Source organism: Mustela erminea, chromosome 3 (assembly GCF_009829155.1).
Source record: "Mustela erminea isolate mMusErm1 chromosome 3, mMusErm1.Pri, whole genome shotgun sequence".
Lineage (NCBI taxonomy): Eukaryota > Metazoa > Chordata > Mammalia > Carnivora > Mustelidae > Mustela > Mustela erminea.
The window spans coordinates 29,941,027-30,916,201 of NC_045616.1; the positions used below are offsets into that span (position 1 = coordinate 29,941,027).

Consider the following 975,175-nt stretch of genomic DNA (forward strand, 5'->3'; position numbering starts at 1 on the left):
GTTGGTGCAGTCATTTTGGAAAACAGTGTGGAGGTTCCTCAAAAAGTTAAAAATAGAGCTACCTTATGACCCTGCAACTGTACTCCTGGGTATTTTCCCCAAAGATACAGATGTAGGGAAAAGATGGACAATCGATACCCCAATGTTCATAGCAATGGCCACAGTTGCCAAACTGTGGAAAGAACCAAGATGCCCTTCAACAGATGAATGTATAAAGAAGATATGGTCCATATATACAATGAAGTATTACGCCTCCATCAGAAAGGATGAATACCCAACTTTTGTATCAACATGGATGGGATTGGAAGAGATTATGCTGAGTGAAATAAGTCAAGCAGAGAGAGTCAATTATCATATGGTTTCATTTACTTGTGAGCATAAGGAACACCACAGAGGACATTGGGAGATGGAGAGGAGAAATGGGTTGGGGGAAATTGGAGGGAGAGATGAACCATGAGAGACTGTGGACTCTGAGAAACAAACTGAGGGTTTTGGAGGGGAGGGGGTAAGGGGTTGGGTGAGCCTGGTGGTGGGTATTAAGGAGGGCACGTATTGCATGGAGCACTGGGTGTGGTGCATAATCAATGAGTCTTGGAACATTGAAAAAATAAAATTAAATTTTAAAAAATCTTTAAAAAAAAAAATGAAACAAAACAACAACCAAAAAAATGATGCAGTTTATGTGTCAAAGTCATTTGTATTAGACTGACCTGCCAAATGAAAACACATATAAAAGATGGATAAGATGCACAAAACAAGTATTTGGAGTCCATAGAGATCAAGCAGGTTAGTCAGCTCTTGAAGGACTACATCCCAGAGAGAAAACAAGCGGTATGTGCATGTCAGAGGTAATCTTCACAGCCTCCACATTCTCCCCCCATTCCATTTTCTGACTCATTGCACAAGAAAAGAAGCAAACTGAACGCAGTAGCTCAGAATTGAAGGCAGTCTCACTGAAGGTGATTAACTGACTGATTGATGGACTGATTGATAACCAAATTTAAGGATTTCACAGACAAATTTGATAGCATATTTAAAAAGAAAACAGAAAAGATCACTGACAAGCTGGAAGAGAAGTCTGCAGAAATGTCCAGCTTCAATCTTAAACAGAAAAATGGAAGGACAATACAGAAGAAAGCATCAGATATTGAGTAACACATGATTAAATGCTCTAACATACATATGATTAGAATCTCAGGAGAGAGGAAAGGACAGGACCTAGCAACATGGAAGGCACAAATTACCAACAGGGGAACTGAACTGGGAGATATTCTCTACAGATATTACAGAGCAGGATAGTGTGGATAACATAATGTTCATGGATTAGTTTCAGTTTTGTTCAGATATCATTTGTCTCCAAATTGATCTAAAGACCCAATGCAATCAGAATCAAAATTTCAGAAAGAGGGGCACCTGGGTGGCTCAGTCAGTTAAGCCTCCAACTCTTGGTTTCGGCTTAGGTCATAAGCTCAGGGTCATGGGACCCAGGACCACGTTGAGCCTGTGCTCAGCGTGGGGTCTGCTTGAGATCCCCCTCTACCCCTCTCTCCAAAAGTAAATCTTAAAAAAAAAAAAATTCTAGAAAGACATTTTGTGGAAATGTAATAAAGTATTTAAGATGGATATAGAAAAACAAGGGAACAAGAGCAGCAAAGACAATTTTAGAGAAGAACAACAATGTTGGAGGATTTGTAGTAGGATATGTAGAACATACAAAGACTAACTATAAAATTATAATAACTGGTGCCCCTGACTGACTCAGTCAGTATAGCACATGACTCTTGGTCATGGTGTTCTGAGTTCAAGCCCCATGCTGGGCATAGAGTTTACTTAAGAAAAAAGCAAAAAGCAAAAAAAAATAGAAAAATGGTTTAAATAAGTGGTAAAACTATAACAATTAAAATAATGCATTATTGACACAAAGACAACAGTTCAACAAAACTGAGTCCAGAAACCAATGCATGCATATATCGTTACGCAAGTGCCATCACATTGCAGTGCAGTTTAAACCGTGTTTAGAATAAATGATATTGGATCACTGGATATCCATATGGAAAAAAAGTTACCATTGATCCCTACCTTATAACATAATACCAAAAAAGAAAAAAAATATATATATATATATCAGTTCCTGTTATATATAAATCTGAATATAAAAAAGACAAAATAATAAAGCTTCTAGAGGTTAATACAGAATATGTTTAGAATCTCAGTGTAAAGAAAGATTTCTCACGTAGAACAGGGAAGGAACATAAAGGAAAACATTGACAAACTGAACTTAACTACAATTAAGAAAATCTATACATATGGGGCGCCTGGGTGGCTCAGATGTTAAGCATCTGGCTTTGGTTCAGGTCATGATCTCAGTGTCCCAGGATCGAGCCCCACGTCAGCCTCCCTGCTGGGATAGGAGTCTACTTTCCTCTCCCTATTCCTGCTCTCTAGCTCTCTCTCTCTTCCTCTCAAACAAACAAATAAAATCATTTTTTTTAAGATTTTATTTATTTATTTGACAGAGAGATCACAAATAGGCAGAGAGGCAGATAGAGAGAGGGGGAAGCAGGCTCCCTGCCGAGCAGAGAGCCCGATGTAGGGCTAGATCCCAGGACCCTGAGATCATGGCCTGAGCCGAAGGCAGAGGCTTAACCCACTGAACCTTCTAGGCACCCCCAAATAAATAAAATCTTTAAAAAAAAAAAAAAAGAAAATCTATATACATCAAAAACACCATCATAAGAGTGAAAGAGATAAGATGCTGAGTAGTAAAAGATATTTGCAATATTCATTTCCAAGAACTCACGTCCAGAATATATAAGGAATATTACAAATCCATCAGAAAACACAGGAAATCCAATATTTTTAAAATGGGACAAAAATTCTTATATGGGTATTTTGGATGTGCGTGCATATATGTGTTTGTGTGTATTCTCCAAATTGCCTAATAAGGATATGAAAAGATGTTTAACATAACTCATCATAAGGAAAATGAGTTACCACTACATAATCACATTTTTTTTAATTTTTTATTTTTTATAAACATATATTTTTATCCCCAGGGGTACAGGTCTGTGAATCGCCAGGTTTACACACTTCACAGCACTCACCAAAGCACATACCCTCCCCAATGTCCATAACCCCACCCCCCTTCTACCAACCCCCCTCCCCCGAGCAGCCCTCAGTTTGTTTTGTGAGATTAAGAGTCAGTTATGGTTTGTCTCCCTCCCAATCCCATAATCACATTTTTTAAATGACAATACCAAGTGTTAGCAAAAATTTCAATCATCTGGAACACTAGCAATAGGAGTATACGCTAGTAAAACCATGTGCGGTCAGTATCTGCCAAAGCTCAACGAATGAATACCTATTATCGGACAATTTTACAACATAAAAGCATATATGATGCACAAAAGACACATATAATAATGTTCACAGCAGCCTATGCATAGGTTCTCAAAGCCAAAGCCAACCCAAACATGCATCAACGATGGAGAAATGGTGAAACAGTCTTTGAATAAAATGCTCTGCATCAGGGGTCGGCAAACTACAGCCAGTGGGCGAAACCCACCCATGGACGGCATCATCTAAGGCTGCAGAGTCCATCAGCTGCAAAATACACCATATGGCCTACAGAGCTGGAAGCAGTACCTATCACAAGCTTTACAGGAAAAGTTTGCCAAGCTCTGCTACACAGCAAGGAAAAGCAATGAGCGACTACTTCTATCTACACACAACAAGACAAACCCGAGAGATGTCATGCTGGGGTTGGGGGAGCCAGACATGAAAGGATACATGTTAGGATTTAGTTTATATGAAGTTCAAGTAAGAAAAATTAATAGGAGTGACAGAAGCCACATGTTGGTTTCATTCTAGGAAATGTCATAACTTGGTTAGAGGGCAATAGTACAGCTGACCACAGTCTTTAAATGTGACCTATCATTTATTTATTTATTTACTTATTTATTTTTAGATTTTATTTATTTATTTAGTTGAGAGAGAGAGAGAGAGAGAGAGAGAGAGAGCACACGCGGGGGAGCGGGAGAGGGAGAAACAAGCTCTCCACTAAGCAGGGAGCCCAGTGCAGGGCTCAATCCTATGTCCCCGGGATCATGACCCAAGCTGAAGGCAGAGGCTTAACCGATTGAGCCACTAAGGTGTCCCTGACCCCGTCATTTAAAAGTGAGATGAGGGGCACCTGGGTGGCTCAGTGGGTTAAGCCTCTGCCTTCGGCTCGTGTCATGATCTCAAGCTCCTGGGATTGAGCCCCGCGTCAGGCTCTCTGCTCAGCAGGGAGCCTGCTTCCCCCTCTCTCTCTGCCTGCCTCTCTGCCTACTTGTGATCTCTGTCTGTCAAATAAATAAATAAAATCTTAAAAAAAAAAAAAGTGAGATGAAGCAAGCACAACTGGAGAGAAGCACCCACACCCAGCTACACCTTCCCTGCCACACCACCAAGGTCCCTGGCAAATCTCTTAGAGCGTGAGATACCACAATGGCCTCCCAAGCTGGAAAGACAAAAGGAAGCAAAATCAATCATTCAATAGCTCCTGGGCAGTTAAGATAAAATCTTGTCTCAGATCTCCTCTGATCCCTATAGGTTTTAACTTCTTTTGATTTGAACAGTAGGAAAACACACACACACACACACACACACACACACACCCCAAATGAATTCTAACAATCTACACTAAATAGTGTTTCAGTACCAACTAAAAGACTATATCCACCCCCAATCCACCTCCTTATTCAGATGAGTGAATAGAATTGCCTGAAGCTCGTCAGAGTATTGATTTTGGAACAATAATTAAAATCTAATGGAGTTCATCAGTTTCACATAGAACTATAAGTTTCATCTAAAGACATGATAAATCGCTGAATAAGAATATCTGACTGCTCATCTACTCAATTTTTAAAAATTCAGATTTCATTTTCTGACAATGTTATTCATTTTAACTGAGAGAAATATTCAGACCATCTGAAGTGCTGGACGTTTTATTCTAAGAAGGGGAGGGAAAAAAGAATCATTTGGTTCTTTATGGGGGTCAAATTATACATCAAATAAAGTATGAAGTTCCTTCACCAGATACATTTCATAAAGTTAAATGGGTCTTTCAAGATTATGCTGACAATAGAGTCTTCAGTCTTTGTTATAATATAGTCTACGACCTCACTAATAAGGATAATAATGTATCATCAAAAAATGCTGTTAATTGAAAACTGCAAGTCTAATTAACCAGGGATGTGACCATGCATAACATATTATTAATAGAACAAAAAGATTGCATTACAGCAACGCTACACAGAGAAAAACTACAAGGACAGTCCACAGTTCAAAGACTCTTCACATCCATTTTGGCAAAAGTTACTGATGGTATTTTCCTTTCATTAAACTGTAGGCTTCATAGCAAAATGACTTAAAACCAGAAGAAGAAAGTCGAACCAGATTTCAAAGATGGGTCACAGGGCAGCAGCTTGGGATCCAGTCTATAAAGGGTCCCCACACATGGCTGGACGACATCAGAAATATGGTGCCAATTAACTCATGTTTCCACATGAAATTCTTTACATAATGGGTAAAATGTAAATGGGCCCCACTCCCAGTGAATTAGTTCCCTCTAATGAAAAATATAAATACTCTGTCTTTGTGCTCACTTCTTTCCATTGAGTATTTTGTGATATACACATGCACATTCACTACTGTGGGGGTCACGACTATGTCTGGAACCAAACCTGGAAAGAGCCAGCTGAGAGTTACCGGAAGTCAGCAGTTATAGGCAATTAAATTTCAACACTAAAAGAACATGTGGTACAAGACTGTCTCTAGAGAAAAATGGATTTATTTTATTAACTAAATTTTAAATTCTATGCCTCTTAGGATGTTCCCTTATAACAGGAAAAGCCTTTTTAAAGATCTAACAAGTCAGCGGTACTATGGGAAAATGGAACTCATTTTGCCAACATTAAAAGAGAGGATCCAGATCAAGACGACTTACTGACAGCATGTTAAAATCTCCCCCTTACCTCAGCCAGTACTTTAAAACGTTAGCTTAAATAGCATGGATAAAGATACAGACATGTAAACACATTTATTTGTTGAAGAAAAGAACGTAAAACCTCTAAAGGTTACAAACAGAGGGGAACTCACTACTCGATACGAAAGACTCACAGATCAAGGGAATTTGGATGTGAGTTTGGAATCCTGACACTGGGACCTCAACAGTCTCACAGGACCGCATTCAAATACACCTCATACAAGACAGGTGGCTCACATCGGGCTTTCCTGCTGTTAAAGCTGGGAGCTGCTTGTCCAAAAATCCTTCTGGCCACCTGTGCAGAGTTGTGGCTGGGGACAAAGTAGAATCTCCCACAGGAAGCAGAACCCAGGCTTACCTGGTGTAGAGTACAGAGCCCAGGGTCACCCCAACAGCACAAAGCGAGAGTCCACACTAAGCAACCAACAGAAGAGCCATTCCATAGGGCTGGGACGGAGGAGTTTTAAGGACTTCCTAAAATTCAAGGTGTCTCTGTTTATTGAGCAAGAGGTAACTTCGATTCTTTTGAAATAAAGAATAGTAACGAATAAAAGTAAGCAATAATGAATGAGGCAGAGTTTTAGAATACAGGGAAACCAACAGACAAGTCCAAAAAGTACTTCAGCTGCCCTTTCTTTTCTACCATCAATATTTAAGCAATAATCAGATATAAGCATAGCATTGCATTAGTTTTGCCCTCAGTGAGAAGTATTTTGCTTTAGATAATACAACAGAGGTGGACGCCCATATCTACTTTGTATTTACAGAGAATAGACAGTAAAGTTTTGCCCACAACCAGGAGATGTCTCCAAATTGGGGCAGTGTTCTAATTTGTTTCGTAATCTTTCCCAAGGTAGTGACAGTTCAGTAATATCCATGTCTTCATCTGAGCATGTTCAATGAGCATGAGTCTCTCTGTTTCTTATATGAAAACTAAATAGGATGCTGGAACTATTATCCCATAGAGAGATTTCTTAATAGGAATTCTGAACTCACTACATGTTTCTTTTGCTGCAATATTCTAACATTTTATTTCTGGTAAAGGTGTGTATAAATCTTAGTGTGATTAGCACCAATAAAAGAAACAACTACAACAATTGCTACATTCATTTGCTTCCTACAAAGAAAACATATGGGAAGGGTTGGTAGGCTTCAAACCTTTAAATAAAAATTTGACTGAAGATCTTCTGAAACAATCCACTTTTTGATGCGTTGTTTTGGTAAGTTAATTTTTTTATTTTGTTCAACAAATGAACAAGATTTGAGGCCACACACACACACACGCGCACGTATATGTATGTATATATGTATATATATGTATATATGTATATGTATGTATGTATATGTATGTATATACATATATATGTAAAATAAAAATAATAGTGGGTGATGTGCTGAAAAGAACTTTAAAATAAGTGTTCAAGATCTTTAAAGATGGGTATTAAGGGGGGCACTTGTGATGAGCATTGCATTCTACACCTTGAAACTAACATTGCCCTGTATGTGAACCAACTTTTAAATAGAATTTAAAGTAGAATTTATTTTTTTAAAGATTTTATGTATTTTTTTTTTGACAGAGAAAGACACAGCAAGAGAGGAAACACAGGCAGGGGGAGTAGAAGAGGGAGAAGCAGGCCTCCCGCAGAGCAGCAAGCCCAATGCAGGGCTCGAATCCAGGACAGGATCATGACCTGAGCCAAAGGTAGACGGCCAACAACTGAGCCACCCAGGTGCTTCTAAACTAGAATTTAAATAAAAACTTGGGGGAATAAAGATCTTTAAGGATGTAAAAATGGTATTATGGTTCATAAAATAAAAACAAGGGTAGTGAAGCAAGAGGTACCTAGAAATGAACATTGTAATCACTGAAATTTAAACATTGTGCATTGGGCACAGCCAAAGAGAAAATTGCAGAAGTGGAAGATAGAATTGAGGAAATATCTCAAACCATACCATAAGGATGGGCACCTGGGTGGTTCAGTGGATTAAAGCCTCTGCCTTCGGCTCAGGTCATGATCCCAGGGTCCTGGGATCGAGCCCTGCATTGGGCTCTCTGCTCTGCAGGGAGCCTGCTTCCTCCTCTCTCTCTCTCTCTCTCCCTGCCTCTGCCTACTTGTAATCTCTGTCTGTCAAATAAATAAATAAAATCTTAAAAAAAAAAAAAACAACTTTTAAACCATACCATAAGGAGATAAGATATGGACATACAGAAGATAGATGCAGAAGTCCCAAATGCACTGAACAATGCCAGAGGGAGAGAATAGTGGAAAAGCAACATTCAAGGAGATAAGTCCAGAGAATTATCTAAAAAAATGAAGAAAGACATAACACCTCCAGTTGAAAAGCCCACTGAGTGTCACACGAAATAAATTTATTTTAAAAAATCCCTGACTAAGCATATTGGTACTAAAATCAAAAGTTTTAAAAACTAAAATTCTTCAAAGTTTCCAAAGAGAAAAGGCATTAACTGCCAAAACTGGCAGATTGGCAATAGACATCCTATAATAGCAACATCAGGAAAACATTTCAGGAACAGAAGTCAATGGACAAATATTTTCAAAGGTGTACAGGAAAATAACTATGAGCAAATTGTCAACTTCTAATATTTTATTTAGTTATTTGACAGAGAGCGAGAGCACACGTAGCAGGGGGAGTGGGAGAGAGGGACAATAGGCTCCCTGCTGAGCAAGGAGCCCGATGCAGGACTGAATCCCAGGATGCTGGGATCATGAGCTGAACTCTAGGCAGACGCTTAACCGACTGAGCCGCTGAGATGCCCACAGATTGTCATCTTAAAGTGACAGCAAAAGTAACACCAGATTCAGAACTGAAAAGACTATCCACAGACCTTCACTGGACTGTGCTACTATTGGCAAAAGGAAGGAACTTCTAGGAGCAGAAACGGGAAGTAAGTACCATCAGCAAAGACAAGGATAAAACATGGCAAATTTAAATGTGTCTATTTTTTGAATAACAACAATATTATGCAATTTTTTTAAGTGTTAGAACTTAAATTCTGTGCAACAATCAAACAGCATTGTCATCCCGTGGCCAGTGGAAGGCAGCTGAAGCTTTTCATTTTGTTCAGCAGCAGCTGGAGATATTTATTCATTTTAGAATTTTCAGGGAAAAGAATATTATCAACTAATTCAAACTTAAAGTGTTAAATAATTACTAATTATATCAATCAATTAATTAATATCAATAATTAAAATAATAATTTATTATAATTAATATATTATATGATTAAATCTATTTGATTATAAAATAATTAAAATAAAAATATTTAAAATTAAAAGTCTCCTTCTGCCCCCACCCCCCACCTATGCTCACTCTCCTCTCTCTCAAATAAATAAATAAAATCTTTTTTAAAATAAAATAAATAAAAACAAAGATGGTAAAGAGGGAAAAGTCTTACTTGAAAAAGAGGAATACTCTCCTAGATGATACAGGAAAAAGGAAATTTCAAACGTCTCTTGGATCATGCATGCGAGTATTTCCTACATTTCCTGAGTATACTAGCCAGTTACAAGTTAATTTCATGGTCTTGATTGAAAGGTAGATCTGAATAAAGTACAATATTATATTTAACCCACATACTAAATATCTAATTGTTTTTAAGATTTTATTTATTTATTTATTTATTTGTTTGTTGTTTTAAGATTTTATTTATTTATTTGACAGAGAGAAATCACAAGTAGACGGAGAGGTAGGCAGAGAGAGAGAGAGGGAACAGGCTCCCTGATGAGCAGAGAGCCCAATGCGGGACTCGATCCCAGGATCCTGAGATCATGACCTGAGCCGAAGGCAGCGGTTTAACACACTGAGCCACCCAGGCGCCCAAGATTTTATTTATTTGAGAGGGAGAGAGAGAGAGCACAAGTAGAGGGGAAGAGTGAGAAACAGGCTCCCCACTGACTTGGGAACCCAATGTGGGGCTTGATCCCAGGCACCCCTCAAATGTCTATTTTGAATGTATGGAGATATTTTAAACAATTTTTGATGAAACATAATTTACCAATATTCATATTAAGGCATTCTAGGTACCCCAGGCCCCAGGTGATTCCCCACTATCAATGTGTTCAGCATCAGCATTACTGAAATATCTCTACTAAGATGAATGAAAAACACAATTCTCCTTTTTTAATTGTCAGTTGAAATAGTTTTCTTGTTCAACATAATAAGGTGAGGCTTATTTTTGGTAAAGCCCCTTTTTAAAAATATGCATAATGAGTTTCCTTTCAGAAAATATGTATAATAAATTTGTATATCAGAATACAGACACAGAAAAGGGGGAAAAAATTCTTGGTACATTACAGATTTTCTCAATTAGCAATATCAAGTCTCAATTAACATTTCTGTCCTACTGCTCAAAATGTAAAAAGCACTGTTTAATCTACCTTAACCAGTGTCCTTACATCTTAGCCTTCTTACTAAACTTGCTTTCATACTAAGTTTACTAAGCTTATTAAGGTTTTCCATTTCAAGGCCAGAGTACCTGACAATGAGCTGCCGGAAATTGGAATTAACCATTCCCACGTATGCACGGTCATACATAAGAAGAAACCATAGCTCTTATAAGTCATGAATATTGCTATTCTCTGTTGGGATGAATTTTTCCCTTCTATAAAACAGAGATTTGAATATAGGAGAGATAAAATGTATGTATGTTTCCCACATCATACAATAAGACAAAGAGTAAAAGGAAGCTCAAGTCTTTTGCACATTAAATGTCTTGTTATACTGGACACCATAATAGCACACAAAGATTTCAATGTCATAGAGAATATTCTAAATAAAACTAAGTTTAAAAAAAAAAAACACAGAAAAGCAAAGAACCTTTCCAACTTCTTGTAGAAAGAAATGTTAACAACAGCTCAGCAAAGACAGTTTTCCACCTTGAAGAGAAAGGTTGTAATTGTAATTTTTACTTTTGAATAAGCTCTTCCCGCCTGTATCGTACGTGCTTCAGTCTAATTGAAAAGGAAAAAAATCTCCAAGTTGGAGAGACACAGTGACACTCAGAGCCTCAGGCTTGACTCACAAGTAATTCCACTGGTAATATTTCTATGGTTGCAGAAAGTAGAAAAACACAGATATTTTGGCTTGTAGTATTAAATTTAATTCATAAAGTTTAGTAGCAATACTTCTGAGGACAGAAAAAAGTCAGCTTTCAATATAGTTAGTCCAGAAAAAGAAAGCTATATTGTTGGTGCAAAATTGCCTGTTCAAAATTTCAAAGTCTAGGCTTTAGGGTTCTGAAACAGGGGGAGATATAAATAGTTTATTATACATCTCAGATCGCAAAAATATCAAAAAGATTCCCTTGGGTTAATATAGCTACCTAAAATCAAAGAACAAAACAGGAGAACAAAGAATGGAGTTTTTTAATTTTTATTAGTTCTCTTGTCATTCCATAATAAATTAATAGAATTCTGGGTTTTCCATGCAGGAAATGAATAGATATTATGAGGACCATATGAAACAGCTTAGAAACTGACTTATTTTTTACAAAAAATGACACAATTTTAAGAAAATCAAGGGAAGAAAAGTCTTGGTTTCTGAGTATATGCACAGATATATATCAAAATATATATATTCTATTATACTTGGGACTTCCCAAGTATAATAGAAACCGCCTACAAAGATTGAACCACATTCTTTCATTGTTATCTACCCATAGATCATTGTGCTGACCCATTTGAGACTGTCATACCCAATGAGTAAGTATAAAAATGAAAAAAAAATTCCCAAAGAGTAAATGCACCATCTTGTTCATTTTAAGATTGTATCTATATTAGGGGGAAAAAGTGCCAACAACTTCAAATATTCAAGTAATGACTTTAAAGGGGCTTTGCAGTTTACATTACAACGTATGCTTGTAATAAAATAACAAAGCCCTTTAAAAATACATTAAGAGAGGAAAATTGTTACATTTATAATTTAAAAGAAATTCTGCTGCAATTCTTCATTTTTAAGGGGGTATAATTTTTCCTTCATCTACTTGATTCACATCCTATTTCTTCTTAAGAAAGAAAAAAAGACCCTGTTTTATCTTTGCAGAAGGCCAGCAAATATTTTACTTCATTAATGGTATCTAATTTTCAGTCAACAGAAATAGAGCATGCCAGAATATTTTCCCCTCACTGTCACCATCCCCAAATTCCTTATTCCTTATTTTTTCTGGTGCCCTCAGTGAGTGCAAGATTTGAACACCAATAAAAGCAATAACTAACATTTTGTTCTACCAGCTAATTAATTTAAAAATATAATTTGCAGTGGCTTAAAGCTTATTATAGGATATTTCTACACAAAGACAGAAGTTTAAACATTAAAAACAACTGAAAAGAACTCCTATAACCCTGCTAACTACACTGGAATGAAAATTAAATCAAATTTTAAAAGAATAATCTACATTTTGGTATAAGTGGTGGCTGCAAAGAAGTAAATGTGTAAAATTTTGTCAAACTATGCACACAAATTTTTTTTAAAGATTTTATTTAATTATTTGACAGACAGAGATCACAAGTAGGCAGAGGCAGAGAGAGAGGAGGAAGCAGGCTCCCCGCGGAGCAGAGAGCCCGATGCGGAACTCGATCCCAAGACCCTGGGATCATGACCTGAGCCGAAGGCAGAGGCTTCAACCCACTGAGCCATCCAGGCGCCCCTGCACACAGATATTTTAAACCACAATTAAGGAAACAAGTGTTTACAAAGATTATCTGGCCATAGACTTATTAGTGATTTTTTCTTTTGTCTGTATCTCTTTTCCAAATTTTATACAAAGAATGAACTTTTTCTGTAATGAGAAAAAATGATCAATATTAATAAAAGGTATCTCAAAAAAAGCCATTAAAGGGATATCCAACAAGAGTTGGTATCATGGGTGAATTTTTTCAAACCTATAATAAGCAGATATTTTGATCCTGTTTATACTTTTCCAGGCCATAAAAAACAATTTACAGAGCTGTGGTAAGAATGATATTAAACTTAGTAAGTACAGCATGAAAAATAAACTACCAACCAATCTCTTCCTGATTATATTTGTACAGGTGCTATATTGAATATTAGCATGTAGACTCAAAGAGTTTTATTAACAGATTATTGTGCCATGACCAAATAATATTATCAGGAATAAGAGGATGGTTGAACATTAGAAGACTGTTGGATGTAACACTAATATTTGTAAAATATATGACTATAGATGTGGAAACTCAAAGATAGGTTCTTTAAAAAGCTATTAGTCATGTGAAAGGATGTAAACTGATTAAAAATCATTTGCATAAAAGCTGATTTTCTAGGTAAAAGAATCATAAAATGTACTTTAAAAAGAAAACTTTTAGAAAGGAAAAAAAGAGGTTATAAATTAAACCATAAATGAGTAAAAACTACATTTTTTTAAGGTTTGATTAGGGATAGAAGGAGATAAAAGAAATCTTAAACAAGAAGACCTATTTTTAGGAGTGATTAGGGAATTATGAAGCCTCTTGGAATTAATCTAAGACTCAATGTGATATAAAGAAAATTCCTACAGATTTTTTTCTTTTGTTCCTTTCTTTTTTCTTTCGCTTTTTTTTCATCTCAACAGGAAAAAAAAAAAAAAAAAAAAAGCCATTCTGAAGTTTACATGAAAGACTAAGTGTTTTTAAATGACCAGGAAGAAGTCTTAACAACTAAATCTAACGACAGTGGAGTAGCTCAGCCAAATAGAAATATACACAGGACTCTGGGACAAACCAGGTTTGAACAGCACAGATCTACTTACATACAGGTTTTTTAAAAAAAATATAAATAGGGGTGCCTGGGTGGCTTAGTGGGTTAAGCCTCTGCCTTCGGCTTGGGTCATGGTCCCAGGGTCCTGGGATGGAGCCCTGCATCGGGCTCTCTGCTCAGCGGGAAGCCTGCTTCCTCCTCTCTCTCTGCCAGCCTCTCTGCCTACTTGTGATCTCTGTCAGATGAATAAATAAAATCTTTAAAAATATATATATATAAATAAATCATAGTATTGTAAACCTATTTTCTCTTCCTTATGATTTTCTTAATAACATTTTCTTAAATCCTTTTTTTAAAATCAATTAATTAATTTATTTGAGAGAGATACACAGATACAAACAAATTTCTTTGCTGGAATGTTTATCATAATAAAAGATAAGAAGTACATTACTTATCTATGACAGAAATACCTAACAAAATTTCTGAAAATGTAGTTGCTTAAAATCACAGTGAACATCGACTATCTTCTGTGGTTTCTACAGGTCAGAAATTTAGGAAAACTTCAACAGGATAGTTTGTCCCTGGTTCCTTCATGGGGTTGCAGTCAGCTAAAGTATTCACTAGAGCTGAAGGGTCCACATCCAAGTGGACACACTGGTGCTGGTTTTTGGTGAAAGACTGGCATCATCTCCAGAGGACTGTTTGAATGTCCTTACAACATGGTAGCTGATATCCTATTAGAACATGTAGAACATGATCCAAGATCAAAGGCAAAGCCACAGTGTCTTATATGACTGACTCAAAAGGCATACACTCATTTCTACCATATTCTGTTCTTTAGAATTGAATCGCCAAATCTAGCCCACACTCAAGAGGACAGAAACTGGGCTCCATCTCAGAAAAAATGAATGCCAAAGAATTTGTGGATGTATTTTAAAATCACTATAGTAAAAAACTTAAATATCTACTAATGAAATGAAATTAAAGGAAGTATGGCAATCATTTCCAAACATTTTTTACAGCATACTCTTTCAGCAAAAAAGAAAAAAAAGAGAGAATTGAAACACACAAGTCTGATATGAAAACATGAATTATATTTTCCAATTATATACATAACATGAATTATATTTATTTTCCAATTATATACATAGAAACTAGATACTACAGTGTGTATGTTACAAAATAGATACCCCAAATTTTGACTTTTCAATAAGATAAACATAAGTGGACGAGCTAATAATATTTTCTTCCCACAACCCAGTGAATCATCCTGAGGTGAATGTACATACTTAAGAGACCACTGAAGGTATGTAGTCACTGAAAAATGAAATGATTCTACGAATACAAATGAGGAAATGCATCCAAATAAGAAAAGCAAAATGATAAACATTAGGTATCAGTTGATCCCATCTTTGTACATAAAGAACATACACATAAATGCTCTCTCTCTCTCACACACACACACACATAAAATTTATACAACACTGTAAGAGAAACTTAAGAATGGTTTTCTCTGGGAAGCAAAATCCAACAGATGGGAGACGAAGAAAAAAAGCTTTAGTTATCTTTTTACTCCCTTCCATAACTTTTGAACTTAATATGTGCATATTCATTTTGATAATTACCTCCAATGTTTAAAGAAAATATATGCAAATTCATATAAAATGAAAGCAATGTAACAAAAAATGAGTGGGGGCACCTGGGTGGCTCAGTTGGTTAAGCGACTACCTTCAGCTCGGGTCGTGATCCCAGGATCTTGGGATCCCTGCTCAGTGGGGAGTCTGCTTCTCCCCCTCCCCCTGCTGCTCTGCCTGCCTGTGCTCTCCCATTCTGACAGATAAATAAAGAAAATCCTTAAAAAAAAAAAAAAAAGAGTGAAGGACACGAAAAAATACTTCTCAGGAAGAAAAAGTTAGTAAAAATGTCTCTTGAACCTTTTTTTTCATGTTCATTTTCAATTATAGTAAGAGAAATGTAAATCAAAACTACACAGAAATAACACTTTTCCTTTATCAGATTGGCAAACCCTGGAGTTTGATAACGCTCTGCCTCAGTAGAGGGGAAAGTCACTTTCATTCAGTGTTGTAAAGACTAAACGCTACAACCCCTGTGGAGGGCCATTTGGCAATATCTGCCAGAATTTAAAATGTACATACCCTTTAACCCAGCAATGCCACTTCTAGAGATTAATCCTACAGACATATGCAAATAACATATGTCCAAGGTTCTTTGTTGCAGGATGGTTAATAATAGCAGAAGAAGAGTATTAACCTAAATGTCCATGAACAGGCGTCAAGCAAGAAAAATTACTGTAAATCCTTCCCATGGAGCATGACACAGCGATTGGAGTAAGATCCTCTTTCCATTTATAAGCTCAAAAACATTCTTAGGTAAGGGGTGCCTGGGTGGCTCAGCCGGTTAAGTGGCTGCCTTCAGCTCAGGTCATGATCTCAGGGTCCTGAGATCGAGCCCCGCATTGGGCTCTCTGCTCAGCAGGGAGTCTGCTTTTCCCCTTCCCTCTGCCTGCTGCTCCCTCTGCATGTGCTCTCTCTCTCTCTCTCTGTGTCATATAAATACATAAAACCTTTAAAAAATAAATGAAAAATAAAAACTAGTAATGATAATAATAATGATAAACATTATTAAGTAAATTTTTAAAGAGGCAAGGGCAGGGCACCTGGGTGGCACAGTTGGTTGAGCGTCTGACTCTTGGTTTCGGCTCAGGTCATAATCTCAGGGTCGTGGGATTGAGCCCCCACACTGGGCTCTGTTCTCCACTGGGAATCTGCTTGAAATGGTCTCTCCTTCTGCTAATACACTCTCTCAAATAAATAAATATTTCTTGAAAAAAAAAAGAGAGGGGGGCAGAACACAGTGTATAGTGTGCTACCATTTGGAAAACAAAGTGGGAAAGATATATATTCACACTTGCTTATTTACCTATAAAATCATTGGAAGGAGACATAAGAAAAAGAAATGCCAGGGGGCGCCTGGGTGGCTCCGAGGATTAAAGCCTCTGCCTTTGGCTCAGGTCATGATCCCAGGGTCCTGGGATTGAGCCCCGCATCGGGCTCTCTCCTTGGTGGGGAGCCTGCTTCCTCCTCTCTCTCTCTCTGCCTGCCTCTCTGCCTACTTGTGATCTCTCTCTCTGTTGAATAAATAAATAAAAAATCTTAAAAAAAAATAAAAAAGAAAGAAAAAGAAATGCCAGTTGTGGGTGGGATCTGAGTGGTGAGCAGGTAGAGCAGGGAGGCAGACTTTTCACTCTCTACACTCTTATACCTTCTGATTTTTGATCCATTAAAATAACTACAATAACACAGTAGAGGTCAATGACATTAGCTAACACCTAATAGTCACACCCCTTGTGCTAGACAATCTACTGTTTTACATATTAATCTATTTAATTCACACATTTTACATATGAGAACACTGAAGCCCAAGGAGACGAAGAAGGAGCCAGACACCTAACATTAATTAGTCAGGGGTGGGCCTGGTATAGTAATCCCATGAGATCTGGGCCAGATGCTGTAACACCTTTCACCAACCATAAAGAGTTGTTAAGAGTAACACTTTGCTAGAAGGCACAGCTATGATGACTGACTCTTCATACCAGTCAATAATTATCAATAAAGAAGTGATTTTTTTCAGTGCTATTATCTTAAGACTTTATGGAGAATATTCAAATGGAGTCACCAGAAACGTACTGGAAACAGCCATCAGGAAATGTACGTCTTAGTATAACTCTGCCGTAACTTTAATTTCTCTTGGTCTTCATTTCTACATAGAGAAGATGAGGAAATACCTAGGTTTCCTTTCCAAATCAGAATCCATTACAGGACCCGAGTCACCTGCCCAGTCACAAGTTTGCCACCACTTGCGGGAGTCACCCTTTCCTGGAAAGCTAAGTCAAATGATTCACGTGCCTCCCCCAAGTCAAAACAGAGGGACCCTCCCCACCTCTTCCCCCTTCCAAGAGTCATCTCTAATGAGTTTAAGGCAACAGGAGTTGTTTCGTACTCAATCCTAAGCCAGACCACAAGGAAGCCTGCTTGTCTGCCCATCCTCCCATGGGCTTCAGTCCCTTGCTCACGGTCACTACCTCTCTTCATTCCCACTACAGCACTGCTCACACAATAACAAACATTTTCAGGCATCACTGAAAGAATATAAGACAACACAGAAACAGCTATAAATCAATAATGAGGGACTGTCCTGTTGTCTATAGAGTATTTGAATCACTTTGCTGCATGAGGGGCTGAGGTCAATGCCTATTTCTAATAAGGAAACAGGAGAGGCTCTACTCCATCCTCATAAGCCCACCACTTACGATGAAAATCCCTTTATGAAATGCACAGTAATTTGTAGTTATAAGAAGGAGTTTTAAGCCAGAGAAGTTTGGTTTGAGTCTGAGTGTTGGTTCCAAGTAGGGGAACGCCCAAGGAAGTGCCCACCTAGGAGAGTTCATGAGCGTCCCTGCATTTAACCACCTGAAGGTCATAAACGTAATAAAGAAGGAGAAAACGGCGTCTCTGTTTCTCCTAATTAAAACATCATCTCTGCAGCAGGTGAAAGCAAAGCCTTCAGGTTTCCAAGTGGTTTAAAAATCCTTTCTATCAACAGTGTGACAGAGAGCAAGAAAATTTACACACCCTTGGGGCAAGGCAGAGAAAATCTATGACTGTCCTATGCAGGTAGATGCAAACTGCTGGTGGTCACTTTTTTTTTTTTTTTAAGTGTAGATGTAGGAGGAAGTGCACTGGTCAAATCTGTTAACAAATATTACAGGACACACTATATATCTTTTCCAGAAATAAAACGATCTCAGATCTTGTACTAACAATGGTAGGAACAGTTTCATTAGTCAGGGGCAACCTATAGTTAGTCTCTCAGAATCATTTAAAATGATCACCGGGAGAGGCCAAAGGGTTCTTTCAGGTCTTCCAGATCTCTCATGAAGCTAGCAGTCTCTCAGATTACCTCCAGCATTCAGGATGATTTTGCATTAACTTTCTAGATGAGCCCCCAAATCGTGATAAGCAGTGCAAGCTCTAGCCATGTCCTTTTAGAATTTCCATGCACAGCTGTTTCAGATTACTCAAGTCCATTCTTCTATGGCAGCTGGCACCCTCCTTGACTTGTACAGAGGAAAAGATAATTATGTCACGAAACAAATGGCTCTGTTTTTCCTACTTCGGACATGAAAAGAACCTCTTTTCCTGGGCTCACCACCTCAGCCTCCAAACCCCAAAAAAAACTATTCAATGCTATTTCCTTCAGAGTATGCCGGGCTTTCCTGGTGAGTTCCAAGCGGGTCTAATCCTCCGTCTAGGAATTTTTCAAAGGAGAGCATGCTATATTCTTCAGTGCCCAGTGGCTTCCAACATGGTTATGAAGTCCAGTGTCCTAGCAAGGCTGGGCATGGGCAAGACCCCTTGAAGTCAAGCCTAGGGTTAAGACACTCCCCTGCCCCTGCCTCTCATCTCAGGGCTGTGGCCAGACTGCGGTCACCCTGAAGTCATTGCTCTGTCAGCAGTAGGAGGCAGCTGGTAGAGCTTTTTTTAGCTGTGGGGTCCAAGATGCTGTGACTGAGCAATCTCAGGGGCCACAGAGTGTAGAGCAAGGCAATCCGAATACTTTCAGCACAACAAGAGGTAGAAAGGTGTCCACACGTGGAGCTCAGCTGCCTGCCAGCTGTACCACCCTAATAAAGAGAAGAAAATATTTCAATCATGAACTCTCTGTGACAACTAAATGAGCTTGTACATATGAAATACTTGGAATAGTACCTGGTACAAAGTTAATAAATGCATTAAATATGATTAGCTATCAATACAGGATTTTGGGTTCTTAAAAGTCCCGAGGACATGCCACAGAAGAAGTGTTCTGACTCACACTGACATTCTGAGGGGCCAGAGCCGTGGACTCTCTTCAGTTAGGAGGTATGGTCTTCATTTGGCAGATCTCATTTAAAACAGGCAGCAGGTAGGTGGGTATGGGGAGTATAATTATCCACCCCTATGAGCCAGGTGTGGTACAACAGCCATGCATTTCTTCCTTAGGTACTTGTCTAAGCCCATGCTAGATGGTATTCTAAGAATAGGGACAGTCGACCATTCCTCTAAACGCAGCTGCTACCCTTTCTTTGGCACCGTCATCCCAATCAGCACTTTGAATGGATGGATGGAGGGGAACACAACACCACAGACTCCCACTAAGTCAGCTCATGATGCAAACAGATGCCTTCTTTCCATCAACTCTGCTCTTAAGTACTGAATTCTTTCCATCCATTCCTTCTTAAATACTGAAAGGGGTGGAGGTCTGGCTGTTGCTTGTCAATCTCTGTGGAACATGGGGCCACCCAGTGCCCAATGCCCTCAGCTTTGGGCTTCTAGATCAAAATAATGAGCATGAGAAACTGATACATTTATACCTGTGTTTGCCTGGTGACTTCTTCACCTCTAAATGCATTTGGAAGCTTCAGGTGACCTGAAAATGTCAGTGAAGTTATATACAATGACAGAAAGAGCCTTGAAGAGTCCCTTTTGGGGTCAGCCAGCAGGGGAAATAGTATAGCACTGAGCGTTAAGTACGGCGGCTGATCAAATTTAACCAAAGGCAAGTTGACTTGACGCAGAACTTCCCAGCAAGAGTAAATAAGAAATAAAATGGACTCGATTTATTTTGGCAGCCAACAGATAGAATTTGGTTTATTTTCTTCTGTCCTACAGAATCTTTTTTTTTTTTTTTTAAACTAAAGTGTGCGTGTGTGGGGGGGGGGGGGGACTAGATGAAAGGAACACGGCAAATACCAGATCAATTTTTAAATAAATTCTCTGCTTCATCCAAAAGCAGCACCGAGTTCATATCAGGCATAAGAAAACCAGGATAAACACTAGACAATTGAAAATTTAATCAATTGCCAATGCCCTTGAAGGCCACGAGGTACTGAGTAATAGCCGGCGGGGACTTTGTGAAAAGCAAGTCAAGTCAGAACGCAAACATCCTGTCCTCTAATGGGGACACATGCTCCAAGGAGAGATGACGCATATTTGCTCTGGACTGGTGACAGGTTGTTTTTTTTTTTTTTATTCCGTCACACACAAGGTAGCAATCAAGACTGCCTCCAGCCTTAGGGTTTAAAATACACCTAAGCTCCCACAGCAGACTCAGGAGCTGATTATCAACCATTTTTTTAGAAAATATAATGTCTTATGTCTTGGATGTGGGGTTTATACATTTATCATTTCCTACACCAGATACACTGACAACTCTCCCCTTTATGGATAATTAAAAGAAATTATGAATGTCTTATATGTGTGGCGTAATTATCACTTTTACCTTACAAAATACAATTTGCTGCCCACACATGACCATCTTCTCTGGCCATTTAACTGCAGATAACGATCCTTTATGAATCTAGCTCACAACCTGGAGATTTTCTATCTCGTGTTCCTTTGGACCTTTGCAAAAACAATATAGAATGCCTGCAGTGTAAAATTAGGCCTAAACTTAATTATCTTGCAGCCTATTTCCTGAGTTTAATTAACTTTTCTGAGTGGTTTCTACTGCAATGAGAACTAGGCCCATTTGGTATTATTTAGTGTCATAATTTCTCTTCCTTCTCAGTTCCAAGGACACCACAAGCTCCCTCCAGCCCTAATTGCCATGGCAAATGCAAAGATAGGAGAACCGAAAAACAGCTATAACCAAAATTAAGAATGTGCTGCAGTGCATACTAATCTAGGGATGGAAATCTGTGAGTGTGCTATCTATAATCCCTTCTAGCCTCTAAATGAACTGACTTTAAATATTTAATTATCTTGTTAAGTAAATTCAGATTATAGATTCAAATCCTCCTTATTACAGATTATCGGGCTATTTCAGAAGGAGAATAAACTGAAGCCAGACACACAGCCTTTTATAAACTAGAATATGCTACACAGTTTACAAGAGAAACTGTTTTCCTTCTCCATAGCTTACGTAGGCTCCTTCTCTGGACTCTGAGACTAGGCTTGTCAAGAGAGTTGGCCTCCAGAAAGTGCCTAAGCCCCTCCCTATGCGTAGTAGAGTGTGGCCTTTGCAGCCAGGCTTTTTGAAAGCAATGAAGACTATTCAGTCATTAGCTCTGGGGCCCTGGGCAAGTTACTCCTCTCTAGTTGCCTTGGTTGTCTACTATTAAATGCAGATAATGGTAAATGCTCCAGTGGTGGATTTCAAAGATTAAAGATATAACCAGTAGGCTTCCTCTACCCTTCCCCCTCCACTACCCAAAATGTTTTGGGGAAAGTAGTTTCCCTCCAGGGAATTTGTGGGTTGACTTTTTTTTTTTTCTTAAGATTTTATATACTTATTTGACAGGCAGAGATCACAGTAGGGGGAGAGGCAGGCAGAGAGAGAAGGGGAAACAGGCTCCCCGCTGAGCAGAGAGCCCGATGTGGGACTCCATTCCACGACCCTGGGACCATGACCTGAGCCAAAGGCAGAGGCTTTAACCACTGAGCCACCCAGGCGCCCCGACTTTTTTTTCTTTTTCTAAGATTTTATTTATTTGAGAGAGAGAAAGAGAGAGCCAGTAGCTGATGGAGAGGGACAAGAAGACTCCCACTGACCAGGAGCCCGCCAAGGCAATGCTCCATCTCATGACCCTGAAATCGTGACCTGGGCTGAAATCAAGAGTTGGACGCTTACCTGGCTGAGCCACCCAGAGGCCCCAGGTGGGTTGAGTTTTAACATGCCAATATGTTCGTAAATGGTTGAGCGAAGAGATGACTAGGAAAATAGACTTGAAGGGGGAGGGGGCTTCGGGTGAGACAGGTAAGAATAAAAAATTTAAAAATTTTTTTAAAAAATCAGAAAAGATTGCAGAGACCTAAATGGTATTTGTAACAAAAATTTAGTAAACAGAAAAGGCAGTATAGGGAGGAAGGAAGAGAACATGAAACGATCCGGATATTCTGACGTAAAGCTCAAGAAAGAGGGCCACTAGGACAGTCTGTGACAAAAACCAAGGAGAATTCAGGGAGAACACAGGAGCGCTCCTAGGTCAGTCTCTAGCTTCCACGTCACTCCTCCATCCTTACCTGAGACTCTGCTGTTGCTCTGCCCGGAGCCTCTCTTCACCTTAGCTGGGCTGGGGAGCTGCGGAAGGCTGGGATTGAGAGATGCTTTAAACCTTTCTGACGCCACCAGGTACGTCACACCTACTCTCCTCTCCCCCCATTCACTCATTCCTGCTGCTAGTCTTGTGGTATAACTGAGATCCTCCTTGTTTTAGGCTTATTTTACATCCTTAGTTCTATAACAGGGAAGAATGTCTCCTCACTGTCCTGGCTGAGAAGGAGACCTCGTCTTGGCTCCATTCCGGGGCTCTTTGGTCCCTCCTTGGCTGGCCATGGGGAATTTCTCTCCCACACCAACCCCCATCTTTTACCTGCCCAGTCTAGGTACAAGGGGAAGTAAAATGAGGTATTCTTGAGATTATTCTGAGCCACGGAAAGGGGCACGTCTACTCAAGGATGATGGGACCATGAGGCACTGGCCCCATGAGGGAACACCCCCCCCCCACAGGAGAGCAATGAAAAGGACAATCACTGTGGATCTTTGACTCAGGTGACACGTGATGTGATGACTTTGGCTAACACCAACGCGAACGGATGATGCAGGCGATGACCCTCCCTCAGCTTTTGTGCGTTTTTGTTCAGACTCTAAAACACTAAGCGTCTCTGGAAACATTCTGTTCCCCTGTGCTGCTCTGTGTCCCATACCAGAGAATGTGGGAGCTGAACTAGGCAATGACATGGACAGCGATCCGGGTGGGTTTAGTATTGTTATTGGGCTCTTTTCACGTCCTCTCATAGACCACATAGAGTTCCCCTTCACACAGTCATCTACTTGCTGCTTTCATTCAGCATTTTCCAATCTACCTTGTCCAGGGAAACAATCCCGAAGAATTAGTCCAATATCTGATTCCATCCTTCAAAAACAGGGCCTCCCAGATAAGAGAGAGTCTCTATGTCTCTTACATTCAGTCCGTATCCGAGGCTACCAAAAGCCCTCACAATCTATGTACTAGTTCCTACTTTATTGTAAAGTAAAAGACTGGGTCTTCGGATGAGACTGAGGCACAGAGGACTTCGAACCTGCCGTGTGTCTGCCTGTGTCTCCTTCCCCAGCCTCCCACACGCTCCCCTGCACAGGCCTTAAATCAACCGGCCCAGCCTGGTCTTGTACCTGCTAACATCACCCACTGTCTAAAGGCAGCGAGCAGCTGTTTATTTACAATTAGATCTGCCAGCTGGAAAGCAAACATTCCGCGTTACCAAATCAATCAATGTTACAGGGAGAGAAAAAAAATCAGGTACAGCATGAAATGGAGGACAGGAACACTACATTATATCGCAGCTGTCTTTGTCCCGTGCCATTAGAAGTTCTCTGCACCAAGGATTAATATAACCACCGTCTATGATCAGCTGTCTTCCAGGCACAGATTGGACACCTGAGACATACAGCCAGCAAAGGGAGAGACTGAGGCCTTGGACGCCCGTGGCTTTCATCCGATGACACGAGCGGCACTGACCTGAAGGACAGTTCTATCATGGAACCAATGCTTCTCCCCTAGGTACAAGGTACTGGGTTTATTGATTGTTACTTCCTCTTGGATTCAGGTAGCAGTTACTGCTGAATCACACGGACTGATACAGGGCCTTAAAAACAGTATCATATCATCATGTTGCGTACTTGGAGGCTCTCTCTTGTTTTGGAAACCTGAAAGAATGATAAGCAGCTTCTCTTCACCATCAAGTGGGTCAGCGTAAGTAATCGTCCCATTTTTTATGGATTTATGTAGTTACTGATGGTCAAGACATCGATTTGAGTTTGGCTGTTAATTCACCAGTGTATGCTTGCTGGAGGCGCACACTTGCCGGGTATGGTCCTCGAAATCAGTAAAGCCAAAGGCAGTAACACTTGAGTAGGAATACAGCAACAAAAGCTTAACAATATGACTGACGAGGCTCTTCACTTACCTCTAGGAGTTCTGTTTGGTTTGTTGGGCCATTTTTTTTTTTAAATAGTAATTGATGGGAATCCAGAGGGGGAAGGAAGGGATACTAATTATAAAACTAGAGGGTCACTCAACATGAGATTCCAGTATACAATCCAATCTCTGTAACCCACAAAAGCTCCTATGAATGCATGTATACTGGCCTGCACCCCCTAAAAGTCACTGCACTTTTTGTAGCATTTCAGATAAACCCTATACACGTCCTCCTCGGGCCCTGGTGTGCTGTGAATGTGAAGGTTTGTGTGCTCTCTCCATGCTCCGGCTCCTAATAAGAAACTCCACTGCACTTGGTGTAAACAGAGAAACATCTGCTGTAGCCACTAAGAGTTTATGGAAAATGTGCAGCCAAGGCTGTTACAGACCCCCCTCTGCCCTCATTAGAAAATATGCTGGCAATCAACAGAAATACAACAAAACTCAGAGAGTTTAAGGAATTGGGAAAAGACAGCGAAGGCCTTTGGGACAAAAAAACAACAAACAAACAAACAAAAAAAACACCCTCCCAGCCAACTAGTGGGATTAGGAGTACAGGGATTAGCTACTAGGATTCGCAGAGCCTTCATTAACAGCCTCCCATTTTCTGAAACCCGGTTGGTTTAAAACTGCAGGCTCAGAATCCACGCTTTGCATTTCAATACCTTGACCCCAAGGGCAGTAATCTCCTTTTATACAATTGAGTTCGCTTAATGCTCCATAGTAGCCTTATGAACCCTGGGCTTCCCAGAGTCCACAGAAGAGGATGTGGTTTCAAATTCTTAGCAAATTCTGGTGGATAGTTAAATTGGAGGTCCATGTAGGTAAACTCTACGAAGAGTCAGACGGAAGGGAAAGCACTGAGACCACTGCAGAGCTCTCTGGGTATGACGGGATAATGACTCGAACTAAAATGAGATCAATACAAGTTAAGAGAATAGGGCCAGTGATGGGGTGTCCACCAGAGGGTGTGAAGTACGGGGTAGCCATTCTCTTCCCTGTTCCAGGGACCAGAAATGAACATTCTGGATCGAAATGAAGCCTTTTCCTCTCTCACAATAGCTCACCAAGTACAGATTTTGTACCATCTACTCAAAGTCACTGTGTTCTTTCTATTTTAAAAAAATTTCTTTTAAAAATGTATTTAAGTAATCTCTACACCCAACATGGGGCTCAAACTCACAACCAAGAGTCAAATATTCTTCCCATTGAGCCAGCCAAGCACCCCTCAAACTCACTGTGTTCTTATGGTTCCCTTCATTCCTTTTCTCTTTTGTTTTGCTTCTAGAAGAACCCCTCTTTTCCCTTCTGCCCTATAAACCCATTTCCATCCACCATAACATCCAAGTAACATCATGTTGGTTTGGATTATTTGGATTAATGTAACAAAAATGGGTTCTGGCTAAAATTAGCAAAGAAAAAAAAATGGGGTTTGTGGAAGGACATGAGACATTCCTAAGAAATGGAAGGGCAAGGTAAGCAACCAGGTCTCAGAAAAGGATGAAAAGCAGGGTAATGATGGGAAAATAATAGATGCTCTCTCCAGAATCACCAAAAGGATGAGTCAAATCCAACGATTCCCAGGATCAGGTCATTTTGCTTGGGATGCAATTTCCCAGGTTGCGAGCCCCACAGAGCTGCATGGAAGGTCCCTCCCCAGTGCTGGTACCAAATACACGTGAAGTCTTTGCACACAGGCATAGTCGTACACACAACAATGGCATGAGGCTTAGAGAAATGACTTACCAGGCTCAGCTCTTAGAAGCTCAAGCGCATCCAACTGCCTTTCATTTCAGGATAAAGCACATCCTGCACCACCATCTGCATTTGGTGCCTTTTATTCCTTTCTTTAACATAGAAATTTCTTATTTCATGGAACATTCCTTAGTTTTGATTCCACACCCTTGCCCACCAAGTAATTCTGATTAATTCTGTTTATCACAGAAAGCAAGGGAAGGCTATGGGAATGATCTCAAAAGAAAAAAAGAAAAGAAAAGAAGCGGGAGGCACCTGGGTGGCTCAGTCCCTCAGGTGCCGACTCTTGATTTCGGCTCAGGTCGTGATCTCATGGTCATGGAATGGAGCCTACATCCAGCTCCCGGCTCAGCAGGGCGTCTGCTGGATGCTCTCTCCCTCCCTCTCCTCCTGCCCCACTCCCTGCCAGCTCTCTCTCTAAAGTAAGTCAATAAATCTTTACAAAAGAAGAAGAAGAAGAAGAAGAAGAAGAAGGAAGGAAGACAGAAAAGGCATCCTTAGCCATATCACTGCTGGCCAACAGAACATGGTACGATATGGGAAATGTTCTAAATCGAGGCTCTCCAGTATAGCCCCTACTGCCACATGTGCTACTGAGCCCTGGAATGTGGCCAGTGAGACAAAGAAACTGAGTTGTATTTAATTTCAACTAAATTAAATGTAAATCTAAATAGCCAAATGTGGGTAGGATCTATCATACTGAATAGTATAGAATAGATTCAAAATACCCCAAAATTCTTTGTTGCATTTATTTGAAGACTATATGGCTTTTATGTCCTACTGTACTCACATGTACCATGAATGTGGGATGTTAAAAACCAGATTAAGTGTTTTTCTGGGAAAGTTAAAGGCAACTCTATAACCTTTGCACAAATGCGGCAAGTAAGGTACCTTCTGGGTCAGGAACTCATGTGAAATCTAAATCCCCACCTAGCGGACGCTTGGGTGGCTCCGTCAGTTAAGCATCTGCCTCCAGCTCAGGACCTGATCCCAGAGTCCTGGGATCCAGCACCGTGTCAGGGTTCCCGCTCAGCAGGGAGTCTGCACCTCTCCCGGCCTGCCACTCCCCTCCTTGCTTGTGCATGTGCACTCTCTCAAATAAATAAATAAAATCTTTAAAAGTAAATAAATAAGTAAACCATCCCCAAGTAAATAAACAGACTTGCAGCAAGTCCTAAGCCCCAGCTCTAGCTCTCCCTAAGCAGGTGAGTTTAGGCAAGTCAGGCTTTCTTTTTCATTTCTTGAAAAGAAAGAGACCAGATTAGATATTTTCAGGTCTCTTCTCCAGCACTAACAGCTTTAATTTTTATTTTCTGCCACCCAAATCTAGAAACTGTATGGCAGGGCCTACAAACTGAAATGGCTCCAGAGTCCAGGGTGGTACATGAGGCAAAGTTATCTGGTAGGATTGGGAGCCAACACCACACACCCCAGCCAATCCTACAGCTGGGAACATCAGCCTGCCAACTGGAGAGTCTGTTTCCCAAAAGACCTCAGAAATCCTTTTTTATTGTTGGGATCTAGAGCAATTTTTAAGAAAATCTCTTCGGTCTATGCAAATCTCATCCGTGGACAAGGAGTGACGTTGATTGCTTCAGATACATGATAGCTAAAAACCTGGGGCACTCAGATTCTATTCCCATAAATGACCCCCACCTTCAGAAATTTCTCACTTTCTCTATCACCCCATATTATTTTCAGTTTAAATTTCTGTTTCTAAGCTCTCCTTCTAAGCTCCAAACAAAATTTAATTAAAATGTTAGCTCAAGGGGCGCCTGGGTGGCTCAATGGGTTAAAGCCTCTGCCTTCAGAGGCTTTAAGGTCATGATCTCAGGGTCCTGGGATCGAGTCCCACATGGGGCGCTCTGCTAAGCAGGGAGCCTGCTTCCTCCTCTCTCTCTCTCTGCCTGCCTCTCTGCCTGCTTGTGAATAAATAAATAAAATCTTTAAAAATAAATAAATAAATAAACAAAAAGTTAGCTCAAGCCACAATACCGCATGGTTGTGAAAGTGGGTTTTTCTCTAATAACTGGGACAGACAGAAAGGTTAGCATAATGTGCCTATGATAAGGGAAAGATGCCCGTCTCTCACTTTTCATTTGGGGTACTCTAAGGGGAATACAAGGATTCTGGGATCCATTAGAATTTGTGTTTTATGGGAAATACATTCAACTTATTCTCCAATAAAACTGCAAATAATTACAGTCTAGAAAATTCTAACTGTTCACTGAAGCAGCTACTTGTCAAGGACACAAATATTGCTGCAGTAACAGAACAAAAACACCAGGTGGCAGCATTATATCATTAAAAATTCTCAGTACTTGAAATGGAGGTAATATTTAGAAAAATTGTCTTGGCACAATTCAAATCAAGCTACATGATGACTTCTAGATCTATTCTCAACTGATTCATTTCTTCAGAATTTATTTTTAATCAATTATGATTATTTGAAGGCTATTATTATTGCAGCTTAAGTCATTCAACCCAAGACAGGCCTTAAACTTTTAGAATGTTCAGTTTCTAACACCTTTGGGGTTAAATGGTATAAAACTGCATAAGGGAAATGTTTTATGTTTATATTGCAGAAGGGTAATGCTTTTTAACAAGAATCCTTGCTTATTATTAATCTATTTGTGTTAGAGGCCCTTGGGAGCAATGAATGCTGGATTTTTAAGAGAAATCCTGGATGTTTGGGATTCATGTTTTAGGTCCCAAGAAGTACCAAACAGTAGGGCAGAAGAGAGTGTGGAAAATTAGCACAGAATCTGTTTTAAAGTCCAGGAATCACACCTATGTGTGCTCTGGAAATAAAACCCATTTTCAGATCTCAACTGCAGTGCTTAAAAACCTGGCCCCTGGGGCTCCTGGGTGGCTCAGTGGGTTAAAGCCTCTGCCTTCAGCTCAGGTCATGGTCCCAGGGTCCTGGGTTCGAGCCCCACATCAGACTCCCTGCTCAGCAGGGGGCCTGCTTCCTCCTCTCTCTCTCTCTCTCTCTCTCTCTCTCCTCTCTGCCTGCCTCTCTGCCTGCTTGTGATCTCTGTCAAATAAATAAGTAAAAAATCTAAAAAAACAAAACAAAACAAAAAAACCTGGCCCCCGGCCACTGCAGAGTCAGACCGCCCTCTCCCATCCCCCTTTCACCCAATCATCCTCAACTCTGTTTTCAGTTTGCTACTGCTATCTCGTTGCAAATTCAAATCAGAACATATAATTAGCCACAATACAAAAGTATCTGTGTGTGTGGAGATAGACGGATATTCATTATGTCATCATATCATCAAATATCTAGAAAAGATTCTCTTTTTTTTAGATTGATTTATTTATTTAGAGAGCAGGGGAGGGCCAAAGGGAGAGTAGAAAATCTCAAGCACACTACCCACTGAGCACAGAGCTCAAGAAGGGGACTGGCGGGATCGATCTCATGACCCTGAGATCATGACTTGAGCTGAAATAAAAAATTGGACTCTTAAGTGATAGAAGTCCCTGAAGGATTCTAATAATTTTCAATTATTTCATAAATGTCCTCAATTTTTAAAAAAGATTTTATTTATTTGAGAGAGAGAGAGCAAAAGTGGGGTGAGGAGCAGAGGAAGAAGCAGGTTCCTCACTGAGCAGGGAATCTGATATGGGATGCGATCCCAGGACCCCAAGATCATGACCTGAGCTGAAGATGGATGCTAAACTGACTGAACCACCCAGGCACTCCTGTCCTTAATTCCCTAAAAAAATAGAAGAATTGTGCATTCTTTTTATGATGGTGGTCCCTCACTCTTACACAATTACAACGTCTGGCAATTAGACCTGGTGTCAAGTCCAATAGGCAGGTTTTTGACCTAGGCTGTTGACCCGGAGGCCTCACTCCAGAATAATCCCTCCCCAAATGGAGGACAAAGCTGACTTATCTCTATGCGTAGAGGAGGCACAGAAGCAAATGCCAGGGCATTTCAAAAGAGCCATTTTTATCCCTGACTTCAGGAATCATGACTTCAAAAATAATATAGCAATTCTCAGAGCACCCTGATACGAGCTTAGCAAAATTTTCATTGTAAATGAAAAATATCTCTTTCTTTCCTTCTTTTCTTCTCTTTTCATTTCATGAGACCAGAAGCCAAAATACTGAATCATTCCTTTCCTGAGGGTGTAGCACCTGTCAGCCCTAGAGGACCTTCGGAAAATCTGAAGGAAGTTTCGGACACTCTGCAAAAAGCTTGCAGGCAGTAAAGCTAAAAGTACCCATTTTCAGGGGAGGAGAGGGTCAGGGACCCCTTGTGAAGAGCCTTGGGCACGATGAACCTTCATTGCCTATAAGAGCCATGCTATGCACAGAGGGGAGATCCCAGAACCCGCTCAGCCAAGCAGAAAGTGCCTGACCATCTCTCTCCACTCAACCTAAATATACACGTCCTACCACGTTTGTTCACTGTTTGACTGTCATTTTATTTTATATCGTTTGGCTTTCGCCACTCAAAGCCTGAAGGGGATCTGTAGTGCGTCTGGGCAAGAGCCAGCACAGAAAGCCACATCCATATAAGTCACAGGGATGAAGGGTACAGCACAGGGAACGGAGTCACTGGTACCTTAGCAGGGTTACATGGTGAGAGATGGGCGCTACCGCACAATGTATGGACTTGTGGCATCACCGTGCTGTACTTCACCTGAAACAAAGTAACCTTGTGTGTCAACCGTATGTCAACAAAAAAATAAATTAAAACAATGACACACAAACAAACAAACAAATAAATAAAAGGAAGCTAAGGGGACGAAAACAGAAAAGAAAATCGTATCCAGAAAAGCAAGTAAGAAACCCAGGGCAAAGCGCCGGGCTCTGATGTTCGGCTGGTGGGCGAATAAATTGGAGGGCAATTTGGCGATCTCCCAAGGGATTTAAAATTCTGCACATGTCTTGACCTGGCCCTCTTACTCGTGGAAATTTATCCTGAGGAAATAATCATGTGGGTGGTACAGGCACATGGGTAGTCACTACAGTGGTGCCTATAATTGAAAAATTAGAAATAAACTGTCTGACCACAGTTGGAAATGCTAAACCAGGTCAAGTACTGCCATTGCTCAAAATAACATTCAGCCTTTTATATCGGTTTGATAAAAGTTAGTGATACCATTGGAATATATTTAATATGTTAAGCGGGAAAAGCAGAGTCTAAAAGAGTTTCTAAATGATTCCACTTTGATACTATCTGTTTTGCTAACATACCCTGAAATGCTCTACACAAAGTGGCTAACAGCAGTGCCTTAGATTATATGATTATGGTTGGTTTTATCTTTTGTCCCTTCTTCCCTTTGATTCTTATTATTTCTGTCTGTATTTGTCTTTTCTTTTTTTTTTTTTTTTTTTAGATTTTATTTATTTATTTGACAGACCGAGATCACAGGTAGGCAGAGAGAGAAGAGGAAGCAGGCTCCCCACCGAGCAGAGAACCCGACACGGGGCTTGATCCCAGGACCCTGGGATCATGACCTGAGCCGAAGGCAGAGGCTTTAACCCACTGAGCCACCCAGGCGCCCCTGTATTTTTCTATAATACATACATATTGCTTATGCAATAAGGAAAAGCAAGTATGTTCCAAACATGAGTACAGTCTGTGGATCCTCAATCATTAAGGTCAGTGGCCAGAAAATACAGGAAAATTGGAAAGCAAAAGAGGTAAGCACCTGCTGAAATGAGTATCAACAAAAAAAACTAAAACAAGACACCTTTCACCATGGAGCAAAGCGAAGGAGAAATTCCATAACGCACGAACCAGCTTCCATGGCGAGAACCAGAGAGGCTTGAGGTGACACTAACACCCACCCAGTCCCATTTTCTCCTTCTACTAAAGTGACTCTTGATATAGAAGATTTTTATGTATAGCTGATCATGAGATAAACCCAAGTTTCTAGAGCTTTATAAAAAGTGACTCCAAAAAGTCTTAGCCTGGCAAAAAGAAAATTTTTTATGTGCTCAGGCACCTCCCTGCCCTAGTGCAGAGAAAACCCGTCTCATGTGTAGGCAAAAAACCTGTACCGTGTACCCTTTCCTACCTAGAGAAGATTAACAGCAGGCTCCAACTTCTCTGTCAATGGTGCTTTTGAAAAAGGGACTTTGTTTCACATAAGAACATTTGAACTTGTTCCTTTGTAAGCGTGAGCACTTTTAACTCAGACACATGTTAAAATCTCAGAATTGTTTCCTTAGATTTGTGGGCCTCCATGATTTTTTCGACTATTATCTGGGCTCCTAGTTTCATCTGCCTTTCCACAGTGGACCCAAGTGCTCTAAGACCCATCTCCAAAGTGTGAAATTCTTCAGGAACAATCCATAAATCCATCAATGACACTTCTGTTTAAAAAAAAAAAAAAACATCCTGGGGCACCTGGATGGCTCAGTGGGTTAGGCCTCTGCCTTCAGCTCAGGTCAGTGGGGAGCCTGCTTCTCCCTCTGTCTCTGCCTGCCTCTCTGCCTACTTGTGATCTCTGTCTATCAAATAAATAAATAAAATCTTTTTAAAAAGTCCGAATTCCCCAACTGCATGACTCAAAGGCAATCCTTTGTGATGATATTAGCTGAGACCAAAACCTCAATGTTAAAATTACTGGTGGAACACTTTGACTTACATTTGGAGTTCCCATTTGGCAAAAGTAATGAAACTTGATTTCCATTTAGTTGGAATTCCTCCCTTTTCCTTGATTATACCTAAGTTTGGGGGAGTTTATATTAAGCCAAGGCCTTAAGAGGTGTGCTCCATGGTTCTTGGGTCTTCATCCATAATGGTTTTCCCAAGCCACACCCAGCTGCCCCCCAAAGGCTGAGAGGAGTCACATCTGTGTGTGTGTGCATGGAGGTTGTCAACTTTGAGCCAATGGTTGTCATCTCAAACCAAACACTAAGAGGGGATGAATTCAGTGAGCATTGGTGGTAGAGTGGCAGCCTTCCAAATGTGATGATTTCAGTGAGTGAGAGAATCTCTAGCCTAGATGGGGAAAAAAAAATCATTCCATAGATTCTACAACTGAAAATTCATTTTCTTTACCCAAGAAAATTTTTTCTAGGCCTTTTTGTTTAAAAAAAAAAAAAAAAGCTAGTTATAACTCATCTTCATTCAACTCTTTTAAATCTTCCAATGTTTTTTTAGATCTTAATGATTCTAAATTACATATTCTGGAGGATAATTAATGTAGACCTAGCATGTACTTATGTAGTCTGAAATCAGCCTGGTATGCCACCTTCCTCAGTGGATGCATTATCCCAGGGTTAACACTATGCTCTTCATGGGGTGATACGGTGTCTCTTTTCTCTGGTCAACCCAAGCTGTAGTAGGTGCTCAATAAATGCAGGCCATCCTGTTTCCTTGGGATGCTGGAGCTTCCTGTCATGAACCTGGGCGCTGCACTATGAGTGCTAGGTTCGAAAACTGGCTCTGCCACTTGCTAACGAGGCAATCCTGGCCAAATTACTTGTGTTCTCTACATCTTAGTTTCCTCTCCTGCTGAACAGAGTGATAATAGTACCTGTCACGTGGAGTTGTTCGAAGGATTAAATGATATAATGTACCTCAAGCACACAGAGAAGTATGTGCTATAAATCTAGGCCATTTTTAAGATTTCATTGGAATCAGGTCATAAATCAGACCATTCTACAGTGAAACACGTTTTCTCATACTGCTCTCTGCAGGAGTACTATGTATTTGTGTCATTTTCTTAGATTTTTTTGTGGGGAAGGGGGTCATGCCTGTCTGTTTAGCATCAAATGCTTAGGGGCTAAACCAGCAAAATCAAAATAAAAAAATCAAAAATAAATTATTAAAATGTAAAAACCTTGCAATGACACTCAAATTCTAGATTAGTACATCAACCAAACCTCTAATTATGTAGATAAATAAAACCGCATCTTAAGTACTTCGCTGCAACATCTACTCTCACAAGATGGCAATGCCCCCATATACCCAGAGCGTCTACCTAGGGGTGCCTGGGTGGCTCTGTTGGTTGAGCATTGGACTCTTGGCTTATGGTCAGGTCATGATCCCAGGGTGTTAGGAATGAACCCCAAGTTGAGCTCTGTGCTCATCGAGGAGTCTGCTTGTCCCTCTCCCTCCCTCTCTGCTCCTCCCTCTGCTTACATTTTCTCTCTCTCTCTCAAATAAATAAAATCTTCTAAAAAAAAAAAAGTGTCTAAATATAAAAAGACACATACAAAGGAAGAGTCAAAGAACTGTGCATGTCTTCACTTAAGGGCAGATTTCCAGAGGACAAGCCTCATGTATTTTGTAGCTTGTGCACCAGGCAGGCGAAAAGGGCTTACCCTCTCAAAAAAGACTCTATATATTATAGAGTTCTTGTGAATTATAATTCATAAGATAAATTCCTTTGACACTGAGGATGTTGACTCTTTCACAAATGCAAGATACAATATCGGGGTCTTATTCTTCTGAAACAGCCCATGAAAAAGCCACCGATCCAGTACTTCTTAGCCAGGTAGCTAGATGCGTGTTGATTTAAAAATCCGTCTAAAGATAAGGCTCTCCGCCGTGAAGGGGCCTTCTTAGCCCTGGGCGTTTCATTCATCATCCTTAGCTTTTGCTGAAAAAAAAAGTTGGCCGTTCACCTCTCTCTAAAGATCAAATCTACTGTGCTCAAGACAAATTGCTTCCTTCTTCGAGCTTTAAAAATATATGTTTACTTCTAACTCCTAATGAAGATGTATTACTTCAAAAGCCACAAAGTGGGGGTCCCAGATATGCCTTTTGAGTGAATCCCAAGAAATGCTGTTAGGTTGTGGGCGTAAGAGGTTTCTGCTGCCTCTGAATCAATCCTTGAAAGCGTTCCTCCGAGCTCTCTGCAGTCAGTGCTAACCAGCAGCCTTGGAGGGTCAGAAAAGGGCCAGCTACTGGAAATGATTCGGACCCCTGACACAGCAACCAAACGATAAAATGATTCTTTTTCCCTTAAAGGAGGATAAACCTCCACTCTTTTCATACAATACGCTCAGAGGGGAAGACCAAAATAGAAGCAGAAAACGCTTTCCACAAAAGATGTAATAACAATTTTCTTTACTTGAGCCCAGAGAAGGCAAGTGGTTAAGAGTATTCTACTGAACTAGGAGATACTCAGGGAGACATCAAGGTCCAGAAGAGTTCAAACCTTCTCCTCTCAACTGAGAACAAACACATGACTCTGAAGGACAGAGACCAGCTTCTTTTCCCAGAACCACAAAATGATGCACATTGCCGTCAGAGGTCTTTATGGAAAAATGAGGAGGGAATGAGGTGTGAGGATCTGGAGCAATTTTCAAAAGAGCACTCAGCAAGACAGTGGCAGGTCAGGAAAACTGCTTTCCTGCCTCTGAGAGTTACATTTCATCTTCTCTAACACAAGAACTGAGGCTGGTCCCCAATGACTACACGACCACAGTTAGACAAATGTTTCTTGTTAAGAGAACCAACTGAAAATATAATGTGGAAGAGTAAAATACCATCCCCACACATGTCTTTACAGTAGCTAAGATACTAGAGGCCATGGTAAACTCTCCTGATCCTGGGAGACACGGATTTGGGTCCAGGAGTTTTCAATCCTGGCTCCATGGATGCCCCTTTGGGGAGAGCTTGGAAGAGAAAGAAGAGTCAGATATACTCAGCCTTTCTACCCCAAAACTCTAAGCTTACCTGTTTCCAGGGGTACATGATTTTTAATTTTTTTAAAACAATCGAAGCTAACCCTATACCTTCAAAAATGAAGGGACCGAAACAAGGAGAAGTTAAATAACCAGAAAGAAGTACTGCTGAAAGAATGATTAGTGGAGATCAATACGTAAACCAAGCAACCAAGATCTAAAGAAGCAAAGGAAGGGAACTTAGATCACCCAAGGACCCAGGACAACGAGCACTTTCAAGAGATGATTCGTCACTGGCACATATTACAAACCCAAGGTGGATTTGGTTCACAGACTTAATATTGGTCCCTCTTCCTTTGAACCTCATCTTCTTGTAACAGTGAAATAAAAAATGGAAGCATGACTACTAACCCTTTTCATCACAAATATATTTATCCTCCTGAAAATCACCTCAGTGATTCTATTCCTTTTCTCCTCTTTCTGTTCTAAATACCTCCTCCTTCTGGTAGCTACCTCTTCAAACCCCAACCCTTCTATGGGTTTTCTTCTGAATCAGTAAAACCAATATGGCCCCACACAACGGCATGTAAGTTGTTTTATCCGAAAGCATCAATTCTATCAATCTTGCATCTGTGGGCAATTTTATTTTGTGAAAAAGATAGAAGAGAGAATATTTAAAGTAATACAAGGGGTAATATAAGGCTATTAGTCCCCTTCATATAGTGGTAACAGTGGAACCCGATGCCATGAGGAATCTTATGTCTGGAAGGAAGAGTCCTTAAATAGGCCATTCCAACCACCACCACCACCTTCACAGAGTGACGTCCTTAGGCACTGACAATAAGAAACAATCTGAAAACCATTCAGAGATAACCTTTAACACAAACTTTAAATAAAATTATTTGCATGTCTTCTCTTGTCAGTTCAGTAACCCCATTTCCACATGTTGTGCTCATATTTCTATTTTTATTTTTCTCTTTCTGTTTCTATTTTATTTGTGTCTTTCAACCCTGCTATATACTCCTCTTGGTTCTGCAAATCCCCCTCTCCTCCTGAAATGCCAGACTATCCACAAGGTTTCAGTAGGGTCTGAATGAGAAAAAGAAAACTTTTTTCTAAGCTCCTCCGTACTATATTTTAGTTGATTTTTCTCAAATTACCGAAAAGCCTACTAGCAAGTAAATATTATTGTTCTCTGTCTTTTTTCTCTGTAGAGGTATGGATGGGTCGATAGGGAGAGAAGGGTGTTCCAAATCACAATGCTTGTGTTTTTGTAAACTTTTTTATTCAACAATAACTTCTGAACATCTTTCTATATCATTAAAATTGATCAACATTGGGGTGCCTGGGTGGCTCAGTGGGTTAAAGCCTCTGCCTTTGGCTCGGGTCATGATCTCAGCATCCTGGGATCTGGCTCCACATCGGGCTCTCTGCTCAAACAGGAACCTGCTTCCTCCTCTCTCATTGCCTGCCTCTCTGCCTACTTGTGATCTCTGTCTGTCAAATAAGTAAAATCTTTTTTAAAAAATTGATCAACAATATTGTCCTCATGCTCTTACAGTATTCCTTCATCTACATGCCAAAACTTATTTAAATCCAGGATGAATTCTGCCTTCCAAGAAGTTGCTTCTTTGGTCTGGTTCAGTGTTGATTATTCCAACAGTTCCTAACTGGCCTTCTTATCTGCTTTCCCCTCTACAATGCACTAACCACATCACAGCTGACCTTACCCTCTCCTAAAACACAGGGAAAATCATGTTACTCCCCTTTTTTATAAACCTTCTACTGCTCTTTGAGTAAAATCCAAACTCCTTCCCAGGGCAGCCAAGACCATCCCAGAACCTAGCTTGGGATTCCTGCTCTAATCCCAGCACCCCCATCTCTCCCAACCAGTATTTCCTGCTCACTCCACAGAAACTCAAGCCTTTGTGCATTCCTGTAATGTCCTTCAGCACCTGGTCAACATGGCTAATTCTCACTCCTCTTTTAAGATCCTCCTCTACAGCCTTTTATGCCACCAGCAGCATTAGCTGCTCTCTTTTCTGCCTGTGAAGCCATTTCTATATTTCTATACAATGGCATTCATCATATTGTATAATAATTTTTTATGTAAATATTTATCTCTCTCACAATTCTGGCTTTATCCCTAATGTTTTTTTTTTAAGATTTTATTTATTTATTTGACAGAGAGAGATCACAAGTAGACAGAGAGGCAGGCAGAGAGAGAGAGGGAAGCAGGCTCCCTGCTGAGCAGAGAGCCCAAGGCGGGGCTCAATTCCAGGACCCTGAGATCATGACCTGAGCCGAAGGCAGCGGCTTAACCCACTGAGCCACCCAGGCACCCTATCCCTAATGTTTTGTACGTTAACTTTCCCTCAATAAATGTTTGTTGAAGTGAAATCAATCCCTCAACCTGTGGAACAGACGTATAACTGGATGGGATCAAACATTCAATTCTGCTGAGGTTCTGAGTCCTAAGGATGAAGTGCATTTTCACCCCCACAGTTGTCCTCCTGATATATCATAGCAACTGACATCACTAATCTATGTTTTCTCCACTAACTTTCAGCTTATATGCAAGGGTCAGAGTCTTTTTTTTTTAATTAACATATAATGTATTATTTGTTTCAGGGGTACAGGTCTGTGATTCATCAGTCTTGCACAATTCACAGCACTCACCATAGCACATACCCTCTCCAATGTCCTTAACCCAGCCAAGGGGTCAGAGTCTTCGGGATGGTAACATTGATAACATTTGAACTCTTTCTGCTGTAAGGAGGGATAATGAATTCATGAATTATGTCCAACATCCCACTAAAATCGAAAAGTTTTGGAAGAGGCATGCACTGTGAGAAAGCCGCCAATACTGTTACAGAAAACAAAAGTCGGCCAATAATATAGAAGTAACATTTAAATGTGAATATTGGTAAATGTGAAATAGTTCATTAACTTTACCAGTCTTTATGACTTTCTTTTCTTTTCCCCTTCCAATAACACAGAACTTTCTACTGAACAATCAGCCAAGGAATATCAAATGACTTAGTCTTTGATGGTATTTTCAGGAAACAAAAGAAAGAGAAAGAGAAGTTGTCTAGATAATATTGGTTTCGGCGACATCAATGTTTAGTTTCCAGTTTCCTCCTAGGGTTTCTAGGCTTAGCGAAGCATGACAATTGTTTTTTCAATAAAACACAGTCCTACAGCCCTGCAATCCTAATCATGTGTTGTTTTGCATTACTTCGTACTGTTCTCGTTCTAATTGCCACTGATTTATTGGATGCTTGGTCTCCTAAGCATGGTTCATATGGACACTGAAACCCGATGAAGTCGAAAGCAACACTACGATAACGTGAGTCTGAAAAACATATAAATGTTGCCAACTTAACGATTCTTTCCTTAACAAATCACTAGAGATACCCAGACTCAGATTTCCCTTAAGTCAACGAGAAGAACGTGTTTCCTTGACTGTTCCGTTTTTTAAAGAAATGTAACAAAGAAATCGAGACATGCACAAATACTAAGTGCACAGTTCAATCAATGCTCGCAAAGGAAGCCCAGCAATGTCACCAGGATGTTAATCATACCCAGCACCCCCAAAGCTGCTCTTGAATGTACTTGCCAGTCTACCTACTTAAGTAGCCCATATTCTGGTACGTTAGCTTTGCCTGTTTTTGAACTTTACATGAATGGACTCATATAGTGTATACCAGAATGTCTGGTTTCTTTTGCTCCAGATGATCTTTCTGAGATGCGTTTTTGTTTTCGCATGTGCCAAGAGTCACGTGGAGCTCGGTGTTAGAATATAAAAAAAGCTTTAGTCAAAAGAGGAAACAATGAACGAGATGACTTTTTGAAATAACCTGAAGTCTACGGATGAGAAGCAGCTGCTTGAGGTGAGAAATGCGAAACACCAAAAAGAGCCCTAGGAGATAAGCCAGAAAAATGGTCTTGGAAAGAAATGCCCAGAACTGAAACATCTCTCTTAGCTGAAAAGAAAAGAAAATTGGCCCTTCAGAAACTATTTTGATTCAGGCTGTCTTCGCTCTCATCTCTTTCGCAAAATCTTGCTTTTTTTCCTGCCTATGCCGTTCTGTAGCTGCTCTCTGATGGCCGCACCTCCATGAGGGATCGGGTTTTGCCACCTTTTCTCACACTGTATGGTAAATGATTCCTCATATAAAATGATTCCAAACAATTCTTTCCATGAAAAGACATTTTCAGGGGCACCTGGGTGGCTCAGTGGGTTAAAGCCTCTGCCTTCGGCTCAGGTCATGATCCCGGGGTCCTGGGATGGAGCCCCACATCAGGCTCTTCACTCAGTGGGGAGCCTGCGTCCCCCTCTCTCTCTGCCTGCCTCTCTGCCTACTTGTGATCTCTGTCTGTCAAATAAATAAATAAAATCTTAAAAAAAAAAAAGACATTTTCATTCTATTTCTGCCCTTTTGGTTTTTTTTTCCCCAAGATTTTTTTATTTTATTTTATTTTTTTAAGATTTTATTTATTTATTTGACAGAGATCACAAGTAGGCAGAGAGGCAGGCAGAGAGAGAGAGGGAAGCAGGCTCCCTGCTGAGCAGAGAGTCCTATGCGGGGTTCGATCCCAGGACCCTGGGATCACGACCTGAGCCGAACGCAGAGGCTTAACCCACTGAGCCACTCAGGTGCCGTTCACGATTTTTTAAAAGATTTTTATTTATTTATTTGACAGAGAGAGAGAGAGGGAGATCACAAGCAGGCAGAGAGAGGGGGGAAGAAGGCTCCCTGCTGAGCAGAGAGCCCGATGTCAGACTTGATCCCAGGACCCTGAGATCATGACCCAAGCCAAAGGCAGAGGCTTAACCCACTGAGCTGCCCAGGCACCCCTTGAGATATTTTTATTTTTAAGTAATCTCTACACCCAAGGTGGGGCTTGAACCTACAACTCTGAGATCAAGATTCACACACGCTACTGACAAAGTCAGCCAGGTGCCCTCTGTTTTTGCTTCTTTTAAACACAGGTTATTAAAGGTTTCCTTTTAAGTTTTTGGATTTCCATTATGGTGAGCTACCATGTCATAGAGGTTTATAAAATTAATAAACTATTGCTACCAGCTAATTCTAATATTTAAGATACAGAAATTTTTACTAGTGCTTCATAAAATTACATGCATTTAAAACATAAATTATTTTTATTCCATTATGAAAATGCTTCTTAGGGTAATTATCAAAATAATCTCACAAATATCAGTGTCATATTTTGAAAATAAAAATACCCTTTTCTTCCCCCTTACAAAAAACCCAAATTCACACACACAAAAAACTTGTGCTAGTTTAAAATACAACTCATTTGAGGTACATCTACTATAGTTTTTAAAACAGATTAATTGATTCCAGTGAATCTGGGGGAAAAAAATTTTTTTAATCTAAGCTTTTCCCTAAACCCTTCCATTTAGAGAAGGTTAATTCAACTTGTCACAGATTTAAACTATTTTTCAGGAACGGGAATAGGGAAGTTGGGTATTTACCACAGAAGAGAGATAGTAGGTGTGATTGGTCACGATATGAATAATCAGATTTCTGGATTGTTTGTTTTTATTCCTGGTTTTAAAACCAAGATCCGGATATAAGAGGGCATCCAAAGTTCATTTCATTGGCCACTAAAATATACTGTGTGGTAAATTAAAAGTGGTCTTAAATTATTTTATGTCTTTCCACCAGGAGAGTGAGTCTACTTCCCCACAAGTGAGCACCTTATGATTCCTTTGACCAACACAATGAGGCAGATGTGACGAATGTGACTCTCAGCTCTGTCTTGTCATGTCCAGGTCTGCTGCCTCCACAGGAGAAAGCCCCTGAGGGGAGGGCAGCATGTAAAGCAAAGACAAGCTCTCTGGGCTGCAGTCGCTGATGGTGATGGGTAATTTTTTGTGTCAACCTGACCGGCCTCACAGATACCGGGATAGCTAGTAAAACATGTCGTGGCATGTAAGTGATTTGGTAGATTGAGTGAAGAGATCTGAGCTCACCAGTGCAGGCAAGTGCAAGCAGGCAGCATCCAAGCTGTAGGGAAAAAAGGGGAAGAGAGAGCAAATCTCTTCCTTTTTGAGCTGGGATACCCATCTTCTCCTGCCCTCAGACACTGGAGCTCCTAGTCCTCAGCCTTCGGACATGGACTGAGTTATCCCACCAGCTTCCCTGGCTCTCCGGCTTGCAGGTGGCAGACTGTGGGACCTTTCAGCCTCCATAACTGCCTGAGCCAATTCCTCCAAATCTCCTCACATGTAACTGAGTATATCCTATTGGTTCTCTTTCTCTAGAGAGCCCTGACTGAGACACCGACCAAGAAGCCTGCAGAAGACAACAACTATGTGCAAATGCCCCAGGGAAGAGCAGAAGAAATGCCCAGCTGAGCCCAGCCCAACTTCATGAAGAACAACAACAAACTGCTCATGTGAGTCCCTAAATTGAGGGAGGTTTGTGACAGAGCAACAAGTTGAGAGAGGCACCCCGAGCCCACTGCATGAGGTAACATACCCATTCAGTGAGCAAAACAGGCTAACAGAGTTGGGGCTTCACTATCAGGTCTCCTATTTCAAATTTCTACTTTGGTTTCCCATCTAACTTAGAGCCAATTTATTTCAAATTGGAGCGACTATATTTCACTCCTAGTATCTGCCTCTCCACCGCCCCCCGCCATTTACTTACCAAACAAATCCCACTTCCATGTTACCACCAAAATATCGAAGATCCTAATTAAAATTCTCCCTGCCATCACTCATCCTTTCCAGCATACTTCTGCCTACAGGATAAAGTCCTGAGCCTCCCCTTCATAGCTCTTCATGAGGCCCTGTCCCAAAGCAGAAGAGGCAGGAGTCTAGACCCACTGGCCCCCTCCCCACTGATCTAGAGTTTCTCCCAGATGTGTTAACCTACCCTGTGCTTCCAAGCTGAGCATACTCCATAACTTAGAAAGTTCTTTACAGCATCTAGAGCCCCCAAGGAAATCCTGAGGCATTAGGTAAAGCACTTGAAGGGGAAACTTAGATTCTTAAAATGAGTGGAATCCTGCATGGAATGGTCCAGGACAGCCACAGCTGAAATCTAAGAGCACATGTGAATCACTGAACCAGCTGCATGTGCTGTTCTGTATCTGTGGTCATATGTGAAGATCCATTTCCTTGTGATGCTTCAGGAAGTCTTAGATAAAAGGTCTCCTGGGAAACACCTGGGCCTCTAAGGTGCTCATGCAAACCTTGGATCTCCATGAATTCCTGGAGCTTCTCCTTTCAGACACTGTGACCTCAATTAAACTGATCTGTGACCAGGTTGTTCTTTCTAGGACAAACTTACTGCAGGATGGCCAGAAACACCTCCATGGAGATCCACTTGACAAATGATTATTTAAAAAACAAACAAACAAACAAACAAACCAGGGGCCCCTGGGTGGCTCAGTGGGTTAAAGCCTCTGCCTTCGGCTCAGGTCATGATCCCAGGGCCTTGGGATCAAGCCCCTCATCAGCTTCTCTGCTCGGCAGGGAGCCTGCTTCCTCCTCTCTCTCGCCTGCCTCTCTGCCTACTTGTGATCTCTCTCTGTGTGTCAAATAAATAAAATCTTTAAAAAAGAAAAGAAAACCAAAAATTGTACAGAATCACCTGGGAAACTCGTTTTTGAAATTCTGATGCCCAAGCCTTCCACTGAACCTGTAGAATTCTGGGATCTGTAGGAGTATTTGTACAAGCTCACTGTGTGGTTCTGAGAAAGAGCAGAAAGTTTGAGGACAACCGGTTACGAAAATGACGCTAAAGCAGGATTCATTCACCACTGGGTGGCGCCAGAATTTCAAAGATGAAAATTTCTACTCCGGCGTTGTTTCCTTTCAGAGAACAGTGAGTATATTTTTCCCTTTTCTCTCTATTCTCCACATCTCCCCAGCTTTTAGAAAAGGGGTGTATCACACCTTTCCTCCACTCAGTATCAGTTTGGCACTTTCTCCTTGAACTTATTTAGGTCATAACAAAGTATCTTGCTCCGCAGGGACCCTGGAGGGGGGCTCTTTCAGCACTGCCCCTACTTTCCTTTAGCATTGTCCCTTTCAAGTGCAATGTTTGGAAGAAGAAAATCCACTGTGAGTACTGGCCTCAACAGCGAGGAGTGATTCGACAAAAAATAATTATATGACAAGTTCCCGAAAGCCGTATTTAGCCATTTGTAGTTTTCAATCCCTGCCCTTTCCCAAAAACCACGACTTCAAAACTACACAAGAATCACGTTTATTCTTTCCAAACTCCCACTGCTTCAGTGCAAAACTATTTGACAACTTGTTAACAGTTTTGTCCTCTCTTCTTCCTCAGAGATTTGTACATTAACAAATCCCATGCAGATAATAATGTCATTTAAAAATTTCTCTGTACAAAAAAAAAAAGAGAGAGAGAGAGAGAAATTCTCTGTACTGTCCATTTGTTTGAAATCTACTTGAGGTCATGTATGCAGTCCTGCATGCATTTAATTATTTTTAAATGTGCATTCAACAGAAATGGCTGGAAAGGGGCGCCTGGTGGCTCAGTGGGTTAAGCCTCTGCCTTCTGCTCAAGTCATGATCTCAGGGTCCTGGGATCGAGCCCTGTATCAAGCTGAGCCTGCTTCCCCCTCTCTCTCTGCCTGTTCTCTGCCTACTTGTGATCTCTCTTTCTCTCTGTCAAATAAATAAATAAAATCTTTTTAAAAAACAAAGAAAGAGAGAGAAAGGGAGGAAGGAAGGAAGGAAGGAAGGGCTGGAAAGATGAACAAAGCAAATAACATTTATCTTATCAATCCTATAAATATCTACTGAGCCACTGTATGTACCAGGCACTGTGGTACACACTAACGGGGAGATACGAGGTTGAATATAACAGGAAGATGGAAGGTCTCCTGGACTTATACATCTAGTTGAGAGAAACATGGGGGGATTAGCAAACGAATGAATAAAATAAAAAGAGGGTCAACTCTTCCAAAAAGTAAAGCAGAATGATGTGATAGTCTCTGCACAAGATGGGATTAGTGTTGACAAGGTGGTCAGGGAAGGCACTGAGAAGGCAGCATGTGAACCAAGAACAAATGAACCAAAAATAAATAAATAAATAAATAAATAAAAGAACAAATGAACCATCTACGCAGAGGGTAGAGCAAAGGCAGCAATCTGGGACTAAACAAGCCTGGTACATGGTGGATCAGGAAGGAAGCCAACGTAGGGAAGCATCAGCCCCATGAAGTTGGAGACATGAACAAAGAAAGACCCCATCAAGGTCAGAGACTGATATATATATATATATATATATATATATAGAGAGAGAGAGAGAGAGAGAGAGAGATAGATAATGGAAAATCACCAAAAGGTTTTAAGGAGGAAAGCAACATGGTCTTATTTATTTATTTATTGTAACACAACATTTAATTACATCGGTTTCCCATCGACACACTAGTCATTTAATGATGACTACATTGGTCATTTCCACTGGTGGCAGGAAGCTCTTCTGCTAAAGGCTCCCATGGTTTCCAGTGTATCATTTTTCCTGCCAGACTTACTTCATTTGCAGCCTCAAGCATCACCTCTGCTAGCTGGCCACTCTGAAGTTAGTCTTCTAATTTCTTAACATCTGGTTCCACTTTAACCAGACCCAGCTTCTCATTTGCAACCTGTTCTGCATATGTGCTGTAGGCTGCATTTTCAGAAATCTGCTCAAGAACATCAAGAATCTTTGTGTACAACATTGTTAGCCCTTCATGTGGACTTTCACATATAACCAACCCCACCAGGCTGGCGGTTGTCCTCAGGAAAGGTGCCATGACAGCGCCTATAGATTTACTTTTTAGATCATCTTGGCTCCTGACTGCAAAGGGGACATAAATGGAAGCTGAGAGAACTGGAATGTGGCAGCAATTGTTGCTTGAGAGATGATGATAGCTTGACTAGAAATAGGCATGGCCACGGAGAGAAGTGGTCACATTCTGGAGTGTTCTGGCAGGACAGACTTGCTGATGGACTGCATGTGGGGAATGAGGGCATGAGAGAAATCAACAACACCTCAGTTCCTGTTTGATCAACTAGGTAGATGGGGAGACCAATTATGAAGGGTAAAATGGGCAAGAAGAGTCTAGAGGAAAGCTCTGAATTTAAAATCCTCATTTGGTCATACAAAGCTTGAAATGTTTACTTAACATGGGAACGGTCAGTGGGGATTTATGAGATTTAATAGTCATCAGCATATATTTTATTTAAAGCCTGGATAATATCCTATCCTATCATATAAATATTATTTAACAGCTGGATAGTATGTGTATAGATGTAAAAGAATATCAGAGACTGAGCCTACTAACTACATTGATAACTAACTACATTGATAACAGATAACACTGTAGTGGTTATGGGAAAAAAATGATATCATCAAGATCCATATTGGTGAGAATAATAATATTCCATATGGTATTGCAAAAAATAAATATGGGGGGTGGCTGGATGGCTCAGTTGGTTAAGCAACTGATTCTTGATTTTAGCTCAAGTCATGATTTGGGAGTCGTGAGATCAAGCCCCACATCAGGCTCTGCACTGGGTGTGGAGCCTGCTTAAGATTCTCTCTCCTCTCCCTGTGCCCCTCTTCCCTACAGCCTGTACACAAGATTTCTCTCTCTCTCTCAAAAAGAAAAAAGAACAAAAGAATATATAAAATATTTAAGTGTCTGACACAGAGCAATCAAGAAAATAATGATTTTTTTTTTCTTATTTCCTTCCTGGGTAAAAAATGGACTCAGTAGTAAATTGCAATAGAACCCAAATCTTCCCATTCATTCAGATGTCTTTAAAGCTGAAGGAAGTCCTGAGAATGGTCTGCCTCCACATTTCCAAAATGAGATTCTTCCTGTAGGGTCTTTAGAGGTTTCCAGGATCTCTGTGAAGCCTGAGGTAATAAAGCTGAACAGATTTCTTGAATGCAGACCCTCACAAAGGTCTCTAAGGGAAAGGCCTCGTATGCAGCATTTCCCGACTCACCCAGGCCAGAGAAACTGTCCACAGACCACAGTTTGGGAGAGCACTGACCGACTCCACACACACATTTTATAGATGAGAAAACTGAGCGGCCTGGAGCTTGTTGTTAAAAAACAGACTGTTACTATGAAACTGCTTGCCCCAACCTTCCCATCGGAGAGCCTATTCCTGCTATTTTCCTTTACACTGAGTTATGAGTTAATGAGGGGTCAACAATAGACTTTGAAGTCTGGTGGGCCTCAAGTTCCTTCCTGGGTCTGAAGGGCTCACATGTGCTTTACATGTGAGGATCACTATTATGATTCTTATATGTTATATATATTATATGTTTTATATATATATATATATAATTATATATGTAATTATATATTATTCTAATATGAAGAGGGAGACGGATCTTCCACTTTTTTCTAAAGAGCAAACTATTACTATATTTATGGTTTTGCTTCCATTTATGCGTGTGACTTTGGATCCATCCACGTTGTGTCAAATCTCTGAACTTCCATTTATCTGGCTGCTAATAATAAGGGCAGTAAAATGAGAGTTAATATTTGCTAAAGCTTTGGCCCATAACACAAAGTTTCTAAATCAGCAGAAACTATCTCTACCAGTGATCAAAAGAACCTTGGACTGACAAGCCAAGATCTTCCCCATCACCATTTTGCAGGAAAGAAAACTAGAGTACACAAATACCAAACCCTTAATGGGTCAGAGGGCATAATGCATGAGGCCTGAGACATGGTTGGAAGCCAGTTTTGTCGGTGTTGCCCCTTAAATGCAAAGCCCTCCAGCAGAGCTGACTGAGCAGTCAGAAGAAGGACTTCTATAAAAAGATGCACGAGGAGCCAATGGAGGGTACAGCTGTCCACTGCCCCTGGGGGCCAAGTGGAATGGGAACTCTGCCCAAGAGGGTGGGTAGCATGGTTTGGGGATGTAATGGCAACAGTTTGTCGATCTACCAACAACAAATCTGAGATCTTTAATAGATGTCATCTACCTGATTTTAAAACAATTTTTTTCTTGTTTCTAATGATAATCGGCTTCCAAAGTATATGGGACTATTATATCAGGAAGATTCCACTGCACTCCCTAAGTTCCCCCATCATCACTTACTGAAACTAAAAACACCCTCAAAACACATTCATTTAGCTCAAACGACTGACAACAATTAAAATATAATAGCCCTGGGAGGAGCTACCACCATCTTATCCTATAAGTATTACGAATATAGGATGTGAAGCAGTTAGCTATGATTGTATGACATCTCAAAGCATATGGGTTTAAAAAACTATTGTTTTGGGATGCCTGGATAATACAGTCGGTTAAGTGCCTGACTCTTGGTTTTGGCTCAATTCATGATCTCGGGGTCCTTGGATCGAGTCCCACTTCTGGCTCCGTACTCAGCATAGAGTCTGTTTGAGATTCTCTTTCCATCTCCCCTGCCCCTTCTGCTCATGCATTCTCTCTCTCTCTCTCTCTGTCTCTTTCTTTCTCCATCTAAAGTAAATAAATAAATCTTCTTAAAAAATAACTATTGTTTCTCAGGAGGCTATAGGTTGGCAGGTAGTTCAACTGATACGGTGTAGCTAGATTTTGGGCGGGCTCAGTCTGGGTAGATGGCAGGTCTACTGGGAGCTGGAGCTCCATGATGGCTAGAATGACTCAGCTCTCCTCCATGTGGCCTCACATGGAGTGTGCCCCAAAGTCCGACATGTTGTCATGGTGACCACAGGGAAGCCAGAGAGGAAAGAGAAACACACAAGGCTTCTTGCGGTCTAGACTCCAAATCATCACACCATCATTTCTGCCACATTGCACTGGCCAAAGCAAGTCACAAGACCAGCCCAAGTTAGAGTGGGCAGGAACTACAAGGTTGTTGGAGAAGGGGTATGGACAGAGGCCATTAAATTAACTGAGATCATTGATGCCTTCAATCCAACACAGGGTGGAAAGACAAATTTTGATTCAAAGAGTAGAAAAGGAAGGATAGAGAATAAAAGTTATCTACATTCTTAATAATCTCATGCCTGGAAATCTCATTCTAGTATCAAGCTTTGAACTCACACAAATTAGACTTCCTTCTCATTTGTAAATCTTCATCTCAGTTTTTTCCTATGCAAGTAAATCATCTCAACAGATAAGATTTTGTTTTACAGTGGTCACAGATTAAAGTTCATTAAATACTTAAAAATATTTTATCATCTGTGAGGCACCTGAATGGCTCAGAGGGTTAAGCCTCTGCCTTCGGCTCAGGTCATGACCTCAGAGTCCTGAGATCGAGCCCTGCATCAGGCTCTCTGCTCAGCAGGTAGCCTGCTTCCCTCTCTTTCTCTCTCTGCCGGCATCTCTGCCTACTTGTGATCTCTGTCAAATAAATAAATAAACTCTTAAAAAAATATATTTTTATTTCTTTTGATGACTGCATAGAAGAAATGAAATCTTGCCATTTGCGACAACATGGATGGAACTAGAGCGTATCATGCTTAGCGAAATAAGTCAAGCAGAGAAAGACAACTATCATATGATCTCCCTGATATGAGGAAGTGGTGATGCAACATGGGGGCTTAAGTGGGTAGGAGAAGAATAAATGAAACACGATGGGATTGGGAGGGAGACAAACCATAAGTGACTCTTAATCTCACAAAACAAACTGAGGGTTGCTGGGGGGAGGGGGTTTGGGAGAAGGGGGTGGGATTATGGACATTGGGGAGGGTATGTGCTTTGGTGAGTGCTGTGAAGTGTGTAAACCTGGTGATTCACAGACCTGTACCCCTGGGGATAAAAATATATGTTTATAAAAAATAAAAAATTATAAAAAAATAAAAATAAATAAATAGTCTGTACGAGGGGAAAAATATATATATATATATTTTTATCACTTGAGTTTAGCCAAATGATTGTTTGGATTTTTGATACAGAATAAAAAAAAAAACTTTAACGTCCTTTTTTTTATGCTTCTAATTAATAAGCAACTTTAGTATTTGCATTAGTGATATGATAGAACACCTAAAAAAAAAATAAGAGTAAAAAAGATCAACTTCGCTGGGAAAGGGCCTTCTCTAGTATAACAGATTCATCATCAGTCAATATTTATTGAACCCCCACCATGAGCAAAGAACCAATAATGAATAAAGCACAAAGAACATTTCTTTAAAAGCATAGTGTGAAAAAAATAAATAAAATAAAAATAAAAGCATATTCTGATTATAGAAAGAGCAGATGAGGCAGGGGTGATAAAAAAAAAACATTGATAATATCTTTTTTTTTTTTTTTTAGGAAAATGGTCAAATAATTTTTTTTAATTTTTAATTTTTTAAATTAACATATAATGTATTATTAGCCCTAGGGGTACAGGTCTGTGGATCACCAGTTTTACACACTTCACAGCACTCACAATGATTACCAAAGCTGTTGTGTTGGGCATTTTGGCGGGGGGGGCGGGGGGGTGGGCGGGGGGCGGGCTGGTTTAAACATTTTATGTATTTATTTGGCAGAGAGAGAGTAAGCACAAGCAGGGGGAGGGGCAGAGGGAGAAGCAGGCTCCCCAATGAGCAGAGAGCCCCCCAGGATCATGACCTGAGCTGAAGGTAGATGCTACCAGATGTTTAATTGAATGAGCCACCCAGGTGCCCTGGGCATGTGTAAAAAATGTATAGTCAGGAACGCCTGGATGGCTCGGTTGGTAAGTGTCCGCCTTCAGCTCAGGTCATGATCCCGGGGTCCTGGGATCGAACCCTGCATCAGGCTCCTTTCTCAGTGGGAGGCCTGCTTCCCCCTCTCCCAATCCCCCTGCATGTGTTCCCTCTCACTGTCTCTCTCTCTCTGTCAAGTAAATAAATAAAATCTTTTAAAAAATTAAATTAAAAAAATAAGAATGTATACTCATGCAAACAGGAGGAAGCTGAAGCCCATTCAGGGAAAATGGCGGAAGGGGCTCTGAGGTGGCACATAGCCACTGTCTTCGGAAGGGAGGAAAGACAACAAGATGGGAATAAGACATAGGTCCTCATGAGGAAGGGGTCAGTGTTAACTGACCCCACACCAGCGCCACGATTAAATGAAGTTCTTGAGCCGAGAAGGTCATGTGATCTTAGGAGTCCCACAGCACGTCGCTGCAGTCATTTGCTGAGCCACACATGTGTGTTTCAGGTGTGGCTGATCACGTCCCTCGGAGCAGAGTTTGAAAGAGAAACCTTCTGTTGCAGCACTTAGTACAGTGAGGGAAGAGCAGGCCGCTTGGCAGAAAGGGCTGTCATTGGCCAGATCAGGCATAAACTCCAAGTTCCTTCCTGGTACTCCCCAGAGTTTCTGGGAGATCAGATGGCCTCTAAGAGATGTGGAAAAGGCAGCAGTCCCTGTCAACAAAGAGGAGCATCCAGCAGACCTTTCAAACACAGCTCATCTCCTACAAGAGCCTGTTCCAGTGGAGGGAAATGACGTCAAAGGACCCAGACCAAGAATTGTAAGTGTCAGGTCTCAGACCTGGAAAAAAATAGGCGAGAAGGGAGTGCCTTGCATTTCGAAAGTCTCTTTAGCATCTCAAGGACAGAAGCCTCCACGGAGGGAGGTCTGTGGTTGCCTGCTGGGACATTTTACCTTCTCTATCATTAAGGGCTTGAGAATAAACAGGAGTGATCCCACACGCTTTAGGAACCTAGGATGGATTAACCAAAGACTCAAGCTATTTTGCTTATAGGGTTATTGTATAGAAGAACAGGCAGGGTTTGAGGGTTTTCATGTTATTCAAGCTGAAAAAGGGAACTCAAGCAGAGGGGGACAATGAGCAGTGCTAGGAGAGCCTTGAGAATCATGGTGGCAATCCAGGACTCAGTTTGCTCAAGAGAAGTCAGGATTTTCCAGTGAAGGGAAAATGGGATTGAAGGAAAGAAAGAAAGAAGGGGGAGGGAAAGCGCCGAATCCTAACCACTAGGCCATTAGGGAGCATCAGAAGGAAGGAGGGAAGGAAGGAAGGAAGGAAGGAAGGAAGGAAGGAAGGAAAAAAAATACAATTAAAAAAATAGAAAGAAAATGGGATTATGGCACTGTCTGTCACACTTACCATGTCAACCTACAAGTTTTGGCTTTAAGTTCCTTTTAATCTAGAAAGATGGGTTTGGTTTCAGGTTAGATTTCTTTGACTTCCTTGTAAGCAGGCACGATGTCTAGGGCTTTTGGTCTTTGACTTCTGCTTTGTTTTCTACTTTAAATTTAGCAAAACTGCTCATAGAGTACCAATTATATGTAAAGGAATTTAATTTTTTTTTAATTCCTCAGGTTTTTCAACTATAATTGCTTTAAAATCCCTCAAAGAGTCCTGTCTTAAAAAGAAAGAGAATTTTATGGGAAGGTTGTTAGGTTTTACCCCAGACCTAGAGCAATAAAGAGAAAGCCTCCAGAAACACATTTAAAGGCATCACCATGGGTACACACAAACACTGTGAAGATAAACACTGCCCATGAGACATGACGGGAACAGAAAACATAATATAAAATGTAAATGGATGGAGGAGACAAAGACCCATGTGCTTTACTTTACTTCTAGGAGACTGTGTGTAATAATGGAAAGACACAGGTCTTCGGATTCCAGAAACTTGCCCTGAATCTCAGCTCCACAGCCATTTCACTGAATGTGTGAACTAGGAAAAGAGACAGTGTCTCTTGAGTTTGGTTATCTTATCTCCAAAATGGTGAGAAATGTACCTATTCCCTAGTGTTAAGAGGATTAACTAAGTTTCTATAGGTCAGCTGCCAGGTATATAGAAATTTAACAATGATTAAATTCCCTTTCTGTCTTTATCCTCTGCCCCTAAAAACCCAACAGAAACACTAGAACACAGTTTCACAGATAAACAGCCTATATGTTTCCACAGCCGTCAGGAGATGGTTCAGTCCAATCACCAAACTCCACCTTAATTTATAGCGTTTTCACAGGTGTGTCAGGCAGAGGTAGATTTCAAACTCTGGTTTACCAAATTGTATCTCCAAATTGTATCTGACCTGTCTGGGCTAAACACTCACTGAGCCGGTGGGGGAGATGGCAAGCACCTGGATCTGTATTTGAGTCTCAGTGTTGTCACCCACAGACTAGGAGATACGGTATGAGTTCATCAAACTCTCAGAGCCTCAGCCTCTCCTCTGCAAAATAAGGACGATAACTCCCTTCCATACTCACTTCCAGCACTGCACACAAGCATGTTAGGAAGGCAATAACCATCACCACAAATGTGGTGGCCTTTCAAAAACTCTCCCCCCAAAAAACAACAAAAAAACGAAACAAAAACCTGCCCACTGGTCACCCAATTGGGTTGTCTTCTGCATTGTTTGATAACTAGTAGAGAGTATTTTTTATTTATTAGCCATGTGCCTTTTTTCTTCCACAAATTGCACCCTTATGAGCCGACTCATATCTTAAAAGATCCTATGACCTCCATTCTCAAGATCAAACTTACAGATAGCACCATCTCAGTCACCTTCTGAAGTTGGCACAGCCTCACTGCTCTTTGCTGTTTTAGAACCTTGCAGGATGAATGGTAAACTGAAGACATGTCATCAACAGTAACACAGAAACGCATTAGTATATGATTCTCTATCTCTTTGCCTGTCCTTGAGTGATACTAATTCATGTTCTTCTCAGTGCAAGAAGATTCTGTAGGGAGGCATCATTATTAGCATTCCTTGTTATTACCATTGTCACAAACAGGTAAAATAATAACCATCTAAAAAACATGATGTCAGGATTATCAAGAACGATAGAGGGAAAATACACAAAACTCTGGCCCTGGACTTACTACTAGAGATGCAGAAAAAAGACAGAAGTCCATGTCTTCAAAAGGAACAGCGATGACCAAACTCACCAATGGAGAATAAGTCGCTAATTATATTGTTAAAAGTAATCAGTTAGCCAGAAATAAATCCTAACATTCATGGTCAGTTCATTTTCAATAAAGGAGACAAGACAATTCAATGATAAAAGAACAGTCTTTTCAACAAGAATGCTAGCAAAAACTGCCAAAGGAGTCAAGTACCAGGACAACATACCAAAGAAAGAAGTTGGACCCCTACCTCACAACACACTTAAGAATCAACACAAAATAGATCCAAGACCTTATTCTTACATAAATGTTAGAACTATAGTACCTCAGAAGAAAACATAGGAGGAAAGCTTCATGACCTCAGCTTAGGCAATTATTTCTTAGGTCTGACACCAAAACACAAGTGATAAAAGAGAAGACTGCTACATTGGACTTCATCAAAATTGAAAACTTTGTGCTTCACTATTAAGAAAGTGAACAGACAACCTATAGAATGGGAGAAAACATTTGCAAATCACATTTCTGAGTGGAGAGTTTGATCCAGAACATATAAAGGATATAACTCAATAATAAAAAGACAACCCAGTTTGAAAATGGGCAAAGGACTTAAATCAGTTTCTCTCTAAAACAGATATGTAAATGGCCAATCAGCACAGAAAAGATGCTCACATCATTAGTCATTAGGAAAACGCAAATCAAAAACATAATGAGATACCAGTCCATATCCACCAGAGGGGCTATAACCAAAAAGAAAAAACAAAAACAAAAACAAACAAACAAAAACATATTAAATGTTAGCAAGGCATATGGAGCCATTGGGACCCTCATCTATTCTGATTGGAATGCAAAATGGGCAGCCACTTTGGAAAACAGTTTGTCAGTTCCTCAAAAAGCTAAACATAGCAACTGCACTCCTAGTTATTTAACCAAGACCACTCTGCATCCAAAACATGTACACATATTTCCATAGCAGCAGTATTCATAATAGCTAAAAACTGGAAACAATCCAAATATGTACTGACTGAAACACAATATGAAATGTGGCATATCCATTCAAGGGAACATTATTTGGTCATAAAAGAGAAGCACTGATACATGTTACAACATGGATGAAACTTGAAATTGTGCTAGGCGAGGGGTGTCTGGCTAGCTCAGGTGGTAAAGCATGGACATCTTGATGTCGGCATCATGACTTCAAGCCCCACATTGGGTATGGAGCCTACTTAAAAAACAAAACAAAAACAAAAAATAAAAAGTATGTTAGGTGAAAGAAGACAGTTATAAAAGATCACATATAGGGCGCCTGGGTGGCTCAGTGGGTTAAGCCACTGCCTTCGGCTCAGGTCATGATCTCAGGGTCCTGGGATCAAGCCCCGCATCGGGCTCTTTGCTCAGCGGGGAGCCTGCTTCCTCCTCTCTCTCTGCCTGCCTCTCTGCCTACTTGTGATCTCTGTCTGTCAAATAAATAAAATCTTTAAAAAAAAATCACATATAGTATGATCCCATTTATATGAAATATCCAGAATAGATACTTTGTCTCTACACAGAAAACAGTGATTGCCCAGAGCAGAGAAGCAGGGAGGTAGGAGATGGAGAGTCACTGCCAGTGGGTCCAAGGCTTCTTTTTGAAGCAATGAAAATATTCTAAAATGAGATGATGCTGGTGGTTGTATACCTCTGTAAATATGCTAAAAACCACTAAGTTACGTACGTTGAATAGGTGGACTTTATGTGATGTAAGTGATATCTTAAGCTGTTGTTTAAATCTTCAAAAACAGTTACTTTAACTAAAACCCTCTGATTTTATTATAAATGTTGGTAACAATACTTATAACAGCTAACTGAGTGCCCATTACAGGTCAAGCAATATTCAAAACCTTTACAAGTACTAATTCACTTTTCTGGCAAACCTGTTAGGCAAACACCATTATTTGGTATTTTTACATACCATTTTACAGATTAAAAAACTAAAGCTATTAAGTAGCATCCTAAGATTTCAAACACAGAGAGTCTGTGTTTTTAAATAAAATATGGACATGGCCCAGTAATCCAATGGCAAAATATGGGGAGAAAATCCCCGAAATTCAGAGTTGGGGAAATTTAAGAATATTATAACAAGCGGGGTACCTGGCTGGCTTAGTCGGTGGAGCGTGCAACTCTTGATCTCAGAACTGTGGGTTCAAACCTCAGGCTGGGTATAGAGATTACTCAGTCGGTTAAGCGTCTACCTTCAGCTCAGGTCATGATCCCAGGTGCTGGGATCAAGTCCCACATTAGGCTCCCTGCTCAGCAGGGAGGCTGCTTCTCCCTCTGCTTCTGCCATTCCCCCTGCTTGTGCACTCTCTCTCTTTCTCTGACAAGTAAATAACTAAAATATTTTTTAAAAAAATTAAGAATAGGGGCGCCTGGGTGGCCCAGTGAGTTAAAGCCTCTGCCTTTGGCTCAGGTCATGATCCCAGAGTCCTGGGATCGAGCCCCACATCCGGCTCTCTGCTCAGCAGGGAGCCTGCTTCCTCCTCTCTCTCTCTCTCTGCCTGCCTCTCTGCCTACTTGTGATCTCTGTCAAATAAATAAAATCTTTTTAAAAAATTAAATAAATAAAAAATTAAAAATAAAAAAATCATTAACATAAAATAAAATACTATAACAAACAACAGAACCTAAGAAAGTTAATGACTAAGAGTAAAACAATTTTTTTTTGGTTACTTCATATAATAGCACTGGAAAATGAAAGGTTGGAGATGTCATGGCCATGTCCATTTCTTGTCCTGTGTGAAAACAATATTAAATACAGGTGGGCTGATGCTGGGAATCCCTGATATGTTTTCATTCTCCCATGAGCTACACCAGGAGGGATCCGGTACTGCAGCATGGCCGGAACAGAAGCCAGACTAGCAGGCTAGCAGCAAAGAGAGTCTGGAGGGCAGGCTTTCCTCTGACACTGATTATTCATGTGGCCTTGGGCAGGTCCCCTAACCCCTCTGGACACACATGACAGATCTCGACCATGAACTATCCTCAACTGACACTTCCTAAAGCATCTGTTTGTTTGAAAATCTCATCATCCTAATTTATAGACTGGTCTCAAAAACATTTTGCCCGGTGTCATGCTTACTTTCAAACAAATCTTCCTCAAATCAGTTTCATGGAGGTCCTCAAGAATTCGTGTGGTTCTACCAAGATGAGTCCATGCGTTCCTCACTTTGAATGGTAAGGCCCCTTGAAAATAATAAAAAAGTATTTTGCAAATGTTGACTGTATTTCCAGGATTGCCAAGCAATTTTGACAATTATTTAGAGTAAAGCACAGTTTTGGTAATGCCTATAGTGTTAATTGTGATTATCTCTGGAGGCTGAAGATTATAGGGGCTTTCTTAATTTTTTTTATATTTCCTGTGTTTTGTTTTATAAACAAAAAAGTGTATTTTAAAAAACTATGGCCCAACACTATGAATGTAGTTAATGGCACTAAACTGTGCACTCAAAAACTATTATGATACTACGTGTATTTCACTGCAATAAAAATCCCCCCCAAATCCATTATGGAGACACTATAAATAATACAATGTTCATAAATATTTCTCTGAAAATAATTGTCAATTTGTATAAAATCAAACAAAGGCAGAATAGACAAAACCGATGCAGTAGGTCTAAAGATATTGGTACTTAAATCAAAGAACACAGTTTCTTCAGTCTGCTAACTCTGGAGCCAAATTCATAAGTTTTGCCAAATACTGCAGCTGGGATGCTGAATGTCAGCAGTGGTGTGAGGCAGCCAGCTCCTACAAACTCACAAGAGTTAACTGTCAGCATCTCTTCCCAAAGCTATACTCAATGGTGCATGTCAGTAGTTTAAAACCAGCCATGGTGGGAGCACTTACACTTTGGAAATTGGAAATGCTACAAATCAAAGCTTTGTTTTTCCTAGAAAATCAGCATAACAGTACATTGCTGTTTAAATAATAAAAATATAAATAGAGGGACGCCTGGGTGGCTCAGTGGGCTAAGCCTCTGCCTTCGGCTCAGGTCATGGTCTCAGGGTCCTGGGATTGAGCCCTGCACTGGGATTGAGCCCCACATCATCAAGGGGCTCTCTTCTCAGGGGGGAGCCTGCTTCCCCTTCCCCTCTGCCTTTCTCTCTGCTTACCTGTGATCTCTCTCTCTCTCTCTGTTAAATAAATAAATAAAATATTCAAAAAATGTAAATAGAAATGTATACTAGCAGGATGCCTAAAATCAATGATCCCAACTTATTTTATAAATCTAAATACAGTTAGGAGCAGTGAAAAATACACCCAAGTGAGTGGCAAGGCAGGAATAGGAACCTAGGATTCCAGATTTCTTTCCCTTCCATCATAAAGACCAAATGCCCAAAGACAAAGGTTGCCTTGAGTTTGCTATTGCTGGATTCACTGGAACTGCAAGATCAATTTGCTAATCTTTCTGGGGGTAAAACTCCCTCCAAAAGTCACCAGCTGCTGCAGAGAGTAATGGCTTTCTGTCAAAAGCAACATCCATCATCTCTCTGCATCGTCTCAGAGAAGGGCTCATGACTTCAGAGGAGGAATTAACTTCCTTTTTGATTGTGACCATGGACACTCACAGATCAAAGGAGCTTGAGGAAGAAGCCAGGGGCTTGAGACAGGACCTAGTTCACCAGTTAGATTGAGCATTCCAGGCTGCTTGGTGGGCCCTTAGCACCGATGTCAACACCCCACAGACACAAACTGTTAATACTTGATCTATCTCTGGAATGAGGTCTTCCACAAGACACATACAGGCACACAGCTAACATCATTCAGAAAAGGAAATCACATCTTTCGATCATATTATAATAAGACTCCACTCCACTTTAGTGAAGGTATGACCAGCTCAAATCATAATCTTCCTCCGCCTGCTTATCATCAATAGTATTTCCTGCATGCTGACTACATACAGGCCTCATGCTGGAACTTTATGTGACCATCCAATTCTTACCTTTGAGATGGATACCTTTTCTCCAGAGGTCTGGAACCTTTCTAAAGAAACACAGCAGGGAAATAATAGAGCCGCCTTTCCAATGCAGACAACCTTCCTCCCAAACCCACATTCTCAATCACTCTAGAAATATGCATACATTCATAATATATCCAATGTACCATCATTCTATGAAGACTCTGGAATCTCCAGGTAACTCCACCAGAACACACACTTGTTTGCCCAAACGGCAGCAGCATCTGCTTTGAGTATAAAACTAATTAAATTAATACTAACCTGAACTCAGCATAATCCATCAGATAAATCGTAAAGCACAAGTACCTGTAAGGCTTAATTATAGAGGGTATTTAGTGTATTTTTCAGTGGAAATTTACATTCCATACCCCTGGAAAGCTCAGTTTTGAAGCTCTGTTGTTTATGTGATGTTTTCAGTTTTGTCCTGTGCTTCAACATCCCATTCCCACACTTTCAGGAGGAGGAAGAAGATATAGGGGTATGAGCTCCCCACCCCTTATCTAACCAAACACCAGCAGGCATACCTGTATTTGTGGACTTCAGAATGGCTGGATTTAATAACCAAAGATTGTTATCATCGCACAAGGCTAAATTCCTGGAACTACGGGCCTTGTTTCACTGAAGAAAGAAAAAAAGTTCTGGGCAGTTGGGTGACTCAGTCAGTTAAGCATCTGCCTTCAGGTCAGGTCATGATCTCAGGGTCCTGGGATTGAGACCCACATTGGGCTCCCTGCTCAGTGAGAAGCCAGCTTCTCCTTCTCCCTCTGCCTGCTACTCTGCCTACTTGTGCTCTTTGTATCCCTGTCTAATCTTTTAAAAATTTAAATTTTTAAAATTTTTTAAAAAAAATTTTTAAAAAGGTCTTTTAAAAATCTTTTAAAATCTATTTAAAATTTTTTAAAAAAGAAAAAATTCTTACTGGGAAACTTGAATGAGTTGAGTCTAAGGAGCTAGAGCTAGAGAAGACTTTCAACATCATATAGGCTGGGGGTTTAAAACCCAAATGCATATTTTGAGAACCCAGTGAATCAAAGCCAGCAAAATGAGTGCAAGGGGGAGACTTGAGGGAAGAGGCAGACTGCAGAGATCAGCCCCACCACAAGGGGGCACTACTACTTAGTATCAGCCAACTACTACCACCAGAATCCTATTTTTATTTTTATTTTTTTTAAGATTTTATTTATTTATTTGACAGACAGGGATCACAAATAGGCAGAGACACAGGCAGAGAGGAAGAAGCAGGCCCCCTGCCGAGCAGAGAGCCCGATGTGGGGCTCGATCCCAGGACCCTGAGATCATGACTTGAGCCGAAGGCAGAGGATTAACCCACTGAGCCACCCAGGCGCCCCCAGAATCCTATTTTTAAGGCAAGGTCAGATAACAATGTTTTATATAAAACGTTTAAGAAATTTCTAATTATGAAACATGGCAAAGCCAAACAGAAGCTGTCAGCAGGCCAAATCTAGGCTAACATCTTTCATTTGGTAGAAGAGAAAAAAGTCTAGAGATGTGGATTCAACTTACCAAGTGAGATAGCCCAAATTCATTGGTCCATTTTCTAGGTCATAAGCTCTTTAACAATCTCTATTTATAAAGATATTACATATAACTTATTGGAGAATATCAGCAAAATGAGGCACTTGAATCATCGGTGGTCTTGCTTTAAACTACTTGCTGTCTTGTTGGGTTTCCATAATCTCAGTTTACATGGGAGGGGAGAATATGGTCTCTGCTATCTTTATTTTAGTTGCAGTCTACTTGTTATCATTTTTTTCACCAGTGTGTATGTTCTTTTTATGGCTATATTTATATAAATGTCCTACTGCCGTTGTTTATCTTTGATCGCCCGGACTTTGTTTTAATCTTCACAGACAGAAATGAAAGATGCCGCAAAATCTAGGAGCGCCTTGAGCAAAGGCCATGTCTAAGCAGTCAAGAGGGTCAAACAGCGGCAGTTCGGTGCCTGCTGACGTGGATTTCTGTCCAGCAGGCACCTGCCATTAATCTTAAAAACAAAGCGTCGGAAGTCACATTTTTCTCTCTGTGGTCGTATGCCTTCAAACCCTCATTCCTGTTTGAACATAAGGTCCAAACATAACTACTAGCAAATTTTGAAACATTCAGCAGTGGCAGCTCCTATCAATAAGTGAAAATGAGGGGGCAAGCCACACAGCTGGATCCCACTCCCAAAAAGGTTTGGGTTGCCTGTCCCTTTGGCACCTGGCCATTTAAAACTTGAATGTCCCTGAGGGATGACTGGTGTTGAGCATCTTTTCATGTGTCTGTTGGCCATCTAGATGTCTTCTTTGGATACATATTTGTTTCTATCTTCTGCCCATTTGGATTATTTGGTTTTTTGGTGTTGCATTCTATAAGTTCTTTATAACTGGTAATCACCTCAGGGGAGATAAGTGGGGGAATGGAAGAAACAGGTGATACTTATGATGATGAGTAAAAACAATCACTGCATCTCTATATTGTATACCTGACACTAATACAACACTGTGTGTTAACTATGCTGGAATTTAAGACAACAACAATAACAACTTGAATGTCTCTGGGGAGAACATACACTCTGCCCCCTTGCTACCACTTTCTGCTGGCTTCCAACCCCACCCCACATTCTTAGGAATGCCCACCTCACAGGCATTCGAGTTCATGACTCTGGGTCTAGACTTTGGGCAAACCTCGTCTTTGACATAATTTCTTATGATTATGAATGAACTCAACATCTGACATAACATCGGCCAGCACTGTTTCAACGACTTCAGAGTTGCATCCCATAGACAGGTAGCAGCCACCTAAGTGAAATGAACCTATCATCAGACAACCACAATCATTTTTGGCTATCAAAGCAACATGTCCATGTCCATGAAATTCAGCATTCATCTGTTTATTCCCAATACCTGTAAGATAAAGCTTGACCTAGCCACGGCATTTGAGGTCCTTCATCATCTGGCTGCTACCTAAGTGTTAAAAACTACTTTCTTCGCCAACACAAAGTCTCCACTTACACACACAACCTGACCGTGTACTTTTTCACTCATGGACTCTCCTGCCTTCCCTCTCTGCTTTTCCAACGTCTCCTCACTCTTCAGAGTGGAAAGGTTAACTGGAACTCCATTTTTTCCTATAGGCTTTTCTAAATCATCCCGGATTCAAAAGATCTCTCTTCCTTTGAAATGTAAATAAACATAGTCTCACTGCTGTTTAAATGCTCCATAAACATTTGGTGAATGAATGACTGAATGAATTCCAGCACGACCACATTCTTAGGGCCACTTAATTATGGCCAAGTTGCTTAACCTTCTTAAGACACAGTTTCATCATCTGTAAAAATGTGGTTTGGGCAAGAGACTGAGATATTGTTTTGAAATTATCTAGCAGAGATTCTACATAGACTCAAAAGATACTAGGTAAAACAAAGACTGGAGAAGTATTAGCCTGATTTACTGCCTCCCTCCCTCCCTCCTGTGTTATTAGTTAACTTTTCCATTAGGCATAGTGTCTCTTCCTAGCTAGATTATTGGATCAAGGACCCCTTTCTTGAAATTTTTTTTCTATCCTTCACAGTGGCTAGCAAAACATGGAGTTTTGCTAATAAAATACTGTTGATGAGTCAATAGCTTCTCTATTGAAAAATATGTCCCGAGATTTGTCTGGTGACACTGGAATTCCCTCCTTTAGAGACATTCTCTCCTAAAGTAAGCATTGGCCTAGCTAAAATCTAAACCTGCCTGGGAGATAGCAACAAATTATGTTGCATTAGTTATGAATATATGCTCTAGTTAGACTTTCTTGTTTACAAGAAGTAGAAACTAAGCTTGCAGACTATCACTAGTATGCGAAGTATGATATCGTTTTGTTTAATCCAAAATCTTAGTAGAATTTGCTTTATCTAATGTTTTGCCAACATAACTGCAACATAGAAATACAGGGGACAAGAGAAATACAGATACTGCTCTATCAAGGAGGACAAGGAGTGAAACGGAACGAAGTGTAGCATCAGAATTGCAGCACATGGCATCAGGAACCACAGTGATCGGCTGTCATGGTTTGCATTTCACCAAGAGGTTCCAAAGATGCAAGGCCTTCAGGGCTAACACCAGAAAAATCCCAGACAATCTGGTATAAGTTGGTCATCCTGTAAGGAACCACTAAACTTCCACCAAAAAACACACTTCCTCTAAATTTCAAAAGTGTTCTTGTGGTTAGCAGCACAAACCTGTCCCTGGCTGGTTATCAGCCGGTTAGGGCAAAGAGCTCACAAGGCCAAGGCTAAAGGTTTGATTTCCCAGGAACCTTTGCTCTCTTCCACAGTCAGAGGCAGAGTGCTTCCCTTAAGCCAGCCGTCTTCCAGCATCTCTGACCCATCACAAGGGGAACAAGGAGAGGGAATGCACAGCTACTTTGGACCAGATCCTTCTCCGCTGCTGGTAACATTGGTGGGCGGACACTGATGTTTTCCTTGGGCATCAACACGGAGTGAGTGAATAAGGTCACAAAAAGAAACTCCCCCTTAAATGGGTTTGAAATAACCATACATAGCAGAATCTCCTCGATTTCATTCCAATACTGTGAGACAGGCCTGGCAGTCAGCAAGCTTGGCAGGTCTGGGATCACCTGTGGTTCCAGAGCCAGAAAGCCACAGAGATGGGGCGGGAACCCTCACCTCCTAGCAATGGTTTGTCATCGTGGTGGCAGCGGCGGTAGCAGTGACAGAGGTCACAGCCGCCTGTAACCCAGCAAAACACACACCCTGAACGTTGAGCTTGACTTTGTACATCTCCCTTCCATAAGGATTCCAGAACTCTTCAGGTCACTGGAACCACGCTGGCCGCCTGAAAGCTCTCATGCACCTTGCACAACGCCAGCCGTGGCGTGCTTGTTGGCTGATGATTTCCTGCAAGTGTAAAGGCCTTACAAAGTGCAGTTGAATGCTCTGCCGCTGAGCTATACCCCCTAGGCTTTACAAAGTGCATCCACATTCTCCACCCTGTTGCTCAGGTCCAGGGGGTCCCAGAAAAGTATCCCCACTTTGAACGTTTAGATGCTCCAAGTTTCTGCACCTCCCTCTTTCACGTCTTTATCTTCTCATAGACTCTTCTGCCTCAGTCCACAGGGTCCTGAGGTATTTGGTGTTTGGATTAGTAAACTGACAGGTCCATTTCCCAAACACGTTTATTTTTCCTTTGGAAAAGTGTGGGTCGGAAGAAAACCACTCTGTGTCCTACTTCCATGTTACTCATTAACTGACTTGAAAAAAAAAATAAACAGCTTTGGCTAGATTAGGAGTCATGTGAAGAAAGTTTCCTGCAATGTGGGAACAGTGCAAAGCTAAAATGCAGAGCTTTCCCCATGACAGGGGGGATTCAGAAATGAACCTCTGAGCTTCTTGCCTGACCTGGTGATCAATACGCGCACAATGGCGAGGAAAAGTCAGTCTCCCAGCGACTCGGTCTTCCAGTTTGACATTCCTGGCAGCCCAAGAAAGGCAGGCTCCGAGGCCCCACACAGCTCCACAGACAGCCCCGGCTCTGTGTTTCTCAGGTGGGTACCTCCGTGGGTCACCCTGGTGGCCTGAGCCACCAGACCCCTGTTCCTTGGAGAGCTCTGTCCTTGTCCCTGGAGGCTGCAACCTGCCAAGGGGAAGGAGAAGGCACAGCCTGGGCATTTGGGCCAATGGGTTAGAAGGGGGTACATAGCAAAGAATGTGACTTGCTGAGCAAATACAACTATTACCACTATTAAGGTAAAATAATGGTGATTACCTTCTTTAGGAATTTTTTGTACTGGGTGACTGGCCAGCTCTGCTGTTCTTTCATTCTCAATCACTTTCATGTTCATAGGAAATTAAGTCAAATAGCTGAGCCAAAAAAACCTTACTTCCGCGTCAGAATTACCTGTGTTATTATCGAAAGAGTAAATTTGGGGGCTTTCTAAATTAATTATCAGAATAGTATTAGCTGTACCGTGGGTTCAACAATTTATCATACAGATTGAAAGCAGCTTTGGCCTGATTGGCCTCTTTTTTAGCTATAAGTATTAATATCTACATAAACATGACTCTGATAATTACTTTTTTTTTAATTTTAATTTTTTTATTTGAGAGAGAGAGAGAGTAAGAGAGCACAAGCAGCAGAGGGAGAAGAAGCAGCAGGCTCCCTGCTTAGCAGGGAGACCAATGCGGGGCTCGATTCCAGGACCCTGAGATCATGACCTGAGCTGAAGGCAGATGCTTAACTATCTGAGCCATCCACGTGCCCCAATAATTACATATTTTTAATGAAAACCCATGTTATCAACTCTTTATTCATTTTGACCTCCTAATAATTGTCTAGGAACTTACAAAATGTAGAAATCAAATTCAAGTGGAAATAATTTCAAGAGAAAGTTTCTTACCCAACTTTGATGTAAACGTTAATGTTATGCCACATGAACCTCCCAAGTAAAGCCAGAGGAAAGACCTCCACACTGGAAGTTTACTTCTACACAACACCGTAGTCAGAAAGTTGATCATTTATTTTGTTTTTTTCATCATTTTAAGTCATTTATACAAAAAGGTGCTCCTCAAAATTATAGCTTTTAAAAATTAAACGGAAACAAAGAAATCCCATTTCATTTAATGGTGTTTGCATATCAGAATGTCAGGTTACAAAAATAAGTAAAATAATTTAATTTTATTTTACTATATTATTTTACTTTATTTTTATTCATCTATTTGAGAGAGAGAGAGAGCATGAGAGGGGAGAGGTCAGAGAGAGAAGCAGACTTCCCTCTGAGCAGGGAGCCTGACTGGGGACTCAATCCCAGGACTCCAGGATCATGACCTGAGCCGAAGGCAGTTGCTTAACCAACTGAGCCACCCACATACCCCAAGTGAAATAATTTTAAGAAGAAGTTTTGGGGACAGAGCCTGAATTCATGCAAAATGTTATGAAATACCTTTATTTTTAGGTTAACTTAGTTTTTTCCATCCATCATGAAAATGAATTAATCTGACTTTCATTGTCTGAGCAAGAGGACAACTCCTGTGATTAAAAATGTAAAACCTCTGTATTATTCCCATAATTTGCTGAATTTTGAATGTTTCTCAAATCATTTTGTCTGCTTAATCCACCTCTTCTGTAAATAATGCCAACTCTTCTAGGAGCTCAAGTTCTAATCAGGAAAAACAAAATTAAAATGTAAAACAAGTATCTAAAATATATAAAATACAGAAAATATAATTCAAACGAACACACATATTATTTAAATAAACTTAAATAAATAGAATAAAAATAAAATAAAAATCTGCATCAACTTAAAGTCAAGCCTCTTTCAAAAACAGCCCATGCCTATTCTACCTGCATATTAGATATTAAATATCAAATGTCTATATTAGGATCTAGAAATGATTTTTTTTGTGTGTGTACTGGAACCCATCTAAAAACACTATGTGTATCTCCAAACACTTTGGGCACTGAAGGACTTTCAGTGTAGTTGAAAAATCTACTTAATGTGTTATATAGTAAATCATTCCAAATAATTCATGAAAGCATTTAGGCACATGCTGGTTAATTATCTGAGGTATAAAATAAGACCAGGTAAACACTTCCCTTTACCTTCTCAATAAATACTAAGAATTTATGGGGCTGATGTGATATCCTATTATCATTTCCCAAACCAGAAGCAATAAAATGTACTCTGAGATCAACAAACCACTTCAGATAGGCACGGATACAATTTACTCAGTGCTCTTACTCAAACATTCAACCCAGATTTACTGAGTGACTGTCATATGCCAGGCTATATGGAGCACAAGGGTACAATCATAAGCCAGACAAACCTAGTCTCTGCCTTCAAAGAGGTTATTATAATGTTTAACATCAAAGACAGGCTAAAAAATTATGAATGCACAAATGTATATACCTCTATATACATAATTCTTATATTAACATTTATTATCATAGGAAACAGTACAGGACTGAGAAAAAGAACCAGATAAGGAAAACTAACTTAGGTGGGTGGCAAGGGAAGGACTCTTTAACGAATTAATAATTCAGGTGTTTTCAAGGATGAGTAAAGAGCCAACCATGGAGTGACCATGGAAAGGACATACTGCCCACAGGGAGGGAAGATCGTAAGTCTTGAGGAATCTGGGAAGAGAAGCATCTGATGAAACTGGAGAAGGGGTTTAGGATTCACTCTTAACTGCAGTGGGAAACCACTGGGTGGTTTAGAATAGGGGAGTCTCACAATGTGTTGTTCCCTTTAGAAGGGCATTCTGGCCCCTCTCTGGGTGATTTCCAGCTTTCTGCTCTGCCGAGCGATACTGGATCTTGCCCATATCTCCCCATGACCTTGTGTAAGAGTGTCCGTAAGGTACGGAGCCAGCAGATGCATTACTGGGTCACAGTTTATAGGCACGATTAACCCTGCTCATGATGTCAACTTGTGTTCTAAAGTGTTGTGTCATTTACGATCCTACCTGCAATGATTCGGCTGCCTACGCAACATTGACATTGTCTGACTTTTTAATTTTTTCTAATCCAGAAATGGCATCTCAATGGGGTTTTAATGTCCATTTCCCTTATTAATACAAAAGGAGCATCTTTTCAACATGTTTCTTGATTATTTTTATTTCCTCTTCCATAAAATACCTGCTTATAGATTTATGACCCTTTGGGGCAGAAGGCAGGTGGGAAGACAGGATACTGTCTTTTTCTTGTTTTTAGATAGTTTTAAAAACACTGCAGATACTAATTTTTTGTTACTTATATGTATGGTGTAAATATTTTATTCCGGCATATGATTTGTCTGTTCACATTCTCTGTCATATCCAAGTTCTTATTCTTAATTTATCAATGCCTTATTTTCTTAATGATCTGCACTTCCTGTGACTCGTTTATGAAAGCCTGACCTACTCTGAGGTCATTAGAATGTTCTTACCTATTGTCTGCTAAAAGTCCGTTTTCTTGCTCTGTTACACATTGCTGTCTTAATTAGTACAACTTTATAATAAAAGTTTTGCTGTCTGGTAAGACAAAACTCCTTACCTAGTTCAAAAATGACTGACTACTCTTGGGACACCTATATGGCTCAGTGGGTTAAGCCTCTGCCTTTGGCTTAGGTCATGATCTCAGGGTCCTGGGATTGAGCCCTTCATTGGGCTCCTTGCTGAGAGCAGAGCCTGCTTCCTCCTCTCTCTTTGCCTGCCTTTCTGCATACTTATGATCTCTCTCACTCTCTCTCTCTCTCTCTGTCAAATAAATAAAAAGAAATAAATCTTAAAAAAAAAAGACTGGCTACTCTTGACACATTTGCTTTTCCATTTAAATTTTAGAATCAGTTTACCAAATGAAGACTTATTCTTAGTTGAAATTGTATTAAGTCTATTACTTAATTTGAGGAAATTAAGTCTACTTCTCCTTATATTGTGTTAAATATACCTATTCATGCACATAGTATGTCCCTCCATTTATTTAGGCCTTCATTAATATCCTTTGATAAAGTTTTAGAATATTCTACATAAAGGCCTTACACATTTTTAGACTTATTCCTACATACTTTACACCACTGTTGCCATTGGAAATAAATAAATACACACACACACACACACACACACACACACACACACACTTTTTTAAAAGATTTTTTTATTTATTTGACAGAGAGAGACACAGTGATTTATTTATATATTTTTAGAGAAAGAGAGTGTGTGTACGCACACATGCAGGGGCAGATGGAAAGGGAGAGAGAATAAAGCAGAGTTCCCATGGAGCCCAATGGTGGGGCTCCACACAGGGCTCCACACAGGCTCAATCCCAGCACCCTGACATCATGACCTGATCGAAAATAAAAAATCCACTGCTAATCATGCAGGCACCCGTGGAAGTCTATGCCTCTTAATCCCCTTTACCTATTTCATCCATTTCCCTACCTCCCTCCCCTCTGGCAACTATCAATTTGTTCTCTGATTCTGTAAGTCTGATTCTGTTTTGTTTCCTTTGTTTCGTTTTTTAGAATGCACATATAAGTGAAATCATATGGTATTTGCTTTTCTCTGTCTCGCTTATCATAATACCCTTAGGTATATCCATGTTGCCACAAAAGGCAAGATTTCTTTTTCTTTTTCTTTTTCTTTTTTTTTTTTTTTTTTGATGGCTAAACTAATATTCCGCTCTATGTTTCTGTATCTGTGTGTGTGTGTGTGTGTGTGTGCGCATGCCATATCTTCTTTATCCATTCATCTACTGATGGACATTTAGGTTGCTTCCATACCTTGGCTTTTGTAAATAATGCTGCAATAAATAGAGACATGCATACATATTTTCATATTAGCATTTGTATTTTCTTTGGATAAATACCTAGAAGTGGAATTGCTAGATCTTACAGTAGTTTCACTTTCAATTTTTTGAGGAACCTCCATACTGTTTTCAATAGTGGCTACACCAATGAACATTCCCTACCAACAGTGCACAAGAGTTCCCTCCTTCCCACATCCTTGCTAACACTTGTTATTTCTAATCTTTTCGATACCATCCATTCTAACAGACATGAGGTGATATCTCATTTTGGCTTTGATTTACATTTCCCTAACGATGAGAGATGTGAAGCATCATTTCATGTGTCTGTTGGCCACCTGGATGTCTTCTTTAGAAAAGTGTCTATTCAGGTCCTCTGCCCATTTTTTAATAAGGTTTTGTGTTTTTTTCTGCCTTTTTTTTTTTTTTGTATGAGTTCTTTGTATATGTTGGATGTTAGCCCCTTGTCTGATATATCATTTGTGAATATCTTCTCCTATTCAGTAGGCTGCCTTTTCATCTTATTGATGGTTTTCTTCACTCTGCAAAAGCTTTTAGTTTGTTGCCCTCGCCTGAAGAGACAGATCAAAGAAAAAAAATTCCGAAAAGATGAGGCAGCACTATGCTGGAATGTGGGACCATGGTGGGACCATGGTGGGACCAGCCTAGGCCTCCTCAGACTCCTTCAGTGCTCTGGTTTGGGGATCACCCCAGGCTGCAGTCAACAATGACCTTGGCAGGTCCAAGGTAGCCTTATAGTCACATTCATGCCTCCACCCAGTGGCCCCACTGATTCTGTCCCTGTTCATCTATTGTCCCAGCTGCCACCAGTGAATGGCAGAGGAAATATTGGCCCTTTTTCTCTCTCTTCCCAACAGCCTTGATTTTTCTTAGCCACACTCACTTCCCCTGCTATCAGAGAAAGAGCAGGAGCACTTTTTGGTACCTCAAGAAGAGGAACACTGTAGGCATCGTATTATGACCCATTTTCACGATGAGTCCATATCCCAGCTCCTGTTCATTGGGATTTGTAGAGGTAAAGGTTATATTTAGAATCTGGAGGGAGCTGAGTTCTGGGAAATGGGTTTTCCTCCCTAGGAGAAGGGATGAACAGGTAACAGCCAAAGAAAGCAGGACTGTGTTAAGAGGATATAGTAGTAGCAGTCGTAGTGTCCTAAGCTTGGTGTGGGTATTTCAGCGAAAGGCATACCTCTCTATTCTTAGTGGGCAAGGTTCACTGGCAGGACCTGGGAACTCTGCTGAGCCTCAAGGGAGCTTGAAGAGCAGACTATCAGAAAGAAAAGAGATGATGAAGTATACTAGGATGTAGTGAAATGGGGCTGTGGAAGTTAGAATGAGGAGATGCCTCTCCTCAAAGAGCAACAGGCATCTCTGACAGGAAGGGTAGAATTTTCCCTGCAGGAAAGAAGAGAACTCCCCAGCCTCTAACCTGGCCCGGAGAGAATGGACTTGCAGTTTCTTTCCTAAACTTTGCCAGACACTTCCCCGCAGTCTACGTATACCAAGCACTCAATATTCTGTCAGCACACATGCTCTATCCTTGCACCACGCTTCCAAACACACTGGGAGCCCTCCCTTGACTGCCTCAAAAATTCCTATTCATCTTTCAAGTTGCACCTCCAGAAAGGTCTTCTCTAACATCTGGGGAGAACTTCTACCTCCACCCCTCAGAAGTAGCTGCCTTTTTTATTTGTTGATATCCCATCCACTATTAACCACTTATCAGAATGGACTGTCAGGAGGGGTACAGTTTACAAAGTCAGTGAAGCTTAAGCTTCCACCCCCACTTACACAGGCCCCTTCCAAGGCCCTGGGAGTGTCTGTAGCAAGCTCCTCAGATAGGCATACCTTTCTGTAAAGCTTTTGGACAATACTTCAACTACCATTATGACTGCTGTCTCTCTTCACTCCGATTTTCTCTCCTATCCAGCGGGCAAGGGATTTTTTTGACATTATGAGCTAAGGGGAAGTTGTTTGAAGATGCATTTAGTTTGGGATTGCTGGAATTAGTTTATATGGTTTGTCATGTGTGAGTTGTTACTAGCCAACCTGGCTTCCTGGAATATTCCCACCACACATGAAGGGTCAGAGATGAGATCACGATAGGAATATGTCCTCCCAGTACCGTTTATCAGCAGTATGTAGGCAGTGAAAGAGAAACAAGACTCGATATGTATAGGACCAGAAGCTAGTTTCTGGTAAATTTTTCCAGTTATCAGATGTGGTGGACTCTGTCCTCATTAATGCCAACACAAAACAGAAGTTCTCTCCTGTTAGGACCATAAACTTGATAATGTAGCTGATATCATTTTAAGTACACCAAACTTTTTCTTCTTCTTCTTTGGTAGTAATTGCATGATTTATCAGAATTTCTGTCTTTATGGGACACAAACCCAAGATAATACTAAAAACAGCCATTGCTTTTGTGTGTGTGTGATATAATAGACCAAATCTTATTTTTACTCTTTTATACTTACACTGCTGAGGAAGGAATGGATGTGATTCCCTAGGCATGAATCCGTGAGCGGAATGCATGCTGGCTTCTTAGTGACTACCTGTTAGAAGTTTCTCATTTGGGGAGATCTTGAACATAGTTATAGAAAAACTAAGTTTATACAAATGTTTCTCATCAGTGTCCAGTTCATTAAATTTTCATGACACCTAAACTTGTTTTTAAAAAATAATTTAAAAAATTAATAGCCTATGCATTAAGCATTGACTCACTTTTTTTTTAATTTTTTATTTTTTTATAAACATATATTTTTATCCCCAGGGGTACAGGTATGTGAATCACCAGGTTTACACACTTCACAGCACTCACCAAAGTACATACCCTCCCCAATGTCCATAACCCCACCCCCCCCTTCTCCCAGCCTTGACTCACTTTTTAAATGACATTTTCAAATGTCATGAAAATTTATTTTGGATGAGCTTATCTTTAAGTTCCTACTTTCATTAAAAGCTTTTTATCTTAACAGGTTTTTTAAAAAAATCAATCAGGTTCATTTACCTCCTCTCCTCCCTCCTTCTCTCTCTCCCCCCTCTCTCTTTCCTCCATGTCTAATGCAAAGCCAGGCAAGTATACCTGAGCTTCAAGTTCCAGCAGTTCCCTCAATGGGTAACTATGTGGAGTTATAAGAGGGCAAATTGGCCAGCCCTGCCAAGAAGTACAGGAGTGATGAATGAGGGCTTCTTTATAGCCAATGGCACAGGAATAACCTCTACTATTTGCACAGAGTCTAACTCGTGGGAACTTTTTACAGATGTGACCTTACTGACCTTAGCGGCTTTTTGCTATGGTGGATGGATTATGGTAGTTGCTCTCTAGTGCTTAGATAATGAAGAAAAGAACAGAAAAAGGAAAAGACGTTTTCTGCTGCGGCTCTCTGGCAAAATTAAGCTAACGAAATTAGTTCAGGTAGTGAGCACACAGCCAGAGAGGTAACAGAATGGCATTATCCAACTTCACTGATTAATATATTCACCCGGTGTGACTTCAAATTATGTGGGCTATTTCCAAAAAATCAAATCTATCCTCAAAAGTCATTTAATTCGGTTTCTTCAGCCCACCCAGGGTGACTTTCATAACCTCAGAAGTAGGCATGTGACTCTCTTTGAAAGAACAAAGTTAAAGAGACCTACCCGGTATTCTCTATTCTCTATTGACCTACTATGTGATTCTATGGGTTTTGGTGAAATTTATTTGCAAAAAAGACAAGGGTATTTGTCTTAGATAATTTTCAGGAATGGTGAAAGAACAAGTATGATGGGTAATTTCATTTAACAAACAGCTATGGAATCCCTTCTATAATGCTGCATGGAAGGAGGACTGCCTAGTATATGTCTGGTTTGGATACTGACTAGTGGCGTAAACCCTCAGTGCCTCACTTTCCCTGATGGCAAAATGGGGACAATCTTAAGACAGCCGATACTATTAAACAAGACAATATATAAAGTGCTTGGACAGCAAATGTTCTAACGAGGTGATTGTAAGGCAGTAGAGAAGATCTACAGAGGAATAATGGTATATTCACTCACCACCTAGAACTCTTAGAAGCTAGAAATACATCCTTGCCTCTCCATCTATAGTATCTGGCACAGAGAAGAAACTCTAATGAGAAGAGAGCCTTGCAAAGTAAGCAAATGGCTACAAACCCAGCTCCTGCTTTTAGGGGATCCAATTCCTGTTGGTTACAGACACACCTGCCGGCTACTATACAAGGCAGGCAATGTGCATGTACTAGGAAGATTGTATTATTAGCCTCACTCTCCAATCTGTAATTTCCCTCAGCATGTTTATGGCTGATCCCCATGTTGCAAAACTTACATCTAGAAATAACTGCACATTTCAAATGCTTAGTGCCATAAAATAAACCTTACCTAATGTGAAAAACTAATGGCTGTCAGGACGTTCCTGAGAGAAACAAAACAAAACACAAAGCCCTATTTTATTACTTCCAATAAACCCACAGGGGCAGAACAGTGGGCCATGAATAAGCTTCCCTCCAAACACACTCCTGTACAAGGGTAATAAAGCAAGAAGCAGAATGGTGAAATCATACCAGTGCATGAATTTATCTCCCAGACTTGTCCTTTGAACGCTGGGAAATACCAGCTGTGACCTGGCCAGCTTCCCTGGTCCTATATCTTATTTCGGGAAGCTTCCATTCCACTCATGCACACGAGTCCTGCCTTTGCACATTCTGAGCTGCCCACAACACTCTGGCAGAGTAAATTCTGTGTGGTCCTTTGAAATTGGAGCAAACATCCCTGTCTTTGGAAAGCCTCCCTTGACACCCTTTTCTCGGCTATGTAGTATCTTTTATTTACCTCCATGACCACATTTATCACAAGCTGCATTACTCTTGTTACATTTGTCTTTCTTCCTCACTTTGCTACCTTATTTCTAACCCAACCATTCAGCATAGTTCCCAGGACAAAATAGGCAACAATAAATGTCAGAGGGTGGTGGGTGACAGAGCAGTGAGGAGCTCCCCTGAGATGACAGGCAAACCTGGACCCTGCTGGGGTACTTGCTGGGGTGCAGCTGGCCTGGCCCCAGGAAGGGTGAGGCTCCATAGCACAGTGAGAGCACACAAGGAGGAGCCGGCTCAGTGCAGGAGGGCAGCTAAAGACAAAGCTGAAGGATGGATCAGACCTTCTGACTCACCCATTCTGGACCTTCTCGCTGTTCCACAGTGATTGATTATTAGATCTGAACTAGCATTTGCCTATACCGTGGTCCCAAATGTTTTATCCTTGCAGTTGGGAAAAGAGAGGGGAAGAATTACAAGGAGCCATAGAGGCTGAGATTTCTGTTTCCATAAATTGAAGGGCACACTTGATTTTAATGTATTTTCACACTGCATTCAGTTTACAAATAAACTAAATGACTGTAAAATTGAATTAAACTCGGCATAAAAGAAAAAAGAATGAAACAAAACATCGGGTTTTTTTAAAATATTTTATTTATTTGACAGAGTTCACAAGTAGGCAGAGAGGCAGGCAGAGAGAGAGGAAGGGAAGCAGGCTCCATGCTGAGCAGAGAGCCTGATGCAGGGCTCTATCCCAGGACCCTGGGACCATGACCTGAGCCAAAGGCAGAGGCTTTAACCCACTGAGCCACCCAGGTGCCCCAAAACATCAGTTTTTCATTTAATGATCCCCCACACATGCTGCACACTTTCCTGACTTCATGCCTCTAAGCTCGCTCTCTCTGCCCCGAGTAACATCTCCCTCCAAGATCACTAAATCAACATCACTAGAAATCCAGCGGTGAATACAACAAGGGTGGCCTATGTTCTTGAATTACTCTCCTCAGAGGAAGTCACACACAGACAGGATTTTGAGTGTCTTACATAGAGGAGGGCAGGTAAAAGGACCAAAGGGCAGAAACCCAGCCTCCAGGCCCTAAAGCAATGGCAGAGGAGACGCAGTTCCCAGCACAAAGAAATGGTAATTCTGTGACGTGATATAGGTGTTAGCTAACCCTACCTCAGTAATCGCATTACAATATAGAAATGTCTCAGATGAACAGGTTGCACACTTCCAACTTACACAATGGTACTTGTCAATTATATCTCAATAAAAATAATAATACTTTTAAAAAAAAGAAATGGAAGGTAAGAGGTGAGCTGAGCATGAGGCGAGGCGTTGGCAAAGAGAGAAAGAGCTAGAACCTAACACTGAGGAATTAGCCTTTCGCTATTCTCTGTGGAAGAGAAGAACCCCCGTTTCAGACGGCTGACAGAACCCCGTGTCTCTAGAGCACACAGAGGGGGCGGCAGAATCAGAGGAAAGGATGCGGAGCCCAGACACACTTTCCTCAAAGCATAAAAATGAAGCTCAGAAGCTGAATTTTGTCCCAAGTTCCGAACAAAATAAAAGACCCTCCAGGAAAAAAAAAAATATCATTCCTATTTCTCTCCCTGACAGAGACTGTATCCAACTAATACAAACTCTAAGTTAGCAGTCACTGCCTCCAATGCCACCTCTGGAGAACAAAAGATATTCTTTTCTCCTTCGTGGCTGTGCCTCACCATCAGCACCCAGGCTCTGCCCGCTGACCCTTGCACGATTCCACACCGCCCAACATCCAAAGGCAAATCCAACTCCAGATCACTCATTTAGGGGAACATGAAGTTTAACCAGGAGGCTCACCCCACAGTGGGGAAGAATGGCCAACAAAGACTGTTTGAGTTACCAGCTGTCTCCCAGCTCGTTACATCAAATCTTCACCTCATAAAATCATAAACATCTACTTTCTCATACAGTATCTGTGTGTTTTGAATCTGGAAGGGAAGAGCTTGGTGGTTCTAGCTCAGGAACTCTGGTGAAGTTGCCGTCAGCTATCAACCATGGCTGCAATTATCCAAAGGCTTGACTGGGGCTAGGGGGTGCATTTCTAACCACACCTCGTAGGTTAGTGCTGGTATCTACAGGAGGCTCCAGTTCCTCTCCAACTGGAGAGAGGGTTGTTTACAACATGGCAGCTGGGGCTTTCCCCAGAACAAGTGATTCTTGACAAAGGACCGTGAAAGACACAATGTCTTTAACAGCCCAGTTTCTGAACTACACCATCATTTTTGCAGTATCCTGTTGGTGAAATAGGTCAGCCCTATGTATTCGGTGTGGGAGGGGACAATACATGGATGAGAATGCCAAGAAAGAGGGATCATTTGGAGCCATCCTGGAGGCTGGTGACTACAAGGGCTATGGGGGTGACATCAAGGTTGCCACATACTTCTAATCTGTATATGCTGTATATGCTGGAAGTATATGCTGGAAGGACAGCTGGCTTAGAGTTGCACAGGCCTGTGTTTGTGTTGTGTTGTGTGGGTATTTTGTTTGTTTGCACAGGCCTGTATTTGATCACAATGTTGGCACGTGCTGTGTCACCTTAGTCCAGTTACCTGAACTTTCTAAACCTCAGCTTTCTCATTTGTAAGATGGAAAAATAACACCTACATCTGAGGACTGTTTTTGAGGATTAGGTATGGAGAATGTACATACTGTGGTGAATACTGGAGAATGGTTAACTGTTATATTTACAAAGTAGGCTAAATGTTACTATAGCAACACAGTTGGAAGTCTTTACCCACACAACCCTGGGTCAACTCTAAGGGTTTGTTTGGATTTGTTTCTTTTCCCTCATTCTTTAAAAAAAAAAAAATTAAGATTTTATTTATTTGACACAGAGAGAGAGACAGTTGACAGAGAATACAAGCAAGGGGAGTGGGAGAGGGAGAAGCAGGCTTCCCACTGAGCAGGGAGCCCAACACCGGGCTCAATCCCAGAAACCTGGGATCATGACCTGAGCCAAAGGCAGATGGTTAATGACTGAGCCATGCAGGTGCCCCTTCCTCATATATTCTTTTATAACTTACAAACGACTTCAAGCTAAACATAGTTGGTGGCAGTATATAAAGCTAAAAAACATGTACTTTTGTTCATATATTTGAATAGATGTAGAAACCATGAAAACTTCAAGATCTAAACTCGACAGCAAGAGCTGTCAGGCTCTTGCATTTTTCCCATATGGCTGAAATCCATACTCGGATGACTTTAAAGAAACCTGGAAATAAGGTAAGGGTGGAGATAATATACTGCATTCATGAGTTTTCTCAAAATCACAGTTTTTCTGGGAAGAAGTGTGATTATCTCTAGAGAAAAACACAAGTTCCAGTGTCAAGTGGTGTGTGATGTCAAAATGAAACATTTTTTCAACAGGGCTACTGATTTATAAGGTTACAGTATGTTCTTTACTCAGAAATTTGAGAGTTTGGGCTTTGCCTTTGATGCAAATGTCTCCACCCTTCATTTCTTCCCCAGTAAAATAAGAGTAAAGACCCTCTGAGAAAAAGCTTCTTCATGTGTGTACTCCGAATATTAACTCTCCAAATTTGTGCCCCGGAAGTTTAAGTAGAAAGAGCCCAGGCTTAGCCCTGACAGTCCTCCGGGACCCGGAACAAATCACTGATCCCTCCTTTTCTCCATCTCACAAAATGGAGAAATCTACCAGTAAGAGGATTTTTTCCAGACAATGGAGAAGTTAAGGGGCGGTGGGGAATGAAATGGAGTGAGATAAATAGATATAGAGAGATAGATATATAGATAGATAGATATTTAATTATAAGCTCCTTCTGGGGGAAAAAAATGAAGAATCCTTTTCCGGGATTACTTTATTCTTAAGTATTTAATATTTATTTTAGTTGCTATCTGAAGTGGGGAACTTACCACAAAGCTAATGAAGCTGAACTTTTAGCGCTGATTACCTTAATTAACCTCTTCTAATTCAATATTCTCTGTCTGCACCTGATTTTCAGGGCTTTTTTTCCTTAAAGAAGTCCCCCATATCATATAAGCTGCAGGCCCTACAAAACTGAATCTGCCCCAGTTGCTGCTCTTAACATAAATACACATTTTTCAACCCAGACCAATTTTCTAATGGTATCACCAGTGTTTCATCATCATCAGTGAGATAATATCCTACTAACAGCTTAACAAATCTATGCAAGAAACTTAACAAGAAACTATTACTATAGTATGAATGGGTATTTCCAAAATGACTGATTCCTGGAATAGAAGGAAATACAACTTATCCCCTAAGTGCATGTATTATTTTTCAGAATATTCACATTGTCATTTATATAGGATGGTCACATTACATAAACCATGTAATTCATGAACCACATATACTAGAGTGTATAACATATTTAATGCAGAATTTAATTTTAGCATAAAACATAGATAAAGGTGGTAGTATATTTTCCTTCTCGAAAGAGAAGAAAAATATTATCAAATATTCTATCTATATTATTATATACCACACGTTGGGGGGTTTAAAGAAATATAGATTCCAGAAATCCAAAAGTTGCTGTACTGACAATAATTCCTCTCTGAGGTGAGAAGTAGCATAGAACAGTTGTTAGGAATGTCAGCTCCACAGGGTGCCAGGGTGGCCTCTCCAGTGAGCTTCTGATTCTGGGTTTCAGCTCAGGTCGTGACCTCAGGTCCTGAGATCCAGCCCCACTTGGGGATCAGCTCAGCTCAGTGCAGAGCAGTCTTGTCTCTCCCTCCCCCAACTTGCACGCACACACACACTCTCTCACAAATAAAGAAATAAAATCTGGAAGGAAGGAGAGAGGGAGAGAGGAAAGGAAGGAGGGAGGGAGGGGAAATAGAGAGCAAGCAAGTAGACCGACATGGGGTCCCATCTCATAGAAGTGGTTCAGCAAGTCTGTACTTCAGTTTTTGCTCCTCTTAAAGAGGGAGTGATAGCTTCTACTTCATGAGGTTCTTGTAGGGATTGAATGAGCTGCCCTACTTGTGAAGTGCCTAGAAACCTACCTAGCATAGGCAAGCACTGCATAAATGCTTTTAAAAACACTTTATGCTGGGGGCACCTGGGTGGCTCAGGCTGTTGAGCATCTTCCTTCAGCTCAGGTCATGATCCCAGGATCCTGGGATCCGGCCCCACATTGGGAAGCCTGCTTTCCCTCTCACTCTCCCCTGGCTTGTGTTCCCTCTCTCACTGCCTCTCTGTCAAATAAATAAATAAATAAATAAAATCTTTAAAAAATAAAAATACTTTATGCTGATTTCTACCTTGGGCTGTAGTCTCACAAACTGCTTTAGCATCCTGGGCAATGACTGAAAATTTCTCATTTTACTTGACTGTCATTCTCCCACTAGTGACAATAGCTAAAACAGAAAACTGTGTAGTCATTTCAATGTTTCATGGCATAGGATTATTTGTTTTTATTTCAAAAGGGTTTTTAATACTTGCTAAATTGTCCACATTAGGAAATATAACTATGAATTAATAAGCATGTCTATTGGAAGTTGCCTCTTTTGTCAGCCTATAGGACTGAGTGACTGAGAACCGGTGACTGAGAAGCTGACTTGACTTTGAACTTGCAACAATATCTGGGTTTACAGTAATAAAACAAAGTATGTTTTATTGTGGCCCTAAACCATGATGTACATGTGAACACTAAATTATTGGATCATTAATATGTAAGTTCTGAGGTAATGCTATAAATCATGGTAAATATTTAATGGAAATATCAAACCATCCTTCTTAAAGTCTTATAACTGAATGACAGGGAAGGAGTTTTGTTAATTTCCTTGTAATTCTATCAATGGTCCTTAATTAATGACAAATAAGAGAAAATACACATTGTGATGAAACACTCAATCATGCCGATACCAGCTTTTTGTCCCTTCTTTGGATCCCCAAAAGCAAAAGCATTGTTTTTTCTTGAATCCAAAAGAAGTAAAATCTTTCTACTGTGTGCCTATCAGGTTTTTCCACAGTGCCAGACGCTATGTAACCATAAGCAAACCTATAGCTTTATGTAACTTTTGCAGCTTTTCAAAAATACATGGTTAAGAGCAGTGTGATGACCACAGTTCCGTGAGGTAATTCTTAATAAGGACCAGCCTTGGTTCCACAGTCTTGTCATAGAAATGACAACATTTATTCTATGCATCCTCTGTACCAAGTATATCCTAAGCCCTTTTCACAGATTAGCTAATTCAGACTTCACAATAATCTTATGAAATAGGAACTCTATGACTGCATTTCCCAGATAAAGAACCAAGGTTTAAAAAAAAAAAAAAAATGAAGTACTTGATTCCCACGATGTAAGAGTTGGACTCCATCTTAAGACTCTAAATCCCATGTTCTTCCTACTTCACTGTACGCCCACTCTTGCAACCTTTAATTTCCTTCCTTTGTGGACTAACAGAATTGGGTGAATGGATATAGACCTTCTGAAGTAAGTGGGGTACTTAACATCTGATGTGGGAGTTAGATGTGACACCAAAAACATAAGCTACAAAAGAAATAATAAATAAACTGGACCTCATCAAAGTTAAATACAAAAGACACCCACAAGAAAGTGAAAGACAGGGCACCTGGGTGGCTCAGTGGGTTAAGCCGCTGCCTTCGGCTCGGGTCATGATCTCAGGGTCCTGGGATTGAGTCCTGCATCCGGCTCTCTGCTCAGCAGGGAGCCTGCTTTCTCCTCTCTCTCTCTCTGCCTGTCTCTCTGCCTACTTGTGATCTCTCTCTGTCAAATAAATAAATAAAATCTTAAAAAAAAAAAAAAGAAAGAAAGTGAAAGACAATCCCAGAGTGAACGAAAATATTTGCAAATCATGAAGCTGATAAATGTCTAGTATCTAGAATATATACAGATTTCTTACAACTTAATAATGAAAAAATGACACATTTAAAACTAAGCAAAGGTGGGACACCTGGGGGTCTCAATCTATTAAGCATCTGACTCTTGATCTCAGCTCAGGTCTTAATCTCAGGATCATGAGTTCAAGCCCCACATTGGGCTCCACTGGATGTGGAGCCTACTTTAAACAAACAAACAAAGAAATTCAAAGGATATGAAGAGGTTTTTTTCTCCAAAGATATATAAATGCCAATAAGATGCAATATGGTTCTTCACATTAGTCATAAGGACAAAGTAAAACAACAAGAGAAAAAAACCCATAATGAGGTACCACTTCACACTTACCAAAATGACTATACTCAAAAAGACAGAAATCAACAAGTCTTGAAAAGCATGCAGAGGAATTAGAACCCTTTTACAAAGCTGGTGGAAATACAAAATGGTGGGAGCACTTTGGAAAACAGTTCAGCAGTTCCTCAACAGATTAAACACAGAGTTACAATATGACCCAGCAATTCCACTCCTTGGTATATAACCATAGAATTAACAACTCATGCCCACACTAAAACCTGTACATGGGTATCATAATAGCCATCAAGTGGAAACAACCCAAATGTCCATCTACTGATAAATATGATGTGGCTTGACTACAGAATGGATTATTAATTGGATAAAAGAAAAAAGAATGAAGTACTATTCTAGGCCACAATGTGAATGAAAGAAACTAGTCACAAAAGGCTTCCATTTTTAAAAAAGATTTTATTGGGGCGCCTGGGTGGCTCAGTTGGTTGGACGACTGCCTTCGGCTCAGGTCATGATCCCAGAGTCCCGGGATCGAGTCCCGCATCGGGCTCCCAGCTCCATGGGGAGTCTGCTTCTCCCTCTGACCTTCTCCTCGCTCATGCTCTCTCTCACTGTCTCTCTCTCAAAGAAATAAATAAAATCTTTAAAAAAAAAAAGATTTTATTTATTTCTTTGAGAGAGAGAGAAAGAGAGAGAGAGAGAGAGCATGAGAGAGCATGAGCTGGGGGAGGGGTTGAGGGAGAAGCAGACTTCGGTTGAGCACAGAGCCCTACAACCAACATGGGACTCCATCCCAAGACCCTGAGATCATGACCTGAGCTGAAGGCAGATGCTTAACTGACCGAACCACCCAGGTGCCCTTTAAGTTTTTGTGTGTGTTTTTTTTTTTAAATTTTATTTATTCATCAGAGAGAGAGAGAGAGCACCCACGCGCGCATATGCACTTTGGGTGAGGGGCAGAGGGAGAGGGAGAGAGAGAATCTCAAGCAGACTCCCTGCTGAGCCCTGAGCCCAACATAGGGCTTGACCTCACCACCCTGAGATCCCAACCTGAGCCAAAATCAAAAGTCAGACGCTTAACTGACTGAGCCACAGGTGACCCTAAGATTTTATTTTTTAAGTAATTTCTACCCCCAACATGTGACTCTAACTCACAATCCTGAGATTAGGAGTCGCACACACCATTTAAGTCTTTGAAAACGTTTCCCTTTCATCTTCTCACTGAAACTGTGCCAGGTTAAGGGAAGGATGTGAGAGATTAAGTACCACAAGAAAGGGTTTGTGCCAGGGGCCCACAAGACCAGCCCACACTGAGAGATTCACTAGACACACTGACAGAACTCAGCATACAGTAGAGTACACAAGGCTAAGATTTACCACGGGGACATAGTGAACTGGGTCATAACAGAAAAAGATGCAGGTGGAATCTGGGGGCATCCACGTATAAGCTTCCTTATACCCTTTCCCTCATAGTAAGGGTCACAGGGAATAAATACCTTCTTCCCCCAGCAAGGCAAATGCTACAACAGGTGTACAATGTTTCTGACCACGGAAGCCCATCAGAGAGTTTTTTACTGGAGGCTAGTCACATAGGCACCCTCTTCCTAGACATGCGCCAAATTTAATCTCCCAGAAGGAAAGCAGATGTTGAACATAAATCATATTGCTTGCACAGCCTAGGCCTGATGAGCCTCTTTTTTTTTAAAGGTTTTTTTATTCATTTGACACAGAGAGATCACAAGTAGGCATACAGGCAGGCAGATAGGGGGAAGCAGGCTCCATGCTAAACCGAGAGCCCAATGCAGGGCTCGATCCCAGGACCCTGAGACCATGACCTAAGCCGAAGGCAGAGGCTCAACCGACTGAGAACCCAGGCGCCCCTGATGAGCCACTTTTATCAGCCTGGGAAAAGTGGGAACACTCCCAAAACCAAAGTTCCCAAGTATCAGGCTTGCAAAGATACCTTTCTAAGAAGACCAGTCTCAGGTCTTCATATTCTATAGTAACTCTATCCTAAGCAGGGGTGGAAAACCAGGACCTCAAAACTACCATCCAATGAAACACAGATTCTTGAGGGAAAGACAAAGAGGACTAAGAGGATTCAAGGCCAAGGGGACACTGTAAGGTTTGGCTCCTAGATCAAAAGTCTACCCACATCCACAACCTGGGAAAAATTGGCTCAAGGCTCAAGGAAGAACCTTAAGCCCAGATGGGCCTGATCATTTTGAAGTGATCCCAGGATTTTCTAGCTTCGCTTCCTAGCTTCTACCATCATCATGGCCTTCCATTCTCTAGTTGTCCAGGCAAAGGCACCTCCTTTAGTACTTTCCTGGAATAGGTGTGTCTTTTGCAGGAGAGATAAAAGGAAAGAGAGATGGGAAGTGCAAAGGTCTCTGACCTTTATCATCCCCTGTGGTATTCAAGAAAGAATCCTCATTGATGTACAGATGGTGAAATGGTTTATCACCAAGAACAGAGTTCATGAAACACTTACCAGGCCAGGTGTTCATGTAGCCCAGATGTAAAGGTCACAGAGGCAACCCCAAGAAATAAACATGACATGACATGAGGTCATCCTTTTCTCTCCTGCAAAAGCTTAGTGAGAATTTATCTCATGGAAGACTGGAAGACTGCTGTCTCAACTCCTTTGGGAGTCAGTAACTACCAAAGATCAACTAGAATGTATTTGAAAAATAAAGTGGAAGGGATGTCTTTTTTCCCCCCTTAGAATATATTTCTGTTACATAAGAATTATCTAACTATGACCAGTGAGTTACAAAATGCATCATTAAAGGGCAGGACTCAAAGTGCATGCCAGGCATGAAAATGGTTTAGGTTTCTGTGGCTGCTTAGAATTTCTAAGACTTTCTACTTTCTCTGTATCTTTCTCTATTATCCTGGGTTCCTCGTTTTCCTTTTACTTCTTTCTTTTTTTTTTTTTTTTAAGATTTTATTTATTTATTTGACAGACAGAGATCACAAGCAGGCAGACAGGCAGGCAGAGAGAGGGAGAGGAGGAAGCAGGCTCCCTGCAGAGCAGAGAGCCTGATGCGGGACTCGATCCCAGGACCCTGAGATCATGACCTGAGCCGAAGGCAGCGGCTTAACCCACTGAGCCACCCAGGCGCCTCTCCTTTTACTTCTTTCACCGATCAGCCTCCTCCTCTTTCCCCCCTTCCCATCCCTCCCATCTCCACAAAGAATTAGAAACTGACTGTAATTTCCAAGGGTTCACTTATCTGCCGCCAACTGTTTTCTTTGACAATTTCTTTGACAATATCTGGGAGAATTTCCCAGATACAAGATGGTATCTCATTGACAGATGATTTCTAATAAACATTGCTGTGTTAGTATGTGTGTACCTGCATCTTCCACATTAATGGTTTTTTTTTTTAATGGTACCCTCCATAAATATTCAAGTTCACGAAAATCAGTAAATTCTTTTTTGCTAAGTTGTACTTTTAGCCCTATGGAAAAAAGAGACAGTAAATTCTTATTTAGCAGCCTTTCAAAATCTTCAAAGCTCTGCCTTCAAAATCAGGCAGCTACATAGGAAAATCAGAGTTTCCCAGAATCACACTTTGTAACCCTGGTGATTGGCTTGACGGAGAGGGAGGAGACCTTTCTGGCAGAGATCAGTCACCCAGGGAAGGACCCTGCATCTAACTATCCATGTTTAATCTTCACAGAGAGTCAAACTGTCTTGAATCTAAGAAAGTCAACTTAGATGCAAGACACAACAGATGACCCATTAGCAGGTGAGCCTGTCTCTAAGATAATAATTGCCTTCCATTTCATTTGCCTTCCACTGAGGCAGGGTTTTACTAGGACTTAAAGAGAAGTTTTCTCCGAAAAAGTGAAAAAATTGCTTCCTCCAAAAAATTAAAAAGTAATTTGGTATCATAGAGCATAAGCAGACTTTAGGATAGGTAACAATCCTATGTGTGTCAGGCCTTCCCCAAACCATTGTGGGTTCTATGGAAAGGTGACAATCTAGAGCATACCCAGAGATCTGAGAGCATGAGTGAACATGCAGATCTCTGTCAGCTGTGCAAGAGCTAAGGCTATTAGTCTGCAGAAGTAAAGCTCAGAAGCCAGTGCAGAGAGTAGGGCGTAAGCATCAACTTGGATATTTAAAGGTTTGTCATGTGACAGAGTCAGTGTACATGGCCTGAAGGGCTAAAAAGGTACAACTAAGAAGAGATAACATTCCAATTGCTATAAAAGAGAACTCGGAACAATCAGAATTCCCAAGGATGAAATGGGAATGCTGTGAGTGGTAAGGAGTTCCCTGTAGCCTGAGGTATTCAAGCATTTGATAGATTCATTCAACATTCTGCATACCTTTATTAAGTGTTCACTCTAGAGGCTCAACACTGGCTACACAGAGGTGAATGAAAGGGTTATGATTCCTGCTTTTATCCAACTGAGTCTGATGAGGTGATCAGCTCAGAGGTAGACTCTGAGTTAATCGCTAGAGAGGACTCAGATAGGACCTGTCAAGTTTTTCTGAATCTCAGGAAACATTCCATGAAATAAAGCTATGGGTTTTTCTACATTTAGGAAGCCCCAAGTATTTTTTTTTCTTGCCAAGAATGAGCCAGCCAGATTAATAACTTCTTGGTTATGGAATAGTTTACAGCTAGTTTAAAGAATATTTTGGAGACTGTTGGGATTAAGGCTTTAAACTTTTAACTGTGGGTCTCCAAAGAACCTAAGGAAGAAGGTTCAAGTCAATTTTCTGAAAGTGAGCTCTTAGAATCATCTTTTTGCTGTTGGTGATAGTACTTATAACTTAGAGTTACATATGCTTTACAGTTAGAAGATAGCTGGGCTTTGGAAAAATAGAATGACAGTATTCTATAAGTAGGAACATAAGACTGGTATATGCTAAAGAAAAAGACGAAAAAGTTTCTTCTTAATGGTTTGCATTTATTCTCAAAATTAATTCCTTAACACAGAACACTGATTAAGTACAATCTAATCTTGCCTATTAGCAAGTCTTTCCTAATTAGTGAAGTTCATTTTCTAATCACTTTGGTAATCAGCACACTTCAAGATGTGATCTTTTTAATTTCACAACTGTGATCTCAAAACTGGACCACCTGATGATTTGGAAAGATTACCTGTTATAGCTACAAGGGCCCTGCGAGTTTGCCTAACTTGACCAGGGGGCAGAGGTGAGAAGCTCTGGGAAAATTCCAGGAAGTTCGCTTTAGTGAGCCTCCCAGAATAGCTCCTGGCAACACAGAATTCACAAACACGTCTTCATGGAAAATAAACCAGCACTAACAAAAGCTCCTTTCACTTCCTTTTTTTCCTTTTTTTTTTTTTTTTTTTAGCATATTTTAAATACTAAGACTAATCCAAAAAAAAAAAAATCTATTAGCAAATTATGTACTAATCAATTCTAGAATGCTAAAAGTTTAAAAAACAAGAAAAAGAACAAGGTCAGGGACTGAAAAGTCATAAGCATCAGGAGAGAACTTGCTATTCAGTTTCCAGAAGAAGAGGGAATGCTTTATAGAAACTTCTAGATACAGACCTGTTTTACCTTGTACTTAAAGAGAAAGGTTTACACCAAAAAGAACAATGATACTTTACATTATTATACAGTTTTCTAACCATATTCTTGAGCAGACCGTATCTCTGCTGCCCATTAGACTCAGACAATTAAATACTTAGATAAACCTATGACCCCTAGTCATACACATGCACAAATGAATAAATCACAGAAGTAAGATAATAAGGATCATGAGGCTAAGAGCAAACTGGCAAGTTTTCAGTTTATTGTTAGGCTTTCAAATTCTAACAAAACACACTGGTTGGCTTGCTTAGCTGAGGGTCACTATTTCCTAACAGTGGAACTAGACAGAGAGAAAATTAAAACTGTAGGTGCGGGTCCTTGAATCAGGTTTCAGGCCCAACCCTGTCCTAGTATTAGCCCTCTCCGGCGTTTTCCCTTATATCTTGCCTTTTCCTCTATCTGTGGGGCTTCTGCCAACATGCCCACTGGGGTTCCAGGCCACCCATGCGCCTTCCTATCGCCCCACCCCAAGGGGAAAGAAGTCTTCTCTCCAAGTATGACAGTTCCTTCAGCCAACTCAGAAAGCCTGGCTTCATCAGCAAGGAGGCCCACGCATAAGAAATTTAAGGCTAATGAACCTAAGAGTTTGCAGAACCAGGAAGTGCAAATGAATGGCAGCAAGAAAGATACTCTCAGCCTTGTGGTCCCAGGAGGTGATTCTCCTCTATCTCTAGCTAGGATCCCTGTTGCTCAAGAACCCATCCAGCCTGCTGAGATGGGAACAGGCTTCAGTGTTTTCTTATTTGAGGCATAATCTCTATGGTACTACAGTCCCCCAAACTACTACCAGTGAATCTGAGGTAGAAAGAGCTCTGAAACCACACAACTTTTGTAACTTTGCTGGAAGAATGTGAACTCAAGTGCTGTGAGACTCAAAGCAACACCTATTTAGTTCACTTAGTGGGAATGTTCTCACGTTTAGTGGAAGAAATCTTATCTGATTGAATCAAGCTGGGGTATTTTCTAACATGCAGCATATGTGTCATATAACTTTCTAAAATCCAAAAATCTCTCTGTATCCAAAACAATTTTGGCCCCATGGGTTTTGGATCAAGGCCTGGGGTTCTGCAGTAGCTTCAAAATTAATTCCAGAGTTTTCCTTCACTATTTCCCCCAGGGGGCTGAATGAATTATGCAGGATATTGTGGCTAAAAGGAAAAGGTCACATATTGAAATTAGAATTCCTCATAATTTAGTGGTGAATTTAATGGAGGGGAGTACTTTTAGAAAGCCAGGGGTTAGGGTAGAGTGTCCCCCTGAAGAAGACAATATTTACCCCTTAGCTGTCTCATCTCTTTGTCTATTGTTGGCTAATATTCACCCAGGAAGGAGAGTATAGTGTGGGAAATCCATTCCTGAATTCAGTGGGGAGCTCACCATAGGATAAGAACTGCCCTCACTATACAAACAAAATTTTAAATGATTATTTGATTTCCTCACTAAGCCAGAAAAGTTTGCTTATGGAGTAGCAAAAGCAATAGAATCCACAATATAGAATAAGCTCACTTTTATCAGCCAGACTTGGAATCCAAATTCTTTTTACATGACTCTACATAAGAAAATGTATTCTGCTTTCAAAAATGCCACGTAGAACACGACACATTTCTAAGTTGTACGTTAGCAGTATTATGTAGTGTTCTTCTAAGCACCATCACTTATTGTCCAAGAAATATTTTTGGGGCACTTGTAACAGGTTCTAGGAATAGAAGGTTCAACAGGAGACAATGAACCAGTCCTCACACTGTTCAGACACTAAGGAGAGAGATGAGAGGGGGAGAAATGTAATACAGATTAAAGTAAATGCCTCTCAATGTAAAATCAAGTACTCAATAAAGTCACAGTTTTCTAGTTGTAATTCTATACATCCCAAGTCTCCTGTGGTACGTTTCATCTTATTTAAAAGCAGCTGCATATTTTCTGATCCAGAGTTTTTGACACACTAAAAGTTTCACACTGAGTAACATAAAGTCTCCAAATCTTCACAAGCATAAGAAACTTTCTAATTACATATCTTTTTCCAAGTTCTGCTAGGAAGAAAGAAGCTGCCTGGAAAAGAACAATTTACCAAGTCTCAGCAGAATAAAAGCATTATTTTCCCAAAAGTGAGACACAGAACACTATTTGAATCTTAAAACAATAGTGCTGAAGTTCATCATTAAAAAAAAAAAAATCCCAACTTTGCCAAAAGAAGATGGAATGTTAATGTCTGATCTGATAGCTATAGTCCACATTTTTAGAAAACCTGTCTCAACATTCTACATACCAACCTTCTGAAAACAATAGCCTAGCGCTATTGAAATGCCAAGGTTAGATTTTCTAAGTGGAAACCAAAAAATAACAGCTACCTTCCCTGAAATCAGGAAATCCCAGTATCCCACAACACAACCCAAGGAAACAAAGCCTTGGTCTTACACACATCCTTTTCATGGTAGTGGTATTTGGTAGAAGGCACATGTGAAGAGAAGTGAAAAGAGAAGAGGCCTTACTTCTCCACAAGGCAGCTCCCATGGGGAGTTGAAGGCACCAGTGTCAACACAAATGGGAAGCTGTAGGTAGAAAACACATAGAAGAATTATGTGCTTGTTGTCTTAACCCAGATTGCATCAGCCACATAATGCCAAGAACAGAAAGTCAGTCCATACTTGATGTTAAGCCCCTGAAGAAACAACAAAGAAAAAACGAAGTCTTGAAATGAATCGTGGGCATATGCAACTCCCTCTCTACTTTCAGATTTTTAAATGCAATGAGAACTCCCAGGGGGTGGAAATGCCAGCCTGGAAAGCCATATTCAGGATCCTCAAGAGCAGCAGAATAAGGTCTGGGAGGTGTGGATTCTGTATTTGATGAGGTCTTTCACCGGGGAAATTTGGACAATATGGAAAATTTGGAAGTTCATTAATCAGGAAAGTGAAATAAACCCAGTAGGCCTTTGTTCAGTGTTTCCAATTATGAGACACTAATCTTGGCACTGAAGGGAGAATTACAAAGATGTACAACATATCACCTCCATCTCCTTGGGGAGGTACATATAACCATAAATAGAGTATTGTGCAGCATAATAACTAAAGGTGATCATTAATACCCCCAAGACATCCACTACATGCCACACCCCATTCTGAAGGGATTTTCCATGTTTTATTTCATTTAATTATCATAATCTATGAGACAGGTACAATTATTCTGCTATTTTAGTGAAAAAACTGAAGCTCAGAGAGGCTGAGTAACTTACCTAATGTCACACAGCTCGTAAGTGGTATGTTAGTGACTTAAACCCACGCTCCAGATGCCCACCACAGAGTATAGCATGCAAATGATGCTAATTCTGTCTGTTGTGAGTTATGGGGGCAGGATGAGGTAGGGAGTTGGGGAGAGAAATGGGAGTTTCCAAGAGGAAAGGGCAATTGAGCTTTATGGTGCCTCAATGAACACAATATAACCTCCCACAAAATAACTGGGTCCCTAGGCTTTGTTGCCTTATCTCTGAGTAAGACTGATGAGTTTCTCTCTTGGGTTCCTTTGAATCTTTTTATCACTTCAGAACTCAATATGTCACCTCTTGTGACATCAGTGACATCACCAGAAACAGTACATAAAGAGCAAGCTTTGGAAGAAAATGAGTCAATAACAGCCATGTGACATTAGGAGATTTGTGCACCTTTACTGAATCTTAGTTTTCGTCATTGTTGCACTGGGATAATCTTCATAAGGTTGTTGTAGAGATTCAGTAATCAACACACAATGCCTGGCACACAGGGGACAGTCGATTAAATTTAGTCTCTACTTCCCCCCTTCCTTTTCTTCAGTTGCATAAAAATCTCAGTTCTTGAACTCCCTTATACCTTAGATGAGGGACCTGGATATGCAACTGGACACATGTTAGTAGAATACCCTTTGGAGGGAGATTAAAAAATAAAAGATAGAATATTTGAGGCTATGAAATGTTTGCCAAAATATCTGCAAGGTTTTAATTTGCAATGCATCCATTTTATATTAAAATACTTTGTCCTTCTCTTGATCTCTTTCCTTGTACAACTCAACTACCTTACTGAACAGTCACATGATCAACTGGAAACCAAGAGGTGAAGACACACACGTGCTATTTATAAGTTATGATTCATATGGCCTAGGAAGCTTTCAGCATTCCTCAAGTCATGCAAAAGTGCATAGCTGAAAGAATGAAAACCTTTGTAATGTTATATACTAAAATAAATGTGAAAGGAAGTGGACAATAAAGTCCTATCCAAAAACACCTGCCATGATTTAAAGCTTTGTTTTCAAAGATCGAGTAAAGATAGAGATCAAGATGCATACTCTAGAAAAGACGGAGACCTTATTGATATCCAAGAGAAAAAAGAATATATAAACAGAGATTTTACTTCTTCTTTCATTAACTCAGAATACATTTTTTTTTTAACCAGTGGTGGCTCAGAGATTTGAGACTTTTCTTCCCTTTTTAATGTCTTTTTAAGCTAAGGTTTAACTTACATATATTAAAGTACACCAATCTTAAGTGTACATTCAATGAATTTTTACATAGGCACACACCTAAGTAACTATTTCCCAGATCAACATAAAGAACATTTTCAGCACTCCTGAACGTTCCCAACCCCCTTGCAGATACCAAAAGGTAACCTCTATCTACACTTCCTAGTTCAGCACTGTAACAAAAATAGGCAATGATCAATGAAAAAGTAAAGAGGTTTGTGTATTCTGGTGTGTGCTAGAGTTTTTCACCATAAAAACTGCTCACAGGCAGTTTAGTAACCAGAGAATCTCAAGGCTCTAAGGAACTCGCTCCCTGGATGATAAACTGAAAGCCACAGCCTGGGACGTTCTTATTCCGGAAGAGTCAAATGACCTATTTTTTCTTCTAGAGGAAAATGATTAAGGAAAGCATTAAGAGGAGAATTAAGGAGAATAAAGCCAGATTGTTTGCAAACTCCATGTCAATAAGAATGACTCATTAGTGACTCAAATTCTGCTTTGCGGTTAGCCAAGCCAAGATAGGTAATAACCATGAGTCACTTAGGACCATACTCTTGATTGGATCATGAAGCCATCAATTGTACACAGACATGCCTCCCATTTGATATCAACAGAGCATGAACTTTGAGGTTTTTTTCTAACTGTGATAATTTGACATTCTTGCATACATTTCTTTTTTTGCAATACATTTCTTTTCAAATTTTGATTTAAATCCTAGTTCATTGGGGCGCCTGGGTGGCTCAGTGGGTTAAGCCGCTGCCTTCGGCTCAGGTCATGATCTCAAGGTCCTGGGATCGAGTCCCACGTCGGGCTCTCTGCTCAGCGGGGAGCCTACTTCCTCCTCTCTCTCTCTGCCTGCCTCTCTGCCTACTTGTGATCTCTCTGTCAAATAAATAAATAAAATCTTAAATCCTAGTTCATTAACATACAGTGCAATGTTGGTTTCAAGAATAGAATTCAGTGGTTCATCACTTACATATACAACACCCAGTGCTCATGATAAGTGTCCTCCTTATTACCCATCACTCATTTAACCCATCCTCCTGCCCATCTCCTCTTTAGCAATCCTCAGTTTGTTCTCTATCATTAAGAGTCTCTTATGGTTTGTTTCCCTCCCACCTTTTTTTTTCTTTTTTCCCCTGCCCAAACATCCACCGGTTTTGTTTCTTAAGTTCCCCCATATGAGTGAAATCATATGGTATTTGACTTATTTCACTTAGCATAATATACTCTAGATTCATCCACATCATTGCAAATGGCAATATTTCAATCTCTTTTTTAAAAGATTTTATTTATTTGCCAGAGAGAGAGAGCAAGCGAGCAAAGGCAAGAGGAGTACCAGGCAGAGGGAGAAGCAGGCTCCACACTGAGCAAAGAGCCTGATTTGGGACTCAATCCCAGGACTCTGGGATCATGACCTGAGCCGAAGGCAGACACCTAAATGACTGAGTCCCTCAGGCATCCCAAGATTTCATTCTTTTTGATGGGTGAGTAATATATATGTGCAATGGACTATACACAAACACACACACACCACATCTTCTTTATCCATCAGTTGATGGACATTTAGGCTCTTTGCATAGTTTGGCTAATGTGGATGATGCTGTTATAAACATTGGCATGCAATGTTTATTTAACATGATGCTGTTATAAACATTGGCACCCTTTCAAATCTGTATTTTTGTATCCTTTGGGTAAATACCTAGTGGTATAACTTCAAGAACGTAGGGTAATTCTACTTTTAACTTTTTGAGGAACCTCCATACTGTTTTCCATAATGGCTGCACCGGTTTGCATTCCCACCAACAGAGCAAGAGGGTTCCCCTTTCTCCACATCCTTGCCAACACCTGCTGTTCCTTGTGTTGTTATTTGTAGCCATTCTGACAGGAGTGAAGTGGTATCTCATCATGGTTTTGATTTCTATTTCCCTGATGATGAGTGATGTTGAACATGTTTTCATGTGTCTGTTAGCCATCTGGATGTCTTCTTTAGAAAAATGTCTACTCATACCTTCTTAACAGAATTTCTTAACAGGATTATTTGTTTCTGGGGTGTTGAGTTTGGTGAGTCCTGTATAAATTTTGGATACTAACCCTTTATTAGATATGTCATTTGTGAATATCTTCTCCCATTCCCTAGGTTGCCATTTAGTTTTGCTAATTGTTTCCTTTGCTGTACAGAGATTTTTTTCTTGATGAAGTCCTAATAGATCATTTTTGCTTTTGTTTCCCTTGTCTCCAGTGATGTGTCTAGTAAGAAGTTGCTATGGCCATGGTCAAAGAGCTTGCTGCCTGTGTTCTTTAGGATTTTTGTGGTTTCCTGTGTCACATTTAAGTCTTTCAACCACTTTGGATTTATTTTTGTGTGTGGCATAAGAAAGTAGTCCAGTTTCAATCTTATGCATGTGGTTGTCCAATTTTCCCAACACCATTTGTTGAAGAGACTGTCTTTTTTTCATTGGATATTCTGTCCTGCTTTCTTGGAGATTAGTTACCCATGTATTTGTGGGTTCATTTCTGGGTTTTCTATTCTATTCCACTGATCTGTGTCTGTTTTTGCGCCAGTACCATACTGTCTTAATCACCACCGCTTTGAAATGTAGCTGCAAGTCTGGAATCATGATGCCTCCAGCTTTGCTTTTTTTTTTTTTTCCTCTCAGGATTGTTTTGGCTATTCAGGGTCTTTTTCGGTGCCATACTAATTTTAGGATTGTTTGTTCTAAGGCTGCAAAAATGCTGGTGGTAATTTGATAGGGATTACATTAAATGTATAGATTGCTTTCATTGGATAGACATGTTAACAATGTTTGTTCTTCCAATCCATGAGCATGGAATGCTTTTCCATTTCTTTGTGTCCTCCTCAATTTCTTTTATAAATGTTATATAGTTTTCAGTGTACATATCTTTTACCTTTTTAGTTAGGTTTATTCCTAGGTATCTTATGGTTATTGTAAATGGGGTAGATTCCTTCATTTCTTTTTCTGCTGCTCTGTTATTGTTGTATAAAAATGCCACAAATTTCTGTACATTGATTTTATATCCTGTGAATTTACTGAATTCACATATTAGTTCTAGCAAATTTTGGGTGGAGTGTTTTAGGTTTTCTATTTGATGATCATGTCCTTTGGAAATAGTGAGAGTTTGACATCTTCCTTATTATTAATATATCTCTTATTTCTTTTTGTTGTTTGACTGCTGAGGATAAGACTTCCAGTACTCTGTTAAATAGTAATGGTAAGAGTGGATATCTCTGACTTGTTCCTGAACTTGGAGGAAAGGCTCTCAGATTTTCCCCTTTGAGGGTGATATTAGCTATGGGTCTTCCGTATTTGGCCTTTATGATGTTGACGTATGTTTCATCTATCTTTACTTTGCTGAGGGTTTTTATCAAGAATGGATGCTACAGGAGCACCTGGGTGGCTCAGCCTTTAAGCATCTGCCTTTGGATCAGGTCATGATCCCAGGGTCCTGGGATCGAGTCTTGCATTGGGCTCCCTGCTCCAAGGCAGGAAGCCTGCTTCTCCCTTTCCCACTCCCCCTGCTTGTGTTCCCTCTCTCGGTGTGTCTCTCTCTGACAAATAAATAAATAAAATCTTAAAAAAAAAAAAAAGAATGGAAAAAAAAGAAAAAAGAATGGATGCTATATTTTGTCAAATGCTTTTTCCCCATCTATCAAGAGGATTATATGGTCCTTATCCTTTCTTTGGTTATGACTATTGAGCCATCTGTGCAACCCAGGAATAAATCCCACTTGACTACGGTGAATAATTCTTTCAAAGTACTGTTGGATTCAATTTGCTCATATCTTGTTGAGAATTTTTGCACCCATGTTCATCAGGGATATTGGCTTGTAATTCTCCCTTCTAGTGGGGTCTGTGTCCAGTTTTGGAATCAAAGTCATGTTGGATTCATAGAAAGACTTTGGAAGTTTTCCTTCCATTTCTATTTTTTGGAACAGTTTGAGAATAGGTATTAATTCTTCTTGAAATGTCTGGCAGCATTGCCCTGGGAAGCCATCTGGCCCTGGACTTTTGTTTGTTGGGAAATTTTTAATTACTGATTCAATTTCTTTGCTGTTTATGGGTCTGTTCAAATTTTCTATTTCTTCCTGTTTCAGCTGGTAGTTTGTAGGTTTGTAGGAATTTGTCCATTTCTTCCAGATTGCACAGTTTGCTAGCATATAATTTTTCATAGTATTCTCTTATACTTCTATTTTTGTGGTGTTGGTTGTAATCTCTCCTCTTTCATTTGTGATTTTTATTGAGTTGGTGCTTTCTCTTTTCTTTTTGTTAAGTCTAGCTAGGGAGTTATCAAATTCATTAATTCTTCCAAAGAATCAGCTCTCAGTTTCATTGATCTGTTCTACTGCTTTGTTTTTTGTTTGTTTCTGTATCATTTACTTCTGCTCTAATGTTTATTATTTCCCTTCTTCTTTTGGCTTTAGGCTTTATGTGCTCCTCCTTTTCTAGCTCCCTTAGGTGTATTGTTAAGTCATGTATTTGAGACTTTTCTTGCAGACCTATTGCAATATACTTGCTTCTTAAGACTGCCTTTGCTGCATCCAAAAGGCTTTCGACTGTCATGTTTTCATTTTCATTTGCTTCCAATTACTTTTGTATTTCTTATTTAATTTCCTGGTTAACCCCTACATTATTTAATAGGATGTCCTTTAACCTCCACATATTTGTGGGCTTTCATAAATTTTGCTTATATTTGACTTCAGGTTTCATAGCACTATAGTCTTTGAAAATATTTTTTACAACACATTTGTTCTGAAGTGTCAGGTCATTTAGTAAAATTTGGGAATACAATGAGTGACAGAGGGTATTCTACCAGGCAGCAAAGCAATCAAATCCAAGAGTTCCTGCTTAATCTAAACACCTGAGCTAATACAATATTTTAGTTTGGTCCAACTGTAGATTACCTGTCAATAAGTTTTCCAAACAGGGATACCTTTAAAAAGGGGACCCTACTATAAATAAGCCATAATAGTGGGAATAAATCAGGACTCTCTCAAACAAATGAGAATGTTCAGTCATCCTAGCTCTGATAAGCCTCCATAAGCCTCAGAATTCCTATTAATTACCTCTTAAATCCAATGACTTCTATACTATTAAACTAAAACTTTTATGGTGGCAAAGACATTTGAGAGGGGAAAAAAACCCAGGACATATGAGAGATTACAGATGAGATCTAGTAAGCTAAACATATCGATATCACTGATCTAAGGATGGAGCCTTTGCTTCTGATACAGGTGTCAGCTTGAAGAGGGCTGAGAACTCAGAGAGGAAGAGATCACTACACTACAGCTTTAGTGATGCCTTCTTGCATACAACATAATACTCCACACACTGTGGGTTTTCATTAAATACTGATAGCTGATGATATAAGGGAGGGTAGTTAAAATATTATTCTGGTCAGTAATTAATATGATGATGATAATCAATAGTTTAAATGAACTGAGTGCTTACTAGGTACCTGGAATACTTTACTAATTCCTTTACATATATAAACTTTCTAAATTTACAAGTGATCTTATAACATAGATACTACTGATATTTCTGTTTTTTCCCCCAGACGAGGAAATGGAGGTTTATAGGAGGTAAGCCAGGTGTCCAAGGTGGTCAAGTGCATATTAGGACTCTTAGATCAGTCCAAATCTCAATCACTTGACCTCTCCTCATGACCACCCCTCCCCTGCTGAGACTCATTTGCCACAGGACAATTCCCTGAAGGAGTTCAAACAAGGAGGGCTATTTCCTGAAAGGAGACCACAGACAATCCCTCAGAAAGAAGGGGCAAAAGAGCAAATTCTGTAGGACCACATGAGAAGTGCAACTGAGAAGCCAGGCATCAAGACCACAGCCACCTGCTCTCACCTCCTGCTTCTTTGTAGTACCTACTACTAATTTATACATTTTCTAGAAATCTGGAGGCTTGGGATTCTATAGGACCAAGCATTTCCAATGTCTGAATCTCCCGCTAATGTGTGTTTTACTGAAGAGCTTATTATTTATTTTTTGATAAATAGGAAAGATGAACTTTTATTACTTTGACTACTACTCTACTAGAAATAGAATAAATTCTGATTTTAGTCAGCCTGTGATCGCAACTACAGGGAAACATTCTGTTTTCATCTGCTATGCTTTTAAAGGTAGAAGCCCATACAAAGAAGCAGAAAGCCCTATAGGAAGAAGGTAAATACACTTAGTTTGCCAAGTGAATAGATTTTAATAAGCACTCTTGCCTCATGAAATTTATTTAAAACTGTCATTCCACAATAGGTACTTCCAACATTTCTGTGTAAAGCAGTTTCTTCCTCCTTCCCTCTTTTAGTCTCTATAAGACAAAAAGTGATACAGCTGGAAGCATGAGGTCTAGAGTGCTTTCTTTGAGGCCAGCATTCTCTTACTTCAATGCTGTATTCCATTAATAGATGCACATTCCAGCACAAAGCACACTGCCTGGACTAGTGCCCAGTTCTGACTTCCAGCCTATTGCCTTTCAACAAGTTGTGTGGATATGTAAGGGGGTTAGGTGGGGACTGGGTATGACTTGTGTGTGACCCAAAACAGAAGAACGTGAAGCATCCCATAGCCATCCCCTGCCCCTTCCCACCATCTGCTACCTAATTGTCTGAACCAAGTGTCTGGTTGTGATATAGAATTGTGATAGGTTTGGATTCAAGTTCTGTGTATATGTATCTTGTAAATAACCACTTATTGAACTCTTTCCCTGTGGACAATGAACTCCCTTATAGCACATAGGTACTTCTTTATTTTTACATCTCCATCACATGGAATATAGCTTGGCACACACAAAAAACAAAACAAAACAAAACAAAACAAAACAAAACAAAAACCAAACCAGGTTGGAAGTAAAGAAGGAAGGAAGGAGGGAAGGAAGGAAAGAAGGACAGACTGCACAATCTACCTCAAATGAAGGGTCTGTTTATAAAATTTAAACAAAACCAAAGTAAAAGCTGTGGTTACTTGAGGGAAATAGAAAAATGTTCTTATTTGCCTGAGGTGTTTTCTGTATTCACTTCTCCCCTATTCCTCTTTTGCTTTCTTGTTTGTTAAATAATTCTTAAAAATGAATACTATTGGGGTGCCTGGGTGGCTTACTGGGTTAAAGCCTCTGCCTTCGGCTCAGGTCATGATCTCAGGGTCCTGGGATGGAGCCCCACATCGGACTCTCTGCTCAGCAGGGAGCCTGCTTCCTCCTCTCTCTCTCTGCCTGCCTCTCTGCCTGCTTGTGATCTCTCTCTCTGTGTCAAATAAATAAATAAAATCTTTTTAAAAAATGAATACTATTAGAAGACAAATTAGAAGAAAAGACAACAAAATGCTAATAGGAATTGTCAAAAAGGAATAACATGAAAAGTATGTAAAACAGAATGAAAAATTTTTAAAAAGTGTGCAATAGGTGATATAAAGAAAAAAGTAACACGCAGAAACTCCTTGAATAATTAAGTATTAACTGCTTCCAATGTATTCATTGCACCATGCAAACTACATCGTCAGAACATTTCCCAGGAAGGAAAAGAGAGCATGTAAAACCAAGGCGCAGGGGAAGATAACTCCTCATAAGCATGACATGATCATTAGTTCCCAAAACAAGGAAAGGAAGTTGCTGTATGAATGTTTCTCTAAGAAAACATGAAAGATTCCCTGACTTTAAATCACTGCCTGTGGATTATAAACAGTGATTCTTGGACATACTTTGGAGCCAGACCATCTGGGAGTCATGGGACCTCTCTGACCCCTTTGAAACACTTGCCATCCACTAGCAGACAAGTGATAAGTAGCATAAGCTACTTTTCTTTTTTTAGTTGGAGGTCTAGGGTGGGGGGGGATTTGAGTTAAATTTCTTTTTTCTTTTTTAAAGATTTTATTTATTTATTTGACAGAACAGAGATCACAGGTAGGCAGAGAGGCAGGCAGAGAAAGGAAGGGAAGAAGTTTCCCCGCCAAGCAGCGAGCCCAATGTGGGGCTTGATGCCAGGACCCTGGGATCACGACCTGACCGAAGGCAGAGGCTTTAACCCACTGAGCCACCCAGGCACCCCTCAATTTCTTTTTTCATTCACTCTCTTTTTTCCCTGCAAATTTCAAAATGAAAAGAAAAGAAGAGAAACAAAAAGAAACAAAAAGAAAAGAAAAGAACATTTCAGGTTCCCTAGAGTTCCAGAAGATCATGGTTGAACAATACTGGTTTGAAACAAGGACCCAGTGATTCCTTCATTCATTTAACACATATTTATTGAGCAACTAATAGGGACCAGGTGTTGTGGATGGAGTGGCAGACACAACACCCAAGTTGTTTTGGGGAAGATTCCAATCTCAAGAAAGAGGACAGATTAAAAAAAACAAATGGACAGAGAAGATAGTATCTCTCAGAGATCACCTCCCACCAACCTTCTCTTCCCTCCTTTTACTCCAGACAGAGTAGAGAACAGGGGCCTTCTGACTGTCCCTAGAATGTGCTGAGCTCAGACTTGCCTCAACACCTTTACTCATGCTCTCTCCACTGGCTGCCAAACTTTGCACCCAGACTTCCCATGCTCCCTCCTTCCCCTCTTTCCAATCTGACACATCACCTCTCAACGAGGCTTCCCTGGGCTTCCTATGTAAAATGGGCCTCCCTCATTCTCCATTGTTTTCGATTTTATTCTGTTTGTACCTCCCATCTGTTGAAACTGTGTTCTTTATGTGCTTATGTTTCTCATTTTCAGTTCCTCCACTAGAATGCAAGACCCACCAAACACCATGGGTTTTGCCTGTATTGTTCACTTGTATATCTCATGCATTTAGAACAGTGCTGTTAGAAATGCCCATTCACCCACATCCACATTGACAAAGTATCTAAACTCAGAGGGCCTCATCTATTATCTGCACTGTGGTAGCCCATCTCCAGAGATGGTCCCCAGTGAAATGCACTCCTGTTATTCCCACCTTGAATGTGGGGCGGCCTTGTAGCTCATCCTTGACCATGAGAAAGCAGCAGAGGTGAAGCCGCCTGACATCCAAGGTTATCACATAAGAAGGCTTGCAGACTCTCCCTTAGCCTTATACAACACGTATCCTGGAGAAGCCAGCCACCAAGTCAGAAATCTACATATACTGAGATGGCCATGTTGTAAGGAAGCCCAGGATAGCCATGTGGTGGGCCATGGAGGGAGACAAAATGCTCAGCTAGTCCCCATCCCAGCTGAAGCACCAGACATAGGAGTACACCTGAAACTCAACTGAGTCTTCAGATGGTACTCCAAACCCAGGCACCATCTGACGCCGACTACGTGAGAGACCTTTAGTGAGAACCCTCCAGCTGAGGGTCCACTGCACCAGGAGCAGAAATAATAAATAACTATTTTAAGCCACAAGCCTTGAGGTAGTTATGCAGCAATAGATAACTCCAAAGGGCAGCCACCAAAGACAGCTCTAGGTTCAAACATTTCCTTCCCTGCCAACATTACAGATGTGTCAGTGTCCTTTGGCTTTCCTTCACACACACTCTCCAGTAAGGTGTGCGTCTCTGCCATTAATGAAATTTGGTTTTGCCCTGTCCATTCTTCTGCACCCCTATAACCACCCAAAGTCAGGAAAGTTGCATCTTCATCCTCAGGGCATCACTGTCATCTTGGCCGAGTCCCTACACCCTCTGAAGCTCAGGCTCTTCTCTCAAAAATGACTGCAGATTTTACTTTTCAATTTTGTTTAGTGTGTGGCAGGCAACCCTTTCCCCCTCCCTGAAGTAGAACCCAATATAGAACACAAACACATGAGAGAGATAAAGTGAGAGGGGTCTAGCAGAGGCAGGAGAGGCTGTGTGTCTGAGTGGTGGGAAGAGGGAGGCTGGTGTCATAAGACCTACCTTCAAACACCAGCTCCCCTGCTCTTTAGTTCAAACCATCCAGCTGACTCCTCCAGAACCTGATGTGAAAACCACAATAAGGTATGGTCTCAAAGGCTTCCTTACCTCACATGTGATCCGTGACATTAACCATGCAAAAAATAGACATCTACTTTAAAACTTTGGAATTGATTTTAATGTGTTCTTTATGGGGCACTGTGTATTTTAATTTTTAAATAATATGGGGCTGGAAGAGGTGTGTTTTTTTTGTTTGTTTGTTTTTACTGCTTTTGCTGTCTCATAGAATCAGACTTAATCCTAGTGTGTGCCAACCATCACCTATTCCTATCGTAGCAAGCCCCTACCATTTTGTCCATTTCTCTAAACACGGGTGCTAAGCTTGGTTGGTGCTTCATCCCTAAGAGAAAGGAAGAGACTACTTCAAATTTTCCCATCTGCAGTATAACCTGACTTGGAAAATACTGGTTTACAACCATTCTATGTGATTTTTCTTTATATTATTTTCAAAAGCCTATAGAGTACAAGATTTCATGCCATACTATAGCTTTCCATTGCAATTTTAATAGCTGTACTCATCAGGAAATTGCCTTTCATATCAGTAAAGATCCCCTTCATATAATGCTTCTCAAATTTCATTCTTAAAACTCTATTTAGAAGTCTTAAAATCAAATTCTTCAGTGTCACCGTAGGGCTCGCTGCTGAACTCTGTGTTTTCCCATTTTCTCCTTTGGATATTGAATTTAAATTGAAAACAGGAGTGGTCTGATCGGTGCTCATGAAATTCTTTGACTTAGGACACTAATATATTGAATATTATGCATAGTTAAATTATTACAAGCTATACCTTGATAAGAGCATCAGCCACCTTTTGTCCTCAGACAATAGGCACAAAATCCCAAGCATGTGATGACACTTGATATGTACCTATATTGGTTAATAAGTACATAGCCTGCCACATGGTATAAATTAGATAATTACTTGACTCAAACATCACCCAGCAGATTAGGTAATTACATGATACCATCATCTCCACTCAAATCTCCAAGCTCATATTTGAACTCTGCCACTGAGACTATGGACCGATGTACAGTGTATGTATCTGATCAACATCAAAAAGACAACAATTTCGATCAATATTCCAAGCTGTTAAGTAGAAGTCTCCTACCTCCTGAAAGGTGATGGATTAGGCATTTTCTACTGGACATGGTTCAGTAACTGGAAAAAGTAACAGCTAGAACTCCTCTTTGATATTAGAAACAAGAAATGATGTTCCGAAAGGCTAGGAGGAAGAAAAGTAAAGGGTATTTTATTAGAGAAAATCAAAGAACCCCATAAAATATATAGTAGGCATACGCTCAGGTCTCAGTTTTGTCATACTACAGTGAAATTTCCCCTAAGGTTTGCCACTACTACTTTTTAAATACTGCATTCCATTTTATTGTAAAATAGCTCCATGAATAAACAAATTAGGAAGCTGTTTGACAATGTCTTTTAAACCCAGGCAAATATTATTATGTAAAATAATATTTTTTGCTTGCTCTTTCATTTTTTTAAATTTTATTTGTTAATTTGACAGAAAAGGAGAGCACAAGCAGGGGAGCTGCAGGCAGAGGGAGAAGCGGACTCCCCATTAGCAAGGATCCCAATATGGAACTCGATCCCAGGACCCTGGGATCTTGACCTGAGCAGAAGGCAAACACTTAAATGACTGAGCCACCTAGCCACCCCTTACTTGCTCCCTTCTAATTTCTCTCCACTCTAGGAAAGGCCATGTGCTATTTTCTTTTCTTTTTTTTTTTTTTTAAAGATTTTATTTATTTATTTGACAGACAGAAATCACAAATAGGCAGAGAAGCAGGCAGAGAGAGAGAGGAGGAAGCAGGCTCCCCGCTGAGCAAAGAACCCGATGTGCAGCTCGATCCCAGGACTCTGGGATCATGACCTGAGCTGAAAGCAGAGGCTTTAACCCACTGAACCACCCAGGCTCCCCTATGTGCTATTTTCTTTACCTGCCTACATACCCATCCTCCTCCCCTCCTTTCTCACTTAAGACTGAATTATTCTAAGTCTTCATCCCACACACTACAGAACAAGTTCTAAGGTACTCATGGGCTCACTAAATGAGCTCTAAGCCCATGCTGAGGAAGTTTTGAACACCTGCCCTTATTCAGGCATCCAAAGGGGCCTGACTGGGGGTTCTCAAATGGTTAAGCATGTGACTACCATCTGACCACCAATTCCACTCCTAGGTATTTACCCGGAAGAATTCAAAGCAGGGACTCGAACAGGTATTTGTACATCAATGTCCACAACAGCATTATTCACAAGAGCAACAAGGCAGAAATAGCCCAACTATTCACCAGCAGGTAAACGGATCAACAAATGTGGAATATACAATGGAATATTACCCAGCCATAAAAAAGAATGAAATACTGAGCTGGGAGTCTGCTTGAGATTCTTTCCCCTTTTCCCTCTGCCCTCCCGCTCTTGCTCTCTCTCTTTCCCTAAAATAAAAAATCTTTTTTTCAACCAACATATTCTTCCTTTTAATTTAAAATCAATTAATTACATATAGTGTATTATTAGTTTCAGAGGTAGTTTAGTGATTCTTCAGTTGCATATAACACCCAGGGCTCATTACATCAAGTGCCCTCCTTGATGCCCATCACCTAGTTACTCCACCCCCCCATCCACCTCCCCTCCAGCAACCCTGTTTGTTTTCTACAGTTAAGAGTCTCTTATGGTTTGTCTCTCTGATTTCGTCATATTTTATTTTTCCTTCCCTTCCCCTGTGTTCATGTTTTCTTAAATTCCACAGATGAGTGAAATCATATAGTTGTCTTTCTCTGACTGACTTACGTCGCTTAGCATAGTACCCTCTAGTTCCATCCATGTCATTGCAAATGGCAAGGTTTCATTCTTTTCGATGGCTGAGTAATATTCTCTGTACACATCCACCACATCTTTATCCATTCATCTGTTGATGTACACCTGGGCTCTTTCCATAGTTTGGCTATTGTAGCTATTGCTGCTATCAACATTGGGGTGCATGTGTGCCAATAAATAAATCTTTTAAAAATCTGGGGGTAGAGAGAGAGCGCACGACCTACCAGGCCAACTCTCATGGAATTTACGTAAACATTTTTCTTTGAGTTTTATTTTGCAAGTGTCAAGAGAATCAATTTCGGAGCAAGCAGGCTATTAAAAGATGCTTTCGTTCTCTCAGCCTAATCATATAGCTAATAAATGGAGAGGGGGAAAAGAGAACTTTGGAAGGGACCTGATCCCCCAAATCCTTGCAGTTATCTGAAAAGGTAGGTGTTTTATTTTACACACACCATATATGCACACATATACATACATACATGTGAACGCTACGGTTCCGTAGTCTTCGTCATTATTCTGAAATCTAAAATCAATTTTAAGAGAACAATGAAGGACTTGCAGCCCCAGAAAGAGCACAGAGTTGGTGATTGCTCCCCCACCCAGCCACGTCATGAGCTACTGTTGCCCCTTGTCATTGTTTGAAAGGCAATGTGGGCTTCCAGCAAGTAAAACTACTCTTTACTCTCAACTACTCTGGAGAAGTGGAAAACCACCAACACATGCTTCACTCGGTGTAATACGGGCATGTTTAGAACGATACCTGGAACACGGCAGCTCTCAAAAAACCTGCGCGATAAATGATGTTTGAAATGCAAAACTTCAGATCGATTCACCACGTTCGAACCTCACCAAAAAGCTGAAAGAAGAGACATTCCTTGTCCCTGGCGGGGGCACAGCCCCTGCTGAGTTGCCAAGGAGGTTTTGAGGACGCCTCCCCATCCCCATGCCGTCCCCGCGCTAGCCCCGGGAAGGGTTCACCAGACCACCCCTAGAGACAACCAGGTCTCCCTACCTTTGCCACTCAACTGACCTACTAATGAAGCCTCGACGGAGCAGTCCCCCATGAGGCAACATCCTGTGTGAATCATTTAGGCTAGGCCCCAAGCCAGCCCACACAGCACATCTGTGTGCGAGAGCGCCTCGCGCAGGCGTAACCATTTCCTGGAGACGCAGCCGGGCCGCCCGCTTCTCAAACTCCCGGGTTCCAGTCGGGGAGGCAAACAGCCCCCCACATCGGGAGGTTACATCTACGGAGCCTAGTTTGGCGCAGTTTCACCTGCGTGGCCAATTAGCTGCCTTCCCCCCAGCCCGGACTCGTTCAACAGGTTTCCTCGAGCGCGTCCTGGGCCTCCCGATTGGTGCAAGAGACTGTCACTCGCCTTCGGCCCGCCCCCTCCCGCCCCTTCCCTCCCCGGCTCGCACGCCTGAGCCGACCAATCGCCGCGGGCCGGACGTGTCCAGGTTGGCGGCCCCGCCGCGCCGGGCCGGCCTGGATGCGCCGAGCCCCCGAGTGTGCGGGGACAGCGCGGGGGAAGGCGCGCTTCGCAGGGCCTGCGCCCGGGACGCCGGCAGCCGCGTGGGGAACGCCTGAAGGTGCCCTCCACAGGCGGCCCCGATGACCGAACTACAGCAAGATGTGGAAGACACAAAGCCTGCCAAAGTGCTCGCGAAGAGAGAGAGCAGAGTTGGCTCAGCCCAGTGAGTATGCTCCGCGGGGACCCAGCCCCGGCGGCCGAGAGCGCGCTGCCTGGCCAGACGTCTCTGCCGGGGACCGGTTTGGAGTGGAACTTGAGCGGGGGACGGACGGCCCTGTGGCTTGAATTCTTTCGGTGGCGCCGGGTCGCCTCTTTTTCTCCCCTTCTCCGATGCTGTGTTAGAAGAGAAGGCACGGTAGTGCGTCAGGAGTGGGATGCAACTTGCAGTCCCGTGGGGATGCCAAGGATCGGACCCGAAGGCAACGACTGGAGGTTGGTCGTTCCCGAGGGACGTCTGGGACAAGCCGTCAGGTCTCTGAGGCCGGTCAGGAAGCAGCAGCTCACATTTGTTCCTGTTGCCCTACTTCTTGGTGACGTGTGGGAAGGTGAAGTTGCCTCATAGATGTCATCTGGTCGTTAGCGTCGCGGTGATGTGTGTTTTGTCGTTCGATTCAGAGCTTCAGGGTGTTGTTCTCTCATCCCCTCAAGAGAGTTTCCCCTCCAGAGAGGGGGAAAGTGGTGGAAAACCTGGACTAGGCTTTATTCTTCCCCTTAGAGACTGTCTGGCTTTGCTTGGGAACTTGACACAAACTTCTTCAACATTTTTTTTTTTTTTTTTTTTTTTTTAGAGAGGAGAGAGAGGGTGTAGGAGTGGGATGAGGGAGCACAGGAATATATAATAATATAAAACCCTTCAAATATTGGGTTCTGACTATCCTCTTAAAGGATCCATGTTCATAATAGGATTTGCACATTGTTGGGCCTATAAACTCCTATGGTTTTAGAAACTGAAAACTGAAATATTTTGGTCACAAGGATTAGCTTCCTGTAATAAAACTCTTTTATCTTCCCTGTATAGCTTTTTTTAAAAAGCTGCAAGTATTATTTCCATAGTTATTATCCCCAAACCTTCTTGTTTGAAAAATGAAAAGAATCTTTTGTTATTCTCTTCTTTTCTACATCACTGTAACTTTTTTTTTTAAAGATTTTATTTATTTATTTGACAGAGCTCACAAGTAGTCAGAGAGGCAAGGAAGAGAGAAGTGGGGAAGCAGGCAGTTTAGGGCTTGATCCCAGGACCCTGAGATCATGACCTAAGCTGAAGGCAGAGGCTTAACCCACTGAGCCACCCAGCGGCCCCTTTATCACTGTAACTTTAAATGATACTAAGATAAATATATAAATGTTAAGATGAACAAATAAACCCAATTTTTTTTTTTTGGTACCAACCTGTTGGGCAGCACCTAAAAAATAGTTAGATTTCTATCTGCTTAATTTCAACATGTACTCATTTTTTTTATGACACAGCCTGGTTCCACATAAAGACTTGTGTTTATAAAAGCATCTTCTATCTGTGTTTCAGAGTTTGGGCTGAAGTTTTGGAAGAAGAATAGCTTTTATTAGCTGCTTTGATTTGTTATTTCAAAGGCTTTGGTCGTGTTCTCTTCCAGTGTCTGCTTTCCTTGGCGACCCTTTCTTCTGCCTCTCAGCTTTGTCAACTTAAGCTGATACTCTTTCCTCTTCAATGATAGATGACACTTGATTGAGGAAAAAAAAATCCCATAGGTATAACCCTTAAAAAATGTTTTTGTTTTCTTAGCCTAAAATAAAATCCTAACTCTGTTCTAATTGTTCAAGCCCAAGAAAAAGGTAAACTAGCAAAGGCCATCTATCTCCTTTGCACTTAATCATTCTTATATAAGCTTCTCTTAAAAAGAGGTATATGTAGCATTTTAAACGGCCCTTGATAGATGTTTGAGGTGACAGGAGTATTAAGGGGCACAAATAAGGCTGGAGCCCAGGACTGTGACCCCCTAGTCCAAGAGTCCGCCGCAAGCAGTGTTATATTCCTGTTACACAAAGCAGAATGATTCAGGTCCACCCAGAAGCTCCTAAATTTTTACATCTTCACATTCCCAATAGTCTACTCAGTTAAGGATATTGTTTTAGTAGATTGAGAAAATCTGTTAGCTGTTTAGATGAGTTCTCTTAACTTAAAACTCTTCAGATGTTGGCAAACTAATTTTATAGAAGATAATCTTAACCATATTGAAGCAGAAGAACCCAAACAGCCGGACCTTTGTTTGGAACACCTACTTTGACAAATTCATTTCAGTTCAGCAAATATTGGAATACCTACTCTTGACTCCATAATGGCGGGGAATACAGAATGAAGATGTTGTGGTATCTGCCCTTCTGGAACTCAAGAGCTGTGTTGAGGAGACGCATGCATATATAGATAGATATTTCTGTATTTATCTATTACTGAAGTTCAGAGGACATTGGGGTCCCTGGCCGTATTAAACCCATGAACAAGATAGTTCTATAAAAAGTTTGGCCTATAACTGAATCCTCTCCACAGTTAGGATGTTTGCCCATTTGGCACTCTTTAGTAAATTTTTCTAGGTTTATGGAGATTTTTGTTTATTTTGTTTTGTTTGTTACAACGTAGTAATTTCTAGGCCTGTTGTAGTCACTTCTGAGTCAATCGTAAACTTAAGACACTTTCTACTTCCTGAGCATTTGAATTCTTGCTTTGGTAATGGAATAAGAGTGATTTTTAAGAGGGAGGTAGATACGTTGTCAGTGTTACGTGCATTATGATTATTACATATCCGAAATCATTTGAGGAGCAAAATTTTGATGCTTAGAAACGCAGTCTAACTTCTTGGTTTTGAACTTTGTAACTTAGATTAATTATCACTTAGCTCAGAGTCATTGGAGTCCGAGCGTCCCAATGGACATTTTCTTCTCTAGTGTTAGAATGGCTTGTCTTCCTACACAGCCCTTATCACCTAGAACCTAGGTTCATAATTGATAATAGCTGGCCCTTACTGAGAATCCTCGCTCTGTGGCAGGCAGGGTGCTTAACCCTTCATGTTCATTTTCATTTTCAGGATTAGGCACGTACTGTCATCTCCATTTTACAAATAAGAACATGGAAGGTCTGAGAAGTTAAGCAACTAGGCAGAGGCCTAGTTAACATAGAACAGCTCAAATTCAAGGCCAGGACAGCTCACTCTAGTCCTGAACTTGAATACTTTATCCCTACTTCTGTATTCCAGAATCTCTGATGGCCCTCCATGACCTCCTCTCCTCTGCCAAGAAGTTCAGACCTTTCATGATCTGAGCACACATAAACCATTTCTAATACTAGCATGCACTAGTCTCATTCCTAATACTAGCATGCACATCTTTATAGCTAAGCAGTTGCACTAGTGGCCCTGTACTTAGAAGGTGAGGATGCAGAAGAATAAGAAACAGATGAGCCAAATGTACTTCTGAGTTAGTTTCCCTTCAATCCCTCCTCGCCTCTGTTCCTTTCTCAAGCAGTTCCCTCTTTTCTTTGTCTCAGTGTACTTCTGCAAGTCAACTCAAAATTTCCTTTCTTGAAAGCATTTCCTTAGGCAAGGAAAGGCCATACTTAGCTCTCCCTTATCTGGGCTCACCTTGCATGCATGTGATCAACCCCAGAGAACTTAGCTGCCACTATTATTGCTGATAATTAATAGTTAATGTTTATTGGACATTTATTATGTACAAAGTACTATTTTAAGTTGTTAACAGATACTAACTCACGTACTAATCCAGGACATATTAGCAGACTCACATCATATTTTTTCTTACTGATTTTCTCAGAGTGCCCAATGTATAATCTCTTCCAATGACTGTCTCTTAGTGAGTGAGAGAGGCTGACACCCAGCCCTCTAATTAAGGTATATAATCTACTTACTGATATTCTGCTTGAATATTTCCAGGGAAATCTTACTTTTAAAGTTTCTTAATCAAATTTTCTGTCTGTAGCAGTTAGAATTTTTAGGTACCGCCCCAAGAATTTTGACTTAATTACTCATCTTTGTATTAGCAGTGAGGTGAGGCTGCACATTTATTCATCACCAAAATGCATTAATTTAGCTGTATATTTCCTTTTGAGATCCTAGTTTTCCCCTTTCAGCACTTTTTTCATTCTGAATGTTCTATTCCCAATGTATAGACATTTGTAACAAACCTAACTTTTTTGACACACATTTTCTCAGATACACTTCAATTTCATAAACTCTCTTGTGGATCTCATTTATTAATGCTAAGTTATTTTCATAGTTTTTTTTTAAGATTTTATTTATTTATTTGACAGAAGAAGAGAGAGCACAAGCAGGGGAAACAACAGGCAGAGGCAGAGGGAAAGGGAGAAGCTGGCTCCACGCTGAGCAAGGAGCCTGATGTGGGACCTGATCCCAGGACCCTGGGACCATGACCTGAGCAGAAGACAGTCGTTTAACTGACTGAGCCACCCAGGCGCCCAGCTAAGTTATTTTCAATGAATTGCAAAAAGGATCTAAATTGACTGATATATTTCTGGGAAAAAGTTTACCTTGATTCATATTTCAAATAATGAATTTTATCACATGTAGCATATTTCTAATGCAGTTTTTATTTTTAACATACTTTAATAATTTGAGATATAAGAATTCTAGACATTTATTCAACTGGATATATATGGAGAAAGAGAGGATGGATGTGGACAACATAAACATTTACCTCAAGAGGAAACTTTTGTATTAGCAAGAAGTAGTAAAGATTTTAGGAACATATTTGACATTAGTGAATTCAAGTAAAAATAAGTGACCTGCCCCAAAAGCATTTATCATACAAACAGAATAAAGGTTGGAGTTAAGACGTGGTCTTGCTTTGGAGGCAAGAGGAGCGAAAACCAATAATGTTTGAGGATAGCTTGATTTCTTAGTCCTTGTTTAATTCCAAACTTCCAAAGTGCTCATTTAGAAAGAAAATCTCCATATTGTATATTGCCTATATATTATCTCTCTTTCCATGTGTGTACATGTGTACACATTTTTCTAAAATTCTAATTTCCAGGTCACCAATTCTGACAGGTTATCTAGTATACTTTTTAATAGAAACTTTGGAATAGGAATAAAATACTGTAACATTAGAAACCATTAAAATTTTATTAAAGTGAAACAATGAGAGGAGTTTAAAAAGATGGAGAAAAATCAAACAGGGTGCTGGTCTAAAATGTTCTTGGAAAGGGATTTAATGAGTCAAATCAGTCCTCTGGCTTGAGGGTACTATCCAGGGAGATCACTGATTTATCAAGGTAGTTCATAAAGACATTAAGAATGTAGGCTCCAGAAATAAGGATTTGAAATCTAACTTTCCTGTCTCCTGAAGTGTGACCCGGGCCAGTTACTTAGCACCACTAAGTCTCCCTTTTGTCATCTGTAAAGGGGAAAACTTAAGTCAGATGTTTCACAGATGCCTGCTTTCATGTTTAAATGAGAAATTAAGAAATTCACTCCTCCTTCTGCCTGACATCATGAGCTCTCAGTAACCATAGCTATGTTCATCTTTGCTGTTGAAGGTCTGGGGCTTGCTGCGCAATGGAGGGTAGCCTGGAGGTAGGGACGGTAGGCTTGTAGCAGGGAGGGAGGCTGACATAAAAAGTAATTAAATTAATCAAAATTCAACAGGCCTGCCTGATGATCTCATGCCCTTGTGATGTACTCAGGGAGCCTCTGTTACATCAGTTAGACCTTGAGGACTCTCAGGAGGGTACCTGAGCATTTCCTTGAAAACCTACATGGCAGCTTGGTTTTTAGTTTATGCTAAAAGGATCTCCTATTGTAATTGTTCAGTGACCTACCAGCTTATTTAAATATTGCTTACTGCTTTGGTTGTTATCCCATCTGTTGTCCAGGACTGTTATCTACAAGCCATTGATTTTCACATCCTGCTTCCTGGCTCTGAGTTTTATCTTGCAGCTCCTCATCTTTAAACTGCTGATTGTTTTTCATTTGCTGCACTCCAGTAGAACTCTGCTTCACCATCTTTCTGATTCTTTAAATGCTCAGCTCTAGGCATTTCACACATTTTCAAATGGCGTAAAGCAGAGGTCCTCAAGAAAGACTCTGCCACTGTCATCTCAGTGACCATTCTTTCTCCTCAAAGGACAACGGGTGTTTTTATCTGAACTTAAATTTGATTATTTACTCCTAGCAGAGAAGCAGAACCAACTTCAACTGCATTCCGTAAGAGAAACTAATTTGGATGTTGTCATAAGTCACTCCATGTCCCATTCAGAATGGGACATGATGTCTCAAGAGGCAGATTAGTTTTAACAAGTTTATTGAGATATATATAAAATATCATAAAATTTACTCTTTTCCTGTGTACAGTTAAGTAACTTTACTAAGTGGTGTGCCATTGGCATACCTGGTTTTAGAACATTTTCACCCCCCCCCATAAGATTCCTTAGGCATATTTGTTCCCCATTCCCACCTAGCCCCAGGTAACCACTTGTCTACTTTCTGTTTCCACAAATTTGCCTTTTCTGGGCATTTCATATAAATGGAATCATCTAATATGTGGTTTCTTCTTTTTTATGATTTATTTATTTATAAGAGAGAGAGTGTGTGAGTGAGAGGGAGAAGCAGCCTCCCCACTGAGCAGGGAGCCCAATGTGGGGCTTGACCCCAGGATGCTGAGATCATAACCTGAGCCGAAGGCAGATGTTTAACTGACTGAGCCATCCAGGTGCCCCAGTATGTGATTTCTTATATCTGCCTTCCTTCACTTAACATTGGGTTTTTGAGGTTCATCTGTGAGGTAGCATATGTCAGCAGTTCATTCCTTTTTATTGCTGTATAGTATTCCACTATATAGATATACCACATTTTGTCTGTCTCTTCATTTGTTCATGAATATTTAGCTTGTCTCCACATGTTGGTTATTATGAATAATGCTATGACTGTTTGCATGCACGTCTTTGTGTGGACATATGCTATTAATTCTCTTGAGTATATACCTAGAAGTGGAATTGCTAGGTCATATTATAATTGTTTAACTTTTGGAGGAACTGGCAGATTTTTTCCAAAGCAGCTATACCATTTGATGTTTCTCCTAGCAATGTATGAGGGCCCATGGTATAGATTTAAGAGAAAATGCTTTCACAGCGCAGGGAAGCAAAATTCTAAGCACTTTAAATGTAGATCAGTGACTTATACTCCGTAACATAATAAACATTTGTTGATTGTTAACTGAGTGACATTCATACTTAAAATTTTGAAAACTCCTCCAAACTGCAGTGTTATCAAAGATGTGAACAGGTGTTACAGTGTTAACAAAGATAACTCTGGGGGCGCCTGGGTGGCTCGGTGGGTTAAGCTGCTGCCTTCGGCTCAGGTCATGATCTCAGGGTCCTGGGATCAAGCCCCGCATTGGGGGTCTCTGCTCAGCAGGGAGCCTGCTTCCTCCTCTCTCTCTCTGCCTGCCTCTCTACTTGTGATCTCTGTCTGTCAAATAAATAAATAAATAAAATCTTAAAAAAAACAAAAACAAAAACAAAGATAACTCTGGCTGTCATACTTGGGTACATTTTTTACAACCTCTTAAATTTTTCAGAAAACATTTATCACATATTTTATGACAGAATAATAGAAAGAAGAAATTTAAAAACTGGACCATAATCTCCTCCATCTGTGTTGACCTATTTTAAAGCAATATGTGTATAAGGTTAGAAAAATAAAACAAGGTAAGCTGTGTACAAAATGAAAAGTGAGGGCTTTGTTCCTGTCTCCCACGTTATAAATGCCCTTATCTCAAAGGTAACTGCTTGCTGAGGTTTTTGTATTCTCTCGCACTTAAGGCCAGAATCAAGGTTTTTTTGTTTGTTTGTTTGATTTGTTTTAGAATATTCAGCTCCCAGTATGCATGTAAGTATGTTGGACTTGGTAAAATGAAAGACCGTGGGAGGACTAAGAGTGATCATGCTCTCCTTGGACAGCATACCTAGTACACAAGCTACCTAAATGGCAGACGGTATTCTCATAAAGCACTGTTTGCTCAAACTTCTTTGCATAGTAGTTATCTACCAATAAAGTGGCCTCCTCAATTCTAGCATTGAAGGATAAATAAATCCATCAGAACGTGACTTTGAGTGGACCTTAGCAACGTGGCCTTATGGAGAGTCTGATTTCTGACTGCGCTGTCCTCCAGTTATCAAAACATTTTCTCATCTCTTCCGTTCCCCTCTCCTAAACGAAGGACACTAGGCAGGCCCTTGATGAGATGAGGTAGCTATAGCTGGGCTGCGATGTGAACAGCTAGATGAAGGGCACAATAGTGGTGAGATGGGTTTAAAAAAAGAAGAGATTGAGCGGAGAAGTGGAAATGTGAAGGTGGCAACAGTGAGTAAGGAGGGGGGAGAGAAGAAAGAAGAACTCAGGAGGGATATCGAGTTACATGGAAAAGAGAAAGAAAAAATGCTAATTTAACATTAATGTGTACAATCTTCTATTTGTCCCCTGGATCCCTGGTTCCCTGTTCTATTTCTCCTCTTCTCTCCATATGCTCTTCTGTGTGCTGTCAGTGAAGTCTCTGACACTGCAATGTATAGCAGACATGCCTCTTCCCTCATGGAGATACTGAGTTGCGTGTAAAGGCTGGTGTTTTCTTTAAGTCCCTATATATCAGGTTTATCATTATACCCTTATTTGTTATCTTCTGGATTTTTCAAATTATGTCTTCCATCTCATGCGGTGAGTTAAAAACGGGGAAGAACCTTAGAAATAGCCTACATTTTGTCTCCTTTACTATTAGGAATTATTACCTGAAGACCATGATCTTGGGATCCTACAAATTATTTTGAAACCCCTAGGGTGTAGTGCCATAAGAAGAGTGTATTGTGAATTGAGTTGCTATAGGATAACAGTGATGAAAAACTAATTCATTTTGACAGCTTTTATTATCACAGTGTTGTTTCTATAAATCTTTGGAAAACAACACCTCACTTGATCCTAACAGCTTAAATATTATGCTACATAACATAAAATCTGGTCTTGCGAGAGCTTACAGGAAACATCAAGAATATTTTCCTTTTCTCTTAGAATAAAGTATATAGTATATAAAGTACACATGAAGTTAGTAGATTTCTTACACTTGTTCTTGACTTGATCAGAATCTTTTCTAAAAATTTTACAAAGAATCACAGCACCCTTGTGGAAATCAGATACTAAAATCAAAACATCAGAATTTTCATCAATACCTGAAATGAGAGAATAATCAGTGGCGTAGGAGAAAGGCAGTATTTAACAGCTGATAGTAACTGAGAGATTTGCTCCTATTCTCAACTGACATTGACTAGGTAGTTCTGTATGTTGGGTACCATGTTGCGTGTCATGGCAGTCACCATGATGAAGAACATATGGCCTTTGCCCCTAAGGAAAATAAGAGTAGAGGAAAGGAATATTTTGAGATTAAATTTTTTTTCAAAGGAGAGACAAGGTAGCTTCTGAAAATATATTAAAGCTTAGGTGAGGTGTGATATCATTGTTATGTGGTAGACACCAGAGTGCTTTTACATATGAGGTAGGTATGGTTCTCATTGCATTTTATGCCTCACAGAGACTTAGCAACTTGCCCAAGATCATAGCAGCTTCTGAAGTGTTGAAGCCAAAATTCAAATGCCCCAGCAGTCTAATCTGAACCAGCCCCCTTACATGGTTCCTTACTCAAACAACCTCAGTAGATTTAGGAAGGGTAAAGACACAGAAGGCAGAATACCTCCATGAAGTGTCTCTGATCCTTGAGTAGACCTCTTGACTTTGATCAGTCTGTTTTCTCAACTATAAATCCAAGATTCCTTTCCATTCAACACTTCTAACATTGAAAGTATCTCTAATGTTATGCCGAGGACAGGGTAGGACAGGGTAGATAGGGGGAGCATCTTCAGCGAACTCTGGGGCACTGGGACTTTGTCTGTGTATTGTCAGACACAGGCATCCCTGTCTGGCTCCTTCTGGTCAGACCTGACCACCGGGAACTTGATCATTGCAGTTTCAGCTTTCTACTGTGATTTGTGCAACAGTCATTCATAGATTCTGGTTTTTAAAAACTGTGGTTGGGTTCTTCCTTGCATAAGCACAGAGTGTTTCTACAAAGTAATGTGATTGCTTTGTTATAAAAACATGTGAATGTTGTCTCTTTAAAAGTAGTCACCAAAGGAACCCAAGAACTTTTCCAAAAATGCTGCAATTGCACAAAACCTTTTTGAAACTCTTACAGAGTTACTTCCAAAGCCTGGAGCCCATTCTTTGAATAGTCATAAGGTTGGCAAATCCTTGTCCTTTGAGAATGAATTCAATTTCTGGAAACAACCTGAAGCCAAATGTGGTGAATAAGGTGGACAAAGATAAATTAAATACCTTTAAAACACTTTTGGATAGGATCCTTTTTGATCCAAAATCAAGTAGTGACTATAGAATAGTAAGACCAAGTTTGTGATATTTACAACCTAGTTTCTATATGTCCAAATTCTGGTTATTATTTTGTAACCTCATTATGAGAACAGGAAGATATTACAGTTTTTATTCTGTCCTAAAATCATTTTTTAGTGTTTACAGTATACCCAGGTAGGTGTTAGACATATCATAAGCATTAAAAAAATACTTGAGTATGCAAATGTAGCATGTGATGTCTTTTCATCGAAGTGTATTCTCTATGTATTAGGGAAAACAATTTGTGAAAAACTTGTCCTCAGTTTAGTTTAAAGTAAGTGAAGTTCACATGTCACAATCTTATATTATCTTGTCTGTCGTTGTAGACTAAGGGAATTGGTATGCTATTTACAATTTTTCAGGCCCTCTCTCCATAGCAGAGGTTTACACCAGATAGACTTTTCTCATATATGCCAGGCATCACTCCTGACTTTTCCACAGGATGGCCATCAGTTTTCAGTGTGAAGCTTTCCACTTTTGTCTAAGTGTCCCCTATTTGTTAATATCTGTGAGATGATTGATCTACTACTACCTGTTAAGTCCCAGACCCTTCTTTTTTGTTTGTTTTAAGATTTTATTTATTTATTTGACACAGAGAGAGATACATCAAGAGAAGGAATACAGGCCGGGAGAGTGGGAGAGGGAGAGAAGCATGCTTCCCTCTGAGCAGGGGGCACGATGCAGGGCTGGATCCCAGGACTGTGAGCCAAAGACAGTTGCTTAACAACTGAGCCACCCAGGTGCCCCAATTCTAGAGCCTTCTTAAAGATAAGCATATTTTCTCGTTCCCAGTTTTTGGTCCAAATGGATTTATTAGCATAGCAGTTTCACCTGATATTTGATTTTAATGCTGTGTAGTGTAGTGTTTGGTAACCTGTATGTACTTTGTCTTTGCTCTTCTGTAATCCACTGGAATTCAACAGTTATATGCACACATATAACTAATACCATGTGACAGAAATTTCACAGTAGTTGTCTACTGCTAATGGGAACAGACATGTAGGCAATTTGTTTTCTTTGAGGTGAGGTGAAGTAAGAAGTGATGTTGAAGTGTGGTTGAAGGGCAGTAAAGAATCTGGCCTCAGCTTGAGGGGGAAAATTATTCCAGGCAGAAGGAAGAACAAAGATAGGTTGCTTGAGAGTTCAGAATCATGTTTTTGACACATATGTAAAGATTTTCTGTGGCTCAAATGGTCGTGGCCAGGAGAACTAAAAAGAACAGAGTCTGGGCAGACCTGGAGCCCCCATTTAGAATGCTCTTCCTGGCTTTGTTCTCTTTCTTCATTTCTGGCTTTGGCTCTGCTACTGAATCTTTGGAACTTTAGGGAAGTCATTCACTCTGGTTTTCACTTTCCTCCTCTGTAAAGAAGGAGGGCTGAATGACTTGATTTGTTAGGTTGCTTCCAACCTGAAAAGGAAGAGTCTTTGAAGAAACTGTCCTACTTCTCTGCACTCTGCTCTAGCCTCTGTGTAAAGAATTCTATCAGACTGGAATAACTAAGGAGAGTTTTTTGAGTATGAATAGAATCCTTGCATTCTTACTTGGTTTTATCCTCTTTTATCTTTTTCCTTCCTTTCCCTAGGTAAACTTACACCTGGCTAAGGCAGGATTGCCATTTGTACATACCTAGACTGTCCTCTCACAAATTTGTAGATGCTTATCAACATTCATGTTGCATTCAGACATGCCTGCTTTGCCCTTTGGATGCAGCTGACAGGGTCACAATGCCTGCTGGACCAGTCATAGTAGAAATGTCCGATCACGTAACTTAATGTCAAACCCATAACACGCAGGCAGACCAAACTTCTTACCAGTAGAACTGCAAGCTTCTCAGCTGTAGTTCAGGTCTGAAAATAATATACCATTATGCTGGAATACAGATGAAAATTTAAGGTTAAAAAGCCTTTTTCCTCAGAGATGAAGCCAGTGATACTCGTTTACTACTTCAACTTAATAATTACTTCAGCATTTAAAAAAAATTTTATATATTTTAAAGTACCTTTATTTACACCAATAGTTGAATTTAGCACATATTCTGAGAACTTACTATTGTTAGGTACTGTACTGTCCCCCTTAAAATAAAATAACCAATTATTTTACCATCAGAATGGGTTTAATCAGGAACAGCAGAGGAATTGCAATCTGGGACAAGTAAATGCTAGCAAATGCCAGGCAAGTCCACAGAACAAAGGAAAGGAATGCTCCTTTACAGAGAAAATAGGGGAGTTGGGAGGGACTGTTATAAACAAAAGGCCATTGGTGTAAACTCTTTGGCTGATTGGCAACAGTCTCTCATTGGCTGGGCCCGTTGCCAGGCATGGAGAAAATCTTCCTACCTCCTGCCATGGTAGTAAAATGGGTTTTTTTTCCTTTGGAGAATGCAAGGTCTGTCTCTTTCTGTTGAGTCTACAAAGTGGGGCAACTAGTGGTACAACTTGAGCTCCGTATGTTCCAGCCTCCTGACTCCATTTTCCATGAGGTTTCCTTTATTAAGGTTCACAGTACTATGTTATAAGGATATTAAGTTGCATTAGACATGGACCCTGCCCTCTAGAACAGATCTCACTACAATTTGAGCAATATCTTAATATGACATTTAATATGAATTTCAACCTATTGTGATAAACAAGAATCTGTACAAATTATTTTAAAAAGAATAGCAGAAGAGAAAGTGCCCCAGGGTGGGGACTGAGTAGATAAAGTCAATCATGAGAATGGTTGAAATTTTCCAAATGGAGAGAAGAGTAGAGTCCCAAAGAGAGAACCTAGGAATGATTTTATGTTAGAATGAAGGACAAAAGAAGAGGCCACAAAGGTGAAGTAAAAATAAATGGCACAGCAGAAAACAAAGCAATGATAATATTAAATGCATAGAATAGAATCATGAAAAAATGATCAAGGGAAGAAGAATCCCAAGGCATAGCATGAGCAGGAGCTACCAATAGCATCAGAAGAACTCCTGAAGAGCCCTTGACATTTAGCAATACAGAAATCAACAGGGAACTCTGCAAGGGAAATTTTAGTGTAGCATGGAAAATGAAGGCCAGACTCTAGTGAATTAATGGGAAATAAAGAAGCAGACACAGCATGGGTAGGCGGTAGTTTCAAGAGACTCCACTGAGAAATGAAGGAAGGGGAGGAAGGTAACTAGAGGAAGTGAAGTCAGAGGAAAGTGGTTTTGTTTTGTTTTGTTTTGTTTTGTTTTAATTTAAATTCTAGTTCATATACAGTGCAAGGTTTGTGGGGGAGGGGTTCCTACACACAAAGACTTTATTTGGAAAAAATTAGAAAGATAATGACCATCCTGGAACAGTGACATGATGAAAACTGAGCTTTTATCCCCATAGCTGTTCATGACTAAAGCTCAACCAAAACTGAATGTTAAAAAATCATGGTAGATTCAGAAGCAGGGCCTGTAATTGGGAACTGAGGGGTTAATGTGATCGGCTCAGACATGAGCCTTTCTTTATCTCAGCTTCATCATGGATGATAGGGCCTTTTTTAAAAAAAATTTAAATCCAATTAATTAACATATAGTGTAGAATTAGTTTTAGAGGTAGAGTTCAGTGATTCCTCAGTCTTATATAATACGTAGTGCTCATTATATCACGTGCCCTCCTTAATATCTATCACCCAGTTATCCCTTTTCCCCACTCTCCTCCCCTCCAGCAACCCTCAGTTTGTTTTCTATGGTTAAGAGTCCCTTATAGTTTATCTCTCTCTCTCTGATATCCTCTGGGTTTTTTTTTCTTCCCCTCCCTTCCCCTATGATCCTCTGTTTCATTTCTTAAATTCTATATATGAATGAGATCATAGGATAATTGACTTTCTCTGAGTGACTTATTTCACATAGTATAATACCTTCTAGTTCCATCCACTTTGTTGTAAACAACATTATTTCTTTTTTTGGTACCTAAGTAGTATTCCATTGTATATTTATACCACATCTTCTTTATCCATTCATGTGTTGATAGACATCTGGTCTCTTTCCATAGTTTGGCTATGGTGGACATTGCTGCTATAAACATTGGGGTGCAGGTACCCCTTTGATCACATTTGTATCTTTGGGGTAAATACCAGTAGTGCCATTGCTGGGTCATAGGGTAGCTATATTTTGAACTTTTTGAGGAACCTCCATACTGTTTTCCAGAGTGGCTTCACCAGATTGCATTCCCACCACCAATTTAGGAGGGTTCCCCTTTCTGTACATCTTCACCAACATTTGTTGTTTCTGGACTTTTTTAGCCATTCTGACTGGTGTGAGGTGGTGTCTCATTATGGTTTTGATTTGTATTTCCCTGATGCTAAGTGATGTTGAGAGTTTTTTTCACACATCTGTTGGCCATTTGTAGGACTTCTTTGGAGAAACGTCTGTTCATGTCCTCTGCCCGTGTGTTCATTGGATTATTTGTTCTTTGGGTGTTGAGTTTGAGAAGTTCTTTATAGATTTTGGATACTAGCCCTTTATCTGATACGTCATTTGTGAATATCTTCTCCTATTCTGTCTGTTGTCTTTTGGTTTTATCGACTGTTTCCTTTGCTGTGCAGAAGCTTTTGATCTTGACGAAGTCCCAATAGTTTATTTTTGCCTTTGTTTCTCTTGCCATTGGAGATATGTTTAACTAGAAGTTGCTAAGGCCAAGGTCACAGAGGTTGCTTCCTATGGTCTCCTTCAGAATTTTGATGTATTTCTGTCTCACTTTTAGGTCTTTCATCCATTTTGAATTTATTTTTGTATATGGTATAAGGAAATGGTCCAGTTTCATTCTTCTGCATGTGGCTGTCCAGTTTTCCCAACATCGTTTGTTGAAGAGACTGTCCTTTTTCCATTGGATGGTCTTTTCTGCTTTGTCGAATATTAGCTGACCATGGAGTTGAAGTCCATTTCTGGGTTCCCTGTTCTGTTCCATTGATCTATGTGTCTGTTTTTGTGCCAGTACCATACTGTCTTGATAATTATAGTTTGTAATAGAGCTTGAGTCCAGAATTGTGATGCCACCAGCTTTGGTTTCTTTTTCAACATTCCTTTGGCATTTTGGGGTCTCTTCTGATTCCATGTAAATTTTAGGATTATTTGTTCCAACTCTGAAAAAAGTTGATGGTATTTTGACAGGGATCGCATTGAATGTATAGATTGCTCTAGGTAGCATAAACATTTAAACAACGTTTGTTCTTCTAATCCATGAGCATGGGACATTTTTCCATTTCTTTGTGTCTTCCTCAATTTCTTTCTTGAGTATTCTAAGTTTTCTGAGTGCAGATCTTTGCCTCTTTGCTTAGATTTATTCCTAGGTATTTTAATGGTTTTGGGTGCAATTGTAAATGGGATTGACTCATTATTTTCTCTTTCTTCTGTCTTACTGTTAAGTGTATAGAAATGCAACTGATTTCTCTGCATTGATTTTGTATCCTGCCATGCTGAATTCCACTATGAGTTCTAGCAATTTTGAGGTGGAGTATCATGTCATCTGCAGAGAATGAGAGTTTGACTTCTTCTTTGCCAATTTGGACACCTTTTATTTATTTTTGTTACCTGATTGCTGAGGCTAGGACTTCTAGTGCTATGTTAAACAACAGTGTTGTGTTCCTAACCTTAGGGGAAAGGCTCTCAGTTTTTCCTCATTGGGAATGGTATTTGCTGTGGGTCTTTGGTATATGGCTTTTGTGGTATTGAGTTATGTTCCCACTATCCCTACACTATGAAAAGTTTAAATCAAGAAAGGATGCCCTACTTTGTCAAATGCTTTTTCTGCATCTATTGAGAGACTCATGTGGTTCTTGTCCTTTCTTTTATTAATGTAGTGTATCACATTGATTGATTCGCAGGTACTAAACCATCCTTGCAGCCCAGGAATAAATCCCACTTGGTCCTTGTGAATAATCCTTTTAATATACTGTTGATCCTATTAGCTAGTGTCTTGGTGAGGATTTTGGCATTCAGGTTCATCAGGAATATTGGTCTGTAATTCTTTTTGGTGGGGTCTTTTCTGGTTTTGGGATCAAGGTAATGCTGGCCTCATAGAATGAGCTTGGAAGTTTTCCTTCCATTTATATGTTTTGAAACAACTTCAGAAGAATAGGTATTAATTCTTCTTTAAATATTTGGTAGAATTCCCCTGAGAAGCCATTCAGCCCTGGACACTTATTTGTTGGGAGATTTTTGATGACTGCTTCAGTTTTGTTGCTGGTTATGGGTCTGTTCAGGTTTTCTATTTCTTCCTGATTCAGTTTTGGTAGTTTATACATCTCTAGGAATGCATCCATTTCTTCTGGATGGCCTAATTTGTTGCCATATAGTTGCTCATAATATGTTCTTAGGATTGTATTTCTTCAGTATTGGTTTTGATCTCTCCTCTTTCATTCATGATTTTATTTATGTGGGTCCTTTCTCTTTTTTGAATATATATTTTTTAACATATTTTCTTTTTCTTTTTGAATAATAATAATATTAATTCTTTCAAGGAACCAACTCCTATTTTTGTTGATCTATTCGACTGTTCTTTTAGTTTCTGTTTCATTGATTTCTACTCTAATCTTTATTAATTCTCTTTTCTCTTGGGTTTAGGCTCTATTTACTGTTCTTTCTCCAGCTCCTTTAGGTATAAAGTTAGGTTGTGTATTTGACACTTTTTTGTTTCTTGAGAAAGGCTTGTATTGTAATGTATTTCCCTCTTAGGACTGCCTTTGCTGCATCCCAAAGGTTTTGAACCTTTGGTTTTCATTTTCATTTGTTCCCATGATTTTTTTTTTAATTCTCCTTTTAATTTCCTGGTTGACTCATTCATTCTTTAGTAGGATGTTCTTTAACCTCTAACTATTTGAGTTCTTTCTGACTTTTCTCTTGTGATTAAGTTCCAGTTTTAAGGCATTGTGTTCTGAAAATAAGCAAGGAATGATCCCAGTCTTTTGATACCAGTTGAGAACTGATTTGTGACCCAGTATGTGAACTATTTGGGAGAATGTTCCATGTGCACTGTATAAGAATTTGTCTTCTGTTGCTTTGGGTTGTAATGCTCTGAATATATCTGTGATGTCCATCTGGTGCAGTGATTGTTCACAGCCCTTGCTTTCTTACTCTTCTACTTAGATGTTCTGTCCATTTCCCTGAGTGAGGTATTAAAGTCCTCTGCTATTATTGTATTATTATCAGTGTTTTACTTTGATTTTATTATTAATTGGTTTATATAATTGGCTGCTCCCATGTTAAGGGCATAAATATTTACAATTGTTAGATCTTCTTGTTGGATGGACCTTTAATTCTGATATAGTGTCCTTCCTCATCTCTTATTACAGTCTTTCTTTTAAAATCTAATTTGTCTAATAGAAGGATTGCTACCCCCTCTTCTTTTGATGTCCATTAGCTTAAAAAATGGTTTTCTACCCCTTCACTTTCAATCTGGTGGTGTCTTTAGTCTAAAATGAGTCTTGCAGACAGCATATTGATAGATCTTGCTTTTTTATGCCATCTGATACCCTGTGTCTTTTGATTGGGGCATTTAGTTCATTTACATTCAGAGTAATGATTGAAAGATACTAAGTTAGTGCCATTGTATTACATATAAAGTCACTTTTTGATTATTGTCTCTGTTCCTTTCTGATCGTGTTACTTTTGGGCTGTCTCATCATGCTTAATATTTCTTGCGGGGCTGGTTTAGTGATCACAAATTCTTTCAGTTTCTGTTTATCTTGGAAGCTTTTTATCTCTCCGTCTATTTTGAATGACAGCCTTGCTGGATAAAGATTTCTTGCCTGCATATTTTTCTCATTTAGCACCCTGAATATATCATGCCAGTCCTTTCTGGCCTGCCAGGTCTCTGTGGATAGGTCTATTGCCAGTGTAATGTTTCTGCCTTTGGAGGTTACAGACCACTTGTCCTGAGCTGCTTTCAGAATTTTCTGTTTGTCTCTGAGATTTGCAAGCTTCACTATTATATGTCAGATATTTTTATTGATTCTGAGAGGGGTTCTCTGTGCCTCCTGGGCTTGAATGTCCATTTCCTTCCCCAGAGTGGGGAAGTTCTCCACTATAATTTGTTCCAGTATACTTTCTGCCTCTCTTTATCTCTTTCTCTTTCTCTTTCTCTTTCTCTTTCATTCTCCTTCCTCTTCTTCTGGGATCCCAGTTATTCTAATATTGTTTCACTTTATGGTATCACTTATCTCTCAAATTTTCCCCTTGTGTTAAAATAGTTGTTTATCTCTTTTTCTTAGCTGCTTTATTCTTCATCGTTTGCTCTTCTATATCACTAATCGCACTTCCATTTTTAATTGCCTCTTAGTAATAACCTTTTTTATTTCAACTTTAATAGATTTTAGTTCTTTTCTTTCTCCAGAAAGTGATTCTCTAGTGTCTTCTATGCTTTTTCAAGCCCAGCTAGTGTCTTTATTTTAATTATTCTGAACTCTCATTCCAACATCTTATCTCCATACTGATTATGTCCCTGGCAGTCAGTAGTCCTCTTGTTCTCTTTTTTGAGGTGAGTTTTTCTGTTTTGTCATTCTTGCAGAAAGTGGTTGCTTTTCTATTTGTAGAAATGCAATCTATTCCTTCCTTAGATCTCCAATTGAGTTTGCAGGTGTTCAGAAAGATTTGATAGCTATCTAGCTGGATTCGTGGGAATAGACAAAACTGAAGTCTTCTCTCCACCATCTTGGACTCAGCTCACAGTTTTGGTTTTTAAATGAGAGAACTTTGTAAGGTTGTATATAAACTCCCAGAAAGTCAGCAGAGAGGGGAAAGATGAAGATATACCACAAGCCCAGAGGGGTGGGAAAATGGGTTTGGATGTCAGTAGGAGAAAGACCTTGTCTTCTGAAACTTGGGGGACACGCAGATGCAGTAGAATCAGATAAATGCCATTGTAGATCAGGGAACACATGTTGTTGCACTCCTATGAATACTTCAGTTTTCTGTTTCTCTAGCTAAGTTGTGATGTGGCCTCTTTGATCCACAGGGATGGGTTGTGTGTAGCTAAGGGGCTTGGTAGCATGGAGAGTGTTTAGAAGGCAGGCTGAGGGAATAGCAGGGGAAGATGGCCAAGGACTGCTGATGGGCCCATGACAGCAGCCTCAGTCCACAGTAAGGGCTAATTTTCCACCTTCAGCAGTGCTCGCCATCTAGGATTGAGAAAGTAAAAAGGCTGATGTGGAGCTGATCTTGTGGTGTTGATGCTGGCAGAAGGACTGCCATATGACATATGAATCTGTCATAGAAGTGGTCTGAGCCGCTTCAGGAAATAAGTCCAGAAGGCATTGCTCAGCCCAAGAGAACATGGAATATCAAAGACTATTATCTCTGTCTGTAGTAGGAGTGATGAGGGGCAGGAATTGGGATGATAGAAGATTACAGGCAGACAGCAAGAGAGAGCCATTTTTATATGGAGTAACTGAGCAGTGATTTAATGGAGTTAATACCAAGTGGTCAGATGCCTTTCATGTGGACATTGAAGGATCCAGGTTTCAAAGGGAGGTGGTCCATATATTGGAAGATGGAGACAATAAGGAACATTAAATGCAGCTCTGTCAAGATTAACCCACAGGAGGTTGGACTTTCTGTATACTGAGAAGTGATAATTGACTTCATTTTTTAAACTCAAGTGAAGGAACACAAATAGAAATGAGTAGTCAATAGGTTAACTGGTCATCAAAAAATATTTTTAAATCAATTACTTTTCTTACCAACAGTAAGAAATTTTAAAAACAAATTGGAGGAAAATGTATAAACAACAAGAAATATGAAATAACCAGAAATAAGTTTAAGAAGACTTGAAAATAATACAGCCACCAGAGACAACTTAATTAATGGAGAGATGTACCTTCTTTGAAAGGGAAGAAAAACTTGACGTCATAGAGATAGTTATGTTCCTTAAATTTTAGTGACTCTCTGAAGTGTTATAAACTGAATCTAAAATTCCTCTGAAAGAATAAGCTTGTGAGAATATCCAGGCTAAATCTAAATGATAGAAGGTAGACTTGTGGCCTGTTGTGATGGATTCTCAAGCTCTAGGATTTAACTTTAACACATATAATTTTAGCTCCTGATCTCATTACCAACCACCTTTATTTTTATTCTTTTCATTTATTAGAGAGAGAGAGGGAGAGCAAGGACAAGCAGCAGGAAGGACAGAGGTAGAGGGAGATGCAGACTCCCTGCTGAGCAGGAAGCCTGACAAGAGGTTTGATCCCAGGACCCTGGGGATCATGATCTGAGCCAAAGGCAGATGCTCAACTGACTGACCTGCCCCCCTCCCAGGCACCCCTAGGATTTAATTTTAGCACATCTAACCTGTTAACTCCTGATGTCATCACCAGCCACCTTCAACTGAATATTTGCATCACTCATAATTTTGAAACAAACTCAGTCAAACCTTATTTAAAATGTATTTTTGAAGGTGTATTCAAATTTATGCATTATAAAATTAGAGATTTTCCTGTAAGTCTCATGCTTAAAATTTCCTCCTAAACATTTATTTGAAATCCGTTCTGGTTTAAGACATTGAACATAACTGGTGTCCCAAAATCCAATGTTGTCCCTTTTCTTCCTTCCTTTTTTAAAAGACATTTTAAACAGATTAACATGTGTAATTAGAACAAGCTCATGGTAATAATCTTGACCACCACAGATCGTAGCAAAAAATAGAAATCACTAGTAATTTTATTTCCAAAACAAAATTCAAACATGGTTTGTATTTTGATTTTGGATAGTGCATTTGACTAATATAGGAACTTCATACCTGAAGGTAGCATTACATACTTATCATTAATGAAGATTATTTTTCTAGAAGTACTAGTTTGTGCTGATAAATTTACCCCTCTTTACCACCCGCATTGTAAGATCACTGCGGGAAAGAATAAAAACTAACCAATTTGCTTCTTGCTTGGCCTAATAATCTTTGGCTTGGTTTCCATTCACTTCAGTATTTACAAGATTTTAGTGGGCAAGAGACTTAAGTCTTAAAAGAGTTTGACATAGGGGTGCCTGGGTGGCTCAGTTATTAAGGCATCCAACTCTTGATTTCAGCCTAAGTCATGATCTCAGGGTAGTGAGATTGAGCTCCATGCAGGTTTCATGCTGGGTGTGGAACCTGCTGAAGATCTCTCTTTCCCTCTTCCCATCTCCCACCTCCTCCCTTTAAAAAAAAAAAAAAAAAGTAGGTTTAAGAATATTTATTCTTACAGCCCATCCACTATCTCCCAGGTGGTTCTGACATAGAAAGTGCTTAAGCCCCACTTTCACAACCACTCATTTATGAAGTTCACAGTCAGATTTTACCAGAAACCATGGCTCAAGCCTACCCAAAATGACCTGTCATGGAAGAGAAGAAAGGACTTCAGCTTTCTTTGTATTCTCTGTCCTAGTTTTGGCTAAGAGTTATTCATTCTGTGTGTTCCTATCTTAGGCCAGGCTCCCATTAATTAGTAAGAAAACAGGACACGCCAGGCAAAAGTTTGAGGCTACAGAGCCTGCTCACACTCTCTTCCACATCTTCCTCCTCCTGTCTCCAAAGACACCCCTTTAGTTGGTCACCTACTGCTGTGCCCGCTCTGTAAAACCAGCCTTCTCTCAGCAGTGACAGGAGGATGCTAACAGTGACTTCATGAATTGGTGGTGGTATCTTCATAACAGTAAAAGAGAGAGATGCCTTCTAGTAACCCCTCCCCAGGTCTGGCTTACCTTTTCAGAGATTATTCCAAAGAAATATAGGGGAGGATAATGGGTTGGGGGTTGGAGGAGCAAACAGGGATGGTGGAAAGGGGATTCCAGTATACTACAAAAGATGGGCTTGCCATTTTCTCCTACAATTTAGCCAACAATACTGTGTAGGTAGCTATTCTTGAAACAAGCTAGCCTTCAGCTTAGAAAAGACATTGCCTCTGCCTTCTTTCAAGATAACCTGACAATTTAGTATTTGACGCTGTTCAAAGAGAGAGTAGGAATTACTGTTACATTAAAACTCTTTTTCATGGACAAGATTCTAGGGGTTTTGTTCTAAGAATTGGCAAGAGCTTCTTGCAAAGATCAGGGGGCAGTCATCATTTGTGGCATGTATTTTTGATGGACAAAGTCTGAGAACCAAATACCGTTGATAGAGAGCTGATCTTTGCACCTAGAATGCCGTATTTTATTTCAAACCCACATACTGCTTTCCTTTTGGATGCTTACCTTCCATCCCTTCCCTGTGCCCAGGAGGGCTGACCTGATCCTGCAAGGAAAGCCTAGACAGCCTCAAGTACTAGCACAGTCCAGGACCTCATTGACAAATAATATTGATGGGTTAGAGGAAATGGATGGTTGTGACACATGGTGTCACATCACCATGTGTGTGTGCGGAGCAGCAGGTTTCTCTCAAGAATATCGCTTGGATTTTGAAAGGCAGAGTTTGGCGGGAGAGTGGAGAAGAGCAAGTGTAGCATGAGCTGCAGGCAGAATATATTTGTGGCACTAATAATATCCCACCCAGTGTCACAGTGGCTCATCCATTTCGATACATTGTGCTCACAATGACAACCAGCTTCTTGTTGACCCAAGTAATTGCAAGTCTCTTTTCCTTCATCCCCAAGAAGACCTAATTTGGCCCAGGTGTTGAGATTAGGGGCTATTTCTGTTTCTTCTCCCCAAAGTAGCTAGAGCAACTAGGCCCCAAAGAAAAGAGACCCCAGCCCATGGAGATACCAAAGGGTTACCTCCTATTGCCAACCTGGTGACAGCCATGTGGATTAATGCAGGGAACATGAACTCTTTCAAGTCCCATACTGGATACTCTGAATATCCAACATGTGTCCCAGAGATGATTTAGTTCACTCTAACCCTAAATACTGCAGAGGGAGAAAATAATTTTCCCTCTACGCTTCTGAGTCCTTAGCTGGGACTTCCACAATGAAAGGCAGATTCACAAGAGAAGAACATTATTAACATGTTGGCCTTATGTATATGTGGGAGATACCCAAGGAAAAATGAGTAACTCAGAGAGGTGGCTTTAGACCTCAGTATTAAATTGCATCTTAATAGGGAGAGGGGAGGGAGGATATGGGCCTCTCGGGGGACAGTAAATGATTTTTATGAAAGATGAAGGGACTGAAGAAGAATAGGCAGGAGGTATAACAATTTCTGACGGTTTTTCTGGGTGGTGTGTTGTGAACTTCTAGCCTATTCTTTTGTGATGAGTCAATCCTTCATGGTTGATGGAACTCCCAGGGAAATCCTTTTGGAGAATCTGTCTTTAGGCAGGGAAGGGGAGGTCAGAGAAAGCCGCTTCATGCATTTGCTCTCCTTCAAATACCTACAGCTCAAACTAGTCCACACACTGAAGCAGCATCTTTTGGGGGGACATGTCCTGCTATACTCTTCAATAATAATATGTAATGATAATACCTTCCCTGAACAATAGATAGATTTCACTTACTTTTTTTTTTTTTTTTTTGAAAGAATTTATTTATTTATTTGTGAGAGCTAGAGAAAGCATAAGTTGGGGGAGGGACATAGTGAGAGGGAGAAGCAGACTTCCTGCTGAGCAGAGTCCCATGCAGGGCTTCACCCCAGGACCTCAAGATGATGAGCTGAGCTGAAGTCAGATGGTTAACCACTGAGCCACCCAGGTGCCTTATTTTCTTAATCAGTTACAATTATTAATCCTTTTTGGGTTTTATATTGGTATTGTGTTTATCTTTGCAGTGATAATGTAGGGATTTGCTTCAAAATAAACAGGATTTGGGAGAAGAGGTAGATGAAATGAGATTGGCCATGAGTAAATAATCATTCTTTTGTCTACTGTATATATCATAAAACTCAGAGTAAACAGTTGGAAATTCTTTCTAATCATTTATGAAAATAAGTGGGAACTTTTAATTACTCAGTTAGCTGTGATGTAAACTAAGTATTAATCCCCAAAATTAGACCAGCCTGAGTTTTTCTAATGAGATCTATGACCGATCTTTAAACAGTGTCACTATTCTATGAACACCACCTACCTTCACTGGCCAAATAGAAAATGCATACACTACCCTATGCTCCTTTACCCCAAATTTTTAAAAATGGAAAAATCTCTAATCAAGCATGATAGGAAAAATTTCGTATCAAGCATGATAGGAAGAGAGCAGCTCTGTGCAGTGCAGCTCTGTAGTACATGCTGCGGGAATGGGGACCTGATGTGGACGCAAGAAAGCCAGAATCTCATTCAGAAACTGAAATGTGATAAACAACCCTTATGAAGATGCCCCTCCCAGAAACCACGTATTGGGCTGCTCTCAGGAAGCCAGAGATCCGGGAATAGGTTCTTTTCCTTGAGCCTTATCCATTTCAGAGATGCAAAATGAAGAAAAGGAATCTTGTGTTCTTTCGGTTTCTTGGAACCTGCAATATCTAAGCATCGCCCTTTAGACTCTTCAAACAATAAAACCAACTAAGCTGTGATGGCCCCTCCCATCAGCAATGATGAGCTCATGCTGGTTTCATAAGGCTGACTCTCCTACCTGTCACACAGTTTTCTGGGAAGAAACGGTAAAGCTTCCTCAATGGAAAGGTTCCTTCTTGACCCACAGTATTTGCTGTATCCTTTCAGATCTTTGCCTGGAAGAATTGGAAGGGCAGGCCATTGCCTCATTAAAACCACCCCTGACCAGTTGGGTCCAAGTTTGCTAGAACAGGGTCCACCCTCCAGTAGAAAATTTCTCTGGCCTTTCCCATGCCAATCTTCCCAAGTCCAGGAATCCCCAGTGAAGTACATCCCTTCCTGTTGCTATTTATGCTGTCTGGTGTAACCAGAAAGGGCTCTGGGCTAGAAATCAGAATGCCTGGCCTCTAGTGCTGATTTGAGGAGCATGAAATACTTAAGCTAAATGAATAGAGCCCTTTCCTCCAAGGGATACAGAAAACCCTGGACCCTGCCCTCCAGTGTCTTATGATCCGAGGAGGGAAAAGACAGGCAAACAGTAGGCATTCATAATTTCAAACCAAACCTCCCATTAAAGCATACAATTGCCGTGGCAGCCATACCTTATAGGGTACTGGGAGGGAGCATCTGAAAAGGAGAGTCAGTCCTCAGGGCACACTGGGCACTGGGCAGGGTTCCCTATAGGATGATGGTCAGCCAGAGCTAAATCTTGGAATATAATCAGTGCTTGCTGGGGATAGGAAAGATGTCTCAGGCAGCCCAAGCTTATGACTGGGGCAGCATGACAGGAGGTTAAAAGACAAAGAAGGAGGTTCCAAGTTGCAGAGGGCCTCCTTAATTCGTCTTCAGCTGCATTCTGTAGGCACTGGAGAACCAGAAGGGCTTCGATGGGATGTGGGTGGGCATATCCTATCATATTTGCATTTTTGCAAGATCACACGGTAAAGTGATCTTCCATATAGTCAGAAGGAGTGAGATGGAGGAAGTGTCTGTCAGAGCTCAGATGAGGTAGGGAGGTACAGTGGTCCAGGCAGAAGGCCTTGAGGATCCCGGCGAAGCCAGCAAAACTGGGAACAAATAAGCAGGGGCATAACTGGAGAATATTAAGGAGGTGAATTCCACAGGTCTTGGTGTCTGAATGAGTTTGGTGGGAAACAGGCAGTCAACATACGGGTTTACAGAGGTTCTAGGCACTTAGGGTATTGTGTAGGCAGTCCCTCAGCCCTCTTATTTAGCTTCCTTATTTGTGACATTTGGATAATTGGTGTGGTACACACTCGCCTTGTCCACATTTCATGAACACTGGTAGGGTATCATGCATGATACGGGTGTACATGCTCTTTGTGAACAGCAATGCAAATTTAAAGTTATTTGGAAAATCCAGAACAAAGGGGTGGCAAGGGAGAGGGAGGAGGTAGAGAAGAGGTGTTTGGCCAAGCAGTATATTTTCAGCACAGGTAAAGAAAATGCATATTTGTGGTGATAGAAATTAAGAACAGGAAATAAGGATGTCGAATGCAAGATCTGTTAAAATGTATCTGGGGCACCTGGGTGGCTTAGTGGGATTAGCATCCAACTCTTGATCTCAGCTCAGGTCCAGATCTCAGGTGCTTGAGTTTAAAAAAAAAAAAAATCTGTTTAGGCTTACTGCTTATGTTTTCTTGAAAAAGGTACTAATTTTCATGTATAAATTACACTAATTCTAATCCTTGAATTTGTGCAAGTTAGTTATCTTTAAAAACTGGGATAAACATTTCTTAACAACAGTGAGGAGTTACTCTGTTACATATGTTGATACATATGATAATTATATATCACCTATATGATTAGATCATGATATTAACAATGATATGACATATGATATGTTACTTATATGTCATGATATAAATGTCAAATAATTCTCTGGCAATAATACATATAAAACATGGGGATGGATTCCAGGGGAGAAAAACCCAGATAAGATACAGTTAATGGGGGCGCCTGGGTGGCTCAGTGGGTTAAGCCGCTGCCTTCGGCTCAGGTCATGATCTCAGGGTCCTGGGATCGAAGCCCGCATCGGGCTCTCTGCTCAGCAGGGAGCCTGCTTCTCTCTCTCTCTCTCTCTGTCTGCCTCTCCATCTACTTGTGATTTCTCTCTGTCAAATAAATAAATAAAATCTTTAAAAAAAAAAAAAAAGATACAGTTAATGGGTTTACTTTCGTGAGGCGCTTACATTCATACTTTTGAATCTTAAAACTCAAAGTAACCAAGAAAGTACTCTTTTTTATTATTTATTCCCATAGGGTAGCATAAACTGTTCTTTGCTTAAGTATCTTGTTTGGAAGCGTTTTTGGTTAAACCATGGCTTTTTAAAGGAAACTGTTTTCTCTCACATTTGGATATTGCATTTTTAAAAAGTGGCAGGAGAGCCTGGGTGGTGTAGTCCATTAAGCATCCAGCTCTTGATTTCCGCTCAAGTTAGGATCTGAGGGTTGTCAGGTGGAGCCCTGCATCAGGCTCTGTGCTCAGTGTGGAGTCTGCTTCTCTCCTTGACCCATGCCACTCCCCCTCATTCACATGCTCCCTCTCGCGCTCTCGCTCTCTCTCTCTATTTTTAAAAATTTTAGTTTGCAAGTAAATAAAGAACAAAAAGCGACAGTGGCTTTCTTGTCTAGTGGTTGAGTCCCATTAATTTTCATTAGAAAGAAGCCGAGTCTTAGTAATACAAAGCAGTTAAGCAAAGAGAATTTTCTCGTGCGCTGATGACATCCAAAGAGCCTGTGTCCATTTCGGTCCCTGGGGGGGATGTGGCAGGAAGTCTGGAGCCGACTTCTGGAAATTCCTGTATGGGCCAGCCCGGGCGAACATCCTGAGCTGTCTTCACACACAGGCAGTTCTGAGCTGTGAGATCAGAGGACAGAAGCCTGAGGAGGTAGCACTGCCGAGTTTGAGTGGGGGAAACAAAGGAGAGACAGGTTTCCGGAGCGCTCTCTGGTGTTATTTTGGAGCCTTGTGACAACTTTTAACTCTGCTGCAGTGTGCGTGTATGTGGGTCTTTCAGCTCTCAGGCTTTTGATGTTTTTTAGGTTTTGTTTTATTTTGTTTTTAACCTGCATTGAAACAGAAAGAGTTCCAGGAAATGAAGGGTATAAGAGGGAAGAAAGCCCTTGCATCATCAGAGATGACAGCCAAGGTGGCAAGAGGCAGCCCCTTTCCTCCTGTCTCCCGTGCTTCCCGTTCAAATGACTCCTCCAGCAGCTGAGGGCCAAAGCAGCACAGCCGGTTTCCACGGACACAGTGGGGGCTCCTCAAAACAAGAACAAACATTGCTCTTCAAGTTGGCTTCCAGTGGCCCTGGATTGGGGTGGGTTTTTTGTTTTTTGTTTTTTATGGTACTGTGCTATTAATAGGTGAAATATTCCCTTCTGGTTAAGTACATGTATTTATGACATGATACATCCCCTGTCTCCGGAATAAAAGTTCCTGTCATGCATGGTAACAAGAGAAATGAAACTTAATTCAGGAGGTATTTGGTTTTTTTTTTTTTTAAGATTTTATTTATTTAATTGACACAGATCACAAGTAGGCAGAGAGGTACACAGAGCGGGTGGGGGAAGCAGGCCCCCCACTGAGCAGAGAGCCTAATGTGGGACTTGATCCCAGGGCCCTGGGATCATGATCTGTGCCGAAGGCAGAGGCTTAACCCACTGAGCCACCTAGGCGCCCCAGGAGGTATTTATATTAACATAAATTCATGTTCTGCCCATGTTGCTTATAAAGGATGTCCTGCTTGGCCTGGGGGGAGGTGGTAGAGGTCTACTTTTTCCTTTCTCTCTTACCCCCTGGTCTTCTACCTTCTCTTTGTTGGAAGAGTACCTATAAATCCAGACTCTCTCACATTCCTCTCATCCCGTACCCATCTATCAGAGGTTAGAATGTCATTATCTCAGGAGTATCATTTTTTTAAAATACTTTTTATCTATATATTTTAGAGAGCATGTGTGTACGAGTGGGGGGTCAGAGGGAGAGGGAGAGAGAATCTCAAGCAGGGTTCTCACTGAGCATAGAGCCGGTCTCATGGGGCTCCATCTCATCACCCTGAGATAATGACCTGAGTCAAAATTAAGAGTCAGCTGTTCAACTAACTGAGCTACCCAGGTACCCTTCACAGGTATCCTTTTAAGAAAGTTGTGCCTCAGGGCACTTGGGTGGCTCAGTGGATTAAGCCTCTGCCTTTGGCTCAAATCATGATCTCAGGGTCCTGGGATCAAGCACCCACATTGGGCTCTCTGCTCAGCGGAGAGCCTGCTTCCCCCTCTTTCTCTGCCTGCCCCTCTGCCTACTTGTGATCTCTCTCTGTCAAATAAAAAAACCTCAAAAAAAAAAAAAAGTTGTGCCCCATTTTAGGGTAGGGTTCTGTTACTTTCTCAGAATTTTGAGGGTCCTCTGCTTACCAACACCTTTCTGCCTCAGCCACTTGATTTTTTTCTGATTGCATTCGCCTCTCATGCTCTTCTGCTAAAGACACCTTCTCTTTGGCACTCCCAAGATCCATGTTAATTGTTCCTTTCTCTTTCCTTGCACACTCTAAAGTTTTATGCCTTCTGCCTGAAACCTTTATCCTCCCAGTTTTGTACTATCCTTGGTCCTCTTTTCCTTCAAAATGTGGTTGCAAATTGTTATTCTTTGATGGAACCGCACATAGGCATTAACATCTTTAATCCGGGTTTTAATGAGGTTGCTAGAACAGTGCGTTTGGGTTTTTTTTATGTGTGCCAATTGCCTTTATTTCAGATGTAAATCTGTTGAGAGCAGAGACTGTCCTTAAATATTTGTTCTTCCCTTCTTCCTTGCCATGTTCAGGATGTGGTAGGTTCAAAGATGAGGCATGTGGCTATTTATCTTGGATATCAGATCTCTTCTGGTATAGAGGTGTTTAGAAATTGTGGCCCTCCCCCAAGCTCATTGAAAGAACTTCTTAATTTTCCTTAAATTCTAGCATTCTTGCTCTGGGCAGTAAGCACATTTATGAATTTGAGCAGTTAGAAGTCCCACTTATATAAAACAGCCTTGCTTTTATCATTCAGAATTGCCTATAATTGCAAATGGCTATTTTATCTTAGGGCATATTCTTTTTCTGTATTGTGCTCTGTAAATACATTCCCGGTGATCCGGTTGCTTACCATATTCTAGGTTTTAATTTACAGTTATTTCTCAAGTACGTGAGGTACTTTCTGATCTTATTTAATACTTATGATACTTTCCATAATAGCTATAGATTTGAGTGCTTTCCATAATAGCTATAGATTTGTTAATACTGTACTTTCTCTAAGTATTTTTTTCCTGGATTTCATCCCTTTTCTTTTCTTTTTAAGATTTTATTTATTTATTTGACAGAGAGAGATCACAAGTAGGCAGGGAGGCAGAAGCAGGATCCCTGCTGAGCAGAGAGCCCAATGTGGGGCTCGATCCCAGGACCCTGAGATCATGACCCGAGCAGAGGCTTATCCCACTGAGCCACCCAGGCATCCCATCATGACCTTTTCTTTTGTATTCCTACCTTTCTGCTTTTCTAAGTGTTTCATTCTGCTTTTAAAATTTATTTCTTCCCCAAATACATCCTTCAGGCCAAAGCTTTAATAAATGTCCTTGAATATATCTTAGATACATGAAAATGGCTTATTCTGACATCTAGCAAGTGCTCATGGAGAACACCTTCAAAAAAGGAGTGGAGATAGAAATATAAAAACTCTTTAAAGCCCTTGCCCGTGAGAAAATTATATTCTTGTTTAAAGGAGCCGTATTAAACATATTTTTAGAAATTTTGTTAGCACTGAGCAACGCAACATACAAAACACTATTTACATGCCGAGGTTGTAAGTAACAAAAGGGAACTCGCTGTCAGCGTCATCAATTTGCCTTTCCTGGAAATTGGAAAAGTCAACTGCTGTCTCCTTGATGTATTTTCTTGTCATTTTATTTTGTTATTTTCCATTTGTGCTTGGCCTCAGAGTACCACTGCTGAGAAGTTCCTTAGTTTGATTATAATTCTGCTTGCAATCCTCATTTCTTCCAACAACGAAGACAGTCTGTTTGAGTTGTCACAGGGATTCAAAGTCTCGCTTACCTAACTAATGAGTGTGAAGAATAAGTCTGTACACATTGCTGATTCAGTGTAAGGGAAAGTGGAAAGACAACCGTTTCCTCCCTTCTGGCCCCTTCAACATGGCCCCTTTCCAATAGAAGTGTAAGGCACACCTGGTAAAGAGTTTACAACGTAGGCTGAAAGCAAATGTAAGCCAAAGCCCTTTTTAAAATGCTGATTTTGGGGACACCTGGCTGGCTCAGTCAGTAGAGCATGTGACTCTGGGGTCTCGGGGTCTTGAGTTGAAGCCCCACGTTGGGTATAGAGATTACTTTTAAAAAATGCTGATTTGGAGGGCGCTTGAGTGGCTCAGTGGGTTAAAGCCTCTGCTTTCGGCTTGGGTCATGTCCCCAGGGTCCTGGGATCAAGCCCCACATCAGGCTCTCTGCTTGGCAGGGAGCCTGCTTCCCTTCCTCTCTCTCTGCCTGCCTCTGCCTACTTGTGATCTCTCTCTGTCAAATAAATAAAATCTTAAAAAAAAATTGCTGATTTTGAGGACGCCTGGGTGGCTCAGTGGGTTAAAGCCTCTGCTTTCAGCTCAGGTCATGATCCCAGCATCCTGGGATTGAGCCCCGCATCGGGCTCCCTGATCTGCGGAGAGCCTGCTTCCTCCTCTCTCTGCCTGCCTCCCTGCCTGCTTGTGATCTCTCTCTCTGTCAATAAATAAATAAAATCTTTTTTTAAAAAATGCTGATTTTTGTCCTATACTGCAAATATACTCAAAGTTGTCTGGTCAATAAGTATTAATTGCACAATTTCCTATACCCAGACACCGTAGCTAAAGAGATGGGGGCCAGTGTGACAAAGGTCTATAATTAGACATGCCCCAGGCATGGAACAGTGTGTAGTTAAGGGGAGTTGGAAAGCAGCAGGGAGGATAGTGTGTAGTTGTGGGGAGTGGGGAAGGGGCAGAGAGGATAGCCCAGCTGGAGCCAGCGCACAGAGGGAGGATGGAACATGATGCAAGTGAGGTCATGGGGAGAAGACCAGCATGGCTGGAACGCAGAACTCTTGTTGAAAAGTAGAAGAACATGGCATAACTCTGGCAGATCTTGGCTTATATCCAGACGCCGCAATCCAGATGCTCGATAGAAAGCCATTGTTGGTTCTGGAGCGGCGGCTTGACGCAGGAGAGGCGGTGTCTCTGGAGGATGAATTGGGCATTGATGGCTCAGGCGACTTGTGGAGGGGGACCCCGGAGATGACTGCTGTGTGTTCAGGGATTGAAGGCAAAGGTCTGCAGCTGCAGCTCTTCTGCCCTGGTGACTTCATCTTGAAGCAGGGACAAAAGCCCTTTCGGGGTTTTTTTTGTTTTTTTTTTTGTTTTGTTTTTCTTTTCTTGTAAACATACGCTAGATTGAGTTGGGTTTCTCTTCCTTCGGAACCAGAATCCTGGTGATCAAATGCTTTTTGGAATTGAGTCGCCTTAGGCTTTGAAAGCTAAGCAGTGTTGTAGGCAAACAGAATTAGGAGAAGGTAGAAAGGTGGGAGTGACTCACGCAATGGGTTCTGGGACAGATATTTGTCCACTGAAATACGAGCAGAGGGGAGCTCTGTGGGACCAGTTTAAAGAGGTGTGTTGGGCCCAGTTGGTGGCCTGTGGTGAGCCACTCCTCTATGCCTAGGATACTGCAGCTGAAGCTGTCGCTCTAGCCTATGGCCATGTGCTTGGGACTTAGCAGAAAGAAGTTTCCAGCTGGCAGAATCCTCTGCAGTCAGATACTCTTTTTGCTGTTGTTCTTTTGGGTTGTTTTGGTTTCTTAGATACAGCTTTCTCACGGTACGTTAGACGTCTATTGCTAACAATAGACATCTGTTATTTCTGAAACTAGGTTTGCAAAATCCCTCCCACCCAACGTTTCCTCTTGTGTTCTAGCTGTTGGTGGCAATCCTGTCTTCTCCATCCTCCAGATAACCTTGGGGTGATCCTGGATGTTGCTCTCCATTGCTCTCTTCTGGTGTTATCTCTGGATTCATTCTCCTGTGCGGTCTACTGCTTCTTGCCTTCACTCTCAGCCCCCTACCCCCACCCGGTGCTTAGCCACTGATATAGTATAATCCCTCCAGAGTCCGTAGCTCTTCAGACCCTCACGATGGCTGTGTGGGAAAAGATGGGCACTTCACACCCTACCGCTTCATTCCTTCTGCTTAAAAATGTTTCATTTATCCCTGCTGCCAACCAAATGAAGACTAAAAGCAGCCCACTCTCATTAGGAATCAAACTTTCCAACAACGTAATTGCCACTTCTTTCTGCTGCCTGCACTCCAGAGAAAACCAGCCTGCTCCATTTTCTTGTGCATATGTAACTCTTCCTTGTCTGCCTATATTTGCTACTGCCTTTCCTTGTATTTCTGTGCCCTTTTGGTATCTCAGCCAAGCCTAACTTGTATGTCCCCAGTTCAAACATCAATCCTTCCCCCATGATGGTTGCACAAATACAGTGTCTCTCCAGGTAGAGAGGTGGCAGAGATGACTACAGTGTGGTAATGGAAGGGTTTGATTTTCTTCATCCAAAGGAACAGGTCTATTTTTTTATTTACAGCACTAATAGAAATATTATTTACACTTGTGATTTCTTGTTCTGCAATGTATTTCTGACAACTAAATGAGAAAAGAAATACTGCCCTCCCCTCATAAATGCCCACAGTGTCATGCTGGTTTCCTCCACAAATCTTCCCTGATTCTCCTCTTCACAGCTTGCTTTCTTAATTCCCAAGGCACTGTGTGTATGGTAGACATCCCTTATAACCTGTATTATGTGTTAATTAGGTGCTAAACTTAAATTCCCAGTAGAGGCCACAGTCCTGGAGAGGGCAGCACCTGGCAGTATGTTCTGCACATAGCAGGAACTCAGCCATTTGAAGACAGCAGATCCACCTATTTTTATGATCTGTGCTATATTTTACATCTTCTTTATAAGGTATTAACTTGTTTTTAAGTGTTCACAAATTAATAAAGTGCATTAAAATTTATAACAAACTCAATTTCACCTCCCCTCTTCTCCATGTGCCTCCCCAGTAGCTTCTTATAACTGTGCCTGATTTTAGTTGCAGTGGTTACTTCATTATCTGTAAAAATGTTTGTATCCTGCTTATTCTTGCTTATTAATTTTTAAACCTTATCTCTTCACTTCCTGTTTTGATGGAACATAAGAGTCAATGCAGACTAGCTCCCTGCCTCCGTCTGCCTACTCTTAATGTTGCTTAGGCATATCCCTCTTTCTAAATCCTACTTTCTCTTTTACCTCTTTAAAGAGTACATCAATCTACATTTGATGAACAGCCAGTGCACAGGTTTTCTCGTCAGAGTTTGGGACTGTGGTTGGAAGGAAGTGAGTGAGGGGGTCAGGAGCTGAGGAGGGGTGAACAGGGCAGGTCACCAAGTGCCTGTAAGCTCCAGAGGACTTGGACTCTGGGAGAATTTAGGAGTCCAGGAGGGTTTTCCCTTGCCGTATTACTGTGATCCATTTTCTGGGTGCTGTCTTCTCTCTTTGAAGATATTCATTGGAAGGCTATGGGGTTTTTTTGTTTGTTTGTTTTTTGTTTTTTTTTTTTCTTGTTCGCTTGTTTACCTTAAGTTTTCTTCTGTTCTCTGAAGTCAGTTCCCTAAGGGTTTTACTTTCCTCTTGGTTTATCTCGATCTTGTCATTAAGACTTCAGGTTTTCTTCAAGGGTCTGGCAATCCTTTGTTGTCATTTCATATATCAGAAAGAGGGACTAGTGAGCTCTTCTGGGATCTTTGGAAGGGCATGGGTAGTGGATTGACACCTAGCCTGGGGACTACCGATTCCCCATGGGAGGATAAGAAGCGTTTACTGTAAGGCTGTACCCTCCATACAGGGTACCCTGGCTTTGTACAGCTAAGTTCACTCTGTCTTTTCACTGACATCCCTTCTGATATTTGACCTCCATAGCTAATGGTCTTCCTGCCTGATGATGGGGGCCAGGATCAAGAGGAGGCAGTCAAAGATCTCTTACACACACCTTTAATTTAATCTACTATATTCATCAACTTCTTAGCCTTCCTCTTATAGCCCCCTCATTGGATTTTGACAGACCAGATTACTGTTCTCTTACCTTCCACTGATGCCCATATTCTATAACTTCTTTCTTTTTTATTTTTTTAAGATTTTATTTATTTATTTGACAGAGAGAGATCACAAGTAGGCAGAGGGACAGGCAGAGAGAGAGAGAGAGAGAGAGGGAAGCAGGCTGCCTGCTGAGCAGAGAGCCTGATGCGGGACCTGATCCCAGGACCCTGAGATCATGACCTGAGCCGAAGGCAGCGGCTTAACCCACTGAGCCACCCAGGCGCCCCGATGCCCATATTCTAACTACAGCTTCCTTACTTGGCTGCATGAGTTAATACTGTAATTTACTTTCTACTTTCCATATACCAGAAATTTGGGAATTACTTTTCTGTTGATGGTTTCCCTCCAGGATTATAAGCAGGAGAATTACTTCTTTTATACTTATTTTAACGGGCCTCAGAAAGGAGAGGCAAACATTTGTGCTCCATTCCTCCCTCTTGAACTAGAAGCCTGTGAGGTTTCATGAAAGGTTTTGCTGAAACCAAAGAATACTAGTTTTGGGCCTTTTTTCCCCTACCTGCCAGTAAGCCTATCAAAAAGTCAATTCGTCATCGACATTTTATTTTAATGTTAGGCCCAACCCTAATATCCACTTAACTTCTAATTGTTTAATATCAGTTATTTAAAAAGTCAGTTCTAGAATATTGCAAGAATCAGTGATATAGTTGTGAAAAGAAGTATTGCTCCTGAATGTTTCAGTCAACAGCCCAATAGAAAAATTGGCAAGGTGTCTAAATGTTAAATCACAAAACAGGAAATTTCAAAATACGTGAAAATACTCTCAACCTTACTCATAGAGAATGATAAATTGAAAGTATATTGGATTTTTTTAACCTCTCACATTTGCAAAGATCAAAAATTTAACACTAGTGTTCATTAAAATTATTCTTGTTATTTTATGTGCTTCTTACTGTTTTGTGAAGGTACTCTGCTAGGGACTTGGGAAAAAATTCTTTTTTGCTTAACATTTTATTATTAAGAATGTGTTAACACTGCTTTGTATTGTGGGTGTGGGTTACAGAACCTCTGCAGAAGGCAATTGGCAATAACTATTAATTTTTTTAACTGTGTACATTTTGACACAGGTGTTTCATTTCCATACAAGGAAATGAAACATACAATGACATTTGTTGCAGTGTTATTTGTATTTGTAGTAAGACTGAAATCCATCTAAATGTTCATCAGTAAGGAACTGGTTAAGTTATAATTTATCCATCTTGGTGGAACTCTATGCAATAATTAAAAAGAATGAGGAAGTTCTGTGTCTATTGATAGGGAAAGAGCACCAAGATATATAGTAAGTAAAAAGGGGGAAAAAGCCAGCTGTATGATAGTATCCTATCATTTGTGCTTAGACAATACATACACTTGTATGTACACAGATTGTTGCTGGAAAGACCTACAGAAACTAGGAACAGTAGTGGGTGCCTCTTGAGACAAACAGGACCACCATGAAACAGGGATAGTGGGGAGATTTGTTTTGTGTGATTTGTAACTTTTTAATTGAAGTGGAGTTGATACACAATGTTCCATGAGTTGCAGGGGTACAACATAGTAATTCTACAGGTCTATACATTATGCTGCTCTCACCACAAGCATCATTACCATACAATATTACAGTACCATCAACTATATTCCCTATGCTATACCTTTCATCCCTCTGCCTTATTGATCCCATAACTGAAAGCCTATATCCCCCAGTCCTCTACATCCATTGTGCCCGTCCTCCTACCCCTACTCTCTGGGAGCTATCAGTTTGTTCTGTGTATTTATGGGTCTCTTTCTACTTTTTGTTTGTATTTATTCATTTGTATTGTTCTTTAGATTCCAAATACAAGTGAAATCATAAGGTATTTGTCTTCCTCTGTCTGCTTAATTCACTTAACATAACACCCTCTGGACCCACCCATGTTGTGACAAATGGCAAAGTCTCATTCTTTTTAATGGCTGTGTAATATTCCATTGTGGGTCTGTATTGCATCTTCTTTCTTCATTAATTTATCAGTAGATACTTGGACTGCTTCCGTAGCTTCACTATTGTGAGTAATGCTGCAATGAACCTAGGGGTGCATATATCTTTTTACATGTTTTTTGTTTCTTTGTGTAAGTATCCAGAAGTGGAATTACTGAGTTGTGTGGTATTTCTATTTTTAATTTTTTGAGGAACCTCCACACTGTTTTCCACAGTGGCTATCCCGAATTACATTCCTACCAACAGTGCATGAGGGTTACCTTTTCTCCACATCCTCACCAACACTTGTTATTTCTTGCCTTTTTAAGTCTTAGCCATTCTGAAAGGTAAGAGATGGTATCTCATTGTGGTTTGAATTTGCTTTCCCTGATGAGTGCTGATGCTTTGACACATCTTTTCATGTGTATGTTGGCCATCTGTATATCTTCTTGGAAAAATGTTTGTTCAGATCCTCTGCCCATTTGCTAGTCAGATTATTTGTTTTTTGGTGTTATGTGAGTTCTTGATATATTTTGGCTATTAACCCCTTATTGGATATATCATTTGCAAGTAGCTTCTTGCAATCAGTAGGTTGCCTTTTGTTTTGTTCATGGTTTCCTACGTGTGTAAAGGCGTTTTATTTTGGTGTGGTCCCAAGTTTGTTTTTATTTTATTTCCTTTGCCTAAGGATGCCTATCTAGAAGAATGTTGCTAAGGTCAATGTCAAAGAAATTATTCGCTATGTTTTCTTCTACAAGCGTCATGGTTTCAGGTCTCACATTTAAGTCTTTAATCCATTTTGAGTTTATTTTTGTGTATGGTGTAAGGAAGTGGTCCAGTTTCCTTTTCTCGCATGTAGCCATCCAGTTTTTCCAGCACCATTTACTGAAGAGATTGTCTTTTCCCCGTTGTACATTCTTGCTTCCTTTTTCATGGATTAATTGACCATATAAGTGTGGGTTTATTTCTGGGCTTTCTATTCTGTTCCATTGATCTATGTGTCTCCTTTGGACCATTACCATACTGTCTTGATGACTACAGTGTCATAGTTTATCTTGAAATCTGGGATTATGATACTTCCATCTTTATTCTTCTTTGTCAAAGTTTCTTTGGGTATTTAGGGGCTTTTGTGATTCCATACAAATTTTAGGATTACTTGTTCTAGTTTTGTGAAAAAGGCTGTTGGTATTTTGTTAGGGATTGCACCTTGTAGATTGCTTTGTCCACTACTGTGGACATTGTAACAATATTCTTTCAGTCAGTGAGCACAGGCTGTCTTTCCATTTGTTTGTATCATCTTTGATTTCTTTCATCAGTGGTTTATAGTTTTCAGAGTTCCATTTGTAACTTTTGTATTGTGTACTTTTGCTTCTGGTACTTACACAGAAATGAATATGTAGATAGATGCATTAAAAATTTAAAGTTTCTAGATAAAGATCTACTGTATCAAAATTGTAGATGAAAGACTTCTTCCTGGCTTATGAAAATCTAGTTTGGGAGATTTTGCATTTACTTTGCAGTTGGAGAGGCTGAGGGGTCTTAGAGAGACTCTGGTGTCCATCACCACCTCCTGTACATTTAAGCCCTATTATGCACCCTTCTTACCATTACCGTGATGTCTCCTGATTTGTCCTATGGTTGCTGCCAAGCCTCCCATAGATCCCTCCTCTACCCTTGTAGTCCATCTCTTGGGTCCCACGTAGTATTGCCCTTGCCTGCCAGCGAGCCTTGAAACCACTAAGCAAACACCACACCAAAAACACGGATTTGGTGGGACACCTGAGTGGCTCAGGTGATTAAGTGTTTGATCTGTGGTTTTGGCTCAGGTCATGATCCCTGGGTTGTGAGATCAAGCCCCATGTTGGGATCTGTAAGCAGTGGAGAGTCTGCTTGAGATTCTCTGTCTCCCTTTCCCCCACCACCACCCCCTCAAATAAATAAATCTTTAAAGAAATAAAATAAATTTTAAATAATAAAAAATAAAATAACAAGGGTTTGGTGCCCTAGGGTCTTGGTGCCAGGTATACCCATGTTTCCAGTATAGGGTTTCAGCAAAGCACTGTATTGTGACAGACCTGGCCTTAATCACTATGATCCCCTTTCCAGAATTTTATCCCCTTGAGATCCTCTGGTGAAACATAGCCTATCTTCAAGTCACTTTCAAACCTTGTTGGTCAAAACTGTGGTTTCAGCATACGGTGATCAGGGATTTTTTTTTTTTTTTAAGTGACAATGGATTTAAAACTACTCTTACCCATGCTACTTTAAGGGAATTGACAACATTTTTTGTGCTTTAGTTTAGACTGATTTAACTTGAAGGTAGATTCAACTCTAGGGATTCACCACTGTGATCAGAAAGGAATACATCTGCCTGGACTGAACCATAGGAGGCACTTGTTTTCATTTACCTGAGACGCCACTTACTCACCTGAGATGCACCCTAATCACCATTCTGCCCAATATGTACTTACCTTGACTTGCTTGGGATGATGGCTCATTCTCAGCATGAGGAACAAAGTGATGGGATGGGAGAAAGAAATGCTGAGTTTACCTTCAACTCAGAGACACTCTTCCCAGGAGGAATATAAGAATTCCAATTCTGAAAAATTGTGAAATCTGAGTCATCTCATCATCAGCTTAATGAGGTCTGGGAATTGACTCATATTGTCCTCTCGGTAGGGATTGTCCAGCCCGTTTTTGTTTTTTTTTATTTATTTATAGATTGTGTAACAGTGTGGGGCAGTGTCTTATTGAAACCAGTACCTCCTAGCTGGTAATAAAAATGCATTCCCCCAAAGGGTAACGTCAGGCTTGGTTGGGATAAGCAGGACTGTCTCAGTGCTCTGGAATTCCACTGAAAAGCTTTCAGGGCCCACAAGTGATACTTACATTGGGTTGGAGATGGGAGAAGAAATAACTTGTTAAGGCTGAGTGAAGGTTGATCGTGTGTTTCCAATATCTGGTTCTTCTGAGGATACAGTAAAACTGTCTGTCACTTATCTCTGTGTCACCTGCCCAGCTCAGCATCCTGCTGGCCTAGCAGGGACCCTTCCAGTAAACATTTGTGGAAAGAGGAAGGTTGGATTATCTGCCATTAGGGTCACCACTAGGGCCACATTCTAGTGATCCCTGAGAAGTTCAGCATATTTTGTGAGAACTCGATACCAGTTTTGATGGTTGGGCAGAAAAGAACCTTTGCCATCACTGCAGTGAAGGGTGTGGGGCAAGACAGGCTCACGTGGTATTATGGAAAGCAGAGAGCGACCTCACCAGGAAGGCAGGAGAGCTGACGGAGGATGAGATGGAACATGTGATTGCCATTATGCAGAATCCATACCAGTATAAGATTCCAGACTGGTTCTTGAACACACTAAAGGATATTAAGTATGGAAAAAAATACAGCCAGGTCCTGGCTCATGGTCTGGACAGCAAACTCTGGGAAGACCTGCAGCAATGGAAAAGGACTCGGGCTCACACAGGGCTGCAACAGTTTTGGGGACTTCGTGTCCAAGGCCAACACTTAAGATCATAGGCTGCTGAGGCCGCACCATGGGTGTTTTCAAGAGGAAATTTAAATCTTGAGGCTTTATCTATTAGTAAATTGTTTATGTATCAAAAAGAGAGAGAAAGGAAAAAAGAGGAAGACTTTCTTTTGGTTTGGTTTGGTTTTGTCTTGTTTTTTAGTTGACTCTTGTAGCCAATGTCCCTGAAAGGCCTTATCTTCTTGGTTAGAAAAAAAGAAAGAAAAATACCTGTTTTCTTCTTTTTCATGATTTAAACAAGACCTGTTATTTCATCTCCGTTGTCAGTGAGTTTAGCTTTATTGACAGTAACTTTAAAGTGACAGAGGGGCCTTGTGGAACCATCCTATTGCCCTCCCATGCTCGGCCGGTCTTTGCTGTTTGGATTCTATTATGGTTTCAATCCTCTGCCACAAGACCTCAAGGGGAAGGGGTGCTTGTGGGAGTGAGCTCTCCTGTGTTAGGAATTCACTTACTTGATTTTCTGTGGGATCTTTTTTTTTTTTTTTAAGATTTTATTTGAGGGAGAGAGCATGAATGGGGCATGGGGGGTAGACAGAGGGGCAGAGGGAGAAGCGACTCCCCGCTGAGCAGGGAGCCTGACAGTAGGGATGGGGGCTTATCTCAGGACCCTGGGATCTTGACCTGAGCCGGAAGCAGATACTTAACAACTGAGTCACCCAGGTGCCCCTGTGCCATCTTTAAGTCGACAAACCTCTAAAACTGAATGGGCCCTTACATGAATTGCTGTGTGAGACACTGCAGAATGAATCCCACATCAGTCAACATGTACCACTAGGAGCCAAATGCTGAGCTGAGAGCCATGGAAAAACTCAGATGTTCCCTGTGCATAAGGAATTTAGTCTAGGAGTTGGCTAAATAAGACATTTGCCCCAAGCTAGGTGTACCTTAGCTCTGCCAGGCCACATAGCAATAGGGCTTCCTCCAAACTGATGGGTAGCTTTTGGTGAGTGGTTCCTGGGGGAGGGTCCTTTCTCGGTATGCAGAGGTGCTGTACAGGATAGCAGCACCTCAGACTCGTGCACAAAATTCAGGAAACACATAAGTAAATGCCAAATGGATTTTGGAGGGTCTACACATGCTTACTCTCCCTACTTAAGGAAGGCCTCACAAGTGGATTACCGTCTCATGCCTTTTTTTTTTTTTTTTAAGATTTTATTTAAGAGTGAGAATGAGAGGTGAGATCATGAGAGAGGGGAGGGTCAGAGGGAGAAGTAGACTCCCCACTGAGTAGGCAGCCCCACATGGGACTCCATCTTGGGACTCCAGGATCATGACCTGAGACAAAGGCAGTCACTGAACCAACTGAGCCACCCAGGTGTCCCCCATCTGATGCTTTTGAAGAATGGGGATAATGTGTGTGTCTTGGGGAGGGTTAGGGTGGGCGGAAGTATCTTCTAAAGCCCCTTAACCTTCTAAAATTCAGAGTCTGTGAATTCAGCTTGATGGTAAAAATTAAATAAAACCCTCTATTTCAAACCAAAGCAATGTCTTCCTATTAATATGGCAAAGACTTCCATGTGCCTTTTGTCACATCACGCAGTTCAGTTACGGACTGAGCTCTTTGAATGTACTTAAGTGATTTTGAGCACTTTGAGAATGGAAGACATGGAAGGTTGGGGAATGCTGATGTACTAAGAAGTGGAATGCTAACTCCAGTGGAAGAACACCCACCATCTGTAGGGATGGTTAACTGGCTACCTTGTCAGATACACTTGGTCTTGATTTTGACACTACTGCGGTCTTACTAGAATGGACCGGAACTGTCACATACTGTGAGAAGTGGTAAGAGAGCAACCACAAAGCTTCAGCTAACCACTCACATTTCCTGCCTGTGAGGTCATGTGCAGGTAAAGGCACCAAATGGTGGGAAATGAGGATTCAGAGTAGCCAAACAGTCATCGCAATGCTATCTTAATATGTTTCCCTTCATGTTCAGCCACCCTAGAGCTCTCACATTCTCAGAAATGTGTCTTGTGAATTCTGTGCTTTGCAGACTGGTACAGAAGGAGGTCGGTCCATGTAAAACACCCTGTATTCTCTCTTCCCACATTCCTCGCCCTCCTCTTTCTTTCCCAAACTGAAATTAGTGTCCCTGGTCCCTAAGATTGAGGGAGCTCAGCTCCCATGTCCACCCCACTGGCTACCCTCATCTGTTAGTGATACAGGGTGCAGACCCTCCTCACTTGCTTTCCCCTCTAATCCTTCTATCACCAAAGTCAGCCCTCGTTGTCTAAAAGCCTATTGATCATGATTAGATACCAGCACTCACCTAAACCATGTGGTCAGTATAAAAATCACTAAGATCCTTACCCCGCCCGGGAGCTCATCGAGCCATGAGGGGGCTCAATGGAGGGACAGATGGTTTGGGCGGGTGGGTGGGTGGATGGCAGGGGAAAGAGAGACAAGGATATGAGGATGGGTGTGTACCCTGAGGCATCCTCGATGGACAGATCTTAGCTTGAATCCCAACTCAGACAGATACTGGTTGTGTGAGCTTGGGCAAGGTGGATGATATCTGAGGGCCTCAGATTCCAGATCTGTTAACAAGAGGGGGTGTCATAATTCCTACCCAGCCCAGGTGGCTGCATAGATTAGAGACTGTAAATGGCTCAGAGAAGTGCTTGGTTAAAATATCAACAACCCAAAGTGGGACCTATATATAACTACCACAGTGGGTGGTAAATGACACAAGAGAAATGCAAACAAAGGGGTGGGGGCTCGCAGCAGAAAGGCTCACACCTGGCAGAAAGCCATGCGTGAGCGTGTGTGCTGAGCACGTGTGTACACAGGCCCTCCCAGCCTCTGGGTGATCTGTTGCCCCAGCACACAGCTAGCCTGCTGGAGCCGAGCAGTGTGGGGCCCACGGGCGCACACCTGACAGCCACCCAGCTCCCACAAAATTGGACATTTACCTGTTGCAGCAGGCATGACCTGGAGCTCATGCCCTTGAGGGATCAGCCGAGAGGCAGCAGAATGGAGATCTGGGAAGGGCACTGCCATCCAAGTTGACTTCCGCCTGCTATGGGGATTGAACATTATTCCCTCCTCCAGAAAGCAAGGTGTTTTCATCGGTTTTCCTTCCACCCCCTTCCCCGGATGTCTAAGACCAAGCGTGCTTCTCTCTTCTCCAGCTCAGAGGCTGAGAATGGTGTGGAGGAGAAAAAGAAGATCTGTAAGTCGCCAACAGTCCAGTCCCCAACCCCGTCCATTGAGGCCGAGTCCCCAGACCAGAAGAGAATCCTTTCCTTGCGGTGAGTCCTCATGGTGACACTTGGTTCTCTGGGGCGTCTCGGGAGGAGGGGCTGCTGGGAGGAGCCCATGTTTCTAGTTTGGTGGTGGTGGCTGAGAATCAGGATCTCGTGTAGGCAAATAAACCCCTGAGAAACAAGCAGGGTGTCTGTCTTTGATATCCTGGCACCAGTGCTTGCCCTCCTGTCTCATTTCTTTTGGGCGGCATCTTTCCTCCTTCTTGCCCCAGTCTCCTGCAGAACACCTGCCCCATTCTTCAAGGACAGATCTTGCTACCAGATAAAGCCAGCATAGCCCCCTGTCTGGCATAGACCTTGGAAGCACCTGGAAAGGCAGGCCAAGGAGCCCTCGAGGCCTACCCAGCTTGGGTCTCTCTGCCTGTGCGTGTGCTCACCTGCTGCCTTGCTGTCCTGGCAGCCACCTGCCTGGGATCCCTGGCCTGGGTGTGCATGGCTCAGGGAGCCGCCTACTTCTTGGGGGCCGGAGCTGGAAGCCAGCGGCAGTTTGGTCATGAGGCTGGGGCAGGGGAACAGGCCGTTCTGAGAGGAGCCATGGTCCCTGGCGCTCTCTCAGACTCTAGTTATGTCTTTGCTTTCACACGGAAGGAAGAAGTAGGAACTTCAGCTTGCTTTTCTTGCCCTGAAAAGAGAATGGGTGTACCTATGGTCAGTTTTGGGAAGTGTGGCCAGGGATCTGTGCCGGGGGGTGCGGGGGAACAGCTCTCCTTTCTCCTCCCTGAGACTGCATCTGTCAGAACTGCTCCTTTGGGGTCTTGTGGCCTCTGCTGAAGGGTAATGAAGTAACTCCTGCCTTTCCCTTTCCTTCCTGGCTTCCCAGCCCATTCCTTCTCTCCAAATCCTTACTTCATTCAAGACCAAGCGTAAGTCTCATCGCTGTGCCTGAGATTTTTCTTTTCTGGCTTCCTCGTTCTCTCGTCTTCAGTTCTGCATGGCTGGCTTGACACATCTCACACCTATAGCTGTTTCCTGTCTGAGCATCTCCCCTCACTCACCACTCGAGTCTCTGGGCAAAGGCACAAAGTATGTCATTTCTTGAATCTTTTACCATTACTGGCTCGCCCCAGTGGGTGCTTGGAAAAAGTTGCTTTGACCCCGCCTCCCCCAGGCTTCGGATGAGAAGCACACACTCATCGTGAGAGTGGCTTATTAAACAGTGTGGGTGAGTTGCCTGTGTAGTAGCAGAGAGCCCCCCACGTGCTTTACTGCTCTGCTCTCACTGTCTGGAAATTCCTAATTTTTGAGTAAGAGGCCAGACATTTTCATTTGCACTGGGCTTTCCGTCCCCTTCATAATCACCTGTGAGAAAAGCGAGTACCAGAGTTCCGAAGACACAGAGATAGCAATGCTATGTAAATCAGCCGCCCTCCTCCCCCTTTCACAGAGCTGCTGTGCTATGCAGAAGTCCATTCTGCTGGTGGCTCTTGAATTCGTCAAGGATACAGCTGCCCTCCTGGGTGCATTTGCTGAGTCCTTCAAGAGGTCGTTTCCTTGGCAATTCCATTGACATTTACTAATGTGAACCAGTAGAGGTGATTAAATCAGATTAGTGACTAGTATAAATAGTAGATAATTTGACATTTGTAAAAAAATAATAATAATTTTATTTTGGAGTACAGTCTTTACTCATAATTTCAAAGAGAAAAGTAATTGCTAGAATCCAGAAGGAATTTGTATCTGTGAATAGTTTCGGTGGTCAGTAGCTAAGTCCAAATCTTCACCTGTGGCTAGAGCAACTTGGATCCAGACTGTTGGGGCTGGCAAGGGCCCAAAATATCCGATAGCCTGTTTTTTCATAGCTGAGAGACCCAGAGTCTAAAATCTGACATCAGTCATTTCTATCTCTGAGTCGTACCCTCAAACCTCCTGAATTACTCAGGATTCTTACATCTGCTTTGGAAAAAAAAAAGAAAAAGAAAAAGAAAAGATTCTTACATCTGCTTTGAACCAAATAGTAGTTTTAACTGAGCCTCTTTGTAAAGAATCATATTGTGGAATCATGAATTTCATGTGCTATTTTTCCCAATAATCAAAAATAATCCCACATAATTGTATCCTAAAAGTTGGTCCTATGTAGACCTCAAAAAATCATACATGCATTCTACTTTGAAATGATTCTGCGTGTCTGTAGGCCTGAAGACATGTGCAAATTCGCATATGTACTCAAATGGAGAGCCAGGATCAGAGTCACATCAGAAATACCTCTGCCCTCACTAGAACAAAGGAAAACTTGACTTTCAAACACATTCTTCATTTTTATCCTAGTTTCACATCTGTTTTCCCCACTCTGGGATGTTTTATCTCTCTTTTCCTCATACCCACCTCCTGCTCATCCTCTGGGACCCAGTGTATTAAACCCAGATAGTGCTATTGAGCCCCTCTTCTCTTATCTCCTGTTGGACTTTGTATCTCTCTACCTGCCCCCAATACCCCAGGTATGTATTATTTGGTGCTAAATCTTGTACTGCCTTTTAAAAAAAGATGTCTGATGAATTCTTGGGCTCCTTAAGGAAAAAGACTGCCTTGTGTGCCTCCTGGCTTTAATACAATGCCCTCCTCAATTAACACATGTTAAATATTAATGGAAATCTGAAACAAAAATATTCTTTGCTTGAACTATAGCTGTAGTTTTGTTTAATAATTTGCCTGTACTGCTCCTCTTTGACTGCTTAAAAGACTTTTGAGATGGTATACTGACCTTCACAGTTCAGCTGATACTTCTCCCTTCTACAAGTTCACATTTCTCCAGTTTAAGATTGCGGCCTGGGGAAACCATCCCAGTCTCCTACACACTATACTATGTAAATGCTCGCAGAGTATCATGAGTGATCACCAAGGTCGAGAAGAGAAAAACCAATGTCAGGTTTTCTCATGCGATTGTATAATAATCAAGATTTGTCACAATACAGTCAATGAATAGCATACAAAATTCATCTTACAGACTCCCTGGATTCTCTTTCCTCAGGTCCAAATCCAGTTTTGATGGTACCTCTTTAGCAAGCGACAAGAACGACTGTAAAGCAGAAAGCAAAAATGAATCTAAGATGGACAGGAAAAAGTATTCGTCTTCCAGCCAGGTAACTTGGGAAGGCAGTGTGCGTCATGTCACGGCAGGGACACTAAACCCAAGTGTGCATCTCCCTGCTGGTCAGGATTCCTATAGGCAGGGGTGGTTGGGAATCTGGAAGAAAGAAGAGATTGCCGTTCCTTTGGTTGATTTTTAATCAAGATCGTATTTCCCCACTGACCTTTCAGTATATCCTGGGCAGTGGTGGGTTCCACACCGTGCCCCCTAACTCTGACAAGCACCCTGAGAGCAGGGAACAATTTGGTCACATGCTGGTCTAATAATTAACTGAGACCAGGAGAGCTTTGATAGCCTTGCATTAAAATAAGAGCCTGGGGCGCCTGGGTGGCTCAGTGGGTTAAGCCTCTGCCTTCGGCTCAGGTCATGATCTCAGGGCCCTGGGATCGAGCCCCGCATCAGGCTCTCTGCTCAGCAGGGAGCCTGCTTCCTCCTCTCTCTCTGCCTGCCTCTCTGCCTACATGTAATCTGTCTGTCAAATAAATAAACAAAATCTTTAAAAAAAAAAAAAATTAAAATAAAAAAATAAAATAAGAGCCTGATACAGCACCTGTATGAATGGAAGGCTCCGGGGTTGGGGAACCTATGAATGGGATCATGATTCTTGTCCAGGAGTAGTTCAGTTCTGCTCTCAAACACCCCCAGATGGATGTGAAAGCCCAGTTCAGTGTCTTAGAGTGGGGAATACTTACTGGAGTCAATGGTTTGAGGTGGTTATTGACACTTCACCCCTAAATACTTGAATATGTGTTTCCTAAGAACAACAACAACAACAAAAAAACCACATTGGCACACACAAGAAATGTAACTAAACAGTAAATATACCAAAATTGTGTTAACATAAAATCCGTTTTGGATTTCCATAATTGTCCCATTAGTAAATGCCTTTTTTTTTTTTTTTTAAGATTTTATTTATTTGACAGCTAGAGAGAGCACAAGCAGGCAGAGTGGCAGGCAGAGGGAAGGGAGAAGCAGGCTCCCCCCTGAGCAGGGAGCCTGATGCGGCGCTTGATCCCAGGACCCTGGAAGGCAGCCACTTAATGAATTGAGACACCTAGGCGCCCCTGTGGAGGCCTTTATAAATGTTTTTTGCCCCCACCCCCCGAATCCAGTCAGGAGGCATGATTGCATTTATCCATTTATCTCTTGTTATTAATATAGATCATTCCCACCACCTATTTTTTTTTTCCTTTTATTATGTTCACATTTTTGAAGAATCCATGTTCAGGTTTTTTTGTTTCATGAATTTTTTTTCTTCTTTTGGGCCCAGGTTTTTTGGGGGTTTTTTGTTCATTTGTTTTTTAAGATTTTTTATTTATTTGTCAGCGAGAGAGAGCACAGCAGCAGGAGCAGCAGGCAGAGGGAGAAGCAGGCTCCATGCTGAACAAGGAGCCCAATGTGGGGCTCGATCTGAAGACCCTGAGATCATGACTGAGCTGAAGGCAGATGCTTAACAGACTCAGCCACCCAGGCGTCCGTGGCCCAGATTATTTTTAAAATCAAGTCATGTAGTTGTTTCTCACTGTAGCCATTAAAAATAAAAAAATAAATAAAATAAAATAAAATAAACCTCAGGAAAACTCCCATGAAATACTTAGCTTTAATCCAGGTAATGTTCTGGATACTGAATGTACTTTTAGGAAGCAGCATGAGGTGACCTACTTTACATGAGGTGTTTGTAGAATAGCTGACTTGTGGTGACCATCTTTCATCTTCATGACCTTTCTAAACTCTTCCTTAGAGCAGTATTAGGGCCAGTCCTGTCACTGAGACCACTCCTAGTTTGGATAATAAAAGATGAAGGGCCTGCTTGTACTATCTCTCTGTTCGGCTCACAAGACTTTTTTTTATCAAAAGCATCCTGTCAGGCAGGGGTCCTGTGGAAGGAGGACCAGTTCTACCTCTTAGCCGTGTGGCGCCAGTTCAGTGATTCAGTTTCCCTGAGGCACACTGGCCAGACCCATGGAATGGGGACACCAGTTCCCCGGGTTATTTTGGGAATGGTATTTGTAAAGGCAAGTTACCAAATGGAAATTGCTGGCTGTCCATTGTTGTTGTCACAGCTGTCTAAACACATGTCTTCTTACCGCCCTCGAGAGTTCTCTCCCCCTGACACTGACTAAGGAAATGTTCTCACAACAAAAGTAGTGAGAGTGACAATACCAGGTGGTAGGTTTTTCAGATGAATTGTACCATTTAAGCCTTATGGGAGCCCTTTGAGGCAAGTAGTGTATTTGTCCTCTGACACAGAAGAATTTGAGGCTCAGCGAGGCTCCCTCACTCGGCCACAATCACACACCAAAGGAGAGGTGTAGCCAAGACTTGAACTCGGGTTTATCTGACCCTTCAACCTCTGCCCCCCTCTGAAAGTCTTTGTATCTGGAGGGCTCTGAGATCTGCTGCCTTCCCTGGTGAGATCCCTTGGAGTTTCATGCCATTTGTTATTAGGGACATCCTTGTCGAGCCACCTGGGCAGAACGGTGACACCAGCTATAGCATGGTCACGGATGTCTGTCCAACCGGAAGGTCACTAATTTTTTTGGAAAATGAAACCTTGTGCCCTGCCCACTCTGAAGGCTTGTACTGAAGACTGTGAGGTCAGAGAGAAGGAATTCCTAAAGCGACTGTATCAAGGGAGGGGAAATTTGTTAGGTTATTTATTTATTTATTCATTTATTTTAAAGGTGTATTTATTTTAAAGATTTATATGAGAGAGAGTGCAGGTGCCTGAGCTGTGGGAAGAGGCAGAGAGAGAGAGAATCCACAAGCAGACTCCCCGATGCGTGCAGAGCCCACTGTGGTGCTCGATCCCAGCACCCTGAGATCACAACCTGAGCTGAAATCAGGAGTTGGACTCTAATGGGCCAAGCAACCCAGGCATCCCTTGTTTTGTAATTTAAATTGAAATCAAAATTTACAATGTTTCACCAAGAAATGTGAATGGTGATGCCTGTGTTGTGTTCTCATTGTAGTACAAGGCCAATATGCACTTCCACAAGTTGTTCCTTGATGTCCCAACTGAGGAACCACTGAGGCAAAGTAAGTTCTGGTCTGTTTGACTTAACTTGAAGAGATGCTAATTGGTTTGGGGGGTAGAAAGCGGCCTCCATCTTGGGGCTGAAGCACCCAGGGGAACAGGCTTTTGAAAGTCACAATGTAACAGTGGTGCCAACTTCATTCAGCTGTCACCAAGCTCCTGAAGGAAAGTAGACCAGGAAACTGAATCTGTCCTCATAACAGGGAACCCTCTAAGAGGATTCCAGAATGATCTCCTCACCTCTGTATTGATGGCTGAAATGCACTGTGCATGGGTTGTCCTGAGAGTGAAGATAACGAGACTGGAGAAACAGAGAACACTGGAAGAAGGCTGAAAGGAAGCACAGATTCTAATGCGCAGACGTGTCAATCCCTAGATGATGTGGGGCGCAAGGATCACCCCCAGACATCCTGCTCAGCATGCCAGTGAAGACCTCTGCTCCTTTTAGGTTTATTAGAACCAAGGTTCCATTCTGGCCTCTCAGTATACCCATGTTAAGCAGGAGGCTGGATTCCTGCCATGAGGCCCAATCATGTGGGTCACATGCTCTTCCTACACTGAGACCATCAATTTCCAAAGGAGTCATTAGTGACCGTCCCAGAGTAGGAGGGGCAGGAATGCCAACATGAGCTCAAGGTGACACGCCTTCCTTAAAAAGAGGATTTTGAAACTCCATTCTCAAACTCTTGTTTGTAGTGCTAGACTTGCCTGACCATTTTGAGTTTCATACCAAAGCATGTCAGACTTTGAATTAAAAAACAAACTCTCATGCCCATAGCTTTACTCCACGGAAGACAGCTGACAAAGAGGGGAAAGATCTTTTGAATATGAGTATATTATCTCTGCCAATCCTGAGTCACCAACATATTTACGGAATTTTTATTTCATTTGGAAATTGCAAGTCCTCTTATACCCGTGTCTGTTTTCCCAGGTTTTACCTGTGCTCTACAGAAAGAGATATTATACCAGGGGAAGCTCTTTGTATCAGAAAACTGGATTTGTTTTCATTCCAAGGTCTTTGGAAAAGACACTAAGGTTGGTATAATTTTTTAAAAGAAAGCTATGCACTTTATTATATGTTGTGAAAGTCAAGTTTGTTTAAGTGTAGCAATGTTGATAAATATTTACTCTTGTTATACCTTTATGTCTTTATTTCCCTTATCGTAGTTCCAAATATTACAGGTTCTAAATACCTCTAACCAATACTAACTTCCCTTTTCTCCTAAAGACCACTCTCAGTTTATTTCCTTATATACATAGATCTCTACCACAATCATACACTCAATCCTTACCCAGATGTCACTAGAGAACTCTCAAAGTTGTCCATTTGAAGAGCGTGCCATCATTTGTTTCAAAGACCTATATTAAACCCAAGACCATTTTTTAAATAAATACCGATTTTTACACCTTGTTCCTATCACATCAGACATGTAGAAAAACAGGCTTAAAGGAGCTCATTTTGTACCATAACCAGCACCAAAGGAGCAGGAATTAGAACACTTAAGGCCTGGTCTGAGAGAGTCATACACCCACATTCCCCAGTGGACAATGATTGACAAGTTCTCGTTCTCATTAAACAGATTTGGGGGAGCACAGGCCCAAGACACCTGAGCTGTTGAGGATAGCCTGGAGGAATTGGCAGCTTTCCCAAGCCACTCCTTCCGAAGGGAGGATCCTGGGACTATGTCATAAGAAGGAAAAAGATAATACCATCCCACTGACATTCTTTCCCTTTGACCTGCAATGTCACACCACAGTCCATTCAGGCCACCAGAACAAGGAGTCTGAGAAACTCCTTAGGTTTGCGTGACCTAATGAGTTCTTAATCCTTCTGATTCATGAACAAGCTGCTTTAATATTCATGAAGTTGCTGACTAAAAACTTTTTGAGTGGTATTTATGTTTTATTTAAATATTCTTCCTAAAGCCCCTGGCAATCTTTAGGATAATGACTCTGTAACAAATACAAGGGAAAATTCTTGATTTTCTTGGTGCTGGGTCCGCCAACTAGCACATTGTTCTGTAGGTCAGACATGTTATTTTGATGTTGTTCTATAATTATGTAGAGTTGTGTTTAGACAAACATTTTGATAAATATGATCACCTGAATCAGTATAACGCAAAGCAGTATTAAGCAGTTTTACACTGGATTTCTAGACTGCTCAGTTGTAAGAACTTGTTCATGGAGTAGGGAAGGGATTGGGTAGCAGGAATCTCCACAGTTTTGGAGTTTTTTTTTTTTAAGATTTTATTCATTTATTTTACAGAGATCACAAGTAGGCAGAGAGGCAGGCAGAGAGCGAGAGTGGGGAAGCAGGCTCCCTACTGAGCAGAGAGCCCGATGCAGGGCTCGATCTCAGCACCCTGGGATCATGACCCGAGCCAAAGGTAGAGGCTTTAACCCACTGAGCCACCCAGGTGCCCCAGGAATCTCCACAGTTTAATGTGATAAGATAATTCCCAGGAATTTAGAGCCAACACCTCTGATGAAAGCAGCAGGGCTGGAGATATTAGTGAAGGAAGAATGAGTCTTTGTTAAGGGATGAGGGAATTCTTAAACTCAGTAAGTGTACTTTGAAGCTAATATGATCCTAGCAGTGGTTTTAAAATCCATTATCTACCTAAAAGAGAAATGACCAGACCAAAAAAAGAGAAAAGGAGTGGCCTAACGCACTGGTTTTCCAAAAAGGTAGTAGCGGGGTTGCTTTTGCATGTGCTATAGCTAATCTAAGAGACAAGGGATTAAAAATCATCAGGAGGTAGGAACTTAAGAACTGTAGTAGTGACCTGTACATTTCTTCCCTTCCCAGGATGGTGGCAAGGAGATTGGGGCCACAGATCTGTGGCAGAATTCCGATACTGCCAACAGAACTGGGTCCAACACGATCCCGCGTAAACTAAAGGCAGTTCACAATTCACTCTAGGGAGGGAAATTCTAAGCACCCTACCCTGGAAAAATATTAACAAAGTGCAGCCTTAATGTAATCAGGACATTTTGGTCAGTCTGACTGCATTTTCAGATACTGGTAAAAGTAAATGCATGTATCATATCCCATCTAGACTCAAACTGAAAAATGATTTATACTTTATTTCTCACATGTGATCTGGCTGTCATTTTATACTTATTAAGCAGTTGATTGAAAACTCCTTAAGAGTGTTCCATGCCTTAGATTATGAAAAAAACCAAATGTGTAGCCCCTAGTCTCTGTGTGCTTGTGCTGCTGCTCAGAAACAAAATTAAACTCATTTTTATATCCTTATCCATCTTGGCAGACTTTACTTTTTTTCCCCAAAATTTATCCTAGTGTTTACCATATGAGTTATCTCCTACACTTCAAAATTTTGGGCAGTAGAGTTCTTCAGCAAAATGGTTTTTAGGAAATATCTCATTAAGATTAGCCCCTCATTCTTCCATAGTCTTCCCATCTGGAACTTGGAGGGGCAGTAGAACATCTCTGTCTCATAAACCTAAACACAGGAAAGACAGTGTTCATAATTAAAAGCTCAGTTTTCTTCCTTCAAACTGACAGTACTAACCTAAGGCCCTCCTCTTCCCCACTGACCTTGTTGCTCTCTTCTAGAATATGTGAAGCATTTTTACAAGATAATGTACACTTGAATAAGTGTATCTGTGGAGGGAGTCAGTTCATTTTACTGAGGATGCAAGTGACTCTTTATCATGATTAAAGTGATATGGCCCTTTTCTCTTTGAAACCAAACTGGCTTGTGGGGATATAACATAAAAATATTGGAACATCTATTCTTCATGTTATCTGGTACATGCTTGTAATACACTGGATGAAAAAGAACCCACATTTTGGATTGTATTGATTCAGATTCTCTCATAACCCATTTATGACCTTGGACAAGTCACCTACTTCTGTAAACACATGTCCTAGTCTCTTAGAGCATGTACTTTATAGGACTGTCCTAATTAAAATGACATTCTCATCTGTTCTAATTCTCTATTGTTCAAACCAGAGAAGTTGTTTAAGTTCTTTTATTTCACTTATCCTCTTTTTATAAAACAAATGAGGAAATGAATGACTTTTTTTTTTTATTATTTAATGTGGAACATTTCATGAATTTGCACTCATCTTTGCACAGGGGCCCTGCTAATCTCCTCTGTATCATTCCAATTTTAGTATATGTCCTGCCAAAATGAGCACAATACATTACTTTCTTAATGAGTGCTAGGCATTTTCCATATATTATCTCACTGAATCCACAGAAAATCCTGGGAAGCAGGGAAGATTATCTCCATTTTACAAATCAGAAACCTGAGACTTAGAAAGTGTGGTTTGTAAGATCGAGTAGGTCACGCAGATAGTATGGACTGTAGAAAGTAAAACAGCCAGTGGTTTTATCAGCAAAATGGGTTTATTCAGGAACGGGAGAGAAATCGCACTTTGAGCCATGCAAAGCTCTGGCAAACTACGCAAGTCAAGATCAAAGGAGAGAAATATTAAATTATAGAGCAAAGGAGGAAATTGGGGGGTGGTTTCTTTGGACAAAAGCTCATTGAAGAGAATTGAGCCTTCATGCCTTCTCATTGGCTGAGCTTGTTGCTGGGCAAGGAGAAATCCTTCCTTCCTCTGGCTGGGGTGGGTAGTCAAGTGGGCTTCTTCCTGTTGGGGTCTGCAACTGAGGACCAGAAGTGGTACAGGAGAGCTCCCCCTTCGGGCCTCCAGATTGCATTTTAAATAAGGTTTCCTTTATTCCCTTTCACGAAAGTAACAACTGAGAATTCAGGTCCCAGATTTTCTGTGCAGTAGTGATTCCACTATAACAGCGTCAGTCAAGGTTTTCCATACCTGCGTATGTATAAGGATAGATGAGAGGGAGGTGTGTGGAGATTAGCCCTCGGGGGATGGCCACAAGCACTCTGTTTCTGCAGAGCCAGGACCTACCTTTAAGATGACTGTGCATTTTGCATTCATTGCCTTGTCTCAAGATCAAGGTTTTTCACCCAGCCCTTCGAGTAGAATTGATGAGGCAGATTTACCCTCTGGCTTTGGAAGCAGAACTTGGAGGAGACTGGCTTTTTTTCCTGGAGGCTGGAGAGCTCCCTGGTGGTTTTGGATTTCTTCGTTAAACTTTAAAAAAATTTTTTTCTTCCTTCTACATGAAGATTTGAAGTTGTGTTCAGTGAACACTCAACCAGTGTGAACTGATTGTGTTTCAGATCTCTATTCCGGCATTCTCAGTCACCCTCATAAAGAAAACCAAAACTGCCCTCCTCGTGCCAAATGCCTTAATTATAGCAACAGTCACAGACCGGGTGAGTAGGCCTTGGAGATGAAGGCACCTTCGCTTTGTCCTGTTTGTATAGTGTTTCCCCTCACAAGGTGCTTTATTCTAATATAATTGTTGACAATTTTGCGTTTCTTGCTGACTTAATTCTACTTGCTTGACCAAGGTCAGGAACGGAAAATTCTTTCCCAACTCCCCTTTCTCTAGTATCTCTTGGAAGAGGCTAAACTGATATATTGAGTTTCTTTAATATTTAAAACCACCACCACTGCATTGTTGAGGGGATGAGACTGAAGAGTCTCTGGGACCCAGAACCTTACTCGGTCCTTCACCAGAGCTATCCCCGATATATGAACCTGGTGCTTGCCATGTGGGGTCAGCTTCAGGACCAGTTTCTAGCACCTCTTTGTTTCCAGGTTGCATCAAGTACTGTTCTATATAGAAATTCTGTATTTCTCTTGACTGTTGACCTGTGCCACACATGTGTGACCGGCTACTTGCATCGAGAGTGGTGTTTATATCAGTTTAGCCAGAAAGAGGGAGTGGAATAGTTCGGTTACTCATTTCTCACTTGAAATTATATATTTTATTTAAGATTCTTACCTACTATTTCTATGAAAGCATAAAAGCTGCATTCCATTTCCAACCTTACTGGATAACTTGGAGAGGGAAAGAGGGTGGAGGAAAAGATAAAAGAGGCTATTCTGATGACAGTAGGAAATAGGTTAATATTTTGAGAAAAAAAAAGTTTATAATACGAGTGGCTAACAGGCATTAAGTACTTCTCGCCAGGCATACACTAAATGCTTTCCTTCTATTTTCACATTGATTCCACACTGCCACCCAGAAGTGGTTAAGTGTTGTTAGCCAACTGAGCCACCCAGGCGCCCGGGCCTGTTTTCTTAAGCGTCTGCCTTTGGCTCAGGTCATTATCCCAGGGTCCTGGGATCGAACCCCACGTTGGGCTCCCTGCTTGGCGGGGGGCATGCTTCTCCCTCTTCCTCTGCTGCCTTCCACTGCTTGTGCTCTCCTGTTCTCTTATTCTGTTAAATAAATAAATAAATAAATAAAATAAAATCTTTAAAGAAAAGAAAAGAAAACTGAAGCCAAGGGTCACTTGAGGGTCCAACTCTTCATTTCAGCTCAGGTCCTGATCTCAAGATCATGGGATCCAACCCTGCTATGGGCTCCGCAGGCAGGCGGAGTCTGCTTGAGATTCTCTCTGCCCCTCCCCCCTTCACATACTCTGCCTAAGTAAATAAAATCTTCAAAAAAAAAAAACAAAAGAAAAACTGAAGCCAACTGTGGTTGAGCAGTTTGCCTACTGTCACCCACTTCTAAGTAGCAGAGCCAGACCTAACAATTGGGTCTAAAGGCAGAACCCACAGTGTTAACTACTCTGGAACACATACTTTCTGGGAAAACCTATCAAGGGCTCTCCTCCACAAATAAAAGGGATAATTACAAATTTCTGGAAGGGGGCTCTGAAAAGATTCTGTGGCTCAAACAGAGAAAGAGTGATTTTTAATATTTTCTTAACATACGTAACACTTTACCACTTAACATGGTTTTTTTTAATATTTTAGTTATTTGAGAGCGAGAGAGAGATCACAAGTAGGCAGAGAGGCAGACAGAGAGAGGGGGGAAGCAGGCTCCCCACTGAGTAGAGAGCCCGATGTGGGGCTCCATCCCACGACCCTGAGATCATGACCTGAGCTAAAGGCAGAGGATTAACCCACTGAGCCACCCAGGCACCCCCACTTAACATGTTCCTGGTAAATTCATTTTTCCTTATGTCATGTGTCTCCAAATTCCTTCTCTAGTCTGATTTCACTTTTTGCCCATCACTTACATTTACATGCATCCACTAGAAAAATCTCCATATTTGTACAAGGGAGAATCTGAAAGTGGCTTGAAAAAGAAAGGAGCCTCTAAGAGCCTCTGGGAAATTCTTAGTGGAAATCTAGGTCAGAACAGAGAAAGAGGACCCTTGGGAAATGTGAAATACCTTAAAGGGGGGGAGGGGTGGCGGGAGAACAAGCTTCAAAGAAGATCTAGCAAGTATCACTAGCCTTTTTTTTTTTTTTTAATATTATGACTTTTTTTTTTTAAGCCTGTGTGTGCTTGTTTGGGGCATCTGTTTCAGTGCCTTAACACCTTCACATTGCTATTACCTAAATGGGGTTTGAGGGGTTCTTTGCCCTTGTGGGGGAAGAGGTTTGGTTTATTATGGAAATGAAATTAAAAAAAAAAATGTGTGGGTGAATGAGTCTTTCCTTTGAAAACGAAAAAATTATATAAATTTTTTGCACACTGAACTCACGTGTTTCCACGCAGTATCTGTTACTAATGACTGTTTTGTTTTCCAGTACATATTTGTCTCCTTCCTCTCCAGAGATTCTACTTACAAGCTACTGAAATCTGTGTGTGGACACTTAGACGTGAGTACAACATCCCTGAGCCTCAGTTGCTGTCTCTCTTTTCTATTTCTGCTGGTTTCCTAGTTGATCTAGTTTTTCATTTTGTTTCATTAATTTCAGAATACAAGCGTCGGGAACAGTCCCAACCCATCTTCTCTTGAGAACAGTTTCCGGGCAGACCGCCCTTCATCTCTGCCTCTGGTGAGTTGCCTACATAACAATCTAAAAGCCACGGAAAGGGAACTTGTCCCACAATGACACTTCTCCTTACACCAGGATCAGGGGACGGAAGTAGCGTAGGACCTTAAAATCTGAGGTCAAATCTGAAGACAAGGGCATTTCTGTGCTGAAGAAAAGGGGGCCATAGGAGGCCATTAACTTTTTTCAGGTAACTGAAGAGCCGTCCTAGAAAAGAAACAGGATAGTGGGCTGTCTGGGTGAGCAAGTGGTCAGTGAAGATGTTTGTAAAATCTTGCTATCTTTGCTTGTCAGTGTTTTGCAATTGTAAAAGAACTCTGTAGTCACCAAGTGAAAGAGATTTTTTTTCCCCCTTTAGATTTTGTTGACTGAATAGTAAATCTCCAGTGAAAAGTAGTTCCCCCCCATTTGTACCTATGATGCTGTGATGTCAGCCCAAGAGAGTCCTAGCCATATTTATTCAAGTCCTTATTCCCAAATTGATTCCTGTTAAATACCAGAATACCTTGAGTGCAATAGTATGAGCCCATGGCTCTCACATCTACAAATCTTCTGAGAGCTATTAAATAGTACAGGGACTGAAAACATGTACACATAAAAAGTCGTCCAAGAATGTTCACAGCTGGCACACCTGGGTGACTTAGTCAATTAAGTGTCTGCCTTCAGCTCAGTTCGTGATCTTGTTGTCCCGGGACTGAGTCCCCCATAGGGCTCCCTGCTCAGCAGGGAGTCTGCTTCTCTCTCTCTCTCTCTCTCACTCTTTCTCTCTCTCGCTGTCTCTCAGGTGAATGGATAAAATCTTTAAAAAAAAAGTTCACAGCTGAACTGTCCGTAATAGCCAAAAAACAAACAATTCTAATGTCCATCATCTGCTGAATGGATGAATAAAATGCCGTATGTCCATACAATAGAATATTATTTGACCATACAAAGGAAGGAGTATTGACACATACAACATGAAAGAACCTTGAACACATGACACTAGGCAAAAGAAGCCAGACTCAAAAGGCCACATACGGTAGGATTCCATTTATACAGAATGTCCCAAACAGACACCCTGACAGGGAAAGTAGAGGAGTGGTTGCCAAGGGATGGGGCAAGGGAGAAGTTAGAAGTGACTGCTACTAGGTAAAGGGATTCACTTTGCGGGTGGTGGAAATGTTCTGAAATAAGACAATGGTGATGGCAGCATAACATTCTGATTATTCTAAAAACCACTAAATGGTATGCTTTAAATAATGATTTTTGTATCATTGAATTTTATCTCAATTTAAAAAAAAAAAAACCTTAGGGAAAAAAAGTAGTGGGAAGTTGTTAAAAAAAAAAACAAAACCAAGATGTATAATTTGGAATCCAACAAACTTGGTTTCAAATCTGGCTTCCGCCCAGCTGAGTTATGCCATCAGAGAAGCGCTTTTAACTGCTGTGACTCAGTTTCTTCATCCAGCCAAATGCCAACTTCATGGTGTGGCTGTGAAGATTAAGTGCAGTCGTCGGTCTGAGGAGCTTTGCGTACTGCCTGATACATGATAGGCTTTCAGTCAGTAATTACTAAATCCAAGAGACTGGAATTCTTCATCTTTCTCTTTCCTATATATTTTTGCATGAAATTGAAATGAACTGAAATGAAATTGAAATGAATTACTGAAACGATCCAAAGATAGCCAGTGTAAGCTGAAAGGCTGGTCCTTTGCTATTTTGCAGCTAACTCAGCTGTGAAAATCTCAGCTTACTTGCACCTCCTGGCAGTGGGGAAGGGAACATTTTAATGACCTCTGTGGTCCCGTCAGTACTTAAGCACTTGGGGGAAACAAGTGGGATAAAAGTTAAACATCCCTGCTTTGTCCCTACTGCTCACACTTCTATCCTCCTTCTATAATTCACAAGTTATAGCACAGCCTCTCCTTTAATTTGGTTGGTGGAAAGGAGCTAAAACTTTACTTTCCGTGTCTAATTTGTTAAAGGCATTTTTCCTTTCATTAAAATTCCTTTTTTTATACTGTATTTAAAGAACACCTTTGCATTGAGAACATGGGTGTAGAAAACTGTGCTTCTATTTCTTTTCTCCGATATGTCTGCACCTATCACTTTTTCTCATGACGGAATGCTAATGAGACTTTTCCAGTTGGACCCTGGAAGCTTTTTCAATCATCAGCAGTGCTTTTTCTAAACATTTGTTGTTTCAAACAAGTTGGCCACTGTTGATAGGATTTTTAACGGCCCAGAAAAATCTGTTTGGTCACCAGATACTCTGATCTGTTGGGGAAATCCCAGGGGTATGGGGTAATCCTCCCTTCTTTTTCAGTGTTTTATAAGTGAGGCCCAATGTGGGGTTACAGAGGCCTGTCTGTTTACTGAGGGGAACTGGACTCTGTACGCTTCCTTGTTTCCTTCAGGATTTCAACGATGAATTCTCAGATCTGGATGGAGTGGTTCGACAAAGAAGGCAAGACATGGAAGGATACAGCAGCTCTGGTTCTCAGACTCCCGAATCGGAGAACTCTCGAGGTCTGAGAAATTTCTGTATGTTACCTAAAGTATACAGATATCCTCATCTCACGCCTATAAAACAAAACAAAACCAACAAAAACCACCTTGCCAATCAGGAAGGGACTAATTAACAATTAAAATTCGCTAAGAGACTCTGGAGAAAGGGTCGTTTGAAAGTTTCAGGGAAAAGAATTGTCTGCTTGGTTAAAAAAAATTTCTCTTTATACACATTTAATAAATCTCTTAAATTGACATCATATTAGGGCAGTTCAAAGAGAAACACACAAAATGTTTTGTTTTGTTTTACCTCTTCTTTCCATCATATTGTTCACTGTTCTAGCTGAATGGTCCCAGTGAGTTAGTGGGCTAAGGACAGACTGTCCTTGTATCATTTTCTTACTTCTGAAGCATTGAATTTCAATACCTAACCACTGAACCAACTTGTGAGAAGATCCATTTATATTCTCAGCCATTATGCATGTTGTGAGATTAATTTGCTTTGTGGTTGATGCTGTGTTTTTAAATGCACTGGGAAGGAAACTTAGCCAGCCCCATTTTGGCTTGATAGATTTCCATGTGACAGAATCCCAGACAGTTCTGAACGTCTCCAAGGGAGAAACAAAACCAACCCGGGCAGATGCCCATGTGAATAGAGTGCCTGAAGGAAAAGCCAAGAGTCTCCCTGTACATGGTAAGGAACAGAATGTCTTGGGTAAGGGAGTGTGGTAGTAGTCATCAGCTTGTAACTTTTCAAGGACCCCCAAATATCAGGGGCCCCTGGGTGGCTCACTTAAGCATCCCACTCTTCGTTTTGGCTCAGGACATGATCTCAAGAGTCCTGGGATCAATCCCTGCATTGCCCTCTGTGCTCTGTGGGGAGTCGGCTTCTCCCTCTCCCTCTGCCCCTCCTTCTCACTCAATAAATAAAATCTTCAATAAAAAATAAAGGGCACCCATATTTCAGTTTATGACTGCCTTTCATATTCCCACCCCTCCTTTCCTACTGTAGGTCTTTGTTCTGTGCATATTAATTCATGTACTCATTCAACAAACATTATCCAGTTTGGGCTTTATTGTGAGGGATACAGAGGTGACTTGTCTTCCTGGAGGTCCCTTCATTATTTTTAGTATCTTGAGAATGTTACTCAAAAACTGGTGATGAAACTCAAATTAAATTATTGCTTACTTAATAAGTATTCTAATAGCTGTTTACCAATTATACTGATATGAGAGCAAGGACAGACACCTGGAAGGCTTCAATGTTTTCTTCAGTGTCTATTATCCTAGAATAATTACCTCTTTCAAGTACCTCTTCCCTGCAGGGACTTTGCTGGATGAAGGTGTGTTGCAGTTTTAAAACCATTTTTTCTTCTCCCAACAGGTCAGTCAGAAACCACTGGAGTCCTACACAAATTCAAGTCTCAGACATATACGACTCTCCACCATATTCTTATATTCTACGCAATTGTGTAAGTAGATGAATTTACTATGAGTGACTTAAAATCATTCATGTCTCTAAAAGAACAGTCTCACGGTTCCAAGAGTCCTTGTAAATCTCAGTTGTCTCTCATGTGACCCATATCTTACCTTTGACAGTTTTGTCTCCTATTCCAACATTTTGTTTTCCTTAGGCTTAGGTTACATTTTCCTATTCATTCCCTTATTTAAATAAATGGAAGGAAGGAAGACCAAATTGGGCCAATTCCAGCAGAGGACTACGTTACGAGTGGATACTATTAGTAAGAAAACTGTTCTGTGAATGATGAAGCATCTTTGGCCTTACTATTTATCTTCTCATCTATCCCATGTTCTCTGGACAGAGGCCAAAACAACTTCAAAATACCATCATCCCTTTTACTGTGAAAACTCTGGCATATCTTTTTTTTTTTTTTTTAAAGATTTTATTTATTTATTTGACAGATAGAGGTCACAAGTAGGCAGAGAGGCAGGCAGAGAGAGAAGGGGAAGCAGGCTCCCTGCTGAGCAGAGAGCCCGACGTGGGGCTCGATCCCAGGACCCTGGGATCATGACCGGAGCCAAAGGCAGAGGCTTTAACCCACTGAGCCACCCAGGTGCCCCAACTCTGGCATATCTTGAAGACCTTTCCTCCTCAGCTTCCAGCCTTTAACCAACTGTTTTTCTGAAAATAGGCTGACCCAGTTCTAGGTTCTCCTTACTACCAGGGAGAATGTGCCCAGTTTGGTTTCCAGATAAAGAAGGGAACTTGTGAGTCACCAGGGAACGAGACTGGGCACTCACTGGCCAGGCCCTCCTAGTAAGGGACACAGCACCGCATGGGAGGAGCACAGGCTTGGTAATCCACCTTGGGCATAGCCTTGAGGGACCCTAGTAGAATGGCCATTGTTTATAAATTGAGGAACCTGGACCAGAAGATTTTAAATCCTATTTTCGCTCTCGAGTTTTGTGACAAGCCATCAATCAGCCTGTTGAAAAAAAGACCTTTTTCAAGTCTCTCTGGCAAGTTAATTTTGGAAAATACCTTGCCTTAAAGATACAACACTGGCCCTGAGTTGATAGTTTCATGAATGTCAGTTCATGAACCTATTAAGAATTTCTCTTTTATCCCTTTCCAGTGTCTGTGCACTAATCATCTCGACCTTCTACATGAGATACAGAATTAATACTCTGGAGGAGAGGCTGGGGTCACTAACCTCCATCGTGGACACTCATCATCAGGAGTAAGACCATTCCCTCCCGTGCTATCATCTGCTTGCTCCTGAGACTAGTCTAATGTTGGGCGCTTACCATCCTTCTTAGCAAATATGAACTGAGGTTACATTCCATAGGAGACATTTTGTTAAGTGCATCCAGGGGGGATAAAGGGGTGGGTGGGAGGGTCGAGAAATGAATGCCTGGATTCTGAACTGTTCTTCCTAGAGTGTTGCCAGATTATCAAGAAACATGCCTGATTTTACATTGTCTTGTTCTGGTAGCCCAAGACTCAGCTGTGACCTTGGCCCACTTAGTAAAATATACCAGTTTATCTTACTAAAATGGCAGTGAGTGAAGACACTAATAGGAAAGAAGCAATTCAAATAACTCAGCTCATTTATCACATATTAACTCTTTACATTAACTCATATATTCACAAAATTCTTGAGTACTTTTAAGATCTCTGTGACTAGTAATTAGCTGAATACATCTGTGAAGATTTTCTATCTCACCCACTCAGAGCTCATTCCTTCAAATCCATATACATAAGGATTTTGATCCATTACCAAAAAATGAAACAAATTACTCCATATTAGAAAGCATACTTGTAACCCAAGCTTCTTTCTTTTCTTTTCTTTTCTTTTCTTTTCTTTTCTTTTCTTTCTTTTCTTTTCTTTCTTTCTTTCTTTCTTTCTAAACTGTTGGGTTTTTCTTTTTTAGTTTAAGTAATCTCTACACCCAACATCGGGCTCAAACTCATGACCCAGAAATCAAGAGTCACGAGCTCTTCTGAGCCAGCCAGGTGCCCAACTCAAGTTCTACAAGTAGTGATACTCATTTACAGAGTTTATACCACCTGCTAGAGACTCTATTAAAATAGATAACATGCGGGGTGCTTGGGTGGCGTAGTTGGTTAAGCAGCTGCCCTCAGCTCAGGTCATGATTCCAGGGTACTGAGATCAAGTCCCACATCAGGTTCCCTGCTCAGCAGAGAGCCTGCTACTCTCTCTCCCTCTGCCTGTCACTCTGCTTACTTGTGCTCTCTCTCTGTCAAATAAATAAATAAAATCTTAAAAAAACAAAACAAAACAAACAAAATATATATATATATATATGTATATATATATATGTGTGTGTGTGTGTGTGCAATTCTCTCTAATTTTATGTTCACCATAACTTTTTTTAAAGATTTTATTTATTTATTTGACAGACAGCACCATAGCCTTTTAAGACAACTTTTATTCCCATTTTACAGATGAGGAAAACTAAGACCCAGAGAAATAATTTACTGTCATACAGTTTATAATAAAATCAGGTCTCAGATGCAAGTCAGTATGACTACACAGAGGACAGGCTTCCCCATCTACCAGTGGCTTGGTTGTGAGGAACAGCCTAGGAACTGGATTAGGCTGTATAGAGTGTGCTTCAGAATCATCTGATGGCTTGTTAAAACAGACTGCAGGGCCCATCCCCAGAGTTTCTGATGCACTAGAATGGAGGGCCCAAGAATTTGCATTTCTGTCAAGTTCCTAGGTGATGCTGATGGTGCTGGCATGGGTCTGTACTTGGAGAATTACTAGATAATGCCATTCTAGGGCCTCTTTATGCTCAAATAATGACCTAAAGTCTTATTCTGTGGCTTACGTGTCTGCTGGCATACAGGTTCTTTCTGAACCATAACATATACTTTTGAGCCAATATAGTGGAAACATAAAGAACAGTCTAGAATAGATTTATACCCTGCCCTTACTTTCTCCCTTCTTGTTCAATATGCTAACATACTTAGGCCAGAGTAATATAGTGTGCCCTCCTAGTTCACTATCAGATACAGGATTGGTTTTTTGTTTTTGTTTTTGTTTTCTTTAAAAGAGAGAGATCACAAATAGGCAGAGAAGCAGGCAGGGCGAGGAGGGTGGCAGGCTCCCTGCTGAGCAGAGAGCCTGATGTGGGGCTCAATCCCAGGACCCTGAGATCACAACCCAAGCCGAAGGCAGAGGCTTAACCCACTGAGCCACCCATGCGCCCGAGGGTTGGCTTTTTATAACAAAAATGTACCTTATGTCTGATTTTATCATTTTGTTAACTTGGTGATGATGAGGGGGAAACTCCCTCTAAAAAGAACAAAGGGAATATTCCTTCCACTATTTACTCAACATGGGGCTTCTGGGTGGCTCAGTCATTAGGAGTCTGCCTTTTGCTCAGGTCATGAACCCAGGGTCCTGGAATTGAGCCCTACATTGGGCCCCCTGCTCAGTGGGGAATCTGCTAATCGCTCTCCCTCTGCCTGTCACTGTCCCTACTTGCGTGTGCTCTCTCTCAAATAAATAAAGATTTTGTATGTATTTATTTGATAGAGAAGGAGCACAAGAGTAGGAAGGGTCAGAGGGAGACGCAGACTCCCCTGAGCAAGGAGCCTAATGCAGGACTTGATCCTGGACCTGGGATCATGACGTAGGTCGAAGGCAGACACCTAACCAACTGAGCCAACCAGTTGCCCATAAATAAAATCTTAAAAAAAAAAAAAAAACACGAAACAAGAAACAACCCAGGAAGAAGTAGTGTAAAGAATCATCATTTAAAGGAAAAATCACAAAGATTATGACCAAGAACACCCATGATGGGAAGAATATGTTCATAAAGTGATTTATAAGACAACCAGTTGCCCATAAATAAAATCTTAAAAAAAAAAAAAAAAAACACGAAACAAGAAACAACCCAGGAAGAAGTAGTGTAAAGAATCATCATTTAAAGGAAAAATCACAAAGATTATGACCAAGAACACCCATGATGGGAAGAATATGTTCATAAAGTGATTTATAAGACCTGAGCCTAATCTTCCTTTCACCAAGGTGATCCAGCCAGGCTGCCCCATAGCTGGATCCACACTTGTAAGTGGGTCGGTTAGTGGTCGCAGAATCCATTCCTTTTACTGGCTTTGTTGGTGCATCAGTAGCCTGTATGCTGTCAGAATTTCATGTTAATCCATCAGTTCCATGGGTCTCCGTTCTCTCTAGACACTGACAGATTCCTATTCAGCTTCCTGTCTGGGATCTAAGATTTTGATGGTGCGGCTCAGGGATACAGAAAGCTGTTTGTTTTTAGTACTAGTATACAGAAAAACATCTAATTCCTTTCTTAATGTTTAGAGGATCCTTAGTCATTCACCAAGTACCTGTGTTAAATAATTAGACCCATCACTGGCATCTAAAACCTTAATGGCTAAATAAATTACAGCCAAGAAATATGGAGAAGCTAGAGACCATGGTTCTTAACCTTAACATGAAAATCTGCTCAAAGGCGTTAGACCACTTCTCCAGGAAAATGTACACACAGCGCTCAATTTCCTACAGTTTCAGCTGGTATGGGACCCCACTGAGCCCTGGGGAAGAGCCCATGCTGTAAATACTTGAAACGGCACACAATGAATCCACGTTCCCTTGTAAGACAAGGCCAGCTCCATGGACATGGCAAATCCCAAACTAGGAAAGTCTCGCACTTGAGCAGCAATTTGACTAAAATTCCTGTGTAAATAAATGGTCTCTCCTCCAAAAATAAGTCTGTGACTGAGAAGAGCAGTAATTCTCGCTCATTTCTGGTCTGGTGGGGACAGCAAGGATATTCGAGGTGAACAAGAGGTCTAAGAAGCCATGTGCTGGAGCACTTTTTTTGGTTCGGAAGCCAAGGTACAACACGGCCACTTCCACAAAAACAGGTTAAGAGATGTCCAGCCTTTCCGATGTTAACAAGTGAAATGCTCACGCCTGGCGACTGTAACCCAGTTTTCTATACAAATAAATTTTAAATGTGTTCATTCCGCTTCCTTTGCCACCGCTGCACATCATCATTTTTCTCTTTGTTCTTACAGACAGACAGCACCATCCGGCCTGGGGTCACAAGTACAATTAAATGTGGAGGTCCTCTGCCAAGAGCTGACGGCTAACATAATGAAATTAGAAAAGGTGACTCACGTATTTCCTGGGCTGGGGTGAGAGCCGTGGTGTCTGCTGATGGCCAGACAGCACGGGTCACGCACACAAACACCGGCACGGGGTAGCAAGCAGCCTCCGTGAGCAGAGCCAGCCAGGGGATGTCACGGTAAATGGGAAAAAGAGTATTTTTTTTCAGTTCCACCCAGAAACAGATTTCAGTCTCACTCTCCGTGTGGGTATGTCTTTAGCTTTTCCTCCTTAGAAAGATTTCTCTCTACCACAAGGGCCCGACGGCCAGTGACCACTGACACAGGGCTCAGTGGAAGGGACACAGCAGGAAGTGTCCTCACCACAGAGTGGGCCCCAGCCCCACCCAGGCCGATTGTTGCCATCCATGAAATACTGTGTTCAGTCTGTTGGAACCCCTGCCAGATGGATGTCACTGTTCTGTCTGGCAGACAAAGAGTCCAGGTTTCCGAGTAACTCGCTCAAAGAGACACACAGAGAAAGTTGGCAGATCTGGAATGTGAACCAGGTCTGATTCCACTGTTGTGTTTGCTGCTCCTCACAGGCCAACCTGAGGCCTTGCCAGTAAACCTCTGATGTACATTTACCCTCTAGAATTATCTAACAGTAGGGCAGTTTTCGAGCTGATCTGTCCTAAAACCTGTGTCATTCTTCGAAGCCAGGAGGAGGGCGGACAGGAAGATTGGCACAGGAGAACCGGCCCAGAATTAAACCTAACTAACATTTCTTCACCTCTCCTTCCGGTATGTCCCTCTCTTCCATCTGGTGGTTTGTTTCTGCCCTAAACCTTAAGGAACAGTTTCAGGTACAGGGGTTCAGTTTAGACTGTTACCACAAATGCCCAGCGTAGCTCTCCCTAACAGTGCAGTTATGTTTACCTGGTAAGAAATGTGAAATACAAATTAGCCAAATGATGTTGGTTTTGCTAAACTAAATGGTGGTTAGCACTCAGTTACTGAAGGATTGAGAGCCAAGGAGTTTCCAAAGTTCTGCTTGAAACTGAAGGATGACCTAGAATTCCTACTGAATCTATGGACAAACTTGGAAACTTTTCCTCTTCTTAATCCAAAATCATCCTAGAGAAAGTCAGGTGTAGCCACGCAAAGAGTTTTGTTTTCTAAAATGGGAGTTGCTGAGAGTTGAAGAGATGTTTTTACAAGTGCCCCGCCGTGCTTACAGACGCCAGGCTTCCACACCGGCCTGGAGAACAGGTTGGTCGTCATTCTCCACCAGTTGCTCACACTGGTTCGCAAGGGCATTTGGGGGCTAGAAGCACCCAAATTCCTGCCCGTCCCCTTTTGCACTCCCTCCCGCTCTGGTGCCAGACCCAGCTAGGGCACCCCACGCTGTAATGAGGGACAGAACCTGTCCACAGGGGGCAGACATACATGGCTGCGTCTCCTGCCTTCCGCCTCAGCTTCTTCTAGAGCCCAGCTCCTCGGCTCGGAGGCCTGCACTCCCACCAGAAACCTAGGTCCCGAAGCAGCAGTAGTAAAATAAGTGGGGTTAGGCCCCCGTGCTGTTGTGGAAGTTCTAAAAGTTGGAAGTTGCCCACACAGCTCACACAGCTCAAAGGACTCTGGGCATGAACAATCCTGCTCTGGCTCACGGGTCCGCCCCGCTCTGCAGAGGCCGTCCACAGCGGGGGGCGCAGACTCGAGGTGCTCTCACGGCTGGCCCCCCCAGCTTTTACTTCCAGGTTTCTGTCTTTGGAGGTGTGTTTTAGATATTTTGGTTATCAGGGACTTTATGTCCTTTCTTTTTCTTCCTTCGTACACCTGCTTTTCTGTTTACCTCCGGTCCTGTGGAGTAGGTAGGAAAGACAGCACAGAGTAACAGGGTGGGGACGAAGGCAATGCCTCTTACAGGTCATGAGATAAATAAGTAAACTTATTGTCTGAGAGCCGCAAATGACATTCATGGCGGAGCAGAAGCAGCAGACCTCTGTTTTCACCCTTCGTCTGCCACTGAGTATGTGGCTGATCTCCCAGTTCGTGTGTGAGACCTGTGTGTGGTGGTGGAGGGCACTGAGGGGAGCACCTGTGAAATTCCCGGCACAGACGTCCTAGATGCTTTGCTCCTCACCAACCCTGGGTGCCTGCAGGACATCACAGACTGGTCTATAGAAATAGATAAGGGCACCTGGGTGGCTCAGTGGGTTACAGCCTCTGCCCTTGGCTCGGGTTATGATCTCCGGGTTCTGGGATCGAGCCCCGTGTTAGGCTTTCTCCTCGGCAGGGAGCCTGCTTCCCCCACCTTTCTCTCTGCCTGCTTGTGATCTCTGTCAAATAAATAAATAAAATTAAAAAAAAAAAAAACAGAAGTAGATACTATCTGGGGCACCTGGGTGGCTCAGTCAGTGGAGCATCTGACTCTTGTTTTCACCTCAGGTCATGATCTCCAGGTGGCTCGATGGAGCCTCATATCCGGCTCAGTGGGGAGTTTCTCTCAGTGAACTCAGTGCTTGAGTTTCTCTCTCCCTCTCCCACCTTGTGCTTATACTCGCTCTCTCAAAAAAAAAAAAAAAAAAAGAATTTGTATATATATATATAAATACACACACACATACACACATATGTATATACATACATACATATATTCCATTTTATACACACACACACACACACACACACACATGTGTGTGTATCTTATCTTTCATGGGGTTCCCCACTCCCATCACTATACTGCTTGTTGAGAATTCCTTGCTTAGAATTCTTGAAAGTTCACTTACTCAGGAAATACCTACTGAGCACATTTCTAATGCCCAACACTGTCCTGTGGTCTCGAGATCCAAAGATATGTCACGGACCTGGGCCTGTGAAACTCAGTCTTCTGGGAAATGGGTAATATCTCCTAGGAGTGTTCAACTTCGATGGTTTGAGTCAGACACCACAGGACACACGTGCTCCATAAGGCTCAGTTTCCCATTATCTGTATTTAGGCCACACTTGGTGCTGTGAAGGCTTTTTGTTCTTTTCCTTCCATCTGATTTCTTTTGGTCTCTCCTAACATTTGCATCTTTGTGCCACTCTTCGTTTTTAGCCCCCCCCTTTTTTTTCATCTTAAAGTGGATTATCAACAGAGTTTATTTCCATTAAGCAGCATTTGCCTGATCTCAACTGAATGTAGGAGCCGCTTTTTATTCAACGTAGAATAGATGAATCTCAGACATTATCCAGATCATGGCAAATGGGCTCTTGGTAGAAGCCATTCTATTTAGGAACAGGAACTTCTCTCTTGTTATTTCCAGATACAAAACAACCTCCAGAAGCTGCTTGAGAATGGTGACTGACAGACCGGGTCAATCGTTCAGGCCGACATGATACCTCGCTCGCGCGTCCCTTTGGAGAAGGTGCTCCCCGAGGCATTCTGGTGGAGCGCTCCCTGCTGGCCAGAGGAGCGGGCGGACCAGCATCCCCAGCCATGTTTGCACTTGGAGGTCTCCAGCTCAGGAAGGGGGGAGGGGGAATAATTCTGGTTCCTGTGCAATAAACATTGACCCTGTCTCTCTGAGGAAGTTTTCAGTGCTGCTGCCCGAACAAAACAGACCCAGGTCTGGAGGTCTCTGGAAGGGCCTGGTGGACACTCTCGGGTGATTATGGTGCCACGGTTCTCATGACTGTATCAGCAAACACACTCCACTCCGTGCCTTTTTAGTCCTTTCTGTGCTCCTTTTCTCTCCTTTACACCCCTCTGAACCAGCGTTCCAACGAAGGGAGAGATCATGTGCCAAAAACCTGATACGGTCCTTTCAAGAATGAGCCCTGGTTCTCCAAAACAGACTTGCCTCAAAGAACACCAGCATTTTTTTTTTTCTTTTCCGCCCTTCTGCTGTTCTGTTCTGCTTTAAATCACCCTGCGTATCTTCTCAATTCAGTACGGACAAGAATATCACAAAGCAGATTAAAAGTACCCCGTTTATGTTGTGCTTTGTTCCTGTAACTAATACTTAATTGAACTGATCGTCACCCAGCCCAGATCAAGAATCTATGACCACATGCAACTGAAGTACTAAATTAAACTTACTCAAAACCAAAACTAATCTTTAAACCAAAAAGTACAATATGATTTGATACTGGATGAAAAACCCTGAATTTTTAAGTTTATAGGTGGATGATGTTAGTTTTGAAACAGGCTGCCTGCATGGAATGCTGAAACCCTTCCCAGCACGACAAATGAATGCTTCTCTCTTGCTGACCAGAAGTGACTGGTGGTTTCCTAACTTCTATTTACCATATGGGTTGGCTGGTTTTTATTAATTATTTAGGTACCATAAGATCTGTAATATAAATGATACTCTGTTTCTATTGGCAATGCATTTTATAATCATTTCTATGAAATGTACTTTGTTTAATCAGATAAACTAATAAATGAATTGGTTACATCATTTATATTTGTTAGCCTGTTGGACAAGAACTGTGCCTGGTGCACCACCCCTCACCCCCGGCTTTTAATAAATACTCATTGGCTAAAATGCCCTGCTAACACTGTGTTCTGTCAGTTTGTAAACTCATTTAACTAAGACAACGTGGCCTTTTTAACTGCTTCTCCCCTCCTCTCTACTATTTCCAACTCACCCATACTTCTCTTTTCCCAAGTATCCATTTCAAAACTTAAAAATAATTTTAAATTCTGGGGTGGCAATGATACAGGGGAAAGAAAATGAACTTTTAAATCATAAAAATAATGCTTTATTCTTGGGTTCATGCTTTATAAGTTGTGTGACCTGGAGATCTTTGTCCTTTTCCCCCGTTTTATGTATGTGACTAAAAGTACCAACAAAAAGTGTCACTGAGAGGATCAAATATGATATCTCTAGAGCCCATCAGTGTCATGCTAATAGTATACTCTCATAACAAGGGCCATATTCATTATTTTTCAAGATGTTCTCATGTCTGACATTCCAGTTTCATAAAAGTTCTAAGTCAGTATAGTCCAAACCCATTAGAAATTCAAGAATGGGTAAACTACCTACACCTATACCGAGAAATTTTACAATGTATGAAAAGCTTTGTATGCCCAATGTACTATATTAAATACCCAATGTATTAAAAGGTTTAAATTTCACAGTAAAGAAAACAAAACTAAAAGGCAACCTTCGGAATAGGAGAAGGTATTTGCAAATAACACATCCAATAAAGAGTTAGTACCTAAAAAATATAAAGAACTTACACCCCCCAAAAGAAGACATCCAGATAGTAAACAGACACATGAAAAGATGTTCAACATCACTGACCGTCAGGGAAATGCAAAGAGAAGTACAATGATCCATCACCTCACAACTGTCAGAATAGCTAAAATAAAAAACACAAGACACAACAGGTGTTGGTGAGAATGTGGAGGAAGAAGAACCCTTGTGCACTGTTGGTGGGAATGCAAACTGGTGCAGTCACTCTGGAAAACAGTATGGCGCTTCCTCAGAAAGTTAAAAATACAACTACCCTATGAATCGGGAATCACACTACTGCATATTTACCCACAGTGGATATAAAATGACTTATTTCAAAGGGATACATGCACTCCTGTTTGTAGCAGCATTATTTACAATAGCCAAATTACGGCAGCAGCCCAAGTGCCCATTGAAAGATGAAGAAGTGATAGATACAGAGAGACAGTGATATATGAGAGAATAATACGTATATATCACCGTGTGTATACATAACAATGGAATATTATTCCGCTGTAAAGAGGAATGAAATCTTGCTATTTGCAATCACATGGATGGAGCTAGAGGGTGTTATGCTAAGTGAAATAAGTCTGTCACAGAAAAACAAAACCAACTGATTTCACTCATATAAGGAATTTAAGAAATAGAAGAACAAAGGGAAAAAATAAAACAGAGACACCAAGAAAAAGACTCAACCCCTGAGAACAAACTGATGGCTACCAGAGGGGAGGTAGATGGGGAGAATACGTGACGCAGGTGATGAGGATTAAAGAGTACACTTGCCAAAAAAAAAAAAAAAAAAAAAAAGGTCTGAATTTCAGGAATTGGTAATCTCTCTAGAAATTTATCCTGAAGCAATAGGCAGAGATCTAATCTAAGATTTATATGCAAGAATATTCTTTGTGAAATTATGACTGCAAAATATTACAGATTTTAAGCATTCAATAGCAGAACAATTAAATCATAGAACTATGGAGAACTGTCAAAGCATTGTCCAAATGGCATCAAATATACCATTAAAATGTGAGGCACAAAACTATATGGTATGATCATAATTTCTGAAGAAATTCCTATATGTGTGTGTCTATACACATATATATGTACATACGGAAGGACACACACACTGACTTTGCCTATCTTCTCTAAATTTGGTACAATGAGCAGTTACTACCTTTTTTTAATCAGAGAAGTTGATCAGAAACATTACATGGCTCTCAGCAGGGAATGAGATCTTACTATTGTGCCCACCCCACCCATAGCACAGCCCCTAGTTCTGTACCACGAGCGCCTTCTTTAGTTGTCATTCCAACATCCACCACAGTTTTTTCCCAAAGAGAGAACACATCATTTTTAAATATAGTAACTATTTTTGCTCTGGGTATGCTGTTACTTGCTTTTTTGTTTTGTTTTGTTCTACTTTTGTTTTTTCTTTTTCGTTAGTAGCTCCTAAATCTAAATCTGGTACAGATGGGTCTGAATGATGTCCATATGCCTGTCCAATATGCAGGTCATATGCCTACTTATTAAATCCAAGGAAGCATGGGGGAGTAAGCATCTGGGATTTTTCAGCCTCTACCACCGAGATTAAAAATGTAGGGAATTCTGGGCGCCTGGGTTGCTCAGTGGGTTATGCCGCTGCCTTCGGCTCAAGTCATGATCTCAGGGTCCTGGGATCGAGTCCCGCATCGGGCTCTCTGCTCAGCAGGGAGCCTGCTTCCTCCTCTCTCTCTCTCTGCCTGCCTCTCTGCCTACTTGTGATCTGTCTCTGTCAAATAAATAAATAAAATCTTTTAAAAAATAAGTAAAATAAATAAATAAAAATGTAGGGACTTCTATGGGGCGCCTGGGTGGCTCAGTGGGTTAAGGCCTCTGCCTTCGGCTCAGGTCATGATCCTAGGGTCCTGGGATCGAGCCCCATTTCGGGCTCTCCACTTGGCGCGGAGCCTGCTTCCTCCTTTCTCTCTGCCTGTCTCTCTGCCTACTTGTGATCTCTGTCTGTCAAATAAATAAATAAAATCTTTGAAAAAAAATTTAGGGAATTCTAAAGTAGAAAAGAGTTCCAGACGTTGAGCCGTCCCAATAACAGCAAATGTCCAGCATATACCTTACGTTTTAAAACTTCAGCATTACCTTTCAGAAAAAACAACAACTTAAAAAGAGATTAACTGGTTGTATTTCTATTTCTGTGCATCCTAATATATATTTCTTCATAAATGATGAAATATATACTATTTGGATGAGCAGAAACCAGCAACTTCACATAAACTAAAAATGCAATTATTATTGACCTCTCAAGCTTTGTGAATATTTTAGATACTTTCCTACATAGACTCTACAACACTCCAAGACATTTCCCAGGTATTCATTTATGCAATTCTTTGAAAACATCACAGATGTATTTTTCTTTAAGATTTTATTATTAGGGGCGCCTGGGTGGGCCAGTGTATTAGAGCCTCTGCCTTCGGCTCGGGTCATGATCCCGGGGTCCCGGAATCGAGCCCCACATCGGGCTCTCTGCTCAACAGAGAGCCTGCTTTCCCCTCTCTCTCTGCCTGCCTCTCTGCCTATTTGTGATCTCCGTCTGTCAAATAAATAAAATCTTTAAAAAAAAAAAAAAGGATTTTATTTTTTATTTTTAAATAATCTACACCCAAAGTGGGGCTTAGACTCACAACCCTGAGCTCAAGAGTCCCACGCTCCTCCGCCTAAGCCAGCCAGGCACATTTGTTTTTTTGTCTTCCACAACTCATCCTAATTCATAAATTCATGGCATCAGACTGAAAATTTTCCCACTTAAGTGTAAATTTTCTCTTTCATGGTTTTGTTTTATGTGTCTTAATAGTGAAATTCAAGTGATGCTCTCCTTGTTTGTTTCTGGTGACCTGAAGGTCAGGGACACTAACAGATTATAGATAGCTCAGGTGATTTTACTCTCAAGTATTATTTTTTTTAAGATTTTATTTTTAGGTAAAAATACACCCATCGTGGGGCTTGAACTCACAGCCCTAAGATCAAGAGTTGCATGCTCCACTGACTGAGCCAGTGAGGCACCCCTCAAGCATTTTTTTAAGTCAAAATTCTACACCCTGGTAATAGTTATGCTATCATTTGGGATTCATAGCCTGATCGTCTCACAAAGGAGCCCAATGGTATAATGTTCTTTTTACGTGCCTCTTTTAAACCTATCCCTGCAAATAATGTTAATATTAGCAGTTTTTAACTAAACTAAAAAATTAGGGACATTAAATGAAGCATCTCTGACCACTGAGTTTCTACCATCCTTTGTGTTTTCCAAATGCTAAGCCTTACCAAAGCAATCTGTAGATGTAATGCAATCCCCATCAAAATTCCAATGCCATTTTTCATAGAAATAGAACAGCATGGAACCGCATGCAAATAACATTTGCATGGAATCACAAAAAAACATAGCCAAAGTATCCTGAGAAAAACAAAGATGGAAGCATCATGCTCCCTGATTTCAAACTGCATTATCAAACTATAGTAATCAACACAGTATGCTATTGGGATAAAAACAGACATATGGATGAATGGAAAAGAGTAGAGTCCAGAAATAAGCCCATGCATATATGGCCAGTAATTTATGACAAAGGAGCCAAAAATTTATCATGAAAAACAAGTGTTTTCAATAAAGTATTGGAAAAACAGGACAGCCACATGCAAAAGAATGGAAATGGACCTCTATCTTACTCTGTACACAAAATTCAACTCAAAATTGATTAAATACTTGAACATAGAACCTGAAACCATAAAATTTCTAGAAGAAAACAGGCGGTGTGCTTCTTGACACTGGTCGTGGCAATGACTTCTAAGATCTGACATCAGAAACAAATACCATAAAAGAAAAAAATAAACAAGTAGGACTCCATCAAACGAAAAAGCTTCTCCACAGCAAAGGAAACCATCAAGAAAATGAAAAGGCAACTTATTGAATAAGAGAAAATATTTGCAAATCATGTATCTGAGAAGGGAATAACATTTAATACATAAACTCACACAACTGAATAGCAAAACAAACAACGTGATTAAAAGATGGGCTGAAGGACTGAACAGACATTTTTCTAAAGACATACAGATAACCAACCGGTATATGAAAAGATTCTCAGTATCACTAACCATCAAGTAAATATAAATCAGTATCACCATGAGATATCACCTTTACCTGTTAGAATGGCTATTATCAAAAGAACAAGACATGGCAAATGCTGATTAGGACATGAAAAGTGGGAGCCCTCTTACACAGCTGATGACTATGTAAACTTGTGCAATCACTATAGAAAACATATGAAGGGTCCTCAAAAAATTAAACAGAGAGCTACCATAGGATTCAGTAACTCCACTGCTGTATATTTATCCAGTAGAACGTAAAAACACTAACTCAAAAATATACACATGCTCCTATGTAAATGGGACATTGTAGCATTAATCCTAACAGCCAAAATATGGAAACAAACTAGGTATATAGAACAGCCAAAATATGGAAACAAACTAGGTATATATTGGATGGATAAAGAAAATGCAGTGTATATATACAATGAAATATGATATGATATTAAATATCTATTATTCCATTAAATATGTGTATTATTCCATTAAAAAAAAATGCAATCTTGGGAGTTCCACTCCAAGAAGGCAGTGTAGGAACACCCTGAACTCACCTTCACCGTGGATACACCAAATCTGTATCTGTTTGTATAGATCAGTTGCTCTTGAAGAACTAAGTGCTAACTCAGCAGCTTCCACACACCAAAACATGGAGAAACCACGCAGAGAATGCTGAGAGCTGGGGACATGGGTGCAAAGGGAACTGATCCTTGATGATGCAAACTGAGGTGAGGAGGGAGAGTGGTGGGGGGACCCAGAGCAAATTCACTGACCTTGGGGGACAGGAAAAAAAAAAAAAAAAAAAAAAACAGTTTCTAAGAGCAACATGAAAGATCCAGCCCTAGGGCCCAACCCAACGGCAGGGGAGCGGCTGGAATTCTCTGTGGGTTGAAGGGGCTGGTGGGCACCACAATTTATGTTTCATTTCCACCCTGACAGCATGGACAGGAGCAGAGTATGGGCGCCCGAGTCGGCCAGCTGCCTCACTGAGCCCCTTGCTCAATCCATACCAGCCTCAGCGTGGAACACTACAGGACACCTGGTCAGTGCTCACCATAGCCCCAGCCTTTCCACCAAGGTGACACAGGTGCAAAGCACCTCAGAAGACTCCAGGCCCACACCACTTTGGCTCCAAACAACTCACAGGGGCCATGGAGCACCCCAGAATATCCTGGCTTTTTACGCAGTTCAACATCAGCTGGCCTCCTGGATGCCCTCAACAGAGTCTGGAACTAACTCAGCCCAGACACACTTCAGTTTGGGCTGTCCTTCCAGGGTGCCCTCTAAGCGGAGAGCCTCAGGACCCCACAGCTGGCACCCACTTCAGCTTAAGCTATCCTGCAGAGATGCCCTCTGCGCAGAGAGCCCTGGGACTTCTCCAGCTCATGCACACATCAGCTCTAGCCATCCCACCAGGGCAGCCCTAGTACAAAGTGTCCTCGGACTCTTAGTCCATACCAGTCACAGTTCTAGGCAGCCAACCACAGTTAGTGGGCACACACAGTCTCCACAGGGGATGAACATACACAAGGTCATTCCTTCAAGTTTTGGAGAAGTAGTTGTTCCACCTAATTCACAGATACAAAGAAATTCAAAACAAATGACAAGAGAGGGGCACCTGGGTAGCTCAGTGGGTTAAGCCTCTGCCTTAGGCTCAGGTCATGATCCCAGGGTCCTAGGATCAAGCCCTGCCTTGGGCTCTCTGCTTGACCAGGAGCCTGCTTCCCTTCCCATCTCTCTGCCTGTCTCTCTGCCTACTTGTGATCTCTGTCAAATAAATAAATAAAATTTAAAAAAAAAAATGACGAGAGAGAGGAATGTGCTCCAAATGAAAGTACAAGACCAAACCTCAGAAAAAGAACTAAATGAAACACAGAAAACCAGTCTAGGTGATAAACAGTTCAACGTTGTGGTTATAAAGATCCTCCCCAGAGAAGAGAGAAAAGTGGATGAATCCAGTGAGAATCGCAACAAAACAAAATACAAAAAGGAACCAGTGAGAATCGAAGAATACAGCAAGAAAAATGGAAATACACTAGCGGGACTCGACTGTAGATTAGAGGATACAGAAGAGACCAGCAAATGGAAGACAGGGTGAGGGCAAGCATCCAAGATGAAAAGCGAAAGGAAAAAAGAATTTCCTTTTTTAATGACAGGTGATGGGTTATCTTGGATAACATCCATATCTCGGATATCTGGGAACAAACATTTGCATTACAGAGATGCACAGGGAGAAGAGAGAGATAAGTGGGGCAGAAAACTTACTTGTTTTTTCAAGTAACAAACAACAGCTAACAACTTCCCTAACCAGGGAAAAGTAAACGGACATCCAGGTTCAGGATACACAAGGAATTCCAAACAAGTTGAACTCAAGGACATCCATACCAAAACATATAATAATTAAAACGCCAAAGAGGGGCTCCTGAGTCAGTTAAACATCCGACTCTCGATCTCAGCTTAGGTTAATGATCTCAGGGTCATGGGATCAAGCCCTGCATCAGGCTCCCTGCTCACAGGGAATCAGCCTGAGACTGTCTCTCTTTCCCCCTTCCTTTGCCCCTCCCTCCTCTCTCAAACAAATAAATAAATCTTCAAAATAAAATAAAATGTCAAAGATGGAAGATAAAAAGAGAATTATAAAAGCAGCAAAAGAGAAGCAACTATTTATGTACAGGGAAAACCCTATAAGGCTGTCAGCTGATGTTGCAGAAGAAACTTGAGGTATCAGAAGAGAGTGGCATGATACCTTCAAGGTGCTAAAAGGAAAAAATATTCTACCTGGCAAGATTTTCACTGGAATGAGAAATACTACGTTTCCCAGAAAAGAGAAGTGCAAGGAGGTCATCACCAGTAAACTGGCCTTGTAAGAATGTTAAAGGAACTTGTTTAAGTGGAAAGGAAAAGACCATGTTTAGAAGAAAATGATGAAAGGAAAAAATTTCACGAGGAAAAGCGAACACACTGTAAAAGTAATAGATCAATCACTTATAAAGCTAGTATGGTGGTTAAAAGACAAAAGGAGTAAAATCAAATACGTCTAAAAAAAAAAGATACTTAAAGGGATTCACAAAATAAAAGATGAAAATATGAGGAGGGGAGAATAAATGAAGTTCTTTCAGAACATGTCTGGGGGCACCTGGGTGGGTCAGTCAGTTGTGTCCAACTCTTGACTTCAGCTTAGGTCATAATCTCAGAGTCGTGAGACTGAACCCCGTGTTGTAGATTGAGCTCCACGTGAGTGGAGACTGCTTAAGATTGTCTCTCTCTCTCTCCCTCTGCCCCTCCCCACTCATGTACCTTTCTCATTTAAAAAAAGAAAGAAAGAAAGAAAGAAAGAAAGAAAGAAAGAAAGAGAATGTGGGTCTTAAGTGACCATCAGCTTAATATAGACTGCTATATACTTGAGATGTTATATACGAACTTCATGGTAACTGCAAACCAAAGACCTATTACAGACACACACACACAAAAAAAAAAAAAAAAGAAAAAGAAAGCCAAGAATAGCACAACAGAAAGTTAATCACAAGGAAAGAGTAAGAAAAGAAAGAAATAGAGAACTACAAAAGCAACCAGAAAACAGTTAACAAAATGGCCATAATACCTATGAATAATTGCTTTAAATGTGCTTTAAGTGTTCCAATCAAAAGAAGTGATGAAATGGACAAAAAACAAGACCCATCTATGTGCTGCCTACAAGAAACTCACTTAAGACCTAAAGACACATACAGACTGAAAATGAAGGGGTGGAAGAAAATATTCCATAGAAATGGAGGAAGAAAGAATTTTAGATAGCAATACTTAGAGCAGATGAGACAGATTTTAAAACAAATGCTGTAATAAAAGACCAACAAGGACATTACAGAATGATGAAGGGATCATTCTAACAAGAGGATGTAACAATTATAAATATCTATACAGCCAACATTAGAGAACCTAAATATATGGAGCAAATAATAACAGACATAAAGGGAGACACTGACAGTAATACAATAATAGAAGAGACTTCAACATCCTCCTTACCTCAATGGCTATATCACCCAGGAAGAAGATCAATAAGGAAACAGTGTCTCTGAACAACACATTAGACCAGATAAACTTCCCAGATATAAACAGGACATTCCTTCCCAAACCAACAGAATATACATTCTTTTCAAGTGTATATAGAACATCCTCCAGGAGAGATCACATGTTAGGCCACAAAACAAGTGTCAATAAATTTAATGAGACTGAAATCATATTAGGCATTTGATTCTGACCATAACATTATGAAACTAGAAATCAGTTATAAGAAAAATTGAAAACTGGAAAAAAACCCACAAACAAATGGAGGCTAATAACATGCTGTTAAGTGACTAATGGAGCAATAAAGAAATTAAAGAGGAGGGGCGCCTGGGTGGCTCAATCAGTTAAGCATCCGCCTTCCATTCAGGTCAGGATTCCAGGGTCCTGAGATTGAGCCCCGCACTGTGCTCTCTGCTCAGCAAGGAGTTGCTTCTCCCTCTGCCTCCACCTCTTCCCCCTGCTCATGCTCTAGGATTCTCTCTCAAATAAATAAGTAAAATCTTAAAAAGAAATTAAAGGGACAATAAAATATATGGACAGAAATGAAAACACTATGGTCCAAAATCTTGGGGCCACAGCTAAAGCAGTTCTAAGAGGGAAACTTACAGCAACAGAAGCCTTTCTCAAGAAACAAACAAACAAAAAATCTCGACTAATCTAGCCGCACACGTAAAGCAACTAGAAAAGGAAGAACAAAAAAAGCAGAAAGTTAGTAGAAGAAAGGAAAAAATTAAGATTAGAGCAGGAATAAATGACACAGAGACAAAAAAAAAAAAATAGAAAAGATCAATGAAACCAAAAGCTAGTTCTTTGAAAACTACCGCGAAAAATTATATGCCAGTAAACTGGACAACCTAGAAGACATAGATCAGTTCCTAGAAACATACCATCTTTTAAAACTGAACCTGGAAGAAACAGATAATCTGAACAGACCAATTTATCATAATAAAATCGAATCGGTCATCAAAAAACTCCCAACAAAGTCCAGGACCAGATGGACTCATAGGTGAGTTCTACCAAACATTTAAAGAAGGGTTAACAGCACTGTCAAACTATTTCAAAATATAGAAGAGGAAGGAAAGCTTTCAAAGACATTATAAGAAGCCAACATTATCTTCATACTAAATCCAGACAAAGGCACTACAAAAACAGAAAACTAGAGCCAAAATTCCTGATGACCACAGATTCAAAAATCTTCAACAAAATAGTAGCAAACTGCATAAAACAATACATTAGAAGTATCTTTCACACACAATCAAGTGGGATTTATTCTGCTAATGTAAGGATAGTTCACTATCTGTAAATCAATCAAGAGACTATGCCACATTAACAAAAGGAAGGATAAAAATCATATGATCATCTCAACATAAGCAGAAAAAGTTTTTGACAAAAATCTGACTTCACGATAAAAAAAAAACTCTCAAAAAATTGGGTTTTGAAAAAGCACTCCTCAACATAATAAAGGCCATATTATGAAAAACCCACAGCTAATATCATACTCAGTGATGAAAAACTGAGAGCTTTTCTCCTAAGGTCAGGAATAAGACAAGGATGTACACTTTGTCACTTCTACTCAACATAGTACTGGAAGTCTAAGCCACGACAACCAGACAAGATAAAGAAATAAAAGGCATCCAGACTGGTAAGGAAGAAGTAAAACTGTCACTATTCTCAGGTGACATGACACTACACATAGAAAACCCTAAAAACGCCACCCAAAAACCTGCTGAAAGTAAATTTAGTAACGTTGCAGAATATAAATCAATATACAGAAATCTGTTGCATTTCTATACACTAATAATGAAGCAGGAGAAAGAAAAATTAACATAACAATTACATTTAAAATTACACCAACAAGCCTAAAATACCTGGGAATAAACTTAAACGCATAGGTGAAAGACCTGTACTCTGAAAATTATAAAACACTGATGAAAGAAATTAAAGACAACACAAACAAATGGAAACATACCCCATGTTCATGGACTGGAAGAATTATTACCGTTAAAATGTGAATACTGCACAAAGCTATCTACATATTCAAGCTAATCCCTATCAAAATACCAACAGCATTCTTCTCAGAACTAGAACAATCCTGAAATTTGTATCGAACTACAAAAGAACCCCTACATATAACAAATCAATCTTGAGAAAGAATAACAAAACTGGAGGTATCACAATTTCAAACTTCAAGATTATTATAATACTGTAATCATCAAAACAGTAAGGCACAGGAATAAAAACAGACACACAGAGCAATGGAACAGAATAGAGAGCCCAGAAATAAACATACACTTACACGGTCAATTAACCTACGACTAAGGTGGCCAGAATGTACAATGGGGAAAAGACGGTCTCTTCAATAAATGGTGCTGGGAAAACTGGATGGCTACACGTGAAAGAATAAAACTAGACCACTTTCTAACACCATACACAAAAATAAACTCAAAATAGATTAAAAACCTAAATGTGAGACTTGAAAGCATAAAATTCCTAGAAGAAAATAATAGTCAATAACCTCCTTGGCACTGATCTTAACAACATGTTTCTAGATAATGGCTCCTCAGACAAAGGAAACAAAAGCAAAAACAAGCTATTGGGACTACATCAACATAAAAAGCATTTGCACAGTGAAGGAAACCAACACCAAACAGAAAGGCATCCTACTGAATGGAAGAAGTTATTTGCAAATGACATAGTGGATAAAGGGTTGAGATCCAAAATATATAAGGAACTTCTATGACTCAACAACAAAAACTCCCACATAATCTGATTTAAAATGAGCAAGGACCTGGGACACCTGGGAGATTCAGTTGGTCAAGTGACTGCCTTCAGATCAGATCATGGTCCCAGGGTCCTGGGATCGAGCCCTACATCAGGCTCTTTGCTCAGCAGGGAGTCTGCTTCTCCGTCTGCCTGCTGCTCCCCCTGCTTGTGCGCTCGCTCTCTCTCTCTCTCTCTCCGACAAATAAATAAATAAATTTTTTTTTAAATGAGCAAGGACCCAAACGGACATTTTTCTAAAGAAGACATCCACAAAGAGGGGTCATTTGACACCTGTCAGAATGGCTACTACCAAAACCACAAGAGACAACAAGTGTTGGTGAGGACGTGGAGGAAAGGGAGCCCTCATGCACTGTTGCTGGGAACATAAATTGGTGCAGCCACTGTGGAGCAATATGGAGGTTCCTTAATTTTTTTTAATTACTGAGTATCTACCCAAAGAAAACTAAAACACTATTGTGAAAGGATACCGGCACCCCTATGTTTACCGCAGCATTATTTACAATAGCCAAGCTGGGGAAGTGACCCAAGGGAATCGCTGATGGAGGAATGGATAAAGAACATGGCTGGCACTTTGGAAAACAGTGTGGAGATTCCTTAAGAAATTAAAAATAGAGCTTCCCTATGACCTGGCAATTGCACTACTGGGTATTTACTCCAAAGACACAGATGTAGTGCAGAGAAGGACTATCTGTACCCAATGTCCATAGCAATAATAGCCATACTCGCCAAACTGTGGAAGGAACCAAGATGCCCTTCAATGGACGAATGGATAAAGAAGATGTGGTCCATATATACAATGGAGTATTGTGCCTCCATCAGAAAGGATGAATACCCAACTTCTGTATCAACATGGATGGGACTGGAGGAGATTACGCTGAGTGAAGTAAGTCAAGCAGAGAGAGTCAATCATCAGGTTTACTTACTTGTGGAGCATAAGGAATAACATGGAGGACATTAGGAGATGGAGAGGAGAAGTGAGTTGAGGGAAATCAGAGGGGGAGACGAACCATCAGACACTACTGTGGACTCTGAGAAACAAACTGAGAGTTCTTGGTGGGGGTGTGGTTTGGGAGGGCCTGGTGGTAGGTATTGTAGAGGGCACGTATTGCATGGAGTACTGGGTGCATAAACAATGAATTCTGGAACACTGAAAAGAAATTAAATAAATTTAAAAATTATTAAATTGGAAAAAGAAGAAAAGAAAAGAAGATGGCTGGACCTAGAGGGTATTATGCTAAATGAAGTACATCAGAGAGAGACAAATACTACGATTTGACTTAAATGTGAAATCTAAAAAACAAACTAAATCCACAAAAGCAGGAGAAAGAAACCCACGGGACAAACTGATGGTTGCCAAAGAGAAGAGGTGTGGGGAGATGAGCAAAAAAAGGTGAAGGGAGGGGTGGGAAGTTCAGACTCTAGTTATGGGATGCTCAAGGGAGGGGAGGTACAAGCACAGGGTCTGAAGTCCATGGTATTGTAACACCAGTGTATTGTGACAGACGGCAGCTCCACCGGTGATGAGCAAAGCCTAACTTACAACCACCTAAACAGCTGTTACAGGCCTAACTCTACCTTCTAGGGAAGTGAATTTCCTCAAAGAACATTTTTCCCCCTCCCAGAACATTTTATTTTATTTTAAAGATTTTATTTATTTATTTATTTGTCAGAGAGAGAGCGCGAGCGAGCAGACAGAGTGGCAGGCTGAGGTAGAGGGAGAAGCAGGCTCCCTGCCGAGCAAGGAGCCCGATGTGGGACTCAATTCCAGGACTCTGGGATCATGACCCAGAGCTGAAGGCAGAGGCTTAACCAACTGAGCCACCCAGGCGTCCCTCTCCCAGAACATTTTTAAAAAGCAGCAAAGAGAATGCCTGATGTTAAAATGTTTAGTGAAAAACACGTGGGTGTGAAGTTACACGACAACATCCAGGTAAAAATACTCAGCTATATGGACGAATCCTTGGAAGAGAATACCAAGGAATGAAAATACTTGTTTTTGTTAAGGTGATGAAATTGCCCCTTACAAAACAGTTCCTTTTAATACTGCTATTATCTGATAATTACAGAAGGTAATTTTTTTTTTGAAATGCTACTTTTCCTAACTTCAAAAACACCAGACTGGATAGTTGTCACGAATTGTTATAGTTTCTCTTATTTCTTTATGTTTCTAACCACTTTACATAAACTACCTTCTCTCTCTTTCTCTCACTCTCTCACACATGCACTCCACCATATCAATAATCCACGTATGTGGTAATGAAAATTGGGAGGGGAAGATGGCCCTGCCTTGGCACAGACAAAGCCACTGGCTCAGCGGGTCTTAGTGAACCAGGTAGCCCATTCTCCTTCAGCCTTTAAAAATTTCTCACATATGGGGCACCTGGGTGGCTCCAGTGGGTTAAAGCCTCTGCCTTCAGCTCAGGTCATGATCCCAGCATCCTGGGATCGAGCCGGGCTTCGGGCTCTCTGCTCGGCAGGGCTCCTGCTTCTCTCTCTGTCTCTGCCTGCCTCTCTGCCTACTTGTGATCTCTCTATCAAATAAGTAAATAAAATCTTTAGAAACAAACAAAAAAAAAAAACTTCTCTCCTATATGTTCCTCCAGAAAGTCACTTTCACTGTTCTTCCTGAAACTGACTATAAAAAGCCTTTTGAGACGCAAAAGTGACAAAGTATGTCATACAGGGAAGCGTGTTTATCCCTCTGGCCTCCACTGCACTGATCTGGTTCGTAAGCCCCTTTCTGTGTCTAGAAAGCTACAGTTACACATTTTCCTCACTCTGTTTCTAATTGTCCTTAAGCTACATGCCCATAAATAAATTCAACCCTGTATTTTTTTTTCATTTTCTCTCCCCATATGATAATGGGATGATAGAATAACCATTAACCTCTGAACCTAAGCAATGTAGGCACTTGCCCTCCTTCACTTGTATGCCCTGGCCAGGCGGTGAGCTCACTACCCCTTTACAATGTTTCCACTTAAAAGAAAGCAAAGGGACGCCTGGGTGGCTCAATGGATTAAAGCCTCTGCCTTCAGCTCAGGTCATGATCCCAGGGTCCTGGGATCGAGTCCCACATCAGGCTCTCTGCTCAGTAAGGAGCCTGCTTCTCTCTCTCTCTGCCTGCCTCTCTGCCTGCTTGTGATCTCTGTCAAATAAACAAACAAACAAAAATCTTAAAAAAAAAAAAAGAAAGAAAGAAAGCAAAAAAATTCCTGCCCGGGACCTAGAGCTGGGGGCTTACCCCAGCGTAAGCCACCCTAGTGAGAGTGTGTTCCAAAGCAGTAGAAACAGGAGAGAAACAGAGTTGTTAGCGGCCAAAAGGAATACGTGTGTGGTTTTTATCTAACCAGAATCACTGTCAAAGCATGCTAATTTGTTTTGTTTCTAATTTTTAATACCCCTATTGAGGTATAATTTATATCCAGTAAACTATCCATGTCTAAAGTGTAGAATTTAAGTTTTGACCTAAGTACACGCTTGCAAAACCGTCACCACAATCAAGATAATAAACATAGCCATCACCCCCAAAAATAATTCCTTTGCAACTCCTCTGTCATGTCCCCCTCTACAATGCCCATTCCCAAGCAACCACTGAGGTGTTGTCTCCATATTTGTATTTTCTAGAATTTTATCTAAATGAACAATTCTGTAAGTACACTTTCGCCTATTTTTTCCTTTCAGAGTAGTTTAACATTTATCAACTTTTTGCATGTTTCAATAATTGATTCCTTCTTATTGGTGAATAATGGGTGTGTGTGTGCACCACACGCTGTTTACCAGGCTGTGGATGGCTACTTGGGTTACTTCTAGTTTTTCTTTACTACAAACAGAACATCTTTGAATTTTCCTGTACAAGCCTCCATAGGGACGGCCACTTTAAATCTCTCGGCTAAGCACCTAGCAGTGGAATGGCTGGGTCATACAGAAGGTATATGCTTAACTTGTTAAGAAACTGCCAAACTTGTTCCCAAGTGTGCTATCTGACATTTCCACCAGCGGAGTATGAAAAGGCCAGCTCCTCTACATCCCCACCAACACCTGATATGACCTGTCTTTACAACCGCAGACTTTCTAATATCAGTGTACTGGGGTTCCTCGTTGCAACTCTAATTCGCATTCCCTAATGACTACAGATGCTGTACATCTTTTCACGTGTAACTTGACACCATCTGTGTATCTTCTTTGGTGAAGTCTGTTCAAATCTTTTGTCCATTTTTATAGAACCATTTTTTTTAAGATTTTATTTATTTATTTGACAGAGAGAGATCACAAGTAGGCAGGGATGGTGGGGCTGGAAGCAAGCTCCCTGCTGAGCAGAGAGCCCGATGGACCCTGGGATCATGACCTGAGCCGAAGGCAGAGGCCTTAACCCACTGAGCCACCTAGGCGCCCCTAGAACTATTTTTTTTATTATTGAGCTTTGACATTTCATTATTTTGGGTTCCAGTCCTTTATGAGATATGTGGTTTGCAACTATTTTTTTTCAGACTGTGGTTTATCCTTTTCTTCTCTCCCCCCGCCTTTTTTTAAAGATTTTATTTATTTGAGAGACAGTGCACACAAGTAGGGGGAGGGGGAAAAGCAGACACCCCACTGAGTAGGACTCGATCCTGGGACTCTGGGATCATGACCTAAGTAAGTCAAAGGCAGATGCCCAACCACCTGCGCCACCCAGGCACCCCTACCTTTTCCTTCCCTTAATGTCTTTTAAAGAGAGATTCTCTTCCAGCCAGGGCTCTGCTCTGCGAACTCCAGCCACTTGGGCTGACTCCCAGATCCATTTCTAGCTAGGTTCTCCTCTCCCCACCACAGCTTGAAAGCTCTCTCCAGGAAGTCAGTGGGACCGACTGTAGTAGGGCTCACCTCCTTTGTCTCTCTCCTCTCAGGCATGACTCTCCTTCAGTACCTGATTTCCAGAGTCTTCCAAAACCATTGTTCCTAGAATTTGTCAGTATTCCTTGGTTGTTTCAAGTGTTAATAACAAAAAACAAGTGGTGACCAGCCCTGAAAATTCTCTGAGTCAACAGAACTAGGTTAGTCATACAAGACAAGCTTAACTGAACTTATTTGGCAAGACTAACTTCACCTGAGTCATTTCTTGTATAGACGTCTGAAAATCCGAGGCAAAACCTGACTGGTTTCCCAAAGGTTGGTAAAAGATAACCACTGACCAATTCCCTATTACTTGAGAAAATTCTAATATTATAACCAATCACTGTGAAGAATGAACAGTCCCTGTTTTCTCAAAGCATAACCTTATATACTTTATAACAATACAGATGTTATACATCTGTGTAACAATACAGATGCTGTAAGAGCACCTCTTTAAAATCCCTGGTTCTCATTCTATATTCAGTCCGAGCCATCCAGGTTTCAGCCTTTTTGGAGTATGCACAGTAAGTTTTTACTTGTAACTACTACAGTGATACAATGGTTTTACTTCCAACTTTCCACACTGGTGAGAAGTTAAATCTCGTCCCTGTTAACTCCATCTTGGGAAGAAATGGAAATCCCACACCATAGAACATCTCACCCCACCGACTACGAAGCGGGTTGAAAGAATTGTCAACTTGGTAACAGAAAAGGGAAACAGAACACAAAGCACACAGGTAGCCAATCTAGGCTTTGGGGAACAAGAGAGAAGTGGCTGAGACTATAATAAAGCTTGGACGCTCAGGAAGGGCTCCAGGGAGCTGAAAGGCAGCCATCCAAGGGGCTCAAAGGTGGTGCTCATGTCTCAGAGGGACCCAGTGACGCTGCTTCTGCAAATTCGGGGACAAATGCAAAGTGGATTCAGCGGCTGCTGCAGAAATCAACTGCGACCATCAGGATGAAGAAGTGAGGATAAGCCGACACTCACCCGCACAGAAAGCAGTTGAGGTCTCAGGAACAAATAGGAAGGAGCAGTCCCTTCTTCCGGCCTCAGGGCTCTCTTTAGCGCCCCTTTTAGCAGAACTCTAACACGGAGCAGCTGGAGGCTCGGAAACATGGTTTCTAGAAGTTTCGACACTACCATGACAAAGCGGAATCTAGAAAGGCGGGCTTCGAGCTGAGGGACGACAGCTTCATGACTGGCCACTAGCCACCCTTCTTGCTCCCCAGGAGCCATGCGCGCTCTTCTATACCTATGTGAGCTCTCATGCAAGAAACTCACCTGCAGGTTCCGGGAGAACAAGTGATGCAATTATGTTTCACAGAAGCCACCCTTGTCCTTATCTGAAAACGATGCGACGCGGACTCCCAGTCTGCGCGGGTCCGTCCCCGCGGTACCACTACTTGGACGAGCTGCGCGCAGACCCGGCCTCCAAACAAGGCCGCCAGGAGCTTCCTGCTAACAGGGGGCCCAGGTGTAGACGATTCCAAGCCTGGCTCTGGGGCCTGGCTCTGCTCTTTGTGGGAGCACAGAGGCTCCGAGTTGCAGTGCCCCACGCACTGAGGCCAAGCTTGCCCTCTTTGACCCCTTCTCCAGGGAAGACGGTGCAGGCTCCAGTCAGACCCCACGTTAAGTAAGTGGGCAGCGATGCAGGCAGAATCCAAGAGGCTGCAGCAGGCGTCTTGGGGGCCAGGAAGGCAGAAGGAGGAAGCGGTAGGAGGGCCTGCTCTTGCTGTCTGCACTGAGCCTCAGAGCCCATCAGCCAGGCCCTGCCGCTCTGGAGGGCTACCAGGACAGGTGGCATGCGCGTGGTGCGCAATTTCCAGTGACACGTGCGATGTCTGCCAGGAGGACGTGGAAACAGTAGCCGCGCACCTGAAGCAGGCAGAGGAAATCCGGCACCTGCACCTCCCCCACTCCCGCCCTGAAAGAGACTGGATCCTTCCCCAGGACACCAGTTCTTCCAATGCCTGCCACGGACTTGCCCTCTGTCTCCCTGGTGCCTGCCCCTGTCTCCTGGTCTTATCACCCCAGGAGGACATTTCTGTGTGTAACTAGGCAGAGACTGGGAAAAATAATGAATTCAAAGCTTCCTTTAAACAATAATGAGTTCCTTTTAAATAATTCAAAGTAACTGATAATATTATTTTTATTAATTATTCCTCACATTTGATCACATCCCCATCAGAAGAGTGTGTTCCTTAATGACTATATTCTAAAGTTAGCCTCCAGCAAAACTTGAATAAAATATTAAAGGGAAGGATGAGAAGAAATAAAAAACTGTTACTACACACACATCTATGCTAATATACCACACAGATATGTTTGTACACACACACACACAAAGAGAGAGAGAGAAAAAAATATGCATGGCTGCTAGTCTTCATTTCTGTAAGTAATCACAAAGATATTTTTATAACCCCCTTTCACTAACCATTTCGTTTTCTCTTTGTCCTCATAAAGAACCACAGCTGTTCACTATTCTTTATGAGGTCAGGTGATCTAAATCTCCATTCTTGAAGGCTCTCAATTCCCAAATCTTTTTTTCTTCTTCATTTTTTTGTTGTTGTTGCTGTGTTGGTTGCCTGTTGGTTCAATGGTGTTGGTAGACTAAAATGGGTATTTGGCAGTGTTCACTTCTAGTTCAATGAAAAAAGTGTTCACTGGGAACCACAATCTCAGAGCTCAACACTGGAGAGATAAAAAGCAAGAATTCCGGGGCACCTGGGTGGCTCAGTGGGTTAAAGCCTCTGGCTTCGACCTCTCAGGACCCTGTGCGAGGCCAGGAAATGGCCCTATGGGACCGTGCCACCCAAAGCGAGTTCACTGGGCATTTTCTTGCCAATTCTCATGAGCTTTCTGCCTGTATTGATATCGATTTGGGCAGAAAGCTCGTGAGAATTGGACAGTGTTGGGCGGCGAGTTGGGTCACACTGTTGTCCACTGTCTAGAGCACTTTCTCGCTAGGTGCATGTCACGGCTATCCCGGGACATGGGCTGGTATGTGGCTCCCCTGAGGGCCCCTGCCCACAGGAGCTTTCCAGGGGTGGGTTGTTGAGGGTGGAGATGGACTCAAGAGGGACATGCACATTTCTCCCGCTCTAAGGCTTTTGTGCAAATCCAGATGGCACTGTTTCCTCCTGAGTGGTAGGCGGAGTCCTGGGGTATGGCTCAGGGCTCCCCAATCTGGAGGGCTTGGGGGACAGGTCCCTGGGGATGGAAGCCTGAAAACCCAACTGAGGGATAGGGTGAGGGCCTAGGGGTCTGGCAAGTCCGACCCACCAGCGCCAGGGCACACACCCCAGGGGACTGATTAGTGGGAGGCATTGGCCTCATGTGTGCCTGGCTCACATGGGCTTTCTTATAGGATTTGGGGCATGACCACTCGGGATCCCGGACCAAGCCCAGGTGGCAGCCCTGCAGGCCTGTGCCACCAGAAGTGAGTTCACTGGGGATTTTCCGGCCAATTCTCGTGAGCTTTCTGCCCACATCGAATAGCAATTGGGCCCAAAAACTCGTGAGAAATAGCTGACCTTGTGCTTCCATTTGGGCCGCGTGCATGCCAAATGTTTGGAATGCTTTCTTGCTAGGTGCGTGTTGCAACCCTCCAGTGCCACAGGCTGGGCCCATGCGGCTCCCCTGAGGGTTCCCACAGAGACAAGCTCCCTTGGGGGCAGAGTTGATGGAGAGGTTAAGGCTGACAATCAGGCTCTGGATTTGTGGCCGGGGGTTGGAGGAGCCCTGAAAGCAGGGTTGGCCTTAGGAGAGCATGCAGGTTTCTCTCACTCTGAGGGTTCTATGCATCTCTGAATGGCATGGTTTTCTCCTGGCTGGCAGGCAGAGTCCTGTGGTGTGACTCAGGGGTCCCCAATCTGGAGGGCTTTGGGGCCATTACTCTGGGGACAGAAGCCTGAAAATCCAATCCACAGGAGCTCCGCCTGGCTGCGTGGTGACGTCACCAGGTGGGAGCTCCACCTGAACGCAGGGTGATGTCACTGGGCCAAGGGACTCCAGGCCACTTGGAGGCCGGAACAAGCCTGGCAAAGGCTGGAGAAGGCTCAGGCTATGGGAAAATGCTTAAAGATATATTGGTTTAACAGGTTTTTTTTAAGCCTTTGTAATGTAGATGTGTGGAATGGTTTCCCTAGTGCCCTAGGGTGGTGGGGATCCCTGCCAGGGATAATGCTCTGGGGAATGCAGTGAAAACCTCCGGTGGGTCACAGTGTCCTCCAACCTCCTCTGTGTTACCAGGGGCTGCATCTCTACCCTGAGCACTGGCTGGGCTGCTTCAGTCCCAGAGCCGGGTGGGATGTGGGGGTCACCCAGGCCGCCCACACCCCTCAGCGAGCCGGCAGGCCCGCCTTCTGGGGGCTCTCATTAAGAGAAATTAGCAAATTAGCATGTGCAGTATAAAATTGACTATTTCCTTAGACTAAGAAATCACAACAAATTATAGATCTCAATAAGCTGGCCCCACAGACATCACAAAGATGGCACACAGAGACGGAAATAACAAAACAGTCTATAAATGATCAATTACCCGCTGCCAGTAGTCCATCACATGCCTGCCTACATGCTGTGGCCTCTGTTCTTTCGTCTCTTTCTAGGACAGTGATTTTCTATCATTGTTTCTGTAGAGAGAATATGAAGATAATTCTGTATTTTCTGTAAGCATGGTGGATCCCAATTTCTGTTTTACCATTGATAGTTTGAAAACGTGTTTCTTCTGGCTTCTCTCCTTGGTGCTGGTGACGCAGCATCTGAGCAGGGCAATCTGAGTGGGGGGCATCCAAGCTGGGGGGGGGTGTCCTAGTGGAGGGGTCTGAGTGGGGAGCATCCGAGCAGGAGGGGGAGTGTCTGAGTGAGGCGTTCTGAGCGTGTGGAGGCCAAGAAAAACAAGGCTGTACCCACCTCGAGTCTAGCCCTGACATAACTGCAGCCATCTTGATTTCTTGGGTTCTGACCTACTCAGGTTAGCACTTTAAACAGTCCCTCTCTCCTTTAATGATTGATTTAATCCCTGGACTCAGCTGCCTCTGTCTTTCATAACTCCCCTACACATTCCCCAGTGGACCAGTGTTGACCCGAGTAGGTAGGGACAACTCTACACCCCTATTCAGCAGGAAGAAATTACCGAAGATGAGACCTTCCACCTTCAACAACCTTAAAGATTTAAGGGTCAAAATTGTTCAGGGGGAAATATGGGGGCCAAGAAAATTAAGGCCATCCCACCTCAGGTTTAGCTGATGTGGGAAACAGAGGCAGAAGAAAATCATTAAAATTCCTTACCGGGGCGCCTGGGTGGCTCAGTGGGTTAAAGCCTCTGCCTTCAGCTCAGGTCATGATCTCGGGGTCCTGGGATCGATCCCCGCATCGGGCTCTCTGCTCAGCAGGGAGCCTGCTTCTCCTCTCTCTCTGCCTGCCTCTCTGCCTACTTGTCATCTATCTCTCTGTCAAATGAATAAATAAAATCTTAAAAAAAAAAATTCCTTACCTACTGACAAGCCCTTGAAACAGACAGAGTGGCTCTCCCCTGGGGACTTAACTGCCCTCACCTTGATGTTTTGCTAAGGACAATCCTAGCCTGACCAACCCCCTACCCCAACAGATCCAACCAGGATTCTATAAGTTTACTTTAACAATTCCTTTATCTCTTGCCTCCCTGTCCGAGGTAGTACTCCAGAATAGAAGAGGGCTTAATTTGTTGTTCCTCCAACAGGGGGGACTATGTGCTGCATTAGGAGAAGAATGCTGCTTTTACGCAGATCATTCGGGAGTAATAAAGGAATCCATGGCTAAGGTATGAGAGGGATTAGCTAAGAGAAAGAAAGAGAGAGAAGCACAGGAGAACTGGTTTGAGGCTTGGTTTAATAAGTCCCCCTGGTTCACCACCCTAGTTTCTACCTTAGCTGGCCCATTTGTTTTGCTTGTGCTCATTTTAACTTTTGGCCCCTGCATTCTAAACAAACTTATTAATTTTGTAAAGAACCGTGTTAATACCGCCCAACTCCTGGTCTTAAGACAACAATATGAAAAGTTGCCCACTCCTGAGGGCCCCCACGACTGCCCTACAAATGAACAAGATTCCTCATTATGAACAACTAATAGGGGGGAATGTAAAAGTGGGTTAGCATAAGAACAGCCATTTTAGCTTGGGCAGCCATCTCAGGCCCAAGGGCTGAACTTTCCCCTACTTTGCTTTAGTTCCAGGGACCCCCTCCAAGAAAGTACCCCACCCTGCAATACCCCGGCTGCAGCTAATCAGCAGCTAGGCGGTTGCAGCACGGGGATCAGATGTTGAAGAGAGGGGGCGCAAGCCAAAAGTATGTATGGTCTCTGAAGTGATGGAAAGTTACTGTGAGTTCCACCGTCTTTGGAATGAGGCCACATGACTCGCTTGTGGAAACGCATCTGAGGTCTCACAAGTGACGCAGGAGACACGCGAGTCCCTCACACCAGTGACTCCATGTGTGATGACGCGAGGAGAGCATGATGAGCTGCTGAAAGCTTGACCTTCCGGAATGTTCATGGCAGCTTGGCTCGTAACTGCGAAGAAAGAGCCCAGAGTGGGCAGGAGGGGAGTCTCATGCCACAAGGGACACGTGGAACAAAGAAAAATGGAAGGAGAGATTCCTTTTTTTTTTTTTTCCTTTAAGCAGCCTCCATGCCCAGCACAGAGCCCGAGGCGAGATTTGATCTCACGACCCTGAGACCATGAGCTGAGCTGAGCTAAGAGTCGGACGCTCAATGGGCTGAGCCACCCACGTGCCCCGAAAGATTCAATGTTAAAGATTCGGCTTCTGGCAACATACCTTTTGAACGAAAGACCTAAAGATGTTAAATGCCAGTGGTAGTTTTCTCTGATGCGGTAACGCCACTGGTGAGTTCTAATTTAATTTCACGTTTTCCAAATTTTCTAAAATAGATGTGTGTTACCTTTATAGACATCCACCCCCAGAACACAATAAATTTTCTCTGAAGACACACGGTGTAACGTCGACAGGTTTATGGCCAAAATCATGAGAGAAGCTCAAGGCCGTGCTAGGTGGTCACCAGCAGACAGGACCGGTAGCATTTTAGCAAAGGGAAAAACCTCCCAAGGTCGAGAGGGTTAATTCACAAAACCCAGACGCTCAGTGCCCCACCGCTGGCCAGCTGTAGAGGCAGCCCCCTTCCCCCACCGCGGGACAGCCTGCACCTGCCGGGATCCAGGTGGTCCGCAGAACAGCTGTGGTGCAGGGAACAAGCCAGGTCAGCACCACAGGAAAGTCCAAGAAGACCTGCCCAAGTCATCAGTCATCTATAGGAAGAGCTTACACTTGTCTCCCTTCATTCTCGCCTTCCGACAGACCAGGAGCAGGTGCAGGGAGAGGGGACCTCTGGCCGCATGCAGATCCCTGTGGAAGCGTCAGGGGCCAGCAGCCCGTCTGCCCACCGTGCTGGAGCCCCTTGCCAGCCCCATGTCTGCCATCCCAGGTCCAGGCGTGGAGACAGGGCAGGTCTGTCCCTATGGCTGCAGAATATCAGACCAGATGGCTTCTCCGTGCTCGGACACACGTGACATTGGCTGAGCCCCTTGCCGGTGGTCAAGACGGTCATGGCACTGACGGTGCCCCGCATGTCCTTCTGTCCGGCCACATCGTGATGTTCCTGAACCATCTCAACCAACCCACAAACCACGGTGGAGACGTCCCCTCTGGGGCCACAAACGCCCCTGACAGCGCGCGACCCAGACCGTCCCTTGAGAAGCCCAGCCCGACCCCAGCCTTGGCTCCACGGTGGGGGTCCGTGAAGTCACTGTGCCCTCGCTCACCAAATCAGAACACTGAAAACCACAGAAGTGCTCCACAGCGGGGGAGGGGTCGTGTAAACACCATGATGTCTGCACGAGGGAGCCCAAGATTGGGAAAGTGCTGCCCGTGCCAGGACGGAGCAGTCCCTGAGCCCAACCCAGGAACAGGAGCTGCCCGTCCCCTCCCCAGGGGCCACTCGTCAAAAACAGCGGCACCATCCGGACGGGACGGGTGCCTGCTCCCACGGCCACGACCCCCTCTGACTCAGGCAGTATGTGGGGAGCAGCGTGTCCCCCTCGGAGCACCGGGAGGGTAAAGTGGGTCACCTGGCACGTGGGGCACCTCCAGGTTTGCAGATGGAGCGGCCAGGTCTGGTGCAGCCGAGCTCCTTGGACTGGTGATGGCAGCGGGCACTCCAGGGCTGCGGACCTCCGGCAGGTGTGCAGAAGCCCTGGGAGGGCTGCGCATAGCAGGTGCACACGGCCTTCCACCCACAGCTCTGCTCACACATGTGGAGCATGGGAACGGGGGCCTCAACCGGATGCTGTGAGCCCCCAAGGACACCCCAGACACCCCAAAATGCTAGAGCCACAGAGACCCACTCCAAAGGCTGCTGCTTGGGCTGGAAAGTGCAGGAAAGGCTCTGTCTCGGCCCTAATGGGTGCGACTCAAGAGGCACCACATAGGGCAGGCTCCCCGGCATCCCCAGAAGCCCACTTCCTGCAGCTCCGAGCTACCAGCAGGGTTAGAACCAGGGGGCCTACCTGGGTCCAAATCCCAGCTCCCCCACGTAGGGGATGGGTGACCTTGGACAGCATTTGTGACCTTCTCCACCTCCGTTTCCTCAGCTACAATCACAGCATGTCCCAGCACCCACCAGACATGGCCGTTAGGAGGGCAGAGCGACTTCCTATGTGGCGAGGGGTGTGGCTGCCGCCGGATGAACAAGGACATATACGCCACCATCACCAGGACGCTCCTGTCCTAGCCCCATCCTGTTGCCTGGCCTCCAGTCACAGTCCCCAGCACATGGGGGTCCCCAGACCTCAGCCTACTACCATGCCCCAGGGCCCACATGTGGGCCACTGGACTGCACCCCACACCTCAGCACTCTGGGGGTCCCATTGCCTACCAGCCCCACCTGGCCTTGACCACCATGTCCCACCTAGAGCTCCCGCACGAGGCCGGGACAGAGGCCTCTGCACCCGGCCCGCCTCTGCAGAATCATCTCTGAGCCCTGGCTGAGATAAAGGCACACGTGTGACCACGGCCCTGACACCGGGTTCAGCGCCCAGCCCTGTCCATGGGCACAACCGATAAGCCATCCACTCTCCCCAAGCCTGAGCCAGCACATCCCACTAACAAACCCAGTCAGTTTGACACCTGCCATCGGGGAAGGCACGATCCTTCCAGCCTTGTGGCCCAGCGGACAGCATCCCGGCCAGCCTGGGGTGCCCATGCAAGACAGACGACACAGCCATCCCAAACCTGCATCCGGCCCAGGCTCCTGCCCCGTGCAGCGCATGGCACACACGCACGCATCACAGGTGCCCTTACCTTCTGGGAACAAAACCCTGAGCATGCGTCCACCATCGCGTTGGCCTGCTCCAGGGAGGCTGGGAAGGTGTGGGTGCCATTCTCCGGCAGCCCGAAGCACCCACAGTACGTGACAGTCCTCCATGTGGGGCAGAATGGGTCTCTGGTAAGACGTGGTGCCCCTGGCTGTTGGTGCCTGTTGGGGGGAAACGGTGGGTTCAAGGTCTAGAAAGTGGCAAATAGAGTCAGTGGGGTTTCAAGCCAGACAGCAGACCGCTCTGGACAGCGTGTGGTGGGCCAGACTCCTGAGACCCTGGGCACCCGAATCTCTCCACCACGGTCACCGACAAGGGACCACGTGGCTGCAGATGCTGACCTCAGGCCACTTCTCCTGCCAGCTCCGCGGGATGGCTTCTGCCCTCTCTCTGTCCCTCCTTCTTCTCCCACCAGCTCCACAGGATGGTGTCTGTCCCGCTCCATTCCTCCTTCCTTCCGCTAGCTCCCTGGGAATGGTATCCCTCACCCCCTTCCTTCTCCCACCAGCTCCTGGGGAATAGTGTCTGTCCCCCTTCTGTTCCTCCTTCCTTCTCCTCCCAGCTCTGGGGGACGGTGTCCGTCCTTGCCCCGTCCCTCTTTCCTTCCACAGATCTGCACTAGGCCACCCAAGCGGCTGATATTCTGGAAAATTTTATGTCCCTGCCATGCAAGTATGAGGAGAAAAATAGATCCAGAAATGTGACATGCCGCTGCCACCCCTCGCTGTGCTGTGGGTTAAGACCCGAACTCCCACCAGCCCCAGGAAGGCTCCCCAAGCCCACAAGCTGTCCTCCAGCCCAGGAGGAGTAGTACAGCCCGGAGTGGGGTCCTGGCTGCTGGGCCTTCTGGAATGTTCCAGCTCAACAGATTGCACTCTGGCCACACTCTTCAGGGCTGCTTAGGCGGGAGCCTCGCTGTGGTGCCCGCTTTGCCCACCCACCTCAATAACACCGAGACCCTGTCACCAGCCAGGACCCTGGGTGACGTCTCCATGCACAACCGTATAAAAGGACCAGGCCTGGAGTCTGGGAGCCTGTCAGGTGGGCCAGCACTCTGCAGTCCCGGCGCCAGTGGGCGGAGGGCAGCCCTGGGAGGCCGCGCTGAGCGCCTCCTGAGCAGGTGTGTGGCCCCTCACCCTCTCCCGGGCTTTAGGGACTGCATAAAGCTATGTAGATATGTATCAATGTATGTCCTCATACACACATATACAGAGTTGGATTTCTTTGTTCCTGTTTTTATTTTTGTTTTTCATTACCTTGAACAACTCTGTAAAACTTATCTTTAGAGGAACCTGGGTGGTTCAGTTGGTTAAGCAGCTGCCTTGGGCTCAGGTCATGATCCCAGGGATCAAGCCCCACATCGGGCTCCTGGCTAAGCAGAGATCCTGCTTCTTCCTCTCCCTCTGCCTGCGGCTCTGCATACTTGTGCTCGCTCTCTCTCTCTCTCTCTCTCTCTGTGTCAAATGTGTTCACTTTTTCTGTGTTAATTTTTGCTGCCTGCGCTTTTCCTCTTGTATCAGGGAATTCATTTCCACGTCCTATATCATAAAGACTTTCCCCTGTTTTCTACTAAAAGTTGTATAGTTGTAGCTCTTACATTAAGTTTTTGACTCATTTTGAGTGAAGTTTTGTATATGGTGTAAAGTACACTTCACTGTGTTGCTTGTGAATTTGCAATTTCCCTAAAAGCTTTTGTTAAAAAGGCTCTCCTTTCCCCATTGAATGATCTTGGCACCTTTGCCAAAGATCATTTGACCATTTAGAGGAGAGCTTATTACTGGACTCCCTGTTCTCTCCACTGACCTATAGGTCTGTCTTTGTTCGAGTACTACATTGCTTTTAGTACTGTTGTTTTATGATAAGTTTCAAAATCAGGAACTGTAAGAACTCCTACTGCATTCTTGTTCAAGATTGTCTTAGCTATCCTTGTTCTCTTGAGATTCCGTATGAATTTTGCAATAGCTGTTTTTATTTCTGTTAAAAAAATGCATTGGGATTTTCATAGAGATCACCTAAGTCTACTTTTTGATGGATAATTATTCTGTTCTTACTCCAATACAGATCTTAGTATTTAGAGTCATTTCTAATTGTATTAGTTTGAATATTATCCCTCCGTGGGAGGTAATGTTAAAGACAATACCGGGCAGCAAAAAGCAGCATTTCTGAGACAGGATAGCATAAAGAGAAAAAATAAAAACCTTAATTTACAAGTAACAGAAGTTTTTTTAAAAAGCGGAGATATTTATATATGTATGTATATAAAAATCCATTCAACCTACTTGACCTGTTTGGCACTGGAACACAAGGCCCAACAAATGCAGAATACCCAAGGACGCCGGAAATACTCGTTGAGATCAACCACATTCAAGCCCATAAAACAAGGCTCAAGAAAATTTTTTTTTAAAGATTTTATTTATTGAGAGAGAATGAGTGAGAGAGAGCATGAGAGAGGAGAAGGTCAGAGGGAGAAGCAGACTCCCCAAGGAGCTGGGAGCCCAATGCCGGATGAGATCCTGCAAGTCCGGGGTCATGACCTGAGCCCAAGGCAGTGGCTCAACCAACGGAGCGCCCCTCTCCAGAAATGGGTCAACAACAGCTGAGGGGCACCTGGGCGGCACCCTCAGTGAAGTGCCCAACTCTGGGTTCTGGCTCAGGTGGTGATCTCAGGCTGTTGAGATTGAGCCCTGAGGCAAGCTCTGGGCTCAGGGCAGAGTCCACTAGGTCTCGCTCTTGGTCCTGCCCTTCCCCCCTCCCCCATCACGTGTGCTCTTTCCCTAAAACAAACAAGGAAAACCCTTCACAGCAATGAACAAGGGTTGAGAGTGGGAGGGGTGGGGAGAGAAGCCACCGGCCCTGGGGCGAGTGGGAGGAGCCCGAGATGCTGCCCGCCCTCCCAGGGCCCAGCTCCCTCAGCCGCTGCTGCCGCTGCCGGAAGCAGCTGATCGCCAGAGCTGTGGCCAGCGCCAGCCCGGCCTCTGGGGCCCAGAGCGCTGCGCTAACAGCCAGTAGCGCCTCCAGCGCCGGCAGAGCACGCTCAGTTGGCCGCTGTGGGGCTGCAGGCAGGTCCAGGGAGGCGGCGAGGGCAGCGCCTAGGCGCCCTCGGGGGCTGGGGGGTTGGGGTGGGGGGGCAGGCAGGATGCATCCAGACCCCTCGTGACTGACTGAGCTGCTGCAGGGATTTGCGTTGTGGAGGTGCAGAGGCACCGGCCTGCGGACCTGCTGGAGTTCTGCTGCCGCACTTCAAGCGCCTGCAGCAGGAGAACCAGGGCAAAGGCGCCACAGACTTTGGCCATGAGGGCGGGACCTGGGGGGACGCGGGCACCGCGGTCTGGGGCAGCACCCCCAGGGAGGGGGTCAACTTCGCAGAGGAGTCCAAGCACACTGACTCTGAAAACGGGGTGGGGGGGGCATGCTGTGCACGCCAGGGCTTTCGAGGCACTAGTAATAAACCTATCCACAGGGGCGCCTGGGTGGCTCAGTCGGTTAAAGCCTCTGCCTTTGGCTTGGGTTCTGATCCCAGGGTCCTGGGATCAAGCCCCTCATCTGGCCCCCTGCACTGTGGGGAGTCTCTTTCTCCCACTCCCTCTGCCCCTACCCTCTTCTCTTGCACTCCAGATCTTTCTCAAATACTAAGTAAAATCTTTAAATAAAGAGACTTTGGGGATAGCTCTGACTCCCCCAACTCAGAGCTCTTGAGAAAAGTGTGAAGACACAGGCAGGGCAGGGCTCATGCAAACAGCTCCCCAGGACCCACCCTGCTTCCCTGTGGGTACGGGGTGGTGCTAGTATCAAGGAGGGGACACTGGAGGCTCCCCTGCCTGAGGCAGGGGACATGGGGTCACATGATGGCACCATTTCTCAACCTGAGGTGTGAAGGGACACCTGAGGCCGGTCTTCATGCCCTATTTCCCTGGAAATAGTTAAAGAAGCAGGATTCAAAGGACTTCTATTCCTTCTATGTGTTCTCCAATTCCACTGTTCAGTAATGTAATGGTAGCTGGTTTGGTCCCGTGTTACCAGCTCCTGTTTCAGGGAGCCTGGGTGGCCAGGCCCACTAGCATCTGCCTTGACCTCCTGTCATGATCTCAGGGTCCTGGGATGGAGCCCAGTTTGGGCTCTCTGCTCACCAGGAAGTCTGCATCTCTCCCTCTCCCCCGCCCCTCCTCTCTTACACAGAGGCTCTCTCTCCAAATAGATAAATAGATAAATAAAGAAATCCTTCAAAAAAAAAATAAATGAAAGCTCATGTTTTGGCAAGCTTTCATGTTGGAATACACTAGAGAGAAATGACACGTTTTCATTACCATCGCATACTTCCTTTTATTTTCAGCACCTTCAGGTTTGGCTCAGGTATTAGAAAGGAGAGGATTCCCATAAGGAAGGGGGAGCTCCATGAACTGTGCATTTTGGCTGTGTTGGTCTCATGATGAGTCTTCGTGTGTGGCGGGGGAGGGAGGCAGGGGCAGGGGGACCGTTCCCAGCCTGTGTCATCAGGGCCACTGCTGCTCACGGGGCTCAAGGGTGGGACTGAGCCTGTTCATCCCGAAGCCTAGAGTCTCCCCTTTCCTGCACATCACATCACTGTCCAGGGGACCAGTCCCTTGAAGTCTGCCCTACCAAATGCCTAGGTGAAGTCTCTCCTGGGGGACATTTGTAGACACTCTCAGCTACAGAAAACACAGTGAGCTCAGACCAGCAAGGGCCCTGGTGCCCTGTGGCTCTGTGCCCTGGGGATGTCAGGGCCAAGGTCCCCTTCTAGAATCTATGGGGCTTCCTGGGTCCCAGACACCCAAGCGAGGGGGCCTCCTCCATCCGTCTCTGTGCCTCCCCTGTCACTGCAGCACCTGTGTGTGCTTCCCAGGTTCTGGTTGGACAGCTGGAAAGGGGGGCCCTGCAGTTTTTAAAATGGACGTGGGTCTTTAGAATCATTGAGACCTATTTTTATTCGGTATCTAAACCCTATTTCCTCTCTGAATTATTTTGGTCCCATCAGTTTTTCCATCTTAGAGTGACTACTTTCAAGGGCCTTCTGCTTTGTTTCAGTCATGACATGCCTTTGCTTTTTGATATTGATGTTTGAGTCATTTGACTTTCTTGCTGTTCATTTTCACTTTATTGTTGGAATTCTCTATTTTCAGAGGGATCTGCTTTTAGCTCTGGGAATGTAGGTTTAGTTAGTCAGTGACCAATCTTTATTTCTGATTCTTTAGGTCCCTAGATACATGTCCAGAGGGCCATTTTTGCCTTGGCCTACAGTTCTATCAGCAAATGTTCCTATTTATAGTCCCAGACAGGAGGCTCACAGGGAGCCTGGGTGAGTGTCACAGACTCCCTAAGCTTGTCCTTAAATAATAAATAAATAATAAAATGAAATAAATACTAAATAATAATAATAATAATAAAATAATAAAATAAATTAATTTTAAAATAAAATTAATAAAGGAAAAATAATAAAATAAAAATTAATAATTAATACAATTAATAAGAAATAAATAAATTGATAATTCAAGGCAGAATTTTTGGGACCCCTGACTGTCTATGTGTGTTAAGCATCTGCCTTTCCTCAGGTCATGGTGCCGGGGTCCTGGAATGGAGGCCCGCATTGGTTTCCCTGCTCAAAGGGGAGTCTGCTTCTCCCTCTGCTGCAACCCCTCTCCCTGTGCTCTCCATCTCTCTCTGACAAATATGTAAATAAAATCTTTAAAAAATTTTTAAGGCAGAATTTTAGAAATAACCTCTAAAAAGATGAGCTGCCCGGGTGGCTCATTCGGTGGAGTGTGTGATGCTTGGTCTCAGGGTTGTGAGTTTGAGTCCCCCCCCCCCCCCGCTGTAGAGATGAATTCAGGTATGAGAAATAACCTCTAAAAACAAAGAGTTTTGTCATTTTTTCTACGGATAGATAAAAATCTATATCCACATATAAAAATATGTGAGCCATGTTATGTTGGGACTCCCGTTACTGAACAATTGGAAAGCATGTTCAAATACAGAGGATCTTTGGTCAAAGCAAACTGTTGGACTATTACCGATGGGATTACAGTTCAGGATTTCAGAAACCCACCTCCCAGGCTTCCCATATGGGGTGGGGTGTCGTCCTGCTACTCCATGGTCACAGACTATCCAAGAACACAGCTGGCTCCTGGCCTGGGGGGAACCGTTTTCAGCTGCTAACTGCCAGGGAAAGAAATTCTCTTCCCAGGCCAAGTTTTCAGCCTCCTGAGCCCCCGAAGCATATCTGTGGCCTCAGGAGCTCTCATTGCTTGAAGTTTCTCTGTGTGCCCCTGGTGTGGGTTGGGCCATGAGCAGATGAAAGCTCTGGTACTAGGCCAGCCCTGGACACAGGGAACGGTAGATGCCACCCACTCGTGCAAGCAGGTACAGGGTCCCACCAAACTGCTATGCAGATAAGGAAGAGACTGACTAGGACACAGTGGAGGTGACCTGCCCACTGGGGACCTGACGAGCAGCCAGGAGGAAGGGCAGGATGGAGATGGCCTCACTGTATCCCTGGGTCGCTGCTCCTCCCCTTTCCTATCTGCCCTGTTTCTCTGTGTGTGCGTGTGCATGTGCGTATGCGTGTGTGTGTGTGTGTGTGTGTGTTGTCAGTCCCCTCTGTTCCTCTCCCCTCCCACCTCCTTCTGCAGTGCTGTCCCTTCTGTGCTTCTCTGTCTGCTTTCTGCCCCATCTTTCCCAACTACCTGCCACTGTGTCCACGACAGTCAGCGTCATCTCTCAGCCCCCAGGCCACCTTTCTTGCATGCTCAGGCCAGCACCCTTAAAGCCCAAGCTGTACTTCCTGGGAGAGTGGCCAAGGGGTCCACCCCGCCTATGGGCCACACTGCAAATGTAGCTGTCGGGGTCAGGGCCAGGCTACAGGGAACAGGCCCCACTCAAGCCCCAGTCCCAGTGTGGGGACTGCTCACACCTTCTCCCCCTTCCCACCTGTGTCCAACAAGCTCTAAGACCTATACGGATGAGGGAAGGTCAGGGCCTGAGTTCTAGCCTGAGCCTCTAGGACCCAGCTCTCAGCATGGACTCAGGGTGGCATCAGCCTACCAGCTGGGTGACCTGGGACAGGCGGTGAATCATCTGCGTGTCTCAGCGTCCCCAACTACGGAACAGGGAGGAGAAGACTCCCTCCTTCTTAAAGTGCCTCTGAGGACGGGATAGGGATGGACAGACATGAAGAACTTTGCACGGCAGTTGCCGCAGTCAGTGGTGAGAATTCGGTTCCGAGTGGCAGCAGCAGCGAGAGAGAAAAGCCCAGAGAGCACCAGGATCGCAGCTGTAGCTGACCGGGGGGCTTATCACCCATTGCTGTGTGGACCCACACACGCCAGGGGACCGCTGGGGTCTCTTTGAGAGGGTATTACCAGAAACAATTGCCTTTTGGGTTTCAGTGGGTGCTTGTGGGACTGTGCAAGGAGACTCCACGCCGGGTGCTGTCAGAAAGTAAAGAAAGTTCTGTGAATAGAATCCAGTCCGTGGGATCTTCAGGGAGAATAGAGGAGAGACTCAGCTATAGATGTAACCCCAGACGCGGGTGTGCACGAAGAGCATGGCAAGGGCAGGCCAAGGACACTGGAACAAGAATGGTGGACAAAAGGCAAGACATAAAGCCCACTTGGACCTTCACCCTGTTGCTGGATTAATCAAAATGGGTAAAGAACCCTAAAGGTCTTCAGAGCGTCTCCTAGAGGCCAGAGTCGCACAACATGTGAGCCCACCGTCCAAGATGTCACCCAGAAACAAAGGGCCTGACACCCAGAGAAGGAGGCAATGCAGGCACTTGCCCAGGGAAGAGAAAATGCATGTAGCCCTGCCATGCCCGGCTGATGGGTCTGCAGGGGCGCGGCTATGGGACCAACTCTTGTCCCTTAGTGCTCCAGGCCCAGCCAGGGGAGATGGCTGGCACCCACTGCACTCCCGTTCCCCTTCCTCAGTTCAGACTTCAAGCCCAAGAGATCTGTGAATCCCCCAAGGGTTGGGAACGAGGGAGTTGACCCCCCCATGGCGCCTCTGCAGGCCTGATTCTTGCACTGGGCGGTGACCCAACAGAAGCTGTGCACGTGCACAGGGGTTCCTGCACGCGCGCTCACTCCTCAGGTTCCAGGTTCTAAAGCTGTGTCCTGGCAACAGGCCCCGCATTGTGCTCTAGGCCTTCAGCCCTGACTTGGCAGCTGAAGGAGAGCGCTGTGAGCCTAGTTCGCTATCCTCAGTGTCTGGCCTTACCCAACTGCTCTATGGGCACCTCCTTGAGCAGGCCATGCCCCTCCCCCCATCCCCGGGCTCTGCGGGTTCCGCACCTGCCAGGAGGGCTGGTCCGCCCCCACCGGGCTCACTGTGGCCGCAGACAACTCTTGGAGGTCTGGGCTCGCCTGGCGGTCCACACCCCGGGATCCACTCACAGGCGGTCCTCCAAGTACCCCACAAGTTGGCAACCACGCTCAATCCTAGCAGCTTGGAGAAGGTACTCCGGGACCCTGGCGACCCCGCGCTTTCTTCTGGTGCTTCTTACCTCCTCCTGCAGGTGGGGCTGCCAGCTGAAGTCAGTGCTGTCAGATGCCGGATCACAGATGTCCTGCCACTGCCGCTCCGAATCTATCGTGGACACGGTGACCCCCTGTCTGCTGCAGAAGCAGGTCATCACTGGGCTGCGGCCCTCAACACCCAGAAATGACCATGGTGACTCCACAGCGGAGCAGGTGTGCAGAAAGCCCAGACAGAGCGGCAAAGGGACAGCCCAGATAGAGACTCACAGAAAGGACCCTAAAGGCACTGAGGCCCCACAGGGGGCATTTAGGCCCCTGGGGGTCCACGGAGGCCCCTCTTCCTTTGTGCCCAGGCCTGGGCCTCTGCTGAGAGCCGTCCCCCGGAAAGAGAGCTCAGAAGACCCATACAATAAGAAGTCCCCCAGCTCCCACAGGAGCTCCTGCCCCACTCGAAATGCCATCACCAGTTCTTACAGTTCCACCAGGGGCTGCCACCCGGTCCAGAAGAAGAGGCGTCTGGCCACAAGTCAGGCCTCGCAGCCCCCAAGGTCCCCCAAAAAAGTCAGCCAAGAGAGCCCCTTGTGTCCTGCCGGAGTGCCTGCACTTTGCCAAAAGAACCAGCCGGAAAGGCTGCCGATACCACCACGGGGCAGAAGGCAGCGCAGAGGAACTCTTCATCCCCAGCTGACTGTTCCAGGCCCCGAAAACGCAAGTTTCCTCTGCTGCCACACAGGCGAGGGGAGCCTCTGAGGCTGCCATCACCCCCTGAGCCGGGGTTTCGAGTGACTGTTGAGGACCTGGACCGGGAAAAAAAAGCTGCTCTCCAGCGCATCCAAGATGCTCTTCGAGGGGACACAGAGGCCACCTGCAGCTGTGGCCCAACTAGCCCATCCAGTGCCTTGGCCCTGCCTGCTGCAGTGGCTGCTCCCCTGCCAGCCTCTGACTCCCAGGTCACCTCCAGGGACTGCTCCCGTTCTTCCCAGCCTCTCCTATTGGGGTCTCACCCTGGCTGCAGTGGGAGCAACGTTGCATCTACCCAGGCCCTCTCGATGCCGTCCGGGGACATCACAGCCTCAGTCACACTCCCCCCAGGGCTGCCTGCGCTGCCTGCAGGTAGGGGCAACCCAGGATCCACTGCCCAGGCCCCACTCGGGGCTGTTGGTGGGCAGTGGCCCGGAGCCAGCACCCTTCAAATCTCTCCCCCGCATAGATAGCCGGCAGCTCAGGCTCTAGACCCACTCCAGGCCCTGAGCACAGCAGTAGTCCAGCTGTCCTTGGGCAGTGGCACCCAGGCGGGTTATGTGGTTCCCTTACACGCATCTGCCTCGCGGGGGACCCGTGCCAGTGCCCAGCCAGGCTCGGTTACCTCCTCTGCTGTATCGCCCCTGGCGCAGCTGCTGCCCCTGGCTTGACAGCTGCCCCCCAGTTGCCCAGCGCTGTGTCCCATGCTGGGCCCAACAGCCAGCACCCCGGCCCCCCAACTAGCACCACAATGCCGGCCCACATCAGCATGGGGCTTTCGGCAGCACCCCCAGTTTTGGGGAGAGGAGATGATGTTGCAGATCCGTGCTCCAGATTTGGGGCACTCGCATCTCAGCAGCAACGAGCAGGGCCCCAAGTGGCCCGCAGGGCTCCAGGGCAAGCCTGGGCCCGAGCACAGGGGGCCGCCCACGCCAGAGTACCCTGTCGGGGACCACTGGAGCCAGCACAACGAACCAGCCTGTGTCGGGAGCCCCGAGTGCTCCTCCCTTCAGTCACATCCCCAGGCACCAGACCAAGCAGAGTTCCAGATCAGACAGCTCCACTTCCAGCAAGGCTGCCCACGGGGACAGGGGCGTCCTGGCCCCTCTTCCTAGCAGCACCGCCTTTGTGGTCAGCACGGCCTACACCAGCCTTGCCACCAAGACCCTTTCATCCCCTGCCCAGAGATTGATTAGGTGCAAAAGAGCTTCACCGTGCAAAAAGCCCTCTTCCTGCACATCCCAGCCCACTGCCGCTGCCCCTGGCTTGACAGCGGCCCCCCAGCTTCCCGGCGCTGTGTCCCATGCTGGGCCCAACAGCCAGCACTCCGGCCGCCCAACTGACACCACAATGCCGGCCCCCATCAGCATGGGGCTTTCGGCAGCACCCCCAGTTTTGGGGAGAGGAGATGATGTTGCAGATCCGTGCTCCAGATTTGGGGCACTCGCATCTCAGCAGCAACGAGCAGGGCCCCAAGTGGCCCGCAGGGCTCCAGGGCAAGCCTGGGCCCGAACACAGGGTGCCGCCCTTGCCAGACCACCCTTTCGGGGACCACTGGAGCCATCACAACGAACCAGCCTGTGTCGGGAGCCCCGAGTGCTCCTCCCTTGAGTCACATCCCCAGGCACCAGACCAACCAGAGGTCCAGATGAGACGGCTCCACTTCCAGCAAGGCTGCCCACGGGGACAGGGGCGTCCTGGCCTCTCCTCCTAGCAGCACCGCCTTTGTGGTCAGTACAGCCCACACCAGCCTTGCCACCAGGACCCCCTCATCCCCTGCCCAGAGATTGATTAGGTTCAAAAAAGCTTCACCGTGCAACAAGCCATCTTCCTGCACATCCCAGCCCACTGCCGCTGCCCCTGGCTTGACAGCTGCCCCCTAGCTGCCCGGCGCTGTGTCCCATGCTGGGCCCAACAGCCAGCACTCCGGCCGCCCAACTGGTACCACAATGCCGGCCCCCATCAGCATGGGGCTTTCGGCAGCACCCCCAGTTTTGGGGAGAGGAGATGATGTTGCAGATCTGTGCTCCAGATTTGGGGCACTCTGCATCTCAGCGGCAACGAGCAGGGCCCCAAGTGGCCCGCAGGGCTCCAGGGCAAGCCTGGGCCCGAGCACAGGGGGCCGCCCACGCCAGAGCACCCTTTCGAAGACCACTGGAGCCAGCACAACGAACCAGCCTGTGTTGGGAGCCCCGAGTGCTCCTCCCTTGAGTCACATCCCCAGGCACCAGAACAAGCAGAGGTCCAGATCAGACGACTGCACTTCCAGCAAGGCTGCCCGCGGGGACAGGGGCGTCCTGGCCTCTCCTCCTAGCAGCACCGCCTTTGTGGTCAGTACGGCCCACACCAGCCTAGCCACCAAGACCCCCTCATCCCCTGCCCAGAGATTGATTAGGTTCAAAAGAGCTTCACCGTGCAACAAGCCATCTTCCTGCACATCCCAGCCCACTGCTGCTGCCCCTGGCTTGACAGCGGCCCCCCAGCTGCCCGGCGCTGTGTCCCATGCTGGGCCCAACAGCCAGCACTCCGGCCGCCCAACTGGTACCACAATGCCGGCCCCCATCAGCATGGGGCTTTCGGCAGCACCCCCAGTTTTGAGGAGAGGAGATGATGTTGCAGATCTGTGCTCCAGATTTGGGGCACTCTGCATCTCAGCGGCAACGAGCAGGGCCCCAAGTGCCCCGCAGGGCTCCAGGGCAAGCCTGGGCCCGAACACAGGGGCCGCCCACGCCAGAGTACCCTGTCGGGACCACTGGAGCCAGCACAACAAACCAGCCTGTGTCGGGAGCCCCGAGTGCTCCTCCCTTCAGTCACATCCCCAGGAACCTGAGAAAGAAGAGGTCCAGATCAGACGGCTACAGCACTTCCAGCAAGGCCGCCTGCAGGGACGGGAACATCCTGGCCTCTCCTCCTAGCGGCCCTATGTCCCTGGTCAGCAAGGCCCAGGGCAGCGTTGCCCCCAGATGCCCTCATCCCTTGCCCAGCGACTGATTAAGTGCAAAAGAGCTGCATTGTGTAACAAGCCATCTTCCGCCACATCACAGCCCACTGCAGCAGCCCCTGGCTTGGCAGTTGCCCCCCAGGTACTTGGCACAGTGTCCCATGCTGGGCCCAACAGCCAGCACCCCGGCCCCCCAACTGGCACCACAATGCCGGCCCCCATCAGCATGGGGCTTTCGGCAGCACCCCCAGTTTTGGGGAGAGGAGATGATGTTGCAGATCTGTGCTCCAGATTTGGGGCACTCTGCATCTCAGCGGCAACGAGCAGGGCCCCAAGTGGCCCGCAGGGCTCCAGGGCAAGCCTGGGCCCGAACACAGGGGCCGCCCACGCCAGAGCACCTTGTCGGGGACCGCTGGAGCCAGCACGACGAACCAGCCTGTGTCGGGAGCCCCGAGTTTCCCTCCCTTCAGTCACATCCCCAGGAACCTGAGGAAGAAGAGGTCCAGATCAGACGGCTGCACTTCCAGCAAGGCTGCCCACGGGGACAGGGGCGTCCTGGCCTCTCCTAGCAGCACCGCCTTTGTGGTCAGCACGCCCCACACCAGCCTTGCCACCAAGACCACCTCATCCCCTGCCCAGAGACTGATTAGGTGCAAAAGAGCTTCACCGTGCAACAAGCCATCTTCCTGCACATCCCAGCCCACTGCCGCTGCCCCTGGCTTGACAGCGGCCCCCCAGCTGCCCGGCGCTGTGTCCCATGCTGGGCCCAACAGCCAGAACCCCGGCCCCCCAACTGGCACCACAATGCCGGCCCCCATCAGCATGGGGCTTTCGGCAGCACCCCCAGTTTTGCGGAGAGGAGATGATGTTGCAGATCTGTGCTCCAGATTTCGGGCACTCTGCATCTCAGCAGCAACGAGCAGGGCCCCAAGTGGCCCGCAGGGCTCCAGGGCAAGCCTGAGCCCGAGCACAGGGGGCCGCCCACGCCAGAGTACCCTGTTGGGGACCACTGGAGCCAGCACAACGAACCAGCCTGTGTCGGGAGCCCCGAGTTTCCCTCCCTTCAGTCACATCCCCAGGAACCTGAGGAAGAAGAGGTCCAGATCAGACGGCTGCACTTCCAGCAAGGCTGCCCACGGGGACAGGGGCGTCCTGGCCTCTCCTCCTAGCAGCACCGCCTTTGTGGTCAGCACGCCCCACACCAGCCTTGCCACCAAGACCACCTCATCCCCTGCCCAGAGACTGATTAGGTGCAAAAGAGCTTCACCGTGCAACAAGCCATCTTCCTGCACATCCCAGCCCACTGCCGCTGCCCCTGGCTTGACAGCGGCCCCCCAGCTTCCCGGCGCTGTGTCCCATGCTGGGCCCAACAGCCAGCACCCCGGCCCCCCAACTGGCACCACAATGCCGGCCCCCATCAGCATGGGGCTTTCGGCAGCACCCCCAGTTTTGGGGAGAGGAGATGATGTTGCAGATCTGTGCTCCAGATTTCGGGCACTCTGCATCTCAGCAGCAATGAGCAGGGCCCCAAGTGGCCCGCAGGGCTCCAGGGCAAGCCTGCGCCCGAACACAGGGGGCCGCCCACACCAGAGCACCCTGTCGGGGACCACTGGAGCCAGCACGACGAACCAGCCTGTGTCGGGAGCTTCGAGTACTCCTCCCTTTAGTCACATCCCCAGGCACCAGACCAAGCAGAGTTCCAGATCAGACGGCTGCACTTCCAGCAAGGCTGCCCGTGGGGACGGGGTCGTCCTGGCCTCTCCTCCTAGCAACCCGGCCTTTGTGGTCAGCACGGCCCACACCAGCCTTGCCACCAAGAACCCGTCTTCCCCTGCCCATCACCTAGGAGGACGCAAAAGAGCTGCACCGTGCACCAAACCATCTTCTCCCACATCACAGCCCACTTCCTTGGGGCCCAAGAGGCAGAGGCTTGGCTGAGCCAATAGCTACCTGGAGAAGTATCTAGTGGTGTACTTCCATGTGACACCGGTGCAAGGCTAGTGTGGAATGGGAGACACAAATCAAGCCTGGTACTGGAGCAAGACCGGACTCCCAGCCTGCCAGCCAACATTGGGAAAACTTCCCAATCCCTGACCCACCATTTTTAAGGAAGGTGGGTGCCTGCGGCCTCGTCTGTGATCCCAGGGGCCATGGGCCTTGGGACAGTACACGGAGATCCGTGTCCCTTTGGCCTCCAGCCCCACAGCTTCTGGGACTCCTGCCGCTGCCCACAGATTTCCCCTCCCCTCTCCCCACGTTCTTGGCAGAACCTTTAGGTAGTGTTCATTTCATTAATTAAAGCCTGTTCTAGTTTCTCTGCATAGCTCTCCTGAGTCTCTTCTGTGGGTCATGTGGGCAAAAGTTGGGGGCCGAATGGATGCTGGCATGGGAAGCCAGACGCCACCGTTTCCAGGTTCCCGTGGCCCAGCGGACGGCTAGGGCTGGAAGGACAGACCCTTGAAGAGTGAGAGTAGGTTTTCCGTTTCGGGGTGGGCCTGGGAGAACACTGGCCTGGGGAGGGCAAAGTGGGGAGACTCACCCTTGCCTATTGGAAGCGCTGATCCTCTCCCACTGGGGACCCCACGGAATCTTCTTGCTTCACAGCCCTAGGGCGATGTAAAGACACTCCTGGCCTAGAGTATGGGTCTGGCATCCAAGATGGATGGCTCAGGGCAAAGGAGGACAGCTTTGCCTTGAGGGTATGACAGCTCCCGGAGCGCTGAGTGACATCCCACTTCATACAAGCACCAGGCCTCCCTCCGTGCATCTCTTCCCTCTGCCAGGCACTTGGGGGTCCCTTCCTGATGGCACTCAGGAGCAGAATGAGGAAGAAACAAGTCCCCTGGGCAAGGGAGGGAGCAAGGATGACGCTGAAAGGACTGTCGCCCCCCAAAACTCCTCAGCCCCATATGGATTAGATACAAGATCACAACCAACGAACGAGGAGGTTATGCATTAGTCTTGGGTCTTGTAGGTCAACCAGAAGGAATGGGAGTCCTACATGGACCATAGTCTTGCAGGTAAACAGAGTAGGCTGTGCCTGGCCCAGCAGCATGGAATGTTTGGCTGAGCAAGCGCACAGAAAGGGATTATTTTAACAGCAGGCTTTCAGGAGGCAGGGGAGACAATGGCAAAGGGAAGCAGGCGATGTTCCACCCTGAGCTGCTGGGCTTCAAGGACGTGTATCCTCCTCTCCACCGGAGGCCTGCTGCTAGTTCGGGTTTTCTCAAGGTCATCGTCAAGCATGCTTGCATGACCAGTACAATTTCTCATCAGTGATATTTCAAGCAGCCTATCATTCTGAGGGACGGTTACATTTCCCCCTTTTTGTCAATGCAGAAGCAGCAAGTTCTTGAACCATTAGTCGTCAGAATGATTCCCATGAGCATCTGAGGACGAAGCATAAAGTGATTATAGCAATCAAAAGTGTCATCATTCCACCTATAATGCCAGCACCAGTGTTTTGATCCAAGCAAAGGGGTTGACATCAGATAAAATATCATTAATCCTTTGAGTGAAACTCACACTTGGAACTGATTGTAAGGATCACAGGGAATGCCCTGAATAGTATCTTGAAGGTGTTTAATATCCACAGTTAAATTACCACCATCATGACTACTAATATGGGTCTGGGATGTATCACATAGCACACGGGTGCTAAGTTGAGGACAGGAGTCAGGTGGCTCGTCAGGCTCCGGGTGTGGCCAGGGGGCACTGCCAAAGGTGGTGGTGTCCTCAGGGAGGCATGTGGGTTTCTCCCAGTCTGAGGGTTTTGTGCAGCTCTGAATGGCATGGTCTCCTCCTGGGTTGCAGGCAGACTCCTTGGGTCTATCTCCTGAGTCCTCGATCAGGAGGGCTCAGGGGACAGGCCCCTGGGGACAGAAGCCTGTAACCCAACCGAGAATTACCAGCGCTGGGATGGGCGCCCCAGGGGGCTGAGTAGAGGGTGGTTTGGGCCACATGTGAGTGTGGCTAGCAGAGGGCTTTCTCACGTGATTTGGGCTGCGACCACTCGGGAACCCCAGCCAGTCCCAGGCAGTGGGACTGCGGGCCTGTGCCACCGGAAATGAGTTCCCCAGGGGCTTTCCAGCCAATTCTTATCTCACAATCTTTCTGCCCAAATCAATATTGATATTGATTTGGGCAGAAAGATCATGAGACTTGGCTGGCATTGGGTGGCAATTCCAGCCACGCTGGCAGTCTAGAGTGCTTTCTCACTAGGTGGGTACTTGTCAGGCCATCCAGGAACATGGGCCAGGTTCATGCAGCTCCCTCAAGGGCCCCTGACCAGGGGAGCATTTCGGGGGAAGAATTGAGGGAGTGGGTCCAGCTGAGAGTCAACCTCCATGTTTGTCGTCTGGTGGGTCGCCGAAGGTGGGGGTGGGTTTCAGGGGGCATGCAGGTTTCTCCTGCTCTGAGGGTTTTGCACAGCTCCGAATGGCACAATTTCCTCCTGGGTGGCAGGCAGAGTCCTGGGGTGTGGCTCAGTGGTCCCCAGTCTGAAAGGCATGGGGGCCAGGTCTCTGGGGAAGGAAGCCTGAAAACCCAAACAAGGGTTAGGGTTAGGGTGTAGGGGCATAGCAGACCCAATCTGCCAGCACCGACGCAGGATCCGCAGGGGGCTGAGTGAAGGACTGGGGTCAGGTGGTGTATCAGGCTCCAGGTTTTGTGGCCAGGGGGGCCACTGCAAGTGGCCTCAGGGAGGCATGTGGGTTTCTCCCAGTCTGAGAGTTCAGCACAGCTCCAAATGGCATGGTTTCCTAGTGGGTGGCCGGCAGATTCCTAGCATTGGGCTCTGGAGTCCCTAATCTGGACAGATTGGGGGACAGGCCCCTGGGGACAGAAGTCTGAAAACTCAACTGAGGTTTAGGGTCAGGGCCAGGGGCATGGCAGGCCTGATCTGCCAGCGCTGGGACAGGGACCCCAGGGGGCTGAGTAGTGAGATGGCTTGGCCACATGTGTGCCTGGCTCATAGAGGGCTTTCTCACAGGGTCCAGGCTGCGACCACTCAGGACCCTGTGCGAGGCCAGGAAATGGCCCTATGGGACCGTGCCACCCAAAGCGAGTTCACTGGGCATTTTCTTGCCAATTCTCATGAGCTTTCTGCCTGTATTGATATCGATTTGGGCAGAAAGCTCGTGAGAATTGGACAGTGTTGGGCGGCGAGTTGGGTCGCACTGTTGTCCACTGTCTAGAGCACTTTCTCGCTAGGTGCATGTCACGGCTATCCCGGGACATGGGCTGGTATGTGGCTCCCCTGAGGGCCTCTGCCCACAGGAGCTTTCCAGGGCAGAGTTGAGGGAGGGGGTCTGATGAGCATCAGCCTCCATGTCTGTGGCCCAGTGGGTTGTTGAGGGATGGACTCAAGAGGGGCATGCACATTTCTCCCGCTCTAAGGCTTTTGCGCAAATCCAGATGGCACTGTTTCCTCCTGAGTGGTAGGCGGAGTCCTGGGGTATGGCTCAGGGCTCCCCAATCTGGAGGGCTTGGGGGACAGGTCCCTGGGGATGGAAGCCTGAAAACCCAACTGAGGGATAGGGTGAGGGCCTAGGGGTCTGGCAAGTCCGACCCACCAGCGCCGGGGCACACACCCCAGGGGACTGATTAGCGGGAGGCATTGGCCTCATGTGTGCCTGGCTCACATGGGCTTTCTTATAGGATTTGGGGCATGACCACTTGAGATCCCAGGCCAAGCCCAGGTGGCAGCCCTGCAGGCCTGTGCCACCAGAAGTGAGTTCACTGGGGATTTTCCGGCCAAATCTCGTGAGCTTTCTGCCCACATCGAATAGCAATTGGGCCCAAAAACTCGTGAGAAATAGCTGACCTTGTGCTTCCATTTGGGCCGCGTGCGTGCCAAATGTTTGGAATGCTTTCTTGCTAGGTGCGTGTTGCAACCATCCGGGGCCACAGGCTGGGCCCATGCGGCTCCCCTGAAGGTTCCCACAGAGACTAGCTCCCTTGGGGGCAGAGTTGATGGAGAGGTTAAGGCTGACAATCAGGCTCTGGATTTGTGGCCGGGGGTTGGAGGAGCCCTGAAAGCAGGGTTGGCCTTAGGAGGGCATGCAGGTTTCTCTCACTCTGAGGGTTCTATGCATCTCTGAATGGCATGGTTTTCTCCTGGCTGGCAGGCAGAGTCCTGTGGTGTGACTCAGGGGTCCCCAATCTGGAGGGCTTTGGGGCCATACCTCTGGGGACAGAAGCCTGAAAATCCAACCTAGGGTTTGAGTTAGGTTGCCTAGGGGCATGGCAGGCTTGATCTACCTGCATTGAGGTGGTATTCCCCAGGCGGCTGAGTTGAGGGTGGGGGTCAGTCGGTGCATCAGGCTCCGGGTTTGTGGCCAGGGGGCCACCGAAGGTGGGGGTTCCCTCAGGCAGGGCATGCAGTTTCCTCCTGCTCTGAAAGTTCTTTGCAGCTCCAAACAACACGGTTTCCTCCTGGGTGGCAGGCGGACTACTGGTGTATGGCTCTGGGGTCCCCCATCTGGAGGGCTTGGGTGCCAGGTTTTTGGGGACAGAAGCCTGAAAACCCAACCTAGGGTTAGGGCCTGGGGTATGGCAGGCCCGATCTTCCAGCACTGATGTGGGTTCCCCAGGCGGCTGAGTAGAGGGTGGGGTTGGCCAGTGTTCTGAGACAATTTGTGCCACTCATGTGTCTGGTATTTAGAGCACTTTCTCCCAGGGTTCAGGCAGCGAACACTCAGAGGACCGCGGGCCTGGCCTGGGTGGTTCCCCTGAAGCCCCCAGCACTGGAAACAAGTTGGCTGGGGGTTTCTAGCAATCTCACAAGACTTCTGCCCACTCAATATTGTTCTCTTCAAGTCAGAGTATTAGTTGTTCTGAGGAGACCTTGATACCCTAGTGTTAAGTGATCAGCCATAACTAACGTGAGTAATCTACTTCTTATAGCAGGAAGAAACATTAAAATAGTACAACATATTTACTAACTGAACTCCATACTTTAATAAAAACCTTGGCCATTTTTTGTTGTTGTTGTTAAAGAATTTATTTATTTGAGAAAGATAGATAGCATGAGAGAGCACGAGGGGAAGTCAGAGGGAATAGCAGACTCCCCATGGGGCTGGGAGCCTGATGTGGGACTCGACCCCAGGACTTTGGGATCACGACCTGAGCCCAAGGCAGTTGCCACCCATGTACCCTTTGGCAAGATTCTTAATATTTTTTAAAATCACGGCTGTCACTTTGTTTACTCTCTATATCTATTCCTAAAAGTATGATGGCTTATATGAAGATAGAATTTTATCTTCTTTCATCTTTATTCTATATTGTATTTTACTCATTTAATTGTAGGATTATTAATTAAGGAAAAGTTCTGATCAAAACTTACCTGTAATTCCATCCACATTACACTTGAATTAAAGAATATAGAAAAAATATTTTTTCATTAATATTACCAGGTGTATCAACATTGTGATTTATTTTTAGTTATGTAATGAAAAAAATACTTGGGTGTAGATTTTTTTTCAAAAATGATAACCATGACATGATGAAATGGTCATTAAAATATTTCTAGATTTTGCTTTTTTATAAAAATCAGTATTTAGAATTTCACAGTGAAGAGGTCCTAAATTCTTCATAAATGAAATTATATAAAAATAGAAGACATAGACATCTTTAACTCTTTAATCCTTTGATTAAGCAGCAAACATATAACTCTTCCAGGCCAAACACTGCTTGAACAAAAAAGAAAATTAATGACGTGCAAAATATTTACAAAATATGCAAAGCACACAATAAGACATCTCACTATATACATGTGTCGTATTACTAATGAAGCTCAGATTTTTTTACTGTGTGCTCTAGTGTATGTAAATCAAATTACAGCACATCCCTCAGATACAGCATCTTGGCCCATGGCTGGGATAGAACAGATTTTTAAATGAATCATAATATACTTAACAGCTAGACAGATGCTGGTACTGACCAACACACTGACTTGTCCCACACACTGTATATTGAAGATCTACTGACAAGAGACAAGACAATAAAAGCCATATAGTATGCACGTATGCAAGACAATCTAACTACTTTTAAAAAATGCTTTAGATATTTTAAGATATATAACTGCCCCCCCGTGGCTTTTAATGTAAAAATAAGTATAAATTCTTGAATATTAAGAATTTTAAATCAGATTTTTATCTAGTTACAATCCAGGGGCAGGAACTTTTTAAGATGATCCAATGAGAAAGACAAGATACACCCTGGAAAAAGTTTGTCCCAGAACATAAGGTCCTTATGAAGAGCAGAACTCTAAACTTCAAAATTAAAACTAATCAATGAATTTAAATCTAATAGCTCCTTAAGGCTTTAGAGCCAATGGTAGGAACTATTCTTCCAATATTGGGAATATAGGACTTCTCAAAACATAAATCAAAGGCCTTAGATGTTGACTATTTCTTGAAGTAGTTCTAGATCTGATGAGAATATAAATGTGCAAACATTTAGCCTTAAGTTCCACTAGTATAGTAATCTAAGTGATCTCTTTGCACAAGTCATGATTCCAATATGAAATCGCTGTATCAAAAATATTAGTAACACATTGTTGAAATACTATTACTTGTAAAATATTCTTTGTAGGTGCTTAATGATTTATGTGTTCAATTAAGACTTGAGATGTTTTCGCTTCTTATAAAAAAGGGGTCTCAGCATTTTACACAATTGTGTCACAATTGTAACAATATACTGATGCATCTTTAGATAACACAGAACAAATTCTTCGATTTATTTTACGAAATAGTGTTGATGATTTAACCCTAAACCATACCCATAAGCACAGGTCGGCTGCAAGGAATACACAAATGTATCCAAATAGTACAATAGAGATTTATCAAGAAAACATCCTTTATATTAAATGCAGACCATATTAATAAGTATGAGGGCAATTTTAAGTCAGATCCTAAACACAAAAAGGGCATTGTAAATAAATGCTTCCATAACTATCACTATCTCCACGTAACTAACAAAATATAATTCTCTTCTAAAGTCCCCAAATATAGGCAACTACTAGTTAAAAGCAGGTAGCATTTTAAAAAATCAAAATTAACTCCATTTTCAAGGAACTTAAAGACACTGTACTTCAACAAATCTGTATGTAAAATTATCACGCCAATCCTCTTATTACTTATAGATGACAGGTCAATGACCTTTAAGCAAGGACTTTGCACTAGGACCCTAAAGTGTAAGTTAAAGTGTTAGTAGGTTCAGTACATTCTTTGTGGCTTCATATAATTGCTTTGCAATTGATTAAATTGTTTTCTTTTAAAGGAAATTTAAATTAAAATTTAAAATTAAATTAAAATTAATTTAAAATTAAAATTAAAATTAAATTAAAATTCCTTTAGAAAAAAAAGCAAGATATTTTGAAAAAAGGGATACGCACTAAAATTTTTTAAATATGCATTAAATGAACATATGTCAAAATCTGAAATGCAGGCTATTTATTCTTGTACTCCTAACATAGGAAAATGTTGTTAAAAATTAAATTAAGGAAGAAAGAAAAGTCAAACATCCTTAAGAAACTTAAGGAGTTTCCACAATTCCTATGTCAGTATTTCTGTACTAAGAGCCTTGACTATGAAGAGGCAGAAATATAAAGAATCTCAATAAAATAAATATGGTAAAAACAAAACAAAACAAAATCTATATACTTTCTTAAGTATATAGAATACTTAATCTCCTTTTGTTCCTTTTATGAGATCATGTCGCTGAACATATACTCTAGAAAGGAGGCTAACTGTAGGCTTTTTGTTGTATAACATTTAGTTTGGTTGCACAAACCAAAAAATGTCCTAGACATCCACTTATGCTAGCCCCCTGCCACAGAACTAGTTCACAGCCTCAGTATCAAGGAGGACTGTTCTCTTTTGCATCAGTCTGATGAGCACTGGTCTAATGATGGGGTGAAGAGTTACTGTAGCTCTGTCCAGTTTAATTTTAGTGCAGTTAGGACTGTGAATCTGTCTGAATTCCGATAAGTGACGGTGGCTGTTGACCACCAACCGTTGACAACACTGGTCTTGGGTTGAGATGGGGCGGCAGAGAATTAGCAGGGCGAATGAGAGGTGGTGGAGGCTGATTGAAAGTTGGCCAGGGCTGGATGAACCGAGCCTGCTGCTGGAGTGGAGGAGGCTGCCGGTGAAGAGCAGGGGCAGCAGGCAGTGCTGGACGAAGAAGTGGTGGAGGCTGGTTCAGAGTGGCAATGGGGGCTGTTGGTGTTGGAGTGGATGATGGGGCAGGAGGTGATGCACCCAGAGTCCGAGGAGCCTGTGGGGTCTGTGCCTAGAGGTGAGGAAACAAAAATACATGTATGAGATGAGCGTTCCTAATGAACTGAATACAATATAGCTTGGGCTGTCACAGGAAAAACAAAACAAATCAAAACAAAACAAAAACATAACACCAGTGTTTTTTTGGAAGCACAAGCTTCTTTGATTTTAAACAAAACAAAACAAAAAACCAAAAACTGAAAAAGCAATGAAGCTACCAAACAGGCATCTTTATTAGTAATCAGCTTAACACTGGAAATAAAAATAAGACTATGAAAGAACAATACACTCTCCATTCTTCTAGGATCAGAACTTAGCATGTCCTTAGGACTTAAGAGTCGCGAGAGAGGCAACATTGAGTAAGTGTATTGTCAACCTTTCATGCTCATTTAGCTAGTCCTCTGACAAATTAACCTTACAGAACACCACACAAAATGATGATTCCTCAACTCATATTAGCTCAAATTCCATACACAAACACACCTCCTCTTCTTCATCAGTGCTCTTCCCTGATGGCACATTAGAAGCAATTTTTGTCTCCTCCCCTAAAGTAGAAGCATCACCATTAGAATTCTGGGTTCCTTGTTCTGCTTCCCACTCCTGCAATACCTCCTCTAAGTTAAACCGACGCCTGTAGTTTAGAAAGAAGTTCTTCACTTGGCCAACAGTCTTGTTGCCAATTACATCTGCAAGAGCTTGAAAATCTTTACCATATTTGCGGACACCTGGAAGGCAAAGTAAATAATACACCTGTGAAGGATCAATAAGGAGAGCTGTGTGTACTATACATCATGCACACACAAAAGATACCAGCAGTGAAAATCCTTTCTCATAAACTCTGCTCATTTCTCAATTCTGAGATAGAGACTAAGATATCAGGGTCACAGATGAAAACTATCAATTATGTCATTTCAGCGAGCCAGCCACTTGCCTTCAACTGAACAATCAGAAACTTAGCATTTTTTACAGACTCAGTTATTTTCTCCAATCCTCTCTTGAACTCTCAAATACAGTCCATTTATTGTAAAGCATTGAATTCTTTGTTCCATCCTCAATTCCACATTCATTTATTTCCCTAGTAGCCAGTCACCTAAATTTGAGCAACACCGTTTGTAAACAAAACTGAATGGGAATGAGCCATCTGTTTTATCCCCTCAATGGATTGAGTGAGTGGTCTTAGAGTTCCCCCATTAAGAAAAGCATCATAATTTTGGTTTTAATACCAGCTTCAATTGGTTTTCTTGCCTAATCTCACCAGGGCACCAATGAATAAAAATGAGGTAAAAAGAGAATCATGACAATGTGATTCGGCAAAAAAGGGAAACTATTTTTCAGAGTTAGTTGGATTTCAACTCCTCTAACAATTTCAAAGACTGTGTATGAGAAGGAGTCTTAGCTGTACTTTATAGCCTTAAGAGTAAGGTTACAGTAGTGACTACATGTACTTGTGTTTATCATCACTACCTTAAATTTAATGACTGTACATTCAGTTATTTGAGAACCTAACTTTTTGTAATGGAAATCTTATTGGAATGAAAGATTGATATTTGATTTATGAACCTGGGATAGTCAATTATACTACAGAATTTGGAATGACTTTATATGATCAGATGGATAATAAACTGTTCTTAAGGGAATTCTAAAAGGACGTTCACTGACTCATCATTTAACTCAAAATACAGAAGGTGTCAAAAGTGTTGACTTTACAATTTCATAACTGTTTAAAATACCAGAAAACACTCATTAATTAGAGATGAGAAAGGGAAATAAATGATACTTATGATACTAAAAAGTCTATAATATAACCTAAGCAACCAGAATCATGGGAATTTAAATAAATTCAATATGTATACAATCATAGATGAGAGAATATAAGGGTATGTTAGCACCTCAGGAGAAATGCTAGATTCATATCTTACAGATACCCAATTACCTTAAAGCATCATCAGGGTATGACAAAATTCTTGTTTTTAATTTCTGCCTTTATTTTATATAGAGAATTTGGGAACGAGTAATCTCTTGCTTATATTCAACTAGCCAGGCTTGACTATGGGGAATGCTTTTATCTTAAAGAGCATTTTGGGCAGGAGGTTTGACATTAAGCTGGAATGATTTTTACTACAGAGTTTGGGGTCTGTAAACTGTGCTCATCTGCTCTGTTCTCAAAGGGAAAGACATACACATGATAACAAATTATGGCACATTATTTACATTATTTAGCAAAATCAGTTCTTTTTAAATCCATAAGCTGATTTTCAGTTCAAACTCCATAATTGAGTAAAAATTCTAAGGGTGACCAGGTTCCACTAACTCCACATCTGCAATAAAAATCCAAGGGTATTTCATATCAGGAATTATTGCTATATATTCAAGTACTTCTCTACTACTTATATTCTGGACAATAACAACTCATTTGAGATTGCTGTACTGAAAAATAACTCCTAATTAGAAATCAGACACAGAGTTCTATCGATGTACTATTTTTTACAAGGAATATGTAATTTATATTCTAGAAATGACCAAATCTACTCAATACATGAGTTTGGAAATGAAAACTTCAAATAAATCTAAGATTAGTTCTTCTGTATTATAGCAAGAAGTCACATTAAGATGGACTCCAAATACGAAGACATTACAATCCTCAGAACACCTATTTGTTTAGCAAAATATATTACAAAACCTACCAATAAGTTGTCCCCATGTCTGATTCCATTTTATTTTCGCTTGTTTCAGGGACTTGATCTTGTTAGCAACACTGCTGCACTTCCAGAATTACAGACCCCCAAATATAAACTACTTCCTATTGGAACCTTAGTTTTCCCAGACACTCTGGGAAAACACTTTTTCTAAGTCAGACACACTTTTTCTAAGTCACCTAGGTTCTGAGTCACCCAGGTATGTTTATCATTAACTCATGTATGCCATATAAACTACTTGGTAAAATCTCAAGGCTCAGACCATACTGCAGACTTCTGTCGTCTGGCTGAGGATCCCACTGGTGTCCCAAGAAAACGCAGGCCTTCGGGGATGTTAATGTGCTCAGCCTGCAGGGTGGCAGGGCAGGGTCTGGAATAGCTAGAGCTCCTTGACAGTTGTTTCTGGACAAGAGCAGTCTCATCCATTTGCCCTAGTGTGTTGTGACAAATTTCATAATTTTTTCTGTATGCCAGGAGGGGAGAAAAGTTGGGAAGTACTGTCCTATGAAATATAATGCTTAGTGCACAGGAAGCGCTCAGGAAATAGGATTGACTTTTCTTCCCCAAACCACAAGAGTCACATATAGCTAACTTCTTTATCACCTTCACACTGCCCATGACGCTGGTTCAACAGCATATTTTGTTTAGAAGGTGGAATTCTTAATTCTATACTGTGGCTGATAACTAGGTAAATTCTAGTGAAATACCAACTGAAGACTTAACTGGAACAGCTCTTTCCGAAGAATCCCTAGCTAGGCTTCTGGAGGAAAACCTAGCAGGGAAGCAATGCAGAGCAACTCACTTTAACAACCTAGGACATTAGAGCTTACTTTAGTTCCAATTTGTACCTGCAAGAAGGGTGGCCTACTGTTTTTCGTAATTTATAGTAAGTAAGGCCATCGGATTGCTTTACCAGCAAGGCTGAGAATCAACATAGTGATTAAATCTCTTTCTCTTCCTGAAGATGTAATAAACGGTCCATTTCAACCATGGTTTTAAATTAAAACTTCCCAGGTTGGGGCAAAGGTCAGTTTTTAAAGGTTAGTAGAATGAAATTTTAAAAAATCCTGGAAGAGTTAAACTGTAAATATCCCAGGAAGAGGAAAAAGTGTTTTCAATCAAATTTTGAAAGTTACAATCAAACAACTTGGCTTCTTATGCTGGCAGATGATACCCTATAATCTTTTAACATACACTTTTAAAGTTTTGTTTGGGAATTAATATAAAATCACATTTTATAAAAGCCCACATTTCCCAAACAGTATTCTTCATCCTGCCCAACAAAAAAAACCCACACATTCATATTTTTAAAAATTTGGCTAGTAAAACTAAATTCAGGAGCATTTGTAGTATGGTGTTTTCCAACTCTGGACATGAACAGTAGACTTTTTTCTTTTTTTCATTTTTTCTCCTGACATAGAAGGGATATATCTGCTTTTGCTATGTTCAAAAAGATATTTTTAAAATCTGATTTGGGGAGTGCCTGGGTGGCTCAGTGGGTTAAAGCCTCTGCCTTTGGCTCAGCTCATGATCCCAGAGTCCTGGAATTGAGCCCCGCATTGGGCTCTCTGCTCTGTGGGAGCCTGCTTCCCCCTCTCTCTCTCTCTGCCTGCCTCTCTGCCTACTTGTGATCGCTTTCTCTCTGTCAAATAAATAAATAAATAAATCTTTTAAAATAAATAAATAAATGAAATAAAATCTGATTTGGCACTTGATTAAAACATAGGGATTGTAAACCAGTACATGAACAATCATGTACTGGTTTACTTTTTTTTACCCAAAAAAGTAAAAATATTGCAGTGGCAAGCTGCTTCTAAACAGTAAATTGGGGGAGGGGGGGACATTGTTTCCTGCTTCTCATATAACAATATTTCTTAAAGTGAGCACGTACTTAGTATAACCAGGAAATCTATTTTTGAAATAAGAACACAGTGACATCTAGAAACTCCAGAGATGTGGTTCTTCCCAATCAATAAGAGATTAATTTTAAACTCAAACCACTTGGGAACATGCATTTCTTTCTACCTCCTATAAATCTCTTCAAGAATTCATATTAAAGTTAAAAAAGAAAAAATCAACAGCAGTGGGACAGTGAATGGTGCATCCAGGTAAGGGCTAAAAGTAAAAATCACATATTCTCTTTCTAATATCTAGCTTTTCTCTTCTGAGTCTTGTGTTCCCATCATACTTGTTATAAGTTAAATTCCATCACAAAGATGCTAGAAATTTCGAATCATGAATTATCTGAAGCAAGTGTATCAGAGAGCTGACAATTAGACTTCTGGGTCTCCATTCTTACGATACCTGTTATAATAGAAGAAACTCTCTAACGCAAATGAGTGTTTTTTCAATGGAAAAATATGAACTTCCTGATCTCCACACCTCCTTTTGATTGTTCATGTACTGGTTTACAATCCCTATGTTTTAATCAAGTGCCAAATCTTTCTCCCTTCCTTTAGGAACCATTCTAGCTTTTTTCTTATTGTATGAGATAAAATTAGAAAGAAGACAGTTTCTAGGCTTGCAACCTAAAAATGAATGAAATGTATAAACTACAGGAAAAGAAGGTAACTTTAACTGTGAAAGAATAACTGACTTGAATGTATTGTTGTCACTGTTTCATTATGAAAGGCAGACAATATGGTGAAAAAAATAAACTAAAAAAAAAATAAACTCAAAATTAAAGCTGATATCTTGATAAAACTGGAAAAGTTTCTTGTTGTTTACCCTAAAATAGCACTAATATTTTATTAGAGAGTGTATTAATTTTTAGCACAAAGGATTATGAAATAAATACATTTAAGAGAAGGCCAAAAATAAATATTGTTTACCAGGCTTCTGCCCCTCTAAACTTTGAAGAGTCAATGTTTTGTACTATCATTTCAATGTATTATTATTTTTTCAAAATATTAATTTGAAAATATTGTTTCATTTTACATGAAATAAATATACCCAGAATCTAATTTTTTTCTTAATTCTAGCTAAATAAGAAATGTTTATCATATGAATATCAAGATTGATTTTGGGGTAATTTCTAAAAGCACTACAAATTAGAAAAGATATATTTATATGTATGATACAAGCTATAAACAGAGATATCTTCATTAACACATATTGTGAAGACTGTACTTAATCGCCTGTTAACCAATCCGTTATAATAGAAAACTCAGATACTTAAGGCTGGCACAGATTACTGAAAGTATAGAAATACCATTCTTAACAAGTACTTTTCAGAGAGAGGTTTAAATTAGGCACATTTATAACGTCCTACCTGGGGACTCTTGCAGAATGTTAATGAAGTTATAACATAGTTAAAACTAAAATTCAGAACTAAATTTAATATAATAAAGTCATAGAGTACATAAGTACAAACATTCCTGTTTTGGTCTGGGCATGATTCCCACCCTTCCAAATAAGGGAGAAAGAAGGAAAAATAATTTTTTATTTATTTAAATATTTATTATTAGAGTAACACTTATTTAAATAGTTATTATTTAAATGGTAGTATTTAGTTAACAACAGTATTAAGTAGATGGGGAAAAAAAGGAGGAAATATATGTATTTGAGCCCTAGGAAATGATCCTAATATTGTATGTGGTTTTAAAAGTGTTACAATAAAAAAGTTTAATAGTAAAATTGTAAGTGTCACTAATGACACTAGAGTGTATTTCTCTCTTCAGGTCACTCTAATAGTCAACTATGAGCTAGATTTAAAAAGGCATTTAACAAATGAGTGTTAAATCAGAATATATACAGAATATGTCTTAAATATAAAGTGCTTATAAACTAAAATGTTACTATCAAAACTTACATGATCTACTGTTTTGTAAAACTGAAACAGTGATAATAATACCATATAAAGTTTATCACAAATAAAGATTAAAGAGAAGAAAAAACAAAACAACTGCCTGCTAGGTATTTCTGGACAGCAAACTACATGTTAAAATAAAAACTGCAGTTATGTCCCTTAACCACACCGGGATTCAGGTACATATGACATTACTATAGATTATACTGTTTATAAGACACACTTCTGAGAATTATATAAATGTGTGGGCCCATTAGCAAAAATGGCACTTTTTAGTTTTCCCTAAAATAACTATTTTGGACACAAATAGCTCTGTAGTGTTTTATTTTATGTAATGAACCCCCTTCCCAGAAGAAAAAAAAAAGAGAGAAAAACCCTAAAAAACCCAAAGTGAAACAAAAATTCCACATACAGAGTTAAAATGAAGACAGTAACATATCAAGAAAGTACCTTCAAAATCCAAAGACCATGTATATTTCTGTACAAATTACTTTCTAAAGGTGCCTAAGAATATTGAATATATCTCAACAGGGAGGAAATGTTTGATTATATCCATAAATATTCTTTTAATATTTATAAACTGAGATAATGTCCACATATACAGCTCAAATTATACATGTAAATCTTGCCATTGTCCCTTCCCCTGAATGCAGCTCAGCATAATATCCGACGCAGGCATGAGATTCCATGGTAGTGCTGCAGGACAAACATGAATGCTCTAGAAACATTAGCCCAGATTTTCCTAACTGAGTCTCTCCAGAAAATCATTTCACTGGGATAATTTTCATATTAGAGTACAAGATTGATATACTAACTTTTATGCAACTGAAATACTGGAAATCAGGGTTAAATTCTATAGGCCACACACACACACACACACACACACACACACACACACACACGGATGGACAGAAACACAGGTGTTACACCTATAAAAGCAATGCTTCCCCAAATAACTATGTTAGAGCTCGAAGTCATAGATCTAAATATGAAACAGCCCCTGAAAATACCATTTGTTTGTTGTTGTTGTTGTTTTTATTAACAGGGAGCTTGCACTCATGACCCTAAGATCCAGTCATCACATGCTCTACCAACTAAGCCAACCAGGCGCCCCTACTCATTTTTTACTCTAAATTTTAAAGTTACTAATTTTAAAACAGCTATTATTGAACATTATAAACTAATTAAACTTTGCTCTCATTCAGAAACAGTTCCACAATTACAGATGTGCTCAATGCACACTCCACCACCCTGCTACCATAGGATCAAGTATTTATTCTGTTCATGAAATGACTGTTTTGGGCTATATAGGCCAACAAGAAGGCTGCTATCATTCTGATGGCACTGTCCTGTGACAGTTTCTAATCACACTGGTAGGGTAATTCTCACTCACTCTAGTCCAAACTGCCAAGTCCTCTATTAATCAATCTTTAATTACATTACTCTCACATCCAAATGATAACCCGCACATCCTTTTTGAGTTAAGTATGTTCTCTGTGTTTGAATAATTAGAAATATTTTTCAAAGTATAGTTTTATGTTTCACAGGGGCCCAACTCACATATAGTTAACTACTATAACCTACTATATATATAACCTATTATATATCTAGGTTAACTAGATAAAAAAAAGCTATTAGTATTCAATACAAGGACAGCTCAGGCAGGAAAAACCAAATTGTAGGCCAAACTTATAATTACACAATCAACCCTGTAGATAGTTTATCTTGAATGGAAAAGAAAAAAATAAGAAAAAACAAAAAACAAATACAATACTGAATAAAAAATATAAAGTTGGCCCTTCCTTAAGTATGCAAACATGAGACAATCCAATCTACAAAGTGCTCTGCCATATAATTCAACAAAGCATTCTAGTTATATCAGTGCATTTAAAAGGCTTTATGTATATTTTTCAGTGTCTCTCTTAACTCTATTATTTATATATATATAAAATATAAATATATATGAATTTATTTTTAAGGCCAAGTTTCTAAGCATTCAGTGGCACATCTCTTAAGATACACTGAAAATTAAGTATATCATTAATATTATCAGTACCTGACATTTATCATACAGAGAAACACTATTATACAGAACAATTGGATAAACCAGAAACACGTTATAGTTCATCCTTTTAATGATGAGGGTTATCAATGACTAATATAGTAAGAATGAACCCAACTGCAGGAAAACTGAAGCAAAGGCACACAGAGACCATATGTTCAAGCTTGTCATCACCATCACTGTTAAGGCTGAGAATGTTTTACATACTGTACAGGACTCAAAATGTATATAGGCTCAGTGAAGTCACGCCCATGAGAACAAAACAGAATTCCTGGTTTTCAGGACTTTGTGGTAAACATAAGTGCCCTTTCTTGATCCATTTCTAAATGAAGGGAAGAACTATGGAAGTCACCTTTCATGACAAGTTAAATAATTAACAATAATAGCTGCTTATCTTTAATATACCTTGAACTGCTAGAAGCTGCTCCTCTGTGGTCCAACGGGCATTAATTTTCTGATTTGACTACAAAATTAAAGAGAAGTTTCCTAATGAGGATATGAAGACAGACATTTTTCCAAAGTGCTTATTTTTGTTTAACTTTTCACCAAATCATAACTTTTCACCAAGACATGAGATTACTAAAACTCTGATTTACAAAGATCCTGTTTTTAATAAGGATTAAAAAGTACGTTCTGAGTTACCTTTTACCCACACCAAAAAAGATAATGAAAGGGAAATGAACCAGTTTGGGAGAATGAAAAACATTCACATTTATACTCAGGTCAGAAGCATTAAAACTGAGAAAATCTATTAGTCATCCATTTTCCAACTACAATGTTCCTATCACACATGGCAAGTGTTAAATTTAGCCTAGTTTTAAACATTCAAGAGACTTTATCTTCTTTAGAGAGATCTGTGACTTGTTCTTAAATTTCTTCTCTTCACATTTTCATTAAACCTAACCTTACTGAACCAAAACCAGTGTTATAAATTAATACAGAACTGTAGCTCAGTCCTAATTCCTAAAATATTTCCCTAAATTTCTGAAGCAGAAAGTGACCCACTATAAGAATAGATTTTTCTCCCTAAGGTCTCCCCACATTTCTCCCAATATTTTTGTTTAAAAAAATCCCAAGTTTAATATTTTCACTATGGTAAAACTACAATATTAAACACCAAATCAAATTTCATTAGTGTATACCCACTGACTAGTGCAAGGACCACTGGCAGTAGAGGGAGGGACAGAAGTAGAACAGCCTACAGAGGTTTACAGAAGAAAGTGCCCAGATAAATTTGCCTGGTGTAATACACAGATAGGCTGTGCAAAACAGAAAGAAAGACTTCCTCTGAGAACAAGTGTAGGTCTTATCTTACTTATGGTCTTAGCAATAAGTTTCTACATTACACAGAGGTTCTAGGAACATCTACTTTCTCACCAGGGGGAAGAGGCATAAAAAGTAAGTATTCAGAAGAAAGAATAAAACAAAAATTCAAAATTAGAAAAAAATTATTAGAGAAGAAAGGAAGAAGTTTAAAAAAAAAACTGGATAAATGAGGAAAAAACCTAAAGCAGAAAGCACCGAATACCAGATGATGAGATTAAGAAGAGAGCAAGGCAAGGCCAGGCAGGCAGTGGATAAAACTCAACTTGAGAATATCAGCGATGAAGCAAAATGCAAACATTAAAAAGGTAAAGAAAAAGAGGGGGCTATAGGCTAAGAAGCACTTAGGGGCGCCTGGGTGGCGCCTGCCTTCGGCTCAGGTTGTGGTCTTGGGGTCCTGGGATCAAGCCCCACATCAGGCTCTCAGCTCAGCAGGGAGCCTGCTTCCCCTTCTCTCTGCCTGCCTCTCTGCTTACTTGTGATCACTCTCTCTCTGAATATAATCTTTAAAAAACAAACAAAAAAACAAACAAAAACAAGAATTCCGTACTTGAGTTACTGCAATAGTAAAAGGAGCCAGTCCTACCTCCAACCTTGGATGGAGGCTACGGGACAGACACACATATATGGACTTCTGCTTCACAACATCTGCTGCATCCTCTAAGATAAAACCCCATGCTTTCAGGGTGTCTCTCCTAACAGGGAGCCTAATAGGGTCTTCCATAAGGTCACACCATTGCTTATTAAGCCAGCAGCTCTAATGGAGTATGTGGTTAAAAAAAAAATTACAGCAACAAAAAAGCCCAGTGGACTCAATGGACAATGGACACGAGCCCTCTGCTGAAAGTCTTTTGCTGTGAAATGAGCTTCCCGATCAGAAACAGTATGGTGTGGAATTACCGTGACCACAAACAAGGCAGAAACATTACGGGCAAGGAAGGCAGGTCAATACTGAGAACACCTATCTACTCCAAAGAAGACAAATCTCTTTGCCTTCTGTGCAGGAAGAGATCCAAACGAAGAGTTTTGCCAGCAAGGCACTGGCTGGTCTGCAGGGGGATGAGGCTACACCCAAGGCTGTTGCCAGGTCTGGTCCAAAGCTCTGTCAACCATAGTGAAGGAAGGTTCATGAGGCTGAAGCCAGGAAAAAACTTAATGATCATCAATATTCTCTATTTTTATTTTTTTTTTAAGATTTTATTTCTTTGCCAGAGAGAGAGAGAGAGCGCACAGGCAGGCAGAGTGACAGCAGAGGCAGAGGGAGAAACAGTCTCCCCGCCAAGCAAGGAGCCCGATGTGGGACTCGATCCCAGGATGCTGGGATCATGACCTGAGCCGAAGCAGCCGCTTAACCAACTGAGCCACCCAGGCGTCCCCAATATTCTCTATTTTTAAAGATTAAAATTTGAATGGGTTATTTCAGATTGAACGTAGCCCTTAGAGCTACCCTTCCCCTCACCAACCCCCAAAAAAGAGCAATTTTAGGCTCTGCTCTGCCTCGCTCAGCATTGGACTTGTTAAAATGGTATTTATTAAGTGCTCGGTGAGGAAGTCATTCAGAGCCAGTCAGCTGTCGGGGAGGCTGTGAAGAAATTTCCTAGATTGCTTGGCATTCCATAGTTCTGGGGACAACTGAGCAATTGCGTATCTTCCACGACACATCCCCACATGGTGAAGGCGGTAGCAGCATTCTGTTCAAGGATTAACTTCGACCACGGGAAACGAAACCCTTTTGTGCTACACTAAGAACTAAGAACAACAGTCCCATGAGAACGCCAGGGCTCTGACGTGGCTGATGTGTGTAACTTTGTGCGGATGCTGGGAGGTGCTCTGGGCTTTACAGACAAGTGTCTTGTGACCCAATTCATTCACCAGGCAGGTGTTCCTGAGAGGTAGTCTACTGACGGAAGACAACTGAAGGCAGAGGACTGACTGGACCATCAAAGCCGAGTGCCTGCTAAAGTGAATAAAACGCTGTGTAAATCTAGGTGTCATCATGGCATGAAGAAAATGAACTAACAAGGAGGAAGAGGGATTAACTCACAAGGAAACACGAGGTGATCTTGACCTGCACTGACCTGGTAGGCTCATCCCTGTTCAGCTGTCTCCATCCAGAGGCTCATGAACAGAATCTTACTGGCAATCTTGGTAAAAAAGAAGCCAACAAGCTTTGGGTCAGCATACACCTCCTTTTGCTGCCACTGTTTAACTCTCGAAAAACCTTCAGAGAGATTTTCCATTGTATTTCACATCCTTTTGTATGCTCAGGGAGTCGTGTATGATTTTCAGGCTCTCCTTGAACACTGCTTTCTGTGATGCCACCACACGAAATCCAGCTTACGTACTGTCTGTCTGGAAGGTTCGTGACCCTACTGCATGAACAGATTTGTGAAGGATGTTTCAGAAGAAAGTAACACGAGGGATGGACTTTCTGAGTGGCTTGAGCCCCCTCAGGGCTCCTGAGCTTTTTTCCATGTATTTTCAAAGTCAGGAATAATTCGTTTCAAAGAATAAACGATATAAAAAGAGGTCTGTAACAACTGTAAACCTTCTCAAGCAATTGAATCCTTTCTCCTTTTTTTTTTTTAAGATTTTATTTATTTATTTGATAGACAGAGATCACAAGTAGGCAGGGAGGCAGGCAGGGAGAGGAGGAAGCAGACTCCCTGACAAGCAGAGAGCCCGATGCGGGACTCCATCCCAGGACCCTGAGATCATGACCTGAGCCAAAGGCAGAGGTTTTACCCACTGAGCCACCCAGGCACCCTGAATCGTTTCTCCTTTTAAGGGGCAGAATGTAAAGTTTGGTGGGGATCCAAATGCCATGTCAAATTGTCTTCGCCAGAAGATGATTCTTACAGGGTCCCTGGGTGGCTCAGTGGGTTAAAGCCTCTGACTTTGGCTCAGGTCATGATCTCAGGGTCCTGGGATCAAGCCCGCATCAGGCTCTCTGCTCGGCAGGGCTCCTGTTTCCCTCTCTCTTTCTGCCTGCCTCTCTGCCTACTTGTGATCTCTCTCTCTCTGTCAAATAAATAAATAAAATCTTAAAAAAAAAAAAAAAGAGAAAAGAAAAGAAGATGATTCTTGCAACATATCCTCCCCTGACTTAGCCAAGGAAGGAAGAACATGACTGAGTCCAATCAGAACTAGCATCTCCCCCATCTCCCCAGAAAAAAGAACTAGAGTAGCCCATTTTTACATGGAGCCAAAGGGAAGGTTAAAAGTTCTAAATACCCTCTGTGGCAGTGGTGGTGAATAGGAAGCCAGGGCCCCTGAAAAGCCCTTGAAGTTACACAATGGCACAGAACTACAGTCTGTTGATATTAGCTCTGAGATCAGAACCCATGATGACTCGAATAGATTTGTGGTAAAGGCCATCAGCTTTCTATTTGGTTCTGTTCCAAGTAAATATTCCTATGGTACCACACCTGCTACTGAGGTGAACACAGAGAACGAGGAACATGGTCTTCCTGGAAAAAAGAGGGGGTGTATCTCTATCTAAATCCATATTTTTACAGTCTTTTGTTTGGGTACCTTCAGGCTTTTTACAAATGAAAGACTTCCTGACATGTGGATAAATATTAATAAATCAACCCGGGACATTTATAAAGGACAAAAGACATCGCTCCCACCCTCTGCTTCTAACTTTGCAAACAGAACCTGAGATGGTGAGGTGAAATCGTTTTCTGGAGGCCTGAGCAAAGGGGACTTGCTGTAGATGGTTTTGTTTCCTTTCAAATCTGGGAGCTTATCATGCGGATGCTTTTGTTTGTACACACCTGTACTGGTTTAAGGAGATCAAAAGGTGGAAGATCATTCTTCCTCCCAGAAACATGGTTTTCATTACAGAGTTAGGATCCTATAAACACTTTCTTATGTCACATTTAATGGTATTATTTATATTTGGTATTTGACACTAGTAATGAACACACCCCCCAAACAGTATAACTAGACACTGTAATTCCCTGATGAGACCCTAATTTAACCAGCTAGGACGCAAACACTGCCCCAGGATGAAACACTTGAAGCATTAGCTGCTCATTTTCCTAGGTATTAAGTTTCATCTACCTTTCAAGCTGTCACGGGACCCTTGCTCTCCTAACTTTGTCTGGTCCTGGAAAAAACACAGGCCTGCCTCAACACCCCCTCCTGTATTTGATGATGCTGAGACCATGGGGCCCACTCTGAGGAGGAATTGTTCTTTTTTCATTTTTATTATTTTTCTTCTTTTTTAAATATTTTATTTATTTATTTGACAGGCAGACAGAGATCACAAGTAGGCAGAGAGGCAGGCAGAGGGAGAGAGAAACAGACTCTCCGCTGAGCAGAGAGCCTGATGGGGGCTTGATCCCAGGAACCTGGGATGATGACCTGGGCTGAAGGCAGGTGCTTATCGACTGAGCTACCCAGGTGCCCCTGAGGAGGAATTTCTTGATTTGACTGTTCTAGTCAGTAACTATGTCCTTCCCCAGGATTACCTCACTGAGATTTTAACAGCATCACCCCATCCCTACCCTAAAAGAGTGCCTGGACACTCTTTTAGTGTCCAAGGAATGCCTGTGACAGAACCCTTGGGAGAAAGATGTTTGTTGAAACAGATCCTGACATCTTTATCAAATCTCCTGAATTAAAGTCTCTAGTGCTGGGTGTGGGAATCTAGTGTCACTCACTTACTCCAGAGCCATATATTAAATCCAAATTGACCCTGGATGGACACCATGAGGTCCTTTAGGAAATGAAGGAGCATTCAATGCAAGCAAAATCCAAGTCCGTGGGTTCTAAGAAGTACGAAGCAGCAGCCAACATTGTATTCAGCTCAGATCAGCCCCCAAATTCCTTTAGGCCATCCCATATTCTTCTTTTGGGCTGAGGATGTGACCTAGGACCGCCTTCATGGTTACACAATACCCTGGTTATGCCCGTTCGTGATTTATTTACGGAAAGACAGATGTCCAAATCAACATCAACACAGAGCACGAAGAAAAATGTTCACTGAGGGATGTCAGAACACATTTCAAACCACAAATTTCCCTGACGCAAACTCATCAGTGCATGTCGAAAGCAGATCATGAGCTGAGAGCATCTCCAGAGGTAAGGAGATGTTTGTGTTCCCAAACCAAAGAAAGAAGTCCTTGAAATACCATATTGTTGGCTCTCAGAATGGGGAGCCTCTCGGGACCTAGACGGTCATTCACATCAACTTGTGCTTTGTACTCCTGAGGAAATACAAATACAGCAGTGGTGAAATTTAAATTTAAATTTAAATATGCTACATCCACATCAAGGAAATTTCTTGGTATATTTAAGTGTAAGGAATCCCCAGATGTGTGCTCTTCTACAGAAATGAAAATACATGGAAACAGGAAGTCAGCCTCACAACAGAGAGGGGCCACAGAGAAAGAGGACTCACACTTTTTTTTTTTTTTTTTACCGTATTCCATTTGAGGGGACAAAGTCTCCCACAGCCTGCCCATTTCAGCCTTTCCAACTTTCCCACAGGGGAAGTAAAGCTCGGTAACAAAGAATGAAGAGAGGAACAAATCAGTCAAAATGGTAATAATGGAACAATTACACAAGACAATACCAAAAGAAAACCATAATAATGATTTTACAAATGCATTATTTAATACAAAAATACCAATATCTCCAGATCAGGACCATCATTCACACCAAGACACTACTTTTTTTTTTTTTTTTAAAGATTTTATTTATTTACTTGACAGAGACAGATCACAAGTAGGCAGAGAAGCAGGTAGGGGGTGGGGTGGGGAAAGCAAGCTCCCTGCCAAGCAGAGAGCCCAATGCAGGGCTCGATCCCAAGACCCTGGGATCACAACCTGAGCTGAAGACAGAGACTTAACCCACTGAGCCACCCAGGTGCCCCAACACCAAGACACTTCTAAGAGTAAACGGTGGTTTCATCAGGATAGCAGGTATAAATGGCACCTGTCCCAGGACATCCAGGACTTAAGGTCACCGAGTGATCATACACCAACAACATATCCTTCCATAAAAGCAGGGGTATTCCCAGTATCTAGGTGGGTACTTACTTGGTAAAGGCTTTGCAACATTATTGGTGGTAAAATGCTGAAAGTAAGGCCTCAGAATTCTCTAGCAATAGGCTGATTCTAGTGCTCAAAGACTCACATGACAGTTTTGGTCTTCTTGCACCTTAAAGATCTGTCAACTTGACTTCAGTCCATGAGGGTCCAATATGCAGCTGTCTCATCTCTCATGTCACTTGGTTCCAAATATTGCTTAATTTTGTTTCTTTTTTTTTTAATTTGAGATTTTTTTTAAAATATAGTTTTAAGTTTCTTTTTTCCTTTCAAATTTTATTTCAATTCTAGTTAGTTAATAGGGAGTAGAATACTCGTTTCTGGAATAGATTCAATGATTCATCGCTTACATACAACACGCAGTGACCATCACAAGTGCCTTCCGTAATACCCGTCTCTGATCTTGCCCACCCCCCACCCACCTCTCTCCACCAACCCTCAGTTTGCTGCTTTTTTTAGTTTTATTTTTTCAGTGTTCCAAGATTCATTGTTTATGCACCACACCCAGTGCTCCATGCATTACGTGCCCTCCATAATACCCACCACCAGGTCAGTTTGCCTCCCCATCTCTTTTCATCTGTTTGTTTCCTAAATTCCACACAGGGATGAAATTATATGGTATTTGTCTTTCTCTAAATTTGAGTTCTTTTTAAATCTAAGCTTTATTTAGTGATGGTATTTGGTTTCTAACATGTGAGATGTTTAAGTTAGTTTTCTGTTACTGATTTCTAATTTTAGTGACAAGTATGGTCAGATAATATATTCTGGATGATATTGTTCCTTTTGGAATTTATTAAGGTACCAGATATGGCATAGTGTATTATATTAGAATTTCCCACAGAAACAGAATTGATGGGATATATAGAGATACGTTAAGTTGAGATTAATTATAGGAATTGGATCACGCAATTAGAGAGGATACGAAGCCTCTTAATAAGCCATCTGCAAGCTGGAAATCCAGAAAAGCCTGAGGTATATTTCAGTCTGAGCTCAAAAGCCCGGGAACACGGAGCACTGACGTGCAATGGCAGGAGATGGCTGTCACAGCTCAAATTCTATTTGGCCCCACAGGGTCAGATGTCCTCACAATGGTGAACGTGTTTTTGACGAATTTACAGACTCAAATGCTAACCTCTTCCCAAGACTCTGTCACAGACACAGCCTGTAACCCATTCAAACTGACACATAAAATTAACCATTTTATGTGTGGTTTGTTGTGTTTTTCCCTTAGTTTTTGCTCTAAAAGAACACTTTTTTGGTTTGATAGGTTTACTGCTTCTTTGTGGTACCTGTGTTGCCAGTTCTGGGTCCTGGACTCCACTGTCTTCACCAGTTTCCTCAAAAGGTCCAATTTAAGTTCCTAAATATACAGATTCGCCTGTGATGTGAGAAGTCCAGGGCGAAGCGTTTATCATGTACTGTCCAGCCTTGGGCTATCGCACTGCTCTCCCTCCTGCCCCCGTCCGTCGCTTCAAGTCTGCCTTTTGCCAAGGTCCTGGCTCACACCACGTGACCCTCCCCAAGCATGCACTTCAGGCCAGCCAGCGTCCGCAGCGTCAAGGCCTACTTTCTGTAACATAGTTTATAATCAATTATAGTATAATTCTATATTATATATAATTATAATATGCAATATTATAATTAGTAACTGTGTATATGTTCTGTCGTTAATCTGCTCTTTATCAATTTAATTCACACGCCACCAATACTGAACCTAAGAGGTAGAGGAAAATTTTCCCTCTACTTAAATATCAGGTAAGGTCCATAAAAATTTGTGATGTTCATCCATTAGAAAGACAAAAAAAGGATTTTCCATTTTTAGATCAGAACTGGCCCGGCTAAAGGACTTCAATATTCTTGATACTTCTGGAAGAAGAGATGCACCCATGAAGACAATACTCCCAAACCTAGTGACTTGTGAATTCAAAGGCAAAGTTATCAAGTGCTGAGAGTATGAATTCGGGAACCCATCTCTAGACTCAAATTTCTCTTCTGCTTCCTAATGGTGAGGTTTGGCAAAGCTCCCCATCTTTCTAAGCATTAGTCACATCACCTGCAATGGGGACGAGGACTCACAATTCTGCGGATTTGTGGGGAGGACTCGGTGAGATGATGAGCACAACAATGCAGTAACCGCGTCACCCAGGACACTCAGGGCTGCTGTGTTGATGGCATAATGGGAACAGAGCCTGAGCCTCACTCACCAGGAATGTTGTGCATATACTTCTCTCTTTTTCACTTATTATTTTTTTAAAGATTTTATTTATTTATTTGACAGACAAAGATCACAAGTAGGCAGAGAGGCAGGCAGAGAGAGAGGAGGAAGCAGACTCCCTGCTGAGCAGAGAGCCTGATATGGGGCTCGATCCCAGGACCCTGAGATCATGACCTGAGCCGAAGGCAGAGGCTTTAACCTACTGAGCCAAGTGGGGGGAAGGGAGAGGCAGGCTCCCTGCCAAGCACGGAGCCCCATGCTGAGCTCCATCCCAGGACAAACCCAAGGCAGATGCTTAACTGACTGAGGTACCCAGGTGCCCCTCCCTTTTTTATTTTCTAACTTAAGGATCGCTTGCCTCAGAGATGTGCACCCCATAAATGAATGGAATTAACAACAAAGCTGCAGCTCCTCCTTATAAGAGACAAACATATGAACACGCCTCCTCATACAATAGTAACGGGAACCTGTTACACAGCCCTCTTTTCTGATTTGCCTTCAAGCTACACACAAAGAAAATGATTAAAAAAAAACAGGCACATGTTAGTATTACCATTCTACAGACAAGGAAGGCAAAGTCCAAGCTAAGGGACTTGCCCAAGGGAATAAATAAAGGAAAAGCACTTGAATCGTGTTCTAATTCAAAATCCCATGCTCTTCTTACCATAGTTGGTGCCTTGTGGATTTGTCCTAAATCCAGAGTATAATACTTAGAAAAATCTCATAATTAGTAGGGAAAAAAAAATTCCAAAGATATCCCAAAATAACATTATCACAGACTACATGTTCTATCACAACTCATTAACCATCAAACATATCACAGACTATCATATGTACAAGATGAATACAACCATTCTTTAACTCAGTTTGTGGCTTTTTTTTTTTTAAGATTTTATTTATTTATTTGACAGAGATAGAAAGCACACAGGCAGGGGGAGTGGCAGCCAAAGAGAGGGAGAAGGAGAAGCAGACTTCCCACTGAGTAGGGATCCTGATGTGGGGCTCAATCCCAGGACCCTGGAATTGTGACCTGAGCTGAAGGCAGCCACTTAACGACTGAGCCACCCAGGTGCCCCTCAGTTTGCATTTTCTGTTAAATATGACAAAAGCTCAAGAATTTACATTTCGTCTCAGGTCATGCAAATCTTTCCCAGAAATTCTGAAATATATTTTATTTAGATCTTGTTGGAACAACTTGCCTTGGCTTAAGAGAAGAATGTTTTTGCTCAATTGCCTTTCAAAACCCATTTAGCACCGTGATCCTAAGACATGGAGACGTGACGTTTAGATTCAATTTCAAGACCATTATTTGTGACTGTAAGGGCCAAAGGCTGTCCCAACACATGCTACTCTGGCATATTATTTTAAATAAAAGTTATTCAACAAGGACATTCAGAACCTCCTCTGTCCCCCTGAAAGCAGGAAGTGAATCTCCCATGTGAAAGGACCTTCCTATACCAGGAGGTAAAGAGACACGTTTATCCCCAGAGATGGGAAATTTAGAACTAAGAAGGCTGTTTAAACAACCCTGGAGATAGATAGATAGATAGGTAGATAGATATAGATATAGATATAGGTATATAGATATAGATATATATAATTTTTTTTAACCAACTTACTACCGCAGCCCAAATTCTGTTTAGAGTTCCTTATTAACTAAAGTTCTCAAAATTAAGTTTTCTTTGTCCTGTCAACTCCTCACAGATTTATTGTCTCTTTGTCTAAAAAGTGTAAAAACTGCCACCTGCCTTGTTCATTTCTTTGGTCTCAATTTCATTACTGGGCCTCTGTGAGCATATAATAAAACCTTGGGTTTTGCTCATGTTATCTGTCTCACATCAATTTAAGTCTTACTCTACCCAGAAGACCTTGAAGGGTAGAGAGTGATTTTTTCCTTCGCTTCTGATTATATTTTTGCCACTGGTAATTTTTGCTGGAGGGGAAAAATTTGCCTGTACTTTCAAGGTTTCTCTGGCTGGTCTATGAATTAAATTGACATAAGACGAATAAACAGGCAAAAATCAAATCTAATTACACAAGCACAGGGAATCCACATAAACATAGGAGATTCCAAGGACAGTCAGGCAAAATGAGATTTATACATCATTCCGGACTAAGGAAGAGAGGGTGTGGCTCTGTTCTATAGGAAGAAAGACAATTCGCAGGAATAATGTAAAGAATAAATGTTTAGTAAATAAATGTTTATGGGGCCATCCAAAACCAATGGGACAGAGAGAGTACTTTGATCAAACAGATACTGGTAGGTTCCTTCTGTCTACCATAGTTCATATTATACTACAGTTTTCTATGGTGATAGCTACTTTCCTGAAGATGGTTCTCTACTTAGGTTCCTTTAGGCAGTTAGTGAGGAGGTGAAAGGTTCTTCCTGAGCCTGCTTTTTCTTAGTAAGATACCTAGGAATAAACCTAACCGAAGAGGCAAAGAATCTGTACTCGAGAACTATAAAGTAGTCATGAAAGAAATTGAGGACGACACAAAGAAATGGGAAAATGTTCCATGTTCATGGATTAGAAGAAAACTGTGAAAATGTCTGTACTACCTAAAGCAATCTATACATTTAACACAATCCCTATCAAAACACCATCAATTTTTTTTTTTCAAAGAAATGGAACAAATAATCCTAAAATTTGTATGGAACCAGAAAAGACCCCAAATAGCTAGAGGAATAATGAAAAAGAAAACCAAAGATGGTGGCATCACAATTCCAGACTTCAAGCTCTATCACAAAGCTGTCATCATCAAGACAGTATAGTACTGGCACAAAAACAGATACATAGATCAATAAAACAGAATAGAGAGCCCAGAAATGGACCCTCAACTCTATGGTCAACTAATCTTCGACAAAGCAGGGAAAAATGTCCAATGGAAAAAAAATAGTCTCTTCAACAAATGGTGTTGGGAAAATTGGACAGCCACACGCAGAAGAATGAAACTGGACCATTTCCTTATACCACATACAAAAACAGACTCAAAATGGATGAAAGACCTCAATGTGAGACAGGAGTCCAACAAAATCCTAGAGTAGAACACAGGCAGCAACCTCTTCGACCTCAGCTGCAGCAACTTTTTCCTAGAAATATTGCCAAAAGCAAGGGAAGCAGACAAAAAATGAACCACCAGTACTTTATCAAGATCAAAAGCTTTTGCACAGCAAAGGAAACAGTCAACAAAACCAAAAGATAACTGACAGAATGGGAGAAGATATTCACAAGTGACATATCAGATAAAGGGCTAGTATCCAAAATCTGTAAAGAACTTCTCAAACTCAATACCCAAAGAACAAATACTCTAATTAAGAAATAGGCAGATGGGGTGCCTGGGTGGCTCAGTGGGTTAAGCCTCTGCCTTCAGCTCAGGTCATGATCCCAAGGTGCTGGGATCAAGCCCCACATCGGGCTCTCTGCTCAGCGGGGAGCCTGCTTCCTCCTCTCTCTCTGCCTGCATCTCTCTCCCTGTCCAATAAATAAATAAAATCTTAAAAAAAAAAAAAAGGAAATGGGCAGAAGATATGAACAGACACTTCTGCAAAGAAGACATCCAGATGGCCAACAGACACATGAAAAAGTGCCCAGCATCACTCAGCATCAGAGAAATACAAATCAAAACCACAGTGAGATACCACCTCACATCGGACAGCATGGCTAAAATTAACAAGTCAGGAAACGACAGGTGTTGAAGAGGATGGAGACAAAGGGGAACCCTCCTACACTGTTGGTGGGAATGCAAGCTGGTGCAACCACTCTGGAAAACAACATGGAGGTTCCTCAAAAAGTTGAAAATAGAGCTGCCTATGACCCAGCAATCACACTACTGGGTATTTACCCTAAAGATACAAATGTAGTGATCCAAAGGGGCGCATGCACCCAAATGTTTATAGAATGTTTATAGTAGCAACATCCACAACAGCCAAACTACAGAAAGAACACAGATGTCCATCAACAGATGGATGGATAAAGAAGATGTGGTGTGTGTGTGTGTGTGTGTGTGTGTGATGGAATACTATGCAGCCATCAAGGGAAACAAAATCTTGCCATTTGCAACAACGTGGATGGAACTAGAGGATATTATGCTAAGCGAAATAAGTCAATCAGAGAAAGACAATTATCATACGATCTCACTGACATGAAGAATTTGAGAGCCAAGGCGAGAGGTCATGGGGGTATCGGGGGAATAAATGAAAACAAGATGAAATCAGGAGGGAGACAAACTATAAGAGATTCTTAATCTCAGGAAACAAACTGAGAGTTGCTGGGGGTGGGGGGTAGGGATGGGGTGGCTGGGTTATGGACATTGGGGAGGGTATGTGCTATGGTGAGTGCTGTGAAATGTGTAAGCCTGATGATTCACAGACCTGCACCCCTCGGGCAAAGAATACATTATATGTTAATTAAAGGGAAAAAAGTAACAATCAAAAAAAAAAAAGAATCAGCTTAAAATAATCCCAGCCAAAGAGACACATTTTGAAGGGCCAAATTTTGCTCCCCTACATTTGCATCAATGTTGAAAGTTTAATGCACATGCAATTTTGCTATTATTAAGGAGGGAGTGAATTCATTACAGAGTCATCTTGCCTAAGAATTAACTGATGGTCACACAGTATTTTGAAATTACTATTTTCAGGATCACAGGGAAATCAAGTAAAGTATTACTGCTACTAATTATCTCATATGTCTCTGGTCCTAACACCTAAGATTCAAACATCCAGATTCTATCCCAAGTGTCCAGGGCATTTTGTTTTGAAATAAAAAATTCTCCGCCCGCCCCCCCGTACCCCGTAACAGTGAAACTCCTCATCTTTTCCGTTGTCTCTCTTCCTACATAATTCATTTACACCACCTCTGTTATCCAGATTGCAAACCTCCAGAATTCTTATACAACCAGACTACCTCAGAACCTAAGAGTTCAAAGGAAAAGTAAGAAAGAACTAGTGATTTAAAAAATCAAAGGAAAACCATTTAAAAAAAGAAATAGCCCAAAGAATAACCTGAAGCATAACTTTGGGAGGCTGGCCAGAGGGAGAAGAGCATTCTGGTTTTCTGATGACCAGGCCTGGCTCTTTATATGAGGCCATAACACAACAGGGAAACAGAAGATAATAAGAAATAAAGCAGAGGAGGGGCCCCTAGGTGGCTCAGTCGGTTAAGCGTCTGCCTTAGACTCCGTTCATGATCTCAGGGAACTGGGATTGAGCTTCAGTCCTCAGTTGGAGTCTCCACTCAGCAGGGAGCCTGCTTCTCCCTCTCCCTCCACCCCTCCCCCCAACACTTTAGTGCGCACACTCTCTCTCTCTCTCTCAAATAAATAAATAAAATCTTAGGGGGAAGAAAAAGGAATCAAGCAGAACAAAGAAGAGTGATGGGTCAGGGAGCCAAGAGAGCAAAGCCACTCTGCTAACAGGGTCACCCTCTCTGCGTGGGTCACTCATGTTTACCACCCTGCAAGGGACCACTCTGTTGTCAGGAAGATGACCTGCATCTGGCACACAGCCCAGAGCCCAACCAGTCCCCACGGCCACCTTGAGAGCAAGGCTATGGAACCCAAGGAGAACACTGTATCCATCACAGCCTCTGACTTTAATAAAAACCACTAATTATCGAGCACTTAATATGTGCCAAGTCCAGCTCTAATTACCTCCTTTAGTGCTTCAATTCTACCTGAGTTGGGTACAATTATTAGCACCCTGTGTTAGACCAGGTCCTACAACAGTCAGATCCTGAGATAGGAATAATAAATTTCCCCTGATTTTTGGCCAGATAAAATATGAGTTCTACTAAAAGTTAAAGTATACTTTCAAAGGAAATTATTTGTTATCTTAAATTCACATCTAACTGGACACCCTGATGTTTATTTGCTATTTAACCTGACAACCCTGTATTAGGGGAACTACTTAAATGAGGGATAAGAGGGTGGGAGCCGGACAAGGCTGGGAGAGGCCTGAGACCATGATGGCATGTGAGGCCAGGGAGGAGAAAGCAGATTAGTTGCAAACATCACAAAGGGACAGTCAGGCAAAGCCACCAACAAGTCCACAAGCCAGAGCGGTAAATAAAGGATCTTTGTGTGGCCCAGGATTGGATCTACCTTCATAATCATGCCACACTCAGTGGGCTAGGAGCAGCCACAGGGGCCTAGCTTCAGGAAATCTCAGGGATAGATGGCAGAGCACAGGGGCTGAGGTCCTTGGTCAAGTGTAGCTGAAGATTAGCAAAGCACATCCTAATGGCCACCACACTCCCACAACCCATTTTATTGGCAGTGAAACTGCGTCACCGAGAAGTTTAGTGATTTATCAGAAGTCAGGGCTAATTAGTGCAAGAGACAAGATTTGATGCTCTGATTCCAGAAGCCTTGCTAGAGATTGCTAGGCTGCCTCCTAGTTCTCCATTTCATGCATGTTTAGAAACTATCTGAAACTCGCACCACTGTATTTAACAAATAGCCCCATGCTCACTTGGGATACAGTGTTCAAGTAAACGAAGGCTAGGACAGTTTAAACCGATGTCCACCAAAGCAAGTATGTTTATAAACTACCAAAATTAGGAGATCCATTCCCAAGCCTAGCTAAGTACAGAGCAATATGAAAAAATTGCATAACCAGAAGCGCCTGGGTGGCTCAGTCCATTAAGTGCCTACCTCTTGATTCCAGCTCAGGCCATGATCTCAGGGTCATGAAATCCAGGCCTGGGCTCCATGCTCAACAGGGAGTCTGCCTCTGTTACTCTCTCCCTCTCCCTTTGCCCCTCTCCACCACTTGTGCTCTCCAAAATAAATAAATAAATAAATCTATAAAAAAAATATGTAACCAGAATTATTCTTGGACAATTAAGAATTGCTCAAGAATGATTCTGTGGTAATTAAGATTATTACTATCTCTTTTTAATAACACGACATCGCTAAACTCTAATTCATTAGGCCCCTCAAATCTTAGAATACCTGCAATATGTTTCCATTATCAGGCACCAAGCAAGGCCAAAGTCTGAATGAGATGCCAGGTAAACCTTCTGTAACATTGGTTGAGGCTTTTCTTAAAAGGCCTGGAAATACGTCTGAACACCTGAAGTTTAATTTCCTAAAAAGAAACATTTCCAGAAAACATTTCCTTTTTCAGAGAAGGGACTAGAGAATTAAGAGATGACCAAGGCCATCCAACGGGTCTGAGAGGCTAACCCATGTCCACTGACCACCTACCTTCTGGAGGTCTGTGCAGGGGCTCCCAGCCTCTGTAGAAGACAGTGACCTCAACTAATTCTTGAAGAAGCCAGGACCTGTGCAGGCAGCCCCTGTTGTCCTGGAACTGAAGACACAAGACTTGACCAAAGCCACTTCTCATCTCAAGCCTGCACACAGGAACGTCAGGGGCCCAAACTTCCCGTTTCTCAATAATCTCCTAGAAGTAAATCCATTACATTGTTCAAGATTCCTAAGTCCAGTCCAAAACACCCTGGATTTTTGTAGTGATGACCTTCAGTGTACTGGGCATGGCTTCTAAATTATCCCTATTAAATAGAGTGTCCTATGCTTTGAGAAGCCCCTCAGGTTAGAAAATCACATGCTGACTTCCATCCAAACATTCAAATGCTATACCAAAATGACTCACATGGGAATCCTTTAACTTTCCTACATCCTCAGTCAGAGAGGATAGTTTTCTTGTCCTCTTTCTGCACCTTAGGCTTGCTTAATAAAACACATTCCATGTGTCTTCCTCCCTTCCCAGGTGACAGAGGACCGGGGAACAGGTTGCATGTGAAGAAAATCAATTAACAGCAATAACCTATTTGCATTAGATTCTCCCCCCCATGATAACTTAGGAAAACAACTGCCAACTATGATGGTTCCAAATCTCCCAGATAGCGGGCTGGTCTGAATTGGCAGTTTATGTTGCCCCTCATACACACACACACCCACACAATCACTAATCATGGAATGTTCTAGGTATACGGGATGAGATCTAGAACCAGTAGTCACATCTTGCATTTGAGTTTTACCAAAAAGTGGATCGAGTGGGGAATTCCAGCTGGGTGAGGACTGAAGGTGGTTTTTCCCTCTGACTGGGTGTGGGAGGATGTGGAGGTGTTTTTCAATCAGTCTTACCAAGCAAAGGTTTCCAGTGCACAAACCTGAGAAGAAATTTCTCTTCTCTGGGGCCTGTGCAAACTCTGGGAAAATACCCAAGCATAAAATGGCCCCTGGCTTGTTTTCTTTCTTTGCTTTGTCTTAGGGAAGTCTGTCATCAAGTCTCACCCAAAATATGCCAAACCGTATTTGTTGTACTTGTCTCTCAAAACCTTGTGTTTTTCAGCTGGGCCTACGAAGGTGGATCTGTCAGGACCAGATATGCTGCCTTCCAGTGTTGCAACTGGAAACAACTCAAGTCCCAGCCCTAGCATGTGCCATGTTCCCTCAGTGATTATCAAGGGGAAATACTGATGGTAGCTAAAAATAGCAGTGATTAAAAACAATCTCCCCAAATGCCCCAAAGAAGGGCATAGGAACGTATGAATTTCTTAGAGAAATCAGAGCCCGGCTCTGGTAGAACACTAAGTTTTATGAGACTCAGAAGAGTAGATAATGTGATTTTAAGGGGTTACAATGTAATGATACTAACACTGCACACAAATTTGATTTTTATCCTCTGCCTGGGCTTTGGAGAGGGCAGGAGACAGGCTTAGGAACAAAAAAATATTTTCTTAGGAGGAAAATGCCCATTTTGTGGGTTTCACTCAGTCCCAGGGACATACTTTCACACAAGGAAGTGGCAGTTTTTCCTTTTCCCAATTTGTATTATGTCAGGAGGAATAGACAGCCTAGTTTTCTCTCCCACAAAGGCAAGGGAGAGCAAGGAACAGGTAGGGTGACTCAAGTAAGGCCACGTGTGTCACAAACTATACACCCCAAATCTGATGATGGAGGAGAAATAAGTGACAGTGACCACACACACAGAATTATTCCATTTTGTTTCTAAAATCACATGTATAATTAATAATTACATGGGATACCATTCCACCTCTCTTCCACACCCTGTGAAAATGTGGGCCTCACTCCAGGCCAGACACCAGACACCTTGGTGTCCTGTTCCTCCTCCTGGAAAGTCTGTCACCTGTGCCAGCCTCCTTCCGGCTGGAGGGGAGGAGAGACTTTTCCACCACCTTCTCAGGTTCTGTGGCTGGGGCCCAGGAATTAACTGACAGGAGAAAAAGCAACAGATTTTCCTGATGTTACTATTTCTCCAAGGAATGGGTGGTTTCCTACACGTAAGTTAAAATCCAAAAGAAGCAGTTAGACTTGCAGGCCTATAGGCCATTTTAGCAAAGAGCAATAAATTGTGGAGATATGACAAGATGAAGGAAAGGTGGCTTGGGGCCGGACACAGTGAAGTGTGACAAGGTGACCAGTATATACATGGGGAAAACTAGTACCAGAGAAGGGCTGTTTTCATAAGGTATTTGTAAGAATTTCTGTGCAGAATCATCTCATGTTGACTCCCTGTGTGTAACGATAAGAATGTGCTCCTTCTTCCTGGTACACGGAGGCCATCTTTCCTGCAGGAGATCTAGACTCTACTTCTAGGCACAAAGTGTGAGATCCGACAGCCCTTCCTGCACCTGCTACTTCTCAAGTGCATTTGCTCTAAATATTCAATATGCCAAAGACGCCTTTTTGGGGGGTCATGTGCTCTGATCCCTCTCACTACGTTGCCTATACCTCTGCCAAGACACTCGGCAATGTGTATCACCAACTACATAACCATTCTCATCTCTGTGGAAATGTTTTCTCCTCAACAAGGCGATACCTGACCTCCCTGTCTAAATGAACATATTCCAGGGGCACCTGGGTGGATCAGTTGTTAAGTGTCTGCCTTCAGCTCAGGTCATGATCCCAGGGTCCTGGGTTCAAGCCCCACACTGGGCTCCCTGCTCAGCGGGAAGCCAGCTTCTTCCTCCCCACTCCACCTGCTTATGTTCCCTCTCTCGCTGTCACTCTGTCAAATAAATAAATAAAATTTTTAAAAGATAATAATCAAATAAGTGCAATTATTCTTCATTTCCTCTCTGATTCCAGAATTCTACCCTTTTTTTTTATAGTAACAATATTGAGTGGTTTATTCACTTAAAGTTGTTGGATTGTAAAATTTAAGAAATAGTTTATATTTTTAATGTTATAATAATAAGCTCATTTTGTTCCTTTATAAACTCTTGTTTACATACTCCAGGTACTTTCTTCCTTTTGAATGGTTTCTTTGGCTAACCTAAGAATTTACTTCTTTTTGTCCAATACTAGGCTAGCCATTGATATTTTTAAAATTTTTAAGGTTAACTTGAAAAATTTGGTGAGATGGAGCTTCCAAAGAAAGTTTCCTGAGAGAAATATTATAAACAATTTTGATTGCTTTATTCTATTACAGGAGCTACTTAATTGATATTTGCAGCTGTGTAGAGAGAGAAAGAAAGGAAAAGAACTGATAACTGAATAGTACTGGCCTCTTAAATATGACTCATTATTGTTGTTATTGCTTTCAAATATATCTTATATTTACAACATGAACAAATAGAACTGCATTAAAAATAAACAAGTGACTTGAATAAGTAAGCATGCAATTGAAATGTTTCAGTGGTGATATGTTTTATTTATAAATGTTATAGTCTAGAAATTTTTAAAATTAGTTTTAATTTGGAACTATAGGATATATTGAGTGTCATCAACACTGGAATTTGCTGCTTATTTCTCACAGGTCCAAAATACATACCTGACTACATTTAAGTGTGCATATATAACTGGCTTCAGTATAACACACATGTAGCTGGGTTACATTGTAATTTACATTACAACCGCTGATACATGTGCAGAAAATTACTTTTTTTTTAAACTTATTTTAGTTCTTCCTTCTCTCTGTCAACTTCTGTAAATAAGTAAAATAAAGCAGAAATAATTTTATCAGGTAAAATTGATCTGATCTCCAAAATTATAAAAAACCTTTTCAGATTACTTTTCCCTCCTTCCTCAAGATGGCTTCTAGGTTTGTAGGGGAGAGTCTTTTTTTTTTTTTTTTAATTTTTTTATTTTTTATACCCTCTCTTTTTTTAATGGCATTCTGTTTCAAATATCTCAACATGCAGTCAAAGTATTTGTTGGTGTATTTGTTTATTGACTTTGGCCACCTCCAGACTGAGGGCAAAGACTACATCTACTTGTTCAAACCAGCCCAGCACTTAGTACAGTGCCTGACACAGAGCAGGTACTCCATCAGTATCTGTTAAATAAATGAACACAGAGAGATAAGGACAAATATCCAAGTGTTATCAGTGCTTCTCTCCAGTTGGCGAAACAATGGTTGCCAGATTTTTTCTCTTCTGCATTGGGTACTTTTTTCTTTTTCTTCCCTAATGCCTTGCTTCCATCATAGGAAAATAATTTATTCATACATTTTTAAAAGATGGTTCTTAATAACATACTGAAATGCTTTTTTAATTTCAAGTAGTCACGTCTTTATATAGAAGCTCAAGGCTTTTCAATAGCTCCACAACAAAAGAAGGTTAATTTCTGCTGCGATTACTTGTTTCTCAACTTGACCAGGAGGTTACCACACTGAATACAGTGAAAGGGCAGTGAGTAGTCATGTAAAAATCATAGGCTTCATGTTCAGTAAGATCCAGATTCCCATAAGGACTCCTCTAGTTCCCAGTTCTGGACATGTGAACAAATGATCTGTACTCCATGAGCCTTATTTCCTTATTTAAAAAATATTCATTTCCAGTCTTGCTTTATATGTAATATTTTGTTTCTCATAACATTCATGGTCACAATTCTCAATAAACTCTTCAAGAAAACTAAAATCTCCTGTGTAGGTTGATCTAAAAAAAAAAAAGGTAAAATATTGGCAGTTTAACTTAAAAACGAAATGGCAATTTCCAATGATTCAACATAATGGGTATTTTTCAACCTGAGGTCTCAGGAGGACACCTGATATTTTGAACTGAGGCACTGCCCAAACTCCGGAAGTTCCCCAAATGGCCCCACGTGACAGGACTGTTGGCTTTTTGACCCCTACTAGTTCAAAGTGCAGGGGCATTTGAGAGCAAAATTTCTTAATGTCCCATGACTCCAATTAGAACTTTATCAAGTTCCCAATTTTATAACTGCCTAAGCTGAATGAGAATTCCTAGAGGGGAGGGGAAAAAAAAAAAAAAAGGTATTCACTTAAAAATGAAGGCAAAGAATTTTCTCATAAAACCACAGCACATAGATTTGAATGATAGCTCATCAAGGCCCCTTCTCCACACTGCCTGCCACACCCCTGCCCTGGAGCCCACGTCACCCACAGCCACCAGTCCTTTGGAAAAAAGACAGCATTTCCTTGCTCCTTTATGGCTAAGAAGGTACGCGGAACAAGGTTTAAACAACCGAAGTGTATAGGAAAGAACTGGTTTGAGAAACTTGCCATTGTTAAGGAAGTGCTTATTCATGTGAGCTAAGTTAAAGGAGACAATAAAGAAATGTAAATCCTTTAAAGGAAACAGGAAAAAGAAACTGGCTCCAGTGACATAAAAGTAATAGGGGAGTGGTGGCTGGTTGGCTCTGTGGGTAAAGCATGAGACTCTTGATCACGAGGTTTGAGTTCAAGCCCCATGTTGGGTATGAAGCCTACTTTAAAAAATAGTAGTAACAGGGGAAAATCTTTTTCAAAAAATGCAATTGGTTGATTTTTCCTTATGTTTAAGAATGAAACAAAATACCAAGTTGGACACAGCAAACTTCCTGCTCCATTCAGTTACAGGTACACAGATTCCTTCTGCCTCCCAGCACGTATTAAATATTCTCAATGTGAGGTTTTGTTCTGTTTTGAGATTTTATTTATTTGAGAGAGAAGGAGCACAAGCAGGGGGAGCAGCAGGCAGAGGGAGAGGGAGAAGCAGACTCCCCACTGAGGAGGGAGCCCCACACGGGGCTCAATCCCAGGATTTGGGGATCATGACCTGAGCCAAAGGCAGATACTTAACCAACTGAGCCACCTAGGCGCCCCTATATCAACATCTGATGTACTAATTTGTTAGTATTTCTAAGTCAAGGGGTGAGACAGGAAGAGAGGACAGGTTCCACATTTGTGAGCAGACAGGTATGAAATAAATCAGCCAAGAAAAGCACCTCACCTAAGGCTGTCCCAAGATTCTGAACACCTGAAAGGGGCATCGTTTTCTATGGTTATCCCAGCTAGATTTAGATTTTTTAATCCCGCTCCCTCTGGTCCTCAAAAATGCAAATGTTAAACCAACATATGATTAGGAGGGGCTACGTGTAACAAAAACACCAAAATTACAGTAGCACGGAATAAAAGTAGCAGGAATAAAAGGTTATCTCCCTGCCTCAGAAAAGCCCAAGGGCTGGCAATCCAGAGGTAGTAATCTGCTTCCAGAAGTCCTCAGAAACCCAGCCTATTTTTTCACAGGCTATACCTCCCAGCAAAAAACTGGGAAGATGCTTTCTTTATTCCATACCTCCTGTTAATAGGAGAGAATGGATGGTAGTGGGAAATGGGGCTCCTTTACCACAACCAAATTTTACCAAACACATGAAAGGGATGAGACTATGCCACCCCCAAATATGCCACTTCAGCATAAAAATTATTTTGAGCTGAATCCAAGTGAGAATCTTCCTCTAATCTGCCTAAAAGTATAAACTTCCCTTATAAAGGTACCCCCCTCTCTTGTACCTGGAAGAGAACAAACTTCATAACCAGACACAGACAGACAAAGTGCTGAGATGAGTCTGCATATACCTTACCAGGTAACTTTATCTTTCATTAGTTTCCCTCATATATTCACCTTTCCACAGTCTACCACCCCGAAAGTCCAAACCCCTTTTCCTTTGTCATTTCTCAACAATTTATCACACTTTGTTAAAACAGTATGTGAGCCCCCAAGTTCAACCACTTCTTTTGGTTTTTTACTTCATTTCAATGAAGGCATCCATGCACATAAAAATTAATAATACAATTTGTATTCCTTTTCTCTTGTCAATCTATCTTTTTTTCAGTTGGATTCACAGGTCCCAATTAATGAACCTAAGAGGGTACAGTATAATTTTTTAATTCCCCTATACATACAAAAAGAAGCCAAAATCTCCACAAAGCATCCATTAATTTGCTCATTCAAGAAACATATACTGATTCCATACTGTGTACCATGCATCCCATTAGATAACAGGAGAGAGAGAGCTAGACAGGTTCTGCCTAAGAGGGACAAGGTCTTGACCTCAGAGAACTTTCATTTACTTTACTGAGGGAAATGAACAGTTGAAAATAACGATGCATTGTAACTGCTGGGGGCAAAAAGAGAGACAAGTCCATTTGACCTTGGAGTGAAGATGCTCATAGAATGTTTTCTGTAACCTTCCTTATTGTTAAGGGATACTCACAAGACAAAAGAAATAACAATGAACCAGAAGTAGATCTTGCAAGTGTAAGAAGAATCCTAAAGTAAATTTCCTGTAATGACTATGAGTCACAGTGCGGCGGGCACTATGTTGCTTGATGGTAAACAGGTCAGCCAGGGAGTCTTCGCTGGAGGGAATGGTTGGACCAGTTAGAAAGCCCCTTTTCTTTCTGTAAGCTACTAAAAATTCAAGCCCTTCAAGTCATTTAGGCAACTCTGAGGGAACAATTAGGCTTTGCCCACTTCACAGAAACCATGTTACAGAGAAGCATTCTGTTGGGGGAGAGAGGAAATGACATACTGATGAGGTTATTTATTTATAAAGATGCAAGACAACGATGACTCCAGCCACTTAGCCTGAGAGGCACATGGATGGTAAAATCTTCATGGTGGGGCACCTGCCCTCTTGTAGTGTGGAAGTTCTGGAAGCCAGAGTGGAGAGAGCTGCTGGGAAGGCTGCACCACCTGCAACCTGCGTAGCTCTTGTGTTTTCTATAAGCAAGAATGCTACAAGATCCCTCAAGGAGGAACAGAGGCCGTGTGATCATAAGAAAGTCATAGTTAAATGTGCAGGGGTCAAAAAATACAAATGGGGAATGAGGCTGGGAGGCTCTCAGCTTAGCTGAGCTCACAGAAAATACTAGAATGATCTGTCATTTACTTGGCAGCCGAGAATGGCAGAGGGAGGCAGAGTTGGGAAAATGACTTACGTTGTCCGACTCCTTGCATTGAGCAAACTAGGAGACTAAAAATGCAAGTCATTTGATGTAGAATCCATAGCCTACAGATTACAGAAATGTCCTGATACTTTTTCTTTAAGGATTCTTTTCCATCTCAGGAGATTAAAATCATTCGATCACTCTTTGGGCATCTGGAGTCAGGGTTAAACACACCACAGAAACACCACAATGATTATGCCTAATTTTTAAAGTTGGAACAGGTCATTACTTCAAGGCAAGGCAAAAACTTTTCAGTTAATCATCTTATTTCTAAAATAGTTTGTCATATTGTAAAATTAAAGCTATTCCAGCACCTGGGTGGCTCAGTGGGTTAAAGTCTCTGCCTTCGGCTCAGGTCATGATCCCAGGGTCCTGGGATCGAGCCCCACATCGGGCTCTCTGCTCAGCAGGGAGCCTGCTTCCTCCTCTCTCTGCCTGCCTCTCTGCCTACTTGTGATCTCTGTCTGTCAAATAAATAAATAAAATCTTTTTAAAAATTAAATTAAATTAAAGCTATTAATACTCAGGAATATAATATAAAATGAAAAACTTATTCTCCAAGCTGCAGTACAAAATACAACAAGATGCATCCCTGGGACGCGGTCCCCTTCATACTATCCCCAGAAAAGGCAATGTGACTCTTCGGCTCTGAAAAAGGAGAGAGGCAAGGCTTCTCTCACATGCATGGTCTAAGTTTGTGAGCAAACCTCTCCCTCCTGGCTCACAGTGGAACGTCCTCAGGTTGACCACGCATTCATATGACACACTATGAAATGCAAAATATCTCCTCATTCCACACAGGAAATTTTCACAGCTAAAAGCCAACCAAGCAAATATGCATCCACTGTCTCAAACCAGGTCAGGAGCAGGGATGACCAGTTCTATGGCTACCTGGCTCTGAGCAATCCAACATCAGGAGTTCAAGCCACACTCCTTGGGCTGCCACGCCCATCAGAGGCAGCTCTGGAGATCCCACCACAATGCCATTGCCCAGCCTAAGGAGTTTCTGACTACACACCTGAGACATGCTCACGTTCTTCTCTACCTGCCCAGACAGGTAACTACTCTGAAGCCCAGGTCCTGAACCTGACAAAGAGGGCCCCAGCCTGTCCAGACCATGCCCTCTCCCCTAGATCCTGTCTGCTGTAGGAATGACCTTTCAATCAGGGTGACCCTATCTTAACTAAATCCAGGCCCCTGGGTCCACCCCGGCAGGCCTAGATGAATTCCACAGAATGTAGAGAGTTTTACCACGTCTCTCAATATCATCTTTCTATTAGACGTTGTACACACAATTTGCCTATTTGACTGTGCATTTGTATGTCATGATAGTGTTGGGGAAAGCAGCCTGAAAGGAAAATTGTGCCTACAGAAGACAGTGAGTCCTAGAAGAGATGTGAAATCAACTCTAGCCCTTCTGAAGGCCCCATTGTGACAGATTATGAAACCACTGAGCCCCAGAGCAGGAAATGGGAGCCAAGAGGCCACACTAGTGGAAGCTCCTGTCCTGGTTCCTGGGTTCCCTTCTATTTCCTACTCCTCTTTTACCAGCACCACCTTCTCCCAGGGTTTGCTCTTTCTCTTCAGCCTGGTATCCCCACAGGGTTTCCCACCCACTTCTGCCAACCCTGGTCCCAGTGTCCGACTTGTCCAGGCTTCTCTGTTCCACCTTCTGCTCTTTCCTAACCAACTTCGAAAGTTCCCTCATCAGCTGCTTTGGGAAGCTCACCCCCTCCACTTCCTACTAAAGGATAAAGGATGGAAAGCCCTCAGGGATGAAGACAGACTCTAAATGCATTCTTAATTGGCAGAGTATCCACATAAAGCAGCAAAATGACACGTACAGAGAATATTCCAGACAGTAAGCAGAGGGGAGTCGTTTAATAAACACGGAGTTGGAAGGCGTAATTTTCCAATATCCCTTCTGTCCTCTCAACATAATGCCATACCCACGTTTTGACTGGCTATCTGGGTCCCAAGAATAAAGGTCTGGGGGCGCCTGGCTGTCAGAGTCAGTAGAGCGTGCAACCTTTGATCTCAGGGTGGTGAGTTAAAGCATAGTGATTACTTTAAGGGAAAAAAAAGGAATTAAAGGTTTCTCAACCTCTCATTGGTTGTGTCTGCTGTGTGATTAAGTTCTACTTCTGTAATGTGAGTGGAGAGGACATGTGCAGTGTCTGGTCACACGCTTCAATGGAAGAGCGCCTTCCTTACCCTAACGAGCTGAAATGTGAGGTGGCAATGACCCACCTTTCACTATGTGGGACAACAAAGAAGCCTAAGGCCTGGGCCTGGACCCTGTGGGTCACTGACCCACCCTGGACTAATTTACACCTCAACTCTTAAATCAGAGAAAACTATTCTGTTTAGCCTTTCCTCTCGGTAGTCTCTGCTCAAGCAGTTAAAATAATATCCTTAATAATGCCAGAGTCCTAACTTAAGTCTAGGTAAACTTCTCACTCTTGCTGGAAAACCTGTGCTTAGCCAAGGGCTTTTTGAAGTATGCCTAATTCATCAGAGCTGAAAGAATAAAGCCATTGAGCCCCTGGATGGGAAGAAAATGTATGAAACTGGGTAAGATCATGGTTGTGGCCAACTGCGGTGAATTAGAGTACACCACCTACGCTTTCAAAAAAACTTAGTTTGAGTTTTATAAAAGCTAAATTCCAAACAAAACAGGCACCGGGCCAATTCTGGCCCACAAGGCACTACTTTCCAGCCCATTCACTTCACATGAAAGAGTTCGGGCCAGAGAGATCAGGGGATTCCTCAGAGCCTTCACCCCACTAGAAACAGAGCTGTCCCTAGACATGGACCTTCCGCTTCCAGAGCTTACTTCCCTGTTCGTCCAGTTGAAGCCCCAGGCATCTCTGTTCCATTGCAGTCAGGCAGGGTGGGGGGCACCTAAATACCATTCGGAATTAGACTCGAAACTGCACATTTAAGAAGAGGTCAGGTCCTCTTTGTCTCTCTTCCTCAACAGTGCAATCCTAAAGCCATTCGATGGGTAAGAAGGATGTCCTCATGTAGGAGGTAGCTGTGGGGAGGTGTCTCAGGCTAAGCTGGGTGAGGAAGATGTCCATGGTGAGGGCAAGTCCAGTGCCCTGAGAACCAGGGTGAGGTGAGCAGGGTGTCCTTGGGGGAAGGGGGTTGCTGAAATCAACCAGAACAAGGATCGAGGGTCCTAGGAAGCAGGTTTCTAACTATCAGAGACAAAAGCAGCAAATGCTGGAAGGGCGAAAACTGAACAAGCACTGTGATGTTGGACTGGTTTGTGAAGTTCTGATGTGACCCCATGGTTGTCCAGATGTAGAAAGGTTGTACGTCCATGTATTTCCCAACTCTGTCCACTGTGAGGACCTGACAGCACTGAAATCTTCATGTTGATACGTCTTGGCTTCTAAATAGGATTCTTGACTAAATGGCTTGAGAAAATGGCTGATTCCAGGGCTGGGGCAGGTAACTACAAGAACCACCCAGAACATCTTGCTTCAAAAAGGAAAGCAGGGACTAAAGAAGAATGAGAACACATCAAGAGAACACAGAAGCTAGTTTCACGGGTATCCTGCTAGCCAAATCAGGTATCAAAATTTATTCTGAGCATATAACTTATTGGATAAAAGAGGAAAACATAAAAACATACAAATGTAAGTAAATAAACATAAAATCTGAGGGAAAAACAGGCCACATACATAGTTTCAAAGTACCTCCCCACGAAAGACATTCATGTACAAAGGATAAAAGAATTGTTTTATAGTGGAGAATGCCAGCAGACAACACCCTGTGAGAGCTATATGAACATCCTCTGTAACAAACAGATGGCAACCACACCCCACCTATTAAGATGCAGTGAGGCCACTAGGGAGTATTACCCCAAGATACAAATGTAGTAATCCGAAAGGACACGTGCACCCAAATGTTTACAGCAGCAATGTCCACAATAGCCAAACTATGGAAAGAACCTAGATGTCCATCAACAGATGAATGGATAAAGATGTGGTGTATATATACAATGGAATACTATGCAGCCATCAAAAGAAATGAAATCTTGCCATTTGCAATGGCGTGGATGAACTAGAGGGTATTATGTTGAGCAAAATAAGTCAATCAGAGAAAGACAATTATCATATGATCTCCCTGATATCAGCAATTTGAGAAGCAGGGCAGCGGGTTGTGGGGTGTAGGGAAGGAAAAAAATGAAGTAAGATGAGATTGGGAGGGAGACAAACCGTAGGAGACTCTTACTCTCACAAAACAAACAGAGGGTTGCTGGGGCGAGGAGGGTATGGAGAGGGTGGCTGGGTTAGGGACATGGGGAAGCTATGTTTTATGGTGAGTGCTGTAAAATGTGTTAAACCTGACAATTCACAGACCTGTAACCCTGCAGCAAATAATACATTACATGTTAATAAAAGTAATTTTAAAAAAAAGATGCAGTGAGGCAAACACAGCATCACTTCTGTGATTGTATTGCTCTACCAGCTTTTTTGTAGATTTTATTTACTTGTGCGCAAGAGAGAGTACATGAGCAGGGGGAGAGGCAGAGGGAGAAGCAGACACCCTGCTAAGCAGGGAGCCCAATATGGTGCTTAATTCCAGGACCCTGGGATCATGATCTGAGCCAAAGCAGATGCTTAACCCACTGAGCCACCTAGGCACCCCTTACAACACAAACCTTAAGCCCAAATATGCTCATGAGCAAACACCAAGTTCAGGGGCATTCTACCAAGTAAGCTGTAATTTCTAAAGCGTCATGGTTGGGATGGCCGGGTGGCTCAGTCAGTCAAGTGCCTATCTTCAGCTCCAGTCATCATCTCAGGGTCCCACAACTGAGCCCCATGTGGGGGCTCTCTGCTCAGTGGGAATCTGCTTCTTCTGTGCTCTTCCTCTCAAATTAATAAAATCTTAAAAAAAAAAAAAAAGTGTTGGGCACCTGGGTGGCTCAGTGGGTTAAGCCTCTGCCTTCGGCTCAGGTCACGATCCCAGGGTCCTGGGATCGAGCCCCACATCGGGCTCTCTGCTCGGCGGGGAGCCTGCTTCCTCCTCTCTCTCTGCCTGCCTCTCTGCCTACTTGTGATCTGTCTCTGCCAAAGAAATAAATAAAATCTTTTTAAAAAAAAAACAAGTGTCATGGTTATAAAAGCAAAAAAAACAAACAAAGAAAAAGTAGATAGAATAACACAGCTCCTTTTGGGTATAAAGGAGATTACTGATACAAGGGGCTAAAGTAGAACAGCATCTGAGAACAAGATGTAATGTATCAGTAGTTCCCTGATTTTGATGGTGTGTAACAGTTACATAGGAAAATGTCATTTGTAAGAAATATACACTCAAGGATTTGGGGTGATGGGAGGGGTCAACTACATGGTCTCAAATAGCGAAGGGGAAAGAAGTTCTTTGTACTGTACTCCAATTCTGAAGTTTGTGAAAATATCAAAATAAAAAATAAATAAAATCATAGAAGAAAAAATGAAGGGACAGCGATTAAAAAGAGGTAGGTAAGGAAGGAGAGCATTAATTTTAGATGACTCGTTACTAGAGCACTACTAACTCTGGAGCCAGACTGCCTGGGTTCAAATTCCACCCCCACCATTTATCAGCTGGTAGACTTGGGGAAAAGTTACTCACCTCCCCCCCCCCCCCGTTCCTCCATTTCCACGTTAATAAAATGTGGATTATCAGAGTACCTATTTCATAACTTGTTATGAGAATTAAACGGGTTTCTATTTGTTAAGTGCTTTGAAAAGTGCCTGGAACATAGTAAGTATCATAAAAGTGTAAGTAAAAGAAATAAAATGTCCCCTGTGTAAGTAAAAGAAATAAAATGTCCCCTGGAGTAGTTCAAACTGGAATAACCTCACACAGGCTCCACGAGGGACAGGCGGGGAGTGGATGGAAAATGAAACTTAATAATGTTTCTTAACTTAAAACAAAAGATACTCCTGTGCAATTACGGCCCAAATACTATTTTTTCACTGACATTCCGTGCTCAGATTTTACCCAAGGTCAATCACCCACGGAAGCTCAGGTGATGTGTCATTAGCCGACCAGAGGTAGGAAATGCGGGTTACCAATGGTGCTGGAATGTAAAGCATTGCATACAAGCAGGGCATGGTGCTTAGCACATCCGTCTTCAGAATACAAAACCTTTTCCATGGTGACCTCCTGTCAATCATGGACCACAGTCAACACAACTTCCTTCCCTGCCAAACTTGGGCATTTGCTCTGAGCAGCAGCGCCACCTACAGCTCAACACCGTAAAGACAACTCCATAGTATGAATCCTGGTCAAACCTCCCCAACTCTGGAGTTGAGGGGCTAAAAGACCTTCACCAGCCAAGAGCAAATGTAAAGTACTGACAGGATCTGTGTTTCCATTTTTTTTAAATAAAGACTTAATTTATCTAACACAGAGAGAGTGCGCGCATGCACAAGCAGGGGAAGGACAGAGAGAGAGGGAGCAGCCAACTGCCACTGAGCAGGAAGCCCCATGTGGGGCTTGATCCCAGAACCCTGGGATCGACCTGAGCTGAAGGCAGACCCTTAATGGCCTGAGCCACCCAGGTGCTCCCATGTTTCCATTTTCAAAACTAATCCACCTTAGAAAGTCAATTCTATGTAATAACTTACACATAAGGAAAGGGAAATCTCACCTACAACTGGAATCTTAAAATACACAGGCGGGGCTCCTGGGTGGCTCAGTGGCTTAAAGCCTCTGCCTTCCGCTCAGGTCATGATCCCAGGGTCCTGGGATCCAGCCCCGCATTGGGCTCCTCTGCTCAACAGGGAGCCTGTTTCCTCCTCTCTCTCTGCCTCCCTCTCTGCCTACTTGTGATCTCTGTCTGTCAAATAAATAAATAAATCTTAAAAAAAAAAATATATATATATACACACACACACACACACACACACACACAGGAATAAACTTAAAAGACAGATGAAATGCATTGCAAAATTTTGTGAGGAGTCATAAATATTTGAACTATACATAACAAGATCACCTGGGTGGCTCAGTGGGTTAAAGCCTCTGCCTTCGGCTCAGGTCATGATCTCAGGGTCCTGGGATCGAGTCCTCCATTGGGCTCTCTGCTCAGCAAGAGCCTGCTTCTCTCTCTCTCTATCTCCCTGTCTCTCTGCCTACTTGTGATCTGTGTCAAATAAATAAATAAAATCTTAAAAAAAAATCAATAAAATCTGAGTACTATGAAGTTGTTCTCTATTTTATTGATAAATTTAGTTCCAACGAAAAGCCCCCCAGAACATCCCTTTTCAAAAACATGAAATATCCTTCTACGTTTCTTTTAGGAAAATATGGAAAACACTCTAATAACAGTGGTTAACATCTACGGAGCCCTCACCATGTGCCAGGCAGTGTTACTCTTTTTTTTTCCTTAAAAATTATGGCAGGTATTATTACCACCCTGTTGAGTAGAACACATTATTTTAGCAGACCATCATCCACATTTCATTCCAAGATAATATCATTCTTTCCAAATCCTGAGAATTACGCTTCCTTGATTTCAGCATTCGATTAACACAGTGATTATGCTCTTCCTCAAAACAACAAGCAGGTCACATACCTGACAGGCAAAGGATCCATGCCAGCCCAACCGCCTGCTGCTTCAATATTTTAATTTTTTTTAAAGATCTTATTTATTTATTTGACAGACAGAGATTACCAGTAGGCAGAGAGGCAGGCAAAGAGAGAGGGGGAAGCAGGCTCCCTGCTGAGCCAAGAGCCCGATGTGGGGCTCGATCTCAGGGCCCTGAGATCATGACTTGAGCCAAAGGCAGAGTCTTAACTCACTGAGCCACCCAGGTGCCCCAAGATTTTAATTTTTAAGTAAAGGAAAACAGTAATAGTAAAGGAAAGAAAAGGCCCCCAAACAGTTGAAGTTCATTCATTCTGGCAGAATGACAAGACAGTTCATTATTATCTGCTTCCCAGCTATGTCTGGGGAATAAGGAATTGAGGAAGGTGACAAACCCAGGAAGCACCAACACAACGCCATTTGCACCTGGAGAACAAAGGGCAAGAAATAGGTACGGTGTTGCCAGAATCCTGTGTCATCACAGCAGAGGGGACACGACAAGGTCTGTAGTCACAGAAATAGGATTAAAACCACTGAGAGTAACTATCAAAGGCTGACAGAGAGTGGGGAAATGGATACTCTGACCTCTAAGCTTTGATTTTCTACCACTGGCCAAACAATCACAACCAGAACACAAAGAAAGCCCAGGTGAAGGAGTGCAGAGGTCAGCCCTGAAAGACACACTGCCAGGACGATGTTGGAAAATGAAACTGCAGGAGCAAAGTGAGTGTGACCACCGTCCTTTCTAATTTTTGCTAAAGGCAAAATGGTTTATTTTGCAGCTTATAACAAAGCAGCCAACCTGGCAGACCCCAGATTATAGTTAAGAAAATTAAGTTCAAATAGGTTAGCTGCTTGCTGAAGGTCACACAAGTTATCTGTAAGGGACTCTACAAATAAACAAACAAAAAAAAACCTTTAATAACAGGAATTTAAAGGCCTGGCCACAGGAAGAATTGGGCACCTGGATGGCTCAGTCAATTAAGCAACCAACTCTTGATTTCAACTCAGGTCATGCACGATCTTAGGGTAGAGATCAAGCCAGACACTGGTCTCTGCGCTGGGTGGGCTCTGGGGCCTGCTTGAGATTCTCTCCCTTTGCCCCTTCCTTCCACTCTCTCCTTCTCTAAAATTAGATAAAGGCCACAGGAATTAAATGTATCATATTATAAAAGGCAACAGTGAGGAAAGGGAAATTCATTCATGAAATCTGGGGTGAGTACTAAATATCTGAAGTGGAAATCAATTTAGATCAAGTCATAACATACACCCTAAGGCCAAATGGATTAAACACCGATAGGCCAATCCCACAAAAACATTTATGGGCCTTTTCCAATGGGTGGGGGAAAAAAAAGTATCTGTATTTTTAACCCAGAACACTAGACTGAACCTTCCATTCAACATGGGGAATGCCCTTCCCAAGATTCTGCAAAAACTGCCTCCAAGAGACGCCTGGCTGGCTCAGTGGGTTAAGCCTCTGCCTTTGGCTCAGGTCATGATCCCAGGTCCTGGGATTAAGCCCGGCATTGGGCTCCCTGCTCAGTGGGGAGTCTGCTTCTGCCTCTCCTTTTCCTTCCACTCCCACTCATGCTCTCTGCTCTCTCTCAAATAAATAAAAATCTTAAAAAAAAAAAAAAAAAAAAAAAAAACTTCTCTTGGGGCACCTGGGTGGCTCAGTGGGTAAAGCCTCTGCCTTGACTCAGGTCATGGTCTCAGGGCCCTGGGAACAAGCCCCGCATGGGGAAATCTGTGCTCAGCAGGGAGCCTGCTCCCCTACCTACCTGTGATCTCTCTCGGTGTCAAATAAATAAATAAAATCTTAAAAAAAAAAAAATTCTCCTCTCTAAAAATAAAAACAAAACAAAACAAAAAACTATCTCTGAAATTACCAGTTGGGAAGTTTCCACAGGATATGCTCCAGCAAGAGCATATAAATATAAATATAAATATAAATATAAATATAAATATAAAATATAAAGCAATCGGACAAAATACATGGGAGCCAAGAAGACCGAGAGTCTCTAATGCAGAAGAGCAGCAAAGGAAGGGGAAATCTGCAGATGTCACCTGTGTGCTAGCCAGGAGCAACCCATCTTACTGAGGCAGAGAATAAAGAGCACTGGACAGGGGATCCCAGGAAGAATAAAAACAGCTTCCTGAGTAACTGGAAAATATTAATAGGCATGGGACAGAATCCAGGAATTTTGAAATAATTAGTAATGGTCTATTTTTATGAAATATCCAGAATAGGCAAACCCAGAGACAAAAGCAGACTGGTTGACAAAAGGGACTGGAGAATAGGGTGAAAAGGGGAGAGTACTGGTCAATGGGTTATGGGGTTCCCTCTGGGGATGACAAAAATGTTCTGGAACCAGTCAGTGGTGACTGCTGCACCCATGAGTGAATGTACCAAATGTCACTGAGCTGCACACTTCAAAAATGGTTATGCCGTAGTTTAACGCAATTAGAAAAACAAAACGAAATAAAAAAAACAGATGCAGAGCACACGAAGCAATAAGGGCAATTACAAACTCCAGGAAAAAGACGAGATAAGAAAGCAGGCATGATTTGTTGCCTTTTGCACAGTCGTAATTAAGTCATGACTACAGACTAGGACTACAGACTTCACATACACAGTATGCATGAAGAGATGAGAGGAATGCAGGGAAAGCAGCTTTATGTCTGGGGAAATGCTAATAAAAAAGTTAATCCTCACCTACTGCACGGAGAACTCTGCATTTAATATCTGAACTGATTTGCTGAAAAATCACAGTAGGAGCTTATTACTTAGGAATTAGCAACAGCAAAAAAGGTGAGGATGGTCGTTCCAGTCAAGTGTGGGGGGAAAAGAGGAGGGAACAGTGTTTTAAGCATTCTAGGCTCATTGTATTTTTAACTGTGTATAAGTAGTTAAAATACACTTAACAAACAAAAAAAAAGCAGAGGAAAAATTTATAACCTAACTTTCTAAAATTAAGGTGGAAAAAGATCAAGAGATTTAGGGCATCTAGCTGGCTCAGTCAGTAGAGTATATCTCTTGTTCTTGGAGTTATGAAGTTTGAGCCCCACCCTGGGTCCACAGACTACCTAAAATGATTTTAAAGAATTCAACAGATTTGATTGCGTGAGAACTCCAAAACTTCAGTACATCAGAACATATCAACCCTTTCTGGGACTCAAAGGCTGTGGCACCTAATGTCTTCATACAAGCCCTTAAAAACTTTAAAGGCCAACAAACACCTAGAAGAAAACCAAACAGGAGCAGTTAAGGGCAAGACAAGAGAAGTGTGAAAAGGATAGAAATTGCAAACAGTTACCAGTGCAAATGTCTACAGCAAATAGGCAGATAAACAAAATTACAGCAAAGCCTAGAGGAGAAAAGATCTGAAGTGCTAGGGAAGGGGAGAAGAACAAGCACACGGACTCCTCAGCCCTTCAGCATTACCGGGGACAAAGTACGCCATTAAGGATATTATGTAGTTGCACAGCATTGAAGAGAGAAGTGAAAAAAGGAACAGCATCCCTATTTGCTTTGAGAAAACTGCCTCATCTCTATTGTGTGAGGTCTTCGTCATGAGTGCTTGCCTCCCAAAACGGAGGCCAGGACAATCAAGTATTCCAATGCCTGCCTATGGAACTCCAAGAGTCAGGATCCTGGGGTCAGTCATTGGGATGCTCTCTCCAGAGACTGCAGAAGTACGGGAAGATGCCAAGACACTTAGGGTTCACTGTAGCGGTGAAGCTGGCATGCTGACCACAGCTCCCAACAGGGGCTGGGAAATGGCAGTATGGCTACAGTACCAGATGCAAGCAGTCAGGAGGGGCTCGACGGAAACAGTGATCACAAGAAGCAGTACAGGGTCCCTAGCGCCTTAAAATACACAACCCTAACACCACACACAAATGTGCATTTCAACTTCCTTGGTTAAAAATACTAATAAGCGATGTTTATTTTTTGATTCACTAAAAAAGAACAAAGAGGGACAACTGTAGCGCAAATATTTTTAATAATAAGCATTATGACAAAAATAGGTCCTCATAATTATTAGAAACATGTAGAAAAATTATGAATTAGTCTCAAAAAAAAAAGGCAATCAATCAATTTTACTAAATTTCTGTATGTTAAGACTAGATCTGCCAGTCACCTCAGCATGCTAGAAAATTGGCCACCGTATCATGACTTTACCAGATACACAGGAGGATGGAGAGCTTCCTTAAGAACCTAAAAGAAAGAAATTATATATGTAAAAAACTTTAAGTTAAAACAAACACAGTGATATAGTTTATATCTTAAAACATTTGTTTAAAAATAATATGCTGGGAAAACCAAGGATATAAGAAAATATTTCAAAAATCACCTTGAACAATTTCACAAAATAAGAATGGCCTATCAGTAAGTGATTCCTCAAAGTGTTTTAAATGGTGCTTTACTTTCTTCAGATAGGACTATAGTCCCTAAGACAGGGCTAAAATACTTAGACAATGAAACCTAAAAAAAGGGAGGGGGGCAAAACAAAGCCATAGTAAGATTTTTAAAGTTAATGCGCAAATTCCATGATCTTCTTAAGGAACCACTTATTTTAAAAGGAAAGATATCGCAATATGGCATAATCCAATCTACGATAGACTTTAAAAAATGGAGAAAACTTGGTCTTCAGTAGGATCATTTCATGAGATGTTTCAAGGTCACCTAGGTCAATAGAGAGTACAAGTGTGTGTACAACAGAGAGTACATACAAGTGTGTGTGTGTGTGTGCGCTCTGGGCATGGGGATGGAGGAAAGAAGGTCTGGAAATAAATGACCCCAAGCACCTAGTTCTCCAACATCATTTTTTTTGTGTGTGTGTGGGTTTTAATTTAAAGTTACATACTTTCTTGACTTGAAGAATCAAACCGTTCTCTAGGACATGTTCTGAGAAACAGCCATCCCTCCTATCTCCACACTGACCTCCCACTTGCCCTTCTGAGACAGAGCTTCCTTCAGAATTTACCTCCCTACCTCCATCAACCTTTGTTACTATTTCTTACTTCCAGGACATAATATGAATACCTTTCTCACCGTGATGAATTTTCAATTGCTTCATTTTTTTCATTTGCTTACTTCTTTGTCATAACTCAACCCAGTCTTTACCGCTTGTCCAAATCTCTCCATACATCCTAATGCATCCGATTACCTACAAATACAATCTTCTTGGAAGGCTTCTGCCCAGGTCTAACCCAGCCGGGCAGTATAGATGGCCAGGAAGACAGGAGACCTTCAAGAGCCAATGTGGGCTCAAGAGGCAACCTTGAGCTGAAATGAACCACTCCAAAGGGCTCAGTTTCCCAAGAGAAGGAAGCAGATTCTGCTTTGCAAGTTCTACATGTGAACTTCCTTTCCTCCCTTCACAAAAACCACACACTGCCACATACACAGTGGTCATTCTCCCAGAACAAATCCAAGGGCAACTGCACAAATATAATAGTTATAAAGAAAATGCCCTAAGATTGTATAAGAAACCCAGATGATACTCTCCATAAACACAGGCAGGTGCAAAACCTATGTCCACCGTGCTGTATCTTTTTTGTGGTGACACAAAGCCAGTACGAGCAAGAGAAGCCATAATGGTGATGAACACCCTTAGTCATTTCAAACATGGCAAGTCATACCACATCGATACTGTTCTGTGCTAATCTACAGGCAAGGAACACAAACACACTCCCTGCAAAGACGCACTAGAGGCTAATGTCAGTCAATATTCTAAAGCAATCTCTACTCACACTCAGATGTTCCTGCATCTACCAAGACTTCTATTTTCTTCCCTTTTCTACTCTGTGTTTTTCCAATTTCCTCCTATTGCATCTACTCCTCTTAAAAAAAAAAAAAAAAACTGTAATAAAAAATTCAGGAACTCATCAACTATTAGTAAAAAATTCATCCTACCTTTTATTAAATAGCTATATCATGACAATTTAGTTTTATTTTTTTAAAAATTAAGTCTCTTGATTTAAGTGGGGCCCAGGGTTAAGAGACTAGCCACTGTCATAATCAAAATGATGCATTTATTCAGGACAAATCTTAACTTCCTTCATCTTCTTCAGAAGAAAGCGGTCCAAGAATACTTGTATGTTGTGAAGTAATACCAATTTACTGTCACCTTTACTGAAACTTGATTCCTTGAGCCAGAGGAAGATCCTTACTGTAGTTGATGGTACTAGAAGAAAAAAAAAATGGAATAAAGGGCAGTATATACATAATATAGAATATTTAATGTCATTAAGAAAACCTATTATATACACATACCTGTTATATACACATCTGTGTATATAACAAGGTGAAATGTCCCAAGATACAAGTTGGTAAAGAAAAAAAGTTAAGATACAAAACAAGGTTAGTACAGATCCAGTTTCATGAGAGAGAAAAGACAAAGGAGAGAACAGAAAAACACCTTTCAAATACATTATTCGTAGTCTTTGGGGCACAATATGGGGATCCACTCTAAATCTCAGGTGCGCAACGAAAGTAAAAGAACATAACTGACTTTGAAGAACAGGTACCAGGAAACAAACAAAACCCCACAACAAAGAAATGGAACCAGGAGAGGGTGCATATGTCTGAGACTTAAAGCACAGCCAAAAGCTCCTCAGAATTTCTAGACAGACATCAAGTCACTGAAGCTCTAAGGGACTAAGGTTGAGAATCCACCTGAGGTTAGAGGGCTAGTGAGAAGCAATAAATGAGACCAAAATGAGCATCCTGGGATCCTCAACCTTTGCTCTGTAACATCACAAGGGCCTGACCCACATATTGTTTTAATACACTTGGGAAAATCATTTCTATCTAAGGGAGAGAAAAAACAGCATACAAGCAGGGCGCTCGGGTGGTTCAGTTGGTCAAGTGCCCAACTCTTGATTTCGGCTCAGGTTGGAATCTTGGGGTCATGAGATCCAGCCCCGCACTGGGCTCTGTGTTCAGCTGGAGTCTGCTAGAGACTCTCTCTCTCTTTCTCCCTCTGCTCCTCCCCCAGCTCATGTACCCTCTGCCCCCCAAAATAAGCTTTTAAAAAACATATAAAAAATTAAAAATAGCATACAAGTAGAAGAACCAACTCCTAGTAAAATCCTCCCTGAAGCAGGCTCCGGCACCAGTGTGTGCTGGGTAAACAAGCTAAGGCACCGTCAAGAGCCATGCTCACTACTCTGGCCTGCAAGGGCCCTGCACACTTCCCCTCTGCTGCTGCCCCTACCACCTAGAGGAGTGGTGGCCATAACCAAGGAGAAAACCCCAAGTACAGCTTCTCCCACTTTCTCCTACTGGCTGACCCTCCAATGTCCTGCTTTTATGGTGTCTCCAGACAGAAACCACAACTGAGTTGGTTTCACGGTCGAGCCCTGGGCACTAGCTGAGGTGGGACAACCAAGGGAGACAAGTAACAGTATAGGACAGATGTCCTGGGAGGGGACAGCTGCGCTTCATTACAAAACCAAACTGAAGTGAAGCAGTACGAAGAAAGAGCATACAGTAGAAAAGCAGAAAAGCACGTTCCAATGGCGCAAAGCTCAAACCCACCCTCCCAAAGCCTTTTCTTACCAAGTGGATCTTCTCATGTACTGTTTCCAGGCATCGCTACCGGACTCCCGGCCACCTCCAGTGTGCTTTTCTCCTCCTAGAGAAATACACGAGAAGTTCACAAATCATGAGCAGTTTTTCTGGGTGCAGCACCTACTTGGTAGCATGGAGAGAAACACACCAAAAGGAGACTAAGCTAGCAGACCAATGAGTTCACATTTAGCTCAGAGTATAGGCCTCCTCTATAAAAAAAGGACAAGAGGGGTGCCTGGGTGGCTCAGGGGGTTAAGCCCCTGCTTTCAGCTCAGTCGTGATCCCAGGGTCCTGGGATTGAGCACCCCCATCGGGCTCCCTACTCAGCAGGGAGCCTGCTTCCCCCCCGCTCGTTTCTCTGCCTGCCTCTCTGCCTACTTGTGATCTCTGTCTGTCAAATAAATAAATAAAAATAAAATCTTTAAAGAAAATTTTTAAAATAAAAATTAACTTGTGTGGGCTTCAGGGAGTAAGAGTCAGGTGCACAAAGTAGTGTGGGCTACAAACAGGCACTAAAGCCCTGCAGGGGGAGAGCTGGACACGGGGGCACACAGCCTACTCAAGAGCACAGCTCAGGGGTGAGCCTGAAGGAAAGCAGGAACCTTTCCTCAAAACTGATGTAATCAACAGTAAGTACAGCAAACACTGGTCTGGAAACACTAAAAAGTGCCTCGAATTATTTACAATGTTGGAGGTATTAACACATGTGTGTTCTGCTCTATACATATATAGATGTATATGTAAGTATAAACAAGGTCATCTGTTTTTACTATACTTTTGCTCATTTTTAGTTGAAATGCTTAAAACCCAACCCACTGGCTGGGTTGACTTCAAGAAAAAAACAAACTACTACTTAATTTAAGCATTAAGAACTCAAGGCTTATTAAGAGAAAATACAAGCAGAACCCAGTGGAAGAAAACACATTACTGTTTTATCTAAAATAAAAACTAATGTTTAACACCACAGCCCTTTGCAACAAAAAACCAGAATTTTTTGTGTGACAAAATCTGGCTTATCTCTAAAGCCAGGGGTTCTTAAATGTTCTTTGGGTCACTGACCGTCTTCCCAAAAAAAGAGATGTCACTGCTTCAAGGGGTCACATATCCTAGGCTAAGGGCCCTGGCTCCAATGTGATGCAGAGTTTGAGAAAAAAGAGTCAGATTCTGGATCATCACTCTGAATACGGCAGTAAGCTCCTCTCAAGCATGTTAGACCGGACTCTTCTCTTACCAAGTTCTATTATTTCGGATTCTTTTTTTTTTTTTTTTTAAAGATTTTATTTATTTGACAGAGAGAGAGAGATCACAAGTAGGTAGAGAGGCAGACAGAGAGAGAGCGGGAAGCAGGCTCCCTGCTGAGCAGAGAGCCTGATTCAGGGCTCGATCCCAGGACCCTGAGATCAAAACCTGAGCTGAAGGCAGAGGCTTAACCCACTGAGCCACCCAGGTGCCCCATTATTTCGGTTTCTTGGTCAAACTTTTCTAACAGCTACTACTCCTTTTCCTTTGCTGCCTGAACTGTGTCCCCTCCCCAAATACTTATGTTGAAAACCTAACTTCCAAAACTTAGAATGTGGCTGTATTTGGCAAAAGATCCTTTTAAAGAGGTAATTAAGGTTGAATGAAGTCATAAGCCAAAGAAAGATGTCACAAAGGTGCAGGCCTGTAACAAAAGGACTGGTGTCCAAGGAAAGGAAGAGGCACCAGGCATGTACAGGCGGGCATGGAGAAAAGGCCACGGCAGGACCCGAGGTCATGAAAGAGGGGGCTCAGGAGAAACCAGCACTGCCAACACCTTAACCTTGGACTTACAGCCTCCACAACTGTGAGAACATCCATTTCTGTTGTTCAAGCCACCCACACCATGGCATTTTGTTATGATACCCCAACCATGTGCCCCCGACGTAGAACAGGAATTCTCTACATACCAAATGCACCTCCGATCTCAGCCCCGCTTGTGGGGATGTTGACGTTCACAATCCCACAGTCGGATCCTTTCGGTCTGTGTGTAGAAAGGGAAGCAAGGTTGAGAGCAACAGATAGGAATCAAGAAATAAACTGAAAAAATCCAAGCAAAACCTCTAAGACTCTACATGCTCAAAAATGGGATTTTCAACTACAATGGTTTCTTTCTTTCTTTCTTTTTAAGCCCATTCATGACACAAACTAAGCTTATGTAAATTCTCAAAACAGACAAAGTTATACCCAAGCCAGCGGAAGATTCTGCCCAAATCCTTGGTAAAGATGCTACTGGAAAGCCCCTGTTTTACTTCATTATTCCAGGCGAAGACTTCCTCTTCATTCTGAAAAGGACAGTGGAAACTGTTAGAGGATGCAGCAATTGCGTCAAAATTCACAAGAGTCCATTTCATGAGCTGTACCAATGGATTCTCCACACACAGAAGTTAACTAAAACCTCAGTATCTTACTAATTCTGTTTCTCTCCTGCACAGCTTTGTGGGGGTTTTCCCTGAATTGTACTCTGAGAAACAGACGAGGACATGCTTCCACTCAAGCTGCTACATCTAAGACCTATTACTTACTGAGCTCCTCTTCTCTGCAACCCACTGACCGAAGCACTTTGCACACATTTAAGTATTTAATCCTCATCCAACGATACAGGTTTTGTATTGACCCCAATTTCCAGATTAAGCAAGACACACTAAATAATTTACTCAAAAATTCACTCACATACACAAAATACAAAACATGAAATTATCCTCTGTCACAAGACATGAAATAAGACGACAATTTAAATCAAGATTTTTGAAAAGCAATCATTTGAGGGGCACGTGGGCGGCTCAATCAGTTAAGCATCTGCTTAGGCTCAGGTCATGATCCCAGAGTCCTGGGAACAAGCCCCACATCAGGCTGCCTGCTTAGGGGGAAACCTGTTTCTCCCTCTCCCACTCCCCCTGCTTGTGTTTCCTCTCTCGCTATCTCGCTCTGTGTCAAATAAATAAAATCTTTAAAATAAGTAAGTAAGGGCGCCTGGGTGGCTCAGTGGGTTAAGCTGCTGCCTTCGGCTCAGGTCATGATCTCAGGGTCCTGGAATGGAGTCCCGCATCGGGCTCTCTGCTCGGCAGGGAGCCTGCTTCCCTTCCTCTCTCTCTGCCTGCCTCTCTGTCTACTTGTGATCCCTCTCTGTCAAATAAATAAATAAAATCTTTTCAAAAATAAATAAGTAAAAATAAAAAGTAATCCTTTAACCGTAGTAAGATATAATTCTTGTTAATATTTTCTTAAACTATTAATCATGGCATATTCAAACCTTGATTTGATCACTAAGTATTGGCTGGCATGGCTCTAGTCTGTCTGGGGAAGGAGAAGGTGGGGTGGGGAAGGAGACCCTCCAGCTTTTACCATCTGCTAAAACCTCCACAGGCTGTCCACAGATACAGGTTACAACTGTAGTAGGTCTGAAGACTGCATGCAGCTTGCCACTTGTCTGCTGATGCTCAGCACTGAGGCTATGGGACGGTCTGGTCCCTTCCATGTGGAAGCTGACCACAAGGCCTACACAGCTCAGAGCAGATGACACACAAAGGCAGCCATCAAACTCGAGAAATGGGAAACAGAATCCATTTTTACCTTGAATTTAAAGACATAAAGAATCGGAGCAAACGTCTCTGTGTGTGCAATGGACGCGTTGTGGGCCAGACCTGTCACAATTGTGGGTTCTACGTAATTGCCAGGGCGATCCATGACCTTCAGTAGAGAAATAAAGTAGAAAGAATGAAGGTGTTTTGTGTTTTGGTACTTAGGGTCAGAGGACACAACCTTTCCCTATACTTTGGAGAAAAAAAATAAACACCATTTATACATATGAATCATTTCCCCAAAATAACTTCCCATCATGAATAAAAATAACCTCTGTCTTGGTTGGTCAGAGAAAAACAGAAAAGAAAGTGAAGAAGCAAAACCTGTCACAGGTTGACATGACCAAGTGACACTGAAAAAAAGCAGTTAGAGCTGGCTTTTTAACAAGTTTATATAATGTAAAAATAGGACTACGCGGCATCTGAAGACTGTATCATATCCCCATCCCCAAATTCCTACGGGGAAGCCTTAACCCCCACTAGTGTGACTGAAACTGGAAACAGAAGCTTTTAGTAGTAATTAAGTTAAAAGAGGTCACACAGGTGGGGCCTGAATCTGGAAGAACTGAAGACCTTACAAAAAGAGGAAGAGATACCAAAGACCTATTTTCTCCACCCTCAAGGCAAAGGCCCTATGAGGACACTGAGAAGATGGGCGTCTGCGTGGTCTGTGTGCCAGCAACAGAGGCCTCACCAAAAATCAACCCTGCCAGCACCGTACTTTAGACTCAGCACCAAGAACTGTGAGCAAAGTAAATTTCTATTGCTTAAAGGACCCAGTGGGGGACCTGGGTGGCTCAGCTGGTTAAGTATCTGCCTTAGGCTTAGGTTATGATCTGGGTCCTGAGAGCGTCAGGCTCCCTGCTCAGTGGGGAGTCTGCTTCTCCCTCTCCTGCACCTCTCCCTGCTCGTGCTCTTTTTCTCCCTCTCTGAAAAAAACAAAATGTTAAAAAAAAAGGAAAAAAAAACTGTAGGTCAATACTGTTCAAATAATTGATTCTGTGGATTGTACGTAATTACTTGTTTTCAAAATTTCTCATTTATAGTATTACACATTTTCTTGCTTGCTGATTTGACTCCTTGTTTGACATCATACTTTTTCTTTTTTTTGCTACAATTTCTTCCTTTGTTAAGAGAGGCATCAGTTTCCAAACACTAGGATGCGTAATTCTAATTGAGCTTTGCTCTGCACTGTGAACGCCTCTGCCTTGTTTGTGCTTGGCATGTTCTCACACGTCTGTTGACAGACATTTCAAGGTTCTGTGGGAAATGCAAAGTCCACAGTTCTGTGGAAAATGAGTTCAAAACTCTGCACCACTGCACAGACCATCACGAGGGCTAAGATTTACATAGTATAAAAATGGGAAACTACATCAATGGAGAAATGAAACCTAACAGTCAACCCAACGATTAGGCCAATACAGTGACCAACCAACCAGCCAACCAGTTATGTTCATTATTTTCATTACCCTTTATGCCAAAATTGCCTTTATAACCAATCAGTTAAGCAACAATAATGTTTCTGGTGAAAATGCAAGCAGCAAAGATGCCTATTATGGCATCCTAGAATCCCGTTTTTTGATACCCTGCCTTTTAAAAATAGCCACTAAATACGGATTCTGACTCTTCTAAATACAAAGTCTTGTACTATCCCAGGAAAAGGAGGTGTCCCTTCCATACAAAATCCCAGGGACTCAATTCAAAAGCAACCATGGCCCTGAGTTTCCTGTGTGTCCTCCAGAAGTGTTCCATGCATTTTACTTTGTCACTCACCAAAACACTGATTTCCCCCTTATAAAAGTATGATGGAGAAAAACAAAGAAAGCAGTAGGAGACCCTTCGCCCATCTGCCCAGAGCCCTGCTTATGCTAAGGAAGCAAAATGTGTCACTACTGAGCTTAGTGTCATTACCTTGCCACCATAGACCACGGTGCCACCTTCTTTCTTTGCTTCCTCCACTGCTCCCAGAAACATGCTCACGGCCTGTTTGGTGTGGAGTGGCCCATAGAGAACATTAGCTGCAGAGAAAAAGGAATGCTCTCAATCTCACCCTGAATGGCATCATTTTCTTGTTAGAAGAGCCCTTCCAATGAACAGCCCTATGTCTTCATACAGTGCCCCAGTCAGGCAACCTTTCCCAGTGAAAGGACAGGAAATACGGAATGCTCTGCAGGACACATGGACACCATCACCACCACTCGTCTCTGCGAGGGGAGCGAGAGTAGCCGCAGAAGACACAGGCACCAGCAGGTGGGACTGTGTCCTGAAAAAGCTGCTCTATGTGAACAGGGGGAAGGCCAAATCTGTCAACCCCTGAGTTAAAGGAATGGCTATCAATCAATCAGAGCACTGCACTAAAAATGCAAGATCCATTGATTCATGACCATGGAATCACTCTCTAAAAACTTCACAGGTTTGGGAGCTGGTGTGGAATCGAACCAGCAGAGATGGATGCTGCTGGAATCCAGAGCCTTAAAGGTGACCAGGGGGCAGAGGAAGAAGGGAGACTCAGGTACGCCTCAGTGAGGAGGTGGCATCTTACAGCGCCAGGCATGAGGAAAGTGGGTAACGAGAATTTCCAATGGAAAGGGTAGCGGCACGGAGCCTGGGACACGGGAGTTCTGTGAGAAGGACACAGAAGCTGGAGCTCAGGGAGTAGGTCCACAGAAGTCATGGTGGCGGTGGTAAACAGAGGCAGAAGTCACATCATGAAAGAGCATGAGCGGATCCAGAGGGACTGGGAAGGAATCCAGGTTTTAGCTGAAGAGCAATTAGGAGTCACTGGAGTGCAGGAAGCAGGCATGTGATTTGTCATCTAATTATGTCTTTTAAAAAAATCACTCTGGGGGCGCCTGGGTGGCTCAGTGGGTTGATGCCTCTGCCTTCAGTTCAGGTCATGATCTCAAGGTCCTGGGATCAAGCCCCGCATCAGGTTCTCTGCTCAGTGGGGAGCCTGCTTCCTCCTCTCTCTCTGACTGCCTCTCTGCCTACTTGGATCTCTGTCTGTCAAATAAATAAATAAAATCTTTGGGGGAAAAAAAAATCACTCTGGCTTCTCTGGAAGGCAGAAGTGAAAGCAGGAAAGTCAGCTAGGTGCCTCCTGCAGCCTTCCACGAGGATGGTGATGGCTTCCATGAGCATCATAAGAGTGAAGAGAGAGAAGCTCATCCAAGTCATCCTGCCTGAACACCAAGACCTAAGCTCACCCACCAGCTGCCATCAAGCACTCACAATCCTAAACTAGGAGCAGATGTGATACCCCAAGTGCCCAATGACCCTACTTCTTATGCCCTCAGGCCTCTCAGGAAAGGAAAAACAGAAAATATAAGATCAGAAACACTGTTAAGACCAGTTGTTAAAAGCAAACATCTTTGAAATAAACCAGATACTCACAGTCCCATGGGTTCCCCACACGGATCTGTGCATAGGCCTTTTTAAGTCTATTTACAACTTCATCATGGATGCTTTCGTGTAAAAACTAAGTGAAAAAAGGAAACATTCAAGGGAACAGTAAAATGCACAAATTAACAATGTGCAATTTTCCTTAATACTCCTGACTTACAACTCATAATGGTTTTTAAACACTGTGACCTCTGAAAACATAAGCAAATTAAGTATTAGATAATTTCTAATTTTAATATTAACTACATTAAGGCAGTAATTCCCACTCAGTGGAGGTTAGAAAAAAATTTTAAGCCATGTGTTTAGCAAGATTCTAAGGACTTATGTGGCCAAGCTTCACACATCAATTAAAGCCTGTTTTTTGTTCTAGAGCACTTGATATCTTAATTACCAGAGAACCTCAAGTTTATCTAGGCTAATCATGGTGAACACACACCACAGCTGTGCGGTCAGCCTGGGGCTGCTGCTGTGTCACATGCCCTTAGCTCTCAGGCCAAGCGGGGCTCCAGAGGGAGACCTCAACCAGGAGCACGGCCCTTGGGCTCATTCAGGTAGGATGTAATAACATCCTGTGCTACACTCCCACGGACAGAGAGGAACTTGTCAAGCCATCCACTCTCTGGGTTGGTCTCCATGTAGCATATGGACTGACAGTCACGGAGAGCTGTGGGATGGACTTTTTCTACATACCACTAACTGTCCCTGCGGAAACCAATCTGGGCAGTGACTAATAGCATCCTCTAACATTTAACACTAAGTACAGAGCCTGATTATGTACACTTGCCCCAAGACACAAAGGAAAAATAAAACTCAGCTGAACAGACAAATGCTTGACTTCCCTCTCATTTTTTGGAGTACTGATTTCTTCTCAGCATTAGTGTAGTAAATGTTTAAGGCAAACAAATTCAATAAATTGTTAACTATTCTATGAACATCACATCTCAGATTTTTTTTTTTTTTTGAGAACTTCAACTAATGGAACAACTATGGAACAAATGATTACAGATAATCAATTGTCGTATACAGGGGAAAAAAATGAATACGAAAAGTTACAGAAGGGGCGCCTGGGTGGCTCAGTGGGTTAAGCTGCTGCCTTCGGCTCAGGTCGTGATCTCAGGGTCCTGGGATCGAGTCCCGCATCGGGCTCTCTGCTCAGCAGGGAGCCTGCTTCCCTCTCTCTCTCTCGACCTGCCTCTCCATCTACTTATGATCTCTCTCTGTCAAATAAATAAATAAAATCTTTAAAAAAAAAAAAAAAAGAAAGAAAGAAAAGTTACAGAAAAAGGAGATTTACTTTCTAGGTATCTTTCAGTCTAATTAATTTATATTATGTCAACCTTATAAAGAATTGGTTCATACTCACCATGGGTGAAAATAAAAACAAAAAGCCAATTCCTCTAATTCAACTACAAAATTTTTTTAATTAAAAGAGGAAAACTCAGTAATTTTTAAAATGTCAAATGTACAAGCAGCACCCATGTGGCTCATTCATTTAAGGGACCAACTCCCAATTTCAGCTCGGGTCATGACCTCCAGCCCTACATCGGGCTCCACAATGGGCATGGAAACTGCCTTGGTTTAGACTCTCTTTCTCCCTCTCCCGCTGCCCCACCTGCTCTGTTCTTCTCGCTATCAAAAAAAAAAAAAGAAGAAGAAGAAGAAGAAGAAGTCAATAATGTAGCCAAATCTTACACCTCATCAAAACTTATTTGGGGGGTGCCTGGGTGGCTCAGTGGGTTAAGCTTCTGCCCTGGGCTCAGGTCATGATCTCAGGGTCCTGGGATCGAGCCCCGCATCAGGCTCTCTGCTCAGCAGGGAGCCTGCTTCCTCCCCTCTCTCTCTGCCTGCCTCTCTGCCTCCTTGCGATCTCTCTCTCTGTCAAGTAAATAAATAAAATTTTAAAAAAAGAAATACTTGTTTGGTAGTAGCAGAGTATTCAGCACCATGAAAATCAGGGTTGCATCCCACACAGAAGTGAAATCTAGCTAAAATCTAAGTATGGTGGGGCGCCTGGCTGGCTCAGTGGGTTAAGCCGCTGCCTTCGGCTCCGGTCATGATCTCAGGGTCCTGGGAATGAGTCCCGTATCGGGCTCTCTGCTCAGCAGGGAGCCTGCTTCTCTCTCTCTCTCTCTCTCTCTCTGCCTGCCTCTCCATCTGCTTGTGATATCTCTCTGTCAAATAAATAAATAAAATCTTTAAAAAAAATAAAATAAAATAAAATCTAAGTATGGAGATTAAAACTTCCAAACTCCACACACAGATGCTAGCCCATAACTCCATATATGCACTTAATACCAACATGGTCTATATTTGTATGCAGACGATGTATTCATCCAGAGACAAAAAACGAAGTCATTTATTTTTCAATAAACCATGCAGAATCAAGTCTAGATCTAATACCAGACTATAAGGCCCCAAATTAAAATCTTTCTAACAGTTTATTACTTAAAGTGTTTTTATGAAAAAAACTAAAGCTGGGGCACCTGGGTGGCTCAGTGGGTTAAAGCCTCTGCCTTTGGCTCAGGTCATGATCCCACGTTCCTGGGATAGAGCCCCGCATTGGGTTCTCTGCTCAGCAGGGAGCCTGCTTCCTCCTCTCTCTGCCTACTTGGGATCTCTGTCTGTCAAATAAATAAATAAAATCTTTAAAAAAAAAAAAAAAGAAAAAAACCTAAAGCTATTTTTTAGCAAATGATTTGCAAATTCTCTGAACTCTGACCTGACTTTATTCTCTAAATGACACTGGACTCTGTCCAGATCGTTCTAGGTTTAAGACTGAAAACAGTCCCAGTCAAATTCTAATCAATGAGTGTGAGTCTGCTTTTAGTTTGAGTGGAGGGTGAGGCTGAGACCCCGGTTGATCAGCACCACCACTCTGAGCAAGGACCACAGATGTGCCAACCATATCTGCAGAATACAGGTCTCTAGCAGTACTTCTACAATGTGTCCTAACAGTACAATGTGATACTAAGGGACTGTAGGTCATTCAACGTCATGTGCCCTCATGGACACTCACCAGGCGCCTCGCAGTGGTACACCTCTGGCCAGCTGTCCCCACGGCAGCAAAGAGGGCTGATGGAACCACTAAGCTGAGGTCTGCATCTTCAAAGGCTTAGAGAGACAAAACAGATACCCATCAGTGTCACCAAGGAGACATGCTAACCGGGACTAAATGATGCTCTCAGAAAGCTCTGTAAGGAGCACTAGCATTTCCTCTGCGACAGAAGCATGCTCACATCACAGGGCAACTTTTCTTCCAGGGAGGATTACATAAGAGCATAATAATGAGCTCTAAGGTCTTTACCCCAGTACAGATGTCAAATGAGATTAATAATGGCATCTACCTCACGGGATTACTGTGGGGATTAAAGGAAATAACTCAGATCAAACAGCTGTACACAGTATCTGTGAATACCCAGTGTCACTAAATGTTAACTGTATTTTTGAATACACGCTCTTTAACTAGATGGGTTCAACCAGAACAAAGCCATCACTACAAACTTTTTACATTTCTAGTGTACACCACAAATATACAGGCATTTACACATGATGATAATGATGGCAATATACAAATTACCAAATTTGGTTTTTATCACAAAATCCATGTTTCCAGCAAGCAATCATCCTCCTAATGTTCGTTATCCAGAACAGGTTGGTGCCCTATTTCCTTTTGTGGCCAAAACCAAAAAAAAAAGAATCACGTCAACTCCAAACCTACAGGTAAACGATACAAAATGCTTTAAGAGCTGGCTCTTTCCCAGTATAAAAGCACTCAGTATCCATTACAGACAAGCAAATATTTTAAAATATAAAGGAATCAGGACGTCGTGTAAGAATTACTCACTTATTCTAGAGAAACGTGGCCAGTTCTCCTGAAGTAGGAGAAAAGTAAGAAATCATGCCACACTATAAAGTCTCAGGTGTAAGCTCTAAGCCCCAGGTAGCACTTCCTAACATGAACACCTGTCCTTCCTAGTCATCTCTGCCTCACATCTTTACATCATGTCTCCCAAGTAAAACCTGAAAACTAAAATTACATCTTAGGTGCATGCAATACAGGAGGGATGAGTTTCTATTCAAGTTCTGTATGTTCATCTGAGCTACCAAAGCTATTCTGAACAGAAAATAAATGAAAGGCAGGCAGGGGTGTCTGGGTGGCTCAGTCGTTAAGCATCTGTCTTCAGCTCAGGTCATGATCCCAGAGTCCTGGGATCAAGTCTCACATTGAGGTCCCTGCTCGGCAGGAAGCCTGCTTCTCCCTCTCACTCCCCCTGCTTCTGTTCCCTCTCTTGCTCTGTCTTTCTCCATCAAATAAATAAATTAGAAAAAGAAAGAAAGAAAGAGAAAATAAATGAAAGGCAACCTTACCAATAATGGCATTGTTTCCTCCAAGTTCTAACAAACTTCTCCCTTTAAAAACACAAACACACTTTAAAGCCCATTTCAGTATTTAACACACATTGCAAGAAAGCCTGAAATCACAGCTTATTTCAATTATGTCTTAATTTATTTTCAGATTCCAAATGTAGTATGAGCATTGCATCCACATCAAACATCTTGATTTTGTTAACTGTACCATGGTTTTATGGCACAATGTCTGTATTCGTAAGATATACCCCAAAATATTTAGTGGTAAAGAAACACGATGTTTTCAACATATCTTCAAAGGTTTAAAAAAAACAAATACGCACTCACAGTTTATGTGCATGCATACATGTTGCTAGAGAGAAAACGATAAATGGGCCAACACGTAAGCCACTGAGTGCATTTCATTAAGGGCATACAGGAATCCCTGTGTTAGTTTTGGAACTTTTCTCTCAATGTGAAAGCTCTACCACTTGAAACTCCTTTTAAAAGTCTGGGAAATTTTGTAATCTGCCAAGATATTAAACAATGAATTACCATACGATCTAACAATCCACTTCTAGGTCCTTCACCAGTAGCTAAAAGGTGGAAACAACCCAAGGGTCCATCAAAAAATGAGAAAATAAACAAATTATTATCCAGCTCTAAAAAGGAAGGTGGTTCTGACGCATGCCACCACCTTTAAGACATACGATGTAAGGTCAGCAGGGACTGATTGGTAATGCTACTCACAGGAGGTTCTTGGACTGGTCAAACCCATGAAGAAAACGAGCAGAATAATGGTAGCCAAGAGCTGGAGGATAGCAGAAACGGGGAGCTCACTTTTTTTTTTTTTTTTTTGTGACTATATTTTTATTTTTACTATTAACTTATCTAATGTGTTTCCCTTGCTATGTGGGCTTCATGGGTCTAAACTGGCCTTCCCCTACTGTTTCATCATGCCCGCCAGGCACTGATGTCCTCATCCAGCTCTATGTATATATTATAAATGCATTTGTTGAATAAAAAAAATGAAAAACAAGATAAATGAAAGAAGTGGCCTCTGGTTGGATCTTAGAGTCGATAACCCTGAAAATCCCTCCTGTTTTTGGAATTCAGTAGGAACATCATCTTTCTTAGACAAGAGGGGGAAATCTCAGGTTCCGTTCTTCAGAAAAAGTCCTCTGAGAAAGATTCGTTTTCCCTATCGGGTCTGTCTGTGGGGTGTCCGGGTCCTTCCACTGAAATCGCGCGTGTCTGGGTCCGTGTGTCGGGAAGTGGGAGACACAGAAGCTGGAGGTGCCCGATGCGGGCGACCGGCCAGCGCAGGAACCCTCTGGAACGAGCCAAGCGCAGAGGAGCTTCCAAACGCCCCCCGGGGAGCTCACTTTTAATGGGGATACAACTGGGAAAACAAAGTTCTGGAGAGGGGTGGTGATGATGGTTGCACAGCAATGGAAATGTGCTCAGTGACATACAAGTGTACACTTAAAATTGATTAAAATGATAAATTTTTTATATCCATACACACACACATATATATATACACACATTTCTTTTACCACAATAAAGAAAAGAAACTGAACAACAAAAATATTTTTTAAATCAGAAGGTATCAAATAGGCAAAAAGCTATGGTTCGTAAGTCACCAGGAATCTCTCCTCATAATCTGATACAGCGCCTTCAAATCTCTTTCCTGTTCATTTGTATTTTCTTGACATCACAGGAACTAATGTGCTCTTACACCTCTTCCCTAAGTTGTTAAGAGCTGCTTGAAAAATCACTGCACACCATTTCAACATGATGATGGAACAAATTTCACTTAGCTCCTGCTCTAGTGCTGAATAATCTATTGATTATCTACCTCCTGATTATCTACTTCAGTCAAGGTCACAGGGTAAGTCTATTAGAGCTACTAATACACACTGCCAACTTACATTACAGCAAAGTCACACAGCAGGCTATGAACACCACTCTTACCTTACACACATCAGCAATAAAGAACAGAGATTTGCCTCGATTTCAGAGCTGTGTTTATGGCTGATCTTTTGAGTATGTTTCCTTAAATGCCCTTTAAAATCAGCTTCTATGTAAATAAATACTACTGATTTGTGCTACCAGGAGCACATGTGCCAGCCAGAGACGTTCTCTCCAATGCCAACAGTTAAGCACCCAGGGGACATTAGAAGGAGACAGGGCTGTTATAACCGAAGTCCCTGTTACTATTAGCTGTAGTCTTTGCTACAACAGAGGATTTAATGATAACCTGGCTGGCTACAGCAGAGGACAATACTACCTGCTGAGAAAAGGAAAGCCACAGCAGATTCTACACCTAACATGGGCTCCTGCTGCCCAGCTTCAAGGGACACACTGCAGAGAAGGGACCCACACATTCCGGATCCTCCGAATTTTCTCTGTGCTCCCTAAATCTACTCATAACCACCAACTCTGTCCAAGAAAAGAACCTGCAACTGACAGCAGATGGATACATGTTTCTAAAGACCGCAATCCTTCTACTAAACAGTACTACTTAAGAGACAGTAACAAACTACGGCTTTAAAGTAATAAGGGGATAGGAAAAGGAAGAGATCAATCTGTTCATGGAAGCAGTAGCATTAATGATCTTGAGCACCCCAGCATAAGCTTCTTGGGGTCATGGTGAATATTCGAACAAGTATCTATTCAAAACCTTTGCCCATTTTTAAACTGGGTTGTGTTTTATACTGTTGAACTTTAAGAATTCTTTATTTATTCTAGATATGAATCTCTCATCAGAAAAAGGATTTGCAAATACCTTCTCCCATTCTGCGGGTTTTTCTTTCCACTTTTAAGTTTCTTTGGAAGCACAGATGTTTTATTTTTGATGAAGTCTTCTTAATCTTTTATTGTTTCTGCTCTAGGTGTCATGTCGAAGAAAGCACTGCCTCATCCACAGTCACAAAAACCCATTCCTATGTTTTCTTCTCTAAGTTTGACGGTTCCAGCTCTTATATCCACGTCACCGGAACATTTATTTTTTGTGTACAAGATGAAGTTGGGGGTCTACTTTCTTACCACGTACATGGATATCTAGTTGTCCCAACACCCTTTGCCCTTTGTTGAAAAGACTACTTCTGCATTGAAATGTCTCGGCACCCTCGTCAAAAATCAAATGACTGGGGGGTGGGAGGTTGGGGTACCAGGTGATGGGTATTATAGAGGGCACGGATTGCATGGAGCACTGGGTGTGGTGCAAAAATAATGAATACTGTTATGCTGAAAATAAACAAAAAATAAATTTTTAAAAAATATTAAAAAAAAAATCAAATGACCTAACTGTAAGGGTTTATTTCAGGACTCTCACTGTTATTACACTGATCCTGACATCTATCCTTAGGCAAGTACATCATCTTGATTACTATATTTTTGTATGAAGTTGTGTTATCAGGAGTATGGGTCCTCGAAATTTGTTCTTTTTCAAGACTGAGCTGCTTGCGGTCCTCCACAGTTCATCTAAATTTAGCGATCAGCCTGTCGATTTCTGCAAAGAAGCCACGTAACATTATGAAAGGGACCGCAATCTCTGTAGACTACTTGGGCAGTATTGCTCTTAGGCTATAACAATATCAACTTTTCCAAAAAGTGAAAATGGGACATCTTTACATTTACTTAGATCTTCTTTACTTTCTTTCAATGGTATTCTGTAGTATTTTGTGTGAAAGACTTCAACTCCTCCTATTATTTTTTTTTTTTGAAGATTTTATTTTTAAGAGACCTCCACACCAATGTGGGGCTCCACCTCACAACCCAGAGATGAAGAGTTGCACACTCTACCCACTGAGCCAGCCAGGTGCCCCTGTTTAATTTACTATTAAGTATTTTATTGTTTTAGGGGTGCCTGGGTGGCTCAGTCGATTAAGCATATACCTTGGGCTCAGGTCCTGATCTGGGTGGCTCAGTCGGTTAAGCATTTACCTGGGATCAAGCCTCGAGTTGGGCTCCCTACTCAGTGGAGAATCTGCTTCTCCCTCTGTTCCTGCCCCTTGCTGTGCTCTTTCTCTCAAATTAAGTAAATAAAATTTTTTTCAAAAAAAGTATTTTGTTCTTTTTGACACTACTGTGAATGGAATTGTCTTCAGAATTCCATTTTCAGGTTGTTCACTGTTGAGGTATAGGAATACAAGTGATTTCTGTATAGTGATCTTGTATCCTGCAACCTAACCTTACTTATTAGCCCTAATGGTTTGTAAGTCTCCTGTTTAAAAGTAACACCCTGGGGTGCCTGGGTGGCTCTGACAGTTAAGTATCTGACTCTTGATCTTAGGGTCTTGAGTTTAAGCCCTGCACTGGGCTCCATGCTGGGAGGGGAGCCTACTTTAAAAAAAAAAAAAAAAAAAAAAAAGCCACGCCTTCAGGATGGGGAAAATAAGTAAAAGCAATGCCTTTATAGCAAAACAACTGGCAGATTTAGTAGTCAAGCCTCATTTTAGGCTAGGGTTTGTCAAAATTCAGCAAAACCACCAAAAATTGAAAGTCACTATTATTCTTGAAAACTTAACTCTAAGAAGCCTCCAGTGGAGCACAGAACACTCTGTATACAACTCGTCAGTTGTATATACGTAAAATGTAAAGGAGAACAGACTTAAGATTTCCATTCCTAAATTCACTCCATGTCCTGTCAATCCCTACACCTATTTAAAGTATGACTTTTCTGTTTCTAGTTTGCCAAACACTTCTGACAGAAATCAAGAAATGTATTTGATAAGATTTCGCTCTGGTCATTTAGGGGGAAAACGACACGCTTTTCCAAATTACGTTCTTAAATGTGCCATCTCCCCATTGGTATCTGTATCCCTTCTCTTTTACTTGGACAGTCAAATAAACATGGCAGGTGTCCCCACAGAAACAATCCAAGGAAAAAACCCAACTTTGAGACTCCCTATCCATCCCACTGCTCATGAGAAAGTCAACACTTACCAAACCTCTCCTGCACCATAAGGGCCACCTGTTTTCCCACCTGTGTGCTCCCGGTGAAGGACAGCAGGTTCACCCGCTCATCTTTGGCCATTGCTGTGCTGCAAGGGAACAAACAAGGTCACCCAGGCACAGAAGTCCAGCAACGGCACCACCTACTCGCACCAATCCAGAGCACTGACATGCTTCCTCACCACAGAATGGCTCTCAGTCAAAGATACACGTCAGTCTATCCCAAGAGTGCAAAGGAAGGTCTTCATGAAAATGAACTAGATTTTCACAAGCAAAACCATACAGTCCAACAGGCTAATCTGATCTGGGACCTCTCAATAAACGAAAATTACCTTGAGGACATTGTTAAGGATCAAAGTCCTGGGGTGCCTGAGTGGCTCAGTTCATTAAACTGCTGACTCTTGGTTTCAGCTCAGGTCATGATCTCAAGAGTCCTGGGATTCAGCTCAGGTCATGATCTCAGAGTCCCACATTGGGCTCCACACTGAGCAGGATGCCTGCTTCAGGATTCTCTCTCCCTCTGTCCCTCCTCCCACTCACTCTTGAGTGCTCTCTCTCTCTAATATTTTTTTAAAAAAAGGATGATATACATTGTAACCTTAGCATTTCCTCTATGAGCATCCCAATTACGTGGCAGACTCCTAAATTCTTTTAAGAATTAAAATTCTGGGGCGCCTGGGTGGCTCAGTGGGTTGAAGCCTCTGCATTCAGCTCAGGTCATGATCCCAGGCTCCTGGGATGAAGCCCCGCAATCGGGCTCTCTGCTCGGCAGGGAGCCTGCTTCCTCCTCTCTCTCTGCCTGCCTCTCTGCCTACTTGTGATCTCTGTCTGTCAAATAAATAAAATCTTAAAAAAAAAAAAAAAAAAAAAAAAGAATTAACAGTCTGGGGGCACCTAGGTGGCTCAGTTGGTTGGACAAATGCCTTCAGCTCAGGTCATGATCCTGGAGTCCCAGAATCGAGTCCCATGTCCGGCTCCCTGCTCGGCAGGGAGTCTATTTCTCCCTCCGACCTCTCTCCTTTCATGTTTTCTTTCTCTCATTCTCTCTCTCTCAAATAAATAAATAAAATCTTAAAAAAAAAAAATTAAAAGTCTGAGGGACACCTGGGTAGCTTAGCTGGTTAAGCACCTGCCTTTGGAAGATGCTAGGGTCATGATCCCAGGTCTTGGGATAGAGCCCTGTGTCCAGCTCTGCTCAGCAGAGAATTTGTCCCTCTCCCTCTGCCAGGTGCTAACCTCGCTTGTGCTGTCAAATAAATAGAATCTTAAGGAAAGGGGCGCCTGGGTGGCTCAGTGGGTTAAAGCCTCTGCCTTCAGCTCAGGTCATGATCTTAGGGTCCTGGGACCGAGTCCCGCATCGGGCACTCTGCTCGGCAGGGAGCCTGCTTCCTCCTCTCTCTGCCTTCCTCTCTGCCTACTTCTGATCTGTCTCTGTCAAAGGAATAAATAAAATCTTTAAAAAAAAAAAATCTTAAGGAAAAAAAAAGAATTAAAAGTCTGAAGACTACAGGGAAACATCCTAAATATCTCTCATGGAAGCTCACTTAATGAAGACTGTACTAGGATTTCCAGTTATCTCTAAGAAATATAGACCAGACACTACAGATGCAAATCTCTTGGCTCTTGGTTAAGGGCTCCAAAGGGCTTGGTAGCAGACTAGCAGATCAACCAGCGCAAGAGATAAACTGTAAGGCTAGAACTGCTTGATGAGATTACACACAGAGATGTCCCCAGGTTCAGCAAACCTTAGCACTGATACTCTAAGTACCGTTACCTAATGCACAAGTAGCTGTCACTTAATGCATGTCTGCAAACACTACCCCCTCTGAGCCAGTCCAAGACCAATATGAAGGATGGATGCTCAGAGAGCACAAATGCTGTAATGTTATAAACGACATGTAGATAATATTTCACTAGGTACTCTACATGTGGAAGTTGTATTTCCTGCTATTCTCTCATTCTCATCAAAAGACGAATGTATTATTCCTTTCTGAAATGGGCAAGTGGAGCAGTACGGTAAGTGAAGGAGGGAGACCAACGTTTCACCCAAGCCAGTGCGGGCTGTAAGGCCCGACTCCCAGGGGCCTCTGGGGAAAACACACCTCATCAATAGCTAAGCCAGCAGTAGTAACTTCAGCTTTCATCACGGATCAGGGCAATTACAGCTCCCGGCTTAGGAAAAGGCTCTGATAGGATGCTGAGTTAAAGAAACCACAAAGCCTGCATATTGTAGTATTCCACTTACGTGAAAGGTTCCCAAAAGGCACACGTATAGAGACAGAGTAGAGGAGTGGTTGTGGGGGAGTAGAGGGGATGCCAAGTGACTGCTAATGAGAATGAGATTCCTTTTTGGTCTAATGAAAATGTTTTAAAAGACCATAACGGTAATGGTTGCACAACAATGTGAATCTTCTAAAAACCCCTCAACTGTACCTTTTTAAAGAGCGGATTCTACAGTATGTGAATTATACAGCAATTTTCTAAAAAGAATACATTTTTTTAAAAGAGGCTACATTCCCAGAGGTCCCTTTTATTGGTCAGCTGAAGAACCTAGACAATAGGACAGGTTCTCAGCTGAGGGATACACCAGACTCCAATTCCACAGCTTTGGTTTTTCTAAGTAAGCACCTCTATGAACTAACTGGCAGAAAGCCATAGACTCCTCAATGTTACAGGAGTTTTTTTCTTTTTTTATTTTTTTATTTTAAAGACTCTATTTGACACAGAGAGAGAACTAGCAAGAGAAAGAGAGCACAAGCAGGGGGAGTGGCAGACAGAGGCAGAGGGAGAAGCAGGCTCCCTGCTGACCAAGAAGCCCAACATGGGGCTCCATCCCAGGACTCTGGGGTCACCACCCCGAATGGAAGGCAGATGCTTAACAGACCGAATCACCCAGGTACCCCAGGAGTTTCTTATTTTAGACTATAAACACCTCACAAAACTAGCTCTGGACAATTACAAAGATAATCTTATTCATCCTCCAACAAAGGCTATGTCCTAACAAATGCAAAGCCCAATGAGGTACGAGATAACAATGATACCCCAAAACCCCTCCCTCCTCCTCAGCTGTCCTGGGTTTCATTACTCTAAAAAAGAAGATTCTAACCAATGGACCTGAAGCCCTTCAACAAAAAGCTGCTCTGGGCCCAATGACTTACCCGATGTCCGCTCCACCGCACGTCAAGGAACAGATCGCACCAGGCAGCTGATTATCCTCCAGAACCTTGGCTATTATTCTAGAAATGGAAAAACAATTACGGAGAAAGAGAACAATTTAGTTTCTTTCTTTCTTTCTTTTTTTCTCTTTTTAAGATTTTATTTATCTATTTGACAGAGAGATCAAAAGTAGACATAGAGGCAGGCAGGATAGGGGAGAAGAAGGCTCCCTGCTGAGCAGAGAGCCGGATGTGGGGCTCGATCCTAGGACCCTGAGATCATGTCCTAAGCCAAAGGCAGAAGTTTAACCCACTGAGCCATCCAGGCATCCCAACAACTTAGTTTCTAATAGTTTTTTTATTTTATTTTATTTTATTTTATTTTATTTTATTTTATTTTATTTTATTTATTTGACAGACAGAGATCACAAGTAGGAAGAGAGTCAGACAGAGAGGGGGGAAAGCAGGCTCCCTGCTGAGCAGAGAGCCCATGCGGGGCTCAATCCCAGGACCCTGGGACCATGACCTGAGCCGAAGGCAGAGGCTTTAACCCACTGAGCCACCCAGGCGCCCCCTAATAGTTTTTTTAAAACTAGAATAATTTTGCACCGCCTTACTTTCCCGTTTGAACTCATTTAACCCCTTAGCCCGAGTCCCAAACACACAGGCCTGGATTTCACCTGACATATCAGACACAAGGATTTCTAACACCTTAAAAGCACGACTTATTTTCCCCTAAAATCTTAAGAAGAAAAATACATGGAGCACCTGGGTGGCTCAGTCCGTTAGGTTTCTTTTTTTAGAAGATTATTTTAGGGGCACCTGGGTGGCTCAGTGGGTTAAGCTTCTGCCTTCGGCTCGGGTCATGATCCTGGGGTCCTGGGATCGAGCTCCACATTGGGCTCTCTGCTCAGCGGGGAGCCTGCTTTCCCCCCTCTCTCTCTGCCTGCCTCTCTGCCTGCTTGAGATCTCTGTCAAATAAATAAATTAAGAAAAAGAAATCTTTATTTTAGAGAGAGAAAGAGAGCACGAGCAAGTGAGCGCACCAGCGAGGTGAGGGGCAGAGGCAGAGGAAGAAGCAGGTTCCTCGATGAGCAGTGAGCCCAACTGGAGGCTCAATCCCAGGACCCTGAGATCATGACCTGAGCCCAAGGCAAATGCCTAACCGACTGAGCCATCCAGGTCCCCCAAGTGTCTTGAGTTCTGACTTCAGCTTGGGTTATCATCCCAGGGTCAGCAAATTCATCCCAGCATTAAGACTGTCCCTCTCCCTCTCTCTGTTACTCCCTCCGCCCTGACCTCTCTCTGTTACTCCCTCCGCCCTGACCTCTCTCTCTCCCTCCCTCTTAAAAGAAAGAAAAACGAGGGTGCCTGGGTGGCTCAGTGAGTTAAGCCTCTGCCCTGGGCTCATGATCTCAGGGTCCTGGGATCGAGACCCACATCGGGCTCTCTGCTCAGCAGGTAGCCTGCTTCCCCCTCTCTACCTACTTGTGATCTCTCTCTCTCAAATAAATAAAATCTTTAAAGAAAAGAAAGAAAGAAAGAAAGAAAGAAAGAGAAGAAAAATACAGCAAAAAAATAAAAGATACAAAACACTGGCCAGGTAGTTCAAGTGTTCATTGTTTTCGAAGATTTTTTTTCTTTCTTTTTTTTTTAAGAGTTTATTTCCCCAAATAAATAAGTAAATAAATAATAAAGATTTTACTTATTTGACAGAGAGAGAGTGCTTGAAGTAGGGGAAGCAGCAGGCACACGGAGAGGGACAAGCAGACTCCCCACTGAGCAGGGAGCACGATGTGGGACTTGATCCCAGGACCCTGAGATATGAGCCAAAGGCAGATGCTTAACCAACTGAGCCACTGATGTGCCCTGTTTTCAAAGATTTTCTGCCCAACTATGAACATATGGCTGGGTTCAAGATGACACACTGGTCGGAAGGCATTTGTTTGGTCTCTTGCCCCAGGTCCATTAAAATGAAGGAAAGGAATAGAAAGGAGTAAGGACTATTACCTAGAAAAATGAAGAAAAGGAAAGGTAGTTCCCACCAGCAAATGAGAAGTTCAACCCATCTCTGCAAAGAGACACCAGCCAGGGAAGTATCAAGGAAGAAATGGGGAAGAGGCCCCAAACTTAGTGCTGCTAAGAAGACAGGGCAGAATCTAAGCAAATTTGAGACTACTGTCCACTGGTGTCGCACCAAATCCTTGAGTCCAGAAGCAGCAGCACCCTCCACTTTAGAGCACTGCAGGCCAATAGAGCGTTTTCTAAAACATTATCCTACTACTTAACATTATTCAAGTTAAGATCATAAATACAGTTCAGTGCCACAATGGGATATAAAAAAGGGCTCCAGTGATCCTGGTTTCTCTGATGCGGAGTTCTTTCATTCACTGAGCATCCTAGGGCACTCAGGCCCAAAGACAGCCAAGGCTCTTTTCCTCCATCACCCTAACCTTCTAGCCACTTCCTAAATTTAAAAAAAAAAAAAAAAAAAGTCCAGGGGCACCTGGGTGGCTCAGTGGATTAAGCCTCTGCCTTTCACTCAGGTTATGATCTCAGGGTCCTGGGATCGAGCCCCACATCGGGCTCTGCTCAGCGGGGACCCTGTGTCCCCCACTTTCTCTATCTGCCTCTCTTGCCTACTTGTGATCTCTGTCAAGTAAATAAGTAAAACCTTTAAAAAAAATAAAGTCCAAATTCTGTACCTACTTCCATGAAAAACATACTGTTGTTATATTCTCCAGTTGTTCCCCAATATGTCCTTTTTATCGGTTTTCTTTTTTCCTGTCCATCAAGGATCACAGGTGTAGCTGTCATGCCTGTGACCAGGCATCAGGTTGTACAATTTCTTCCAGGGACTGAGGGTGTATCTACCATCTGCACAAGGAGACAGACTATTCTTCAAGGGAGGGGATTCTGGTTTGTGCCTAGGAGCTCACCAAACCCTTTCCTGTACTGCATGAGCCCCTGACACTGGATTAACTCTCTCATTCTCCCGCCCTGGTTGCCTGGTAAATGTTGGAGTATCAACAAGTCTACAGAGACACATCATGACTTATGCGAGAAATGACCCCTGAGCTGGTCAACGCTGAAACCTGGAAATGTGAACCTCACGCGTTTTGGTCGTCCCTGAGCACAGGGACTCTTGGATTTTCATGTCCTTTGTGGGTAGCTAAGAGCTCTGCCTAAGGAACTGTTCCAAGACATTTTGGATCCTGAGGGTCAGGAGGGCCCCCCGCCCCAAATCTGTCCAAAGCAACTCTCATCTCCCTACTCCTGCATGAGCTGCTACAGAGACACAGAATGAAAAGAAATACTGGATGTTATCCTCCCGACCTTTCCAACATCCTTCTGAAGAGAAACGGGCAACGCGTGGCCTTGTCGTCATATACAAATCTGAACGTTTAGCTCAATTTATAAGGACTACTCAATTTATAAGATCATTACAGCACCCTTGGTGAATTCCAGCAAAACCTAGCATCATTTTACTTACTGTCTTCTGTGACAAAAACAGGTAATCTCCTCAATTATGTCAAGAACAGGCCATGTTCCCCTATGAACATTTCAAATCCTTCAGTCTGTTTAGAGCAAATACATAAATAAGCTCAAAACAGCAATCACCTAGAACATTTGAAACTATTGTCAAAATAGGTATTTTAAACCAGCTGCTTAATAACAACTGGCAAGTCTGGTTCACTATGTTGAGAGAACTGTCTTGGGTTTTGTTTTTTTTTAAACTCCCTAGGAGGCAGCTCTTTCTGTCCGCAGGTCCTATCGCTGTGCTTTAAGAAAACCAAATTTTAACAAAGAAAACAAAACAAAACCCCAAAACAAAAAACCCAACAACAAAAACCAAACCAAAAAACCCCAAAAACCAAAAAAACTGCCTGGGAACCTCAACATTTTTATAGATATGTTCTGTCTCGTGTGTTTTGCAGATTATCATTGTCTATAATACTTAATTATAATTTAAGTATAATTATAATTAAATTTTAATTATGGTAAGCCAATAATTATTTAATTACTCAATTTAATTATTTTGCCTTGGAGGATAAAGTTTCCTCAATATCACCACACATTCTTTTCAAGTAAATACTAACACACACACTTATTCTCTTTTTCGGTCCACGTTTCAATTCCTAAACCACTGTCCCTAAGTGAACTTTTCACATGAAGGACCCTCTTCCACAGAGATTCCACATGCTTTCTCCGAGCAATTCTTCTATCAGAGAAGGCAGACCATGCAACCAATGGAACATCAGGGACAGTCAACAACTACCACTCTACATGGGAAGGCATCCTCTTCTATACAGTCTCCAAATTCCACAATGACAGATTAGTAACACTAATTTTATGACCTAACCAGAATTGTCAATTTCTCAAAAATGAATAAAAAAATCTGTAATCCAAAGATGAAATACATTTTAGACACTATAAGTATCAGTAGAACAGTATTATCATTTATGTTTTGCTAATCACTTATTAAACAAAAGCAATAAAGTATTAGCTGGGTAGAAACCAAAAACCATGAACATGTTCAGCAGTTACTAAATACTGCTCCTAAATTGCACGACTTCCTTTCCACTGGATTTGTTTGTATTTCCCAAGTGACATAAGGTTTGTTAAGAGCTCAGTTTCAGTATGTTAATCAATATTTGGCATGTTTCCAAAGAGCTATGAAAGAGCTCCATATACTGTAAAATGATTATCAAAATGTTATTACAATCAAAGGAGAAAGATGTTATCTAAATTTCCTGCTTAAGTAAATGTGACTCTTCCATTGAATTAAAAATCAGTGCCAACCGGGCGCCTGGGTGGCTCAGTGGGGTAAGGTCTCTGCCTTCAGCTCTGGTTGTGATCTTGGGGTCCTGGGATCGAGTCCCGCATCCAGCTCTCTGCTCAGCAGGGAGCCTGCTTCCCCCCCCACCCCCGCCTGCCTCTCTGCCTACTTGTGATCTCTGTCAAATAAATAAATAAATTCTTTAAAATTTTAAATAAATAAATAAATAAATAAAGATCAGTGCCACCCTTTGAGATTATGCAACACTCAGGAAAAAGCAAGCCACACATACTTACTTTGTGACAGCTACACTAATGAGCGAAGTTGTTGGAGCTCCTTTCCTTGAGAGGGTTAAAAAAAAGAAAAATGCAACTGAATTTGGTGGAAATCATAAATACCTTTTACTGTCAAGCAGAACCAAAAGTCTGTGTGACAAATTCTGTCCCAATCAGACCACAGAACCTGATAACTGAAATAAAAATCTGTCCTTCTTCAGCTTTGTGTCTCTGGGACCCAAGGGACTATAAAACTTCGAGAAACATAAAATGGCAATTCTGAACTTGCCCGCTGCACTGAACACAGGGACTGTTACATTAACCTCTGTCAATTATGGAAATGGAACTCTATCAACATGATCTTCAGAAGTTCCCCAGAAGGCACGCAGAGCTGAGAAAAACCATACAACTAGTCTTTATGGACTGAAACACCAGAAAGCGTGGATCTCTTTGGCAAGATGGTGTCAAATCATTAATCTCCCAGCGATGCCTGGCTTTTGAAGACGGTCTGTGAATATAGTCAACCGAACACAACACTACAGTTAAGTAACTAGTGAGACAGATGCCAAGCAGGCCAAGACAACTCTCCTGGCTTTCCTGATCTCACCATGGAAACTAAAAACAGGAAAGTGTTTTGCCATCTGCAAATAGGCATTTCCCAACTAACTTCTACTATCACATATTTTATAAAGTTGTAAAAGTTAACGTATCAATGGGAACACTGGCCAAGGACCGAAGAATCACTTGGGAATTCACTATGAAATTTTTATGGAAAGGGGGGAAAAAAAGTCAAAATTTCACAAGGAAGGTTGTGACTCTTCCCAAGTTCTTTTTTTCTCCAACTTTTTAACTTAGTTTTGTTCTTAGAGGGTGGTATGAAGGCTACATCCGGGTCTTTCTTCCCAGTTTCTGAAAGCATAACAGAATCCTCTGGAATAATCCCCAGGGTATGTGTTATCCTAACAGGGAGTTATGTTAACAAGGTGATTTGGGGAGGGGGCAGTGCTAGACAGGGATGCGATGGGGGCTGGTCACTGGTCACCATAAAATCCAAGGCCGTGATCGAACTATCGGCCCTACAGAACTCCATCTACAGGGACGGGAGGAGGGCTGAGAAAGTCCAAACACATGTCCAACGATTTAATCAACTGTGCCTTCGTAAGGAACCCCCAAGAGAAACTGCAGACACCAAAGATCAGTGTGGCTCCTTGGTAGGTAGGGTGCCGTGCCCCAGCTCAACTGGGAGGAGGCACAGAAGCTCTGCATCTGGGACCTTTCTACAACTTACCGTAGGTGTATGCTTTAAAATCAAACTATAATCAAGTGTCTGGCTAGCTCAGTCGGTAGAGGACGAGACTTTTAAAATCAAACTGTAATCATCATTAAATAGAGCATTTTCTTGAGCTCTGTGGGTCATTCTAGTGAATTCCTGCAACTGAGGATTCACGGGTACCTTCTAATTTATACAAGACTGGCCAGAACTGCAGATGTCCTGGGTGACCTGGGACACTTGTGGCTTACATCTAAGCCTTGAGGAGAACTGAGCCCATAAACCTGTAGAGCCTGTAACTAACTCTTACAGTATATCCACTTGGGGTGGAAAGAGCTGGAAGCCAGAGTGGGGACAAGCCATCTGCCAAAATAGTAAGGCAAAAAAAGTATTGTTACCAATGGCAAAATTCGCAGTAATAAAAAAATCAGCACCATACAATTAGCAGGTGTGACTTATATGTCCATTAAAGAGTAGGATATTAGAAAACATTTCAATAGGGCACCTGAGTGGCTCAGTGGGTTAAAGCCTCTGCCTTCGGCTCGGGTCCTGATCTCAGGGTCCTGGGATCGAGCCCTACATCGGGCTCTCTGCTCAGTGGGAAGCCTGCTTCCTCCTCTCTCTGCCTGCCTCTCTGCCTACTTGTGATCTCTGTCAAATAAATAATCTTTAAAAAAAAAAAAAAAGAAAGAAAACATTCCAATACATTTAAAATCCTTCAGGCTGTTATGCCCCAATAATGTTATGCCCACGATTAAAGGAGCTAGAACTGATACAAAGCGAAGGTCAAGCAAAGCTTTATTTCGCGCCAAGCATCAAGAATCTAACCGAAGGTTCGGGGCCGCACCTCTTACAAGAGAGGGCAAACAAGAGAGGGTGACCCTTCTCTGTTTCACAGACTAGTTTTTAAGGGCAAAGGCCATGCAGTCGGGCCTGGCACGCACAGGTGGCCAATGAGATTGTAACACACACAGGAAACTTCACAGTGATGCTAGGTGACCAATTGAGTTACAATTTACCCTAGTAGACATTTGAATCAGCCTATTACACCTTGCTTGGGATTGGCACCCAAAAGGCGGGGCCCATACTCCTTGGTAACCAGGGAGACAGTATGCAACCCCCCACCCCACCACCACCACTGATCGGACGTCTCCACCTGGCCTGACCCACCTTTGTATCTGGGCTTTGTTACCTGGCGCTGGTTTCAGGGACTTGTCTCCAAGTAAATCCCCTGGGGTAAGGGGAGCAGGGACAGTTTCTAAATAGGTCCTTACAAGGCAGTATCTGAAAACAGCTACTTTTGTCATCTTACTACCACTTAAGAAAGTGAGGTCTTACCAAAGGCAGACATTTCCACAGATCATTGCGATGGCGTTGTTCCAGCCATATACTGCCACAGGGAAGTTGAATGCAGTGATGATCCCAACCAGGCCTACAGGATTCCACTGTTCAATAAGAGCGTGGCCAGGTCCTGAGGACACGGGATGGGGCAGAACACTTAAGCTAGTATCTTAATGCATTTGATGGTACTAAGAGTCTGAAATCATTCATTATGAGAAAGAAGGTGCAGACCCAGGGCGGACTCCGGGTGCCTTACAGTGGCTCACTTTACACAGGTACATTAATTAGCATACAATAAAGCTGTTGTTACTACACTAGGTTATAAAGGGTACTGATCTTGAGCCTCTGATCTTATAGGAGCTCTGTATGGAGCAGGCAGCATCAGCACCCTCTGAAAGACAAAGAAAACGCCAAGAGGTGATGAGAGTTGCCCTGGGGGATGTGAATGCCAAGATCACGACCCCAGAGCCGACCCCAGAGCCATGATTCCTGTTCTTTACATTGTCTGTCAAGTCATCCGCTGACCTCTTCAAAGAGAGAAAAGGTGGCTCATTTAAATGAAAAAAAGAACAGCTCTAAGAATCACACATATGGTAAATGAATGAAGTGCACAAGTCTGAGTTCATGAGAAATGAACTCATTATCATTATCATGATAAATGATAAATACAAAGAAATATATGTATTCTATATACAAATTTTAAATATACTGTCACCCACAGTCCCACAAAGGGAGTATTTTTTTTTAAAGATTTTACTTATTCATTCAACAGAGAGAGATACATAGAGCAGGAACACAAGCAAAGGGAAAGAAGAGGGAGAAGCAGGCTCCCCACTGAGCAGGGAGCCTGACGCTGGGCTCAATCCCAGGACCCGGAGATCATGACCTGAGCCGAAGGCAGTCGCTCAACAGCTGAGCCACCCAGGTGCCCCAAGCAGCATATTTTAATCAAAGGAAGCCAGAGCAGTGAACTGAAGCAAGAAAGGTCACAAACTGAGTTAAAACCACAGACCAACTAGGAAAGTGGGGCTCCCAGCTGTCCATCTTTCTGGACAAATTCACTGCAGAACATGGAACCCAGCAGTGGCTATGCTCCCTCCCTGGCCCTCCTTTAGTTGAGCTCAATCCCCCTGGAAATGATGTACTGACACAGCCTCTTCCTGGCCCCTCCCCTCGTTGTCATCCTCCCCAGGAAGGCTAGCACAGCCCTGATGCCCTCTGTCCTCTGCTTACAAGCCTGTGGTGTCTGGATGGCTACTGCAGCTGCCCTCAGGACAAAGTCCGAGCTCCTGACCAGGACAGGTCTCTCCCCTCACACGGTGCCCTCAAGCTACACCGAAGCAAGGCAGCTACCCAAATAAGCCAGGTCCTCTCATGTTAACTAGCAGACTTCTTCCCAAGGTCAGAGCACCCCTGCCCCAGCACTACCCCCCTCTCCGCCTTGAGGCCTGATCTTGGATTACTGTCTCTCCTAGGGGCGTTTCCTGATTGCCTCACAAGGCTGGCTCAGGGTCACCACCCTCCCCTGCACCCCATCACAGTACCCACCTTGCACTTTTACAATTATCCTATTACTTGTCTCCCACTTCCCTCCCACTCTAAAATGTCAGGTATCTTTAAGCTTTAAACTCTTTCAGGACAGGGTGCCTGGGTGACTCAGTTGCTTAAGGCTCTGACTTGATTTCAGCTCAGGTCAAGCCCTCAGGGTCATGAGATCGAGCCCTGTGTGGGGCTCTGTGCTGGGCATGGAATCTGCTTAAGATTCTCTCACTCCCTGTCCCCCTACCCGTGCCTCACTACTATGCACACTCACTTGCTCAATCAATCAATCCCTTCAGGACAAGGATAATAATGCCTGACTTGATCAAGTATCACTATCAGTTCACCTGGTACCTGGTGCACACTCAGTAAGTATTTACTACATTAATGAAATCAAAGTCGCCCAAAAGCCTCTACATAGACAGACTAATAACCTACTTTTCTAAAAAAATGTGCCTACAGGGGCACCTGGGTAGCTCAGTCATTAAGCCTCTGCCTTTGGCTCAGATCATGATCATGGTCCTGGGTTCAAGTCCCACATCGGGCTCCTCGCTCAACAGGGAGTCTGCTTCTCTTTCTGCCTCTGCTTGCCACTCTGCCTGCTTGTGCTCTGACAAATAAATAAATAAAATCTTTAAAAAAAAAAAAAAAAGTGCCTACAACTGAAAAATATTTTAATTGGTGAGGCAGACATCTCAGTAAGTATATATCAAAGAAATTCCTTGTTTGCATACATATGCTTCTCCAAACTGACAATTTACTTTTTTAACTCGAAAAGCCTATTGGAAATTATCAGTAATGGGGCACCTGGGTGGCTTAGTCAGCTGGACATCTGCTTTTGGCTCAGGTCATGATCCCAGGGTCCTGGGATGGAACCCCACATGGGGTTTCCTGCTCACTGGGGAGCCTGCTTCTCCCTCTTGCTCCCTCCCTCCTCCCCACTTATGCTCTCTTTCTCCCTCAAATAAATAAATATTAAGAAAAAGAAAATGATCAGTAACGTAAAACATAAAATGCCTCTTGGCTAATGGGAATCATTGCTATATACCTAATTAAGGACAGTAAAAAAACAAAACCAAACAAACAAACAAAAACCTCCCAATTCTTTCCACCAATAGGAAATTTACCAAATATGCCAAGAGAAACAGGAGAATTTGCTCTTTAAAAAAACATATTCCTGGGCGCTTGGGTGGCTCAGTGGGTTGAGCCGCTGCCTTCGGCTCAGGTCATGATCCCAGCGTCCTGGAATTGAGTCCCACATCGGGCTCTCTGCTCAGCAGGGAGACTGCTTCCCTCTCTCTCTCTCTCTCTCTCTCTCTGCCTGCCTCTCTGTCTACTTGTGATCTCTGTCTGTCAAATAAGCAAATAAAATCTTTAAAAAAATATATATATATATTCCTGGGACACCTGGGTGGCTCAGTCAGTTAAGCATCTGCCTTTGGCTCAGGTCATGATCCTGGGATCCTGGGATCAGGTCCTACATCGGGCTCCTTGCTCAGCAGGGAGCCTGCTTCTCCCACTGCCTCTCCCTCTTCCACTCCCCCTGCCTGTGCTCCGTCAAATACATAAAATCTTTAAGAAAGAAAAAAAAAACCCAAAGTGCGGGATTAGGGGAGAGCAATCTCCATTAAGTATGACTTTCAAAATATGTTACTAGACTATCAAAATTAGCTTAACATTTGTCATATGATACAGGATTTAGGTCATTTCAGATTTTTCCTAGTGATACTACAGCAAACACCTTTATATACAAACATTTGTCATATTTCATATTGAATATTTACTCAAATTAGAGTCTTGAAACTGGTATTAAACCTTGGGCCCTTCGGATTTATTTTCAAATTGTTTTTGCTATGGACTGGTGATTCATGTTGCCAAAAGTCCCCATGAAAGAGTGGCTATCTCACCTACAGACTTCCCAAAATGGAGTTTTGGCTTTAAAAACACAAAATTTTAACAAGGATCTTGATGTGATATTTTCACCTATTTTACGTTTGTGAGTACAGAGATTAAAGACATTTTCATATGTTTACATGCTACATACAATTCTTCTTCTGCAAACTAGTCATAGCCAGAGCATATTTTGGAGTACGGTCTAAGAGCACAGAACTCTAAGTTTAACTGACTTCATTGCTTACTTTCAGAAGGCAAGATGGGTCCTCCAATCATCCGCGATAATCCAACAGCATAATCACAAATATCCACGTACTCCTGAACTTCTCCCACACCTTCCACTAAGATTTTCCCCATCTCCAGCGACACCTAAAATCCAAGAAGCATTCTTACAACACAATTCATGTTTTAAATACTAAATTTATGGGGTGGGAGGGGACAGGGGGAAGCAAATGGCATTTCTTGTCTATTTTGTCAAAATATAAACTTCAGAAAGTCTGTTATTATCTTAATTTTAAAACCCATGAATTTTCTTTACTCTTCCGTGTTCATCTTGTTCATCTTTCTTCTAAAGACATTTTTTATATGTATGAACTGACCCCCTTAAGCATCACAATCCTAAAATCTTAAAACAAAAACACTCAACAGCCGTAATCCCCAACTCAAAGGAATATCTATTTACTAAGAAAATACTTTACCAAATTTCCTAGTTTTTGGATCTTCTCCCGCAAAGCATCCCCAATCTGTCTTACTATTTCTCCTCGCTTCGGAGCAGGAACCTAAGAAGAGAACAGAATCTTAGCATCTGATTCAACATGTAAACTGGTGTCTGTAACACAGTATTAGAAAAACATCCTCTAAAGGAACTAAATACAAATCCATCAGATGACTTTCTGATCACATCCCTAACACAGATACCAGAGTCCCAGAAAACATCAACCAGATTATAGATTTTTGGAGAGTAAGGGTCTGTGCCAAGAACAGAGATAAATTATAAGACTAAAAACAATGATGCTTAAAAAGCTTAAAATACCCTGAATACCAATAAACCTTCGTGATTCCCCCTGACATCTTCTTGCGGGTCAAAATGACTGCATACCCAAATCCTAGATTCAGCTAATAAAACAGTATTATTCCATAACCCATTCAAATTATGATCCGCTATTTTCTGAGCACCTACTTACTACGTGACAGGCATCATTCCAGGCACTGAGGCAAAAAATAAACAAGGCATTCACAGAACTAATAATCTTACTGAATCTTACTGTAAGTGCAATGGGAAGTCTTTAATGGTTTTTAAGGAAATGATTTGCTTCACTTTTTTTTTTTCTCCAAAGATTTGTTTTTTAATTAAGCAAGCTTTACGCCCAAACTGGTGCTTGCACTCAAGACCCCAACACCCCAAGATCAAGAGTTCCATGCCCTACTGACTGAGCAAGCCAGGTGCCCCTGCTTTGCCATTTTTTTTTTTTAAGATTTTATTTATTTATTTGACAGAGATCACAAGTAGGCAGAGAGGCGGGCAGAGAGAGAGAGGAGGAAGCAGGCTCCCTGCTGAGCAGAGAGCCCGATGCGGGACTCGATCCCAGGACCCTGAGATCATGACCTGAGCCGAAGGCAGCAGCTTAACCCACTGAGCCACCCAGGCGCCCCCCGCCATTTTTTTTTTTTAAAGATTTTTTTATTTATCAGAGAGAGAGGGGGGACAGAGCAAGCACAGGCAGACAGAATGGCAGGCAGAGGCAGAGGGAGAAGCAGGCTCCCCGCCGAGCAAGGAGCCTGATGTGGGACTCGATCCCAGGATGCTGGGATCATGACCTGAGCTGAAGGCAGCTGCTTAACCAACTGAGCCACCCAGGCGTCCCTGCTTTGCCTTTTATAAGACCACCATGCAGAGGGCACCTGGGTGGCTCAATTAACCGTCCAAGTGTCCATGTCCAACTCTTGATTTTGGCTCAGGTTGTGGGAATGAGCCCAGAGCCAGGCTCTGCACTCAGCACAGAGTCTACCTGTCCTATTTCCTCTGTTCCTCTCCCCACTCTCTCTCTCTCAAAAAAATAAAATAAAATAAAGAGAATCTTTTTAAAAATCAATGTGAAAAAAAAATAAAAATAAAAATCAATGTGGTATAGGTGGAGCATATACTGGAGGGGAAAGAGAAGTAGGGAGGCCAATTAAGAACATACTCTAGTGCCCTAGACCAAAGATTACAGTAACTTAGTTGTAAAACTAAAGCAAGGGACACAAAGCAGATTCAGGATTAATCTGAAAACAGAACAGACAGGACACCCTAATGGAATAGGTGTGGGAAATGAGGGGGGTGCAAGAACCACGGATGGAGCCCAGGTCTGTGGCTTGAACAGCTGGGTGGATGGAAGTACAATTCCTGAGACAAGACAGAAGTGTTAAGGGGTTTATGGAGGCAAAGAGTACAGGCTGGGTCACGTGAAGTTTGCGATGTGCTTCACCTATGGAGATATGACTTCCTCAACTGTGATCGCCACTCCTTTCTTCTCTCCCCTCCAGCTCTTCCCAATTAACTCAGCCTCTCCTTCAGAGGCAACTGTACACAGTACAGTTGTACAACTGCAACAGGCCCCACGCTGGGGCCTGCCCGCACCCCCGCTTAGAGAGGGCTATCCCAGCACTGTTCAAAGGCTGCTGCCTCCCACAGCCTGACCCAGAACTCAGGGTTCATCTTCGTGCTCTTCTTCCCAGAGAGATCACCGGGTCAGGAGAGAGCTTTTCTGGAAGGAACCTGGCATCCTACTAACCTTTAAACCATTCCTCCCCTTTGACTAGGTAATTCCATTCCCAGATACCAAGCATACACATAAGTGTACAGAGGGATAGGCACCACACTTAATCACAATGCCATTTCAAACGGAGACAAACCAACCACCCTAATGCCCATCAACATATGACTAGTTGATATAGGAACAGCTATAAAATTGGACACTTCACACTCTCCAAATAGGAAGAAAGACTCATAAGGAAAAACTTTCAAGAGTTTTAACAGGATAACAGAAAATAACAAAATAATACACACAATAGCTAAACATTCACTTATATTTGAAGAAATATACATTAAGATGTTAATGGTCATTTCTGGGGAATAGGATTTTTTTGGTGGGGGAGGGAGGAGGAGATGCAATTCTAACAGACTTCCAGTCCCCATATTTTCTATGTCTACAGCATTTGCCATTTTTACAATACATACAACTCTTCTGAAAACAATAAAACTTGCAATGTTACATGAATCAGCACAGATCTACATACTTTCTAGAACATGGGGTGGGCTCATTAATGTTTCAAATGAATTTAGCCTACAGGCTTCTAAGTTCAGCGAACTGGTTAATATCAACCCAAAATGGCTAATACACATTTATATTATATTCTGTGTATATATTATTCGGTCTCTAACCAGTAATTACTGCACACTTTCTATGTGCCAGATATTCTGATCTTCCCCAGGGACACCAGGAAGACAGCTACAATTCAAGCCCACTAGAACCAACACCCCAGTGGGGTGGTGGAAACAACAAACAGGTGATTTCAATCTCCTATGGTGAGTGCTGTTCTGGAGAAGCCAGACTGTACAAGAAGAGAACCTAGCAGTGTTAACTGAGTGTTGCTTGGGGTTAGCAAGCGGGGAAGAAGGCAGCTTTCCGAAGAAGTTTAGAGATCTAAGACCTCAAGCATGATTGCTGCTTGCCAAGTAAAGAGGCAGAGAAAGTAGAGGGAAATTATGGGCAACAGGAAACAAAGCATATGCAAAGGCCAAAAGTCAAGAGAGGAAATGGAGGATTTCTGGAAAATTTAGGTTTAAAGGAACCAGGAGATAAAATTAGGGGCCACAGTGCAAAGGACCTTATAAAGGATGCTTCAAAAAATAGTGGGAAAATCAGCAAAGAGTATTAAATGGTAGGGGGAAATTATAGCACCTTCTAAATATCATTCCAGGAGCACCTGGTGGGCCCAGTCTGTAGAGTATACAACTCTTGATCATGGGGTCATGAGTTTGAGTTCCACATTGGGCTTAGAGCTTATTTAAACAAACAAACAAAAAAAATCACTCCAGTTATGGTCTAGAAAATAGATCAGAGATTCACACTAGGAGACCAGTAGGCAAGACAAAGATGGTGACTTGTCTCAATTATAAAAACAGCAAGAGAGATAAATGTAATTTAAAATATTCAAGACTTGGTAACTGACAGTAACTAACAGATTCTCAACCCTGGGTATATAGCCGAATCACCACCCATAAAACTTTTGGGCTAGATTCCATGCAAGACCATTCAAATGTGGCCTCTGCATTTTTGTTCCATCCTCGCAAATGACAGGACAGAGTAGTATGAACTGAGAAAGCCAGGATTAGATCTGGGGACAGGGAAATGAGGGCAGAGTAGGCAACAAGGCAGCCCCACCTCCCAGGTGAGCTTGATCGGCCCCAGCACGAAAGGCCATTCAAAACCTCATGCCCTCCTGAGATGGGCAACAAGACCCCTCATCCCTGCACGCTATTAATAAAAGAGCTTCCACATAAGTGGTCTTCCTTTATGCCCTTACAGATAGCTCATTACCAGTTACCTGTCCTCACGCTGGCTCTTCCTCACCAGAGATGGGAGGGGGAAAGGACACACTGGGGATGCAGAGGAGCCTAACAGTGGCATTCTGGGCTGAAACCAGTTCATGAGAGCAGCAGAGCCAGTACTCCTGACCAGGTTCTCTGTGCTCAGGTGTAGTTAGGAGAAAGAAATCATGTATATAAATGATACTCCTATATGTTTTTATTTTTGCCTTTAAGGAAACCACTCCCACTGAAAAACTGCAGGCCTAACACCAATGAACTCACTGAAACACACAAGGCCAGCTGAAACCATCACGGCGAAGCAGAAGCAGCCTGAAGCCAGAAAGGAGCCTGGAGGGTTAAGTGCATAGACCAGGAGGGAATGAGCTTTGCTCTGTTCTTGTCTGAGGCACCAGCAGCCTCTAAGTATCTGCCCCATTGGCAGGAGCCCCAGAGGCAGTTAGGTAAGGCTATGCCACTTCCCTCAACTTTGAACTCAATTGCTTAGCTCAAATTCTAACAAGTGGGATCCCCTACTGACTCCACCATCACCCTGCACAAGCCATTCCCACTCAGCAACCTCATTCTACTAGGAGATCTAAAGAGTCCAGGAAGTAGGAGAAAGCATGGTAGGTGCAGAGGTGGGCACTGTTCAGGCAGAGCAGACTGCCAAATGCAAGCCTCAACAGGAAAAGAGCATAACAAAAAAGTATAGCACCCTATTAAGGAAAGACAACACAGTATCAGCTGCCAGCTCTAGGGCAGAGCCAAGACTAACCTAAAAGCCACTTCGGGAAAGGCAAGATCGTGAATCACATGTACCTGGGTAAATACACATACGTAAGAGATGCTTCTGGTCACAGGTTTCCCTAGCATTCCAAACAGTGTATGCAAACAGCGAATCCGAACCCAAATTATGGACTTTAGTTAATAATAATTGATCAACATTGGTTCTCCCACTGTAACAAATACATGGCACTAATATAAGATGGTGGTAAGAGGGAAACATGCCAAGTACGCTAAGGAGGTAGAGGGCCCCCCCACCCCCTTTTACCGCTCATCGCTCCGGTGACAGGGCTCAGACTGAGCCAGAATGTGCCACTTTGGCGCGAGGATTATCTTGAGCTGAAGCCAACCAAGGCCCACCAGACTTGGGAAAAGCCTTTTTCTTCCCCCTTAAGTTTCTGAAAGAACTTACAAAGGGGATCTCTGCCAAGGAGCAAGTTATTACCAGAGATCACTTTGATAAGGAGATACCTAGCTGCACGGCAGAGAAAACATTTGTGTACCAAACATTTACTCCTCTCACCTTCCTGTGAATTGCCTTCCTCCACAAGGAGCCCCAGAGCTCTGGATTCACAGAAGCCTCGGTGTCTGGCTGCCCCTGGGTCTTGGATCTTTCCTCACTGCCACCCTTCCCTGCTCCACACCAGAAATTAAAATGTTTTTCTCCTGTGATCTGTTTTATGCCAATTATTGGACCAGACACAGTACACAGAAGTGAAAAGCAAGATTCTTCTTTCTTGGACGCCTGGGTGGCTCAGCGGGTTAAGCCTCTGCCTTTGGCTCAGGTCACAATCTCAGGGTCCCAGCATCAAGGCCCTTATCAGGCTCTCTGCTCAGCAGGAAGCCTGCTCCCCACCCCCACCAACGCACCTCCCACCTGTTTCTCTGCCTATTCGTGATCGCTCTCTGTCAAATAAATAAATAAAATCTTTTTTTTTTTTTAAAGATTTTATTTATTTATTTGACAGAGAGAAATCACAAGTAGTTGGAGAGGCAGGCAGAGAGAGAGAGAGGAGGAAGCAGGCTCCCTGCCAAGCAGAGAGCCCCATGTGGGACTGGATCCCAGGACCCTGAGATCATGACCTGAGCCGAAAGCAGCGGCTTAACCCACTGAGCCACCCAGGCGCCCCAAATAAATAAATAAAATCTTAAACAAAAAAAAAAAATTCTTTCTTCTCATACTATAAACCTAAAATTGCTCCCCTGACACACACAAAAAAAAGTCTGATTAATTTTTCTGTAAATAGCTTATATATAGGAAACCAATGTTTTTTTAAAATTACGCAGTAAACTTAGGCTGGTATGCAGTGCCACTGTAAGTCAAAAATTTTACACATGCCCTGGATAATAATTACAACTATGAAACACATAAAGATGAAGGAAATGCACAAAATCTAACTCTAATAACTATTCTGTATAGAAGAGGACGAGGTAAGAGGATTCAATGTCATTATCCTAGTGCCTCATCCAATTTTTAGTAAAGATGTATTACTTTTTTTAAGATTGTATTTATTTATTTGATACAGAGTGCATGAGGGTGTGGGGGGGGGGAACAGAGGGAGAAGCAGACTCCCTGAAGAGCAGGGAGACACCAGCAACCCCCCCACCCTCCCCCATCATGACCTGAGGTGAAGGTAGCCACTTTACAGACTGAGCCACCCAGGTACCTCAAATACGTATTACTTTTACATCAAAAAGAAAAAAATTATTTTGCAAACAACTAATGACACTGCTCCGGGTACCTTTCTCTATGCAGAGTGAACTGAGCACACCGTTTGCTTTTGGAAGTGGCCTTTTACTGCTCAAGGACATTTTTCATTGCGCATAATGGAACCCTAGGCCAACTTACAGCCAGATTTGGTTCAAGTACAGGAAAATGTTCTTCCCGCTTTGCACTGAGGCGACCTCCTGCCTGACAACTAAGGGGCATCCAACTCAGGGCTCTCTGGGAAAACCTGTCCCTTCCCCCAAGTCACCCTGGCAACATTGGATTCAGAGAAAACAGTGGCTCAGCAATCCCAAACGCAGCAGCACGTGGTGTTTGTAGCTCAGGCAGACATCTGCAAAGGCAGGGTCCCGCAACAAGCAATTCCAATGATTAACTCATTTAACCCTTACCATAACCCCAGGAGGCAGGCCGACCTAGTCTCCTCTATTTACAAGACAAAGCGCACAGAAAGAAATTCATTTACCCGGTAGAGCTGGCTTAAACCTTCCAGGATGTTCCTTTAGCCTCAGGCCTAATCTTCAGGGGACAGCAAATGGGATATTCAGACTGGGGGAGAGGTGGGAGAAAATCTACCTTAACATATAAAAATTCCAGGGCGCCTGGGTGGCTCAGTGGGATAAAGCCTCTGCCTTCGGCTCAGGTCGTGATCCCAGGGTCCTGGGATCCAGCCCTACATCGGGCTCTCTGCTCCGCAGGGAGCCTGCTTCCTCCTCTCTCTCTGCCTGCCTCTCTGCCTACCTATGATCTCTGTCTGTCAAATAAATAAATAAAATCTTAAAAAAAAAAAAAAAAATTTATATATATATATATATATATATATATATAAATTCCTTTGGAAACTTCCTTTATCTCTAAACCCTCCAAGACACATGTTGGCAACCATCCCCCAAGCATATATGGCCCACCGATATACACCTGAAGGGTCTCATGACTAAGGCTTTATTAGATGGTAATAGGTAACTTTGTGCTAAGAATAGTTAGCCCCTCAAGGTTCTGGAAACCTTGCTTCCAAAATTCCTTAGAGACTTACAGTCTCCCTAATCCCCTTTCAACTTGAAAGTCCTCATGACCCCAGTGCTGCTTTCTGCCCACCAATCCCCTCCCCATGCTTTAACAAAACAACCTTTTTGCACCAAAGATGTCTCAAGAATTCTTTCTTGGTTGTCAGCTTCAAACCCTACTGTTCTTTCCTACATCACAGAGAGATGGAGGAGGAACCACCAGCTTGACCAGACTGCAGGAACTCAAGACCCTGCCCTGTGAACTGGGACTATCAACCAACTGCAGAGATGCTCCCTCCCACACCCCAGCCCCCACCCCTACATGAAACTGTCTGGAAGGAGTAGGGAGAAGCAGGAAAAAGGGTATTTGTAACATAGACGGTCCTTTCTTTTTGTCCAGTGAGAAACTTGAGAAACTTCAATTGGAAATAGTATTCACAGCTGAGGTATATGCTACTTCAGTAAAGACTTTAAATCCACTTAAAATCACCATTTACTGAAGGCAGATATAGAAAAGGCACTATCGGGGTGCCTGGGTGGCTCAGTGGGTTATGCCTCTGCTTTCAACTCAGGTCATCATCTCAGGGTCCGCGGATGGAGCCCCGCATCGCATCGCATCGGGCTCTCTGCTCGGCGGGGAGCCTGCTTCCCCCTCTCTGCCTGCCTCTCTGCCTGCTTGTGATCTCTCTCTCTGTCAAGTGAATAAATAAAATCTTTGGGAAAAAAAAAAGTAAGAAAGAAAAGGCACTATCCTGGGACTATAGCAGAGGGAGATTATCACTGCCCCAGATCAACTCCCACTGCAGAGAGCACCGACTGCTTGGAAGATTTTTCTCTTATCTCCCTGCAGTCACCAGCGGTCATCGTGCTATGACCTTCACACTCACCTCTGCCCAGACTCTCCATGCTTCCCTCGCTTTCTTCACCGTTTCTTCATAGTCGGCCACGCTAGCCTGAATTACCAATTGGGGGAGACAAAGAGAAAAACAAAGGGAAGTGATGATTCCCCTTTTGAGAACATCCAAGATTTCTGGAGAAGAACTGGCGTATCTCTTGGTGACCCTCAGATCTGTAGCTTAAAATGAATTTCACAGCCTGTGCTTCCCAACACTTGTGATAACCCAGTAAGACAGCTTAGAATCTAGCTATATTTTTTAAAACATTGCTTCTAGAGGCAAGGTCCATTAACCTCATCTGGGGCCAACCCCAGAGATGTCAGAAATTCAGAACCATGGGCTCCAACATAGACTTCACAAGAACATGTGATTCAGGAATGTGGTGATTCAGAAACGTGGCCTTAAATGGAACCCCCCCACAGACACACACAACTTTTCTGTTTCACCTTTCCTAGGACACCCCAACCCAAAGAGTGGGCTGTCTCTCCCAGACATTTTTCAACGTCCTGTGAAAAAGAAATACTTTATTCTTGGACTGTGAGACTCCATACTGCTCTTCATCACTGGCACATACCCCATGGGCAGTTTGTATTAATAAAAGCAAAACCAAAAACTTACCTGTCGTACTCTTGCTATCGGTTCATTGTTAGCAGGACAATAGGTGGTGATAACCTTAAAACAAAATAAACAAAAAGATGAATGCTATCTATAGAAAATTTAATCCCTTCCAAAATGGGGGAACAGACCAAATGGGGGTTGTAAGGAAAAGAAGAAACTGAACTTAGATACCATATCCAAACTTGGAAGTTTTACATTAACTTTTACTACAAATAGGTCACTTAACAGAGCTCTTTTTCATTTTTGACCTAAACGTGCAGAATCATTTTGCAAACCCCAGCCTTGCCACTGAAACTCTCGGTGTAAAAGCAACAGTCTAACGTAACCCATTACTTCGCCTCTTTTTCCACATGTAACAGACCAATCTGACGAGATTTGCTTACTCTTCGTACTCTGCCCTAGTCAGAAGGTCAAAGAACCAACAGTGGACAAATATGGGAAAAGCCTATCTCCACACAAACGGCATAGATTAGTAAGAAAAAAAAAGTCAAGGCATATTGAAAAGATTTTCAGGAGAGTAATTTATCCAGGAACCTAGTATCATGCCACAGGAAAAACAGGATCAAAGTGAAAACAGGAAAGGATTCAGAGGATAATTAAAAGCACCTGAATCTCCTACAGTCACAGGTAACCATAAGAACTGTTCCCTCTAACAAAGCAAGTTCATTATATCACACTCGACAAACTTCGTGGCATGCTATGTAACATTTCCTTTTTGGGTTTTTTGGTAACATCTTGTAAAAGCTTTCTTTTGTAGCAGCTTTCAAAAAAATCTGAGCGGTAATAACCTTACCTTTCCATGGTATTCTGTAAAACAACTTAATTGAGCCTTCACGGAGGGCCAGTTATGGTGCCTGGCTCTGGAAATAAAGAAATGCTTAAAATCCTGTCCTCCAGGAAGCTCAGCGCCCAGTAATTTTAACAGGATTTCAGCAAACCCGGACTTGCAAACTCCAACAAAGGATTTCAGAAAAGACAGTATAAAACTAAGGCAGAACACAGGCAGACCCGTGGAGCCAGAGTCAAGCACAAAACTGAGATAATTTCCTAAAGCTAAGCGTGTGGCCTCTCTACACATCGAGAACTCTTGGGTTGTAAGCCTGCGTGGAAGTTCAAGCTCGACCAGCTCCAAAATGACGCTGATTTCTCCAAAGCACACAAAGACCTAATAATCTAAACGCATTTTTAAGGCACCCTACAGAAGCACACGTTTACTCTGTCGCTTCCAAACTTGCCCCCCAGTACAACCATCCACAACGGCAGCGGGGTTGGGGAGTGGAAAATGGGGCGGGGGGGGCGGGGGATCCGGTTGGGCAGGGACCGCACTGAGGCCGCACAGATTTCCCGCACACCCGCATACCTCTCCCCGGCCTCCCCAGCTTCCATTGTATACGCCCTCGTTTTCCTCGCGGAGCCCGAGCTCCTTCAGCCAAGCGTACTGGGCCTGATTGATGAGCAAAGTGGACATGAAGGCGGCAGGCCTATTCCAAGGACCAGAGAGCCTGCTTCCCCTCGCAAAGTGCGCACACAGCTGGCGAGGAAGGCGCCACATACTGAGCCCCGGACGCGCGGCGTGCCCGCGCCCCGCGGGAGCGGCTGAAATAGCGCCCCGCCCCCTGCCCGGGGGAGCCCATTGGGCAGGCCGGGCCCCGCCCTCCGGAGCACGCTCCCGCCGCCGCCGCCGCCGCCGCCGCCGCCGACGCGGAGGCCAGTCTGGGTCTTCCGGAGGCGCGCGGGGCTCGCCCTCGCCTGGCACAGTTGGGTGCCGCTAGGAGGATGTGGTCGAGCTGCTGCCATCTGGTGCAATACGCGGCGAATTGCGGCCGCAGCCAGAAATGCTTTTCAGCAAAATATTGGTTCTACAGTACCCTAGCTTAGAGGGGGGCTTCTTGGGCTTTCTCGTGCATGGAATCACCTGGCCATCACGTTAAGTGCACATTCTGATTCGGCGACTCTGGCCTGGGGTATGAGAAGCGCCGGTTCTAACCAGCCCCCAGGTGATGGTGAGGCGGCTGCTACCTGGAGTAGCCAAAGAAGGTTTCTTGGTGGAGGGAGAGAGAGGATTGTGTTCACTGCTTTGCTGAATTACAAAGTCGAGTTTTCTAATTAATGAAAAATGTGAAATGATGATACTGCCTTCTCAATATCCTGCCAGGGATATTGCTTTTGAAGAATAAAGACAGTTTTGATAATTCCCTTCATTCTCCATTATTTCAATTTTCCTGCAATAGCCTTTCCACTCACTCCCCACCCACCCACGATGCTTAAGCATGTCATCTCCCATCTTATTCCACAGTCACTAGGCCTACCCTATAAAAGGGAAATACATCTCTTAACAGCATGATTTGGATGTGGGTTAAAAATATATATGCACTCTTGGAGCGCCTGGGTAGCTCAGTCTGTTGAGCATCCAACTCTTGATTTCTCCTCATGTTCTGAGCCCAAGATGGAGCCCCATATGGGGCTTCCCGCTGGTGGGGGGGGGTCTGCTTGGGATTCTCTCTCTCTCTGCCCCTCCCCGGATGGGTATGTATATATGTACATATGTATATATGTATATACATATGTATATACATATGTATATATGTATATATGTATCACGAGTACTCTCTCTCAAATAAATAAATGTTTTTTAAAAATATATATATATATCCATTCTCTCTCCCTCTCTCTCTCTCTCTCTCTGGGGCTCCACTGAAACTCGGACTCTTGGTTTTGGGATCTGGGGTTATGGAATGGAGCCCCATGTCTGGCTCTGTACTGAGCATAGAGTTGGCCTGGAACTCTCTCTCTCTCTCCTTCTATCCCTCCTCCCCCCTCAAATAAGTAAATCTTAAAATACATATATACATACCCATACACACACACCACTCCGGAATCAGTTGAGTTAGGCCTCTCAGCAATTTCCAACAAACCTTTTGAAAATATTCCTCCTAACTGCTGCTGGATTTCTAAATTGCAGCCAGACACACTAAGTCACTTTGTTTCTATGCAAAGCCTGTTTTCTTCCCACTGTGCTTTTGTCCTTTACTATTCTCTCTACCTGTGAAACTTCCATCTCTGTATTCAAACTTGAGCTTTATCTATTCCATCCTTATGGCTCAAATAATTTCAACAAATAATCTGGCATTTCAAACATCTACAAGAAAGTACAGAAAGCACTGGATATACAGGAATGATGCCTCTGTTTGTAAACATTACATTTTCTGTTCATCCTTGTATGCTCCACGATTCCCAGCATTCTACCAGGCTCACGTGCACTTACATGAATGAATGAACAAATGAAACTATGACTACACCTGAGGAGCAGTAGGCACAGACACCTTGTCCAGCACTGGTAATCCACCAACAGCCCGGCTACTATCTTCATCTACCCTAGGACTGAAGCCCTAATTTCCCTCATTTTAAATCTCAGACTCTTTTTTTTCCCCCTCAGGCATTTAACTGAGAATTTAATTCTTCTCACTTTCTGGTGGCTAGCAAGATTCCTTATACATATATCCAAATATCACAGTCTTCCTTCTCTTCTCCCCCATTTAATTCAGAAGATACTTAAAGATGCACTAAATTTTAGGAGTGACAGATAATGCCCTTAAGGAATGTAATATTCTCCTCACTATGTCAAGCAGAGAAGTTCAGGACTATCTCTCTAAACCAGTTGTAGCAAAAAAAGACACCAGCAATTGCCTACATTGAAAAGGGAGATTACATCTCTCACTTCTACCTCCAGTTTTCAAAACTACTTATCCCTTCCCAACAGGAGGTCAGGAAAAAATTATAAGCAATGAATTCTGATGGGGCAGAGCAGGAGAGCACATTTCATATATGAAAGAGAATTAAGTGAATCATATATAAAAGCATATAAAAATTGCAAAGCCTTACAGAAATGTCAATGTACTGACTGAACTCCGAGCACCTTGAAAGTATTGTGCATCAGAAGTGGCAGAGTCTGCAAATAGCCAATCCTGCTTTCCAAATAACTTATCAAAGGCATCACAGCATGGTGATCAAAGCAAGGACTCTGGAGTCACAGCATTGTAACAAATGAACAGTGCTTATAATGTGATGTCCTCAGGAATGCTAGAAGTCTTCATTCTTCAAAGATAGCTACCAGGAGGCAGAGGCATGTGACCTGAACAGGCATGCTTGCCCCAAGGCTGCAATACATTAGAGAAATCACTACCACCCAGGATACAATTTCATTTTTGCAAACGCAAAACATGATTTATCAGAGCATAGGTAAGTGACATTATTGCTCTGGGCAAACTCATTAATCAAGCTCACAAAGAAATGATGCTACAACTACAATGCTGGAATATTATTTTATAGGGAAAATTATCTTCAGAAAGGACCAACAACTCACATCCTATAATCACTGCATTCTCTCCCAGGACACAAACTACCCATCTAATTGTTTAATGAGTCCAGAATCAGAAGAGTTATTCATTAATAATATATGGTTTCTGCTTTTTTTTTTAATGTTTTAAGGGCTTTATTTATTTGTCAGAGAGAGATTGAGAAGGAACAGAGGGAGAGTAAGAATCCCAAGCTGACTTCACGCTGAGCACAGAACACATCACAGGGCTCGATACTAGGACTGTGATATCATGATGCGAGCTGCAACTAAGAGGTGGTCGCTCAACTGACCCCCAATTCCAACTTTTAATAGCATCAGCTAAGATAGTCTCCTCACTGTCTGCATTAAATGATAGGTTCAATGCAATCCCAATCAAATACCAGAATTAGCTAGGGGATCTCAAGTTTAAATGGAAATGCAAAGGATCTAGAATAGTCAAAACAATTTTGGGAAAAATGAACAAATTTAATTACCTAATTTCTAACAATTATTATACAATTGTACCATTATTATAAACCTAAATAATCAAGACAGTGTCACATTGGTGTAAAGACAGACATAAGGAGTAATGGAACAGAACAGAGAACCCAGAAATAGATTCTCACATACATACTTAATTTTCAATAACGATGACAAGGAAATTCAATGGGGAAAGTATAGCCTTTTCAACAAAAGGTACTATATTAATTGGATATTCACATTCCAAAAACAAATGAACCTTGATGTTCTTCATTATATATACACATCACTTTATATACACACTTCACATTATATACAATAATTTACTCGAAATGGACCGTGAACCTAAAAGTAAGAACAAAATCTCTAAAACTTTTAGAGGAAAACAGTGGAAAAATTCTTTAGGATGGGGAGCTGTTCTCTGTATTTTATAATATTTAGCTGCATTCCATACCACATAGTAAAATGTTAATTATAGCATGAAATTTGACTCCTACGTCATACCATACAGGATCAACTCCAAGGGGATTGCAATTCTATGCAGGAAAGATAAAACAATAAAGTTGTCTAAGAGGAGAATTGGAGTCAAGAGTCAGTTTAAATAGCTCAGCTGTGTCAAAAGGGACTGGACTAGGTCTTAGATCTTAAACTCACATTTCAAAAATCTATATTCATTCTTTTCCATGCAATCTAGAAACTTATCCCAAGGAAATTATAAAACAAGTTTTTAAAAATAAGTGTTAACTGCAAAATTGGCTACAGCCTAAATGGATACCGTCAGAGACTAAATAAGTGCTGGTATCTCTATGCAACTGAATTCTAGGAAGTCATCAAAAAGGAGCTAGATCTTTCTATTTTGGTACAAAAAGGTGTCCAGGATAAATTGTTAAGATTTTTTAAGACTTTTTTTTTTTTAAATAAGTGCAATCTACCCCCACAAAGTGGGTCCAGAACTCACGATTTCAAGACCCAGTCATATGCTCTATGGATTGAGCTAGCTAGGCACCCCTATTGTTTTCTTTTCTTTCTTTCTTTGTTTTTTAATTAGATTACAGGGGCACCTGGGTGGTTCAGTTGGTTAAGTGTGTGCCTTCAGCTCACCTCCTGATCCCAGTATCCTAGGATCCAGCCACCCCATTGGGCTCCCTGCTCAGTGGGGAGCCCGCTTCTCTCTCTCTCCCTCTGCCCCTCCCCCTGCTTATCCACGCACTCTGCTCTCTCTCACTCTCTCAGATAAATAAAATCTTTTAAAAACTCAGATTATAAAATAGTAAAAGGTACAAATAGTAATATTTCCTTCATGTAAAAAAAATCTATAAATATTTCTTGATCACCTATCATATACAGTAAGTCATCGAGCTGAACACTGGGGAGAAACAATAGTCAATAAAAACAGGCATTCCATGGGTTGCCTGGGTGACTCAGTCATCAAGTGTCTGCCTTCAGCTCAGGTCATAATCCCAGATCCTGGGATGGAGCCCTGCCTTGGGCTCCCTGCTCTGCAAGGAGCCTGCTTCTCCCTCTCCCACTCCCCTTGCTTGGGTTGCCTCTCTTGCTCTCCCTTTCTGTCAAATAAATAAATAAAACCTTTTTAAAAAATAAATAAAGGGGCACCTGGGTGGCGCAGTGGGTTAAAGCCTCTGCCTTTGGCTCAGGTCATGATCCCAGGGTCCTGGGATCGAGCCCCACATGGGGCTCTCTGCTCAGTGGGGAGCCTGCTTTCCTCTCTCTTTCTCTGCGTGCCTCTCTGCCTACTTGTGATCTCTGTCTGTCAAATAAATAAATAAAATCTTAAATAAATAAATAAAACAGGCATTCCAGAGGAGAACGAAGACATAAATAAATAAATAAATAGATAAATAAATAACAACAAAACAAATACACACAGGAGGCGCCTGGGTCGCTCAGTGGGTTAAAGCCTCTGCCTTCAGCTCAGGTCATGATCCCAGAGTCCTGGGATCGAGCCCCACATCCGGCTCTCTGCTCAGCAGGGAGTCAGCTTCCCTTTCTCTCTGCCTGCTTCTCTGCCTACTTGTGATCTGTCAAAATAAATAAATAAATAAATAAATAAAACCCACACAACAAATACAAATAGGACTATTGATGTCATGAAGAAAAGCGCTCAAGAGTGGCAGTAGAGGATCTTGTTTTAGTTAGGGTGGTCGAAGAAGGACACTCGGAGAAGGTGGCCCTGGATGGGAAAACCTAATCATGGAGGAGAACAACCTGCGCAAAGAACCAGGTGTCAGGGTTCCTCCAGGCAGAGGCAACGGCAACTGCAAAGGCCTTGAACCCCTGAAGAACAAAGGATGCCTGAGGGACAGCGAGAGCAGCACCAGCACGGCTTCGGAGCTGGACACAACACAGACGGCTGCGTGTGCCCGGCGGAGAACTTAGAACCCACCTGCGCGGAGCGAAGTCTCTGGAAGGTCTGAGGAGGGTAACGACCTGAGGTGTTGCCTGAGGTGCTGCCTGAAAGGCTCTGCAAGGAGCTACAAGAAGAGTGGGTCGTGCAGGAACAAGAGTGGGAGCGAGAAGACCTGCGCAGGGCATCTTGGTGAGGAAGGCGAGGCCAAGGGAGGAATCCCCGACGGCCGCTGTCCGGGCACAACCTGAGGTTGGCACGAAAAGAAAGCTGGGGAGAAAACACGCAGGAGTACTGGGGAAACGGGAGGTTCATCATTTCCCCCAGAGCGGTGCAAGTGGTGCACAATTTGTCATGATGATGCGTATTCGTCAATGCAGACCCAGGCGTGAGGAGAAAGCCCCGCGCGGGCCGTAGCGGCGGGAGCGACTCCCCTCGCGGGGGCGCCCGAGCAGCCGCAGCCCGCCGGCCCTTCCCGCCGCCGCGCCGGAAGTGTTCTCCTGACCCGCCGCGCCACGCCGCGGGAAGATGGCGCAGGACGCCGGCGACATGGAAGATGGGCAGCTTTCCGACTCGGATTCCGACATGACGGTCGCACCCAGCGACAGGCCGCTGCAGGTGCCGGTGAGTGTAAAGGGCAGGCGGGTCGTTCGGAGCCGGGAGCGCGCAGGCCGGGCTGCGAGGAGGGGCCGGCGGCGGGGCGGGTGAGGGGCTTGCGGGTGGAGCCGTGACTGCGGGAAGGGACGGGCGACTGTATGGATGAGCGGCGGCCGGGCGACCCGGGCCGGGCGTCCCCCGCGGGCCCCGGCGGCCGGGGGGAGGCGCTGGACAGGGGGACGCCACGGCGGGCCGTCGGAACCCTGACCCGGCATCTCGTTGCCAAGCTGGGCGGCGGGGCTTGCGGCCTCCTGCTGGCTGGCGTGCGGCCGGCTCTTCTCCGCCTGCAGGGTGCCGCTCTGGGTTTTCTAAATTTGGGAAGTATCCCCCCCACGGTAGCCTGGTTAGGGTGTCCCGGCCCGGCAGAGGACGCCGAAAATGTAGAACCAGGGGACAGCGGGCAGAAACATCCTCTGGCGCTCCTTTTCGCCCTGATCAGAGAGGGAAACTGAAAACCGGGAATGAAGTCCATCATTTGCTCAAGGGCCTGGTTTTCCATAGTCCCATCAGATCTAGTTTCGCCACGCAATAATGCGGCACCGGGTTTTGCATTAATCTCTCCGCTTTCTTAAAGGGGAGTTTGTCTTGATTGCCTGCTAGGTCGCAGACGCTTGGACCAGGCTTTGTGCCAGGCTGCTGCCTGCATTCGAAAACTGGCGCCTCCACTGCGTGACCAGTGGCAGGGTTTTTAGCCTAGTGCCCCAATTTGTATAATGAGAATCCTAAAAGTACGCCACTGATAGGGTGTCTCTAAGGATTCAGTGAGTCACAGTGAACAGTAAGGACTGATAAATCTTAAATGCTGTGGTTATTTAAAGATGGGAAGATTGCCTCTTTATTGACTTAAATCACCCCCTCCTGCCGCCATTTCTAGCACATAATAGCGCAAATAATAAGATCCCCCCTTTTTTTAAATAAATGTTTCTTGATCACCTATCATATGTCATAAGCCATCGTGCTGAACACTGGGGAGCTCAGCAAATCCTTCGTTTAGTACAAAACACAAGTGTGGGTTGTTGTTGTTTTTTTTTTTTTAATAAGATTTTATTTATTTTAGGGAGAGAGATGGGGAAGGGGCAGAGAGAATCCCAAGCTAAGTGCTGAGGTTCCGAGGTGGAGCCCAAGGTGAGGCTTGATTTCATGACTCTGAGATCATAAGCTGGGCCAAATCAGGGAGTCCAATACTTAACTGACTGAGCCACCCAGAAGCCCCAAGGTGCTCCCTTTTGCATATAGATGTCTTAAGAAGTTGATATGAAGGTTTCAGTTTAGGTTTTCAATCTTTTCCAGGTGGTTTTACATAGATTGACCCATGACTTCGTAAACTTAATGCCATGGACTATGCAGTTTTAATAGTGTGGCAGGAATTCTTACCCAAAGGAGTTGATTATCTGATCTCAAAAGAGTGTGGTCACTAAACTGTATAAAGGAAGTTGGTTGTGTCCAAATGCAAGAAATACATGTTTGGAAAGAGAACATACTCTGTTAACAACTGGTTAACCTTTAACCAGTTATCTTACCAGCAAAAAAGGGTTTATTCTGGAACAGCAGAGAATCACAACTGAACAGGCATGCTAGGGCAAAACCATAGACAAGTAGGAAACAGAGGAATGCTCTTTTATAGAGGAAGGGGAGAAGTTGAGAAGGGCTGTAAAAAAGTCCACTGGAATAAACTGGGAGTTAAAAGTAGTGGTTTTTTGGGTTGCGTGGGTAACTCCATCTGTTAAGCATTTGCCTTCAGCTCAGGTCATGATCCCAGGGTTCTGGGATCAAGCCCTGCATTGGGCTCCCTGCTCCACAGGGAGTCTGCTGCTGTCTCCGCCCTTCCCCCTGCTTGTCTCCCTCTCTCTCTCTCTTTCTCTTTCTAATAAATAAATAAATAAAATCTTTTTAAAAAAATAAAGTATATGGCTTTTCATTGGCTGAGTTGGGACAGTCTTATAGCCTGGACTGTTGCCAGGCAAGAAGAAAATCTTCTCCTGCTGTGTTAGTAAGATATAGGCTTCTTCCTGTGGGAGATGAAACATCAGGTCTTTTCCTCTGATAGGATATGAAAACTCCCCCTTCAAGCTTCCTGACTCCAGTTTAGTGAGGTTTCCTTTTAATTTTCACAACTGTTACGAAGTTATTGTGCATTTTTAAACATTCTGACAATAACCGTAAATACTGAAAATCTTCTGATGTGGGAATTAAATAGCTTTTTAGAAAGAGACTTTAGAACTAATTTCTGTATTAGCTTTAGAAATACGAATTTGTAATGGTTTTAAAATTGGCAAATTCCATGTGGAACTTTAGAAAAGAAGGGACTGGGTTGGTTTCAGAGATTCATTGAGGATTTTTCTGCTTCAGTGGTTTGGCTGAATCCCGAAATAATTTTCTTTTTAAATAGCACATGGTGAGTCTATTTAATATGTTTGGTGGAATTGATTGTATTTCCTTTTACTTGCAGAAAACACTAGGTGGGGACAGCGCAGTGAGGCCCTTCCAGGGTACTGCAACACCATGTGCACCAGTATCACATTATCGGACTGTTAAAAGTGTGGATTCAAGTGAAGAGAGTTTTTCTGATTCAGATGATGATAGCTCCCTTTGGAAACGCAAGCGACAGAAATGTTTTAACCCACTTCCGAAGCCAGAGCCTTTTCAGTTTGGCCAGAGCTGCGAGAAACCACCTGTTCCTGGAGGAAAGAAGGTTAACAACATATGGGGTGCTGTGCTTCAAGAACAGAATCAAGATGCAGTGGCCACTGAACTTGGTATCTTGGGAATGGAGGGTACTATTGACAAAAGCAGACAATCCGAGACTTACAATTATTTACTTGCTAAGAAACTTAAGAGGGAATCTCAAGAACATACAAAAGAATTAGACAAAGAGCTAGATGAATATATGCATGGAGGCAAAAAAATGGGATCAAAGGAAGAGGAAAATGGGCAAGGTCATCTCAAACGGAAACGACCTGTCAAAGACAGACTGGGGGACAGACTAGAAATGGACTATAAAGGCCGATATGAGATCACAGAGGACGATTCGCAAGAGAAAGTGGCTGATGAAATTTCTTTCAGGTGAGCATTAAAATTTGGCCTGCAAATGAGCACTTGACCAACTGTCTTCCGTTTATAGGAAATAATTCCAAATGCATTAAGGGTGATGTTTCTTTGTGTTTCCTAAGTTTGGACAGGCCTGATAAAAATAATGAAATTTTGTTAACTTTTATGGACTTTTTTTTTTTTTTTTGCTTTTTTGAAATCTTAATGATTTTTGTCATTTAGTGCTTTGGAGCTCTTTAGATCAAAGAATATGTTTTTAAATCATGGGTGTTTGGTTTTTGCTTTGCTTTTGCTCATTTGTAGTGTTTCCAAATATTCATGACCTTTTATAACTTCATTGAGGCATATTGTACACTTGATAAAATCCACCCATCTTGGGTGTTGATTCTTTAGTAAATTTATCGGTTTTATGAATATCACCAAAAATCACTTTTAAAAAACATCATCCTATAAAGATCCATCATGACTATATGCCCATTTAAAGGTTTTGGTTTTGGGTTTTTTGTTTTGTTTTGTTTTTAAAACATTTATTTATTATTTATTTATTTATTTGACAGAGTGCTTGTGCACACAAGTGGGAGCAGGGGGAGGGAGAAGCAGGCTCCCTGCTGAGCAAGGAGCCCCCATGTGGGGCTCGATCCCAGGACCCTGGGATCATGACCTGAGCCAAAGGCAGACGCTTAACCAACTGAGCCACCTAGGCTCCCCTAAAGTTATTCTTTGTTCCTATCCCAAATAACTGCTCATCTACTTTCTGTTGGCATAAATTAGCATTTTCTGGACATTTCATAATAATGGAATCATACAGTGTGTGGTCTGTATTTGTAATGTTTTTGAGACTTGTCCATTTTGTAGTAGGCATCAATACTTAATTTTTAAATTTCTATACATATGCAAACCATGTTGCTATTTTATTTTTTGACTATCATGCTGTATGAGCATAATATGAAAAAAAAAAAAAAAGCTCTATGCGCTTTTACATGCAGATATTAGGACATGTATTTTAATTTTTCCTGAGTAAATACCTAGAAGTAGAATTTCTTGGCATATGGTAAATTTATTTTCAACAAGTTCAGATTTTGTTTAACTTTTTCTTAGCTCTAAGTATTAAGGAACAAATTTAAAAACAGATATGGTTCGGGGTGCCTGGGTGGCTCAGTGGGTTAAAGCCTCTGCCTTCGGCTCAGGTCATGATCTCAGGGTCCTGGGATCGAGTCCCACATTAGGCTCTCTGCTCAGCAGGGAGCCTGCTTCCTCCTCTCTCTCTCTCTGCCTGCCTCTCTGCCTACTTGTAAAAATAAATAAAATATTAAAAAAAAAAACAAGATATGGTTCAAGAATAATAATGCTAATACTAGACTTTTAACCTACAGAGTGAGCTTGGAATTTGACTGTTGGAAAAGAATTTAGAGATTTTGTAAACCAAAGCCTTCATTTTACTGATAAGGAAACTGAGACCCAGTAGTTTAATATGGCTTGTCCAAAGTCACAGTTTTAAGTGTCAGATTTGGAACTAAACCTTGGTTGCTTTGTTCCTAGTCCAGTGCTCTTTCTCCAGTAATTCACTGCGTCTTGTTGAAAAGGAGCAAGAAAACTAGGTCTAGTTAAAGAACTGGTAGAACTTCTGTGTTAATCCTCACTCATCTCTATGGAGTGTGGACTATGATGTGAGGAGTATTAGGTTTCCTGTGTTTTTACCTCTCAGTGGTAAGATGAAAATAAGTACCTAGTTCATAAGGTTGTTGAGGTGATTAACTGAGATAATGCATACAAAGGTTTTAGGATTGTGCTCATCCCGTGGTAAGTCATCAGTTAGTATTAGCTATGGCCTTTGTTCTGAAGCAGAGAGACTGAGAGAAAGATCCTATCCACTTTAAAGTTCCCACACATCTCTGGATTTATGAGAACTAACTTGTAGGCATGATAATTGAGAGCATATTGTATGTTTGTTACTGGTTTTGACAAGAATGGATTTACCTTCTTTTGCTTTTAGGCTTGCATTCCCCTTGCTGGATGTGCACATTTATTATGAAATTCACCGTAGTCCATTAAGGCAAAATGAAAAGGCCAGTTCTGAAACTTGAGATGGAATCTTGAGTTAACTGTCTCTTTGACCCAAGGTAGTAGTGTTGGCATGTCAGTGATTCTAAGGTTAAATATTGAAGATTGTAAAAAACAGATGTTACCAGAATAGGATTTTGATTCTACTTGGGAATTAAACTGGAGACAAAGATATATTTCTTCAACTTTATACAAGAAATAAAGAGATTAATATTATTTTACTCTGTTCCTTAACAGGTTGCAGGAACCAAAGAAAGATCTGATAATGCGAGTAGTGAGAATTATTGGGAATAAAAAGGCAATTGAACTTCTGATGGAAACTGCTGAAGTTGAACAAAATGGTGGCCTTTTTATAATGGTAAGACTTACTGCTCTATTGTTTCCATTTTGTATTGTGTTTCATGTGATTTTTTTTTTTAAGATTTTATTTATTTGACAGAGATCACAAGTAGGCAGAAAGGCAGGCAGAGAGAGAGGAGGAAGCAGGGTTCCTGCTGAGCAGAGCGCCCAATGTGGGGCAATATCCCAGGACCCTGGGGTCATGACCTGAGCTGAAGGCAGAGGCTCCAACCCACTGAGCCACCCAGGTGCCCCTCATGTGATTTTTTTTTTTAATAAAATAAACTTGTTTCTTTTTTTTTTTTTTTAAGATTTTATTTATTTATTTGACAGACAGATCACAAGTAGGCAGAGAGACAAGCAGAGCAAGAGGAGGAAGCAGGCTCCCTGCTGAGCAGAGAGCCCGATTTAACCTTTAACCCACTAAGCCACCCAGGCACCCCAATAAACTTGTTTCTGATTGTTGGATCTCTTATTGTTGGATACCTTATTATCTCTTATTATTACAGTGTGGCTCAAATTTTAAGAAACTGAATTTAAAAATTATGTGTAGTTAGTTTTTGCAATTACTACTTCCCTTACAAAAACCATACATAAGTTGTATTCTGTTAATGTGCAGTCAACAACACATCTCTTATAGAATTCATTAAGAATAGGGGCTGAAATTTTAAGAAAATAGTCTGGAGGGAACTTGGAAACTCAAATTTTTAAGAATACAGATTTTAGAACTTGGGATACCTTGTTTTGAATTCTGGATCTGCAACTTCCTACGTGTGGGATGTGGCTATATTATTTGACTTCTCAGAGCTGCTTTCTCCCGGGTGCAAATTGGGGACAGGATGAGACAAGATGATATACATAAAATACCACAGTGTACCCAGCCCCTAGTTGGCAGTGATGAACAGGCATGTTGCTTTGGGTTCGTTTCATTCATGCATTCTTAAAGATTGGTCTTGGGGCCAAAAAAAAGAAACCCCGAAAACACATATATATGTATAAAACACGGGTAGATGTACAGTGTATCAGTGGGTATTAAAGTTCCATAGATGGTGGGACTTTAGGGTAGGAAAAACTCTGCAAAGGCTCCTTAGGGTAGGGGAAGCAACAGTGAACAAAAACTTGAGAAACACTTTTTTATTTTTATTTTTTTTGAGAAACACTTTAGTAATTGTTTTTCTTTAAACTTTACTGTTTTGTGTTTTGTTATTTTAACTGAAGTATAGTTGACATACAAAAATAATTTTAACTGTACAACATAGTGATTTGACAATTACAAACCTTACAGAATGCTCACCATGTGAGCATAGTTATCAGCTGTCTCTATATGAAGTTATTACAATATATTTTTTTAAGATTTTATTTATTTAATTGAGAGAGTGAACATGAGCGATGGGGAGGGGCAGAGGGAGAAGCAGACTCCCTCGTGGTCAGGAAGCCCGACTCTGGGCCTACTTCCAGGACCCCAGGATCATGACCTGAGCTGAACTAAGGCAGATGCTTAACCAGGTGAGCCACCCAGGTGCTCCAAAGTTATTATTACAGTATGACTGATTATACTCCCCATGCTGTACTTTCCATCCTGTGACTTTATTGTGTCACTGGAAGTTTGTACCCGGTAAGGTATGCCCTTCACCTGTTTTGTCCATTCCCCCACCCTCTACCCCTCTGGCCACCACTAGTTTTTTCTCTGTATTTTTGAGTCTTTTTATGGTTTTTTGGTAAACAGGTTTGTTTTGGTTTTTAGATTCCACATATAAATGAAGTAATCTGGCTTGTTCTTTCTGACTTACTTTGCATTATATCCTCTATGTCCATCCATGATGAGAATGACAAAACTTCGTACTTTTTTATAGCCAAGTGATATTTCATCGTATATATAGATAAGAGTTATATCATCTTTACTCACCATTGGACACTGAGGTTGCTTTCATGTTTTGGCTGTTTTATTATTTTTAAGTTTTATTATTTTTTTAAGATTTTATTTATTTATTTGACATAGAAACAGGAAAAGACAGAATACAGGCAGGGGGCAGTGGGAGAGGGAGAAGCAATCTTCCTGCTAAGCAAGGAGCCCATTGCTAGACTCGATCCCAGGACCCTGGGATTATGACCTGAGCCAGAGGCAGACACTTAATGACTGAGTCACCTAGGCGCCCCATTTTGGCTGTCTTAAATAATTCTGTAGTAAACATAGGGGTCCATATGTCTTTTCAAATTTGTGTTTTTGTTTTCTTTGGGTGGATACCCAGCAGTGGAATTGCTGAATCATATGGTATTTCTGTTTTGAATTTTTTGAAGAACCTCTGCACTGTTTCCCATACTGGCTGTACCAGTTTACATTCCCACCAACAGTGCTCAAAAATTCCCTTTTCTCCACATTCTCACAAAAGGAAGTTTGTTACTCCCTTTTGTCTTGTTACTAGCCACTCTGACAGATGTGAAGTAAGAAACACTTTACTGCTTGAGAATGGCAGAAAGAGCACTACTCTGCTTAGGGCCAGATCACAGGCAGTGGTACTTTTCCCCATATGGTTCTGGAGATCTCATTTAATTCAGCTTTCACTGCATGGTGAGGATGAAGCTTGAATGTCTCCTTCTTATTTGTTCTTCATGAATCTGAATGGTAATATCACATGAGAATGAATCACTATTATGCTGTGAAGGTGGAGAGAAAAGAAACCCGTTAGAATTGATAGCGTTGGCTATGGGAATAGGATGTGAATATAGATTTCAGAAGTCAAAATAGAACTTGACAACAAAATAAATTACAATAATCATGAATGTACTGGCACCCTTGTTTGTCACTGCTGAGGTACTTGGATTTTTGTTTAGTTGACCCCAAAGTTATAGATTCATTAATATCTTAATACTGTAGTAATAAAAGCTTTTATTGAATGAGCTAGTGAAAATCTACTGGTTATTGGAAAGATGCAAGTCCAAATTCACTTTCTTTTTTTTTTTTTTTTTTTTTAAAGATTTTATTTATTTATTTGACAGAGAGAGATATCACAAGTAGGCGGAGAGGCAGGCAGAGAGAGAGAGAGAAGGAAGCAGGCTTTCCACGGAGCAGAGAGCCCGATGCGGGGCTCGATCCCAGCACCCTGGGATCATGACCTGAGCTGAAGGCAGAGGCTTTAGCCCACTGAGCCACCCAGGTGCCCCTCACTTTCTTTTAATAGACAGGTTTTTTTTATTTTTTCTTTCTTTCTTTCTTTCTTTTTTTTTTTTTTAAGATTTTATTTATTTATTTGACAGAGAGAAATCACAATTAGACGGAGAGGCAGGCAGAGAGAGAGAGAGAGGGAAGCAGGCTCCCCGCTGAGCAGAGAGCCCGATACGGGACTCGATTCCAGGACCCTGAGATCATGACCTGAGCTGAAGGCAGCGGCTTAACCCACTGAGCCACCCAGGCGCCCCTTTTTTATTCTTTCTTAAACGTTTTATTTGGGGGCGACTGGGTGGTTCATTCAGTTAAGTGGCTGCCTTCGGCTCAGGTCATGATCCCAGGATCCTGGGATGGAGCCCCACATCGGGCTCCCCGCTCAGCAGAGAGCCTCCTTCTTTCTTCTGCATGCTGCTCTGCCTACTTGTGCTCTCTATCTTTCTCAAATAAATAAAATCTTCCCAAAAAAAGGTGAGGTGAGGGGCAGAGGGAAAGGGAGAAGCAGACTCACCACCGAGTAGGGGGCTCGATGTAGGGCTCAATCCCAGGACCCTGAGATCATCACCTGACCTGAAGGCAGACGCTTAAATGACTGAGCTGTACATTTTTCTTGTACGATTATTTATTGCTGTGTACTAGGCACTGTTGTAAACAGAGCAATCTTACCCTGTAGGTGGGAGTGGGATTGAGACAACGTATAAAGAATAAATACATCTTCAGGTATGTTAGCAAGTGATAAGTGCTATGATAAAAGAAATAGATCTCATGGAGGTGTGGAGAAGAGAGGAGGACATTGCAGTTAAACTGTGGTGATCAGGGAAGATCCTTTTCTTTCTTTAGGTACCTTTCTGTTTAAAAGATGCTTTGAGCCATTCATAGGAACAGTCTACACAGTATCATTTTTCTCTTTCTCTTCATAGAATGGTAGTCGAAGAAGAACACCAGGTGGAGTTTTCCTGAATCTCCTGAAAAACACTCCTAGTATCAGCGAGGAACAAATTAAGGTAAAAATTATAGTGTCCTTCTTTGACTTTTAAGATCTATCATATTTTTACTTCTGCTTGGGTTCTAGCTGCATATTCTCCTAATCCCTATCACCTGGTCTGCCTTAAATTGACCAATTCTGTCATTGTCTCATTTCAGGTAAAACACGTGCTTTTCTAAACTCTGCCTCCTCTTGTTCTTCCCTTTCCAAGCCAAGGTCACAATTTCCTTTGTGTCGTTTTCCTGGTCTTTGAGCACGTAATTTCTGGTCTTTTTAGAACGTATTATCTACCTTCTACAACTTTTTATTAATTAAAAATTTCAAACATGCAGAATAGATGAAAGAATAATAGGATGAATTTCCTACACTAACATTTAGGGGTTGTTAATCTCAAGAATTTGAGATTCTTATCTTACAGTTGTTTTTCTGTACTATTTGGTAGTAAGTTAAGAACATCATGACACTCAGCCCTAATTTTTTCAGTAAGCATCTGTCAGTAATAAGGACAGTTTTCTACCAAGCTTCACCTAAGGGAAAGAATAGTTTCATAGTACCATCTAACATCTTAATCATATTCCGGTTTCCTGAATTGTCCCAAGAACGTATTGTTTGCCTTTTTTCCCTCCAAACCAGGATCCTGTCTAGATTTCCACTGTATCTCTTTTCCTTATTTTAACTCCACATTTTCTTTTGTGATTTAGACCTTTAGAAGAGTCTGAGGTGGCTTTTCATAGGACATAACCACATTCTGGTCATTGTCTCCTCATGGATTTGTTTCATTCATTCCTCTGTCTCCAGTAGTTCTTATAAACTAGAATCTAGGCTCCTCCTCCGCCCCACAAAATCTGGCTCTTCTCTTTTTGATTTAAAAAAAAAAATTATTTTTAATTTTATTTATTTGACAGAGAGAGACGCAGTGAGAGGGGGAACACAAGCAGGGGAAGCAGGAGAGGGAGAAGCAGGCTTCCCACCAAGGGGGGAGCCTGATGTTGGGCTCAATCCCAGCGCCTTGGGATCAAGACCTGAGCCAAAGGCAGACGCTTAACAACTGAACCACCCAGGCACCCCTAGAATCTAGGGGAGCATTTTGCATTACTGAATGTCCTATATGGGAGTTCTTTTACAATGTGAGATTTTCACAGCTCAGAATTTATCTTTTATTTTATTTTTTTTTAAGATTTTATTTATTTATTTGACAGACAGAGATCACAAGTAGGCAGAGAGAGAGAGGGAAGCAGGCTCCCCACTGAGCAGAGAGCCCGATGCGGGACTCGATCCCAGGACCCTGAGATCATGACCTGAGCTGAAGGCAGTGGCTTAACCCACTGAGCCACCCAGGCGCCCCTATCTTTTATTTTATTTTATTTTAAAGATTTTATTTATTTATTCGACAGAGAGAGAAAGAGACAGTGAGAGCAGGAACATGGGCAGTGGGAGTGGGAGAGGGAAAGCAGGCTCCCCACCGAGCAGGGAGCCCCATGTCGGGGCTTAATCCCAGAACACTGGAATCATGACCTGAACTGAAGGCAGACATTTAACAACTGAGCCACCCAGGTGCCCCTCAGAATTTCTTTTAATTTGTTTTTTTTTTTTAAGATTTTTTTATTCATTTATTTGACAGACAGAGATCACAGGTAGGCAGAGAAGCAGGCAGAGAGGAGGAAACAGGCTCCCTGCTGAGCAGAGAACCAGGTGCCAGGACACTGGGATCATGACCTAAGCACAAGACAGAGGCTTCTGAGCCACGCAGGTGCCTCATCTTTTAATTTGTTAATTAAGGAACATGATTACATTTAGCAGGTAGGATCAAGATGGAGAGCTTGCTTCTTGCATGGGAAAGAGATGGTACTCAGGCAATGCAGATACTGTAGTTGAGCAGCTTTGTAGTCTCTTTATCATAACAGTGGGTAATACAGGTTGGAGGAATGCCCTTGAGCCATTTATAATGCTAATGAAGACATAAATAAAAGCCACTTCTTGAGCTGCCTTTCCTTGTGAGTTTATTTTATGTAAGCTCAGTGTTAGATTTTTTTTCCTCAAGTTTCTGGTTGTCTACTTCTAGTTATTTTTTAAAAATCTATTGTTGAAATTCCTACAGGAAATGTTTCTGTTATTGCACATTTGAAATCTTTTGTCCATCACTGCCTTTTTTCCTAATTGGAGCAATGACCTTGATAAATTTGTAACAATGTAATTTTCCTCAGGAGCACACCTATTGAGTAGTAGAACAGAGTTCATTGCTTATGTTCTCCCTTCTCCCCCAGTGTAATCTCTGACAAAAGGTGTATACTGAGAAGAAACATGCTTCTAAGTACCATTAAACATAGTTTGACAGGAAAATGTCAAGAGAAATAGCACAATGTGATAAAAAGAATTTTTTAATATTCAAAATCTGGGTTTTAATCTAGTTTTGCCAGTTAGTAATTATGTGACTATGAGCAGATCACTTAATCTCCCTCAGCCTTAATTTTCTCTTTTATAAAGTGGGGACTGTCCTGCCTATTGAATGGAGATCTTAAAGGATTAAATAAAGTGATATCTGGAAAAACTTCTTGTAGGTAACTAATCTTTGGATAAACAATTTCAACAATTAGAAGAGAATAAAATAACATTTATTCACCATGTCCCCAGCACTGGGCCAAATATTTATAGGACTTAATCTGTACCAGGTTCTGTCAAAGAGGCTGTTACCATGGAATGCACATGAAAAGTGATAAAAGTGATCTCCCTGGGATTGCACAGAATACTGACTTGAAACTGGTTGTTTTCACTGAATTATATCTTTGCAATGGGGAAGGAGATTTTAATGTTAGTAGCTTACGTTAAGCCACAGAAACATTGCATTATAACAAGCAGAAACATTTGAAATATCTAATAGTAGAGGAGTGTTGCCCAAGAGGGACATTTTTAAAATGACCGTGATGTAGCCTTTATTTTTGAAGCATTTTTAAGAAAAGGAGAAAAATGAATACCGTATTTTTTTAAAAGGCAGAATACAGGGCGCCTGGGTGGCTCAGTGGGTTAAGCCGCTGCCTTCAGCTCAGGTCTTGATCTCAGGGTCCTGGGATCGAGCCCCACATCGGGCTCTCTGCTTGGCGGGGAGCCTGCTTCCTCCTCTCTCTCTGCCTGCCTCTCTGCCTACTTGTGATCTCTCTCTGTCAAATAAATAAATAAAATCTTTAAAAAAAATAATAAAAGGCAGAATACAAATTTGTAACAGAGGCATGAGACAATTAAGTTGATAGGTAAAACACCAAAAAATTACCAGTGATTTGGTCTGCTCCAGGGGATTATAAGTGTTTTCGCTTTTAAAATACTTCTGTGTTTTTCCAAAATTTTTGCATGTGCATGGGTTGAGTCCTTTTGTTATTAGAGGAAAAAACCTAAAGTGAATAGAATTTCATCATAGGTGATTTCAGACCATCTAAATGGTAATGTTATAATTACTGTTGTGATCACTGTAATGCTAATCATTAGAAACCAGAACTGAATGGAGTGAGTGGGCTTGTTTGCAATTTTTTTATTTGATTTCCATTGGTATGTGACGCCATTTTGTTTTGGTTTTCAGTTGTTTTAAGTTTTGTTTTGGAAAATAACAAAGTTCGTGAGAGAAAAAAAGATGAAGAGCAGTTAAAACTTAATTTACTATACTTTTAAAAAGCTCAGCTGTACTGGTCTCCTTCTGCAAGTAGTATGGCATTTAGGTTTTAACTTGTAAAATTAATTCTATGCAGGTCGATAGGGAAGGGAGGACAAAGGAACTCCTCTCTGATTATCTGCTGTCTGCATTTGTTGTAACAACATTAACAACAGGTTACAACAGCATTTCTGTGGGCCATTGCCCCATTTTTCTGTCAGATTCATAACCTATGGAATGTCGTTTTTAATGTATTTGGGGGCAAAAGAGAAACTTTATAATTTTACTTAGTGTTCCTAAGCATCGTACTACTTAGAATTGTTTTTTCTGAGTCGCTTGGATGTGCTTTCCCATGAAATGGAAATACTTTTCCTCACAGCTTCTTTTTATCTCTCCCCTTGACAGGTAAGTAGAGTCTTAAAAAAATTGTGAATTACTACACTTCCATGTAAACAGTGGGTTTTAAGAATGTTAATTTGGAGAACTAATATATGAGCCTACACTTTATACCATCACATGTTGGCTATGTAGTCTTGTGCCTTCCTTTTCTCATCTGATTTTAGTGTGTGTGCTGCCAAAATGGGCACTGTCACTTTCCCATCTGAAGACAGGGCTAATACGCACTGCATAAGGTTCTGTTGAGAATGAAGAATCCTTAGCACAGTATCTGGTGTATAAATGTGCTCATTCAGTAAATGGTACCTATCTGAAGTCACTTTTTCTTTAGTCCTTCCACTTCTTACACCTGTACCCTCCTTCTCCACCCCGAGTCTTGTCATTTCTTGGCAGATGCTTTTATTCCTTCTTTCCATCAAAGCATTCAACTTCTGAAACTTTCCCTTATTCCCTTAATTTCAGGGCTTCTTCCACCTTCCTCTGCTAGTTCTCTGTGCTGCTTGAAACGATCACAAATATTAGGAGAGGGCTTCCTTTATTTCACCATCCTCCATAGTGCTTTTTATAAACAAGAAAGGATTTGTGATTTATGGACTTGAAGAATATAATAGGGAGTGACTTAGTTATAGCTTTTAATAGTCTCTTCCCAGAAGGTTGTAGGGTGTCCTACCTATCCTAACTTCTCTTCTAAATCTTTGAACCTTCTCTGTTTTAGCATAGTCATTTTTGGCCTTCTCTTTAGATCCCTGGCCTACTTTTCTTTTTGTAGCCTCTGAAACTACACTTTGCTGTCTGTGTCCAGGTTTCCAGATGTCCTTTTATGTTTTCCCACGTAGTAGTTGAATGAAACGTTATTTTGCACTTTGGCAGCTCTCATCCACTCGCAATTTTGCCTCTTGGAGGATGTTGGGCAACACCTGGAGATGTGTTTGATTGTCTCAGTTGGGGGATGGAGGAGGTGTGTGCTGTTGGGGAGAGGCCTGGCATGCTGCTCACCCTCCTGCCCTGCACAGAGCAGAGCGCCCAGCAGGGAGCAAGCTGAGGTTTCAGATCCCCTGGTGGAGAAGCCCTGTACTAACAGTCTCCTATTTTTCTGTTACAAAGTCCCTTTTCTAACATCCTGGAATACATCCCAATGCTGATTACATCAGTTTTATGCTTCATGGTATAAGTTTTTGACAGATTTACATTCTTCATGCTAATTACAGTAACATTTTTTTAAGGGATAGATTTTTTCCCATTGTGTAGGTTACATGATCATACTTAGTCATACCCATCAGGCCTGGCTTGGTTTCTTAGCATGTGCTGTCACGTGTGGTTATGATGCCATTTCAAAGTTAGTAAACCCTTATTCCAAAGACTTCTGTTTGGTTGGGACAAATCATATTTTATTTAAATCCTGAACAACGTGGTTTTTCTACCGTATCTTCTCATTTAGGAAACCTGTCGCTATAGAGATGGTACGTAATGGTTGACTAAGCGTGCACCCCAGAGCTGGCATGGGGTTGAGCATGAATTAAAGCTTCATCCTCTGGTTGCAGTGGGGGCTTCCCTGCTTTCTTGGACTCTGTGTCCTATCAGTCTAATAATATTTGCTTGTTTTCTGTGAGAAATGAAGATAATGAACGTAGAGGAAGGGCCTGCCTTCTAATAAACGTTCAGTACATAGCAGTTTTTACTTGAAGTTGTTCTTTTATTGTAGGACATTTTCTACATTGAAAATCAAAAGGAGTATGAAAATAAAAAGGCTGCCAGAAAGAGGAGAACACAAGTGTTGGGAAAAAAGATGAAACAAGCTATTAAAAATCTAAATTTTCAAGAAGATGACGATACATCACGAGAAACTTTCGCAAGTGATACGAACGAGGCTCTGGCCTCTCTCGACGAGCCACAGGAAGGCCACGGAGAGACAAAGTTGGATGCAGAGGAAGCCATCGAGGTTGATCATTCGCACGATTTGGACATCTTTTAGTACATTTGGAGGAATAAGCCTTTTTAGAATAACCTTGTAATAAGCCATTTCTACTGAAGTTGCTTTGTTTTACTTTGCACTGATACATAGAAAAATCCGGAGAGAAAGAACTGTTCTCTTGTTTAAAATAAAGTTAAATCTGGGGGGGAGATGAATGTTATTGATAGAAACATTTCTCATGTCTAACAAAATACTTACAGGTATATATAGAGGAGGATTTAATTTCTCAATCTGTTGCATGTGTCAGTTATTACTAGTTGATAATTAATTTTGTCCTGGTCATGGTAACATGCCATTCAAAAATTTGTTTTCTTTTTCTAAGTTAGGCAGTGAATTATGATTCGTTTTAAAACATTCCATTAAAAGATCCTAAAAAGGCACATACATTGTTAAGCTGTTACAAATGCATTCAAATTTAGTTTTTCTGTGTTATAAGAACTTATAGGCAGTTTAAGGATAGAGACTAAAAATAGGTTTATACTGATGGCTCTTAACCACTTATTTGTCCAGAAGTAAATTAACATCAGAAGCTTTTCAAAAGAAATACTGGTTCTTAACTTTGTTTTTCACTTTTCTAATTATGCGATCATACACTAAATACTGAATGTGATCATACCTGTGTAATTACTATGGACATTTAAAAAATTCAGTGGTTGCTTGCCTAAGACTGTTTTACCTTATGTTAAGGAAGTTGGGTATTAAAAATGCTGCCTGAAGTGTGGAATTACTCATTTTTATTGAAGGAAGTAAAGGTAGTTAAGGTGTTCTAAGGGTTGACTATGGTTTATAAAGTAAATTAAGCAAAAATCTGTAGGAAGCAGTTATAAACTTATTTACAAAGAGTACTTAAAGTCTTTCGGTAGTTTCTGGAATACATAGTCATTGAAGTTGGATCTAAGGATATAAGTGGGAAAAGAAGAGGAAAATGGTTATTGGTTGCTTTTTATTCGTAAAGAATGCAAAAAATAAAATTAGATTTTGGGCAGTCCTTAATGTGCTTCAAGTGACTTTTTTTTTTTTTTTAATTATTTATTGGTGTTATCTTTATACCCATCCTGGGGCTCAAATTCAAGATCCCAAGATCACGAGTCTCATGCTCCTCTGACCGAGCCAGCCAGGTGCCCCTCAAGTGACTATTTTTTTAATCTCAGATATTCTTGCATGAAATTGCTATAACCAAGGGAAGAAAGTATTTTAAATAGAGAACTGAATATTGTTCCGAGGTTATTCACGAGAGGTAATTTTAAAGGTACAATACATTGAGAAAGATAACATTCAGGTAACTGCTGCTTTGGTGTTTTTTTTTTTTTTTTTAATGATTTTATTGATTTGATCGAGAGAATAAGAGCATAAACAGGGGCATGCAGGTGAGGGGGAGACAGAGAGAGGAGAAGCAGACTCCCCACTAAGTGGGGAACTTGAAGTGGGACTGCATTTCAGGACCCTGAGATCATGACCTAAGCAGATGCTTAACTGACTGAGCCACCCAGGCGCCGCTAACTGGCACCTTAAATGCCATACGTTTGTGTAACTATTAAATTTTCTAGTGAAAGTTAAGGTTTTTGAAGGTCATTAACATATGAGGTTACTTCATCTTCACTAAATAGTCCATCCCGGTTCCTTTTCTTTTTAAGATTTTATCTATTTATTGGAGAGAGTGAGCACAAGTGTGAGAGCAGGAGTGGAAGGGCAGAGGGAGAGGCAGAAGCAGACTGCCTGCTCAGCAGGAAGCCCAACGTGGGGCTGGATCCCAGGACCCTGGAATCATGACCTGGGCCGAAGGAAGACGCTTAACAGACTGAGCCACCCACTGCCCCCTAGTTCATTTTCACCAGTAGTTGTTGCCTTACCACTTTGGAAACCATGGATTTCTGGATTACATTAGGATTACTTCCCAATGTTAAATAGAAACCAACACTTGAGGTGTTTAATTTTGCTTCTTAGTAATCCATTACGTTTTATTATCGATATATCTTGGATGCTTATCCTGCACTTCTACTAACAGGTACTCAAGTTTTGAAAATATCTAAATAACAAACATCCATCAAAATAATTCTGCAGAGCGGCACCTCTTGCAGGCATATGCTGCAGGGATCGATGCCAAATGTTCCACGGGATTTTCGATGTCTCCCAGATGGCTTTAATTCTGAATGAAAGAACTGCCTTAAACCTCACAGAAGAGATCCAATTCAGGGAGGTGGCAATGCCAAGGTAGGGAGCAGAGACACCTCCTGGAGCCCCGTGAGCTTCACCGAGAGCAGTCTGGAAAAACAAGCACCGAGACCTGGATACTGCTATTGTCTGATGGCTTTAGCTGCCCCATTATCCTGTCTTCAACATCTAGGCCGCACCAGGGCTAGGAGTAGATGTATGAAAAAGAATCTCACTGGGAGGTTTCCTCTTTAAAATAGCATCTTGAGGGTGCCTGGGTGGCTCAGTGGGTTAAAGCCTCTGCCTTCGGCTCAGGTCATGATCCCAGGGTTCTAGGATCAAGCCCCGAGTTGGGCTCTCTGCTCAATGGGGAGCCTGCTTCCCTTCCTCTCTTCCTGCCTCTCTGCCTGCTTATGATCTCTGTTTGTTAAATAAATAAATCAAATCTTTAAAAAAAAAAAAAAAATCTTGGCCACTCCCTCCACTGAGGATCTACCCATCCACTCCTTAGTCAACTCAAAGCACTTGTGGGTGACCTGGCTGCCTTCGTCCTCACTCACCATCAGCTCCCCATAGAGCTGTGTTCCCATGGCCAAATCCCCTGAAGGATTTTCTCCACATCTCTGAACATTTTTCTATATTTTTTGCCTAAAAATGCTTCACATGACTGCTGATGGACCTCTACATCCTGCTGGGGAAGGTGGTATGTCCTCTCAAGACTTTGCAGAGTTTGGGAGTTCACAGTCTTCTGCTCCAAGACATGCTCCAGAAGCAAGATAACCTGGTCTGAAAGGAGTGAGAGTCCTAATGTGGCACAGGCCAGAGCCCGGAGTCCTCCCTAGCACTTCAGTTTTTAAGGTTCTTTACATTTTTATCTATTAAAATTTTTCTGTAAACCTTTCTGCTCATCTAAATCTAGAAATCTCGGGGCGCCTGAGTGGCTCAGTGGGTTAAGCCGCTGCCTTCGGCTCAGGTCATGATCTCAGGGTCCTGGGATCGAGTCCCACATCGGGCTCTCTGCTCAGCAGGGAGCCTGCTTCCCTCTCTCTCTCTGCCTGCCTCTCCATCTACTTGTGATTTCTCTCTGTCAAATAAATAAATAAAATCTTAAAAAAAAATAAAAATAAAAAATAAATAAATCTAGAAATCTCTATCCAGGGACACCTGGCAGACTCACTTGGTAGAGCACGGCAACTCTTGCTCCCCGGATTCATGAGTTCATCCTCATGTTGGGAGAGAGATTACTTAAAAAAAAATAAATAAAGGAAACAAATGTCTCTTCAAACTATTGTTAGGTATATATTCAGTTAATACTCTCACCAAATGGCATTTGGCAGTAGTATTTGCTGCTTAGCCTAACTTCTTTGTACTTGGTGCCTATGGCATTGACTCTAATAACCCTCCACCTCTCATGGCGATGAAAGTGTCATTCTCACTTGTAAAGACACACTCCCTGTATTAAAATGAGTTTTTATAATCTCAAATACTCTGCATTATTACTCAAATCCTAGGGTGTAGAAGGGGTTGGATTGGTTTTAGGTTCAAATATATTTGATTTCCACTCTTAAAGGTGTGTGTAAGCAATAGGTGGTGAAACATAAATGAGACATATCCACCATGTGCAGTATATAAATAGGACAATTAGCCAAGGACAAGTACAGAGTGTTTATATGAAGGGCTACTTTGTGAATAATTGCATAGTCCAAAATGTTATGTAGCATGTTTGTGTCAAATTTGTAACATGTCCACAAGCATTCTCATCTTTTTTTTTTTTAAAGATTTTTGTTGTTGTTGTTATAGAGAGAGAGAGAGATACAGAGCCCAAGCACAGGCAGACAGAGTGGCAGGCTAGAGGCAGAGGGAGAAGCAGGCTCCCTGCCGAGCAAGGAGCCCAATGTGGGACTCGATCCCAGGACGCTGGGATCATGACCTGAGCCGAAGGCAGCGGCTTAACCAACTGAGCCACCCAGGCGTCCCACAAGCATTCTCATCTTAATTGTTCATGATAAGAATGATGTTTTAGGGGCGCCTGGGGGATTCAGTGGGTTAAAGCCTCTGCCTTCAGCTCAGGTCATGATCCTAGGGTCCTGGGATCAAGCCCTGCATCGGGCTCTCTGCTCCGCAGGGAGCCTGCTTCCTCCTCGCTCTCTGCCTGCCTCTCTGCCTACTTGTGTTCTCTGCCTGTCAAATAAATAAAAATCTTTTAAAAAAAAAATGATGTTTTAGTCCTGGGGTACTGAAAAAAAAAATACACAAAAAATAGCTTTAAGCTTCACATTTAAAAAAATATATATGCTTTTAACTTTTATTTATTTTATCTCTACAGCCCACATGACCCCAAGATCTCATGACCCCAAGATCAAGAATCATGCGCTCTTTCAACTGAGCCAGCCAGGCACCCGTTAAGCTCTACATTTTTTTTTTCTTTTTCAAAGATTTTATTTATTTATTTGACAGAGAGAAATCACAAGTAGATGGAGAGGCAGAGAGAGAGAGAGAGGGAAGCAGGCTCCCTGCCGAGCAGAGAGCCCGATGTGGGACTCGATCCCAGGACCCTGAGATCATGACCTGAGCTGAAGGCAGCGGCTTAACCCACTGAGCCACCCAGGCGCCCCTAAGCTCTACATTTTTTTAAAAAAAGATTTTATTATTTATTTGACAGAGAATGAGCATGTACACAAGCAGGGGGAGCAGCAGGCAGAGGGAGAGGAAGAAGCAGTCTCCCTGCCAAGCAGAGAGCCCAATGTGGGGCTCCATCCCAGAACCCCAGGATCGTGACCTCAGCCAAAGGCAGATGCTTGACTGACTGAGCCCACCAGACACCCCTAAGCCCTAGGTTCTTAATCACCTGCTAATATAACTGCTCTGGGTTGCTATGAAGTTAGCAAGACAGTGTTCTGTCTGTGGCAACAATGTCATCATAATTAGAGGAGTGAGTCAGTGAAGTTCTAGAAGAGAGTCTGTCCCTACTGGCAGTGATGGCTTCAGGGAAAGACACTTGTCCTATCTTACCTAAGCTTGCCAACAGTTGCTATGAAGAGAGTTCATACAAGCCTTCTAATAAGTGAGGACTTAAGGGTTCTGGGTTTGGGGGTTTTGTGTTCTGTTTTGTTTTGTTTGCCCTCTGGGAGCGACACGGATGAGGACAAACATTTTGTGCTTGATGTTCTAGAGGGAAACAATGAGTGGGCAGGGAAAGCAAGTCTGCCCAGAGTATAAAGCAGGTACTAAATTCGGAAGCTATTTGTGGCTGGTCAGAGACTTCTTTAGGCCATGGGTGGGCCTGGCCAAATCAGGGTGTGCTGCATTCTTCCTTAGTATCAGCTTAAATGAACACTGCAAGCAAGTTGTAAAGGTCAGCATGCAGTTCAAGGTGCAGACATCCAGGCCCGATTCTTTTTTTTTTTTTTTTAAAGATTTTATTTATTTATTTGACAGACAGAGATCACAGGTAGGCAGAGAGGCAGGCAGAGAGAGAGGAGGAAGCAGGCTCCCTGCGGAGCAGAGAGCCCGATGTGGGGCTCGATCCCAGGACCCTGGGATCATGACCTGAGCTGAAGGCAGAGGCTTTAACCCACTGAGCCACCCAGGTGCCCCCAGGCCCGATTCTTGATCTTGGTGATACTTGGAGTTTTGATGGGTTCATTATTAGATGACCCTCAAACAATGCCATAGCTCTCTGTTCTGCAGCTGGGGGAGGGAGAAAACCCAACATCATAGACACAGCACATGAATAATGCTAAAACAATTATATTAAACTCACCAGATATCCTTTCTTCCTGCCTTCCTAATCTTCAGGTGTAATGAGGTTCATTTGCCACGGTTTTCATTAAAGCAAGGGATGATCCCAAGACATTACGTTATGCCTTGGAAAGAAAACATGAAATTCAGGAATGTGAATCTGAAGGTATTTTCCTATACATGTTCATAATGAAAAACTCATAGTGAAATAGTCTAGTTTAACATATCTATGAATAAAATGTAACAATACAAAAGCTATGTTTAAATTTATATTTATTTTTTCCAGCTTTATTGGGTATAATAAATGTATGTATTTAAAGTGGACAATGTGATAACTTTGATAAGCGTACACACTGTAGAAGTTACCAGGATCAAGATAATTAACACATTCATCCCGCACAGTGTTAATTCATTTTTTCTTCCCGTGAGCTTAAGATTTACTCTCTGCAACTTTTGAGTATACAATAGTGTATTATTAATTATAGTTACTAGGTTGAATATGACAGCTTCAGAATTTGGTCTTATAAGTGAAAGTGTGTGCCCTTTGACCTATGTCTCCCCATTTCACCCTCTCTCTAGGCCCTGGTAACCACCATTCAATTGTCTGACAAAAACTATAAACTAGTTGATGCATTTTCACATAAACTTGCAAGGAAGAGTTAAATAGCAACATCTATTCAAATATTTGAGCCCAAAGATGAACTTAAAAAAGATATACCCAAAGATTTCAGAACTCTTTGTCTACCTTTCTCACATAATGGCAACTTGCAATTAAGAATTAACTTAGGGGCACCTGGGTGGCTCAGTGGGTTAAGCATCTGCTTTCGGCTCAGGTCATGATCCCAGGGTCCTTGGATCGAGCCCTGCATGGGGCTGCCTGCTCAGTGTAGTCACTTGGGAATCTCTCTCCCTCTGCCCTCCTCCCATAGGATCTCTCTCTCATACAATAAATAAAATCTTTAAAAAAAAAAAAAAAAAGTAGAATAGGAGCACCTGGGTGGCTCAGGGGGTTAAGCATCTGCTTTCGGCTCAGGGCATGATCCCAGGGTCCTTGGATGGAGCCCTGCATGGGGCTGCCTGCTTCTCCCTCTCCTTCTGCCTCTTCCCTCTCCTGCTTGTGCTCTCTCTCTCTCTCAAATAAACAATAAACAAAAATCTAAACAAGAATAAAATAAAAACTAAAAAGGGATGTTATAATGCTCTATCCACTAGATTTTTCCTTTTTTAAAAGATTTTATTTACCTATTTATTTGAGAGAGAGAAAAGAGCACATGTGCTCAGGGGATGCAGCGGAGGGAGAAGGACAAGCAGACTGCACAGTGTGAGCTAAGTGGAGAACTCATCACAGGGCTGAACCACAAGACCCTGCGCCCATGACCTGAGCTGAAAACCAAGAGTCGGGTGCTGAACTGACTGAGCCACCTGGGCACCCCAGACCTACCTTCTCAACAGGGGTAGTTAGGAAAAACTATTGGGGAATCTCCATCTTCCCCTAATCCAGTGCTGTTTGGCATGATTTAAAGTGGGATTTTTTTTTTTTTTCTACCCTTAGCACGCAGAAGTATGTGGGATCCACGCTGGTCCTCTAGAAGACACTCTGTTTTCGAATCACAGCGAAAGGCTCTGCCATGGGGAAGATCGGGCAGTTGTCTTGAAGAAAGGCCCACCAGAAATAAAAATTGCAGATATGCCTCTGCATTCCCCGCTCTCCAGATACCAAAGCACTGTGATCTCCCACGGCTTCAGGAGGAGACTGGTCTAAGAATGGAAAAATAAAGTATCAGAGTATTTCAACCCCAATCTCTTTTCTCCCCACAAATCTAAGCCTGTTGCACAATTGTATTTCACCTACAGATTCACTTTTTTTGAAGGCTAAAATAAAAGTCAATTGTACTCTTCATCCATTATAAAAGTTTCTGGGGGCACCTGGGTGGCTCAGTGGGTTAAAGCCTCTGCCTTCAGCTCAGGTCATGATCCCAGGGTCCTAGGATTGAGCCCCGCATCAGGCTCTCTGTTGAGCAGGGAGCCTGCTTCCTCCTCTCTCTCTGCCTGCCTCTCTGCCTGCTTGTGATCTCTGTCTGTCAAATACATAAATAAAATCTTTAAAAAAAAAAAAGTTTCTGAAAGCAAACAGGCTCTGAGAACATTGGAGATGAAGGAGGGGGGGTAGCAAGGCAAACTCTCACTGAAATTAATTCACTCCATTTAACTGATGGATCCAGTCCAACCATCTACCCTCACTGTGCTGCTCCTCCTCTTCTCCTCACTCCTTTGTTGTTCATCGCCTCCAAAACTCAGGGTCAGAGGAGCCACACCGAGAAAGAGGGGCAGGATGTGGAATTATTTCTGCTGGTTTTCTGCCTTTTCCAACACCATCTTTCTGCCCTGCCTCACCAACACCTCCCCCTACCAAGGCTGTGGGTCCTGGCAACTCTTCCACATGGTAACTTGAAGTATTTGGCAGTTACCTCCAAGATCCACAACACCATTTCAGCTGAAGTGTATTTTTTGTATTGGTTCAATGTATCCAAGGATCAATTTCCTGTAGCAAAGAAGGGATGAGCATCATTTAACCTAAAAATGACCATATGCAAAACGGTACACCACTGTGGAAGAGGGTGTAGTACTTTCTGAAGTCATTAAACATAGAATTACCTTATGATCCAGCAATTCCTCTTCTAGGTATATGCCCAAAAGAATTGAAGGCCGGAGGGGTCAGTGGGAGAGGGTGCGCCAGGCTGGCTCCAGCTCCAGAAGGTGTTCAGGTTTTGATCTCGGGGTTTTTGTGGGTTCGAGCCCCACTCTGGGTGTAGAGATTATTTTTTTAAAATCTTAAAAAAAAAAAAAAAGATTTGAAAGGAAGGACTCAAACATATTTGTGTGCCAATGTTCCTAACAACATTATTCACGGGGTGCCTGGGTGGCTCAGTGGGTTAAAGCCTCTGCCTTTGGCTTGGGTCATGATCCCAGGGTCCTGGGATCGAGCCCTGCATGGGGCTCTCTGCTCAGCAGGGAGCCTGCTTCCCCTCTTTCTCTGCCTACTTGTGATTTCTTTCTCTCTGTCAAATAAATAAATAAAATCTTTTAAAAAAACAAAAAACAAAAACATTATTTGCAATAGCCAAAATGTGGAAGCAACTCACATGTCCCCTGAGGGATGAATACATATAACGTGGTATATTCAGGCAATGGAATACTATTCTTCAGCCATAAAATTCAGTCATGAAATTCTGATACATGCTGCAACGTGGGGAAATCTTGAAAATATGCTAAATGAATAGGCCGCACACAAAAGTACAAAAATTGTGTAATTCCTCTTGTATGAGATACCTAGAATAATCAAATTCCTAGGGAAAGAAGAATAGTAGTTACCAAAGGCTGCAGAGGAGGGAGAAATAGAGTTGCAGCTTAATGGGTACAGAGTTTTCAGTTTGAAATAATAAAGTTATGGAGACAGTTGCTGGACAAGGTAAATGTACTTATTGCCACTGAATTGTACATTCAAAGAGAGTTAAAGTGAATTTTATGTCCTGTTTATTTTACCACATTTTCTTCAAGATTCTTTTTGTTTTTGAGTAATCCCTACACCCCATGTGGGGCTTGAACTCACAACCCTAAGTTCAAGAGTCACCTACTCTACTAACTGAGCCAGTCAGGCGCCCCTTACCACAAATTTTTTTTAAAGATCATGGTAGAGGGCGCCTGGGTGGCTCAATGGGTTAAGCCTCTGCCTTCGGCTCAGGTCATGATCTCAGGGTCCTGGGCTCGAGCCCCACATCGGGCTCTCTGCTCAGTGGGGGGGCCTGCCTCCTCCTCTCTGCCTGCCTCTCTGCCTACTTGTAATTTCACTCTCTGTCAAATAAATAAATAAAATTAAAAAAAAAAAAAGATCATGTTAGGTCTAAGCTACACTGCACCCAGCCAAGTGTTTATACATGATTACTGCATTAAGGAAACTGTTATAAAAAAGACAAAGAGGTCCATCTGATACCAACTTAAAGATCACTGAAGTAGGGGCGCCTGGGTGGCTCAGTTTTTGGGCATCTGCCTTTGGCTCAGGTCATGATCCCAGGGTCCTGGGATGGAGCCCCACATCAGGCTCCCTGCTCAGCAGGGAGTCTGCTTCTCCCTCTCCCTCTGGCCCTCCCCTTGTTTGTGCATGCTCTCACTCTCTCTCTCTCTCTGACAAATAAATAAAATCTAAAAAAAAAAAAAGAAAAGAAAGAAAAAAGAAAAAGAAACAGAAACAAGGAAGGAAGGGGCACCTGGGTGGCTCAGTGGGTTAAAGCCTCTGTCTTTTGCTCAGGTCATGATCCCAAGGTCCTGGGATCGAGCCCTACATCAGGCTCTCTGTTCAGCAGGGAGCCTGCTTCCCTCTCTCTCTCTCTGCCTGCCTCTCTGCCTACTTGTGATCTCTGTCTGTCCAAAAAAAAAAAAAAAGACAAGAAGCAAGAAAGGAAGAACACAATCCATAGTTCACTTGGCCTTGGGGATTGGCTGGCTGGATATACTGCATTTCTGATCAGGCAGAGCACTTTCAGGGACATGACGGTTATCTAAGCTTTGCTTTGCCAATATGACATCATGGGCCTGGAGCAGCTCCATCTTGGGCCTAAAAATCTCTGGGATATCCAAGGTCAAAAAAGTGAATTGATGAGTTTTTCACATACCGAGAACACTGGTAATCATATTTGACCTTTACTAGTCAGCTTCCCGTGGGGCCACCAAGAGCAGGTGTGGCAGAGAAGGGGAGTATGGCAGAGAAGATGTGTAGCAGCTGGAATGTAGCCAGCAACCAATCCACTCACCGTGCTCTGTGCCTCTCAGTGCATCAACAGGGGCCCTGACTATACAGAAACCATGTAAAATTATTCATTGAAACTCCCCTGGCTTTTAGATGACTTACCAAAGGAAGTCTGGCTATCACAATACATCTTTTTCTTCTTTTAAGAATATGGAAAGGGGCACCTGGGTGGCTCAGTTGGTTAAGCATCTGACACTTGGGCTCCCCTCAGGTCTTGATATCAGGGTCATGAGTTCAAGCCCCAAGTTGGGCTCCATGCCCAGTGGAGCCTACTTAAAAAAAAAAAAAAAAAAAAAAAAGGAAAAATAGGTGTGATAAAACACTGAATGAAAAATCTAGATTTACGTAGTTTGTTGACAAAAAAAAATGTATGTAACCAGAAAACAATGCAGAAACCCAGTGCATCAGAATGTTTATACAGTATAATTTCTGGACAGTAGAGTTATGAGTGATTCTTACATCCTGTGCCTTTATAAATTATCTACAGGAAACATATATTTTATTATCAGAAAAGAAGGAGCCCTTCCACTCCTGTGCACAGGGCTCTGTATGTGTGGGATCATTCCTTTCTCTGTTCTGTTTGTCAAAGTTTGAACCCCAAAGTCAATGTCAACTCTTAGAGGAAACCTGTTTCATGTTTTATCTTCTTTCCACCCTAACTTTTTCCAAGTTGGTTCTCTGCCTAAGACTTCTGCTTCTTGACCAGAAGAGGTCTCTCTTGCATTGCTCAAGAAAAACAATTTTCTTAAAAAAAAAAAAAAAAAAAATGTTTATTTCATGAATGAAAACGGTCTTCATGTGTTGGAGATACTATGGTATTGTAGAAGTTCGAGAGAATAATTCTTCAGTGCGTCCGTAACTAACAAATTCCCAAACTATTTTATTAACAAAGGGGGGCTTGAATTCTGTGGACTAACCCCGTTAATACCCAGCACTTTGCAGAGTCACAGAAGAATTTTCTCTGATATTGTAAAAAATTGAAAGAAAAACAGAGAACAAGGGAGTATGCATTTAAAAAGGAAAACGTATGTTTCCTAGGGACAAATTAAAAACCATCAGGGAAGTGCTTCAGAGGATATGGGCTTTATAGTTAGGCTGAACTGAGCCAAATTCTGACACTGCTAATTACTGTGTGGCGTGAAGCAGCCCTGCATCTCGATCATTGCCTCTCGTTCATTTTCCCATCTGGAGGCTAAGGAGGGGGTAGAGCCCTCACAGGGACAGTGCAGTATCAGGACCGACAGGGTCCCCAAAAGACCAGGGGTGCCTGAGGGTGGCAGAGCTCCCAGGTATTGGAGCGGGGAAGCCGGCTCCAGAGACCGAGCTAAGGAGTCGATTCTCAGTTCAGGCTTACCTTAAACCGTGATCCCAGGCACAGTGGGGTCTCTGCTCTTCAAGCAGGTTCCCCACAAGTGGCAGATCTGTGGAGACCCCTTCTTCCTCTTCTAGGAGGAGTGGCACGGGAGTGCGTGGCCGGCGTCTGCTGGGTTTGGAGAATCCAAACGGGGCTGTGCGCCTGTGGTAGAAACGCTTGCTCACAGGCTGGGAGAGCACGGAGTGTAGCCAGAGGCGAGGAAGATGAGAGAGATTGACGGCTTTCCTCTGAGGGCGCACTGAGGAGCGCGGCCCCGAGCGAAGGAGAACTCTGAACTTCTACCCCCTCAGCAACTTTCACGTACAAGTCTTCCCCATTTTTCTCAAAGTTCCTGGTAAGACGCTTCACTTTTTCGCAAGATCTATGTTATTATGCAGCTCCGGTAGCGGGAAGAAACCTGAAGAGGATTTCTCTCTTATGAAAAAAGTCAAAAAGTGGGCCCTGCGTTCAGAATCTGTTTTGTGGAGAACCACTACAGAGTGGTGTGCACCCCAACTGCTCCTTCCTGGGCACTGCTCTCCGTGTCCAGCCACCAGCGCTTTGAGATGTGTCTGTGACATCTGCTGTGCTTTATCCCCAAGTATTTTGGGCATCCGTTAGGATGTTGTGTCCTGAGGCTTAAGAAGAGCCAGAGAGAAGGAACTTTTGGTGTCTGAGCATGCTCACTCATTTTTCTATAGAAATGAATTATAATTCTTTTTTCCATTTACGCCACTTCTGCTGTGAATGGTTTCCTAGGAACACTGTACTTTCAAGTAGCAGGGGAGCCTGTACCCCATCCTGCAGGGTTAGCTTTCGTCTTCATGCTGCACAGAACATTCCATGACTTGTGGATTTTATCACTCAAACATGGCACCTTTGACTACCTTCACCCATTTCCTCCCACCATCCCTGAATCTGGAACCACCCATCTGTTCTTATTATCTATGCATTCAGTACTTTTTTTCCATGTGGAATGTCCATCAAAGCCTCTGGTGTTTGTCTTTCTGTGTCCAAGTTACTTAGCATAATGCTCCCATGGTCACTGTTTCCATGTCTGGTTATTGTGAATAATGCTGCAGTGAACATGAGAGTGCATCTCTCCTTTGGAGAGAGCGTTTTTGTGTTCTCCAAAGAAATACTCAGTAGAGCAGTTACGGGGTCATGCGGTAGTTCTATTAATTTTTCCTGGAACCTCCACAGCATTTGTCACAGTGGCTGCACCAATTCCCATTCCCACCAACAGTGCACAGGGTCCCCTTGTCTATACACCCTTGACCACACCTGGTGTCTCTCTCTGGGATGACTGCCATTCCCACAGTTGTAAGGTGATAGCTGATTGCGGTTTTGACTTCTGTTTCCCTGACCACAATTAGTGATGTTGAACAACTTTCTCTGTGTCTGTTGGCCACAGGTATGCCATCTTTGAAAGTATCTATTTACATATTCTCCCCAGTTTTAATTCAGTTTTTGTTTGGATTTGAAGGAGTGTTTTGTGTCTTTTGGATATTTGTCTCTTCACACACATAGGATATGCAGATATTTTTTCTCCTTGGGGTGGTTGCCTTTAAGGGTTTGGTGGTTTCTTTTGTCATGCAGCAATTTCAGTTTGACGTCCTTCTACTTGCTTATTTTTGCTTTTGTTGCCTTTGCTTTTGGTGTCTCATGTAAAAGTCTCTTCCCCCAAACCAGTAAACCAGTATTGAGAAACTTACTACCTGTGTTTTTTTTTTGGGGGGGGGGGTTGTTTGGTTTATGGATTCAGTTCTTATGTTCAAGTCACTCATCCATTCATAATTTGTATGTGCCGTGTAAGAAAGTGATCTAGTCACATTCTTCCTCATTTAGTGTCCAGATTTCCCAGTAGCGTTCATTGAGGAGACAGTCCTTTCCCCATTGTATATTTTCTGCTGTGTCGTAAGTTAAGACCATACATGTGTGGGTTAGTTTCTGAGGTTTCTATCTATCTTTTTCTTTCTCTTTTTTCTTTCTTTCTCTCTCTTTTTTTTTTTTTTTAATTTGACAGAGATCACAAGCAGGCAGAGAGGCAGGCAGAGAGAGAGGAGGAAGCAGGCTCCGTGCTGAGCAGAGAGCCCGATGTGAGGCTCGATCCCAGGACCCTGAGATCATGACCTGAGCCGAAGGCAGAGGCTTAACCCGCTGAGCCACCCAGGCGCCCCCTTTCTCTTCTTTCGTTCTCTTCTTTCTCCCTTCCTTCCTTCCTTCCTTCCTTTCTTCCTTCCTTCATCTGGTCTTACAGTTTACTTGTTGGGAAAATATTTTTCCTGTTGGAATATAGGCAGTGTGGACTCCATTGGCTACGTCTTCATACTTTTTGGTAGGACTTTTCTCTGAAAATTGTGTATTTGTAAATGATCACCTGGAATTATAGCTTTCAGCAGGTTGAACCTTTGGGCAGAACTACGTGTAAGTAGTATTCTGTTCTTCCATCAGACACCAGATTGCATCTGATTGTCTTCTTTTGTGATGTTCTCAGTTGTGAAGATGGATATCTATATTTCCTTTTCTGTGGTAGGTTTATTAAAGTGAATTTAATTTTTCCTAAAAGTGTGGATTATAAATCATTCTTATTTTATATATATATATAATATATATATCAGCATGTTTTATATAAATATAAAACATGTTATATATATATATATCTCAGCATGTTTATTTATTTATTTATTTATTAATATTTAATTTATTTATTTGACAAACAGAGATCACAAGTAGGCAGAGAGACAGGCAGAGAGAGAGAGGGGGAAGCAGGTTCCCTGCCGAACAGAGAGCCCAATGCGGGGCTGGGTCCCCCTAACCCTGGGACCATGACCTGAGCCGAAGGCAGAGACTTTAACCCACTGAGTCACTCAGGTGCCCCAAAAGAGCATGTTTTAAAAATGCATTTATTAGTAGCAAATGTTGGAACAGGACATCAATATTATAAATTCCCATTCAGAGTTAATAATTCTATCAGAGCTAAAATTAAGTACACCTTTAATATACAAATGAATAAACTTTTCCAAAAGTACTATGATTTTATCAGTTTCCGAGCTTTCTGTTGTGTTCCAGTGTCCTGGGTGTCTGTTTTAATGCCAGTACCATACTGTTTGATGAAAATAGCTTTGTAATCTAGCTTGAAATTGGAGTGTGGTGACTCCGGGTGGCGTAGTCACTTGTTTGCTTGCATGCTTTCTTCCTTCCTTTTTTTCTTTCTTTCTTTCCAGTGAGATTATTTATTTATTTTTACATGGTTTACATTTGTACACTAAATGTTTTCCTTTCACTTCTTTTTTATTATGATCATATAATGTGTTATTTGTTTCAGGGGTACAGGGGAGACCCTTCCGTTTCACACAGCACACAGTGCTCAGCACAGCACATCCCCTCCCCGTGCCCATCACCCAGCCATCCCATTCCCTCACCCTCCTCTCCTTCAGAAACCCTCAGTTTGTTTCCTGAGATCAAGTGCCTCTTTTGCTTTGACTCCGTCTCTGGTTTCATCTTCCTTCCTTCCTTCCTTTCTTTCTTTTTTTTTTTTTTCTCTTTCACTATGATCCTCTGTCTTATTTCTTAAATTCCACATATCAGTGAGATCATATGAAAATTGTCCTTCTCTGATTGACTTATTTCACTTAGCACAATACCCTCTAGTTCCATCCATGTCATTGCAAATAGCAAGACCTCATTTTTTTTTGATGGCTGCGTAATATTCAATGGTATATATATCCATATAGATCCACTCATCTGTGGATGGACGTCGCTCTTTGCATATTTTGGCTCTTGTGGGCATTACTGCTATAGACATTGGGGTGCAGGTAAACCTTCAGATCATTACATTTGTGTCTTTGGGGTAAATACCCAGCAGAGCAATTACAGGGTTGCAGGGTAGCTCTATTTTCAACTTCTTGAGGAACATCCACATTGTTTTCCAGGGTGGCTTCACCAGCCTGCATTCCCACCAACAGTATAAAAGGGTCCCCCTTTCTCCACATCCTCACCAACACCTGTCTTTTCCTGACTTATTCATTTTAGCCATTCTAACTGGTGTAAGGTGGTACCTCATCATGGATTTGATTTGTATTTTCCTAATATCCAGGCACTTTTTAAAGTGTCCATTGGCCATTTGGATGTCTTCATTGGAGAAGTGTCTGGTCATGTCTTCGGCCCTTTTTCTTGATTGGAGTATTTGTTCTGTGGGTGTTGAGTTTGGTAAGTTCTTTCTAGATTTTGGATACGAGCCCTTTATCTGTTATGTCATTTCTTCTCTCATTCTTTTTGTTGTCTTTTGGTTTTGTTGACGATTTCCTTTGTTGTATAAAAGCTTGTTATCTTGATGAAATCCCAACAGTTCATTTTTGCTTTTGTTTCCCTCTCCTTTGGAGACATGTCTAGCAAGAAGTTGCTATGGCTGAGGTCAAAGAGGTTGCTGCCTCTGTTCTTCTCAAGGATCTGGATGAATTCCTATCTCACATTGAAGTCTTTCATTCACTGGGAGTCTATATTTTGTGTATGGTATAAGGAAATGGTCCAGTTTTATTCTTCTACATATGGCTGTCCCGTGTTTTTGAAGCACCGTTTATTGAAGACACTTTTTTTCCCAATTGGATATTCTTTCCTCCTTTGAGGAAGATTAGTTGACCCTAGAGTTGAGGGTCCATTTCTGGTTTCTCTCTTCTGTTCCATTGATCTGTGTGTCTGTTTTTGTGCCAGGACCATACTGTCTTGATATTATAGCTTTGTAATAGAGCTTGATACCTGCAATTGCATTGTCATTAGCATTGGTTTTCTTTTCCAACATCCCTTTGGCTATTTGGGGTCTCTTCTGCTTCCATACAAATTTGGGGATTATTCCTTCCAGTTCTGTGAAAAATGTGGATGGTATTTTGATAAGGATTGCATTGAATTTGTGGATTGTTGCAGGTAGCATAGACATTTTCACAATATTTGTTCTTCCAATCCATGACCATGGAACGTTTTTTCCATTTCTTTGTGTCTTCCTCTGTTTTATTCATGAGTGTATGGTATGGTTTTTTGAGTACAGATCCTTTGCCTTTTTGGTTAGATGGAATCCTAAGTATCTTACAGTTTGAGGTGTGATTATACATGGGATGGACTCCTTAATTTCTCTTTCTTCCGTCATATTGTTGCTTCAGACAAAGGCAAGTGATTTCTGTGTATTGATTTTATATCCTGCCACCTTATGGAATTCCTGAATGAGTTCTAGCAATTTTGAGGTGAAGTCTTTTGGGTTTTCCACAGAAAGTATCCTATTGTCTGCAGAGGGTGAAAGTTTTACTTCCTCTTTGGTGATTCAGACGCCTTTTATTTCTTTTTGTTGTCTGATGGCTGAGGCTAAGAATTGAGGCACTATGTTGAACCATAGTGATGAGAATGGGCATCCCTGTCATGTTCCTGACCTGAAGGGAAAAGCTTTCAGTTTTTCCCCATTGAGAATGATATTCTCTGTGGGTTTCCCATAGATGGCCTTTAAGATGTGGAGGTACCCTCTGTTCCCCCACGGTGAAGAGTTTTGATCAAGAAGGGTTGCATTAATTTGTCGAATGCTTTTTCTGCATCTATTGAGAGAATCCTATGGTTCTTGTTCTTTCTTCTATTAAGGTAGTGGGTTCCATTAATTGATTTCCAGTTGTCGAACCACCCTTGCAGCCCAGGAATAAATTCAGTTTGGTCGTGGTGAATCATCCTTTTAATGGGCTGTTTGATCCTATTGGCTGGTATGTTGGTGAGAATTTTTGCATCCGTATTTTCAGGGATAATTGTCCATAATTCTCCTTTTGGGTGGAGTCTTTGTCTGGTTTTTTGGACCAAGGTAATGCTGGTCTTATCAAAGGGAATTGGAAGTTTTCCTTCCAGTTCTATTTTTTGGAAAAGTTTCAGAAGAAGAGGTACTAAATCTTCTTTAAATGTTTGGTAGAGGGGTGCCTGGGTGGCTCAGTGGGTTAAAGCCTCTGCCTTCAGCTCAGATCATCACTCGGGTTTCTGGGATCAAGCCCCGCATTGGGCTCTCTGCTCAGCAAGGAGCCTGCTTCCCTTCCCCTCTCTCTGCCTGCCTCTCTGCCTACTTGTGATCTCTATCTGTCAAATAAATAAATACAAATTTTTTTTAAAAAATAATATTTGGTAGAATTCCCCTGGGAAGCCATCTGGTGCTGGGTTTTCATTTCCTGGAGGATTTTTGATGACTGATTCAATTTTGTTGTTGATTATGAGTCTTTTCAGGTTTCCTTTTCTTTCCGGTTCAGTTTTGGTCATTTTTATGTTTCTGGGAATGCATCCATTTTTTCAAGACTGCTTTGATTGGTTGACATAGAGTTGGCATCCTATATTCTTATACTTGCTTGTATCTCCTTGGTGTTGGGTGTGACCTCTCCTTCTTGATTCATGATTGTATTTATTTGGATCCTTTCTGTGTTCTTTTTGAGAAATCTGACCAGGGGTGTATCATCTTATTAATTCTTTCAGAGAAGCAGCCCCTAGATTCATTGATTTGTTCTGCTGTTCTTTTGGTTTCTACTTCATTGATTTCTGCTCTAATCTTTATTATTTCCCTTATTCCTGCAGGATTTAGGTGTTCTATGCTCTTCTTTCTCCAGCTCCTTTAGGTTTAGGGCTAAGTTGTATTTGAGACCTTTATTTGTTCTTGAGAAAGGCTTGTAGTGCTATATACTCCCCTCCTAGGACCGCCTTTGCTGCATCCCAAAGATATTGAATGGTTGTGTTTGCATTCTCCTGTGTTTCCATGAATTTTTAAAAATTCATCTTGAATTGACTGGTTGACCCAAACATTCTTTAGTAGGATGCTCTCTAGCCTCCATGTATTTGAGTTCTTTCCACCTTTACTCTTGTGATTGAAATTCATTTTCAAAGCATTGTGGTCTGAAAATATGCAGGGAATGATTCCAGTCTTTTGGGATGAGAATGAACATGGCAGCCTCCTTATCTCTGGCCCCAGAGCTGAGAGCTCAAGGCCCCACTCCTCAATGCACCCTCACAGGAAAACAGTCTATCCTTCGTGTCTCCCTGGTCTCTGTCTGCACTCTGTGCTCACCGGACCTGTGAGCAAACATTTCTGTCTCTGACATATGACCCATTTTGGAGTCTCCAAACCCAGCAGACTCCTGTAGCATGCTCAGACACCACTTCTCCTAGGGGACGAAGGGGGCTCTCCCCAGTTGTGCTGCTTCTTGGGCCCCTTTTCAAAGAACAGTGGCCAGACTGTGCTGTGGATCATAGTTTCTGGCAGCCTCCAGGTTCGAGCCCACTTCTGGGCTCACTCTTTGCAACCGGCTTTCCTGCTCTGATACCTGGGAGCTCTGCTGCCCTCAAGCACTCCTGGTCTCCCTGGGACCCCAAGGATCCTGAGACCACACTGTCCCATCGAGGGTTACCCCCTGCCCAGCTGCCAGAGCAACATCCCTCACCAGAGCAGACTTCCAAAAATTCCTATTTTGTGCTCTGCTGCCCCTAGCACTTGGCAGTAGCTGGATGACAGAGTCTCCCTCCCCCCAGGGTTTATCTTCTTGCCTATCAACTTAGACTCACTTTTCTCTGCCTCCTACCTTGTGGAAAGTGGTCGCTTTTCTGTTTGTAGAGTTGCTGCTATTCTTTTCTTGGATCCATGCTTGAATTTTCAGGTGTTCAAAATGGTTTGATAGCTCTCTAGCTAAATTCCTTCTGCCAGATGAAATGAAGGTGTCCTACTCCTCTGTCATCTTGGACTGTCTCTCTCTCTCTTCTTTCTCCAGATTGCTTTGGGTACGGTGGACATGTTAACAATATTAACTCTCTAGTTAATGAGCATGGCGTATGCTTTCATTTATTTGTGTGATCTTCAAAATCTTTGACCCATACAATCACCCACCAACACACACATATGTTCCCTTCCTTTTCCACCATGTGTTCAGTATACCAGTCTTCCTCATTCTTGGTTACTTTTATTCCTAGTTTTTTGTTTTGTTTTGGTTTGGTTTGGTTTTTTTTTGCTTGATGCAATTGTCAATGGCATTACTTTCTTAATCTCTTTGTGAAAGTTAGTCATCAGTAGATAAAAATGCAAGTTGGGGCACTTGGGTGCCTCAGTCGATTAAGTGTCTGCCTTCAGGTCAGGTCATGATCCTGGGGTTCTGGGAATAATTCTGGCATTGGAATCCTTGCTTAGCAGGGCGTCTGCATTTCCCTGACTCTCTGCTGCTCCCCCTGCTTATGCTCTCTCTCTCTCTGTCTCTCTCTGTGTCAAATACATACATTCTTTAAAAAAAAAGAAATGCAACATGTCTCTGTATATTGACTTTGCATCCTGCAGCTATACTGAATTTATTTTTACTAATTTATTCAAATTTGTTTATTTGTTAATAAAACAATTTTTTTGCGGACTCCTTAGTGATTTCTGCATACAGTATCGTGTCATCTGCAAATAGTGACCATTTTCTTTTCCTGTTTAGATTTCATACCTATTTTTGTTTTGTTTTGTTTTTTTGTCTAAATGGTTTAGCAAAGGCTTTCAATATGATGATGAATGAAAGTGGTAAGAGTGGGCATCTTTATCTTGTTCTTCCTCATCGTGGGAAAGTTGTCAGCATTTCAGCCTCGAGTATAACATAACGTCAGCTGTGGGCTTTTCATATAGGGCCTTTATTTGGTTGAGGTATGTTCCCTCAGTACTCAGATGGTGTAGAGTCTTTATCATAAATGCATATTGAATCTTGTCAAGTGTTCTTTCTTCATCTGTTGTAACAATCCTAGGATTTTTATCTTTTATTTTGTTAAGGTGGTGTGTGCTGTTGGTGGATGTGCAGATGTGGAATCATCCTTGCCTCCCTGGAATAAATCCCACTGGATCATGTTGTGTGATTTTCCTGATGGATTGTTGAATTGATGTTGCTGATAATTTGTTGAGGATTTTTTGCATCTCTGTTCATGAGGGATATTGGCCTTTCCTTTTTTTGTAGCATCCTTGTTTTGGTAGCAGGGTACTGCTGCCTTCATGAAATGAGTTTGGACATATGCCCTTCTCTCCTTTTTTAAAAAACAGTTTGGGAAGGGTTGGTACTAATTCTTCTACCATCTGGTTGAACTCCTCAGTGAAACTGTCTGGTCTTGGGCATCTGTTTCCTGGGAGGATTTGATTATCGAATCAATCTTTTTAGTAGTGATCAGTCTGTTCAGATTTATTTTTCCCTTCACAGTTCATTCTAGGTTGTTGTTAGGAACTTGTCCATTACTTCTCGGTTGTCCAAGGTGTTGGCCTCTACTTGCTCATAGTACTCTGTGACGATCCTTTGTATTTTTGTGAGATTCCTTGTAATAGCTCAAGTTTCTTTTTTTTTTTTAAAGTTTTTCACATTTTTAATTTAAATTCAGTTAGCCAAGATATAATTTTTGATGTAGTGGTCAATGTTTCATTAGTTGCACATAACACCCAGACTCATCACCACATGTCCCCTCCTTAATACCCATCACCCAACTACCCCGCCCCCCCAACCTACCTTTCCTCTATTTCATTTCTTATGATTAAGAGTTTCTCATGGTTTGTCTCCCTCTCTGATTTCTTCCCATTCAGTTTTCCCTCCCTTCCCCTGTGGTCCTCCACTCTATTCCTTATGTTCCATGTATGAGTGAAACCATATGGTCATTGTCTTTCTCTGCTTGCTTGATTGATTTCATTTAGCATAACCCCCTCCAGTTCCATCCATGTCAATACAAATGGTAGGCATTCATCCCTTCTGATGGCTGAATACGATTCTATGGTATGTATGTACCACATCTTCTTTACCCATTCCTCTGTTGAAGGATATCTCAGCTCCTTCCACAGTTTGGCTCTTGTGAGTATTGCTGCCATGAACACTGGGGAGCATGTGCCCCTTTGTTTCACTGCATCTGTATCTTTGGGGTAAATACTTCTGGGTTGTAGGCCAGCTCTACTTTTAACTTTCTGAGGAACCTCTTTGCTGTTTTCCAGAGTGACTGCACCAGCTTGCATTCCCATCAACAGTGTAAGAGGGGTCCCCTTTCATTACATCCTCACCAACAGTTGTTGCCTCCTGTCCTGTAGGCATCCTACCTGCTGGAAGGTGGTAGCTCATTGTGGTTTTGAATTCCCTGATGACAATTGATGTGGAGCATTTTTTTCATGGACTCTTGGCCATTTGTGTGCCTTGTTTGGAGAAGTGTCTCTTCCTGTCTTCTGCCCATTTCTTGAGTGGTCTATTTGTTTCTTGGGTTTTGAGTTTGAGCAGTTCTTTGTAGATCTTGGACACCAGACCTTTATCTATCATGTCATTTGCAAATATCTTCTCCCATTCTGTAGGTTGCCTTTTAGTTTTGTTAATTGTTTCCTTTGCTGTGCAGAAGCTTTTTACCTTGATGAAGTCCCAATAGTTCATTTTTACTTTTGTTTCTCTGACCTTTAGAGACATGTCTTGCAAGAAGTTGCAGTGCCCAAGGTTGTAGAGGTTGTTGCCTGTGTTCTCCTCTAGGATTTTGATGTGAGACAGGATTCAATTATCTTTCTTTCTTCATTATATTTGAGCCCTCTCATTTTCTAGCTAAAAGTTTGTCAGTTTGATTTAACTTTCCAAAAAAGGAAGCTCATATTTTCATTGTTTGTTTGTCTTTTTAGTTTCCATTGGATTTTTTTCCACTTTCCTTTTTGTTATTTCCTTCTATCTACTGATTTGGGGCTTTGCTTGTTTTGTTTTGTTTTGTTTGTTTGTTTTGTTTTGTTTTTCCTTCTCCACTTCTTTCCCATGTATGTTAGGTTGGTTATTGGAGAGCTTTCAGATGGATTGATGAGGACCTGAATTTCTATGAACTTCCCCCTTAGAGCTACTTTGCGCTAAAGCTGCATCCCATAACTTTTCATAGGTTCTCTTTTCATTTGTCTCAAGATACTTATAAATTTTCTTTGGATTTCTTATTTGACCATTGGTTGTTTATTAGCATGTTGTTGAATTTCCACATATTTGTGACTGTCCCATTTTCTTCTTGTGACTGATTTCTACTTTCATACTGTTGTGTTTGAAGCAGAGTGTGAAGGGAGCACTCAGTTTAAAGGTTAGTTTCCTGGGGTATTTTCTGAGGGCAGACCGTGACTTCAATGGGGGACAGAGGAAGGTTTTGTGAGACTGGTTGGGGCGGGGAGAGGTGGTCAGCCCTTGTTAGGATTATTGATTACTACCATGCCAGCTGTGTACCACTGTTCTCACTGTAGCCCTGATAGACATGTACCTTCTTAGAAACATTTTCCAGGAGGTGCAGGGTGGTCTTCTCTAACAGAAAGGTGCCATGTGAGTTCATGGCATGGCCCCAAATCATACACCAGGATGTATGGTAAATTGGGGGATTAGAACCTGACTTTCTGTTGGAAAGGGCATGGTGAGTTTCATGACAATAGCCAAGGTCCTGAATGACCCACTGAGTGTTGGCAGTGGGTGGGGAAGTGGGGCCTGTGGTCTGTCTCATCAGAACTTGTGGAATTCAGGAACACCCTTCTGTCTGTTGAGTTGTGTGGAGACAGGTAGACAGCAGTCTCTGGCAAGGCACGAGGGTCACAATAGACCACCACCGGAGGGGCAATGTATGGTAGGAGCCCGTGCTCAGTTTCCATGAAAACCGATCAGGATCTGGTGACTGTGATTCCTAGCAGCAGCACGGGGAGAGGAGGGCGGTGGTGGTGCACACTTCCTAGGGTTGTGGTCAGCACTAAACTGGAGTCCACTGAAGTGAACCGTGCCTGGCACAGAAGGTGCCCAGTCACTGTAACTGTGGGCACTGTGCCCGTGGCACTTTCATGCCAGGGGCTCCCATGCTGCTGCCTCCTATTTTTTTATCATCTTCATGGTAATGAGCTTCTGCTCTTGCCCCAAGGTTCCCTGCGGTGTTGCCCTCCCCCATCTGGCACTTATCTTCTGCCTTGTGCAAACCAACGCCAGGGTAGCCTTCTCAAGAGGCAGCTCTGTCAGTCCCCTGATGAAACACTTCCATCGGTCCCCTGTGAGGTGAGGACGATACTCTGCTGTGGAAAGGAAGCTGCAGGTCCCCAATCAGGAGAGCCACATCTTCCTTTTCAGCCTGGCCTGCCCTCCCCTCAGTCCTCCTCGGGAAGCTGTCCCCACTTCCTAAGGTGACAGCTGTGACCTTAAAAACCAATATTGTTTTGTGTTTCTCCATGCCTGAGTTCATCCATGTCATGTCTTTCAAACCTCTCCGTGGGTTCTCAGCAGTCCTGCAGGGCTGTCTGCTCAAAGAGGGGATGACCTCGGAGGGCCAGCCTTCCCTGCCATTGCGCTCTTCATGTCCCTGAGCCCTAGAGCCAGCTGCCCCACTGAGTGCTGAGGGACCCAAGCCAGCCCATCTTGAGCCCAGGCTGTGTCAGGGGTGTAGACTGATGTGTGCTAGGAGTGGTGGGCAGGTGGCATGGGCCAGGGGCAGGCAGTTTCTCTTTCTTATTCATTCCCACCTCCCTCCCAGAGGTAGCCCAGAGCAGCCTCCACACCCCACATCACGCGATCCCTTGATCTGTGCCTCCAGCATTCAGCTGGGGAGCTTGGTGGCTTCCTGTTGCTTCTGTCTCCCATACCCGCACTCATGGCAATTCCTGGATCAGGGGAGGGCTCGTACCCTTGTCTGTACTTGACCATCTTCCTATCCGCACAGAGCCCACAGACCACACCATTCCGTGGATGTGGTTGGAAGCAAGCTCTTCCAAAGGAAATCTAGTAGCCAGATGGATCCGAGTAATGACCACTGAATTAGTGACCCAGGATAGAGAACAAACCATCTCTGAAACCTGTCCCACACTCTGTGACCATCTCGTACTAAAACAGAAACAGTAATAGCTTTCTGGATTATGACATAGCATCTTTCTCTACTTACATTCTCTTGAATGCATAGGTGCTGATCTTGGATGAAAAGGGACCATGGCTCCTGTGGGCTAGGATTAACAAGTAAAATATAAGAATTTAGTGAAATTTGAATTCGAGGCATAGAATGAATAAATATTGATGAGAAAATACTCCAAAGTACGGCATATGAACATTGTGTATCAAAGCTTTTTCAAATAGGTTACTGAAAGAAAAATCTTTTTTTATTGTTTATTTTAATGCCAGTCGAGTTAGCATACAGTGTTATATTAGTTTCAGGTGTACAATAGCGTGAGTCAGTAATTCTATATATTACTCACTGCTCATCAAGAAAAGTGTACTCTTAGTCCCCTTCATCTATTTCACTCACCCCCCCCACCTCCCCTTTGGTAGCCATCAGTTTGTTCTTGTTAAGAATCTGTATTTTGGTTTGTCTCTTTTTTCTCCTTTATTTATGTGTGTTTGTTTCTTCAGTTCTACCAAGAGTGACATCACATGGTATTGTCTTTCTTTGACTGACCAATTTCACTTAGGATAAACCTCTCTAGATCCATCCGTGTGGCTGCAAATGGTAAGATTTCATTCTTTTTGTGGCTGAGTAATATTCCACTGTACGTGTGTGTGTGTGCGTGTACACATATCTCTCATCTCATTTAGCACTTTATCAAAGGACACTTGGGTCCTTCCATATTGTGATCTTGTAAATAATGCTGCAAGAAAATAATGCTGCAAGAATGTGCATGTATTATTTTGAGTTATCATTTTCATATGCTTTGGGTAAACACCCAGTAGTGTGGTTGCTGGATCCTAGGGTAGCTCTATTTGTAACATCAGGAGGACCCCCTCCATACAGTTTTCCAGAGTGGCTGCAGCAGGTTGCTTTTCCACCAACAGTGCACGAGGGTCCCCCTTTCCCACATCCTCCCAGAACCTGCAGTTCTTTGTGCTGTCGATGGGAGCCATTCTGACAGTATATGCTAATATCTCATTACACTTTTGACTTGCCTTTTCCTGAGCTTGGGTGATGGTGAACATCTTTTCATGGGACCATTGGCCATCTGTATTTCTTCTTTGGAGACATGTCTGTTCGGGTCTTCGGACTATTTTTTAATTGGATTGTTTGTTTTTTGGTGTTGAGTTGTATCTACTCCACATATTTTGGACACTATCTCTTTACTGCATAGGATATTTGCAAATATCTTCTCCTTTTTAGTAAGTTGTCTTATTATTATTACTTCTTTCTTCCTAGTTCTTCAGCTGTGTGGAAACTTTTTATTTTGACATAGTCCCAGATGTTTATTTTTGCTTTTATTTTCTTTGCCTCAGGAGACAGTCTAGAAAAATGTTGCTTTGGGGTGCCTGGGTGGCTCAGTGGGTTAAAGCCTCTGCCTTCAGCTCAGGTCATGATCTTGGAGTCCTGGGATCGAGCCCCATATCGGGCTCTCTGCTTGGCAGGGAGCCAGCTTCCCCCTCTCTCTGCCTGCCTCTCTGCCTACTTGTGATATCTCTCTGTCGAATAAATAAATAAAATCTTAAAAAAAAAAAAAAAGAAAGAAAGAAAGCAAGAAAGAAAAATGTTGCTTTGGTCCATGTCAGGAAGTTACTGTCTGTGCCCTCTTGTAGAACTTTTATGATTTCAGGTCTTCCATTGAGGTCTTGAAACTGATTTGAGTTTATGTGTCTGTATGGTGTAAGGAAGCAGAGTACTTGCATTCTTCTGTGAGTAGCTGTCCAGTTTTCCCAACACCGTTTGTTGTAGAGACTGAAGGGTGCTGGAGGGGCGACGAATGGGGGATGGGGTAACTGGGTGATGGCCACACAATTGTGGGTTTATATCTGAGCTTCTCTCCCATTCTCTGGGTCACCGTGTGTATTCTTGTGCCAGTATCACATTGTTAGGATGACTACAGCTTGGTAGTATAACTTGAAATCTGGAATTGTGACTCCTCCAGCTTTGTTTTTCTTTCTCAACATTGCGTTGGCAGTTCAGTATCTTTGGTGGTTCCATATGGATTTTTAGGAGTGTTTGCTTGTGTTCTTTGTGTTTAACTGAATGTCAATGAGCCAACTTATAGTACATCACTAGTTTCAGATGTAGTGTTCAATAATACATCAGGTGTGTATAACCCCCAGTGCTCCTTGCATCACGTGCCCTCCTTAATGCCCATCACCCAGTTACCCCATCCCCCATCCGTGTCCTCTCCAGCACCCCTCAGTTTGTTTCTGTAATGAAGAATCTCTCATATTTTTCTCCCGCTCTGGTGACTTCCCTTTCAGTTTTCCCTCCCTTACCCTCTGATCCTCTGTGGTGCTTCTCCTATTTCACATATGAGTGAACCCATGGGCCGATTGTCTTTCTCTGATAGATTTACTTCGCTCAGCATAATGCCCACCAGTTCCAGCCAGGTGGATGTGATGGTAAGTCTTCATCCTCTCTGATGGCTGAATAATATTCCTTAGTAGATATGAACCACATCTTCTTTATCCATTCATCTGTCTGTGGACATCTGGGCTCTTCCCATAATTTGGCTAGAGTGGATAATGCCACAATGAACATGGGGGTGTACAGGTGTCACTACTTTTCACTCAATCTGTATCTTTGGGGCAAATACCTAGGAGTGTGAATGCTGGGTCATAGGGTAGCTCTGTTTTTGTTTTTAAGTTCTGGGCCATCTCCACGATGGATTCTATCTCGGGAGTTCTGATTCCCATGGGCCCCACTCCTATGGAGTTCCCCCATTGGACACAATGGCTGTTTTATGGAGATTCCCCAGGGCAACACTGGACTAGCCAGTGTCTTCAGGGTGTGCCCCTATGCCATCTGATGTGGCTGAGGGGCCATGAACAATTGTGAACCCAAACCAAGGTTTTGGTCGTGCTGTCTTGCTTGCACAGAAATAGCACTGCCTGGCTTAGGCCTTCACTGCAACAGATGAGCCAGCTTAGAGAGGTCCTTGCCCAGGACACTAGCCCCCTGACACTGTGAGGGCACAGCGAAGTCAGGCAATGCGACAAGGGATTCTACATCAGGGTAGATGATGCAAGGTATTGTTTCCCACCAAACAATGCAAAAAACAGTTAAATGACAGAATAGTAAGTAGTTTAATGTACTATAATGGCAGTAGTATACTGTATAGTACAGTATACTGTACTATAATGGCAATGTAGTATAATGGCAGTGATGGGAAAAGTGAACGATGGGGTCAGAAAGGGGAATGGGAGTGCCAAGAAGCAGGCTGGAGTCATCAGGAAGTAGGGGGTGTCTTGGGGAGGAAGGGACCAGGAGGCATTCATGGGTTCCAACAGGGCAGCATTCGGGTATGTGTTCTGCCTCGCCCATGACCCCTGGGGGCACTGGGGGCATTCTAGCTCCAGAGGATCTACAGAAATGCAAATTGGCCTGAGCACAGCCTTCCTGGTCTGTCTTCTTGGTTCCCGGTGTGGCTCTTTCTCTGCTTCTGGAGGCTATTGGTTCTCCTTTGTTTTCCTCTGACCTACACTATTTTGCACTATTTTACTGGTGTGGATTCAGTGCTGGTAGTTGACACAAATTCTTCCTGAAAAGAAGTGGAATAGAAGCCATCCTTGTTTTCTAAGTAGACCTGAATAGATTCCATAGTCATAGCCCTTTCCCAGGCCCCTGGACCTTCACGTGCTCTCGAAGTCCGAGATTTTAGGAATCATCTTCTATTATTAACAGGTTGAAAGAACTAGTTCAGTTTTTTAAAAATTCAACAAAGTCACACTTTTCATCATCTCTGCCATGATTTGTAAACACTGAGTGAACAAGGTTTGACAGGATGAAGGAAGAATGATGGGTTTTGCAGTGGGGTTTGGGGCACTGTTTCCTCACTGCTGCCCCCGTGTGGCCACTCTCCAGATAGCACATGGCAGAATGCATTCCAATTTACAGGATTCAAGGGAGAATAAGACAGAAGAAGAAGGTCGGTCCCTAAATTCCTTAGCTCCTAAAAACCATGCTCTAATTTATGAGCAGTATTCTACATCGAGTATCTCTTAAATAGATATTAAGGTTAGGGTCAGGGTCAAGTTACATACATCAACTATAGGACAACTTCTTGTATGTCAATCTTACCTACCTGAGGTGTTTTTAAAGAATACAATAGGAGAAGATATAGTCACCAAAGCACTGAGTACATGAACTGTCCCCAGAAACTGGTCACTACACATAATGATTGTTTCATCTTAGCTGAGGACCAGAAGCTGGGCCTATAGGTACTCAGCAGGTAGCATCTGTGGCCAGCTGGCCATCTCCTGCCGACAGCCACACCCAGCTCAGCCCATCATCTGCTCTGCTCAAGGGCAACAAACAGACAGACCAGGTACAGGTGGGACCCCCTCCTGTCAGGCATGGCTTGCTTCCGACAGGTAGAGAAGTGGGCCGGTTCCCATGCACATGACGTGTTCCTTTGGTTTCTCCATTTTCTGTCACCCTGGTTTCCATTTTCTGTCACCCTGGTCCTGAACCTTTAGCTCCTGGGAGAACTTGGGTTTGCGGATTTCTGTTGACATTTTGAACTGTGTTGCCTTTGTTCCCTGTCCTGGGGCCGGAGATGAAGGCAGGAAAAGTCATCCTACTCTGAAAGCAGCCAAAAAAAAGATCAAGTGTGCTCTGCCCTTGGCACCTCAGGTTTGAATGCCATGGCCAACTAGGTACTTCATGTTCTACACAATCAGCTTTAGGGACTCATGGACATATGTGACATGAAATCGCCTGAAAGAAATCTCTTTATTGACCTTTTGCTTTTGCCTTGCAGAAGAGAGTTTAGGGACACCTCCCCTCACCCATGCTATCATTGTCAGTCTGGCCAATGCCCAGTCACACTGACACGTGTAGTCACCCAAGGGCACAGCTGTGACATCCTCCTGGAGCACCCCTGGTCCCCCTGCCCCTGCTCTGGCCAACCCTACACACCCCCAGTCCTCCTGAGTGTCCCCTGTTGTGGCACTTGTCACACAAGGCTGTCATTTGTTGTCTCTCGAGCTGTCCTTTCTGCTTGGAGTAGATCTCTCTCACAGATGCCTGGTTGGATGACATGTGGATGAATGGTTATGGGCTCTTTTGCCCTGGAATAGCAGGCATCTTTCAAAACCCCGATGGGCAGTGGGAGTCTCTGGCCCTCCATGTGCCTCGGTGGAACCTAGTGTCCAGGACAAGGGACTTGGGAGTCCTCCCAGATAAAGTTTGTTCTATGAAGGTGGTTTCCTTCTGAGATCACTGTGCAACCACACTGAGTGACTTCCTGTGGGACAGAAAGCATGCTGCTGTATTGTATCCTCCTTGCACACTGGGGCTACCAAAGAGGAAACACACACTCACCCTCAAAGTTCACACTTAGACCTCCGTTTCTGAGCATCACTACCATGGAAACGACAGTGCATTCCTGTTGTGCGGCAGACCTGTAGATGTGCCATTCAAGGTGTCCATAGAGGAGGATGGAGATGGTGTTCTGGCTAAAAGGTTGGAAGTCCTTGCCTCTGGGGGTGAAGAAATTAGATTTGATCCAGAAGAAACTACATTCTACTCAAAGAAGGAGCACAATTCTAGGATCTTTGAGACCAGGGATTGGCACAGACTTTTCTGTAATGTCTTCTGTAAAGATTTTCTGTTAGGTGTTGCAGTCCATGTGGTGTCTCTGACAATGACTGCACTCTTGCCTTGTGGCTTGAAAGCAGCCACAGAACGTCCATAACCACTGTTCCAGATACACTTCATTGTGAGAATATGGCGTGAGGTCCCATTTTGCCCAGGGTGGTAGTTTCCCACACCCCAGATCAGCAACATGATGGGTGAAGGGGGAGAGGGCTCTTCTTTCCAGTGGCAGAGTGGGAAGACACTGGGATCTATCCTGCCTGACCCCGGTCCCTGTACTTGAATGGAAAGAAAGATGATAGTGAGATTGGCCAAAAAGGCTTCAGGAATTCCCTCCCTGACTCCATTTCTCTGTCAGCCTCAAGCTTCCCACATCATGTTTGTCTGTGGTTGAATTCAATGTAGGTATTGTTTGGCTGAGTCAGTCCCCACTGCCTTGTGGGTATATCTTGTGGGTTATATACCACACTGATGGTCGTCTTGTTCAGGCCAAGACCATGAGCACATTTAGGGTTCTCCTGAGTTAGCAGAGGATCTAGCATGTGTGGGCTTCAGGACGAGTCTGATTGAGCCCTCAGCAATGTTAAATGGAACACCTGGCTTCCTGGGCCCTCTGTGGCACTGGCCTGGCCTAGACTACAAAAAGCCTAGCTTTTTCCATCTTCCTCTACTCTCTGTCAGCATCTGGGTTTCCTACCAACTGTGTCTTTGCAGACAAACTCTGAGATGTCCTATGTCTTGGGACTCCATTGACATCCCAGAGTCTCGTTATAACCATTGCCAGAGGTTTCTGTGGCCCTGGCATGACCTTTGTTCCCAGAATATGCCCCGTGAAGAGTCCCCTGAGAATCTGGGAGTCCAGGAAATATCTGTGGATACTGAGGTGAGATCACCAGGGAGGTTAATGGAGGGCTGCGGTCAGATGAGATATCAGGCTCTAGGTTTGTGGCCAGGGGGGCTGCTGATGTTGGCGGTGGCCTCAGGGGGACATGCAGTTTCTCCCCTTCTGAGGGTTCTGCGCAGCTCCAAAGGGCACGGTTTCCTCCTGGAGTCAGGTGGACTCCTGGGGTGTGACTCAGAGGTCCCCAATCTGGGGTCTTCAGGGCCAGGACTCTGAGGAAGGAAGCCTGAGAACCCAACCCAGGGTTGCGTTTCTGGCCAAGGGGCATGGAGCCCTCACCAGCTGGTGCTGAAGCGGGCTCCCCAGGGATCTGAGGAGAGGGAGGTTTGGTAGGCATTTGGAGGAGATCCAGGCCATGCGTGCACCCAGCGTTTAGCGTGCTCTCTCACAGGCTTCGGTCTGCGACCAACTGGAAACCTGGGCCAGGCCCAGGTGGCTCCTATGAAGGCCCCCACTGCCAGGAGCGAGTTCTCCTGGGGATTCCAGCCAATCCTCCCAAGCTTTCAGCCCAAATCAGTATCAGTTTGGGCCGAAAGCTCGTGAGAATTGGCTGGTGTTGGGCGGTGATTTGGGCCCGGCACCCGCCAGATGTTGGGAGCACCTTCTTGCTAGGTGCATGTTGCAGCCATGAGGTCCACGAGCCAGGCCCACGTGGCTCCCCTAAGCGCCCCCGCGGAGGCAAGTTCCCTGGGTCTGTGATGTGGGAGGGTGTGAGCCTGAGTGTCAGGCTCTGGGTTTGTGGTTCGAGGGTTTGTGGTTCTGGGTTTGTGGTTCAAGGTCGGGGTGACCCTAAGGGGGCATGCAGGTTTCTCCGGGTATGAAGGTTTCACGCAGCTCCCAATGGCACATTTGCCTCCTGGGTGGCAGGTAGAGTTTTGTGGTATGGCTCAGGGGTCCCCAGACTGGAGTGTTTGGGGGATAGGAGCCTGAAAACCTAACCTAGGGTTTGGGTTAGGGACTAGAGGCATGTCAAACCCGACCTGCTAGTGCTGAGACTGGCACCCCAGGGGGCTGAGTAGAGGGAGGTTTTGGTCATGCGTGCGCCTGGCTTTTAGAGCACTTTCTTGCAGAGTTTGGGCCGTGACCACTTGGGACCTCGGGCCAGGCCCTGTCGGCTGCCCTGAAGGTCCATGTAGCCGGAAAGGAGTTTGCTGGGTGTTCTCATGACCTCAATTCTCAGGAGCTTTCTGCCCAAATCAATATCGATTTTGGCAGAAAGCCCGGCATTGTGCAGTGATTCAGGTCACACTCATGCCCGCTGTTGAGAGCAGTTTCTGGCTAGGTGTGTGTTGCCACCATCTGGGAACTCGGGCCAGGAACACCCAGTTTCATGAGCGGTGAAGACAGAAGGACAGTCTTTGGGAATTCTCCTGGATTGAGGCATGCTGGTGGCTTCAAGGGGTTTGGTGTCAGGAATCCTGGGGTGAATTTCGTGCCTGACACTCGGTGAGTCAGGTTATCCCACAGGTTTTCTGTTTCCTCCTTAGGAAATTGCCGGCAGGTAATGTTCTTAAAGTAGAACCCTCCTGCACTGTCGGTGGGCATGTGGGCTGCTGCAGCCACTCTGGAAAAGAGTATGGTTGTTCTCCCAAAGGCTAAAAACTGAACAACCCTAGGATCCAGCAATTGCACTCCTAGGGATTTCCCCAAAGGACACAAAAATGCACATTCAGTGGGGTACAAGCACCGTGATGTTTATAGCAGCATTATCAACCATAGCGAAATGATGGAGGGAGTCCCAATGTCCATTCACTGAAGAATGGAGAAAGAAGATGTGGGAGATTTATGTCTATATCTATAGCTACACACAATGGAATAGGACCCAGCTTCAAAAAGAAGGAAATCTTACCATCTGCAAGGATGTGGTTGGATCTAGAGTGGATTAAGCTAAGCAAAAATCAGTAGGACAAGACCAATGCCCTATGACTTGACTTAAGGAATTTCAGAAAGAAAACAGATGAACAGAGTGAGGGGAGAGAGATAAACCAATGAGGAACAGACTCCACCTTAGAGCACAAACTGAGGGTTGCTAGAGGGCTGGGGTGTGGAAGGAAGGGTTCAATGGGTGGCGGTTATTAGGGAGGCACTTGTGATGAGCTCTGGGTGTTCTATGCAGGTGAGAAATCACGAAATCCTACCCCTGAAGCAAAGGAATTATCACTGCATGGAAACGAATTGGAATTGAAGTCAATGAAGGAAGGCAGAAGACCCTGTGCTGCTTCATGAAGAGCGAGGTAAAATGGAGTGATTCTCACTCTCCTATTCTGTAGATGATCATTTTCAAATACACCGTGGTAGGATACGCTAGTTTCTTGTTGCATAAGGAGCCCTCAGAAAGCTGCCAGGAAGATTCAGATCTCAGAGCTTGTACATGTTCCATTCACACGTTCCTCATAGTTTGCCCAGGTACAAAGGTAAGTGCTAGAGAAATAGGACAGAAGAGGAAAGGAGGTGTTAAGCATTCAGGAGATAGCCTTTTCCCTTTCTCATGAAAGACTTGGGCCAGCGTAATTTTGGAAGAAGAAGGGGGGATCTCAGAGCTTTGAGGCAGATGGGAGTTCCAGGTCTGCCTAGAGCTGACTGGGGTCCTTGAGGTGAGCTGAGCTAAGGGCATGGCAGGCCCAATCTGCCAGTGCTGAGGCGGCTTCCTTGGGGTGCTATGTTGAGGGCAGGGTCAGGCGGCATGTCAGGCTGAGGGTTCATAGCCAGAGGGCTGCACAGGTGGTGGTGTCCTCAGGGGTGCATGCAGGTTTCTCCAGCTCTGAAGGGTTCTGCACAGCTCCAACAACACAGAGTTTCCATCTGGGTGGCAAGAGGACTCCTGGGGTGTGGCTCCAGGGTCCCAAATCTGGAGGGCTTGGGGCCCCTGGGGACGGAAGCCTGAAAACTCCACCTAGGGCCTAGACCTAAGCCTAAGGTCATGCCAGGCCAGATCTGCCAGTGCTGAAAACGAAACCTCAGGGGCTGAGTAGAGGAAGGGTTCGGCCACCCATGCGCCTGGGTTTTAGGGCGCTTTCTCACAGGGTTTGGGCTGCAACCACTCAGGACCTTTGGCCAGGCCCAGGCGGCTTCCCTGAAGGCCTGCGCAGCTGGAAGCAAGTTCACTGGGGGTTTCCGGCCAATTCTCAGGAGCATTCTCTCCAAACTGATATTGATTTGGGTAGAAAGCTCATGAGAATTGGCTGGTGTTGTGCAGTGATTCAGGCCATGCTCCGCCTGCTATTTAGAGTGCTTTCTCACTACCTGCGTGTTGAGACCATCTGGGAACTCTGCCGGATCCACCCGACTCCCCTGAGGGCCACAGCTGAGGGGAGCTTTCCAGGGCCCAAGTTGAGGGAGGGGTCAGGCCAAGCCTCAGGCTCCATGTTGGTGGCCCGGTGGGGCACCAAAGGAGGGGTGGCCTCCAGGGGTCATGCTGGTTTCCTCCAATCTGAGGGTTTTGTGCAGCTCCAAAGGGCACGATTTCCTCCTGGGTGGCAGGGGGTGTCCTGTGGTATGGCTCAGAGGTCCCCAGTCTGGAGGGCTTGAGGGTCAGGCCTCGGGAGATGGAAGCCTGAGAACCCAACCCTGGGTTAGGGTTTGGGCCTAGGGGCATGGCAGGTCCCACCTGCTGGTGCTGAGGCAAGCTCCCCATGGGGCTGAGTAGAGGGCAGGTCGGAGGCGACCTGGGCTTCCCGTGCACCCAGCGTTGAGCGCTTTCTCACAGGCTTTGGGCAACACCAAGAGGGACACCTGGCCGGTCCCGGGCGGCTCCCCTGAAGGTCCCCACCACTAGAAGTGAGTTTGCCAGGAATTTCTAGCCAATTCTCAGGAGCTTACTGCCCAAATTGACATTGATTTGGACAGAAAGCTCATGAGAATTGGCCGGCACTGGGCGGTGATTCAGGCCACGCGCTGGCACTGTGATGGGAGTGCTTTCTCGCTTGTTTCTTGTTGGGGCCGTATGGGGCTGCGAGGCCCACATGGCTCCCTGCTGCCCCCCGGAATAAAGTTCCCGGGTGGCAGAATGAGGGAAGCAGTGTGCATTAGGCTTTTTTTCTCAGCAGGGAGCGCTGAAGGGAATGTGGCCCGAGATGGGCATGCAGGTTTCTCCCGCTCTGAGTGTTTCCCTGCAGCTCCCAAGGGCACAGTTTCCTCCTGGGTGGTGGTGGGAGATGCCAACTCCCCTGCCTTACAGGGGCTGTGGAGGTCAGAGTGTACAGCCTGTCCAGGAAGCAGGGATCAGGGAAGGAAACACAGATGCAGGGCTGGGCTGAGACAAGAAGAGGTTTGTGCTTTAATGACAGCAGGGGTAAAGGAGAACAAAAATAGTAATTCTGGGGTACACAGGGCGCAGGCAGCCAGGCTCAGCCTGGCCCAGCCCAGGCCGGCTGGGCGGAAGATGCTGGCTTTTTGTCCAGGGGGCTGGTGTGTACAGATGGTGGCTGGAGACTGAAGTCTCTCGGAGACAAGGGACGGCAGAAGCCTCAGAAGTCCATGGAGCTGTGGGCCAGGTAGTCCTTGCGGCCGATGTTGCTGACCTGCTTGGTCTGCATAGCCTCGAGTTTGGGGCAGTCAGTGATTCGATGGCCCAGGCCCCCACAGAAGGCACAGCCACGCTCTCCTGGGGACACGGGGGTGAGAGTCAGCATGCTTGCAGGACCAGGCTCCACAGCCCAGACCTTGGCTTCCCATTAGATCCCGCCCCCAAGCCCTCTGATACGCCACCTGGACATGTTTTGTGGTGCTCCCGTTATGCTCCCCCCGCACCCCTGGCCCGTGTCCCCCGCCTGCAGTCACCTCCAATGTCCAGCATGGACTCATCCCCGCAGTGTAGCACCTGCAGCACAGGGGGCACCTTCTGCTTTGCCTCCAGCAGCAGAGCTTTCAGGTCCATCAGCACCGACTCGTCTAGGGGGGGTAGGGAACTGTCAGGCCCAACCCTAGGCCCTGCAGCCGGGACCTGGGTGGCCATAGCAGAGGACGCCGGGGACAGCTGAGGTGATCCCGAGGGGGCAGCCTTACCACAGGCCTTGTTGATGAAAGTGGTGGCAATGCCTGTGTTCCCAGAGCGCCCGGTGCGGCCGATACGGTGCACTGCGGAGAGGGAACAGAGCCTCTGACCTACTGCCTGTGGGGCTGGGGGCTGGCCCACCTCCCTGACCCCCACTAAGCTCCCCACCATAGTTTTCGATCTCCTCAGGCATGTCATAATTTATGACATGCTGGATGGCAGGGAAGTCCAGGCCCTTGGAGGCTACGTCTGTGGCCACCAGAACATCCTTCTTGCCTTCCCGGAACGCCTCGATAGCCTTGGTCCGTTCCTCCTGGTCTGGGGAGGGTTAGGCAGGAGCTGTTAGAGGGACGGGAGTCTGGGGAGTAGCGGTGGGCCCACCAGGCAGGGAAAGGAGTTAGGAGAACGGTGGCAGTGGCAGCAGAATCCCTGTCTACACAGGCACTACCCCTGACCTTTGCCCCCATGGATGGCCACTGCCTCGACCCCCTTGAGCAGCAGGTACTCATGGATGGCATCCACATCAGCCTTCTTCTCCGCAAAGATGAGCACCTGTCCAAGAAGGCCAACTTCAGTCACAGGAGCTGACCCCAACCGAACTTCTCCAGCATGCTGCCCCCACTGCCCCCTCCCTCTCATGCCAGGGGTCCTGGGCTAGCCTGGTGGGCTACACTTACGGGTGGGGGTGTTTTCTGTAGGCATTCGAGCAGGTATACCATCTTGGCCTCCTCCTTGACATATTCCACCTCCTGCCATCACAAGGGCCAGGTCAGGTAGGCCTGCAAATGGGCTCACGAGCCATGGCCCTGCCACAGAGCCTGGGCTCCCAGTCCTAGCTGGGAGGAAACCAGAAGCCTCTTGCCATAAAGCACTGGCCGCCTGAAGGGCTGGAGATTTGAATGAAACCCCGAGTGTCCACAAGGGGGCCCCTCAACCCTACTCCAAGAGCTTCCACATGGCCAGGCCACATCCAACCCTCTTTAGTGAAACCCTGTTCCCCAGAAGCGCCTACTCACCTGGATGACATCCAGGCTAGCAGCCCCGGCGCGCCCCACGTTGATTGTGACCGGCTTTACCAGGGCACTCTTGGCAAAGTTCTGAATCTTCTTAGGCATGGTGGCACTGAAGAGTAGGGTCTGTCGCTGGCCCTGAGGAAGAGCAGGGCTAGGACTGAGGGCATGCTGGGGCCTGGGAAGACCAAGTAGCTGGGATGTCACGCCCCAAAGCAGGGCCAGTGGGTGGGCAGTGCTAGGCCTCAGGGCCTGCCACAGTTGAATGGGGTGTGCTGGGGAGGGTGGCAGGAATGGCCTAGCCAGGAAGGGACAGGTACCTTGAAGTAGGAGAAGATGGTGCGGATGTCACCCTCAAAACCCATGTCAATCATGCGGTCAGCCTCGTCCAGAGCCAGGTAGCGGCAGATGTCTAGACTGACCATCTTCTTCTGCAGCAAATCCATGAGGCGCCCAGGGGTGGCTACCATCATGTGCACACCGCTAGGGATCAAGAGAAGACCCTGAGGTCAGGGCTACCTGCCCATCCCTGCACCTATGGGCTGGCAGTCTGCTCATTCTGCTCTCTGGCCTCTTTCCTGTCTCTCCTCCCCTGTCCCCTCATCACTTCCAGCATCCTGTCCTACTTGTAAAACGTGTCTCTTCTGGATGCGCTGCAGCCTTCTTGACTACTGCTGTGCTCCAGAGCTCCTACCCAGCCATGAATCAACCCTGCCTGACATACCCTTCCCTCTCTAGAAGACAGCGGTCCTGAAGCTCCAGCCAGACTGCACCATGTGCTCCTGCACGTCCCTTTGTAGGCACTGATGGGCTCACTATCCTGGAATGCTAAATTAATCCCTTCTGTATCTGACTCTTCCCTGGGACGAGGAATGCCTTGAAAGAAGGGACTGGGTGTGGCCTGTCCATAACCCCAGAGCCTGGCCCAGGTCAAAGAGCACTGTCTGCTGGGGACTGCACCGTGTGGAAAGGCCACAGATCTGGCCCTGCCCTAGTGTCTCAGCCTCCATGCTGGACCACACTGAAGGACCCTGACCATCCTGGACATCTTGGATCCCCCACCTCTGTGTCTTCTGCCCAGAATGCCCTGACCCCCTGACCACCCAGATGCCCCCATTCCATCTGCTGTGCGCCCACAGTACCTTACCACATCCCTCTGCCCCACCCCAACTGATCTCCCCATTACACGAGGAACTCCTTGAGGATGATAACTGGAGGACAAGGAGGCTTCTGTAAGGGTCTGAAGGGGTAGCTAAAGCAAAGAGTCCTTTAGTTTGCTGAGTGGCTCTGGGGAGGCCCACAGGGTGGAGGTGCCTGTGCTCACTGTCGGATGGTTTCCATCTGCTCTTTAACAGACATGCCCCCAATGCAGAGAGCGCAGCGCAGGAGCGGGGAGCTGTCCTCCTGCAGTAGGCGGCAGTAATACTCCAGGATGCCATGGGTTCTGCCGGGCGAGTTCCCGCTGTAGGCACAAGGCGGAGGTTGGCACTAGAAGGCAGTCCTGTCTCTGCCCTGCCCTCTAGCCTGGTCTGTCTTACCGAGGGGCAGATGATGAGTCCATAGGGCCCTTCGCGCTTGGAGAAAGGTAATCTCTTTTCTTGTTCCAGGCAGAACATGATGACAGGCAATGTGAACACCAGTGTCTTGCCTGAACCCGTGAAGGCGATACCTATCATGTCACGGCCAGATAGTCTGTTGGGAGAGGAGAGACCCGAGGATCAGGTTCAGTAGAATGTAGGGAATGAGTCTCCAGATGGACACCGAGTGACTGCTCCTCTCCATCACCGCCCCCTACAGGGCTCCCAGGTCCACACTCACATGGTGGGGATGCCCTGGATCTGAATGGGTGTTGGGTGGTGGATTCCCTTCTTCTTCAGGCCTCTCAGGATGGCTACGGAAAACAACCTCAGCATCATCCCTGTGTCTCACAGATACTTTATAGGCCCCCAAAACTGTCAACTCGGCACTACCCCCTTCAAGTTACAAATGAGGCCCAGAGAAAGAGAGAGAAAAAGAAAGACTTGTCCAAGACCTCCACGATAACTGGAGCAACTGAAGTTCAAACCCAAGTCCTTCCATCTCCATTGGCTAGACCCATCTCTGCAGTTGCTGAGCACAGAGGGGGCTGGGACACAACCCTACAATTGTCTGACTACCAAGTTCCCAGTACCTGCAGGAAATTTCATCTCCTTGAAGCTCTTGATGGGTGGTGGGATACCATCGCCTTCCACCAGGATGTGGTACTTCTTCCGAACCCGTTCATGCCGCTCTTCAGACATGCTCAGGACATAGCGGGGAGGTGTCCAACTGTGAGTGGGTGGTGGGGGTCAAGAGAGGCCCCAGGCACAGCGGGCTCTGGGGTACACCTGCCAGTCTCAGCCATATACCATTCCAAGTTAAGAGTGAGTGACTGTCTTCCCCAGACTGAAAAACATACCTGGTTTTGATCGGATCGTCATATGTGATTCCCTTGGCCATCTCCTTCACGGACATCAAGGCTGAGGAGACAGACGTGGCTCAGGGCTGGCTCTTCCTTCCCAGAGACCAGGCCCTCGAGATATAACATGTCTGGGGTTGTCAGTCCACCACCCACCCTGCCCTGACTACAGCCACACCTCGGCCCTCAGCCACACTCTCCAGGATCTTTTCCTCTTCTTTCAGCTGCTTCTCCTTGGCAGACTCCTTGCGGGCTGAGGAAAGAAGCAGAGGTCAGACACCAAGCACTGCACTAACTGCACTGCACTGAACCTCCCCGCGGCTCTCCAGCCCACCTTCAGCCTTCTCTTTGAGGTGCTGGTGCTGATCCAGGAGGCTGACGTTGGACTGAGGGCCCAGCGGGATATCGTCCTCATCTCCCCGGGGCTCGCTGCCGCTGTCCTGCTGCTCCTCCTCCGCAGCACCTTTGCGCCTTCGTTGCAGTAGCTTCTGGAGCTGAGGTTCCACCAGCGCCCCGCAGAACCAAGCCCAAAACAGAGAGGCGCATTGGGCCCAGTGGGCCTGCCTCAGGATCTTGGTCGCCCGTCCCTCGTTCGCCGGAGGGCCACGGTCCCGAGTACTGACAGCTCGCTCCACTGGCGGCCACCTCCCCCCACCGCGCCTCGACCCCGGCCCCCACGCCCCCATTCCTCTTCCGAACCCGGGCCCTCACCAGCAGTTGCCGGCGCTGTCGCAAAGGCACGTAAGGCACATAGTCTTCGTCGTCCTCATCCTCCGTCTCGGAGCGGCTTCCTGTGGCAGTCGCCTCGTCGGTGCGCGCCCGCTACAGATACACGGGAGTCAGGCTCAGTCCCCCGCTTTCACTGCCGCTCGCCACCCGCGAGGACCCCTGCCTCGCTCCTACCTTCCGCTCGGGTTCCGAGTCCTCCATCCTTTGCTGCACGCATGCGCGCCACGGTAAAACCCCGCCTCAACTTTTGAGTGAAATCCAATCGGATGTGAAGCGGAACTTGGGCGCCTAGCAACGACCTCTGAGTGCCGGGTCGCGCAGAGGGACAAACTTTCCTCGGAGAACCTGTCAGGCCGCGCTGGCGTCAAAGTCCCTTGGGCGGCTGCGCATTTGTTGCCAAGGGCCAGGGCGAAGCGTCAGACAAGGTATTATGGGATGACTTGGAGCATGGGCTAAAGGCTCACAACACGAAGTCTGGCGGAATGTCCCGAGTGGAGACGGCTGATCCCGGAGAGGCAGGCTGGCCCGCTGCAAAACCTCGCCCAGAGTCTGACGTCATCCGGCACGATCCTGGACGGGGCCAACTGGGACCCCGCCGGGGCCTCCATCCCAGGGGCGGGGACGGGGTGTGGCTTACGGAAAAATGAATCAACCTAAACGCGGCAGCTCTGACAGGCGTCCTCGTCTATGTAAGACACATAAATTCAGAGTGATGAAGGATAAATAAAATGCTGGTGACAAGTGTTTCGCTGAGGGTTTGTACATAGCTGAGGAGCGATTTTTATTGTAAATGCTGCAATAGAGTAACTCACTGCCTGCGGAACCAGAGAAGTCTTCGAAGAGACCTGCATCTGAGCTTCCAGAGGTGTGGACTCAGAACAAGGGAGTGGAGGAAAGAGAAGCTTTCTGATTGAGGATTCTGGAGGACCGAAGGCTTGGCCATATGCCAGTACAGATTCCTCAAAGAACAAACCACGTGGCCGGCTGCTGTGGGGTGGGGTGGCCCGCGCTAACGCTGGATAGGGAGGCTGGGTGGGCCCAGAGTATGCAGGACCCTGACGGCCGAAGTAACTTCAAGGGGTACTTCATTTATATTTAAACATTTTATTTTGACAGAGAGCGTGCGGGGGTGAGGGACAGAGGGAGAGGCTGGGGAGAATCTCAAGTAAACTCCATGCTGAGCAAGAAGAGTCTGACCTGGGACTAGACCCCACGATGCTGAGATCAGGAATCAGATCAGGAATCTTGATTTCTGAGGGCAGAAATCAAGAGTCGGAGGGCTGAGCCACCCAGGTGCTCCTCACTGGGGACTCTTAATAAAAGTGGAGTGATGTGTACTACTTTTTTCTTCATTCATGTATTTATTATCAGCACATACTGGGCATTGTGCACAGCGCTGAAACAGATAAAAGATGAACAGGACACAAACCTGGCTTGTGAGTTTATGGATTAGTTGAGGAGACAAAAATAAAACAGGTCTTGAGGTTAAGGAGAAATATTCGAAGACAGATAAAGTAGTACTTTTTGAAGCACTGCATGGCAGGGCCTTTCAGTTGGAATGTGAAGGATAAGCAGGACATGATGAAGGGAAGGTAACTTGGGAAGAAGGAAACGTGAGTAAAGTTGGGAGACCTGTGGGTGCCAGGCCTGGAGGGAGACTGAAGTAATCTGGTGGGGCTGGAGTGAAGTGCCGGGAGGCAAGGACCAGGCACGGAAGGCTCTGAGCGCCATCCACAGGTGTTTCTCTGTAGGTAAAGCAGTTCCTTGATCAGACAGGCAATTTTTGAATGATGAAGCAGAATTTTAGGTAGCTATGCCAGTTCAGCGGCAGGGCAGGAGCCTGGTGCGGGAGTTGAAGGGAGAGAGAGGAACACAGTATGTATGCAGAAACAGGTTTCACCGGAGCATATGCAGACTTCTCTGGAGATTAGGAAGGGCCACAGACCAGGAACTGTGAGCCTGTGGGCGATGCCTTTTAACTTCTTTAGAAGAGAAAGCTGGCACTGACTGCCCGTGGTGGGGATGAACCTGGGAGGAGGGGAAGGGAGAGGGAACAGTTTCCGATCCTGCTTCCCAACACTCTATAAAGCGCTCTTAGTGACTATGTGGCTACAGCCTCCACTGCTCCCCCACACAAGCTTAAGTGTCAGCTTGAGGAAATGACAACAGGGACAAGGAGGTAGAACACAGGTGTGTGTGACGCATTTTTTTTAAAGCCAACCTATTATATTAAAATCTGAATTTTCAAACCAGATCTATAGGAGGTGGCAGGTCAGAATGAGGTAGTTTGCTTTACTTTACAGAAGGGTTCATTATCCTCAACTCTCAGGTACTTAGGCTGTATGTGTCATTCCCACTGAAAAGTCCGATCCAATTTACAGAAACTCCATTTACTCCACTTCCCTTGACCACGTCAATAATCCAGGCTACAAAAAAGGCTTTGAGGCTTTTCCCAGACCACCTCTCACAGCAGCTGCCCGGACACAGAGTCTCACTCCACCATCTTGCAGAGGGGGAAACAGGGCATGGGGAAGGGGCTGTTCCAGGTCACACACCAGCGTCCTCCCACCAGGAGAAAGTGCACAGATGCTGCTGTTATACAGGCCTCGGCTCTAACTTCTCAGCCAGACCGAGTGTACTAAAGTCACTTTCCTGTCTTGGCTTTAATTTCCTCATCTGTAAAATGGGGTAACAGTCCCACTTAGAACTGTTGTGAGAAGTGGAAACTGCCAAACTGCTGCCACATAGTACATGCTCAGTGAGGCTAATGACCAAGGCAGATCCCATGCTTCTGAGTACATTCCTCACCTCACCCCGTCCCAGACCAGCAAACCACAACACACTGACTGTGTCCAAATGTTGCTTTATCTTTCGGCAGGAAAGATCTTCACAGTATCAAAAGTAAAGAATTGAAAAACAAGAACAAAAACAAAACCAAACACAAAGAGAGCAGTGTTGGGCCAGCAGTACCATCAGCCCCCGGCCCACAGGCCAGTCCAGCCCCCAGGCTCTGAGTGAGGGGGCTGCGTAGCACCAGGAAGCGGCTCTGCGGAGGTCTTGAGGGGCCCCAGCACGGCACAGCATCCATTCAACTTTTGGTTGGTCCAGGACGTGAGGAGCAGGGAGGATCTTGGGCAGGTGTAGGGATGTGGAGGAAGAAACCGTAGACCTTCAGCTGGCAGTTGGGGGTCTCAGGACACCCTGAAGCAGCTCGACCCGGCAGGGGGCTGAGAAAACAGAGCATGACCGTATCGTGAGTGAGCTTGTGCCCTAGCCTCCCTGTGCTGGCTCTGGGTTTCCATGGGTCCCCTGCGTAGGAGGAGCTGCCTGCCGTTTTTTGCTCCCTGGGCTGAAAATATTGAATAGATTTCCTTGATTACCTTCAGTAGAGGATGCAGGTTGAGACCCTGCCAGGGGACAGCTCCCCGGTAGCATGTCTATCCCATCCAGGGTGGGTAAGATCCCCGACTCTGGCCTTTGCTCTCCTGCTGACGGGTGGAGGAAAGGCAGCATATGCACTCTGATTCCTGCCTCACACTCTGGGGACACAGCCCAGGCTAGGTCCCGAATCTGTGCCGGCACTGCTTTTTCACACATTCTCCGGCCTCCTGATCCCACTCTGAGGAGGGTGGAAAAGGTCAATGAAGAGCCCTTATGGTGGGGTAGGGCAGGGAGGAACATCCTCCGTCTTGGGAAAGAGATCAACCAAAGAGGGAGTCCCTGAGAGAAGATGGCTGAATGAGGTTTCTTGGCTGACAAGAGCACTGGGCTGTGGGAGGAGGTATGCCCCTTTTTCTCTGAGAAGAGGCAACAAATGAAAGTGCCTGGGGTCCCCATAACTCCTGGATCCTGTGAAAGTGGACAAAAGGGGCAGGAGGGCGCCCTAGCAGAAGCTAGTGTGTGGACATTTCAGTTTGGCAAAAGACCAGGGAGTCCAGCCCCTTCAAAGAGAGGGGCTGAGCTGAGTCTAAAGACAGTTCTGTCTCCAGGCAGCCCAAGGGGCCATAGGGAGCCCAGCCTCAAGGGTGGGGAATCCTGACCCAGAGGAGGACAAGAGACTCGGCTGAACGTCCAGGAAGTCTGCTGCCCTGGCACTTACAAGAGAAGAAGGAGGATCCTCCTGGGGTTCCCTGAGTTCAGCTCACCTGCCCCAGTTTCCTGTGTTTTAAAGGCAGTTGTGTCACCAGGCAGAAAAGGCCTGATCCCAGGGACAGAGCACAGGGTTAAGATAGGGCACTGCACAGCCATTAGGCCGCAAACCGGGCACCAAGGCCTGTGGGCCAGTAACTCTTCTCTCCTGCACTATGGTGCTCAGTCCAGTGGCTTCTTGGTCTTCTGTTCTCAGTCCACAGCGTCATCTGGTATGTCAGCATTTCACACAAAAGGACCTGTGTAGGTGGTTGGGAGAGGAGCCCCTAGCCCAGCTGGGGCTAGGTCTCTTCTTCAGGAGGCAGCTTAGCTATTAATTTCTTCATGGGGCTTGCCCTGGTTGGGGAGAGCGCTTACAAACTCCTCCATGCCTAAATGACCTCACTGAGGCCTTGGTCTATCTCATCTGCCCTCTCCCTGGTCCTCTGGGGCTAGCCCCTTCCTGCATGGCTTTAGCTGGAAAGCACCCTAAATGGCAGCCTACCAGGCTGGGCAATGAAATTCAACCCTGAGGCTAACAATGTCAGGAGTGGGGGCAGTCATCTGGGGATTAAGGCTGCCTCGGCTCTTGAGAGGCAGATGGTGAGGGAAGTGGCAGCCTGGTAGAGATAGCCCAGGGATGGTAGTGCAGGAAGGGCCCTTCAGGAACATAGGCAGGAGGGCTCTAAGGAGGGTCTGGCCCAGGAGGGAGCTATGAAAGGACAGAGACCTAGGCGTGAGGGGCCACAGGAGAAGAGATGGGGCCTGTGTCTTCAGAGCACATAGGCCTCACTGTGTCACTGCAGGGGCCAGGACTGACAAGCACTAGCCCAACTAGTGTGCTCCTGAGCATGAAATGGTGTGGTGGGGACACAAGGTGACAGAACTTGCAGAGAGAAGTATATGCAACACTTGGGGGTCCTCCATACCTCACTGAGCTGTGCTGGGAGTGGTTTTCTTGAGGCTGAAGTTGGTCCAGTTCACAGCAACTTTCTGACGAGTTTGCTTTGCAGAATCCAAACAGAACCTGTTAGGTTTGACAGACACCAGGAAAGCACAATCAGAGGATCCCCCTTTCCTTGCTGGACCCCATTTCTAGTCCCATGTGTCTTAGTCACTAAAGGAACCAAGTCAGCTCTGTACAACCCCTCTGGTTCTAGAGTATTGCGGCCTAGCAGGTTACGAGAGCTTTCCTGACCTTCTGGACAGGGTGCCCGCGAGCCCATGAACAGTGTATGAAGAGAGTAACACTGCCTTGGGATACAGGTTAGCCCCTCACGCTGTATCTTACTCTGGCTACACTGGGCTGCCTCCTGCTCCCCTTGGTACTGGGTGTTGCTTTCAGCCTCAAACCTCTGTACCTACTAGCTCTGCTGTCACAAAGGGCCTGCTTGACCTGGCCCACTCATCCTTACTTCTCCGGTCTCAGCCTGGTTCCCATCTCTTCTGGGAGCACTGCCCACCCCTGAATCTCAGCTTGGTCTGCAACCCCACATCCTTACTCCTCCAACAGCACTTAAAGCTGGACTGTGTGTTTAGGCTTTCTCTCTCCATCTAGACTGCATCTGATTTGCCTCCAGCCCAGAACTCAGCCCAGGCAGAGGAGAGAAAGTGCAAATGAATATACAAAGTAAATAAAACTGGAGAAAGTCCTGGTTCTTGGGGCCTGAAGTGCCTCCTCCTCCCTGTCCCTTACACCTTCCCAGATGCCTTTTCCTGCCACGTGGCCACCTGGGTTCCAGCAGATAGACTGGTGGGAGTGAGCCTGGCGAGGCTCTCTCTCTGAGGGTGTCAGGGTGAGGGTGGGTGTTAAGGCATCCCCACACCTACCTCTTGAAGTACTCCACCTCCCGGTCAGTCTCATCCATCTCCACCCCATCCATGTCCTTGGGCAGGAACACATCGTCTAGGAAGACACAGCCAGGAGGGCTCAGTGCCCACGGCCAGGCCTCTGGGGTCATGCTCTCGGGGCAGCACTGCCCAGACGCGAGGACTACCCTCCACCCTGTGGCCTGGCTGGGTGTGGGGGGGTCAACCACTCAGTTCCTGGTGCACTCACCCAAGGAGGCGGCCGTCTTCTCCTGCTTGTTGCGGCTCCGGCGGCTGCGGCCCTTGCCCTGTGGCAAGCTCTGTGGCCTTGCTAGGCCTGGGGGCTGCACAGACTCCTGCTCCAGAGGCCGTGCTTTGGCCTCACCTGGCCAGTTTCGCCAGGAGCTGCCCTTCTCGTCGGCTTTGGGGCTGCCAGCCCAGCCTGGTCCCGGTTGGCTTCCCCGGCTCCCCTCTCCAGCCTCGGCAAAGCTGCCCACTTTGGGAGGCTCCGGGGCCTTGCCTGGCTGCTTGGAGCTGGGGGTCTGGCCCTTGGCACTGGCAGCCTCTAGGCTGGCTGGGGACCGGGGGGCTGGGCTTGCCTCATTCTTCTTGGCCTGACTGCCCTGTCTCTTGCCCTTCCGAGGCTTCCCACTTGAGGCCACAGGCTCAGGCAGCTCCTGCTTGTAACTGGGAACCTCCTTTGGGCTTGGCTCCTCAGGGCTAGGGTTGCCTGGCTTGGGTGTCTTGACCCAGATTACCCGGGAAAGGTTGGGCACAGCGTTGAGTCTCCTCACTAGCCCATTCTCAGGGATGATACCGGGAGGGGGTCCCCTCACCTCTGTCCATGGTGGGTGAGAGCCTCTCATTTCTGTCCATGGTGGGGCCGGCTCACCTGGAACTCGTAACGTGTGGTTCTGAGAGGACCCCAAAGTCAAAGGGGATAGGTCAAGATTAATATCAGGCCGTTGCTCTGAGGAGCCATTGAGGTTTGAGGGGGATAGGCTCTGGGGCTCTGGCTCAGCAGCCCCCTCCTTAGAGAATCCATTGCTGTCCATATTGAGCTCACACACACTGAAGCTGGCACGGATAGAGTCCTTGACAGTGTTCTTGATCTCTTGTAGACGGCTGCTCAGGAAGCTGTTGACCCGATCCAGCTCCCGGTCGGGCCACTCCAAGAGCCTCTCCCTGGCAGGCCTTGGCTCCTGGCTTCCGGAAACACTACGATTCACCTGCTTTAGAGCTTCTGCTGCCAAGTGGGCCTTTTCCTTTTCCTGCCAATATAAGAAGCAGTTTCAGCTAGGGCCTGGCAGCTGCTAGGCACAGTGTGACACCTGACCCATCGGCCTGGGGCCCAGCTTTGCAGCTAACTGGCTAGACGCAGGGCCTTGGCCACCCAGACCTGCTCCCCCACTCTGCAGGAGTGAGGACGAAATGCAATGAGACCGGTGCATGTTCTGGGGATGGAGACAGACCTAAAGGATAAGTTTTTATAGCTTGTTCATCAGAGTCCCAGTGTCAGTCCTAGGGCCTAAAACCACTAGGACTCAAAGGGATAAGAATGCAGCTAATTGCACCTTGCCTGCCAGGTCTGACCTTAAGCAGTTCATTCATTTCCTGAGTCTCAGTGGACTCATCTGCAAAAAGTGGAAAAAAAAATTATGGGGTGAAGACCAAAGTGGGGATGAACAAGAGAGGGAGATGGCTGCTACAGTCACTCTCCAGCTCTGCTGGTATTAGGGGCAAAAAAGGTTGGCATTATGAGAGGCCTTTCAAGAAGTAAGACGGGGGTGGTGAGACCACCATGGGAGGTCAGACACTCTGGGTGGCAGGAATGTGTGTATGGGTGCTATGGAAGAGGGAGAAATTCTGTATAAAAGCCACTTACCACTCAGCTGCCTCAAGTAATCACGGCCAGTCCTAAAGTATGCCTGATGGCCTACAATGCACAGCTACATGGGGCCCCACAAGTAAAAGCAGCCCCTCTGCCTAGGTGAGAACTGGGATGCTAGGCTCTCTCAGTCAGTATGAACAGACCTGGTTCTGGAGAATGACAGTGAAATCTGTGGACTCTGAGCCACTCCATTCCTCTACCCAACCTCCACACACCAGCAGACCAAGGAGGCCTTTAGAGGGAGATGAGAGACAGATGTCAAAAGCCTATAGGAAGGAGGTGGTGGTGTTGGGCCAGGGGTTGGAGGACTTCCACTATTTCACATATTTCTAGCTGATTTGGGAATGGAGGGGGAGGAAGAGGAAAAGGAAACTGGGGAGAGAAAAGAGGGCATGCCACCATCTCAGAGTCAACTTAAAAGAGGGTGACCCTGTGCCCCGATAGGGCTCTGCGACAGACCAATACCACCATTGTGGGACCTTGGACAAATCACTTACTCTCTCTGAACCTTACCATTCCCCTTGGTGTATCTGGGAGAAAAACTGCCCACCTATAGCTCAATGTTGCCCGGAGGACACCTGAGAGGGCATGTGTCCCCTTCCCCCAGTGCTGAAGAGGCTGTGACTTGGCACTGTGGTGCTCAAGCTGGGAAGCAGCTGGGCCTGCAGCAGTGTTTCTGGCCTTGTGCCATGGAGTTTAAGGCCATGAGCAGAGCTCTGAGGCCACATGGATGGATGAAGGACTGGACGGCCCCTCACATCACTCCTTCCCTGTACCAGCACAGCTTTTTCTCTTAGGAATGGAGGTTCCATGGAGGACTTCAATTGCAAAAAAGAGTTCTGCTGCTAAACAAAGAAGTCTGAAAACAATTAGTTAGAGGAAGTGACATGGAACCAAGCATGATTTGGTAGTGAGAGGAGAGCACAGAACACATGCTTTCTGTTAACGTGCCATGAGCCGGATCCTTTCCTCACATTGTCTCGTTTAATCCTTACAACTGCCCTTGTTGAGCCATTATCCTCAATTTGCAGATGAGGACACCTGACTTTGGCACAAATAAGGAACTGGCCCAAGTTTACACGGCTAGAAAGTGGCAGAGTTGGGACAGCACACCCAGGTGTGATCTGCAGTTCCTAGGTCTTTTAGTCCTGTTTGACGATCACTTCTTGACCAGTGATGATGAGGCCTGGGCTGGGCTCTGGGGGATTCAGCTGTGCATGAGGAGTCTGTTTGCGGACTTGAGTTGGCTGGGGGAGACGGGCGTGTAAATAGGCTGTTCAATTCGGAGTGAGAGCGTAAGTGCTACAGGGAAGGACGGACAAGATGCTCTGGGAACTCAGACTGGGCCATCAGAGGTGTTTCCCAGAGGAGACAGCAGCTCACTGGGCCCCGGAGAGTGACTGGGATCATCCTAGAGTGAAGACTAGCACTTTCTAGGCAGCAGGAACAGCAAGTGACTGGGGAACGGGCATAAATATCTTTAGGGAATGCCAACATTCACAGGGAGAACTGGTGCCCCGGTTTCTTTCAGGAGTGGTCGGGAGTGGTAGGTGGGAAGGCCAGGGAGGAGAGACTGAGAGATGAATCTGGCAAGCTAAGCAGGGGCTGAAGAGCCCTGCAGGTCAGGTTCAAGTCTGCGTTTGACGCTGAGGGCAATATTTGGCCACTGAAGGTTTTTTTAGTAGCAGCGGTAGGGTGGGGAGAAGTGGGTGGTTTGACCTATTGGGAGGTTGTGTGGTCAGGACTCAAGGACAGGTGGGGAGATGGGATGAGCCACAAAAAACAGCCACAAATACTGACGACTACTGGGGCCGCCGCCGCTTCCCTGACCACGCGTGCTCTCCATTGAGCCTTTCTGTGCATCACTGTTTCATCCCCGCAACCATCTGAGTTAGGCTCTACTGTTATTCTCATGTTGTGGATGAAGAAACTGAGGCTTAGAGGTGAAGTGATATGCCCAAGGTCATCCAGCAAGTGTGGCAGAGCCAGGTTTCAAACTGAGGTCCAATTCCAAGGCCCGCTGCTCTCGATTACCACGACGCATTCCTCCCAGGATGGCACCCTGGGTTCTGGTTCGGGCAACTTGGTGGCTGGTGGCGCCATCAACTAGACAACAGTGGAGAAGGAAGAGCAGGCCTCCTTGGAGAGAGAGAACAAGCTCAGTTTTGGATGTGCTCAGTCTGAGGACCAGGACATCTGTGAGGAGGTGCCTCGTAGCAGCAGGAGTTGTCAATGTCAAGTTCAGGGAGGAAATATGAAGACATAGTGAACCAGGAAAAACACTATCTAGATGGCTTTCTTTGCTAGGGAGAGGGCTTCAAGGGGAGAGTCAGAAGAAAGGAAGAGGGGTCCATGAAGGAGACAAAAGAGAGGTCAGAGAAGGTAAGAAATTTGGAGAACACGCATTCCCACTGTTCTTCCCTTCCGCCACCTGGCCAAGGACATGTGAGCCAAAGAGAACATGTTTGAAAAGGATAACCAATACAAAATGCCTAGTGGACAGAGAAGATGGGTTAAGAGGGTATGGTTTAGCAACAAAGATGTCACTGGTGGTTCTGTGGCGGGGAGGGAGGAAAACAGTTTGCAACGAGCTGATAGGAAAACCAGTGAACGCAGACAGCAGTTTTCAAGAAATTTGACTGGGATGGGAGGAAAGAGATAAGGTGATGGCAAGAGAGAGGCTGTATGCTCAAGGCACAAAAGAGAGCGGCACAGTGAAATGCTGATGGGAGCCAGCCTAGGAGAGGCCGGAGCCAGGGCAGGAAGCCAAGCTTAGACTGAGGTGGCGGGAAAGGACTGCACGGCCTTAAGCAGCAGGGTAACTCTTCTCTCATGACAAGAAGGAAAGTCTGCCGGTGGAATGGTACGATGTTTGAGGGAGTGCCTATTCACTGGCTTTTTTCCTTGTTGAACCAGGAAATGAGTTCATCTAACAAAAAAGAAAAGAGGGGTGGGTAAAGCCTGGAGATTGGAAAAGAATCTGGAGGTCTGACAAAGGGTCTGTGAATAGAAGTGATGAAGAACAAGTAGACCAGAGGCCTGCTAGGCAATGTGAAGGCGCAGGCAAGCAAGGGACCACACAGCCTGGGTGCCACAGACAGATATGATCCAGCACTTTCCTAGAGGTGTGGAAGGGGAGAGGCAGGAAGGGGTCAAACCCAGGACTGTGATTTTTCTGAGTGGGTGTAATAGAAGAGCAACAGGGCAAGGAAATGAGAGTATTGGTAAGACAGCAAGTGAATGATGGTCAGGGGATCTCTATGGCTTAGGAAGAGGAGAAAGGGCAAGGTGACAGCCTTCAGTGGATGAAGAGGAGTGGCCAAGAGGCTGTGGATGGCAGAGCCAGGGTCAATTTCAAAGGAGTAGGGGTTAGTACATGAGAGATAGTCACGGTCTGGAAGTGGTACAAGGGAGCAGAAAGATACTCAGCTTTTTTGGTCTCCTGAGGTGTGAGAGAATGAGCAATCTCCACTGGACGGCTCCCAGGAGAAGCTGTTTTTGGTGGACAGCCAGACTGTGGTTAAGTCTGAGAGGTAGAGGAAGAACACTGGAGAGGAGGCTGATGCATAACGGATAATGACCATGACTGCCTATCACCTGACCTTGCAACTGCCTGGTGCCATGTTGCACTCTGCCTCTAGACTGGACCAGGCAGACAGAAGTGGTGCAGCAGGTTTCTGAATGAGTGCGTGGAGTGTGATAAACGGCAGGGGAGAGACTCGTGTGAGGTACAGTACTGTGGAAGAAGTTACCTGAGGAGATCTGAGCTTGGAAGGAAGTTGCCAGGAGGCAAAGGAGGGGAGAGAAGAGTGTTACTAGCCTTACCAGCAAACGGGTAGGGATGTGTGGGCACACAGATTTATGAAAAGCACACCAGACCCGGGAACTTCAAAGTATGCCTGCTTGCTGGGACCTAACTGGAAACCACTGCCTCAAGAAGCCAGGGAAGGCTGAGAGACTGCTGTTGCCCACCGGACACTTCTGGGCAGGCAACACTGGATGGGAGAAAGTAAGTGCTGACCATTTTCTGAAGGCAGTGGTGGGACCGCTTGGATCACTACTTCAGGCTGCAGGGAAAGGGTCCTGGTTTGTCCTTTGGGCTGGAAAAAGATGTGGAATTACTGCTGCTTTCCAGAGCACTAGGGCTGTTTGACCACCCAGGACCTGGAGCTAGCTGGTTGTCACAACCAACTCTTCAGCTGCTGGGCTCCTAAGTGTGGCGCTGTGCAGATGCAGCTGGGGGCAGGCAGGTGAAGAGGTAACGAGGTGGCAGGGGATGAGCTGCCAAGCCCAGGGGCTCGCCTGGGAGCAGGGCTGCCCAGGAATAGCTTACTGGATTCTCTCCTCAGCCCTCTGAGGAGCTCCCTCAGCCCATGGGCTGGGTCACTCCCATGGCTTCAATTACATCTCCAAGCTGACAATTCCCAGCCCCACACCTCCATCTCCACTTGGAGGTCTCCTGAGAACCTCTGCGTCAACGTGCCCCAACTGAATTCCCTGTCTTCTGCCAATCCTGTCCTTGCTCAGTGAAGGGCACACCATCCTGCCAGTCACCCAGGCAAACACCTGGAAGACATCTCTGACTTCATCTCTGTTCCATCATCAGATCACCAAAGTGAGTCATGTCTGCTTCCCTTGCTCCAGACTCACCATCAATCAGCTTTCCCTGGGCCTCAGTGTCCCTTCTGGGAGGGTCATGCCTCTAGGCCACCTTCCACAGGGCCACATGGTCATGGTGGCAAACAGATCTGACGAAGTGCATCCTTTGATAAAAGCCCTGCAGTGATGCCCCCTCAGCAACAGGACCAAGTCAGAACTCTTCAGTGGGACCTATGAGGCCCTTTCTCACCTCTACTAACTGTCCTGCCTCTCCTCTATTTGAGCTTGGACTAACCTCAACTGCTGTGAATGTTCTATGCCTGCTACCAGAAGATTCTCCTGATGAAACAGAACTCACTCCCTGAAACTCAGCTCTCAAGCCAGCCTCTTGGTAAGCCATTTCCAGCGTGCCCAAGCAGGATGGGGGGGCTTCCCTCATCCCCAGGCTTGTCACATGATAACATGCTCGTCCAGTTTTGTGTCAGTCTCTCCACTGGACTGAGCTTCTCCAGGGTGAGAACTTAACTGCGTCATGCTTTGGCTCCCAGTATTTGCAGAAGTGTTTGCTGAATGAATAAATGACTGACTGACTGAAGCAAGTCCTGTGCTTTGAGGAATCCAGCAAGCAGCTTCTGAGGCCAGGACTCATCTTTCCTCCAATCACTGGCCCCAGGCTCCCTGACCCTGATGCCTCCCAAACGCATTCAGACCTTCCCAGAGCAGTGAGCTGTGCCGAAGCTTCTGGCAGCCAGCATCACTCATGCCCCACAAGTCTTGGGGGGTTGGGGCGAGGGATTCCTCAGGGAGGAGAGGCAGTAGAACTAGGCTCCCCCCCCACACCCACCTTCTTTTTCAGCTTGTGCCGGGCCCGCTTGGCGGCCCTGGCGCTGTTGGGGGCTTTGGGCTCCGTGCTGTTGATGAATTCCAGCAGCTCATCCACATCTCGGTGGTCCACGGCGGGCTCCCCAGGGATCCCGCCCAGGGCGCCCCCCTTCACGGGCAGCTCCTCTTTCCGCCTGGTCAGCCTCGAGCGGAGCTTCTCTCGGATCTCTGTATAATTCCGACTCGTCGGGGCAGCGGGTGGCTGGGGGAGGGGGAGGTGCTGATGTTACACCCTGGGCCTGGGAAGCCCGGAGCACTCCCACCCGCTGGCACCGAACATGTGACGAGAAGCGAGACAACTGTTCTTTCTACTATAGCCGCAAAGGCCAAGTGGCTTCAGCCTCCGCCAGGCCCAGAGCTGAGGCGGCGGTGGGCGGAGGGAGTGGGAGGTACGTAACAGCATTGTGAGCACACTGACTTGGGAGCCAGGAAAGCAGGTTTGAGCCCGGGCTTTGTCACTTGGAAGCTGTATGACCTTGGGCAGGTCACTGAGTCTTTGTGTGCCTCGATTTTGTCATCTCTAAAATGAGAATAATTACTTTTAGTTTAAAGGTGACTAACAATGTAATTACTTTCATTTCTTCCGTCCTCAACTGCTCTACCCTACCCGGCGGCCCTTTCCTCTTCACTTTAGGAGACTTCTGAGCTGCTTTCGCCCTCTGTCCAGAAACAGCATGTACTCTGCCCTGAGCCTCCTGCCTGGTGCCATCTGGGCTCACGGCCTGTCCCTCGCTGGCTCTCACGCTTGGGGGACGGAGAGCCTTTGCTTCCATTCTGCCTTCATCACGCACAAGCGTTCGCTTCTCTGTGATTACACACGTATGCATGCTCATCAGAATCATAGCTTTCTCTCTGCCACTTCCTTTCCTTTTGCCTAAGGAAAAAAAGTCAATCTTAAGAGAAACCATGAAAAAAGCAAAGGTAGCAAGGTGTTTAAAAATCCCTACCTCACCAATGTGCTGTAAGGATCAAGTGAGCGGACACAGGCTGTGAGGACTCAAGAGGGTCCCAGTGTGGTGGTTATCCCTGTGAGCGGGGTGGGGTGGGGGGGTGGGGGGGAGGGGGGGAGGGGAGTGGGGGGGTGGGGGTGTCTCTGGGGAGAGCAGCTCCTTTGGCTCACCTTGACTGGCCCCCAGCCCTCTCTGGCCTGGGCAGGTTCACTCACCGCATTGTGGCCGAAGAACTCACAGTAGCAGCAGTCACAGAACTTTCCATCTCTCTGGTGAGTGGAGGATGAGGTGCAGGAGCTGCGCTCTGAGCTGCTGTCCTCTTCCTCACCCAGGCCCTCATCTGCTTCGCAGGGCTGGGGCAGCTGGCAGGCCAGACCACTGTGTGTAAACTTGTGTCCCTTGCACCCAGGGTCCCTGCTGATGGGGGAGAAAGACAAGCCCACAGGTGAGGGAGGGCAGGGAAGGAGCAGGCCGCAGCAGGAGCCTGGGGAAGCATCCCCACCACTGCTGTTCCGAATACCCTTCGTCTGCCTCATCCCACAAAGGCCAAGGCAGTCAGGTCATATCAGTACCTCTCACAGTAACAAAGCTAACACCCTCGCTGTCTCTCAGGCCCTGTGCCTGCACCCATTGTGTGGCCCTCTTGGAGGGTCACACAGTGGGCGTGTATACCTCTCTATGCTACTGTATATCACACTTTACTCTGATGGTCTGTTTGCCCACCTGTTTCTCAGAGCAGACTGCATTCTCTAAGGGCAGGAACTATGCCACTTCTAAATTTAGGTCCCAGTGTGGAGCATAACAACACTGTACACAGCACGTGCTCAGTAAGTAGGTATCCAAACAGATTAGTGGGCCGATGGCTACCCTGGAGCATCCGAAGGAGGCTGAGGTCAATTTCATCCTCTAAGGTTCTTCGATTGAGTCTGCCCCAGTGGGTAGAGCTGCCTTCATGTGGGGCCTTATAGTTAGGAAAGGAATTGTCCCATGTGGCCCAGACTCTAAGAGTGATTTTACTGTTTGGGTCTGATACTCTAATTAGCATTATTATTTCTAAGCGTCTCCCAAGTCCTCCAAAATAGATGTTGCTACCCCCATCCTACAGTGGAAGTAACTTTAAGAGTCCGAGTGCTTAACTGTTTTGCTCAAAGAGTGGCTAGGACTCAGCCTGTGCCTTGCAAAGCTCATGCCCTCCCATTGTACTGCTTTGCCTCTGGACTTGAGGATGCACTGGGGGCAACAAGTAATACAGCCCATTTTTTCAGGGTAAGAAAAGACCTGGGCCCACGAAGTCCCATAATTGGAGCCGGAAGAGCAAAAGCCCTGGGTTAGAAGCTGGAGTGCCCTGGGCTGGGGACAAGGGGTGGGAGCTAAGAGAAATGGCAGGGTGAGGAGCAGTGAGGCAGCTTGACTCTCAGGGCAGTCTATTGAGCAAGAAGTAGAAAACAAGGGGCAGAAACCATTATCAGTGGTACTCAGAGAAGCTGAATCCAAACTAACCATTTCTCACCCACATTAGCAAAATCAAAGCAGCCAGTGCTGCTGAAAATAAGAAGAAACTAGCACCCCAAGATTGGTGGTTACATCAATTTGGAGAGCCCTTTGGAAAGCAATTTTTCAATGTGTATTAAGAATCCTCAAAAAAGGGGCACCTGGGTGGCTCAGTGGGTTAAAGCCTCTGCCTTCAGCTCAGGTCATGATCCCAGGGTCCTGGGATCTAGCCCGCATCAGGCTCTCTGCTCAGTGGGAAGCCTGCTTCCTCCTCTCCCTCTGCCTGCCTCTCTGCCTACTTGTTATCTGTCTGTCAAATAAATAAATAAAAATCTTAAAAAAAAAAAAATCCTCAAAAAAGACATTTTGACATCCTTTAAACTAAGAACTTCTTTCTTTCTGAAGGACCTATTCCAAGGAGAAAAAAACACAAAAGAGGAAAAAGCTTTAAGCAAAGCCATCTTTAGAGAGATTATTTACAATGTTAAAATACTGGTGACTTAAATCATCAGCAACTGGAAAACAGTGAAGTATACTATGAAGAATATTCTCTAGCCTTCAGCTGAGGCCAAGAAGACCACATAGGAACCAAACAAGGAAAGCTGAGTGAAACAGGACAACTAAAAGCTGCACACTTTATAGACACCACCACCGTGTGGGAAAGACCTGTAAGTAAAACTGCCAGCACTGGTGGTACTGGGGTGGTGGGATTATACAATAAGAAAATACAAATGCGTACTAAACAAAGATCTGATTTATAATACAAAAATACACACTTATCTTCTCCAAAGAATTTTATCTTCCACATCTCCATTACTATAAACTTCCTCAGTACTCAGAGTTACTTCAGGGAATCCTTAAGCCTGTACTTCCGAACTCAAATACAGATTTGGGTGCAAGGACGTTTATTACAGCCTTGTTTTTAGTGGCTAAAAACTAGAAATGCCCAGGGGTGCCTGGGTGGCTCAGTGGTTAAGCGTCTGCCTTTGGTTCAGGTCATGATCCCCAGGGTCCTGGGATTGAGCCCTGTGTTGTGTCGGGGCACCCTGCTCAGTGGGGAGCCTCCTTCTCCTTCTGCCTGCCACTCTGCGTCCTTGTACTCACGCTGTCAAATGAATAAATAAAATCTTAGAAACAAAAACCAGAATGCCCCAATGTCCAGAAATAGGGAAATGATAAATTATGCTTAGAGGTATACAGTAAGACATTTTGTGGTCACTTGAAAGTTTTTTGAAGAATCTTAACTGGGGAAATGATCTATAATGTCAAAAAAGAACTACACAACAATGTATAAACATGGACCTAATTTATATACAGAGACATCAGAAGAAAAATATACTGCAGTATTAGAAACTGGGGCACCTGGGTGGCCCAGTGGGTTGGGGCTTCTGCCTTCGGTTTGGGTCATGATCTCAGGGTCCTGGGATCGACACCCGCATTGGGCTCTCTGCTCATCGGGGAGCCTGCTTCCCTCTCACTCTCTGCCTGCCTCTCTGCCTACTTGTGATCTCTCTCTTCTGTCAAATAAATAAATAAACTCTTAAAAAAAGAAAAAAAAGAAGTTGATCATTCGTGGCACATGGGTGGCACTCAGTCAGTTAGGTGTCCAACTCTTGATTTCAGCTCAGGTCATGAGCTCAGGGTTATGAAACTGAGCCCTGTGTTGGGCTCTGAGCTCACCGGGGAGTCTGCCTATGGATTTTCTTTCTCTCCCTCTGCCCCTCACCCTGCTCATGCACATGTGCTCTCTCTCTCTCTCAAAATAAATAAATAAACCATAAAAAAAAAGTTTGGGGCGCATGGGTGGCTCAGGTTGAGCCTCTGCCTTCAGCTCAGGTCATGATCTCAGGGTCATGACTTGAGCTGAAGGCAGAGGCTTAACCTGGGATCAAGCCCTGCATCGGGCTCTCTGCTCAGCAGGGAGCCTGCTTCCTCCTCTCTCTGCCTGCCTCTCTGCCTACTTGTGATCTCTGTCAAATAAATAAATAAAAATCTTTAAAAAAAAGTTTATTGTTAGGTTGTGAGGAAATTTTTTCTTCATTAGACATCTCTGAATTTTTCCAAGTTTTTATTTTTTAAAAGATTTTATTTATCATTCGACAGAGAGAGACACAGCGAGAGAGGGAACACAAGCAGGGGGAGTGGGAGAGGGAGAAGCAGGCTTCCTTGCCGAGCAGGAAGCCTGATGCAGGGCTTGATCCCAGGACCTTGGGATCATGACCAGAAACAAAGGCAGACGCTTAATAACTGAGCCACCAAAGCGCCCCTCCAAGTTTTTAAAAAAACAATAAACACCTACTTCTGATTGTAAAAACTATACAAAAGACACAGAGTCTACCCTTTTTTTATTTTCTAAGATTTACTTCTCTATCCTAGAGAGAGCATGAGCCGGGGAGGGGGATAGCTTTGTAAAGTTTCTCAACTCAAGGCTGAAATTGGCAGGGAGTATGCCCTTCGTGCCACTCACTTACCTGTGAGTGCTAGGGAGCTGCTGAGAGCTGGGAGGTGGGAGGAGAGGCCCGCTGCAGTGCCCGCTGCAGTGCCCGCTACAGGGGTGGCTGCACCCCGAGAATGGTGGAGGCATCTTCAGGAGCGGCATGCTGGTGGAGGGCAGGTGGGGGGTCTGACATACCCCTGGGGTGTGGGGGGCGGCAGCAGCGGCAACAGGGCATTCTGAAGCCTGGGCAGGGAAAGGCGCTGCCGGGGTGGCAGGCAGCAGGTGTGGGTGGGGTGGTGAGCCGAAGGATCCGGGGTGATTCGGGATCAGCGATGCTGGCTGGGGGTGGTGGCCGGTGGGGCTGTTAGGTGGAGCAGTGAGGTCTGAGTGCCGGTGGTGCTCCGAGATAGAGAAGACCTCACCTGTGGATGGATGGGGAAGAAGGAGGTCAGAGAGAGAGCCAAGACCCTAGAAAGGAAAGCCCAAGGGCTCATTGTCACAACATCCTGCTTCCTGTGACCAGAGGGTACCTGTCTGGGGACAGCCTCTCAGCACAGTGAACCATGTGAACTTTTGGAAAGTCTAGCAGTATCTTGGGCTGGAGAGTTTTCCCTGCAGGGAGCAACTTGGTTGGACAGGCTTGAGGAGCCCAGATCTGAGAGAAGGACCCAGGAATGCCCGCCCCATGGAAGGCCACAACACCTCTGCTGTGAAACAAGTAGGGTATATGTGTCCTGTCTCTTGGGGTCTCTCTAGGGGTCTCTCCAGGACTTGCGTGCTTGTAAGCATTCCTCGGGCCCAGAAAAGGGTCTAGAGAAGCCAGTGGAGCCACAGGCCAAAGCTCTGCCTCTGGGCCATGAGGACTGAGGCAGCCAGGGTATGCCAGACTCTGGGGTGGCCCAATATCAGAGAAGTACGAAAAGGCTTTGCTGAGTCTTCTTTGGCTTATGGATCAAAATAAATGGAATTCTATTCAACTCCCACAATTCTGGGAGTAGCATCCCTTTGGAGAACTCAGGCCCTCAATTTTGTTATTCTTCTTCTTCTGTATTTTAATTCCAATATAGTTAACATGGAGTGTTACACTCATCTCAAGCCCTCAATTTAGAAATGGACACTAATGAATATTTACATAGTACCTCAATAACCCAAGAATTTTTCTTTGGGTATCTAAAGGTTAACTCAGAGTATAAAGAAAGCTTATATAAACGTGACCTTGGCAAATAATTCTGGCAGTCTGCACCAGCAACTTCTTGTGCTTTTACATGTGTCCCTTAGGTGGAGAAAAGGAGTTCTGGGAAGACAAAGCACCTGGGTCCTCTGTGCTGCTGCAGGGGACAGGTGTTAGGTGGCTGATGTCCAAACTCCCTAAGGACACTCCCAGACTCCACTTTCTGTTCAGCCAGTGTTTACCACGTCCTCTCCTGAATCTGAAGGGAAAGCTGTCAGAGCCAATGACAATATTTTTCAACTTCAGAGTTCTGGGGAAAGGAGTGTCATGGAGACAGCCAAGGGCTAGGTATCCCCTGCTTCCATCAGAACAGATCCTTTTTTACTTATTTTAATAACTGACCTGGTTTGTCTAACAAAGTGGTTAGAAAAACATAGCTCTCTACATTTATGCGGCCTGGCTCTCTCCCGAGCTCAGAGACTCACCAGGGATGGTAGAAGGACTCCCGAGTGAGCTACCCGGCACGGCCCCACTGGAGTGCGGAGAGTTCCAGAGGCCCGAGAGCTTATGTGCTGACAGGAAGGAGCTGGGATCCCAGTCCCCTGAGTTCCCATGGCAGGAGGAGGAGGACGAGGACGATGAAGAGGAGGACGAAGAGGAATGAGAGTCACCCCCACAAGACTGTGATTTGCAGGATGTGTGTGACAAGGAGATCTGGAGAAGGGGGAAGAAAAAGGCTCATGGTAAAACAGCAAACATCAGAGCCAACCCTCTGCTGCCTTAACTTACTCAGGAGCACCTCCTCCTCCAAGCCCTGTGCCATGGCCAAAGTACAATTCCCACAACACCAGGTGCAAGGGCAAGGCCTTTGCTGGGGGAGGAGCAGTGATGCTCCCAGTAAAGTGGAGTGTGTGGATAGTGTTGAGAGAGACTACAGTAGAGATACAGACTGCCTGTCAACTGTGGGCCTTTAGGGAGTCCTGAGAGCTGCCAAGGAGAGGAAGTGTCTTTAAGTCCAAAGTCGTAAGCTGACACGATCCTGGGTAAGAGAGGGACTGCGGGGGAAGGAGAAACAAGAAAATTCTGACTGTTGTGATTCAGGAGATGCCACTTAGATGGCTCCTGGGCATCTCAGAGGCTTTCTAACTGAGGCACATGGTGGACCCTCAAACCAACCTTTGCCATCCTTGTCATACCGGTTGGCTTTCAAGCTGTCACAGGGCTGAAGGCAGCACGGTGACACAGAAGGGGCAGAATCTCCATTGACAGTACCTACAAGCAGGCCCTCACACCACAAAAGCTCCCTCAGGGCCGAGGGGGCTGCCTGCAGCCTCTCCGTTCTTGCCCCAATTGTGAGCCCAAGCTGCTACTGCTGTCTGGAAACGGCCCAACAGCCCCTCAGGGCCTGGGTGCAGGGGCTGCTGGAGGAGAGCCACCTGAGAGGGCAGAGAAGGAATAGCTCAACAGCCTGATCTCTCTGGGCAGGGTGCCCTCCTGCATTCAGGGACCCCCTTCTCAACCGTTACCTACCGCCACTGCATGCTCTCGACCTGTCTGCCTTTCATCTTCCTCCATGCTCTTTCGGCAACTCTGGCAGACCCACAGAGGCATCTCGCCTAGGAGATTCTTGACAAGCTTTGGCATGAAGTCAGGGGGCAGCTTCTCACCCTGCAACACCAGTCCATTTTGGGAAGGGCCTTCTTCCCAGCCTTTGCGTTCCCGATGACATAGCAGGCAGCAAGTCTGCACAGACTGGGTGGAGGTGGGGGGAACCTGTCCAACAGACAGAAACAGGGTTTCCCAGGAGGGGAAAGGCTCTGCTTAGAAATAATATTAACCATACTAATAACTTTACTTATTACGTGCCAGGCACTGGGTTAGGCACTTTCTATACATAATTTTAGTCCTTGTAATAGCTCTGCAAACTAGGGGTTACTCCTTTTTCTTTTCTTTAAAGACGAAAGAACAGATTTTGAGAAGTTAAGTAACTTGCCCAAGAATATAGAGCTAGTGAGTGGCTGAATTAGGAGTTGAACTCCTAAGTGAGCTACTCCTAAGTGACTTCAAAGCTCATGCTCAAATGCCCTGATATCTCCAAATCTTGAAGGTTAAAGAAAAGTCCCCTTCCTTCTCTGGTATGTCAGGGAGAGGCCACAAATCTTGGGCTGTCTTTGCAGTCCACAGACCAATCCCCACCTGGGGGTTGGGAAGATCCTTTCAGTTAATGTTGAGTTTGAGAGAACGTGTGGCTTTCCTGAAAGCTGCAGAATTCCATTAGGAGCACAGCAGCGTTTTGGAGGAATGGTTTGCAGAGCTAATCAGAAAGAATTAATTCAACGTAAAACTGAGGCGGAGAAAAGGTAAAGCAGACCCTGGTGCTTCTGAGAGGCAGTGAGGCATGGTGAAAAGAACCTGGGCTTTGGGGGTCAGACTGACCTGCATTCTAATGCCTGACCGAGCACACGTTAGCTGGGTGATCTTGAGCAAGTTATTTAACTTTCTGAACTCCAACTTCCTACCTACCTTGCAGAGTTGATGTGAGACTCAATGCATAAAAGGAGAAAGTGCCTAGCCCCGAGCATGCTCAAAGCATAGTCCCAATACACAGTAATTATTATTTGGACTTTTTTTCCTTTTAGGACAAATGGCATAGAAATATAAGTCTATAGGCTTTTATGTCATATTGAGGGGTACTGATTGGGAGACTGATTACATTTAATGACCCCAATTAGTGGCTTTCTTATATTCTGCAGCTTCGGAAAGCTCCTATGCTCACTTCTATACCACCAACACCACTGCTTCCAGGGCTATTCTGCAACTTTGTAGAACCCTCTTTCTCTGATACTGGCACTGGTCACGTCACTTTCTTTGGCCAATGGGATGTTAGCAAATTTGCTCCCAGCTTAAGCTTTACAAGTATGTATGCATTTCTACTTGGTTCTTTGCATGGCTGCCTGCCATGAGAACATGACCGGGCTAGCTGCTGGAGTGATGTGAGAGATGTGTGGAGAAATCTGAGTCTTCCTTGCTGATTGGCCAGCGGATCAGGTACATGAGTGCGCCCAGCTGAGATCAGCCAAGCTGGCCCTGATCGACAGAAACACCCAGTCAACCCAGAGACTCATGAGAAATAATAAATGGTGCTGTTCTAAGCCATTAAGTTTTGGGGTGGTTTGTTACATGCAATAGTTATATTAACTGATATATATACCTTCCAAACTTACCCACCACTAGGTAACAGGTGTTTGCAGAGGCCTAAGCAAAGGAATAAGGGAATCATCCTCATCCTACCAAGAAAATAAATGCCATCATCTTTCTCAAATAAAATCACCTTCTCACAATAAATTGGCATCAAGGTATCCTTAAATCTGTAATGTTACAATTACACTGCCCTCGGTCTCTGGTTTCTAGAAAAAGAAAGGAACCAAATAGCAGTACCAGGAACATAATGAAACATCTGGGGAAGAACAAGGATGTTGGAAAAGAGTAACAGAGAGAGAGAAATCTTAAACGTGGAACCTATGTGAGACACTGCCTAAAAGGTTTCTGTCAAGGGAACATTTCAGTGGACAAGACAGCTGTTGAACTGCAGCTGTAAAAGGATACAGCTTCTAACCCACTGCTGGTATCTCATGGAAGGGCGGGAAACTGATGGAGAAGGACAGTACTGGGAGAAGTCAGGCAAAGGGGGCATTTTTGAGAAGTGTTCCCAGGAAACTTTTCATAGCTGTAAGATGCCATAGCAACTCCAGAGGGAGGAGGTGAGGCCAACACCCAAGTCCCTTTCCCTGTGCTAATGGTGACCACAGTCTTAAGGAAAACACCAGGATGTACAGTTTTACTACAACAGAGTTTCATTTCATTTGGGTATTAGGTTCTAAAGTTACTACATAGGAGGAAAATCTTGTCTGAGTAAAATTATTCTGAAATTCTCTGTATAGCCTGTGATGTAGAGTATATATATTCTGGGCACAAACAAGATAACAACTGTAAAACACATATGGCAATGTTCAATAAGTAGGGTTTTTTTTTTCCTCTTTTAAAAGCATATACAGAATTCTTACAAGTTAAATGTGTGATCAGTGTGACTGTACCTAGTGCCAAAGTACTTGTGGGAGGCACTGGACGCAGGGGAATTAAAACTGGCTTTGGCACTTATCTTGGGTCTCCACCACTTACCAGCTGTAGGATGCTGGGCAAGTTCTAGTCTCTGTCTCTTCATCTGTAAAATGGGATTAAGTCCTAACTTGTATGGTTGGCTGTGAACATTGAATGGACAAAGCACCTAGTCCAGTACCTGGCCCATTAATACACTGCCTCAACATTGGATACTAATTAAGAATATGACAGGAGTGATGGGAAACACTTAAATTCAGGACCAGGCTTGAAAAATATAGAAAATACAGTCACAGTATTTTATAAGAATGTAAACATCTTTCATGTGGAATGAATTTAAGGTGACTTAGACATCTTAATCTCCGTCCTCTACCCCATAGTCATTCTTTAAGTTCCCCAAATATTCTCTATATTCTCCTACCCCTACCCCATGCCTTTGCTGAAGGGGATCCTCTGCTTCAAACTCCCTTCCTTCCCAACTTCACCAGTAAGTAGCTAGGCAGGGCTTAAACCCAACCCCATCAAAGCCTTCGCAGAGAGTCCCTCTTGTAATTCCTCTCCCCTCCCCATATCTGCATAGCACATTATGCCTTGCTTACAGAATCTGTGCCTTCTACTTCATTTCTTTACCTGCATTTCCTGTCCCTTCTATTACGTTGCGCTCCTAGAGGGCAAGTATCAGGTCTGATTCTTGTCTGGATCTCTCACTGTAGCACAGGGCCTGGGCTCAGCTAGGCAAATAATGGCTAAATCAGATTTGTTAAGTATCACTATGGCAATATACCTTAGCAAGACACTGCTTGAAATTTTGTAATTTTTGATTCTCAGAGAGAGAAAGGCCATCTTCCCATCCTGGACCTTCACCTGAATGGTTCCAATCTCAAGCATGGAAGAGTTGAAGATCACATTCCCTGGGGATTACAATGAGATGGCCTCATTCATGGAAATAATGTGGCTCTTCCTAGAGCCAAACTGGTCCACATAATAAATGAGGTTAGCCATCAATGGAAATAAATTTACAGGACAAGCTGTCTTTCCAGTTAAAGGAAAAAAACACCAGGCCTGGCAAGCTAATTAGGTCCTAACTGAAGCCCGGATGATACCACCTCACACTGCATAAGGTTGCCCAGAGAATTAAGTGACATTAGAGATGCAAAGGTTAGTCCAAGGATTCCATGCAACAGACACTCAATCTATTACCTTGGTCCTCTGGCCATTCTGTTCTTAATAAAAAGCTACAATGGAATCTAGTTACTCATGGTCCTGAGTTTGATATACCTGAGTTTTTCCTTCTGGGCCAGGCAATTCTTGGGGCTACCCGCAAAGCTGTTTTAACCCTAAGCCTTAGTGCCTGCCTGGTGGGTCCTGGGGACTTTTTTCTCTGAGATTTTCTTTTCTTCTGCCACAGAATGGTAAGAATCCTGAAACTGGAGATGTTATATGCAGCCCTACTACCAGTGTTTCTGCAAATTTTTCCTTTGGCAGAGAAAAGCTCTTGGTTCAGAATTCCCTTTGAATGCAATCTCCTGCCATTTTTCAAATTCCTGGCAATCATGATCTCTTATGCCTCAAAGTCAACTCAGACTTTCAACTAGCTGTTCTCAAGCTGCATTTTTAACATCAGGCACAGTATTCCCACACAAGAACATGAATAATAAATATTTATCAAATGAATGAAACACCCAACCATTTTTCTTCATCACAAAGTCTAGGGAACTGATCCTTAAACCCAATAGCCTCAGGAAGCAATTATTCCTTCTCACTGCAGTTTAAATTTCAGAGCCTCTCCAGATAAATGTCTAGTTCTAGGTAAAAAATTTGGGGGGAGGGAGAGACAGCAAGGAAAGAGTCTAGGGGTTTTCTAGATTTGGGATCTGCTCAAAAAATCTCCAACATTAAATTCTGCTTCACTCCAGGCAAAACCAGCATCTCTGAAAGTGTAGGGTTACTCATACAAGGGATCCATGTTTTAGCATGCACATCCCCAGGGCAGTCAAGGAGCCAGGTGAACCCTAGACTGTGGCCACTCCCAGCCCAGGGGGGTGGCCTGTGCAGTCATTACAATCATTATCTCTGCTCCCTCTCTTGACCAGGCCCCAACCTTTTCTGTCTTGGCCTGAGAAACATTATGCTGTGATAATCTAGATTTTCCTGGAGAAGAGTGGTTAAAATCAAAGGAAAAGGAAGCCTATTTTTCTCACGGAACATCATTTTTACTTGAAAGAATGACTGACAAGTGGGTTATTCAGACTTGGAAACTGCCAGTCATTTTCTCAAAAAATGAACAAAATGAGCCTGTCACTTCAAGGAAAACAAACTTCTTATTTGTGGCCAATGACAAAATTCAAGCTTTCAGGCAAAAATCAGAATTCTGGAAATTTGGATATTAGAATTTTGTATCCATCATCATGAACTTAACAGCTTCCCAATACTTAAAGACTTTTCTGGTAAAAAATGACAGTGATATTAACAAATATATTCTTTTGACACTGTAAAATGAAATGGAAAAACATTTGGAAGAGCCACATAACTCAGTGAGCCTATTTTCCAAATGAGCAAAGCATCATGTTTTAGAATCATGCACTGGTAAAAAAAAAAAAAAAAAAAAAAAAAAAAAAAAAAATCCCTTCAAGGTGCTAGATAAACCGACAAATTTCTATAAAGACTTCATTGATATGGTCTCAGATTCCATATTGCAAAGATCAGCAATCACCTGAAAAGACTATTAAAATACTCCTTCCATTTCCAACTACATTATCTATTTGGGGCTAGATTTTTAAAATATACTTCAAAACAATGTACTGCAACAGATGGGATACAGAAACATATATGAGCATCAGCTTCTTTTTATTAAGCCAGACAAGGAAATTTGCAAAAATGAAAATGAGACCATTCTTCTATTTTTTTTGGAAAATGTATTTTTCATTAAAAAAATATTCATGTTAACATGATAGACTTAATATTGTTATTCTTAAAAAAATTAGTTAAAATATTTTTAAGCTTTCTCAGTTTTAATACTTAATTTGGTAAGTACCAATAGATAAAACAAACAAAAGAAAGTCCTTTTGGGTCCCCAGTAATTTTTAGGAGTGTAAAAGGGCCTCAGACCAAACACTTTGAGAACTGCTAATGTAAAGCCTCTAAAGGCTCCTGTCATCTGGCGGGTGCACACTGAGTAACAGTCACTACGAAGAATGATAGCGTTTCTGGCACATCTGGATAGCTCTTTGGGAGCATGAATAAATTTTCCATTTCACCTTTCTGTCCACAATTTGGGAATTGCTGGGGAATAATCCAGGTCACCAGAACAGGCAGCTATCAAGGTCTGCTCTGAAGGTGGATCTAATATCCAGCACTAAACCTGCTCTCATTCCTCTCATGGAGTCCTTTTAACCCCAAGAGTTTGTGTACATTTGCAGAGGATTCCCCCAAGACGTGTGCTGTATCTAACCAGTGGCCCTGCAATAGCTTCCAAGTTCTATTCTGAAATGATCCCATTAGAGCACTCTATTCTCAAGGCACCCAACTCCAAGAGCATCCCTGTCACCAAGGCAGACAGAGGACAACAGAAGCAGCCAAAATTTCCTTCTAGAAGCAGAGAAAAATGACTAATCCCTAGCCTAGCAAAGCTCATCAGCCCAGTCATTGCCATTTACTTTTCCATTCACCCATTCCTTCCCTCATTCAATGAACATGCTCAGATCCCATTCTCATTGTACTAGGTGCTGGGAAACATCAAATGATACAGAATCCCTGCCTAAGAACACATGCTTAAACCAGGCAGGTTCTTGCATGGGGTTGTCAATACTCCCAAACGCCCAGATGCTTCATTTTGGAGAATCAAGCAGGAACACAAATTACAATGACACCCAATTAAAACTAACATAACAAAGTAATATACAAATGAAAACAACCGTCCAACCAGGACACTAGGCTTCTCTAGTTTATGTAAGCTTATTATGTGCCTTCTCACATACTTATCCAGTTTGAGGAACTCCTTCCTTTAGCTCCTCTTTCCTACCCTGGTCTCTCTTTAATCTCCTGGCTCCTTTCTGGTTGCACTCACTACCATGACACCTTCTGGCCCCTGCGTTTCATTTCTTGGCCCCAGGTGACCTCTCCGTGTTTCACTTCCATGTGCAACACCCAACAATCTCAGGTTCCATTTATACAGCTCCTCCAACACACCTTGCCCTGCAAGCCTCAGTATCTCAGTTCTACTCCTAAGCAAATTTGTACTCATGCCCTGAGATCTTGGTAAAAGGATAATGCAGATTTTGCTGGACCAGGCTAAGGAGAAATAATTCTTTTACTATAGCACCTATTATACTGTGCCACAGACATATTCTGTCTGCCTCAAACCCCTAGAGGAATGAGAACTCTTTGGGGGCAGGGAGTGCATCCTGGTCATTTAAGTATGCCCAAGAACCTAGGCTTGGCGTGGACTGGACACATAGTAGACACTGACTGAATAAATGAACAAATGCTTAAAGCCCACCTGGCTCCACTTCAGTTGCTCTACACAAAGAACAGACTCTAAAGACAGTCCTTTCCTGCGTATGCTATGCTAACAGCATAGCTGCCACTCTGGGTCACTGATAAAAGGGTATCAGTGCTAAAGTTAATACTTAAGGAGGTCATGTAACTGTATCACAATGCCCTGGAGCTTTCACCCAAACTCCCACTCAGGCTGTTGGCTCAGTTCCTTCCTGAAAGAACAGCTGTTTTATACTAGTTGGTTTGTGGAGAATCCTCTCTGGTTGTACAAGCTCAGTCAAGGATAGGGCAGCGAGTCTCTCTGACCCCAGTGGCCTCCCCGCTGCCCCCCACGCTGGCTCACCTGTTGAACCTACTTCGTGGGTGCAATCAGCCACCAGAAGGTGTAAACTACTATTATCAACCTAGAATTTCAGGCAAACCGTTATTACCTACTCTGTCACCCCAGTACAGGTTTCTTATGGGTGGAAGAGTATGAACTTTGGAGACAGACTGTTGCAAGTTCAAATCCAAGTTCTGCCATTTCAGTATGATCTTGAATTATTACTCAATTTCTTTGAGCCTCAATTTCCTCATTTATGAAATGAGAATAAAACCATACTTCACAAAGTTGTGAGGACAGAAGGAAATAAATTATGTAAAGTACCTGGCCTGGGCCTGGCACACAGTAGGTGCTCAATACCCGTTAGTTTCTTTCCTCTTCTGTCCTGGAAGAAATGACAGGGAAACTTACTAAGTGAGACTTGCCCAATCCAAAGTTATTACTTGAAGCACAGGACAGAGGACTAGACAGGTGACCTTCAAGGCCCCTTTGTACCCTCCCATCCACAATTTATGGCTACAACTTCCTAGTAAGATCCTTCAGTATTTTAGGGCCCTTCTTTTTGCCTCAGTTTCCCTTTATCACTTTTCAGAGTAGATGAAGAGGTCTATTCATTTCAGAATGGAGGGGGAACCACAAAGGGAGCTGGAGAGCTGAGAGCCTTGAGGAGGGTCTAAAGGGATATGGTCTAGGACTGTAGCATGTTCATCTACCTATAGGTTGAAGGATGGGGGGGGAACCATGGGGACAGAACCAAAGGGTACAAACACAGGGCCTTTCCCGAGATGTAAGACCTCCTCTCCTCAGTCCTTTTCTGCTCTGCACATCCTGCCAGGAAGAATCATTAACCATTCCTTTCCCTAATATCTGTTTCTCTCCTCAAATACATAAAGCACTTATATCTTCACTCATACTTTTCCCTCTGCCTCTTCCTTGCACAATTTGAGTGTTACCTCCTCCTAAGTCCATAGGCAGAATAAACTGTGCTTTGCTGTGGAATGTCCTAAAATTTCTTATGTATCTCTTGAATAGAGCTTATCATATATGTATCTGTTTTTGAAATCTGTCTTCCCCAGAACACTAAGACATGAAGGGCAGGACCTGTGCCTCATGATTTACTTCATCCCAACTGTTCAGCAGAGACGGTAGCACCAAATGGGCATAGGTAAGTGTTTGGACACACAAAGGAAGATTAGCAGTTGCAGAATAGCTTTATGGGGCAACAAATGGAAAACTGGGGAAAGTCTGTTCTGTTTTTAAAACTAAGGCTGTTTCTATTCCTGCTTATGGAAAAGCTCCCCTCTCTGGGAAGCCCCATTCTTTGAAAACATCCTAGGCTTCCGCAAAGCTTCCCCATGCTGCCCTCAACTCAGCATTTCCCAGACCCAGCCACACAATAGAATCACTTTGGGAGGTTTAGCAACCACAGATTCCTGGGCTCCAGACCTAGAGACTCTGATTCTGTAGGTCTGGGACAGGGTCCAGCAAAGCACCAGGGATCTGATGATTAGTTAGGCTGGGGTGAGGGAGAGGTAGAATCAAGCAATCACAGCTGCTTCTTGCACTGAGATGGCTTCCTCTCATGCTCTCAACGAATTTACCCAAGAACATCATGTTCACTTTCTTATTTAGAAGCTTTCACTGATTCTCCACTGCCTGCAGGATAAAGCCCAAACTTCTTGGTGTGGTTTTATAGAACCTTGATAACCTCTCCAGCCTGACCGCATGCTACTCTGCCTGAGTTGGGCAGTTCTCGCCTCTGGGTCTTTTTTTGTTTAGATATTTTCTCCCACCATCCCTTCTAAAGGAACTGCTACTCAACCTTGAAACATTAGTTCTGAGAAGCCTTCTCTGGACTATTATTTCTGTGCATCTACCATACCAAGTATCTGTAATAATCATGACTGTCACTTGTGCTAAGTGCTTGACATACAGTACTTGCTGCCCTAAAGGGAACCTGGCACCACAGTCACACATAGGAGAAAACAAACTAAAAAGGCTAAAACTCTTCCAAAGGCCATGTACTAGGATCTAAGACTTGAACCTTCACTCGACTGTAGCCCAACTACAATTAATAAATACACGTGGGCAGGGACTGATTCACCTTTGCATCCCCAGCTAGCCCAGGGCCTGGCACAGATCAGGCATCCATTAGTGTTTGCAGAATCAATTAACACCAGGTCAGGTGAGAGGGAGACTGGGTGTGGTGTGTATGTAATGGGCCTAAATGAATGAATGATGGCCAGCCCTGCCCAGCAGTAGAGGCTGGGAAGAACAAAGTGGAAGAAACCTCACTTTTACTTCTTTTATTATACTTTGGTTTAACAGCCACTTATTGAGCACATAAGGACCATGTACAATGAATACCCCACAAATAATTAAAACATAGCCCTTGCTCTCAAAACTTCTAGGTTCAGGATATAAAGGTGTTAGGATATTAATAGGCTATTTAATACCAGATATTAAGTTTATAGATCTGGGACATTTTAAGAAAATTAAAAATAAACTTTTTTAAAAAATAAAAACTTTTTAAGGAATTTAAAAATAAAGCAATCTTAGCAAGTAAGTCTTCATCTTCAAAGGCCTTTTAGCATTTCTACATAGAGAATCTCGACTGGCTTACAGAGAAGAACCAGAGGTGGCAGGGTTTCCCCATCCCACACTGCCCATATCATTACTTGCAATGAAAGTGTCTAGACTGGGTTTGCAGTGATTTTGAGAGAGGTCTCTGGTTAGAGCAACTATCTTATTCATCTGTGTGCCCAAAATAAAGGTCATAACGCTTGCTGAGTGGATTAAACATAATGAGATGGTTTCAATAAAGATATTGACTGATCCTCTGCTCCAGTCTCTTGAGGGAGCAGGTTTAACTCTGAGCAGTGGGGAACCAGGTCTCTAGAGTCTCTTTAAACTGGGCTGGGCAGGTCTCAGCAGGTGCTGTAGAAAGATGAGAGATGGGAAGGACAAGATGAGCTCAACCAGCTCCAACTGCTGGTTTACAGTCTGGCAAGTCTCCTGAGGGTTTACTGAGTATGCACCTGGACTGCAGGCTGAGCGGTCCAAGAGAGGCCAAAAGACAGACAGCAGAACTGGCAGGTGAGAACACTCAGGCTTTGGATGGCCATCTGGCACAGTTCCAACTATCTCCGACTCCTGCTCTTGCCTCAGGAGCCTCGATGTACTTGGTGCTACGTGGGTTGCTCCACATTCTCTCATGACATTGCTGATGAGGCTCAGAAGAGGAAAAAACATGCCCAGAGTCACAAAGTTAGAGACTGAGCTTGGGAGTTCACCCCAAGTCTGGAATACTAAACACTATTTCTCACTACTGCCTTATTCAGCTGCTTTGTGAGTTGTTTTTCTTTCTTTTTTTTTTTTTTTACTTTGTTAATAAGGTAGTAACTGTTTTAGTCTTATTTAGTAAATGAGGATTTGGATTGTTTAAGTAAACAGATCAATGCAGTTTAGTGACCTCAAACAACTGGAAGGGCTTTTGGGATCCCAAATAGGCCAGCTTAAGGTTCTGCATTTAAATGTGAACAAATTATGCAAATGAGCAAAGGGGACAGGATGGAACCAGAGTGGCCTTCAAACCTGAACTCAGGAATCCTGGCTCTTCCAGCCTAACTCAATTACTGTATACGTGTTCTCTGGACCATGAGCCCTTTGTGGGCAGGGACCACATCTGATTCACTTCTGCATTCCCAGCTAACCCAGGGCCTGGCACAGATCAGGTGTCCTTCATATTAGGGGCAGACACTATTCAGAGACTGCAGATTACTGTCTTACAGAAATGTGGGCCCAGCAACACCAGATTTTTAGAGTTTTAAGAAATGGCACAAATCCAGTTTGTAGGAATCTTATGGTTTTTAAAAAATTGGCTTAAATTAAAATAAAAATAAAACAATGTGTGACGTGGGGCTTCAGAACGTGTCTGTGGACTACAAGTAGTCCTATCTGCTGTCTTTGGCTTCAGTTTGGCATGCAACACAGAGTTTCACCTTACGTGCCCACTCTGTGTACACAGAGAATTTTAAGTGGCAGTGGGAGACAGAGATCCTCATCAAAGGCTTGCTAGTGGGCAGAACAAGGACCCCAACCCTTTCAGCAGGTGCTTTTCACCAGGGCACAAAAGCCTGCTTCTAGATTAAGAAACCCCCTCCGCAGCAAAAAAGTGGGATACAATCAGAAGAGAGTTCGTCAGTTTGTTTCACCTCTTTGTGGCTATAGTATATTTAAAAAAAAAAAAAAAAAGGCCTTGTTAAACCCCGCACAGTACAAAAAAGAGTATCCTTTTTTTGGAGGGCAGAAGGCACTGAGACCTATGGTGGTAGTTATATGAGCAAATGTTTTCTTGCTCTGAGTTTCTGTTTCATCTGAAAAATGGGGAAATAGTATTTATATTTTTCAGTTCATTCATTAAACATCCGTTAACCACAGGCATAGGGGTACAAGAGTGACTGACGTGGTTCCTGCACTCTCAGAGTTTATGCAGCAAAAGCAGACCAATAATTAAACCAATAGTTAACTCATCACAACTATATTAAATACTAAGGAAAGAACAGGGGTGGTGAAAAGATTAGAAGTATGGTATATAAAGCATCTGGCACTAATAAATTAATGAACTGGCAGGTCAAGCAGTGGAGCAGATAATGAAGCTTACAGTTCTTAGGAAAGCTGTGTCCTAAATAAAAACTAAATAGTTAAGCCATTATCCAAAATTCTGGCCATGAATACTATAACCTAGCTAAGTGGAAGGGGACCTTAAAGTGTTGCTGGTGAGTGAGAAGGAGAGAAGACAACAGCTCCCCTGGCTCTCCCCACCTTAATGCTCCCCTTTTGGATAATAGCATTCCCAGGGTGGCCCAGAGAAGAGAAAAAGGAAAGCTAGAAGGGGAAGCAGGTTCAGGGTCTAAAGTTAGACCAGGAAAGGGTGGGGTCCAACCTGGGGAGCTGATTCCCAGGGTAGGGGCTCAGGGTGAGGGTGGGCCTTCTGACACTCAATAAGTGGTGACATTTTCATTAATTAAAAATCTTATTGTGATCTGAAACACAAAGGATACCAGCATCAAAACTGGGTTACAATAAGCGCAGGTCCTCAACGGATTCATTCTCTCTCATTCACCTAGTTATTTCTACTCAGTGTCAGCAAGGCCCAGGGCTAGGCATGGAGGATAAGAGATAGATGACATAGTCCGTGCCCCTGTGGAGTTCACAGTGCAGTGCAGGGAACAGATACATCAACAGAATGTCTCCATGAAGAATGGGGAGTGCTACCAAAGGAGGCACAGGGGGCTATGGGCACAAAGGGGGCACCTGACGCAATTGGGAAGGCAGGGAAGGCTTTCTGGGAATGGTTCCCCAAATGGCATCCCCACTCACATGCACAATTCCAGAGATTCTACTAGAAGGCTGTCAAGAGCCATGCCTTCTGGCTGCACCAGCCTCCCAGAGTCCCCTGCTGCCCGATGCAGTGTCTGCAGAGCCAAACGCATCTTCCGCCACGCCTCATCCTCATCCGGCGCTGCATCCGACCCTCCAAGACTCCTGCAGGAGCCTGCCTTCCTTGGCAGGCTCAGCCAAAAGACCAACTCAAAACTCTTTCGTCAGAGCAAGCTTAGGGCGAGCCACCCAGCCCCAGGTGCCACAACCCTCCCAGAGCAGCTGTGGTTTGTGCCACCCCAGGCTCTCAGGAACACTGGCAGGGTACCTCCCATTATCTCCTTTGCTCAAAAGAAAGTGACCTTCTTCCAGGTGGCAAGCTGGAAGCTTTGCTGAGTCCTGCTACTGCTCACTCTTAGCAGGATTCACCAAAGCCGGGGGTCCGAGGGTTGGGGTAGGCCACCTTGTGGGGTCAGAGGTAGAGAGGGAAGAAAGGGCAGGCTTTGCTAGTTTATGCTTCAGCGCAGGAGCCCCACCAAATAGTCTTCTGGGCGGCCTGACTGGCTGTTCCAACTGCTCGGCTGGGCAGGGAGAAGCGGGAGGCCACTGGAGACGTGCTGGGGGCACACAGCTGCTCAGGGGGCAGTGGCTGCAGGCAGTGAGGGGAAAGGGTGGGGCCGCTCCCGGGGTGGGGAGAGGGAAGAGGCTGCAGCCTTCCAGGGCACAGCGCCCCAGCCTGTGGGTAGGTGGGGGAGCAGGTGGGCCCAGGGGGAGGTGAAGGGCAGAGAGCTGAGCTGTGGCCTCAGGAGCAGAGCCCAGTCCCAGTGTGGATATACGACCAGAAGGTTTAAGCCCTTGCTCCAGCCCGGAGGCGGCGGGAGAGGGCAGGCAGCCCTGGTCACAGGACAGGACGGACCACGCTTCGGCTTGGAGAGAAGGGTGCAGCCTCCACTCCCGCCTCAGCCCCAGCCAGTGGAGGATGGTCCATCCCCAAGCTCACCCCGGCCCCGCTCCCGGGAGGTGAAAGTGCCAGAGCAGCCGGACTCCCCTAGCTCGCTCCTACCTGCGGTCCAGGCGCCAACTTGGGCTCGTCCTCCTCCCTGGGGCCGTCGCGGTCCGGTTCCACGGGAGCCTCCGAGGGCCCTGCACCCGCTCCCGCTTCCAGGCTCGGCGGCGGCGGGGGCTCGGGAGCCTGGGGCTTCTGCTGCCCCGCGGCCCGCATCCGCTCGCGCCGGCCCGCGCCGCCGCTCGGCCTGCTCCGCCTCCGAGTCATGCTGCTCCTCGCGCCGCTCCCTCGCTCCACTCGCGCCGCCGCCGCTGCCGCCGCCGCCGCCGCCGCCGCCGCTCCCCTCGCAGGACAACAGCCAATATGGCGGCGCCCGGCTCCCCCCTCTGCTGCTGCCAGCAGGTCATAGGGCGCGGCGTCCGCGCCGCCGCACTAGCCCCCGAGGAGGCTGCCTGCGCCATTTTGAATAAGGTCACCTGAGTTCTCCGAGTGTGAGAACCCGGGGCGACCTGCGCCCGGCAAGGGTGGTCGCTGTGGGAACCGTGCTGCCCGGCCCTGGGCGCTTAGTAATTGTTAAGTGGATGAATGAATGAATGAATTTCTAGAGTACTTTCACACCCACCCTCCGACTCCTCGCACTCACCCGGCGAGGCAGGTACGGTCATTCCCATTTTGCAGGGGAGAAAATTAAGGCTTGCAGAAGGCGAAGCGGGAACTCAGCATCAGCCAGCCAGAACTCAAGGTCTCGTGGACCGCCGGAGGGAAAAGAGATGAAGTAATGGCCTAGGTCTTTATTTGCAACGTATGGTCGACTGGGGAGTCTAGCGTTCTGTGCTTGGGACAGCAGAGCTCAGACTCCGCTCCTGCCCCACAAGTCTGGTGGAGAAAGTGGACCGTTAAATACACGGTTACAACTAGGGTGATGAAGATGAGATGACTGGGGCAAATACTAGGTCAGTATTTCCGCAAAAGTTGTATGTACAGGAAAGGATTTTGAGTGATACGCAAAGGAACATTTTTAAAATGTGATAATTACGTATTTAATTGTTAAAATGAGTATCCCCCTCTCCTTTTTTGAACATAGGAGACACGTACATGGTACAAATTTTAGAAAAAGTTTTGAGCCCAATCTCTCATGCCAGGACCATTGCTACCCTGAAACTATATGGCTGTTATATGTACAGTTGCTATTGATAATCATCAGCAGAGCAGAATTATGACATTAGCCTAATTAATGGGAACAAGGGCTATTTTGAGAAGAAGGGCTACATGGCCCTGGAGCTTTCCTTAACTAGCAAGAACGTAAATGAAAAATACTTCATCTCTTTCTAGGGATTAGTGCCATTGTCAAAGATTTAAAGAATTCAGAGTGATTCCCACTACATGAACATTACTTCTTAGTTTGGCCGGGATAGAAGATAGATAGCATTTTTTCCCATTTATTTTTATTGTGTTAAAATGTGCCTAACATAAAACTTAAAGATCTAACCATTTTTAAGCATATAGTTCAGTGGTATTAAGTACATTCTCGTTGGGTCCAACTATTACTGCCATCCCTCTCCAGAGCTCTTTTCATCTCGCAAAACTGAAACTCCGTACTCATTAAATAACTCCTCGTTCTCCTTTCCCACAGCCACTGGCAACCACCATTCTACTTAAAAAAACAAAAACAACAACAAAAACCAAAAAATGAAACAACCCAAACAAAACGCAACCTCTTTTTCTTCATACCCAGCTTCTGGTAACCACTATTCTTTCTGTTACTATGAGTTCAGCTTTTTTTTTTTTTTTTTTTTAAACATATTCCACATATAAGTGAGATCATGCAATATTTGTCTTTTTGTGACGGGCTTATGTCACTTTGCAGAGTGTCCTCTAGAGTCATCCATGTTGTTGGAAATGGCAGGATTTTCTTCTTTTTTAAGGATGAATATATTCATATATTCCTTTATATATATTGTACACATACACTACGTATGTAATATATGTTCTTATACAGACGTATTTTGTATATATTTCTTTCACATATATATGTATACGTGTGTGGGGGGGTGTGTGTGTGTGTGTATGCCACATTCTCTTTTATTGATGGAGAAGATAGATGGTCCGGAAGAATGACAGAGCATTCTGGCAAACTTATTCTGGTAAGGACCCCAGGTGTGGGCTTTTTTTCAGAGTGATCATTCTTGGAACATATGGGTGCAGTTGTTGGCCTCTAATTGACAACTATGGGTCTAGTAAATGCTTTTCCTTCTATGCCAAATTTTAGAAATAGTCTGTGTTCCTCGTAGTAAACCTTTACTGTCTTGCTTCAGGGGTATCTCACTCTCTGAACACACACTTACTTTATGGGAAGTTTTGACCAAATCGCCATTCCTTGGGCTACCAGGCTAAACTACTGTGACACTGATGACATCATTCTGATGGACCTTGAGAACAGGAAGTAGGAGAGGCCCCAGATGATTTGGGAAGCATGATGTGTGTGCTGGAAGGCAGATAATAAATCTCACAAACAGTGGTCTGTCTGCAGGGGTGTCTAGGGGGCATAGTCAGTTAAGTGTTTCAACTCTTGGTTTCAACTCAGGTTGTGATCTCAGGGTCCTGAGATCAAGCCCTGCATTGGGCTCTGTGCTCAGTGTGGATTCCACTTGGGATGCTCTCTCCCTCCCTTTGCCCCTCCCCGCTCATGTTCACTCTCTCTCTTTCAAATAAATAAATTTAAAAAACAAATATGCAGCGGTCTCTCCACTATCTACACTATCCAGGGGTCTCTCCACTATCTACACTTATCCAGGGGTCTGTCCTAAAATGAAGGACAGGTTGCCGTACATCATACTCCCTATCACTAATAAGCAGGTACCATACTTGGTGGGCTTCTTTAGACTTAAATGGTAAAATACGCTGTATTTAATTATTTTTACCTATTACTGCATCACTTGAAAGCTGTCAACTTTATGGGGGACCATATGAGGAGGGAAGGTTTTCTTATTGGATCAGTTTGCAGAGTAAGTAGTTCTACCTTTGGTCCTTATACTAGGCATCGGATTTTGGAACAAAGTTATACCCTCCTTTGGCAAATAGTTATTCTCCTTTTGAGATGCTCCTGGCTTGCTCCAGGGGTCTGGTGAAATTGGTTGCCTGACCATGGCATACCAGATTATCATCTGACCCGAGCTACCATGTTATTCCATCTATGCAGCCATAAATTCAGGGGCGGTCAGCAGCACTCCATTGTTAAGAGGAGTGACGTATGTGGCTTGGGTCTGAGCAAGCCCTGAAGACAGAAGTACAGTAGGCTGCCTGAGCAAGTTGTTTACATTCCTCTCCTGCTTCTGGTATTCATGGTCTCATGGAGAATCATTTACAATGGTTTGATGATGAGTTGCCTGAGGAAAAAAAGTTTAAAGCCCAAATTATAGATGGCTCTGCACAGTATGTGACTTCAGCCAGAAGTGGCTTCTCTGGGGTTCCCGCCTGCCTTCAAGAGGGCCTAAGGGACCTAGAAAAGGGAAGTGTGCCCAGAAGGCCTGAAGTACAGACACACTGATTCCTGGGCTTTGGATAATGGTTTAGTCTATTGGGCAGAGATTTGGAAGGAAACAGACTGAAGGTTAGTGACAGGAAGCTTTGAGGATGATAAATGTGCATAAAGTGCCCAGAATGGCTTCAGAGCATAAAGTGATTTGTGTCTCAGATGGACATTCACCAAAAGGCTCTCACTGTGGGAGAACCTCTTCTACATGGTGGCAGTATGACACCTGTGACCGTCAGGCAGTCCCCTTCTACAGCCACTCTGGGACTTTCTCAGCAGCTTTATGACAAAACTGGCCGGGCAACACCAACTCCTTCCTCCCACAGATGGCCTCACCGCTATCGCTGCTGAGTCCAGTCTGTCAACCTCAGGAAACCAGCCTAAGCCCCCAGGGTGGAACCTTAACTTTGCCAAGACTGGCCAGCTAGCTTTTGGCAGAGATGACACTGGACTATGTATTCGTTAGGGTGGGCCAACAGCTGTAACAAACAATCCCAACCTGTTAGGGGTCTAATACCATAGTAGTATAGTTCTTTTTCCATGTCACGTCCCATGCTAGTCCGAGGGGATTTGTTTCATGCAGTCATTCAGGAATCCGGTCCCCTTCTCTCTTAGGACATGTCCTTTCATCTGTGTTCTCTCCAGTCATCTAGAAGATGGGGAAAAAGATAGAGTGAGGGCTGCATGGTATGTTTTTATGAGCAATACCCAGAAATGACTATCCATCCTTTCCACTCACGTTCTGTGGGTGAGATGTTAGCCACATGGCTCCACCCGACTGTAATCCATCCCTCCACTCCATCCCCTCTCCCCAGGCAACCACTGATCTGCTTTCTGTCTCTATGAATATTTTGCATTTCATATAGTATGAACTGCCTTGCCTGAGTTCTTTCCCTCAGCATAATTATTTTGTGATTCACGCACGTTGTAGTGTGGACCCATATGCATTCTTTCTTACTGCTGGGTAGTAGTCCGTGGTGTGGAAGTACCATAGTTTGACTATCCATTCAACTTTGATGAGCCAACATGACAAACGTTTCTCATACATTAAATCAGCTTGTTATGCTGCTCTAAGAACTGGAAGAAAATTTTTTTTAAGTTTTCTTTTTTAATTTATTTGACAGAGATCACAAGTAGGTAGAGAGGCAGGCAGAGAGAAAGGGGGGGGGGGAAGCAGGCTCCCTGCTGAGCAGAGAGCCTGATGCAAGGGCTCGATCCCAGGACCCTGAGATCATGACCTGAGCCGAAGGCAGAGGCTTTAACCCACTGAGCAACCCAAGCAACCAGAAAATATTTTTAAATCAACTATACAATATACTGAAATTATATCTTTTGCAATTGTTTATTTATATAAATGTTTTTTCTGTGCTAATTTAAAAATGTATGAAGGCAGGGCCAGCTTCATGGACACCCGGCCTGGGCAGTCACTCAGGGCACCACATTCAGAAGGGCTCTGAGCCTCAAATGCCCTGCCTTTGTCTTCTGGAAATTCTTTCTTTAAGTTTTATTAAGATTTTTATTTTTGTTCCAGTATAGGTAACATAGCAGCATTATATTAGTTTTGGTGTACAATACAGTGATTCAAGAGTTCTGTCTGTTACTCAGTGCTCATGATGATAAGCTGAACTTTTTAATCCCCTTGACATTCTTCATAAGGTTTGAGCAAGAGGCCTACATTTTCATTTTGGACTGGGTGCTACAATTTATTTAGCTGGTCTTGTGCACGAGAGTGTATACTTTTCCAAACTACTTTTATGGAGGCCTACAGTCAAAAGTGTTAAAGGCTTGGGTGTGGAACACAAAATCTGGGGTGGTTTGTCAGTTCTACCCTGTGACTTAGTTGTCCTTCCACCCAATGTGGTGGGTGCAGAACTAACTAGTTGCTTAAGTATAGAGGAGGGCGGGAGAAATTCTAAGGGCGGTGCAAACTAGTTTACCATCTTGGCATTGTTTCCCATCTGCATGGGTGATGTTGGGCCTTCTACAGATGTGGGCTTCAGCCAGTCCCAGTGCAGTTACTGAGTCCCACCCAACTCACCACTGTCATCCTGGTCGACTTCCGGGAAGAAGTGCTTCCACCAGAGGAAAGATGATTAGGGCCCCTTCCTCCCCTTGAGTCTTGGAGTTGGACCTCAGCCTGATTAAGGACTTTCTTTAAAAATTTTTTAAATTTTATTTTAAAGATTATTTATTTATTTACTTGAGAGAGGGAGAGAGCAAGCACAGTCCAGGGGAGGGGGAGAGGCAGAAGGAGAGGAAGAAGCAGACTCCCTGCTAAGCAGGGAGTCTGACTCGGGGCTCCATGCCAGGACCGTGGGATCTTGATCTGAGCTGAAGGCAGATGCTTAACTGACTGAGCCACCCAGGCACCCCCTAACTAAGGACTTTCTTTGCACTTTTTGAGGGAGGGTCTCCTTCCCTCTCCCTCAGCCCTCCTCCTTCTAACCTTGAGAATGGGTTTGCCCCTTTGGACAGGAAGATCTGGGGCTAAGTCTGTCTGCTTCCTCCGAGAGGGAGAGGGGGCTTAGAGGAGAAGGAATAAAGTTGGAGAGGATGAGGGATTGGGTCCAGTGTGAAAGGTCTTGAATCCCAGGTTGAGATTTGGACCATCTGCGAGGGTGGTGGAGCCTTGGCCCAGGGAAAGCAATGAAATAAGGAAGTCCAGATGAGGTGTTCTGGTGGGGGGAAGTGCGTTGCTGTGGCCTTTTCCAGGCCCTACAGCCCTCACTGTTAGAGTGACTAGAGTCACTGTTAGAGTATAGTAGAGTGTGCATGGTGCAGTTCTAACAGATACTTTTTCTAGGTAGCAAATAGGAAATGAGTAGTTAAGTACATGGCTTTATTAGAGCAGTTGGTTATTGATTAATCATTAATTGAGTAGGCAAGAATGATTGAACCTATGTTACAGGGCCCTGAGAGAAGACCATCAGGGGAAGGTGGGAAAACTTTGCAGACAGTATTAAAGAACCTGAATTAGCCCGGGGTGTTTGGGAAACAAATCTCTCAAGGGGAGGAGAGACTTCCTTCTCCTCACCACCCTATCATCCATCTGACCTCCAAGTCTTGTTGATTCTGCTTCCAAAATGTCTATTTTGCAAGGAGCAAGGAGGAATCTCTGTTCGTGAATTCACCTATGCAAGAAATGTAATTAAAGTTTTTTAATAACTCAACTTAATTTCTATTTTGAACTCCCATTCTGCTGGAGTGGCAGAAACTTCATCTCAGCTAATTGAGGGTTTTATTCCTTCTGTGGGGCTTGTGTTTAAGGCTCTGGAGCCTCATCTAGTACTTGGGTGTGAGTGTGTACATGACCGTGTGTGTGTGTGTGTGTGTGTGTGTGTGTGTGTGTGTGTGTGTGTGTTGGGGGATCTAGTTCTCAGTGTCATTTGTCTACGTAGATACTCATGGAGATGTCATTGGTCCCACTGGTGGCTGCTGAGACCTGGCTGTTCTCACTCGCACTTCTGCTGGAGACCCCAGCTCTCCTCCGGCTGTGTGCCACTCTTGCCTGTGAGGATCTTGCTGAGCTTAGCTAAGGTCCTTTTTTTGGCTGGATGTGCCTCAGAGACATCTCCATGATGGGTGTTGCTGCTTCCCAGAGCAAGGTTGCTCTCTGCTCCTGGGTTTTCTGCCCTGTACTCCAGCCTCTGTGAACTCTCATCACTCCCCTCCGTCTTCCTCTTCTCCACTCCCTTTTGTCCAGACCTTGGAAGCCCTCATTTTGGGGTCTCCAGAGGACCCCCCAGTAGTTGGCACTGTCTTTACTGACAAGGGTTCTAAACGTCGTGGAGAATGAAGCATAGAAGAGGCAGGTGAAGGCCAGGACATTGCCTAATTGCTGACAAACATCAGGGTCGAGCATTCACCCAGTGTGGGCAACTGAACCCTGAGCTCGGTAGACACCCCCCTGTTTCCAGTCATGGCAGTGCTCAACTGGATGGCCCTCCCTCTGGAGGCCCTGTTGGGGCTGTGAATGTGGCAGACCCGAAGAGGAAGAAGAGCAGAACTGAGCAGATGATGAGAGGATGCACTGTATTCTTCCCAGGTACACAACTCAGATGAGTATTTCTTTCTCCGAGGTACAGAAGTATCCCGCTGGTAGAGCCTCCTTACCTCCTTTAGCTCATGAAGATTCTTAAAACTTTTCAGCTCTGTCTGAGATATCCCTCCTTGTCCCTAAGTCCTTTATGAAACCAAATCTAGCAATACTTAAAAATTTTCAAATAAAACTTAAAAAAAAAAAAATGTAAACAGAATTCTATAACAAATCCCTTGCAGCCATCATCCAGCTTCCACAGTTATCAGCTCCTGGCCAGTTATGATTCATCTATAACTTCCCCCCACCCCCCAACTCCTGTATTAATTGAAACAAGCCCAATACATCATACCAGAAAGACTTGTTTTCTGTCCTGTCACATCCCACTCCCCAGGGGCAATGAGCACATAATGGGCTAGCTATTTGGAAGGGGCTGGGGGATGGATTACCAGAAAAAGGAAAAACAAAGGGTAACATTATAAAAACATTATCCTGCTAGAGCAGTGAGGCTGTTTCCATTTTCCTTACCACTGTTGGGAGTTCAGGACTCATCATTTATCTCAGGTGACAACCTCATAATTAGTCTCCTTGCTGCTTCTCTCCCTCTGGATTACTGTACTGGTGTTTCTTCAGTGATGACTCATCTCGGAATCCCATGGAAAATGTTAAAATGCAGATCCCTGGGTCTCTCTCCAGCCTGGCTGAATCACACGCTTTGAGTGTGGGTTCCAGGTGTGTTTTATGAGCAGGCTCGATGATTCTGATCCACACCCATGCTAGGAACTGCTGTTCCAATTCAGCCTCCATGCTGTCCCCAGGTTTCCAACACTGAGTCTGACTGTATCTCCCCAGCTGAGAGCAACCCAGGTAAGTTCCAAGCCCCCAGACCTGGTATTTAGGGCCCTTTGTGAGCTGGCCTTTGCCTACAGCAGCCTCTTCCCTCACCCCTGTTTCCCTGGAGCCTTGGGTTTCAACCCCATTTTACAAACTTGAGGTGCTCAGCACTGTATTCTCTCCTTTACTTCTCCTGGATCTGATAAACTTATACTGATCATTGCAAGGCCAGTCCAAGGGTCTCTTCTTTGAATTCACCCAGCTCACTCCTGTGCACATTGTAGCAGAAAGTCGTGGGACTCAGACAGACTTAGATTTTGCCATTTACTGGCTATGTGACCTCAAGAAAGCCCTCAATGTCTCGGGTCTCAGTTTTATTATGTACAGAATGGGGATAAAGGCAGTGTCCCATGGAATTGTGACCTACAAACAGAGACCACAGCACTGTAGGGAGGCAAAACTTCACCTCCATCCTCTTAAGGTCTCCGGCTGGTCCAGAGAACTAAATTGACATAGGACAGATTAATAGGAGAAAAGCATGGAGATTTTTGTTTGTGCATGGGAACCCCCACAGGAAAATGGAGACCCAGAGAATTGGCCAGGCCTAAGTGTTTATATAGTAGGTTGAACAAAGAGAGTCAATTGTGGAAAAATAAATATATGGGGAGACTAGAGATAAGAATTATTTTTTAAAATTTTTAAGAGTTTATTTATTTGACAGAAATCACAAGTAGACAGAGAGGCAGGCAGAGAGAGAGAGAGAGGGAAGCAGGCTCCCCGCTGAGCAGAGAGCCCGATGAGGAGCTCGAACCCAGGACCCTGAGATCATGACCTGAACCAAAGGCAGAGGCTTAACCCACTGAGCCACTCAGGTGCCCCAAGATAAGAATTATTTTAACACAATCTATTTGTACAGATTTCTCTTGGCCTCCACTCTGTGTTTCTAGTGATTATAACATTTCTCTCCTCCTGGGATAAAGAGACCATCTTTCACATGGGATTTTTATCTCCTGATTTCAGGAAGTAAAGGAAAGTCAAAGTTCCTTTCTTGTACCTGCTATTTTTCAAGTGGCTTTAGCTCAATAATCCTTATGTCATAGATGCAAATTGGGGGGGGCGTATTCTGCTGCCCTTCAGCACAGAGCCTGGCACATACCATAGGGTGTTTGTAAACAAAGGGGTCCTAACAAGGCCTTGGCCAAGAGAGAGTTAAAAGCCAGGGCATCTTGAAATGCTGTGATAACTAATACAGCCTGCCCTGTCAGGAGTCAGCTAATACGGTGATTTATTATGGAAGCAACAATGAGGTCATCACACCAATGAGGTCATCACCATTCTGTTGGCCAATAATATCTCCACTGCAACGCCCTCTGACTCTGAGTTTGCCCCTCCAGCCCCCTGCCATACACTGCCCTATAATTTTTTAATAGGTATATTAGTGTTGGAATTCTATACATAGGGTTTTATTTATTTTTAAAAAGATTTTATATCTTTTCTATACATAGGGTTTTATTTTATTTTAAAAAGATTTTATATATATTTGACAGAGAGAGCACAAGTAAGCAGAGATGCAGGCAGAGGGAGAGGGGGAAGCAGGCTCCCTGCTGAACAGAGAGCCCAATGTGGGGCTCGATCCCAGGACTCCAGGACCATGACATGAGCCAAAGGTAGACAACTGACTGAGCCACTCAAGCATTCCATAATGCAGGGTTTTAGTAATTTCCTTTTTCCAAAGTGGCATCACACGTTTGTGTGCTTGACTAAGGCTCTTGCTGGTTTTCTATTGAAATAGTCAAACTGAAGTCATAGGAAGAATTCTCCATCAACTGGACATGAGAAAGGGTCTCATGCACATTCTTGAGAATATGTGGTAGTGGTAGGGACTCATTCAGATTAGGGCAGAGTGTGGATCGGCAGGCTTCAGGTGGCAGCCCACTTTCACACTCCCTAGTCCCACTGTTTTTCTTGGCTTAAAGTGGAGCCAGCAGATGAGAGGACTAGTAGTCTCCAAGGGATGTGAACTCCAGTGGGCTTGAAGCCCACACTCAGGGACCCAAGTCTGGGGATGCTATATTGCTCACATCCACAATGCCCTTGACGTTGGCTTCTTGAAGAGGAGTTAATGCAGGGCGGCTTCCATGTAGCCACACAGTGAGTATGTGATGGAAGTTTCTTCCCAGGATGGAGGCAATAGGGGTGTGTCTGCAGAGAATTTTTAAAAACACCACCACCACCAGTAAAGTTAGTCTGTAAAAAGTGGCTTCTCCAGAGTAGTTAGTCTGTTTTAGTAAGAAATTACACTAAAGCTTCATGGCTTAAAATAAAAGGCATTATCTCTCATCATTTCTCTGTGGGTCAGGAATTTGGAGCAGCTCAGCTGGGTGTTCTGGCCCAGGATCTAGCATGAGGTGCAGTCACAGTGTCACTCAGGGCCACATCATCTGAAGGCTCTGATGGGGCTGGAGGATCTCTCAAGGTGGCTCACTCATCTGGCTCTTGGCAGTAGGCAGTTCCTCACCATATGGGGCTCTCCACAGGGCTGCTGGAGTGTCCTCCTGACTTGGTGGCTGACTTCCCTCAAGTAAGTGTTCCAAGACAGAGTAAGGCAGAAGTGTAATGCCGTTATGACACAGCCCTGGAAATCACATGTTCTCATTTCTACAGGATCCTGTTGGTTACACAGGTCATTGCTGTTCAGTGTGACAAGGGACTATGCAGGGCCATGAACATCAGTAAGGAAGAATCATTCAGAGTCCTCTTGGAGGCTGGCCACTATAGGGCTGCTGTCTCATGTATCCTTGGATTACCAAGGTGGAGAAGAGAAGAGGTCCCCCACTCCAAACACAAAGTATTAAAGCTGAACTGTTCAGCTTGAGAGGAAGGAAGGGCCAGGAGAAGGAAGCACATCATTGTAGCAAGTAAGCCTTGAAACGCTGTGAGCAACAATGAATGAATGAACTTTAGGGTAGAGTTCACACCTGACCTCATGCTGTCATAGGATATATCCGGTTTCTGGGCAACAACTTAGTGCATGGCGACCTTGATCTATAGGGCATTATGCTAATTTACTAAGTGGATGACGTCACGCTGACAGGAGCAGCTTAGGTTCCTCCCCATAAAAACGAAGTTTCATGTCTTTTAATGTTTCTATTAATTGGCTTGGGGTCCTAGTCACAATCCCAAGAATGTCCTCCTTCCCATTGTAGGTCCACAACTCAGTTGCCCTGGGTGCAGATATTTACAAGATAGGACCCTGGAAAACTTGAGGAATCTTCAGAAGCACCCTGATTTCTCTGGCTGCTGTTGCTGCCTGAGCCCCACTGTGTGTCCAGAATCCACCAGGGGTGAGGAAGTCTGTTGTGGTGTGATCGGAGTGTCCTCAGGAAGCTGGGGCTCTGCCACCATCACTCAGACCATTTCCACTTTTATACCATCAGTGGCCATGGGAGGGAGAAAGCAGTGGGAAGTTGCAGGATCTGGCTCACCCTTGTCATCTCCTTGAGGAGAAAAGCATTCTACTCCATTAGAGCCATTCAGAGACTCTGATGTTGGACTGGACCACAATGGTGGCCTTGAATTTGGTGCATTTGTTTTTCTCCATTGCAAAGCCCACCTTCATTTTCTAGCCCAGAGGTGGGACATCCCTTGGGGAGATGAGAGGAAACAAAGCTGGCTACATTCTTTTCTGTAGATAAGTCTTTGCAGATAGTACAAGGGTGACAACCTCCCTTCAGAAATCTTTTCTTGGAGAGCATCTGGGGTAGAAATGCCCTATGCTTTAGCTTTGTCCTCCGAGGCTGAGGATTTCTGCATCCAAGATGGCTTTCCACAGAGCCTGGGTTGTGGAGAAAGCATGTTCTCATTGCCTCATCTGGCAACTACTGCCTATTTTCTGGGCCTCCCCTATATGGGTGATATCCTTATCTCCCATGGGTGAGTCCTCTGGTTCACCCAGCTTCTCAGATACACCCAGGACATGTCAGTGCTCAGCTAGACCTCTGCACATCACCCAGAGTGAAAACTGAAATCCTCAGTGTGGTCTTATAAGGCTTTACCTCATCCTCTTCAACTTCTGAGCCCCTTCTCTCCCCCTTGCTGGCATTGTCCCAGCCACTTGTCCCCTTGCTCTCCGTGCTACCACCCCAGGGCCTTTGCACGTGCTGTTCCTTCTGTAAGGAATGTGGTGGCTGACCAAAGATGGGTAATGGAAGCTTCCACCCAGAATGTAGGCAATGAAGGGTGTGTCTGCAGATAATTTAAAAATAAAACATCAGTTATAAGTCGGTCTGCCTTTTATCATTGCTATGCTGGCAACTCTAAATTATGTCACATAATACACCCCCCTAAAAATAACTTTAAATAATCTAAGTTTTAAACAATTGCTGTGGTTATTGATGAGTTTTAATGATACATGTATGTGTTTCAAATCAGTATGTTTGTGTTACTTATATTCTTTTTTTAAAAAGATTTTATTTATTTATTGACAGAGAGAGAGAGAGATCAGGCAGAGAGAGAGAGAGAGAGGGGGAAGCAGGCTGCCTGCTGAGCAAAGAGCCTGATTCAGGGCTCCATCCCAGGACCCTGAGATCGTGACCTGAGCTGAAGGCAGAGGCTTAACCCGCTGAGCCACTCAGGTGCCGCAGTATTACTTATCTTCTAATAAATATAAACACTGTGTTCTACATGGAAGTTAATTGAGAGAACTCCCAGTTATACAGTCATAATCACAGCTATCCTTCCCACCTGTCCCCCTCCAAGCACAAGCCCAACAGCCTTCTTTGCAAGAGAAATACTGTAATATTTTGGAATTGTTGGAGCTACATTCAAGAATGGTCTGTGTTTTCAGTCCCTGTGGTAGCATATATTCTTGGTTTTTAATTTTAATTTTTTTATTTTTTATTTTTAAAAGATTTTATTTATTTATTTGACAGAGAGAGATACAGCGAGAGAGGGAACAGAAGCAGGAGGCGTGGGAGAGGGAGAAGCAGGCTTCCTGCCAAGTAGGGAGCTCGATGCAGGGCTTGACCCCAGAACCCTGGGATCGGGACCTGAGCGTAAGACGGATGATTAATGACTGAGCCACCCAGGCGCCCCTACAGAACATTCCAAAGTAACAATGATAGCCTAATGATTTTTAAAGCCCAACTGAATGAGAGTTATTTCATTTCTGTCATTCTATATGTGATCACATTTATTTCTGTTTATTATTTTTAAATTTTTTATTTAAATTCAATTAAGTAACATATAATGTATTGTTAGTTTCAGAGATAGAGGTCAGTGATCCATCAGTCTTGTACAACACCCAGTGCTTGTTACATCACGTGCCCTCCTTAATGTCCATCACCCAGTTACCCTATCCACCCCCCCCTCCAGCAACCCTCAGTTTGTTTCCTATGATTAAAAGTCCTTTATGGTTTGGCTCCCTCTCTGGTTTCATCTTGTTTTATTTTTTCTCTCCTTTCCCCTATGATCCTCTGTTTTGTTTCTTAAATTCCACATACAGGTGAGATCATATGGTATACAAATCATTGACATTTTTTTACTTAGTGTAATGCCTTCTAGGTCCATCCATATTGTCACAAATAGCAGTATTTCTTTCTTTTTATGGCTGAATAATATTCCATTGTATGAATATACCACATCTTCTTTATTTATTCATCCATTGATGGACACTTAGGTTGTTTCCATGTCTGGACTATTGTAAATAATGCTGGAGTGGGGTGCCTGGGTGGCTCAGTGGGTTAAGCCTCTGCCTTTGGCTCAGGTCATGATCCCAGGGTCCTGGGATCGAGCCCTGCAACGGGCTCTCTGCTCAGCAGGGAGTCTGCTTTCCCCCACGCTCTCTCTCTGTGCTGCTCTGCCTACTTGTGATCTCTCTCTCTCTGTGTCAAAGAAATAAATAATATCTTAAAAAAAAATAATGCTGGAGTGAACACGGGAGTGTGGATAGCTTTTGGAGAAAAAGATTTCTTTCTTTCTTTCTTTCTTTCTTTCTTTCTTTCTTTCTTTCTTTCTTTTTTTTTCAGATAAATTTCCAGTAGTAGAACTGCTGGATCACATGGTAGTTCTAGTTTTAATTTTTTGAGGAATATCCATGCTGTTTTCCATTTTGGCTGCACTAACTTGCCTTCCTGTGCAAGGGGTTCCCTTTTCTTCACATCCTCACCAACACCTGTACTTTCTTTCTTTCTTTTTTTTTTTTTTTTTAAGATTTTAAGTATTTGTTTGACTGAGAGACACAGCAAGAGAGGGAATACAAGCAGGGGGAGTGGGAGAGGGAGGAGCAGGCTTCCCGCTAAGCAGGAAGCCCAGTGCAGGGCTGGATCCTGAGCGGAAGGCAGACACTCAATGACTGAGCCACTCAGGCCCCTGCACCTGTTATTTCTTGAAGATGAAAATTCTATAGGGAAAGATGGGCATAAACCAGATAAATCTGTTTTCCAGCTGGCCCTATGGTCCTCTGGACATGCTTTGTCTTAGGTCATTTCAAGATTTTATTTATTTATTTGTCAGAGAGAGAGAGAGAGAGAGAGTACAAGCAAGGGAGCTGCAGGCAGGGGGAGAAAGGAGCCTGCTGTGGGACCCTGGGATCATGACCCAAGCCGAAGGCAGATGCTTAACTGACTGAGCCACCCAGGCGTCCTTTAGGTCATCATTTGAAAGCCTTGCAAGGATTTCTTCTTTGATCCTTGTCCTTATGTCACTGAGAACTATTTTGTTCAGTTTAGTCTGCTTGGATTTAGGAGGTTGTGTCTGGCCTTGATAGGTGATGACTGATAGGTCTTTGGCTAAGTTCCAGAAAAATAGAGTTACACATGCAACATCCTTTTGGGCCATTCAGTTCCATGGCTTCTTTCTCATTTAAAACTATGCCTATTCCAGGTCAAACACTTCCTTCCTGCATATTTTCTCACTCTAATACCACCAACTTGTACCCTTAGTTTTCTAAGTGGTACGATTTCACCAGTGACAGTTGGAATTGCAGTGGCCACTTGGGGAGATTTAGACATTGAAAATATTGTTCATTTAGGACAAAAGATTTAGAACAAAGATTGTTCATATCTTAGGATAAAAAGCAAAATCCCTTCATGAAAAGATCCTCTTGCGTATCAAAGAAATAGTTTTATTTAGTGTAGGAAGCTCATCACTCCATTTCCATACCTCAGAGATTAATAAGGGCTCGCTTTCTAGCAGTATGGCTTGAGAAAATAGTCAAGCCCCAAGTTACTGTCTAAACCAGCTGTAATGTGGTTTCTTTTGTTTTTCTTTCTTTTTAAAAAGATTTTTATTTATTTATTTTGAGAAGAAGAGAGAGAGAGAGAGAGTGTGTGTGTGTGTGTGTGTGTGTGATCAGGGGCAGAGGGGAAGGGAATGAAATTCAAGGAGATCCCACACCAAGCATTGGAGCCCAACATAGGGCTCGATCCCACAGTCCTGAGACAACGACCTTGACCCACAACCCTGGGACCATTACCTGAGCTGAAACCAAGAGTCAGACACTTAAATGACTGAACCACTCAGATGCCCCAAGTTTCTTTTGTTTCTCTACATCTAAACTTTCTTCTCTCCCCTTGCAGAGGAAATGTAAGTAGGCTTTTAAAATGACAATTTCGTGTTGGTCTAAAGCCTGGTGCTTCTCACCCATTTTGTTCCTTTATCCTCGATTCTCTCTTTTGGGAAATTCTTTTTTTTAAAAAGATTTTGTTTATTTGACAGGCAGAGATCACAAGTAGGCAGAGAGGCAGGCAGAGAGAGAGAGAGGGGGAAGCAGGCTTCCTGCTGAGCAGAGAGTCCAATGTAGGACTTGATCCCAGGACACTGAGATCATGACCTGAACCGAAGGCAGAGGCTTAACCCACTGAGCCACCCAGGTGCCCCTCTTTTGGGAAATTCTAAAGATTAGCTATTTTTAAAAACCCTGCAAAAATCCAAACCCCCAGAACATTCTAAGTTATGTGCACACTAGAAATATCTAATCCCCAAAACAGTAAAAAGTATCTAAAACAAAGAAAGAAAAACTTATCAATTGTAGTTTTTGATGTTTGTGTAGACACTCAAAAATTTATATTCAGAATGACCCTTGTTGCAAGATAAGAGAAAGCTTTAATTCCAAGCTAAAATAGCTTTTTGGCACGACCGGGTCTTTAAAAAGTAGTTTATCACATAAAAATAATGTTAGCATGATATTTTTGTTTGTATAAGACCAAGGTTTTATACATGAATTTCTCATGTATTTTTCTCATGAATTAAACTTTATAAATTTCCTGAATGATTTTATGAGTTAAGTAAGTTACCACTGCTTCCATAGCTTGTTTTAAATGAAAGATGATATGTATACAATTTTAACTAAATGATATTATAATAATAGACTTTTTTATTTATTTAATTTAATTAATTTATTTATTTTTAAAGATATTATTTATTTATTTGACAGACAGAGATCACAAGTAGGCAGAGAGGCAGGCAGAGAGAGAGAGAGGAGGAGGAAGCAGGCTCTCTGCTCTGCTGAGCAGAGAGTCCGATGCGGGACTCGATCCCAGGACCCTGAGATCATGACTTCAAACGCAGGCAGAGGCTTTAACCCACTGAGCCACCCAGGCGCCCTAATAGACTTTTTTATTGTGGTAAATATATATATATATATATATGTCATATATATATATATAAATATATATATATATATATATGTCATATATATATATATATATATATGACATAAAATTTACCATTTTGGCCATTTTAAAAAGATGTTATGTATTTATTTTAGAGAGATAAAAAGAGAGAGGAGAGAGGCAGAGGGAGAGAGAAAATCCCAAGCAGACTCTGCACTGAACTCAGAACCCAAAGTGGGGCTCAATCCTATGACCCCAAGACCATGACATGAGCTGAAATCAAGAGTCAGATGCTTAACCAAGTGAGACATCCCGGTGTCCCAATGTTTTTCTTTTTCTTTCTTTTTTTTTTTTTTAAAAAAAAAAAAACCTTGTTTTTAGAGAATAGGTTCATAGTAAATCGAGTGTAAAGTGCACAGAGTTACTATAAAACTTTTGCCCCCACACATGCATAGTCTCACCCACTTTCAACATCCTACACCAGTGTGGTACATTTGTTATACTTAATGAGCCTACACTGACACATCATTATTGCCCAAAGTCCATAGTTTACATTAAGGTTCACTCTTGGTATTGTACTTTCTCTGGATTTTGATAAATGTAGAATGATATGTATCAATCATTATAATATTACACAGAACAGTTTCATTCCCCTAAGTATCCTCCATACTTTGCCTATTCATCCCTTTTTCTCTCCCAATCCCTGACAACCACTGATTTTTTTTTTTAAGATTTTATTTATTTATTTGACAGAGAGAAATCACAAGTAGGCAGAGAGGCAGGCAGAGAGAGAGAGAGGAGGAAGCAGACTCCCCGCCGAGCAGAGAGCCCAATGCGGGACTCGATCCCAGGACCCTGAGATCATGACCTGAGCCGAAGGCAGCGGCTTAACCCACTGAGCCACCCAGGCGCCCCAACCACTGATCTTTTTACTTTCTCCATAATTTTGCCATTTCCAGAGCTTCATATAATTAGAATGATACAATATGTAGCTTTTTGAGATTGGCTTCTTTCACTTAGCAATATGCGTCTAAGGTTCTTCCATGTCTTTCTACGGTTTTGAGCTCATTTCTTTGAAGCACTGAGTTTTATTCCATTGTCTGGATATACCTGTTTATCGATCCATTTACCTAGTAAAGGACATCTTGGTTGCTTCCAAGTATTGTAATTTTGGATCAAGCTACTATAAACATCAGTGTGCCTATTTTTGTGTGGACGTAAGTTTTGTTTTTTTTTCTAAAAATATTTTATGTATTTATTTGTCAGAGAGACAGAGAGAGAGAGAGAGAGCGCTCACACAGGCAAGGGAGTGGCAGGCAGAAGGAGAAGCTGGTTCCCCACTGAGCATGGAGCCCAACATGGGACATGATCCCCGGGATCATGATCTGAGCTGAACCAGGCAGGTGTCCCTGGACACAAGTTTTCTACTTGTTTGGGTAAATACCAAAGAGCATGATTGCTGGATCATATGGCAAGAGTATGTTTAGTTCTGTAAACCGACAAGCAGTCTTCCAAAGTAGCTGTACCATTTTGCATTTCACCAGCAATGAATGAGAACTCCTTTTGCTCCACATCTTCACAAACATTTGGTGTTTTCATGTTCTGGATTTTGACAATTTTGATAGCTGTGTGGTGGTATCTCATTGTCATTTTAATTTGCATTTTTTTGATGACCTGATGTGGAACATCTTTCCATATGTGTATTTACCATTTGCATATTTTTGCAGTCAAATGCTCTACCACTGAGCTATACCCCATCATTTGCATATCTTTGATGAGTTGTCTGTTCATGTCTTTTGCCCCCATTTTTTTTTAAAGATTTTATTTATTTATTTGACAGAGATCACAAATAGGCAGAGAGGCAGGCAGAGAGAGAGAGAGGAGGAAGCAGGCTCCCTGCTGAGCAGAGAGCCCAATGCGGGACTCGATCCCAGGACCCTGAGATCATGACCTGAGCCGAAGGCAGCGGCTTAACCCACTGAGCCACCCAGGCGCCCTTGCCCCCATTTTTTAATTGGAGTGTTAGCTTTCTTTTTTCTTTTAATAGATTTTTTTTAAAAAGATTATTCATTAGAGAGAGAGAGAGAACAAGCAAGGGGAATGGCAGGCAGAGGGAGAAGCAGACTCCACTGAGCAAGAAGCCACATGTGGGACTTGATCTCAGTACCCTGGGATCATGACCTGAGCAGAAGGCAGGAGCTTAACCAACTGCGCCACCCAGGTGTCCCCTGGATTGTTAGTTTTCTTATTGCTGAGTTTTAAGAGTTCTTTGTATATTTTGGATAACAGTTCTTTATCACTATGTCTTTTACAAATATTTTCTCCCAGTCTGTGCCCTGTCTTTCCATTGTCTTGACAGTGTTTTTTGCAGAGCAGAAATTTTAAATTTTAATGAAAATTAAATTATTATCAATGGTTTATTTCAAAGATCATGACTCTGGTATTGTCTTTAATAAGTCATTGCCATATCCAAGGTCATCTAGGTTTTCTCCTGTTATCTTCACAAAGTTTTATAGCTCTGCATTTTACATTTAGGTCTGTGATCCATTTTGAGTTAATTTTTGTGAAGGGTGTAGGGCCTGGGTTAGAGTCTTTTTTTTTTTTTTTTTTGCCTATGGATGTCCAGTTCTTCCTGCACCCTTTGTTGAAAAAACTATCTTTCCTCCATTGTATTGTCTTTGCTCCTTTGTCAAAGAGCAGTTGACGATATTTATGTGGGTCTATTTCTGGGCTCTCTATTCTGTTCTATTGATATATTTGTCTATTCTTCCAGCAATACCTCACTGTCTGAATGATTGTAGCTTTATAGAAAGTCGGGTAGTGTCAGTCTTCCAACATTGTTCTTTTCCTTCATATTGTGTTGGCTATTCTGGTCAACCCTTTTACCCTTCTGTAGAAACTTTAGAATGAGTTTGTTGATATCCACCAAATAATTTGCTGGGATTTTGATTGGGATTGCATTGAATCTATAGATCAAGTTGGGATGAACAGACATCTTGACAATATTGAGTCTTCTTACCCAAGAACATGGAATATCTACTCATTTAAGTTCTTTGATATTTTCATTAAAGTTTTGTAGGTATCTTTTTTTTTTTTAAGATTTCATTTATTTAACAGGGAGTTAGAGAGAGCACAAGCAGGCAGAGCAGCAGGCAGAGGGAGAGGGAGAAGCAGTCTCCCCACTGAGCAGGGAGCCCAATGTGGGGCTTGATCCCAGGACCCTGGGACCATGACCTGAGCTGAAGGCAGCCACCCAGGTGCCCCTGTAGATACCTTTATATAAATCTTGTATATACTGGGGTACCTGGCTGGCTCAGTCGATAGAGCATGCAGCTCTTGATCTTGGGGTTGTAAGTTTGAGCTCCACGTTGGGTATAAAGATTACTTAAAAATAAAATCTTGAAAAAATCCTGTCTATATTTTGTTAGTTTTATACCTAAGTATTTCATTTTTGGGGGTGTTAATGTAAATTATGTTATATTTTTAATTTCAAATTCCACTTTTCACTGCTGGTATATAGGAAAATGATTGACTTTTGTATATCCACCTTTAATCCTACAGACTTGTTAGAATCATTCATTAGTTCCAAGTTTTGATTCTTTTGGATTTTCTACATAGACTCTATCAAAGTTCATTTGATGGAACAAAGTTTTATTTCTTCTTTTTCAGTCTGTATATTTTAATTTCCTTTTCTTGGGGTACCTGGGTGGCTCAGTTAAGTGTCTGCCTTTGGCCCTGGTCATGATCTCAGGAGTCCTGGGACTGAGTTCCGTATCAGGATCCTTGCTTGGCAGGGAGCCTGCTTCTCCCTCTCCTGCTCTCCCTGCTTATTCCCTCTCTTGCTGTCTCTCTCTGTCAAATAAATAAATAAAATCCTTAAAAAAGAAAAGAAAAGAAAGAAATTCCTTTTTTTTATTGCATTAGCGAGGATTTCAGTACAATGTTGAAAAGTAGTGATGGGAGGGCGCCTGGGTGGCTCAGTGGGTTAAGCCGCTGCCTTGGGCTCAGGTCATGATCTCAGAGTCCTGGGATCCAGCCCCACGTCGGGCTCTCTGCTAGGCGGGGAGCCTGCTTCCCCCTCTCTCTCTGCCTGCCTCTCTGCCTACTTGTGATCTCGCTCTGTCAAATAAATAAATAAAATCTTAAAAAAAAAAAAAGAAAAGAAAAGTAGTGATGGGAGGGGACATCTTTGCCTTGTTTCTGATTTTAGCAGGAAAGCTTTGAGTTTCTCACCATTAAGAATGATAACTGTAGGTTTTTTGTAAAACCTTTTTCAAGTTGAGAAGGTTTCCCTCTATATATTTTTCTGAGAGTTTTTATTACGAACGGATGTTAGATTTTGTTAAATCCTTTTCTGCACATTTTAAAATGCGCATGTCATTTTTCTTCTTTAGCCTGGTGATGCATGTACATGTGGAAATGTTGTGCTGGAATTGATAAAGTTCTAAATTGGAATTGATAAAGTTCTAAAGTTTCTTGCTGCCATTGCCCTGGGGAATATAAATGTAACAACCAGAGACTTAGGCCTTAATTCCTTTTGAATCCCCAGTCTCTGCATCAACAATGACAGGCACCTATATTTGAAAGTTAAGAGCCCTATCTGTTTTGTATACTTGTTTGTACTAGCATAGCCCTTTATGAAAGAAACTGAGCAATTACTTCCTTCTAGGTGCCTTTTTTTGAATCATAACTTTTGGGCAAAATAGTATGCAAGGAATATCTCATATGTGCATATAAAAATTCGAACAACTTTATTGTGAAGCCTAATATACATAAAGAAGAGTATGTAAAATGAATATTTGCAGCTGGAAGAGAAATAATTTAGATAGCTGCATACCCATCATTCAGGTTGGGAAATAAGCTGGTCCCAGAACCTTAAGTAAGGTTCTTAGGGGCGTATCATGTTCCCCACGTCCTCCAGATAATGACTAGCCTCACTTATTAATTAGTTTTCTTTTGCTTTTCTTTGTAGTTTTACTATAAATAACGTACTCCTAAATAAGACGCTGTATTGTTTTGAAAACCCCAGAAACAAACTGAAGCCCATCTGTGCAAGAAAAAGGCAGTATGGTCACTGTCAGATGAAGTTCCAGAAGATAGACTGAGTAGAGGTTCTGGGACATAGCCTTGGCTTTGCTGTCCTTGAGTTTTCAAGGGCCTCCAAGGAAGTCAGTGGGCAAGATAATGAGTGATAATGAGTGAGGCCATTCTCCTTCAGCATTCTCCTGGGGTTTCCTTCACTTCCCACCAAGTTGGATCTTTTGGTTCCATTGACCTGTTTCTTCCTCTTTCTTGTTTATATTGTGTTTTGGTGAAACATCTTTCAGTAGCCTTTCATGAAAAGGGATTTGGAAGGTCATTTTTTAGACCTTGCATGTCTGAAAACATCTGTATTCAACCTTCCCACTTGATGGATACTTTGTCTTGGATATGGAATTCTAGGATGGAAATTATTTTCTTTCAATATTTTGAAATGATTACTCTCTTGTTTTCTTATCTCCATTGTGGTTGTTGATAAATTTAAAGCCATTCTGACTCTTGATCTTTTTTTGTGTGTGACTTGTTTTTTCCACTCTCTCTTCGGGTTTTAGAATTTTCCATTTGTCCCCAGTGTTCTGAAACCTCATAGTAACTTTCTCTATTGTGTACGTATAGATTTTTGAAGGGCTCTTCCAACCTTCCAACCTTCCAAACTTCCAACCTTCCAAGATCTTCAGTTCTGGCAACATTCCTTCAATTACTATTATTCGTTGTGATTCTTTATTATTTCTTCCCTTCCATTTTCTCATTCGGATGTTTAAGGAGAGTTGCTCTAACTTTTCTCATCTTTTTTCCTGCTTCTTCTTCTTCTTCTTCTTTTTTTTCTATCCCTTTTCCTTTGCTCTACTTTCTGGGAGATTTTCTCAAATTATCTTGCAACTTTTACATGGCATTTTTCTTTTTTTAAATTTTTATTTAAATTCAATTTCTTTAACATATATACATTACATCTTTCCATTTATGTTTTCAGGTTTTATTTACTTATTTATTAATGATTTATTTATTTGAGGTGGGGCAGAGGGAGAGGGAGAGAATCTCCAGCAGACTCCCCAGTGAGAGCAAAGCCAGATGCAGGGCTCAATTCCAGGACCCTGAGATCATGACCTGAGCCGAAACCAAGAGTCAGACATTTAACGGACTGAGCCACCCAGGCGCCCCTATGCTTTTAGGTTTTAAATTCCCTCAGGAAAATTGGGTGGCTCAGTTTGTTAAACATCTGTGTTTGGCTCAGGTCATGATCCCAGCGTCCTGGGATTGAGCCCCACACTGGACTTCTCTCTCTGTGTGTGTCAAATAAATAAAATAAAATAAAAATTCCCAACAATGTTGTTTTTTTCTTCTTTTGAATGTTCCTTCTTCTTATTTCCCTCCCTCTTTTTTTTTTTTTTTTTAAGATTTTATTTAGGGGCACCTGGGTGGCTCAGTGGGTTAAAGCCTCTGCCTTCGCCTCAGGTCATGATCCCAGGGTCCTGGGAATTGGGCTCTCTGCTCAGCAGGGAGCCTGCTTCTTCCTCTCTCTCTCTCTGTCTGCCTCTCTGCCTGCCTCTCTGCCTACTTGTGATCTCTGTCTGTCAAATAAATAAATAAAATCTTTAAAAAAAAAGAAATTGTACCACTATTTAAAAAAAAATTTATTTATTTATTTCACAGAGAGAGATCACAAGTAAGCAGAGAGGCAGGCAGAGAATGGGAAGAAGCAGGCTCCCTGCTGAGCAGAGAGCCCAATGGGGGTTTGATCTCAGGACCCTGAGACCTTGACCTGAGCTGAAGGCAGAGGCTTAACCCACTGAGCCACCCAGGCGCCCCTATTTCCCTCCCTCTTCGCCCTTCCTTCTATCCCTCTTCCCTTTCTTTGTTTTTTTCTTTTTAGAAATAATACATGTCATATATATGTATATGTATATGTATATATATATCTTTAAGATATATATTATTAATATATTTATATATCTTAAATATATATTTAAATATCAGTGATAGCTTTCAAAATCTTAATTTTAAAGTTTACATACAGTAGTATTCACTCATTGGATATACAATTTGAAGAGTTTTTAACACATGCGTAAAATGTTCTTTCCCTGCATGGTGTCTATTTCCTCCAGGTTAGGTTTTTTCTCTTTGTTTAAATGTGTTAGACATTTTTCTCAGATGTCTAGCAATTCCTGGTTCCCTGTTTGTGATTAAAACTGGGTACTAAGAAAACATAGTGGGAGCTTCACAGCGGGTGATGATGTGGGCCATTTGTTGGGGGTGGGAGTCTCCAGGAAGGAGCCCTCCAATCTCCTGCCTAGAGGGGAGGGGTGTGGCTGCCACCTCAGGGGGGCCCCCAGGGAGGGGTTGGAGAAGTAGGGGGCATCTTGGCATTCAGCATTTTGAATGCAGCTGGTGACTTAACTGCCTGCTTTTGGTGTGCCACCCTGTCTTATTCCCCTAAGTGTATCTCTGTTACCTGTTAGCTTAGACTAGTATCTGTTTACTCTCCTGCTGGGAAAGATGAGAAAGTCAGCATACTTGTGCTCTTTTTGGAATCCAGTTTCTTTAATTATTTCTAAGTTTATGTTCTGGAGCCACAAATGTGGCTGTTCTCTTCGCCTCCATTGCACAGTTAAACACATTCAGTGCAACACTACTGACTTGGTTGCTGGTGTAATCGCTCGTTTTCCTGCTCGTCTTTGCCTGAAAATCATCTTCTAGGACAGTGCTTCTCCAGCTTTTATGTTTGTAAGATTCACCTGGGGATCATGTCAAACTGCTGATTCTGGCTCAGCAGGTCTGGGATGGGGCTCAAAAGTCTGCAAGTCTGGGGCGCCTGGGTGCCTCAGTGGGTTAAGTCCTCTGCCTTCAGCTCAGGTCATGATCCCAGGGTCCTGGGATGGTGCCCCGCATCAGGCTCTCTGGTCAGCGGGGAGCCTGCTTCCTCCTCTCTCTCTGCCTGACTCTCTGCCTACTTGTGATCTCTGTCTGTCAAATAAATAAATAAAATCTTAGAAAAAAAAGGTCTGCGAGTCTGACTAGCATCTCGCAGGCAAAGCTGATGCCACTGATGACAGAGCAAGTAGTGAGATGCTAGCAGTTTCTTCACAAGTTCTGAAACTTTGAAAACATTTCTCTGTTGTCTTGATACTGGTGGAAAATTTGGGCATGAAGTTGGGTCATTTTTTTTTCTCCCTCCACAACTCTGCAGACATTGCTGCCCTATCTGCTGATTCTGAAAGTCACTTGGAGATTCTGAAGGCAGCCTCACCTACCGCTTGCAGGTGGCTTGAATTTTGTACGCTTTTTGGCTTGGATGCCATGAGAGTCTTGCTTTGTCTTTGAAATTCAGTGTCTTTGCAGGCAATGTCTCAGTGCTGACTAATGTGAGAAAGCTGCTTTCTGGGATGTGGTATGGTGTGCCCTTCTGAATGTGGACTCAAAGTCCCTTCTGTTTGGTAAGAGTTACCTGATTTTTCTGTTGTTTTCACCGGAGTCATTTTTTAAAAACTAAGACATAATTCACATCCTATTATTATAGTATATTTATCCTTTTAAAATACACAATTCAGTGGTTTTTAGTACATTTGCAAGCTTGTGCAACCATCACTACTATCTACTTCCAGAACATTTTCATTGCCCCAAAAGGCAACCCCATACCAATTAGGGGACATTCTCCATTGCTTTCCTCTTCCAATCAAGGACACTTTACTAGCCTGCTTCTGTCTCTACGGATTTGTCTATCCTGGACAGTTCACAGAATTGGGATCATACAACATGTGACATTTGTGTTTCTCTCCTTTCACATAGCGTACTGTTTTCAAGGTTCACCCAGGTCCCAGCATGTATCAGAATTCCATTCCTTTCTATGGCTGAATAATATTCTTTTGTATGGAGAGACCACATTTTGTTTTTCTATTCATTAGCTGATGGACACTGAGTTGCTTCTACTACCTGCTATTTTAAAATCATTTTTGAGCATTTCTCTTCTTCCTTTTGCTCCTCTTCTTCAGAATCCCAACTATGTGTCTAGTAGATCCCTTTTTGTCTCATCTTTTTTTCTTATTCAATCTTTTTCCGTTCGTCTTTCTTAATTTTCTCAGTCTTCTCCTTTCTGTCCCTGTTTGTTATCTGCAGTGCCTCCCCAATCTCTTCCTGTAGCCTTTATTTCAACAGTCCAATTCTCCTCTTTCTCTTTTTCCTGAGCTCGGCTAGAAAAATTGGTTTCCATTGGTTTCATTTGTTTCCATTGGTTTCCATGTGGAACCATTGGATACCAATGTTTCCATTGGTATCATTTCTTCACCCTGCACTGATATTTCCGCTTTGGGGTCTTGCATAATGGAAGTGAATACACTTCGTATACTCGGTGAGTTCTTGGGGGGAAATCTTTGTTCATGATACTTACTTTTACCGTAAAATCTTCTTGGGAGATGTTCTTCACTCGCTGCTTTGTTTATCCTCCATCTTCCTCCTGGCCCCCTCTCTCCGCTACAGATTCTTTGCCTATTCATTCTGTGGTCCAGTTGTTCTCGGATTAGCTGTTTTCGCAAGGATGGTGTTGGGGAGAAGTCAGGGTATTTGCACTATCTCATGGGGACTCCTAATTAGAAGGTGCTTGTACCTAAGACTGCTAGCCTCTCCTTTGCTGAGCTGATCAAGAGCAGCAGCTTTGGGGCTGTGACCTCCCCTAGATCGCTTTCTGCTCCCTCCCCGTGTTGGCCAAGGTAGTGGTCTGCCAGGTGCCCTATGCGGCCTCTTACCTCTCTGAGCACTGTGTCCCCTTCCACTCTACGGTACCAAATATGCTTGTTTTGTTGGCCCCAGTCCAGCCCTGCCTTGAAGGTCTGCCTGGATGGGCTGGTGTTCTCTGCCCTTGGCAGTCTTTCTCATCGACTTTAGAGTTCGGAGTTAGGGGTTTTCCTTCATTTCGTCAAAGACAGGGAGTTGCTGTTCCTCATTTTTTATGCTGCTTTTCGTGGACTTGGGGGAAGAGGCATGTAGGAAGTCATGAGGAGTCATTTCTTACATGTATTTCTTGATACAAGAACGACCAAAAGGAAATGCTTAAGAAGTAATGAAGATTTGGAGCTACCAGTCCCTTCCTGATTATAAAATGAAGGCAAAATTAAATACATGTGAAGTCCTGAATTTGTCTCAAAATCTTTACAGGGGTACTTCCCTCCCTTATACATACGCTAGTTTATGACAGTAAAAATATATGAAATGCTCCAATGCCTTTAAAACCAAATTTCAAATATGTTACATAGTTCATATTTTAAATCAAGCCATGCCAAACATTGCTTCTGAATTTGGAGACAGTCCAGTCATCTCCATAATGTGGTAGCCAATAGTTATCTTGTAGGAAGGCAGAAATATGACTTCATACAAAGGAGCAATGGGTGTAAAACACTCAGCAAACTGTTGCCCCCCTTTGAAATCAGCGTTGGGTTTTTCTCTCTGCCTCGTTTTCTCAGATCAAATAATATCAGGAACCTGTCCAGGTTGGACCCCTTTGGGGAAACAGAGCTCTCCATCAGGACTGAGTCCTTAGGATGGTAACTGGGCATCTCTTACAGCTGCTGTGGTGGGCCCTTCCAGGGTCTGTGTCTATTTGGCTGTGGTTTGGGCCTCTCTCTTTCCGGAGCATTACGACCTGGAAGGGCCCAGAGCTCTTTATGAGGCTGCTGGAGGCTCATAACTCCCTGAGGTCACCATCACCCAGCATTTTCAGCCTTGCTGGTTTCCAGCTCAGCCTTTATTTTTTATTTCTTATTTTTAAAAAGATTTTATTTCTTTATTTGACACAGAGAGAGAGAGAAAAACATCACAAGTAGGCAGAGAGTCAGGCAGAGAGAGAGCGGGAAGCAGGCTCCCTGCCCAGCAGAGAGCCCAATGCGGGGCTCGATCCCAGGACCCCAAGATCACGACCTGAGCCGAAGGCAGAGGCTTTAACCCACTGAGCCACCCAGGTGCCCCCCAGCTTAGCCTTTAAAAGTTCTCCAGATCGGGCGCCTGGGTGGCTCAGTGGGTTAGGCCGCTGCCTTCGGCTCAGGTCATGATCTCAGGGTCCTGGGATCGAGTCCCGCATCGGGCTCTCTGCTCAGCGGGGAGCCTGCTTCCTCCTCTCTCTCTCTGCCTGCCTCTCTGCCTACTTGTCATCTCTCTCTGTCAAATAAATAAATAAAATCTTAAAAAAAAAAAAAAGTTCTCCAGATCATCTGGCCTCTGTCTCCACTATTCCTAATGTTTCCCCCTCTCTCTACAGGATCCTGCTGTGCTTATGGCAGACTTCACAGCCTTCCCCTGGCTTAACAGAAGCCGGGCTCCCTCCCTTATTGACCCCTCACTCTCCCTCGCCTGAGCCTCTTGGTGCTGTTAAAAACAGACAGCTGGACTCAACGGAGTCACTAAGCCCCACTTTAGCAAACCAAGACTTCATATCCAACCTAATTGCAGTCTCAGTCCCTCTCAGGAATGTCATCTTAATTGGGAAGTACTAGTGCGTTAATCCTCAAGGAAGGTGACCTTGCCTGAAAACAATCCACTCATTTTCCTCTTCTGCCTGTAAGAGCCTTCCACTTTGTAGAGCTCCTTGGAGCTCCTTTCTATATGCTGGACGAGACGCTGCCCTGTTCATGAATTGTTGAATAAAGCTGATTAGATCTTCCCATTTACTCAGCTGAATTTTTTAAAACAGTGCCTTAGCTGGGATTGGAGTGTCCCTATGCTGCAGCTGCCACCTCCCCACTATTATGTCCTGCTGTCCCTTTGAAATCCTCACCGTTGAGCTCATTACCCGCCTCCATATTCCTTGCTGCTACCCTGGCAGCTCTAGGGCTGTGGCTCTTGGCTTCTGCTGCTGGCCTGGGAGACTTCCAGGGCCCACTCTACTGTGGAGGGTTATCACTATGTTTCCCCTGGGTGCCTATCACGCCCGCCCCCCCCCCCCCCCGCAATATGGCCCTGACCCCTGGGTGTAGTTCTGTTTACCTTAATGTCTCTCCTAGTCCGCTGGAAGCTCCTCACCTACCAAACGATGGTCTTACTCATGGGTGTCCCACGGTCAAAGTTAGAGTCAAGCCCTTGATCAGCGGTAGGTAGGTCTGTTTTAAGAATAAACAAAAGACTGGAAGGAAGGAAAGAAGGCAGGCAGAGAAATAGTCTCTGCTTTCCTCTGCAGTCAGTCCATCCTGCTCCTGCCCCCACCTGGAAGCCTTTCTCCATCCACCAGCCCCACAGCCCCTACCTCCTCCTCCTCTCTACAGCCCTTGTCCTCCAGGACAAGTCCTCCTGGCCCTGCTTCCGGTTCTCACGCCTTCCTTCTGTGTAGCTTAGGGGAGGCCGCTGGAGGTCTGTGGCCAGTAGAGGGCAGGCATCTTCCCATTTGCGTGAATTGCCCGTCTCTCGCAGTGCCTGCGGCAGGTCAGGTTACGTTAAATAAGGGTATGCTGGTGCTGAGCCCTCAGGCATGCTGCTGTCTGCCGCTGCTGCCCTGCTCAGCAGCCTCTGCAGGGAAGGATTTGACCACTGACTCATGGGCATCTGCTCTCCTGAGGAAGCCTTAGGTAGGGCAGGGAAGGGATGAGGCTCCAGAGATGGCGCGGACACTTGACCCTCCATTGGTGAGAGACTCTGGACTGATGGGGAGAGAGACCAAGCAGGGGTAATGGGAAGGGCTGGAGAGGGAGAGCTGGGAGGCCCAGGCTGGTGGTGTCCTCTGGGCAAGCACTCACTGCATCCTGCTGTCCACTTTTCTCTTCCCAAGGATCACAGACAGAGGGAGTAGACTGTCTAGGAAATTTCCTGGAACTGGAAAAGAGTGGGTGGTGGGTCAAAGTTGTGTTTGGCCAGATCTGATTCTTCCACCCATTTTATTACTTTAAAAAAATAAAAAGATTTTATTTCTTTGAGAGAGAGCAAGAATGAGAGAAATCGCAGAGGGAGAGGAAGAAGCAGACTCCCTGCTGAGCTGGGGGAACGATGCGAGGCTCGATCCCAGGACCCCGAGATCACGACCTGAGCTGAAGGCAGATGCTCAACCGACTGAGCCACCCAGGTGCCCCTCATTCATTACTTTTAAATTATTATGGTAGGTGCCTGGGTGTTCAGTCAGTTATGTGTCCAATTCTTGGTTCCTGCTCAGGTCATGATCTCAGGTTGTGGGATCAAGCCCCAAGATGGGCTCTGAGCTGATCATGGAGCCTGCTTGCGATTCTGTCTCTCCCGCTGCCCCTCACCTTGCACCCCTGCTTGTGCCCTATCTCTCTCACTGTAAAAAATAAAAATAAAACATAAATTATTATAAAAATCTGCAAACATAAACAAGTACAGAAATTTAACAGTGGACTCAGATATACTCATTTTATTTTAAAGATTTATTTATTTTTAGAGAGCACGTGTGAGCAGGGGGAGGGGCGAAGGGGGAGGGAGAGAGAGAATCCTCAAGCAGACTACCCACTTAGCACAGAACCTAAGGAGGGGCTCAATCCCAGGACCCCGAGATCACGACCTGAGCTGAAGGCAGATGCTCAACTGACTGAGCTTCCCCAGGTGCCTCTATACTCATTTTTTAGATTGAATAATTACCAAGATTGTGCCATATTTTGTCACTTTTTCTTTCTGTCTTAAGGCAATTGCAGACATTTTGCCATTTCATCTTTAAATACTTTGGTATATACATCTTTAAAAAAATAAGACTCTTTCTTTTATAACCATAATGCCATTATCACACTTAAATTAACATTGGTTCCTTGGTGTAATATCAGTTGACAGATGAATTTTTAAAATGTATCTTTACTATTGTTTTGCACAGAGGGCCCAACATTTGGATGTGATGATTGATGATAACTCTTTAAGTCTGTGTGTTTTGTTTTTTTTTTTTTAAGATTTTATTTATTTATTTGAAAGAGAGGGAGAGAGGAAAAGAGCACAAGTGGTGGGGTAGAGGCAGAGGCAGAGGCAGAGGGAGAGGGAGATGCTAAGTGGGGCTCTACCCCAGGACCATGAGGTCATGACCCCAACCAAAGGCAGATGCTTAACTGACTGAGCCACCCAGGTACCTCTCCTTAAGTCTGTTTTAATGGACAGAAATCTTCCTTTTCTTCTGGTCAGTGACCTGGGTTAATGACCGGTCATCGTGTAGAAAGGCTCTCGATCTGTCTGTAGAGTAGACAGTGTTGCTGCCCTGCCCAGCACCCCTTACTGGCACATACAATCCCTGGCAATCCAGTGAATGTTGGCTACTAAGGGCTCACAGCTGCCCCCTGTTCAGAATTCTCCAGAATTACTTCTGGAGAACTGCTCTTGGCCAACTCGAGTTCACCTTGTTCACCATGCCAGCAGCCAGTGAGACTGAAATAGGGGTACTGAAGCTTGTAGGGGTAGGGGGCAATTCTGTGGTGGTGGTTATGCTCTAGAGCTTTGGCAGGGGTAGGGGGTATTAGAAGGAGCCTAGGCTTCAGCCGAAACTACTTATATTCTTAGCTCCTTCCCCTGTGCCTCTTCACTCCCTTGCAGGTTTCTTTTGAGAGTCCTTATATAAGATTCCTGGTGTCAAACTGTGCTTTTTATTTTATTTTATTATTATTTTTTTAAGATTTTATGTATCTATTTGACAGACAGAGATCACAAGCAGGCAGAGAGGCAGGCAGAGAGAGAGGGGAGGAAGCAGGCTCCCTGCTGAACAGAGAGCCCGATGCGGGGCTTGATCCCAGGACCCTGGAATCATGACCTGAGCCGAAGGCAGAGGCTTTTACCCACTGAACCACCCAGGCGCCCCAAACTGTGCTTTTTATAAGACCCAAACAAAGATAGTTTATTTGGCTTCTTAGAGTCATTTAACTTATATCCTGACTTCCTGAATATTTGTAATGTCATCATTGCCTGACTTAATTATTTTTTTTCTTGTGTAGTATATAATGAGATATTGTTAACTCTAGTCACCATACTGTACATTAGATCCCCTGGACTTATTTTTTTAAGATTTTATTTATTAATTTGACAGAGAGAGATCACAAGCAGGCAGAGCAGCGGGGGGAGGACCAGGTGGGGGGCGGGGGGAGGCAGGCTCCCTGCTGAGCAGAGAGCCCAATGCAGGGCACAGTCCCAGGACCCCAAGATCATAACCTGAGCCAAAGGCAGAGGCTTAACTCCCTGAGCCACCCAGATGCCCCCGCTGGACTTATTCTTATTATAACTGAAAGTTTGTACTCTTTGACCTACCTCTTCCCATTTCTCCCACCCTGACCCACCAATCTCCGGCAACAAACAGTCTCTTCGGTTTCAATGAATTTGTCTTTTTTAGGTTAGTTTGCTGTAGTTCCACTTATGAGTTTTGGTTTTGTTGCTTGTGCTTTTGGTGTCATATCAGAAAAATTGTTGCCAAGCCCAATGTCAAGGAGCTTTCCCCCTACGTTTTCTTCTCAGAGTTTTAGGTCTTGTGTTTAAGTCTTTAATCCATTTTGAGTTAACTTGCAAGTGGTGTAGTATATGGGTCTAATTTTATTCTTCTGCATGTAATTATCCAGTTTTCCCAACACCGTTTATTGAAGAGATTATATTTTTTTCTACTGAATATTCTTGGGGCTCTTGTCAAATATTAGTTGACCATAAATGTGAAGGTTTATTTCTCAATTATGTTCTATTGGTCTAGGTGTCTGTGTCAGTACCATATTGTTTTGGTTACAATAGATTTGTAGTATAGTTTGAAATTAGGAAGTGTAATACCTCCAGCTTTGTTCTTTCTTTCTTTATCTGTTCTTTTATTTATCTATTTTAGAGAGTGAGAGTGCGTAAGTCAGGGGAGGGGCAGAGGGAAAGACTCCCAAGCGGACTCCCTGAGGAGTGCAGGGTCCCATGTGGGGCTCGATCTCATGACCCTTGAGATCATGACCTGAGCGGAAACCAAGAGCTGTACATTCAACCAACTGAGCCCCCTAGGAATCTGTGCTCTTCTTTCTTCTTCTTTGCTTTGGTTATTTGGGGTCTTTTGTGGTTTCTATGAATTTTAGTGTTTGTTTTTCTTCTCTCTCTTTTTTTTAAGATTTTATTTATTTATTTATCAGAGAGAGAGCGAGAGCGAGCACAGGCAGACAGAGTGGAAGGCAGAGTCAGAGGGAGAAGCAGGCTCCCTGCGGAACAAGGAGCCCGATGTGGGACTCGATCCCAGGATGCTGGGATCATGACCTGAGCCAAAGGCAACTGCTTAACCAACTGAGCCACCCAGGCGTCCCGTGTTTGTTTTTCTGTTTCTGTGAAAAATGCCACTAGAATTTTGATAGAGATTATATTTAATCTATAGATGGCTTTGAATAGTATGGAAATTTTAACAAGATTAATTATTCCAGTCCATGGGACCCTTGGGACACACTCCCATTTATTTGTGTCTTCTTCAATTTCTTTCATCAGTCTTACAGTTTTCAGTGTACAGAGTGGATCTTTCACCTCCTTGATTAAATTTATCTCTGAGTATTTTATTGTTTTTGATATTATTGTGAGTGGAGTCATTTTTTTTCTTTTTTAGGTATTTTAATGTTAGTGTATAAAAATGCAACTGAGGGGCACCTGGATGGCTCAGTTGGTTAAGTGCCTGACTTTGGCTCAGGTCATGATCTTGGGGTCCTGGAATTGGGCCTCGTGTTTGTCTCTGCCCCTCCACCTACTCATGCTCTCTCACTCTCAAATAAATAAATGAAATCTTGGAAAAAAAAAAAAAAGAAATGCAACTGATTTCCATATATTGATTTTGTATCCTGTGACTTTACTGAATTTGTTAATTAGTTCTTTTTTTTTTTTAAAGGTTTATTTATTGGAGAGAGAGTGAGTGAGCACAGGGGGGAGGGGCAGAGAGAGGGAGAGAGAAAGTCTCAGACTCTTTGCTGTGCACAGAGCCCCATGTGGGGCTCCATCCTACAATCCTTAGATCATGACCTGAACCAAAATCAAGAGTCAGATGTTTAACCAACTGAGCCACCCACACACCCTGAGTTTGTTGATTAGTTATAACAGTTTTTGGGTGGAGTCTTTAGGATTTCTTTATATATAACATCTATAATATAAATAATACATAACATATATATAACGTCTGCAAAGGGGCGCCTGGGTGGCTCAGTGGGTTAAGCCGCTGCCTTCGGCTCAGGTCGTGATCTCAGGGTCCTGGGATCGAGTCCCGCATAGGGCTCTCTGCTCAGCGGGGAGCCTGCTTCCCTCTCTCTCTCTCTCTGCCTGCCTCTCCATCTACTTGTGATTTCTCTCTGTCAAATAAATAAATAAAATCTTTAAAAAAAAAATAACGTCTGCAAAGACAATTTTACTTCTTTCCAATTTGTATGTCTTTTTTTTTTTTTCCTTGCCTAATTGCTCTGGCTAAGACTTCCAGCACTGTGTTTACTAGGAGTGGTGAGAGGGGGCACCCTTGTTTTGTTCCTGATTTAGAGTAAAAGCTTTCAACCTTTCATGGTTAAATTTTGTTGAGATATGTTCCTTCCATACCCAATTTATTGAGAGTTTTTAATCATGAAACGATATTGTTGTCAAATGCTTTTTCTACATTATTGAGGTGATGATGGGATTCTTATCTTTCGTTCTATTAATGTGATAAACCAAATTTATTGGTTTGTGTCTGTTTAATCATCCTTACATCCAAGGTATAAATTCTACTTGATCATGGTGCTTTTAATGTGCTGCAGAATTTGATGTGCTGATATTTTATTAAGAATTTTGTGTTTAGGGGCACCTGGGTGGCTCAGTGGGTTAAAGCCTCTGCCTTCGGCTCAGGTCATGATCCCAAGGTCCTGGGATGGAGCCCCACATCGGGCTCTCTGCTCAACAGGGAGCCTGCTTCCCCCTCTCTCTCTGCCTGCCTCTCTGCCTACTTGTGATCTCTATCTGTCAAATAAATAAATAAAATCTTAAAAAAGAAAGAATTTTGCATTTATATTCATCAGGGATATTGGTCTGTTGCTTTCTTTTCTTTAGTGTCCTTATTTGGTTTTGGTATCAGGGTAAGGCTGACCTCTTAAAATGAATTTGGAAGTGAGTGTTCCTTCTCCTTTAATTTTCTGGACATTCAAGAAGTATTGGCATTAATTATTCTTTAAATGTTTGGTAGATTTCTCCAGGGAAAATTCTGGTCCTGGGCTTTCTTTGTTGGAAATTTTTAAAAAAGATTTTATTTATTTATTTGACAGAGAGAGATCACAAGTAGGCAGAGAGGCAGGCAGAGAGAGAGGAGGAAGCAGGCTCCCTGCTGAGCAGAGAGGCCGATGCGGGGCTCCATCCCAGAACCCTGGGATCATGACCTGAGCTGAAGGCAGAGGCTTTAACCCACTGAGCCACCCAAGCATCCCTCTTTGTTGGAAATTTTTAATTACTGATCCAATCTCCTTACTCATTATTGGTCTGTTCAGATTTTTTTTTTCATAATTCAGTCTTGGTAAGTTGTATGTTTCTAGAAATTTATCCACTTCTTCAATAGTTCAAGTCCAGTGTTTCCTTATTAATTTTTCTGTCTGAATGAGCTTTTATTGAAAGAAATACTGTCTATCTCCTTTCAGATCAGTTAGCATTTGCTGAATATATTTAACTGCTCTGATGTTGGGTACATAAATATTTGCAATTGTTATATGTTCCTGAGGAATATCCTTTTATCATTATATAATGATATTCTTCGTCTCTTGTTACAGTTTTTGGCTTAAGTCTATTTTGTTTGGTATAAATATAGTGCCCTGCTCTCTTTTGGTTTCTACTTATATGAAATGTCTTTTACTATTCCTTCGCCTTGAACCTGTGTATGTCCTGAAGCTGAAGTGAATTTCTGGTAGACAGGATGTAGTTGGATCTTGTTTTGTTTTTGTTTGTTTTTAATTTATTTGACAGAGAGAGAGAGAAAAAGAGAGAGAGCACAATCAGGGGGAGTAGCAGGCAAAGGGAGAAGCAGGATCCCCACTGAGCAGGGAGCCTGTTGAAGGGCTTGATACTAGGACCCTGAAATCATGTCTCGAGGCAAAGGCATACGCTTAGCTGATTGAGCCACCCAGAGGCCCCTGTTCTTTTTTTCCCCCTTAAATCCATCCAGCCATTCTATGCCTTTTTTTTTTTTTTAATGCACTCCCATGTTTATTTTGCCATTCACAATAGCCAGGACTCATGGGAACAACCCAAGTGCCCATCAACAAATAAATGGACAAAGAAGTTGTGGCATGTGTGTGTGTGTGTATATATATATACACACATGCATATATATGTATCTATGGATACATATATATAAAATGGAATATTAATCAGCCATGAGACAGAAGTAAATCCTGCATTCTTTGACAACATGGATGGAACTTAGAGGCATTATACCGAGTGATGTAAGTCAGACCATGAAAGACAAATACTGTATGATATTACCTACATGTGGAATCCAAAAGATCCAAACCCATAAAGACCAAGAGCAGAATAGTGGTTACCATGGGCTGGTGTGTGGGAAAACAGGAGAGACTTTGCTTAAGGGTCCAAATCTGCAACCGGTAGGCAGGAGAAGTCCTGGAAATCCACTGCCCAATTTATGGACAATAACATTGTATTATATTAATCAAAATTGATAAGAGACTAGATCTTGGTTTTTGCCACCACAAAAAAGAGATGACAGTTATATGACAGTGATGCCAGTTATTGCCACAATGATAATCATATTGCAGTACATAAATGCATCAAATCAACATGTTGTGCACTTCAAACTTACATAATGTTTTATGTCAAATCTAATTCAATAAAAAAAGAAAGTTGATTTCCTTCCAAGTTTCCGAAGTGTCTTTGTCCCAGCATCACCAGAGCCAGGCAAGTAGGATATCCCAAACTTCAACCAACCCAAGGAATGTAGGTAAATTGCCATAAATCTCACTCCAGGGGATGCAGTGGAAGATACCTTTGGAATGGAAGGAGGGAAGGAGTCTGACCACAAGAAGAGTGAGTGAAGTCTTGCTTTTGCTAACATAATGGTAATTTAATGTCTTTATCTTCCCAAAGGTGAAATATGTTTAACTTGAAGAGTCTTGTCAAGAGGGTAGGTATAGAAAGTAAGGCCCACCCATGCCGTCCTACTACTGATCCAGAGTGGCCCTCTGGCCCTGCCATGAGGATCATCTTGTTTCTCTGAGTCCTGGTTGTGGTTCTGTCAATGGTTCTGTAAGGCCCTGCCCTGGCTTAGGCAGCCCCAGGCCTCTCCAGCACTTTGGTGCACATCCTTGATAAGCTGAAGGAGTTTGGAAACAAGGGCTGGGCAGCCACTGAAAGCATCAAACAGTGTGACATTGGTGATGTTGAGCAGCTTTCCCCTGCAGAATGACAAGGGTCAGGGTCTCGTCTTTCATGAAGGCGGTATAGCTCTCCAGCTAGCCTCAAACATACCCACCTCTCACATATGCAGACATGTGGAGCTCAGAGTTAATGAAGTGGGGATATAGGGAGACAACATCTCAAGCTTCCATGGCTGCCAGGTAGCCCAGGGCCATTTTGGTAGTGGTTGTCGGTGATGTTTTCTGAAGGAGAATTTTGTTTTGGATGATAACTCTGGTGGATTTGATTCCCAGCCACTTCCTTCTCTTCCCACAGCAGGTCCTGAGGAAGCGCACCAGTTGTCACTGTAGACAAGGGGACAAATCCACTATATGCCTTTTGATTAGAGTTTATGATGCAGTTAATAGAATCCCTGTTTTTTCCATGCCCTCCGGGAGTCCTATTTGCTGCTCTCCCAGCCCCAGTCACGCAGCTCTTGAGTCAGTACCCTGGATGGGGTGAGAGAGAAACAGCCTCTTTGGCAGGGTCCTGCACAGCTAGGGAAGCCAAGTGCTCACTCACATGCTCTCATGTTCCTGGCGCCCTCCCCCTACCCCACTGGAGAATCCATGGACTGAGAAGGTGATTTCTTGGCACTGAGATGTGCAGCTTTGGGTCAGGTAATATGGGCAAAGTCAAACTGTTCCTCTTACCTTCTCTGATGTGTCCAAACACACACACACACTCACACATGCATATACACACGCATATACTTTGTGCTGCAGCTGTGTGCTGGAACTTCTCTGGAAACTTGGTCTTATACAAAGGCTCTCTTCTGTAAGAGTGGTTGTCTAAGACAGTGATCTCCAGGGGCTCCTCGACCATGGCTGATGGGGGCTAAAGCTGGTTCACGGACCAGTGCAGGCTCACAGGTGGGACTGAGGTCTATAACTTGACACATGTGTGTGTGAGACTTCTCTTGGGTCCCTTGCCTACGGTGCTGTACCCCACAGCTCCCATAAAGGCACTTTCATCTGTGGTTGGATGTCAAATTTGTGTTGGTCAGGAGTAGGTATCAGTGAGGGACATCGTATTAGGCTATGTTGCTGATGGCACTCTAAGCTCTCTTCTGTGCCCCTGTAGCTTCTGAGGGCAGAATTGTACATCAGCCTCAGAAGAGGGGGGAAATAATCTGCCTCTTCCCAAGAAGTATTAGAGGCCACCTTAGCACCAAGTACCTTGTCCTTTCCCTAGGATTTCCTACAGTCACAAGGGATGGGGCAAGGAGGAATGTTTAATTCATTGCTGAACCTCAGACTAGTAATCAAGCACCCAATTTAGAATGGTGGAGTTCGTTCTTTCTTTCTTCCTTCCTTCCTTCCTTCCTTCCTTTCTTAGAAAGAGAGGGAGAGAACGAGTGTGAGAGTAGGGGAGATAGGCAGAGACAGAATCTTAAGCAGGTTCCACATCAGATCAACGTGGGGCTAAATCTCACAACCCCGAGATCATGACCTGAGCTGAAATCAAGAGTTGGATCCTTAACCAACTGAGCCACCTAGGTGCCCCTAAACTGATGGAGTTAATTCTTTACAGCAGACCCTGTGGCTGAAACTGGAATCACTTAGCAAGACAGACAGATCCAGTAATAGGGAAAGAAGGAGATCCTTACCACAGGGAAGCTCACCTGTTCACATCTAAGCCTTCTCTACCCTACTCTGGGTGGGGCCAAGGCTCTTTAGGGCGTGTCATGGGAATGGGCTGGGGGAAGGTCCAGCCTCTACATAATTCTGCCTTTTTCTGCCTTGGGCCAATCATAGCCTCCCATCTCACCCCAGGCCAGAGTGGAATTTGGGGACTCCCAGAGGATGGGTATTGGGAGTATGTGAAGCTGCCTGTGTGGCTGATGACAAGAGAAGGTAGGCAAAGGACCTATATTCAGCTAACAACCCAGCTGTGACAGGGACTCTAGCTGGAGCAGGGTACCCAAAGTCCAGGCCCTTGGTATGCCCATTGTTGGTGGGGCAGGCAAGGGCCATAGTAGGAGTGTGGGAAATGGTGAAACCCCATGTGCTACGAGTCTTCATGGAAAGAGTCTTTTACCTCTGGAATCAGGGAGAATGCACATCTTTCTCCAGGCTTGAGAATCCAGGGCTGTGGGGGATTGGGGAAGGTTTGCTTGAGAAGACACAGAGGAGAGATCTTACAGAAGATCCATGTTGTGGTTTCAGAGGCTGAGAATGCAGAGATTTGTCTGCTGTGGATCAGGGGATCCAGAAGCATGGTGGAGAGGTTGATGGGGGACAATAGCTGAGGGTGGCTGGATCAGGGTGAAAAGGGACAGGTGCTGGATTGTGCTGGGATAGGGGAGAAGGTACCATACTGATCTTGAGGCTGTGATGAGGATGACAAGGTTGAAAAGCTCCCCTCACCTCCTACCTCCATATGATTGTTGCTTTGGGTAATGTTTCAGCCAGACCTGTCATATGCCTCCAGGGAAAGATTCAAGATGCTCCCACACAGTGAGTGGCAAGGAGCAGGATGTAAGTCACAGAGCCCCCTTAAGAGCTTGCTGGAACCCAAGAGCTTTCAGAGGGAATGGCCAATGATTATGCGAAGGGATCAACCAAATTGCTAACCTCAGCCTTGAAGGGATATTGGTCTTTGCTCTGAATCTACAGTGCGCTTCTGCCCTATTGTCTGCCCAGGATTGGAATGGTGGTACCCAGAATCCCACAGGAGGGAGGGTGGGAAGGAGGGGGTAGCTTGGTTTAGAAACTTTTGGATCTGAGAAGATGGCCGAGGAAGGAAAGCAGAAATGAGAAGCCTTCAGTAGCCCCAAGTTGCATAGGGGAAGGAGGAACTCCCAATAGGAAAGAATATTCGTGCACTGCCTCATGGGGAAAGCCCTGATCAGCCTCTTTGTGACCCAGCCCCCAGTGCCCCATTCCTGAGACAGGATAGGGCTAAGAGATCAAATCCCCCAGGAGGCCATCTGCAAGTTCCAGAACCATGAAGTTGGAAAAATGCCCCATTCAGGTGAGTTCTCCATTTCTGTAAGGCTTCAGAGGTCACCCAGGCTGAGAAGTTGGCCAAACTGGGGTATGGGATAGCCTAGGTGAGGAGAAGGAGGAAATTCACTGAGATCCTATTATGTGCTTGGATCACCCTCTCTCCTCCACCAGGGGAGAATACAATTATACTTCTAAAGCCGCAGTTGAGGTGGTAGACCACGGAAATGGAATATTTTCTTTCTTTTTTTTTATTAAAATATTTTATTTAATTATTTGACAGACAGAGATCACAAGTAGGCAGAGCAGCAGGCAGAGAAAGAAGGGGAAGCAGGCTCCCTGCTGAGCAGAGAGCCCGATGTGAGGCTCCATCCCAGGACCCTGAGATCATGACCTGAGTGGAAGGCAGAGGCTTAACCCACTGAGCCACCCAGGTACCCCGGAAATAGAATTTTTTCACAACCAAATAGTTTTTTTTTTTATTTTAAAATATTTTATTTATTTATTTGACACAGAGAGAGAGAGAGAGAGAGCACAAGTAGGCAGAGCAGCAGGCAGAGGGAGAGGGAGAAGCAGGCTTCCCACTGAGCAGGGAGCCCAATGCAGTACTCGATCCCAGGACCCTGGGATCATGACCTGAGCCAAAGGGAGTTGCTTAACCAACTGAGCCACCCAGGTGCCCCACACCCAAATTGTTGAAACTAAATAGAAGATGCATGAGGGTAGGTTTTACTATTTCGTTCCTATTCTTATCTGTTCAACAAATAGTTACTGTGCACCTATTGAATTCCAAGCATAGTAAGTTGCTTCAACATCTCTCATTTCTGGACTTAGGCTGAAGTACAGAAACACAAGACAGAAACCAAACAATGCAGGCACATTTAAAGCCTGCATACTTAAAAAATAAAAAAAATAAAAAAAAAAAAAAGCCTGCATACTTGTCACAACTACCTGTATCCCACTGGCCAAACTGACAGGCCAAGGCCAAAGTATACTCCCACTACTCTGTTGGGAGGCTCTGCTAAGCCACAGGAAAAGGGTCATGAATGTGTTCTCCTATTCCTAGGAAGCCATGCTCAAGAAGGGAATAAATAATTGTGAGCAAAGAATATAATTTACCACACTTGTGTCCATCTCTTGAGCTTGTAATAATGGCTTGCACAAAGTACATGTGCAATAAATACTTGTTGGAAGAACAGAAGAATGTGTTTTCTTCTTTGTTTGGCTACCAGAATGGGTTGAAATAGTGGTTGCAAACTCAAATGCCAATAAAGTCCAAACATTCAAAAAGGGGAATGGGGGATAGTGGTAATGTGTGACTTGATGCCCAATAAATGTGTCCGGATAAGGTCTCACTTCCATGAAGGAGGCTGGTTCCCCCTGAAAATGGTCTTCTGGGGTTAATCATTGGGAAAGAGGCAAGTCCTAGACAGACAAAAGGGAGGAGGCGAGATGGTGGCAATTTAGAAAGGCAGGTTCCATCCAAGGATTTCAGCCAGTTGTGGACATGAAGCAATGAAGACCCAACAGAGCCAGAAATCTTTACTTCTTTTACTATTAAAGTTAGTAGCAGAGCTGCAGGGCAGCCTGGTGAGGCCCACTCCTTCCTCATGAAGACTGGAGTGACGCAGCCACCAGCCAAAGAACACTGGGAATCACAAGAAGGTAGAAGATAAGAAAGGATTGTCTCCTCGAGCCTTTGGAGGGAATGTACTTCTGGCCTTCAGAACCATGAGAGAATAAATTTCTGTTGTTTAATTTACCAGGTTTGTGGGAACTTACATCAGTCACAGGAAACAAATACATTTCCTGTCCGTATTGGCTCCTCTTTAAAATCTGTGACTCTTACCTCCCTGTATGGGGTCTTTCCTTTATCTGTAGAAAAGTAGCTGTGGCAGAGAGAAGAACACCAAGAACTGAGTCGAACTGGCTGGGTTTTAGCATGGCCCACCTCCTCCTTGCTGGCTCTCCTCTCTAGAGCTGGGACATGTGCATTTTCCTCTGAAGGGACTGGGAAGGGCGTATGTGGAGGTAAATTCAGAGACTGACACAAGTGGGACTCTGTGTGTGCAGCTCCCCAGTGCCCTTCTGTTGCTGTTTTGTAACTTGTTGACCTATTGAAGTGTCAGGATAAGGTCTCACCCCTAGGGGTAGGGAACGCGGTTCCCCTGAAAAGGTTGACTCTCTAGGGTTAATCATTGGGGAAGAGGCAAGTCCTAGACAGAAAATTATAATTCAGAAGGCAGGCACCTGGTGGTCTATTGATTGTTGATTTTTTCCTTTTATTTTGATATGTTCCAATAGTTTATTTTTGCTCTTGTTCCCCATATCTTGGAAGACACATCTAAGAAAAATGTTGCTATGGCTTATGTCAAGAGACATTATCGCCTGTGTTCTCTTCTAGGATTTTAATGGCTTCAGGTCTCACATTTAGGTCTTTAATCCATTTGGAATTTATTTTGGGGTATGGTATAAGAAAGTGGTCCAGTTTCATTCTTTGGCCTCTAGCTGACCATTTTTCCCCAACCCCATTTATTGAAGAGACTGTCTTTTTCCCATTACATGGTTTTTCCTGCTTTGTCAAAGATTAATTGGCCATATTAATAGGGGGTTTCTATTTTGTTCTATTGATCTATGTGCCTATGTGCCAGTACCATACTGTTTTGATTACTACAGCTTTGTAAGTCTGGAATTGTGAGGCCTCCAGCTTTGCTTTTCTTTCTCAAAATCACTTTGGCTATTCAGGGTCTTTTGTGGTTCTACACAAATTTTAGGACTTTTTGTTCTAGTTTTGTGAAAAGTGCTGTTGGTATTTTGATAGAGATTGTATTAAATGTGTAGATTGCTTTGGGTAGTATAGACATTTTAACAATATTAGTTCCTCCAATCCATGAACATGGCATGATTTTCCATTTCTTTGTGTTGTCTTCAGTTTCTTTCAGTGTCTTATAAATTTCAGAGTACAGGTCTTTTATATCTGGTTAGGTTTATTTCTAGGTATATTATTATTGTATTTTTAAAAATAATTTATTTTTTTTAAATTAACATATAATGTATTATTAGCCCCAGAGGTACAGGTCTGTGAATCACCGGGTTTACACACTTCACAGCACTCACCATAGTACTAGGTAATCTTATTTATTTTGGTGCATTTGTAAATGGGGTTGATTCCTTGAGAAGAGATCATTTTGATTGGAAAGGGATATGAGTTTTATTTAGGATGCTGGCTACCTGGGGTGAAAGATCTCCTGTTTTCATGGGTCTTTTGTTTTTTAGTTCCTATATCATTTATTTCTGCTCTAATCTTTATTATTTTATTCCTTCTGCTGGTTTGAGGTTTCATGTGTTGTTCTTTTTCTAGCTCCTTTAGGTGTAAGTTTAAGTTGTTTTTTTGAGATTTTTCTGGCTTCTTGAGGTAGGTCTGTATTGCTACAAACTTTCCTCTTAGAACTGCTTTTGCTGGGATGCCTGTGTGGCTCAGGGGGTTAAGTCTCTTCCTTCCAGGTCATGATCTCAGGGTGCTGGGATGGAGCCCTGCATTTGGCTCTGTGCTCAGTAGGGAGCCTGCCTCTCTTCCTGACTGTCTTTCTGCCTGCTTGTGATCGCTCTCTCTGTCAAATAGATAAATAAAACCTTTCAAAAAAAGAAAATTAAGAACTGCTTTTGCTGCATCCCAGAGGTTTTGGACCATTGTGTTTATTTTTATTTGTTTCCACGTACTTTCTAATTTCTTTTTTTATTTCTTGGCTGATCCAGTCATTGCCTAGTAGCATGTTATTTAACCTCCATATATTTGTAGTCTTTCCAGATTTTTTCTTGTGCTTGATTTCTAGTTTCATTGCTTTGTGGCCAGAAAAGATGCATGGTATGACTTCGATCTGTTTGCATTTGTTGAGGCTTGCTTTGTGGCTTAATAGGTTATCTATTCTGGAGAATGTTCCATATGCACTTGAAAAAAATGTGTATTCTGCTGTGGTTGGATGGAATGTTCTGAATATATCTGTTAAACCCATCTGTTCCAGTGTGTCATTCAAAACCACTGTTTTGTTTTGTTTTGGTCAATTTTCTATTTGGATGATCTGTCCATTGATATAAGTGGGGTGTTAAAAGTCCCCTACTATTTAAAAAAAATATTTATTTATTTTAGAGAGAGAGTGTGGGGCAGGGAAGGACAGAGGGAGAGAGAGAATCTCAAGCTGACTCCCTGCTGAGCTTGGAGGCCAATGCAGAGTTTGATCCTACAACCCCAAGGTCATGACTTGAGCTGAAATCAAGAGTTGGACGCTTAACCAACTGAGCCACCCAGGTGCCCCAAAGTCCCCTACTATTATTGTATTACTAAAGACTAGTTCCGTTACATTTTTTATTAACATAATTGGCTGCTCCCATGTTGGGTGCATATATATCTACAATTGTTATATTTTCTTGTTTGATTGTTCCCTTTACTATTATATAGTGTCTTTGTCTCTTTTTGCAGAATTTGTTTTTTAATTTTATTTTTTTCAGACTTTGTTTCAAATTCTATTTTTCTGATAAAAGTATTACAATGGGGGCGCCTGGGTGGTTCAGTGGGTTAAACTGCTACCTTCGACTCAGATCATGATCTCGGGGGCCTGGGATCAAGTCCTGCATCGGGCTCTCTGCTCTGCAGGGAGCCTGCTTCTCTCTCTCTCTCTGCCTGCCTCTCTGCCTACTTGTGATCTCTCTCTGTCAAATAAAAAAAAAAAAAATCTTAAAAAAAGTATTACAAATGGGTGTCAAAAGAAAGCTAGTGTAGCATAAATGTTTCTCTATCCCCTCACTTTCAATCTGAGTCTTTCGCAGGGAGCATATAGTGTCTTGGTTTTTTTGTTTTGTTTTGTTTTGTTTTGTTTTGTTTTAAAGATTTTATTTATTTATTTGACAGAAAGAGAGATCACAAGTAGGCAGAGAGGCAGGCAGAGAGAGAGGGGGGAAGCAGGCTCCCTGCTGAGCAGAGAGCCTGATGTGCGGCTCGATCCCAGGACCCCGAGATCATGACCCGAACCGAAGGCAGAGGCTTAACCCACTGAGCCACCCAGGTGCCCCTAGTGTCTTGTTTTTTTATCCATTCTGTCACCTACGTCTTTTGATTGGAGCATTTAGTCCATTTACATTCAAAGTAACTGATGATATGTATATATTGATTGCTATCTTGTGTTTTGCTTTGTGGTTGTTTTTGTAGTTTTTTTAATCTGATCCTTCTCTTTCTCTCTTTTATGGTTTGCTGATTTTCTTTAGTGATATACTTGGATTCCTTACTCTTTACTTTTTCTGTATCTATTACTGTTTTCTGATTTGTGGTCACCATTGAGTTTATATATAACATCTTTTGCATATAGCAGTTTATATTAAGGTGTCACTTAATTTTGAACTCATTTTTTGCTCCTCTCGCCTCCATGTTTGAGATATTTATTATCATATTTTATATCCTTTTATTCTATGATTCTCTTGACTGATTTTTACAAATATACTTATTTTCACTATCTTTGTGTTTTCCATTTTTCTTATTCTTACTTGGAGTTTTTGTTTTCCACTCACAGAGTCCTCCTTACATTTCTTACAGGGCTAGTTTAGTGGTCATGAATTCCTTTAACTTTTGTTTGTCTGGGAGACCCTTTATCTCTTCTTCTGTTCTGAATGATAACCTTGCTGGGGAGAGTATTATTGGCTGCAGATTTTCTCCTTTCAACACTTTCAATACATCATGCCACTTTCTTCTGGCCTACAAAGTTTCTTCTGAAAAATCTTCTTACTGCAGGGCTTCCTTATATGCTCTATCTTCTGGCCAGAGCAGTTGTCTTTTGCCTAACTCCTATTAAGAGTCTTGGTTCTAAAAAGTTGCCTTCTTTGACCATCTAGACTACGCTGGGACTCCTGTCATGTTGTCCCTGGCCTATGTCCTTCTTGGAAACATGCATCACTCTTATGTCTTGTTCAACCTCCTGCCTCATTTGGTGTCAGATCACAGGCTCTGTGGGCAAGAATGTGCCTGTCTGGGTCACTGTGTTTCCCCTGCAGTGGAGAGCAGAGCATCCCACTCTCAGCTTCAGGTGAGGGATATGGACTCTAAGGTCACATTCTCTGATCAGAGGTTACTCTCCAATGGTTTCTGCCCTTCTCCCTGAGCCTTCAGGTAAGTTCCTGAGACATTGTAACTAGATTCACAAATGAGAAGTATCCCTCAAGAATATCCCAAAAGTGAGTCTATCTCAGGAGCCAAGAGCTGAGGCTGTCATGTCTCCCTCTCCTCATGTGGAATCTCCCTTTAGTGACATCCTTGGCCTTGACACTTTGGACTTGATTTTGTTGAGAGTACCAACCAGTGAATTTCTTTATAACAGAAAATGTCAAATTCTAATAAGAGGACTATATTCCAAAAGGGCAACCAGCACCGTCTTGATAAAATGTGGGCAAGATCAGGCAGAAGCAATGGGGACATGGACGCCTGGTCATCTACACCTATGTGCACATGTGAAGATTGAGTTACAGACCATGTTAAATGTAATATGAAAGTGAGCATCTCCTGGAAAAAATTAACCAATGACATCGTAGAGACCCAGATTGACCGAAAAATAGTAGGAAAACCAACATGCTCATCTGATCTCCTGGAAGAACCCACAAGTTGGGCTGACTGGAGTGGAAGAGCACATGAATCTGAAGAGAACCCAGAGACAGGCACAAGATCATGACAAGCACTCAGGGTATCCAAGAGTTGCGCCCAAAGTAGACTTCTGGAAAGGGCTCTCCACATGTTGCCAAGGCTTCCTGGGGCACATCCCTTTACCTCAACTGTTCTGGGATCAGTCACCCACCAATGCATGCAAGGCTTCATGTTAATACCTGGTTAGACACATAAAACTCCAGAATTAATTGCAGAGTGGGAGGCAGTAAGCGTTTAGGTTAGAAAGCAACTTATTTTCCCTCTTATTTCTCCATTTTTGAGACAGTTCATCCATCCTGTTTAAGACAGGGGTTGGGAGGACCTTTACCCTTTTCCTGCTTAGTATCATGGATTCACAAAGGAGCCCACAGCTTCTTCATCCAAGTGTCTCCAGCTGGAAACCCAACCTCTCCCCAGTGCTGGCAGAGAAACCAGTTCAAAGAGATCCTCAGTCCCCCTGAAAGGAGCAAGGAAGCCCTGTGGGGTTGGGTGTGGTGGGAAAAGGCAAGAGATAGACCAGACCAGGCCACTCCCCATCAGTTCACAGAAGGGTAGTGAGTGGATGCGAGGTCTCTGGGACCCATCTACACCGGCTTCTTAGCTTTAAGGAAGGCTCTTGAGATGCTGCAACTGCCAGATTCCAGGATGAGGTTTGTAGAATGGACCACAATGGCACCCACTGACTGGTGTTCATGCTGGTCTGCCAGAGGTGCTTCTTTTGCCACCATGCTAGGGGAGAGTGAAAAAGGTGCCTGGCTAGGACTGAATCCCATCCCCTTCCTTCAAGAGCTGGAAAACTCTCTCCCTGGGAGGTTACACATTCCCCGTCCCAACTGGTGCAGCCACACCCCTCACCCTCCAGTACTTCTGCTCCTTCTGGATCTGCTCTGTGTACCCCACCGGCTTCATCAGCTGTTGCCTGCACTGATGCTGCAGGTCAGCTTGTTGTTGGCTGAAAATTCCACATAATCATTAGTATGTTCACCCAACTGCACGTCCAAGTGAGCGGTCTAGGAAACAGAGAAGCCGAAGGTGGCGATGAGGGACCCTGGCTCCACGAACCTGCCAGAAACCCAGTATGGGCCTGAACTGGCAGTATGGTTCTTTGCACTCACTGACTTGGGGCTGGCCCTGCTCCGGATGCTGAACACCAGATGAGGACCTTGCTTGCATGGAGTTCCATGTTCGAAAGATAGAAGGGATGGGGCAACATGTGCAGAGAAACAGAGGTATAACTCAGTGTTTGAGACAAGCTGTTACTAGTAGTTCTGTGTTGGTGGGAGGTGACAACGGAGAGCCTGGAACACTGAGATGCAGAACAGCTCTGAATTTCACTTTTTACGAAGCTTGGTCTTTAGCCTAGGGATGTCAGGGAAAGAAGGGATGATTTGAGATCAGAGTGATTCCCTCTCGGGGTTCCCTCTCATCCTCATCTCTGTATGCTTACTTCCTGTGGGAGCCCTAGCCCTCCTCAGTAGACACCACCTGCTGTACCCTTCTGACCCCGAGGACTGAGATGGTAAGCCCCTGAAACTGTGGACTTCTTGCCTGCCACACTCACCAGCTTGCCAATATAGAGAAGGATGAAGTGGATGGACTTGATGTGAAGGTAGATTTGGTACTCTTGGGGAAATGGGGAGGTAGGTGATGGTGAAGCCGTCCTGAGGGCAATACTGATGGCCCACAAGTTTCTAGAGGAATCAGCTTCCAGTGAACACATGTACCTGCATCTAGGAGAGGAAATCTGGGAGTATGCTAGGTCTAGACCCCCCTAGGCCAGGCCAGAGGAGAGGGTGTGAGGGAAATGGCATCATTTTGGGCTGGAAAATCTCAGATCCTAGGATTGCCAATACACAATATTCTATAGTTTGCAAAGATCATGGCCCTCATTGAGCTTTCTTGCCTGAGGAGACAGGCCCTCCTTTGAGAAATGGATGACTCAGCATTGATGCTGAAGGCTTGGGGGCTGCAGTGAGTAAAAGCCTGCCTTGCCTTATTCTCAGTGTCCTTTACAAATATGAACACAATGATCCACTATGGAGAGGCCTGCTACTTTTCTAGAGTGGGGTCTTATAGCTCAATCTTGTAGTTTCTTCCATTTAAAAAAAAAAATATTCTATTTATTTATTTGACAGACAGAGATCACAAGTAGGCAAAGAGGCAAGCAGAGAGAGAGGAAGGGAAGCAGGCTCCCCACCAAGCAGAGAGCCCGATGCAGGGCTCGATCCCAGGACCCTGAGATCATGACCTGAGCCAAAGGCAGAGGCTTAACCCACTGAGCCACCCAGGTGCCCCAATCTTGTAGTTTCTTAATGGAAAAATAGTATGGAGTTTCTTCAAGAAGTTAAAAATAAAACTATCACGTGATCCAGCTTTCCTACATCTGGGTATATATATCCAAAGGAAATGGAACCATTATCTGGAAATGATATCTATACCCCCATGTTCATTGCAGCATTATTCACAATAGGCAAGGTATGGAAACAACCTAAGTGTCTGTCAGTGGACGAATAGATCCAGAAAATGTGTTATATGTATTCTCTCTATATGTAATGGAATATTATTCAGCCGTAAAAAAGAAGGAAATCCTGTCTTTTGCTACAACATGGATCATGCTAAGTGAAATAAGCCAGACAGAGAAAGACAAATCCTGCAGACTATTACTTAGATGTGGAATGTTAAACAATTTAAAAGGTCAAACTTATTGAAACAGAGTAGAAGAGTTTCTAGGGGTTGTGGGAAGGAGAAATAGGGGGACTTGGGAGAGGAAGGAGTCCCACACTAACACACCCATGAGTCACTGCAAAGGAGCCTGAGCCCTGCTGTCCTAGAAGAGAACAAAACACACACTCTGGATGGTTTGGGAGATCCTAGAACAGAATGACATTGTGCTGCTTCCCCAGGTGGAGCCCCAGGGAGACAAGCCAGGAAAGAATGGTGGTGTGATGAGCCTAGGCAGGTGGGGCCCAGTGGGGTGTAGACCAGCAGGTGGGGTGCAGAATCAGCAGTTATACATGAGACCTGAAGGTGTCTTGTGGCTGGGGACATGCAACAAAGGACACACAAGTGACTTCTGTGGACAACAGAGGATGAGAAACGCCTTTCCACACTTCCTGATGACTTGACACCTTTTAAATCCTCCAGAATTTAGAAGCAAACCTGGGGATGGACTTAGGGGGCCCCTGAATTAACTGGGATTAGGTTAATTAAAGAGAAATTAACTCCTGCGCATCTGTGGAAGGTGAAATCTGTTCCTACCACCTGAGGTTTAAGTAGTTGTAAACTTTCTTCCTGCTGTATCATTTGGTACATATGTAATTTTATATGCATCAAAAAGTGCATATTTTCCCACTACTCTGTGTATGTATCTACAGATCTAGCTATGTAGTCGTCAGCTTAAATGTGTATTAATAGGTTAGCCACAAGGTGGTACTAGAAACCTATCTTTGGCTTTCAGTCCTGGGCTTCGAATGTGGCTGATTTTACTACACAACAGTGAACGGCTATAACAATGGCAGTAATCATGGTAAAAGTTGAGATGGAAGCAATTGGGTTCATGTGAGGCAGAGCTTGTATTTAAAAGTCATAAAAATTGACTCTCTGGAAGATGCTATCAACAAGTTTTTACTCTTCCTCTTTTTCCTATTCGCTGTCATGTCATTATAGAATAATCCCATCATTATCCAAAGCATCAAACACTAACACGTTCAGTACTCATACAGAAAAATGTAAATAGACATGCTCTCTTAAGCCTTAGAGTTTAACATTTTAATGAGCATTTTTACAAGATGTGCCTCAAAAACATCTGGAACACTCTTAAACCATCTTTCAAATACGAAAAAGCTCAGCCGCTGAATGTGAATACAGTAGGTTAGCAGATGCATTGTGTAACTTCTGGAGCTCTTACTCCCATGCTGCGAATGACCGACAGAGATAAAGCAACACCTCTTTCTGGTTTGTCTCTCTCTGTCCCTCTTTTTGTCCTTTGTTTTCTGTTTTGTTTCTTAAACTCTTCACATGTGTGAAATCATATGGTATTTGTCTTTCTCTGATTGGCTTATTTCACTTAGCATAATACATTCTACCTCCATCTACATTGTTGCAAATGGCAAGATTTCATTCTTTGTTACTCTGAGTAATTTTTTATTATATACATGTAGCACATCTTCTTTATCAGACTCTTAACTCTAGAGAACAAACAGATGGTTACCAGAGGGCAGGGGAGAATGGGTGAATCAGGTGAAATGGATTAAGAGTACACTTACAGGGGCGCCTGGTGGCTCAGTTGGTTGAGCCTCTGCCTTCAGCTCAGGTCATGATCCTAGGGTTCTGGGATTGAATCCCACATCAGGCTCCCTGCTCAGCAGGAAGTCTGCTTCTCCTGCTGACCTCTCTACTCTCATGCTCTCTCTCTTTCATTGTCTCTCTCCACCTCTCAAATAAATAAATAAAATATTTTTAAAAAAAGAGTCCACTTACATGATGAGCACTGAGTAGTATATGGAACTGTTGAACCACTACATTGTACACCTGAAACTGATATAACATTGTATGTTGATTACACTGGAATTAAAAGAAAAGTTCCTCTTTCAGGCAGTCTTGATAGGTTCCTTCCCACAAGTAAATGTAATTTTATTTTATTTTTATTTTTTTAAAAGATTTTATTTATTTATTTGACAGAGAGAAAGACAGCGAGAGAGGCAACACAAGCAGAGGGAGTGGGAGAGGGAGAAGCAGGCTTCCTGCTGAGCGGGGAGCCCAATGTGGGGCTCGATCCCAGGACCCTGGGATCATGACCTGAGCCTAAAGCAGATGCTTAACGACTGAACCACCCAGGTGCCCCAGTAAATGTAATTTTATTTATTTTTTTTAAAAGATTTTTATTTGTTTATTGGACAGACAGAGATCACAAGTAGGCAGAGAGGCAGGCAGAGAGAGAGGAGGAAGCGGTCTTCTTGCTGAGCAGAGAGCCTGATGTGGGGCTCAATCCCAGGACCCTGGGATCATGACCTGAGCTGAAGGCAGAGGATTTTAACCCACTGAGCCACCCAGGCGTCCCAGTAAATGTAATTGTAAAAAGATGTACAATAAAAGGGGAAGAAGAGGTTTGGAAAAACAGGGAAGAACTTTCTAAATGTAAGGTTGATGGAGAAGAGAAAGCACCATGTCACAACCTTGAAGACCACTCACTGGGATCATGGTGAGGTAGGCTGAAGGAGTCAAGGAAGAAAGCAGTGACCCGACTTGATCCACAGGAGTCTAGTCTCTGTTCTGGTAGCAGGGGAAATTTACTTTTCCGGGAACTGGTGCCACTATATGAATTTAAAGATAGGAGTGACATAAATATGTCAGCTGGCATATGTCCTTGCAGAATTTTAAGGAAACCATGCTGTTAGGATGCCAGTCAAGAGTAGACTCTGAAAATCAAGTGTGGAAATGATGACACTTGGAGTATTTAACTGTGTTTGTGAAAAGGATCAGATGGGAGGATGCAGCAAGATTGGGGGAATGGCACCCTAGGCTTCTCCCTCAGGAGACGGCTCAGAGAACTGGGATAAGAAGACGGGGAGTTTGTCTGTTCGTGTAGTCCTCTGCCAGGAACTCCTTCCTGGGGTCCTCTGAAGAGGAGAAAACCTCAAAACCCCACGGGAAGAAAAAAGGTTTATCCCTGACTATTTAGTGTTTCCATTTTATTCAAGTATCTAGTTTTAATTTTTTTAATTAAACAATTTAATTTTACCTCCAGCATAGTTAACATACAACGCTGTATTAATTTCAGATGTACAATGTAGTCGTTCAACACTTCCACACATGACCCAGTGTTCATCCTGACAAGTGCCCCCATCGCCTATTTCACCCATCCCCCACCTCTCCCCACTGGTAGCCATCATTCCTCCTCTATAGTTAAGAGTCTGTTTCTTGGTCTTTCTCTCTCTCTTTTTTAACTTTGCTTGTTTGTTTTGTCAAGGAATTCAATTTTTAAAACTTAGGTCAAGGGACGCCTGGGTGTCTCAGTTGGTTAAGCATCTGCCTTCAAGCTCAAGTCATGATCCCAGGGTCCTGGGATCAAGTCCCACATGGGGCTCCTTGCTCTGCCTGCTGCTTCCCCTTCTCTCTCTCTCTCTGACAAATAAATAAATAAAATCTTTTTTAAAAGTTTAGGTCAAATTTACCCTTGCATGTCATCGAAGAAGGATTACCTATGTTTTCCTGTGGTTCAATAGTGTATTTATACCTCACAAAATAATGAGTTTCTTTCCCCCATGGCAACTTACTACCTTGCAGATATGATACTTCATCTCTTACTGTGTATTTTTCTTTAAAATCTTCACAAGCAATCACTGAGTCTGAGTGGAGGCTCTTTACGCTACTTTTACTTTTGCAGCATGTTTGAAACTGTTGATAATTGAAAAAAAAACATTAAAAGTTTTTCCAACTTTCCCAACACATATCAAGTTAGCAAACCTATTTCACCTGTGAGACAAGTTAATAGAGTGGTGTTCCTTGAGGAAATGCAATCACTGTGTTTGATGGAATCATCCAAAAGTAGTCAGAAAACTGCTCGGGGGCTGAGAAGTTTTCTGGATGCCTCAAACAACAGCACCGGCTTCGTAGTCTCCAGGAGAGGAATAATGTTTAAGAATATTCCCTTGCCACATGTTTTGGGCCTATTATCTTTCATGCCTGATTTGACAAACTGACTCATGGCTAAAGCTGGAAGGGAAGGGGCCCACATGATTAAAAGGAGACTATTCGTCAGCTTGGGCCTCCAAACCAAAATACCAGCAGACTGGGTGGCTTACCGGACCAGAGTTTGTTTTCTCACAGTTGTGGAGGCTGGAAAGTCCCAGATCAATGGCTGGTAGCATCCAGTTCCGGTGAGCCCTCTCTTCCTGATTTATAGATGGCTGCCTTCTTGCTTTGTGCTTATGTGACCTTTCTTGGGAGAGTATGTATGGTGAGGGGGAGAGGAATCTCTTTTGTGTCTCCTCCAATAAGGCACTAATCTTATCACAGAAACTCTCATAGCCTCATCTAGTCCTAATTGCCTCCCAGAGGCCCCATCTCCATATTCCATCAAGCTGGGGCTTGGGGTTTCGATGTATAGATTTGAGGGGGACTCAGATATTCAGTCCCTGACACAGATGTAAGGAACTTTGGAGTCATGTGCTAAAATTCACGTGGACTGCAACTGAGTCAAGTCTCCCCAAACTATTCCCTAACTGTACTCCTGTGCCAACTGGCCTGTCACTTGGGGTAGTGGAGCCCCAGAAGTGCACGAGGTTCACATCAGTGCCTTCACACTCTTCTTCAGACCCTTCTCCACCTACCGACAAGACCTCTCTATCTAATGGACTGTTTCCCGCAGTTTTAAATCAATGCTAAGGGCTGAGTAGTCTTCCAGGGGCAATTCCATTTTAATAGGGTGTCTTGAAGAGGAACCTCCAAAATACAAAATACAAAAAAAAAAAAAAAAAACCAAAAACCTCTTCTATTGTAATTTCAGGAAATGCTATAGCTAGTGAGGAGATAGCAAACTTGGAATTTCATCTCCTTATGCCCTAAATCACCACATAGAAGTACTCACTGTTCTCTGCTTGTGAGATGGACCCTTGTCAAGAATTAAGTAACACATGAGCCAAGGACAATTCTACCTTACCAATAACTTGCCAATAATGGGTATATGTGCTGCCGAAGCGAGCACGCCAATAATGGGTAAATGAAACTTTATGGCAAATAAATCATGGTGTTTTAGAAACATCAGCCAGATCATGTTACAGTCGAGGAAATGAAAGTAGAGCTTGGCTGGGTGGATTGCCCAATACTGCATAGCTACTAGAAGATCCAAGACTAGAACACCTGTCTGCTATACCGTTTCATGTTAGTGCTCCAGTTCCGCCTCATATCTCTAGACATCAAGACCAGCCTTTGGCAACACACCCTCTCTCTGGCCTGTTAATGAGGACGTGGATGAGGGGGCCATTTTCTCACCAGCAAGCCTTTCATTTCTTAGCCCTGAGCAAGTAATTCAGTAGATTTCATGCTGTGTTGGGCCTCAAAGATTAGTTTGTGGCTTCCTGTTCAAGCAAACCACACATGTTGAATTGCCAGCTGTTGCCACCTCACCCTCTCTATTCATAATTCACAATGTCAGGTACTTCCCAGGTAGGTAGAGGTCTCCTTGCCTTCTTAATTACCTGTGCCTTCTTGCCTTCTTAATTACCTGTGCTCGTTATTTCGAGCACAGGTCTCTTCTACCCTCACAGGTTGCTGGGAAGGTCTGACTTCAGAGAGATCTAGGGGGTCAATGGAGAAATGCTGGATTTAGTACATGTTCCAGACACAAAGCCACCATCTCCGTCTCTTAGATCCCTTCTGATGACCCAGTGTGACTCTGGTGTATCGACTGCTCCTGGACCATCCGGTCCAATGCAACTTCAGTACTTGGCTGTTGGGAGCAGCCAAGAATGTGAAAACAGAAACAGTCTAGTGAATTCATTGCTCCCATGTTGGTTTGAGTTTATGAAGAAAAGGCCATATTAGCCCTTGGATGGATTAGTAACAAGGAGGAGTGTTAAAGGCATTTGGGGTCATTGTGGAAAATTTCAAATACAGAGTAAATAGAGTATGATGTACCCCCATGTACTTTTTACCCAGCATCAACAATCTGCCTTTCTTGATCCATCCATTCCTTTATACACTTCCCACTCTTAATTATTATCATTTTTTAAATTAAAATATATGTACATTGAAATGCACAATTTTTAGCTATGTAATTGGAAATGGATACACCCATGTATCCATACCTACCTACCTACCTACATACATATCATACATAACCCATGTAATACATACCCCTGTCATCTCCTTGTAGCACATTTAAAATATGTAAATTGGTAGATAAGGAAATAATTGGAATGTTTTAGCTTTTCTCATTTTCGAATCATGAAACATTGCTGTGGATGTTCCTCATTTTGGGGATTCTTCCCTTTTGCCTCCTATCCTCCCATTTCAACACTGCAAGATCAACCTTTCCTTCTTCACCCTTGTTTCTGACACTGTTTTTCTCTGCACATTGGCTTTAGATTTCTGCCTACTTCCTTGGGTTTGAGGATCCAAGTGAGATTTCTAGTAATTTCTTTTTTTTTTTTTTAAGAGATTTTATTTATTTACTTGAGAGAGAGAGAGTACACACAAGTGGGAGGGAGGGGCAGCGGGAGGTGGAGAAGCAGGCTCCCCTCAGAGCAAGGAAACCTACATGGGAATTGATCCCAGGACCCTAGGATCATGACCTGAGCTGAAGGCAGATGCTTAATTGACTGAGCCACCCAGGTGCCCATGGGTTAATTTGTCATTGGCTCCACCTGTCTCAAATAAGTTCACTCTTGATGATTTTGCCAGCTAGGAGAGAGAAATGGAGTGGTCCAACCTTCTTAGCCCACCCAGAGCACCAATTGGAAGGGAGAAGGGGCACAGAAGGAACAGTAATAAAATGCATTCTTCTTGATTACCCCAAGTCTAATGAATACAAGATGAATGAAATGCAAAGGAATAACAGAAATGCCTGATCAAAGGAAAGGAAAGCAGAGGAAGGCTTTGGGGTTGAGTGTCAGGGTGATAATTCAGGCTTTAAGTATCTTCCCCCTAAGGAAGATACACAATCAGCTACACACTCATTGTATATTATGCCCCAGAAGAAACATACATTCTCAAATAAAAAGCAGTATGTAGTTATGTAATATAGGTCTCTAGCTCATTTAAAAAAAAAAAAAGCTTGTCATCGTCCACTAAATGATTTTGTCACCCTTAGATAGGTTACCGCCTACAGTTTGAAAACCACTGCCCTATCGTCTTTGTCTGACAGGTTGGGTTGGGGCTCTCTCTGGTGTTCTGGGCCTCAGTAGTTCCGATACTGGCGGCCAGTTTGATCCCTCACAGGGTATGGTTGCTCTACCTGAACCCAGAATATCTAGGCTCCTAACAAGAGATGATATTTGACTAGAGATTATTTAAATCCAACCACTACGAAGTGTCCGCTAGAGGGCAGGCACCTCTTCACAGCCCGCCAAACCGGCCATAGCTGGGGAGGAAGGAGCTGGAGAACCAGCCACCATCTGAGGTAATGAGCCAGTGCTGAGGCTTCAAGCTCAGCCGGCCCCCCAATTCCCTATTGTGTTGGCCACGCCCTCCCGCCACAAGAAGAAATGCAGGCCTCTCACTGGGTGCTGTGTGTGCAAAGAAAGTACCAGGCCCATTCTCCAGAAATTTGAATCTAAACACTGGTTACTTCCTGGGTGACCTTGGAAAGTTACTTGACCTCTCTGAGTTTCAGTTTCCTCATCTGTGAAATGGGGGTATTACTTATTTCCTAGGGAACTTGTAAAAATTCCAGGATATAATTAATGTAAAACACATTATATGGATCGCCAGAAAAAGCCCAGTAAAACTGAACTATTATTATTTTTTTCATAAAACTACATCAGCAGTGACCTCTTGGACATCAACTTCAACAATATTTTTCTGGATATGTTCCTCCAGGCAAGGGAAACAAAAGAAAAAATGAACAATTGGGACTACATCAAAATAAAAAGCTTTTGCACAACGAAAGAAATCATCAACAAAATTTTCTCTGTTGACAAGAAATTCCATAAAGCACTGTGTAAAATCTGGTAACCCACATGACCTAAAGTATAGGAATGTGTGAAGTGTGAAGTGTGAAGATGTGCCATTTGATTCCCCTTTAAGAAAGGGCTTGTGGGGGCACCTGAGTGGCTCAGTGGGTTAAGCCGCTGCCTTCGGCTCAGGTCATGATCTCAGGGTCCTGGGATCAAGTCCCGCATCGGGCTCTCTGCTCAGCTGGGAGCCTGCTTCCCTCTCTCTCTCTCTCTCTCTCTGCCTGCCTCTCTGCCTACTTGTGATCTCTGTCAAATAAATTAAAAAAAAAAAAAAAAGAAAGAGCTTGTGGCTTCTGCCTTCTGCTGTCAGAGAGCTGTCAGTGGCAGCCTTTATCTGTCAAACTGTTTAGGGATTGATTCAGCCTCAAAGATACTCCTTGACCAGAGTCACAACCTTCTTGGAGCGGGTTGTATCCAGTGACTGGTTGAGATGGAGATATAAATGCCCGGCCATGACAGGCCAACATAAGACAACCCTGAAAGATCAGTTTAGCTCTAAAGCTCTGTATCCCATCTTCTAAGACTGTCATCATATACTCAGCTGTACTTTTCTTGCTGCTCAATCTTGCTTCCTTTCTCTTTTTTCCTACATTCTATCCCAGCACATTCCTTACTAGATATTCTACACCAAATTCTTTCTCTGGGTATGCTTCCCTGAGAAACAAAACCGTGGCAAGTGAAAATACTCCTAATGGGTAGATCCTCAAGTTGTCATCCACTTTGTATAGAGAGAAATGACCCCAAAATTAGAATCTATAGAGACTCATAGTGGCAAATGGCTTAGCCAGCTGGACAGGAACTTGAAAGGGGGAAGAATGGAAGCATAGGGAGACAAGAATGACTGGGTAGAGACAGGTGAATGGACATAAGACTGAGGGTGAAAATTGGGTAGACCTTGCTATCGTATATTAAACTCCACCAAAGAGCATCTGCCACAGAAGAGGCACTAAACAACCAACTAGACAAAATGGCTCATATGTCAGCCAGACCCTGTCATCCGTCACCCCAGTGCCAGGACAATGGGCATAGAATAAAGTAGTCTTGGTGACAGAAATGGAGGCGATACAGGGGTCCAACAACATGGGCACCAGTTTGACAAGGCTGATGTCACTGCTGGTGCTACCAAATATCCAACCTGCCATTAACAGAGACTAATGCTGGGCCCCCAATATGGAGACTAACTGACCATTGGATGGCAACTTGAGTACATGGGGTCACTTCTCTTCTGAAAGGGCGAGCAATTCATGCTCACACTAGACACACACTCCTGCTATAGGTTTGTTTTTCATATCTGCAGGACTTCAGCCAATATTACTGTCCAAATCTTACAGAGTGTTACTCTGTTGACAAGAAATTCCATAAAGCACTGTGTAAAATCTGGTAACCCACATTACCTAAAGTATAGGAATGCTCATGATCAGGGGACCCACTGGTCATATCCCATACTGCACCACCAAGAAGCTTCTGGGAAAAGTGGAACAGCCTCCTGGAAGCACAGCTGAAGTTCTCTCTCTCTCTCTCTTTTTTTTTTTTTAAAGATTTTATTTATTTATTTGACAGAGAGAGATCACAAGTAGGCAGAGAGTCAGGCAGAGAGAAAAAGGGGAAGCAGGGTCCCCGCTGAACAAGAGCCCTATGCGGGGCTCAATCCCAGGACCCTGGGATCATGACCTGAGCCGAAGGCAGAGGCTTTAACCCACTGAGCCATGCAGGCACCCCTGAAGTTCTATCTTGAAGGTGATACTTTGTGAGGATGGTGAACCACCCTCTAGGGCACAGCATATATGTTGAATCAAAGACTTCATATAGTGTTCCATCCCCTATAAGGAGTCCACATGGGTCTAAAAACCAAAAGGGTGGAAGCAGGAGTGACCATACTTAACTCCCTGTTGGGAAACAATCCATTTGGGAAATTTGGGCCTCTTGTCCCAAGGCTCGTGCCTCTGTAGAGTTAGAATTTCTCTTCTCTCATGGAAGACCACCTCCATCAAGGGAGAGATATCAGTAGGCAAGAAGAGTCACTATCTCACCTGAGATAATTGACACTGATCAGCAAGAAGAGGCAGTGCCGTAATTACATGATTGAGGCAAAGAGGACTATGTTTAGCATGCAGGTGATTTATTTGGGAACCTCTGTTCTCCCTTCAGTTCTAACAGTCAATGAACAAGTGCAGCAATCAGAAATGAGAATCTGGGTTGTGTCACCAAGTAAACAGTCTGCACCAGCTCTTGAGTGTGAAGGCATCTAGACTTGCTAGTGGAGGAGGGAGACAATGAGTAGCCTTTGGGATCCTAAGACCTACAGCAATGCTATGGATTGTAATTTCCCCCCCCAAACTTTCTCTTCTAAGATTCCCCCTGAAAGGGAGGCCCACCAGGGTCTTGAAGGAGTGGCTCCCCAAATATATTTGAAGTGGATCCAGTGGCTCAAGGAATGACGTGTGATGAACATGGAAATGTACCATACAGTTCTCCCTTCAAGACAGGACTTGTTGCCAGGCTTCTAAGCACCAAGTGTGCTGTCAGAAGACAACCCTCAGCTGTCAGTCCATTGGGAACTGACTCTTTACTTGGGCATGCTACTCTCACTTGCCACCCCCTACCCCATAAGTAAGAATGATAAATACTTTCCCTACTCAATAGTATTAAATATGGCATTTAAACATTTAAATCAGTGCTTACTGATTTGTGGTAAGGGCTTAATAAAAGTTAATTGGGTTCCTTCAACTTCACCTTACTGTTTTCTTTCAGGAATTTACAGCCTCATTTGATAATAAGTAAATGGTAGGTGGGAAGGGGAATCAAATCACCATCAAACTATATGATTCTAATGATTCTATCCTCAAAATGTGTGCTTCAAGCTAAGTGAGCTCTGGAACATCACTGTGACCTGGGGAGGTAAAGGAAGGCTTCTTGAGGGATATAGAAGCTTAGCTGGGCTCATAAAAACTGGGCAGAGGACATGGAGGGAGTGGGGCAGGTGTGCAGGTGGTCCTAATTTAGGTAAACAGAATTCAGAAAGGCAAGTGCCAGGTAATTAAGTTTGCACAGTGTTGCAATGGTTTTATTTGTTTTAACTGGTGACTTTAGATATAGAGGATGTATATCTTATAATGTATACAGTGTATTTTGAAATGTATGACAAAAATATGAACTGTTATTATAACCAAGAGGAATCTGAGAAGGAAAAAGAAAACTGGATAAGGACGATGTTGAGCTATATACTCATCTCAGATAAATACATAAAACCTTTGAAATTATGACATAACCAGTACTGTTAGATTTATGGCCTTGGGTATTGCTCTCATTCCAAGCTCCTGCTTTACATTTATCATCTTTATATTCATCTGGCATCTCTATTTTCAATGTCTTACAAATTTCTCCCTCTCCTAGTAACCTTTTCAGCTGAAATTTCATATGCTTCATATCAGCTCAGAAGCAAATTCTCTTCTGGAAGGTTGAATCTATCTGTTCAGCCATTTCTGAATTACCCAAGCATGAGCAAATGTTGTTTAGGAAATTTGTCAAGATCCACTTTTTGTGTGTTCAGATTTAATTCAAGATGGTTTAAATTTAAACCTCCGGAGCTGTCATGCACATATTCTCTCAGGAGAAAAACATTCTTTGCTTTGAAATATAATTGGTTGAGGTTTACATTCTGCTTTCTGTATATATGGAGTGTGGTTACGAAGAGATCTACTTGAATCCTGGAAAATCTTTGTATTTCCAGTCCCTCAATACATATGTATTTAGAAAAATGCTTTTCTTTCTTTCTTTTTTTTTTTTTAACCCCCAAACCATCAGTTGTCTAGGAGGATTTAAGGGTAATAGCTCCTGGGGCGCCTGGGTGGCTCAGTGGGTTAAAGCCTCAGCCTTTGGCTCAGGTCATGATCCCAGGGTCCTGGGATCGAGCCCCGCATCGGGTTCTCTGCTCGGCAGGGAGCCTGCTTCCTCCTCTCCCTCTGCCTGTTTCTCTGCCTACTTGTGATCTCTGTCTGTCAAATAAATAAATAAAATCTTAAAAAAAAAAAAAAGGGTAACAGCTCCTGTTTGGCTATACTGACAAACAGTAATAAAAGTTTTATTCTGTGAAAAATTAGAAAAATAAAGATATGAAATATACCTTTTTTTAGAAGCTTGAACATTGATCCTTTTATTGTAGCCAAGAATATTTGTGTTGACAGTAGCATCTTTTAAGCATATATTATTGGATATATTGACAGAATTTTTCTAAGATGACATCTTTTCATTGTATGAATTATAAGTGCCCTGAAGTCCTGGGGACTTCCAGAATTAAAAAGAATTGAAGTAGGGAAGAGTGGATGGGGCAGAGAGGGGAGAGAAAGGAGCAAAAACAGCTTCCTTCTGACCTGGCAGATAGTTTCAAGACATATGGACTTCTTCTGGTTCTATTGCTGCATGACAAATGACCTCAAAACTTAGTGGCTTAAAGCCACAACAATCCTTTTATTATTGCCATTGTATCTCTGGGGGTTGTCTGGGCTCAGCTGGACAATTTTTGTTCAGGGTCTAGAATCATCTGAAGCCTCTCTCATTCACTGGGGTCTGGCACCTGGGCTGGGAAGGCTCAAACAGAGGTTCCTTGGGTATTTCTTTCTGTCTTTACATGGTCTTTCCAGCATCACAGCTTAGCGTGGACAAATTTCTTTTAGGGTAGTTCAGGGTTTCCAAGGATCTTGTCCCAAGGGAGAGAGCCAAATGGAATCTGCAGTGTCTTTTTTAGCCTGGCATCAGAAGTTAAGAGAATCATAAAGGCCCCCTCAGGTTCAAGGGGGAGGCAAACAGACTCCATCTCTTGGTGAGAGGTACACCAAAGAATCTGCAGATGTGTTTTTAAAACTACCACAGGAATTCTCAGACCTCTGACAAAAAGTCTGGGACAGAATAATGAGTCATTCCCTAAACCACAAATTGCTTCGTTGTGGTTCCCTTTCTGCTGTGGTAGAAGGATACTGTCGTGTTTAAGGGCTCCTGCTCTGGAGTTAGACTGCCTGCCTGGGCTCGCCTCTGCCCTGACACTTACTAAGCCTGGGACTTTAAGCAGCTCTGGGTGCCTTGGTTTTCTTATCTGTAAATTGGGGATAACAAGAAGTAGCATTTATTGAGTACTTAGTACGTGTCAAGATATTGTCCTAAGTACATTATATACTGTTTGTTAAAAGATTTTATTTATTATATATTTGACAGGCAGAGATCACAAGTAGGCAGAGAGGCAGGTAGAGAGAGAGAGGAAGGGAAGCAGGCTTCCTGCTGAGCAGAGGGCCTGATGTGGGGCTCGATCCCAGGACCCTGGGATCATGACCTGAGCTGAACGCAGAGGCTTTAACCCACTGAGCCACCCAGGCATCCCCATTATATACTGTTTTATTTATTTATTTATTTATTTATTTATTTTATTACCAAGATACCCTATGAAGTAGTTACCTACCTCCTGAAACATAGGGTTGATAATAATAGAAACATCTGCAGTGAAATGAAACCATCTGTTCTGTTCGCTCTTGACGTTACTAAAACTGTCGGGTCAAATGCTAGTGACACCAGGTCAGGAGCCGTTTCCAGAAATGGACCAAACGTGCACCATGCCACCCAGGAGAGATCGTTTACGGTACTGTGTGTGAGACCCGTCGGAGCCAAGGAGGTTCGGATTTCTTGACAGGTGTTAAAAAAGGCACAAATCCCCTGCCATTCCGGGTCTCATTTGGGGGGGGGGCTATGGATACTGAATCCAGCGCAGTCTTGCAGACTGAGACCAGGACTACCGCTCAGAGTTATCAAAACGGGAGTGTTCATCTTTTTCCTGAAAAGAAATCCACGCCGCCGGGCCGTTGGAGGAGTTCCTCCCGGACGGAGCACCCTCGCCTCTGCCTCAGTGTCGGGAGCCGGCGCGTTGTGGTGGGATACACGGAGCTGACACCCCTCCAGGGGACCTCCTGGGCACTGCCTCCCGTCGCGTGCCCTCGCGTCCCCTGGGCATCCCGGGCTCCCGACGCCACGACCCCCTTCCCCTCCTCCCTCTCCACTAAGGTGACTACCCCCGGGATTGCGGAGCGCGGAGCTCGCCAGCCCGGGCAAAACCCGGAGAGCTGGAATCCCGCGCCCGGAGCGCCCCGGCGGCCACTGGGCATGCTCTGTTGTCAGGCAGGTTCGGGGCCGCGAGCCGCTTTTGCGCCTCGCGGATTCCTCCGGCGGCCGCGCGTCCTCCTCCTCCTCCTCCCGAGCAGGCAGCGGGCGCATGATGGCGGCGGCGGCGGCGGCAGGGAGCGCCAGCGGCGGCGGCAGCAGCGGCGGGGGCGGCGGCGGCAGCAGCAGCAGCGACACGTCCAGCACCGGCGAGGAGGAGCGGATGCGGCGCCTCTTCCAGACGTGCGACGGCGACGGGGACGGATACATTAGCAGGTACTGGGGAGGTACGCGAAACCGGCTGGGGCGCAGCCAGCCTCTCTCCGCGCTGCCCTTGACCCCCTCCTCTGCCCACTCGCCCCAACTTCCAGCAAGTTGCTCAGAAGCTCACGGGAAAAGTTGGCTGCGACTTCGAGAGCGCGTCGTCGGCTCGGCTCCCCAAGGCGGAGGGGGCTGATCTGCTCGCCTGCTGGTGGTGCCAGTTGGGTCCAACTTTTCCCAGCGCTGTCTTTGTCTGGGCGTGAGGAGACATCTCTTGAGGATGCGAGTCCTCCCCGGGTCTTGGAGCGCTCATGCCTGGGCAGAATTGAATTCTGGCCACTTGTCCCAGGTAGGAGGGGCTGCCCCTGCAGTCTCTGGCTCCCGGTATCAGTCCGGCTGCTCAGTGGACAGCCCCGGGACGGAACCAGGATAGGGATGCGCTGTCAGTGACAGAGCTGGGCATGAAAACAGGCTGCGAAGAACTTTCGGGTGCTGCAGATCCCCTGTGTTCCAAACTGCGGAACCCACAGAATGGACATAGCTGGCCACCCAGTACTGTTAGCTCGAGGGAAACCAAGCGCGCAGGCACAAACTGGGGGTTTAGAGGTGAGGCAGGAACATATAGACCCGACTCCCTACCTTGGCTCCGCAAGCTGACCAGGTGAGCCTCCAGTGGGATGTGAGTGAGCGCGAGACCACTTACAACCCTCGGTGTGTTTGCTCCTGGACTCCCTGCGGGGTTGTGTTGTAGCTTCCAGCCTCAGGGCTTGGCCAAATAATTATTTCTGCCCGCATTTTTAACACTTAACACACACAGATGACGAAGAAGGCACGCGTAATGTTTTATGATCTGCTTCTCTGAAGGGTTGACACAGAGCACTGAAGACCTTCCACGCTGAAATTTGAATTGCCTTCCAGGAAGGCCACCTAAGTTGTATATTACATGTTAGTTTAGTCTTTGTGTTGATGATAGTAAAGATCTCTGAAAACCCCAGGCTGCCTCCTGCTGATTGTCCTTGCCTACTTAGAGGAAAAAAAAAAAAAAAAAAAAAAGAGTGGGGGATTCCCCCACCCCTAATTTTTAAAAAAGATATTTAAAACAGGTAATTTGACATGGAAGATGTTGATAATTTAAAGAAAAATTATTTGGGACTCCATTCAGTTATGATGACTCGACGGAATCATTACTTTTCTAGAGTTTCACTGGGAAACATTAGAGAGATGTCAGAAAACTTTATGGAGTAATTCTATTCTGAAATGAAAAAATATATATACTTCTAGTTGACTCCATGTAGATTTTCATCTGGAAGTCTTTCTCTGTTTGGGTCCTGTGATGAAAAATTTCATCATATAGTTTAGATTTTTTTTTTTTTTCCTGCTTGAGTAGCCTACTTGAATTTCCTACTTGAGTGCCCATTATCTTATTTGTGATAATAAAAATAGTCTACATTCTTCACATTAGGATGCACAGAGAATTTAATTTCACGTGGGCAAGGGTGCATACAGAAAACGAGCAGAATTCTCTCCTCCCCTTCCTTTGATTTGGGTTTGTCTGAACTACACTTTCTGTACAAATGTTCGTATTATCTTGAATGGGGATCTGTCTCCTCTGAAGAACTGTGAATTCTGTAGGCATAATCTGAGGACTTTGTTTTGGAGGATGAGGCATTGTGTGTAAGGGTGTGGTAGTAAACAGGAGATTTCAGATTAGAGTGGAAACCTGCTAAGGCAAAAGTGGAAAAAACTATCCTTCCTTGAGCCATATCACTTTAATACATCTGCTTGAAAGTTGAAAGGTATGTGCAATAATGAACCCTAAGCCAGAACTTCACCTGTGGGCAGAGTTGCTCTGGACATTATTTTATGCTGTGAAAAACTCCCATATAGGAGGAGTTCAGGGATGGCAATCTCATTGCAAGGAGGCACCAAGGAACCTCTCTAGAAGTAAGTTTACATAGCACATTCAGTTTTACCTGGAATATATGTTTATTTGATATGGCTTGGGAAAGGAAGTTATGAAGATAAGTGGCATTAAAAGCCTTCCTCTCTGGAGCTCCTCCTTTGTGCTACTTTTGTTAAATGACCTTTACTGGCTGCTCTACAGTGGATGATGAGGAGTGGAGGGCTGTGAATTTTCTCTTTTATAAGCATGAGAGTTGGACTTTCTACACTAAAACCTTAAAATTCTTGGATTCTTCAAAAGGTGTTAAGTTCATGCTCATGGCTTATACCACTGTATCTGTTAGGATTTCAGGTGGCTTTATAAAATGGGAAACCAATGGGACAGTCAAATAAAGATGGAGTTTCTCACCTAGAGGTCCAGAGGTGGTTCATTCAGGCTGGGCCAGCCGTTCCACAACAGTGTCAATGCCCAGCTTCCTTCCATCTTTCTGCATCACTATTCTTCATATAAAACATTCATCCTCATGGTTACCTCCTAGTCTTAAAGCGATTGCTCTGCTTCCAGCCTCATGTCCAAGTTCCAAGGAGGAAGGTATAAAAGGAAGCTGAAATGAGTAGTGCCTATATCATTAGAGCAGAGCTTTCCCAAATCCCTTAATTGAAATCTTATTGGTTAAACTCCATCACCTTACCACGCAGTCGTGTTCTTGCAGTAAAGTTCAAGGAAGCACATAATTCGATTAGTCATACCGCCTCCTAAACAAAATCTGAGTTCTGTTACTAAGAGCAGGGAATGGATATTGAGTAGGCAAGTAGCAACCAAACCTATAATAAAACTTGCATGGGCATCCTCATTCAACTATTTTGGCTTTGGTCCTTGACTCAACTCTCATTCTCAAACAGGAGTGCTGGAAACCTCATGTTTGGAGGAAGGCTAGTGGAAGATTATATAGACTGAGACCAGGGGGGGATATGTTAGGGCACACAAACTCAGGAAGACGGAGAGAAAGGATGGGGATTCAAATCTTCAATATTCTCTTGGGCCATACTTCTCCAGCAGGCTGACAAAAAAGGACACCAGCTCACTGGAGATTCCTGGAATTGCTGCCTCTGTCCAGGAACTCCAAGCCTTCCCCACCCCGCCCCCCCCCCCCCCCCCCCCGGGCCCCAGAACCATCCCTGTGGATAGTTAAGCTGGAAAACACAACTACTCGTATGTAGAGCCAGACTGCAGCTTGGACAGGGAAAATTGGGACTATAGTGGGAACATAGAGGCTCTTCTGCTACATTTCATTAACTTTATGATCACTTAACCCCACATTTCGTAGTATTGAATTTTTTGGATCCTATTTACCATGGTATAGGAGGTGATGGGGTTACTCTATTTGTTGAAATTAATTTCCCTTTGGAATTTTAAAGCTTCCTATTTTTACCTTTCAGTTTAAGAAACTGTCTTGAACATTTGACAGATACCCAAAACCAACATTTACATTTATATCAAGTAGCCAAGCCTCAGCTCAAACTTTGGTGCCTTAGAGAGAGCTTCCCTGACTACTGTATCCAAGTGGGTTAGCTCTTCCCCACCGTTATTCGCTATCATAGTGCCAGAGACTTTTTGCCATAGTACTCTTTACAATCTATAATTGCATCTCGATTTCCTACTTTGTTTGCCTGTTTATTGTCAGCCTCCCACTAGTTGTAGCTTCATGAGGGTAGGAAACATGTTTATTTTGTTAAAATAGTACACTCTGGGGTGCCTGGGTGGCTCAGTGGGCTAAACATCTGACTCTTGATTTCAGCTTGGGTCTTGAACTCAGGGCCCTGGGCTCCATGCCGGGTGTGGAGTCTACTTAGAAACAAACAAACAACAACAACAACAAAAAAACCAAGCAAATAAACAACAACAACAAGAAAAAAAAAACAGTACGGTCAGGAGCTAGCACAGTATTTGCCATAAAGTATTCAATCAGTAAATTCTGATGAAGAAATGACTGAGTATAAACCCTGGTATGTTCATGTATTTTGAAAAATCTTCCAAGTGTTTTCATTTTCAAGTGTATTCCATATTTATAAAGTACTTTAAATGTGAGTGTATATTTTTAAAGAATATTTTTCTTTTAAAAAAGTTATTTATTAGAGAGAGAGTGAGAGAGGGGTAAGGGACAGAGGGAGAAGAAGACTCCTTGCCAAGCTAGAAGCCCGATATGGGGCTCCATCCTGGGACCTGGGATCATGACCTGGGTGGAAGGCAGGTGCTTAACCGACTGAGCCACCAAGGTGCCCCAAGAATATTTTCTTTTGAAAATAACTGTGTTGGGCTCCCTGCTCAGCAGGGAGTCTGCTTCTCCCTCTGCTGCTCCCTCTGCTTGTACTCCCTGTCTGTCAAAAATAAATAAAGAAACAAATAAATAAATTCTTGAAAAAAATAACTTCTTTCTTATTATATAAAAGATGTGGAAAAATTGGAAAATGCAGAAAAGTTTAAAAATAAAATAAAAATTACCAATTATCCCCAAGCCAAGGAATATCATTTCTATTTTCCTGGTGACATAGCTACATCATGTCATTCCTCTAGCACATTAAAAATGATTGGATAGGGAGTGCCTGGGTAGCTCAGTCGATTAAGCATCTGCCTTCAGCTCAGGTCATGATCCCAGGGTCCTGGGATCCAGCCCTGCATCAGGCTCCTGCTCAGCAGAGAATCTGCTTGAGATTCTCTCTGTCCCTCTACCCCTCACCCCCGCTCATGCTCTCTTTCTCTCATAAATAAACTTGAAAAGATGATTACTTTCCCCCTTTAAAAAAGAAATTGGATAAAGGGAAAGACATCGCCTGTTCATAGATGGGAAGATTTAATATTGTTATGATAGCAGTGCTCCCCAAAGTTGATCCACAGATTTAATGCAAACTTTCTCAAAATCCAAACTGCCATTTTGTGCAGAAATTGATAATTTGACCCTAAAATTAATATGGAAATTCAAGGGATCCAGAATAGTCAATACAATCATGAAAAGAAGAACAGAGGTGGAGAATTCACACTTTCCAATTTCAAAACTTAGTGCAAAGCAACAGTCATCAAGACAGTGTGGTACTGACAAAAGGATAACCTATAGATCAATGAAATAGAACTGAGATTCCAGAAACAAGCCATGTGTCTATGGTGAATTTATTTTTTTTTTAAGATTTTATTTATTTATTTGACAGACAGAGATCACAAGTAGGCAGAGAAGAAGGCAGAGAGGTAGAGGGGAACGCAGGTTCCCTGCCGAGCAGAGAGCCCGATGTGGGGCTCAATCCCAGGACAGAGGACTCTTTTCTAAAGTGGCTGCACCTTTTTACATTCCTACCAGTAGTTATTGACCTGAGCTGAAGGCAGAGGCTTAACCCGCTGAGCCACCCAGGTGCCCCTATAGTGAATTTATTTTCCATAAGAGCATGAAGACAAGGGTTTCAAAATCAAGGGTGAAATAGAGAAAGGATTGACTTTTCAACAAATGGGGCTGGGGCAACTGCATAGCCACATGGGAAAGAATGAAGTTGGACATACGAAAATGTATATATTCCTCATATACAAAATGTATGTGTTCCTCACATTCCTCTTATACAAAAATTAACTCAAAATGGATCAAAAACTTGTTAAGAGCTGAAACTATTAAACTCTTAGAAGAAAACATAGGACAAAATCTTTGTCATCTTGGATTTGGCAATAGGTTCTTATATATGATACCAAAACACGTACTCCAAAAAAAGATAAATTTGTCTAATAAAAATTTTTAAAACTTGTGCTTCAAAGGACACTATCAGAAAAGTGAAAGGCCATCCAAAGAACGGGAAAAAATATTTACAAATCATATACTTGACAAAGCATTTGCATCTGGATTATATAAGGAACTCTTACATCTCAAAAATAAAAAGATAAACCAATTAAAAATGGACAAAGGATCTAAATAGACTTTTCTTCAAAGAAGACATACAGATGGCCAATAAACAATAAAAAGGTGCTCATCATCATTAGCCACTAGGGAAATACAAATCAAAACATTACCAGATATCCAGTAGGATGGCCATAATCAAAGTCCGATAATAACAAGTGTTAGCAAGGATGTGGAGAAACCAGAATCCTCATAACTACTGGTAGGAATGTAAAAAGGTGCAGCCACTTTAGAAAAGAGTCTAGTAGATCCTCATAAACTTAAACATAGAATTAACATATATACCAGCCACTCTCCTCTAGGTATATATGCAAGAGAACTGAAGACATATATCCTCACACAGACTTGTACACAGATGTTCACAGCAGCTTTATTCATAATAGTCAAAGATGTAATCAACCTGAATGCCTATCACCTGATGAATAAATAGACAAGATGTGGTATAGCCTATACAACGGAATATTATTCAGTCAGAAAAAGGAATGAATGACTCTGAAACATGCTACAACACAGATGAGCCTTGAAAGCACTATGCTAAGTAAAAAAGTCCAGTCACAAAAGACTGCATATTATATGATTCTATTTATATGAAATTTCCAGAATATACAAATTGATAGAGACAGTAAGTAAATTAGTGGTTGTTTTAGGGCTGGGGAAATTGGGGGGATTGAAGGATGATAGCTGAAGTGTCCAGGATCTCTTTTTGAAATGATGAAAATCTTCTAAAGTTGATTACAGTGATAGTTGCACAACTCTATGAATATACAAAAAGCCATTGGGCCACACACATCGCTTGGGTGAATTTATGACATGTAGATTATATCTCAATAAAGCTGTCACCAAAATAAATAAGATTGGAAAATGTGACTTGTAATTATAATGTTCCATTCTGTATTTAATTTCTTTAAGTCTTTTTCTGTTGTTGGACACTTAGATTGTTTCCAATTACTTGCTTTGGAGTTTATAAATTTGGGACACACCATTGTTTTCTGTACCAATCACACTATAATAAGATACATATCACTGAATAGATTTTTAATTTTATTTTTGTTGAAAGTTCTGCCTTAAACTTCTTTAGTCATAGATTTTATCATATTTTACTGTTGTGATTGATAAGAAAGGAAAACAGGCCATCAGAAAACAGGCAAATCACTTTTTGGTTCAGAGTACTGATGTTGGGTCTCAGCACCCAGTATCAGCCTCAATGGCATCAAAAGATGCCAGAGATGCAACATTTCTTTAAAGAAGGCTGCACTCTTTCCTGTTGGCTCATTTAAAATGTTGACTTCTCTCTGTGGTCACTGATGTTGGTATTTCTGGTCTTACCAAATCATGTCAGTGGAAGATTCTCAGACAATAGCCAGAACTTGTATTCCTAAGGAAGCATTGAGAGATATCTAGTCATGTTACCAGGAATAACAATGTGATTCATGCTGCACATGCAGTGGTAACTATGTCAATGCCCGGCCAAGAGAATTATAATTATCATTTAGATTTCACAGTATTAATTCACTATGCATCTTAGAAATTCAAAATACAGTATTTTATGTAATGCTAGAGTAAACACCTTCATGGTTCCATCTACTGTATTATTAAAGAATGAATCTGAACTGGAATTATTAGTGAAACGTATGAACTAGAATTGCTTTGCAAACATTTTCTTCATCATCTTTGCACAAGGAAAGCAACTACAAGAGGTTTTCAGGTCAGATGGAGAATACTGTAGTGTTTAATTAAAGAATTACAGTTGCATAGTAAACAGATTCCATTATTCCTCCCCTGGACAGTTAGCAGAAATCTGGCTCAGAGAAGCTAGAGAGAAGACTAATTTGGTTTTAGAAGTTACAGGAGGGGGCGCCTGGGTGGCTCAGTGGGTTAAGCCGCTGCCTTCGGCTCAGGTCATGATCTCAGGGTCCTGGGATCGAGTCCCGCATCGGGCTCTCTGCTCAGCAGGGAGCCTGCTTCCTTCCCTTCCCCTCTCTCTGCCTGCCTCTCTGCCTACTGTGATCTCTCTCTGTCAAATAAATAAATAAAATCTTAAAAAAAAAAAAAAGTTACAGGAGGCACTTGAACAAAAGGTAAATGGAGTAGAAAGACTAGGACTTCTAGATTCCTTGTCTCATGCCCAGGTAGATTCCCAGGACATAAGGATTATACTTAGAGGTAATAAGTCTGGAACATAATTTTTTTTTAAAGATTTTATTTATTTGACAGACAGAGATCACGAGTAGGCAGAGAGGCAGGCTGGGGCGGGGCGGGGGTTGGGGTCGGGATGGTGGGGTGAAGCAGGCTCCCTGCTGAGCAGAGAGCCTGATGCAGGGCTCACTCCCAGAGATCATGACCTGAGCCGAAGGCAGAGGCTTAACCCACCGAGCCACCTAGGTGCCCCTGGAACACAATTTTTAAAGGAAAGCCCCTGGTGATATTCAAATAGCACAACCAAACAAAACTTTCAAGAAACTTAATAATACTGAAAGCCTCAAAGCTATAATCAAATCATAATGTCACCCAGAAAAGCACAAATGGAACCTAATTGAGGGGAAAAAAGGAAATCCATTATAACTAATATGAGGGAGAGAATTTTGAGTGGGACAAATTTGGTACCTAATCATCCAGAAGAGCCCATTCTGATATATAGTATTTCCTTAATTGGATCACACATTCTTCATACGTAAAGACTCTTAAGAATCATCTAGCATAGCGCTTCGCAAACTTGAGTCACTTGTCTACCGCATTTATGATCCTTCCACATCACTGACCGCAACCTCTCCCTTGAATTTAAGACAGGTATGTGCAGTAACTACATATTTGACTTTGCATGTCTGAAAGTAGCTCAAACTTACAATGTGCAAAACAAAATTCCTGACTCCTCTCCCCAACTCTTCTTCCCTCGGTTTTCTCCATTGGAATAAATGGCCTTCCCTTGCTAGAGTAGAGGCTCAAGTCAAAAAATAAAGTCAACCTGCATTCTTCTCTTTTCTGTTAGTACATTCAGTATATCAGCAAACCCACCAATTCTGCTTGGTCCAAACCATCACCCGTCTCACACCGAGATTAGTACGACTGGTTCCTTCTTCTGTCTGGTCCCCTCCACTCTCTCCACACACTCAGATTATGCATACTGCAGCCAGGTGACCTATTAAAGAGTAAGTCATGTCATGTTATTTCTCTGCAACATAGTGGACAGGGCACTGGATTTGAGTCAGAAAAGCTGGATTCACCTCGGCTCTGCTACTAAGTAGTCATGTGACTTGGTACCAGTACCTGCTTCTGTCTTAGTTTCCTTACCTACAACGTAAGATGATAGAACACTCATCTGTGCTTTCTCCGGCTTGGAGTTTGTTGAAATTCTTGAGTCTGTAGGTTTAGCTTTCATCAGATTTGGAAATTAACCAGCCATTATTCTTTTCAAACATCTTTTCTGTTCCTTCTCTAATGTCTTTTTGGTACTCCAATTATGCATGTATTAGATTGCTTGATATTTGTCCACTTGTTGAGGCTCTGTTAACTTTTTCCCCATCTTTTTTCTTTCTGTGTTTCCATTTGAAGAGTGCCTATTGCTATATCTTCAAATTTTCTGGTCTTTTCTGCAGTGTCTAGGCTGCTATTAATCTCATTCATATTTCATTGTATTTTTAGTCCTTTTGAATATAGGGAGCATATTTATAATAGCTACTTTTGACTTCCTTGTCTGCTAATTCCATCATTTCTGTCATTTCTGGGTCTGTTTCTATTGATTAATTTTTCTACTGAATATGGAACATAGTTCTCTTTCTTTGCATGCCTGATAATACATTTTAACTCATTGAGTTCTGGTTTTTGTTGTATTCCTTTACTTTGTTCTGGCATGCACTTGTCTCTGGATCTTTTGGGAACTTGTCTTTGAGCTTTGTTAGGCAAGATCAGAATAACCTTCAGCCTAAGGTTAATTTAGCCTCTGCAATTCTCTGGAACTCTCTCCTTATGAGGCATTCCCTCCTCTCTGCACCACAAATTCTATTCACCTTGAATTTGCTGAACTTTGTTCTCTATCTCAGCTCAGCGGGACCACTAGGTTATGTTGGATTCCCTCTCCTGTTCTGCAGTGTGTAAACTGTCTCCAGGCAGTAAGTTGGTATAATTGTAGGCTCTTCTTGCTGGCTTATCTTTACACAGGGATTTTAGTCTTGTGCTGCCTGTTATATAATGTCTGGAAATTATTATTTCTTATGTTTTGTCCGGATTTCTAGGGTTTTTTTTTTAGGTGGGAAAGTAAATCCAGTCTCTCTGATTATCTAAAGACCTTAGGTGGAGTCTTGATTTTTCTTTCTCTGTGTCTTCAAGTGAGCCTCCCTATTTGGAAACACTGTTTAATTAAGTTTACATATAAATAATTTTATAATAACATTTACAGCAATATCTTACTATCTTCAAGCTACTACCTACAGCCTAAGCCCACTTTTTTTTTTTTTTTTTTTTTTTTAACTAACATTATTCGGGCACCTGGGTAGCTCAGTCTTTTGAGCATCTGACTTTTGGTTTCGGGTCAGGTCGTGATCTCGTGGTTTGAACCCTGTGCCAGGCTTCTCCTCTCAGTGTGGAGTCTCCTTCAGATTCCTTCTCCCTCTTTTTCCCCCTCTGCCCCTCCCTGCTTATGTGTGCACATTCTCTCTCTCTCTCTCTCTCAAATAAATAAATAAATAAATAAAATCTTAAGGAAAAACCAGCTAAAATTCTGAGTGCTTACTATGTGTTAGCCTATACCCTAAACCAACATCTTATATACATGACCTCAGTTACTACTCACAATAGCCTCTTTGAAAAGAGAATTACTATTACATGCAATTTAAGATGAGAAAAACAGGGTCAGAGATACTCTTATTTGCTCAAGATCCATGGTTAGTAAGAGTCGAATATCAACTGATGTCTTCGGTTCTCAAATGAAGGTCTTGACCACTATTAGTGCTGCTTTTCATATGTGTTTCTTTCAGATATTTTCTAACAGCTTTATTGAGATATAACTTGCATACTATACAGTCTGCCCATTTAAAGTGTGCGATTTGGGGCACATGGATGGCTCGGGGTGTTATGCATCCAGCTCTTGATCTCAGTTTGGGTCTTGATCTCAGAGTTGTGAATTCAAGCCCTGTGCTGGGGTCCAGACTGGGTGTGGAGCCTACTTGAAAGAAAGAAAGAAAGAAAGAAAGAAGAAAGAAAGGAAGGAAAAGAAAGAATGGATACAATTCAATGTGTGGGTTTTCTTCATTGTTTTGTTTTTTGTATATTCACGGTTTTGCAACAACCATCATAATCAATTTTAGAACATTTTTATCACCTCAGTAAGAGGCCCTTTACCCTTTAGCAGTACTCTTTCATCTTTCCCCAAACTTTCCAGCCCTAAGCAATGACCAGTTTACTTTCTGCCTCCATAGATTTGCCTACTAAAGACATTTCATACAAATGGAATCATATATTATGAGACCTTTTGCTGCTTGTGTTGTGGTGACATACCCAAGGAGGCTTTGTCTAACCCAAGGTTACCTATGTTTTCTTCTAAGAGTTTTATAGGTTTAGTTCCTACATTTAGAACTATGTTCCATTTCGGGTTAATATTTGTGTGTGGTGTGAAGAAAGGGTCTAGATTCATTTTTTTGCACGTGGATATCCAGTTGTCCTAGCAGCATTTGTTGAAAAAACTATTCTTTTCCCATTTTCATGGCAACTTTGTAAAAAATCCATTGACCATAAATGTAAGGGTATATTTTTGGACTTTTGTTTCTTTTCCATTGATATATATGCCTTTTTTTGTATCAGTACTAACTACACTGTCTTGATTACTGTTGCTTTGTCATAGGTCTTGAAATCAGCAAGTGTGAATCCTTCTGCCTGGTTCTTCTCTTTTTCAAGATTGTTTGGCTCTTCTTAGTTCCTTGATTTCCCACACAGATTTTAGAATGAGCTTGTCAATTTCTTTGACCCAAGTAGCTGGGATTTTTTTGATAGGGATTGTGTTGAATATACAGAACAATTTATGCACATACATTTTTAGTAACTTTATTTTTTCAGGGTATTTTTATTTTTTCCCCTAGCCACATTTTAATTTTACAGTCCTTTTAGTTTGAGTCAGTATATTAGTATTAGTAAATGTCTAAATAATGGCATGCATTTATGGAAGCCTTTATAGTTTATAATCAATTAGTCCACACATTATCTCATGTCATCCTTGCAACAGGAGTTAGTATCTCTGTTTTAAGACAAGGAACCATGATAACAAAGCCTCTGGGGGAAGGATGAATCTGTGGCCCTACTCGAGGACCTTTTCCATCATACATGCTGCCAAGCTAACACAAGAAAATGTATTTTCCCCAAAGCCTTACATTTCTTTACTGTTTAATTTACCCAAGGTCTATGGTGAGGGTGAATTTTCATTTTATAACTGGTTTCTTAGCATAAGTGGGAATGGCATTTAAATACTCGGTACAGAAGGTGAGGCATTTGCATTCTAAATGAAGTTCCATGGGAGTCTCAGCTGGGGAGACTCTCTGTTGTTCCGCAAATTGAAAATCTCTTTAAGTGTTAGTCCCAGAGTAGAAACCATATGGAGAGAAAGGGCATTTCCTTAGAGAACAGTTAATTGTCAGCTTCTCATTGTCATTTCAAAATGTCAGTTTAAATATGTAAATGAGTAATTCCTAAATTCATGCCATTGATTATTGCTGACTACCCGATGGGAGAAAAAAAGTTGGGTCAGCCGGCCTGGGTAAGGACTCCTGGACTTACTCATTTTCCAAACATTTGGGTTCCTAATGAAGTGAGAATGTAAATGAACACATTTCTAGATTGACCGATAAGCATTACATGTATCTATCTGATGGGACAGATGTTAGCTGAGTTTAAGTGTAGCCCTCAGTTGAATATTTAGTTGTAACACTTGTGCTTGGAAAATTCTAGATAGGTGTGCTTTGTGTTTATTATTATTATTATTATCATTATTTTTAACATTCACAACTACTAATGTAGATGTAAAAGATACTTAAGATGCATTTTATTTTAGACTTGATGTTGGTGTTAATTGGGCATCTATTTAACGTAATGGCAAGTGCAGTTGTGTTACACCTGTTATCTATTGTTTAAAACATCAGTATATGCAAATTTGTGGTACAGATGAAGGAGTTCAGAAAATAGATGGGGTGAAGGGCAGCATTTGTATAAAAATGTGGCAGCATTTCCTTTAAATGTCAGTGTTTTTCACTTATTTACAAAAATTGAGAACTTCTTTAGGGGAAATAACAAGCCTACATTTGAGTAAGGGTGTGAGTAAGACTATGACAAATTTATGTACTATAGAGCCTTTTTTTAAAAACGATTTTTATTTATTTATTTATTTATTTATTTATTTATTTATTTGACAGACAGAGATCGCAAGCAGGCAGAGAGGTGGGGGGGGTGGGGAGCAGACTCCCTGCTGAGCAGAGAGCCTGATGACCCTGGGATCATGACCTGAGCCAAAGGCAGAGGCTTTACCCCACTGAGCCACCCAGGCACACCTATATACTATAGAGTCTTATTTGTTTATTTATTTATTTATTTATTAAGATTTTATTTATTTATCTGAGAGAGAGATCACAAGTAGGCAGAGAGGCAGGCAGAGAGAGGGGGGAGAAGCAGGCTCCCTGCTGAAGCCAAGAGTCCAATGTGGGGCTCCATCCCAGGACCCTGGGATCATGACCTGAGCCGAAGGCAAAGGCTTAACCCACTGAGCCACACAGGTGCCCCATATGTCCTAAGAGTCTTAACCTAAGTTTATTTCATGATAAACAGGATGAAAATCAATGTAAGGGTATTGTTGGGGAAGTAATTCTTCTAAAAAGTGTGATGGCAGTTTTACATTTGTTCCAAGCAGAGTGAAATCAGCGCTGCTCATCCTCCTCTACCTTCTTGGTTCCCTAAGCTCCTTCATTTCTAATCACAGTTAGTGTCCTAGTGTCCTAACCTATAGACTCTGCCTGTCCAGGCCTCCCTACATGGATGTCAAAGTCATTTTTCGCTAACGTTTTTCTATAACTGAGCAGGAAGCTCTTCTTAAAGTCCTTCAACAGTTGTCCATGTCTTTCGGATAAGTTTGGACTCCTTCTAGAGGCATTTAATTTGAGGCCCTTGGCCTTCTGGCACCGTGGCTCTGTCCAGCATGCCAGCCCAGATGTTCCAAGCATCATGCTTCACACACATAGCTCCTTCTGTAAGTGCCCTTCTCTCCCCCTTGTCTCCCTGATGAGCACCTTCTTATTTTTCTCTAGACTGTGTTCTCATGCAGCTCTTTCTCTGGAGACTTCCCTGATGCCTTGGGACCTTCCACACACTTCTAGGCCAGCCCTGCTCACATTTCATATTTTTACTCTTTCCATTTCCTGCCTTTCCATACTTAACATACTTAAGGCAGAGACTACACTTTTTTTTTTTTTTTTTTTTGGTCTTTGTAACCACAGTGCCCAACATTTAATAGAAACTGAGTAAATAGATAAAAGTATTCAGTGGGTAATAGAAATTTCCAACACTTTAGAATTTTTAGAAAAAGAATTTTCAGGATTAGTCCAGTTCAAAAGGAGCAGCGGAATTTATATTTGAAAATGCATATTGTGTGCACTTTACCTAATGTAACAGATCAGTGTGGTGGGGATTCAACGGCCCCGCTGCCTACTGGTCACGTGACATTAGGCAAGCTACAGTGGCCTCTCCAATCCGTTCCTTCTTCTGTAAAATGATTTTAACATCTTTCCCAGGACTGAAATACCTTCATTTTGTAGACTTTAGGTCCCAGCTCAGGATTTTGGATTACTCACGGTGCTTACATTAGTCTCTGTTGGGCAACCGTTTGGTGTTTGTTCATGAGTTAACCCCGATGAATCCACAGTTTCTCTACAATAGTAGCTGTTCTCATCCGAGAACCTTCAATACCATTCTGTAGGTAGTATTTTCAAAAACAGTGAACTCTTGATCGGTTTTTGTCTGTTCTTAAGTACTGGTTATAAGATGAAGTGAACTTAAAAACTATTCTGGGGGCGCCTGGATGGCTCAGTGGATTAAAGCCTCTGCCTTCCGTTCAGGTCATGATCCCAGGGTCCTGGGAACGAGCCCCGCATCGGGCTCTCTGCTCAGCAGGGAGCCTGCTTCCTCCTCTCTCTCTGCTTGCCTCTCTGCCTGGTGTGATCTCTGACTGTCAAATAAATAAATTAAAAAAAAAAAAACTATTCTGACTTTTGTGTCCTAGTTATTATTAAAAAGTTGGTGGATAGCTATCCCCATGGTTCTATCTTGACTCTCTCAGGCTATGTAAAAGCTTAGAAAGGGAAGATTTTTAAGTTAATGTTTTTATTGCCCACTTTTCTGAGCCCATTCCTCTGCGGTTACTGAGTATTCACAGTAAGCTAACATTTTAAAGTAATGATAGAATAAAAATAAGGGAATTTGCCCAATCATAACTTACATTTTAGTAATTTCAATTTAACTCTGTTTGCTTACCAGATTATAAGCTTTGTGAATGTGACAACCATGCCTTTCTATCTCTCATACCACACAACGCCATCCCTTGTACAGGGATGCTATGTACATAGATGCTTAGTCGGTGCTGAATGAATGAACTGATGGATTATTATTATGTTACAATAGAATTACGTTGCTGCTTCCACACTCGCAAGATAGGATTTTCATTTTTTTCATTCCAAAAATAGAGAAAAACTCCTGTGCCAATACTAACCTGTCTTAACTGTACGCTTTCATGATTCTAGAATTACCATCTGTGAAATAACATGGGATGAGGAAATTGCAAAGGATATTGTCTTTTGATCTCGTAAGCTAATTTGTTAAAGCCTCCTCCCTATTCTGATATAAAATACAGGTTTCCTTGATGGAAGAGTTACTATTCACAGTGCTTTGTCATTTTCTAGAGTTCCTTGTGAATCTTCAGTACTCAGAGCCTCTGAAAACTATCATAGGAGAGTGAATTTAAGAATAGTGATTTTAATTTTAATTTAATTTAATTTTTCAAAGATTTTATTCATTTGCTTGAGAGAGAGAGAATTTGAGAGAGAGAGAGAGAGAGCATAAGCAGGGGGCAGAGGGAGAGGGAGAGGGAGAAGCAGACTCCCCCCTGAGCAGGGAGCGCATTGTGGGACTTGATCCCAGCACCCTGGAATCATGACCTGAACCGAAGGCAGACGTTTAACCAGCGGAGCCACCCAAGTGCCCTGGTTTTTATTTTTAGACATTTATTGAATGCCCACTGTATGTACGGAGGAATATAGAGATGGTTGTGTTGTAACTCCTGCCCTTAAGGAATATTTGGTCTTATGCAATAAGTCCACCCATGACCAGAAACAAGGAAAAGTGCAATGTGCTTAGGAAGGTTCTGGGAAAAGAGAAAAAACAACCAGCTGGACTTTATAGAAGGATACTGTTCTAGTCAGGGCTGAGTTTGTTGCAAGGAATAGGGACCAGGCCCAGAATGGCCTCTGAGCCTCATTTAGCCTCCTTGATCATGGCCTCTTTCTTTACTTCAGCCATGTGGCTCTCTCTAGTGATCGGTTGTTCCCTGCTTCCCAGCTCTCTCCCGTGCATCAGCGAGCCCCGTGCAGCACTGATGACGCGGGAGACCACTCTCCAGAGGCCCTGGCTTCCTCTGTGGCTGTCTGAAGAGTCAGACGCACAGACCTGAGGTGTTGTGGAGGTCACTCCCTGAGGGGCAGCAATCAGTGAGAGACAGGAGTTGGGAGGAACCAGTTGAGAAATTGCTCTTCCTTCTCCCTGAGAAACTATTCCCAGTGCGGTCGTTTCCTATGGTCTCTCTGGAGACATTGTGTAAGACCAAATAACCAGCGGTTTCAAAGCTGTGGCCAGGTTGGTTACGCACTCCCTTATATTGGTTCTTCCCACTGTTTCCTCACTTAGATTTCCCCCTCACTCTTGCTTCCCTGAGATTGCACCCTCAATAAAATATAAGCATGTAATCTTAAAATAGAGCCCATATAAACAGTCCATAAACATCCATTTGAAATAGTAAACACACTAAGAGACGCACACACAGATAGGATGTAGTGCCCATTATTAGTTGCCCCCACATCTCTATCCTCACTTTTCTTCTTCCCAAGAGATCCCTAGCGGAAGTGCGGCCTGCCCCTCTGCCTACAAGAAACCCCCATGGTACCGGGTCCCACTTCCAAATATAAGGGGAAGCCCGATTGATCTAAGGTCATCCCAGCCTCTTAGCAACAGTCAGGTTAGGAATGGGCTTCTGAGGCAACTTGGACTAATGAGTCTCTAGAAAAAGTTTGCAGGAGATTTCTGGGCAAGTTTTCCACATTCTTCTGGTAGAGTTTCTGGAAGCAACTCCTTCTCCCTTCCAAGTGGGTCATGGACCTGAAGAGGATACAAGTGCCCTCGCTTGTCTGTAGCAGCCACCCACAGATCCAAAGGGAAATTAATACTAGGACGAAGACCACACACTGAAGGGAGAGAACAGCATGGAGAAAGCTAGAGCCTTGACGATACTGATAGAACCATGGAAACCCACCCTGCCTCTAAACTTCGTCCTGTAAAAGCCAATACATTTCCTTATTAAAGACGGCTTGAGTTTTGTTTTGTTTTTTTTTTTGTTTGTTTGTTTGTTTTAAAGATTTTATTTATTTATTTGAGAGAGAGAGACAGTGAGAGAGAGAATGAGCGAGGAGAAGGCCAGAGGGAGAAGCAGACTCCCCATGCAGCTGAGAGCCCGATGTGGGACTCGATCCCGGGACTCCGGGATCATGATCATGACTCTGGGATCATGACTGCCGAAGGCAGTCGTCCAACCAACTGAGCCACCCAGGCGTCCTGAGTTTTGTTTTGTTTTGTTTTGTTTACTTATTTGCCAAAACATCCTAGAACACTCATGTGTTCTAGTAAAATGGGATTTTACTATGCATGCTGTTTTTGTAATCTGCTTTTTCCACAAACTATATCGTATAGACTTTCCATGTAAATATAGATCTTGTATCACCGTTTAAGATTAATTCCATGGTTTTGTGTGTACAAAACATGATATATTATACTAGTTACCTCTCCATAGAAATTTTTTTTTAATTTTTTATTTGACACAGAGAGAGATCACAAGTAGGCAGAGAGGCAGGCAGGAAGCAGGCTCCCTGCTGAGCAGAGAGCCCAATGTGGGGCTTGATCCCAGAACCCTGAGATCATGACCCGAGCCAAAGGCAGAGTCTTTAACCCACTGAGCCACCCAGGCGCCCCTCTCCATAGAAATTTAATTTTACTTTCTGTCTTAGTTATTTGTTGCTTCTCCCAAAACTCAGTGCCTTAAAAAACAACACATATTTATTGTCTCAGTGCCATGGGTTTTGACTCCAGGCACAGCTTAGTTGGGCCCTTCGTTTTAGGGACTCTCAGGAAGCAACCGTCAAGGTATCAGCTAAGGCCAGACTCATCTTCAACTGGGCAGGATTCATTTCCAAGCTCGTGCAGTAGTTGCCAACAGGATTCAGTTCCTCGAGGGCTGTTGGATGAGGGCCTCAGTCTCTTACTCACTGTTGACCAGAGGCCACCCTTACTGTATTTCTTACCAAGTGTTCCTCTTTACCAGAATCCAGAGGAACAGTGCCAATGAGACAGAAATCAGTCTTTTGTAACCTGATCTCAGATGTGATGTCCCATCACTTGGGCCATACTCTGTTCTTCAGAAGCAAGTCACTTGGTCCGGCTGACATTCAAGGTTGGGGGGGGCTACACAAGGGTGTGACAACCAGGAGGCAGGGATCATGTGGAGCTATTTAGAAGTCTGCCCATCACACTTTCTTTTATAAACAGTGTTGTGGTAAATATTCTTATGTATACATCTTTGAAAACTCCTTCTGCTATGGGCTGAATTGTGCGCCTCCCACCCCATTCATGTGTTGAAGTCCTAATTCCAGTACCTCAGGCTGCGGCTATATTTGGAAATAGCCTCTTTTAAGAGGTAAATAAGGTTTAAATGAGGCTTTAGGGTAGACCCTACTCCAGTATGACTAGTGTCCTTCTGAGAAGTGATTAGGACATAGATCCGTGCACAGAGGAAGCTGATGTGAGGACACAGGGAGAATATGGCCATCTACAAGCCGAAGAGAGAGCCCTCAGAATGAAACCGGCCTGCTGACACTTGAACTGGACTTCCAGCCCCCAGAACTGTGAGGGCAACAACAAATTTCTGTTGTTTAAACCACCCAGTCTGTGGTACTTTGTTATGGCAGCCCTAGCAAACTAATAAACCCTTTCGTTAATATCTGGGTTAATCTACTATTAATTGCCTTCCAGAATTTACTTTGCCATCAGCAGTCTATAAAATTGCCTGCTTCCTCACATATTTAGTAACATTAAGTGTTATTACTCTTTAAAAAAAAAACAAAAAAGATTTATTTATTTATTTTAGAGGCGGGGAGAGGAAGAGAGAGAGAGTGTGTGTGTACGTGCCTGTGCACCTGGCTAGTGAGGGGAGGGCAGGCCAGAGGGAGAGAGAGTCCTGAGCAGGCTCCGTGCTGAGCGCAGAGCCCAACATGGCGCTCAGTCTTATCACCCAGAGAACATGACCTGAGCCCAGATGCCCGTCCAGCTGTACGACCCAAGCGCCCCTTTGCTACCTTTTTTAATCTTCATCAATCTGACATCTGAATGATGGTGTAAAATGACTAATTTTAACAATTATTTGAATCTTAGTGAGTTCGGACATGTCTTCCATTTCTTTATTGACTATCTGTATTTCTAACTTTTGAATTTTCTCTGTGCTCATCTTTTCTATTAGGTAATTTGTTTTTCTTTTTGACTTATAAAGAAGTCTTTTTATGTTGGGGACATTAATCTTTTGTCAGGTTGCAAATGTTTTCTCCCAGTTTTTATTTTCTTTTTAAAATTTGTGTTATGTTGTATAAAATACAAGTTTTAAATTTTTGTGGAGCCAAATCTGTCACTTTCTTCTTTTACTTTTGTGCATGTTAAGGCTCTAATGAACTCAGGAGATACACATTGATATTATTTTCTTACAGCTATCTTATGGGTTCATTTTATAATTAAAATGTCTAAGCCCTTGGGACTTAACCCAAGAGTTTAACTGTGGCTCAGTGAGTTAAAGTCTCTGCCTTCAGCTCAGGTCATGATCTGAGGGTCCTGGCATCAAGCCCCATACCAGGCTCTCTGCTCGGTGGGGAGCCTGCTTCCCCCTCTCTCTGCCTGCCTCTCTGCCTACTTGTGCTCTCTCTCTCTCTCTCTCTGTCAAATAAATAAATAAAATATTTTAAAAAATAAATAAAATGTCTAAGCCCTTTAAATTTATGTGCATATAATTTACATAACAGTAAACATCATTTTTCCCCTAAATGGTTAATAAATTGTCCTAATCTCATTTAATGAATCTATCCTTTCCCTATTGATTTGAAAGTACACATTTTATTGTGTATTGACTTTAAAAATATATATTTGCATCTGATTATGGATCTTACATTTCCTTTTATTGATCTCCACGTTCTTGTATTAATATTGTTACTTTATAATATTATTCAATATTTCATATGAATTACCTCCCTTCATCATCTCTCCTCAGCACTCTGCCCACCGCTGCAAAAAAAGTCATCTTGGCTATTTTCAGACATTTTTTCCTCCCAGGAGAATTTTAGAAATTCCATGGAACTTTAACTGGAATTGTGATATATTTCTGTATTAATTTAGAAAGAGTTGATATCTCTAAAAGCCAATTGTTTCATAAAAAGAATTAATGTGTCTATATTTACTCAAGTTATTTTCAAATGTCACTCAGTGGTTTTTCTTGTACTTATGCCTTATCTTTTGTTTTGTTTCTATCTTTCCCTCCAAATTTTTTTACTATATATGGAGCTTTTAAGAAATTTTTTTCTAGTTGATAATTGATGGTATATATATTTAGGCTTTTTTTAATCCATTCAAATATTTTATTTATTCAACACATATTTATTGAGTGCTTACTATGTGATATACACTCTTATATGCACTGAGAATATAAAGGTGAACAACATAGACCAAATTCTCTGCCCCCAAGAAATTTACATTCTTTCTGTGAGGGGTGGGGGACTGAGGTAAATAGTAAACACAAAAACAAAATATGGCCTGTCAGATAGTGAGAAATACCAAATAGTAGAGAAGTGTGAGAGGTTAACTTTAGCATTAAATACATAGTTAGGGGAGACTTCACTGAGAAAATAATTTCTGAGCGAAGTCCTGAAGAATTAGGGAACAGTCATTTATTTATGAGGAGGAATAAGGTTCCTAATTGAAGGAACAACAAATACGAAAGCCACCAGGTGGACACTGGTGAATTCAAAGAATAAGGAGGTCAGTGTGGCTGGAATGAGGATCTATGACCTTGTAGATTATTGTAAGGCCTTTGGGTGTTAGTCTGAGTGAGAGTTTCCTGCTTCATTCTGGAAAATTGTACTTCCTCTGTGTCCTTACTTCTCATAAACTTCTCGGCCCATTCAGTTCTTGCCTCTGTCCCCCTCACTGATCTGTACGATCACTCCATGGAAATAGTGCTAAGTCTGCTAGTGACCTTCTTGTCAGTAAGTAAAATGGGTATTCCAGTCCTTGCCGTGTATCCCCTCTCAGGGGTGGGTTGTGTTGTCCATTGTTGGCCTCTTGAAGCACCGTCATGTCCTGGCTTCCATGACCCACAGCCTCCTTGCTTTTCCCCCACCTCTGGGCCTCCTCCTTTTCTATCTCATCTGTAGGCTCAGCTCTTCTCCCTGGCTATTGAGGGCCAGGATTTCTCAAGGCCTCACCTTTTCCATTCCTCTCTGGGCGTTTATGTCTCGTCTCTCCTGTTTCAGCTTCGCTTTTCTTTGTAGATGCCAGTGGTGCCCCCAGTAAATGTCCAGCTTAGACTTCTCTTTGGAGCCTCGGACCTGCATAACAAAGGAACTCAAGTGCCTATCTATCATCTCCCACCAGATAACTCCACAGGTCCGATACTGGACCCATGAACTCTCACCTCAGATTCTAATCTTCTGGTTTTGCCATCTCAGTGAATGTGACCACTGTGCACCCACATACACAAACCAGGAGAAACCTTGGTGGCATCAGTCTTGACACCCTCATCACCTCCCATATTCATTTCATCACCAAGTCCTATCATTTTTCCATCTTTATTACTCCCGCCCTAATTCTCTCTAAGCTTTGAGAACTGAAATACTCCTGGCTGACTTCTTGTGTTTCCTTAGGCCCTCCTCCAATCCAGTCTCCACACTATATCCCTAGAGGTCTTTTTGAAATGCCAATCTCTCATATAGCCCCTGCTTAAGTCCCTCCAAGTGAGGCAAAAACCTCAACTTGGCCAACAAAGGCCCTGCATGGTTCCACCCCCTCCTTCCTCTCCTGCCTCAGCTCTTTCTGTCTCCCCAAACACTCTCTAGTCTTTTTTTTTTTTTTTTTAATTTATTTAAGTAATCTCTACACCCAGCATGGGGCTCAAATTCACCACCTGGAGATCAAGATCAAGAGTCCCTGTGTTCTCTTGACTGAGCCAGTCAAGCGCCCCTCTAGCCTTTGAATGTCAGTTTCTCCCATGCATTCTGCTCTCAATTCCTTTTTGAGTCTCACGCAGCTGGTTACGTCCAGCTAGTCCTGAGCTTGTGCGCTCAGGCCTCCTTGGCCCTCTCATCCTCCTTGCCTTCAGAGCACTTATGTCAGCTTGTAATGATATGTTTATTTGTGGGAATTCTTGATTAACGTCTTTCTGACCCGCCTCAACCCGAGCTCCATGAGAACAGGGACTGTGTCTGTTTTTGTTCACCACTGAATGCTCAGTCCTAGCTCAGTAACCTGGCGCATTGTAGGAATTCAGTAAATATTTATGGAAAGGATCAATGCAGTCCTTTTTGCTTAGAATGAAACCAAAAGGTGCCTTTTTGCATAACTGGCACACCAGTACATTTATTTTTATTTGCATAAGCAATTTATTTCCATAAACATAAAAAGTGCCCTTTTTGAGAAGTTTCTAGGTTTTTCTAGAGTTGTTGGAGAAGATCTGATATAACTGCCCTTTATCCTTTGTGCATACCACCTGGACTCAGGGTTGAGTAAATGCAAAGATTCTATGCTAATAGCTATCCAACACTGTTAATGGTACTTCCAAATATATTAAAGGTGTTGTTTTGACTTCGGTAATATCCACTTTCCGGAGGCTTTGGGAAATGAGTGCAGCCTGAGGTGCTTTTTCTGCTGGTTCTGCTGACCACTGTCCTGGAGATTGTGAAACAGGCAGCCAGGAAAACCCAAGTCTGTGCCCAAATTTGAAATCAGAGCTGTGAGGTGTTTTAAAAGGAGGCAAGACCCAAAAGTAGAAAGTGGTGAATGGCTGGGTCAGCTGAAGTCAAATCACCGTATGGACAGTTCCAGAAGGCCAGGGGCCCAGCTCTATGGTGGGTCTGCAACTAGTTTTTAAAGTATTTTGACCTGACTTGGACAAGTCCAACAAGAAAAGTACCCATTTTTTTTAAGATTTTATTTATTTATTTGACAGACAGAGATCACAAGTAGACAGAGAGGCAGGCAGAGAGAGAGGAGGAAGCAGGCTCCCTGCTGAGCAGAGAGCCCAAAGTGGGGCTTGATCCGAGGACCCTGGGATCATGACCTGAGCTGAAGGCAGAGGCTTTAACCCACTGAGCCACCCAGGCTCCCGAAAAGTACCCATTTTTAAAACTTGTTTACATCTCTCAGTTTCTAATGCCTGTGTGGACATTAACAGGGGAAGGTTTCCATGCATGTAGGTTCAACTTTTTACTTTACTATGCAGACTGACCTTCATGACGGAAAACATTTTTAAATGTATCAGCAAAGTATAATCATTTTTGTTTATTTAGTTATAGGCCCTCTATTTAATAAGCTCTCACTCCTGCTTATCTTGGATGCCTGATCATCTGATGGAAAGAAGCTTTGCTTCTTGCAGCCCTTGCTGAATTAAGAATCCTTTTGGGGACGCCTGGGTGGCTCAGTGGGTTAAGCTACTGCCTTCGGCTCAGGTCATGATCTTGGAGTCCCAGGATCGAGTCCTGCGTTGGGCTTCCTGCCCTCCAGAGTGTCTGCTTCTTCCTCTGACCCTCCCCCCCTCATACGCTCTCATTCTCTCTCTTTCAAATAAATAAATAAAATCTTAAAGTTAAAAAAAAAAAAAAGAATCCAGGGGCACTTGGGTGGCTCAGTGGGTTAAAGCCTCTGCCTTAGGCTCAGGTCATGATCCCAGGGTCCTGGGATCAAGCCCCGAATCAGGCTCTCTGCTTGGTGGGGAGCGGGCTTCCCCCTCCGCCTCTGCCTGCCTCTCTGCCTACTTGTGATCTCTGTCTGTCAAATAAATAAATAAAATCTTTAAAAAAATAAAAAATAAATAAATAAAAAATTTTTAAAAAGAATCCTTTTGGAGCAAAGGATCTCTCTGGGATTCTACTGTAATCTGTAGCTTCCAGGATAGTTGCTGTTACACCTGTGGGTATTTTTTTCTGATGCGAAGTGTCCAGCCTTTAATATCTGTTCTAATTATTTCTTTTATGTCTCCAAGAGTCAGGCAGTATAGAATCATGACATGCAGAATGGATTCTGGAGTTCTTCTTTTTTTTCTTTTTTTTTTTTTTTTAAATATTTATTTATTTGAGAGAGAGAGAGAATGAGAGCATGAGAAGGGAGAGATCAGAGGGAGAAGCAAACTTCCCACCAAGCAGAGAGCCAGATGTGGGACTTGATCCCAGGACTCCAGGATCATGACCTGAGCCGAAGACAGTTGCTTAACCAACTGAGCCACCCAGGCGCCCCCTTCCACCCCGGATTCTGGATTTCTTATCTCCACTCCACCATATACAAGCTCTGAGACCTTAGGCAAGTACTTAACACTTTCATCCATAGGTTTCGTGATCTGTACAATGAGGGTAAAATAGTACCTATCCAGGTTATTATTATAAATGGGGTTGTTCAGAATGGGAACTGAGTTACTATTTGAAAGAGTGGGTGAGTTTTAGGATTGCTTGGCTTACAGTAATTACTGTGTTTCTAAAATAGAATACATGTGGTAAAGTTCCAGTACTTCTTAAATTTCAGTGTGCATAGAAATCATTTGGGGATATTATTAAACGGCAGACTCTGACTCCGCAGTTCTGCTGTGGGATCTGAGATTCAGCCTTTCTCTCCCCTTCCCTTCCTCTCTTCCTCCACTCCCAGAATGGAGCACAGCTTGAATCCGTGACCCTGAGATCAAGACCTGAGCTGAGATCAGGAGTGGGCCACTTCACCCACTGAGCCACCCATGTGCCCCTTGGCATTTCTCACGGGCTCCCAGCTGTTGCAGATGCTGCAGGGCCGCAGGCCATCCTTGGAGTTGCCGCCGCCAAATGTAAAGCAGCAGCTCTGTCTTCTTAGACATGACGGGCTGCATTAAGAAGAAGCAGGGGCTTAAAAACGCTCCTGTCTTTTGCAGCTCTGCGGGCACATTGCATACGATGTAGAGCGTGAGGCTGTTAGGGGCGTCTGGAACAGTGTGCAGGCTCCCACAGTCCTCCTGCCGCTTTTAATGGGGTGAAGCCATTATCCTTATTGCTGGAAGTTCGTTCTCCCATCAGCTGGGGGTGAGCCACTGATGCAGCATGTGCCTTATGTGTTTCAGGGCAAAGAGGAGGAAAAGAGGAAAGAATGCTGATGAGAAAATGCACAGGGAAAGACATAGCAATGCAAATATTAGTTAAATAAAAAACAGGCACATCCAACTAGAGGGTTCCTGTGGTTCTTCCATTGGGGTAACCAACTGACAAGGTGCCTCAGAGGATGTGTCCAAGGCCTCGGTCTCGACCCTCTTACCTTCCTCCAGACTGTTAGAATTTCCGTTGGAAAAAGGGTTCCCTTCATTTAAGGTATTCCCCAAATCCACCTGTGGCAATGATAAAAGGCTAGAAATAACTTCAGTTACAGACACTTGGGAAGTTTCTTTTTTTTTCTTTCTTTCTCACTTTTAAAAATTTATCTATTTGAGAGAGAGAAAATGCATGAGTGTGCATGGGGGTTGGGGGTGCAAATAATCCTGAAGCAAACCCCCGGCTGAATATGGAGCCCTACACAGGGCTCGATCCCAGGACCCTGAGACCATGACCTGAGCAAAAACTAAGAGTCGGCTGCTCAACTGACTGACTGACCCAGGTGCCCTCCCCTTTAACTTTTTTTTTTTTTAATCATTGAAGTATAAACACTGCATCTGTTTTCATGCAAGGGACGCTTACATAACCTGCTTAGTCTCTCCAGATTTGGTTACTTTCCCTTTTTCTCAGCTTTCCTGAATACCACATGAACAGAGCACGTGGACAACCCAGTTCCCTGCCCTAGTATGCACAGTCCCTTTTTCTTTATCTGTACCCACAGATTTGAGTCAAGGTGTATGTGCACTTGTGTGTGTGTGTGTGTTTCCCGTAGTGGTTCCGAGACTCTTCTTGGAATAGATGTCTGAGCCCTCGAGTTGTGTTTAAAGCGTGTCTGCCTTTTAACTTTCAGATTAGTGATGGTCTTGCATGGCTAAAGTTGAATGGTCCACAGCAACATGGGTTTCTAAGGTACCCCATGATGACCAGATACTTCTGCTCCAAAAGCTGCTTCAAAATCCTCCCCACCAGTCAGAGAAGAAAATAGTGTTCATTGGTCAAATAAGATTCTGGGAACACAATATTCTAATTTTTTTTTTCAAAAGATTTCTTTTTCTGGAATCTTCATTTATGCACACATATACACACGTGCACACACGCACCCCTCAGCCCTGGTCCTGGACCTCTCGGCTTGCCCGAATCTTCTTGAACAAGCTATCTGGGAAAGGCTGGTATCTGACAAATTAGGGAGGTCTGTTTTCAGGATCAGGGTCCGTCATTAATCAGTTAACTTTCCCGCAAAGTCAGTTCTACTTTGCTGAGGTGAACACCCTTTCTTTTAACCTTTTATGATGTAGGTGAGTTGAAGATTCCTCTGGTCAATTCCTGTGCACAGGCCCCTGAGAGTGAGATCTTAGTAAACAAGCCAGCCACTTTGGGTTTGTCTGTGGATAACCACCCCAGGTCCTTGCCCGTCAGGGCCTGGGGCACTCTCTGTGCGTAACCCCTGGAGACTTCTTCTCTAATTCTAGTTCCTTCTAACTGGCCCAGCAGCTCAGAGGAATAATAGCCCTATTTGCCCTTACACCGGCCTACACAAGTAGTACACGTCAGCCTGTTCTGGTCTCACAAACCGTTAGATTTTTACCTGTGCTGCCTTGTAGAAGAGCCCTCATTCATTTATACCTCAAATTGCATCATTTTTACATCTTGGAAGCAGAATGACGTTGTCGTCCCCCTCACCACCCCCACAGGTCTCTTGAGATGATAAAAAGCACTTAATCTCCCCTGCTGCGATCTTCTGGGTCTCACCCAGGAACTGACATTCAAAACCATGAAAATTCAGCCATAAATGTGTAACAGCCGTAAATCACTCAGCCTTACCCTGCCCTGGGGTGTCGTGCCCCAGGGACACAGCGGTTAGGATCAGGATTCATCCTTGTAAGTTGGGAAGCAGGTTAATTTTTATTTTATTATTTAGTTATTAGGCATTAATTTACATATGTCACCTATATTATTTTGTGTGCACCAAATACTACATCCTTTAACCTTTTTACAAATTTTTAAGGGTAGAGTTCTGGAGTCAGGCATTCTAGTTTATTAGCTGTGTAAGTTACTTAACCCGTCTGTGCCCTTGACTTCATTTCTAAAATATGTAGGAACCCCTTCGCAGCTCCGTATTCCTTTGTTAGTATTTCTGCAATCCAAAAAGCTCTACAACTGACAGCCTTTTCATAAGGTTGCTGCAAACGCACTAGGAAGCAAAACTTGACCCTGGACGTACCAGAGTCTAGTTAGAGTCTATTTATATCACTTAGTGTGATTGTTCATATGTGTAGCTGGTGGTTTTGTTATTGGTGATTATAAGTGTATGATTATATGTGTGTGATTATACATGTATATATATATGTGTCACTATCAGTGCTGCCCAAATCTTTTGGGGGGCAACTATATATACTCTTCAGTACCACATACTGCCTTTCTGAAGTTCAAAAAATTCTGAGATTCAAACCTTAAGAATATCTAACCCTAAGAAACTTGGAAAACAGCCTTCAGATCTGTACTCTCCGCTGCAGAGGGCTGCCTTGAGGATTCTATGTGGAAATTTACTGCAAGTGCCTATCATATAAATTATGTGGGTTGTAACAGACCCCCGATAGATGACCTTATTCACTAAATAATATTTTCTGAATTCTTACCCTGTGCCGAGTGTGGGTGGAGCGTGGTGGTAGGGGGGGGGGGGAGGCAGGATAAAAGATGCCACCTCTGTCCTTGGGGAGCCCTGGTTCAGTGAAGGGCAGACATGCCGGATGAGGAAAGCCAGGCGGGAACACAGATGGCCTTGCAGACTGGCTTGTCGCGGAGGGACCTGGAGCCTGTCGGCATGCGACATCAGCGGAGCCAAGTGCTGGGCACCAAGAAGGCTTTTCGAAGCAGAGGATAAAGAATACGAGGGAGTCAGATTGCATTGCTTTACAGGTGGGAGGTGGGCACTTGGGGGGCTGGGGAGGGCCCTGCAAGAAGTCGGGTAGGACGGCAGCTGTGGCAGCATGGAGACAGGAGGCAAACAAGGGGGGAAGTAGGGAGCATGAAATACTGAGCGGGTATATGTGTACGTCCTCAAGAGGTAGTTCATTTCAGTCAGTTCCCATTTACTCAGTATCATTTAGCGTTCGAATCCGTGTGTGTCTGTGCATAGTATTTCCACTCCCAGATTCACATTTTTAGTATATTCTGTGTAACACTGTGCCTGTCCTTCTCATAAAGCACATTTCAGTACTTCCAGTTAATGAAGATGATGGATTGAGCATCTTTTGAATTTATAGGTTCTTCTTGTAATTTTTTGTTGATGATTCTCCCTTTGAAGTCAGTTGACGTAGTTAAAACAATGTAAAATATTTCGTTCCATTAGTCTTTCTTGGGGTTTTATTATGACTGACATTTAACTAGAAGAGTGACACTTTATCAAGGAAACCGCCACCAGCCATCTGCTTCGGTCCCTGGATTCTGCTACAAAATCTACTGAATTATATGAAAACAGAAGCAAACAAAGCAATCCTTTTCAAATAAGGAGGAATAGGAACAGGTTTTGAGGAGGTTCTTTAAAAAAAATTCATTTCATATTTATTACTTTAATAATTCTTAAATTAGTCCCTGCACCACTCCCTCCCCAGAGATCTTTTCTTTTGTGACTTTCTTGTCCCGTCTGCTTGAGCTGTGGAGACACATAAAACACCTGGAAGGCAGCTGTGAAGTCCCTTATAAACCAGGTTTGCTTTCACACAGGAGGAAAATACTTTTTGTGAGAGCGTGAACCCAGAGCGGGCGTCGTGGTGCCTGTCCTGGGCTGAGGCGGCAGGAGAACACAGCCGCGCCTGGTGACAGCTTGGGAAGCGCGTGGGCCATCACAGCAGACGGTGCCACTCCAGGGTGGCTCCGGGGACTTCAAAAGAATTGCGAAAATCCAACAGAAAAAGTGTCAACTTTAATTTTCACTTACTTAAAATAGCTGTTTGATAGCATTTTTATTTTTTTTTATTTTTTAAAGATTTTTATTTACTTGTTGACAGAGAAAGAGAGAGAGAGAGAGATTGAGCACAAGCAGGGGGAGCATCAGGCAGAGGAAAAGGGAGAAGTAGGCTTCCTGCAGAGTGGGAGCCCAACGCAGGGCTCGATCCCAGGACCCTGGGATCTTTTTTTTTTTTTTTTAAGATTTTATTTATTAATTTATTTGAGAGAGAGAGATCACAAGTAGGCAGAGAGGCAGGTAGAGAGAGAGGGGGAAGCAGGCTCTCTGCTGAGCAGAGGGCCCGATGTGGGGCTCGATCCCAGGACCCTGAGATCATGACCTGAGCCGAAGGCAGCGGCTTAACCCACTGAGCCACCCAGGCACCCCCCCTTTTTTTAAGATTTTATTTATTAATTTATTTGAGAGATAGATCACAAGTAGGCTGAGAGGCAACCCTGGGATCTTGACCTGAGCTGAAGGCCGCCACTAACGACCAGGCACCCCTCAATAGCATCTTTAATGACAGAACTGTATGAGCGTCTATCTGTGAGCACACGTGCGTGTACAGGCTGGGCCTGGGACGAGCGGGTGTCTTAGGTGAGTTAGGTACTGGAGGAGTGTCATGCCTAAAAGAATCTCAGCCATGACAATGTGTCTGTCAAAGGAGAGGGTTTGATGGGATGACCACTAAATTTGCCTTCAAGCTGGAAAACTCAGTAACGCTGTGCGTCAGTCACCTAGACAGCCTTCTTCCTGTGAGTTCTGCTGCCAAGTGGCTCTTTGCCATTTCCATTCAGCAGCAAATAGCCATTGTTTCGCTACTTGTTTGTCACCTCACACCTTCCTCTTGAAGTCCTTTCTTTTTTTTTTTTTTAAGATTTTATTTATTTGACAGAGAGAGGGAGAGTACAAGTAGGCAGAGAGTCAGGCAGAGGGTGGGGGGAAGCATGCTCCCTGCCAAGGATAGAGTCCAATGCAGGGCTCGATCCCAGGACCCTGAGATCATGACCTGAGCTGAAGGCAGAGGCTTAACCCACTGAGCCACCCAGGCACCCCTTGAAGTCCTTTCTGAGAACAGCGGCATTAGGCAGATTCAGTCAAATCAATCAACAGTTATGCTGGGCCCCGTTTCATCGCTGTCTTGTAAATAAATGACACATAAAGGTACAGTTGCAATGATGCCAGTGCCCCCCCGAGAGCAGGTGGGGGGCTACAACCCTGCCCCTGCCCTGTGTCTGTGTCTATGATGAAACCATAAGCCTAGACTTGAACATAATGGCATTCCAACTGATCTTTCTGGGTCCTACCTATGCTCCTCATAGTCCAGCACGTTGTCTGCAAATATAGCTGCCCACAATTCTTCCCATTCCTGTGCATGCATGAAACTTCTCCACCAACAGCCTCTGTTCCCTTCCCCTTGAATCTGGCTGGCCGTGGCTGGCTTTGACCAGAAAACAGTGGTAGTGATTCTGTGTGACTTCCACGCCTACCCTTAAGAGACCTGGCAGTTTCCATTTTTGCCCTCCTGGAAGTCCTGCCATGTAGAGAAAAGTCTGGGCTGTCCTACTGGAGTGACCATGAGAAGTGAGGTCTTGGAGGCTGAGAGGCCAAGTAGAGGAGAACTGAGGTGCTTCGCTGATGGCTAACCAGGAGAATGAGGCCATCTCATTGGTCCAGCCTCAGCCAACTTTCCGGTTAATATTTTGTGGACCAGAAGAACTGCCCAGCCATCCTGGTTGACCTACAAAATCAGGAATACTTATAAACTGTTTTTTTAAGCCACCAAATTTTGAGGTAGTTTGTTACACAGCAGCAGATGCCCGAAATACTTGCCGTATAGCTTGAGCAAATGATTTGACGGGTACAAGCCTCAATTTTCATAATCTGTAAAATGGGCATTATATAAGCAATACCTGCCTCCCAGGGTTGTCATGGTGACCGGTAAGAAAATATAAGTAAGTGTTCTGGGCAAATTATAAATTGAATTTTAAAAGTTAGTTGTTGAATTGTTACTCTTTTTTCATCTTCCCTGAAGAATCTCTTGTTTTTACCTTAAGGCCTTTTGTTATAGTACAGAGAGAAGGAAGGCCCCCACAGAGGGTCTACATATAAAGAAATACAACCTCAGTCAAGGTATTTTAAACATTTTCCTTGGTGTTATTTTTCTCTACCTATAGCCCTTTCTCTTTTAACATTTTGAGATCTATTTCTGTATCTATTTCTGTACGTGTTTATTTACTTGCAAATATAGAGCTGGGAAGAGGTTCTCCTCTAACTTACTTTATGCAGGTCATATAAATGACAGGGTTTGGACATGGAACACTGCTATGAAGTATGCAGCTGAAAAAGTATTATTTAAGTGTGGAGCTTTACAGAAACATAAAGCATGGAGAGCAGTGTTTGCTTTGTAAGTGTTAGCTGTTGTTATTGTAATAAAGTATAATAAAGGCATATTACCTCTCTCTAACATACCCCCCAACCCCCCTCAAAGCCCTCCACAGACAGTTTGGTTTCCTTTCAGGGGTTTGAAGAAGAGGTGAAAGGGCATCAGGTGGGGTCGGAAGAATGCCACCAGGTAGGAATTCTTATTTAACTTCCTGAATTCCACTTAAAGGGGCCAAACAGTGGTGGCATGTGCTGGCCTCTGTCATAGGTAGGAAAGAGGAATGTACAATTGTGGAAAAGGAAAGACGCTTGAGAATAAAAAAAGCAGAGAGGATCAAAGGGCTGATATTCCAAGATCTGTAAAGAACTCCTCAAACTCAACACACACAAAACAGATACTCACATCAAAAAATGAGCAGAAGACATGAACAGACACTTCTCCAAAAAAGACATACAAATGGCTAACAGACACCTGGAAAAATGTTCATCATCATTAGCCATCAGTGAGATTCAAATCAAAACCACATTGAGATACATCTTAGACCAGTTAGAATAGCCAAAATCAACAGGACAGCAAACAACAAGTGTTGGAAAAGATATGGAGAAAGGGGAACCCTCTTACACTGTTGGTGGGAATGCAAGTTGGTGCAGCCACTTTGGATAACAGTGTGGCGATTCCTCAGAAAATTAAAAGTAGAGCTACCCTATGACCTTGCAGTTGCACGACTGGGTATTTACCCCAAAGATACAGATGTAGGGAAAAGAAGGGCCATCTGTACCCCAATGTTTATAGCAGCAATGGCCACATTCACCAAACTATGGAAAGACCCAAGATGCCCTTCAACAGACAGATGGATAAAGAAGATATGGTCCATATATACAATGGAGTATTATGCCTCCATCAGAAAGGATGAATACCCAACTTTTGTATCAACATGGACAGGACTCGAAGAGATTGTGCTGAGTGAAATAAGTCAAGCAGAGAGTAAATTATCATTTGGTTTCACTTATTTTTGGAGCATAAGGAATAACATGGAGGTTATTGGGAGATGGAGCGGAGAAGTGAGTTGGGGGAAATCAGAGGGGGAGACAAACCATGAGAGACTGTGGACTCTGAGAAACAAGTTGAGGGTTTTGGAGGGGCAGGGGTGGAGGGCTTGGGTGAGGCTGGCGGTGGGTATTAAGGAGGGCACATATTGCATGGAGTACTGGGTGTGGTACATAAACAATGAATTGTGGAACCCTGAAAAGAAATTAAATTAAAAAAATACATTTTGATAGTAAGAAGTATTATTTAAGTGTGGAGATCTCCCAGGGAGATTAACTGCCCTTTTCTGGAATAGAAAGTTATGTCTTTGTAAACCTATTGAGGAATTTGTGTTCTATAGACTTTCCCAAAGATGCTGATGGTGCATTGCAGAAATGCTCCCTCTCGAGGCCATTTCCTCGGGCATATGTGTACCCGTGTACTATGGAAGCGTCAGTATAAGGTGAATGTGTTTCAAAATGCTTATGAAGAGAATTGCAAAATCATCTTTAGAGAGAGTAGTGGAAATTCTGAACTACCTTACAAGCATTTCTTAATGTAGCATATGCTGTGAGAACATCTGTTAAGTGGCTTCAAAAGTGTGCTTGGTCCCCTAAGGGTCTGATAAGCAAATGGTGCTAGCCAGAGTGCTTTATCTCCCGTGGTTTGCACAGGTCTCTGTTCAAGATGCTGCGGGGTCTGGGACACCATGTCCGTCAAAGACTATTTGTTGTATTTGCCAGAACTGTCCACAACAGGCCAGGCCTGCAGCTGACCCCACGGCAGCATGGAGCTCCTTCCTTCCTCCCAGAGACCCTTCAGGAGCCTAAGCCCCTCTGAGGCCTCTCAGGGTCCTAGAGGCTTTTCTCTAGGCTTAAATTAACAAACTAATTCAAGGTAGGGTATTTAAAACAAGGTAACATTTAGTGTTATTTCTTCCCCCCAATATTTGATTCTTACTCTGAACTTTTACTCTAACTCAAGGAAAGAGTCCAATGAAAGAATTTCGTTCCTGGGGACTTGAGGGAGAGTATATACAGGGAGAGATCCTTCTAATGTTCATAAACTCCTATCTTAAACAAATTCACTAAAATATTGGCAGTGCATTCCTCAAATTGTACATAATGAGCATGTGTTCCTTTTATAAAGGAAAAAGTAAAATTTTTATAATAAAATAAGTCATACTCCAAATGCAGCCATATTCTCCACCTACCTGTGAGACCACCCAGGGCTCCCCATCCAAACAAAGGTGTTCTTTCCCTCCTGCCCCCATGCAGGAGTATAAATTTTAAAAAGTTCCAAATCTGGGAATACATGTATTTTAATATCATCATTTATTTGTTGCGCTTTGTGGATCCTGCTGGGATCTGTTCAGACAAATGCAACCAAAGAAGGAAGCACGTGGCTGGTTTTTGTCTTCCTCCATCTCCCAAATCCAGACAGAGCCTGTCCTGGGGCTTAGCACCTATAACACAGGGGCAGTTTGGCCTCAGAGCTTACTCCATGACTGTTCCCACTCTGAAGACTGCTCTTTTCCTGGTTCACTCTACCCTGCCCTGCTTCCGTCAAAAAGAAGAATCTTAAATACGCTAACTCCCAATTTGTCCCTCTGTCTTTAGATAAAGGTCTGCAGAAATCATCATGGGAAGGTGGGTGCCTGGGTGCCAGGTGGGTGCCTGGCCTCTGCTGAGGCAACACCCAGAGCTGGTATCTCGGTGACAGTACAAACCCAGTGCCTGCTGTGGAAAGAAGGGAGGTGGGGAGGGAGGGAGGAAGCAGCTCTTTCTCAGTTCCCAGTTAGGGTTTTGAATCCCTGACATTACTATATATAGTATCTATATCTATCTATCTATGTGTGCGTGTATATGTATAGACATGTATGTATATGTTTCATTTTACTCTCATTCTTTCTTCCTGGTCTCAGCCACCTTCTCTGCCTTTCACTGATGTAGGAAGACCTTTATTAGAATATTCTTCAGCTGTGAGGCGCCTGGGTGGCTCAGTCGTTAGGCGTCTACCTTCGGCTCGGGCCATGATCCCAGGGTCCTGGGATCTAGTCCCACATCAGACTCCCTGCTTGGCGGGAGGCCTGCTTCTCCCTCTCCTACTCCCTCTGCTTGTGTTCTCTGTCTCGCTGTGTCCCTCTCTGTCAAATAAATAAATAAAATTTAAAAAGCAAAAAAGAATATTCTTCATCTGTGTCTTTTCCAGGCTCAGTAACTTGTTTCTTTCAGCTTTCCTCATAGGTACTATTCTCTAGCTTCTACAATTAGCTGTTTTTCTCTCACTTAAATCCCTGGTGCTGAGAGACATCAAACCGACTTTTTGTTAAGTTTCCTCCCTGACTTGAGAGTATTTACACAATTGATCAGCTCATGAAACATTTGTGCTGTTTTAGTCCCAGTACGTAGGCAAGCTGGCCCTCTGTAGGATTTTCCCGGTGACTGTTTGAGGCTGGGCTAGGCACTGATGAGTGGTTGAAAGTAAATAGTAAATTAGCACCAGAATACAGTGTTAAGATATATCTCTTATATGCCATATATATGTGACACATACATACACACACACATACATATAATCTATTTTGCAAGCCTTCTTTATTAGAGAGAAAAAAATCAGATATAAGATTGACAAGGTCAGGGACATGTGGATGGCTCAGTTGGTTAAGGTGCTGCCTTCTGCTCAGGTCGTGATCCCAGGGTCCTGGGATCGAGTCCTGCTTCAGGCTCCTTGCTTGGTAGGGAGCCTGCTTCTCTCTCTGCCTCTGCCTGCTTGTGCTCTCTCTCTCTCTCTCTCTGACAAATAAATAAATAAAATCTTAAAAAAAAAAAAAAGATTGACAAGGTCAGAATCAAATGTTATGTCTTTATTTGTGTAGTTGCATTGGAGACTTTTTTAAAGATCATGCTTCCTCCTTCTTAGATACCTTCTCTTTCCCTTATGAGCATTGAAACCTAAGGACTTTATGGTACTGATATTTTTAAGATGACAATTTTGTAATGTCAGGGGAAAAATATGAAGAAATCCTTAATATGCCAAAACAGGGGTTTTATTCCTACTATCTAAAAACTCAAAATTTTATTAAAAGCTGGAGTCTGTATGCATTATAGCTGAAGGCACTAAATCAAATCTGAAAAATAAAAGATCTCAGGGGTCACTGGACCTAAGGCTGTTATTCTTTGTCAGTAGGGTCTGTCAGTCTGGGGAAGGGGGTAATTAATTCCCTTTCACTTGAGGACTTCCCTGCCTTTCTTTGTTATGAAGATGGTATTCTTGTGTCTTTTATAATTTTTTTATACATTTATACATTTTATACATTTATAATATTTAAAATGTAAAATGTTTACCTTAGAAAGATTTTTCTGGGGCGCCTGGGTGGCTCAGTGGGTTAAAGCCTCTACCTTCGGCTCAGGTCATGATCCCAGGGTCCTGGGATTGAGCCCCGCATCGGGCTCTCTGCTCGGCAGAGAGCCTGCTTCCATTCCTCTCTCTCTGCCTGCCTCTCTGCCTACTTGTGATCTCTCTCTGTGTGTCAAATAAATAAATAAAATCTTTTAAAAATAAATAAATAAATAAATAAATAAATAGAAAGATTTTTCTGATGTGAAGCCAGTGGTACCTGGAACCATGATATTTTCACGAGTTATGTGTCCTTACCAGATGCATAGCTCTTCCTTCAAAAGTTACTCACCGGGCGCCTGGGTGGCTCAGTGGGTTAAGCCGCTGCCTTCGGCTCAGGTCATGATCTCAGGGTCCTGGGATCGAGTCCTGCATCGGGCTCTCTGCTCTGCGGGGGCCTGCTTCCTTCCCTTCTCCTCTCTCTGCCTGCCTCTCTACCTACTGTGATCTCTCTCTCTGTCAAATAAATAAATAAAATCTTTAAAAAAAAAAAAAAGTTACTCACCAAGAAGAAAAGGGAGGCAAGACCGAATGACTTCAGTGATAGAACAGTCCCCCCGACCCCACCCCAGGGGGGCTCCATCTCTCCAACAGAGGCTCTCCATCCTGGCATCATTAGGAACTTTCGGGAGCTTAGAGGAGGCAAATGACAGAAATGGGATGCCATTCTGTCTTGTGAGATGGAGTGTGTCCTCCTTAGTTTCTTTGTGGCAGTGGTGGCTTCCATATTTCAAGTGTATTGTTTTCCAGATAGGTTGCATTTTCCTCTTTCCTCCTCCTAGTCCCCTTTTCCAGGCCCTGCCTTCTCTCCCCGAATGAGGGCCAGATTCCAGCCCCACAGGACTCCTGAAGAAGGTCCACAAAGCCACAACTATTTGCTGGCTGTCTTCCAGAGATTCCCCCCAAATGAGGCAGCTGGCCCTCTGTCTCAGAATGCTCTTCCTCGGTGGGCTGCCCCGTGGCAGTTCCAGGCACTGCTGGACTTTTGGCACAAGCACAGAGGCCCTGTGTGTCAAACAGTCTCGGAGGTAACGTCTTCCATCTCTGAGGAAGCCGATCTGGAGAGAGAGAATGTGGGGGAGGATGTGTTTATTTGAATTCTAGCCAATTTTAATAGTGTCTCCAGTTAAAAAAAAAAAAAAAAAAAGATATATCTTCAAAAAAAAGTCCTTGGGGGATGAGTCAACTCTAAGAAAATGTAAAAACGTGTTCATATTGTACATGTGGTCTTCCTCATGTGTCAGAGGAGGTGGTTGGACTAGATATTTCTAAGACCTCTTCTGGCTGTAAATTCAGCTGTAGAAAAATCAAAGTGGGACCATAATGTACACGGATACCTGGAAACCCTTGGGGAGAGAGGTTTAATCAGAGCTGAGGAAAGGCGGATGCTGGGAGCACTGGACCAGTTACTACAAATTTTAAGAGTGTCATGTTCCCAAGACTGCCCAGACTCACTACCTGGGAACCGATTTAGGACGCAGACAAAGAAGGCTGCTCCAACCTTACTGGCAAATGGGGATGGAAAGTCAGACCAGGGACCCATGTTCCAAGGTAGAGAGAGCTGAAGTGGCTGGGCTAGGTATGAGATGCAGATTTATTTGTGATCATTTGGGGAGATCGAGTGATTTAAGAGTGAGAGACTGTATTGTGTTATGGTGAAGCATACGGCACTGCCCTTGACTAAGTTACTTAAATCCTTTGAACCTCGGTTCTCTTCACCCACAGCAGCACTTCCTTCATAGGGTTTTTATGGGGGATATGTGACATCAAACAACATAAAGCCCGTTTTACATTCTGAGCGTTGTTGTTATTGGGCCATGGGCCTAGAAACTGATTCCAGGCCTTCAATACAGAGAATTAAAATTTGAAATGATCCACTAACCTGAAAGAACTATAATAATTGATGAACAATAGAAGCCTTTCCCGTTCACATAACTAACAGAGCCGGGAGTCAGTAGCAACAATAAGAAAAGGAGACAGATGGCCTTTGAGTCTCAGTTAACGAAAGCAGACATTGGCCTGAGGGCAAACCCTATCCTTCCCTGATTGTCCCCAAGGACAATGGCTACCCACCCTTCCCTTCATTGTCTTCAGGGTTGTATAGTCTGGATGTAGACTCTATAATTAGAGCCCAAATAAATGTGGTGTCCCTACAACCCAGTCTTGCTTCTTTCTTGCTTGCTTCAAAGAAACTCCATCCAGTCACTCTTAAAGACTAGCCAAGGACATCCAACGCACAACCTACAACTGTAGTTTTAAAAATCCCAGTATCTCTTTACCTTTTCCCTTGTAGCTCTCTTCTCATCTCTCGCTTGTGCCTTTCCGCTAAAACGCTTTCCAGGCCTTCAGGCTCCTTGGTTTTTTTCTTCCCTGCTTTCCAGGGATGGGCAAACTATGGCCTGCCAGCCAAATTTGTCCTATCACCTATTTTTGTGTGGCCCTCAAGCTCAAAATGGTTTTTAGATTTTTAAAGTATACAAAAAATAAAAAATTTGTGACAGAACCCACATGTGAACCTCAGAACATAAAATATTTCCTACCTGTCTCTTTATAGAAAATGTTTGCCAACACCTGTTCTATTCTGCTCTCTCTTCTCCACTGTGAATAGTACTTGTGCTTTTCCAGTTCTCCATCTGTCTTTGTTGGGTCTTCCTCTGCCCCGTTAGCATAATCTGTGGGGGTTGGAGGTGGAGAGGAGGAGGAGAAGTTGTGGACCCTTAAGCATGAACAGTTTTTGTCCCTGTTGCACCGTGATTCCAGCACAGATATGAGTAAACCAGTGGTGCCTTTCATGATCGACCAGACTCATTATAGGTCACTGTCAACCTTCTGATTTAACCCCTATCTCTTTCTTCCTCTTATCTCTTTCCTGTTCCCTCTTGTTCCTCCTCTGTCTTCATTTGCTGATTTACTGAAAAATTTACAGGAAATGAGTTTCTTACCGTTCTCTTAAAGGATAGGCTTCTGCCCCTCCCTTTCTTTTTCTTTCTTTCCTTCCATTTCGTTCCTCCTTTCTTGCTTCTTTCCTTCTTTTCGTTAGACAAACATCTATCGAAGACCTACAAAGCACGGTGCGCTGAGACTCCAGGGACAAATAAGATGTGATACTTGCCATGGAAACTCCTTGTTGGGGAGACAGATAAGTAAGGGAACAACCACACTGCAGAGTGTTAAATGCCCGTGGTGAAAATGAAATCAAAGGTGTTGTGGTACGCCTGAGGATGGGGCGCAGAGGGAAGCCAGGGAAGGTTGAAATGAAGACAGAGGCAGACATAGAAGGGAGGGACGAGGCAATCTAGGCAGGGTTGGCAGCACATGGAAAGGCCCAGAGATGAGAGATGTGGAGAACGCTGTTAAAATACAATATCTGAGAGACTCAGGAGAGGAGAGCAGGAAGCAGACACTGAAGGGCGCGAGATTCCAAAAGAATCTGTACTTGTTCCTAAGGGCAGTTGGGATCTATTTAGGAATCTGAAACCAGGGAGGAAAATACCCAGATCCGTCTTTAATAAAGAGCACTGAGGCCCCATTGAGGAGACATTCCCAACTGGAGAGAGACAGACCAGTCCGGGGCTGTCACAGCAACTGGTGAGGGAAGATGAGGGGATGCGTGAAGGCAGCATCAACAGTGAAGGTCCAGAGGTAATAAAATGACCGTTAATATTAATAACAACAGCCAACACTAGTTAGGCACCACCTGTGTGTTAGCCTTTTGTTCAGCGCTGTCCATCATTGTCTCACTGGTTCCCTGCAGTAATCCTACGAGACACATACAGGGCCCTACGTGACAAATGAGGATACGGAGGCTCGAGGAGATTGACGGGGTTGATTACCTGCGGCCCTGGCCTAAGGTTTTGCTTCTGCATCCCTCATCCATGGCAGGGGTCTCTGGCAGAAAATTTGTGACTGACCATTGGATCTTGCTTCCTTGGCCTGTCAGTTGGGAGGTGCCCAGGGCCCTGAGAGACCTTCTAAGGGCAGCCGCCATGTTATTCACCCCTACTTCCCCAGGGCAAGTTTCATAGACGGCAAGCTTGTTCTTTACTATATTCATTAGCTATACCTCTCTGTGATTTATTCAGATGCTGTTTCTCTTTCCTCTGTGATCTATCCACATCAGCCTGTCTTACTCCTCCCCTTATTTCAAGGCTTCTGCCTTATCACCTCCATACAAGCCTCCATCTGTCCCTTTTCAGCCACTTTCAGTCCACTAAGCATGCCTTCATAGGCGAGTCTGGGACCGGACTGAAACCTTACTCTGAGCCTGTTAATCATCACCAGTCTTGCTCCCCCAACTCCTGGCTCTGGTCTGCCTAACTGATCAGTAACCTGCGCTCTTTATGTCTTTTCCAAACTGAACTTTGGTTCCCATTTTTCCATCTGATCCCATATGTCTTTCAACCTGGGTTTTTTTTTATTGTTTCCTTAGCTCAGATCTTGGCCCTGCATTATGTCTACCCTGCCATGGCTCGCCTCCCAACCAGGGGAACCTCTTCCTCCATAAGAGTAAGCTCTTACACCTTCTTGGGCAACACCCAGCTCTCTGATTTCTGTCTTCCCTCCTAGAAGATTTAGGAAATTTATTCCAAAATTAGCACTTCTCCATCTACTTAAGTGTAATGTTTTCATATTATTATAGAGCATTCATATATATTCTAGGGATTCCCCCACTAGATGTAAAAATTTCTTGAAAGATGAGATCATACCATAGTTTTTCAGCATCCCCATGGAGCTTAATAGTGTTGAGAAAATGCTCAATAGATACTTGAAATTTACTTGTTTACATGGTCCCTTCTAGAATATTCTAAGGTATATCTAAATGTCATTTTGTACATAGCTGGGACCCTATATACTCAAATGACTCTGCTTTAGACCATTATGACATAATGCAATCCCGGGATAATAAGAGGCAGTTTTCCAGGAGTTAACCACATTTAACCATCACAATAACTGCGTGAAGTGCACCCCTATTTCCCAGAGGATATTCAGAGATGGATGTAAGTTACTTTCCAAAAGTCATACTGCTAATAAGAAGGAGCCACTGGGATTTAAAACCAGCTTTATCTGCCCCATACCTGGTGTTCTCAACCTAACTCAGATCCTGGGCCCTACCGTGTGGCAGATTGGGCCCCGAGAATATGTCTCTTCAGGTACAGAATCACCAAGTGTTAGATATAGAAAGGACCTTAACATTTTCTAGTGAAAATACTTCTGTTTCTTCCTTCCTTCCCTCCCTCTTTCCCGTCCTTCTTTCCTTTCTTTTGCACATAACAAACCGAGGGACAAGAGGCACAAATCTCTTGCTTAAGATCACAAAATAAGTGGTCAAAGCCCTTAGACTAAGAGTCAGGTCTCTCTTTATGCATTCCGTGTAGGAAGATGATCTTCCTGCCCAGATCTGAGAGTTCTGCTTGCCCAGTCACTGGGATTTATAGACTGCTGATGGCCGATAGCTTCAGTGTTGATTTTAGGACACTGCATCTGCCTATGGGATAGTTTCCAAAGAGAATCTCGCAAGGAACTGAAGGAGCAGACATTCAGCATGATAGCAGCAGAAGTTGGCGGGCTTCTTGCCCCTCGCCCAGCCTCCCACTAAAATTTACAGAGTATGTTTACCGATTCATTCTATACCCAAGACCAACCTGATCAATAATAAAATTCCTCAGTCAGGGTTCTGGAATAGCTCTATTACCTGGAACATAAAGGAACTCTTTGTTGTCAAAGCATCTAAAGAATCAAAGGAGGACCAAAAAGGGGGTGGAGGCGTCTTGGGGAGTTAATTTTCAAAGTATGGCTCAGGGAATTTTGAGCAAAAGCAGATATGTTCCCAGGGCTGCACTATTTCTGCTTTATCTCCAAGCGTTATGTGCGTCTGTGTCCACATGCGAGTATGTATGTGTATCATCTGTTGCCCAGATTTTTGTGACATGCACATATATAATCACCCCATCGGCTCAGGATTTTAGGTACAATGTTCCCACATAATCTTAAGGTAATTATTTGTCATTCTGCGTGACTACCTCATACCTCCCTGTCTTTATTCCGGGATGACGCCGAACACAAAGAAGATAAAGGAGTAATAATGGAGAATGGGTTTTCCCCTCTCCCTCCTGGGCCCCAGTCCGCCGGTTCAGCCAGTGTTTATTCAGTGCGGGGCTGTGCGAGGCTCTGTGCTGAGGGCAGCCAGGGGACACGCGATGAGAAAGCCCAGTTTGCAAGAAGCTGGCGTCCTTGACTCTCTTTTGTGTTTGCTTCTGCTTGTCTTTCCCTATTTCCTCTGTGAGATAACAGCATTGGGACCAAAATAAAATTGTCTCAGCTGTTTTATTCCTAAGGGTAAACATAACACTGGATGTTTGTCATTGTAGACAGCAATAAAGATAAACTTTTAAAGAAGGCTTGAAAAATATTTTTAAAGCATTAAGCTGACAGAAGGGCTGGAAATCTCTTACCCCATATATGCTTCTTTCAATATTATCTTGGATTCTCAGGAGGAACATAGATACTAAAGAGAATGGGAGGGAAGAGAAGAAGGAAAAGAAGCCGACTTAACCTCTGGTTTATTCAGTTTTGGTTTTCTTATCTCATTACTCTCTCTCCTGTTCAAACCCTCTATTGTTAATATTGGAAAAAGAGAATGTGGAAATTTTACTAACTCTTCTGTATTTTTGATCCTTCTTTTGTTTTACTTCAAGTTTATTTATTTTTTATTTTTTTTCCTTGCTTCAAATTTTTTAATTTAAAATCTAGTTAATTAATATATAGGGTAATATTAGTTTCAGGAGAAGAGTTTAGTGATTTATCACTTGCATGTAACACCCAGTGTTCATCACAAGTGCCCTCCTTAATACCAATCACTCGTTTAGCCAATGCCCCACTCCTCCAGCAACCCTGTTTGTTCTGTTGTTAAGAGTTTCTTATGGGGGGCGCCTGGTTGGCTCAGTGGGTTAAGCCTCTGCCTTCAGCTCAGGTCATGATCTCAGGGTCCTGAGATTGAGCCCCAAGTCAGGCTTTCTGCTCAGTGTGGAGCCTGATTCCCCCTCTCTCTCTGACTGCCTCTCTGCCTACTTCTGATCTCTCTCTCTCTCTATCAGGTAAGTAAATAAATTTTAAAAAAAGAGTTTCTTATGGTTTGCTTCCCTCTCTCTTTTTTTCTTTCTTTCCCCTGTGTTCATCTGTTTTGTTTCTTAAATTCCACATATGAATGAAATCATACAGTCATCTGACTTATTTTGCTTAGTGTGATATGCTCTACCTCCATCCACACTGTGGCAAATGGCAAGATTCCATTCTTTTTGCTGCCCAAATAATATTCCATTGCATATATGTACACACATCTTCTTTATCCATTCATCAGTTGATGGACATTTGGGCTCTTCCTATAATTTGGCTATTGTTGATCATGCTGTTATAAACATTGGGGGTGCATATACCCCTTTGAGTCAGTATTTTTGTATGCTTTGGGTAAATATCTACTAGTACGATTGCTGGGCCGTAGGATAGTTCTATTTTTAACTTTTTGAGGAACCTCCATACTGTTTTCTAGAGTGGCTGCACCAGTTTGCATTTCCACAAACAATGTAAGAAGGTTGCCCTTTTTCTGCATCCTTGCCAACATCTGTTGTCTCTAGTGTTGTTAACTTTAGCCATTCTGACAGGTGTGAGGTGGTATCTCATTGTATTTTTAATTTGTATTTCCCTGATAATGACTGATGTTGAGCATCTTTTCATGTGTCTGTTAGCTCTCTGGGTGTCTTCTTTGGAAAAATGTTTAATTCATGTCTTCTGCCCATTTCATAACTGGATTGTTTTTTGAGCATTGAGTTTGGTAAGTTCTTTTTTTTTTTTTTTTTTTTTTTAAAGATTTTATTTATTTATTTGACAGAGAGAGATCACAAGTAGGCAGAGAGGCAGGCAGAGAGAGAGAGAGGGAAGCAGGCTCTCTGCTGAGCAGGGAGCCCGATGCGGGACTCGATCCCAGGACCCTGAGATCATGACCTGAGCCGAAGGCAGCGGCTTAACCCACTGAGCCACCCAGGCGCCCGAGTTTGATAAGTTCTTAACGTGTTTTAGATATTAACCCTTTATAAGATATGTCATTTGCAAATACCTACTCCCAGTCCCAAGGTTGTCTTTTAGTTTTGTTGTTTCCTTCACTGTGCGGAAGCTTTTTATCTTGATGAAGTCCCAATAGTTCATTTTTGCCTTTGTTTCCCTTGCCTCTGGAGATGTGTCTAGTAAGAAGTTGTTACAGCTAAGGTCATAGAGGTTGCTGCCTATGTTCTTCTCCAGGATTTTGATGGTTTCCTGTCTCACATTGAGGTCTTTCATCCATTTTGAATTTGTTTGTGTGTGGTGTAAGGAAGTGGTCCAGTTTCATTCTTCTGCATGTGGATGCCCAGTTTTTCCCAATACCATTTGCTGAAGAGACTGTCTTTTTTCTTCTGGTTATTCTTCCCTGCTTTGTTGAAAATTAGTTGACCTTATAGTTGTGGGCCATTTCTGGGTTTTCTGTTCTGTTCCATTGATCTATGTGTCTGTTTTTGTGCTAGTACCATACTGTCTTGATGACTATACAATATAGCTTGAAGTCTGGAATCGTGATGCCTCCAGCTGTGCTTTTCTTTTTCAAGATTGCTTTGGCTATATGGGGTCTTTTGTGGTTCCATACAAATTTTTGGATTATTTGTGCTTAGCCCTGTGAAATACGTTATTTTGATAGGGATTGCATTAAATGTGATCCTTTTCTTTGTAATCAATACTGTAGCCAAGTAAATTAAGGGAAAGTTTTTCCTTTTTACTCATATAATTCTTATTTAAGTGCTAACATCAACTTAATGGGAAAATTAATAGCTAATACAGGAAGCAATAAAATGTAATTATTATAAGCATGATTTTCTGATTTCTGTAGATTGTTACTAGGTGCACGATCTTCAGCAAGTTAGTCAAACAGTATGAGTCTCCATTTCTTCATCTATAAAATGAGAACAGTAATGTTAGGTGTGCCACTTATTAACATGCTTAGTTCGAATAACTCTATAGATCTTTTCTAGATGGGAAATTGAGGAAAAGTCATTTTTAGTAACTTGCCTCCCTGTAAGTAGCAGAGTTGAGCTTAAAACCCAGTCATGCTCCAGAGCCCATCACATTCTTTTTTTTTTTTTTTTAAGATTTTTATTTATTTGTCAGAGAGAGACAGAGAGAGAGAGAAGCAGGCAGAGGGAGGAGCAGGCTCTCTGCTGAGCAGGGAGCCAGATGTGGGACTTGATCCCAGGACCCTGGGATCACGATCTGAGCCAAAGGCAGACAGGTTCCCCTGATTATATTAATTTTCTAATGTTAAACAAACTTGCATTTAAGAGATAAACCGAACATAGTCAAAATATGTGATATGGCCCCAGCTCACCCCAATATTATTCCCTAAGATAACCAAGTGAGACCAACAATCCAACAGGAAAAGCCTTATTCAGACCATCTGTTAATGGAAACTTCTGGTCTGAAACTAGATTTTATCATTCTGTCAGAGGCGACCTGGCTGGGCTGAGTTCATTCATGTTAACAAAATTCATGAAAGACACAGGCTCTGCTCTGACTGCATTTCATATCTGAGTATTCAAGGATGTGGCCCCCATTGGATTTTCATGTTTTCCTAACCACAGGATTATCTCACAGGATTTATTTCTTCTGTAGGTTGCTAATCTCATTTACAGTCTTGGTTTCTTTGTTCCTCCATTTGTTTGTATGTTTGCTAATTTATTTTATTTTTTTAAATATATTTGCTAATTTAGGTAAGAAGCTGCCTTATCTCTAAATTCCAAGTGCTCCTTATTATTGAGCTCCCCAGAATTTCTCTGAGAAAGTTTTAGGCTACCGCTCCGCAGTCTCTGAAATCCTGAAATCCTGAAAATAACACCACCAGCTGGTCCAGCCAGGGCCAGAAAATAAAAACGTACAGCATTCTGGAGTTAAGGGCACTGACAGTAAGTGAGGAGGAAGAAAAGGAGCTGAAGTAAGGCAGTTGAGAGAAAGGAGAGAAGCAGAGTAAATGGGGAAACAAGTGGTTCCCTTGAGAGGACTAGCACAGTACTGTACTCGGCTTAGATTACGCACTACTCACCCCCTGTATGATCTTAACCATAACAAGAGACCATAGACTGAGTAGCTTCAATGATGGAAATTTACTGGCTCCCATTTCTGAAGGCTCCCAAGTTCAAGATTAAGGTGCCGGCCCATTTGGTTCTTAGCGAGAGCTCCCTTCCTGGCTTGCAGATGGTCACCTTCTTGGTGGGTCCTGATATGGCAGAGAAAGAAATGTCTCTTCTTTTCTTCTTAGAAGGCCTATAGCACTAAGGCCCCACTCTTAAGACCTCCTTTAATCTTGATTACCTCCAAAAGACCCTATTTCCAGATACAATTACGCTGGGAGTTAGGGCTTTAACATATGAATGGGGGGCACAATTCAGTCCATAGCATCCTCCCTCACCAAAAGTATACATAAAGGATTTTTTTTCCCCCTTTGCTTTAGTGAAAGAGAGCTGCTGGACAGTGAGATTCTCAGGTATAGTGTGATTAGAAATACAGTAAGTTCTGACCCAACAGAGCTACCTAACAGGTCTAAGTTATTAGCTCAACAGGGAAGCAACTCAGCCGGATACCATCTGTTATGTTAAGATAAGTGAACTTAAGGGCTTTAAAGACAGCTCTTCTACTGGGAAATCTAAATTTTATTTAATATCTATTGGACTATGAAGGACTGAACTCTTAATCTAAGAAGTTCAGCTGAGTTAGGTTGGAATTAATTTACTTCTTTACAGAAAGCTGAACTACGTGGAGTTCCTCTTAAGTCCTTTTACGAGTTTGGGTTCTTTAGGTAGGGATGTTGTAGGTCCGGTTTCGCAGGAAACAGACTCTGATGGGGATATGGGTGCAGAAGCCTTGTTGGGGAGCACTCTGGGGTCAACACATGTGAGGGAATCCCAGGAAGCAGGATTAGGTAGATGGGGAAGTTGAACTGAGACACTTTGACAAGAGGTGTCTCAACTGATTTTATGGAAAGCTCTGGAAGTTAAGATGGGCCTTCATCACATCCAAGAGTTGAGGAAAGGGGCCAGGATTTTGTACCCCCTTATCAACCAGTCATTAGATATTGGCTGTCTCTGGGGAAGGGGTGTGACTTTCGGGAGGGTAGCCTCCTTTTGCAGAGGGCAGTTCCCAGAATGGGACTCCATCATGAGATTTTGGCAGGTAATGTTCATCATGGCTTCAGTCCATAATGAGGGCGTCTGGTGCTGTATCACTGTGTGCACTGCACAGGATGGGAGCCAAGGCGAAGGAGCTATTAGTTACACATTCAGATATGTTGATATTCCTCTGCTTGGGATTCAGGTGGTTTTTTGTTTGTTTGTTTGTTTTTTGTTTTTTGTTTTAATGGTTAAAAGATCACTCTTGTGCTAGAGGCTAAAGATTTTTTGTATGCAGAAGCCCTCTGAAAATGGGGGGTTGTGGCCAACTAAGACCAGTAATTAATTGTGAAACTAAAGTGCACAAGATTTCCAGTCATGTTGTTACAAGCACAAGGGAAGGAGGAGCTAGAACTAGTTGTGCACTTATCTGAAAATTACTGATAGAGGATGTAACAAGGAGCAAGTTTGAGACAAGCCCGGACACTTATTTAGGAGGAGCTCATTTCCACAGAAGTACATGTGGTTTCAGGAACATTCTGGGCTTTTTTTTTTTTTCCTCCCTGAGAGCGTTTATGTTCATTTGCTAGAATTAGCAGAGGAGTTATGAATATGGAATATGGCCCAGTGCTATATAAGTGTTCCTCAACACTTGATTGTTAATTAGTGTGGTTAGGTTTAATGAACTCATTTAATAACAATATTCCTGCTGAGAATTTTATTGGGGTACTAAATTCTTAAATTCAATAATGCAAAACATATTTGTAGAGTGTTAATAATGGTTGCAGGACTTTCAGAGAGTAAAATACTGAAGGTTAAGTGTAATGGATTAATTAAATAAGAAAGCCCAAACTACCTTTCAAAGTGACTCCATAATGCCGTTTGCTTTCTTTTAATGAATAAAGTAGGCCATATCAAATGCCATTTGTGTGCATTCATTTAAAAACAGCGTTCAGAGGGGTGCCTGGGTGGCTCAGTGGGTTAAAGCCTCTGCCTTCGGCTTAGGTCATGATCTCAGGGTCCTGGGATGGAGCCCCACATCGGGCTCTCTGCTCAGCGGGGAGCCTGCTTCCTCCTCTCTCTCTCTCCTGCCTCTCGGCCTACTTGTGATGTCTCTGTCTGTCAAATAAAAAAAAAAAAAAAAAAAAAAAATCTTAAAAAAAAACAAAAACCAGAGTTCAAAGCTAGCAAATTTAGACCAGAAGAAACTCAAACACAGCAAAATATTCTGCTTGGCAGATCGAGTTTTGTTTTCTGTACTGATCATTAAATTGAAGGGACGCCTGGGTGGCTCAGTTGGTTAGACGACTGCCTTCGGCTCAGGTCATGATCCCGGAGTCCCGGGATCGAGTCCCGCATCAGGCTCCCAGCTCCATGGGGAGTCTGCTTCGCTCTCTGACCTTCTCCTCGCTCATGCTCTCTCTCACTGTTTCTCTCTCAAATAAATAAATAAAATCTTTAAAAAAAAAAAAATTGAATTTCTTGGTTTTCTTACAAGATGTCAACAATATGTTTCTTCCATGTAGAAAAATCAGTAGGAACTCTCCAACCAACTCCTGAATAGTAGCAGCTTGTGTCAGTGGTGGTCCACATAAGCATTTGGGAAATGTTTTTAATTGTTCTAATTGCATTTTAGTGAAATGATACGAACTTCTTCTTACAGCCTTTTCAAACTGAGCAATTCATTTAAATTGGTAAAGAATTCTTAAACTGGTTATAAATGTCCTTTATGTGACATATTCAGAATTATTTTTAGCAAACTTTTCAGGATGATAAGTGTGTTTTGTCTTTCCTTTTTTTTTTTTTTTTTTAGATTTTATTTATTTATTTGACAGACAGAGATCACAAGTAGGTAGAGAGAGAGAGGAGGAAGCAGGCTCCCCGTGGAGCAGAGAGCCCGATGTGGGGCTTGATCCCAAAACCCTGGGATCACGACCTGAGACGAAGGCAGAGGCTTTAACCCACTGAGCCAGCCACCCAGGCACCCCTGTGTGTGTTTTGTCTTTCATTATCTTGATGAATTGTTTAGACCTAGAGAAGATGTGCCCCTCAGTTTTCCCATCTGCACAATAGGGACAGAAAAATAATGCCAGTTAGGATGTGATAAGGCAACATGTGATTAAGTGTGCACACTTGGAGCTCTCCAGAGTCTTCTGAGGCAGTTTTATTTGAGGACGAGTTTTGTGGATTTTGTTTGTGGAGAGGTAATTACTCCAGACAGGAGCCCTAGGGGAGAATATTGAACTCATTTTCCACCCCTGGTGTATTATAGAGGAGTGATTTTCGAGTTTCTGAAATATTAAAAAAGCCTGGAAGTTGTGGTTTCCAGTCACATCTATTCCCATCACATTGGGATGTGATGGGAATTCCTAACACAGTTAGGAATGTGTTTAGTTATTTTATTTAGTTATTTTATTTCAGACATCAGGAATTTGGGGAGTAGGTAACTCTATGATGCCTTCATTGAGTTTACATCCGTCCATCCATCTTTCTGCTTGCCAACCTTAGAATTCTTGTTGCTGCAGGATTGTACAATGCCCTGCCCTTTCCCAGGGAGCATGTTGCAGGCATGAGGAGGAGGGAAAGAAGAAATAGAAAATGGGGCTCCTGTATCAAGAAAGAAAAGGTTTTCCAGGAAACTTCAATGTTTGTTTCATTGGCTGCATATTAGTTCATTATACGGATGAGGCATAGTTTAACTAGTCCTGGGAGTAGGTTTTGTGGGAGGTTATGTATGGCCCCCTCTTGTGGAGTAACAAACATTTTATTTTATTTTATTTTAAAGATTTTATTTATTTATTTGACACAGAGAGAGAGAGATCACAAGTAGGCAGAGAGAGAGGAGGAAGCAGACTCCCTGCCGAGCAAGAGCCCAATGTGGGGCTCGATCCCAGGACCCTGAGATCAGGACCTGAGCCGAAGGCAGAGGCTTTTAACCCACTGAGCCACCCAGGCATCCCAGTAACAGACATTTTAAAGGAAGACAATGGCCTGCGGCTCTTAACTCTGACAGTTGGTGTTAACTTAGTGTTTGTTAGGCCACGCAGATTTCCAGTTTTGCTTTCTTTGTTGCTCACACCTTCCGTGCTCAGTCTGATCCCCATTCAGAGCTCAGGCAAGACAGAGATAAAAAAGTGAGCCCTGAGTACTCTTGGCCTCAGCATCTGCTCTCGTTGGCGGCCAGACAGGCTCCAACCTGGTGCCCCAGTTCTGAGACCCAAGTCCCCACATTACATTGTTTCCTGGGCCTGTCTCGCTGCCTTGGAAACCTCCCAGCCCTCAGTCTCTGGAGGACCTGGCCTGCCCAGCTTTCACTTGTTTCCCTCTAGGGAGAGAAATTCTATCTTTGAGCTTCTGCCTAATGGCTGGGGTTCCGCCTTCTGCCTACCGACTCACTTAATGATGCCTCAGGCTTCGGAGCACTGCCGACTCCCCTGACACCAGATCCCTGGCTTGGCCTCCACCTCCCAGTCCACCGCCACCACCAAGACACATGCTCACATACACACACGTTTGATCAAAGTTATCGTGCCTGAAACAATCAGATATTCAACACTCATAATGAAAAACAGCACTGTTTTGTCTGTCCCTCCCTGCTTGCAATTCTTTTCTGTTTAACACTTCTAACAGTTTAAACTGTTTCTTCTCATTTGCCTCTATAATTTAGAATTTGCATTATATTGCTATTTTTTCCATTTTATTTTACCTCCACTGTAGATATTATGTATTGATTTTTGACAAGGAATATGCGGATCCAGTGCCCTCCCCAAATATAGACCAACTTCCGCTATACCCCTTCTCCAAATCTTAATTTTTGGTTAGATCAGTATTCCGATTTCTTGTTACATAAGAGAAGACTCAACAGTCTTGCTTATTCCACTTTGACTTGGTCACTGGTTCTATGTCGCCAAACCCGTATACCATGTTTCTATCTTCCTTGTGAACAGCCTCTTGGTGGTGGATCCCTCCTCTAGTGGCTTCCTAAGAAAGCATCCACGATGGACTAGTGTTTTGAGAAACATCTTAATTCTGCCTTTGCATTTGATTGACTTAATTCTGCCTATGCATTTGGGCATAGAATTCGAAGTTGGACATTATTTTCTGTAGGTATTTTGAAGTGATTGTCCCAGTGTCTTTTGGCACCCAGAATTGCTATTGAGAAAGTAGGTGCCGTTATGACTCCCAATCCCTTCCTTGTGTGAGACCTGTTGTTGTTTCTCTTTTTCTTTCCTGGAAGTTTTTGGAATCCTCTTTGCCCGATGTTCTGAAATTTCATGTTGATATGTCTTAGTATAGGTGTAAGATTTTTTTTTAAATCCATTTTGCTGGTTCCATGAAGGACCCTCTCCTATGGAAACAGATATCCTTCAGTTCTAAGAAATTAAAAGTATCAATGGTAATTTCCTCTCTTCCAGCTTCTTTGTCATATTTTGGGAACTGCTATAATTTGGATATTAAATATTCTAAAATTATCTCCTCATAATTTTACTTTATCTCCCATATTTTCTCATTCTTTGGTTTTGTTTTTTTTTACTCTTAGTATTACAGCTCTATTTTCTGGGAGATTTTCTCAACTTTAACTTTCAATTTTTTTTTTAACCTTTCAATTTTTTTAATTGAAATTTAGTTTCTGCTTTTAATTTCCGAAGGTTGTTTTTTTTGTATTGTTATGCTCTGTTTTCTTTTAACTTCCTATTCCATGAACATAATTATATCATGAATACTAAAACCTTCTTGTTCCATGAATATTATATTCGTGTTAACTCTATACATGTCCCTATGATATTTTTTTAGAAATTTTCTCGTGTTCCAGCATTTGTCTGTTTCCTCTGAGTTGCTTTTCTTTCTTTTCTCCTTCTATGTCTCTCTCTTTTATGTTAGATGCTCTCTTCAAGTATCTATTTGTTGTTGGCTGTCTCTTCATATTTAAGAGTAAGGCACAACAAAGCCAATTAGAAGATACGTGAGTGTGTGTGTGTGTGTGTGTGTGTGTGTGTGTGTGTCTTTAGGGGACAAGGATGTGGTCAGTGGGCTTTACTATAGGGTGATCTGAGAGGGCTGTTTCATTGACAATCCATCCCTCCCCTGTCCAATATATACACAGGTTATTTTCCTTTGGCCCAGGTAGTATCTCCAGAGGGATATCCTTCAAGGGTTCTCAGAGCTGAGTGGGAGAAAAGGAGCCAATGGTCTTACCATTCAACATGTGGCCTTCCCTTAACTCTCCAGTTTCAGGACAGCACCCTGATCCTCTGACTGATGGCCCAGAATCCAGAATCCATTTGGGATTAACCACTGTAGAGTGTAAACGTCTGGTTTCCTTCCTGGGTTGGGAAGACTTGATGGTGCTGGGTTGGGGAAGGTAAGGAGAGATCCAGTGTCTCTTTACACACTTTCCACATACTGATCCACCTGTCCGGAGCTGTATGTGCACTCTCTGGCTCTCCTGTCCATAGTTTCGGTTCACTCTATCTCTCTGCTTGCTAAATCCACTCATCCTGAAAATGACTTCAAATCTTCTCTTCTGTTCTTTTCATTATACAGTCAATTCTCATTATTTGCAAAACTTGTGTTCTATGAAGTTGCTTTACACACTGAATTAATAGACACTGAACCACTGTTCCAAGGAAATAGAGGGTTAAGCCCCTGGGAGCCTCATCAACACAGGAATACAGAACCTTATATTACATGTATTTCTGTTTAAAGAAACCTTATTTAAAACATATTACTGATTTGTTAATATCAAAGTCACGACCAACAGTACTGGAACGTATGCCTGAGTGAAGCGTATCCAACACATGCATTTTCTCCATAACGTGCATGGCAGCCTTCTTGTGCTCAGAAACTGTATAAACAATGCTTCTGCTCTGTGCCTGGGGGGCATTTTAGACAACAAAATCACCAATGAAAAGCACAGAAATACAAAAACATGCACTAAATAGACAATGAAAAGGCTGCTTGTTTATAGTGTGTGAGCTGAAGCAAGAAGTCAGGATGTGACCCTGTTCAACCCTGGTTGGGAATGTGAGTGTTAGGAGTCCCCCGTTTTTCACCTCTTTGAGCATGCCCACAAATGACCATGAAAGCATCATGAGTATTAATTTTGGAGGAGAAGTAAGTTTAAGGAATAAGCAAGTTCACAAATACAGAATGTGCAAATTATGAGGGTCAACTGTAGTTTTATGCTTTGTAAAATTCCTTTACAAAGTGGTTTCAGGAAGGATTGAAAGGAACCAAGATAAGTAAGCATATTCAACCCACCGCCTGTAGCTAGTCTCTGTCATCCTAGTTATTTTGCATAGGACCCACTGACACCTGCTTGTCTACAGTGACATGGCAGATTTCTTCTGCTTCTTCCATCCATACGTGTCCCCTCTAGGCTCATCCATGCCCAGACCCCCGTGCTCCTCAGGTGACCAAGGCCCTCTGTGCCCGACCATGCCACAACATACTGATCTAATGTATAGGTTTTTAAAATATCCTGGGATCTGTGGTTTTCTGGAGCTCCAAATTTGGGCGTTTTCTCCCCATAGAGCCCATTGTTAAACATACACCACCATACCCCTGTTGCCTGAAAAATTGTGTGGAATTGAGTAAAAATAGAAATTAACTGACAGAGATGATGAGGAAGGAGAGAGTAGCTAGAACCAAAGATCCAAAGATATGCATTGTCTACTTGGATTTCTTTTTTAATTTTTATTTTTTTTTAATTTTGTTTATTTACTTGAGAGAGAGAGAAAGAGCACAGGAGCAAGGGAGAGGGGCAGAAGGAGAGGGAGAAACAGACTCCCTGCTGAGCAGGGAGCCTGATGTGGTGCTCAGTCCCAGCACCCTGAGATCATGACCTGAGCCAAAGGCAGAGGCTTAACTGACTGAACCACCCAGATGCCTATATATATATATATATATATATATATATTTTTTTTTTTTTTTTTTAAAGATTTTGTTTATTTGAGAAAAAGAGAAAGCATGAGTTGGGGGCGAGGCAGACTCCTCGCTGTGCAGGGAGCCTGATGCGAGGCTCCATCCCAGGCACACAATCCTGGGATCATGACCTTAGCCCACAATAGATGCTTAACAATTGAACCACCCAGGCACCCTAGCTACTTGAATTTTATTAGGCAGAAATAAAGAAGAAAATGAAATGAAGACTAGTAGAACTGAGTGGCAGACAAGGAATCTGGGCCCTTCTTGCAATGTATTATGAAGGGTCTGACTGAGCTGAACTAAAGGGTCTTGTACGTGTAAAGCTAAAGCTTCTATAATTAAAAGAAAGAGATTAAAAATCATTGTTACCAAGTTGGAATCATACCGCCTAGGAAACCCTTAATATGTTTGAGTAAGAGATGATTGACCCATATAATATGTTTTTTTTCTCTGACCAGTTAATACTGTTATGAAATTGAAGAGCTGTGTTTGTCCTGAGCAATAGCTCTAGGGTAGTTTGTTGAAATAAGTATTCTGGAAAAATCCAAGAGTAAAAAAAAAAATCATATTTAAAATGCTTTTACAGGGCGCCTGGGTGGCTCAGTGGGTTAAGCCGCTGCCTTCGGCTCAGGTCATGATCTCACGGTCCTGGGATCGAGTTCCGCATCGGGCTCTCTGCTCAGCGGGGAGCCTGCTTCCTCCTCTCTCTCTCTGCCTGCCTCTCTGCCTATTTGTGATCTCTCTCTGTCAAATAAATAAATAAAATCTTTAAAAAAAATGCTTTTACAAAATTTCTACTAGTTGTAGATCTTTTGAAGTTCAAGTTATTGGTGTATAATGTAAATTTAGTAATTATTTCTAGGAGATTTAAGTGTGTTAGATTTAACTTTAGTGCTTCGAATTAGTTGATCCCCAGAGAGCAAAGAAGAGCTAATTGACTGATATTTGTCTGGAAAGACATTTGGGGGGGACGGGGAGAATCACTGTAAGTGGTAAAAATAGAAAATAGTGCTCCTGTCCTCTGTGGCAATCATTATTATGAAAAAAACCTGCTTATATATTTTTTAAAATTTTTTAAAAATTTTATTCAGTTACTTGACAGAGAGAGTACAAGCAGGCAGAGTAGCGGGCAGAGGGAGAAAGAGAAGCAGGCTCCCCCCCAAGTAAGAAACCCGACATGGGGCTTGATCCCAGGACCCTGGGATCATGACCCAAGTTGAAGGCAGTCGCCTAACCAACTGAGCCACCCAGGCGCTCCAAAACTACTTATATTTGAAAAATAAAATAATTCCTCATCATAGTCATGTTAGGCCTAACATCATCTTGATTCTTAGTATTTGTTCCAAACTCTGGTTTGGGGACCCTGTGGTATACTGTCTTTGAGGGAGGAAGAATTACTGTCAGGTTTATATATTAAATTTTACTTCACAGACATGGTCCCTGCTTGGAGTGTTAGCCCCTGAAATAAACTCAAAGCCTTGGTAAAGTTACTCAGGAGATGAGGCCAAAATGTTTTCCTGCGTTGTTGTGTATAATCTTAATGTAACAGAATTTTTACAAGTTGTCCCATCAGATTTCTTTATTCCTTTTCTTTAACTGTTACTAGTTTGCGCCTAACTTGGTTTTGGTGCTATTATCGCATCTACTTTTTTCCCTTCAACGGAAAACATAAAATCATTCATCTACATAACATTGCCTAATCTTAAATATGGGTAATCTGTGGCACCATCAATGAATTCATTTTTCCCCAATTGAGATGTAATTCATATAATATACAATTCACTGTCTTAAAGTGTATGTTTCATTGGTTTTAAATATTTTCACTATGTTAGGCAGTTATCACCACTATCTAAGTCTGAAACATTTCCATCACACCCAAAAGAATCTCTGTACCTATTAGCAGGCATGTTTTCAATTCTCTGGGGCCTATACCTACAGTGGAATTGCTGGGTCATGTGGTAATGTTTAGCCTTTGGAGGAACCACCAAAGTGCTTTCCAGGGGATCCATTTCTGTCAGTCACTTTCCCTTGTGTCCCTCACTGCCCATTTCTACAAAAGTGCATCCCTCTCTGGTGGGTCACACCAACTGTGATGTTCTGTGTGAGACGTGATACATCTGGCCTCTGAGAGTGAGGTGCTGCTTCACGTAGTGTAGCATGCGGAAGAGCTACTTTGTCCCGTCCTGTTTGCTACCTGTCAGGACATAGTTATTTAAAGACCCTCATATTCCCAGAATCGTCATGTGTAGACTCTTTTGTGACTTCTGTGTCGCTTCTGGCTTCCCCTTGAAAAATGGCCGCCATTCTTGTGTTGTTCTTCTTGAGAAGGAGGATGGTGGTGGTGATGTTGACACCTTACTAGGTGTGGCGCCTTCCCTGTGGGAGACGTTGCACCGGGAACTTCACACACATCATTTCACTTCGTCCCTGCTGCACCTCAGAGATGGATATTTTAAGTCCCCTTTGCCCTCACCTAGACCAAGGTTTAAATTGGTGGAGACGTTTCATGCGACTGGAGGTTGGCAGGATGGCAGGGAGGTACTGCTCTACTGGGCCCTCTCATTTCTTGGAAGAGTTCACATGCGTCTACTCAGATGCTGTGCTTTTGATTCTAGAGATCACTGAGATCACACCTGAAGCCTACAGCAACTAGAAAAGAAAAAGGAAGGCCTTAGACAATACCACCATGTGGTTTCAAATCCTCTACCTAAAAAAAATACCTGAGACAAAATGATCTCAGATGCAGCATGCAATCCCCTTGTGAACTCTGTAATTTTTAAGTCTAATATCCTTTGTAAGTGGCCTCAGGAAGGTTATTTCCTATTTTCACTTTGGTGTGACATTTTACACGTACACATCATAAACCTAGGTATGAAGTTACACTAATGATCACTGGCTTTCAAGCCCTAAGATGAAAGTTCTTTCTCTCCAAGATTCATCATGGTGTAGCCTTTCGTATGTGGAAGCTGTTTTGTGCCTCCGTGGACCTGCCTTGCTGCACTGGTGTTGAGGGAAATCACTGCTTGCTTAGTGAAGCACGGTAGAAGCTGTAACAGCATTTTTTAAAAGATTTATTTACTTGTGAGAGAGAGAGAGTGAAAGAGCATGAGCATGGGGGAGGTGCAGAGGGAAAGGGAGAAGCAGACTCCCTGCTGAGCAGGGAGCCCTAGGCGGGACTTGATCCTCGGACCCCAGGATCCTGACCTGAGCTGAAGGTAAATGCTTAACAGACTGAGCCACTATTATTGAACAGGAATATGTACATGGTAAAAAATTCTAGAATACAAAATTACATGCAATGAAGAGTATATTTTTCCTCCCATGTTGTTCGCCAGCTACCACATTCTCCTCCTCAAAGAGAATTACCATATTTTTAGGGACTCCTTTATGGTTGTCCATGAACATTGGTATACACACATACATGTTTGTACCTGTATATACGTGTGTGTGTATACTTATTTATTATATATACTTACATTATATTACTTACACCATTCTTCTGTACCTTCCTTTCTTCTTACAACAGTTATTTTTGGAAAATTTTCCATATAATCTTATGTAATACAGTTCCCTAATGACAAATATCTAAGTTGTTTCCCGTTGTTTGTCTTTAGAAAATAATGCTGCAATTAAATCCTTATACATAGGTAATTTGGCATTTATGAAATATATCAGGGTGCCTGGGTGGCTCAGTTGGTTAAGTGACTGCTTTCAGCTCAGGTCATGATCCTGGAGTCCCAGAATCCAGTCCGTATCAGTCTCTCTGCTCAGCAGGGTGTCTGCTTCTCCCTCTGACCCTCCCCGCTCTCGTGCTTTCTGTCTCATTCTATCTCTCAATTAAATAAATAAAATCTTAAAAAAAAAAAAAAGAAATATATCAGTAGGTGAGTGCCCTAAAAACAGAATTGCTAGGTCAGGAGGATATATATTTTTAATTTCACAGATCCTGCCAAATGTTCTCCACAGGGATTGTAGCAACTTACACTTATACTAACAATGTGTGAGAATGGCTGTTACCCTATACCGTCACCAAAAATATTATCAAAAGTTTGATTTTTATCAACATTAATGGATGAAAAACCAAGATATTACTTTTTTCTATTGTTTTGGAAAATATTTCAGAATAAGAGAATACCCGGTGTTGGTGTCGGTGTGAAAAAGAAGGAAGACTCATCTGTATTGGCAAAAGGAAAATGGAGTCAGCCTTCCCTTAGGGCTGTCAAACATGTGGGAAAAGCCTTACTAAGTATACTCCTTTTTGATCCAGCAATCCCACTTCTACCAGTTCCACCTTTAGCCTAAGGAAGTAATTGGAAAAGTCCTCGAGGATGTTCATCACAGAATTTTTTTTAAAAAAGATATTATTTATTTATTTGAGAGAGAGAGAGTGGGAGAGAGAGTAACCATGAGCACGAGGGGGAGAGCAGCAGAGGGAGAGGGAGAAGCAGACTCCCTGCTGAGTGGGGAGCCTGATACAGGACTCTGTCCCAGGACCCTGAGATCATGACCTGAGCAGAAGGCAGACGCTTAACCCACTGAGCCACCCAGGTGCCCCCATCACGGCATTTTTATAAGAGAAAAATTAAATAGATTTTTAAAACATATTATGCTGTCTCTATACAGTGGATGCCATACGGGTATTTAAAAAATACATAGTGCCACATATATTATCGTGGGAAGAGGTTCAGGATTTTTTTGTCTTATGAATACACACGTTACAAAACAGCCTGTTTAGCATGATCCTGTTTAGTGGGAATGTATGGAATGATAGATACATGGATATACAATTTGAGAAATAAACACTGTTGCACAGATGACCCAATCACACAAACGAAGATCTACATATCTGTGTCAGTCTATGTATGGGTATACCCGGAGCAGGGTCTGCAAGAATGAACAGGAACATGAACTCCCCCATACGGTAATGGGAAGTACGATCGTAGCACACTGCGATAGGAAGTATGATCATAGCACACTACCAAAAATACTGATAATTTTTCTTTGCTTTTATTCTTTTCTATATTAAAGCAATGTATACAACAAGCATGTTGTTTGTTTTTTGATCGTGAAATAAAAGAATGGAAAGAAACTCTCATGTGCAACCCATAGCACCAAATAGAACTGCTAAAACTGTTAAAGTCTTTAATTCAGGTGACTTTTATTAAGTGCGTGTTCTGTGTGAGCTTATGTCCAAGGCTCTAAGGTCTAAGTGTTGGGGAAGGGACAGAGGCCAGTTAAATATCCCTGTCATCACAATATGATGTATACAATTTGAGTTTTGGAGTAGGGCAGGATTGAGTGAGTAGCACATGATTCTCATGTTTCTTTAAAGTTACTGTGGCTCAGTGGGTTAAGCCTCGGCCTTCGGCTCGGGTCATGGTCTCGGGGTCCTGGGATTGAGCCCTATGTCGGCCTCTCTGCTCGGCAGGATGCCTGCTTCCCCTTCTCTCCCTGCCTGCCTCTCTGTCTACTTGTGATCTCTCTCTCTGTCAAATAAATAAATAAAATCTTTAAAAAATAATAAAGTTATTGATTCTCAATTGGTAAGAATTAGCCCAATGATTTAGATGTGACACTCAAATATTTAACCGTGTTACTAGAATCTGGATGTTTCCCTTCATTGTCCCTGAAAACAGGGCTTTGTGGAAAGGCTGAACTTATCTCAAGGAGGTTTGCAAATGGAGATCTGAACCCAGGTCTGGAAATGCCTCTTCTAATTACCCACATTCCAGCCACAAGTGCAAATACACATTTTTAAATTATCGAGTACAGAAGAGAAGGGTTAACTATAGGGTTATGCGGTGAGAATTTCGATCCCTGTTCTACCGTTGTGCCTTCCGGTGTTGCTTTTCCAGCCCGAGCAATAAAAAGACCCCTCAACTGATGATTTTCTTTTTTTTAAAGATTTATTTATTTATTTATTTGAGAGAGAGGGAGAGCTGGAGGGAAGGACAGAGGGAGAGGGAGAGAATCCTGAAGCAGGATCCCCACTGAGTGCAGAGCCCAATGCAGGGCACGTTCTCACAACCCTGAGATCATGACCTGAGCCAAAACCAAGAGTCAGACACTTAACCGACTGAGCCACCCAGGCGTCCCCCCCATCCCCCACCCCCCGAATGGTGAGCTTTTGTTTGCTCATCAGCAGGCCCTAAAATTGATCCAGGTCCTGAACTCCTTAAAATCCTGAAAGTCCTTAATGGTGAGCTTCAAACTTTTGTTTAAGCTATGAAAACTTTCACTCAAATGAAGTCTTAATCTGTAGCCTAATATACAAAAGAGACTAGCAGGACGAGGACGGGATAGGTGTCTTCCCCAAAACCCGTACATGGTCAACTGTCTCCTCCTCCCTTGTTCCCTCAGTCCAGAGCAGTGGTTTGAAGATGATGCCCCAAGACAACCCCCCCAAACAGCCAGTATTCATGATAAAACAAGCTTCATGGTTTGCCTCAATTAGTCACGATCAAGCTTCTTCTCTCAGCAGAATTCCCTGGAGGACTTGGGAAGACACTCCAAGAGCTTCTAATTCCGTGGGTCTGGTTTCGGACCTTCACATTTCTAACCAGTTCCCAGGTGATGCTGCTGGTATGGGGACCGCATTTTGAGAACCTCAAGTCTGGGTCTATCCTGTGGGACATGTGTTTCCCACCTAGTGTGCCAAGTGGGGAAGATTCTTGGTTAGGTTAAGATTGGGAAATGCTGGGTTAAGAAGAATTAAACAGGTTTCTCCCGAAGTTTGTAGTGTTTAGTGATAACAGTACAGTTTCTATCTCTAAGAGAAAGATCTAGTATTTTCAGCCCCAGAACACCCTCTCCCTCCTTCCTCTTTCTTTTAAGAACAGAGTAAACAAGGTGCCTGCGTGTTTCCGTCGGTTGTACGGCTGCCTTCGGTTCAGGGTATGGTCTCAGGGTCCTGGGATCGAGCCCTGTGTTGGGCTCCCTGCTCAGTGGGGAGTCTGCTTCTCCCTCTCTCTCTCTGCCTCTCAGTCCCTGCTCGTTTTCTCCCTCTCTCTCAGGTAAATAAAATCTCTTAAAAAACAAAATAGAGTAAACGTGGAAAACCGTATAGTGTGTATGCCAAAGGTGGAATTCTGAAAAATTGGAACACAATCAGGCCAAAACTACACTAGAGGTTTGCTTTTGTTGCCTCAGAAGTTGCCTTCTCTGTCTTAGACCACTGTCCTAGGTACAGCTTTTGCTTTAAGATGCCAACTGATCTCTCAGAATGGAAGTGTCTGGAGTGAGCATTTCTCTGTCCAGGGCATAATTCTTTCAGACACCCTAGAGGTGGTTTGTGAGGGTTATGTTAGGGGTGTGTATCACTACCTCCGTATTTGCTTCTCCGCTGCTCCCCTCTCTTAGCCAGGCCTCTTAATGAGCTGGAAAGGGCTCTGGACTAGGAGTTAGGAGGCCTCCCTGTCTCCGTCTCTAATGAGCCACGAATCAGCTCTGGCATCAGATGCTCATCTAAAGCCTGAGGAGGTTTCACCCGGTGCGTGCAGAGTTCGCGCTCCCTCATGTTCTGTCGCTCGCCGGGGGTGCTGGCCCAGGGCATGATGAGACACGCAAATGGACTGGCCGGAAGGGCCCTGGTGTTGGGGCGGCTCTGGGCTCCCTTCTTTCTCAGAGTGTATCCTGAAGAGAACATGGCTACAGATGCTGGGCAGGGCTCCTTAACAAGGTCACACATCTGACGACAGGAGGATCTCCGTCTGCCTCCGAGACTGAAGAATGCTTTCCTCTCTGCCCACTGCCGGAAAGCTCTTACTGCCAGCTTCTCCTAAAACAGCCTCATTTTTTAGCATTTCCTATGGGTCCTCTGAGACCAGGTAGATTCTGGACAAAAATCTCAATTAACGAGGTACTTGATCTGCATGATCTTGGCCTCCTTCCCTCTAAAAAGAAGGTACTAATGTCCTCTTTGCATCTTTAGCGTGACGATTATGTCAAATGCTGAGCACAAAGTATGGCTCGATATATAATACATCAGTTTATTCTGGAGTTACAATCCTTGTGGGTGAAGTTCTGTATTCTGCCCTTTTCTCTTGAACAGTTTATTACAAGCATATCTGGTGTTGCTCAGGACCTCCATATTTATACGTAGAGGCTGTGTCTGTTTTCATACCCATAATAATAAATAAATGGTATTTACTCATCTCTTCTGTGATTGATATTTAGGTCCTGTTGCTTATTTTATTACAGTTGAATGAATATAGATCTTAAGAGCCAGATGTAGCTGAGCTAAAATTTCTTTTTTAAAATTAAAAAAAATTTTATGTATTTGAGAGAGAGGAAGAGAGAGAAAGCACGAGTGTAGGGGCAGAGGGAAAGGGAAATAAAGGGAATCCCAAGCAGACTCCAAGCTGGGCGTGGAGCCCAAGGCAGGGCTTGGTCTCAGGAGCCTGAGATCATGGCCTGAGCAGAAACCAAGAGTCAGAGGCTCAGCCTGCTGAGCCACCCAGGTGCCCCACCGAGTTAACATTTCTTTTTTTTTTTTTTAAGATTTTATTTATTTATTTGACAGCGAGAGATCACAAGTAGGCAGAGAGGCAGGCAGAGAGAGAGGAAGGGAAGCAGGCTCCCTGCTGAGCAGAGAGCCCGACATGGGGCTCTATCCCAGGACCCTGAGATCATGACCTGAGCCGAAGGCAGCGGCTTAACCCACTGAGCCACCCAGGCGCCCCCGAGTTAACATTTCTAATTCTCCTGCTATTTGGTTTTGTATTAGCTGCTCGAATCTTCTGGCAATAATAAAACCTACTTTGCAGCATTGTTCTGAAGATCAAATAAGGCAAGCAACAGCTATAAAACTCTTAACACTTTGCCAGGTGCATCATTCATTGTCAAGACAGGTTAGTTCTTTCTTCCTTTCACCAGATGGGCCAGGCTCAAGGTGCCTTTCAGCAGACTTAATGATGCCACTTGCTCCCAGCTCTTGTCGGGGATCTGTGCAAACCTCACTGAGATTCTCTGCAGGCAGGCCTTCTGCTTGAACCTGCTGGTAGCATAGCAGGGACACGCAATTCTCTATGTCAGATGCACAGCCTCAAACTTGAAAGTAATCTTCACTACTTATTCTGTGTGTTATTTGCTTTTCTGTGAGTGAAAGTTGTTTTTCAAGCATTATTCTGAATGAGTAGCCAGCTATATTTAGATGATTTGAAAAAAATATGGTTTAATTATGCTTTCACTCATGGGCACAGATGGAGACTACAAATGAGATTGTAGAGAATTATTTTTATTACTGGTTCAGAGGAGAGGGCAGAGGACCATGATATAGTTTAAGCTTGAGGAAAATCTGCATTACATTTACATAGACAGGAGTTTATTATGTCCCAAGAGAATGGGTCTGCTTTGGGTAAGTTTATGACTGCCTTGATTTTTCGATTAAAATCAGATACCATGGGGCACCTGAGTTAAGGTTAAGCGTCTACCTTCGGCTCAGGTCAGGATCCCGGGGTCCTGGGATCGAGTCCCACCTAGGGCTCCCTGCTAGCAGGAAGTCTGCTTCTCTCTCTCTCCCTCTACTCTCCCCCTGCTCATGCATGTGCGCATACACACTCTCTTTCTCTCAAATAAATTAAAACCTTTTAAAAAATCAGATATCAAAACAAAAAAAAAATCAGATATCCAAATGCAGCATGATCTTAAGCTAGCAACTCCTTTCCTTCATCTGGAAGGAAATAAAATGTTATAGAGCTGGATGCTAAGATGTAAATTGCAGGGAAGTTGTTGTCTGTAATTAACTTAGAAAGTACTGTTTGTGTTTAGCTTCACCATAATTTTTCAGGATGAACAAATTGCACATTAGTGCAGGCAAGTAGTAAGGCTTTTAACAAGTGTAAATGTTTCTTTTCCCCAGTCTTGTTTTCTAAGATGAACCTGTGAACTTTTAATGTATACATTGGTTTGGAGTAATTAGCCCCTAAATTGTCTAGCTATTGAGACATAATTATTTAGAAAAGTGATGGACCATGGAAAGCTTCCTGATTTTCTGGAATCATCGGAAGAAAAATGATAGCCTTCACTGAAAATCATACAATGAGGCTCAAAAGGAAAATATAACATAGTCAAGTACATACGCTAGGTACTTGAAATTTTATAATTTTTTTGTTTTGCAAAAGCCACAGTATATTTTGTATGACTCTTTTTCCCCTAAATCACTTTGCCTGGTAGGTTTTGAGCACTTTTTAATCTTTACAAAGTTAGGAAAGTGAAAAGAATTCAAATTCTCTCCAACGACCAGGTAATAAAATCTTTTTAAAAATCTCTTATATACTATTGTCTATATTACGTAAGTCACCTAGAAAAGATTAAGTAATGAGTTTACGGCAATCAAAGTGAACTATTGTCCAAGCCAAGTGTAAATTGCAGGCTACTAAAATCTCCTGGCAGGATAACCACCGGAATGACCTGTAAGCTGATACACTGTAAGGAGGCTACTGATTTTCCTCTTGGCAAGGCGCTAGATGCCAAAGCTAAGCTCCTGAGCTCAGTTTCCTCTGACACTACTCTTTAGATAGCAGGATACTGACCGTCACTGCAGATCCGGTAGGTAGCTTTTTAAAAAATGCTTTATAAGTATGCATGAATCAAAACTCACAATGTGCTGAAAAAGATAGGTGCCAGAATAAGTTTCTGTCCCATTGCTGTCTTCCAGACACAGTTCCCCCCACCTCCAGAGGCAGTCCTTGGTAAGGGTTCCTTAGATGTCCCTCCAGGGATAGGCTGTGCATATCACAGACACACCGACACACATTCTGATTCTCTTACACATATGGTCATATCACATACACACTGAACTGCACCAGCTCTCCTTAGAACTTGACCGATTTTGGAGATTGTGCCATCATTATTCAGAGCCACCTCCTTTTTTTTTTTTTTTTAAGGGTTTTATTTATTTATTTGACAGACAGAGATCACAAGTAGGCAGAGAGAGAGGAGGAAGCAGGCTCCCCGCCGAGCAGAGAGCCTGATGTGGGGCTCAATCCCAGGACCCTGGGATCATGACCCGAGCCGAAGGCAGAGGCTTTAACCCACTGAGCCATCCCCTCATTCTTTTTAAAGGCTATTTGATATTCGCTGCAGCATATGGTTGGACGTTATTTTCTTTATAACACCCCCACTGGTGGATGTTTATGTGATTTCCAGTCTTAGGCTAATATAAAGAGTGGGGCATTGGATGAATCTGTGTATTCATTCATTCATCAGCCTATCTGTGGGATAGATATTTCTAGAAAGAAAACTGCTGATCAAATGATGTGCACATTTTTTATTTTGACAAACCCTACCACGCTGCAGTATACCTGGTGGAAGTTACCCGCCCACTGGCTGAATATGAGAGTGCCATGTGCTTTGTTAAGTCCTAGACCTGGACTTTATCATTGAGGGTTGTATTTTTCTGGACCTGGCCACAGCCCAGAGCCTTTGGGCTCACTTATGTTATATCGGTGACTTGCTGTCTGTGATCAGGACTCATTTTCCAACACTCTGGGACACTGGATTTTATCCCAACCATGTGAAGCCGTTGCTTACAGCCTTAATAGGAAATAGACATATTTCTGTGTTTCCTCATACATGAGGGGACCAGGGGGGAAGTGCTGATGCTTGAAAGTTCCTGAGTTTTGGTAATGTGGGGGCAATGGAGAGGTTAGTTTATTGTGCTTATTGAAAATCACCATAGGAGGGCATCGTCTCAGCCTTCAGGAAAGAAACAAACTAAAGTACTGACCTTGAAAGCTACAGTGTTGGTGGTGTCTTACCATTATCACTTCACCCCTGAGTCACTCTCTTTGCTAAGCAGACATCAGACATCACATGCTCACCCCAGGGTGACCCCAGGGTCGGGCTTCCTGCCACCTTTGCGGGGGAGCTGCGTCCCCCACCTCCCCGCCGCTGCTTCCTTTCCTCCTCTTCCTCACCTGCATATCCTCTCCTTCTTATCCAGTTTTTAGGACACCTGTTGGAACTTAATCACTTCTCCCTAAGCCACTATCATAACACGGCAGGTCCAGGCACAAACCCGGGTGAACTCTCTTTCATTTTTATATCTATAGATCTCCCTCCTGTGCTTGCTATTTTATAATCTGTGATGTAGTTTGTATTCCAAACTTCTAAAACGTAAGGAGACCTTTTTGCTCAGTTATGTAGAGCACCTATTTCACAATGCTGTATTTTAATCATAATTTATATTAAGAAAATATATATATGGGGCAGCTGGATGGCTCAGTGGGTTAAGCCTCTGCCTTCAACTCAGGTCATGATCTCAGGGTCCTGAGGATCCACATCAGACTCTCTGCTCAACGGGGAGCCTGCTTCCTCCTTCTCTCTCTGTCTGCCTCTCTGTCTACTTGTGATCTCTCACTGTCAGATAAATAAATAAATAAAATCTTTGAAATATATATATAGATAGATAGATAATAATTTAGAATTGTGGTTCTGCATACAATTTGAGTAAATTGAATTCAACAAACTGACCCTCAACCCTAAATGCTTCAATTTGCTCAAGTAAGCATAGCTTCTTTTTCTTCTTTAAGTCTACTTCCTGATCCCAAGTAGCGAAAAAAAACCAAAAAAACAAAAAACAAAAACCTTAATAAATTATTTTGACTTAAATATATTTATAACTATAAAACTACGATGGCATTTCCATGGGTTGTTTCCCTGATACGGTGTTCACTAATCCTGAAGATAGACTTAAATGTTGTCGTGTATACTGGCTTTCCTTGGAATGATCCATCCAGGTGAACAAAAGCAGGGAGCTACCAAGGATATGGGCGTTATTGCTAGTTGGACCATTCCTCATGACCTCTGTTGCCATGGCGTAAGGGATTGCTTTAGCCACATTCATTCACTAAAACAGTGCTGCTCAAACAATGGCCCACAGACTAGTGTTTTCTTACCTGACTGCAACAAAATAAGTACAGGAATTGGAAATAAGTGTTCAGAAGCTTTTATATCAATCTGACAGAGTTGAATCTAATCTTGTAAATTGAGCTTATATTTTTTCTATGTCCTTTTAAAATCCTTTTCCCCCCTAAACACTCCTTTTATTTTATTCCACAGAATATGAATCTATCCCAGATTAGGTCTTTGAAAATAATCTAGAAAATTCCTCAAATTTAAGTGACTGTCTAGCTTGTAAGGCAGATGCATTGCTCTAAAAGTCGCTGCCTTGGCTGGCTTTCATAGTGTGACAAGTGTGATATCCTCATGTAAAACTTCAGGAAATGAGACACAATGACAGAATTCCTCGCCTGCGGCTGCTGCGTGTACCAAAATTAAATCTCTCCCTTCTCATTTCTGTCATCAGAGTATGAGGTCTCATCTGCTTTTCGTGATATGATATTTTAATTGGAATCTGAGAGAGTGGTGGAATAAGAGAAAATTAGTCATGAAAAGAACATTGCATTTTCTTACCCTTCAAAGAAAAGTACAGTAACGTTTCCTTCCATGTTATTTTTCCTTTAATGCCATTTTCTAAAACTGAAGTACTTTGGAAGATATTTAGGAGAATTTTAACATAATGGATTTGCGCTCAGAAAAAGTTCTCTGTGGGACGCCTGAGTGGCTCAGTCGGTTAAGTGTTCGCCTTCGGCTCAGGTCATGATCCTGGAGTCCTGTCCGGCTTCTGTTCAGTGGGGAGCCTGCTTCTCCTTCTCTTTCTGCTCCTCCCCCTGCTTGTCTCTCTCTTTCTCTCTAATAAATAAGTAAAATCTTTTAAAAAGAAAGAAAGAAAGAAAGAAAGAAATTCTCTATGTTCTCGATGTCTTTATTTTTTATTTTTTTACTCTTTAAAAATTTAAATTCAATTAATTAACATACAGTGCATTATTAGTTTCAGAAGTAGAGTTCAGTGATTCTTCAGTCTTATATAACACCCAGTGCTCATCACCTGACCTGCCTTCCTTAACGGCCATCACTCAGTTACCCTCTCCCTCTACCTACTCCCTTCCAGCAACCCTCAGTTTGTTTCCCATCATTAAGAGTCTCTTACGGTTTTGTGCTGGCTGTTTTTAAATGATGGTGGAGAGTATATAAAATAATATTTGGGGAAATTTGCGGGTGTTACAATGTCAGCCTCAGGGAGAGTTTTGGGTTTCTGTACCAGCTAAAGTACAGCCAAGGAGCCAGAATAAACATTGACAATATTGCCTGTTCTTTTTTTTAAATGATTTTATTTATTTATTTATTTATTTATTTATTTATTTATTTATTTATTTCGGGGCGCAAAAGGAGGGAGAGCCAAAGAATCCCAAGCAAACTCTGCACTGAGCCCAATGGGGGGCTCAATCTCATGACCCCAAGATCCTGACCCTGAGATTGTGACCCGAGCCGAAACCAAGAGTCAGAGACTTAACCCACTGAGCCACCCAGGTGCTCAGCAACATCACCTGTTCTGAATGACGACACTGGCCTACGCAGCAAGCCTTAGCTGTGTGGGCAGAGTCGATAGGGGTTAGGAGGTCAGTCGTACAGGTCTGAAGGACGCTTGAAGCAAGAAGAACTGAGAGGGGTGTTACATGGTGGAGAGAACAAGACCCAAAGACAGAGGACTGGAAAGGATGGTGATAGGCAGGAGGCCACCACGCTCGCTGGGCCTTGAGGTTCCTGGTGGTAGGCTCTGTGGCTGGACCGCTTCCATTTACAAGGGCCAGCGGTCAGGTACACATTTGGAGCCTAGCATCAAAAATGTATTAGCGTTGGTTATCTGGTTGAAGAGCACTTGAAAATGTTTGCTTTATCTTCTATTACCACTTCCAGCAACTCCTCTTCAACCCTGGAAAAACAAATATAGTTACAAGTTTATCATTCGCAGCAGGTTGTGAGTTCTTTATATGTTAAAAACATGTAAAAGAGTCTTCCTGCCTTGATGAAAAAATGTGGGTGCAATTGTCTCTTTATAATTATGGTGTTATGTGTGTGCTATAATCTCCCCCAAAGAAGTGTGACCTAAAATGATCTGAAAGGATGACTAGTCTGGAAGTGTTGTTAAAATACACCTAGAAATAATTTTTTAAAAGCGGAACTCTTTTTTTGCCCCCAAATTTAAATCTCTGCAGACGTGTCCAGTATCCTTTCATTCTAGATCTTTCAGATGTGACTTCTTGCCTCATTTTTGGATCTTGCCTAATTTATATATTAAGAACCACTTACCCATTTGTCATACTGACCATTATTGCTAATATATTCAATTAGTAAGGATTCACTGAGTGCTTACTGTGAGGTTGTACGTCTGTCACTGAGATTATAGAAGAGGTGCCCTTTGTTCATTCATTCATCCAACAACCTGTTTAAGCATGGTGCTGGGAGCTTGGGACAGGTCCTGTCTTATAAGGAACTGATAGACTTTTGTAAAATGGAGCTATATCTTTTAAAGGTATCATGAGGAGGGGCGCCTGGGTGGCTCAGTGGGTTAAGCCACTGCCTTCGGCTCAGGTCATGATCTCAGGGTCCTGGGATCGAGTCCCGCATCGGGCTTTCTGCTCAGCAGGGAGCCTGCTTCCCTCTCTCTCTCTGCCTGCCTCTCTGTCTACTGTGATCGCTGTCTGTCAAATAAACAAATAAAATCTTTAAAAAAAAAAAAAGGTATCATGAGGATTAAACGAAATAATGATTCTAAAGTACCTGAAACAGATACTCTGAATGAGTATTTTCCCCCAGGGATGGCAAAGATAGCTTTTTAAGAGGTTTTTGCAAATCATTATGAAGATAAGATGAATCTTGCTTCATACCAAATGTTAATTTACTGGTTTTAAAAAATCCAAAGGACAAACACATTAAAATATTTTCTTCTTCGGGAATATCAATAGGAAACACCAAATTGAGAGATGGCCAAAACAATGAAGAGTAAGAGTATTAGAAATCAGTCACATGTGGGGGGCCTGGGTGGCTCAGTGGGTTAAAGCCTCTGCTTTCGGCTTAGGTCATGATCCCAGGGTTCTGGGATCGAGCCCTGCATCGGGCTCTCTGCTCAGCAGGGAGCCTGCTTTCCTTCCTCTCTCTCTGCCTGCCTCTCTGTCTACCTGTGATCTCTGTCTGTCAAATAAATTAAAAAAAAATTTTTTTTAAAAAGAAATCAGTCACATGTATAATAATTATAGAAGAGCTTTTAAAAAACATGTAAAAGTAATACTGTTTTCAGATGCTATCTTCTTGAATGTTGGTTGTTAGTCACTCTTGACATTTTACCTGTAGAAGGGGGGACCATCATGTCAGTGACTGATCTTGGCTGTTCATTATTTCCACGAACTCTCAGGAAGTTCAGTCTGAACATCAGAAGGAATTAATATCACAGTAACTCAAGTCTAAGAAGGCAAAGCTGGTGCTTCCTCTAGAAACATACACATCCTTCCACCTGCCCCCTGAAGTCTGATAAATCTTTCAACTATAGTTCCTTTGTCAGCTATAATGTAGTGGATATGAATTTGAATCTGATCGCATTTCCTTATGCAAAAAGTGGGCATTTTTGTGTGTATCTTCCAAGGAGAAATAATTCCAAAATTGGAAAATCAGCTGTAAAGAGAACCTACAGATTTATGACACAGTGTTTTTTCTGTATTCAGGGGAAATGCCTCCAGTTTCGTAATTCTTTCTTTACCTAGAAGTAATAACTGACATTTGTAACAATTTCCTTGCTTGACTGATACTATTGCCTGAAGCTTTTTGAAGATATTGTACTCTATTTTATTTTCCCAGTGCTATTCAATAGAACATTTTGCTATGAGAGAAATGTTCTGTATCTGTGTGGTGCAGCATGGTAACCACCAGCCACGTGTGACTTTTGAGCATTTGAAATGTGACTGTTCAACTTGCATAACTGAGACAGTGAATTTTTAATTGTATTTAATTTTAATTAATTTAAATGTAAACTTAAATAGCTGTTTGTGTGTAGTGACTACCATATTGAACAGTGCAATTCAAGACCATAAATATTAGTTCACAAGAGTTAAAACAGGTTTCACCATAGACAATATTGAGGTTGATGGTTGGAAATTCTGGTTTTGTGAAAGGTCTTTTTTTTTTTTTTTTTTTTTTTTTGGCAGGAGGAGGGGGAGAGAGATAATCTTTTTTTTTTTTTTAATTTTATTTATTTATTTGACAGAAATCACAAGTCGGCAGAGAGGCAGGCAGAGAGGGAGAGAGGAGGAAGCAGGCTCACCGCCGAGCAGAGAGCTGGGCGCGGGGCTCGATCCCAGGACCCTGAGATCATGACCTGAGCTGAAGGCAGAGGCTTTAAACCACTGAGCCACCCAGGTGCCCCGAGAGAGAGACTCTTAACCCAGTATGGAGCTTGATCTCACAACCCTGAGATCATGACCTGAGCTGGAATCAAGAGTCGGACACATAACTAACTGAGCCACCCAGGCGCCCCTGGTTTTGCAAAAGGTTTTATCTCAATATTCCACTGGGTGCCTTGATCTCAGCTCAGATCTTGATCTCAGGGTCTTGAGTTCAAGCCCTGAGTTGGGCTCCACAATTAAAAAAAAAAAAATCCATTGGGTGTGAAATTTTTAAAAAATCTTTATAATATAAATCAGATAACAAAGTGTTTCGTCTTTCAATGTTGACTTTTGTTTTGTCTTTCATATTTCCCCATATTTTTACCAAGTTGGTAACCTCAACCAAAAGCACTTTTCAGAGATAGTAAAAATTAGGCCAACAGCTTCATCGTTTCTAGCTGTGCGTTCCTATGAGTGAAAGAGATACACGAGGAGAGAGGGAGAGAGAGAATGAATGAGTAGGCTCCACTTTAAGCCAGGCTTGGATGTTCATTACATCAGCTGACTTGGCTTTAGGACCATAGTGGGAGGTCCAAGATGATTCCACTTAATTTCTTAGAATGCATGTCATATGCCGTTTTGTTTGTTATGGCATTTCTTTTTCCTTCATGGCTTTCCATGATCTCATTCCATGTGTTTATAAGCTACGACTGATCTTTTCAAAACTTTTAAATTAAAAAAATATTTTAATTGACATGTAGTTAATATATGTGTTATATTAGTTCCAGTGATTCAGCAATTCTATACATTACTCAGTGCTCGTCACAAGGAATGTACTCTTCGTCCCCTTTATCTATTCTACCCATCCCCCTACCCACTTCCCCTCTGGTAACCAACAGTTTGTTCTCTGTATTTAAGTGTTTTTTTTTTTTAATTTGTTCATCTGTTTTGTTTCTTAAATTCCACTTATGAGTGAAATCATATGGTATTTGTCTTTCTCTGTCTGACTTATTTCACTTAACATTATACCCTCTAGGTCCATTCATGTTGCTGCAAACGGCATTACTTCATTCTTTTTTATGGCCAAGTAATATTCATCTTCTTTATCCATTCATCTATCAATGGACACTTGGGTTGCTTCCATATCTTGACTATTGTAAATAATGCTGCAGGAAACATAGGGGCACATACATCTTTTTAAATTAATGTTTTGTTTTCTTTAGGTAAATACCCAGTAGTAGAATTACTAGATTACATGGTGTTTCTATTTTTAATTTTTTTAGGAAATTCCATGCTGTGTTCCACAGTGGCTTCCCCAATTTGCATTTCACTAACAGTGCACACAGGTTCCTTTTTCTCTACATTATTGCCGATACTTGTTATTTCTTATGTGTGTGTATGTATGTTTTTAAGATTTTTATTTATTTATTTGACAGACAGAGATCACAAATAGGCAGAGAGAGAGAGGAGGAAGCGGGCTCCCCTCTGAGCAGGGAGCCCGATGCGGGGCTCGATCCCAGGACTCTGAGACCATGACCTGAGCTGAAGGCAGAGACTTTAACCCACTGAGCCACCCAGGCGCCCCTTGTGTTTTTGATTCTAGCCATTCTGACAGCTGTGAAGTCATATCTCATTGTTGTTTTTGATTTGCATATCCCTGGTGATAGTGATGTTGAACATCATTTCATGTGACTGTTGTCCATCTGTATGTCTTCTTTGGAAAAATATCTATTCAGGTCTTCTGCCCATCTTTAAATTGGATTGTTTGTACAACTAACCTTTTTTTAAAAATTAAGACTGAATTTTTAAAAGGAGTTGGGATGCCTTTATCCACAGCAGGGTTTTTTTGCCTTCCTCTTTAACACCAAATCACCATTTTATTTTATTTTTTAAAGATTTTATCTTTAAGTCATCTCCACACCCAACCTGGCTTTCAAATTCATAACCCGAGAACCAAGAGTTGCATACTGTTCTGACTGAGCCAGCCAGGTGCCCTCCAAAGCACCATTTTATACTGTAGAACACGTTTATTCCCCTAAAGAAAGTTGTTTGTTGATTAACTAAAGACTATATTTGCCAATTTGCCTTCTTCATATATATAACATTTCAGTTAAATGGAATATTTCCAATCAGGGGCTTCTGGTTGATTAAAAGCAGATGAAAAAATTACTCATACATTCATTATTTATTTATGATCACCTATTATATGCCAGGTACTGTTCTTGGTAATACAGTGGTGAACAAAACACAGAATTCTCATCCTTATGGAGCTTGACTTCTAGCAGAATCCTTTTTGTTTCCACTTCCAAAGATAATTTTTCTAAAATACCTATTTCCCTTCACCTCACAAGTACATAAATTATCATGATCTAGTGAGTTTGTTTGTTTGGTTTTTATTATTAAGGTTTCTGAGCTGCCTTAAATCCCTCTTTCCTCAGTACTATGGGTATAGAACCCAAGTCCTACTCTGATGCACTTAGGGAGCCTTTTAGCAAATACTGAGGCTGCGCATTCTGTGCCATCCTGATTTAGCTTTCAGCCAGAAGGCATGAGGTTCAGTATGTTTTGATCACCCCAGGCAATTATGATGTGCTGCCAGAATTCAGTACTACCAGCATAGAAAGGCTTGCGGGAGGGCTGGGGGGGCACCTGGGTGGTTCAGTTGGTTCGGCATCTGATTTAGGCTCAGGTCATAATCCTGGGGTCCTGGGATCAAGCCCCATGTCAGGCTCCCTGCTGGGCAGGGAGTCTGCTTCTCCCTCCCCCTCTGCTATTTCCCCTGCGTGTTCTCTCTCTCTGTAAAATAAATAAATGAAATCTTAAAAAAAAAATTTTTTTTTAAGGAGGGATATGGAGCCAACATATATACCAGAAGATATTTTAAGACCTAATGAAATCAACTTGTTTTGTTTTTATTGGGATTGCAAATTGAGATGTACAAGAAGGAAGGAAGAAATGAGATAGAAGTTTCTTTTTTCCTAAATTCTAACATTTTATTTATTTTTACATTTTATTTATTCACCCAACATTTTATTTATCCATTTATTTAGCACTATTATATTTCCAGTGTTAGGGTTTTGAAGATGAACAAAGAATGAGCCCTGTTCCCTACGAATTTATAATCTAGTAGGGGGGTTCATAAACATTTTCCGTAAAGGGCCACATAGTAAATATTTTTGGTTTTATGAGTCATATAGTCTTTGTCATAACTATCCAGCTCTCCTGTTGTAGTCAGAAAGCAGCCATAGACAATACGTAGACAGATGGGTGTGCCTGCATTCCAGTGAGCTTGATTTATGAAAACAGACCATGGTCTGGATTTGGCTGTAGGCCTTAGCTGCCAGCCTCTGGTCCAGTAAAAGAAAGAGGACATAAATTGGCAATTACTGTAGAGTGGAGTGTGCGATCAAAGGGAGCACAGGCATATATCAGTTACGCAGAGAAGGGACACTGAATAGGACAGCGGTTTACCTGAGAGATTTAAGGAACATTCTGGAGGAGATGCTGTTCAAATGGATTATGAAGCATGGGTGGGAGTTTGAAGAAAGGCACAGGAAAGGATGCTCTAAACAGAGGGACAAATGTGCAAAGCATGGGAATGGAAAACAGCACTGCCTCTTCTGGAAACTAAAAGATATCCAGTGGGGCTAGAACCCAGGTTACCTGCTTGGGCAGGAGGCTGGTGTGAAGACAATGGGTGGGCCGTATTCTGATGGGCCGTGGCTAGGATGGGAGAAACATTGCAGGCAGAGCTGAAAGGCTGTGGGGAGCAAATAAAGGATTCTAAGCAGGCAAGAGTAATTTGTTGGCTGCCCGTTGGAAAGGAGGAGATGCAGGAACTGTACTGCTAAATCAGATGGAAAATGGCAAGTAGCAAGTGTTTCTAAAATGGGATGTATAGGAGTGCTGTTTACACTGCAGAATCTCTCGTCTTGGTGACTGCTTGCACATGAGCATAGATGAGAAAGAAACATCTCAGACAACATTTAGATTTCTGGCTTGGGTGCCTGGATGGTGTTGTCTATGTAGATGGGAGGCGTAAACTTGGGGCGGGGTAAAGATGATGAATTCAGTTCAGGATTTTGAGTGTGGTGGGAATGGATGACCGCGAAACGTAGCTTCCAAGTAGAAAACGCATTGCTCCTTAACTAGACGTGGAGATTCCGGAGTCAGCATGTCTAGTGATGGATAAGGTTGTGCGTTTAGATTAGGTCACCCACAGAGAGCCTGTATGGTGACAAAACAGAGAGCAGTGGACAAAGCCTTGGGTGATAGGCACATTTGGAACCAGAATTCTGAAGCAGCAGTCAAATCGAGGTGGAAGGAACTTGGAAGACAGGGCTGAGGGGCAAAGTTTCAAGAAGGCTGCAGGCAGTGCTGAGAGAAGGGCTCTGTGGTAGACACTTTGCAGAGAAGGAAAGTGAGGCCATGGAGACGGGGAATGAGATGACGCTCCCCAGAAACTTAGCTCAAGTGTGGGCAGCTCAAACACTATTGCTATTGCCATAAATTGCTAGATGTTTCTCAAGGGATGTTGGGAAAACTGTGCTGAGAAATTTGACCATTTAACAAGTCATTGCGCTCTTAGAAAATCATGCCAGGAAAAAAAATCAGATGCTCTGTAGTTGGTAATGATAAACAAAATTTGCAAAATTACACTTGGGTCATCTAATCTGATTAATTCTAAGAGAGATGCCCTGTAGGTGCTTACTGATATGAACGACATGGTTCATTTTAACTGTTTTACCCTTTGACATGACCAAACCAAATTTGTTTGATTTAGCTTTTTATGTGTTAGATTTTTAAATTAAGAAATACTTAAAATACTGAATGTTACAGAGTGTATAAGGAACACACACCTGTACCCATTACCCAGATGGAAAGAATGTTAACATGTCCGCCTATGATTTTTCAGTATGACGTTACAGATCCAGGTTAAATCCCCTTTATACCCTTCCCTAGTCCTATTCCCCTCTCTCCCTCCCTCCCCACTTCACAGTTGATATTTATGGTTCCTGGTTTTGTTTTTATTACTTGTGTGTGTGTAAATCCATATATAATTTATTGTGTTGTTTTACAGATTTTTCAACTTAGGTAAGTGCTGTCCTAATGTTCATATTATTCTTTAGCTTGAGGTTTTTACTCACCACTCTTTTTGAGATTTATTTATGATCATATATTGTACCTATATTTCTTTCAAAAACTTCATTCTGTGGTGTTTCATTACCTGACAGAACCTCAATTTATATATTCATTGGTGTTTGTAGGCACCCGGACTAGTCCTTGCACACCTCTGGTCTTCAAGTTCCTCACTTATTAAATGGAGCTAAGGAGAGTATCTACCTCATAGGGGGTTTTGAGGATTGTATTAATTAATATATGTAAAGCACTAGCTCAGACCCTGACACACAATAAGCATCCAATGTACATTAGCTATTCTTATCAGTATGACCATTAATATTATTAAACTCTTCCCAAATCTTTGCTGTCACACGTATTGAGCATCTCTCCTTGTATCCATGCATAAGTTTCTTTTTTTATTATTTTTAAGATTTTAAAATTTTAATTTTTAAAGTTTTTATTCCTTTGAGAGGGAGAGAGAGACAGAACATGCGTGTTCTGTCCAGTGGAGGGAAGGGCAGAGGGAGAGTGAAGTAGACTTTGCGCTGAGCAGGGAGACTGCTGTTGGGCCTGATCTCAGAACCCTGAGGTCATGACCTGAGTTGCAGACAGATGCCCAACTGATTGAGCCACCCAGGCACCTCCATGCATAAGTTTCTTTAGTATATACAACTAAAAGTTGAATTTCTGGTTGAAATGTGTGTTTAACTCTGCTGATTTGGATGTTGCCTATATCCTTTCTAAAGAGATGGTACCATTTTTTCTTCCACCTACAACACACAAAATTTTCTTCTTCCTTGCCAACATTTGGTATTGTCAGACTGTCATTTTTGCCAACTCTCTTGGTGTTGAAGTGGTATCCCATTGTTCTAATTTGCATTTTCCTTATGTGTAGTGAGGTTGAGATGAGAATCTTTTCACACGTTTTTTGGCCATGTAGGTTTTCTTTTACGTTAATTTTCTGCCCACTTTTCAATTGGGCTGTTATGTTTCTCTTATTGTGTGGTAGGAATTCATTATATATTTAAATGCTAATCTTTTGTCCATCATATCTTGAATCAAATTAATGACTTCTTTGGTTTTTTAAAATTTGAAAACCTTATTTTTATCAGAGCACTTCACGCACAAGGTAAAAAAAAAAAAATGCGAATAAAATGGTATTCCCTTTCTACCATTTGTGCTTTGGGTCCTCTGATCATTTTTCCGTAAGTGCTTGTACCTTGTATCCTGGTATATCAAGGTGAGCAATATCTCTGGGTTCTGGGCTGTGAAAGGTAAGGCTGGCCCCACTGTTCTCAGCCCCATTCTCAACATTACCATTTGTCTTTCTGGCCAGCTGCTCCCATCTTTCTTATATATCGCCAAAATTTGTTGAAATCCCTTATCTTTAAGGAATAAACTCTTCTCTTTTTATCTTAACTATGGGTTTGTTAGTTTATTTCCTCATTTGTTTCATTTTCACTTTAATTACTTCACTCGGGAACAATGATAAAAGGCAAGTGTATTTGTTCCTTCCAACAGCTATCCCCAGAAATTACCAGCAGTAGCCCAGGGCCTGTTTTTTTATGTCTTATTTATGGTTTTTCACACTTTGAATATTTATGCAACTGAAATTAGAGTCTTCTAAATTACATTTTTGTGTGACTTCAGTTGAACAGTTAGGGGCAAAGTGAACTTTCAGACTTTTTTGAGTTTTTTCGTAAGCAACTCTTTCTGGTCTACCCACGATAGGTGTCTGTTGAGAATTGTGAATAGAAGCATCTACTTCTTACTCAAAGCAATGATGGCTTTTGCACAGCCTGCATTCCAACTGACTTTGGGATTTAGTATCATTGTGGGAAAGAATAACTCTTTTCTCTGCCTCGGAGCCTCTGAGATGTAAACCCATCTTTTCCATTAGCTATGAATTTCCCTGAATGATAAATAGCTTCACTGAATTTCCCCTTCCTACTCAATTTCTTTATAAGTTAAAGGGAGAAGAATAACCAAGACACAAAAGGCTTTTATATACAGAGAGTAATAGCTGTGCATTGTGAAAACATGCAATTTTGAGCTAGAATCATCGATCTTCAGTCGTATTTTAATTTTGCTGCCTGGTGATTGGTGTTCTCTCCAGAACTAAATATTATCTGACTTGGCCAGTTTCTCTGTCATAAGCTGGAATCTGTTCCTTTCTTGCCTCATGGTGATATCCTCTGAAGCTAAGATACGCATACGTGAATAGGAATCAATTCGAAAACACTTTTAGAGCAATTGTAAAAGTGAATTTAAAAAATGACTAAGAGGACATTTATTTATTTAGAAGAAATTTAGAGGCTAAAATGTTCACCGCATTTTTGTGACATTACCCAAACTTTCACTGTGGTTATTGCTGAGTAGAGTGACAGCGTGTGATTTGCGTTTTCTTCTTCTCACTTGTCTACATTTTCTATAATCAATGAATGTATTTTCTGAAAGAATATACAAAATTTTGGTGGGGGTTCTTAAATTTAAGGCAGGTGCCTTCTGTGAGGTACTGCATTACTGCTGTAGTTCTCCACTACATTGTCTTGGTTGTGAACAACTGTTGTTTAGGATCTCAGTATCTCTTCTTTGGAGAAATGTTCCTAGCCTAGAGAAGGGAAGCTGTCATTCTGCCCTGTCACCAAGGCTGCAAGGCTGTTGTTCGTTTTTATGGTAGCCACTGGTCATTCATACTTTACTGAGCATCCCATGTGTGGCTGTCTGTGAGAAAATACAAAGAGGTTTATGTGGGGAAATATCCAATCCATGGGGGACTCCCTTCAAAAGAGTGATCATTTTCCAACTTCTGAGAGTTTTATGAGTCAACCCATTGGAACAGACGTCCTGGATATCTGCTGGGTAGAGGGTGATGTGCTGGGTGCTGGGCAGATCTTTTTTTTTTTTTTTTAATTTATTTTTTATTTATTTTCAGCATGACAGTATTCATTATTTTTACACCACACCCAGTGCTCCATGCAATCCGTGCCCTCTATAATACCCACCACCTGGTACCCCAACCTCCCACCCCCCCCGCCACTTCAAACCCCTCAGATTGTTTTTCAGAGTCCATAGTCTCTCGTGATTCACCTCCCCTTCCAATTTCCCTCAACTCCCTTCTCCTCTCTAACTCCCCATGTCCTCCATGCTATTTGTTATGCTCCACAAATAAGTGAAACCATATGATAATTGACTCTCTCTATTTGACTTATTTCACTCAGCATAATCTCTTCCAGTCCTGTCCATGTTGCTACAAAAGTTGGGTATTCGTCCTTTCTGATGGAGGCATAATACTCCATTGTGTATATGGACCACATCTTCCTTATCCATTCGTCCGTTGAAGGGCATCTTGGTTCTTTCCACAGTTTGGCGACCGTGGCCATTGCTGCTATAAACATTGGGGTACAGATGGCCCTTCTTTTCACTACATCTGGGCAGATCTTAAGGGTTACTGGTGCACAGCCAGCACTGGGCTTCCAGGAACTTGTGGTCACATTGGGAAGATAAGACTGGAGTGTGTGAAAATAATACCGAGAAAGAGAGAGAGAAATGCAAGTTTAGTACAGTTACCCAAAAATTGTCACGCAGCTGTACTTGGGCCCCATGTGAATGGTGTAGGTGCTAAGTGCCATGGGAAGGAAGAGCTCTCCTGTGGGTCTTAGTGGGCCACAGGATTGCACGGAGCTGGACAGACGTGAGCTGGAAGTGGGAGCAGCCAGGCTTCCTAAGGCCTGTACTCAGCGATCCTAGAATGTTATTTCTGGCACATGCCATTGGTCAAAGCAAGTCACAAAGCCAACCCAGATGCAAGGACAGGGAAATGGCCTCCACCTATTGAAGAGAGGAATAGAAGATACAAAGCAGAGGGGCGAGGTCACAGGTGTGGTCATGGGTGAGTGGAATTCCCTAGAGCCATTTTAAACAACTGAACCCAATGGCTTATGATAAAACTCTGAAGCAAGTTCCCACTCTTGATATGTAAAGGAGAGCTTTGGGAACTTTTTCCTCTCTGTGTTACTTACCATGTTGATAACAAAATGTAATTTATTATTTCATCTGTATTTAACATAGAAGGTAATAATAATGTTCAGGTGGAGATGGTCTCTCTGGTTTGATATAAAAGGATCATTAATTAGTGACCACTGATAATCAAGCTGCTCATATTAGTGCTGTCCTCACTTGTGTTCACCTGCCACAATTTAGGTATCAATGACATCCAAGGTGCTGGATGATAGAATGCAAAGCATGAGAGTGTTGGAATCAGAGGGATTCCAGTGACATTTGCAGCTCTGTGACTTTCAGTCTTCGTGTCCTGATCTGTGAGGTTAAATCACACCACCCCGGCCTGTTTGTCAGTTGTCAGTGCTGGTTCCAGATCTCTATGCTGAAAAAAAAAATTTCGCTTTCATTCAGTTTTTAGAAACTAGTACTTCTAGTTAAAGATTACAACTTGACTTTATTTCGTGGAAGGTAGTGTATTTTGTTTTTCATCTTTTTTATCAACCTCTTGGTGACCCACACTTAGAAAATAAAAATGTATCGTAACACATTCTCTCCTGAGTTGACATTTCTAGAACACAAATTCCTTTTTTTTTTTTTTTTTAAATTTGACAGACAGATCACAAGTAGACAGAGAGAGAGAAGGGGTGGGGGGAAAGCAGGCTTCCTTCAGGCTCTGTCAGAGCAGACAGCCTGATGCGGGGCTCGATCTCAGGACCCCAAGATCATGACCTGAGCCAAAGGCAGGGGCTTAACCCACTGAGCCACCCAGGTGCCCCTAGAACACAAATTCTTTATTTAAGCCTTTTTTGTTGTTGTAGGGGGAGTAGAATGAGGCTTCCCGGGCCTGGACAGAGCTGTGTTTCTCACCGGGGTGCCCAAATCCATAAGTGGGCCACAGGCCGGGCGGGAGGGCAGCCTCTGCAGACGGATTGCTCCACTGAGTGCGGCAGAGTCCGCTCCGTTCAATAAACACTCTTTTCCCCCTGAGCAACTTGTGCTTAATTACTAAAGGCTTAATCATGAAACTGGGGCGTTGTGAAAGATCTATGATCAATAATTATAAAATAATCGTAATAATGATTACTGTTTATTGAGTACTTAATATATGTCAGGAACTAAGTGCTTTACATGCATTATGTCCGTTATTCTCAAAACAATGCTCTGAGATAGGTGCTATTATTATCCTCATTTTTAAAACCTGAAAAATGACATAGTAATTTATGAAAGTAGTATAGTGTGTTGTAGGAGGTTACAAAATACAGATAGGCAAGATAAGCGTGAAAACACCATTTTCCTACCATTCAGAAAATATTAATTAACATCTTTTTAAGTGAACTTCTGGAGTTTAGAAAACCTCTTTCTTTTTTTTTTTAAGACTTTATTTATTTGTTTGACACAGAGAGAGACAGAGCGAGAGCAGGAACACCAACAGGGGAGGCGGGGAGAAGGAGAAGCAGGCTTCCCACTGAGCAGGGAGCCCAATGCAGGGCTTGATCCCAGGACTCTGGGATCATGACCTGAGCCAAAGGCAGACAGTCAACAACTGAGCCACCCAGGTGCCCCAAAAAACCTCTTTATTTTCTACCCAACCTAACTGTTAAGACTATTATCTGAAAATATAAAAAAAGGAATTTCCATATTAGAATGTAGAATTTTTATATTAGAACATTGGCCCTTTCTTTCTATTTGCATTATTCTTTAGCAATCTTAAACATCCCTAAGTCCTTTTTTTTTTTTTTTAAGGATTTTATTTATCTATTTGAGGGGCGGGGAGAGAGCACACAAGTGGGTGGAGGGGCAGAAGGAGAAGCAGGCTCCCCGCTGAGCAGAAAGCCTCATGTGGGGCTCAATCCCAGGACCCTGAGCCAAAAGCAGCTGATAACTGACTGAGCCACCCAGGGGCTCTGACATCCCTAAGTCTTAGACGAAGCCAGCTGAATATTAGGCTGTATTCAGGAAAGGGTAAAAAAGATAATCATATACATGCATTAAAACAAAGTATTGTTCCAGTGTACCGGTTAGTTGTTGCTGGGGAGCAATCACAAAATCTCATTGGCAGAAACAACAAGAACTTACCCTTGATTGCACATCTTGGGGTCAGCTGGAGTGGCTCTTCTTAGCTACTGGTCTATAGGTTGGCTGAGATGGCTCATCTTGGGGCCCAGACTAGACAGTTAATGGCTACCTCGGTTTGTTCTTTTCACAATGATGGCAGAAGTGGCAGGGGACAAGCCCAACTGTATAAACATCTATCTGCTAACATTCTAGGGGACCAAAGCAGTTCTATGTCAAGCCTGAAGTAAAGGGATAAGGAAAGACCTACCTGCAATGAGTGTGCTTAGTACTGAGGCCAAGGCAAGGGTATGGGTATATAATACTACTATGAGGGCATGAAAAATTAAGACTAATCATTTAATCTATCACCCCTACTTTTCATGTGTGTGTTTATTTATTCACCTACCATATACATAAAAAATATAAATATATACTCATAGGCATATACACATGATATACATATGTACACATACATATACACAAGATGAAATAAAACATGTAGCTATGTGTCAAAAGATTTATGAAACTTGAAAACGGAATGGCAAGCGGAAGCTGGGTGATTAGTTGGAGAAACTAGTGTATTGTACCTGAAAAACCCAATTAAGAGTAAATATAAAAGCATTTCAGGGGGCGCCTGGGTGGCTCAGTTGGTTAAGCCGCGGCCTTCGGCTCAGGTCATGATCTCAGGGTCCTGGGATCGAGTCCCGCATCGGGCTCTCTGCTCAGCGGGGAGCCTGCTTCTCTCTCTCTCTCTCTCTCTGTCTGCCTCTCCATCTACTTGTGATTTCTCTCTGTCAAATAAATAAATAAAATCTTTAAAAAAAAAAAAAAAAGCATTTCAGGGACAGGACCAGCAGCAATTTGATAATAAATTGGACACTGGGGACCAGGGAAGGGGAAATGAAAAGGAAGAAGGAGTGAAGGAGGAGATATTAAAGTGATGACAATTCTGCATGCCCGGGGACAGTCGGGAGACAGAGTAGCGGCGACCAGGAGCGGGAACGGGTGAAGGAAGGCTGGAAGACAGCAGTTGGTCTTACTTGGCATGGTGAGTTTTCAGATACCAGCAAACATCAAAGTAGTCATGTCCTCAAAATGATTGGACTTTGGTGGCGTGTTGAGACAGGAGCACTAGTTAGCTTTGTTTGTGACCATGGACGAGTTTCTAATGTGTTTTCCAGCTCTTAATTTCTGTAATCCTTTGACCTTTATAGGGATGTCCAGTTGGAGCAATTTGTTGGTTTTTTTTTTTTTTAAGATTTTTTATTTATTTATTTGACAGAGAGAAATCACAAGCAGGCAGAGAGGCAGGCAGAGAGAGAGGAAGGGAAGCAGGCTCCCTGCTGAGCAGAGAGCCCGATGCGGGACTCGATCCCAGGACCCTGAGATCATGACCTGAGCCGAAGGCAGCGGCTTAACCCACTGAGCCACCCAGACGCCCAAGTTGGAGCAATTTGAACACAACGTTTCCCCCAAGGAGTGCAGTTGGAAAAGAATAAGACTTATGTGTCGGGGGCCAAAGGATGTCCTCTAGAATTGCTCTTGGCCGGCATAGTGTTGTTGTTGTTCTTGTTCCTTTTGAATTATTTTTATGTTTGTTGTTTAAATTTGAGAACATATTAAAGTTGGATATACTTTAGTCCGGCCCCAGACTCGACCAACCCTGCCTGTCTTAGAAGGACCCATTTCACACATTTACCTTGTGTCCTAGTCCTTGGAGGACATTTGGGATTTCAACCCCTGCTCTTGGTCTGGGGCTAACTGCTGATGGGAAGATGGAAAATCCTCCGAGAAAATCAGGGAAACCCTGAGGTGGGCAAGCACTGAGTCATGAAAGTTGGGATTAAACAGGCTTTTAAAGAAGTCCTAAAATTCACTGATTGGTCCAGAAAGCTGAAAACCAAGCTTGTTAAAGTCTTTGCTGTTTTTTTATAATTGGACTAGGTTTTAAACTCTGCCAAGGGTAGAAACAATGTCTTTTCGATGTTCTGAAACATTATCTTATAGTGAGATGTCAGGTGCTTGATCGATTTCAAAAGAAAGACAGAGAGGGAGAGAGGAGACAGGAAAAAAAAGAGAACCAAAGGATTCAGAGTTGCCTCATTTTCCCAAATAATTAAATAGGGTTCATGTCTAGAATCACCCAATGAAAGAGGTCTTTTTGCATACTTCCCACATTTCTAGAAGCAATGATAAAGTTGGAACTAGGTTTCCTCAGTGTGGATATATTCAAGAAACTTTTCTCCCCCATTAACTGCGTTCTCCAACTCAATGTCTCTCCTAACGAGTATTCTTCTGTTCACCCCTCCCATAGAAATGACTTGTTGATGGTCTGTCGCCAACTGAATATGGAGGAGTCTGTGGCTGAGATCATGAACCAGCTGGGTGCAGATGAACATGGGAAGATTTCCTTTCAGGATTTTACAAGGTGCCGCATGCAGCTCGTTCGAGAAATTAGGAAGGAGGAAGTAGGTCTTTCTGAGAAGTCAGACAACTCCTGTAAAAAGAAGAAGCTGCGGGATAGAATTGCGTCCTGGCCCACGAGCAGCGACAACAGTTTGGGTAGGTACAACCAGGTACAAACCACTTTGGTAGTGCCCCACGAGCCCTGCTTGGTGCCCTCTGTAAGCGGGAGTGGCCTGCCCAGCCTGCTGCCGGCTCGTCCCCAGGCTGCCTTCTTAGCCACACATTCCCTGGGTGAATGCTTCTTGTTTCCCCTAGTTCTGTCCTACAGAGTTTACCCCTTTCTTTAGTTTTCATTCTTCCATTTTCCAAGCATAATAATATGTAGCCATTTAGTTATTGGAGAGGTAGGGCACGCTGGGAGGGAGAGGTGGTGACTGCATCAGCAGACCTCAGAGACAATCTGGGGACGTCTTCAAATATTAGTGCAGCTCTGGGCCGTAAGGTTTTAAAAAAAAAAATCCATTTCTCTCTCTCTCTCTCTTTTTAAAGATTTTTTTTATTTATTTGACACGAAAGAGATGCAAGAAAGGGAACACAAGTAGGGGGAGTGGGAGAGAGAGAAGCAGGCTTCCCGCTGAGCAGAGAGCCCAATGCGATGCCAGGTTCTATCCCAGGACCCTGGGATTGTGACCCAAGCCAAAGGCAGGTGCTTAATGATTGAGCCACCCAGGTGCCCCCCAAAGTCCATCTCTTGTTTGCTTAATCTTTTTTTTCAATTTTTTTTTTTATTTATTCGACAGACAGAGATCACAGGTAGGCAGAGAGGCAGGCAGAGAGAGAGGAAGGAAAGCAGGCTCCCTGCTGAGCAGAGAGCCCGATGCGATGTGGGACTCAATCCCAGGACCCTGGGATCATGACCTGAGCCGAAAGCAGAGGCTTTAACACACTGAGTCACCCAGGCGCCCCTTGTTTGCTTAATATTTAAAATGTTTTCTACAGAGTTTTCCTGTTCATAAGTATTATTGTTTCCTACCAACACAAGACAAGCAAATTAGAAAGAAAGATCCTACAAATGTTGATAATTATTGAAGCTGGGTGATGAGAATTTGGGGCTTATTGTACATGTTTCTGGGCACTCAAAAATGTATGTGTGTGTGTGTGCGTGTGTGTGTGTGGAGAGAGAGAGAGGAAATTTATAATTTTTTATAATGAAAAGTTTAGAGGAAAGAGGCATCTGAAAGTGTAGCCTGAACAAAGGGCTAGAGGAAAGTATCTGAATTTTCTACTTATATTTTAGGGAATTTTTTTTTCCCCTTAAAACTATCTTCTGGATCTCTCTCTCTCTCTGCTTCTTTCTCTTCTAGGTAGATCTGGTGGCAGGAAACAAAGCTCCATGTTAATTGTTCATCATTTGTTAAATATATACTAATTAGCATGGATAATTATGTAGTGTCCCATAACACACTCGCGCGCGCATACACACACACACAGTCACACACACAACCTGAATAATGCTCTTGGCAGTAGAATCATTTGGAGCACTATTATTGAGTAATTGAAATAATAAACGTGTCCTCATATCCCCTATGACTTACCATCTTAATGGATTCCATTTTAACTTCACATCAGATGTCTGGTAATGCATGTGGTCTCAGCATAATATAGAAATATTTAATTTTTGAAGTAACATTTTTTCTGAGTATTAAAGTAATATATGTTTATTATAGAAAAATAGGATTTTTAAAAAGGCAAGCAGAAGAAAATAAAAATCGTCCTTAATACCTCACATCCAGAAGTAATAACTACTGCTTAGATTTCTCCCTCCCTCTCTCTTTCTCTTTCATGTGTATATGTGATTTGTTTTTTATTAATTGTTCACATACTTTCTATATAGTTTTGTATCCTGTAATTCATCCCTTGCATTTTCCTCATGCTTTTAAATAGCATTTGAAAGCATGATTTGTAATAGTTGCATGACATATAAAGGACATGCAGTAATATTTATTAGATGAAAGAATGGAGTTCTTTTTGCTAAGCTGTGCTTTCTAATTTTTCTGCCAAGAACATGGCCTTCTTATATAATTAATAAGCCCACACACATACACATTTGAAGTAAACTGTGGTGCATCCCAACTAGTGAATCCCGTGTGGCCACTGAAGTAATATTTATTGTGTCTCTAGGAGGAATACTTGTATGGGGGGGAAAAAAAAACTCCACCATCCAAAATTGTATTTTAATGTGTGGTATATGTTTAGAAATATTCTAAAGGGGGCAGGTTTTTTTCTTAAAAGAGGCATTTTGGGGGGCGCCTGGTGGCTCAGTTGGTTAAGCGACTGCCTGCAGCTCAGCTCGTGATTCTGGAGTTCTGGGGTCGAGTCCCACATCAGGCTCCCAGCTCCATGGGGAGTCTGCTTCTCCCTCTGACTTCCCTTCTCATGCTCTCTCACTCTGTCTCTCTCTCTCAAATAAATAAATAAGATCTTTTTAAAAAAAGAAAAAAGAGGCATTCTTGATAGAATTGCTACCCGTATCTAATTGCATAAGCCATCTCATAGGATTTCACCTAAGGAGGTGAAAAGGAGTTCCTCCCAACCTTTGTAACTGTTTGCCCAGGAGAAAGAAGAGGTAGCAGAGAGGCAGTGAGTCATAAAACGGGTCGTGAACTGAGGAAATGCCAGCAGATGTGCAAGCTTGTGCCAGCTTATCCTGGTAGTGAAAGCCTCAGAGTCAGATCATTTGAGTGTGAATCTGGGTTCTGTCGCTTCCTGCCTCCGTGACACTGGACAAGTTACCCAACGTCTCCATATCTCGATGTCCTCGTCCAGGGTAGTGTTAGAACAATTACGGTTATTTGGAGGAATGCAGAAGCTAATATCTATAAAAAGCACATAAAACAGTGTCTAGCCCATAAGAAGCACAAAACACAGGTTAAGCTAACATTATTGTTATCACCACTCAGTTTTATTCCCTGTCGACTGTGACAGTTCAGTCTAAGGATGAATCAAATACATTGAAAAATCTACAATAATTAAACAAAGAATCCCTCTATTTTCCACGTTGTTAATCATCTCTTCTGGCTCTATGCACAGAAAGTGCAGTTCCTCCCACCCCGGGGGGCTGGGGGAGCCCTTTCCTGGCTCCTGCCTCCCTTCTCTGTTACTCTTCACACCTGCTGGTTTCGAAAAGTTTGTCTACACTGAATGCTTACCAGTCCTCACCAAAGGCCAAAGGCCTTCAACGTACTCTTCCAGCTTTGGTTGTCACCGCTCCACTGAACCTGCTCCGACCGCCTCCGTGGGGACCAACTCGAGGGGTCTTCTCCGTCCTCTTCTGGATCTTTGGCATTTTCCTCAGCGATCTACTCCCTCATGGCAGCAGTACTTCATTCTTTTGGACTTCCCCACACCACATCCTCCTGGGGTCCTGCCCACCATTTTGGCTTCCCCTCCTTAGTGTTGGTCTCTCAGGGGCTTTGGGGCTACAGTCTGTTTTTGTGTGAGTGACTCCCATGTATGGATCTAGCCCTGCTCTTTCCGGTGAGCTTCCGAATCAGGTAAAAGTGACCCATATTTCTGGATGTCTTATAGACCTCTCATGCCTAACATGCTCAGAAGAATTCTTGATTCCCTTCCTCGGTCTTCCTCCCAGCATCACTGATCTCCTAGATACCCCCATATAGGACCCTCCTCTAGTTTGCTTAAGCCAGCAAGTCCTGCTGTCTCTTTTGTCAGGGTACCTCCAGAATGTGTCTCCTTCCTTAGCTCTCCTGCTACCCCCTCATCTAAATCACCATCATGTCTTGGTTCAATGACAAAAATAGTCTATAACTGGCCTCCTGGATACCTGCCTTGACCCCCTATGTTTCGTTCTTTATCCTGCAGTCAGAGTGGTCTCCTAACATTATGGAAACATGCTCAGCTTGTTCTGATGTCTGCAGCATTCCGTGGCTTCCGTATCCCCTAAAATGTCATCCAAGTTCCTTACTGCCGCCTGGCTCGTACCCATCATGCTAAGCTGTTATCATACTGATTGCCCTAATTATGCATGCTACAGCCCCCACTGACCTTCCTGCTATTCCTCCCACTAAGCAAACTGAACCTGCCTTCAACCTTTGCCCTGGACCTTTCCTCTGGTCTAAACTCTTCTTTCTGACCTTTTCATTGCATGACTGGCCCTTTCCTGTTATTCAGATTTCAGCTTAAATATTCCTTCTTTAGAGTCCTTTTCACATGCCCTTTTGCTTCATACAACTTCTTTTTTTAAAAAGATTTTATTTATTTGAGGGGCGCCTGGGTGGCTCAGTGGATTGGGGCCTCTGCCTTCAGCTCAGGTCATGATCCCAGGGTCCTGGGATGGGGCTGTCTGCTCGGCAGGGAGCCTGCTTCCCTTCCTCTCTCTCTGCCTGCCTCTCTGCCTACTTGTGATCTCTGTCTGTCAAATAAATAAACAAAATCTTTAAAAAAATTTTTTTTTTATTTATTTGAGAGAGAGCGAGAGCGAGAGAGTGTGCACAGGCGGGGGTGGGGCGGGGGTGGGGAGACAGGAGACGTGGCCCTGGGACAGGGGGATGCAGGGGGCAGGGAGCCCTATGCAGGGCTCGATCCCAGGACCCTGAGATCATGACCTGAGCTGAAGGCAGACTTAACCAAATGAGCCAGCCAGGCGTGCCCCCATACAACTTCTTCTCTGATATTCTCTTATGTACTTACCCAGTGACTTATTTATGTGTGCCCCACAGTACTATAAAAGTTCCACCAGAGCGGACTGCTGATGACCTCTCAGGGGTACTGCTATACCCCCAGCACTCGGAACAAGCTCAGCCTGTTAGAGATGCTTAGTGCATATTCGTTGAATGACTGACTGCGCAAAGCACGATATCCATGCTCTTTTGGGGACACACGGCCGCACATTGCATGGTTCCAGATACCAAAGAACTTACCATTTCATTGTGAAATGAAAAGCACACGACAAATTATATAGCAATAAAATTTAAGCTAGAGTCAACAGAACTTTATTTTTAAGATTTTATTTATTTATTTGACAGAGATCACAAGTAGGCAGAGCAACAGGCAGAGGGAAAGGGAGAAGCAGGCTCCCTGCTGAGCAGAAAGCCTGATGTGGGGCTCGATCCCAGGACTCTGAGATCATGACCTGAGCCAAAGGCAGAGGCTTTAACCCATTGAGCCACCCAGGCACCCCATAGAGTCAATAGAACTTTAGAAGCAACTGAATGGTGCCGAAGGTGCATAAGGAGAGCTAAGAAGACTGTGAGCTGGAGTTTCAGGAAAGCTTTGGGATGCTACCTGCGGCTGCAATATGGAGAGAAGTAGAGGGAACGTTGTACCGCTGTGAGAAAAGCCTGAGACACACTTGGGTGTAACAGTTAAGTGCCGGAAGGACTTTATTGTCAGTTCTGACATTTCCCAGCACATCCACAGCGGGGAGTTGGCAGAAAAAGAAGAGCCATCAAAACATTACATGCTCTACTTGGAGGAGGAATTTCGATCGAGTCATTTTTCTCAAATGTTTTCCACAGAGCACTGGTTTCAAAGGATGGTCATAAATATTATGTGAAGAAGTAATTCCTTTGTTAAATACATTGGAAAGCTTTGGATTAAACTAGATTAATAGTTTCCTTTACTGCAAGACGTCTCTGAGTCTTTAATATGCTAATATTTCTTGTGACTCTCCAGGAGAAGAACAAAATAGATAGCATTTCACACATTTAATTGACCATAAACTTTCCATTTACCAATCTTCTCTTTGCCTTTGCATTCTCTGCTCAAATATACTTTGGGGAAAAATTAAGATATCTGAACAGCTAGATCATAATAGATTTTTATGTCTATGTTAAGTCCTCTGAGAGAAATAATATTTAAAAGTTTTTTTATGTCCTTCAGGCACCAGCTATATAAAATTAAATACTTACAGCAATAACAGTAAAAACAGTTAAAAATTACTAATATTTACTGTGCACAAGGCAATTTGCTAGGCATTTATTTGTATCATAGGCTAGGAATATAAATTCCAGGTCACCACTGAGTTACTATGGAATTTAGGCTACATTCTTGATTATTCTGAGCTTCGGTTTTCTTATCTCTAAAGATAAAGTAGTGATACCTGCATTATAAGGTAGTTGGAAGGACTTAGTGAGATGTCATTTGTAAAGTTCCTACACAGTGCCTATTCACATTAGGTTTATCAATAAGTAATAGTGTTCCTATAATTATCATTATCCTCCCTAATCCTTATGGCTACCTGCCATGTTTAGAATAGAATCCTCCATTTATAGAGGAGGATACTAAGGCTCAGAGAAATTTCTTGACTTGTTCTATGCCACAGAGCTAATAATGAGCTGAGAACACTAGGACATTGCTTATTGAAAGAGATGATTCTGAGTCACCTGCACCTTAAAAAACGGTCTTGGTCATCAAGATGCCAACTAAAAATAACACTGCCATCCAGAGGCCAGTCCCAGAAATTGCAGGCACATGGTCCCCAGCGTCTGAGAGGGCAAGTCCTGTTAGGAAATCCCGCCCCTTTGGCAGCAAACAACAACATACCTTACACAAAAACAGGTATGAGGTTTTGTGTATACTGCCTAATTTACAGTGGAAAACAAGTGTTTATTATAATTATTTGTAATTTTCATTTCAAAATTTTGTGATTTAATTTTCCTCATTTAAAAATTTAAATTGAGGGGCGCCTGGGTGGCTCAGTGGATTAAGCCACTGCCTTCGGCTCAGGTCATGATCTTAGTATCCTGGGATCGAGCCCCGCAGCGGGCTCTCTGCTCAGCAGGGAGCCTGCTTCCCTCTCTCTCTCTCTGCCTGCCTCTCTGCCTACTTGTGATCTCTCTCTCTCTGTCAAATAAAATAAATAAAATCTTTTAAAAAAATTTTTAAATTGAAAAAAAATTAAATCACATTTTAAAAACAATGATTTAAAGTTTTTTCTATTTTCTTTGTGATTAGGAAAGACTGGGGTTAAAAATTCCTAGCTTTGGGGCCCCTGGGTTGCTCAGTTGGTTGGGCAACTGCCTTCGGCTCAGGTCTTGATCGCTGGGTCCTGGGAGGGAGCCCCACATTGGGCTCCCTGCTCAGTGGGGGAGCCTGCTTCTCCCTCTCCCTCTGCCTGCCGCTCTGCCTACTTGTGGTCTTTCTCCATCCCTCTAATAAATAAATAAAATCTTAAAAAAAAAAAATCCTAGCTTTAGGTGTTTATATATGTTAGCAATTCCAATGGAGACTTTATTTAAACACGCCCTTTTAAATAAACAGTTTTTTACTTCAACCAAGCTTTAAACTTTACCCACGATTTCCACATATTTTTGTCAAATGTGTGAATTATGTGAAAGAGAGCTTTAGGGTGATGACCACTGGAAACAAAAAGCACCGAATTGCCTGAGGAGAGCGGATAAAAGCCTTCAAGCTTGCCTAATGAGGTTGTTACAAGCCTGGGCTTTTCAGATCTTTGGGGGCACTTGTTTTTCTTCCTCTGGTCAGGTCTCAGAGAGCCAAAGACTTATTTGAATCAAATCCCTATGGTTTAAAAACATTGTTTAAGACAGCAGACATAAAGACCTGTTAATTAATACAACTTCATTTAATTTATGCTAGGATTAGAACACTGGGCACAGTTTCCAATAACCTGTATCTTCAAAAGACCCCTTATTGGTCTTTCTTTGGGTTATATTCCCACCTGATGTGTCAGCCTTCATTACTGCTCTGGTAGCCGTCCCTGTGGTCCAGCAGGAACATATAAAGTTCTGAAGTGTCTCAGACAAACTAATAGCAGGACTTTTCCTTAACAGGAATTCAAAGTAAAAGATGAGATCAAAGAACATATAGTTTAGACAGGAAGATCTCCAAACCCACAAAGCCTAAGGGAAAAATGTAAGGAGATATCGATTGCTTGGCAGATTTTAAAAAATAAATAAGCAGCTCCCTGAATTTTAGTTTAGTTTCTTGCCTTCAAAAAATTAAAACCACACGTCATTAATATACATCAAGCCTGTCTAGTCCTGACACATGACAGTATTTCCAGAATGAATGTTATTTTTAAATATCGTTAGGGCTCCTTTTGTGTATATCAAAATTATTCTAAACTCTTGAAACAGGTTAAGTGAGACATGAAGGCATTTTCCAATCCAGCTGCATTATCCCTGGTATGTAGGGTTCTGGGTGGTGAATTAAGAAAATAAAAAATGGTTTAAATCCTCTATGGGTTCTGTATGAGCAATTAATAATTAACACAGAGCCTTTGAAATAAAATCACTCAGGAGAGTGATTCATTGGTAAAAGTACTGCCCAGTTAGCATAAAACCAAACTAGAGTCACTGTGGTTTTTAGCTCCAGGTGAGGGTTTCTAGAAGTTTCTTTGGTGGGGGTGGTGGCAGTTTTTCACATACCCTCAGCCCTATGTCACAGAGTGAACAACATGCTTATTTAATTTACTCCTAAATTGGGAGTTAGCATAGGCTTCTAAAGTTTTTAAGTAATAGATATCATTTCACATTCTTTTTTTTTTTATGATTCCAGTAAGTACATAATTTTATTGCATTACGAAATACTATACTGATTTGCCAAAATTTTGTAGTTTGAAGAAGGAATTCCCTTCCTATTTTTTTTTTTTAAGTTTTAATTTAAGTCCCAGTTAGTGAACATAGAGTGTAGTATTAGTTTCAGGTGTACCAATAGAGTGATCCAACACTTCCATATATCACCGTGCTCCTCACACAAGCACTCCTTAACCCCCATCACTCTTTAACCCGGCTTCCCTCCCACCTCCCTTCTGGTAACCACCAGAGGCCAAGAGATCTTCTGAACAAAGAAATGGGAGAGAATATTATAAATCCCTTCTCCCCAACCCCTACCAAGCTATGTCCTCACTGGTTATTTGAGGCTTTGTGGGGTCTCAGGTAACTGAACCCACTATTAAAATTTAAGTACAAAACAGCTAATGAAATCAAAGATAACAAATGACTTTGACATCATCCGAGGCAGGGAAAACAATCAAGTCACATGTATGTTATTTATTTGACTGAAAATGTTTCTCTGTTGGGTGTATTTGAACTTTGATTCTTTGTGTTTATTTGGCTGTTCTTTGTCTGAACTTTAAATACTGCACTTAAGATGTCAAATTCTATTTGTAGTACGTTCACTATCATCTCTCCACTCTGTAGTCACTGAGGGCAGGAAAAATTACAGGACAACGTAAGAAGAAAAAAAAAAACAGGTGTATCTCTTTTAATTTAATTTAATTTGTTTTAGAAAGAGAGAGGAAGGGGGGCAGAAGCTGGGGGGTTACCGAGGGAGAATCTCAAGCAGTCCACACACCCAGTGTGGAGCCTGAGGCAGAGCTTGATCTCACGACCCTGAGATCATGACTGGAGCCGAAATCAACAGTCAGGTGGTAAGAGACTAGGCCACCCAGATGCCCCTGGTATGTTTCTTTTTTCAACTTTTAAGCAAGTATATACAGGATCACCAGATTCTCAGCTAGTTCTTGAGATATTTAATAGTTTGGATTTCTTTTGCGCATTATTACATCCCGTACGTCACTATGCTATTCTGCAGTGGTCTAAATTCTTGGAAAACAATGTCTCAGGTAGTGCACACTTGACCTGTCTTACTTCCTGATTTTGTCCTTTATGAGTATTTCCATCTATTTGGCGGTGCTCCTTTTGAATATATTGTTTTAGCGCCATTCCCATTAGTTATTTCATTTTATCCAGCACAGAACAAAACGTTCCTGGGGATCCAGGTGTGCTTGTCTCAGGTGGTAATCCTGGCATGAGGGGCTCCCCTGATAACCTGCGTTGATTGTATCTTTTGAAGGACATAAAACACAATGAGATTGTTCATCTCTTTTCCCTCCAGCATGATTTAGCTGAAGCAATTCATTAAGTGTCACTGTTTTTATGGGATGTTGAAGCCATTCCAATTTCAGTGGCAGTGATACAACTTGGCACAATTTTAGATATTTTTCATGGAGTAAAAATGACTCTTTGGCTGAGATCAGGGCTCAGTCTGCTGGCAGAAAGTGTTTAGTTTGGCCAGACTATTTCATTGTCCATTGTTCGTTCTGGAGAATCTGTCACTCAACATTATAATCACAAAAGGCTCAGGAAGGCTTGTTTTGCTTCCTGTTTTATCTTGTAAGTCTACTGCAAGTTCATTGGAGAACATAAACGAAAGGGCATTAGTAAGTGACTGTTTAAATCAGTTAATTTTTATGGTTGTTTTGGAAGGATTTGGTATGGTTTCCAGTAGATGCCTTTATTTTTGCTATCTACAAGAAAAACACTTTTGCTTCTAGTTGAAGCAGAATTTAATCTGATATGTTGTATATTTATTTTGTTCTCATTTTCTGGATGTATATCAGTCAGTTCTAGATAAATCTTAATGCAAACTAATTACTGTTTCAGATTTGTCCCTTGGTATTTGTGGTGTATTTTCTTTGATTTATCTGACTTAAGATTTAGAGTCCTTTGATAAAATTGGGCCCTTGAATTACAGTACAGCCCAAAGGGTCTGTTAAATACTCTGGTTTACCCTCTGTGTAGAATAGATGAGGAAATGAAGATGGAAGGGTTAAATAATAATAATTCTCAGGCCACATAGTTAGTTGGTGTGGCTGGGGCTAGACGAGACGTCGGACTCCTGGCTTAATTACTGCTCTAATAACTCACACCACTGTGATCTTTTCTATTTTTCTCTGCTGTATTAACAGAAACTTAGAATTCCTATCTCCAAGATGGGTTTTTTTTTCTTAATGTATTTTTTTTAAGTTTTTTTTCTTTTTCTTTTTCTTTTTTTGACAGACAGAGATCACAAGTAGGCAGAGAGAGAGAAAGGAGGAAGCAGGCTCCCCGCTGAGCAGAGAGCCCAATGTGGGGCTCAATCCCAGCACCCTGCAATCATGACCTGAGCTGCAGGCAGATGCTTAACCCACTGAGCCACCCAGGTGCCCCAAGATAGTTGCAAAATCTTTTATGAATGCTGCCACTTTGGTCTGTTTGGGATATTAAGGAAGAAGAATTGTCCATTCTTGAACCACGCGTTTCCAAAGGGAAACAGCTCTGCCTCTCTGTGGCCTGGGAATGGTTGGAGGGATAATTAGAGGGAAATCCTGAAGGGGAAGGTGTCTCATGGAGAACCGCAGTTGGGATTATGATGCTCTGCTCCATCATCCGTTGTGGAGATTCTCCATCCGATGCCAGCCTTGTAGGATAAGAGGTTTGTTTTTATTAAGGGAACTCACTGTTTTCTCACACCTTTCTGCTGATTGGCTTTAATGCTGACCAATATATACCCTGAGAGTCTATTCCTTTGGTTTAGCTTTTTCTAAAAGCCAAATACAGAAAACATATTTAGTCTTATCAGTCATTTATACTGTATATTAATAATATGACCTGATTTTTTTTACTTCAAGTGGCTCTATTGAGGAGGAGCCACTGGAAGGGTCCTGAAGGACCATGGTGGGATGAAGGAGCGTTCGAGTTGTGGAGGAAACCTGAGGAAGGAAGTGGGTGGGGCTTATGAAAGCCATTTTGTTTGTTTCACTCTTGCCTCTGCCTGATCGGATAAAGTTCCCGTCCCTTTAGGGTGGCATAGATCAGTGTTTCCTTACCTGGGCTCAATAGACTGCCATAGTTTTGGGAATGGTGACCCTAGATCTGGAATAGGTTATATGGCCCATAGGATCAAACAACCAGGGAGCGCTAGACATCAGAGGGATTCCTCTAAAAGGGAAAATAGAGACCAAAACAAGTAGAAAAACTTAATCCAAGTGGAATGGAGATTCTGCAAGGAGAACATTCAAAATAATCCCTTGTTAATATATTTTGAATATATTAAATACAGGAGAATATATTGTGTTCACACACAAAGAAAAGGATAAAAAGAAACATTTTTTAAAATCTACCCTGGAAAAAATAGAGCACACATTATAAACTCAACAGAGAAAGAATGGGAAATAAAATAAGAATGTCTTCCGGAAAGGGGAGCAGAAAGACGAAGAAATATAAGATGGGGGCACCTGGGTGGCTCAGTCGTTAACCATCTGCCTTTGGCTCAGGTCATGATCCCAGGGTCCTGAAATTGAGCTCCGCATCAGGTTCCCTGCTTCCCCCTCTCTTACTCCCACTCGCCCTGTTGGTGTTCCCTCTCTTGCTGCATCTCTCTCTGTTAAATAAATAAATAAAATCGTAAAAAAAAAAAAAAAAAAAGGAAAGAAATATAAGATGCGTGAGAAAAGGAGAAAATCAGAGGGCTGGTGCTGGGTGTCTACCACTCAGATAATAGCTGTCCTAGAGAGAGAGTAAACAAATAAAACAGTAGAGAAGGAATCATCTACAGAATAGCCCATGAAATTGTCTTGCAAAATGAAGGATATGAGTTTCTTTTTTTTTTTTTTTTTAATTTAAATTCAATTAACCGGGACACCTGGGTGGCTCAGTGGATTGAGCCTCTACCTTTGGCTCAGGGATCTTGGGGTCCTGGGAATGAGCCCCACATCGGGCTCTCTGCTGGGCAGGGATCCTGCTTCCTCTCTCTCTGCCTACTTGTAATCTCTCTCTCTTTCTCTCTCTGTCAAATAAATAAAATCTTTTAAAAATATATATATATATGAATAAATAAATAAATAAATTCAGTTAGCCAACATGTTGTGCATCATTAGTTTCAGATGTAGAGTTCAATAATTTATCACACAACACCCAGTGCTCATCATATCACTTGCCTTTCTTTTTTTTTTTTAAAGATTTTATTTATTTGCCAGAGAGAGGGAGAGAGAGTGAGCACAGGCAGACAGAATGGCAGGCAGAGGCAGAGGGAGAAGCAGGCTCCCTGCCGAGCAAGGAGCCCGATGTGGGACTCGATCCCAGGATGCTGGGATCATGACCTGAGCCGAAGGCAGCTGCTTAACCAACTGAGCCACCCAGGTGTCCCATCACTTGCCTTTCTTAATGCCCATCACCTAGTTACCCCATCTTCCCCCCGCCCCCTTCAGCAACCCTGTTTGTTTCCCAGAGTTAAGAGTCTCTCATGGTTTGTCTCCCTCTCTGATTTCTTCCTATTTAGTTTTCCCTCCCTTTCCCTGTGGTCCTCCATGCTATTCCTTATGAGTGAATCCATATGACAATTTTCTTTCTCCAACTGACTTATTTCACTCAGCACAGTACCCTCCAATTCCATCCACATCGATGTAAATGGCAAGTATTAACACTTTCTGATGGCTGAGTAATATTCCATTGTATATATATATACCACATCTTCTTCATTCATTCATGGATCCATCCATTGATGCATATCTCGGCTGAAGGATGTGAATTTCTTGATAGAAAAGGCCTACCAGGGGTACCTGGGTGGCTCAGTGGGTTAAAGCCTCTGCCTTCGGCTCGGGTCATGATCTCAGGGTCCTGGGATAGAGCCCCGCATCGGGCTCTCTGCTTGGCAGGGAGCCTGCCTCCTCTCTCTCTCTCTCTGCCTGTATCTCTACCTAATTGTCAAATAAATAAATAAAATCTTTAAAAAAAAAAAAAAAGAAAAGGCCTACCAAGTATCACTTACCATAAACATAAGGACACAAATCACTGCGAAATTTTATGACACTAGAGACAAAGAAAATATTCTTCAAATTTACAGAGAGGAAATACAAAACAGGACAAATAAGAATGATTTGGAATCAGAACGGCTTCTGACTTCTCAAAAATAGTAACAGATATTAAATGAAGAATGTCTTCAAAATTTTGAAGAAGAATTGTTTCCAACTTAGAATTCCTTACCAAACTATTAATGAAGTGTAAGGATAGGAGATAAGTGTTTTCATGCAAAAGACTTTGAGTGCAAAGTCTCAGAAAATTGACTTCCCATGCCTAATTTCTTCAAAATCTATTAGACCTCCAAGATAACCTAGGAAGAGAAATACTTGGAAACATGAAACAAGGAATGAAAACAAGTTAGAAATGAAGCATACTGGTGGTCATTGAAACCAATCTAGGCTAGAGCAGATCAGAAAGTCCCAGAAAAATATTTTCAGGCTAAATTTTTATTTAAGGATTTTATTTATTTATTTGACCTAGAGAGAGGATAAGCAGGGGAAATGAGAGAGGAGAAGAAGACTTCCCTCTGAGCAGGGAGCCTGATGTGGGGCTCAATCACAGGACCCTGGGGCCATGACCTGAGCTGAAGGCAGACACTTAACCAACTGAGCCACCTAAGCACCCCATTTTCAGACTAAACTTGATGGAATTTTTATGCATCTTAAATTACTGTGAGGATATTTAGATAACTGACTGAGAATTTGAGACTGAATTCATGACATGGAAAACTAAACATGAAATTACAAAAAAAATTATCAATCCCAGGGAAAACAGAAAATTATTCAAAAAAAGAAAGTAGTCATGGTCCACTTGTGAGTATATAGTTTACATAATCGCAATTCATGTAGAATAATCAAAGAACAAATATTTATTTCCATAACAAGTAAAATTAGATATCAAGATGTATTTTATAGCTGAAAATAATTTAAAAAGCTGAAACAGCTATATTTTAAGTCCTCCTTTATCACATATCTATATCTAGCAAATAGTAAAGCCTTCTGAGTCTAAAATCTAAGTGAATGAGGAAACCCGGAGCATCAAGCCACTTTTACCTTGAAAGTATTGTCTGAATCTGTAAAATCAAACTTTTGATTACATGACTATGTGGGCCCTGAGAACAGAAGAAAAATTCCAAGGACTGCTCAGGTGGGGAATGTAATAAGATATACCTTCTTCTTCAAAAGGTAGACTACTATAGAGGTCTGTATCCTCTGTGTAAGTTTGAACCACAAGTACACTAATCTGTATACTACCATTGGAGTATTCTTAATGAAATTGCCTTAGAGATATGTAAAGCGGTTCTGAAAGGATATCCAGAAATAACTTTCCAAGGAATATGGAAAATTCAGTATCTAAAATTACTAAGTATAAAAGGAGACTACAAACCATGATCAAGAATTAACTCGAAGAAAAAAAAATCAAGATTTCATTTGTTGAAATTATTGGACTCAGAATACAAAGTAGTGGGCGCCTGGGTGGCTCAGTGGGTTAAGCCGCTGCCTTCGGCTCAGGTCATGATCTCAGGGTCCTGGGATCGAGTCCCGCATCGGGCTCTCTGCTCAGCAGGGAGCCTGCTTCCTCCTCTCTCTCTCTGCCTGCCTCTCTGCCTACTTGTAATCTCTCTCTGTCAAATAAATAAATAAATCTTAAAAAAAATAAAATTAAAAAAAAAAAAAAAAAAAAAAGAATACAAAGTAGTTATGTTTCCTGTGTTCAGAAAGAAAATCTAAGCTAGCAAAAGAAAACCAAAGAGCCAAATGAACATCTAGGAATGAGAAATGTTGTAACTGAAATAAAAACTTAATTAAACTTAACAACAAATTAGTTAGTGATGAAGACAGAATTAGTGAAATACAAGACAGGTTAGAGGACATTATTTAGAAAACACAGAAGAAAGAGATATAAAATGTAAAATATAAGAGAAAGACTAAGAGTCGGGAAAGTTTAACATAACAGAATTGGATTCTCAGAAAGAGAGGAAAGAAAGAATGAAGCAGAAGCAGCATTTGAAGTAATGGCTAGGAATTTTTGAAAACTGATAAAAGACACTAATCAGTAGATTCTGAATACTAATGAGTTCTAGGCAGAAAAAATGAAAAAAAAATCAAGTAACATAGTTAGATAATTAGACATAGTGAGCCTGTAGAACCCAAAGACAAATGGAAAATCTAAAAAGTTTTTTTTTTTCTTTTCAAGAGGCAGATTACTTTCAAAGGAGCAACATTTAGGCTGAGAGCACACTCTTGAGAACAATGGAAGGCAGTAAACAGTGACATTCCCTTGTCCTCTATGTACTGAGAAAAAGTAAGTGACAACAACATACCATACGAGCAAAAGTATCTTTCAAGAACCATGATGGAGGGCACCTGGGTGGCTCAGTTGGTTGAGAATCTGTCTCTTGATTTTGGCTCAGGTCATGATCTCATGGCTATGAGATGGAGCCACACTGCTGAGCTCCACACTCAGTAGGGAGTCTGAGATTTTCTCTCTGCCCCTCCCCTCCCAAGCTCATTTGCACTCTCTCTCTCTCTCACTCTCTCAAATAAAATAAATCTTTTTTTAAAAAGGAACCAAGGGGGCGCCTGAGTGGCTCAGTGGGTTAAGCCTCTGCCTTCGACTCAGGTCATGATCTCAGAATCCTGGGATCAAGTTCCACATCTGGCTCTCTGCTCAGCAGGGAGCCTGCTTCCCCCTCTCTTGCTGCCTGCTTCTCTGCCTACTTGTGATCTCTGTCTGTCACATAAATAAATAGAATCTTAAATAAATAACTAAATAAAAAGGAACCAAGATGGAATAAAGACATTTGAAGACAAACATAACCCTAGAGGAGAACTTCATTAAGTGAAATTCTAAAGGATACATTTCAAGCAAAATGATGGTGGATCCAGATAGATATTTTGAGTTGCAAGAGAGAAAGAAGAATAAGGAAAGTGGTAAATATGGTTAAATATAAATAAACAGGGTAAAAACAATATTACTTTGTCATAAAGACTTTAGGGAAAATAAATATAAAATAATAGTAACCTGTAAGTTGGGAGTGGGATGGATAGATTTCAAGTTTTCTAAGGTCCTTATATTGTCCAGAGATAGATAAATATATTGATAAGCTTTAGATTTTAATAAATTAAGGATGTTATAATTTATATCATAATCACTAAAATAGAAAATAAGTGGTTTTTTAAAGTTTATTGATTTATATATTTAAGTAATCTCTACACCTAATGTGGGGCTCGAACTCATGACCAAGAGATCAAGAGTCCCATGCTCTTTTGACTGAGCCAACCAGGTGCCCCTAGAAAGAAAATGTTTAATTCTCAAACCTATAGATTTAAAAAATGGAATGAAAAATTTTTCAAGAAGGCAAGAAAAAGGTGGTGCCCAACAGTCAAGATTGTGTCATCCTGCGAAGCCTACACTATTTTAGGCAGGGTAGGTGGCCAAATCAGGGTTTGTTATGACCAGTATTAGGAATGCAAAGAAGACATCACTATAGATGCTACAGACATGAACAAAAAGAAAATGGTATGGTATGGGGCGCCTGGGTGGCTTAGTGGGTTAAGCCTCTGTTTTTGGCTCAGGTCATGATCTCAGGGTCCTGGGATCAAGCCCCGAGTGCGGCTCTCTGCTTGGCGGGGTGCTTGCTTTCCCCTCTCTCTCTGCCTGCTGCTCTGCCTGCTTGTGATCTCTCTCTCTCTGTGTCAAATAAATAAAATAAAATAAAATAAAATAAAAAAGAAAATTATATGAACAGCTTTTTGCCAATATATTTTAAAATTTGAAAGAAATAAGGACATTTCCAGGAAAATATAACTTAGTAAAGCTGACTTATTAAGGAGTGTAAAATCTGAATAGTTCTATAACTAAGAATGAACTTAAAACAGTAATTTAAAAAATGTCCACAAGGAACACTACAGACCCAGACAGCTTCCCTGTGAAGGTCTACCTCACATTCAAAACCAAATAACTCCATCTCATATAGACTCACACATAATCTTAATACCAAAATGTGACAAGAACAGTAAAAGAAAAGTTACAAGGCCAATTTTACTTTTGAACAGAGATACAAAATCCTAGACAAAATACTAGGTAACCAATTTCAATGATAAATAAGATATCAAGTATTACGGCTACGTTGGGTTTGTCTCTTTTTTTTTAAGATTTTTTTAACTCTTTTTTTTTTAAAGATTTTATTATTTATTTGACAGATAGAGAGAGAGAGAGCACAAGTAGGTGGAGCAGCAGGCAGAGGGAGAGGGAGAGAGAGCCCAGAGAGCCCAGTGTAGGGCTCGATCCCAGGACCCTGGGATCATGACCTGAGTCCAAAGCAGTCACTTAACTGACTGAACCACCCAGGCATCCCGTTGGGTTTGTCTCTTAAATCCAAGTTTGGTTTAACATTAGAAAATTAATATGATCTGGGGCACCTGGGTGGCTCAGTCATTAAACATCTGCCTTCAGTTCAGGTCATGGTTCCAGGATCCTGGGATTGAGCCCCACATTGGGCTCCCTGTGCAGTGGAGAGCCTGCTTTTCTCTCTCCTTTTTCCAGCCACGCCCCCTGCTTATGCTCTCTCTATCAAGTGAATAAATAAAACCTTTTTAAAAATTAATATGCGGATGCCTAGGTGGCATGGTCGCTTAAGCATCTGCCTTCAGCTCCAGTCATGATCTCAGGGTCTTCGGATTGAGACCCACATCGGGCTGCTTGCAGCAGGGAGCCTGCTTCTCCCTCTGTCTGCCGCTTCCCCTGCTTGTGCTTGTTCTGCCTCTCTCTGACAAATAAATAAAATTTTTGAAAAAAATAATATGCTTCAACATATTAAAAAACTTAAATGAAAAATACCAACTTTTTAGGAATGAAACATAATATAGTTCTATTTCTTGCTAAGAAGCTGAAGTCAGAATAATTTTTTGTATTCCTGTTTGTGTATTTTTCCTGCCTGGCATTTTCCATTTTGATTAGGCTGATTTTCAGCCAAGAAATATGACAGAACCTATGGGCATGCCAACCAAAGGATATGTGTGATACTTCCCATCACAGAGCACAGGCTCAGATTAGCATTATCTCCATTCAATCTGGTACTTAAAAATTAGGAACTATGAGGGCGCCTGGGTGGCTCAGTCGTTAAGCACTGCCTTCCTCTCAGGTCATGATCCCTGGGTCCTGGGATCGAGCCCTACGTCGGGCTCTCTGCTCTGAAGGGAGCTTGCTTCTCCCTCTCTCACTCCTTCTGCTGTGTTCCCTCTCTCGCTGTGTCTCTGTCTGTCAAATAAATAAATAAAATCTTAAAAAAAAAAATTAGAAACTACCAAGGGCTTACTGAATACATGACCCGTTAATATACCTTGTAAGAGAAAGATAAATTGATCCAAAATACCATCTCTGCCTTCTGAGAAAGACAAGCCTTTTTATTTTTTTTTTAATCTTAATCTCTGTGGACTGTAAACATTAGCACCCCCAACCCCATCAGTCTCAGGCTCAAGTGAAACTCAGTTAACACTTCTTTGCTCTAACACTCATTTTAACACTTGCCCTAAACTATCCTTTGAATTCTTTAGCCCTAAGTCAACCCTCTTGGTTATCTCCTTCATATATCTAGTTTAGACAAGCCAAAATAATAAGCTGCCCAATATTATTTTTAATTGTTTTTTTTTTTAAGTTAAAGATGCTTGCCTCAGCTGTGCTTTTATAACTAAAGTATTCATTGCCTAAGGGCAGACATTTTCCCTTTTATATTAAATTTAGCAAGCAGAACAGTAGACCCTAGAGCTGGAGACGGATTTTAAAGGTTATTTATTCCTGCTTCCTTTTGGTTGTCTCTACACCGTCTTCCATTAGACGTTCTCAAGCCTGTGCTCAAATTATATCAAGGGTCTTTGAACATATTTGTACAGAGTGGGACATTAAGAGATAGCCAGTAATGATGATGATGTTGATAAGCACATTTCCGTAAGAAAAATTCATTTCTTCATTTCTTTCCTTCTTGTCATCTATCAACAGCCTTGGCACAGGGGGAAGGGAATTGCATTTCAAAATACATCTTCCACTCTGTTCCTGGTGTGTCATTGGAAATTCAGTACATTGTCCCTAGATGGGCCACATGTGACGTATATTCAAAACAGGACACTGATCGGCTCACTTCCTATGGATAACCAAGGGTCAAAGAACTGACTTTTATCATTGGCAGCTAATATTATTTACCTTCCCTTAGTAGGTAGGACGTGTGCTTTGCACTACTTTTGTTTTTTGTTTTCCCCAGAAGGCTTGGTAGTTCCTATTTATCTATCCTTTCCCAACCAATTTTCCTTGTGACCACAGACCAGGTTTTTAAGACAATTTTCCTGCATATGCAATGTAATTCGTGCTGGAAGAATCTAGAGGTCCTCAGGGGAGTTGGGCTCCTGAATCTTATACCAAGCATTGACATTAATAAATGACTAAAGACTCACACGGTGTCTCCCTTCTGGACTAAAGGATTTATTGCTGCTTCTGTTGATGTCAGTATTACCTGGAAATAGTAAATGTACTATGGCAGGGAAGGCTGAGAGCTGGCAGCCGATTTGTTCAAATTCTCCCTCGCTGCTTTCTGTGGTGGTGGTGTCGTGGTTCTAAATGCAGAAATGTAGCTGCCCCTGACATTTTGAAAGGAGTATTTTCTCTCTTGCCACCCAGGGTAATAGATTAGGTAATGTTTTCTAAACAATCCACATAAAGGAAAAATTAAGGACCACTAGATACAGACAGTGACATAGGATACTATTAATCCAGGTCTCAGGACCGCCTAACCACTCTGTGTTATCATCTGCCGGGGATATGATGAGAGGCCCCAACTCTCAAATGAAGGATGGAAAAGAAGGAACTGCCGGTTAAAAACAGAAGGGTATCGGGGATGGCCAGAGCGTAGGTATGATGGCTAACTCTACTTGCTCCCCTCTCGAGCTGCTGCTGCTAGGCTGTGTGGATGTCCTCATGGCGCTGGCTGCCAGTTTGAGGAAGGTCAGTTGTCCTCTGGAGGTAAGAGTGGGCCAAATAGAATAGGGAAGCAAAGGGGCGCCTGGGTGGCTCAGTTGGTTAAGCTTCTGCCTTCAGTTCAGGTCATGATCCCAGGGTCCTGGGATCGGAGCCCCAGGACTCCTTGCTCAGAGGGTGAGTCCGCTTCTCCATCTGCCCTCACCCTGTTCATGCTCTCTCTCTCACTCTCTCTCTCTCATTTTCCCACCCACTCTCTTTCTCAAACAGGGAAGCAAAGTTTCTCAAACCCAATAACCAAAGACTTTGACTTATTAATGGAATGTTCTTTACTCAGAGAAACATAACTTTGACTCTTCCCTAATTGTCTATTGTCTTTAAAGAAACTAGTAAAGTATAAAACCGTTGATGAAATTTTAGCCACTGGTTAGGTGCCAAAGGTTGGTTTGTTTGTTTGTTTGTTTCTTTCTTTCTTTCTTTTTTGTTTAAAGATTTTATTTACTTGACAGACAGAGATCACAAGTAGGCAGGCAGAGAGAGAGGAAGAAGCAGGCTCCCCACAGAGCAGAAAGCCCGATGTGGGGCTCAATCCCAGGACCCTGGGATCATGACATGAGCCGAAGGCAGAGGCTTTAACCTACTGAGCCACTCAGGCACCCCCAAAGGTTTGTTTTTCAACAGGTACCTTTTAGAAGCTGGGAGAGAGTATTCCTTTCCCCCATATATTGTTCCCTACTAGGTTGTCCCAAATGGATTACAAATAACTAGAACTGTAAGATAGGACCAGATGATTGCTAACATTTATTGATCAGCTTCTTATGTGCCAGGGGTTGTCTAAACATTCTACTTATTTTTATCTTGCTTCTCTCTCGCAACACCTCTGTGAAGAACTCTTCAGTATCCCCATTTTAAAGATAAGGAAACTGGGGCATAGGCTGAGTAACTTGCTTGAGATTACATAGCTGGTCACAGTGACTCTTGATTCGACCCTAAGCCATCTGACTGCAAAACCCCAGCTCTTAACCACACTCCTATGCAAACAAACAATGTCTACAAAAATAAGCTGAGAGAGGGAAAATGTCCTCTTCTAAAACTGGGGGGAATGATTTAGTCTTTCATAGGCTGTGGGTAGAACAAAATAAAATAATACATGGAAGTTGCTTGGAACAGCGCCCGGCTCCTAGTGGTCTTGAGTAGGTGTTAGGTATCGTGGCCTTATCCTCATGGGGGCGTGTCTGGCCTGCTGGGAGGGCTGCCCTGAGGCTTTGGTAAATAAGCATAGTGACCACAAGAGCTGAACCTGGGTGGCACTTCGAAGGTGGGAGTAGAGCATGAGCTGGCAACTGCCACGCACCCAGCTGAACAAGGATCTTGATGTTGGGCGGATTTTCTGTTTCAGTATTTCTCCAAGAGCAGGGTTTCCCTAGTGATATATTTTATAAACGTGTCAAACTGCCAGCTGTTTTCTGTGCTTTTCTGATAAGGGAAATATTTAGGATCTGTGCTCTGCCACCTTAAAACACTAAATGTTTTGGTTTGAAATAAAAGAATATACATCATTGCTTACTGCCAAGTGCCCTAAAGAATTACGGTGGCAGGAGGGATGGCTTTCTTCGGTCCTGTGCTGCAGAGACCTCCAAGCCCAGGCAGTGCTTTGGGCCTTTGGTCTTTAAAGGGAGGACACGCGGTCAGTGTCCTTCCTGGCCCGAGAGCGACTGTGCTGCAGTTGGTTGTTCTGGACTGAGTGTGTTCCCCCCAAATTCCCATGTCGAAGCCCTAGTGCCCCAACGTGAAGGGGTTTGGAGATGTGACTTTGGGGAGGTCCTCAGAGTCAGAAGAGATCATGATGATGGTGCCCTCATGATGGGATTAGTGTCCTTAGGAGAGGAGACCAGAGAGCCTGGTGAGCGTGGGGAACAGTAGGACAGTAATGGTATCCATGTTAAGGAAAAGAAAGCACAGCCACTTCTCCAAGGTCAATGGGCAGTTCCTGAGGTTAGCAAGGGAGTGAAGTGAGGCTGGCTGAGTGTGAGCCTGAAAACTTCATGATATTTCAAAGGGCAAAAGCAAGATGGTTATCAGACCTACAGTTTTAGTGGTTTTTTTTAAAGATTTTATTTATTTATTTGACAGAGAGAGACATATCACAAGTTGGCAGAGAGGCAGGCAGGGAGGGGGGATGCAGGTTCCCCGCTGAGCAGAGAACCCAATGTGGGGCTCGATCCCAGGACCCTGAGATCATGACTTGAGCTGAAGGTGGAGGCTTAACCCACTGAACTCCTCAGGTGCCCCAAGACCTACAGTTTTGATGGTTTTCAGTGAGATCATCCTAATTAACTGACTAATCTCACCTTAGGAATGTTGGTTTTTATCCAGAAAAATCAGATATGAAGTCACATTGAAAGAGAGTAATGGAAATAGGGTACTATATTTAAGAAGCACACTTCCCCTTTTGGGGTCCATTCACATGGTGAATGTTGAATGTGAATGTTGAGTTCCTCAGTACCACTTCAACAGAAATTGTTATGGTAATAGTGTGAGGGCCTTTTGATCCTGCTGATTAACATGGAGCTTGGCTAACCTGATTATATGACTGTTCCAGAGACTGGGTTTAGGTCCGTTAATACAGCATCATAAATTCAAATGAAGCTTCCTTGGGCCGTCTCATCCAAGAACTGTTGTATTTTATTATTTGAAAATGAGACTCCCTGTTTGCATAGAGATAAAGCTTAAGTGTATAATTTATTTTGATTTTAAAAATTAATCTCCATGTTGCTTTTCCCGTTAAGAAGTAAAACCCCGTGGTACCACAACCGTGGATAATTCAGCCATCCACTCACTAAATGTATATTAAATGCCAGATGTCATAGGCGTGTGCAAGGACCTGGGCCCTGTGGTGAAACGTAAAGGCAAGGGCCCAACCTCATGCTTGCTTGTCTTCCACAGGAGAGAGGACCCAACCCATTTTTCAACTTTTACCTCAGTCAGTTTTCTTGCCACGTGTGCCTGGGCCAGGACAGAGAATGTGAGGCAGACAGCAGAAGGCAGAGACCACTCAGAGCAAGCAGCAGGGGGAGGGCGGGCAGCCATTTTGTAGTTGAAGGAAAACAAAACTTCCTTTGCAATACAGTTAATAGACTTTAATTTTTTTTTTAATTTTTTAAAGATTTTTATTTATTTATTTATTTATTTGACAGACAGAGATCACAAGTAGGCAGAGAGGCAGGCAGAGAGAGGGGGGAAGCAGGCTCCCTGCTGAGCAGAGAGCCCGATGCGGGACTCCATCCCAAGACCCTGAGATCATGACCTGAGCCGAAGGCAGCGGCTTAACCCACTGAGCCACCCAGGCGCCCCAATAGACTTTAATATTAAAAGTGGCTCAGTGGGTTAAGCCGCTGCCTTCGGCTCAGGTCATGATCTCAGGGTCCTGGGATAGAGCCCCGAGTCCCACTTTCTGCTCAGCGGGGAGCCTGCTTATCCCTCTCTCTTTGCCTGCCTCTCTGCCTAGTTGGGATCTCTCTCTCTGTCAAATAAATAAATAAAATCTTTTAAAAAAACACTAAAACTGTTAAATAAATAAATAAATCTTTAAAAAAAAAAAAAAGAAAGAAAGAAAGAAAGAAAGAAAGAAACTTTGAGAGTTGTCTGGGTGACTCAGTCTGTTAAACATCTGCCGTCAGCCCAGGTCCTGATCTCCGGGTCCTGGGATCGAGCCCCGCGCGTCGGGCTCCCTGCTCAGTGGGGAGTCTGCTTCTCCCTCTCCCTTTCACCCTTCCCCCTGCTCATGTTCTCTCTCCTCAAGCAAATAAATATAATCGTTAAAAAGTAAAAACAATAAGAAACAAATAAAAGAAACTTAGAGCAGTTGCAAACACAGGGGTTGTCTGCTTGAATACAAAGATACGTCACTCCAGCCATAGAGCACTGTACAGAGAGTGTTGGCAGACTGACCGAAGAACTATAGGGGGAAAACATCCTAAGTGGTTCCAGACAAAGAAAGTTTACCTAATTACATTGATTAAACTCACCAATACCTAATAAAGGGGAGACTGGACATTCACATCAGAACCCACTGTACATAATTTGTAGCTTGCTATATGTAATTACACTCAAGTAAATTACAGGGTAATCTGTATATGTTCTCACTTCATAGCACGAATGGAACTATGTGAACAAGTCCCCTTTTTTGCCATTGAAAGTCTCGTATGGAAGACCCATCAATATGAAAACTTCATGGGCTGGAGCTACGATTTGTCATGTTGGTGGCTTCATCCCCGGTACCTAGCACGGTGCCCGTGTATAGACTTTGGTCATGTTTTCTAGCAGCCCAGGCCTTTTGCATACTCTTCCTGGGTTTAGGAAAGGTCTCACCTTACAAATCCTGCCTCCCCAGTGTAGAAGCCAGAAAACAGACCTCCCAGCCTCCCTCACGGCTAAGACACAGACGCAAGGGCCCCAGGCTCCCCCAGCCAGCTGCGCCCAGGGGACTTCTGTTCAGAAGTGAGCAACACAGGGAAGAGGGCTTTGCTCCAAAATGAATTCTTCTAGCCATGGTGACAACTGACGCATCAGGCTTTCTCCTCCAGAGAGCTTTCCCTGAGCATCCCCACCCCTCTCCAGGTCTACTCTGTCGTTGTACTTTTCCATTGTATTATAATTATTAGCATCTTTTATTGGGTTTGAATCTGTTGTGATAGTGAAGGTCATACTAGCTGCTGTCCCCCCAAAACTGAAAATATACGGTGACCAAAGGAATGTCCTTTTCCTCATCACTAAAGGTCGAAACAGGGTACCCGGGATTGGCAGACAGCCCTGGGGCGGGAGATCATTCAGGCACTCAGGCGTCCTTCATCTTGTGGCCTCCCCGTCTGTGCCCCGCGGCTCCCGAGGGTGCCCTGCCTACGCGAGCCAGGCCGGAAAGCGAAGGGCATGGAGAATCGTGTGCTGAGGGTTTTGGGAGCCAGGCCTTGAAGTGACACTTGGCACTTCTGCTCCCATTCTACTGCTCAGAACTCAGCCACTTGGCTACATCTCCGTGGCAAACACTGTCTAGCTTCCGGTAGCTTCTTCCAGGTAAGAGAACATTACGAGCAAGTGCCATTCCTGCACTTTCTGTCTACGGCCTTGCTCCCTTCTTCCTTAGCTGGGGAAAAGGATTACAGTAAGAAGGCTGATTATCCGGTAACCCCGTGCAAATCACAGACAGACGTGGCTCTGCTCTGGATTTCCTTCCCTTGGCTCTCTGGTGCTTTTCTGCTGAGTGGCTCTGCTGGGGCGGCGGGGAGGGGCATACAGTCATTGGAGAGTTATTTCTGAATGATTGGCCTAAGACTGCTTTTATCTTGAGGCTCCCCATGTGTCCGTTTGAAAGGGAAAGTGCTTAGCACGCAGTCTGGGCGCCACATGTGTTCTGACTTGCGGGCACGAGGAAGGCTTCCAGATCGCTGCCTAGTGACCCCCCACAGGCTAATGAAGGAAACATCTTTTTATTTCCCCTGCCTCTCCTGGACATAGGTGCCCTATCAGCGGCCAGGGAGAGCTGGGAGTACGACTCGGGAGCCAGGGACCTCCAGAGCCCGGACTTGCAGAGTCATTGGGCCCTGCAGAAGCTTCTCGAGCACAGTGGACGCTCTATGAGCCAGCAGGCTGCGGCCCTCCACACGCTGCGCACACAGTCCCGGCATTTTGGCAGTGCTGGAGGAGGAAGCTATCTGGAGCTGGCCAACACGGTGAGTACTTTCTGGTTCATGGAACCTGTCTTTTGGCCTGTGTGTATTCCGGTACAGATATTTTCATTTTGAGCTCCCAGGGACATACTGGCTCTTGTCTTTCTTCTGGAGCTAAACATTGTGCCATTGAAAGCATTGCCAGGAATGTTAAGGGCTCCAAACACTTGTGGTCAGTGACTTTGCTCTCATCATTGAGAGCAGAGTGCCCTCCTAAAAGGCGTTTCAATGAAGTAACTTGCAGGATTTAATTACTAGAGAAACAACATCAGCATTTCCATGACTAGAGTACTTCTATGGTACCAGACATTACAATAGATAGACTACAATCCTTTCTTTTCCCTAATTTGGATGTTACTCATTTAAAATACAAAGAGGAAAATATTTCACTGAAAATTTGATTATTGTTTTCTGCTTGTACTTTAAAAGGATTTTCTGTTGACAACCGCCTCCCTGGTCCTGCTTCGATTGCCTTGTGTCACTCTCTCCCTTGTGCTGTCTTCAAAACATTTCTATCTCCTTTATTTATTTATTTATTTATTTATTTATTTTTATCTATCTCCTTTAAAAAAATTTTTTTTCTGTTGAAAATGGTGAAACAACTTAGAATTTCATTATGTTTAGTTTAACCTTCCCTTTGACCTCAGGATGGATCACGACCAGGGTGACCTTTTGGTGAAGAGCTATTGTCTTCCCTTCGAAGTTGAGCTGGGGAACGCAGTGGGGTGGCTGAGGGTCTGGTCCATTTTGGGTGAACCGCAGACAGGCTGTAAACTGAGATTGCTTTCCAACCACTGTGCGAAAGGTCTACAAACCTACCTGGCTTTTTGAAACTGAAGTTTGAATGGTGGGTTAAACACCGTGACAACTTCACTTACGTGTATTTATAGTTGGCTTTAATGTAGACTAGTGATTTTCAAACTTCTTGTGTTTGAGGTACATTTTCTAATTCTGACATTTTGGGTGACGTGTTCGAAGGAATTGACGATTCTAAACATACCAGCAATAATGAAAATACAGTCCTTAGACAAATCCTAGTTAAAGGACTTTCTATAAAATACCCGATCAGGGGGCACCTGGGTGGCTCAGTGGGTTAAGCCGCTGCCTTCAGCTCGGGTCATGATCTCAGGGTCCTGGGATCGAGTCCTGCGTCGGGCTCTCTGCTCAGCGGGGAGCCTGCTTCCCCTCTCTCTCTCTGCCTGCCTCTCTGCCTACTTATGATCTCTCTCTGTCAAATAAATAAATAAAATCTTTAAAAAAAAAAAATACCCGATCAGTATTTTTCAAAACTGTCAAGAACGCTACAGGCAAGGAAAATCCGAGAAAGAGAAACCATCACAGTTCAGAGGAACCCAAGAAGATATGACAACTAAATTTAATGTGGTACCCTGAATGGAACATTAGGTAAAAAACTAAGGAAACCTGGATAAATTATGGGCTTTAGTTAATAATAATGTGTCAATATGGGTTCATTAATTGTGACAGCTATACCATAATAATATGTTAATAATAAGAGAAACAGGGTGTGAGGTATATGAGAACTATCTTTGCAACTTTTCTGTAAATCTGTAACATACCGAAGTGTTCACTTTATTAAAATCAGGAAGAAGGGGCGCCTGGGTGGCTCAATGGGTTAAGCCTCTGCCTTAGGCTCAGGTCATGATCTCAAGGTCCTGGGATCGAGTCCCTCGTCGGGCTCTCTGCTCCGCAGGGAGCCTGCTTCCTCCTCTCTCTCTCTCTGCCTACCTCTCTGTCTGCTTGTGATCTCTCTCTGTCAAATAAATAATATTTTTAAAAAAATAAATAAGGGCGCCTGGGTGGCTCAGTGGATTAAGCCGCTGCCTTCCGCTCGGGTCATGATCTCAGGGTCCTGGGATCGAGTCCCGCATTGGACTCTCCGCTCAGCAGGGAGCCTGCTTCCTCCTCTCTCTCTCTCTGCTTGCCTCTCTGCCTGCTTGTGATCTCTCTCTGTCAAATAAATAAATTTTAAAAATCTTTTAAATAAATAAATAAATAAATAAATAAATAAAACTCAGGAAGTATACCCTGACAGTTTGCATACTTGTCATATATACATTTTATGTGATCTATAAAAACTCATGACAGGGGCGCCTGGGTGGCTCGGTGGTTTGGGCCGCTGCCTTCGGCTCGGGTCATGATCTCAGGGTCCTGGGATCGAGCCCCGCATCGGGCTCTCTGCTCCGCAGGGAGCCTGCTTCCCTCTCTCTCTCTCTCTCTGCCTGCCTCTCTGCCTACTTGTGATCTCTGTCTGTCAAATAAATAAATAAAATCTTTAAAAAAAAAAAAGAAAAAACTCATGACAAACCGATAATCAATAATGATGACTATTTATTGGGATACATTGACTAAGTAAAAAAAGAAACAACATGAGAGAGAGGCAGAAAGAAACAAATAAAGAAAGAAACAAAGATGGGGCGCCTGGGTGGCTCAGTCAGTTAAGTGTCTGCCTTTGGCTCAGGTCCTGATCCCAGGGTCCTGGGACTGAGGCCTGTGTTGGGCTCCCTGCCCAGTGGGGATTCTGCTCTTCCCTCTCCCTCTACCTCTCCCTTACACTAGTTCTCTCTGTTGTCCAAATAAATAAATAAAATCTTTAAAAGAAGGAAAGAAAGAAAAGAAAGAATAAAATCTTTAAAAGAAGGAAGGAAGGAAACAAAGAGAGGGAGGGAAGGAGGGAAAGAAGCTCTAACCCCACAAACAAAATCACTCACGCTCACTTAAGCTAATCCCTTGGTGGGAAGGAGACCATAAATACAAACGCAGCCTTCATTATCACAACGTGATTTATTTTTTCACCGAATTGAACATTTCAAAATAGCAGGGCGCCTGGCTGGCTCAGCTGGTTAAGCATCCAAGTCCTGATTTCCAGGGATGTGATCTCGGGGTGGTGAGATCGAGCTTCACATCAAGCCCCTAGTGGGGCTTTGAGCTCAGTGATGAGCCTGCTAGAGATTCTCTCTCCCTCTCTCTCTGCTTTTCCGCTCCCGCCCCACCCCTACATGCACTCTCCTGCTCGAGCTCTCGCTCTCAAAAACAAAAAAAGTTTGAAAATTTCAAAATACTATTTAAATTCACAGACCCTAGGTAATAGCCTTGGACCCTGTGGTGCATTTTTGAACCCCGACTCTTCACCCTTTCCTGTTTCTTCACCATTTGTCTTGTGACTTTGGAGTCCTCCTATCAAACACGAGAAATAATAAATGATAGTGATTTTAACTGTTGCATTTAGGGCGGTTTCCTACACAGCAATAGTTGACTCAAGCTGTGTTCACAGGGTCCCATGGAGCCCACTTTGAGGAATACCTTGCATAGGCAGTCAAGAAAACAAATCCCCTCTCTAAACTGCACACTTGGGCAGTCCCTGCACTTATGTACTCACATTACACATGATTTAAGTTCCTTGTAACAATCCTGAACTAATAAAATTAAATGCTATTTTTTTAATAGCTACTAAGAGCAAAAGACATTTTATCAGTGTCCAGTTTGGAGACAGAGAGCACATGGTAATTCACACAGGGAAAGTAGTTTTGTTTTGTTTTGTTTTGTTTTGTTTTTTAATTGGGGCACCTGGGTGGCTCAGTCGTTAGGCATCTTCCTTCAGCTCAGGTCATGATCCCAGGGTCCTGGGACCGAGCCCCGCATTGGGCTCCCTTCTCAGCAGGAAGCCTGCTTCTCCTTTTCCCACTTCCTCTGCTTGTGTTCCCCTCTCCCTATCTCTCTCTCTCTCTCTCTGTGTGTGTGTCAAACAAACAAATAAATAAATAAATAAAATATTTTTTGAAAAGATTTTATTTTTTATTTGATAGAGAGATAGAGAGAGCCAGAGAGCATAAGCAAGGGGAATGGCAGAGGGAGAGGGAAGCAGGGAGCCCGATGTGGGACTTGATCCCAGGACCCTGGGATCAGGATCTGAGCTGAAGACAGACACTTAACCAATGAGCCACCCAGGCACCCCCACACAGGGGAAGTTTAACGTAAAAACTGATTAACTAGTAGCAAGAGACTCCTCCTTACTCCTTCCTACGGAGTAAAGAAAATTCTAATGCACACAGGAGTAGCATGTGTAAAGAGGAGCTACTCCCTCCAGAGCTGAGGCACAGTGCTCAAGGGAGACACAAATTAAGAAGACATTCCTCTCCTCACCAGACCCTACTGGAAGGGAGTGGCTGGGGACCACTAGATGGCAGAGAAGTTCCCTGAGATGCTACGGGCCAGGGCTGGTGAACAGGAAGCCAGCCCTCTAGAGTGTCAGCTCAGCTTGCTGGATGTCACCCATCTGGGTGTCTGCAAGACTCTGAGCCTCACCAGGAAAGTGCCCACCGGGCTGCCAGAGGAATTCACTGGGGAGCAGCCTGACACTTGGTGCCAAAATCCACTGAGATGTCCTCCAAATGGTGCCTTCAGATGTGGTAACAATGGCTGTCCTGTGGCCTCCGTCCACCATAAGAGCAAGCAGGGAAGAAGAGCACCACAGAACCAGGATGAGAATTCCTTACTGAAAAAGGAGAGGGGTGCCTGGGTGGCTCAGTTGGTTGAGTGTCTGGCTCATGGTTTTGGCTCCATCGTGATCTTGGGGGGTAGGGTTGATCCCTACATCAGGCTCTGCACTCAGCGCAGTCTGCTTGGAATTCTTTCTCTCCCTCTCCCTCTGACCCTTCCACTGATGCTCACTCTCTCTCTAAACTAAATGAATCTTAAAAAAAAAAAAAAAGGAGAAATGTTTACAGGGTCCGGCTTCACTATCACAAAGCAAGGCAAGGAAGATTGAGATGAGAGGTAATAAATCAATAACTGGTACAGGCATTTTTAGTGCTGAGAAGCTTCTGGGAACTTGCTATACAAGCTTTTACCTTTCTAAGCATCCCTTCCTTTTCTTCTGCCACCAAATACCTGTCTTATCCTTCTACCAAAGAGAATGGATATTATGACTTTGAGGCTTAACACACTGTTCGAAATGCGAAAGCGACAAGATGGTGATGTACCTAGAATTTTATCTGAGAAGCGGGTGGCTACATGCGGCCTAGAATAAGGGATTTATTACAAAGGGTAGACCTGACACAAATGCGGGAGCTGGAAGAGCTATTTGTCCAGGCTGTTGACTCTGCATCTAGGTTGGAGCCTGAAGTTACTCTCAGCCCATCAGATCAGCATACGAGAAGGACAGCCGAATGCAGAGGAGGCACAGCCAAGCCAGCACGCATGACGCATGACGATGACCTGAGACCCATAAGGACACAATGGAACCCACATCTGTTCTCTTACTACCACAACCAACCTCAGTGCTGTGGGGGGAAGCTGGCCTCTGTCATCCCAGAGCTGCACACACACACCTGGCCCAGGACTCAGAGAAGCCAGAGGAGGAGACCTGGGGCTCTGGAGCTGCCACAAGCCCGATGCACCAGGAGGGAAGTGGCCCATTCACAACATCCCAAAATCTTCACCTCTACTTCCTAGATTTCACACGGAAGTTCTCGCGTGGCCGTCCGGAATCATGCAGGCTAGAGAATGCTGGGAAATGTCGTTCCAGCTTAGATAAAGGGACAGGGCCGTGGCGAGACTGCCAGAATCATCAAAGCAAGATGAGACACTGAGGAGCTTAGTAAGGAAGAGATGCCAGGAAAAATGCACCGGCTGCTCTCTGACGGCTTTCCTCTCCAAATATTTGTCTTGCAGGGAGGAGTCTAAGTGGTCAATGTTAGGGTCCGTAATCAAAGGAGCGAGACTGATACAAAGTGAAGGTCAAGCAAAGCTTTATTTGGCGCCAAGCATCGAGAATCATACTGACCGGTCAGGGCCGTCTCTTGCAAAGAGGCGACCCCTCCCAGCCTCACAGACTAACTTTTATAGAGGTAGTTTAGCCGTGCTATACACAGGTGGCCAATGAGATTGCAATACACAGAGAACACTGCACAGTCCTGCTAAGTCTGCCACACACAGAAAAAAACTGCTAGGTAACACATGGGTGGCCAATTGAATCTTGATTTACCCTAGTAGATATATGCGCACCCCACTGATTGGATGTCTTCACCTGGCCTGACCCACCCTTGTATCTAGGCTTTGCAAGTAAGTTCCTCTGGGAGGGGCAGGGTCAATCTAAGTTTACTGCAGGGGGTCAATCTAAGTTTACTGCATAAACACAAAATGACTCCCGCTGGCCAACCAGGCCCTTACATTCCCCCCTTTTCTTAGGAGATTAGTCAAATCCTTGACTTTTCAGCCAGTTCTATATTCTCTGGTTGTAAGGGGTTATATTGAGCATGTAAGTCTAACAATTTTATCGCTCTAGTTTTCTTTGGTACAAATGACACTAGTGCACAGTCGGCTGATGAGTTAGCCATTTACTGCTTCATAGAACCTTTTCCATTTTTTTCTAATTTCCTTCATCTAATTTCCTACCTCTACTTTGCATAAACACGTAACAATAGGAGCAACAATAAACTCATAGTCTTTTGAGTCTTAGCTTTAGTCCATGGTCAGCGGGGTCCATTGGCTGAGGCTTCCACCTCTGGGGGGCGTCTTCGTCCTCGGCTCGTTTGACGTGACCCACGTGAATCCAGGCCCTGATGCCTTCTACTTTTACTGCCATGGGGGTGGTCAGGATAACAGTAAACGGTCCCTTCCAGCGAGGCTCCAAGTTCCCCACTTGATAGCGACGTATCCAAACCAAGTCCCCGGGTTGGTAAGGATGTGGTTCCACCTCCGTCTCCATCCCAGTGTGGGCAGTCCGGATCCCTGCATGGGCTTTTTTTAAAGACATACCGTAATGCCTGCAGTGACTGGAGTACAGACTGATCAGTAATTTCTGCTAGGACAACCTCTTGTAGCTAAGGACAGAGCGGGGTGTGGGGGGGTGTCTTCCAAACATTATTTCAAATGGGGTCACCTTGTTTAAATAGGGTGTACACCGTGCCCTGAGGAGGACGAAAGGAAGGAGATCCACCCATCTACCGCCAGTCTCCAGAATTAGTTTTGTCAAGGTCTCTTTAAGAGTCTGGTTCATTCTCTCTACTTGCCCGGAACTCTGGGGCCAATAGGCACAATGTAGTTTCCAATTTGTGCCCACGGCCTTGGCCAATGCCTGTGAGACTGAACTCACAAATGCAGGGCCATTGTCTAACCGGATCGCGAGAGGCAGCCCAAACCTAGGAATTATTTCTTCTAGTAGCTTTGTGGGTACCACTCCTGCTGTCTCATATTTGGCGGAAAAAGCCTCTACCCAGCCTGAAAAGGTATCTTCAAAAACTAACATATACTTGTGCCTGTATTTTCTGGGTTTCATTTCTGTAAAATCTATTTCCCAATAAATTCCTGGTTCCTTACCTCTTTCTCTTTTCCCTCTTCTCATTCTAGTTCCTCCCACATTGAGCTGCCTGGCATTGAGCACATCTATCAACTATATCCTGAACCATACACCCTAATTTAGAAACCTGGAACTGCTTGCCTTTAAGTTCCTTGAGTTTCCATGACCCCAAATGAGTACCCTGATGTATCTGGTCTACTAACTTCTTACCTAGTTTTCGAGGAAGAATTAACTTTTCCTCTTTTAGTCTTAGCCCAGTCCCCTTTGTAGTCTAATTTAGCCCATTTTTGTAAATACTTTAAATCTTCCTCTGAATAGTCCAGTTTTTCTGGTAGGGCTAGAGCCGGGAGCGTAACCAGCTCTTGCACTGTTTCTTGGGCTGCTTGCTTTGCAGCTCGATATGCTTATTGGTTTCCTTTTGAAATCAGATCAGTCCCCTTTTGGTGTCCTGAGCAATGCATAACAGCTACCTATTTTGGGTCCCAAATAGCCTGGGGGAGAGCCAATATTTCTCCTCTGTTTTTAATTCCTTTTCCTTCGCTGTTAATAGGCCCCTTTCTTTATAAATAGCCCCATGTATATGGAGAATAGCTAAGGCATACCTGTCCGTATAGATGTTGGCGGTTTTACCTTTGGCCATCTGCAGTGCCTTAGTGAGTGCAATCAGTTCCGCTTTTTGTGCCGAAGTTCCATGTGGCAGGGCTGCTGTCCAGAGTTCCTGCTCAGGAGAAACCACTGCAGCCCCTGCATACCTCTTTCCATCGACCATGTAGTTACTCCCATCTGTGAACAGAGTCATCTCGGCATCCGGGAGGGGAATGTCTCTGAGATCCAGCCTTATTCCTGTGACTTGGATTAGGACCTCCCCACAGTCGTGTGGATGGTCAACCAACTCCTATGGCAGCAATGTGGCTGGATTTAGCACCATCGGGGGCTAGAAGGTTACTCTTGGTTCGTTGAGGAGGAGGGCCTGATACCCTGTCACTCGGGTGTTCATTATCCACCAGTCTGGTGGAGTCTGGAGAAGGCTCTCAATAGCATGTGTGGTGGTTACGATGAGATTTTGACCTAAAGTCAATTTACTTGCATCCTTGACCAGGAGGGCCGTGGTAGCAATTATGCAGAGGCACGGGGGGTGGGGGGGAACCCAGCCACTACTGGATCTAGTTTCTTACTAAGATAGGCTACTGGCCTTTGCCAAGGCCCCAGAGTCTGAGTCAAAACTCCTTTGGCCACCCCTGCTTTTTCATCCATATACAAGTGGAAGGGCTTGGTAACATCTGGGATGACCAATGCTGGGGCACTCAGTAAGGCTGCTTGTAATTCCCGAAATGCTCCTTCTGCCTCAGCTGTCCACTCTATCATAGTGAGCCCTCCTTTTGCCAGTTCGTAGAGAACTCCATAGAGAATCTCCGCAAACCGCAATATCCGCAGCCTACAGTAAGTAGCCCACCATCCCAAGAAACTCCCCCACTTGTCAGGATGTGGTGGGGCAGGGGTATTGGGTGATCACCTGTTTCCTGGACTCAGACAGTGAACGCACTCCCTCATGGAGATCAAAGTCTAGATAAGTGGCATGGCTCTGTCAGAGCTGTGCTTTCTTCGCTGACACCTGATACCCCTTTTCCTGCAGAGTCTGTAAGAGAGCTCTCGCAACATGACTCAGTCCTCAGCAGCTACTAGCAAGTCATCAACGTACTATAACAGAGTGACTCCTGGATTGGAGGTTCTGTACTCATGCAAATCCTCATGTAGGGCCTCGTCAAAGATAGTGGGCAAATTCTTGAACCCTTGGGGAAGTCTTGTCCAGGTGAGCTGGCCTTGGAATCCTTCCTGTGGGTCGGACCACTCAAAAGCAAAAAGGTGCTGAGAATTCCTTTGCTAAAGACATGCAGAAAAAATGCATCCTTGAGATCTAAGACGGTATACACAGTTCTTCTGGGGCCCAGGAGGGAGAGTAGGGTATAGGGGTTAGGCACCGTCGGGTGGATATCTTCAACCCATTTATCAACTTCCCGCAAGTCCTGGACAGGTCGGTACTCCCCAGTCTCGGCCTTTTTGATGGGCAACAAAGGTGTGTTCGATGGAGATTTGCAAGGAACTAGGATCCTGTCTCCTCGGAGGCAGTTAATGTGTTTTCTGATCCCTTCCTTTGCTTCCCGGGGAAGGGGGTACTGCTGAACACGAACAGCCGTAGCTGTCGCCTTTAATTGTACCACCACTGGAGGTTGTTCCTTGGCCAAGCCAGGGGGCTTCCCTTCTGCCCAGACCTCGGAAAACTCATTCTGTAGGATTTGGAGAAGGCTCCCTTGCTTTGTCTCCTCTGATTTTGAGACTGACTCATAAAGGAGGTATTCGTCTACTGCTGCCATAAGCACTTGTACAGTGGGTTGTCTCAAAGTTACAGTCATGCCTCCTTCCGAGAACTGAATCCGGGTCTTAACTTGTAGAGGAGATCTCTTCCCATCAAGTTGTATGGGGCATTAGGGAGGACCAAAAATCGATGTTTAACTACTCCTGAGGCCAAACTTAAAGTCCTTTCTGTTGTCCATTTATGTCTCTCTTGCCATTTGCTCCTTGTACCCAAACTTCCTCTCCAGATAGTTTTCCCATAGGTTTAAGTAATGATGAAAATTGGGCTCCTGTGTCCACCAAAAAATCAACTGGTTTCCCCTCCACTTCAATTTTTACCTGAGGTTCGGGGAGGGGCTCCGAACCATGGCCCCTTCAGTCTCTGGTGGCAAGCATTGCTGTCTTCCTTTTGGGGCACTCCCTGGCCCAATGTCCTTTTTCTTTACAGTAAGCGCACTGATCTGAATCCACGTCTTCCCACCTGCCTTCTCTGTACTTAGGCTTTTCCTTCCATTTACTATCCCCATCTGTCTCCTCTCCGCCTCATGTAATGCCAAAACCTTAACCAGTTTTTTTTGTTTTTTTTGTTTTGTTTTGTTTTTTTGGTCTGTTTTTCATCCTCTTGTGCATCCCTGTTGCTAAACACCTTTTCTGCTATTCCCACTAACTCAGTCAGATTCTTCCCTTCAAACCCTTCAATTTTCTGAAATTTCCTATATCTGGGGCTGACTGACTGACAAATCAAGATCGTCTAAGTGAGCTATCATGCAACTTCCCTGAAGTTTACCTCAAGTTGTCTAGCTTAAGTAAACAAACATTTAAAGACAATCAAATCTAGAATTTAACATCCATAAAGGTGTGTTATTAAAACATAATTTTTCTCTCTAAAATAACCCTTGTTTTCAGAGATAGCCAAATCAGGACTAATTTATTTGAAAAACAAGTCCAGTTTTAACAAGCTTGGCCTAAATATTTACATAAGCTCAGCAAGAACAGTGAGGGGTCATGTAAATCTTTTAGAATCTGCTCTGCTGGAACTTCTCATAAGGAATCTCTAGGTTGAACTTATGATAGCCTCTCCAGGCCAGAAGCCAAGCTACATACTTGCCATCAGATATGCCTGCAATACCTGTCAATTTGGGTGAATTCCTCTTCCTGAGGCCCCCAAAGAATCCTGAGGTTCCTGCACCTGCCAGGAAGTAACATCTTTTACTCACCTGGTGAGGCTGCTGGGAACTCTGTAAGCAAGGTATCAGGCCAACAGTTCCAAAGGGCTTTACGGTTCCAGGTTTTATAAAGTCAACCTTAGTTCCTTTAAGCTGTCTAGTCATATCTGAGTCTTTTCAAATATGACATTCCAGTCAAAGCCATGGTAAAATAACCAGTATTTCCAAATGGTGTCCTGTTACAAGGAGAACGGATTCTTATTGAACTTATGCAAATGACTGATTGCCATGGAAGAAAGAATACTTGCTGAGACCTTTTGGTTTCAGAGGGTTCAGGTAGAGAGAAAGAGTTGAATACTTTGATTTGTTTACAAATGACTACATTTCATCTCTGTAAGTTACAGATAACTTAAGAAAAAGATTCCCTAGTCTGGAAGAGCAAACATATGATGAAACATCAAGAGATACAACATTACAATCTTTCAGTTCCCCTAGTCCCATGTTAATAATTCTGGTTTAGTCCAAATGCAGCTTTTACATTTGTCCTGAAAGTCTCCCATATGAATTTTCTTTGGGACAGAATTTATCTTACAAGAGAATTAAAACAATTACAAATGACAAAAACTCAGAATAGATATGGTAAAGAGCTGGTGAGATGAGAATTTACAATGTAACTGGCAAGAAAATCAGGTTACTTCTGTGACAGGTAACATTTCCATAATCACAATATCAAGTGATGATCTATCAACATATTAAAACTTTAGGAAATGCATAGCATTTTCCCAAATGTAAACCTTAGAAAGTTTTAAAACACATGCCTAAATATAATTAGGGATGTTAAACACCTGATAAAACAAAACATAGAAACTGAATTTTCTGGGCAGGCAAAGAGAAAACCATAACAGATCAATTAACTTAAGAAAACTTTGTCTTTTTAAACAGAGAGAAAACCAGCTTTTCTATACTAGTGTCTTTTTTTTTTTTTTAAGTATGCAGATAATGAGTTTACTAGGTTTCCCTCCCATCGTGAATGATGTCGCAGACAAAGGGAGGGGGATCTTTCAGATGCTGTCCTGCTCATGTCCCTCATGGGAACTTAGGAGTGTCTTAGCTAAGGTCTGTCTGTATATACTCCGGACCAGGCTACTCTGTGTTGTAGATGACCATTATGCCATATGATGCCCCGCGAGACTCAGGGTGCAGCCCACTCAGACTCCGTCGCCAAAGCGGTGGAGCCATACAGACACATTCACACATTCAGGCACTCTTCAGCTTCAAACTTTTACATATCTCCTACTTTTTACATACAGAGTTGCTTTTCTCATTTCCATCAGAGTTGCTTTTCTCATTTCTATCAGTCTTAATTACACTTAACAGAATTTTGTACTCTTCGAAATACCTTAACCTCTACTGAAGACTAAATATAAACCAATTGTGAGTTGTTACAACAGAATTCTTTAGATGGCAAATTTATCAATCAGTTAAGCACAGAGCGTGTTCACCAGCAGATTTCAAAAGCACAAACCCAGTTCCAGCAGCCAATGCCCTAGCATTTTATCCCATTTGGTTAAGACCTACATGTCCAACAAATTTAATTCCATTTGTCAGTCAAGCAACTCTTCACAGTTTCAGGTTACCAAAGACTTCGGAAGCCACTTTAACAATTACCCATTAAAATTTTGAGACAGACAAATAACCATCTCCACTTCAGATGCCATGCTTTCCCACCAGCAAGGGGGAGGGGCTAGACAGTCCACGTCAGGCCAGAGAAAGCAAGGAATTCCCCGAAACAAAGGGAGTTTCGGCAGCTGCTTGGGAATATTCCTTAAAGTCTCTGTCTCTCGAGGTCGGTTCATCCCACAGTGCCAGTTCTGCTTACCAAAAGTGGCCCTCTAGGCACTCGTATTCCACCCCCGGCTCCAATGAGCATCAGCATTGGGCACCTTAACCCGGCATTCGACTAACCTAAGTTGGCTCCAGTCATAGCCCTTAATACACGAAATGAGTGAGCGAGAAACCTCACATCTATTATGAAGAATGGAGAGAGGAAAGTCAGAGTCCCCTTACTCTCTGCTTGCCCCATTCCTTCAATCATAACAAACAACACAACAGACAAGGACCAGGCAAAACAACCGCAGGCCCAACGATTGTTACCCAGAACCTGCCACTGGTGGGGCCTTTCTTTATCCCTCGACCGCCTAGGGTGACTCGAACCCCTCAACCGTCCAGGGGGACTCGAACCCCCCAAATGTCTAGGGGGACTCGAACCCCCAACGCCCAGGCGGACACAAACCCCCCGACAGGCCCCTGACCGCCCAGGGGGACTCGAACCCCCTGGCGACCGCCTAGGGGGACTCGAACCCCCCAACCGCCCAGGGGTACTCGAACCCCCTGTCGATCTACCAGCAGAGGGATGGGGCGTCCCCGCATCCACTCCAGCCCTGAGGAACATGGTTGCGTCCAGCTTCTCCCCGGTGGGCCATACCCTGGAGTTCCAACTGATAGGATCCCGTGATCTTACCTCCGAAGGCTTTTCCCAAAAATTCCTATGCTGTCTCAGTTCTCGTCGTTTGAATCCAGGTGCCCCCTACAATGTTAGGGTCCGTAATCAAAGGAGTGAGACTGATACAAAGTGAAGGTCAAGCAAAGCTTTATTTCCCGCCAAGCATCAAGAATCATACTGACCGGTCAGGGCTGTATCTTGCAAAGAGGCGAACCCTCCCAGCCTCACAAGCTAACTTTTATAGAGGTAGTTTAGCCGGGCTATATACAGGTGGCCAATGAGATTGCAATACACAGAGAACACTGCACAGTCCTGCTAAGTCTGCCACACACAGAAAAAAACTGCTAGGTAACACATGGGTGGCCAATTGAATCTCAATTTACCCTAGTAGATATATGCGCGCCCCACTGATTGGATGTCTTCACCTGGCCTGACCCGCCCTTGTATCTAGGCTTTGCAAGTAAGTTCCTCTGGGAGGGGCAGGGTCAATCTAAGTTTACTGCAGGGGGTCAATCTAAGTTTACTGCATAAACACAAAATGACTCCCTCTGGCCAACCAGGCCCTTACAGTCAATTGTGATGTGATAGCTTCTGAGGAGTGACCTATTTACATATTATCAAACATAACTGAAGTGCTGCTTTTTAGCTCCAACCCCGATAAATTCCTGAACAGAGTATCCAATTTTTGATAGATTCTTTCAGCCATGGTACTTGTTTTAAGTATTCATTATCAGCTTTATTAATTTTTACTAACAAAGACATTACCTAATTGATGGCAATTAAAAGTAATTATTCTACAAAGGAAGTCATGCAGAACATATAAAGCGTTTGAATCAATATAGAAAGTTGATGAAAAGTTGAAGTCATCATTTGTCTCCCCATTTCCCCTTGTAAGGGCCTGGTTGGCCAGAGGGAGCCATTTTGTTGCCGTGAACTTGTATTGACCCTGCCCCTCCCAGAGGAATTTGCTTGCAAAGCCTAGATACAAGGGCGGGGCAGACTGGATGAAGACATCCAATCAGTGGGGCTCGAGTATATCCACTAGGATGAATTGAAACTCAATTGGCCACCTGTGTATAGCACGGCTAAACTATCTCTATAAAAGTTAGTCTGTGAGGCTGGGAGGGGTCGCCTCTTTGCAAGAGAGGGCCCTGACCGGTCAGTATAATTCTCGATGCTTGGCGCAAAACAAAGCTTTGCTTGACCTTCGCTTTGTATCAATCTCGCTCCTTTGATTACGGACCCTAACACCCTCAGGTAGAAAGTCTTTGCCGATTTTTTTTTTCTTATGTATCCCTGAATTGCTTTTAATTTTAAAAAATTTGCCATTTGCCCTTTTGCAATTTTAAGATACTGTGATCATTATGGTTCTTGCCAAGTTCGGGGATGACCACATCAAAGCCTTGGGTCAAGAGATGTATCCTGGTTGTGATTAAAGCAAGCAGATTGTTCTGTGAGCACCCTCTTCTGGGCATTGTCCAGAATCAGAGAACAAGAGACTTTTTTTTTTTTTTTTAAAGATTTTGTTTATTTGACAGAGACAGACAGCATCAAGAGAGGGAACACGAGCAGGGAGTGGGGAGAGGGAGAAGCAGGCTCCCCACTGAACAGGGAACCCAATGCAGGACTCTATCCAAGGACCCTGGGAGCCTGACCTGAGCTGAATGCAGACACTTAGCCACTCAGCCACCCAGGTGCCCCAGAACAAGAGATTCTTTTTTAAAAAAAAAAAAAAGGGGGGGGGCGCCTGGGTGGCTCAGTGGGTTAAGCCTCTGCCTTCGGCTCGGGTCATGATCCCAGGGTCCTGGGATCGAGCCCCGCGTCGGGCTCTCTGCTCAGCGGGGAGCCTGCTTCCTCCTCTCTCTCTTCCTCCCTCTCTGCCTACTTGTGATCTCTCTCTGTCAAATAAATAAATAAAATATTTTTAAAAAAAGATTTTATTTATTTATTTGACAGAGATCACAAGTAGGCATAGAGGCAGGCAGGGAGAAAGAGGGGAAAGCAGGCTCGCTGCCAAGCAGAGAGCCCTATGTGGGGCTTGATCCCAGGACCCTGAGATTATGACCTGAGCCGAAGACAGAGGCTTTAATCTACTGAGCCACCCAGGCGCCCCAGAACAAGAGATTCTCAAGCACAAGGCACACTGATCACCCTTTAGGTTTTCAGAGAATTGAACAGTTCAAATAAAATACCGGATTTTTGAGAGGGGCTACAGAAGGGTCTAGAATATAGGGTTGGTAGAAACTTTTCAGAATCTTGAGCTGTTACTTCCAAATGATTAAAGCTGAATTCCAATAAATAAACAAATTAGGTTCTATGGAGAGACAAACAATAGTGTTGACTTTGTGTTGTTTGTTACCTGAAAAGCCAGTTATTTCTGCTTCGTAAGTTTTCCCTAACATGTCAAATGATGACAGTCTAGGCACACTTGGCCTCATTTCTATGCAGATGGAGAGAGCAGTGTGCCTGCTTTTGGCATCCTCCTCTTCAAGGCCAGTTTCCTTTAGAATCCTTTGGATAATTTGGCTTCAGCTTTGCCCATTTTAAGATTCACTCTCATACTTTAAGTCTTTTTGCAAAAGTGATTTACATTTTTGCCTGTGCTAGACGTTCAGTGTGCTGCTCATTGCTCCATAGAGCAGGTGCAGTGATTTCCAAAGAGAAAAAAAAAAAAAAAAGACAAGAGTCGTACAGATAAAAGTAGTGAATTTTAAAACTGGCATAACGGAGCACCTGGGTGGCTCAGTCGGTTAAGCGTCTGACTCTTGGTTTCGGCTCAGGTCATGATCTCAGGGTCATGAAATTGAGCCCTGTGTGGGGCTCTGTGCTGGGTGTGGAGCCTATTTAAAATTCTCTCTCTCTCTCTATCCCTTCCCCCTACTCCCCAGAGCATGTGTGCACTCTCTCACACTCTTTTTTTTTTTTTTTAAAGATTTTTTATTTACTTATTTGACAGAGAGAGATCACAAGTAGGCAGAGAGGCAGGCAGAAAGAGAGGAAGAAGCAGGCTCCCTGCTGAGCAGAGAGCCCGATGCGGGGCTTGATCCCAGGACCCTGGAATCATGACCTGAGCCAAAGGCAGAGGCTTTAACCCACTGAGCCACCCAGGCGCCCCAACTCTCTCACACTCTTAAAAAAAAAAATCTTCAAAATATGTGTGAATAAATAAGGAATTTATCAGTAAATAAGGGGTAAATAAGTAGTGGCAAGATAGATAAGAGTCACCTTTTTGGTTAACCACTTGGCCAATTCCTCTGTCTCCTGCTAGCTTTTGATGTTTCCCCCTTTCTTCATTCCAAGTATAGGATACTGGGTTTTTGTTTTTGTTTTGTTTTTTTATAAACATATAATGTATTATTAGCCCCAGGGGTACAGGTCTGTGAATCACCAGATTTACACACTTCACAGCATTCACCATAGCACATACCCTCCCCAATGTCCATAACCCCACCACCCTCTCCCTAGCCCCCTCCCCCAGGCCCCTTCAGTTTGTTCTGTGACATTAAGAGTCTCTTATGGTTTGTCTCCCTCTCAGGGATACTAGGGTTTTTTAATACTTGTCAGCTGCCACCATCCTTAACATAGGTCCCTCTTGTTTAGCTCAGTCGTCTTGATGTTTTCAAGTCAAGGGCTATGAAAACTCTTAAAACATTATCAAAAATTTGGAAATAAACAATAAGTGGCAGCCTTTTAAAAATTGTATTAGAAACCCCTACAAGCCCTCTGATGCTACAGGAGATGGAGCTTTGTTTGACTTACTGTTTACAAAAGAAGGGTAGCAGAATGTGCCACCCCAAAATATGAGTGTCTGCATTTAGGACATGTCATCCCCAAATGAACCACTTCGGTATTTTGATTATTTTGAGCTTTCGGGACTTGAAAAAACACCAAGTGCAGGGAGAAGCTTTCTCTGAACTCTCTGTATCTGCCTAAAGACAGATCATCCAAAAGGAACTCAAGTGTCATCGATCCTCTCCCGGGAGATACATCAACTAGGGCAAATTGACTCCTATCACAGGAAAGAAGTCGTCCTCACACCTGGACAGACTTCATCACAAAGTGCCGTTCCTCGTCTTCTCCAGCCATTCATTACATCTCCAGAGAAACTGGGAGCAGGTGGTATGGTGTGAAGCTCTTCCAACTTTTACAAACAAGGTACTTCAGTTCAACCTTGGTCAACAGAAAAGATAATATGGATGTATGTACAAACTATCATTTTAGCTCATGCTTTTGTTGATTACATGACATGGAAGCTTAAAGAAGTTGCCAAAAAAAAAAAAAAAAGGCACTAGAGTGGAAGTTATTTCTTTGGATACTTATTTGCCTTATTCAGGAGATTTCCATAATTCTACAGAGACGATTTATTACGGTGTATCCTAATTCTTTGTGAAGATTGAGTTCTGAAAAAGCCCTCACAAGTACTTTTTAATCTCTGAAGTACTCTGCAGTGATAAAATTGAGATCCAGTTCCAACGTCCTCTTGAAATTACCAAACTCCTTATATGAAGAATTTTAAATTTCACAAAGGTCTTTGTTGGTGAAAATGAAGACGCTCTCAATGGATCGTTGCTTTACTATTATTGCTAATAGTACTATAAAATCTGCAAATACAGGATCAGTGATTTAAGTTAGTTTTTTTTCCCCTGGAGAGTGTCTTTGTTCTTATTTAGCAGAATCTCAGCTTATTCTTACTTCTTCCCCTCTGCTCTTAGTTTAGCTTCTGTTTCCTCTGTGTCTCTATCACAGATGGAAAGACTGACCTACTTGTAGGGTAGCCAGAGGAATCCCCATCTTTCCTCCCTCTGGTTTATTCAGATGGAGAAGAGATGATAATCTGACTGTGCTTAGCAACACACTATCATCAATAAGACACACAAAAGTTAGGCATACCACCCTTTTGAAGCTTTTAATCTTGGGAACGAATAGATTCCCTGTGTAACACATTCAACCAGAGAACAATGGCCCCCAGACACTGCAAATCCATGGACCAGTAACATTTCAAAAAATTGAAACTTGCCAACTTTTTGTTTTGCCAAAAATCAAGTAGCCACTCTACCTGCTATCTAATACCACCATCATTCTATAGAAGAGAGGACTTTTTTGGCACAAATATAGATAGGCATCTCTAAATAAGTAAACAAATGGAAAGGATAAATTTAACTTCAGGGAAGAATTCACAGTTGTTCTGGTTTTTCCCATATCTCCATTGGCATGGGTGAGGTTCTCTAGCAGGGTAACTGCGGATGTAGACTTTACCCACGTGTCCTATGGTTATATGTCTGACATTGGACAAGTCATTTAACCTCTGTTAACATCTGTGTTCTCGTAAAATAAGAATACTAATAACTTCTTCATATGGTTGTCCTGGAAACTAAGCAAGATCATGCATAGAAAGTGCTTAATACAAAGCCTCATGCAAGTAGGTGCTTGATTAAATACTCATGGTTGTTACTGCTGTTTTCCCCACCCGGTTATCAGATAGAAGCCTTGAGAGTTACTTACATGTGGAAAAGTTTGGGGTGGAATTCGGAAACAAAAACTTAAAACGTTCTGAAGAAATGACATCTCAAGAAGATACCGAGATTTCGAGAAATTGAGTACTTTTTTAGGAGCTAGGGGCTGTCTCAAAAGTGTTGTTAAAAATTATGCTGAGTAATCTTATGTGTAGAATTCACAGGGAAATACCAGATCATGCATTAATGCCTACCTTTTTCTAACCCCTCTATTTAAAAAATGAGGATGTAGAGGCCCAGATCAAAAAAATCCTCTTAATGTCCCATAGAGAGAAGTAGTAGAACGAGAACTAGAGGGTGGGTTTCTTGACACCCACCCCCTGTACCCCTAACCCAGACTAGGGGATGATTCTCACCATTGGCAAGGGAAGGAACAGCTGTTGGTGGGAAATGAGGGACCCTTGTGTCCTCTCCTTAGGATCATTGCTGCTGGGCTCTGGGTCCCTCTTCTGTTCTGCGGTGTGGTGCTGGGTGGTCGTTCTTATATCCTCTACCCTTCTTTCTGGAATTAACATTCAGCCATTTGTTAAAATATTGTCATGCTTCTGTACCAGCACTCCCCCTCCCCCGCCCAGTGCCCTGCTACCTGGCTCCAGCCCCCCGGAAACCACCACTTGCCCATGGTTCAGCCTCCAAGGGGACAGTGCTGCCCTTCCGGCGCCTGTATGTCTGGCATCTTGCCGGCCCATGTTCTAGATGCTCGTGGCTGGGCCACACCAGTTGTCAAACATTTTTAATATCCCTTCTGCCCTCTGGCAACCTGTCGGACTGAAACAATAAATCCAGTTTTAAGGCCTGATAACAGTGTGGACGTCAACAGACAGTGAGGTGGCGGGAAGCCCTCTGATCGTCCTCTCTCAGTAATTTTTTTAAGTGATTCTGTTGGAGGGGGCGTCTGGCTGGCTCAGTCTGTAGAGCACAGGAGTCTTGATCTCGGGCTTGTGAGTCGGAAGCCACATGTGAACTGTAGAGATTCCTTAAAAAAAAAAAATCTTGAAAAAACGATTCTGCTGGACAGCTCAACAGGGGTTCATGTCACATTCTGTTTTCTACCCTCTTTGGGGTAAGATCTCTGGTTTGCCAGAATAAAGGAATTTTGTAAATTTTAAAGTACACACTAGAGGGCAGTGGGCCCATATGTAGACACCTGACCGTTACCACTTTCTGCAAATTTCTCCGCCCTTCCTTTGTGTAGGGGAGGGCGCCCGGAGTGTCCTCCACATCACACAAAGCCGTTTATGTCTGGAGTGTTTTGATGAACACAGAGTAGCTGCTTGGGAGCCCCCTGTCTGTCCTTCCTTGTAGGCTTTTTTCCATCTTTCTTCCAACCACTTCTCAACGGGGCTGCCGTAGTAAACTTAGCGATTCTTCTCATGGTCATGTCCTTTTTCTTTCTTTCTTTCTTTTTTTAAAGACAAAAGCAAGAAAAGGTGGGAAACATACATTCTTAATTTGGGGCAATGTGGTTTTCTATCTTTGCCTCTTTGCCTTTGCGAATAAAGTCATGAGTTAAGAATGAAGAGAAAACGAACGGGGAAGGGGTCTCGTATTTTGCACGTGCAGACGCAAAACCCATTTACCCAAGTCCGCAGGGCTGCCCCCTTGGCCATGATCACTGAGGAGAATTGTGTTTCAACTGTGTTTACCTCTCCTGCAGGCTCCTAGGGCCCCACTTGCTGAGAGGGGCATAGCTGGTCTGTGTGATAGGGAACGGGGGTAGGGATGAGTGGGTTTAGAGACCGTGAAGTCATGAGGTTGAGTGTTTGTGGAGCTCTGGGGTATTGAAGAGTCAAGTTCGGTGCAGCTGATCACGGCCTGAAGTTCAAGAGGAAAACAAAGGGACACTAAGATGTATGTCAATGGCTTATGTATGAAATCTACATACGACACAATCGGAGAACCTAAATAAAGGGTGTAGTTTATTTTTAATTACTCTCCTTTGTTGTTCCTTTGAAAGGGCTAACCCTCTGAGCCTGGATTCTGTGAGTCCCTTGGATTTACAGAAGTTAAAGAGAGAAAGCACACTGGGGTGTGCTTCTGAATTGGTGAGATCTATAGCAGTTGTGTTCATACACACGGACACATATCTAGAGCTATATCTTTTTTTTTTTTTTTTTTTTAGATTTTGTCTATTTGACAGAGAGGCAGAGAGATCACAAGCAGGCAGAGAGGCAGGCAGAGAGAGAAGGGGAGTGCAGGCTTCCCGCTGAGCAGAGAGCCCGATGCGGGGCTCAATCCCAGGACCCTAAGACCACGACCCGAGCCGACGGCAAAGGCTTAACCCACTGTGCCACCCAGGTGCCCCTAGATCTATACATTTTTGAAGTGTTTGAAGTGTTTGTTCACTATGTGTATTCTTAGACACTTTTGGGAGATAAGATGCTCTTTTTTGGATTCACCCAACCAGAGGCTGGGAGGGAGGGGGGAAAGGACACCTGGACCCTCCTAACAGCCCGTGTTCTTCAGCTCGGGGACAGGGATTTCCCTCTGCGTTTCTCTTGGTGTTGCTAATATTTATTGAGTGTTTACTGTATACCACGTATTGTGTTAAGTGCTTGGCTTAGATTATCTTGATTAGTCCTCACAAGAACCTGATGCCATATGTGTGGTTTTGATCCCCGTTGACACTTGAGGAATCAGAGGATCAGGGCGGTTGCTTGGACTGCAACAGTGAGGAAGCAGAGGCTGAGATTTCAACGCGGGCTGTCTGACTCTGCAGCATGGGCTTGTAACCCTCATTTCCGTGCCCCCAGCGGAAGGAGGGAGGCTGCAGCCGGTACCATCACCAAATTATCCCTTCTCCTGAGCAGACCAACAAGGTGCACTGTGGTCTCACACACCCTGAGCTGGCTACGGGCTTTCTGACCTTATTCCTTCCAAGATGCCTCAGCTGTTCTGGGGAGAGCCTGGGCCATCTCTCTCCCCACCCCTCTCTGATGCACATACACATTCATGGGTTCGGTTTTCATGTCTTTCATGTCTCTGATTTTATTTTTAAGATTTTATTTATTTATTTATTTATTTTGGCAGAGAGAGAGAGCTCACAAGTAGGAAGAGAGGCAGGCAGAGAGAGGGGGAAGCAGGCTTCCTGCTGAGTAGAAAGCCTGATGCAGGACTTCATCCCAGGACCCTGAGATCATGACTTGAGCTGAAGACAGAGGCTAACCCACGGAGCCACCCAGGCACTCCAATATTTTTTTTAATTTTTTTAAAGATTTTATTTATTCACCCAAGAGAAAGAGAGACAGAGAGAGCATAAGCAGGGGGAGAAGCAGAGGGAGAGGGAGAAGCAAACTCCCCGCTGAGCTAGGAGTCCAACATGGGGCTCGATCCCAGGACCTGGAGATCATGACCCACGATGAAGGCAGACACTTAACCATCTGAGCCATCCAGGCGCCCCTCGTGTCTCTGATTTTGTATAAGACATTATCACGGGAGAGTAATTAAAAGCCCTGGTGGATTTATGGTGTGGCCTCCCGACATGCTTGTGTGGTTATTTATGCCTAGATGACAGGGCAGATTAGCATTAAATGCCGAGAGAAATGCACCTGCCCCGGGGATGCAGTTAGAGGCATCGATCAAAGATGCATTTGGAATGCAGAGGTCTCAGTCTAATTACCAGGAATAGTGCCGGCTTTCTTCAGCTCCATTTAAGGGTGGAGAGCAAAAGAGTTAGGGCTGAGAGAGAGGTGGACCGTCACCTTCACCTGTCAGTAGATTCTTCAGGGGGCAGAGGAGCAATCTCTTGGGTCTTTGAGGTAATTATCCTAGGGCCATGGATGAGGGCAAAACCTGCCCTAGAGACAGAAGCAGGCAGAAGGACTAATGCATGCTCCTATTGTTACTGCTACTAATTAGTCACATTTGTTAAGTGTCTGCGATGGACTGGATATTCCTAGGGTGAAGTCTTGCCTGTATCATCTCATCTGATCTGTAGATGGTCAGCCCCTCTTTGAAGCCTGAGCCTTTCCAGCCTCCCCCCCACTATCACTTACTATGCCATTTTTATCTCTGGGGATCCAGGAAAGGCACCGCCTGCTTGTACGCGTGGTGTTCACCTGAGCTCAAGAGGAAATAAACATTGCCAGTGACGAAGGCAGAACGGGATTAGCAGACTTATGCATTATGTGAGGATTTTACTTCCACTGAGAAGGATCGTTTTTTTTTTTTAAAGATTTTATTTATTTATTAGACAGAGATCACAAGTAGGCAGAGAGGCAGGCAGACAGAGAGAGCGGAGGAGGCAGGCCCCCTGCTGAGCAGAGATCCCAATGCGGGGCTGGATCCCAGGACCCTGGGATCATGACCTGAGCCGAAGGTAGAGGCTTTAACCCACTGAGCCACCCAGGCGCCCCAAGAAGGATCATTTTGTTGTTAGATTATAGTCTGTGTTTATGGGTATCAGTATAATATGTTTCACATTAAAATGTAATAATAATTAGTAGTAACAGTTATAATAACCCAAATGTCAGTGGTCCCTTTGTCCTTCAGTTTCAGTGTCTGTCCTTACTGTCTCTAATTTTGCTCTCATTGCACCCCAGAATTGAAACTCAGAGGAAAGAATCTATGGTCACAAAGGAATTGGTGAGCAGGGCACGGGGCTGGCTCCATCGATAGGGTATGTGACTCTTGATCTCAGGGTTATGGGTTTGAGCCCCACATTGGGTGCAGAGATTACTTAAATATAAAATCTTAATGGGGTGCCTGGCTGGCTCAGTCAATGGAGCATGCGACTCCTGATCTCAGGGTGTGAGTTTGAGTCTCAGGTTACATGTAGAGATTAGTTTAAAAAAATCTTAGCAGTGCCTGGGTTATGTTGGTTCAGTTGGTTATGTGTCCAACTCTTGGTTTTGGCTCAGGTCGTGATCTCAGAGTCCAGGGATCAAGCCCTGCATCAGGCTTTGTGCTCAGTGCAGAGTCTGCTTCAGATCCTCTCTCTCTCTCCCTCCCGCTCACTCTCTCTCTCTCAAATAAATAAAATCTTGAAAAGATCTTAAAACAGTGATGCCTGGGTGGCTCAGTTGTTAAGTGTCTGCCTTCGGCTCAGGTCATGATCCAGAGTTCTGGGGTCGAGCCCTGCATCTGGATCCCTGCTCTGTGGGGAGTCTGCTTCCCCCTCTGCCACTCCCCCTGCTTGTGTTCCCTCTCTTGCTGTGTCTCTCTCTGTCAAATAAATAAATAAAATCCTTAAAGAAAATATCTTAAAACAACAACAACAAATGAATTGGTGGGCAACATGGGTTTTGTAAGGGATGGGGACGTGGAAAGATTTGTATCACATGTAAATCTCTCCCCCCACACACACCTCTTCTTATACAAGGAGTTTAAGAGTCCATATTAGATACTTACTTGCTCTGGAGAGCCTCCCCACCTCAGATCTGAGGCTTTCTGTCTATGTTCTACACTCTTCTCCCCAGCAGTGCCGGTGCCTACTTTTCCCTATGTCCTTCTCCTTCACAGGAGGATGCAAATTCCTCTCCTAATATTATATGTTATAGTTTAGAAACCATCTTTTGTTACTAAATACATTCTTAGCACCTTACACTTCCACACTTTGTGGTTTATCAAATTATTCCTTTCAAAGAAATTCTACTTACAAGAAATTCCAGGGGAATAACATTTTTGTTTCATTATAGAAATAGGCCTCATTGGGGTGCCTGGGTGGCTCAGTGGGTTAAAGCCTCTGCCTTCGGCTCAGGTCATGATCTCAGAGTCCTGGGATCGAGCCCCACATCGGGCACTCTGCTCAGCAGGGAGCCTGCTTCCTCCTCTCTCTCTGCCTGCCTCTCTGCCTACTTGTAATCTCTGTCAAATAAATAAATAAAATATTTTTTAAAAAATTAAAAAAAAAAAAGAAAAGAAATAGACCTCATTAAAACAGAATTCTGAAATGAAGGACCATTTTCAGAATCTTGACCATAAACGGTGTGACATCGCCTACCCCCATTCAGACATCTTATGTTTAACAGTACTTGAAGGAGTTCATTAGCATGGGAATTTATGAAGATGACAGAGTTTTGGGGATGCCTGAATCCATATTTTGTAGTGAGAACCATAGAAGATTCATTATAAACTTAATATAGCACTGTGGGGTGCCTGACTGGCTCAGTTGGTAGAGCATGCAACTCATTTTTTTTTAAGATTTTATTTATTTATTTGACAGAGAGAGATCACAAGTAGGCAGAGAGGCAGGCAGAGAGAGAGGGGGAAGCAGACTCCCTGCTGAGCAGAGAGCCCGATATGGGACTCGATCCCAGGACCCTGAGATCATGACCTGAGCCAAAGGCAGAGGCTTAGCCCACTGAGCCCAGGCGCCCCTAGAGCATGCAACTCTTGATCTTGGAGTCATGAGTTCAAGATCACGCTGGGCATAGAGCTTACTTAAAAAACAAAAACAAACAGCTTAAGATGGCACCAGAACTATATCGATAATATATTGTGATTTCTATTGTGTGTCCTAACTTAACCTTTAACCAGACAGTCCTGGTTCTGTTTGGGTTCTTCTGTCTGCCCCATATTACTCTTATCCCTAGTTCTGGTTCATAGTTAAGATGTGAGAAATTCAAACCATATCACATTCAAACATATTTTCTCCAATTGTGCCCACTAATGGCTTTAATCCAGACAAAACATCTAATTGACAACCAAAGGTAAATGAAACCCTAATTCCTTTATTTGCTCGTTGCCCTCTCCCCTTGTCCCCGCCCTCCCAGAATCATCTCAGGTTACCTTTTTACAATGCAGTCAGATTTCCTGGTTTTCACTGTGGCTTTCGAGAGAGTTCAGATACATCAAGATTATGTCTCTGTCAGAGCCTGTTGACTAAAAATGTTTCCAATGAATCCAAAAAGGTAACTGTAATATCAGAGGGGTAAAACTGTATCAGGGTTGGCTATGGATGGCTGGTTTAAAATTCCTGTGAAATTTAACTATGGACTGGCTCCTTTTAAAAGCAAAATACAGGTTTATGCTCCTGAAAGTCTGCCTTCAAATGAATTAAGCTTTGATTGGAATGGCATCATGTATTGTAATACTTTCCATTAAGTAAATGGCTTTTAGTTGTTCAATAAAATATGCAGATTATCACTGAGATTTAAGTTTCCCTGGGCCCACAATACTTGCAATTCTGGGCAATAGCCTAAGATAGCAACAAAAGACTTTGCAGGGATGCCCAGGCAATCATATGAAAATAAGAATGGCTAATGTCCAGGAGGGAAAGAATTTTTATTTTAAAGTTGGTATCAGATCATTAGAAATATATTGAGAGAAACTTAAGACAACCAAAACAGCCAGAACTTAATAGACTTCTCCAGACAGGCTTTGTTTTGAGGCTGAGAATTCAGTTTGAGCATTGTTACTGTGTGAATTACTAAAAGTGTATCCATCTCTTCAAGCACTCCTTCTATAGTTACAGGGGGGAATTGTTGGTTAGAATTTGTGGCAAGAAGAAACCTCTTTTTTCTACCCACCCCCCCCCAACTTATTTATCTTAGTGGGAGGTATAAAAATGGTGCCAAAATCCTCTATGTAACGAACAGTCCTCAACTTTTATTTTCCTTTTCTAACGAGCTAAGGAGGGAGGCTGAAATTAAGGAAATGAGTATTTGTGAAATGGTGGCTCAGAGTGACAGCTGCTGATTTGAATGGATGGCCAGCTGCTTTAGACTCGCAGAAAGAAAGAGAGGTAGCATTCTTGGTGCTGTTTATTTTCTTCCTTATATCTTCTGTGTCTCCCAAACTACCCCCAAATCAATATTAATTGTTTGATAGTGAAGAAGGAAAACAACTAAAAAATCTTAGTTATAACCAGCTTATATTACATACAGGCATGAGGAGACTAGAAGGATACTTACCAACAGGAAAACTGTGTTTATCTCGGAGTAATTGGGGTGACCAGTAATTTTTAGGTTCCTTTCTCTTTTGCACATTTGCATTTCTTAATTATTCTGCAATTCATATTACCTGCATAATAAATGAGCATTTTTCTACAGGGAGCATTATCTACATAATAAAAGCACTGGGTTTCTATTTAAAAAAAAAAAAAATACCCATACCGAAAAGTAAATATTTGTACTGTAAATTTGTTCTTGTCACGGTCAACATTTTAGGCTTTGCACGTAGATAACTCCTATGGTTGGAACTGGATTCATCGGGGTTTAGAGACTGCCTCAGAGGATGCCTCGAGGGGGCGCCTGGCTGGCTCAGTCAGTAGTGACTGGTGCTCTCAGGGTCATGGGTTTGAGCCCCACTCTGGTGTGGAGCCTCCCCAAAAAAGAGAAGACAAGACAGGAAAAGGTCCTGCAGTCCTGCAGAAATGGGCAGAGTCCCCTGTTGCTCTCTCCCCGGCAGCCACCCAGAGGCCACAGCAGGCCTGAGTCTTGAATAATTGGATCGGTAATCGTGAGAGTAATTAGATCTTCCCCTCATTCCTAATGCTTTCAAACCATCCCTGATCTTTCTTATTTGAGCCCCTGAATAACTGAAGAGCAGACAGCAGGCCAGGCATCAGTCTTCCTTCCCCATATGGCAGCCCCACTGAGATTTTTAAAACAGAGCAGATCACATTAGTCTTCTGCTAAAGACTCATCAAAGGATCCCCAATGCATTAAGAATATAATTTAAACTCTTTACAAGCGACGCTGCCTGATTTGGCTAAGACAGCCTCGGTGACTTCATCTTTCCCACTTCCCCGTAGGAATAAGCTCTGGCCACACTTGCCCCCGTGCACAGCTCAGGACCTTCACGGTGTGCCCATGTTCTGGAATGCTGCTCTTCACCTCGCTACCGCCGCCACCACCTTCTTCTCCGGACTGACTCCATTTTCCTGCCCCAGCCTATGTGTCTTCCTTCTCAAGGGGGCCTTACCAGACCGCTGTGTTTGACGAGACATGTTCTGCCTCTCACCCGATCTATTCTGTAGTAGTTACCCACGGCTATACAGCGAGTCACCCCAAATCTTTGTGGCATCAAACAACAAGCATTTATTGTCTCATGTACTTTCTGTGGATCGGTAATCCAAGTGTGGCGGGGCTGGTTTGATCTGGCTCAGGGACTCTTAGGAACTCACAGTCAAGGCTTCAGCGAGGGCTGGGGTCATCCAAAGGCTCAACTGGGGCTGGGGGCTCTGCTTCCAAAGTGACTCACTCACCTGTCTGCCAAGGCAGTGCTGGATGTTCTCTATTTCCAGTTAATTGTTTACTTGCTTATTGTTTGTCTCTCCCCACTCATTCATTCTCTGTCCTCTGCACCCACCCAGTGCCTAACACACCGTTGCTGCTCAGTAGATATTTGTTGAATGAATAGGAAACCCCGACCTTCTAACTCAGCTAATTGCTGCAAACAGGGTGTATAAATTGGGGTGGTAAAATGAACATTGCTGGCTAATGTTGACTTCATCCAAGCAACTTTAACTGAATAATTGGATAAGGGTAATTGGACTGATTTCCTCTTTATTTACAGAAGCACTTTCATTTCTTTCAGTTGGGAAACTAGTAATATACAGTTTTAATTTTTTCCATTAACTGATTTCTTTGATTTAAAAAAAATTTTTTAAGACTTTATTTATTTGAGAGAGGTAGAGAGAGAGTACAAGTAGGCAGAGTAGCAGGCAGAGAGAGAGGGAGAAGCAGACTCCCCACCGAGCAGGGAACCCGATGCGAGGCTCAATCCCAGGACCCTGAGATCACGACCCGAGCCGAAGGCAGAGGCTCAATGGACTGAGCCACCCAGGCGCCCCTGATTTCCTTGATTTTTTTTTTTTAAGTGAAACTGTTCACAACAGATTTGTTTTTTTGTATCTTTTCCTGTAGGATCATTTTATTTACAGTTGACCCTTCAACAACACAAGTTTGAACTGTATGGATTCACTTACACACAGGTGTGTGTATGTATGTGTGTGTGTGTGTGAAATACACTACTACAAATGTATTTTCTCCATGACCTTCTTAAGAGTTTCTTTTCTCTGGCTTACTTTATTGTAAAAATCCAGCATATAACAGACAGTATACAGTATATAAAATGTATACAGTATATAACATGCAACATGCAAATATGTGTTGACTATTTGTGTTATCAGTAAGGCTTCCCGTCAATACTAGGCTATTAGTAGTTAAGTTTTGGGGAAGTCAAAAGTTATACATAGGGGCACCTGGTTGCCTCAGATGGTTAAGTGTCTGCCCTCGACTCAGGTCATGGTCTCAGGGTCCGGGGATCTAGACCCACATCGGGCTCCCTGGCCTCTGGGAAGTCTGCTCGTCCCTCTCCCTCTGCTCCTTCCCCCTGCTCATGCTCTCTCACTCAAATAAATAAATAAGTAAAATCTTTTTTTAAAAAAACTTATACACAGATTTTTGACTGTGCAGGGTCCATATCCCTAACGAAAAGGTTATTCAAAGGTCAACTGTAGTTGTTTCAATACATTCATGGAAAGAGGTTTTAAAGCAGAAATAAAAAATTTATGACCATCACATGAATATCAGTAGGTAGGAGTGATTTAAAGTCAAACTACAATGGTTCCTGGTTTACTTAGAGGTTTTCCCCACTAGAGGGTAAAGCTGGGGAGGGCATAGTTTCATGTTCTCTGTATCCTGGCATCAGGTATGGAGGGTAAATCAGTAGCTTCCACCTCAACTGGGATTTCGTTAGAAATGCAAATCTTGGGCACTGCTCCAGCTCTAGTGAATCAAAACTTACATTTTAGGGGTGCCTCAGTGGCTCAGTGGGCTAAGTCTCTGCCTTCGGCTCGGGTCATGATCCCGGGGTCCTGGGATCAAGCCCCACATGGGGCTCTCTGCTCAGCGGGGAGCCTGCTTCCCCCTTTCTCTCTGCCTGCCTCTCTGCCTACTTGTGATCTCTCTCTCTCTCTGTCAAATAAATAAATTAAATCTTAAAAAAAAAAACTTACATTTTAACAAGTTCTCAGGTGATTCATAAGCACATTAAAGTTTGAGAAGCAGAGCTTTAACACATAACCTGGGGCTTTACATTTTACTTTTTACTTAACAAAAATGGAGCATTTGCTTTTCTGGAGTCAAGTTCAGGAATAAAAGGCCCCTCCTCTAATAACCGAGAGGCTTCTAATTGAGAAGACATTTTTATACGTTCTAGGTGTGAACCACAAACCATCATCATCCTTCCTGAGTTTCCTACTGGGGCCTCTACACCTGCCTGGTACACTTCCTTCCACATCCAGAAGGCTGCGCTCTGATTTAGGTTTTTACCTCAAATTAGTAACCTGGTGAAAAACTGGTTGCTTCTGGTTCCCAAAACCAAGGTTTGATAATTGGGGTCAAAGTTATTAAAATTATATGACCCTGAGAATAATTCTTTTCCATATTGTTTTTTGGGGAAAAAATGTTTCAGATTTGCTTTATTTTACAGAGAAACTTTTTTTTAAGAACTCAGCTATGAAAAGACAGATTCTAGTTTAGTTTCTAGACTCGAATTAAACAAAGAAATTCTGTGTTTTCAGATTTCAGTAGAAATGAGAATTGCTTACTATTCTTGTTTTTGTTTTCTTTCCTTTATATTTTGCAGTTTCAGTCGTTCTGAGGCTATTTCACAGAAACAGAGCAAAATGTCCACCGAACCATGAGTGTGTGATGAAATAGTTTCGTGCCCATGTGTGTGTTTATTAAGTAGGCTCTAGGCCCAACATGGGCCTTGTACTCATGACCCAGAGATCAAGAGCTGCATGTTCTACTGACTGAGCCAGTCAGGCTCAGTTAAAAATTTAGCTTGGGGGGTACCTGGGCAGCTCAGTAGGTTAAAGCCTCTGCCTTCGGCTCAGGTCATGATCCAGGACCCTGGGACGGAGCCCCACATCAGGCTCTCTGCTCCGTGGGGAGCCTGCTTCTTCCTCTCTCTCTCTGCCTGCCTTTCTGCCCACTTGTGATCTCTGTCAAATAAATATATAAAATATTTTTTAAAAAATTTAGCTTTGGAAAATTAGAGCAGTTGAATTTCCTAAAGCTATTTATATTATTTTGTATATTATATGGAAGTATATATATATATATATATATATATATACACACACACACACAATAAGTGTATATATTGTGTATATTATATGGAAGTATAGGATATTATATTAAAAATATTTGAGAAAATATTGGGGCGCCTGAGTGGCTCAGTCAGTTAAGCATCTGCCTCTAGCTCAGGTCAAGATCCCAGGGTCTCAGGGTCAAGTCCTAGGTCTGACTCCCTGCTCAGTGGGGAGCCTGCTTCTCCCTCTCCCTCTGCCCCTCCCCAGCTCACACTCACTCTTCTGTCTCTTTCTTTCTCTCTCAAATAAGTAAATAAAAGATCTTCATAAAAATATTTGAGAAAATATCATTAGTGCTATGCTGATACCCCCAAAAAAGTCAAAAGGATTGACATTCGGGCGCCTGGGTGGCTCAGTGGGTTAAGCCGCTGCCTTCGGCTCAGGTCATGATCTCGGGGTCCTGGGATCAAGTCCCACATCGGGCTCTCTGCTCAGCAGGGAGCCTGCTTCCTCCTTTCTCTCTGTCAAATAAATAAATAAAATCTTAAAAAAAAAAAAAAAAAAGATTGACATTCAAGTCAAGCCTCCTGTCACATTTCCACAACCTGGCCAAATTATATTTAAGAGCAAGATCTCATCTTGCCCTTGCCTACTGAGGTTTCATTCAGCAATGTCCCTGTGCCAGCGACTGGGCCCAGCATTGGGTTGCAAAGAAGAGGGTGTGATCTGTGAGGAAACTACCTTTTTCTGAAGCAATAGTTTGGTCAGGGAACTCTGTTAATAATTAACGTGGTTACTACTGGTGGAAAGTTTAAGGCGTAAGCAATATGCTTTCCTAATTCTAAAACAAACCTGTGTTTCTCCAGAAATATAAATATTTGGAACAAGCAGAGGGCTTGTAGGTTATCAGGCTTCTGTGTCAGTTAGTTCTGTTCCTCTGGGATATTGACTTTTTTTTTTTTAAACACAGTGACTCTGGTGCATTTTCTTAAATAGTCTTGTCTCATGTAGAATTTTATCACCATTGGAAAATCTGTTTCCTGACATGACTCTGAATTTGCATTTCTTTCATTTTCAGTGTGTTTCTCACTTAGGATCCATTGCCATATTTGCTACTGAAATTCATTTTTCAAGACAGCTTGTGTGTGTGTGTGTGTGTGTGTGTGTTATACTGCATATTAAGTTTGGTACACACATGAATGTGGGTTTTTCTGGGGAGAGAGTACATGCATATAAAAGTACAGAAAGCTATTTTTTGTATTTCTGTAGAAATTTAGATACCTTGTTAAACATGCTACTAAGTCCAATTACAGAAGATGAGAAAACAAAATACTTTCCACACAGGGATGCAGAAATGTCTTTTGGTTATTCCATTTGGCATATGGAGGTGGTTTTTAATAGTTTATTTTGATAATCTTGGTCCTCTAACGGCCATGCTACCATTCTGTACTTTTTTAGAAAAGAAATGAGGAGGCCAAGACAAAACCATGCTGAGAAATGACTTTCGGGCCCCACGTGGCCACTCTTTGAGTCAGGTTTGCCCAGGAGTAGGCAAGGTACGAGGAACTTCTAGCCGGTCTTCTCAGGGTTTTGTAAGAGAAAGGGGCCTGGTGATGTCTGCATCGTGATGTCCGCAGTGGTTTAACCAGGGAATACAGCAAAGGATACTCAATAGTTCCTAGATCCAGCATGCTTGAAGCCTGATGAATAGAGGTTTTTTTTTTTTTTTTTAAAGATTTTATTTATTTACTTGAGAGAGAGAGAGCATGAGTGAGTGGAGGAGCAGAGGCAGAGGGAGAAGCAGACTCCTCACTGAGCAGGGAACCCAACGTAGGGCTCGATCCCAGGACCTGAGCCCAAGGCAGATGCTTCACCGACTGAGCCACCCAGGCACCCCAAATACCAGTATTTTGAAAGAATTTAGCTCTATGTTTAACTTTGAGTTTGGTCTCAGATTTGTTACACATAAAATTTAATTGAATCATACGTGGAAGCAGAGGTCAGTTCCTTTCAAGTTGGATTTTGATTTGAAACACATCAGATCCAATCAATTCTCTTCTATTTTCTCTTGCTTCAGCTTAAAAATAGTAATAATAATAATAATAATAATAATAAATGGTTGTCCAATGGCAGGCACATGGTTCTCCCAAATTGGGATGACCATGCCACCCCTGGTAGGTAGGGTGATTCCAGGTGGTATATCTACATGTGGCCCATCCAGTCATCAAAGAAAACTGTATCACAGAAGACAAATGGGATTCCCATTTTATTTTTTTTTATTTTATTTATTTTTTTTTTTTTAAAGATTTTATTTATTTATTTGACAGATCACAAGTAGGCAGAGAGGCAGAGAGAGAGAGAAAGGAGGAAGCAGGCTCCCTGCAGAGCAGAGAGCCCGATGCGGGGCTCGATCCCAGGACCCTGGGATCATGACCTGAGCCAAAGGCAGAGGCTTTAACCCACTGAGCCACCCAGGCGCCCCCGGGATTCCCATTTTAGTGCTCTTTCAGTCCTCCTGTTTACATCAGGAGAAGAGCTGGTGCACGAAGGTCTTTAATACCTCCCTAACTTTGCAAGCCCTGCTTACCAGGAAGAGTCAGGTCCCAGGATCAGAGCTTTGATTGGGTCACACTCTTTATTTTTTATTCATTTTTAAAAGATTTTATTTATTTGTCAGAGAGAGTGAAAGGGAGGGAGAACACAAGCCGGGGTAGTAGCAGGCAGAGAGAGAAGCGAGCTTCCCACTGAGCAGGAAACCTGACATGGGGCTCGATTCCAGGACCCCCCGGGATCATGACCTAAGCTGAAGGCAGAGACCCAACCAACTGAGCCACCCAGGCATTCCTGGGTCCCACTCTTTAGCTAGAAGTTGTTTTTGTAGTTGCCTTCTGCTTATGGCAAATGATGATTATTTTCTATTAATAATAGTATTATACGATTTTTATTTTTATTTTATTATTTTTTCGGTAAGCTCTATGGCCAACGTGGGGCTTCAGCTCAGAATCCTGAGATCAGGAGTTGCATGCTCTACTGTCTGAGCCAGCCGGGGACCCATAAATTATTTTATTTATTTATTTATTTATTTATTTATTATTTTTAAGTAGGCTCATTGTCCAGGGTAGTGCTTGAACTCACAGTCCTGAGATTAAGAGTTGCATCCTCTGCTGAATGGGCCAACCAGATGCCCCTACATTTTTTATTTCGAAGAAATATTTAAAAATATAAATCTATAAATTAGGGATGAGTATTCAATAGAATATAGCACTGATGGCATGTGGTCTGGCAAAAGTTGAAGGTGATACATAAAAACAGCATTGTAAATCCTCATACTCCCTTATCTGTCTGGGTAATTAGTGACTTTGAGGAAATTATTTCATCTTTGAGCTTTTGTTGTCTTCATCTCAAAATGGCAATAACAGCCCAAGTATGTAAAATATGTAGTACAGTGTTTTAAAAAACAAATATAACTAAACTGTAGCTCCTCCCCAGCTAACTAAAACTCTTCCAGATTTCATCATTCATACCTGATTTCCTCCACAGATTAATCTCGAACCATCTCCCCACACAGTGCGGTATCAATAATTGGAAATCGTCGGGCCTCTCTACCTCTTTATAATTGATTTGCTTCCCTTTTGTCCTTGTATGATTTATAAAACACTTAAGTCTCCTGATACCTCTTGTGCTATGTAAGCTGTCTGACATCTGAAATCTGTAAGACTACAAATTATCAAAGCTGAAATTATCTTCTGATCATATTTTTCCTCTCGATAGTCACGGACTGGCTCCGGAATTTCTGGGACATCTGGGTATTGCGAGGTAGCCGACGTAACGGCATACCTTTCTCCATTTGCATCTTCATTAGCCCAGCCTCCCCGGCATTAGGGAAGACACGTGGATCGCATTTACAATTTACACGGCCATATGCTACGATTCCATTTTTTTAGTTCTATTTGTGGAATGAAGTTTTTACGGGAAACATTTCGCTACAGAGTTGTGAATGTACTTAGGGAGATGCATGTGGTTGATCATGACAGCTCTCCCCTACCATCCCCGCACACACTCGCCTCCTTACTCGAAATGCCTCCTTTAGCATCTGGCCACGTACATCCCTTTCTGGTACGATCACTCGTGAAACAACTGCTGGTCCACCTGTGTCTATTTGAATGATGGCACATTTGATTAAGTAGACATCCCTGTTAGAGTGTCATACGCTCCAATAAATCTCCCAGTGTCCATTTCAATATAATGCAATAAACTCACTTTCCTAGCAAACTTAGGAATCGCAAGCCAAGCCCCATGCAGACCCAAGAGTCTGTTAATTCCACATATGGCCAATTCCCTGAAGGAAGATGTTTAAATACAGTCTTTTTTTTTTTTTTTTAAGTGGGTTAGCTAACAGAAAATTTAATTCATATGCTAAAGTGTGTCAGGCAGCTGAGTTCCAGCGTTTAGTTCATCATTATCTTGAATTGTGGGTTTAATCAAGTTCCTTCACTTAATGTGAATGTTTGTGCTCAAAACCTAGCATCCTGCTTTAAGGAAAATGCTCACCTTTTATTTCTTTTGGAGAATCCCCCGCGTTGTGAAATCTGATGAAGACAGCCAATGAAGTGAAGCTAATTTGGGTGGCGGAACACGAGGAAGAGTCAGGGAGACGCACAGAGTGCTGCTTTCATTAAAATAGCTTTGTCCAGGAAGACATTTTCACTGTGCTTCTGCATCCGCTTCAGGGCTGTTTCCATTTTGCTTTGCTTAAAGCAAAAGGGAACGTCATTAAAAGGAAAGCTCAGTTTTAGAAAAGAGATCTATAGAATCAAGTCAGTGGCTGGGCTGAGTGCTGTGTTAGTGGACTGAGTCGGTGTGTCTTCCCCAGGACGGGACAGCAGTTTGGTCTACCCTCTTGGATTCAAAGCCAGCGTATGCAATGGAGTTTCTTTGTTCGGAGGTGGGCAGCGGGTATAATAAAATGACGCACTGTGTTTGTGTGACCCTGCCTTTTATAGCCCTGTAGTTGCTCATTCATTCATTTTTCAGATGTAAATTAAAAGAGGAGGTTGCAGATTAGATGTGGCTCATGTGGGCTCTGTGAAACGTAGTTCCCTCACTCTCAGAACTTACTGATCATGACAGAAATATAAATGAGCTCTAGGAGAATATTTGACTCTTAAGAGAATTCATTTCCGTCAAGAATAGGTAGCTGGCTTTGCTAGCAGATGCGGCCTATAAATTCATTTCCCTCTTGTTCTTAGAATTTGTTATTGTTATTTTAATTCAGTTTGCGATACAAAGGTTTTTAGCGTTATCCTCAAGTTATCTTTATAGGTTTTCAATTGGGAATAGGATTAATGTGAAGTAGATTCTCCCACTTATTAGAAGAAACGTCTCTTGAGAGCCTATACTATGTCCAGCAGCATCTGGCTACTTTGCAAGGAGGAATAATCCATTCAGCCCAATCTTTGGCTGTCGTTTTTTTTTTTGTTTTGTCTTTAAAGGTCAAATGAAGAGCATTTGACCTCTCTGGATGCTAGTAAGATTATTTACATAACAATTCAAACTTGACTTTCCGAACTGGTACTGTGCCATGGGACTTGTATTAAGTTGAGCTGTTTAAAATTCATGCTGTTTACTGTTTATGTTCTATGAAAATGTTGATTCGGTGATGGGCAGCCCAATACCTCTAAGTTGAGACGCTCCTGCTAGAGAAGTGACCGCTCAGCAACTGAAGACTATGCAAACTTGAACAAGAGAAGACACAGAACTTTGGCAACTGCTTTTGAAGAAACGCTCACTGACGTGGCTGTCGGTAGGAATCTGGGGATTTCCTAGCAGGGATGAGGCTCTATGGGTGATGAGAGCCCCGCCCTGAATGTGGGATTTACAATTTAACATCTTCAATCCTCACCTTAAAAGAGCCTCATGCAGCAGTAAAAATCGCCACCTCTATTTGCCGAGAACATGAACACTGACGGTATCTTATAACATTATTTCATTAAGAGATCATTTCTTGCTGCTTGATGGAGAACAAGCCTCCCCTGGCAGATTAAATCGGGCAAATAGAATATGCAAATCAGAGGGCACAGTCAAAGGCTGGAAGGATCCAGACCCTTGGAAGAGAACTAAGAAGGTCCTGCTGGACCTTCAGACTGACTTGCCAAAATGAACATTACAACCCAGTGGAGTCAAATGTGGCCCCCAGAAAAATCTCTAAAACAGAGGGTCACAGATATCCAGCCTTGACTCCCAAGTCTAACCATACTGTAATTAGGAAAATGGGCTTTCGTTTGCCTATTATATCATTTTTAAAGGCCAACTAAGAGCACAATGAAGCCCCATGATCTTTTGATTTTATTCTACCATCTTGCCTAGAAAATGACAGATCCTTCTATAGACTTCTCCGAGAGCTTTGAGAAAATCTGCAGTATCTATTTTGAATTAAGGTATCTTTTCAGACACTGTGGTTTCCACAAAAGGATGCACAAAGAACATCCCCAAACAATAGGAATCTAAGAAAATAACCAAGTGCTAACACTGACTTGTAATGTCTGGATTAGGAGACGCAATTCCAAGGAGGAAGGTGTCCTGGGTCTCTCTCACTGTTATTTGCCCCCTATTTCTCCTGTGTCTCCAGCCCAGCTGCCCACTCATGCGTCAGCATCAGATAGGACAGAAACTCTTAGGTCAGAATAGGAACTGTGGTTTCCTCAAGCCCATTTTTTTCCAGTGTGTGGAACTTGGCCCTCACAGATTTTGATTCCTTCTCTGTGCTTTTAAAGCACATGGTTCATATACCTCTGGGTTAGCAAGGACATCTTGTTTTTGTGTTCATCTCCCTCCTAGACTGTGGGCATGTCAAGGGCAGGAGTTCTGTCTTTGGGTCTCTCCAGTACCCACCAAATTGCTTGGCCCTGGCTCCTTCCTTCACTTAATCTCTGAATCATATATTCATTCCCCATTGAACCCTCTTAATAAATGTTCATTAAATAAAGGGGTGGGTGAATGATACCTTTGTTTTAGAGCTAACTTGTGAAATTTGGGAGCAAATTTCAAGGTGGATGGTTGAGAAACTTCCTATCCACTGCCCAGCCAGCTAAGCATGTGAGAAGAACATTATTACCATCTTGAAACTATTCGGTAGTTCTCCCTTGTTCTTTGAGTTGAGTCTGAAACCCTTCATGTATTCCATAAGGTTTATAAGTCACTGTCTATGCGTCCAGCTCATTTCTTTGCCTTGTCCCCTTATCTCCATGTTCCAACCACACCAGCCTTCTCATACCATCTCACTGCCTCTATTCCTTCCCTACAAGGCCTTTCTTTGCACATGCTATTTCAAGGACCTAAACAACCTTTCTCCCATTCTTCACCTGGTCTACTTCTACACATCCTCTAGATCTTAGCCCACACATTCCTTCCTTGAAGAAGGGTTCTTTGACCTCTACTCTCCACCTGCCTAGGCAGAATCTAGCTCTCCCGTATTCTCACGTCTCTACACTCCAGGCCTTCAGAACACACGTTGCAACTTCTCATTTTAGGTTTATTTTTTATGATTAAGTGATGTATCCGTACTCTGTTGCCACCTAACGCTGTGGAATAAAACACCACAAAATCTCAGTGGCACTTTGCAGTGAGGGTTTATGGCTCATATTTGGAGTCAGCAGCAGGTTGGCAAGACAACTGCTGTTCTTGGGTGTAGAGGGTGGGGTTCCCCATATATCTGGGGATAAGCTGGCTGACTGCTGACCTTAGACTGAGGCAACTGCTCCACCTGTCTCTCATCCTCTGGAAAGCTGGCTCAGGTGCACTCTCATGGTAGTGGCAGATGTGCACAAGGACAAGTGAAAGGCTCTGGAGGGGGCTCAGGAACACCATTACTTCTGGCTTATTCTAGTGGCCAAAGTAAGTCACACGGACAAGTCCAGAATCGGAGTGGGAGGGCACTGCAAAGTTACAAACAAGGACATGTGAACAAGGAGCTGTAAAGATTGGGGACTTCTTTGCATGCCACCACAACGTGCCTCAGGGACCGATGGAAGGCAATGCTGGTATCTCTTTTTAGTCACCACTATCTCCCTAGTACTTAGCAAGATGCTTGACATATGGTAGTTGATAAATATTTCTTGAATGAAAGCAAGACTGAATATGAAAAGACGTCGTTCTGTCGCTGTTGTCTCAAAGAGCTAGAGAGATGTTCACTTTTGGAGGAGGGGCCTGCCTTATGGAAAGTAAAAGAAAATCAGAGTTGTCATCTATTTCTCATTCTTCAAATTTCTAAATCCCCCCAAATAACAGCTGTTTGCATCTTAGGGTTAGCTTTTGTTTCTCATGAGATACATTTCTCTCTCTGTCCTTGTTGCCAGTAAGGGTGTTTGAAAATAACAAATAAAGAGTGTTAAACATGAGTTGTATGGAGAAAGGGGGCAAAAACTTACTATTTTGGATATGAGGGAAAAATAGAGTAGCTTTCATGAGTTTGGATAGTGGCGTGTGAACACTTTCTCATGTGCCATAGACTCTTACAAAACAGGCTCTGAAGGGCCAAAAGGAGGTTGATGGTGCATTCAAATAGCTGGGTTCCTAATAACTGGGAAAATAAGTCAAATATTTTCATTAATTCTGTAGCATTAAATCCGAGAAAGGTTCTAAGTGTATGAGACACAAACAGAGAAGAACAGAAAAGGACACCTAGGTGGCTTAGTCAGTAGAGGTTCTACCTTTGGCTCAGGTCATGATCTTGGGACACTGGGGTCAAGGCTCACATCAGGCTCCCTGCTCAGCAGGGACTCTGCTTCTCCTTCTGCCCCTCCATGAACCTCCCCCCCACCCCACCAAATAAATAAAATTTAAAAAAAAAAGGACTTGACCTGGAAAGGAAAGAGAGATTAGCATTGTCAAGTATGTGGAACCTTAAATGGGTTTCATATTTGGAGAGTGGTAAAGGCGTTGGGAGATACAGATTCAAATGCTGCTAGGAAATTCTGTAAGAGTATGACAATCATTTAACTGAACCATGTAATTGGGTATCTTTAATAAAGAAATGTATTCTTTGATTCTCTCTTCATTTAAAAAATAATGCATCTTTTCTCTAAGGGTGACATTTAAAATGCTTGACAACAGGGAGTGGCCACAGTAATGGAGGAAATTTCTAGAGTCCTTGATTGTGCCAGATATTGGTCCTCTGGCAGCTAAACTGTGGAAAGTTCTGGGAAATTTCCGAAGCTCAGAATGGGGTAACCTGGGCAGCAACTAGTCAGGGAGTGGGCACTCTCTGATTCAGGGCAGTTGTTACTTACCAACCGAACCAGAATTTTTTCTACTTTCTAATATTTATCCAGCCAGTAGTTGGTAATGGTTGTGCATCTCTGTGAATATACTGAAAACCATTGAATTCTAAAGGTTTAAAAGTGCATTTTGGGGCTCCTGGGTGGCTCAGTTAGTTAAGCATCTGACTCTTGGTTTCAGCTCAGATCATGATCTCAGGGTCCTCGGATCGAGTTCCATGTTGGGCTCTGTGCTCAGCAGAGAGTCTGCTTGAAGATTCTCTCCCTCTCCCCTTCCCCCCCAACTCATGTGCATGCTATCTCTCTCAAATAAATAAGTAAATATTTTTTTTAAAGTGCATTTTAGGGGGCGCCTGGGTGGTTCAGTGGATTAAGCCATTGCCTTCAGCTCAGGTCATGATCCCAGGGTCCTGGGATCGAGCCCCGCATCGGGCTCTCTGCTCTGCGGGGAGCCTGCCTCCTACTCTCTCTCTCTGCCTGCCTCTCGCCGACTTGTGATCTCTGTCTGTCAAATAAATAAATAAAATAAATCTTTAAAAAAAAAATAAAAAAAATAAAGTGCATTTTAGGTTGTGTGAGTTATATCTCAATAAAGCTTATAAAAATCTCTAAATACAGACTTACTTGCACAATGACATGATTGAAAGCCGTAGTTTGGAGAAAAATAGCTGAGCTAGAGCATGCAGACTGATTTGGAGTTGAGTCATATTGCTAAGTTATAGTTACCAAAATATAAAGAGAAAGGCCTGGAAGATGCTGCTAGCAGTAAAAGTGGAGAGAAGGGCCTAAATGACTAGAAGAGGAGCTGAGGGAGGAGGGCGCTGAAAATGACCCCAACGTTTCTAGACCGGAAACTCTGATTTCATTTGCAGAAATTTGCATGCTGCAATGAAAGCTGGTCGTTGGTGGAATGTGACAAGCTCAGTTTTAGACATGCTTTATGGTGATGGCAAGACTGATGAGAGTGCCTGGTAGTTACATGAGAAACCATTAACTGGAGCACCAGTGAGGGGCATGGCTAGAGATGCCGATCACCCCACATCTGCTTGGAGGAGAGAGTCTGAGCTCATGAGGCAATCATGCAGGACAACTGAGGAGGATTGGGAGAGATAGGCGGGAGCTTGCTCCTCCTGCCGTGGCTTGTCCCCAGGGGAAATCTCTACCACGGTAGCCTATCCCTTGACACCTTGTGGACTCAGAATCAGGGATGACTTGCCCCAGCCTGTGCCTGAGAACTTCCTTCTTCACCCATCAGCTTGGGACGACGCCAAACGAACTGCCTTCTTTGTCATTAGGTCTCTGAGGCATATTAGATTAACTATTTCTCTACTCCTTATGGGCAGCTCCTGTAACATATTCTAGCTAACAGAGAGTAATGGAATGATGCTATTTTAGCCTCTCAAAGAGCCTCACATATAACAGTGGCAGGCATTGGGAATTCATTTAATTTAAGCATGTTCTCCAAATTTTACTACATCTATTTTCATGCATCTATTTAATATATTTTTTCTTTCCTCTCCAGGAGATTGACCACAGGCAAGCACTCCTGGGAGGATTTAAAACCTTCTTCTTCTTCTTCTTTTTTAAACTCCCTTGGATTGCCAAATCCCTAATCTCCACTGATTATTTTTCCTTTCTATAGAGAATTTAATATAGTTTAAAGACATTTGGAGAACAAATGAGTAAAGGTTTGGAAAGATACTTTGAATATTTAAGACAGGATGACACAGAAATTTATTGGGCTCCAAAATATCTTATCAGACAGCGAAGAGGTTTTTGAAGCATCACATGAATGATGCGATGTGAATCTCAGCTAGGAATTCCCCACTAATAATGTCAGGGATGTTGATGCCAAATGATTTAGGTTGTTAGAATACCTAGGCTGGGAGGGAGGCAGCCCATGAATGCAATTAAAGAGACAGACAGACACCCCAGGGGGGCTTTCCTTGCCGGAGTTATATTTGCCATTGGAGAAGGCTGGATTTTTTGCTTGTTCTATGTGTGAGATTTAATCCAGAAATAGTTCTCAAGTATTTCTTTTCTCAGCAAATTTTAAACGCAAACTAACCAAAGTATCTACTGCCTTCCATCTATTTCTCAACAGTAAGTTATTGGGTCTAAAAGCAATGTGGCTGATCTCATAAACAATAAGGTGAAGACCCAGTGTAATGGAACAGACTTCGGTTACCCGCATAGGGAGGGTCCACCACGGTAAGGGCTCAGAGTTTCGAATTCCAGCCAAGAAGGGACTCCAGGATAACTTGACTGAAGGGGTGTAGTGCAGGGAGAAAGGCTCAAAGGATTTTGGTTCAAGATCTCATCCGATAGTTCAGTAGAAGTGAGGCTCTGGGGCAACATGTTTCTGGAAATCTATCTCCCTGTGCTCTCTCAGCACTTTCCTTCCTAGTCAGTATTCAATCCAGACAAATCTAGCTTCTCTCCCTCTCCACCATTTAGTGAAGTTGCTTCTCTCATGGTCACCAGTCATCTCCAGAGCCAAAAGACATGCCTGTCTCTTTCATTGAAAACCCCATCTATTTCCTTGTCTCCTTTTTAGAAAAGATTTATTTGTTTGAAAGGGAGAGAGAGAGCAAGAGAGAGTGGGTGCAGAGAGAGGGGCAGAGGGGGAGGAGAGAGAGAGAGAATCCCAGGCAGACTCCCCCTGAGCGTGGAGCACAAAGCAGGACTCTGTCTCATGACCCATGAGATAGCGGATCATGGCCGAAGCCAAGAGTCGGATGCTCAACTGACACAAATCCCAGACATTGTATCATTTTGCCCCTAGATGTTTCAATCTACATCTTTAAAAGACAAAGACTCTTTTAAAGTTTAACCCTAAGACCATGAACACATCTAAAAACTAATAATTTTTAATATCACCAAATATCTGAAAAGTGTATTTCTGAATGTCTCATAAGTATCATGATTTTTTTGTAGTCAGGTTAACTCAGTGAGGCCCACACATTACAATTGATTGATTGATTTGTCTATAGGATTCTCCTTCTCTTGATATCTCACCCACTCACTTGCTTTTCTCTCTCCTTGCAATTTATCTGAAGAACGCACATTGTTTGCTCTGTAGAGTTATAGTCTGGATTTTGCTGATTGTACCCCTGTGGTTAATTTAACATATTCCTAAGCTAAGATGGCCTCAGAGGTGGTATCCTACTCTTCCATCAGAAGTCATGTGTTTGGTGGGGTGTCTTTTTTGGGATGTCAGTAGACGTTGTGCTTTATATCTAAATGTATTAATTATTAGAGGTTGTAAAATAGGAATATTCCACTTCTATCAGTTCTTCATTTATTCACAGGAATACTTCCACAAAGGAGAAACTATTTTTTTTTGTCTGTTTTTTAGGTTACCTAGTGGTAAAGTTTGTACAGGCATAGATCATGTCTCAGTCCTGTTTGCAGTGTTGCTGTGGCCTCTCTCTGCACAGAATGAAATCTGTGAACGAAACATACCCTGTTGTCTGGCCCCCCCATCACTCTTTTAATTAGGTTCCATCATACAGTCTACCTTTATATTGAAATTTAAAATTAAATTAAATAAAACCTTTGAAGTGTATTGAAATTTATTGGAAAAGTGAAGTCCTTTCTTTCTTTCTTTCTTTCTTTTTTTTTTAAGATTTTATTTATTTATTTGACAGACAGAAATCACAAGTAGGCAGAGAGGCAGGCAGAGAGAGAGGAGGATGCAGGCTCCCTGCTGAGCAGAGAGCCCAATGGGGGGCACGATCCCAGGACCCCGAGATCATGACCAGAGTCGAAGGCAGAGGCTTTAACCCACTGAGCCATCCAGGCGCCCCCTTTCTTTTTTAAAAAAAATATTTTTATTAACATCTAATGTGTTATTTGCCCCAGGGGTACAGGTCAATGTGAATCATCAGGCTTACCTATTTCCCAGCACTCACCATAGCACATACCCTCCCCAATGTCCATAACCCAGCCATTCTATCCCTCCCCCTACCCCCCAGCAACCCTCAGTTTGTTTCCTGAGATTAAGAGTCTCTTGGGGTGCCTGGGTGGCTCAGTGGTTTAAAGCCTCTGCCTTCAGCTCAGGTCATGATCTCAGGGTCCTGGGATCGAGCCCCACATCGGGCTGTCTGCTCGGCGGGGAGCCTGCTTCCCCCTCTCTCTCTGCCCCTCTGCCTGCTTGTGGCCTCTCTCTCTCTCTCTCTGTCAAATAAATAAAAAATATCTTAAAAAAAAAAAAAAGAGTCTCTTATGGTTTGTCTCCCTCCCAATCAAAATGTTTCATTTTTCCCCTCCCCACCCCGCACAACTCCCCACCCTGCCTCTCAAATTCCTCGTATCAGAGAGATCATATATAATTGTCTTTCTCTGATTGACTTATTTCACTCAGCATAATATCCTCTAGTTCCATCCATGTTGTTGCAAACGGCAAGATTTCATTTCTTTTGATGGCTGTGTAGTATTCCACTATATATATATATGCCACCTCTTCCTTATCCATTCATCTACTGATGGACATCTAGGTTCTTTCCATAGTTTGTCTATTGTGGACATTGCTGCTATAAACATTCAGGTGCACGTGCCCCTTTGGATCACTACATTTGTATCTTTTTTTTTTTTTTTTAAAGATTTTATTTATTGGGCGCCTGGGTGGCTCAGTGGGTTAGGCCGCTGCCTTTGGCTCGGGTCATGATCTCAGGGTCCTGGGATCGAGTCCCATGTCGGGCTCTCTGCTCAGCGGGGGGCCTGCTTCCCTTCCTCTCTCTCTGCCTGCCTCTCTGCCTACATGTGATCTCTGTCTGTCAAATAAATAAATAAAATCTTTAAAAAAAAAAAGATTTTATTTATTTATTTGACAGAGAGAAATCACAAGTAGATGGAGAGGCAGGCAGAGAGAGAGAGGGAAGCAGGCTCCCTGCTGAGCAGAGAGCCGGATGCGGGACTCGATCCCAGGACCCTGAGATAATGACCTGAGCCGAAGGCAGCGGCTTAGCCCACTGAGCCACCCAGGCACCCCACTAATTTGTATCTTTAGGGTAAATACCCAGTAGTGCAATTTCTGGGTCATAGGGTAGCTCAATTTTCAACTTTTTGAGGAGACTCCATGCTGTTTTCCAGAGTGGTCGCACCAGCCTGCATTCCCACCAACAGTGTAGGAGGGCTCCCCAGAAAGGTGAAGTCCTTTCTTGACCCTGAATTTTTGCACTTGCTGCTCTCGCTGCCTGGTCATCTTCCCCCCACTTTCTACCTAATTGGCTCCTTTTTGACCTTCCTGCAGAAATGTCCTCACCTCGTCAAGGCTGTCTCTGACTACTTTACTTCCTGGGCCTCCTCTCCCTCATCACGGCTCCTGTTTAATTTCTTGGTAACACCCACCACAAGCTGTAACTATCTTCTTTATTTATTAACCATTTTCCGCCCAGCACGCTAACTCTATGAAAGCAAGGATTTTTTTCTGTTCCATACGCTACTGAATCCCAAGGCACAGCACCATTTCTGGTACAAGTGGATGCTTTTCTTTTTTGAAACAAACACCACAAACTTGCTGACCCTGCATATCCTCATGTCTGTAAGTGGGATGTGGGGTGAATGAGGTGATTATAGGATTTCTTCCAGTTTTTTAATGTTCTCTGAGGACACAGAGACCAAAACAAAGATTATCCAGTGCGATGCTTTCTGGACCCTTTCTGTCGTGGTGCCTGGTGCAAGTGATGTCTGTGAGGGGGCAGGCCAGCAAGGCTGTTGGGAGGCTCCCAACCTGGGACTCCGGCCTGGCCCATCTCCTGAAAGAAGAGCTGTGTTGGTGACTGAGCAGAGGGCCACAGGAGTTGAGTGAGTGAGAGCATTTTTGGACTCTTGGGGGTGGGACCATGGGATAGGCTTACAGAGTTAGGGCAGGAAATTCTTTTGAGTGTACACTTTGAGGGCTCCCTGACTTTTATGACCCTTAAGGAATTAGGGGTTTGGGACTTCCGGCATCCCCACAGGTTTGAAATCTCCTTTTCCTCTGAAAAGTCACTTTCTTCTTCAGGAAATCCCACCAATTGAGCATTATTTAAAAGCATTCTTTTTCTACAATGCAAATGCTTTGCACTTGGTTGAGAAGGTTATGAGTGTTTTTCACCTTCATGTGAATGAGCTTAAGTAGACGGCTTTCTTCCTAAAATCTGAGGTATCAACATTGTGTTTAGGTTAAGAGACTTAAGAGAGAAGGGAACAGTTTGGGGGTTAAGACCCTTGTTGGGGCTGGAGGAGGACAAGCCTGACTTAGCACAGAGCAGGGGGAGCTTGGACACCCAAGGAGGAGAGACAGAGGGCGTAGGTCAGCCAGTCCCAAAGTTTCAGTCCATTTCCTGAATGCTGACGTCCTAGAATTTTACCCAAGATTGCTTTGATTCATCTGATGTTCATTACCAAAAGAGGGTACAGACAAGACCCAGAATATTATCCTGACTGTGTAGAAATTCACTGAGATCAGCAGCTGTACACAGAGGGACCGGACTGCCCCTGCCAACAGAAGGCAGTGCTGGGGAGGCTGGAACATGTAACCCACACACAGATGCATCTGCTCAGGCAAACGGCCACCTCTGCCTTCCCGAAAACTGTCCCAGGCCTGCGGCTGCCTCGTGGCCCAGAAATCAGATGGGAAGAGATTAGCCTCTAGGGCAGACAAAGCCCAGGAAGGAAGGGAATCCAAGGTCTTGCCCAATTGGAAAGCAGGTTTTCCTCCTCCTCCCAGACCTGCTCTCTGATCCTGATAAACCCGGCTGCCACCTTCTGCTCCCACCTCTTGAGAGGGACTTACTCTGTGTTGAAGCAGAGTTTGGAGAAGCCCTTCAAGAGGGATCACATTGGGGCAGCCACAGTACAGGAGGATTTGCAGGCATTCCCAGCTGTACACTCGGTCAACGACGGTGTGTGCTGATCTTAAGGCTGTTTTCTAATGACACTGGAAATGCACGTGGGGCTCTATTTCCCTCTGGTGTGTTGAGATGACACGACGACACGCTGAGGTGCTCTTTGCATTTCTCAGGTATTTGAGATGTTGACCCAGTTTGGTCTTGGGTACAGCACTATCTTAGCTTTCTCGATAGTACAGATTCCCAGTCTGATTTCTGACTAGACTAAGAGGTCAAGAAAGATCACAAAATATTTAAATTCTAGACTTTCATGGAGTCTTAGATTGGAAGAAAACGAACTGGACTTCCCTTCATGGCATGAAACTGTTCTCTACATACTATTGGCCTTCGGTGTGTCCCACCAGCCTTTCACCCGTGCTGGAACAATTTCAGATGTCAGGATCACAGCCGCTGTATTCTTGCATCGACAGACAACTCTATAGTCTTCCCTTCATTAAGGTAAAATTTACTTATGAGTTATTATTAGTCTTCATCTCCCCTCCACAATCACACAGAGAAACTTGGATGACTCTTGAAATAAGTGCCGTGAGTTGGTATGCATGCCCGAAGGCTTCTCCTTACTAGTCTGTAAATTCTCCAGCTCTTGCAACTTTAACTGCTGAAGAAGAAAAGACAAAGAAACATCAGAACCCTCTGCCTCTCCAAGACTATCCAAAGCTAATCTCATGGTTTGGGTCCTTGGCCTTTTCCCTTCCTCCCTTTTCCGGAACTTTACTCCATCCCCTTTCTCTCTCTCTGTATCTCCAGGGTTTCCCTTAGCCGCAGACTACTAATCTCCCCTCCTGCCCTCTAGTCAATGTTGCTTCCCTGCTCTGAGAAACTCTCCCATCTCCTGATTTCCTGTCATCGTCAAATTTATGGCAAGAGTCGCTTATGGTTACTGCCCATCCCCCTGCCCCATTCTTCCTCATTCCCTGTGGTAATCTACATTCTGTCTCCTTAGCTTTGTAGACATTTCTCTTTGAAGGACATTCATGTCTTTGAAATGCTCTTTTATCAGTTTTCAGGCTTCTGCTCCCTCTCTCGCTTATAATACAGATGCTGCCTCTTCTGTCTCAACAACATCTCCCTTCGACTCCCAGACTCAGAGTTACTCTGGTTATCTTCCTATTTCTCTAACTGGCCTTCCCCATCATTTCCTCTTTTATTCTTTCCCCTGGATGAAAAGACCTTCTTATTTAACATAATATACTCAGATCTTTTTTCTCTGTTCTCTCTTTCCTGGCAACCTTACCCGATTTCATGGTTTTATTAATTGTTCTAATAGGGATCATCCCAAGCGTTCATTTCCATCTCAACCCTGATGTATCTCTGTAGCTCCATGTCAAGCTTCTTGCTGAATGCCTCCCCTAGAATACCTAGTTGCCACCTCAGACTTATGGTATGTCACACATAGTTTCCTCTGTAACCTATTCATTTTTTGGAGTCCCTATTTTTGTTGAGGACATTGCCTGAAACCCCATTCAGCCACATTCTAGATGTACTTGTCATATTTAAGTTCTCTCTTCCACCACAGTTTCTGTCTACTCTCTTCCACAGAATCTCTTCCATCTGACCCTTCCCCTCCATTTGCACTGCCCAACTTAGTTCAGACCTTTGTAGACTTTTGCTGGGCTACTGGGATAGTCCAATCGGATGCTCTGTTTCTACTTTCAACCTTCTACCTTCACTATTGCCTGACTGTCATGGAGTGTACCTTCTGTGGTGGTTAAGTATTGAAGTCACTGTTTGGGATGCCTGGTGGCTCATTTGGCCAAGTCTTTGGCTTGGACCATGATGTTGGTGTCCTGGGTGGTACTCCCTGCTGACCTTCCTTCCCACTTGTGCTCTCTCTCTCTCTCTCTCTCTCTCAAATAAGTAAGTAAAAAAAATCTTAAGGGCTCCTGGGTGGCTCAGTGGTTAAGCGCCTGCCTTCGGCTCAGGTCATGATCCCGGGTTCCTGGGATCGTGCCCTGAATCAGGCTCCCTGCGGCGGGAAGCCTGCTTCTCCTTCTCCCACTCCCTGCTTATGTTCCCTCTCTTGTTGTGTCTGTCTCTGTCAAATAAAGAAATAAAATCTTTTTTTTTTAAGATTTTATTTCTTTATTTGAGAAAAAAAAGAAATAAAATCTTTTTTTTTTTTAAAGGTTTTATTTATTTATTTGACAGAGAGAGATCACAAGCAGGCAGAGAGGCAGGCAGAGAGAGAGAGAGGAGGAAGCAGGCTCCCCTCCGAGCAGAGAGCCTGATGCGGGACTCGATCCCAGGACCCCGAGATCATGACCTGAGCCAAAGGCAGCGGCTTAACCCACTGAGCCACCCAGGTGCCCTAAAGAAATAAAATCTTTAAAAAAAATAATAAAAACTTAGAAAAAAAGTCACTGTTTAAGAAAAAATTCCATATAGTCACCATTAGTCTTGAAAATGCCTCATATTGTCCATAAAGCAGAATCTCAGCCATACGGCTTCTTAATAAGTTCAACACTGCCAGTTTTTCCTCCAGTCTTGGAACAGATCACTTTCTTTTGGTTGAACACCAGATGAAGTCATCTGCTTGCTTTTAGGGGCCATCTAGTATGAAAAATATGTTTCTTTAAACACCAACATCACGCTCACCGTTCGTCTATTTGAATTCATGTGAGTTACTCACGAGTGTGGTACAGATCCACTGGAATGTCTCAAAGCACAGCTCTGATCTTATTATTTCTGTGCTGAGAAGACTTTAGTGGCTCTCCATTGCCTATCCAAAGTTTCATTTCTTTAGCTTGTCACTCAGAACTGTCCATGATCTGGCTTCTACTCACTTCCCTAATCCAGGTTCCACTCTAAAATGGAACACCCGCTATTCTCGACACACACCTGGCACATTCCAGCCTCCATCCATACTTTCTTTCACAGTGGTCCCCCTCTCTGGGGTGCCTTCCTCTTACCCCCCATCTTTGCTGGATTCAGCCATTCTTCAGAGATCAACTCACATGCTGCCTATCCTAAGATCCCTTCACAGTCCCCCTCCAGTTCAGTCCCACCAAAATCCTATTTCCTCCTCTGAACTGCAGTAGATCTTTATTTCTGTTGCTCTCATGGTAAGTTTTATCTTTTTTTTTTTTTTTTTTTTTTAAAGATTTTATTTATTTATTTGACACAGAGAGATCACAAGTAGGTAGAGAGGCAGGCAGAGAGAGAGAGGAGGAAGCAGGCTCCCTGCTGAGCAGAGAGCCTGATGCGGGACTCGATCCCAGGACCCTGAGATCATGACCTGAGCCGAAGGCAGCGGCTTAACCCACTGAGCCACCCAGGCGCCCTAAGTTTTATCTTCTTTCTAGAACTGACATTTTCTTTGTGTTTTATGAGACGATACACACCTTATGGACGGGTTAGTGCTTGGGTCTCCTTTATATTTTTATATTCACCACCATCGGCATCTTAAAGCACACACGCTCATTTCTCGGATGGTTTTTTGAATGATTTTTAAAGATTTAATTTTTTAATTTTAATTTTTTTGGGGAAGAGATTGATTGATTTGAGAGAGAGAGTGTACCACATAGGGGCTGGACGGGGTCAGTGGGGGAGGGGCGGGGGGAAGGCAGCAGAGGGAGAGAGAGAATCTTCAGCAGATTCCCTGTTGAGTGTGGAGCCTGACTTGGGGCTCCATCCCACGACCCCAAGACCACAATCTGAGCCAAAATCAAGAGTCAGACACTCAGCTGACTGAACCACCTAGGCTCCCCTAAAAATTTTATTTTTAAGTAATCTCTACACCCAGTGTGGGGCGGAGGTTCAACAACTGAGTCACCCAGGTGCCCCAGTTCTCAGTAGGTTTTAATGAGTAAATAAGAAAAATAAATGTGGGGCGCCTGGGTGGCTCAGTGGGTTAAAGCCTCTGCCTTCAGCTCGGGTCATGATCCCAGGGTCCTGGGATCGAGCCCTTCGTCGGGCTCTCTGCTCAGCAGGGAACCTGCTTCCTCCTCTTTCTCTGCTTGCTTCTCTGCCTACTTGTGATCTCTTTCTGTCAAATAAATAAATAAAATCTTATTTAAAAAAAAAAAGGAAAGAAAGAAAAGAAAAATAAATGTGGCTTCTTAACCTCTCCCCACACAGCAGAGTTTCTCCCAACGTGCTCTAGTCTGGCAGTGACCCAGAACTTTGGACCCAGGGCTCCCCCAAAGCAGCAAACTCTTCTTTATCCCAGTAGTGCCTCCATCAGGCAATGAATGAACTCACTAGGAAGACAGCTGGGCTAGAAGATAAATGCAAATGGTCAAGCTCTTTGCTCCTTCTTAAAGAGCAAAACAAACATCCTATTTGATTAAAAAAAAAAAAAAAAAAAGACCTTGAAAATTAACAATACAATGGCTTTTTCATAGAAGGCTCTAGGAAATGCCAAGTCTGTCACTGGGGATGGAGGCATTTTGTTCCCAACGTGTAGAAAGAGACTGATGAGGCCTCCTAAGCAATGCAGCAGACCCGTTTTAAGGATCAGAACCTTTTTCAGTGTATTTCAAGTACAGTGAGACTTTAAGCTTTATGGAGAGAAAACCCCTCCCCTCCCACTTCCCTAGACAGGGATGTTTTTACCGCAAGGAAACTCGAAGCTGACAGGAGCTCTGATTCCAGGAGTCCACTGGATATAACAGTTGGTTAAATCTTTTCTGATTCATATTCCAAACCCCAGAAACACAAACCCAGCTCTGCTCGGATGAGCAGTGTGATTTTTAAGGAACGTATGGGAGTTGAGGAGGTTGGGAAATGTAATACTTAAAAGAATGGTCTGGGGTTGGGGAGGATGGGAAATTGAAGCCTATTTTATATCTCTTTCAAGGGATAGGGCTTCTTCGTCTTTCTTACCGACGTGCAGAAAACGTAATCTGCCCCAGCGACAGAGAGGGAGTTTGACCGTGAATTTACACCCTCGGTGTTGACTTTAGACGGTTCAGGGAAAATGACCGCTCCACACTCTTGTAAAATCTTAATGTAGCATGGGAAGTGCACAGCGCTGCCTGATGTACAGTGTTCAGATGGGTCTTGACCTTATTAAATCATGGAAAGTGGCTTCTAGGAGGAATTAAAAAAAAATTTTTTTTTTTCCTGCACAATTACTCAGGTGGCTTTTCCTGTTTCTTCTCTTCCTCCTGGACTTGGGTCCTGTAATTACTATCGCAGAGAGCTGGAAGGATGCCTGCTCTCCCCCGCACGGTCCCCTCGGCTCCCTCCCTTTCTCCCTCCCACCCCGCCCCCCGCCCTTTCTCTTCCTGGCCCCGCCTCCTCGGCGCACCACGCAGCTAGACAGCTGTGTTCAATCAGAAACCACTTACAACTCCAGACGATTCAAAAGGGAAACTTCGGCGTGAAGTGCAGCCCCGCGCCGGCTCTCTCCAGCTCTCTCCCTCCCCGGAGCCCGAGGCGCGGACGCCCCTCGCTCCGCCGCCCTGGTTTCTTCGGGAGCTCGCCGAAGCCTTCTGGGGGTGCCGGTTCCTGCTGGGAGGTGCCCCGCAGCCGGGTAATGGGGGGCGGCGAGGCCCCGTAGGAGCGGCGAGGCAGCGCCGAGGGTGGCAGTGCCCCGGGACCGGGCGGTGGGCGCGCGCGGGCGGGTCCCCGCGCCGGCTCGGCCGCTGCAGCAGCTGCGAGCGCACCACGCCACCGAGCCTCCTGCGGCAATGGCTCGTCCGTGAAACGCGAGCCGGCTCCGCGCCTTCCAGGAGAGCACGCATCCTTCCTTGGGGGTTTCCCCCACTGTCTTGGGTGAAAATGGCTGTCTAGACTAAAATGTGCCAGAAGGGACCAAGCGGCGGATCTCGAGCCCGGTAAGCCCAAGTCAGAAGCTCCGAGACCCGGAGGAGGAGGAGCTCGGCTCTGAAAAGTGCAGTCATGAATTCTGGAGTTGCCATGAAATATGGAAACGACTCCTCGGCCGAGCTAAGTGAGGTAAGGAACAGCTGAGGTCGGGAGCTCCGGCTTCTTAGGCATTTGCCTTTCGACAACCGCCCCCTCCCCGCGGCCCGTGCCTCCCAGTCTCCCCCAGCCCTCCACCCCATCCCCCTCGTGCTCCCAGGCTGGAGGCAGCGCAATTAAAGATTAATAGATTTTTTTTTTTTTTTTTGGATCTTGTTTTAACTTGTAGTGCTACTCAGGAAATGACCTGAACTGGCTTGATAATTCAGTCTGAGCCGAGAGGTTTCAGAAAGAAACGAGCTCTCACCGCGGCGCCAAGGCGTTCCGCTCTCCGCGCATCTGGGTCCCCGGTCCTTACCGCCCCGGCCCCCCCCCCCCGCCCCCAGTGTATGTTCGACATTCCTTTTGGTTGCAGTCGGGGATCCGAAGGCGAGCCGCCGCCGGGGCGAACTAATTTGGTGGGGCTGGGGGAGCGCAGCGGATTTTGAAGTCTGCCACTTGGCTCCCACGTGCGATGCGTTTGGTTCTGTTCGGGCACGGTGGTCTCGCGTCGGCGGAGAGGAACGACCCGCGCTGGGGAGGGAGGTGGGGAGGAAGAAGCACATCAAAGCCGCTTAGAACTTTATTTCCTGCCCGGGACTGGACTCCTGAGTCTTTGAGGCGAGCGCTTTTGCAATTCCTGGCTCTCACTGTAACCTACCCACTTGAGTGTTGGGAGACTTGCTTTGAAATTGCAGCTACATCAAACGGTATGCAAATATGTGAGCGGTAAGATGCTCAAAGCCACCTTTTTTGATGACTTTAGGGATGCCTCGGGCACCCCCCCCCCACTACTGCCACCCGCGGCTTTGAATACCTGAGAAGTGCGTTGGAAAACCTACAAAACTGGGTGCTGGAAGGAGAGGAGGGAGTCCGTGTGACTCGTGTCTACAGCAGGAGGTTTAGTGGCTGTGGGTTTTCCTCCTGGCACCATCCCTGAGCTATTTATGGGGCAAAAGTAGAATAAATAGTCTGTGCTTCTTGAGTATGGCTGAAGACAGGAAAGGGGAAGAAAAGGAGCAGAGCATAAAAACAGCCGGAAGGCAGATAGAGGTGATGTCAGATTACTGACTGTGAAGGGAAAATGAAAGGCTGGTGCCCTGGCTGAGAGGAGAGGGCTGGGGATGGGGAAGACAGGGGGGCGTAGACAGGGGGAAACCTGAGTAGGTCTGTGGCCGATATCCAGCAGGGAATGCTGTGCGCCCTGCTTGGTGCCCTGTGTCTTGCTGCTGCACTGTCCCGGCTCTGGGTTTGGAGTAGTGTTGTGGGATGTTGGTGAAATGAAGCAGAGGCATTTCCTAATCCTGGGGGCTTTCCCTGTGATGTAGAAGGCCGGGAGATGCTAAGAGGGGTGGTTGGAACTTGAACACAGGAGGTTAGAGGAAGAGGCAGGAAGACCTAAGTGATTTATTTACTTATGTATTGCCAATTTTACAAGCAGGGAGAGGTTCTACACCTAAAATGGGACCTAAGACCTTGCTCCATAGCTCACCCTATGTAAGGAGAAGCCTGTGACTTCCCTTGTAAGGTCCCTTCCCTTGTAAGGTCCCTTACAAATCAAGCACTGGTGCCTTCCCCTGGTCTCTCAACCTTCTTCTCTGTGGCAGCTGCAACTCCCCACCACCTAAAGTATGTTGTTTCAGTTGCCTTTGTTTTAAAAATGAATCCCAGCTTGGGGAGGAAGGTGGTAGAAGGCTGAGTAGGGGGAGAGGAGGTCTGACCTGACTCGCACGGAATTGGCACAGTGAGTGCATTAGATGAACCCAGAGTGTCCATGAAACTCAGGTGGGAGGTGCTTTGCCTGGTCGTATCCACTCCCTGTGGATTTCTTAGAAAACCTGGGGCTGAAGGAAAGAGTGGAGGGTGCTCTGTGGCCCCTGTGTTGGTTGGAGCCACACTATTTGAACGTTAGAGGACATCGTTTTGTCCCTGAAAAAGTTTCTGGACAGTCCTATCCTTTACCAAATTGTCTTGTTCTCAGTGTCTGCTCATCATTTCTTACCTTCTTTCTGGCCTCCCTTCTAGGTTTGATGATTTAGTCCACCGTGACCCTCCGCAGTCCCAGATTCCCTGCAGGTCGGGTAGTTGCCATAGACTGTAGGGCAGTTTGTTTTTAGGTTTTGGACATATTTTTTTTTTTTTTAAAGATTTTATTTATTTATTTGACAGAGAGAAATCACAAGTAGATGGAGAGGCAGACAGAGAGAGAGAGAGAGAGGGAAGCAGGCTCCCTGCTGAGCAGAGAGCCCGATGCGGGACTCGATCCCAGGACCCTGAGATCATGACCTGAGCCGAAGGCAGCGGCTTAACCCACTGAGCCACCCAGGCGCCCTGGACATATTTTCAATTAGGATATGTGTAAGAGAATCTGTAAGACAACGGGGTGTGTGTGGTTTATACTTGCGGACCCTAAATCTCAAGTCCATTGATCATGGGCAGCAGTTGTAGGATTGAGCTGTTCTGTAATACCCACAGTTCTGAATACAGTTCATCTGTATTCTTCACAACAGGTCTTGGTGGACTGGAGAGTTCCTGGTCACAGTGATTTTTCTCTTAAATGCTGGTTCTGCTTTAACGTCTTCAGGGAGGCAAAGTTGACATTCTCTTTTGACGGTTGGTTCCTCCTCCTCACCTGGAAGCAGAGCTAATAAAACCCCTCAGGGGCCCCTTTAGTACCATTATCTCTTATTGCCCAGGATCCTCCACACTGTCTGGAGGTCACCGTGGGGTCAGATTCAGCCTGTTGTTCCCCAGGCGGTTCAGGGGCAGGAAAAACCAAGAAAGGGCCCAGCGTAATCCTAGGGTTCTGAAACAAGAGGCCTCTCTCCTTGGTGTGGACTTGTGAGCTGACCCTTTCTGGAGGGGCAGTAATGTTGGTACTGACTCCAAAGGGCCTCAACGACGAGGTGTGGCTTGAACCCGTTGCTGGTTATAATCTGCTGGTCTGGCGGGTGAGGGCCGCCAGCCTTGGTCAGCTGCTGAGGGGCTGACCTCTGCTTGTGCAGTGCTCTGGAATGCTCTAATGAGAGAGAGAAGGCGAGAGAGAGGATTTAGGTGTGAGGGATGCCTGGGTAGGACCTCTAGAGCTAGAGCTGAGTGTTGGGCGGGAGGTGTTTTGCATGTGTGAGAACTTTAAGAAAGAAAAACAGGAAATTCATGAATGTGTCCCTTTTGTGTCTTTACTTGGAAACAATAGCTGTTTAAGATCCTGCAAGTTGATTATAGGAGATGGTAAAATTGCCTCTACCTGTGGGCATTCAAAACCTTTTTGTTGATCCATGACCACAAATGGCTTCTATCAAGTCTGAACACTTTAACCAGAGCAAACTAATCCTTAGCAGTAACCACAGTAATGTAAAAGGAAAATCTGAGAAACATGAATTGGCTAGTCTCTTTTCTTGGCTATTAGCTGTCCCTTTCAGAGAATCAAAGGATGTTTTTCTTTTTCTAATGTGAGGTTAAGGAAGGACTCCCAACATCAGCCAAATCAAAAAGTCTTTAGAAAATCAAGTACAGGGCACCTGGGTGGCTCGGTTGGTTAATTGACTGCCTTCGGCTCAGGTCATGATCCCAGAGTCTCTGGATCTAGTCCCGCATCGAGCTCCCTGCTCCGTGGAGAGTCTGCTTCTCCATCTCCCCCACACCCCCAACAGAGCTCGTGCTCTCTCAAATAAAATCTTTTAATTAAAAAATCAAGTACAGGGGCACCTGGGTGGCTCAGTGGGTTAAGCCTCTGCCTTTGGCTCAGGTCATGATCTCAGGGTTCTGGGATCGAGCCCCACATCAGGCTTTCTGCTCAGCAGGGAGCCTGCTTCCTCCTCTCTCTCTGCCTGCCTGTCTGTTTACTTGTGATCTCTACCTGTCAAATAAATAAATAGAATCTTAACAACAACAACAAAAAATCAAGTACACTTTTAGCAGCACTATATTAAATTCTCCCAAACCTTGTCGAGGGAAGGCTCTTAATTCCTCTTCCTCTTTGCCGTGGGTTTTTGGTTAGCACTTTATTTTGTTTGTCTTGGTAAAACTTGTGGGACCAGTATGTAGTTGAACCTTGTCATGTCTCTTAGTTCTTAGAATCATTCAGATTTTGGGAGAAAGATCTCTTAAGGCACAGCATTACCAAGGTATGACTTGAATTCACTAATCTTTCCAGAAGACCTGTCTACTGGATCTGCTTGTCAGGTAGACAGCTGCCTGTTAATGCAGCAAAATAAAAATTTATCTTTTAAGAGTTCTTTTTGGGGTGCCTGGGTGGCGCAGTGGGTTTAAGCCTCTGCCTTTGGCTCAGGTCATGATCTCAGGGTCCTGGGATCAAACCCTGCATAGCCCCCCCACCCTCTTTGCTCAGCAGGGAGCCTGCTTCCCTTCTTGTCTCTCTGCCTGCCTCTCTGCCTACTTGTGATCTGTCAAATGAATAAATAAAATATTTTTTAAAAAATTGAAGCAATCAACTTATATTTTCTGCCTTTTAAACATTACACAATGAACAGGTAAAATTCTCCTGTCACTGTTAACTCTGAAACCTTAGTTGCCCCTGGAAATCCTACTTTCCTTCCTCTTTCCTCATCACTTTATTCAAAGCTGCTTTCACGAGATGATTCCACTTAGGAACATGGGTATAGAGGCAATTCGGAGTACTTTCATCAGGATCTAGTTGGGTAGCTACGGAAACCCCACATCTTTACGGATAATTCTACAGGGGTTCTCTACACAGACCATCCTGTGAGGGATTTCACAGATGTGAAATTTCACAGATGTATTTCACAGATGTATTTAGGCTTCATCAAGTTACAAAATACCAGAGTTGGAAGGGCCTGTGAGATCACCTAGTATTCCCACACCCCTTTATACTTCCTTATACTCCTTTGTTTTTATAGAATCCACTTCATTCTAATGAGTTGTCTCCTGTGTGTCCTGCTATAGACCATCAGCACCAGAAGGGCAGTGTGAGGACCTGTCAGGGTCTGGCACATGGTAGGTGTTCTACAAATATTTAAATGCGTGAACACCTTGCCTCTTCTCTCCCTTTCTTTCCCTTTTCACACACATAGGATTTGAGGAACTGCTTTAAGTGCTTTGTCTGAAGACTTTTTTAAGGGAGGGGGGCGGTCTGTGGCTGTGTAATAAAAGTACCCCTAAATTTAAAGGCTTGAAGAAATCTTACTTGTGCAGGATTTTGGAGTTTGGGGCAGAGCTCAGAGGAGATGACTTGTGTCTATGACTGGCACGAGAAGATCCCCTTCTGACGGCTTCACACATGGCTGGCATAGTGGTGCTGGCCCATGGACTGGGAGATCACCTCTCTTCTGCAGGGGCCTGTCTCTGTGCCTGCTGGGGTTTCCTCTCAACATGGCCGCCGCATTCCGGGGCTGGGGCGAGGGGGCAGCTGGCAGTTATTTGTATGCATCTGTTGGTCAGAAACAGCTCTGTGCTTAGCCCAGATTGAAGGTGGTGAAGAAATAGATCCCCACCTCTCCAAGGGGGATAGAACAAAGAATTTACAACCATTTTTAATCTACTCCAGAGGCCACAAAATGACAGAGCCTTGTCTAAAACCCTGGTCTCTTGATTCTCGGGGCCTGGCAATAGTTTTGTTTTTGTCTCTTAGCTTTTAATTCAATGGTTTTCCCAGGTATCAGTCTGCTTCCTTATCAAAAACCGTATGAGAGACATTTTGTTATGCCCATAATACAGGTGTGGAGATTGAGGCATAATGAGGTGAAAACACTCACCGAGGTTCTACAGACTGTTGGGGGTGGAGTGAAGATTTGAGCCCACGCAGTCTTTCTCCCAGGCCCACCAACCGAACATGGCTTCCTTTCGATAGTTTCTCTTACTCTTCTGAGCTTTTGGTCACATGCTCCTAGGAGGGAGTATTCTGTATAAGAGGCCTGTTATTTAACTTGATTTGGATTGGAATCTATGCAATGCCCAGATAAATGTTTTTGATAAAAATGAAATGGATAGTGATTAAAGGAATGTGGTCCCTGCATCACCTTCGAGTGGCTGACGAATTCTAGGCATGGGTTTTCCAGAGCCCTAAAAGCAGATGTGTCCATTAGGAATAGGGGGATCCTCATCTAGGAGAGCCCTCTCTTTTGTTCTTGTTTACCCGTGGGGAGAGAGGTTGCCCCACAGCCTCTGTCCTACTGCCCGTGTGCTCCACATTGGCATCGGAAGGATTAGCGCTGCCACATCTGAGGTGTCAGAATGAGAATAAGACTTCCTTTGTTACAAGAATCCGCACCCTCCCGTCCCTGCAGGTGGGGCCGTTGGCTCCTAAGGCAGTGAGCTAAATCCCTGTGGGGCTGCAGAGGGCTGAGGTTGGTGAAGAAGGCCAGGGAACCCAGTGAAGTCGGTGGCCGGGGCTGCGTGGCGAGGCAGCTGCTGGTGGTCAGATCCTGAGGAAACACGAGCTGAACGTGGCAGTGGGGCCATGTATCTGCCCCAGCTGCCCAGGGGAAGGAGATCAAGTGTGGCTGGAACCAGGTGATAGTCAAAGTAACAGGGAAAAGAAGAAATACATTATGGAAGGAAGAGGTTAGTCACAGACCAGGCAGGCCACAGACAGGAAAGCAGAGAGAGACCCTGGATTCTGGGGATGTGCTTTGTCTAAAGGGGAAATTGTAAAATGAATTCTGAGACTTTGCCATACTAAGGAAGTACTTACAGGACTGTGGCTACCAGGTTTTGAGGTACCAGAGCTTTGAGGGAGTGGGGGCACCCATCGAGGATAGGGAATGTGATGACAAGACTCAGGAAGTAAACTCAAGGGTGCTTGAAGCTAATGTTCCCAACGCAAGCCATGGGGAACGTTTCCTCCAAAATGAGATGGGAACTGGAAGATAAAAGCTGCATTTATGGCAAAATTAAGGTGTTGATGAACAAAGACTTCAGATTTAGGTTTTGATCCAAGGAATCAAATTTCAGAAAACCAAGACTGTACTTTTTTTTAAAGATTTTTATTTATTTATTTGACAGACAGAGATCACAAGTAGTCAGAGAGGCAGGCACAGAGAGAGAGAGAGGGAAGCAGGCTCCCTGCTGAGCAGAGAGCCCGATGCGGGACTCGATCCCAGGACCCTGAGATCATGACCTGAGCCGAAGGCAGCAGCTTAACCCACTGAGCCACTCAGGCACCCCCCAAGATTGTACTTTAAATAATCTCGCGGTTCTGGGAAAGAGGTGTGTGGTGGCGGGATTGCAGAATCAGACATCGGACAAGCCAAAAAAAAAAAGAACGCTGATAATAGTTAGGACGTGCATTTTTACATCAGCCAGGGGATGTCAGGGCAGAGATAAATTAGATGCAATTATTTTCCCATCCTGCCCCCTCACTACACACGAATTCCTGACATTGGTATCTTTCAATCTTGAAAGAAACAAGGAGAGAACAACCTGGAGGAGAGATAAACAGAAGTTCAATTTATAGAGTAAATATTCCTGGGACCACAGAGTTCTCTTTCTTTCTTTTTAAAAAAAGTTTTATTTATTTATTTGACAGGCAAAGATCACAAGTAGGCAGAGAGGCAGCCAGAGGTGGGGGAGGGAAGCAGGTTCCCCGCTGAGCAGAGAGCTGGATGTGGGGCTTGATCCCAGGACCCTGGGATCATGACCTGAGCCAAAGGCAGAGGCTTTAACCCACTGAGCCACCCAGGTGCCCTGAGTTGTTCTCTTTCTAGCAAATGTCCTCTTCACCTTGCTGAGCAGAAATAGCCAAAATTAGTTCATAGGGGAAAGAGGACACCTTTGAGAGGTTTGCATTACCCTGAGGAGTGAAGTTGTAAAGCACTTTATGAAGACAAATCTTTTAAGATATTTCTTAAACTCAGCAAAGAAATTAAACCAAATCAAGTCTGGGAAAAGCCAAAATCCTGAATGAGCAGCTGTTGATTCTACTTGTCATGTAAGAAGCTCCAGGATAGGGTTTGTTAACTTTGTAAACAAGCAATAAAAACCTGTTTGGCTGGGACAGTTGTGTGCTAAAATCTACCTGATGTTTTGGCTGGTGGGATATTTTGAGACCTATCGCCTATCATGATCCTCATGATGGAAATACATCTAAAGCCAAAGGCTGTAGCATTTGATTACCTGAAAACAGAAAGTTTCACGGAACCTCAGTGTGTGCGCATGCGTGTCGGTTAAGGAGTCCAGCTGCATTTGGGAAAAAAAAAAATATTGATGCGGTCGTCAAGGGAAGAATGCCAGCATGGAAGGAGATTGCCTGGCAATTAGAAAAGCTGGGGAGTCCTCTGGTTGGGTGCATGGTGAGAGTGGGAGTAATTGCTTGTCCCTGTTTCCGATGGGCTGTGTGGACTTGTCCACAGAATACGTGGCACACTTGCAACGACTTCTTGCTTTGTCTGGGCCCCTCCTGGCCTCCCACGTTGGTTGTTCCTTCCCTCACCTGTGTTCAGAACACGTACGATAATTACCCACAGCCTCCATGGGAGACTGTGAGCTCTTTGCAGGCAGGGACAGAGGGAAAACCCATCCGTGTCACCAGCACCTCATCCGTATGTGACATGGTAGGGCGTCGACAAACGGTGATTTGTTTGCACTGAACCGCACTTGACATTACTGCGTGACAGATGGATTGGATTGGCCGCTTCCATTATTTTGGTTGAAGGGCATGTTTGATGGGATTTAGTTTGGTTATTACTATTAATTTTTTTTAAAGATTTTATTATTTATTTATTTGAGAGAGAGACAGCACAAGCAGGCAGAGAGGCAGGCAGAGAGAAAAGCAGGCTCCCCACCGATCAAGGAGCCCGATGTAGGACTCGATCTCAGAACCCTGGGATCATGACCTGAGCCCTGGAGGCAGCGGCTTAACTGACTGAGCCACCCAGGTGCTCCTAGTTTGGTCATTATTTCCATAACGCAGACTCTATTCCTCATTTGTTTATTCATTCAACAAATACTGTATGCCTTCTACACACTAGGCGCTGTTCTTAAGTGTGGGGATACAGAAAACATACCGTCCTTGTTCTTTTTTTTTTTTTTTTAAGATTTTATTTAATTGACAGATCACAAATAGGCAGAGAAGCAGGCAGAGAGTGGGGGAGGGAAGCAGGCTCCCCGCTGAGCAGAGAGCTCCATCCCAGGATATGAGCCGAAGGCAGAGGCTTTAACCCACCGCCACCCAGGTGCCCCAGTATTGTCCTTGTTCTAATGAGCCTGTGTTCTAGAGGGAGGCAGGCCATACACATGACAGATGTATGTCCAAGTGATGCTGTGTGCTTGAAAAGAGAAAACACAGAGGGAGAGGAGGGAAGATGCTATTAGAGTGATCAGGGAAGACCTGTCTATGGGAATCTTTGGATTGAGACCGGAGTGAAATGAGGGATGGAGCCATGTAAAGATGGGAGATGATCACCTCAGGCAGAGGTCAGATACGCATGGTGTGTTTAAGCAAGGAGGTGATGTGGCTGGGAGTGAAGTGAGCCAGGGGAGAGTGGAAGGAGAGAAATAGTTCTGGCTAGATCGCCTGTGTCTCCTAGGCTATGGAAAGGAATCTGGATTTCTTTGGAGTGTTTTGATATTCCTGAACTGAATTTTTTACATAGATATACACTCACACATATATATACATTATATAAGATACATAATATATACATTATACACATACATACATATCCATTATATGTAAGTATATATACAGATACATAGATATAATTTTTAAAAAATATTTATTCGAGGTAGAAAGCAAAAGACAGCATGAGCCAGCGGGGAGGGGCTGAGGGATTGGGAGAACCAGACTCCGTGCTGAGCAGGGAGCCTAATGTGGGGCTCAATCCCAGAACCCTGAGATCATGACCTGAGCCCAAGGCAGATGCCTAATTAACTGCCTGAGTCACCCAGGCACCCCTGTATAATAAATTTTAAATAAAGTAATTAAATTTGGGGGCACCTGGGTGGCTCAGTCAAGATTCCGATTCTTGATTTCAGCTCCGGTCATGATCTCAGGGTTGTGAGATTGAGCCTTAAGTCGGGCTCCAAGCTGGGAGTGGAGCCTGGTTTGAATTCTCTCTCTTCCTCTCCTCCTTTCCCCGCTCATGCATGAGTGTGTGGACATATGCATTCTCTTTCAAATCATAAAATCTTAAAAAAAAAAAAACAAAAACAAAAAAGAAAAATCATTTAAAGAACTGAGTGACACAGACATTGGCCAAGAATGATTTGAAAACTGCCTTCCTTTGAGGGATGGTTCAGTGTTGAGGGACGCTGATGTTGTAGAATATAGGTGGGTTCTGAATTAGGAAAATTGGGCTCTACTTTCCTCGGTCACTTGGAGCAGTTTCCTTCAATTATTAGAATCATTGACTTTATTGTTATGAAACTTAGTATCAGTTTATGGATTTATGACAAATGTAGCTCTAAGGAGCCTGGAATGCTAACATTTGTTTCTCTATTGAAAAGTTATTTGGGGGGCGCCTGGGTAGCTCAGTGGTTTAAAGCCTCTGCTTTCGGCTCAGGTCATGATCTCAGGGTCCTGGGATCGAGCCCGGAGTCGGGCTCTCTGCTCAGCAGGGAGCCTGCTTCCCTTCCTCTCTCTGCCTGCCTCTCTGCCTACCTGTGATCTTTGTCAAATAAATAAAATTAAAAAAAAAAAAAGTTATTGGGTAGTTGGATTATAACCAGAAAGTTTTCTGGTGAGCATGGAACTGGACAAAGGAGATGTTTCCATATTCGGAGGTACTATTAAGCCATTCTTTAAGATGAGGATTCTCTTATCCAAGCCATTTGCATAACTGATGAGGAAACTGAGGTCTGAATAAGGCTGGCTAGGGGCAGAGCGGTAAGTGTAGGACACATTTTTTTTTCTTTATAACTCTGGGGATAATTTTTCCTCTTCTGCCTCAAACTCCTCTGTTTCTGTATGGCAGGATTTGTTTTAGATTTTGCGTCTTGGGGTTCCACTGGGTGGCTCAGTCCATTAAGCATCTGACTCTGGATTTCTGCTCAGATCCTGATATCTGTCTGGGTCCTGAGAGTGAACTTGTGTCAGGCTCCATGCTGAGCGTGGAGCCTGCTTAAGATTCTGTCCCTTTCCCTCTAGTTCCCCACCCCTACAATGTGCACACACTCCATCTAAATAAATAGATAAAAATGTTTTTTAAAGACTATGCATCTTGTAATGTTCTGTAATTATCTTAAAAAGAAGCATATAGTCCTTAGTAAATCTTGTCTATATGTGACGTTACTACTAATTGCACTATTGAGATAATTAGAAGAATTTAAATTTTGCTCTGGTCTTTTGGGTCTGTTGTAGTAGTCTGCTTTCAGTGGGTTCTTACTGGCCGAGACAGTCCGGGCTTAACAAGTCTTAAAAATCCAGAGGAGCATTTGTGTTCTGTTTTGAGAAACTAATGAGAGATGGGCCTACTGTTCAGCTGATTGGCCAGCTGCTCTGTGTTGATGGTTGTATGACTTGGTCACTCTACTGTCCTTTTTTGAAAATGGTGGTAAGCGCTACATACCCTAAAATCTCCCATTTTAACCATTTGTAAGTATGCAGAGCTGTGGCATTAGCACATTGACTTTGTGGGGCCTCCCTCCTCACTCTCCATCTCCAGCACTTTCTCCTCTTCCCCAACTGACATTCCATACCCGGTACCCAGCAAACACGAACTCCCCATTTCCACCCCACCCCACTCTTTGACCCTATCTCTCTGTGGATCTGACTAATCTAGATCCCTCACATAAATGACCTTATAAAATACTTGTCCTTTTGCAACGTTTTGTTTTTTTTTTCCCCCCGTAGACCTAATGTCTTCGAGGTTTATCAACACTGTAGCATGTGTCAGTTTTCTTCCTTTGTGAGGCTGACTTTTCCACGGCGCCTATACATCCTGTTTTGTTTATCCATTCATCAGCGCACACGTTGGTGGCTTCTACCTTTCGACTGTGGGCAATAAGGCTGCTACAAACACGGGTGCGCAATTATCTGAGTCCCTACTTTCAGTTTTTTAGGTGTACACCCAGAAGTGGAATTGGTAGACCATATGGTAATTCTGTGTTGACAGTTTTGAGGATTTGCCTCCACATTTTCCGTACTGGCTGTTAGACTTTACATCACCCCACCAGCAGGGCGCAAAGGTTCCTCTTTCTCCTCCTCCTTGCCAACACTTGTTCTTTCCTGTCTTAGCCATCCTGGTGGGTGTGAGATGGTCTCTCATCCTGGGTTCTGTTGGCATTTTCTTTAGGATTCCTAAATGTCGAGGGTCTTCTGTGCTTAGGGGCCACAGCGGTCTTTGGAGACATGCCTGTAGGCGCCCTCGCCCATTTTTCACCTGAGCTGTTTGGGAATTTTTGTTGTTGCGCCATAGGCGTTCTTCCTCTAGTGGGGATCTCCATTCCCTGGGGCCTTTCTCCTTTGTGCCGGTCTCCTTTTCTCCTTTTCTGGGGCTTTGCAGGCACTTCTTGGTATTTCCAGATGGAATGACAGCATAAGGCGAGGCAGGAGAATAAAGCCTTTCCCCCGTGGAAAACAAACAGGCTCCGCCCGGGCCAGGAGGCTCCTTCCTCCACCGTGTCCAGGAAGCAGGGACTTCCGGGTGTGTTGTGGGGCCAGCTCGCACTTGACCGGCTGGTGACCAGCAGCTTCTGCGGTCCAGCTAGCCACTCTCCAGCGATGTGAGGCCCCGCAGCAGAGCTCCCGAGTGTTCTGTTCATGGCATTTGAAGGGTTACTTTGCTCCTTGACCTACTGTGATTTCACAGTATTGAAAGCGGAGTTTTAGGAGAGGGTTTTAGCAAGAGGGGCCTGTGGAGAGTAGCCAAGAAGTCTGGGGCTGGCCTGTTAGATTAGATAACTGTTACTTTATTTCTTGGTGCTGTGAATCTAATCCTGGTTAAACCAAAAATCTAATTTGTTTTCATGCTTGATTGGGAGCCCTTCTGATTAAGTGTTTGGAAGAGAGTAAGCATCGTATAGGAAGGCCAGGGCTGGGGGAATGAGCTAGTCCAGGGGCTGCTGTGCCGAGACTGATGATGAAGAGACTATTAATAGTGAGTAGGGGGTGAAAATAGGTGAGTTGGACCCCAAACAGGAGGCCTTATTACTTCTGGCTCAGAAGGATAGATTAAAACTCACATGTGGGCTCCCCTCTCTTCAGGATGCCTTGATGTACATGTGGGGCAGAAAGCAGTGCATCTTCTGCCAGGACTGCTCTGGACTTCAAGTCAGTTTTTCAGTTGGGATTTCTGAGTTGCTTATGAGAATGCTGTCTGGGCACACACACGTGATGACTGCCAAAGAGAGCGTCTGATGCCGAGAAAGCTGCCCTCAGACCCTTTCATTTCCAAACTGCGAGAGATGGGGTATCCCTCTTGCCCTCTCCCATAAAGTGCCCCCGCTGAGCAATGATGACATCCAGGGGGGTGGGGGCGTAGGTCAGGCGACAAGGAAAGGCTCTGTTATTTTTGGCCATCTTCTCTCCTAACTTCTTTACTGGGTCAGGTTACTTGGTTCCTCACCTTAGCTTGTCTGTGTGTAACCCGGTAGTGTGGTAGAGTCGTGTGCTCGGAAATCCTTGGCTCTGCCACTTTCTTGCTAGGTGGTCCGGGGACTGTTGCTTTTCTGGGTTATACAGTCCCTGTTATAAAATGGTGATATTATAAGAGTAGAGTATCCTCCCACTTGGACGGATGTTGTGAAGGCCAGTGAAATAATCCATGTAGTGCTTATCGACGTGTCTGGTAAATACTAGTCATTAGCTCCAGCTGCTGCAACGCTAATCCAACGTCTGTGTTGTTTTGGGGCTACAGTGCGGACTTGCTACAGTGACGGTGCCAAGTAGAACTTTACAAACAGAGCATTAGGAGCTGTGCTTGTAAGCACTGAGATAATGTGAAAAGAACTTCTTAAGTGGAGAGGAATCTGTCATAGAGAAAATATGCAGGAATCCGGAGAGTCCTACAGCCTCCTGATGGTTTTGTTCTCTGGCCCTTAATGCCAGAGACTCACTAAGAGGGGAAATTCTGCTTCCAAATATTGGCAAGTCTTTGAAAAGAAAGGTAGCTCATTTCTTTTTTTTTCTTTTTTTCTTTTGGATTCGTGGAGCCAGAAATGTTAATGAGCTCACAAATGTCAGGCAACACTAATTGCTTTTTAAATGTTCCCCTTTTGGTTTATTATCTTTGTTAATTTTGTTTTAATTTTGTCTGGGCTATCGTGTCTTCAGGCCTTTGTGCGCCGGGGAACATGCCCTGAGGAGAGCCACACGGGGTGGGGGGTGGGGTGGGGGGGGTGGAACGTGGGAGAAGGGAGGCAGTCAGGTAACCCCCGCCCCATGCCCAGAAGGAAGATGCGTTGCGGAGAAACAGACCATCTTCCTGTGTTGTGTAACTACTTATTTCACGAAGATAAGGCTCTATTGGTGATGCATACTCTGTGAATTCCCTTACAAGTTGTGATCTGTTAACAGTGAGGAGATAGCAGCAGGGCCGTGGGAGCTCTGCCTGGGTTAGCCATGGCGCGGGAGGTGAGAGAGGAGCCTTGGTAAGTGGGTCTGAGATTGCTGGAGTCTGGCCCACAGCAGGGAAGGCCACTCTGGTGCCGCTTATGGCTGGCTTTGTCATTTGAGAGAAGGCTTCTGGTTTGTGCTGGTTTGTTTTAGTGTCTTGACAGAGGTTTGGTCTACTGGTCAGAAAGGAGGAAGTGGTAGAACAATCTCTCATGTTCTGAAGTGGTTAGGTTCGGTCCTTTCCTGAAGAGTGTCTACCCGAGGGCAATAGGAAGGAGGTGGGCAGGAGTCGTAGACCTAAGGGAGCCTGAGGCCCTGAGTCGCACTGGATGGTGGGGAAGGTGTGGAGACCTTGAACGTCCACCTCTGTAGACGCCTGCGGTGATGTTACCCAATCCCAGGACTGAAACCCGTCTCTGGCTAAGCTGTTGCCTCACGAGTCGGCATCTGATGATGGCCCGATCCAACTGGGAAAGCAGGAGCACAGGTCTTGTGTAATATGAAACGTCTTGCTCCTCCCTCCTGCCCTTGCAAACGGAGTTGCACGCAAGTCCCTCTTCCTGCAATGCTTTTCCCTCCGTGGGGACAGCAGCTCGTCTTCGACCTTACATGTCACCTTCTTCGGGAGGCCTTTCTCAGCTTCCGCTCAGTGCATGCTAGGCACGCCGTACAGGCCGGCAGCACCGCTCCTTCCCCTGACTTCCCGCGTACGGGGTATTTCTGTATCCCTCTGTCTCAGAAGCTTACCTGCTGGAGGGGGGCCCGTGGCCAGAAAAAGGTTTTTTTCTCAGAGCACGTTCTTGCAGAGAGACTGACAAGATACATGACCGTTAATAATCATGAAAAGCAGTTAAAAACCAACAACAGCAACAAAACCGGGCACCTGCATGGCTCGTAATCATAAAAAGCAGTTAACAGGGGCGCCTGGGTGGCTCAGTGGGTTAAGCCGCTGCCTTCGGCTCAGGTCATGATCTCAGGGTCCTGAGATCGAGTCCCGCATCGGGCTCTCTGCTCAGCAGGGAGCCTGCTTCCCTCTCTCTCTCTCTGCCTGCTTCTCTATCTACTTGTGATTTCTCTCTGTCAAATAAATAAAATCTTTAAAAAAAAAAAAAAAAGCAGTTAACAACAACAACAGGGGCACCTGGGTGGCTCAGTCCGTTAAGCGTCTGCCCTTGGCTCAGGTCGCGATCTCAGGGTCCCCGGCTTGAGTCCTCTGCTCAGTGGGGAGCCCGCTTCTCCCTCTCCATTTGCCCCTCCCCTGCTCATGCTTGCCCTCTCTCGCTCTCTCAAATAAATAAGTGTTAAATAAAACCACCCAAAAACTAAGAGATAGAAAAAATACGCAAAGGACAACTACTTCTATATGAGCTCGCTAGTGCTGCGAGTCCCATGATCCACGCTCGGATTCCCCGTCCCAGAAGATGGATCCTGGCCAACACCGGGCTTGCCTTCAGGGGCCCACCCAGTATGACTGGGGCTGGAGAGATGTGCTTCCATCGGTGTCTCATGGGAGCACTGGAGTCTGGCTGGGTGTTCTCTCTCAGGATGAGACATCAGAGTGGAGGCTGACTGGAAGTAGGTTCCAGGTGGTAGGAGTAGCTCCAGGAGCTGGAATTAGATGCTGTTATTGTATTAGAAATGATAAATGTGGAGGACCACAATCCTAAGATTATGTTAAAACACTTCAGGTGAAGCCATTACTTCTATTTCATCTTGCAAGTATTTTTTCCCTTTATGCATATCAAAGTCGAAATCGATACTTCCTAAAATATGCCACTTCCAGTACAAGAAAACTTAGGTTCAAAAGCTTCCCATTAGAAATGACTGTTGTCTATTGATATTGCAATTAACCTAAAGTAAAACTGTAGAACTCACAAGAATGGTTAACCTAATGCCTCTAACCTTATCAAGGTGGGTTTTTTTTTTTTTCCCCAAATTAGAAGTGAGTTTGTGGTATTGACGAGTAAGGATGTGGAGGATCATTCCATATATAATTGTACCCCATGTGCAGAAAGATATCTTTTCTTACAAAGGGTAGGGATGTCCCTGCAGTTCAGCTTCTGTATTCATTTGCAAGTGACAGAAATATGTTAATTGCTTTTCTTGGGTGAATGATTCTTAATCTGGTGGGAAGGATAAAGATTTCAATTCATTTCACTAATTTAAAAAATATCCGTATTCATAGGTTACTAGATGGAGCTAATAAGGCATTCCAGTGAGGTCTGAGTTACTGGGTGGATTTCATTGAAAATGTGGCCTTGCAGTATTCCTCGGTGGTAGGATGAAGTCTTCATCAAAACAGTCGGCAGGTGATACTCTGACTGACCCTGAGTGCCCTGAGCCACTGGTGCTGATGTGGGTTGGATGGGAAGATGGGTGTGTATTAGGTCTTAAAAGGATGAGGCTGAGGTGGTGTCTTATACACACTTCTTAGCACAGCAGTTGGAAATGGGAAATTAGCACGAAGCTCTGAGGTTTGTGATAAGAAATTTACCTTTTCCTTATTCTTCTGACTGTCAAAGGATCCAGGTAAAGACTAATGGCCTTTTCCCACCTTTAATTCACCAAGTAAATTGAGGAAAAAGTTCAAGTTGCTCTTAATTTTGTTTTATTTTATTTTATTTTATTTTTGAGTAAGTTCTCTGCCCAGCATGGGGCTCAAACTCATAACCCCAAGACCAAGAGTTGCATGCTCTACTAATTGAGCCAGCTAGGTGACCCTAAATTGTTTTTTAAAAAATAACAGCAGCTCTTTCTGCCCATGGTGTCCTGTCCCTGTGCTTTAATAAAACCATATTTTTGTGCACCAAAAAAAAGTACTCTAACATATTAATAATTAATAGGAAGAGGCCAGTTTAAGAAAAAAGGCTTTAGGCTGTAAATTTGTGGATAGCATAAACCAGACTAGATAGTGGTGAAAATGAAGGCAGTTAAATATAATGAGTAGCCCTCAGAAGTGTGAAGCACTTGGCATGCATTTTTTATGTCCTTTTTCAGTTTACAACTCTTCATTTCCGTGTGCCCAACCCCTCAGCCCCTGGTGACCTCCTACCCTTATATTCTAGTCTCCAGCTGACTTAACTTTCAGTACCTTCAAGGGGCCTGACTTTCTCTTGGCCTCAGAACTTCACATCTGCTGTTCCTACACTGTCCATATCTTCAACCCTTCTACCTTCTGTGTTTTCCTCTCCTAGGACTTCGTGTAAGTGTGTTTTCTCTTCAAAGTCTTTCCTGGTATTCCCACTCTGGTCCTGTTGCTATGCTGGCCCACCCCGCTCTGAAAGCATTAGCTGTTTCCATGTTGTAGCGCCTCATACGACACACTGGCCTGCAGACTTGGGATCTCCTACCAGGGTGGCTGCTGTTGACCACTGCTCACTAGCACTGTGCAGAACCTAGCCCTCCACATTTCTTTTAGAGTGAATGGCCTTAGCAACAGCCCTGTGATAGGATAGAAGTCCTAGCTTTAGGGGCATTTGGTAGTGAGGGAGTGGAAACTCAGAGAGATGAAGGGTCTTACCCAGGGTCCTACATCCAGTAGATGGCTGGGCCAAGTTTAAACTGGGGTGGGATTCCAGAAGTCCGTGCACAGCGCCGATAGCCTTCTCAGACCATGTGGTCATGACCTCTAGAACGGGCATCTGTAGGACCTGGGGCTGGGGGGTTGATGGATTGCAGGGAAGTAAGGGTGTTGGGATGATGTCCAGGCTTCTGAGAGGATTATGCTGATAGGTGAGATTGGAGATTTCACGGCAAATCTAATTTGTAGCAAATGATGAGGCTGGATTTGGGCATGCTGCATTTGAGATGCATGTTGGTCCTCAACGTGGAGATATAAGTAGGCTGTGGGATAATAAGGCTCATAATTTGGTCAGGATTTGGAATCTTTGGCCTCCATGGCTATTTACTCTCAATGCAGAGGAGCTGATGTTGGGCTCTGTTCCAGCCACTCTGTCACCCACCACATAGATAAGGAGTAGAATGAAGCCAACTAAGTATTGTGTGTATTCAGATGCCGCTCCAAGAACTGTAGTCTCTGCCTCCTAGCGTTTTAAGCATACATAATATACACATTGGTGCTGATGGTTCAGAATTGGCATTATGATTGAAATAAGTTGTGTTTTTAAAGTTGTGATTCTTTTTTTTTTTTTAAAGAAAAATCCAATTAGCTCATCACACATCCTATGAGCATTTCTGCCTTTGAGCGTTCCTTAAAGGACAAGGTAAAGATTAAGGACATCATAAAAGTAATGCATGTACATACCAAGTTTGGAAAATAAAGGAGGAAACAAAGTCTTAAACGGTCCAGTAACATTTTGGTATGTTCTTTATAGTAACATTTTTTTAAATTTAAAATTTTTTTTTAAATTTAAAAAATTTAAATTCTTCATATTTTTTTGAAAACAACTTCAATTTTAGTAACTCTGAAGTATTTTATGGTATATAAGATGGGCTAATAGCTGTTGACCAAATTCTTAGGTTTTCAGGCTTTGTTTCTGTAGATAATGTCTCGACACAGTTTTGCATTTTCTTCTATCTTTAGGGCAGATAGAGGGAGAAGGAGAGCGACTGGGAAGGAGAAAATGTGTGTAAATGAAGAAACGGAGGAGTATATTGTACAGAGCTTTTGTCTGATGTTAAAGAAGAATACGTAAGGGTGCCTTGGGGCCCTGGGATTGGCTTTGTGGAATAATCCCGAGACTGAAAAGATCCGTTAAACACACATACACACACACACACACACACACACACACGGGCTGTAATAAACTGGGACCATCTGTTGTTCTATCTTGGCCTGCTTACTCAGTTTTCTGCCTGTTGCTTATTGAAGAATGCCTTTAAGGTGGTGATGGGGTGCGGCCCAGGGACAGAGGGCAGGGAGGCTAGCAAGGCGGTTGGAGCGGGGGCTGGATTGCAGGTCTGCAGCCAGCTTGGGTTGCCTCACTGTTCCCCCATGATTACCCTCTGGGGCCAGCACGATTGTGGCCATGGTGGCCTTGTAATTCTGATCCATGGAGGTGTGCGATGGGGGTTATAAGAGGTTAAAGGAGTGAACCCGGCCTGCATTTCTTTTTTTTTTAAGATTTTATTTATTTATTTGACACAGAGAGAGAGAGAGAGAGATCATAAGTAGGCAGAGAGGCAGGCAGAGAGAGGGGGAAGCAGGCTCCCTGCTGAGCAGAGAGCCCGATGTGGGCCTTGATCCCAGGACCCTGAGATCATGACCTGAGCTGAAGGCAGAGGCTTAACCCACTGAGCCACCCAGAAGCCCCTAGAATGGTGTTTTTATTTATTTTTGTTTTTTTATTTTTATTTTTTTAAAGATTTTATTTATTTATTTGACAGACAGAGAGCACAAGTAGGCAGAGAGGCAGGCCGAGAGAGAGAGAGAGAGAGAGAGAGAAGCAGGCTCTGCACTGAGCAGAGAGCCCGATGCGGGGCTCGATCCCAGGACCCTGGGATCATGACCTGAGCCGAAGGCAGAGGCTTTAACCCACTGAGCCACCCAGGCTCCCCGGAGCAAACATCTTCTTAAGCATATGATAGAACATTGATTTAGAAGTAGGTATGAACATAGAAAGAGCTGAATGCAGAAACTTGTATGATGAAAGCCTTCACACTTGGTGTTTCCAGTAGCCCAGGATTAAGCCCCTGAAAGGATCATAGAAGAAACTGGACTGAATGATAGAAAGTGTTTTCCGAGTGCTACTCTGGCTTCCATTTCATTAGCCCTCAAAGTATCTTTAGTCAAAATGAAATGACCCCAGCTTAGGACAGATGCTTCTCTATTGGTTTCCCTCTTTCCTGGGAGGAAGTTGGATTGTTAAGAATTACCATTCTTAGCAAGGGGGAGGAAGGAACTGACCAGTTTCTAATCCTGGAATCTGATTTATGCTCAGCTGTAATTGCTACTACACATTGGAACGAACATCCCGGCCACCCTAGGAAGTAGGTGTTGTCTGATATCATGACTGAATTAAGTCCCTACGTGGCACTCATCAGTGACTTCCTGGAAGTCTCTCACCCTGCTTCCTATGGCTGGTGGGTGTACAATGTTCAGCAACTTGTGTTTGCTGGAGAAGCTGGCATTTTTCTATAGAGAGGTAAAACTCTGTGTGTCAATGGTATAAATAAACCTGAGAACAGCCCATAGTTAGTGGAATGGAAGGACATAACAAGATAGGCAGAATTGGGGGGGTGAAGAAAGGAAACCGGGAACAGCATATTTCATGGAGGAAGGTTTTATTAACCTATCTACCCTTGATATTCCTATGTTTCTTTCATCGCCCTGTTTATTATGGATGAGGAGATTCCCCATATTTATTACCATGGCCATTTGCATAGTGTTATTTGCATGTCTTAATCCAGATTCATCATGAAAATGTCCTTATTTGGTCCAGCTGCCTCAGCTTGGCACCACTACATGCCTACTCTCATCCCTTTTCTAAAAATCCTATTGCCTTTAATCTCAACTTGCACATGTTAAGTGCCTTATTATTATTTTTAGAGATTTTATTTATTTGACATAGACACAGTGAGAGAGGGAACCCAAGCCGAGGGAGTGGGATAGGGAGAGGGAGAAGCAGGCTTCCCGCTGAGCAGGGAGCCCGATGCCAGGCTCTATCCCAGAACCCTGGGATCATGACCTGAGCCACCCAGGTGCCCCATGTTAAGGGCTTTAAAAATGTGTGGCCTCATCCTGTATCTTCTGCTGAAATTTTTTCCTGCCCTACAAGTTTTAAGCATCTTCTGCTGACCTTCTGTGATACCTAACACAATATGGGAAAATCGGAGAACACCCAACTGATAAAGACTATAGGTGGAAGGCGTGACTCCAAAAGGAGGGCGGAATCCCTGACTCTCAGCTTTATCTAAACTCCCCAAGATCTCTTTGTTCATCCACAGGGCTTTCCCTGTCGGCAGCTTTTAGAAAACCCTGAGCAAGTGGGAGATCTCTGCTCCCCTTATACAGAGTCTGCTGTAGCTGATAATGGAACTTTGCCAGAAGGGGAAAAGGACACACGGTCGTGGCATTCCTCCTGTTTGCTAGGGAATGTGCACTGGTTCAGTCTTTGGTAATGAATCACTTTCCTGCTTCGGAGGAAATGCTGCTTTTCTTTAAACTCCAAAAAGTTTGTCTAATGTCATGGTCAGCCTCTCAGGAACTGTTCTGATAAACACAGTAGTTTCTTTTATTCTTTTCCTATTATCATGGGACTAATAGTTCTCTCTCATTAACGTTTTCACATTGGTGAAACAGTAATGGTAACTTCTTTATTGCTTGCCCCATTTCTACAGTCCCTGTTGTGGGCAGCCCCAAGAATCCGCAGCCATCTTGTCAACATTATTACATTTTTGTGATTCTGTGCTGCCTACTCAAATGATAGTCAGTGGTTTTATTAGCTTGAGATTGAAAATTCAAATGAATAAAGGACAACAAAGTAAAAGAAACATAGTCCAATAGGATAGGAGAGTACTGTCCCATAATTCATTCACTGAAGTGCTTCCTTGCAAGCCCTGCATTATCGTATTCATTTTTAAAGAATAATTACTGTGTTTTGTTGAAAGAATGGGCTCATAAATTCCAAGAAGCTAATTATATTTTGTTACTGGTGTTGCTAGAATTCTAATAAGCTTATTCCTATTTCTGGTCTAGCTGTTGGAAAGGGAACCTATCTTGAAGTGGACAAGTGTATTCTGGTAATTAGGAATTACTGAGAAAGAAATAATGCTATTTTATCATTAGAAGAGTTTTCTAACACTTGGTCATGCTGAAAGCAGACTTATTTTAAATTGAAAAAGGAAATCAAATTGTGTCTTTCATCCTTTATGTAGCTGTCAGGGAAAAGGGGAGGAATTAACCGAGGGCCTATTAGCTTGATTATACTTGTAGATTCTTCTGAGATTTAAGAAAAAAATCCATAGTATTTTTTATAGCTGATAGAGGATCTCCAGAAGTTACCAGCAGAACAAAGATGGCAGTACCACTCGGCCTCCTGTTTTCGGGGTGATAATGCTCTCCTTTGAGCTTACTAGGTGCCTGGGAGCCTGACGAACTCGATACCAAGGTGAAATAACTTGCCCAAGGTCACAGAGTTCAGTGACCAGCCCTAGATAACTAAGCCCATCCTTAGTTCCCTTAGGTGAAACAGGGAAAAAAAAAAATCAAGAAAAGGGTAAAATGCATACAAGCTAAAGTTAGTCAAGCTCCAGTTTTTAGTGCAAAACACTGAGGTAAAGTAAGTATATTCGATTAATTGTCTTTGATGATGCAACTATTCTTACTCAGTTGAATTTCTGTTAAGGTAACCAACTGTGTGGTAAGAACCTTTTTCCTTTTTCTGTTCTTTTCTCTTTATGAGCTATGTGTCCCACCTGTGGGTTATATCTGCCTTCCGTTTAAGATTTGAGCCTCGAAACCTCATGTCTAAGCATTAGACAATGCATAGCACTTGTCTAATAATTTGTGAATCCAGTGTTCTGGGTGGTTGGTGGAAGGGATAACACTCACTATGCGATTGTTAGTGATGGGGAAACTGAGTCAAGGGGACGCAAACTATTTCTTGCTATAGGAGTCCACAGCAGCCAAGTCCGTAGTATTTCATCCTTGTGAGTCTGTGCTTGGAAACGTAACCAAAGACCTCTTAAATAAAAATACTTCCTTCCCTTTAAAGTAAAGTTGCTTGATTATTTAAGGGTTCCATTCCAAATAGTCCTTCTGCAGTCACTGACTTGGTTAAACTGGTTGGTTAAGCAGACTAGTCGATCGAAAATTTAATGAAGCAAATATTTTTGTCCTTGTCTCAGCAAACTTAATGTTCCTCAAGGAGGGATCAAATTTTAAGCCCATGTATGCGAACGTTTTACTTGTAGACTTGTTTTGTTTTTGCAGGGAAATTTAAGAGGCAAAAAGGAGAAAGTTGTCTTTATGTCCAAGGCTTTTTCTTAGCACCTGTGTGGGTAGCATTTGGGTCCTTTAACTGAAAGAGCAAAGACTTCCTGGGCTACTTGGGAGAGTACATGGGTGGGAGTGAGTGGGGAGTCCCGGTCATGTGCGGTTCGAGACTGGCTTTTCCGTTTCTCCACTTTCCCAGCGGAGGCCTTGTTACCATTTTCTCCGCTTTATCTAGTAAGCTGAGAAGTTAAAAGAGGCCTGTATCAGAAAACATGAGGCATCTCTATATCCCGTTATGAGGGGTAAAAGGAGTCAGGGAGAGATGGGTGCGGGGGCGGGGGAAGAGGATGACAGGAACATTCTAGGAGCCTGGAAGTTTTCTTTCTTTCTTTCTTTAAGATTTTATTTATTTATTTGACAGAGATCACAAGCAGGCAGAGAGGCAGGCAGAAAGGAGGAAGCAGGCTCCCCGCAGAGCAGAGAGCCCGATGTAGGGCTCGATCCCAGGACCCTGAGATCATGACCTGAGCCGAAGGCAGCGGCTTAACCCACTGAGCCACCCAGGCGCCCCTGGAAGTTTTCTTTCTTAAGGTCAGCCTGTGGGACTAGACAGAGTACTTGATTTTCTTTCTTTTTTTTTTTTTTTAAAGATTTTATTTATTTATTTGACAGAGAGATCACAAGTAGGCAGAGAGGCAGGCAGAGAGAGAGGGAGGAAGCAGGCTCCCTGCTCAGCAGATGCAGGGCTCGATCCCAGGACCCCAGGATCATGACCTGAGCCGAAGGCAGAGGCTTAACCCACTGAGCCACCCAGGCGCCCCTACGTGATTTTCTTTATCCTTTGTTTTGCATGATTCTCCCTTTTCATGGCACTCGGAATGAATTTGATGTGTCCCCATAGGAGCTTTGGGACTTCTGTCAGTGAAAGGATCAGTCCAGCCCCTCAAATCAACACTCATGCCTGGGCTCCCCCCAACCCCCTCCTTCCCCCATTCTGTTGCACTTAAGTGAATGAATGGGACATCCAGACACCCATGACCTGGAGGTGAATAGCTCTATTATCCATTTCTGACTCTTAGAATGATTACCTTTGTCAACCACTTGGCTTATTTAGGAAGGGATAAATTGAAATGGCTGAAGAAGGAACCCATTTTTATTCTGTCCTGATTAAGTAAGTCATAAACAGACCCCCCCCCCCCCCATGCAATCCAGATCGACCTCCTTTAGGTGCCTTTTCTTTAGCATCCTGAATTGTGTTGAGAACGGAAGCAGATTCTGTTAAACTGCCCTGCTCTTCCCATCTCTTCCCTTGAAACATTTTCTTTTCTTTCTTTTTCTTTTTTTAAAGATTTTTTTTTTTTTTTTAATTTATTTGACAGAGAGAGATCACAAGTAGGCAGAGAGGCAGGCAGAGAGAGAGAGGAGGAAACAGGCTCCCCGCTCAACAGAAAGCCTGATGTGGGACTCGATCCCAGGACCCTGAGATCATGACCTGAGATGAAGGCAGAGGCTCAACCCACTGAGCCACCCAGGAGCCCCACTTCCACTGAAACATTTTCTTATGCCCTCTTCCTTCCGCAGTTAAGCTTCTTATACTCTGTATGTTTAAAAATTTCAAAAATGTGGGGCGCCTGGGTGGCTCAGTGGGTTAAAGCCTCCGCCTTTGGCTCAGGTCATGATCTCAGGGTCCTGGGATGGAGCCCCACATCAGCCTCTCTGCTCAGCAGGGAGCCTGCTCTCTCCTCTCTCTTTCTGCCTGCTTCTCTGCCTACTTGTGATCTTTCTGTCGAATAAATAAATAAAACCTTTAAAAAATTTTTTTCAAAAATGTAATTGTACTTCTGACAAAACATATAGTTAGGCTTTGGCCCTGAGCTCTCTGTGCTTTGGGGCCCTGTCTCGGAACTCCATCTCGCAGGGTGAGAGAAACGCAAGGACTATGTCAGTGGGGCACTCTTGCTACCCTGCTAGTAATCATCTTTATTGCCCTACGTTTCTCCTGATTGCTTCTCTGACATTTCCATGCAAATTACCCAGGGCAGCTGAACTAGATAAATTAGGCCCTTTCTGACCAAATAACAAACCACTGACATTTTGGCAGTGCTAAACTCATTAACAGTATTAGCCAGGAGTCCTGCTCTTAGCAGAGCTCCATCCTGGGCATGGGACTGGAGGTTGGGGAAGATAAAGACCTTACAGCTCCTAATTAGCAAGTGTAATAAATGGCAAACAGTTTGTGGGAGTCCCCGAATAACATTAATCAGATTTAGAAAGTGAATACCATTTAATAATTTGTTGCAGTGTCAGTGTGGGAAAAAAAAACACAACATTCTAAAGATGTGAAGGAAATGCCTTTTTATTTATTGATTTATTTGTTTTTGATGTTTTATCCTTGCGGGGGTTAAATTCGAGAGCTGGGTGTTAACCACGTTTATCATTCAGGGTGGCTAGGAGTGCCAAGGCCTCCGGGTCCCTGCAGGAGAGCCTGTTGGAGTCAGAGAGAGCCAGTCCCCACCCGGAGAGAGCTCTTCCAGCTTTGACGCCAGGAAAGGAACTTGCCTGCTGGTGTTCCCTTGGTTTCCTCTAAGCAGGGAGTGATTATGCCTCCTCTCTCTCCAGCTTGCAAAGCTGGTCTGACTTTTGTCTCTTCATCCCCGGCTTCTCTGTCCAACCTCATCCACCCTAGGGCCTTGCTCTTTCCACTGCTACCTTCCCTGTTTGTCATTTCTGCTGCCATTTTTCTTTTGTTCCCCTTGGTCCCCATTGCTCCTTCCCTGCATTCCTTTGAGAAGCAAGTCTGGCCCTGGCAGATAACAGCAGCCAATGTTAATATTCTTGTCTGTGTGTTCTCTACAAACCAATTAGGATACCAGTGGGTAAAATCGTTAGCTTCCCCAAGCTGCTCTGTGTCAGCGGCTGTTTCTCTCCCCTAGGGCCCCATGTGGGGAACCATTCTACAAGCCAGTTAGAACTAGTTAAAACTAGTTCCCAGATAACCCACGATGAGTGGATGATTGGCTCAGTTGGTTAAGCAGCTGCCTTCTGTTCAAGTCATGATCCTGGAGTCCTGGGATAGAGCCCCTCAAGGGGGAGCCTGCTTCCCCCACCCCTGTGCCGGTCTGCCTACTCGTGATCTCGCTTCCCTCTCTCTCTCTCTCTCTGTCAAATAAATAAATCTTAAAAAGAAAAAAACAAACCGTACTTTTAGAAAAGCAATTGGGTTAACCCAACTACTGATGTTAACAAAGTTATTACAATATTTAGAAGAAACCCTTTAAAAACTCACTAGACCAGGGGCACCTGGGTGGCTCAGTTGGTCAAGTGACTGCCTTCAGCTCAGGTCATGATCCCAGGGTCCTGGGATTGAGCCCCACATCGGGCTCCCTGCTCAGTCAGGGCGGGTGGGGGGGAATCTGCTTCTCCCTCTGCCTGCTGCTCACCCCTTCTCCTGTCTCCTCGTCCTCTCTCTGGGGTGTTACATTAGACAGTAAATGGGTAACTGTTATTTATTGGAGCGTGCAGTATTCTGTAATGGCCGATACACTGAGGGACACTATATAACAGCATTCGAATTTAGGCCAGATGGTTGGAGGGAGAACATGGGAGATGCCCCACCAGCTGCCCGAGCTGCCTTTTGACCCTCACTGGGAGACAGAACACAACTTTTGTTTTCTCCTGTAGTGTAAGTTCTCAAGTGAGCCCTAGAGATTACTGCTAGGTGTTGAGAAAAACATGATGGCCTGGAATGGCCAAGGGAAACTGAGGAAGGTGGTGCACCCTAAAGGAGCCCTCCCCCACGCCCCCGTCAGCAGGAAGAGGGATTTCTGGTGGTGTCCGTGCTGCCGAGCGCCAGCCCCAGAGACGCTCCGGCGGGGTGAGGGGGCAAGCCTGACCAGATGGGGCTCTAGATGGAGTGGGAAGCCAGGGTTCAGCCAGACTCCTGTGGACCACCGGATGCCGGGTGGAGTTTGATACCAGCACCCACCGGCTGCTCTAGGAGAAACCACTGCAAGCTTTAGTGGGGAAGCAGGGCAGACAGGGGGGCCTCGTGGAAGATGACGGTGAACATCTTTGTATGGGACTGTTGGACGGGGAGATGCAGTGTGGTTGTGAGGCAGAAGACTGGAGGTGTGGTCAGTAACCACGTTCGTCCAGACTGGGCCTGGATGGAGATGGAGAAGGGCTTGGGTGCAGGAGTGACAGGACTGACTGGGGACTGTGAGAAAGAGGCGCGGAGAGGCGTTGCAAATGGGGGGGGTGGCAGCGGTTGTCCCCCATTCATTCTACTTTCTGTGCCTCTAAGGCCCATTCTGTTTCAGGGGACGTGTCTTATTCCTAAGACGTTGCGTATAACTGCAGAACTTATTTTTAGTAGCTCCATTAATATCTTCATGTACCGTACAATCTATCCATTTAAAATGTACAACTCAGTGGTTTTTGTATATCCACAGGATATGCAACCAGCCTCACAATCTAATTTTAGAACGTTGTCATCATCCCTGAAAGACACCCCATTCACAGTCCCTCGCTGCCTCCCCACTCCTAGGCAACTACGAATCTCCTTCTGTCGCTGTAGATTTGCCTGTTCGGGGAATCTTACCTTCTTGTGACGGGCTTCTTTCACTTCGCATCACGTTTTCCAAGTTTGACTAGGTCGTAGCAGGTCTCCCGGTGACGCCGGGTTCTGCTTGGGCTGTCGGGTGGATGGGAGAGAGTGCCCCGAGAGAAAGAAGCTCGGAGGCCGAGGGGCCTGGTACGTGGGCGGGATCATGCCACCTTCTTCCCAGAGTTTACTGTGAAGATCCGATAACGGGTAGGAGCATGAAGTTATTTTATATATGCGTAGAGGTGTTTATGAACTCTTTTTTTTTTTTTTTTAAAGATTTTATTTATTTATTTGACAGACAGAGATCACAAGTAGGCAGAGAGAGGAAGGGAAGCAGGCTCCCTGCTGAGCAGAGAGCCCGATGCAGGGCTCGATCCCAGGACCCTGGGATCATGACCCGAGCCGAAGGCAGAGGCTTTAACCCACTGAGCCACCCAGGCGCCCCCTGTTTATGACCTCTTTTGCCAAAGGGGCGGTGGATGCCAGGGTGGAGGGGTAAGATGTAGATCCCACTATGTTTGAGCTGATAGCAGGTGCTACGTGACTGCCTGCCTAAAGAGCCTCTCGGGAAGTCCCATTTGTTGCGTCAGTGGTTAGTCCCTGTGAGCTAATGAGCTTCTCCAGGCAGAGGTTAGAGAAGGGAGAGCAGAGGATGGAGATAGGAGGAAGGCCCGCTGTGGGAGGGTAGGAAGAAGAGAGCTGAGGAGAGAGCCCTGGGACACATGGCAGTGTTAAACCAGTTCTGCTGAAATGGTTCAATCATGCAGTCATCGCTCGGTTCTCTTAATTAGCTAACCGTCGGCCAAGTCATGCCTGTGCAGGATGCTCTGACCCAATTTATTATTGGCTCAGGCCCACATGTTAACTGGTCAGTAACTTAAGCCCTTATTTAAAAAAAAAACAAAAAACAAAAACAAAAATTAAACGGGTGCATGCACCCCTCCCCCCCCCCCCCCCCCCCCCCCCACACGAAGTAAAACATAACAAAGTGTCCTGGGCTGGAAATACGACCCAAATCCCAGACCAAGATTCTGCGCTCTCTCATGTCGGCTTGACCTGGACACCCAGTCACTCTGAGCCCTAGGGTTCTGGTGTGCTTGCCTGTGCGCTATGGTTAGGTCTCCTGCTGGGATGTTGGAGATCGCATCCCAGGCAGCAGGATGCACGAACAGGCTTTGTGAGTGCTGAGATGCCTCTCGATGGGAGGGACTGGTGTGATCCCATCTGCTGTCCCTCCCTCTCCCAAATAAACACAAATAAAGCCAGATGTACGATAATGGGACTTTCCCAAGGACTGGCTGGGCTGTATTTGTAAGGAGCCCTGCTACATTGTGTAAACGCTCCTGTAAAGGGTGTAATTGATTGCTGCTGGGTAAATAAGAGTCCCACTTTGGGAGATTGAGCATCTAGTCTGAATATTTTTCTGGTGTTAGGTTTCTCCCGCCTCCCAGGGCTCCCCCCAAGGAGAGGAGGGTGATTCTTACGGGGTGGGCGGTGGTCGTGGTGAGTGGAGTACCAAGAGGGTGGAGAGGGAGAGGGGAAGCAGGAAATGTAGATGGAAGGTGGAGGTGGTGGTCCTCTGAGTTGGGATATTTTTCAGATTTCCAGGAGACAGGATGAAACCAAAGGGAGCCATAAAAAAGAACATCCCATTTTGGGGCACCTGGCTGGCGCCGTCGGTGAAGCGTCTGCTTCTCGATGTCGGCTCAGGTCATGATCTCAGGGTCCTGGCGTCCAGCCCCGTGTTAGGCTTCGTGCTGGGTGCGGAGTCTGCTTGAGACCCCCTCCCCCTCTCCCTCTGCCCTTCCAGCGTGTGCGGGCACATGTGCTCGCTCGCTCTCTCTCTCTCTCAAGAAAATAAATCTTTGAAAAAGAACATCCATCTTTGCATGGGATTGGCATGGGACTTACGGTTTTAATAAAAGTTGAGATCAACTGCCTGAGACTGCCCCATAGTGTGAGCGTCTCACTAGACTTGGCCTTGGAAGGAGATTGACTGTCTCCCTTCTGAAATGCATATAACTTGTTGTCCCCCTGTGTGTTGGTAGGCAAGGTGGATGCTCAAAGTATTGTTCATCTAGATGTCTCCTCGTTCTTTGGGAACCACCCTGCTTTCTATACTACTGTACTGGGCCCTGTGTTTCACCCATCCCCTGGCCATTTGGAAGCAGGCTATGATTTCACTCCTAGCTTGATTGTCTCTGAAGCAGGGGAGATGTGAATCCCAGTGGCTCATGAACTGGGAAGAGGGCTTGGTCTGCGGTGAGGGAAGAATGGAGACAACGTGCATGGAAGAGCAGAATCAGGCGATGTAGTCTTGGCAACTTGCAACCAAAGGAGCCCTAACTAATAGAGCAGTTAAAAGTAGTGTCTGAGGGGCACCTCGGTGGCTCGGTGGGTTAAGCCACAGGTCAGCATCCCAGGGGGCTCCTTGCTTAACAGGGAGCCTGCTTTATCCTCTCCTCCCTACTCCTGCTCTCTCTTGCACATAAATAAAATCTTAAAAAGAAAAGCAGTCTGAGGGGCGCCTGGGTGGCTCAGTGGGTTAAAGCCTCTGCCTTCGGCTCAGGTCATGATCTCAGGGTCCTGGGATCGAGCCCCGCATCAGGTTCTCTGCTCAATGGGGAGCCTGCTTCTTCCTCTCTCTCTGCCTGCCTCTCTGCCTATTTGTGATCTGTCTGTCAAATAAATAAATAAAAATCTTTAAAAAAAAAAAAAAAAGAAAAGCAGTCTGAGATTTTTTTTTTTTTTAATATTTAATTTATTTATTTGACAGAGATCACAAGCGTGATCACAAGTGTGTTAAAGAGACCAGTTTGGGGTGAGACGGCCACTGTGCTGCTTTTCACTATAATGGTCTGTCTCTAGCCTTCACTTTCTAAGGGTCTCACAATGCTCAGAGGCACGTAGGAATTGGGCCCCTAAGAAGGCAAACATTTTCTATAGAGGGCCAGATAATAAGGGTTTTAATTTTTTGTGGGTCCTAGAGGCTGTGTTGCAACATAGTTCTGTCATCATAGTATGAAAGCCACCATGGACCCATGTAAACAGAGGGGGAAGCTGTGTCCCAGTACAGCTTTATTTACCGGCATCGAGACCGTAGATTCATGTCATTTTTGCATGTTATGAGACACTGGTTTTATTTATTTTGTTTTGTTTGTAAAGAACCATTTAAACATTGAAAAAACCTTTCTTGTGGGTGATACAAAAACACTCAGGGAGGTGGATTCGGCTGTAGTTTGTAGACCCTTAGAGCTTGACCTGGAGGCAGAGGGACCCTTCTGCCATAATGGCTCAGGGGGGTGAGAACAGTTTTCAGCAAGGCCTGAGTCTTGACTATTTCAAGCTCTTAACCCCACCAGATCTCTGTAAGATGACTGGCTAGTGCTCTAACCAACCCTTGAGATGGAGGAAGGTTTTTTAAGCTCAGTGAGCCAGTTTTAGAGCTGGGAACTAACAACTGCCAGGCCAGTCTCTTAGCCGCTTGGCCCATGACTGAGGTCCACTGCATCGACCTGGAGTAGAGGCGGTTTCCCCAGGCAAAGAGAGAAATCGGGGCTCCTAAAATAATGTGTAATGCTTTATGTGCAGCCTGAATTAGAATTACAGAGCTTTAGCTGCTGAAATTCACACCTTCTCTTACTCAGTAGTTGAAAGATCTAAGTATGTTTTTCTTCTTAAATGTTTTGTTGATGTGTATAATTGACAATGAATTGCACTTATTTAAGGTGTCTGAGCTGAGAAGTTTTGAGATATGTATATACCTGTGAAACCATGTCCACGATCCATATACCATATCCATATACCATAAGCATAACCATAACCATCATCCCCCGAAGTTTTCCTCTCCCTGCTCCCCGTTCCCCTTCTCTTTCTTTCTTTCTTTTTTTTTTTTTTAAAGATTTTATTTATTTATTTGACAGACGGAGATCACAAGTAGGCAGAGAGGCAGGCAGAGAGAGGAGGAAGCAGGCTCCCTGCTGAGCAGAGAGCCCGATGCGGGGCTTGATCCCAGGACCCTGGGATCATGACCTGAGCTGAAGGCAGTGGCTTTAACCCACTGAGCCACCCAGGCGCCCCCCCTTCTCTTTCTGGGACAACTACAAATCTGCTTTCTGTCCCTATAGACTAGTTTACATTTTCCTGAATTTAATGTAAGTGGCATCTTATAATAGGTACTTTTTTTTTCTTGGTCTAGCTTCTTTGATTTGGTATAACGATTTTAAGATTCATCCATGTCACACGTGTCAGTAATTCATTCCTTGTGGCCGAGTAGTATTCCGTTATAATGGAATTTATCTGGTCATCTGTTGACGGACGTTTGAATTGTTTCCACTTTTTGGACATTTCAAATGAATTTGCTGCTAACATCTGAGAATAGGTCTTTCTATGGTGTCATCTCTTTGGGGTAAATATCTAGGAATGGGATAGCTGGTCACCTGGAAAGAATCTGTTTAACTTTTTTTTTTAAGATTTTGTTTATTTATTTGACAGACAGAGATCACAAGTAGGCAGAGCAGCAGGCAGAGAGAGAGAGGAAGGGAAGCAGGCTCCCTGCCGAGCAGAGAGCCCGATGTGAGGCTTGATCCCAGGACCCTGAGATCATGACCCAAGCTGAAGGCAGAGGCTTAAGCCACTGAGCCACCCAGGCGCTCCTCTGTTTAACTTTTTAAGAAACGCAGATTGTTTCTCGAAGCAGTTGGGACACCTGACATTTCCACCAGCATGCAGGAGGGTCCCAGGTCCTCCAAATCCCCAGTAAGTACACTGTACGTAGGAAGCTATGTTATTAGGCATTTCCCTTATTAACTGTCTTACATACAAAAGAGCACATCCTTGTGGCTCACTTAATTTTTCTTTCCAAAGAGCACTAATAGCCAGCATCTCTTTTTCATTCATAGATCTTTCCTATTAAATGAAAGGAGCAAATATGTCGCATGACTGACGCAGAGTCCGATTGTTTGACCTTCCGTCTGGTGGTGGTGGCTCTTTTTCTTTCTCTTTCCCCTTAAATAGAAGCCACTGGTATTCTTTCTTTCCTCATTTAGTCCCTTTGGTTATGTTGCTTTTGCCACGTTGACGTGTGAGATTGGTGTCTTGATCTGTGTGGAATTGGCATTCTCGAGTTGAGCTGTTGTTGGCCGCGCCGTGGATGTCTTGGGAAAATTAAGATGCTCCCGGAGATAACCCCTTAGGTAATAGCTGTATTACAGCTTTTACTTTTCAGAGTGGCTTCCCTGCAATAAAATTATTGCCGTCTTTTTGCCCTGTCCTTGAGTTATGTTACTCTGAGAAATGAAATGTTGCTGAATACGTGTGCATCTCAGGAGGCGAGTTTTAAACAATTTGAAAGGGCTGTGTTTTAACGGTGCCAATTTCGCAGCTTATGAGGCGGAGGTTTGTTACGTGAACCTGTAGCTCTTCAGCTGTCCAAGTGAATCAGGGGCACTATTGATTAGTCAATAGTAACCTCGCTATGATTCTTGGGTAGAGCAGCCAATATCTGATCCAGGGTTAATGTACCGAGAAGGTGTCTCCTCTCGTACATTCCGTTTCCTTTGTCTTTGGCCTTCAGCTTCCACTCCCTTTAAGGGTCCTCTCTGTCACAGTCACTTAGATTTTGCTGCAGGTCCCCAGCAGTCAGGTGGAAAGGCTGTCTACCATCTCCAGCTCCCGCAGACCCTGCTTAACTGTTGGTTGGTCTAGAAGAGATAGCAACAGCCTGTTGTTAGGGCTGGTCTCTCTGTTCTTCCCTGATTTGGGAACACTCCCCATCTACCACATGGAGAACTGGGTATTCTTGGTTTCTTATCAGCTTGGGTGGGTGGGTGGTGTGGGGGATAGGGGTAGTGTCTTCTGCTCTGCACGCTTCCCAGTGGTGCAATGGGGCAAATGGAAACCCAAAGCAGATTTTCATGAAAGGCATAAAGAGAGGAGAAAAATACACAAGTAGGAAAAAGCATTTCTCAAATCGAATTTTTAAAAGATTTTATTTATTTATTTGACAGAGAGAAATCACAAGTAGGCAGAAAGGCAGGCAGAGAGAGAGGAGGAAGCAGGCTCCCTGCCGAGCAGAGAGCCCGATGCAGGGCTCCATCCCAGGACTCCGAGATCATGACCTGAGCTGAAGGCAGTGGCTTAACCCACTGAGCCACCCAGGCGCCCCTCTCGAATTGAATTTTGAAAAATGTCAGAATTCCAACCTTTTCATTCCATATAAACTTGTTGGCTCTGTTATCACCCTTCATTTGCTTTCTGCGTGCACAGGGAACCCTCTGCAAGGTTGTGTTGGCTGATGTAGTTTAAGAGCCCTAGTTCTCAACGTGTGGTTCCTGGATGAGCAGCATTTAGCATGGGGGGTTGGGGGGTGGCTTGTAAGAAATGCAAATTATCAGGCCTCACTGCAGACATACTGAATCAGAAAATCAGGGGGTGGGCCCAGGAATTCCTTTTAACAGGCTCTCCTGGTGATTCTGACACATACCAGAGTTTGAGAACCACTTGTCTAGGGCCAAGCCTGTGCTTGTATCTTACTTGTGTTAACTAAAAGCTAACTGGGGACTAGTTTTCCTTCAGTTTCCCTCTAGAAAAAGAGGATAACCGTTTCTACTGTCTGTGGTTGCTATGGGGCTTATTGAGATGAAATATGTAAATATTTGTACTTAAGTGCTCAGTAAACAGTAGCTGCAGGTACCATCTTTTAAAAGGGGAGTTATCAGGGGTGCCTGGGTGGCTCAGTTGTTAAGTGTCTGCCTCCCCAATCAGGTCATGATCCCAGGGTCCTGGGGTTGAGCCCAGCATGGGGCTTCCTGCTCTTCGGGAAGCCTGTTTTTCCCTCTCCCACTCCCCCTGCTTGTGCTCCCTCTCCCGCTGTGTCTCTCTCTCTGTCAAATAAATAAATAAAATCTTAAAAAAAAAAGGGGGGGGTGTGTGGTGGTGGTGATCAGCAAGGAGAAGATAAAGGCGTAAGACATGGGCTCAGCCCTGAATTTTGTAGTCAAGAAGAGGTAACTTATATATAAATAAATGATTGTCTGATGCCCGCCCCCCCCCAACCAAAGGTAACCTTTGTCATAAAATCCAAGTCAAGGGTATATTCCTTGACTTGCCCCCCTTTCTATCTGATAGCACATCTGATAGTTGAAGTACAAGTAGTAATGTGGTTCTAGAGTCATGAAATCATGAAATTGACATGATTTTTGCTGGAAATCTGTTGAGCTTGAATTCATAGTCACATGTTACAAGATTGAAGGCGCCTGGAAGCCCAGAGCTTCCCAGAGGGTACCTTTGTTTCAGGGAGCTGTAAGAGAACAGGACTTTGGATTTTGCATGGACCTTGTATTTTTTAAAAAATAGGTTGGAAGACAGACCTGAAAAAAAAAATTAATGCTTTTGAGTTGGTGGGGGGTTGGTTTATCTGTCTTTATTACCAGTTCTTCATTAGCAGATTGATAGATGGATGTGTTTTTCAGTTTTTTTAAAAAAATCATCTGGTAGCTTTGTGTATACTTCAGTAACATTAAATGATGTCAAATATCATGGTTCCAGAATAGCTTTGACGAATTCTATAGCATTGTGTTCACTCCGTAGTAAAAGGAAGTGATTTGCGGAAAGGTCTTGGATTTTGGACAAAACCCCTTTGTTCTGTCAAAATTACAAAAGGACAGTCTTTGGGGGGGAAAACATCTTAAGAAAGGCACGCTTTTTACCTCCTGTGCCAAAAGTCAGGGCCTCATTTGTTTCCTGTTGGATGGGATGGAAGCGGATTTGTATTCCATTCTTTTTTGCTTGTGTCAGTGATGTTGAACTCAAGGTGTTTTGTTTTTATTTGATTAAAAAAAAATTTTTTTTTAATTTCATTTAAGAGCAAGAAAGAGAGAAAGCAGGGGGCAGAGGGAGAGGGGGAAGCAGGCTCCCTGCTGAGCAGTGAGGCCGATGTGGGGCTTGATCCCAGGATCCTGAGATCATGACCTGAGCCGAAGGCAGAGGCTTTAACCCACTGAGCCACCCAGGCACCCCGCCACCCCAAGCTGCTTTTGTTGAAGATATTTGTCAAGCTGTCCCATCAGTGTTAAATTTGGTATCCATGAGTGTTCGTTTGTAAATTCTTTTCAAAGAATAGGAGTGATTCAAAAGATTTCATTTATTCGAGAGAGAGCGTGAGAGCACGCGAGAGAGCACACAAGCATGAGCGGGCGGGGGTGTGTGTGGGAAGGACAGCGGGCAGAGAGAGGGACAGGCAGACTCCATGCTGGATCCCATGATCCTGAAATCACGACCTGAGCTGAAACCAAGAGTTGATCACCCAACTGTTTCACCCAGGTGCTGCTGCCATTAACTTGTAAGAGACTACCCTCACCAAACTGTATGCCCTCATCAGTTGTGTATATTATGAACAGTTTTTGCACATTAATCCGATTTCAGTGGAGTGGTTAGAAAAGAAGGAATTACTACTTGGTGGATTTCAGGGATATACCAAAGAAGAACATCCAGTTATCTGAAAAGGCTATTAAAATCCCGTTCCATTTTTCTCACTACTTAGTTGCATGAGGCCATGATTTTTCTTCATGAACTTGAAGCTACACAATCTATTGCATGTGTATGCAGAAGGAAGCAGGATACTCTACTGTTTTCTATTAGCCTGGAAGTTGAAGTGAGGTGCGAAAATGCAAGACAGTGCCATTCTTCTTACTCAATCTTTTTCTTTTGGCAGATCTACCTTTTATTAAAAGTATTTTATGTTGATGTGCAATTTAAATTATTTTTAATCAAATACATATTTGAAAAATTTCTTAGTTAATCTTGGATGCGGTGATTGGTAATAATTATAACCCACATGACCAAGGTCTTCGAGGACCTCAGTAATTTGAGCATTAAAGATTCCTGATACCAAAATGTTTGAAAACCACTAGGTTAGAGGAATTTCTGTGTTGAATACCCCCCCCCCCCCCCAGATTTGGAGCTCATTGATTTCCTGTTTCTACTCATGAATTTATAATGAATCCAGGCCACCTTGAGAGATAATGTTCATTAATCAGGTCAGTGATTCATCTTTTTCTATCTGCTTGAGTGTCTTTCTGCGGTGAGAACTTGTTGATACATTTTGGTTAAGTCGAGGTGTAACTTTTCCTAGACATAAATATTTACTTGAGTGAAACATTGCATTCTGTGGTACCCAGAACAGGGTCATTCATAGGAAGTAGCTTTTATTCACTTTGATTGTGATGATTAATTGTGCTAGGGGTTGGAACCTCTTAGAGGGAAGAATAACAGCCATGGGCTTCCCTCTGCTCCTCCCCCCCGCCAAGGTACAAGCTGATTCCTGGAGAGAAAGGAACAAGTGCTTCATAGCTCTCTTTGCAAATGATTTTTGAAGCGTATGAAGAGCAACCTGCTTTCCCATTGATTTTGTTTTCTTGTGGTAAATGATAATGAGCCCTTAAATGACTTGGGGGTGGGAGTAGCAAGCATCCCTTTCCTGGCAACTGTTTTCTCCAAGGTTGGCTGTCTTCTAACCCGAGAAGTAGACACATGGAATTAGAAGTCGGGGCTGAATGATTTTGAAGGACAGCCTTGCTCTCTGAGTAGTAGTCACAATTTGCCTAAATGAGAATGTTCATTTTTTTGGCTGTTTCAGGTGGGATTCATCTGTAACAACAGGGCATCTCTCAAGTGATGGAGGATGGTAAATAAATGCATTTCTCTGTAATGGAGTCATTTTAATAGTTCTTATGGGGGTGGAGGAGTACCCTTCTAAGAGAATTTATTTGACTTTAGTCATCAGTATTTAACAAGAATGGGGTTTTGTGGGGCACCGGGTGGCACAGTGGGTTAAAGCCTCTGCCTTCGGCTCGGGTCATGATCTCAGGGTCTTGGGATTGAGCCCAGCTTTGGGCTCTCTGCTCAGTGGGGAGCCTGCTGCGCACCCCCCCCCCCATCTCTCTGCCTACTTGTGAGCTCTTTGTCAAATAAATAAATAAATAAAATCATTTAAAAAATGGGTTTTGTGGGGGGCAGGTTTGTCTTGCTTTTTGCTATTGTAAATCATAAAATGTGGGTGGTTTTAAAATAAAACACCTTTTAACCTTTTTACACCCAGCACGTGATCTATCTTACAAGCTAAATAGATCACTTAAAGATCCTTTGATAGAAGAATTTTAATGGATAGCAAAGAGCGTAATTACGTGGTCAAGCGGGGAGTGCAGTCCCTTAATATACTGTCAAATTACCTTAAAAGTTTTAATTAGCATAATTAAGCGGAATAAGTTACAAGATGTATTACTTTATGTGTTTTTATATGCGCTCCCTCCCTGAGTCACTGCATTTAACAGGAGTCTTTCAATTTAATTACCAGGTGTGAGGCACAAATCCTTACAGTGTGGGTGAGCCATTCCTTCGGTTTGTGCTCGTCTGTTGGCTTCTCAGTATTTTGATTGCCACCCACGGAAAGAACACTTTGATACCATGATTCCGTATCCACACAGACGTGTTATATTAATTTCATTCTATACAAGATGATTGCTTTTATTATATGCAATGTGCTCTCATTTTTTTAAGTCCGTTTTTAAAAAAAAATTATTTAGGGGCACCTGGGTGGCTCAGTGGGTTGAATATTTATTTATTTATAAATAAATAAAATCTTTAAAAAAATATATTTTATTTATTTGACAGAGAGAGAGCGAGCACAAGCAGGCAGACAGACAGGCAAAGAGAGAGGAAGGGAAGCAGGCTCCCACCTGAGCAGAGAGCCTGATGCAGGGCTGGATCCCAGGACTCTGGGATCATGACCTGAGACGAAGGCAGAGGCTTCAACCTACTGAGCCACCCAGGCGCCCATTTAAGTCCCTTTTTAAAGAGTACTGGTTTTATCTCCCTCAGCACCAGCTCACTGACAAACACCGCCCTGGACGGCTCTCTCTGCCCTTCACCACAATGGTTATTTGCTATCTTTTCTGCACTCCTATCTGATCACGTCTGTCCGTTTCAGCAGCGGCCCTTGCCCCCTGCTTCACAGAGCCATTGAATTGTGACTTCCTCAGCTTGTCACCAGTCTGCAGTTATTTTCTGCAGTGGTGCCGTCTGCCCATCTGTCCTCTCTCCCTCCCTTAAAGGAAGAGGTTTCCCTTCTCCACCCAGGGTCTATATAGCACCTGGTGCTCTCCAGTCCCATGCACCCTGCTGGGCGACTGGGAGTGGAGCCTGGAGGGTATGCCTGAGTTCCCTGAATCTTACAAGTGAACGTGCTCAGCCCTATAAGACGCAGCTGCCTCTGTGTCTTGATACCACAAACTTCTGGTAGTCTCTACCAACAAGGTAGGAGGTAGAAGGCAAAAAGAGATGAGTTTGGGACACTGATTTGCTGACAACAGAGACAGGAAGGGAGGGTCATGGAGCTTGATAGCCTCCTGCCAGGTCTTACATCCTGCTCCAAAGATGAATTGAAGTTAGTTACCTTGGAGAAGTCAAGGGATGTTGACATCTGACTCTCAGAATGACTTCCGGGTTTTGCTTTACAAGCGAGAAGTTTCCTGCAAGGTAAGCAAAACGTTGGTATGGGGTAGAAACAAAGCAAGAACTGGCATTAACCCAGGTTTGAAGGCCACAGTGACTCTTCTCTGGTTTGAGGCTGCGCTGAGTGTGTCAGGTTGGAAGACAGAAAAGTGTCTGCAGTAACGTCCAACTCTCAGCTTAGAGGACTACCCCCTGGAATCTGGTCTGAATATCTCAAACCTGTACTCCCTAGAATTCTTTTTTTTTCTTTTTTCTTTTTCTTTTTTTTTAAAGATTTTATTTATTTGACAGGCAGAGATTACAAGTAGGCTGAGAGGCAGGCAGAGAGAAAGGAGGAAGCAGGCTCCCCGCTGAGCAGAAAGCCCAATGCGGGGCTGGATCCCAGGACCCTGGGATCATGACCCGAGCCGAAGGCAGAGGCCTCAACCCACTGAGCCACCCAGGCGCCCCTAGAATTCTTAATTTCAGTAGTGATAGGACTGTCTCCCTCCATATCCAGGTAGATAAGTTCCTTGAACTTGAACTTCAAGTTTCTTGACTATACCATGTCCTGTCTTACCTCTAGTCCTTCTATCTGGAGAACCCATCCTAAGCATCCCTTATTTTTTTCTAGGGCTCCTTCTCCAATGTTCCTTTCTTTTCCTTTCCCCTCCACATCCCTGCTCTGTATTTCCATAGTACTCTTGAATTTCCCCTTCGTAGAACTTCATATACTGTATTGTAACATCTTGGTGACTTTGTTCTCTGAACCCTTGCCCTGCCCTGCTATCTGTAGACAGAAGCCCTTTGAAGGCAAGTATTGTCTTACATTCTAGGATATCCATGACATCTGGCAGGGCATCTGCTATAGTAGATGCTCATTTAACAAATACTGTTAAGTGATTCAAAGAAACAGTACTAGGATGAGGATAGGCTTTGATTCAGTTAGAGTGGTGGGGTCAGCTAGCTGCCTCTTGCATGGAAACTGGGGAGAAACAGGAGTAGCCCTACTAAAGAGAATAGGGTTGGCACAGCTAAATATCATGGTGTTTTGAGTTAGAACCTTCTTTTTGGATTTGGTTTATTTGGGTGTGGCAAATTACCAGAACAATAGACACCCAGTTTAAAATACAAAATCATTAAAGGAAAACATTATTTTGGCTTTTCTGTACCATTGTTCACTGAATAATGGAGAGATGAGTGGTGAATGAAATGTTGATGTGAACCCGACTGAACACTCTTGAATTTGGGAATTTGCAATGTTTTAAAATACTACTAAAAGGATCTAAATTACTCCCTTCACTGGACTTGCAAAACATAATCCCATACTCTGGCAATATTTTGTGTGTTTGTAAATTCTCTGCCCCGTTTTAGTGAGACCCATGTGGACAAACGTGGTGTCTTGTTAACTTGGTGTCGTGTGTTCAGTGCAGGAATTAGCCTGTGGTTGGGACCAGGTAAGTAATTAAATGAAAGCTCTGTGGGATGCTACACAGCATCCCATTCCTCTCAAGGCTGAAGGGAAAAGATTGGGTCTTTGACTGTGACTCCTTGTCCTTTGGAGCAAAGTGCAAACAAAGAGGGTATGTATTACTTTCTGGCTTGCAGGTGACAGAAACCTAGCTCAAACTGCGTTTCATTCAAAATGCAAACCGATTACTTGTTAAGTAATTAGGCAAGTGTTCCCCAACAATAACAGACATGTAGCTAACATCTTTAATAGACAAAGGTTACAAGGAGTGCAAAGGAAGTCCATCCAAGGCTGATAGAGGCACTCATGGAGGTCATTTTGGATTCTCAAACTTGACGCCCACCATTCTTTTCTTTCTTTCTCTCTTTTTTTTTTTTTTTTTAAGATTTTATTTGAATGACAAGAGCTAGAGCACGCACAAGCAGAGGGAGGGAGAGGGAGAAGCAAACGCCCTGCTGAGCAGGGAGCCTGATGTGGGGCACAATTCCAGGACCCTGGGGCCATGACCTGAGCTGAAGGCAGAAGCTTAGCGGACTGAGCCACACAGGCACCCCTCATGCCCGCCATTTTTATTGTGCGGCTTTTAACCCCAGAAGGAAAATGGTGGGAAAAACAGGAAAGGGAAAAGGGCAAGCCTTTCTTTTTAGCAAGTCTTGGCCTTTTTTTTTTTTTTTTTTAAGATTCTTATTTATTTATTTGACAGACAGAGATCACAAGTAGGCAGAGAGAGAGAGGGGGAAGCAGGCTCTGCACTGAGCAGAGAGCCGACTCAGGGCTCTATCCCAGGACCCTGAGATCATGACCTGAGCCGAAGGCAGAGGCTTTAACTCACTGAGCTACCCAGGCGCCCCAAGTCTTGGCCTTTTTGATCCTAAAGGAAACCACCCCAAGGACCTGGGCTCTAACTGTGGTCACTGCAAAGGAGGTTAAGAAATCAAGGATGCGAAGTGGAGGTTTCCTCAGCCTACAAACAGCATCTTTCATGCTCTTAATTTGTGAAAATCCAGGAGACGGTTTGCTTTTTTTCTTGGCTAGCCAGAGGCTCAGATACATCTTTTAAGGTGCTGTTTAAATGGGCCATGAAGATAGAAATCTATGTTACTATGTGTATGTCATTGGAAGGGAGAGAGTCTGATCACCTAAGTCGAATTCTCTCTTTAGTGTGGTCATTTGCTCAGGACCATGGTACACTTTTGTTTCATATATAGACCATGACAGTCTTGTGTAGCCCCATAATTCCTGGACCTTCTAATTGCCTTTCCATTGGCAAAAGTAACATGTTTTCTTTCTCTTGACACTAGAATAATATATTCTCTCAATTATACAACTTTTTGGAATTTTTTTCCATTAACTAACTGCTTCCTACGACCTGCTTACACAGCTGTCATCCTGAAATTTCTTTTCCTTTTATTCTACTTTTTCTTGGATTCTATATCTTCCTCTTAGACATATTTTTAATTTTGCTGCAGCGTATTTTGAAATAAGTTTTCAGAGAGAGTGCGTGGCAAGCATACTTTGAACTCATGCTTATTTGCCTTTATATGTAATTGGTAATTTGGCTGGGTATGAAATGCTAAATTGAAAATAATTTTCCCTCAGCATATGAAAGGAATTTCTTTCGAGCTGCCAGTGTTGCTAAGTCTTGTGCCTTCATACGGACTTTTCTTTGCAAGGTTAGAATGTTTTCTTCTTGACATTTTGAACTTTCATGAGAATCTTTTTTCATATGTCCTACTCAGTACCTGTGGGCTCTTCTACTGGAAAGATTGTTTTTCAGCTCTTGGGAACCTCTTCTTTCTTTCATTACTTCCTTTCCATGATTTTCCTCCACCCCCATGTTTGGGGGGTAAATTCCGTAGAGTGTCATCAGATTTCCTAGGTTAACTCCCATGTTACCTTATCAAAATTTCTGTCTCTGCTCTCCCTACCCCTGCCAGCTGGTTTTCTGGGAATTTCATCACTCTTCTATTTGGCCCTTCTATGGAATTGTTAACTTCAAAAGTCAAATTTTAATTTCTGTGTTCTTCTCCTTTTCATAATATGTTTGATGTATGTATGATGTGTTTTCTGATGTCTTTGACTGCACTCAGATACCCTGTCCCCTGCATTCTCTGCTTCTTGGATTACTGTCTCTTTTCTCTGAGTGAGGTCTGTCTGTTTCATACTTGTCTTTCTCTTTTGTTCTTTTAGCATTTCTCAAATCTGGTGGTCCTTAGTTACCTATCCATATTTACAAATGAAAGACTAGGGTTATGGTTGTAGGTAGCAGACTTCATCTCTCCCAAACATTTGCCTGTGCTGACCTTTTCCTTCATTGGCAGGGCTGGCTGTGTGTTCTGAAACTGAGGACTCAGTACATCCAAGAGCAGGTTTCAGTTTAGGGTGTATCAAGGTGAGGCAGCAGGCTGTGTTGAGGTTCAATCAGTATCAGAGAAGAGGTCCCCATTGAGGGCTGCCTTCCTTCCCTGCAGATCGTTTTCTTGTTTTGGAGAGCAGATGTCTGACTTCAGACCAGGGGATTATCCTATCCTACCCTCATAAGCTAAGGAAGGCTCAAGCTGGGCCCCCATTCTGTAGTCTTGCTTTAGACTCTCAGTCTCTACGCTTGTCTCCGCTCCCGCCAACTCTGCTCTTGGTTTTACCTGCTTGTGTCCCAAGCTCTCCTCTGCTTTATTTCTCAATACGCGCTCATCCCACTTATTAAAATAATTAAGTCCACGGATGAGCCCTTCTGGGTTGGGATGGGGAAATGTTTTACTTCTTACTCCAGAAGCTCTGGGATACTACACTTTGAAAAACTTACTCTGTTTTTGAGAACTTGATATTCCTACGGTGAAAACAAAATTCAAAAAGCACAGAAGGAGCTGCAGGGGGCAAGTAAGGCTTCTTCAATCCCAGGTTTTCTGTTCTCCAGGTTCCCTTTCTGGGAGCAACCACGGTTCACAGTTCCTTCCTGCTTCCAGAGGATTTATGATTGGTCCACTGAAGAAAAATCACTTTAGTAGTTTTCTGTAGAAGGGACCAGGGTTGGAGAGAGGCAGAAGGAGAGGGAAACGAGTCTGGGGGTCCCATAGCGGCTGCAGTGGTCTAGGCAATGGGTGAGCTCTGCACCGAGGTCTCAGGATGGGAACAAGGGGCAGGTGCTCTTGGGGCTTGCCCCTGTTTGGGTAGGATGTCAGGGATGGCTGGAATAAATGGGGGCAAAGAGAGTGATGGAGGAGAACAGGCCTCTTGGCTGACTTTTGTAGTGGATGAAGGGTGGGGTTTTATTTGCATTAACCCAGTGACTTCACAGAGATTCCAAATGCTTTCATTATCCCCCAAGTCAATGAAACTTTAATAATTTGCTGTCTCTGCTCATGTTCCTATTCCTTTTACACATTTCCTCAGGCCACTGGAGGGTTTCTGAGCCTAACATTGTAAAGGAATTTTACGAGTATCTTAGTCATTGAATATGTATTATTCCCTTTTCCTGTAGCAGACTGGAAACTCAACAACCAAATCTAGCCGTTGGGCATATTTGGTTGGGCACAGTGTTTTGTTTTCAACTTGAGCTGACATTTTAAAAAAATGGAAATTATCCCCCAAACCTGGATTAGTGGCTTCTCTTGAGAAAGAGGAAGATCTGGCTACAGTGCAGGGGTCTTCCTCACGGTCGTAGTGGGCTAAGTCTTCACAGCTACCACCCCTGTAGATGGGCCATACCTTCTCCGCTTGGCCACAGCCCCTACCGCAATGTGTCTGCATGTGAACTTGGCCCTGCCATCTTGATTTGTGTTGTTATCCACCAAGCCTCTCCTGTCCTGCGTCACTCATCCTGGCTGTAAAGATTTAGCTCTAGAAGATTCCATACTATCAGAGAAGCTATCCAGGTTTCTTTTAGTACACTTTCTTGTGTGTGTGTGTGTGTTTCTCTAAGCCCAAATGAATGGGATCATAGGGAAACTTTAATCCTTAAAGTTGAAATCCAACCTAGGGAATACCAATGTTTTTATTTAAAAAGAAAAAAATAGGCAGCCCTGATTGACAAGTATTAAAGGGAATACCTTCTAGCTTGGCCAGACTGAACTACATATTCCTGATGCTGTGGTTAGCACCTCTGCCATTCACAAAGGTGGTGAGGAGATCACTAGCATTCTTCTGAAGTCCATAAGCTAAGAGATGGGGTCACTTTATTTTCCTAAGAACAATGGTAATGTATTAACATGGAGGAAAGTGGAACCGAATAAAACAGTTTTGATGGTATTGTTGAAGAAGTACCCTAAGGAAGCCTTCTGGATGAAATCTCTGCCCCTTAAGTTAATAAGGAAAAGGTATAAATCGTTTGTTGCAGCATAATAGTTGGAAAAAACATTGTCACTTGAGATATTTTATTGGGAGGATATGCCTGAAATTTACCTCTTTTGTGGGGGGCATGTTTCCCTAAGACCTTCCTAGGGAGTTCCCTTTGTGCTTGTGTAGATCGACCTTGGACTAACCCCAAGATTTCCAGTCATCAGGACGTAGGAAGTGGAGGGAGTAGCATTACATAGCCTTGGAACCCAGCCCGTTAGAAAAAAGCCACATACATTTTCCAGTGTTGGCCGCCTTTGTCTCCAGTTTTGAGTCACTCACTGAGTATTTGATCTGAATTCCCCCATCCTGCTTACATAAACCGTTCCACACACTTCTCAGGAGTTGGGTGACATAACTTTGTGACTGATGTTAAGATTCCAATAGCGAAGAACACATGGTCACAGAAAGGTTCTAGTAAGCTAAGTGACTCTGATTTATGTCTCCACGTGGAGGAGGACAGACCTAGGGCAGCTGTGCCTGTACTGTGGCAGTGGGATAAATTGGAATGATGGCCCAAGAAACACGGGTTCCAGTCCCAGCTCGGTCTCTGTCTTGCTGTGTGACCTTTGAGCAAATTTCTTCTCTATTTCCTTTTCCTTTTTGTATAAACTGAGGCAGTTAAACTGCCTGATGGTCTTTTAGGCAGTGTTCCCATCTCTGACATTCGAGCAATCATTTACTCTCATTACCTTGGCTTGAGAGAGATAGAATCTTGGGGAAGATGCTCCTCAGTGGCAGTCTGATCAGAGACACCATTGGCCTCTTCCTCCCTGAGGTAATGGCAGAATGTCCTGTGTAACAACTGACTATGGGGAGTCTTCCTGACCGTCTTTAATTCCTGCTGTACACAGTGCTTCTGGAAACACCATGAGAAGCCAGACTGGCTTTGTGGGGAGACCATCTTCTCTGCTTTTCAGAATGCCAGGGAAGTTCTGTTCCTTCTGGAAGTTTCTCTTACTGTTGGGTAGTGGTTTCTGAAATTGAGCAATATTTTCTTTCATCTTTTTACCACCCTCCCTGCCTTGAAGACTGTTCTGGGGTCTGAAGAGGCTAGTAACATGGCACGTCTTAAGTCGTAGAGGATTAGTTTGGTGGATTGCAACACTGAAGGGTTGGGAGGTAGATGGGGACACCAGAGGGACAGCAGGTCAGAGGGCCTCTGCCATACTGGCCCGGTCTGGATCGAGTGGGTATGGATGTCATGCCTGCTGCTCGGCATGGCTGTCCTTTCTGCCGCTGACACCCAACAGTCCCATGTGTACTCCGCTTGCCCTGAATACACAGACACAAGCAGAAGCAGCCAACACCGCCCCCCAAACATGTTTGTGGGGTGAGCCAGGAGGAAGCAAGAGAAGATACAAAGGACAGGAAGTAGCTAATGCACCCAGAGCTGGACGGAGGCTGGAAAGGATGGACTCGCAGGGCAGGTCGAGCGTAAGGGTTTGTCAGACGTGACAGGAAACCTTGTCATCACAGAAAACTGTGAAAGAAAAGCGTAGGATATGTTTAGACCCTGGGGAGAGGGGTCCTTGAGGAACTGTTGATCTTCTGACTTGTCTTCGGTAAAGTGGGGAAGTCTTCCTGTCCTCACCTCTCTGCCGACCTTCTGATTTTCTGTGTTTTATTTGGTTCTAAATGGGATCTTTATGTTGTTGAGATTGACATTTGGAGAAGAGCTGTAAACAACAGGCAGTTGGCTCCGCCCGACATCCGCTAAGCATTCCCTTTCCGAAGCCGCAGGGTGGTGTCTAATCGGGCATTTAAACAAGGGAGGGGTTGCTTTACGTGCGCCCAGAAGCAGAGTATTGTTCCATCCTGTTCCTGGAGCGGGGAATGTGTCTGTGTTAGAACTGTCCTGTCAGCTGTGGAGTGGGAAGGTGGCAATAGCTTGACGATTCAGAACCGTCCTTGCTCAGTGCTTTGGCCCAAGATAGCTTGACCTGTGTCCCTTTTAGCATTTTGAAAATCAGCAGAGTTCCAACATTAAGGCAATTCAGGAAGCAGCCAGATATCTCTTACACACTGCCCACCTATTTCTACTTCGCTTACATATCACATTGATTGGTATATTTAACCGGGCACCGAGGGATGGTCACAGGCAATAAAACTGGGTATTGTACTTGATCTAATTCACATTCCCCTGCCTGACTCTGATCTCTAGCTGCTTGTTGAAAGCAAGGCGATGACCGGCAGAGGGTAAGCCACTCTTTTGGGCACCTGGCTTACAAATACAGCAGAGCCCTTTGCTGAGACGTAAAGAGGCCAAGAGAGGGAAGCTGGGTCTTGAGGGAAGCCTTGGCAAAGACCTCCTGTAACCCAGAGCCTGAGAATCTCAGAATGTTAAGGCTGGAAGTCTTACGCGCATCAGCGAAGTCTAGTCCTGTTTTATAGGTGAGAACCCTGAAGCTCAAGGCCACACAGAACCTTCGAGAGACGAGCAGTGTGGCTAAGGGGCCCTCAAGGCTTCGGTCTTAATAGTTTAATTAAGCTAATACTTTATTAGCTTGTGTTCTTGGTCACGTAGAACTTCTCAGTGCTTCATTTTCTGCAGTTAAAAGAAAAAAAAAAGAAATGGAGCTAGTAGGGTTCGCTCTGTTGGCCTGTTGCGGAGGTCGAGTTCATTAACACAGGTGAAAAACTTAGCACAGCGCGTGGCACCCTTTCCTGCTCAGCACCACGGAGCTGGTGACACTGTCAGACCTCCAGTTTCCTGAATCAGTGCACAGAGCCTCCTGCTGCATCTCCCCGCCTTTCAGATCGTGCTGATTTTATAATTTCCTTACAGATGACCAGTGGAGATTGTTGAGGTTCCCATATCACCTTTTGGACCCCTTTATTGCTTAACATCAGCGTTCTTACCTTTTTCTTCTAATACCCATCATCTTCCAGTCATCTCCCCCAAATCGTTTTCTCTGTGTTCATGGACTTTGATTCCTTGGACATTTAATAATACTGATTTGTGAATCTCTTTTTGGCTTTCTCTTATGCTGTCTTCATTCTTAGCCACCTCTTTTTTTTTTTTTTTAAGATTTTATTTATTTGACAGATCACAAGTAGGCAGAGAGGCAGCAGGGGGTGGTGGTGGTGGTGGATGCAGGCTCCCTGCTGAACAGAGAGCCCCATGTGGGGCTTGATCCCAGGACCCTGGGATCATGACCACTGAGCCACCCAGGCGCCCCCTTAGCCTCCTCTTGAGGCTTTTCCCTCTCTGTCCCCTTTCCTGAGTGTTCCTGCTTCTTACTGGGCCCTAACAATGGGGTGTCCCCCAGGCTGAGCTCTGGAACTCCTTGGATAACTCCTTCACCATCAGGGCTCGGATATTACTTCTGTATAATTCCCAACACTACACTTCCTAGAGTTTTGCAGAGCTGTAGTTCAGCATCTGATTGATCTCTGCCTCCTTTTTGGATCTGTCTTTATATGTACCTACACTCTACCCCCGCCACCTGTCAGGTTATCCCTGACATCTTTCTCTCTGGTCGTGGAGACCCCATCCTCCCATACCTGAGAGTGAAGATGTCGCTTTCTTGGATTCCTCCATCTCTTTCATCCTGCCCCACGTCCACCTGACGGTCCTGTCCCACAGGCCATTCTCTGAATGTTCTTTCTCAGATCTATTCATTCTTCTCTTCGCTGAGCTCCCCCATCTAACACCTTAACTGCTGGTCTCCTCGAAGATTTCCCTAGTGTCAGTCTTCTTCTATCTTATTCTGCATTTCCAGTTCTGTTCTCCTTAAAATGCCGCCTTGCATAGAGCACTTTCATTTCTGCTAAAACTTCTATCGGTACCTGGCAGAAATTTTTCTTGGCTCTCTGGTAAGAGAAGTATAAATTCCTTAGCCTGTCCTTCAAAGCCTTCTATAGCTTTTCTATTTCCTTCTCATCCCTGTTCACACTGTTCTCCGTTTTCTGAAAAATGTCATGAACCGTTTCAATGTATTTGTGTGCGGGGGATGGGACTGTAACCCCACAGCCCTCCCCCACTTAGAGTTCCCCCTTGCGGCCCTCGCCTGTGCTGTGCTCTTTGTCCACCATGTGCTCCCCACTGTCGCAAAGCCCTCCTCATTTGCCCCTGCCCTGCCCTTGGCAAAGGCTCCCTCTTCTGGATTCCTGTAGGACTTTAGCTAACCATATTGTCCTGTGTGTGTGTGTGTGTGTGTGTGTGTGTGTTTAATTTATTTGACAGAACAGGAACACAAGCAGGGGGAATGAGAGAGGGAAAGCAGGCTTCTCACCGAGGGGGGAGCCTGATGTGGTGCTTGATCCCAGGACCTTGGGATCATGACCTGAGCTGAAGGCAGAGGCTTAATGACTGAGCCACCCAGGCACCCCTCACCTGTGTTTTCATGTATATCCCGGTCTTCTTCAATAGTTGTCAACTGTTCCAGGGCAGTAATTGTGTCTTATGAATGTAACCAGAGCCCAAGTCTGCAAGGGCACTTGGCTCTGGGGGTCCCAGTCAGATGAGGTTTGACCACTCAAAGCTGACAAAATCCAAAGATGACAAGTGGTGGTGAAGCAAGAAAGGAATTTATTTCAGTGAGAGCAACACTGGGAAGATAGTGGACTTAGGTCAATTGTCCACAAAGTGCTGAAAAGACTTCTAGTTATATTTAGGGAAATGTGGGACAGAGGTCCATGGGCACAAGCAAATGGGTAATAAAGGTCAGCTGGATCATTATCTTGGGGTCAATCATGTGGGGTCTTGCGGGCTCAGGGCAACCCTTACTGCCTGAGGGGGTGGTTTCATTCTGTTCCCATCCTGGGGGTGTGAGGGTGTTTTGGCCGTCAGGTCGTTTGCCTGAGTTAAGAGATGAGCTGGAAAGAACTTCATCAGTCAGAAAAGTACAGACTGAGGTTGAGCTAGAGGAAAAACCCTCTTTCAAGATTACATCTCCATTGTCCAACATCTTTCTTTTCAACAAGTTATTTGAGGACCAAGATAGAATAGGCTCTGTAATGGACTGAACAATGAACTGAGTGAGGAAAATTGCCTTAGAATCTCACTCCGGTTCTAAAAGTCACCGAGAACCTCCCCGTGTCTCCTGAGCTCTCTGGGGCTTGGTTTTTGCATGCTTCAATATGAAGGGAGCGGAGGTTGTTTTTCAGGTCCTAACCCTAACGTTACACGAGTGGCTCCGATGATCAGGTTTGGGAACGATATCTGCAGTGCAGCCTCCCCGTCCCTGTTATGAATACGCGGGGGTATAGAGTGGTTTACGAAAGCAATATATAACTTGATAAAGACAATAGAGAGAGAGAGAGTTCCAAAATAAAGGGGAAGGATTTTTCCTTACAGTCACAGAAAGTGATGAGACCACTTTCAGAAAATAATGAAAAGCCTAACTGAGACAAATGACAGTATCTCCTCTTAGGACTCGTTTCCTTGACTCTCAGCCTCTGTCTGTGTCCTAAATGGGATGAGCTGCCTCTTCCTTCCATTCCCCCTGAATTCCTGGTTGAATTGGCAATAGCAGGCACTTACCAAACCATTAACTTGGCCTTCCTGTTCTAAAATTAAATCCACCCTGCTTCCCTGCCCCACCCCTCAATCTGGAAGACATACTCTGAATTCCTTTTAGTACCATAATGCATCGCTGCTTTTCTTTCTACTTTTCCTTCCCCTTTATGTCCTTCTTCCTCTAAATGAAGGTGAGACTACTTCTTACAAGAAATTGCTCTTGGAAGAATGAATTGACTTCCCATCTACCAATTGGAAAAAAAAATGTTTCAGTGGGGAGGGAATCTCACCGTACTAAATTTCTAACTGGGGCAAGCATGTAGAAACCTTTTTTAACTGTCTCTGGAATGCTGAAACCTTTAGAATCTGAGTTGTTTGGGATAGCCCCGAAATTCTGGTTCAGTGCTCTTTCCTACACTTGTTTATCAAATTCTCTTCTAATATAAACCATCTTTTGACAACCAAATCCAAATGTTTCTCTTTTCTCCCCAAACTCCATTCTTTTTGCTCCTCATCTTCCCCTTGGGGAATGTATTTGGTTAGGACCTTATCCCAAAGCCTTTTTCATAAGATCTTTTTCTAAAACCTCTGAAATAACGCTGTTCTCCTTGGCCTCAGCGACGTTGTGAAGCCCAGACTTCAGACATTTTCTGATCCCATTAGATGCTGATTACATTGTTGGCCTTTACTCCTGGTGACTCCCCCCCCCCCCCCTTTCTAAGTGGCAGTTGCTGTGATTGAATGAGTTCTAAATTGTCTCAGTAGGAGTTCTTTATGGCTTGGATCCCTTCGGATTTTCCATCATTTCAAGCAAGGGGATGAAAATAAAACTATGAGGCTCGGTCAGACATGTGTTCCTGAAACTGAGAAGCCGTACCCCCTGGGAAGTTCGCAGGGTGGTAACACAACTTCAGCATTAATCACTAGGAGTTTTGTTTCGTACCCCGGATTCCAAACAAACTATTATCCTGGTGGTGTATGTCTTGTTGGCCTTGTGTCATTTGTTCCTCCAAAGATACTGTGGCAAGGGCTGAATTCAATCCGCACATTTAAGTTAAACACTTAAAATGTTCAATTGGGTGAAAAAAAATCAGACAAAAGAGAGAACATGAGAGATTGCTTTGGTTTGCTCTTCAAGGGTCTTTCAGTGGAAATCCCATGGGGAAAACAAAAATTGATGTCATTTCCAGAAGCAAGAGCTACCCAGGTGACTTAATCTAACAGGTTTGTGTGATTATTATTTTTTAAACTACATGGACAAATGGATACTAAATTTTGCATATTTATGGGCAACATTGCTAGTTGAACAACAGTGGAGAAACTCAGGTTTTGCCTGGCAAATTTGTTGTCACAGTGGGCTTACATGTCATAAATACTGGGGGAGGGTTCTGCTTATAAGAATTTATAGATGTGGTGTTTGGAGGATAGTAGTAAAGTGAAACATTGTTTTCCTAATTACTTTAGGGAGGCATTTCTTAGCATTGCTATCTTTGCTACCAGCCTCCGAGATTAGAACTCCCGTAAACTCACTTAGTGATATCATTTATTTAGTGGGGCGAGCGGCTTTGGATTTGCACTGATTTTGTTCCCTTCCTTTTGGAATCTGACATTTCATCTTATAGGCGAAGTAAATTCTCAGTCACAATACTCCTGGTAGCCAAAAGCATGTTATTTAAGGCTTTTTTTCCTCTTTTTTAAAAAAGCCGAGATGACTAAAGTTTCACAACGTATAGGCTAAACGTCAGAGCAGATGTTAAAACACATTCTCCCCACAGTTCCAGAAGAGTATATCAAGTATTATATAATGCGGAGTATTTCTTCCATTTACTCAGAGTGTAACTATCGGAAGATAAAGATACATCGTGGTTGTTTGTACTGGCTTTAATATTTGTCTACTTCCAGATGACTTAACCAGGCATATTTATTTTGTGTCCTTACATTTCATTGAAATATAAATGGTCATTCCACATGTTAAAAGTACATCTGTCACGGAGACCACAGTTCCATTACAGACACAATCGAGGGATGACAGAAGCATGTTCCCATTTAGAAATCTGTTTATTACATCAGCCCCGTCTGTCAGAATCAATTATTTAGATTTAGATCACTTTGATATTTCCATATATACTACACAAGGAAATATCTGACTCAGGTTTCTGTGTGTTTACTTTGCTCATTCTGTAGACTTGGATCCCATTCCCTGTGTACTGATGCTGGGCATGGAGTCTTCTGCTCCACCGCCTGGCATCAAGCCCGGCATTCACATGTGGGTCAAGCTGAGTGCTGGGTGGCCGGGAGAGCAGAGGATGATGGTAGTGGATCCTGAACAAGGAGAGGAGGTTGGGAAATGCTGGATGTATTGAGAAATGTCCTAGTCTTAGCTGGCTGTGACATGGGGCAACTGGGGGGGTATCACTGAGACCGGGGCGGGAGAGCCAGGCCTTGAATGCCTGGCTGGGTTGGTAACTTAGTTCAGGAGTCCAGAGGAACCAGTGATAGATTTTAAACATGAAGAAGGGTGAAAACAGTGGGTGTGGCCCATACACTTCAGTTATTTTCCAGAAATCAAGGTTTGGCTTTTGTGAGTGTTCTATATCTGCTAAAGCTTTGTTGGCATGTGCATTATAATTTTTGAATAAGTCTTCTTTTAACGTCCCATTTATATGTGTTGATGATTCATTATTGGAGAAGGGTTAGTGTAACTGCAATAAAATTCTAGATCATGCCATTACTTGATACCATCCTATTAAAAAAATAAAAAAAGAAAACCAGGGTTATAGACAGCCAGTACTAGACCTGGGGTTTCTGGAATATAGTGATTGCAAGACGTGGGATGCAGAGGCCAATGGTTGTTAGTTTCAGGATTCAGTAGATTGCTTGCCTGGCTGTTTTGGCTTAAATTCCTCACGTAATAGGTCATTCACTAGAAACAGAAGCATCTCTGCATGGTAACTCAGTGTGAACTGGATTGATTGGATACTCCTTGTCTGAATGGGGAGGAGAAGATCTCACTGCCACTGATTCTTCTAACCTGGTGGTGTTCACTTGTCTCGTCTGACCCTTACTGTGAAGTCACAGCTCTACTCTCTCAATTCCCACAGCACTGCTTCTCTTGTTTTTGGCAAGATTGGAAGAGTGTGGCTTTCTGAGCAACCAGAGTGGGAAGCATGTAGTTCTTCATTCTGCATGGTCTTGAGCCATGTTGGTCTGGTTACGTTCTCTGGTCCTCTTCTGCCCTGCTTGCCACCCTCTTGAAGTGTCATGCCTGTAAATTACCTGGGCTGGGTCCCGCTGTGCAGCGTTGAAACATAGAAGCTTGCCCAGTGACTTGGGCATTCTACTTGTCCTGCCTCCATTGAAGGTTGGGTTAGTCTTTTGGGCAACCGTTTGGTAGAAGAGGCACTAAATGTGTAGGAAACTCTGATTCTTGAGGTTATGTGTTTAAGATTGCCTAATAATTTACACTTATTCATTCAAATCTCCCTCTATTTGTATAGCTTTTTAAAAATAGGAATATAAGGGCGCCTGGGTGGCTCAGTTGGTTGGGCAACTGCCTTCGGCTCAGGTCATGGTCCCGGAGTCCCGGGATCAAGTCCCGCATCAGGGTCCCAGCTCCATGGGGAGTCTGCTTCTCCCTCTGACCTTCTCGCTTCTCATGCTCTCTCTCACTGTCTCTCTCTCAAATAAATAAATAAAATCTTTAAAAAAAAATAGGAATATAAGATAATTTCTGATTCAGTCAATTTTGTCCTTATTCTGCCGGTCATCTCAAACTCTGTTTGGGTGACATCCATTTTCCGCCGGCTTATGTTGGCTGTCCCAACTGGAGTGGTGTCCTCTGAAGTTTCAGACCCAAACCACTGAACCAATTATCAAGAACTCGAGTAAGTGTTGAATAAGCCAGAATGGATGCCCAGTAACATATCACAGGAGGCCTCGCCTCCCCTCAAGATTAATCTTTCAGCCCGGCCATCCCTTGACACAAGGAATGTAAATGATCTCCTAAAAGAATGTGTTAATACCTTGCTGAAGCCCAGAATACTGTGAATGAATCCAGGCATTACCAGGCATATGGGTCTGCTGCCCGAGATGGTTATAGTGGGGAATTTGGTTAGCACTGGTAAGGGAAGGGGTGTAAGGGCCCATGGAAAAAACTAAAGTGTGGTTTGTAAGAGGGAGAGGGCTCTCCTTTTACACTATATTATTTGGTCTCTCATTTCTGTTGGAGCAATTCCTCAGATCTATGGTGCTCTTGACCATCGGCTCTTTGTTGAAGAGAATGTGGAAAAGCTGATTGGAAGCTCTAGGATAGAGTAGGGTGGTCTGGCCGGCAGGTTGGGTTTTGAAGCCAACTGATTATCCATACCATAACTGGGGGTCTTATCTGAGTTTTTCCAGAGAAGACACCTAATCTCCTAATTTGGGAGTATCTGTCTGGCTTCTGACATTTGGAAGAACAAAACTTTGGGGAAGGAAAGGAGCCGTTGAGTCCCATGGCTCAGAATGCATATTTTTATGTAATGTCCTTTCTTTCCCCCTGATTCCAAGCTTTACTTGTGTTGCCCATAAGTGCCTGAGGTTTGCAGTTGTCATACTTGACATTGCCCAGAGCTCTCTTGTTGAGGGAAGCTTGTCAAGGTGAGAAGGTACCATGCCTGTACCTATGAAAGGATAAGGCCGAGACCTAGGGGTCCAGCCTCTTTCTAAATAAACTTCCAAACAGTCTTTAAGTTTCCAGTGTCCTGTCTTCTGGCCTCCGTGGTACATAGTGTCTCCAAACCCAAACCAAACCTCTTTGGGTTTTTGTGAGGGCAAATTCTTCTCAGTATCTCCTCTGCAGGTTCTTTAGGCTATAGCAGAATTGAGGAAGTTACATTTTTTGTGAATAAAGGGTCCTTATTTTGTGAATAAAAGGGTCTGGTCTTCAAGGTGACTTTTAGAGTCAGCAGTCTGGGAGTCTTTGTGCAAAAGGCAGTTTGTGTGGAAGCTGTGTACCTCTCTCACTTACAGGGTTTTTGTTCTGGTCCCAAAGACTCAAGCCCAGAGGAACTAAAACCCCAGTGCGATGTCCTTGCCTCCTGTGCGGAGCAGGAGGCTCGTCCTGGTTCCTGGCTTCTCTGGTCCTGAGGCTTTAGCTCCTGGAGCAGATCCTGGTTGGCTGTAATGCAAACTCCCATCTGCTCTTCTGTGGCAGCTGGTGTGTTAACTGTGTAAATGCAATCGGTTGGGTTTGCTCTCTGCTGAGTGTTGGCTAGAGGGCTAGAAACTGTTACCGCCCGCATTAGGCTTTCTGAGGGAGGTCAGTTTGCTGAGCACAAGCGCCGCTGAAACTAGCCTCCTGGAAATAGTCCTGCTGAACAATAGTCCTTATGACACAAGCCGTTACAGGGAGGAGGGCTGGAGGGAGTGTAGTTTTGGATTTTTTTTTTTTAAGATTTTTTTTTTAAGTTTTTTTTTTTTTTAAGTTTTTTTTTAAGATTTTATTTTTTAAGATTTTTAAAAAAAGATTTTATTTATTTATTTGAGAGAGAGTGAGATCCAGAGTGAGCACACAGCAGGGGGAGGGCCAGAGGCAGAGGAAGAAGCAGACTCCCTGCTAAGCGGGGAGCCCATTGCAGGACTTGACCCCAGGACGCTGGGATCATGACACGGGCCTAAGGCAGATGCCTAACCAACTGAGCCACCCAGGTGTCCCGGAATGAGTATAGTTAATCTCTATAAACTGGAGAGTGGACTCCATGAATCATGTTACAGACTTACATCCTGTTGAGTTGAAAGATCTGGATGTATTTGCTCCAGTAGCCTAGTAGAGACACATCAGTAATAGGCAGGGCAGTTCAGTATGATCTAAGTTCTAGGTTTATCTCAGTGAGAAGTTTAGAAACCTTTTCCAAATGACCCGAACACAACAATAAACAATTTTAGCGTACAGAATTTACAGGTTCCGCAGGAGCGACTTGCCCCAGAGCTAGATCCCAAGGCCAGGTGTTCACGCCTCACTCTCCTCCATCTGTGAGCTGTGCTCCTGCGTGTTCACCTCAGGGAGGATTTACTCGGATCCAGTTCCAACCCCAGGCCGGTCACGATGCTGGGGAGAGGGTATTAGGACTGTCCTATCCCAGGCAGCGGACCTCTGGCAAGCATACCCAGGGGAGAGGAGCTTTTCCCCCAAAGGACCAGGGTGGGTAATAACAGCTCCCCACCCCACTGGTTCGTTCATGGAAAATACAGCCACTTGTGAAAGTTTAAATGGAACCCAGAAAGGAGCGGGATTTAGATTTTTAAAAGTAGGGGGAGCCCCTGGAGGATACTGGTGATGTATGACTGCTCTGATGAGGCTTGTATCTTAAGCTGGCTCTGGGCCCTTTGGGGAGCCCTCCTTTGGGGAGAATCCATCGCTTACAGGGGATTGGCCATTAGAGGAGCAGGTAATGATCAGAAACTAGTAGCACCTGGCACAGAACCAGGACTCTGTCCTTCTCAGGGTTTGGGTTTGACCCAGAGAGGAGTTGGCAGTTCGTTGTGGGAAATCTGACAAATAAGAAGTGTGTGTGTGTGTGTGTGTGTGTGTGTGTGTGTGTGTGTGACAAATGAGCGTGTCCACCATGCTGACTGTGATAAGCATCCCAGATTTGGGCTCCATCTGCACAATCCGTTACCCACCCTGGAGAATTTCCCACAAATGTGCTGCATGGAGATGGATCAGACCTGAAGTCCTCACCCCTATCCTGACTGTACCACTCGAAGGCCTTTCTAGTTGTGGCTGAACCCACATATCCGTAGCCTGCTCCCTAGAATCATGGTTCCGGGGACTCATGTATGCGTTTCAGCGGGTACATCAACCAGACCCCTGAAAATGTGTGAGGAGAGGGTCCGTCCCACTTCCCAGACTAATAGGGGGCTAAACGGAAGGAGGTGAAGAACAACTCCCTTCTGGGGGTCCCCTTGGAGGAGGGAGGAGCCCTTCCTCCTCTCAGAGCTCCTCTTCTGGGATTCCAGACTCCCATTGCTGAGTTTATTTCTGAGAGAGACCCAGAGACCCAGACTATAATGGGGGTGTTCCAGTGACAGATTTATTCCTGGGGCTGTCTGGGTTAAAACATGGTTTTTGGTTTGTTTGTTTGTTTGTTTGTTTGTTTGTTTTTTGGAACGTGTTTTTATAAGAGCTCTTGTTATCAATATGATAGCAAACACGAGGAATGTTGGTGTTACTGTGTAAGCGAATGGGCTCCAAAGCTCTGTTTAAAAAGTAAGAAGTTAGAGCTTTTATAGCTTGTACTGCTGATTTCTATATATTGAGAAATGACTTTTCCTACTGTATTAATGTTAGGGATCCTATAAAACAAAATAGGCGGGATGCCTAGGGGGCTCAGTTGACTGTGTCTGCCTTCAGCTCAGGTCGTGATCCCAGGGTCCTGGGATCGAGTTCCACATCAGGCTCTTCTGCCTGCTGCTCCCCTGCGTATGCTTGCTCAATCTCTCTCTCTCTCTCTGACAAATAAATAAAATCTTTCTTACTTATTTATTTTTTATTTATCATGACCTGAGCTGAAGGGAGTCGCTTAACTGAGTCATCCAGAGCCCTAATAAATCTTTTTAAAAAACTTTAAAAAGCCCCCAAAACTGAGCATTATAAAGGTGAGAAATGAATGCATATTCTCACACTCCAATGAACTGTCACAATTACCTAATCTTGGAGAACTTTGGTTTAAACTACATGGATTAGGGGCGCCTTAAGTGTCTGCCTTGGGCTCAGGTCATGATCTCCAGGTCCTGGAATCAAGTCCTGAATCAGTCTCCCTGCTCAGCAGGGAATCTGCTTTCCCTCTGCATGCTGCTCCCCTGCATGTGCTCTAGCTCTCTCAAATGAATAATGAATAAATAAATGTAAACAACTAAAAAAACTATGTGGATAAGATTTTGCAGAGTAAACTGAAGTATGCCGTAACCTCTTTCTTGTACTATTTCCCTGGAAAATGTGTTTGGTTTTTTTTTCCAAAAAAATTTAAAGATTTTATTTATTTATTTATTTATTTGAGAGAGAGAGAGAGAGAGAGAGAGAGAGAACACACAGGCCTGGGGAGAGGGAGAATCAATCTCCCCACTGAGCAGGGAGCCCTATGTGGGGCTAAATCCCAGGACCCTGAGATCCTGATGCTTACCTGTCTGAGCCACCTGGGCGTCCCTCAGTTTTTTTATTTGAAGAATAATTAACATACAATGTTATCAGTTTCAGGTGTACAACATGTTGATTTGACAATTGTATACATTATTCAGCACTTGCCACAGTAACTACAGTCACCATGCATTATTACAATACTATTGACTCTATTCCCTGTGCTGTACTTTGCATCCTTATGACTTACTGATTTTATGACTGAAAGTTTGTACCTCTCAGTCTCCTTCTCAATCACCTATTTTTGCCCATTCCCCCCTTTTCACGTGCCTTTTGGCCATCTGTCTTCTTTGGGAAATTATCTTTTCGAGTTCTCTGCCCATCTTTAATCAGATTATGATTTTGGTATTGAGTTGTAAATGTTCTTTTATATTTTGAATAATAAACTCTTATTGGATATATCATTTGCAAATATCTTCTCCCATTCAATAGGTTGTCTTCTGGTTGGTTTTGTTGATGGTCTCCTTCCCTGTGCAGGAGGTTTTTTTTTTTTTTTTTTTTAAGATTTTACTTATTTATTTGACAGCTAGAGAGAGAGAGCGCGCAAGCAGGGGGAGCGGGAGGGAGAAGGAGAAGGTTCCCCGCTGGGCAGAAAGTCCAACATGGGGCTTGATCCCCGGATCATGATCTGAACCTAAGGCAGACACTTAATCAACTGAGCAACCCAGCCACCCCTTTGCAGAGCTTTTTATTTTGATGTGGTCCCAGTAGTTTTTTTGCTTCTGTTTCCCTTGCCTCAGGATACATATACATAAATACATCAGTAAGGGTGATATCCAAGATATTATTGCCTATGTTTTCTTTTAGGAATTTTATGGTTTCAAGGCCCCACATTTAGATCTTTAGTACATTTTGAGTTTATTTTTGTGTATGGTGTAAGAAAGTGGTCCAGTTTCATTTTATGTAGCTGTCTCGTTTTCCGAGCACCATTTACTGAAATGACTGGCTTTTCCCCATGGTACATTCTTGCCTCCTTTATCACAGATTAACTGACCATATAGACGTGGGTTTACTTTTGGGTTCCCTGAAAGTGTTTTAAGTTCTAGACAACCATTTTAGCCAAAATGGGAGCTATAACTTTATATATTTGAGACCCCAAGTGTTATCCTGCTGCCATAGTCTATCACCTTGAGACTCTGGGACAAACTGTGGTAAGGATGGGATTTTGTCCGCATTCCATTCCATGGGGGTGTGGGAACACCTAGGGGAATCCCCTGAGTTCTTCAAGGTGTTGATCTTTTTCTTCTAATCTGACTCTTTGTACTTTTAACTCTGAGATTTAACAGCCTTTGTTTTCTAAGTAAAAACAAACAGCCACCCCCCCCCCCCCCCCCCCAATCTTAAAGTTGGGAGAAATCTATGAGCAAAGTTTATTTTATTTTATTTATTTATTTATTTATTTTTTAAAAGATTTTATTTATTTATTTGACAGAGAGAGATCACAAGTAGACAGAGAGGCAGGCAGAGAGAGAGAGAGGAGGAAGCAGGCTCCCTGCGGAGCAGAGAGCCCGATGCGGGACTCGATCCCAGGACCCTGAGATCATGACCCGAGCCGAAGGCAGCGGCTTAACCCACTGAGCCACCCAGGCGCCCCAGCAAAGTTTATTTTAGCTTAAGTTACTTGGTGGTTTTGTTTTAACAGCATCAGTGAAGAGTTTCTTGAGAGGAGAATAAAACACAAGACTTGGTTTCTTGTGTGGTTCCATGTTTAACTGCCAAATGGGAAATTAGGAGTTAAAAAAAAAGGACTAGAATGAAATCTACAAAATGCTAACAATTAGTCATGGTAGTGATATTGTAGGTGACTTTTTTTTCTCTTCATTTCCCAGTTTTCAGTGATAAAATTGTTTTATTTACAAAACAAAAAAAGTCCCAAATGTTACTGCCTTTCTAAAAAAGCCAAAAATGCATCAGCCTGATTTCAGAATGTGCACATCAACAGGCAGTGATGGGCAGAGTACATGAGTTGGTATTTTACTACGATTTGTACTCTAAACTACTCAGGTTCCCGGAACCTCAAAGTTTTGTAATTCTCGAAATGCCTCCTTTCTGAATTGAAGTGACTGTGAGGCTGGGTGTGTGTTGCGGAGGTTGCCGTTTGTGCAGTGGGGTGGGGGTAGGGGGTGGGGTAGGGTGGGGGTGGGGAGGGTGGCGAACAGAACAACACACCGAATGTGGCTGCCTTCTTGATTTCTGTCCATACTGGCCTCCCAGCCAGGAATTTCAGAACTCTCTGTTACTGTGGAAGGAGGGAAAATCCACAAGACACACTTCCTTCTCTGAATTCCTACTTCAGTTTTTGCCTCCTCTCTCCCCACCATGCTCAATTCATGGAAATTATTTTTCTGCTGTCACTGAAAAATAATTCAGTTTTGATACTTCAAGCATGAGATGACCCCAATTGTTTTTCACTGCTCTTGCCTTGGAAGAAATTAAATCACCAGCAATGCTTTGCATCCAGCCAACACACATCAAAACTCCTGTCTGTGTTTTGCTCTGAGAGCCTTGGAAATTTCAGAATCAGTTAGAAATTACGGTAGAGCTGAGACTGATCAGTGAGGAAGCCAGTTTTATTACTCAAAGCCCAATCTCTCTTGTAGCCCATGTGTGTGCCAGTGTTTTCTCTCAAATACACCTAGCTCTTATTCCCTTACTTGTTTTACACCTGAAGCCTCTGTATTTTCCCCTCTGGCTCCTTGGTGGACAGCTGTCGTTTTAAAGTAAATGACCCTTCTGTAGATTTGAACTTCACTTGGATTTTCCTTGGTGTCAATAAGATTAGGTAATTTTATAACCAACTAATTCTAGAGGTACCAGTTCCCCTAGTTTGCAATTTTGTTAATGGGCATCTTCAGAAAAATACTCAAAGAACATTACAATAAATGAGCTGTAGAAGCTGTTGGCCGTTGCTTTCCGTGGAACATGCCTATTTATTTCCCATCACATGGTACATGATGTCAATGAACATACCTAAATCTCATTAAAATATCTTTGAGCTATGAAACTCAGGTTTTTGAGTTTAAACATGATAGCCCAAACTGTACCCACTAAAAAAATAGGAAAAAAATGTATACATTTTCATGTCTGTGATCTCAGGAGTAGAGTTATACCGGTTAAATATTTAACTTAAATATAAACTGTATTTCGTGGTTACTATTAGGCAGCAAGATGCTTAGTGAATTGCATATGCCAAGATTTGTTCCCCGCAGGCATATACATTTCCAACTTTTCTTTCAACAGACAAGTTCAATTAGCAAGTATTTATTGAATATCTTGAGGGCTTTTAGTACATTAGAAGCCCCTTTTACCGCTCTCCTTCCCAGTTTTCAAAAAATGTCAGTGAATACAACTTAACCTAAGGGTCTAATTTATTTTTCTTTTTCTCTCTCCTTTGCTATGTTACTTTTTTTTTTAATTTAAGATTTTATTTATTTATTTGACAGAGAGAGAAAAAGAGAGAGATTGACATCACAAGTAGGCAGAGAGGCAGTCAGAGAAAGAGGAGGAAGCAGGCTCCCCACTGAGCAGAGAGCCCGATGTGGGGCTCGATCCCAGGACCCTGAGATCATGACCTGAGCCAAAGGCAGAGACTTAACCACTGAGCCACCCAGGTGTCCCTGCTATGTTAGTTTTTATTGAAGTATAGTGAACACACTATGTTACATTAGTTTTAAGCGTACAAAATAGTGACTGGACAACTACTGTTTTACGCTAAGCTCACCCCAAATTTAGCTACCAATTGTCTGACAAGGCTGTTTGCCATCAGCATTTCTAGGATTTGTTACAATTTGCATTCCAGACTATTGGTGTCCTTTGTGGTTTTTGCGATGAATGTGGTAGTGCCGTTTCAAACCTGAAGTCAAGTACACCTCCCCTACTAACTGCCCTCGTAGGCCTCCTTGGGGGCATGGCTTACCTCTTTGCATCAGAGAGACCTGAGAAGGGATACCACAGCCAGCATCTTGCCCTATTAAAGAATTTCCACCTTGGAGGCCTTCAAGGGTCTGACACGAACATGGGGAATCCAGCCTACGCAGGTACAGGAAACCAAAGGCATGGTGGCAAGAGCATCACCAATGGTGCCTTGGTCTTCTAGATTCCCAAGAAGTGTGGCAGACCCTGATAGAGTCTTATTGTTCTCAGAATCAGGCAAATTAAACTTAACGTTCAGGTTCTAGTTATTTCTTCTTCTGCAAAGTTGGAGCTGTGGATATGATGAAGTAAAAAGATGTCCCCTCAAAATGGTTTTTGTTTTCTGGAGAAATGGACATTCAGGAAGGGTTTTTTTTTTTTTTTTTTTTTTTTTTTAAAGATTTAATTTATTCATTTGACAGAGAGATCACCAGTAGGCAGAGAGGCAGGCAGAGAGAGAGAGAGGAGGAAGCAGGCTCCCCGCGGAGCAGATGCGGGACTCGATCCCAGGACCCTGAGATCATGACCTGAGCCGAAGGCAGCGGCTTAACCCACTGAGCCACCCAGGCGCCCAGGAAGGGTTTTTTTGTTTGTTTTTGTTTAGTTTCATTTTTGTTTTTGTTTTTTAAATGAAAATGGTGTCTCTATAGAGAAATCCTGCTGGAAGAAACTTCCTTATCCCTGTAGTGAAGATGTGCTTCTCCAAGCTCTAAATCTCCTTGTGTAGTTCTCTGGGGGAAGGGATGTATGTGGATCAGGGGAGTGTTTCCCAGGCACTCTGGCCTCAAGTGGCATAATAGTTAAATCCACACCCACCATTTTATTATAACCCTCCCCCCACACACTTCTTTAGGGATAATTGGATCTTCTTAATTCTCAAATGCTAAATTCCATTTAAATATACTTTCTCTGTGGCTCATCTACTTTCCTCCTATTAAGTGGGTTAAAGAAACTAAACCACTTGCACAGCTGAATCAGATTAAATTTATTTGGGAATTTCTTTTGGGAAGGAGCACAGCATATGTACGTTTGGCTATTGAAACCTAATAAGGAAACCAGTGTTTTTATTTAGAGGAAAATTTTTCTTTGATTCATTTCACATGTCTACTGAAATCCTACTTTTGGAGAACCCAGGATGGGAAGTGAAAAGAAAAATGGGAGTTCTGTGTTGTTGTCTGTATCGATATATTTTTAAGTCAAGCTCGTTTTTATTGTGGAACAATTTAGAGTTTATATGGCACCTTTCATCCTAGGCAATTCCTTGAGCAGAGTCACCTCATCTCTAAAGTTAGAGAAAATCGGTCAGGCATAGCCTGGGAGAAGCAAAAGAAATTCAAGGGAACATTTTAGAAGTCTAGTTGGTAAGGCAGCTGGAAGTTAGCCAGAACATTGAGGTTACCATCCACATCTGTAGTGGGGAGCTCGAGAATCCCAGCTAATTGGATCTGGACCCTGGTTTTATCTCCTCGGACCGAGATATTTATGTCTCTTCCATGTTTCTTCAGGCTGAATTGCTAGAACCCAAGAGCTAGTCATTCTATGAAGAACCTGAAGCTGCTTTTAGCAACTTGGGTTTTATTTGGAGTCTGCATATCCGGGATCCGTGAAGAAGGATAGTATTATGTACGGGGCTGGGTGGGGCGCTGAATTTCCTTGAGGAAATGGGCAGGAAGAAGAGTACTATTTTAACTGGCTGTTTTCTATATATAATATTCGTGTTCAGTGTTGCTTTCTATTTTTCTGTCGTTTTGAAGGAAAACTGAAAACCGTGGGTAGAGTTAGAGACCTTTTCTGCACGGATTTTGATTTTGTAAAAAGCCTCAGTTAGAGGGACCTCTCTTGGTGTCCTAAAGCATAATACGATCCCATGGTATGTTCCTCTATTCCTGATCTGATGCAAGGTCACTCGCTGCTTCTAGTCACATGGCACAAAGGAAGAAACTAGTACGCTTACTTGCATTCTATTATTAAGGGTTCCCTTCAGAGTCCTCCTCTTCTTGGAGGGTTCATAAGGCTTGATTTTATCTGAATACATATTTATATGAGATTTTGGACTTTTTCTGGTAATGCGAGTCAGTTTCATGTCTGTGATCTCAGGAGTAGAGTTATACTGGTTAAATATTTAACTTAAATATAAACTGTATTTCGTGGTTACTATTAGGCAGCAAGATGCTTAGTGAATTGCATATGCCAAGAAGGATTCATCTCATGTATGCCAAATATTGGAAGTGACCATGGATCACAGTAACAACGTTATTTAAAAATAATTTTCAGTATGATGGCAATATATCGAATAGGTTTCTTCAGGTGTTTAAATGTCTATTCCTCATCAAAGCCATCAATGATGAGGCAATTTCTTTCTCACGCACTATCAGAATGTTCCTGAAAGTAGGTCAGCACCACCCAACTCAGCTAGTCCACAAATATTGGGTGCCTATAACTCTTTCCAGGGTTAGTAAGAACGGATCTTTGCATGTACACTGTATGTCAGGTTTATATGTTAGGCCATGTGGCTCAGAACATTTCTCCCACTCCCGCACTATCAGAATGTTCCTGAAAGTAGGTCAGCACCACCCAACTCAGCTAGTCCACAAATATTGGGTGCCTATAACTCTTTCCAGGGTTAGTAAGAACGGATCTTTGCATGTACACTGTATGTCAGGTTTATATGTTAGGCCATGTGGCTCAGAACATTTCTCCCACTCTGTGGAAGAATTTATTCTCCAGCACATACACTTTTTTCTCTCTATCCATCCCCCCCAACCCCCTGCCCCAGGTCTCCCCATCCTGTAAATCCTTTTCTGTTTGGGAGCAGAGGATGATCTGATGAACAGAATTGGTTCTGACAACCAAGGTCCTCCTGGGCCATCTGTTAGTGTGACAAATTTCATAGCAGTTAGGTTGGAATATTATTTGTAATCTAGGGATTTGGGGCAGCTAAATATATCTTGGGTGACTTGAGATGGATTTGGATCTAATTCTCCAAACGTTGATTTAATGGTAAATGTTTTAGCCTTTCCACACCAAAGTGGCAGATGTCCTATTAACATCGGGCTGGAATGGGGGGGGGGACTGGCGGGAGGGAGGGAGGAGACACCCACATGCAAGTTAACATCACCTCAAAACTGTAAACCACAGAGAAATGGGAGTTTTGAGCCTATGCTAAGTCCCCAGATGGTCTCTTGGAGAAATAAAAGACTTGACGCACCTGGAGTTTTAGGCTGGCGAGTGGAGGACACTTCATTACATTCATACTTGGGTTTGGAGCCAGTAGCATGATTACTGTGGTCATTTTTCCCTATTCGTCCTCGGAGGTACTTCCTCGTCTGGACCGTTGCGGGGCATTTGGGATCTAAGTTTAATGATTTAAGATACTTTTTTTTTTTTTTTTAAAGATTGTATTTATTTATTTGAGAGTGAGAGAGGGAGTGAGAGCGTGAGAGGGGAGAAGGTCAGAGGGAGAAGCAGACTCCCCATGGAGCAGGGAGCCCGACGTGGGACTCGATCCCGGGACTCCAGGATCATGACCTGAGCCAAAGGCAGTGGCTTAGCCGACTGAGCCACCCAGGCGCCCTGTGATTTAAGATACTTAACAGGAAAACACCAAACCCTTATGGCCCCGCACCCCAGCCCTGAATATGAGTTCTTTCAGCCTTTACAACTCCTGTGGTACCTTGTTGTGTAATAAATATTCCATCTGGCCTCCAAACTATTTGTTTCAGAAGAGCCTGTTTCCTCTGTTTTGATGGTTTCAATTAAAGTGAATGGGCTGATACCACCCGTTTACTCTCTTGTAAAATTTTGTGTCATTAATATTAGCGACAGTCACGTTTGCAGAGCACTTACTGCATGGTGGAGACTTTGTTAACTCCTCATGTGTTACCTGATTCCATCCCTGTAACAAGCATCTGCCGTGGGTCTGGAGGTGTGTTTACTATGCTCCTCACCTGTCTGGTCACTTCCAGAGTTCTGGAAGAGCCTCGCTGTGGGTTCGTACACTCCTACACCTTTGCAGATGACTACTCACTGTAAACTTCGGCACCCCAAAACCTGGTTCTGTTCCTGGGTGGCTACATTTTAGAGTAGAGAAGACAGAAGTTAGGAACCCTGCCCCAGGGTCACATAGTAAGGGGCAGGGGGAGAACCCGGCTTGACACCGGAATTGTTGGATTCCAAGCCCCTACGGCACTTCACACACAGAGAAGTCTGCGTTTTTCTGAAAATCTGCATAAAAGTCCTGCCTCATGTGAAAGTTACATTAATTATACTTAATGAGCAATTCTAGATTCTTCTTAGTGTTCACATAGGTCCTTTCTTGCTTTAATCAATTTTCAAAGTACCCTTCATTAGAGGTAGAGGTTTAAGTGTTGAAATGTTGAATATATGTGTATATAATTATTCACTAATCGGACTTTGAACCCAAAGTAAGAAACCTGCCAAGTAGACGGGCAGATTCTCCGCTCTCAGCTGTTTGGAGCTTTTTGGGCATGTGAGTCGAGAATTAGGGAGACAAAAAGAGCGGCTGGGGTGACCTAAAAAAAAGCTGGCAGCTGTGGGCAAAGGTGTGGGCGTGTTGACTCGCACAGGTGTTGATGTTGTGTACCGGTGCCCAGACACCTCATTCTGGAGAGGGGCTTCAGAAGTCAACCAAGGGAGCCTCTCATCCACGCACCGAGACTAGGTCTTCCAGCCCTGGGAGAGGAGATGATATGGATTATATTATGTAGGTTAAGTGGAAGCTATTAATGCAAATCTGAAAATGTTTCCGAGTTTGTTGTCTCTCTACCTCATGTGTAAAGCGTGTTTTCACATTTATTGTGTCTTTGTTCCCTGAGGTTTAGAAAATCCAATGTTAGACGTGGTAAACTTTATTTTTGCTTGTGTGTTAGAGCTTTGTTTAAGGTGAAAGTTAACTTACAGTCTTTCTGCTTGAACCGGTGATTAACTAGGTAATTGTATTTCATAGTGTATGAATCCACTGTTCAGTGAATATAAACTCAGAAGGTGAAGTTCAAAGTCAGAGTTTTGTGGAACTTAGTTAATAAATTGTTGGGTGTAATAAAAATGAAGGATGAGTATAGATAAACAGAGTCGAAGTGTACCAAAGAGTAGACTATGATTTGGATGTGTATAGGGAACGTTAACCATGTAAAATACCCTTGAAACAAATATGAAAGCTCATAAAACTCATTGAGGACCGTCAAAACCGAAATTTTTTATTGCCTCAAAGTTTAGTACCTATTTTTCCATCTCTCTCACACATTGGCAAATTGGTAATCATGATTACCTTAGATATGTTACTTGTACCTTTTCATAGCTGTCAAGAAAATTTGTGAGCTTTGCCTTTCTAGGAGAAAATTCCAGTCTGAGGATGGCATGGGGAGGGGTCGGGGGCCGGGGGGAGGATTAACAAGAAGGGTACAGGGAGAAAGCAAACATGGAAGGACCAACCTGACAAATGGAGGAAGACGCCTCACCTGCGTCCTGTGGCCAGGTGAATGTTCTGGGTTGAGATTTGGCTCATTGTAAGTAAACAGGTTAAGAATCGCTCATTTGCAAAACTGAAAAAGCATGATCCTTATTCTGAAGGATTTGCATCCTGAGGTGGGTTTTTTTTTGTTTTTTTGTTTTGTTTTTGTTTTGTTTAAAAGGTGGGAGCAGATTTACTTGTGATGTGTGAGAACACAATACAAGTTGAGCTCCTAAATGAAATTAGAGTTGGACGTGTGACAGAATCTCTAAAGCAGGGAAACTTTTTTTATGAGGAAGCAGAGAGATTCGTGAGAAGCATTGAAATAAGAAAATGTTCCTATATCTTAATACTCTATTTAAAAAAAAGAAAAAAAAAAGACTTCATCTCTACCATTTTCACCAGTGATTGAAGGCTAGGCTCTTGAAATTTTTTCACCCCAAGGAAACATTTCTGGAATTAGATAAGCGTTTTGGAGGATAGGGATTGCTTTTCAGAATGAGGACTTGAACATTTTGAGGGCAGTGGATAAATTCTGCAATCCAAGGAATTTCTGTAGCTGGGAAAAGCATGTGCTGGGCTCATCCCTCCAGAGTCCAGAAATTTCTTGCAAGGTATTGGAAGTACGTGGGAGCATGTGAATCAGAGGTGAGAGGTAACAGTCCATTCTCCAGGTGGTTTTGCCGTCATTTGGCTCATCTGCTCCAAGAGAGAGTCAGGGCAGCTGTAGTTTTTGTCTGGAGAAATCAAAGTAAGGAGATTCAGTCCCATGGCTAGGTCTGCGTAACTGACGTGAAATGGACACCCAGGTTCTTCCCAAGTTGCACCAAATTCTTTATCTGCAAGTTAGTAATTTTATAGCTTCCAAAGAGAAGAGCAAATCATTTTCCACGCTAGGTCACATTAACATGTTCCTTCTGCTTCAGATGGACTAGTTATTTAATTCTTGTTGGATCAGAGGCATCATTTTGCAGGATTGCAAAATTAATGTGAATTATTTTCTCTTTTATTTTAAAGGAAGGAATGCCAGGGTTACTCTCGCTTTTTCAGTTCACAGTGCTGGAGGGAACAGTGAAATAGGCGATGTCACATGCAAGAATTTGATTAAGCCCTTTTCACATGGCGATAGCAGATTGATTGGTTTCTGAAAATACAGTGGCGTTCTGTGTTTATGAGCTGTGAGTCCTCCGGCCGTGTCGTCTAAAATTGGACTCACCTCAAAGTCATTTCTCAAGGGCGTGGATGTGTTAGCTCCCTTAAGTGTCCTCAGGTTGAATTTTTAATGAAGATATTTTTAAATCGCGGAAGCGAGTTTTAAAAAACCCATGACCGGTTTTTCAAAAATCCTGTTGCTGCTTTAATTTAGTAGGGAAAAGGATTAGACAGTTGAACTGTTCAGTGGCCATTTTTAGGATCCACTCTTTAGCTTCTGATAGGGACTGAGAATTATTGAGGTGAGGCGAACACTGAAATTCGCTTTCCTCCTTTGACTACACATCGGCAGAGAGAATTCTCAGCAGAAATGCAGCCTATGTAATAATTGCCAGAAAGTTTTCTAGTTTTCTAGGTTACCACGTAGCCCGGCCTGGGGTCTCGTGCTCAAAAAAAAATAAAAGCGTTAGAAAGGGGCAGAGTTGGACCTCTGGGCCTCAAAAACATCTGTTTTGCTAACGAGAATTTTTCATCATTTTGAAAAGCCACCTTCTCTGAGTATAAGTTGAAATCACTAATAGAAAAATACATAATTGCAATTTCTGGTTGTACTTCCGTCACGATTACGTGGGTACCTACAGGGCATTTAACTGGGTACTCCCTAAAAGAACAAGCGGTTTCTGGAATTTTAAATTAACTTTTAGTTCACATGTTAGTATGGCCAGGACGCTGCTGTCTTGGGGCTCTTCTCCCCGCTCAGTGGCCACCCTTCTTGAGCTCTGTGGCGGGTCCTCCCGACCGTCACCAGCTCCTCATGTTAAATTATCCTAAAGCCTGATCTCTCGGCTGTAAGACCGTCTAAAGGGTGACCTCTAAGTCCACGTCGCCAGCCCGTGCCTCTGTCCCAGTTAGATCCATGTCGAGCAGCCCCTCCTCATCTTTATTTGAACATCCAGCAGGTGTCTCCAGGTGGACCTACTGAAGCCAGGCTGCGGGGACTTCTCACCGTCTGTCCCCTGTATCCACATGGGGACCTGACCTTCCATTTGTTCGGGCCCAAAGTGTCAGGGTTTGCCTTGATTCTTCTTCCTTGTACCTCCGAGTCCTGAGGTCTCTACCTTTAAAGACGACCTTGGAATCGAGGGAGTGTGCGCCTGCGTAGCCAACTCCCCACCACCTGAGCCATCTGCTTTTGGTTTTTGTTTCTGTAACTGTCTCCCTGGATCCATCATTGCCGTTCCACCGTCCAGTTCTCTCTGAGGCAGCTGAATGATCCTTTTAAAATGTGTCAGTGCATGGTAGCCCTCTGCCCCAAACCGCTTTCCATTCACTCAGTATAAAAGCTGAAAGTCGCAGGAGGGGGCCATAAGGCCTGGTGTGTGAGCGTCTGCCGCCCCCTTTTCCCTTCTCCAGACTCCGGGTGCCCTGCTCTCCCTCCGGCATGCCAACACCTTCTCTTTCAGGGCCACACTTACCCCGGATCGCCACAGGATTTGTCCCCTCCCCTCCTTCAGGCCCCTCTCCACATGTCAGCTTATCAGTGAGGCCTTTTGGATCATCCCATAAATGAAGCAACATACTCCCTACCCCTCCGCTCCTACATTCCTAGCACCATCTGAATTTTTTAAAATAGATAGTTTGTTCATGTACATGTTTTATTTGTTTACATTTGTAAATAATTTTATATTAAATCCATTAATTGGGTGTCTGTATGGCTCAGTCGGTTGAGCATCTGTCTTCAGCTCAGGTCATGGTCCTGGGATCAAGCCCTGCGTCAGGTTCCCTGCTCAGTGGGGAGTCTACTTGTGCTTGCTCACTCTCTCCGCCAAATAAATAAATAAATAAATAAATCTATCTTAAAAAATGCATACACTTATGAATACAAACATCTATAATAAATTTATTGTATGTGTATTTTATATACATAGTATATATACATATGTAGATATATATAAGAAAGATTTCATGTTATATATTATATATACACACACATATATTACATTTTATATAATTCTTTATATAATTTTAAAAAACACGAGATCTTTCTCTATCATCCCCTGACTGAAGTAGAAGTCGCGTGAGGGCAGGAACCTGTTTTGCACATGCTATGTTCCCAGCAGCCGGGACAGCGCTGGGTACATGATACCCAAAGATAATTAACAAATGGAGGTTGGATCCTCTCTCCCCCACCCCCGCCAAAGTTGCTAAAGTATATTTCATAGTATTTTTGATAGAGAAAATGACTGTTAACTATTTTCCTCAATAGTTTAATTTTAATTTCTTTCTGTTACAAAAGCCTAGCTGGCCATATTACAGGCTTATTGAAACAGGTTAAACCTTGAGAAAAGTTGTGGGCATAGTGTAACGAACATGTGTATACTCTTCACAGATTCTAACGTTTTGCCACTTTGGTTTAATCCCCTCTAGCTATGCCTGGTTATAATTTTTTCCCCTGAATTTGAATTAGTTGTAGACATCCTGGGACCCTTCATGCCTGAAACACTTTAGGGTACATCGTCTAAGGACAAGGACGTTCTCCCGCATATCTGTAATATAACTATCCTTCCCCTGAATTTACCACTGATACAGCCCATATTTAAATTTCCCCAGTTGTCTCCATAGTGTCCATTACAACTGTTTTTAAACACCCAGGATCTAATCAAGTTTCATCAAATGCGTTAGTTCTCATGCCTCCTTAATCTCTTTAAATCTAGAACATAATTCCCTAGATTTTATTGGTCTTTCATGACTTCACTTTTTTTTTTTTTTTTAAGAACCCTGGCCAGATGTTTGATAGGCTGCCGTTCAATGTGGGCTTATCTGATTGTGTAATCTGAGTCGAGTCATGAGAAAATATTTTTGGCAGGAGATTAACTGAGGAAATGTGGGTGCTTCTTAGACCATCCACTGGGCACGTGGTGTCCTTCTGTTTCACTGTTGGTGACGCCAGTGGAAGTCGTCCATCAAGCTGATATTCACTAATTTCTCTGTTGTCAAGATGCCTTTTCTCCTTGTGTAGAAAATGGTGTCTGAAGTGATACTTGGAGATTGTGTGGTTATCCCACTTCGCAGTAACCTTTCAAGCAAGAGGTATCCATTTCTCCTGAAGGTTCGTGCCTGAAACAATTACTGTGGTTGCTATAAAATGGCAGTTTTCCTTTTTCTATGATTCTTCCCATTGTTCGTTGCAATTCTTCTGTAAAAAGCTTTCCCCTCAGTATCTCCCTTGTTTTAAATCTTGGTGGGTATCAGTATAAATTAATGAATTATTTTCTGTCCTGTGTGTTCTAATCATTACTCTTATTTATGTTGATATTCAAGTTGTCCCAGATTTGCCTGGGAGGAATTCTCTATCTCAGTTGTGATGGGGAGAATAATTGAGGTAACTCCCCCCCCCCCCCAATATGGTGAGATATTTGAGGAGCTAAAGGAGTCTGCTCAGAACTGGAGAACATTGAAGGGAACGGACATATGGTAGATTCCCCAGGGAGAAAGTGAAGAGGCCTCAGGTATCCCCAGGGGAAGAGCCTCGTTCTGCTGGCTCTCTGTCAAGGCCTCAGTACTTGCCAGTCTGGTTGAGGCTGGTCTGGAAGTGATAGCTTCTCTCCTGGAGCTGTTCCTACCCTCAGTAGGGCAACATGGTAGAGTCTGGGAAGGCTGGGGTCTCTCACTGCCGCAGTGGTTTCCAGATATAGGTGATAACAGTAGAGAGATTTGGGCTGCTTTTTATTTTGTTGTGTTTTTTGTCTTGTTTTTGAGTGCAGCATGGAGACCCATAGTCTCTAACTCTTTGGATCAGGTCCCATACGAACTCTGAATGCTTACAAGTTTCCCCCCTCCGGTGATCCTTATATCTTAGGTTTGGAAATAAGTTTTTCTGTTTTTTTCTTTCTTTTCTTTGACAGGGACATGAGCTGTCAGACATTTTGGGCTTTGGGGAGTCATTGACCTCAGACTCACTGGGGCTAAGAGGCACAGCCTGTGGGTGGATTGCAAGTGGCCTGGCATCAGCTCTGTTGTCAAAACCTTGAACTGGTTTTGGTTAGCCTGGACTAGCCTTTAACCAGAAGGAATTGTTGGCTCAAGAGGGAATAATGAGGAGCGTAGCTGATAAGCAGTCAACCTTACAGATTTCTTCCTACAGGATTTTCATGACGGGCAGGGCGGGGGAGGCACCTGTGTGGCTCAGTTGGTTGAGCATCTGCCTTCAACTCACGTCATGATTTTGGGTCCTGGGATCGAGTCCAGCTTAGTGGGGAGTCAGCTTGTCCCTCTCCCTTTGTGACCTCTCTCGCTTTCACACTCTCCCAAATAATAATTTATTTTTTTAAAGAGGATTTTCATGGTGGTAAAAAGTTGGGTGTAATGGAAAGTAATAGATCTAATGCCGGCAGGGGGAAGACCACCTTTTTTATTCCTTCCATGAGAGGAACAGAATATGTTTGGCATCTACCTACTTTATAGCTGTTATAACTGTAGAGAAGTAGTATATGTCCATGAGAATTTTATAAGCAGTCCCACTGTTGTTTCCTCCAGACTTACTTAAGCTTTACTGTCTACTAAAGCATGTAATTTGACCTTTGTTTAAGGATTTAAAAAAAAAATGTCAGTGGGGTAGTATAAACAATATTTACTTAAAGCACAAGATTAGTATATGAGTGAACGAAGCACCACAGCTATGGGGTTGGAACTGAAGTCAAATTTGGGAACCATTTGTTCCTACCTGGAGGGCACTGTATAGATAACTTGAATTGCTGTAAAGTATGGCTCAATTCAGGAAAGAAAGATTTGAAAAATGGATGTCCGAGTTACCTGAGATATGAGTAGATGCGGTATAATATATATATCTTTTGGTGAGGTTTCTTAATCTGTTTCCTCGAACATTTTTTATGTCTTTTATAGTACCTAACACCAGATTATTTGACAAAAAGGAGAATGCTTATATTTTCTGGTGTGTGGGAGATAAGATGAAATTTGTTATTTGGAGATGGTGTTGGGACACTAGAGATGAGATGAGGTAACAGGCAGAGACAATTGCAAGAAGTTAAAATGTGCATTACAGCATTATGGGCAATTTTTGTTAGCCATCCAAAAGTTTTGTAATGCTCTAATGCTAAACCAAATTACTTAGTTCTTTTAAGAAGTAGGTTGTCTCATCACTTTGGTTGAAAAGTAAAATTTGAGGCTTGGTTTTGCTTGTACTGTTAAATATATCTGCCCTAACTACATTGCTCTGTCTTTAGCAAGTAACAATATATATCCTTAATTTTCACAACATACAAGGCAGGTGCAATTATCTTCATTTTCAGATGCAAAAACCAATGTTAAGATAAAGTAGTCACTCAGCTGGCTGATAGCAGAGACAGACTTTGAACTGTATTCGAGACCAGGACTATTCTCTAAGACTTCTCCCCTGAAGACAAATAGTATTTACCACAAAGAAAAACATCATGATTTTCATATAATTTCGTACCCCAGCGATAAATGCTATCACTATTTTAAGGGCCATTGTCATTATTGGTTTGAGGAAGTATCCAATTGACTTCTTTAAAGCTTGTGAAAATCATATGGAAATTATTGAAATTGTAACATCTTTTCTTCTATATTGGGGTTTAGTAACCTAGACCCTCACATTAAATGGTTAGTTACTTGCAAATGTAGCATTTAGACACACATATAACTTACTTTGAAAATACAAGCTGTCCTTTGAAAGCCTGATTTGTTCTACGCACAGTCTCTCTGAACTTTCCGCTCATGCTGCATTCTGGTACAGTATTTGTGGATTTCTCCTTGCTTGCAAATATCTGAGCACATCTCCTCTTTCTCCATTGTGACTCTTGCCTTTCCAGTGACATTAGTCCCTTCCCAGGAACTCAGAATTGCTGTTTTTCATCCTTTAGTGCAACCCCCATCCCCACGAAAGTTCCTTACCCAGCACAGACCCTGCTGCCTGCTAGCGCTCATGGTAAGCCAGGTTGCTTCATCTCTGTAGTTAAGGGATTAGATACATTTGTTTAATAACCCCTCTAGCTCTGATATTGTGTAATTCTCACTGCATCTGGGGAGACGGTGACTATCCAGCACACACCAGCGACCCAGGCACAAGTTGGTGTCTGTATAGGTTCTCCGGCTTGTGATACCCACCCTCCTGTTGGAATTATGGGAGGAGATCAAGGAGAGGATGGTGTCAGTGGGGCTTGCAGTCATGAGATGCTCATTGGAGTGGAGGGTGGATAGGGTGTGAGTGTGCAGAGGAAGCAATCGGCAGAATTGAGCTAAATTGCACCAACCTTCAATGAATGCCTTAAGTAACTCTTAAGGCCCAAAGAAAGTTCAATAGGAATAAGGTGGCACAGGTAGAAAGAAGGGTGGCCAGGGTGTTTGGTTGAAGAAGGGAATCTTGGTAGTGAGCTCTTAGAGGTAGAACAGTTCTAAGTGGTGGATTAGAATGGAGGTCTTCAGAATGGCGGGGGTCAGAACACCTCCAGGGCAAGTTTTAGAAAGAAATTGATTGATCATGTTAGTTCAGCAGAACATAGGGGAAAGCATGTAAAGTTTCGTGTCATAGCTGTGTTCAGGTAAAAAATTCAGGTCATAGGGGCTGCCTGGGTGGCTCAGTGGGTTAAGCCTCTGCCTTAAGCTCCGGTCATGATCTCAGGGTCCTGGAAACGAGCCCCGCATCGGGCTCTCTGCTGGCCAGGGAGCCTGCTTCCTCCTCCCTCTCTCTCTCTCTGCTTTCCTCTCTGCCTACTTGTGGTCTCTCTCTGTCAAATAAAAATCTTTGAAAAAAAATTCAGGTAATAACTTTGTGCTACAGGCATTTTTGACTGTGAATACCATCTCAGGGTATTCAGGGTATTCACAGATTCATACAGCAAATCAGGCAGCACATATAAAGGCCTGAAGAAATCAATAAAGCACTGTGTAGGTCTGTCGGTGGTTATCTGGTCCTGGTGGATGTGGCCTCATTCTGAAGCCCCTTCCTCTCAGTTCTGCAAACTGAGTCTAGACTGGGAGCAGGGCCTCTCCTTCTACATCTCTTCTCTCCTACCAGCGTCTTTTCCCTTTCCAGCCTGTCTGTCCTACGTAATGGATCTTGGACAAAAACATGTTCTGAAGCCACTTGATATCCGCCGGTTGATGTTTGTCTCTGTGAAAGGGAATGTGAACTGAGATTTACCTCGTTGTAAGAGATTTGGAGTTTGTAGCAACTATGTATAACCATTGTTTGAACTTTAGGAAGGTCATTTTTATGACCTTTCAGTGGAGGTTTTTCCTCTATTTACTCCCATTCGAAGAGCCGCTGTTTGGATTAGTGGTTGTACTTTTGGAATTTACACAGAAGAAAACATACTATTTACTGACTCTGGGAGTCTTAAAAGGCTTCTGTTCTTCCCATAGTGATGTTAAAAAAATTCCGTGTTGTGCCACCATTAGAAAACTCTTAAAAATAAGGATATTTCCTCCAAGGAAAGCAGGCATTTTTGGTTTTGGACCCCTCTAATTCAGACTTGAAATAGTAAAAATAGTTTGCATGCATCCAGCATATAAAAGCAGGCCTAAAAAACCCAAAACAAAACAGGCTTTTTAAAAGAAGGTAGAGAAGAGAGGAAGCCATTAAGGGAAAAAGGGAAATAACTATTATACAGGTGTGCCCCCACATAAAGACTATCCCATTATAGGGGGGAAAAAACCAAACCCAAACTTTTGAACTTGAAAGCATAACGGAGATGAGGGGAATTCACTGATCTATAAAAAAAATCCTTAAATATCTCTAAGTCCTTTTTAGATAATTAAATTATTTAAATTCAGGCTGGTGGCAATGATGCTTAAAGCCTCAATGTTAGAAGTGAAGATTAATTGATCAATCAAAAGTAAAGATTAAATATGTATGATAACTTAATGTTTGGAAAGGCACAAGACTTTGTCTTGCACGTAGTGACTCAGGACCCTATCCGTAGAGCAGAAGTAACTTGGAGAAGAGTAGCGTGAGGGAAGGTGGAGCCAACTTTAGGTTTATGAAGGATGCTCACATGAGAATGGGATCAGGTCTGTCTTTTGGGATTCATGGGACACTTGGTTGAACTTGCAGAACTATAGCTGTGAAGTAGGAGATTGTAACTCATGTGGTCCAGCCATCCAGCACGCTTGCAGAGTGGGGGAGGCCACTGCAGGGCGTCCGGCATCCCCAGGCCGAGTACTGTGGCGTGGCCAGGGGTGTGGTACAAGGAGAAGATTCCGGGTCTTCCAACTTGGGTTTTTTTGGGAAGGAACTTGAGATCTATGCTTGCAAAGAGTTCTCCAGGAGAGTGTGATGAACCACGTTGGGAAACCACAAGGCTAGGCAGCATCTAGGAAGAGGTGGTGATAAACGTGGAGATGGTCAGCATATTAGCCTACAAAGTTGCTTTACGTTCCAAGATCTTTCAGAGTATCTCAGTTAACAATTTACTCAAGTACAGGACAAAAAGTAGTTAAGAACATATGGTCTACTTAGAGTCAGACTGGCTAGGTTCAGGTTCCATCTTTATTACCTGTTGGCTTTGTGTCTTTCTTTGGGCAAGTTGCTTAACTTCTCTATTTCTGTATGGGCAAAATAAAGATATTAACAATACCTACTCCAAGAATGGTGCATTACTTGAGTTACTGTTTGTAAAAGATTTTAAAAGCATGCCTGGCTCATAGTAAGGTCTCAGGAACTATTGCTGGTACAGCAGCAGAGCAAGGATCTTGAGGTTCACAGGAAGGCCTCACGAGTCATTGGCCTAGAAACTGACCAGAACGCCGGTATGTCAGGGCTTGGAAGGAGTGCCAGTTTTCAGGTTAGATGGACCGCACAGGAAGTACGTATTTGGTGAAATCTCAAATCTGTATGCCAGTAATAGAAACAAATCTACCCTTGCTGGTGACTTTGCCATTCTGCTATCTGGGTTAGGAAGCTTGATTCCTCTCTCTGGTGAATCACCATTTAATCCTTGCTTTAAAAAAATGCTCAAATAATCCTCCTTTCACTCTAATTCCTACTTCCACTGCCCTCATACAGGCCTGCTACCTCCCCTATCCGCTCCCTGCCACCAGTCGTCCTGTGCCGGCTTGGCGCTGCCACAGGAGATGTTATCTAGCACCTAGATCCGCAGACTGAAGTCTTGGAGGACCCAGGCTGGGTAGACACCTTGGTGAACTAGGGGAGGCTCTAAGGGGGACAGCATGCTTCTCAACTCTGGGGGTCATGGACTCCATATGGCTAGATCCTTTTCAACAGAAGCCAAAACCCCAAATTTGTATATAAATCCCCAGAGTTTTAAACTTTCATAATTAATTCAAATATTTCACAAACAGAACATGCTTGTGGGCCAGCAGGTGTCCAGGCATGAGTTTGTGCCTTCTCTCAGTGTCTGAATCTCGGCACATGAGGCCTTTCCTGACCGCCCTCCTGCTTGCCTTCCAGCCCTACCTTGTTACAGACCCTGTTATCGCACTCGAAGCTGCCCTTAGAGCAGTGCTTCTTCAGCACCTCATTACACTGGTGCCTCTGCCCCTATTAGTAAAATCCTAGTTGCCTGGAATGCCTGCTCTGATCGCCTCACACTTGGCCTGACAAGTCTTACCCTTACATTTTTGGGAAGATATCTGAGCCCTAGGCACTGTGCTGTAGTGATGGGGGACATTGCCCTTGGCCTGAGCATCTTTGCAATCTCTGGCTCAGGTGTCCTGTCCACAGGGGGTCTTCTGGAAGACCCCTTTTGTAACCTACCCTGGTAAGATTCTGCAACCAGTTCTGATGTGTGAGCATTTTTCTATACTGTCAGGCGCTTCTCAGATACCAATCAGGTGTCCTACAGTTTAACTAAGTCCTGATAGGATCTCCTCAGAGATACCCTCAGATCCCACACATGAAGAGCTCAGTCCCACGAGACTTGTCCTCCACCTCAGATACCAATTTCTAGTCCAGGTAATTACCTCTACTTCTGATTGACTGTAAATCAGACGTTCCCATGACCCCCTCCTTGGGTACGGTTAATTTGCTATGGTGGCTCCTAGAACTTAGGAAGCCAGTTTACTCATTAGATGATGGATTTATTACAAAAGGTCTCAGAGGACACACATAAACAGCCAGAGGAAGAGATACACAGGCCTGGCTGCATGGGAGGTGCTGTGGAGCCCACATGTTCTCTGACCCTGCCATTCTCCTCTGAATTTCCACATCTTCACCAATCCAGAACCACTCACTACCCATCCAGGAGAAGAGCTCAAAGTAAAATAATAATAATAAACAGGAGATGTTTATTAAACAAGGACTGGCGTACACGTGGAGCAAATGGAATTCTGATCGCCCACTGGTGCATGCATACAATTGTTCAACCACTCGAGAAAGCAGTTTGACAATTTCTTGAAAGTTAAACATACACCCACTGTATCACCTTGCCACTGCAAACACTCTCACACACATATTGAGAACAGCTTTATTTATGACAGCCCAAATCTGGAAAAAACCCAGATGCCCGTCAGCAAGTGAATGAATAAGCAGACTGGGTTACATCCGTGCAATCGAGTACTCCACGATAAAAAGGGTGTTGAACCGTGCCATGGCCAACGTGGCTGTGTCTCAAAATAACGCTGAGGGAAACAAAACAGAAAAAGTACAGAGTGTGTGACTGCTCTTATGTAAAACTAGGAAACGCAAAGCAATCTATAGTGACAGCAGATTGGTGGTTGCCTAGGGTTGGCGAAAGTGGGAAGGGGCTGAGGAACTTTCTGAGGGTCCTGGATGTGTTCACTCTCTTCATTGTAGCAATGGTTTCACAGCTGTATAAATGTCACAGCGTTTTCTGTCTACTTGAAAGGTGAAGTTGATTATATGACTCTTCTACTTCCTGCCTGATTCTGAGAGGGGAGGATGTTCATTCTTTCAGGAAACTCGAGTAAAAACTCGAGTAAAAAAAAAAAAAATACAGATTATTCTCAGTCTGACTCTCCTAAATACCATACCTCGGTATCTCTGCTGGATATGACCGTGGTCCCTTTGTCTTTGGATCCTTATACTGATGTTTTTAGAAACTCTGAGAGAGAAAGTGGACAGGAGAGTTTTTGCTCAGCTGGGTTGACTTTATTTTGATGGTTGACCAGGAGGGTGTGAGAAGCCAGTGACTTGAACCTGGTCAGTCAGGTTCCACAGCACACCTGGGTGTGGAGCTGAAAGGGCTGTGGGAAGAACAGCAGGAACTATTCTGAAGGCCAGTTTGGGTGGTTGGAGAGGGATCAGTAACCTGATCACAGCAGACCCAGACCTCCTGGACTATGTTTGAGGGACATGAATCTTACCTCACATCTGTCTAGTCTGCTGGGATTGGCCATAAGTCTTTGTTATGGAAAACTTCAGCCATGTGTAAAAGTTGGGAAAATAGGTAAGGGGATTCATTATATTGTCCCCCAGCTTGGACTTCTTACACAGTCATTTTATTTTAAAAATTTAATGACAACCAACAATAACTATTAATAATAATGTTAATATATAATGAATACTAATATTACCGTGTAATTATATTAATAATATAGTGAGAAATGATTTATTCTGAGACATTAATGGTTTAACCCCACATTCCTTCAAATTGTTTTTGAAAATATAAACATCATGTTAAAACCATTTGTAGATACATTTGTGGATAAATATAACAATTGATTGTTGTGTCTTTTTTTTTTTTTTTTGAAGATTTTATTTATTTATTTGACAGACAGAGATATCACACGTAGGCAGAGAGGCAGGCAGAGAGAGAGAAGAGGAAGCAGGCTCCCTGCTAAGCAGAGAGCCCGATATGGGGCTGGATCCCAGGACCATGAGATCACGACCTGAGCCCAAGGCAGAGGCTTTAACCCATTGAGCCACCCAGGCGCCCCTGTTGTTGGTTTTTAATGGATGATTCTTAATGCTGGTAACTTCATACTGGAAGTCACAACAGGAGTTGAGGGCCCCAAGGAAAGGCCTCTGGAGGGAATTCATGGCCAAGGGCTGTTTCCTCAAACTTCCCTGTGCACAGACTGCACGGCACCTTCCAAACAATAGTCTCCAAACTACTTGGCAACTGAACTCAGTGTCCGAATGAAATCTTCAGCGCCCCAATATTGAAAACAACCACAAAGCTGAAAGGAATAAACAGGGTACCTCTCCAGGCCTTTTGGGTTTGACACAAATCCCTGATTGTTTGCAGGAATCTGTAAACACTTCAAGGAGGCAGAGGCAAGGCTTTAGAAACTGTGGTCTTCCTACATTTCTCTCTTACACCGTGGTTTGTTTAAAACTCTGTCCCTACTTCCATTAAAAAGAAAAAGGGGCGCCTGGGTGGCTCAGTGGGTCAAAGCCTCTGCCTTCGGCTCGGGTCATGATCTCAGGGTCCTGGGATCAAGCCCCGCATAAGGCTCTCTGCTCAGTGGGGAGCCTGCTTCTTCCTCTCTCTGCCTATTTTTGATCTCTGTCTGTCAAATAAATAAATAAATCTTTAAAAAAAAAAAAAAGCACACACAAATGACATACTGTCTATAGAACAACAAGAATTTCTATGGATAATCTTAGTGTTCTAGGTTATTTCCAAAGCTGCTCTTATGTTGCTCCTTCTATTTAACATGATAATTATCAATTAAAAAAGTTTTTTATTGAAGTAGCTGAACATTTAAAACCGAGAGTTCTTCATGTCTGAGGTATATCTTGACATGCACAAAATATATTGCCAGGCACATTGTGCACAAATCAAAGGTTTAACGATTTAACACACTTGAGAAGATATTTATATTCTAAAAGAATTCTACAGTACATTTTTGACGTGAAAAAATAGCTGCCTCACTTCTCTGAGAGGAACTTACTTTGGATGCACGTGAAGCCAGATGCACCCACACTTTGGTGTTCAAAGTTCGTTTCTCCCTCTAGGCATTTTCTCATTAGTTGCCCATGTGGGATTTGTAACAAAGAAGGGGAGAAAAACCCTAATGCACTCAACTGATTATCCTGACCTACCTCCCACCCTCCCGGTTGAGTGGATGGTAATGTCAGTAATAAGGGGGAAGCGGGGGCACTCAGCAGATCGCACGGTGCCCTTTGCCCTTGTCTGACTTACACACTGGGCTCCTGAAATGCTGTCTGCCCAGCCCCCAGCCTTTCAGCGTCGTGCCAAAACTCCCAGCTAATCGCAGGAGATGCAAATGTTGGAGACTCAAAAGAATAAAATTTAATAAAAGCCCGGGTATGGATTCACCTACCCAGCATCCATTTCAGAAGTTATTTATTATAGATGAAGCATTTATAAGCCAAGAGAAGTCCTGTAGGGGGGCCTTTCCAGTCCTCTCCCCGGCCCGTCTTCTACGCGGTCAGATGCTCAGTTAGGGGTTGTGGCTCCTTTCTAGGCGAAACCATTTGCAAAGTCTGGTTCAATAGGGGATAGAGCGAGATGTAAAGAATAAAGATGCCCCCCCCGCCAAAATGCCGAAGACTTAGGTTTTGCGTATCTGCTCTGTACTTCCCTGGCCCCCAAAACCGTGTTGTGTTGGAAGAGCAGAATATTCGGGCATGGCGTACGCACAGTACACATGTCCTTTTTGACCTCTCAATGTTTCTCCTGTCTCCTGGGAATAGATAGGCTAATACCTCCATGAGGAATGCTCAGTGGGCTCTGCCTGAATTCTCTGGTTTCACTGCAGAAGATAAATGACCGTGCTCTGGCCAGCCATCATAGTCACGTGATGCAACTAGAGTGTCCATTTGGGGGCGTAGGTGGAGGGCAGAGCTTTCCCCTCCAATTAGCTTAAGACTTCCCCTTTCCCCTTAATTCCCAGCCTTTTCAAAGGTCTTAATATACTGACGGGGTATCTGTGTGTTCCTCTTTTGGTGAATTTGTTGGTATTACCCCCCCTTTTATTTTGACATGGGCAAAACTACAGTATGTCTGCCCCACCCCCATAGACTAAACTTTACTTTTGGGGGGAAAAAATTCCACATATATTCATTAATTTGGCAAAAATATCTTGGAAATAATGAGAGGTTAAAAATTCACTTACTCAAAATCGTCTTTCTGAATACCAAACTGTCTACTCTTAAAAATTTGTAGCTCGAATTTTAAGCCATGTGTTATGGCTAAAAAACGTAATGGTAAAGTCTATCAGGGAAGGAAAATTCACGGAACGTTTTGTTGTCTCCGCTTAGGATCAGCACTAATGCCTTGTAACTGATGAAGCTTTATGGAGGAGAGGGGAAAAGCTCTGCTCTTAGAGTTTGATGTTCTCTTTTTACTGATGTAAGACACAGCCACTTGTTGTTTTCCTAATGTTCAATATGAACCAACCACCTGAACTTGGGCTCCTGCCATGAAAAGCTGAAGATAACGCTAATTACAGCCATGTTCCCTGCCAGTGTACTTGGAGCCTTAAAGCAGAGGAACCTTTCCATAAAAATAATAGCTCCTGTTTATTGAGCACCGAAATTGCTTGACAAGGTGTTGGGGCCTTTTACACATATTCCTGGTTTCACAACCACCTACTGTCTCATTATCTTCATTTTATAGGTGAGGCCACTGGGGTGCAGAGAGTAGACACCTTATAGAAAATCCTACAGTGAGTAAATGGCAAATGCAGGCTTTCAGCCCTCATCTCGAGGAAAAAAATCCCCCAGTCAGGGTTTCCACTTTGTTCCCTGTGTTGTCTATAAACAGATCAAGAACCAATCACTTATAAGAATAAGAATCTTGTGAATTGAACTGTTGTGTTTTCACCAGGGGACCATGCCTGATCTTTTTTTTTTTTTAAGATTATTTATTTATTTATTTGACAGAGATCACAAGTAGGCAGAGAGAGAGGAAGGGAAGCAGGCTCCCCGCAGAGCAGAGAGTCCGATGCGGGCCTCCATTCCCAGACCCTGGGATCATGACCTGAGCTGAAGGCAGAGGCTTTAACCCACTGAGCCACCCAGGCACCCCATGCCTGATCTTTTTTCAGAGCCTTTAAATACATTTATTTCCAAAATCCCTTGTGAACACTCATCCACCTTGTTGATATTTTTGAACGGCTTCTGTGTGCCTGGTGCTCTGCTAAATTATAGCTATAATCGTGAGCCCCGTCCTCAAGGAGTCTAGTCTGTTGGGGGAAGACAAATAAACTCAGAATTAAACCACAGGTTTGCGTTGAGGGGAGGTTGCATGCCATGGGAACCCTAAGGGGGAGAGACTGTGTCAGGTGGGAAGATTGAAAGATCCTGGGGACCCCACCTTCCATCTTCACTGGGCGACAGAATGACAAAAGCCTGTGGAGGCACAGTCACCAAGGTAGGAAGGAGACCTATAGGAAAAGTGAGACTAGGGGCTTCTTGGTGGCTCAGTGGCATAAAGCCTCTGCCTTTGGCTCAGATCATGATCTCGGGGTCCTGGGATTGAGCACCGCATTGGGTTCTCTGCTCAGCAGGGAGCCTGCTTCCCCCTCTCTCTCTGCCTGCCTCTCTGCCTACTTGTGATCTTTGTCAAATAAATAAATAAAATCTTAAAAAAAGGAAAGAAAAGTGACACTATATAGAGCAGGGCTTGGCAAATTTTTCTGTAGGGTCAGATAGGAAATATTACAGGCCGTTTGACCTTCATCACAGCTACTTAACTCGCCCTTATTACAGCCAAAGCACCTCGTCTCCGCGTCCATGAATGGGTATGGCGAGGCTCTGGTAAACGTTTATTTACAAAAACATGCAGCAGGCTGGGTTTGGCTGAGGGTTGGGCCATACTTACCGGACCCCTGGAATAGGTGAAGGAGAGGGACTTGTTCCCAAACAAGGGATGACCGAAAAGTGACCGTTTTGACTGAACAACAAAGAAGTTGGTGGCTGCTCTGAGAGGTGTGGGTGGTTATTCTAGTCCCACCTAGTATATTTGGGGGCATTTACGAAGGATCTGCCAAATGACTAAACTCGGGCTTCTACAGGCTGTAGGCAATCTGGTAGCGAAGGAGGAGGAGAATGTGGTGGGAGAGTCTGATTCAGATTCTAAATGAAATATGTATAAATTACTTGATGTTCTATTTGGAAGAAAAACAGAAATAACCTGTTCGAAGGCTTATTCTTACTTTCAGATGGATTTATGAGGCATCTGTTTGGGGCCTAGTGGGCATTCTGTTGTTTCTGGTTTTGTGTTTTTGCGAGGGGAAGGGGAAGTGCTGGTATTGAGTGTCCAAAAATACTCAACTAGCTGACGCCGAAGAAAGCTTTGATTGCTTATTAAAAATCTGAGCACTTAGGGGCCCCTGGGTGGCTCAGTGGGTTAAAGCCTCTGCCTTCGGCTCAGGTCATGATCTCAGGGTCCTGGGATCAAGCCCTGCATCGGGCTCTCTGCTCAACAGGGAGCCTGCTTCCTCCTCCTCTCTCTCTGCCTGCCTCTCTGCCTACTTGTGATCTCTATCAAATAAATAAATAAAATCTTAAAAAAAAAAATCTGAGCACTTGTATCATCTGCAGGGCACAGGCAGAATTGTTGAAAATGAAGCCTTGAACTTCAAAGTATCCATTTGTTGCTATGCTGTAGGTGATTTTAGTAATCTCTCATTGAGCTAAGAGTATTTATGCTTCATTTCATACTGTTCTTACTTTGGAACATCTAGGATAACATAATGAGGTCTATTGTTCAAGTTATAGTGACAGTAGTCCACAGTTCAGTCATACAAATAAAAATAAGTCAGTAACTCAGCATGGTGATCTTGTAGAGGGTACCAAGATGAAGTGCTTTGTGCCCACATTGGAGAATATAGGCCTTGGCAGCCTTGACTGATGTGGGGGCACAAGGCTAACGGGAGGGTGGGCTTTGCATTTGTTTTATCTTTTTATTTATTTATTTATTTATTTATTTATTTATTTATTTGACAGACAGAAATCACAAGTAGGCAGAGAGGCAGGCAGAGAGAGAGAGAGAGAGAGGGAAGCAGGCTCCCTGCGGAGCAGAGAGCCCGATGCGGGGCTCGATCCCAGGACCCTGAGATCATGACCTGAGCCGAAGGCAGCGGCTTAACCCACTGAGCCACCCAGGCGCCCCTGCATTTGTTTTAATGTGAGGACTTTCCTAGAGTGACAGCTGTTGACCCCATAGTCACGACTGGGCCATCCCCAAAGCTTGGACGAACCATGTTCTTGCCTTAGGACTGAGATGATCTCTTCCTGGATGAAGCCTTCTTCTGAAGCCTCCAGGCAAGTTTGTCCATTCAGTAAAGAGCCACCTGCTTTTTTCAGGCACTGTGCTAAGGACAAAGATGTAAGGCTAAACAAGTCCTAGCTCCTGTCCTGGGATTATCAAGAGACTACTCTACACAAGGTTCTAGTCCCCTTAAGTGGTTTGACCTCTGACAGAGGCAACAGGTGTGCTAGCAAACATTTGCGCTTGGTATAGGTTCTACAGCAGATTTTGTAGAGCTTAAAGGAGAAGCATAAACTTAGAGGCCTGGAGACAGCTAGCCGAGTGAAGGGTGGGGGCGGGAGGGGGCCAGGAATCATGTTCTGGGGAGGGTGAAGGGTTTGTGTCCCAAGTCCCGGTGGCAGGGATGAGCATGGTGATTTGGGGGTACTACGAGTGTTTCAGTGTGGCTCAACCAGGTGCCAGGTGGGACATAGGGAGACAGGAGGGGTTTCAAAGAGTGACTGATTTTTTTTTTTTTAAGATTTTATTTATTTATTTGACAGAGAGAGATCACAAGTAGTCAGAGAGGCAGGCAGAGAGAGAGAGAGGGAAGCAGGCTCCCCGCTGAGCAGAGAGCCCGATGCGGGACTCGATCCCAGGGACCTGAGATCATGACCTGAGCCGAAGGCAGAGGTTTAACCCACTGAGCCACCCAGGTGCCCCGAGTGACTGATGTTTTTAAGGGCCTGCATTGAAGGAGCGGTCTGAAAGAGGTGCCTGGCCGCGTGGCACAGATGGGGATGAATGAAGAAGGAGAAGGAACCAGCAGCAGTCTGACGTGATCTGGAGAGAGTGACTGCTGAGCTGAGTGTTGAGTTGGGCAGTGGACATTGTGCAGAATTTAGATGCTTGAGTTGAGACAGGTGGAGGGACTGACAAAATGGGGGGAGGCAAGGCACAGACCTGGTTTGCTGCTGGATCTCCCGGATCTCGTATGCATTTCTGTTCTAGGGCACGTCACACTGTACTTTAAGTGTTTCCTTTTGAGGCTGTCAAGTTGGACCGGAGCTATTCAGGGAGGTTGCCGCCGGGGCATCCAGCATGAGAGGGCAACACGAGTATGCAAGGGGACTCCGTTAACGGCCCCAGATTGAACAGAAAGTTCTTTGGATGGAACGGACTGGAGGGGAGCCGTGAGCACAGAGGACTGAGCTTCGGGTGGGGTCTCCCCATCCCCCACTCTGGTGTCCTTTGTGGGCTTTTGAAAGCAGGCCTGAGGGAACCTCGGGCCTTGGCCACAACCCACATTTGGCACTTCTCAGGGCTGCTTGGTGTGTGGCTTTGTGCTTTTGTGCATTCACACCACGGGGCTTGGCCTTGTGTTTAGAGTTGAGAAGAGGGAGACAGGCTGGGAGGAGGGAGGCGGAGAGACAAGACCTCCGCAAAAGCTGCCAGTCCCCCACATTCCCACTTGGCTGCCTGGCTCCCTTGTGCTGTGTTCTGTGCCTGGAGGGCACTTGGGGAGTGGAGGGAAATGAATGATGCCTCCCCTGCGGACAAGCTTCAGCGCCCAGCAGGACCCGGGGATTAGCTGGTGAGCCCTCTTCCAGGCAGGGGAGCCTCTGCTGAGGGACTTAAAGGACTGTGAGTGAGGAGGGGACCAAGGGGGAGTGGCCGGGCCACAGCAAGAGTGTGTGTGAAAGACAGCACGTGTCCAGAATTAGAAACAAGCCTTACTCTGTCCTCCGGCAGCTTGAGGACACGTAGGCCCAGTGACGGCTCCCACCCACTCCTCTGTGCCCCGGGAAGGACCTTTGGCCATCTCTCTCTCTCTCTCTCACCGGACATGTTTTGACATGAGACTGTCAAGACCACGGGCAACTTGTTGGTTAGGCTAGCCTGCCCTTCGTTACAGGTCTGTACATTATCGTTCTCCTTATGACCCAGTATTATTGGGGCACTGCTGGCTGCAAGCTGCCCGAGGGGCCATAGTAGTTGTAAGCCTTTCCCGAAAGCTGGGGACATGGAGGCCATGAGGCACTGTGTGTCGCACCCCATCCACAGAGGTACCCGATGTTGTCCACTCTGCCTTGCAAGCCGCCTGTGGCACCACCTAACTCTTAGGGCCGAGCTTCCATTCTGTTTCCTTTCGCACTGGCTCATGGCCTCCTCTCTCATCAGCCGGCTAACCCTAGCTCCCAAGGACTCTGATTTTTCTCCTGTTTTTTCCTAGACCCATGAGTCTGCTTTCGCAGGAAGATGAGGGAGGTGTGGGGCAGTCAGTAGGAAGCAGAATCCCGAGGAAAAAGTGGCAGATCAGAGCAGCGATGACCCCGCACACGACAGTAGCCATTTCGGTTCCTGCCATCTCCTAGAAAACAGTCTTGGTTAGGTTATTCTAAAATACAGCTCAGGGACTCTTTGCACTGGGAAGCAAGCGTCGCAGAGTAGAATTCTAAAATGCAGAGAAACAAGTAGGCTTCAGAAGGAAGGAGGCACACAGCAAACAGAGAAATGAAAGATGAAAATGATTACCTAAGTCAAAGATGAAGACAAATCAGACCCGAGTGGGAAAGGGAAGGAGCAGCAGGAAGGGAGAGGAAAGCTTGGAGCAAGATTGTTTGTTTGTTTTTTTTGCCTATTCATTCAGCAACAGTTAGAGCAGACGGCCACCGTAGAAATTGTGCAATCTGGAAAGTACAAGAATGTCCCCCTCGGAGCCCCATGCATGCAGGAACTGCATTTTGTCTAGTTTTGCATTCTGTGCCTGGGATTCTGCACTTTGGCATTCAGCGTGTGTCTGTGCACGACTAGTAGGAGGAACAGGTTTTTGGTGGAAGGGGCTGGGAGTTGAGAGCATGAAATTCCAAGTGGGGATACACGTTCCCTGTACTGCTGGAGATTTTGCGTTTGAATAATGGCAAAGGAAAAAAGAAAAAAGATGGTTCTGTTTAGAGGTTTCCATTTTGGTTGTGTATGTCTAACAATGGCATGCTAACGTAGCAAAGCTGTCTGCAGTGTGGGATTTTTTTGTTTTTGTTTTTGTTTTAAAAGATCATGCTACATGTGGCAGCTGAATGCTTTCCAAGAATGGTATGAAACCTTCTCTCAGGCCCTCCCTGGAGAGGAGTCAGGTCATAGAGCTCTGTCTGATGGTGGCTGTTAGCAGCAAATGTCCATGGGGAAGATATCTAGGGATTTAAGATTAGTGAGAAGGAAATGTGTACTTTGCTGCTTGGCCAAGAAGGGGTTCTGGCTTTTCTGGCCTTTTAGTATTAGGTATGTGTGTATTGCCCGCCCCCCATATTATATAAATTATAATATATATTATAATATATATGTATATATATGAATTGATAAAGATATATAATGATATATAGATGAATTGATAAAGATATAAAAAGATAAAGATATATATATATTTGTGAATTGATAAAGATTGATTATATGTGTAATTTATGTACCACCATAATTATATTTACTAATGTATTCTTATTGAGAGCTCTAGTGGGGTGTTAGTTATCAAATACTGGTTTTTAAATGCCAGGCGTTAGTAAAGAGCACTTCACTAAGCTGTCAGTATAGATTCTTGCTAGAATCATTTGGAATCTTACAGAATCTTCGGGACATTGTCTTAGAGAAGCCGTATAGAAATAAAAAAATTGTAGATACTTTCCTTTTTCAGGTTTAGGTTCTGATTTTTTAAAAAAGATTTTATTTATTTGAGAGAGAGAGTGAGCTGGAGAGAGAGAGATTGGGAGAGCATGAACGGCAGAGGGAGAGGGAGAAGCAGGTTCCTCACTGAGCGGGGAGCCCTATACAGGACTCGATCCCAGGTCCCCAGGATCGTGACCTGAGCTGAAAGCAGACGTTTAACTGACTGAGCCACTCAGACCCCCCTTAGGTTCTGATTTTAATGAAAATCCATTGTAAGGATGCCTGGGTGGCTCAGTGGGTTAAGCCGCTGCCTTCGGCTCAGGTCATGATCTCAGGGTCCTGGGATCAAGCTCAGCATCAGGCTCTCTGCTCAGCAGGGAGCCTGCTTCCTCCTCTCTGCCTGCCTCTCTGCCTGCTTGTCATCTCTTTCTGTCAAATAAATAAAATCTTTTAAAAAATTAAAAAAAAATCCATTGTAGTATGCAGTTTCTACTTTTCAAGCATGTATCACACATAGCTACTCCCATTTTTCATGATTTTAACAATGTTAGTTTTTACAATAGGTTCTTTTCTAATACAATGTCTTCATTCAGGTGTGCTACAAACTGCCCTCTAAGCCAGTTGGGTTATCTTTAATTAAGTGGGGTTTACGGTGCCGGTCCCTAAGCTCCGGCAGTCGAGGAAGGTGAGGGATAAAAGTCTGATTCCTCCTTCATGTCCCGAGCTTGAGTGCGGACTCCTCCCAGCCCCGCTACGAATGCAGGTGCCTCATCGCAGAAGTAGGCATGGGACAGCCTCCTCGCCCACCCTCTGAACTTACAGAGGCCCTGATAGTATCTTCCCTTCAAAGTTACTGTGAAGCAAATGTGACTTTTCCGGGGGGTTGGGGTGGGGGTGTGTAATCCCGCTAACCTAGTCAGGATCCGACGACGAGAAGCCTCCAAGCCAGTGGCTGTACGAGGGACTGTTCCAGAATTGAGAGGTGGGCTCTGTGACACGGGGCAGGGCTGGCTTGTCAGATGCCCCTCGCTCGTTTGTCCCCTGGTGGAGTGCCTTACTGTACTTCTGGCGTATCCACGTAGCTCAAACACATAGCTACACATAACTTCCCCGCTGGGAAATCTTTCCTGACCTCTAAGCTAATGGACCAAGCCTTCGGTGTTGACAGAGAGGTGAGGAGCTGAAAGTAGCCACCTCCGGAGTGATACCTTGCGATGAGAGACTTGCAAACGCTAGCCTCACGTGTCTGGAGTACGGGAGTATGCGTACCCGGTTAGGGGGGCTCCCAGCCCCTGGGGGGCAGATGAAAACTAACACGTCCCCAGCCTCGGGTCTGTGCTAGACTACACTAAACTAGTGTTCCTGTAGTTCTTCCCTCCCTGGAAATTAATCTCGTTTTTCAGAGAGCTTCCCTAGTACCTGTCAACCTTGATTTCTCCTCCCTGTGTTCACTCAGGTCAGGCCTGTCTTCTTCTTGCCCGTGTAGTTGGGGTCATGGGTCCCCGGACACCCTGTTGGCTTTCACCTCAGCGAATGCCACCTTCGGATTCCTCGCCACACTTGGCTTCCTAGTTCCCGAAGCCTTTCTGAATCCCAGCCGCAGTGAGTTCGTCAGATGCACTAGCTGGCTTGCGCTCAGTAGAGGTTTGATGTGTATGTTGCGTGGGGGTGTGTGCGTTCATCTTCTCTTCTTTGCATTCCAGACTAGAATAGAAGGTTTATGATGAGGGCCTCACATGCGTTTTCTGAGCTACTTCCCCCTCATTTAGCAGAGCACCACACTCTAACAGGTGCTGGATGAATAGGTTTTTTTCTTTTCCTTTTTTTTTTTTTTTAAGATTTTATTTAAAGATTTTATTTATTGATTTGACAGAGAGAGACACAGCAGGAGCGGGAACACAGGCAGGGGGAGTGGGTGAGGGAGAAGCAGACTCCCCGCCGAGCATGGAGCCCAATGCAGGGCTCGATCCCAGGACCCTGGGGCCAGGACCCAAGCTGAAGGGAGACGTCCAATGACAGAGCCACCCAGGTGCCCCCGGATGGATACTTAAGACAGAGAACTGGGGAAGAGGAGCGATGATATGGGGAAATTATGGGAAGGTATATTTAGATGCCCTCTAATCCCTGGTCAGAGTTACTTGTCTGGGGGAAAATATGTCCTATTTTGCTGTTGACAGCTTAACACTTCCCTCTTTCCAGCCACAGCTTTGTCCCCTCATTCCCTGCCCTGTCTTATCCCTCTGTGAATGCCAACGTGTGTGCTATCAGGGTCTACTGAATGGATTAGGTGGTTGTGGTGGGTGCAGGGAAAAGAGGAAAAAAACCAGACACTCAACCGTCAGGTGGAGACTGTATCTTAGAAATCTTTGTAAGTTTCTCATTTTGTTTCCAGTATAGTTAACATAGTGTTACTTTAGTTTCAGGTGTATAAAATAGTGATTCAGTAATTCTGTACATGCCTCAATGCTCATCATGATAAGTGCACTCTTAATCCCCTTCACCTGATTCACACCCGACGCCAGCCCTCTGGTAACCATCTGTTTTCTAGAGTTAAGAGTCTGTTTCTGGGTTTGTCTCTCCGTCTCATTCTTTTTCTTCTGCTCTTTTGCTTTGTTTCTTAAATTCCACATATAAATGAAATCATACGGTATTTGTCTTTTTCTGACGGACACATTTCACTTAGCATTGCACTTTCTAGATCCATCCATGTTGTTGCAAATGGTAAGATTTCTCTCTTTTTATGGCTGAGTAATACTCTATTATATATCTGTATCTATCTATCTATCTACCTATTATATACCTTCATTATCTGTTGGACACTTGGGCTGCTTCCATCATTTTTTATTTTATTTTATTTATTTATTTGACAGATCACAAGTAGGCCGAGAGGCAGGCAGAGAGAGAAGCAGGCAGAGAGAGGAAGGGAAGCAGGCTCCCTGCTGAGCAGAGAGCCCCATGTGGGGCTCGATCCCAGGACCCCAGGATCATGACCTGAGCCGAATGCAGAGGCTTAACCCACTGAGCCACCCAGGCGCCCCTGCTTCCATCATTTGACTCTTGGGAATAATGCTGCTATACACACAGGGTGCAGGTATCCTTTTGAATTAGAGTTTTTGTATGTATTGGGTAAATGCCCAGTAGTGCAATTACTATATTTAATTCTATTTTTAATTTTTAATTAAATTATATTTTTAAATTTTCTATTTTTAATTTTTTGAGGAGCCTCCGTACTGTTTTCCACAGTGGCTGCACTCGTCTGCATTCCCACCAATAGTGTATGAGGGTTCCTTTTTCTCCACATTCTCACCAACACTTGTCTGTGGTTTTGAATCTAGCCATTCTGGCTAGTGTGCGGTGATATCTCATTGTGGTATTGTTTTGTTTTTCCCAATGATGAGTGATGTTAAGCATTTTTTCACGTGCCCGTTGGCTGTTTGTCTTCTTGAGAGAAATGTCTCTTCATGTCCTCTGCCCATTTTTAAATTGGATTATTGGGTTTTTTGGGTGTTGAGTTTTGTCAGTTCTTTATATATTTTTGGTACTTAACCCTTTATCAAATATGTTGTTTGCAAATAATATTTTTCCATTCAGTTAGTTGTCTTTTAGTTTTATTGATTGTTTCCTTTGCTGTGCAGAAACATTTTATTTTGATGTCGTTTATTTTTGCTTTTATTTCCCTTGCCTCAGGAAATCTGTCTAGAAAAATGTTACAGCAGCTAATGTCAGAGAAAGTGCTGCCTGTGCTCTCTTCTAGGATTATTACAATTTCAGGTTTCACATTTAGGTCCTTAATCCATTTTCAAGTTTATTTTTGTGTATGGTGTGAGAAAGTGGTCAGTTTTTGTTTTTTGTTTTGTTTTGTTTTGTTTTTTTGTTTTGTTTTTGCATGTAGCTGACCAGTTTTCCCAACACCATTTGTTGAAGAGACTGTCTTTTTTCCATTGGATAGTCATTCCTCCTTTGTCAAAGATTAGCTGACCATATAATTGAAGGTTTATTTCTGAGTTTATTGTTCCACTGATCTTTGTGTCTCTTTTTATGCCAGTACCATACTGTTTTGATCACTACAATTTTGTAATATAACTTGAAGCCTGGAATTGTGATGCCTTCAGTTTTGTTTTTCTTTTTCAAGATTGCTTTGGGTATCTGGGGTCTTTAATGGTTCCATATAAATTTTAGGATTGTTTGTTCCAGTTCTGTGAAAAATGTTGGTATTCTATCTTACAAATGTTATCACTGCTGACAGATGGCTCTAAGTATGCACACCATTTTTATAGCAAAAATGAATTAGCCTCTAGACACATTCATTTACAAATTTAACAAAAACATTATCCGCTTTTCCCCATTTCTATGTGTGTGTGTGCGCCCGCGCACGTGCCAGACTTGGTTTTCGTCTGCCACCCACCACCACCCCCGTTGAAGAGTGGGTAAGATGAATAAAGGATCCTAACTAAAAAACGATATCCCAGGAACTAGATTATTCCATACAAGACTAGCTATGGAAAAAGAGTGTTAGTAGATTGGCTGACACCAGGAGTTAGAGTCGAATGTTTGAAAGCAGCTCCTTTCCTATTCTGAGTGCAGTGGTGACCTTGAATGAAAAAAAAAAAAACCATACCTAGCTTTTTGCTTGACAACTTAATATATAAAACTCTTTCCCAGAAGAAATTTCTGTGCTGGGCTTTTATATTAAAATTATTGCAGCCATAAAGGTAGGCATGTACCAAAAGCCTAAAGGAAATCAGGATAGGTCTAAAATAACTGTGTATATTCTGTCATCCTTCTGTTTCCTTTGTAGTCTTTATGGGATCTGTTTGGAGGAACCTGGTGGAATTGCCTTAGACACACTCTGGTGTTTTCTTGTGTTGCCTTGGCAGAGCACGGCTGATTGGGAACCTCTGATATATGACAATTGGGAACAATAACATTGTGGGAATGAATATAATTTTTGAACTTTATTTCCTCTACTTCTGAGGCATTTTAATAAGTTTGTTCTTTATGACTTTAGGTAAACATGTCAAGTATTCCGTAAAATCTGAATGAGTTCTGTATGCATGAATTAATGAATGTCTTAGAACATCAGTCTTTTTTTTTTTTTTAAAGATTTTATTTATTTATTTGACAGAGAAATCACAAGTAGATGGAGAGGCAGGCAGAGAGAGAGAGAGGGAAGCAGGCTCTCTGCTGAGCAGTGAGCCCGATGCGGGACTCGATCCCAGGACCCTGGGATCATGGCCTGAGCCGAAGGCAGCGGCTTAACCCACTGAGCCACCCAGGCGCCCATTAGAACATCAGTCTTGAGATGTAAGAGCCTGTCGAGGAAAATCCAGACCCTCAACACAGAAAATAATCTGTCGGATATACAGCTTCCGTAAAAACTCTGGTTATAAGAGAGGATTTTTAAGGAAGGTATTTTAACAGGCAGCTTATATCAATCCACTTCTTGAAATATTTTAGGATCTGTCCTGGGATAAAATTAGATCACTACAGGATGTGGCTGTACAGTGCCTCACTTAAACCCTCACAGAATGACTTTAGAATCTGACCTCAGATTTCGGCCTCTGAATTTTATAGTGCGTTGCATTAAACAAGAGCATTAGGAAACGCATATCTGCAGTTTGTGGCCATGTTGTTAGTGACATTGTGTTTGGGTAATACCGTAAGGATCTTTAGAATCCTTCAGGCAAGAGATAGATCTTTAAAGAATTGCATCTTTTAAGAAACGGGTATTTTTGCTTTTTAATGTGGTACTCTTGTTACCTAAAGTTTCTATGACTTCCTCTTTGTCTCAGTTTCCAATAAGCTTAAAAGGCAAGTGTTCTCTTCATGGAAATTATATTTGTTATGGTTAAAAAAAGCTTGTGGGTCTTTTTTTTTTTCCATTCAGTTTTTTCACCTCACATTTCAGATTAGAATGGAAACTCTTTTCCTATCTTCAAGAATCTAGTGGAAGAAAGTCGAAAAGATCATTATCCAAAGGACTTGGTCCCTTATTGTCTTTTTTTTTTTAAAGATTTTATTTATTTATTTGACAGAGAGAGATCACAGTAGGCAGAGAGGCAGGCAGAGAGAGAGAGAGGAGGAAGAAGGCTCCCCGCTGAGCAGAGAGCCTGATGCGGGGCTCCATCCCAGGACCCCGGGATCATGACCTGAGGTCATGAGGCAGAAGCTTAACCCACTGAGCCACCCAGGCGCCCCCCTCATTTTTTTTATACAGGGCAGCAGCCGGAGACGGATGAGAACCATCTGGAGGGCAGGTATTAATAGCTTCTGGGCATTCTCGAAAGGTGATAGTTTTTCCTTCTGCGTAAGATTAAGGAACTTTGTAGAAAGGAGTCAGTCGCGTCCATTGTGATAAAGGACAGAAAGATAGATGCCAACTTCCTTACTCTTCAAGTTGGCTATGCAAAAGATTGATATGAATTATCCAGCTTATGAATTCTCATAATTTGTGACTTTGTTTTATCTTTAGTAGCAGAGCTTTTTTCTTAAAGTTCACAGGCTAGCCCATTTTGGCCATATCTTTGCTTCATCCACATGAATATACCTTTGGACACACCAGGAGCAGGAGAGTCGAAAGGTATAAAGGGAGAGGAAGAGAAAATCGTAGTACAAAGTGGAAAGTGTGGGATTCTTATCTGTGTTACCTTCAGTAGGCAAACATGGCCTATGAGCAAGCATTTGGCCAGGTGGATTCTCTCTTTCAAATGAAAGGTGAAGTTTAACCATGATGGAAGTCCCAATCACCTCAGGCCGCACCTCTGCTATAGAGTAGGGTCCGCCTTCAGCTGCTGACCACTCAAATGTGGAGCTGCGGTGGAGGGAGGCATTCTTTAAATTGCTAGTAGAAGTCATTTTGCTGAGGTTCTCTTTATAGGTGTCTCTCTTAAGCTGTTACCACTGGCTCAGATCAGAATAGACCACAGCTATGCCTCATTTCACCCAGTAGGTATAACTCTGAAAAGTTGTGAGTGTAACTCTTCTGAAGGAGCTCATATTTTAAGTATTCTAGGAAAACCCTTTATTCAAGGGAGCCCTGCTGAGAATCATTTCGGAAAGCGCTTGTGCTCGCGGTAGGCACTGGATAACAACATGGATAGACAGATGAAAAGAAGGCTCCCTTTTGTACACACAACCCTCCCATCAGAGCCATTGTCTACGATTCAGTTTCTCCAGAAACTCTTGTCTCCCAGACCAAGTACAAGTGTCACTGGGCTCTGCTCCAGTAATGACCTTGATAGGACTCTATCGTTGTCGTACTGGTTGATGGTAATTAAAACAGGGTATACTTCCTGAATGCTTACCGTGAACCGGGCCCCGTACTAAACATCTTTCATCTGCTAGCTCCTTTGATCCTTGAGGCAGTCCTATGAGATGAGGAAACCACAGTTTAAAAACATTTGGCCGTGGCTTGCCAGGTTCACATAGCTAGTAAATAGTGGAGTCAGCTTTCAAATGTGAGGCTAACCCCAAAGATTCTAACCCATGAGGACATGTCTTTGCTACCTGTGTGTGTGTGTCCACTAAACACCGGTTCCCTGAAAACCTGAGCTCTGTTCGGCCCACCTTTGTCCCGCCATGCCTGCTATATAATAGGATCCTGAAGTGGATGAATGGAGAAGGAAGGGCCAAGGTTGGGGTCAGAGGGCTTGGGTCCAACTCTGGTTCCAACATCAGATACATCATTTAACCTCCCTAGAGCACCACATAGGCAGCAAATAATCCCTACCCTGCCTGTGTCACAGAGCTGTTGTGAAGGTCATGTGACAGCTTACGGAAACCATAAGGTGCTATATAGGAAGGATTCATAGTCTAATTACCTAGTTTACCTATTTAAAAAAAAGTTATTTATTAGAAAGAGAATGGGGGGGGAGGGGCAAAGGGAGAGGGAGAAGCAGGCTTCTTCCCTGAGTTGGGAGCCTGACTTGGGACTCAATCCCAGATCTCTGGGATCATGACCTGAGCCGAAGGCAGGCGCTTAACCGACTGAGTCACCCAGGAGCCTGCAATGTACCTACTTTATCGGTTCAAAACAATTCAAGGCTAGGGTTCCTCAGAGCACTTGAAATATTTAAATATTTGGAAAATAAGGAAAGGAGAAGGAACAAAGATTCTTTTATCAAGTCAGGAGGAGAAAATATTCTGACAGTGTGTATATGCATATTGGCAAGTGGGTAAACCATATGGTTCCAATTAGGTGACCAGAAAAATCCCAGGTTAGTGGAGTAGACACCGGGTGGGGAGGCTGGGGTACAGGGTGCTCAGTGGAGCTTGGATGCCACCTTTCCCAAGGAAGTGCCTTCATTTTGCTGCCAAGCCTCAGTTTCCCTATCTGTACAGTGAGATACTTGGTTTGAATGACGCCAGGCTCCAGTGATCCGTCATTCGAAGCTTGGGTAGCTACAGCAATCCTGCAGGACTTGGGTGTCTAGGGCAATCAGGCAATACTGAGGCAGCAGACTGATAGTCTGCTGCCAGCTTCTGGTCTTTCTCCAGGCTGGCAAAGGGCCGGATTGACCCTCACCAGCTAGGGCAACGGAGAGGACCGTCCCTGTGGTAGCCTTCTGGTGTCTTGTAGAACGCTGCTGGATTCCATAGCGGGACTGTGTGCCACGTCAACTGGGATTCCTCATGAACCCCTTTAGCTCTATGTCAGTGGTCTTATTTGGGAGAATGTTCTAGTCCCTGCCTCCCCTCCCCAATACCCCGAGTCCATCTATTTGAAACTATTCGATTTCCCTTACTTAAAGCAAATACTTTTTTTTTTTTCTTAGAATACAATATGAAAATGTTCTCGAAGACTTTCTTTCAACTTAGAACTATTTATACTCTAAAAACTTAGCGTTTTCAAGACTGATAAGAATGCGCCCTGTGATAGCATCTTGGTTTTGTAATATTTATTTTCGAGTGCATTGTTTAAAGCTTTGTGTTGACACTGGCAGGTACACAGAACGGGAATGACAATCCACATTTTACAAATGGCCTAAAAGGGGAAGGAAAGCACACAAGGGACAGGGGGAGCTGGGACTCAGGCTTTGTCTTCTTTATCCTGTTTAATCCACCTTCTGGATGACACAAAGCCACATTCAGGGCCGGACCGTGCAGGGTCCAGTTCAGTTCCCCGAAGGAAGCAAGCAGGGCAGGTCAAGCTCTCGAGATAGCTGGGGAGAGGAAGCCTTGCACGTCAGACTCCTTGCACACAGGCCTGGGGCTGCTGAAGGTTCTGGGTCTCCAGCCCCCCTCTTCCGACTGGTACTGCTGCTCTTCTCACTACACCATTGACATCCATTCAGCACTTTCCATAAAAGCTTCGGGCAGCGCCTTCCTCTCGCCAGCATAAAACACATCAAGTCTTAGGGATTCCTTGAGGAAAATGCTAGTAAAGCAGGAATCAGGAGAAAGGGGAAAGAAAGAAAATACTAAGACCAGCACTTGGATGGGCTGCCTCCTTAACGAAGAATGGGAAGCTATCCTCGTGATGGGAACCCCGCCTGCTTTGTCCCTAAAGCCCTCAACCAGCCCCCAGACTCTCTGCTTCTGCCTTGTCACACGTTTAGGGGAAGGTTACCGACATTTCCATTTTTTCATGCTAAGTATTTGTGTATTTTTCCTGTTATTGCATATTTGCCTTTATCAGTTGCTATATATGTACTACTACCAAATGGGTTCGGTTCTGTTTTCTAAATTAATCCACCTTGAATTCAAGATCTCCTGTGTGACAAAATGCAAAAGGCATTATGATAAGAAAGTAGTTGGGATTTGCCTGCCTTCTGGTAATCATTGCCAGACAGAAGGCAAGCACCTTTGGAATGTGATCTCCCCTTCATTTCTCCTGGGTTCTTGATGGCAGTGCTCCCTTCTCCTGTTTTTCCTGCCTGGAGGGGCTGTCTGTGCTGTTCACAGTGGCGCTCTCCCCACCTGGCCTCGCTCCCCCGTGGGGTTCGCCGCGGCACCCTCAGAACTGCCCAGCTGGTTGGAACATAGACTTCAAAGAAGCTTCAAGTATTTGCATAGTAAAAGTGAATTTTTATTTGGTGCCTGTTTTTTATTTGAGTGTATTTCTGAGGGAAAAGGGTTGAATTTTGAGTAGCTATCATCACAGTTTGAAAAGGAAACACCTTTGTGTTCAAGATCCATAAGTAGAGATTCTCTGAGGAAGAGAATTCTGTGTGTGCACAGGGCTTCCTCTGCTGAGCCGGCTTCATAACTTAACACCGAGTGCTGGAAAAATCCTTGGTGACGACTTTATGTACGGCCTTGCATTCTTGTTCTTACACGTAATGCTGATGAGACTGTTCTTCTCAAATCTCAAGACTGCCTCTCCAGGCACGTAGGTGAGTGGTTCTCTGGGAACACCCAGCAATCTCCCTGACAGTTCGTGGGCTTTGGACTCATCCCTCTTATTTATCTTATCTGCTCAGAAAGGCTGTGGAGAGAGACCGGCGTTCTTCTCTGCCAGCCATCAGATTGTAAAAACAGGATAAAAGTCGCTGCAAAAGATGAGGAAGGAGAGAAGTTGGGTCTGTACTCTGGTTCCCTCACACCTTCTGTCGGGTTTGAGAGACCGTACACCCGTCAAGGAACAGGGTAGACTAGATTGGTTAGGAACCCATCTTAGTAATTGTGGATTAGCCCTCCTGCTCAGTCTAGATAAACACGAGAATAAAATGCCATGTAGCCTTGCCTTGGCTCTACTGTCAAAGAAATCTGACAGCAAAACCCATACATCTGGTATTTTCAAGCCCACCATCCCCTGGCATTTCCTGTGCAGCCTTTATTTGTAATCTTTTGGTTCGGTGGCTGTGAGGATGTATGTTGCAATGATACTCTACATCGTGGTTGTGTTTTCTGGAACCCACGAACGATTCTTACTGCTGCTTCTGTGTAAAACCCAGCCTCCCTTTCTCATCCCGGTGGCTTGGAGGGCACGTGGTGGTGCGGTTGAATATTGGTGGCCGGGTTGCTTTGTTAAAGCCACAAACTTTGGAAGTGATATCATCACACCGAGCGATCTGGCTTCTGTCGACTCTTCTGTAAATAGTACGCGCCGGGGGAGTCTTCTCTGGCCCCCGGGGAAGGTCAGCAAAGTGGTTGTGAGACAGAGTAATCTGGTGTGGGTCGTGCTGAAAGCTCTTATTGATACGGGATTAGTCTCGGTGGAGACAACGCGCTGTCACGTGGACATCGCCGTGATTGAGAGGAGTGAGATGGGAGACCAGTGGGGGGAAGGGGACGCTGCTGAGTCATTGAGTTTGTTGAAAGGCTACCGCACAGGCGGGCAGCAAGACCAACGCCTGGACCGTGCCACCACCGCACTGACGCCCCTGGGTGGCTTTAGACTCAGACTCTGCTCCACACCAGGCAGGAGGACCACAGCGCTTGACAGGGTAGGAACCCGAGAAGCGCATCTCTCTCTCTCTCTCTCTGGGGCCTGTAGACCTGTCACACAGCCCAGAGCCCCCCTGGGCAGATTCATGGAGGGGGGTGTGGAAGGGCGACATCCCAGCCCGGAATGCACAAGCTCAGCCTCTGGTCCTTCCTGAGCGCGGACTTCTCCGTGCAGATGCCAAGGAGGCTGGCCACCAGAAGATTTCCTGCCTTGGTGGCTCAAAAGTTCCGAAAGGGAAAAGAGGAAGTTGTGTCTGTGTTACGAGCAGCCAGCAGTCAGAAATACTATTTCTCCAGCTGGGGCATAATTTAAAGTCCCATTTACACTCGGCAGGGAGCAGGCGTCGCTGGTGGGGGTGGGAGGAACAGGACTGAGAATGTTAAGTCCCTGTTCTGTCATGGGTGCCCTCCAGTTTGTGGGACGCTTCTGCACTAACTAGAAAAAAAGTACAAAAATGGCAAACTTTCGTCTGCATCGGGGCTGGGGGCTGGGGGCGGGGGGATGGGGAGGCTGTTTGGGGTGGGGGCAGTGGGGAACAGAAGTCATGGTCTAACAAAACTGTGTCTCACTCTCTAAGAAAGGAGTCTGGTTTTCTGGTGTTTGCCTCCAGTTTTGTTCGCAGCCTTCCTCTGGTGTGAGTGTGTGGCTCCTGCTGATGGACAAGGCGGGCGTGTTTTTGTGTCCCCACCACATACACTGTAGGTATATCTGAATCACTGCTCATAAACAAACACGTCTAAAAAGGAACTATTAGAAATGAGTCTGGAGACCAGTTGTATGTGTATGTTGTCAATAAGGACTGAAAATTGGTGGTGGCTGGAGAACACTGTTCCAAGTAAATTCGGAATGATGGAATGTCCCACTCTTCATTATGAATCCTGGAAAATTGATTTTGGCAAATCTTGATTAAAATGGCTGCTTGGACGAGGGGAGTGCCTTTTTTTTTTTTTTTTTTAAAGATTTTATTTACTTATTTGACAGAGAGAGGGAACATAAGCAGGGCAGTGGGATAGGGAGAAGCAGTCTTCCCGCTGAGCAGGGAGCCTGGTGTGGGGCTCGATCCCGGGACCCTGGGATCATGACCTGAGCCCAAGGCAGACGCTCAAAGACTGAGCCACCCAGGTGGCCCCCCCGCCTTTTCTTCTGGTAAGAAACCATCTCTCCCTGAAGCTCCCCGTGCATTCAGGTAGAAGATAGGGGTTACTTTATTTTTTGAACTTCTTCACTGCCCCTCCCCTTCTCTCCCATTTGCAAAGCTGAACATTGAGTTCTATTCATCTCAAGTGGTTCTGAGGTGTCTCAGGCCAGGAAGGCAGACAGCAGATGTTTGCTGGCTTTGGTGAATGGGGGATATTAGTAACAGAGGAGAGAGGTTGTGCAGGGTAGGGGAAGAAGGAAAGCTTGTTTTCGTGCAAGAAAAGGTTGCTGTTTAATTGGTTGTGTTGGCAGCCAGTAGGGATTGGGAAGGGAAAAGAGCAAAGATGAAGAGAACGGGGTGTTGGTTGGGGGGGGGGTAGTCATTCCTTGCTTCTGTCCTCTCTTTCCTGGCTGGCTTGAGTATAGCTTGTCTGGCGTGTTGCTTGGATGACCCGTCAGGAAACCACTTCATTCCTGGCTCCCCTGGTCTCAATTAGCTTGAGTGTTAAAAACTTGCTTGGTTTAATCTGTCCCTCCAGCAGAATAAGACTTTCCCTTTTTAAAGAGAAAGGAATGTGTGTCTGGGGCATTAATGAACTTCTATTAAACTCACCTTCCTGCATAATTAAATTACTTACTTTGAAGTAAAGGAGCACCTCAAAATTAAGGGTTGAAGTATGATCCAGAACACGTTTAAATAGTTCTTTCAAATTTTAATAGAAGTTCAAAAAAGGAGAATGTCAAAAGAAAGCATCAACTCTGATATGGAAGAAGTTTGTTTAACAACACTCATAACTGGGAAGAAAAAACCTAGTTGGTTCTTGAATTTTGAAAGTCCCCAACGAGCTGTAGATGAGGCTTCATCTGACTTGGGGGCCTTGGTTTATGGAGGTGTGGGAGGCTTGATTGCAGTGGGCCAGTCATTTCTAACACTAGATTTGAGTATATGTGATGGCAGATTAATTTTAGAGGGATAGATCAGAAGCTTTTTCCCATGTGGAATAGTTCAAAATAAGAATTTAAACATTTGTTTGAGAGAGAGCACGTGTGAGTGGGGGAAAGGGCAGAGGGAGAGGGAAAGAGAGAATCCCAAGCAGACTCCCCACTGAGCATGGAGCCTGGCTCCTCGGTTCGATCTCACGATCTTCAGATGATGACCTGAGCTGAGGTCACGAGTAGGAGGCTTAGCTGACTGAGCTGCCCAAAATGAGAATGTAAATGTTTGATCTCATTCTGTCATATTCCAGGTAACCTGCAGATTATCCAGTGCAGAAAATTAACCTTGCGCGTGCTGCATGGTCAAGTTTGTTTGTATTGAAGAAATTCAAATACATGCAAAGATTTAGCCTGACAAAAGTCCTCTCCCTCTCTTGGTTTTATGGACGATGATACTAGTTCCCTACCAGCTAAGGGGTCTACAGATCTCACCCCTGGACATACCCAGATAGCTGTGGGGTGCTGTCTAGCTTCAAACCCCTTCACTGTATGTCTCTGACATTCTTCTGTGTTTCTGGGAATTGACGCTCTTGCTTACAAGGTTGGCTAGATTTTATTTATTTATTTATTTATTTATTTATTTTAAGATTTTCATTATTTGAGACAGAGAATGAGTGAGCACGGTGGGGAAGTGCAGAGGCAGAGGGAGAGGGAGAAGCAGGTTCCCCGCTGAGCAGGTAGCCCGACTCAGGGCTCGATCCCAGGGCCACAAGACAGTGACCTGAGCCGAAGGCAAGCGCTTAACCAACTGAGCCATACAGGTGCTCCCCGTCCCCCCCCCCCCCGGCTTTCTTTCATTTCTTAAGTTTTATCCAATATCACTATATACTAAAATAAGGAGCTTTCTGTGTCAGTTCAGTCTGCTGTATAGACCCAGAGTCTACTCTGACAAAGCAGATCTGAGAAGTTGAAGAAGGACGAGCATTTCTCGAAGTTGAACCACCAAGTGGCGGCGTGGCAAGGAGCCCTGTTAGCCCTCCCTCGTACAGGCTTCCGCCTTCTAGTGGCGAGGGGGTCTGTGGAGACGCAGGGATGTGTTCTTACCGCAACACTTGGTCCCTCTGTGAAGCTATCATCTGGACGCGCGGCCGCCCTCCTGCACGTTCTTTGGGATGTCTTTCTTCGAACAGTATCTGTATTGTTGCCACCAAGGCTTCACTTGTATGAGATCGCCTTTCTTTCATGAGTTCAGGTTCATGGTGTTTATTACCCACAGTCTGTGCATTTATGGTGACATCCCAACTCCCTTTTATTCTTTCCTAGTGGGTTTAAAACCCCCTTGTGTTAATTTATTGCCTTCCACTCTAGCTAGGTTTTAAGTTTTACCCAAGGGTCTTTCTCCACTTCCCAAATTTCACATTAAAACTTGTTCACCTTGTCAGTTTGTCTTTGCAAAATTTCTCTTCACCTAAGGTCAGGAGGTATCTTTTCTCCCCTGTTGCGGGGGCGGGGAGGGGGGTGTCCTTACACTAGTGCCTTATATAGTGTCCAGAATCTAAAAACCCTGTTTTGCGTTGTCACATATGTTGTTAGAATCCATGTCCACTTCATCTTTAAAAATTCATGACCTTGGGTGCCTGGGTGGCTCAGTGGGTTAAAGCCTCTGCCTTCGGCTCAGGTCATGATCTCAGGGTCCTGGGATCGAACCCCACATCGGGCTCTCTGCTCAGCAGGGAACCTGCTTCCTCCTCTCTCTCTCTGTCTGCCTCTCTGCCTACTTGTGATCTCTATCTGTCAAATAAATAAAATCTTTAAAAAAAAAAAAATTCATGACCTTCACCTGGAGGAAGCCAAGAAAATACTCCCTTGGGTTTCAAGACTGCCCTCAGAAAGTCCGGGAAGTTTTAATGGTTGTTCCTGTGTAAGAAAGCAGATGGGGACAGGAGAGGAGAGGGTGGGCTCCATGTTGGCAAGTGGTTGCCTCCTTCTCTGGACTGTTGGTCATTTTCTTCAGGAAGTCTGCACCTTTGGGATTCCTGATCTCATCTGTGGGGGTCTCCAGTTCCCTCCTCCTCGTATTCCCCTGGAGTGGCCCTGAGACCCTCATGTGACCCCAGATGCCTGTGACTCGAGTTAGATAACGGGTGTTTTCCAGAACTTGAGAGCTACAAACCTTTCTGCTGCAGGAAATCCACACATGCTTCATCTGTGTCCAGTTTCAGGGGATTCGGCATTTCCCAATCAAGGTGTGGGAGCTCCGGGTGAAGGTTCCCAGGCATAAGCCATGCACACGTTGCTTTGAAACTTGGCAATTTCTTTTCACTAAAGTCTCTATTACAGATTGTTCTGCATGCTGTGTGGTTTCGTTTATTATGTACAGGTGGCCTCAGTGCACAGAATTGGGTTAATCATGGTTCATGTCACCCTCATTACTGGTCCACACAGGGCCCTCTTCTGTCACTTCTATTTCTGTATAACAGCTAACGCTGTGAGTCCATCCCCAGCCGAGGGATGAGAGTGTGGCCTAATTTACCTCCACCTGCTCAGTCCCGCCTACCCAAGCCAGTGTTGCCTCTCTCCATAATCATAAACCAATTATTGCCTTGCTTTTATCATAAATAATTTTGTCACATCTATGCATTCCTAAAGGGCCAGCTGGGATACGGTTTCAGTTCTTAAGTCCTCTCAAAACACCTGTAAGTTTTCCAAGGTTCTTAAATTTAATATGCTGGGTATATTTTAACATTTAAAATAATTTAAATATTTAAGTATGTTTTTTTTTTAAAGATATCTGAGCACCTACCAGGTGTTAGGTACCGAATGGCAGGGGAAGGTGGACGTAAAATGACAGATCTGCTGTCACACAGCTCAGGAAGAAGATGCCAGGACCCCTTATGCTCAAATAATTATACCAACAGAGACACAAATCGAACCACCTTCTACGGGCGATTCCATTTCTATACATAGCAGGAGACCTGTTTTTAGTCAGATGTATACATATGGTGAGCATGGAAACCTACAGTGCCCCCGCTTCCCTTGGATCTGAATTCGTATCTGCTTTCGGCGCGGCCAGCAGCCGTTCCTTCGTCCTCACACCTGTGCTGTACCACCAGCTCACATGTCTTCATCTTCTCCTCACATGACTCTCCTTCCCCTCTTTCCACCTAGGTTTATGGCAGGCAGCAGAGTGTGGGACAAAAACCACAGCCCTCGGTGTCCATGACCCTGGGTTCAAGTCCTGACTTAGGTGCTCTGTGGCCCTGAGCAGATTACTTAATGCCTTCCCATCTCTTTCTTTGAGGGCAAAGGAATGATACTAATAACTCCCTCATAAAGTATTATGAGGATTGAATGAAAATAAATGTACTTTATTTCATTTTATCTCTGAAAACAAAGAGCGTGCTTAGTACATAGTACACAGTAAGTTCTCAATATCTGAAGCCATTTCTAATTGTTTTGGGACTGCCATGGCCCGAGAAATAGCAAGAGGCCAAAATGATGAAAGAGATGGGCTCTGTCACCTGTAGTCAGAGACCGCAAACTTCCTGCATGCTGGAATGTGCCTAATAAGAGCTTCTTTTATTTTTATTTTTAAAGAGTTTGTTTATTTATTTGACAGACTGAGATCACAAGTAGGCAGAGACAGGCAGAGGGGGGAGGGGAAAGCAGGCTCCCCGCTGAGCAGAGAGCCCTATGCGGGGCTCGATCCCAGGACCCTGAGAGCATGACCCGAGTTGAAGGCGGAGGCTTAACCCACTGAGCCACCCACGTGCCCCAAGAGCTTCTTTTAACGAGAAGGAAGCCAGTCCCAGCGACCTCCAGCCCAGGGCACCCCTTCTCATTTCACAAAGTCTGAAGTCCTCTCTCCACAGTATCGTCCTGTATTGCCATTTCCTGTTCTTGTTCCTACACAGGCAGGTTGTGTGTCCAGAAGTTGGGCACAGGCTTTCTGAGGGTAGAGACTGTGTCTTTCATTGTCAGTGGCACTCTTCATAAATAATCACAAAGAAAATCAATCACAGGGGCACCTGGGTGGCTCAGTGGATTAAGCTGCTGCCTTCGGCTCAGGTCATGATCTCAGGGTCCTGGGATCGAGCCCCGCATCAGGCTCTCTGCTCATCGGGGTGCCTGCTTCCCCTTCTCTCTCTGCCTAACTCTCTGCCTACTTGTGATCTCTCTCTGTCAAATAAATAAATAAAATCTTTAAAAAAAAAAAAAGAAAATCAATCACATATGTTGTGGCGGGACGTCTGGGTGGCTCAGCTGGTTTAGCATCTGCCTTCAGCTCAGGTCATGATCCCAGAGTCCTGAGATCCATCCGGCATCATGCTCCTTGCTCAGCTGGTAGCCTGCTTCTCCCTCTGCATGCTGCTCCTCCCTGCTTGTGCTCTCTCTCTCTCTGACAAATAAATAAAATCTTAAAAAAAAAAAAAAATCAGTGGAGGTTCTAAACCACTAGCCCCACCATACTTCTATTTGTCCACAGATTTTTTTTTTTAAGTTGTAACATTGGTAAATAACCCTTTCACATCAAAATATTTTGCTGAAAACTCCAGGTTTTTGGATTTTCTTACAGAATTGTCTAGCAATACATGGTCTGCCTTCCCACCTGGCTGTGAGCGCTGGTGTTGAGAAGCACAAGCCCAGTGGTAAGCAGGGTATGCCCTTTCCAGTTTGTCATGGACCCCACTGTTCCCTAATGCTCAGCTAGCCTGCATCCCTTATGTCTGAAGACCTCCTGGCCCCTGGAGTTTGTTACCCCATCCCAGTGTATCCTGAGAGCCTGCTACTGGGTGGGAGGGTCAGTCATTGATTCTGCTGCTTCGAGGACCTGGCCGTGGGTCCTGGGTCGGGGCAAGGGAGATGGGAATCTAGAGCGGGTCTGGATGATGTGTGTCTCTACTAGGTATGTCCGCAGTCAGACAGGTGGTTCGTGTGCGGGCGTGACTGCCATGGTGATGACGTGGGCCCAGTGAGTGGTGAAAGACAGAATTGAACGGAGGGGGCATGTGCTTCTGCCTGAGCTGGTTATGGGGTGTGTGGGGGTGTGTGGTCTCAGGAAGGAGACCAGGCTCTTTAAGGATAATATTTCAATATCTAGAGGAGAAAATGGCCTTCTCTCTGGAGGGAGCGACATACGTAGGAAAAAAACTGCTGTGACTTGACCAGTTGGACCCACACGTGGAGGAGCAGAGGGAGCTGGAAAGGGAAGAGGGGCTCTGATGAGTGACCTTGAAGTCCAGACTGTGGCACTTGGAAATAGGCGCTAGGGAGCTGCCAAACATGTTTGAGGAGAATATTGTGATGAAAGGAGTGTGAGGAATGAACCTTCTTTTGAGTTGTCAGCAAACAAAGGTGACATTTGTCACTTCACGCCCTGGGGTTTACAAAATGAGTTCTCCAGATGCTGGTTCATTTCCCTCAAGTGCTATTTCTGGAGCTGGTGCTGCTGTCACCAGGTGTGACCCGGGGTACCTGCAAACGGGGTAGGAGTGACAGGTGGATCCTCAGGTGTGGGTAACGGGGAAAGACAGGAATAGCTCATAAAATATGATTTCAGAGAAAATGAAATATTCTCTAAGCTTTGGTTATCCTTCTTAGGAAAAAAAAAATGAGAAGAGGAATTTTTAGGTGGATAGCCTTCATGGAAGTAAATCCTGGTTGGTCTATAGACCTCGGTGTACAAGTTAGCCCCACAGACAGATGGAAATGCACGTGTCCGGGTGACTGGAGAGCAGGAACTCTGGGCGAGGGGCTCCAAAGCTGTGAGGTGGTTTCCTGTGAGAAGCAGAATTTGCTCTTACTTTACGCATCTCTGCAGCCTTTGAACTTGTAGCAATGAGTAAAATACACACCAATACAGGATTTGACAACAGACATGTTGCTTTTACGGAAAGAATTTAACAAGCTAGGGAGAACATTTCCAACAATTACCCATCACCAGCCTCACAAAGCTTAATACAGTAAAAACATTCTGGTAGGCTGAATAATATGCACCCCACTAACGATGTCTGCAACCTAATCTCTAGAATTTGGGGATGTGACCTTACAGTGTAAAAGGGACTTGGCATATGTGATTAAGTATCTTGAGATGGGGACGGCTGGGTGACTCAGTCAGTTGAACATCTGCTTTTAGCTGAGGTCATGATTCCAGGGTCCTGGGATCGAGTCCTGCATCAGGCCCCTGCTCAGTGGGGAGTCCGCTTCTCCCTCTGCCTGCTGCTTCCCCTGCTTGTGCATTCTCTCTCTCTCTGACAAATAAAATCTTAAAAAAGGAAAAAAAAATTCTTAAAAAAAAAAAGTCTTGAGATGGAAGTGTTCTTCTGGGTCACCAGGTGGTCCTAATATAATCAAAACAGCCTTGGGGTGGCTCAGCGGGTTAAGCCTCTGCCTTCAGCTTAGGTCATGATCTCAGGGTCCTGCAATCGAGCCCCACATCGGGCTCTCTGCTCAGCAGGGAGCCTGTCTCCCCCACCCCCGCCTGCCTCTCTTCATACTTGTGATCTCTCTCTCTGTTAAATAAAGAAATAAAAATCTTTTTAAAAAATTAAAAAACAACAACAACAACAACAAACAAAAACGGCCTTAAAAGAGGGAGGCAGGAAGATGGAAAGGGGAAGAGGACGTGATGAGGAAAGCAGAGGGTCAGAGTCAGGGCCTGATCTGAAGAGAGAGGCTGGTGGGCTTTGAAGATGGAAGAAGGGGACCTGACTCAAGGAATACCGGCAGCCTGCCGACGCCTGGGAGAAGAGAGGAAGGGACTCTACCCCAGCTGCTCGGGATGGAGCCCAGTCCTGCCAACACCGGGATTTTGGCCTAGTGAGACCATTTCTGATTCTTGACCCCCAGAACTGTAGGGTAGTAAAGGCAGTGATGGTAGTTTTTGCATTTGATGAGCTCTCGTTTTATGTATTTACATAGTTTTTTGAAAGACTGACTTACTTTGGTTGGGTGGGGGTGAGAGAGAAAATGAACAGGGGACGGGACAGAGGGAGAAAGAGAAAGAGTGTTTTAAGCACTGATTTCATGGTAACTGGTTAGAGCAGCAATGGGAAACTGAGAATCTGAATGAATGAGAGGCTCCCCGAATGAGGTCTGCTCTCACTCAGCTAGTACTTCCGTGTCCGGGCTGTGTCATGTGTCTTCTCTCTGAGTCCTCATAAACCTATGGGGAAGGTGGTGTAACTCTCCGTTTTGCAAGTAAGTGAAGTATAGGTTATAAATTGCATGGCACATGGTTAGTGTCAGAACTGGGATTCTCCCTGGCCCATGGGACCTCACAGACCATGCGAATGTGTCTTTAACCCTTACTTCTTAGGACCACATGCAAGGGACAGGCTAAATGTAAGCAGTGGGGTTGGAGTTATGAGTGATATTTTTTGCTTATGGTTTTTGGATTTTGTTTTTGTTTTGGTAACTTACAAATTTTTTGCAGAAAATATATAAACTTCAGGAGGAGAAAACACTTAGTGGCACTGACCACAAAGTCGCCCCAAGAATGTTTCTCTTGTGAATTGGAAGCCTTCTTGGAGGTGGTTTTCAAAGGGCGCTTTGATCTAATAGTGTGGCCTTAGCAAAACCTCTCCAGGTTTTGTCTTGGCTGACTCTCTGGGGTGGGGTCATGTTCAGGGCCGGGAGGGTGGGTGCTGTGGTGACAGTGGGGCACAGATGATGGGGCATGTGGCCCCAGGTCATGGGGAATGTGCACCCCTGGGGAACCGATGGCCCCGGCAGGCCACGCGGCTTAGTTGCTGTTATGTAATCAGTTGTGTCCCTTTATGGTCACATAACTCAAAATGTCGAAAAGCAAAAGGTCACCCCAACCTCCGCTCTGCGACCTTGCTTCCTCCCGTTCCTCACGGATGCCGAGGTGCGGCTTGAGGTGAGGAGCTGATGAGGAGCTGATGACGAGAGGGAGGAGACCTCGACCTGCGTCACCGAGAGGTCAGGGAGTGCCCGCGGTCCTCCTCTCCCCATCCCATGGGTCCCTCCTCCCCTGTCCGCCAGCCTCCCTTCGTTCCAGCCGAGGGCCCCAGCCTGGCTAGCCTGGCTGTGGGGACACACAGCCCAGCAGGTGCTCTCCGGCAGCTGTGCCGTCGCGCTCGGGGACCAGCCCATTTTCTCACCGCGAAGTCTGGAACCTGGTCTCACCAGGACGGCTGATGCTTCGGCAGGGTCCTGGGCCAGAAGAGAGCAGTTGAAAAAGACAAGGGGACCCGTTGCTCCTCTGAAGGAGTAGACGGAGAGGAGAGGGGCCGGGGCAGAGCCCGGCGGGAATGGAATGTGAGTTTCAGAAGCCGCCTGGGAGGCCGAGTGGATGGAGAGTGGGCTGAGCACCTAGAGGAGTTCTTGAAGTCCGAAAGGCCAGGAGAACTGAGGTCAGAGAAAGCTGTGGCCGCCTGCTGTGGAGGCGGGTAGGGGCACGCCACCCTTCTCAACCCTCCCTCCTCTGACGTTTGTCAGGTCTGGGTGGGAAGAAATCGGGAGCGTGCACAGCTTCTGCTCAGAGACACAGGGAACCTACATGCGCGTATTCCAAAAGGCAGTGATGGTAGTTTCTGCATTTGATGAGCTCTCGTTTTATGTATTTACATAGTTTTTTGAAAGACTGACTTACTTTGGTTGGGTGGGGGTGAGAGAGAAAATGAACAGGGGACGGGACAGAGGGAGAAAGAGAAAGAGAATCCTTCAGGCAGGCTCCCCACTGAGCCCAGAGCCCAATATGGGATTCGATCTCATGACCCCGAGATCAGGACCTGAGCCAAAACCAAGAGCCAGCCATTCAGCCAACTGAGCCTCCCAGGTGCCCCGGTTTCTGGTGTTTTATAACTCAGGTGATCTGGAGGGTGAGGCCCTGTACCCTGTCCTGTTAGGCCCTGCTGTCCTAACACAGCCCCCCAACTCTGGCCCTCCCACCAGCCCCCTCTCCTCCTTCAGGGTACTTCTCTTTGGCCCTAAGCACCGTTGTGGATGTGGTGAGGGCAGTTGTTTCTTAGCCTCTCAGACTCAGGCAGGCCCCCAGAAAAAGGCAGGGGCTCTGAGGGTGCTTTCTCCCACTGCCTCTTTCCTCTGCCACGGGCTGCCCTGGCACAGCCTTCTCACGTGTCCGGAGGCTGTGGTCCTCGAGCACTCGGGTATTTCTGCAGTATTGTACGAGTGCCTGGTGACTGTCGCCACACCCGCTCCTGCTTCCACCCCACTGGTGACACCCGAGGTTTGGTGAGGATTTTATCTGTCTGTCGAGTTTTATCAGCAGAAGGGGGAGCTCCTACTGACTAGCTCTGCTCTCTTCAGCTGTGAGGCAGGGACAAATTTCCACCCTGCCGTGGGGCTCTTCTTTGCTTGGAGTCAGAATCATTTCTTTCCTGTGCCCTAAGGGCCTCCTTTTCCTGTGGCTCACTTGAAGTTTTTTTTCTTTCCTTTTCTTCTTTTTTTTTTTTCTTTAGAGATTTGTTCATATGAGAGAGAGTGTTCGTGCCTGTAAGTGAGGGGTTGGGGAGGGGCAGAGGGAGAGGGAGAGAGAATCCCAAGAGAATCCAGACTGAGAGCAGAGCCTGACCTGGGGCCTGAACCCAGGATCCTGAGATCATGACCTGAGCCGGAACCAAGAGTCAAGTGCTGACTTGACTCTTGTCAACTGACCCCCCACCCCCACCCCCCAGGTGCCCTCACTTGAAGTTTTTCTGACCTTGGAGAATTCCCATAGCCTTCATTTCCCACCAGATTTTGCCCTTGCCAGGCAGGCCAAACAGCCAGGATCTGGGGAAAACATAATGAGCTGTCACCTGTTGGTTCTCACCCTCCTTCCCTGTAGCCCACCATTCTCATGTACTGCTTCTGGGAGTATAAATTTGTATCACCATTTATAAGACCATTTGGGTAGCTTTCTGGAAAACGGAAGGTAGTCTAACACCTGTGCTTGTCGGTGAATCCAGGAGATGCTCCCTCACGACCACAAGGAGACAAGGAGAGGACCCTGCATCACCGTGCTGTTTATAGCAGTGAACAAATTAAGGGCAGCTGAGACTTCCAGCAGAACTGACAAACCCTGGGATCTTCCCATGGTGGAATACCATACAGCACTTAAAATGAATACTTCATTGATACTGTTACATCAGCAGAGATGATCTTATGGCAAGTTGGGGCTACCATATTAAAGGCTGCGTAGAAGAGAACAGTATGTATAAAATTTAAAGGGAAACAGTTTTAGACCTTTATGGAAAGTTAGGTTATGTGAAAACCTGGTAAGGTGGGTTCTTACCAGCTTTGGTGGGGTAGCTAGCTGGCTTTGAGGAAGAGTATGGGGTCAAGGATTGACACAAGAGCTTTAAGTGAGCTGTAACCTATTGCCTTTCAAAAAATTGGCAACAACGGGCGCCTGAGTGGTTCAGTTGGTTGGGCAACTGCCTTCGGCTCAGGTCATGATCCTTGGAGTCCCTGGATCAAGTCCCGCTTCCGGCTCCCCACTCAGTGAGGAGTCTGCTTCTCCCTCTGACCTTCCCCCTCTCATGCTCTCTCTCTGTCTCATTCTCCCCTTCTCAAATAAATAAATAAAATCTTTTAAAAATCTGGCAACTAATAGGACCAAAGATTGACATCTATTAAATCAAGGTAGTCAGTATATATACAACTCTCTCCTGTTCTGTATGTTGTAAAGATTTTCTTATAAAAGTGGAAACACAGAGACTGTGCTTAAGGGACCCATTGTTTGGAATTCTTGCAAAGATTGTCACACACCCTTCCTCTGACGTTTTCTTAGTAGCCACGCATCTTCAGCTTTTGAGGGCAAATTGGATTTTTTTTTTCCCTAAATAAAGGGCAATTGGCGTTGAATCTTAGCAAGATAGATAATAAATCAGAAGGCCATCAAAGAAAGAGAGTGACTGTCTGAGCAGTAGCAGCATTGGGAAAGCAGGTCCCGGTCCTCCCGAGAGACTTGTCAGGACAGAACTCATCCCCATAAATATGTAAGTTGGGCCTGCTTGTTAATAGCTCACCCTTGTTCCTGACCAGCCTCACAGCCAGACTGCTGTGTTTTCTGATAGACCCTCACAGTCTGTCACTGCTCCTGGGCCTTCAGGCCATTCTTTACTGTTCAAGTGGAAAATTAGGCTAGAACTTCAAAGTTTCTTTCTCCTGTCCCGTGAAATCCCAGGGGTGGCCTAGGGTGAGTCCCTCCACTAGGGCCGCAAACGAGAGCCTCACACTGCAGGGACAGCTGACTGGGTCCCAGGACAGGATGCCAGCCTCTTGCAGAGAGGGGCTCCGAGCGAGTTAAGGACTGCAGCTGTCCTTAACGGTAGGTTCAGAGAGCACATGCCGGATTGTTTTGTGTACTCTGGTTTCGGAAGCCTTTGGAAGCAGTGGGCAGGTCAGAGGCGTTAGGGATTCTGTTCACGCCCATCCTCTGGATGCATTCCAGGGCTCTGCTCTGTGACGGCTTTTCACAGGCCTCGGCAGACAGCCTGACTCTTCCAAGGTGAGGCCGTCTCTGGGCTTTGCGGTCAGGGTATCTGTTGCTCCAAGTTCCACCTTGTCCCGAGGGGGGACAGGCATTTCTCTTCTCACATGTATTTTCCTTGTGTGGTAGCTGTTTCTCACCCAGGTTATCTAATACTGGCTTTTGATATTCTTTGCTCTGTTTTAATAGTCCGTTGAACTTGGAGTTTAGCTAAGTTTTGATTCTTGGCTCTGCTGCTGACGGACCAGCTCCATGACCTTGGGTGCCATTGCTCAACCTCTGAGACTCCGTTAAGGCACACTTAGGAGAAGAGCGATCGTACCTTCCTTAAAGGGCAGTTGTGATGACTCAGTGACTGGATGTGGATAGAATACCTTGCACGGGACATTCAGGTTCAGTGTTAACGGGTATCTTCCTACCATACTCCTCTGAAAAATGTGGGTGCCCTCAATCTTGATTTCCCCCTCCTCCTCTGTGCATTTGGGCTGTCTTTGCTTAATGATCATGTCAATGTAAAGCCTTCAGCCTCTTGATCAGATTTACTTTTAAAAAAATTATTTATTTGACAGAGAGAGAGAGAGAAAGAGACAGTGAGAGAGGGAGAAGGAGATTCCCTGCTGAGCAGGGAGCCCGACACGGGGCTCGATCCCAGGACCCTGGGATCATAACCTAGCTGAAGGCAGACACTTAACGGCTGAGCCACCCAGCCACCCCAGATTTACTTATTAAATAATAGAAGCTTTGCAGCCATTCCCCTGCAGTCACCAGGGCTGCCCTTTTGAAACTAAATCTGGACTGCCAGGTATACCGCGGCAGGACACACGATTCTGTGATCCTTGGTTACCTGTTTGACGAAGGTGCCAGAATAATTGGGATCCTTTTTACCTCCTTTTGGTAAACAAAGATGAATTTGGTTTGTCGAATGGCTCTTGTCTTCTCCTGAAGCTTGACAGCATCCAGTCACGGCTGCAATGAATTTATAATGGAAAATGGGGTGTCCAGAAGCGACCGCAGGCTTGCATGGAATATGGACAGGCTGGCTCTGATAGGAGCTCTCTATCTGATTTCAATTCCCATCTGAGGTCTCCGCCTCCTTACCTCTAAATAATGCATGATCCCTTTTACATCCCCTTTTGCAAACCTGGGAGCGAGAGAGGCCTCTTTATGGCTTGGTTTACTTGCTCCTACTTTCCCATCTCAAGAATGATCGTGGGATCGTGCTCCAGCAGGCCGCATACTAACTTTATGTCCCTGTTATGTCTTTGTCGTTCAATTTGTTCTGAGTACGCAGTCGAGCTGTAAGGAGCCTGGCCTGTAACGTGGGCTCGATCTGACCTGCTGTGGCTCATGTTTGTGAGAACTTACATCTCAGGGAAAGAGTTTTACTTTTCTGTTTTCGGCAGGAGCATTCACTTCTGCTCTGTTGGCGTGTTTTATAATCTCAGTCTCTACTAGACAAAAGGATATGTAGAGGTTGTTGGGGAGCTTGCTAAGCGGGTGTTAACGTGCAGGAGAGGTAGTCTACTGAGCCGGCACACACTTTAAATGATGTTGTATGACACAGTGTTCAGGGGTGTGTTGCAGTAGACGATGAATGCCTATTTCAGGAATTCTGTAACAGTCACACTGGAGGGACTAGGCTGTCTGCTGTGGACATGACTGGGTTAATGCTTATCTATAATTTAGGAGTAGACACTCTTGGTGTTGTGCTGGATACGCAGAGAATCCCAGCTCTGGGGGCAGCTGGTGCTGTCTCTCTCCCTGGGCACGTGGGACACCTACATACAGCACGGTCTCCAGCTGCAGCATTAGAAGTGGACCTACCCTGAACATATCTCCAGAATGCCTGGTCTCAGCTCTGAGCTATCCTGGGATCCTCTGATCCTTCCAATAACCTAGTCTGCTGAGGGTGCTCTTAGGCCACTTTTATTTGGGGAGAAAAAAAAAAAAAGAGAGAGAGGAGTCAGAAGAGAAGGAGAAGACTTGCCTCTGATCAGAGAGCCAGTGAGGGATGGTGCGGGATCCACGCCCTGGTGTGCCGGGGTGCAGAGCCCAGGCTTCCGTCCACCCTACTTATAGTGCTCTTGTTGCTCCCCAAGCAGCAGTGTGGTGAGAATTAAATGAGCTTGTGTAAAGATGGACAGATGGAACAGCACACAACAGAGGTGGTCATGTTTGTGAGATCATCAAGGCTTTTATTTTTAAAATGTGAGAACACAGAAGGAAAACCATCTAATTTGGCAAGGAAACCTTGGGGTCAGCTTCTAGGAGGAAGTACTATTGAAGGTGACCTTGACGGGTCAGTCGAGACAGAAGGGTGTGGCATTAATACGGCCACATTGTGTGTGAGGGGCAGAAGCAGGATGGGTAGTGACGGGACAGGTGCAGAACGGAGGAGGAACGAGGGATGGAAGCTTAGATGCTCTTGGAATGGTAGGTGGAGGCCAGCTGTTGAGCAGCCTCAAAATATCCTGAACCCTAAAAGGCCAGCTCTTTTCAGTCATTCCCCCAAAGCAGAGGTTTCAGGTGGGTATTTCTTTGTTGGGGGCGGGCTGTCCTGAGCACTGGGGGTATTTAGCAGCATCCTTGGCCTCTGCCCATTCCGTGTCAGTAGCCCTCTCCTTGTCCCCCCATTTCCATTGTGAAAAGCAAAATATATCTCTGTACATGGTCTGGGAATGGACTTGCCCTTGACCATGAACCGCGGTCCTCAAGTAAGACAAACTTAGAAACTGCCCACCTCAGGAAGCAGAGCGCAGCCAGGGCTGAGCTTTGGAAGCGTTCATAGCTCAGAAGTTCTTCAACATCTCCGGGCTAATGGAGGTTTTCTCCTGAAAGTGCATGTGTGTGGGCACCTGGGTGGCTCAGTGGGTTAAGCCTCTGCCTTTGGCTCAGGTTGTGATACCAAGGTCCTGGGATCGAGCTCCATATTGGGCTCTCTGCTTGGTAGGGAGCCTGCTTTCTCCTCTCTCTGCCTGCCTCTCTGCCTATTTGTGATCTCTGTCCGTCAAATAAATAAATAAAATCTTAAAAAAAGTGCATGTGTGCTGCAGATGACGAAGCTAGCTGCCTTTGGAGGCAGGAAGGCTGCAGGTCTTCAGCACAACACACCGGATTTCGCTGCCCTTTGCTCTGGAAATAGGTTTCTTTGTTCAAATCCCTCTTGAATATTTTGCTTTGTTTGTGTGTCAGTATTTTAACTTTAGAAGATGTCTTATGAAGTCAGGAAGCTTGTCTTTTGTATCGGGTATTAATATCTATTTCAAGCATACATTATGTAATTTATGCGATGGACACTTAGATCTTTTCTGTAATCATCATCTATAAAATACAGTATTCCTGCTGCTTGGCACTGTGTTTAAAAATAAGGTTTCGGGGCGCCTGGGTGGCTCAGTGGGTTAGGCTGCTGCCTTCGGCTCAGGTCATGGTCTCAGGGTCCTGGGATCGAGTCCCGCATCGGACTCTCTGCTTGGCAGGGAGCCTGCTTCCTCCTCTCTCTCTCTGCCTGCCTCTCTGCCTACTTGCGATCTCTGTCTGTCAAATAAATAAAATCTTTTAAAAAAAAAATAAGGTTTCGATTGCATCAAATGTTTAGAATGTGAAGTCAAATGATGGTTGAACTGAGCTCACAAGTTCTGTGCAGGGATTATTTTTATTATAATAGCGAATCTTGGTATTTCAGTATTTGATTAAAATATATAATAACCCTAAGTTTCTCTTAAAAGGAAAAGTACACACATGCTTTACTTCGCTCTTTACTATATCCATCTCAATCTTAAAAACACTCTAAGTCATGGTGAAATCAAGTAAATTGTCGCCGCAGGACAGGCTTCCACAAACCCAAAGGCCAGGCTGGGCAGGTTCAAGCAGTGAAGTGGGCTAGAAGGTTTATTCGTTTTAGTCTATAAGATGACGTTGGGGCTCCTGGGTGGCTCAGATGGTTAAACGTTCGACTCTTGGTTTGGGCTCAGGGTTATGAGATCCAGCCCCAAGTCGGGCTCCACACGTGGTGCGGAATCGGCTTGAGATTCTCTGCCTGCTCCCTCACCCCAGATGAATCTTTAGAAAAGAAAAAAGATGGCTGTGCCACGGGGGCTCAGTCAGGTAAGCGTCTACCCTCTGCCCTGGGATCAAGCCCCTTGTTAAGCTCCTTCGCTCAGTGGAGAGTCTGCCTCTCCTTCTCCCTCTGCCCCTCCTCACTCCTCATGCATTCTCTCTCTCTCTTTCTCTCTCTCTCTGTCTCAAATAGATAAATAAAATTTTAAAAAAAATGTTAATTATGGAGGGCCGTGGTTGAGAGGGGAACTGCCGTCACTCCTAGTCCATCGTCCCCTTGCCAGCTACAGGCCTTGGTTGCTAGAGTTCAGGTGGTTTAAAGAAATCCACAAAGGTATTTTCACGGTAAATCCATTCATACTTACAACAGGCTCAAAGGAGACTGTGCAAACCAAACACCATGTATGGGATGGTCCGTTTATCGCCCCCTTCCCCTGGGAGCCACCTGTGTTGTGGCTTCATGTGCTTACTGGCACCCACGCTCTGGGTGCCCCCAGTTTGAGAAGCAGGGCCTCGGAGCCAGGGAGAACATGCAGATGCGGTCAGATCCCTAGTAACTTGAAAGGAGCGAGGCAGCACTGGGATGTGTGTCCTCCAGCATCCCCCAAGGGACCCTTACCCTGCTTTAGCAGCAGCTCCGACTCAGTCCTACCTACTGGGTTTTTATACATCACCCCTCCCCCCCACTTACACCCATCCCTCCTTTAAAACACCCCCACAACCTTTCTCCTGTTACCCGTTTGCAAATCTCTGGGTCCTGGTGTCTCTCCTCTGAATGCAGGCTTATTTGCTCTTCCTTCTTGAATCAGGGAGTCCTGAAATGAATTCGTCCAACCAGTGTAGGGTCGGGAGGCTTTGAGTCCTCTCTCACACTCCCCACACAGCCTCTGTTACTCTGTCCTAAGACTGCAGAGCTCCTTGGCAGCCACGGGCACGCTTAATTCACCATGAACTTAGTGTGAACTAGAATTCCTAAATCTCTTTTATATATTCTGCTACCAAGCCATATTTTCTCTCCTACACTTGTAATAAATTACTTTAGCACGCTTGGGGATGGTAATGACTCAAGAGGGCCTGCAGCTGGTAAAGCTGTTTGTGCCTCTCAGCAATCCTGGGCTGCTGCCGCGTGTTTAAACCTGTTTGCTTTTTAACATAAATATCCTTCTTACCTTCTTGTCAGCGGTCAGTTTTTGCAGTTGCTTGTGTGGCCGTCTCTGGTCCTTCTCCTTGGCTGCTTCTGGTCTCCTAGGAGTTGGGAATTCAGGCATTCAGGAATTTTAGAATCTTGGAATGAGAATTTCTAGAATTTCAGACAAGATAGATGGTCTCTGTGTGTGGGCCCTTAGTATGGGTCAAGCATGTGGGTGCAGGTTGGATGATAATGTTTCTTTTGCCGGTCAGAGTCCTTTATTTTCCCTCTAGTTTTCAGGTCTGTAGAGGAGTTAGTTGTTCCCTCTAGGACTCCTGTCTCGTCAAGTAAGACTTGGCTGCACAGAGGAACTCTTCCCGTTAAGACAGCCACCCTTCTTCACCTTCTTGTCTCCCCCAGCTGTCTGAGGAACTGGGACCTCATCGTGGACACCTCCTAGATAGGACCCAGGCTTGGATGCATGTAACTTCTTACGCCTACTCTCTCCTTGTAAAGGTGAAGCTTCAACCATTGTGGAGAAGCCATTTATAGACAGAATGGTTAATAGCCTCCTGAGACCTGACATTCATTCCATGGTTTTTGACTAGTGTTCCTGTGGTTGGTGTGATGGTACATGGTCATTAGATCCCCCATGGGCTCCCCTGGAGGTCTTTGCCATCTTCCTCTCTCCTCCTTTTCAACTGAAAGGTAGACACCTGGGTCACTTAGTTGGTGTAGTGTCTGACTCTTGGTTTTGGCTCAGGTCATGACCTTGGAGTTGTGGGATCAAGCCCTGCATTGGGTTCTGTGCTCAGTGGGGAATCTGCTTCCCCTCTCTCTCTCTGCCCCTTCCCCAGCTTGTACCCATGCATTCTCTCTCTCTCTCTCTCTCTCTCTCTCTCAAATAAATCCTTAAAAAGTGGAGGGAATGAGATGTGGGTTTGGGCACAGAGGTTCTCAGAATAACGTTTTCTTTCACTACAATATATATATATATCTGTAAGTCTTTTAAAACTTAAATTGCCTATTTCAGAGTATAATTCTAGAATTGGAGATGTTGAAAGTTGAAACTGTTAGCTATCTAGTATGCCTCTGTCAGGGGAGTATAAAGTTTTTACACTGAAGTTCTTTCTTTGGACATGCTCAATTGATTTAAACATCCATTTCTTGACATTTTTGCTAAAAACAAGTCTGGTTGACCTTTGTTCCAATAGGATTGTAGAAACTGAGTCGCTATACAGGAAAACTATGTGCTAGTCCAAAAATGAGCAAAATAAGGTCTTTTTAAAAAAGATTTTATTTATTTATTTGACAAAGATATCACAAGTAGGCAGAGAGAGGTAGGGAAGCAGACTCCATGCCGAGCAGAGAGGCCGATGCGGGGCTCGATCCCAGGACGCTGGGATCATGACCTGAGCCGAAGGCAGAAGCTTTAACCCACTGAGCCACCCAGGCATCCCCTAGCAAAATAAAGTCTTACAGGTTGGTTTAATTTTTCTTTCACCATCTTTCTGACCAGCCCAAATAAAAAAATTATATTATGCCTATAAGTTAAGGAAAACCAATTGAGTTGGTGGGAGAGTGAGTGGCAGACAATCAGAAGCTGATGTCGCTTTTCCAGACCATCTTAAGTAAAAAGAGCTTTGGGTTAAGGACCTGAATTATCCCATGATGCTCTGCCAAAGTATTGATACTTCGTTATTGCCAAGTTCATCTCAACAAAAATGGTGCTGTCAAGTAGGAAAACAGTCTCCTAAGAGCAAACGGTAACATTAAGAGATGACAGCTCTTTGGAAAGTCACTAAAAATTAAATGCCAGCTCTCTCCTCTCATGAGCTTTGGAGGGAGGTGGCGATGGGTTTGGGCATCAGACATGCATTCTACTCGGCCAAGCTTTATGACTTTGGATAGTTACTCTAACCTCCATGGGCTTCAGTTTGTGCAAGAGAAAAATAGAATGGGGAATTGTGAAGAGCGGAGGAGTGTGGAAGGGAGGGTAACAAAGAAGGGGGGTAGGGTGGCAGGAGCTAGGTGAGGGTAGTAGTCCTTTATTCTTACACCTTCCCACGTCTTGTGTCAGACGGAACTTGAGGGAGTTTTAGGCAATCGTTCCTCACTAGTTAGTTCACACCCACCCTGGATGGTCTGCTTTCCCGCGGTGCTCTTAGGATGGGGTTTTTGCCTCTGCATCATTCCCCAGGTGTCTGACTAGCTCTGGGTCTATATTCCCAGACACTGTGCTGGATACAATTTTCCTGTTAATGTAGCTAAGGGTTGGGATGGTCATTTGGGGGCCTTTAATGCAGTGTTTCCCTGCAGGCTTATTCGGAAACAAAACCCTTGGGCGAGGCCAGGCCCCTCCTCAGGAGAGAGATGTCTGTGGGGGAAGGAGGTTGCTGAGTCAATGACCTTGATGTTTTAGTCAGGGCTGAACACCAATTGGACACTCTTCTTTCTTAAGTAGGAAAATGTTTTTAAGAGTAGTGTTCTAGGTTTTCTCCAACCTGGCACCTAAAGGGAAAAAAAAAGATTGATGTGAAAAGAGTCCTATGTTGAAAACATTGAAATTTAGAGATACTTATTCTTAAAAAAATCTTTTTTTCTCTCTGTCGTACACACATAGCTTAAACTTTTCAAACCTTCCTCCAGTTTGAATCAAGAGGGTCAGGGACTTGCATTTTGGCTGCTAGAGTGAGCAAGCAGTCTTTAACCTTCCTACCACCCCGCTTAAGATTGTATTTATTTATTCTGAGAGAGACCACCAGTGGGGTGGTGGGCAGAGGCAGAGGGAGAGAGAGAATCTCAAGCTGACTCTACCCTGAGCACAGGGCCCAAACGCGGGCTTCCATCCCAACTCGTAAGATCACGACCTGAGCTGCTGAAAGCAAGAGTCAGAGGCTTACCGGACTGAGCCACCCAGGAGCCCCCTAACCTTCTAAATCAGTAACAGTAAGGAGCAGCTGGGCTGCTGAGCGATCCAGAGCCCCGGCTGTGTAAAGCTGTCTTCTGGCAGCTGGGTACCCAATACAAATCGTAGGTTGCACATGTGTTCTGCCCACCTGGACACCTTCCCCACACAATGAGTGTTGTTTTTTGGTTTTGTTTTTGTTTTTTTAAAGATTTTATTTATTTGACAGAGATCACACGCAGGCAGAGAGAGAGAGAGAGAGAGAGGAGGAGGAAGCAGGCTCCCCACAGTGCAGAGAGCCCGATGTGGGGCTTGATCCCAGGACCCTGGGATCATGACCCTACCCGAAGGCAGAGGCTTTAACCCACTGAGCCACCCAGGTGCCCCAGCATGAGAGTTTTTTTTGTTTGTTTGTTTTTTGTTTTAATATTTTATTTATTTATTTGACAGTGAGAGATCACAAGTAGGCAGAGAGGCGGGCAGAGAGAGAGGAAGGGAAGCAGGCTACCGGCTGAGCAGAAAGCCCGATGTGGGGCTTGATCCCAGGACCCTGAGATCATGACCTGAACCGAAGGCAGCGGCTTAACCCACTGAGCCACCCAGGCGCCCCCCAGCATGAGAGTTTTTATACCTGTTGAAATCCTACTCCCAGGCTCAGCCCAAATACCCACTCTCTAATAAAATCTTGCTAAGTCCCACTTCCCCTGCTTGTGTTCCCTCTCTCACTATCTCTCTGTCAAATACATAAATAAATTTTTTTTTTTTTAAGATTTTATTTATTGATTCGACAGACAGAGATCACAAGTAGGCAGAGAGGCAGGCAGGGAGAGAGAGGAAGGGAAGCAGGCTTCCTGCTGAGCAGAGACCCCGATGCGGGGCTCAATCCCAGGACCCTGGGATCATGACCTGAGCCGAAGGGAGAGGCTTAACCTACTGAGCCACCCAGGCGCCCCAATAAATAAAATCTTAAAAATAAAAAATCTTCCTAAGTCACCGCTGAGGGGAATTGCATGGAATCTGCTATGCTGTCTGGTGGCAGATCATTGGTACCTGCACTTTGGCCCTGTCACAAGCCCGCACTGGCTGGAGGGGCAGCGCGGTTACTCGGTAAACACCTTCTGCTGTAGATGGTCACTTCCTCATGGGCTAAACAAGCAAGTTCGTGCTGGGAGCCGGACCTCGGCTAAATGTAGGCACTCCGCGTCCCTTACGGAGCTGGCACTGAGTACTGGTCTCACTGTGATGGGAAGGGCATCGTAGGTCACAAGTGCTGCAGTAGTTTCCTGTGAGCGTCTCTGTGTAACTTTTAGAGGTCTTACCTTTTGAAGTTGGTGAGTGTCTCTTCAATCTTCCACACCTTAACAGAATGCTAGTGCCTAAGGGTCCCCAGGATGCGCATGTTAAATAAATTCCTTAACCCTTTCCTTAGCAAAAAGAATGTGTGCACCCATTTAACCGCCCCGCACCGCCGGGCCGGGCTGGAGTGCTCTAACAGAAGAACAGACGTGAGGGGCACTTTCATGTAAGCCTTTTGGTAAATGCTAACCGGAGGCAGATGTTTTGTAGGATGTGCATAAGGCAGTTTAATCCCTCCCATCCTGTGAAAACCGCTTTTAAAGCTCCCCCGATGGAGAAAATGACCTGACAGGTAAGGCGTCCCCCCAGGGGAGGAAGAGCACAGCAGCAATTACTGTAGGAAGACACGGGACTCTTCCAGCAGAGTCGTCTGAGCTGACACAGAGCCCCGGGCAGCTCACTCTGGCTGGATGGTTAGGGGAGAACAGGTGATGCAGAGAGCTGGTCCTGTGGAGAGCACCACGTCTGTGAGGGGACAGTTACAAGCCCCCTGGGCAGGACGGCACACTCAGAATGCACCGGGAGGTGGGGGGGGACACTGGCTCGTTCTTCACGGTGACCAGTTTCACGATCTTCTTATTTTTCTGCCGTGTTGGTTTTGGATCTGTGACTTCTACATGTGAAGAGAGGAGCTATCCAGACGGACGAGCTTCGTGTTGGTTTGAGGTCTGCATTTTGCGGTTAACACTGCAAGCCCAGAACCTCTCCTCTGTCAGTGCTGTTACCCTTTCCATTCGCTCATACGCCTCCCTTTTGCTGCATCGATTCCAGTGGGCTAGGTATCCTGCAGCTGGGGAAACTGAGGCCCCGAGAATAAAGTTAGATTTGACCCTACTCTTCGGATGGCAGTGTGTAATCAGCATATAGCAAAGGCCACCGTACATGCTCTCTCATTTGTATTCCATTCTGTAGTTAGAGATGCAAGGGGCTTTCGTTGGATGCTATCAGCTTCATCTTTGGAGTTCATATACATTATCTCTTAGTAAGTAATGTATATATAATATATGATATGTATAATGTATATTATGCTTAAATACTGACTTCAGTATTAGAAACAGTACAACAGCCAAGCTGAATTCCTTTGGGTCTCTGTGAAAGTGTAGCTCACCAGAACCTATTTCTGAATCCTAATCAGGACATTTCAAGGCTGGTCATGGTTTTCGGACAAATAGTGCTGGTCTCAAATTTGCCGGATACGGTCTTTGAAGAGGCCTGTGTGCATCCAGGCATATTTTGTTAGCAACAGAACCAGGGAAACTGCTTCTTGGGATTCAAAGCTTCCCGTGAAAATCTATTTTTAGGACTTGTCTAAACCTGGCAACTGTCTAAATTGTCTTTTTCTGGTGATTTAAATTGAGTTGTCTTTATTAATTTGTCTTCGAGTTCATGAAGACATTTGTTGGTCTTAAACTTAGAGCTTAGAAGAATGCATATAGGTTTTTAGGTCACTGCTACATCAATATAATTTAATCAGTTTGGCTAGTCAAAGCTATGGCTCTTCAAAATTAGAATTGGCTATTTGGGATTATTTCAGACTAAATTATAAACAGGATTAATGATGGTTTGCAATGTAGAGTGCTGAGTGGCGACAGGTAGGGCATTATTTCACATAATTCGAATTTTTTTTTCCTCATTAGAGAAATAATTTTACCCTTCGTTGTAAAATATAGGAAGTCAGAGAATACTAAAGCCAAAATTACCTAAAATCCTACATCCAGTTATATTTACCATTTACCTTTTTTTAAAAAAATTAACATATAATCTGTGATTTGTTTCAGGGGTACAGGTCTGTGAGTCTTCAGTCTTACACAGTTCACAGCACTCACCATAGCACATACCCTCCCCAGCGTCCATCACCCAGCCACCCCATCCCTCCCCCAGCCCCTACCCCCAGCAACCCTCAGTTTGTTTCCCCAAGATGAAGAGTCTCTTACGGTTTGTCTCCCTTTCTGGTTTCCTTTTGTTTCATTTTTCCCTCCTTTCCCCTATGATGCTCTGCTTTGTTTCTTAAATTCTGCGTATCAGTGAGATCCTATGATAATTGACTTTCTTGATTGACTTATTTCACTTAGCATAATACCCTCTAGCTCCATCCATGTCGTTGCAAGTGGCAAGATTTCAATTTTTCAATGCCTGTGTAATAGTCTAGTGTGTGTTTGTGTCTGTGTGTATGTGTATGTGTATGTATATGTATATGTACGTATGTATATATACCACATCTTCTTTATCCATTTGTCAAGGGACATCTGGGCTCTTTCTATAGCTTGGCTATTGTGGACATTGCTGTTTACCATTTACCTTTTAATATTTTCTAGTGTATAGAGAAAAAAACTGGTCCTCTTGACATTGTCGATACCCTAACAGGTACAAATGGGTATTTGTTTTGGATAAGAAGCGGTGACAGTATAGCATAAGCATTTGCCATGTCTGTCATAGGAATTTTTTTTTTTAAAGATTTTATTTATTTATTTGACAGAGAGAGATCACAAGTAGGCAGAGAGACAGGCAGAGAGGCAGGCAGAGAGGCAGACAGAGAGAGAGAGGAGGAAGCAGACTCCCTGCTGAGCAGAGAGCCCGATGCGGGACTCGATCCCAGGACCCTGAGATCATGACCTGAGCTGAAGGCAGCGGCTCAACCCACTGAGCCACCCAGGCGCCCTGTCATAGGAATTTGTGTTAAGAAGCTGCTCATGGGCCACTCAGCCCTGCCTGGAAGGTGAAGGAGAAAGAGCCCGCGAACTAGAATACTCTTCTCTCACCACTGTAGCTTGAACAGGGTTGAAAGCAGAGGGGTGACGTGAAGGAGGAGGAGGGAGTCAGTGGTCCCGTCTGGGAAGAACAGCAAGTGGGTTTGGCGGGTGGGTTCTCTGTGCAGTATAGCCCACAAATCTGAGTCCTACCGTATTTATTTTCCTTCATTAGATTTCCGAACTGGAAGCACGGAACTGAAAACTCGAAATGTATAAGGTTATTAAATTGAAAGCATGGGAGTCAGAGGATGGAAATGAAGAGAAATGAGATCAATAGAGGCATTAGGAAAGAGAAAATGACCAATTCAAAACCAGGTTTGGGGGTGTGGGGGGCGGTAAGCAGTAGAGCTGGGCCAGTGGAGTCTAGAGCCGGCAGCGAAATAGTGCTCAGGGAGGACGGTGTGAGGAGCTCCATCTGTGCTGGAATTGGGGGAGGAGGGTGGCAGGCCACCACTGAGCTCATTCTCTGTAGAAGTCTTCTTCAACTGCGCTCGCGAGGTGGGAGTAGAAATATCTAGGAAACACATAGTCCAGCACACGAAGCTACTTTTCAGAGAATTCAAAACCAAGACGTAGGAATGCGTAGCAGTAGCTTAAGTGAACACCCCGAAGCCCTTGGTTCCGGACGGTATCGGGCTGGGTGTTACATGTGCTAAATCATTGGATACTTGCAATACGCACGGCCACAGGGCATGGAAGTGACAAATGGTGGAGCTGGGATCTGAACCCAGGTGTGCCTGCACTCTAAGGCCTTGCTCTTGGAAACACCAGCAACCCTGGGCTCTTGTGCTCCCCAGTGTCAGATGGAAATAGGTGGTATATCCTTGCGGAAGGCTCACGGTTCCTAACGTGGTTGCCGAATTTGAGTAAAATCTTACTGAATTCAGCCATGTCCTTTTTTTTTTTTTTTTTAATTAATGTATAATGTATTATTAGCCCCAGGGGTACAGGTCTTGAATCACCGGGTTTACACACTTAATAGCACTCACCATAGCACATACCCTCCCCAGTGTCCATAACCCAACCACCCTCTCCCTCCCCCCTCCCCCCAGCAACCCTCAGTTTTGTGAGATTAAGAGTCTTTTATGGTTTGTCTCCCTCCTGATCCCATCTTGTTTCATTTATTCTTTTCCTACCCTCCACGCCCCCCACATTGTCTTTCTAATTCCTCATATCAGGGAGATCATATGATAGTTGTCTTTCTCCGATTGACTTATTTCACTAAGCATGATACCCTCTAGTTCCATCCATGTCCTTGCAAATCAGCCACCTCCTTTTGTCTTTTAGAGAACTTGCATACAATTAATTAGTAAATGAGGCACTACATTAACTTCTGAGATCAATGGAATCCAACTGGCCTTAATTTAACAAAATCCTACAGTTTTTCAAGTCTTAAAAAACACGAGCACAGTGGTAACCCGAAACCCTTGAAGCGGGTTTGGGAAGAGAGTTTCCCTCGGATTCCCTCCGTGAGGAATCCAGAGCCAGTCACTTCAGAGTCCTGAGCATGGCCCTGAAGTAGCTCGTGTTCCTAACAGCCAAAGTACTTGTCTCTAACCGCACTGGAGAAGACAAATGTACCTAGTCCTCGGCTGCAAATGGATTAAAGCAGTGTTGATCCTCATCTGTCAGAACAATTAACGGGAGTAAAATACTTGCCCTACTTAAAGCAGATGGAGGGGGAGGGGAGAGGAGCCAGGGAAGAGGGGAGGACGCTCTGTACTACTGTTCATAAGATTAATGTTGCTCTGTGGGCAGAGAGAGCACTGGATTTATTTTCTGAACATTACATGGATTTACAGGGATGTCAGTTATTGCTGAAAGCACAGACTGTGTTCTTAAGGAGTCTCTGTAGGGTACTGAATGAGGCACAGAAGAGGTGTGGGGGTGGGGAGTGGCACGTGAGATATATAGCATCTTTAACAGTAAAGTACGACTTGTTGACCATTTGTCCTCTGATTTTTAAACTCGGTTAAATCCAAGGCTTAACAGTAGCACAGCTTCTTAGAGGATGTATAAATATTGTTACAAGATTTTTTTTTTTTTTTTTTAATAAATAGAATGGACAGACACAGGACTGTAGTGACTTGAGACGATAGCTCCGTGTTTTCAGGGAGACTTGAGATGCCCTCTGCTTTCCACAAGGACTGGATCCATGCTACCAGGGTGGGAGGAAAAGAAAACAGCGTATTAATTAAGAATGAGACCTCCAGGAGGATTTTATTATTCCTCGACAGTGGAAGTGGAATGGGAAGGTTGTTGAGGTTAGCACAAGAATGATAGAAGCCGACAGTTGTGTGAGGAAGAATATTTACATGAGTGCTGCATCAAATTTTAATTATAGGAAGCCCACTGAGGAAGGCAGCGGGCTGTTGGCGGAAATTCAGCCATCCCTGCTAGGACCGGACGTGGGGGTGAGGAGGGAGTATTATGGGGTGACCGCCGGCTGTGGGCAGATTGGGTAGAGATCATATTATTCCTTTGGTTATGCTCCCCACAGTGTTCCTCGTAAATAAATATTCTGTCCTGGTAGCCGCTCCTCCCCTGTTATGCTCTTCTTCTTGCCTCCTAGTCCCTCAGTTACTGGAAGTTCAGAGTCCTCTGCTGGCAGTCACGGCTTTCATGTTTCAATGAGATACTTAGCCATCTTGCTAGAAGAGCTGCTGGGTGCTGAGATGTCAAGATGGTCCTCTCACCACTGGGATGTTGTCTTTCTGAACAGGGACAGCAGAAAGGCAGCACCATAGTTAACTGACTGAGGACCATGAGTAACTCTGGAATTGCTCTTCTCAGGTCTTTCTAGAACATACTCTAAGTTGCGCTTTGCCTGTCTGAATCCCTGCTTCTTCTCTGAGCAGCATCTCTTCCTTCCTGTGGTCTTTGTCACCACTGAAATGGGAAAAAAAAATTAACTCTGTTCTGATTTGGAAAAAAAAAAAAGTGTACATATAAACATTTTATATATATGTTATATTTTTTAAATTAGTAAAGATCAGAAATTTCCTGTATATGATTGAGAAAATTGAGTATTTACTTGATAACATTTACTCAGTCATTAAAAACATATGAAGACTCTACACCCACTTAGGAAAAGCTGTACAAGATAACAGTAAATGAGCAATGTATGTACACTATGATTATAGCCATTAAAAAAAAACACACATGGTTAAAAAATGGAAAGGACCATAGAGAAATCTAATGATGTAATTGTGGTTTTCAAAATGTAATTTCTAATTTCTTTATATAAAGTAGTTTTAAAGGTAAAGTATATTTAATCTTAACATTGTTCATAATCCCAAGCAGGCTTACATAATATGACTTTAATGCTCACGTTTGTTCTGCAATTGTGTGGCCGACACACAAACTTCTAGCTGTAGGTTTTCCATCCCTGTGCATCTCAGAGGCTTTATGGCTTCCCTGGCCACTGCCAGAAGTCCACACTGTGTCATTGTGCAAGTCCCACGAGGGCCCTCCAATGCCCGGTTAACCTTCCCATAGTTCCCCATTCCCCCGAGCAGGGGAACTGAGTAATACTAATCTCTACCATACACACATTCCACATTTGCTGTGTGCCATGTACAGTGATGGGTGTTGTAAACCAGTCAGACACAGTCCTGTTCCTCAGGGGGATCTAGAGGAGGAGACCCAAGAAATGGAGCCACTGGGTAGTGAGGTAAATGCCGCGGTAGGAAGGAGGAAGGGCACGTGGGAGTGGGGCCCCCCAGGACTCAAGAAGACCTTTCAGAAACCACCCTAGTGAGATGTGTGGTTAAGTGGCACGGGGTGGGAGGCAGGGGTTGCGACGTACCTGGAGAACTGCTATCTGTTCAATATGGCCAGAGAACATAGATTTGGGGCAGGGAGGGAAGGGTGTGGTTCTTAGGCCAGATTGAGAAATTCGGACTCTACCTAAGAGCAAAGGAAAGTCACTGAAGGATTGTTGCCGTTTTATAGTGATCTTTTAGCAAGAGAAGTGACACGCAGTACTCAGAATTGCATTTAGAGTGTTGGCTCTGGCTTTGGAGAGCAGTTGGGAGAGAAGGCCAGAGGCAGCAGAGCCCAGTAAAGCACGGTTGCTGCCATCCAGTGGAACAACGGCATGCTCAGTTAGAATGGTGATAGCGGGCATGGGGAGGAGCAAACAGTTTCCCTAATGACTTACCAGGTAAGATCAACAGGAACTAATGGTAAGAGTGAGGAGCAGGGAGGAAGAATTCAAAAAAGAATGCCCATGTCTCTGGCATCGGCAAAAAGGCATGGAGAACCTGGCTCGTTGGGTTGAAGCAGCCAGCAGGCCAGCACGGTGATGGGGGGGATGGGTTGACTTTGCGAGGGAAGAAGACAGGTTGAGTTTGGAAGGGGGTGAGCTTATCCCTGGACACAGAGGTCTGCTGACAGCTGGATGTACAGGTCTGAGGTACAGGAGAGCTGTCACCAGGGCTGCTAGGTTTGAGATCAGTGTTTCACTTGTGTGTGAGGCCTGTGGTAGAGCTGCAACAGATGTCATTCACCCTGAGAATTCTGCTGACAATAGTAGTTTTTGGAATTACACGTGCCAGCTGCGCATGCAAGAAGGAACTTTTCAGATTTGAGAGTTCGCTATTAGCTGTTGCGCGCAGGGCACCGTCCCCTCACTCTTGCCGCTGGTGCCGGGCTGTTGCTGCAATCCTTCAGAAAGAACCTAGCCTGAGCCCAGCCTTCCATCTCTATTGTTGTAACCGCCTTATTTTTACATGGCATTTTAATATACAACAAAAGGGAATTGGGGAATTATTTCTCAGAGATCCAAAGCACTTACCTGTTATAACAAACACTTTTTGTTGTGAGGTAGAGAAAATAGAATTATCTCTTTACTTTTCTAATGGATACTTGAACTTGATTTTTTTTTTTTTTTTTTTTTTTAATGGCAAAATCAGCTCCTTGAAAATCATCACAGGATGTGGCCAACAGACTTGAAAGTGTTTCGCTCCTGCTGTTAGGAGTAGGAATAGGAATGGGGGCAGGAAAAAAGGGAGTATTTAATGCAGTGGTTTTTAAACTTGGTTTGCCTTTTCTTTCCTTTTTTGAGTCTAGACCTATGCTGATCCTAACAACCTAATTTTATTTAGTGATTCATGGGTCAAGAACTTCAGGTTGAAAACATGAAAAATACTCTAGGAATAGTTGACTGGGGACTATTTTATCTCTTTCTTAGGGTTAACTATATTTTAGAGTATATTCTAAGGACTGTCATGTGATCTTTAATTTATTCCCCAGTTACTCAAATTTGCCATTTCATACAACCTCCTTAATATTTTCCTGAGCAGGTTGAACAAGGCTTTCAAAAGTCAAATAAATTATGGTGGATATAACCTCATCTCTACTTCTCTGTCACTGCTTCCCCTGCAGTTTGAGTGGCTAATTGAACACCAACTATAGTAATCTGATTTGCATTTTCCCTGTCAAATGTGCCACTCTGTGAATAGCTAAATTAACTCAGTCTTCCTGGAATATACCCAAATGTTGAGAACCATTTAGGACTTTTCAAAATCATTTGGTCTATTAGCTCTGTCTTAAGATAAGCAGAATAAATGAGTCCCTGAAATCAAAGGGAAACTAATTGTAGAACCTCTTTCCAGCTTTGAGTCATCAAAGCTTGGCTGTCTCAAGTATGTTCTAATGGGGTTCATTATTTTGTTTGTTCTACATTTGATAATTCTGAGATAATTTTACATTTGCATTGTTAATATCCATTTTTCAAAATTTGTTGATACGTCTATTTATTTTCAAGAATAATAATTTATTAGCCTTCCCTTTCGAGGCACAAAAGCTATACTCGCCCATTTTAACAAGTCAAAATACCATGGAAGCATTGCATGCAAAAGCCAACTCTGTCTCTTTGCCTCCATGTATTTCCATCTTCCTCCTTAACTAATGCATGTTAACAACTCACTGTTTATTCTTCAGTACCCATCTATGCTCATATATACAAATACGGAAAACATCTTTTTTTTTTTTTAAAGATTTTATTTATTTATCAGAGGGGGGGGGAGAGAGCGAGCACAGGCAGACAGAATGGCAGGCAGAGGCAGAGGGAGAAGCAGGCTCCCTGCTGAGCAAGGAGCCCGATGCGGGACTCGATCCCAGGGCGCTGGGATCACGACCTGAGCCGAAGGCAGCTGCTTAACCAACTGAGCCACCCAGGTGTCCCCGGAAAACATCTCTATGGAAAAAGATCAGACTCTCTGCATCCTCCTTTAACTTCTTTCAGACTTACCAATATATCATGGTTTTCTAACATCTCCAGTAGATCTCATTCTTCCTCAAAGCTGCAAAATATGGATATGCTAGTTTATTTATTCGCTCCCTTGTAGATGAGCAGTCTCTGTTTTGCTTGTTTAGTTCAATGTCATTATTACATTGCTATAGTATCTTTGTAAATAGATCCTAAAACTAGTAAATGAAGTCAAAAGAGATACTTCCTAGATATCCTAAATAATGCAAGTGATCCTTACCAATAGGCTGGGCACAATTCACATCATTCCTTCCAGCGTCCACCAGCTGGTTGATTTTTCTTAGTTGAATCCCTTCACCAAGGTATTGGGAAGAAAGAATGGGTCAGGAGCCCTGAGTCAGGTCATCTTTTGGACTCAGGTTGCTTCTCTCTCTACCCACCCATGTCCTGAGCCCTTATTCTTTAAATGTCTTTAATCTTTCTTAGCATTGGCTCCAAGGACTCCCCTCTCCCCCCACCAGGACTTTTTAAAAGCAGTTTGCTGACCACTCTACTCCTCCATGGCAATGATATAAAGGGGACCCCACTCTAGTAAGGTTTCTATAGTTTTCAAGCATAAATTCCTGCTCTGTGGTTTTAGTCCATCTTCGTATATCCCAGTGTTACCCTCTTCTTTCTTTTGCCCTTTGTGTCACTACTGCAGTAATTTATGGAGGTTTCCATCTTTGGATTTATTATGCCATTGATCAGAGTTTGGCACAGTGGCCTGAAAGTCCCTTGTACACCTTTGCTACAAGGGCATTCAGAGTTAGATTGTTGTTTTAGCTATTTCGGGTTAGAGAGACTAAACCAAATAAGATACTCACAACAACAACAAAAAAAAATTCTGGGCCACTTGGATTTCATTCATTCATTAACTATATGTGTGCTTGCCCTGGAATAGCTGCTGGGAATAAGATACTCTGAGGGAAAAACAGGCATGTGTTTGTCCTCGAGGAATTTGCATCTGGATTAAGGAGAGCCACTACATGTTTTTAGCAGGCTTACACATGACTCACTGACTTTGGGGGTGGAGATGGGGAGAGTGAAAGTTTAATGTTTAATGTTCTCATCCAAGCCCTATGTGATTTAAAAAAAAAGAAAAATCTTCATGGTGATTTTATCCAAAGAATAAAGAGCTAAAATATTTTTGAAAAACAAACGGGATGTTTTAATGTAACATTAAACATTAAAATACCGTCATTTAAAATAGCATAAAGAGGATTTTGTTGTATCATAGTGGCTGCAATAAGAACCGTAGGGGTTTAATTATTTAGTAGCACTAGGACAATTGTTAAGTAAAAACAAATTTGGATTGGTAATTTATGTAATAAAATTCCATACGGGATAAAGGTTTTTAAAATGACCATATTTTAAAAAATGAAGAAAATGTAGGTAACTCTGACTAGAGTAGAGAAGAAATTTTTGAATAAATGGGGAAAAAAATCTGCGAAGAAGATTTATGGAGACAACTTAATAATATAAAACATAGATGCAAAAAATGCTATATAATTTTTTTTCAAGTTCATAATTTATTGTACAAATTGAGTATCACATGATGAGTTGACATTAGCTTCTCCAGGCATGGGAACTTAACAGATGGGGTACAAGTTAAAATCCATTTATGTTGCTTTCTTGAAGTATGATCTGATACTTCAGTGCCTCCATATGTGGCCAGTACACACAATTCATTCTACCTGTGAGAGTATAAGAATTGAAATATTTTTTGATACCAGTCAAATGGGATTGGGCATCAATTTCTGGACCTGCCATGATTTCAGTCTTGCAGAAGGCACCAGTTCTGCCCAAAAATGCTATGTAGGTTAAAAGGTGAACAGAACAGTCAACTAAGAAAGAATTACTTCAAATACATATGGTGAAAGATGAGTATCTATAATACCCTTCAAACTCTAAGAAGTCAACATCCTGCCAAAATGGGCAAAGAACATGAACAGGCAATTAGGAATGTAAAGCCATATGTCTAATAAACTTAGGGGGAAAAAAACCTAGCCTCAAATAATCAAGGAAACAGACAAAAATCATTTTGGAACCATATTGGCAGAAGGAATTTTTACATGGTCTATCTAGATTTGCTGGAAGTAAAGCAAAATAGATATACCTGGCAGAAGTATATACTGCAGTAGCTTTTCCTCGGCTTTTGTGAGGGAAGCAACTTCACATTCAGAGGCTTTGGACAAATAATTCTGTTTTCAGGAATATGCCTAATGTTCTTCACTGCATCATTATACAACCAGGGAAATTGTTCACACATCCAGTAACCAGTTGTTGGTTAAATTATGATATATCCAGCACATAGGTAATGACATCAAGGTAGGACAGATGGCCATGAGTGAAGTCTTCTTTCTTGTAGGTTTCCTCTGGGATCTGTCAATGTTTAGGAGGTGTAGAGAAAGAGCAGATTCTTACATTTGCCACCTCTGGTCCTTTTTATGCCAACAAGATTACTTAGGAAGCTTTGTACATGGAAAGTAAAGATTTATGAGCTCTAAACCTACAGGAAGTATGTGACCACATATGGAATGAACGGAAGATGAAGGCTATTCTGTATCCACATGAATTGCTGAAGAAGCTATAATCACCTCCAAAACCTTACCTAGGCTATTAAATAATCTGAAAGAGATGATAGTGACACCTGAGATGTTTACCTGTGTTGTTTTGTGGTCATATGGGCAGAAACTGCACCATTGAGCTCTGAATTCTGTTTCATTTGTAAGCGGAATTTGGTCATCAGTATTAAGTCAGGCACCTGGATTGTTTGAACTGAATTATGTTCATTTGGTATGAACGCAATGGTACATGTCTCTGTTATCTTCCACTCATTGACTGGAGAAAAGTATCCTGTGTGTTTTCATATAGAATCCTTTCCGTAAATAATAATTCTTTTCTTTCTAATGTTCCCACAGTGCCTGAAGTCCATCTGCCACATTTGAGTAGCTTTCCATTTTTATTTTCTCAGGCCAAATTTCAGCTGATGGTAGATCGATCATGGAGGTAGGGAAGGGAGGGCCTTCCTTAGGTGGGGCTTCCGACAACAGTGTCAGTTACCGCCAAGTTCCATGGCTCCTCGGTTGACAAACAGATCTCTCTGAAATGTTTTGTGCCTTGAAACCTCACAATTTCTGGAGAATTCCTTCCCGATGGCTGCTGCTTTTCTTGGAGACTGCCCAAAAACCACTATGAAATGATAGGGGACATAGAGCCACTGATTACATTTTCTGGGTAAAGGGGGTTTCTGCCTTCTGCTTGTCTGTGCATTTTTGCCCTTGTTAGCTAACTGTGAGACAGGACCCTAGTACATTTGGGGGCAGGAATGCAAACTAATTGGTACTCAAGTGATGAAACCACTCTACTTTCTGTGCTTCTTCCTTTAGTCTCCAGAGTTAAGAAAATGGCTTCCTGTCCGATAGGCGATTACCTTGGACCATGCCGTGGTTACAGCTTGCAGAATTTGTCTCAGGAGCTTCTTGGTGGATATATGAAGTTGTGATAGGATGTTTTGTGTGAAAGCAGATATCTGAGTGAACTTGCAGGAACTCACTTTCTGTGATTCATTGAGGTCATGGCCAAATGCCCAGACAGAGCAGAAATGCTCCGCAGGAGCACCTGACATGTTTGAAGCCACAGCTTTAGCGGCGGTCATTCCCAATACTTCAGTGAAGTGTCCATTGAGAATTCAGAGTTGCCAGTGTGGGGGTCAGACACCTTTACTTTGCTGTAGAAGACCTGACTTCAGGAGACTCCTATTAGCATAACCATATGGCACGTACTTTGGCAATATGTGGATCCTGACCCTCAAACTTCAAGTCTCGTCCTTAAGATCCCTTCTCCTTCATGCTCTTTGGTGGAACAGAACACCTCAGAGGTGCTCGCTTACACTGTAACCTCTGACTTCATTAGCAAAGAGGCTGTTGTCCACGTCACTTCTTTGCAGACTCTATGACAGAGGCAACGTAAAGTGTGTGAGAGATGAATTTTGAAGAACCAAGTAGGAGGAGTTAAATATAAAAGTCAGTAAATACTCCCCTTGAACTATATCCTGTAACATTTTTATGGTGCTTGTGACCTATAACCTTTATCTAAACATTTTCCTCTCTCCCCAGTATCTGTGGGATGTGAATATGGTGAATATTAGCTTCCACAGCACAGATAAGCAACAGGAGGGGTGGGAGGTAGATAGAAGTTGGGCCCTGAGGTACTTGAGTTATAGGCACACACAAAAAGCAGTGAGCTTCCCATCATTCATGTGGCTATGTTTCATCAAATTTTCAGCAATGTGGCTTCCTGCCCAAGAGATGGGAAAATTGCACATTGCCCAATCCTACAAGAGAAGGATGTTTCTGTCCCAGGGTAGAAATAAAGTACGTTGACAGAAAGGAGGAGGGGGAAAAAAAATGAAAGAAATAACGGGACCAGGTACAGCCTGGGGCTCCACTTGTCCTTCCTTAAAAGAAGTAGTTGCTGGAAGGCAAGAAAGAAAAAAATTAATATGCATGCCACATTAATTATTTCCTGCCATGAAGACCAGCCTGTCCATGATCCTGCGCTTTCAAAAAAAATTTTTTGTGTGTGCAATTTATTTAAAAAATTCCTCATTTTAGTGGAGATGTGGGATAGATCCTTCTCATTCTATCGTGGTAGCTATAGCCAAGGTAGTATGCACTTGTCCTCCCCAGAACAAAGTGCATTATTTAACCAAAGTGAAGTTGGGCAATGTATAAATGCTGGGGAGGATCGCATGGTATCATTTATGCCTGTCTCCTAAGCAGCGTGCTTTGCTGACTAGTCCCCGAATTGCCTCTTGCTGCCTGAATAGCTACTATTAAAGAAATGAGGCATTTTGTTTTCCAGACAGCCCTCTGATTGTTCCCTACACTCACACAGGAGTGCCTGGCTGCAGAGCTTTCTATTTTTCTTCTAGGTCATCCCACAGCAGTTCAAAAGGTGATCTGTCACGGGGAGGAGGGCAAGTCAATGCATTTTAAGAAACCCGCCCTTGTGTCTCCCCGTGGCCAGAATGTGACCTGCACGGAATATCTGAACTTGAACATGAACCCCCTTGGCTCTGCACCTGAGCCGTTCGACCAGGTCTGAATGAGAGAATTCTTTTTTGAGAACAACCTCAAGCTGTTTCTTAGTCCGCAACTCAACTCCACCCAATTACCTAAGTATGAACGCTCCTCCGTGTGCTTCTGGGAGGGGGTGGGGTCGGCATTAGAGGAGATGAGGCGAGATGAAGGCTTCGACACATCTAGCTGCAGGAGTGATCCTGCAGGAAGTCTTTCAAACGGCACATTTTTTGGGAAAAAAAAAATGGAGGTATAATTGATAGACAACCTTATTTATGTTAGCTTCAGCTGTAAAATATACAATATTTGTATGTATTGGAAAATGATCAGCACCGTGTCTAATTTAACACCTGTGATCACACATGACTATGGAGTGTTTTTTTCTTGTTATGAGAACTTTTAGGCTCTCCTTTCTTAGCAACTTTTAAATATGCACTACAGCTTTGTTAAGGACAGTCACCATGCCGTGCGTCACGTCCCCGGGACTTGATTTATTTTATAACCGGACGTTTGTCCCTTTTGACTCCCTCCACCCATTTCACCCATCTCCTGCCCCACTCTCTCCCCTCACTCTGGCACCCACCAGTCTGTTCTGTGCATTTGTGAGCTTGGTTGTGGTTCTTTTTTTTTTTTTTTTCCCTCCCCTCCCAATTTTTTTTTTTATAACCTATAATGCTAATTCTCATCATGATTCTTTCCTTATTTCCCTTTTTCCTTTCTCCTGGATTTCCTGGCTTCCTTCAGAACTAATGGCTGCCTTCATGTATATAGCATGTTCATTTTAGTTTTCCTTTCCCTTTGTCCTTTGGACTGAATTCTTTTCCCCTTTCCTTCTTCCCTTCTTGTCTACAGAACCACAAAAGCGATGCAAAATCAGTATCCTCCTTCTCCACCAGGCATCTGGGATGGTGGGACAATTCCAGAATTTCCTTACGGGGAGGACTCGGGATGCTCTGGGGCGGGGGGGGCCTGGGGAGGGGGAGGCACAAGGGGCCTCGCCTTGTCTGTTTTCTTGGCCAACTTCTATTAGATGCTTACAGGAGAGCTGATGGGTATTCTGGGGGCTGAAGCCTGCCTAAGTTATTGTTACTAGTCTAACCCAAACTCAAGGAGTCTTTGCTTTATTTATTTATTTTTTAAAAATATTTTATTTATTTATTTGACAGAGATCACAAGTAGGCAGAGAGGCAGGCAGAGAGAGAGGAGGAAGCAGGCTCCCAGTGGAGCAGAGAGCCCGATGTGGGGCTCGATCCCAGGACCTTTGGGATCATGACCCGAGCCGAAGGCAGAGGCTTTAACCACTGAGCCACCCAGGCGCCCCAAGGAGTCTTTGCTTTGTAGACTTAAAAGGATAAAATGCAGTACGTAGAATTAGCATTGCCAAGTCTTTGGTGCCTGTGTTGCTCTCACCTCTCTAGCTCTAGTCCTGTGTCCTCTTCCCTACCCCCATCCACTAAGAGGGCTTCATAAAAAACCACAGACACAGAAGAGAAGCTTGGGTTGCGGGGGCCTGCACCCTATTCAAACTTGGAGATTTGGAATTCCAGAAACCGCAAGAGTTCTGTGCATATGGTATATTCTGGAATTTGAACTCAACCGTAGGCGAGGTCTGCTTTATATTAGCATCTTTCCTAGCATAGCTCTATCCTTCTGTGTACTCTATTAAGGTATTTCTGGGGAAATCACTTAACGTATGGGGCATGGCTGATCTTTTTTTAAAAGTTTTTTTTTCCTTAAAAAGTACATGAATAACGGTGTTTTTGTCCCAAAAATGCAGTGGGAGAAAGAAATGCATGTTTTTTCAGAAGGTTTCAAAGAACAGATCATGTAAAGCACTAGTCTGAATGGATATGAAGATACTCTTACCATCTGGAATTTATTAGGAAAAAAAGAACACATATTCAGTGAAACTGTAACAGTCCATATTTCAAGTTATCAATTCCTTAAGGCTCCCCAGCTCCCGTGTTGAAGTGAGCGTCTACTACACCCCGTATAAGCTCCAGATTGGCTTGCTGGGACTTGTCCGAGGCTTAATGCACACTGGGCATGTGAAATGACTAGAGAAAAGTCACCTTAACCTTGTTGCTTTACAAGGACACTCTCCAGCTCTGTGAGTCCACAGGAAATGATTTGAGATGTTCCCACTTTTTCTTTGTGAGCATGAATCTGTTGCTCAAAAGAATGTAAAATCTGGAATGAGGCAGGTTAACTTTGTAATTTTGAAAAAGAATGCCGAGACAGGAGGCAATTTCTGAATAATTTTAGTTTCTTTTGAGGTGTGAATTGAAAGGGCGAACCAATGCCATACGTTAGGCATATCTGCCTCAGGAGAAACCGCTTTAAAGCTAGAAAGGGAGGTTAGATCTCTTTCATTGCGATTGGAGGGGAGAGTTCTCTGTACCTTTTTCACCCTGTTATTGTGGGAGAGGGGGAGCTCTTCCTTGATGTATCAATCGTTTAAAATACCCGGTTCCGGGGTGCCTGGGTGGCTCAGTCATGAAGCATCTGCCTTCTGCTCAGGTCATGATCCCGGGGTCCTGGGAATCAAGCCCCGCATCGGGGTCCTTGCTTAATGTGGAACCTGCTTCTCCCTCTGCCACTCCCCCTGCTTGTGTTCCTTGTCTCACTGTCAAATAAATAAAATCTTTAAAAAAAAAATGACTGCACTCTTTAAAAAAAATTAAATAAATATATACCCAGTTCCAATGCAGTCATTTTGTGGCTAGCTCTGGCCCTTGTGGGTGTGTCAGTGCCCTAGTTCTTAGGCCAAAGTGTAGCAGGGAACTGAAGCCCGCAGATCCCCCGCTCCTGTAGATGCACTCGCTATCGCTGTTTGGTTTTTGTGTTTTTGTTTTTGTTTTTGAAACCCAGCAAACCCCAGAAAGCGTACGTCGAGGGGCCTGTGCGTCCCTGGAAATAACCTCCGTGTTCCTTTGGCACATAAAGAGAAGTGTCCTCCATAATTACTCTGTGTGTTGACTCACCTTGTTTGGCCCCCAGCTCATCTGCTGGCGTAAAATGAGAGAAGCGTCAGACTGGAATGAATTTCCAGAGGCTGTAGACTGATCCCCCCAGGCTGTGCTGCACCCACACCAGCCCTGAGAGAGGAGGCTCGCCCCCTGTCTTGAAAGGGTTTCCCGGAGCGGAATTCCACAGCCACTGGGGCACCTGCCAAGAAGCTTCCATTCACGGGAGACCTTGGGAGCAAACCCGGGTCCTTGTGCCAAAACGTAAACTCATCGTGTCGGGCTGTATATGCTGGGGACTCTCCGTGGGAGAACGCCTCCTAGGCCTGTCAGCTCATGCCCATTTGCCTTCATCCTTCTTGCCTCAGAGCTAAATAAGCCCATTTCACATTGGTGATAGTTTCCGGGGAGCCCAGAACTAAGCTCAGAATTTTTTTTATAAAATGATGCCCGGGACCGAGATGGATGGGAAGATGATCTCGCAGGGTCTTTTGATGTGTCATCCTGTTGATCCGTCTCCGGACAGTGTTTGCATCTGAAGGACGATAACCCCAGCACAGTTTTATAATTAGCATTCCAGAATTGGGGCTGCACAGAGCAAGGCATTCCAGCCTCTAAGGAAATTGCGTCTAAATATCAGGCAAAATCTTGCTCACCTTCTCCCCTCCCTTCCCGTGTTGAGTCCTATGCCCGGTGATGGACAGCGTCCATTTCTTTAGCCGTGAAGCTCAGCTTTAATAGTTGGAGTAAATTCTGGATTTTGTAATGTTGAAACTTCGCTGCTCGATTTAGGCTTTCCTTGGACATTTTTGTCTAGGTTGAAAATGTTTCATTCTTCAACAGCCTAGGAATCTTTAATACTTTTTCTGCTCAGTGCCTTTCTGCTCCCAAGAAACAAAAAAAGGGGACTTTAGGGAATTTTTGTCGGCATTCTAGTACCTGTCTACAAGGAGGTAGGAGGGCAAAGGGTATTGGGGAGGGGGTAGACCATGCAGGAAAGTCAGAGGTCAGGAATCCTCCTGTTTGGGTATGGCGTGTTTGACCTAATGATCAGGCAGGCTTCTTGGGTTTGGGAAAACAGGCACTTTGTCCCCTGTAAGCATAGGAGGAATTCAGTTTGCAAGTGAACCTATGTGATGGGACGAAAGCAGTGCCCTATCCAAAACACGTGATGAAGGAACAGCTTACTTCTGGGAGGCCCTGTGGTAAAATAAAACCTCCCCACCTCCTAGGCAACCAGATAGTTGGTCTCTGTCCACATCATTCAGCTAAGTCCAGAAACATGCTTGGGTATGTTGCGAGCCGTGCCTTCTTCCCTGCAGGCTCCTTCCTTTCGAAAAAGTCAGAGACAACTCACAATGCCCAGAAGAACATTTCTTTCATCAGCCCTCTGGTATGGCCTCCTCTTTATCCTTTCTGCTGCTTGGCTCCCACGTGGTTAGAGAAGCCCCAGGACAGCAGAAGGGCAGAGATGAGCACTGCTTCAGGAGAGCTCACGTTGCCCTTAGCTCCCCTGCCTGTGGCCGGCAGGGTCTGCCACCATCCCCGCTATACTTTATTCATTTCAGCGTGAGTCCGGGAACAGAGGGGCCAGGAAAGGGGAGTAAACCCATAAGAGAGAAAATCTTCGAGGTGTCAGTGATGAAAAGTGTTCCTTGTAGGTTAGAGCAGGCGGGGAGGGGGAAAGGGAAACTTTGTTGATTAATGCTAAACTGTGATGTACCTGTTGGAATTCCCATTGTGTTGTGGTTTCTAGAGGCAAAGCAGGAGGGCAGGGTGCCTTTGAAGGACAAGGGCTCCTTACAGGAAAGGAACAGGAATGCTGTCAAGCTCGACTCAAACCACAGTGTTTGATTCTAGTCTGTGGCTCACTTGCTTGTGTCCTAGCATTTCAGCTGCAGTTCTGACATCTTTGTGATTTGGCAAGGGATTGTGCAACACTCACCGGGCCCCTGCCAGGCGAGCTCTGGCAGATGGGGTGGGGGGCACACCTGCCCCGGGAGGTAAAGGGCTCACTTATATGCACGGGGGTCGTACTGGGTTCGTCTGGCCCTGCCCTTCACCTGCACTGTGGTTCCTCCCTTCCAGTGCTGGGCGAGTACTGGGGAGCTCACCGAAACTCCCTTCTGGTGCCAGTGGCTTTTCCAGTTTGTGCAGCAGAGCTAGAAACCCTCTGGTGCTGGGCACCATCGAACTCTGCAATCTTGACTCCTCCGGTTCTTTCCCTTGGCCCGTGCCGGATCGTGGGATCTGAGAACATGCGATGCCAATACGCATAGCCGGTGATGTGCTATAATGGTAAACGGGGTAGGTCAGCCTGGGAGTTTGGGGTTTCAAGTACTAGGAAAACTGTGCCCCTGATTGTTATCTGCATAATGAAGTAATAATAGCTCCCATCTTGTCGGTGAGAATTCAGTGCAACCCATATAAGGCCATTGGCATGGTCTCTGGCTTATAGGAAGTGTGCTGGCCAGATTTCATCGGGAGTGCTGGGCTTGGTCTTAGGTAGTACTTATCAAAAGGAACATTGACATGCTGGAGAGAGCACTGAGGGATAGAGGATCGGTCTAGAGATTTGATGATGGGGAGGGGTTGTTTACGATATGGTGAATTACCCAGAGAGGCAGAAGTATAGAAGAGAGTACTACAGTAAACATACTCTTTTGCATAAGCCCTTTTAAGTATATTTACACGTAGAAAAATGTCTCACAGATACCTGTGAGTGGTACAATCTCTAGGTGGTGGGGTTAAAGATAATGTAAATTCTTTGATCCAAATTTTTAAGTTTTCTCAATTTATCCATGTAATAAATACCGTCTGGACCATCACAGGGCAGGCTCCGTTCCTCTTGTGCGTTGGTTGGCTGTATCCCCGGAATCTTGACTCATCTGCCTTCTGGGAATTCATAGTCTCATGGGGGAAATGGGTCAGCAAAAAACCTATACGTTACATTGTCTGGTAGTAACAAGTGTTCCAAGAAATAAAGAGGAGTAAAAGGTGGGTGTGGGGTAAGGGAGAGGGAAGACTTGTTCCAGGGGGCTGTTGGGGATGGTGGGAAGCAATCTGAATGACCTGAGAGAATGAAATCGTGATTGCCAGGTTAATTGTTATATACATTTCTTTATTTTATTGACAACATAGTATATTATTATGCATATCGTGCAATTCATTCAACTAATTTTTTTTTCTACCATCATGAACAGATCTTTGTGCACATCCCTGTCCACAGTGCCTTGTGTCTTCTTAACATTCAGATCTATTTTCATGAAAGTTAATTTTGGGGTCACTGTATATGTCCCGCTGGGTTCTTGATCATCTCTTACCTTGTGATACGAGGAGTCAGGGTGTCGGGGGTGGGCAGGGAACACAAACGAGGGTGGGTGCGAGGCTAGTCCAGTTGCTGGGCTGTTGAGGACTCGTGTGTTTACGTGCTCTCCTGCAGGGGCAGCCACGGCATGGAAGCCGTGGATTCTGTGGCACAAGCTCAGAGACTGAGGATACATTCCTGTGATTAATGTGCTCTAGGCCTCAGTGTGATGAGTCATTCTGACTGCTTAATCAGGGTTTGGGAAAACAGGAAGACACAATAGTTACCATCATTGTTTGCAAAGGCTCAATTTTATCTTCACGCTTTTTAGCCAGCTCAACACATGACATGATGATCACGATAATTAAGGTGATGAGGGTCATTGTGGCTCATGTTCTGCCAGGCGGCACTGTGGTCAAGTGATTTACCTGTAGTGTGTTCATTTAATCTTTACAGCTCTGTATGGTTGGATATGGTTCCCATTTTACAGGGTGAATAAACTGAGGTTTGGAACATTTTAACAGTTTACCGAAGGCTGAACCTGGTGTACTCAAGTCTGGGGTTTGGTTTGTTTTTGTTTTGTGTTAAGCCTATGCCTTTCATTACGAAACAGTTTTTTGGCCATTTTTCTCTCTCTCCCATTTTCTTCCTTTTCAGGGAACAAGGTAATCCTGGTTGGGGCTAGTATGGGCTGGGTTAGGTGATTTGGAAAGGAGAGGAGATTCAGACCTTTTCTCTTTCGCTGAATGCACTGTTTTCTGAACAATCAGCAGGACCCCTGATGGGAGAGAATATTGGAGCCGATTTGAAATGTGTGTCTCCGGCTCTTTCCTGTTTGCTTAGGATTAGATGTACTAGGGAGTATAAAATGGTCCGTCAGTCAGTAGCCCATGGTGAGGAGGGAGAAGTCTGTGCCTTCTGCTTGTGCCTTCACTGAAATGAGAACTTGTTTATGACATCAAACCCTCGAAAGGGATTATCTTTAAATGTAATGCATATTTTAAAGTGATTTTAATAGTTGAGGAGGCATTTAAAAATGACCATCATGGGGCACCTGGGTGGCTCAGCCGGTTAAGCCTCTGCCTTCCGCTCAGATCATGATCCCAGGGTCCTAGGATGGAGCCCCGAGTCAGGCTCTCTGCTCAGCGGGGAGCCTGCTTCCCCGCACCACCCCCTCCCCCACCACCTGCCTCTCCACCTACCTGTGATCTCCATCTGTCAAATAAATAAATAAAATCTTTAGAAATAAATAAATAAATATGACCATCTTGAATATTTCAGTGGTCAGCATCTTAGCTGTCTCCTGTGCTCTAATGAATAAAGTCTGAAAGCACATGCCTTGCATCTGGGGTACTTACAAATTTCACATGTGTGTATGTGTGTGTTAATACATGCATATGTGTATAAGTATCTGTGTATGTATCCACACAAACACTCCTAAATCTTCCATTGTTTCCCCACGAAAAAGCACTTTTTCATCCAGTGAAAAGCAGTATCCTTCCAAAGCAATCCCAACTATTGCTGTAAACGTACCTTGTCCTCTGCTGATTTGCAGAGTTTACTGACTATTTCACCATTAAAGGTACTTGGTTTCCCTAGAACAGGGAATTCGATACCTGCTAAATTGGATTAATATAAAAATTTATGAACAATGCAGGCCTTATCAGGGAACTCTTTTCCTCCTGTTCATATAATTCTCTGTGGGAGTCTCTGCCTCAGGGATCACATTAGTATTTAGCACACGCTGAAATATTCATGTCCTCTGATTAGCGGGATTTAATTGTTACACCTTCATCTCCTTCACGGTGTGTCATTAAGATGCAACACACCTTGAAATTTAAGTGGGTGCTACCAGTTTATTGCAGTGTCTTTATTTTGTCAGTGTTTTCTTTCCAAACATCCTTGTATATGCATGTAATTTTGGTTTCCCTTGAAAACAACACTACAAAAAGTAAGAATTGGTCTGCAATAAATACTAAGCGACTTACTCTTACCAGCAACCATTGCACTATATTTATATAATAAATTAAAAAATAAAAGCATTAAGATTTTTAAAAAATTGGGCGCCTGGGTGGCTCAGTGGGTTAAGCCGCTGCCTTCGGCTCAGGTCATGATCTCAGGGTCCTGGGATCGAGTCCCGCATCAGGCTTTCTGCTCAGCAGGAAGCCTGCTTCCTTCTCTCTCTCTCTCTGCCTGCCTCTCAGTGTACTTGTGATTTCTCTCTGTCAAATAAATAAATAAAATCTTTAAAAAAAAAAAAAAAGATTTTTAAAAAATTTATCATTTGTTTCCCACCAAAGATCTCCTCATATTACTGAACCAAACTAGTAGTATGGAAGCACAGAAACAGAAACATCATTTCTCAAGTAGAACATGTTCAGTTGCTCAAGTGGTCGTGATATTTACAGACTGACCAAGTGATGTTGGTAGAGCATGACCACATGTGCCATCTCACATGAACTTGACATGAACTTGATAGGGCATGCCTACACCCGCCATGTTGTGATTCCTTGTAGACCCGGCATGGTTCTTCTCCAGTGTCTCCTCCTGGGTCTGTACCTGATTTTGTCACCAGTTTTCATCCAAATCCACTGGGGGATGGGGAGATTCTGCTTTTGTTTCTTGGCCAGGAATCGCTGGGTCCTAAAAGTCGTGAGAAGACTCAGTGAGGAACAGTCAACCACACACGCCATGATAGTGGGAAAGAGGAGAGAGCTCAGTTTTTTGTTGTTGTTGTTGTTGTTGTTGTTTTGAAGATCAGTTTAAACTAAACTTTCTTCCCATGTTCAGTTTTTTAGCTTTTCCCCTACACCGCAGTATTTTCCTCTTTACCTTTTTGGGTGTGGAAATCACTGGAGATTAATTTTTCTCTGATAACTTCCTGGGTCTGATATCAGCTGAGTTGTCTAATGTTTCTCAGTGTTGGAAGTTTTAAAGAATGAATTAATGCCCTTTTCCCATGCTAATGTTGCAATTCTGCTCTACCTTTTAAAAAAGAACCCTCTGTTGGAGACCTCATCTTCTCAACAGTTTCGTGGGGATCTGGGAGGATCTCAGAAGGGCTTTGATAGTCCGTTGCAAAGCATGAGGCATGATGGGCTCTGGAATTAGACCGGGGCTTTCATTCTGGCTCTGCCACTTCCTAGTTTGACAAGGTGCCAAACTTCGAAGCCTCAATTTTGACCTCTTTAAACTGGGGTTAACAACGGTGCATACTTGATAGGGCTATGTGAAGAATGATGGAGAAAGTGCATGTTAACATGCTTAACGTAGCAACTTGCACATAGTAAGTACCCACATGTTAGCTAATATTATTTCCAGTAAAAATTATGATATGACTTATTTTTACAGGAGCTTACGTTCCTGGAGGGGGTGGGATTGAGGATCCTCTTCAAAGCTGGGATGGCCAGTCTTAGACACCTCCACCTTTTTTTTTTTTTTAAGATTTTATTTATTTATTTGACAGACAGAGATCACAAGTAGGCAGAGAGGCAGGCAGCGAGAGAGAGCGAGAGAGAAAGAGGGATGAAGCAGGCTCCCTGCTGAGCAGAAAGCCCCATGCGGGGCTCCATCCCAGGACCTTGGGATCATGACCTGAGCCGAAGGCAGAGGCTTTAACCCACTGAGCCACCCAGGCGCCCCAGACCCCTCCACTTTTTGAGCGCCATATCCCTGACCACTTATTTGAGGCAGAGAAAGAGGGACTTAAGTGTGGTTGCCTCCATGGTCTGCACCCGGGCCCTGCTTTTGACTGGGTCCCGTCTCCTGTGTCAAGCACCCTTGGATGGGGTCGGTTTTTCTTGTAAGAGTGCTGTTCTCACGCCACCACGTTGAAGAGGACTTAAATGCCATTTTCAACAACTGAATTTCAGCAGAGGTTTAAAAAGTAACCTGGGCCACTGATCTCTCAATGAAATTATCAGGTAAAATGAAAGACAAAAGGCTGATGCTTTCTGAGTTGATGTAGGGCAGCAAAAATTGATTTGCATGCGGTGAGCAATCCTGCAGATGATATTTAATGAGTTTTACGTTTCAAGGCCGTGAGCAACCTTTCTCAAAGTTACTACACAGCAGGTGCCCCTAGCTGGAGTTCTGGCAAGAAATAGGAATGTTTCAGCCCTGGAAGCCACTGAACAGGCCCAACTGTGTCCATTTGGAAGGGAACACGACCCTTTTGCCAGGGATTTTGTTCTTTGTGTGTCTGAATTAGAGCATCCGGGATGTGGGGAGTCTTGGAGTGGAAGCTGAATGAGGCTGCTATGTTGTGTGCAGATGTCTCCTGCTATTTCCAAGGCCGGGACTCGGATATGCACACTTTTTCACTACCCGGGAGCTCCTGGATTGCCATATGGGAGAGTGGGAAGCCTCAGGACGGGGAATGAGGAAATCTGGATTTGATGAGCCTTGTTTCTCTGGGTCTGTTTCATTTCTTTACAGTGAGGGAATTGGACTAGATAGTCTCAATTCCCCTCACCAGCAGGAAGATTATGTGTGATTCTGAGTGCTCTGTCAGTTTCTAGGAGAAAGATCTTTGCTGATCAATTTTATGTATCATGAAGCTTCCTCATATGGTGGGCTCTAGCAGCTCCTTTCTGGGACTAGTGGGCAAATAAAGTACGCAAAGCTCCAGACCTCAGGGTGGGGCCTGTGCAGGCGAATGTGCCGGGAATACACGCTTATAGGTTTAAACCAGAAGAATCTTAGCGACCATCTGGTACAAATCCTTCTCAGAAGGATGAAAGAGCACAGGAAGTTAAAGAGATTTCCCCCAGACTCAGAGCTGAGCTGACTACCAGCCCCAAGTGTTATCACTGCTGCCAGAGGGCTCCCCCTGCTCCTCCCATCCATGGAGATCCTGACCCTGCTTCTCCCCCGTCCCTGTCCCTGCCACAGCATGCATTTGATCTCTAACCTCACATCCACCTGCCCAGGTCTGTGCACATGCACACACATATGCATCCCACAAGCAAGAGGGAAGAGTGGTGAAGTCTGCATTAGCAGCTCTGCTATGTTTTATCAGTTTTCTGCCCCTGGCTGATTTCCTGCCCTGCTCTATGCCTGGGTTTCTTCATTTGCAGGAAGGAGGTAGTAATACCCGTCTCAGAGCATTGTGGTGAGGATTAAATGAGATACTGCATGAAATTAACTTAGCCCAAGCCCCAGTTCCCATTAAACATTCAGCAGATGGTAGCTATTAACATTATGCTTTCTATTGTTACTATCAAGTTGTCTGGAATTTTCAGAATATTCCTAGACATTGGCATTGGGGTTTTGGCACCGCCTTTCTTCTGCAGGACTCTGCCGCTGATCCAGTCTGGTAATATAGAGAAAACAGTGCAGAACCCGTCAAGAAGGTGTGTGTTCAGGAAAGTCGTGCTTGTTTCTTGCTCTTCCATGAAGAAAACAGCTCACTCCCTGAAAGAAGTTGGCACTACCTATCGTCACCTCTCAAACCTGAGCAGAAACTGGGTGTACCTTGTATTTGGACGGCATGCATCTCTGTTAGGACAGATTGGTAATTCCTCTCATCACACGGTGGGAAGGAAGTAGAGGTACCCTGGCAGCAAATGACTGCCAGAGCAAGTAAGAAAGAGAGTAAGCACGGTTCGCCCTGGACGAGCTTATCTGCCGCTAACGTGGGGAAGGCCAGCTCTGCCATCACACCATTTGTGCCCGCATGGTGCCTGTTTCTGATTGGAGATTCTGGGAGTGAATCCATTCCCCTGTCTTAAGTGTGACTGTGGAAGCCTTTGGCCCCTTTGAAGACATTGCTATTCCAGAGCAGACTGAAGTTCCAGAGAGACGAGTTGGAATGGTGGGCTTAGAATTTGGCAGCCTAGGTTCAGGCCCTAGATGCCCTTCACAACCACCATCTTGGGGTAAAGTACTTGCCCGTCTGCTGACGGGGAATTCTAGCTTCCTGTAGGCCACGGGGCTGGCGTGGAATGGTGGGTGCAATGGGCTGATGCAGGGGAGAGTGCGATGCAGACTGGACGGTGTGGGCACGTGTTCATTGTCGTTGCCACTGGTAGCAAGATGGAGAAGCCCTTTATAGCCGGAAATACACCGTGGTGTCTGGGGCACTCATCTGAGTCACTGGGCTGCTGGCTTAAAAGGCATCTCAGGAAGTGTGAAGCCCTTTGTCTCGTGGCTCAGGTGTACTGGGAGAAACATCTGTCCATGTAGCCCAGGAGAGGCCGTCCCAAAGGCACTGCTGGCTTCTCACCCAGGCCCCTGACAGCTGGACCCCTTATCTGTCCCCCTTATCTGTCCCAGACTGAGTGAGCCTGTTCTGACAGACAGTTGAACAGTGAAATATTAGTGAGTAGTGTTTCATCCAAAAATAACAACCATTTTGACAGCCACCTTGCAGTCAAAATTCCAGGTGGTTTAGTATCATTTGGACACACACTGTAAAATGAATGTGAGGCCAGTCTCCAAGCAGCTTGGGGACTTTGTGCCTCTGATCTCCAGAGTGATCAGGTAAGTATGGATTTATGGCCTTCATGCACGAGACCCACATTTGTTTAGGAAGTGTCACCGTCCCATCCCAACCTTGCTTAGGCCTTGGGTGAAAATTGCACAGAGATGTAAGAGCCTTGGCAGTCAGCCCTTTAAGATAAACCTTAGGACGTCAGCATAATCAGACGGACCAGCTCTGGTCTCCCACTTCCGTGCTGATACCCACCAGGAAGGAAGCTGTTCTGAGACAGGACTGGCTTGCTCACTCGCTTGAATGTCCCACTCACTAGCTCTGATGGGGCTTCTTCTAAGAAGGCTGTTGACTTGAATCTCGTTGACTTAAGCCTTGACTGGGAAAGAGAACGTGGGCTTTTGTTGAATGCTACCCGGGTTCCAGACACCTGGCGAGTTATAGTATCGGCGTGGTTTCATTTATCTCTGTAGCAGCCTGTGACAAAGTGATTAAATTAGCCATCTAAAGACCAGTCTCCTGCAAGTGGCTTAAATGAGATTTGAAGCCAGGCATATATGATTCTTTACAAAGTAGGGTTGGATCAACTTCATTTACCAGAGTACCTCAACATAAGAGTGGCCTATACAGTGGAGGTCTGTTGCTGGCTATTCTGTTCCAGGAGTCTGACGCCAACAGTCCAAAGCTGGCAGGGTGACTCTACAAACTTGCTAGGGCTCGGGCAAGTTTTGACCCTTTAGAGTGTGGAGCTCACCTTTATGAAGGAGAGTGGCTGCTTGAGTTCCAGACATCACATAATGTACCAAGCAGCAAGGATGGAGGAAGAGAAAAGGGGAATGACTTCTTTTGGATGTTTTCCTAGAACTCCCATATAGTATTTCTACTTACATCTCATTGGCCAGAACTTGGTCTCCAGCTGCAGAGGGAGAGCTAGGAACTGGGACGGTTCCGCCGAGCAGCAGGGCTATGACCGGCTAAAAACTGGGCTCTTGTCGCAGAGCACGAAGAGAAAAACGAGTTGGAGGGGCGCCTGGGTGGCTCAGTGGGTTAAATGTCTGCCTTTGACTCAGGTCATGATCCCAGGATCAAGACCTACAGGAGGCTCCCTGCTCAGTAGGGAGCCTGCTTCTCCTTCTGCCAGCTGCTCCCCTGCATGTGCTCTCTCTCTCTGTCAAATAAACAAATAAATAAAATCTTTAAAAAAAATAAATAAATGAGTTAAAGAGGATGCTGGCACAGACTCCAAGCATCATATATACTTTTTCTCTTTGGTTAGTGAAACATCTTCTTTTCATGGTTCTTTATGGGTCATATGTCTGAAGTTCTGGCTCAAGTCAGAGACCATTTCCAAAACGAGGAAATAAGTAAAGAGATCTCAAAAATGGGTATACAGGGCGCCTGGGTGGCTCAGTGGTTAAAGCCTCTGCCTTCGGCTCAGGTAATGATCTCAGGGTCCTGGGATTGAGTCCTGCATGGGGGGGGGTCTCTGCTCAGCAGGGAGCCTGCCTCCTCCTCCTGTCTCTCTCTGCCTGCCTCTCTGCCTACTTGTGATCTGTCTGTCCAAAAAAAAAAAAAATCTTAAAAAAAAAAATCTTAAAAAAAAAAATGGGTATACATATAATTTTCCTGTTACAGATATTTAACCATATTAGTTGCTTTGGTAAGTTTCTCTTTTCAGATTTAAGTTTACTGTTACTCTTGTTAAAAATTTACCCCAGGGGCACCTGGGTGGCTCAGTGGGTTAAGCCGCTGCCTTCAGCTCGGGTCATGATCCCAGAGTTCTGGGATCGAGTCCCACATCGGGCTCTCTGCTTGGTGGGGAGCCTGCTTCCTCCTCTCTCTCTCTGCCTGCCTCTCTGCCTACATGTAATCTCTCTCTGTCAAATAAAATCTTTAAAAAAAAAAAATTTACCCCAAAGACCTCTGTCCTTATCTTTTAATACTTGCCTTGACAGGGCACAGGGTGTGTCCTAATACTTGGAGTGTTGCGCTCACACTCCCCAGGCTTTGAATTCCCAGGGCTACCACAGGTCTGGCAGAATGAGGGGGAGCGAAACCCACAAAGAAGGGAGGTCAAGCTAACATTTGATTACTGGATTACTAATGGGGGAACTTCTCGTGATCAGTCATCAAGTAGGAAGGGGGTGTGGTCAGCCCCCCTTCCTCAGCAACATGTCTTGTGACTCGCCTGCTTTGCCCACTCTGCTTCTCACCTTCCGATGTTAGTTTCTGCTGAATGTCTGTCAGCAACATACGGGAACATGTGTATATTCTACCCTCCCCCTTTTCTTTGAGTTTTATCTTCTATCAGAAGAGCTAGTGGATAGAGAAAAAGGTGCAGCAAGGAAGGGAAAAGGCCCTTTATAGTTTTGTGCCACAGCCCTATATGTGTAGAAAATAGAGTCACAACTCTTTGTTTCTTAATACAAAGCCTCTTTAAACACACACACACACACACACACACACACACACACACTCAAAAATAAACAGAAAAGTTAAAAAAAAAAAAAAAGTACTCAAAATGTCCCCCCAGAGATCTAAAACCATCCAGAGGCCACCACTAAAATGTTAGAATACCCTCTCTCTGGCTTAGTTTTCTGTTACTTTTTTTTTTTCTGCAATCAGAGGGAAATAGTTTAAGTACAAATTTCTCCCTGCATACAACATGAGAATTGCTGGCAGATACACCATCATACAGTGGGGGGAAGGGCCGTGGTGGACTTGGTGCTAGCGCTGAGCAACCCACGGGACCTTGAGTGAGCAGGTCAGTCTCTGGGTTTCAGGTCCTCGCCTGCTCACCTGCAAAGGTGGAATGGGCGATGTCCAGTGCCCAGGGCCCTTTCCCCACTCAAACAAGTATGACTATGACCCACAAGAGAGTCTACGAAACTTAGGCGGACTCTTGTGGTTTCTTAATTTAGAGGTCGTGGAAAGGCTCCAGAATGTGTCATTGCCATAAACCTCTAAATCTTGACTCTTCTCTAGGACAAGGGTCCGTCACCTGCCTAGATTCTTCAGGGATTCGGGACTCTGAGAAGGTGAAGGACGACCGGTCTGTTCTCATTTTATGGACAGGCATCTTCCATCCAGGAGAGTGAAGACTTGCCCCAAATACACATCTTTGGGATCTTCCTGGCAATCTGGAAGGCCCAAAGGTGTTCTCTGTTCCAGGCTGGGTCCTCTCCCCAGTAGGGATGATCCATCCTGGACCCTCTCTGCCATGCGCTATGATGGAAATAACGACTCTGAGTGTCTCCCCAGCGGTCCAGTTTATGATGTTAGTGTGAATTCTAGAGCTCCTGCATCAGCTTTGCCTTCCTAATTCTCCCCCAAGTCCTTCCCCCACTGGAAGTCGGAGGGAAATGTAAGAGAGAGGAGGCGTGTCTGGGCTTAGCGTTGGGATCTTCGTTTCTCCTCCTGTATTTCTTTAGGAACATTTCAGCTCTATACGAATTTCATCCTTCTGGCCAGAGGAGAGGTGGTAAAGCCTCTCTCAAGACTTGACATCATGTCTAACAGACCACAATGTCTGACACTGAAGGAGACTCTTCAGAAGGACAGTTCAGAGGCAAGAGGGGGATACCCAGCTGTCTGAGGAAGGAGTGAATTTGTGACCCTCTCCACCCGACTGGAAGCAGAATGACCTCAAAAGACTATCATGGGAGGGGTGCCTGGGTGGCTCAGTGGGTTAAAGCCTCTGCCTCCGGCTCAGGTCATGATCCCAGCGCCTGGGGATCAAGCCCTGCATGGGGCTCTCTGCTCAGCGGGGAGCCTGCTTCCCCTTCTCTCTGTCTCTACCTGCCTCTTTGCCTGTTTGTGATCTCTGTCTGTCAAATAAATAAACAAAATCTTTAAAAAATAATAATTTTTTAAAAAAAATTAAAAAAAACAAAAAAGACTACAATGGGACCACTGTGGTATTTGTGCTGAGACTTCCTCGCACAAAACCTTGTATCTGACACCCAGAGTGACCTTTTCTGAGCAGCCCTAGCCCTACATGAGAAGGCAAATACCGCCAGATTGCCTGACATTTCCTTTTTTAAATTTCAGGCATTCCTGATTTCAGATGAGCTATTGATCTGTTGGTTTGCAGCCCTGATGCAATGAAGCAAAGTCACGGTCACTGCCATTATCGTCTAACATAAACAACTGCTTTGAAAGCCCAGACCCTGCCCTGGGTCTCCTTCTCCCTTCCTCCCACTCACACCCCAACAAGCCTCCCAGCTGACATGCAGTTGCAGAAAAGCATTTTCTAAACCTGCAATTAAAATCTTCAAAGTTGAACTGTGGTCCATCCTACCACGTCCATCTTTAAAGATCACATTTATTTGTCTACTCTTTACTTTAATCCCTCTTGGCAGAAACTACTAAAAACCTGTCAGGGAGGGAGGGTTTGTTCTGATCCTAATCAGTCGCCCAAATGGGAGTGTGGAATTTGGCTAGGGAATGGTCTACACTTCCCCCATTGGAGCTGCCGGTGAAGACAGATGAGAAGCAGTGACTCAGAAGACAAAGAAGGTTGAAGGGTGCTACTCTGGGACCTGAGTGTTGAGCTCCGTCCATCGCCCCGAACAGCCACAAAGGCTCCTGGGGTACCTTTGGTGCTGCCAAAGCTCAGTATTTGGGCTCAGAAGTTGGGCACGTTGAGATCCTAGGGGTGCAGGGTGCCCTTGTTAATGTGTTGAAGAACTTCCCTTGTAGCTCCAGTTAACCTGAGCGAGTTGGCTGGGGAGGGGGATCTGGAGGGATTCTTGGTGTGTCTTCTCCGAGCATCATTTATCAGAGTTCTTGTTCTGTTCCTGCAAGAGGGCCTGCTAGCCCAGAAGCAGCGTGTGGGCAATGTAGTGTGTCTGGAGGACAATGAGGAAAGATGAGCTGGCAAGGAAATAAAGGACCGACTTTATGGGGAGACCATCTGACCAAAAATGAGCTTGCCCGGTTTTTCTTAAACTTGGCCCCGTGATCTGTCTGTACACGCAGCAGGATGGGTCACAGAGTTGCCATGTCCAACCTTCATATGTTCCAAAGTAAGTTCAAAGCTGATCTGGTTCTCCTTCTTTCTCGTGGCTCGGGTTGAGAATCAGGCAACCCCACACCCTCAATGAATCGCACCCTTGCTGAGTAACGGAGGGAAAGCCCTCAGAGGGAGGAGCTTTGCTCTCTATTCTGACGGGACCCCCGAAATTAGGTCCCGCTGCCCACATGTGAGTTTTCTCCCTGTTACGTTTACAGTAACCACCATATAACCCGGCTTGCCTGCCCGACACCTGATTTAATAGCACCCACTGGAGTTGCGGCATTTTTTTTTTTTATATGATCACACTAATTACAGAGAAGGAACGAGTTTCTGCCAAAGGATCTAACCTTGTGCTCCTTTCCTTCTGTCACCACAGCTCCACTTGGCAGCCCTGGCATCACTCAAGGGAGATATAGTGGAACTTAATAAACGTCTGCAGCAAACGGAGCGGGAACGAGACCTTCTGGAAAAGAAATTAGCCAAGGCACAGGTAAGGGATCTGGAGAGGTTTTTTATTTTTTTTAAGCTCTTATATTTTTTTATTTAAAGATATAACCTAGATTGAGGAATTCCAGCAGATCGAGTTACGGGGTAATGAGCAAACGTTCTCAGAAGCCCTGTCCAGGTCCGGAAGTAGAACTTGCCAGCCATCCCAGCAGCCCCTCCTTATGTCCCCTCCTAGTCACACCCTCCCTCCCACCAAGGTCACCACCACCGTGACTTTTATAGTCCTATTTCCTGTCTCTTTACCCTATATCCCTGAAGTTTATATATCCCTAGAGAGTGAAGTTTAGTCTTGCTCATTAGAAACTCTGGGTTTCCTTCGAATCTCTTAATTTATAGGTTCGGCTTCCACTCTTGGTTTGCTTTTTAGTTAATCTGTTAGAAACTTGCCATTTGACCTTTGGAATTCCCTACAGTCTGCATGTTGCTCGTTAGACACTCACCATACAGCTCACTGCACCCCTCCGTCCCCTCTAGCTCCTGTGAAACGACAGGTGGACCCAGAGGCTCTGCGAAATTCAGGTCTGTCCCTTTGGCCAGACAGTAGGGGGTGTTTGTTGTTTCAACGGGAGGCAATATAGGGTCTGCTTGTCTCGTTTTCTATGATGTGAGCAGCTGTTGATACTCAACGCCTTTGTTCATCCGTTCATTGAATTATTAGGACTTAGAAATACGGTGATATTTCAGTTCTGCCATTTCTCATTAATTGGAATGCTTTTATAGAGACATCTCCCATCACCTGTGATTTGGTGGAACAATGGTTCATCGAGGAAAAGCAAAATCTCTCATCTTTCTATTAACATTTTTCAAGAAAACAAACTCTGATCCTCTGAAGTTGCCCAATAATTGAAAATATATATAATTAGGGGCGCCTGGGTGGCTCAGTGTGTTAAGCCGCTGCCTTCGGCTCAGGTCATGATCTCAGGGTCCTGGGATCGAGTCCCGCATCGGGCTCTCTGCTCAGCAGGGAGCCTGCTTCCCTTCCTCTCTCTCTGCCTGCCTCTCTGCCTACTTGTGATCTCTCTCTGTCAAATAAATAAATAAATAAAAATCTTAAAAATATATATATATATATATATAAAATTAAGAAATTATAGATTTAAACATATTTGGGTTTTCATTCCACCATAACTGTTTTCGTTACAGAAACTCAAATTGTATTATCTTTGGCCAGTATGAGCCTCTTCAGGTTGGCTCCGGAGTCTTTTGACATGAGTCCAGACTCAAATAGTATGTTTTTTTTCCCCCAAATGAGGTAGTAACCATCCTCTGAGTAACTCTTACTTCTCTGAGCAGAGAGTAGTATCTTCAGACCACAATCTGAGTGCTAAGAGTGCTTATGGCTTCTAGGTCCGTCATTGTTTCCAGGCCCCTTTTCTAGATGTAGCCAGGAAATTCTTTATTTTCTTATTTGTTTACATATGCATGTACGTATAACTTTTCAGATAAAATACATTAGGAGTTCATACAAATAGCCGCAATTTAAATTCAGACTACAGCGTGCTTTATACATAGCTTCTTCTGTATTTTATCTGAATCTCCTTTCTTTTTTTTTTTTTTTTTTTAAGATTTTATTTATTTATTTGACAGAGAGAGATCACAAGTAGGCAGAGAGGCAGGCAGAGAGAGAGAGAGGAGGAAGCAGGCTCCCTGCTGAGCGGAGAGCCTGATGCGGGGCTCGATCCCAGGACCCTGAGATCATGACCTGAGCCAAAGGCAGCGGCTTAACCCACTGAGCCACCCAGGCGCCCTGAATCTCCTTTCTTTCACGTGAAGAATCCTAGTTCTTAATGCTACAGAGGACGATTGAATCAAAATACTCCATGATTACTTGCTTCATTCCATATTACGTGCAGTATCAGGATAATATTACTACCGCCATCACAGATACAGTTCCTGAGAAGAATGTAGTTTTTCATTGTTGCATTACGCGCTGTGCACTCCCCCAGTTTTTTGCTAAGTTGTCTTCTTCCACCTGCCTGGCCATCTGGCCATTGCAACTCACACTCTCCCCCTCTCGTCCTCATTTAGGCTTCTTTACGTACCTGTATGTTTAGTGTTTACCGTGGTCCTTACGTCAGCGTTCCTCATTTATTCGTTTATTGCCTGAAACGGATTTTCTAGGCGATTCCTCAGGGAGAACTCGGGATCGTCTTCACCATGTTCTTGCTCATTATTAACAGTATGTCTGTTCTCTTTGCCCTTCATACTTGAAAGACATTGTGGCTGGATAGAAAACCCTTGGCCGATCTTTTTTCTTTTCTTGAATATATTCCCTTCTTCTCTTTGGGTGTAGAGTGCTGTTCCCGAAGTCTGATAATAGAGCCTCACGGACATGTACTCTAGATGTCCATAACGTGTCTTGTCTTTTCTTTTTTCCTTTTTCTTTTCTTTCTTTCTGTCTGTCTGTCTGTCTAGTAATTTTACTAGAGTAACTTTTCTTTAAAAGACTTTATTTTTAAGTAATCTCTACACCCAACGCGGGGCTGAAACTCACAACCCCAAGATCAGGAGCACATGCTCCACCGACTGATCCAGCCAGGTGCTCCTACTAGAGTAACTCTTGATCTGAGTCATTCTGGTTGGATATGCTCAGGTTTGCTGTGTATTCTTTTGATTATCTCTTTTAATATTTTAATTTCAGGGACGTGTAAAAAACTACAGTGTTTAATATCCGTTCTCTTGTTTTGATTTTCTTCTCAGGGATGCTTACTATTCGTATTTTAGATCTTTTTTGCCTTTTTTCCGTATTTCACGATCTACCTCCTGTCTCTCCCTGTTTACTTGGTTTTTCCTATGGTTCATCTTCTGTTTCTTTTGGGGCATTGTATGTTGTGTTTATTTCTCCCCGTGTGCCTTCTAGTTTAGTTTGTATTCCTGAAATGCATTTTTTAAAAAAGATTTGATTTATTTGACATAGAGAGAGATCACAAGTAGGCAGAGAGGCAGGCAGAGAGAGGAGGAAGCAGGCTCACTGCTGAGCAGAGAGCCCGATGCGGAGCTCGATCCCAGGACCCTGAGATCATGACCTGAGCCGAAGGCAGAGGCTTAACACCCTGAGCCACCCAGGCACCCCCTGAAATGCATTTTTATTTCTAATTTTTTCCTGTGTTCTTTTACTATATGAGTTTTCTAATTCTGCGTTATGTTCTTTCATGTCTTATGGCATTTTGTTTCCTTAAGGTCTTTCAGCTTATTTTGAAATAGTAGGCTTTGTCTAGGCTTTTTGGGGGTGCGATATTCCATTTTGTGGCGTGCTTTCATAGCATATAGGGAGATATTTTCTTTTTTCCTTCCTTCTTATAACTTTGTATGGATTTTGACCTGAGGACTTCTCCATTTTTCAGTTTTTAATGAAAAAATAGTTTCCTTGAACCTTTAGGAGGTCCGGTTTAAGAAGGTTTTATAAGTTCTTAAAGCTTAGTCTTCTGTTGTTTTCATTTTGTCAAAAATATGATCGCCTGCTTTCAGACACTTGCTGGCTCTGTTCCCCTCATCTACTTCTATCTGGATCTGTTCTTTCCTTTGTCTCGGTCACTCTGTCTTGTTCAACCCTGATCCCACCGTCAGCAGTTTTTCCTCCTGGAAGCGAGTCCTGAGGCCAATCTTGAGAGTTCTCAGGGACGAGCTGCTTTGGGTCTTCCAGACCTTGTTGGGACCCCTTCCCCCATTTACTCTCGGCTCAGGCAGGATACCTCCTAGTTTTAGCCACTCCTTTCCAGTTGGTGCCCTTCACTTTCCTGTGGGTACTGACTGTTTATGTTGGGGTTTTCCAGTTCCCGAGTCCACCAGCCTTACTGCTTCTTGCTGCTTCTGCCCACTCAGACACCCTTTCGAGCTTGTGGATAGTGTGGGTTTGTCCTTGCTTGTATTTTGTAGTTCGAGAGAATACCTTGTCTCAAGCATTTGGTTCTGTTGAGTAAGGTGTTCTGTTTTGTTTTTAAAGATTTTTATTTATTTGACAGACAGAGATCACAAGTAGGCAGAGAGGCAGGCAGAGGGCGGTGGGGGGGAAGCAGGCTCCACACTGAGAAGAGAGCCCGATGCGGGGCTCGATCCCAGGACCCTGGGATCATGACCCGAGGCGAAGGCAGAGGCTTTAACCCACTGAGCCGTCCAGGCATCCCTAAGGTGTTCTGTTTTTATGTGAGAATTCAGAGAGCTCTAAAAACCAGGCTGCCACAGCCCTTGGTCTAGATGACCTGTGGAAAGTTTTGAAAACTCAGGTCTCATAATTGTAGATTGTTTGAGTAGAGAGGAAAGACCCTTTATACTTGAGATCATCTACACACATTTGTCAGGCATATCCCAGAGAGGTTAACTTGCTTACCCAAGGTCAAATGAATAGCTTGGTGCCAGAGCCAAGACAAGATCTGCAGTGTTCTTTTCTCATATAGGCTATTATACAGACAAAATCTTTCAGTTTTTACTTGGATGAAAACTTACAATATTTTCCTTCTATTATAAAAGTAATAAAAATGTGATAGGAAAAGCTGGAAAGGCAGCAATATGATGTTTCAGTAGTGGGCTTTGGTGAATTACAACATTTTTTAATGCTTTTTTTTTTTTGGTTTTGTTTCACACAGGTTTTTTTTGTTTTTTAAAGTGATTATTTTTGTATTAATGATAAATATAAAACAGTGTTAGGTGAGTTTTCTGATTTGCAACCATCAAAGGCAACCATTGTTAATAGTTCTTAACAGTGAGAATTTTTTTTAAAGATTTTATTTCTTTATTTGAGAGAGAGAGAGAGCACCAGTAGGAAGGAGAGGGAGAAGGGAGAAGCAGGCTCCCCCCCAAGCAGGGAGCCCGACACAGGGCTCTATCTCAGGACCCTGGGATCCTGACCTGAGCCAAAGGCAGATGCTTAACAGATTGAGCGACCCAGGTGCCCCTGTGAGAATATATATTTTTTTTATGAAGATTTTATTTATCCATCTGACAGAGAGAGATCACAAGTAGGCAGAGAGTCAGGGCAGAGAGAGAGAGGAGCAGGCTCCCCGCTGAGCAGAGAGCCCGACTCGGGGCTTAATCCCAGGACACTGAGATCATGACCTGAGCCGAAGGCATCGGCTTAATCCACTGAGCCACCCAGGCATCCCCTGTGAGAATATTTTTAAGAGGGAAGAAATTGAGAAATCTCTTAACTAAAAGCTGGCATGTACTATAGTCTCGGATTTTTTTTTTTTTCTTTTAGTCTCAGATTTTTAAAAGATGACCAGGAGGGTATTTATTAAAATTTTAAGCCTACAAGGACAGAGCAACTTGTGACAGAGGATGGTAGAAGATAATGGAAAACTTTTTTTGTGCTGTGTCAAGGATTGAGTCAGTTCCCTTTTAACTTATTGTCAAGACATTCTTATGTAATAATGTTTGGTGGCTCTTTACATCATAGTGGCATTCATTGACTCCATTCCATTTGCATTCTTATATTAAATATACTTAAAGATTACTCTCTGTTCCTTTCAGTGGAGACGTCTTTCCAGTGCAGATACTGGGACCCAGGGGAGAGAACATGGGGGTCGGGGGGAAGGTCAGACTTAGCAGTCTCATACCTTTTACAAAGATGAGATTTATGCAAGAAAAAATAAGAACAATGAAATGGCAATGCCAGGCTTCCTGTGTGAGTGATTCATGTTTGAAGCTTGACCAGATTGTGGAAGAGCAAATTCATGCATAAATTTATGCTCTGTGGCTTTAGAGAGTTTCACCAGCTCTCTAAATATTACAGAGCTATGATTAACCTAAAATGTGAATGGTGGCTGTCTTTGTCAGAAATAGTCAAAAAGAGCTTCAACATCTGTTGAGTAATTATTGATGGTGACACTGGGACTAACTGAATAATAATTTTAAAAAAAGTTCATTATACATAGTCATAAGGTCAACCTGCCAGTAGAGTTTTAAGAATAGCGATGGAAAGGGAAAAGCTGAATAAAGGAGCCTAGATCAGCATGATGAGGAAGGTAGAGCGCTTCTCTGTTCATTTTCTTTGTTGTTTTTTTTTTTTTTAAAGATTTTATTTATTTGACAGAGAGAGATCACAAGTAGGCAGAGAGACAGACAGAGAGAGAGAAAGGAGGAAGCAGGCTCCCTGCTGAACAGAGAGCCCGATGCGGGGCTCGATCCCAGGACCCTGAGATCATGACCTGAGCTGAAGGCAGCGGCTTAACCCACTGAGCCACCCAGGTGCCCCTCTGTCCATTTTCTATTGCTGTGTAATAAGTTACCACAAAATTACTGGCTTTACACATTTATCAGCTCACAACTTCTGTGCATCAGGAACTCAGGTATGGCGGTAACAGGATCCTCTATGTGTTTGCCATCGAGTTGTTGCCAGAACTGAGTGCTCATCTAAAGCTCAACAATGGAAGAGTCCACTTGCCCGTGTCCTTGACAGAATTTATTACTTTGTGCATGTAGGATCCATGACAGTTTGCCTTTTCAGGCCATCAATGCAGAGAAAGATTCTAGAATAAGGCTGCTGGTCAGACAGAATCTTACCTAATGTCCTGGGAGTGACATCCCATCACCTTTGTCACATGGCACTAGTTAGAAGCCGGTCACAGGTCCCACCCAGGCTCACTAAGAGGGTATCACACAGAGGAGATACAGGGATCATTGGGGGGGCATTTCAGAGGCCGCCCATCTCACTGTCCTGGGGGATTTGATCAGCAGCACCACTGTTAGCATGTAGCAGTGGTGAGAATCACCACACTTCTTTAGCTCTGTTTTGTGCCAGGCGGTGTGACAAGCATCCTGCTTGCTTTATCTCAGGGAGTTCTCATAATGCCCTCTTGTGCCGATACCGTTAGCAGGGCTGTTTGGCAAGTGAAGAAAGAGAGATTTGGGGAATTTGAGTATCTTGCTGAAGATTATGAGGCTAGAAATTACCAAGAGTTAGAATTTGCATCCAGGTTTTATGGGAATCCACAGCTGTACTAATCCTGTATTGTCTTTTAGGCTGTCCGGGCTGCCCTTAGCATCTAGAGGAGTTCCCAAAGTGGGTGGAGCATGACGCACAGGTCCATTTGGTTTAAACTTCCCTATCATCCCCATCAAACAGGTGCACAGACACATGCATGCACCAACATTAAACAGCCTGGTGGGAAACTGGCAGAGATCCTATATGCTACTGGTTCGATGCTTTCGGCATATTTGCTATTTATTGAGGACCAACAGTTTTACATTGCTGCATTTTTTTAAGGGCTGTAGAATGATAAATCTCAAACAAGCTTATGAATCTATGACTCCCCACAAAATCAGTCAGTAGTAATACAGAACGCTTTCTATTTCTTTCTTTTTTTTTTTTTTTTAAGATTTTATTTATTTGACAGAGATCACAAGCAGGCAGAGAAAGAGGAAGGGAAGCAGGCTCCCCGCTGAGCAGAAAGCCCGATGCGGGGCTCGATCCCAGGACCCTGAGATCATGACCTGAGCCGAAGGCAGAGGCTTTGACCCACTGAGCCACCCAGGCGCCCCAAGAACGCTTTCTATTTCTAAGCTCTCTATCTTTGGAGAGCAAAGCTTCTGAATTTTCTACCTCTTGGCTTTTAGGAAGAAAACATAAATACTTTTCATTAAATGTCATGGAGAGAGCACTTTCTTGGTGCTTTCTCATTGTATGAGATACTTAAAGGTACAGTTTGGCTGTGTACTTTTGGTCAAGAATGTCCTCCATTCCTTCCTTCCTTGTTTCTACTTTTCTTTGGAAAATTGCACTAGTTGTTATCCTCATCAAGGAAATCCCGAGTAATATTGCTGAGACCAATTCAGTGCGACCCTGAGAAAGTAGCATGACTTCTTTGCATATTTAACAAGGGTGTGGTGCTGACCCCCTTCACCAGGATGGTTGAGAGGGTTAACAGATTAATGATGGCTTTGCATTTTTCAGGAATGGAGTTCATAATGCTCTTAGGTTTGACAGCTGAGACTAATGTGATGATTAAAGATCCGTGGCCTCTGTGGAGTAAGATAAAACCCAGTGAAGAACATTAATAAAACCAGAAAGCTCCTTAGCATTGCCACTTTGCACAGGGTTTTTCCAACAAGAGCTCAGGTTCTCAGACCGGTCTGTCTCGAGGCTGACTCATGGCTTCATCCAAGGATTGCACCAAGAGTGGAGATATTCTTGGTGGCTGGAATGATACGGCTTGTTTTTATTACACATTTTTGCATACAGGCAATTTCACCGACTTATGTGGCTAGACATAGGTATTTATATAGATTTTAAAGTTGCTTCCTCATCATGATAGCTGAAACCTAGGGAAAATGCTCCGAGTATACATGAAGTCCCAGATGAAAGTCGGGAAAAAAAATTTTTTCCTCCTATCCGATCCCAGTCTTTTTTTTCTTTGCCTTTCACATTGACTGTTTGTAGTTGTGGGAGAAATCCTAGTGATTCTGACCTCCAGAAATTCATGGCAGGCAAGACGCTGCAACAACAGGCTTGCTTTCTTTGCTAAAATATAGGATCAGTCAAAAACTGAATATAGGCTGGGAGAAGGGAGAGCTCTGGATGCGATTCCCTGTGATAAGAGGAAAAAAGTGGCAGCGTGTTGTTTGAGACCATTTCTTATTTTGTTCAGCTGAAATTTTATGGGGTATTTCGGTATGGTGAGGAGAAGAATTTCATCCCTCACTTGTAAGTTTTGCTGGAAGACGCTACCACTCCTCCCTGTTAAGAAAGTTGTCGCTGAATAATTGACTTTGGCAGCTAAAGCTGGCTTGATGGGTACCAGAGGGACCTAGAATTCCCTGTCTTAAAACCCCTTGTGTCTACGTTTACATTTCAGTTCTCCAAGGGGCTGAGGAGAGAGTTGTCTGGGTTTCCTACATTCACCTGGTATGGGAAGGCATAATATTTGTGTTTCCTGGAGTTTCCTGGAGGTGGATCAGGGAAGGAGGCCAAGGAGGGTAACTCTGCTGTCCCTGGAGATCTTTTTTTTTTTTTTTTTTTAATATTTTATTTATTTATTTGACCGAGAGAGATCACAAGTAGGCAGAGAGGCAGGCAGAGAGAGCGGAGGAAGCAGGCTCCCCGCTGAGCAGAGAGCCCAATGCGGGGCTCGATCCCAGGACCCTGGGATCATGACCTGAGCTGAAAGCAGAGGCTTTAACCCACTGAGCCACCCAGGTGCCCCTGTCCCTGGAGATCTTAAGGCATATTGCATGGGGACAAGCCCACAGGTCAAGGAACTGGGAGGGAGTAGGGGGGAGAAGATGGTGGCTACAACAGCGTCTACCTTTTGATGGTGTAAACACGAATCAGACGGTTTTTCAGAGAGTTCTGCTTGTTGCCTAGGATATAACAAATCAGTCACTTTACATTTTGTTTTCATCTGTAAAATGTTGTATCATCAGAATATGCCCAAATAAATAACCCCCAAACCACCTCAACGGCTTAACGTATCAGAGATTTATTTCTTGTTTCTTGCTAGGAGCTCGGTAGGACTGGCAGGAAACTGTCACGAATTGTCCTCTACCAGCCTCCTAAGCTGATGGGGCTTCTACTGTCTGGAACATTGCCAGCAGCCATGGCCAGGGAAGGGAATGTAGCAAATCCTGAAGGAGGCTTAAAGGCTTCTAGGCATAAGTGACGTAACTTCACTCATACCTCATTGGCTAAAATAAGTCACATGGTCATATCTAGCTTCAAGGGGGGAGAGAAAATATCATCCCCCACTGTGCATGGATGGAGGTGAACCAGAGTCTTGAGGAATATCCCTGTTGTCTTTCAGGGGTGCTGCTGCTTACGAGGCACACACCCTACATGACGGTCCTGCCAGAGACCCCTGTGTGTACCAGAGAGAAACGAACACCTTTGCAGGAAGGGTTAATGAATTATGCGAAGAGTGAACATCTATCCCCGCCCCCCCCTTTTTAAAGGGATTTATTTATTTATTTATTTATTTATTTATTTATTTATTTGACAGAGATCACAAGTAGGCAGAGAGGCAGGCAGAGAGAGGGGAAGGGAAGCAGGCACCCTGCTAAGCAGAGAGCCCGATGTGGGACTCAATCCCAGGACCCTGGAATCATGACCTGAGCCGAAGGCAGAGGCTTAACCCACTGAGCCACCCAGGTGTCCCCATCTATCGCTTTTTAATGTGTATATAAAGTACCTCGACTTGTAACTTAAAAGTCAAGAAATGTGTACAAGCATGAAGGAGTAATCTAGAAGTCCTACTCCTTTATCCTGTTTAGCTGTCATTGTTGTAGTACCGTCTGGATTGAGGCTTTATGGGGCTATGTGCCCGATGGAGGTGCGGTATTCAGCCTGACCCAGCCTGTGCCCCTGGGAAACAGAACACTCAAAACCACATGCCCTCCCAAGCTAAACAAGGCTCTCACCGATCATGAAAACTCAGGGTGGTGAGAGGTGTGGGTCAGTCACCGTACTGGCGTGTGCTCATAAAATCGGGCAAGACTGGAATGGACAGTCCTGCGGCTGCGGGAGCTGGCCGGCGCAGGAACGCAGAATGGCTCTGTCTGTCCTGGGTCCCACCACTCATCTCCCACTTTTCCTGCACTGAGGTGCCCCTTTCCCAGGGTTGGTCTTGTGCAGTTCAGTGGGAGCTGTTGAACAAGGGTGTTCTGTTGGGTTCTTCGGGCTCCGGCAGGTAATGGCTTGTTTTCTCCTGCCCCGTTGCTTCACCCCGCCCTGCCCCACCCTGCAGCATGGAGGTCCGGGCTTCAGCCCATCTGTGTCTGGGTCCCACCAGTGTGTGCAGAATGGGTAAAGTGTTCAATGTGATACCTCAAGGGGATGTTGATTTGTACGGATGAGCCTTTTGGGCAATATCTTCTCAAGCCATCCATTCTCCTTAAGGCTGGGCGTTTCGATAATTATTTTCCAGTGTTCTCTTTTCCCTGTGTGAAGGATCCCCAGGGTACCATTCTACCATCTCTCCTCCCCCCACCCCCCATTTCTGCCCACGTTTCTTATTCTCCAGCAGAGAATTCCACCTGGAAGCTGTGACTGCCGTTCCCTTTGGAGGACATGTCCTAGTGATCCTCACTCTATAGCACTCAGCCTCGTATCTTAAATGTTATGGGAAATCAAGCTGTATCTATTATTTTTAGGAAGAATTAAATTATAGAGCCTTTCCACTATTTTAGGAAACCATACTTATGGAAAAAATATAGGAACATAAACCAGATATCTTTGCCTTCAGCTAAGAACTTTTCTTCCTCCGATTCAGTCTTGTTGCTACTCCCAAATGAACCCCTAGTTCCAAATATACATTATGAGTCTTTTGTCTCCTTTTAGCTACAAGTGCTGTTCTGTCTGAATCATCAGGCTTCCTGTTGTCTCTTGTTCATACTCTCATACCCTCCAGGCAGACTTCCCAGTTACAGGCAGGGGCGAAGGAGGTACAGTACCAGATAGCACGCTCTCGTTATCTGGGCATCGGCCATCTGCTCTCCCGGCAACCTGGGCACCCCACCCCCCACCCCCCGCAGCCTGGATCTTACCTGTTAGGCAGCTCTCAAGAGTCACCAGGGGTGTCTGGAGTTGTCTTGGTGATTATCAGTAGTAGATTGTGTGCCATTTTATTGTGTGAATATTGGCACACCTCCATTTTAACATGAATTTTGTAGTTTCTGGTCTGCCGTGGTGGTGGTGGTGGTGGTGGTGGTGGTGGACTGTTGACTTCCAAAGACTATAAAGGAGGAACTGTACGTGGGGAATTAAAGGAGAGTGAGAGGGGCACCTGGGTGGCTCAGTCAGTTAAGCATCTGCCTTCCGCTTAGGCTGTGATCCCTGTGTCCTGGAATCAAGCCCCAGTTGGGCTCCCAGCTCAGTGGGGAGTCTGCTTCTCCCTTTGCCTCTCCCCCTGCTGGTGCTTATTCACACACTTACTCTCTCTCTCTCAAACAAATACAAATCTTAAAAAAAAAAAAAAAAAAAAAAAAAAAGATGAAGGACAGTGAGAGCTGTTGAGTATGTAAAGGGAAGCATTTCACAGTGGCTTTTTTTTAAATTAAAATTATTAAAATTAAAATTTAAATTTATTTGTCAGACACAGGCAGGGGGAGCAGCAGGCAGAGGGAAAAGCAGATTCGACACTGAGCAAGGATCGCAATGCAAGACTCGATCCCAGGGCTCTGGGATCATGGCCTGAGCTGAAGGCCGATGCTTAACCGAGTGAGCCAGGCAGGCGCCCCATTTCTCAGTGATCTGTAGCCCTAGAGAGCTGAATATGGAAAACCAAAGAGGAGGAGCCAACAAGAGTGCAGTGTAGTAGGAGTCACAGCAGAAATGAGATTCAGGTCAGGCTGGGCAGTATCTTGTAATTATCTTAAGATCTAAAACTGGAGGTCTTCATAAGAGTGCCAGCTACACTGATACATGAACATACTGCACATGCACGCGTACACACACACACACACACACACACACACACAATTTGAAGGTGGGATTAAAGCGTAATAGCAAAAGCTCATAGATATTTTTGCAGGAATGCAGAGAAACAGTATTCAGCTGTGAGTGTGCTCCAGAGAAATATGACCTTTCTCACTGATTGACACATACTGTCTCTGACACATTGTCATTTTGTGGGCTTGTGTTGTTCCCTGTAAAATATGATGGATCATGGATGAAAAGGCATAACTTCATGGAAAGAGTATCTGTGGCCTGTTAGGGTTTTGATCTGTTTAGGAAAGTTTCCCTGTAGATGTGACTTTATCCTTGCCTCAGTTGCCACATACTTCTGGTTGTGTTCGACCTCGAGGACTGTTATCTGATGTTGCAGGTTGTCCCTGAGAACAGAAGTTGCCATCACTGTCTCTTTGAAAGCAGCCAGCTCACGAAGGTCTGGGACACAGTCTCCACCACCTCCTTGCTTCCAGTCTTGTTCCTGGAGTTCTGAGCAATCCCCAGGACGTTACTGCATTAATACACATCAAGGTGGTTTGTAGGTGTGGTCTCCACCATGACCTGTACCACCATATTGCGCAGACTTACTTGCTGCATACGTCTGTCCATAGGGAGTGGGGCTTAGTGTGGTGTTGTGCTCATCTTGGAAGGCATTTGTCCTGTAGCTTCTGGGTTATGCCGCCATAGGAAGCAACAGATTTAGGGTGGGAGGAGGATGTTGGACCTGGTGGGTGAGAAGTCTTACCCTTGCCCGGCTGCTACCAGCCCTGAAAATGCAAAGCTGGCAAGTACGTATGACTCTTGGCATTAGGAAAACCTCACTAAAATGAAATTAAAATTCCTCTGCTGGACAGGAAATTAATCAGGGCTGAATGCAGTAGACAGGGATAGAAGTTGGATCCCTTGTTCCATCACTGATGAGTTTTATTGTTATGCAAATGAGACTCGAGGCACAGTGACTAGTGGGGCATTGAGGAGGGAACAGAGAATTGAAGGAGAGGAACAGGTTCCCTAGGATTTAAACTCTGGCTATGAAAATGTTTTTCTAGCATCTGCTGCCTCTGAGACCATCGAATGCTGAGCAAGGGAAGCGCCTCAGTTTCTCCTGTCATTGTTTCTGCAAAGTGGTCTCCTTGACGGTGTGATATATTGCCATTGATTCATTCCATAACACTACTAGATCACCCACAGTGAGGCAAGCCGTTTGCCAGGTGTTTGGGCTCAATCATGAAAACATCTTGTTCTTGCCTTCCCAGAGTTCATAGTCTGGTAGAAAAGGATATTGGAAAGAGTGAAGTCTACAGAGACACCAGCCAGATAAGAAATGTTGTCATACCACTTAGGATTATGTGGTTGAAAGTGGCTGAAACATACCCCAGCAATGTCAACAAAAAGGGAATGAACTAAAAATACATTAATTTTCATTAAAAAAATGAACATTAAAAAACAAACAAACAAAAAAAGAATGCATTGGTACAAAGAGAACTAAACAGCGGGAAACATGGCGGGAAAGCTCTGGGATATAGATGTCAGGAACGAAAGGACAGTCTTTTCAGGCCCCTCAGTCAAGTGAGCGAGCTCTAGGCAATCTTAAGTCCATTCACTCAAGATTCATGTTCCCAAAAGAAGGTAACTGATGGCTCCAGCTCGGACACTTGCCTACTTCTTGGTGAGGGAAATGCAAGAGACTTGGATAATGCCACAGAGATTGTGAGTAATGGCAGACAGGCTTTCTCCCAAAGACAGAATGAATGCTACAAAGGCGAAGAGTTTTTGTCCACAGGGGTAGGAGCCGAGGGGGTGGGGCAGGCAGGAGATGCCTTCTAAACTTCAGCTGCTGTTGTGGCTTCTGGGATTCCGGGCCAATGGGCGGGTCTGTGTTTATTTGGAGCATGCTCAACGTTGAGGTTGTGGTGGTTCGAGACCATAAAATTTAGCATCACTCCCCCATTGGCGCATCCACTCATTGGCACTTCTGCTGTTCTCTTGATCCCAGTGTGAGCAGTCCCACCTCATGAGAGAACATGAGGACGTCCAGGAGAGGACGACGCTTCGGTACGAGGAGCGCATCACGGAACTCCACAGCATCATTGCTGAGCTCAATAAGAAGATAGACCGTTTGCAAGGCACCACCATCAGGTAGTGAGCTCCCAGATGCGGCTTTCTCTCTGCCCCTCTGGGTTCCAAGCTGGCTCTTGGAGCTGAAGTGGTCCCGATGGGTAATGATGATGTTTTATTTGCGGCTAAGACTTTTACAGTTGATATCTACTCCTGTCTCTTCACCTTGTTAACCATGCCCTTTCCCCTCCACTATTCTGTTCTCTTCTGGATCGTCATGAGGGCTCCCCTGGAAGACAGCCAGGGTGGGAGTTGTAATCCTCCATTTACCGATAAGAGTGTGGAATTGCAAGTGGGTGAAATGATTTTTTAGCGAATTCTGAAGGACGCCCCTCCATCTCCCTCCCAGTATCCCTGTCACCTCTTGAACCTACTCGATGTGCAAACTGTGTGCCTCCCTTGGGAATTTTGAGAGATCTGTCAGTGTGGCTTAGGACTAAGGAGTATGTCTGCTTCTAGATAATGTAACATCTTGAGCTCACTTGAAGTTGATTTACCAACATGGATGTGGCCTCTTGCAAGCTCGGGTGGGGAACAAGATTGGATACATCGTTTTACTGGCACGAAGTCTGGGGCTTAAAAATATTAAGGGATTTGGGGCACCTGGGTGGCTGAGTGGTCAAAGCCTCTGCCTTTGGCTCAGGTCCTGATCCCAGGGTCCTGAGATTGAGCCCCACATCGGGCTCTCTGCTCAGCGGGGAGCCTGCTTCCCTTCCCCTCTCTCTGCCTACTTGTGATCTCTGCCTATCAAATAAATAAATAAAATCTTAAAAAAATATATTAAGGGATTACTTTGAAGTTCTAGTTAGAGGATAGAGGTGGAGTTAGAACCCACGGTCTCTCTGCTTTTACTTAATATTCTTTCCATGAAAGTGACTCCTGGGGGTCTTGCCTTCCTTAGCAATCACTTAACCCCTAAGGCTCCTGCATGCAGTTCTGAATGGGTGTGTCTGCCCTGCTATGCAGAGGAGGGGGTTCGCTATGAGCTACTTAGCCAAGGACGAGAACTTTCATCTCCCTGCCTGTCCTCAGAGAACAGCCCTGAAGAAAGTAAATGGTTGTCCTCCACCTTTATGAAGAAAGAGGGATTTGCCCACTGAATGTCTGTCCAAGCCGCAATCAGGGCAGTTGTAGAGACCATTACTTTAAACTCTCCCTCCAGAAGTCCCGGGTTAGAAGAAGCTTCGGGTGGTTTTGTTCCAAGTCTGAGAGAGTAATGACAGGGCTATCTGATGAGGGTACTGATGGGCCTCTGGTTTTTCCGGGTAAAATCATGGAAAACTTTGCACTGACTGGAGCCACACAAGAAATCCCATATTCCAATTTAGAACCTCAAGGCCTTTAAATTGTATCCCGGTCTTCAGAGTGATTGTGGGTTAGAAACGCATGAGCAGAGGAGAATTTTCAGACCAAAGAAATGATTATGGCAGATTTAAAGGAGGCTGACAGAGTACATTGGCAAATTTGTAATTTCCATTAAAACATGTTGCACTTTGCAACACTTGAGAAGGTGAGGGCAAATGGACTAAGTGAGTTGTGAAAAAAAGCATCACACATCACCTGGAAAACTCAATTTCGGGATGTTTAAATTAAGTATAATGGCCAAACAGCTTCATGTTAAAATATAGTGTGCTTCTTGACTGTATAAACATTTATTGGTGCCTCTTATTTAAAGTGAGATTGTGTCTGTGCAGATGTCACATTAAATTCTGCCAGTTTTCATTATGTAAATGAGCTGCCCCTCCTTGAAGGGAATTCCTGCAGGCCACGCAGACATGGGGGCCAGGAAGACAGGGCTTTTCTGGTCCCCTGAGCTCCTCAGCTAAGGGGTGTCTCCTGCCCCCTGCATTCCAGGAAACTGGTTTGCCCTCAGGTCCTGAGATGCTTGCTAGACTTAGTGAAGCGGGAGCCAGGTACCTCGGAGGAACTCCCAAAGGCCCTCGAAGATCCAGGATGTAGAAAGTAGAGAGTCACACTAGTCAGGCACAATGCTGGTCCTGACAGAGTTTCTTGTCACTTTGGCTTGCGCCCGAGTTAGGAATTTATTGGAAGCGCTGAAAAATCATTAGTATGGGAATAGTGTATGTAAGCTGCTATGATCTATCCATATGTAAGCAACACTACATTGCTTAAGTAAAAAATAATCTCATAGTTGTAAACTTTCATCTCAAGTTGCAATCAGAATGGGGACCTTCTGTGGCCACCCTAGAACACACTCTCTCATATCCTGTAGCCACAGGGCTAAGGCAGCCAAGAATCAGACACTGCAGGGGGCTGAACTCCAATGTAAGTTGAAGTCCCAGCCACATGAGATCTCTTAGATGAAGATGAAGCATTGATAGGAAAAGAAGAAATGGTGAGAATTTGAATCGAGACACCCGGGTAGGTTTCTATGAATCGAAATACCTAGAGCCTACAAACCCCCATCCTGCAGAAGCACTCCCCCTCCCTGTCTGATAAAGCTAGTCTTACTTTGCTTGGAGACTCTGTAAGCAATCTCATCCCAGGTAGGGGGTGCCAGATGTATACACTCATGGCCAGGTCCCTCAGGAATAAAGATTGCTAATTATTTCACTCGGTGAAGAACTCTAACCAACTAAGATGCTGGCCAAACACAAAAGAAATAGGGACTTCTGAGTGAAAGATGAAAGTTAGCAACACCAACCATAGCCTTAGGGCCAGTTGTAGAAAAGATGGCTAGCCTATGCTTATTTTGGTGCTTATTTGCGTATATACGCAATTTCTTTTTTTTTCCCCTCTTCTTAATTTCTCCTGTTACACAAGGCGATCTGGTTTTGGTGAAACTTATCTATGGGTCAGGTTAGCTGGCATCTAGGAGGATTTGCCACTGAGCTAGAAGAGCAGTGGGTGCCTGACGTTGGAGACAATAACTGATGGGACTTGGGGTCTCCCCCTTTGGTGAGAAGGTGAGTCCCCTCCCATTTGAATGAGGGATGGTTACAGAAGCTTGGGGTCATGGCTGTTGCCATTTGGAAATTTCAGTGTGTGTGAGAGGTTGTATGTGGTTGTTGAGTAGCCAAAGAGCGTGGCCTATGACATGTCATCTAACATCTGGTACCATTTCCACCCCTTCTTTCTGCTCTCCCCAGAATCAGAGAGGGCTGGGCCCATGGGACTCCTTCCCAGATTGCCTAAATAGCTGGGTTTTGGAGATGATTTTGGTTCTGCCGGTGAGGTACCTTTGAATGGGTTTGGAAAGCAGAAGGCAGGTGGGAGCCGTTGTTCCTCAGGCCATGATGGTGGCAGCGGACATAGAGACTTTCGTGGGCATGAGGTCCTGTACCTTAGAGCCAGGAGCTGTGGGCAGGTGTGAAGGAGTGGCAGTTTGCTGACCTTTGAGGGGTCCACACCTGTGATGGCAAATGTCCCAGGTCCCGGTCACCTGGATCCACACTTGGTCCTTCCAACAGTCACGCAAGCCTGGAACTGCCTAAATTGAATCTCTTCTACTTGAAATACCCAGTGTGGTTTATGTTCCTGACTGAGCCCTGCCTAATGCATCCTAAATCCCATCTCCTGGGAATAAACACTGAACAGTTTGTATATATGGCCTTCTAAAAAATTTTATTCATGAATATTTTAAATAAATTGGATCACATAGCAGACAATGTTTTGTAATGCAGGCTTTTTAACGTAACTATATGGTATGAGTGGCTTCTTTTAATGTTCATCTGACTTGGGGAGATTATATAATGGGATGGGGGAAATGGAAAAATACATCAGTAGCTCACTTTGGAATGGGGGGGTGGATTTCTAAACAAATTAAACATGACCACTTTTGTTTCCCAAGGAATCTTTCCTTTTTTTAAAGACTTTATTTATTTATTAGAGAGAGTATGAGTGGGGTGGGAGAAAGGGCAGAGGCAGAGGGAGAAATAGGCTTCCCACTGAGCAGAGAGCCTGATGCAGGACTCAACCCCAGGACCCTGGGATCATGACCTGAGCTGAAGAAAGATGCTTAACGGACTGAGCCACCCGGGCGCCCCCTGAGGAGATTATTTTCTTTGCCAAGCTACTCTCCTAACACCACCGTTTCACTGCTGGCTGTCATGAATAGTCCTGTTTCTGCTTCATTGCTTGGTTGTTAGCCCACAGCTGTCTGGCTTCTGAGTGCAGCGGTTTGCCGACACTCCTTTTGCTAAGGACCGAATTGTGTCTCCAAATTCAAAAATTCATATGTGGAAGCCCTACCCCTGAATAGGACAGCATTTGGAGCTGGGGCCTTTGGGAGCTAACTCTGTCCCGGTGAGGTCATGAAGATGGGGACCCCATGGTGGGTGTAGTGGGCGCCCTTCTGAGAAGAGACACCAGAGGGCTTGCTCGAGGGCACGCTCACTCCCTGCTGTGTGAGGACACGGTGACAGGGCAGCCGTCGGTAAGCCAGGAAGAAAGCCCTTCACCAGAGACTGACTGCAGCCTCCTGATTTGGGACGTCAGACCAAAGTCTAGAACTGAGAGAAAATAAAATCCTGTTGCTTGAGCTAGCTTGTCTACAGTGTCTTATTACAGCAGCCTGGGCGAAGAAGCTTTTTTGACAATCACTAGTGACTTCCTAACTGAAAAATCCAGCGACCTTTTCTTATTTAGGGTTTTTTTCTAGAGGATTTGCTTCCAAATCTTCCTTCCTGGTGTATTTTTCTTGAACTTCTAGGACCCTGTATCTTTTCTTCTGTCGCTGAGATTCACCTTCAGCCTTGGCTCCTACCCTGGGCTCTCCCCTTCCATTTACCTTGAATGGCTACAGCCCTGCCGCACTGACCTCTTCCCTCAGAGTTACCTCCCTCTACTCTGGCGCTTCACCCTCTGCTGTTCTGTCTGCAAAATGCTCCTTTGGCAACAAAGATAATATGCAAAGTCCCATTTACTCCGACATAATCCAGTCTCTAAAATCTCATACCTGCCCCATGAGCCTGACCTTTCCATTTGCCCCGTTATTTACCAGAAGATTCATAGATGAGTCCATCTTCCTCTGCGCTAGATGGAAAAAGAGGTGTAATTGCAGGAAGAATTGAGACTTAACACCGATTTCCTGCTTTAGAGCCTCTAAGAGAATTGGAAAGAATACAGTTCCTCATTGTATCTAAAAAAAACTTTGTTCTTTAAAACAATGATGGCATGTCAGGACACATCTGCCTTTACTTATCAGGAAGCAAAACCCCCAGCAGGTCAGGTTGGCGGGGTTAGCTGGACGTAGTTGACTGACAGGTGCCAAGGCAGGCAGACGTCCATCTGGATCTTGTTCACCAGTCAATCCAGTGACAAGGCATGAATGTCCACGCCAAAACAGAAGAGACATGGGGATTGCTGAGGAAATAATATTTGTAGCAAATATTACTGATTCTGTAGTACTTTAGCTTCAGGTCTGGAAGTACTTCCCTTTTCAGATAAGATCATTTCACCCCTGGCCAGTTATGAGAAGGAATCTTTAAAAAATTGTCATCAACAACAACCACCAAACCTTCTCCTTAGATCACCATATTTGACTGTTGATTCATGGTCCTAAATTTAGGAAAGAGGCTGTACTGCTCACTAGTTGCTGGCTCTTGGGTAAATCACTAGCCTCTTGAAGCTTCAGTCGTCTTACTTGTAAATTAAAGGTATTGGGACACCTGGGTGGCTCAGTCGTTAAGCCTCTGCCTTTGGCTCAGGTCATGATCGCAGGGTCCTGGGATGGAGCCCTGCGTCGGGCTCCATGCTTGGCAGAGAGCTTGCTTCCCTCTTTCCTTCTGCCTGCTGCTACCCCTGCTTGTGTGCTCTCTCTCTATCAAATAAATAGATAATCTTACATGCAAAAAAAGAATACTGATCCCAGCTTTGATGAACCCTAAGATCTCTGCTGGTCAGTCACTGCTAGTTACATAGGTGGTGGGTACAGTCTGATGCTTGCATCCTTGGGAGCACTTTTCTTTTGTTTAAGCTCATAGCAAGTACGCACCATTGCCACTCTAAGAGCCACTTGGAAGCACTTCACAGATGCTTCTAGGTGAATGAAATAAGGTACATTCAGAATCCTGTGAGATGATTCTTTATCTTCCAAAGAGAAACACCTGAGCACTTTGTAATTCCATAATTATGAAACTGCCACAATAGTATGTAATTACCAACATTTAACACTCTATCAAGCTTTTGGGTTTTTTGTTGCTGTTGTTGTTATTTTTGGCTTTAAATGATCACTTCTTGGATCTTTTCATCTTTTCTTCCTTCTCATCTTCAGCATTAGCAGCTGGTATTCTTTGGGGAGATCCTTTTTCCCCCAAAGAAAAAAATTACCATTTGCCGAGAGTTACCGTATACACAACAGAAAGAAGCAGGCGATGAAGTCACTTTGAGATGCCGATGCTGTGATGTTAGCTAGACATCTTCACCTGCCAGGTGACTCCTGCTGCACAGAGCAGCCTGGAAAACACACCTCAAGTTCTTGCTTTTGTAAAACTGCTGGGACTGGTAGAGGCTTTCTGGCTTCTTGTTCCGTTGCTCTGGGTAAACTGGAGCTCCCGGATAACACAGTAGGGAGAAAAGCCCACGCTCTCATCGTCCTGCTTACAAAATGCCCTGTGAGGGTGCCTGGGTGGCTTCTGTCTTCGGCTCAGGTCATTGTCTCATGGTCCTGGGATCGAGCCTCACATCGGGCTCTCTGCTTGGCGGGGAGCCTGCTTCCCCCTTTCTCTCTGCCTTCCTCTCTGCCTGCTTGTGATCTCTCTGTCTATCTCTCTGTCTATCAAAAAAATAAATAAAATCTTTAAAAACAAACAAACAAAAAACGGCCCTGGGAGAATTGGCTTTTGTTCTCTCTCAGTCCCAGATCCCAACCTCTTTTTAGGAATGATGCCAATATTGATGTTCAGGAGATGATAAGGATATGCAACTCTATGAATTTTTTAACCAGAGTCAGTGGGAGAAACAAAAGGGTTGCACATACTTTAATATTTGGGTTCAGTTGAACCATTTTTCTACCTCCTCCTTCATGGTACAGAATGCTGCCTGATCTCGCAAGGTTGTTTCTGCCTTTTATTACCATATACTTGGTATGCATGAGTTGTTTTGTACTTTAGTACTATGATTACCACAAGGAGGCATCTTAGCCAGGAATTCTGTGTGCTCAGCTCAGCCCTTCCCTTTGGGGTCAAGAACACAGGCCTTCAGCACTTGCCCCTGCTTATTTTCTCTGATTTCATATGAGAGCTCGGCAATACTTCTTCCCCTGAATTTCTAGACTTTGTTATTTTTTTTTTTAAAGATTTTACTTATTTATTTGACAGAGAGATCATAAGTAGGGAGAGAGGCAGGCAGAGAGAGAAGAGGAAGCAGGCTCCCTGCTGAACAGAGAGAGCCTGATGCTCCGGGCTCAATCTCAGGACTCTGGGATCATGACCCAAGCTGAAGGCAGAGGCTTTAACCCACCCAAAGTCTAGAGCCACCCAGGTGCCTCTAGACTTTGTCATTTTATTTTTGTTTCTCCTAACTCCAATGATTTGCCTCCTTCAATGCTATCCTTCTGATCAGAGGGCCTGAGCGCCCCTCCATCCTCAAGGTTTCCGTTGGGCACCCCATGGGGTTTCAGCGGTATTGACCACTTACTCCTCTCCATTCCTGTTCTCATTCACATTCAGAGGCTCCTCTGAGCCTTTGCTTTTGCCCTTCCACCCTCATGACCTATCTAAAGTCTACTTGCCTGGGACTTCTCTGGAGTGCTGCTCCATCCCAGAAGTCTTTCCTGGCTACTCCTCACCTGCAACCAGATGCTCCACCTGTGTCCACACACAGCTTCTTGGGCTCGAATGAGTTGTGAACACATTTGACTCTTAGAAGACTGCACCTACCTGGTGTTTGCTTTCCTGTTCTTATTTTGGTGCTCGAATACATTGACCACGGGTCCTTAGTTTGCATTTCATGACCCTGAAAGTCTTTGGCCTCAGATGACATTTCTAGGGTAGTGTGATTGTCCCTCAGACCGTGCTCTGACCACAGTGAGGAATGGCCCCTGCAACCAACAATCTCCTCTCCCAGCCCTTCCCTATTCACTGCTACATACAGTTCATCCTGGTAATCCCTGGAAGTAATTCCTTACAAAGCACGAGAGCTGGCAGGCCCTATGTGTTTTGGAACCTGCTGAGCCGGAAAGGTTTAAGGTGGCTATGAGTGAATTTGCAAATGCCATTTATACAAAGATACAGCAGCATTTATCTCACTTTCTTGGCTGTAAAACCATCTCAGCCAAGCTGAAGCTGATTACATTGGCCATGCAACAAAGGTAATTTATTCATCATACACAAAACCACCCGTTAACTAAAATCAGATTTTGTAAGTGCTGATGGAAAAGAGAGCTGATGTATCAGGGCACAATTACCCTCTAGACGGAAAAGGCTACTCTTAAGGTACTTTTTAATTGTTTTCATTCCTAAACCTAATTATTGTTAGCTTTGCAGGTGTCTCATAATTAACTTAGTCAGAGAACATTAACCTCTATTTTTTGCCTTCACCACTCCCATTCTAATTCATATTTTGCATGTCTGGGGGCCTAATATCTGTTAAAAGCCTCCCCAGATTTCTGGATGGCTTTTATTAAAAACCCCTTATAAAGCAGGGGCTCAGCGGAATTCCTTCCCTGAGATGATGTGAATTTTTCGAGAGAAGAACTCTGGAGAGTTCTTCCCATTGTCTAGTTTATAGATGTGTCTCCCCAGCTTAAAATGGCGGTTGCCTCTTCCCCAAGTTCCAGTTGTCACCCATTACCATCTTGGTCTACTCCAAACCCAAGGCTATAGACTCTCGTCCCTGCTGGTGTCCACAACGTCAAGCAAATGCCAAGCCAAGAGGACTTCTCTTCCTGGCTTTCTTCTCAGACATCCATGGGCTTCGCAGGCTCAATTAAATCCCCTGACGATTTTCTGCTCTGGTTCACTTGCAAAATCATTGCTTCATACCAGGACTGATTTTTGCCCTCTCCATGTCCATGTCCGGTGTGTGTGTGTAGTGATGGCGGTGGTGTGAGGAAGAGGTATGCATGCGCCTTGAAAGACATACTACAATGGTAAGCTCCCTTCACATGCCCATAGCTAATTCAGAGACCAAATGTTGAAGGATTGTGAAGGCCTGAGAAGGGGCAGGGGTATGTGTGTGCCATTACAACATGGCAGCATTTAGGTGTTGACTTCTTGTTTCAAGTGCTGACTGACGGAAACAGACCACTGAGTGGCGTCCATTCATTCCCTGTATCCATTTTTCTCCTCCGCCCATCCTTTTTTCCTATCCCCTAACTCCATGGACTTGCTTTAGGGAAAGGAAGTATGGCATTTACCCCTCAAAGTATCCAGGTTGATGTGCACAGGTGAGGTGCTGGTTTTCTGGTAGCTCCAGCCCCAACACCTTCTTATATCCTCTTCCAGGGAGAACACCCACCAGCGGGAACCCTCCAGGTGATGGGATGTGACATTCCAGTGCTCCGGGCTCCTGTTTACTTTGCTCACTCTAGCCTCAGTACTCACACCAGTTTTCAGGTCTTGGGTTCTTTCTCACATCTGAGAAATTAGAGGAGGTGAAGGAAACTAATTTCTTGCGGAAATCTTAAAAGCAAAAAAATTTCTACTAGGCTGTTAGATGGATCTTGTTCATCATATGTGTAGGTATGGGGCCACAGGAGCAACCTTTCAGTTTCACATGCAGACCGTAGAGATGACTGAATGTTTGGCCTGGAAAGAGTCCTAGCCCATATGGCTGAGGAGGGTGGGCAGGGGGAGTAGATCTGTCTGCTTTCTCTCTGAGTACCTTTCTTGTCTTTAGAAGTCACGTTCTCTAGGAATTTGTCTTCTGTCTCTGCCAGTGGTGGCTGACTCTCCTTTTTCCTCAGGGAGGAAGATGAGTACTCGGAACTGCGATCAGAACTCAGCCAGAGTCAACATGAGGTCAATGAAGACTCTCGAAGCATGGACCAAGACCAGACCTCTGTCTCCATCCCTGAAAACCAATCCACCATGGTCACTGCTGACATGGGTGAGTCTGCCTGCCACTGCATGAAGCCAGAGTTTGGTTTCTGGATTGTAATGGGAATTTTAGAAATAGGAGGCAGCCTGAAGTAAAATTTAATTAGTCAAGGAGTTTGGTGAGTAGATGGAAGCACACCTATTTGAGTCTCTTACATGCTACTGTGTCAGAACTAAAGGGATGAATGAGCTTTCCATCCTGATGTTTGTGATTCAGACATAGATCACCTCTATTTGAACATTCTGGAGATGGGGAACCATCTGAAAAGGCTATTATTGTAGTGTTCCGAGTTCCAGTAAAATCTGAGCTATGAGGGCAGGAGTGGGAAGGATGGAGTGGGTGGCAACACATTGTGGTGGAAGAACCAATTGGTTTTAACAACTGTTGGCTCAGAAGGAATCCAAAATGACTCTAACCTGTTGATCCTGAGTGACTAAGAGAACGATCATAGTCTTAGTAAGGATGTTCAGTTGAGAAATGAGTTGGGAAATAAATATATTGTGTTTGCGGTTGTAGAGAAATGTCCATCTGGGAATACTTGGTTTGGTGTATTTTAACCTGCAGGTCATGATGTGTTAGTGGGTCTTGAGATTAAATAAAAAATATTTTTTAGGTGAAATCAAATAGGAAAAAAATGAAAAGACAGTATTACTTCATAAGACTTAATTGTTGAGTTATGTGTATATGTAGAAAGTTGCCAAATGAAATGTTTCTGCTGTGAGCTGCAGTCAACCCACAAAATGTTGCAAAATCACAGGTCTACTTGGAGATGCTTAACCGGATCTTTGGAGAGATTAGGGTTGGGGATAAAGGCTTTGAAGTTCTGAGGTAAGGAGATCTCTGTGGTCAAAGGGTGTGGAGTCAGAGAGGGAGGAGCACCATATCTTAGGAAATGTTCACATGTAGGGAAGATAGAAGGACTAGGAGAAGGGGAAGTAAACATAGTGTAAATTTCTTAGACTCTAAACTTTTGTTGGGGAGAGAGACTTGAAATATAATACACATTTATATTAATTTTGAAAGTGCTATAACATTAAGGAGCACAGTACCATGAATTTATCAAAGGAATTTAATTCAGTTTAAGATTCTAGAAGAGCTTCTAGAAGTGACATTTGAGCTGCGAATTTATCAAAGGAATTTAATTCAGTTTAAGATTCTTGAAGAGCTTCTAGAAGTGACATTTGAGCTGAGATCTGGAGGGTAAATAGGAATTAACCTGTTAAAGGAGGAGATGCATTCAGGGGAGGGTGGGAGGAGTGGATGCGTTCAAGGAGATGGAAAGAGATTGTGGAGGGCCCAGAGGTGTGAGATGCAGGCTGGAGAGGTAGGCGGGAGCCGGAGCATGCAAGATCTCGTAGAGCATGTTAGAGAGTTTGACTTTAATCAAAGATGCACAATAAACCACGGAAAGATTTGAGTAGTAGGGGAAGGGGATGCGATGGTCAGGTTTGCATTTTGAATCAAACATTCTGTGATAAAGAGAATCAGTGTATCAAAAATGAATGGGGGAGGCCAGCTAGGAAACCATTGCGAAAGTCTCAGTGGGCATGATTATTGCTAGGTTCAGGGCGATGGTAGTTAAGCTCTAGAAAGATTTAAAGTTGGCAGGATCTGCTGGAGGATTAGAGAAAGAGGGGAAAAGGAAGTGTGCATGTGGAGATGTTCTCTCAGTGTCTAGATGACAGAGTTGACGGACGGCGCCGCCGAGCACCAACATGGGAGCTCAGCGAAAAGAGCCAGGTGGTTTTGCTTTGAGGTTTGTCTTGTTGTACTTGAAGGAAGTGGGAATGCAGGGTGGAGCGCCTGTGTTTCATTTGGGCGTAAGTTTGAGGTATCTCGAGGTGTCTGGGGGGAGATGCTTCCAAAGGCAGCAGGTATCCATGAGAAGCCAAGAGGAGAGGTCTAGGCTGAAGAAAAGCAGTGAGGAGACACTGGGTTATGTGCAGTTGCTAAAACGGTGGAAAGCTGTGGTCGAGTGAGGAATGTGGAGAACTGGGGCAATCAGCCAAGGAGGAGACCCAGCAGAGCTCATGGCAGGGATGCTCCCCCAACCCCACCATCATTTTAGTCTCAGTTTAAATGCACCCGCTCTGAAAACATCTCATGGGCATCAGTCTGCTGCTTCCTGTGTTCACTCTGGCATTACCCCTTTTGTCTCCTTCTTCTATTGCACTGGAATTTTAAATGATGTATTTCTAGCCCTTTGCTCGACTGACTCTCCTCCTAAACTCCACTGGGCAGAAGTATGTTTATCTACTAGCAGATCTCCAGAGCCCGTCAGTGGGCCTGGCACATAGCGTGTGTTCAGAGGTATTAGCTGGGATGGACGAGTGAAGCAGTCAGCAAGTCCTTCAAGCAGTCGGCGAGCCAGAGCTATAGGAGGAAGGGAAGAGAACCGTGTCTGGGAAGTCAGTGGGCCAGAGAAAGCTCTGGAAAGGAAGGGGTCAGCAGGAGGGATGGGCACTGAGGCCAACAAGGTCATGGAGAACTGTATATTGATACTGATGTGATCCCAACAGGAATGGAGTAAGAAGTGGAGGCCTCTCCTAGGTCCTCAGGCTCTAGGCTTCAGGCTGAAACTGCCTCTCTGAACTCACCTGAACCCCTCTCTTGGGCTTCGAGTTAGAACACACGCAACCTCAGGGACCATCCCAGCTGCGGGCCCAACTCCCACGTGCTGCTATATACCAACCCCGCAGTCTCTAACCCTAGTGTCCCCAGGCTTCTGGGCTCTGCCTTCCAGCCTCGGGGGTGGGACAGGTGCAGACAGCCAAGGAGCTCCCCCTCAAGCAGAGAGATATGTCTACGCCAGTCCCTCCATTCATGTCTCTGAACATACATTTTATGAAATAAGTGCCCCACAGTCCAATAAAGTTTATCAATCAAGTAAGGTTGGGAAGTAGAGGATGAACCTACTTCACTGGGCCGGGCATCTTCCCTATGGGACTTCTCGGAGCTTCTGACAGAGCGCCCAGTAGCTCAGGCTGTCTCCCCAGGAGCTGGTGTCTGCCTGTCTGGGCTGGGAGCTGGCTTCATTTTCCCAAATGATGAATCTCCCATCCTTTCTTTCCATCCTTCTTCCCGTTATAAATACGCGTTCATTATAGCCAGGGGGAGCGTCTCTGCCAACGAGACTGAGCTCCTGCAGGGAGGGGATCCCATCTGCCCCATGTCTGCGTGTGTGTTCTCTGCCCACAGAGGCAGCCTTGGTTCGTTTATTCAACACCTTGCTGGATGCTGGGTGAAGGACCAGGGGTGTGAGACACAGGATCTGCCCTCAGATCACTGTCATCGCACGCTCCCATCTCTCACACGGAAAATGATGCCCTGACTCCTGGCCCTGGACTGTAGGCCCTCACAGAGCTGGGTGTCCCCCACCTTGGGCCACATCCTCCCCAGCCATCCCCATTTCTCTCCCAGCTCTGGCCACGCTGGCCTCCATGCGGCCCCTCACACCTGACCAGCTGCTCCTCCATGCGGCCCCTCACACCTGACCAGTGCTCCTCCATGCGGCCCCTCACACCTGACCAGCTGCTCCTCCATGCGGCCCCTCACACCTGACCAGCTGCTCCTCCATGCGGCCCCTCACACCTGACCAGTGCTCCTCCATGCGGCCCCTCACACCTGACCAGTGCTCCTCCATGCGGCCCCTCACACCTGACCAGCTGCTCCTCCATGCGGCCCCTCACACCTGACCAGCTGCTCCTCCATGCGGCCCCTCACACCTGACCAGCTGCTCCTCCATGCGGCCCCTCACACCTGACCAGCTGCTCCTCCATGCGGCCCCTCACACCTGACCAGCTGCTCCTCCATGCGGCCCCTCACACCTGACCAGCTGCTCCTCCATGCGGCCCCTCACACCTGACCAGCTGCTCCTCCATGCGGCCCCTCACACCTGACCAGCTGCTCCTCCATGCGGCCCCTCACACCTGACCAGCTGCTCCTCCATGCGGCCCCTCACACCTGACCAGCTGCTCCTCCATGCGGCCCCTCACACCTGACCAGCTGCTCCTCCATGCGGCCCCTCACACCTGACCAGCTGCTCCTCCATGCGGCCCCTCACACCTGACCAGCTGCTCCTCCATGCGGCCCCTCACACCTGACCAGCTGCTCCTCCATGCGGCCCCTCACACCTGACCAGCTGCTCCTCCATGCGGCCCCTCACACCTGACCAGCTGCTCCTCCATGCGGCCCCTCACACCTGACCAGTGCTCCTCCATGCGGCCCCTCACACCTGACCAGCTGCTCCTCCATGCGGCCCCTCACACCTGACCAGCTGCTCCTCCATGCGGCCCCTCACACCTGACCAGTGCTCCTTCCCTGAACCGACCCTCCGCTTCCTCCAGGCCTGCGTGGAGCACGCTGGCCTTCCCTCACCCTCACTGCCAGGCACTCTCTCCTCCCTTTCTGGGTTCGCTTCTCCTAACAGCACTTAGCGCTCCCTGGTGATGTGCTGTACGTGCCATTCTTTGACCGTGTATTGCTAGTTGTTACCAGTCTCTCACGCGAGATTCTAGAAAGCCGGCACCACCAGGGCAGGGACGTCAGCTGTCCTGGCTGCCAGTTCTAACAGCGCCCACGCAGGGGAGGCACCCAAATACCGGGGAGCAGCGAACACCGGCTTGGAGCTCATGGTTCTCTGGAGGTGCATACTAGCAAGGGGAAATGACCCACAGTGACGTGAGGCCCGTGGCAGGAGGTAGACAGCAGCTACTAACCACACCCCGGGAGGCAGGAGCCTCGGGGAAGACATCCCTGAGGTCACATCTAGCAGAAGATGAGGGGACAGGCAGGAGTGAGACAGGTGAAGAGCAGGGGCAGGAGGAGAGCTCGGGAGGCAGAGGGCTTGCACCTGCCAGTCCCCGGGGAAGGCCCGGACAGCAAGGAGGCGGGGCGCAGAAAGGCTGCTGCAGGGTGCATTCCCCAGGTGTGTTCATCGGGACCGGACGTCTGCCTCTCCGTACTCCTGCCATTTTCCAGTTAAACTGCTTCGATAGGGAAAAAAGCTTCCATATATAAACACCATTATAGGAAATCATTAAAAAGCAGCCATTTCATTATGGTTGCTATATTTGCAAACCTGCATTAGCAGCCGGAGGGTTTTCTTGAGCTGGATTTGATAGGCAGAGTTTGCTGCGGTGTGTTTGCAGATCTTCATTCTAGATAGCAGGAGTTATGCCATCTAGTCCCTTCATCAGAAAGCACTTTACTTTTGTTTTCAAGCCCCACCCGTCAGAGCCCTTCTGCGCCTGCGGTAAGTTGGCTCCTGGATCCTGTCTTCGGGCCCAGGATGAAAATCAGCAATTTAGAAAGTGCTTTGATTTCCCTGACCAGTCCCCGGCAGGAGGAAGGTCCCGGCAGTGTCACAAAGCATCTTAAACTGTTCAAACAGTAGCTCTGTTCAAACCTGGCCACACAGTTTGGAAAATAAAGGGAATTAAATAGACAAAGACAACATGAGAATCGTAGCTTGGGACTTCTCTTCCCTCAGTTTGGCAAAGAGCTCTAGCTCAGAGAGGCTGGCTGTAATGGGTAACACGATTCCCTCACTTAGTGTCGAGCGTTTACATGCCTCTGGGTGTGTAATCCTCAACATTTGAGAGGACGCTCCTCCTCTGTAAAATTGGGCTCACAGGGATCAGAGAGGGTGAGTCACTTGTCCCAGGCCACACAGCTAATCAGTCGCTGCTGTTGCTGGCACCTGCGGCTCTGCGGATGGCTTCGCTCTTAAGCGCCGCTACCTAAACAGCGAAACATGCCTCGGGTTAGTGGCCCCCTCCCTGCAGTCCTTGGAGGTCTCCAGTGCTGACGGGGGAGGTGAGGGAGCAGCAGTGCCTAGCTTTATAGCAGAGTGTTTGTTGCTAATCGAGATCTTGCAGACCTCCGTCTTAGAAAACAACGCTTTGAGGCCAAGTGACTCTGGGGGTTGCCATAGAGCAGAGCACAGATGTGTGTGCACGGGCTCATCACGGCGTGCATGCGCGTGCGTGTGCGGTTGCTCCCTGGTCGGCTGCTTCCCTGCTGTGTTGGTGGCATGGCAGAGCTCATCCAGAGCAGTTGCTCACAGAGCAAAATCCTCGGTCTGAAGGACCTTGGCACGGCCTGTGTTGGGTTCTGTTCCTTATTTTGAGCTCTCCTCTGGTTTTAGGTGAGAAATTCTTATTTTTCTGGAATCTGGCAATGCTCAGCTATTATCCCCTTAGGGATGAAAGGAAGCATATGATACCTTGTTTGCTGGTGGGATCACTGAGATTGAGATTTCCTCCTTATGAGTCGTTTTTGGAGGACAACCAAGGAAGAGTTTACACATGAGACCTGACTCTTTGGCACGGCAGTGACTATGCGATATGTTTAACGTTAAAGCCAGATTTTCCTGGCTTCATGGCGGATGAGGCTTAATGGCTTCAGGAAAAATGTTCCAAAGTGTCAAACAGCCACTCCCAGTAAGGAGAAGGGGGGTCGGGAAGGGAAAGGCAGCCCTCCCTCCTCCAGAAACGATTTCTGCAGGGTTGGGAGAGAAGCGGTTACAAAGGCAAAAGGAGCCTGTCTGGAGAAGATTTGCGAGGGGACTAGACAGCCAGTTACTCTCCAGTAAAAAATTTTTTTTAAACAATCAGATTATTTTTAACCTGATTCTGGAACTTTGAGGAAATAGTCCATAGGTTGGAAAGATTAGATGGAGCTGAAAATGGCACCTTGAGTAGTGGATAGACTAGGCTGAGCCCTTTGTTGCCTGTTTTCCCCTTCTTACTTTAATTGGGCAGCTTAATTTCTCCCAAGAGGTTCACAGTGTTGGGCATCCCTGAGAACCAAGCCCAGAGGAGATTCAAAGGTTTGAACATGGATTCACCGGAGGACTCTTTGAGGTGACTGAGCCTGGTCAGACAAGACCTGTCTGCGAACATCACCAAGGCAGAGTGACTAAGGAGTCCATCTAACTTATTCTGGAACCTTCCTTAGAGTAATCAAGCTTGAAGGTAGGAAAGGTCGCTACGCCCCATTAGTTGGAATATTTCCCTCAAATTGTACACAGTGATTTTTTTCAGCCCCTCAAAGACACTTGGGGTATAAGATGCAAATGGCAAGGGATTGATCCATCACATTTGTTCAAAATGCGTTCCTATAGGGGCACCTGGGTGGCTCAGTGGGTTAAGCCTCTGGCTTCGGCTTAGGTCATGATCCTGGGGTCCTGGGATCGAGACTCACATCGGGCTCTCTGCTCAGCAGGGAACCTGCTTCCCCCATCTCTCTCTCTCGCTGCCTGCCTCTCTGCCTACTTGTGATCTCTGTCTGTCAAATAAATAAAATCTTTTAAAAAAAAAATGTGTTCCTATAAATGTTGGGATTCAGGAACTCCTTTTTATAATACAAGTAGTCTTGATTTTCTAAACACCAAGTCCCTTCAGATGGGTTTTTTGGTTATCTGAAACTCATGACATGTTATTCCTTAAAGCCAGCATTATAAAGAAGTGTTTGCTTCCAAGACCAGTCCGTGAAAGCCTATTTTTCATCTGTAATGGGAACAAAGTATGGGATCTCACAAGTGTTCCTACAACCCCAACCTTTGTTCTGGGGGAAAGGATTATGTCGACCACATTTGGCTGTCAAAGGCCCATCGACCCCATTCTTCGGGAAGTTTTGGAAATTCTTCCATCCCTGCCACAGTAAGAGCCTCAGAGTCTGGGACCAATACTTACCGCCTACTCTGCACTTGTCACTGTTCACTCTGGAGGGCTTGAGGCAAGGCCTGTCTGAATAGGGCCCTTGGGCTGAGATGGGAGACCAGGCACAGAAGACGGGCCCTTTGGACCAGAGGTTAGTGAGCCTGGGGGACAGCCGTCAGAGGTGATGTTGTGGAAAAGCAAAGTGACAATAGCAAAAATGAAAGCAAATGCAGGCTTTTAAGATGTGGCTGACATAGAAGTCCTGAAATACAGCTTCATTTTCTTGGGGAAAAAGAAACCCATCCCTCCTGGTGAAGTTAGGACCCAACCAGGGTGGTGGCTGGTGGCTCCCACCCTCACCCGTGCCTGTGGCCTTGGGGAGGTGATTTGGGTGTGGCAGTGACCCTTTCTCAGGAGAGCATTCCGGGTCCCATGGCTGCACTGAGAAGTGGGTCATCCCTGGGGGTCCCCATGTCACATCCAGACTCCGTGCCCCCATGTTCTGTCAGACCTTCTGACCTTGAACGATAAGGAGTTTATTTCCCCCTCAACTTTTTATTTTGAAAAACTTCAAACTTACATAAATGGTAGAATGAACCCCGGTGAACCCTTTGCCTAGACTGACCGGTCATTAACGTGACAACACATTTGATTTTGCCCTCACACGGAAATAATTTCTCCGGAGCTATTTGAAAGTAAGTTGCAGACCTCATGATGCTTCACCCTAAATAGATCAGCAAAACCTCTTAAGAACGGGGAGCGTCTCTTTTTTAACCACAGCGCTTTTATCATACCCGAGAATTTTAACCCAGATGGAACGTTATATATAGTCCGTATTCAAATTTCCCCCAAATGTACCATTCATGCCTTTTGTTGCTTTTGTTTAATCCAGGATCCAGGCAAGGCTCACACATTATATTTAGTTACCACGACTCTTTAAACTCCTTTCATCTAGAACAGGTTCCCCCCACCTTTCTTGTCTTTCGTGGCATTGACATTTCTGAAGAGGCCAGGTTCGTGGTGCCGCAGAAAGTCCTTAGTCTGGGTGGTCTGGTTGTCTCCTTGGTACTAGATTTGAGGTGAGCATTTTCCACAAGAAATCACAGGGGCGGTGAGATGCCCTCACGACAGGGTCGCCCCAGGAAGTTCGCCATGGCAGTTTGACCGTCAGTGGCAATGTTGCAGTGTGTTCAAGCTGTAACAGCACCATTCCTCTGCGTTCTCTTGCCTTCAGGAGACGCAGGCCCTGGGCCTGCTACACGGGGTGCAGCCTGCATTGATACGGCCTCATTTCTTTCTCACAGACCTTTCAGGCTCCTCCTGGCTTTTCGTTTTCTGTGTTGCGTGATTCTGCTCTGGCTTCTTCCTCACTGCGTGCTGCCTGGCGGAAACTGCTTATGCGGGAAAGCCACAGCCGTCCTCGTGTCAGCCCTGGAGCCACAACGGGGGCCGGGATGTTAGGTCCCCAGGACATCTCTGCTGGCCTCTTAGCAGAACGCCTACATTGCCACTGAAAGAATCTGTAGCTCTTTCCTCTCCTCTACCTGTCTTACAAGGTGCAGGATGTGTGCCCATCAGAACAGAGGTGGGGGGGACGTGTGCTGGCCCTTGGAAGGCTGTGGGAGTTGCAGTTATGCCCTGAGCTGCTGCACCGCACAGGGAAGGCCTTTGGAGTATGTGCACAGCAAGCCTACCACTGCTTCTGTTTCTCAGACTGGCTCAGGTTCACTGTGCCTGGCAGCTCCAGCTTGAGCGGACATATCCCCCTCCGGGATCTACCAAACAGAAAGCTTTCTGCCTTCTGAACAAGCCACGGTCTGCCCCAAGACAGGTCTTGGATTTGAGGCTTCTTTAGTGGTGAGAAGACTAACAAAACCCAGCTCCTTATAAAGTTGATGTACAGAAAGTCTTTCCTTTCTTTTACATGTTCAACTCAGGTAGTCTTTACTGAGCACGATCCCATGCCCACTGTTGTGAGCATCTGGGAACACAAGAACTAATAAATAGTCATTTGTCCCCAGGGCTGGGCTTGGTAGGGTTGATATGTCAATTATAGGAGTAGATCCATTCTGGTACAGGTAGGTACATAGCTCAGAATTAGTTACATCAGGGGAGTGTTTCTAGTGTCTAAAGTTTTATTGGGGTTAGGGTTTTTACAGGGGGTTCAAAAAAAACAAAGAACAGGCAGCCTCTGACACCTAATTCCAAATGAACCAACTGTGACATAGTTTCTTGAATGGAGCTCAGGTAGGCTGAGTTGATCCTGAGGGAGAGAGAAGAAAACACTAGTGTATCTGTTGAACGAAGCAAGAACACTGGTTAGGCTTGATTTTCATAGCCATGAACGCCCTCTGACCCTTCTCCCGGGTTTCCCTAGTACTGGGGTCTTCCCTCAAACAGCAACATAAAAACCTAAGCCTCTGGGGTCTGTCAGAACAATTAACCCGAGCTGTCATGTCTTCAGCTCCGAACTGAGAGCCGAGGCTGGGTGGCCGACGGACGGGGGCAGCGAGTGGTGGAGAGGGAAGTGGAGGGGGCGCCATGGCCATCCAAGTCCCAAAGGGCCAGCTGCCGGCCGCTCCACAGATGGTCATGTGAGGAGCCAGGCCCGGTATTGCCAGACCTGACTTGACAAGAAGAGCCATAAATTCTAATGACTTCCAAATGCCGACGATTAATTCAAAACTGCTTCAGAAAAAAACAAAAACCAAAAAGGCTGTGCCAGAGGTCCACGTCTGCCGTCCAAACGACAAGCATCCTCCTGGGCTGCAGGTGGCTGGGTGGCCTCCTCTGGTCAACGGGAGGTGCTCGTTCCATTTATTCATCTGTGTCCTCTCTCTCATTTTTACAGCAAATTAGACCACTGGAAGGCACAGTTTCGAGAGCGTGTGAACTTAACTCTTCCCAGAAATCCCTTCACCTTGTACTTTCATGGCCCGCTGCTTTTTTTTTTTTTAAGATTTTATTTATTTATTTGACACAGAGAGGGACGCATCACACAAGTAGGCAGAGAGAGAAGGGGAAGCAGGGTCCCCGCTGAGCAGAGAGCCTGACGCGGGGCTCGATCCCAGGACTCTGGGATCATGACCTGAGCTGAAGGCAGAGGCTTAACCAACACTGAGCCACCCAGGCACCCTGACGGCTGCTTAATTTTAATTAAAGATTAACATAAGAAGAAGCCATATGAAATCTGCCTCTCTTTGAAACTGGGTCTGAGGAGCTTGGTAACCACATTGCTTTACACCATATATGAAGTCCCAAATACTTTCAATTCTTTCAGCATCTGTCACTGAAAACCCACTGTCTGGGGAAACCGGCATGCTTTCTCCTCTCTGACAGGAGAGGTTTCATTTTCGCTCTGGCTGCCAGGAAGCTCAGGGCTAAGTGGAAGAGTCAGCCCCAGCAGCTGTGTGAGCCTCCATCGGCATCCTTGGCCTTTCCCTGGGTCCGGTCACTCTGTTTCCCCCTTACGTGCGGGTGTTTGCTACAGCCCACTTCAAATTCTTCTTTGGAAAGATAAAAATAACCTCTGTTAAAAGCATGTGTACCCTATATGAAGGGCCTCCTCTTGGTCGTCGGCATGTGGGGCCAAGCCGTCCCCTTTCTGGAATAAACAAGGCACGGCATCGCCTTAGGTGCTCCTTGTAGTTCAGCCTGCGCGTCCCCCTCACGACAAGTGTGGGGTTCGGTGCACTCGGAGTGCACTCAGCTGTGCGACCCTCACCACCATCCATTTCCAGGACTCTCTCCTCCCAAACAGAAACCGTATGTCTGTAAGCAATTGCCCCATTCCCTCAGCCCCCGGTGAGCTCTGCTCTAGCCCCCTCATCATTTCAGGGGAGTCATGTAACATCTGTCCTTTTAGAACTGGCTTATTTCTGGTATAATGTCCTCAGGGTTCATCCATGTTGTAGCATGGGCCCACATTTCCTTCCTCTCGAAGGCTGGGCAGCCTTCCCTTGTGTTTCTGTGCCACATTTTGTTTTTCCGTTTGTTGGCTGGTGGATACTCTGGCTGCTTCGGCCTTTGACTATTGTGTGTAAGGTTGCTGTGAACATGGGTGTGCAAGTATTTGAGCCCCACTTCCAACTCTTTTGAAATTGGATTGAGAAATGAGATTGCTGGAGGATAGGATAGTTCTATTTTTAACTTTTGAGAAACGGCCATAGTTTTTCACGGCAATTGCACCATTTTCTATTCCCACCAATAGGGCACAAGGACGCTCATTTTCTCTGTATATCCTTTTTTTTTTTTTTTTTTAAGATTTTATTTATTTATTTGACAGACAGAGATCACAAGTAGGCAGAGAGGCAGGCAGAGAGAGGAGGAAGCAGGCTCCCCGCTGAGCAGAGAGAGCCCGATGTGGGGCTTGATCCCAGGACCCTGAGATCATGACCTGAGCCGAAGGCAGAGGCTTAACCCACTGAGCCACCCAGGCGCCCCTTCTCTCTATATCCTTACCAACACCTTATTTTGTGTTGCTGTTGTTGTTGTAAATAGTAGCCATCCTAATGGTTTTGAGGTAGTATCTCGTTGTGGCTTTGATTTGTAAATGAGGCACCTTGTGCACTGGAATACCTGGCCCCTCTCTGGGTTTATCCTGCTCCTCTGGTCCCCTGGTTTAACAAAAGGTCCCTTAATCTTTCTTGTACAAACTCCCGCTTGCCTCAGCCTGTGGTGTTGTGCCTCAGCCTGTGGTGTTGTCGCGCTTGTCTGTAGCAGGGGCCAGACCAGGCAGAGCATTGTAGGTCGGGAGGAGGGATTGAGAATTTATTCTGACTTGATATCTAGAGGAACTTGCCACAGACCCTGAAAGCTACTTCCACCCTGCCTGGAGCAGCACTGATGCTGGGGCAAACGGTAGTGAGTGATTGGTGCCGGGGGGGGGGGGGGGGGGGGGGGGGGAGGCACTTGGGGGACCCAGGACAGCTGCTCCTGCCAGCCTAGCCACCTTGTCCCCCTAAACTGAAGAATGACAGAAAGACAGCCACACATCACCCAATCACTAGTGGGACTTGTGTCAAACCACAGGGCAGAGCTCAGTGGATAACAGGCGGGATTGTGTGGAGTTCATCATCCAGCTTGTGCCTTGGAGTTTTGGCTTCCTAAGACCACAGAAAACACTAACGGCCCTCTTTGGTTCAAAGGGAAGAAGCTCAGCTGTTTTCAACCTGGATGTTAATTAACACACCCTCCTCATCTCCCGATTCCCCATCCTATACCAGCACCAGATTCTCTGTGGTCCCTTTCACCAGGATGCTAGTGAACAGCTGAGAGAAGAGACTGTGGCATTTCCTCATCCATCTGTGGGACTCTCAGGCTTGAGGAGAGTCTCTTACTTATTTTTGTACCCTGCTGCTAGCCTGAGGCCAGGACTCAGCAACTGTCTGGTTAAGCAATGAGAAAGAAGTCCTGGCCAGATTTGTACACCTTCCCCCTGTTCCCGAGAGCCCAACATCATCGGCATGCAGCCTGCTTCCACCTCTCAGGTCCTGCCAGAAGGGCCCGGAGCAGACATGTCTGGTGTGATCACTGTAGCAGGTGGAGCTGTACTAGGGAACTCCAGATGGAACGGCTGAATAGAGCCATCTTTCTTCTTCATCCTGCTCAGAAGCACTTAATAGTGCAAATAAATCAGGAGTGTATGTGAACTCCAGCTCCGTGGACCAGGGACCCTACAGCTCAAGGTAAATGATCATTTGGAGAAATTTCTCTGATTATTACTTAGAATTAATCATCAAATCCAAGACCAGAGAGAGTTCCAGTGGCACATGCTGGACCTGCTTACCTTGAGATGATGGTGGGCACCTGTACCCCTTCTCCAGAGGGCCTTCTGCAATGAGGACTGTCCCCCAGTGGTTAGCAGCTCAGAGCATGGTCTGTGATGAAGACAAAAAGCATATGGTTGATGTAAAACCTGCTGCTGCTGGCCGTCTGGGTTTCCAGTCTATCTGTTAAATACCTGATGTGAGGTTCATATTTTCTCACTTGAAAATAATTCTTGATTGCCTACACTCTTCTGTGGTGGAGATACTGTGCTGAGGAAGATTAAAGTTTCTTCACGGAGCGCACATTTCAGTGGAGAAGAGATAATGAACACATAAGTCAGATCAGATAGTGGTAACTGTCACAAAGAAGATAGAATCATGGAGTAGGGACTGAGCAGGGAGAAGGGCGGAACCATGTCTTCGATAGGGAAGAGCGTGGCGAGGAGGTCCCTCCTATCTGACTGAGAGCTGAGTAAGCGGAGACTTGGGTGGAAATCAGTCTTGGCAGAGGAAACAGCAAAGGAGAAGGAGGCCCTGAAGCAGGCAGGGGATTGACATGCTCCAGGGATGGAGAGAAGGGCACAGTGTGAGCAGAGCGAGTGAGGGGGAGGCAGGCAGATGAGAAGGTCAGGGTCTGTGGTTCTCACCCTGGCTGCATATGAGAGTGATCTGAAGGTCTTTAAAAATTTCCCCAGTGTCAAGCCCCACCCCCCAGAGACTATGATTTAATTGGTCTGGAGTGGTGCCCGGACATGGGTAATTTATAAAAGCTCTGCAGAAAATTCCACAGTGCAACCTGGATTGAGAACATCATCAGTCTTGATCATGCAGAGTCTTACAGACTCTGGTGAGGAGTTTGGAATTGAGCTACATGACAGTGGGAAGCCATTAGGTGGCTTGGGCTAGGGGAGTAACATTGGACTTATGTCCTTGAGAGGTTCACTTTGGCTGCAGTGTAGGGAGTGGAGGTTGGTGGTTGTTTGAATGGTTTAGCAAAGCCTGAACTGTGGTGCTATCCGTGGAGATGGTAAGAAGAGGTCCCTTTGGGGATAAGTTTTGGAGGTGGCACTCTCAAGTTGAATTGGGTTTAGTATGTGAGACAAAAGGAGATGAAGCTTGCCTGACAGGTAACCTGAGTAACTGAGTGGATGGTGGTGCCATTCACAGAGATGGGAAGGAACAGGTGTGAAAAGGAAGCGGAATATTGGGTCCATTGGTTGCTCTGAAAGCCTCAGGCTGTCTTCTCTTTAGATCCAGGTAGCTTAGAGATCCAGGCAGTCAAATAAGGTTGACCAAAAGGTTCTCATGTACTGTTCCTATAATACTGAGCTTCTTGGTGTCTTCCAACGGTAAGCACCAAAAGCAATGGACTGTTTTAGTGCATGGAAGCTAGGATGAAAAGGGAGGAGGAGCGAAGATGAGAACTTGAAAACATTGAGCTTCTTTCCCATAGGAATCACACTGGGTGTAGGGGAGGAATGCCCTTGGAGAGGTTGTTTAACACCTGTCTTTCTATAACCCAAAATAGAAAGTTACTTGTGTTTGACTTTAAGGGGATTTTTTTTCCCCCAGCAGAATTATCTTCTAAAATATTTGTAGCTCATACTAAGATTATAATTAATTTTTCTTCCCAGACCAGGCCCTAGATGTCCAGAAATTAAAAGTAACCAAGAGCTTTCACCTGGGTGGCTTAGTTAGTTAAGCATCCAACTCTTAATTTTGGCTCAGGTCATGATCTCAGGGATGTGAGATCAAGCTCCGAGCCATGGAGCCTGCTTAGGAGTCTCTCTTTCCCCCTGTCCCCCCGTACCCCCACTGTTCTTTCTCTCTCTTAAAAAAAAAAAAAAGTAAACCAGATTTTAAATTCAGAATCATGTCATTAGAATGACTTATAAGACCTTCACAAGGAGAACAGTATGAACTTCAATACAAGAGTTTGCTTTTGCCCTGAGGAAAAAGTGGTTTAAATTGCAATGGTAGAGTACATTGGTTGGTCATATCAGGAAAAGGTCCTCATTAGATTCTCACTGAAGGCAAGGACTGTCTCTTACAGTTATTTATTTATTTATTCATTTTGAATGCTTAGTGTCTCTGCTTACTCTGGGCCTTTTTGTTTTGTTGAGTAAAGTTCTGAGATCTTTGCTGAAACTCTTTCTGGAGTCATACTTGTCTGAATGGCTAGGGAGGAAGGTTGACCAGAAGGCTTCTGAAGTCCCAGCAGCCTCTTGTGAGACCCTTCCTTGTTCTTACCAAAGAACTTGAGACAGTGCTCCCTTCCAGAGAAAGACCAGAGCATTTAGTGTGACATGGCTGGCTGGAAAATGACCGTGGTCTGAAACTCCTTATTAAAGGCTTTACCTTGGCTCTGAACCTCAGAGGTGGGGCCAGCAGCCTGTGACATGAGGCCTCATCGCATTACAGTGTAGAACATCCAGCTCCATCGCCATCCCATTTTACCCGACTGGGTTCCTCACAGTGAAACAGAGCGTGTACATTGCCTGGCCGCTTGCTGACCTCACCGTGTCCACCTTCACTCCCAGATAATTGCAGTGACCTGAACTCCGAGCTGCAGAGGGTGCTGACGGGGCTGGAGAATGTCGTCTGCTGCAGGAAGAAGAGCAGCTGCAGCCTCTCTGTGGCCGAGGTGGACAGACACATCGAGCAGCTCACCACAGCCAGTGAACACTGTGACTTGGCCATCAAGGTATACACCCTCCGCCTCCTGGCTGGCTCTGTGAGGGCCTGCGAGAGAAATGGTCAGATCTCCTTCTTTTGAAGTGTGGTTTTGTTCAATACCTGTTAGGAATGAGTGTTTCTAAGAAAACCATACTATACCAGGACCACCCAGGAGAGGTAGGAGCCCTGTAAATTTTTGCTGGGAGTCAAGATCGCTCGCTGGATTTTAGCAAAAATGATGATTTCGTTAAAATCTCAGAGTCCTAGATTGAACCGTATCATTTTATCGTAGTACTCGCAAGTTGTAGGATTAACTCAGAAGTTTCATTTGAGCTCTGAGGCCTCTAGTATATTAATTCACAAGTTACCGATTCATGGTGCCAATAAGGGGGAAGGGAGTTCAGGGCCTGAGTGAGTCGTCTATCCTGAGCATGCTGGACGAGGCCTCAGCCACCCTTCCACAGCCACCATCTTGGTGCCTCAGGAGCACAAGAGAGGAATGGGCTGCATCTGCCCACGCTCCTCATGAGCAATGATTCCCATTGCGAAGGCCTATTGATACTGGGCCTCTGGTATCCGTATTTGACTTCACCATAGCTTAGTAACTACTCATGGCAGTTCAGACTGAAAAGTCTGGGAGGCGCCTACATAAAGGAAAAATGTGACACATTAATTGAAAAACCCTTCGACACTAGGCCCAAGTTTCTATCCATAGCAATCCTGGTAAACCATGATTCATATTTAGAACAGGCTGGCTTTCCATCTTATTCATCTCAATTATAAATATATAGTTGATGTGGTTTGGGGAGGCAACCACGGGCGTTTCTTTTGTTGGAGTCCCCCAGGCCCTGTATTTGATTGTAATGTCACCTTGGCTGTTAGTCCTGGTCTTAGCACTGAGGACTCAGCATTGAGTCCTGGCCTCAGCCCCCCTCAGCAGGAGGAGGTCAAGGGTTTCTGCCAGCCAGCAAGGGATGGAGTGGGCCTGGAGCAGGGCTGAAGAGAAGAGCTTCAGATCTGAGGGGAAGGATGAAGCCCCATATGTGGAAAGTGGCGGGCAAGACTTGGCTAACATCTTCATCGTGGAACCAATTCGGGCATCCAATGGTGTAATCCCCTTACATTTTTACATTTTTGAGACCACCTGTTTCTCCTCACATCTCCTCACATCTGCCTTCTGCCCTGCATGGTACTCCTCCCTCTTTTTTCCATATCACGTGGCTTATGCTTTCTATGCCGAAGGGCAGTGGATGGGAACGAATAGTTTCTGAAACCAAGCAGAATTACTTCTTTTTTTTCCCCTAATTTTATGCTTGTCTCTTCTCCATTAATACTACATTTTAAGTGAATTTGTAAAAATCTCTCCAAGTACTATTAAGAGTCTATTCTTTTTAGCTCATATCTGTTTTATTAATTAATGAAATCCCTGCTGTCTTAGAAGCATCCACAATGAGCTTCGTCTTTTCTGTGTCACGGAGGTTTATTTTTGTCTTTTACATCTTGGGAGTGAACCTCATTCACACCCTCTGAATTCTGATATGACACCGAAAGCTGGAAATGGTGATGTGACTTCTGCCATCTCGGAGTTGCAAACACGGGAGACCTATAATTTGGGAAACCTCAAGCTGGTTTTTCTATGCTGTTTGCAACGTCACACTTGCACTATGAAGCCCACTAACGGGCTTTCTGTCTGCTTCTATGTGTTTACCAACTCTAGAACATGGACGGAGGACTCAAGCATTTGTGTGGATGTGGCCGTTAGATCCACAGATAGACAAACATACCATATAGGAACTGTGTTGTTTGGATTCTGGGGACTGTTAGGAGACACAGACTGTGGCCCAGGCGAGTGACAGAGCCTTCTCTGAAAACAGGGAGAGGGTGGTTTGCGGGCAGTCGTGGCTACCATTAGCAGTGAAAGGATCATAGAAGCCATTCCCCTGTTGACACTTGCTCCCTGTCCTGCCTATTTTTTTTATCCTCTCCTTTGTCCCAGAGAACCCACCGGACTTGTCTTTGTGTTTTCCAGACAGTCGAGGAGATTGAAGGGGTACTTGGCCGGGACCTGTATCCCAACCTGGCGGAAGAGCGGTCTCGTTGGGAGAAGGAGCTGGCCGGGCTCAGGGAAGAGAATGAGAGCCTGACCGCCATGCTGTGCAGCAAAGAGGAGGAGCTGAACAGGACCAAGGCCACCATGAACGCCATCCGGGAGGAGCGGGACCGGCTCCGAAGGCGGGTGAGCGCGCCAAGTCCAACATGGCCAGGCCTTCCCCCTCGGGCTGTGGGGCTGGAAGACAAACAAGCATATAGAGCCAAGGGTAACCCCAAGAGTTTTATGGCATTCATAGTCTTGGGAATCTCCTGCCCTTTCTAATCAGGAAGTCATTCTCCAGAGGGGAGTAGTTTGAAAGCACTGAGATGTGCAGGTAAGATTTAAAAAAAAAAAAAAAGAAAAGAAAACCACTCTTGTCTGGAATTACAAGTCTAAATGGATGGTAAAATTCTGTCAGCGCAGTGATTCTCACACGTTTCTCCAGGATATGCATGTGTTCCCCAAGCTCAATTAGAGTGTACTTCTTTTAAGATAGACCAATAATATTTTATAATTCACAGAAATATATAGAATTTTCCCCTCTGCAGTTCCTTCTATAAAGTTTTCTCTAAATTTATGGTACCTGCTGTCACCTGCAGTGAGTCTAATGTGAAATGCCCTCTCTTCTGGGGCTGTAGGAAGGTTACGGACACATATGCGTGTATGTGTGTGTATACGTATGTACACGTGTGTCGTTCCTGGCCATCGCCCCAACGTACCAAATGGTTCTGTGGCCTGCAGCCGCTTCCAGAGCAACTTGCCTAGGACATACACCCATTGCAAGAGGAGCTGATATTTCAGCGGAGTCATGTTTGGGAGAGTTGTTAGAGCCCTCTGTTTTCTAAAGACGGAGGTTTTTTTGTTGTTTTTTTGTTTTTCTCGGGAACCCACAAGTACCTCTTTGTTTCTCTGTGAATTTGATTCTGTGATTAGTCTGGAGTAGAGCAATGAGTTCTTCAGTCAGAAACATACCCTCTGAACTTCACTCTGAATGACTAGACTGGCTTTACTCTTTCTCAGTCTTGGCGATGTTAGCAGCTTGCTTTCCAGTTTGTCTGACTGGCCGTACTGCACACAGATAAAGCCAGCTTAGAGGGGAAAGGACATCTACTAGACCCCTCATCGTTCACCATTGCTCTTGCTCCCTTACTTTTTTTTTTTTTTTTTTTAAGATTTTATTTATTTATTTGACAGAGATCACAAGTAGGCAGAGAGGCAGACAGAGAGAGAGGAAGGGAAGCAGGCTCCCTGCTGAGCAGAGAGCCCGATGCGGGACTTGATCCCACAATGCTGAGATCGTGACCTGAGCCGAAGGCAGAGGCTTTAACTCACTGAGCCACCCAGGTGTCCCGCTCCCTTACTTTTAAAGACCATAAGGTCAGCCTCTGTACACCAGTCTAAATGCACACACAAGTTTTCTTGGTTGCCATTATGCATGAATATGGAAGAAATGACCATTTTTGAACATTACCAACTCTTATCCTCATTTGTGGCTAATGTCACAGTTAAAAGGCCAGCATTCGCACCTCTCCTATCAGAGCATGATTTTGTCTGAACTCACGTGCCTAACCTGGTTTTCAGCCCCCAGCTGTACGGAATGCCTTTCTCCAGCTTGGCATCAGCAGGTGTAAATCATCCTAGTCAGCAAAGACTTTATCTGGGCAAGCTGATGAAATGTACTTAGGGCTGAGGCCCACTCCGCCTGGAATTTCCTGGGTTACACTCCCTGATTGTTATGACTAATGCCCTAATTTGGCGTGCTTGCTATTAGCGTGCACATTCTGATGGTGCACATTTCATGAAGGAAATGCTGGTCTTAGTCGTCATTGCATGTTGTGGTTTAGAATAAATGTCCTCCGCTCAACTTGAGTGACTAATGTAGAAGATAGCCTTGCATGGGGACAAGCAAAGGATGAAAAGCCAGTTTCCCTTCTGTCCAAGAATGTTCTCCAACTCTGGACGTCAGCATTAAGAACAGCACAAGGTGGTGGTACTGTTACCATGAACCTGGGGTCACAGCTTGACCTTCCAGGTCACTGTGAGCCTTGAGCAAGTTACTGACCTCTCTGCGCCTCAGCTGACTCTGCCTTAAAGTGGGAATAAGAATGGTATCAAAGGCAGGAAAATCAGTTAATGCTCCTAAAGCACTCAGACAACCTTCATTCTGATCACACTTAACTCCTTTTAAGTTTTGTAATTAATATGGTTTTAGATCATCTGGATTTCCATTACATCCACATCATAAACTGTTGAGGAACTTGTGTCTCTTCCTCGACTGGAAATGTCCTCAGGAGTGTGGACACCAACCCATGGCTCATTTTCCTGCATTTCAGAACTAGTTGCGGGTCTCGTGAAATTTGCTAACTGCCTCTGAATGCCAGTTTACTAGACTTTCAGTGTTGGATTCCTTCCACCCACCACCACCCAGTATATTTCATTTCCCTGAGGAGGAATCTGTCTCTTGTTGTTCATTTTCTTCTGTTCTTCATCATGTGTCGCTCTTTGGAATGACGGAGGAACGGTTTCATTTCCATCTCTGTGACACCACGTGATACATGGCTTGATGGCCCTTGCTGGTTTTAGAGCAGGTCTGAATTCACAGTTCATCAGAGTTTCCTGAAAAGCAACTAGGGCCACTTTTTTTTTTTTTTCCTTTTTTCCCATTACCCACATTCACTGTATAGAATTCGAACTGACCAGATCAATAGGATTGGTGCTTGCCCCCCTCGCCTGTAATTAAACAAAGTGCTCTCAGTAGGTTTTCTAAGCCTTGCTCAAGATTTAATTAAATTAGATCTTTAATGTCAGTTAACAGATTGGGCTACTTGGCAGAGCAGTAACTAAGGAGCAACAGGCAGACAATTTTTATTATTGGCCCCAGCTCATTATTAAATGAGATGATCATTTATTTCTGCATGCTCGGTAATATAGCCACTCATTTCCTCACACTTAAAGAAGTGGGCTTAATTTAGGCAAGGTAGAATTAATTACCCTAGAAAGGAAGCACTCGGCTCTTCATTCATTGATTCGTTTCACAAATATGATTGGCTATCTCCTCTGTGCTGGGTAGAGAGGTTGCAGTGAGAAGCAGGACACAGTCCTTGGCCAGAAGAATGTTGGGGAGACAGGCAGGTCAACAGGTTGTTCCAGTGCTGTAGGGAGAGTAGAGCACAGAGGACGCCTGTACAGTCCACAGGAGGGACAGTTGATAGTAGGTCCAGCTTCTTTACATTGTTTTCATCTCTTACCTAGTAGTTTAGGTCGACTGCCAAGTAGCAAAAATGATCAGTGCTTTCCTCAGGTAGTTGGGTAAATCATAGTCTGGTAAAGTTTTTGGTAAATCTGTGACCACAAGCTCATGGTTCTGTAACCCACTGAGTCATAGACTTGAATCAAAATTAGGCCACACAAGTTCCTTCTGAGATTTTGTACAAATTCTTCGAAGTATTCTACAAATTCATGGCCTAGGGTGATGGTGGGAGTTTGTTCTGTGTGCACATCCCACCTAGGTATTTTCAGCATATCTGGAAATGAATTTCTTCAGCTTCTTCTGGGCTTCTTTCATCCTTGGGATCTGACTTCTGCTTTGAGTCTCTGGCCATCACCACAGTCAGTTCAAGAGACTAGAAGACACACTGTCTTGAACTAAATAAAAGTCACTCAAATCTCAAATTTTTCCCTCTCTACTTCTTCTACTTTCCCTCCACATGTCTTAAAAACCCTTAGTGTTAGTTAATTGACCTGTCTGGGGCAGGGGAAGGGAGCAGTATTTCCACTAGTGATAAGTCGGTTTTTTCCAAACCTAACTGTGGTTTTACTTTTATGAAGGGATTTCATTGTTCTGTGTTTGTAGGACCCATGTAATACAAATGCAAGCCCCCAGTTCAGCTAAAGTCTTTTAAAATATAAACGGGAACTCAGCTCCAGATTTTTTAATGTGGCTCCTTGGCCAGGAAACAGGACAAGTAAATTTCTAGAATGCTACAGTGCCCATTTCCTCTACCTTAACCCCATCTTACTAAATAGGAAGTAGCCCCAAATCCCTGGTAATGTCACCTTTAGGAAGGAAGAAAGGAGAAGCTGGAAAGGAGGAGGTAAAAAGAGAGAAATTTCCTTCACACATTGTACTCTCTGAGGACCGTGAACGCTGAAACGTTTCAAAATAACAATCCTGTCGTATATTCCTTTGGGCCATCTTTTTTTTTTTTTTTTTTTTTTTTTAATTTAAGGTTGTAGTTTTATTATAACAAAAAATCAGAAGCAGCCAAAAATAAGGAGGCCCAGATCTGGAAGGGGTCCAAAGGCAGACATTCCTGTTGTCCTCTCCAGGTAGAACCCTGGATGATGTTACTTCCTCTTCAGGCAGCACAAGAGTATTGCCAACCAGGGAAGCTCACTCACACTTCAGTATCCAGAGTTTTTATTGGGGTTTCACAATGTAGGCATCATTGATTGACTTATTGGCCATGCGGCTGAGCTCGGTTTCCAGCCCCTTCTGCTTCAGGAAGATGAGGCTGAGATCGGGTAGGCTGCTTTTGGGTTTGTGCTTCTGATAAGCAGGCTGGGGCTGCACGGTGTCTGCCCTGTCCTTCTCCTAGAGATCCAGGAGAATGCGACAGTCCAGGGCTGTGCAGCTCTGCCAGCTATGCAACACACAGGTCAAGCGTGTTTCCCATGAACTCACCAACCAGGGCCATTTACAGAGCATCCTCTTCTATGACCTCAAGGCCCTCCCCTGGAGCCATTAGTTCTTTAGATTTTATTTATTTATTTGACAGAGAGAGATCACAAGTAGACAGAGAGGCAGGCAGAGGGAGAGGAAGGGAAGCAGGCTCCCTGCTGAGCAGAGAGCCCCATGCAGGGCTCGATCCCAGGACCCTGGGATCATGACCTGAGCCGAAGGCAGCGGCTTAACCCACTGAGCCACCCAGGCACCCCGGAGCCATTAGTTCTAAATCCCATTGGTGCCAGTTTCTAAATACAGAACTGGTTCCACACGCCAATTCCGCTTTCAGTATTCCTATTCTCCTGCTGTTATCTCCAAGGGCACTCGTCCCATCAGTGGTCACGTTTAAAGAAGCTGGAAAGGAGAATCCAAATTAAGCCAAGGGGCCTCTTAGAAGCCCCTGTGTGTTTTACTGTGTAGTTTTTTCTACTCATTCATTCATTTATAATATCTATTCACTAGGAGTCTACCCACCTCTACCAGGAAATGAGATTTCTACTGTCACACTGACGTGTCCCGAGCACAGTCTGTCTCTGAAGCAGCCACTTACTTGGTCTGAACTGTCTCCTGTCATATGCTAAGTCAGTATCTCTTTGATATTTTAACTGAAAACCGGTAACAGTGGAGATATTTCTGGAAGTGAAATTGTTGTGACCTTATGTAGGTTAAATAAAGATTCATCTCCGATTTGCCTTCCTTGGCTTTGAGTCCCATCTGAGCTCTTTCCGTTCTGCCTCCCCCTCCATGATGCTTTTCTTGACCACAGTGTCTGGATATGGAAAATGCAGGGCTGCAAAATGGTACTTTATATTTACTATGAATTTGTATGTGTATAAATTTACATTGGCTATGTGTGCATGTATTTAAAACAGACCAGAACAATGTAAAAAAAAATCTCAAAATAGTTATGGTGAGGAGGGGAAGCAAGTACCTGGGAGTGTCTGTCAGAGGCTACTCAGAATTTTCCACAGTGTTCTGATTTTTTTTTTTTAAGATTTTATTTACTTATTTGAGAAAGAGTGCACGCACAGAGGGAGAAGAAGAGGGAGAAGCAGACTCCCCACTGAGCAGAGAACCCAACGTGGGGCTCGATCCCAGGACTGTGGGATCCTGACCTGAGCTGAAGGCAGGCACTTACCTGGCAGAGCCACCCAGGTGACCCTGATTTTATTTTTTAAATGAATGTGGTTTTTTTTAATAACTTTTTTTTTTTTAAAGATTTTATTTATTTATTTGACAGAGAGAGAGATCACAAATAGGCAGAGAGGCAGGCAGAGAGAGAGGAGGAAGCAGGCTCCCTGCTGAGAAGAGAGCCCGATGCGGGACTCGATCCCAGGACCCTGAGATCATGACCTGAGCCGAAGGCAGCGGCTTAACCCACTGAGCCACCCAGGCACCCTTTTAATAACTTTTAAAAAAAAACTATTTATTTATTTATTTATTTGACAGACAGAGATCACAAGTAGGCAGAGAGGCAGGCAGAGAGAGAGGGAGGAGGAAGCAGGCTTCCCGCGGAGCAGAGAGCCCGATGTGGGGTTCGATCCTAGGGCTCTGGGATCACGACCTGAGCCGAAGGCAGAGGCTTTAACCCACTGAGCCACCCAGGCGTCCCTTTGTATAACTTTTAATAGGTAGAAATACGTACATAGACATAGAAGGAAAGCTAATATGCCAAAATATTAACAGAGGCTAAATCCAGGAAATGAAATGTTAGGCATGTGTTTCTTCTTTATACTTTTCCTTAATTTTCAAATTAAACAAAAAGTGGATTATGGTCAGTGATCCACACCTCCCAGCTTTAACAACTTGTAGTCATACACTGTCTTCTCCTTTGTCCTTGATGGAATTTGGTGCATATCTTATTTGTTCCATTTATTCTTAGGCATTTCTTTTTTTTTTTTTTTAAGATTTTATTTATTCATTTGACAGAGATTACAAGTAGGCAGAGAGGCGGGCAGAGAGAGAGGAGGAAGCAGGCTCCCTGCTGAGCAGAGAGCCCGATGCGGGACTCCATCCCAGGACGCTGAGATCATGACCTGAGCCGAAGGCAGCGGCTTAACCCACTGAGCCACCCAGGTGCCCCTAGGCATTTCTTTAAAAGAAAAAGACATGGCTGGTATTAGCTCAGCTTACGTGTATAAACGGTTTGGAAAGAGGGGAAGAAAGCGAGAAAGACCACCTGTGTTAATACTCCCAGCCCTTATCTGGCCACGAAGGAGGGAGCTGAGAGGAGTGGGGTCTGTCTCCACGGCTCTCCTCCCAGCTGCTATTTTGGGGGTCTCAGGTGACTCTTCTTTGGTGTGGCTGATCCGTTAGCCAGGATGAGGATAGGCTATCCAGCCGTGACAAATGAGCTTGCTTGATTCCAGTGGCGTGGCACCCTGGAAGAGCTCATTTCTCGCTTGCACGGCATGTCCTGCACAGGTGTGGGCATACGAACACACAGAATAGCACAGAGCTCTGCTCCGTGTAGTCCCTCGGTGGGGCAGGCTGATGTCACCCATCATCTGAAACGTCCCTTGAAGGGACCCACCCCACTCACCGTCCATTGGCCAGAACCGGACAGATGCTCCCCGCAACCACAGAGGGACTGAGAAACGTGAAGGAGCACGTGGATATTTGCGGAGCAGAAAATGTTCCTAACTCAGCTGGTTTGTTTGCTTTGAGTGTGACGCCAGATAGACTTGGACGTGAATCAGGGTGCCAGAGAAATGGGCTGTCTGCCCCTCCATCTGGCGGTGGCTCTCCGTGCGCGTGTCGGAATCATTGGAAACTCTTCTGGAGGATATGTGCCCAGGCCCTTCCATGAGCCGCCGAATCAAGGGATGGGGCGCAGGACCCTGGCACGCTTCTGCTCGTCTTGACCCTGGCAAGCGCTCGAGGAGAGGAAAGAGAACGATCCCTCAGTCACCCACTGGACGTGGGCCAAGAGCCTCTCTGGGCGTCTTCACCTCTGCTCCTGCGGGATGAATCAAAGAGAGGACCTCAATTTTTCTGGCACCTTTTCCTCGCAGCTGGACTGCTCTTCCTGGGCCACAGTGTGGTGGGGATGAGCCCTGTGTCTGGGCAGGAGCCACTTGCTGTAAAGAGCCTGCCCTGCTCTGTCCGCTCCTGGGGGGTCACAGGAGTGAGAGGAAGGAGGGCAGAGAAGGATGTGATTGTCCTAGAATCCAGCAGGACATGGGCACCCAGGGGCCCCCAGAGGCAAGGGGGCATTGGCTGGCATGGTGCGTAACTCCCCATGCGCATCTGGGAAAGGAAAAGAGTTTTTCAAGGTGCCACTTAGCCACTGTGGTCTTTTCTCTTTTTTTGTTTTTTCCTCCCCTCAATGCAATCCTGATAGCTTAATTTTAAAAACCTGTTCATATTGATAGTATTACATTCTCTGAACATTTTCAGAGTAAACATTACCCCTCTCAGACTAAAAACAGATCCTCTGACGGCTAAGCAGGATTTAAAGCCTAAATTCAAACGCTGAACGTACTTTGAGCGTTTGCTTGTGACAAGCAAGGATGTAGGCACGTCTCGTTTCCTGTGTTCCAGAATTCTACAAGACCGCTGCTAGTATTAAACCCTTCTTAAAGATGAGAAAACGGAGACCCACAGAAGTTTGATAATCTGGTCCTAGTCCACGCCGGTGCCAAAACTGGGCCCTGGTAGCCTTATTATGGGATGCAATTTCATCGTCCTACTGTCCAGATGCTTTTCCTTGGTCCTCATCCCTCTTCTCATTCTGTCACCTGCCTCCACACAGGCTCGAAGTTAGTAAACCATCCTCTGCACGGTAACATGGGCACCAGATTCCTTGGGCTTCGACAGGCCAGTTTTGCTGGCGTGGTAAGACAACAGTAAGCGAAGGCAAAAGGAGTTTGTTTCATAGAGGATAAGTGACCTGTATGTGTATTTCTCTTCATCTGAGCCCAACAGAGTGTCACTGGTAAAACCTATTACCCTTCCTCCTATGGTCTGAGGAGGGGTGAAGTGTGGGATCCGAGGCAGAGATCCCACAGAACTATGATTCTTTTCATGTCCTCTTTGGAAACCATTCCAGGGACTCTAAAAGGGAGTCCTACACATTTGTGTCACGGAAAGTGTGAGGTAACACACTCTTCTGAAGGCACCGGTGTTTGCTTCTCCATCTCTGGCCTCTCTTCTCCAACCCCTGCTCTGAAATCCCAGGTCAGGCTGTTCAAAGGGAGACTGATGGCTCTCAAGAAAGTAGCTGAGTCCCTTTGTTGGAAAGCTAGTAAGAAATGAGGAAGGCAGCCAAAACTGACCTTTTCCCTGTTGGCGGCCATTTTGATGATCCGATCCAGGTTCTTCAGTGGTCTGTAGAACAAAAGAGAAAACAATGCACCTAGCACATCTTCAGAAAATGGAAATGCTTTTGGGTTTGTTTCCCTTCTTCTGTTCTGTGGTCTCCCCTTCCTCTTCTGTTTCAGCCTGCACAAAATTGCCCTGACCAATGAAAATATAACTTTTCCTGAAATATAATGTAAAAATGAGATTCATAGGAACAAATGTATCCTTTCTGTAAATAAATTCTGATTCCTCATTTGTCTGAGGGTTCCAAGAAAAAGTCTTATAAAATCAACATAATAGAAAACAATTTTAAAAAAGGAAAAATGTCAATATCAACAACAACGAAAATAAAATGAGATAAAATCTTTTTTTTTTTTTTTAAGATTTTATTTATTTATTTGACAGAAAGAGATCACAAGTAGACAGAGAGGCAGGCAGAGAGAGAGGAGGAAGCAGGCTCCCCACGGAACAGAGAGCCCGATGCGGGGCTCGATCCCAGGACCCCGGAACCATGACCTGAGCCGAAGGCAGAGGCTTTAACCCACTGAGCCACCCAGGCGCCCCAGTGAGCTAAAATCTTGAGGAAGAGAGCCGTTCTTAGCAAAATCTGGACTTGGAGGAGGCTGCTCTCTGAGAAGCAGAAGGGCCCAACTGCACAGACCCCTTCGAGGAGAGTTTTTATGGCCTGCTGGTTCTGCCCCTCTGCATGGCCAAAACACACAGTGAAATTATGAACTACAACATAAGAGCTTGAAATGACAGGCTCCCCTCACCTCCCACGAACATGGTTGCACATCATAAGGTGAGCGGACCCCTCCAGCTGGTGACCGTGTTTCTAATCCTGCCCAGGACTCCCGGGCTGCCTTTCATTCCTGCGTGTCACCCGTCCGTGAACCACATTCACAGATGACTTCATCCATCCTGCAGTCGTCTTGTCTGCGTCCCTACAGCTGTCCTGGGAGATGGAAGTGTCCAGCAGCTGACCCATCTTACACTTGTCCTGGGCTCCCTTTTTTGGTAGACCTACCCCCCCGCTTGGGAAACCCTCCCCTACGCCCACCCTACTGGGTGCCAGCTCCGGTTCCAGAAACTTCATCACCAGCATCTCGCCGTCTGGCTCCCATGATCTCGTAGGTTCCTGATCTCTCATCTTTGTATTTACTTTCTTTCGTTCATTGGCTTTTATTTGGGCCTGCGAGGGCAGAGAGATAAGCCAACGACGTTCCTCTGTCAGAAGCACACTCAGTGAAAGGTCCCTCACTTAATTTTTTTTTACTCCTTTTATATCCCATTCCCTTTCCCCACTTTGCATATGTCTTTATACACAGTGTTTTGTGTCTTGTTTTTAATTTGCGTACATGTTGTTGTGCCGTAGGCTTCTCTCTCCCACTCAGCACTCTGGATCTGCCCAGATTGCTGTGTATCCCATCGGGCCCGATGTACTCACGGCCGCCTCATAGTGTGTAGGGTCCCCACCATGTGGGCCGAGCCGGACAACAAGACTTCCCACTGCCACAGACAGCCTTATGGCACATGGGCCCTTGCCCACGTCCCCTCTGGGCCCAGGTAGGATTTCCTCTGCAGTACGTGTCTAGTAGTGAGTCCTGGGGCGCATCCTCCTTGGACTAACCATTACGGGCTGGCTTTGCAGAACACCTTGCCAGTCCCTGCCCTCGTGGGCAGCATAAGAAGAAGGTTCCTTCTGTCTCTACTTCTCGGCCAGCTCCTGTGTGTACCAAGATCTCTTCCAGAGGGTTCTCTTTCTGGGTTTAATTTCCTGGCACCAGGAAGCATGCATCCTTAAAGAGTCCTTTCAGTAGAGGTCCACACAGGGCAAACTCCTGATTTTGGAGAATGTCCTTGTTTTTGCCCATGCCCAGCATGACAGCTGCATAGCTTCCTGTTGCTGCTATGATGATCTGTCACAAGCTTGGCTGCAAAGAGCATGGACCGGGGATCTCACCGCCCTGAAGGTTAGAAATACAAAGTGTATCTTACTCCCTAACAGCAGAGTAGTGCCACGCTGCAGCCCACGCTCCTTGACTCACACCGTGTCCTCCAGCTTCGAGGCCAGACATGGACTTCCCTCTCTAACTGCCTCTCCTTCCAGGATGCCTCCCATGGCTGGCGTCTGCCAGATAATCAGGGATAATCTTCCCCTGTCAAGGCTCTTCCATCTTTCCTGTACGTTCCCTTCTGCCATGGAAAGTTACAGATTCACTATTTTCTAAGGCTACGATGTGGACATCTCTGGGAGCCACGGTTTGGTCTACCACAGTAGTTGAGCTAGGTATTAAATTTTAGGGCGATCATTCTTAGTCTTTGGAGGTTTTTTTTTTTTTCTTCCATTACATTCAGCAAATTACAATGAGATTGGTCCTGTGTTCAAGGTGCTGGCAACACAGCAATGAATCGAACGGACCACATGCTTGCTCTCAGAACCTAAGGTGGCTCGCCTCCCACCAGCTTGAAGATGATCTCTTTATTCCTTTTTCCCCTACATGTGCCTTACAGTGTTGCTACATATGCAATAACATTTGCATCCTCATTTTCCAAGTAGCTTTAGTGGCATAACAAACCACCCCGAACTTAAAGACCTAAAAACAATGACTTATTCCTATCTGGAAGTCCATAGCTCCCCAGAACCATGCAGCTGGCAGCCCAGCTCACCTGGGCTCAGATGTGGTTACAGTCAGACAGTGGCGAGGCCAGAGTCCTCTTGAAGGCGTCCTTCAAGACATGGGGGGAGGCTGGCTGTCCTCTGGGACCTCAGCAGGGACTGTTGGTCAGAAACTCCTGTGGACCTCTTCTCTAGGTGGCCCGGGCCTCCTCACAGTGGAGTGGCCGGCTTGTAAGAGCCAGCATCTCTAGAGGGAGTAGGCAAAACAGATTCTCCTGATCTAACTTGGCCTCGGAGGCTCTGAAGTATGGCTTCTGCTGCTGTCTGTTCCTTAGAAGCAGCCCCCCAGGCCAGGCGCAGGCAAGGGGAGGGGTCTGGGACTCAACCCCTTGATGGAGGGTGCATCAAAGAGCTTGTAGGTCTCGACACCCTGCCACCTGTTAGAACTCAGGGTGATGCCTCAGTGTTAGGACTCGGGTCCGCCTCCACTTCTGGAAAGCACATCTCTTCTCAGATACTGTTTCTCCGTCACTCCCTGCATTGTCTTCCTCTGGAACTCTTTTACAAGTATGTTGGGCCCTCGGTGGGTCATTTGTGGCTCTAGTGACACATACACAGTTTGTATCTCTTTAGCTCCCTGTGCTGTGTTCTGAATTAATTTCCCTGCACTCTGTTTCAGGTCACTCATTCTTTTTTTGGTTTTATCTGGTGGAGAGGTTAACAAGTACATTGATTTTGTGTTGTCGGCTGCCTTTTCTGCTACGTGTTTTTCTCGTCCACCTATTCTGTTTTGGTGGCTGCCTGTTTTGTTCCCTAATTCCTTACTTTTTAGAGAAATTACTCCCTTTAGGGGTGCCTCGCTGGCTCAGTTGGAAAAGCGTGCCATGGGGCCATGAGTTCAAGCCCCACGTTGGGTGTAGGGATTACTTAAATAAAGAAAAAACTTAAAAAAAAAAAAAAGGAAATTAATCTTTGTATCTTTCGTAAGGGCCCTACGCAGATTGATTATGACATAGTTTGCTGTTTGCTTGCTTCATGTTTGTTTCTTCTCGGGTGGCTTCCTCTCGTGCTGTAGATTGCTGCCTCTCCTGGGTCACCAACCCTTCATGCAACCATCCCCCCATGGCCAGCCCCTTCCAGTCACGGGAGCATTGTCTCCTGTCCACCCCCCCAACCCTGCATCATTATGTGGGTGATTTACAAATTAAGTCTCTGAGGCAACCGCCGGCTGGCAAAATCCAGACCAGTTTTAACTCGTCATTGCTAAGATAGGACCCTGCAGTACATAGATACTAAAATACTATGGATTTGGACTCAACACCCGAATGCATCCTGGGTGTGGGATTTTGGGGTTCTTATGGTTGACCCCCACCACCACCACCACCCAGGCAAGTTTCTAGGGCTTCCTTCTGGCTTCCTGCTAACTAGTGCACTGGTCACAGAAGGGTGGGGCGGGAAGTTTCCAGGCTTCCAGAGGAGGGTGCGCACACAGACTGCCTGACTCGCAGGGGCCCCTCTCCGCCTCTCCTGGCCCCACACGCTACCCCCTGCTCTCCATTCCCTGGGCTGCAACACCACCTCCGTCCTAACCTCTGTAGCTTTCTTTCCCACTTCATTTCTGGCACCTGGAGATTTCACTGCCTCTCTTTTAACCTTGGCAGTGAATGTCTTTCTCATTGTTCCTCTTTTATGCTACATTTCTATGCACCCTTAGGAGGAGGAGTGCCTGTTTACTTTTAGTTGAGGCTGTCATGTGCTGGAAATGGTCATTTGTTTTGTTTCCAGACCGATATTCCTCCCATTTTTTTCAGTCTCCTTCTCATTCTTATGCTTCGTATACCTGCCAAAGCTGAGTCTTAGGCCGGCCAACCTCCTCCAGGTTAGACAGGCCGCCTCCTCTTGCGTATTTGATAGAATTTGACTTTACCATTCTGTTCCTTCCATCAATACTCTTCCTTCCACTTTGCATTTACAGAATGTGCCCAAATCTTTCTGCTAATGCCCTAAGCATGTGTTTTTCACTGTTACGGTTTTAATCCGTTTCTTATTCTTTACTATTATTTTCACGAGGTCTCCAGAGTTTGAAGAGAACAATGCATTTACTCAGCCTACTGTCTTGAATGAAAGAGCTCAGCTGAGTTCTCAGCGCTGCTGTGTAAGCTTTTTTCTTTTTTGTTTTCCGGTCCTCATTCAGCTCCCTTCCTCGTTTCTGACATCTGCTGTTCCCTCCCTCAATCCTAGCAGAGGACCTCAGCTCTTTTCTCTTAGGGAAACAAACTGTCAGATGGGGGCCGTTGTGTTATCCACCCTCTCTCTCCCGTCTGCAAACTCACCTTTCTTACTGCCAGTCCTCTCCTCTTTCCCTTCTTTCCTGGAGCCAAGTCGCGTTCTCGTCTGTCCGTGGATCCTTCAGCCCACCTGGCTCCGTGTGGGCTCTCCTCCCCGTCCTGCCCCTGCCCTGCCTCGCCTCATCAGTGGGCAGCCTCATCCACAACAGAATTCCTAAACTATATACCAGTTCTGATCTCCTTCCCTTAGGTTATATTTCTAACTGCTGGCTGAGTATCCTCTACCCTTCAGCATGTCCAAAGCTAGCATCTTTAGTTCTCTCTGGAACATCTGCTCCTTCCTACGTTTTCCCCATGGTGCCGAGTAGGGTCCTGAGTCACTGAATCACCCGGGGGTCCCCCAGTTTGGGGTTGTTTGTTTGTTTGAACTTACTTGAATGGTTCTAGAACTGCCCTGACCAATACAGTAGCTACTGGCCACACACATCTACTTATATTGGAATTCAAATGGACTAAAATAGAATACAATGAAAAATTCTGTGCCTCGGGTCCAGCAGGCACCCTGCAGACTCTCAGTAGCCACGTGAGGTGGCTGCAGAACATCACCAGTGTTACCAGAAGTAGTGGGGCGACGCCGGTCTAGGCTGTATTCTGCCATTTTTGCTCCCATCTCGCTGCGTTTGAACCTCATCGTCTCTCTCGACTCACCCCCCCACCCCGTTTCTTGCTCATTTCAGTTCATCCTCTTTTCTAATCAAATGATCTTTTTATAAGACCCTTTGCTCTCTTTGAGAGTCGTTAGGTTATAAACGAGAAATGCAGAGTTCTGGCATTTCAGTGTCGTGTCCTTCCTTCCCTTCCGAGTCCTCCCCCACCCTGCTCGACCCTGCCTCTGTTGTCTGTTCCTTTTCCTTGGCTTGGCGAACAGCGACTTGACCTCCAAGACTGAGGCCCAGCGTTTCCCGCTGTGGCAAGGCGGAAGCAGTGTTTCTTTTATACTTGACGTTCCCATTGATACCCATGCCATGCACGTTCACATGGCAGTGTTTGGTTAGACTCCAAGCCCCTAAAAAAACAAAAATTTTACTTTCATACCCCATCATGTTTCCGATACATGCAAGAGATTGACTCCTTTTTTTTTTTTTTTTTTTTGAGAGCGAGATCATGCACGCATGAGGTCGGGGAGGGGCAGAGGAAGAGGGATAGAATCATATGTAGGCATGGAGCCCGACCTGGGGTTTGGTCTCATCACCCTGCGATCACGACAGCCGAAATCGAGAGTCGGACACTTAACAGACTGAGTCATCCAGGCGCCCCTGCAACAGATTGACTTCAGGGCATCCTAGATGAGGACTGGCTGTGTGCTCCCTTCTAGAGAAATGAGAAAATGGCCACTCAGATCACATCTTGTATTCTGTTGCCAAACTCCAGTTGAGAAAACCTGGAAAGGGTGATGAATGACCTTCTTACAGGTATCGGTTCCTAGTTTGGGGTAGTTGTGATTCCTGGCCACCCCCCTGACTCCGAACCACATAGTTTGTAGAGACAAACATATTTTTTTAAAATACAATATTTTCGGTGACAGATGGGGATATTATGTAATTACCCCAAACTCAGTGGCTTGAAACAACAGAAATGTGTTCTCTCACAGTTCTGGAGTCCACGCAATCCAGGTGTTGGCAGGGGAGGGCCTCCTCCAAGGGCTCTGGAGGAGAATCCTTTCTTGACTTTCCAGCTTCTGGTAGGTCCCAGAGGTCTTTGACTTGAGGCCAGTCTCAGCCCTCTATCTTTATTTGGCTTTTTTCTCTTTGCCTTTTTTTCCCCCCTTAAATAATCTCTATGCCCAATATGGGGCTTGAACTCCCAACCCCAAGGTCAAGAGTCACACGCTCCACCAACTGAGCCAGCCGGGTGCCTCACATACCTCTGTGTCTTAAATTTCCCTCTCCTTTTCCTTACATAAGGATACAAGTCATTAGAGTTAGGACCCAGCCTAACCCGGGATGATCTCATCCTGAGATTCTTAATTTAATTTTATCTACAAAGACCGTATTCCAAAATGAAGTCCCATTCACAGGTACTGCGGGTTTAGGACTTGAACTTGTCTTTTGGTGGTGGGGTGGGGGTCGGGGGGTGGAGTGAAAAGGGTATGACAAAACCTGCTGGAGGGATTAAGAATAGGAATGGAGACAATCACAGCTGAGTTTCTCCCCTCTCCGAAGCTTCCCCAAAGGGGAATCAGCAAATTGGCTGTAGCTTTCTTTTCTGTGCATTTATTCATTTAAATGAATTAGGACCCCTCCCCACCTCCAATCAAGAACAGAGAGAAGGCTGTTTAATCCAGCCAGCTGTCTGTCTTCATGACAAGCTTGCTCCACTCCCTTCAGACGGATTTTCTTCGCAGCCTAACAATTATCATTAAACGATAAAGCGTAGACCAAAAATAAACATGTTTATCATTCTGTAGTTTTCAAAGGCGTCCTCTGTCCTCTAGGTCTAACACTTTTAAAACGAAAACGGTTATTTAGATTTAGAAATCGTCTTAAGCACGCGTGTCTGTGCACAAACAAGCCGTGGAAAGATCGGAAGAAAGAATGTTGGGCACCTTTCCTGTTTTTATTTTTCACTGCCGTCTAAATTTTCCACAGTGGACGTGTTTTACTTGAGTGATGTGAAGAAGAAACGTCTTTCAATAACATGGGTAGTTTTTATGCAGTTTTTGTAAATTCCCCAGGACAATTTATTTATATTTTAAAATAAGGTCAGTGGGCCACTTGACATTCTAGGAACTGACCACAGATTGTTTTGTGAATGATTCAGATACTCTCTAGAATTTGGAGTGGTGTTAACATTATTAATTATTCAGGACCTCATCAGATTTTCACAGCAGGAGCAACAGAAATCCATGGTCACCATCAGGGAGGTTTCCTGGGTTTCAGGAAGCCAGCCTGACAGGAAATCAGGCCCTCCCCCTTTCCCATGCGCCCTAACGAGGCATCTGCGCTATGCCTCTTCTTGGTTTGTTGAGGACCAGTCCAAAATGAGCCCTGCCATCTCTCACCAGCAATGCCCTTTGGCTTTAACAAGCATGTGTTTTTCTGGTCTTTAAACTATTCTGCGGTCTGCCCTGTGTCTGGTGTGCGATGAGGATGACCCGTGTTCCCATCAACCCCCCGTTACTGGAAGCCACAGGAGAGCGTGAGGCACTTTTTTAGCTGTTACACTGTTGAATGCAATTCGCTCTGAGGGAAATTTCCTATTTTGGCTTCTAAGATGTTGATGAATTATTGAAACTTCAATTACTTTTGGTTCTCAATTTAGCAGGATGGAGACATCCAAGATACTTAATATAAAAAGCTTTTTAGTCGCTTTTAGAGAAGGGTTTGGTGTTAAGGATGTGGGTGCATTCCTCCTGTCTCTGGGACTAAAGTGCTGTGTGGCCCTGGGGTCCCTTAGGATTCAGGATGTGAACCCCCCGCTGGGAGTATCTGCAGATCCTGGGAACCTGTTAGAGATGCACATTCCGCCTAGTAAATCAGAGTCCCTGGGGATGGTGCCCTGGGCTCTGTGCTTTAACAAGCCTCCTTGTTACTGGGGCACTGACAAGTTTGGAAAGCCCTGACTTAGATGCCTCAGTGCTAATTCTTCCCAGCAGGACCTGGTGCCTGTTTCTAAGGACACGGGGGTGCTGTCATCAGTTTACCCTTCACGGTAGACATTGTACCTGATGACGAAACTGTGATCGAGGTCATCAGACCAATTTCTAACAATTATTTTCACTTACTTGGAACACGTCTCACTTTGGAAATCATCCAGCCATAACCACAGAGAAGAGACTTTGGGCCTTTAAATTGTGTGTAGGTAAAGGTGTGTTCCAAATGTAATTCCAAGGGCCCGGTGTTTCTGTTTTCTGCAGAAAGACTGTTTAGATATTCCTTCCGGGTTAGATATTCCTTCCCGCTCTACCCTGCGTAATCCCATCCTGAAGTCTCCTGGAGGGGGAAAGCTGCAGAGGCTTCTGTGTCTTGCCCTTGGCCTCCCCTCCTTGCTGGTGCACAGGGCTCTTCCACACCGTGCAGTTCTTCAGATAGAGTGCGTCACCCTGATGCCTGTGCGCTCGTACAAGGTGGTCTCCCTCCCCCAGCTTGTTCAACACCACCACCAGAGCCGGCGCCTCCTCATCCTGTCCATTGTGGTCTGGGCAGTCACAAGACTCTGTCCAAGTACCATCCCCTCCTTCCCGGTCGACTAGGGATGAAGGCACATTCTCCCCTTTTCGCCTTCCTATCACCCCCGAGGTAGATACTTACAGCATTCACGTGCACTTGCACTGAAAATATTTGCTCTCTCTTCCTCCGAACTTTGAGCTCCAGGCGAGTGGCGGTTTCATTCCGGGTTCTCCCTCTGCAGAGCCCAAGATGTTCAGACCTGTGAGGCAGAATGGATAAACATTCCTTAAAGATGGTCCTTCCACCTTGGCTGGGAGCTTTCAGAGCCTCAGAAAACATTTTTAGATCCTATTTGTGAAGAACAGATGACGGCCGGCCTGTGACAGGTCTAGTTAAGAATACGGCAGACTTTCATGTGGACTCAACTAAGTTAGTTTTAGTTAGCTCTTCAGCAAAGCCTGGCTCTTCATGGAAATGATGACCCAGCCATCTGGCTATTTTGCTCTTAGGCCAGGAAAGCCACCAACTGTGTCTAAAGTTTGCATTATTGTTTCAGGTTCGAGAGCTTCAAACACGACTACAGAGCGTGCAGGCCACGGGGCCCTCCAGCCCTGGCCGCCTCACTTCGGCCAACCGCCCAGTCAACCCCAGCACTGGGGAGCTGAGCACGAGCAGCAGCAGCAATGACATCCCCATTGCCAAGGTGAGCTCCAGGGAAGGACAGGAGCCCTGCTGTTTTATCTGGAATCCACATCAGCCTCTACCAAGCATGGCCATCGTGTGGGCATGGGATGAGCTCACAGAGCCCCGAGGAGCTTCCCTTAAGTCTCTCGCCGACCTCCTATGCTAACTAACCCACTGGTGGCTTGGTCTGTCTTGACTATGATCTGGATGCCAACTCTCATTAATCAGCCAGCGGGAACAGGTCACAGCTGACCAGTCGTAGTAGAAAGTGAGATGTTTTGTCAGATTCTACCATAGTAAGAGGTGGATGGATAGTTGCTCTTGAGGACTGAGATTCAGCGCAGAATAATGACCCTGAGTAATGAACCAGTGGGTGCCCTTCTCATAGGACCACCAGCCCTGTCTGCAGACCAGTAGGTTCTGTTGGGCAGGCCATAGCCGTTAGAGCAGCCCCTTCCTGCACGTATGCTGAGAGTGCCCCAGAGGGACTGTTCCCAAGACACATGTGCTCTTCCCTGGTGGTCTGCTGGTCTCTGCAAGGAGGGTGGTTCTCAACCATCCAGTTGAATCAGTGGGGTCAATCCACCATTTCTCAACCAGAAGTGATTCTAGTCCCCCCTTCCCCCCAAGGGATATTGGGCAACGTCTGGAAACATTTCTGATGGTCACCGCTAGAGTGCTAGTGGCATCTTGGGTCTAGAAGCCAAGGGTGCTGCTAACCATCCCACAGGGCACAGAAAAGCCCTGTACAACAAAGAAAGTCCCACCCAAGCTGTCACGAGTGCCAAGGTTGGAAAACCCCGGGTAAAACAAATTAGTGGTAACATTGGGCGAGTGAGTTATTTTTAGGAAACTGAGGAATCCATTGAGTTGCCATGGCTGAACAGTAGCCCTGTACATGCACAGTCTCAAAGGTTTATCTGGAGAGTGAGGTGTCATTTTTTGACAGTGTTTTGTTTTTCCAGATTGCTGAGAGGGTGAAGCTCTCGAAGACCAGGTCCGAGTCTTCGTCGTCAGATCGGCCGGTCTTGGGATCAGAAATCAGTAGCATAGGGGTGAGTGTTCGCGAGAAGCCAGGCAAGAGAGTGCCCAGTAGGGCCACACAGATGGCAGAACTTCCCAGGTTGACCTCCTGTGAGCAAGCTAATTATAAAATAAATCATACCCCATTTCCCTCCAGAGGATCCGATTAAAGGGTACGGTGGTTTCTTCATCTGGGAATTACTTCTTCAGCTATAAGAGACTTCCTCTTTTTCTCTACCTGAAAACTGTCAGAAAGAGGCGATTTAGGTCTCATTACTGGTGATGGAGATGAAAGTCTTCAAGTAACTGCTTTACATCACCCCGGTCCCCCGAGACCAAGTGGGTCAGGGAGCTCTAAAAGAATCTTACCTTTTACACATGCCTCTTAAAAGGGAACGTGTTCTCCAGGGAGAATGACTGCTGCCTTTGAAGTGCAGCCCAGTGCTGGGAGAGACCGGAACCTTCTCACTTAGTACCAGGGGTTTCCATCTGGAGAGCCTATAGACCCCTTGGGGCCATAAGAGCTGATGGATGGTGAACAGGGAGTAGCTTTAGTTCCCTAAGGAATATTGTTTTAAGCTTGGGGATGAGGCTGAAAGAGCTAGCTGTTTGATCCCCAGGGGTGGGGAAAGCCTGAATAGTACTTTTAAAGCCCTGATTTAGAATTTTGCACTGAGAAAAATTGCCTGCATCAGATTTGGCGCCAGGGCCAAACTGTGAAAATAAAGGAGCCGCTGCTCTCTTTGGCTGCAGCAACCAGAGATGGGGGCCCGGAGGCGCAGGGGGCTCAGGAAGGTCAGGGGAGTCCAGGCTTTGTTTGATACCCCAAAACTAGAGAACTTTAAAGAGGCGTGCTCCCCCAGATCTGCTGTCCGGCAACACAAGCCTGGAGGATACAGCCATATTTTGATCCTGTTGTTGTACTATTTTCGCAGTAGTGAACTTTTTAAATCATAGAATCATGTTATACAGACAGAGGAAAAATCAGGGTGGCCATCTTCGGGTGCCTGATTGTCGAGGAATATCGACTGTAAATTCTTCTGCATGCAAAGCGTGCCTGAGGACTGGTCCTTAAAGCGACCCTGTCTAGAGCGGGATTCGTGCCCACCCATGCAGGTATCCAGCAGCGTGGCAGAACACCTGGCCCACTCTCTTCAGGACTGCTCCAACATCCAGGAGATCTTCCAGACGCTCTACTCACACGGATCTGCCATCTCGGAAAGCAAAATTCGAGAGTTTGAGGTGGAAACGGAACGGTTGAATAGGTAAGGAGATATCCTGTATATTGGAGCGGTGGTGTTGTTGGGGGTGGGGTGCTGCCCTCCTTTGCCTTTCAAAGAGCAATTCAGATGGGCTTATGAACTGTGACACAGCCGCCGTCAGGCTGGTGCGTGGGGAGTTCCCACCTTCTTGTCCATCAGAAGAGTGCTTACGGCCCTTGGGGCTGGCTTCGTGGACGTTATGTGACCTGTGTCAAATACATAGGCCTCGTGTTTGGAAGGATCCCACACTTGGCTTTACTGCTCTACTGTCACCATTTTGATTTCTTGGGGTGCCTGGGTGGGGCTCTGTTGATGAAGCATCTGCCTTCAGCTCCTGATCCTGGAGTCCTGAGATCGAGCCCAGTGTCGGGCTTCTCCGTCTCCCTCTGCAGTTAACCCTTGTTTGTGTGCGCGCTCTCTCTCTCTCTCTCTCTCTCTCTCTCTCTGTCAAATAAATGGATAGAATCTTTTAAAAAATAAAAATGAATTCTTAATAATGTATGAAGCAGGGTTCCACCTTTTCATTTTGCACCGGGCCTTGCAAATTATGTAGCAAGTCCTGGGAGCTATTCGTAATGAATGACAAGTAGGTCAGAAAGACAAGATGGCTACCCAGTGTGTAGGCCTGTGCTGCGGGGAACCACAGAGAGCGGCTCCGGAATGTTGAGTCAGCATCCCAGGGGCGCCTGGAGCTATCAGCAACCAGCAAAGGCGGTCTGATGGGTCTGATCGAGGCATTCCGGGATTGACCAGGCATGCTGGTCTAGCCCTCCCTGCTCCTCTGGAGGGTTGCTCAATCTTACTCATGTTCTTTGTGAACAACGCAACCCTCCATCCCTATGTTCTATCCCACTTAGCCCTACTTAGAATCACCTTAAGCACCCCGAACTGTCCTACTTAGAAAATTTTTCCAGTTCGATGGATTCTTCCTAAATCTCACAACAGAGGTAGTTTGCACTCATGCCTCTTGGCAAAGACTTGGCTTGTAGGTCATCCCTGTGATGAGAGTTGCTGAAAAAGCAAGGAAGGACCAGGGCCAAGTCCTGGTAAACCACTGACTCACAGTGGGTCCCGCAGGGGCAGAGCACAGTACTGAATCCCATCCAAATGTGGTGCGGCTGGCCTTGACCCACCAATCTTCAGTGGGAGAGCATAGTCAGAATTTGAAAGGCTTGTGAACTAACCAGAAAGAAATGTGGATGCCAGTCCCCCTCCTCTGTTGCTTAATGCCATTCCCCTGGTGTCTGGCAAACCTGAATAAATTAAATTATCATATTAGTCCTCCCTGATTTGATGCTGTTTAATATAGTGCTTGAGGACTAAGGAAATGCAGCAATCTAGGTCATTTCAAATCTGGAAATTAAATGGTTTCCTTATTAAATCCAAAATACTTAAGAGTGACAATCCTGATGATTACCTTGTAGCAGTAAAGAAGCTGCCCTCTCAGTGCGGCTGGGAGTGCTTAAGAATTGAATCAGATATGCCCTTTGCAATTTAATGAAGTCAGATGCCTTCAGGGGCCCTCTGTGAGTGAGGATCTCCTCTCCACAGATTCTGGGACTTAACAAGCCTGCTTTGTGGTTGAACTTGGGGGTGGTTCGTTTCTTCTCCATCCGTGCACCTAGGAGACACCAAAGAAAAGGGAAGCATTTGGTGCTCGCAGCTCACGTTTATTCGGCGTCTCACAGTTTACAGAGGGTTCTCACAATCACTTCATCTTAAGCTTGGGAGGACAGAACAGTCCCATTTTGTAAATGAGAAAACAAAGGCTTCCATGTTGAGCGACTTGCCTTGAGTCCAGAGCTGTTAAATAGCCCAGCTAGAATTCTTCCCCTATCCCCTGCCCCCACCCCAACCTTGGACTTCCCCTCCAGTGTCTTCCCTATGACCATAGCTACAACTAGATGCAGGAATAACCTTAGAAATAGTCTACCAGTATGCCCTGATGTCTGTTATTAAACTACCTAACCTCGAAGTCAGGGGCCCTATTATACCCACCAAAATGAGAGCCCTTAGCTTTGTGATTGTGTGTGGGGTAGAAGTGTTTCCTGACTTAACAAATCTGTTTTAAGCACCTACTCGGTGTTAAGCTATTTGCCGTGCAAAGGAGAATGAGACAGACAAGGTCCCCGCTCTCATGGAGCTTCTATTCTATTCTGGGAGCTGGACAAGAAGCAAACAAAAGGAGATCATAAGAAAACTTCCAGTAAACAGGGCAGTATGCTAGAGCAGGGGCAGAGGTGTTGATTTTTAAGTAGGCTCCACGTCCAGCAGGGAGCCCGGCACAGGGCTCAAGCTCACAGCCGTGAGATTAAGACCTGAGCTGAGATCAAGAGTTAGACGCTCAGCCAAAGGAACCACCCAGGTGCCCCCAAGTGGCTGTTGATTTTAGATGGGTAGCCAGGGAAGGCCTCTCTGAAGAGACAGCTTTAAGTTGCGATTTTAAGGGGAAAAGGAAGCATCCATATGACACATTGAGATTCTTACAGAGCAATTAACAACCTTAAGGTGGAAAAGGAGGTTGACATGAGGTAGGATCTGTCCACAGCCCGATGGAACTGAAAGAGAGTGAAGGAGAAGTCACACGCAGTAAGGGGGCAGAGTTGGCAGGGTGTGGTGGCCATGAATTTTGAGGCTGTGGACCAAATTCGCTGTTTATTCTAAGTGTCACTGGAAGTCATTTGTTTATATAGCAGAAGAACAGGTTCCGTTTAAATTCTGAGAGCTGACTCAGGTGTAAAGAATGGAAGGAGGACAAGAGTAAAATGCAGAGCACGGAGTGCAGTGGCCCAGCGCGGCCAAGGTGGAGGGGATGGGAGGAGATGCCGGGCAGTGGGTTTGGTGGTAGAGTCAGTGCAAACTTCAGCTGGATTAGATTGGGATGTAAAAAGAAGGGATGGTCTCGAAGATTCTCACATGTCTCTCCAATATTGTTGGGTGGATGGGGAGTAGCATTTACTGAGATGGAGACAATAGAGGAGGACAGGGTTTGGGTAAAATCCAGAGTCTCATTTGGTAATGTTAAGTTTGAGGTGCCCTTGTGATATCCACATGGAAATCTCAGGAAGCAGTTGGAGATGTGAGACAGGCACTCAGAAGAGCTGTCTGGGCCAAAGAAATTTGGGATCCAGAGGAACATAGATGTCTATTAAAGAGAGTCATGAGACTAGATAAAATCACCCTGGGGAACAGGGGGAGTACTGACAGAGGAGGGCAGCCAGGACTGAGTCCCGAGGGAATGCCAACCCCCACAGATTTCAGAAAGAATAAAGAACAAACAAAGGAGACCGAAGAAATGACCTTTTAGGCGGGAAGAAATCCAAAAGGGACCTATCATGCCCCAAGTGAGAGAGAACACTTTCAGAAGGAAGGAGTAGCCTGTTAGTGGGGTGTTGCCTGAGAAGGCCCCTAAGATGGGATTGGTCACATGGAGGTCTGTGAGCTAGCTAAAGAGTTTCTCCTACTTAGTAGGGACTGTTTCAAGACATCTTCGTGTCAACAAGAACACAGAAGTATGTTCTTGTAAAACCTTACGCTGAATTAAGCTTGGAGTTGCCAAAACCTCTCAGTGGTTTGAACTACATGCTCACCGGATATCTCCCATGTTGGAGTGAGTGTCTCCATGATCTGCTCTAAGATACGTGGTCCTAAGATTGATCCCCCCACGGCAAATGGTTTGCAAACCCCTTACCTTTTCAGGAGTCACTTGGATTGTGTATGTGTGAAACCCTCTGTGTCCTTAAGACTTGGTGGTCAGAGTACTATAAATGAGTGTGTCCCTGGGAACTGAATCATTGCATCCAGAGCCTCCGTCCCAGGACAGAAAGCAGAGAAGCTGAAGGCTTATGTCTTTCGAACTTTGCAGTAAACTCATTTGCTCTGAATTTATAGTCCTGATTCCTATAAATTGTAAGGTTCCTGCTGCCTGTCCTACCAGCAGTTAGCAACTGTGGGACCGTCCAACCTGGAAGGAGTTTGGGGCACAATCCTCCCTTCCTGGTCCATTACCCATTCAGAGGCCATTAGGGGCAGTTTCTTACTCCCTGATTCATCTGTTGCTTCTGCTCTGTAGTGAGCGGTTAAGAGTACAGGATCTGAAGTCAAATTGCCTGGTTCAAATCCCTGGGCAAGGCACTCAACACCTCTGTGCCTGTCCTTGCTCCTCTGAGAATGAGGATAATCATACTTCATCCAAAGAGCCATGGTGGGTTATTAAGCACGGGGTTTTAACAGTTAGTAGCCCTTCCTGAGGGCTTGAGGTCACATGGTTGACCTCTCTCCCTGGTAGGTACCCAGCACATGCTCTGTCCCGGGCTGGGTGGGAAATAACCTGGGGACATGTGTGTATTTCTCAGTTCACACAGAATTTAGTGGTTCTCCTGCTTAGAGTTGCTCCATTTATTACTCCCATCAGTTACATTTGCTAAAACCGCTGACAAGCTCACATCCTAACAGGTGTGTCTGGCCTGGATCTGGCTTAGACGACTCCAATATTGGCAGATGAATTGTAATCCTACTGTGAAGTCATGGAAGATTTTTCTCCCTTTGCAGCCGCATCGAACACCTCAAATCCCAAAATGACCTCCTGACCATAACCCTGGAAGAATGCAAAAACAACGCGGAGAGGATGAGCATGCTGGTGGGAAAGTACGAATCCAACGCCACCGCGCTGAGGCTGGCCCTGCAGTACAGGTAGGCAAATGTGGGCCGGGCGTGCGTGTGCGCATGCGTGCGCCGAAGTGCATGTGCGGATGCGTGCGCGGAAGCGCCTGTGCGCATGCGTGTGCGCACGCAGGGCGGCGGGGAAGGGGTGGCATTTTAAAGTAGAAATGCATCCGTGGTAACTTGCCTTAAAGTGGAAACCAGGTTTTTAGAACGCATTGGGGTGGGAGGGTTGGACCTGCAAACATAGTGTGATACATACTGAAAATCCATTAGACTTTGTGGCAATGAACAAAATAAGACTAACAAGTATGGTGTCGGAAGACTGGTATGTCTCTGCGAACGTGTTGAATTTGAATATTATTGAAGTGATATCCCTCCAAGTATTTATTTTCATATTTGTATGCCCATTTGTTGCCTTCTCCAGTCTTTTTTCATTGTCCTATGTATTTTACATGGTTATAAATCCGGGACATTCCGTTTCTTCAGTGTATGGTAGTTTTGTAATGTTGTTTCATAGTGTAGGGATGGATGGCGGTGTCCCCCACCTCAAGTTTATATATCGTTTTATTTACTCATTTCTCTAAGACATTTAGACTTTTGCTGACTTGGGATATTAAAAACAATTTTATGCTGAATAATTTAATACGGATAATGCCTTCATCCTTTAGACTATTTTCCTTTGGAGAAAATCTCCAAAGGAGGAATTACAGGTCAAAGGATGTGAATATTTTTGTGGCTCTTCGGGCATACGTGCAGTTTTTTCCCCACAAAAGCAAGCCAGTTTAAGTGACTGCTGTTCATCCATCGACAAGCGAGCAGTATATGATTGTACCATTTTTTTCAGTCTCATCAGCTTTGGAATTTCTCTGTTTTCAAGTGACTGTTTGTTTCAGAGTGACAAAGCTATGCATTATTGTTTTCAGGGGTTTATTAGTGGCTCCCTTTAGGCATATTTGCCAAGATCCAGAGTAATGACTGTACCTTACTCTTAGCGTCTTCTGAAAAGATCAGTATGTTTTAAGAGACTTTGTTTCTTCACAAAACAAAATCAAACTCCAAAAGCTTTGAGACCAGGGGCGCCTGGGTGGCTCAATCTGTTAAGCATCTGACTCTTGATCTCAGCTGAGGTCTTGATCTCTGGGTGGTGAGTTCAGTCCCATGTTGGGCCATACGCTGGGAGTGGAGCCTACTTAAAAAAACAAAACACGTGAGACCAGAGCTCAAGCGCAATCATGCTAGTTTACAGACACACCAAAGCAAGCAGATAATCCACCTATGATAACTCTTGAAACAGGCTGCTCTGCAGTCTGCCTTTGATCTGTGTGGATGAAGCAATGTTGCCGTGTGTCTAACCTGGAAGATGGACTACCCTTGAAAGGAGGGGCTGCCAGCACCCGGGGCTAGTGATGGGGCTCTTTTCCTTATCTCTCAGTGAAAGAAGATGAAAGTGAGACAGTCAACAAACAGATGGTCTGTTGACTAAGTGTTGAGTAAAGCAACATTTCCCCACTTAGCTTAGAGAAGCTAATCGGTTATTTGCTTAGCAGGGAAATTTCTGCTCAGCAGGCATCTTGTCCTGGGCTACTCAGGCATTACACACATGCTCCACTTCCTGTGCGGACATGGGTCCCTGTGGGTCCCATGTGGCCATGGGGAAGGGGTCCCTCTGAGATCCTTCCTATACCTGGTGTGTCCAGTGATGACAGGCACAAAGAAGAGAGACTGATTTCTTCCTCTTAGAAATCCACATTTGTCAGGTTTCATACATATTTCAAGGAGCAATTTTACACACATCTAATAGAACTTTCTGTGATGTTGGACCTATTATTTATCTGTGCTGTAGTATGGTAACTGTTAGCCACATGTGGCACATAAACTATACAGCTATCACCCCAGAGGAACTGAAGTTTTCATTTTATTTAACTTAAATTCTTTTAACTTCAAATAGCCACATGTGGCTAGTGGCTACTGTAGGTCTAGGTCAAAATAGTCTTCTTTCTGGGGCTTTCCCTGCCTCCCTCCCCATTCCTTTCTTTTCTTCTTTCCTCCTTCTCTCTCTTTCTTTCTCCTTTCTTTCTACCAATGATTATGTAACTATTTCTTGTGGCACAGTTTCTAGGGTCAGGAAGCTGGGAGTGACCCCTCTAGGTAGCGTTCCAGCTCAGAGTCTCTTAGGAAGCCTGCTTGAGCTGTCAGCTGGGGCTATGTCATCTAAAACCTTAACTGGAGCTGGCAGATGTGCTTCTGGGAAGGCTCGTTCACACAGCTGTTTGGTGGAGTCCTTCACTCACCGTTGGCTGGAAGCCTTAGCTCCTCACCACATGGGTCTCTCTGTGGGGCTGCTCGAGAGTCTTCAAGACATGGCAGCTGGCTTTTTCTAGAGAGGATGATCCAAGAGAGGACGTGAAGGGAGAAGAGAGAGTGACCAAGATGGAAGTCACCATGCTTTTAAATAACTTTATCTTGGAAGTGATATTCCATATCCTCTTAGTCGCATAGACTAACTCTGGTACAGTGCAGAAAAAGACAACACGAGGGTGTGGACACTAGCATATGGGATCAGTGGGGGCCATCCTGGAGGCTGGCTACCACAGGCATAATACCTTTGCTGTTTAGCCGATCGTTAAAGAAGCAGTAAGCTTATTTCTTCTGCTTTTTTTTTTTTCCTTTTTTGAAGATTTTATTTGTTTATTTGACAGAGAGAGATACAGTAAGAGAGAGAACACAAGCAGGGGTCATGGGAGAGGGAGAAACAGGCATCCCACTGAGCAGGGAGCCCGATGCGGGACTTGATCCCAGGACCCTGAGATCATGACCGAAGCGGAAGGCAGATGCTTAACGATGAGACACCCAGGCGACCCAACTCTCCCACTTTTATTGCTTCTCTTGTATCTTTCTAGGTCCTAGTTCATTGATCTATTTTTTTTTTAAAGATTTTATTCATTTATTTGACAGACAGAGATTACAAGTAGGCAGAGAGGCAGGCAGAGAGAGGAAGGGAAGCAGGCCCCTGGCCTAGCAGAGAGCCCAATGCGGGGCTCGATCCCAGGACCCTGGGTCGAAGGCAGAGGCTTAACCCACTGAGCCACCCAGGTGCCCCAATTGATCTATTTATTTTTAGAGAGAGAGAGCATGTGCCCATGGGTACAAGTGGGGGCGGGGAGTGGCAGAAGGAGAGGGAGAGAATCCCAAGCAAGCTCCACACGGGGCTGCATCTCACTACGCTGAGATCACAACTTGAGCTAAAGTCAGGAGTTGGATGCTTATCTGATTGAACCACCCAGGTGCCCCTAGACCCTAGTTTAAACCAAAAGTTTAAGTTAAGTGAGAGGGGAGAGGGTGGGCATCAGAGCAGAGCAGCAAGCCCCTGGCTTTATACAGGAATATTTGCAGGTGTTTCCTTGCTTCTGTGGACAGCGAGGCCGAGAAGCAGGTCTGGATCTGCTTCCCCGGGGGACAGTGCAGCACTGAGGAGGCTCCCTGTCCTCTGCCAGAGCTGAGGATGCCGTGTGTTTCTGTTCCAGTGAGCAGTGCATCGAAGCCTACGAACTCCTCCTGGCACTGGCTGAGAGCGAGCAGAGCCTCATCCTGGGGCAGTTCCGGGCGGCCGGCGTGGGGTCCTCCCCTGGTGAGTGTGGCCCAAGTTCCTTCCTCCCTCTGCCTCCTTGTTCCCTGCCTCCTGGGCTCTGTGGTGCCCCCATTTCGCTGTTGGTATTGGAACACCTCCCGATGACATGAAGTTCGCTTGTCAAGTGTGTTTTTCGTTTTTTCCTCATGACTGAGTGAGTAAATTGTTTATGTTGAATGCGGCAAGAACTGGAGTGGAAACAGAATTACAGGCAAGTTAAAACAATCAAGCCCTCTTAGGAAACATACTCTCCCGGGCCAACAGTAGGACCAGATGGAGCAGGAGGCCCCCAGTTTGTGATGAAAGGGACCGACTTTCCCACAGCCTCTCTCTGGGATGCTGACTGTTAAGGGTCCCTTTGCTGCCCACGTAGCCTTTGCTGAGATGCACCGCTTCTGTTGACTTTGCTTCTGGGTGGTGTTGAAGCATGGGTTCCCGCTCCCGGGTCTCCAGGTGCCTCTTAAACACAGAGGAAATGGTTCCTCACCCTGCTGTCCACTTCAGAGGGCTCTCCCTGGGACACAGAGCTCAGCCCTGTGGGCGAACAGAGGGGTAAGCCAACCCACTTGCCTCGCACTCGGCAATGGCTGGGAGCCTTCACTGGGCCGCCCTTCCAGGATGCACCTTGCAAAGAGGGTTAGCATGGGGGCCTCCGGAGTGCATCTGCATCCCTACCCCATTGTTCTCACCAGCTCCTCCCCCTCACCTGGGGTCTAGCTTGGGCACTGAACACTCACAGGTTTTTCCTCCTTCAGTTTTGACCTGGACAGGAATATGAAGCAAATCTGAAGGAAAGGAAGTATCCCAGGCATTAATTTCCTGCTTCATATCTAAGATGCCAAGCAAGGGAGCAGGCCTCCATTTGCATGGGTGACCACCCTCCTCCCCCCGCCCCTTTTTAAGAGTATTAATATCCCAGCCCAGATGTAGAAACTCTGCCAGCATTTCCATTAGAACCCTCATTTTTCAGGGTCTTTTCACTAAACCATAAAACTTTATACCTCATATTAAACAGATCCTAAAATGATCTTGGCATGCTGTCAAGTTTTTTTTTTCCTTTTAAATATCTGTATTAAGGAAAATGATCAATTAAAGGGGAAAAAAATCAATCCTCTTATTTCCAGTTTGTATGATCAGAAGATGCCTTTAAACCATCCTGTCCTGGAAAGGTACCTTTTATTAGGCTTCTCTCTACTTGGCACAGTTACTTGGTAGGAGCTGGAAGGGCTTATATGAATCTGCATTTAAAATATGTAAAATCAATAATGAAATGCTTTGTATTAACATAATCCTGGGTAGCTCATGATATATTTATCAAACGAGCCAGTCAGTAATATCATGCCTGCTTCAAAACAGAATTCAAAGAGCAATCAGTTGGTAAGATGGATATAAACTAGCTCATTTGTGGAAGGAAGGAAGGCAGGCATGAAAGTTGTCAGAGACGTGGCCGCGGGGGAGGGGGTGGTCCAGGAAAGCTCACCTGCAGGATGGGGACACCCACGCTTCTTCCCCAGTCTCCATAAAGCTGTGAGTTGGCTTACCTGGGGCAGTTCCTTGTGAAATCTCCCTTCCATTCTGCTGACGGCAGCTGTGGACCCACCGTTCCGCTCTAACGGGCCATAGAGGCGCCCGGCCGGGCGAGGACTAGCTGATGGCATTGCCGCCAGTACCAGCCCCTGTGGTTATTTCAGTTTCTTGTCGATGACACAGGCATTCGTTAGGTTCATTCTAGATGAGTTAGACCAGCGGTTTTCAAACTGTGTCCGGGGAGGCTGGAGGAGTGTCTTGGGGCCTCAGCAGTGGGTTTGGAGGATGGGGGGAAACCAGAATGTAGGACCCCCACGCCTGTTCACGTCACCCAGTTCTGCATTTACCATTTTGGTGCCTTGGGCTTTGGCATATGATTTCATCTGAAAGTACTTCGAAGACTAGGGATCTAGGCTGAAGAGGTAGCAAACTGGTGACCTGTTGGGCCAGGATGGTTTTGAAAACACAACAAGAACATGAACATCTTTGGCTAGGAAGTCGCTGTCTGGCCCTGTGTGGGTGCCCGCCGTTCCTGAGGTCTTGCTCCAGCCCAGGGACCTGACTCCTGGAGGCTTCAGGGCTTGTCACGAACCATGCTCCAGCAGAGACAGCAGAGTTAGGGACAGCAGTGGTAGAGAAAATACACTGCTGATCTCAGGTGCTCATCTTAACTCTTCAGTGTTTCTCTTGCTTATCCAAAGCTCGAAGCAAAGCTCTGGCTGTGTGCAAGGCACAGTTCGGGCTTCATTCATGAGAATGTGCCACCACAGGAAACAATGGCCACGTGGTAAATTGCAGCTGAATGGGAGAACTCAGGAGCCTGGATCCTTAGAAAATCACAGCATGTTAGAGCGAGAGACAGGCCTCAGAGATCACGCTGGCCAGCCCTTCATTGATAGGGACAGCAGAGCCTAGGGCAGAGACGTGCTTTGCTACGTACAGTCTCTAAGGGACGGTGCCCGGCCCTGCCCATGTGTCTCTTCCCTGGCCATCCCCTGCTCGTTTCTCTCCCCTGGGCCACCTCTGCCCCAGGTAGCCAAAAACTGATGATCCGGACCGTGCTCCCAGGCCTGTCTCATGTACAAGCGTGTGGATTAATCCTTTGGCCTCTTTGTAACACAGGAGACCAGTCAGGGGACGAGAACATCACTCAGATGCTCAAGCGTGCTCACGACTGCCGGAAGACAGCTGAGAATGCGGCCAAGGCCCTGCTCATGAAGCTGGATGGTAGCTGCGGGGGTGCATTCGCCGTGGCTGGCTGCAGTGTGCAACCCTGGGAGAGCCTCTCCTCCAACAGCCACACCAGGTAATCCTCAGCCCTTCTGCTACTGGACGGACATGTGTGCGCCTGTGGTCTACTCACCGGGCTGGACATGTGGGGACCCAGCTCTCAGCCTGTGAGGCTTGGATGAGGTCAGAGGTGCCCCCATGCTTGCAGCCTGCTCCACCCGGGGAATCGGGGGGTCAGCATGAAAAAGCTGGGAAGGGCCTTCTGTGGCCAGTGTGGGGACCACAGCCCAGACAGAAGGGATGTTTGCACAAGAGGTGGAACCCAAGCCTCCCTTTCTGCCTGGTGCGCTCGCTCCCGTTTTGTTCTGTTCTCCATTTCTTCATAGTTCTTGATTTCCGAGAGCATCTGGGGTAGCATAAGGCCCATTTGCTGCAAACAGTCGCTAAGCATCCACGACCCAAGCTGGGTCCGATTTCTGAGCTCCATTCCCTCCCCTCTTCTCCCCGGGCCTCTGTCCTTCGTAAGCTCTTCTAGGGCGATAGCCTCCTCCTCTCCCATCTCTTTTGCTCTGCAGAGTGTTGCCAAATTCCGAGCAGGTCGTCTGCAGACACTCAGCAACGAGCCTGAGTTCAGGTTCAGTGTCTGTGAATCTAGAAGCGGGTACATGAAAAAGATGGGGAGGAAAGCAGCGAAGATCTGGCTGAGCATACTTTGTGGAAGCCACTGGATTCTTCCAGAAGCGGGTAGAGGATCAGAATGAAGCCTCTGCTAGCCATCTTCTCAGGTCTTACCACCCAAGCCCTATGAACACCTTCCCTTTATGTATCAGTTCTAGGTCTCGAAACTACTTTGTTACAGATTCTCCTGTGGTAGCCAAATCATAAGACACAGGAAGGTGACTTACCCCGTTCGCACAGAGGAGAGAGCCTGGGCTCAGAGATCTGTAAGTGACTTGGCTAAGTCAGGTCTCACGGCTGACAGAGGCAAGTTGGGACTGAGCCCCAGCACTTCGGCACCAACGTTTACTCTTGGCACTACACCAGGCTGCATATCACGACGTTAAAAGCACAGTATCCACTTGCCGACCGAGTGACAAGAACCTCAGAAGGCTGGATGGGATCTCAGGAACCACAGGGGAAATCCTGGCGTTTCCTTGGTGCCTGAAAGCAACTAAATGTTCCCGTCTCTCTTCCCACTGGCAGGACCCAGCCATCTGGCTGAGTGCCTCCATGTATCTGCCCCAGCCCTGGGGCCTTGGGAGAGGGGCTACTCCCAACAGCAGAGCTGGCCAGGTGCTCACAGGCTCCAGGGAGCCCGTCGCTTTTGACTCCGGCGCCCCAGTCATCTTATTCAGTGAAACAGAGATTATAATTTATTTTTGTCTTAAAAACCACATTCTTCTGCTGAACATAGAAAGCAGATGCTCTCCTTAATGGCTTTTCCAGATGTGTATGATCTATAATTTCCTCGTTCATTCAGAGTAGAAACATAGTCTCCGGGCTGTCAGTGATGCTGTTCTGTTGAATCCAAGAACACGAGAAGCCAGTCGACGGGGAATATGTGCTGTTTCAGTAGCTTCGAAGGGGCATGTTACACATCCTTTGCTCACACCTCCCCACTCCCCAAATAATTTTGTTTTAATCCAGATCAGAGACAAATTTGGAGACAAAATGGACAAAAAGACTGTCCTTTTAGGGGAGATCCTCATTTTGAGTGTTTGCTGGAAATACTTTAATGTACAGGTGAGCCTTGATTCTGAGACCGTTTTCTTAGAGAAATTTAATTTTTGGTGATATCTTAACACAGGCTGAGTTCAATTCAGGACATGGTCTTTTTTTTTTTTTTTTTAAGATTTTATTTATTTGACAGACAGAGATCACAAGTAGGCAGAAGAGGGTGGGGGAAGCAGGCTCCCTGCCGAGCAGAGAGCCCAATGCAGGGCTGGATCCCAGGACCCTGAGATCATGACCTAAGCCGGAGGCAGAGGCTTTAACCCACTGAGCCACCCAGGTGCCCCCAGAGTCTTTATTTTTTAAGGATGCTCTCCGCCTCAAATGGGTCTTCCATCAAAGTACAGTGGACTCTAATTCAGATTTCACTCTCTCGTCCTTAAAAATTCACTTTCACCCTCCCACCTGAGTCCGAGCAGCCAGGGTGGGCCAGGAAGAACCACATGCAGCCCACTGGCGTGGCATTCCACATTTTCTTGTCCTGACACAACCAGAATATTCTTATGCGACCCGTGGGCTCTGAGAAAACGTCCCAAACCACCAACCCTTTTCATAATTATAATGACTAATTTTGTGTGTAAATCTTGTCATTCCAGCTCAGACATGCCCCCATGTCAAGTTTAGAGGGAGAAAGAGATGGAGTTTTCTGTGTCGGAGCTCTGTCTGGCTCCGTAGCCCCCTTTTCCTCCCACGATCACCGACTGGCCCGGAGAATCCTAATCAGAGTGTCCGTCAGCTGTTCCTCAAGGTCTCAGGAAAGGAATGCCGAGTGTCAGGTCTCCAGATGCCTTTCCGGCAGCAGACGAACGGCTCCTGATGACAGGAGGGTCGTGGTTTAGGAAAGGAACAGCAGCAGAGTCGTTACCAGCGAGGAGAATAAAAAATGGTAGCCAGCCCTTCACCTGACTGTTGGCAGGAGCCTAGAGATGCTGCTATTTTGCTTTTGAAAAATTCGGTCCTAGCCTCATCAGCAGTTACAATAGACTTAATGGACTGAGGAACTAAGTAACGTCGATAGCCTGGATAGCTTTCTCAGCATCTCACAACAGAGGGGCCAGGGGACTAAATTGTTGAGATGGGAATAGGGAATCCTTAGTCGAGCCCACTCTTCCTGTCAAGCCTCACAATTTCAGTTAATTCCATGGAAGCACAGCCATTGATCTCAATCTACAGAAGGACATGTGGCCAAGACAGAATAAGCCTCAGCAGATCTGTCCTAATGGAGACTAGAGCTGCGTCCCTTCTGTACCACTGTTGGGTGGGGATCATGGTGTGCCATGGGAGTCTGGTCACTGCAGCTTCTCTGGGGAGCGGCCGGGCACCTTCCAGGCATCAGGGTTCCAGCCGGCTGACCATTTACCCCCAAGTTGGAGTAAGGGCAGTGGAACTCAGGATGCCTACTGTTCACATTCTAAGCTTGTTGTCTTAGGTGAAGTCTCCCTGGAGCAGAAAGGAGGGTTGATGACAGTGGAACCCTGTCCTTTGAAAAGATGGATGGGATTAGAATGGCCAGCCCATTAGGAAAAGCCTGGACCACCACCATCAGCAAGCTTCTGGGAGTCAGAGACCAGATCTGGCTGTTGTAACTGCAATTGTTCTCATCCCTGTGAAGAAAGGAGTTGCTTTCTCATCCCAGCTATCAGGAGAATCCATCCACAGTCCTTGGGATTAAAGCTTAGAGGTGCTAGTACATTCTGAAGCCCAGCTCAGACACATTCCTCAACACGACAGCATGGTGCTAAGGCCTGCTGCTCAAATGGCCTTGTCATTTATCTTTTAGGCTCTATGAAGACTAGGTAGAGACCTGAAACGTGTTTTTTAAAGATTTTATTTATTTGAGAGGAAAGAGAGCACACGAGAGGGGGAGAGGCAGAGGGAGAGGGAGAAACAGGCTCTCCACTGAGTAGGGAGCCCGCTGTGGGGCTCGAACCCAGGCCCCTGGGATCATGACCTGAGCCAAAGGCAGACGCTTAACCAACTTAGCCAGCCAGATGTCCCAGAACTGCATGATCATTGTAAAACTAAATTAAAATCCAAGCATTATATCAAATTCTCCATAGGACGATTCTCACTAGAAAGGACACTGCAAACAGTTCAGGATGTATTTCTCACAGTTTTACCTGTCCAGTTTTTCCTTTGTTAAGACCCTTGGCTGAAAATGACAGAATCATATTCTGTCATAAACGGGGCCTTGTTAGAAGGCCATTCCATGCACAGGAGCTGCCCACATCCAGCCTGTGCTCCCCACACGCGGCCTTCATCTTCCTGCCGCAGGCAGACACCCCAGATGACAGAAAACCAGCACAACTCCTGCATGTGTACTAAGGCTGGCTGGTTTCACTGATGTCAAGTAAAAAAAAAATTCAAGCTGGGACATCTTGCCCCAGGGCTCAAGTCCTCCTCCTCCCCACCCCCAACCCGTCCTCGGTGGCCATGGCAGTTCCCACAGGAGCCACACAGATGAGAAGAGAGGAGGTGGGTCCCAGGAGAAAATGGAAGATGGGAATCTTCCTCCAGCAGGCCAAAGCACAGCATCTTTAACAATATGATTAGATGTAATTTTTAATCTGAGAATCCTATTATATGGACTCTCTCGAAATTTGTTTTTCCTCTTAGTATTAAATTTTTTTCCATGTGACATTCGTGTCTGTCAGTAGCTTCCCACTGTCACTGGAGGGCAGTCCTTCATGTATCCAAACAACTTCCCAGCTTTTCACTGTTAACCATTAGAGCCACCGTCCTGGACCCCACGCCTGTCCTTCTTGTGCAATTTCTGTGGGAAACTCAAACATAATTTGCTGGCCCAAAAGTGATTGTTTCCAAGGTCAGAGAGCCTCCATACATGATGATGTTTTTCTCCTCTTCCTCCGAACCCTTGCTAAAACGGGGTAGCATAGATTTTTTCGATTTTGCTGATCTCTGGGCAAAAAAATACCCTTAAGACTTTCCTTTCTGTCTCCTAATTATTAGCGATGTTGAAAATCATTATAATGTTTAATTTTTCTAATGTCCGGGAAATTGTTAGCGACAGTGTAGCTGTGAGGCCTAGATAGCGTTTATCTCAGTGTGTTACCAGTGACTGCATGAGGGAAAAGTTAACGTTTGGTTGAGAGAGGCCTCCTTTCCAACACTGTTATAAGGACACCTTTACAAATGACTGTGGAAATAGAATCTGTTTCTCGTTTGGACTTCCACTGACAGCTAAGTTCTTGGGAGCTTTCTGGAACGAGGCAGGTTTTGAGAACTTTGGTTTTCTGGCACCAGCTTTTCCCTGTGTTTTGTCAGATAGTTTTTCTTCATTTAACCTCCACTTGTCCCAGAGAATTCTGATAACCATCTGAGAGAATATAGACCTGAAAGGTTAGGATTGTGTTTAGATGTTTTTAGTCCTTAGTGACAATCGTCGGACAGGGTGGGGAGCTACCCACAGCCAACACTCCAAGGTGCAGGCAGTTGACAAGGCCCGTCCTCTGTCTGGAGGAATGGGGGGGGGGGAGGTCACCTAGGAGTGGCTGACCCCCTCCTTCAAATCAGCTTAAAATGCTCAGCAAAACAGAAGGCCAGGCCTGATGGCATTTTCCTTCTGAAAATGAGCTGTGCCTTGGTGGAAATGAGATCTTACTGGGGGCCAGATAAGACATTGATAAAAACTCAAGGAAAAACCCATCTCTGGTTTTTGTGGCAAAGAAATGAAATGCCATTCTAGCTTTTTGCCATGACAAGACGAGGAGGCTGCAGAAAAAATGGATTTTTCTTCTAAAAAACAGGCTGGGGAGTTGTCTGGAGGTTGAGGCTGGGATATGAAGAAGCGGGGGAACAGAGGACCAGATATCTGAAATCCGGCAGCTGCTTCACTAAACTTGAGTCCGTGTCCCATCATGGCCAGGGCAGGTAGAAGGGTAGTGTGTCCCAGGCCACCGGCACTGACCACCCCCCCACTCCCCCTGGCTGTAGGCCACCCCTTTGCAGTGTGCCAGAAGATTCCTGGCAACTCATGGACGTGGAGCAAAGCCAGCAGGAAGGGGCTCCCGCAGAGCATCCCGGAAAGGAGAAACTCACGTGACCTGGCCCAGCTTCCTGGGGGGGGGGGGAACAGAACAGAATGCAAAGATGGGCTGTTCCACCATTCTGGGGTGTGCTGGGGTTCTCTACCTGCAGCCATCCCTGAAATCCCTCTCAGAGAACAGGCCTCCCACCCTGGACACAAGGAGCGACTGGTCCGGGTGAGCAGAGATTCATTCCCCCTTGACAGCCAAGACCAGCCAGCATTCCAAGCTGGGAGAGCTAATGGATGACCTAACCCGGGCCCAGCAGCAAAAGCAGGCCCTCGGGAGACCGGCAGTGCTTTTGTCTGCAGGAGGCAGAGGACAGGCTGGCTGGCTTCCCTGCCTTTCACACTGTCAGAATCCTATTCCACAGTGGAACATTAGGCCACAAGGCAGAATTGTAATTAACCTCCCTGATCCATTCCCTGCTGGCTTCCCGGAAGGGAGGGAGGGAAGCCACAGAGGCTTCAGGGATGCAGTGTGTATCTGAAAATCAAACTTTGCTCTATAAGAGCATTTTAGAGCACTGAACTTCCCACAAGGGTCCATCTGGGGAGAGAGATCTTGTTTCTTCTTTTTTGAAAACTATACTCATGGTAGAGATGGTGAAATAAAGGCCTTCCCCCTGGCCAGGTATCAGGTCCCAGACCCTTGGAGGTTTGGGACACCCCAAAGCCTGTCAGCCTCTGCCTACCCGTGTTGGTGTTTCCTTGAACATTCTAGGTGGTTTCGGTAGTCTCGTCCAGCACTTGCTGCATTGCTTTTCCCTCAGCCCCCGTATTCTGCATGACTTGCTAGGTGGCTCTCATCCCTAGAGGGAGCCCCTGAGTCTGTGCAGGGAGGTCCTGGAGGTGGGCACAGCTGTTTCTCCAACTCCCCCAGAAGGAGTGCTGCACTGGCCGGCCCTGCCTGCTTCGGAACCCGTCGTTCCCTTCCAACAGCCTGGTGATGGGGGACTTACTCGTATTCCCATTTACTGCAGCCTGGGAATACTGGGTCATTTCCTCTGGACCATAAAGCCAGGCAGAGGCAAAGGAAGAACATCTGCTCAGATCTGTCTGATGTCAGAGATCTACTCATAACCACTGGCACCTGCCAGATCAGCCCAAGAGAGTATGGCCTCCCCCTAGAGATTTTCTGGGGGAGGGCGGCCCAGTTACCCCACAGACTGCCGTGCAAACGCCCGCCTGTCTTATGGGGTAGACCAGTCGTCCCCAAATCTGGCTGTGCCTCAGGAGATGGGGAGGGTATGTTAGAATGCAGATTGCTGGGTCCACTCCCAGAGTTCCCCCTCTAGAGGTCTTGGGGTGGGTTGGGAGGGCTGGAGCGTGCATTCCTAACAAGCTACACAGCTAGCCCAGCAGCGACTCTGGCCGCCACTGGGCACACCAGCCCTGTCGAGTAGAAAGTCTGCCCAAATAGTATCAATTTAGTGCCTGTGAGATAATTACAGAACTCTAAGCTTCTAGTGCCCTTCGGATTTTTAAATTTCTTTACGTAAAAGAGAACAAAGCATTCTTGGAGTATAAGTATTCTATTTCTTTAAAAAGAAAAGAAGATATGTCAAAAAACTCATCTGAGTGGTAGATACATGGGTATTTGTTCATCTCCATGGTCTTCTTGACGTAGTAATTTTTTTTTTTTTTTTTTTTTTTTTAAAGATTTTATTTATTTATTTGACAGAGAGAAATCACAAGTAGGCGGAGAGTCAGGCAGAGAGAGAGAGAGAAGCAGGCTCCCGCTGAGCAAAGAGCCCGATGCGGGGCTCGATCCCAGGACACTGAGATCATGACCTGAGCCGAAGGCAGCGGCTTAATCCACTGAGCCACCCAGGCGCCCCCGTAGTAATTTTTAACGTAAGGAAGGACGAGGGTTGTAAAGGGAACCTCCAGCCCAGAGTCCCAACTCCCCGGGAATCAATTTCGTTCCTGAAGCCTCCTGGCAGGTCCCTGGAAAGGAGGTGCTGCTGTTGCCCAGTGCACGCTGTCCAGACCTGCTGCGCCCCTGCGCACAGCTCCAGGCTCAGCGCTGTGGAAGGCACTGTGGACACGGCCACCACCACAGTCAGCTCTCGTTTCATTGTCGTTCTTCTGCTGGATGTTTAGATGTCTGTCCCTCCAGGTCTGTGTTGACAGTCCTTGAAGGTGAGCGCGGAGTCCTACTTGAATGGTTTTGTTCCAGGCAGGCCTTCTCCCATGGCTGTGGGCGACTTGCTTTACTGCAGAGCAGGGCAGCTGCTGAGGGAGGGATCCTGAGCATCCCCTGGGAGAAGTTCCCCTAGTCCCCAAGTCCCAAAGACCTCCCCAGTGCCCTCTGCTGGGGCTACTGTTAGCTCATTTGCTTCTCTTGAGCAGCTTGTTTCTTTATGAAATTGCCACCTGAAGTGCTCTGGCCAGAGGGTGATGCTGCTTCTCCCTTCTCGTCCTTTTTATTTTTTTTTATTTTTATTATTTTATTTTTTTTTTTGTAGATTTTATTTATTTATTTGAAAGACAGAGATCGCAAGTAGTCAGAGAGGCAGGCAGAGAGAGAGGAAGGGAAGCAGGCTCCGCGCTGAGCAGAGAGCCCGACGTGGGGCTCGATCCCAGGACCCTGGGATCATGACCTGAGCCAAAGGCAGCGGCTTAACCCACTGAGCCACCCAGGCGCCCCCTTTCTCGTCCTTTTTAAAATGCAGCTGGAGAAACCACAGGAACGGTGACTGATCATAATAACCGTATCCTCCTTCCTGCCGCCCAGCTTCTGCCAACTCTTCCTGAGATTGTCACAAGAGCCCAGGATGGGTCCCCCTGCCTCTGCCCTTGGCTCCCTGTACCTCTCCTCAGCCCAGAGGCCAGAGGGATCCTATTAAGATGAAAGGCAGATCACATCACGCCTCTGTCACAAACCCTCCAATGGCTTCCGTTCTAATTCTAGAGGGAAAGCCAACCCTTATAAAACCTGACAGGACCTGGTGCCCTGACCTTACCACCCCCACCCCCAACACACACCCTCCTCTCTGAGCAGCTCTCCTCCTTCCTCTCCCTTAACTGACTCCAGCTCAGCCACACTCACTGCCTCAGGGCCTTTGCATTCGCTGTGTCCTCTGCCTGGATCGCTCTTCCTCTAAATATCCACACAGCTCCCTTTTTCACGTCCTGTGAGTCTACTCTATCCATAGGTCTACTTTATGTAACTTTTCATGCAGGTCCTCCATACAGCTCTGTTGCGCGGAATAAGCCCATCTTCTCTTTGTGCTTCCCGTAATTGCTTCATTTTTCTCCGTGGTACTTCTCACTGTCTGATGTACTCTGTATTTTTCTTGTTTGTCTCCCCTGCTAGAATATGAGTTCTGTGAGAGCAGAGATTTTTCTAGGGCCTAGGAGAGTACCTCACCGTGGCCCTCCAGTATCGCTTAAACGAATGATAGCTACATTTATTTCTTGAGTGCTTACTGCGTGCTAGGCACTGTTCTAAACCCTTTACAGTCCGACTTCATTTTACAGATGAGGAAGTAGGCCCAGGGAGGTTGAGTCATGCTTCCTGTAAATCTACCAAGTGGAAAGGTGCTTGGGTTACAGGTCAAGATAACACCTCTGTATTAGGGTTCTCCAGAGAAACAGGACCAATGGGGGTAGAAGTCGTGGTATGTATATATGGGAAAAGAGTGATTAATTTTAAGGAATTGGCTCATACAATTATAGGGACTGGCAAGTCCTAAATCTATAGGGCAGGCACACTGACTAGAGACCCAAGGAAGTCTTGATGTAGCAGTGTTGAATCTGAAGGCTGTCCAGAGGCAGAATTTCTTTCTTGGGGGACCTGAGTCTTTTCTCTTAAGGCTTTCAACTGATTGGACGAAACCCACCTACATCATGGATGGTAGTTTGCTTTACTGAGCGAATGATTTAAATGTTACATCTCGGGGTGCCTGAGTGGCTCAGTCGCTTGAGCGTCCGACTCCTGATTTTGGCTCTGGCCATGATCTCAGGGTCATGGGATCAAGCCCTGTGTCAGGCTCCTTGCTCAGCAGGGAGACTGCTAGAGTTCCTCTCTCTCTCCCTCTGTCCCTCTCCCCCCGTGCTCACTTACTCACACTCTCTTAAATAAATAAATGTTAAATACATTTTTTAAAAAAATACCTTCACAGTGACATCTAGGTGGGTGTTCGGCCACGCACGTGGGTGCTATAGACTAGCCCTGCTGCCGCATGAAATGAATCATCAGAACCTGTAAGGAGGTATGCCTCCCTGGGGTGAAGAGGGTGGGGTGGGAGAGTGGCCCCAAAGGGTCTCTGGTGCTCAGGAACTTGCAGTTCTAGTGGGAGTTTTCTGACTCAAAGATCACCCAAGCCCCAGGATGCTGGCTCCCTCCCGTGCACGGGCAGCTGCATGGCGGGGCTCCAGCTCATCCCTTCTCCTCACCCTTATCTCTAGAAGTCCCATCTTCTAGATAATGTGTTGCACATAAGAGTGGAATGGTCCCCGGTCATAGGTTATGGGGCCATTGCATCTGCTGAGTTGGTGTCCTGTGCCTGTTAGGGTTCCAGGGTGAGGTGAGGAGGCAGGCCTGGGCCTCCAGCAGCCAGCAGGCTGGGGGGACCACTCCTCGCTCCTGGCACAGCTTCTACCAACAGGAGTCTTGGGAGGATGGGCCTGAGGAATGAGAAGACACTGGCCCAAGTCCAAGTATACTAATGTCCAGCCTCATGACCAGGCAAGCCACCTAACATCTCAGAGCCTCAGTTACCAAATCTGTAGTGACTGAGATGATCGTGCCAACCTGGCTTGTTTTGATGAGAGTTCAGTGGGCCCCAGCTTATATTCTAACGTCTTTCCAAGACCAGAGCCATGAGGGCTATGTCAAGTGTCGGTGGGACCAGTAGTAGGTCCAGAGAAACTGTAGATCCACACTGGTCTCTAATGTTTGAGGACTGACAGGGTGCAGAGGGCCTCATTCTGAGCCAGTGGGGACAGCCTGCCCACTGCCAGAAAAAGTCAGTGCCCTCTTAAGAGCCCGAGCCTCAGTTTTCCTGTGGTGCTCACCTTCGCGTGGTGGCCTGGGTGACACAGAATCCTTCAGGGGCGGCTGTGTTCTCAGGGGTCATCCTAACTGCTCCTCAGGTCTGGCAGCCATCACCATTCAATACGGCTTCCAGGGCCCTGTGGTTGGACCTGGGTCCCTGTGATGGACAGTATACTCAGCCATGAGCCAGGAGGAATGGCACGGTTAGCGGCGTGGGGGAGGGGGTGGGGGAGGAGCTCCTGCTTTCTAAGTTGTCACAGTAGCAAGACACATGGAGGTTTGTTTCATGGTACCCCACTCCCCCTTTTCCACCACACCTTCCAGCTCCTACCCGAAGGGGACTGCTACTGCAGTCCTAGACGTGTGTTTACACGAGAGAATACATACACACACGGATCTATACATCACACCATAGCTATTTTGTTCTTCAACTTTGTTCCTAAACATATCCTTTTTTATTTTTTTTAAGTCCGGCCCACATATATGGCTATTTTTAAATCAAATACTACTTTTATCCTATTTCTCCACTTAAAATATTTCCACCATGTCATAATTACTCCTGAAATGTCCATGCAACTTGCCTTCTTTTGGAATGTACCAAATTAACTACGTCATCTACGCCACACAATGTCTTTGTATCTTGTTGCTTCTGTGGGATTATTTCCTTAGAATTCCTTCTTAGGGTCCACATGTTGTGTTAAAGGGGGTAGGCACTTCTGTTATTCTTCAGACTGATTTCTCTCCTAAAAGGTAATATCAATGGCCCAATGGCACAAAGAATGCTTTTTTGGGAGGTGCGTGGGGTGGGGGTACCATGGAAGGCCGTTGGAGAGATGGGGTGTGGAAAGGAGTCCGGGACAAGACCCGTTCTCAGTGGCCGGAAATCGTGAGAGGTTTGCTCTGTCTCCTCAGCACAACTAGCTCCACGGCCAGTAGCTGCGACACGGAGTTCACTAAGGAAGACGAGCAGAGACTGAAGGACTACATCCAGCAGCTCCGGAATGACAGGGCCGCAGTCAAGCTGACCATGCTGGAGCTGGAGAGCATCCACATCGACCCCCTCAGCTACGACGTGAAGCCCCGGGGGGACAGCCAGCGGCTGGATCTGGAGAACGCGGTGTTGATGCAGGAGCTGATGGCCATGAAGGTACCTCGGGGCTGGGGTCCGAGGCAGCCTGGGGCCATGTGCTGCCGGGTCCTCCAGGGGAGACAGGAAAAGGCCCTCTGGAAGCAGGTCAGCCACGATGACCGGTCAGCCACGATGACCCATCAACCCGCCGGGGTTCCGTCACCTTCCCCTGGAGGACAGCCAGAGCCTCAATTGTAGACAGGACTAGTTTTCGTGTGTCTGGGGCACTGACTAGTTTCCGTGTGTCTGACCCTGGAGGGTTAGAGGAACTCCGGAGGCGGCCTCAGGGTGTCTCAGCTCCGCTCTGGAACACCTCGTTCTCCAGGAGAAGCCAGATCAGGTGCCTGGAGGTGGGAGCAGCCCCTGTCCCCGTAAAAGGACTTCTCCCCTCCAGGTGCTTGGGGTGAGGACGGGTGCAGCGCTTGGATGAGACCCCCACTGCCCTGATGTCCTTTTCCCTTCCGTGCCACGAAGAGCCCGCCAGCATCCTGACCCCCTCAGGGAAGTGGTCAGTGCCCTTCACATCCACGCTTCCTGATAAGATCCTGGCATTATCTTCTGGCATCTGGAAAGGGGGGGTGGGCAGCGTTCTTGAACAACTAGCCCCTGTCATTGGGAAGTGGTTACATAGCCATCCCTTCCATAGGACACACTTTGCATGGCTGTGGCCAGGGGTGCCAAGAATGGGGCCTTCGCTGCTGAGTGCTTTCTCAGAAGACAGCTGTGGGATGGTAAAGAACATTCTTGGTCTGTATTCCCAGCTCCCCCTGGGAGCTCCTCAAACCCTTGGAATTTCCTGACTGGGAGTAGTGTCTTTGTTATGCTAATGCAGCCACTACTGGCCAGCCCCCTGAAAGCCAGCACCTGGGCTATCCCTAGAAGGATGGGGCCTGTGATTACAGAGCTGGACGTTGAACCCCTTGACCAAAGAGGGAAGGAGGGCTGCTGATTGAGTTTCCCTCTGTGGCCAATGATTTCATCCATCGTGCCCAGTCATGAAACCCCAGTAAGGTCCCTAGGCACTGAGGCTCAGGAAAGAGCTGCGTTCAGTGCTCTTCCAGGCACCCCCATGTGCACCCGCTGTGGTAAAGCCCCAATCTTAAGTACAGCACTTTCCTGATGAGTTGTTGATCCGAGTGGGTTGTGCACGCCCCCGAGTTGGCTAGAAGGGCAAGTGGCCCGGGGACCCCCCAGTATTTGTGGCTGGTATTGGAAGTGAAGGCGGTCTGGGAGGATTGTCCTTACCTGTGAGGTGTGCAAGAACTCGGGAAGCTCAGGCCACTGTGTTGGATTGTGTGCGTTCCGCTGGAGCCGGAACAGGATAACTACTGGCCAGGAGCGCGGTCCCGCAGGGCTGCCACCAGGTCTCAGCAGGCCTGGGGCAGAGGTGGGCACTTGTAAGGCCTGCGGATGTGGCAAGTAGGAGCTGGGAGCCAAGTCCCCGAGCCTGCCCTCCCAATTCCACTCTCTTGTGCACAAAGGCCTGATTGACAAAGCCTTGGGTTCTGCAGTGTCTCTGGCCCCCAGGTGTTGAGACAGGAAGGGCTCTCAGGGACAGAAGCCAGCTTGGGGACCAGAGGCAGGTCCTTTGGGCCAGGTGGGTCGAGGAAGTACTGTATTAATAGCTCGTCAGTGGCGTCTCCTGTTGAAACCACCACTGTCCCTGCAAGAGAGCAGGCCGCCCTCTGGTTAACTCACCTCTGGAAAGAGGAGACACCAGCAGTGGTCAGCCCAGCACCCTCAAGGCCTTGCTCAATGTGTCCCTGTCCTTGGCAGCGGCTCAGTCTTGAGTCTCATTGAATCCTGGGAGGACTTTGGGCAGTGGCAGCGGATTAGGAATGAGCCCTTTGCGTCTGAGCTGGCTTATCACCACCCACCCACTCAGCTCAGACCCTGACTTCTGCTCCGTCTGGGGAATCCTCCTGCAACCTTGGCTGATTTCTCCTCTCATTGCCCATGAGCCGGGCACTGGGTCTGTGATTACAGCACCTTTCTCCCCACTCGGGAGCCCTGCTTGTGAGTCTTTGTGCCCTGCGGCATGAGCTGTGAGGCTGCCCTTTCGTTTTGTGTTCCAGTCATCATGTTTGATTTGGCCAAAGACTTTTTCCTGATGAGTTGTATTTCCTTTTCTTTTTTTAAGATTTTATTTATTTATTTGACAGAAAGATCACAAGTAGGCAGAGAGGCAGGCAGAGAGAGAGAGAGAAGCAGGCTCCCTGCTGAGCAAAGAGCCCGATATGGGGCTCAATCCCAGGACACCTGAGCCAAAGGCAGTGGCTTAACCCACTGAGCCACCCAGGTGCCCCTAAGTATTTCCTTTTTATATTTGAGCCAACATGTGTGATAAATTCCAAGTTACTCTGGCCAGGAAAGACATTTTTGGTGGTATAAAATACTCCCTTTGCTATTTGAAAATAAAATGTGTATACATCCTAGAAATTGTCTGAAAGAGTAGAAATGGTATGTCCAGGTGGCTTAGTAGTTAAACTTACAACTCCTGATTTTGGCTTAGGTCATGATCTCACAGTCCTGAAATCAAGCCCCGCCTGGGATTCTGTGCTGGGCGTGGAGCCTGCTTAAGATTCTCTCTCTCCCTGGGGCGCCTGGATGGCTCAGCAGGTTAAAGTCTCTGCCTTCAGCTCAGATCATGGCCCCAGGGTCCTGGGATTGAGCTTCGGATCAGGCTCTCTGCTCAGCGGGGAGCCTGCTTCCTCCTCTCTCTCTACCTGCCTGTCTGCCTACTTGCGATCTTTCTCTCTGTCAAATAAATAAATAAAATCTTAAAAAAAAGATTCTCTCCCCTTTCCTTCCTCCAATCTCTCTCTCTCAATTAATTAATTAAAAAATTTTAAAAAGAGCAAACATTTTAAAAAGTTGGGTGAGAAATAACCCACAATATGGTCTAGAGGCAGCCATAGCTGGTGCTCTGGCTCTGGGCCCTTTTCCTGTGAGGTCTGTGAAGGATAAACATCAGAGTCCTCTCTTCCTCCCCTCCGCACCACTCTTCATTTTAAATATTTATTTTCTAGTGTTTCACCTGTTATCTCTGGTTCTCATAAATGTTGATTCTGTCTCACGTGATTTGTTCCATTTTCATGTGGGTCGAGGGGAGGGCGTGCCTACCAGCTCACCATCAGTGGAGATGGTGTCTTCCATGTCTTGTGGGTCCTGGCTTGTAGATGTCCCTACAGCGTGGTTCTGTGCATGGATCTGTTGGGACCCATGGATTACAGAGGTCTGGGGCTGGTTTCTATTACGTTCGAGACTTAGGAATCCTGTTTCATCTCTACATACGACAAGTGTGTGGTTTCGATTCCTCAGAAAGAGGCTCTTCTTGCTTTTCCCACCCGGATGCGAGGGATAGGCTTCCTCATCACATCTCCAAAAAGGAAATCATCTAGTCTTTTACTCTAGGCAGTACTTGGAGCGTCCCTGCTCATGTAGGGGGGCCTCCTTTCTGGCTCTCTGCCCTGCCCTTAACTCTGGTGCCAGAAGCCCAGGTCCTAGGGCCTCCATACTGGCCTGAAACCTCTGTTGGCTTGTATTATGGCCACTTTGCCTTTCGTCTTGGGCAGAGTTCCCTCTTCATTTCTGGCACTCATGGGTTCATGTTTCCTTCTTTCAAGCTTGCCTTTATATGTTTGTTCTGGGTGTGACTAGTCCCCTTGGCTCAGTTATGCAATATTGCGAGAACCTTCAGAATCCTATTTGTAAGGGAAAACAATGAGAAGGCTTCCGTGCATGGAAACATCTTTCATGCTGGTTTTATAGCTCATCTTTAGGGAAGTTTGGGGGGCTGCTTTTGAGTAGTCACTGAGCACACTGCCTTCTGCGTGTCTAATGCCTCCCCAGCCCTGATCTGAATATTACAAATCGTAGTGGGTGCCCTCTAGGTGTTTTCCTACACTGGAGGGTGAGAACATCTATATTTCAGGTCTGGCTCACCCAGAAAAACATACCAGGCCTGTGGCTTTTTACCTCAGAAGGGTCAGTTCCGGGGTGACTAGTGTTGGTGACCTTGGTGAATCCTTCTCAAGGCAGTGACTCAATTATAGAGAATCTTAGTAAGTAAAATCATAGAGCGAGCAGGGAAGACACATGTGGTGGTCACATGATGGTTGAATCACATGATCGGAGTCATGCATGGGCTCACCTGGAAGGAGGGACTATAGCTTTAATGGCTAAGAGCCAGATAGGCTGGGTTCAAGCTCCGGCTCCCAATTTACCCAGTAACTATTGGCAGGTGGTTTTTCCTCCGCATGCCTGTTTCCCATCCATGTAGGGAGAGGTTCATAATGCCTACCTCAAGTTGGAAGAATTAAATGGATCACTTTGTATAAACGTCTAAAGTAGTGTCACATGTCCAGTAAATGGTGTTTATTGCTAGCTGGTTCCTGGTCCCTGTTTTTGAGTCCCTTCTTACATACTCTCCCCCAGAAAACTCTAACTGGAGTTCTCTGAGACACTTTGACAAGTTATCTGATGAGTAGTCACCTGTGAAGGACCCTGTTTCCATTGGTCTCATTTGGGCCTCCTGCAGTAGGTAAGAGCTGAGGTGATCTCCTTGCTGTGGGCCCACGCCACCCACTGGCTCAGCTGCGGGGCACCAAGGGAGGGTTGACAATGTGGATTGGGGCCATGGAAAATGGAAAAGGAAATGGGAATTAGAAGGGAGCCGGTCAGACCCAGCCTTGCGTGGACGACCCTCCTTCACAACGTCTTTGGCTGCTGGAGCATGGCCGATGCATGCTGGAAAACTGTTCCCAAAAGAGACAGGTGTGCCCCTTGGGGGTTGGAGGGCAGGAGTGGTGGGGGGAGGTATGTTCCAGTTGTTTGGAAGGTTTTTCTTACAGTGAGCCAAAATCTGCTTGCCTGTACTCCCCTTCATTTATCTCCGTTCTGGTCCGCAGAGTGACAAAGCACGTGGCTTTGTCCACACGAGTCCTTCAGATGGCCGAGAGAGCTGGCTTGTGTTCTCCCAGCTGCGAGGTGGTAACTCCACCGCAGGGCGCGGGTCCCAGCCTAGGACGCCCTGGTCGCAGGCCCGCTTTCCCACGCGCCATCCTGCTCCCATGGCGTGAGTGCCTCACAGCATCTGTGCTCCGCAGGAGGAGATGGCCGAGCTGAAGGCCCAGCTCTACCTTCTGGAGAAGGAGAAGAAGGCCCTGGAGCTGAAGCTGAGCACGCGGGAGGCCCAGGAGCAGGCCTACCTGGTGCACATCGAGCACCTGAAGTCCGAAGTGGAGGAACAGAAGGAGCAGCGCATGCGCTCCCTGAGCTCCACCAGCAGCGGTGGCAAGGAGAAGCCTGGCAAGGTAGGAGCGAGGGCGCGGGGACGCCCCAGCCCTGGCCTTACCTCCCCCCCCAGCCTCCGTCCCCACCCCACCCCACAGCCTCAATTTCCTTATTTGCAGGGGAACTGCAAGCCTTTCTAGAGATCTTAAAGAAGGTAACATTTTGAGTGCAAAGAAACCAAATCCACTTTTTTTAAAAAAATTGCATGTGAGGTATTAGTGGCCACATTTTCATATGCCACCGTCTGACCAGGGGAGTGATCAGTGCATTTGTCCAGGGATCTGACACCTTGGGCCGCCTCCTTGGCTCCCCCGCCTGGCACAGTGACCATCGCCTGTGGCCTGTTGGTCACATCTGTACTGATCATTGCATTGGTTGGCCTTCTGTAAACCTCAGCACTGAGGAAGGAGTGGGTACCCCCATTTACACGAGGGAAATGGGGCTCACGAGACATGAGGGGGTCTTGCAGCTAGTTGGTGCAGAACCAGGGTTTAACCTGAGTTTGGCTCATGGCCCTCCTCTTCTCATCCGTGATGCCACGCCAGCTTCTGTTGGCATTTCTGCCGATGGCGAAAGGGGAGGCTGGAAGCCGCTCAGGCAGAGGAGGAGGAAGGCGGGCCCTAGATCACACACAGGGTGTCACAGAGCGTGGGTCGACAGGGGGATGTCATATGGCAAACTCCACTCTCATGAGCCTAGACTTTTTCTCTAGAATCTAAGCTCATTGCATCATACCATATCTCAGAATTACTCCGAATATTGTGTTGAGAAAGAAAATACTGCGGACGCTGAAGAATTACATCCTCATCCCAGGATACGGGAATTTTGTATTCTGCATTGTATTTTCTCTCCTTAATAAATGCTAGCTTGTCCAAGCCCCATTTGGTTTCCAGCCCAGGACCCAGGAGCATACGCTGACTTGCCGGTCTCAGGAACAGCTTCTCACAGCCCAGACACAGGGGTGTCCCTGGGAGTTTTGCACATGGAAAGGAAGCAACTTGCCAATTAGTGTGGCAGTCAGTGACCACTCCCTGAACAGCTAAGAACTGTGGAGCAAGCTTCGCAAAGGGCCACAGCTACACTCTGTCCACCTCTCACCTAGCAAGGGACTCAAAGGAGTTCAAGTCCATGGCCCTTGGCTGGGCCATCTCTCCCAAGACTTGGCTGCTTGCCTGTCATCCACTCACGAAATAGACGGGAGCTGGTCGTGCTGAGGTGCCGGAGGCAGTTCGAGGAGTTTTTATCCAGAGAGGGACAGTGATGGGCAAACAGATGATTGTAACACGGTGACCTAAGACCAAGGATCAATTCTTCATGCAGTGGGAGACCATGGGACTGACACAGAGCCCAGGTGTGATTTGGGACAGGTTTCCTGAACCAAGAGCTAGTAGAGAAGGGCACCTACCCAATGAGGAGGGTTGGGGCAGAGAAGTCAGTCAGTCCCCTGTAAGGGAATGGAATGTCGAGGGCAAAGACCCAGAGGGAAGAGGAATATTGGTACATTGGCTGACGAGGTGAGGCAGCTGTGCTATCCGGAGGACAGTGAGAAGTCACGAGGGTTTTGCAGCAGGGGATGACGTGTCCCCATCAGGACTTCAGGGGGTTGCCTGTGAAAGTCCATGAAACTATCTGCCCACTGCCTGCAGAGTGGAGTCTGGGTAGACAGTAGCCTACAAAGCGTTTCATGTAGTAATATCTGTGGTTCAAGAAAACGGGCTTTCCTCTTTAATGGGAAACACCTTAAAAATCTGTACAGCCATTCGAGCCTATTTCCAGTCACTCCGGGATGGAGCTGAGGGACAGAGCTCCAGTGTTCACCAGTGTGTTCTTAAGGTGTGGTGGAAGCAGACCTACCGGGTTCTTGCCAGAAGGCCCATGAGCGGAGCATTTCCCCCTGGTTCTTGGTGTTTATTTTGACTGAGAGAAACACTGTGTGTTTCCCAATTGTGTGGAATGGCTTCAAAGTACAGAAATCTAATGGAAAAGGCCAGATGGTTTTATTTTTTAATTTTTTTTTTTTTACATTCAAGTAAGAAGCTTTATAAGAGAGGAGAGTACCTTGTGTTGCTGAGGTAATGAAGTCATCGTAAGCTGATTGTCTTGTCTTTTGAACATCAGATGCATTTACTCTTTCAGTGAAATTTCCCTTCTGGGCTCTTCATTTGAACTCGTTGGTCGGTAGAGGAAGCAAGCAGTCTGTAGGAAGGCTTGCCAAACTGTGACGAAGCCAGAAGCCATTATCTTAAGGGCTTCAGGTCACACAGACATCTCTGCGAGTCCGGAACTGGGCTGTTCTAGAGCTGTGTCCTGAAAGCAGACCCAGTGTGGACCTAGAGGGGTGTGGGCTGTGTTCTAATTACACTTCATTCACCGACACTAAAATTTCATAGGATGTATACACATCACAAAATCATCTTTTTTTCATGAGTTTAAAAATCGGAAACAATGCTTAGGCCACAGGCCTCAGAGAAACAGGTTGCAGGCAAGGCCTGGAGCTCGTATGGCCACTCTGGCCCCACGGGGCAGGTGTCGGGCTTGCTTTCAAACCGCCTCCGGCCCACGAGCTGGAATCCTACCCAGGCTGCCTTCAGGTTTTGTAGCTCTTATCTCTGTGCAACAGATAGTACCATATGTGTTCAGGGAGAGGCACTGGGCGAGGCAGAGCCACCCGGGCTCTAAGGACCCGTAGGAAACATTAACATCACATGGGAGCAAAGAGAGAGAGAGAGGGTATTGGAAACTCAGCAGATGCCAGGGGCTGGCAGCGGGGGCCTGGGTCTACAGGACCAAGATGGAGAGGGGTGGGGAAGGCAGCGCAGGTGGAGGGCAGGGCAGGGCGAGGGGCAGGGCAAGGGGTCCGGAGGCTGGTGGGGCTGCCACAAAGGGGGCCCCCGGGGGTGGTCCTGTGCTGGAGAGGGCTGAGGGAGACCCTGTGCCCTCCTGTCATCTGGCCCAGGGTGCTCAGTTCTTACATCCCAGCACGCGACTTCTTTCCTTTGACCTCGCATCTCCTAGGTCAAAGTACAGAAATCTAATGGAAAATGGGAGTCCCATGGTCTCCCACTGCATCTAGGACAGACCACAGCTTTTTGTTCTTAAGCCCTCAGTACATGTCTGCCGAGCACGTGGTCAGAGGAGCGCCCCCCAGCTCCCCTGGTTCTTCAGCACGGTTGCTGCCCTCCGTCTGCACACAGGGAGAGGAGTGCTCCAACGGGTCTGAGTGTTCCTTTACGAGTAGTTCGAACTCCATTTAGGATTTTAGAGTTCCGGCTCTCATGCTTCCTCATCTATCAGATGAGAGGACTGGGTTTAGATGACGTCAAATTCCTGTCTAAGGTTAACATACAAGTAGGGTCACAACCGAAACTGAGGTCACATGTGTATTTCAATTCAAAAAAGGGGAGGTTAAAGGTGGCTCAGTCCATTAAGCATCTGACTCTTGATTTGGGGTCAGATCGTGATCTCAGGGTGGTGAGACGGAGGCCTGCTGGAAGCCCTGCATCAGGCGCCACCCCCTCCCACCCCACTCTCTCTCTCCCTCTTTCTCTCTCACACACACACAACACACACACACACACACACACACGGAGGGCGCACATCTGTCTTCCTTTATTCCTGGATGATTACGCTGAACCCACTCAAGCTCCCAAATCTAAAGAAGATTGGTTTTCTCCCAAGAAGTGGGTTGGGGGAGGGGGCAAGAACACTCAGGTGCATTTCCCACTCATCTATTATGAATTACACCCCAGTGGTGAAGAGCACAGAGGTGTAACCAGCTCACCTGGGTTTGAGTCCTGGGTCCACCCTGTCCTAGCTGATGACTCAGGGCAATGTAACTGCTCTGTGCCTTCGTTTTCTCCTTGGTAAATGGGGGTCAAGACATTTTTAAAAATGAAAACAGCCCCCGACCCCAGCTCTCAGGTCACCACAAAGAGTCAGTGGGAGAACGTGTGTGTGAGGTGCTCAGAGCATGCTGGGAGTCCCCATCGCCCACAGCCAGCCTGCAAGGGTCCAAATAAGTGGGGCAGATCTGCCTTGCGCTTTCAAGGTGCTCCCAGGGCTAACCAGAATGTGTCTGCTGTCCTCAGGACTGTGCGGATGCCACCTCCCCAGCTCTGTCACTGGCTGAACTGAGGACAACGTGCAGCGACAGCGAGCTGGCTGCCGAGTTTGCCAACGCCATCCGTAGGTAAGCCCCCTCCCCGCAGCCCCCGGGGAGCGACGTATTCCTGGTTCTCTGGCTGCACGTGTCAGCAATTCATGGGTCATTACGGGAAGGAGCAGGTGCCGAGAGGTCTGACTTTTACCCAGGCCTTGGAGTCTCGGTGTGGAGAAGGTGTGGTGCCAGGCCTTTTGATGGGGGAGTGGTAGGGTAGAGCACAGAGGCAGTCATTTCATCTATAAGCAGGAAAGGTCTCTGCTTTCTTATTGTGCTCCTGCATTGACAAGAACAGCACTAAATGGTGATGATCAAACAGTCATCTTTGTCCCATTCCCAACACTAGCGGGAATGCTTTCTTTCAACATCACTGGCTCTTTCTAATCAGAAGACCTCATAGGTTTATTTATTCAGTCCTGGACATTCTTCCTCTGCTGTCTCAGTGTTTCTTTCCCTCCCTTCTTCCTCCCCTTCTGCAAGGACCAACATGCCGACTCGTCCCAATCTGTCTCCCACATCGTCAGCAGGCATATTCCCACCATCATTTGCAGTGCCGTCCAGAAGGCATGGAACACAAGCCACCTAGGAAGTTTCACATTCTCTAATAATCAAGTTCAAAAAGTAAAAAGAGGGCATCTGGGTGGCTCAGATAGTTAAGTGTCTGACTCTTCATTTCAGCTCAGGTCCTGATCTCAGGGTCATGAGTTCAAACCTCATGCTGGGCTCCATGCTGGGTGTAGAGCCTAATTTATTTATTTATTATTTTTTTAAGATTTTATTTGACAGAGATAGAGAGCACAAGTAGACAGAGCAGCAGGCAGAGGGAGAGGGAGAAGCAGACTCCCCACCAAGCAGGGAGCCCAATGTAGGGCTCGATCCCAGGACCTTGGGATCATGACCTAAGCCAAAGGCAGACACTTAACTGCCTGAGCCACCCAGGCACCCCGAGAGCCTATTTTAAAAAAAAAGTAAAAAGAAAGCCAAAAGTCCATGCTAATTTATTTTATTTAACCCAGTGTATCCAAAATATCATTTCAATATGTAATTAGTATTTTTAAAAAAATGTTTAAGATAGTTTTTCTTCCTCTTCCCCCTCTTCCTCATTTTTCTTCCTCACTAAGTCTTCAAATCTGGTATATATTTTGCACTTACAGCACATCTCACATTCAAACCAGTCAGTATTTCAAGTGCACAGGAACTCAATTCATCATTCTAGAAAGGTTCTTTGGCTCAGTTTTCCAACTCACAAATTTCCTCTCAGCTATATCCATTGTGGTGTGTGGCTTCTATGTTGAGTTTTTTCATTTTGGTGATGAAATCTGTCCTCTCTTTTTTAAGAAGATGTTTATCATTTATATTCTAAAAATGTTATTCTGTCTTCTGTAGTAACTCTGTTTCCTCATGTGTAAGTTCTTTTTAGAGTTGAGTTTTGTGACTCTTGGTTTTGGGTCACAAGGCCAATTGTTGGGCTTCCAGTCCTCCTGGCTGACGAAACCTCTCTGTGCAGATGAGGCCACAGCATTGGGTCTCCTCCTGTCTGCATGGCTGGTGTCCCTGGTTGGGCACCTCTGAATCCCCTTTCTCCTCTCGCAGCTTTCTTCCCTGTGCATTTTGAATTGTGGTTTCCCTTTTCAAGAAGAATAAAAGTCTGCCTTTCATGTTTTATGATTGCTCATGGTTTCTGGTATACAAAGAGTGCTCCTTGCTTTCTTGACATGCTTGAGGATTTCTTTGAAAATGGGTTTGCCATCATTTCTGGGGGTGGGAGGGGGGTTAGGAGGGGGTAGGAGCCACTCCGTCTGCTGTCCTGACCCAGCCAGGGCTGCTTCTGTTTCAGCGTGGCCTCCCAACAGAGGGTGGATGGAGGCTGCCTGGTGGGGAACTTCACTGCCCTCCTGATCTACCCACTGTCCTTTGGTGTCTTTGCTCCCAAGCCGTAATAGCTCTGCTTCACGTTGCCAGTGCCTCTGGCCACAAGGTTAAATGGTAGTTGCTTTGCTTGAGGTGGGAAGAGGAAAGTAGCGCAGGGAAAATGCCCTCAACAAATCCTAACGATGACGTGACTGTGCCAGGAACATGGGCAGCAGACCCACTCCCTGCTTTCAACTGGGAGCCATTTGGATGTTGCATCTGTAAGCTAAGCCCCTCAATTTTTCAAATTCCCCAAACCCCCAAGGCCTTCACTGGCACGAGTAGAATGCGGGTTCTGCTGACTAAACAGAGAGAGACTTCGTTTGTTTTGTCAGTCACGCCGGGCTTCCAGTAACCCGCCGAAAGTTGGTTAGCATGGATTTCTAATCAAGACCCAGATAGATGGAGCCAAGAAAGAACCACAGGGCTACAGGAAGAAGGAAAATAACATCATTATATTGTAAATATAGCCTAGAAACTGGAATAATCATTTCATGGGGGCAGAGGATTCGGACACCTGAGAGCTGGGGTCGGGGGCTGTTTTCATTTTTAAAAATCAAGTAGAAACTACCATCTTCTTTGAAGGTCTTAAATCACTGCCAAACTCGTGGTTATAGTCGGTTGAGGGACTCGGCCTTGTATTTTCAGAAACAGTCCTCCCTTAAAAGAGGATGGGTGCAAACACCAGTGTTGTGGGGCCAGGCATCCAAGCTGCAGAGAGCAGGGGTGGGGAGGGGCTGGGGGACCAGGCGAAGCAGTGGTCTTTTCGGGAGGAGAAACCCCTCAGGAAGGTGCCTTGTGACATTCGGGTTGCTGGTTCTAGGTCACGGCCCAGGCAGGTCTCCCCGAGAGCTACCTTGCCGGGCTGTGTGTCTTCTCCGAGCCTTATGTCTGGAACCAAACCAGGACTCCAGAAAGTCACACGCTGGCTGCGTCCCTCCCATCCAGTCTGATTCCATCCCCTCCATTTGCGTGAACGTTGGCAGCATGCTCGTGGCTGCAGGGTTACCATCAAAGCCCGTCGGGATGGCCAGGTTTCTGGTCCCGCACAGGAGTTTTCTCATCGGGCTATCTCGTTCTGCTGCGTTCTGCACCAGCTGTGTGCAGAACACATCTGCATCCCTTCTTCATCTCCGATCCCTCTCTTGCTCTCGGTCCTGGTAAACTCGCAGTGAGCGGCTTTTCCAGCAGAGAAGTGAACTGTAAAAACGCGACTGAGAATGTATTTTCAGAAATGACTCTGCTCTCTAGCAGTCTGGGGTTTGAGTGGAGCCCTCCTTCGGGACCCGAGCCCACCCGAGAGGAGAGGCTGTAGCATCTCCGCCCTGTTCTTGCAAGGCAGCGAGGAGCTGGCGTTGCTCTCCACAGGCTGGGGGTGGGCTGGGGACCCGCATGGCAAGGCAGAGGCTTTCCCCAAGGTCAAACAGGGAGGCAGTGGGGAAATAGAGAGATCTCACCCCCTCTCCTGGGCCCCGTGTGCTGACAGCAGTGCTCCCAGATGGGTGTGAGCTAAGCCCGCTTGTGTGGGCTCCCCTGGAGCCTCTCGCCGCCGCAGTGTGCATGGTCTGGGCAAATGGGAACGTCCGCACCACTGGTACATGACGTGCATCTGTCTCCTGAATGCGGAGGGCAGATGAAGTGCTGGGGGTCAGGGGGCACGCTTCCTCTAAAACACACACAGCCCCGTCCAACTGGGGAAGAGGTAGGGCTGCTGTGCTCTTCAGTACTAGAGGGCAGGGGAGAGTGGGGAGGGGGTTGTGACACAGTGGCCACCTCAGATGTTTCCACATGCACCTGGCAGGACCCCGCTTGGTGGGCCAGCAGGACCTGGCCCTAGCTCTCCCACAGCCCCCTGCAGAGACCTCCCAGCCTGCTCCTGCTGGGGATGAGGCTGGAGATGTCTAGTCCTAGGCCCACCCGGGGCTCTGCTGAGCCCTTCAGGGAGCCGGGATCTGCCACCTGGGCACGCATGTGTGCCAGATCATTCCATAAATGAATATTGGAAGATCAGTTCCTTGCAGTTGTAGGGCTGACATGCCGTTTCCTTGCTGGCTGTTGGCCTGTGGTAACTGGGCTCCTGGAGGCCTCTAACATGCCTTCTACACAGCCCCCTCCCTCCTGAAAGTCAGCGAGGAGAACCTCCCACTCATCACATCCCTTGCCCCCTGTAAATCTCTTTTAGGAGGAGCCCGGTCCCTTTTAAGGGCTCATCTAATTAGATCAGGTCTTCCCAGAATAATCTCCTTATCTTCAGATCAGCTGTTTGGGGCCTAAATTACATCTGCAGAATTCTCTCCCAGCAGCCCCTAGATTGGTTTTTGACTGAACTGACTGGGAGAAAATGGGTGTGTACTAAGGTGCTATAGTCTTGGGGGCCATTTTAGAATCCTACCCAGCTCATCTTGTTACTTAAAACCTTCCGGTGACTCACAGCAGGGTCCAAACTCCTTAGCAAGTGTGTGATCTGACCCCCGACCCGCTTCTCCACCCTCACCTCCTATCCCCGGTCCTCTCCCACCCTGAGCCACACCAGCCCACGTGCTCTCTTTCGTGCCTCGGGGACTTTGCTCTGCTGCTGCTCCTACCCTCACACCATAACCTCACGCTCTAAGCGCTCACACCAGTGTGCTTCTACCCTGTCAATAACATGGCTTGGTTTGGTGTTTCTTTGGCTCCTGTGCCCTGAACTTCCTTCTGTCACAGAACCCATCATTGCTCCGCTTCGCATGTCCCGGGCTCCAGCCTCCCCTCCCCGTTTCACCGGCCACCCCCTGCAAAAGGAGAGTTCTTTTCGGGTGGGGATTGTGACGTCATCACCCAGGTATGTGACCTCCATGTGGATGACTTCTTTCCTTCTAAATGGCCCCTAAATTCACTCAGCTGCGAATTTCAGAGAGTTTCTCTCTGCCCACTGGACGTCTTTTCCAAATATGATGCTAGAGCTTCAAAACACAGCACATTGAAAACAAATTCTAATCCGTCTCCTCCTGCACTTTGAAATTGGCCCTTCTTCAGAATTCTTATAGTACAAATTATACTTTGTTAATGATCCAGGATTACAACTTCGCAGTCTCCTACCTCCTGATGGCAGTGGGGGGCATGGTTTTTCCTCCCTTAAAATCCCAGGCATTCGTGGCCATTTGCATGATCTTCTCCTGAGGTTAGCCCTCAACTCTTCAAGACTTGGGGGTTCTGCCACCAGATACACCGTTCAGCACACTCCGGGTGGGGTCTCTCTGCAGAGGCATCTTCAGTGGTTTGGCATGCCAGACCAGTCCCCCTGTGTGTGGACTTCCTAGCCCTCTCAGCCGTCTCTCCTGGACGGAATCTACAGTCCAGCTTCTTCCGGACACAAACTTCCAGGAGCATCTCTTCCCTTCATGCCCCTGACTCTCTTAAGCCACGGACCCCTCCCCTCCTCCCCTCCAGTAGGACTCTCACCTTCCCGAAGCTTTTCTGTCGCCTCCACTGTGTACCTTCCTGCTCTTCCCTGTGGCCCCATGGGTGCTGACCACAAGCCACCTCGGTTCAAAGCCATGTCCAAGTTCCACCAATACCTTCCCAGCTCTAGAAATCTCCCAGACTTGTAGGAAACATGAGACCATGGGAGGACAGAAGATGGCACCAGTTGACTCCTCTTACTAGCAGCTATGGATTCATAGTGTTTTTGAGCCATACAAATAGTGAAATGCAATGAAAAGGGAATTCGTTGGGGTCCTTGAAAAGGAGCCCCCAGTGGGCAAAAGAGCAGCAGAGTCTTCGCCGTTTTGGTAGTAAGGCCAGTATTTTAAAAGGTGCTGTTTTATTAGACTTGCATTTGCCGATTCTTCATATTTGGCTGATTTATACTGGCGATCAGATAACTGAAATTGCGCTTAGAATTCTGTAAGTGTGCAGGGATCCACAGGATGGTAATAGGAGACAGAGTGCACCAAGGAATTGATTATCATGTAAATAACTTGCTGAACTCTAGAGCCAGGGCCCCAAAGGGCAGCAGTAAAAACCAGGACTCACCCCTAAGGTTGAGGTGGACATAGCTTGGGTAACGGAGATCCTTGTGCATTTCCGTCATCCCCTCCATGTTCCAGAAGCTCAGAGAAAAGGCCTTAGCTGGGATCTCGTAAAAGCGGGGTGATGGAGAGCACCCCGCAGGCAAAGGCTGCAGCACACCTGTGAACACACAGCTGCATTTCCAGGCAAGAACCATGGTCTTAGGAAAGTCTGGGCCAAAAAGCAAGACAGTCACAATCGTCTTGCTGCTGCTTCCCGGCAAATACAGCCACGCTCCCCCATAGTACCTGAGGAACATCACTACCAGGGGACGCCTCCTCATTGGGGCCACAGGAGCACTCTTCACTAGAGGTCTGAGTGCCTGCTCCACGCCCCTGCTATGAGCCACGGCTGGGAGCCCAGGAGCTCAGGCTCACACAGAGCCCCCGGTGAGCCTCCCAGTTCTGTGGATATACTGGCAAGTCTCTTGCCTGGGCCCCGAGTTCCTCCTCTAGAAAAATGTTTTTTAGATTAAATAGAGATTGCAATGAATACGGAGGAAGTGACAAGGTGCTGTGACATCATAACCCTGGGACGTGTGTTCAGATGGGCCTGGGTGTGTTCAGGGTGGGCTTCGGGAGGAGGTGACATTTAAGCTGGGATGAGAAGGAGGAAAGGTAGCCTGTGGAAGAAGCACATTCCCAAGCAGGGGGACCTAGTCCAGGGCGTGCAGTGGGAAAGAGCATGGGTGCGTCTGAGAGGATTCCAGCCTGCAAGGGGGAGGGTGATGCCCAAGACTGGCCAGGCAGAGGTCAGGTCAAGCAGGGGACTTAGACAGACGTCCAGATAAGACCCAGACTTTGCGCCGAGTGCCGGTGGAAGGTACCAAAGGGCAAGGATAAGATGTGGTTTGTCATATTAAAGAATGAGCGGCCGTTCTGTGAGAACCAGTCTAGAGGGTGCAGAGGTGATGCAGAGAATCCACTCAGGGGGTCTCAGGGCTGCCAAGGTGAGAAACGAGGGCAGCTTGGACCTGGGTGGTGGGGCAGAATTGTCCCAAGACTTGGTGGTTGGGGGCTGCTGTGGAGTGGAAGTGGAGGACCAGGAAAGGCGAGGAGTTGGGCGGTGGGTGTTGCTGTGTGCTGACAGGGGAGGAAGGTTGGCTTGGAGGGATCGTCTGGAAGGTCCTGCTCCATAAGTGGAAGACACCTGTTAAGTTGAGATGTCAAATAGGTCCAGAGATCCAAGGGAAGGCCTGGAGACAAAGAATTGGAAGTTTCTAGCATGAAGGTAGTCTTTAGGAACATAAATGGGAATGGAGAGAGGCAAGTAAGGAAAGGGTAGGACACACAATATATGGTCCAAGCCCATGTCCTCTGTACTCGCACACTCAGGAGTGAGGCCTGTGGGAGGAAAAGAGCAGGAGCGGCAGGCGTGCAGGCAGGGAAGGGAGGTCCCCAGTGATTCCGGGGTGACCCCACGAGCAGTGGCAGGGGAGACAAGCCCACTGGGGTTTACCAGTGGACAGCGAGGGAGCGAGGAACCACACGCGCTGATTCTGGCCATGACTAATGGCGTCTCTCGAACAATGACTGAGCGATAGTGGACCCTGTGACACCCATGCGGAAGGTGTCCTGGGGGCCACAAAGCCCCTCACCCTTTGCTCTGCCACACCCAAAGCGCCTTTGGGTTTGTGATGACAGTCTGGCCCCAGCCTTTGATTTTGGGAATAGCATACCCCCCTCCCAGGGAGCCGGAGGGCCCTGCCTGGCGCCGCCCAGGCACTGCCCCCTTATCCCCCGTAGGCTGCCTCGGACACAGGCGCATGTGCCCTGCCGCTCATGGGGATGACATTGAAGGACACCCTCCTGACTGACCGTGGTCAGAGTGAGGTTCACGGGACCCATGGGGAGCAGGAGGAACCCTCGTTTTTGGCGGAGCGGGAGGCCCTGCCAGCTGTGCCAGTGGGACCCCGCAGTGACTTTTCACCTGCTGCTGGAGTCAGGTGTTCCGGAGTCAGGGAACGGGAAGAAGGAAGGGATTATGCCCTTCTGGACATTCCAGAAAACACTAGTGGAGGGGCAAAAGGAACGTATAGCATTTAATGTTGACTCTCTTGGCTGTGTGGAGCCTGAAAGTGCTAGTGTTAGCTTTATTTATCTTATGCAGACAAACTATAAATTCTTCTCAGCTAAAGGCCAGGAGAATTAGAGCTAGAAACTTCCATAGAAGGCACAGGACATGAATGGTTGAGGTTCCAAAGTGACTTGGATTCTTATCCCAGTGCAATTTCTGGAAGCTGAGGAAAGTGGTAGACTTTGGGAAAGCATGCCCCTGCGCCTAATTTCACGGTCAGATCCAGAGCCTTCTCCAAGACACAGGAAGTTCATCCACGGTGCTGGGTGAAGGACAGTCTGCCTTACCAGTTTCCTGAATGTGCTTGGTAGTTAGGATCGACTGGGTGCTTTTTAAGCTGCAGGTTCGGGGCCTCACCCCAAAGCCTGCGGCGGAAATCAGGACCAGGCCTGGGGCCCCGGAGCAGGGCTACCCACTGCTGGTAGAGCAAACGCAGGTCACAGGTGCAAGCCACCGGGTGACTGCACATTTCCTAGTAGCTACGTTTAAAACTTAAAAAAATTAATGACATGTTTAGTCCAGTATATCCAAATATCATTTCAACATGTAATCACTGTTTTCTTTTTTTCATATGAAGTCTCCAAATTCGGGTGTGTTTCTACTTCCCTCACATCCTCGAGCCCTGACCAGCGCCGGGGCCGGTGCTCAGGTGCCCACCGCCGCTTGTGCTGCCCTGCTGGGGTCATGGGGGCGTGAGAGCACCTGACTCCAGGGGCCCCAAACAGACCAGGCTCTACCACTGGCCCCTCACGAGATGGGAAGGCAGAGAGACAAGGGGTGGTGAAACGGATTTATTTCACTGAGGCCAACACCAGGAAGACAGCGGCTGCCTCCCAAAGTGCTGAACACAGACCGACACTCATATTTGGGGAAAGGGGGAAAAAATTAAAAAGTACAGACCAAGGTCCAAATGGAGGTGAAGTCCCCTTTCATTGTTTATAGAGTTTCAGTCAGTGAGCTGCTGACAAACAGGTAAAATAACCCACATTTTAGGTTTAGATTTGGCTTCATCTTTCTATTGTTGAATAAATTAGCATCTGGTTCTGTCCTGGACACTGTACAACAAGTACACTTCGGGCCAAGAGGCCCAGGGAGCTCTTGGGGGCAATTCTCAACTCCCCCACCCACCAGGGATTAGGCAGAGTCTTTAAGGGCCTCTCCTGTCTTCCTGGGTTCTGTCCCCCATTGGAGCCTGCCAGGTCCGGAAAGTTCCCTCCAGTCCCCCAGAGGCCCAAGTACTGGGCAAAGGAACCCTTTGTTTTGTGGTGAGGCTGGGATTTCTGTGCTCTCGGCTGCTGGGGCAGTGGTGTGGATGTAATAGGGGGTGGGAAGGGGTTTTGGTTTGGGCAGTTTTTGTGAATTTCCTGTGCTCATGATGACATTTTAAATTCTCTTCACAGTTTTCTTTTCTCCATTTACACTATTAACTTTAGAATGAGAAAGAAAGAATTGAAACAGTAACAAAATGTCAGACAAAGAACCCCTTCCCCATTCTTAATAGCGGGGAGGGGGGACCATTTCCTGTTTCCCTAGCCTTCCCTCAGCGACAGAGGGCTGTCTGTATGCGCCCCCCTCCCCAGACACTTCTCTGCTTCTGCTGGGAAATGGTTCCTCTCTGCATGTCAGTAGGAAATGCAACCAGATCTGAGACTTCCTGGTGCTGCCTGGGGCCCAGGAGAGACCCCCATTCCTTAGGAATTCCTCTGCAGTGGCTCTGGCTTCTCTAGGATGGGCAGGAGAATTCGCTGAGGAATCGGAAACCCTCGGGATTTAGGTTGTCGGGTTTCATTTAAAAAAATCTTTCCCCTTCCATCCTCACTCACAAAAGCAGGACTAGATTTTTGTGCGGCAGTTCTTTCAATAATCTTGAAAAGCTTGACTTGTGCTCCCAGTAGCTGCAGGCACAAATGTAAAAGGTATCTGAAAAGCCAGGAAAGGCCCAACCACCTAAACATCTGAGAGCCCTGCACGTGGGGGGCCAGCCCCCCTTAGCCCCCCTACAGGAAGCGGCGCCATTGAGGCTGGCTTTCACATACTCCACAAAAAGCATACAAAATTGTAAGAACTTCAAGCAATGCAGAAGTGAGTAAAGTAGAAAACGAAAGCTTTCAGTCACCCCCCTCCGGGAGGCCCCCCTTGTCGAGCAGTGGGCAGCTGTCTGGTCTGTTGTTAGAGGAGCTCAGGGATTTGACACTCAGATTTGTAGCTGTTTTTGTAAAACTGGCATCCCGGAGAAGTCACCCTTTTCACGTGACAATATATCAGACACCTTCCCATGCCACTGCATGTTGATCTGAGCTTTTCCTTTTTTTAAATAACCGCAGAGTATTTCAATAGAGCCATCATACCTTGTGGAATTAACCAGCCCCCGGCTGATCTGCATTCTTAGCTGTTGGAACCAATACTGAAGTGAACCCAGCTGTCATCTCATGTGTCTCTCTACACCTACGCACACTGTAAGAAAAATTCCTAGAAATCAGGTTGCCTTGTCGAGAGATAGGGTTACTTTCTATTTTGCTAGATCTTCCCAGATTGCCTTCCAAAACAGCTGTGCTCACGTACATTCCTCATACACGCATGAATCAGTTTTAGAGGAATTTCTTCCACAAATCTGGTTTCTCATGAATCTCCAAAGAATCAGATGCCTTCGGGGAATTGTTTGGAAGCTGCTTTAAAACAACAGTTGTCACTGAGAAGCGGTCACCTGGCTGGGGGTAACTTTGGGTAAAGCCTTTGCCACCTGAGAGCCTACGTGCCCATGGGGGAGCCTGCTGAGGTGAAAGATGGATGGGGCGGTGCCTAGGGGGATCCATCCCACGGTCCTGAGATGGAGTCCCACATCGGGTTCCCTGCTCTGGGGAGCCTGCTTTTCATTCTGCCCACCGCTACCCCTGCATGCACACACCCTCTGACAAATCTTTAGGGGAAAAAGAAGGATTGTGCTGTACAGGGCCCTGAGACGATGCAGTGACACTGTGCCTGTGTATAGGGGCGGCAGTGGAACCACTGTAGGGAGGGCGCTTGTGGAGAGTTTCCCTGCCCAGGTCTTACGCTCAAGGGCATCAGAGGATGGCAGGAAGCGCACTGGGCACTAGAAATCTCCTGAACCTAAGTCAATGACTTTGGCTTACCCCAGCAGTAAAGAGCCCATGAAACTTGAAGCCTTGGGGAAGGGAGGTTGTCAAAGTGCAAATCTAAGTCCTTTAAAGGGGAACCAAGGAACTTTAAAACGAGAGTATCAATTTCTATTCCCTCTGTCACTACTGTTTTTTTTGCGAAGTAAAAAAATTATCTATTGATAAATCTGTTTAGAAACTAAAACTGAGACGAATTTTCCTTTTTGTGTGTGTGTGAAGTAGGATCATGTTGATTTCACTGAGTGGGGACTTGTCCAAGATAGGGCACCCAGACTACAGGTTTCTGTTCTCAAATCAGTGATTTAAGAGATACTTACTAGCACACCTGGAAAAGAGGGGTGTGGAACCCAGATGAGGTTTTGTGGCCAAGCTGCATTTGTGCTACATCTGGGTGGCTACAACCCCATGTCTTGTTCCTTTGTGGCTTGTACTGTACTCTGAGCTCTCAAAGGTCCTCACCAGTGTTCAGCAAGGCAGTGGTGAGATGTTCTGGACCGGAGGGGACCTCCAGGTACCTCCAGTATCTTCCTTTTCATACTTGCCTTTTGATTTGACAAGCTCAACCTTCTTGCTCTGCCACCACCCTTGGGGTAACAGCCTGGATCTTGTCGGGTTACTCCAGGTATGCTTTGTCTCTCCTCCGCACAGAGAAAAGAAGTTAAAGGCCAGAGTCCAAGAGTTGGTGAGCGCCTTGGAAAGACTCACCAAGAGCAGTGAAATCCGACACCAGCAATCAGCAGAGTTCGTGAATGACCTGAAGCGGGCCAACAGGTACAATCTCCATTCTTGGGTTCCTCCTACACCAGGAGGGCATTTCCGAAATTGCTGGGAGCCAGCTCCAGGGAGGCAATGGCAAATCCTCACCAGCCTGCCCTCCCTGCCACCCCCAAGACTGGCCTTCCCTCAGGCATGGGTTCCCAGTGTTCCACAGGAAACTAAGAAATGCTCAGTAAAGGCTTGTCCTTGGACCAGGTATGTTTGGGAAATGCAGCATACTATGGTCCCCTTAATTCCTCCAGTAAACGTTCTGAGAAGTCATACAATAAAGGGGGGGGGGGGGAGATGTTTAAGCCAACATTTTCCCAACAAAATTGGCTCTAGAACTTTTATATGAACAATAGTTTTTATTTATTAAGTAAACTCTGGCCCCCAATGTGAAGCTCTAACTCATGACCCCCCAAGATCAAGAGTTACTCTATCAACTGAGCCAGCCAGGTGCCCCATGTGAAGAACATGAAGTATCTGGTGGACACTTTATGGGGCACTATTGTAACAGCATCTGAAGCTTTTTGGGCTCAGGACCCCTTTATGTTCATAAAAAACCGAGGAACCCAAAGAACTTTGTTCTCATAAATTATCTATTGATAAATCTCAGTTTAGAAACTAAAACTGAGGGACGCCTGGGTGGCTCAGTTGGTTAAGCAGCTGCCTTCGGCTCAGGTCATGATCCCAGCGTCCTGGGATCGAGTCCCACATCGGGCTCCTTGCTCAGTAGGGAGCCTGCTTCTCCCTCTGCCTCTGCCTGCCATTCTGTCTGCCTGTGCTTGCTCTCTCCCCCTCTCTCTCTCTGATAAATAAATAAAATCTTAAAGAAAAAAAAAAACTAAAACTGAGACAATTTTTTTTCCAAAAAAATAATAAATTGGTCATATGCAATACCATTGGCATTTATTTAAAAAACTGTTTTCCAAAAAGACAGAAAAGTAGCAATTTTTACAATCTGCAAACCTCTTTCATGTCTGGGTTAGAAGGCAGCTGGTGTCGCACCTCCCCTTCCACAGGCATGTATACTGTGAAATAAATCAGAACACCAAGCTGCATGCGGACCTGAGGTACAGGGTATCCAAGGCCGCTCTCCTGAGAGAGTTTGGGAAATCCCATGGAGTTGGTCTCAGGAGGGGACTGGGCTATTTTGGACCAGAGCAGGTATGAGGACTTACCCTGTCCTGGGCTTTACCCCCTGCTCTCTCCCCACCAGGCTCTCAGGGAGATGGCTCAGAGAGGCTCATGCTCTGTCTGGCAGCACCAGTTGATGGCCTTGGGTCCGGAATCCCACCAGCCTAAAGTGTGAAATCATCAGGGCCTCTCTCTCTCCTCCTAGGTGGGGTCACTTAGACTGCAGGACTTGAAGAACACTCCTGGTAACTTAACACTGGACCATCTGTTGCAGGGAGCCCCGGAATGACAGACTAATTACTAGTACTTATTTATTTTTAAAAGGTTTTTTTTTCTTCTTCTTCTTTTTTTTTTTTTTTTTGGTCAGAGAACAAGCAGGGAAAGACAGAGGGAGAGAGAGAAGCAGGCTCCCCAGGATCATGACCTGAGCCGAAGGCAGATGCTTAAATTGAGCCACCCCTCCCATCCCCCCACTTGTATTTAAATGACAAATTTCTTGAATTTAGATGCCTTTTCTATCTTACCTATTTTGGGAAGTTTAGTTTAGTCACAACTAGTCTGGGTTGTTGGTTTACACCCTTCCTAAAGATGAGGGACAAGCCTCTAGCAGGGAAAGAACTGTAGTTCAGCCAGTAACAGGTGAATGGCCGTGAGTGTTGAACAGTTGATTTCCCACTCCTTTATAGAGGCTGAAGGACCTCTCCAGAGCCAGTCACCCAGTGGACAGGACAGGTGTCTCCACACTAATCCAATGACTGTCTGTTTCCTCTCTTTCCCTGCTCCCCACACAGCAACCTGGTGGCTGCCTATGAAAAAGCCAAGAAGAAGCATCAGAACAAACTGAAGAAGCTGGAGTCTCAGATGATGGCCATGGTGGAGAGACATGAGACCCAAGTGAGGATGCTCAAGCAAAGAATAGCTCTGCTGGAGGAGGAGAACTCAAGGCCACACACCAACGAGACTTCACTTTAATCGGCACTTGGGCTCCAAAGCTCTGTGGAAGCTCAACTGGAGCAGGTCGCAGGGGAGAGAAGGGCCCTGGGAGACAGAGCACCTGGTGGGAGAGGGACGGAAGGGAAGGCTGGCAGGTGGGTGAGCACCTGCACAATGGAGTACCATGGACTCTGCTCCGGGGACGAATGGCCTGGTGACACCGTGCAGACTCTAGCCGGAGGATCCCGCTCCTCCCTTTCTCGGCCCAGGGACAGCGTGTACATAGCTGCTGTGCGCCATGCGCAGTAGGCCTTGCTTCTGCTTCCAGCGCGGGCACTCTCCCTCCCACCTGTTCGCTTTCTGGAGGTTGTGCCTCGGTGGTACCCTGGGCATTCATTTGTTTTGGATCGTCCATTCTTTTCTTTTCTTTTTGGTAGTGACCGGCCCTCTGTCATCCCCAGTTTCTCCTTTCTTTCTACTTCAGGGATAAACACTGACACATGTGGGAGTGTGGAGGGGTTATCTTCAGCCTCTCAAACTGCTGATTTGCTTACTGCACCAGGCTTTGGTTTTCGAGACCCACGTACCAGCTCTGAGACACAGGCTGTCACTCAGAGGTGCTCGAAGAGGTAGATTACAGGGGAGGGTACACAGGGCTTAGGGTCCCAGGTACATCTGAAATTATAGGTAGAGCAAGCCCAGGGCTTCTACCTGAACAATTCTGTTTGGGAGAATGAGCACTCCTTTTACCTCTCACTGTGGAGGTAGGGCTGGGAAGGGCACTTCCTTCTGAATGTGGGATTTTCCCTCCCAGTGGAGTCTTATTAAAGCCAAGACTTAGAGCTGAGACGGTCCTGTTGAGACAGAGTGGAACTAAACTTTTATCAGGAGCTGCTTCAGGAGCAGAGGAGCACTGTTAGTACTTCTGCTCCCCACCCCTCGAGGGCACCACATAACTGCTATTCCACATCCATCAAAATTCATCCACCTGATATGTACGGAGCTCTGGACCTGCCTCTGTTCTTCTCCCAGGGCAAGAGGCAGGACACCGAGCAGAATGTTTGGCGGTTGATCCCACCCCACCTATTTAAGAGGCGGCTACTGAACCACCAGTTCAAGACTTCACTCCTGCTGTTACGAAGGGCAGGGGGTGAAGGAATGGTCATCAAGGCCTCCTTTTGCCCGCATCGCCCCCCCCACCCCCCGCCAAAGTGGTGGTTAGTATACGGTACTTAAACAGGTTAAAATTTAAGTAAAATGCTGACAAGGCTGGGCCAGGACCAAAGTGCCTGAATTCTTTCAGGAAGGCCTCCATCTTATACTCATTATTCCATCTCCTATCTTTCAAGTCTTCTTAGTTACCCCACACGGATATATTCTGAAGGACCACTTGCATTTCACTCTGTAGTACTGGAAGATCCACCCGAAGCCCCCCAAGAATTCTATCCCAATGCCAGAGTTCACAAAGTTTTGTTTATGAACAGGTCACCCCATCAGAGTCCCAATGTCCATGAGCTGAAGATCTGTTTTCAGACAACCTGATATAAGTTCCTTAGCCTTCTTTGCAATGGAGAAGCCACTCCAGCCACCACCTTGGAGGGCAGAGAATTCCAGCCCAAAAGCAACCACCCTTCTTTCTTAGGCCCACAGTAAGGCTTTCCCAAAACCACCACCAAAAACCAAAAAAACTGTTACCAGTCTGGAAGGACCAGCTTTTGGCTGCTTTGATCACTGTGAAAGTGCCCACTGGCTCCTGATTCTGTTATGAATCTACCAATTTAGTCAAGGTTGGTTCTTGTGATTTTTTTTTTTAAATCGATTTTTACTCTTTGGATAAAGTTTCATTTTGTCCTAAGGAAAATGTGACTCAAGTTATATGGGGAGGGGGTGGTAAAAGACAAAATACTGGTTTTCCCCATTTTTCCATTTTGCCAAGGGGAAATATTTGAGACCGAACATTCAAAACAGACAGCTTTCATCTTCACCAACCCTGAAAAGTATAGCTGACACAGGAATATAATCCTATCTGCTGACTTCGGTCTACCATTCTTGGTCCAAGTTCAAAGAAAACTCACCCTTTTTAGGGTCATGTAACTCTTCCAGACCCAAGAGGTCTCCTCTCCTCCATTATAAGCCCAAGTATTACTGACCCTACTGACCCTACCTGGCCTCCTTTCAAATTTATACTTCAACATAATACTTTTAAATATGTGGTGATTGGGTGAAAACTCTTTACCCAGAAAAACTGTTACTTTTTATAAATGTGTGGAATAATAAAAAAAAAAAGGTAATTAAATAGTTGATTTCCTTTCCTTGTATTTTTCAAATGCTCCCTAAGAGAAGATCCTTGCTGAAGGTGAACCAAGAGGCATTCATTTATGCTAAACGTAAAACCACATTGATTAAATAATTGCAGGTACCTGAATTTTTGTTTTTTAATAACTTGAGTTTCTCTTTCTAAACAGTAGCTGGTTTATATTAATCTCTCCATCAAAAGTAAACAATGATACAGATTTAACTTGTATGAGGTGAAAAGTCTTCAGACTTCCAGGTTTTTGTTTTCCACTTCCCTCAATGGTTACCCCTTTCAGGCAGTCACCTTCTCTGTCCCATCTTTGGTTCTTAGCCAAAAAGGCATGGGAAGAAAGGATCCCTTTCACAGTTCCCCTGGAATGTATTTCCCACTGCTGAATTAAGGTAAAAACCACAGGCAAAACAGACTTCCATCCCACTGGAGTGGCATCTACGTGTGGACCTGCCAGCAGATGTGATGTTCTGCCAAAGCCCATCTGCACCAGCTGCCAAAGCTGCTGTGGATTCGCAGGTGGTTAAGACTCCTCTTGGAGACTAAGCTCGAAAGTTATTGATGATTAAGTATCTTAAGTGATCAGACAGCTGAGATTTATCATGCCCTTCTTTCCTCTCCTGCTCCAGCCCCAGAGGTATCCTAGACATTTCATCATTGCCAGTGCAGGTAACTAACTGTTTCAGATTCATGCTCATCTACGAGCAGATCAGCTTTCTGAAGTTACTATCCAAGCTGCCTGAAGCTGGAATGTTAGGTTAATAAAAACTTAAGTGCCAGTTAAAGAGAATGGCTTACTATCTCCTTCAAGATGCTTGCATTTGTTCCTGTCTTCCTCTGAGCAATACTTTTCTTCCTGCAGCAATACTTTCACAGGGATCTCAGAGAACTTCAAATTAGAAGTTCTCACTACTCTAGGAAGGCAGTCCAAATTAGAGCCGCTATGATTTTACTGTTCCTAAGAAAAACTTAAAACTATATGAAAATCTCCTTGTTCCTACCTCCATACCAATTACATTTTTTTAGAAGAAAAAACACACCCCCCTAGTTTTACCTCATCTGGACTGGAATATGCCACTGGCATGAGTTAGGAACCTCTATACCTGCCTATTCCCTTCCAAAGGTGTTCCTACAGCCTGCTAACATTATCCTGCAATTATTTTTAAGCTCTTTCAATTGTCTTAAAGCTCTCAAGAGTTTGGAGTGTCATGCTCATATTTTTAGTGAGAAAGACATTCAGACTACAGAAAACACCCAAAGGATCCCTAAAACTTTTAAGTCATTTGCAAACGCCTAACTGGAAGTTATGTGTCATCCATGAAACTATGTAAAGCGAAAAGATCATGTAAAGGTTACAGCTGTACCTGTATTTCTAGATGCAGCCGAGAGAGAGAACATTTTTGGAGGCCGAAAGGGAGAGAATTTTCTGATGAGTGAAATTTCTGCATTGAATTGAGTTAGGGTGCAGCCACAGGGTTGCCAAGGTTTTCTGGGAGGGAAGGGAAGATAAGTAACGTTTTTGAGATTTTTTTTCTGCATTAAGTGATGGCTTTGTAGAACAAGAGTATTAAAAAAAAAAAAATCACATAGCAAATATTTTTCTATTTTATCTTTGTGGAATGGCCTATTTGACAAGAAATGATACAAACTCTACTTGCTACACACCTATTTCTCACGAAGTTTATCCAAATCCTGTTCTTGCTCATTGAAACCTTGTGTTTACGTAGGCCAGACTGAAGTTGGCTACGAATCTGTGGCCTTCCAAAGTTCCCCGTTTCACGCACCTAAAATGACTTTCTAACTAATCACATGTGATTCACTAACAGACACAGGTCTTGGGCTGCCAAGCATTGTCTTTTTAGAACTGGACCCAGAGCTACCAACGTAATGCTGGCTGCTGCCACCAGTTCATCACTGAGCATTCGATAGCTGTCAAATAGAAACCAGTGGGAAAGGGTACAAGCTGAAAAGCAAATGTCCCTGCATAAAGATAAAACATTTCACATGCAATGGTGGCATTTTTTATTAAGAGTTGTATTGGATACATTCTATATCACACTGCACCTGAGTGAGCTCTTGCATGTGACCCAGACAAGAACTCATTCTGCCCGTAATAGCAACCGCTATTGAATAACTAGATCCTTGAATGACAGACAGTGCTGGATTTTTCCGTAGTCAAAATTTTTCTGTTGCTACAAATCACGCATCTACTGATCATCTGAAATACCAGCTCAGCAGAATGAAGAAGCAAGCTATATACAAAACTCCCCCCCACATTCACACTGATGACCTGCTTTTAGTTAGCTCTTACCGTACATTTCACTTTTGCACTTTCTGCAAATCAAATCCATGTGGAAAATGTTCTGTTTGTAGAACTCAGTTCACTGAAGAGTGCTAGTGTCATGACTGCCAAGTGAATGAGCCCCTAAGAATCTGCTTTTGTTTGACCCTAATGCAAAGATAATGACACATGTTCACTTTTCTATTTGTAATCAGTTTCTAGATATATTATCAAGACTTACTTTGCATGAGATTTAAGTTTCCTATTATTTGAAAATGTGCTCCTTTTAAACCACTTGAATTAGAAGAACCTGCTTGAATGTACTGTCAGTTATTAAAGCACATGTGACTAAGTTTGCATTTGTCAGTATTGTCCTACTGTTTGTACTGAAAGTCTCATTTTAAAGTTGCCCCTTAACACTGTACTATACCTTGTAATTTTTCAGATTCTTCACTTGTATGCTTTACATGTTTCCAGATGCCTTTAGTTTTAGCTGCTGTAAAATAGCTACTTTGTGTTATTTGATATAGAATTGTTTAAAAAAAACTCCATTTATTTATACAGAGACATTTATAATATTTTACAAACATTCTTATATTCTGAATAAATATTTCTAATTCCATGATGTACTTTAACTGTGTTCATTAAAGGTTAGTAAGACTGTCCTCCTGCAATACATGTAAATGTCAAACCCATGCTGCTTCACATTAAACTGAAAGCCCTAGTCAAAGCTGGGGACCAGAAGACACTACATTAGTTCCAAACAGCCAAAGAACCTTCATTCATCACCAATTTCTATTTGGCTGCCTTTTAAAAGGTGGTACGAATGGGAAGTTATCCATTGAAAAATTTTTTTCATTTTTAAAAATGAGGGAAACAATATAATCAAGAATTTTAAGTGCAAGGAAGTTACACATGATGACAAGAAAGATGGCAAGAAGCTTTGCAACATGTCTTAGAGGAACATGTTTTCCTGCAATGTGGTCAGCTCTCAGTATGAAAGCAAAGTGTAATACCTTGGTCCCCCCCTCTTAAAATTTTATCATATAGCTGAGGCTTGTAGTGGAGAAGAATGTATTTCTCCCATGATCCAAAGACTGTTAAGTATTCTATTTGGAACAACTGTTTAAGAATTACTGGACTGTAGGTATCTAACCAATTTTGCTTTATATAATACATATATCTATGTATGTATTATCTTAATTAATTTTTTTTTAAAAGATTTTATTTATTTGACAGATCACAAGTAAGCAGAGAGAGAGGAGGAAGAGAGAGGAAACCACTGAGCAGAGAACCCGATGTGGAGCTCCATCCCAGGACCCTGAGATCATGACCTGAGCTGAAGGCAGAGGCTTTAACCCACTGAGCCACCCAGGCGCCCCTTAATTAAGATTTTTAAAATTTGACAAAAACCAACAGGGGGAACAACAGGCAGAGAGCGGGAGAAGCAGGCTCACTGAGCAGGGAACCTGATGCAGGACTCGATCCCAAAACCCTGGGATCATGATCTAAGCCAAAGGTAGATGCTTAATGACTGAGCCACCCAGGCGCCCCCCAATTTTGCTTTAAAGCAATAACCAAACTGTTAAGTGTTTAAGATGGAGAATACATACCAGTTCTTTATTTTCACTTTTGCAGAGACAATCTTTTAATAGTTCTTCCCATCATATAAATATGCCTTTATCTCATACTTGTCATATTTTATTGGTCCAAAGACAGACAAAATGTGAATAAGCTGGAACCTATGATAACAAGTAACAGTAGCAGAAACCAGGTTAAGGTAGTAATTAAAACTGTCCAAGCAGCAAAATTTATTGATATTGCACTACAGTCTAAATTTAACACAATATTTTTACAGAAAGCCAATATCTGAACAATCAACTGTAAAAATGTTTTAAAATACAAAAGGAAACCTTCATTCTCTCAAATTGTATTCTGCAAGATAAAAGGTTTTTAATTTCTAAACTGTGTTACTACATCAAAAAGCTTTCAAAAAAGCATAATAACTGTTCATTTTCTCAGGGGAGAGTACAGCTGGCACTGCTAATCAACTCTGGAAATACAATAATCCTGCAAACATTTAAACTCACTGGGAATTCTTAATTTATGATAGTCACACCCAATATAAGTAAGAATCAGTCCTCATCCTTTGATTAACACTGAGGGAAAGAGACAAAGCTACTGGTTAGCCAGAATGTAATAATTCAGAAACACAATAAATCCAATCAAAAGGTATCAATTTGTATAACAAGGTAAAGCCCACAAGTACTCTGGGGTTTCTTTTCTGCTGTTTGACAATTAACCAAAACAAGCACCAGGAACATCATTACCACCACAGACAGAGTTACTCTTAATGGTTTACTTACAGTCTTTTTTCAAACATTAAAATGCCCTAGAAGGTAAAGTCATAAAACGCTGTGACAGTTAAGGCAAAAATTAAATGTTAGATTATTTTCATATAAGATAAAAATAATCACTGAAGAGTTTACGAATCTAGTTACCACACTTACTCTCAAGTCCAGTTTGTGCAACATATTTAGTGAAACCATTTCAATTTTTTCCAACCAGCTTTCGTAGGTCCCACATGAAATTTAACATGACTCAGCATAAATATCTTCACCTTCTTCAGACTAAAACCTTCTCCCAAGAAAACTATTTTAAGACTACACACCTTCCTTGAATATTACCTAGTCTCTGCAGCATAAAAGACACTTCAAACCCTTGTTTTGGGAGGAGTAGATTTAAAAAAAAAATTCTTATTCCCTTTCCCATCCAAACTAACCTGCATAAAAGATAATTTTATATAGGATTTCACTTGTTAATACATGAACTATAATTCCATTTGACTAATCATTTTATTCTGAAGTAAGACTGTTAAAAGTTTTTGTTAAAGCCAACAGGTAAACCTTTACATCTGAATTGTATGTGTCAATTACCAAAGATGATTTTTTTATAAGGTATTAAGCTAATAAACTTCAAACACAACCATAAGAAAATATATATATGTGTGTGTGTATATACATCATGTGTGTGTTATATACACAAACATATGTACAAAATAGTTCATGGTTTTATTTTCCTTCCCAGTTACTGAAGGAAACGCTTATAAGAAAATGGAAAGTCAGTCAGCTGTCTCCCATCCTAACTTTGAAATGAAATAGGAGCAAAAAAGTAAAATTAAGGACTCAGTTTTTCAGACACTTATATTTGAAATTAAAAGGTACCTGTATAGCATCCAAATGCAAACCTAAAATGAACAGAGTCAGCAGAGCCCTGGGACAGTAGTGAAATGCACAAAGAAACTCTTGTAGATATGTCTTTTGTGCTTTTCTATCAGTGCACATTTTATGTACAGGACATGAAGAGAGCAAGTCCCCTGCTACTCATTCACTGCAGGAAGTATTAACATCTAACTGAATTACTAAGGAATAGTTACTACCTTGCTAAACTGCAATCAGTTGAGAACTTTTGCTTTCATTTGTTGCCATCCATAGCTGATTCACAAAAGAATAAGATAAACTGAGATATTTTACTAAGAACTAGCTAATCCCATAAAGCTTGAGAAATAACTAACAATATAGATTTGTGCCCCAAATGCTTCACACCATAGTTTGTAGCTAGAGACTGCTTCAGAACCTCAGTCAATGAATGCAAAGCAGAGTGAATTAAAATGTTACATACCTCAGAAAGTCCACAACCTAAGACTGTTAACTAAGACCTCTCCAGGACTAGCAGAATACTGCCCATTTCACCCTAGAACCACAGTTTTCTTTGTTCCCAATGTGACAGCTACAATGCACTGAGACCCAAAACAGCAGTAGTGTCCATAACCTTCCCCTCCACCTGTGGCCCAAGGGCACGATATGTTCACTGCATAAAATTCCCACAGCAGCAGATTTACCGTAAGGATGTAGCACAAACTAACCTTCTATAGAAGGGACAAGATACAAAGTGTGGGGTGGTGGTGGGGACTCCATGGCCTCTTTCTGGCTTCGGAAATCAATAACCAAAACGACACCCAAACCCCTGTAAGAGCCCTCCCACCAAAAAAGCAGCACATGTATATGTGCAAGGCCTTATTCTTCCATCGGACTAAAGTACTAAAGAAGTCTACCAAGAGGAGCATCCATGTGGGCCAAAGTTTCGAAACAAGGCAATTGATTTCTGCATCTAATCCCTTTCCCCCAAGCACCGCTAGCCAGTACTACACAGCTGACACAAGCATTCTGTCATGTTTCTTTTCAGATTGTGCTTTCGAGCCACAACCGTCGCTAGACCATCCCCTCTGCTAACCACAGAAGACACAAGACAAATGCAATCTCTTTACTAGTGATTTCATTAACCTGGGGACCCAGATTAAAGATTCAATTACAAACATCTCTCAAAATAAAACTTCCCTATTTTACCATAGTTTTTCCAATTTAATTTCTTTGTACTTTACATTAAAATCAGAGCAACTAAAGCTGGTGGAAGCTAGCCCTTCAAGTCCACTCCCATGTATGAGAGGTAGATTTATGCTCTTCCCTAGCTTTACACTACTGCTTGAATAGTACATGCAGTATGTCGTAAGAGAACTACATGGGAAGGAATGGATCACCATTCAGGACGAATGTATAGCTACATCATGAAGTGGCTATGTCACACGCCTGACCATGGCCGGCCGTGCTCGCACACTCCTGGAAGAAGTACAGCACTTCAGTGTGGTTGGAGCTGTAAATTATCGAAACAGGAAGGACCAGGCTCAAAATACCGATCTTCAAAGTGAGAAAAATTGCTTTAGATTTACTGGATTGCTTGGCAACCGTAAAAAAAATAAGGCCAACTTTATCCAGAGCTAGAAAACACTTGGTCATAGCCATACATATTAGACACTGCTTGGCCTAGGCAATGATCACGCTTCTAGCCTAATACAACAGAGAGCACTCAAGAACTGGATTATCTTCTAAAATTTCTTCCTTATACTCTTTGCCCAGCAACTACAGCTATCGCCTTCCTTCAGGGCACTTTTGTTCTATAATAACCATCTATCTTATATTTTGAAACTGCAATCCAGAGCTTTATTTTGAAAGCATGGAACAGAGCCTTTATTGCCTATTTGCAATCTGCCGTCTTCAGGACACACAAGTATAAACTTCAAGAGCAACTTAACTCTAGGAAGAAAAAGATGCTGATGCCATCATAATCTCATTTTTAGAGTTCTCCGTAACTATACAAATACACTTTAAAGTCTTAGGACAGAATATAAAATGAGGAACTCTAGCTAGGCTTTACCAAGCTATCAGAAATAAGGTCTAACAAAATTGTTGTTTTACTAAACCTGTTTACCCAGAAACAGGTACTTAAAGGTAAAGGATATTTTGATATCTTCAGACAAAGTAAGACTTTGTCTAGCTTATCATTCATCTAAAGTTGCAATACATATGAGCCCCTTCCCTACTGCCAGAATATAATCTGAGTCAAAATCACTAAGTGACTTACTTTTCTTCAATCATAAATATGTTAATGAATCTGACCTTGTAACTATGATTAATATGCAAAGAAAACACTGCCTCAGAGAACAAAGACACAATGGATGTCAATAAAAAAATCTCAACAGGCAGAGAGAGGTACTGGTACAAAAATAAAGATAAAAAGCCAAGAGACATTATCATCGTAAGAAAAGTAACTTGGCAAACAGTCTAATTTTTATACTGACTTTTTGCTCTTTACTGTTCAAGTTAGCTGCTGGAAACAAACAAACAAAAAGAGGGAATTAGGTAATGAAATGTTTCTAATGTACACATGCCCTTAGACCTGAACTTTCCTAAAGACAACCATAGTATGTTGAGCTTTATAATAAAATTTAAATTTAATCCCTGCGGAAGGATGCCATTTACTTAGATTTGAGTTTTTTGATATTACACACAAACTACTAAAGCCAGAAAAGACTAAGTACCAACCCAATCTTATAGCATAAAATTATGTTTTGCTATATCTTCCTTATCTGTACTTACTAATTGATATTTAATAGAAAAATAAGAATATCCAAAGCTCAAAGCAGCAAGCAGTGACCACAAATCCCTTGGCAGCTTAGGAGACTTGCTTTTATGTATTAACATGAAAATCCAACTCAAGTTTCAAACCTCTTCAAACTTCACCTGTGCTAAGGTTTCTATTCAGTTTATGTCTCGGGAAGAGTGTCACCGGTTGAAATCCTAAAACCATTCATTTGCTATTTCTTAACAAAAATTTGTGAAAGCATGTAAACTATAACCCCTATCTTTTGGATAACAATGGTTAAGTACAAAAAAATTCATTTAACATCTTACAAATCATTACAGTTATACATAAAAGCACCTACAAAATTTTAAAAAATGAAAGATTCACAGTGCACTGAACCTTGGAAAATGTAAGGCTAGAACATAAGAACATTTAAAAAGTGGATTCAAAGAACTATTTTTCTCTCAAAGACATTAAAACACAATGAAGCCAACACAACTACTCTTCTCATCTAGCTTTTTAAAATGCAGCACACAGAAGTAAATTATTGCATATTCAGCACACTCCTTTATCACTTGATTTCTTCAAACCATGCTAAAATTCTCAAAGGAGAAATCCAGTTCTGTGCTAAGCATGGCATTCTCAAGGTAACCTGAACACTGAGAAACTAATACACAGGTTCAAGGGTATAAGTATAGCAGATGTACATAAAACAGGTACATCCAACATACATATTTTCTGCATAGTTAAGTCACATCACACACATAAACTTTAACTCACATCATTTTTTACCTCAACTTTAACTCACATCATTTTTTACCTCAAACTGTCAAGAGAGCTAAAAGCCTCAAGTTACCCAAATCCCATCTCAACAATACCTTTATTTTGTTCCACAGTGCATTATATGAAGCAGCACAACAGCAGTAACATTTAACCATAGTTAAACTGCTGTAATTGAAAAGAGATAATCTGTTGGTTCTTGAAAAGGGTCAACACCTTTAGAAGACACATACTTCTGGTAACTAACTCTAATCTCTTTTGCTTTTGTAATAAGAGCTGAAAAACCCAACTCGAGGCACAAGAAAGACTGACCAAAATATTCAAAAACAACAACAACAACACCACACACACACACGAAATCACTAAAAATTATGTATGCCAGATGACATTAAATGAGTGATAATGATTTACCTGCTAGGCAAACTAAGTTTTCACTCCCTTAACAATTTAATAGAAATCTGGAATGCTGAGACCAACTACAAATATGGCTCAAGGAGACCCAAGCAAAGCAGCTGTATTTCTGGAAAGAACAGTAAGAGCTTCCAAAATCAATCCTACAATGCATTTTAAAAAAGGTCACAGAAGGATTCACAAGTTTGTCACATTAAAAGATGCAGGATTATGGATAACCTAATTTTAAACATACTGCTATAATCATGAATTCTCCTGCTTAGCACCAAGAGGGTGACACTTTTATTAATAAATAGAATTTCTCCTTTAAAAATCAAGCCATTTAAAAGCTAAAGCAAAGAAATACCAAGTGAATTCCTTACAATAGTACTTCTTCTGAAAGTCCCACTGGGTCAAATAGAACCCCTATTAAATAGGCTATCTATACAGAATAAAGACTTCTACAATAAAATTTACAAGCAGAGATATATTCTGTGGATACCACATGTAAAAAAAGATTTTTAAAACCCACATGGCAGATGCACACGCACACATATGCTCACACATCACCCCCTGCCAAAAGAAATACCTTCAACGAGGTCAGAAGCAGTCCAAATACTAAAGCCCCCTTAAAGTCCTGGTGATTGTCCTCAATTAGAGCTGAAATTCTTAAAATGGCCATTGCCATCTTTATTTAAAAAGAAGCCTGAAGGAGCAAAATACAGTCCTAGAAGGAGTTACGTATGTTACCTTCTTGTTCTGATCATCCGCGAGTAAAATGCTTTATTTGTACCTGGGTGAACCGCATACCCCTTCCCTTCTCACTCCATCATCAAGGGGCTTCAGCATGCTCCTAAAGGCTTGTCAGTTTCTGCTACTACCGCAAACTGGAACCTAATACAACATTAGTTTCCAGAGATCAACACCGAGATGCAAAGTAAAACCTAATAATGTCAGTATTCATTCCATTCATATTTACACAATTGTAATAGAGAATAAATTTTCACAGGAACAAAACCATTGTACAATACTGAAGAACTGGCGGCAGGACAGTGAAGACAAAACCAAAGCAGTTGCCACCAAAGCAGTTGCTGGATCCCCACCTCAAGGCTCCCCGCTCCTCTCTCCCGGGTTCGCTGACTGCACAAGGCTCTCAACTCCCAGTCAGAGTATCCACTCCCTACCCAACCAACTCAATCCCCCTCCGGGCTGAGGACTTTGCCCTGTAATGAAGTGCTGTGCTCAATTTTAACATGAACATTACATAGTAGATGCTGGCTCTAAATAAAACCTTTCAACAAATCTCCCAGCACAAGAGGATTAGAGAACCTAAGTGATTAGAGGCAGAGAAATGCGCAAAATACCACCAAAGCAGACGACCTGCCATCTTGACTTCTGTGACAATTTTAGCTCTTGCATTCATTTAATATTTGTGCATTCTAATTTCTTTTAAAAATGTCAACATAAGGAAACTCTTGTTGCAATCACTGTCGTGGCTAGATGAAGCATTCCCTTTAACTTGGCTACCTGATGATGACTCAAGCACTATTTTTTGACCAGAACATGAAATAAAAACCACAATCACACAGAAAAAAAATGCTCTCATAAAAAGCAACTTAAATTCGTTAGCCAAACACTGAAAAGGTATATCTGTATAAAAGGTTATAACTGCATTTACAGTGCAAACTCATGTTTCTTTCTACTCTCTCTTCTGCAGAGAACGTTATCTTCAGAAACATCATTGCCTCCCTGCATTTCTTTAAAACACCTGAGAAAGGTAAGGCTCAAAGAGACACCCACTCAAATGCAACAGGTTTCTGATCCTGGGACTTCCACAATACAGCTGCTGCTATCAAAGGTCCAAGATTTTCATTATAGCATTATGGTCAAACTTAAAACTCAAAAAGGCTCTGGATGAAAAGGGGAACTTGCAATGACCATTACACGCCACAGACTGTCCCTCGGCATGTTCTAGCAACTGGTCTTCACCGGAGCAAGGCAAGTCATATACAGCATCTGTTTAATAAACAAACAAACAAACAAACAAACAAACTCAATAACTTAGTAAGAACTCAAATACTGCCCCTACCCACCTTTTGTTATAAAGGAATGCACGTACAATATATATTTTTCCTCATCGCACTCTAAATCTAACCTAAGCAGAACCACCAAGATACTTTCTCTTCCCTAAAATGGGGCTCAACAGATTTTCTAATCTAGGATTGCCAATTTCCACACATCCATTCAAAATCTTAATCTCAGCCTTTAAGACCCTTAATATTCACATGCTTTCAAAAAACGGGCACACTTTTTTTTCTACTCCCATATTTGTTTTTTTTTTTTTTTTAAAGATTTTATTTATTTATTTGACAGAGAGAAATCACAAGTAGATGGAGAGGCAGGTAGAGAGAGAGAGAGAGGGAAGCAGGCTCCCTGCTGAGCAGAGCCCGATGCGGGACTCGATCCCAGGACCCTGAGATCATGACCTGAGCCGAAGGCAGCGGCTTAACCCACTGAGCCACCCAGGCACCCCTCCCATATTTGTTTTCTGTGCCAACGTAAAGGAAGCTTTCTAAAAAGATCAAAATATAAGCACTGTAAAAAGAAGGGGGGAAAAAGGCAAACACTGTAAAGATTACAAATGTAATCTAAGACTTACAAAGAGTCCAATTGTAGAAAAATAAAGATGGAGCTTACCAAGGGAATATATTAACCTAAGGGAATATATTAACCTTTAGGGAATATATTAACCTAAGGAAAAATCCAAATTTTCAAAATCACAGTCCAACAAAACTCCCAATTTATCAGGGTTTGTTTTTGTTTTTTGTTTTAAAGGTAGAGGAGACCTAACCAGGAAAATGGATCGGGAACAGACATCAAGAAGCTGAGGCACGGGCACCTGGGAGGATCAGTTGGTTAAGCATCTACCCTTGGCCCAGGTCATGATCTCAGGATCCTGGGATCGAGTCCCACATGGGGCTCCCTGCAAAGGAAGGAGTCTGCTTCTCCCTTTCCCTCTGTCCTTCCCCCAACCTGCGCATGCACACACTCTCTCTCTCCACTAAATAAATAAAATCTTTAAAAAAAAAAAAAAGAAGGCTGAGGCGCAAAGAAAATCTCAAATGAGGTTTCCCAAGACAAAAATCTTTTTATACTTCCTTTTTAAGACAAACTTTATATGTCCATACCATCCCCAACTAAGCTAGGTATATGAAGTTACAATATACCTTCTTCCTGAACATATGGGCTTTTTAAAGATTTTGTAAAGTAACTGATTTCTGAGCTTATGTTAATTAAACTATCAGCCTATCATATCCCCACCAGACAACATGGCCAGAAAAATCTTATTAAGGGGACTTCTAAACCCATATGTATATATACCAAACGACCGACAGTTCTTATGACTTCATAGTTAACCTTAATTTTCCAAAATAGGTTTAAAGCATCTTTTAAAATAGCATTTATCCTGTTTAAACTATAAGCAGTACTGCAAGAAAATATGATTATAATGCTTCTGATTTCTTCAGACTTTTCTGCATGAAAGGCTTAAATTTAAATGGTGAATAAATGTAATAATTAAATGGTGAATAAATGTAATAAATGTAATAATGGTGAATAAATGTAATAAATCTACTGCACAGGGCTTTCACACAATTCAAAACAGCATGTAAGAAAAGTCTACCATACTTACAAATGACATCTATTAAATCAATTATTACCGAAGAACTTTCTACATTCATCACCATTACTTTCCAAATCACATCACAAACCTACTCTTTATAACTGATTAATAAAAGCTATCTCTAGTACCTGCTTAAAAAGTTGCTCAAGGCCTCCTGAAAAGCGGGGAATGTTGCCCTTCTGAAGTTAGTACTCATATATGTATGTGAGAATGAGGTCTCCTCACCTTTACAATACTTGGGTTCTACTCCCCTCTCACCAATATTTATTGACTTACAATGTTCACACATAGCACCAAGGTTTGACATTCACACACAAAAACAGCACACTGAAAGGAAAAATCATTTCCTCTTGATCATTAAAGGTCATTTTAGCAAGTTTCATACTTAGAGAACATGACCACACATACGAACTCTCTACAAACATGTGCAACTCTTACTGCTTGTCCATCACAGTCCATCATACCTCAACTAAAATCAAGGTTAGGAGAAAAACAAATCAAATCCCACCAGAGGTTTTAAAAAGAAAATGACTTGCCTGTTTCAAAATTATCCTGAAGTTTTCGTGGATGAAGTCTTTTTTCACATTTCTATTAAAAAAAAACACACACACACACACACACACACACAAAAACACACACAACAGCTGCAGTTATTCTACTCACTATAAATGAAGAGATGTATGATCAAGTTTCTCAGGAAGAAGATTCAACCAGTAACATAAGCACCATCCCCGGTCTTACACTGCTATATTTATTTTTTATTTTAAGCCTAAAACTTTTTTTAGTTCTTGATTATATGTACAATATAGAAACACCAGAAAAAGAAAATTACTCATTAAATTTCTCAACCCAGAGATAATTAAGTATTAACATTACGTGTATCTTTGTAGTTTTTTCTCTATGATGATACTGTGAATTTTCATATAATTACTAAAAATTCAGTGGAATTATTCAGTACATAGGACTATGCTATAATCTACTTTTTTTTTTTTAACATTTAGAGAGAAAAAGTATGAGCATGTGCAACTGGGGTAAGGGGGAGAGGGAGAGAAACTCCAGGAGACTCCCCACTGAGCACGGAGCCCAACATGGGGCTCAATCCCATTATCCTGAGATCATGACCTGGGCCGAAATTTAGAGTTGGACGCTTATCTGACTGAGCCACCCAGGCACCCCAATCTACTTTTTAAATGTAATATACTGTGGGGGCACCTGGGTGGCTCAGTGGGTTAAATGTAATATACTGTGAACATTATTTTTTTCAATAAATATAAATCTATGCCATCATTTTTAATGACTACATGCATAGATCTATGATACTGCACTTAAAATTTTATTTTGGGGTATCTAGACTGTTTCCATATTTTCATTATCAAAAGAGTAATGGAATGAACATTCTTTAAAATTCTCTTCTAGGGAAACAATTTAAGAACCTCTTCAAGGGCGCCTGGGTGGCTCAGTGGGTTAAGCCTCTGCCTTTGGCTTGGGTCGTGATCTCAGGGTCCTGGGATCAAGCTCCACATCGGGCTCTCTGCTCAGCGGAGAGCCTGCTTCCCCCTCTCTCTCTGCCTGCTTATGATCTCTCTCTCTGTCAAATAAATAAAATCTTAAAAAAAAAAAAAAAAACACTTTTCAGGTTTTCCATATAGTCAAGCTACTCTCTAGAAGATTGTACCAAGTAGTTATTTTTGAATGTTGCCGAAACACTCAACAACATACAAATGGCTCTTTTTATCTGTGCTAATCTGTCAGGAAAGAAGTATAATAGTAAAAGGCAAATAATCTAACAGTAAACTCATCTTTAACATGTGTTTGCCCACGGAATCAATATACCCCAAGTTAAGTAAATAGCAAACAGAAATTGAGGTAAAAACTTTTTGCTAAAACCTTAAAACTATTATCACCCACCATTAAAAAAAGAAAAGTAGCTGAAACTACAAGAGAATTCATCAGGACTTACAGAAAAGGTAAGCAATGGAGACCCATTAGTTATGAACCACTTTCTAGAGCACAAACTAAGAGTGAAAGTCAATGCTTAAAATGCTCACAGTTATCTGTCTGCAGGCCTAGTCTAAGGGCTATGGCACTGGCTTTATTTTTAATTTTCTAAATTCTATCAATCTGAAAGGAAAAAAATATACCATGATGTTCTTCCTAACTTTCTACTTAATTAAAACAATACAAACTCTGGGGTGCCTGGGTGGCTCAGTGGGTTGAGCCTCTGCCTTCGGCTCCGGTCATGATCTCAGGTCCTGGGATCGAGTCCCACACTGGGCTCTCTGCTCGTCAGGGAGCCTGCTTTCTCCTCTCTCTCTCTCTCTCTGTTTGCCTCTCTGCCTACTTGTGATCTCTGTCAAATAAATAAATAAAATCTTAAAAAAAAAATACAGACTCTATACAGAAAAACAGTCAAGGACTTGCTCTTTCTAGAAAGCAGGGTTGACTACACAGTTTTCACAGTATTAAAAAATATTTAAATACCCACATAAAAAAGCAAAAATCAGCTGTGCTATTGAATCAATGTGACAAACCTATAACAGAGAGCCAGAGATTTTTAAGTGAGCAAATAATACACAATTTCACTCCACAAAATCTTACCAATATATCAATTTCATGTGCTTTGACAATGCCCTTGTTCCACTCCTAAAACAGGGTGAACTGCCTTCTTAGATTTAGAGCTAGAAGTCTTACCATCAAGGGATTCTGATGCTTGGCTGGCTGGCTGTGGACCCCGTTTGTTCTTTTCTTCTGATTAGGTGAATCCTGATACTGTTTTCTGCCATTCCCCCTCATACTTTGATTCTGTTTTTCCAATGAAAAGAAATAAAATGTAAACCTACACTATAATGTAACAGGACAAAAGCATATACCCCCAAGATTATGTTTAGCTGGTTGAATAAGAGTTTAGCAAAGTCCTCCCCCTAAATTTTCCTAAAACACTGGGGAACCACATCATATCAATATCAGTATCAAACTGATGCTTGCCAAAAGGGGGATGCACAAAATGGGTAAAGGGGAGTGGGCTTCTAGTATGGAATGAGTAAGTCACAAGAATAAAAGGCACAGTGTAGGGAATACAGTCAATCACACTGTAATAGCATTCATTATACAGTGGTTTTATGGTGACAGATGGGAGCTACACCTGTGGTAACAGAGAGATGATGAATCACTATGTTGTACACCTGAAACTAATGTAACATTGTCAGCTATACTCCAATTAAAAAAATTATTTTTTAAATAGTAAGGAAATAGGTTGACAGAAACTCACATTACCACATGCTTTTAATCCAATTTCATTCATTCTGCTCCTCCTGGTATTTTATAGTGTGGTATAAGAAATATGAAGTTTATCTCTATAACTAGTTTTAAATGTACGATTCAGTGGCAGTAGTATAGTTACAATGTTGTGCACCACCACCAGTATCCATCTCCAGAACTTATTTCATCATCCCAGACAGAAACTTTATACCCATTAAATAACTCTGTATTCCCCCATCCCTCCCTTTGGTAAGCTCAAGTTAATTTGTATCTATAAATTTGTCTGTTAGGTACCAAATATAAACAGAATGGTATAATATTTTCCATGGTGTGTGACTTACTTCATGCAGCATGTGCCTAAGTAGCAATGACCATGTTGTAGTATTTATGTGTCATGATTTCATTCCTTTTTATGACTATTATACCTTTATGTATATTCTGTCAATCTATTCATCTGTTGACAGACATGTGGGCTGTTCCCATCTTTTGGCTATTGTGAATAATGCCACTATGAACACGGGTACACAAGTTACCTGATTGAGTCCTTGATTTCAGTTTTGTGAGGATATACCCAGCAAGTGGAATTGCTGGATCATACGGAAATTCTGTATTTAACCTTTCAAGGCACCAGCAAACTATCTTCCATGGCAGCTAGACCCCATTTACATGCCCACCGAAAATGCAGGGGAACTCTAATTTCTCCACATTCTTGTCAACACTTGCTGTTTTCCTTTTTTTTTTTTTTTTTATTATTGCAGCTATCCTAATGGATATGAAGTGGTATCTCAGAGTGGTTTTGATTTGCATTTCTCTAAAGACTAATGATGCTGAGATTCTTTTCATGTGTTTATTGGCCATTTGCATATCTGCTTTGGAGAAATATCTATTGAGGTTGTTTGCTCATTTTTTAATTGGGGTTTTTTTCATAAATTTGCGTGTCATCCTCACGCAGAGGTTATGCTTATCTTCTCTATCGTTCCAATTTTAGGATATGTGTTGTTAAAGTGAGCACTAATTGGAGTTTTTTGCTGTTGAGTTAGTCTGGATGTTAATCTAACATCAGATATGTGACTTGCAAATATTCTCTCATTCTGTGGGTTTATCTTTTCATTGAGTGTCCTCTGATATACAAAAGTTTTTAATTTTGATGACCCCAGAATATTTTTTAAAAGAATGCAAACAAGGAAGAGTGGCACACAAATGGATGGCTAAAATGATAAAGACAGACACTGCCAAGAATTAGTAAGGATGTACAAGTGGCGTTCTCATATATTCAGCTGGAGATAACTTGAGAACAGGCATATCCAGTGATCTAGAAATTCTATTCATTATCTATACACAAAAGAATACTCATCAAAATATACATACGGAAATAGCCATAGCAACATTGTTTGCAAAAGCCCAAAACTGGAAACCAAAATGTCCATTAAGAGTAGAACGGATAAGTGTGGTATAATCATGCACGAGAATACAACACAATAATAAACCTTTCATTGATGGCATATATACCAAAGTCAGATGCTAATTTTTATTACTTACTATACTTTATTTATACCAAAACTGTAAAGGTTATGAAGTCTCTGCTGCGCTTCTAATCACAAGTCGGGAACACAAAAGTCTTAGATCAACAATGCAAAGTTCTGTAACTGTTAATCTGCAATTCTTTAATTCAGATACATTTCGAAGTCAAATCTAAATTTATGAAAATCTCTTTAAACGTATTATCACTCACCTTTGCTTTTAAAAGGTCAGACATTTCAGAATGATTATTATATGGCTTTTGCTGCAGTGGTTGCCTATGCTTTATCCACTGGTCACCAGGAGAACCTTCAGGAAATAACTGTTGACTGTGGCGGAATTTGGTTCGACTACACCAAGATTTAAAAAAAATAAAAACCATATCACGAAATTGTCACTTAAAATTCTTCTAACACCTTGATAGTTTATCTTACAGATCACCAACCTTACTTTCTTATTTACTGTCTACCTCTCTGCAGTGGAATACAAGTGCCCTAAGGGCAGGGATTCTTACCTACTTAACCTACTGCTTAGTCCCTGGCACCCAGAAGAGCAACTGGTGGTCACTATTTCTTGAACGAATTAAAAGTGCTACATTTTAATCCCAAACTTCCCTAAATTATCCATATTACCTCCTCCCTATAAGTGATCATATCTTTTAGGGGCGCCTAGTGGTTAAGTGGGTTAAAGCCTCTGCCTGTAGCTCAGGTCATGATCCCAGGGTCCTGGGATCGAGCCCCACATCGGGATCTCTGCTCAGCGGGGAGCCTGTCCCCACCAACCCCCCCCCCCCGCTCTCTCCACCTGCCTCTCTGCCTACTTGTGATCTCTGTCAAATAAAGAAACTCTTTAAAAAAAAAAAGTGGGGCGCCTGGGTGGCTCAGTGGGTTAAAGCCTCTGCCTTCAGCTCAGGTCATGATCCCAGGATTCTGGGATCGAGCCCTGCATCAGGCCCTCTGCTCGGCAGGGAGCCTGCTTCCTCCTCTCTCTCTCTGCCCGCCTCTATGCCTACTTGTGATCTCTGTCAAATGAATAAAATCTTTAAAAAAAAAAAAAAGTGATTATACCTTTTAAAAACCTGAAGAAAATAATTCTAAATTTAGTTGAAACAAATATTAAGTGGATGTTCTTTCTTATTAGGAGAGACAACTCATTCTCAGCCAGAATGTTTAAAGTGGGGAATCTGATCCTACACAGATACAAGTTACAAGTCCTCTATGCTAGAAGGGGATCTGAAATTTAAGCTATATTCTAAAGCAAAAAAATTAAGGGGCCCAAGACAATAGATGAGCAAATTAAATAAAGGTCTGGTCTTAAATTCTTACATTAAAGAATCTGACTGTGAAAGGTTATATTTACATAGTAGTCTGTAATAAAGAGATACCATTTTTTAAAAAAGATTTTATTTATTTGACAGAGAGATCACAAGTAGGCAGAGAGGCAGGCAGAGAGAGGGGGGAAGCAGGCTCCCTGCTGAGAAGAGATCCAGATGCAGGGCTCGATCCCAAGACCCTGAGATCATGACCTAGGCCAAAGGCAGAGGCTTAACCCAGTGAGCCACCCAGGCGCCCCAAGAGATATCATTTTATAGTACCACTTACATGTGTAACAACAGTCCAGAGTCACTGATCCAAAGAACTGTACTACAGTGATTGTTTCTGAATATTCCACAATTCTCCTTTCCCATTTAAAAATAACAATAAAATTGCAGCATGCCTATTTTTTTTTTTAAAGATTTTATTTATTTATTTGACAGAGAGAGATCACAAGTAGGCAGAGAGGCAGGTGGAGAGAGAGAGGAGGAAGCAGGCTCCCTGCTGAGAAGAGAGCCCGATGCGGGGCTCGATCCCAGGACCCTGAGATCATGACCTGAGCCGAAGGCAGCGGCTTAACCTACTGAGCCACCCAGGCGCCCCTGCAGCATGCCTATTTTATTGAGACAAAATTCAGGTATTTCCTCTAACACATCATCACAGACATATGATGTCTATATGCTAAGAACACACCATCCTGCCTAAGAAACCTGAAATTTGGTTAGAATTGCTTCATAACATCCTTACTCCACTCTCCAGGACCACAAAGCCTAGGACTAAAAGATATGGGAGTCACCTCACTTGCTATGATGGACAGTCTCCCAAACACCAAATACCACTGTTTTCCAAACACTGTCACTATTTTGTAACTTATGAGTAGTATGTTTCTTCCAAATCTTAGCTACGCTCCTATCTACTTTTCCTATACTGTTTCACTTATGTCTAATAGTATATCATTTGGGGATTATAATCGCAGGTTCTAAAAGGCAGAAATGACTCTCGAGGCATAGTCTAAGCTCCTGTCCTCATAAAATCCAACCAAGATGAAATATTCCCTATGTATTTAAAAAAATATTGACTATAGATGTGGTTTGTTCCTGTTTAATTTCTGAAGCCCTCAGACAGAATCAGAACATTTAATTAAAGAAAATGTATAACACAATTCTCTCTGAACCTAACATATAAAAGTTCTAGCAAGATTACAAATATATATGCTTATTTAACAAAATTATTTACTCAGCCTACTCTATAATTATAATTTGGATATAATTAAGTTCCAGTCAAAAAAATGTTCTTTGTGGTTCCTGTCCATGTAACAGTCACTTTTTACAATACAACAAACAGTCTTTGTTAGGGAAAGAAAAGCAGCAAGCCCAAGTCTTCACAATGCAAGTTTTGGAACAAATTATACATCAGTATTCCTCATCACCACTATACTAAAACAGACTTCAATATATCCTCCATTCAACGATCTTCAGAGACCTAACTGTCTCTGAAGTAGGCTATGAGAAGAGAATAGCAACATACACAGAGGCAGATTTTTTTTCCCTCCATGTTCTATCTCCCCATCTAAAAAGTTGGTACCCTCTTGTGTATGCTATTTTAAAATGTGCCTGAAGCTCCTTTCAAACTCCAATTAACCTTTTTCATCTCATCAAAAACCCTTAGAAAAAATTTCTATTATCTCTAAGACCAGTAACAAAATAATACCCACAAAAAGGAATCCAATACCTCTGTAAACTTTAGAAGGAAGATGCTACTGCATTAAAAACTATCAGAATGCAGGAATTCTATGAATATATTTCTTTACCTCAATTTTTCCACAGTGGGTTTAGCTGGTGTGCTCCCAACTGATGAAAATCCATTGTCACTGTCTGAGGAATCTCCAAATCTCTGCGAAAGCCAGTCCCTTAATGGTCTATGAAAACATTAAGAATTCACTCTTAAAATTTGGCTACATTTAAAAAAAAAAAAAAAAAAGATCAGAAGTAGTATTGTTTTTCAAGAAACAGGAACATACCTGATAAAGGGAATGGCCATAAAAAATTTATTAGGTGCCAAACCAAGTTTGGATTTCGGGGTCATATCATTTCTATGGCAGGGCAATTTCTCAATGGAGAACCACTCAATGTTCTGAGACACAAAAAAATAATTCATTTAGTTAATTATCATCAGGGAGTTTCTAAAAGCAATTTCTTACTTCATTCAATTGGGATACTGCCCAGCAGCCTGAAAATACTTTAAATTACATACCCGAATTTCTCTTCTGGTTTTTGGGTTAAATTTTGTGTCTTTTGGAATTCCTGGAATGATGTACAAACGAGCAAGCTGGTCATTGATTCGAAGTTCAATGTAATCATCCTTACAAATATAATCTTTGATGTCAAAACCAGTTTCTTCAAAGACCTGGAAATAACAAATTTAGGTGACGATTTTCAATTGTTTCTGTTAGATCTCCAGTTTGTTAAAATTCATTCCAAAGCAAAAACTCAGAAAAATCCAGACAATTAAAGGCATGAAAACATGAGGCAAGAAATCAGAATATACTAGGATCCAGTTCTAGCCCCGAAGTGTGTTCAACTATGGATAAACCCTTTTACATATCTCAGCCCAAGTTCTTCACCTCTTCAATGAAGAAAGATGTGTGATTTACAAAAAGAAGTACGTATTATGTGGTCTTCATCCCTTTCTGATACAAAGCTCCTAAAACCCTTGGAATTTCCTAATCGATGAAAGCAACCAAGGTACCTTTTGCCATGTTACTGAGGTGACTTTTGGACCCCACCTAAAGATGGGGAACTGATTGCAAGGACAACCAACCAAGGGATCAGAAGATTAGAATTTTCAGTCCTCCTTCAAACCCTACCCCACCTCCCACCTCCATGAAGGGGAGAAAGTCTGGAGACTGAGCTCCAGGGTCAACAGTTAATGATTTAATCAACACTGCCTATATAAAGAAGGCTCCATAAACAACCAAGGGGGGCACGACTTCCAGTCTGGTGAACGTGGAGATTTGGAAGAGTGGTACACTAGGAGACAACACAGAAGTTTTGCAACCTTTCCCCACATCCTGCCCTCTGCACCTCTTCCATCTGGGTGTTCTTGAATTATATATCTTTTAAATACACTGGTGATCAAGTAAAATGTTTCTCTCTGTTCTGAAAGCCACTCTAGCAAATTAAACCCAAGGAGGGTGTCTTTGGAACCTCCAATTGGTTAGATGCACAGAAGACAACAAATTGCAACTGTCATCTGAAGTAAAAGGAAGTCTTGTAGGACCAAGCCCTTAACCTGAAGAATCTGATGACATTTCCAGGTAGACAGAGTCAGAACTGAGTTGAACTGAAGGATACCCAAGCCAATGTCTGACAACTGCTTGTTGGTGTGAGGAATGGCACCCCTCCCCCAACACACACATACACTGTAATTGAGTCCATAACTCTTAAAATGTTAGAATACAGCAACAGTTCCCAGTCTGAGGACAGTACATACTGGGACCATATATGGATTTTATTCATAGCATCTACAAATCTAAACATACACCAAGCTACAAACTAAAAATTGCCTTACACATATAAAACTGTTTCTTGGGCTCCGGGATGCCTCAGTTGGTTAAACATCTGTCTTCAGCCCAGATCATGATCCCAGGGTCCTGGATAGAGTCCTGCACTGGGCTTCTTGCTCTGTGAGGAGTCTACTTCTCCTTCTCCCTCTGCACCTCCCCACCCTGCTTGTGCTATCTCTCTTGCTCGCTCTCTCTCAAATAAATAAAATCTTAAAAAAAAAAAAAAATTTTTTTTAAATGAAAACTGAAATTGTGATTAGTACTAAAACTTAAACGCACAGATTCCAAAAGTATAGCTACAACTCCATGTGTTGGGGTTGGCAGGGTGGGGAGATGAATGCAAAAAAAAACTGAAAACCAGTGAAACAGACTCATGGTTCTAAAACTGCCTTCCCTCAGCAGTGCCTCAAGGGCTGGAAGAGAAGGAATTGGGAGAACATAAATCTCAGGAACTGTTATTACATCTAACCTTCACCTCTTCCCTCAACTAGAGAAACCACACTTACTCTGATCAAACCACTGGTCTCTTCTGGACTTAAAAGTTCTCCTTCAAGTAACATCTGTATTACTCTGACAAAGTCCTTCCCCCACTTCACCCCCACCAAGCAAAAAGGCTTTGAATTCTCAGTGGCTTAGAACCCATTTGGGATCTTTTACACATTCCCAGTTCCTCCCCTTTCCTCTGGTTTCAGCATCTTTTAACCACTCAGTGGGACAAAAGATGTTAAAACACATGGACAGGGGCACCTGGGTGGCTCAGTGGGTTAAAGCCTCTGCCTTTGGGTCAGGTCATGATCCCAGGGTCCTGGGATTGAGCCTCAAATCTGGCTGTCGCTCAGCGGGGAGCCTGCTTCCTCTTCCTCCTCCTCTCTTTCCCTCTCTCTCTCTCTGCTTGCCTCTCTGTCTACTTGTGATCTCTGTCAAATAAATAAATCTTTAAAACACATGGACAGGCTTGAATCTCTCAAAAGGTACAGGTATGTAGGAGCTTTTCCTGCTCATTTGTCTCTTCCCTCTTTGTCACTTCATGCACCTCTTTCTACATTCCTCAAAAAAGGCACAGCTATCCTTCTCCCAGACATGTGTAGTCTAGGACTCCCAATTTAAGCTCCTCCACAATATGCAACTCATTTGTTACCATTTCTGTAAATCCCTAAGCATGCTAAACCTCCTGTTCCTCATTAAAAATAAAAAAGCTAGGTGAATATACTCACTTGAAAAATGTTCTATAGGTATATAGAATATGAGAAACATTTGTATTTCCTACTTCTGGGAATGTCAGACTGGGTACCTAAGTACATATGTGGTATTGGAAAAAAATTATCCGATGTTTCTTTATATCTACATCTGGTATTGTCCTATTTTTTTTTATATGTTTGTCCTATGTTGTCCAATGTTTCTTTACATCTACACCTAGTATTGTAGGTATACATAGTTAACAGTCTATTAAAGGTGATCAGTGACATTCAAACAGAGCAAAACTATGTATCTTTCCCAGAATAATATTTTGAAGCTCTGTGACAAAAGTTTCATACCTCCCCATATTTTAACATTTATATACATAGGACAATGTAATTAAAACCATCAATCATGTGGATTTATTTAACAATGCATATATGTTATCTGATGTCATTAAAGCAAAATCCAGATCTCTAGTTTTCCTTTTACTTAAAACAAAGGTCTACTCTACTGTTTGAGACAGAGATTAAAAACATTTTTGATTATATATTAACCTTGATAGATATTAGATTTATAACTATAACAATTAGGACTGCGGCACCAAAAAAAAAAAAAAAAAAAAAGACTGAGATACCTATAAGTTTGCACATCAATGATACAGGAAACTGCTTCTCTTCATCAAAGGGAAGACATAAACCAGAAAACATTAACAGTACAATCCACAATATATCAGAAAGCCCTATGTATCAAGAGAAGTAACCCAACTTTTAAAAAATGGGTAATATACAAGTGGGTACTTAATTAAGAAAACATTCAAATGGCCAATAAGAACATGACAATGTGCTCAAAATCATTTAACTTCAAGAAAACGCAAATAAAAATACAATGATAAAGCATTGCATTCCCATCAGAATGGCTAAAATTTTTTCATTGAAATATAATTAATGGATAACATATTACTTTCAGGGGTGTCTGGGTGGCTCAGTGGGTTAACCCTCTGTTTTCGGCTCAGGTCATGGTGTCAGGGTCCTAGGATCAAGCCCTACATCGGGCTTTCTGCTCAGCAGGGAACCTGTTTCTCCCTTTGCCTGCCTCTCTGCCTACTTGAGATCTCTCTCCATCAAATAAATAAATAAAATCTTAAAAAAAAAAAAATTGGTCTCTCTTCTTCCCTCTTTTCCCCTCCCCCACTCTATCTCTCAAAAAATAAATGAATAATAATTTTTAAAAAGCATTAGTTTCAGTAGTACAACACAATGATTTGATACTTGTGTGTTTTTTAAAGATTTTATTTATTTGACAAACAAATATTTATTTGGCAGTGAGAGAGGGAACACAAGCAGGGAGAGTGGGAGAGGGAGAAGCGGGCTTCCCAACTGAGCAGGGAGCCTGATGTAGGGCTCCCTGTGATCGCAGGACTCTGGGATCATGACCTGAGCCAATGCAGATGCTTAATGACTGAGCCACCCAGGCGCCCCTAATGATTTGATATTTGTATACAGTGAAAATTACCTTAAGAGTTTTCCTACTATTATTGAGATATAACTGACATATATCACTGTATAAGCTTAAAGTGTACAGCATAATGCTTTGACATACATATACTGTGAAATGACTACCACCTTAAGTTTAGTTAGCAACCACTGCCTCATACAGCTACAGTAAAAGGGAAAAGGCAAAAGTATTTTTTTCCTTGTGATGAGAACTCTTAAGATGTACTCCCTTAACAACTTTTATATATATCATACAGCAGTGGTTACCTATAGTCATCATACTGTACATTATATCCCTACCACTTATCTATAATAGGAAGTTTGTACCTTTTGACCATGTTCCTCCAATTCTCCTTACCCCCCACATCCCCAGCCTGGGAACAACAAATATGATCTTTTTTCTGAGACTGTTTCTTTGTTTTTTCTTTCTAGAGTCCACATATAACTGAGATCATACGTCATCTGTCTTTCTCTTATTTCAAAATCTTAGCATAATGCCCTCAAGGTTCATATATATTGCACAAATGGCAGGATTTCCTTGTTAATGGCTGAATAATACCCATTTTGTGTGTGCAGTGTGTGTGTGTGTGTGTATATATATACCCCACAGCTTCTTTATCACCTGTCAGCGGACACTTAAGTTGTTTCCACTTCTCAGTTACTATAAATAATACTGCGACCATGGGTACAGTATCTTTTCAAATTAGAATATTAGTTTCTTTTGAATATAGTGGAACTGAAGTGGAATTGCTAAATCATATGGTAGTTTTATTTTTTGAGAAATCTCTATACTGTTTTCCATAGTGGCTACACCAGTTTACAATCTCACCATCAGTCCCCTTATCTTGACATCTTGACATTTATCTTTTTGATAACGGCCATTCTAATAGGTATGAGGTGATACCTCATTGTGGTTTTTTTTCTTTTTGCAGTTTTGATTTGCAATTTCCCTAATGACTAGTGATGCTGAATACCTTTTCATGTACCTGTTGGTATTTGTAGCTCTCCTTTGGGAAAATGTCTATTCAGGTCTTTTGCTCATTTTTAATTGGATTAGTAGGGGTTTTTTTTGTTACTGTGTTTAGGAGTTCTTTATATATTTTCGGTATTAACCCCTATATAATTTGCAAATTTCTTTTTTCCATTCTGTAGCCTTTTTACTTTGCTGGCACTTTCTTTTGCTGAGGCTTTTCAGTTTGATGTAGTCCCACTCGTTTTTTTATTTTGTTGCTTGTGCTTTGGGTGTCACATTCAAAAAGCATTGCTAAGACCCACGTCCACGAGCTTTTTTCCTTTATCTCCTTCTAGAAGTTTCACAGTTTAGGTCTTACATTTAATTTTTTCATCCATTTTGAGTTAATTTTTATGAGTGGCATAAGACATGCATCTAGGGGACGCGTGGGTGGCTCAGTAGGCTGTCCCGCAAAGGGCTCCTTGCTCAGCAGGGAGCCTGCTTCTCCCTCTGCCTCTGCCTGCCATTCTGTCTGCCTGTGCTCATTCTCTCTCCCTCTCTCTCTCTCTGACAAATAAATAAAATCTTTAATTAAAAAAAAAATTAAAAAAAAAAGACATGTATCTAGTTTCATTATTTTGTCAATGGCTAACTTTCCCAGCACCATTTACAGAAGAGACCATCTTTCCTCCCTTGTGTTTTCTTGGCTCCCGGGTTAAATATTAGTTGACCGTACATGCTTGGGTTTATTTCTGGGCTCTCAATTCTGTTCCTCTGATCCATTTTTCTGTCAGTACCATACTGTTTTTTTGTTAAAAAAAAGTTCTAGTTCTAGTAAAAAGTAAAAAGGCTACAGAATGGAAAAAAGAAATTTGCAAATTATATAGGGGTTAATACCGAAAATATATAAAGAACTCCTAAACACAGTAACAAAAAAAACCCCTACTAATCCAATTAAAAATGAGCAAAAGACCTGAATAGACATTTTTTGTTCATCATCTTTATGACTAAGCCACACCTAAGTCTTAACAGTAGCTTGAAACCAGAAGTGTGATGCCTCCCATTCTGTTCTTCTCAGGATTGCTTTGGCTATTCAGGGTCTTTTATGGTTCTGAACAAATTTTAGGACTGTTTTTTCCTGTTTCTATTAAAAAATGCCATTGGAATCTTGACATGGATTGCACAGAATTTATAGATGACTTTTACCACTATTGACATTTTAACAATATTAATTCTTCCAATCCATAAACATGAGATAAAATTGTTGGAATTTCTCATGTTGGCCTGGATAACTAGAACTTTCATATATAGGTGGTAGGAATGTAAACTGGTACAACCACCCAGAAAACTACTGGCAACAGGTTTACATCATCTTTATGACTAAGCCACACCTAGAGAAATGAGAGCTTATTTACCTCAACAAAGATATATAAGAATACTTGGAACAGTTTTATTAATAATAGCCAAAAGCAGGGTCCCTGGGTGGCTCAGTCGGTTAGGTGTCTGCCTTCAGCTCAGGCCATAATCTCAGGGTCCTGCAGAGCCCTGCAACAGGCTCTCTGCTCAGCAGGGAGTCTGCTTCTCCCTCTCCCTCTGTGCTTGGGTGCTTGCTCTCCCCCTCAAATAAGTAAATAAAATCTTTAAAAATTAATAATAATAGCCAAAAGATGGATACAACCCAACACATAAGAAATAAAGCACTACAGGGACGCCTGGGTGGCTCAGTTGGTTGGACGACTGCCTTCGGCTCAGGTCATGATCCTGGAGTCCCGGGATCGAGTCCCGCATCGGGCTCCCAGCTCCATGGGGAGTCTGCTTCTCTCTCTGACCTTCTCCTCGCTCATGCTCTCTCTCACTGTCTCTCTCTCAAGTAAATAAATAAAATCTTTAAAAAAAAAAAAAAAAAAAAGAAATAAAGCACTACAACTATCTGTACACTGGAATACTAAAGAGCAATAAAAAGAAACCCAACAACCAATATATGCAGTATAACTCAATCTCACAGATTTACATGGAGACAAACATATAAAACAAAGTACCTAACAAAATCCTTTTAATATGAACCTCAAGAACAAGCAAAACTAATCAATGGTGATAAAAGGCAAAGTACTGCTTCCCTCTAGGAGGTGTGGAAAAACTGGGTATTGACTGAGAAAGGGCAGGAAAGAATCTTCTGAGGTGTTGGCAATACTCTGTATCTTGATCTGAATGATGGTTTCACATATATATACACATATATAAACATTATTAAATTGTTCTGATTAGCTTCCTTCCCTGAACAGTACTTATAATAACAAATAAGAATACACACCTAGTCATGTAGGTCTGTATGTGAGAAACTACACTGAAAGTAAATAGTATAATCCAAGTTCCTTGTGAGCAAAACCTGTTAACTTTGTGTTACAAATAGTATCTAACTACACAAAATAAATATTGAGGGGCTGCTAGGTGACTCAGCTGCTAAGGATCAAGCCCCACTGTCAGGCTCCTTGCTCAGCAGGAAGACTGCTTCTCCCTTTCCCTCTGCTTGGCACTCCCACTGCTTGTGCCTTCTCTCGCTATGTCTCTTTGTCAAATAAACAAAATCTTTTTAAAAAAGTACTAAAGAAGACTGAGGAATTTTTCAAATTAAAGGAGACTGAAGATATATAATAATGTAATGCAAACACAATGCCTGAGACTGGAAGAGAATCCTGGATGGGGAAGGGGTTGAAACTGTTGAAAGGAACATAATGGGGCAATTGGTAAATGTGAACATTAAAAACCTATTAGATAATAACACCTACCAAAGTTAAATACCTGAATTTGATAACTACACTGTGATTACATAAGGGAACTTCCTAGTTCTTAAAACTTATCTGCATTAGTATTAAGGGATTAAGGTGCATGATGTCTGCAATTTACTCCAAAATTATCCAGCAATAATAATAAAAACCAAGGATGTCTGGGTGGTACAGTCGGTTAAGCATGCCACCCTCAGTTCTGGCTCCAGTTGTGATCTCAAGGTCAGTCATGAGATCAAACCCTGTGTGGGGTTTCACATTCATCTTGGAGTCTAGACTCTCCTTCAGCCTCTCCCCACCACGTGCTCATGTGAGCGTGCATACACCTTCTCTCTCCCTAAAATACATAAATAAATCTTAAGGGGCACCTGGGTAGCTCAGTCGGTTAAGTGTCTGACTCTTGATTTCGGCTCAGGTCATGCAGCTGAGCCCTGCCTCAGGCTCCAAGCTCAGCGGGGAGTCTGCCTGGGATTCTTTCTCTCTCTGCTCCTCCTTCCCCCTGCTCCCGTGCTCGCTCTAAATCTTTTTAAAAACATAAAATAAAAACTGGGGTGCCTAGGTGGCTCAGTCAGTTAAGCATTTGCATTTGGGCTCAGGTCACAATCTCAGGGGCCTGGGATCAAGCCCTGCATCAGGCTTCCTGCTCAGCAGGTAGTCTGTTTCTCCTTCTCCCTTTGCCCGCTCCCCCAAAACCCACTTGTAAATAAAAGCCATATGCACATATATAACTGAATATAAAAAACCACGTATGGCAAAATGTTAGCAGGCAAATCCATTCTTTGTATTATTTTTCTCTATACTACTTGAAATTATCTCTATCAATATATTTAGTGCACTCAAATATATACTGTGTGCTTAGTAAGTTAACAACTACTATTGGATGCATGGGCTTCAGGAATTAACAGAGCAAGCACTGCTCTTCAAGGAGCTCAGCCTAAAAAAGAAAATAGCTGTAATCAGGACATACATGCCAAGAGGTAGGAGGGTACTATGAGAATACAGCTCTGGGTTAAGGTGTGAGCTGTGAAATGGGGTGGTCATCTGGAGAAGGTATCATGGAAAGCATCCTATTCTGCTGGATACACCCGAGCTGGGACTTGAAAGATGAACAGGAGTTAGCCACATAAGAAGAAAAAGGCATTCCATTTAGAGATCTGGGGATGGCTGCTATAGCTGGAATCATATGGAAGGAAGTGGTACAATAAGAAGCAAAATAAAAAGAGCCATCAGCACTAAACACAGGCAGCTTCAAACCCTGTACAACCAAACTTATAACAAGTATAATAAAGCAACAGATATAATCTCTCAATTCTAAAAATGATTAATAATCAATTTGCCTCTAAAGTTAGGAATCCACTCTCATTAGAATTACTGGGAAAACTTTTTAGTAACTCACTTACATATAAAGATACCAAAGACAAAAATTTCAATATTATCTTCTGTGGATAAAATTCATTTCTGTATTTTAATACTTAAATTTTCCTAGCACACAGAAAAGGATTAACTTCCCAAATGATATCAGATAAAATTCCTAAAGTAAGATTTAAAAATGTGCTGAAAAAGCACCAGCAAAGACAGATAAAGAAATCCTCTGCCTACTGTCCTTTTATAAACTTACAGGAAGAGGTAGAATAAATCCACCAATAGTTGCTCTGTACAAATTCTATCAAGATTAAATCACAATACGCAGGATTAAATGCATAATAAAGTAGGTTTCATTACAATAAAATATACTGTTTTGTTAAATAACAAGCAACAAAAATAAGTCCCAAAACAAGTGAATTGCCAAGTATCATTTGCTTGTGCAACAACTGGTGTTTCACAACAACAATAAAAATACACTGAGGTGGGGCGCCTGGGTGGCTCAGTGGGTTAAAGCCTCTGCCTTCAGCTCAGGTCATGATCCCATCGAGCCCCAGGGCTCTCTGCTCGGCAGGGAGCCTGCTTCCTCCTCTCTCTCTCTGCCTGCCTCTCTGCCTACTTGTGATCTCTGTCTGTCAAATAAATAAATAAAATCTTAAAAAAAAAAAAAAATACACTGAGGTTATCCTAATGCATCCTTTGAACAGTATCGAGAAACCATTTTTCACATCTTTGTCCTAAATCTACTTCACTGAATAAAAGTAATCAGAACCCAATTAACAACGGTGAACCAAAAGGTCAAGGGTTGGAAACTATAATGATGGCACTAAGCTTTCTGTTGACAGTTATATTCACACCTTGTCCCTGAGAAGGCTGCCACTGCTTCTTTCAGTTCAGCCCACAGACACAGCCCTTATAAGATGGGTCAGATTCTGCTATAACAAAACACCCCTGGACAGCCATAGATAATGAAATAAGAACAGTAACATAACTAAAACAAACCAAATTAATTTGTCATTAGCAACTTAAAAGGGTAAGCACCCATGACAGAACTGCATAACTTAAAAGTCCCAGAAAAAGCGTTTAACGCATCAGCCTAGCTAATGGAAGCTAAAAAAAATTAGACAGAACTCCTCCTTATAGATTAATACAAGGGAAAATTAAAAGAAACATTATTATTTTTTGGAGGAGTTTGTGGTAATATCCCAATCTGGTTTTAAACTAAAACTTAACAGACAGTACATCCTCAACCTACTACCACCGAACAGTACTGCAGCACCATCAAGTGGCAGAAGGACACACTACAAGTCTAGGACCACTAAGTGAACACTTTCATTACTCAAAACGGCAACTGCTATGAACTAAAACTTTATCTCACCAATATTCATGTTGAAGGCCTAACCCTCAATGCAACTAACTGTGTTTGGGAAGAGGGCCTGTGAGATGATAAAGGTAAAATGAGGTCATAAGGTTGGGAGCCTAATCCAATAGGGCTGATGCCCTTGTAAGAAGAGGAAGAAACACAGGTGGCTCTGTGGGTTATAAATAAGCCTCTGCCTTTGGCTCAGGTCATGGTCTCAGGGTCCTGGGATCATGCCCCACATCGGGCCCTCTGCTCAGTGGGGAGCCTGCTTCCCCCTCCCCACTCTGCCTGCCTCTCTGCCTACTTGTGATCTGTCAAAAAAATAAATAAAACCTTTAAAAAAAAAAAAAAAGAAGAAGAAGAAGAGGAGGAGGAAGAGACATGGCACACTCTGCACTCACAAAGGCACCCAAGAAAGACCACATAAGCACAGTGAGAAAGCAGCCATGTGCAAGCTGGGATGAGAGCCCTCACCTGAACCGTATGAGCAGGCTTTAACTTTATCTTGGGAGCCTCTAGAACTAGGAGAGATAAATCTCTGTTGTTTAAGCCACTCAGGCCATGATACAATGTGCAACCTTAATCTTAAAATTTTTGTCTCTTTATATAACAGAGGCAACCATTTAAAAAATCAGATGTAGGGGCACCTGGGTGGCTCAGTGGGTTAAAGCCTCTGCCTTCGGCTCAGGTTGTAGTCCTGGGGTCCTGGGATCCAGCCCCACGTCGGGCTCTCTGCTCAGCAGGAAGCCTGCTTCCTCCTCTCTCTCTGCCTGCCTCTCTGCCTACTTGGGATCTCTGTCTGCCAGATAAATAAATAAAATCTTAAAAAAAAAAAATCAGATATAAAAGTCAAATTCTAATCCCAAAATTTATTAAAGAAAAGGTTTTTTTCTGACAAGTTCCTTTATCAGCTAAAAGAGATGTTTCTTAGATAAGAAAGGTTAGAAGAATTATTGTTATTATCAAAAGGGAAAAAATCTTTCCCTGAAATTGAGACTACAGTTCCTAAGAATATTTGAACTTTCCTCAGAGCAAGACAAAAACTCTAAAACAGAAAACCAAAAGTGATTTGAATCAGAAAGGTAAATATTAGAAAATATTTATACTTAAAAAAAATCACAAATTCCTTCTGTTTTCATCTATGTGTTAAGAAATACTCATTTACAAATATTCCTTGACTGCCTATATTGTAGTTCAGGAACATGAACTCCAGTACCAACCACCAGTGTTTTGCATCCCTATTCTGCTGTTCACTGTGAGACCTTGGTATATGACTGAACTCTCCCATAATGGTTGTATTCCTCCCCACAAGACTCTCTATAGCATCCTGTCATCAACACTCATTCTCCCACTCCCCATGCCCCTAATATATTTCATTTACTTTCTTAGAAACTTTGGTGATCTATAATCATTACTGAAATTAGCACCACATGAATTGGAGAATCTTTTACCTTAGTATCCCAGAGCAGAAAACAAGATAAACTAAACTGAAAACTAGGTGCCTCAGCTCACAGGTTAACTGCCTCTGCACCCCCCATTCCCTCCCCCAATACTTTATTTCTGCATCATCCTGACTCTTTATAATATAGTGTATAAAACTGGTCAGAAGAAAGGTTCTAGTGATAGATGTAGATAATCCCTTAGACATGGGGGGGATAGTTCTCTTCAGTTTTGCAAGTTCAAATACTTGATTTCCTCCAAGTTCCCTCAAAAAGATCCAATTAAAAATACAGATCTCACCAAATTTAGTCCAAATTTAGACTGTTTTATAGTTAATGCAGTGTCTTTTCTGGACCTAGACAATTATCTACTGCTATAGGATTAACCCAACTCTACATACAGAACTACACATCAATTCCTCTAAGTAGGATGCTATGATTTCTACTTGTCCTTCCTTTTGAGCAAGAGAATCAGAGTTTGAGGACATAAAAGGGAGACTTTACAACTGCTCCATTTCATCTCCTACCACCTAGAAAAAGTAAAAGGAAAGCTCTTAGAGTATGTGTCAATTTCTCTCCTGCTACCTAAACAGCTTTATATGTTAGGAGGTGTGTATAAACCTTCACTTACCTGGATACAATGACTTTGTCTATAAGCTATTGAAAACACTTACTTCGGGGGCACCTGGGTGGCTCAGTGGGTTCAAGCCTCTGCCTTAGGCTCAGGTCATGATCCCAGGGTCCTGGGATTGAGCCCCACATCGGGCTCTCTGCTAGGCAGGGAGCCTGCTTCCCTTCCTCTCTCTCTGCCTCTCTCTCTGCCTACTTGTGATCTCTCTCTCTCTGTCAAATAAATAAATAAAATCTTAAAAAAAAAAAAAAACTTACTTCAATTAGCTGTTCTATATTAAATTTAAAATGCAAACCATTAATGGTTTTTCTGTGTTAAATAACTTCTAGTAGTTTATAAGAATTTTAATTATTATTGCTCACTAATAATTACATCCAAACTTAAACCAGGTGGTGAACATTGCTGCAGCAAAACACTGAATTAAAAAAAATAATAAGGCAACAGATCAAAATGAGATTTGCCACAAAATCTATACTGCCATCTCAAAAATATTTCAAAGTTAATCACTAACACCTTAGGTTCACCTCAAGTTATTAAGTCCTTACATAACTCTTCTTAATAAATGTGTATCTCACAGAGAAATTAAGTAGCTCACCCTAAGTCTCTAGGCTACTAACATATATGAGAACTATTAACAGGAAAAAAAATCTTTCAACTCCTAGGCTAGTTTTCTTTCCATTATATCATGCTTCTTTATAGCTCAGGGTCTCAAATTTCAAGGATAAGATGTAGTGCAGTAAGTTACCAAGGAACTGATAAATAAGAATACAGTCCACACGGTGTCTGGGCAGCTCAGTGGGTTAAGCCTCTGCTTTCAGCTTACGTCATGATCCCAGAGTCCTGGGATCGAGCCCCACATCAGGATCTCTGCCTAGCAGGGAGCCTGCGTCCCCCTCTCTCTCTGCCTGCCTCTATTCCTACTTGTGATCTCTATCTGTCAAATAAATAATTAAAAAAAAAAAAAAAAAAGGATACAGTCCACAGCATATCACAAGTAATACATAATTACATAATTAACACCAAGCAAATGTCTAGACAATAACTTATAAAAGTTCCGAGACTATTATAGGGTAGTGCTCATGAATTAATTTTTTAAATACATGGCATTTTAATTAACAATAAACTTTAGAAATTTTCCACTCTACAGAATGACTAGAATCAGAAAGACAAGAAATAACAAGTGCTGGTGAAGATGTGAGAAAAAGAAACTCCCATGCATCTGTTGGTGGGAATGCAAACTGGTGCCACACTGTGCATAACTGTATCAGGTTCCTCAAAAAATTATAAAAATAACCACATGATCCAGTAATTCCACTACTAGGTATATATCCAAAGAATACAAAAACGCTAATTTGAAAAAGTATATGCACCCTTATGTTTATTACAGCATTATTCATAACAGCTAAAACATGGAAGCAACCCCAGCATCGACTTGACAGATGACTGAATAAAGATACGGTGTGTGTACGCACACATACACACAGGAGTATTACCCAGCCATAAAAAAGAAAGATCTTGCCATTTGCAACAACATGGATAGATCTAGAGGGTATTATGTTAGGTGAAATAAGTCAAACAGAGAAAGACATTACCATATGATTTCATTTATATGTGGAATCTAAAAAACAAACAGCAAAAACAGGCCCATAAATAGAGAACTGATGGTTTCCACAGGGGACAGGATTGAGGGATGGGCAAAATGGATGAAGAGGGGTGGGTAGTACAGACTTACAATTAAGGACTGAGTAAAACATAGGGATGAAAGGTAGAGTATAGGGAATATGGCCAATGGTATTTTAATAACAGTGTATGGTGACAAATGACAGCTACACTTGTGAGCATAGCATAATGTTTAGACTTGAATCGCTATGTTGTACACCTGAAACTAATATAACACTGTGTGTCAACTATACCTCAATTAAAAAAAATTTATTCACTCTAAATCTCATTGATAAATAAACTCAGATACTGGATACAGAGCTACTTCGTGGCAATCCTTCAGGCAAAAAAGATCATTTGAGCTGGGTCTAGATAGGATTTGAATAGGCAGGAAGAATAGAGAAACTTCCAGTTAGGGAAATAATATAAGCGAAGTTTAGAACTGAAACAAAGCAGTCAAATTCAGAGACAGAGAATAAATTCTTCTGACCGAGAACAAAGACAAATTTAGGAATAGCTAAATTTTGTGTTGGGGATAAGGGAGGGAGTTTCAATACTTAAAAGAATTAAATTTCATCTTATAGACAACAAGAAGCTAGACAGGGTTCTAAGCAACAAACGTAAATTTCTTAGAAAAGCCCAAATTGTGTCTTGGAAGCCAAGACTATAAACGTAAAACAAGGACTGTAATTGCCAAAATGTTTTACCAATTACAAATCCAACTCTTAAAAAAGGGTAGAGAATATATCATCAAAATAGAAAGGAGTTAGAGATAACAATTAAAAATGGGCAAAAAAGAAAATGGAGGGGCGCCTGGGTGGCTCAGTGGGTTAAGCCTCTGCTTTCAGCTCAGGTCATGATCTCAGGGTTTTGGGATCAAGCCCCGCATTGGGCTCTCTGCTCAGTGGGGAGCCTGCTTCCCTCTCTCTCTGTCTGCCTCTTTCTCTCTCTGTCAAATAAAGAAAGAAAAAGACAACCTTAAAAAAAAAAAAAAAGGAAAGAAAAAGAAAATGGAAACAAATTAAGGGAAGAATAATAGAAAAGATATGGGCAAAAGCATCGTTATAAAAGATAAGTTACTTCATGCAGTCAAGTTCTAGAAAGAGGATTTGATGGTCCAAATAATAAATCTCCATGGCTAAAAAGCACACTCAGGGGCGCCTGGGTGGCTCAGTGGGTTAAGCCTCTGCCTTCGGCTCAGGTCATGATCTCAGGGTCCTGGGATCGAGCCTCACATCGGGCTCTCTGCTCAGTGGGGAGCCTGCTTTCCTCCTCTCTTTCTGCCTGCCTCTCTGCCTACCTGTGATCTCTGTCTGTCAAATAAATAAATAAAATCTTTAAAAAAAAAAAAAATTTAAAAAGCATACTCAAAGCATAATCACCAAATATTACTAGGTTTCAAACTGCAGGAACTCACCTCTCTAGCAGCACAATCATGAGGAGCTTCTTCTTTATTTACTTTTCCTTTTGGAAATCCCCAGCCTGATTTTGCTAGATACCCCTGAACCAGTAGTACCTATAAAAACAAGCAGAGGTAAATATAAAACTTGCTTTCTCCTTACTTCAAGTAACTGTCATAACCAATAATTTTATACACTACTTGATTTTAATATCTTTTAAGAGTCTGACTATACCACTACTAGTGTGAAGGCAGGCATTCTGACCATTTTAAAGTATTTCTCCAACAATTAAATGACTTTTTTTGCAGTAAGTCATACTACAAGTAGAAAATAGTAAGACCCAGAATGCAGAAAAATATGCAAAATTTGGCCTTTTAGCACTAAAGTCTATTTTAAAACCTGTTTAGAACAAAATAACACATATTTTACTAATAAGATTAAAACAGCTGATCACTGCACTAAAAATCTTTTATTACACTCACATTTTCAAGTGTCTCATCAAGAATAATTGCACCATAGGTTGGTACTCCCATTTTATATTCCTTCCACTCATCCAAAACTTTTTCCACATCTTCACCTTGAGGCAGCAAAAATGGACAATGACTGAAGAGTATACATAGTGTTAAGGAAGCTCCTCTCTCTAAATACAGCTTGAGTACTTATATACAGATAGAAACCTATTTAAATCAACTATGAATTTTATATGAAATTACTCAAATCTTCACCTAAGTTTCCCCTTATTTATTTTTTCCACATTTGTTTCCTCCTGAACAAGTATAAATAAAATCTTAAAAAACAAAAATAAAAACAACAACAACAAAAAAACAACAATCAAAGAAATACTAACTCTGGGTATTAAGGAAGAATAGCCTCTTTCAAAAGAAATTGGGCATGGTCCCCCCATACTGGACAGTGTAAAAATTTACTTTTTTAAAGTAAATAAAGCCTAAACCTGTAAAGTATATGCTCAGCCTTCCAATTCTCCATGTCATCAAATGTCTCATCACTACAACACTGTTAATTATGAAAAAGGTGGGAAAAATTTTAATTTTTGAGTGTTTCTCAAACCAAGGACATATGCTTAAGGTTCCTCAAGTCCTTTATGAAAACACATATTCTATATATTCTGTGTTTTTATTTTGATGTTAACCTAAAAACATGTACTATGAGCATATTTTCAATCATTTGGATGATGACATATATCAAGTACTACAACTTGATTTCAGAGACCATACTGATACTAGTACTACTCTAACTGCTGTGGGCTACCAAAAATGGAAGAAAGTTAATACACGAAAGATGCATTAGGATCAAACAATATCCCAGCACAAAAAAAAAAAAAAAAAATTTCTTAACAGACGTAGAAAAGAAAGATGTGCAAAAACGGGTAGTACAGGCCTATCAAAATACCCTCAAAGAAGCATTATATTCATGTTGTGATTGGCAGCTAGTTGGTTTTAAAAAATCACATTAATTCATTTTATGAAAACATATTTTAAGTTCTATAAGCTTTATATTTAAATTTTTATTTTGGTTTTATACTTGAAGTGAAAATTACAGAGGCCATCAAAGAGCCCCCAAAAAATCAACCATCTATGACAACATTGTAATTAGACAGGCACTAGGTTAACCTCAATATAATTAATACAATCTCAATACAATGCCTTCAGTTGGGGAAAGGGAGAAAAAAGAATAAAGTATGGATACAACATCAACCATTCCATGAAGCCCTACAATTCTAGACAGGCTTGCTAACATTCTGGAAAGGTACTTCCCACTAACAGTCTGGCTTTAAATGTTTACAAAAACCCCTTATGAGTTTTAAAGTTATCACAGGCTTTTTAGAATCTATATATAAATTTTAATTAAATGTTTATTTCTTCCATTAAAAGCTTTACCAGAGGAAAACATAAAAATACACCAGGAACAGAGATAACTCCTTACAGTTCTATACCTAGATTATAGCTTCTTAAAAGCCAATCCTTCATGATTTCTCCACAGAAATCTATGACCAAGGCTTTAACAAAGATAATGTTCAATAGAACTTATATCCCCCTCTGGCTCCTCTTTTACTTTTTTAAGATTTTATTTATTTACTTGAGAAAGAGCATGAGAGGAGAGAGGGTCAGAGAGAGAAGCAGATTCCTGGCTGAGGAGGGAGCCCAATGCGGGGACTAGATCCCGGGACTCCAGGATCATGACCTGAGCTGAAGGCAGTCGCTTAACCAACTGAGCCACCACAGCACCCTCCTCTTTTACTTCTTCATCGTTAATCAGCTTGATCATTTCTGCCACTGAAATGTCTCTTCAGTGTTTAGTCCCTCTACTATGGCTTAGGACCTTATTGCTACAATGTCAAGTAATTTGACAACCTATCCTATGGTTTAACCTATCTCGCCAAGTAAGTCTTCTTGAATACCATTTTCAAATGATTTGCATCATATTCCTTAACCTTGCTCAAAAATGTTTCATGGCTAACATATTTAGAACAATCAGTGTTATGTCCATATTCTACAGTGACCTAGTTGGTGTCGGGGCGGGGGGTGTCTTTATTTCATGGAGCTCAGGGAAAATTATAGGGAGCTGAGTACAAGGGTTATTTTCATTCTTATTCCAATTCTAGCACAGTTTAGTGAATTTGTGAATGTAATTCCATTTGAATACATGATTTATAGTTCAAAACAATGACTTACAGAATAAAAATCAGTTTGGCTCAAGGTTTAAGAACCCACAAATAATCCCTATATACCTGCCATCTCTTCCTAATGTGTCCCCATAAGAACTGTCTCCTCAATACAAACTAATTTACTTCCCGAGATATCCCTTGTATTTTCCAACTCTCTAATTTTGCTCAATCCTTTTCTTTACATGGAACATACTCCCCACTCCTCTCTTTATAAAATCCTATATTCCCTTATAAACACAGCTTTGCCCCCCACCAAAAAATCTCTGAATTCTAAAAACATTTCCTATTAGAACCATAAATAATTCATCAATTTTTTTTTTTTTTTTTTGCCTTGTAACATAGCTTCTCTTATAATCTTTAGTTTGTGAGACACCTGGGTGGCTCAGTCAGTCGAGCATCTAACTCTCAGTTTCAGCTTGGGTCATGGGATCCAACCAGAGTCGAGCCCTGCATCAGGCTCAGCGGGGGAGTCTGCTTAAGATTTTCTTCTCCTCCCTTTGCCCCTCCTTGCTCTCAAATACGTTAATTAATAAATCTTTAAAAATAATTACAATAATAATCTTAAATTTCCAAGTGTATCTTTGATAACTGAGAAATTGATAGGTTTCTATCTTATTTGTAAGAAACTTCAAAAGCAAAGACTTCTTTGCACTTGCCACAAAACTAAAAACACTGATTTTAACACATTAAGTATTCAGTAATTATTTAAGAATTTCTGTCCCAGAAAGGTAGTGAATTAAAGATCATCTGATTAAATGGAACAGCAAGAATAAACTAAAAATAACAGGTCAGTTCTAGAAATAGGCTAGTTATTTCTGAAAGAGAAAAATCAAATTTAATTCTAATCATCAGTGCACATTTCAAGGGGTCCTCTACATAAAAATAAAAACAGTATTAAATTCTGCCTACTATTCATATTTGACAGTTTTTTAGAAATCAAGGATGTTCACCTAATAACTCATAAATCTCAAAGGAGATCAAAAGAAATCTGTGCTGAAATGTTTTCTTAGCAACAGTGAAAGACAGTCATAATAATAAAAGGATATCAGCTTTAGCAAAGTCTCTTATCCCACACTGAGGTAATCCTGGTGTGTTCTGCATGTAGAAATCCAAGTAAAACCAATGGGCAAGCTCAATTTGAAAACACACTCGGATAGCATTGTCTCTTTCCTCGCTGGGAATATGCAAAATAAATCGGCTGTCAAAAACAAAAAACATATTAAAATTACATTTACAGACTGTAATGATTTTAACTTACTTAACTGCTTCACCCCTGACCCGCCAACATAAAAAAGGGACCAAGAACAGTGCTGATCAAGGAAGCAAAATTTGGGGGAAATTATTATAGTAAGAGAAGTCTGGAAGGCAGCTATGCTCACCACTATGGCACCAATGCTGCACAAGGTAGAGGAGTCTGGAAAAAAAAAGTTTATCACAGGTATCTCACTCATAATAGAATTTTTTTAAGAGACCTCCTAAGAATATACACAAATATTTTCATTCATTCAAACAGGAAAGATGTTAGGTGCTTAATCTCCACATTTAAAGTATTATAAAGAGACATTAAAGAAATCAACCCTGTTCATTAATAGAACAGATAACCTCATCTGCAGAATCTGAGTTTAAAATAAAGTATACTCACTTTTTAAAATCCCAAATTCTTTTCCAAGTACATTTGAAGGGAGCTGGAAATATTCTATATATATAGTATATATACTACATACATATGTAAAATACACTTTATTATTTGTATGTGATGAAGATAATGAACCCCTCTTTGTGCCAACAAGTCAGAATTTAAAAAACTAAGTGAACTTAGGGATTTACAGCACTCATTAAGCAATCACCAACTGCTTCTTCCATTACATAGCCTTGTTTGGTAATGACCTCGAGAGAGAAGACTGAACCACATTAAAAAAAAAAAAAAAAATCCATTGGTTTTTGAGTTATTTTAAAAAATTAAAACTTAGTATCACCCACCTTGATCACTCACACTATTCACTAGCAAATATTCTTGGCAGGTTTCTGAGTTTCAAATCGACCTCAAAACCATGGTTTTAAATTATAAAAATAATGTAACATTTCCACAGAGGAATGAATATGTAAATGTTAAGACAAATGTAGGTAAAATAATCTACACTTCAATACAGAAAAACTTTGAGGAAAAGGGAACTTAAAGAGCATATATACTAAGAAGAAAATGTGTAACATGCAACTCTGATGGCATTAGCTAATACAAAAATCAAAACTCTTCTACATGGCATTTGAGATCCAGTCCTTGCTCACCTGCATAACCTCTTACTCTGTAAGTTCTTTATACCCAGCAATACCAAATTCTTGGAAATGTCCTAAACTATCATCCACATACTATATCTACTTCCTTTTCCTTGTACATCTAGCAAACTCCTGATTTGTCCTTCATGACTTACTAACACTACTCTCTTATGTAGACACACCAGGCTCCTCTGAACAAATTTACATACACTCAGACTCCCACTCCTTTACAATTATATCGCTTTTACTATTATTGTCCACAAACTCCTCCGAATTAGTTCACTGAGATAATGTACTCTATTCTTTTTTTTTTTTAAAGATTTTATTTATTTATTTGACAGACAGAGATGACAAGCAGGCAGAGAGGCAGGCAGAGAGAGAGAGGAGGAAGCAGGCTCCACGCTGAGCAGAGAGCCCGTTATGGGGCTCGATCCCAGGACCGTGGGATCATGACCTGAGCCGAAGGCAGCGGCTTAACCCACTGAGCCACCCAGGCGCCCCAATGTACTCTATTCTTGTATATTTTTATTCCCATAGTCTAGTAAATTGTTTAACAATACTTTGAAAGTGACATACTGATAGTTATAATATAATGTTTAAATGCTTACATAGGTTCCTATTCTGGTTAGATGAAACACACAATCCACTCTGTCCCTCGAATAAAATGCAGCTATTAAAACCTTAACAAAATGCACAGAGCAGCTACTGGAGGACTACGAAAAGTAAATAGTAGCAGGAAGGCTGGGGAAGACAGTATTCCAAGTGAATTTACCATTTTTCCACCTTCCAGTATCACCTGGGTGGACTGGGGTTTGGAGGTGAGCACCAGCACGAACAGAGACAGCCCTAGAAGCCTTCTAATTCTGCCTCAAGGATGGAGAGAGGAGTCTAAGTAGATCTCCTAACACTTGAAGATAGGAAAATTCTTCCTTTCTTTTCTCCTTTCTCCCATGCCCCAGCCCCCAAGCAATGCCATCGTGGTTAGAGGTGGCTCCAAGAGTGGCTTTAACAGAGACCCACAGAGGCTAAAACTCTAAGGGACAGGAAACTTCCTCTTGAATCCTAAGAACTGTGTGGTTCCAAGAGAGTAGGGCCAATCTCCACAGCTTTTATTCTTCTAACATCCAGATGCTCAGTCTCAGATATAAGCAGAAACACATGAAGTGTGAACACCAGAGCGGCTCTCTGGCTACAGAATCCAAAAGGACAGACCCAAAGAGCCATTATGTAGCAAGGAGAGAGCAAAAGAGAAGCAGCTCAGGAAAACGGTCCTTGGAAATTGTTTATGAACAAGGCTCAAGTCCAAGCTACACAAGCTTGGATCAGACAGCAAACAGCATACCACCAACTTTGTGAACTGAACTCTGACACAGACCACTGCTAAGTCTCAGAATAGCCACTGGATGGTAAAACAGAACAAACAGCAATGCAAAAAACTAAACTTTTATCTGATTTTATCTTACTTAACACATCTCTAAAACTCTGGTTTTTATTTTCTAAGTTTGGGGCATTATTTCCATTATGGAATTAACTCTATTCCCACTCCCATTCTACAACCCCTTCTGATCTTTTCACCCACTCAACAAAATTCTATCAGCTTTGGTTAGGTTGTCAACTTCAGCACTACTAACATTCTGAAGCAGGCAAATCTACGCTGGAAGGAGCTTTCCTGTGCACTGGATGATGGTCAGCAGCAACCCTAGCCTCTACCCATTAGATGTCAACAGCCCTCCCCACCCAAGGTGAAACAACCAAAAAGATCTCCTAATATTACCAAATGTTCCCTGAGGGGAGCAAAAATCACCCCCACTGATAACCACAGAGTTAGATCAGCACTCAGTCTTTCCATTACTATGACTCTGTAAAAGTAATTCACAACTAAGCCACATAGTAAGCTAGGCTTACTTTTCCTTTCCTGCACAATCCTTCGTTCTTACCATAATTAATAATTAATGTCTTATCACTGCATTTGCTTTGTGTTCTCTATTACTCCTGTCATTAATTCAATCTTCCAATAGTTTCCTAAATTTTTTTTCTCAGATGTTAATTCAAACACATAGTTTCATCTTGAAGAATATCTTTGAGAATTCTTATCTGTTCCAGTCTGAGCTGGTTGTCATCTATGACTGTCTACAACAATCATACACATCTGTCATCCTACGTTGTCCTTTCACTGGCATCCCATGGCTCCCTATGCCTCTATCTCATTAGATTTCCTGTTTCTTGTACCCTGTCTTTCTCCTCAATCTTCTTTCCTCTTTTCATTGAAGTATATTCTCCCAAATCTTCTGGTGGAAAGATGCAAGGGAGATAAATATTGACACTCTGTATCTCAAAATACCTTTATCTTCATATTTGACAACTAGCCTAGTTACAGAATTATAGGTTGAAAATAATTTTCCTTCATAGTTTTGAAGACAATGCTGTCTCTTGCCAGCCTCCAATTTTGATATTGACTGAAACCATTCAGATTCCTTTGTCTGGCATATTTTTTTTTTTTTTTTGCCTGGAAGATTCCAAGTTCTTCCTTCTGTCCCCAGTGTTCTGAAATTTTCCAGTTGTCTATTTTTTATCTACCGCACTAGCCATTCAGTGGACCTTGCCTATTTAGAAACTCACATCCTTCAGTGCCATGGACTGATCCTCCTAATTCTTTACTCTCCTCTGGTATTTCCTACCTCTGATTCCTTCCCCCACCCCTCACCTTCTGAGAAACATTCTCTACTTTATTTTGCAAACCATCTATTAAGATTTTTGGTTTTGCACTCATATTTTTAATTTTCAAATGCTATTTTTAACTGTTTAAATTATGCTTTTATAGACTATCCTGTTTTTCCATGATCACAAAACTCTACCTCTCTAAGGAGATCGCTATTTTTTTTTAACGTTTACCTGCCTAAGTCGATTCTTCCCAATTGTCTTTTTTTTTCTTTTAGTTTTAAGCTCTAGTTTTCATCTTAAGAGACCTATTCAGATTTTCACATTTAAGTGACAGACTACAGAGCTATTTAGAAAGGTTGTCAAACTATGAGGCACCATTTAAAGTGAGTGATCAGGCTGAGCCATTTAACTAAGGAACCACCAATGTCAGTATCTTTAGGTCTATCCTCATGTGTTAGTCAGATCACCTAAAGATTCTTCCAGTCTTGGACCTGGAGGGTAAAGGCCGAGCTCTGTCATGTTCTACTAGCTGAGCAGGGGAAGAAGGCTGAGGATTTTCAGTACGTTTACAGGCTATATAAATTCACTTCTGCCATTTTTCAATATTCTCTTATTCTAGAGTAGATTCATACTATTATACTAGTCTCTCATTTGGGTCTATTAGGTCTGCAAAGTCACATACAACATTCCCTTTTAGTCACCAGATTTTGTTGCTCATCATTTCACCCATTATTCCTTTCCTTGTGGCTTTATATATTTAAAAATTTTTTTAACTTTTTTCTTTTATTGGAATCAATGTTTGCATACAACCTACGTTATCTTTAACCAAAAAGTTTCATTTCAAGTTAAGTTTCTAGACACCAACCACAACCTAAAAGGTGGTAGGAAAGGACACGGGACAAAGAAATCCAATCTCATTCCCATCCCAATCCAGAAAAGCCCCAAGTGAAGAAAGGTAAGCTGGAAATGGGAATAAGAAATAGGACTTTTAAAAAAGGAGAAACATGCCAGGACACCCCCTGTGCAAAGTACCGCAGGAATCCCTGGCCTATACCCACCTCTGCTCCAACCACGCTGCCAAGGAACCCACTGCAGAGAACACCCTGGGACACCCCCACACACACACTGTGCCCAGCCTCATCTCCAGCCATCTAGGCCAGGGCACCTTTGCATGGGCCATCCCAGACCAGCCAACCTTGTTACTGTTTCAATTTCAGGAACCCTGCCAGGATACCTCTGTTCAGAAAACCTCAAACCACCCCAGCCACTGTCTATTTCAGCTTCAGTGATCCTGCCTGAGTGCCTATGCATAAAGAACCCCAGACTCCCTCTGCTTCCAGTCACTTCAGTTTCAGCTGTCCTGACAGGGCACACTCTATACAAAGAGTTCTGGGACCACCCTGGCCCATGCCCAATTCAGCTGTAGACATCCCACCAGGCCAGTCCCAGCAGAGTGCCCCAGAACCCCGAGCCCACACCAGCCAAAGCCCCCGCCAGTAAAAGTCACTGGGCACACACAGTATACGAAGGGGACAACCATACACAAGACCATGCCCCTCAATTTTAAAAGGGCTGTTCTGCCCAATTCCTAGAAAACACACACAGAAACTCAAGCAAAATGAGGAGACAGGAATATGCCCCAAACAGACAAAATCTCAGAGAAAGAGCTAAATGTAACAGAGATAACCAATCTACCTGACAAAGACTTTGAAGAAATAGTCGCGCTCACCAGACTGGAGAGAAGAGTGGAGGAACTCAGTAAAAACTTCAACAAAGAGATAGAAAATATGGGGGAAAAAATACAATTGAAGAGTAACTGAAATGAAAAGTACAGTACAGGGAATCAACAGTAGATTAGAAGATGCAGAAGCAACATTCTTGAAAACATACTAATGGAAAGCACTCCAACTCAACAGTTTAAAAAAAAAAAAGAAAAGAGGATAGGTCATGGGATCTCTCAGGTAACATCAAGTGAACAAAATTTGCATTACAGGAGTCCCAAAAGGAGAAGAGAGAGAGATGAACCTAAGGAGTTCCACACCATGACACATAACAACTAAAATGTCAAAGATTAAAAATAAAAGAATTTTAAAAGCATTAAGAGCAAAACACTTATGTACAAAGAAAACCCCAGAAGGCTATCAGTTAATTTTTCAGCAAAAACTTTGCAGGCCAGAAACAAGTGGCATGACATATTCAAAATGCTGAAAGGAAAAAAAATTCACAACAAAGAATAATCTCTCTGGCAAATTATCATTCAGAATTGAAGAAGAGATAAAGAGTTATTGACACAAAAATGAAAGGAGTTCATCACCACTAAACCAGCCTTAAAGAACGCTAGAGGCTTAAGTGGAAAAGAAAAAGCCATAACTAGAAGAAAATTATGAAAGGAAAAAATTTCATGAGTAAAAGCAAACATACATAAGGGTAGCAGAGCAAGTACTTACAAAGCTAGTATGAAGGTTGTAAAACAAAAGTAGTCAAGTCAATTATATCTAAAAAATTAGAGGAATTCACAAAACAAAAAGACAAAATATGACAACATATATAGATAACATGGAGTCGTAAAAATGAAATTCTTTCAGAATTTATTCAAACTTAGGTGACCATCTCCTTCTCTGATTTCATCTTATTTTTCCCTCCCTTCCCATATGATCATGTTTTGTTTCTTAAATTCCACATGTGAGTGAGATCATATGATAATTGTCTTTCTCTGATTTACTTATTTCACTTAGCATGATACCCTCTAGTTTCATCCATGTCATTGCAAATGGCAAGATTTCATTTTTTGATGGCTGAATAGTATCCCATCAACAATTACTTTAAATGTAAATGGTCTAAACGCTCCAAATGAAGGATATAGACTGACAGAATAGACAAAAAACAAGTCCCAGCAATACACAGCTTACAAAAGGCTCACTTCAGACCTAAAGACACACTGAAAATTATGGAATGGAAAAAGATACTCTATGCAGATGGAAACGGGGGGGGGGGGGCGGGGGGGGGACCAGAGAAGGAATTCTTACATTAGGTAAAACAGACCTCAAAACAAATACTGTATCAAGAGACAAAGGGGCATTACCTAATGATAAAAATATCAATACAAAGATGATAGAATAATTGTAAATATCTATGTATCAGACAAAGGGGGAGAAACCAACAGTAAAACAAAAGCAGGGAACCTGAACACCCCACTTATATCAACTGATAGATCATCTAGGCAAAAAAAAGTCAGTAAAGAAGTAGTGTCTTTGAATGACACTTTAGACTGAATGGACTTAATAGATATACACAAAACATTCCATCCTATTACAACAGAATAAACATGGAACACTCCCAGGATGGATCACACATTAGGCTACAAAACAAGTCTCAACAAATTTAAGACTGAATCATATCATGCTTCTTTTCTGACCACAACAGTGTAAAACTGTATCTCAACTATAAGAAAAAAGTTAGGGCACCCTCGTAACCTTCGTTAGAAGGGTTAGAAGGGTTAGAAGTTAGAAGGGTACCCTCGTAACCTTCGTTAGAAGGGTTAGAAGGGTAACCTTTGTTAGAAGGGCATCAGACGTTGCTTAAACGTCTGATGTCAGCTTAGGTCATGATCTCAGGATCCTGGGATCCAGTCCTATGTCAGCTCTCCCTCTCCCTCTACCCTTCCCCTCAGCTCCTGCCCGTACTTGCTCAAGCTCACTCTTTCAAATAAATAAAATATTTTTTAAAAGTTTAAAAATAAAAGGGAAAAAAAAACTAGAATCAACACAAACACGTGGAGACTAAACAACATGCTACTAAACAACCAATGGGTCAGAGAAGAAATTAAAGAGGGAACTGAAAAATACATGGAGACCAATGACAATGAAAACACAATAGTCAAGTCTTTGGGATGTAGCAAACACAGTTGGTAAGAGAGAAATTTATAGCAATACAGCCTGCCTCATGAAACAAGAAGAATCTCAAACAATCTAACATACCTAAAGGAACTAAAAAAAGAACAAGCCCAAAATTAGCAGAATAAAGGAAATAAAAAAGATCAGAGCAGAAATAAATGATACTAAAAAAAAAAAATCAATGAAACCAAGTATAAAGACAAACAAAACTGATAAACCTTTACACAGACTCAAAAAGAGAAAAGACCCAAATAAATAAAATCAGAAAAAAATGAGAAGAACTGACAGCACAGAAATACAAATGACTATTAAGAGGCTACTATAAAAAAGGTGTATGCCAACAAATTGGACAGTCTAGAAGAAAATGGATAAATTCCTAGAAATATACAATATTCCAAAACTGAATCAGGAAGAAATAGAAAATCTAAGTAGACGGATTCCTAGTAACCACATTGAATCAGTAATCAAAAAACTTCCAGGGGTGCCTGGGTAGCTCAGTGGGTTAGACCTCTGCCTTTGGCTCAGGTCATGATCTCAGGGCCTAGGATCAAGCCCCCTCATCGGGCTCTCTCTGCTCAGCAGGGGATTTGCCCCCCCACCCCCGCCTTTGCCTGCCTCTCTGTCTACTTGTTCTTTTTCTGTCAAATAAACAAATGAATAAATAAATAAATCTTCCACCAAAAAAAGTCCAGGACCAGACTGATTCACAAGTCAATTCCACCAAACATTTAAGGAGTTAACACCTATTCTCCTCAAACCATTCCAAAAAATATAACAAGAAGAAAAGCTTCCAAATATACTCCACCAGGCCAACATTATCCTGATACCAAAACCACACAAAGACACTACCAAAAAAGAATTCCACCGTCCTGGGATGGAGTCATATAACGTGCTCCTTGCTCAGCAGGGAGCCTGCCTCTCACTCTGCCTGAGGCTCCCCCTGCTTGTGTGGGCTCTTTCTGACAAATGAATAAATAAAACTGAAAGAAAGAAGGAAGGAAGGAAGGATGGATGGAAGGAATGAAAGAAAGGAAGGCCACCAAGCTATAATCATGAAAACAGTATGGGGTACTAACACAAAAATAGACACAGATCAACGGAACAGAGAACCCAGAAATAAACTCACGTTTATTTATATGGTCAATCTACAACAAACATATATGGGGAAAAGACAGTCTCTTGAATAAATGGTGCTAGAAAAACTGAAGATTTACAAGCAAAAGAATGAAACTGAACCACTTTGTAACACCACACACAAAAATAAACTCAATATAAAATCTAAATGTAACATGAAAGCTTAAAACTCCTAGAAAAAAACACAGGCAGTAATTTTTTTAAAGATTTTATTTATTCATTAGATATCAAGAGATAGAGCACACACAAGCAGGAGATGCTGCAGAAGAGGGAGGGAGAACCAGGCTCCTCCCTGCTCAGTGGGATCTCCTGGGATTCACCACCCAGCTGAAGGCAGAGGCTCAACAGACTGAGCCACCCAGGCACCTTAGCAGTAATTTCTTTGACATCAAACTTAGCAACATTTTACTGGGTTTGTCTCTTCTGGCAAGAAAACTGAAGCAAAAAATAAGCCACTGGGACTACACCAAAATAAAAAGCTTCTGCACAGCAAAGGAAACCATCAACAAACAAAAACAACAAAACAACCTACTGAATGTAAGAAGATGTTTGCAAATGATATATCCAGTAAAGGGTTATTATCCAAAAGAACCTATGCAACATCAAAAAACAAATAATCTGATTAAAAATGGAAGAGGACCTGAATAGACATTTTTTACAGATGGCAAAGAGACACATGAAAAGATGCTCAACATCACTCATCATCAGGGGAATGCAAATCAAACCGTAATGAAACATCATCTCATACCTGTCAGATTGGCCAAAATCAAAAGGACATGAAATAACAAGTGTTGACAAGGATACAGAGAAAAAGAAAACTTCGTGCATTGTTGGTGGGAATTTAAATTGGTACAGCCACTGTGGAAAACAGTAGAAAGATTTCTCAAAAAATTAAAAACAGAAATACCGTATGATCCAGTAATTCCACTACTGGGTATTTAACCAAAGAAAACAAAAACACCAATTCAAGAAGATATACACACCCTATGTTTACTGCAGCATTATTTACGATAGTCAAGCTATAGAAACAACCCAAGTGTCCATCAACAGATGAATGGATAAAGATATATATCTGCATATATACATACACATATATAATGGAACATCACTCAGCTTTAAAAAAAGAATGATCTAGCCATTTGTGAAAACATGGAGGGACCTAGACAGTGAAACAAGTGAAGCTAAATGAAACAAGTCAGAAAAATACCATGATTTCACTTATGTCTGGAACCAAACAAAACAAATGAACACAGAGAAACAGACCCATAAATACAGAAAACAAAAAGATAGTTGCCAAAGGGAAAGAGATTAGGGGGATGGGCAAAATGGGTGAAAAGAAGTGGAAGATACATACTTCCAGTTTGGAATGAGTAAATCACAGAAATGAGAGGTATGGTACAGGAAATATAGTCAACGGTATTTTAATAGCATTTGTATGGTGACAGATGGCAGCTACACTTGTGGTAAGCACAGCATCACAGAGTACTCAAATCACTTCTGTTGTACACCTGAAACTAACGTTAAAATTGTGTCACCTATATTTCAATTCTTAAAAAGGGAGAGGAAAGGGCAAGGTCTACTTATGTAACAGAAAACCGTCTATGTGAAAGAGTGTCCTCTTTCACTCCTTTGAATCAGGACTTAGGAAGGGGAACAACATTTGAGGCTCTCTTCTAACTTTAGCTGATCGGTTTGGGTGTTGGCACCCCAAAGCAAAACTGGTTTTCAAGGATTCCCAGTGTAAGAGCTAACATCCTATCTACTCACAAAAAAAAGAAGCCTTTCAATAAACAAGCCCCTTATACCCTAATCTTAAATATGGAACAGCAACAAAAAAATCATCCAACATAAAGGAAAATCTGGGGCATGATGAAGAAAAAAATTACATTGAAAGAACTGGCCCTGAAGAAAACTGTTGAGGTTGTTTCCTAGAACCCTGGTACTCAAAAAAAAGTCTGAACCCTGAACCACCTGGGAACATTAAGTGGGGGAAGAGAAACAGGCATTTTAGTCGTATAAGGACTCAGAAGTTTACTTTCTAATGACCCTCTCAAAGAAATTTCTTTAGGATGTGCACCAGGAAAACAAGAATGAAAACAAAGAAAGCATAAAACATGAGATTTAAAGAGATAATAGACCCAACCAGGGAGAGCCATGAAAGAGAATTCTAGTAGGCCAGATGTTTGGCAAGACTAGGGAACAACCAGTCCAGATTGGGCGACAAGAGTGGAGGTGTCCAAAAAGGCACTCTCCAGGAAAAAAAGAATTCCGTAGCATAGATAGTGTTAAGACTGAGGACAAAATAAAGGAACAGACAGGGCTGGAGAGGAGGAAGCTATTTTGAATGTGTTGGGCTTAAAGAGAGATAAATACACATGAGAATCATAATCCAAACATAAAGGGAAAAGTCAAAACTAGAATAATACAATCAAAAAGAGAGAAAAAAAAAAAAAGACTTCAAGAATAGCCAGAAAGAAGGGCCCCTGGCTGGCTCAGTTGCTATAGCGTCCAACTCCTGATCTGGGTGTTTTAAGTTCAAACCCTGTGATGGGTATAGAGATCACTTAAAAATAAAATGATTAAAAAAAAAAAAAAAAAAAGAACAGCCAGAGAGAATGAAGGAACAACGAAGAACACTTAAGCTTCTTTTTCTAAAAGAAAAAAAACTATAAAAGGCAGCATCATTTTGACCAATTAGGAGACTATAAGAAAGAAGAATTCATTTTGGCATTCTCTTCCAAGATCCTTACAAAAGGAATCCTAACTATGGCTAGAGGGAAAAGAAACAAAATCCTAACCATTGTAAACTTGCATCTACTGTGAAAAAATTTGTACAAAGTTATACTGTATAAAAATGCTATTATTCTTGCTCAAGCTTTTGCAGTCAACCAACAGTAAAAAGTGTAACAGCCCTCATTAAGGTTACAAAATGGAATGTAATTATCATCAATATTTAAGAAACTGAGAGAATGTGTAAGAAGGAAATGGAAGAAAAGATGGGGAACTGACTGTCTCACCTTATCAATTACAGACTCAAAATACTGTTCATAAGGCAGAAAGGTAACTAATGTAACAATTTAAAATAGTGATACAACTATTGGAAGTAGGACAAAGGCATCAGTAGGCTTTTGATAAACTAAACCCTCACCTAATATCAACCGAGGTTAACTAAATTCTCAATCCAACATCTGAAGTTGATAAAACAAGAAGCTAGTCCAAGTATATGTTAAAATACTAAATTATCTACCAGAAGAATTCAACACAAACCAGATAAAAGTCTAGAGAGCAGAACTGAGATAAAAAGGGGTAAGACAGGAGACTGTTGCTTTTCTAACTTCACCCATACTCTTCGAGTTTTTTTTTTTTTTTTTTTTAACCTTACACATGAATACATCTTTTTAAAACTAAAAGCTGACTTCTTGGGGAGCCTGGGTGGCCAGCCTGGTTAAGCATCTGCCTTTGGCTCAAGTCAGGATTTCAGGGTCCTGGGCTGGAGCCCTGCATCGCACTGGGCTTGGGCTCCCTGCTCAGCAGGAACCTCTTCCACTGCCTGCCACTCCCCCTGCTTCTGCAAGCTCACGCTTATTTATCTGTCAAATAAATAAATAAAATCTTTAAAAAAAGAAAAACTGACTTCTTTAAAACATTTTATAAGAAAAAGGAGAGCTCCTGGGTGGCTCTCTAAGTGACAACGGACTCTTTTTTAAAGATTTTATTAATTTATTTGACAGAGGAAGAGAGTGAGAGAGCACAAGCAGTGGGGGAGCAATAAAGGGAGAGGGGGAAAAGCAGGCTCAGCAGGGAGCCAGACTGGGGCCTCCATCCCAAGACCCTGGAATCATGACCCAAGCTAAAGGCAGATGCTTAACCATCGGAGCCACCCAGGCAAGAGACCCTTGATTTCAACTCAGGTCACGATCTCAACATCGTTAGATGAACCCCTGCCATTAGGCTGGTTGTGGAGATTGCTTAAAATTCTCTGGCACCTGGGTGCCTCAGTTGGTTAAGCCTCTTTCGGCTGGGGTCATGATTTTAGGGTCCTGGGATGAAACCCATCATCAGGCTCCCTACTCACCCGAAGGCCTGCTTCTCCCTCTACTGCTCTCCCCGTCAAATATGTAAATAAAATATTAAAAAAAAAAAAAAAGATTCTATCTCCCTCTCCCTCACCCATGCCCCTCAGCGCTGTAAGCATGCATTCGCTCTCAAAAAAGAAGAAAGAAATTTTAATAAATGAAAATTACACTTTGATGCTTTCATTCTATGAATGTTTTTTATCTGTTTTAAAGATTTAAAAGTGTGTGCAGGGATGCCTGGCTGACTAAGCTGGAGGAGCACTCAACTAAATCTCGGGGTCATGAGTTCAAGCCCCACATCGCGTGTAAGATTACTTTAAAAAAAAAAAGAAGTGTATACACATAGTATATATGAAATAAAATACTTTTCTCCATAATTTGTTATAGGAAAAATTTCTCCACCTCACAAAATGTCATCTTTTCAATTTTCCTATAGATGGAACATTAATAGAACTACAATTAGTACATTAATGATGGAAAACTAAACACTAAAATGGCAACCTGAAGATGAGCAAGAATTATTTGATTAGCTTACACAATCACCAAAATAGCAGCAACATTAGTTGCCAGAACATACCAGGAGAGTGGCTTCACCATTTAATTCTTAAAGGGGTTTTTAAAAAACTCCAAGCATTTCTTTAAAAGTGAAACAAGCTGTAGTTTTCAATTTTTACTTTAAAAACGTGTTTTTCAAGTATTTAATAATCTAATTTAAATGGTACTGAAAAATTCTTTGACTTTTAATGTCAAAGTCATGGTGCAACAGAGGCAAGTATCACCATAAAATGGGGCAGACTGACTTTTTACATACAAGTTTACTAGAATGTTCACTAGAACATTTCAGACGACCGTCTTTCCTTCCTTTCTAATTTCATTGTACCCAGAAATAACTAGTGTTTTTCAGTTTGGTGTATATACTCTCAGACATTCCTTGTGCATACACACACACACACACACAACACATACACAAAACACTTAAAAACTGGTTTTAACAAAAGGCATCAAATGACTATGTATTATGTTCAATAGTATACTATATACATCATTTCAAGACACAAATATTTTCTTTCCGTTTACTGTTTGCTAATTGCCTTAGGAAGGCCCAATGGCTGCACAGTGTCCCAGTAAATGAAATATTGCATATGAAAACATCTGCAAAATAACATTCCATGTCTTAGGTTATAAGCAGGCTATAAAGTCACTTCTTGAGAATGCAAGTCTTCTCCTCTAATTTTTCACATGAAAATCATTCTCAATTTTACATTTCTCCAAATATATTACTATCTGATCAATGACTGAAGTAGACAGGATTAGCTGGAATATGTAATTTATCAGAAATCGAGAACACAAAACAAAAAACTTCTTACATATACTAATAATAAACAATAGAATCAGGGAATACATAAAAACAAGAGTCAAAACCAAACACATAAATCGAGAGGTACTTAAAAGAGCAGAAAAATTAAACCTTTTCCATGTAAGCTTTATTTTTATACAAATTAAACACAAATTCCTAGTAAATTTATTTCTAAAAAAAAACACCCACATGGGACGCCTGGGTGGCTCAGTTGGTTAAGCAGCTGCCTTCGGCTCAGGTCATGATCCCAGCGTCCTGGGATCGAGTCCCACAACGGGCTCCTTGCTCAGCAGGGATCCTGCTTCTCCCTCTGCCTCTGCCTGCCATTCTGTCTGCCTGTGCTCGCTCTCTCCCCCTCTCTCTCTCTGATAAATAAAATAAAAAATCCTAAAAAAAAAAGACACCCACAATTATAACAGCCTGAATTATTTACATTAAAATTCTTTAAATTAACCATCAAAAATATTATAAATATGAACTTTAAAATGGAAGGATTTTTAAAACTTGAAGTTTTAAGAAATGGCTATTTGGTTTATTAGTCAAGTAGACAGCCCTAATTTTTAAACATATAATCCTTATTTATGTAGCCAAAACACAGTAATTACAAAAATGTTACTCTCCGCACCCCTGGGGCAAATAATACATTATATGTTAATTTTTAAGAAATGTTACTCTGGTTTCTTAAAGGAAAAAAAAAAATGCTACCCTATTCCAAAAGACTTATATAAAATTGCTTAAATAAACTTACTAGAAAACCAAGAACCTGAAACACTAAACATGTTTAACATATTGTTTACAAAACACAACAATTTTGTGAGTAAACAGGTTCCACATTAAATCAATCACCTTTATAATGGTTAACAGGACTTCTTTCAATGATGTAATCCTCTGTAAGTCAAAATAAACCCATACTAGTAGGAAGATTATTTTAGATGCCTGTAAAAAGTGTGAGATTACCCATCTTTTTATTAACCTATATCCCTACTAATCCATACAGAATTACTGCCCACCTTTTAAAAAACACATACTCATCTTTACTTTTTTTTCTAACTATAAAATACACATCTTTTTTAAAAAGTCTTGAAAATATCAGTAAAAAAATAAAAATCGTCATCTCACTTCTTGTGTATGTTCATCCAGTCATTCATCCACACAGATAAATATACATTAAATCTCTTTTCTTATGAAATTGGGATCATAGAAAATAAGTGCATTTTCTGTTTGTTTGAATCAATCATATTTCAAAAATTATAATCACAGCATCACCAAAGAAGTACAGCAACATTAATTCTTTTTAGTTCCAAAATCAGTCTTTTTAGTTATCTACACGTACTTTTTGCGAGGTTTAAAATGTTAGACTTGACTTTCTGTAACGTCTACCTGGCGCAGGAGAAAAAGCACAGACACTGTAGGAGAAAGGGCTTAGGTTTCAAATCTTGATTTTCTGAATTACAAGAAATGTGACCTTGTGTAAATTACAAACCGACCCTATCAGATGAAAATGAAAATAACTGCACCAAATAGGAGCTGTTTCAAGGATTAAATAATATGATATATGTGCAGGGAGCACCCAATACCTAGCACACAACAGTTAAGTACCTCCACCAGTATTAGTTTTTTCCTTCCCATTAAAAAAAAATAAAAATAAAAAAGGCGTGAAGGCGACACCACTATTAAAAGTCAGACTTCTAAACATAAACACAGTAATTAATTGTACTTGAAAGGTGCTATTTTATCAGAGCCTTTTACTCATTTGTAATTTATTTCACAATCCAACTAGCCGACCACAACACAGGGTATTACTGCACCAAAATTTTTATTTCGGAATAAGAAAATATTTTCCTTAAGTTCGGCTATCTGAAATCATCGCTAACAAGAGGGCAGAAAACAAAAAATTTCTCTTCTAAAAGTATACCATGAGTTAAAGCCCTGCGGTTGAGAATTTCCTGTAAGGAAAATTAAAGAATGGGGGGGGGGAGCAACTCTCTATCCCCCACCCCCCTTCCAATGATAAGTTTGGGAATGAACAAGACAGTAATTCCTTATAGCAATTGAGAAAATGCCACCGACGCGTGAGAACGCACCGGCGAAAGGTTAAGTTTGAAAACGCTTCCCTGCTTAGATCCGGGGGCGTGGGACTACGAAGACGCAAAACCCTGGGATCTGGGACAGAACTGAGGCCTGAGACCGAGGGAGGAGGGGGGAAACGGTCTATAAAAGTCAGAGGCAGAAAAAAAAAACAATGGGAGGGGGAGGGGGCAGCCGGAAAAAAAAAAAAAAAAACGCTCCAGACCCTGGCTTTGCAGCAGCGGCATCACTTGAAGGAAAACAAGAGTTGGGGAACTAAGAAAATGAGGAAATTCCGGGGCCCCGCGAAGAAGGACGGAGGAGCCGCGAGAAACCCGGAGGCTGCGGCGGAGAGAGAGGGGTAGTATCGTCCGAGAGAGAAGGGTCGAGCGGGGAAAGCGAGCAACGGCGGGACCGGAAAGGGAGGATAAGGATGGGGGTGGGGGGGAGACGCGGAGGCCTCCGTGGTCGGCCAATGTGAGAGAAAACGAGGAGGGGACCAAGGGGGCAGGGGCAGCGCCGCGGTACCTGCAGAGATCGTCCAGGACGCTGCCGGGAATCTCCACCCGTTTGGTCTCCATGATGAGGACCCACAGCAGGAGCAGTGCATCCCGGCTCCGCGCGGCCGGGGACCGAGGGTACGGCACGGAGACTCCGGCTCGCCGGATAGGGGGCAGCGGCGGCAGCAGCGGCGGCTCCAGCGAAGACCAGAGGGGGAAGGGGCGGGACCCACTCACTTCCGTCCCGCTCCCTCAGCCCCGGACCCCGAGGCTGGGCCAGAGCGCGGGGAGGAGCCCCGGTAGGCACGCCCCTACTCTGCTTGAAAGGTCCAATAGGAAGCTGGAGAATCGGGAGGCCGAGCACACTAAGCCAATGAAATGTTTGTTTATTGGTCTGTCATCTCCAATCCGTCTTCAAGCGGCTCAGTTGCTCCTCAGAAAACCAACTTCCCGCCGCCTTTGATTGAACCCTAGTGTGGGTGGTCACGCGCATGCGCGCCACGCCCCCTTTGCACTACTAGGAAGTCCAGAGGACTCAGATTTTCCTGGTAGACCCGGAGACCAAGCTTGTAGGGTTTGGCCTGGTCTGAGCGTCTTCTCGGTAAGCGCGGAGGCGCTCGTACTTCTGCAGGGCAGATCCCCAGAGGCGGTCCTGCGCAAGCGTGCATTTACAGTTCCTGTCACCAAGTATCCTGCACAAATATTCACTGTCGACCCCATCCCCTCCAGGCCAAAGGCTGTACCTTCTTTTTGCTTGCGACTTAACCTCTGCCTTTCCTCAGGCGACCCAGACAAAACTTGATCCCAATATCTGACACCTAGTGAGAAAACACTGATTGAACCCGAACTCAGGAATTTGCATTCTACCACCTACACACACCACTCCAACCTACTGGTCCTAGCTGATTCCTCATCTTAATGGAGCCCACTCCATTTAGGATCTTGCAGAAAAATCTAGATCCATCCGTTCTTTAACCGCCTTTTACAGCAGGTCCACAGGAACCTCCCCCCACACCCTCTTCAGTTCATTCTACCATTTAATCTCTCATCTTTTTCTTAATTTCTGTCCAAATGTCCTTTGTCTTTACATTAGGTGCTCATTATATTTTCTCCTCATTACTACAAGAACTGCCTAAGCAGGACCTCTACTTCCATTCTTGGCTTGTACAACTGTCCAAGTTTTATTTTCTTTTGTTCAGATATGAATAGGTTGCAGTCTTTTATCTTTTGATAGCTCCCCTATATCAGCTTCTGATGTATACTCAAGCCCAAACGTGATGTAAGAGCCCTTTTACCATCTATTTTACTCTCCTGTTTTCCATCTTTGTTTTGGGGGTTTTTTTAAGATTTTTTTAAAAAATTATTTGACAGAGAGAGAGAAATCACAAGTAGACAGAAGTAGGCAGAGAGGGAGAAGCAGGCTCTCTGAGGAGAAGAGAGCCTGATGTGGGGCTCGATTCTAGGACCCTGGGATCATGACCTGAGCCAAAGGCAGAGGCTAACCCAATGAGCCACCCAGGCGCCCCTCCATCTGGGTTTTTTTGTTGTTGTTGTTCTGTTTTTGCACTTTATTGGAGAACACAAATATTTCTTCCAGCCATCTATACTGTTTTTACTCTTCTGGAGCTTTCTTTCATCTTTCAAATGTCTCTTCGTTACGGTGTCATAGCCTTGCTTCATAGATTTCTTATCCCTATGAAAATATTAACAAAACATTTTTAGGGGCACCTGGATGACCTAGTTGGCTAAGTAACTGACTCTTGATTTCGGCTTAGGTCATGATCTCAGGGTTGTGAAGTCGAGCCCTGCATGGGGCTCTGAGCTGGATATGGAGCCTGCTTAAGATTCTCTCTCTCTCCCTCTCTAAAAAAACCCCCCAAAAAAACAAAAAACGAGGGACGCCTGGGTGGCTCAGTTGGTTGAGCAGCTGCCTTTGGCTCAGGTCATGATCCCAGCGTCCTGGGATCGAGTCCCACATCGGGCTCCTTGCTCGGCAGGGAGTCTGCTTCTCCCTCTGCGTCTGCCTGTGTTCACTCTCTCTCCCTCTCTCTCTCTGACAAATAAATAAAATCTTTAAAAAAAAACAAAAAACGAAACAAAAGGAAAACCACAAACACAATACATCTTCTTCCTGAATAGTCTCTTCTTCCTCTCAGCTGTGTTTTGCTATTAATTAGGTCTCCATCTAACATATTGGAAGTTTTCTGGTAGTCTTCAAGTATTCACTCACACTTAAGAGAACATCACTAGGGGCACCTGGGTGGTTCAGTCAGTAAGCATCTGCCTTCCACTTAGACCATGATCTCAGGGTCCTGGGGTCAAGCCCTACATCTGGCTCTCTGCTCAGTGGGGAGCCTGCCTCTCCCTCTCCTTCTGCCCCTCCCCTCACTCATGTGTTCTCTCTCTCTCTCTCTCTCTCTCAAATAAATAATAAAAATAAAATCTTTTTAAAAAGTACATAATTAAAAAACTGGAGTTAAGGCTATAAAAGCTGATTAGAAGCTTCCAGCATGAAGGTGGAACTTGTTTCTTGAGGGCTTCTCTGTAGGGCGACCTGGCTGGGCTGTTAGTTGGGAACACATGACATCAGTAACTGTTGGTCATTCTTTCCAGCTAGTCAAATTCTCTAAAGAGAAAATCCTTCCAGACCAAACTGGAAATGTTCTGGGAGTCGAGTATGAGAGCACAGGCAAGAGTATTCTCTTTACTTTATTCAATCCCCCTGGCACACTACGAGTCTTAGTTTGGGTTTCCTAAGAAGCAGGCCCTGAGATGAGGATTTGAGTGCAAGTAGTTTCCATGGGAGGTGACCAGGAAAGCATGGTAGAGCAAGGAAGAGAGTCAGAAAGGAATTTTTTTATCAAGGAAGTCAGCACTGTAGGTAACTGGAGCTGATCCCACTGGAGAATTCTGGAGACCCAGGTAAAACACGCATTGCAGAGTTATTCAACTGAAGGGGTGAGGAGATGGGGATTTATATACTCACTTCCACCAGTTCTTGGTTCCATCATGTTCCTAGAGCCTACACGCCTGTCTGCCCCATGAGCAGGAAGGCAGGCTCTGGTGGCTAGAAAAAGCCCTCAAGCAAAGAAATGCAGCTGCTAGAGCAGTTAGAAGTCCAGGCAGCATGGTGTAATGGATCCGTAAGGGTGACAGTGAGCCCCTTTAATGGTTCTATTCTGCCGGATATGCATTCTCTCTGTCCTATCTGAACTTCTTTTCTCTGGCTGGTGGTAACTTAGCAGCCATTTTTCTTAGTGGTCCACATGAAGCTCCACATTTAGAGTACTCTAAATGATGTCAGTGAAACAACAATGGAAGGCCCAGTGGTGTTTATCCCTCAGGGGCCAATGGTATCAAAGGAAGGAAACAGGCCTCTGCCACTTGCCAAAGGACTTGGAGGAAATCTTCCTGCTCCTTTATCTCTCCAAAGTTTCAGCTCAGGGATAAGTTCTACAACCCCTTTTCTAGCTCTAAGGAGCCTGCAAATCTCCAGACTTACACACAGTGCTAAGCCAATGCCTCCACTGAGAATTCCACGGTTGTCTGGGGACTAGCAACTTCCAAGCTACTTTCCTGCCCATTCACCATCCCACTCCTGCCTCCTCACACACCCGTCTAGGAGCTGGACAGGTGCACAGTAGAGTAGTCCTTATGGCAGTCCCCTGAGCTGTGACTTCCAAAGAATTCAGGGCCTCATTCATGCTAATCTTCTCTGTATCGTTCCAATTTTAGTATATGTGCTGCCGAAGCGAGCACTCAGAGCCTCATTCAAACCCAACTACCCACAGGCCCCAGCAGCCCGTGGCTTGAGAAAGGCAGATAAATTGGAAGTTTGAAATTAAGGGAATGGGAGATGCTGAGCTTCTTCAATTAAAATACAGATACAATTTTTAAATAACTGAATTGATCAAAACCTTTACCATTTTAAAATATGCCATCTCGGGGCACCTGGGTGGCTCAGTGGGTTAAAGCCTCTGCCATCGGCTCAGGTCATGATCCCAGGGTCCTGGGATCGAGCCCCACATCAGGCTCTCTGCTCAGCAGGGAGCCTGCTTCCCCCTCTCTCTCTGCCTGCTTCTCTGCCTACTTGTGATCTCTGTCTGTCAAATAAATAAATAAAATCTTTTAAAAAAAATATGCCATCTCTTTTAGTCTTTTTAACTATGGGGGATAGGCATATAGAGATTAATGAGACTTACTGAGATTAAATGATGAAATGGCAGTATGAAATGAAGCCAGGACTAGAATTCAGTTCTGAGCTCACAGCAGGAATTCTGCTTAAGGGAGAACGACACCATAACAATTATTATTAATGTCTGTACAGCATGGTATGGTATAATATTTTTTCAAATACAATAATCCTTACAATAAAACAAGTTGTCATCACATTCTTAAAAAAACACTGAATATGCTTATTGGCCTTCTTTTAAATTGAGTGAGATTAAATTAAGTCTGTTGGAAGCCTTTTCACATATCTTCAAAGTTCCTTTTTAAAATGTATTTTCCAGCTTTTTTGAGGTGTGATTGACAAATAAAAATTGAACATATTTAAGGTCTTGTCCTAGTCATTCAGGCTCCTATGACAAAAAATAATGTCTTCGATTGGGTGTCTTATAAACAACAAACATTTATTTCTCACAATTCTGGAGGCTGAGAAGTTTAAGGTCATAGCACTAGCAGATTTAGTGTCTGGTGAGAATCCATCTCCTAGTTTGTAGACTGTGCCTTCTAGGTGTAAGCTTACATGGCAGAAGAGGTAAGCTAGCTCTCTGGGCTCTCTTTTTTACATGGGCACTGATCCCTTTCATAAGGGCTCTACCTTCACAAGGTAAACATGAACCCCCCACCTCCTAAGACTAACACATTGGGCACTAGGATTTAAACACATGAATTTGGGGGGACACACAAACATTCAGGCCATAGCAGATATACAACATGCTGCTTTGATATGTATTGTGTAATGATTACTACAAACAAGCTAATTAATATATCCATCACCTCACATAGTTACCGTGTGCGTGTGTATTTGTGTGTGTGTGTGTGTGTGTGTGTGTGTGTGTTTGGTAAGAACACTTAGGATATCTGCTCTGTGCAAATTTCAAGTGTGGAGGGATTTGGCACAAAGGGCAAATATGTGTTGTTGTGTAAATGACTTGAATCAAAAGATCTTTGTTAGTTGAAGTGTACACACTTTGTTGTGAGATGAATAAGTTCCGGAGACCTACTGTGCAGCAAGGTGATTATAGCTAATAATAGTGTATTATACACTTGAGGGGAGGCCCTGTTAAGTTCAGACTGGTCTGGGCCGTCTGGGCCAGTGGAGCTCTTCTTCCAGGCCGTCATTGCTGCTTGAAGAGTAGCTTTGGTTTCCTTCAGGTCTCTTGCCTGAGTTAAGAGACCTGAGTTAAGGCTGAGCACAAATAGCTGAGTAGTCAAGGTCAGGTCTTGGGTCTGACTGGTGTCAGAAGTACTAGAGCCATCTCACCATCATCTGTAGGCCAAAGTGAAGACATGCGGGAGGGCAAAGCTGAAAGGCCTTTGGAGTAAAGGAAGCAGATCTGTCAGGAGCTCACCTGAGCTGGTGTGGGGCTGGAGGTGGGGATAACGGTGGGAGAGGAATGAGAGAGAGAGAGAGAGCAAATGCCCGAGCACTTGGCCCCAGGTGGGTGCCAGAGTGGTCAGGTGTCAGAGTCGCCGATTAAAGCAAGAAGCCAAAAAATGAGAGTTAAACCTTTAATCAGCTTACCATGATGGCTAAAAACAGAGAAAGCACTGACTGCTTCTGCTTCACTTTCCCGTGGAACAAGCTACTGCCGGTAAAGGGTCAGGTGATCTCACTGAACAAAAGGCTCATGCAGTTTTGTGGACCCTGGGGAGAGAGGAACGAGGGGAAGACGTAAGTGTAGAAAAGTACTCCTCCTTCCCCAATGAGGTGGCTTCAGCGAGGAGACTAAAGAAGACCTCTCTGCCAAGGCCTCAGATTAGGAGATAGGAATGGACACCCTGGGGCTGGGAATGCAAACAGGAGAAGCTTGGGAGGCACAGGGGCCCGAGTCCCTGACTGCAATACACTGGCTGTGTGGGAGGGCAGTCACTCCAGGGGAGGCCTGCCAGGTAGAGCGTCGGTGGTGGCCTACAGTTAGGCCTGAAAACTCACACGTAGATCTCTAACCACAAGCCAGATTCTCAAGAACTGCTGAAGTGAACCCCAAAGACTGTCCTCCCTCCGAACTCACATGAACCCACACATGTCTTTTGGTTTCAGCCAAAGCCTTCTTTCACTTTGGCCCAAATCATTTCAATTGCCATGTTCCACTGGGCATCCAGAGGCTCAAACCAGAAGTCTAAGAGTGAACACTAGTTCCAGTCTTTCTCACAGATGCACATGTCCAACCCACTGCTGCGTCCTGGCCAGTCTACCTCCAAGATCCATCCCTTCTTCTCCACCTCAGCTTCCCCCACCTCAGGCCATGCCTCCTCAGCCTCAGCTACATGGCTTCCATACGCTCCTACATGTCTCCTGGGTCCTGGCAACCCACTTTCCACAAAACAGCGAGAGTGGTCACCTCAACACGTTAATTTGATGACTCTTGTGCTTGAAAATCTTCATGACTTCAGGGCAGAATCCAACTGACGTGCCATGGCTTGAGAGACTTTTTGTGATGGGCACCTGCCCGGCACCCACTCACTTTTCCTCTCATGTCCTGTCTTCATCTCTCACTACACTCGCCATGGTAGTCTCCTTGCAATCCATCACATTCTCCAAGCTCTTTCTGCACACTCTCCTTCTGCCTGGAATGCCGCCCACCGCTCCACAACTCCCTCCTTTACAGGCATTCTCTGC

At 43.8% G+C, this 975,175-nt stretch overlaps 8 protein-coding genes, 2 long non-coding RNA genes, 2 other non-coding genes and 2 pseudogenes across 44 annotated transcripts; 5 read left to right on the forward strand and 9 right to left on the reverse strand.

The window, feature by feature from the left end:
* Nucleotides 1–24,263: 24,263 nt before the first annotated feature.
* LOC116586030 lies at nt 24,264–43,538 on the forward strand. Of its 2 annotated transcripts, XR_004283862.1 has the most exons (4): nt 24,264–24,554; nt 39,873–40,031; nt 42,434–42,567; nt 43,456–43,538. It is a non-coding gene; the product is annotated as an uncharacterized LOC116586030 (long non-coding RNA). The 2 variants fall into 2 exon arrangements; XR_004283861.1 differs by lacking the exon at nt 43,456–43,538 and having other exon boundaries at nt 42,434–43,094.
* Nucleotides 43,539–45,582: 2,044 nt separating this feature from the next.
* LOC116587176 lies at nt 45,583–45,942 on the reverse strand (annotated as a pseudogene).
* An 18,311-nt stretch (nt 45,943–64,253) lies between these two features.
* GRAMD2B (GRAM domain containing 2B) lies at nt 64,254–177,028 on the forward strand. Of its 9 annotated transcripts, none has more exons than XM_032335504.1 (16): nt 105,535–105,775; nt 149,298–149,417; nt 150,253–150,295; nt 152,398–152,509; nt 155,490–155,556; nt 156,486–156,589; nt 160,739–160,834; nt 163,176–163,247; nt 163,347–163,427; nt 165,821–165,932; nt 166,483–166,605; nt 167,296–167,383; nt 168,509–168,613; nt 172,453–172,546; nt 173,206–173,286; nt 175,794–177,028. In XM_032335504.1, the coding sequence occupies exons 1-16, from the start codon at nt 105,712–105,714 to the stop codon at nt 175,833–175,835; spliced, it is 1,404 nt and encodes a 467-aa protein (XP_032191395.1). In that variant the 5' UTR covers nt 105,535–105,711; the 3' UTR covers nt 175,836–177,028. The 9 variants fall into 9 exon arrangements, with proteins under 9 accessions (XP_032191392.1, XP_032191397.1, XP_032191395.1 ...); XM_032335507.1 differs by lacking the exon at nt 105,535–105,775 and adding an exon at nt 135,918–135,959; XM_032335508.1 differs by lacking the exon at nt 105,535–105,775 and adding an exon at nt 147,474–147,481.
* LOC116586029 lies at nt 88,994–105,480 on the reverse strand. The gene is made up of 4 exons (XR_004283860.1): nt 105,108–105,480; nt 102,357–102,470; nt 101,192–101,250; nt 88,994–89,376 (listed from the first exon to the last, which is right to left on the reverse strand). It is a non-coding gene; the product is annotated as an uncharacterized LOC116586029 (long non-coding RNA).
* LOC116587389 lies at nt 159,617–159,722 on the reverse strand. Its single transcript, XR_004284410.1, has one exon. It is a non-coding gene; the product is annotated as a U6 spliceosomal RNA (small nuclear RNA).
* A 93,252-nt stretch (nt 177,029–270,280) lies between the features above and the next one.
* Nucleotides 270,281–315,634, reverse strand: ALDH7A1 (aldehyde dehydrogenase 7 family member A1). 2 transcript variants are annotated; one of them, XM_032335512.1, is made up of 19 exons: nt 315,398–315,634; nt 314,038–314,091; nt 313,411–313,476; nt 305,136–305,216; nt 304,683–304,806; nt 301,003–301,135; nt 298,416–298,460; nt 293,343–293,420; nt 290,176–290,273; nt 285,244–285,285; nt 283,892–283,986; nt 280,867–280,951; nt 279,385–279,491; nt 277,466–277,582; nt 276,080–276,177; nt 275,803–275,876; nt 273,863–273,938; nt 272,430–272,486; nt 270,281–270,514 (listed from the first exon to the last, which is right to left on the reverse strand). In XM_032335512.1, exons 1-18 carry the CDS (start codon nt 315,587–315,589, stop codon nt 272,432–272,434), a joined length of 1,620 nt encoding a protein of 539 aa, XP_032191403.1. In that variant the 5' UTR covers nt 315,590–315,634; the 3' UTR covers nt 270,281–270,514; nt 272,430–272,431. The 2 variants fall into 2 exon arrangements, with proteins under 2 accessions (XP_032191403.1, XP_032191402.1); XM_032335511.1 differs by having other exon boundaries at nt 272,424–272,486; nt 315,398–315,621.
* Nucleotides 315,635–321,706: 6,072 nt separating this feature from the next.
* PHAX (phosphorylated adaptor for RNA export) lies at nt 321,707–338,469 on the forward strand. Its single transcript, XM_032335513.1, has 5 exons — nt 321,707–321,842; nt 324,325–324,938; nt 327,222–327,342; nt 331,407–331,490; nt 337,207–338,469. Exons 1-5 carry the CDS (start codon nt 321,747–321,749, stop codon nt 337,474–337,476), a joined length of 1,185 nt encoding a protein of 394 aa, XP_032191404.1. The 5' UTR covers nt 321,707–321,746; the 3' UTR covers nt 337,477–338,469.
* A 3,960-nt stretch (nt 338,470–342,429) lies between these two features.
* Nucleotides 342,430–345,281, forward strand: TEX43 (testis expressed 43). Its single transcript, XM_032334937.1, has 3 exons — nt 342,430–342,691; nt 343,426–343,534; nt 344,921–345,281. Exons 1-3 carry the CDS (start codon nt 342,606–342,608, stop codon nt 345,128–345,130), a joined length of 405 nt encoding a protein of 134 aa, XP_032190828.1. The 5' UTR covers nt 342,430–342,605; the 3' UTR covers nt 345,131–345,281.
* Nucleotides 345,282–373,178: 27,897 nt separating this feature from the next.
* On the reverse strand, nt 373,179–378,455 carry DDX41 (DEAD-box helicase 41). The gene is given in 18 exon segments (XM_032335529.1): nt 373,179–373,528; nt 373,705–373,815; nt 373,930–374,001; nt 374,087–374,236; nt 374,374–374,470; nt 374,596–374,667; nt 374,935–375,066; nt 375,249–375,411; nt 376,253–376,371; nt 376,373–376,390; nt 376,467–376,620; nt 376,747–376,819; nt 377,099–377,235; nt 377,366–377,426; nt 377,544–377,618; nt 377,700–377,859; nt 378,077–378,187; nt 378,269–378,455. Coding segments are annotated over 18 exon segments (1,869 nt in total). The 5' UTR covers nt 378,296–378,455; the 3' UTR covers nt 373,179–373,391.
* A 1,852-nt stretch (nt 378,456–380,307) lies between these two features.
* On the reverse strand, nt 380,308–413,107 carry FAM193B (family with sequence similarity 193 member B). Of its 18 annotated transcripts, none has more exons than XR_004283866.1 (12): nt 412,833–413,107; nt 398,983–399,225; nt 397,938–398,166; nt 396,316–396,703; nt 392,569–392,770; nt 391,366–391,605; nt 384,282–385,302; nt 384,053–384,128; nt 383,152–383,249; nt 382,240–382,482; nt 381,475–381,579; nt 380,308–381,321 (listed from the first exon to the last, which is right to left on the reverse strand). XR_004283866.1 is itself a non-coding variant. In XM_032335521.1 (12 exons), the coding sequence occupies exons 4-11, from the start codon at nt 399,094–399,096 to the stop codon at nt 383,153–383,155; spliced, it is 2,367 nt and encodes a 788-aa protein (XP_032191412.1). In that variant the 5' UTR covers nt 399,097–399,225; nt 400,677–400,739; nt 406,712–406,772; nt 411,770–411,867; the 3' UTR covers nt 380,308–381,321; nt 383,152. The 18 variants fall into 18 exon arrangements, 13 of the variants coding, with proteins under 13 accessions (XP_032191412.1, XP_032191411.1, XP_032191407.1 ...); XR_004283865.1 differs by having other exon boundaries at nt 381,475–381,582; XM_032335521.1 differs by lacking the exons at nt 381,475–381,579; nt 382,240–382,482; nt 412,833–413,107 and adding exons at nt 400,677–400,739; nt 406,712–406,772; nt 411,770–411,867.
* Nucleotides 413,108–476,685: 63,578 nt separating this feature from the next.
* Nucleotides 476,686–910,308, forward strand: MCC (MCC regulator of WNT signaling pathway). 5 transcript variants are annotated; one of them, XM_032335530.1, is made up of 19 exons: nt 476,686–476,849; nt 561,938–562,185; nt 588,120–588,334; nt 798,031–798,144; nt 812,534–812,676; nt 822,524–822,666; nt 838,630–838,793; nt 840,795–841,001; nt 859,519–859,665; nt 860,612–860,701; nt 861,786–861,934; nt 866,483–866,623; nt 870,121–870,224; nt 872,874–873,057; nt 884,675–884,909; nt 890,000–890,206; nt 894,275–894,375; nt 906,168–906,290; nt 908,207–910,308. In XM_032335530.1, the coding sequence occupies exons 1-19, from the start codon at nt 476,686–476,688 to the stop codon at nt 908,385–908,387; spliced, it is 3,060 nt and encodes a 1,019-aa protein (XP_032191421.1). In that variant the 3' UTR covers nt 908,388–910,308. The 5 variants fall into 5 exon arrangements, with proteins under 5 accessions (XP_032191421.1, XP_032191424.1, XP_032191422.1 ...); XM_032335533.1 differs by lacking the exons at nt 476,686–476,849; nt 561,938–562,185; nt 588,120–588,334 and adding an exon at nt 641,152–641,241 and having other exon boundaries at nt 908,207–908,387; XM_032335531.1 differs by lacking the exons at nt 476,686–476,849; nt 561,938–562,185; nt 588,120–588,334 and adding an exon at nt 741,838–742,856 and having other exon boundaries at nt 908,207–908,387.
* Nucleotides 910,309–914,533: 4,225 nt separating this feature from the next.
* DCP2 (decapping mRNA 2) lies at nt 914,534–968,531 on the reverse strand. 2 transcript variants are annotated; one of them, XM_032335537.1, is made up of 11 exons: nt 968,357–968,531; nt 951,413–951,564; nt 948,163–948,290; nt 947,698–947,796; nt 932,108–932,260; nt 931,875–931,987; nt 931,665–931,772; nt 928,756–928,891; nt 926,457–926,567; nt 924,302–924,353; nt 914,534–914,676 (listed from the first exon to the last, which is right to left on the reverse strand). In XM_032335537.1, exons 1-11 carry the CDS (start codon nt 968,407–968,409, stop codon nt 914,636–914,638), a joined length of 1,146 nt encoding a protein of 381 aa, XP_032191428.1. In that variant the 5' UTR covers nt 968,410–968,531; the 3' UTR covers nt 914,534–914,635. The 2 variants fall into 2 exon arrangements, with proteins under 2 accessions (XP_032191428.1, XP_032191427.1); XM_032335536.1 differs by lacking the exon at nt 914,534–914,676 and adding an exon at nt 920,750–922,099.
* On the reverse strand, nt 927,931–928,035 carry LOC116587392. The gene has a single exon (XR_004284413.1). It is a non-coding gene; the product is annotated as a U6 spliceosomal RNA (small nuclear RNA).
* A 3,498-nt stretch (nt 968,532–972,029) lies between the features above and the next one.
* LOC116587421 lies at nt 972,030–972,087 on the reverse strand (annotated as a pseudogene).
* Between the last annotated feature and the right edge of the window lie 3,088 nt (nt 972,088–975,175).

Excerpts from the sequence above, each read along its gene's own strand:
- MCC (XM_032335530.1), top strand. The coding sequence starts at position 476,686 with ATGATGGCGGCGGCGGCGGCGGCAGGGAGCGCCAGCGGCGGCGGCAGC. Across the intron at positions 812,677-822,523 it reads TTGCAAGGCACCACCATCAG|GGAGGAAGATGAGTACTCGG; the intron begins GTAGTGAGCTCC and ends CTTTTTCCTCAG. Across the intron at positions 859,666-860,611 it reads ATGACATCCCCATTGCCAAG|ATTGCTGAGAGGGTGAAGCT; the intron begins GTGAGCTCCAGG and ends TTGTTTTTCCAG.
- PHAX (XM_032335513.1), top strand. The coding sequence starts at position 321,747 with ATGGCGCAGGACGCCGGCGACATGGAAGATGGGCAGCTTTCCGACTCG. Across the intron at positions 321,843-324,324 it reads ACAGGCCGCTGCAGGTGCCG|AAAACACTAGGTGGGGACAG; the intron begins GTGAGTGTAAAG and ends TTTTACTTGCAG. Across the intron at positions 324,939-327,221 it reads GCTGATGAAATTTCTTTCAG|GTTGCAGGAACCAAAGAAAG; the intron begins GTGAGCATTAAA and ends GTTCCTTAACAG.
- TEX43 (XM_032334937.1), top strand. The coding sequence starts at position 342,606 with ATGGCTTCAGGGAAAGACACTTGTCCTATCTTACCTAAGCTTGCCAAC. Across the intron at positions 342,692-343,425 it reads TCATACAAGCCTTCTAATAA|GTGTAATGAGGTTCATTTGC; the intron begins GTGAGGACTTAA and ends CCTAATCTTCAG. Across the intron at positions 343,535-344,920 it reads TCAGGAATGTGAATCTGAAG|CACGCAGAAGTATGTGGGAT; the intron begins GTATTTTCCTAT and ends TTCTACCCTTAG.
- ALDH7A1 (XM_032335512.1), bottom strand. The coding sequence starts at position 315,589 with ATGTGGCGCCTTCCTCGCCAGCTGTGTGCGCACTTTGCGAGGGGAAGC. Across the intron at positions 305,217-313,410 it reads CATGGAGAGTCTGGGCAGAG|GTTCCTGCTCCGAAGCGAGG; the intron begins GTGAGTGTGAAG and ends TTCTCTTCTTAG. Across the intron at positions 276,178-277,465 it reads TTTATGTCTTTAAATTCAAG|AATGAAGAGGAAGTCTTCGC; the intron begins GTAAAAATGGAT and ends TGTCCTTTTCAG.
- GRAMD2B (XM_032335501.1), top strand. The coding sequence starts at position 64,369 with ATGGCGAGGAAAAGTCAGTCTCCCAGCGACTCGGTCTTCCAGTTTGAC. Across the intron at positions 149,418-152,397 it reads AAGAGAATCCTTTCCTTGCG|GTCCAAATCCAGTTTTGATG; the intron begins GTGAGTCCTCAT and ends CTCTTTCCTCAG. Across the intron at positions 167,384-168,508 it reads CTTATATTCTACGCAATTGT|TGTCTGTGCACTAATCATCT; the intron begins GTAAGTAGATGA and ends ATCCCTTTCCAG.
- DCP2 (XM_032335536.1), bottom strand. The coding sequence starts at position 968,409 with ATGGAGACCAAACGGGTGGAGATTCCCGGCAGCGTCCTGGACGATCTC. Across the intron at positions 951,565-968,356 it reads GTCCTGGACGATCTCTGCAG|CCGATTTATTTTGCATATTC; the intron begins GTACCGCGGCGC and ends TGTTTTTGACAG. Across the intron at positions 948,291-951,412 it reads AAGAGACTTTGCTAAAGCTG|TCTTCAGTCATTGTCCATTT; the intron begins ATATCCTTTTAT and ends CACTATGTATAC.
- FAM193B (XM_032335514.1), bottom strand. The coding sequence starts at position 413,042 with ATGACTCGGAGGCGGAGCAGGCCGAGCGGCGGCGCGGGCCGGCGCGAG. Across the intron at positions 391,606-392,568 it reads AGTTCTTCGGCCACAATGCG|CCACCCGCTGCCCCGACGAG; the intron begins GTGAGTGAACCT and ends CCCCTCCCCCAG. Across the intron at positions 385,303-391,365 it reads GGCACAAGCTGAAAAAGAAG|GAAAAGGAAAAGGCCCACTT; the intron begins GTGGGTGTGGGG and ends TTATATTGGCAG.